General features: G+C 43.4%; 3 protein-coding genes across 5 annotated transcripts; 2 read left to right on the top strand and 1 right to left on the bottom strand.

Moving 5' to 3' along the window:
- The first annotated feature begins 215,384 nt into the window (after positions 1-215,384).
- Positions 215,385-701,491, top strand: SLC24A3 (solute carrier family 24 member 3). The gene is made up of 17 exons (XM_040351007.1): positions 215,385-216,120; positions 310,694-310,846; positions 498,032-498,108; positions 548,895-548,969; positions 551,911-551,995; positions 563,402-563,505; positions 610,815-610,889; positions 649,302-649,327; positions 651,888-651,941; positions 653,870-654,003; positions 657,719-657,879; positions 660,200-660,470; positions 678,077-678,243; positions 680,757-680,871; positions 681,751-681,863; positions 693,933-693,998; positions 700,026-701,491. Exons 1-17 carry the CDS (start codon positions 215,922-215,924, stop codon positions 700,176-700,178), a joined length of 2,028 nt encoding a protein of 675 aa, XP_040206941.1. The 5' UTR covers positions 215,385-215,921; the 3' UTR covers positions 700,179-701,491.
- A 78,042-nt stretch (positions 701,492-779,533) lies between these two features.
- On the top strand, positions 779,534-1,043,053 carry RIN2 (Ras and Rab interactor 2). Of its 3 annotated transcripts, none has more exons than XM_040351005.1 (12): positions 779,534-779,683; positions 856,077-856,160; positions 916,573-916,673; positions 943,710-943,896; positions 956,604-956,715; positions 976,543-976,615; positions 999,107-999,198; positions 1,013,170-1,014,252; positions 1,032,284-1,032,589; positions 1,033,322-1,033,453; positions 1,039,703-1,039,866; positions 1,041,548-1,043,053. In XM_040351005.1, exons 1-12 carry the CDS (start codon positions 779,591-779,593, stop codon positions 1,041,878-1,041,880), a joined length of 2,760 nt encoding a protein of 919 aa, XP_040206939.1. In that variant the 5' UTR covers positions 779,534-779,590; the 3' UTR covers positions 1,041,881-1,043,053. The 3 variants fall into 3 exon arrangements, with proteins under 3 accessions (XP_040206939.1, XP_040206938.1, XP_040206940.1); XM_040351004.1 differs by having other exon boundaries at positions 856,074-856,160; XM_040351006.1 differs by lacking the exon at positions 779,534-779,683 and having other exon boundaries at positions 856,083-856,282.
- Positions 1,043,054-1,092,663: 49,610 nt separating this feature from the next.
- On the bottom strand, positions 1,092,664-1,136,779 carry LOC120937625 (cofilin-2-like). The gene is made up of 4 exons (XM_040351003.1): positions 1,136,585-1,136,779; positions 1,110,150-1,110,421; positions 1,098,922-1,098,998; positions 1,092,664-1,092,894 (listed from the first exon to the last, which is right to left on the bottom strand). Exons 1-4 carry the CDS (start codon positions 1,136,585-1,136,587, stop codon positions 1,092,785-1,092,787), a joined length of 462 nt encoding a protein of 153 aa, XP_040206937.1. The 5' UTR covers positions 1,136,588-1,136,779; the 3' UTR covers positions 1,092,664-1,092,784.
- Between the last annotated feature and the right edge of the window lie 16,654 nt (positions 1,136,780-1,153,433).

Raw genomic sequence — 1,153,433 nt, 5'->3', positions numbered from 1 at the left:
AAAAAAGGTAATTTAAAACTAATCGTGGCTATAATGAAATGTCGGGTCCCAGCAAGACAGATAAAAGTCATTGAAAAAAACGACATGAGTCCCCCCCCCCCCCAGTCCATTACCATGCTCTTTGGGTCTGGTATGAATATTAAGGGAAACCCTGAACCCCCCTAAAAAATGCGTGGGGGTCCCCACAAATGCCATTACCAGGCCCTTCAGGTCTGGTATGGATATTAAGGAGAACCCTGCGCCAAAATGGCGTAGGGGTCCCATGGATTTTAAGGGGAACCCTGTGGCAAAAAAAAAATGGCGTGGGTTCCCCTGCAAAAAAATCCATACCAGACCCTTATCCGAGCATGCAACTTGGCAGGCCGCAGAAAAAAAGGGGGACAAGAGAGCGCTCTCCCCCTCCTGAAATGTACCAGGCCACATGCCCTCAACATGGGAAGGATGTCCCCATGTTGATGGGGACAAGGGCCTCATCTCCACAACCCTTGCCCGGCGGTTGTGGGGGGCTCATCGGAATCTGGAAGCTCTCTCTAACAAAGGGGACCCCCAGATGCTGGCCCCCCTATGTAAATTGGTAACGGGGTACATTGTACCCCTACCATTTCACCCAAAAAAGTGACAACAAAGGTAAAAAAACACACACACAGCTCTTAGTAAAAAATACAAATAAATTCCAGCGCTGTAACCCTTCTACCCGCTGCCATGAACGATACAGCCTCCATAGGAGGCGCCCAGCCAAATTACGCATGACCCATCTGACAGCTCTTAAATAACCGGGGGCGGGGCCACCTGTGACGTGGCCGGGTGATCCCGCCCCCGTCTGACGCAACGGAAGTTTTCTGGCAGTTTCCCCGTGGCAGTATGGATTTTGAGGGCGACACCCACGCCATTTTTTTCTTAATTCCATATCCCCTTTATATTTATACCAGACCCAAAGGGCCTGGTAATGGACTGGGGGGGGGAAACCCATGTCCTTTTTTTCAATGACTTTTATCTGTATTGCCGGGACCCGACAATTCATTATAGCCGCGAGTAGTTTTAAATGATTTTTTTTTCCTTTAGAAATGTAATTTTGTGCAGGGACGTTCCTAAGCACGAGCAACATGCAATACTTTACAGGAATACCATAGACACCCCCCAGGTACGAAATTTAAAGGAATATTTCACTTTTATTGTTTCACTTAAGCATTATTAAAATCACTGCAAAGTTGTTCTGAGGACTTAGGATAAACAGAAAGCAGTCTGGGAAATCCTGGATCCTAGATGATGACTCAATCATAAAGAAAGATCCAAGTTAAAGGGTCACTAAAGGAATTTTTTTTTTAGCTAAATAGCTTCCTTTACCTTACTGCAGTCCTGGTTTCATGTCCTCATTGCTAGTTTTTGCTCTGATGTTGCTGTAATACTACTCTGTTCTAGACACTTCCTGGTTGACTGGCTCCTTATGAAAAAAGTCATGGGAGAGTTTAGTTTCATTTTCCTAGCCATGACTCTCTATGGCACTGTTCAGCACAGAGGCATAAAATAACATGCAAAGACTAAACTAGTTTCAGTTTCGTTTTTGCAGCTAGAGGCACATTATATGATTGATTTTTATCTATTTTTAATTGTTTTTAAAAGGAATCAGTTAACTATTATGTCTCTATACCCTGTAAACAGTCATTTCAGCAACAAAAAATTGTTTCCTTTAGCAATCCTTTAAGTACAATTACTGCATACATATTGTACATGCTTATTTCTTAGGAAGATAGTTAGCTTGTGCATGTTGTAGGCATATTGGGCCAAATTCTCAAAAGAGATACGCAGACTTAACTGCTGTTCAGCCTGCGTATCTCTGTGCCTAACTTTGGAAACGATTCTCAAAAGCTTTTTCCAAAGTTAGCAGAAAATCCGGCATGTGTAAGACACTTACACGGTCAGATTTTAGGATGCAGTACCGCATCCGCCACTGGGGCATTTCTCATTGAAATCCAGCTTTGCGTATGCAAATGAGGACTTAAGTAGATTTTCAAAGCATTTCAGCACTTTGATTTCTGCCTAAGTTCCGAATTTGCCGGCGCAAAATTAGGGCTGGGTTTACAATGTGGAAAGTTAGCCAAACCTTGTAAAGGCCCATTCAGCGACGGCATTTGGTATGCATTCCTGAGGGAGAACTCCACGGCAATTTTTAAATTCAAAACCGGCATGGGTTTCCCCCCCAGGAGCATACCAGGCCCTTAGGTCTGGTATGGGTTGTAAGGAGACCCCCCACGCCGAAAAATTGACGTAGGGGGTCCCCCTACAATCCATACCAGACCCGTATCCAAAGCACGCTACCCGGCCGGCCAGGAATGGGAGTGGGGACGAGCGAGCGCCCCCCCCCCTCCTGAGCCGTGCCAGGCCGCATGCCCTCAACATGGGGGGGTTGGGTGCTCTGGGGCAGGGGGGCGCACTGCGGGCCCCCCCACCCCAGAGCACCCTGTCCCCATGTTGATGAGGACAGGACCTCTTCCCGACAACCCTTGCCATTGGTTGTCGGGGTCTGCGGGTGGAGGCTTATCGGAATCTGGGAGTCCCCTCAAATAAGGGGGCCCCCAGATACCGGCCCCCCACCCTAAGTGAATGGATATGGGGTACATCGTACCCTATCCATTCACCTGGAGGCAAAAAGTAAAATGTAGTAAACACACAACACAAGGCTTTTTAAAATATTTTATTATTCTGCTCCGGAGGCCCCCCCTGTCTTCGTTATTAGCTCTATTTCCAGGGGGGGCTTCTTCTTCCGCTCTCCGGGGGTCTTCTCCGCTCTCCGGGGGTCTTCTCCGCTCTCCGGGGGTCTTCTCCGCTCTCCGGGGGGCTTCTCCGGACTCCGGGGGGCTTCTTCCATCTTCTCCCCTCTTCCGCTCTTGACTCGGCGAACCCCGGTTCTTCTGCAGCTCTCCGTGCCTTCTTCTTCAGCGCTGGCTGCCTGCTATGTTTGTGTGTTAGCTCGATTTCAAACAGGCAGCCGGCGCGGTCTTCTGTGGCGTCAGGGTCTTCTGGTCTTCTGTTCTTCCGATGTTGCCTCGTCGCCTGTTGTCGCTGTAATGATGGAAGCGCGCCTTGCATCCCATTTATATAGGCATCACCGTCCCATCATGCTCCGGTAGGTACCCACGTGGTGGGTGCCTACCCACGTGCACCCACCACGTGGGTACCTACCGGAGCATGATGGGACGGCGATGCCTATATAAATGGGATGCAAGGCGCGCTTCCATCATTACAGCGACAACAGGCGACGAGGCAACATCGGAAGAACAGAAGACCAGAAGACCCTGACGCCACAGAAGACCGCGCCGGCTGCCTGTTTGAAATCGAGCTAACACACAAACATAGCAGGCAGCCAGCGCTGAAGAAGAAGGCACCGGAGAGCTGCAGAAGAACCGGGGTTCGCCGAGTCAAGAGCGGAAGAGGGGAGAAGATGGAAGAAGCCCCCAGGAGTCCGGAGAAGCCCCCCGGAGAGCGGAGAAGACCCCCGGAGAGCGGAGAAGACCCCCGGAGAGCGGAAGAAGAAGCCCCCCCTGGAAATAGAGCTAATAACGAAGACAGGGGGGGCCTCCGGAGCAGAATAATAAAATATTTTAAAAAGCCTTGTGTTGTGTGTTTACTACATTTTACTTTTTGCCTCCAGGTGAATGGATAGGGGTACGATGTACCCCATATCCATTCACTTAGGGTGGGGGGCCGGTATCTGGGGGCCCCCTTATTTGAGGGGACTCCCAGATTCCGATAAGCCTCCGCCCGCAGACCCCGACAACCAATGGCAAGGGTTGTCGGGAAGAGGTCCTGTCCTCATCAACATGGGGACAGGGTGCTCTGGGGTGGGGGGGCCCGCAGTGCGCCCCCTGCCCCAGAGCACCCAACCCCCCCATGTTGAGGGCATGCGGCCTGGCACGGCTCAGGAGGGGGGGGGGACGCTCGCTCGTCCCCACTCCCATTCCTGGCCGGCCGGGTAGCGTGCTTTGGATACGGGTCTGGTATGGATTGTAGGGGGACCCCCTACGTCAATTTTTCGGCGTGGGGGGGTCTCCTTACAACCCATACCAGACCTAAGGGCCTGGTATGCTCCTGGGGGGGGAACCCATGCCGGTTTTTTTCTTTGAAAATTGGCATGGAGTTCACCCTCAGGAATGCATGCTGAGCGACGCTGTCATTTTTTTTTATAATTATTTGTTTTCCCGGCGCGTCTTTTTTTTTCACCCGTCGCAACTTTAGTGTCCCGTCGAAATTCTCAAAGCCGACCGGCGTTAATTACGTTCGCGCGCTGCACGTCGGGAAAATGACGTCACACGCATGCGCAGTACGGCCGGCGCGGGAGCGCGCCTCATTTAAATTTTAAACGCCCCCAGGAGAGGAGGACCGCCTTACGACGGCGGCACTTAAGTTACACTGCGTGTAATTTCTACCTAAGTGCTTTGACGATCAGGTACTTAGGTAGAAATTTTAAGTCAGTGTAACTTAACTGCTGAAATTTAAGTTACGCACAGTTTTTGAGAATTTGGCCCATTGTGTTATATTTTGCATGCTATGAATTGTGTTTTGTGCAATTGTATGTATAGCTTTTCTGTTTAGTAAAAGTATTAATACATTACAGAGGTCTTAGCTTCCTTAGCTTTTAATGCAAGAACCTTTAAAACACAAGCAAAACACATCTTAATCCTGGCAATTTACCAACAATTGCTGTAAACATTTAATTCAAACAATTACCAATTGTTTCAGACCCCCATGCACTGGGATTATTGGATTATTTACCGTAATTACAACACAGTGGCTTCACAAACATTCGCACCTCTTGACATGTTCCTGCCTTGACACATTCAGTGACTGGATTAAGGTGACTGAGATACCCATGAGGCTATAAATGCTTAGGTATGTTCTTGACACTCAAGAGAGCTAAGAAAGCCAATTGGATGAGAGGCAAAATGTCTTCATCATTACAGAACAAGTTCAGCTGAATGTGACTAAATGCTACTAGAGATACTGTGACTTGGATAAATGTATACCTTTACTGCTTCTGATTGGCATCTAGTAATAACTGAAGGCAATCCACACATACAGAATACATACTCCATCGTATTGATTATATCTATTAAAAGGTAGAAACGGAGTGTAGAGTCATGCACATTGAAAACTGCAAAGTGTATGTCTTCAGATAAACATCATACAAAAAAATGGACAAATGGGCTAAAAAGCACACTGTCCAGGTCAAAACCAAACAGCTAAGAACCCTATACTTTTACATTATTGATGAGCTTCGTATTCGAGTCAAACTCAGTGTTCGACTCGAACATCGTATGTTCGATCGTTCGTCGAATTACGAAAGTTTTGGGCCGTTCGCGCCAAATTCGAGTGGCGTGTCACTGCCCATAATTCACTGCGGCATCGCAGTGCATTGCTGGCTGATGATTGGCCAAGCATGCACTATGACCCGCATGCTTGGCCAATCACAGCTTGCAAAAAACGGAGAGCCATAATTGGCCAAAGCCAGGGTGGCTTTGGCCAATTATGGCTCAGGGGGTTTAGTACACACCCCACACTATAAAAGGCCGCCTGCAGGCCAGCCGTGTGTAGTGTGTTGCGGTGGTTAAGAGAGAGAAGACAGAGATAGAGAGAGTGTCATTTTTTGTAGGTAGATAGAGCAGGCAGGCAGGCAGGCTAGTCAGTTAAAGTTACAGTGTGTAGAGGATATATATGCATTCCAGGTGTTGTATATATATTCATACACTGTATAGTTTAGCTAGATCCGCTCTTCCTAATTTACTGACAGGCAGGCATGTGATTGTGCTAGCTGCAGTATTCTCACATGGTGTACTGCCTGTGTCCTCTGCAGTGTGCACCTAAAGTTACGTGGTGTGTACTGCCCGTGTCCTCTGAAGTGTGCACCTAAAGCTACGTGGTGTGTACTGCCTGTGTCCTCTGCAGTGTGCACCTAAAGCTACGTGGTGTGTGTACTGCCTGTGTCCTCTGCAGTGTGCACGTAAAGCTATGTGGTGTGTGTGTACTGCCATTGTCCTCTGCAGTGTGCACCTAAAGCTACGTGGTGTGTGTAATGCCTGTGTCCTCTGCAATGTGCACCTAAAGCTATGTGGTGTGTACTGCCTGTGTCCTCTGCAGTGTGCACCTAAAGCTACCTGGTGTGTGGACTGCCTGTGTCCTCTGCAGTGTGCACCTAAAGCTACGTGGTGTGTACTGCCCGTGTCCTCTGCAGTGTGCATCTAAAGCTACGTGGTGTGTGTACTGTCTGTGTCTGTGCTATTTTTCTCAATGATTTCATCCATATTGCAGGGACCAGACATTACATTAAAGCCGCAAGCAGTTTTAAATGACCTTTTTCTTATAGTAATCTCATTTTGTGCAGGGACAGTTCTAAACACGAAAGATGAAAGGGGTTTGGGACTTTTTTATTTATTTTGTTTTTCGTTAGAAATTTCATTCGTCCGAAAATCTTAATGAACTAAGGTCGAATCTGTCATTGAAGGCTTTTGGTGTCTGTCGAATGTTCAAAGAAGATTCAACGGAGCAGCGAAACTGTACGACCCCGCGATCTTACATTTCCGGTCAAATGTTCCTCCTACAAGCTAGCTATAGTAGAATTCTAATGTTGTATGACTAGTAATAATTATATTTATTAATTATTATTACTAGTCAACCAACATTAGACCGGAAATGTACGATTGCAGTACAGTTTAGCTGCTCCGTCGAATCTTCTTAGAGCTTTCGACAGCCACCATAAGCCTTCAATGACAGATTTGACGTTTGTATGTTTTTCGATGCTTTGTTGAATCTTCGTCGTTCATGTTGAATTGTCAAGTTAGTTTTAGCTATTTTACTGCTCCTCCTCTTTGGTTACAATCAGCCAATAACATTCATCATCATCATTATTTTTATTTTACTTCCCCCACCCAATTCCAGCAGCGACCTTTTCTCTCTATGTTGAATTTTTTCTCTCTATAATGTCGAATCTTTTCTCTATATAATGTCGAATCTTTTCTCTCTATAATGTCGAAATCTTTTCGAAAACAAAAACGAAAATAAAGCATTTGTTTATGTCGGATCTTTTGGTTTTTCGTATTCTGCGCATTTGTTTTCCTTTGTTAAAACGATAACGAAAATACCTGAAATTTGAAAGAAAATGCATTTGGACGAAACTAATGCACATGTCTAATTTTTATAGGGTATAGCAGTATGGCTAGATTCACTACTAGGAAACTATGTTGGAGGTGATAACATGGCACATGATAACTTAAGGTGCAGACATTGGCCCAGATTCAGAGAGCAGTTACGACGGCGTATCTCTGGATACGCCGTCGTAACTCTGAGTTGCGGGGTCGTATCTATGCGACTGATTCATAGAATCAGTTACGCATTGATTTCCTTAAGATCCGACCGGCGTAAGTGTCTTACACCGTCGTATCTTAGGCTGCATATTTACGCTGGCCGCTAGGTGGCGCTTCCGTAGATTTACGCGAGTAATATGCTAATTAGGTAGATACGCCGATTCAGAAACGTACGTCCACCCGGCGCATTTATTTTACGTCGTTTACGTTCGGCTTTTTCCGGCGTAAAGTTGCCCCTGCTATATGAGGGGTATCCTATGTTAAGTATGGACGTCGTTCCCGCATCGAATTTTGAAAATTTTACGTTGTTTGCGTAAGTCGTTCGCGAATAGGGCTGGACGTAAGTTACGTTCACGTCTAAAGCAATGACGATTTGAGGCGTAATTTCGAGCATGCGCACTGGGATTTTTTTACGAACGCCGCCGTTCGGAAAAAAACGTCAAATACGTGGGGTCACTATTAATTTAAATAAAACACGCCCACATCATCCACATTTGAATTCCGTGGGCTTACGCCGGACCACATACGTTACGCCGCCTTAACTTAGGGCGCAAGTTCTTTCTGAATATGAAACTTGCGCCCTAATTTACGGCGGCGTAATGTATCTGAGATAATGTACGCCCGCCGAGAGATACACTATTGTATCTGAATCGGGGCCATTGACTTTAGAATTACACAAAATTCACTTGAGACATTTGTCAGTAAAATACAGAGAAGGTCAACCAATACAAATATAACACTTTTATTTCCATTGATGAAACCTTGTTATTGTCCATCAGGTAAGAACATGCCAACTGTTAATTAAATCCTACAAATTCTTTTCATTTTTTTTATTTATTCTTATTACGCTGGAAAAAGGGTACTGTAGATATAAACTGAGTTTCACAGACTCTGCCTTAAAAGAAATATGAATGTAACCGAAAAGGCATGTAAGTTTATTCAGAAAATATTCTACCTGAAATTAAAGATCTTATAAGCAGAAATGGTCCAAGGTAACTTTAAAGGGCCCCAAATACTCTTTTAAATCAGCATTCGAAAGCATCAAAAGGAGAGTATATTCCCTGTTAGAAAATAACAATTAGATTTTTATCTCTTGAATGATTTCAATCGTGTGGATTATTCTTATAATATTACAGATTTTTGTTGTGTGTTCATGTTAGTTTGTCTGTAAGTCATTTATATCCTCAATACCCATACCCAACTCCTGTTTTCACAATCGGGATGCAATATTTATGTAGACACAAACGCTCAGCAGTGCTGATCAATTGTTTCTGACAGTGGAGTAGTCAATACCATGCCTCCCAACATTTTTAGATGGGAATGAGGGACATCTACTAGCAAATGTAAGTAGACATAGGACACGCCCCCTGCCACACACCCCTTAAAGGAGAATTAAAGGGGTTGTAAAGGTTAGTTTTTTATTTTCTAAATAGGTTACTTTAAGCTAGTGCATTGCTGGTTCACTTACCTTTTCCTTCAATTTTACATTGTTACATCTAAATGTTTTTTTTTCTTTGTTTTCTTTGTCTGAATTTCTCACTTCCTGTTCCTCCTCAGTAAGGTGTTCAGTAAGCTGTTCTAAATGACTTTCCACCGCTCGGATGATGGTGGAAAACTTACTGAGGAGAAACAGGAAGCGAGAAATTCAAACAAAGAAAAAAACATTTAGAAGGGAAATCGAAGGAAAAGGTAAGTGAACCAACAATGCACTAGCTTAACCACTTGCTTACTGGGCACATATACCCCCTTCCTGCCCAGGCGAAATTTCAGCTTTCAGCACTGCGACGCTTTAAATTAAAATTGCACGGTTGTGCGACGTGCCTCCCAAACAAAATTGACGTCCTTTTTTTCCCACAAATAGAGCTTTCTTTTGGTGGTATTTGATCACCTCTGCGGTTTTTATTTTTTGCGCTATAAACAAAAAAAGAGCGTAAATTTTGAAAAAAAACACAATGGGCCAGATTCACGTAGACTAGCGGCGGCCTAACATATCATAGATACGTTACACCGCCACAATTTTTTATCGCAAGTGCCTGATTCACAAAGCACTTGCGATAAAAAAACTAGGCCGGCGGCCTCCGGCGTAAGCCCGAGTAATTTAAATGGGCATGTGCCATTTAAATTAGGCGCGCTCCCGCACCGGACCTACTGCGCATGCTCCGTTTCGGAATTCCCGCCGTGCTTTGCACGCAGTGACGTCATTTTTTCGAACGGCAACGCGCGTAGCGTAATTCAGGTAAGCCTTAATCTAGGCTTACCTGTAAGTAAAAGTGGTCTGTAAGGGTTTACAATCACTTTAAGCCTATAGCCTCAGAGGCCTATAAAAATCCAATAGAAAATATAGCTTATAACCGCAAGTGAAAAATCTTGTTATGGTGTACTAATCGTTTAAATTGCAAAGGCAAAAAGTTGCAGCACAACAGTTTTGATATGCTTGGAAATAAACAAGACAGAATCAACACAGATTGTAATGAACTAGATAAATGTTTGTAACCCCAACCATGCTGATACATCTGTAATTTATTAACTGGGTGTTTATGGTGCAAACAAATTTCTGTATTTTTATACAGCACAGCGCACGCACTGCAGTTCATAATGTTAAAGGAAATCTATATTCATAGAATACGCTTTCATATTATACCATCACCATTGTATTAACAATACAAACAATAGTTATTATTAACAATCCAATTTAAGCTTACTTACTATTTTGATGTTGTGAGTTCTACCTGTCTGCTGGCTATCTCTTTCCACATCTTCCTGGATTCCCTGCATGCGGTGCAGCTTCTTTGCTGTTTACTTTAAATTTCTAGGGACTATATATCCCATGGTACATTGCTACCTGCAAGCAGTGATTCCTGTAATGACTCCACCTCCAAGAAACTCTTCCTCTCAGCACCACTTTAGTTCAGAAGGCAGGCTCTGAGAAATTTGAATTTGTAGGTTACGCATGTATTTGTAAATGTGTGCAGACTAGACTAGAAAATCGATCACAGACAGTGAAACTAGGAGGCTTCACCTCAGAATCATGGACCATTACATGCGGAGTCCCTCAAGGATCACCCGTTTCGCCTGTACTCTTCAACATCTACATCCGTCCACTCCTCAAAATCATCAGCAAACAGGACCTGCGCTACCACAAAAAAAGAGCAATATCATGAACTAGGAAAATGCCTCACTCTGATCGATAATTGGATGACGGAAAGCTCCCTCAAACTCAATGGATCCAAAACAGAACTTCTTATCCTTCACGCAAATCGGAAATCCAACTCTAGGACCACATGAACAACACCCACCATCCTTGAACAAACCATCACCCCAAGCAACAAAGTCAAAAGCCTCAGAGTCATCTTTCTATATAGAGCCAAAAACGTGGGAACCATTCTCCCCGGTCTTGAGGTCCCTCCACTGGCTAGCCGTAAAGGATCGGGTCACATTCAAGACCCTCTGCCTCACTCACAAATGCGCACAAGGGAATGCTTCTCAATAATTAAGCGAGAAAATAAAACCCGACGTCACCAATCGCGTGCTCCGGTCAACCAACCAAAACCTTCTCCAAATCCCCAAATCCCGCTACAAATCTAAGGGAGAACGAAGATTTGCAGTCCAAGGACCATGGCTCTGGAATGCTTTGCCCACGACCATCCGCATCGAAGAAAACAATCGGGCATTTAGGAAAAAACTAAAGACCCACCTCTTTTGAAGGATTAGGACGACACTGGATGCAAAGCGCCTTGAAGCGATTTAGTTCGCAATTGCAGTGCTATACTCACTCACTCACTCACTCAGACTAAATCCCTGTTTTTAACGCAAACTGTTAGACAGGTTAATTTGGTTGTCCACTGCTGGTCGGTAAGTAACCTTGGAGTTTTCTTTGGCCTTTTTTGTAAGATATGTTGCCTTCCAATGCTGCTTCAATGGCCAGTTATAGGTGGGGCAGTGGCTTCTTTTTTGTATTACTGTTATATTGGTCAGGCAACGCACTGACGCCTTTGCAGCCATTGTGCCATGTGCTGGGTGCTCAGTGTGCCACTGTACCTTTAAAAAGGGGTGGACTCCCTCCAGTCCACCTGCCCTCCATCTATCCATCAGAATGCATGTGCTTCCATTGTGGATTCACTCATGAGCTAGTGATAGGACCACAGATACCAGGGTTCTATGGCAGGGCCTGTAGTTTGCGCATGTATTTGCAAATGTGTGCCGACTAAACACCTCTTTTTAACGCATACTGTTAGACAGGTTAATTTGGTTGTCCGCGGCTGGTCGGTAAGTGAGCTTGGAGTTTTCCTTGTATTTATCCTTGGCCTTTTTTTCTAACATATGTTGCCTTCCAATGCTGCTTGCTGAAATCGCCAGTTATAGGTGGGAGCAGTGGCTTCTTTTTTCCCATAGTGAATTTGTGATACAGAAATCAAGTAAGTGGGGGGATCTTCACAAAGTAAGTTTACAAGGTTCAAGTTTGTTCAAAATAATAGGAGTAGGAATGGATATATTTAAAAAAAAAAATCTTTTGTAACTTCCAATAAAGTTTTCAAAAAAGTGAACAGCAATATGCATTCTAACAATGCTTTATGCTGCCCCCATAAAATGTACCACAGCTCACACATTATACGGAGCATAACGCACGGCTGCTTCTGTGAACAAGCCCTTAAGAAATGATCATAAATAATGCATTTTATTAATATCAGGAGTATTGCATCTCAGTATTGTCTTCAGTCTACAACTAGGGTTGAGCGAACCCGAACTGTAAAGTTCGGGTTCGGTACGGACTTTGTTTTTTTTTGTACCCGGACCCGAACCCGGACATTTTGCTGAAGGTTCGGGTCCGGTGTTCGGCAATGTAATGGTGCACTGCAGGGCAGCCAATCACCGTTTGTTTTACTTGTTTTACCTAAAAGCCATCACAGTCATGACTGCTATTGGCATGGCTGTGATTGGCCGGTGCAGCATGTGACCCAGCCTCTATATAAGATAGAGGCACATAGCACAGCTCGTCACTCTGCTTTAGCTAGGGATGGGAAAGGCTGCTTGCAAAAAGAAGAAACGTATATGGACAGCCGCACTCCAATAAGTCTAAAAAAGACGTGCCCTTTATTGGGTAAAAAGAAATGCACTACAAAAAAACAGCATACAGTGGGAAATAAACAGCTGACGCATTTCACATTGAACCTCAATGCTTAGTCATAAGCTATGAATACAGGGCATGTCTTTTTTAGACTTATTGGAGTGCGGCTGTCCATATACGTTTCTTCTTTTTGCATGCTCTGTGCATTGCCAGCACCCGTTGGTTCCTGAGTGGACATTGATTGCCTTAGGTGTGCTCACCTGGAGCGGCAGTCTTTCCTATCTAGGGAAAGGCTGCTGCTGATCTGAGGGAGAGATTTAGATAGGACTATCCTGCTTCAGAAATCTACACCAGCACTGTTTCTTTCTGTGAGATACTCTGCATTAGATAGTTTAGGGCAAGGTTCCTGCTTGTTCTTATAGGGAGAGAATTATATAGGAGTCAGTCCTGGTTCACAAATCAAATTGCAGCTGCACTGCATCTGTTCCTGTCAGATACTCTGCATATTGCAGCAGCACTGCATTTCTTTCTGTGAGATACTCTGCATATTGCACCAGCACTGCATTTCTTTCTGTGAGATACTCTGCATTAGATAGTTTAGGGCAAGGTTCCTGCTTGTTCTTATAGGGAGAGAATTATATTGCCATGCTCTTCCCGACATGTTGCTGCCATTTGCAGCCCTCTAGCCAACCCTAACCCCCTAACCCTAACCCCATAACCCTAACCCCAACCCTAATGCTAACCCTAACCCTAACCCCCTAACCCTAACCCTCAACCTCCTACTCCATATGGACCTCGTCCTCCTAGGTCAAGATTATTTAAAAAAAAAATGTTTTATGTTATTTTAAGTTATTTTCCGATCCACATTTATTTGCAGAGTACTTGCCATGCTCTTACCAACATTTTGCTGCCATTTGCAGCCCTCTAGCCCTTTCCATTCGTTTTTTTAGAGACATTTTAGTAGTCAAAAGTCTGGGTGCCCATTGACTTCAATGGGGTTCGGGGTCAAGTTCGGGTCAAGTTCGGGTCCCGAACCCAGACTTTTTTCTGAAGTTTGGCCGAACCCGTCAAACCCGAACATCCAGGTGTCTGCTCAACTCTATCTACAACCCCTCAAGATGGGACAATCAATAAAGATCATTATCTTGCTTTGGTACTTACTGTACGCAGTTTTGTGCCTTGGATTTATCACTCTCTTTGCAGTCCTTGGTGAATTTACACTGGGAAAGAATGCCACCAGTGATGAAAGTAAAGTTTTATGAATGAGGTGGGAGTAGCTGCAACTACTAAGATTCATTATTATTATTATACAGGATTATTTAGCGCCAACAGTTTGCGCAGCGCTTTCATTACATAAAAAGAACTTAGAACAAAAAAAAAGGCCTGTTTATCCTACTGCTCTGTGGGCAAAAATTTCAGTTCAGTTCAAAAAGCATATTGTGGTATAATATTATAAAAACTATTGAGATGATTTTTATACTAGAGCAAAAAAAAAACCTATGCCTGTACCATTACCCATTCATACATATGCTCACTTATAATTCCAGAATATCTATATGATTGCAGTGTTTGGTGGCAGGCATGTGTTGAACTGTGTACTGTGGCCCGACATGTGATTGGTTCATTTTGTTTGTAATAGGATGCAATGGTGAGTTGGCTTTGTACTGCTGCCCATAAAATTAGTCCATGGAATTTGGTGTTATGCAGCCAGCAATCCTATGCTTTTCCCATATCATATAACTGCATGATGAAGGTCAAATCTGTGACTCAGTCACACTTCTAGATGCTGTAGTGTGACAGCGCTGGCTCATCTTAATTAAACATTTCCGGGAGAAATGTCTGCCTCCCTTGAAGAGAGCAAAGGCACGGTCTGCATTTAATTAAATGTCAATTAATTTTTGAAAACATGGTTTTAAGCTTGAAAATTAACATCTGAACAAGATATGCCATTTGTTTGATTAGATTCCATATCTCCAGTGACTTTTCTAGATTAGTCATAGCTCGCAATGTCTTGAATCCATTATTTGTCATCTAATTTTAAGTATATGACAGATTCTTATTGTTGGTGATAATTCCTCATTGATCAGAATGTTTGAAATTCAGGTTTGGACATTAAAGATGAATTACAGGTATGGATATTTAATTCATAGTTGCAATGTTCCAGCATGGATCATTGTAACTATGCATATACCACACATGATACCATATATTCCGAACACAGGATGTCGGCCACTCGGCACAAGCGCCATTCAGAAAATGATTGAATAACTGCAAAGCATTCTCTGATCGGACAGGGTGGAGAGCATGATGTCAATGTAATGTGCCAAGTGGCAAATCTCCTGTGTTCAGAATGCAGAAGGCCAGCCGCACAGCAAGTAGAGATCACTGGAGTAGTTGAACAGGTTTTTTACCACTCCTTAACTGCAAGTGTAAACCTAGCCTAAGGGGTCAACTTGATGAGGCAAGCACTGACATGTTTTCTAAGGCCGCATGACGTGTGTTATCTGCTAATTTAAGAGCTGGTTCTCAAATTTTCCAACAACAAAATCCGTTCTCTTCTCGACATGTTGCTGCCATTTGCAGCCCTCTAGCCAACCCTAACCCTAACCCCCTAACCCTAACCCCATTACCCTAACCCCAACCCTAACGCTAACCCTAACCCTAACCCCCTAACCCTAACCCTCAAGCAGTGTCTGGATTTGTAAAGAGTGATGAGACTATAAATTATTGCTGTCTGTGTCCCTGAGAGATTAAAAAAACAAGGGTGGAATATCGACAAATATTGGCCAGTTCAACAAGAACCAGCCAACATTCGGCCTGCATGTACGACAGCCTGTCCGACAGAAGACGACCTAATGTCTGGCTTCTGTTATAGGAACATGCCAGAAAAACAACTGCCGATCGGCATCTGATGAGTGCCATCAGCCAATGTCTGCGAGATCGGTCAGCCCGTTGGATTGTATGAAAAAAACGGACAATGTGTACCTGGCTTTACTCTCGCTGATTGTCCTGATAACTAATGTGAAATCAAAATCCAGAATTCTGGATTGTCTCCAGAGCAACAACAGAGGGGGAAACTTCCAATGGGGGTTACTTGTTCCCATGAGCAAGTGGGAATGTTGCTCACATTGGAAAGATACCCTTCACTTTCCGTTGGTTTTTAGGCCAGGTGTGAAATCCTCCTATTAAGACACAGATGGGAAAAAAAATGTGCTTTTTTACCCACCCTTATGCCACATGCAGATGATTGGACATTCCGACAACAAAACCGTGCATAAATTACCGACGGATGTTAGCTCAAACTTGTCTTGCTTATACACGGTCACACAAATGTTGTCGGAAATTTCAAACGTCATGAACGCGGTCACGTACAACACGTACGACGGCACTAGAAAAGGGAAGTACAATACCAGTCGTGTTAGTAGAAGTTTGGTGAGAGACGATTCGCGCCTTTCAGTCTCATGCTTTTTTTTTGTGACAAATGTGCTATCTCCATTACGAACGCTAGTTTTACCAGACCGAGCGCTTCCATCTCGTACTTGATTCAGAGCATGCGTGGAATTTTGTGTGTCGGAATTGTCCACACACGATCAGAATTTACGAGAACAGATTTTGTTGTCGGAAATTCCGAGAGGAAATGTCCGATGGGGCCTACAAACAGTCGGAATTTCCGGCCAAAAAGCTCCCATCGAACATTTGTTGTCGGAAATTCAGAGCATGTGTACGCGGCATTACTCTATCCAAGATGAAAAAAAAAGCAGATTAGCAGATAACACACGTAATGCGGCCTTAGAAAACATGTCAGTGCTTGCCTCATCAAGTTGACCCCTTAGGCTAGGTTTACACTTGCAGTTAAGGAGTGGTAAAAAACCTGTTCAACTGAATGAAGTTGCGCTGAAAGCAGTTGTAGTATACCATTTTATGGGTTAAAACAGTCAAAGATAAGGCGAAATAACGCCTCCTCACTGCCTGTAGAATGCCCTCCAACAATCCACATATTGTTCTTCAGACGGAAACTCATGTACTGTATAAACAAGCCCTAAATTAATATTATATTTGGTGTTGGAGGGTGATAACAGTTTGATGGAAGACATCTTAAATGTAATTATCAAATTCAAGGCAGCCATCACACCCCTTACAAATGTAATGCAAAAAAAATGGGAGGGGGGGGGGCGGCCCTTGCCTGTAAGGGGCCCTGGGGACCATTAGGTCCCTTACAGGTGTAATGCAAAAAAATTTTTTTGCAGGGGAAGGGGGCCATCCGGACCAGTAAGGGGCCATCGGGCCCCTTACAGGTGTAATGCAAAAATATGTTGTTTTTTTTTATTTAAAAAAAATAAAAATAAACGGGAGGGGGGCCGGCCGGGCCCCTGGAGACCATCGTGTCCCTTACAGGTGTGTGTGTTTTTTTTACAAGAATTTACACTTCCTTCATGAAGTGGTAGGGGTACAGTGTATCCCATTACCTTTTTTCACACAGGGGGGGGTCAGGATCTAGGGTTTCCCTTTGTTAAAGGGGTCTTCCAGATTCTGATAAGCCTCCCGCCCGCATACCCCCACAACCACCGGGCAAGGGTTGTGGGGATGAGACCCTTGTCCCCATCAACATGGGGACAAGGTGCTTTGGGGGGCACCCCAAAGCACCATCCCAATGTTGAGGGCATGTGGCCTGGTGCGGTTCAGGAGAGGGGGGGGTGCACTCTGTCCCCCCCTCTTTTTTGCGGCTGGCCAGGTCAACGTGCTCGGATAACGGGTCTGGTTATGAATATTTAGGGGGAACCGCACGTCATTTTTTTTAAATTGACGGCGGGGTTCCCCTTAATATCCATACCAGACCTAAAGGGTCTGGTTATTGAATTTGCGGGGACCTCCGCGCATTTTTTTTTCTAAAAGTCTGTGTCCCATTGACTACAATGGGGTTCGAAGTTTGGGTTCGGGTTCCCGAACCCGAACTTTTTTTTTAAAGTTCGGGTTCGGACCCGAACCCGAACATCCAGGTGTCCGCTCAACTCTAATTACCAGCAGTTCTATGGGAAAAAAACTTTTTTCATTACTTAAATTATTTGTTAGAGGTAACAGGAACTTCTACAGCCAGTAAGCAGAGCATCACTGTACTTATTTATGTGTATCACATTAAAGTTCAGCAATACAAAAGTCACTGAGAATTTTTCTCTTGATCACATCCCTAAGAAAACCAGGATTCTACAAACAAGTCACAAAGCTTGATGATTGTTTGGAGAAAGCTCCGGTGGTACAATATCACTAGCTAAACACTTTCATAACAAAAATTTCTTAACTTAGCAAATCCCACTTGGGGTTTTTCCATTGCCTGTGCCAATGTTATATCAAAAAAAGGGCTGGGTGCGGGGGAACGCAATTGTACAGTATTTGTTTCCTTTACAGAAGGTTCTCAAGAAACTGTGTTAAAAGCTACTGTAAATGAAAACTTTATATATTATGATAATTTCACAAGTCAGGGACAACGTTTCTGTACTATATTCTCTTTTATTCCTGCAATGGCTATACAGGTTACCATCTGAATGTACAATCTCTGTAAATCTCTTTTTACATTTACTAAAACAATGTACAGTGTGGTTCTCCCTAAATAAAATTAATGTAATCAGAGTATCTGAAGAGGATTGTACAATTCGAATATGTAATATTTACGGTCAGCTTTAGGTCCTATTCACACTTGTAAATGAGGCCATTTATGATTAGCTATGGGAGACCCAGTGGGGGGTTCCCAGCGATTAGCTGTGGGCAGAGTTCATTAAAGAGGCTGACAGGTCTCGCAGATATTCGCAGCTGATCGCATGCAATTATGTATGAAGCGATTACCTGCAGATGATCAGCCCTGGATGCAAACAGCCATTTGAGCAATTACATGTAACCAGCTGCAATTAGCTGCAAGAGCTGGTCGGCCTCCCATTGCTTTTAATAATATCGCTGGTAACACCTGCTAACAACCCTATTCACTAGTTTAAATGGAGCCTAAAGGCAAAAAATAAAGATTTCCCAGGTTCACTGGCTATCACCCAAAAAAATGTATAAAAGTGTTATATATATATATATATATATATATATATATATATATATATATACATATTACCAAAAGTATTGGGGCACATGAACTTTAACTACTAGTCGACCAGCCGCCGTCATTCTACGGCGGCAGGTCGGCTCTCCTGGGCGAGAGCCCGTAGCTCTACGTCGGCTCTTCAAGCGGCCACTAGGGGCGCGTGTGTGCGCCGCCGTAAAAGCGCGCGTGCCCCCCCGCTCGCCCCAACTCCCGAGCGTGTGCCCGGCGGGCTCGATCGCCGCCGGGCACCCGCGATTGCTCGTTACAGAGAGCGGGGACCGGGAGCTGTGTGTGTAAACACACAGCTCCCGGTCCTGTCGGGGGGGGGGAAATGCTGATCTTCTGTTCATACAATGAACAGAGGATCAGTGTTTCCCCTAGTGAGGCCACCCCCCCTCACAGTAAGAACACACCCAGGGACATACTTAACCCCTTCCCCGCCCCCTAGTGTTAACCCCTTCACTGCCAGTGGCGTTTTTATAGTAATCCAATGCATTTTTATAGCACTGATCGCTATAAAAATGCCAATGGTCCCAAAAATTTGTCAAAAGTGTCCGAAGTGTCCACCATAATGTCGCAGTACCGAAAAAAAATCGATGATCGCCGCCATTACTAGTAAAAAAAATATATTAATATAAATGCCATAAAAATACCCCCTATTTTGTAAAGTCTATAACTTTTGCGCGAACCAATCAATAAACTCTTATTGCGATTTTTTTTTACGAAAAATATGTAGAAGAATACGTATCGTCCTAAACTGAGGAAAAAAAAACGTTTTTTTATATATTTTTGGGGGATATTTATTACAGCAAAAAGTAAAAAATATTCATTTTTTTCAAAATTGTCGCTCTATTTTTGTTTATAGCGCAAAAAATTAAAACCGCAGAGGTGATCAAATACCACCAAATGAAAGCTCTATTTGTGGGAAGAAAAGGACGCCAATTTTGTTTGGGAGCCACGTCGCACGACCGTGCAATTGTCAGTTAAAGCGGCGCAGTCCCGAATCGCAAAAAGTGCTCTGGTCTTTGGGCAGCAATATGGTCCAGGGGTTAAGTGGTTAATGGCAACCCAGTCTTAGTTCATAGGGTCCAATATTGAGTTGGCCCACCCTTTCCAGTTATAACAGCTTTAACTCTTCTAGTAAGGCTGTCCACAAGGTTTAGGAGTGTGTCTACTGTACTTCATGGAACTGTTTACAAGCAAATGTCCTGATATCTATCTATTTACAGAAGGTGCTAGTTGTGCTGCATCACAGAGATTAGCTTGCTCAAGTCTGTAAATTGTAATTTATAAAAGACAGCACAGCAAACTAGTTATCATCTTTTAGGAGGTGCAGACCAGACGCAGCACATGTAAATAAATACTTACTGTCAACAACAGACTACAGACTAAGGACATTTTACACTTGGTATTACTGTGATAATTATATATGAGGAAGCAAACTCCTTATTACCTACTGTATTTCCAGGATTTTGTTTTTAAAGTTGCTTTTGTTTTTTAGTTAGAACTTGCATTGCCTGAATATTGACTCAATATGTAATACTTTTTAAGCTTGTTTCACCCTTAAATCCTCGTTGTAGTCACTTACTAACTCCAGTGACTGTATGTCAATGCTAAGAGCAAATTTCCTGCTAGTGACTGAGGGTGAGCTAAGGTTTGAGCCCAACCCAGGTCAGCCTAAGTTGTCAAAAAACTGTCAAATCCTCAACTGTACTCCCTTTGGAACCGCAACAGTCTTTCTGGAAATGGCAATGGAAATTCCACTTCTAGGAGCTCTGTGTCTCCTGTGTGGAATTCTAGCAAATTCCCAACTTGTAGGAGCTCTATGTCCCCTCTCTTGAAAATACAAGGCCACTTGGCAGTGGTGGTGGGCAGCCTCTGTACTTTTAGAGAATAGCTAGTTAATACCAGCAGCCCCTAGGGGTAACACTTTGTCTAAGCCTACCTTAAAGAAGAACTCCAATTGTTGCAAACTTCACAGCGACAAGCAACTGTTGAGAAAAGACACATTTTGGTGAGGACTATGTAGTGCACAACATAATGTATAGGGTACAGCAACCAAGTCGATGTAACATACAACAGGGCACAGAGTGTACAGGACATTGCAATGTACAACATAATATACAGATTTTAGTAGTGAGAAGTAAGTAACGTAAGGTTCCTGCTGCTCTAGGAAGGAAAAAAATGCGACAGTGTCAGCCATGGGGGAAAAAATGGCCTGGGGTTGGAAAGGAGGGTTTGGAGGGGAAAGATAATAATGCAATGGAATTGTTGGTCTCTGGGTAGAAAAAATGATCTGAGATCACTAGGCAATGCCCAGTCTCAGTGATCAGTGGGGGAAAACTGTCCTTAATTAATGGTCAGTGAGAGGAAAAATTCCTGCAGTCCGTAATCAGCATGTAGTTAGTTACTGTTTGAAGGAGGACATAAGCCCTGATGTTGGTGATCAGTGGGGGGGGGGGGGGTAAAAAAGAGGAAAACAAATGATGCACTTATGGCAGCAAGACATTGGTGCTCACTTTGCTGCTCTGGGGTGGGCAACAATTTTGCATAACAGGTGGGAAGGGAATACAAATTCTTAGCAAAGGGTGTGGGGAACAGCAGTGCCCAGCAGTGGATGAAGGAACAATATGCCCCGTACACACGTACGGGTTTCCCGGCGGACTTTGTACCGCCGGGAAACCTGAGGGGAAACCCGAGAACTGGCTCAGCAGCTTTTTCCACTACACACAGCCGGTTTTCCTGGCAGGAAAACTGCCATGAGAGCTTTGGCCGGGAAACCTGGCCGTGTGTATGCTCCACTGCAGTGTTTACCATGAGAAACTGCCGGGAAAACTTCCACCGGGAATTGCGGCAGGAAAAAAGAGAACATGTTGTCAATTTTCCTGCCGGGGTTCCCAGCGGTTTTCCTGTCGGGAAAACTGCCATGGAGCATACACACGGACAGTTTTCCTGGCCAAAATCTGTCATGGCAGTTTTTCCGACTGGATATCTGCTCGTGTGTACGAGGCAAAGTACTTATGAAAGGAAACAATAGAGCCCAACAAAGGGCAGGGAGACAATAAAGGAGAAAAAAGTCAGCATGTATGAGATTCAAGAAACAGAGAGTGTAGCTGACACAGACGTATAAAACAAACAACAGGAGGCAAAAGCCTTAACTATGGAATCACAAAAATGAAAACTGGGTACAACACTTATTTTGAGGGAGACCTGGGTGTAGCAAACCATTAAAATAATTATTTCTGCTCAGGTTTAGAAATAAATGCTCAGTTTCTTCAGAAGTATATGACACTGTCAAAAAAAGTTGGGGGATCATATTAGTTCTAGTGAAGGTTTATTTTTGGGGTTTCTAGAGGCAGAGACAACAGATGAACTAGCTGTCATATAATTTAAAAAGTTGTAAGAAATCTTCAATGTATAGTTGTTAGACCATTAAATGATCTTTTTAATTAATCTTTTCTAACAAGAGAGTTCCCCATAACTGCTGGAAAGCTTATATTGTAACTATGCCCTTAGGGCTCTTTCACACGGAGCGGATCCGTAATTGATACGCTCCGTTAGCCCATTTGGCTCAGCGGGGATTCCTCCGTAATCCCTGCTGTGCTGTCGGCGGACAGGGCGGTCCCGGCACACAGTGCAGAGACCGCCCTGTCTCTCCTCCGCTCTCCCCTATGGGGAATCGGATGACTACGGACCGTGTGTCCGTATTCATCCGATCCGTTCCGCCGGACGGAAGAAAAATAGGGTTTTCTTCCGTCCGCAAAAGCAGAACTTTGCGGATGCGGATGGTTGCGGACCTTAGCGGATGCATCATCCGCTAATGTCTGCAATCCCATAGGGATCCATTACAAGTCCGTAAACGGACTTGTAATAAACGGACCGTTTGTCCGTACGTCTGAAAGGGGCCTTATCCCTCTTTACTTGATGGACATCTCTTTGGCTGACCAACTTGTGGTTTCGCCATCCTTTTTTTAACAATAATATCATCTTCCTTGTTTTGCACCCCTTGAGTGTAATCAAATTAGGGGAATCCTTCTTAGAACTGATTACAAATATGGGAGATACATAGATGGGTTTTTTTTGTTTTTCTGATTTTTTGTATATTATGGGGCAGATCCACAAAGCGAGTACGCCGGCGTATCTACTGATACGCCGGCGTACTTTAAAATTTCCTGCGTCTTATCTTTGTTTTGAATCCTCAAGATTCAACAAGATACAACGGCATCTGGGTTAGATCCGACAGGCGTACGTCTTCGTGCAATACTTCGCTGGGTGGCGTCGTTTTCCGCTTCGAGTATGCAAATTAGCTATTTTTGACGATCCACGAACGTACGAGCGGCCATCGCATTCTTTTACGTCGTCTCTAGACGGCTTTTTTCGGCGTATAGTTAAAGCTGCTATTTCGTGACGTATAGTTAAACCTGCTATGTTAAGTATGGCCTGTCGTTCCCGCATTTAATTCGAATTTTTTTTTTTCGTTTGCGTACGATGTCCATGAATCGGGATGGACGTAATTTACGTCCACGTCTAAACAATGACTTCCTTGCGACGTCATTTAGTGCAATGCACGGCGGGAAATTTAGGAACGGAGCATGCGCAGTTCGTTCGACGCGGGGACGCACTTCATTTAAATGAAACACGCCCCCTATTCGCCGCATTTGAATTCCGCGCCGTTACGCCGCTTGAGATACACCACGCCGCCGTAACTTACGGCGCAAAATCTTTATGGATTCGAACCAAAGCCAGGTAAGGTACGGCGGCGTAGCGTATCTCAGATACGATGCGCCGGGGCAGATCTTTGTGGATCTGCCCCTATGATTATATACTGTATATTTGTTGTAATGCAAACATTTTTTGTCTCAATATTCGCCCTTGTAAGTGGATATTGTTATTACTACTGCTATTGAGCAACCCATGAATACGGGGCATAAGGCAAAATGTGTTTGTTTTTTCGTGATAGAGCTTAGTTATAGGGATTAGGCCCATGTCACACGTATCTGTTTGATTAGCAGTAGGGATGAGCGCCGGTGGGTTCGCACACTCCACGTGCCGAGCCCGCCAAGAAGTCTGCACGGCGCTGCGCTAATCACAGGCAGGTAGACATTGTCCCGATGCTCGGCTGCAGAGATCGGGAAATGTCTCCCTACCTGTGATTAGCGCAGTGCCGTGCAGACTTCCTGGCGGGCTCTGCACGTGGACTGTGCGAACACACCAGAGCTTATCCCTAATTAGCAACAACAAGGTTGCTATTGAGGGCAGAAAATACTTACTGTTTTGTACTGTGACACTGGCAAGAGAGATTTGCATCCATCAGCCAGGGATGGAGTGATAATGTACAAACAGTTTAGTATCTTTTTCAACCCTTTCTATTAATACCATCAAAAATGTTTTAAAAAAATTAGGTATCCTTAAAGTTCTCAAGTAGGGGAGGGTTAGGTTGTTAAAGGTCATTGTAAGGGTTATATTATATTTAAACCCAATCACTTAAATATCATATAAGCTTTAAAGTGGATGTAAACCCAAAAAATTGTTTTTTTGTTTTTGATGTCACAATGTAGAGTATAAGATTCCCTATCATCTGTGCCCAGTCTTGCCACACAGAGTTAATCCAGCTCTGAGCAATCCTCTTTTAATGTTCAGTGAAAATTAACAGAATTCCAGATAAAAACTTGCCAAATTATAAAGTCAGTTTCTCTGTTCTTGCTTTGTGTTACAGGTTATTTACATATCTAGAGCTTGGACATGTTTATCATATGTTATGTTATGTTTATCATAATATGAGGTGATCCAAAGTTCATTGTATATTACCAGGATATGTAAATACCCTGTAACACAAAGCAAGAACAGAGAAACGCACTTTATAATTTGGCACGTTTTTATCTGGAATTCTGTTAATTTTCACTGAACATTGAAAGAGGATTGCTCAGCGCTGGATTAACTCTGTGTGGCAAGACTGGGCACAGATGATAGGGAATCTTATACTCTACATTGTGACATCAAAAACAAATTTTTTTGGGGGGGTTTACATCCACTTTAAGTAATTTCAAAAGTAATTTTTTAAATGTGTAAACCTGCATTTTTTTATAAGATTACGCAAATACCTATTATAATTGAGTCTGCCAAGATGTCCGGCTACAGAGTAGTAAATCAGGCACTGGCCTGGAGAAGGATTTAGGTTACCACAGTAACTATGGTCTTCCCACTCAGTAATGCTTGGGTCTTGAGCCCACAATGGCCAACAACATTCCCCTGCAGAAAATGCATTTGATTTCAAATATAAATCCTTGAAACGCACAGGTGATTTCAGAACATAACTTTACATATGAAATATAAATATAACTTTATTGCACAGCTACCAACCATTCCTCATTAAGAAGGACTACCCCCTATTAGAACCAAATCCGTATATCCCTATTTTTGGTCTAAAGTATAGACCTCTTTTTTTTTTTTTCAATAAAATCCAAAAGTATTTTACTGTACTAAGCTATTCACTCAACCTTTACATTATTGCATTTGGTATTTTGAAAAATAATTAAAAGCCAAATGTAGTAAAGAAAAAGCATTTTTATGCTTTAAAATTGAACTTACGCGTTTTGGAATCCCCCCCCCCCCTTCATTGTCACATTTGGCACCTTTCAGGGGGAGGGGGGAGCAGATACCTGTCTAATACAGGTATTTAGCTCCCACCTCCGGACATTTACAGTGCCTTGCAAAAGTATTCACCCCCTTGGCATTTTTCAGGTTGGGTTGCCTCACAACCTGGAATTAACATGGATTGTTTGAGGACTTGCATTATTTAATTTACAGAACATGCCCACAAGATAATTTTTTATTTTTATTGTGAAGCAAACAACAAATAGGACAAAATAACAGAAAAAGTAAATGTGCATAACTATTCACCCCCCTAAAGTCAATACTTTGTAAAGCCACCTTTTGCGGCTTACACAGCTCTAAGTCGCTTAGGATAAGTCTTTATGAGCTTGCCACATCTTAACACTGGGATTTTTGCCCATTGCTCCTTGCAAAACTGCTCCAGTTCCTTTAAGTTGGATGGTTTGCGCTTGTTAACAGCAATCTTTAAGTCTGACCACAGATTTTCTATTGGATTGAGGTCTGGGCTTTGACTAGGCCATACCAACACATTTACATGTTTCCCCTTAAACCACTCAAATGTTGCTTTAGCAGTGTGTTTGGGGTTATTGTCCTGCTGGAAGGTGAACCTCTGTCCTAGCCTCAAATCACAGACAGAGTGGTACAGGTTTTGCTCAAGAATATCCCTGTATTTAGCACCATCCATCTTTCCCTCAACTCTGACCAGTTTCCCAGTACTGACTGCTGAAACATCCCACAGCATGGACGGTGATCTTTGGGTGATGTGATGTGTTGGGTTTGCGCCAGACATAGCGTTTTCTTTGATGGCCAAAAAGTTCAGACCAGAGCACCTTCCTCCATACATTTTGGGAGTCTCCCATTTGCCTTTTCGCAAATTCAAAACATGCCATTTTGTTTTTTGCTGAAAGTAATGGTTTTCTTCTGGCCACTCTGCCATAAAGCCCAACTCTATTGAGCATACGGCTTATTGTCGTCCTATGTACAGATACTCCAGTCTCTGCTGTGGAACTCTGCAGTCCCTTCAGGGTTACCTTAGGTATCTGTGCTGCCTCTTTTGTCCGTCTCTTGGCAGGTTTGCTGTTGTGCCATGTTCTTTCCATTCGTTATGATAGATTTGATGGTGCTCCTAGGGATCATCAAACATTCCGATTTTTTTTTATAACCTAACCCTGACTTGTACTTCTCAACAACATTGTCCCTTACTTGTTTAGAGAGTTCCTTGGTCTTCATGGCAGTGTTTGGTTAGTGGTGCCTCTTGCTTAGATGTTGCAGCCTCTGGGGCCTTTCAAAAAGGTGTGTATATGTAATGACAGATCATTTGACACTTAGATTGCACACAGGTGGACATCATTTCACTAATTATGTGACTTCTGAAGGTAATTGGTTGCACTAGAGCTTTTTATGAGCTTCATTGCAAAGGGGGTGAATACATACGTACATGCCAATTATAATTTTTTTACTTCTTACTTGATATAATAAACAATTTTGTGAAGCCCCTGCTTGTTTGCAGCAGCCGCCTTTGTTACTCTTGTCTTCCGTGTCTACAGAGTCGTTTATTTCTGCCCTCACTTGCTCTTCATGGCCATAATCCTGCATTTGCCCACTAGTTCCCAAGCCAAGCCTCGTTTTCATTCCCTTTTTACCATAGCAACATAGTTCAGCGAATAGGAGCCGATCCTGTGCTCCACTCCCTGTCTCCACAACCCCTGTGACGTAGTGAGTCACATGGGGTTAAAGCGCATCTTCTGAATGGTATCGAAAGATCATGGGGCTGTTGCTGAGCACGTTTTGTCAAGCGGCCCAAAGCATTTTGACCAGTGTGGTCTTCTTCAGGGTATTTCCCTTGAATAGCACAATGGAGGATTCTATAGCTGATGAAATGTACACACGGTAACATATTTGTTTTATATTTTCCTTACTGTCTTTTTCCATCAGAAATTCTGATCGTGTGTACGAGGCATGAAAGGTGTCTATTGAAAAGAAAAATTAGTCATTCAGGGTGGAGATAAAATAATGTTTCATGAAATAAAAGAATTACGGTATAAAAATTTGCTGTTGCTGTTGCTATTGCTGTTGCAATAGTTTCCTATTCCCGGCCGGACTGACAGGAAGTGCACACTGCGTGCTCACTTTCATACAGTCCGGCTGGGAACACAGGAAACTGAATCTCCTGTACCACGCGCGGTACCCGGCCCGGCCCTGGCACTATCTGATAGGGGACTGGGGACCCATAATAATAGAACACCGGACTGACAGGAGGAAGAGGAGCTCGGCCACGCTACAGCGGCAGCCTACAGGGAAGTAGGGGAGGTTAGAATAGAAAAACATAGGGACTAGGGAGGGGTAGCAAGAACATGGGTGTAAAAAATTAGTGTAGCGCTAATGTACGCTTTGCGTGCATGGGGGGTGTGCTTGGGGCCCCCAAATTCCTTCAAACAGCCCTGCCCTGGATTATGGGGCTGGGTTGCAATGGCGACCTCTGCGACCCCTGTATGTATGCTCCTGACTCTAGGAAAAAAAATAGTGTCGTTTACCTGCATGTGTTTTCTTACAAAGATGTACGCATCACAAAAGTGGTTGTACAAAATTACAAATCCTTTGTCATACACATCAATTTACAAATGGTTATTTCAATTTCAATACACAAATTTGATTTATTTTTGTATGTAAACAGTTCACGCTGATGTATTTCAGCAATTTTGTTGTTTGGCTGCAATTTCCTTATAGGTTTAATGTGCCGTGTCTTTCCACAAAGTAGTGTCAAGTTACATAGACAACATATTTCTGTATGTGATGTGTGTGATTTAAAAAATGACAGTAGAGTTCAGACAAATCTGTTCAAATAATGAACTATTTTTGCATTTATTATACCTGTTCACAGAATTTACACTTTTCAGAAGTGTTACTATAAAGGATGTGTGATTTCCTGTTCCTGAGCTGAGAAGTAATTCAGCAGGTGTGCTGACAGCAGAAATTTAGACTTGAATCAAACATGATGTTCTAACATTAAAATACCCCAGAGACATCCTCAATAGACAGCTCCAGATTTAATTATAAATAAATGTTATGAACTTTGTCAGATGTGTTGAAGATAAGATTTAATCAAACAAATAGCTTCACATGTTTGCTGCAAATCTTCTTCTTATTTAATATTAACACAGATGGAATTATAATATTTTAGCAGAGTGTTTGGAAGGGTAATCAAAATTTGTATCAGTTTCACATCAATTAACTCTGGCCTGTGCTAATGATTATACGTTTAACTAGCCCTCAAATTTTCCACTCGCCTACTTGCATCTTGCAAGTGGAAAATGATGGCTGGGGAGCCACTCTCCCAGTGATCGCCGAGGGGAAGAGAGAGCCATCCAGATCATCAGAGAGCGAGGAACATCGCTGTAGCAGCTTGCATTTGAATTGATGAGTGTTCCCGCGCTCGCTGTCATATACAGCCCCGCCTCCTGGCTTGGGTACTTTAAAGTGGATGTAAACCCCCAATTTTTTTTTTTTTTTTTTTATGTCACAATGTAGAATATAAGATTTCCTATCATCTGTGCCCAGTTTTGCCACACAGAGTTAATCCAGATCTGAGCAATCCTCTTTTATTGTTCAGTGAAAATTAACAGACTTCCAGATAAAACCCTGTCTAAATAAAAAGTTCATCCCTCTCTCCTTGCTTTGAGTGACAGGATATTTACATATCTAGCTTGGACATGTTTATCATATGTTATGTTATGTTTATCATAATATGAGGTGATCAACAGTATAAAAAGTGAGAAATCCACCCCTCCCCCACATAACACATCCTGGTAATATACAACGAACTGTGGATCACCTCCTATTATGATAAACATAACCTAACATATGATAAACATGTCCAAGCTAGATATGTAAATAACCTGTCACTCAAAGCAAGGAGAGAGGAAAGGACTTTTTACTTAGACAGGGTTTTATCTGGAAGTCTGTTAATTTTCACTGAACAAAAAAAGAGGATTGCTCAGAGCTGGATTAACTATGTGTGGCAAGACTGGGCACAGATGATAGGAAATCTTATACTCTACATTGTGACATAAAAAAATAAATAAAAAAAATTGGGGTTTACATCCACTTTAGTAGACAGAAGGACACACTTCTAATCCCGGATGTGTGATGTATATTAAGGTACCCGGGCCAGGAGGCGGGGCTGTATGTGACAGCAAGCGCGGGGAACACTCAGCAATTTAAATGAAAGCTGTTACAGCAATGTTCCCCGCTCTCTAATGATCCGGCCATCAATCCTCTTCCTCTCCCCTCTTCCCCTGTACAGGTAAAGCAGCATTGATTGACACTGGTAGGCTGCATTGTTGGGCACAGGTGAAGCAGCATTGATAGACACAGGTAGGCTACACAGTTGGGCACAGGTGAAGTGGTATTGATGGTTACAGGTAGGCTGTATTGTTGGGCACAGGTGAAGCAGCATTGATGGGCACAGGTGAGGCTGCATTTATGGACACAGGTAGGTTGCATTTTTGGGCACACGCGAGGCTGCATTGATGGACACAGGTAGGCTGCATTGATGAACACAGGTGAAGCAGCATTGATGGACACAGGTTGGCTGCATTGATAATAATGGGTGAAGCAGGATTGATAGACACAGATAGACTGAATCGATCTTTCGCGAAACTAGTAGGGCGGAACGTGCGGTACATCGGTATCACCCCCCTGGACGGCTTTGTTTCCCTGTGGACGGGTCGTCTGTATGTATCCGGCCAGGACATCAGACTAAAAGGCTCTATATCACTGCCAAATTGTGAGTTTTTCAGCATGTGTAATTTTTTAACAATACAATTTTAAAAGGTTTTACACTATCGAGGCCCCCCCACTTTTCTTTTTTCAACTTATGAATTATGAACGTTGACATTTCGGATTAATGGAATGAGGTGATGATCCCCAATAGACCGTTTACATCCAGCGTGCGGCTTTGCAACTCTTTATACCTACATGCTACCTGGGGTCCCCTATAACCAAGGGACCGCCGGGATCTGGTAAGCAGATTTATATGCTTTGTTGGTGGAGGATCCTAGCTATCTGGTTGTCACTCCCTATTGGTGGTTCATCTGACTACATAATTTGAGGATTTTTTCTCTTCACTGGTGAAGGAGCATTTCACATTGATCACTCCTGTGATCTAACTTTCCAATTACTTTTCATATATGGACTTTTGTTTTGAGGGTTCATGTTTTGTTTCTTTTGCATATGACTATATGATGATTGTTTATTTTGTTCATCACAATTTATTTTTGTTTCATATTGTCACATCAGTTGTTTATATTGTTTAGCGCAACTTGGTTTTTCCATATTTATACCACTGTTTAACCACTTCCCGCCCGGCCTATGGCCGATTTACATCCGGGAAGTGGTTTTGAAATCCTGACTGGACGTCCTGCAGGATTTCATGCCGCGCGCGCCCGCGATCGGTGATGCGGGGTGTCAGTCTGACACCAATCACGGCTGATCACGATGTAAACAGGAAGAGCCGTTGATGGCTCTTCCTCATTAGCGTCTGACAGACGCGAGTATAGGAGAGCCGATCGGCGGCTCTCCTGACAGGGGGGGTTTGCGCTGATTGTTTATCAGCGCAGCCCCCCCTCGGATCGCCACACTGGACCACCAGGGAAGCCCACCCTGGACCACCAGGGTGGGCCAAAAAAAAAAAAAAGCCTTAAAAAAAAAAAAAAGTAAAAAAAAAAAAAAAAAAAAAGATGCCAATCAGTGCCCACAAATGGGCACTGACTGGCAACCTGGGTAAATCAGTGCTGCCCCACAGTGTCCATCAGTGCCACCCCAGTGTCCATCAGTGCCACCCCACAGTGCCCATCCATGCCCAGTGCCCACCTATCAGTGACCATCTGTGCCACCCATAAGTATCCATCAGTGCCACCCATAAGTGCGGCTCATGAGTGCCCATCTGTGCCGCCTATGAGTGCCCAGTGCCGCCCATGAGTGCCCATCAGTGCCGCCTATGTGTGTCCATCAGTGCCGCCTATGTGTGCCCATCAGTGCCGCCTATGTGTGCCCATCAGTGCCTCCTATGAGTGCCCATCAGTGCCGCATACCAGCGCCGCCAATCAGTGCCACCTACTCTGTGCCCGTCAGTACTACCTCATCGATGTCCATCAGTGCCATCTCATCGGTGCCCATCAGTGCCGCCATATCAGTGCCCATAATTGAAAGAGAAAACTTACTTATTTACAAAAAAATTAACAGAAAAAAATAAAAACGTATTTTTTTTTCAAAATTTTCAGTCTTTTTTTAGTTGTTGCGCAAAAAAAAATCGCAGAGGTGATCAAATACCACCAAAAGAAAGCTCTATTTGTGGGGAAAAAAGGACGCCAATTTTGTTTGGGTACAGTGTAGCATGACTGCGCAATTGCCATTCAAAGTGCAACAGTGCTGAAAGCTGAAAATTGGCTTCGGCGGGAAGGTGCGTACGTGTCTGGTATGGAAGTGGTTAATGTCACAGTAAGGTGCAGCTTTACAATTTGCTTCACTAGCAATCACTTCTTCACCCATTTGAGGTACGGGTTTGTTTATTATTTATTAGCGCAGTTTTTTTCCAATTTTTTTTTCCACAGATAGACTGCATTGATGGGCACAGGTGAGGCTGCATTGATGGGCACAGGTGAGGTTGCACTGATGAGCATAGGAGGGGCTACACTGATAAGAACAGGTGAGGTTACACTGATGGGCGTTGATAAAGTTGTTATTAATATTTATTTTTATAACTTAGATCTGCATACATTTGTGTCATTTAATGAGATCATTTATGAGGGTGTGTTTAGGGGTGGAATTAGGGGCAGGGCAACTGGTGGCAACAATGCATTTAATTTTGTTTCCTATCCCATATGTGATATTCTCATCCTGTTCAGAGGCAGCCATTTCTGGACTGAGCATCACTGGTTTTAAAGTAGTTCTAAAACCCTTGTGCCGCGTACACACGACCATTTTTAATGGTCTAGAAAAAACAACGTCTTTTTCAACCTGATTATTGTTAAGCCTGCCTTGCCTACACATGATCGTTAAAAAAAAATGCTCTAGCAAAGCGCGGTAACGTACAACACATACGACGGGACCATAAAGGGGAAATTCCATTCGGATGGCGCCACCCTTGGGGCTGCTTTTGCTGATTCATGCTTTTCAGTCTTCGTGCTTTTCAGTCTGTTACAGCGTGATGAATGTGCTATCTCCATTACGAACGCTAGTTTTACCAGAACGAGCGCTCCCATCTCAAAACTTGCTTCTGAGCATGTGCGTTATTTTCACGTCGTTAAAGCCTACATGCGACCATTTTTCACGTTGTTAAAAAGGACAACATGAAAGAGCATGTTCTAAATTTTTAATGCCCATTTTTAATGTCGCGAAAAATGCTCTGGAGCCCACAAACAATCGTTTTTAATGACATTACATTTTTTTTTTTTTTTAACATCGCGAAGAACGGTCGTGTGTATGCGGCATTAGTGTTTTTTAGCTTAGCACATTAAAGGCAATAAAATAAACATTTTGCAGTGAACTACTGTACATTAAATATCTTACCCCAGCGCTTGCAGGTTACAACATTCAATGTTGCTGGCTTCCTCTCTGTCTGTGCTTCTTCCCTGAACCTCCAGTCTTCATATGAAAAAGTAAAAAGTGGACAGTGCAGTCTGGAACCAGTCTATTAACTTGGAGAAGAGATAGTAGGAAGGAGGAGCAGGAGAGTACCTTGCTATGCTAGGCTCCAAGGCTGTGTGTTTCTATGGGCACACACAGTCTTGGTAAGCATAACGTTAGACCCTACATGCAAGGTTGGCTCCATAAGGTGCTGCAAGAGGAAGGAGCTACCCAAACATGGCAAACCTGGGCAGCAGTCATTACAATAGCTTAAAACTTAGGAAAGGATTCAAAGATAAACACTTCATACTCGCTAAGCGATTAAACCAGCTGCTGATAAAACTGAAACTTTAAAAAGACTTGGGGGCAGATCCACAAAGATCTGCACCGGCGCAGCGTATCTAAGATACGCTACGCCGCCGTAACTTACTTGGCTTTGGTTTGAATCCTCAACGAATTTGCGCCGTAAGTTACGGCGGCGTAGTGTATCTCTCGCGGCGTAAGGGCGCCGAATTCAAAATCGGCGGGTAGGGGGCGTGTTTCATTTAAATGAAGCATGTCCCTGCGCCGAACGAACTGCGCATGCGCCATCCGTAAAAACTCCCAGGGTGCATTGCTCCAAATGACGTCGCAAGGACGTCATTGTTTTCGACGTGAACGTAAATGGCGTCCAGCCCCATTCACGGACGGCTTACGCAAACAACGTAAAATTTTCAAAATTATACGCGGGAAGGACGGCCATACCTTATATTGAGTATGCCACCATATAGCAGCTTTAACTATACGCCGGAAAAAGCCGTATGGAAACGACATAAAAAAATGCGACGGCCGCGCGTACGTTCGTGGATCGTCGGAAATAGCTCATTTGCATACTTAACGCGGAATACGACGGAAATGCCACCTAGCGGCCGCCGAAAAATTGCATCTAAGATCCGACGGCATACGAAGACGTACGCCTGTCGGATCTAGCCAAGATGCCGTCGTATCTTGTTTTGAGGATTCAAAACAAAGATACGATGGGGGAATTTTTAAATTACGCCGGCGTATCAGTAGATACGCCGGCGTAATTTCTTTGTGGATCTGCCCCTTACCCCTCTAAAACAAAATCATAACCACAGTACTCTGCAAAAGAAGAGCCATTATATTCACCCCTGTGGTGGGTTGTGTCTCCTGTCTTCACTCTGTTCAGTGCTTCAGCCTCCATCAGTGTCTTTGGAATTCAACACCTCCACGAATATGGGGTGTCTATGTACCCCATCATGTTTTGTGGTTTCATCCTCTGACTCCTATGTCTCTACAGGACACTTCACAACATGGGGAGAGGGACAAAGACAACCAACACCCCCAGAAGTGTTGAATGTTGAAGACACTGATGTTTAAAAATGTTCCTATTCTTTAGGGTAAAGGGCATAGCAACAGGTTCATTTTATTAATCTGGCCCGCTGAAGAACATACTCACCTTGCTTGTGCCACACTCTTCCCCTCTGCTATCAATCAAGAAGAGGAAGTTTTGTTTGAGCTTCTGGTCACTTTAGCTGGAGCTTTCATAGGACTGAGCTCTCTACTTGCTCCCATGTGACGGTGCTAAGCCGTACCAAGTACCAGTATTGTCACATGGAGTATGTCTCATGCTTCTCCATAACCAGAAGTAGGGATAAGCCGAACCCCCCCCCCCCCCCCCCCTTGGTTCGGTTAGCAGCAGAACATGCGAACAGGCAAAAAATTTGTTCTAACACACAAACACCGTTAAAGTCTATGGGACATGAAGTGATAATTTTAAAGGTTAATATGCAAGTTAATAAAAAAGAGGTAGTGATGCGCTGTGAATGGGGAATGGGATAAATGTGCAACAGGAAGTGTGGCAAATCCTTATATAGGAAAAAATATAATCTGGCTACTAATCATAATACCAATAATGGAAATGATACTAGTATACCATAACATATAGATAACAACAAAAACGTGCTACGATGCAGCTAAGAGTAGCTGACAAAAATGTGAAGTAATAAACAGTGACAGTGCTGGTGTCATATAGTGACATACAGTAGTAAAAAATGTACTAATACACAATCAGGTGTACAGCGTGCATAGCACAACACACAATGGTGACTGTAATAAACTCAGTTAAATGCTCATCTGTTGCATGGAGATGACAGAGAAAGAAATCCAAAAAAAGAGTGCTGGTGTAAATGCCAAAAAACGTGAAGAAAAGTGGGTATCCAATATGCAAGTTATTGTCATAAAAAGTGTTTGGGGACCCAGGTCCTGCCACAGGGGACATGTATCAATGCAATTTTTTGTTTAAAAAACGTCAGGTTTTTCGGGAGGAGTAAATTTAATAATGCTTAAAGTGAAACAATAAAGGTGAAATATTCCTTTCAATTTCGTACCTGGGGGAGGCTGTCTATAGTATGCCTGTAAAGTAGTGCATACAAATTCCAGCGCCGTAATCCTTCTAGGAGTCCGATACCGCCTCCATAGGAGGCTCTCGGCCAAATGATGCACGACCCGTCTGACAGTTTTTTTATAACCGAGGACAGGGCCACCCGTGACATGGACGGGTGACAACGCCCCCTCTGACGCAACAGTGTTTCCCGCCCCCTCTGACGCAACAGTGTTTCCCTAATGCGTCAGAGGGAGCCTCCTATGGGGGCGGTATCGTTCGTAGCGGCAGATCTGACTCGTAGAAGGATTACGGCGCTGAAATTTGTATTTATTTTTTATTAAAGGACTTGTCCCAACTTTGTGTGTGTGTATTTTTTCCTTTTTTTCTCACTTTTTTGGGTAAAATGGTAGGGGTACAATGTACCCCGTTACCAATTCACATAGGGAGGGGTGGCATCTGGGGGTCCCCTTTGTTAAAGGGGGCTTCCAAATTTCCGATAAGCCCCCTGCCCGTAGACCCCCACAACCACTGGGCAAGGGTTGTGGGGATGAGGCCCTTGTCCCCATCATTATGGAAACATCCTTCCCCTGTTGAGGGCATGTGGCCTGGTACGGTTCAGGAGGGGAGGGGCGCTCTCTCATCCCCCCTATTTTCCTGTGGCCTGCCAGGTTGCGTGCTCGGATAAGGGTCTGGTATGGATTTTTGGGGGAACCCCACGCCTTTTTTTAAAACATTTTAAAGTCCTGAAGGGCATGGTAATGGAATTTGGGTGGGGGTTCCCCTTAATATTCATACCAGACCCAAAGGGCCTGGTAATGGACTGGGGGGGGAACCCATGTCGTTTTTTTTCAATGACTTTTATCTGTATTGCCGGGACCCGACAATTCTTTATATCCGCGAGTAGTTTTGAATGATTTTTTTTCCTATAGAAATGTCATTTTGTGCAGGGACTGTTATAAACCGGAGAAACATGCGCTACTTTACAGGCATACTATAGACACCCCCCAGGTACAAAATTTTAAGGAATATTTCACTTTTATTGTTTCACTTTAAGCATGATTAAAATCACTGCTCCCGAAAAAACAGCTGTTTTGAAAACTTTTTTTTGCATTGATACAAGTCCCCTGGGGCAGGACCCGAGTCCCCAAACAAAATTAGCACTTTTGATTTCTCCCATAGACTTTTAAAGAGTTTTCTGCTGCTTTCGAATTTGCTGCTAATACCCCGATTTGTTCGCTATTCGGCAAATGGGCGAACAGCCAATGTTCGAGACGAACTCATGTTCGACACGAACATAAAGCTCATCCCTACCCAGAAGTACTGAGTATTTTCTTCACTCCTGCAGACTGAATAGAGTGGTTGAGGAGCAAAGAAAGACAAATTTGTAGGTTCTATGTTATGACATAGTAAATGACTATCCTTAAAAAAGTGTGCAGGATGGGGCTGGAATTGACATACATGCTTGTCTGTTTTTATACAGCAACTCATTCAACACACTCTTAAACCTATACTGTAGTGGTAGCTTTCTCATTTCTGTCCTCACTGGCTCAAAAAATGTTTAATAAAAAATACACACACACGCACATATATATACTGTAATATATTGTAAATGTTGCTACTCATTGATTGCAGTAAATTAATATGGTTACCACTACACAAAGGTAACATTGCTGGTGCTATTTCAAGCAAATGTACCAGTGATTAAATATATTTTTTCGAGATGATATGGATGTCCCTTTAATGTAATTTCCTTGTATTAAATTCTGCAGTAGACTACAGTAAAGCAATATGGGGTGCCCCTTCAGTTATTACAGTACTGGATATCATATGTACTACATTAATTATTCAACCATAGCAAATCTTTTAAGAAGTTTTGAAGGGGCCACACAGCTGGAAACATAGACAGAAGGAATAGGTTTCTTTGATTGCATAGAAGTGACTTTTGTACCTCAGCATTAAGGTCATCAAAGACTTTTTTCTGAATATCATATATGGAAAAAATAATCAAATCTTACACGACAATGCTTTTAGAAGCAAATTATGCTCCTATTCATAGCTTTGTGATACAAATTCATGGTAATCCCAGAAGAGCAGAAGGATTAGTAATTTCTATATTACTGCAATACCCACCCTGAATCTACCATTACAGATGTAAGTTATTGCAGTACTGTAGGTTCATCCAAGAAAACCTTGGAAAAGAAAAAGGACCAGTGAATGATATGTTACCCTACTGCAGTGTCAAGCAGAAAATGATCACCAGGTAAGCCACAGTGGAATGACGAGTGCTTCCAATTAACAGACAGCCGAGCAACATGAGAGCTGAGATGGGAGGGCTGAGAGCCCAGCTCTGACAGTACCCTCTCCTCAATGACCCCACCCCCTCAGGGGGGCACCAGGTTTGAGGGGAAAACTTCTATGGAAAGCATGAAGGAGGACATGATCATGTACGTCCAAGGATGAGAAATAAGAGCGTTCCTCCGGACTGTACCCTTTCCAATGAACCAGGTCCTGTATGTGTTCACGGAACCTACTGGAATCAATGATCAATTGTATCTCATAATCTTGGTTTTCCACCTGAACCCGGCGAGGACGTGGTACCGAGGTGGTGAAGCGGTTGCACACCAAAGATTTTAATAAAGAGACATGAAATACATCCGAAATACGCATGTTAGAAGGAAGGCCTAATGCGTAAGCCACTGGGTTGATCCTATGGAGAATAAGGAAAGGCCAAATAAACTGTGGTGCCAGTTTCAGTGAGGGAACGTGGAGTTTGAGGTTATGAGATGACAGCCAGACCCTCTCCCCAACCTAGTAAGAAGGTGCAGGTAGGCTTCTGTATCTATCACTGGCACGTCGCAAGGACTCTTGGACCTGCACCCAAGTGGAATGAAGATGTGCCTCTAATGCAAGAATTACAAGACTACATGGATGGTTGGAAAAAATGATTTCCCATTAACAGAGACAATCAGGAAGCTGTATTGATGGCACTATTGTGAGAAAACTCCGCCCGAGGTAAGAGGTCTGACTAGTTGTTATGGTGATCTGAAATATAGCAATGTAGAAACTGCTCCAAGGCTTGGTTGGCTCGTTCTGCTGCCCCATTGGACTGTGGGTGATTTTCAGAGGAGAAGGAAAGCTGAATTCCCAATTGTGCACAAAAGGCTCTCCAGATCCTGGAGACAAACTGTCCGAGATGATAACCTTGGGTAGCCCATGTAACTGAAAGATCTCTCGAGCAAAAATGGATGCCAGTTCTTTGGATGGGGACAACTTCTTTAGTGGAATACAATCTGACATTTTTGAGAACCTTTCAACCACCATAAGAATAACTGTGTTGCCCTGGGAGTTGGACAACTAAACAATAAAATCCATGGACAGGTGGGTCCAAGGCCTTTCTCCATAAGGTATAGGCTGTAGGAGCCCCACGGAACAAGCGGCTACAAAGGCAGTCACATAAGCGTGGAGACTAGGCCACCAAAATGGTTGAGAAATGGCCCAAATTAGTTAATTCTTCTCTGGGTGGCCAGCTGCCTTAGGAGAATAGTAAGTCTAGAGCAAAGCAGTGCAGAGATTCTCAGGGACAAAGCAGCGGTCACCAGGTTTAAGAGCTAAGACGATAGCTAACAATTCTCTGTCCCTAATCTCGTAATTGCACTCTACAGGAGACAATTTCGTAGAAAGGTAGCCACTAGAATGCATAGTGCTCTCAGAGGTAGGACGTTGGGACAGAAGGCTCCTGCTCCAGTCTCAGATGGATGCATCAACCTTGAGAATGAAGGGTAATGTAGGATCAGGATGTGCCAGCACAGGAGCAGAAACAAAGGCAGCCTTGAGAGACTCAAAGGCTTTAATGGAATCCGGAGACCAATTCTGTTTGTTACCATCCTCTCTGGTCATATCATTTAGGGGTTTGACTAGAGAAGAGAAGTTACGGATACTTTGGCAAAGCCAAGGAAACTTTGTAGCGGACGTAGACCTACGAGTCGAGGCCACTGTAGAACTGCAGATAGTTTCTCTGGGTCTATCGAAAAACCAGCAGTAGAAATTACATAGCCCAGAAATGTAACCTGTCCCTGATGGAACTCGCACTTCTCCAACTTACAAAACGGGTTTTTATCTCTCAGCCTCTGTAGCACACAAGAGACATCTGTGTGGTGGCTCCCTAGGGATTTCTAATATATGAGAATATCGTTGAGATAAACCACTACACAGTGCTGCAACATATCTCTGCAACATCATTGATCAATTTCTAAAAAAAAACACAGAGTGCAGAGAACAAACAGCATTATGAGGTATTCATAATGTCCTGGCCTGATAATAAATGCAGTTTTTCATTCATCGCCCTCCTTGATCCTCAAGAGATTGTATGCTCCTCTCAGATCGAGCTTCGTGAAAACTGTTGCTCCCTTGAGGCGGTCAAATAATTCCGTAATCAACTGAATCGGATAGGCGTTCTTTATCTTGACGTGAAAGAAATGTGAGGCACTAGTGAAGTAAATATACAAAATATTGAAAGGGAAATGTGTACTACTTATAATGAAAAACAGTGATGTTGCCACTAATTGTAGTAAATATATATGAAAATAAACATACAAACAAATTATGGACTCATCCTTGAAATGTCGTTATAACATCAAAGTAACAATAGAAAAATGGAATGATCACTGGTAGTGCATGAATCAAAACTCGTGTGAATCAAACATACATAGGGACCATTGGCAAGTCCAAACAATACCATAAAAAATGCACATATAAACAAAAGTCCAATTAAGAGTGCTAAAGTGACAACCCAAGCGTTAAGAGTTATTAACTCAAACACCATGTGATAGAGTCCTCCAGAGATATTATAATATAAACACAGGAAACTGTTTTTTCAGAATAGCCTGTAAGTGGAGAAAATCCTGGCGTTCAACTGTACTGTCACCAACAAGGGGCTGTGATTCCACCACCTTGGGAGTGGGTAGGTACTCTTACCATGAGATGTGGACTTATCCACCGTCAAGTGGTGAGTTGTAATAGCAAGGACGTGGATATCCGTAGTGTGGTTACGACCTCCTCACATGATCATCAGGAATAGACTCCAAACCTCCTCTCGTGGTAGCAGGAAAACAAACAAGTGGCACGCAATTCAGGAGCTCGGTGACGAATGGTATCGTTCTTTATTTTGATGTGATTGAGACCCCTATAATCGATACAAGGGCTCAGTTCCCCACTCTTCTTTTTCACAAAGAAGAAGCCAACACCAGCAGGGGACGATGATTTGCGGATGAACCCTTGAGAAAGACTTCGCTAAATTTGTGGTACTCCTCTGGCAAGGAGGAGAGTGAAGAGGTGCACAAGACTATTGCCACTTTCTGAAAACATGTTTTTCTGCATTGTGTTGACCAGAAAAGAACCTCAGCACGAAGCCAATTTAAAAGAGGGGTTGTGCCACTGTAACCAAGCATAACCAATAACCACTGGGTAATGAGGTGAGGAAATTACTTGAAATTGGATTATCTCATGGTGAAGAGCCGCTATGGCCATGGTCAACAGAGCAGTCTCATGAGTAAGCTGGGCAGGTTGTAAAGGTCTCCCATCAATAGCCTCAATGACAAGTGGAGTGGCACGAAGCTGCAGCAGAATTGAGTGCTTAGATACAAAGGCACTGTCTATGAACAGGCCTGCTGCCCCAGAGTCGACTAGAGCCTGTGTCTCAATGATAAACTCAGATCAAGAAAGGGTAACGGGAACTAAGGATAACTGGGGACATAACAATGCCACCTAGGGTCAGTCCCCTACAGGACCTCAAGGTGAGGATGTTTCCTGGACAGTTAGGACAAGACTTCAAAAAGTGACCTGCCTTGTCACAATAAAGGCACAATCTCTCCCTTCTTCTAATGGCCCTCCCACCCGCAGAGATGTGTGAAACCCAAATGCATGGGTTCTATGCTCCTTAAAGCGCCCGCCGTACAGCTACGGGGTTTCGCACAGGAGTGCCATTCTGCCGACATTGATCGACGGTCGGCAAGTGGTTAAATAGCCAGAAGGGGCTGGCTGTAGGTTGGAGTGACGAGCAGGAAATGATCACCAGGTGAGCCATAGTGGAACGATGATCAGACAGCAGAGCAACCTGAGAGCTGAGAAGGGAGGGCTGAGAGCCCTGACACTCTGCAACAAGAAGGTGAAAATCTAATATGACAGAAGTCTGTCAGTGCTCCTATCATGTTGAAGTGACCTGTGGTTTGCCAATGCAACCATTTTAGGGTACAGGCCACTATTATAATGATCTTTTTTGTAGAAAATAAAAAGGTTGGCTTATAAGGGGAAGAAAGACAATTCCTCTCCGAATATAGGGATTTTTAAGTGAGGTGTGTTGCTCTTGGTATCGAAGGTAGGCGCACAAAACACAAGGTTTTTAGTAGTATCAAAAATAATTTAATTATATAAATATAGAATTTCACATTTCATAAAATTAATTAGCATAATGAAATATACATGATCACGACCAGATTTACATGATTTACACAAAAAAGGAAGAAAGGGTTATTATTAGAAGAAAAGCAGATGCGATTTTGCCAACTAGTTTCGCACTAGATGTGCTTCAATGATCTTTTTTGCTCTTTTGTGGTACATTATAGTATCAATATTTTGTTTCAGTTCATCATTACTCAAAACTAAATATATCAAAGCGTAATTTAGCTAAATCTACAAATGGCACCGTGTCCTAAACAAATCTTGTCCGTTCATACGGATGTTATAATTGGCTCACCTGCATGTGACAATTAGAATGAATAGGGCTGCTGTTACCTTACTTCCCCAGAGGCTTCTGCTTTAAAGGTCTGCTTTACTAAGCCATTGAAAGCTGGATATGTGACAACGGCAACATAAGTCACACTTTGACAGTTTTTGTTTCCTCTTGCTGTTGCCGAGAGATAAATCACTTCTGCCCTAATAATTTAAAGCCTTCTTTGTCTTCTTTGCTTAAGCAGAGGTCAGTGATTGTGACCCAATGCTATGAGCTGCAATTCATCATGTTTATTTAAGGTGCCATTGCATGTAGACTTCAGGTTCATGATTAAGCACCAGAATCGGAAAGTAAAACAAAGTTCACTTTTCCTTTAAAAAAAAAAAAAGGTTTATTTATTTATACATTTTTAGTCTAGTCTTGCAAACCTTACTAAAACCTTACATTATATCAAGTCAGATTTACATTATATCTATTTTGCATTATACTGTATTCAGGGCCGTTTGAAGAAATTTGGAGGCCCCAAGCAAAATAGGGGGGCCCCCAAGCACCCCCCCCCCGCACGCAAAGCCTACGTTAGCGCTACACTAATTTTTTACACCCATGTTCTTACTCCTCCCCCCCTCCCTAGTCCCTATGTTTTTTTCTATTCTCACCTCCCCCTCTTCCCTGTAGGCTGCCGCTGTGGCCGAGCTCCTCTTCCTCCTGTCAGTCCGGTGTTCTATCATTATGGGTCCCCAGTCCCCTATCAGATAGAGCCCGGGCCGGGTACAGCGCGGTACAGGAGATTCAGTTTGAGTGGATCCACTCTTGGATCAGAACATTCGGAGTGCAATAGCTATAGACATCCATGAAAATACACTGAAAAATACACTGAAACATTTGTGTAAAAGATAAGCTGTAAATTGTATGTGAATTCTAAAGTGGTTCTAAAGGCTCAAGTTTTTGTTTAAGTTTTATTTACCTTAAAGTAGAACTATAGGCAAAACGTTTATTTTAATTTTGGATAGAGCAGGGGGGGGGGGGGGGTTTATAACCCCAGTCAGATTTTATTTTGTCATCTGTGTCCTATTGCAGAGATTCTCCTTCACTTCCTGTCCCATAGCCAAACAGGTGAGAGGAAATTCCTGCAAATTAAGGGAATTCCTTGGGAACCCCCAGGTCATCAGAATTTGGAAGATTCCCCCCCCCCCCCCCTATTACCTTTTTGGGGACAACCCAAAATGTGGGATTTTCTCTTACTTTCCCTTTCAATAATGATGGTAATCAGGACAAATGTTCTAAAAAAGTTTTGCCTTTAGTTATACTGTAATGCATTGTATGTATAAAAAAACTCCTGGGTGCAGCTCCCCTCCAGCCCCCCTTATACTTGCTTGAGCCCCATCTGGTTCCAGCGGTGTGCATGAGAGCAGTGGCTATTCGGGGTCTCTCTCTCTCTCCTCATTGGCTCACACAGCAGTGGGAGTCATTGGCTCCCGCTGCTGTCAATCACAACCAGTAAGCCAATGTAGAGAAAGCAGGGGAGTGGCTGACACGTCCATTCACAGATGTTCAGCACGGGAACAAGCCTGCTTGAGTTTCCCCATAGCAGGAGGCTTGCTATAGGGGGCACTCAGGGGGGGGGGAGCCAGGACCGCTGGGGGGGGGGGACCCCCAAAAAAGAGGATCAGGGCTGTTCTGTGCAAAACCAAGTATAATAGTTTTGTTATTTAAAAAAGAAATCTTGCCTTTAGTAACACTTTAATGCTTACCTTTCCTACCAACAACATATTGACACCATAGCTCCCAGATGTCCCTTATTTAGTGAGATTGTCTCACTTTTGGGACCAAATCCCTTTGTCCCTTGTGCATCCTCAGTTATCCCTCTTTTTGGTCAGATGTGTACATCTCTGTACAATATGTACTATTTTACTACCAAAAGTGTTATTTTGCACTACACCTTTTTATCCAGCCTCTACAGTATATTACTGCATTTGTTTTTTTGAAGAGTCAATCTAAAGGAAAACTAAAGGTCAAAAAGCACTTGTGTGATTTAGCCAACAATTCTCTGCACATTAGAACTTTGTGGTTCATGCAACCTGGGCCATGGCAGGGGCTTGTCCTTTGCCTCATAATGTGTGCTGACACAAAAGAACAATAGAATATGGAAAATGAATGAAGATCTGATGCAAGATAAGAGGTCATAAGAAATAATAAATCTGCGCTATCAGGGTAACAAGCAGCTACATACAATCCAGTGAAAAAAAGGAAAGCAATACAAACAAAAAATCCAAAAAATGCAGCGCTGAGAAATAAATGGTGAAAAGACAATGATGTCTATATTAAACACACATGAGTGTAAACAAAAGTATGTGAGTCCATAGATTTGTACATTAATCTTAAAATTGCGAATATGGAGTGATGCAGCCTCACTCCTAAGGCTGTGTGAACAGGAGAAGCAGTGCCAGACAGTCTCCTGATGAGCTCTCCAATTTCCATGAGCCATCTCCCAGCTGAGGTTATCCTTTCCACCCGTTACTAAGCGAAGACTTCACCGTTATTTGCTGGTCGTATGTTTTGGTGTGTTCCGGTATATCCTCCCATCCATACTATTTACAAGCTTTACTGACCCTTTGGGCATAAGCTCACTTGGGTCCATTGCATCTGGTAAGCCTCCTCTCCTGGTGGCGGGCGTTATCACCAACATTCTAGTTCATTTAGAATCACCGTGGGTGTCTTGTCACTGCTATTTAATTGATCATCTCAACTTTTGATTCCACGTTCACTTCTATGGACTCATATTTTCACAGTTATTGACATTTAGACATAGGTCTATAGTGTCTCCATCACATCATTCATCATTATTTTCAATTTTAAGATTAATGTACAAATCTATGGACTCACATATTTTTGTTTACACTCATGTGTGTTTAATATAGACATCATTGTCTTTTCACCATTTATTTCTCAGCGCTGCATTTTTTGGATTTTTTTTTTAAGATAAGAGGTCATAGATAAGATCAAAAGGGAATTAGAACTGTATTTTAGCGCAGGTTCACACTGGGCTGCGGGAGTGAAGCCGTGCGAGTTCAGCTGAACTTGCACGATTTCACTCCCGCTGGCAGTCCCGATTTCGGACGCGATTTCAGAGACATCTGTGCAGGTTTCTTCACAGATGTCAATGTAAATCGCGGCCCGAAATCGCAAAAAGTAGTACAGGAACTACTTTTCTAAATCGGTGCAGCACCACAGTTGCGGCGTCGCACCGATTAGGACAGTGCCATTGCCAACAATTGCCAGCAAATGCTGCCGATTTGAGATGCGATTTGACATCTCAAATCGCATCTCAAATTGTACCAGTGTGAACCAGGGCTCAAAGAAAATAGTTCAGAACATCTGTCAGATGGGAAGCTCACAAGGCCTATATCAGGGGCATTCTGATTGCAATCGGAACAGCTAAAAAAAAAGAAAGTAGGAAGAAACTTGATGAGCTACATAAAACAATCCATGATCTCGAACAGAGACATAAACAGACATGTGATTGTGTAGCTGGATGCTCGGTTATTCTGAAAAGGGAGGAACTAAGGGACCTTATTGAACAAGAAAATAGAACAGCCTGTCATAAAGTCAAGAAAGAGAGGTATCAATAGGGAGACTTGTCGGGTAAATGTCTAGCCAAAATGTTAAAAAACGAATCTAAAGGAAATGTTATTGAAAGTATACAAACGAGTAAAGGAAATAAGGTGTATACAACCCCTGAAATTGCGGGAGTATTCCAAGAATATTACGGGATAAACTCAGCTTCTTAGAGGACCCTATAACAGAAATGAAAATTAGGAAAAATCTAAGTGAGTCCCCAACAGGGAAAAGCCCAGGCCCTGATGGGCTAACAACCGCGTATTATAGGAAATTTTTTGATATCTTAGTCCCTAGGATGTGTTCTTATGTGAACGGCATCGGCACTAATTGTGACATTCGCCGTGAGGCACTGGAGGCTGCGATTACGATTATCCCCAAAGTAGGTAAAGATCCCTTATTGTGCTCCAGTTATAGACCTATCTCCCTATTAAATGCGGACGTGAAGTTGTTCGCTAAAATCTTAGCTGGTAGAATGAAGAATATTATGAATAAACTGGTATATAATGATCAAGTGGGGTTTATCCCAGGTAGGGAAAGTAGGGATAACAGTATCAAGACACTACTACTGATACAGAGAATAAAAGATGGTAAGTCCCCAGGTCTACTTCTGTCAATAGACGCCGAAAAAGCGTTCGACAGAGTAGACTGGGGATTTCTTCAGACTACTTTAGAGTTTTATGGGGTAGGTCCCAAGATGTTGGGGTGGATAAAAGCTTTATATAACCACCCAACTGCCAGGGTTAAGGTAAACGGGACGGTGTCCGGGCTCTTCGAGATGTTTAACAGGACCCGACAGGGTTGTCCCTTGTCACCCTTATTGTTTATCTTGTCTCTAGAACCTTTACTGTCTGGGATTAGAAACAACCCCGACATTGAGGGGATACAGACAGATGACGGGGAACATAAAATTGCGGCATACGCCGATGATATTCTGTTATACATAGTGAATCCAACCACATCTCTCCCTAGCCTTTTAAAAACTCTTAAAGTTTACGGAGAAGTATCTAATTTCAAAATGAATCCCTTAAAATCTGAAATCTTGAATATTAGTGTGAAAACACAGGACATAAGCAGATATAAAAAAGACTTCCCATTTATTTGGAGAGATACTGAAATAAAATATCTAGGAGTCAATATAACAGCATCTCTCGAGTCAATTTATCAACATAATTTTATTCCATTATTGAATGAAATTAAAACAGATTTGAACAAAATTGCTTCCAGACAGAGGTCCATTTTAGGAAGAATAAACAGTTTTAAAATGTTAACTCTGCCCAAGATCCTATATAAATTACAAATGCTGCCGATTGCAATCCCAGAAGCATATTTTAAAACGTTAAAAAAGTTATTAAGTAGATTCATATGGCGGAAAAAGCGCGCATAAGTATGTCTATATTAATCCGAGACAAGGCGCATGGTGGTTTGGGGTTACCAGACATTAAGGCATATTACATGGCCATTCACATGACACGGGTGGTTAAATGGGTTAGAGAAAATAAAGAAAAATTGTGGGTTAAATTGGAAAGTAACTTAAATAAAGCTAGGTTAGGGAAGGAGATTTGGATTCCGGCACAATTAGGACAGTCCAAAGAGCACATGTACACGATCACACGGACATCTATGTTAATATGGGATAGGGTACACAAAAATGAAAAATGGGGATATAATTCCCTACTAATCCCACTATATGATACAAATTATTTTGCACCGGGGAAAGTAAGCTTGTCTGGGAGTTGGATTAAAAAAACTGACGTAAAACTAAGGGATATACTGAAAGATGGTAAAATGTGTACTTATCAGGAACTTGGGGAATACAAAGAAATGTTTGAGTTGAATTGGCTGAGATCTACTGATACGCCGGCGTACTTTCAAATTACCCGCGTCGTATCTTTGGTTTGAATCCTCAAACCAAGATACAACGGCATCTGGGTTAGATCCGACAGGCGTATGGCTTCGTACGCCTTCGGATCTTAGATGCAATACTTCGGCGTCCGCTGGGTGGAGTTCTCGTCGTTTTCCGCGTCGAGTATGCAAATTAGCTATTTCCGACAATCCACGAATGTACGCGTGGCCGTCGCATTCTCTTACATCGTCTCTAGTCGGCTTTTTCCGGCGTATAGTTAAAGCTGCTGTTTTGCGGCGTATAGTTAGACTTGCCATGTTAAGTATGGCCGTCGTTCCCGCGTTTATTTTGAATTTTTTTTGCGTAAGTCGCCGTGAATCGGAATGGACGTAATTCACGTCTATGTTAAAAAATATGACGTCCTTGCGACGTCATTTAGCGCAATGCACGGCGGGAAATTTAGGGACGGCGCATGCGCAGTTCATTCGGCGCGGGGACGAGCTTCATTTAAATGAAACACGCTCCCTAATCGGCAATTTGAATTTCGCGCCATTACGCCGCTTGAGATACACTACGTCGCCGTAACTTACGGCACAAATTCTTTATGGATTCGATTTAAAGCCAGGTAATGTACGGCGGCGTAGCGTATCTCTAATACACTGCGCGGGTGCAGATCTCTGTGTTTAGCGCTGAACGGAAGAGGCGGGATCTCACAGATTTATAAAATACTGTCGGGATTAAAAAATAAGGGACCACCTCCGTATATTAACCACTTGAGATCCGCGCTATAGACGAAATACGTCCGCAGCGCGGCTCTCAAGTGCCAAGTGGCCGTTTAAAAACGGCCTTTATGTGCATTACCCGCGCGCGCCACTGGGTGGCGCGCGGCGGGTAAAAACTGTCCCGACGCATCGCCGAAGACCCGATGCGTGTACCTGGCGGCCGCGATGTCCGCCGGGTACACGCGATCGTCGGTGACACGGTAGGTGACAGCAGGAACGTGGAGCTCTGTGTGTAAACACAGAGCTCCACGTGCTGTGAGAGGAGAGGAGACCGATCTGTGTCTCTTGTACATAGAGACACAGCATCGGTCCCCTCCCCCAGTCACCCCCCTCCCCCCACACAGTTATAACACACTCAGGCTACACAGTTAACCCCTTCCTCACCCCCTAGTGTTAACCCCTTCACTGCCAGTCACATTTATACAGTAATTAGTGCATTTTTATATCACTGATCGCCGTATAAATGTGAATGGCGCCAAATTTGTGTCAAAAGTGTCCGATACGTCCGCCGCAATATCCCAGTCCCAATAAAAATCGCAGATCGCCGCCATTACTAGTAAAAAAAAAAATAATAAAAAAAATCATAATTCTGTTCCCCATTTTGTAGGCGCTATAACTTTTGCGCAAACCAGTCGCTTATTGTGATTTTTTTTTTTTTTTTACAAAAATACGTCGAAAAATACGTATCGGCCTTAACTGAGAAAAAAAATAGTTTTTTAAAAAAAAATTGGGATATTTATTATAGCAACAAGTAAAAAAAATATATATTTTTTTTAAATTGTTGCTCTTTTTTTGTTTATAGCGCAAAAAATAAAAACCGCAGAGGTGATCAAATACCACCAAAAGAAAGCTCTATTTGTGGGGAAAAAAGGACGCCAATTTTGTTTGGGAGCCACGTCGCACGACCGCGCAATTGTCAGTTAAAGCGACGCAGTGCCGGACGCTGAGATTTCGCCTGGGAACGAAGGGGGTTTATGTGCCCAGTAAGCAAGTGGTTAAAAAATGGGATGAGGAGCTGGCAACAGGGGATACCGAGAAAGATTTTGGGAAAATATTGAAGATAATGCACATCACATCAACTAACTGTGGGTTGATAGAAATTAATTTTAAATGTCTGTCACAATGGTATATCACCCCGGATATTGCACACCGATTCCAAGGGGAGACCTCCAGATTCTGCTGGAGGGGTTGTAGGGAACCTGGTACCATGTCACCATGGCACAAGATTGTATCAGTAATCAAGGAAATTACAGGAATTAAAATAGCAGTCGACCCATGGGTGTGTTTGTTCCATGGGACAAACATGACTAGTAAACAATATATGAGAACCTTGCTCCCCCATATCTTGAATGCAGCAAAGAGCCTGATCCCCAAACAGTGGAAAGATCCCGAGAGCCCAACAGTGAGGAATTGTCTTGGTAAAATAAAAAAATGACATCTATTATATTGAACAGCTCAAGTTTATGGGGGAGGAAGGTGAAGGGGGATTTAAACTGAAATGGCAGGATTGGGTCGATTATAAGTCATCACAGAGTTATCTAGTTAAGATGGTATAGAGACGGTATAGAGTAGGAAGCGCATTTTAGTAAAAGTTGACAAGTTAAGAGACTGAAGTTCGGAAAGAAGGGTGAGAGCTTGGGTACGGGGGGGGGGGGGCTTGGGATGGTGGATTTGGGTAGGGGCACTTTTAATTACTATGTAAACTTTTGCATTAGTTGTATTTTTCTATTCTATGGCCATATAGGCTTAGTATGTCTATATCTATATATTGATATAACAAACAAAACAAAAAAAAAAGGCAATTTCCTACAATGATGCAAACCAGGATGGAGACAGCGTATGAATGCAAAATTGATTATGTCTCCGGTAGTGTTCTCTGAGGTGGAAAAAATAAATAAAATAATAATGTGTGCTGATATAACACCCTCTAGTGTGCTACTAGCGTTAATGTAGGGAAATTTAAGCTTATGACTCATGGTTATATGAGTCTGTAATTGGGCCGGGTTACTGCAGGTCAGACTGAATGGCTCTACAGATGCAGGTCTCTGGTACCTCCCCCTGTATCTAGAAGTTTGTAGAAGCTTCTGAAAGTTGGTGGTCAGAGTTCAGAAGGTTCTGATCTGCATACTTTAGGGAACTTGGCAAATCCCCGGGCAGAATGTCCTGGCAGGGTGGCTAGGTCAGCCCTTAAATATGGTAGAGCAATGCCAGCAGGGTAGTCAGGTGGGAGATGGAGTGCTTAGGAGCCTGTAGGCAGCCTAGGAGGGGTCCTTTAGGTCTAAGAGGGCTTTGCCTCCGGGTTGGGCTCAGGCTGGCTGGGAAGGATAATTTCAGTGTCCAGAATCTTGCTTAAGAGCAGCAAGGAAAACAGAGTGAGTTCCCCAGCACACCCAGGTATTCACAAAGGGAAGTAACTGCCTAATGTAGCAAGCTTTCAGAAGACAGCACTGAGCTTAACCCTTTTTATTCCTTGTCTTGGGAGATCTTCAGAGCAGCCAGGTGGCCTGGTAGACAAGCAGCCAGGAGGAATGGTCGTACCTGCAGTGTACTTTGCAGGGTTTGCAGGGGAACAAAGAGGAAGTAAAACCCATCAGGATTTACTTCCTTTTTAACCACTTCATTACCCGCCCATAGTCAAATGACGACCGCAGGAGGATTCTCCCATCCTGGGCGGGTGTCATATGACGTCCTTCTCTTCTCGCCGCTACTGCGGCCCCCGGAAGCTTGCAGCATGGTGATCGGGGATGCGGCATGTCCCTCGGATACAGCCCATCCTAGATCCATGTAAAGAGTCAATAAAAAATGGGTCTTTACCACTTGATCGGCTGTGTCCAATCACAGCCGATCACATGCACTGTCCATGTGCACGGCGCTCGTGTGCACCCCTAGGGGGCACGCAGAGCGACCATCGGGGACATGGCTTGTCACCCTTACACAATACCAAACAAATGAAATTGGCTCTTTACCACGTGACTGGCTGTGTCCAATCACAGCCAGTCACAGAATATCAACAAACCGCAGTAATGAGATGTTACTAGGTTCTCCTCCTCACACACTGATCATGTGTGAGAAGGAGATTGCGGTAACAGATCGTTACCACTTACAGTGTACACCAATCACACTGATTGCCCTTCCCCCTAATAAAGAGGACCTGTCACTACCCATCAAAGTACCTGTCACCAGCCCATTAAAGTACCTGTCACCACCCATCAAAGTACTTGAGTACCTGTCAACAGCTCATCTAAGTACCTGAGTACAGTACCTGTCACCAGCCCATCTGAGTACCCAAATACCTGTCACCAGCCTATCTGAGAATCCGAGTACCTGTCACCAGCCCATCTGAGTACCCGTCACCTGCCCATCTGAGTACCCGAGTACCTATCTGCAGATCATCAGGTTACCCTTGTAACTATCTGTAGCCCATCAGAGTACCCGAGTACCTATCTGCAGATCATCAGGTTACCCTTGTAACTATCTGTAGCCCATCAGAGTACCCGACTACCTATCTGCAGCCCATCCGAGTACCCAAGTACCTATCTGCGGCCCATGCCTCATAGAATATACGTTGGGGTGTTTGTTTTCCAAAATGGGGTCATTTTGTGGGTAATTCCAATGTCCTGGTGCCCCAGGACCTTCAAAAAATTGATAGGTAGGAATGAAATTAGATGTATAATTTATGCTCCTAGAATGCCTTGTGGCCAGGCTGTGTAAAGGTCTCACACATGTGGTAACACCGTACTCAGGACGAGTAGCAGAATACATTTTGGGGTGTACTTTTTTTATATATATATGTGCTATGAGTTAGAAATATCTTGTCAATTGACCACTTTGTGTAAAAAAAAAATAAGTTTCATTTTCTTTCCACGTTTTCTGAAGACTTGTGTAAAAAAAAAGAAATCATTCAAATGACTCATAATTCCTTATAGAATATACGTTGGGGTGTTTGCTTTCCAAAATGGGGTAATTTTGTGTGTAATCCCATTGTCCTGGTGCTCCAGTGCCTTCAAAAATATAATAGGTCATTAGGAAATTAGAGGTGTGATTTATGCTTCTAGAACCCCTCTGATAGTGCTCCATTGGACCTCTCTATGTGGCCAGGCTGTGTAAAAGTTACACATGTGGTATCGCCATACTTGGGAGGAGTAGCAGAACGAATTTTGAGGTGTAATTGGAAGTATATGCTGTGTGTGAGAAATAACTTGTTATTATGACAATTTTGTGTTAAAAAAAAAAGAAAAAAGAAAATGTCTTTATTTTCCCAAGAATTGTGGGAAAAATTACAACTTTATAAAACTCACCGTGCCTCTTACAAAATAACTTGGACTGTACACTTTTCAAAAAGGGGTAATTTGAAGGGTAATTCGTACTGATTTGACATTTTAGGGCCTCACGAAATGAGATAGGCCACCATAGCTTGTAGACTCTATAACGTTCACACAGTTCAATTAATATACACTAATTTGTATTTTTTTTTCCAGATTTTCGATCTTTTTTCACTTATTTCGCAAAAAAAACAAAAAAAAAAACACAGTAGTAAATTAAATACCACTATGAAAAAATTTATAAAAATTGTGTTTGGGTACAGTGTTGCATGACTGGGTAATTGGCATTCAAAGTGTGAGAGCACTGAAAATTGGTCTGGGCAGGAAGGGGGTATAAGTGCCCTGTATTGAAGTGGTTAAAAAATGAGGGCCGGATTCAGGTAGCCAGGCGCATTGTTACGGCGGCGTAGCGTATCTTATTTATGCTACGCCGCCTTAAATCATAGAGGCAAGTGCTGTATTCACAAAGCACTTACGGCGGCGTAGCGCAAATGGGGCCGGCGTAAGAGCGCCTAATTCAAATGAGGATGAGGGGGGCGTGTTTTATGTAAATGGGTGGTGACCCGACGTGATTGACGTTTTTTACGAATGATGCATGCGCCGTCCGTGTACATATCCCAGTGTGCATTGCTCCAAAGTACGCCGCAAGGACGTATTGGTTTTGACGTGAACGTAAATTACGTCCAGCCCTATTCGCGAACGACTTACGCAAACGATGTAAAAAATTCCGCTGGGCGCACTTACTTTTGTGAATCGGCGTATCTAGGTAATTTGCATATTCTACGCCGAAAACGACGGAAGTGCTACCTAGCGGCCAGCGTAAATATGCACCCTAAGATACGACGGCGTAAGAGACTTACGCCAGTCGGATCTTAGCCTAATTTCGGCATATCTTGCTTTCTGAATACAGAAAGAAGATACGCCGGCGCAGCTTTGAATTTACGCTGCGTATCTATAGATACGCCGGCGTAAATTCTTACTGAATCCGGCCCTGAGTGTGTCCAGAAAGGAGAACAGTCTGGAACATTTTTTCTGTACATAGGAAGGAAGTTGTTCCCATTTGTTGTGTCAGTCAAGTTGGGCATCTTGTAACCCCTCTACCCCATCCAAGTTGTCATCCCTAACAAAAACAACAAAATACAAGCCCGGGGACTGATATCTTGTGCCCGGGTGCAAGTGGAAATTGCGTGTTGCATAGCTGTGCAGGAATAGGTGGTAGTGCTATACTAGGTCTTCCTCTATCTCTTTCAAGAACATTGGAAAGTATGCTCATACAGGTTATTTAACAACTTGTCTAACAAGGTTACATTAAATGGCATGGTGGACAAGCAATTACATCAAGCTCACAGTTGCTCCTGCAGCTTTAGGGGATTTCTGATAAAAGTAATCGGGCGGCTCTAGAGGGGCTCTCAGAAGGTCAACCCCCTGCCGGAAGTGCTGGCGGCTTCCACAATGTTTCCCGGCTTTTTAACACCATTGGGTGACAGCAATCTTAGGCCCCATACACACGGGAGGATTTATCCGCGGATACGGTCCAGCGGATCGTTTCCGCGGATAAATCCTCTTGAGGATTTCAGCAGATTTTAATGCGATGGAGTGTACTCACCATCGCATTGAAATCCGCGCCGAAATCCTCTGGCGATGACGTGTCGCGCCGTCGCCGCGATTATGAAGCGGCGACGTGCGCGACGCTGTCATATAAGGAATTCCACGCATGCGTCAAATCATTACGACGCATGCGGGGATCCCTTCGGACGGATGGATCCGGTGAGTCTATACAGACCAGCGGATCCATACGTTGGGATGGATGCCAGCAGATGGATTTGCTTGGCATGTCAGCAAATATTCGATCTGCTGGAATCCATCCCAGGGGAGAAATATCCGCGGAAACAGATCCGCTGGAGTGTACACACCATAGGATCTATCCGCTGAAACCCATTCGCTGGGATTTTTCAGCGAATGGATTCTATCGTGTGTACGGGGCCTTAGAGTAAGCAGGAGGAACTTGGGGAAACCCATTCCCTCCTGCGACTAATGACCAAAGAAGCGACATGGATTACATCACTTATGGCATCACAGCTGTCATTTCACAGCTAGTGCAGCTGGGGTTACAGCTATTCCAGCAGAACAATCTGTGCTAGAATAGTTGCATTGGAGGACAGGGGAGACGATGGTAGTCTAATAGACAAACAATGTCTCCATAAACTGAACATGTCACCTGCCAATGCTATCACATAAGAGGCTTGTTACCCCCCCCCCCCCCCCCCCCCGTGATAGCAATAAAATAAACAATATAAATAAATAATTAAAATTCAGAAAAAAAATATATAAAACAAAAATCAATCCTGAAAGCATGTATTTGGTAAATAACTGTGCACATATCGTGTGAAAATTGCAACTATCACCATTTCTATTTTTCAGGTTCTCTGCTTTCAGAAAATATATAGATTTTTGTGGGGTTTACAGTAATTTCTAGCAAATAAAACTAGCACTCGCATTGACGGCCCCCCACACAGAAGACAGATGATAAGTGGCTTTACTGGTGACAAGGTGGTGCTGGATCCAGGGTGGGGCTCCTGAAAGTTTAAAGAGGCTGTTGCTGCCCCTCCACTTGCTGCTCCTCACTCCAGCTTGTGGGCTGTTGCTTTTTCTTCCGGACGAACAGGCGTTGCTTCTCCTCCCGGCTGAACAGGAAGTGAAACCCGAGACTCCCTGGCCAATCGGGTCTCAGGACCTGCTTCCTGATTGGCTGGGAGGAGAAGCATGAGGACATTACTGAATATTAATTCACTAATGTTACACAACTGGGTGGGCTCACCCTTTTTTAAGCCAATTAGAGCCTCAGGCTCTAATCATGTGCTTAAAAAAAAAAAATCTATGGAAATCCATTTGTCCGGCACCCTACATGTAGATTAGGAGCCGGGCACATGGATTAGTGGGGCGTCTCCCCAGCGCCCCTATTGCAGTGGCCACCACTGCACAAGAGTCTGGGTGAGGCTGAATTTTTTCTCAAAACAGCTTAACTCGTCATAGTGCACTACGATGCGCTGAGGTGCAATTTTAGAGGTGTGTTGGGATGGCATTCAGCACAGACCACCAACACAAGCAATGTGCATTGCCATATATTGCAGTTTCATGCACATTGGCACAACTCTCTTGTGTAAATAGGGCCTTATAATGGTAAATTCAGTCCTGCATAATTACCATGACAATTTATCAGTGCTCAAAGTATTTGTGTAGTTAATGACGACAAGGTTTAATTGCATCTGAACTTCTAGGAGTACATGCCATCTGTCACATAGGAAAGTCACACAGAACGTCATTAGCTACATGGGAGACACAGAAAATGCCATTTGTCATATAAGTAAAGTCACACAGAACACTATTAGTCACTGGGGAACTGGGGAAGACCAGTACTCTGTGCATGTTATGGCAAGAGTTATAGGGACACCATACAAATTTTATTCTGACTCCGATTGTTGTGAAGCGACTTATCCCTTGTGAGACCTCTATGCCTGGCCTGTATAAGCAGATATAATCACTGAGGACAATCCTTATCAGATAGCTTGAACTCACCAATACCGATTCTATTCACAGAAGTTGCTTTAATCCAAACATCAGAATACATCAGATGACAGGTTACAGCACATGAACAGGTTGTAGTATGGTGTGGTCAAAAGATGATACTGCCTGTAGCTTACAATGCAGAATACATGTGCCCTTGTTACATGTGGCCTGAAGCTTCGGCCATGAATGAATGAATGAATGAATGAATGAAAACTTATATAGCGCAACACATGCGAACTTAATCGCCTCTGGGCGCTTGTTGTTCCTGTCTCCTTTGGTATCAAAAGAGATGAGTCTTGATCTTTCTCCTGAACGCCAAGTGGTTCTCCTCCAACCGAATGCTGGTTGGTAAAGCGTTCCATAGTCTAGGCCCTTGGACCGCGAATCTCCTTTCTCCTTTGGACTTGTAGTTGGCTTTCGGTATCTGGAGGAGATTTTGATTGGTGGATCGCAGAACGCGATTGGGATTATGAGCTTTTATTTTTTCGCATAGATAATGGAGAGCATTCCCATAGATACATCTATGCGTTAGACAGAGTGCTTTAAAAGTGATTCTGTCTTTTACTGGTAACCAGTGAAGGGTTCTCAGTGAAGGTGAGATTGATTCCCAGGGTTTTTTCCCAGTCACAAGTCTAGCGGCCGTATGTTGAACGACTTGTAGACGAGCGATTTGGTACTTGGGGAGTCCGAGGTAAAGGGCATGATAGAGGAAGAAGGTCAGGAAGAAGGGGTGGAGCATTACACAGAAAGGAAGTGTGTAATAGATCAGACAAAAGAAATACAGAACTGTGCATTACCACAAAAGGTCACTAGATGGCAGCATGTAAACAAAACATAACATCCATAGAAAATTGTTGAGAAACAATGGCCCGGATTCACATACATTGGCGCATATTTATGCCGGCGTAGCGTATCTAATATACGCCACGCCAACGTAGCGCAGAGAGGCAAGCACCAAATTCACAAAGCACTTGCCTCCCAAACTGCGCTGGGTTCCCTGGGTCCCAGGGTCGTAGGAGGAAGTGGGCGTGAGCAATGCTAATGAGGCATGACCCCATGCAAATGATGGGCCGAGTGCCATACAAGTACTTAAAACGAACAGCGCATGCGCCGTCCCGTGGACGTATGCCAGTGCACATGCTCAGAATCACATCGGAACTACTCCCTAATATACGACGGATCACTGCCTATGACGTGAACGTAACCTACGCCCAGCCCTATTCACGTACTACGTAAACAACGTAAAATACGACGGCTGTGTTCCCTGGTCCATACCTTAGCATGAGTTGCGCCTCATATATGGGGAATAACTTTACGCCGAATGTACGACTTACGCAAACTGCGTATTTTATGCGCCGGGCGCAAGTATGTTCGTGAATCGACGTATCTCCCTCATTTCCATATTTGAATAGGAAATCAATGGGAGGGCCACTTGCGGACAGCGTAAAAATGCGCCCACGATACGCCGGCGTAGGAAAGTTACATAGGTCGGATGAAGCCTATTTTCAGGCATATCTCAGTTTATGGGCATGGCGCATAGATACGATGGCGCATACTTACACTTACGCAGTGTATCTCGAGATATGTCGGTGTAAGTGCTTTGTGAATCCGGGCCAATATGTATATATAACAAATCTATGCCCATTGGGCAGCACAAATTTAGTTCCACTTTCAGTAATGCGAGGAGGTGGTGCTCAAATGGTCACAGGCATTAGGAAATTATGTCAGACCAGACATGTGTTTCTAGTGCCTTATCTAGTAGCACCTCTGGCTTAATTATTATCAGTTTTTGTATGTTGAAGCCTCTGAGTTCTTCAGCTATTCCAAAATATATTAACATATATGTGAAACCAGTGGCGGCTGGTGCTAAAAAATTTTTTTTGGGGGGGGGGCGCAAAAAAAAAATGCAGCTTCACTGTGCCCATCAAATGCATACACTGTGCCATCAATTGTCACCACTGTGCCATGCCATCAAACGCAGCCACTGTGCCATCAATTGTCACCACTGTGCCATGCCAGCAAACTTAGCCACTGTGCCATGCCATCAAACGCAGCCACTGTGGCATCAATTGTCACCACTGTGCCATGCCATCAAACGCAGCCACTGTGCCATCAAATTGTCACCACTGTGCCATGCAAACAAACGCAGCCACTGTGCGATCAATTGTCACCACTGTGCCATGCCATCAAACGCAGCCACTGTGCCATCAATTGTCACCACTGTGCCATGCCATCAAACTTAGCCACTGTGCCATGCAATCAAACGCAGCCACTGTGGCATCAATTGTCACCACTGTGCCATGCCATCAAACGCAGCCACTGTGCCATTAATTGTCACCACTGTGCCATGCCAACAAACGCAGCCACTGTGTGATCAATTGTTATTCCGGTAGCCGGCGCCCTATGTCCGGCCATCTGAATAGACCAGCGGCAGCTGGCCACAATAACATACATTCATGCAATGCATGAATGTATGTTATTTGCGAGAGGCAGAGGGGGCAGCGCTGCAGAACGACATTCTTAAAGTCTTAGGCCCCGTACACACGACAGAGTTTCTCGGCAGAATTCACCGAGAAACTCGGTCAAAACCCGGATTCTGCCGAGAAACTCTGTCGTCTGTACAGTTTTGGCTCGATGGAGCCGCCGAGGAGCTCGACAAGAAAATAGAGAACATGTTCTCTATTTTCTCGTTGTTCTATGGGAGAAGGCGGCCCGCCGAGCTCCTCGGCGGCTTCATCCCAGAACTCGACGAGGAACTCGACGTGCCAAGCACGTCGAGTTCCTCGGCCGTGTGTACGGGGCCTCAAAGGGCCCATTTTTTTTTATGACTACAGGAGGGGGGGGGAGCGGTGCCCGGGCGCCCCCTATAGACGGGCCGCCACTGTGTGAAACTTTACTTTGTAAAACAACCCATTCAGTTTAAAATAGAAATGAAAGGCAAAACATTTATATATATCCCTGGGATGTGGTGCGACTCTGATCTCAGTAAAGATTCAATGATGCAGCTTTTTGCCGATATGGATTGTATAGTGATTACAGGTGCCCTTTGGTGGTAATCAACACCCTAATTAACAAAGTGCCACATCCTGATAGTATTTGAATTTAAAAGGAATGGAGAAAATTTTTCTTTTAGGCACATAAAAATGTAATAACAAATTTTAATATTTCACAGAATATAACAGATAATACAAAAAAAAGATACATCTAATAAATAGAATACACAAAACAATGGAACAATAGAATATAGAAAAAGGCCACGTGGTTGATCCCAGAGGATTATTCAAAAATCTTTATTATTCTAAAATTGTATGGAGAACTTCCTGTGTGTATACAAAAAACAATGCCCAGAGAGTCTCCTCGGTGTATATCCACGGGGTTCTTTAGGAGAATTTTAAAATGGTCTCTACATGTTTCGCGATCAACACAACCGCTTCCTCAGGAGCCTCTAGGTTTTAAAAAAACATTTTTCAATTACATAATGGTATAGTGCATACGACAAACTGTATATTGGCATAGTCAAGCATTGGTATATATAAAAACTCACCAAAGAAATTGGTGCCAATTGAAAGTGTTGGTCATTCAACCTTGCCCTACACCTGCAGCAGCCAGATGCATAACCACCCCAAAGATAACCAATATATTGGGGTAGTTGGCCGCCGGGCCCCAATTGCCAACCGAAAAGGCCTGTATAGACAATTTGTGGAAGGAATATGGGGATGCACCAGATAGCTAAAAGATTGTAGAAAATTATAACACGATTAATTTGCTAAATTGGACATTTGGGAAGACACACACATTCCCATAGGGGCTAATGTGTCAATACTTACGTTAATGATAATAGTATATAGACATGTACACACTGAAATATTTTGTTTCGTAATTTTGTTTTCGTCCGAAAAATAAATTTCCTGACAGACTCCATGGCAGCCTACGTGTGGGTTAACCCCGCCTCTCATACCTCATAGGACCCTACTCCCATAAAGCTTTGCTTCCTGGCCATAGACAGTGTTCCTTTTTTGTCCTCCTCCTAGGACCTATTCAATTTCAATCTAAAGGTTCAGTCCTGGCGGTTTTTATTTTGGGAGATGATATGTACTAGTATCCAACGTATCCCAGCTATTAGCAGGGTGGAGTGAACAGTACAAACTGATGCCTGGTAGAGCTTACTATCCAGCCATTGGCTGGCAAGCAATTTTGGTCGTTTATCCTGGCTATTAGCAAGGAGGCCCTTTTCCCCTATATGAAGTTTCCCAGGCAGTGAATACATGCTCCCTGTTCCAGGCTGGACCGGATCGCTGGTGAAGTATAAACTTTTATGTTTCAAATCTCACATGGCAGCTGTTTATGTTTGTTGTTTGTTTGCGCCGCACAGCCTTACCTGTTGGTCAAATGGCCGCTGGAACGCATGCTGCGTTCCACTTCTTCCTCCACTCGATTCCTGTGTGTGAGAGCCTGCGCGCGCACGCGAGTCTCCGGCTCGCGCGTGCGCAGTAGCGTCTGATCGCCGTTTCGCGCATGCGCACACGGTAGCAAGGGTCACGCCGGTCACAGCGCAGATGCGCGGTGGACGCGGCGGGCGCGGTGACGTCATTAGGGCGGCAGGTTTAAAAGACTGTCAGTGACAGCTGATCCTGGGGGTTCTCCTAGGATCGTTTTCTGACTTCCAGGCACGGTTTCTGTTGGACAAGGTAAGGTGCCCTGTGGCACTTGGTACCTTTATACTGCATCATGTTGCTGCTATTATACTTGCCTATGCCCTATCCTTATCATCTAAAATTCTGGTTGTTTGCAGTGTAAAACCTTTTTTTACTATGGATGTCTCACCGCCCCCCGGTGGCCAACCCTTGCACCGCAGGTAGGATGGAAATTTTTAATTTCCTCTACCTGTCTTTTTAGTCATTTAATACTGCATTTATTTCTGATTTCCCTTTTTCTCTGTTACCATCAGCCCTTCTAGGTCTGATCGTCAGCCTTCAGTCCATGAAGATATTGACGTCACTAGATTACATCGGCATCATTCCAGAGCAAGTTCTAAACGCCCAAAGAGCAGGTCACCCTCCAGACATCATGGGGAAAAATATAGATCCACCTCTGAGCGTCATTCCCACCGTCATTCCAGCAGCTCTGGAAGAAGGTCTTGCTGGGGATGCAGGGCTCAAGTCCCAGAAGACAAATCCCTCTGTGATTCCTGTTTTTCTCGGGCTACAAGAGAAAGAGAAGGTGGAGACCAACAAGTAGAAGCTCTAGTCAGGAAAGTGGTCCTGGAATCTCTGAATAAACCTGATCCCAGTGGTGACATCCTTTCGCCTGTAGTCCCAGCTCCAGTCCTTATACAAGATGACTCTGAAGTTCCGGGTCCATCTCAGCGTAATCGCTCCTCAAGTTTATCCTCCTTTAGTGAGGAAGAGAGTGTCGTCAATTCCACTGGATTTGACTTTTCTCTAGTCCCAAATCTGGTGAAGGCAGTTAAAACCGCTTTAAAATGGGAAGACCCGGTGGAAGCTCCTAATAAACAGAAAAAATATTTTAAACACCTCAAAAAAGAGCATCCTAGCTTTCCCCTTTTGGGTGAACTTAGTGAAATGATCACTGATGAGTGGACCTCCACTGAAAGAAAGAATTCCTTGATCTCCAAAGTGTCAAAAATGTATCCATTTAAACGCGAAGAAGTGAAATACCTAGAATCGGCCCCTTTGGTGGATGCCGCTTTAATGAGACTGGTCAAGCATGTTACTCTCCCTTTAGAAGTTTCTTTTAAAGATGCTTTGGATAGGAAGATTGATACTGACCTTAAGCGCATTTATATTACAGCAGGTATGGCTTGTAAACCAGCTCTGGCCCTTGCGGCCCTCTCCAAAGCAATGGAGACCTGGTCAGATGAGGTGGATTCTACTCTTTCAAATATGTCTGGTCTCCTGGTCAGAGACCTACCAGTTCACGAAATAAGAATGGCGGCTGCCTTTATGGGAGAAGCTTCCCTTGACATTATCCGCTTAGTGGCACGGGTCATGCTCTCATCTGTTACAGCTAAACGCGCCCTATGGCTCCGTCCTTGGGTAGCCGACCCAGCCTCTAAACAGGCATGGTGCCGTATTCCCTTTCAAGGATCTTCCCTGTTTGGGAACAAACTTGACAGCGCTATCTCCCGTGCCACAGGGGGTAAGTCAGGGTTCCTTCCCCAAGACCGTCGTCCCTTTAACCAAAGGAAATTTTTTCCCAGGCAAGACCAAGACCGTGCTAGAGAGGCTCGTCGGTACAAGCCAGGTAGAGAGTTCAGGAAAAATTGGAGAAGAAACCAACCGTCGGGTCAAAAACCCACAAAAGGGGCAACTTCGGGTAACCGTGACACCCCTAAGTCCTTTTGATATTGGGATCGCTCAGACGGAGCAGGTTGGAGCTCGGCTTCTGCAATTCCGGCACGTTTGGGCAGCCTTGATAAAAGACTTTTGGACAATCAAGACAGTATCCTTAGGTCACTCCTGGACCTTTGTCAAACTTCCTATACTTCAGTTTGTCCCCACAACTCTGCCTCACTCAGAAGAAAAGAGAAATATCCTTCTAACATACACAGACACTCTCTTGTCCCAGGGCGCCGCTATACAAGTGCCAGCGGCAGAAAGATTTCAGGGAATGTACTCACCTCTGTTCATGGTTTTGAAGAAGTCCGGCTCTTGGAGGCCAGTGATAGACCTGACGCATTTGAACACCTTTATAAAAAAGGAAAAATTCAAGATGGAGTCACTTCTCACAATTCGTCAGACCATTCTGCCAGGCGACTGGCTTGTGTCAATCGACTTGAAAGATGCCTACTTCCACGTGCCCATAGCGGCAGAATTTCAGAAATACCTTCGGTTTGCAGTGGGCAGTGTTCACCTACAGTTCACGTGTCTCCCATTCGGGCTTACAACATCGCCGCGAGTGTTTTCAAAGCTCTTACTGGCTGTCGTGGCCTTAATCAGAATGAAAGGCATCCGTCTACACCACTATCTAGACGACCTGCTGTTACTTTCACAGAACAGGGAACAGATATTGATACATCGGGCTCAAGTTATCCTGACTTTGACCGAGTTCGGCTGGCTTTTGAACAGGGAAAAGAGTCATCTAGAACCCACACAGTCTCTAGTCTTCCTCGGTGCCCAGTTCGATACGATCCAGAGTACAATTTCTCTACCCTTAGAAAAAATCCCAGTCATCCGGGAAAGAGTTCGTCTTGCATTGGAGTCCCCTTTTCTCAAAGCTTCACTCTGTCTCAAAATTATAGGCACCATGGTGTCCACGACTCCCATGGTCAGATGGGCACAATGGCGAATGCGTCCTTTCCAGAGGGGTTTTCTCCAACAATGGGATCCGAGGCCCCAGGACCAATTAATCCGGATAACCCAGTCAATGAGGGACAGCCTCCTCTGGTGGCTTCTGCGGAGAAATCTCCTCAATTGTCTCTCAATAGCCCCTGTCTCCTGGATCACAGTTACATCCGACGCCAGCAACAGCGGCTGGGGTGCCCTTTGCCTGAAAGAAGTAGCCCAAGGGAAGTGGATTTTCCCATCTCGAAAGGTGGTATCCAATATCCTGGAACTCCGTGCAGCCTTCTGTGCCCTTCAAGCTTTCACCCATCTGGTAAAGGGGTCGTCAGTCCTTCTGAGGATGGACAATACGACAGCCGTGTCTTACATAAAAAGACAAGGAGGCACTCGCAGTCTGTCCCTTCTGAGGGAGGTAGAACCGATTATGTCATGGGCTCAGACACATCTGACAGATCTAACAGCAGTTTATCTCCCCGGAACTCAGAATATTCAAGCAGATTTCCTATCGAGGACGACACTCGACAACAACGAGTGGTCTCTCCACAGCGAGGTTTTCGTCTGGATCCTGTCACTAGGATTCACACCGGAAGTGGACCTATTTGCATCCCCGTGCAACTACAAACTGGAGAAATTTTACACAAGAAATCGCTGCCCCCAAGCGTTCGGGGTAGATGCTCTAACAGATCAGTGGATGTTCCACAAAGCCTATGCTTTTCCCCCAACTCCAGTTATTCTCCGGTTCCTGTCGAGACTCAGATGGGAGGAAGTCGAAGTGGTTGCAATAATTCCTTACTGGCCCAACAGACCATGGTTTCCACTGTTGTTTCAGTTGAGCTTCCGGGATCCAGTTCAGCTCCCATCCAGACCAGATCTCTTGCTCCAGGGGTCGACCCCTCATCCTTGTCCATCACATCTGCACCTGATGGCCTGGTTCTTGAGAGGGAAAGATTGGAAGCGCTAGGTTGCCCAAGCCAAGCAATCTCTACACTACTAAATGCCAGGAAAGTGAGCACCAATAAGGTCTATCAGAGGATATGGTCTAAGTTCTCGGATTACACCTCCTCCATGAACAGTTCAGCCAAGGTCCCCAGAGTACAGGACATTTTGGGCTTCCTCCAAACTGGGCTTGACCTACCCTTATCAGTCAGCTCCTTGAGGGTCCAAGTATCAGCAATCTCTGCCTTCACAGGTGTTTTGTGGGCCAGACATTCCCTTGTCCGTCAATTCTTCAAAGGAGCCATGAGGTTAAGACCTTTAAGAAAACCGAGATTTTCTAAGTGGGATCTTCCATTAGTCTTGGACTTTTTTTCAGGAGATCAAGATTCAACTAATCAGTCTATCAAAGATCTTTCCCTCAAGATTGTCTTCCTTGTGGCTATAACATCTGCCAAAAGGGTCTCCGAAATTGGCTCTCTAGGCTCCAAAGAACCGTTCCTCACCTTTTTCCCGGACCGTGTAGTGTTGATTCCAATGCTGGGTTCCAAACCTAAAGTCACGTCAATCTTTCATGAAAACCAGGAAATTGTACTTCCCACGTTTCATTCTTCTGAGGGTTCTATGGTTCATCCTCTGGATGTCGGCAAAATCCTTAAACAATATCTGGAAGCCACAGCGTCCTTCCGTAAATCTGATCATTTGTTTGTGTCATTCCATGGAAAAAACAAAGGCATGCGTGCTTCCTCCAGAACCATCGCCGCATGGATCGTCCAAGCTATCCAAAGGGCTTACAAGGCTAAAGGGTTGGCTCCTCCTGAAGCGGTAACCGCTCATTCCACGCGGAGCGTCTCTACATCATGGGCGGCTGCCCGACATGTTTCCCCTGAAGTTATTTGCAAAGCGGCCTCTTGGTCGTCTCTAAATACATTTATGACGCACTATTGCGTAGAACCGGCCTCCTTGTCGTCGGTTAATTTTGGTTTGAATATATTATCTGTTGACAATGTCAATTAAAATTTTGTTTCTTTAACCAGCAATTGCCCACCCGGGTGTGTTTGGCTAGTCATTTCCCACACGTAGGCTGCCATGGAGTCTGTCAGGAAAAGGGAAAATTTATATGAAATACTTACCGTAATTTTCCTTTCCTGATGGACTCCATGGCAGCCGGAGTTCCCTCCCTTTGCTGGAGTAGGCTATATTACGGAACACTGTCTATGGCCAGGAAGCAAAGCTTTATGGGAGTAGGGTCCTATGAGGTATGAGAGGCGGGGTTAACCCACACGTAGGCTGCCATGGAGTCCATCAGGAAAGGAAAATTACGGTAAGTATTTCATATAAATTTTCCCTTATATTTAGTTACTCCCGAAAGTCGGTTTTATTTATTTTGTTTTTCGTTAAAAAAATGCATTCGTCCGAAAATCCAAATTAAGGTTGAATCTGTCATTGAAGGCTTATGGTGTCTGTCGAATGTTCTAAGAAGAAGAAGAAGAAGAAGAAGAAGAAGAAGAATTTTTTTTTTTACAGAATCTTTAAAAAAAAATAAAAAAATGTTTGACTCTTCATGTCTCTCTATGTCGAATCTTCATTGCTCTCTAAGTCAAATCTTTTCTCTCTATGTCGAATCTTTTCTCTCTATGTCGAGTCTTTTCTCTTTATGTAGAATAATATTGGACTAATAGGCACAATTAAGGTCGAATCTGTCATTGAAGGCTTATGGTGTCTGTCGAATGTTCTAAGAAGAAGAAGAAGAAGAAGAAGAAGAAGAAGAAGAAGAAGAAGAAAAAAAAAAATTGACAGAATCTTTAAAAAAAAATAAAAAAATGTTTGACTCTTCATGGCTCTCTAAGACAAATCTTTTCTCTCTATGTCGAATCTTTTCTCTCTATGTCGAGTCTTTTCTCTTTATGTAGAATAATATTGGACTAATAGGCACAATTAAGGTCAAATCTGTTATTGAAGGATTATGGTGTCTGTCGAATGTTCTTAGAAGAAAAAAAAAAGAAAAAAGAAAGAAGATTCGACAGAATCTTAAAAAAAAAAAAAAAAAATTGACTCTTCATGTCTTCATAGAGATGTCGAATCTTCATGTCTCTCTATGTCAAATCTTTTCTCTCTATGTCGACTCTTATTCATGTCTCTATAATGTCAAATCTTTTCTCTTTATGTAGAATAATATTGGACTAATAGAGTTAAAGGGTCACTAAAGGAAAACATTTGTTTTGCTGAAATGACTGTTTACAGGGTATAGAGACATACAAGTTAACTGATTCCTTTTAAAAATTATTACAAATAGATAAAAAATCAATCATATAATGTGCCTGCAGGTTAGTTTCACTTTTAAACTGTTTTCATGTTCCTGTGAAGTAGAGAGACACACAGAACAAAAACAAACAAATCCAGGGCAGTGTTTTGTTTTTAAAATTAATCTGATTGGTTCTGTTAAGTTTTAGACACACAGTAATGACAGCTTAGACCTACAATGAAAAGCTCCCAGTATGATGGTTGTAAGGAAAAAGACAACCAGGAAGTGTGGAGATCACAGCAGAATTACAGCCACTTCAAAGCAAAAACGAACAATAAGGACATGAAGCCAGTACTGCAGTAAGGTAAAGGAAGCTATTTAGCTAAAAAAAAAATTCCTTTAGTGACCCTTCAAGGTTAGACACATTCGACTACAACGAAAACGAAAATAAAGCATTTGTTTATGTTGGATCTTTCGGTTTTCGTTTTCTGTGCTTTCGTTATCATTTGTTAACCACTTAACCCCTGGACCATATTGCTGCCCAAAGACCAGAGCACTTTTTGCGATTCGGTAAAACGCCGCTTTAACTGATAATTGCGCGGTCGTGCGACGTGGCTCCCAAACAAAATTGGCGTCCTTTTTTCCCCACAAATAGAGCTTTCTTTTGGTGGTATTTGATCACCTCTGCGGTTTTTATTTTTTGCGCTATAAACCAAAATAGAGCGACAATTTTGAAAAAAATGAATATTTTTTACTTTTTGCTGTAATAAATATCCCCCAAAAATATATAAAAAAGCATCTCATATGCACTACGCCGACATAACACAGAGAGGCAAGCAGAGTATTCAGCATATGAGATGCGCTACGCCTTCAGAAAGATGCGCCGATCTACGTGAATCCAGGCCACTGTGTGTTTAGTATCCCTTTCCCAAGGGACAGATTCAGTTTGATAAGCAGGGGGATCTCCTGATCAGAGCAGAGAGGGTGGATGTGAGTTTCTGCAGAGCGCATACAGAAAAGATCCTGCCCTACTCTATGGGCGGTGGGTGCAAACGGACTTCGCTTTCCATTTACACCCAACTGCCTTCTAATCTGATCTGCCTAGACGGATGAGTATTGATCCCCTTCCATTTTTCTTTACCGGACCGGATGCTATTATTCCATTCACTGACACCAATTGCCCAGATTCAAGAAGCACTTGCGCCCGCGCAACCATAGGTTACGCAGCGCAAGTGCTTACTTGCTCCGGTGTAACGAGTGCTTCTGATTCAGGAACCTCGTTACACCGACTGCAGGCTAAAATCTGCGCGGCATAAGGCTTTTATGCCTCGCAGATTTTAGGTTGCATTCTTGCGGGGGCCGCTAGGGGGCGCTCCCATTGTGTATCAGCATGTAGTATGCAAATTGCATACTACCACTGATTCACAAGCTTGCGCGGGCCCCGCGCAAGCCAGGTACGGAGTTTCCGTACGGCTACTTTTAGCGCAAGGCTGCCCCTTCTAATAGTAGGGGCAACCAATGCTAAAGTATATCCGGCCTTCCCGCGCCGTGAAATTTGAATTTCACGGCGTTTGCGTAAGTGAAACGTGAATGGCGCTGGACGGGGGTTAAGTGTGCCCTAAGGGAGTGATTCTTACTGTAGGGGGGTGTGGCCATAGGTGTGATGTCACTGATCATCGTTCCCTATATCAGGGAACAGACGATCAGTGTCACTGCCACACAGAAGAACGGGGAAGGTGTGTTTACACACACCTCTCCCCGTTCTTCAGCTCCTATGACCGATCGCGGGACACCGGCGGCAAACGTAAAGGTACGTGCCTGTGCCCAGCCGTGCCCTTCTACTGATGTATATGTTCCACATACAGTGAGTATGGCGGGTAGCTGGCTGCACATTCTACATTCAAAAAACATCTTGTATCCTTTTCAGTGGATACAAGACGTTCTGTAATTAGAGGTTACAATGTGACAATCATATAAGCCTCTCTACCACAGTGTTGCCAACCTACCAGATTGAAATTTACTGACACAACACCCAAAATTTACTGGCACAGCCAAGTTTTTACTGGCATTTCCAAAAGTTACAGTTTTAAGTGCATATTAGAGTATTTAGGCTACAATACAATATGCAATTAGCAATATGATTTAAGGTAGATAATAAGGCAAACAACATATTTCTTATTTTATTTTCAAAATTAGAATGTGCACACAAACACATGAAATTGACTGTAATGCCGCATACACACGACCGTTTTTAATGTCATGGAAAAAACAACGTTTTTCTCGACGTGATGCCGTGTACACAGGATAATTTTTCGGGTTGTAAAAAACAACGTTTTCAGCCTCTAGAAAAAACAAAGGTTTTTTTTAACTTCATCATTAAAACGACGTTGGCTACACACGATAGTGAAAAAAAAAATGCTCTAGCAAAGCGCTGTGACGTACAACACGTACGTCGGCACTATAAAGGGGAAGTTCCATTCGGATGACGCCACCATTGGGGCTGCTTTTGCTGATTTCGTGTTTGTAAAAGATGATTCACGCTTTTCTGTCTGTTACAGCGTGATGAATGTGCTTACTCCATTACGAACGGTAGTTTTACCAGAACGAGCACCCCCATCTCATAACTTGCTTCTGAGCATGCGCAGGTTTTTCACGTCGTTAAAGCCCACACAGGATAATTTTTTACAACCCGAAAAACAACATTGTTTAAAACGTTGTTAAAAAATAGAGCATGTTCGAAATATTTTTTTTGTCGTTTTTCAGAACCCGAAAAATGCTCTGAAGCCCACACACGATCATTTTAAATGACATTTTTTAAAAACGTAGTTTTTTACAACCCGAAAAATGATCGTGTGTATGCGGCTTGATTTTTTGTCAAGCCTGCCTTATATACACACGATCATGAAAAAAAAATGCTCGAGCAAAGCGCGGTGACGTACAACACCTACGATGGCACTATAAAGGGGAAGTTCCATTCGGATGGCGCCACCCTTTGGGCGGCTTTTGCTGATTTCGTGTTAGTAAAAGTTTGGTGAGAGACGATTCGCGCTTTTCAGTCTTCGTGCTTTTCAGTCTGTTACAGTGTGATAAATGTGCTATCTCCGTTACTAATGCTAGTTTTACCAGAATGAGTGCTCCTGTCTCATAGCTTGCTTTTGAGCATGCATGTTTTTTTCCCGATAGAAAAAGAGCATGTTCTAAATTTTTGATGCCCATTTTTCACGATGAGAAAAATGCTCTGGGGCCTACACATGGTCTTTTTAATGACCAATTTAAAAAATTGCATTTTTATCGTCATCAAAAACGGTCGTGTGTACACGCCATTAGGCTCAGTTCACACCTGAACTGCAGGTTGCACAGGTTCAGGGATGAATCAGAGCCACATCTTTGCCTGAATTCGGCCCTTGAACTGAGCTAAAGACGCACAGCATTTCTGTTCAGTGCACTCCACAGTCACCCTGGAGATATGTGAACCGGCTTCATAGAGAGCCGGTCACATTCTCCTGCTATGCAAATTTCCCACATCCAATTCACATAGGTGTCACAGTGACACTGACAGTAGTGTGCAGCAGCACAAATGATGAGACCTCACTGACACAACACGTCCCCTCCTGAGTCACAGTGACAGTCTCTCTACAAGCCAAGTGGTCCCTCCAGTCTTAACGGCACTGACGGTCCCGATCCCAGCCTGCCTTGCTCCCATACCGCAGACCCGCACATGAGGCCGCTCTGCTAAGCTTCATTGCACCATGACATCACACAACATGCTCATTACCGCCTTCGCAAGAGCCACCTGATCACACTGTAGCAGCCACTCGGATTGTCACAGCTGGCTCTGGACCAAGCCGAGCGTCGCAGCCATATTTTTTACTGGCAACCTTTTACTTTTACTGGCATTTACTGGCAGGAGAAAATTGCCTGTTTTTTACTGGCTGACAGTAAAAATACTGACGGTTGGCAACACTGCCCTACTAGGACATTGGAAGATAAAAATAACCTGATAGAAGTTTTACCCTAACCTAATTTTTTCAAAGAAAAAAAAAAAGGTTTTGGCTATCCATGCACTTTAACTGTTAAGCCCTGGACACGCGATCGGTTTGTCCGATGAAAACAGACCGATAGACTGTTGTCATCGGACAAACCGATCGTGTGTGGGCCCCATCGGTTTGATTTCCATCGGTGAAGAACGATAGAAAAATCCGATCGTCTGTATGGAACTCCATCGGTCAAAAATCCATGCATGCTCAGAATCAAGTCGACGCATGCTAGGAAGCATTGAACTTCAATTTTTTCGGCTCGTCGTAGTGTTGTACATCCCCGTGCTTGGACACGATCAGATTTTTGACTGATGGTGTGTAGGCAAGACTGATGAAAGTCAGCTTCATCGGATATCCGACGAAAAAATCCATCGGACTAGATTCCATCAGATATCCGATCGTGTGTACGAGGCTTAAGTCAGTAATACACTTACCCTACATTCACACCTATTCATTTTTTGGTGCGTTTTGCAAAAACACAGAAACACACTACGGTCCATTTAACATGATTTCCTATGGATGCAGTTTACATCTGTGTGTTTTGTGGCACTGCATTATTTGAAAAGGGTCGTGAAAAGTGCTTTGTGAATATTGCACTTGCCCGTCTAAGCCCGTCTAAGTTGCGGCGGCGTAGCGTAAATAACATACGCTACGCCCGCACAAACTTACGGCGGGCTACGTGAATCTAGCCCACTGTGTATAGCTGGTTGCTATGGAGCGAGCTGGGAAGCTGGCCACCGCCACCTTAACAACCAATGATTCAGCAGCTGTCAGCGGGGTTCCCCACTGACAGCTGAATGTAAAAAAAGAATTGCAGGCAAAAAAAATCTGGAAACAAATGGTGTGGGGTCCCCCAAATCCTTTACCAGGCACTTCGGGTCTGGTATGGATTTGCAGGGGAACCCCCACGACAATTTTTTTTTTAAACTGCCATGGTGTCCCCCAAATCCGTATCAGACCCTTATCCAAGCATGCAGCCCGGCAGGTCAGAAAAGGGAGGGGACCATCGAGTGCCCCCCTTCTGAATCATACTCTCCCCCCAAATGCCTAACAGTTACTCGTAGAAACCTTGACCATATCAACCCTTCTCTTCTATACTCTGAGACTGACCACCTCTATGACAAAATTGCACCCCTGTCCTGCACCGACCTAGCCACTTCAGTCTACAACACTTCACTTCTAGCATCACTGGACAGACTGGCCCCTCTCACTACACGCAGAATAAGGCCCCGTCCCCTTCAACCCTGGCAAACAGATGATACTAGAAGTCTGAAAAAACATAGCCGTGCTCTCGAGCGCCTGTGGAGCAAGACTAAGTCCCAGGAAGACTTCGCCCAGTATAAATCTGCCCTCCAAATATACAATTCCAGCCTCTTCACTGCCAAGCAGAACTACTTTATCACCCTTATTAAAAACGTATCATCCCGTCCCCGTCAACTCTTCTCTACCTTCAACTCTCTCCTTCGTCCTCCATTGCCTCCACCCACTAACTCACTCACCGCCCAGGAGATCGCAAATCACTTCAAGCGGAAGATTGATACAATTCGCAACGAGATCTCTACTGTTCAGATACCCTCCACGCCTCACGCCTCATGCCTACAGGTACAGTCATTACTTCCCTCTTTCAACCCCACCACTATAGACGAGGTCGCTAAATTACTTGCCAGCGTCCATCTTACCACCTGTGCTCTGGATCCTGTTCCCTCGCAAATGCTACGTTCACCCTCTGGCTCGATTCTACACTCTCTAACCCACATCTTCAATCTCTCCCTCTCTTCTGGCATCTTCCCTAACTCTTTGAAACATGCACTAGTCAGCCCCATACTTAAAAAGCCCTCACTGGACCCGTCCAATCTTGACAACCTACGCCCCATCTCCTTGCTCCCCTTTTTATCCAAACTCCTTGAACGTCTAGTCTACAACCAACTGAGCGTCCACCTTGCTCAAAATAACCTCCATGATCCCCTTCAGTCTGGATTTCGTCCTCAACATTCCACAGAAACTGCTCTCCTAAAACTAACAAACGATATACTAACAGCCAAAACTAAGGGACACTATTCTGTGCTCCTACTCCTGGACCTCTCTGCCGCCTTCGATACGGTTGACCACCCACTCCTCCTCAAAAAACTCCACAATTTTGGTCTCCGTGACTGTACTCTTTGCTGGTTCTCCACCTACTTCAGCATTGCTTACAACTCTACTTCCTCCTCTCCTCTTCCATTCTCTGTTGGGGTCCCCCAAGGTTCTGTTCTTGGACCTCTCCTATTTTCTATCTACACCTCCTCCCTGGGTCAGCTGATAGCCTCCCACGGCTTCCAATACCATCTTTACGCTGATGACACTCAAATCTATTTCTCTACCCCTCAACTCACTTCTTCATTCTCCTCACGTATCACTAATTTACTATCAGATATATCAGTTTGGATGTCACACCACTTCCTCAAACTCAACCTATCCAAAACGGAACTTATAATTTTTCCTCCCCCACGTGCCTCTTCCCCTGATCTCTCTGTCAAAATTAATGGTACAACTATCTGCCCATCCCCACATGTCAAGGTCCTAGGAGTAGTCCTGGACTCTGAACTCTCCTTTAAGCCTCACGTTCAATCACTGTCCAAATCTTGCCGCCTCAACCTTCGCAACATCTCCAAAATACGCCCATTTCTAACCAATGACACCACAAAACTCTTAATTCACTCCCTGGTCATCTCTCGCCTCGATTACTGCAACTCCCTCCTCATTGGCTTACCTCTGCATACTCTATCCCCCCTTCAGTCCATCATGAATGCTGCTGCCAGACTAATCCACCTTACCAACCGCTCTGTCTCTGCTACTCCTCTCTGTCAATCCCTCCACTGGCTTCCGCTCATCCAACAAATTAAATTCAAAATACTGACAATTACCTACAAAGCCATCCACAACTCTGCCCCCAGCTACATCACTGACCTAGTTTCTAAATACCAACCTGTACGTTCTCTTCGTTCTTCTCAAGACCTCCTACTCTCTAGCTCTCTCATCACCTGCTCCCATGCTCGTCTCCAGGACTTTTCTAGAGCCTCTCCATGCCTATGGAACTCCTTACCCCAATCTATCCATCTATCTCCTTCTCTATCAGCTTTTAGAGGATCCCTGAAAACCCTTCTCTTCAGAGAAGCCTACCCTTCCCACACATAACTGTATTTTCATTTGAGTCCATCTGATCATCCCCCACAGCTACCCTTTGTTCCACTTGACCCTCCCTTCTAGATTGTAAGCTCTAACGAGCAGGGCCCTCTGATCCCTCCTGTATTGATTGTATTGTGACTGTACTGTCTTCCCTGATGTAAAGCGCTGCGCAAACTGTTGGCGCTATATAAATCCTGTATAATAATAATAATAATAATAATAATACCAGGTTGCATGCCCTCAACATGGGGGGGGGGGGGGGGTGCTGTGGGGCACCTTGTCACCGTGTTGATGGGGACAAGGGCCTGTTCCGCACAACCCTGTGCGGTGGTTCTTGGGGTCTGCAGGCTGGGGGGCTTATCAGAATCTGGAAGCCCCCTTTAACAGATCTGTGTTTTGATACAATCCTGTCTCGGAGGTCTACTGACAATTCCTTGGCTTGGTTTGTGCTCTCACATACACTGTAACTGTGGTTCCTTATATATAGACAGGTGTGTGCCTTTCCAAATCATGTCCAGTCAACTGAATTTACCACAGGTGGACTCCAATCAAGTTGTAGAAACATCTCAAGGATAATTAGTGGGAACAGGATACACCTGAGCTCAATTTTGAATGTCACGTCCAAGTGACATGTGATTTTTTTTGTTTTTTTTTTGTTTTTAATACATTTACAAAGATTTTAAACAAACTTCTTTCATGTTGCTTTTGTAGAATTTTGTGTAAAATAATGAATTTTATCAATTTTGGAATAAGGCTGTAACATAACAAAATGTGGAAAAAGTGGATACTTTCCGGTTGCACTGTAATGTCCCACCCACATTGTGTTTAGCTGGTTAGTGGGCATGGAGGAGGAGGGAAGGAGGGGGCTGTCATTTATCATTGTGTATACGCCCACACGTGTGACTCTATAGTCCATGGGTGCTCAACCTGTGACTCTCCAGCTGTTGCGGAACTACAATTCCCATGAGGCATTGCAAGCCGCTGACAGGTACAAGCATGTCTCCCAAAGGCTGAGGCATTATGGGAATTGTAGTTTTGCAACAGCTGGAGAGTCACAGGTTGAGCACCCATGCTATAGTCACATGGGCTGCTCAGATGTGATAGGGAGGAAATGCTCAGGGTAGAAAAAACACTGAAAACTGAGCATGTGCATTAAGCTGCCAACACTGCTCTGCAAAATCCCCAACTGCAGTGGGGACATGGACAGAAGGTGGAGATAGAGAACAGCAGGATCAAGTAGTTTTTTTGCAGAATACAGAAATTGAATCCCGTACTGACTGAGTGAGTATGAACAGCATGTAATACAGCATTTATGGATAGTTTTTAACCACTGATGGAGGTTTTACCCCTTCATGACCAGAGCATTTTTTGCTATTCAGCACTGCGCTACTTTACCTGGCAATTCTGCAGTCATGCATCACTGTACACAAATTAAATGTTTATAATTATTTTTTACAGCTTCATAGAGCTTTCCTTTGGTGGTACTCGATCACCACTGGGTTTTTGCAATACTAACAAAAAGGCAGAAAACTTTTTAGGGAAAAAAAAACAATACTTTTTACTTTCTGTTATAAAACATATCCAGGGAGAAGAAACAGCCAGATCGCTGTTCACAGTACACAGTAAACACAGAACCAAGTGGTTGGTTAAGGTGACCAGATTTTTTAAATGAAATCCAGGGACATTTTTTTTTTTACTAGTAATGGCGACGATCAGCGACTCATAGTAGGACTGTGATATTGCAGTGGACAAATCAGACACAAATTACACTTTCTGGGAACCAGTGACACTAACTCATTGATCAGTGCTAAACATATGCACTGTCACTGTACTGATCACACTGGGTAGGAAGGGGATAACATCTAGGGCAATCAAAGGGGTAAATGTGTGCCTAACAAGTGTTTTTTCACTGTGGGAAATGCTTTTACTAAGGGAAGGCATAGATCCCTGTACCTGCTTTGGTACAATGTCAATCAATGTCTTCCATACTGACAGAACGGCAATCTGCCTTGTTTACATAGACAGACCACAGTTCTGTCTTTGAACATAACGATCAGCGGGTACCGGTGGATATAGAGTCCGCCCCAGCCGCTGATTGGCTCCCATACCCAGAAATGCAAGATTTCGTATATACGTGATCCTGCGCAGCGCGACCGTCCTGTAGTAATAAATCTGCTCGATCAGGCGATCAGCAACTGGTTAACATTATCAGCATTATGATAACTCACAGGCAGCAGACACTCTATCATGGCTCTGGCTGGCTTTGTCACAGTGTGTCACTTAACATGGCTGCTGGGTGCTGATACATAGGACCAATAGGTTACCAAAATCAGCACCCAGCAGACATGTTATGTGACACACTGTGACAGAGCCAGCCAGAGCCATGATAGAGTGCCTGCGAGTTATGATACCATCCATGATGCCAGAGAGACAGACACAGTGCAATGTAGTCTATTCACAGACACCCCAAAAGCACTCCTGTGTTAAAGCCTTGAAGCGCTGGCAGCCCCACGATCGGATCTGCTTCCCCTCTGTTCCTGCTGCTGGACACCATCAGCTGAGCCCAGCTGCCTCTCTCTGCCCATTAATGCCGCCACCCCCTGCCCGCCTCACAGCCTCTCTAGTCTTACTCTCCGGGCCCTGGCTATTACTGAGCGGGAAGCAGAGGAAGATCACTCCACCAGGGAAAGCAAAGAGATAAAACAGGCAGGCGGTCCCTCCGCTCTGACCAGCGCATGATCATCAGAAAGGGGCACAGATGATGGAAAAAATACACCCCCCTAAGCTAGTAGGTGCGGTGGAGCAGGGGTGTGTAATTCAGAATATTTTTTTAAAAATTCTGCACTGACTGTCTTTGAATTTGCCTCAGCCCCTGTTCAAATCCAATTTAAGGTAAGGTAATTTGGTACCCAGGGCGAACATGGAAAACTGCGCCCCACACACACACACACACACACAATATTTTCGGGCCAGCAGCACAGCATTGGAGCTCATTGTGGCAGTCAACAATTGCTTAACCTGCTATCCTCTAGCCTGCAGAGGCTGTATTAGGTCTAGAGGATAGCAGCTTAGGCAGTTCCTAATGGCTCAGTCCCTAGGATCAGTAAAGGATAATTGCCTACAGGCCCTCTTACCAGACCCAGCGAAACTTCCACAGTAGTGTAGCATGTCTGTACCTTGGTAGTGGCTCAGCGTGGCTCTCTCTGGTGGTTCTGGTTAGCAGCGTGGCTCTCTCTGGTGGTTCTGGTTAGCAGCGTGGCTCTCTGTGGTGGTTCTGGTTAGCAGTGTGGCTCTCTCTGGTGGTTCTGGTTAGCACCGTGGCTCTCTCTGGTGGTGCTGGTTAGCAGCGTGGCTCTCTATGGTGGTGCTGGTTAGCAGCGTGGCTCTCTGGTGGTTCTGGTTAGCAGCGTGGTTCTCTCTGGTGGTTCTGGTTAGCAGTGTGGCTCTCTCTGGTGGTTCTGGTTAGCAGTGTGGCTCTCTCTGGTGGTTCTGGTTAGCAGCGTGGCTCTCTCTGGTGGTGCTGGTTAACAGTGTGGCTCTCTCTGGTGGTTCTGGTTAGCAGCGTGGCTCTCTCTGGTGGTTCTGGTTAGCAGCGTCGCTCTCTCTGGTGGTGCTGGTTAGCAGCGTGGCTCTCTCTGGTGGTGCTGGTTAGCAGCGTGGCTCTGGTTAGCAGCGTGGCTCTCTCTGGTGGTTCTGGTTAGCAGCGTGGCTCTCTCTGGTGGTTCTGGTTAGCAGCGTGGCTTTCTCTGGTGGTTCTGGTTAGCAGCGTGGATCTCTCTGGTGGTTCTGGTTAGCAGCGTGGCTCTCTGGTGGTTCTGGTTAGCAGCGTGGCTCTCTCTGGTGGTTCTGGTTAGCAGCGTGGCTTTCTCTGGTGGTTCTGGTTAGCAGCGTGGATCTCTCTGGTGGTTCTGGTTAGCATCGTGGCTCTCTCTGGTGGTTCTGGTTAGCAGCAGCAGCATGGCTCCCTCTTTGGATACCCCGGTACACTCCTCTCTTTCTGTTTCTGTCTTTTGGAGAAGTTAAGTATATCATTCATTCCCCCGGCTTGTTTCTAGGTTATGGGATCCCTTTCTCTCTCTTTTTTTCCCCCAGCAGAGTGCATGCTGGGAGCTGTAGTCTCTTTCCTGAGAGGCTGGCCGGAGGCGGGATGGGAACAGTGCTAGGAGGGGTGGCAGACAGCACCCAGGTGACACCATAAAGAAAGCTGACACTTGTAGTGGGTGCTGTCAAGCCCCCCTCCCTCCACCCCCATCATTGAAGCTGTGATATCGGCAGTGTGAGCGGGGGAGAGGCGAGCTACAGGATCTCAGAATGTTTCGCCCCCCCTTTCTCCTGTCAGCAGTGCGGGAGGAGAGACAGCGGCTCTCTCATTACTTTCGCCGCGTTGTTGATCTTCTGGAACTACATGTCCCATGATGCTCCCCTAGTCTGGAGCATCATGGGACATGTAGTTCCAGAAGATTAACAACGCGGCGAAAGTAATGAGAGAGCCGCTCTCTCTCCTCCTGCACTGCTGACAGGAGAAAGGGGGGGCAAAACATTCTGAGATCCTGTAGCTCGCCTCTCCCCCGCTCACACTATCACAGCTTCAATGATGGGGGTGGAGGGAGGGGGGCTTGACAGCACCCACTACAAGTGCCAGCTTTCTTTATGGTGTCACCTGGGTGCTGTCCGCCACCCCTCCTTGCACTGTTCCCATCCCGCCTCCGGCCAGCCTCTCAGTGTGTGACGCTGGGTAGGGAATACCAAGCGCCTGCAGGGGGGGGTATCTCCACTGACAGGGGAGTCAATAAGTGAAGCGCTGGTCTGTTCTAGGCTTCTGCCGGGTGCAGGAGCGCACTCGGCACATCATTGCAGGTGTAGGTATTAGCGGCTGGTGTGTGCAGACAGTTTTTAAGCACACAGCTAGCACTTCACATGCGCCCCCCTTCCTCCAGTAAAAAGTAGCGCCCAGGGCACCCGTCCATTCTGCCACCCCCCCCCCCTGTATCGGCCCTGTTACCTAATGCCGTGTACACACAATCGGATTTTTCGTCGGAAAAACCTTGGATGGTTTTTTCGATGGAATTCCGCTCAAGCTTGGCTTGCATACACACTGTCACACAAGTTCTCTGAACTTTTGTCTGTCAAAAACGCGGTGACGTACAACACTACGATGAGCCGAGAAAATAAAGTTCAATGCTTCTGAGCATGCGTCGGAATTTTTGCGCGTCGGAATTGCTACAGACAATCAGATTTTCCGATAGGAATCTTTTCCTCTTAATCTTTTGTTGGCAGAAATTCTGACAGCAAAAGTCTAATAGCGCATACACAATGTCGTAATTTCTGTTCAAAAGCTCACATCGGACTTTTGCTGTCGTAATTTCCGATCGTGTGTACAGGGCATAAGAGGTCTATATCCTGAGGTGAAATGTTCGCCCACCCTGTCTCTGGGTACCTTGTAGCAGTTTTGAACTATTATGCCCAAAAGCATGTGTAGCGGGGTGCCACTTTAATATGAATGGAAAATTATCATCTCCTGATCAAGAAGGATCTCGGCTCCCTCCCGGTGGTCAAGTTGTGTTATGGCCATCTGTTATTTACTTTCATTGAGTACAGGGAGAAACAGACTGAGTTTCCAAGAGAGCAATTGTGCAATCCCAGAGTGCTCTGCTCCCCGCACCGCCTTGTGGGGGAGGTAATAAAAGGGATAGTGCAGCCATTTCCTGTCTCTTGTTCCTAGGACGCATGGCCTGCCAGCAGAGCTCTGTGGGTGTGTGTGTGTCCAATAGAGCTCCGGCCTACATCGTGCAGAACAGAACAGCAGCCTTTGATTCTGCTTTACACCACAGCGTGCTGGAGCAGCAGTGTGTTGTGAGGCTTGTTAATTCTCCAAGCAGGTGTAGCAGTGTATGCCCAGGTGACATCACAGGTAAAGTGAATATAATCTGTGTCTATTCACCTGTCTTTTATTATTGAGCTTCACACCAGCACTACACCACAGCTGTGCCAAGGGGATTGAGACCAAATTATTAGGGGTGTTAGAGCAGAGTACAGGCCCAATCAAATACCAGCAGCTCCTTCGGGGGTAGTGCTACACATGTAAAATGATAGTAAGCCATAGACACAGTGGGGTAGATTCAGAGAGAATTTACGCCGGCGTATCCATAGATACGCCACGTAAATTCAAATCTGCGCCGGCGTATCTACTTTCTGTATTCAGAAAGCTAGATACGCCGACATTAGCCTAAGATACGACTGGCATAAGTCTCTTACGCCGTCGTATCTTAGGGTGCATTCTCACGCTGGCCGCTAGGTGGCGCTCCCGTAGTTTTCAGCGTAGAGTATGCAAATTACCTACTTACGCCGATTCACAAACGTACGTGCGCCCGGCGGTAGTTTTTTACGTCGTTTGCGTAAGACGTTTTCGTCGTAACGTTGCTCCTGCTATTAGGAGGCGCAGCCAATGTTAAGTATGGACGTCGTTCCCGTGCCGAGTTTTGAATTTTTACGTCCTTTGCGTATACGGATGGACGTAATTTACGTTCACGCCAAAACCAATGACGTCCTCGCGACGTCATTTGGAGCAATGCACGCTGGGAAATTTAGCCGGCGGCGCATGCGCATTTAATTCGGCACAGGGACGCGCCTGATTTAAATACTACACTCCCCCTAGCGGTGGAATTTGAATTACGCCGGGGGATTTCCGATCCGCCGGCGCAAGTTTCGAGGTAAGTGCTTTCTGAATACTGCACTAGCCTTCCAAATTTGCGCCGGCGGATCGTAAATCAGATAGATTACGCGGATCTAAAGATCCGCTAATCTATCTGAATCTACCCCATAATATATAAGCAGAAAATCAAGAAGTCAGTGCCTTATGCACTTTTTTGTTCAGTGCATGCTTTTCAGACAGATTTATAAGTATATTCTCTAAGTTGGATCTGTCTCTGAGTTCCTCCAGTTTAATATACATACAATATTAGAATGCATGGCATTCCACGAGTTACCCTAAGCTGGCACACATATGTGCCCACCTATCACAAACAAATCTGTACCTTTAGCAGAAGCTTGGTGCTGAAAGTAATGCAAAAGAAAATGTGAACATTTAAAACACATAGCAGTAACATGTGGGTGACCCTCTGGTCATTGTGGCCTCTGCTGAATCTGAGTTGGATCTATAGTAGATTATATTGGCATGGACTGAGCCCGTCTATGCAGATTGCTTATAGGATATACAGTATCTGAATATTAGCTGATTTTTTGTGACCTGGAAAGCTCCCCACGTCTGATTAGAACATACTGCATGACGGTGCACATATTTATTACCCTGGGCCAGATTCACGTAGATCAGCGGATCTATAGATCCGCTCGATCTACGTGATTTAAGATCCGCTCCCGCAAGTTTGAGAGGAAAGTGGTTAATTCACAAACCACTTACCTCCAAACTTGCGGCGGCGGATCCTAAATCCCCCGGCGGAATTCAAATTCCGCGGCTAGGGGGAGTGTACTATTTAAATCAGGCGCGTTCCCACGCCGATTTAAATGCGCATGCGCCATCCGCGAAATTTCCCGGCGTGCATTACGTAAATGACGTCCGTCCGTATTCGAGAACGACTTACGCAAACAAAGTTAAAAAATTCAAATTCGACGCGGGAACGCCGGCTATACTTAACATTGGCTGTGCCTGATAAAAGAAGGGGTAAGTATACGCCGGGAAAGCCGCTACGGAAACGTTGTAAAAAGACTGCGTCGGGTCCACGTACGTTCGTGAATTTGCGTATCTCGCTGATTTACATATTATTTATCGTAAATCAGCGGGAACGCCCCCGGCGCCATTTTTAAATGGAAAAAAAGATCCGACAGTGTAACACAGTGTAACACTGTCAGATCTAAGCCCTATCTATGCGTATCTGATTCTATGAATCAGGCGCATAGATAGGACCAGTGTAAGTCAGAGATACGATGGTGTATCTGTAGATACACCGTCGTATCTCTTTGTGAATCTGGCCCCCTGATTATATGGTCTTTTCCTGGCCCCTGCAGCGACCTAATCAACTGCTCTTATATATCTATTTGTGTCTGAACTAGCAATTCCTAGGGCTAATTAAGAATAATATGTTTGTGCTGTGCATCTCCTTTTCAGTCTCTGTCATGTTGCAGAACAAGGTTAAATATTGCTCTAGGGAAGCACAAGCAAGCCAAATTTCAAACTTTGGAAATAATATTCAAGAGACCATTTGACCAATAAACTTTGGGATCATTCGCACCAGCGGCTGTGTCATACCGCAATCGCTGGTGTGGGCTGTAAGGGGAGCAATACATTGGCAATATAGTGTATTGATGAACTGCTTTCAATGATACAAAGTGACATGTGAGTGTGAATCTCCATTGTAAATTGAGTCACCTATTGTTTCTGTATGTCTGTTGTATTGTGTCCACTTCACCTTGTTAACAAACTATTGTGGGATGTGTTGATGTTTTTGTCATCTGTTCCTTAGATGTGCTAATGATCTTACTGTTTACAGTTTGCATTGTTTAGGATACTGTGATCAAGCTCTTACCTGATTTTGTGTGGTATATATTCTCTGTGGATTTACAATAAATTCAGTTCCAGCCTGCACCTAATCTAGTGTCGTCTAGTTCTTGGGTATAATGCTCAGCTATAATACCTGATTCCGGGTTCCAGAGTAGAGCTGTATTTTGGCAGAAGCACCCAAGCGGGGTGCCAGGTAGTCTGTCACAGGATTCTAGGCAAATTGCCTTGCCTTTGTGTTGTGCTAGCATTGGGCAGCTTTGCCCACAATAGTACAACTGTACTGGTTTGAATGGGCGGGAGATGATTTACAAAACCTGCAACAGGACTGCAGCTGTTACTCAAAGCAGCTAATCAGAATCTCTGCTGCTTTTTCAATGGGCAAACTGTGCACCAAATTTATTTGTCCATAATAGGCTTGATAAATGCAAGTAATGCAGCTAGTTACAGTTAAAAAGTTTTTCCAATTTGATGAAAAATCTCCCTTGAGCAGTTCCTGATCTTTCACTCTTCTATGCGAAATATAAATAAATTAAGCAGAAGTATGACATAAGCACCACTTCCACTACTGGGCAAGCATCAAAGCAGGTCCCAGCAGTAGAATAACTTGTATAAAAATAGACAGATAAAATCAGTCATTTCTAAATGAGGCAATATGCAGCCATCTCTTCTCAGTTTAAGTTATATTGCAAACCTCAAGCTTCCTTCAGCTTTTTAATTTTCATGAAAATAATTAAAGTTGTTGTAAACCCTTACATATAACTGAAGTGACTAGCCTCAGGTGATGCACAGAGATTAAATAAATCCTCCTACATAATTTGTATTTGTTAGATGCAGCCCTTTCTCCTCTACAGCCATTCAAAGTACAGAATTTACACAGCATAGTTTGAGTTGGCAGGGGGTGGGGATCTGATGTCACACACTGCACAGCATAGAGCAGGGAGCAGAGTGTAATTTGAGACCTGAGTGGAGGTAAAGGACACAACCCCTACACAGTCTCCAAGGGAAAAATGCACAGCTGAGGCTGTTAATGAGAGTGTCTCCTTCTGTAATACGTATTCACCTGCCCTTCTTCAAAGTACCCACAAGTCAAACAGGAAGCAGGGAGAATGGAATTTAAATAGTCAAATGGCAGTAATAAGCAAAGCGGATAAAAGGCATTAAGCTACAATTTCTTCTTAAATTTATGGATACCAGTAATATTTGAACATATTCTCCTCAATGTATCCATAAGCCATGGTCAGACTGTTGCCTCTAATGGCAGGATTAGAACAGGTTTTTACTTGTCCCCATGACCCAACTGTCCTCTCTTGCTGCCATACTTGAAGATGAAGGTGTGAAGGATTGTACGTAGTACTGTAATGAGTGAATGAGTGAACCAAGCAAGGCTTGCCTCACTGGACATTGGCCAAACAATTGAAACATTATAAACCCCCAAATCTAGTGCCCAAACCCCAATGACATCTACGGCAGGGGAATGTTGTAATTTGTCTCTGGTGTTTTGTAAGGCCACTTTGGAAGCTTTTGTAAAAAAAAAGTGGTATGGTTAGCTAATCACTGCCATGCTGGCCTGGGAAGTGCCATGTACCAATGAAAAAATGTTTTAAGTAAATATTGTTCAGCAGGGAGCAGATTTCCTATTAAGCCTTAAAGGGCAACACTAAAAAGACGCAATTCCTTTAAAAAACATGTTTGGGGCATGCCCTAAACCCAAGTGAAGTGGAGCACATGTTTGATATATTTCTCCAAAAGTTCTTTAGAAAAGAAAAAAAACATTTGGCACTAAAGTCGCGTACACGCGACCGTTTTTCATGACGTGAAAAGTGAAATTTTTTAAATTGGTCGTTAAAAAAGGTAGTGTGTAGGCTCCAGAGCATTTTTCATGACATGAAAAATGGGCATTAAAAATTTAGAACATGCTCTATTTTTTCTCTTCGCTTTTCACGTCGTCGTTTTTCTCATTGTGAAAAACGTTTATGTGTACGCGTTAACAACGGGAAAAAAATGTGCATGCTCAGAAGCAAGTTATGATACGGGAGCGCTCGTTCTGGTAAAACTAGCGTTCGTAATGGAGATCGCACATTCGTCACGCTGTAACAGACTGAAAAGCACAAAGACTGATGCCGCGTACACACAGTCGTTTTTTGTCTTGTAAAAAAACATTGTTTTTTCTCATGAAAAAAAACTACGTTTTTTAAACTTCATTTTAAAAAACGACATTGCCTACACACCATCGTTTTTTCAAAATGCTCTAGCAAAGCGTGGTTACGTTCAGCACTTATGGCGGCACTCTGTTCCATTCAAGCTCGCGTCATAACTTGCTTCTGAGCATGCGCGGGTTTAAAAACGTTGTTTTAAACGTTGTTTTAGCCCACACACGATCATTTTTTATGACACAAAAATCGATGTTTTGAAAAACGACATAAAAAATTGAAGCATGTTCGAATTTTTTTTTTTGTCGTTTTTCAGAAGACATAAACGACGTTTTCCCCACACACGGTCATTTTAAATGACGTTTTTAAAAATGTAGGTTTTTTTTCATCACAAAAAATGACCGTGTGTACGCTGCATAAAAAGCGCGAATCGTCTCTCACCAAACTTTTGCTAACACGCGGTAACACAAAATCAGCAAAAGCAGCCCAAAGGGTGACGCCATCCGAATGGAACTTCCCCTTTATAGTGCCGTTGTACGTGTTGTACGTCACGCGCTTTGCTCGAGCATTTTTTTTTTTTCACGATCGTGTGTATGCAAGGCAGGCTTGACAAGAATCACATTGAGAAAAACGTTTTTTTCCATGACATTAAAAACATAATTCACTTTTCTTGTCCAGCTTTGTTTTGTTTGTAAACATAGGGTCCCACCCAAAAACATATACTAGACAACTAATTTAGGTAGGTGTTTGGTATGTCCCCCCCACTTCCCCAATATCCATATTAGACCCTTATATGGGCATGCAGCTTAGTTGGCCAGAAAAAGAAGGAAAGCAGCAACCATGTGGTCCCCACTTCCTGAACCTATAGGAGAACACATGCTCTTAACATGGGGATGGGCCCATATTCACATTCCTGGCCAATGGATGTAGGGATCCGTGGTGTGTGATAAGAAGGCCCCCACTACATAAATTAAGTAAAACCAGAGCCAACCCAAAGTAAAGTGAACTCAAAGAAGATAAACAAACACATACAATGTGACATATTTCTGAATAAAAAAAAATTCCCACAATGTAAATCCAACATCAAGCATGTGCTCCAGCGATGTAGATCCAATGTGAATTGAATGATGCCATGATGACCCACTGATAGAAACAGGATGGCCCGTGTATGACAATCCTTCTCCTGGTCCACTCTCCCCTATAAATGACAGCTCCCTGGCTGGCTGTTATCTACCAAATATAGTCAATGACATCAGACAGATTATTGACATTCAGTAGCTGGCCAGCACACTGTCATCTGGGGTAAGAGTCTATCGGGAGCAGGATCCTCGTGCACGGGTCTTCGTGTTTGAGTCAGCAGGCTGTCAGGGCACCTTTCACCATGATTGATGATAGAACTACATCTCTAGATGACACAATTGACAATGCATTTACACCATGGACCCCACATTGTCTTTTTTTTTTTTTGCATTGGGTCGTCCTTGAAAAACCATACCATTATTACCATATGAGTTCAAGCAGTAATGCCTCTTCATTATCAGGCCATTTTTAGTTTTCAGCACTGTGCTAGTTTAGCTGGCAACACTATACCCAAAGGAATTTTATAGCATTTACCATGTAAATATAGAGATTGAAAATGTACATACCTATATACAAGAAGTTTTCAAAAAGTTTTCACACTCTATTATTTTTGTTGGAAATGATGAAGGTGGGAGGAGTAGGAAACTTTTTGAGTTTTGTGGTCCAAACACCTTTCAATGTCTCTACCACATACAGTAAAAACACTTTTTAAATCATGTTTTACCTTCTGGCCGGGTTATGTCACTTGTGAACTGCAATGCTACATGAAACCAATGTATTTGTCCTGCACTTTAAATGAGGCACAGCGCATATGACCAATGAATAACTAGTTTCCAACATTGTTGTTTAACCACTTCAATACAGGGCTTTAAAACCCACCTCCATACCGGCCCTTTTCTGGCACTTCTCTCCTACATGTACAAATCATCATCAAATCAGCATGCGCCGTTCGCGAAAAACGTCAATCACGTCGGGTCACAGAACATTTACATAAAACACGCCCCCCTGTTCCAAATTTAAATTAGGCGGGCTTACGCCGGCCTATTTACGCTACGCCGCCGCAACTTATGGAGCAAGTGCTTTGAGATTACAGCACTTGCCCGTCTAAGTTGCGGAGGCGTAACGTAAATAGGTTATGTTACGCCCGCACAAAGTTACGCCAAACTACGAGAGTCTGGCCCACTGTCTTTGAAATTGCCCCTGCCCCCTATTAAATCCAATCAGGGGACAAAACCAGGGACAGACTTGGTCCGGGGACAGTGTCCTCAATCAGGGGACTGTCCCCTGAAACTGGGGATGTCTGGTCACCCTACCTTATATTCCTATCGTACGCAGTGTACATCACCGCGCTTTGGACGAGCGGTATTTGGCCTGAACGTGTGTATGGCAGGCTTGAGAGGAATCCCGTCAGGAAAAATGTCATTATTTTTTTTCAAAAAATTGCGTTTGAAAGATGGCTGCACAAACACAGTGTCGGAAAAAGTCTTATGCACTGTACACACGATCAGTTTTTCCGACAGGTCACACAAATCTTGTCTGAGGTACAACATATACGACGAGCCGAGATCAATGAAGTTCAATAGGCAGTTTGGCTCTTCAGCTGGATTCTGAGCATGCATGTTTTTTTTGTGTCATAATTGCATACAATGACTGCGATTTCCAATAGGAATTTTTCCTGTCACGAAAATTGAGATCCTGCTCTCAATCTTTTCTCACAGAAAAAGTGTGATGAGATCTGTTGTGGTTCCATCTCTGTCCTGGAGTAATATATCACTGCAATAGGAATCTAATAATTACCCATATAAATGATCTGCTGATGAAGAGGTATATGGGGAGCTGTAATAGGCCTTCACTAATCCCAGCTCCCCATGAATAAAGAAAAAGAAAAAAATGCACTCATTTAACTATAACAAATCACCTCCCCACATTCATTTCTTGGTCCTCACAAACATTTTAGATGCTCTGGTTGACATTTGTGTTTACTGCTTGAGCGTCAAACACTCACGCAAGCAAGAGAAATGTCATTCTCAATTTTCAACAAACGTAAACCTGTGAAAATGCTGACACCTTGCTCATTTCTGTCAAGAATATTTTTTTTCATGTGCGCATCTTAATGTGATGTCAAAAGAGAGAAAATAGCTTTTATGAATTAGTTAAAGGGTAACTCCACTTTCGCGAAAAAAAAAAATGGCAAATAAAAAAAAATACTATTACAGTGGAACCTCGGATTGCGAGTAACGTGGTTAACGAGCATTTCACAATACGAGCACTGTATTTTAAAAAAACTGACTTGGTTTGCGAGTGTTGTCTAACAAAACGAGCAGGATTCAAGCCAAAGCGGTGTGTAGTACCGCATTTGGCTTGAGGTCGGGCGGGCGCTGGAGCCGTGCATAGCCGAGCAGAGCCGTTCAGAGCCTGTTAGTTCCCGAGCCTTTCCGAGGTTTTCCGAGTTCAGCCAAGCTGTCCTTGGGTCTTTACAGGTGTTTCCGAGGCTCTCCGGCGCCCCCCCACCTCTGGCCACATGCGGTATTGCATGCCATTGAAGTCAATGAGGAACTAATTATTATCGTTTTCATTGACTTCTATGATATGCGAGTACTTTGGATTACGAGCATTCTCCTGCAACGGATTATGCTCGTAATCCGAGGTTCCACTGTATAAAACTGTGACACAAGTCATATTATAATTGAATGTTATTAAGAATTGGCTTTCCTTTTCAATCTGCAGCTATATAATTTTCTGTAAAATGTAATGCAATATGGCTACCTGGAGGTGTTCTGTACACAGACTGTGTAAAGAATGCCCCCCAAGAAACATAATTTCCTGTTTGTGTGGTTGGCTCACTGATTTTCCCAGAAGCCTGCTCTAAGGCCCCTTTCAAACTAGGGCGGGAGGCGCGGTGGCGGTATAGCGCCGCTAAAAATAGCTGCGCTATACCATCGGAATTGTCGCGGGATTTGGCCGCTAGCGGTGCAGTATTAACCCCCGCTAGCGGCCGATAAATCGTTAATACCGCCCGCAACGTGCCTCTGCAGGGGCACATTGCAGGCGGTATTACTGCGGTTTCCCTTTGTTTTAAATGGGAAGGAGTGGTGAAGAAGCGGTATACATACCGCTCCTCTCACCGCTCCAAAGATGCTGCTTGCAGGAAATTGTTTTCTCTCCTGCCAGCGCATCACCTCAGTGTGAAAGCCCTCGGGCTTTCACATTGAGAAGGCTGGGCAGGAGTTTTTCAGACAGTATTTTGGCGCTATGGCCCAGATTCTTGTAGATCGGCGCATCTTTATGCCGGCGTAGCGCATCTCAGATGCGTTACGCCGACGTAACTTAGAGAGGCAAGCTCTGTATTCTCTAATCAGAAGCGTGCATTTTTGCGCCGGCGCAGCATAAATTCGTCGGCGTAAGACGGCGTGATTCAAAGTAGGAAGGAAGTGGGCGTGATCCATTTAAATGAACCGTCACCCCATGCAAATGAAGGGCCGAAAGACCGGCGCATGCTCCGTCACCTGATCACCTTTCCCGTGCCCCTCTGCGCATGCTCACAACTACGCCTGGCATTAATCCTGAGTTACGCCGGCCCACTGTTTACGCCCAGGGCATAAATACACCCAGACATGCGCCCGTGCAAAAGTACACCTGTTTGGTTTTTGGTGAGTATACTTTTGTAAGATTATTGCCATGTCTGCTCAGTGTTCTGGGACAAGAAAAAAAACTTCTCTCCAGAGGAGAAAGGCATTATCCTTGCTGCCATGGAGAGGTACTATGATCGCCTCCATGGGTCCAGTAGCAAGAACACCAGCAAGGGCAGAAGGGGCGAGATCCTTCAGAGGATCACCGACCAGGTCAATGCCGTGGGCAATGAGGCGAGGAGGCCCAAACATATTGCAAAGAAGATCAACGATCTTCGCAGGAGGGTGAAGGAAAAGATGGCCCTTATGGCGAGCCATGCCAGGGGCACTGGTGGTGGACCTGCCTCTAGGGTCCGTCTGACTCCTGACGAGGAGGTTGTTGCCCGCTGCCTTACCAGGGTGCAAGTGGAGGGAATGTCGGGCTACGACTCAGTTGAGCCACCCTTGAGGACAGGTAAGTGTGTTTTTTCTACTATCTGGTGTGTAGCATGTGAGGGGGGGAAGGGAATATGTGACAAGTGTGTGGGTCCACCAACATGTGAATGTTTTGTGTCATCCGCAGATGTCCAGGAGGGAGCTGGGCCATCTGGTGCCCCTGCCCGTCCCACACCATCATCCCCTGATGATTCTGCCCCTGACCCCCAGGGAAGCCAAGAGGCATTGGTAGAGGGGAGTGGTGGCCAGACCTCCAGTGAGGAGGTCATTCAGTAGGATGCTGAGCATTTGGGTGAGGAGGTATCCCTCTATCTGGAGGAGTCATCCATCTCAACTGGTCCTTCCCGGCCGTCAAGCCTCCAATCCTCGAGTCCTTCTGGCTCCATCCCCAACACACCCACTGCCTCAAATCCCTCTGGCTCCATCCCCAACCCACCCACTCCCTCAAATCCCTCTGGCTCCATCCCTAATCCACCCACTCCCTCAAATCCCTCCCCCTATGCCAGGCCTGAAGCCTCTCGTGGCCCCAGGAAGGCAACCAGAAAGACCAGGGGGTTCCGGAATACCTGCCAGTGACCCTGACCACTGCCCAGGACTCACAGACCCGCCATATGGGTGAGATGGCTCAGGACATGAGGCGAGTGGCTGACAGCCTGGCCTCCACGGGACACATAAACGATGGCCTGCATGATGTGGCTGGCAATACAGCAGCTGTCATCACCTGTTTGGGGGAGCTGCAGGCCACCACGGCTACCCTTGTGGCAGAGGTGCGGACCTTGAGTGAGGCCGTCCAGGGCCACACAGCTGCCATTGTTCAAGTGCAGACCGAGACCAACAGCCTTCTGAGGCATATTGCCGTGGCATTAGAGGGCAGGCCTCCAGCCATGGTGGATGCTCCTCCACCTGATGTACCCCCCCCCCCCCACCGTCAACCAGGAAGTTGCGGAGCCGTGGCCGTGGCCGTGGCAGCAGCCAGGGAAACTAATTTTGTTTATTTTTTTATTTTCTTGCTCTGGTGAAGAGTGTTTTATTTTATTTTCTTGCTCCGGTGAAGAGTGTTTTATTTTATTTTCTTGCTCTGGTGAAGAGTGTTTTATTTTATTTTCTTGCTCTGATGAAGAGTGTTTTATTTTATTTTCTTGCTCTGGTGAATAGTTTTATTTTATTTGGTAATAATGCACACGGTGAGGCGTGCAGATTAGTGTGACTGGTATGTGAATGTGGGGGGGGTGTCACTCCTGCCGGCAAAGGGGTGTCACCCTCGGCCGTGTGAATGTGGTATGAATGGTCAGCAACATAATTGGAGCCTTGGCGCGGCGTTGCTGCTCCCAAGTCCCGTGCGGTGTACTTGGGCTAATCCAATGTGATGAGGATGTGGGGTGTGTGTGCTAGGGACCACAGTGGTGTGCATGCGTGCATTCTCCTTGTGCCATGATGAATGTGTGTGTTTAACGTGCAAAGATACGTTCCACGAGGCATCTCCTGACTGCTGTTCCCTCAGCAGATAGGGTATCCTCGGGCAGGGGGGGAATGTCTGGTTGGGGGGTCAGGTCATCACGTATGTCAATCTCCAGGTCCTTTCTCTCAGCAAAGTTGTGAAGAATGCAACATTCCCCGATGATCTGGCACACAAAGTTTGGGGAATACAACAGGGTCCCCCCAGACTTATCCAGGCATCGGAAACGGGACTTCAGGATGCCAAATGTGCGCTCCACCACTCCATGGGTACGTATGTGTGCAGCATTGTAGTTTTCCTCTCCTGTGGTTTGGGGATTCCGGAATGGAGTCATGAGATGGGGTCCAAGTGCATATGTAGAGTAACCTGGAAAGGAAAAGACAGGAGGATGTTAGCCGTGCTTGTGCCCCTCGTGATGTCTGCATCATGGGGGCGGACAGTCATGCCTGACTCCCATGTCACTCACCAACCTGCCAGCTGTCCCGTACACGTTTTGTTCAAATTATGTTGGGATGGTGCTTTGACGGTATATGTAGCTGTCATGGCTGGACCCGGGGTGTTTGGCACAGACGTGCCATATGAGGCCTTGGGCATCGACTATCACCTGTACGTTGATGGAATGCCAGTGCTTACGATTGCGGTATATGTGCTCTGTGTCACGGGGGGGCTGTAGTGCCACATGTGTGCAATCAATGGCCCCCACGGTGCGTGGGAATCCTGCAATTCTGACAAAATCAGCCATTGCCTTCAGCCGCAGGTGCTCCTGGGTGGGTCTGATGATGTGGTGGGACATGCATCTGAGGATTGCTGGGACAACCTGGTGCACACATCTGCTCATGCTGGTTTGTGACATCCCAGCCACCACTCCACTTGTACGCTGAAAAGATCCACTGGCAAGGAAATGGAGTGTTGCCAGTACCTTGACCAGTGGCTGCACTGCATGTGAGCGGTGTGTCTGGCTGGTGATGTCATCATGCAGGGTTGTGGCTATTTCCTGGATGGCATCAGTGTTGAATCTGAAGATGCGATAGACCTCCGAATCCCCCATGCCAAAGATGTTTATGCGCGTTCGGTATATCCTCTCCCATGCCCTCCTCCTCCTTCTACGCTCCTGGGCGCACACTAGTAGTGCTATAACCATGGATGCCCCTGGCATGTTGGCATACATTTACACCGGTCGGAAGAAGCCTATTTTCAGGCGTATCTGGTTCTGTGGGTACGGCGCATAGATACGACGGCACATATTTACACTTGCGCATCTCGAGATACGCCGGCGTAACTTCTTTGAGAATCTGGGCCTAAAAAGGGGTCTAAGATACAAGTCAGATATCAGGCATCCCCTGCAACAAAAATGTCATTTTTGGTGAGATACTACCAATAGGAAATCCCATCTAAAGGAATGCAGATTCTGCAATTTTACTCATTAGAGCCCTGCAGGTTCAGCAGCTGGTTAAAAATTATGAAAACATTCCCTTTAAATTTACTTTTCGCATTTTTTCGAGTTTTTTTTTTTCCGCAACAAAAGTGGATTTATTTTTTGATGAAATTTGAGCTCTACCATTTTGCTAGGTTACATAAAAATTGCAATATCTTGTTAGTCGGAAAGTTTTGTCAATTATATTGTAGAGTAAATAATCTGAGCCTGTAAAAATTTAGGTAAAAGCTGTATTTAGAAAAGTTATTTCCTTTTATTTTCCCTTTTCCTTATATTTTTAAAAATATCCAAAACATAAATAATGAATTGACATTGTTTCATTTATATTTACTGAAACTAATTTGATCTAATTTTAGCACTATGTTCACACTACATTGTGTTTTGAGTGGCATGCTTTAATCCATTCCCTACTGCGTGCATGCATGCGAATGGATTGTGCAAATGTCAAATTATTATGGTAACTGGTGTGGATACTTATTATAGCAATGATCTGGTCCAGCACATATTTCTGCATTTCTAGTCTAATAAGCACTGAACAATCACAAACTACTGGATCGTTCTATTTTTGGAGGGAGAAACTTGCTCCTCTCGCCCCATTTCTTGTTTGGTCACCCAGAGTGAAACAGAGCAGAACCTCTTAAACAGGGGCACAAACAGCAATAAAAGCATTTATTTTTAGAAAAGTGTTTTTTTATAACTATCTGTGTTCTCATTAGGCAGATACCAATGAGACATTCTCTTCATAATTTTCAAAGGATATAGCAGCATTGTACTATAAATGTAAATGAGGGAAACTAATGCGCAAACCAACCTAACCAGGGCACTGGGAACTAAACTAATTAATTAAACAACTGGTATACTAAGCAGCAGCCACAACTAATAAGTGCTCACACACTGATAACAAGTTAAAATAGAGGGGTGTAATGGTGCTTGCTACTAATAAAATTACATAAAATAAACGTAATAAAATTTCCTGTGAGTCATAAAAATGTGTTCCACTCCAAATGATAACCGCCCAACATCAACTGAATGATGTGGATCCTATGATTAAGTGGCGTGTACAGCCACGTAACGCGTAAGGAAAGGAGGAGAGCCGCCGGTGACGTCACCCCCGCTCGCGGCCAAGAGTGGAGGAGCTTATCTGCATGCTGTTTGTTATCTTTGTAACTGGGACCTTGCATTCTCACTGTGAGCCTAGAGACAGTTCCTGTCTGGATTCCTTCAAGCGATCGATCAGTGGGTTATCTAGTGAGCTGGACTGTGAGCTGCTGCCGTGCTACATTGGAAGGTTTTTATTTAAGCCAGCAGAGGTGAGAGGCTGGTGAGAGCGGGGTCACTCTGAGTGGAACACCTGGCAGTTTTGCGGTGGATTATTTGTGTGTCACTATACACTTCAGAAGTTTTATGGACCTTAGATATAATATCATTTTTTTCACCCCCTTTTTTCTGCATGTCAATGGACAGTTTTATATTTAACTATTAAGGACATTTATTTTTGAGATTATCTCACATACTGTACATTATTAATTGCATGAAGTTGGGTTTATTTATTGTATTCGCACAATTGCCCTTTATATTGGATACACCAGTTTATCTGCACATATTGCTTGTTTTCATTTTTTTGGATCTCTATTTCGCTATCTTTTTCCAGTCACACTGGATCTTGTTTACTAGTGGTTGTAACACAGTATTTACTCATCGACACTTTTTTTGCACGGAGATATATATTTTTTCTGGTTACACAGCCATCAACATCATTTTATGTGGTAGTGGATTGATGTTTTCACTGAATATTGATTAATAATTTACTACTAATTTTTCATTCACGTTAATTATTACTTTAGTCAGTGCATCAACACTGGGCTCTGGATGGTATCTTTATCATCTTTGCTATTCTGTATATAATTATCACTCTTGTCACCCTCCACATCATTCAGTTGATGTTGAGCGGTTATCATTTGGAGTGGAACACATTTTAAATTTTAAATTTTATTACGTTTATTTTATGTAATTTTATTAGTAGCAAGCGCCATTACACCCCTCTATTTTAAATTGTACTATAAACCTAACTTTATTTACATAAACTGATAGCTCTATTCATTTTGGAGCTCAAAAGAGAACAAAGAAGTCTGGTTCCTTTCTCATTAACAGAAATAACATTGGACTTATTGGCCCATATTCTTAAAGAAGTTCCGCCGGCGTATATGGAGATGCGCGGCGTAAGTGTAAAGATGCGCCGTCCTATCTAAGCGCCGCAGTCACAGAACCAGATCCGCCAGAAACAAGGCTGCTCCCGTCCGTCCTAGCTCGTTTAAGTTTACGCGGCGTAGGCGCATATTTCCGCTGAAGGCATCCTACGCGGCCATAGAATTAGTATTCAAATATGCAAATGATGTACATAAGCAGATTCCCGAACCTATGCGCGATCGGCGTAGGGTACGCGCTGTACGCGTAAGACGAATGTCCGGCTGAAAGTTACTCCTCATAAAGCTCGGATAACTTTGCTCCAGACCTGAGTAAGTCAGCTTGAAAGCCAATACAGCAGCACCATCCCGGACGAGCTGAGCAACCAAACTTCTCGGACAACACATTCGTATGCCAACATGCCAGGGGCAGGCGAGGTCTTAGCACTACTAGTGTATGCAGAGGCAGAGGAAGAGGAAGAGGCAGAGGCGCGTAGGAGGAGGGCACGTAGGAGGGCACGTGAGAGGATATACCCACAGCGCATTAGCCTCTTTGGCATGGCTGATGTGGAGGTGTATCGCCGTTTCAGATTCAGCCCTGATGCCATCCTGGAAATTACCAGAGCCCTGCAGGATTACATCACCAGCCCAACACAACGCTCACATGCAGTGCAGCCACTGGTGAAGGTCCTGGCAACATTGCATTTCCTGGCCACTGGTTCTTTTCAAAGAACAAGTGGAGACATGATTGGGATATCACAAACCAGCATGAGCAGATGTGTGCACCAGGTTGTCCCTGAAATCCTAAGACGCATGTCCCACCACATCATCAGACCCACCCAGGAGGTCCAGCGGCTGAAGGCAATGCGTGAGTTCTGCGAAATTGAAGGATTCCCACGCACCGTCGGGGACATTGATTGCACCCATATGGCAATACAGCCCCCCATGAGACACAGCACATTTATGTGAATAGGAAGCACTGGCATTCCATCAATGTCCAGGTGATCGTGGATGCCCATGGCCTCATATGGCACGTCCGTGCCAAACACCCAGGATCCAGCCATGACAGCTTCATATACCGTCAAAGCGACATCCCAAGACAATTTGAAGAGAACATGTATGGGGACAGCTGGCTGGTTGGTGAGTGACATGGGTGTCAGGTATGACTGTCCCCCCCCATGATGCAGACATCACGAGGGGCACATGCATGACTAACATCCTCCTGTCTTTTCCCTTACAGGTGACTCTGCATATGCCCTGGGACCCCACCTGATGACCCCATTCCGGAACCCACAAACCCCAGGAGAGGAAAACTACAATAAAGCACATGCACGTACCCGTGGAGTGGTTGAGCGCACATTTGGCATCCTGAAGTCACGTTTCCGATGCCTGGATAAGACTGGGGGTACCCTGCTGTATTCCCCAAACTTTGTGTGCCAGATCATCGCTGCATGTTGCGTGCTGCACAACTTTGCTGTGAGAAAGGGCCTGGAGATTGAGCTACGTGATGACCTGACCCCCCAACCAGACATTACCCCCCTAACCGAGGGTACCCCGTCTTCTGAGGGATCATCAATCAGGAGATGTCTCGTGGAACGAATCTTTGAACGTTAAAAATACACATTAAACATTGCACAATGAGAATGCACGCATGCACACCACTGTGGTCCCTAGCACACACTCCCCACATGCACATCCCATTGGATTAGACCGAAGTACACCGCACGGTACTAAGGAGCAGCAACGCCGCATCAAGGCTCCAATGATGTTGCTGTCCATTCATACACCTTTCACACGGACCTGGGGAGAACTTATCCCCAGCGACCGAGGGTGACACCCCTTACTGGCAGGAGTGTCACCCCCCCCACATTCACATACCATTCACACTGTACTATGCACTACTTTGTGCAGCACCCAAAAAAAAAAAGCTCTTACTCAGAGCATAAATAATACAAAAAAGCTCTTACTCAGAGCATAAATAATACAAAAAAGCTCTTACTCAGAGCATAAATAATACAAAAAAGCTCTTACTCAGAGCATAAATAATACCAAAAAGCTCTTACTCAGAGCATAAATAAAAATAAAAAAATCACTGGCCCCGGCGCGGACTGCGCCTGGTGCCCAGGTTCCTGGCCCTCACTTGCCTGGGGGGGCCTCATTTGGGGGGGGGGGTGGGGCATCAGGTGGAGGAGCATCCCCAGTTGCCTCCCTGGCTGGCTGTCTGCCCTCTAGAGCCACTGCTATGCGGGTGAGCAGGGCCTCCTGGCAAGCAGTCTGGGCCTGAACAGCCTTCCGCAGGCACCTGACCTCCCCCACAAGTTCGGCTGTGGTGGTATGCAGCTCACCCAGGCTGGTGGTTGTGGCTGCAGAGTTTCCAGCCACATCCTGGAGAGCATCGGGCACTGCTCCAGAGGAGGACAGGCTATTCAGCCGCCTCAACTCCTCCACAATGTCCCCCATATGGCGGCTCTGCTGGTCCTGCTGCCTGGCCAGCTTTTCCTGCAGGACTCCTGCCACACCCCTGGTCTTATGAGTGGCCTTCCTGGGGACAGGAGTGCCTGGGGCCCTTGAATAGGGGGAGGGCCGTGAGGGGCTGGTGGTGAGGGGCATGGGACGGGAGGGGCTGGAGAGGGTGTTGGAAGACCCTGAGGGGCTGGAAATGTGGTGGCGTTGTGATGGTCCGGCCACCTCATGCGAGTCCTCTAGAAATAAAAAGACCTCCTGCTCGCTCTGGACCACCTCCTCTTCATTGCCCACCACCTCCTCATGGGCAATCTCCTCCTCAACCACCTCCTGCGCGGAGGACTGCCCACTCCCCTCCAAAAAAGCCTGTTGGCTTCCCAGGGGGTCAGCCACTGAAGCAGGCTGCTGGGGGGATGGTGTTGGACGGACACTGCCAGCAGTAGACGGCCCAGCTCCCTCCTGCACACCTGTGGATGACACAAAAAATTCACATGTTGGTGGACCCGCACACTTGTCACATGTCCCCCCCCCCCCCCAAACATGCTACACACCAGATAGAAGATAAAACACACTAACCTGTCCTCATGGGCGGCTCACTGGAGTCATGGCCCTCCAGGCCCTCCACCTGCTCCCTCCGCAGGCATCGGGCTATCACTTCCTCCTCCTCCTCTGTAAGGCGGATCGGACAGGGTGGCCCACCTCCAGTGCCCCTGGCATGTTTGGCAATGGTGGCCATTTTATTTCGGACCACACCCCGCAGGTCATTCATTTTCTTGATTATGTCCTGGGGGGTCCTCACCTCATGGCCAAGGGCATTGACCTGTGCCGTCACTCTTCTTAAAATCTCCTCCTTTTTTATTTTGCTCGTGTTGCCACTCTCAGCACCATGGAGCCTGGCATCAAAGCGCTCCATTGCTGAGACAATAACTGCCCTCTCAGCATGGGTGAAGTTTTTTTTTCTCCTGTCTTTCCTTGGGCCTGGCATAGCAGCAGCAAAGTGTAAACTCCAAAAAACGAAATCCAAGGGAGTCACTTTGCACTAGCTGGGCGGATGTGCTGAGGCTTTTATACACTGGGCCGGCCCAACTCAGCAGGGATTTACGCCTATTATCATTGTGCGCATGCGCAGAGGGCGGGGCACGTCCGGCGCATGCGCCGTTCGGTCTGGACATCATTTGCATGGGGTCACGGTTCATTAGCATGCTTCACGCCCACATCCCTCCTACCATCACTTGCGCCTACTTACGCCGACACATTTAAGTTACGCGAGCGCTGCGTAGGACGCATGTGGTCCAGGAATATGGTCCGGCTCTCGCCAAGTTAAGCCGGCGGTGCGCATCGGAGATCCGCTACGCCACACTAAATATGCGCCGATCTACGAGAATATGGGCCATTAACTTTAAATATATCAAAACCTAAATTAAAAAATGTAATATATTGCAGCCTGTCCTAGGGTGGCTACACTCACTCCTCCACTCTATCTCTGGAGGAGCTACATTGACACCTTTCTGAGAGCAGCATTGTAAAGCTGTGGAGAGGGCGCATTTAGATTTAGATGAACTAGTAAATTTGGATTGACTTTACATAAATGACTTACATCTGAAGCTGTCCTCTTTCACACAGGAGTCATCCATTCAGTTGCAATTTTGCTAATAAAAAATGGATTCCATTTACATCCGTTTTTCGTCCACTTCTGTTCATTAAATGGAACAAAAATCTAGAACAAAAAAAAACAACCTTGAATTGAAGCAGACGATAAACGGATGTAAACGGACGACTACCATTTACATCTGTTTGCCAATAGAAATGCATTGTTTGTTATGTGTTTTTCCTCCATCACCAGATAGATGAAAAATGGACAGACACGCCCATGGCACGTCCATGTGAAAGGGGCTCCAGCTAACATTTTTAACCTTTTCAGCCCCGGAAGGTTTCAGATGTCCAAAATAATTTTGGACATCTCCATACCATATGTATTAGATCCCCCATCTCCTGGCATCTGGACCAATACAAGCACCACAGGTGAAACATAAACGTGTCCACCGCCTCATCTATAGCTGGCCATAGCAGTAAGTAGCATTGGAAGGCTAAAGCAGATAACAAAAAAAACCTGGGGAATGCCCATGGAAAAACCAAGCCTACTTACCGACCAGCTCGCAGAACAACCAATTAACCTGTCTAACAGTATGCGTTAAAAACAGGGGTTTTGTCCGCACGCATTTGCAAACGCATGCGTGAGCCACAGAGCCGCGCCAAGGCACCCTGTAATCTGTGGTCCTAAAACTAAACAATGAGTGTCCCCACAATGGAGGCACGTGCATTCTAATGCATTCCAATGCCACGTACTGCTATGGCCAGCTATAGATGGGGCGGTGGACACATTTATGTTTCACCTGGGGTGCTTGTATTGGTCCAGCAACACACAAACACCTTTGCAGCCATTGTGCTATATGCTGGGTGTTTGATGTGCTCCTGTACCTTTAAGGAGGGGTGGCTCCCCTTCAGTCCAGCTGCCCCTATCTATCTATTAGAATGCATGTGCCTCCATTGTGGGGACACTCATTGTTTAGTGTTAGGACCACAGATTACAGGGTGCCTTGGCACGGCTCTGTGGCTCACGCATGCGTTTGCAAATGCGTGCGGACAAAACCCCTGTTTTTAACGCATACTGTTAGACAGGTTAATTGGTTGTTCTGCGAGCTGGTCGGTAAGTAGGCTTGGTTTTTCCCTGGGCATTTCCCATCTTCTGTTCTGCCGGGGCCCCCGCTTTCTTCTTTACACAATTGAGTGTAAACATACTTACTGTACACTATGTCAAAACAGAAAAAAAATTACAAATTGTTCTAAAGGTTAATGATATTAAATGATATTAAATTAGACAAAGCCATTGACATTCATACAAAATGTATTTTTAAATCAATTAACACATGTATAAAACATATAAAAATCTCTCGTAGTATTTCTGCAAAGCTGGAATGACTCACCATACAAAACAGTGTGAACAACAACAAATGTTTGTAGGGAAAAGGTTAAATGGAGGTTAAAAAATTCCATAAAATAGTTATCAAACCTTTTTAAAGCCCATGTTCTCAAAAGATCATCACTTAACATCACATCTTTGTAAAGTGGTTACCCTTCAAGCACAATGTTCATATTAAAGTTGGATAATTAGCTCAGATTACGCTTTAACGTCATTTAGCATTTTTCTTCATAACATTCTTTTCCAATTTACTCAGGTCTCTGGTGTCTATATTAACTGAGCAAAATCTAAAGCATCAACAATTTATTTTCCCTAAGAACTTAGAATTAATTTTGCTTAACTTCAGAGTAATATTGCAATCCCAAAACCTATGTTATTTAGTCATCAAACTAACATTTATAGTGTGTTATATTAAAGAAAATTGTTATATTACAGAAGAGCTTCAACTTTAGATCCTTAGTTATTTTTCTAGTTACACCTGATAATCGTTGATTTCATTCCAACTTCTTAAATGATATCTGAAGTGGACAGAGGCTTAGTACCAGACATGATATTTTAGCTAGGCCTACAAACAGAGGTGGTCTGACATTACCAGATCTCCCCTCTTACAAAATGATACACTAATATGTTTAGGCTCATCTGTATAATCTTGGATTAATAAACAGTTAAATAGTGATCATTCCTATGGTCTACTCAACAGATTTAACATGGGAATGACCAATTCTGACATTTTGCTCCTACATGAAAATATATATATATATGTTTTTTTTTTTAATAAGGTCCTAAAGAATAAGATACATTTTTATGAATTTTAATGCGAAAGAGCGCAATATATGACCCACTGTTTGAAATAAAAAAGATGAGGTTATGGCGAATAAATAGATACCTAACATGTCATGCTTTAAAATTGTGCACGCTTGTGAAATGGCGACAAACTCTGATACTTAAAACCATGGGCGATGCTTTAAACCAACGCTGTATCCTGGCCTAGGCCAACAAGGCCCAGGCCTAGGGCAGCACTTTGTAGGGGGGCAGCACGGAAAGAGCCCCCACCGGCTTGCGCTACACTGTTAGTGTAGTGCCAGTCTTATGGGGTGGACTGGGCTGAGAAGCAAATTAGTCTAGCGCCCCAATAAAGTGGCACTGCAGGGGCTGGCATTCCGCAACTGTGGGGGGGGGGGCGCTGCTTTTAATTTTGACTGTCCTATCATCCTGGACCACAAACCTTCCTCACTGTGCTATATGTTTTCTGCTGCACCATTGGCATGGTTATATCTTCTCAGTCCTCTCTATAAAATTATCAGAATTTTGTGCTTAAAGTAGATTAAATTAAGGGAATACAACAGCAAGGGGTGTGGTCTTGACAGGAAAGGGTGGGTCATATTTAAATTAGGGGGGTGCACGAGCTTAGTCAGGCCTAGGGCAGCACAAAACCTAAATACACTACTGCTTTAAACATTTTTATAGGTTACCAGTTTAGAGTTACAGAGGAGGTCTAGCACTAGAATTATTGTTCTGGCTGTAACGTTTGTGGTGATACCTCACATGTGTGATGCGAACTCCGTTTACATACTATATGTGTGCATGACCTGAATATGCATTTGCTTCTGTGTGTGATCACGGAGGGATGAGGACCTTTAAAAAATATATATATTATTTGTTATTTTATTTTTACACTGTAACTTTATTTGTTTAATCACTTTTTTCCTATCACAGGACTTGTAAACATCTCATGCTTTCCAGAACAAAAAATGTCAGTGCTTACATCCGCCAGAACCAGAAGTGACGTCATGATGTTGATTCCTGGCTCCCAGACCATAGATGGCTGGGGACCATCTGGTTCGCGGCCAGCTCTATGGTAACCCAGGTTCACCGCATGATCGGATCCTATGCTCCACAATCACACAGGAGAGCTGAGAGAGGCGCCAATGGGCAGGGGAAGTCCCCTCCCCTGCCTGTAAAAGCAATCCAGCAGCTAATTAGCCAGTGGGATGTCTTTTCAAAAAGGGAATTCCTGGCTGAAAACAACACCAGGATGATGCCTGTAGCTGCAGACTTTTTGGGGATATTTATTAGAGGAAAAAGTATTTTTCTGTTTATAGTGCAAAAAATAAAAACCGCAGAGGTGATCAAATACCACCAAAATAAAGCTCTATTTGTGGGGAAAATTGTAAATTATTTATATATAAATCGTAATTATAGGACAGACTATATATAAATGATTGTAATTTTGTAATGTACATATGTAGAATGTTAGACCTTATCTGGTCTCTATATGTATTATACTTTTGCTTATTGAATATAGTTTTTTATTTATTTAATACAACTATTTTTTTCATTTATAGTGATACTGTGCACAAAGTCGTGCAAAAGCTCCTGAGGAAGCCATGATTGTGTCGAAACATGTAGAGTCGACAAACTTTGGTACAACGACAGTATGAATTTAGTCATGTTGGTTTTAATATAGTATGTTAAATGATGTTTATTAAATAAAATGTAAATATTTTTTAATTTGTTTTCAATATTGATTAATTTGCATCTTAAAAGTCCAACTTCTACTTCTCCCTTTAAAATGCTTCTATTATGGTGGTGCATGTGAATAAGGCCTCATTCACACGAGGCGGACTCCATGGCTACGGAGTCCGCCTGCTCCCGCCAGCTCAGCGGGAGATCAGTGCGCAGATCTCCGCTGAGCCGACGGATGACAAGCTCCTCTCTGCTCACTGAGCGGGGAGGGGCTTGTCGGGCACCGCTGTCTCCTATGGAGCGATCTGATGAAAACGTTTTCATCAGGTCTTACCCGATCCGCATGGACGGATGGGGACGTGCCCCCTATACGTCTGTTTTTAGCGGATCGGATAGGGTCGGATATCAGCAGACATGTCTCCGCAGACATCCGACGCTCCATAGGGATGCATGGAGCGGCCGTTCAGGTCCGCCGTCAAAACTGACAGGCGGACCTGAACGATCCTTCCGTCTGAATGGGGCCTAAGACCTCTTATCCTTGGTTACAATTATTTGAATTTATGATTATAAAGTGTAAGCTGGAGTTTTTGGAGTTGGAGTATTTAAATCTGCTAATACATCTAGCACCCCTCTTTCCCCAGACTGACAATGCTGTTATCTGATGTGCCTCATGTGCTCCTTCATCCAGAGCGGGGGGCACTCTAAGGCTATATTCTGTGTGCATCCAGAAGAGACGACCATAATCACTGGCTATGCAGGCAGCCTTGAATACCTATCGTCATGGTGGAATGCAGGTGCTGGTTGATTGAAGGTAAATGTGACTTAGATTAGTTTGCAGCAGAAAATATTTCTTGCTGTTTGAGGGGATTATGATATTTGATGTATTGTGTCTTGCATCAACTGACTGTAATACATTGAATGGTGGAAAGATCCAATGTCCTTACTTTGGGAGGATTATTCCCTGGAGTAAAAATTTGGTACATGCTGTGCTCACAGGTGACTTGGGCTATTTACAGCTACATGTTGGCTTAGTGGCTATGGGCCAGATCCTCAAAAGGGATACGCCGGCGTATCTACTGATACGCCGTCGTATCCCTGTTTCTATCTTTGGAACTGATCCACAGAATCAGTTTCCAAAAGATAGGCAGAAGATCCGACATGTGTAACGGACTTACACTGCCGGTTCTTAGGATGCAGTACCGCATCCGCCACTGGGGGCATTTCGAGTCGAAATGCCGCTTCGGGTATGCAAATTAGCACTTACGGAGATCCACGAAGCTTTTACGCTTAGTTTTTTCTCCGTAAGTATTAAGTTGCATGTGTAAAATTAGGGCTGCTTTTACAAAGTGTAAACTGTTTACACCTTGTAAAAGTAGACCCTTCTTACCCGCGACGCTGTTATTTTTATTTAAAAAAAAAAAAAATTCCCACCGTATCTTTTTTTTTCCCGACGCAACTTTTTTGACCCGGCGCGATTCACGAAGCTCGGCGTAACGTAATTTCGCGCTATGCACGTCGGGAAAATGACGTCACGGGAGCGCGCCTAATTTAAATGGGACTCGCCCCCATTTGAATAGGAACGCCTTGCGCCGGCGGAATTTAAGTTACACACCCGAAAATTTCTAGGTAAGTGCTTTGTGGATCGGGCACTTAGGTAGAAATTTTCCGGCAGTGTAACTTAAATGGGAAAAGATACGTTACGGCGGCTGGCTGTGGATCTGGCCCTATATTCTTATTACATCACATGGTTCCTAACCCATAGAGTGCTGTTGCAGGTTTTTTTCTAACGTTGATTTCAGCTGCATATTGTCGGTCTTGGCTGTGGCTAGAGGAATAAAAATTTCCCCTGTCAAAGTAATATTTGCAGGTTCTCTGCACGTAAGTAGCATGCTCCTATCGGAACACTTTTGAACTATTTATTAACTTCTGATTAGATTTTGATTATTTTATGTTATTTGCATATACTGTATGTTATATCCTCCAAGCCAACGGTTTAATCTGCTGCACCATTAAACCATGTAACTGTTCTGCCTACACCGCATATTCTAACACCATCTTTAACCACTTCGATCACCACTGCAGTTTTAATTTTTTTGCGCTATAAACAAACAAAGAGCGACAATTTTGAAAAACACAATATTTTTTACTTTTTGCTATTATAAATATCCCCCAAAAATATATATATACAAATTTTTTTTTCCCACAGTTTAGGCCGATATGTAATCTACATGTTTTTGGTAAAAAAATCGCAATAAGCGTATATCGATTGAATTGTGCAAAAGTTATAGCATCTACAAAATAGGGGATAGATTTATGGCATTTTTATTGTTTTTTTTACTAGTAATGGCGGCGATCTGCAATTTTTATCATGACTGCGACATTGCGGCGGACACATTAGACACTTTTGACACTATTTTGGGACCATTCACATTTATACAGCGATCCGTGCTATAAAAATGCATGTATTACTGTATAAATGTGACTAACAGGAAAGATGTTAACACTAGGGGGCAATCAAGGGGTTAATATGTTCCCTATTGAGTGATTCTAACTGTAGGGGGAGGGGACTCACAAGGGGAGGAGACCGATCTGTGTTCCTCTGTACTGGGAACACACATCGGTCTCCTCTCCTCTGACAGGACATGGATCTGTGTGTTTAAACATTATCACGGGTGCCCAGGCGGACATCGCGGCCACCGGGCACGCGCATCGAGTGCCGAGTAACGCGCGCGCCCCCTAGAGGCTTGGGAAAAAAAGATGTCATATGACAGCGGATCGGAGGGACAAAGGGTTCCTGCTGCCGTCATATTACAATAGTGCGGTAGGGAAGTGGTTAAACTATACACTTTAAGCAATGTGTAAGTTGACACAGCAAGTAAAGCATGTTGTTCATATCAAATCTTTAAGTTATGTATGATGTATTATTTATTGCACCTTTTCTTTTGGATAGGCTAATATTCATAGCTGTCAAGATAAGGAGACCCCGAGGAAGCTGGTATATGTGAAACGCGTTGGCTCTGGCATCATATAGCAAAGATAACTTGTTACAGTTAATTTATATGGCTTACATCGCATATAAGAATTTTATGTTTTATGAACAATTTTAAGAATTTGCAATAAACATATATATTTTAATAGTTCTGTGTGGGCATTCCTCTCTGGTACCAGTAACGTCCTATATAAATAGGGTTTTCTTGTAGATTTTGTAGAAATACTATAATAATCATATTCCAAAATCTACAACCTCCAAAATGTTAGTGAATGAAGCGGGTTCACTTTAACGGCAGCCCAACCAATATTACAAATATTCCTTCCCTTCCCTCCCTCACTGTTTCATTCAGTTGCTGGGGTTAAAGGGTTTGTTAACCCACATAATTTACTTTATATAATCCGCCCTAGCTTCTAATGATATGTCCCCCTGTGTGTGTGTGCTGTATAAAAAAGAAAAAACGGTGTAAACCTTATCTGTGAGCGCTAATCAGCAGTCACGTGACGTGCCACATCTCTCCTCTCCCCGTCTCACAGATGCAGTGGGAGGAGCCGAGATTCTCCCGCTGACTTCAGTCTGGAGGGGAGGAGGAGTAAGGGAGGAGAGGAGGCAAGAGCGATAGAGTGGTGATCAGCGCTCACAGTTTTTTTTATTATATAGCACACACACAGGGAGACATATCCTTATAAGACAGAGTAGATTATGTACAGTAAATCATGTTATTATAGCAGCAGCAGGGGGGGCGGAGAGGTCAGGGGCGAACCCTTACACAGGAGCTGAGAGGCAGGGAGGGGAGGGGGGAGGAGCACACAAGAGCAGAGAGGAGAGACAGCAGGGCTGTGGCTGATGGAGGCCTGTAAACTGACCACGGTGTCAGGGCTCAGCAGCCATAATTACCGTAGTCAGTTTACATAGGGGTGGGGAGAAACTGTCAGGATCAGCCAGGTTTTTTTAGGTGTTACAGGGGTCCAAATTACACAGGACAAGCACTGTGTCATATAACATGCTTTAAAGGAACAGGTCTTTTTTTTGGGGGGGGGGGTTAACATATGCTTTAAACTTAAAATACGTATTAACACAACGCACTCTATGTTGAAGCCGAGACCTTTTTAGTTGGATTTTCGTTCATTCACATGTTACCTGTTACCTGTTAAATGTTACGCTGAATCACTTTGACGCATCTTGAATGTGTGCTCAACATCACTCTATACTCATTATAGGTACGTTGTCATTTATATTGCATTGTTTTTGCACTATTGTCGTACCTGTAACGCTGAACTTTGAAATTTCAATAAAAACTATTTGAAATAAACTTAAAATACGCAGTGTTTTGGGGTTTGGAGGAGCATGTAAGTAATTTCCTGTGATATGTGACAGTTCTGGAGCTTGGCAATTAGCCACTCAGCAGCCCAGCCTTTTCACATTAGGGTGGCAAGACTCCTCAGTCTGGTGTAGGGTCCAATTTGCAACTTGGAGCTTAAATAGGAATAATATTCACTGTTCCAGGCAGCAGAACGAAGTGGCGAAGGACCGAAGAAAAGGCAAGTATGTGGAGCTGGTTGGGCTTTTCAAATACAAAATAAAATTGAGTCAAAACTATTAAGCCTCGTACACACGATCAGTCCATCCGATGAGAACGGTCTGAAGGACCGTTGTTATAGGTTAACCTATGAAGCTGACTGATGGTCCGTCGTGCTTACACACCATCGGTTAAAAAAACGATCGTGTCAGAACGCGGTGACGTAAAACACAACGACGTGCGGAAAAAAATTAAGTTCAATGTTTCCAAGCATGCGTCGACTTGATTCTGAGCACGCGTGGATTTTTAACCGATGTTGTGCCTACTAACGATTGTTTTTTTTCCCATCGCTTAGGAATCCATAGGTTAATTTTAAAGCAAGTTGACTTTTTTTTAACCTATGGTTAAATAACCTATGGGGCCCACACACGATCGGTTTGGACCAATGAAAACGGCCCATCAGACCGTTGTCCTCTGGTTAACCTATCGTGTGTACGAGGCCTAAGCGTTTCCTTTTAAAGTCAAGATTATCAGCTTTCTTCAGAAGAGAAAGTAATGGCTGTATGCTGCAGATATTAATGAATAAACGATAATGATCATGATGTTATGTATAATAGCTTCTTGCCATATGGTTGATTTGTGAGCCTCTCTACTGGTGTTTATAGCTGTATTTCAGGAAGCTTAAAAAACTTGTCACTTTTTTATTTGTTTGCTTTCTATAATACTGATTTATAAATTGTCCTTTGCTATATAATATAGTGGATTAAACTTATTACCAGAGTAAAGCTGTCTAAGCCCAAAACATAGATGAGAGCTGCCAGTAGATTTTTTTATATCTATAAAGTAAAGTCCCAGTATAAATGAGCGGAGTTGAAATCCAGATGAAACCTGTCTTGTATCGAGTCTGCCAGAGTTCTGCATTGGAATGAATTGTCTCTCTGAACAGTAGGGAGGAAAAGGCCTGAGGCACAACCTTGAAGAGATTGTCTTTTTCGTAAAACGATAATAAACATGTTTGCTTTTTATTTTCCATTTGGTCACCAGTTAATTGAAATCCTATATTTTGTATACTCAACTTAATGCAAAAAAAGAATGTAGACACGCCAGGTTGTAAAGAGACGGACTGCTCTCTCCCTCCTAAAGGGAGGTCAGAAATGAGCTAGGTGTAAGCATACCTCCCAACTTTTGAACTTCCGAATGAGGAACACTTAAGGCAAGTGACAAGCTGCGGCACAAAGTGGGTGTGCCCAAACTTACCAGGGAGGGGCTTACGGGGCATGGTTAAACAACGCTCATAAAAGGCTCTCCATGCATCTCAATGGACCCTTTCACACTGAGTCTTGCAAGCAGCATCTTTGGAGCAGCTTTTGGGCGCTGAAAAAAACGCTCCAAAAACGCCCCTCTCCATTGAAATGAATTGAAACGCGCTGTAAAAACGCCTTACTCTTTCACACTGAGGCACTGCAAAAACGCTCTACAACGTTATAGCAGTGCTTTACCAGCGTTTTTCGGGCGCTGGCAGTGTGAAAGGGCTCTGAAAGCACTCAGTCTTTCACATTGGGATTGCAGATGAGGCTTCGCTCGAATAACGCTCGAATAACGCTCCAATAATGCTCCAATAACGCTCAAAAGACGCCCCAGTGTGAAAGGGGCTTTAAAGCGGGATTCCAATCGCGATTTTTTTTTAAAGTCAAAAGCTACTAACACTGTAGCTGCTGACTTTTAATAAGAACACTTACCTGTCCTAGGTGCCCGCAATGTCGGGTCCCCCCATGACGATCGCTCGGTCCTGGCGCCTCTATCCTTACTAAGGGAAACAGGCAGTGAAGCCTTACAGCTTCACTGCCCGTTTCCTACTGCACATGCGGGAGGCAGGGAGAAGTGTGCAGTGCCAGGTGAAAGAAAGCCCCGCTGGTACTGCGCCAGCACGCCCCTGACAGGAAATTCAATGGAGCCAAGTGCTGGAACCTGTTCTGGCACTTGGCTCCACTCTGGGACATTGCAATGATTCGCCAGGATTGTATCCCTGACATGTCTGGTGTGTTCATTGGCCTTCATGATGCTTTTTGTTCACTAAGGTTCTCTAACAAACCTCTGAGGGCTTCACAGAACAGCTGTATTTATACTGAGATTAAATGCCACACAGGTGGATTCTGTTTACTAACTAGGTGACTTCTGAAGGCAATCGGTTCCACTAGATTTTAGTTAGCGGTAGCAGAGAAAAGGGGGCTGAATACAAAAACACGCCACACTTTTCACATATTTATTTGTAAAATAAATAGAAAACCATTTATCATTTTCCTTACACTTCACAATTGTGTGCCACTTTGTGTTGGTCTATCACATAAAATCTCAATAAAATACATTTACATTTTTAGTTGTAACATGACAAAATGTGGAAAATTTCAAGGGGGGTTTTATGTCTAGTTCTAGGCTACCCACATTTATTGTTTTCTTTATTGACTGATGCTGTACCTATTTGTTGCTTTCGTATTTATGTGTAAATATCTGTCACTCTGCTTTAATACCTTGTTCATTTACAGCGTTTAAACTAATATTGATTTAGAAAAGGTTTGAGCACTGTGGGCCAGATCCACAAAAGGGATACGCAGGCGTATCTGCTGATACGCCGTCGTATCCCTGTTTCCATCTATGCGGCTGATTCATAGAATCAGTTACGCATAGATATTCCTAAGATCCGGCAGGTGTAATAGTTTTACACTGTCGGATCTTAGGATGCAGTACCGCGGCCGCCGCTGGGGGCATTTCTCGTCGAAATTCCGCGTCGGGTATGCAAATTAGCACTTACCGAGATCCACAAAGGTTTTTCCCTTCGTTAAGTCTCCGTAAGTGTTAGTGTGCTGTCGCAAAGATAGGGCTGCTTTTACAAAGTGTAAAGTTAGTACACCATGTAAAAGTATACCTGTCTTTCCCGCGTCGCTGTCAAATTTCTATTAAAAAAAAAATTTTTCCCGCCGCATCTTTTTTTTACCCGTCGCGATTCACAAAACTCGGCGCAACGTAACGCAAAGCACGTCGGGAGCATGTGCAGTACGTCCGGCGCGGGAGCGCGCCTAATTTAAATGGGACTCGCCCCATTAGATTGGGCCCGCCTTGCGCCGGACGGATTTAAGTTACACCGCTGCAAATTTCAAGGTAAGTGCTTTGTGAATCGGGCACTTAGGTAGAAATTTTGCGGCGGTGTAACTTAAATCGGAATATTTAAGTTGCGCCCGCTGGCTGTGGATCTGGCCCTGTGTTCTGGGCATCTTTGGATGCTCCAATTTTTTTTCCTGAAAAAAAATAACCAATCCCCTCTTGGGGATCTATGTACATTTTAGGAATTTTAACATACTTTGTTGCAGTGTCCTGCCCTTTTACGCTTTGAAGAAAAAAATCTGTTTGTTCCACTATGCCCTTTGATTCTGAATGGGAGGGTCTGGTTCATTATAATCAGTTGGTGCATTCCTTGTGTTCTGATGAAAAAACCCTTGTAGAGTGTCGCAACAAAACAAATTTCTGTTTCAGAGGATGCATAGAATCTGACTTGTACAGATTGTACAGTGCAGACTGTTGGGACAATCAACGAGCCAATAACACAAGTAGCAAATTACTTTTCTGCGTGGTCAGGTTGCCATCTTGCATTTAATTTTACAGAAAATTACAGCAGCTGCAGATTGAAAAGGCTAAACATTACACCTCGCGATAATTTGTGATGCGGACACATAGGCAGTCCTAAAAAACTGTTTTGCAAAAATCCTTTACATATTGGTAATTAATGTATACATAGATTGTTGTGTTTTTTTTTTTATTTACCGTATTTTTAATTAATAAAGATTTTAAATAAATTAATGTTATTCTGGCTGTGATGTTAAAAATCTTTAAAATAGTTAGTAAAAAATGTATGATTCACCTACAAACTCTTTTGGCACCATAACTGAGCTTTACCTCTTTTTCACACAATGCAAGTATATAGGTGTGTTGACTGATTGATAACAACACACTCCCTGTGTGGTACATAGCTTATCCCAGCAGTTGTTAAGAAGTAAGAAAATGTAATTATAAAGCCTCCCAGGAGCTCTCTAAAGTTTATATGCCTATTCAGAAAATCTAAAACGACAAACTTATACTAAACTGAAAACAAAAATGGTCAGCTCACCCAGCAATGTCATAAAGTAGCTCTGTAGCAGAGAGCGGGGCATGGCAGCACCCACCATCTGGTGTTAATAGCAACTAAACTCCAAAGGGCCAGCATCTCATTTCAATAAAACTGAAGTGTATTAGTACATATCAGGTTAAAACAAGGGTCTCCCTTGATGCGTTTTGGCCAATCCAGATCCAACACAGAGGAAAATACAGTATGGGACTAGAGCACAGCTATCAAATAAGTAATATCACATCTGTCTGTGGATGTTCCCATAATCTGATTTACTGCAAAACTCCAACACACACTCAGCCAGTGAACAAAGACACAGGAAATAGATGGTTTGAAATGCAGAGGACCGAAATGCATCATGTGTACATTCCAGGGACCAAAAAATAAATAAAAATAAATAAAAGGGTTGCTATGGGAATAACTACCGCAGCTAAACGCAGCCGCATGTAACCGCATGTAAACGCAGGTAATCGCACTGTACAAATGCAGCTGATCACAGTGCCTGGAGTCTTGAATTTCACAGAATATAATCATGCTTTTAACTGCAGTAGAACAGCCGTCCATGTGAAAGGGGCCTTACAGTTTTTAGTATTTAGAGAAATCATTTTTTATATGGATCCCCTGTTTACGCATTGTCTCATAATCTGCATTATAGTCTGAGTCCCGGATTCACAAACAGCGGCGCATATTTATGCCGCCGTAGCGTATCTTCTTTACACTACACCGATGCAGCGCATAGAGGCAAGCACTGGATTCACAAAGCCAGTGCTGCCAAATCTGCGTTGGGTTTCCTAGGCGTAAGCCAGCGTATGTGGAAGTGGGCGTGTGCCATGCAAATGAGGCGTGACCCCATGCAAATGATGGGCTGAGTCTCAGACAGATACGTATAATGAACGGCGCACGTGCTGTCCCGTGGACGCATCCCAGTGCGTATGCTCAGAATCACGTCGGAACATCTGCCTAAGATACGACGGATCACTGCCTACGGCGTGAATGTAACCTACGCTCAGCCAAATTCACGTCTGACGTAAAATACGTCAGGTTGTGTTCCCTGGTCCATACCTTTGCATGAGTTGCGCCTCATATATGGGGAATAACTTTACGCCGGGCGCAAGTACGTTCGTGAAACGGCGTATCTCCCTCATTTGAATATGTGCATAGAAAATCAATGGAAGCGACAAATGCGCCCAGCGTAAATATGCGCCCACTCTACGCCGGCTTAGGCAAGTTACGTCGGTCGGATGAAGCCTATTTTTAGGCGTATCTTAGTTTGTGGGTCGGCGCATAGATACGACGGCACACATTTGTACTTACGATGGCGTATCTTGAGATACGTCGGCGTAAGTGCTTTGTGAATCCGGGCCTATGTTTGTAAATTGATGCTGCTGTTAATACTTTGTATGTTATAAATGTATCATTTGCATTTGTCTTGTATCAATACTGTAATTAATACGTTATAATGTGTCTATACTTATATTTATATAATACGTGTGCTCTAGTCCATGTTTTCCTGTGTCCAGATATCTCTGGTTTGGGGAGAGTTTTATAACAGTTGTTCTCAAATTGAGGGAGGCCAGTGCCTAGTAAATTCTTTAAAAAAATTCCATACTATAACATTGGACGATCGACTGGGGTAGATCATGATCAACCTGTTGCCGACCCCCTTCTAAACCTTATATAAATGTACTCCCACGCTACCCCTCTATTTATTTAACTAATTGGACTTTCAGGCACAATTATGTGTTATCACACAAAAAAAAATGTACTTGGCAACGCCCTACAGGTTTCGCCACATGTTACACATTGAGATGGCTGGGCAGGAGTTTTTCAGGTGGTATAGCAGCGCTATTTTTAGCGCTGTACCGCCTGAAAAACTCCTCATTGTGAAAGGGGTCTTAATGTAATGAGAAGAAATTTTTTCATGGTGACTCATCAAATGAATGCACACCTATCAGAACTGATACAAACTTGCAGCAAGCACTTTCAAACGGGTGTAGCACCCTGCCCTAGCCTGGCTAAATTTAGCTTTTTGTGCTCCACTGTACTCAGTGGAGCAGCAATCTATTTTCTAGGTCTGGCAAGGATTCCCTAAGCTTGGAGGGTAATTGCTCTTGTCTGTCCTTGGAAATTGTGAGTAGGACCTTGGCCTAAGATTCCAGGTGTACATGTTCTATTGGAGGTTAATGCCAGAGGTTGCTGTAAGGACTGCTTATATGGAGTATTATGCCTTGTACTGTACACACGATTGGAATTTCCGATGGAAAAAGTCAGACAGATTTTTTTCACCGGATATTCCGGTTGTGTGTGTGCCCCATCTAAGTTTTTCCATCGGAAATTCCGACGGACTTAGAAAGAGAACATGTTCATCTGAATGGACTTAGAAAGAGAACTGTTCGTCTGTATGGAACTCCGACAGAGAAAAAAAACACGCATGCTCAGAATCAAGTCGACGCATGCTCGGAAGCATTGAACTTTATTTTTCTCAGTTCGTCGGATGGCCGGAATTTGGTGTGACAGTGTGTATGCAAGACAGCTTAAAAAGGAATTCCATCAGAAAAATCTATAAGGTTTATCCCGAAGGAAATTCCGATCGTGTGTACAAGGCATTAGATTAACTGACTATCCCCCCTTACCTTTCGCAAATGCTGCTGCTAAAGAATTTGTGCTTGGAATATTGTTTTCCTGTACTTTTTTTGTGTTTTGGAGATTCCTGAACCCTCATCACGCTCTCTTTTTTGAAGCACTGCAAAATATCTACAGAAAGATATCCCCTAGACTGAGCCTGTGTTTGTCTGTGTGCTTGGAACTGGTGCCTGGTCCTGGCAGCCTCTGAACAGGTAAGGGAACATTTTCAGTGACCGAGTGCTACACTAAGTATCAGTGAAAGAAGAGTGATCACTGAGGCAGCACTGAGCCTGGCAAAGAGCTGAGAAATGTTTTCAGGGTGAGGGCAGTGTGTAGTTCCAGCATTAGATAATAAGAGCCCAGGAGGAGAATGTCTTATAGTACCAGTGGTCCCCCCTAGGTTAAAACTGGATTGGTCCGCGGGGTGTCACCGGCGTCTGCCATCTGGGTTCCCATATCCATGTTCTGACCCGGCTGGGTCATTCAGGAGGTGGATTCCTCCGCAGGTCACTACCTTTGCACGTGAGCTCCCCATTTTTGAACTACCAACCATTTTATATGGTGAGTAAATTTTACATGGAACACTGGGTGCCCTGCCCAGATCCTCTGGTTTCAGGACACTAAGTGCTCTGGTTTAACAAATTTAGCATTTGATGCAATTTATGATTTATTTATTTCCTATGTTGCAGTTCCAAGCTCCCGATGAAGCGGAATCTGTGAAACTAGTAGAGCAAAATCTGGAACGTTTATACACGGTTTAAAGGATTGAACAAAGAGTGGACCAACGTGCCAATTGAAGGCCTTCAGAGTCTCCATACCAAGAGAATTACTCAGCACGGCCCACCTCCTTTGTATCTCAATAACCTATACTGTGTTCAATTTTAAACCTAAATTTTTTTTTGATTTGTATTTAATTCTTATGTACCATTAAATTTTTGTATTTTTATATACAAGTGCCTATAAAGTCCATTCTTTCAACTCCCCCCTTTCTTCAATATGAGAGCACACTCATGCCAAGCAGCAGATCAGGGTGGGGTCAGGAGGGAGGAGTTGATGTGGGGTGAGGAGTGAGCAGTTACCACACCTGTGCTCTCCGTTGAACTTGGAGAACATGCAGGTGAGCTTACAGGTGACCGAGGCCGGTGTATAGCGTGCTGTGTGCCTATCCAAGGAAATCAATGCCAGCTAACTTGGAGGTTAGTACGGGAGTACGGGAGGCTCGTGTCCCTCGTAACCCGTAGATCGGAGCCTGTGGTATGTCGGTATGTCGCTATGAGCCTATGATCCACTGCCCGTGAGCCGTCTATTGGCCGCAACGGAGGCTTCTCATTTTCGCCCCGTCTCACCCCGTCCATTCCGCCCCTCTCATTTCTCTCATCTCTCTCACCTTTTGTTCCCACAATCCCTCTCATCGTGGCCCGGCGCTGTTGCTGCTTTGTCGGGATGGCTGGCTAAGGAGTAGTTCAGACGTGGCGCGGTGCACGTCGAGAGCTGGGTCTGTCGGGAGGAGAAGCTACTACAACCTGAAGCAGAGTGCACGCTAGCAGCGGCAGCAGCATTTGTGAGGGACCGACCCGCTCCTCTCCTGGATTTCTCCACATTACCTGCTGTATTACCTGCTACACTACTTGTTATCCTCACCAAATCCTCATTTAATACAACAAAATTTCAGTCGGGGTTCATGGACAACGGAGCATTGTTGGGAATATTCCAGCCAGTACTGTATATCCCCGGTTTCAGGTTACGTGAGTAGTGACAGAAGTCATAAGGAGTAATAAGGAGTAATATGTGGATTACATAAATGTCTACAGGTTTTCAGGCTTCACAGAGATCTCTCCTTGCTTGTTCGATCGTTCTTCCCGTCGGTCCCTGCATGTGGCTTGCCCGCTGAATTCTGCTGAATGGTCTCGGGCGGGGGAGTGAAGGAGCCCGCGGACAGCGGGTAGCTGAGTGGAAGCTGAGGAGAAGCTTTAAAAGACTTTTTTTTTTTTTTTTCTGCTGTACTTTCTGCTGCCTGTAGCTTATAGCACGGAGTGTACTGCTGTTATTAGATCCCCCTACCGCAATACTTCTCGCACCTACTTCTCGCAAATACTTCTTGCACTACTGCCATTGCCCCCTTGCCAGGAATGGTGCAGCGAGGGGGTGCAGGGTATTGAAGGGGAAAAAGAAAGGGGAAAAGAAAAGAAGAAGAAAAGACCTATATAAGTATTTGGTTTGTTTTTTTTTTTTGGCTCTTTTTTTTTTTTTTTTTTTTTTTTTTTTTTTTTTTTTTTTTCAGCGGATACCTGAAGCTAAACTAAGCTATCCAAGACAGCTATAAGCATAAGAAAGGCTAACAGATCTCGGATCACGCTGAGGATAACGGGAGGACAGAGGATTTCGGTTGTCGCACATCCGGCCCTGTGAGTTATAATAATAAAAAGTCCCTATGGAGATCTGGAGCCGTGAGTAATGCTATAGTGGGTACTACAATGGATGCTATAGACGGTATCAGTCGATAAATAATTGCAAATGCTAATTAATGCTAATATTTTGGAGCAGTGAGCAGAGAGCAGGAGAGATCTAAAAAATGATAATGAATATGACATTTAATAATTTTGAAACAATGGTGAAATGTACACAAAAACATCATTACACTATACAATAATCAGCATTGACCAGCGGGATTAGCTAAAAGCGGTGATTGACAAGTGGGTTCTGGCTTGCCTAAAGAAGTTAGAAGTTTGAAGAAAGGGTTTAAGTACCAATAAATACTGAAACGGCTTTGATTGCTGGGGGAAAAGAAGGAAAAAAAAAAAAAAAAAGAGGAAAAGGGGAAAAATGTGTAGGAGTACCGATAAAATATAAACTCTTTTGGTTGCCGGGCACTGCCGGAATAGATTGGTGGGACTGTTGTTCTTCTTGGCACTGTCGATCATTGTCGTGTGGTCTTCCGTTTTTTTTTTTTTTTTTTTTTTTTTTTTTTTTTTTTGACATAAGTTCAGAGTCATGCATGTATAAATAATAGAATGAGGGGTAGATTACTTAGAGGGGCTACAGCAAACCCACCAAAAATAAGTGCAAGCCCAAATTCAATTAAAAAATATATGTTAAAGAACACAGTTAAAGATACACCGGAAAAAATGGCTTCAACAAGGAAAAAAACCACAGAGAATTCGCAGAAAATGGGATTAAGAAGACAATCCCAGGGGTTGGAAGGAGCAAGATCTTCTACTATAGCAGACGAGGAAGACGATGAGGTGGAAGAAAGCGGATTGACAGAGGATCAACTTCCAACCAAAGGAGAAATTGCAAAAATGTTTGCTAGGATGGAAACGGTAATGAACAAAATGGAATCTTCTCTAAAAGGAGAAATGGTACTTATACATGAAGACATGAACCACATCCTGAGGAGAGTAGAAGAAACAGAGGAGAAAATAGATCTACAGGCAGCAGAAGTCAAGGAACTTAAAGATCAGATGAAAGATATACAGAAAGAACAAAGGTATTTAAAATACAGACTGGAAGAGCAGGAAAATCGAAACAGAAGGAAAAATCTGAAGATTAGGGGACTCCCGGACGAACAAGTTGAAGATCTACAGGAAAAAACTGATAAAATTTTTGGTCAGATGTTGGGCAAAACTGCAACAGAAAAAATAAAAGTAGAAAGAATCCATAGAATAAGAAAACCTGCTGGAGTTGCGGATGAACTACCAAGAGATGTAATCGTGAGGTTCCACAACTTTCAAGACAAAGAGCGAATTCGATTACATCTGAAAGCCAACGGTCCTGCTAAATTTGAGGAATCAACGTTGCAGATTTTCCCTGATCTGGCCGCTGAAACACTGGCAAGGAAAAGAGTGCTAAAACCATTATTGGAACAATTAAAGCGACAAGATATCCAATATTTTTGGGGCTTCCCAGCATGTTTGGTTGGAAAAAAAGAAGGACGCTCTGCTACGTTAAGATTCCCTGAAGACACAATTTCTTTTTGTAAAAAGCTGAATATCCCAGAGACTGAGATACCGGGATGGTGGGAAAAAGCCCAGAGGGGGCCCAATGATGATCAGCAGCCATGGAAACAGATCATAAGAAAAAACAAATAGTATATTTTATAAATAAAAGGGGGAGATGAAGGGATCGGAGGGGGAGGGGGGCAGTGGATGAGTGGGTGCGGAAAAGATAGAAAGAAGACAACAGGGGGACAGATGAGGGTAGTGGACCTACTGGCCTAGATCATTTCGATTAGAGAAAGGAAGATAGTAAAGAAACGAGATGACGGGGGCACAGGAACCCCATTAGGGGAGGGCATCTGCTCGCAAACCCGCCTACTTAGAGCTCAACCTCGAGGGGGGAGAACCGTAGGGCCACATGGGTGAGGGCCACGGATCTATAGACCTAGGGAAGGTCATTTTCCCCCAATTTAGGGGGGGTAGAGGGAGGGGGGGAGGGGTGGAGGAGGGGGGGATGGGTTGGAGGGAGGAGGGGGGAGGGGTGCGGAGAGGGAGGGGGGGCAGAAGGGAGGGAAGTAGAGGGGCCAGTAAAATTTTTGTAATAGATTATAATTCTATAGTTTCGGATGCCAAAAGTTAATATAATATCATACAATGTCCGAGGGTTAAATGCGCCAAGCAAAAGAGAGAACATACTGAGAGAATTGATATTCCTGAAGGCAGATGTTGTGTTTTTTCAGGAAACCCATCTGACTAGGGACTCCAAGTGTAGGGTCCGATCAGATGAGTTTCCTATGTGGTTCTATGCGGATTCTCCTATAAGTCGTGCCAAAGGTGTAGCTATAGGATTCTCTAGGAATGTTAGATTCGTACTAGAAACAATGAAGATAGATCAAGAAGGGCGTTTCCTTTTTTTAGGGGGGAATCTGAATGGGGTAAAGGTGTCCCTGGCGAATGTGTATGGGCCGAATAAAAATGCGGTTAAATTCCAGTCAGGAATATTGGACGAGTTTATGAACTTTAAGATAGGAGATGGTATCTTGGGAGGAGACTTCAATACATGGTTAGATCCCAAATTAGATAGTACGTCTCATGCACAGGGCTCTGGAATTAGGGAGAGGAAAAATCTAAAAAGGAAAATGTTCCAACACCAATTGGTTGACGTTTGGAGATCCCAACATATAAGTCAAAAAGACTATACATACCTCTCCCCTGTGCATGGGACGTATACAAGAATAGATTATTTTTTAATAGAACATAAATTACTGGAGGTCGCTGAAGATACAAAGATTGGCATTACAACCTTTTCTGACCATGCACCAATTTTATTACAATTGAAGATAGGAGAGAGGGCTTGTGGGAAAAGAAACTGGAGACTTAATGAAGATTTACTAACGGACGAAGACATAGAGAAGAGATTAAGGAAAGAAATAGAACAGTTTTTTTTAGAAAATAATACAGAAGGAATGTCCGAAGCAATTATATGGGAAACGCATAAAGCATTTATCAGGGGAATTCTGATTAAGGAAGGAGCAGAAAAGAAGAAAAAAAATCATCAAAAAAAAGTAAAAATAGTTAAAGAAATATTCGATTTAGAACAATTGCATAAAGAAACGAGACAGAGAGATCTCCTGCTAAATCTCAACATTAAAAGGGAGGAATTAAAGGGACTAATCGATCATGAAACCCGAATAGCCTCAAACCTAGTTAAGAAAGAAAGATACCTATGGAGCAATAAGACAGGGAAATATCTGGCAAATTTGTTGAAGAAAAAAAAAATGGCTAATTATATAGAAAAAATACAAACAAATACGGGAGAGATAAGATATAAGACATCAGATATAGTTAAAAGTTTTTTAAAATTTTATGAAAAATTGTACTCAATTAAGGAGAAGAGTACTAAGGAGGAGGATATATTAAAAGAGGAACAAATTAAAACATACTTGAGAAAGGCAGATTTAACAAAGATCGCGCAGAATAAATATAATAATCTGGAGAACCCCATAACAGAAGAGGAAATAAGCAAAACCATCCGAGAGTTACCAAATGGGAAAAGCCCTGGCCCCGACGGTTTGACCAGCTCATACTATAAAAAATTTTCAGATATATTAACACCCAAATTATGCTCTTACTTCAATGGTATTGGCGAAAAATGGGAGATGATGAAAGAGTCGTTGGAAGCGATTATATCAGTAATTCCCAAAGAGGGCAAGGATGATTCTTTATGTTCTAGTTATAGACCGATCTCCCTTTTAAACATTGATTTAAAAATCTTCTCCAAGATTCTTGCAATAAGGATGGAAAAAGTGATGCAGGACATGATACACACGGACCAAGTGGGATTCATTTTAGGTAGGCAAGGAAGGGATAACGGGATTAGAACCCTATTAGCGATAGAAGAGATTAGGAAAAGTGGAGCCCCAGGTCTACTCCTATCCATAGATGCCGAAAAGGCCTTTGATAGGGTAGACTGGGGCTTCATGCAAAATACTTTAGAATCAATGGGCTTTGGCCCGAGATTGAGAGGATGGGTAAGAGCTTTATATAATAGACCGACAGCGAGAGTCAAAGTTAATGGGTGTTTATCAGAGCTACTCGAAATGAAAAACGGCACCCGACAGGGATGTCCTTTATCACCCATGTTATTCACGTTAGCATTAGAACCCCTCCTAAGAACAATAAGACAAAATTCGGATATCGCGGGGTTAATATCTGGGGGGGAGGAACATAAGATTGCTGCTTATGCAGATGACATATTATTTTATGTTATGAACCCCAGGACCACGCTACCTAAACTGATGGAAACAATGAACGAGTATGGTAAATTATCTAATTTCAAAATTAACCCCGCGAAATCCGAAATTTTGAGTATTAACATTCAAAAAAAAGATAGAAGTGCCTTACAAGAAGATTTTAAGTTTGCTTGGAAAGAGGAATTAACATACCTGGGAATTAAGCTAGCAATCTCTATAGAGAGTTTATATAAAATTAATTTTATGACGTTATTAAATGAGGTTAAAACAGAGTTAAATAGAATTGCTCCGGGGCAATTGTCCTGGACTGGAAGAATAAACATATATAAAATGACAATCTTGCCAAAGATACTTTACAAATTACAGATGCTTCCGATACCAATTCCCCAAACCTATTTTAAAAAATTACAATCACTCCTTGTAAGATTTATTTGGAGGGGGAAAAAACCACGGGTTAAAATGAATATACTGATTAAAGATAAATCACAGGGAGGGTTAGGGGTACCGGACATTAAAAAATATCACCAAGCAATTGTAATAACACGCCTCATGGAATGGGCTAGAAATAATACAGAAAAAAGGTGGGCACATTTAGAAATCACGACGAGTAAATTACCACTGGGAAAACTAATCTGGGTACCGGCACAGTATAGAGGAATCAATTTAGAAACGCACTATATCACGAGATATGCTTTAACTATATGGGATCAAATTCACAAAAAAAATAAATGGGAATATAACTCACCCTTACTCCCTTTAACGGATACAAAGTATTTCTTACCAGGAGAAAAAAATAGGTTTGGAAAATGGATATTACAAGAAAATATAAAATTAAAAGATGTTATGAGGTCTAACAGGCTTTTAACACTTCAGGAACTAAAAAATAAACAGGATATGATTCTTATTAATGAATGGCGCTATATACAACTAAAACATTTTTTTGATAGTCTTCCCCAACCAGTCAGAGCAGAAACAAATTTACTCCCTCTCGAAAATTTATGTGAAGAAAAAACTGAGAAGGGCATCATTTCTAAAATATATCAGATATTAAATGAAACAAAATCACAGAATGTTCTACCATTTATCGCAAAGTGGGAGGAAGAGCTGGGATCCCGGGTAAATGATTTTGAGATCAATCAAATAATAACTAGGGTCCATGAAACCTCAATAAATAATGATACCAGAGAACTAAACTATAAATGCTTGGTTCAATGGTATCTTACACCAGATAAATTACATAAATTTTCAAAATCTACCTCACAACAATGTTGGAGAGGGTGTGGTGAAGTTGGCTCAATGGCGCATGTTTGGTGGAAATGCACCAAAATTAAAACATATTGGAGGGAAATAAGGAAAAAGATCCAGGAAATTACAAATAATGACCTCCCAGATGACCCTTGGGTATGCGTATTACATGGATCACGAATTCCCACAAAACAATACTTGAAAACTTTGGTTCCACAACTCTTGAACGCAGCAAAACACCAGATAGCGCGTAATTGGAAGAAAAAAGAGAGCCCCTCACTGAACGGGTGGTGTAACAGAGTGGAGGAAATTTATAATTTAGAACATCTAAGATTTAGAGATGAGGTGAACTGGGAAGAATTTGTAGAAAAATGGGAAAAATGGAAAAAATTTAAATACACAACAGGTTTCGCTGAGGCTATGGATATCCAGTGAACTAGGGGGAGACAGGTATGTTTTTTGTTTTTTGTTTGTGTTTTTTTTTTTTTTTTGGACACGACTTAGATAGGCATGTACTGATAGGATCGATGTGGGAGAGACCATCCGGGCCCAAGAGATTCCGGGAGGCCTCTCGCACACATACAAGCAAGAATCAGGGCGCAAGGGACAGTGATATAATTAAGAAAGGGGAGCTTGGGTATAATATTGGCTCCGAAACTATCAAACTATCAAATTAACAAATAGATACTGGCAGGGAAGGATGAGGGAGGGGGGAGGGGGGGGGGTTAGGATGGGTAGTTTTTCCCCATACAGATCTCGAGAAGGATTTAGTTTCCCTGAAAATTAAAGTGGAAATAGAAATGGAGGGAAGGTAATTGTTCCTTTTTGAAATATTTAAAGAAAAAAAAAAGAGAAAAGAAATATATAATATAAAATAGAAAAGAAAAGAAGAAAAAAAAAAAAAAAAAAGAAAAAAAAAAAAAAGGAAAATACATATATATATATATATATATATATATATCAAATAAAAAATTACTATCCACTTATGATGCGATACCATAGAGGAGATGACATCGGCATGTGAAGTATGGGCCAAGAGTCTGGTCCCCTCCTCGCCTAAAAGATCCTTTTTTGGAGTCTGAAGTGGGAAAAAAAAAAAAAAAAAAAAAAAAAAAAAAAAAAAAAAAGCAGCAGCGCCTATCTGCTAAACAGCTAAAGCTGTCAGAGCAGACAGGAAACTAGGACACTACCACTGGGTATCAGAAGGCCCTTGTTAAAGGGGGCTTCCAGATTCCGATAAGATCCCCGCCCACAGACCCTGACAACCACAGCCCAGGGTTGTCGAAAAGAGGCCCTTCTCCCCATCAACATGGGGACAAGTTGCTTTAGGGTGGTGGGGTAGAGCCCCCTGCCCCAAAGCTCCCACCCACATGTTGAGGGCATGTGGCCTTGTATAGTTCAGGAGGGTGGGTGCACGCTCACCCCCCTTTCCTGACCTGCTAGGCTGCATGCTCAGATAAGGATCGTGTATGGATCTTGGGGAGACCCCACGCTATTGTTTCTTTATTTTGTATTGTTTCATATGTCAGCAGGAAAACCTATTGACAGCTGGACTGATGCTTGGGCTGAACTTTTCACACATCCCTAGTAACAAATTGCTGGCCCTTTGGAGTTAATTTGCCCTCTTGCCCCTGCTCTGGTACACAAGCAATGAGTGAAGTATACAGATGGCATACAGTCTACAGATCCTATATCCCTAATACCAACAAGTCAATTTTACTAATTTTCAGTACATTTTCTCCACAAAAGGCATCGGTCTACCTGAAAAGTAAAATGGCTTTGTTTTGTTTCTGTTGTTCTATTGGGACTATGAAAGGTAGTACGGATCTTAAAGTGAGCCTGTGGCCAGACTTTGAAGTACAGTATCTACATATACATAACAATCTCTAAAATATGTGCTCGCTGACCCACGTAGTTGCATGCACTGAAGTTCACAGAACAACTGAAGTTGTCTACACCATGGGATCACATGCACCAATTTTTGACCCAGAGAAAAAACACCCAAACATGCATAGAGAAATAAAGACCACAAGACCCAGGAAAAAACCTATAATTTGTTTATTAAATGTTAGTCCATATATTACACAACATATATGACCATTCTGACACGTACGAACAATAACATTTTTGGAATATATTGGCCACGGCCTGGTCCACTGGTTTAATAAAAACTGTTGATTCAACTTTATTTAACACTTTAATTTTTTGAAAACCACTTTAATACCAACCGTACCCAGCCCAGCCACTTGAGACTCGGGCTGATCCATCATTAACCATACAACATGACTTAAATCTCCCCTCCGAGAAACTACACTCAGAGTGAGCCACCACGTGAACCGGCCGCGACGGGAAAGAAAAAGAAAAAAGGGGGGGGGTAGGGCGGGGAGCTTCTCCTGTCGTTCTGGAATCAGGCTGGCACCGACCCAGGCCAGACTGGACCATTAAATAGGCTTCCAGGATGATTCCAGAACCTTCCTAATATCACCTGACCTTTCTGACCCAATAGCTGGCTACCTCCTGAGCCCACCTGAGCTTACCTGACACACCTGTAATAATCAAACCTGCCTCAGTTAACTACTAATTTACCACTGCTGTCCTATTCCCTGTCCTTTGTATAACCCCCTGACCGCTGCCTGACCTCAGCCAGCTTAACTCACTATACAGCAGCTCCACTAAACTACCTAATAACCAATACTGCTGCAGTGATCCCATCTAGAAAGGGAGGCCTATGACAGGCACCCCCTTCCTTTTACATGGGATCACATGCACCAATTTTTGACCCAGAGAAAAAACACCCAAACATGCATAGAGAAAATAAAGACCACAAGACCCAGGAAAAAACCTATAATTTGTTTATTAAATGTTAGTCCATATATTACACAACATATATGACCATTCTGACACGTACGAACAATAACATTTTTGGAATATATTGGCCACGGCCTGGTCCACTGGTTTAATAAAAACTGTTGATTCAACTTTATTTAACACTTTAATTTTTTGAAAACCACTTTAATACCAACCGTACCCAGCCCAGCCACTTGAGACTCGGGCTGATCCATCATTAACCATACAACATGACTTAAATCTCCCAACCGACAGAAGGGCGCTACTTGCCGCCCTTCTGTCCCCACCCCCCCCAGACCGCGGCCGTCTCTATGCATGTTTGCAATCCCATGTTAAAAATGTCCAAACCGATCTCTGCTAGGTGAACCCCATCACTCCTATATAAACCTTGCACTCCTCCCTCTAACTCCAAATGGCGAAAGGAAAACCCCAGCTCTGGAGCGAGGAATTTTTCCATCGCTCTGTTGATGCGTTTCCGTACTTTTTCCAATGGTTTAAAAACCATTGACTCTGACCAACGTAATCTTGGTATTATTTCTGAGAATATCAGGACTGAATTTGGGGAAGACCGTCTCAGAAACCTGAAAGTCTCCTTCATTTCCGACAGTAACTCAAAAGTCTTCGTTTTCCCGATGTCGTTCCCTCCAACGTGAATAATTAAAATATCCGGGGCGGAATATAAAGAGTATAACCTACTCAACTCAAATAACAAATCCCCCCATAACATCCCCCTACGTCCATACCAAAATACACGAAAGATTGAGGGATCCAAACCTAAATTTTCCAAATAAACTCTTTCAGCTGCTCGCTTCTGAGCCCAAAAAATAAAAGAGTGCCCTATTATCCAAACAGAGCGCTGATATATACTGTAATAAAAATAACAGATTAAAACGGGCGTATATAACTTTTGTACGCATTTGACCTCCATCTCCCAATTTTTTTGATGGTACCTCCCTCCAACCCCAACCTTGCTGCTTCTGTGGCAGCCCCGATTCTAAATGAGTGTGTAGTTATCCTCAAATGTTCCAACTGAAGAAACACAACGATTTTCCTTAACACGGCAGAAAATTGATACATTGACACCGGAGCTCCATTTTCGTGAATGAACAAAAGTTTCGCCAATGGGGGGCGGATTTCTAAGTAAGCTTGTAGCGCTGATACTGGGCAAATGTTCCTGACTCGACATCTGCCTAACTTGACCCATGCTCCTATACCCAAAGGGTCGGTTTTGCTAGATCTCACAAAGACCCTTAACTCATTCTCTAAAACCATGACCTCGGACATTAAGATGCCCGCGCCCTTAGCTCCTGAAGAAGGGAGAATTTCTGACAGACGGAATGCTCCAAAAAATGCTAACGAAAAAATGGAAGAAAATAAAATAGATTCGTAACCCGAAAAACAAATCGACGAGGTTGCCCCACAAATCCGGGACAGAATGTCCGGAGTGATGGGTGACCTATTATCCTGCGTAGCCCCACTTCTTCTGTAACCCTTAAGCACACGTTTGACCGAAAAAAAATCATGACATGCCGGTAAATTATAGAGTCGAAGAAAAAAGGATATACCCGATAGGGTTTTATTAATGTGGGACCAAGAATATTTTTTCATAATCAATGAGTGTAAAAAAGACAGAATTACCTGTTCTGAATGATCAGACACAGATAATTGTATTGAATTTAGAAACGACACCCATAAAAACCATGAAGAAACATAATTCCTCCACGTCGAAGGGGCCACCGAACTCCTAATGTTCTGACAGATCAGATTAGGTCCCATAAATGCAAAGGGGGGGGCACCCCAACCTTCTCTGCCACTGGTAGAAGTTTGAAAAAACGATCCATCTGTCGACGAGAAAGAGAGTCGGCGATCTCGTTATTTTTTCCCGGTACATACCTCGCTTTTATCCATACATTCCATCTTAAACAAAGAAACACTAAATGTCTTAAAAAGACCACTACTAGCTGAGATTTGGAAGACAGGCTGTTCACTGCAAACGCCACCCCTTTATTGTCTGTGCTTACTAATATCCTTTTGTTAGCAAACAAGGGGCCCCAAATTTCCAAAGCTACTACCACAGGGAACAGTTCTAATAAAACTATGTTTTTACAAAAACCATTTAACACCCACCTGTCTGGCCAACATTCTGCGCACCATTGGGGTCCCCATACTGCCCCGAAACCCACCGACCCGGCTGCGTCCGTCTGAAACATGAAATCACTATCCGGGACAAACTCTTGCTGCCACATAGTTTTCCCGTTGTAATGCTCTAAAAATTTAATCCAGACCAACAAATCTTTCTTGATTTCTGCTGATACCCTAACATGCGCAGACGGATTCTTCAGGCCCGAAATCGCTGAGTACAGCCGCCTAGAGAAAACTCTGCCCATGGGTAACACCCGGGTGGCAAATGCCAATTGACCTAGCAATGTCTGCATCTCCCGTAGCGTAACCTTACTCCTCCTCATAAACATCTGAAGAAGTTGAGACAGGCCATACATTTTATCCTCAGGGAGTCTAAACTCCATGGCAACCGAATCCAGTGTAACACCCAAAAAATCTAAACAGGTTGTGGGAAGAATTGTCTTGCCCTCCGCAAGGGGAATACCAAAATATTTACAGACCAATTGAAAGGCTTCCAATAACCTCAAACAGGAGTCCGAATCTGCTGGCCCTAAGAACAAGAAGTCATCCAAATAATGGATTAGACAAGCCGATCCGGACACTTCCCTCACCACCCATTCCAAAAAAGTTGAAAAAGTTTCAAAATAAAACAGGATAATGAACAGCCCATTGGCAAGCTTTTGTCAAAATAAAATTGGTTCTCGAAATGAATTCCTAATGAATTGAAACAAATTGGATTTAAAGGAAGAAGCCTAAAAGCAGATTTAATATCTGCTTTTGCTAGCAGCGCATGCTTACCCAAACGGCCAATCATATCCACCGCAGCATCAAATGAGGTATAGGATACTGATGACAAGGTGGCATCAATCTGGTCGTTAAGGGAAGCACCCACCGGGAATGACAGATGGTGTATTAACCTATATTCCATAGGCTCCTTCTTTGGAACCAGGCCCAAAGGAGAAATCCTGAAATTTTTAAATGGGGGTAGCTCAAAAGGACCCTCCATCCTTCCAGCTTTTATCTCTTTCAGCAATTTTGCTTTTACCAGGTGAGGTGCGGTTCTGACCGACTGTAAATTCTCCACTATGCAACATCCTGACCCGTTAAAAGCTGGTAAACTAAAACCTACCGAAAAGCCCTCAGTTAACAAGCGAGCCTTCTGCTTGTCTGGGTAGGCCTGCAGCCATGGAAGCATTTTTTCCAGTATCACTGGAGAAGTTGCTTTTTGAAAAGCCCTCCTTCGGGTGAGACTGCAATTTACGAAAGCATTTGGCTACTGGGTGAGCCCCTGCGCAAAAAGCACACTCGTGCTTGAACTTGCAGGAGTTCAACCATTTGCATTGAGAGTCATTAAATGCAAAGCACAACCCCTTTTTGTAACCTGAAGGGGGTGCCACTGCGGAAGAAACTGTATTTGTAGTGCGAGAAATTGGCTGCCTTTGTGGTAAAAATAAATTTAACCACAAACCAACATCCTTTGCACCCCAGCTAAGGGATGGTTGCACCGCCAGTTTCTGCCTAAAGGCCTCGTCATACGTCAGCCAAGCAAACCCAGAAAAACTCCTATAAGCTTCCAATATTATATCAACATGTTGGAATAATAAACAACTTTTCTCTGGGAATTTTTCACACAAAATACTTGAATAAATCATAAAAGCTTGCAACCAGCTGTAAAAGGACTTAATAATGGGTTTGCGCCTCTCCTCTTCTGCCCTCTCCTCCTTCTTCTCATACTTATAAAAATCCCTGGATGGAGGGAGGATCAGATTTAAATCCATAAACTCCCCCCTCCAGATCTTTTCCTTCAGCGTGTTTGTGACGTGAAAACCCAGAGGAGAAAGCAGACAGGGCATACATTCTTTTGACAACTTTTCAGGAGCATTTATGTTATCAGGAGCAATTTGTACAGTAATAGGGGGAGAAAGGGGTGTAGCCTTGGTGTCTGCAGAAACTGCTGCCCAGACCCCTGCTGCGTTGGGGGGATAGCCACCCGACCCCTCCTGCTGAGGATCTGTGTGCCCCCTAATCAATGCTATCAGTTGCTCTAATGAAGCAGACAAACTAGTAAACTGAGCTCCAGTAATGGACTCACCTGCCAGCCCCTGAGCACGGTTTGCTCCAGGGGCTGCTGAAGGAGATGAACACATCACAGTGATACTTTTTTGCCAGCGGTTTAGGCATTAATGGCTGTGTGTTGAGATATTTTGAGAGGACAGCAAAGTTACACTGGTATACAAGCTGTACACTCACTATTTGTAGCAAAATATAATTTACATAGTTACAAAGTGGGTGAGGTTGAAAAAAGGCCACCCAACCTATGTGTGTGATTATATGTTTGTATTACATTGTATATCCCTGTATGTTGTGGTCATTCAGTTGCTTATCTAATAGTATTTTGAAACTATCGATGCTCCCCACTGAAACCACCGCCTGTGGAAGGGAATTCCACATCCTTGCCGCTCTTACAGCAAAGAACCCTCTACGCAATTTAAGGTTAAACCTAATTTCTTCTAATTTAAACTCCCCTCTGGAGAAAAGTTTTATCCCCATTGTGGGGTCACCAGTGTGGTATTTGTAAATTTAAATCATATCCCCTTTCAAGAGTCTCTACTTCAGAGAGAATAAGTTCAGTGCTTGCAACCTTTCTTCATAACTAATATTCTCCAGTCACTTTATTAGCTTTGTTGCCCTTCTCTGTACTCGCTCCATTTCCTGTACATCTTTCCTGAGAACTGGTGCTCATAACTGAACAGCATACTCCAGGTGAGGCCAGACCAGAGTCTTGTAGAGTGGGAGGATTATCGCTTTATCTCATGAGTTAATCCCCTATTTAATGCATGCCACCGGGCAGTGGTTGTGGGCTCTGAGGCCCTTGTCCCTATCAACATGGGGACATCCTCCCCATGTTGAGGGCATGTGGCCTGGTACGGTTCAGGAGGGGGGGGGGCGCTCTCTCGTTCCCCCCTATTTACCTGAGGCCTGCCAGGTTGCTTGCTTGGATAAGGGTCTGGTATGGATTTTGGGGGGAACCCCACACCATTTTTTTTAATTTGGCACAGGGTTCCCCTTAATATCCATACCAGACCCTTATCCGAGCAAGCAACCTGACAGGCCTCAGGTAAATAGGGGGGAACGAGAGAGCGCCCCCTCCTGAACCGTACAAGGCCACATGCCCTCAACATGGGGAGGATGTCCCCATGTTGATAGGGACAAGGGCCTCAGAGCCCACGTGCACTCACAGTGTATGTGCAAGCGCAGCCCATGTGTACTCACAGTACACATTTCTTCAGTGTTGTCACATGAAAGGAAAATCAATTATTTACAAAAATGTGAGGGGTGTACTCACTGTTGTGAGATACTGTATATATATTCCAGATGCTCATATACAAAAAGTACCTCATGAAACAATATTACATAAACACAACCGCCAATGTTTTTTTCCCAACACACTTAGCTTGATCTAATCTGTTCTGCTTGGACACTGCACAAGCCGAAACTGAACTGAAGTTTGCGCGGGCTAAGTCCAGGAGTGTTCAGCCATGGTGTCCATAACCTCTCAAACTTTCCTGAGCATCCCCTGTGTTGGTATACAGATTTTTCAAAGATAAGGGTATGTCGCATATTTGTTACCCACATTTGGTATGATGTGATTTCCACATTTAGAGAAGTATTTTGCGGGCTTGAAAGAGATCACAATTAATCGCCACTCTCGTGGGCTCCTCAGGAATAAGATCACTTAATATAGCCAACAGACAGTATTTAGGATCTAGTGGGACAGAGGGTTACCAAGACAGCTGTCCAGTAACGGTGTAGTTTAGGGCAGTGGTCAGCAACCCTGCCCTCAGGGCCCAATAACAGGCCAGGTTTGCAAGATAACTGAAATACATCTCAGGTGATATAATTTGCTGCTCAGTGATTGCAGTATTCTAGTCTGCATCTCCCCAAGGTAATACATAAAACCTGGCCTGTTAGTGGGCCCTGAGGACAGGGTCGATGACCACTGGTTTAGGGCATCTCCAAAAAAGGTGAATGAGTTTACATCTGTAACACACTGGGTCAGCAAGTATGCCCATTTTATGCAATTTAGCAGGTGTGAGAGGAGTTCTCAGAACAATGTATAACTAGGATAATTTTTGTGATGATATTAAGGAGCTAGTTGCCACTGCCTGCAGCGCATCTCCCCACTGGTCACCAGACAGTGATCCTACGTCCCCCTCTTATCTCTCTCTCCTGGTGGGGTAGCCATCCGAATAGTCATTCAGCAACATATTGTAACACTGAGAAATTAGACCCTTAGCATGCTCTACTGTTTTAATCAGTGTGAAAATAGGGGTTGGCCACCCTGAGCCCTAACTGCATGCTGCAATTGAATATAAGAGGTGGGGAGATTCAATTTCTCCTGAAGAATTGGAAACGGTAGAAAGCTCTCATTGTGAAAAATGAGTCACCCCATATGCCTTCAATCTGAGACCCTGTTGCAATTTGAACAGTTCCCCATAGGATTTATTTCCCCAGATCAGGCTATATGCTGTAAACTCCTCAACCCCCTGCAGCCGTTTAGCCTTATTCCAAATTGTATGTAGGAGGTTGTAGGTGGGAAAGGTTTTATGTGGTTTAGCAAACATTCCGGTCTCTAAGCCAATGGGCACAGATTTACTGATTGTTAAAGCTGGACTCCAGGCACAACATCTTTCTTATTAATATTTTCCCTAATAGCCACATAACCCATATTAAATTATCCTGTTTAGCTTATGAAATATGTAAACAACTGAATATCCAAACCCTTGCCACCAGTTTACATTAAAGAAGAAAACTGGCCTAAGTACAAGATGGGATATTGCTTTATAATAAGCCAGACCTGAATAAAAGAAATACATAAATGTTCCTACTTCTGTGTTATGGCAGAGCAGCAGGCTTGTAGACTAGTATCTGACAGCCTTGAAAATAATTGTGCCTGTACCCTCTGTTTTTAGTACATTATTCTGAGTGACAGCACAGCTCACCGATAACACAACACAGAAAGCCTGCATTGCTTCACAGGAGGCTAGGATTATTTTTCCTGGCTTATTTCTAATCTATAACAGAGGAGGAGTGATAACGCAGCAACAAAAGTTCTAACTTCTCTACAGGAAAAGACTTGTGTATTTGGAAATGTGTTTACTTCTTTTCTTTCTCATATAGGTCAATGTAATTGCAAGAGCAACTCAGAATTAACCTTAAACAAATCAAAATGGTCTCTGAAGCAACTTAAAGCGGAGTTCCGGCCACAATTTCACTTTTTAAATATAAATACCCCTGAAATACACAAGCTTAATGTATTCTAGAAAAGTTAGTCTGTAAACTAAGGTCCGTTTTGTTGTTACAGCATTTAGACACTTTATAAAATAGAAATTGACTGGGGCCATCATAAGTGTGGGCATCATGAAGCCAGATTGTATGACTTCCTGGATTTTAGCTTTGAAGATCTCGCACATGCTCAGTGCTGCACAAGCAGTGTTAGATCAGGTTTCAGCACCTGTGCTGTCCAAGTCACATGATTCTTTGAGACTGGGGAGTGCACAGACTCCTGGAAAGTTACACCCACTACATTCCCAGGAGTCTGTGCGGTGTAGGTTAGGAAGCATTAAGCACCTAGGTGCAGGAAGTGGGAAGATTAACTATTCTGCCTAGCAACAACACTTTGAAGGCATCTAAAACATTTTTTTTTCGTAAAGGACTAATGAATTTTTTTTTAAAACTACTGATGTAATGTTATATTTATGGGTGGAACTCCACTTTAAAATGATCTCACACACAAGCCAGTCATGCATATGTACACAAATCTGTTTATAAAAGCTAAGAATATTTTCTTTTTTATAATAACCAGAATAATTTTTCTAAAAGCATAATTACTTTATATTGGCACATACAGTATCTCACAAAAAAGAGTACACCCCTCACATTTTTGTAAATATTTTATTATATCTTTTAATGTGACAATACTGAAGAAATGACGCTTTGCTACAATGTAAAGTAGTGAGTGTAAAGCTTGTATAACAGTGTAAATTTGCTGTCCCCTCAAAATAACTCAACACACAACCATTAATGTCTAAACCACTGGCAACAAAAGTGAGTACACCCCTAAGTGAAAATGTCCAAATTGGGCCCAATTAGCCATTTTGCCACCCGGTGGCATGTGACTCATTAGTGTTACAAGGTCTCAGGTGTGAATGGGGAACATGGGTGTTAAATCGCTCTCACTCTTTCATACCGGTCACTGGAAGTTCAATATGGCACCTCATGGCAAAGAACTTTCTGAGGAGCTGAAAAAAAGAATTGTTGCTCTACATAAAGAGAGCAAAGGCTATAAGAAGATTGCCAAGACCCTAAAACTGAGCTGCAGCATGGTGGCCAAGACCATACAGCGGTTTAACAGGACAGGTTCCACTTAGAACTGGCTTTACAATGATAGACCAAAGAAGTTGAGTGCACGTTCTCAGCATCATATCCAGAGGTTATCTTTGGGAAATGGTGTAACAAACTACTGCTCAACGGGAGTGAACCACAACTGCGGAAAGCAGGGATTTCAATGCACTTTTCTATGTTATGTGAGATTTCAGTACTAGGCCCCAGGCGTCACTCCAATCAGAGAACAGGAGTTTGGGGGGTCACTACATCATCTCTCTCACATATATGAATGCGTTGAGCTTCTAAGGGCGGAGGTATTACAACATGCGTCCAACCCCTAGCGTTAAAAGATTACAATGCACGTGAAGATTCCAATGCACTTCTGTATGCAAGTGATTATCAGTATCGGACCCCAGGCATCACTCCAATCAGAGAACAGGAGTTTGGAGGTTCTCTACATCATATCACTTTAACATAAAGAATACCTCAACCCTTAGCATAGAAAAGATAAGGAGAACATGTTCAGTAACTTAGGGCATGGGCCCATAAACAAGTAACAACTTATGTCAAGCGCGTAGTAATTAAGCAAGGTGTAGGCAACTGGTAGTTGCGCAATAGAGGCAAAAAAAGGGTCAGGTCATTTAAGAGTGTATGTCCCTTTAAGATACTCCACAACAAGTAGCTGAGAACACAACAGACATTCTCAAGCAGTATGCTAGTACTTAATAAGCCAGAGTTCAATACAGCAACTGATTAGAAGCAATATATGTAGTTGAAGATTCTAAAGGCACTACAAGTGAAACAATGACTAATTATCCTTTTGCAGAGGGTGAGTCTTGTTGTAGTTTAGCATCAATGGAGTTCCGTAGTTTACCGATTCTTCTATGGAGGGTCTGCTGGTGGGGGATAGCTTGGGGTGTCCGTAGCAACTTAAGGAAGGTTTGCAGCACAGCTCCAGCCATGGGATGGCCTCCAGTTTTGGGACAATTGGTACCTGTAGTTTGAATGGCAGCCAAGCTGGCTACGACTGACAATACTGCACACTGTTTTGTTTATAGGTCCCCGACAGGTGTAGTACATAAGCACTAATAGGAGGCAGATAAATGGAGAAACAGCCGTAATTCACGGCGCACTTCCGCGTTCCAAGCTGGAACGCACACAGCTCCTGGCGATGACGATCTTTGCGCGGTCGCCATATGCGTTCCAGCGTGGAACGCAACACAGCATAACGGCGCCTATTACAAATGGACGCCTGAGTGTTGCCAGCATTACTGCCTAGGTTGAAGAGGTGGGGGGGGTCAGCCTGTCAGTACTCAAACCATACGCCACACACTGCATCAAATTAGTCTGCATGGCTGTCGTCCCAGAAGGAAGCCTCTTCTAAAGATGATGCACAAAAAAGCCTGCAAACGTAGCTGAAGACAAGCAGACTAAAGACATGGATTACTAGCACCATTTCCTGTGGTCTGATGAGACCAAGATAAACTTATTTGGTTCAGACGATGTCAAGCGTGTGTGGCGGCAACCAGGTGAGTAGTACAAAGACAAGTGTGCCTTGCCTACAGTCAAGCATGAGTTCTGCCGGCACTGGGGAGCTACAGTTTATTGAGGGAACCATGAATGCCAACATGTACTGTGACATACTGAAGCAGAGCATGATCCCCTCCCTTCAGAGGCTGGGACGCTAAGCTGTATTCCAACATGATAACGACCCCAAACACACCTCCAAGACAACAACTACCTTGCTAAAGAAGCTGAGGGTAAAGGTGATGGACTGGCCAAGCATGTCTCCAGACCTAAACCCCCTATTGAGCATCTGCGGGGAATCCTCAAACGGAAGGTGGAGGAACGCAAGGTCTCCAACATCCAACAGCTCTGTGATGTCATCATGGAAGAGTGGAAGAGCACTCCAGTGGCAACCTGTGAAGCTCTGGTGACCTCCATCCCCAAGAGGGTTAAGGCAGTGCTGGAAAATAATGGTGGCCACCCAAAATATTAACACTTTGGGCCCAATTTGGACATTTCACTTAGGGGTGTACTCACTTTTGTTGCCAGCGGTTTAGACAAATAATGGCTGTGTGTTGAGTTATTTTGAGGGGACATCAAATGTACACTGTTATACAAGCTGTACACTTACTACTTTACAATGTAGCAAAGTGTCATTTCTTCAGTGTTGTCACATGTTGATACACAAAGGGGTCTATTTATAAGTTTGGCTGTGCAAATGTGTCAGCTTTTACACAGTCTTTGCTAAAAATCCCTGTGACGTGTGTAATATGTGCCATTCATGTGATCATCAGCTCTCTACTGCCTATAATGTCGTATTTTCCTAAAATACCGGAATTAGGAAAATACTGCATTATGACAACTTGATGGAGCTGATGATCCTAGGAAGTACACTTGATGCTTTCAAGCAGCAAATTATTTATAATAAATATTTGGCTGACAAGCCAAGATTTAACATGTTCATATAATGTCAAAATTCTTATTTTTTTTTAAAACTTGAAGCTTTTGTTACAGTAACTATGTAAAAAAGAAAAAACCTGATGACCCTGACATAAATGTCTTTTTCCTGGTACTACTCCTGCACCACGGTCAGTAAACCCACCCTGAGCAATGACATACACATGTCACTGGAGTTCATGTATTTAGACAGGGAGCCGCGGGTGATCAAAAGCACTTATGATGCAACAAAGAATGAAAAAATGTGGCATTTTCTGAAAGAAAAAAAAAAGTATGAATTTACTTATAATGCACAATGCTTTAGCAAACTAAATATCATCCAGTACAAAAAAACCTTGATTAAATCAAAATAAGTTATAATGGTTTTACTTATTTATACTGGCTATAAGGCATTTTCTTATATATAATAATAACAATAATAATTAATAAAATAAAGGTTCTGACCACAGTGCTATTGGTCTAGGTACATTCAACCCATATAACCAGCAGATCGTCATACTGTAGTCAAACAATGATTCTACTGTTATAAATACAGTTTGACAAACAATGCCTCTGAATACGTCTGTATTAATAACTGGAAATAGTTTATCCTGTGGTTTGCCTTTCTGCTTACATGTCACTTCCTGTATTATTTCATTTGCAGCTTTGGTGAACTCATTATAAATGGCTGGCCCCAACAGAAAATGTTGGGCAAGTTAGAGCAGGTAAAGATCAGGATGTTGTATTATTCAAAATGAGGAATACTTTAACAAAGCGTATGTCACAAATCTCAATCTAACACTGGGCAAAGTTTGTGTTGCTGGGTACTTGCCATTGTCCTGAGCTAATGTAGTGTAACACTGGCGATGTCATCTTACCTGCAAAACATACAGAAGAAGAATTGCAATCTTTAACACTGGCAGTTGGATTTACTGTAGCACATTATACAATATCAGAATTAAGTACAAGCACTTTAAATAGTTTAATACTACTAGTAAAAAGTATTATTATTATCATTTTTATTAAAGTGGAGTTCCACCCATTTTTTTATGTTTGTCTGTGCTGCATGCCCTAATCTCATAGTGTTCAGAATGGACACTTTTTATTTATTTTGTTGCTTGTAAATACCTTTATTTTGTAGTCATTCATTACTTCCTCCTCTTTATTAGCCTAGGCTATTAAGTCACAAGGCTATTCGCAAGGGTTTCTGGGATAGGCATCATGTATCCCAGTAGTCCTTGCAAATAGCCTATTTGCATAGAGAAGGGGCGGCAACTTCCTCTGACACTCCCGTTGCTATGGAAACCTGACTGAAACCTATTACATTGCTTGTGCAGCACTGAGCATGTGCAAGATCTGCAAGGCTGAAATCCAGGAAGTCAAACAGTATGGCTTCATGATGCCCACACTTAAGATGGCCACGGTCTATTTCTAGATTATAAACTAACTAAATGCTCTAACAACCTAACAAAACAGACCTTAGTTTACAGACTAACTTTACTAGACTACATTAGGCTTGTGTATTACAGGGGTATTTATATTTAAAAAGTGAAATTGTGGGTGGAACTCCCCTTTAATAATATTATTTTTAGAGTGGGATATTGGATCTCCAAAGCTGACCATATATTTCAGTCAGTTCCTGGCAAACCTGCCAAAATTTGAGCCATGGGTGGCTATTGGGTGGTATTCTTCGATCTGAAAATCAAAGGAGACAAGGAGGTAAATTGTCCCCTGAGCAGAGGCTGCATCCAATCAGATGCAGCCACTGTTCGGGTAGTCTGACAGCTATGAGCGCCAGCTTGCAGAATACAATAGTTGTTTGGCGTGGAAGTGGGAATCAGGTGATCTCTTTTGTTCAGCCAGACGGGCTGCACAAGAGAAATCTTATAGTGTATGTCCAGCTTTAATTACCTGTACACACGATCGTAGTTTCCGTCGGAATAAACTCAGACAGGTTTTTTTCTGACGGAATTCCGTTCAAGCTGTCTTGCATACACACGGATGCACCAAATTCTGATCATCAAAAACGCGGTGACGTAAAACACTACGACGAGCCTAGAAAAATGAAGTTCAGTGTTTCCAAACATGCGTTGAATTCTTTCAGAGCATGCATGTTTTTTTCTCCATCCATACAGACGAACGGAATTTCCGATTTTTTATCGTTAGGAAAAGAAGAGAACATGTTCTCTTTCTTATGCCGCGTACACAAGATCATGTTTGGGCATAAAAAAAAAGAAGTTTTTCGGCATGTAGAAAAAACAACGTTTTTCCAACTTCATCATTAAAACGACGTTGCCCACACACCATCGTTTTTAAAAAGTGCTCTAGCAAAGCGCGGTGACGTACAACACGTACGACGGCACTATAAAGGGGAAGTTCCATTCGCCTTTGGGCTGCTTTAGCTGATTCCGTGTTAGTAAAAGACGATGCATGCTTTTCTGTCTGTTACAGCGTGATGAATGTGCTTACTCCATTATGAATTGTAGTTTTACCAAAACGAGCGCTCCCGTCTCATAACTTGCTTCTGAGCATGCGCAGGTTTTTAACGTTGTTTTAGCCCACACACGATAATTTTTTACAACCTGAAAAACGACATTGTTTAAAACAATGTTAAAAAATGCAGCATGTTCGGAAAAAAAAATTGTCGTTTTTCAGAACCTGAAAAATGATGTGAAGCCCACACACGAACATTTTAAATGACATTTTTTAAAATTGACGTTTTTTTCATGCCGAAAAATTATCGTGTGTACGCGGCATAACTCTGTCGGAATTTCCGATGGAAAAAGTCTTATAGAGCACACACGGTCGGAATATCCGATGAAAAAATTCCGTCTGACTTTTTCCATCGGAAATTCCGATCGTGTGTACGAGGCATAAGAGTACCTTTTTTAATTTTTCAGTTATAGAAAACCAGCACTGATTTTGTCCTCAAGGACATTGGAAGCTGAATCTTTTTCCTCCTGTGTATTGTAAACAGTGTGTACATGTCATTGTAGATTGTGCGGTTTATTTACTAAGTGCTAGTTTACACCACAAAAAAACTACCCCAGAACCATTCCAGATACGGTCCTGCACGCACGTTTTTGACGCGTTTTTTATGCATTTCCGGGTGCATTCCAGATGCTTTATGTCTTTTTTTTCTTCACTGTACTGGGCTCCAGTGCATTTTTGGTGTGTTTTTGGTGCATGTAGGTGTGTTTTTGATGCGTTTTACTGTGTTTCAGTACAGTTCTGTGCAGGAAAAATGCAGCATGTTCTACTTTCCCTTATGGAACTGGAATGCACTATAACTGCAAGCACTCATGTGAAGTATGCCATCGAAAACCATGTAACCGACATGGGGGAATCTATCTGTGAGATAAATGGAATGCATTTATCTTTGAAAATGGAAAGTATTGGGGAAGGGTGGCTGGCTGCTTTTTACATGTTAATGGAGGTATGACCACATTGTAAAATACCTTATCAAATTCAATGTATGTTAAAGTTGAACCCTAGGCAGATATAAAAGACACAAATAGATGTAGTTCTGTAAGGCCTCGTACACACGATCGGAATTTCCGCTGGAAAAAATCAGACGGACTTTTTCCAGCGAAAATTTTGACCATGTGTATGCCCCATCGGAGAAATTCCATTGGAAATTCCGATGATTTCCATCAGAGATTACATAGAGAACATTTGGTCAGACAAAGATCGATCGTGTGTACAGGGCATAACTATCCAAAGTATAAAAAGATATTTTTTTTGTGATTACACAGTTCTGAAATACCCACACAAATGTTCAGTTCATGAAATAACTATAAGAAATCCTCTGTAAAAAGCACCATCCAAGTAAATTATTGAAATCATCTTACTGACACAATTTTGCTTAACTTAATTGTACAAGTGATCAGCTGTATTTATGTCTTTGAAAAGAAAACTAGTGCACTACGACCTACTTATAGGATAATGGCATTATTAAAGGTAATTTATGTAGTAGTTTGTACTTTCTTTTCTCCCTTTTATGGTCAGGACTAGGGTTGAGCGAACCCGAACTGTAAAGTTCGGGTTCGTACCGGACTTTTGGGTTTTTGGTACCCGAACCCGAACAATTTACTGTAAGTTCGGGTTCGAGTTCGGGTTCGGCAATGTAATGGCGTGCTGCAGGGCAGCCAATCAACATTTGTTTAACTTGTGTGACCTAGAAGCCATAACAGCCATGCCTACTAATGGCATGGCTGTGATTGGCCAGTTCAGCATGTGACCCAGCATGTGACCCAGCCTCTATATAAGCTAGAGGCACATAGCACAGCACATCACTCTGCTTTAGATAGGGTAGGGAAAGGCTGCTGCTGCTGCTCTGAGGGAGAGAATGTCCTGCTTCAGAAATTACTCAGCGATCTACATAGCACAGCAAGTCACTCTGCATTAGATACTTTAGGGAAAGGTTCCTGGTTTTGCTTGTAGGTGGAGAAATATATAGGAGTCAGTCCTGCTTCAGAAATCAAATTACACCAGCACTGCATTTGTTACTGTGAGATACTCTGCATTAGATACTTTAGGGAAAGGTTCCTGCTTTTGCTTGTAGGGAGAGAAATATATTGGAGTCAGTCCTGCTTCAGAAATCAAATTACACCAGCACTGCATAAGTTACTGTGAGATACTCTGCATTAGATACTTTAGGGAAAGGTTCCGGCTTTTGCTTGTAGGGACAGAAATATATTGGAGTCAGTCCTGCTTCAGAAATCAAATTACACCAGCACTGCATATGTTACTGTGAGATACACCCTGTAGATACTTTTCTTCTATTGTGCTATTCAAAAAACATCCATTTAGGGAAAAAAATATATTTTGCAGTGTTTACTCCAGTGTTTGCAGTGTTTCCTCCATATCTTTACGTGTGAGATAAACACTTTAGCTACTGTTCTTCTATTGAAAAAACACCCATTTAGGGCAAACAAATATATTTTGCAGTGTTTCCTCCAGTGTTTGCAGTGTTTCCTCCATATTTTTTATTTTTATGTATTTTATGTTATTTTAAGTCATTTCCCTACATACATTTGTTTTCAGAGTACTTGCCATGCTCTTACCAACATTTTGCTGCCATTTGCAGCCCTCTAGCCCTTTCCATTAGTTTTTTAGAGACATTTTAATACTGAAAAGTTCGGGTCCCCATTGACTTCAATGGGGTTCGGGTTCAGGGTCAAGTTCGGGTCCCGAACCCAGACTTTTTTCCGAAGTTCGGCCAAACCCGTCAAACCCGAACATCCAGGTGTCCGCTCAACTCTAATCAGGACAAAAATATGAAACATGTTGCATGCTATTATTTTGCATTCTACATTTAAGCCAGTAGATGGAACGTTCAGCTGCTTTTTACATATGCCAGACTCTAGAATTATTTCTTTGATGTAAAGCCTGTGGTTTACAGTTGTGTATTATTATTAGGGTTCAGTCACACTATGCACAGTGACCTGCATTTTTCCACACCGGATTACTTCAGGTCACTTTAAGGGCACATAGAGGACAAAGGTTTTCATATGCCTCACTCACACAAGCTACATTCACAGAACCAGATCACATGCAGTATTTAGGTGTTTTCCCAAATACCGCATGCGATCTTGAAAATGTCAATTCACTACTGCATTATACGGTATTTACCGCGTAAAACAAGAACGCTTGGTAACTATCACATAAAACTGGAGTGAAAGTCAATTCACAAAAATAAATAAAAATATTAAAATGCATGCGTTGAATAAGTAGTGGTTTCGGCATGCAATATGTGTGATCCTGCCCCCTTGTGATCTTTTTTGGACAGAGGCATGCTGGGTCGATGACGTCACAAGGGAGCGGGGTCACCAGGTGACCTCACTGGGTGGCCCTGCCCCTTAGTTCTTTAAAACTGTCAGGCAGTGAAGCTGGCAGGCGGTGGGAGCCTTCAGTGCAAGCCGGGGTCAGTGGTTACAACAGGTGTCATGATGGATCCACACTGGGGGACGTTTAATTTTTTGTTTTATTTTTGAATAATGTACTTGTCAAAAACTGTCTAATGTCTTTTTTTACACTACACTTTTTTTGGTGAATGAGTAGGAGTATTATGTACCCCATACTCATTCATATGGGGGGTTGGGATCACTGGCCAGGGTTGTGGGGAAGAGGCTTTTGTCAACAAAAACAATACAAAACAGATTATAGCGCACACATGCAAAAATGACATTTGGCTTTTGTCAACAAGACGCTTTGGGGCGTGAGGCATAGACCCACTGCCCCAAAGCACCTCCCCCATGTTGAAGTCATGTAGCCTGGTATGGTTCAGGAGGGGGGGCTCACATATCCCCTCCCTTTCCTGACCTGCCAGGCTGCATTCTCAGATAAGGGCCTGGTATGGATTTTGGAGGGGACCCCACGCCATTTATTTAAAGAAAAAATTGCCGGCAATTGTTTTTTTTACATTCAGTTGTCAGCGAGGAATCCCACTGACAGCTGATGACCCATTGGTTGTTAAGTGTTGTTTAAACAACGCCTATTTTAAAGGCTGCATTCACACCTTCGCGTATTTACGCCCGACGCTCGTGCCGCTGGAGGGGTGATTTTACATTCTTGACTATGGAGATGGTTCACATCTCACGCCTAACGCTGAAACGCCATTCGCCTGCCGCCTGAAAACAAGTCCCGGACCCTTTTTTTCAGGCGGCTTTCGGCGCTCGGCGTAGACAACAATGTGTTGTAAAAAAAAAAAAAAGACCCGTTTTGTCGCGGCAAATTGCGGTACAATACGCCGCAATTTGTCGCGGCAAAATACGCTGCGTTATAGTGTGAATGCAGCCTTAATGTTAATAAATACCCCTGCTGATGTCATTAAATTACTGTATGTGTTCACTACTAAAATACTGCATGAATTAATAAAATAACACATTAGTTAGTATTAGTATTAGTCAGTATTTTAGTAGCATTTTTTAGTGAATACAAAAAAAAATTGAAAGGCTTTATGCGGTATCTTACCACATCCTCGGATGCGGTAAGATAACACTTTGTGAAAGGAGCCCATATGTTGTGTACATCATGTGTATTGTGTTAAAATGCAAATTGTCTGCATTTTATTGCAATGCACATGAACGCATTTCAACTCAACACAATTGGAGGTAAAAATATAAAAAAATAAGCTATTAGTATTGTGACCTTTGTAGGGACCTAGAAAAAAGAGAAGGTATTCCGCGCTTAGGGCCCACCAAGGCTATTGTAAATGACAGTGGAATAGTACGATAGGGTATTGGGGTACTAAACAGATATCCGGTGGAATAGTACGATAGGGTATTGGGGTACTAAACAGATATCCGGTGGGATCCAAGGGATATCCAGTAAAAGTAAAAATTAAAATAAGATAAAATGTCAGGCTGCAGCCCCCCAAAAACGAATCCCCAAAGGGGATAGCAAGAATTAAATGAAAATAGAATGGGGTGTTGGCGCTGCCCTACCTATAAACTGTGCCAAGCCGTAGTTGTGAACAGTGACCCTATGGGGTACAATATATAAGTGTGGTGATCAAATAACCAGTAAGATATGTGGGAACAAACCTATGTTCCAGCTAAGTTTTAAGTGTAGTGACAGTATCTAAGTGCTGACATACATAGATGAACCAAAACACATACAGGTGTAATATAAAAAAATTGTAAACTGAACTGTACTGTCACTAATAGGCTGTGAGGTAGCCTGTGAAAAGACTCCACTGTGTAAATAAATACATTCATATGACAAAATTAATAAAAAGGTTGTGATGCTCATGAGAAAAAATATATAGTATTAAAGAAATAGTCCAATGATTGTGTGCACTTCCTTCAAAGAAAAAATATGTATATAAATAAATGCAAAGTCATATAGAAAAAGCCCATCCAAGGGGTGGTAAAGTCCGTGCTAGCAAAGGTGCACCTATAGAGGTGGGTGCTCTGGTATGCAGTAGTGAAAATTCCACGCAGTGGTCGCGGTGCTCCCCCTCCTGGGTCCCCACTCACCAGAGGCACTAACCCCTGCAGGGGTAAAGTGCAAGTAGTTGGCCTCCGACGGCTCTGGGATTTCCCACGGCTCCTCTGCTGCGCTTGGAACCTCCTTCACTTCGTTCTGATGGTTTTCCGAATCCAGAGATAAAAGTTGTTTAAAGGTCCACAGTCCTCCGGAAAAACAAACACACTAGCATGGCGTGGTATGTTGGAACAAGTGCTTGGTTTATTGGCACTAACAATATCGTGCACAGTATAAAAAGGGTAAATCAAAAAAATAATATAGGAATAAACAATAAAAACAAATAGAGCGGGGGTGATGCTCTATGCAAAGGATAAAAAACTAAAAACAAGAAATGCAGGTGGAGCGGCTAACAACCTGTTAGCATAGCTCCGGCCGCCGCACTGAGTAAACCAGGAAGTGTCGGCGATAGCCTGGGAACGGCGTGCGTTCCACTGACAACCAACTGGAAACCGGAAGTGCGTGCGTGTGTGCGTGTATCCGCTTTACGCACGTTTCGTCAAAATACGTCTTCAGAAGCGGGTGCACGCATACAGCAGGAGGTTACCTATATAGCAGACTTCAATATGCAAACCCCACCCACTAACGGCGGTAGCCAATCATGTCTTTTACATGGGGTTCCCATCTAATCCAGTCTGGAGAGGATATACCCTTGGGCTTTCCTGTTTGCATATTTTCGCCTCGGCATCCTAGATGGGACTATAGTATATTATATTTGTACTATCAGCAGTGTTTACACAGATCAGCCACCACTACTATAGTCACGATATCTGGATAAGCAACCTAATCTGCTAACTAAGCCCTGTACTAGCGATCATGGGCAAGTGTAAAAACAGATATACAAGAAAGAGGAAGATAATAAAATAAATTTCGTATGTGGTATGAAGTTGGGTGCAGGTAAGTAAAATACCCATCTTATAGCATGTATATAGTAAAAACAGATGCGTTAACATAGGACTAGCTACCATAAGCTAACATTGGGGAATGGGATCCGTCCCGATCACAGGTAAATCCACCTGTAGGTGAAAAAAGGTGTATAAGATACACCGTAGTCCTAGCGCATCAGCGCAAGTCATTATGTGTGCCTGTCAGGTAGAAGAGAAAGTGGTAGGAATGGCCAGCTGACAAGCGAAGGTGCATTTACAAATGACAGTAAATGGAGAGGGCCATAAAGATAATTAATAGCTCTTAATTGAATAATATAAATAACTTCATATGGGTAGGTATCTGTAAGTCATCATCGTTTGGCTAAGAGCTTTGGCTAAGAGCATTCTCTTAAATAAATGGGGAATGAGTGGAAATGGATAAAAATGCATATAAAATACAAAACCAACTAAGCAAAATGAATAAGAATAAAAATAAAGGGAGATTGGCAATGAGAAACAGATATGGGTTGCCCCATGTGCGGTCGATGGTCATCAGCCACTATGAGAGACACTTGAGAGACATCACTGACCCGACAGTACCTGATAGACCCAGGGAATTCACACAGAATATTGGCTACACACCCAGGGGACAACAGGGAAGACCTGAAAATAGAAGGGTCAGATACCATGATGATGAATATCAAAGGAGCCCGAACCCCCCTAGGTGGAGGTCACAGAGTCGTAATAGGAACCCCCCCAGGTGGAGGTCGCAGAGTCGTAACAGGAACTCCCCAGGAAGAAACCAATATCCATATGACCCATACTACAACCAAGGAAGAAATATGAGGGACTATGGGGATTTTCCCAGAGGTGGCCCCAATACCCGTCCACCAGGAAGATGGAGACCAAGGACAGGATATGGAAACCCCGGATGGAGAGGGGGGAATGGCAACCGAGGGGCTACCCAGACACGATCATCAGGAAGAGGAGAAAGTCAAAGAAACCAACCCTATCAGGGTCAGGGAGCCTATTCCAACCCATGGAACAACAGATCCCACAATCAGGACAGAGAAATGGAGCAAACCCAAAGAGAAAACGCACCAGAGGGTGCAGGGGAGGGCAGAAGAAAACGCCCAAGGCAACACTAGGGAAAGGCATATTTAACCTTAGTAACATCCAACTAACCAAAGAAGAACTACACATTTTAGATTTGGGCCTCAAATATGCCCCAGAAAAAACCTTAGACCAATTCGAGGTATACATCGACCTCCAGAAATTCCTCAGAAAACTGAATTTACGTAAATTCTTTCTGAACAACACAGAGGAGTGTGGAATGGAAGTCTCGGAATACACTCAAACCAATCTGAGAAATAACTCCACGTTTAATCCCAATACACCGGGCAACCAATGTATAGGAGCGTTCAAAAAGATGGTGGAGGGGGATTTAAGAAAATTACAGAGGAAATTTAAAAATAAAAAAAAAATATGTGTGGAAGACTATCAAGGAGATTGGCAATAAAAATGAGGTTATTATCAGACCAGCAGACAAGGGGGGCGGACTGGTAATCCTAAATAAAGCAGATTACGAGGAGGAAATGGAGAACTTGCTGAGGGTTGAAAATGCCTATAAAAAACTCAAAGGTAACCCGAAAATACGATTTATTAAAAAACTGACCAAGTTTGTCAAAAAGGGTGTAACCATGGGGATACTCAATAAGAAAGAGGCAGAATATTTGGTGTCCAATTCTACAAAAACACCAGTGATCTATTACACTCCTAAGATCCATAAGAGACTGCATAAGCCCCCAGGTCGCCCTATCATAAGCGGGATAAACTCCATCTTTCCCCGTTTAGGAGAATACCTGGACACCTATCTACAACCTATTGTCAAAGAGGGGAAATCACATCTTCGTGATAGTCTGCAACTTATTAACGAACTGCAACATATTGGCGAAGTACAAGATCTACTACTAGCCACTATTGATGTCAACTCACTGTATACCAGTATATCACAGAAAGATGGCATTATGGGGGTGGAGAAAGCGCTACATCAAAACACAAGGCTAAAACAACAACAGATTAACTTCATTGTAGAAGGGTTGGAAATGGCCATGAAATGCAATTATTTCTGGTATAAAAAAAGCTACTATGTCCAAACCAGGGGCGTGGCGATGGGGGCACGCTATGCCCCTAGCGTTGCAAACTTACTGATGGACTGCTGGGAAGAAGAATATGTTTACAACAGAAACATTCCCCACATTAAGCTATACCGGCGATACATCGATGACGTCATCATCCTATGGGATGGGACGGTCGATAGTTTCCAAGAATTTTTAGAAGAGCTGAACTCCAACAGATATGGCCTTACCTTCACAGGAAAATGTGACAGAGAGTGTATAGATTTCCTTGACCTTCAGATTTTTAAAGACGGCCCAACACTACAGACAAGAACACACTTTAAATCAACGGACCGCAATGGTTATATTCCATCAGCCAGCTGCCACCATCCTAGGTGGAAGTCCAATATACCCAAAGGACAAATGATGCGACTCCGGAGAAACTGTAGTTCTATTGTAGACTATAAAACACAAGCCGACATAATCATTGATCGATTCAAGGAAAAAGGGTATAAGGAGCAAAACCTGATAAAATTGAAAGAAGATGTTCTAAATATGGACAGCAATAGCATGCTGGCATCCAAGAAAAAGAACAAGCAGAATAAGCTAGATGTGGCATTTATCACAGGTTCTAACTCTCAATACAAGGATTTTGAGCATATAATTAAAAAGTACTGGCCGATCCTACAAGAAGACCATGCCCTTACCAAAATATTGGGGAAAAAACCCAACTTTATCTATAGGCGTGCTCCCTCCCTCCGTCACCACCTTGTGCACAATGTCATAGACCCACCACGATCTGTTAGCTTTTTCCCCCGAACTCAAAGGCTTTTACAAATGCCAGAAATGTCTGCCCTGCAGGGTCAGCAAAAAACAACCAAGACGGAAAATGAGTTTTAAATCAAGAACTGATTTCAAAGAATACAAAATCAAAGAACTCATTACCTGCAGTACCACCCATGTAACGTATATCATCGAATGCCCTTGCCATCTACAATATGTGGGAAGAACCACCAGACCCCTTAAAGTGAGAATTCGTGAGCACATAAATAGGATTAAAACAGGATATGATAAACACTATCTCTATACTATAGACCTTGTAAAAGACAACTGGAGAGGTGGCAATAAGACTACGGCCATTTCCCAGAACGAGACTAGTTGGATCTACCGTCTGGGATCATTGGCGCCTCATGGGTTAAACAAGGACATCGATCTAAATTGCTTTCTGGCTAACCCTTGAACCTGACCCCTAGGACAGTTGTACTCGTACCACCATACATTAATGAGTCCAAGGCAAACACCTACTCTCCTTTAAGGCGAGATTTACAACTAACTCCTCTGCTCTCCACACTCATATTTAATTTCTCCTACATCTTTATTGGGATACACCATCTATCTACATATACCCTCATCCACCTTGTGGAGTTGCAGGGTCTGACACTAGCCAGGGTCTGCTGATGTCAATGTTCCATAGACCTAGTCTTTGTTCATCCCACCTGGGGTGCCTGCCGATACACCCTTAGTGGCTGATGACCATCGACCGCACATGGGGCAACCCATATCTGTTTCTCATTGCCAATCTCCCTTTATTTTTATTCTTATTCATCGTTTCCCATTTTGCTTAGTTGGTTTTGTATTTTATATGCATTTTTATCCATTTCCACTCATTCCCCATTTATTTAAGAGAATGCTCTTAGCCAAAGCTCTTAGCCAAACGATGATGACTTACAGATACCTACCCATATGAAGTTATTTATATTATTCAATTAAGAGCTATTAATTATCTTTATGGCCCTCTCCATTTACTGTCATTTGTAAATGCACCTTCGCTTGTCAGCTGGCCATTCCTACCACTTTCCCTTCTACCTGACAGGCACACATAATGACTTGCGCTGATGCGCTAGGACTACGGTGTATCTTATACACCTTTTTTCACCTACAGGTGGATTTACATGTGATCGGGACGGATCCCGTTCCCCAATGTTAGCTTATGGTAGCTAGTCCTATGTTAACGCATCTGTTTTTACTATATACATGCTATAAGATGGGTATTTTACTTACCTGCACCCAACTTCATACCACATACGAAATTTATTTTATTATCTTCCTCTTTCTTGTATATCTGTTTTTACACTTGCCCATGATCGCTAGTACAGGGCTTAGTTAGCAGATTAGGTTGCTTATCCAGATATCGTGACTATAGTAGTGGTGGCTGATCTGTGTAAACACTGCTGATAGTACAAATATAATATACTATAGTCCCATCTAGGATGCCGAGGCGAAAATATGCAAACAGGAAAGCCCAAGGGTATATCCTCTCCAGACTGGATTCGATGGGAACCCCATGTAAAAGACATGATTGGCTACCGCCGTTAGTGGGTGGGGTTTGCATATTGAAGTCTGCTATATAGGTAACCTCCTGCTGTATGCGTGCACCCGCTTCTGAAGACGTATTTTGACGAAACGTGCGTAAAGCGGATACACGCACACACCCACGCACTTCCGGTTTCCAGTTGGTTGTCAGTGGAACGCACGCCGTTCCCAGGCTATCGCCGACACTTCCTGGTTTACTCAGTGCGGCGGCCGGAGCTATGCTAACAGGCTGTTAGCCGCTCCACCTGCATTTCTTGTTTTTAGTTTTTTATCCTTTGCATAGAGCATCACCCCCGCTCTATTTGTTTTTATTGTTTATTCCTATATTATTTTTTTGATTTACCCTTTTTATACTGTGCACGATATTGTTAGTGCCAATAAACCAAGCACTTGTTCCAACATACCACGCCATGCTAGTGTGTTTGTTTTTCCGGAGGACTGTGGACCTTTAAACAACTTTTATCTCTGGATTCGGAAAACCATCAGAACGAAGTGAAGGAGGTTCCAAGCGCAGCAGAGGAGCCGTGGGAAATCCCAGAGCCGTCGGAGGCCAACTACTTGCACTTTACCCCTGCAGGGGTTAGTGCCTCTGGTGAGTGGGGACCCAGGAGGGGGAGCACCGCGACCACTGCGTGGAATTTTCACTACTGCATACCAGAGCACCCACCTCTATAGGTGCACCTTTGCTAGCACGGACTTTACCACCCCTTGGATGGGCTTTTTCTATATGACTTTGCATTTATTTATATACATATTTTTTCTTTGAAGGAAGTCTTTTTACTGCACACAATCATTGGACTATTTCTTTAATACTATATATTTTTTCTCATGAGCATCACAACCTTTTTATTAATTTTGTCATATGAATGTATTTATTTACACAGTGGAGTCTTTTCACAGGCTACCTCACAGCCTATTAGTGACAGTACAGTTCAGTTTACAATTTTTTTATATTACACCTGTATGTGTTTTGGTTCATCTATGTATGTCAGCACTTAGATACTGTCACTACACTTAAAACTTAGCTGGAACATAGGTTTGTTCCCACATATCTTACTGGTTATTTGATCACCACACTTATATATTGTACCCCATAGGGTCACTGTTCACAACTACGGCTTGGCACAGTTTATAGGTAGGGCAGCGCCAACACCCCATTCTATTTTCATTTAATTCTTTGTAGGGACCTGTCACGTCACAACGGATGACATGAGAATGGATGTCACTGTGCATAAAAGCACAACATAATGCATGTGATAATGCATGTTAAATGCACATCAATGCACATGCATTTTCAATATATCACAGTGAGTTTTTATGTGCAGAATAATGTGAAAAGATGCTAACCCATCTCATCACATTAGAGGGCTCCAAACCATGTTTCAGACAAACCACAGCCTCAACACTATCTGCCATGCTATACTGTTAGCTATTCCAAAAACAAAAAACATGTTTGATGAGATAGGAAATTATGGGAAATCTCTCCACTGTGTACATAGATACAACGTAAAAGGATTAGAACCCCTGGCATGTTTGTTTTGCTGTTCATGTCTCTATATCCCAGGGACAGATGTATATGAAGAGGACCTGCACTACACTACATTATACTCTTCTACTTGATTCATTCTAGTGTTGGATGTATTTTTCTAGTAGGCTTTGTTGTTTACTTCTGCGTCTTCTGCCAGATACTGCTTTGGTCATCCATCTGTATCCATTTCAACTTCTAAGTCAGGAAGCCAGTGGTTAAGGCACATGGCCATATTCAGCGATGTAATGGTGTGGTGAGTAAAAAAAAACTACGGCCCGGATTCACGTAGATCGGCGCATGTTTGTGCCGGCGTAGCGCATGTCATATGCGCTACGCCGACGTAACTCTGAGAGGCAAGAACAGTATTCACAAAGCACTCGCTCCCTACGTTGCGCCAGCGTAACGTAAATTGGCCGGCGTAAGCCCGCCTAATTCAAAGTAGGAAGGTAGTGGGCGTGATGTATTAAAATGAAGCGTGACCCCATGTAAATGAAGGGCCAAACGAACGGCGCATATGCGCACATGCTCAGAATCACGTCGCATATACTCCCTAAGATACGACGGCTCAATGCCTACGACGTGAACGTAACCTACGCCCAGCCTTATTCACGTACGACTTACGCAAACGACGTAAAATACGGCGGCTGTTCCGACGTCCATACCTTTGCATGGGATGCGCCTCCTATATGGTGGAATAACTTTATGACGGACGTACGCCTTATGTAAACGGCGTAGATTACTGCAACGGGCGTAAGTACGTTCGTGAATCAGCGTATCTTGCTCATTGACATATTTGACGTGTAAATCAATGGAAGCGCCCCTTGCGGCCAGCGTAAATATGCGCCCAAGATACGACGGCGTAGGAGACTTACGTCGGTCGGATGAGGCCAAAATTCAGGCGTATCTTCTATTAAGAATTAGGCGCAGAGATACAACGGCGCATCCATGCACTTACGCGGCGTATCAGAAGATACGTCGGCGTAAGTGTCTGTGAATCTGGGCCTATATGTTTTTTGGGCTTCTTGAACTTGGTTCTAAACCACACTACACTACAGGTAACCTTTTAATTACTGACAATAAGATACAAAACAAACAAGGAATTCAGTTCTAGATGCTCAGTACTTGTAATAAGTCTCTTAGTGCCACCCATAACATTTATTAAGCAGGCAGGCTAGTATAAATTCTAAGTGCATCAGTTACACTGTTTGTTCTAAAGCTGTGTTTCCACTTGCATCAGCACTGCCTGACAGGATTGAGACCTGCAGCGTTTTTTTTATGTTGTTCTTCTAAAGACAGAATCTGTTTAAGCATATTTTTGTATCTATAAAATGAACATATGACTAACCGCATTGTAATAAAAAAAATGCAATACTCTGCATGAAACAAGATTATTTTATGATATTCTAAAACGCTCTTGGAGAAAAGTTTTAAAGAGCCTTTTATATCCAAGTTCTTTAAAGTTGCAGAAAAAAAAAGGAAAAGTTGAAATATTGTTTTTCTGCTACGTCAATTCTCTGAAAGAATAATGTCAGTTAATATCAGTCCTGGAGATAAAGCAATATGATAAGTAAGGGAAAAGGTATCCTCCAAGACCAACATTGCCTCTTGTGGCATATAATAGATGACAGTAAGGTCATCAAGGTCTTTTCTTATGCTTTGTATATACACAAGAGACATCCATAATCAGCTGATGTATTGCTTGCTCTGTCATTGTGGTTTGGCTCTAAAGTAAAAATTTTGCTGTAACATTACTATTGTACATGTTAAAATAAATGCATGCTGTGCATATTTTGATCTCTTACTAAAGCTGGCTCTAGACATTACAGTCACATGAATATGTGCCCAGACTATACACACTAAGGCATCTTATATAATACTTATTTCCTAAACATAGGAGTGTGCACGGGGTGTGTTAGGTGTGCCTAGGAACACCCTATTCCTGGTCGTCCTACGGCGGCACACAATGGGTTAAGCTTTCTTCTAACCCCTAAAGAAAGAAAGAACTAAACTAGCAGTGAGACAAGTTAAATCAATTAATTAACTGCAGTGAGTCCACCTGTCCTGAGCCTATAAACCGCCCCCAAGAACACAGACACACATATTTTTTTCTTTCTTCCTACCTGAAGAGATGAAGAAGTCGTGAGGCAAGTGCTCACCCCCGGTGCTTCTGGGTTCTTGAGCTATGGGGCGGCCGTATACCGGGTGCTACCTCCGGTCCCTCAGCCTGCACCCCGTCATCCCCTGGTCCGGCAGCAGTGGAATTGATCCCAGTGAAGCCGCCATGCATCCCCGTTCTGCGACGGCTACATGGGTACCGGGGATGTTTGCGCTCCATAGGCCTGAAGTCGCCGCAGCAGACCGCGCACACCGATGACGCACTTCCGGGAGTTCCGGAGTTCGTGTCCAGGACCGGAAGGGACGAATGTAAGCGCCAGTGCGGTGGTAATATATATCATTATCTCCGATTCTATTGTGGCTAAATGTGCACTGTTTTGTACTATATTTGGGCAGCCAGGTCTGTGGTCTGGGAAGCTCTGCAGCGTCACTTCCGGTCGGGGTCCCCTCACTATTTCTGACTGGCGAGGTCTGCAATGGCTGCACTCAGCCTAGGCAGCAGATTCCTCGGCCGGTCAGAGGTAGGAGCATATTCTTAAATTGCCTTTTTGGTATTAAAATGTGTAAGAAGTCATTTACTATAAAGGGGGGACTTTCTCTCTGTCTCGTTTTTTCCCAGATGGCATCCTCTGGAAAAGTCAGGAGAAAGTCCAAACATACCTTGTGCAACAAATGTGACCAGCCCATGCCAGAATCATATACAAATAACACCTGTGTATCTTGTTTAAATCAACCTGATGGTGGCAATTCATTTCTAGCATGGTTTAAAGGGGAAATGTCCAATACATTTAAAGAAATTAAGGACTCTCTGGTGCCCAAGAAAAGGAAAAGAAGTTCCAGAGATATTTCCCCCGCTGCATCTATCTCCTCCTCAGTGGAGTGTACCGCTTCCTCTTCCAATCAGGAAATTCTGTTTGAGGATCTGGATGACGATTTGTATCTGTTACCTAAGGATAAGGTTCCTAAATTACTGTCGGCAGTAAAGGACACTATAGAATCCTCCAAAGACGTATCGGCCAGGCCGAAGAAGGATCAACTATATTATTTTCCTCAGGTTCCGGAGATGAGATTTCCTTTTCACCCCATTCTTAGTGATTGGTTTAAAAAGGACTGGGCCAACGCTGACAGGAAAACTGATGCGGGGGCCCGCTTTAAATCTTCTTACAGGTTGGATCCTAAAGTTTCATCTGAATGGGAAAACCCACCCAAGCTCGATCTGGCGGCTGGTTAAGAAGTCTCTGTTTCCCTCAGATGAATCCTCCAAATTATCTGACCCTTTAGAACGCAAGGCAGACAGCTTAGCCAAAAAAAAGTTACCTAGCCGCAGCCACCACCTCAAAAATTGCAGCTTCCTCAATTCCGGTAGCGAGAGCTCTATGGCCCCATACACACGATAGAATCCATCCGCAGATAAATCCCAGCAAATGGGTTTCTGCGGATAGATCCTATGGTGTGTACACGCCAGCGGATCTGTTTCCGCGGAGAAATCTCCTCTGGGATGGATTCCAGCAGATCGGATATTTGCTGACATGCACAACAAATCCATCTGCTGGAATCCATTCCAACGGATGGATCCGCTCGTCTGTACAGACTTACCGGATCCATCCGTAATAAATCCTCTCGTGTGTATGGGGCTTAAGGGTCTGGCTGAGTCAATTGTCTCTAGATATAGAAGAAGGGGTGTCTAGAGACTCTTTATTGAAAGATATTAACATAATGAAGTCTGCTGCAGAATTCTTATGTGATGCCCCTGTGGACGTTCTAAAGTTTTCGTCCAGATCCCTTGCTTTATCCAACGCGACCAGGAGGGCGCTTTGGATAAAGCAATGGACGGGTGACTTATCATCAAAGTTCAGTTTTGTTAACATGCCTTTCCATCCTTCATCCATGTTTGGTCCTCATTTGAAAGATATCCTCAAATCTTACAACGAGGAGAAAGACGCTACCTTTCCTGTGGAGAGGAAGAGGCCTAGTAAGCCGTTTTATGGAAGATCCAGATACTCCCCAAAAAGGAATTATTCCTTTCGGGGCAGAAGACCTTTCTATAAGAAGAGGCAGGATTCAGCGACGGCAGAGAACCTCGGAGTTCAGACAGTCTGAGGCCCTGTTCCTACAATTCCAAGGGCCAAACAAGGGGAAAAAAGCAAGTAAATCTTCGCTGGCGAGGTGGATAAGAGACACTATCAAACACTGTTACCTTTTAGAAGGCAAGGATTCCCCTCTTCTCCTAAGAGCTCACTCTACAAGAGCTACAGCTGCGTCCTGGGCCGAGAGGTATCATGTTCCAATGGACCAGATCTGTAAGGCGGCGACATGGGCTTCACCGAACACCTTCATAAAGCACTACAGAATCGATCTAGTATCGTCCGAGGAATCAGCCTTTGGCTCGAGAGTGCTTCAGGGTGCCTTAAACCATTGATCTCCCCCCCTTTTTTCTTTTTTGCACTGCTTTGCAAATCCCATTGTGTGCCGCCGTAGGACGACCAGGAATAGGAAAATTTATTCTTACCTGAAATTTTCTTTTCCTGTAGTCCGTCGGCGGCACATGTTTTCCCTCCCATTAAAATTACTCTATTGCTGCATAAAATATGTGTGTCTGTGTTCTTGGGGGCGGTTTATAGGCTCAGGACAGGTGGACTCACTGCAGTTAATTAATTGATTTAACTTGTCTCACTGCTAGTTTAGTTCTTTCTTCCTTTAGGGGTTAGAAGAAAGCTTAACCCATTGTGTGCCGCCTACGGACTACAGGAAAAGAAAATTTCAGGTAAGAATACATTTTCCTAATATACCAGTGCTGTGCCAATTCCCCCTGAGTCGAGTCCTTTTCTCTGTCTCAAAAGTGAGACATCAGGGGTCTATTTAGACTCCTGGGGCCAGATTCAGATAGAGATATGATGGCGTATCTCATGATACGCCATTGTATCTCTGAGTTCCGTCCGTTGTATCTATGCGCCTGATTCATAGAATCAGGTTCCGCATAGATCTCCCTAAGATCCGACAGGTGTAAGTGACTTACACCGTCGGATTTAGGCTGCAATTCCAGGCCGGCCGCTAGGTGGCGTTTCATTTTTTTTACGCGACGAATATGCAAATGAGGATTTCCGCCGATTCAGAAACTAACGACCGCCCGGCACATTTTTTTTACGTCGTTTGCGTTCGGCTTTTTCCGGCGTATAGTTACCCCTGCTATATGCGGCGTATCCTATGTTAAGTATGGCCGTCGTTCCCGGGTTGAATATTGAATTTTTTTACGTCGTTTGCGTAAGTCGTTCGCGAATACGGATGGACGTAATTTACGTTCACGTCAAAACCAATGACGTCCTAGCGTCCTAGCGCATGCACAGTTCGTTCGGCGCGGGGACGCGCCTGATTTAAATGTTACACACCCCCTAGCCGCAGAATTTGAATTCCACCCGGGGATTTACGATCCGCCGGCGCAACTTTAGACGCAAGTGCTTTCTGAATAAAGCACTTGCCTCAAAAACTTGCGCCGGCGGATCGTAAATCAGATAGGTTACGCGGATCTAAAGATCCGCTAACCTATCTGAATCTAGCCCCTGATGTTTCACCAAAGCCCCCCCCCTCCCCAACCGGCCTCCTAAATAATTGTAAAAATAATAATAAATAATATTGTAAAACATAAAAATAAGATAAATTAGTAAATAATAATACAAAAATAAAATAATTAAAATAAAAAAATACTGACACCGTCCACTGCCCTACTGACATTAATCTCTGCCCTACTAACACAATCCATAGCTCAACTGATACTCTCCACTGCTCTACTGACTGACACCATCCGCTGTCCTACTGATGCCAACCTCTTCCCTACCGACATGTACTGCTCTACTGACTGACACTATCCGCTGTCCTACTGATGCCAACCTCTTCCCTACCGACATGTACACTGCTCTACTGGCACCATCCACTGCTCTATTGACACTGTCCGTGGATTAATACATTTTAAAATATTTGTCTACATTCATTTTATTATTTATTGTTTCAGAAAACATGGTCTTTGGCACTAGTTATTAAATTCCAGAAAGTGCAGTGTTGGGATTATCTGGCTTTTAATATGGTCTTTCTACTGAAGACTTATCTAGTGAAGGCCCAGAAGCTCCTCACCTTCTCAGCTCGGTCACTTTTTGAGTGGTCTTCCCCTCCCCCTGGCGAGGCACAACAACCCCTCACGACATTGGAGGAGATGTGCACGGAGACGGGTACGATCCAACACACACTCTCTTTGACATATGCTATGCTGGTAGAGCCACCGGGGGGTTACCAAATTCCGTCTCTGGTTAAGTGGGAGAGAGATCTAAATTGCCACTTCTCTGAGAAAAAGAAACAACACATACTCCAGTTCACCCATAAATCATCCCTGAGTGCCAGGGCCCAAGAGACAAATTATAAGGTCCTTACACGATGGTACAGGACCCCCGAACTGTTGCACAAGCTGTTCCCGGCAACCTCAGACCGTTGCTGGAGGTGTCTGGAGGAGAAGGGCACCCTCCTGCACATTTTTTGGGCCTGCCCCCGATTGCGGGGGTTCTGGGGAGAGGTACGTCGCATCACCCAGAAGTTCACAGACCGGACGGTACCGGAGGACCCGGCCTATTTTCTGCTACATGCAACGGACATGCCCACGAAGGCCTATAAGAATTCGGTGATTCGCCATCTCCTGGACGCAGCCAAGGCCTGCATCCCATTTAACTGGAAGTCCACACACCCACCGACCGTGGTCCAGTGGCTCCGCAGGGTAGATGACATTGAACAACTGGAAGACCTAATTCTTACTAGCCAACACAGACTTGAGACATACACTAAGGCCGGGTACACACGAACAAACATGTACGGTGAAAGCGGTCCGTCGGACCGTTTTCACCGTACATGTCTGCCAGAGGGCTTCTGTACGATGGTTGTACACACCATCGTACAGAAGTCCGCGCGTAAACAATACGCGGGGCGTGTCCGCGGTGTCGTCGCGTCGATGACGCGGTGTCGCCGCGACAATGACGCAGCGACGTGGGCGGCCCGCCTTTAAAATGCTTCCACGCATGCGTCGAAGTCATTCGACGCATGCGAGGGACGGCGGGCGCCTGGACATGTACGGTAGGTCTGTACTGATGACCGTACATGTCCGAGCGGGCAGGATTCCAGCGGACGGTTTTAAAACACGTCCAGGAATATTTGCCCGCTGGGAAAAGGCCCGGCGGGCAAATGTTTGCTGGAATTCGGCCCGCTCGCGCCCACACACGACCGAACATGTATGCTGAAACTGGCCCGCGGAACAGTTTCAGCATACATGTTTGGTCGTGTGTACGGGGCCTAAGACGTGGCGGTTGTGGAAAATCTTTAGATATTCTGAGGAGGGTCAATCCCTAAGGAGAGGCGACCCGGGAGCTCTGACGGTTCGACCGGACCCCCCCCCCTAGGGGCTGGGAGTTCTAGACCCTAGACACAAGGACTTTAAATCGGGATCTGGTTGTAGTAGCGGGCTGACAACCTGCACCCAAGACCCTGGGAACACTCCTTTACGATCTGCCACAAACCCCCCTCCCTCCCCCCCCCACCGGTCCTCTGACACACACTTTTAATCTCTGTATCACTTCCTTTCTCTTCTCTGTCTCTTTCCTCTCCTACACCTAGAACTATACTACTCTATCTCTATCTTCCTATTCTCCCTTCTCTCTGTACTTTAGAAAATTGGAAAACGGGAAGGGGGACTGGCCGCACGGGAGCAGCAACTCTGCTGGGCCGCCGTGGCTCCCGGGTGCACTGCGCCATGCTAATAGCAGGGGGGAAACGATACAACTCTGTATAGAATCCACTCTCTTCCGCGCGAGCATGGGAACCTATATTTGGGTCCCATGGTGAATGTCCGAGATGAAGAAGAGAGACGTGCACATTGCCGTTACTGTAACGTCCTGTTTTATCACTGTATTTGGAAAATGACTGTTGTTGTGGCCCGTGTGGGCCGGTCTTTCTGATTGTTACAAATAAAGAATAAAAAAAAAAAAAGAAGCTCCTCACCTTAGAACATTGTAATCATGTGTGTCCGAAAGTGTCATGGAAGGTGCAGCAGGCTTGGCAACCAGTTGGGGTTAGCTGGAAAATGCTTTAGAGATGAATTTGGCTACTAGGTACTACCCAAACAAAAGCTTGTGGTTTGCTTCCACTATCATTATTGTCATATTATCAGTGTTGTAAGTAACGGCATTTAAATAAACGCCGTTACCTAACGCAGCCCCTTTTGAGGGTAACTAGTAATCTACCAGATTACTATTCCCCTCTCGGCAACACCGTTCCCATTAATTGGGCGGCGTTACCGTAATTACATTTACCGCGTCCGGGGGGGCAGAGGGGGTCATGCCATGTGGAGCTGGCAGTGGCCTGTGATTGGGTCACTGCGTCGGTCAGGTGGCCACAGAGCTGGCCTGTCTCTGTTAACGCGGGTGGCGCTGGCGCATGCACGCGCCTGGAGTCTCCCGCCCGCCTGCAGTGTCACCTGTCAGGACGAGTCTGGCTCAGCTCAACAGACACAGCCGCCGACATCTCCCCCACTGAGGCTTCTGCTCCGGATATCAAAGCCAGCCAGCTCAGAGTCAGCAGTGCACCGACCGACGACCGTGGCCCTGCGCAGAGAGAGAGAGACACAGTCCAGGCTCCACACAGTAAGAGGGGGGCCACATTCAATGTGAACGATGGCTAAAAATCTCTAAGGCCCCATACACACGATAGAATCCATCCACTGAAAAATCCCAGCGAATGGGTTTCAGCGGATAGATCCTATGGTGTGTACACTCCAGCTGATCTGTTTCCGCGGATATTTATCCCCTGGGATGGATTTCCAGCGGATAAATATTTGATGACATGCTATCAAATCTATCCGCTGGAATCCATCCCAACGGATGGATCCGCTGGTCTGTACAGACTCACCGGATCCATCCGTCCGAAGGGATCCCCCGCATGCGTCGTAATGATTCGACGCATGCGTAGAATTCCTTATATGACAGCGTCGCGCACGTCGCCGCGTCATAATCGCGGCGACGGCGCGACACGTCTTCGCCAGAGGATTTCGGCGCGGATTTCCATGCGATGGTGAGTACACTCCATCGCATGGAAATCCGCGGAAATCCTCCAGAGGATTTATCCATGGAAACGGTCCGCTGGACCGTATCCGCGGATAAATCCTCCCGTGTGTATGGGGCCTTATAAGCCATAGCAGCGGTCATGTGACCCGCACTAGACAGGTCAACAATTCTAGAGATTACTACAGACCGGTCTGTTTTTATGAATGGTTTCCTAATCTATATTATTTTAACAGCAGAATTATCTCAACTAATAGGTTCCTTGCTGCAGAGTGCTTGCTCTAATTACAGCAGATTGCGGGTAGGCGTGTGGCAAAGGGGTTTCCTGTGATATCAGCCTGCATTGTGTGTAATGTCTACATCAGCCTCTCTAAACCTCTAACAGGAACCATTTGAAATACCTTTCCAGTCTCAGGGAGCCCCTATTAACCAGCTCTGGATGATTTTTACCCCCTTCATGACCAGGCCATTTTTTGCGCTACTTTAACTACAATTTGCTAACTCATGCTACACTGTACCCAAACTAAAGCGCGGCCTAGTCTAGGGCTGGGGCTGGGCATGTTGTGGAGGTGGAGTGTGATGAATCTGATATTGACATTGTACAGTATTGCTGGGCATGTGGAGGTGGAGTGTGATGATGACATTGTACAGTATTGCTGGGCATGTGGAGGTGGCGTGTGATGAATGATATTGTACAGTATTGCTGGGCTGCCCACCAGCAATACTGTACAATATCATCACACTCCACCTCCACATGCCCAGCAATACTGTACAATGTCATCATCACACTCCACCTCCACAACATGCCCAGCAATACTGTACAATATCATCACACTCCACTTCCACAACATGCCCAGCAATATTGTACAATATCATCACACTCCACCTCCACAACATGCCCAGCAATACTGTACAATATCATCACACTCCACCTCCACAACATGCCCAGCAATACTGTACAATATCATCACATATCTAAGCTAACACATAGATATATAAATATAATATACCGATAAACAAAGTGTATATAGGATGGTTTAAAGGTGAGTGAACAAGTGTAAAAAGTGCAGCAGTGGTGTTGATGGGACAGTCTATAGGTAGAGATGGTGAGATGCATCCAAAGAAGATATCTATGTAGAAGGTAGCAGTGAAACAATCCTCATTAGTCTTGTAGTGCCCTTACCATGAAGGTGCTATATGTGCGCATATAGGGATATCCCTCCGGGTCTGCGATCGTTCCTGTTCTGGGGACAGTCAGTGTATGTTGTTCCAGCAGCTGTGTTCAATTAAGCTCTCCTGGGCGTGTGTCTCCCGATGTCCTCCGGATCTCCGGTCACCTTTCTCCTAGGGTCACTTGTTTCCAATGTCTAGTAACTGCTGCATACCTCCATAATGTTCTCAATTGTATTGTTCAGTGGGTAAAACAGTGGGGTGGGGAGAGAAGAAAATAGCCTCCAATGGTGTAGTAGGATTAAGCATCCAAAGGAATTTATTAAGGGTTAAAAAAGCAAGTGGCACACACAGTGCTTAAATAGCAAAATAGCGTATAAAAAACAAAGTACAGACGTGGCGTTTTGAAATTACCGCCTTGCGTCTGATAGCCTCCGGCTTGTGTGAGTATAATCCTCGGTCTCGACTCGGCTCCCTACGGCGTTACGTCACGCACCTCGTGACTTCATCAGGGGATTCCTATTGGCTGTCGGGCCGCTGGCTAAATACGCCCAAACCGGAAGTAAACAGTCTTCCATTTTCTTGAAGTCCATGTTCATGGACATAATGTATTATATGGGTGCTGTTATTGGGACGTGGCTTACAGTGAAGGTGAACACCTTTGATTGATGGTTGTCATCACGTTTCATGTATAATCCAAGTGTTAGACTGGGAATAATATTTACAGAGGAAACTTAAAGGGGTACATCTTATCGCAAATGGTGATGGGCAATAAGAGAAGTCAGTCATATATAAAAACTGTATAATTTCACACACATATCATGTTAAAATTAAAATTAAAATTAGATGCTGAAGGGTTAGCTTCTAAAGAAGGGGGGATTGGTATGATCCCGGTGTTTTTTTTAAAAGATTGTTATTAAAAGACAATGAACATAATGGGTTAAAATTAAAACCAAATAGCGCAATAAGTGACGCAGTGTAAGTGCATCAACGTCGTGGTTTAGTAACCCTCAGTGGGCCGATGAGCAGACGTTGGCCTTCATAAGTACAAAATGCAACTGTTAGGTTTATAATATTAATGATGGACTAAGTAAATGTGGAAATGGCGGTATGGATGGGACAAAGATCCTAGGTGGTGGATATAACCCTTGCTATATTAGCATTTATGCACATAAGGACTGTGTCTCGTTGTGTAAAAGTACTTAGCTAGAGGGTTGGGTTGTAATAGTAGTGATGGAGGGTCAGGTGTGTTTCCACTAAATGGGATCAGTATAGGAACTGTACTACCTGTATCTCTACTAGATATAAAAATGTAATAGTATCCATGAGTATATCTATATAAAGTTGTCTCAACCGATACTCCCACAAGCCCAAGTCCATCAGGGCAATTTAGGTATCATAATGACATACATTCACATTTGGTGGTGACTGAAGTCAGAGAAAGATGGATATATTAAAATGGTATAGAAACATTTAAAAATTATTTAAAAGTTATTTAAAAAGCAATTTAGGTCGAAATCCACATTCATACCTCCTGGAGTGAGTGTGTTTAAGGTATGAATCCAGCGTGATTCTTTTTGACTAATGACTCGTATTTTATGGCTACCTCTCCAAGACGCTGTATATTTTTCTATGCCCCAAAATTGGAGCATAGTGGCGTCTTGGTTATGTACTTTCGCAAAATGGCGTGATACGCTATGTTTGGGGTAGCCCTTAGTTATATTACGTACATGCTCTTCCATTCTGTATTTTAATTTTCTTTTAGTCCTTCCCACATATTGCAGGTTACAACTGCATTGGAGCACATAGATAACGCCCTCAGTGTGACAACCAATAAAGTCCCTTATTTGGTAGGTTTGTCCTGTCATAGTGCCATTGAAGTCTAATCGTTTTCCTTGAAATGGTTTTGAATGTCTACACGCAAAGCAATTCCTGCACGGGTAGAATCCTTTTCCGGAAAAAAAGGAAAACATTGGTTTGGGAGGAGAGGCAATGACCGATTTGACCAATAAGTCTCTTAAAGTAGGAGCTCGTTTATATATTATATTAGGTTTCTTGGGGAGGATTGTCTGCAGATCTTTATCTCCCAATAGCACATGCCAGTGCCGTTGGATGAGTTTATTGATTTCTTTATGCTGAACATTGTAGTCTAGTATGAGGCTTGGTGCTCCATTGTTTGGCGGTACCGCCAAACAATGGAGCACCAAGCCTCATACTAGACTACAATGTTCAGCATAAAGAAATCAATAAACTCATCCAACGGCACTGGCATGTGCTATTGGGAGATAAAGATCTGCAGACAATCCTCCCCAAGAAACCTAATATAATATATAAACGAGCTCCTACTTTAAGAGACTTATTGGTCAAATCGGTCATTGCCTCTCCTCCCAAACCAATGTTTTCCTTTTTTTCCGGAAAAGGATTCTACCCGTGCAGGAATTGCTTTGCGTGTAGACATTCAAAACCATTTCAAGGAAAACGATTAGACTTCAATGGCACTATGACAGGACAAACCTACCAAATAAGGGACTTTATTGGTTGTCACACTGAGGGCGTTATCTATGTGCTCCAATGCAGTTGTAACCTGCAATATGTGGGAAGGACTAAAAGAAAATTAAAATACAGAATGGAAGAGCATGTACGTAATATAACTAAGGGCTACCCCAAACATAGCGTATCACGCCATTTTGCGAAAGTACATAACCAAGACGCCACTATGCTCCAATTTTGGGGCATAGAAAAATATACAGCGTCTTGGAGAGGTAGCCATAAAATACGAGTCATTAGTCAAAAAGAATCACGCTGGATTCATACCTTAAACACACTCACTCCAGGAGGTATGAATGTGGATTTCGACCTAAATTGCTTTTTAAATAACTTTTAAATAATTTTTAAATGTTTCTATACCATTTTAATATATCCATCTTTCTCTGACTTCAGTCACCACCAAATGTGAATGTATGTCATTATGATACCTAAATTGCCCTGATGGACTTGGGCTTGTGGGAGTATCGGTTGAGACAACTTTATATAGATATACTCATGGATACTATTACATTTTTATATCTAGTAGAGATACAGGTAGTACAGTTCCTATACTGATCCCATTTAGTGGAAACACACCTGACCCTCCATCACTACTATTACAACCCAACCCTCTAGCTAAGTACTTTTACACAACGAGACACAGTCCTTATGTGCATAAATGCTAATATAGCAAGGGTTATATCCACCACCTAGGATCTTTGTCCCATCCATACCGCCATTTCCACATTTACTTAGTCCATCATTAATATTATAAACCTAACAGTTGCATTTTGTACTTATGAAGGCCAACGTCTGCTCATCGGCCCACTGAGGGTTACTAAACCACGACGTTGATGCACTTACACTGCGTCACTTATTGCGCTATTTGGTTTTAATTTTAACCCATTATGTTCATTGTCTTTTAATAACAATCTTTTAAAAAAAACACCGGGATCATACCAATCCCCCCTTCTTTAGAAGCTAACCCTTCAGCATCTAATTTTAATTTTAATTTTAACATGATATGTGTGTGAAATTATACAGTTTTTATATATGACTGACTTCTCTTATTGCCCATCACCATTTGCGATAAGATGTACCCCTTTAAGTTTCCTCTGTAAATATTATTCCCAGTCTAACACTTGGATTATACATGAAACGTGATGACAACCATCAATCAAAGGTGTTCACCTTCACTGTAAGCCACGTCCCAATAACAGCACCCATATAATACATTATGTCCATGAACATGGACTTCAAGAAAATGGAAGACTGTTTACTTCCGGTTTGGGCGTATTTAGCCAGCGGCCCGACAGCCAATAGGAATCCCCTGATGAAGTCACGAGGTGCGTGACGTAACGCCGTAGGGAGCCGAGTCGAGACCGAGGATTATACTCACACAAGCCGGAGGCTATCAGACGCAAGGCGGTAATTTCAAAACGCCACGTCTGTACTTTGTTTTTTATACGCTATTTTGCTATTTAAGCACTGTGTGTGCCACTTGCTTTTTTAACCCTTAATAAATTCCTTTGGATGCTTAATCCTACTACACCATTGGAGGCTATTTTCTTCTCTCCCCACCCCACTGTTTTACCCACTGAACAATACAATTGAGAACATTATGGAGGTATGCAGCAGTTACTAGACATTGGAAACAAGTGACCCTAGGAGAAAGGTGACCGGAGATCCGGAGGACATCGGGAGACACACGCCCAGGAGAGCTTAATTGAACACAGCTGCTGGAACAACATACACTGACTGTCCCCAGAACAGGAACGATCGCAGACCCGGAGGGATATCCCTATATGCGCACATATAGCACCTTCATGGTAAGGGCACTACAAGACTAATGAGGATTGTTTCACTGCTACCTTCTACATAGATATCTTCTTTGGATGCATCTCACCATCTCTACCTATAGACTGTCCCATCAACACCACTGCTGCACTTTTTACACTTGTTCACTCACCTTTAAACCATCCTATATACACTTTGTTTATCGGTATATTATATTTATATATCTATGTGTTAGCTTTACAGAGCTTATGGACTTCTAGAGGACTGGACATCCTCTCTATGTATCACATCAGATTATATGCTTTTCTATAATCATTTTGTGGCACGTACTGCACTTTTTGAGCTTGGTCACTTTATCTTTTTGATTGTGGTTCATACATTTACGTATACACCTTGGTTGCATTTTGCACATACCTGGAGCGCTTATCACTTTTTTACTCTTTTAATGTTTATATATTGTTGATACCATTTAAATATCAATTCTCTTTTTTGTTACATTTCAGGCTGTCAGTAAAAATGTGCACTGTCAGTAAATGTTCATGTTTTTTTCAGTAAAATAAAGTTTTGGGGGGGTTGGCAACCCCAAATTAAGTTAAGCTTACACTTTAATGCTACGTCTCCCACCCCCGTTTTATTATCTGTTAATCTTTCCAGTGGGTTAGTAAATGGCAGTTAGAGGGTTGAGACAAACCATTTAATATTGACAGGGGTGCTTACAATGGTTCGTTTTTATTCATATCGGTATATTATTTATTTCAGAAGGAAAAAAACTTTAACTGCTTAAAACATGTGTTAGCTGGAGTTAGGCTTTGATTTATTAACTTATATAAAGTACATCTAGATCTACTACCCTCTCTAAAAGTTTACAATGCTGCTGCCCATGGATGGCTACACTGCTGCTACTCCTAAGACAGACGGTATGTTAGTGGTAAGATTGCAATAAAAAAAAGAAAGCCTATAAAAAGAAAACAACTGCAGCTGCAATAAGGAACTTTAAACTGAAATACATTTTTTTTTTAAATCCCGGGTTTAGATGCACTGTAAAGCCTCATTACCGTGGGCAACAAGTGCCCTCCTGCAGCAAGTTTACAGTGGATATTTGCAGCTGGGATCCCAGATGTTCTGCTTAATGGTGGGTGGGTGCCAGTGCCGGCCCAAGACATTGTGCTGCCTGGGACCAAGAATGAAATGCTGCCCCCCCCCCCCAGAAAAAAAATCACGCCAACCAAAAGGCCCCCACATTCATTATTTTATATCATGATAACTAAAGGGGACCCGTCATGGCTCTATACATGTATAAAGGAGTATTAAGAGGACCTGTCATTGCTCTATACATGTATATAGAGGACCTGTCATTACTCTTTACATGTAAAGGAATATCAAGAGGACCTGTCATGGCTCTATAAATGTATATAGGAGTATAACGAGGACCTGTCATGGCTCTATACATGTATATAGGAGTATAACGAGGGCCTGTCATGGCTCTATAGATGTATAAAGAGAACCTGTCATGGCTCTATACATGTATAAAGAAGTATAAAGAGGACCTATCATGGCTCTATACATGTATATAGAGGACCTGTCGAGACTCTTTACATGTAAAGGAATATAAAGAGGACCTGCCATGGCTCTATAAATGTATATAGGAGTATAAAGAGGACCTGTCATGGCTCTAAACATGTATAAAGGAGTATAACGAGCGCCTGTCATGGCTCTATAGATGTATAAAGAGGGCCTGTCATGGCTCTATACATGCATATAGGCGTATAAAAGGACCTGCCAAGGGCTATATACATGTATCCAGGAGTATATAGGGACCTGTGAATTGCCGGCGGCCACAATGTCTTTTGCGCAAACTAATCAATGTACGCTAATTGTGTTTTTTTTTTGGTACCAAAAATATGTAGAAGAATACATATTGGCCTAAACTGAAGAAAATAGTTTATTTTTCAAAATTTTGGGGATATTTATTATAGCAAAAAGTAAAAAAATATATATATTTATAGCACAAAAAATAAAAACCGCATAGGTGATCAAATATCACCAAAAGAAAGCTCTATTTGTGGGAAAAAAAGGACATCAATTTTATTTGGGTAGCGGAGCTGGTGGAACAGGCTGGCGGGCATCAGTATGCTGCCCCCCTAAAAGTGCTGCCTGGTACCCATGGTACCACCCGGTCCCATCATAGGGCCGGCCCTGGTGGCTGCAAAGCTTCTACAACTGAATGACAGCAGCCAGGTGACTCTGTCATTGTAAGCATGTATCCACATGTATCTGAAAATGACAGATGTCCACTCCAGGAAACTCTGGGCCAGATTCACATAGACTTACGACGGGCGTATCAGTAGAGTAGTAGTCCGAATCCCCGCCGTCGCAACTTTAAGAGTATGCTCAAACTGAGATACACTTAAATGTTGCTAAGATACGACCGGCGTAAGTCTCCTACGCCGTCGTATCTTAACTGCATATTTACGCTGGCCACTAGGGGCGTGTACGCTGATTTACACCTAGAATATGTAAATCAGCTAGATACGCCGATTCACGAACGTACGCCCGGCCGTCGCAGTAAAGATACGCCGTTTACGTAAGGGGTTTTCAGGCGTAAAGTTATTCCACCAAATACATGGCGCAGCCAATGTTAAGTATGGCCGTCGTTCCCGCATCAAAATTTGAAAATTTTATGTTGTTTGCGTAACTCGTCCGTGAATGGGGCTGGACGTAATTTACGTTCACGTCGAAAGCATGACGATTTGCCGACGTCATTTGGAGCATGCGCACTGGGATAGGTCCACGGACGGCGCATGCGCCGTTCATTAAAAACGTCAAATACGTGGGGTCACTAGTATTTTACATAGCACACGCCCCCAACCAGCCTATTTTGAATTAGGCGGGCTTACGCCGGCCCAGTTACACTGCGCCTCCGTAAGTTTCAGCGCAAGTTCTTTGTGAATACAGGACTTGCTGTTCAAACTTACGGCGGCGTAGTGTATCTGAGATACGCTACGCCCGCCTAATTCTACCTGAATCTAGCCCAATGTATTTAAGCCAAGGTGCAGACATGTGTTTCTAAATACAGGTAACTGCTGGATTATGGATAGATACTTACAAAGATGAAGAGCCATGGTTTCTTTCAGCCTGTCATTCAGCTGGTACAAGTTCAGCAGTCACCACTAATCGGAACATCTGGGATCCCAGCCGCAAGTATCCACAGTATACTTGCCAGAGGAAACCCCATGTGAATGAGGCCTAATAATGGACCCAACAATATATTGTTTTATGTTTTTAATTTTACACACTTATGCTTTTTCAGTAATGTACTTGTAGGTAGGTGCAGTTAGCTACTTTGCCATTAGGTGGCTCTGTACCAGAATACTATCTGGCTATAGTAAGTAATGTCATCAGGTGATAGGCCACTTTTAGGTAGAAAAAATACAAAAAACAACTGTCACTGCCCCTACCTATGACTGGTCTTCACAGCAAGGAGCATTGGAAGGGCAGACGCATGTCAACAAACACACAGAATAACCAAACTCACCAACCAATCAGCAACTAACCGAATTCACCTGTCTAACAGTGTGTTAAAAACAGGGGTTTAGTTGCACACATTTGGTAAAGCACTGTCATGGGTGAGTCAGTGCCCTATTATAAGCCAGGTTGTGAGGATAAATACCCCACACCTATGTGGATGTAACCAGTACATCTAGGCCCTGGAAAGGGCAGGAGGATGGGAGAAGTAGACCAGCACTCTGGCTACTTCCACACTGAGACGAGGGGATGTTAGCGGTAGAGCACCGCTAGTTTCAGCGGCGCTTTTCAGCCGCTAGCAGGGTGTTTTAACCCCTGCTAGCAGCTGAGGAAAGGGTTAAAAGCGTCTGTAAAGTGCCGCTGCCGAAGCACTTTACAGGCGATTCGGCAGCGGTGCCCAATGATTTCAATGGCAGGGACGGTTTAAGGAACGGTGTATACATCGCTCCTGCACCGCCCCAAAGATGTTGCTTGCAGGACTTTTTTTCCTGTGCTGCAAGTGCACCGACCCAGTGTGAAAGTACTCGGGCTTTCACACTAGGGAGGCTTTATAGACCTTTTTCAGACGATTTACATGCTTTTTTTTTTGCGCTAAGACACCTGAAAAGCACCCCAGTGTGAATGGGATATTAGTGAGAGCCAGCTGTAATCTCTCTGTCCCTTAGGAGGTGGGGGCTAGGGCGGATTGCAAAAAGCTTACAAGGCCAGGCCAGGCCAAGCTAGGAGTTCCCTGTGTGAGGACGCTTTCGGGAGAGGTGTACCTAGCAAGTAGGTGACTCCAGAGAGCACAGTTCTGTACTAATGACCCCAGGTAGAGAAGAGACTATAAGGGAGATGGCTGCTGAGGTGCTACATATGCTTTCCCATGTGACTACTGTGGACCAGCCACTAACTGTAACTGACTGGGTAATAACGAGTGACTCCAGAATGTACTGTATGTCTCAGTGATGTGACTCTTATGCCATGTTCTGAATTCCACCAGTAAAGTGCAGAAAAACTACTTTTACTGTGTGGACAGTCATTCCTTTGGGGATCTAAATGTCAACGGCTGGAAATGTCATGTGGAGGCCTCTGTTATAAAGTGGGAAGTAGATGGCAGAGGGTTCAGCCTTAGCGGGAGGAATAGTGTTCTAGCAGGATAGGAACATGATGGGGACTTGTGCTCTTGGCGCCAAATCTAGCCAATCACAAAGCCCCTCTTACATATTGCAGATTAGGACAAATCTGATTTATTATACTAAAGCCAATTCTTTAAATGATGAATTTTAATTTGTTGTTATGGATTATTACACCTTGCAGTTGACTAATTGCTTTATTGAATAGGTCTGTTTTTTTTTATATCATAGGTGTGAATATAAACTTTAGTCTACAGAACACATTAAAGCTTTAGCTGCACACAATGATGAAAACAAATAGGTAGATTCAGTAAGAGTTAGGCCGACTTATCAGTAGATAAGCCGGCCTAACTCAGAATCTACGCCGACGTATGTTTAAGCGTATATGCTCAAACAGAGATACGCTTAAACATATCTAAGATACGACGGCTTGCGCCGTCCTATCTTAGATTGTAATTTTTCGGATGGCCGCTAGGTGGCGCTTCAATTGCGGTCGGCGTAGATTATGTAAATGAGTTTGTACGCCGATTCACGAATGTACGCCCGGCCGCCGCAGTCGATTTACGCTGTTTCCGTAAGACCATAGGAGGCCTAAATTATTCCACCTATTAGGTGGAATAACAATGTTAAAGTATGGCCGCCGTTCCCGCTGCGAGGTTCGAATTTTTTACGTCGTTTGCGTAAGTCGTCCGCGAATCGGGAGTTACGTTGTTTACGTCCACGTTGAAATCAATAGACCCGTACGGCGTACTTAGCCGCAATGCGCACTGGGAAATGTAAGCGCCCGGCGCATGCGCAGTACCCAAAAAACTTCAAAAACGTGAGGTCAAGCCTCATTACCATTAAACACGCCCCCCTCAAACCCATTTGAATTAGGCGCCCTTACGCCCACCGCGTTAAAACTACGCCTCCCTAAGTAAGGAGGCAAGTGCTTTGAGAATCATGTACTTGCCTCTCTTACTTAAGGAGGCATAGGGTAAACACGCTAGGCTACGCTGCCGCAAATTAGCGCGCCCCTACCTGAATCTACATAAAAGTTATTATTTTTTGTTGCTATTAAATTTGTTTTATTTCCGGTATTATTAGCACTTCAGTTTGTTCCACTTCCTAGAGTGCTGTGAAATTTAGCTTTTATGCAATTCATTTGATGAAAATTGAATGACACCTTCCAAGCCCCTGAAGTACGCCAATATACCACTGAGATAGCATGGAATGCAATTAGGTCTGCAGCCCAGTAGTGTTAGCCAATTTATCTTTTGCTGTGCATCCCACAGTAAAATGCTGCGTTATATAGAATGAATAATTGCAATGGCCTGTCTTCCCTTCCCCTGAGATACTTGCCAGCCCCCATTACACAGCTCATTCTGTTATCCCTGGACCCTCCAGCAATATGATGCACACATGAGCACCAAAAAAGATTGCTTGTCACACATTGGTCCTGGGTACTATCCAAATGCCACTGTGTGAGAGACATTATGCCCTATTATTTTTTATTTCATTTTGTAATAATAACTTTAATTAATAAATAACATTATCATTTTTAATGTGTTATTATTATTTTGTTAGCATTGGGAGATAATGGTAGTTTTAGTTGAGTTGAGGCTACAGTCCTTGTTAATGTTATTGCTTCACTAGAAGAGCTTGCCCAGTGAGAATGAATGGGCCTGTTTTCAAGGCATTCCGCCAAGGCATTCTACGTCCACCTGTTCATGCACCAAAAGGACAAATATGACAACACTGAACTGGTGACCCAACAGTCAACAACAGAGAATTACTGTTCGTATGGGCTGCAGTTTTCCAACATGTAATTCCAGGATTATGTGTAAATCCCTTATGCCAACAAACTGCTGGTGTCTTATTTTCAGAAATCTTTTCCGGCTTTGTCATAATAAGGATAATTTTTCTATTAATATTAACGATCCTACTAGCTTTAACAATATAAAAGATTATGCTAGCATTTAACTGACTAAATGGCTTCTATATTAACTCAGTGGGAGGCTAGGTTCACACTGCTGCGAATTCAAAATCGCGGTAAAACCGCGATTTTACCACGATTTCGCGGCCGCGATTTTACCGCGATTTTGGCCGCGATTTAAGAGACATCTGTGCAGGGTTCAATGTAAATCGCGGCCCGAAATCGCAAAAAGTAGTACAGGAACTACTTTTTGAAATCGGTGCAGTGCTGCAGATGAGGCGTTGCACCAATTAGGACAGTGCCATTGCCGACAATTTCCGGCAAATGCTGCCGATTTGAGATGCGATTTGACATGTGAAATCGCATCTCAAATCGTACCCAGTGTGAACCTGGGCTTATAGAAAAGATTCTTCAGCCCAGGTTCACACTGGGTACGATTTGGTACGATTTGAGATGCGATTTCACATGTCAAATCGCATCTCAAATCGGTAGGATTTTCCGGCAATTGTCGGCAATGGCACCATCCTAATCGGTGCGATGCCGCATCTGCGGCGCTGCACCGATTTCAAAAAGTAGTTCCTGTACTACTTTTTGCGATTTCGGGCCGCGATTTACATTGAACCCTGCACAGATGTCTCTTAAATCGCAGCCAAAATCGCGGCAAGATCGCGGCAAAACCGCAGCCGCAAAATGAATGAAATCGCAGCAGTGTGAACCTAGCCTCAAACATTCTCAAACATGAGTGCTGGGTTCTACCATTCATCAATCTCTGCTTCAGATATACTGTAGGTACTCATCAGGAGAAAGGAGGCTATTGAATGTACACAATCAGATGCAGCAGCTTGAATTCATTTAGTTCACTAAAGCACTGTGCATCACAAACAGTTGCTGTTTTCCCCATAAAATATTGATTTCAACACGTTCAGCATTTTTGCAACTCAATGCTGTTGATCAGAGGTGTCGTTAGGGGGTGGCTATTGAGGCTATAGCCCTGAATCTGGGGCCCATAGCCCTGAGTCTCTAGGGCAGGGGTCGGCACCCGGCCCACCACTGCTGAATGCCGTCACCCGACATTTTCGCCGGTGTCCTCTTCATTGGACAGCGGCGATCGGCCAGTATCACAGGGCTGGATGGGGGTGGAAATCGCAGGAGTTAACTTTTTTCATTAAACAGCAGGTTTCCGGGCAATCCTACCAATCAATCACCAGCCTTTTAATGTGAAAAGTTAACTTCAGTAGTTCCAACCCCCATCCAGCCCTGTGGTGCCGATCTCAGATTCTCTGCTTGCTGTATACAGTACCTTTGTAAGGTAGGGGAGTTCTACCAACAGTGTGTGTTTGTGTGGTGGGGTTCAGGGGACAGAGGACACTACGGTGGGGTGCAGGGGACAGAGGACATATACATGTGTATGCCCGCCCAACCGTATAACTTTCTTTACTTTTCAGCTATGGGCTCTAGCCTCGGATCTTTTGTAGACCTAGCAAAGCCCCTGCTGTTGACCTTCTCCAACGTTTTTTTAAACCCCTTTCTGTCTATATGCACTCAACTATGCATCATCGTTCTGAACTGGTTTACTGATCGTTGTGATGGTAAGTTGTCAAGCGTCTGAGGTAGGGAGCCCTTGCAGATCGCCAACTCGTGGTACCCCAGGGCACGGAGTCTAAGCCCCAGCCTGCTTCTTCATCAGAGCTCCTAATGGTAAGGATGGGCTTGCAGCAAGCTGGAACCAGGTCACAGCCCCCAGGTAAGAGAATGCAGGTACCACTTGCATGTGCAAAGTAAAAACAGCAGGAGACAATTGGAAATCCAGTAGACAAGCCAAGGTCAGGCTGAGCAGCAAACAAGCACAGAAGGTAAACAAGTTGGTACAAACGGGATCGCCGAGAACTGTGAAGTTGCCCAGGCAATGTGGGCTACACTGAGCATGCCTTATATAGGCACGCAAACTAGGAAACGGCCCAGAAAGTGATGGAAGGGAAGGAAATAAAAGACTACAGAGTAGAAAAGCACTGAAGGAAGGAGGTAAGAATACACAAGCAGGAAACTGCAGGCTAACTTGTGACATAAGCCATGCTAGTACAATAAGCAGTGAAGGTCAGTAACCAGACTTGGCCAGAAATGACTAATAGCAAAGCTGAATCTTGAACTGAATTTTATCTCCCCAATACTTGAAAGTACCAGGTGTTTTTTCTCACTCCTTTGAGCCAAAAGAAGAAGAGCAAAGCAAAATTTGTATGTAAAGCTCTGGAAGACTACAGTTAATTGAACCTGCCCTAGTAGGTATGATAAAGTTTTGGCAAAGTGGTTAGATAAACCATATACGGCATTATATATAGTGGGGGAGGAGCCTAGTGACGCGATCGACGGGAGATCCGTCTGAATGAGGAGATCGCAACGCTGAGCGGCTTATCCCATTTTCTGCCTCGCTGAATGCTGTGATTGATCGGGGGTTTCGTGAGTGTTTTACCGCACTGAATACCTTTCTGCCACATTTATTATACAGTCTTGCACTATGTCTTGTCTCCTTTTTTACATGAGCTGCCATTTCTGGATGAATGGACATTCATTAGCTGCCTGATATCATCGTGTGTAGCACCATCAAGTTCACCTGGGACTGACCCCTTCAGGCTAATCTATCAGCCTGTGTGTGCATTGTCCATAAGCTGCCAATAAGACTTCCTTATTTAGTGTGTCACTAATTTTGGTTCTTTTATAAGCACTCGCACAAGGTGTGAGTGAATAGGGACGTTTAGTTCTCTTTTGGGGCTTTTTTGGCATTTAATTGTACTTGAATTGTATTTATTTATTTTCGTTTATTTTGCACATTTTGATTAATTCAATTATTGATACCTCCTGAGAAGGGTGTTTATGAGGTATCGTCAACATTATTTGTACTTACAGCAGCAATTGTTGGTAATAGCGCAGCACATATGTTTTAAAATTTTCTTTTGGTTTGTACACCGTCCCGTGTTTGCAGCTCTACCATTTGGGTATATTTGCTGTGTGTGTCTTTTTCCTTTTGTGATTATATTGTAGTAGCGCTGTAGTACCATTTTTTCTATTTCACATATATTCCACTAATATTTCACTACTGGCAGCAACTATGGATATTTTCCAATATATGGAGAACCGTACAATAGATCTGAAAGAGGTGTTTACTGCTAAACCACCAGCAGAGGTGGGTGATTTGGACACCAATTTTAGGAAGTTTGGCCACCTGATGGAAAAAAAGCTCAGCATCTGGTGGGACCTCACTTCCCATGAGCAGTACATCAAAGAGGGGTTAGTTCCTAGGAGATTAAGGTGGGATGTTCCCATCAATGATGGGTTATCAGATAAAGACTCAATAGAGGAGTGGTTCCAATTTTTTAATCAGAAAGGGTTGGAAGTACTACACTTCCTTAACAAACGGAAGCAGAGAAAGATCTCAAATATCAACAAACAAATTGCGGAGTGTAAGGTTCGCCTAGAGGAACATAAAGATACACCCTCCTTTTTGACACTCACAAATCAATTAAATAAAGTCTTGGAACAAAAAGATTTGGAGATCAAACAGAGGAAAAAGAGGAAATACCTGAGGGATACAAATGACTATAAATTACATCAAGTCTATAAATGGCAACTCAACCTCAGAGAAAACTCTAGAGGTTCGGTTGCCTCCTCACCTGATAGGAAAGTTCGTATTATATCCCCTGACAGGGGGTCTAGACATAGACCACCTGAACCTGTCAGACAGGGTGAAGGCGATTATGAAAGATTCCAGAGAGATCATCGGAGTGATCAACCTAGATTCACAAGAGATGACCAGAGTGGACCAAGGACACCAAAACCGTGGTGGAAAAACAGGGGCAACCAGAAACCGTGGTCAAAATCCCCCAAGAAGACACCATGGAAAAAGAACAAAGCTCATAATCATTCTCAGAACCAACAGAGTAATGAACAAGGTTACTATCGAGAGTCTAATCACTCTAATCAAGAACGGAGAGATCCGAGAGATACCTATCCGCAACCAATACCTTATTATCAATACCAAGGAGGGCCATCCCAGTACTATCAGCAGAATGCCCCACCTTATGGTAGCTATTATCAACAAGATGATAGGAGAAGTCCAATCCATACTCACAATAAGTATGAACCACTAAGTAACTATAGAGACGAAGCAGACCCACGACCATCTTTTTTAGAATACCGCCGCAGCGACAAAACACCCCCCCGGTACGATCAAATGAATCAGCCCCGAAGCCCAAACGAACGAGGGGCTGCCGAGGGGGATACAAGATCAAAAAAGCGCAAAGTATAATAGGTGAAGGTATATACAATATAAGCGGAATTGAACTCACCCCAACAGAAATGATTACTTTGGATAAAGGTCTAAAATTTGCTCCAAAAAGAAACTTAAATAAATTTGATGTATTTGTTGATGTCCAAAAATATACTAGAAGATTAAACATCAAAAAATATATGCTGAATCAACCAATTAGGAACCAAGCTTCTAGAAATATGGAAGATGGGAGGGTACAATACAGCACCCTAAGGAATAAATCCCTCTTCAATCCGCAGGTTTCTAATAACCATCATGTAGAGGTGTTCAATAAAATGGTCCTGAGGGACCTTGAAAAATTAAAAGTTAAAAGAATACCTGATTCTAAGGCCATCCACAAAGGTATAAAGGAATTGGAAGAAAACAAAGAAATTATTATTAGGCCAGCCGACAAAGGCGGGGCAATAGTGGTCCTATCGAAGGAATACTATTATGAAGAACTTGGCAACCAACTGAGTGACACTGATACATATATCAAACTCAGAGGAAATCCAACTAAAGAGTATAAAGAAGAACTCCTCGAGTTGGTACATAAAGGGAGGATAAAAGGAGTCTTGAACAAAAGAGAGGAAAAATATTTGGCCCCAGATGTCTGTAGGGTTCCAATTATTTATACAGTCCCAAAGATACATAAAAATCCCCTGAGACCACCAGGGAGGCCCATAATAAATGGAATCCAATCCATCAATTCCAGATTGGGCGAGTATGTTGATCAGTTTATGCAACCATTGGTGCCCCAAACAAGGGCATACCTAAGGGATACTAAGCACCTGATCCAAATTTTGGATATGATTGTTGTTGATGCTGACTCTACATATCTGCTGGCCACAGCAGATGTGGCATCGTTATATACAATCATTAACCATGAAGAGGCCATTGGGGCCTCTAAATGGGCTTTGAACAATTTTAGCAATCTTGTCTCAAAGCAGAAGCGATTTATTTTAAGATCCTTAGCTTATGGCCTCCAACATAATTATTTTTGGCATAAAACGGATTATTTCAGACAATTAAATGGAATTGGGATGGGAGCTAAATACGCTCCGAGCGCAGCCAACATCTTTATGTCTGAGTGGGAGGAAACTGTGATTTATAACAACATACCAGAAGAATTAATATTGTATCGGAGATATATAGATGATTGTATAATAATATGGAAAGGTGACAATACTTCATTAAAACAGTTTTTTGATAAACTTAATGAGAATGTGAAAAACATTAAACTGACGTACACAATAAGTGAAACTAATATTCAGTTTTTAGATCTTGAAATCTCTTTACAGTCACAAAAAATCACCACAAAAACCTATTTTAAACCGGTGGACCGCAACAGTTATATACCAGTGGACAGTTGCCACTTTGAGCCCTGGTTGATAAACATCCCGAAAGGCCAAATGATACGAATCAAAAGAAATTGTTCAGACCCCCAAATATTTTTGGAACAAGCCGAAATGATTGGTACCAAGTTCATCAAGAAAGGATATAACCAGGGCTTCGTACAAGATCAAATAAAGAAAGTCCAAGACTTTCCAAGACCAGACCTAATAAAAGATAAAGAAAAGCCTCAGAAATCAGAACATGAACTCCCTATTATCTTAAATTACAACGTTCAGCATAAACAAATTGAATCCATCTTTAAGAGACATTGGCCTATCCTAAAAGCTGATAGGCAGCTGCAAAGTATATTACCAGTTGTACCTAGGGTGGTATATAGAAGAGCGCCCACTTTGAGGGATTTAGTGGCTAAAAATGTCCCTGACCCACCAACTAAATCTAGTTTGTTGACCTTCTGGCAAGGGAAAGGGTTTTTCCCGTGTAAACGTTGCTATGCATGCAAGAAAACAAACCAAAATGGCCAAAAATGCACAAAGTTTATATCCAATGTAACCAAAAGAGAGTATGAAATAAAACATCTGATTACATGTAGAACAGAGGGGGTGGTCTATGTTCTGCAGTGCCCATGTTTATTGCAGTACGTGGGACGCACCAAAAGGCCGCTATGGAAACGTATTCGGGAACATGTGCAAAACATAGAAAATGGTTTCCCGAAACACAACGTCTCTAGGCATTTTGAACAGTGCCATCAGAAAGACCCCAAAGGCTTACAATTCTGGGCAATAGATAAATATACACCCCATTGGAGGGGTAGCCACAAGGTACGAGAATTAAGCAAAACTGAATCCAGATGGATTCATGAGATGGTCACTCTAGCCCCAAATGGCTTAAATATTGAGTTTGACCTTAATTGCTTTATCGCGGACTATTAATCATGGGTATCACTTTTTAAAAATAATTTTAAAAATATTTTTATCTTTTGTAATTATACAATTTTTAAAAAAGGTAGTAATATATTAATTTATAACATTACATGTGTGGAAATGGATGCATCCCACCAATGCGCACCAAGCAAGAATGGGATTGCTACTTACCTGTATAGATTGGCCTACTAGCCATCTCTATTTTTTATGGTATTGTTTGAAATTGATGACTTTGTCTAAATGTAATTCTATTAACACCCACTGGAGGGAGTGTGGTTCTCTGATATGGGCTTAGCCATGTTCATTGAGGAATCCTTGTAATAGCGCTCCATTGACCACTGGGGGCATATAGACCTTGTCCTTGCCAAACAATTCCTTTTTAATTCTTTCACTTTTTAAATTGGATTGTCTTTTATAAAATATTTGGATTATGTAATTAAAGTCGGATATCATTGTAAATGAATATGCTTTACTATATGGATTATGGTATATGTCAGCAATGATGTGATTGATCCCTCCGTCGCAAGTTTTTTCCTCCACAGCCAGCTCAGATAAAAGCTCGGCTGATAGGGTCACTTGGTTAACCCATGACTAAGTCACGTGCCTAGTGACGTAACGCGTGGGGGAGGAGCCTAGTGACGCGATCGACGGGAGATCCGTCTGAATGAGGAGATCGCAACGCTGAGCGGCTTATCCCATTTTCTGCCTCGCTGAATGCTGTGATTGATCGGGGGTTTCGTGAGTGTTTTACCGCACTGAATACCTTTCTGCCACATTTATTATACAGTCTTGCACTATGTCTTGTCTCCTTTTTTACATGAGCTGCCATTTCTGGATGAATGGACATTCATTAGCTGCCTGATATCATCGTGTGTAGCACCATCAAGTTCACCTGGGACTGACCCCTTCAGGCTAATCTATCAGCCTGTGTGTGCATTGTCCATAAGCTGCCAATAAGACTTCCTTATTTAGTGTGTCACTAATTTTGGTTCTTTTATAAACACTCGCACAAGGTGTGAGTGAATAGGGACGTTTAGTTCTCTTTTGGGGCTTTTTTGGCATTTAATTGTACTTGAATTGTATTTATTTATTTTCGTTTATTTTGCACATTTTGATTAATTCAATTATTGATACCTCCTGAGAAGGGTGTTTATGAGGTATCGTCAACATTATTTGTACTTACAGCAGCAATTGTTGGTAATAGCGCAGCACATATGTTTTAAAATATATAGATGGAGGTAATGATTCATAGAAGGGATGTTCCCTATATGGGATACTTTTGCTAAGGAATGATGGTTGATAATTATTATAATTCTTCTTTATTTTTTGTTTTTGCTATGCAGGGTGATGGAAATATGCTATTTTATTAATATATTTCAGATTTAATGTGTATGATGTGTTGTCATGTCATGTTTTGTTTGTTTAAGAAATTAAATAAAAAGATTTATAAAAGGTGGTGTCCTCCAGCAAGTTTCTTTAAGTCCAGGTTCATCCAACATGCTGAGGCCTCACAGCAACAGCTCTTCTGTAAAACACAGGCTGCCTCCCAGGGGGGGAGACCTCAGGGGAGAATGACCTCTAAACAGGCTCTCCCAAACTTTTATCTTCTCCCCAGCCACACCTTCTGGGTGCCCCCTTCCAGGGATTATCTTAAGAGAGATAAGTACCGTGTTTCCCCGAAAGTAAGCCCTACCCCAAAAGTAAGCCCTAGCGTGATTATCGGGGCAGGCTGAAATATAAGCCCTACCCCGAAAGTAAGCCTAGTCAAAGTTCATAAAAAAATCTATTTTTTCAAGCCTATACATTACTGCAGTGTTTCCGTTTATTACTGTGTTAAAAAATATGGTACCGTTATGTTTAAAGCCACTGCTGATCGGTCCTCTTCTCGCCTTGTCTGCATCCCATCCCTCTTTACTGCAAGCAGCGGGCCGGCTCTTCTCGTTCTTTCTCTCCTCCCCCCTGACGTCTTCAACCCGTTCCTCTCTTCTCTCTCACTCTCTCCTCCCGGATGACGAAAGAAGAGCAGGTGAATACCGGTACACCAGGGAGCTGTATACCCTACAGTAAAAGGTATTTTCTATGGTACTGCACCTTATACAGTGCCAAGATGTCTTTCTCAAAATACCGTAATGACTCCTGACCTGACAGTTGGGGGGGGGTGACAGGGGGACACAGAATCTTTGTAAAATTTGTACATTCTGTAAATAAATAAGCCCTACCCTGAAAGTAAGCCCTAGTGTGTTTTTTGTGGACACAATTCATATAAGACCCGGTCTTACTTTCGGGGAAACACGGTATTCATACACCATAGATTGATCCTCCTGGTCTATTTCTAGAAGCTTCTTTCAGAGGCGGGCATTGGTAATTAACCACCAGGCACTAAATCTATCCTGCCTACGCCAGGGCACTACAGGTGTCAGGTGTGCTGGAAATCACACAATAACACTAACAAGTGATTTGAGTATTTTCTGTTTTGGGTACATGCAATTTGCAATAGCGATTGTGCAGCATGTTTTTGCAAATGACACGTTTGACACATCTTGATTGTCTATACAAGCTATACAGCCTCCAGCCTCGCCAATCTCTTCATGGCTAAATGGGAGGAGGACGTCGTCTATTCTGAGAGACCACCTTCCCTTGTTCTATGGGTTAGGTATATAGACGACATCCTCCTCCTATGGGATGGCCCCCAGGAATCCCTTGATGACTTTTTTTCAGTTTTAAATACTAATGATCGGGGTATTTCATTTACCCATGATTGTAGTCCCAGTAAAGTCACCTTCCTTGATTTGGAAATTGAGCTTGAGTCCAGAAAGTTCATGTTCAGGACCCATTTCAAGGGTACTGACAGGAACAGTTTCATCCCTACCGACAGTTGTCACCATAGATCATGGCTAAATTCGGTTCCCCGTAGTCAATTCTTGCGTATACGCAGAAATTGTACCAGTGATGACATGTACTTTTCACAAGCAGCCATGCTTAAAGAAAGATTCGTTGAGAAGGGCTACGAGACATCTATGGTTGACCTCGAGATACAGAGGGTTTCACTAATTGAACGTGAAACTCTTCTAAGTGACCGAGAACCACGGGTTCGTGATGAGGCCTTCAAATTTTCTATGGTGACCTCTTATTCAAGCCAACATAGAGATGTCAAAAACATCATTAACAGGCACTGGGACATTCTTAAAAATGACAAAGTTTTGGGCCCCAATCTACCCGAACGGGCCAAAGTCATCTTTAAAGGTGCACCAACATTGAGAAACGCCATTGCTCCCAATGTGGTAGACCCCCCAAATCGCGTGGTATTTTTCCAGGATATGAAGGGATATTACCCCTGCAAGAAGTGTAATGTCTGCCTGTATAACACTAATGGGAAATTTAAAACATTGGAATTTAATTCTACGAGCACTGGTCGTCATTACCCTATAAAATCTTTTTGCACGTGTGCAACTACACACATTGTTTATCTTGTCACCTGCCCGTGCGGTAAGCAGTACGTTGGTCGTACCGTGCGTGCTTTTTCCGTACGGGTAGGTGAACATGTTGCTAAAATCATTGGTGGCTGTACCAAACATACAGTCCCCAGGCATTATAGGGAATGTCACAACCGTAATCCAAAAGGTTCTCAATTTTTAATCATAGATAAATATGTAGCACCTTGGAGGGGAGGAGCCAAGACAAGAGGGGTGTCCCGTCTTGAGGCGTATTGGATTTATGAGTTGCGCACGTATGTCCCACACGGCCTCAATGTCGAGTGGGACATAAATGCGTTCATTAATCAAGCTTGATTTGTGATATTACGAATTATATCCAATAGTGGCTCCTTACTTTATTTGTTTTTAAGTCCCATTCCAAATTCCTATTTCCAATTTTATTTTAGCTTATTTTTGTCCTAGCGTTTTCATTTGTTTAATCGCAATGTGTGTTTGCGCAGGATTTCTATTATCGGTAGATGCTTTTTATATGGTTGGATATTTTTTTTAATATATATTTTTTATTTCTTTTTATTATGAATGTCGACTTTACAGTGGCATTCCAAAATGTAAATTATTTGTTTATACATATTAGATATATTTTTCTATCCCCATACCTTATTAATTTTCTTTTTATTAAATATTAATTTTATCAGTGGCTTTATTGACCCAGGCCGTGTATGGATGATTTCGTTTTTGTGAAGGTTCTTACTATTCATAATGTCATAGTGTAGACCCCCTCGAACGTTAATCATCATTTTTTGACCTGCTGGCAGTACGCTGATTGAAGTGATTAAATCATTTTACAGCCTGTTTTAATGTTTTGGTTCGTCGTTTTATATTTGATTTGCGCTCCATTGCTATCGTCATGTGTGTTTTGGAGCGCATACTAATTTAGTATTCAGGCTCGGTCGATCTGTTGCTGATTTGATGTCTGTAGGTCATGTGATATGAGTCATCCGTGCAGTGCATCTTGGTCTGGCTTCTCTGATCTGCACGATGGTTATACTCATTCATTTGTATGTTAACAAGCCTATCGAGGCTTGAAACGCACGGCTGGAACGCACGTCGGCGTGATGCGTGATTGCATCCGTCGACATTCATAGGATGGACGTTTTTCTAGCCTTTTGATTGGCCATTCGTTAGCTGCATTTTATATTTCCGGCTTTTCCAGTTCCACAGTGAGGCGTGGAACGCACGCCAGCGTCATTTTCCCCACTTATCCGGAATTAATCAGATTCGCTTGATTGTTCCATGTGGAGCCACTATTGAGGTATGGGGCTTTTATGTATATATATGGGTCTGTGTGTGCAGTAGGTCAGCACCCCAGATGATGATCTATTTGGATCGAAACATGTCGGGAATCTGCTGATCCTACTGCTGATAGTTTCTATGCCTGATTATACTACTGAAATGTGAGTGTAATTTTTATATACTTTTACTGTTCAAGTAAACTTTTTATACAGAATTACACTATGTGTATCTTTGCTTTTTTATTCCTTTTCCTCGAGCTGAGATTTTGAACCTCACATTGGGTCCAAATCATTATACATCCATAAGCTGATATTGGGAATATCCTTCTCTTGGTACTTCTACTTTATGGCATCGGATTTCTCTCTACTGCATACCATTTAAAGACGCCTCTGGAAGTTGGATAACATCAATTTTGAGCTTATATGATCCATTAGGTATAAACCTGTTTGGGTCCATTTAATCCGGTAAGCCTCCAATCATTCCTGGTGGTGGACACACTTCGGATTGTCACTATATGTGCATGATGACAAATCACTTCACTGCTGATTGATTCACCAATCGTTTGGGACTTTTTTCATTAGAGACTGCACTCATAAGTTTTTGCTTTTTTCTATTGAACTCACGAATATATTTCATCATATCATCACTTTGATTATTCCTCACAGGGTTTATTTCTACATTCCCTTTTGCACGTATATTTAGCGCTACACTTTGTTGTTTTTTGTATGTTTTCACAGAATTGATCTATTTCTGTTGTGTTGGCAGCCATATATATTTGTTTTAAGTAGCACGGTGTTATTTATACTAATGGTATAATCTTTTTATACAAGCTATACAGATCTTAATAGAAATTGATCAAACATGCATTCTTATAGCGGGTACAAGCAGCTGTGAGTTTGCTGATCAATAGCCGCACTGTGACTACATGCCATCGGCACCTAGGTTAATTCCTTTTTTTTTACAGTCCAAACAATGTTCAGTAAAAGAATTGCTTATTTTTATTTATATTTTAACATGCAAAAATATTTTTTGTGACACATATTAAAACAGTTGTTCTGTAAATTTAGTTCCTTTTTTCTATTTCCACTTTTTCCATTAATTTGTTCTGTAAATACATAATAAAACACATTGTTTTTTTTTTTACAAAAGGCAAATTCACTTTGCACTACAACTAAAGTGCACTTGAAATTGCACTGAAAGTGCAGTCGCTGTAAATCTGAGGCGTAGATCTGAAATGAGGGGAAGCTCTGCTGATTTTATCATCCAATCATGTGCAAGCTAAAATGCTGTTTTTTAATTTCCTTGCATGTCCCCTTCGAATCTACAGCGACTGCACTTCCAAGTGCACTTTCAGTGCAATTTCAAGTGCACTTCGCACTTGTAGTTTGCACTTGTAGTGCAAAGTGGCTTTGCCTTTAGTAAATAACCCCCTTAGGCCCCGTACACACTAGAGGATTATCCACTTGAAACGGTCCTCCGGACCGTTCCCGCGGATAAATCCTCTGGCGGATTTTGATCTGATGGTTGTACAAACCATCAGATCGAAATCCGCACGGAATCCATCCGCGGTGACGTGTCGCGCCGTCGCCGCGATGATGACGTGGCGACGTGCGCGACGCTGGAAGATAAAGACTTCCACGCATGCGTCGAATCATTACGACGCATGCGAGGGAGAGGAGCGGACGGATTGATCCGGTGAGTCTGTACAGACCACCGGATCAATCCGCTGGACAGGATTCCAGCGGATAGATTTCTTAGCATGCTAAGAAATTTATATCCGCTGGAAATCCATCGGCCGGAAACATATCCGGGGAAAAATATCCGCTCGGACGTACACACCACCGGATCTATCCGCTGGAACTGATCTGCGGATAAATCCCAGCGGATAGATCCGGTGGTGTGTACGAGGCCTTAGAGCCCAGTAAAATGTGTGTTTATTGGCGCAAGTTAACACAACACACTTGAATGTGCCTTTTGATGTAAATCAATTCACATTTTCATAGCCATTCAGGTAGATATCCAGAATATTCTTAATGCTGACTATAAACCTAACAATATGATCATATTATAGTTAGTTAAAAAACTCATATTTTTCAGAAATAATGATCACTCCTGGATGAAAATTCTAATCAAATTCAACCATATCAATTTCATGTGTCATGTAGACAATTGTTTTCAAGCAAAAAGAATACTGTATTTGAAAACAATAGTATTGTGATCCATCGATGTGTCATTATATGAATGGCCAACGTAAGGTTTCACCAACTTTTTCTTGCAATTGTATTTCCGACCTGAGAATCTGAGAGAGACAGAGGGAGCCATAAGATATATATTGCTTGCAAGGATTCGTTCAGTGCAGTTTGGGGAGGGTTGGTCCTCTGAAATGAGTGCTTTGTTATCAATCATGGTTTGCATTATTTGGGGGTTATATGGGGGAGGGCATTTTAGTGACTAGGGAGAGTGAAAGGGGTGAGCTGACAGCAGCACTGTATGAAAAACCAAAAACTATATTAACCACTTGCTTACTGGGCACTTTTCCCCCTGCCAAGGCAGCACTGATGGACACTGCTAGGCGGCTTGTTAAACGGTACTGATGAGCACTGGTGGGCATTGATGAGGCTGCACTGATAGGGACTGAGGGTGGCACTGATAGGCACTAATAGGTGGTACTGATGGGCACTGATAGGTGGCACTGAGAGGTGGCGCTGATAGGAGGCACTGATGGGCACTGATAGGCTGCACTGGTGGGCACTGATGATGAGGCACTGATGGGCAGAGATTTTGGCTGCTATTCCCATTTTCTGCTGATTTTTGTAGTGCATTTTTTCATCCTTTTTATATTAAAGACAACCTAAAGGTTTTTTTTGGAGTGCGGCTGTCCATCTCTTATCCTCTACAATTTGATGGGCAGAGATAGTTGGCACTGGTGGGCCCTGATAGGTGGCACTGATGGGCACTGATTTGCGGCACTAGAGGGCACTGATTGGCAGCACTGGCAATCACTAAGGGGAGAAAAATACAAGTGCGCTACTATCATAGCATCAAAGCCATAGTTGACCAATGTGCATAGTGAATGGAATGCATCAAAAAAGGATTGGTGGAAATAAATAAAAATATGAATACAAATAAAAAAGTCTCTGTGTGACAGATAACCACAAGTGTTGTAAAAACAGTAGGTGCAATAAGTCCTATCGCAAAGCAGCTGATTTTCAAAAATCTTATACTCTTCATAAACACTTGTTCCTATGGCGATATCAGCAGGCAGGTAATTTAAATCCAAAAAGATATAGGATGGCCGCTTACCAGAACGTTGTACCCTCAAGGGGTTATTGGGCACTCAGAGGGCTGTAATTCCGTGGATCCCGGGAAGTACTCCAATGATGTGCCTCAGCTCCCTTCTTGGACCTTCAGGATTGGAAGATATGCCGTTCCGTGTGCTCAAACGAATTCTTTGTGCTCAAACAATGAGTGGGATTAGAAGGAGAGGATAAAGGACTTCATGGTGCAGTAGGTTTAATAAAGGATTTTATTTTCTTCGGTATGACACTGACAGATGGTAAAACATATTCACCCTGCACACACGGATCCTCATGAATCAAAAGATAGGATGTCAGCGTGTGTAACAGATGACGGCTGCAATGCAGTCCGAACAGCTGATGAGCGTAGTGACGTCAAATGCTAGGCTCCGCCCGACGCAGCGTTTCGTCCAAACGGGCTTCAGCGGGGAAAGGAGGCGTAGTATCGGACGTCACTCACCTCACTCATTATATACACTAGCAGGCAGAGAGTCTGCCTGCTAGTGTATATACAGTAATGAGTGAGGTGAGTGACGTTTGATACTACGCCTCCTTTCCCCGCTGAAGCCTGTTTGGACGAAACGCTGCGTCGGGCGGAGCCTAGCATTTGACGTCACTACGCTCATCAGCTGTTCGGACTGCATCGCAGCCGTCAGCTGTTACACACGCTGACATCCTATCTTTTGATTCATGAGGATCCGTGTGCGCGGGGTGAATATGTTTTACCATCTGTCAGTGTCATACTGAAGAAAATAAAATCCTTTATTAAACCTACTGCACCATGAAGTCCTTTATCCTCTCCTTCTAATCCCACTCATTGTTTGAGCACAAAGAATGCGGTTGACGTCACCCTTGGGGCTGCTTTAGCTGATTTTGTGTTAGTAAAAGACGATTTGTGCTTTCTGTTGGTTACAGCGTGATGAATGTGCTATCTCCATTCCGAACGCAAGTTTTACCAGAACGAGCGCTCCCATCTCATAACTTGCTTCTGAGAATGCGCGGGTTTTTCACGTCGTTTTAGCCCACACACGATCATTTTTTACAACCCGAAAAACGACATTGTTTAAAACGTTGTTAAAAAATGCAGCATGTTCGAATTTTTTTTTTTCGTATTTCAGAACCCGAAAAATTATGTGAAGTCCACACACGATCGTTTTAAATTAATTTTTTTTAAAACGTAGTTTTTTTCATGACGAAAAACGATCGTGTGTATGCGGCATAAGATCCGAAAATGTATCAATCCTGATGTATTAACTGCCTACAATATCTTATTTCTTGAAGCCCTAAAATGCCAGAGCAGTAAAAATACCCCCCAAATGACCCCTTTTGGAGAGTTGACAGGCCAAGGTATTTAGTAAGAGGCCTGGTGAGTGTTTTGAAGTTGTACTATTTTCCCACAATTCTTTGAAAAAATGAAAAAATTATAAGTAAATTATGAGTAAGGAGATACTAGATGTGTGAGACTTTTTTTTACAGCCAAGCCACATAGAGAGGCCCAACATTCAAGGAACATATTCAGAAGTTCCAGGGGCATAAATTACATATCTAATTTCCTGATTACCTATCACATTTTTGAAGGCCCCAGAGCACCAGGACAATGGAATTACCCACAAAATTACCACATTTTGGAATGCAAACCCAGTTTATTCTATGAGGCAGAATGAGTCTTTTCAGCATGTAATTGTTTTCACAATTTTTTCAGAAAATGTGTAAAGATTTTTTTTGCACAAAGTTGGCAATTTATAAGATATTTTTAACACACAGCATAGACATATCAAGAATTACACCACAAAATACATTTGACTACTTCTGACTATGGCAACTTTTTTACAGCCTAGTTAAACAAAGAGTAAACATAAGACTACCTGTGGTTTTAGTAGAGCAGTTGTCCGCAGAGGAGAGCATTCGTCTAGGAAGAAGACAGAGATGTGGTCAGCAACAGTCAAAGGAATTATCCAGGCAGCAGGCAGGAATATGGTCCATAAACAGGCCAGGGTCAGTACAGGCAGCAGGCAGGAACCTGGTCAATAAAAAGTCCTGGGTCATTACAGGCAGCAGCACTGCCAAAGTATTGGTCCAGACAGCAGGCAGAAACATCAGGCTTAGGTCCTCAGTCAGGTAAGATCTGGTCACAGGGGAAGAAGCTTCTTCCCACCCAGATCCCTTAGAAACCTCTGGACTCAAGAACCTGATCTTGGAATTACAAGACCCAGAGAAAACCAAAACTATTTTTTTCCTACTCGGAACACTACTCTGAAGCCCCTCACATATGTGAGACCGCTGTGTTATCTTAAATCCCACTACTACAGTAGCAGGGCAAAAGATCAGTCCAAGTGGCAGGCAAAAAACATGGTCGATTACAGGGAGAGGTCATTTCAGGTGGAAGGCAGAAACATGATTCATAAGCAATCCAGATGGCAGGCAGGGGCATTGTCAATAAACAGACCAGGATCAGTTCAGTTTGAAGGCAGAAACATGGTTCATAAACAATCCAAAGGGCAGGCAGAGGCATTGTCAGTAAACAGGCCATGGTCAGTTAAGGCGGAAGGCAGAAACGTGGTTCATAAACAATCCAGATGGCAGGCAGAGGCATCATCAATAAACAGGCCATGATCAGTTAAAGCGGGGGTTCACCCTAAAAAAAAAAACATCTTTATCTACCATCCCATACAGCATACTAGCGTCAGCTACAGTAGGTGAACTCGATATTGTGTCAATCTCGCTCCCTTTCTCGGCGAGATTGAGCACCTACAAGCCCCATCGCGGGAGCCATCGCCGAGCTGGCTTGCCGCGATGGAAACAGAGCCGTCATAGAAGCGACGGGAGATCCGACTTGGATTCCCGCCAATTCTACACGTGTGCGGCGTTTGTTATGAATCCTGAGGGGGAAGTCCCCGCCGGATTTTAAATAAAAATCCGGCATGGGTTCCCCCCTCAGGAGCATACCGGGCCCTTAGGTCTGTTATGGTTTGTAAGGAGAGCCCCCCTACGCCGAAAAAAACGGCGTAGGGGGTCCCCCTACAATCCATACCAGACCCGTATCCAAAGCACGCTACCTGGCCAGCCAGGAAGGGAGTGGGGACGAGCGAGCGCCCCCCCCCCTCCTGAGCCGTACCAGGCTGCATGCCCTCAACATGGGGGGGGTTGGGTGCTCTGGGGCAGGGGGGCGCACTGCGGCCCCCCCCCACCTCAGAGCACCCTGTCCCCATGTTGATGAGGACAGGGCCCCTTCCCGACAACCCTGGCCGTTGGTTGTCGGGGTATGCGGGCGGGAGGCTTATCGGAATCTGGGAGCCCCCTTTAATAAGGGGGCCCCCAGATACCGGCCCCCCACCCTAAGTGAATGGATATGGGGTACATCATACCCCTACCCATTCACATGTAGGAAAAATTTCAAAGTTAATAAACACACCACACAAGGTTTTTAAAATAATTTATTTTTCTGCTCCGGAGGCCCCCCCTGTCTTCTTTATTAGCTCTGTTTACCAGGGGGGGGCTTCTTCTTTGACGTCTTCGGGTGGGTGGGGGCCGCCGTCTGGTTCTCTTCCACCGCCGGGGGGGGGTCGCTTTTAAAAAAGCCCCCACCCCCCCAGCGGGTTTCCTCCGGCGTCTTCGGCGGGGGGGCTTCTTCTTCCGCTATCCCGACGGGTCTTCTCCGCTATCCGGGGGGTCTTCTCAACTCTCCGGGGGTCTCCTTCTATGTTCGCCGCTCTCCGCTGTTGACTCGGCGCACCCCGGTTCTTCCTCCAGCTGTCCGGTGCCTTCTCCTTCAGCGATGAACGTCTATCTTCTTCTTCCGTGCTGTGAAGTATTCTTCTTCTTCCGGGCTGTGACGTCATCTTCTTCACTTCTCCAGATGTTGACACGCCGGCTCTTCTCGCTGAAATGACGGATGCGTGCCTTGCATCGGACCTATATAGGCCTCACAGTCCCATCATGCTCTGTACCTACCCATGTGATACCCCTCCCGCCGCTTCTATGATGCGCTTGCTGGGATGTGCTGTCACTATTCCAGTGAGTGCGAGATGTCGGCGAGATCTCGGCACCACGTCGCCGAGAATCAGCGCGATGCTGTCGTGCTGAAAATACAATATCACAAACACCTACTGTATGGTATGTTTTTTTTCCCTGCTATATTTACCGTTTAATCCTTTCATTTCGTTTCAGACTCCGGCGGGGAAATAGGCGTTCCTATGAAGAGGGGAACATGATTGACTTCCGGCTATGGCGCGTCATCACGCGTTCCGAAAATGCTTGCGGAAGGCATGAACATATACTGTGGCTCTTTCACAGAGCTTGCTGAGCTTCAATCCATACCTGGCCCTTTTACTGGGAGTGTATTGCTTGATTCCCAAACAGAAAGTGAAGTGGACAAGGAACTTGTCCACAAAGATGTTTCGATCAGGGACATACAGTTCAGCAAATCTCTTGGAAAAAAATATTTGTGGGAGAATTTTGTAGTTAGGTTGATCTCGGGAAGGGCACTGTGTATTTTATTTAGTTGCACATAAAATATCATTTGGACTAGATAAATTATTTACTTTATCTTATAGTTACAATTTTCACAGACACAAGAGATACAACAAATTGTATATATTGTTTATGGCTACATGCACCTGGCATATTCAAATATGCCTGTTTATGCTGGATTTGTTGGCCAGGAGCTGGCAGAAAAATGTAGTATAAAAAAATGCTTGACCTGGCATTTATTTACGTGCGTCATTGCTCATATTTACATGTGTTCATGTGTGTGAGGTGTATGCGTGTAATTTCATTTTAGTGGCTGTAAAATTCATTTATTCTAGTCACTAAGCTGAAATTATGTACATTCATGCATACGCTGAGAGAGGAGATAAGCTTTCTCTACTCTATCCAGAACAAGAAGAGTTTGGACACTTTAAAGGGGTTGTAAAGGAAAAAAAAATGTTTTCATAATAAGCAGCCTTTACCTGCAGACATTCCTTTTTTCACTTCCTCATTGTTCGTTTTTGCTCAGAAGTTGCTCTATTTCTTCTCTGTTCTGTTCACTTCCTGCTTGTCTGATTTTACTGACCACCGTGATGGGAGGCTTTACTGCGGTGGTCAGTAACGTGCTCACCCTCTCCTGGGAACTACATCTGTGTGGCAGGACGCTCTCTACGTGTTAGAGACTTCAAGAAAATGTGAATTACTGGGCGTGCCGCAATTCATACTGGGAAATGTAGTTCTTACATGAACGATCGATGCAAACCAGGAAGTGAATGAGAGAACAGAAACTAGAATGCCGGAGGTGATATAGATGAATTTAATAGTCATTTACTCGTTTTTTAACAGAATCTTTACACTATTCTGTCTGTCTACCTTGCAGACATTAATTTTAGGCAACATTTTTTTTTTCCTTTACAACTCCTTTAACCCTTAATCTGCACAACGGCTATTGTGACTAAAGCTGGTTGAATGAAAAATTACTAACTGATTCCTCTATCCACACATAACGAGGTGGATAGAAGAAGATCATTTATATTAGACTGAGACCCACCTTTGCTGTCATGTAAACTTCAACACTGTTCCCTTCAAGGATAATTGGGAGGCATTCTTCACGCTTGCTAAGCTGTACTCATACTATTAGACCTCTCTGCTTCCTTTGATACTGTTGACCACCCACTCCTCATCAAATAAAACTTCACTTCCTTGACCTCCATGATACAGCTCTTTCCTGATTCTCCTCCTTACTATGTAAGTGCATCTTAAGTGTCACCTACAACTCTTTCTCCTTCTATTCCGGTTTCCATGGGGTTCCCTCAGTGCTCTAACCTTGGACCCCTTCTGCACTCTGTCTACACTTTTTCCCTTGGTCAATTATTGACCTCCCATGGCTTCCATTATCCTCTCTATTCTAATTGCACCCAAATCTACTGCTTTACTTTCGAGCACTGCCTAAGAGCCGGTTCACACTGGGGCGACTCGTCAGGTGACTCAGCCACCTGACAAGTCGCGTCCCATTGTATTCAATAGAACCGTTCTAATAGGAGCGACGCAAGTCGCTCCGACTTAGAAAAAGGTTCTTGTCCGACTTTGGGGGCGACTTGCATTGACTTCTATACAGAAGTAATTTTGTAAGTCGCCTCTGAAGTCGTCTTCAGGACGCCTTGACGTGTCGCCCCCGAAGTCGTTCCGCCCCAGTGTGAACTGGCTCTTAGGGAACATGTATCAAACCAAAAAAAATTTGTATTATTAATTTTGATTAGGAGTTGTGGTTTTAATTGTTGGCAAGAGGTTCCCCTTTAAAAAACCATACCAGACCCCCCCTTATCTTAGGCCTCATGCACACTGGATGTTAACCACTTGCTTACTGGGCACATATACCCCCTTCCTGCCCAAACTTCAGCTTTCGGCACTGTCACGCTTTAAATGAAAATTGCGCGGTCGTGCGACGTGCCTCCCAGACACAATTGACGTCCTTTTTTCCCCACAAATAGAGCTTTCTTTTGGTGGTATTTGATCACCTCTGTGGTTTTTATTTTTTGCGCTATAAACAAAAAAATAGCGAACATTTTGAAAAAAAGCACAATATTTTTTACTTTTTGCTATAATATATATCCCAATTAACCCCCCTGGCGGTATCCCCGAGCGTGACTCGGGGGTTGATTTTTTCTACCAAAATCGGTAACCCCGAGTCACGCTCGGGGTAGACATGCAGAGCCTGCAGCGTGCGCTGGCTTACCTTCTCCTGGATCCAGCGATGTCACCATGCTGTGTGAGCGAGCGGGACCTCGCTCGATTCACACAGCGTCCTCCTGTGCCGCCGATCTCCGTTCCCTGCGACGTTACGACGCACGGGAGCGGAGATCGGCGCCAAATTCAAAAAAGTAAACAAACACTATACATACAGTATACTGTAATCTTATAGATTACAGTACTGTATGTAAAAAAAACACACCCCCCTTGTCCCTAGTGGTCTGCCCAGTGTCATGCATGTCATTTTATATAATAAAAACCGTTTTTTCTGCCTGAAAACTGTAGATTGTCCATAGCAACCAAAAGTGTCTTTTTATGTCAAAAATGGTTTTAGAGCAGCTAGAAAACAGCGATAATAAATTATAATCACTTGCAGAATTGTGCGAAAGCGATTTGCGGGGAAATTCGTCATAAAAAAAAAATAAAATAATGACAGCAACAATTCTGCAACTGAGCAAATTTCAGTGATTTTGAGTTGATTACATTATTGAATAATTTTTATTTTAATTATATTATTACTTGCTATAATTATTTATAATTATTTATTATATTATAATTTAAAATTTTGTTTTTAAAAAAATGTCATACCCGGGATGCCTATTAGATTCTTGTTTGGTCAGATTTAAGTGAGTTATTCCTAAAAATCACAGGCCTACAGTATAAAACACCAAATGTCCTTGCAAATAATTGTACCGCTTTCAGCATGTTTTTTCAGACAGAATCAGGGAGGTTAAAAAAAAAAAAGAAAAAAAATGTTTTTCTCAGTTTAGGCCGATATGTATTCTTCTACATAATCTGGTGGTAAAAAAATCGCAATAAGCGTATAGTGATTGGTTTGCGCAAAAGTTATAGCGGCTACAAAATAGGGGATAGAATTCTGACATTTTTTTTTTTTTACAAGTAATGGTGGCGATCTGCGATTTTTGTCAGGCTGGGATATTAAGGCGGACACATCGGACACGTTTGACACATTTTTGGGTCCATTCACATTTATACAGTGAACAGTGCTATAAATCTGCACTGATTACTGTATAAATGTGACTGGCAGAGAAGTTAACACTAGTGGGCGAGGAAGTGGTTAAATGTGTACCCTGGGAGTGATTCTTCCTGTGGGGAGAGGAGACTGACTGGGGGAGGTGACCGATCTGTGTCCCTATGTACAAGGGACACAGCATCGGTCTCCTCTCCCTGACAGGACCTGGATCTCTGTGTTTCCACACAGAGATCCACGTCCCCGCTCTGTCACTGCCGATCGCACGTACCTGGCGGACATCGAGACCGCCAGGCACGCGCATCGGCATCTCAGTGACGTGCCGGCACGCGCCCCCAGTAGCCTGAGGACCCGAGGCCGTAAAAAGACGGCCTCCCGGCATTGTAGAGGCATTGTGTGGCCGTCTTTTTACTATGGCCCAGGTCTGAAGAAGTTAAAATAACGTTATAAAAACGCCAGTAGCTTTGCAGTGAGTTTTTCAACTTTTTTTAACATTTTTGCAATAGCGTTTTTTAGCGTTTATTAGCTTTTTTTGTGTTTTTCCGCGTTAGCGTTTTTTTAGCGTTATTGTTTTCGAAAGAAATTTTATTTAATTTTTTTCCAGGATCAAAAATGTTAAAATACGCTGGTGAGTAAAAATGTTGAGCGTTTATTGGCGTAGAGTGGTAGAGCGTTTTTCCAGCTGAAAAACATCTCTCAGAACCCCCTATTTTTTTTTTTTTTTTACTTTTTAAAAATGCCACTACCCAAAACTGCTGATAACAGCCTATGTGTGCATGGTCATATAGGATAACATGATGGAGAGTTTAATGACTGTAGAAAAAAACGTCTACAGCCAAAAACAGCTGCTGTAAAAAAGTCCAAAAACTTCCAGTGTGCATGAGGCCTCAATGGGAGTCCAGTATGGATGTTAAGGGGGATCTCATCCAAGGTACCTCCCATGTTGGGGGCATGTTGCCCCGAATGGTTCAGGATGCTCAGGGCCGTACGCTTGTTGTACTACATGATCAGATGAGGTATTGCGTGGATTTTTGGGAGGTAAACTCATGCTTTATTTATAGATTCTTTGTGTGGGGTTTGCCTTTTTGTGGGATCCCCCTTAAATTTCATACCAAACCTGAAGGGCCTGATAAGCATTAGCAGGGAAACTCGACACTGTCGGGTGGATTTACTAAAACTGGAGAGTGCAAAATCTGCCGCAGCTCTGCATAGAAACCAATCAGCTTCCAGGTTTTATTGTCAAAGCTTATTTGAACAAGTTTAGGTTAGAAGCTGACTGGCTACCACGCACAGCTGCACCAGATTCTGAGTTGATCAGTTTTAGTAAATCTCTCTTTTTTTTTTTCAACTATTCTAGCTGCATTTATACATGGCTGAGGATTTCTAGACAGTCACTGGCACACACAGCTTTCTTTCTTTTTTTTTTATTATTTTTATTTAAATTTTCATAATAAAGTTACAAACATTAAAACTGTCCCAACAATTGCAATTTTGTTGCCCTGAAAGGGAATTTATTACTTAGTTGTTCAGGATCCCAAAGCAAAAATGGGAGCTTACCAACGGACAATTTTGAGACTTATCATAGCGTTAGCTTTGTTTGAGAAAGAAGAGTGAACTTTTATATTGTACACTGCTCAAAAGAAATTAAAGGAACACTTTTGAATCAGAACTCTTGGGATATTTATCTGGGCAGTTAAAGCGGTGGTTCACCCATAAAAACGACGTCCCCTTATTACACTGCCCCCCCGCATTACAATACGATTATGCCTTTAATTTTTTTTTGGCTGCTGTACATACCTGGGTACAGCTATTTACCCGTGTCCTCCGGGTTGCGAGTCCCGCGGGAGTGGGCGTTCCTAACATGGCGGTGATTGACGTTTTGACTAAAAAACGAGCTCCCCCCGTCGCGTAAGCAGCGTCACGATTGGCGGAAGGAGCCGAACGGCGAGTCGGCGCTATACTGCGCCTGCGCATCGCAGTTCGGCTCCTTTCGCCAGTCGTGACGCGGCTTACGCGACGGGGGGGAGCTCATTTTTTAGTCAAAACGTCAATCACCGCCATGTTAGGAACGCCCACTCCCGCGGGACTCGCAACCCGGAGGACACGGGTGAATAGCTGTACCCAGGTATGTACAGCAGCCAAAAAAAAATTAAAGGCATAATCGTATTGTAATGCGGGGGGGGGCAGTGTAATAGGGGGAAGTCGTTTTTATGGGTGAACCACCGCTTTAAGTAGCAGAGGGGGAGGGGTGTATACAGAGGGGGTTGTTAATCAGTTTTATCTTCTTTTCTATTAATTGAAATTAACAACAGGTGCTCTAGATGGGCAACAATGAGACGATCTCCAAAACAGGAATGGTTTTTTCAGGTGGAGGTGTCTGACATTTTTTTTCCCTACTTATCTTTTCTGACTGTTTTTCACTAGTTTTGCATTTGGCTAGGGTCAGTGTCACTACTGGTAGCGCGAGGTGATACTTGGACCCTATAAAGGTTTCACAGGCAGTCCAACTCCTCCAGGATGGCACATCAATTCATTGCCAGAAGGTTTGCCGTGTCTCCCAGCACAGTCTCAAGAGCATGGAGGAGATTCCAGGAGACAAGCAGTTACTCTAGAAGAGCTGGACAGAGCCATAGAAGGTCCCTAACCCATCAGCAGGACTGGTATCTGCTCCTATGTGCAAGGAGGAACAGGATGAGCACTGCCAGAGCCCTACAAAATGACCTCCAGCAGGCCACTGGTGTGAATGTCCCTGACCAAACAATCAGAAACAGACTTCATGGGGGTGGCCTGAGGGCCCGATGTCCTCTAGTGTGCTCTGTGCTCACTGCCGAACATTGTGGAGCTCGATTGGCATTTTCCATTGAACACCAGAATTAGCAGGTCTGCCACTGGTGCCCCATGCTTTTCACAGATGAGATCAGGTTCACCCTGAGCATATGTGACAGACGTGAAAGGGTCTGGAAAAGCCGCGGAGAACTTTATGCTGCCTGTAACATCGTTCAGCAAGATGGGTTTGGTGGTGGGTCAGTGATGGTCTGGGGAGGCATATCCATGGAGGGACGCACAGACCTCTACAGGCTACACAATGGCACCCTGACTGCCATTAGGTATCGGGATGAAATCCTTGGACCCATTGTCAGACCATACGCTGGTGCAGTGGGTCCTGGGTTCCTCCTGGTTTACGACAATGCCCGGCCTCATGTGGCAAGAGCATGCAGCCAGTTCCTGAAGGATGAAGAAATTGATACCATTGAATGGCCCCCACGCTCACCTGACCTAAATCCAAAAGAAAACCTCTGGGACATTATGTTTCGGTCCATCCGGTGCCGCCAGGTTGCACCTCAGTCTGTTCAGGAGCTCAGTGATGCTCTGGTCCAGATCTGGGAGGAAATACCCCAGGACACAATCCATCGTCTCATTAGGAGCATGCCCTGATGGTGTCAGGCATGCATACAAGCACTTGGGGGTCATACAAACTACTGAGGACCATTTTGAGTTGTTGCAATGAAATTTCAGCAAAATGGACTAGCTTGCTGCTTAATTTTTTCACTTTGATTGTCGGGGTGTCTTTGAATTCAGCCCTCTGTAGGCGGATAATTTTCATTTCCATCAAATGATGTGCCATCCTTTCATTTCTAACATATTACCCAGTCCATATCAGTATAGATATTCAGCGTGAGATTTTTGCACGTTGAGATCTGATATGTTTTCAGAGTGTTCCTTTCATTTTTTTGAGCAGTGTATTTGCTAAAGTTCTAATGCCAAAACTGTAATTTCACTCTTAATTATTGAACATGTTGCTGTGTTTGCTTTAACCTTTTATCTTCAGCGTGTAGCTGCCATTCAATTGTCTAATTCACTGTGTGTAAAAGGGGAACACTGCAGATGTAAGGAGGGGGAGCTCTGGTGACCAAAGCTCACCTTACATCAGAGTTCTCCTTTACACCAGTCCTCAGCATTCTCCCCTTCATTATGGTTTGCAGCATTGCCCTTTACATCAGGGTCCACAGAGTTCCCCCTTGCACTGTAAGGGAAATCCTACAAACTCGGATGTAAGGAATCTTACATGAAGCCTCGTACACGCGATCAGTCCATCCGATGAGAACGGACCGATGGACCGTTTTCATCGGTTAACCGATGAAGCTGAATGATGGTCCGTCGTGCCTACACACCATCAGTTTAAAAAACGATCGTGTCAGAACGCGGTGACATAAAACGCATCGACGTGCTGAAAAAAAACAAAGTTCAATGCTTCCAAGCATGCGTCGACTTGACTCTGAGAATGCATGGATTTTTAACCGATGGTTGTGACTACTAACGATCGTTTTTTCCCCATCGCTTAGGAATCCATCGGTTAAATTTAAAGCAAGTTGGTTAAATAACCTATGGGGCCCACACACGATCGGTTTTGACCGATGAAATCGGTCCATCAGACCGTTGTCCTCTGTTTAACCTATTGTGTGTACGAGGCCTCAGAGTTCCCCTTTACATTTACATACATGCAGCATTTTACTTTATATCAGGGTCTACAGTGTTGCCCTTTACATCAGGGTCCTGCAGAGTCAACACTCCAAGTTAACACTATAAGCAGGAACCCTGTGGACTCTGATGTAAGGCAGAATTTTGTGGACTATGATTTAAATGGGGGCTCTGGGGTCTGAAGTAAGGGGAGTTTCCCTTTACACCAGAATCCACAGCATTCCTACTTACATCAGACTGCACAGATTTCTCCTTTATATGACAGTCCACAGTGTTCCATTTTACAGGAGGGTCTGCAGAGTTCCCCCTTACATTGTAAAGGGGAATGCTGAAGACTCTGATATAAGGGATAACTCTGCGTTGGGCAATATTAACTTGACCTTCATGTAAATGGAGAAATATATTTTTTGCCTTTTGTTATACCTTAAACATATTGTGAATCACACTAGCTACATGTTTGTAGCCTAACTATGGATATTTGCACTGAAAACTGTCATTTGATGTATTTTTTTTTTTAAATTTGGCCCTGTCAGTAAATTTTTATGATTTGTGTCGATAAAATATTGATGCTGTCAGGGAATTGTTGGCGTCTTGTCAGTAAATTTCACTTCGGGAGGTTGGCAACACTGACACCGTGGATGATCAATTTTTGACCGAGAGCTTTTTTTGCAGAATCAAATCACAAAGGACCAAGTGCCTTAATACATTTTTGTCAGGCAAGCCTGTCAAGAAACAGGGACAAATCTCAATAATAGAGTTGACAGCGCTTACATACTTCAATACGGGATGTGTCGCGCTAAAAAAGTAGGACATATTCTGCTTTATTTTTTACTACAGGACAGCACACTTTAGCTGAACACACTGGTGTAAACAGTTGTTATTGAAATACACTGCTTTTATAATGTACATGCACTGGCAGCACATCAGGTGTGAATGGACCCAAAATCAAAATTTCCCTTTTATCTCCTTGTTGGCAGGAATTATGTGTGGCTCTGGTGCAGAGGGATCAGGTAACATGAGTTTTCCTTTAAATGTTCTTTTGCTGTTCTGAGTAATCAGCAGTGCAAAATAATGTTAAACCTTCTTCCAAGTAGGCACTTATCAAACATAAGGCAGTGTCAAAAGAATAGTTGCTGAAGCTAGACTTGATAACATGCCTACCCAGATTTTGGTGGACTATTTCGGTACTGATGAAAAATGATAAAAAGCAGTTGCATAAAAAGAATTTATTACAAATAAAAATTATACAGAACAATCATATTGATCAAAGATTGGACGATTTCTCTACTAGTTTCGCGGGTTTACCGCTTCCTCAGGAGAGCCAATCTATAAGATACATAATACAGTAAAATCATAAATTACAGTTCAACAGCAGTAAAAAATTGCATAAAAAACAGTAGGCGTAGCTTACCCGGTGGGTAATAAAACAGTTGCGGAGGCAAATTGCCCAATTGGTTTCCCCCATGTCACCAATAGGGTTATCACCCTGGTTGACACCTCACTGGATAACTACTAGCGAGAATTTACTCAGCACCCCCTATGACCCCTCAGGCACTTGCAATAGCCAGCGTCCTTCAATCCATCTTGTCCACAGTTTTGCACCTCACCAGGACTCCTCCTCTTGTAATGCATCCAATGATGCTATTATGCTGGTAAGTGTTACCGTTAATTATTCCCATGGTCGGAATTCCTCCCCCCTTTCCCCCCCCCCTACCCTCCCTTCCCATTCCGTTTCCCCCCCCCCCCCCCCCTTCCCCCTCCATCAACCCGACCATGCTTGAGATATACATATGTGTGTATATGTATGTATATATGTATATGTTATATATATATATACCTTATATCCTACATAATTCCAATCAGATATATGTTCTTTATCTATAGAGATCCACGTGCTATTCCCCCAAGTCCGCCGCGGGGGGAAACCAATTGGGCAATTTGCCTCCGCAACTGTTTTATTACCCACCGGGTAAGCTACGCCTACTGTTTTTTATGCAATTTTTTACTGCTGTTGAACTGTAATTTATGATTTTACTGTATTATGTATCTTATAGATTGGCTCTCCTGAGGAAGCGGTAAACCCGCGAAACTAGTAGAGAAATCGTCCAATCTTTGATCAATATGATTGTTCTGTATAATTTTTATTTGTAATAAATTCTTTTTATGCAACTGCTTTTTATCATTTATCATTTTTCATCAGTACCGAAATAGTCCACCAAAATCTGGGTAGGCATGTTATCAAGTCTAGCTTCAGCAACTATTCTTTTGCCCCCATCCCTTCTCTTTTATACAATTAATTTGGATTATGGTACGTTTGTATTGATTTTCATTTATTTTTATATGAGGCTATACTCCAACTTTATTCATAAGGCAGTGTCAGTAGCAGGGGCGGAATGAATATTCGGGCACTTGCCATTGCCCGAGGGCCCCATGCCACCAGGGGGCCCCATCAGGGTTGCCAGCCTCAGTAAAACCAGGCACAGTATGTAAAAATCTGTGTTTTTTTTTTTTTTAATCCCAAGATTATAGCTGCCCCACCGCTCCAGTACCTTTTCAGTGTGTGTATGTGTATTCTGTGTGTATGTATACTGTGTGTATACTGTGTATGTTTACTGTATGTGTGTGTGTGTACTGTGTGGCCCATAAACTATTGCCTGGGGGCCCCATAATCTCCTGTTGCCCGGGGGGCCCCATAATCTCCTGCTGCCCGGGGGGCCCCATAATCTCCTATTGCCCAGGGGGCCCCATGAGTTGTCAATCTCTCCCTGGTCAGTAGTGGAGTGCCAGGCATTCAGGGCCAGATTCACAAAAGAGATACGACGGCATATCTCCTGATATGCCGTCGTATCTCTGTGATCCGCCCGTCCTAACTATGCGGCTGATTCATAGAATCAGTTACGCATAGCCAGCCCTAAGATCCGACAGGTGTAATTGACTTACACTGTCGGATCTTAGGATGCAATTCTATGCCGGCCGCTAGGTGGCGAGGCCATTGCGGTCAGCGTAGAATATGCAAATGACTAGTTACGGCGATCCCCGAATGTCCGCATTACCCGTCGCTCTAACTTTACATTGTTTCCCTCGAGATACGCGCCGTAAAATTAGGGCTGAGCCCTAGGTGTTCTAAGCCATGTTAAGTATGGCCGTCGTTCCCGCGTCGAAATTTAAAACATCACGTCGTTTGTGTAAGTCGTCCGTGAATGGCGCTGGACGCCATTTACGTTAACGCCAAAACCAATGACGTCCTTGTGACGTCATTTAGCGCAATGCACGTCGGGTAATTTACCCGACGGAGCATGCGCAGTACGCTCGGCGCGGGAACGCGCCTAATTTAAATGGTGCCTGCCCCATTTGAATTGGGCGGGCTTGCGCCAAGCGCATTTACGTTACACCGCCGCAAGTTTACAGGTAAGTGCTTTGTGAATCAGGCACTTACGCTGCAAACTTGCGGCGGTGTAACGTAAATGGATTACGTTACGCCGCCGCTGCGTAGCGGAAATGTATGTGAATCTGGCCCTCAGTGCTTACATTCAGTAGGTTGCTGTAGGCTTGCTTCCTTAGTGACTGATCACTGTGACTTGCTAAGAGGAATGCTTCACTGACCCACCAGTGCATAGCTCCCACCACATGGTTACATGCATAAAAGTTCCTTCCCATTACTGGGTACAAACAAGAGGTGTCCAGGAAGTCTCTAAACCAGGGGTCTTCAAACTACGGCCCTCCAGTTGTTCAGGAACTACAATTCCCATCATGCCTAGTCATGTCTGTGAATGTCAGAGTTTTACAATGCCTCATGGGATGTGTAGTTCTACAACAGCTGGAGGGCCGCAGTTTGAGGATCCTTGCTCTAGACCAGTGGTTCTCAACCCTACTAGTGCCGTGACCCCTTGATAAAATTTCCCAAGTTATGGGGACCCCTAACAGTGAAATTATTTTCGTAGCGTGAGTTGTCAGCACCCAAGGCAAGACAAGGAATTTGCGTCCCTAACCCACGGACATTTAGCGCTCCCTGAGTCCCTTCTACTCGTACAATATTAAAACACCTTCTGGTACATTTTAGGATGCATCACTCTTTCTCTTTGTTCTCCTTTGTTTCCCTTTAATCTCTCGCTATCCTAATTCCTTGTTTTTTCCTCCCCCCATCCCTCTCGCCGTTTTTTTTGTTCTTTCTCTTATTCTTTCTCTCATTTTTCTTTGTTCCACCCCCTCTTTTCCTCTCCCTTGCATGTATTCTCTATTTTTATTCCTTCTCTTACTCCTTGGTGGGGGGAAGGGATGAGTGGCAGTGCTGGCAGGGGGTGGAATGAGTGGCAATGCTGGGGGGAGTTGGAATGAGTGGTAATGCTGGGGGGAGTTCTGATCAGCTAACTTAGGTGTTCTTGATCAAGGTCATCTGTTGATCTGAGAACTGTAGTGGGGACTTATAATGGCAATTATCACAGATAATGTTACTCACTTTGTCTCCTGCTTTGTGGTGTCTTTTAGCAGTGACACCTATGCCAAAATCAGGAGATAGGGTCTCCTCTAGCTTTTCCCACTTCACATTCCTCACCAGTCAGCTGACCTCTAGTCTCTGCCCCCCCAGCCATGCCGTGAACTGAATGAGCGGCTGCAGGTTTCAGGAACAGTCCTGCTGGGTGGCTGCGAAAAGGCTGGGAGAGCAGCGCAGGCTTCAGAAACAGCTCAGGATTTGGTGACCCCTGGAAAATGATCAATCGACCCCCAGGTTGAGAACCACTGCTCTAGACTGTCCCTTTTTCACAGGAACCTGTCTCTAAGCTCAGCCAATCTCTCCCTCACAAGCGGGTCTCTATCCCTACCTACTGTCCCAACACTGCAGGGAACACTTTATAGGGCTATAGAATATGGCTGCGCATATCTGGAGAGAACTGTGGGGGTTGATTTACTAAAGGCAAATAGTCTGCGCACTTTGTAAAGTGCAGTTGCACTCTGCAAGAGCAGATACCTCAGAGCTTAGTAAATGCAGTAATGTGCACAATCTACTTGCCTTTACTAAATCAACCCCTTTGTGTTCAATTAGACGCAAGCTCCCCCAAGATAGTGCCTAATGTACATGGCAGTGGATGCATTGGTGTCATGCCTGACTTCCTCTAAGAAGACATAACAAAATGGAAATACTTCCCTAACAAAACAATTCCAATTAACCCCTTAACGCCCGCCGCACGACTATTTACGTCCGCAGAATGGCACGGACAGGCAGATGGGCATATATATACGTCCTTGCCTTCTAGCGTGCGGCGGGCGGGTTCCCTCGGGGGGAGCGATCCGGGACGACGGCACGGCTATTCGTTTATTGCCGCTCCGTCGCGAGCGCTCCCCGAGGCTGAAGCACGGGGAGAGCCGCATGTAAACACGGCTTCCCCGTGCTTCACTGTGGCGGCTGCATCGATCGAGTGATCCCTTTTATAGGGAGACTCGATCGATGACGTCAGTCCTACAGCCACACCCCCCTACAGTTGTAAACACACACTAAGTGAACACTAACCCCTACAGCACCCCCTGTGGTTAACTCCCATACTGCAACTGTCATTTTTCACAACAAACAATGCAATATAAATGCATTTTTTGCTGTGAAAATGACAATGTTCCCAAAAATGTGTCAAAATTGTCTGAAGTGTCCGCCATAATGTCGCAGTCACGAAAAAAATCGCTGATCGCCGCCAATAGTAGTAAAAAAAAAAAATTTATAAAAATGCAATAAAACTATCCCCTATTTTGTAAACGCTATAAATTTTGCGCAAACCAATCGATAAACGCTTATTGCGATTTTTTTTACCAAAAATAGGTAGAAGAATATGTATCGGCCTAAACTGAGGAAATTTTTTTTTTATATATATATGTTTTTGGGGGATATTTATTATAGCAAAAAGTAAAAAATATTGAATTTTTTTCAAAATTGTTGCTCAATTTTTGTTTATAGCGCAAAAAATAAAAACCGCAGAGGTGATCAAATACCACCAAAAGAAAGCTCTATTTTTGGGGAAATAAGGACGCCAATTTTGTTTGGGAGCCACGTCGCACGACCGCGCAATTGTCTGTTAAATCGACGCAGTGCCGAATCGCAAAACCTGGCCTGGGCATTTAGCTGCAAAATGGTCCGGGGCTTAAGTGGTTAAGGAACAAAGTACAAATAGGGACATCTAGTGGTAGAAAGTGAGACCTACATGCCTAACACCCCTGCTACATCCTGATATACAGGACTACGGTGTTGTATGTAATGGATGGCGCTGATGCTAATGAATAAGCATGTGATCTGAGTGTGAAATGCATTAATAGCTTGTCCTGCTTTTCTTCTCGGTCTGAGGACAATAAAGGATTGTATTTGCATCAGTCCTGCGGTGGTGTGCGGCCAATTTCTTTTTTATTTTGGACATTCAATGGTGGCAAGCCAAGACAAGCACCTACGCTGGTCTGCAATTAGATGCTCACCTGAGTGGTATATACACCCTTTCCGGACAATGGCACTAATGCTATATTTGAGTGTTATGCTTAAAAAGAAATCGCAAAAAAAAAAAGCCTGATCAACAAAGGCACTGGCAGTGAATGGATTAATGAAGATGAGCAACGCTAGATAAAAGCCTTAACTGAAGTCTGGCAGGAACAGAATCTTTAAATATATTCTGCAATAGCCGCAGAGGACATAAATCTACTTTGTGTGCATAAATGTCCTTGTAAACCCAGATATTACCTTGTAAAATTAGCAGTGACATCATCACTGTGCTGCACGCAGCCTGTGCAGAGATCAGAATGGTGGGAGTGGCCCAGCAGCTCCACCTACTAATGGATGCCTACAGAAAACTATAGGGGAGGGGGCGAAGACAAGACCAAAACAAACATATAAGGCACAGAAAGGGGTGGCTACAAGGGTCACATGTACATTAAATCATTTCCTAAACTATGCTACAACATCTACGTACAGGCAAATAATACCTTTGTAGTGCGAGAATTTTCCTACCAATGGTACCGTTCTTAGATTCATTGCGGTATGAACAATAGGGGTAAAACAGGAGATCGCTCGTCTGATTTTTTTTTTTTTTATAGTGTGTATCCAGCCTTAAATAATAATAATCAGAAAAAGATTAATCACAACAAAAGGGCAAGTCAAAAGGCATTTCTGTGATTGAACAGCTCAGATATAAAAACGCAAATAAAAAGAATGCTTTTTTTAATGATTATGATGTTTATACAATGCTAATTAAAATCATTATGATTCTTATTTTTATATTAAACACGTTTAAGGAAATGTTATGGTATATAATGTTATTTTTGAGCTATCTTGTATGCATCTAGCCTGTTGCAGCCTAATAAAAAATATGCAAATGTAAACTAAATCCACAACACTCTGAACGTATAAGGCGCAGAAAGGTGCGACTACAAGGGTCGCACGTACATTACATCACTTCCTAATCTATGCTACAACATACCTACGTACGGGCAAATAATGACTATTGCCGATCCATAAGGGGCGCAGTGGCGTCGCCCCCCTAATCTCCATGCGCCACCCCCTAATTTCCATGCGTTTTTGTTTTTTAAGCACATGATTAGAGCCTGAGGCTCTAATTGGCTTAAAAAAGTTTGGGCTCGTGGTGCAGAGCACTGTGCGCTGAGCCCACCCACTTGTGACATTAGCGAATCAATATTCACTATTGTCTTCCGTTTTCTCCTCCCGGCTAATCAGGACAGGAAGCGGGTCTTAAGACCGGATTGACTGGGAGGGGAAGTCAGGGAAGTCGCGACCTTGTTGGGGTTAGTGCGGACCTGGTGGGGGGGATTTTTTTTGCTGCCCATCCACTTTGTGATATTAACGAATCCATATTCGTTATTGTCTACCCGCTTCTCCTCCCGGCCAATCAGGACAAGAAGCGGGTCTTAAGACTGGATTGGCCGGGAGAAGAAGCCGGGGGAGCCGTGACCTGGATGGGGTAAGTATGGACCTGACGCGGGGGGGTTTGTTTGCTGCCCACCCACTTCGTGACATTAACGAATCAATATTCGTTATTGTCTACCGGCTTCTCCTCCAGAGAGGCCCGGAGCAAAAAACCCACAGCATAGGCGCAGGGCCGGCCATGACGGGGTTAAAGGAAAGCCCTGCCATGGTCAGTGGGAGGGGTTGCAGTGGAGGAGAGCGGTGGGAGGGGAGGTTATAAATCACCCTCCCACGCTTCCCGGGCTAAGCAGCACGAGGGGCGAAGTTTCTGCTGGGGACTCTGTTGCTCTGCCAGAACCATCCGGGGGAGGTAGGCCGCGACCGGGGGCTTTATTTGCGGGATCGACGGACTTAGAGCTGCTGGGCATCTTTGCTCTGCCAGAACTTCCAGGGAGGGGCAGGCCGCGACCGGGGGCTAAATTTTCGGGCGATCGGATTGTTTCAGGGGCGCCGGGTGGGCCCGTTTTTCCTGCTACCATCTACACCGCTGCTGAGAGGCAGGCCGCGACCGGGGGGCGCTAGCCCAGGCTACCTGTTACAGGTACAAGATATTTATAAAAAAAAAAAAAAAAAAAACGAGCGCCGCTAGGCCGCAGCCGGGGAGTTGATTTTTTTCCCACCCAGCCGCCTGGTACCATGTCCGGGGTTGAGGCCATGCTCGCCCAGCTCAGGGAGGAGGCGGATCGCCGCGGAGAGGGGTGGCTCCAGTCCTTGCTGGGGCCGCTCATGCCACAGGGGGATGCCAGGTCGGTTTCACCCGTCCGGGGGGGGGAGGGGGGCACCACAGTAACGCATGGGCCTCGTCCTGCGGAGCGGGGCAATGTGACTATTTCACCGGGCCGGGGGGGGGGGGGGGGACACCCCGCGTTCACGGGTGTCCCGGCCCCCTGTGCGTTATTCACCTGGTCCGTCCACCCGGTCCCATAGGAGGGAGGGCAGCCCCATCCGGGCCCCCTCGGGCCCCCCAGCGAAACGTACAGCGGCGGGGGGGCGCCAGGAGAAGACCATTGAGCGGCAGCGTGGGGCAGGGAGGGGGCGGCCAGGGGGCTCCTCTGCGGCGGCCAGGTCCGCTCGGCGAGACGATCGGAGGGATGCGGGCTCCAACCCCGGTTTTGCACCGGAGGGCCGAGAGCCTCAGCAACGCACATCGGTCCCTGCGGTGGCTAGCTCCCCAGCATCCGCGGCTAGCCACCTCCAATCCAGCCCCGTGGTGAGGGAGCGTGGGGGAGGGGAAGACGGCAGAATGTACGAGGCACCGAGGAAAGCAACGAGGAAGTCGGTTCACGGGTCCAGGGTGCGCAGCGAGAGCGAGTCCAGCTCTGGGCCCACGGCTCCCAGGCCCGAGTCGCCTGGTGGGCTTTCATCGGGTGAGGAGGGTCACCCTGGAGATCGATCGGAAGGGGAGCTGTCGGAGGAGGATGTCGTGCCCAGGACGGAGGTCGCAGCGCGGGAGCCAAGCCGGACGGCTGATGGGATTGCTTCCAGACAGCCCGGTGAGTCGTTTTTGGCTTTGTCTTCTAATGTACAAAATGTGGGGGTGTCAGTGGGGGGACGGGGGGGTCCCCGTAGGCGTTTAGGGGTGCCCGCTGGGGCGAGTAGTGGGGGTTCGGGTGCCTTGGGGGAACAGTCGGGAGAGGATGGGGGTTTGCACCGGTTTTTGGTGGGCCTAGAAGCATTGGTGAGCCAGCTGAAGGGGGGGAGCAGCCCCGCCGTTAGCCCCGCGGCAGCATGGGGTCCGGCGGGGGGGTCCGGGGTCACGCCACCTGCAGTGGCGGTCGCCGTGTCGGGGCCAGTGGTGCCTGTGGACAAGGGGCAAGAGGTAGGGGCGGTGGCAACGGGGAATGGGGTGCCGCCTGCGGATAAAGGAGATGCGGGGGTCGATTCCGCAAAGAAGAGGGATTTGGTCCGGTTGGCGGACGCAGCTAAAGGGGAGGTGTATACCTGTTATGAGGCACCGCTGGGTTCACATTTGAAGCCGGAGGTGCGGGAAAAGATTTGGAAGAGCGAATATGTAGAGATATTTGCGTTGTTACCGCTGGAAAAGTTTAACCTGGATAGGGTTAAGCCGGAGGAGTCCAAAAAAGAAGACGAGGAGAAGAGGAGGTATAGGCTTATACCTAGAACTTTTGCGAACTGGTCGCAGGCATACTCGATCATGGCGAGCGTGATCGGCGAGAAAAACCCCGAACACTGTTCGGCGCTTTTTAGTTACCAGGAGGCGATTAGCGAGGCCTACCGGTGCTACGGGGGCACGGGGTGGCTCCGGTATGATGAGCAGTTCCGGCAACGCCGGGCTATCAGGCCGGATATTAGGTGGGACACTAAAGACATCGGCCTTTGGATGCGGCTTATGTCGGCCCCACGGACGTCCACGCCGTTTTTTCAGGGGGGGGCCGGTGGAACCTCTTCCCCAGGACAGTCGGCCGGAAAGAAAAAGGGGGTCTGCTGGCAGTTCAACGAAGGAAACTGCAAGTTCGGAGGGTCTTGCCGGTTCAAGCACGAGTGCTCCGGCTGTGGTGGCAATCACCCCTCTTCCCGGTGTTTTAAACAAGGCAAGGGCCGTTCCGGAGATGCTTCAAGTAAGAGGGAGGACTCCGGTGATGGTGGAAAGGATGCGACCGTTTCTCGGTAGATATCCTGACAGGGCGGCCGCCCTGTTGTTGGAAAGGGGATTCTCCGTGGGTTTCAGCATTCCGTGCAAGTTGGCGGTGGTCCCCCCGGTGGCAAAGAATTTGCGTTCCGCGTTACAACATCCGGAGGTGGTTTCGGAGAAACTGCTGAAGGAAGTGGCGTTGGGCAGGATGGGGGGCCCATTTGTTTCGCCTCCCTTGGACGATTTGGTGGTTTCACCTTTGGGGGTGGTGCCCAAGAAGGAGCCGAACAAATTCCGGCTCATTCATCATTTGTCGTTTCCAAGGGGGGGGTCGGTTAACGACGCTATCAGCATGGAGGAGTGTACGGTGAGCTACACCTCCTTTGACGCTGCGGTGGGCTGGGTTAGGCGGTATGGCCGGGGGGCCTTGATGGCCAAGTCGGACATTGAGGCGGCGTTTCGGCTCCTGCCGGTCCACCCGGATAGTTTTCGGCTTTTGGGTTGCCATTGGGGTGGGGAGTTCTACGTAGACAAGTGCCTACCGATGGGCTGCTCCATTTCCTGCGCGCTGTTTGAACGGTTTAGTTCTTTCCTGGAGTGGGTGGTTCGGGATGTGTCTGGAGTGAGCTCCGTGATCCACTATCTGGACGACTTTCTCTGCGTTGGACCGGCGGGGTCACGGATTTGCGCAGTGTTGTTGGCCACGCTGGAACACATTGCGGAGCGTTTTGGTGTGCCGCTGGCGCCCGAGAAAACGGAGGGACCGAGATCGGTCATCCAATTCTTGGGCATTGTAATTGATTCTGAGGTGATGGAATGTAGGTTGCCACTGGACAAGCTGGAAGGCCTCAAGGCTGAGATACAGGAGATGGTTGGTTTGCGGAAAGTGCAACTCCGAGCGCTGCAGTCGCTCCTGGGGAAGCTAAACTTTGCGTGCCGCATTCTCCCCATGGGGAGGGTTTTTGCAGGCGCCTTTCGGCGGCCACAGCGGGGGTCAGGTCACCCAGGCACTATGTGCGCCTGGGGAAAGAACATAGGGAGGATTTGTTGGTGTGGCACTCCTTTTTGGAATCCTTCAACGGCAGGGCATTGTGGATGTCCGGTCCGGTTAGTAACTTTGACATGGAGTTGTTCACGGATGCGGCCGGAGGCGCAGGTTTTGGGGCATACTTTCAGGGGCAATGGAGTGCGGGCCCTTGGCCTCAGGCCTGGTTGGAGGCGGGGTTCACAAAGAACTTGGTGCTGTTGGAATTGTTTCCGGTGGTGCTGGCAGTAGAGTTGTGGGGGGCGGCCTTCCGGGACCGGAAGGTGCGGTTCCATGGGGACAATCTGGGGGTGGTCCAGGTGATCAACAGAGTTACGGCGTCCTCTCCTCCAGTTATTCGGCTATTACGGCACCTGGTGCTGCGCTGTTTGCAGATGAACATATTTGTGTATGCGGTGCATCTACCGGGGGTGGAGAATGTAGTGGCTGACGCTCTGTCTCGCTTTCAGTGGGACCGGTTTCGGGAGCTGGCGCCGGAGGCAGAGGAGCAAGGGGTACCCTGTCCGGAGTGGCTTTGGAGGATTCCGTTGGAATCGTCTCCAGTTGGATCAAAAAGTCGGTAAGTGTGACCACTTGGAGGGCTTATGAGAAGGTTTGGGCAGAATGGCAGGCGTTGGTTAGGGAGGCCGAGGTGGACCCGGCCGGTCCCGAGGTCAAGGGATTGGTGATTTATTTCTTGGCCAGGAACATGGAGGCCGGGGTGTCTCAGTCCATGTTGGACAAAAAATTGGCCGGCTTGGCTTTTCTGTTTAAGTGGCAAGGGTGTCCGGACTTTACGAAGGACTTTTGTGTCCGGCAGGCCCTAAAAGGTTACAGGAAACAGGGGCGTCGGGCGGATTCTCGGCGCCCGGTGTCGTTTGAAATATTGAAGGGTATTATGGGAAAGTTGGGGACAGTTTGTTCGTCCCAGTTTGAGGTGTTATTGTTTAGGGTGGCGTTCGCGTTGGCGTTTTTTGGAGCTTTTCGAATAGGGGAATTGGTTAGCCCCTCGAAGACGGTACAGGGTGGCATGTTGGCCGGTGATGTGGCATGGACGCGAGAAGGGGTGAAAATGTTACTACGTCGGTCCAAGACGGACCAGAAAGGGAAGGGAAAAGTGGTGCGAGTTTTCCCTATTGAGGGGTCGGAATTATGCCCTGTTAGGGTGGTGCAGGAATTTTTGGACGTACGGCCGGAGTTGGGCGGGTCTTTTTTGCTGCATGAGGATGGTACGGCGTTGTCGCGGTATCAATTCGTGACGGTGTTTAGACGGTGCCTGGGGGCTTTGGGCCTTGTGGCTCAGGAGTTCTCGGCGCATTCTTTTCGGATTGGGGCTGCGACGGAAGCGGCCCGTTGTGGCTTGGATGAGGAATTGGTGAAGAAGATTGGCAGATGGGAGTCCAGGAGGTTTCGACTATATGTTAGGCCCCAGCTCCTGGTAGAACTAGGGGTGAGTGGGGGTGCAGGTTAACATACGTCCCAAGAAGGTTAAGGGGCCACTTCCAATGTTGGTGGGAGTGGAACGGGGTTTTTTTTGGTTAAGGGAACATGTTGGGGTCGGGTATGGGGTTCGTCTCCCGATGGGACTTATTTGTGATGGTTTTCTTACTTGCTGTCTTTCAGGTGCGGGACAAGGGCTGGTCTGGATAATGGGCCACTCCTTCGTTCATAGGGGGGCGGCAAGAGCAGATAGGCGACCGGACGGTCGACAGCTGGGGATCCCAAGACAGGAAGCGATGGTGCGGTGGTTGGGGTTCCCGGGGATGTTGTGGAGCAGGGTGGTGCCGGAAGTGCACAAGTTTGCACGGTTGGATCGCCCGCCGGATGTTTTATTGATACATGCGGGGGGCAACGACCTTGGGATTCGTACTATGTTGGATGTCGCACGCGACATCAAATTCGATTTTCTGCGAATTCGCATGTCCTACCCGGATACGGTAGTGATATGGTCCGACATTGTGGGCAGGTCAACATGGCGGATGGCCAGATCGTGGGAAGGCGTGAACAGGGCCAGGAGAAAGATCAATCGGGACGTGGCTAAGTTTGTGATCAGGAATGGGGGCTTGGTGGTTAGACACCCTGAGCTGGAGGTGGATATGTGGAGGTATCAGCTGAAAGATGGAGTACATTTGACCGACGTGGGGATTGACATGTGGGTGTTGGGCCTGCAAGACGGGATCCAGCGAGCGTTGAGGGTGTGGAGGGGCGCCCAAAGGTAAGGAGTTACCTTTGGGTGCTGGTGGCGGGTGTTTTGGACTTTGCAGGAGAAGAAAGTACCCTAAAGTGGATGCCATTACCCAGAGGTGGTATGGGTTCTGAAGGGGCTGGTAGTCCAGTCTACCAAGGTGTAGCTGGGAAGGGGTTAATAGGGGCACTGCGGTCAGGTAAGGTCGTCTCTGAGTCAGGTTTTCGGCTTGAGGCCTAAGACCAGATTTAGGTATCGCAGTGCTCATAAAAGTTTTAGCATGGTTAAAATGGTTTAATGTGCCTGCAAAGTCCAGCACCAGTAGTGTTAATATTGTGTTTCAGGTTTACTTATGTTTATGTGTGGAAATGTTATTTAATGTGCTTTAATATTTAAAAAAGGTTATTTAAAAATAAATGGAGGCTGCTACGGCCAGTTTTTACTCCAAAGATTACAGTAGTGGTCTCAGTTATTTATTTAAGGTAAAAGTTGAGTAAAATGTGGGTCTTAGCAGATAAGGGTGTATGTATTTATACCATAGTCAAGAGAGGCCCGGAGCAAAAAACCCACAGCATAGGCGCAGGGCCGGCCATGACGGGGTTAAAGGAAAGCCCTGCCATGGTCAGTGGGAGGGGTTGCAGTGGAGGAGAGCGGTGGGAGGGGAGGTTATAAATCACCCTCCCACGCTTCCCGGGCTAAGCAGCACGAGGGGCGAAGTTTCCCACCCACCCTCCCTTTTTTGCTGGTTGGTTGGAGGGGGCGATTGGTTTATGGGGGTAAAAATGGGGATGTGATATGGTGTTTGTGGTCTGGGGTGCTTTCCTGTTTTTTCTTTTTTCTGTCTCTCCACACAGGTGCGAAGTTATGATGTCGTGGCGGCGGCGGGTGTTTTGGACTTTGCAGGAGAAGAAAGTACCCTAAAGTGGATGCCATTACCCAGAGGTGGTATGGGTTCTGAAGGGGCTGGTAGTCCAGTCTACCAAGGTGTAGCTGGGAAGGGGTTAATAGGGGCACTGCGGTCAGGTAAGGTCGTCTCTGAGTCAGGTTTTCGGCTTGAGGCCTAAGACCAGATTTAGGTATCGCAGTGCTCATAAAAGTTTTAGCATGGTTAAAATGGTTTAATGTGCCTGCAAAGTCCAGCACCAGTAGTGTTAATATTGTGTTTCAGGTTTACTTATGTTTATGTGTGGAAATGTTATTTAATGTGCTTTAATATTTAAAAAAGGTTATTTAAAAATAAATGGAGGCTGCTACGGCCAGTTTTTACTCCAAAGATTACAGTAGTGGTCTCAGTTATTTATTTAAGGTAAAAGTTGAGTAAAATGTGGGTCTTAGCAGATAAGGGTGTATGTATTTATACCATAGTCACGGCCAATCAGGACAGGAAGCTGGTCTTAAGACCGTATTGTCTGGGAGGAGAAGCTGGGGAAGCCGCGACCTGGATGGGATAAGTACGGACCTGGTGGGGGGTTTGTTTGCCGCCCACCCACTTTGTGACATCAATATTCGTTATTGTCTACCAGCTTCTGCTCCCCACCAATTTGTACAGTAATGCTGCATACACACGATCTTAATCTCCGACAACTAATGTTCGATGTGAGCCTTTGGTCGGATATTCCGACCGTGTGTACGCTCCATCGGACATTTGCTGTCGGAATTTCCGACAACAAATGTCTGAGAGCTGGTTCTCAATTTTTCCGACAACAAAAGTCGGAAATTCGGATCGTCTGTATGCAATTCCAACGCACAAAAATCCTACGCACGCTCGGAATCGATTCGACGCATGCTCGGAATCATTGAACTTCATTTTTCTCGGCTTCGTTGTAGTGTTGTACGTGACCGCGTTCTTGACGGTCGCAATTTCCAACAACATTTGTGTGACCGCGCGTATGCAACACAAGTTTGAGCCGACGCTCCGTCGGCAAAAAAAAATCCACGGTTTTGTTGTCGAAATGTCTGATCGTGTGTACGCTGCATAAGCGGGGTTTAAGGCTGCATTCACACCTATGGGCCGTACACACGACCGAACATGTCTGCTGAAACTGGTCCGCGGACCAGTTTCAGCAGACATGTTCGGTCATGTGTGGCCCGATCGGACAGGTTTCCAGCATACATTTGCCCGCCGGGCCTTTTTCCAGCGGGCAAATATTTCTGGACTTGTTTTAAAACAGCCCGCTGAAATCCTGCCCGCTCGGACATGTTCGGTCGTCTGTACAGACCTACCGTACATGTCCAAGCGCCCGCCATCCCTCGCATGCGTCGAATGACTTTGACGCATGCGTGAAAGCATTGAACTGGCAGGGCGGCCCACGTCGCCGCGTCATCGTCGCGGCGACGGCGCGGACACGTCCCGCGTATTGTTTACGTGCGGATTTCTGTATAATGGTGAGTACAGCCACCATACAGAAATCCCCGGGCAGACATGTACGGTGAAAACGGTCCGGCAGACCGGTTTCATCGTACATGTATGCTCGTCTGTACGCGGCCCTAGGCGTACAAAATCGCGGCGTTTTGTCCCGCGAATTGCGGCGACAAATTGCGGCGTTTTGTACCGTGATTTGCGGCGACAAAACGCCGCGATTGTGAATGCAGCCTCACCCCCTCTATGGAGATGGTTCACATCTCCTATGCCGAACGCCGAAAGCCGCATGAAAAAAAGGTCTGGGACTTTTTTTCAGGTGGCAGGCGTACAGCGTTCGGCGTGGAGATGTGAACCATCTCCATAGAGGGCAATGTGTTTTCATCCCTCCAGCGTCTCGGGGCTGCTGCGGCGTCACACTACAGGCGACAAAACGCCTAGGTGTGAATGGGGGCTAAGACCGGATTGGCCAGGAGGAGAAGCCGCGACCTGGATGTGGTTAGCGCGGACTTGGCGGGGCGGGGGGGGGGGGGTTTAGTGCGGACTGGTGTCATTAGCACTGTTCTCGGGTTCATGACTCGCGTTATGAAGAATAGGGAAAAAACGCAATCGCGCGTCTGATTTTTTTTTTTATAGTGTGTACCCAGCGTTAACTATGTAAAAAAAAAAAAGTAATAGCAATAAAAAAATATATATATTTATATATATATATATATATATATATATATATCTAACCTAGTAAAACTTTTATTACGCCACGTCTCTCCAGGGACGAATAAGGTAAAGACGGACCCAGTCGATAATCACCTATGGAAAAATCATGACTTCCTCCCAGACTCATGGGCCTGAGTCACTAGAGTAGAGTAGAGTGCATGTAAGAGATCTAATCCAGATTGTACAGTCCCTGTGGTAAGAGAGCCTCACAAGAGCAGTGAAAGAGGAAAATAAACCTGGGAGGGGTGGGAAGGAGAAGCAAGGGCGGAGAATAGAGAAGTCTGAGGAATTGGAAGCAATGTCGTGCTGATTGTAAAGTTTCAGCAGTAAGCACTCTCTCTCTCCTTGCCTTTGTTTAATGGGAGCTCTGCCTGTGTCTCTGTGTAACCCGCTCTCCCCGGGGATCTTTGATCAGACAGATGCTCTGTGAATTAATCCAGTATTCAGTCTCAGCAGCTATCCATGATCAGCAGCAGCAGCAGCACACAGAGCCCAGAGTCCTTTCTCTGCCTGCATCATGCTGCTCAGCGTCACCGACACAGTAAACTCTTCGCTGTGATCAGCCCAGACGCGTGTAACATGGATTAGGGCGCACGGTGCAAGGAGCCGGACTTTTACGCAAGTGTGTCTGCCGTCTGCGCTGCGCAGCCTCTGCCCTCTGTGCACGGAGTACACCGAGATCTATTGTCTTCGCAAGTGAGTGTGCTTTGGATGAATGTGGCCATGAGCACGGGGAACATGCTGAGCCGGGGAGAGCAGCTGCCTGCCCTGCCAGGGATGCCGGAGGAGAGCAGCCAGCGGACGAGCAGGACCCGCAGGAAAAGGAAAGCGTTGCTGCTGGGGCAGATGTGCTTCATGGGATGTCTAATGCTGGTTGGATCATCTCTCTCCTACTGGGCAGGAAAAGCAGGTGAGTTCTTCAAGTTCTTCCGCTGTAAATGATGCTGAAGAGAACCGGTCACTGCTGGGCTTAGCCGAGATTCTGAATATTCCATTTTAAAAGGATTGTAAGCTGGATACACACTATACAATTTTCTGTCGATTTTTTCATTCAGGTCCAAAACCATATAATATGAGGTCAAACCTCAATGCAGGATTTCCGACGGGAAAAGTTCCCGTCGGAAATCCGGAGGGGGAAGCCGAGAACCTGCTCAGTCAGTCTTTCCCCCTACACACGGCCGGCTTTCCCAACAGGAAAACTGCGATGGAGCTTAGGTCGGGAATCCCGGCCGTGTGTATGCTCCATCACAGTTTTTTCCATAGGAAAGCTGCCAAAAAACGGCGGGCAAAAGTCAGCCGGTTTTCCCGGTGGGGGAAAAAAGAGAGCTGGTTCTCTTTTTTTTGTCCGGCGGTTTTTGGGCAGTTTTCCCGTCGGAAAAACTGCGAGGAGTATACACACGGCCGGGATTCCCGGCCAAAAGCTCTCCTCTCAGTTTTCCTTGACGGAAATGGAGAAAATTGGCTCGTCAAGTTCCTCGACAGCCTAACAAGGAACTCGACGAGGAAAACGATGTGTTTCGCCCGTCGAGTTCCTCGGGTCGTGTGTATGAGGCTTTAGAGGCTTGAGAGTTTCAATTTGTATGCAATCAGGCAGGCCCTTGAACTACGTGGTTTTGGTAAATCTAAAGGAAATCAGACAACAAAAGTTGTATAGTGATGAAGGATTTAGGAAGTATGTACTAAGAGAACTATAGCACACGTTACAATCTGACTGTGCAATTTCTTTTAGATCTACCAAGCAATGTGTAAATTGACGGCGCTAAATACGTTTCTGCAATAAATAAATAAATAAAATGTAGTTTGAGAATCTGCTTGATTGATAAATAAGTCATTGTCCTCATAGTAAATCAAATGTTGATTGTATGAACAGATCGTAACGTGTATGGTGACCTCTATGATAGGGACTGTTACTGACCTCCTGCTGAAGATGCTGCTTGGCTGGGCTTTAGATTTTTAGTTCCCAGACAAGTAAAGTCACAGTGAAGCGATAACTTCTGATGTGATCCGTCTTAGTGACTGGAAGGTCATCATGGCAGCCTTTACAGTTTACTTTTTCATTACAGGTTTCTCTTAGCTTGCTTTGTCTATGGATGGCTATAAGTCTTTAGATTTAGAGGTGAAATGTCACCCAAAGTCAGACTCATAACTCATGTTGTCTCCTAAGTATGGATCACACAATAGTAGTGAAGAGGAAGGTAAAGAACTATCAGATTCTGTGTTTAGAAGTGTTATGCCTGGAAGACATCATCTATTCTAGGCAGCAATCATTTTGGGGGCCTTCTTACCTCCAAGAGTCATTCTCAATCTGACCATAAATCGACCTTCATAGGTAAGCCTGCGTTAAGGTCAAATGGTTAGATCAGCCTTACTCAACCTTATTACCCCAGAAGAACCCTCAACATTTTGACCTTATAATTTCAAGAAACCCTTGACAATTTTAGTGTCTCTGCTAAAATTAAATAATAGAGGTCAGGGGAAAGAAGGTCCCTTATATTGATGGTCAGTTAGAAGAATGTTCTCCTTGGAGTGCTGATCAGAATGTCATCCACAGCTAAAAGGATACTTGGTGTGAGGCCCCGTACACACGTCCGAAAAACTCGACGGGCAAAACACATCGTTTTGCTCGTCGAGTTCCTTGTGAAGCTGCCGAGGATCTCGGCGAGCCAAGTTTCCTCATTGACTAACGAGGAAATAGAGAACATGTTCTCTATTTGGCCAGACGAGATCCTCGTCGGTTTCCTCGGCCAAAAGTGTACAGACGACCGGGTTTCTCGGCAGAATACGGCTCCGATCGAGTTTCTGGCTGAAGTCGTGTGTACGGGGCCTCATTCTTTAGTTGAACTAGATGGACTTGTGTCTTTTTAAAACCTGGCTAACTATGTAAATTCTGCTGATTCTGGCAACTGCCAATTATGCAGGTGCTCTTGAGTGAGAGGTCAATCAACCATAGATCGAGGAACCCCTATCAACCTCTGGAGGAACCATAAGGTTCCACAGAACCCTGGTTGGGAATGGCTGGGTTACATTCTCATCTAGGTCCAATACACCAATGATTTGCTGTCTTTAAACTTGGCTACTAGGATACCTGCCTTGTGTTAAGCTGACTTTAATGGGCGACAGTACAGCCAGAGAACATGGCACTAACCCCCCTTCCCATCACACTGCCATTAGAGCTTCCAAAAATATTCGTAGTTTTATGTTATCTAGAAGGTGACAGTTGGCTTGTCTCTAGTTGTGATAGAATTAATTTATGGAGAAAAAGGGGCAAAGGGCAGTTGTACTGTGTTATGCTTTGCTCAGGGTCAGCCTGATATCCACAGTCTTGGTCAGCTGCCCTTTAAAACAGAATGCCTGCCAGAATATGCAACTGCTGTCAGTAGAGGCGCTGAACCGAATTACACAGAACTTGAACTGGATTGAATGACATGTAATTTGTAGTTCTGCTGCAATACCCTAAGATCTCCTTTTATAATGCTTAAATATGCTTATACCTAATTTAATAGGTTATTGTGGGAGAGAAGTTTATTTTTCCGTCTGCTAAATCTACAGTATGCCCAAACTGCTTTTAGCTAGTACTTTGGAGATCTGTACTCTTCTTATAAGCTTTGTGTGTATCCATATTAGACAGAAGCTCAAGGGTCATGGCTGACTCTTCTAAATAACAACATGTTGTAGCACCTTTAAAAGGAAAATGACCAGCATGCTGGATATGATCTGCCATTAAGACTAATGCCCCGTACACACGATTGGAATTTCCGATGGAAATTCCGACCGTGTGTATGCCCCATTGGAGTTTTTCCATCGGATATTCCGAGGAATTCCATCGGAGTTTAGCTAGAGAACATGCTCTCTTTTACTCCGTCAGAATTCCAATGTGAGTTTGGCCGGGCAAAAGCCAGATCGTGTGTACGGGGCTTAACAAAACTGTTTACTGAAATATTGACCATCCGGGGTGCTAAAATAATGCGTTCTTTACCCTAGCTTCGATAAAGTCTTTCTGCCTAGATATACCCTTTAAAGAATGTGGATCCTTCCGTGTGTGGTGCTCATTCATCACCTTGGAGGTTGGCAAGGCTCAGTATTTCACACTAGGTAAAACACTTTGACGTGAAATAGATGAAGACTTGTTACTCTAATGGTATAGGTAGGTGAACTGATAGTAACAGCTGTGCCCTGGAATTAACTATGTCGCTGCTGCAGCTAGCCGCGGTTCATTAAACGCTCTTATACAAACTTCCTGAATGGGTTTCTTAAAGGAGCATGTCACAAAAATATTGCATTCTGATGACTGTATGAAATGCATATCTAATAAAATAAGTATTATTCAGTATATGATTATTTTATATTTTTTAGTTTACATGCTTTTTAATTATATATTTTTTCCCACATTTACATGTAGATTGTAAGCTCTTATGAGCCCTCTTGTCTTAAATTGTATGGTAACGGTATGCCAATTTTGCAAAGAACCACACAAACTGATGGCCTTATATAAATCCTGTATAATATAAATATTAATAATAATAATAGTAGTAATGATAATAGGCTAATACTACTACTGCTACTACTACTATTAACAATGATATTATTATTAGTATTATTTGTAATAATAACAATAATATTAATAATAATATATTTACCATAACAATAATTATCAAGCTGTCAATAAAAAGTGACGGGTTGAGAGCTTGAGCGGTTGCAACAACAATCTTTAATAAGATTTAATTAAAAAAAAACTATAATAAATAAATAAATGATAAATAATGTGTTCTAAATAAAAGAGGACCTCTGTAAACCCTCATATCAGTGTTATCATTTTTTTCGTACCAGTGACAGTGTCAATTTTGCTGGAGAGCTTGGTCAATAAATCTGGAAAAACGTATAAAGGCATTTAATTTTTGTTTAATATAAATATATATATATATATTTACACACATATATATATATATATATATATATATATATATATATATATATATATATATGTATATATGTATACAGTATATATATATATATATATATATATATATATATATATATATATATATATATATATATATATATATATATATATATATTTATATATTATACTGAATCCTCTTATTATATGCATTAACCACATACATTTAATAGAACATAATATTTTTGGTGACTTTTTTTTCTTTTTTTTATGACCATTTATCTTTCACTTTAGCTGAAAGGTCAGTGATGACCAAAGGTTATCATGGTGGTATCAAGTGAAATAGTAAATGAGTTCCTCATTTACTTCCTTACAAATGAGGGCATCATTCCTTTTCCAATCAACCTATACAATCATTCTCTTTCCCTTTAGTAATATTACGATGAATAAATTGCCCTACTGAGCTGGGAAAAATAAATAAAAATAGCTGACATGTCACGCATGCTAAAAGTGGGAAAAATAAATAAAAATAGCTGACATGTCACGCATGCTAAAAGCGCTGCTATCTTTAATGTAGATGAGCATTTGGGAGCACTTGTCTTGTGGGGACACTGCGTTACAATTCCCAGCGCTACCAGTGCTCTTATTTCCAAGGATGTGTTTCATGTTGACACAAATTGCTGAAGGAAGCCCAGAAGACTGACACGGAATGACGAAGAAAGTGTTTTGTGATCAGGTGAAAACGACATTGCTCTGTACACAGCGTATTTGCAGAAAGCAGCTGCTTTTCCAGCGGCTTGACAATGATCAGGTCTTCTGAGACCAAAAAAAAAATAAAAAATCGTTTGGATTGACAGCCGACAACGTTCCTGTAACCTTGTGGTTAAAGCGTGATGAAGTGAAGGACAGGTGTAGAGGGCCGAGCGCGCCAAATGGGAGGCAAGACATGGCAAATCCACAGGGGGGCTGTGAAAAATAACTGACCTAGAAGCCGGGGCTACCTGTGGCTGTCCAGCTGTTTCTCAGCTCCTTGGTTGTTTGGTTAATCGTGGGGGTGTTCGCTCAACAGCTGTAAAAACCGCAGTATTCCTAGCAATGACCTATATAAAACACTGAGTTCGCAAAAACAGTTTAGGGGGGGGGAATATATATAAGGAATGATTCTAATGCCAGGATTCAGCCAGGATCAATTACATGCATGAAAGAGAGATCAGACAAAGCTTATGGATTACATTTGTCTGGCCAAAGGCACTCGTAGCTTGATACAGCGCAAAGTAGTCTGCAGGGGTGATTGTGAATATGGACTAAAACTTCCAAACGCTTTTTCTGACAGCTTTATTTTTGTCAATCACTACAGTATATTCTCTTCATTCTATGTGTCTGTAGATAGCAAGTACAGTAGAACCTGGGATTGCGAGTAACGTGGTTTATGAGCGTTTCGCAATACGAGCTAGTTTAAAAAAAAAATCGTACTCGCTTTGCAAGCGTTTTCTTGCAAGACGAGCAGGATTCAAGCCGCTAGGGTGTGCAGTACTGCATTTGGCCAGAGGTGCAGGGGCGCCGGTGATGCTCGGGGACACTCGGAAACATTCGGTCTCCAAATGTTTCCGACAGTCTCCGAGTGGCCTCTGAGCGTCTCTGAGGCCTCGTACACACGACGGAGTTTCTCGGCAAAAAACAGCAAGAAACTTGCTGGGAGATATTTTTTTGCGGCTCTTTCAGGGCGCTTTGCAGATGCTATTTTTAGCGCTATAGCTCCTGCAAAGTGCCTCAGTGTGAAAGGGGTCTTAGGGTTCCTATAAAGAGTTATTATTATACAGCATTTATATAGCGCCAACAGTTTACATAGTGCTTTATAACTTGAGGGTAGACAGTACAAATACAATACACTATAATACAGGAGGGATCAGAGGGCCCTGCTCGGTAGAGTTTACCATCTAAGAAATGTAATCCTAATCATTAAAATGTCATATAAACTTAAAGGGTTTGTAAAGGAATTTTTTTTTTTTATCTTAATAGCTTCTTTTATCTTAATGCAGTGCTGTTTTCATGTCCTCATTGTTCGTTTTTGCTCTCAAGTTGCTGTAATTCTTCTCTGATCTCCACACTTCCTGGTTGTCTGTTTTCTGATGACCACAGTACTGGGAGCTTTCTCTCTGTGGTCACTAATCAAGGAGGTGTGATTACTGTGTGTCTAAAACCCCTCAGCACCAATCAGTTTAGTTTTCCAAACCATCACTGCCCTGTATTGGCTCTGTGTCTCTGTACATCAGAGAAGCAGGAAACAACATACAAAAACGAAACTAGAAACTACAGGTACATTATATGATTGATTTTTATCTATTTTTAATCGTTTTTAAAAGTAATCAGTTAACTATTATGTCTCTATACCCTGTAAACAGTCATTTCAGCAAAAAAAAAATGTTTTTATTTACAACTCGTTTAAACATATTAACATAAGTTTAAAGGCTTATGCACAGCATAACTAAATAATCATATATTTGCTGAATCATCCAGAAGATGGCGTAAGTCAGTGGTCCCCAACCTTTTTGGCACCGAGGACCGGCGTTGTGGAATAGAATCATGCCAAGGCCGGGGGGCGTTTTCGCTGGCAATTTGTCGGGGAAATGGCTGCTGTTAGCGCTTGCAGGTGTGGATTGACACGTCACCTGCCACCAGGTGTGGATTGCCACGTCACCTGCCACCAGGTGTGGATTGCCTTGTCACCTGCCACCAGATGTGGTTTGGCACCAGATATGGTTTGCCACCTGCCACTAATTTTTTTTGGCACGTGCCGTATGGCCGCACATGCCAGGGAGGGAGAACAGCGGTAATGTGGGGCGGGCGGTGAGAGATGATCTCATCTCTCTGCTCCCTGTCTCGCTGCAGTGTAGCAGCCCCGCTGTGTGGGCGGAAGTGCTTTTATCTGGGCGGGCAGTGAGAGATGTCATCTCTCTGCTTGACCGCCGCCGCACCTCACAAAGTGCACCCTTTGCGGCCCGGCTGCAAATAGGCCACCACCCAGCAGTGGGCCGCGGCCCGGGGATTGGGGAACCCTGGCATAAGGATCCAAAGTAAAAATGCATGTAGTGGGGCATTAAGTGTTCAAAAGCCTACATTCGTAAATTCATTCTAGTGCTTAGAATAATAATCCATTCTAGGCACTAGAAAAATTGCGAGTACATTTACTCGTGTTTTACAATCGTTTAAGCGCATACCAAAACACACTTCTCTAAACACAAGACTCAGGCATTTTAGTTGAGGCACTCCTCTGACACCCCAAAGGCAGGATAGCACCTCTAGAGGCCAGGGGCCGGTTAGCGTTTCACCCCAGGGCTGAATCCATGACTAAAATGGGGGGGAAAGGATATTGTGTGCGTGTCACTTTTGTCTCTTATTGCAGAATGGTTAAGGAGATGAGGGTTAGGGGTTTCAAATACGATAGCAGATCACTTACAGCCTTTCCAGATCCAGATCAATGTCCACCTTCATAGTGTCAGAACGTTTAAGTTGACCCAGCAACACTGTAACCATGTTCCCAAATTTTAGTGCGTCTTCCAAGTGAGTCACCAGGCCCTATTGAGAGACCAGACTTCTTCCTGACCTTCTCCTTGGCACAGCTTCCTCCAGACCAGGCAGGGCAACTTCAGGACCACTTCAGCACATGTTAGGCACCAAACCATGCTATCGGGCCTAACAGCAGAGCTCAATCCAGCAGCACCTTCCAATGTCTCAGCCCAGGGAAAGAGAAAGAGAGCATGGCCTGTCCTAGATATTTATATCCTCCCCCAGCATCCACTATTGGCATAAACCTCCTAATGGATTGGCTGAAGGAAATATAAATTTGTGAAATCTCATACTATGACCAGTAAAACCAGTGACATCTGCTGATGACAGTGAGAAATCACAATCTAACTTAAACCCAGTAATATGAAAATAGTTAATCTGTCCCCACAGTGCCCATAGCTTGTAAATCTTTTTTTACATTAAAATATTGCCACTATATACATTTTTTGCTGATCTGTATACCACGGTCAGTGATAAACTGCACAGTTTCTCCAGTTCTGAGAGTTCATGTAGGAGGAGATTTCCACTACAGCCTGTATACACGCGCACATGTGTGATGCCTATATCATGTGACCTGGCTAGCTCTGAGAATAAGTAAATGTTCTTTCCAGCATAAAAGACACAACTGAGCATGTGCAGGTTGACTACCCTGCCTGTGTTAGCTGGCTTTCCCCAGATAGACAGTGCAGGAGGGAAGGATATGTGCATACAGGATCAAACAGCCTTTTTACACAATGCCGGGGATTAACACCTTAAGTTCCACAGTGAGTATAACAAGCATGCTATGCTGCATATACAGACAGATTTGACTGTTGTGGGTTTAGTAACACTTTAAACATAGGGTAAAAAAACATGCAATCAGTCTGAGCTAACTACAGCCTAGCCAAAAGCTAAATTGACATCGTACCCCCAGTTTAGGGCAGGGGGCTACATAGTTTTAGGTCTTTGAACACTGGAGATAAATGCCTCCATGTGCATGGACACATTGGATTTAATAGAGCTATATTCAGTGGTTGTAAACCCCTACAGACCACTTTTACCTACAGGTAAGCCTAGATTAAGACTTACCTGTAGGTGCAAGAAATATCTCCCAAACCTAAAATGTTTAGGAGATATTTGAAGAAAAGACAGGCACCGATGTCTACGGCGCATGCGCCATAGACAACGGCGCAAGTGCACTGAGTGTGCCGTTTCCAACGGCGATCGCGCCTTGACTGGTGGCTCCCGCGCCTATGCGGCTCTCACCAGTCACAGCACCGGAGCCGCGATATTCGGAAATTATACCTGGTGAATCTACAGTGAAGCTTTTTGTTCTGGCACTTCCTGTTATAGGGTGACAACACTCTGTCCCTGTCTCCCAGTTGTCTTCCTGTGTTGTCACCCTGTCACACAGATTGATGAAGACTGCAAGTGGCCTCACGCATTATACAGGTGTCAACCACTGTTGTGAACATCAGAAAACCCGCCCTGAGAAACTCAGTCATCAGTCGAGTATTTTATAAAAATAATTAATTAAATGATCATGCATAGTGCTTTGGCAGATTACTCTATATTCAGTTAGGGTTGACATCTACTTAAAGCGGGGGTTCACCCTATTAAAAAAATAAAATAAAATTATTCTAGCATAAAATTCGGCATCGTAGCGCGAGCTACAGTATGCCGGTCTTACATTTTTTATCCCCGTACTCACTGTTTAATCCTACCTAGACGATTCCGACTGCCCATGGGGAATGGGCGTTCCAATCCAGACGGAAAGTGATTGACGGCCGGCTCTGGCGCGCCACGCTTCTCCGGAAATAGCCGAAATAGGCTTGGCTCTTCACGGCGCCTGCGCATAGCCTGTGCGCAGGCGCCGTGAAGAGCCGAGACCTACTCCGGCTGTCTTCGGAGAGCGTGACGTGCCAGAGTCGGCCGTCAATCACCCTCCCTCTTGCTAGGAACGCCCATTCCCCGCGGCAGACGGAATCGTCTAGGTACGATTAAACAGTGAGTACGGGGATAAAAAATGTAAGACCGGCATACTGTAGCTCGCGCTACGATGCCGAATTGTATGCTGAAATGTTGTTCAGCAGGGTGAACCACCGCTTTAATCTATGCAGCTAGCTCTCTATGGAACTTGCTGGGGAAAAAGGCCTCATGCTAGGGTTTGCATCCTGGCTGTAAACAGACACATGTTTTCCATGAGAAAATAAATGACGCCAACTTTTTTTTACCTCTTTTACTTGTTTTTATACATTTTATTAGGCAGTGTGTGCAACATATTCAGTTTCCCGTCCATTCTCAGGCTGTCACTGTCCCCTTGTTTACAGCTGATAATTACCATACATGCCCCAGGCCTACTCTGCTATTGGCATGTGTCTTGGTGCAGTCTATGGGCAGCCTGCAGGACATGAGGATAAATTAGTAGGGTAAGTGGTCATTAGACAATAGGAATTAAGTATAGTCACATAAAAGGGGACAAGTAAATACATATTAGAGAGTCTAATATAACAATATTTTAAAAAGGGTATATATGTAATTAATAAGGTGCTACAAAAGAACACGCAAACTACAAAGGGGTGCCTTCAAGGGGGGAGGACAAACCAACATAAATCAGGAAAACATTTTTTAAAGTGTATCTACAGTCAAAATGTAAAATCATATATTCATTTCCACATTTTATTTCCAGCATTTCTACCTATTCCTCTTAATCTGAACTATCTTAATGTTTGTAAACTTTATGAGGATCCCCACACATTTACTTCTTCGAATTCTGTGACACATTCACTATACCCTGTGGGTAGGCACTTCTGTGGCACACATTTCACAGAGCCTGCCTTAAGAACTACAGGAGGAGTTTCAGAAGGCAGAGTCAGTACTCGCATGAAGCAAGGTACCATGGGGTATGTAGTCCTTAGAAAAAGTAAACACCAGAGGAGAGACTGCAAAGAATGCAGGGAATCCAGGAAGTTATGGAAAGAGATGTAAGACTATATAAATGTATCTACTTTATCATATTAGATAATTACCTCTGCATTCGATTTTTACTGGTTTTAGTAATGACTAAGGGGCAGATCCACAAAGCGAGTACGCCGGCGTATCTACTGATACGCCGGCGTTCAAATTTCCAGCGTCGTATCTTTGTTTTGAATCCTCAAAACAAGATACGACGGCATCTGGGTTAGATCCGACAGGCGTACGTCTTCGTACGCCTTCGGATCTAAGATGCAATTCTTCGGCGTCCGCTGGGTGGCGTTCACGTCGTTTTCCCGCGTCAAGTATGCAAATTAGCTATTTCCGACGATCCACGAACGTACGAGCGGCCGTCGCATTCTTTTACGTCGTCTCTAGTCGGCTTTTTTCGGCGTATAGTTAAACCTGCTATTTGGTGGCGTGCGCAGTGTTAAGTATGGCCGTCGTTCCCGCGTATCATTTTTAAATTTTATTTTCGTTTGCGTAAGTCGTCCGTGAATCGGGATGGACGTAATTTACGTCCACGTCAAAACAATGACGTCCTTGCGACGTCATTTAGCGCAATGCACGGCGGGAAATTTAGGAACGGAGCATGCGCAGTTCGTTCGGCGCGGTGACGCGCTTCATTTAAATGAAACACGCCCCCTACTCGCCGCATTTGAATTCCGCCGCTTGAGATACACTACGCCACCGTAACTTACGGCGCAAATTCTTTATGGATTCGAACCAAAGCCAGGTAAGGTACGGCGGCGTAGCGTATCTCAGATACGATGTGCTGGGGCAGATCTTTGTGGATCTGCCCCTTAAGATTTAGGCTGTGAAGGGCAGGTGCAGACCGGCATGGAGCCCAGTTACATTCTTGTAGCAGATGATGCAAGTCTGAAAAGGAGGATCACACATCGCTGGTATCATCCAGAAGAAACTTTATTGGAGACTGTTTAGACATAACATGGTTCTGCCATGGTGGTCTGTCTGAGCAGTTTTCCAAAAAAAAAGTTTTTTTGGAAGATACCCTACTTTTCAAAGGCATAGGATTGTATTATTCTCATAATAATTATAAGCAGAAGTCAAGAGTACCCCAACCTCCCTTACATCACAGTGCCCGTCCCTTGTGCTGCTGCCGGGAAGAAACTGAGGGGGGAGCTGGGAAGCAGAAAGTGCAGGATCTGGAGGAGGACAAGAAAGGGGTGGGAGTGAGCTGCCAGAGTCTGCTGAATGCTGAGACCAGGGGAAGCATAGACAAGGGGGTGCTGTGGCTGCACATAGAGGTGCAGGATCTGTAGGAAGGGTTCTGTCCTCTTCTCTGCTGCCGACTTCAGAGAGGGAAAAGACGAGCCTTTCCGAAACTGCATGGAGAAGCACAGGATCGGGTGGAGGAGTTTTGTCCTCCTCTCTGCTGCTGTTGGGGGTGGAGGCAAGGGGGGTGCTGCAGCTGCCTGAAAAAGTAAAAATGTGCACAATTTTTTACCTCTCCTCCTCCTAGTTTCAAGCTAAAACAAAACATTAAAGCCTGAAAACACCAGAAAAACATGTACAAACGCTCAAAAAATGCTCCAAAATTCCCAGAAAATACTTGTGCTCGTGCCCTGGACCCCTAGACCCTCTGAGACCTCTTCATATTAGGCGATTTGGAATCTCAGATGATTCCAAACCCCATAAAAATGCACAATATTTAATGGAACCCTAAACGTTGTGAGATTCTGTCATGCAACAGGATTGAGCGGCAATCACTGCAAAGCACACATTTAAAAATCGCAATAAGCTTGTTGCCCAAAAAGGGGCAGGAGCTTCTTTTGGGTGACAATTGCACATAGGCTAGTCCATTTAAGTGAATGGACTGCCCTATGGGGAACATGTGGAAACGCATGTAAATTGCACTTTAAAAATTGCAACGCAATATCTACACAAAGCCCTACTGCATTTTATTGCTGCTTCTCCCTCTGTCACAGCCAAAGCTGTTGTGGGTGGAGACTACTGGGTCCCTTTCACAGCTGTTCTCTCTGCACAGGCTATGTATAGCACAGTGATGATGTCACCACTACTTTTGCACGGTAATATCTGGGTTTGTAAATGCATTTGATGCACACAAAAGTGGATTTACTATATATCCTTGGTGGCTAACAACATATTTTAATAAAAGTTTTCTTGCTCACGTTCAGCTTTAACCACTTGAGGACCCCTTCACCAACGCACCTGTACGTTGCCTTTAAGAGCCCAGCCGCGGGGTCGCGAGTGCGCCGCCGGCGGCACGCTCGCGACACGTTCCGAAGCTCCGTGACTGCGCCCGCAGGACCCACGGACCCGATCGCCGCCAGTGTCCACACCTTCCCCGTTCTTCTGTGTGGCAGTGACACTGATCGTCTGTTCCCTGATATAGGGAACGACGATCAGTGACGTCACACCTACGGCCACGCCCCCTACAGTAAGAATCACTCCCTTAGGGCACACTTAAACCCTTAGCGCCCCCTAGTGGTTAACCCCTTCACTGCCATTGTTATTTTCACAGTAGTCAGTGCATTTTTATAGCACTTTTCGCTGTGAAAATGACAATGGTTCCAAAAATGTGTCAAAAGTGTCCGATGTGTCCGCCATAATGTCGCAGTCACGAAAAAAAAATCGCTGAGCCATTACTAGAAAAAAAAAATGTATTAATAAAAATGACAAAAACGTTCCCCTATTTTGTAAACGCTATAAATTTTGTGCAAACCAATCGATAAACGATTATTGCGATTTTTTTGACCAAAAATAGGTAGAAGAAAACGTATCGGTCCAACCTGAGGAAAAAAATATATATATTTTTTGGGGATATTTATTATAGCAAAAAATAAAAAATATTGCATTTTTTTAAAAATTGTCTCTTTATTTTTGTTTATAGCGCAAAAAAAAAAAAAAATGCAGAGGTGATTAAATACCACCAAAAGAAAGCTCTATTTGTGGGAAAAAAAGGACGCCAATTTTGTTTGGGAGCCACGTCGCACAACCGCGCAATTGTCAGTTAAAGCGACGCAGTGCCGAATCGCAAAAAGGGGCAAGGTCCTTAACCTGCATTTTGGTCCGGGTCTTAAGTGGTTAAAGTGAACCTGTATCTGCATGGACAAAGCATGGCTTTAAACAAGAAAATAAAATCAACCTCCCTTGGTCAAGTCAATAAAGTGAAAACCTTAAGGCTCCATTCACACCTAAGCGTATTGTCGTCTATAGCGCGACGCTATTGCAGCCTGCAATACGCTGGAGGGGTGATTTAACATTGTTGGCTATGGAGATGGTTCACATCTCCACGCCGAAACGGCGTACGCCTGAAGCTCAAAACAAGTCCCGGACCTTTTTTTCAGGCGGCTTTCGGCGTTCGGTATAGCCGACAATGTTGATCACCCCTCCGACGTATGTTAGGCTTAAAAAACGCTGCGTTTTGTCGCGGCAAATCGCGGGACAAAACGCCACAATTTGTCGCGGCAAATCGCGGTAACATACGCCGCGTTCAGGTGTGAATGCAGCCTAACAGTTGTAGGTTTTAGAGAAGAGTTTACTATTGTCTGTTATATATCCGGTGTTACGGGTACGATCATCGCTGTTTTATCATGACTTAGTATGACTAAGGCTGTAGGAAGACATGTAGTTGTATCCCTATAATAAAAAGTTCCTGGAATGTAGACATGCCGCGCATAATTGTATATTATTCAGAACCTACTTATGTAAAGGGAGTATATGTGTACGCAATCCGACTAAATAAGTATGAACGCTATTCAATCAGTTAAAAAAAGCTAGACCAATATTATTGCACGCAGTGGTAAAAGCAATTAATTTGTCCCAGATAATGTACGCAGTGTATGCTTAGAGATGTTATGTAATTTATTATCACACCTATAACCTAAAAGCTTGTAAAGCAGGTATGGTATGTGTAATGTCCTCCTCCTCTACATGCCAGCAATGCCGAGCCTCCTGCTTCGGTAGAGTCATAAAGACAGAAGGAAAGTACAGAAAGTCTGTAGTTCTCACTTCACTTCCTGCCTGCTCATTCCAGATCAGTGCCTCAGAAGCTATTAAAGGGACCCTGTCATGATTTTTATGTGCCCAAACCAAATACCCTGCCAGGGTGGTTATACCTCCCCTTCCTTCCACCCACACTGCTGAACTCCAATCAAGTGAAATGGTCCTCCAAATTTCTCTGGGAAACCAACACTTCTGGGAGTATCCATTCTTTGGATCCTCCACAACTCTCGCTGGTTCCTCCTGCTGAACTGCGGTGTTCTAAAATTAACAATTGTGACGCGGTCACGTGTCAGTTTTAGTGAAGTTTAGATGATATTTTTTAATATTAACCATTTTCCAGTGAAGGCGTCCTTGAAAAGTATTTGCACCCAGGCGCCTGCAGAGGTGGGGGCGCCGATGTGTATACACACACTAAAGTGCCTCAAAAACGCTTCTTGCTGGAATTTTTTGGACGTCCTGCCAGCGCACCGCTCCAGTGTGAAAGCACCCGGGCTCTTACACTGGGATTGCAGATGAGCCTTTTTTCAGGTGCTATTTTTAACGCTAAAGTGCCTCAAAAATCCCTCCAGTGTGAAAGGAGTCTAATGGACCATCTTCTGTACTATTGTCTGCCTCTATGTGTCCATCAGAGAGGCCCCCCTCCAGGTCCCAATACAGTACTCTGCTTCTCTTCCTGTATTTTGTTTATTGTTAAGAGATCATGTAAGGATCCCAGGGTAATGAAGACTTTGTGGGGGAGCATGTCTGTGGTTGAGCTGTTGCCATAGAAACATTTGTGAAGGGGAGGAGTTAGTACTAAGATTTGTAGATAAAGTTGATCCAGGAAAAATCCGATTGCCTCTCTGGGGATCAGGAAGGAATTTTTACCCTGCTGTAGAAAATTGGATCATGCTCTGCTGTTTTTTTTTGCCTTCCTCAACTGTGGGTATGGAGTTGGGTGTATGGGATTGTACTGTGTTTTTTATTTTGTTTGTTTATTTTTTATGTAACTATGTAACTATGTAACTATGTAAAATGACCACACCCATGTGGGAGCGCCAGAAATATTACTGCACCCGTGACCCTAGGATCGGCCCTGCTAGATCCTCAGATGACAGTCAGCTTTCAGCAACTTTCAGCAAAGCAGGCCTCCAGGTCACCCACTTGAGACCTCGACACCCCGCAGGCACATGGCAGATTTACCTAGGGGGCTAGCTGTGATCACCTCAGGGAGAAAGACCAGGCTGCTACCTGTTCCAGAGTATTTATACACACTCTCAGTCACCATCTGGGCACCTCTCCCCAAGGATTGACCAGAGCTGTAGACTCTTCCTGCCCACTAACTTCCAGTACATTTCTGAACCAGCCAGGGGGAACCAGTCATTTCTGCAGCCACTGAAACATAGAATAGGCCAGAAAAATCTAACACAGCCACATTGGTTAAAATGAGTCAAAATAACATTTCCCTAGCAACAAAATGCAGCTTCACTGAATACAGTGAGCCAAAACTATACAGGTACCTGTATGTACCTAATCCTAGCACCTACTGCATCTAGGAGGATTCTATGCTTGTATAACTATGGGACACGTTATCTCTTAAAGCTGAACTCTGAACACAAAAACTTTCTTTAAAATATATTCCATAATAGTCACAAATACTATAAATCCATTTTGTGTGCCTCAAATGCCTCTGCAGGTCTAGATATTATCTTGTAAAATGATAAAGATTTAAGTAAGACTACACAAGGATGTTGTGTAATAGCCAATATTTATTTAGCCCGGAGTTCAGCTGCAAAGCTTATTCACATGTTGTCACAATGTTCTCAGCCAACATCAGCTCAAATAAGACAAGAAAACATTCCATATAAAAGGGATGATCCTAGCAGTAGGGATTTGCTTTAGGTGGCAGAAGTTGTGTGCCTGCAGGCTTTGGTGATGGAAATCTGTCCCTGATTACATAACTAGCACAGCAGAAAAGATAACGATCCTGGATAACTAGACACAATCATTTTATCAATGTAACAATACAATGAAAGGCCGATCTACTGCCATTTTGTGTTTCTTTGACTTTAACATCCATCATAATGCCTACTAGACTGTCTTATGCCAACCTTTCGTTCTGGACTTCTGGAACTATGACTATGGAGGTTACGTAGCCTAGTTTCCATGTTAATTAGGTTAGGCTTAAAGTATAACTAAATGCAAAAAAAAATTCATTTTGGATAGCGTAAGAAAGGTTTTCTTGCCATTTGGGAAGATTTTCCTTCAGTTCCTGTCCTATAGTCAAAACAGAAAGTTAGAGAAAATCCTTCTAAAGTGAGGAATTCCTGGTGTGTCACCAGAACTAGTGCCCCCATCTGAAGATTTCACCTCTATTATGCTGGCCATACACGGGTCGAATTTCAAAAGAACTTTCTTTCTAAAATCTTATCTAAGAATTTTCGTTCGTATTTCACACCATTAGTTTTCGTGCGGCCATCAAATTTTAATAATCCAACATGTTGGATATTTTTTGAAAAAACCAAACGATTTTCTAATCAATTATGGGAGAATCGTGCGAGAAATGTAATCAAAAAAGAAATGCGCATGTGCAAGAAAAGAAAATTCCCTGAAAGAAAAGAAGTTTCCCGGAAAGAAAAGAATTTTCCCGGAAAGAAAAGAAGTTTCCCGGAAAGAAAAGAAGATTCCCAGACACGAAAATTATTTTCTTTAGGAACATGAGGTGAAATTGAAGGTTTGGTTGCTCTAATTTCGAAATCAATGGTGGCACCATCGGATCACAAAACGCACAAATTTTCTGATTTTCGAAATAAAGTTCTTTCAAAATTCGACCTGTGTAATTAGTGTCCTAATGTCAGCCCTAAATTTTGGATTTTCTTTCGAAGATAACAAGGGCACAGACAGAAACAACAACTGACAGGTGTCCCAATCCCTCTCCACTTTATCCAAAATCCCCCTAAAAATGTATGCCTTTGGTGACACTTTAATGCCTTGTACACACGTTCGGAATTTCTGATGGAAAAAGTCAGACAGAATATTTTCATTAGATATTCCGACCAGGGGAGGGCTGGCAGCCTTAGGCCTGGGGGGCAAGTCCAGTCAAGTGGCCCATAGAGCGTGGAAAAGTGATGGATCGAGGAAAACAGTCTAAGATTTTTCATGATCACAAGAGTCCGCACAGACCCCATATACATCAGATCTGATGTAAGGGGTGTTCTGGGAAACTTGATTTAAGGGTGCATGCTGTGGACTATTGTGTAAAGAGGGTCTCTGCTCACCAAAGCCTGCCCCCCCTCCCCTTTAACAAAGTCCACAGAGCACCCCTTTTTATACACTGGGAGGCAAGAGAGACTAGAAAAGGTGAGCTTACCAGGATGGAGGCTGAGGTGCAGGCAGGCTGTCTGATGCTTTTTTGGGTTCAAACTTCCTGTCCAGTGCCCACACATGCCCGGGGAGTGTGGGCAGACTCAGAAGGAGGAGGAGCAGATGAGCTCCATCTCTCCTCATGTCTGTGCAGAGAGAGAAGGGGATGTCAGCGCTGGTGTGCGCTGAGGCTGAGCTATGTGTGAGATGAGACATAGCTCAGCTCTGCAGCCATCTACCTCGCAGCTGACACAGGCACGGCTGCACAGTGGAAGGTGAGAAGTGGCCGTGACCTGTGTTAACAAAGCTCCAGCAGGCATATTCCTGCTCTGCAAAAACAGCATTTGGTAGTGGCGGCCGGTGGCTGTGCATAGTGTCACCAGCCCGGGTGGAGATTTCCACCCTGCCCCCCCTGCCAGCCCTCCCCTGATTCCGACCGTGTGTGTGCCCCATCAGACTTTTTTCCATCTGAATCAAGTCGACGCATGCCTGGAAGCATTGAACTTCATTTTTCTCGCCTCGTCGTAGTGTTGTACGTCACCACATTCTTAACGGTCGGAATTTGGTGTGACAGTGTGTATGCAAGACAGCTTGAACGGAATTCCGTAGGAGTTTATCCCGACGGAAAATCAGATTGTGTGTACAAAGCAATAGTTTCTAGTGATCATGTTTCTTTAATGAAAATGCAGCATTAGCCTAACTTCCCAAGTTGCCTAAATGAATGATCCAAGTAACTGTGACAATATCATACAATAAAAAAAAGTGCTATGAACAGTTTCAGTAGCACTTTGTGATGTGCATGGAGAGAGCTCTTGCTTTTTCGATTCCCTTTAAAGGTCTAAGTTTCAGGCTCAGAGTCTTGGCTGTCAAGGCTGTTCTTAGATGATGACTCCATATTACGCAGGTGGGGAAGGAGAACGCCTCATGACATTGATCTGGAAGGCATCACGCAGAGGACTCCCGCAGACATCCTGCAGCCCTGACATGTATATATGGAGATGTTTTAGCTAATGTCACACCTACTGCATTAGGTACATTTATCTTTGGTGCCAAAATTAGGTGCCTTTCTATTTCATGTTTAACTTTATTTTTTAAAACCAAAACCAAACGCAATGGTGATTAGATATAAAAAAATAAAATAAGTAATGATATATGGAAGAATGTACTATCTTCTGTAATAATAGGATTTGTAGTCCTATATATGGACATTGTTAAATGTCATTTTCAACAACAAGTGAAGGGTGCTATAGGGGGGCTCAATCAATCATCACAATGCTTCTTAAATGCTTTTTCTTGTAGCGTTTACACCGTAGTTAAGTGGTTAGCACTACTGCTTAGTAGGGATGAGCTGAACACCCCCCCCCCCCCCCCGTTCAGTTCACACCAGAACCTTCGAACGGACCGAACGTTCGCGTGAACTTTAGAACCCCATTGAAGTCTATGGGACTCGAACGTTCAAATTCAAAATGCTAATTTTAATGGCTAATATGCAAGTTATTGTCGTAAAACGGGTTTGAGGACCCGGGTCTTGACCCAGGGAACATGTATCAATGGGAAAAAAAAGTTTTAAAAACGGTCGCTTTTTCAGGAGCAGTGATTTTAATGATGCTTAAAGTGAAATTTTTAAGGCCGGGTTCACGCTGGTACAACATACACTCCGAATTTGGGAGCACATGCCGCATGACGTGTTTAAATTAATGATTCCCTATGAGAGCTGTCTTAACTGGTCCAACTTTGAAAAAGGTTCCTGCACTACTTTGATCCGACTTTGGCCCTACTTCATGGTGATTGTAACAGCAGTAAAAGGAATTTGTTTTTACTGGTCAAAGGATAAGTTGGACTATCTCCAAGTAGGAGCAAAATCTTATCTTGTTCATTCAAGTCAGATGGACATAGGACCGAAGTAGGACAGATGTAGGACTGATGTCTCAGGGCAAAGTAGAATGACAGTCGTGCCATACCAGTGTGAACCCGGCCTTAGAGAAACATTTGACATGCCACCTACTTCCCCATCATGCAGCACTTGGGACCTGAATGGCACTGACATGGGTGCATTGGGGGAAGATGTACCATGCAGCTTGATATTGTACGCAATTGCTGATGCCAGTGTGTAGATTTGGTGACATCATTGTATTAGTGGGGGAATATTAAAAGCGGAGGTTCACCGGATTTTTTTTTTTTAAAGCCAGCTGCTACAAATACTGCAGCTGCTGACTTTTAAAAAATGGACACTTACCTGTCCAGGTCGCCCACAACGTCGGCTTTCCCCGCCGCCATCATCGGCGAGGGAATCGGGAAGTGAAGCGCTATGGCTTCACTGCTCGATTCCCTACTGCCTCACTTTTGGGTGAACCTCCGCTTTAAAAAGATTTCTAGCATGTGGAGGGGGAGAGTTTGACATTGTAACTACATGATAGGTTTACTTTAAAGATCAACCAATATCACTGCCTACGGTACATATCAAACTTGCCTTGCCAGTCAATATTAGGCCCAACCCAGTGCCAATCTCTGCAGTCCCCTTTAAAAAAAAAACATTCTGCTGTGGGGTGTTTTATATTGCAAAATTTAGCTTTTACTGAAGTTGGCATTGAAGCACAGCCAGCAGCATCCCTCTATGTAATGTGGGGCTCAGCAGCTTACTGAGAGGTGCCCCACAATGCATTCTGGAATGCCTCAGTCTGGATATCAGTAAAAGCTGGATGTTGCACATTGAGTGTAACTGATTTCCAGAAGCAGTCCAATCTAAACAAAAATTCTTGCTTACTTTTAAATGACAGAGTTGTTTAGATCTCACACTATTTTGTCTCATTTTTTTGAAGCTGGGAGTGCTTCTTATATTTAAATTTGCTAATCTTATAAACCAGAGAATATTTTGCTGTCTGTGCTCATGCGGCTTTAACAGCATTGGCAGTCAGTAGGGAGCGTGTGTGCCTGTACCTTCTGCCACCATGTTATGGTTTGTGACATGCTGTGCAGGATTGTTAGAAACCACGGGATCCCATAAACAGTTTTTCCACAAGAAAGTATTTTTTTGTTTTCTTCACTTGCATTGGGGTTATATTTGGTGGTTGTATTAGATGCCAATGGTGCTTAGTGGCATTCACTTAATTAACCACTTCAATACTGGGCCTTTTCACCCCCTTCCTGCCCAGGCCAATTTTCCGCTTTCAGAGCTGTCCCACATTGAATGAGAATTGCGCAGTTGTGTGACGTTGTACCCAAATACATTTTTCCCCCACAAATAGAGCTTTCTTTTGGTGGTATTTGATCACCTCTGCGGTTTTTATTTTTTGCGCTATAAACAAAAAAAGAGCGACAATTTTGAAAAAAAACACAATGATCGGTAGTTTTTGTTATAATAAATATCCCAATTTTTTTTATTTTGTTTAAATAATTTTTTTCCTCAGTTTAGGCGATACGTATTCTTCTACATATTTTTGGTAAAAAAAATCGCAATAAGTGTATAGTGATTGGATTGTGCAAAAGTTATAGCGTCTACAGAATAGGGGATAGTTTTATGGTATTTTTGTTAAAAAAATTTATTTATTTTTTTGTAATGGCAGCGACCAGCGATTTTATCATGACTGCGACATAATAGCGGACACATCGGACACTTTTGACACTATTTTTGGACCATTCACAATTATACAGCGATCAGTGCTATACAAATGCAAGGATTACTGTATAAATGTGACTGGCAGGGAAGGGGTTAACACTAGGGGCGATCAAGGGGTTAAAATGAACCCTAGTGAGTGCTTCTAACTGTAGGGGGAGGGGACTGATGAGAGGAGGAAACCGATTGAGTATGCAAATTAGCTAGATACTTGAATTACCGAACGTACGCGCGTCCGACGCAGTGAATTTACGACGTTTACGTTAGGTTTTTCCGGCGTAAAGTTGCCCCTGCTATATGAGGGGCAACCAATGTTAAGTGTGGCCGTCGTTCCCGCGTCAAAATTTATAAATTTACGTCGTTTGCGTAAGTAATCCGTGAATGGTGCTGGACGCCATTTACGTTCACGTCGAAACCAATGACGTCCTTGCGACGTCATTTGGATCAATGCACCCTGGGATAATTTTTGGACAGCACATGCGCAGTACGTTCGGCGTGGGAACGCGCTTAATTTAAATACTACACACCCCCTACCCACCTAATTTGAATTAGGCGGGCTTGTGCCGGGTGATTTACGCTACGTCGCCGCAACTTCACACGCAAGTGCTTTGTGAATAAAGCACTTGCCTGTAAAACTTGCGGCGGCGTAACGTAAATGAGATACGTTACGCCCGCCGACATTTACACCGATCTACGAGAATCTGCCCCTATAACTTTTGCACAAACCAATCAATATACGCTTATTCCAATTTTTTTTTTTACCAAAAATATGTAGAAGAATACGTATCAGTCTAAATTGAGTAATTTTTTTTTTTTTTTTTAATTGTGATATTTATTAAATCAAAAAGTAAAAAATATGTGTTTTTTTTTTACATTGTCGCTTTTCTTTTGTTTATAGCGCAAAAAATAAAAACTGCAGAGGTGATCAAATACCACCAAACAAAAGCTCTATTTGTGGGGAAAAAAACATAAAGATTTCATTGGGGTACAGTGTTGTATGACCGCGCAATTGTCATTCAAAGTGCAACAGCGCTGAAAACTAAAAATTGGTCTGGGCAGGAAGAAAGATCACTGTTATTTAAAATGTTTAACCTAGCGAAAGAGTCACTTTAAAAGCTTACCATTTTTTTTGTAACTGTTTCTCTGAGTTTTTACTAAAATGGCACACAATTTGTTTCTAATCTTTAACGGAATCTTTAATAGAAAAGTACTGTCTGGAAACTGATTGGTCAGTGTGGCCAGCAGAATGTTTCTAAAGCAGTTTGTGTTTTCATTATTATGAAACTAGGGAAGGTTGAACTTTTGCTGATGTATTGCTGACATTAGCAGGTTTAAAAGCAGAAATGGATATTTATGCTGGACAAGATGAAACTGATGACACTGGCAATGCTTCTAGAAAACAATATACTCTCTCTCTCTCTCTCTCTCTCTCTCTCTATATATATATATATATATATATATATATATATATATATATATATATATATATATATATATATATATATATACTGTATGTGTGTGTGTGTATATATATATATACTGTGTGTGTGTGTATATATATATATATATATATATATATATATATATATATTAGTGCTGTCAAACGATTACAATTTTTAATCGCGATTAATCGCATTAATGTCATAGTTAACTCACGATTAATTCGTCATAAATTTTGATCGCTGTTTTCTAGCTGATCTAAAACCATTTTTGACATAAAGGGACACTTTTGGACAATCTACAGTTTTCAGGCAGAAAGAATAGTTTTTATTTTATAAAAGAACATGTAGGACACTGGGCAGACCACTAGGAACAAGGGGGGTGTGTATTTTTTACATACAGTACTGTAATGTATAAGATTACAGTATACTGTGTGTATTGTGTTTGTTTACTTTTTTGAATACGTCGTAACGTCGCAGGGAACGGAGATCGGCGGCACACAGACACTGTGAATCGAGCGAGGAGGACCCGCTCGATCACACAGCGGGGTGGCATCGCTGGATCCAGGGACAAGGTGAGTAACTTGCCTGTGAATCCAGCGAGAAGGTAAGCCGCGCCGCTGCACACTCTGCACATCCACCCCGAGCGTTAATCGCGCGATAAAAAAATTAACGGCGTTAACATGGGTTTGCGTTAATGCCGTTAATATCGCGTTTAACGCACAGCACTAATATATATATATATATATATATATACTGTGTGTGTGTATATATATATATAGATAGAGATAGATACACACAATATTATCAAAAGTGTTGGGACACCTGCCTTTACACCAGTGGCGGCCAGTGGAAATTTTGGGGGGCCTGCAAACAGTGCCACCACCACAACCCCCTCCCTCCAGGTTGGTTGGTTGGGTCCGGGGCACATACCCCATCTGTTGGCGGACAGTGCCTCCCCTGGGCTTCACTAGAGGCTTCCCCCGCTCTATGCGGGAATCAGGGCGGCAGCTTCCCTTTCTGGAACTAAGGGGCCAAGCCCAACCCCACACCATAACCCCCCCTCCACCAAATTAATTGGACCACTGCACAAAGCAAGGTCCATAAAAACATGGAGGAGGGAGTTTGCGGTGGAGGAACTTGACTGGCCTGACCTTAACTCGATAAAACACCTTTGGGATGAATTAGAGCGGAGACTGCGAGCCATGCCTTCTCGTCCAACATCAATGTCTGACCTCACAAATGCACTTCTGGAAGAATGGTCAAACATTCTGGTAAACAATGTGGGGAGACTACAGCGGGCAGTAGGGCGACAAAGGCATCCAAATTACTTTAGGTTTTGAAGATTCCAGAAGGGGTTGTAGCTATGCAAGAGAGCAAAGTAGGTTGCAATTACCTACCTTTAGAAGTGTTATAAATGTATTTAGTAAAGGCTGTCTTTAAAAAAATAAAAACATAATCAGTGGCAGTTTTGCTTTGTTACTTTCTGAATTACTGGCCTGGAACAAGTATGTAGATCAGGAAGGTCAGAGAAATTCAAAGTTCTCATGTGCCTACTAGTTTAGGATCAGTGGGCCAGATCCTCAAAAGGGATACGCCGGCGTATCTACTGATACGCCGTCGTATCCCTGTTTCTATCTTTGGAACTGATCCACAGAATCAGTTTCCAAGAGATAGACAGAAGATCCGACATGTGTAAGGGACTTACACTGCCGGATCTTAGGATGCAGTACCGCATCCGCCGCTGGGGGCATTTCGCGTCAAAATGCAGCCTCGGGTATGCAAATTAGCACTTACGGAGATCCACGAAGCTGTTCAGCTTCGTTTTTCTCCGTAAGTTTTAGTTTGCAATCGTAAAATTAGGGCTGCTTTTACAAAGTGACGCGACGCGTTTTTTTTTTGCTTTACATTTTTTTTCCGCCGTATCTTTTTTTTTTCCCGACGCAACTTTATTGACCCGACGCGATCCACAAAGTTTGGCGTAACGTAATTTCGCGCTATGCACGTCAGGAAAATTACGTCACGAGCATGCGCAGTACGGCCGGCGCGGGAGCGCGCCTAATTTAAATGGGAATCGCCCCCATTTGAAGAGGAACGCCTTGCGCCGGCGGAATTTAAGTTACACAGCCGAAAATTTCTAGGTAAGTGCTTTGTGGATCGGGCACTTATGTAGAAATTTTAAGGCAGTGTAACTTAAATGGGAATTTTTACGTTACGCCGGCTCTTTGTGGATCTGGCCCAGTGCTTCTAAGTATGGACATAGGAGGCTCAGCATGATAGCTAGGCAACTAACTTTTTCAGAAGGGAATAGGGAAGGAAAAACATTTGTGGTCCAGAAGCCACAATGATAGATGTACTTTAAAACCCAGTAGTTGAATAGATTCAGCAGCTCTTTACATAGCTGTTCAAAGGAAAACGGATTTGTATATTTCCGGTTCTATTGTAAAAACCCTATTGGATAAAACAGGGATCCAGCTGATGCTTTAAATCTCACCCACCTAAATATGCAGCTGTATGGAATCAAGGAGCGGATATCGCAATTCATTTAATACCTTTTGCGTTTGAATGAAAAAGTGGATTGTAATATGCATATCCCACTTTGAACACATGCTTATAGTAAAAACAGTCCTGGAGTCCATGTGAGCAGTGAGGCCCCATAAAAATATAGGAATCATAATAGCGCTCTTGGTAGACATTTCACATACTGGTCTCTCCATGTTGATGGGAATGACTAGAGCAGTGGTTCTCAACCTAGGGGTCGGGACCCCCTCGGGGGTCAAATGATGATTTGCCAGGGGTCACCAACTCCTGGACAGTTCCTGAAGCCCGCACCACTCTACCAGCCTTTTTGCGACTGCCCAACAGGGCTGTCCCTGGAGCCCGTGGCCACCCAGCTGGGCTGTTCCTGGAGCCCAAGGCCACCCACTCAGCCTCCTCGCAGCCGCTCATTCAGTTCACGGCATGGCTGGGGGGCAGAGACTAGGTGTCCGCTGACTGGTGAGGATTGTGAGATGGGAGGGGATGGATGAGACCCTATCTCCTGACTTCAGCATAGGTGTCACTGCTATGAGACACTACAAAGTCGGAGACACAGTAGGTAACACTTCCTGTGATTTATAGTTGCCATTAAAAGTCCCCACTACAGTTCTCAGATCAGCAGATGACCTTGATCGAGGACACCTAAGTTGGCTGATCAGAACTCCCCCCAACACTGCCACTCATCCCACCCCCCCCCCCCCCCCAAATCCAAGGTGTAAGAGAAGGAATACAAATAAAGAATACATGAAAAGGAGAGGAAAAGAGGGGGGGGAAGTAAAAAGAGAGAGAATAAGAAAAAAAACAAGAAAAACGGCTAGAGAGAGGGGGGGGGGGGATTGGGATAAAGAGAGATAAAAGGGAAAGAAAGGAGAAGAAAGAGAGCGGTACATCCTAAAATTTACCATATGAGGTTTTAATACTGTTCAAAGTGGAAGGGACTCAGAGAGCGCTAACTGTCCACGAGGTGGGGGTACAAATTACTTGTCTTGCCTTGGGTGCTGACAGCCCAGGCTTCGAAAATAATTTTATTGTTGGGGGTCCCCACATTTTATCAAGGGGCCACGGCACTAGGAAGGTTGAGAACCACTGGACTAGAGTCTATTACGCGAAATGTTTCAGTAAATTCTGGTGCTCAGCAAAGTTATGATATGCTTTATGGTAGCAGTGGTAGTAAATTTATTTTTGGACTTATGCCTATAATAAAGCTTACCTGTAGGGTACAGTGAGTTTCTCCTAAACTTGCGGTGTTTAGGAGATATTCACACAGCAAGCAGCTGCTGACGTCACCGACACGTGCTGTGAAGGAACGGCATACCCATACCATTCCTGTGACTCCCACACGCATGCACGGGAGTGATGTCATCATGGCTTGGCCAATCAGACGGCCGGAGCAGACGAACCTGGAAGGAAGATCGGGTAAAAAATTGAAGCTCTGTCAGTGTGGCGCTGGAGGACTTCATTCTATGGTATTTCATAATGTGCAAGTATGCAATGCATACTAGCACATTTTGCCTTTACCCTGCAGGGCTTTTTTTTGTTTAACATGCCCAAGTTTACTACCACTTTAAGCTGAATATCACCTACAGTGTCCAGTGCACTTGATGGAATGGTTTTGTTCAGTTTGATCATGTCCACCAGTAGACATCATTGCCAGAGGGACCGTATAAAACTGTGGGCTGGCAGCCACGAATACTGGCATTTTGCACCTAGTGCACGTTTATAGAAGTCTAAAAGGCAGTTACTAATAGTAACAACGTTAGCAGGTATAATGAATTGATTATGTATAATTCTTTGTATAATGTTTTTTTACAAATATGCCATTGTTATAGCTTCTTGCTTGGCAGTGGCTGCTTTCATTTTTTGAGCCACAGCAGCACACTTAATAATTCTCTTTGATCTTCATGGCAGGGATGAGAAGCAAACTCTAAAAGGCACTGCAAACATATACAAAGTATATTTTCAAACACTCTCCTCAGCTTATTCACAGATCTAACAAGTGTGTTTCTGCAACATGTGAAACACCAGCATACACTCACCAATTATATGTCTTGCTACGCTTTTACATGTATACTGGACATTCCGTAAAGATTATACGGCCATGGGCGGACTGACAACTCATGGGGCCCCAGGGCAATAGGAGATTATGGGGCCCACGGGCAATAGGATATGAAGCCACACAGTATACACCAGGGGTGGATACAGAGTCTAGTCTCAGGAGGGGCACTACCAGAAAATATTTTTTTTGGGGGGGGGCAATTTATCAGGGAAATTGCTGGTGTTAGCGCTTCAATGATCCTGGCACGATGGTTGTTTTGGTGTCAGGATGATTGAAATGCATTATTTCTATTATTACATCGTAATATAAAATAAAATAGTTCAACTCACCATAATGCAGAATCAGTGGGAGCCTCAAGTGTGTCACTTGCCTCGTCACCTGCCACCAGATGCAACTTGTCACTTGCCACATCACCTGCCACATGTTGCGGATTGTCACTTGCCACACGTTGTGGATTGTCACTTGCCACACGTTGCAGATTGTCACATCACCTGCCACAAGTTGCAGAATGTCACTTGCCTGCCACCAGATACAGATTGTCACTTGCCACGTCGCCTGCCACATGTTGCGGATTGTCACTTGCCACGTCACCTGCCACAAGTTGCGGATTGTCACTTGTTACGTCACCTGCCACATGTTGCAGATTGTCACTTGCTATGCCACCTGCCACAAGTTGCGGAATGTCACTTGCCTGCCACCAGATGCAGATTGTCACTTGCCACAAGTTGCGGATTGTCACTTGCCATGTCACCTGCCACATGTTGCAGATTGTCACTTGCAATGCCACCTGCCACAAGTTGCGGATTGTCACTTGCCACGCCACCTGCCACAAGTTGCGGATTGTCACTTGCCACGTCACCTGCCACATGTTGCGGATTGTCACTTGCCACAAGTTGCGGACTGTCACTTGCCACGTCACCTGCCACCCCCCCCCCCGGCCGCCGGCTTGTTGATTGGCCAGCTGTCCTCACACCCACAGAGCCGACCAGCTGACCGCCCACTCTCTGACTCTCACTCGCCACGGAGCCACCCGCTCAGACTCTCCAGCACCCTCAAATTCTGCAACTACCGCCCGCTCAGACTCGCCGGAGCCCGCAAATTCTGCAACTAACACAAATTTCTTGGGTGGCAATTGCCCTGTTGCCCCCCCTGGATCAGCCCCTGGTATACACACATACAGTATGCATACACAGTATATATACACACACTGAAAAGGTACTGGAGAGGTGGGGCAGTTATAATCTTGGGATTTTTAGACCAAAAGGATGTCGGTAAGGGACATTTCAGGGACAGATGTAAAAAAAACACAGATTTTTACATACTGTCCCTGGTTTTACTACAACCCTGATGGGGCCCCCTAGTGGCATGGGGCCCTCGGGGCAGTGCCCGAGAGCCTGAATGGTCAGTCCGCCCCTGTACCTGGCTGTCTTTTTTAATTTACCTGTTGTGTCAAATTAATTACACCCTGTCTAATTCCAAGTCTCCCAAAGATATAGGAACCTTACAAGAGATATTCCGATGGAGCTTTCTCTAAAGGGTCAGTTTCCAGCATTACTGTAATTTGGCATTGTAACTTATCAGATATTTGCTTTAATCTTCCATCGTGTGCTTTTAAAATGACGGCTGTAATTTCATTGATGGATGGCATACATGCAAAGTGATGTTTTCTTCTTCCACATATTTTATATACTGTACTTCCACTACCATGTACACAAAAAAAAAATTAATCTCCTCCATGAATAATTAAATATATAGAATGTATTTATAAACTTAAATATTCATGATCTTATAAATAACTTCATTAAAAAAAGAGATTGCTGTTTTGTGTTTTTTAAGTACTACAAAATCTGATTTCCTGTTTTCACACTACGGACAAAACAGAACATGCTAAATTTGAAAACTTGTACTATTTTGTCTATAGTTCGGTAATTTCCCCCACAATCCCATTTACCATTACCCAGGGTTGACCAAAGCATTGCAAGTGAGGTTGTGTACCAGGAACATAGCAGAAGAGGTGGTGATCAGTATTGATGTGGCAGGGAGCAACATTGTTTTTGTAAAAACTTCTAATTTTACTTGACGTTCACGTGACCTTTAAAGTGACACTAAAGGTTCCCTTTTTTTTAAAAATAACAAACATGTCATACTTCCCTCCTTACAATAGATAACCCCCTCTGGGAAACTCTCTCCCAAAGGGGTTACCTTGCGGGTGTGCTCCCGTGTCATACATTTGGCGTGCATAGCCGCCGAGTGTATGACTCGGCCCTGCCCCCTGGCGCTCGCGTCATTGGATTTGATTGACAGCAGCGGGAGCCAATGGCTGCGCTGCTATGAATCTATCCAATGAAGAGCCGAGAAGCAGTGGAGACAGCGACGCGGGATCGCTCCCACTGAAATTTGGGGCTCAGGTAAATAAAACGGAGGGGCTGGGGGGCTGGAACAGTGCAAAGTGTTTTTTCACCTTAATACATAGGATACATTACTGTAAGGTGAAAAAACATGGAGGTTTACAAACCCTTTAAGACCTCTTTACTAAAACCTGTGTATTTACAATTTTGCTAGTGTTGTTGTGCCAGCAGCATTTGAAGGGTTGTGCTTTAAGCCTCGTACACACACGCGGTTTTGTCGGCAAGAAAACTGCTGGCAGAGCTTTCTTGCCGAGTAAACCGTGCGTGTGTACGAGGCTTTGAGGTTTCTCGTCGAGAAAATTGCCCAGAATCTAGACAAGAAAATAGAGAACCTGCTCTCTATTTTCTCATCGTGATTCTCGGCAGTGTTTTCCTGCCGGGAAACCCGAGTGTCTGTATACTTACCTCTCCATGGAAACCCGCGCATGCTCGAAATGACTTTGACGCATGTGCCGTAGCTTGCAAGGCATAGGTAGGGTGAAACAAGATGGCAGCGACGACATCGAATGTGATGAGCGCATGCTCGTCGTAGTCGATGACGTCACTGCGTTTGTGCCATTCAAAAGAACGGCGGTTCTTTTGAATCGTAAGTGTGTACACTCGGCCGGCAAGAAAATCTTGCCAGGAATCTCGTCTGGAAAAACAATGTTTTTTTTCCTGACGAGAATCCCGGCCGTGTGTACAGGGCTTTAGGCATAGAACCTGGTTAGGATAGGAAACCAGGGTTCACTGAACACACATTCCCGAGACATTGACAGGTAACATGTTCAGAGTAAACTGGTCATAAAGAGTAGTGAACACATAGTTATTGATAATGAAATGTTGAGTTTTCTGCTAAAATATAGTTAATGGACTGTATGAGTAACAGAATGACATTAATCACTTGCTTACTGGGCACATATACCCCATTGTCAAAGTAACATCCATATGAATGGCAGGACCCAAGGTTTCCCAGCAGAACATTTTCCAAAGCATCACACTGCCTCCATGGACTTGCCTTCTTCCCATACTACATCCTGTGCCATTTCTTCCCAAGTAAGCAATGCACACCTACCCAGTCATCCGCATGATGTAAAAGAAAAAGTAATTAGACCAGGCCACCTTCTTCCATTGCTCTGTGGTCCCGTTCTGATGCTCACATGCCCATTATAGGCACTGGCTGTGGATACAGGTCGGCATGGACACCCATGCAGCCCCATGCACAGCAAACTACGATGCCCATTTTTTCTGCTTTCAACACATCAACTTCAAGGACACGATTTTTACCTGCTGCCTAACATATCCTACCCACTTTCAGGTGTCATTGTAAAGAGAAATTCGATGTTTTTCACTTTACCTGTGAGTGGTTATAGCATTATTGCTGATCAGTGTATTTACACTACCCACACAAAAATTTATTTTTAACCACCTGCCGACCACTCATAGTAAATATACTGAAAGTGGGTGACAGGTGCAGGCTCTTTGTTCCCAGGCCCCCTGCTGACCCTTGCTGTGATTGGACACAGCACAAGTTTGGCAGTAGATTTCAGCCAATGATTTGGGCTGAACCCTGCTGATTGGCTGTGCCCAATTACAGCACAGAGCTCTGTGTTTACAAACAGAGAACAGGGATCTGGCTGTTTCCTCTCCATACAAAGGCAGCCGGATCAGTATGTAATAGCAGCACACATTACACTTGTTAGAAAATATCACGTTTTTTTTTAAATTTCTATTTTTTTATTTGGTTTATATAATAAAAAATAAAAAACCCTAGTGGTGATCAAATACCACCAAAAGAAAGCTGTATTTGTGTGAACAAAAAATAAATAAAATAATTTTGCGTACAGGATTGCATGTCAAGTGGTTAAAATATAAACACACACTGATATGTTTATTTGCAACATTGTGACATTCACCTACAATATATTAAAAATGATAAATTATAAAAAAGAGTAGTAATTCCCTTTAATAATTTCTGTAGCCTTTCTACCACAAAATGCTGCAATGAGATTCATCCTCCATTGTGTATGTCATGATTTTCTATATTTTCATATTTTAGATATTTCAATAGTCATGCATTTTTCTAATGCCTTTTTTCCGTGGGAATAAACTCGGATGGTACAACACAACGACGAGCCGAGAAAAAGTTCAGTGCTTCCGAGCATGCGTTAACTTGATTCCGAGCATGCGTGGTTTTTAGCGTGTCGGAATTCCATACAGACGAGCAGATTTTCCGATAGGGATTTTTTCCATCGGAAAAATAGAGAACTATCTCTATCTCTATCTAAGTCCGTTGGAATTTCCAATGTAAAAAGTCCAATGGGGCACACACACGGTCGGAATATCCGTTGAAAAGCTCCCATCGGACTTTTACCATCGGAAAATCCGACCGTGTGTAGGCGGCATAAGTTTTATTTTGTGTGTGTCAATCAGGAAGTGAGATTGACTCTCCCAATGAGGGATGCAGGTAGTAAAAAAAACATTTGTAGGTTGCTTTGGAAGGGTTGGAATGTTTGCAAAGTTTTTTATTGCTGTCTGTGGCCTCCATTGCAATACTTCCTTTCCATGGAATGGGACAAAAAGGGTCTCAGGGGAAATTTCCCTGAGCCCTGGTTCACACTGGGCTGCGGGAGTGAAGCCGTGCGAGTTCAGCTGAACTCGCACGATTTCACTGCCGCCGGCAGTCCCGATTTCGGCCGCGATTTAAGAGACATCTGTGCAGGTTTCTGCACAGATGTCTATGTAAATCGCGGCTCGAAATCGCAAAAAGAAGTACAGGAACTACTTTTTGAAATCGGTGCAGCGCCGCAGATGCGGCGTCGCACCGATTAGGACAGTGTCATTGCCGACAATTGGAGGCAAATGCTGCCGATTTGAGATGCGATTTCACATGTGAAATCACATCTCAAATCGAAGGAAATCGTACCCAGTGTGAACCTGGTCTGAGGCGCACAGAGACAGCAATGCAAACCTAAACAGGTGTTGCGATGTTCAAAAATTGACTGTTCCTCGCATTCACTTTTTTTTTCAGTTACTGGATGCATGCTCCACCAATGATTGATCCTATTCTTGTAACGGAAATCAGAAAAAGTCATATGTTTTTTATATATATATATATATATATATATATATATATATATATATATATATATATATATATATATAAATTTCATGTGGCTATACTATTGATAGTAACAAAGTCCACAGGGAGAGATAAAATAATGATTTTCCACTGGATATATTTCTTTTTTTAAAACCAGGCCGAATTTCCAGTTCACATTTTTTGCTGAGTGTTCTGAGACTCTGGCTTCCTGCCAAACTGGATTTTCTGAAAGTAATTGAGGAAAAGACAACAATATGGCTACATACTGTACAGTATATGTGATAAGTAATGTTATAAAACTCATGATAAAAGTAATAAAATGTCTTATAACCTCTCTTAATAAAAGTCTACTTTATTTGGTGTCTAATGCCCCATACACACGAGCGGAAATTCCACCAGCAAAAGTCTGATGTGAGCTTTTGATCGGAAATTCTGACCGTGTGTATGCTCCATCAGACTTTTGCTGTCGGAATTTCCGCCAGCAAAAGTTTGAGAGCAGGTTCTCAATTTTTCCGACAGAAAAAATTCCTATCGGAAAACCCGTTGTCTGTATGCAATTTTGATGGGGAAAAAAAACATGCATGCTCGGAAACAATTTGACGCATGCTCGGAAGCATTGAACTTCATTGGCCTTGTCGTAGTGTTGTACGTCACCGCGTTCTTAACGCTCAAAAGTTCCGAGAACCTTTGTGTGACCGTGTGTATGCAAGCCAAGCTTGAGCAGAATTCCGTCGGAAAAACCATCCAACTTTTTTCCGACGTAAATTCTGCTTGGGTGTACAGGGCATAAGAGTTTCTTATGCCTAGTACACGCGATCGTTTTTCCTGTCGGGTAAAACTGCTGTGTTTTCCTTTGGCCGGGAAAACTGGCCATGTGTATGCTCCTTAGCAGTTTTCCCGACAGGAAAACTGCGGTTTAAAAACTGAGACCATGTTCTCTTGCAGCGTTTTTTTCCCCGCAGTTTTCCTGACTGCGAGGGAGCATACACACGGCCGGTTTTCCCGACCAAAGTTCTCCTGACAGTTTTCATGTCGGGAAAACCAGGCATGTGTACAGGGGAAAAGGGACCGAGTCGGTTCTCGGTTTTCCCGGTGGTCTTTTGACCGTCGGTAAAATTGATCGTGTGTACTAGGCATAAGATTTGAACCTTGATAATAGACCCCTTTAAAGTGGAGTTCCACCCATAAATATAACATTACATCAGTAGTTTTAAAAAAATGTCATTAGTCCTTTAAGAATTTTTTATTTATTTTTTAGATGCCTTCAAAGTGTTGTTGCTAGGCAGAATAGTTAATCTTCCCACTTCCTGCACCTAGGTGCTTAAGCTTCCTAACCCACACCGCACAGACTCCTGGGAATGTAGTGGGTGTAACTTTCCAGGAGTCTGTCCACTCCCCAGTCTCGAAGAATCATGTGACTTGGACAGTACAGGTGCTGAAACCTGATCTGAAACCTATTACACTGCTTGTGCAGCACTGAGCATGTGCCAGATCTGCAAGGCTGAAATCCAGGAAGTCATACAGTCTTGCTTCATGATGCCCACACTTAAGATGGCCCCAGTCAATTTCTATTTTATAAAGTGTCTAAATGCTGTAACAACCTAACAAAACGGACCTTAGATTACAGACTAACTTTACTAGAATACATTAAGCTTGTGTATTACAGGGGTATTTATATTTAAAAAGTGAAATTGTGGCCGGAACTCCGCTTTAAGTGCTGGCCAGCCATGTCTCATATTCCCCCTTGATAAAAGTCTTCTTCATGTGGTGACCAAAGGTGTCTTAGATCCCTCATTGATAATAGTCCCCTTTCATTGGTGGCCAGCCCAGCACTTATATCTGAGCCAGATATAGACTTCACTTTTTAACAGTTGGTGGATTGGTGGGAAACACCACAGAAATGTCAGGATTTGTTCTTTTGCAGGCACCCTTGCCAGGACATCTTCTGCTGTGGTAGGAGTTAAGCCACTGTGGTTACTGCTCATTTCAAATACAAAAAACTCTGTTTGGATAGAATTGTTATTCTGATATACAGCTGATAGAGATTTGCTTGATTTTAAGTCAACTGTTTAGCTAAATCTGTACTGTACAAATCAAAACCTGCTGAATAAATGCATGAAATATCTAAAAAACATGTCAGGATGATTCTTTATTTGCATAAATGTTAACTTGCCTCTCGAAGCAAGAGCCTTTATTAATTTCCATTGGCCTTAACATCACCCTAACAAATGATAGAAAATTATTCGAAATCTGGGTTCCCAAGGACAAAAACATATAACTGGCACAGATATGCAAGAACTGAGAAAAGCAAATTTATAAAAAAAAAAAAAAAAGCCCTGAGCACCACCATGAAAATGACTATAGTTGATAGGTTTGACTTCACATTAGAATTCACTGTGGGCTTTGCGAATTTGGGCCTCTCCAAAAGAGACCCTCTGGCATAAAGTATTAAGTAGAGCTAAATGGTAGTTCATTAAAGATGAAAGAAATTCAGATGGATTTAAGCTGCATATAAATGAAATACAGTACATTTGACATTGTAAATTAAAAAAAGATCTTATTATACATTTATGTTTTCAATTTGTACTAGAGCGTCAGTCCACCCAAAAGTGATATTTTAGATACAGGTGTAGCCCGGTGGACTAAATCTTGGACACATCAAGGTGAGATGTCTCTTTGATAATTTCTAATTCTGTGCTTTTTATGGGGTCGTTTCAAATGTTCTGCCCTGTGGCAGTGACAAGGTTAATTGATTGTTGGGAATTAGCTTTCCCTGATATCACTTTACCCAGTTGAGGCCTATTTCTGAAGGTCAGTAAAAGAAACTAAAGGTCAGTTTTGGATTTCCTCACCAAGTTTTGCCTTTAGTTTTTTCTTTACTCCCTCCCTTTCTTTGAAAACATAATTAGAACAGTTTTAAGCTTGCCGTACACTGTACAGCCTCACTGTAAATTTTTGTACGGTCTACTTTAGACTTACCAAAGCTATGTAATATGAGGACAAACTTAAAGGATCAGTTCTTTTTGCAGGTAAAAAAATGTGCTTTTAGTTTTTACTTCTTTTTTTACTACGAGCCTCCAAAGCATTGCACCTGCGATCAGCAAATCATGGGTTCTATGCAGGGTTCTTGCCGACATTCTGTGTAAGCTGTCTGCTCGTACCTCTGAGGCCCCGTACACACGTCCGAGGAACTCAACGAGCCAAACACATCGAGTTCCTCGTCGAGTTCTGTGTTGAAGCCGCAGAGGATCTCGGCGGGCCAACTTTTGAACAACGAGGAAATAGAGAACATGTTCTCTATTTGGCCCGACGAGTTCCTCGTCGGCTTCCTCGGTGAAAAGTGTACACACGACCGAGTTTCTCGGCAGAATTCTGCCGAGAAACTCGGTCGTGTGTACGGGGCCTGATACGGACAGGCAGTTACACACTACCAGGAAGACTCAATGAACTACCTAGAGCAATCTACAGCGCCCTGGTAGTTCATTGAGAACTACAAGCCGACAGCCTCAAAGGAAGTCAGTATTTGTAGTTTTCACATTCACATTCACAGAACTCTGTAAATGAATGACGCGGCCAGGCTAGTGGAGCTCTGCATGTCTTTTTTTTTAAACTGTGACAGCGAGGGGGGGAGAGAAGATCCCCCACTCACTGTCACAGTGGGGGGATCGGGGGAGGGGTGCAGAGTCTTGTGCATCTGTAACATGTTACAAGTTACACCCTAAATATGGGTGTAACATGTAAAATGTTACAAAAGGTTAAAGGGTTAGTAAAGGAAAAAGAAATTCCTTTAAAATAACAAACATGTCATACTTACCTCCACTGTGCAGTTCGTTTTGCACAGAGTGGCCCCGATCCACGTCTTCTGGGGTCCCTCGGCGGCTGTCTCTGGTCCTCCCCGCAAGTACTGACCACAGTCATGTGAGAGAGCTTGCATGGTGGTGAGTAATTGCGGGCGCGCTCCCGTGATACATAACTTGGCCTCGCCCCTCGGCGCGCCGCGTCACTGGATGTGATTGACAGCAGCTCCAGCCAATAGCTGCGCTGCTCTCAATCCATCTGTTCTAGTCAATCAGCGGCCAGGCTGAGCGGCAGAGAGGATCTTGGGACCTAACACAGGGCTTTCGAGGGGTCAGGTAAGTATAATGGGGGCTCGGGGCGACATCATCAGATGTTTTTTTACCTTAATGCATAGATTGCACTAAGGTGAAAAAAATGTTTTACAAACTCCTTTAAAACAGTGGTCATCAACCTTGTCCTCAGGGCCCACTAACAGGCCAGGTTTTATGTATTTCCTTGGGGAGATACAGACTAGAATACTGCAATCACCGAGCAGCAAATGATATCACCTGTGATGTATTTCAGTTTTCTTGCAAACCTGGCCTGTTAGTGGGCCCTGAGGACAGGGTTGATGACCACTGCTTTAAACAATCTATTCAACTATTATCAAGGAGATTGTATAATCAGATTGTATGGTGTATTGTCAGCCTTAAGCTGGCCATACATGGGTCAGTTGTTTTCATTGAACCAGCTTGTTTCATGTGGATTGGGCAATCCTCCTCGCTGTGTCATCGTATTCTGACTGCGGAGAGACTTCCACAGCACCTGTTGCATGTGTCGCTGATCGAGCAAAAAAATACAGAATGGGCGGTTGAATAGAAGTGATTCATTCGATTCTGTTCAACCACAGTGGCCACGCATGGATTAAAATTCTGCTGGTTCAGCAGGACTGCTGCACTGTACCACGGGAGCAGGGGTTCCCTTGAACCAAAAAGTTATATCAAGGGTTCCTCTATGTTAAAAGGGTTAAAGTGGTTGTAAACCCTTAGGCCTCGTACACACGACAGGTTAACCAGAGGACAACGGTCCGTCGTGCCTACACACCATCAGTTAAAAAAAAAACTATGAAGCTGACTGATGGTCCGTCGTGCCTACACACCATCAGTTAAAAAAAAAACTATGAAGCTGACTGATGGTCCGTCGTGCCTACACACCATCAGTTAAAAAAACGATCGTGTCAGAACGTGGTGACGTAAAACACAACGACGTGCTGAAAAAAACGTTCAATGCTTCCAAGCATGCGTCGACTTGATTCTGAGAATGCGTGGATTTTTAACCGATGGACGTGCCTACTAACAATCGGTAAAAAAAAAAAAAAATAGTAAAAAAAAAAAGCGCCACTGTTATGTGACATTAAAAAAGTATCGGTATTCGGTATCGGCGAGTACTTGAAAAAAAGTATCCGTACTTGTACTCGGTCTCAAAGTGGTATCGGGACAACCCTAGTTATAATCCTCCCTTGCTCTATCCAAAGTGAAACAAACAAAAAGTTTTGCCTATAGTTCTACTTTAAAGGGGTTGTAATGGTACATGTTTTTTCACCACTATTCAATGCATTAAGGTGAAAAAACAACCAAACATTAGCGGCCCCCCCATTTACTTACCTGACCCCCTTTGAAAGTCCCGCGCGTGAACACGCTGGCTTCTCAGTTGGCTTCTTGGCTCATTCATTGGTTGATTGAAAGCAGCGCAGTCATTGGCTCGCGCTGCTGTCAATCATATCCAATGACGCGGCATGCTGGGGGGAGGGACCGAGTGATACAGTGAGCTGCTATAGACGCCGGCTGTATCACCACGGGAGCGTGTCCGCAAGAACTTACCACCATGCGAGCGAGCCCGCATGAAGGTGGAAAGTTCTTGCGAGGGGGAGCCGAGACAACCGCTGAGGGACCCCAGAAGACCAGGTTCGGGGCCACTCTGTGCAAAACAAGCTGAACAGTGGCGGTAAGTATAACATGTTTGTTATTTAAAGCTAAACATTAAATTGGCTCAGAATGTTTACACACTGAACTAATGAACGCCTTCTCTACTCTACATGCCACCCTGGAATTGGGTGCCACTCTAGTGACCGTTTTGTGTGTATTTGCGCTTGCTCAATTCCCAATACCTTGCATTAAAAATGTAAACTCAGTATAACTTGTATGGAAGCACATACAGTATCTCACAAAAGTGAGTACACCCCTCACATTTTTGCAAATATTTTAATAAATATTTTTATATGACAACACTGAAGAAATTACACTTTGCTGCAATGTAAAGTAGTGAGTGTACACATTGTATAACAGTGTAAATGTGCTGTCCCCTCAAAATAACTCAACACACAGCCATTAATGTCTAAACTGATGGCAACAAAAGTGAGTACACCCCTAAGTGAACATTTTCAAATTGGACCCAAAGTGTCAATATTTTGTGTGGCCACCATTATTTTCCAGCACTGCCTTAACCCTATTGGACATGGAGTTCACCAGAGCTTCACAGGTTACCACTGGAGTCCTCTTCCACTCCTCCATGATGACATCACGGAGCTGGTGGATGTTAGAGACCTTGTGCTCCTCCACTTTCCATTTGAGTATCCCCCACAGATGCTCAATAGGGTTTAGGTCTGGGGAAATGCTTGTCCAGTCGATCACCTTTACCCTCAGCTTCTTTAGCAAGGCAGTGGTCATCGTGAAAATGTGTTTGGGGTCGTTATCATGTTGGAATACTGCCCTGCAGCCCAGTCTTCCGAAGGGAGGGGATCAAGCTCTGCTTCAGTACGTCACAGTACATGTTGGCATTCATGGTTCCCTCAATGAACTGTAGCTCCCCAGTGCCAGCAGCACTCATGCAGCCCCAGACCATGACACTCCCACCACCATGCTTCACTGTAGGCAAGACATACTTGTCTTTGTACTCCTCACATGGTTGCTGCCACACACGCTTGAAACCATCTGAACAAAAAAAAATGTGTTTTGAGTAATTTTTTAAATAAATAGTAGGCTTAAATTGTACACTTTATCACCATAGATGACAACATATACTAGTGAAATATAGCTGTATACCAGGTGAAATAGCCTGTTGTGTTTTATACAAAAATGTACAAATTGTATTTATGACCTTTAGCTATGCAGGTGTAATCTTAGTGAAATAGGTCACTGATCCTAGCCCTGGAAAGTTCTTAAACCCTTTTTGCACTGCTGATGATTTCTAGATGTTAACATAGAAAAATGTTTCCAATATATCTAGTCTTCTCCTTCTCACTCAGGGACCGGGATTTTCTTTTGCATCCTGCTGTTAACCAGCAGATTATCAAAAAGCAAAGTACTATAATCTGCGAGATCCCTGATTCCATTGTCAGAGTAATACTATTAAATACTGTAAAGCTGGAGAGGTACAGATCACAGTCATAAAACACACCTGTCCTTCTTAGAAATATAGGAACCGCCATTTCTGGCCTCAGTACTTCTGAGTCAGAATAAGTATGTAGAAAATGAAAGTGGGAGATCACTTAAAAATCTTCTACACTTTTTCTGGGTCATTGAGTTAGAATATATTAAAAGTAAAGCATCAGCATAACAACTTTCATTTTCAGAAGAAGAGGCTTCCAATTACAGCCTGTATATGGCAGGTTTCCTTCAAAATCCAACTCCAGGAAACTATAAAATTAGAACCTTGCTGTGGCTGTGCCCACTCTGCAAGTGTTAATTGCTCCTTTAGGTCTAGGGGATACAGAAAAGCAGATTTAGTTACCCGATCCCCCTCTCCTCCTCGCTGCTAGACCGATCCCCACAGCATCTTCTCCCCTTTACTCCACAAGTCTAAGGTCCTAATGTCATCAAGATCAGAGCAGGGTCCATAGCTCTGCCCAGGATGTGGGGATGCTAAGGGGCAGTCCGCCACTGGAGTGTGGAGGAGCGCCCTATGCTTGGGCAGCAGAGGATCAGGTATGTAAAGGCACTTCTCCTGCGAAATAGACAAAAGGAGCAATTGGCCCTTACAGTGGAGGCACGCCCTCACTGCAAGGGATCATTTTATGGTTTCTCAGACTTGGGTTTTAAAGTAGAAATATAGGCTAAACCTTTTTCCATTTTGGAAAGAGTAAGGAAAGGTTATAACCCATTTAAGGTATATTTTTGCCATCTTTGTTCCACTGGGGAGATTTATCTTCACTTCCTGTCCCATAGCCAAAACAGGAAGTGAGAGGAAATCTCTGCTATTTAAGGGAATCTCTTGGGGGCCCCCAGGTCACTTGAACTAGTGTCCCCATTGGAAGATTCCCCCACTATTACTTTTATGGGGACAACCCAGAACCAAGGGATTTCTTTTACTTTCACTTTCAATAATAATGGTAAATAGGACAAATAGATAGGGTGAAACGGGGGCACAGACAGCAATATAAACTGAGAAGTGTTCTAATCCCTCTCTTCTCTATCCAAAACAAAAAGAAAAAGTTTTGCCTTTAGTTATACTTTAATGCTGAACTCCAAGCCAACTAAAGATACAGAGAAACATATAAAATATATGAGGGCTAAAATCACTATAGCTAGAAACTGGAGGTCAGCCGTCATCCCATTTGACCAATTAAAACACAAACTTTCCTGGCTCATGATAAATAAAAGGCTCTTGGCAATCCTGAATGACAAAATTAAGGTGTTTGAAAAAGTCTGGGGTCCGTGGATCAGATACTTGTCTAGTGATCCCCGGACTGTACCCGACTAGTACGTCTTCTGGTGGCACAGGCCGGTGTGTAGGGTCTTCCCCTTCCCTCTCTTCTTCCTTCTCCCCTCTCTCTTTCTTGCTTTTCTCTCTCCCTCTTTTTCTTGTAGTGCTTACGATATTTTGAATACGTAGTTACACTAGTGGAAAATAGAATGTCCCTTTGGTGGAGAGAACCTTCTTTTTCATCTGTGGAGGGTGAACCCCGAACTCCATCTATTCAAATCAATTTTATGCAAACGATAGGCCATATTGCGTTTACTAGGTTTATAGCTTCTTGCAAGATATAACTGTTGGATTGATAATGCTGGAGAATACTTAATATTTACGCAACTAAGTGCCTTGGAAACGCCAATATTTGGCATTCTAGAGGGAGTAATCTTTAGTTATTCGTTTGACTCGTTTGATTGATAATGTAAACCCTTCCTTTTTTCTTGCTGTTATTATATAAGAAATTATATGGAAATTGTGAAATTGTTTTAAGTCTTTAACGTTCTTTTCTTTTGTTACTTTTTGTGAAAACCTTTAATAAAATTGAAACGAAAATATGAGGGCTGTTTTTAATGTCAAAAGACTTGTATTTCTGTCCATCCTGAAAGAATGTTAGATTGGCATAGCTTTGCCCCACAGCACAGTTCTGTCTAGCAATAGAGGGGACTTATTTTTTTTCTGCTGCAGTTTTACTTACAAGTCACCTTCTCGTTTCCACCCCATGACTGGACAGGGAAAGGAGAAGCAGCAGACTGATGAGCTGATTCCTCTGTCACTGTGCTTCTTTCACTGCAGCATTGGCTCCTTGCGCTACTTATCTCCACTGTCTGAGCTCTGCTGTACAGTTAACTGCCAGAGTCTGACACCAAGGCAAATTCAGATACTTATACTGCTTAAATTTTAAAATGTTATATCTACCTAGCTTTAAAAGGGGAAGAGTATCCATGCTTTAGACCCAAGGAACATGAAGATGTCTCCTTCACGGAAATTCCATTTGGCTGTGCAATATGCCACCACCATTATAGAGGCACCCTTAGTGGTATTATTTTATTAGGATGTAAAGTGGAGAAGTTTGGATGTTTTTCAGGTTTTTCTTTTATGCTTTTGTCTTAGGCCCCATGTACATAGGACGCTGCTAAACATACGTTCAGAGGCAGTTGGACGCTTTTTTCAACTGCCCCTGAACTTATTCAATGTTATCCTATGTGACCATGTACACAGTCTCATTTATTGCCATTTTTAGGCAGTTGCATTTAACAGTATTTCTTTGAAAGCAAAAAAATGGGTTCAGACGTAGACGATTTCCACGTTTCAGATGCCAAACGCGACTAAACGCGGTAACCCGCGTTTCGCACCGTTTCGTTTATAGCCGTTTTTTTCGTTTTTGCCCATTAATTTCTTTTTTTATTGAAATGTTTCTAAATGCAAACACAGCTAAACGCAGCATTTAAATGTGGCAAAACTGTAGTTTTAAATGTGGGTTACTATCTGTCAAGCTTAGTCATTTAGGAGCTGTTGTAAAAGTGTCCCGTGTACATGGAGCCTTATGCCCCTTACACACGATCAAAATTTCCGATGGAAAAAGTCAGACGGACTTTTTCCATTGGAAATTCCGACCGTGTGTATGCCCCATCGGATTATTTTAATTGAAAATTCTGATGAATTCCGTCGGAGTTTAGATAGAGAGCATGTTCTCTTTTACTCCAATTGAATTCCGTCGGAATTCCGATGTGATTTTGGTAAGACAAAGCTCCCACTGTGGGTACGGGGCTTTAGTTGGTTATTTTCCCTGAGGACACAACATGAAGTGAAAGTATTTAGGATTTCCCTACGCTAATAACTGTTACCAAGTCACAAAGCGAGGTTAAAATTCCCCAGAGGGTACAAACCTGACAGAGTTTCTAACCTCTCCAATGCTAAAAGAAAACATTTTGGCTGGTTGATCTTTAAGATGATATATGAGCCAGGATTCCAAACAGCGTACAGCAGACTTGAGCCTAATTACATGAAGAAAATTCTGTATATTTTACACATAAGTGGTAATATAACACGTCTACTTCATAAACAAGCTTCACTTTCATTTCTGCTTACTACTATGTTTTTTATTTATCTAGACACTGTCATTAAGCAGGTGGTTTTAGCCAACGCATCTCCCAAATGTGCATGAATATTTTTTTCTCCTGTCTGACATGTTCAGGCTTTTCCTGTTGTTCTTTAAATAACACAGGCAGATTACCAAGTATTTTAAAACTCCCACAAGGCAAATGAGAAATGTTCTTTTACTGCTTTCAGTTTGGTTATCTGCTTATTTAATTAAGATTTTTTATTCCTTTAAGTGGAAGGGGAAATATTAAATTGTATGGAACCTGCCGAGGATCGATAAAAGCTTTTTACAGAGAACATAAATAGCATCAGACCTTTACTTTTAGCAATGTTGATCTAAAGGCTCTTAACAGAAAAGTTAAATTTGGGTCAGAAGTATTTTCTTAAAGCAGAACTCCATTTTTCAGGATTACGTTTATCTGGGCTAGCAGATTGTGGGGCAATATCCATCCTTGATCTTCATTAGGGATGATCCCGCCGTTCGAGTCGAACATCGGAAGTTCGTTTGCTCGCAAACAAACCGAACATATGGGGCGTGTGTGGGAAATTCGAGCACCGCCGAACGCCCCATAACGCACTGTGAGATCACAGTGCATTGACGTCTGATGATTGGCCAAAGCATGCACCTGACCTGCGAGAGCCAAAATTGGCCAAAGGCAGGGTACCTTTGGCCAATCATGTCTCAGGGGTACTAAGACAACTCCCCACACTATATAAGGGTGCTTACATAGCGGCCGCGTATAGTGTGTGGATGGAGTGCAGGCAGTGTAGCATATACAACACAGTGTATTGAAGTGATTAAGGGGAACCCTGCATCCCCTCCAAAGCACCTTGTCCCCATGTTGATGGGGACAAGGGCCTCATCCCCACAACCCTTGCCCAGAGGTTGTGGGGGTCTGAGGACGGAGAGCTTATCAGAATCTGGAAGCTAAAGGAAGCTAAAGGGGGCCCCCAGATCCTGCGCCCCCTCCTATGTGAATCGGTAGGGGTACATTGTACCCCTACCCATTCAACAAAAATGTGTCAAAAAGCAAAAACCACAAAAGACAGTTTTTTGACAATTTCTTTATTACAAAAGAAAGAAAAATAAGTGTCCCGCGATGTCCATCCTTCTTCATTCACAGGACCGACAGACCAGAAAAAATAAAAGAAGCTCTGTCTCGATGGGAGGCCTCCCTACTGCTGTCTTTTCGTGGTGACAGCTGTTATATAGGTAAGGGCATTACCCTATACCTTCTGACATCATGTGCCGCCCTTGCCTGTATAACAGCTGTCACCACGAAAAGACAGCAGTCAGCGGGAGGTCTCCCATCAAAGCGGAACTTTATTTTCTGGGTCGTCCGGCACTGTGATTAAAGAAGGATGGACATCGCGGGGCACTTTTTTTTTACTTAAGGAATTGTCAAAAACTGTCTTTTGTGTTTTTTACTTTTTTGACACTTTTTTGGGTGAATGGGTAGGCCTTACCCATTCATACAGGGGGGTGTGGTGCCCCCCTTGTTAAAGGGGGCTTCCAGATTCCGATAAGCCCTGCACACGCAGACCTCAACAACCACTGGGCAAGGGTTGTGGGGATGAAGCCCTTGTCCCCATCAACATGAGGACAAGGTTCTTTTAGGGGGGACCCCAAAGCACCCTCCCCATGTTGAGGGCATTTTGAGTGAGGGTAGTGTAGGGACAGGTCACTTGTCTAACAGGGACAGTGATTAGTGGCAAGGAGAGGTTCCAGATGAGTAGGGAAAGGATAGGGACATGCTATGATTCCTGGAAACCTCCCCATTTGGGTACGGACTGGACAGGCTACATTCTGCCCCTCAAGACAGACGCTGTCAGCGCATCTGAGACCTGCTCAGCTACAAACTGCTGATATATTCTGTAAGTGTTACCGGTTGGGTGCCTTCCGGCTGGGTTTATTGTGGCTTTTTGGATTCTACATTAATACGAGTTCTGTTCTCTGCAGCTAGACTCTTGAGTGTTTACTGCTGCAGCACCATGCTGCACAGTACTGCAACTTTTGTGCACTGCTCGTTCCAATGAAACAGGAGTCAGGGGGAAAAAGAAAGGTTCAGGATCTCACAAGTACATTACAAAGATGCAGACAAATGCAAGAAGAAACTATTTAATGAAGAATAGGTTAAAAGTCCATAAAGTTGTGTATGTGTATGGATTTGTTTGGAAAAATAATGTTTATCTTTAGGTTATGTTCACACCAATGTGGTGTGATTTAAGAGAGTTTTCTAGTGCGATTTCAACAAACACATCCAATGCAACTTGATGTGGGTTTAGCTGTGATCCCAATGCGTTTTGCATGTCATTTTGATTTATGACCTGGTCTCTCTCCATCTCTCCTGCGATAGGACTGCATATATGTGAACGGCCTCCATAGTAAACAATGATATTTCCCTAGTCGATCGATTCCAAGCATTCTGAAATGCATCCAAAATCACATCAGCCAAGGCTAATGCTTCCAGCTGTGCTACCGGAAGTGTTTTATAGCCATTTCTGGCCTCACTTTTCTATCATTTACCCACTTCCCTGTAGCTCTTTTGTCTACAGGGGCCAAATCATTACAATTCAGACATTATTATTGGGTGCTACCATTATGTGCCGTTATGTGCATGTTAGATCAGTAATTGGTGTATCAAGAGTATCAAGAGTATTATAAGCCATAGTATTATAAGCCATGCTTGTAAAATGAGACACAATGCATTATGGGACTTGTGGTCCCAGTATTGATGTGCAATTTGATGACTTAAAACTTAAGGCAAGTATGGGGTTTTGTTTTTTGTAGAATCATACTAACCTAGGTGGATGAAGCATCGGTCTGATGTTGCATCTGTCCCCCAACTGCTCTAATACTGAGAACCGAGCGATCAAACACTGACAATCGCTCAGTTGTCAATGCTCCCTGAGCAGAGAGCTACTGACTGTCAGTCACCGCCTCTCTGCTCTGCCCCTGTTCTCACTGGAGCGCTGGGCTGTGGAGGGAGCGGCTGGCTCAGGCTCTCAGCGGCTTGCTGAAAGCCTGAGCTGGGTGCTGGTCCAGACATGTGGGTGGATGTCGACTTCATTGTCACGATCTTGCCCCAGCTTGGACCGGCTCTGTGATGTCAGCCGACAGTGGGCTTCAGCCCGCTGTCTGCTGTAAACGGGTCACAGGAGTTCAGAACGAACTCCACTACTGTGATCCATAAGAGAAGTATAGCCTAATGAGCTTTGGCTGTACTTCGCCTTTAAATTCAGCCTAGTTGCTCCCAGCTATGCAATATTAATATATTTTACTCACCTGTGTATATTTTGTTTTATTTATTTGAACGCCGATCATTCTTTATTCAGCTGTACTTAAAGCCAAACTCCATGATTAAAAAAAAATAAAAAATATTTATCTGCAGTACAGAACCATAGATCCAGGCCTGGGTTTTCTGTCTGACAAGGATGTTTGGATTTAAAAAGAAGAAGCTGAATATATTTTAGCTGTGAATTTAGTCGGTGAATGAGCTGAAATACAGTATATATATATATATATATATATATATATATATATACGCATATTGTTTTTTTTTTTTTTTTTGCTGTTTTGTTTTTCTGTACTACATTTTTACATTTGTGTTGATTTACTATAGACTTGGATCAATATAAACTTACCATGAACATTTTACAACCTACATTTGCAATTTTATTATTTCACGGACATCATCTCGTGAAATCACCTTCACCTTCTGCTGCAAATCCCCATCAATATTCTTCACGGGTACACTAGCTCCATATTCCAGGCCAAAAAAATTCAGGAAAGACAAAAATAGGTTTTTGATGGAGTAGAAAGGTTGCAGGTGAAGATGATAAACTGCCTGTGTAGTGAACTCATTTGTCAAAAAAGGATATAATAGAGAGCTCATAGAGGAGATGAAAGAGACACAGGTAAAATTAGCAGGAACACAGAATAAGCCATGACTGCATGACACATTTAATGAAAGGATTCAAGCTGGGCAAACAGGAAATATCTTATAAAAAATATATACCGTATTTATCGCGGTATAACGCGCTCTGGCGTATACCGCACACCCCCAAAGTGGCCCCCAATCCTGTGGGAAAAAAAGATTTTTTTTTTTTTGTACTTACAGTTTTGGTGTCTTGCGCGGCGTCCATCTGCGGCCTCGTCGGGTCATGCGTCCTTCTGCGGCTTCGGGTGTCCTCTTCGGCGGGTCGGGCGTCCATCTTCGGCGGGTCCGGTGTCCATCTTCGGCGGGTCCGGTGTCGATCTTCGGCGGGTCCGGTGTCCATCTTCGGCGGGGTCCGGTGTCCATCTTCGGCGGGTCCGGCGTCCTTCTGCGGCGTCCTCCCACTCGTTTCCCGCCACGACTTTGAATACTGCGCCCGCATATAGCGAGCGCAGTACACTCGTGAATCTTCGGGCAGGCTCGGGCGCCTCTCGCACTGACGTCCTGTACGCTCAGGACGTCAGGACGTCAGTACGAGAGGCGCCGAGACTGCCCGAAGATTCACGAGTGTACTGCGCTCGCTATATGCGGGCGCAGTATTCAAACTCGTGGCGGGAAAGCGGGTATCGGCGTATATCGCGCACCCACGATTTTGCCCTGATTTTCAGGGCAAAATAGTGCGCGGTATACGCCGATAAATACGGTACATACTTTTATCGTGACAATACATGGGATGGATTTTTGGACAACATTCTTCTTCTTTCCTGTTGAAATTTTTAAAGCGTCGCCTATGGAGATTTTTAAGTACCGTTGTTTGTCACCATTCCACGAGTGTGCGCAAGACATGTTAGGTATCTATTTACTCAGCGTAACATCATCTTTCACATTTTACAAAAGAAATTGGGCTAATTATACAGTTTTTTTTTGTATTCATGAAAGTATCTTCTTTCCCGAAAAAATGCATTTGAAAGACCATCGAGTCTGTCGAAAGCACCATACTAACATTCTGAAAATCGGCAGATCGTTCAACGGACAAAATCTTACTTCCGATTTTCGTACTGTGTGTACAGGGCTTAAAACTGGCCATAGATGGATCAAAATTAGTCTAGTTTAGCTGGAACCACCCACATGTTTATCCATCTAAGGCCTTCCCAGTTGAACGACTCGATCTAATAATTGACTCCTCTCGAACAGGGCTGTTGGTATATCAATCAGCTGCAGTGCTTATCAGTGTATTCTGACAAAGGAATAGTCCCGCTGTCAAAATACAATTTTGTACAATTTTGCAGGGTGGGTTTCCCGTGTCTGATAAAAATAGGAGTATTCTACAGCAGGGGAGGACCGTCGATTAAGGGCGCACAGGTGCCGCCCCCCACAACCAATGCGTCCGGCCCCTTTCAGGACGCCAGATGCATGGATTCAAATGTGGGGGGGGGTTTAGGCACACTAATAGGCTTCAAAATAGGGTGGGGTCGGGGCGCAAAGAATGAAAACCTCCCCACTTGTGTTTAATAGTGAACACATATTTGCTATTGTAACACTGATTCTCCTTCAGGTCAATCAGGAAGTGGGTCTTGAGACCCATCACCCAGTTGGCTGAAAGGACAGGTGATCCTATTAGATGCCTAGGAGGAGGGGAGGAGATACAAGGTGGAAGTGAGGAGGAGGAAAGGACACATGAGCCGATGCCCGATGCTTGCTGCCTGCCACCTAGATGGGGTAAGTGCCTGACCGATCAGCAGACAGCGAGCAGGGGGGGGAGTTGAGGTGCCGCTGGGGGGGGTGGTTGTTTGCCGCCCCCCCAAAAAAAGAACACCAGTTCAGCCGCCACTGTTCTATGGCCAGTTTAAATTTTGAATCTGTATAGTTGTTCCTGGACCAAAAGAGTGCTTTATCCAAGCAAAGCCAAACAAAATGTGCAGAAGGAGAACAGCAGTAGCAATTTTTGTATTGTAATGTCTTGCTTCCTGCCCGTTAAACTTATATCTTGCAAAAATTAGCCTGATGCTGATCAGTGCAGAAGCAGCAGTTGACTGTCCTTGTTTTATTCTCTGACACAGTTTGGTATGTTCAATATCCAGTAGGAAGTGTTATGTTTCTGTCAGAAACAGGAACGTCATTGCTTTAGAAATATATGAAAGACATAGTTAGGTTAGGATTTAGGCTACACTCACGCCTCTATATGTTGGGTTGTTTTAGACACATGTTGCCTATCCCTATGTTGGCATGTTTTGCTGAAATTCACACCAAAGAATCATCACGCAGAGTTTTACATCACTACACCTGTACACACCAAAACACTTAGGTGTGAATGTACCCTTTCAGCTCTTGTAGCACATCTATATATAACAGTAGGTGGTGTGAACACAGAGAAGTAGGCGTCGAGTACTTTGGGTGCTTTATGAGCTTATTATAAATTGGTACGGCACTGACTATATATTGGAAGTAATGCCGCGTACACACCATCACTTTATGTGATGAAAAAAAACGACGTTTTGAAAAACGTCAATTAAAATGACCGTGTGTGGGGGAAAACGTTGTTTTATGTCTTATGAAAAAAGACCAAAAAAAAAAGCATGCTTCAATTTTTTGTGTCGTTTTTCAAAACGTCATTTTTTGTGTCAATTAAAATGATAGTGTGTGGGCAAAACGACGTTTAAAACAAAGTTTTTAAACCTGCACATGCTCAGAAGCAAGTTAGGAAGCTAGCTTCAATGGAAAAGAGTGCTGAACGTAACCGCGCTTTGCTTTTTGAAAAAAACGATGGTGTGTAGGCAACGTCGTTTTTGAAAATTAAGTTTAAAAAACGTTGTTTTATTTCATGATTTAAAACGTCGTTTTTTTTCATCACATAAAGTGATGGTGTGTACGCGGCATAATTCTCAGATTTGTTACTTGAAAATATCAAGCAATTTTTGGGGTGACTTTATGCAACATAGGACTTAAAGTGATTGTAAAGGTTGAATTTTTTATTTTATTTTTTAATAACAAACATATCATACTTACCTCCACTGTGTAGTTTGTTTTGCACAGAGTAGCCCCGATTCTCCTGTTCTGGGGTCCCTCTGTGGCTGTCTCAGCTCATCCCTGCAATAGCTAACCCCCTCTGGGAAGCTCTCTCCCGAGGGGGTTAGCTTGCTGGCGCGCTCCCTGTTATACACTCTGCGACCATAGACACAGAGTGTATGACTCGGTCCCGCCCCCGGCGCCTGTGTCATTAGATTTGATTGACAGCAGCAGGAGGCAATGGCTGCGCTGCTATCAATGTATCCAATCAATGCTGAGAAGCAGTGGATAAGAGGACGCCGGGGAAAGCGCACAGCAGGTGAACGGACTTAGGTAGTTAAAACGGGGGGGCTAGGGGGCCTGTGACAGCGAGGTGTACCTTAATGCATACGATGCATTAAGGTGAAAAAACACGCACCTTTACAACTCCTTTAAAGTGGTTCTAAAGGCTGAAGTTTTTTTTTCTATTATTTATATTTTCTGTTATGCATGAGGGTAAAAAACCTTCTGTGTGCAGCCCCCAGCCACCCAATCCTTACCTGAGCTCCCTCTGATCCAGCGATGTTCACTGTTCAGCTGTCCTGTGACTCTCAGGCCCCGTACACACGACCAGTTTCCTCGGCAGAATTCAGCTTCCGACCGAATTTCTGGGCGAATTCTGCCGAGAAACCCGGCCGTGTGTACACTTTCGGCCGAGGAAGCCGACGAGGACCTCGGCGAGGAAATAGAGAACATGTTCTCTATTTCCTCGTTGTTCTATGGGAGCTCTCGGCCCGCCGAGCTCCTCGGCGGCTTCAGGGCTGAACTGGCCGAGGAACTCGATGTGTTTGGCACGTCGAGTTCCTCGGCCGTGTGTACGAGGCTTCACTCCTCATTGGCTAAGATAGTAGTGGGAGCCCAGTGAGCCAATAAGGAGAGAGTGGGGGGAGCGCCCAGAGCTACGGCTCTGTGTCTTATGGGAATGCATAGAGCAACAGCTCGGGAGCGAGCATGCAGGGGTGCCCCAAAGGTAAGTAACTTGCTCTGGGTGCACTGCTTAAGGAGGAGGAGCCAGGAAAAAAAAGTAAAGGATTGGAGCTGCTCTGTGCAAAACCACAGAGCAGGTGGATATAACATGCTTGTTATTTAAAAAAAAACAAGAAAAAACAACATGCACGTTTTTTTCACGTTAAAGCCTACACACGACCATTTTTTACGACGTTAAAAACGACAACATGAAAAATGACGTGAACATTTAGAGCATGTTATACATTTTTAAGCTATTTTTAACGTCGTGAAAAATGCTCTGGAGCACACACACGATCATTTTTAATGACATTGTTTAATTCACATCGTGAAAAATGGACGTGTGTACGCGGCATAAGACATTGTATGAATTGTTGATCATCTGGGGAGAAGGCTTTTGTTCATTGTCATTGGATGTGACTTAGTGCGGAATTTTGCACTGTGTTCAGATTATACAGTCATAAAAGGTTTATGAGCTGTTAACTTATTAAAGCGGATGTTCGCTCAAAAAAAATTATTAAAAGCCAGCAGCTACAAATACTGCAGCTGCTGACTTTTAATATTAGGACACTTACCTGTCCTGGAGTCCAGCAGTGTCCGCAGCAGAGGACGAGCGATCGCTCATCACCCTGCTGCTCCCCCCTCCATTCACGCTGAGGGAACCAGGAAGTGAAGCGCTCCGGCTTCACTGCCCGGTTCTCTACGGCGCATGCGCGTGTCGCGCTGCGCCCGCCGATTGGCTCCCGCTGTGTGCTGGGAGCCGAGTGTTCCCAGCACACAACGGGGGGGGGGGGGGGGGGGCGACGGGATGTGATGCAATGCCCGTCTTTTGCCCGTGAATGCCGGGCCGGAAGTGGGTGCAAATACCTGTCTTTAGACAGGTATCTGCACCCCCCTCCCCTGAAAGGTGTCAAATGTGACACCGGAGGGGGGGAGGGTGCCGATCAGCGCGACTTCACTTTAGGGCGGAGAACCGCTTTAAGCAACAGTTTGTAGTAAAAGCATTTCCAAATAAACATACAATACCTGTACAGTGCCTTGCAAAAGTATTCACCCCCCTTGGCTTTTTACCTATTTTGTTACATTACAGCCTTTTAGAAAACTGATAATTGGCATGTGCGTATGCATTCACCAGCTTTAATATGAAGTCCATAAAAATCTCTGGCGCAACCAATTACCTTCAGAAGTCACATAATTAGTGAAATGATGTCCACCTGTGTGCAATCTAATTGTCTCATGATCGGTCATTACATATACACACCTTTTTTAAACTTCCCAGAGGCTGCAACACCTAAGCAAGAGGCACCACTAACCAAACACTGCCATAAAGACCAAGGAACTCTCCAAACAAGTAAGGGACAATGTTGTTGAGAAGTACAAGTCAGGGTTAGGTTATACAAAAAAAATTAAATCTTTGATGATCCCTAGGATCTATCATAACCAAATGGAAAGAACATGGCACAACAGCAAACCTGCCAAGAGACGGCCGCACAAAAAAACTCACGGACTGGGCAAGGAGGGCATTAATTAGAGAGACAGCACAGAGACATAAGGTAACCCTGTAGGAGCTGCAGAGTTCCACAGCAAAGACTGGAGTATCTGTACATAGAACGACAATAAGCTATACGCTCCATGGAGTTGGGTTTTATGGCAGAGTAGCCAGAAGAAAGCCATTACTTTCAGCAAGAACAAAATGGCATATTTTGAGTTTGCGAAAAGGCATGTGGGAGACTCCCAAAATGTATGGAGGAAGGTGCTCTGGTCTGAAGACTAAAATTGAACTTTTTGGCCATCAAAGAAAACCCTGGCCGCGATTCAGACACATAGTCGTATCTTTGAGCGGACGTAATGCATCTCCTATGCGCTACGCCGACGTAACATTGAGAGGCAAGTACTGTATTCAGAAAGCTCCCAAAGTTACGTCGGCGTATATTAAATGGGCTGGCGTAAGCCCGCGTAATTCAAAGTAGCAAGGCAGTGGGCGTGTTGTGTTGTAATGAAGCGTGACCCCATGTAAATGCATGGGCGATCGAACGGCGCATGCGCGCGCATGCTCAGAGTCACGTCACAAATACTCCTTAGGATACGACGGCTTAATGCTTTGTCGACATGAACGTAACTTACGCCCAGCCCCATTCACGTACGACTTACGCAAACAACGTAAAATACGACGCTGTTCCGACGTCCATACCTTAACATGACTTACCCCTGCTTTATGAGGGGTAAAGTTACGCCGGACCGACGCCTTACGTAAACGGCATAGCTAAATCCGACGGGCGCAAGTACGTTTCTGAATCGGCGTATCTAGGTAATTTGCATATTTGACGCGTAAATCTACGGAAGCGCCCCTAGCGGCCAGCGTAAATATGCACCCAAGATACGACGGCGTAAGAGACTTACGTCGGTCCTATCTTGGCCAAATTCTGGCGTAACTGCCTATATGAATCAGCGCATAGATACGACGGCGCTCATTTGGACTTACGACGGCGTATCTGGAGATACGCCGTCGTAAGTCCTTTCTGAATCTGGGCCCTTATGTCTGGCGCAAACCCAAACCCAACACATCGCATCACCCAAAGAACACCATCCCTGCAGTGAAACATGGTGGTGGCAGCATCATTCTGTGGGGATGTTTTTCAGCAGTCAGACTTTTTTCCCATCCCGCAAGCGCACCGCCCCAGTGTGAATGCACTCCGGCTTTTACACTGGGGTTGCATGGGAGGCGGTTTTCAGGCGCTTTACATGTGCTATTTTTAGCGCTAAAATGCCTGAAAAGGGAGGAAGTTTTAAAATATATGTGAATATATTTGTAAAACAACCCATTCAGTTTAAAATATAAATGAAAGGCAACTTGTGTTTGTGTGTGTGTGTGTATATATATATATATATATATATATATATATATATATATAGATGTATAAAAATGTTTATTAAGCTATCCCTATGTACTGGTGTTTAATCTAGTTCCTAAAATAAATTTTTTTAATAACAAAGAGCACACTTGTTTTCCATTACACATATTCACCCATGGCTTTCCCCTTATGTAACCTTATCTTCCCAAAGTCAGGAAATGTCAGTCATGGTGTTTGTGGTTTCATAGCTCACTGACACTGCATCCAGACCACTGACATACTGTTTTTTCTTATTTTAGATCGAGACTGGTATCAGAAAACCATAAGTGTAATTACAGTGCATTGTATTGCAGCTAATGGGCCTATTTTATTTGTTGAATGTACCATAACAACCAAGCACATTTCCTTCTTTGTTTCACAATTAGGCCACACGCATTGATGACTCTTTACACATTTCAGAGGCAAGCAGCCAGCCATTCTCAGGAAATTGATTTTTGATAGTGTAAGGCTCCATCTGAACATATGTGATAGGAAACTGAATCCAACAGGATGCCAGCAAGATTATAGAGATGTATGGATTATATGCAGATGAATATATTTTATAGGGGAACCCAGGAGGTTCCAATCACAGTATAACCCTAGATGTCATGCCTGGAGTGTGGGAAGAGCTCTCCAGCAATAGAGTTTTAGCATGTAACTCAACCATGTGTGAACCACAAAAGAAAATGGGCTAGATTCACATAGATTAGCGGATCTTTAGATTTACGATCCGCCGGTGCAATTTTGCGAGGCTAGTGCAGTATTCACAAAGCACTTACCTCGAAACTTGCACAGGCGGATTGTAACTTCCCCGTAAGATCCGCCGTCGTATCTCTTGATGAATCTGGCCCAGTGTGTTGATGGGGGAATCAAATCATAGTTTTCTCATTCAACCCACTGGATAAACAAAAAAAATGCATCATCTATGGCCTGCTTCACTTGTTCCCATCTCTCACTGTTTAAAGGATAAGAATGTCCAAATTGCCATGCTCACTGAATATGTAGCCCATGTGTATGGGGATCTGGCATTTAGCTGTGGATGGAGGGTACATGTGCACCATCCAGTCCTGCTGCAGACAGTCAAACTCTATAGGAGGCTTACAGCTGCTGTGGCTGGACAGTACTGGATGGTGCAACTGGCAGTATGCACATTTAGAGCAATATGTGCCCAGGTACGAATGCCCAAAACACAGACTTCTGGGGTTCTAAGCATTTGTCCTTGGGCACATACTGCCATAAACGTATATACTGATAAGTGCATATTCTGGCCCTGTCCAGCTGCACCAGCTTTTAGCCTCTCATAGAGTTTGACAGGTTGCCTGGAGCAGGGCTGGATGACCCATCAGTGCCCTCCACCTACAGCTAAATGGTAGACCCCCATGCATTGGGGCTAAATGCCCAGTGGAGCCTTGAGCTGGCCATACAAAGAATGAATTGCATGACGAACTAGCTGAAGTTTGCTCCGTGGGCCCCCATTGATGCAGTTCTACTGGATGTCCTTTGATTAAAAAATCAAAAGAAGCTGGGTGAATTTTTTTTAAAACTACATGGGGTATAAACCCCTATCTATGGCGGAATTTTAAGGCAATACTAAAGATATGATTAAAAAATACAGTTTTTATTACAAAATTACATTAAAAAACAAACATCTTTCAAAAAGAATACATCAACCATACGTTGACATTTCCCCAATTATCTGGGCTTAGAATTCAAGACAGATCGTGCACAATTCTGTTCATTGTTAAACAGGGGTCAAGTCCTGGGGAAAAAAGTGTGGGAACTCCCACCCAAGATTCACTCCCCCACCAAAAAAAAAAAAATGATACGCTCATATGCATAATTACTAAACCGCATGTTTTTTTTTTTTTCGATCCACTGTACCTTAGTAATCCTTTGTTACTGGCCGCTTCCTGTATATGGATTCATGGGGTAGTGTGCAGGTATTCCGTCACTTCCTCGATGCTGCAATGTCTCCTTTGAACAATGACAAAAGCTCCCAGGAGACATTGCGGCTTTGAGGAAGTGACGGAATACCCGTACACTACCCCATGAATCCATATACAGGAAGCGGCCAGTAACATAAAGGATTACTAAGGTTCGCCTGCCCCTGACAGTGACTCGAGCTGGGCATCGCTGCTTAGTGAATGACTGGCTCGGGCGGCTCGGCTGCTCTAGTCCTGCAAAGGGAACTGCGTTCCTGCTGTGAAAAAAGTGCAGGAACTCCGTTCCCACGCGTTCCCGCAGGACTTGAGCCCTGTTGTTAAATAAAGCAATACATCTATTAAATGGCTCCTCTACACACTCAACACGTTTCTTTGATAAAGATCCACTTCATCAGGAGTTTGTTGGTGGAGCATTTATATATCAATTAAGCACAAGAACGTAAAGAGGGGAAAGAAAACCAACCACCCTTTTAGAGAAAACACTGGGGGCCAGGGCCCTGAGGAGAAGCAGGATGCCAGGGAGAACCACAAATTCTCCACTCAAAAGGGTATAAGCATTCCCTACATAATATCTATCAAGTTCGTAACGTAGCTTATGTTTATGTTGATTTAATTTGACCTTCAGATGTTAAAGATCCTTTTAGAAAGTCTTAAGGGAGAAACAATATCAAGCAAGTGGACATTGATGGTCAGACTTTAAGGCCAAGGAAGTATGGTTTTGTAAAAAATATATAATTTAATAGCATATAAATAAATTAAACAGGATATACATAAAATAAATAAGTTCAAGAAAAATTATCACAAATTCATCAACAGCAGATGACCACTGTACATTCCTCCGAAGTCGCCTTAGGCCTTAAAGTCTGACCATCAATGTCCACTTGCTTGATATTGTTTCTCCCTTAATACTATTACAGATGTGGCCCATGTGAGTGCTATCCTTGTGTTTCCACTTTAATTTTCTTTTTTCTCCCCCTACGCCCCCCTTTTTTCTCTTTCTCTTCTCTTCCTTTCTTCTTTCCTATTTCTCTTTTTTCTCCTCTCTTCTTCTCTCCTCTCTACTCCTTCCCCAGTTTCTTTAACCAACCCCTCCCCCCTTTAAATCATTACCTTTTAGAAAGTCATAGTTGCTACAGTCTTCCTTTTCAAACAGCAGTGATGTGGTTCCGCAAGCACCTTGCTATAGCCAGATTTAGTCTGATTCCTGTATCTACTGACCATTTTGATATGCAATTTTCAATGAAGGTAACAACTGCCTTTAAATGTTTTCATTGTTTGTTCGGTTTGGATTACCCATGTTTGTGACAGGTTTAATTTAACAGGTCAGTTAACACACCTGTACCTGTTTTTTTCTATAAATAAATATTTTGCATTTTAAGTAACCCCTCAAGTGAATTCCTAACTCAGAAGTTTTGCTCTCGCCAGTGATTCTAATCTCTTACCTGCATAGGTAATTCCCTCTCTTTTTAGAAGCAAATTCTCCCATTTTGCTTGCTATAAATGGAAACATAACCTTGTTTCCTAGTCCTACACAATGTGTGTTTCTTTTATATGACTTTAAAGAGAAACAACAGTCTGTGAAAAAATGCATCGGGTGGGCTTCTATCACAGAAGGGACTCTGTGGGACATAAATCAGTGAATTTGATTTTCAGCAAACATTCACTGCAGGTACATCTTCTAGGACCTAGAAGATGTACCTGCAGTGAATGTTTGCTGAAAATCCATGTCCCCAGCCTCTGTCCCCCTCCTGTGCCATGTCTATAACAAGTACTCGTACCAGTTTTCCAACAATGATATTTACTGCTTTTTATAAAGAAATACAATTGATTTTATGCAGTATTGAGTTTAGCCTTTTGGCCCGGCCCTCCAAAATATTTTTAGTTTCTCATGTGGCCCCATCGAAAAAATAATTGCCCACCCCTGTTCTAGGTGCAAGTGTTTTAAATGACAGTGGGGTAGATTCAGGTACATTTGCGCATTTTTTACGGAGGCGCAGGGCAACGTTTTTGCCCTGCGCCCCTGCAAATTTTCTGTAAATTGCGTGGGCGCTCCGGCAAAATGCCAGGCTTAAGCGCGCGCAATTTAAATGATCCCGTAGGCGGCGGGAATCATTTAAATTAGGCGCGTTCCCACGCCGATTGTAGAGCGCATGCTCCATCGGGAAACTTTCCCAACGTGCATTGCGGTAAATGACGTCGCAAGGACGTCATTTGCTTCAAAGTGAATGGCGTCCAGCGCCATTCACCATTCACTTACGCAAACTCCGTAAAGTTCAAATTTCGCGACGTGGGAACGATGGGTATACGCAACATTGGCTGCCCCTGCTAATAGCAGGGGCAGCCTTACATGAAAACCGCCGTACGCAAACGACGTAAACTGCGTACGTAGGGCTCGCGTAACGTTGTGAATCGGCGTTAGTATGCAATTTGCATACTATACGCTGAGCACAACGGGAACGCCACCTAGAGGCCATCGCAAGAATGCAGCCTAAGATATGCGGGCATAAGAGCCTTATGCCACGCATATCTTAGGCTGCAGTCGGCGTAACGAGGTTCCTGAATCAGGAGCATTTGTTACGCCGGCGCAAGTAAGCAATTGCGCTGCGTAACTATGGTTACGCAGGCGCAATTGCTCTCTGAATCCGGGCCAGTGATGCTAAGCGGTGCCTGTGCAGCACAGTGTACACTGTTGATATGTCTTGGGTGCTGGGATTAACTCCCATACACATGCGTGCAAGTTCTGTCACCCTGGACTCGAGAAAACACTGAATCTAGAAGAATATTGGACAAAGATACACTATATTGCCAAAAGTATTGGGCTGCCTGCCTTTAAATTCACATGAACTTTTTTTTTTATTATTATTATTTTTTTTCAACAAGTGCCAGTACAAATACCATAGTAGAAAAGGATACAAAATTAAATATTTACATAGAGTGTGTTAAAACAGTCCTACTTTGTCTTACCCTAGACAGCCCAACCACCCCACCCACCCACCCCACACCATGCAATCCTTAATTCCTTGTGTAATCATAATTTGTTTACCTAGGAGAAAGTAGGGTTACCCTATGAGAATAAGAGTTCTCCAACAAAGGAGAAGGGGAGACGAAGAAGAGAAAGTAATAGAAAGAAAAAAAAGGAAAGATCCCCCAAAACGGAAGGTGGAAATAAAAAGAAAAATTGAAGAGGAGAATAAGAGGAAGGAGAGAAGCTAAATGCCCTTGTTGATAAATTGTGCTGGCGCTGCCAGGAAATACCAATTAATTTAGGAATAAGGAGACCTAAGGCGGGGGGAGTGGAAACCCCTTAAGGAGGGTACTCCATTGCCCCCAGCCAAGGCCCCCACATTCTCTCAATTTTTTTATAGTTGCCTTGTCTAATAAACACATATTCACATGAACTTTAATGGCATCCCAGGGTTCAATATTAAGTTGGCCCATCCTTTGCAAATATAACAGCTTTGATTCTTCTGGAAAGGCTGTCCACGAGGTTTAGGAGTGTCTATGGGAATGTTTGATCATTCTTCCAGAAGTGCATTTGTGAGGTCAGGCACTGATGTTGACAAGAAGGTCGTCTGGCTCGCAGTCTCCGCTCTAACTCATCCAAAAAGTGTTGAGGCCAGGACTCTGTGCATTCCAGTCAAGTTCCTCCACTCCAAACTCGCTCATCCATGTCTTTATGGACCTTGCTTTGTGCACTGTTGCACAGTCATGTTAGAAAAGGAAGGGGCCATCCCCAAACTGTTATCACAAAGTTGGGAAAATGAAATTGTTCAAAATGTCTTGGTATGCTGATGCCTTAGGCGTTCCCTTCAGTGGGACTAAGGGGCCAAGCCCAGATCTCAAAAAACAATCCCACACCGTAATCCCCCCTTCACCAAATGATTTGGACCAGTGAACAAAGCAAGGTCCATAAAGACATGAATGAACGAGTTTGGGGTGGAGGAAATTGTCTGGCCTGCACAGAGTCCTGATCATAACCCAATAAAATACCTTTGGGATGAATTAGAGTGGAGACTGCCTTCTTGTCTACATCACTGCCTGACCTCAGAAATGCGCTTCTAGAAAAATGGTCAAATATTCCTATAGACACACTCCTAAACCTTATGGACAGGGTTCCCTGAAGAGTTGAAGCTGTTATAGTTGCAAAGGGTGGGCCAACTCAATATTGAACAGAAACGGACTAAGGCTGGGATGCCATTAAAGTTCATAGGCATATAAAGGCAGGTGTTCCAATACTATTGGAAATATAGTGTAGCTTTGCCCAAATAGTGGCTCCATGCTACTTATATGGAGGTTGGCCTCACAACACATTTTCTTAAAGGACACCCTAACGGACTTCAAATTCCAAACTCCATTTATATGTGGATTGGTCTCACTCTATATTGCATTAGAGGATCCCTTAATGAACTTTGAATGACATCCAGCCACATGTTGGTCCCGGAACACATCCTACCAAAGGATCTTTCCAGGAATTCTGAATAATATTTAGTTACATATAATTATCTAATCTTAAACATCAATATAAAGGAGAGGCTTTAATTTTGTGACTTAATTCACAGAGACTGTGCCCACTACTGGGGTATACATACCTATGAACATTTTGAATTGCACATTTTTGTTTTATGGGGGGAGTGCTCACACAATGTACCTGCAGCTGCCATGGTTGGGATTTTAATAATTGGCCAATTATCATTTTATTGGTTAGATCAGGGGTCTCCAAACTTTTCAAACGCAGGGCCACTTTATTGTCCTTCAGACTTTAGGAGGGCCGGGTTTGTGGCCAACAGGGGCAGGAAATGTCATGGGCCCAGCATCAGTGAGAATAAATATGGCCTTGGGTTTGGTGGTCAATAGGAGGAGAGGTATTCCCCCTATTAGTAAGAGGAAGAGTATCCCATCATTGGTATCAGTGAAATATATTGTGCCCCATTGTTGGTGTCAGTGGAAGGAAAAATGCCTCATATCAGTGGGAGGAATTGTGCCCGAGGGCCGGATAAATGCTAGCAAAGGGCCACATCTGGCCCTCGGGCCGCAGTTTGGAGACCCCTGGGTTAGATAATGGGGTTTTGTGTGTTCAAGGTTATATGTGTTCAATAAAATAATTTTCCTTAATTGTTCCATGCGTCAGGCTATCTTGCTAGGTCTCTTACATATAAAGTATATATTCATTTAGGGATACATTACACCTTTGCATTTTGAGGTTGACCTCAGTCTTGTTTTTATGATTATTTTTTTCTTCCTTTACGTAAATGGTTTGTTGTCTCTCTTGCTCTTCATCCGTGGTAAAATCCTAAAATAGTTTAGAACCATTTGCCACTCCATAAAATATATATATATATATATATATATATATATATATATATATATATATATATATACAGTACAGACCAAAAGTTTGGACACACCTTTTCATTCAAAGAGTTTTCTTTATTTTCATGACTATGAAAATTGTAGATTCACACTGAAGGCATCAAAACTATGAATTAACACATGTGGAATTATACATAACAAAAAAGTGTGAAACAACTGAAAATATATTTCATATTCTAGGTTCTTCAAAGTAGCCACCTTTTGCTTTGATTACTGCTTTGCACACTCTTGGCATTCTCTTGATGAGCTTCAAGCGGTAGTCACCTGGCGCAGCACCCCATCACTCTCCTTCTTGGTCAAATAGCCCTTACACAGCCTGGAGGTGTGTTTGGGGTCATTGTCCCGTTGAAAAATAAATGATGGTCCAACTAAACGCAAACCGGATGGAATAGCATGCCGCTGCAAGATGCTGTGGTAGCTTGGCTGGTTCAGTATGCCTTCAATTTGGATTAAATTCCCTACAGTGTCACCAGCAAAGCACCCCCACACCATCACACCTCCTCCTCCATGCTTCACAGTGGGAACCAGGCATGTAGAGTCCATCCGTTCACCTTTTCTGCGTCGCACAAAGACACGGGGGTTGGAACCAAAGATCTCAAGTTTGGACTCATCAGACCAAAGCACAGATTTCCACTGGTCTAATGTCCATTCCTTGTGTTCTTTACCCCAAACAAGTCTCTTCTGCTTGTTGCCTTTCTTTAGCAGTGTTTTCCTAGCAGATATTCTACCATGAAGGCCTGATTCACACAGTCTCCTCTTAACAGTTCTAGAGATGTGTCTGCTGCAAAAGGTGGCTACTTTGAAGAACCTAGAATATGAAATATATTTTCAGTTGTTTCACACTTTTTTGTTATGTATAATTCCACATGTGTTAATTCATAGTTTTGATGCCTTCAGTGTGAATCTACAATTTTCATAGTCATGAAAATAAAGAAAACTCTTTGAATGAGAAGGTGTGTCCAAACTTTTGGTCTGGACTGTATATATATATATATATATATATATATATATATTACCCGACCTAAAGTAAAGCCCCATCTTTGCTTATAAATAAAACAGTATTTAATTCCTACATACGTTATTCAGAATGTCATTAAGATAGTCTTTCTATTACAGCCTTCAACTACTCATGATTGAGAATGGGATTTCCCAGAATCCTTGTCCTCCTGTGCCAAGGGGCTTATGTATGAGAATTGTACAAACGAGAACGTTTCTTGCTGCCTGTAGCAACCAGTCAACCAACTGTCATTTCTGCAGTTCAGGGTTGAAAATGAATCAGTGACTTTGAAAAATGCCCAAGTAAAAGCTTAAAGCTAATTATAGTTGTCATCAATTTAAAGGAATTTGCAAGGACACTTTGCTGCCAAGTTGATGCAACTAAATTTCTAAATACTGTGCAATAGTGGCTTTGAAGAGCGTTCAACTATTTAGTTTGCTGTTTCTTGATAAATATTAACTTTAGTATAAAAAAAAAAAAAAAAAAATGTTCAGAACATATTATACATACACATGTACCCATAAAAACACAGACAGTACAGAAAAATACCCAATGAACCTGAAATATATTGAGCTTCTTACTTCCTTTTTGTGCTGCATAAAAAAACGGTGGACCAATGTAACTATACATGTTCCATACATGCTGGATTTCTCTAGATGCTGGAAGTCACTGTAGTTGACAGTGTACTGAGTGTCAGCCCTGCTGCACTGTGAGCAAAGGAGGTCGCTTTCTTGGCATTGGCACCATTCAGAGAAATGTGCTCCCTGATTGGATGAGGTGGAGAACATTTGGTCACTACCGTGCTTCTCCACTAGGTCTAATTAAAGAACGCTTTCCATTCATTGAGAAAATGCAAAGTGATCTCTAAATCTCTATTTAAAAATTTCCATACCTGGATTTCTTAAAGCATAACTAAATGTTCAAATCGATTTAATGGTCCCAAAAAACAGTTACATTCTGGGCATGCTGGGAATGTTAACAGCGAGACTTGCTTTTGCTCTAGTCTAGACAAAACTATCAAACCATCAAATGGCTGGTGTTATAACTGATCACATGTGCAGCACCATGACAGTTGCAAATTAAATAGAGGCTAAAATTACAGCTTCCTTGGATGTAAAGGATAGGGGGGCTTAGTTCCACTTTAACGTGTTACTAAACCCAGAACCTGTATTCACTATATCTGGTCTCCCACAGTACACAGAACATGGACATGCAATTTATTTTAAATATGAATACATTTTCTCATCAGCAGTATATAGCAGTCTTGTGACTTATATCAGTCCCTGCTTAAAGCTAGGAGGAGCTGTAGGAGGAGTTTTTTTTATTTTCCCTTGATCCTCTGTTTGGACAGTGCTGTTTTGCCCTGTGCTGATCACATGCACTCTCCCAAGAAAAAAAATAAAACTCTCTAGCAATACACACCAAACTGAGCATGTGCAGCCTGACACCTAATGCTCTGTTCTATCACAAGATGGATTGGAGTTAGTTAAAGAAGGGGAGGATCAGAGAAGACAGGATCACACAGCCTTTATATACAATGTAGAGGATTAACCCCTTAGGTTCCACAGTGAGGATAACAAGCATGCTTTACTGTATATACAGACTAATTTTACTATTGTGGGTTTTGTAACACTTTAAGTACATTTCAAACAATTGGTGGGTGGTCTCTCCACCTCACAGTCATATCTGAGTACAGTAGCAGCAAACTATTTGCTCACTCATGTGCTTCAAAAAACCCCATTGAAATCCATGCATCCGGAGCCCTGCGTGTAGATTAGGGGCCGGGCGCATGTATTACAGGATGGCACCCCTTATGGGTGGGCCGCCACTTGTCTTCTTCCCAACCTCCCACTTGCTCTAGCTCTTTATATGTGTTTGTTCTGTCAATCATAATAAATGTGCTATTACTCACCAAAAATGTAACATTTTTTCTCTTGGGCACAAAGTATAGCTATCCCAAACATGTCTTCAACCCAAACGAGTTCTGATCCATGGTTTAAGAGACACTGGCATAGAGGGATGGTGGGTGGATGACCTAACTTCAAGGGAATGTCGAGGTCTTGGTAACATTGTTATATCAGGATCTGATGGGTGCAGAGAAAAGACGACTTTTCTGGGTAACAAACATATTGTCAGGAACAGTTTTTAGTTTACTTTTAAACATTTGAAATGGTTGACTGATTTGTTTTAAACATCTTAGGATACATAATGTATTCAGAAGTAAAGCAGAATAGATATGTTGCGCTACAGTTGGTGAGCTCTGGGAACCAGAGAACAATTTTTCTATTTTGACAAAATAGGCAATAGTAAAAAAAAGCCTTTTTTGTGTTCTGTCCCATTGGGGAACGGTTGTAACCATTCTATCCTCCATCCAAACTAATAAAAAAAAATTTTGGCGTTAGGTACACTTTAACTTTCATATGTATACTAAAAATATTTCAACATCTGGGATATTTCTGAATTTTTTACATATGTTTGTGATGTTGACCCACGTGTGAACTTAGAAACATACTTATTTCAAGTTTATTAGCTTTTTTAACATTGTGCAGTAGTAATGTAACAGAGATGTTAGGGGGGTTGTTTTACACTTTGTGCATCTACTGAGTTAACATTTTAGAAATGACTCTGTAAAGAGAATAAAAAGACTCTGTACTCGCTAGCCTGCTAAAAGACTTATAGAATTAATCATTGGCCTTTTGCTTCAAGAACCAAACCTCAAATTAAACTTAGAAGAGGTTGCATGGCTTAGTGGATAAAACATTTGACTTCCGTGTATAGCAGCTGGGTTTCATTTTACATTGCATTCTTTTAGATAAAAAATAAATGTGCAATTGCTCTACTACAAAACCAGCAGACCTAAATCCCCTAAGCTTCTAAACCATAAGAAACCTGTCCATAGTGACAGAAATGAAAGAAAAACACACCTTAAATAACAAAGAAATATATTTTTTTTCTCCCTAAAGCGTAAGTGGACTTTTCATTTAAAATCTGCATGCACATAGCATGAACAAAATATCTGATACCAGGTCCACTTTATAGGAGAATACAGACAGCAATACAAAGCCAGCAGTAAGCACAAATGTTCTACTGTATATTATATGTACAGAAAAAATTATATGCTTTAACATATAAATATCAACATGTAAAAACACAGTGAAATGTTATATGTATTTAGGTTTATTATATGTTAAAGCGGAGGTTCACCCAAATCACAACACTGTACTAAAAACATAAATGTACAATCTAGATACACAATAGCCCTAAGATTTTTTTTTTTACACATTTAATAACCTTAATAATTTAGACTTACAGGGTTTCACTCCCACGGGAGTAGGCTTTTTCTGATAGTTCAGCGCAGTGTGTACTGGGAGCACAGTGTTGTGCTTCACAAGATACAACGCAAACGCCGTCCTTCGAAATCCCGCGAGATTGTCCAGTAAGAAGCACCGTGTGACGTCAGTCACGTGACGGGGTTGTTGCTGAGATCACGGCTTCCAGGAAATGATTGCGTGTGGGCTTCAGAATGCCCACAAGCAAAATGGAAACTCCCTGGAACTAATTTTATAACTACTTATTTGCCACAAAAACAGACAGCAGCTGTTTACAGAGACCTAACAAGTGAGTGTACCTTAGTATACTTAAACCCTATTGAATGCTTAAAAAAAAAAAGATCGGCCGCAGAACCCTTGGTTTAAGTATTATTGCATTAAGCTTGTTTTATTTTATCATTGTAATATGTTTAATATGTTTAGTAGAAAGGTATTGTGAAGGTTTATAACTATACTATATATGCTGGAAGCTTGATTTATGTACACAGTGTATGGATTGATTCTTAATGGTCACATGCAGCCAGGGCAAATGCCAGCTATAGGCAGCTCAGGCAGCTGTCTTAGGGTGCCATGGTAGGGGGTGGCAAAATCTGAATCCCCAGCCACTCTCAGGAGATTTTGATTTTTTAAATACCTATCCCTCCCGCAGCAAACTAAAACTTCCACCTGCACCCCAAAGAGAGGGCACAGCATGGAAGTTTTAGTTTGTCTGCTGTGTAGTAGGCAGGCTGCTGTCAGTGTGAAAGAGTGAGCAGAAGACAGGTGGGGCGATGAGTGTGTACCGCTGTCAGAGAGGATCCAATGAGGCAGAGGAAGGTGGAGCGGTGGGGGAATTCTCATGTGTGAAGGGAGGAGATGGGGCCCCGCTGTCAAGCAGCATGGAGGTGTGGGCTAGCTGTGCGCAATGGAGTCAAGCTGGGGGGTGCTAGCGGAGGAGGTCAGGGTGGAGGAGGCTCCTGCTCTTTGCAGCTGCTGCTGCCACCAGAGATTCGGGTGTAGGTCTTGTCATGCCTGCCCCAGTGACAGCTAACCCACCCCTGGTGTGCTGCAGGGTGCACCAAAGGCAGGGTGCACCAGAACATGTGAACAGGCAAACAATTGATGCGAACATGCAAACCCTATTAAAGTCTATGGGACATGAACATTAAAAATCAAAAGTGCTCATTTGAAAGGCTTATATGCAAGTTATTGCCATAAAAAGTGTATGAGGACCAGGGTATCAATACAAAATAAAGTTTTTAAAACAACCGTTTTTTCAGGAGCAGTGATTTTAATAGGGCTTAAAGTGAAACAATAAAAATTAAATATTCCATTAAATATCATGCCTGGGGGTCCCCTTAGTCTGCCTGTAAAGTGGCGCATCTGTGTAATGTGTATTACAGTGCTGCAGTAAAATGATATTTCCTAAGGAGAAAATGTAATTTAAAACTGCTTGCAGTTGTAATGTTTTTCCGACTCCCAGCAATAAAGATAAAAATAGATAAATCTGGCACCCATGGCCCCCCTTGTGATTGTCATTGAAATATACAGCTTTGTGGGTGTTTAGTAATTAGTAAAATAATGTTGTCTGTAATGCATGCTAACATGAATTGTATGTTGTAGTTTGCAGATGAACAAGTAGCAAATTTACCATTTTGGAGACTAATAGCTGGATTCAGGTAGGGGCGCGCATCTTTGCAGCGGCGTAGCGTATGGCATTTACACTACGCCGCCGTAAGTTAGATAGGCAAGTACTGTATTCACAAAGTACTTGCCTCCTAAGTTACGGTGGCGTAGCGTAAATTGGCCGGCGTAAGCGCGCCTAATTCAAATGAGCATGTGGGGGGCGTGTTTTATGTATATTAACTGTGACCCAACGTGATTGACGTTTTTTACGAACGGCACATGCGCCGTCCGTGTACATATCCCAGTGTGCATTGTTCCAAAGTACGCCGCAAGGACGTATTGGTTTCGACGTGGAGGTAAATTATGTCCAGCCCTATTCACGGACGACTTACACAAACAACGTAAAATTTTCAAATTTCGACGCGGGAACGACGGCCATACTTAACATTGACTAGTCCAGCCATTTGATGGAATAACTTTACGCCTGAAAATGCCTTACGTAAACGGCGTATATTTTTCTGCGACGGGCGCACGTACGTTCGTGAATAGGCGTATCTATGCATTTACGCCAAACTCAATGGAAGCGCCACCTAGCGGCCAGCCTAAATATTGCACCCTAAGATACGACGGCGCAAGCCGTCGTATCTTAGATAGGTTTAAGTGTATCTCAGTTTGAGAATACACTTAAAGTTAGGACAGCGCAGATTCCGAGTTAGGTCGGCGTATCTACTGATACGCCGGCCTAACTCTTTCTGAATCTAGCTATAAGATTGCAGATCCAATATGAAAGTGTTCTATTACTTCTAAAACTTTGTTCAGCTTTAAATGATGCAGTACAGATTGTATCAGTTAGAATAGTGGTATCTAGGCTAAAGGCTCTGTATAATTACTAAACGTGTTCTGCAGTGATATTCATCTGTTTTTACTACATAAAGTTTGAAATGATTACTACTTTCTCTGAAAAATAAAGGTAAATTGTAGTTTGATTGTATTTTGTACAGGTAAGGTTTATATATATACAGTACTGGTTTGTATTGTATACGACTTTGACCTTTTAGACACTACATTTACAAACATTTCTAAGAAAGTTAGCAGGTTGCCTTATTGGGTATAAATGTGGGTTTCGGAAAAAAAAAATTTATTTTTAAATCACAAACAGCCATTTAGTCAATTGTTTAAATTGTACACATAGTTTGTCTGTTGTGTAAACTATTGTCTCAGTTGTCATGTCTATGGATTTATTGGAAACAGAAGCTGAATAAAGGTTTTGATTGCTGTCTGTGTCTCTCTATATAGCTGATCATTGGTATGGGGAATCCAAAATTTTACAATTGTTACTGGAACAGGAATAAAGCTGGCCATAAACAAATACATTTTTTCTTTGTGCCTATGATCGTAATGGGAAACAATTGACCAAATCCTCCATCCATGCTAAATGGAGTGGATGGATAATGCTATTGTATTTTCACAGCCAGAACTGGTGGCTGTCAGACTACAATGGGCGCTACCAAACGGTGCCTGCAGCTGATTGGCTGAAGTCAGTGTTTGGCTGAGAATTATCCACCAAGCTCCTTTGATATTTGGATCAAAGGATGTTGGGTGGAAGGGTGCCGACAGGGCCACCCACTGCTCAAATGAAAAGTAAACATTAGGGTTTTGGATATACTTTTAGCAATGAAGTGTATACAAAGCAATGTTTTCCATTTCAAAAACAGTAGAAAAGAGCAAGTGCCTTTGTCAGGATTTTATTTCTGGCATACTGTCTGTGTCCACTTACTTGAGACATGAAGTGAATAAAAAGTCTACCCAGTTGGACATCGATGGCAAATAACTAATTTGGCAAGGTTTTAACAACTGTATACTCCATAGCAAAAAAAAATAAAAAATTTCTTCAGATATACTGTACTTTAATATTTAGGAAGTAGAACTCTTAGCGTTAACACCAAATAAGAACTCCTATCTGGAAACTATTTTATGATAAATGGAAATACAGGTCATATTTTAGATGGCTCTTCAGTTTTTTTTTTTTTTTCCCTGTGTGAATTTCATTGATTATTATCCAAATTTAAATATACCCTATCTGTGGATTTTTGCAGTTATTTCCACTTCATTGTATTGGCTTTTATAGACTTTTTTTCTTGTATTTTTTAAACGATTAGCTGTTAATTTTGTATAATTTTTACAATATTTTAAGTGGTTCTAAAGTCTTGTTTCCCAGTACATACATTTTTCTGTCCCAGAGAGACAACAAATAGTGCTGGACAGCAGCTCCCTGGACAATTCTTTGAATTATCTTGCCTTGAACCCCCTTTTTCTTGAACATTAAACTTTTTTGCTCCTCCCATGAACTTACTGATTAAAGCCATGTCTCTGCACTTCCGGTTTGCCAGATTACTGTGCTCTCTCCAGCCCAAATTTTACTCTTGTCACTCCTGCTGCCATCTGTATCTTCACTACTACTCATTGTCGACCTTTGACTTATTCCTTGACTATGCTTCTACTTGATTCCAACTGGCAACCACTCATTACCTACCTTTGGCTTGTTTACTGACTACGCTTATGCTTATCCCTATCTGCTACTGGACCCCAGCTTGCTCACCTTCTGGTTGGGTGATCCTGAGGATTGCAACCTGGCACTAACACACAGTAAAACCCATCTCTGCCATCAGGAGCTCTGGTGAACACCGGTTAGTACTCTGATTCTGCTCCTCAGGTGAGCCCATGTCATCGGCCAAGGCGACCTGCTTCTGTACTTATCCAGATGGTCAGTGGGTGCCTCTCTACTGCTATAGCTACAGGCCTCTGAACCATGACACTGTGGCTCCTAGGGGGAGTGCAGGCAAAAAAAATAACAAAGTTGCTACATCTTAGAGTAGCCTATCTCACCCAGGGTTTCTCCAGATGTTGATAAAAGTTCCTTAAGCTGTGGTTGATTGACTCTCATCTGATGTGCTTGCAAAATGCTGGGTCCAATGCCACTTGTTAGATATTTGTTGTTGTCTGCAAAGCACTATTCTGACCACTACTGTAAGGAGAAAATTCTTCCTACTGACCCTCAATTAATTCAGCTTAGTAGGGGTTCATTGAAGCCTGACAATAATTTTAAGGGAAAGACTTTCTTAGAGGTTTACTATTGAGAAATGCATATAGTAAGGTGCTGATCATGCCTCGACAAGAAGTTACCCAGTATATAACCTTGTTATATTGTCTTAAATTATTTTCAGTACAGCTACACTTAGCTGCCAAAATGGTGCAATTTTTAAAAATGCCCCAAATAAATATGTTTAATTGAGCATTGTAAATTAAATCCTTTGCGCTTAACACTGAGACAAACAGGAAACATTATATTCCATTTATGAGCAATTTGGAGATTAGCAGGTAATTCTTTTCTTGGCATCTTTGCACAAATCAGTTCCATAGTTTACAATCAATATATACAAAAATAATATAATACATGAGCTTAACCTGTCAACACCTAAAGACTTTCAGCTGCTCATTTTTCATAGGCTTTAGCAACAGATCTGTCATATACCTGCGGCAGAATTTTCTAGTGCATTGGGAAGCTGCCAGCCTCACTAGGAGCGGTGACCTATTTACTAAAGTATTAGCAAACACTGCAAATGCACGAGATGGCCAGAGCTATGAGGTACCGCTTCTTAGTGACGTGCATGCAAATATAACAATCAAAAGTGAATTTGCATCTTTTCTTCATTTTCACATAACTTGGATAGATTTTTAGCACAGATTTGGGTTTGGAAAAATAAAGCATTAATAATCAAATCAAAGGGCTCTGGGACATTCCTTATCTTGTTTAGTCAGAGCTTAAGTAAGACATCTACTGTTTATGGAGAACTTATTCAGGAGTCCACTTAAGCCTTAAAAATACATTTTGGTGGCGTTACACAAGATGTAGGAAAACAGAAAGAAAAGTACTGTTTTTGTGAATTTTTTGTGAATTTGTGAATTTGTAATGCAAAAAATTTACATTGTTCTACATACTGAGCAAGAGCAAAACTGTCCAAAATGAGTGCTTTCTTTTTTTGTATACGAATAACCCAAATTAACCCCTAAGCCTCTCTCCCCTGTTGCAACATTTATTTTTTCTTTTACGTCTTTTATATATTTTCTTTATATCTGTTATAAGAAAAGTGATGACAGAAAAAGGACCAAGTCTGTCCTAATTGTTTTTATATGTGCGTTTGTTTGTTTTTTTGGGCTGAATACAAATCTACGTTTGTCCAAAGCATGTTTGAATCCACTTACTGTTGACTGACTCTATACCTCTGCTGGAAGTCTATTCTAAGCATCAACTTTCACTAAAATAATAATTTCTAAGTATAGTTTTGTGCTTTCCTCCTGCTAGTTTGAGGTCACATCCCTGTGTTCTTGAGCTTAGCTTTATAATCCTCTTGTAACATTGATTTGGTGCAGTTGCTGGGAACTCTGTTCCTATTTATGTAAGCATGAGCCCAGAGCTACATCTCCCAAGAACCCTTTCACCACACTTTGGTGACACACTACTGGGAGTCAAGACAGCATCATCGTTTTGATGAGGAAGAGATTAAAGCTGAATATTTTCTTTTCACTAGAACTGAATGGAATGATCAGTCTCAGCATAGATCATACTTATGTTCTATTTTGATCTGGTGTCTGCAGATGCCCTGATCGTCTGGGTCTAGTTATGGCTTTTTATCATGTGACACTCTGTATATCCTGCTGATAGACTCTGTCCCTTCCACAGCCACATCCTGCAGCAGCAGCAGCTAGAGTCTGTAACACTCCCCTTTGTAGTCTTTCAGACTATGCAAATGATGTAACTTCCTTCACAGCTCTGAGGACGTGGGTGGGATTGAATACATCCTAATTAGCATTCAATCCCGCCCAGTCACACCTACAGGAAGAGCCCAAACCTCCCAAGACCTGCCTCACAGATCACAGCATTATTCAAGAAGGAACCCCCTTCATATACAGCCTGTTCTGAAAGCTAGCTGTGCTGCTGTTGGGCAGGATTGAATGGATCACAATTGGAATTCAATCCTGCCCAGTTAAATATGGTCGACCAGTGTAAACAGGGAGAGTCCCACCCCTCAGATCCTACCCCACCATACCTTGCTCTCTGTGAAGTGATTTATTTACATATGAAGGAAACACCTTCATAATAACCTCCCATAGCCGTTTTTGTTTAGTCTTGCAGTAAGCCATTATTCTTTGGCATACAGGAATGACACAAGGAGAGGTATGACACATTTACACCTTTCACCACCCACATGAGGGCCCAGGAACACCCACAGTGACCTGAAGACCCACCCCATCAACTCCCAGAACTGATACAAGTGACTCCCATAGCCAGCCTTAAAGCTACAGTAGCTCAAAGAATTATGGAACATGTAGAATCTGAACAGTCAGAGAACTTTGAAATTCTGGCCTTTTTTTTAAAGCAATCTACTGCGCTAGCCAGAACCAGCTCTCCAGGTAGTCTATTCCACATTTCCACAGCTCTTATATTTGACAAACCCTTTCCATATTTGGAGATTAAATCTCTTTACCTCCAGACGTAAAGAGTGCGCCCTTGTCCTCTGTGATGACCTTAAAGTGAATAACTCAACACGTTCACTATATGGACCACTTATATATTTATACATGTTGGCCCAGATTCACGAAGCAGATACGACGGTGTATCTCAGATACACCATCGTATCTCGGATTTTTTCTGGTCCTATCTATGCGCCTGATTCATAGAATCAGATACGCATAGATAGGGCTGAGATCCGACAGTGTCACACTGTATTACACTGTCGGATCTTTTTTTTGAATTAAAAATGGCGCCGGGGGCGTTCCCGCTGATTTACACTGAATAATATGTAAATCAGCGAGATACGCGAAATTCACGACCGTACGCGGACCCGACGCGGTGTTCTTACGTCGTTTCCGTAGCGCGGTACCCGTCGTATACTTACCCCTGCTAAAAGCAGGGGTAAGTATTGTTAAGTATGGCCGTCGTTCCCGCGTCGATTTTGAAATTTCCTACGTCGTTTGCGTACGCCGATTCACGAACACGCGCGTCGCAAGTCTAGATCACGTCGCAACCACTGACGTCCTATTGACGTCAGTGGGAGCAATGCACGCCGGGAAATTCCCCGGACGACGCATGCGTATTTAAATCGGCGCGGGAGCGCGCCTGATTTAAATATGACACTCCCCTAGCCGCGGAATTTGAATTCCGCTGGGGGATTTAGGATCCGCCGTCGCAAGTTTGGAGGTAAGTGGTTTGTGAATTAGCCACTTGCCTCCTAAACTTGCGGGAGCGGATCTTAATTCACGTAGAACGAGCGGATCTATAGATCCGCTGATCTACGTGAATCTGGCCCGTTGTATATATCCCCTCTTAATCTCCTCTTCTCAAGAGAGAATACATTTAGTTCCTCTAATCTTTCCTCCATGCCTCTTATCAGTTTGGTTGCCCTTCTCTGCACTTTTTCCAGTTCCACAATATGTATTTTGTGAACTGGTGCCCCAAAACTGAACTGCAAATTCCAGATGAGGTCTTACTAATGATTTGTACAGGGGCAAAATGATATCTCTCTCGCTGCAGTCCATACCTCTCTTAATACAAGAAAGTATTTTGCTTGCTTTGAAAACCACAGCTTGGCATTGCATGCCATTATTGAGCTTATGATCTATCAGAACACCCAGAGCCCCCAGTTGTACTGCCCCTAGTATGTATGGTGCATACAAATTCTTAGCCCCCAAGTGCATAACTGTACATTTGTCAACATTAAACCTCATTTGCAACATAGTTGTCCAATTACAATTGAGGTTGAATTGTAAAATGAAGACATCCTGTAAGGATGTTATTCCACTGCACTGCTGTCATCTGCAAAGACTGAAATTATACTTTTAATCCCAGACCCTATATCATTTATTTGAATATAAACTTTTATCCAATTTTCTATCCATTTACAAACTACTTTTTTCAGGCTTGTAGACTATGGGGTCTATTTACTAAAGCTTGAGAGTGATTGAGAGTGCGAAACCAATAATCTTCTAACCTCAGCTTGTTCAATTAAACTTTGGCCATAAAACCTGGAAGCTGATTGGTTTCCATGGAGAAGTGAGCCTGATTTTGCACTCTTCGGCTTTAGTAAATAAACCCCTATATCTTACACATTAGTCCTGTGTGGGGAACTGTGTCAACCGCTTTCGCAAAATTAAAGTATACTACATCCACAGCCACACCTTTTTTCTTAAGTTTTACTTACCTCCTCATAAGAAGAAATTAGATTTGTCTGACAACTAATGCCTTGTACACACATTTCCGTCGCGATAAACTCTGATGGATTTTTCTGACGGAATTCCGTTTAAGCTGTCGGAATTTGGTGTGACAGTGTTTATCACTGTCACACCAAATTCCGACCGTCCAAAACACGGTGACGTACAACGCCGAGAAAAATGAAGTTCAATGCTTCCGAGCATGCGTCAACTTGATTCTGAGCGTGCATGTTTTTTTCTTTGACGAACGGAATTCCGCTAGAATTTTTTCTCTTGTTCTCATGTTCTCTTTCTAAATTCCGACGGAAATGTGGCACACACACGATCGGAATATCCGATGAAAAAATTCCGTCTGACTTTTTCCATCGGTAATTCTGATCGTGTGTACAAGGCATAACAGGTCTATAGTAACTTGATAAAGACTTTTGGGTAGATTCAGGTAGGGGCGCGCAAAACTAGGTCGGCGTAGCCTAGCGTGTTTACACTACGCCGCCTTAAGTGAGAGAGGCAATTACATGATTCACAAAGTACTTGCCTCCTTACTTAGGGCGACGTAGTGTAAATGCGGCGGGCATAAGGGTGCCTAATTCAAATGGGTTGGGGTGGGGCGTGTTTAATGGTAATGAGGCTTGACCTCACGTTTTTGACGTTTTTTTGTCACTGCGCATGCGCCGGGCGACTACATCCCCAGTGTGCATTGCAGTTACGTACGCTGCACGGGCCTATTGATTTCGACGTGGACGTAAACGAAGTAAATCCCGATTCGCGGACGACTTACGCAGACGACGTTAAAATTTCGAATCTCGCTGCGGGAACGGCGGCCATACTTTAACATTGCTATTCCACCTAATAGGTGGAATAACTTTAGGCCTCCTAAGGCCTTACGGAAACGGCGTAAAACGACTGCAGCGGCCGGGCGTACGTTCGTGAATCGGCATACAAACTCATTTACATAATCTACGCCAACCGCAATGAAAGCGCCACCTAGCGGCCACCTGAAAAATTGCAATCTAAGATAGGACGGCGCAAGCCGTCCTATCTTAGATATGTTTAAGCGTATCTCTGTTTGAGCATACGCTTAAACATACGTCTGCGTAGATTCTGAGTTAGGCCGGCTTATCTACTGATAAGTCGGCCTAACTCTTACTGAATCTACCTATTAGATCCCTTTTTAAATACAGTCACCATATTGGCCTTACGCCAATCCAGTGGTACTATTCCAATCATTAAAAAGTCCCTAAAATTAGAAATAATGGCTTTGAAATGACAGAGCTCAAATCTTTTAGGATCCATGAGTAGGTTAGGAGCACATTGGATTTCCAGCAGATGAACAGTTACTTGCAGAATTTTAAAGGGCTAAAACATGAGGAGATATGAATATGTTTTTTTAAATTTATGCTTTGACGTACGCTTTAGGGATTTTAGTCTCTCTAATCATTTGAAGCAAGTTACTCCTGTGAAAGACTTGTAATTACTCCATATTTTTATGATGCGATAGAAGGTATGTGATAAACTATTTTTGTGCAGCAGATTATTCATAGGAATAAATACAGAGCTTCAGAGAGTGTAGTTTGATTATAAAGATCATAATTCCAAGCTTAGCATGTCACTGGGTTAAGGCTCCACAAAATAAAAATCCAGAACCATGACATTCATTTGGATAATTTATCTGTAAATCTGAAATTTGCTGTAAATGTCACAAATGTACCTTATATTGAAGCTGAACTCCAGGAAACCTTAAAATGATCCCTTGCAGTGGAGCTTCACCCACACTGCAAATGTTAATTGCTCATTTATGTCAAGGGGACACAGAAAAGAAGATTTACCTACCCACTTCTCTGCTCCCCAGAGGTGTTAGATTGGTCCCTTCAGTCTCTTCTATCCCACGCTCCAGTAGTCTAAGGCCCCGTACACACGACCGGATCTATCCGCTGGGATTGATCCACGGATCAGTTCCAGCGGACAAATCCGGTCGTCTGTATGGCCTAGCGGATATTTATCCGCGGAGATTCGTCCGGCCGGTCCATTTCAAGCGGATAGAAATTTCTTAGCATGCTAAGAAATCTATCCGCTTGAATCGGGACCAGCGGATTGATCCGGTGGTCTGTACAGACTCACCGGATCAATCCGTCCGCTCCCCTCCCTCGCATTCGTCGTAATGATTCGAAGCATGCGTGGAAGTACTTACCTTCCAGCGTCGCGCACGTCGCCGCGTCATCGTCACGGCGACAGCGCGACACGTCACCGCGGAGGAATTCCGCACGGATTTTGATCCGATGGTGTGTACACGCCATCGGATCCAAATTCCGGAGGAGGAATCTCCGCTGGAAACGGTCCAGCGGACCGTTTCCAGCGGAGATCCGGTCGCGTGTACGAGGCCTAAGGTATAACACATGTGGCTGATGCTGTGTAAGGGAAAACATACTTACATTCAGTTTGTACGGTACACTAAGCGGTGAACTTCTTACACTGAAATGTACAAATCAGGCTGTAGTATACAAGTGACAGCAGATTGCTTGCTCAGTGCCTCTTTCATTCAGAAAATGCGTTGTATTCTTTTCACAAGGCATTATGTGATTAAAGGAGGGGAGACTGTGGCAATCATTCACATCTCCTCCATTCACAAAATTAATTATATTTGGTGAAAAAAAATGCAGGGGGTGCCATCACTAGAACAGCCCGTTAAGATCTCTATACTACAGCCGGATCTTTAATGCCTTCTACTCCGCGGACCATTTTCATCGGACATGTCTGCTGGGAGGTTTTGGTCTGATGTGTGTACACACCATCAGACCAAAATCCCCGCGGACAGAGAACACACCGACATTCTCTGACACGGAAGTTCAATGCTTCCACGCATGCGTCGAATCAATTCGACGCATGCGCGGGATTTCAGGCCGCTGGTTATACGTCATAACCAGCGGACATGTCCGATGAGTCATACTAACCATCGGACATGTCCTACGGACAGCTTTCCAGCGGACAAGTTTCTTAGCATGCTAAGAAACTTTTGTCCGCTGGAAACCTGTCCGCTCGGCCGGAAAACTGTCCGCTAGGCCCTACACACGGTCGGACATGTCCGCGGAAACTGGTCCGCGGACCAGTTTCAGCGGACATGTTCGGTCGTGTGTACGAGGCCTTAGTTTCAGTGCCAGCCAAACTGAATGAAAACAAAAGTTTTCCCTAACGTAGCAGCAGCCTCATATGTCACACAGTTCATTAGTGGTAATTTAGTTTTACAGCGCAAAAATCCAAAAATAATTTTTGGCTGAAGTTCAGCTAATCAGCAGGAAATGCCAGGTAAAATATTCTCCTACCACTTCCCTATATATTCTGTGCTCATTAATTACAAACTATAAAATCCACCCTCTAAGCATGTCCTAAATGCCAAGATTTTGGCATGTAATCCATGTCGCTTTCTCCTAAGCAAATATATTGTATTCTACAATTTGAAGCCAGGTGTGCAAGCTTCATCCCTCTACATTATCCAGAGATGCTCCTGCAGTTCCTCACTCAATCTTGCATGCACCCTGCTGTGGTTCAGGGTAGAGAGCACATGAGGACAGACAGGACACCTTTGGACAATGCAGCAGCTTGGAGCATGGAGACCAGGCTACAAACAGAAAACTAAGCTTTTTTTTTTTCACTTATACAGCTTGTTTGTATAGCACTTCGCTAGTGCGGGTTCTGCAGGTTAATAAACAAATGTGTCGAGTTAGCCTTTTAGAAAATCGGAGAGGATAAAAGTACAATAATTGCATACTCCGTCGTAAAATGGGGAAACAAAAAAAAATAAAAAAAAATACAAAGGCCGAAACATGAGCTGTCTGGCTTACAAGTTTGTATTTTAAGTGCTGTAAAAACAATTCAAGATAATGTTTTTAATTTTGATTTAAATGATGTAATTGCTAGTGATTAGCTGCTCAAATGAGCTGCCAAATAAATATTATAAATGTAATTCTGGACATTAGCCGTCCATCCAGGCAAGTTTACAACTGTGAATGCAAATCTTGGAAGGCTTTAAAAATAATGATGAAAATCAATCAGCCGACTCGTTTTTATAGTGCAAATAAAGCCCTCCAGACGATGGAAGTGGGTTAAATGAATAAAACTCATGGAAAAAGACTCGTTATTGATTTGAAAACAGATGGGATTCCGTACACTCACACAGGCTTTAATTCCCAGGGCTGGATGGACTCCAAATTTCTGTTTACTCTAGTGGGTCCTTTTAGAGCAGCGTTAAGACCTGATAAGCATTAGTACAAATGCAACATTACAATGTGTATGTTATGTTCATTTTAGAAAGTTCCGTTAGCGGACTTTCTGGTAATGCTGCTCTTTTACAGGTCTGGTGCAAGGTCAGTGTAGAACGGTTTTCATAGATGTTTCATAGATGTTTTATCTCACTTGCCCTCCCACTACAATCATTATCAATAGGATTGTCTTCTCCTTATATTTTATTTATTCTGAGGTCCACCCTATGGCAGCCCTTAGTTACTTAGTTGTGCAGCCATTTGTAGTCCCAGTAGTTGGGGTGTGATCATTGATTTGCAAATTGGCTGTAATGTCAGCCATTTCTAAAAGTCTCACATAACATGTCCCCAGTCTCTGACTGTCTTCTACTGTTTTTAGCCTCAATAACAATACCTGTCTGCAGTCTGATTATCTTCTCTAGTATGTTTGTAGTCTATGACAGGCTTCTGTAATGTTACATATGTTGGATAACCTCTACTCTAAGCAACAGAGTTAATAAGACTTTGAAGTAGAAATGATTACCTATCTCATCACCAGAGGAAAAAAAGTAATTCATTTGCACCTGCTAAAAAATGTAAATAGCTTTGGGTGGTCTGCTTCATTAAGAAAATATGGCTCCTTGAAGGTTAAAGCAGAGCTCCAAATGCAAGACATCTAGCCAGGCACCATTGTAATTCATAAAAACAATTCTAAATATACGAAATAAAAACTTTTACATCTATTGGTTATAGTATTGAAGCTTCCGATGTTGCCTTGCAGTCTCTGTATTCCTAGAGTGGCAGCTTGCGAGAGGAGCCTTACATTATAGCCTTGTGATTTATTTACAGCTCACACATCAGCTCTTGACATTTTTTACATTCAAAGAGGACACGTTTGTCACCCAGCAGACATACTGTATCATTATTATTACTAGATTTTCATGTGAAGACACCATATCCATTTTCAACACAAGAGACAAAAAAGAATATGTATGTTAAATAGTCGCCAGAATGGGAAAGCAAGTGGAGCATTTATTGCCTGACTTTAGTTATATTATACATTATTGGTTATTTTTCAGTATTAATAGTAGTGCCTGTACAATTTATAGTATGCCTATGGTGAGGTCATAGTATTTTAATAAACAAGCTTTAAATAAGGCCACACTGACCTCTGTAGCTGCAGGTATTGTGCACTAATTCTAATTTAACAGCAGAAACACTGAATCCTTTCTCTCAGCTGTTCAGCTCACTCAGCTCAGCCCCCTGCTCTGTATTTGCATTAGATATGGGAGTACTGCTGATTCACAGCTGGGAGCTGTGGCGGCCCATCCATTAGGGCCACACGGGCACTGCCCCCATCTATGTGTCTGGCCCCCTAATCTACATGCAGGGGGCCATATGCATGGATTCCAATGGGGAAGGTGTTTTTTCTTTAAGCACGTGATTTCAGCCAGAGGCTATAACAGTCTTCAAAAAAAGGGTGGGCTCGGGGTGCAGAACACTGCACTCGGATCACACCCAGTTGTGTCACCATAGCAAATTAATATTTGCTATTATCACACTGATTCTCCTCCCATACAATCAGCAAGCTGGTCGCGAGACCCGTTTCCCGATTGGCCAAAAGGAGAAGCCACCCTATTGGCCTTTGAGGAGGAAGATGAAGGAGGAGGGAGGAGAGGAACGGCTGAGGAGACGCATGGGAAGCCCAACCGATGGAGAAGGCTGAGGGGGGAAGCAACCGCCACCGACTTCACCTGTCAGCACAGGGTGAATGAGGTGGCGACTGGGGGGTGGGTATGGTTAGCTGTGCGGGCTGGAGCGATGGTGGGTCCATAGTCAGGTCCATCCGCCGCTCCCCCCATGACAGATGGAACACCAGCCGCCATTGGGTTTGAGTTTGAGTTTGAGAGGAGAGAGTGGAGGTCTGCTGCCTTGGGTATTAACACCAACTGGAGAACACAGATGAGTGTGTTGTTGTTGTGTCAGAGGTGAGCAGGTCTTTCACCTGGTGGTAGATGAGCAATTGTCACAACGAATTGGAGAGATCATTCACACACAGAGCACTGTTGGGTGCTGGACTGTTTTTCAGCTTTAATCTTGGAGTCATTTATAATTTCTGCACAGACTTTATATATGGCTTTTAATATTGTTTTTTAATATTGGTGTTGCGCTTCATGGTAATTGGTCATAATTTATAAAACTTCACAATTTTTTTAAATGTACAGCGGCCCCTTGGCTGCATTGGCTGTTTTCTGGAAAAGGTAAGCTTAGCCTTCTCCACCCCTAGACATAAACAGAGAAGAATTAAAAGGTAACAAATAAAAGTTGGGGGAAGGGGGTTTAAAAAACACAGTGTTAGGAGAATAACTGTAGTGAGTGGAGACCAATGGCTGAAAACAACAGGCTAAGCACAGTTCTCTGTTCTTAAGAGGTTGAACTGCTAGACAGATGATCGGTGTTGGAGTCACAAGCCAAGGTCGGTGCAAGAGAAGAGTTTCATAGTCGGGGGTCACAAGCCAAGGTCGTGCAAGAGAACAGTTTCGTAGTTGCGGTCACAAGCCAAGGTCAGTGCAGGAGAAGAGTTTCGTGGTCGGGGGTCACAAGCCAAGGTCCATTCCAAGTACCACTAGAGGTAGCTTGAAATAGCGGGTAGGATAATGTGTGGCGTACAATATTCTGTCAAACAGGAAGTGCAGAGACATGGCATAAATCAGGAAGTTCATGAGAGGAGCAAAGAGTCCAAGGTCCAGCATAAGTCAAGGCACAACGCAGGGTTGTCCAGTGGATCAGAGAGGAAGCTGTCCAGCATCTCCAGTAGCTCAGTGAGACGAGTTAATTGCCAGATACAGCAAAGAGCCCTAGTTCAAGTCCAGGCCTTGACATACAGGGATAAGAAGATCTTGGCCTGGACAAACAGAATGAGGAATTAAATCAATAATGCTTAAAGACGAATTACAGGTAAATAAAAACTTTTTTAAAAATCTGCTGCTACAAATAATTTAATCTCAGGGATATACCACCTCCTGGATGGCTAACTGTTATTTACAATTTAATTGAAGTTGGGAGGTAAAGCTGTTGCTATACATTAGGCACATCAAAAGGAGACTTGCAGCTCTCCTGCACACAAGCTGTCCTGTCATTTCTCCACCCCTCATTTAGTTTTGTTCAGTAACAGACCACTTTGCATTATGTGAACCCATTCACAAATAAAAAGCATTTAGTGTATGGACAGGGGAGTGGAGGGGCAGGCAGGACAGCTTGATGTAGGAGAGCCTTTAGTCGGCTCTTGGTCTGGAGCACCAATGTATAGGGATACATTCCAGCTTCAATAAAATTGTACATTGTAAAGCAAAGGCAGCAATCCAGGAGGTGGCATACACCTCCTGAGATTTAACTACATATAACTAATGTAACTCCTGAGGAAGTCAACACAGGTCTACGAAATGCATAGAGAATTCCAACTCCCAACCTTATATCTACAAGAATAGTGGCATACGAGTAAATGTAATATGTCATATCTTTTAGTAACACAGTAATATAAGCTCTCGCATTTCGGTGTTGTTGCTGAAGTCAATTTGACTAAATGTATGAATGTTTGTGGGGGGCTAGTACCACTTCAGCTTGTCATAGTTACTGGATAAATTGGGTAGTAGAAAAATGTATAATCTTGCAATGATTTTGCAGTTGTAATTGTATAATTTTTTTTTTTACCAGTGAAAATAATTGGGGGTTTTGTTACACATATGGAAAGTTGGTACCTGTAAAATCCTAAGGGGTGTCCTAGGAATACATTCCTATGTGTATGTTTTATATAAGTTTGGGATGTAGGTTCATTGAATGAATTGTGCGGATAGATGGCCCACATGCTGTCAAACTAATAATATATGCAAATATTGTTCCTGTTGTTCTTCTGCAAAGGAGATTATATGTATGTGAAAAGTGGGGGGTTCAGGATTTCCATAGATCATTTTCTCCAGTTAATGCACCTTGTGCAGGTCATTTGAGATCTTGCCGATCCAGAAATACAGCACTTGAATAATTAATGATTGTGGCTGATAGACAATGCTGGCATGCTGATGTCTGCACCAGTAGAAGTGAAGATATGCTCCAGCATATAGCCATAATATTACATTACAATGTATTGAAGAAACAGTAATTTTCTCATACTGAAGCACTGGTATAGCAGGAATCAGCAGTTATTTTCCATGAAGATTTAAGAGGCTGCCAAGAACTCAGAATATTACAAAATAGCATGCAGTGAAGACAAGCACAATCTTGAACCACACAGTTCGGTTTGGAGACATATAACGACAAACTGAATAAGAGTCCACAGAAGCTCTTCATTATGTTAGTTTATCATGGGATTGAGGGTCATCTGATTGACTGTGGGTCACTGATCTTTCATGTTTCTCTTAAACTGCGCTAGTAATTGTTTTGTCTGTGCAATAATCATTTGGAACAGTGCCCTACAGTGGCTTTACTAATCCCTGCAATATACTTCCTCATTACCCTTTGATTTATAGCTAATAACCTGTTTGAAGATTACAGACAATTTATATAATACATTCATCACCAAATAAAGAAACCTTTGTTCCCAAGAGCAAACTAATATGTGATACAGCACCAAACTTTACTGTGATATTTTTACAAGATTTGAGGGGATCACTGACGTGAAGAAGCATAGGGGGCTTCCTTTGCCAACCTTTCCTTTTCACAATGCCAGGTCCCTGGCTGTCAAGGTGATCCAGCAGCTTCACTAACCTGAAACACATGCAAATCAGTAGTCCTGTTTTGACTTATTTATTTACTTTACTGAGATGATCGTTGCTGATCTTATTGACCTACATGTTTATTCTATGTCAATGAGGTCAGTATTTCTGCAGGTCCTGACCTAGTGTGAAGAACAGGTGCACAACTATTGGGGTTTGCAAGAGCTAACTCAAGAAGAACTTGGCTGGGCAGTAGGGTGGCGGGAGAACATCAGGATATCTCCTAAGCAATGCTCTTTCAGCAGAACTAAGCCTCCCCACTGTATCATCAGCTCCTCAGGCTCTCTCCTTCCAGTTTTTGCAGCTCTCCATACAGACACCTGTCAGTGTGCCTCATGCTGACAAAGGAGGCATTAAGGGCCAGATATTAACAACCAAAGGGCCAGATGTGGCCCTGGAGCTGCAATTTTGCAATTTTCTGTGTTTTACATCCTCTGTATTTATACACATGCTAACATCTCAAGCTCTCTCTCCTTCCAGTCACAGTGCTTTTTAGAGGTTATTTGAGAGGCAGTGGAGAGTTATTATATCGCCTCCTCACCTCCTGATTTAACCCTATAAAGCTGCACTACCACGCTGCAACTATGTGCATTGTATGTGGTTGCAGTGCGGCCCTATTGAGCTCACTAGGCAAGTTTGACAAGCGGTGCCGCTTGTCAAACTCTGCAGCCCAAACTAAAGATGCTGCAGCCGCACGTACACAGCCCCATCAGGCTGTTATTTTACAGTTTGGGTGGGCAACAAGGAGCAGTAAAACGGCAGCTCAGCCGCATACTTTTATCACCCCCAACCGCCTGTCTGAAGGAGACCTATTTCATAAACAGTTGTACCTATTATTCCTAGTGACGGCTCGCCACAAGTCCAAAATTATTATTGAACAGAATTAAGTTTGGCCCTCCATGACAGTCCCGGTTTCTCATGGGGCCCAATGGGAAAATCAATTGTCTATCCATTATGTAGGGGCTCTTTAGGCCCCTTGCACACTGGGGCATTTTTCATGCGGTACATCGCTAAAAATAGCGCTGCTATACCGCATGAAAAATCATGCCCTGTAGTGTTCAATGTGAAAGCCCGAAGGCTTTCACATTGAAGCGGTGCGCTAGCAGGAGCGCACCAAAAGTCCTGCTAGCCGCATCTTTACCGCGGTATAGGAGCGGTGTGTTCACCGCTCCTATACCGCGCCTTCCCATTGAAATCAATGGGAAAGCGCGGTAATACCGCAGTAAAACCTCACCACTAGCGCCCAAATATCGCGGTAAATACGACGGTATAGTCGCGCTGCACGCCTGTGTGAAAGCGGCTGCACGCCTCAGTGTGAAAGCAGCCTTATGGATCTAAAATGGTTCTTATAATCAAAGAGGTTTTGCTGTTTGTCAGTGCTAATCCTCTAAGAAATTAATTGCACACTAGGAGAGTCGCCCCTGTTCAATGACTATAACCCTCCAGGCACCTTGGAGGGAGTTTTCAGCAATATTTCACATAAAAATAATAGTTAGCACAAGGGAGTTTTTTCTTGCAAAACAGATCCATGGCTTATTCCAAGCAGAGAACACTATAGACATTATCATTATCACTGTTAGCAGCAAAGAAAGATTACTTCATCTAGTAAGGCAACATTTCAGATCACATAATTATCCTTTATCAAGCCAGGGGTCTCTGACTACAAATAGTCCCTCACATTTATATACAAAAACACTAAAATCCACTATCCAATTGCCAACCATCACTTGGCAATCAACCTGACTATATCTAAAGTTGGCTGCACACCAGTTTGATTTTCTTTGATTTGATCTGTTGGATCAGCAAAATTTACCATTTACTGGTTAAAGCCAACTGTACCAAAAACACCTGGAAAAAAGTATGTGTAAACTTTTTTGTTAAAGATGTAGCTAATCCTAATCTACCGTCTTTCATCACGATCCTTAAATATAGAGCAGGGTCAGCTTCACATTGTTGTCAATCTCAAGGTATCTTATTTACCCGCTCCTCTGTTTTAACCACATTTTAGTTATGTAGCATGTTTTCTTAGATTAATAAACTCCCAACGGCTCACTGACTTTGGCTACTGTAATGTTTCCTTTTCATGATTCGTCCACATTTGGAACACTGTTTTCAATGTGAATTGCTTTATTGCTCTCAATAATATATTTGAACAGAAAAAAATAAAAACAAATTGTGCACATTTAGAAGATATTTACAGTACCTATAGGTAAGTCTTATTATAGGTTTACCTACAGGTGCAAGGCAGAGATTAAAGTTTACAACTAGAGTTGAGCGGACACCTGGATGTTTGGGTTCGACCGAACTTCGGAAAAAAGTCCGGGTTCAGGACCCGTACTTGACCCAAACTTGACCCTGAACCCGAACCCCATTGAAGTCAATGGGGACCCGAACTTTTGACTACTAAAATGTCTCTAAAAAACTAATGGAAAGGGCTAGAGGGCTGAAAATGGCAGTAAAATGCCCGTAAGAGCAAGGCAAGTACTCTGCAAATGTGGATCGGGAAATAACTTAAAATAACATAAAAAATAAATAAAATAATCTTGACCTAGGAGGACAAGGTCCATAAGGAGTAGGAGGTTGAGGTGGCAGTGGATGTGGCGGTGTAGGTGGAAGCGACGGTGGTGTTTTTAATTAATTAATTTTTTTAATTAGGGTACACCCCAAAAGAGTGAGAAAGATCTAGGGTTGCCATCTCATCCTTTTAAACCCGAACACATAGTAATTACACAGGTTCTGGGGCTAATTTAATGTCGATAAGGCACCAAGTGAGTTTAATTAGCACCTTAATCAGCCAGAGAACCTGTGTAATTAATATGTTTTCGCTTTTAAAGGGATGAGGTGGCAACCCTAGAAAGATCAGGAATACAAGAATGGCTGGGTAAGACCGGTATACATGTCTATTTTGCACAAGGTACGGACAAGACCTGTGGGATCCATGCCTGGTTCATTTTAATGAACGTGAGCTTGTCCACATTGGCTCTGGACAGGCGGCTGCGCTTGTCTGTGATAACGCCCCCTGCCGTGCTAAATACACGTTCAGATAATACACTGGCTGCAGGGCAGGCCAGCACCTCCAAGGCGTAAAGGGCAAGCTCAGGCCATGTGCCCAATTTGGAGACCCAGAAGTTTAAGGGGGCAGACCCATCATTCAGTACGTGTAGGCGTGTGCACAGATACTGCTCCACCATGTTGGTGAAATGCTGCCTCCTGCTAAAACGTTCCATATCAGCTGGTGGTGCTGGTTGTTGTGGCGTGCTGACAAAGCTTTTTCACATTTCGGCCATGCTAACCCTGCCTTCTGAGGTGCTGGCGGTGCCCCGGCTGCGTTGGCGACCTCTTCTTCCTCCTCTGCCTTCGCCTTGTGCTTCCACTGTGCCCCCGCTGTCAGGTGGGAATTCCAACAGCAGCGCATCTACCAGCGTGTGCTTGTACTCGCGCATCTTGCGATCACGCTCCAGTGAGGGAATTAAGGATGGTACATTGTCCTTGTAACAGGGATCCAGCAGCGTGGCCCCCCAGTAATCGCACAGTCTGGCCAGCATGTGTAAGGTGGAGTTCCACCTTGTTGGCAAGTCACATATGAGGCGGTGAGCGGGAAGGCCGAAGTTACGCTGCAGGGCTGACAGGCGAGCAGCAGTAGGGTGAGAACGCCGAAAGTGCGCACAGACGGCCCACACTTTCTTCAGCAGCTGTGGCATATCGGGGTAAGTTTTAAGGAACCTCTGCACCACCAAATTCAGCACATGCGCCAGGCAAGGGATGTGCGTCAAACCGGCTAGGCCCAGAGCTGCTACGAGATTTCACCCATTATCGCACACCACCAGGCCCGGCTTGAGGCTCACAGATGCAAACCACTCATCGGTCTGTTGTTCCATGTCCCTCCACAACTCCTGCGCGGTGTGGGGTTTTTCCCCCAAACAGGAAAGTTTTAAAACTGCCTGCTGGCGTTTACCCATGGCTGTGCTGAAGTTGGTGGTGAATGTGTTACGCTGACTGGATGAGGAGGCGGTAGAGGATGAGGAAGCGGAGTAGGAGGAGTTAGCAACAGGAGGCAAACTGAAGCGCCCTTCAATCCTCGGTGGTGGAAGGACATGCGCCAAACTGCTATCCGCCTCAGGCCCAGCCACCACTACATTTACCCAGTGCGCTGTTAGGGAGATCTAACGTCCCTGACCGTGCTTCCTGGTCCACGTATCCGTAGTTAGGTGGACCTTGCCACAGATGGCATTGCGCAGAGCACACCTGATTTTGTCCCCCACTTGGTTGTGCAGGAAAGGGATGGCTGGAAAAGTAGTGGCGGCTGGGCACGACATACTGTGGGACAGCCAATGCTTTTAAAACTCTGCGTCTTCACCAGACGGAATGACAGCATTTCAAAGGCCAGGAAATTTTAAATGCTCGCATTCAGGGTCAGGGATCGCGGGTGGGTAGGGGGGTACTTCCTCTTCCGCTCCAGTGTTTGGGAGATAGAGAGCTAAATGCTTCCATGGGACATTGTGGAGATGTTTGGTGACCCAGGTGGTAGTGTTGCTTGCCGGTCCTCTAATTGCGGGGTGGCAGGTGGCACTGTCACTACAGAGGTGGATGAAGAGGCCGAGAGGCCCGAGACTGAAGCAGAAGAGGAAGCAGGAGGAGCCAGAGACCTTTATTGGTTTTTGAGGTGTTTACTCCACTGCAGCTCGTGCTTTGCACTTAGATGCCTGGTCATGCAGGTTGTGCTCAGGTTGAGAACGTTTATGCCTCGCTTCAGGCTCTAATAGCACAGCGTGCAAACCACTCGTATCTTGTCATCAGCACATTGTGTGAAGAACTGCCACGCTAGGGAACTCCTTGGACCTGGCTTTGGTGTGCTCGGTCCCTTGTTGCGTTGGGCAGTAGCAGGCGTACTGTCTAGGGGATGGACACTCCGCTTTGGCACCCTGCTCCCTCTTCTGCTGTTCTGGTGGCTCTGTGCGACCACCGCCTCTTCCTCCGAACTACATGGGTCACCTGCATGAGGTTGATTCCATGTGGGGTCGAGGACCTCATCGTCCACCACATCATCTTCCACCCAGTCTTCACCACTGCCCTCCTTGTCGGTCTGCACAATTGCGAAAGCAGCAGCAGTTGGCAACTGTGTTTCTTCATCATCCGAGACGTGCTGTGATGGTCCCCCATGTACTCATCTTGAAACATAAGTGGTTGGGCATCGGTGCACTCAATCTCTTCCACTTCTGGGGCAGGGCTAGGTGGGTGGCCCTGGGAAACCATGCTAACAGAGTCATCAAAAAGCAGAAGAGACTGCTGCATTATTTGGGGCTCAGACTGCTTGGCTGATTTGCAAGGGGGTGAGGTGAAAGACTGATGGACATCGGCTGCAGGTGCCAACTCTGATCTTTCAGCACAAGACTGGTTGGGAAACAATGTGAAGGAACTGGAGGCACTGTCAGCAACCCAATCTACTATCGCCTGTTCTGCTCCTGGCCTCAACATTCGTAGAGCCGGATTAGGCCCCACCAAATACCGCTGCAGGCTCTGTCGCCTACTCGCACCTGAGGAAGGTGTTTCACTTGTGCGTGTAGCTGGCACATATCGACCACGTCCTCTCCCTGTAACAGGAGCTCCACCAGCAGCACCACGACCGCGGCCACGTCCCTTATTTGACGTTCTCCTCATATTTCTCAAATGTAGAATCTTGCCCTAAATGGGTGTTTTTTGAATAGAACAATAGAAGAACAGTAGCTAAAGTGTTTATCTCACACGTACAGATATGAAGGAAATGCACCAAAAAAAAAAATATTTGCCCCAAAAAATTTTTTTTTTTAATAGCACAATAGAAAACAGTATGTACAGTGTGTATCTCACACGTACAGATATGCAGGCAAGACTGCAAACACTGGAGGAAAAACTGTAAAATATATTTTTTTTGCCCTAAATGGGTGTTTTTTGAATAGAACAATAGAAGAACACTAGCTAAAGTGTTTATCTCACACGTACATATATGGAGGAAACACTGCAAACACTGGAGGAAACACTGCAATTTTTTTCCCTAAATGGATGTTTTTTGAATAGCACAATAGAAGAAAAGTATATAAATGGTGTATCTCACAGTAACATATGCAGTGCTGGTCTAATATGATTTCTGAAGCAGGACTGACTCCTATATATTCCTCTCCCTATAAGCACAACCAGGAACCTTTCCCTAAAGTATCTAATGCAGAGTATCTCACAGGAACATATGCAGTGCTGGTGCAATATGATTTGTGAAGCAGGACTGACTCCTATATATTTCTCTCCCTATAAGCACAATCAGGAACCTTTCCCTAAAGTATCTAATGCAGAGTATCTCACAGGAACATATGCAGTGCTGGTGCAATATGCAGAGTATCTCACAGGAACATATGCAGTGCTGGTGCAATATGCAGAGTATCTCACAGGAACATATGCAGTGCTGGTGTAATATGCAGAGTATCTCACAGGAACATATGCAGTGCTGGTGCAATTTGATTTGTGAAGCAGGACTGACTCCTATATATTTCTCTCCCTATAAGCACAATCGGGAACCTTTCCCTAAAGTATCTAATGCAGAGTATCTCACAGGAACATATGCAGCGCTGGTGTAATATAATTTCTGAAGCAGGACTGACTCCTATAAATTTCTCTCCCTATAAGCACAATCAGGAACCTTTCCCTAAAGTATCTAATGCAGAGTATCTCACAGGAACATATGCAGCGCTGGTGTAATATGATTTCTGTAGCAGGACAGTCTGACTCCTATCGAATTCTCTCCCTCAGATCAGCAGCAGCCTTTCCCTACCCTATCTAAAGCAGAGTGACAAGCTGTGCTATGTCCCTCTAGCTTATATAGAGTCTGGGTCACATGCTGGGTCACATGCTGCACTGGCCAATCACAGCCATGCCATTAGTTGGCATGGCTGTGGTGGCTTCTAGGTCACAGGAGTAAAACAAATGGTGATTGGCTGCCCTGCAGCGCGCCATTACATTGCCGAACACCGGACCCGAACCCGAACTTACAGCAAATTGTACCAAAAACCCAAAAGTCCAGTACGAACCCGAACTTTACAGTTCGGGTTCGCTCAACCCTATTTACAACTACTTTAATGTAAAGGCCAACCTGTAATAAATTGAAGTTAATGTTTAGGCTGACCATCACATTGCAAACACATTAGAAACTGTTGCTAATCTAACTCATCAGACCTAAGGAAAATCTTAATGTGAGTGCTCCGCTTTAGATTTCATTAGGGAGGTTTCCGAGATTCCTTGAAACGAAAGGCAATGAAAAGTGTTAGTACTGAACCTAGCAATCAACCAAAGGTACGTTTTAATTTTCTTACATGATAGATGGCAATGTCTGCGCAGATGGCCAGCCTTCAAAGATTTAATATCACTATAGGGAAAACATTAAAACTACTGAATACAATTACATAGTGTACCACATATTGTGAGTATCAGAGCTCCATATTATGTTTGGGCCACAGGCTTTTATACTTGTTCTGAACACACTGCTACATGCACACACCTGATACACACTACAAAGTAAACAGGTTTCATGAAGGTTTCTGTGGAGCTGTTTCATTCCTAGATAGACAAGTAATCCAGTAAAGATACTGTTTTAGAAAAGGAAACTATACAAATTAACAAAAAGAAAAGATTTCATTATTCAACAACATGTGATAATTAGATATAGCAAAATAAGCCCATACATGAGACAATGTAGCTAGTTTACACCAAATTAAAGTTTCCCTCTTTGCTTCATTGAAAGACATTTCACTAAACCAAAAGGGAAATTACTTTTGGTTTGTAGTGAGCATAAGCAAACATGAAAAGCAAAAACGAAATCCTACTCATCAAAGCCCTAACTAAACAGAAGATAACCCTGACTCACTTCCAGAAACACAAATTCAGACAAATGGAAAAATGTAGCAGTTTTACACTCAGCAAAATATCAAGCACCCCACAGCCCAGGTACTTTTTTAACTTTGTAATGCACAGTGCTTAACTGGAATGAGGGGGTGTGGTGTTCCCCAAAGCATACACTCTGATAAATTCTCTCAATTTAAAGTACATCTGCCATGAGAGAATAATGTGGGCTGGCCTTTAAGCCTAGATACCAAGACCAAATTGAACAATGTCAGTATGTGTTGGTTAACTCGCCTATAACTGTAATAGAGAGACAATCTGCTTGGGTTCCACTTGCAGGCAGTTGTTGAATCAATTTTTCATCTATAATGCAGACAAAAAACATTACCGAGAGTTGGGAAAATGGAGATCCCGACTATAACACAGGTTTAACAAAAAGGTCATGGTACTTAAATAAAGGAAAGTTGTACCACTGTCCTACACGCCCTAGATTTCTAACTATCTAGGGGGAATCAAAATGATCCACTATGGTCACTTTGACCAGTTTTAATCTTTTTTATGGCGATCCAACCTGTGAAGAGGAATTGGCCTTGGCCCAACTTCAACCCATCATGCAACCTCTTCCCCTTATTTTTTTTAAATTTCTTCTTCTTTCTATTTCTCCGTTTTTTTTATTTTTCTCTGTTAACATTTTTGCACTGATGATAATTGCACTTTAAAGAGAGACCCCCTCACGAGGTTATCAATGTTTATCAGCATTTTCCTCCTTGTACAATGTATTTCCTTAGTGTTGGATCTCCCTTTCCTTTATCCACCTTAGGAAAACCTGATGATGTGTCAATTGTGCTGTAAGCTTTTACATTATTGACTGTCGGTCTCCATGTTGTTGTACACTTGGGCGAGTTTCCAATTTACCTTGAGAACAGTCTGTGTACACCTTGTGCTTTACATCTACATATGTATTATCCAATGTGCTCAATAAACACTTATTGACAATTCACAAACCCAAATTTTATTCAAGTCAATTGGGGACAAATCTGTACAATATATTGAATTCTGTTAATTCTCAAGCCTAATAGGTAAAATGTTGTCATAAAAGTGAATGGGGATCTGAGCACCGCCATGGGTAACATTTAACAAAGCAAAAAAAAAATTTTAATTACCCTACTGCGGGGAGAGGGTCTCTTTATTTCCATTTTGAAGGCAATATGGAAAAAACACCAAGTATATACTTGAAAAAATCTGTATGTGCTTTTATGGAACGTGATTTTCATGAAGATTAATAACACCATATTCTGACAACACATTTTTGAATGTGTAATTGGATTTTTACTTTTACAATTAGCTTGGTTTAAATAATGCAGCTGCACCCAATCTGTCTATCATTTCAACATGAAAACAGGCTTTGTATGTGGTTACATGCATTAAATGCTAATTGACCTGAATTGACCAGTGGAAGTAACAGCCAATCAGATCTAAAGGCTATATGAAAGTTTACTTTCTCTCTAAAAAATAAAGCTAAAGGTAAAAAAGACAAGTTGGATTGTATTAGAAGTGTGTTAAAACAAACAAGAAAACTCTGGAAAACTATTTTTCCACATTCCTGGAACTCCTTCCATCCCTGTATCCCCAGTTATTCACAAATAATACAAATATTTTAGGTATGTGTTTGAAAGAAATTGGCTAGAGTGAGGACAGTATGCAGGTACTTGAATATAGCAAATACAGATAGACAAGGCAAGATTTATATGGCAATCAGGGCTTTTTTCAGGGGGAACTTGGGGGAACTCAGTTCCACCACCTCTGGATCAGACCCTTTGGTGCCTGCTCACCACAATCACTTGTAAACACAGAAGTCTGGTTTATTTGATTTATTTATTTTCATGCAAGCAGGGTTTGCTTTAAGTTTTATTGTGAATGGTACAGGCACCAATTCCTACAGAATTCAAGTTTCAGATCCATGCTGTAACTCTATTAGCAAATTCTTCATGCTTTTCCACCTGGTGGGGAGCTATTCAAAGACCTCTGGATTCCATAATGGGGATATAAACCCAAAAGCAAAAATTTAATATATTACAGATTACTCTCCCTTGTTCAGATGGCCATATTTTTCTTCTTTTTTTCTTTTTTTTTGCTTAATTTTTACATGGTAATCCTACAAACAACACTCTTCTTGCCCCTGGTTGGCTACGTCACTCCTCCACTGTATCTACAGTGGGAGCCATGGTTGCTACTCTAGGCTGCTCTCCTGACATCGAATTCATGCGTGTCTTGATCTCTTTATCACCATTACAGGGAGGGCAGGGCAATTGGGATATTACAGAAGATAGCTTGGAAGCAAGGTATTGTTCAGTGCATCTCACAGGAAATTACATGGGAAGACAGGAATTTCTGACAAGATCAGCTTGTATTGTCTGTACTTGCTGAAAATGCTCTTACCTTAAAAAAATAAGAAAATGAAGGCAGCCAGCACATCTAAGAACTATACGGTGCAACATAATGCATTTTTGTTCTGGAGTTTCATTTTTTTTTAAATAAAGAACTCTTACAATTTCTAGGAAACAACCACAAAATTGTGAATGACAATATCAAATTGGTTTAGTTTCATTTATTTTATAATATTGATTTTAACATTATGTTTTGGGCACTTTTGTATTTATGTACTAATGTAAGTATGTATTATGGAATTCCTATGATATACTATCCAATACGGCAAAGGATAATTTTTTAATTAACTCTGCTTCATTTAATTGCAGGTTTTGAAGGCTATACTGCTAAAGACAGTGACCAGAGACATCCATTGGAAGTCAACACCAATGGTAATGGAAGGGGGTTACTTTGGATGGACGAGGAGAATTTCACTGAAGTTCATGGAGACCACAGACATCGCAAGAACTGCACAGAACCAGGTAGGTGGTATACATCTACATTTCTTTGTTTGATTTTATTGAATGGTTTGGAGTATGGGGCTTTCAACATAACTGGATAATAGGGCCAAAGTTAACAAACTGGCTTTTTTTTCCCCCGTTGGTGTTTTGTAGGTTCTTGACGTGTCTTATTTGTGGGTAAAACAAACAGATATGGTTTAGTTTACCATGGCATGCATATATGTGATTTACAGTGTTTTTACCTGCACATTTTTTAAGTTTTTAATCAAAACAAGGCTTCCAGAAACTATGTTCATTAACTAATGTCTTATTTTTAACCTATGTGGTTCTGTAACCAAGGAAATATCAAATACCATTTTATTTAATTACATAACAGCTCGCCATATATTCATTACAGTAGCCTATAGCATCCAATTGGAATTTATTATGTATTGGCCTGACTTCTGCACAGTGAATTCTGGCTGGTTGCACTTAAATACATAAATACATACTTTTGCGTGTTTGGGTATATATATATATATATATATATATATATATATATATATATATATATATATATATATATATATATATATATACATAACTCAGACCTTTCACCTCCTTTATGATGCTGATGAGGCCTTTCAGCATTTTATGTTTGTACCAAACTCTGCATTATGCCATAGGGAAGCAGACATGCACATTTTCCATTTAATTTATACTTAGCATTTTGGGTATTTTGGGGGGCTGCTGTGGTGCTTTTTGGAGGAGAACAGGTTTAGTAAATCAGAGATTACCAGATAACAACCAGAACTGTCTTTACATTGCAGGGCAATGTTACAAATTTAGTTTAAAACTTTGTAATCTTAATTTTAATTCCACTAATTTTGTGTATTTTCTAAGTGTATAGGTACCTGAAGAGCAGTCTTAACTTACAGAAGCCCCTGAACTTCCTGAAATATGTCTAAATTTATACATACTGCCCCTAACTGTGCTACCCTTCAGGCCTAGTTGACAGGCTATGTTTTTAAGAGTAAGTTCACCTTTGTCCACTTTTTTTTCTAAATTCCAGCTCTCCTATGCACCAATATAGCAGTCATGTACTTTTTTGGAAAAATATTAACGCTTTCCATTAAATTTACAGTCACTTACTTTTCTTGTGTTAATCCATGTACCTAGACGTTTCCATTAGTAATGTCTTCCTCCTTACAGACTGTAGGTCATGACACAGGAAGGAGTTGACCAGCTGATCTCATTAGCACACAACCTGCATCATCCACCCTCCCACTCCCAGCTGCACATTTTCTAAATGAAATGCAATCAATCAGCGATCAAAATACACAATCAGATTGCATAGTGTATGAACATCTTTATACAAGTACATAGGAGGGAGTGGACAGAGAAACACTCAGCTGTCAAGCCCCGTTCACAACTCTGCATAGCAGGTACTCGCATTCCCACGTGCATTTTTTTAAGTGAGGGGGGAAGGTTTTTGAGCATTTTCACTCATCACACATAAGGCAGCCCATCCACCCGAATGGGCTGCCCTACACACAATAATCACCCCAAAGAAGCTTCAGGTATTTTTTTTAGAGTGGAGCTTGGTGTGTTTTTTAATGTGATTTTTGGAGCAGACCTTTTCTGAAATACAAGGAAATCCACAGATGTCAATGGAGCCTCATTGTTCTTGTGTTATCGCATCAATTTCACTTTCAAGCCCAATTCACATCTAGCATAGTGGAAGCGCAACTTTTGTGGCTTGTTTTTCCTGTGACATGCATAGGGCAGCCCAATGATTTCAATGGGATGCACTACATTTCGGTAATGGGACATGTTGGCGTTTTGTGGGTGGAGGTCAGCTGGTCAACTCCTTCCTCTGTCATGACCTAAACTCTGATCAGGAAGATGACATTACAAATGGAAACATCTGGATACATGGATTAACACAAGAAAAGTAAGCGACTGTATATTTAATGGAAAGCTTTGACATTTTTGCAAAAAAAACGTACATGAATGCTATATTGGTGCATAGGGAAGCTGGAATTTAGAAAAAAAAAACAAAGTGTACAAAGATGAACTTATGCCCCGTACACACGATCAGGCTTTTGCCCGGCCAGACTCACATCGGAATTCCATCAGAGTAAAATAGAACATGTTCTCTATCTTAACTCCGATGGAATTCATCAGAATTTACGATGGAATTACTCCGATGGGGCATACACACGGTCGGAATTTACGATGGAAAAAGTCTGTCTGACTTTTTCCATCGGAAATTCCGATCATGTGTACGGGGCTTTACCCTTCAATATCTCACTACCAAGGTCAGACAGAAAGGTTTAAAGAGGCATATTACCCACTTTGTCATCACACCTTTGTAAACTAGAAGTAGAGTAGAGAAAACGGTAGCCCCACTCTTCTATCAGTTTGGCTTTAGGTGTACCAAGTCAGAGTACTGTAGGTCAACTGTATGGAATACATTGTCCACCAAGTGATGGTTCAGCAGCAATGATGGCCTTGATGGATTAGACTGGCAGGTAGGGCAGCAGTCCAGAACTTTTTATAATATATGAGAATGTGTTACTGACACAGAAACATTATATATAAGTAGTGGCTAAGTACTGCCACACTGTCACAGGCAAACTTGCCACCCTAGACCATAACTTATGTTGTCTATGCAGAAATTCACCCCTGAAAAATAAGTACAAAGGACAAATCTGATCCTATTACATTCCACAGTGATGTCATTATAACAAGTTGGAGGCAGGTCTTTGTGTAAGTAGTCCATATAGAAGAAAACACAGGGAGGACTTCATCATTAGCATAATTTCAAAGCGGAGGTCCACACAAATTAATAACTTCATCTTAATGCCATCATAGCATTGACCAGATGTCCAAATGAAAAAAATATGTTTTTGTTGTATGTTTACCTTGCTAGCAGTCTTTATAAGGGTACTTCCTGTCTCTGACCCCCCACAGGAGTAGGCGTGTATCTTATTAATTCCTGGCAGCGCACTGTCTCCTGGGAGCTAAGTGTCAGCATTCCCAGGAGTCAGTGCGGATTGCCGCCGCAAAATCTCGAGAGATCTCAAGTCTGTGTTTGTTGTGTATATTTTTTGTTGCCATCACAATGGGGTGGGAACTTCTGACGACGACGCCCGTTGTGATGACAACTTGAAAGTTTACGGCGCTCCACACCGTTAAAACTAAGCATGTGGGGGAACGATCAGTGAATGCTTGTAGCTCAGCATTCACTCCATGCTTGTGGGCTTGTGGACTTCACATGCCCACAAGCAAGATGAAACCGGCAAGCCACAATTTTCATAACATTGTTTTTATAAGGAAACTGGACATCGGGGGAGATAATTCAGCAAAACAGTGAGTGTAACATTGTGATCATGTACTTGAATGAATAGTTGAAAAAAAAAAAAGAACGGTCAGTGGACCTCCGCTTTAATTTATGGTCCAATGAGCAGGTGGGGGGAGGGGCACGGGAAGCTACATAGCTGCCATTTTGAATAGTGCTACCAACTCTACTCCTGAGTCCTGACTGTAGAGTGGAAGCTATGCGTGAAGCACAAGAGTATATGAACCTAATTATAACATTTTGGCACACACTGCATACTCTATGCATTTCAGCTGTGCGTTTAACTTTTTGGCAGGAGTTCTGCTTTAGTTTGCTTGTTTAATCTTCTGTGCACATGCAGAACTATAATATAAAAGCTGTAGGGACATCAGCAGTATAGCATAATAGGAAACAGCTGAATAAAGTTGGTTTGCATAAAGATGTAAAAATACATTCTAGTTTGAAGACAAATATAGGCTGTAAGACTGTATGGAATGCATTGTACTAGGGTTTGCTTACATGAGCTCTGGCTGCAAAACCACAAACCAAATGCCAATAAAATTTCACTGGATTTGATCTACTGGACATAATATACAGTACATGCATAAACTTTGGCATGAATAATATAAAGAGTGGTACATTTATTTTACAGGGTTTGCTATTCTTATTCCGCCATGCTCAGGCAAATTATTGAAAAATTGATCTGTACTTTACTGGGAAAATCTGGGATGGAATCTGACTGGTTGCCGATGATATTTTGTCTTGATATTTTGTTTTCCTATTGATCATAAATCTCTTAGTCTGCCTGTGTATACAGCCAGAATTGTCTGATCTAAAATAATGATAACATGCCATACTCTTTTTTGATATAAACTTCACAGTATTTTATTCATATAGCAGACAAAACAGTCACTATCTCCAGGGCAAGTACAGGATTTTGGCAGTGTTCAGTTTACCAAAAAAATATGTTCTAGGCCCTAGCAGAAGTGTGCTTATTCATTGAAAGGAGGAGTCGGTAAAGGGAAAATTGCACTCCTGGGAGCTAAGTGCCAGCATTCCCAGGAGTCAGTGCGGATCGCCGCCGCAAAAATCTCGAGAGATCTCAAGTCTGTGTTTGTTGTGTATATTTTTTGTTGCCATCACAATGGGGTGGGAACTTCTGACGACGACGCCCGTTGTGCTCCCTGGGATATTTTCTGCCATAGTGAAAGGTGATTTCATATTCTGGCATATGATATGTTCACATTGGGTGAATGCACAAGTATTAACTACTCATTGAGCTTAGTAAATAAAATGGTCTGTGTTCACTTATATCAGCCAATTGTGTGCAAGCAAAATCCTAATGTCCCCCACTCACCTTTCAAAAATCAAGTAAACATTCATCACTTCTTTAGTAAATCATTGAACTATTCCATGAGCTCTATTGTATTTATTATACAAAAACATGTTTTTTTAAGGAAAACGGTTGTGTGTACGAGGCCTGCCGATTAGACTCCTATGTTGGAAAAAAGAGAAAGAGAGAGGCTGTCAGGTTGGAGAGAGACTGCCTTGTTAGATAAGGACTACCTTGTTGGAGATTGTCCTCTAAAAAAAAGAGCGCATGAGGATAAGATTGTCCTGTTGAAGCAACAGCCATACAGCCATGTTAGAACAATTAAGAATGAGCAACTGCTGTGTTAGAGAGAGATTGAAATGTAAAAATGACTGCAATGTTAAAGACTGTCCAAAGTGACAGCCTAGAAAAGACCAAAGTGCCACCATTATTGACAGCACCCAGCTTCACAAATACAAGCGTGTGCATGTGTGTGTGTGATATATATTTCTTAAAAATGTTCTGACTAGAGGTCGACCGATATGGGTTTTTCTCTGGCCGATACCGATGCCGATATTTCAAAATCGGGGCGGCCGATGGCCGATATTTTAGGCCGATTTTTGCGGCCGATATTTTAGGCCGATTTTTTTTTTTCTTTCCCATTATTTTAGAAAACATAGGTTGGGGAGGAGGTTATTGTTTAGGATGGAAAGATGGAGTGCAGCCTATCAGTGTCCATCAGTGCCCACCAATGCAGCTCACCAGTGTAGCCTATCAGTGTCCATCAGTGCCACCTCATTAGTGTCCACCAGTTCAGCCTGTCAGTGCAACCTCATCAGTGCCTACCAGTTCAGCCCATTAGTGTCCATCAGTACCACCTCATTAGTGCCCACCAGTGCAGCCCATCAGTGCCACCTCATAATTATTAAAAAAGAAAAAAAATACAATCTTAGTCATTTTAAGGAGGGGGGTACAGAGAGGTGGTTGTGGAGGAGGGAGGTACAGAGAGGTGGTTGTGGAGGAGGGAGGTACGCGGAGGGAGGTGGTTGTGGAGGTGGTTGTGGCGGAGGGAGGTACAGAGGTGGCTGTAAAGCTACCTCTCTGTACCCCCTCCTCTACAGCCACCTCTCTGTACCCGCCTCCTCCACAGCCACCTCTCTCTGTACCCGCCTCCTCCACAGCCATGTGTTGTGGAGAGGGATGGGTGGGGATGCATTGTGCCCCTTAACTTAAAATAAGGGTCACGCTGATGGGCACATTTTATGTTAAGGGGCACTCTGATGGGCACAACAAAACGTGCTCCTTAACATAAAATTTGCCCATCAGAGTGCCCCTTAACATGCAATATGCCCATCAGCGAACACATTAAAAATATACCCATCAGCGTGCCCCTTAACATAAAAGTTTTGTTGTGCCCATCAGAGTGCCCCTTGACATAAAATTTGCCCATCACAGTGTCCCTTAATAACATAAAATGTGCCCATGAGCACATTTATTGTTATTAAGGGACACTCTGATGGGCAAATTTTATGTTAAGGGGCACTCTGATGGGTATATTTTTAATGTGTATGCTGATGGGCATATTTTATGTTAAGGGGCAATCTGATGGGCACAACAAAATGTGTCCATCAGTGTGCCTCTTAAAACAATATGCTCATCAGTGCGCACATTAAAAATATACCCATCAGAGTGCCCCTTAACATAAAAAAGTGCCCATCAGCGTGACCTTGCCCAGCAGTGTTAGTGTTGACAAAAAATAAATGCCCATAGTGATCTACATCAATGAACGAATATGCCACATACCTAGCTCGAATGCAGGGGATGCTGCAAAATAAGAAGCCGGGAAGGAATAGCAGGGGGCGGGGTGCGCACTGGGCGTCACGCCTCTACTCGCAACGGAGAGCCAGTAGAAGACCCGGGAACCAGGAGCAGCAGGGGGTGGGGCACGCAAGGGTGACGTGAGAGACAGGCGTGGCCCCCTACTCGCAATGTGAGCACGGAGTGGACCGCGAGCTGCGGGGGAAGGACCGTGACGTCACGCCCCTACTCGCCGCCGTACGTAGACTTCCAGGACCTGCGGTGAGTAGCAGAGGCCAATGCGGATGGAGGATTCATGGCGGGGGCGGGGGCACTGGTGACTGGTCAGTACATGACTGGAAGGCAAGGGACCTCAAGGCCTGGATATTGTAGCGGCGAATCGGCCGATTTTTTCACGATAATCGGCCGATGCCGATTTCACAAAAACGGCCAAATATCGGCCGATATATCGGCCGACCGATATATCGGTCGACCTCTAGTTCTGACTGCATATTTCCATTCCTGAGCTCTGCACTTTAGGCTGCCGGAAAGTCTGGTAGGATGAGATACGATGCTTAGACTCTAGTCACTTCCAGCTGTGCTCACATTGCCCACATGCTCCTAGACTTTGAGCTCTGCAGCATTTTAATTAAAGAAGTTAGCCCCAAAGAAATCTATTTTTTGGGGCTATCGTCTCAATTTAAACACTGCAGAGCGCAAAAGCCAGAAGCATGGGGGCAGTAGGAGCAAAGCTGGAAGGGACTAAATTCGAAAACACTGTATCTCATGAAGGATTCCACAGAAGTATGTGTAACTTTCAACTTTCAAGTTACACTTACCACCCTGAAAGCTTTTGACTTCAAAAATTACTTCCTGGACTTTTTGAATGTATTATGTTCTTATTGTACGTGCATCAGTACATCCAAATCAACAATGACATATTACCATATTATTTTTCATTTTTTGGTCATGTAAGCAACATTTTGTTTTGTAATGTTATTTTCTCAGTTGAGCAAATAAAAGCAAATGCAAATTGAACATCATGTCAGTGTTGTAGCAGCATATCCATTTTCTCACCATGATCAGATGCGGACGCAATCTTTAACTTCTTTTACCACAGCTCCTTGGTTTTCTAGACACAACCAAAACATATATAAGTTCTGTAGCTTCCCTCTCTTAAAAGCATTTGATGAGGCAGAGGTAGCTGGGCAAGTGATTTGCAACCAGATGAGAGGTCCTCCACTGTCATAACTGATGTGTGGGCAGTTAAGCTGGAGTCTAATAGCACGTGTAGCGCTGGTCTCCCAATGTTTCGTGCTCTATTGTAAATTTAGGGGTGTCTGAGCCTATAGTTGGGCTCAGACTTTACTAATTCTATGTAAATTAGCCTCTGTTTTAGCTATGGTTGTGCTCGGTAGAAGTTTTCCCCTGTTGACTGTAGGTGGCGTTACCACCTCAGGGCCATGTTGGAACTCAGGTAAACCATGGTGTGTTAAGTGACCCTTCTCGGCAGCAGCCCAGTGGGAGTGGTGCCCCGCTGTGCATGCTGGGAAGGTATACTTAAGAGACAGACGTCGTTTTTCGGGGTCCTTTGCCTCGTGGCCCTCCTAGCGCGAGGTGCTTGTGTGATTTCAGCCCCGGGACCACGTTGGTCTGAGGCTGTGCTCCTATCGTGTAGGCCCAGCTATGCTGGCTGGGGCCTATGGTTCTAAAAGGGATCCCAAGCTGTCCATCCAAGTGGGGGAAGCTTTTAGCGAAGGAAACCAGGGGAGGACCTGCCCTGGAGGAGACCAAGCAGGGCAAACTGATGTCTCAGGATAGGCCTGGTGACATTGTTAACTAAAGGGATCCAATACACAATTTGTCTTACGGTCCGCCGGATCGGCTTAAAGGCTCTTTTGCTGTAAGACAGGAAGTTCGGGACTTAAATCCTGTGGCAGAGGATTCCTGGCTATTCATCTTTGGTTATCAGACGGTCTGTGGCAGAGACTGTTTCTATACTGTCCGTGCATCATTCTGGCTGCTAGGCCATGTGAGAGGGGTCTATCCGGGTGAGCAATACCCACTCAGGATTGAGTGGCAGACATTGGAACTTTAAATACTTTTTGTGCATTCTGTACCGCGTACCTGAACCTTCCCCTCCTCTCTATACTCTCTACTTCTTTCACAAGTTTTATGCAGCAAAAATAAAACCCAACAGTTGAAGTTTTACATCTTGTGTGGACATTGAATTTTCTACAGACTTTCTCCCCTGGACAACTGACGCCCGCTACGTCTACACCGGCTCTCAGCTGACCGAAGGGAGATCGGAGGAACTGCTCCATCGAAATACAACCTACGGGCTGTTGAGCAGAGGAGGCGCCCAGTGCCAACAAGACTGCTTGAAAGCCAGCACCAAGACTTACACGCTACCCAGCGCTCCTCGAGCAGCCTCCCCTGACTAAAGGGAGGGGATTGCGGAAGAAGGGAGGAAAAAACAGCTGTGCGAATCACGGCAACCAGCCCATCAAGGTCCATAGTGATCACACGGACCAACTGAACACAGCTGAAAAACTTGCTACTACACAGTCATAGACGCCGTTACCAATAAGACGAACACACAACAAATACAGGTCGGTAATTTTACCTATATTCGATCGGATGATCAAAGATGTAACAGTATTTAAGTCAAGGTAACAAATGAAAGGACACATAGCAAGCAACACTACCGTACTGTAATCCCAATACAGACTATGGTCAGCAGTCCCTCATGGTGCCGAGAGCATGATCCATTGTTGTCATAAAATCATACTATAAACATTATAGAATTACCTGAAATTCATTTTCAAATTGATTCCAACGATAACTTCTAGCAACATCTATGGAAATTCTTTGATTGATTAATCTACATTGATGTTATTTGAATTGACTATACCAACAAAGTATCGCTATTTTAGCATGGTACTAATACAGTCAGAATTTCTAATAACTACTTAGTAACAAACCTATTAAATTTTGAATCCACATTATCTATGGACTTCCACCGAATTTGTATATGCATTTAATGCACATACATACTTCTTTTTGAAAAAAACTTTCTAAAATTATTCTGAGCTCTGACAACATACAACATACTCCACACTCCCCACCTCCCCCCATCCCCCTAGTCACAGGTTCACCCATCAGGTAAAGCATCAATTAGATACTTTAGTATTTTACATATGGTGAGATTTAACGTTCCCCACATATAACCATCTTGGTTATAGTCCCGACGATTCATGATCGGGGCATCCAAAAATTGCAACTAATTCATGATGCATGTCACTGATGTGTGAACCTTCAGCGCGCGTAGACGGGCGCCGTTATCTGTAATCCAGTGAGTCTTGTAAGTCTTGTTTTATGTGTACAGGAACTCTCAAATACTAATTAGATTTTTTATCTGATTATTTGTCAAATTGCACCTATCTGTGCTAAATAAATTTCACTTTGATATATTTCTAAATCAAGTTTTTTGGTCAATTTCTGCTACTAAAAGTAACCCTCTTATCTAGATACTGCAGTCTTCACTTAGACTATCCCCCACCCCCCCACTTCTCTATTTCTTTAATTTACTTATATGCTCAATACGGTTACAGTACCAGCACCGCCCATTGACGGATGACCCCCTATAGGTGTACTCAATTAATGACACCTATCCAATAAGTGACACAACTTGCATTCTCCCTTTACCCTTTTCCCCTGAAATAACATTTTGACTTAAAGGTAGCATGCAAAACCCAATCTAAATCAGTAGCTGCTTCGGGGGTAGTGCTACACACGTGACTTCTCTGGAAGACGCAGCTTCTGTGAAAGCCCCTCACCTGAATGCCACCATTGCAGTTCCAGTAGGTTGCTTTAAAGTACTGCAGTTCCAGGAGGGTGCACTCCCTCCCCTGTCCTTGGACTTTTCCAGGTGTTCTCCTCCTGTGTTACCCTGGACTCCACTATGAGGACAATTGCAAGTATCTATTTGTGCTTTGAAGTGTTTTACTGAATGTGTGACTTTTTTATAGCCTCATAAAGACTATGTTTGTGCAGCTTTCATAATCTGTTTGTAATATTCTGCAGTATATGCATGCTCTTTGCTATCCTGAACCTGTTCTGTATTATTGCTTCTAACTGTGCACCTGTTTAGTAAACTGCAAGTTACAGTTACTCCTTGTCTGATCACTCGATCGACTACCCATTCAGTCAAGGCGAATACAGAAAAAAAGAGACCCCTGTGTTTTGTTTAATTTGGTGGAAAGCATCCCTACTTACAGTACATACTGTACACGGTCATCATTCCAGGCAAATCCTTTTTTAATTATTTAAAGACTCCAGTGTAGCTTTATGATGCATACATTTTAAATTAAATGCACAGATATCATGATCTAATCCTCAGTGGAACCCCCTCCCCATTAACTATAATTATAGCTGAGTAGGTCTGGCCGTGATTTTGTGGTTTATCTGACGTGATGTGTGTGTGTGTATAGGGGGGGGGGGGGGGGTTGGGTTATATGCTTATTTTCTTATAGGTTCTGATTTGCACATTTTCTGATCACAACACATTTATGTCATGAATTTTCCTCCTTTCAAAACTGTTGGGAAGTGAGGAGCTCCGCAGATTGGGAAGCTGATGACAGTAATCCTGGCTCCGATTCTCTCATTATATGGTGCATCAATCACCAGATACTAAATGTCTCCTTTATGATCTCCAGTGTGCAGCAAGTACACCATAAATTTAATAGTGGGAAATGTTGAAATGAGAGATGGCACTGATTTCCTGCCTCACGGGTTTATGCAAACATTTATTCCTATTCATCCTTTTTCCGTGTAACCTGATTCCAGATAAAACGGTGTTCCAGGACAATCCAGTACTGTCAAACAAGGGCTCATTCTGATTATTTGGCATTTGCCAGATATTGTTCAAAAGCCAAACATGCCCTTAAGGCTTTAAATACTAAATGGAAGCTTTTTGAGATTCTAAAAGTCTAGTTCTTCCTCTGGACCCAATGGTCAAACACTAGTGCATTCATATTATGTGCAGTGGATGTCCTCCAGAGTCATTCTTTTTGCGCCTTGCCAAAACTTTGATGGTCATATTGGCTCTTGAATGATTAGTGACGGAAAAGCAATCAGTTCCAGCAGCAATAACTCATTGCATGTACTTTTTTAATGCCTTTCCTGGCAAGGGATAACTGTGTGCTGCCCATCTATTTTTGGTTCCTGGTGCAGAGTGACAGCTTGAAAGTGTGTGCTGGTAAACACTCTTGACGTTGAGAAAAATACTGTCCATTCGGTGCGTGTTGTGTGATGGAAGTTGTAAAACCCTTTGTATTTCTTGTCGTTTTTGCTAAATATGGAAAAAAAAAAATCATAGCCTTATTTATTTTTATTTTACACGGTATGTTATAATTATTTAAAATAGTCTATCAGTAAGTCATCTTTCAAAAAGAGTTCTTTGGTCATATTTTCTCCTCTTATATCAATGATATTTGGCTTTTCAGAGATCGTTCCAGAAAATCTGTCCGTTGACCAAATACAGTATTCTCTTAAATTTTTAACAAAATAGGAGTGATATTGAAAATAATTTCAGAACAATGTAAGAATATATACAATGACATGGTACAATGCCTGACATATTCAGCAACTGATAACACAGAAAGATTCTCTTGAGATTTTAACCTAATATATTGTTGCTGTCAAGCCCAATTTGATTTTAAAGCCCATTTCAATGTTTTTTTTATTTTTTTATGTACATACAATAGATGAGTAAATCACGTTAGCAATGTGTTAATGATTTAAAAAACAACAATGTTACTTCAAATGTAATTTTGGCATTTGATAAGTACATGGGGGCAGCAATATTTTCTATACTGCACATGCAGAGCCTGCTTTCTCGTTTGCTATACAATAATTATGCTTTATTGTTCCATCTCACAATGTGAGTCTATGAATTGGCCAATAGTTGAAATAATTGCACTCCCAGTAACACTGATATTTTACAGTAACTTAATAACTGTGCTTTATGTGCAAAGCGCTATATTTATTACAATAACAAACATGTGGAACAGGCATTTAAAAATGTAAAAAACACATCAAAGTTATTTTTAAGATAAAAAAACAAATGGTAAAAATAGTTCACAATATGTGTTCACATAACTAAATTAGCAGCTGTGTTAATTATTTTTCTCAACAAAAAAAGAGTGATTAGTACTTGTTAGTACACTTTTTAAAGCATTGTTGAGTGGTTTACTATATATTCTCTTTCTCTTGGTTACAAATAAAAAAAAATATTTTTAGTCATATAATTCTGAACTATTGCATATAAATATTTTATATTCTCTAACCCAGGGGTCTCCAAACTTTCTAAACCAAGGGCCGGTTTACAACCCTTCAGACTTTAGGGGGGCCGGACTGTAAACAAATCCCCCATCACTGGTGTCAGTGGGAGGAATTTCCCCCCTTGTTGGTGTCATTGGCAGGAATTTTGCCCCATTGTTAGGTATCATTGTCAGGAATTGTGCCCTATTGTTGGTATCATTGACAGGAATTGTGCCCCATTGTTGGTGTCATTGGCGGAAATTGTGCCCCATTGTTGGTGTCATTGGGAGAAATTGTGCCCCATTGTTGGTGTCATTTGGTGAAATTGTCCCATCATTGGTGTAATTGGGCCCTACTGTTGGTTTCAACGTAAGGAACTGTGCCCCATTGTTGGTGTCAATAGTAGGAACTGTGCCTCATTGTTGGTGTCATTGGGAGAAATTGTGCCCTTCATTAGTGTTAGTGAATAGAATAGCATAGCAAAGGGCAAGATAAAGGCAAGCAAAGGGCCACATCCGGCCCCCGGGCCGCAGTTTGGAGACCACTGCTCTAGCCGGTAGATGGCTTTTCTTTTTTTCCTTAGGCCTGTTGAACAAGTTTATAGAGTTCAATAACACAAACTGAAAGGAAACAGCTATTGCAGTACTCTCTCACATTGACTGCTTTAGGAAGTTTAGAATAATAGAAAATATATTGTGTACTAAAAACAAATATACAGCAGCCATTTAAAAACTTATAGGTAAAACATAGAAAAATTAAAATGACCTTAAACCATTATATAGTGCCTTTAATGTTTGCTACACATCAGTCCGAACTGTTTTTTAAAGGCATGACAGCCCACATTTACTGAACATAAAGGGGTAGATCCACAGAGATTTAGATGGGCGCAGCGTATCAGAGATACGCTACGCCGTTGTACCTTACCTGGCGTTCTTTCGAATCCTCAAAGATTTTGCGCCGTAAGTTACGGCGGCGTAGTGTATTTCTGGCGGCGGAATTCAAATCGGCGATTGGGGGGCGGGTTTCATTTAAATTACATTTCCGAAATTTCCCGCCGTGCATTGCGCTAAATTACGTCGCTAGGATGTAATTTTTTTAACTTAGACGTGAGTTACGTCCATCCCGATTCACGGACGACTTACGCAAAAAATTAAAAAATTCTAATTTTGAGGCGGAAACGACGGCCATACTTAACATGGCAAGTCTATCTATAAGCCGCAAAATACCAGCTTTAACTATACGCCAGAAAAAGCCGACTACAGACGGCGTAAGAGAATGCGATGGCCACGCGTACGTTCGTGGATCGACGGAAAAAGCTAATTTGCATACCCGACGCGGAAAACGACGAGAACTCCACCCAGCGGACGCCGAAGTATTGCATCTACGATCCGAAGGCGTACGAAGCCGTACGCCTGTCGGATCGAACCCAGATGCCGTTGTATCTTGGTTTGAGGATTCAAACTAAAGATACGACACGGGAAATTTAAAATTACACCGGCGTATCAGTAGATACGCCGGCGTAATCCTTTTGTGAATCTACCCGATTGTGCATAAATATAGATTCCCATGCAGTGGTTCTTCAACATAAAAAAAAATTAACTGAACAAAATGCTAGTCCACCTGGCTATGCTTCCACAGCACCGCTGCTATAAATACTGGTCCCTCAGATCAAGTGCTCTTCAGGCTCGCCCAGCCTTTTAGATTACAGAACCTCGCTGCCCAGGCCCACTCCTGGCCACTAAACAGGGTTCTCCAACCCCCCACCCCCAGAGTTTGCTCACTCTACCAGAGACATCCTGGAATCCTTCCAGTCCCTGGGGTTCACTAGCCACCTCAGCTTTCTTGGTCCAGCCTCCTTCAAGATCTCCCCTGACAGGGCTCTTTACACAAATAGCTGCAACCATCCAAGACACATTAAAAACTTCAAACTGCAGGCCCCCAAAAGCCTAAATTACAGCTTTCTCCATTCAAAAACATCACCCTGGAGCTTTGCACTATAATAGTATATATAATATTATAAACTTTAAAGCTATAAGAGAGTCAGCTCCTAAGAATCTTCATGTTCTTATAATAATACAATTATTTTTTAAATTAGATTTTTCTAGAGCTTCCTTTTGCAGATGAAAAATGTGGGTATATATGTAGATCCTGAGAAACTGGATTAATTGCTCTGCATAAAACAGCACTACCGAACATTGCATACTAAAATCCATCCATGTGATCATCATGGCAACAGCATCCTGGTACTCTACCAATTGCAACAGTAGACATCTGGTGCATATCATGAGCAAGTCTGAAAGAACACCATTTGCAGATGTGTTTAATTAAGTCCATATTATATTTCTTGCTTATACAACTTTAAGGAATGCATTTTATTTAATGATTATGTCAACTCTGACCAAAAATAAACTCACATCGGGAGTTTGACTGCAGTAAATAATATATAATATTTGAACTTATGGAAATACATTTTAGAATAGAATAGGTACACTTTTGGAAAATAAATATATACTATATTTATTGGCATATAACACTCACTTTTTTACCCTGAAAATAGAGGGTAAACTGTGCCTGTGTGTTATACGCAGGGGGCCGTGGAAAGTTTTTTTCCTGAAACTTCCCTCTTACAGTTAGGGTGCGTGTTATAAGCCTGTGTGTGTTATACGCCGATAAATACGGGTATATAGATATAGAAATAGATAAAAATCAAAAGGGACTTCAGCAGAACAAAGTTTTCAATATAACCTGTATCTTGATTTCAATAAGCTCACCATAAGCTATCTTGCTTGCCTTTCCTGCAGACCAATGCCATTCCCTATCACCACCACAACTCCCAAAATGTTGACTTTCTTTAATCAAAAACTTACACAACATTAAACAAACATTTCCACCCCCACTCCCATCATGACAGTGCTTGGTCCTGGACAATGGCTCCTAAGGCAAATAGTACTGAACTATGGGAGGCAAATGGGACTTCCCAAAGTACTGTATTTTTGCTGGAGTTCTGGTGCAGTGTTGAATGTAATTGAAGGAGGCTTCCATTGTGCAACAACTGTTGTACTTTGCTTTGTATGGGCAAAGCATAATTTTGCTTTAAAATTAAAAAGTTGAAAGTTTGACTTGCATGTTACTGATGTTTAAAAAATCCCCAACTTCCTTATTCAGTCAAATCTTATTACGTCAAATGTGACTTTTGTTGAGCCATCACCACAATTTTCCAAAATATGTTTAGTCTTGTCTGATTTAGATGATCCCGCAGCTATATAGCCTAATTTTTGTACAGAAAGACCCAGTGGTGCTTTCAACATGTTGCTACATGTTTCCAGAAAAATTCAATTTCTAGTAGTAAAGTTATAAAACTTGCTTATGATATTCCCCATCCTTTACTATACCAGTAAAATAATTTTCTAGAAATGTTGCCATTGTTTGCACTTTAAGTCTTTGGTGTCATAGTGTGAAAACAAATTTGAAGATAAAACCTTACATAAGAAATTATTATGAACATTTGTGTATGCAGTTGGAAAAATAAATCACAATTTTTCATACAAATTATAGATTATGCAAAGTTTCCATTTTGAAAAGTGGATCCAGCTGCAATATATACTAGTGCTTCAGAATTAATTGCTGTACCTTACTGAAATGTGCTTTAAAGTTGGTAAGATACAGACATGACAAAAATGTCCGAAAATTAATTAAATTTGTTTCTGTATTAACAGATAAAAAGTGCATTCATAATTTAGATAACAAGAATGATTTTCCAAACAGATACATCCTTGTTACACCATAAATGGCTCAAAAAAGGTATTGCTGGGCAATTTTAATTAGTTTGTTTGTGGATTATGATTATTTTAACCATAAAACGAACTTACATAATAATTACAAGTTGTAGTTGTCTAGGTTTGTCAGTGTATAGTTTATTAGGTTTTCTCCAGGTTTTACAGCACCAACACCCTAGCCAAATTAATTGTTATATATCAAAGCTTACTATCTAATAACTAGCAACATACACATCAAAGTTGTAAAGCAATATATAAAGGGCCACGTAATATACATCAAAAGATTGCTGACATAAAAAAGACTCAATGACATAGATTACAAATGAAGGCAATTATCAAAGCAGAAAGTATTTAAAGTATAACTATTGTTTTATTTTTATTTTAACAAAACACGTTCAGTGAAGTAGTGTTTATTTTAAACTTCCAGTCATTTTCACATTGCACATGATTGGAGAAGTTTACTAGGTTAAGTGACCTTTCTGCTACTTGAGTGAATCCATGTTAAGAATTTGCCTATACATAGTCAACTTTGCAAATATAACTTTTTACCTCTGTTTTTGATTTCTCATTATTGAGAAAGCCACTATCAGAGGTTCAGACCAAATAATATTGAAACAATTTAGAGTATCTCTGAAAAATATGGATAAGATCTCCCAAGGCCTGACCACATTGAGTACAGGAGGGGCTCTCTTTAAGGCCTGCTCTATAGAGTAAATAGGGGTTCTATATGTACTATCACAATTAATAAATGAGTTACTCTCTGAGAAGTTGATATAAAAAAGGAATAACCTCTGACCACTCATCTTCTGGTATATTCCCAATGACTCACAGACATTGATCTCTACACATCAAGGGATACTTCACCAAATATGTTTGAATTAAAATATTATAAACAGACAGAAATAACACTTTTTGTGCAGTTAGACATCAATATATATAGAATACTATTACCAGTAGATTCAAATCTATCATAAAAAAATATTTTCTCCTGAGAGAGTTATGCACAATTGTAAGTATAGAAAAACATTGTTTAGGTTTGGAAAATTCCTCCTGCAAGAGTTGTAATCACTTTAAAGAACCATTATGATATAATTAAACCCTAAGATACCTTTCTATTTTACAGAGAGCAAACTTTGCCACTTCTTTGAAAAAGGATTCATCCCAAATAGGTGAAAAATAAGTTAATCAAGTAAACCTTAATATAGTCTTGACCATTGTCTGAATTGTATCTACCATTTGTAGGTTTGGCGTTCTTCTTTAAGTATGAAAAACTATGGGCCAGATTCACGTAGAATCGCAGCGGCGTAACTTATCCTAGATAAGTTACACCGCCGCAATTTTTCATCGCAAGTGCCTGATTCACCAAGCACTTGCGATGAAAACCTACGCCCGCGGCCTCCGGCGCAAGGCGGGGCAATTCAAATGGGCGTGTGCCATTTAAATTAGGCACGCTCCCGCGCCGGACCTACTGCGCATGCTCCGTTTCCTAACTCCCGCCATGCTTTGCACGCCGTGACGTCATTTTTTTGAACGGCGACGCGCGTAGCGTACTTCCGTATTCCCGGACGGCTTATGCAAACGACGTTGATTTTTAAATTTCGACGCGGGAACGACGGCCATACTTTAGACAGCAATACACTTGCTGACTAAAGTGTAACTTAGCGACGGGAAACTATACTAGCGGCGACGTAGCGAACGCGAAAAATCTTTGTGGATCGGCCGTAACTCCTAATTTGCATACCCGACGCTGGTTTACGACGCAAACTCCCCCCAGCGGCGGCCGCGGTACTGCATCCTAAGATCCGACAGTGTAAAACAATTACACCTGTCGGATCTTCTGGCTATCTATGCGTAACTGATTCTATGAATCAGTCGCATAGATAGAAACAGAGATACGACGGCGTATCAGGAGAAACGCCGTCGTATCTCATTTGTGAATCTGGCCCTATTTTCTTTGGATCATGAAATTTAGAAATAAGTGGATCTAAACTTAACATGTATTCCTTAGGATGAGAAAAACATTATAGCAGCTAAGTATTTAAAAGCTGTGGCAATCCTAATAGAGGTAGCAAAATTGGGTAAAGGGAATACCCAATGATCCGTGGGTAATACTACCAACATATTTTCAATTTATAAATAGCTCTTTAAAAAGGCAACATTTTTAAATAATAGCCATTGTATACCTAAAGATCAACTGGTATCTTTTGAAAACAAATGAGCATAATTCCCATACAACGCTACTTTTTTCAATAGGTTCTTCTCTGAAATCAGTAATATCTGGAGAATATCTAGTCTTAGCAGTCAATGGTTATATACTGTAGTTATTTCAAATAATAAAAGCGACAAAAGGCACAACTGACGGGTACCATGCTGTATTTTATATTGAGAGGATAGACAGTTATTTACTCTATAATACTGAGAATTTGATTTAGAACCAGTCGAATATGTTCAATGTACCACAGGTCTTTTTAAGTGGTGCCAGCACTTCCCTACCAAAACAATCACTGACATTCTTAACTCCTTTAACAGGGCGTAGATCATGATAACTGCCTCCACTTACAGGGAAGTTACCATGATATATACTGTATATTTCTCTGCATAGATCCTATCTCATGATAATGTTCTGTGAATGGAGGAGAAGCAGTTGAATGACAAGATCTCTCCTGCCCTTTAATTCAGTAGAAGGATAATTGATGTGTTCCTTCTCATCTCTATTCCCTTGTACCATCAAATTCTCCCATGCTTTCGTATTCACCAGGAGCCCTTTAAAACATGCCTCGTGTTCATCTTGAATGATCAAAGGAGAGGCCATGGAATTATTCTACATTATAAAATTATTAAGATTTAAGTAAAAAGAGAAGAACGTGGGAAACAATCTCAGCCAAAATCGATTTCATTTCCAAAAGGTGCTTTTAAATTGTATTACCGATAGAGATATTCCTCTAGACATATAATCACTCCTATGAGTTAATGGAAAAGTGTTAGAGGAACCAATTGCTAAATATATCCTCAATTAAGTTGAATGCAACTTAGAAAAACTGAAATATTGCATTTTTATGATGTATTATATGCCATATGTCTAATAAGCTAGGTTCCTGCAATTATCGATAGAAAAAAAAGTTAACCCATTAGGAGGAAATAACACAGGAGAAGGACATCTATTCAGTTCTGCCATTATAACATTGTTAAAATCTCCTATTGTAATTAGAAACTCAAATTGCTTTTTGTCTATACATTTGGTTAGAAGTTGAATCACTTCTTATGAATATGTAGGAGAGCTATACATATTACCAGTTATACCATTAGTGGCACCCAGTGTTCCATACAAAAATATATGTCTTCCTTTTATGAATACGAATAAACTGTACTAGCCTGTATATAAGTATACTATCACCCTAAAAATATAAAGAATAACAAGAGTGTACAGCCTGAATGTAATTCATTTTTTGTTTGATATACTGTACTGTACTGTACTGTACAGGGGGTCCCCGAGTTACAAACATCCGACTTACAAACGGAGGGAGACAACAGGAAGTGAGAGGAAATCTACCCCTTGGAAGGGAAATTCTCTCCTGTAAGAGTTATTTTGGGAAAAAGGTGTCTCTACTGATGCTTTATCACCAAGGCTTGTTTCCACAACAACCCAAAATTGTCAAAATGTAATTGTCATTGGGACAGAAAGTGAGGTGAAATCTTCTGAACAGGGGCACAGACAGCAAAGCAAATGTTACAGGGGTGTTAACCCTACCCTGTGCTATCCAAAAAGCTTAAAAATTGTTTTTTGGGCTGGAGCTACACTTAAAAAGTGTACCTGTTCCAACTTCAGATTCAACTTTAGAACAAACCTACAGACCCTAGCTTGGTAAGTAAATGAACAGAAGAAATATCCAAATCAGATCAATATTTGGTGTGACCACCCTTTGCCTTTAAAACAGCATACATTCTTCTCGGTACACTTGCACACAGTTTTTGATGGAACTTACCACAGATCTTCTGTGGATATAGGCTGCCTTAAATCCTTCTGTCTCTTCATGTAATCCCAAACAGACATGATAATGCTGATATCAGGGCTCTGTGGGGGCCAAACCACTTTCAGGACTCGTTGACCTTCTTTTGCTAAAAATAGTTCTTAACCACTTGCCGACCGCCTGTCTGCAATGTAATTCGGGCGAGCAACGGCTGTAGGAAAAAACAAAGCGAAGAGCCGACTGGCAGTTGTGAATTGCATGTGTTGGGTGATTCAGTGATTAGGGATAGAGCACCGAGAGATGAGCCATCAGAGCTGCTAACACCGATCACCTGGGACAGCCTGTGTGTACATATCATATCCCCCCAGGACTGGAGGTGGAGGGCAGGCATCACACATCCTCCAATACTGTTCTGCCTGGGAGCATTGATACTACATTGAATCTATGTCCAGGACCATCCTTCCTGGATCTGAAGATCTCTCTACACTGGCCACTGACACACACATCGGCCATTGCTGCTGAATCAGTCACCTGACGCACTTTAAGGGGAACCCACACTGATTAAGTGGACTATTTACAGCTGCAGGAAATTAACAGTCTTGAAGTGGTTGTAAAGCCTCACCTTGTAGGGGAAACCCCAAAACTCAAGGGGTTTCAGTAACTATGACTGCTGAAGCTAAATAAAAAAATGAAAATATTTATTTTAAAAGCATGCAGGGAGAGCAACAAATAATACAGCGTATTGTTTTCAAAAATGTCTGCTCTGACTGACTAAGAATTTTCTATTACAGTTTATATGTTCTGAAGTGGGTAGCAACAAGCTAACTAACTTCTTTTGAAGTCCCATTTGAGTCTCTGGTGACTAGGGATGAGCTTCGAGTTTGAGTCAAACTCATATTCGACTCAAACATTGGGGTGGGTAAAGTCTATGGGAGAAATCTAAAGTGCTATTTTTAAAGGCTAATATGCAAGTTATTGTCCTAAAAAGTGTTTGGGGACCTGGGATCCGGAGCGCAGCATCGCCGACCGCCTGTCTCCACCGGAGACAGCCCAGCGAATGACGCTGCTGAAGCTGTGACATTTCTTATATAGGTGAGGCGGGCCACCCGTCACGTGACCCCGTCCCCCTCTGACGCACCCTCTGCTACGCCACTGGGAAAGTCCAGGCTTCCCCCTTGCGTCAAAGGGGGCGGGTTCACGTGACGGGTGGCCCCGCCTCACCAATAAAATAAATGTCACAGCTTCAGCAGCGTCATTCGCCAGGCTGTCTCCGGCGATCCTGCGCTCTGGATCCCGGACGATCTTCTCATCGCTGGACCGCAGAGGAGATCACCCGTCGCTGGATACCAACATTGGAGCGGGGAGCCGGGACTGAGTGGATTACCAGCGCTCGTTTTTTTTTTTTCTTTTTAATAAAGGACTTTTTTCCACAGTGTGTGTTTTTTTACAACTTTATACATTTCCTTTGTGAAATGGTAGAGGTACAATGTACCCCATTACCAATTCACATGGGGGGGCAGGATCTGGGGGTCCCCTTTGTTAAAGGGGTCCTCCAGATCCTCATAAGCCCCCCTCCCGCAAACCCCCACAACCACCGGCCAGGGTTATGGGGATGAGGCCCTTGTCCCCATCAACATGGCCTGGTACAGTTCAGGAGAGGGGGGGCGCTCTCTGTCCCCCCCTCTTTTCTGCGGCCGGCCAGGTTACGTGCTCGGATAAGGGGTCTGGTGTGGATTTTTGTGGGAACTCCACGCCATTTTTTTTTATTTGAGGTGGAGTTCCCCTTAAAATCCACACCAGACCTGAAGGGTCTGGAATGGATATTTGGGGGGAACCCCCACCTCTTTTTTTTTTAAATTGACAGCGGGATTCCCCTTAATATCCATACCAGACCTGAAGGGCCTGGTAATTGAATTTGGGGGGACCTCACACTTTTTTTAATTAATGAATTCTCTCTGAATTGCCGGGGGCCGACAATTCATTATAGCCGCAAGTCTGGTTTAAATTACTTTTTTTCTTTCAGAAATGACATTTTGTGCAGAGACAGTTCTAAGTATGGGAAACATGCGCTATTTCACATGCTTACTTTACACCCCCCCCCCTAGGTACGAAATTTAAAGGAATATTTCACTTTTATTGTTTCACTTTAAGCATTATTAAATTCACTGCTCCCGAAAAAACTTCAGTTTTTAAAACTTTTTTTTGCATTGATATATGTCCCCTGGGGCAGGACCCAGGTCCCCCAAACACTTTTTAGGACAATAACTTGCATATTAGCCTTTAAAATTAGTACTTTAGATTTCAAACGTTCGAGTCCCATAGACTTTAACGTGGTTCTAAAGTTCGCACAAACGTTTGGTGTGTTCGCAGGTGTGAAGCGAACAGGAGGGTGTTCGGCTCATCCCTACTGGTGACATTCATTGATATGTTGTTGGTCATTCACATAGGCTTGTCATTTCCAATGGCTTCTTGGCTAAACAGGTCTTCAAAGGCTAAGATAGCAATCTTGCAAATTAAAGGGGCGGGAAATTGGTGTGAAACATGTGTTCTCATACAGAAAGAGGAAATACAAGATGTTCGACCATCTGCTTTATTACCAATGCATTTTATATTAAAAATATATTTTATTTAATAAAAGTATTATTTAATAAAATTATAAAATTGCTGTTCCCTCTTCCCTTTCAACCTTAAGGTATTCTATGCATTACAGTGAAAAACCTTCTGTGCTGCAGCTACCCCCCAGACCCCCTCTTTCTTACCTGGCCATGATCTGATCCAGCTATGTGCATGAGCACAGCGGCTCCAGTTGGACAATCACTTTAAGCCTCCTACACTGCTTCTGCATCAATTAATGACTATGTTTCAACCTACATATGAAATTGATGATCAATAGCCCCTGCTTCATATAATTGGTTAATCAAACACCTGACTTTAATCCTACAAAATCTCTGACGTTGTGCAAGTGTACAAATGGTACAAGTGTAAGAAACTGAGCAAATACTTTCTTTTGTCTAAAGCAGACTGATGGCATCTTCTCAACCCCACTGTCTTGGAACTCAAGGATGGCCTTTTAACAGTAAAACAAAAAGGCTACAGCTATATCTATATATATATACAGTATACAGTATATAGTGCTGATGTATGGTGTGCCATGTCAAGAAATTATTCATACAGACTTGTAAAATTACTTTAAAGTTCATTGTAAGAGCATTTCCTTATTTTAAGTCAAGAGATCAGGTTATACCCTTAGCTGTAATATTCCAGATCTACATTTATCATTGCTCCTGCAAAAATGACATTCACCTGCCTGACATTTATGTGTCTCTGAAAATTAATTTCAGATGTCATCGGTTATAGAATAGTATCTTGGAATTGTGAGCCTCAGCATTGTGCTTTAACACCACAGTAAACATTTTATTGTAACATACCACCAGCTGCTTGCTCCAGTTCCCCTAGACATGTTTATTAATAATATATGACCTACATACGGTATCATCCTATATTACAGTTGAGTTGCATCCTCCTTACATAAGATAGTCATTTCACAATGTAGGTGTGGGTTTAGACGCATGTACTTATTTAATATATTCTAAATGTTTACTATGTCCTTTGCAGTTTTTATATTGTATTATTTTATAGGGAAGGCAGTTGAGAAAAGGTGCGTTGTGCGTTGTTAAGACTAAAGTACTGTGTAGACCTAACATGGTGAAAGTTGAAAAGGTGATTCTTTTTTGACCGTGGTCACAGGCTCATGAGCCCCATGTGGCTTTCAATGTTAGTGATTACAGCCTTCTTAGCAGATGGCCAGTACCTGCCTGTGGAAGCACCTGCTGCATTGTATGCCTTCTGCATGTAAAAAGCTAAGCAAAGTTGTATTTTTAAAAGTTCTTAAAAGGGATTAAAGTGCATCTGTTCTCATGTCCTTCTGGAAGTAGGCCATCGACTCTAAAACTATGTTTACTGACTGCCTAGTGAGCTGGCCTGCTGAGTATTCCTAGTCTTTTTAATTAATTTAAAACATATTTGCACTTTTGCAGACCAATTGGAATAACACCTACTTTATATTTGTTATGTGTCCCCATTCACATAGCATAACTTAAAAAATGTAGAAACATAGGGCCAGATTCATGTACAATTCCGGCGGCATAACGTATCCCATTTACGTTACACCGCCGCATGTTTTCAGCGCAAGTTTTCAAGTGCTTGATTCACAAAGCACTTGCCTGTAAACTTGCGGTAGCGTAAATCCGTCCGGCGCAAGCCCGCCTAATTCAAATGGGGCGTGTATCATTTAAATTTAAATGATCATCTTTTGCCTGACGAAGAGGTCCTGTGCGACCTCGAAACGTTGCTTTTTTGGATTGCTAATATGCAATACATTTTTGGACGTTTTTTAAATGATCCTTGGTGTGTTGGCGAATATGTGTATATGATTTGCTTTCCGGTTCCCAGCCGGTAACCGTTTCAGCACCCTTTTACTCATTGGCCATTTTCCTGGAAGGTGTGCAATTGGAATATTTTTGAGACTATCATTTAAATTAGGCGCGTAACTTTACGACGGGAAAAGCCGACTAGCGACGACGTAGGAGAATGCGACAAGGGCGCGTAGCTTTGTGGATCGCCAGAAAACAGCTAATTAGCATACCCGACGCAGAAAAACGACGCGAACTCCACCCAGCAGGCGCCGAAGTATTACACCTACGATCCGAAGGCGTACGAAGCCGTACACCTGTCGGATCGAAGCCTAAAGCCGCCGTATCTTGGTTTGAGAATTCAAACTAAAGATACGACGCGGCAAATTTGAAAATACGCCGGAGTATCAGTAGACACGCCGGCGTATTTCGACTGTGAATCTGGCCCATTTCTTCTTTTTTATTTGCTCAAAATTCTACCTATTTTTCCCATTCTATGTATTTTTAAGGACAGACTGGCAAGTTATGTTTACCATAATGAACCCTTTCTGTACAGAATCGGCAGATCTCATTATCAGTTTTAAACTAGATGTGCACACTGTGTGTCCTAACAAAGGGTTTAGTTGATACACTAAAAGGGTATGTTGATGCACTAAAGAAAAACATTTCCTAAGGCAGGCCATAGATTATGCAATTTACTTTCCTTCCACCACAGGTGGAAGGAAAGAAAATTGCTCCATTCCCCCATCAGCACAGTCAGTGTTGATGGGGGAATCCCTTCGGTAGAGCTGTTGTATTCTGCTGGCGGGGAGCGCGGGAAGCCACAATGATTAGCATTGGCGGCTCTAGAGAAACACCCGACAGGCTGGTTGCATATGTTGTAAATATGCATGCTTATACTTTTCAGAGGTCTGATATTGTTCTATGTACAATCCTTGTTTTATTGATTGCATGTAATATTCTAACTTTCTGAGATTGTGGATTTGGGGTTTTCATGAGCTGTAAGCCATAATCATCACAATTATGACAAATCACGGCGTGAACTATCTTGCTTTGCATATAATGAGTCTATATTATATAGTTAGTTTCACCTTTTAAGTTGCATTAGTGAAATAAATTAACTTTTGCACGATATTCAAATTTTTCAAGTTTCACCTGTATATACATTTTAATTACTTAAGGCTACATTCACATGACAATCTTTTTCTCTTCTAATGTTAACACCTAAGGTCCTTCTTTGGTAGTGATGTGTATAACTCCTATTGGTGGAGGCAACACTTCCAGCGGCTACTGTAGGTCCTTTCTTATAGGCTTCAGAGGTAAGAGAACTCACAGGGGAAGAAAGTGGACCAGCAGGGAAAAATGTCTGGTCCCAAAGATAGGAAATTAGCTTAGTCCTTAGGAGGGTTTTGCCCCACAGTGGGTCCCAATATGAAAATTCTCAAATTTCATCTGCTCATTGGAGTGCCAAGTGCCAGGCCACTCCACCTACATAACCTCCATCAGCAGCCAACACTGCTTCCTTCTCCCAGCTGGCTGCTTCTTTTTCTTGTTTCACTCCATTCCATAACTGAGACTTGCACTCTTGGACCTTGGGTTAACTGAGATTTGCACTCTTGGATCCATAAATAAAACGGTAAACTGCACTGTTGATTCTTTACTTCATAACCTGGAGAGTTAAGCCTGGTACACGCTAGCAGTTTTTTTTCGTTCAACCCAGCGGGCTGAATGAAAAACAAAAACAAAGAGCTAACTATTCAATGTTACTACAGCGATCTCCCTCACTGAGCTATTGTGTTCTGACAAGGGGATTGCCCCCCCCCCTTCCAGAATACACTGGTCAGCATTTGCAGCCATTGGCTGAGAGTGCTGATCAGATGAAGATTGGCAGAGCTTTTTCAGTTATGCCCCTTCAACAGAGGCCGTTCAGTTGGCTTCTGTCGGACCAGCTGCCGTACACACAGGTCGAAAGTCAGACTGTTTCTGTTGAATACCACCCGATATTCGGCCTGTGTGTACAGGACTTAAATCATGGCTGTTAGTCACTAGTCTCTTGTACTTGTATTTACATGTGCCACAGGTATGGGTATCATTTCCCAAATTTGCAACTTTTATGTGTATTATATGTGCACATGTAAACGCAAGTATAGGTGTTTACAGGAGTATGCCTGCCTATAGTGTATTTTGTCAAAACAGTCCTTTGAGAAGAGTAAAGCACCAGCTGGGACTTGAACCTGTGTTGGCACCATGGTGCAACCAGGCACAGAATGTTTCCATTAAAAATTACCCGAACTGTGAAAGTTGTGCCCAAAAAAAGGAAAGCAGAGGACAAAGCTAATATTTCCCCATTACTGACTTCTTATGGCTTGTTCTGCACAGTGTCTTTGTGGAGATGGTCATCCTGGAAGAGGTTGGGTTTTGTTTCCTCATGTCAAAACTACTCTAATGACTGCTTATCTGCAAGCTGATATTCAAGAAGCAACATGAGAGGTGAAAGAAGCACAGATCCACAGAATGAATGAAGCAGAAGCAGGGAGATCCTTGCCCTTCACATCAACAAGTACAGCTTCCTCCCCAGAAAGTAGAGCAGTGAGCAGAACAGTAGTGATATCTCCAGCAAGCAGCCTGTACGATCCTCGACTGCTGTGTAAACCCGTATGCCTGCCTGGTCCCCAACCATTTTCACAATGTGTAAAGGAAGAAAAGGCGGCGACACTTCCAGAAGTAAAAACAGTGAATTTATTGTAAATTTGAGAAATTACATACACACGCAACCCACAGGGGATCATTAGGTGAGTATCACACTCCTGTGCTTAATCATTACTGTAATGTTTAAGCACAGGAGTGTGAAACGCGTCTAATGTTTCCCTGTGGATTGCGTGTGTACGTCATGTCTCTATTTTTAATGGATTTACAATAAATTTGCTGTTTTTACTTCTGCAAGTGTCCCCACCTGTAACGGTCACCACCGTTTACGACCTTCCATCCCATCCAAGACAGCTTATCGACACTCCAACCAACAGAACCCGATCCATTCCATAAGAACTCCCTCAATAACGAGACTGACAAGCTCTGTTACTGCGTCAAAATATGAACTATTATTGAGGTCCTATCTCATGTAATACATGAATTATGATTCCCTTGCCACTCCATGCCCAAAGGGCACAGAGTGGACTCAGACCCAAGAGTTATCAGTGACGCTGACACAGGAGTATCCTCCATCCTCACAAAGTCTTTGGGTGTCACGGGTCATTCCGTTACACCACCCTTTCTTCTTTTGCACATAAAAACTATGAGACTCAAGGCACAGGATGTCTGCCTCTATTTTCCATAAGAATTCAAAACAAAATATAAATCTTTCAGGATCACTGCTTAGGAACACTCACAATTTTTGAATGTTTCAGAGAAGACCGCAAGTTTTCACTTTCTGAGTTCAGGTTTGCTATAAGATTTAAAAATCCCTTGTGTTCAATGAGAGATACATACACTGCTAAACAAATAATGTAAAGTCATCAAACCACTAAAATATGGTACAGTAATGGGGTTGATTTACTAAAACTGGAAGGTACAACATCTGGTGCAGCTGTACATAGAAGCCAATCAGCTTACAGGTTTTATTGTTAAAGCTTATGATGTGAAGGAGGGGATGTGTGAAGATAATGAGATCCAAACAATATTTATGACTCAATGTCTAGAGTTCATACACAATCATATATGATGAAGCAAAATGTGGATAATTGCATTTGTAAGAGTGAATCCATGTAACCACAAATAAACATAATAAAAAGGGTGAACCCAAATGACAGTACGTGCACTATAATACTATAATAATAGACAAAAAAACGCACAGCAACGTGTGATAATGTCCAAAAAAATGTGTTCCACTCCAAATTCCTCTATAAACTCCTCTCAATCAAAGACTATGAGAGGAGTTTATAGAGGAATTTGGAGTGGAACACGTTTTCTTTGGACATTATCACACGTTGATGTGCGTTTCTTGTCTATTTTATTTTATTATTTACTGCAAGCGCCACTACACCCCCTCTTTCTAATATGCTGATTGGTGCGTGAGCACTTTCATGTAGTGGCTGCTGCATATATTTGTTTATTTATTTATACACTTTGTTTATTAGTTAGGTTACCCTAGGTTAGTTGTGGTTTTGCGCATTGGTTCCCCCCTTTTATATATTGTTAAAGCTTAAAGTGGTTGTAAATGCGAAAGTTTTTTTTTATCTAGATGCATTCTATGCATTAAGATAAAAAGCCTTCTGTGTGCAGCAGCCCCTATCAGCCCCTCCAATACTTACCTTAGGTCCATCTAGATCCAGCGATGTTTCAGGAGCGATGTTTCCAGCGCCATTGGCTCCCGCTGCTGTCAATCAAAGTCAGTCAGCCAATCAGGGGAGACAGGGGACCAAGCTGGGCAACGGCTTGGCCTGGTTTGACTGTGGTGCCCCCATAGCAAGTGGCTTGCTGTGGGGGCATTTAACAAGAAGGAGGAACCAGGAACACTGACATGGGACCTGAAAAGAGGAGGATTGGGGCTGCTGTGTGCAAAACCATTATACATGCCAGGTATATATAACGTTTGTTATTTTTCTACCTAAAAAAATAAAACTAGAATTTTGTATCACTTCAAGCTGGAGTTAGATTTTGCACTCTCCAGTTTTAGCAAATCACCCCCAATGTTTAAAAAGCCACTGTCTCCCATACAACAGTACGGTAATTTAAAGTTCTAACAGCGTTTGGGACCAATCTTGATGCTATAATTGGTTACACAGCAGAATTTAGTTGTTTCTATGGCGATTACATTCCTTTCACTATCTGTATCATGTGACTGTGATATCATGAATATCTACAGATTATGATCACTAGTCTTCTGAACTCCCATTTGCACAAAGATAAAAAGAATTACTGTCTCATCTCCACCGAATCTATTTTTATCTTTGCTTTCAATAAGGGATCATTTATGCCAGAGTCCCAGCTTCAGCCCCTTCCTTTGTCACATGCAATTGATGGCGGATATCTCTAGGACAGTGGTATCTTTACAGCAATTGTTTTCTATAGAAACAAAAATTGAAATGTTGTGTGAAAGAAAACATGAAACATACATATGTATATAGTGTAGGAATAAAGAATAAAAGATCAAAAAGTACCCCCCTACTTTCTCTATAAAAGACCTTCCATCACTAATTTAGGAAAACGTGATACTCATTTTTTGTAACTGCCCATATTATAATGTTTTTAAGTACAGCTTTGAGTTAACTAATTCAAATATAGTATCTTTGTTGTATAAAATAAGTTCTAACACTACAAAAGTCATAAATAATGGGTGGTAAACCCAAGCTAACTGCAAAACCAAGAACAAACACGTAATATATTGCAGCTTACCAGTCCTTAGATGTGGTGGCTGCATTTTCTTTTTTTCAGACTATTTTTCCTTTACATTTTCCTTTTTCATTTCTTGTCCTAGGAGGACAGCACTAATGCTTTTCGGGTTGTAAAAAATGAAGTTTTTTTTAATTAATGTCGTTAAAAACGATCGTGTGTGGGCTCCAGAGCATTTTTCACGATGCTCTAATTTTTCACAACGTTTTTAACGTTGTCGTTTTTAACGTCGTTTTAACGTCGTTTTTAACGTCGTAAAAAATGGTCGTGTGTGGGCTTTAACGACGTGAAAAAAACGGGCATGCTCAGAAGCAAGTTATGAGACGGAAGCGCTCGTTCTGGTAAAACTAGCGTTCGTAATGAAGATAGCACATTCATCACGCAGTAACAGACTGAAAGGCGCGAATCGTCTCTCACCAAACGTTTACTAACACAAAATCAGCATAAGCAGCCCCAAGGGTGGCGCCATCCGCATGGAACTTCCCCTTTATAGTGCAATCGTACGTGCTGTTTGTCACCGCGCTTTGCTAGAGCATTTTTTTTTCATGCCCGTGTGTAGGCAAGGCCGTTTTAATGATCGGGTTGAAAAAAAAATTGTTTTTTCTAGACCATTAAAAACGTCATTTTTTACAACCCAAAAAATGGTCGTGTGTATGCGGCATAAGTCTCTGTACCTACCTGCTGAGAAGTAGCATTGTCATCCCAGCACAGAAAGCGGTTTAGAACTACAGAACATCTTTTCTCATCTCCAAAACATAAAGGGGGATATTCTCTAGTTCAGTGTTTCTCAACTCCAGTCCTCGGGGCGCACCAACAGGTCTTGTTTTCAGGCTTTCCATTATTGTGCACAGGTGATTTTATCAGTTTCACTGCCTTAGTAATTACCACAGCAGTTTGATCTGAGGGAAATCCTGAAAACATGACCTGTTGGTGCGCCCCGAGGACTGGAGTTGAGAAACACTGCTCTAGTTCACAGAGAGAACTGGGAGCAAAGCTAGCTGACAACGGTGCAGTGGCAGCGAGCATTTTTTTGCACTTCTCAAACAGATAGAACAAAGCTCTTTCAAATGTATATTTAACAGATCAAAAGAGACCAAATAAGAGATGTTCATTGTTAGGATTTCCAAACACTTTAACCGCTTAAGCCCCGGACCATTTTGGTGGTTAAAGACCGGGCTACTTTTTGTGTACAATGATTTTGCACAGAGCAGCCTTGATCCTGTTCCTTTTGGGTCCCCCGCTGGTGGTCCTGGCTCCTTCCCCCTGCTGAGTGCTCCCTATAGCAAGCCTCTTCCTGTGGGGGCACTCGACATTGTCCATTCACACACAGAGCACAGCTGGGCCCCACCCCCTACTCTCTCCTCACTGGCTCACTGGCTGTGATTGGTAGCAGCAGGAGCCAATGCTGTGTGAGCCTATTAGACAAGAGAGACCCGGGAGAGCCGCTGCTCTAATGCACATAGCTGGATTGAGATGGGACTCAGGTAAGTAAAAGGGGGCCTTTAGAGCCCCTTTAAATTCTGACTTGGTCCAAAGTCAAAGATACATTCACTGCACGAAGGGATTTGGACATGTTTGGTAAACACACTTGACTCACTTTAACTTTATGTCTGTACATTAGACATCCTACTAAGTTTGTGACGCTGTGAGATGAAGTATTTATTAAAAAGCACTTATAATTGATTCAAGGCATATTACCATCAGCCCTCTTATGAATTAATTGTTGGTAGAAGTATTGCATGTTCATTAAAAAAAGTTTTACATTTGTCAGTGGCAGTGCCCTTTCTCTGCTAAACCCATCAGCTGGTAAAGCAAAGCAAATATTTTCTATAAACTACTATAGTCATGTATAATAACAACATCTGAAGCATAAGTATTTGAATGTCTGTGGGTTTTCTGCTTGTTGATCTTGCAAAACTGTTCTAGATCACTCAGTTTAGAGCAGACTGTGCTTTTATAGTTTCTTAGATAAAAAGTAATTGGTAGTTTTCCAATAAATGGGAGTTAAATAGCCGAACTTTAAAAGCATGGTAAATTCTTTGCTTTCCTGTGTTTTGTAAGATCCATGTCAGACTTAAGGAAGTTACTTAAAGAAGCTTAAAGAAATGTTACTGTGAAAAAGAAGATTTAATCAATTTGTTTGCCTTGGCTGTCTAAACATTTGTCAATGGCCTGCATCAGGCAACAGCCTACAGCAACAGTGGGCAATACCTATGGACAGGTGTGTGATCTTTTTTGTTTTATGGACCCTACTTGATTTAGCAGGATCCACCTTTTTCATGGTTCTTGTGAAAATTAGCACCAGAAGGCTTTCCTGGAGATAGCATGCAAAGTAATCATTGAGATGTGTTAAGGGCCTACAAACAAGGATGTAACCAGCAACAGCAAGCCATGCAGCTTCTATGGAGCCCAGCATTGTCTACCTATTTAAAAAATAATGGTAGCAACATAGTTACATAGTTAGTCAGGTTGAAAAAAGACACATGCCCGTCTAGTTCAACCAATAAAAAAAAACATACAATCCCATATACACAAACCTATACCCACAGTTGAGCTAGAGGAAGGCGAAAAACCCCATCAAAGCATGATCCAATTTGCTTACAGCAGGAAAAAAAATCCTTCCTGATCCCACTGAGAGGCAATTGGATATTCCCTAGATCAACTTTGTTAGTACCCAGTTATATTATGTACATTTATGAAAGAATACAGGCCTTTTTTAAAGCAATCTACTGAGGCCTTTTTTAAAGCAATCTACTGAGCTGGCCAGAACCACCTCTGGAGGGAGTCTATTCCACATTGTCACATCTCTTACTGTGAAGTAACCTTTCTGTAGTTGGAGATTAAATCTATTTTCCTCTAGATGTAAAGAGTGCCCTTGTTCTCTGTGATGACCTTAAAGTGAATAACTCAACATCAAGTTCACTATATGGACCCCTTATGTATTTGGACATGTTGATCATATCCCCCCTTATTTAGTTCCTCTAATCTTTCCTCATAGCTGAGCTCCTCCATGCCTCTTATCAGTTTGGTTGCCCTTCTTTGCACTTTCTCCAGTTCCCCAATATCCCTTTTGATAACTGGTGCCCAAAACTAAACTGCATATTCCAGATGAGGTTCCTTCACAGTAAGAGCTGTGAAAATGTGAAATAGACTTCCTCCAGAGGTTGTTCTGGCCAGCTCAGTAGATTGCTTAGAAGGCCTGGATTCTTTCCTAAATGTACATAACTGGTAACATTTATAGGTAAAGTTGATCCAGGGAAAATCTGATTGCCTCTTGGGGGATCAGGAAGGAATTTTTTCCCCTGCTGTAGCAAATTGGATCATGCTTTGCTGGGGGTTTTCACCTTCCTCTGGATCAACTGTGGGTATAGGATTGTGTATATGGGATTGTATCATTTTTTTTTTTGGCTTAACAAGATGGGCTTGTGTCTTTTTTCTTTTTTCAACATGACTAACTATGTAACTATGTAATCCCAATAGTTGCATTGGGGATAACGAGTAGAGAGGCATGGTGCCTCTTAGTAGCTTTGCTATGACACCCCATCATAGTGTAATCTCCTGGTTTAGAACAAGAAAAATACATTTTATCAGTTTTTTGTACGATTTTCATGTACCCTGCTATCTATTATTAATGGAGTAAGCTTGGAGTTTAAAAAAATTCATTTGGCCTTTTCAATGTACACCGTATGGGGTAACAGTGAATAGAGCAATGATCTTTGGCATGGGCTCTTTTGTATGTTGATAAATAAATTGATATATAATCAGTTAGGCATTGTATTAACAACCTCCATGTTCATAATCTTAGTCCTCCTGCACATGGTGACCCAAGGTAAATGCTTAAGGGTTCCTGTTCAGGCTGCCATGGTCCAGTAAGTTGCATGCCACTGACTAGTGCAGGTGCAGGCTGTGGAGAGGTTCATCCAGACCAAAAACACATGGTAGAAATAAAGGTGAAGGTGATTAAGCTCCTAGGTCCAGAGCAAATTAGTTTTGGGCATGACATTGATGGATTGAACTGAGACTGCTTTTACCTTCTAACTACTTGGGCCAGGCAAGGTGTGTGGCAAAAGGGCTATTTCTTTCTATTTCTACCTCCTGCACATGGGTTATAAATATATGCAGAATCAGAAAAAAGTCACCTGTTGTGTATCAAAACTCGTAAGGACATATATTTGCTTATTTTCATATACGTGGAGATGAGTATGGGTAGATTGTATGGGCTTGCACACTTTTTTTTTTAACTCTCCCCCTGGCCCAGAATTCACTAGGCAGTGGTGCACATGGCCATGTACATTTGCATGATGTAAAAATGTTACTATACATACTGTGTAACATATGGTCAAAATTAGACTATGGATGCAAATTGTTCTTGTTTTAGTTCAGGCAGCTAAATGCTACAGTTGTGATAATGGGCCTATTTCTTACAATACTGCTGCATTCAGATCTGTATAAAACTGTACGCCCTACAGATCTGAATGCAGCATATTTTACACCTATGTTTGAGCTCCTACTTCCACTTTCCTATTTCAATGTGCACAGTGCCTAACTTTGACTGGGCAGTCCAATAGATGCCAGTATTCAAATTAACGTTCTTAGTAATCTGTTACATAACTAGTCAGACACTGCCCCTTTCTACAATACAAGCTCTTGTAAAGTTACTTGTGATGAGGGGGTGGCTTCTGTGTAGCTACACCAGAAGAGAGTGCTGGAGAGGGGAAATATATATATTTTTTAAATCAGTCACACATCATAACATGTGGGGCACAGTACTATAAAGGGATACAGTGTGAGAATTCTGGTTTTGTAGATATGTAGCTGTATTTGAATATTTTGCATTTCTAACTTCAGTGATCACTTACATTCAATACGAACAAAAAATTATGGATCTTTCCCTCATTACCGGGTTATTTACAAGGCCCCCCTGGGTAGCCAGCACTTTGAAATGGGCTTGTCTGTTCAGTTCATCATATCGACTAGCAATCAGCCATGAATAGCGTATTGATTTGCTGCTGACTCCTGTCCCACTTCATGAACAGCTTATAATTAGCATGTGTGATGTGTTAGATCCTGAAGACTTTTTGACATAGATGTAACGAGAATTATTGTACATAGTGACAGTTTAAGTAACTATTCCCCTTCTAGTCTGTTCCTTCATTTTATCCATTTCCATCTCTCCCATGTACTGTATTTAGAAGTAACACTGTAAGCAGGGTTGTATTTACCATAAGGAATGCTTGGACTGGTAGCAGGGCTAGAAAGGGCAGTACCAAGCCTCAAAATCATGATGATTTTGTATTATTGTGTTTCTCTCTTATGGCCATTTGTGGCTAACGTTAGCAAGAGAACAATAGGGATGAGACGAGTGCATGGGCTGTTTGGAGGAGTCAGAAACCTCTTTATAGTTCAGGAAACATGAGATGATCCATATTTTCTCTTGTGTGACAGTCTGTACAATGGAAAAGTAGCCTTATATAAAAATCAAAACACAGTTCCCACAAATAGCATTTTAGCTTTAGTTTTAATTAAAGTCTAAATTTTGTGAAAACAAGATTTTTTTTAAATCAGCATAAGGGAAATTATTTACAGTCAATATAGTGTGTCCCTTGTGCTATTGGCTGCTGCTTTAGTTTAAATATTCAGTCGCCTCATCCCCCCGCACCCGCCATTGTAATTGTCTAGTGCCACAAGAGTAATAGAGCCGAAGAATGTGACATATGCAGTGCACTCATCAGGATTGCCAACTATGCCTGCACTAATCACTTTTCTTCATTTGTAGAAGCTTTTGCAGCACTTTCTGTACATCACAGAGATGCACCCCATTAATTAGGGTACTTCCAGAAATGTTAATAAAGGAATTGGGCTTTTTTGATTTTTCACTTTATGCATTTAAAAATTAATGCCCTTGGCTGGATGGAATTTTTTTTACTTTTTTTTGCATTAGAAAATGAATGGAGGGGAAGCATAGACAATTGTATCTACTCCCAAATGCTCCTGCAGCGTTCAATCCCAACGTTAAAGAATGGGATGAAATTATTCCAGAAATAATACCTCCTTTTGTAGTTCTGACACGGGTGAACTGAGAGGTGTTTAGTTTGTGTTTAGTTAGACACACTGGGGCAGATCCACAGAGAGAGTACGCCGGCGGATCTACTGATAAGCCGGCGTACTTTCAAATTTCCCGCGTCGTATCGTTGTTTTGAATCCTCAAAACAAGATACGACGGCATCTGGGTTAGATCCGACAGGCGTACGTCTTCGTACGCCTTCGGATCTAAGATGCAATTCTTCGGCGTCCGCTGGGTGGCGTTCCCTTCGTTTTCCGCGTTGAGTATGCAAATTAGCTATTTCCGACGATCCACGAACGTACGAGCGGCCGGCGCATTCCTTTATGTCGTCTCTAGTCGGCTTTTTTCGGCGTATAGTTAAAGCTGCTATTTCGTGGCGTACTTAATGTTAAGTATTTAAATGAAACACGCCCCCAACCCGCCCAATTTGAATTACAGCGCAAAATCTTTATGGATTTGAACCAAAGCCAGGTAAGGTACGGCGGCGTAGCGCATCTCAGATACGATGCGCCGGGGCAGATCTTTGTGGATCTGCCCCACTTAGCTTTAAGGTGTGATGTTTTTTATGTTTTTTTTTTTCTTTGTTGTGCAAGTAGTTACGTGCAATGACTGGCCGGGGTATGCCCCTATGGCCAGGGCTCAAGTCCTGCGGGAACGCATGGGAACGGAGTTCCTGCACTTTTTTCACAGCAGGAACTCGCAGCCGAGCCGCCCATGCCAATCCTTCACAAAGCGGCGATGCCCTGCTCGAGTCACAATCAGGGGCAGGGGAACCTTAGTAATCCTTTATGGTACTGGCCGCTTCCTGTATATGGATTCATCAGATAGTGTGTGGGTATTCCGTCACTTCCTCGATGCCGTAATGTCTCCTGGGAGCTTTTGTCATTGTTCCCAGGAGACATTGCGGAGGTCTGCCGGGAGTTATCGTGGGATTTATAAAGAACTTGCTACCCGATGAATCCATATACCGGAAGCGGCCAGTAACATAAGGGATTACTAAGGTACAGGGGATCGGGGAAAAAAAACATGCGGTTTAGTAATTATGCATATGAGCGTATCATTTTTTTTTTTTGGTGGGGGAGTGGATCTTGGGTGGGAGTTCCCACACTTTTTTCCCCAGGACTTGACCCCTGCCTATGGCCCTGTTTTGTAATTCAACACAAAAAAAGCTTTAATATAAAAAAATTGGAAAAAAAAATTATCCCCATGTCAATTCCCCAAACATATGCTATTTTTTTTTTTTTTTTTACACCCTCTTGACAATTTGCCTAGAAAATGGTTATTTTTAATTTGATAGATTTTTCACGATTGATTGCAGGAGTGTTTGGGTTCAGCATCTGAACTTTGTTGAAGTTTGCCGAACCCTGATCAGTTCATCTCTAGTGAGGGCTTGTTTTAAGAGAGAGAGAGAAACTTTTATAAACAGTTTTAAAAAATGTTCCTATCCTCCTACCGTTGCTAAAAAAAAAGGTGCGATAAATTGGTTGCAGAATGAGCTTCCTAAGCTTCCAGAGATTGCACTTTGTTCTTTGATTCATGATGGGTCTCAGCTGACCGGTAAATTTTAATGTCACAGTTGACTTGTATATGCAGTTATAGCTAGCCCCGTGTACATAGGTAATTACGAAGTAAGCATGCTATGCAAACAAGGTTTGAAAATAGCACCCCTTGATAATGCTACATCTATTAAAGCAGAGCTATACTCTATCAAACAATATTGATTGTTTGTTTTTAATCCTTCTGCTGCTAGACTTACTAAACAGGAAGGTATTTTATATTTACTTGTTTTTTTGTTTGTTTTTTATTGAGATTTTAGATTAGAAATTCATAGATTAGAAACAAAAAAAAAGAGTAAATCAATCTACATACTGTATACTGTAGGAAATGTACAGATACATTTTTAAACTAATGTTTAACCCACTATTAACATTTGAAATACCGTGGTGAATGTACATTTCTACAATTACTAAATCGCCATTGTATTCAAATAACACAGTCTGTCGTCAAAATCATTAATTCACATAAATGATTAAAATCGATATGTATCATCTATAGTGGAAGTGTGGAAAAATCTCTGTCTTTCTCCTAGCATAGTTTTCATGCCGTAAGAAATTACCCATTATAGAGATTCTACAGAAAATAAAAGAATGAGAAAAAAAACTGATAAAAAAAGTAACATTAACGCTATCAGTTATACAAAATATTAGTAATTCTTAATATTTCAGTGGATTATGATGTTGGATAGTCCTGTGTATTGCTGATTACTTGGTAAGTAGAGTTTGTAAGGCTCTAGGTGCTATCTAGGATATAATTTTAACGAGTTAGACAAGTTTGCTTTAATGTACCACATTAAGGTGACATCAGCTGGCATATTTAAGAATTCTTAAAACTGATTTTGTTCAGAAATCTGTTTGAACCCCCCCCCCCCCCCCCCCCCCACCAGCGTTTCTAGCTGTGGCCATCTTGAGTAAGGGTAGAGGGTTCATGTAACATTGCGCCTTTCCCAAACAGCGAGAGGTGCCATCTTGTTTTACTGTCTTCAGTTGCTTCCTGGTTTCTGGCCTAGGCCAAAATTATATTATGTCATACATCCCACAAGTCTTCATGGACATTTTGTTTTTTCTTTCACCTGGAGGATGAAAGGAGGGGCTTTCTCAGCTAAGCACACCTTCTTGCCTGCCTGCATGCAGATGGATTTAAAGAAGTAAATGCTAACATAACTGCTCTTACTCAAAATGGCCACAGCTATAAATACTGGGGGGCGGGGGGTGCAAATTGATTTCTCAATAAAATAAAGCTAGGAGACATGAATGGATGGGTGAGTTTGCTTTGAATATTAAAAATAAAATTAATAGCGTTTTCAGTTTACGATGCTCAGATATGGTTTAGTCTCACTATAAATCAGAGTTCCACCCAAAAGTGGAAGCTTTGCAGCTTTGCTTTTCTGTCTTCCCCCCCCCCCTCTTCGGTGCCACATTTAGCACCTTTTGGGGGGGGGGGGAGAGGGTACCTGTTTTTGACAGGTACCTGTCCCCACTTTCATAACAGCTCGCCGCGGCGAGGTACGTCAGAAGTTTGACCCCCCACCTCCTTCCCTCAAGTCGTGCCATTCAGAAAGTGTAGCATTCTTCGTGCTTGGGCAATAGGGAATCGGCTGTGAAGCCACGAGGCTTCACTGCCGGTTTCCCTTACAGGCTTTGGTGTCGGCAGTACCCAAAAGCTGATGGAAACATCGGCTGGGGTGCAGACATTGCTGGATCCCAGGACAAGTAAGTGTCCTAATATTAAAAGTCAGCAGCTACAGTATGTGTAGCTGCTGACTTTTAATTTTCCTGTGGGGGGGGCTAGAGAACCGCTTTAAGGGGGGAAAACAGCCGAGAAAAATGAAGAAAAATACCAAATCAGATTCCCTTTAATGGTTCACAGAACAATTTATTTTGTGTTAAATAACAACTGTATCTGATTGGATAAGCACAGTTTACTCAATGTGGTAAAAAAAAAAATTACCAGCTATATTTTAATCTTTCTAAAGTATCAAATATTTATAAAGGAGTTATGTCTGGATATGGAAACAGAAAACCATTGCAGCATTTGGGTATTCAACCCCTTTCTTTGAAAGATTTCAAAGCACTTATTTTCACTGTAATGGCATTTAAATATTCTCACACTTTGTAATTTTAATTGAAATCCTCTGCTGGACCAATCTTGAAAAAAACATATGCGTTGGATTAATGATGCTTGAATATGCCATATGTAATCAGAAACTGTAATAATTCTCTAAGCCTTTAACTTAGAAGAACCATACAATGCCACTTTCTATTTACAACTACACAGGTATCCAATTTATTGTGGCTTAACCCGTTAATTCCCCTGGCTAGTGACCAGACACTGAATGGGATAATTTGCTTCATCATAACTGCCATAAGGCTAAAAGCAGTGTCTGCATTCCTATAGTAGTGGATGACTCTTAGGTATTATCTTACCAAATATTAAACTCTTAGGCCCCATACACACGAGAGGATTTATCCGCAGATACGGTCCAGCGGACCGTATCCGCGGATAAATCCTCTCGAGGATTTCAGAAGATTTCTATGCGATGGCGTGTACACACCATCGCATTGAAATCCGCGCTGAAATCCTCTGGCGATGACGTGTCGCGCCGTCGCCGCTATTATGACGCGGCGACGGGCGCGACGCTGTCATATAAGGAATTCCACGCATGCGTCAAATCATTACGACGCGTGCGGGGAATCCCTTTGGACGGATGGATCCGGTAAGTCTGTACAGACGAGCGGATCCATCCGTTGGAATGGATTCCAGCAGATGGATTTGTTGTGCATGTCAGCAAATATCCGATCTGCTGGAATCCATCCCAGAGGAGATTTCTCAGCGGAAACAGATCCGCTGGCGTGTACACACCATAGGATCTATCCGCAGAAACCCATTTGCTGGGATTTATCTGCGGATGGATTCTATCGTGTGTATGGGGCCTAACTGCAGGCAATGCCATGATCCAGTAAAATATTTTTTTTTGTTTTTTGACAAATTTAGAAACTTAGCATCTGCCTAGCTTGTAAAGCAATAATAGACATTGGGGTTGATTTTACTAATGAAAAATAGGTTGTTCACTTTGCAAGGGAATTTTCCTAGCGAATGTGGTAAAAATTCACTTTACAGATAAAAAAATAAAAAAATCACTATTAGTTGCACGTGATTGGATGATGGAGCCCCATCTCATTCTCTAAGCTAAAGTTATTTGGCATTAGTAGATCAGACCCAATGCAATATATGTATATATATATATATATATATATTAATATATATATATATATATATATATATATATATATATATATATATATATATATATATATATATATATATATATATATATATATATATATATACACGGTATATTATTATTATTATTATTATTATTATTTTTACCAGAATGCCATTTTTGTTTGAAGTGTATGTAAAGGCATTTTTTTTAACAGAGCAATGGTTATATCCTCCACCCAGGTATTTTTTCTGTTTTCTTGTTGTGGAGATCCACACCTGTATTTGAGGTCATAACCATTGTCAGGATATGAGATTTCCTCTAAGTTCCTATTGTATCTGTAAGTAAAGGTAAAACAGTAACCTGACCAGAATTTTTTAAGTTATGCATTTACTTTAAATGCATTCGATGTTAATCGTGTTATGGGCCTTTCTAAATTAAGATGACTCATGCATGTATAAGCAACATTGTTTGGCTTAAATACTGTATTTATTGGCGTATAACACTCACTTTGTGTGTAAGGCCCCGTACAGACGACCAAACATGTCTGCTGAAACTGGTCTGCGGGCCAGTTTCAGCAGACATGTTCGGTCGTGTGTAGGACCGAGCGTGCAGGATTCCAGCAAACATTTGCCCGCCGGGCCTTTTCCCAGCGGACAAATATTCCTGGACTTGTTTTAAAACAGTCCGCTGGAATCCTGCCCGCTCGGACATGTTCGGTCGTCTGTACAGACCTATCGTACATGTCCGAGCGCCCGCCATCCCTCGCATGCGTCGAATGACTTTGACGCATGCGTGGAAGCATTTAACTGGCAGACAGCGCGTCATCGTCGTGGCGACACCGCGGACACGCCCCGCGTATTGTTTACGCGCCGATTTCTGTACGATGGTTAGTACAGCCATCGTACAGAAATCCCCGGGCAGACATGTACGGTGAAAACGGTCCGGCGGACCGGTTTCATCGTACATGTTTGCCCGTGTGTACACGGCCTTATACGCAGGGGGCTGTGAAAAGTTTTTTCCTGAAACTTCCCGCTTAAAGTTAGGGTGCGTGGCACGTACTGGAAAACTGTGAAATGTCCACTCCGGGGAGGGAATGGGGGTTATTCCACATTTAAGTATCTACGTGTGCTCTGCGCCACACCGACTGTGTTTAATGCTTGTGCTCTGGAGCTCTTTGTTTGTTATTTTACTTTTGTTCAATATAAATCTTTGACTGAGAAAAAAAAAAGTTAGGGTGCGTGTTATACGCCTGTGCGTGTTATACGCCAATAAATACTGTAGTTATACACAAGGCAAAAACTTTTTTTGAGAACCAGATAGAATGGGAAAACATTGGAACTTACCCTCAGTTTATGTCCTGCTGACAACAGTTCACCAGGCAGGAAATGAGGGAAAATCTGTAATTGAGAGATTTAAAAATCAGGTAGGAGTTCTAGCTTTCCCTTAGTGTACAAAAATAAAATAAAAAATCCTGTATGTGATGGTGTCATCAGATAAATGTTGTCAGAAGAGCAGGTGAAATCTCTCTAATGGAGCCCCGAATAGAAATCTGACAGACATTCTGATCCTTTCCTTTTTACAAAAAAAGTTTTGGATTTACATATTCTGCTTGTGATTATTTTCATGTTAATAGTGTGCTTCATTTTTTTTTTTAATAAATTATTTTTATTGCTTAAATATTTTAGCACTTAATATTATTTACAGTGCTCAGCAAAAATGAGTACACCCCAACATATTTGACAGAAAACCTTTAATTTCCTTTCAGAATCAATATTTTATTTGTTTCTAAAAAATTAACAAGAATTCATCTACAGGCGAGCCTAATTATTCATTAATCAGGTGACATTTAATTATAAAAGGGCGTTACATAACAAAGAAAACCATTTTCCATTTCATGCTGTCAGCAATGGCACCACATGGAAGAGAAATATCACAAGGCCAGGGAAAGAAAATGATTTCTTTACACAAGAAAGGTGAAGGATACAAGAAGATCAGAAAAGTTTTACTTATCAGTCAGAATACTGTAGCAAAAGTGATACAAAAAATTTACCAAAGATGGAACTGCAACCATCTCACAGAGACGTCCAGGCCGTCTACAGAAGTTAATACCTCGACAGGAGCATCTTCTGATGAAAAGGGTTGAAGAAAATTACCATGAAAGGTCACTGCAGTTAGCTAAAGAAGAAAGCCAAACTGGGGTGATTGTTTCCTGTGACACAATATGGCATACACTGCAAAGGAATGGCATGCATGGGTGTCGTCCATGAAGAAAGCCTCTCCTAAAGCCCATGCACAAAAAAGCCCACCTAGAATTTGCCAAGGCCCATTCTGAAAAAGAAGAAGACTACTGGGACTGTGTACTCTGGAGTGCTGAGAACAAGATACATGTTTATGGAATTTATGGATTCAAAACTGTATGGCATCGCAAAGGTGAGGAGTACAAAAAGAAAATGCATGTTTCCTACAGTGAGACATGGTGGTGGCAGTGTCCTTCTGTGGGGCTGCATGAGTGCCGCTGGTGTTGGGGAGCTGCATTTCATTGATGGTATCATGAATTCACAGATGTCTTACTCTATATTGAAGGAGAAGATGCTACCAGGACGTTGTGCCCTTGGTCGTCAAGCACTTTTTCAACATGACAATGATCCAAAACACACATCTAAGGCCACTGTTGCATTTCTTAGGAAAAACAGGGTGAAAGTGATTAATTGATCTGAGTACCTATCGGGAATTCTGAGCATCACTCTCCATCCAGCATCCAGGCTCTAAAAGAGGTCATTCATGAAGAATTGAAAAAGATAGATGTTGCAATATGTCACCATATCTAGAGGACTTGGTGCTGTTCTTACAAATCATGGAGGTCACAAAATACTAGATGCAGTAAGTTTTGTTGTGGGGTGTATTATTTTTTGCATCTACTAATTTAGGGTAAAACTGAAGATTTTGTAATCTAAGTTATTTTATTAACCTTACTTTCATGTAATGTGCTAAACAAATGTTCTATAAAACTTGTAAACATTTTGAAAATTGTTCTTGTGTTCATTGAAATATTGATTAAAACCTCCCTTTAAAAGGGGTGTACTCATTTATGCTGAGCACTTTATATTATTAAGGTTTTAAATACTACAAAGACTACTACAACTTTTACTAAAAATACAAAATCCTAGTACACGCGGGCTGAATGTCGGGTCACGGGTGGCATCAGCCAGTTCAATAGAAACCAGATGACATTCGGCCCATGTGTACAGCAGCCAGTCCAACAGAAGCCGGTCATTCCATCAGAGTCATGACTGAAAAAGGTCTGCCAACCGGCTACCAGTCGGGGCTCTCTGCCAATGGCTGAGAGTGCTGACCAAAGTGTTCTGGAGGGGGCAACATAGAACAGCAGGGGAGGTCGCTTTCCTGACATCGGATTGTTAGTACAGCAGTCCTGATATAAGCTGGCAGTTTTTGTTCATTTAACCCTCTGGTTGAAAAAAAACTAGTATTGTGTACAAGGCATAAGGGACCTATTTAACAGTTTTTGTTTAAAAAAAAACCTCCAGTGTATTGTTATTAATAGATCTAACTTTTTATTACAATGTCTCTAAATTAAAATGAGCTTACAATACCTTTTTTACACTTTATATTTATTATAAAATACCTGTTTGTTTACAATAGGAAACCTAAGGGACCTGTATTTAGTCCAGCTACAGTCAATGTTAAGCTTTTAGATCTCTATATTGCAAACATAAGAAGAAAATCAACAGCCTTTGTAGCTGTATTGCACTCATTTTTACAGGGTAATGGCTCAGTTTTATCATCCAACAATAAAATGATGTCTTTTGTCATTAAATACCCATCTGAAGTAGACATCTGGGAATGTAAATACTGAATTTTAAGTCTTCTACCCGCCTACACACATCATTCAGGGACTTCCAAAAGCAGAATTACAAATGCTATTTCTGGGATATAAACGGTTTCTTTCTTTCCATGTCGTAGTATTTCACAGTGAGCAGTATGTTACTCAGCATTTTATAAGCTGAGAGCAAGAGCATTCAGTATAATGAATACAAGGCTGACATTTAAATCTCCTAACCAACAATTTAATTAACTTTGAAATATATTTATTGCTCTCCTTTATGCTCGCTCCAGCTCCCATCTCCAGCTTCTTTATCTCACCTTACTGCTTCTTTTTACATTGTACAAGATAAAATAGACTGTAAAAGGGGAACTATACTCACTTTAATGTTTTTTAGATATGCATATGAAAGAGATCAGCTTATGGCTCCTGTGTATATGCACTGAAAGCTAAAGGTTTCAATGGCTGCTAAGCAAGTTAAAGCGGAGGTTCCACGGTATATGTTTTTTTTTGTTGATCAGTGCATTGTTTGTTTTTATGCTAAGAAGCTTAGTACTAGTACTAGGAAGCGAACAACTCCCAGCAAACACTGGGGCGCTGGGGAAGAGAAGAGACACGCGGAGGGATACCAGGAAGTGGCTACTAAAACTCCAGAATCACGGTTTAGAAGGTTAGATCGCCAAATGGTTATGTATATATTGCATATTGGATGAGCTCATGTATACATTTAGGGTGGACCTCAGCTTTAAGGCGGCACGATTGTGCAGAGTCAAACAGATCAGTATACATGCCAGTGCTCAGCATACATAGGTTTGTGGCGTGCCAGGTCAAAAATTGCATGCACATTTATGGGCCACACCAGACCACAGGATTACAGTAAATGTATTTTTCCAACGCAACCCCCTGCTGTAAAATTGTTTAGAATAGAGTAAAATGCTGCCCAAGGTGATATGAGCGATGGATGCCCTTATGCATTTGACACCTCTATGTACCAGTCCTAAAGTAAACCTATGAGCAGGATATGGACCTCAAATATTTATATTTTCTGAACAATCCCTTACTGACCTAAGTGGCTGCAGGCACTGTGAAAAAATGCATCATCAAAGTTCAGAGCAGCACTGAAATCATTCAGATCATTCTCTGAGCAGCCCCCCCCCCCTTTCTCCTTTTTCAGTGGTAAGTTGGCAGCCTTCAAGCCTTTTAATCTTTAATGTGAACAGAGCAGCCTATAGCATTAGGGTGTGCATCCCAAAGCTAAAACATACACTACCGATCACTTATGATGTTCATTCAGAAAGGGAAGGGGCCATATTTACCGGCCCCTTCACCCCACTCATCCTAAAACATCCCTGCAGCAACATCCAGCGGCAGAGGAGAAGAGGGAAGCTGGCAGCACTGTGGGAAGAATGAGGGGAGGAACCAGGACAGTAGGGGAAATCTGAGCTGCACAAGGTGATTAGGGTGTGCCTGGGCACACCTGGCACACCCTGTGTGCAAGCCTATGGAACAGAGTGAGTTGAGTTGTTGAGATAATTTGTATGCTTTGAAATTTGAGGAAAAATTGCTCACCAGCACCTGCAACTGCAGAGGCCAGTAATAACCTGTTTTAAAGCTCACTGCTTGGTAAGAAGTTAGGGCCAGATTCACATAGAAGAGCAATCCCACGCCGGCGGCCTCCGGCGCAAGGCGGGCCAATTCAAATGGGCGTGTGCCATTTAAATTAGGCACGCTCCTGCGCCGGACCTATCGCGCATGCTCCATTTCCGAACTCCCGCCGTGCTTTGTGCGAAGTGACGTAATTTTTTCGAACGGCGACGCGCATAGCGTAATTCCGTATTCCCGGACGGCTTACGCAAACAACGTTATTTTTTAAATTTCGACGCGGAAACGACGGCCATACTTTATACAGCAATACGATTGCTGTGTAAAGTTAAGGCACCAAAAAAAACGACTAACTTTGCAAAGGGAAACTAGACTAGCGGCGACGTAGCGAACGCGAAAAACCGTCGTGGATCGCCGTAACTCCTAATTTTCATACCCGACGCTGGTTTACGACGCGAACTCCCCCCAGCGGCGGCCGCGGTATTGCATCTTAAGATCCGACAGTGTAAAACAATTACACCTGTCGGATCTTATGGCTATCTATGCGTAACTGATTCTATGAATCAGTCGCATAGATAGAACAACAGATACGACGGCGTATCAGGAGATACGCCGTCGTATCTGCTCTGTGAATCTGGCCCTTAGGGCCAGAATCACATAGATGAGCGGCGGCGTAACGTATCGTAGATACGTTACACCGCCGCAATTTTTCATCGCAAGTGCCTGACTCACCAAGCACTTGCGATGAAAACCTATGCCGGCGGCCTCCGGCGCAAGGCGGGCCAATTTAAATGGGCGTGTGCCATTTAAATTAGGCGCGCTCCCGTGCCGGACCTACCGCGCATGCTCCGTTTCCGAACTCCCGCTGCGCTTTGCGCGAAGTGACGTAATTTTTTCGAACAGCGAAGCGCGTAGCGTAATTCCTTATTCCCGGACGGCTTACGCCGTTATTTTTTACATTTTGACGCGGGAACGACGGCCATACTTTATACAGCAATACAATTGCTGTGTAAAGTTAAGGCACAAAAAAAAAAGACTAACTTTGCGACGGGAAACTAGACTAGCGGCGACGTAGCGAACGCGAAAAATCGCCGTGGATCGCGTAACTTCGAATTTGCATACCCGACGCTGGTTTACGACGCGAACTCCCCCCAGCGGCGGCTGCTGTATTGCATCTTAAGATCCGACAGTGTAAAACAATTACACCTGTCGGATCTTATGGCTATCTATGCGTAACTGATTCTATGAATCAGTCGCATAGATAGAACAACAGATACAATGGCATATCAGGAGATACACCGTTGTATCTGCTCTGTGAATCTGGCCCTTAGTTCTTTAAGGTTTAGATAATCCTTTGCTTTAAAAAAGGTTTGGATAGTTTTAATTGTATATAATACATGGACACATTACTTTCAAACATATATGATCTTGTTCTAGCATCATTCTACTTTGGGCATTAATATGAAGGTGCACTCTTTACCCCAATGCAAGTTATAGCAGCCTCAACTCTTTTGGGAAGGCTTTCTAAAGTAATTTGAAGTGTACCTGTCATGTACTGATGTTGGGTGAGAGGACCTGGATCACAATTCGAATTCCTTTTCATCCCAAAGATGTTTTTTAAAATTGAGATAATGGCTCAGTGAAAGTCTTTCAAGTTCCATACTCTACACCAATTTTGTTAAAACTCACCAACTAATGGGGCTGGCTTTGTGTACAGGGGATCTGTCATGCTAAAGCAGAAAAGGGCCTTCTCCAAATTGCTGCAAGCTTGAAAGCACACAATTCTAATAAACATTAGAAGAACAATAAAACTTAATTCTAAGAATTCAGCTACTTTGTAAAAAAAACAAAAGCAAGCACACTATGAGTTAAGTCCAAGGAGGTGCATGATAGCTCCCAAACGTGTCTATTATTTTTATCTGACAGGTTTATGGCTCTGCAGGAGCATGCACTGATATTTGGCTCTGTGAGGGAGAAGAGAGAGCTCAGAAAGCAGCTATGCTTGCCCTTCCCCTTTCCCTCTGCTCCCCATTCAGAGAAGTCTATGTATTTTGTAAATGAGTTCACATAATATAAAGGCTTCTGTGATTGGGCAGGGGGAGGTGAGGGACAGGCATAGCAACCGCACTGACTCTAATGTTGAAGATGTTTAGACCTGAAGCATCAGGGCCATGCTTAAGGAAATACAGGAATAGCCATATTCCGGGAGTGCAATAAAACTGTCAGATGTAAATATAATAGAGATAAAACCAGGAGATTCCATGCAGTTCATTGGACTTAACTAATAGTGTGTCTTCACCTTTTACAAAGTTCTTGGAATTCAGCTTTAACAGAACCCTTTCTTGAAGACATTAAATTGAAGGAGTATGCACATACAGTACTTTTGGCCATATAGCGTAGGTGTGATAGTAACTTGCTTACCAACATTTGGTCACATTGTGTACTAAGGAAATTAGACTCCCATGAGCTGTTATGTTCATTGCCACCATCCCCAATGAATCAAAACAAAGGGGAGATTACCTCAAAAGAGAGTGGGATTTTAAGGGCAATGAACAATAAATTTGAAAAAAAATTATATAAATAATATAGAAAAGTATATAATTTATTACAAACTCATAGAAAAACATGAAAACCACAAAGTGGTAAACAATTAAAAACAATTGTACATTGAAAATGCATAGACATGTGATATAAAAATGAGACAAAAACCCCAGAGATGGGATCCTGAAGGAAACCAAGTTTCTGAATCGACGCGTTTCGAATATGTGAGTTTACAAAATATTCTTCTTCAGGGATAACAGCATTTATGTGCACGCATTTTCAAAAAGAAACAGAAGCCCCCCACTCCAGACTCTCATCAGAGATCCACCTATCCTATTACAGCATGAGGGAGTTCAAGAATCAAAAGATTCAACTTAGATTGCCAAAAACAGAGTATCCACAGCGACCTACTTAAACAACAAAGTAAAGGAGAAAAGGTCAAAACTATAGTTGGAAAAAAATCCTCCAGAAACGCAAAAGGTTGGAGCAAAACCAATGGCAAGATCAGTCAGTTGAGCAGAGAAGGATGAGAACCAATACTGCTGACTGAGTTTGTAATAAATTATATATTTTTCTATACTATTTATATATATTTTCTTCAAATTTATTGTTCATTGCCCTTAAAATCCAACTCTCTTTTGAGGTAATCTCCCCTTTTTTTTCATAGTGTATTTTGTTGTGGGCCTGCTTATAAGGTATTTGTAGACCTACTGATAGTAATTGGCCATCAGGAAGCAATCCAACTAGTAACATATCTGTATTGTTAAAAGTGGGGGTTCACCCAAAAAAATTTTTTAACATTACATTCAGCCGAGTTGTCAGAATGACAATCGGCTGTTTTTTTTTTTTTTTATCCCCGTAGATACCGTATTTTCACCGCCGCTTCCGGGTATGTCTTCTGCGGGACTGGGCGTTCCTAATTGATTGAAAGGCTTCCGACCGTCGCATACAGCGCGTCACGAGTTGCCGAAAGAAGCTGGACTGCGAGTCGGCTCGATACGGCGCCTGCGCACCCACGTTCTGCTTCTTTCCTCAATTCTCGACACACAGTATGCGACGGTCGGAAGCCTGTCAATCAATTAGGAGCGCCCAGTCCCGCAGAAGACATACCCGGAAGCGGCGGTGAAAATACGGTATGTACGGGGATAAAAAAAAAAAAAACAGCCGATTGTCATTCTGACAACTCGGCTGAATGTAATGTTACATTTTTTTTTTTTTGGTAAACCCCTGCTTGAAATCTGAACCTGTCAGATATTTGTGCAGTGGTAACATGCTGCTTACCATGGTATATTGTGATGTCATTCATTTTGACACATATTCCAAAGCAGCAGAACAGATTGACATTTTAGTGCACCACAGCACACAGATGTGAAACAATATATATGGTGTGGTGCATTGGAGAAAAACAAAATAGCCCAATAGCGCAGAGAAATTGGCGGTAAAGCGCCTCTAAAAATAGCGGCACTTTACCACCCCAGTGTGACGACGCCGCCCCCGCCCCAGTGCGAAAGGAGCCTAAGTGAAAATGTCCAAATGGGGCCCAAAGTGTCAATATTTTGTGTGCCCATCATTATTTTCCAGCACTGCCTTAACCCTCTTGGAGTTCACCAGAACTTCACGGGTTGCCACTGGAGTCCTCTTCCACTCCTCCATGACAACATCACAGAGCTGGTGGATGTTAGAGACCTTGCGTACCTTCACCTCCCATTTGAGGATGCCCCACAGATTCTCAATAGGGTTTAGGTCTGGCGACATGCTTGGCCAGAACATCACCTTTACCCTCAGCTTCTTTAGCAAGACAGTGGTCATCTTGGAGGTGTGTTTGGGGTCATTATCATGTTGGAATACTGCCCTGTGGCCCAGTCTTTAATGGATCTTGGAGGTGTGTTTGGGGTCATTATCATGTTGGAATACTGCCCTGCGGCCCAGTCTTTGATGGGAGGGGATTATGCTCTGCTTCAGTATGTCACAGTACATGTTGGAATTCATGGTTCCTTCAATGAACTGTAGCTCCCCAGTGTCGGCAGCACTCATGCAGCCCCAGGCCATGACACTCCCACCACAATGCTTGACTGTAGACAAGACACACTTGTCTTTGTGCTCCTCACCTGGTTGCCGCCAAACATGCTTGACACCATCTGAACCAAATAAGTTTATCTTGGTCTCATCAGACCACAGGACATGGTTCCAATAATTCATGTCCTAAGTCTGCTTGTCTTCATCAAACAGTTTGCAGGCTTTCTTGTGCATCATCTTTAGAAGACACTTCCTTCTGGAATGACAGCCATGCAGACCAATATGATGCAGTGAGCAGCGTATGGTCTGAGGACTGACAGGCTGACCCCACCACCCCTTCAACCTCTTCAGCAATGCTGGCAGCACTCATATGTCTATTTCCCATAGACAACCACCCTGAGCACGTGTAGTCAACTTCTTTTGTCGACCATGGCGAGGCCTGTTCTGAGTGGAACCTGTCCTGTTAAACCACTTTATGGTCTTGGCCATCGTGCTGCAGCTCAGTTTCAGGGTCTTGACAACCTTCTTATAGCCTAGGCCCTAGGCCATCTTTATGTAGGGCAACAATTCTTTTTTTTAGATCCTCAAAGAGTTATTTCCTGTGATGTGCCATTTTGAACTTCCAGTGACCATTATGAGAGAGTGAGAGCAATAACATCAAATTTAACACACCTGCTCCTCATTCACACCTGAGACCTTGTAACACTAACGAGTCATATGACACCGGCGAGGGAAAATGGCTAATTGGGCCCAATTTGGACATTTTTACTTAGGGGTGTACTCACTTTTGTTGCTAGCGGTTTAGACATTAATGGCTGTGTGTTGAGTTATTTTGAGGGGACAGCAAATTTACACGGTTATACAAGCTGTACACTCACTATTTTACATATAGCATATGTAGAAAAGTGTTTCTTCAGTGTTGTCACATTAAAAGATATAATAAAATATTTACAAAAATGTGAGGGGTGTACTCATTTTTGTGAGATACTGTATTTATATTAGAGTTCTAATTACATTATCAGCCAGATATGTAAATGCACACCGTTAAAGTAAAAATAATTGCCTTACTTAAAAAATTGTAGCTTGATGTAATAGAACAAGATATGTGTAGCAGCTCATCTGTGAATGTGTATTTAAAAATGTAGAGTCCTGAAAATCTGGAGGCCACTAGACATCACGCTAATGGCTTTCAACAGGCATATAATATTCATTAGTAGTTCCAGCATTAACATAGACATAATTAGCACTTTACACTTGAGCATATCTCACTATATGTAGGAAATAATATGTAATTATGACAGAAAATTGTCTATGGGTAAAATTAGATTTTTTTCCCTTTAATGTTGCGTTTTGTTCAGTGCATATTAAATGAGTTTTACTAATCTTATGCCCTGTACACACAATCGGTTCATCTGTCTGATGGATTTTTTCATCAGATATCCGATGAAGCTGACTTTCATCAGTCTTGCCTACACACCATCAGTTAAAAAAACGATTGTGTCAGAACGCGGTGACGTAAAACACAACGACGTGCTGAGAAAAATGAAGTTCAATGCTTCCGAGCATGCGTCGACTTGATTCTGAGCATGCGTTGATTTTTAACCGATGGATTTCCCCACAGACGATCGTTTTTTTTTTCTATCGGTTTTTTAACCATCAGATAATTTTAAAACAGGTTCTAGTTTTTTTCACCGATGGGAAAAAAATTGATGGGGCCCACACACGATCGGTTCGTCTGATGAAAACGGTCCATCAGACCGTTTTCATCAGACGAACCGATCGTGTGTATGCGGCATAAGAGTGTTTCACTGTTTTTTTTTTCCAGTTAGATCTGACCAATGGAATAATACCACAAGGTGTGAAGATTGATATTCATTGCGCACTTCTGTAGCCACATCTGTTGTTAATTAAGTACATTTCACGGCTTTCCGTCAGACCTCTTTCTTTAGCTGTAGGTGAAAAAGTTAATGCTTGTCCCCCATGAACTTATTATCAGAGGATATGTGACATGGGGGTTAGAAAGCTATGCCTTTGACAGTGTAATACAGAAAAGTGAGAGAAAAGAAAGCTAGAACCAGAATGCAACCATTATGTGGACTAAACCAGCCAGCCATCATGCATATACAGTAACAGACATGCCTGTTTTTTATTTTTTTAATGCCTTGTACACATGATCAGAATTTCCGATGAAAAAAGTGAGACGGAATTTTTTCATTTGGTATTCCGACCGTGTGTGGGCCCCATCGGATTTTTTCTGTCAGGGTTTAGAAATAAAAAAATCCTATCGAAAATTCTGATCGTCTGTGTGGAACTCCGACGTAGAAAAAAACATGCATGCTCAGAATCAAATCGATGCTGCTCGGAAGCGTTGAACTTATTTTTTCTCGGCTCGTCATAGTGTTTTACGTCACCGCATTTTGGACGGTCAAAATTTGGTCTGACAGTGTGTCGAAAGCATTGACTATTGCGGCGTAATTTGGAGCATGCGCAATAGTCAATGCTTTTGACGTGAACGTAAATTACGCACAGCCCTATTCGCGAACGACTTACGCAAATGAGGTAATCTACGGAAAATTCAAAAAGAGAGCATGTTCTCTATTTCCTTGACGGGAATGGAGAAAATTGGCTTGTCGAGTTCCTCGGCAGCCTGACAAGGAACTCGACGAGGAAAACGATGTGTTTCGCCCGTCGAGTTTCTCGGTCGTGTGTACGAGGCTTAACACGTCCCCTGAATACTGCTCTTATTAACAGCACTGTTCATGGAAAGTGATGCACAAAAAGAAAGAGTTATTTTGTTGAGTACAAGAAAGGAATTGTGGAGGACTTCCGAGGCAAAAATCTTACGGCTTTTTGCAAAGAGAAAAAGTTGGATATCCGAATGGTCCAAAAATGGCGGGCAGAATACGATAACCTCAGTCTACAGGTGGACAAAAGAAAATGCTAAGAAGCGCAACTGTGGTTCAGGTCGGCAACCTTTATTTCCTGAGCTGGAAGACATGATCAGTGATTGGGTTGCTGACAGGAGAGCAAAGGCTTTGGTTGTGCGCAGGGCTGATATTCAAGCATTTGCCCTTGCAATGCCACCACAATTGGACATATCCCCAGAATTCAAAGCATGACAACACTGGCTGGATGGCTTCCCTCAGCGATATGAACTGCCTCTCAGAAAATCAACAACACTGTTTAAGTTGGAAGATGCTGAAGTTATTAAGCGAGCACTTGCATTCAAGTCCTTTGTTGATGGCATCGACTTTTCAAAATACCAACTTTGCAACATGATTGCTATGGATGAAACTGCAGTGTTTATGGCTCAATCTACGTTCCCTCCACTGGTTATGAACATGCACGTGTTACCTGTATTTTGGCAATTCGTCTAGATGGGACGAAAGCCACACCTGTTATCATCACTAAGGGTAAGAAAGATAAGTTGGAACGTGTTTCTGGCATTTATGTTCTTGAAACCGAAAAAGCCTGGTGCACACAAGCAGTTATAAGGAAATGGCTTGATTTAATGCTGCCACTTGTTTTGCGAGGTGGCCAAAGAGGTCTGCTAGTCTGGGATTCAGCCAGCACTTACCGTGCTAAAGACATGAAGAACTTCCTTGCAGAGAGAAGAATTGATCAAATAATGATTCCTGCAGGAATGACTGCCTATCTGCAGACTCTTGATATCAGTGCGGCACAATTCATTTCTTATTTTTGATTGGTTTAACACAGGAAATGCGAGTGTGACTGGTGTCAGTGGCTGAAAGTAATCATATCATCTCTTCGCATTTATTAGATGTCTTTCTTGACATATAACATATATATATATATATATATATATATATATATATATTTTTTTTTTTTGGTAGCTTGCATTATTATTATCTCTTATATTAGCTCTTGAATTTCTGTTTGTGGCCCTCAAGTACATAGAAGCCAATGTAACTACAAGCGTGTCTTCGGAGTGTGGTGGGAAATTAGTTTGTATAGTAGATGAGATAAAAAGAGAAATGGAAATGATCACTTCCAAGCTACAAATCAATATACTTCCTAATAACAGCAAATAAATCAGTTATATTGGTTGTCTCTACTTATTTTATAAAAATGACAGGAAAGTTAATATTGTTTTAAATTTGAAATTGTATTTCTGACATTTTAAATCATTTAGTATAGTCGTTGTAGATCGTCAGTATGTGCAGCATCTACAGATTTTTGTAATAGTATCTGAAATAAAAGCTATCACAATATAAAATGTGGACCCCAGCACTCATACAATGTTTAGTAGTTGAACAAACTGTAAATTCTCTGGTAGTGGAAAAAGTTATTCATAGAAAGAAGACTGTTAAAGAGTTTCTGTTTTCAATTAATTTGAATGATTCCAGTATGCGAAAATCAGACGTAAATCTTAGGAACACATGAACATGACATTTTTAAATCTTTTTCAGCAACACATGCACATGTAGGTTTTAATTTATGCTGGTGTCCTAATGTTATACTGCTTTAAAGAGGAACTTCACCCTTTTCATAAAAATAACAACAAAGGCACCTTTGCAAGTATTTAGTAATGGCAATCTGCAAACATGTTTTTCGATAATTGCTGACTTTTTATTATTGCATACATTTTCTCATTGTTCTTCTTATGGACATTTTCTCTAAGGGCAGATAAATCCATTTCTATTTTCTGTTCTTGGAACTCTGCCTAGACCTCTGGGTTAAGCCTCGTATACACGATCAGTCCATCCGATGAGAACGGTCTGATGGACCGCTGTCATCGGTTAACCGATGAAGCTGACTGATGGTCCGTCGCGCCTACACACCATTGGTTAAAAAAACGATCGTGTCAGAACGAGGTGACGTAAAACACAATGACGTGCTGAAAAAAACGAAGGTCAATGCTTCCAAGCATGTGTCGACTTGATTCTGAGCATGCGTAGATTTTTAACCGATGGTTGTGCCTACTAACGATCGTTTTTTTCCCATCGGTTAGGAATCCATTGGTTAAAATTAAAGTAAGTTGGCTTTTTTTTAACCGATGGTTAAATAACCTATGAGGCCCACACACGATCGGTTTTGACCGATAAAACGGTCCATCAGACCGTTGTCCTCTGGTTAACCTATCGTGTGTACGAGGCCTTAGTCTTCTGGAACATGTGATAGGAACTCACCAGTATGCAGTTGTGAGACTCTGGTGACATCACCAGTGCCTTGCTCAACTAGAAGGTGGGAAATTAGTACTTGTAAGTAAAAGCAAAAACGAATGTATGTTTTTACCATTCTGGTAAGTCATATAAGTATAACAAATTTGTTTCTAGCTGCAATAACATTTTTACCTTTTTTCTGAAAATGTTTTTTCATGAAAGGTTCTGTACAGTGCAAAACTATTTTATAGGTATATAAAGAACAATGCTTTCAGGGCTGTCACTGCACTCCCACATACCCTGTTCATATGTACAACTCACATCCTCAAGTAGCTGAATGAGCATTAGGTTACACCTCAATGGACGCCCTTTAAGTTTTTCCTTTCTCTCTTCCTTTGGACCAAGCCCTCTGCTATCCTTCGGTATTATATCACAGCCCCAATATTCTTTTTTAGTGCTCAGTCAACCCAAGTTTTCAGCCATAAAATTATTTCCCCCAGAAGATTTGTATCTATGTGTGATCGCCTATAATGGCAATGCTTAGATGTTGGTAGTTTCTTCACCGTAGTTCACCTCTGATTCCAATAACCTATTTGTGATGCACTGTCCCTGGCAGCCCCATTTAGGTCTTTCAACCTCCAGTTTCTCCACGAGCCCAACTGCTTTACTCCTTTTTCTTTGGCTTCAGCAGTTCTTCCTTCCTTTCTTCATGTGCAGACCATTTTTCCAAGCATGGTGTAGTTAAGTGGCTCAAGCAGTAAAAATGTTGCTTTGTAGTGCAAGGTGCAAGCTTGAATCCAATTGCTATCCTGTTTCAGTAAACCACTTTCTCATGTATGGCTGAAACACATAAACAAGAATTATATTATTAACTTAATAAAGATGTTTGGATTTTAATGTTGGTATCCTACTCTAATGTTTTGGATGTTTTTTTTGTAAAGTATATTTAAACCCAATCCCTGAACTCTCATTTGAGTTTTAACATGTGATTAAAAAAGAACAATATTTTCCAATCTAATGCCTTTTGGGGGGGGGGGGGTTGGTTTTACCATAAAGGTCCATGTTCAGCTACTACTTTGTGTTTTGTGCTGCGGATCAGCTTCTAAATAGTGTCATATGGTTTGGTCATCTTACCTTCTACTGTGGCTTGGGTGTAGGCCTGTTCACAGAGGAGATAGTGTAGCGTAGGGAGAGCTGCCCAGTGCCTCTATCTAACTGCCACAAAATGTACTAAGTATGTAATGTAATGCCTTGTACACACGATCGGAATTTCCGATGGAAAAAGTCAGACGGAATTTTTTTATCGGATATTTTCCGACCGTGTGTGTGCCCTATTTGAGTTTTTCCATCCGAAATTCCAACGGACTTAGAAAGAGAACATGTTCTCTTATTTTCCAATGAAAAGAAAATTGAAAAATTCCGTTCGTCTGTATGGAACTCCAGTGGAGAAAAAAACATGCATGCTCAGAATCAAGTGGACGCATGCTCGGAAGCATTAAACTTCATTTTTCTCGACTCATCGTAGTGTTGTACGTCACTGCGTTTTGGGCGGGCAGAATTTGGTGTGACAGTGTGTATGCAAGACAGCTTGAACGGAATTCCATCAGAAAAATCAGTCGGAATTTATCCCAACAGAAATTCCGATTGTGTGTACAGGGCATAAGACTTGCTGATTTCACCATGGGGGAGACACTGGAGTTGCCCGCTTAAAAGCAGTTTACTGTTGGAATGAAAGTGCAAATTCATGACACTGTTACAATAGCTACATGTAAACAGTTGGAACTAACAAGAGCGCAATTTCTACAGCTCTGAACATCACTAGGGGGCCGTCATGTCAGATAAGAAGAAGATGCCAGACAAAGTTTGGATAGATAATTATTTCTGAGGTTAATATTTCACTTTTTAAGTCCCAAATGTACAATTTAGTTCTGCTTAAAGTCAATTCCTCTGGGTCACTAAACTGTAAATCTGAATTAGTGTGCTATAGGCTGTAAAGATTTTTATAAGCTTTCCACAGAAGACCTAATGTCTTAATAGAGGAAGGTCTTAAGTTTGATTCTCTCAGGCATCAAAGTAATCCCATTTTGGGGTCTTAAATTACATATGTAGAAATTGTTATATTAAACACGTAATACCAATGGCAGCATATATTTTAAGAATAAAACTCAAAAAGTATTCATACCCCTTGAAATTTTCCAAATTTTGTCATGTTACAACCAAAAACATAAATGCATTTTATTGGGATTTTATGTGATAGATCAACACAAAGTGGCACATAATTGTGAAATGAGAGAAAAATTATAAATGGCTTTCAACATGTTTTACAAATAAATATCTGAAAAGTGTGGTGTGCATTTTTATTCAGCCCCCTTTACTCTGATACCCATAACTAAAACCTAGCGGGACCAATTGCCTTTAGAAGTCACCTAATTAGTAAATAGAGTCCACCTGTGTGTAATTTAATCTCAGTATAAATACAGATGTTCTGTGAAGCCCTCATAGGTTTGTTAGAGAACCTTAGTGAACAAACAGCATCATGAAGGCCAAGGAACACACCAGACAGGTCAGGGGTAAAGTTGTGGAAAGGTTTAAAGCAGGGTTAGGTTATAAAAAAAATCCTAAGTTTTGAACATCTCATGGAACACTATTCAATCCATTATTCCAAAATGGAAAGAGTATGGCACAACTGCAAACCTACCAAGATATGGCGGCCCAACTAAACTAACAGGCCGAGCGTCAATCACCCTGAACATACCATCCTCACTGTGAAACATGGTGGTGGCAGCATCATGTTGTAGGGATGCTTTTCCTCAGCAGGGACAGGGAAACTGGTCAGAGTTGATGGGAAGATGGATGGAGCAATCTTAGAAGAAAACCTGTTAAGAGTCTGGAAAAGACTTAAGACTGGGGTGGAGGTTCACCTTCCAGCAGGACAACGACAGTAAACATACAGCCATAGCTACAATGTAATGGTTTAGAATCATTGTATTCTATATCAGAATGGCCCAAAGTCCAGATCTAAATCCAATTGAGAATCTGTGGCAAGACTTGAAATGTAATGTTCACAGACTCTCTCCATACAATCTGACAGAGCTTGAGCTATTTTTGAAAAGAAGAATGGGCAAACATGTCACTCTGAAGATGTGTAAAGCTGGTAGAGAAATACCCAAAAATACTTGCAGCTGTAATTGCAGCGAAAGATGGTTCTACAAAGTATTGACTCATGGGGGGCTGAATACAAATGCACACCACACTTTACAAATATTTATTTGTAAAAAAAAATGAAAACCATGTATCATGTTCCTTTCACTTCACAATTATGTGCCACTTTGTGTTGGTCTATCACATAAAATCCCAATAAAATAAATGTACTTGTTTGTAACAAGACAAAATGTGGAACATTTCAAGGGGTATGTATACTTTTTCAAGGCACTGTATATGTTTTAGCATTGTTAGTGTTAGATTTCCCTTTTCTAGTCTCAATCCCCATTTCTATCTCTTTTACTATGACCTTCATCCCCATTTCTATCTAAAGGTAATAACCTTCTTGATCTGATGTGGGCACTATACCCTACCTCTCTTTAGAACCTTACTCCTAGCACCTACCTATCTATCTTATTTAATGTGTATTGCTATGCTGAGCAAAGAACATGCTTGGAACACACCGTACAGAAAAACAAAGGATTCTGAAGAGATAGCATATTCTCATGTGTGTCAGGCAGATGAGTTTTTGGTCTGGAAAACAGACAGTTGGCTAGTTTGCAGTAGCTCTGTATTGACCCTCTCCTCCCTATAGAAACTCAATTGGAATTTGTTTGGCAGTCCTTAAAGCGGAGTTCCATCCAAAAATGGAACTACTGCTTTAAGTACTTATGCGCCTTTAACCCGGACTCAGTGTGAACAATAGTCCATATATTTATATATTGTTGTTATTCCTCAATAAGAACTCTGTTAGTGGGGAGAGAGCCTATATCCTTCACACTATTGCATGGAGCTGCTACACATGAGAAACTTCTATCACCACCGTGAAACACTTCAGTCTTCAGTGAGAGCCCACCACCATAATCTCAAGTCGCTTACCAGATACACTGGAATAGAAAGCAGTCGGCTATAACCTAGCCGCGGCCTTTGGGGAGACAACCCACTCCCTGGATACAAATCTGCCACTAGTTCCCTCAGACGTAACGGCACACCACCATACGGTCATATATAAAAATAGCAGGACATAGTGTAATTCCGCCAGGAAAGATTTATTAAAACCAAAAGAATATAAAAAAGGTACTCACATTGTTAAAGTACAAAAACGAGCGTTTAAAATTAGTTTGTTGCCGGCCGGCGAATACATGGAGCGGAGCCCTTCCTCCAGAACGCGATGACGTCACCGCACGTCCTCCCAGACGCGTTTCGTCATTGGACCTTGTCATTTGACATTTGGCATGTTATTTTTTTGGGGAGGGAGCGGCACCTAGTTTTCACAGGTACCCAGCTCCCACTTTCTCTCCCGGTGACGCGGTGGCAATCGAAGGTTCATCTTTCCCCCTCCCTCCCTTCAATCTTCTGAGACATGTCACAGGTCCCAGAAGATTGCCCGGCCATTCACGACATGCAGCGTGGCTCGCACATGTGCAGTGCACACCCTAGTGTGAAGCCAAAGCTATGTGCCCACATTTACAATGCCGGTACCGTAGAAAGGAGGGGGAGAGAAACGAGGATTCGTGGCCACATCTCTGGACCATGGGACAGGTGAGTGTCTGTTTATTATAAGTCAGCAGCTACACTTTTTGTAGCTTCTGACTATTAAATGGGTGGAACTCTGTTTCAGGAATCTGATGTCCCTAGAACAGAAGCAGATGGGAACAATAAATACAAAACTTTATCATTTATTGTATCTCTTTGGGAGAAAAATATAAAAAGGTAAATATTGTGCCAAAAACAGAAAATGTAGCTGCTAAACACAACAATCAGACAACAATTGTAATGGTGAAATAGAATATAAAATGTAGCGCTGTGAAAGTAGATCAATGGAACAACCCATCAATCAAAAAAGTGATTATAAAGAAACCATAAGTGTATGGCTATTCATAATGGGTTTATCAAACCTTTAGTGAAAAATGTTCTGACACAGTGAATGTCATAAATATGTGACAAATACAGTGATAAAGCTGCAAAACAACACCAAACGACTGTATATCTAAAATAAAGTAAGGCGGCTTTGGAAGATGTGTACAACAATCTTCATAGAGGTGAATGTCAATATCTTAGGCTAGTAGCACTAGACAGTTCATAAGTAGATGTCCAAATAGAAGGGAACTTGACCCAGATCACATTGCACTTGGTGCTTCCAGCAGTTTGTATGTGCTTGGTGTACTATGAAGTATATCACCCAGGAGTGCCTTCACCAGGGGGCGGGGGGAGAACTAAATACTCGTACTCTCCAGAGTGAACCCAGCTCACCGTGTGGTGGTGGATCACTTGCGCTTAATTACACCAATGATCAATCTGGACTGGATCTACAAAACACCTCATTCGTGCACTGAAGACAAACTTCTATGTTGGACTGGCTGTTATGACATCAGAATCTGGTTTGCTGGAACAGAATGTGCCAAGCTAGGATTCCGCCAAACTTGAGGGGCATATAAAAAGAAAAAAAGGCCTCCACATAATGTAAATCCAAAAAAGCTTGTAAGCTTTATTAAAAAATTCCAAAAACAAAGCTTGAAAATGTGAAAGGATAATATATCAAATGCACACAAAATGTAAAAAACATAAAATCACAAAAATAATTTCAACTGGGGTGATGTCCACTTGAGACGAAATGCGTCGGGTCCGCACGTCAGCCCCATCTGCCCATACCACGCTATATCCTCTTTTTACATTTCGGAAGAATAGGCCCACAGAAAGAAAAAACCTACCCTGGCTGCTGAAATTAGATATAAGATATACACGAGTAACTTCATTATTGCCCATTTCATTCATTTTCAGGAAGCATATTGTGGAATACAGTATAGACATATAGGAATATATACTGTCTTTTGGAATCAAATATCTTGGTTCCTTTTTCTTTCCTAATTGTTGCCATTTTTGGTTTGGACTATAGACATGGGTCACAACTGCCCCTCTTTTGGAATCAAATCCCTTTCTTTTTTCTTCTCTCCTTTGCTCTTTTTGTTTTGATGTTAAAAAATAAATAATTATCAAATGTGTTTTACAGCACCAAACCCTTCATCCAGCTTCTAAACTATTTAATTTCTTATTTTAAAAAGCCCCAAAAAAAAAATCGAAAATAGTGGTACAAAAAAGACGAGACATTTTTTGCTTTGTGATCTGCTGTCTTTGTGGTCTTTCCCTAAATATTTTGTTCCCCATAAAGTTGAGAAACATGCAAAGAAAACTCTGGGTGCACGAAACGTTGTCTACATTTTTAGACTAAGGCCTCTTCCACACAGGCGGACTCTGTCGCTACGGAGTCTGCAAGCTCCCGCCTGCTCAGTGGGAGATCTCTCTGCTGATCTCCGCTGAGCCGGCGGATGACAATTCCCTCTCTCCTCACTGAGCGGGGAGGGGCTTGTGTCTCCTATGGGGAAATCTGATGAAAACGGACAGCATGTCTGTTTTTATCAGATCTCACCCGAACCGATCTGCCATGGACGGATGGGGACATATCGCCATCCGTCCAATATTGTCGGATCGGGTCGGATGTCTCTGCTGACATCCGACGCTCCATAGGACTGCATGGAGCGGCGTTTCAGGTCCGCCGTCAAAACTGAAAACCAATCGTGTGAAAGGGGCCTAAGGGAGCCACAGATTGGGGGACTGATAGAGCGAAACACTGGCAATGCAGAAAAGATTTTACTGGTAATATGAGGAAATAGCTTCCTAACTGCAACCCATAAACCAGCTGTGGCCCTTTGCTTAGCTTTATGGTCATTGGAATAAACCATTCATTCCAATGACCCCAATGATGGAGCATGATTCCCCCACAGACACAAACAGTAAACCATCGTTTCTCCCACTGGCATCAATAATTGGACGCTTTTCCTCTCACTGACAACAATGAGCCACTGTTCCTCCTGTTGATACCAATGATGGGTCACTGCTTCATTTACTGACACCTAGAGTGGGGCACTCTTCCTCCCATTGACAGCAACAATGGAGCACTGTTACTTCCACTGACAGCAAGGAAGGGGTATTATTCCTTTCACTAACCCCAAGCACTAGGTGATTTTTTTACTCCAACCCTGGAGAATTTTTAACTCCCACTCAACAGCCAGGAGGGTTTATTATTCCCACTGCAGCCTTTGATTAAATGTATGGGTACTAGGTGTATGGTTGTAGCAATGGCCATGAGCAGAAACAGGGCTGTAAATCACTATTTGGATTAGAAGCATCTTTCCCCATTCTAAACACTAATTTAAATATATACACTTTTACTTTCTCATCACATGGACAGTGCTGACTTTCAAAGTTACTACCTTGAGTTTTCTGGTAGTACATGAAACAAAGCACTTTGTACAGAGAATGTGAAAATGAAAATGATAGGGTTCATGAAGGACACTCAAGAACAAATGATCCTTCGCTTTCTGTCTGTTGACTGTGGTCTCCGGGAGGCAGTCTATGATTTCTTGCAGGCTCTTACTGCCATCTGCATTCAGCACAGCTTGATGACATTATTATGCAGTGAGCACTGCCACTTTGAATACTCCTAGGTCTATGTACTGTATTCTATCTCTATACATTCATTATTCATAAGCTCCTTACGGCTTTAAATTAGATGTGAACTCTTACCTTGCACAACAACCCTTTCAGTTTAAGGCAAATAATGTGTATGTGTACAATAAATCCCTTTTCTTTAAAAAAAAAGTGATCACATAATCTCGGTTCTCAGCTGTATGAGGGGCTTAGAAAGCTATGGGTGGAGAAAAAGCAGTACACTGATCTTCCCAGTGAATGGCTGTGCAGGTGGACTGGTCAACAAACATCTTGGCCATTGGAGTACATACAAACTGTTCTCCCAGCACAGCCAGAAAACTGACCATGCTAAAAAAGATTTGCTTCTATGCCTGGCATGGTCAGTTTTGCGGCTCACAGGAACAATAGGTATTTCACACAGAAAGCATTGCAAAGAGAACAGGTAGATTTTTAACACAAGTACATGGTGTACCAGGCACATATCAGGAATATGAAATGTCGGGGTAACATTAATGCACTAGGTAGGAGCCAGATTCTTTTTACTGACCCCAGGACACTGGATGAAAAGGGGGGGGGGATTACTTAATTTAGAAGCCAGTTAGAGGGAAAAGTTCTAAAAAACGAATCTTTTTAGAAGCCCATAGCTGCACAACCAGTCTTTTTAAGTGCTGAGCCCGTTTCTGCATCCATGGTATTTCAGCTTCAAATTGTGTTTATCATTTTGGAATAGAGCTCAAGATAAATTGCAGATTATTGAAGCCTAAAATAAATCTTCTAGCAGTATACTGAAATAACCACTTTTAGCTATTTTTAGTTGCAGGTAAACCTTTCCTGTATGTACAAGGATACAAATCCCCTACTGCAGGGATATGCAATTAGCGGACCTCCAGCTGTTGCAGAACTACTAGTCCCATGAGGCATAGCAAGACTCTAATGCCTCGTACACACGACCAGTTTTTCTGTTGGGTAAAAAAACTTTGGTTTTCCAGACGGAATTCCTCTCAAGCCTGCCTTGCATACACACGGCCACACAAAAGTCCGGTGAACTTTTGGCTGCCAAGAACGCGGTGACGTAAAAGACTACGACGAGCCGTCAAAATAAATTTCTATGCTTCCGAGTATGCGTCGAATGGTTTCCAAGTATGCATGTTTTTTTCCCCATTGAAAAAGCATACAGACGAATGGTTTTCCCCCCAGGATTGTTTCCTGACAGGAAAAAAAGAGATCTTGCTCTCTTTTTTTGTCCGTCAGTTTTCCCGTAGGAACACACACGGCCAAAATCTCTCATCGCAGGTTTTCCGATCGGAAAACCGGTCGTGTATACGAGGCATAACAGCCACAAGCATGACACCCAGAGGCAGAGGTATGACGGGACTTGTAGTTTTGCAACAGCTGGAGGTCCGCTAATTGCATAAACCTGCCCTACTGTGTTGATTTCATTTCTGTAAGGTGGCAAAGAAAATTGAGTACTGTCTAAAGGCAGGTTATGATGAAGGGGTATTAGAAAAACGTATAGTGTTAGTAAAGGAAAAAAAAAATTTCACTTCAAATAACAAACATGTTATACTTACCTCCACTGTGGAGTTCGTTTTGCACAGAGTGGCCCCGATCCATGTCTTCTGGGGTCCCTCGGCGGCTGTCTCTGGTCCTCCCCGCAAGTACTGACCACAGTCTTGCGAGAGCGCTCGCATGGTGGTGAGTAATTGCGGGCGAGCTCCCATGATACAGCGAGCGGCCATAGCAGTTCACTGTATCACTCGGCCCTGCCCCTTGGTGCGCCGCGTCACTGGATGTGATTGACAGCAGCGCCAGCCAATGGCTGCTCTGCTCTCAATCCATCCGCTCTAGCCAATCAGCGGCCAGGTTGAGCGGCAAAGAGCATCTCGGGACCACGCGCGGGACTTTCGACTGGTCAGGTAAGTAAAACAGGGGCTCCGGGGGGGGGGGGGGCGCGGTATACACTGAAGTTTTTTCACCTTAATGCATAGATTGCATTAAGGTGAAAAAACATTTTTATTTACAACTCCTTTAAAGTGGTTGTAAACCATTACAGATACCCAGTGAAGTGACTGGCCTCAGAGATTAAACAAATACTCCTACATAAGTTGTACCTGTCTGTCCATGGCCATATGTCACCTACATCCATTCAAAGTGCAGAATTTACCCAGCAGAGAGCTTGTCTATTCAGACTGCCAAGACTGACTTCCCCTGCCTATGTGGAAGGGGGGTGTGTGCCTTTCCTCCAACCAACTCTCACACAGTGTAAGCTCAGACTCTCCTCCTACTGCTTAAAGAGTAAGAAAGATTTTTAGCACGATCTGCACTTTCCAAAGAATATAGAAAGGGGAAGACAGCAGATATACAAGAGATTTGTTTAATCTCTGTGTATCTTTTGAGGCTAATCACTTCACTGGGTATATGTGAAGGTTTACAACCACTTTAAACCTTAAAACAGAAAACATTTTGTTTAAAAAAATATATATATATTTTTTAACACATGAGTAAAGTCTTGTTTGCATTTGTAGTTGGGAGGGTGAGCCGTGTTATACTGCCCTTCTACCACTTCTTCTTAAGCTGCAAGACAATCAGATAGGGGTGGGTATGTGCCACAGCCACAATATTTTGCATTGCAGTTCGATAAGGTGTGTTCCCACTGTCACGCTCCACAGCAGTACCACACAGCAATTCAACTGTCTCATTTTGACACACCACAAGGGACCTGAGTAGGATGAATGGGCCCTTAAACTGAGCTTTAATACTTTCATGTAGTGACTTACAAGCCAACATGTTCTTTTAAAGCTGTGCCTTTTCACTCATTTTGTGTGTTAGGGAATATTTTATTACACAGATCAATTTTTGTTCTATAAACCAAACTAGAATATTAATTCCCAATTTGAGCAGGTACTGTGGTCAAATACTAAAATCAAACTAAACATTTACAGTAATACCATGCACTACATTATTTAAAGGGTAACTCCACTTTTGTGGAAAGAAAAAAAGCAAGTAAGAAAAAATTAAGATAACGTATACAATTGCATCACAAGTCATATTGTAATTAAATGTTGTTAAAAAAAACACTCCCATACAGGGAGTATGCAGATCCACTTGCAGATGGACACAGACAAACACACAACCAAATAGCAATTGCTTCAGAATTACAAAAAGGTAGGAATCGGCAACAACATTTGTTAAAATCCCCACAATGTACACTGATCACCTAGAGGGGAATGTTTTTTCTCAACAAAAGTGGAGATACTCTTTAAATACCCTGTGTCATTTCATGTGAAATAGAGCACAATTGTACACAATGTTCAAAAAAGTGTCCACAATTTTAACTTTACCTTTTTAAGATCCACTTAGTGAATCTTCCAAACACCATGGGGTTGATTTACTAAAGCTGGGCAGTGAAAAATTTGGTGCACCTTTGCATAGAAACCAATCAGCTTCCAGGTTTTTCTGTCAAAGTTGACATTCTATTTCAATTTACTATAAGTGCCACCAGTGCAACTAAGTAATGTATACAAGCTGAGCAAATGGCACCTCACTCTGTCCTCGTCCATGTAAAATTCGGTGTGTCACTTCCAGATCTGTGTCTGACATCTGTTCTGGTTGCCATGTAGCCAGGCAATGATGCATTTTGTCCTTCCGACTTCTTTACAGGGGTGGCTGCATGGCAAAACAACCTCTCCTAAATAGCTGCCCTTAAAGCGGGAGTTCACCCGAAATTTTTTTTTTAACCTTAGATTGATGCTCATTTTGTCAAGGGGAATCGGGTAGTTTTTTTAAAATCCGAGCAGTACTTACCGTTTTAGAGATGCATCTTCTCCGCCGCTTCCGGGTATGGTGTTCTGGACTGGGCGTTCCTACTTGATTGACAGGCTTCCGACAGGCTTCAGTCGCATCTATCGCGTCACGAGTAGCCGAAAGAAGCCGAACGTCGGTGCGGCTCTATACGGCGCCTGCGCACCGACGTTCGGCTACTTTCGGAAAATCGTGACGCGATAGATGCGACCGTCGGAAGCCTGTCGGAAGACTGTCAATCAAACAGGAACGCCCAGTCCCGCAGCCCATACCCGGAAGCGGCGGAGAAGATGTATCTCTAAAACGGTAAGTACGGCTTTGATTTTTAAAAAAATACCCGATTCCCCTTGACAAAATGAGCATGAATCTAATGTTAAAAATTAACATTTCCGGGTGAACCTCCACTTTAAGAAATTTTCAACCAGTGGTGGGTGGTGGTATATTTTTTTGGGGGGGGGGCAGCACCCACAGCCAACCCCCCTAAGCGGTCGGGTAGCCACACCCTGGGTCAGTCAGTCACTAGCCCCACACTGGGCAGCGCTTCCTCCAGGCAATGGGTGGTGGCTTCCCCTGCATCTCCTCCTCCTTGGCATCAAGGCGGCTTCCTCCGTGTGTCTCCTCCCTCCTCCTGCATGGATAGGGTAGCTGTGCCTCCATGCCCTGCATTACGGGCTGCCACTGTTCTTAACCTTCTCTGGTTCAATGCAAAAAATACAATATTTATAAGGACTTAGTTAAAATAATAAACATACATGTTAATGTTTACTATGCAATAAAATGGCACAATCCTAACAAATAACTTGTGAACCATTGTGCTCGATCTGAAATAACAATAACAGATCACTTTTTACAGATGTAGAATAAACTTTTGAGATGGTATTGTGTCAAATGTCTGCTCTGTTCAAAGACTATTAGAAGACTATTAGAATTGTACTTGTTCAAGGTCAGAGTCTTGCCTAAACCCACACAGATCTTCTCAGCAGCCCAGTTTAATAAAAACATGATTCTGTAAGTAATAAATCAAATTTCTTTCACTCTTAGACAAATAGCTTAGAAGAGCCTTAGAGCCTTAGCTATATCGTAAAACCATGAAGCAGGATTTAAAAGTATGATATTTCATACAGATTCATTTATACTCCTCTTCCGGAGTAAAATTTTATATTTTCCTGCTTATTTAAAAAAAAAAGGTATCAGTGAACATAACTGACTTCATTGTTAAGGGTGTAGTTCTCATTCTTGTAGCTGTAAGATTTCATTATCGTTGTCCAAATATATTTGGAGTCCTAAAGAGCATTGTGGCACGTTTCTTGTGCATTACAGATTCCATTCACAGCTCTTCATAATAGTCCACTTGATTCTTGTATGTGTTTGAAAAACAGCAGAGAGATAAAAAAGTTTTCTAAAATATAACAAAAAAAACCTTGGTTTGAGAGCGTTTTGCAAGACAAGCTAAATTTTGAAAAACATTTTGACTTGATATACAAGCAATGTCTTGATATAAGAGTAGCGTCATGTCACAACTGAGTATAAAAGAGAAGAGCAGTCTATGTGGATCCCCTGGATTCCTTCATGCTTAGATGTGCCTCTTTTATTTATCAACCATGTGAGTTGCTAAATTTTGTAACTTCATCAAATGTAACCATATTGCTACACAAAGGCCCCGTACACACCATAGAATCCATCCGTAGATAAATCCCAGCAAATGGGTTTCAGCGGATAGATCCTATGGTGTGTACACGCCAGCGGATCTTTTTCCGCGGATATATCTCCCCTGGGATGGATTCCAGCAGATCGAATATTTGCTGACATGCACAACATATCCATCTGCTGGAGTCCATCCCAACGGATGGATCCGCTGGTCTGTACAGACTCACCGGATCCATCCATCCGAAGGGATCCCCCGCATGCGTCGTAATGATTCGACGCATGCGTGGAATTCCTTATATGACAGCGTCGCGCACGTCGCCGCGTCATAATCGCGGCGACGGCGCGACACGTCATCGCCAGAGGATTTCGGCGCGGATTTCAATGCGATGGTGAGTACACTCCATCGCAGAGAAATCTGCTGAAATCCTCGAGAGGATTTATCCGCGGAAACGGTCCGCTGGACCGTATCCGCGGATAAATTCTATCGTGTGTATGGGGCCTTAGAGGCGCCTCTCTTCTCTTTTGTACTCTGCAGCTCCTGATGGATTTTGCTTCTAATCCCCTTGTGGAGGCTTCCATTTGTGAATGGACATTTTATGGTTACACAACATTGCTATGATCTTTTTATATGGACTATAAACTAAAATACCTATGAATAAATGGTTGTGTAACAAATCATCTGAGTTTCCATTATTTCTTATGGGAAATTCACTTTGATACACGAGTGCTTTGGATTACAAGCATGCTTCCGGAACAAATTATGCTCGCAATCCAAGGTTTTACTGTATAAACTAGTGTAAAGTGCAGGCACCTCAAATCTGTGTAAAAACCCTATGCCCAAATGATCGTCAAAGCTTCAACACTTCTTGGAGTATCGATGCTCATCCACTCCCTTCTACCCCCTGTACATTCCCATTAGCCTAAAAGGCATGATGGGTCAACAGAAATGTGTGGGAGGCAGGAAAGACATTGACACTACCAGAAAGTGGTGCAGCTTTGTCCTATTAAGCCTCGTAAGTACACACAGAATTTTTACCGCCGGGAAACCCAAGGGGAAAGCTGAGAACCTGCTCATTACCCATAGGAAAACTGCCAAAAACTGCCGGGAAAAAGTCCGCCGGTTTTCCCGGCGCAAAAAAAGAGAGCTGGTTCTCTTTTTTTGTCCGGCAGTTTTTGGGCAGTTTTCCTCGCAGTTTTCCCATAGCGAAAACTGTACGCGTGTACGAGGCAGCGGCTTTAGAAAGGCCTACAAAAGCAGTGGGGACCAACAAGTTGCTGCGGTATGTGTAGATACCTCTTGGTGCCTCTTGGTTGGCCTGTAAACATTTTTTTTTTTTTAATCACAGAGTTACGTTAAAAAACAACACTAAAAGAAGGTATGAAAGACTTGCAATTAATCCAGTTTATCCAGGTACAATTATTAATTAGAACCTGAAAGTAGACTATGGGGGAAGGAGTTGGCACTGTAAGATAATCAGGCAGTACTGACACAGAACGTTTGCTGACTAGAGGGATGACCTCATTAGTGTGTTCCTGTTTCTTTACTGTCAAGTTCAACACTGGGGTAGATACCTAAAGCTATACTGCTCTTACTGTAGATATAAAAAGTGAGGTCAGGTGCCAGGTTATATTGTCTGACAGCTGTGAGTAAACCTCAGGAGTAACTGGTAAGAGAGTTTACGGATATATGTTTTTTCTGTCTATTTAATGACTTTCCTAATTTATTTGAGAAGTGGAAATAAATTTACTATTAGTTTACAGTTACTTTAAAAAATTAGTTTTTTTTTATGCTCCATCGCAGTGTTTCCCATAGTAAAACTGCCGGGTTAAAAACCACTGCGAAAGCATGTTCTCTTTTTTTCCCCTTCGTTTTCCTGTCGGGAAAACTGCGATACACGGCCGGTTTTCCCGGCCAAAAGCTCTTATGGCAGTTTTCCAGACGGGAAAACCGGTCGTGTATACGAGGCATCAGAGATTTGGATCTGGGAGCTCCATGTAGCAAAAAGTCTGGGCAGAGATCATGTAAATGGGTTGTAATTTTTGCATTCTCATAATGATGTTAAGTTCTTTGGTGGAAACCTCAGGGATTTTTCAACTGTAGTTGGCGGTAAAGCTGAGCCAATTTAACATTCCCTTGACCATTTCCTACACATCTTATTCAATCAGCTTTGCTCTCACCATAAGGGCTTGTTCGGATGTGCGACAGCCCTAGCCATCCCACAGAAAAGCAATTTCCGATGGCCCGTTTTTAAGGGCTCATGCACACAAAGACTATGTTGACCGCCGGCCGCAGGAAATCGTAAAATGCGATTTTGCCGCATTTTGTAACTGCCAATCATTGCTTGAAGTTGCAGGGTGGTGGTGTTCAGTGTCAGTACTGCCTGCCAAACATGACAGTGGGTTTCATTTTTGTCATGACTGTGGTATGTATAAAGCCCCGAGCGGCTAAATGTTCTTGTTTAAGTGGGCGGTCAGTAAGTGATAAAACCATGGCTTGACCACCTGCTTTTAATGCCTGTTTGTGTGACTGAGTCTTTACTGTCTTATTTTGTGCATGGTATTTCCCCTGTTTTAAAGAATTAACCCCAGTCGTTGTTCCTGACCAAAACAGCACAATACTCTTTTTATTAATAATTATACTATGCAGTGGTTAAAGTATAACATTTTCTTACAGTTACATTATAAAAAGGCATCTCCCCTCCAAAATAAATCCTGACTATGCATAACCCAGCATTTAAAAATCTGCAAAAAAAAATTATTTGTACTTCTGGTGCAATAAAGCTTTGGAAATTGCTGATTCAGTCGTGTTTCTGGACTTCAAGCCTTTAAACATTATTTTGGCTGATTCCAGTCTGTGGCTTGGGTATTAAATGCCAAAATGATTTTACTTTGAACACATACTGTATACATAAATGAGGCTTGGCTTATTTCAAATGTGTTTGTGGTGGTGTCGTAGATGAGTCTGGTGTATTAATATCTTTGAATTTATGTCAGGAGGTCAGCAGCTCTATCGGCACCCCACTCAAACATGGGTGTTGTACTTGTATTAAGGTGCAGGAAAGGATTTAGCTTAGAGACACCAGGCAGTTACATAGTTGACAGTGATCTGACAAGTTTTTAAGAGCAGCCCAGATTCTTTTCTTTCATTCCCTTTTGTAGAAAACCAATTATAGTAATAGAATTTTATTGTTCAACCGTTATCCTTTGTAGATAGAGTGAAAACATATTATGTGTAAGGTAACAAATGTTATTTTTAGAAGGTCCGTTTCTGAATTTCTAAAGATTTTGTAGTAGCTTGTTAATACACTAATGGAGGCAAAGGGGAGAAGGACAACCAAAAGCTGAGGGATGCAGCAGTCCCTATACAGTAAAACCTTGGTTTGAGAGTAACTTGGTTTGAGAGTGTTTTGCAAGGAAAGCAAAATGTTTTAATAAATGTTGCCTTGATATACAAGCGATGTCTTGATATAAGAGTAGCATCATGTCACAACTGAGTATAAAAAAAGAAGAGAGGAGCCTCTAAGTGTAGCAATATGGTTACATTTAATGAAGGTATAACATTTAGCAACATATTGCTACACTTAGAGGTGCCTCTCTTCTATTTTATACCCTGTAAAAAAATGCTTTAATATAAAGTGCTTTGGATTACAAGCATGTTTCTGGAACAAATTATGCTCGCAAACCAAGGTTTTACTGTATATAAAATGGCAACTAAGTTCCTATGGTGATATCTAGGCTTTGTAACATAGCATTATCCTGGCTTTGTAACATGGCATCGGTAGTAGCATCGGATTATCCTGGCTTTGTAATAAGGAACCTGTATTAGCACGGGATTATCCTGGCTATATAACATGGAACCTGTATTAGTATGGCATTTCCTATGAAGAAAAAGCAGAGACAATCCGTAGATATTAGTGATAGTAGAGGTACCCTCAGATAAATGAGTTCCCCAATTGGAGGGAATTTGTAGAACAGAGGTAAAAACACAAAACACATGTATTACTTTTTGATTGAACATTTATTCTTCACCAATACAACAAGTTTGTCCTGAATGTTAATTTTTTTCAGATAAAAAGCTAAAATGAGATGGGAGAGGAAGGGAAGGGGGTAGTACTGAACTAATAATGTGTCTATAAAAATAAGATGTAATACTAACCCTAACACCTTTCCGTTATAATATTTTATTTATACTTTATATTTATACTGTATGCCAGTTTATAATCTAAATGGGATATGGGGGTAATAGGAGCATGGATGAGTAGTATGAGACACTTATGCCGCGTACACACGATCGGGTTGTCTGATGAAAACGGTCTGATGGACCGTTTTCATCAGACTAACCGATCGTGTGTGGGCCACATCGTTTTTTTATCCATCGGTTAAAAAACTAGGAACTTGTTTTAAAATTATCTGATGGTTAACTAACCGATAGGAAAAAAACGATCGTCTGTAGGCACGTCCATCGGTTAAAAATCCACCCATGCTCAGACTAAATTAGGGGACGGGAGCGCTCGTTCTGGTAAAACCAGCATTCGTTGTGGAGATAGCACATTCATCACGCTGTAACAGACAGAAAAGCGTGAATCGTCTTTTACTAACACAAAATCAGCTAAAGCAGCCCCAAGGGTGGCGCCATTGGATTTGAACTTCCCCTTTATAGTGCCGTCGTACGTGGTTTATGTGACCACGTTCTGACACGATCGTTTTTTTAACCGATGGTGTGTAGGCACGACTGATCATCAGTCAGCTTCATCAGATAACTGATGAAAAAATCCATCAGTCCGTTTTCATCGGATGGACCGATCGTGTGTACAGGGCATTAGAATAGAATAGCTTATAAGAATAAAGATACTAAGCATAATTGATAAGCATATAAGAAAAAATATAAAGAAAGCAGGGAAATGTGTAAAAGACAAACATTAAAGAAAAAAATGCATTATAATCACATTACTTAGCTGGAAGATGGGTATCTTCAGGGGCAATAGCATGGGAGCTCTAATAGCATGGGATTGCTATGGCTTTTTATCAATGCACTCTTGTAGTTGTTTGGTAATACATTGACTTTTTAACAAGGCGCCTCTCTTAGCTTCACATCCTGGCTTTGTAGCATGGTACCTGTAATTACTTTGGATTTATTCTGGCTTTCTTGCATGGCATCTCTATTAATAAGGCATTATTGCAGTTTTGTAATAAGACACCCTTTAGTAGTATGTCATTATACTGGCTTTATAACAATCTATCTTTAGTAGTATGACATTACTCTGACTTTGTAGCATTGCACATCTGTTAACAAGAATTATCATGCCATAGTAACATAGCACTTCTGTTAATGTGGTGTTAGAGATTTTTTTAATATGACACTTTTAGTATCGTCATGTTATCCTGACTTTGTAATTTATTATGGCTGGTACATGGCACTTTCTTGATGTTGCAGCATATGATACTGGCTTGGTGGCAACTTTCAAGAACTCTACTATGCTCAGCAATCAAAGTTCTGAATGTGCCAGATCTGGAAAAGTCCTGGTCACAAGTCCATTTGCAAGCATACTCCCAGGCAATATGTATGCCTAGACCACGCCATGTGCCATCATTTTGCCTGCTCTGATGAGTGCTATCAAAAATAAATAGACATGTGCCAAAATGTTATCCAGCTGTAGGGTGCAATCTGTATACATTCTTTTGTAGTGCAACATTTGGCCCTCTGCCTGCTGGAGTGTCCACCTTTCTACTTGGTGGAATGGGGCAGTAGGTGGTTATGGGGGAATCTATTTGTATGTGGCTGCTGGAAAGGAGGGCTTTGTATAAAGTAGTGTTTGTATATGACAGGTGAGGAGTGAAAATCATGTATTTGGCTTCAGGGTAGAGTAGTGAGGAGTAATGTGTGTATCAGGTGAGAGGGAGAGGTACCATATATGTGTGATTGCAGAGAACTGAGGGTAGTAGTGGTAGGGGTGAGGAGATCAGTGTGTGTGTGTGTGTGTGTATGTATATATATATATCGTATTTATCGGCGTATAACACGCACAGACGTATAACACTCACCTACATTTTAAGAGGGAAGTTTCAGGGAAAACCTTTTTTAACTAAACAACTTTGAATTAAATAGGGGTCAGTGCACATTTGCAGCCTGATCAATGTCCATCTCATCATGCAGCCTTATCAATGCCCATCTCATCATGCAGCCTTATCAATGCCCATCTCATCATGCCGCCTTATCAATGCCCCTTTTTAGCCTCAATGCAACCTCACCATCAAAGCAGCCTGGACAGAGCATGAAATCACAGAGCCGTCATCTCCTGTCATCCCACACACAGTCCCGCCTCCAACATCGGCATTGGACCAGCTCCTGTGATAGACAGAACACTGGTCCAAATCCAGTGGCGGAGGCGGGACTGTGTGTGTGTGACATGAGAGCTGAACAGGAGATGACGGCTCGTTCGGCCCTCACTCGGCAGTCACACACACACAGTCCCGCCTCCGCCATCGGCATTGGACCAGCTCCTGTGATACACAGAACACTCGTCCAATGCCAGTGGCGGAGGCGGGACTGTGTGTGTGACGTGAGAGCCGAGTGAGAGCCGAACAGGAGATGACGGCTCGTGAATTCTGGCTGTGTTCGTCCCCATTCTCACCTTCCAAGGTACACTATCGGCGTATAACACGCACCCGCGATTTTCCCCCTATTTTCAGGGGAAAAAAGTGCGTATTATACGCCGATACATACGGTATATATATATATATATATATATATATATATATATAGAGAGAGAGAGGGAGAGATAGATATATATCTTTCTATCTATCTATCTATCTATCTATCTATCTATCTATCTATCTATCTATCTATCTATCTATCTATCTATCTGTCTATATATATATGTACAGTGCTGTAAAAAATATTATCCCCCTCCCATGCTGAATCATGAATGAACTGTGATTAACCACATTCACTTGCAATCAAGAATCAATTGAATCAAGAAATCACATAAATAGAAGCTGTCTGACAAAGTGAAGCACGCTAACAGATCACAAAAAGCCACACATCATGCCATATATTAAAACAATTCAAGAATAGATTAGAAACAAATATGTATTGGTCTAGGAAGGGTTTCAAAGCCATTTCTAAAGCTTTGGAACTCCAGTGAACCACAGGGAGAGCCATTATCCACAAATGGAGATAACTTGGAACAGTGGTGAACAGTGGCGGCTGGTGCTCAAATTTTTGGGGGGGGCGCAAACAAACTGAAGAAATGCTCCCACTGTGCCCATCGTATGCCGCCACTGTGATCCCCCCACCTGCTCACTGTCTGCCCTAGACTTCCGCTCGGTGGGGCAGCGGGTGACGCCAAGCAATGTCCTCCATGGCATGGGTCTTCTCCCCTCCTCCCATCCTCTCCTATAGGCCTGGTAGGCATCCAATCACAGCGCCTGTCATTTCAGCCAATCAGGTGACGGATAACAGACCCGAGCACCTAATTGGTGGAGAGGAGGTTCAGTGTTAGAACTGGGAATATTAATTCGCTTTTCAAACACAGCTGGGTGAAGTGCGAGCACCAGGTCACCGTTTTGGCACCTATTAGAGCCTATGGCTCTAATCAGGTGCTTCAAAAACACCCCCCGCCACTGTAATTAATGCGCCCGACTACCGAAAAGGGTCTGGGCGCCTGATTAGGGGGTGTCAGCAGCAGCCATGGATAGATTCATGCTATCCATTGGTTATAGAGGGGGTGGCTGGAGAGAGGGGTCGGCGCCCTTGCACTCTTATAGATGCATTGCCACTGGTAGTGAACCTTCCCAGGAGTGGCCGGCCTCCAAAAATTCCTCCAAGAGCATGACAACGACTTTAGAACAACGTCTAAAGAACTGCAGGCCTCACTTGCATCAGGTAAGATCAGTGTTCATGATTCAATAATAATAAGAAAAGACTGGGTAAAAATGGCATCCATGGGAGAGTTCCAAGGCTAAAGCCACTGCTGTCCAAAAAGAACACAATGTCTCATCTCACATTTACCAAAAAACATCTTGATTATCCCCAAGACTTTTAGGCAAATATTCTGTGGACTGATGAGACACAAATTTTACTTTTTGGAAGGTGTGTGTCCCATTACATCTGGCATAAAACTAATAAAGCATTTCATAACAAGAACATCATACCAACAGTCAGACATGGTAGTGTGATGGTCTGGGGCTGCTTTGCAGTATCAGAACCTGGGAGACTTCCCATAATGGATAGAACCATGAATTCTGAGCTCCACCAGAAAATCCTAAAGGAGAATGTCCGGCCATCAGTTTGTGACCTCAAGCTCCAGTGCACTTGGGTTATGCAACAGGACAATGATCCGAAAAAAGCAAAATGTATGTTTTGCAGTGGCCTAGTCAAAGCCCGGACTTAAATCCAATTGAGATGCTGTATCATGACCTTACACAAGCTGTTCATGCTGGAAAACCCTCCAATGTGGCTAAATTGAAACAATTCTGCAAAGAAGAACGGGACAAAATTGCTCCACAGCAATGTGAAAGACTCCTTACCAGTTATTGCAAATGTTTGATTGCAGTTGTTGCTGTCCTGTAAGTTGCAAGGTGGGGCATCCATGGATCAAACTTGTTTTTCTAGCACATGCCACAGATACTCGATTGTATTGAGATCTGGAGAAGTCAATTAAGTGAACTTGTTTTCCTCAAACCATTCTTGAACCATTTTGCAGCGTGGCAGGACACAATATCCTGCTGAAAGAGGCCACTGTCTTTAGGGAATACTGATTCCATGAAGGGGTGTACTTGGTCAACAGCAATGTTTAGGAAGGTGGGACGACTCAAAGTAACATCCACATGAATAGCAGGACCAAGGTTTCCCAACAGAACATTGCTCAAAACTGCCCATACTGCATCCTGGTGCCATTTCTTTCTCAGGAAAGAGACGCAAAACCGGCCATCTACATGCTGTAACAGAAAACGTGATTCATCGGACCAGGCTTTCTATCTTTCATTGCTCCGTGGTCCATGGTCCAATTCTGATGCTCACATGGCCATTGTAGATGCTTTTGGCTATAGACACAGGTCAGCATGGGCACCCTGACCGGTCTGTGGCTATGCTGCCCAGTGCAAAACAGACTGTGATGCCCATTTTTTCTGCTTTCAACACATCGACTTCATGGACAACATGTTTACTTGTTGTCCAATATATCCCATGTTTTTTTAGATGTCATTGTAACTAGATAATCAATATTACTCACTTAACCCGTCAGTGACCATAGTCAAGTTATGGCTGATCAGTGTGGATTTGGCTGCTGGGGAAGCAGGGCTAGGGAAAAGTATTGATTATTGGCCAGATTCAGAGAGAGTTACGCCCGCGTATCAGTAGATACGCCGACGTAACTCTGAATCTGCGCCGTCGTAAGTTTAAGTGTATTCTCAAACTGAGATACACTTAAACCTAGCTAAGATACGACAGCCTGCGCTCTCGTATCTTAGGGTGCAATATTTAGGATGGCCGCTAGGTGGCGCTTCCGTTGAGTTCGGCGTAGAATATGTAAATGCCTAGATACGCCGATTCACGAACGTACGTGCGCCCGTCGCAGTAAAGATACGCCGTTTACGTAAGGCGTTTTCCGGCGTAAAGTTATTCCATCAAATAGCTGGCCTAGTCAATGTTAAGTATGGCCGTCGTTCCCGAGTCGAAATTTGAAAATTTTACGTTGTTTGTGTAAGTCGTCCGTGAATAGGGCTGGACGTAATTTACGTCGAAACCAATACGTCCTTGCGGCGTACTTTGGAGCAATGCACACTGGGATATGTACACGGACAGCGCATGCGCCGTTCGTAAAAAACGTCAATCACGTCGGGTCACCCCCATTAACATAAAACACGCCCCCTCATCCTCATTTGAATTAGGCGCGCTTACGCCGGCCCCATTTACGCTACGCAGCCTGTGGCTTATACATATATTTGCAAATGTGTGCAACCAATCCTCTGCTTTTAACATACTAAGTTAGACAGTTGAATTTGGTTTGCAATTTGGTTGGTAAGTTTGAGCCTGGTTATTATGCTATACAACTTTATTTATTTACTTATACATACTGTTTGCATCAACACGCATCTCATTTAAAGTCCCAACCCTTTCTCTCTTTCAACTTTCAGGGATGGAGGCATGTGTTATTCACATGCCTCATTCAAAGTCCCAAACCCAGTTCCTCATTTATGCTACGACGCCGTAAGTTAGGAGGCAAGTACTTTGTGAATACAGTACTTGCCTCTCTGACTTAAGGCGGCGTAGCGTAAATACGATACGCTACGCCGCCTTAAAGATGCGCGCCCCTACCTGAATCTGGCTATATATGTTTAATGGCTGTTGGGAAAATTAGGGATTTGGGAGAAGGAGCATATTGCTATGGTCAGGGGTTGGGGCCAATAAAAGTACAGCAGATGGGAAGCCAGTTGTGTCTAATCAGTAAAGTGAACTTGTAATTTGCCCATATTAGGAAAAGTAACAGTTGTGTAATTTACAACTGGCTCAGAAAGTGGAAACTTCCACGGGAATTTCTGCTGGTCTGGCAGTGGATTTTGACTGCTGGAAGTTTGGATAAGAAAAGTGCTGACTCCTTACAGTCCCTCCTGGAACATGAGTTCCCTTTAAGACACATTTGTGCTGTTGGCTATAATTAATTCATATTGTGACAACTTGGATTTGTAGCAATTAACACCAGGTACTGGTTTTAACAGATAATAAGAATAGATGGTGTTTTCTACCTAGTAATTATGACTTACTTATCTTGAATGGAAAGCCATAATTAATTGTACGAAAATGTTCCTCATTGCCTATAATGCAGAGGCGACTATTATCACCAAAATAGTCGCTTGATTGAGGGTTGCTGGGTTATGTATTGTACTTTACCTGTGGGTGGGTTTAATTATCTGTTCTCTGTAACCTTTGCACAACAAAACCTTTGATAATTAAATGTGAGAAATTCTAATATTATAACATAATAAACTCATTATTATGACTCATCTTTAAAAATCAGTTTAAAACTACAATATCGTGAAATTTGCTACAGTAATATTTTAAAGCTGAGCAGGCAAATAGCTAATTATACAGATGACATGCATACAGTATATGGGAGCTTAACTGCGAGAAAAAATAAAAGACACACCTAAACACTCTCAATTTGTATGCAATCAGGCAGGCCCTTGCACTACATAGTTGAAGGGAAATTGAATAAGAAAATCGTAGAATGTATGGCCAGCCTAAAACTCAGGATTGGTTCAAATTAATTTATATACATCATAGATAACTGTACTTTAAAGTGAAATTCCAACTCTATCTGCTCTTAAACCTGTCCTTTCCCCCCCAATTCTTATGCTAACTAACCTGTGTAAGAAAGATGTATATACTTACCTATTTTCAGGCCGTTGCAGTCCAGTCACTTGATCCCGATCCCCTGTGGCAGCCAGTACAGCTTCAGAGTAGAGGAGGTATTGTCGACAACAGATGGACCATTAAAGCCGATGGGTGATGTCACCACTCCATAGTTTGCTAACTGTTGTCGAGCACTCTCTCCTCTCCCCTGCAGCTGCCACTGGCTGACACAGAGGAGATCATGCGTTGGGACTGGAGCAGGCTGCAAATAGGCAAGTGTATACATCTTTCTTACACTAGTTAACAACTTGCTGACCAGCCGCCGTCGTTTTACGGCGGCAGGTCGGCTCCCCTGCGCGAGAGCACGTAGCTATACGTTGGCTCTCGTGCAGGCCACTAGGGGCGCGTGCTTGCCGCCTGCTCGCCCCCGACTGTCGCGCGTGTGCCCCGCTATCGCTCGTTACAGAGCGGGGAACGGGAGCTGTGTGTGTAAACACACAGCTCCCGGTCCTGTCAGGGAGAGAAATGCTGATCTTCTGTTCATACAATGATCAGTCATTTCCCCTAGTGAGGCCACCCCCCCTACAGTAAGAACACACCCAGGGAACATACTTAACCCCTTCCCCGCCCCCTAGTGTTAACCCCTTCACTGCCAGTGGCATTTTTATAGTAATCCAATGCATTTTTATAGCACTGATTGCTATAAAAATGCCAATGGTCCCAAAAATTTGTCAAAAGTGTCCAAAGTGTCCACCATAATGTCGCAGTACCGAAAAAAAAATCGCTGATCTCCGCCATTATTAGTAAAAAAAATAATAATAAAAATGCTATAAAAATACCCCATATTTTGTAATCGCTATAACTTTTGCGCAAACCAATCAATAAACGCTTATTGCGGGGTTTTTTTTACGAAAAATATGTAGAAGAATACGTATCGGCCTAAACTGAGGAAAAATATGTTTTTATATATATTTTTGGGGATATTTATTATAGCAAAAAGTAGAAAATAGAATTTTTTTTCAAAATTGTCACTCTATTTTTGTTTATAGTGCAAAAACTAAAAACCGCAGAGGTGATAAAATACCACAAAAAGAAAGCTCTATTTGTGGGGAAAAAAGGATGCCAATTTTGTTTGGGAGCCATGTCGCACGACTGCGCAATTGTCAGTTAAAGCGACGCAGTGCCGAATCGCAAAAAGTGCTCTGGTCTTTGACCAGCAATATGGTTAATAAGTATAGGTGTTAGGAGGAGGTCGTTTTAAAGAGGTTTTAAACCCTTGTGTTTTTTCACCTTAATGCATCTTATGCTTATGCATAAGACACCTTGCAGTGTCCGGCCTCCCAGCCCCCCCCCCCCCCCCCCGTTTTACTAACCTGAGCCCCGAATTTTCGTGGGCATGATCCCGTGTCGCTCTCTTCACAGCTTCTCTGCTCTTCATTTAATAGATTGATAGTAGTGCAGCCATTTGCTCCTGCTGATGTCAGTCAATTCCACTGACACGGCCACCAGAGGGCGGGGCCGAGTCATACACTCGGCGTCTATGGACGCTGAGTGTATGACACAGGATCGCGCCCACAAGGTAACCCCCTCAGGAGAGAGCGTCCCAGAGGGGGTTATCTAATGTGGGGAGGAGCCACTGTGGGACCCCAGAAGAGGACGATCTGTGCAAAACAAACTTCACAGTGGAGGTAAGTATGACATGTTTGTTATTTTAAAAGAATGATTCTGGAACCTTTAATATCACTTTAAGCATAATTAGGGTTAAGGTAGAACTCCATAGTGTCAGGAAGAGTAATACTAGCCACAAACAGTTCTCAATCTCCATTCTTGTTTGAACAGCGACACGGTTTGTCAGTTTTTATTTTGTACATGGATATAGTTATATAAAATGCAATCATACTATTACAGGTATCCTTCTTATACGTTGCATGTCTAGCGGGTCAGCATGAGCATTGCTACATGTTGCACGTGGCTGGTGACCATTCTAGAATTTCATCACTGTACAATAAGTTAAAGCCTTTGTCATATCGGAGAATAAGAATTAAACCCTATTGTTCAATGGAGCAATATCAGGTGTGTGGGAGAGATGAGCTGATGAAAATCTGAGAGAAGAGCCCTCTCCTTCCTATTCATGAAGACAACAGACATTGTGCTGGATCGCCAGTCTTTCAGTGACTGCCTTATTTATTTAATTTTTGAAGGTAACTGGTCCCTTCTGTGTTAATAATGGTGATGACGGGGGTCACAAGTTTAATGAGTCAGTTCTCCCTGGCAGAATGTTTTAGTGAGATATATGTATTGAATTACAATGAAGAACTGTGTAAACTTTCCAGAATCCTCTAAAACAAACAGATTTGCTACTTGCCTATTTATGGTGGACTGGCCCAAGGACACACGTAACACTTTAAAGAACAAAGATTCTTTTATCAAACAAAAATAGCAGAACTAAATAGCTAAATTATGAATAATGTATAAATCCTATGTACAACGTATGAGTGCAAGTTTCATTTGGAAGAATCCAGTTTAGAAGTGGCCAGTCAGTTTGTGTTTCACAGGAATTTTTTTCCCCTCCATTGGCTTCATATACCCTTATTCGTATCCCACACGTTATACAGTTAGAATATGAGCTAACAGGATTTGTGTGAGGCTGGCTTGTGGTGAAGAATAACCCTTTAGCTTTTCATTTCTGGTTGGAGTTATTGGTTCACTTTCAGCTGTTCACTAGTATTATGTGGTGTACCCCAAGGTTCAGTGCTGGGAGCCTTACTTTTTGATATCTTTATAAATTGTATAGGGTCTGGGATTAAAACTAAGATTCCAGGCTTTGCAGATGACAACAAACTATGTAGTGGAATAACGTCCTTACAGGATGTCTCCAATTTACAAGCCGACCTCAATGCTCTGTCTAATTGGGCGACTATGTGGCAGAAGAGGTTTAATGTTGATAAATGTAAATGTACGCACTTAAAGGCTAAGAATATACATGCATCATACATACTAGGGGGAGTACAACTGGGGGGATCCGTAGTGGAGAAGGATCTGGGGGCTTTGGTAGATCATAAACTCAATAATATGATGCAATGCTAAGTTGCAGTTTCCAAAGCGAGCAAAGTCCTTTCTTGTATTTAGAGAGGTATGGACTCCAGAGAAAGCAATATAATTTTGCCCCTGTACAAATCATTAGTAAGACCTCATCTGGATTAAGCAGTTCAGTTTTGGGCACCAGTTCTCAAAAAGGATATCGGGGAACTGGAGAAAGTGCAGAGAAGGGCAACCGAACTGATAAGAGGCATGGAGGAACTCAGCTATGAGGAAAGATTAGAGGAAGTTTATTCTCTCTTAAAAAGAGGAGATTAAAGGGGAATATGATCAACATGTACAGATATATAAGGGGTCCATATAGTGAACTTGGTGTTGAGTTATTCACTTTACAGTCAACACAGAGGAAAAGAGATTTCACCTCCAAATACAGAAAGTTTTCTTCACAGTAAGAGCTGGGAAAATGTGGAATAGACTCCCTCCAGAGGTGGTTCTGGTCAGCTCAGTAGATTGCTTTAGGAAAGGCCTGGGTTCATTCCTAAATGCACATAATATAACTGGACACTAACATTTATAGGTAAAGTTGATCCAGGGAAAATCCGATTGCCTCTCGGTGGTCAGGAAGGATTTTTTTTCCCTGCTGTAGCAAATTGGATCATGCTTTGCTGGGGTTTTTCGCCTTCCTCTTGAACTGTAAGTATAGGTTTGTGTATATGGAATTGTATTTTTTTTCTTGGTTGAACTTGATGGGCTTGATGTGTCTTTTTTCAACCTGCCTAACTATGTAACTATGTAGCCTCACTGTGCCCATGAATGGAGCCTCACTGTGCCCATGTTTGCAGCCTCACTGTGCCCTCATTAGATTTGGAGTGATATTTGGTGATATCACTACAGTGCTACTCAATGTTGTTCTTGCTGGAGGTGCACATATGAACCCTGCATCTATCAAGATGGCCACCACCTCACAGAGACACAGTGCAGAACAAGTATTGTATGTTAGTACTGGGGAAAGATCAGGTGCAGAGAGATCACAGGCATTATTGGTGTGTAGTCCGGAGCTTGCATTTTTTGAGCACTGCTTCCTTTATTTCCCATTTAATTATACTGCGTAGTGGAGATGGAGTTGTAAGTGTGACTCAAGCATGTGCTCACCAGGTCAGTCTTTGCATTATGAGTAAACCCCTAACTATCGGCTCAGCAAAGGCAGGCTAATGATCATGTGATCCCTGTGATTGGTTGTCACTTGGTCACATGATTGGGTGTCCGTCCTACTGCCTCTCAATCGCAAACACTGACTAAGAGCAGTCGGTGACAGCTGTCATAGTGCTGGGGGCACCGGCACCAAGTGAATGCTCTCCCAGCACTGAACCACACTGAAATATTTTGTTTTGGAATTTCAGTTTCATTCCTAAAATAAATTTATTTAGTTACTCCCGAAATTCATTTTTATTTATTTTGTTTCGTTAGAAAATGCATTTGTCTGAAAATCCGAATGAATTAAGGTAGAATCTGTCAATTGAAAGCTTATGGTGTCTGTCGGATGGTCTAAGAAGATTCGACGATGCAGCTAATATGTCGTACATTTCGTACATTTCCGGTCGAATGCTCCGCCCACAAGCTATAGTAGAATTATAATGTTGTATGACTAGTATTAATTATAATTATTAATCATTATTACTAGTCAAACAACATTAGAATTCGTCTATAGCCTATGGGCGGAGCATTTGACCGTAAATGTCCGCTCATATAGATCGTATGTTTTTAGCCGCTTTGTCGAATCTTCATGTCTCTATAATGTCAAATCTTTCTCTCTATGTCAAATAATCTTGGACTAATAGAGTTAGGTTAGGAACATTCAACCACAGGTTCCATAGACACAGATCGCTATTGTCACCGTCATGTCGAATCTTCTATCTATCTATATCGAACTGTTGTCGCAACAATACGAAAATATAATGGATACGAAAATAAAACATTCCTTTATTTCGGATCTTTCGGATTTCGGATTTTACGCATTCGTTATTGTTTGTTAAAACGAACACGAAATTCGGGTGAAAACGAATGCACATGTCTACTGAACAACCACACCGGCAAGAGCATCAATATATGTAGCAGCAAGGTATTATGCCTCGTGCACATGATTGGAATTTCCGATGGAAAAAGTCAGACAGACTTTTTTCCATCGAAAATTCTGACCAGTGTATGCGGCATTGGAAATTCTGAGGAATTCCATCAGAGTTTAGATAGAGAACATGTTCTCTTTTACTCAGATGGAATTCTGTCGAAATTCCGATGTAAGTTTGGTCGGACGAAGGTCCGATCGTGTGTACGAGGCTTTAGAGCACCAGGTTAATAATGTCTTCTTTCCAAATATACAATGATTGCACCCTCCTTTTTAAGAATTGGACCAGCCTTGTGACTTTGAGACCATAAATGAAAACATTAGGAGTAAGATTGCATTTTCTTTAGAAATATTTGGCTCTACACCCTGGCCTTGGGTGAGATTTAAGAAAGTTATATATATGGCAAGATTTGATGTGATAGAACTGGCTTTGAATTCAAGCCTTTTCGCTTAATCATTAGAGCAGATGACATCAAAGATAAGCAGGGCAATAGCTCTGGTGTTTTGAAATTAAACAGGGCTGTTAATGGAAAGAAGAAAATAATTTTGTTCCCTACGCTTATATATATTATTCAAGTGCTGACTCGTAAATCACACTCCCTTTCAGCCTTGGTTCATCTTGTTAAGCTTCTAATGAAGCACAGAATGACTGGGGAAGTGAATACATCTTAACCAAATATTTACAGGAGGGTGTCTGGAAATGTATTGCTATAGGCTTACTGCTAATCGAGAGCCTTGTTAGACCTTGCTCATTGCAAGCTACTGAAAAATGTATACTTTCTGTGTTTGTAGTAACCGGGATTCCACATTTAAGCAGTGTGTATTGGCAGGTAAATATTTAGACATTTAAAGGTGAAATGTTCTTTTCCAACTGCACTGATTTAAGGTGCTATAATGTACAGAGGTAAGTATATCTTTGTTTACACTGTATAGTTTAATGGAGCATGCATCAATGCCCAGTGCTGGTCTTTTCATTTTACCATTAGATGTTTATTAAACTATGTCATTCCCCAACTTTTAAATGCTACCTACCCATTGCCTCCCTTTGCCCTTCATACTTTTTACCATAAATCACAATTTAACCACTTCAGCCCCAGAAGATTTGGCTGCCCAATGACCGGGCCATTTTTTGCGATACGGCACTGCGTCGTACCCAAACATGATTGACGCCCTTTTTTCCCCACAAATAGAGCTTTCTTTTGGTGGTATTTGATTATCGCTGTGTTTTTTTTTTTTTGCGCTATAAACAAAAGAAGAGCGACAATTTTGAAAAAGGCACAATGTTATTTACTAAAGGCAAATCCACTACTTTGCAATACAAGTGTAAACTACAAGGGCAAAGTGCACTTGAAATTGCACTGAAAGTGCACTTGGAATTGCAGTCGCTGTAGATCGGAGGGGTAGATCTGAAATGAGGGGAAGCTCTGCTGATTTTATTATCCAATCATGTGCAAGCTGTTTTTTATTTTCCATGCATGTCCCCCTCAGATCTACAGTGACTGCACTTTCAGTGCAATTTCATGTGCACTTTGCACTTGTAGTGCAAAGTGAATTTGCCTTTTGTAAATAACCCTGAATATCTTTTACCTTTTGCTATAATAAATATCCCAATTTTTTCCACAGTTTAGGCCGATATGTATTCTTCTACATATTTTTTAGTAATGGCGGTGGTCTGCGATTTTTAGCAGTATTGCGACATTGTGGCGGACAGGTCGTACACTTTTGACACATTTTTGGGACCATTGACATTTACACAGCGATCAGCGCTATAAATATGCACTGATTACTATGTAAATGTCACTGGCAGGGAAGGGGTTAACACTAGGGGGCGATCAAGGGGTTAACTGTGTTCCCTATTGTGTGTTCTAACTGTGGGGGGATGGGACTAACTTATAGACATGTGCACACTAACAAATATTAACTTTCAGAATTTTGTTTTCGTCCAAAAATTTTTTTTTATTTAGTTACTCCTGAAATTTGTTTTTATTTATTTTGTTTCGTTAAAAAATGCATTCGTCCGAAAATCCGAATTAATTAAGGTCGAATCTATCATTGAAGGCTTATGGTGTCTGTCGAATGTTCTAAGAAGATTCGATGGAGAAGCTAAACTGTACGACACTGCAATCGTACATTTCCGGTGGAATGTTCCACCTACAAGCCATAGAAGAATTCTAATGTTGTATGACACTAGTAATAATTATATTTATGAATTATTTATACTAGTCAACCAACATTCAAATTCTTCTATAGCCTATGGGCCGAGCATTTGACCGGAAATGTACAATTGCGGCGTCGTACAATTTAGCTGCTTGTCGAAACTTCTTAGAACTTTCGACAGACACCATAAGCCTTCAGTGACAGATTCAACATTTGAATGTTTTCCGCTGCTTCGTCGAATCTTTGTCGTTCATGTCAAATGGTCTATCCAAACACTGTGTCTATAATGTCGAATCTTTTCTCTCTATATCAAATCTTTCCTCTCTGTGTAGAATAATCAGGGACTAATAGAGTTAAAGTTAGGCACATTCGACTGCAGATTCGATAGACACAGATTGCTATTGTCAGCGTCATGTCAAATCTCCTATCTATACTGAACTGTTGTAGCAACAAAAACGAAAATAAAGCATTTTTTTATGTCGGATCTTTAGGATCTCAGATTCTGCGCGTTCGTTTTCGTTCGTTAAAACAATAACGAAAATACCTGAAATTCGGACGAAAATGCATTTGGACGAAAACTAATGTACATGTCTACTAACTAAGAGGGATGTCAGATCGTGTGTTTCTACTTTGTAGAAACACACAATCTGTCTCCTCTCCTCTCCTCTCACAGCACGGGGATTTGCCTCAGGTAATGACTAAGCGCTTACATTTGCGCGAAACACATCTACCTCTTTGTCCCCTGCTCCATCTGTCAACAACTTGTCATATGAAGCTTCAATAAAAGGATTTTTTGAAGTGCAGCCATCCGGAATTATTTCTTCGTATCACACATGGATCCAATGATGACATCACTAGGTTTATAATAAAGTATATAATCAAAATGAAAAGGTTTTATTTCAAAATGTCATTAGTGTGTTGATGAAGAAGATTGGAAGAATGATCCAGAGAAGGCAAAATATACTGCAAATAGATTACACTTCAGCTTTTAAGGCTCCCAAAGCTAGTATGAAGCTTGGGAGTCAGAATGCCACTTCCTTAAGAAACGTCTCAGACAGATATCCAGCTTAATCACCGGTTCTCTTTAAAATCTATCCCCTAAATTCCCAGGCTGTACTTGGTGAGCTCCAAGAATCACATTCCCTTTATCTTTTTTTTTTTTTTTTCAGCAGAATTAATCATAAAGGCACAGCTGCTACTAAGTAGGATTCAGCTTCCGTGTTGCTGAAAACAGAATTGTCAGTTGGAAAGGTACTTTCCGAGTTGGATGACTCAATGGATAACTGAAATTATTTGCTTTCAGAATCAAATTCCTTTCTGTGTTTGGATTTTGGCTACTGCCAGTGTATCTGTTCCTAAAACAGTTATAGCCTTGGATATCTTGTATAAAATGTTGCCTTTTATTCTTTATTATAAACAAGGAGGACTGTGGGACTTTTCAGGGTCTACTGATGAAATCACAGCATGTGCAACCAGATTTTCATAAAAAAATATATTATTTTTAGAACAATATTTCGAAAACCCATTACTACACAGTAGAGTAAAGAGTTGAAAATGAATGTGATGGGTTTACAGTGTCTGCAAATTAAATAAATGTCTACAGACAATAGCCTCAAATACCACAAATAGTCTATGTATGTGAAACAACAGTCGATCTTTCCCTAATGCTAATTCTACCGATAGGGCAAGGGTTTTTTTCAATGTGTTTCTCAAACCAATGGATCTGCTTCTGTAACGCCGTCAGCGTTACTCCTTCCACATGGAGCGCAGACTTGTCACTTATGACAGCTGCGCTCCATTCAGATACACGTCCGCGTCACTTCCGGTGCGCGGACGTCTGCGCTCCACGCTGGAACGCGGAAGTGCGTTCCAGCGTGCGGCGCTCAGCTCAGCCACTGCCCGGGCTATTTAAACTCCCGGGAATGGCGGCAGGGTGTTCGGATATTCCTGTTGGACCCTGCCGCCACCTGGGAACCCTGAACAAGCTACAGAGTCCCTGTAGCACCTCTCTTCACAGCGCACCTGTTCAGAGACCCAAGACATCACTACTTGCTGTTGGAGATTCACCACCATTGTTTCACTACAGGCAAGATACCACCACCACCTGTGCGGACTTTCCTGGTACAGACCACCTCCTAATCGCAAGTATATCTAAACCACATTACTGCTGTAAAAAGGTACCATCAACACCTGTGCGGACTTCCTTGGTACAGACTACCTCCTAAACCGCAAGTATATGTAATACCAGCTTATTGTTAATAGTGATTGCTAGTATATGTCTGGACTGTATCTTTGACTCTATACTTGTTACTATATACTAGCACCAGATACAGAGGAGTACTTCATACTATATATACCAGTGCGGAGAGATACTACAGTTCCAGTAATATCTGCTATCTCTATGTGATACAAATACCTAATTTTGATTAATGCTCATAGAATCTGGATTGTGTCCTTTAAACAAGCTTAAGAGGAATTAAGCTTCTACTTGTATGTTTTACCTCCATTAGAGGATATGATGATATAACCCCAAACTCTTATTGTTCTGTGAGAGTGAAGTGGTGGTTGATTTCTGATAAGCCTCTACAGCTGCGGTCTATACACTAAGTAGAGTCTTCTCATTTTCAGGGTCATAACATAATATCCGAACCCAAAAAAGATAAAGGATATATTTACATATATCTTTTAAAATGGATCCAGCTGAACTTGCAAATCATTTAGTTGCACTCTCTCAAAGAGTTGATAATCTTACTAACAACATGAATGAGTTACGTATGCAGAATGATGCTTTAAGAGATCAAAATTTGGCACAAGCCAGGCAAAGACCTGAACCAAAGGCCTGTTCTCCGGAACCATTTTTTGGAGATAGAAAAAATTACAGACAATTTATTAGTTCATGCCGACTGATGTTTGAACTACAGCCACGTACTTATCATTCTGATAGGATAAAGATCCTTACATTAATTTCTTTTCTTAGAGGTGAGCCCAGGGTATGGGCTGACACCTATGTAGAAGAACACGGAGATCTCCTAGGAGATTTTGACACATTTCTTGATGAAATGTCTTTGTTATACGAAGATCCCAACAAACAGTTAACAGCTGAGAATTCAATCAGGAGTCTTAGACAGGGAAGACGCCCTGTTGAAGATTTTATTTCAGAATTCAAATGTTGGTGCAGAGAAACTCAATGGTCTGATATTTCTCTCAGAAACCAGTTCCGTTTGGGTTTATCTGAAGCTATGAAGGATGAGCTAGCTCGTGTTGACCTACCCACTACTTTGGAAGATCTTATGCACCTCTCAGTCACTATTGATCGTCGCCTTCGCGAAAGAAAGACCGAACGTGCCACTACCTATTCTGTCACTCCCTTCAGGAGATCTAGATCACCTCCCAAAGATTCTCCAATGGATCTTAGTGTTATTAAAGGACCTTTAACCTCTGCAGAGAAACAGCGTCGCAGAGCTAACAATCTTTGCCTATATTGTTCTGCTCCTGACCACATCGTTTCCACCTGCCCTCTTCTCAAGAAGAATTCAGAAGGTAATTTCTCCCACATTAGTAAATTAAATTCACCCAGAACCATATCTAATCATTATATTTTTGTTCCTCTCACCCTACAGTGGGATCAAGGAAAGATTTCCATTGAAGCAATGATCGACAGCGGGGCATGTGGCAATTTCATTGACTCAAATGTTGTGAAAGCAAATAAAATTCCCAGTGTGTTAAAGCAGATTCCAGTGTCACTCACATTTATTGATGGTTCTAACTCTTCTTTCGGTCCAGTTACATCTCAGACAGTTCCTTTAATAGTTTCTTGTCCCACTGGTCACACAGAGACTCTCAACTTTGATATTATTTTATCTCCAGTTTTCCCTATAGTTTTAGGTCTACCATGGTTGCATCTTCATCAGCCTACTATTCTTTGGCCAACAAGATCTCTTTCTTTACAGTCTACTTACTGTACAGAATTTTGTCATCCTCCATGTATCATCTCCTTCTCAGAGATTAATCCTACTAATTTACCAGATTACTTACAAGATTTTGCTGATGTGTTCAGTAAGACTAACGCAGATAAACTCCCTCCACATAGGATTTACGATTGTCCTATTGACTTAATTCCTGACAGTCCTATCCCTACCGCTCGGATCTACCCCCTTTCACAACCAGAGCTTATACACCTAAAAGATTACTTGGATGTGAACCTTAAAAAAGGATTTATAAGGCCCTCCACTTCTTCTGCCAGTGCAGCTCTATTTTTTGTAAAAAATAAGGATGGATCACTTCGACCGATAATAGATTATCGATCCCTCAATAACATCACAATAAAGAATAGATATCCATTACCACTCATTCCAGAACTTATTGAACGGTTACAAACAGCTAAGATCTACACAAAGCTAGACCTCAGAGGTGCTTATAATCTCATAAGAATCTGCTCTGGAGATGAGTGGAAAACTGCTTTTAAAACTCGATACGGGCTTTTCGAGTATTGTGTAATGCCTTTCGGCTTATGTAATGCCCCAGCAACTTTTCAGTGGTTTATTAATGATATTTTTCATGATCTGCTTGACATTTGTGTTGTTATCTACTTAGATGACATATTGATTTATTCTGATACTCTCGAGGAACATCACAAACATGTGCGTTGGATTCTCGATAGACTCAGAATTCACTCTCTATATGCGAAACTTGAGAAGTGCGTCTTCAGTCAGACTACTATCTCCTTTCTTGGTTATCAAATCACTCCAGATGGAGTTCAGATGGACCATACTAAAGTGGATTGCATTTTGTCTTGGCCTTCTCCTCAGTCCAGAAAGGCCCTTCAGAGATTCCTTGGATTTTCTAATTATTATAGAAAATTCATTAAAAATTTCTCATCAATTGTGAGACCACTTACTAGTTTAACCAGTTCTAAGATACCTTTCATTTGGTCCAAGGAAGCACAAAAATCCTTTGAAACACTTAAGCTTAGTTACTCTTCAGCTCCCATTCTCCAACTTCCCAATCCAATGTTTCATTTTACGTTGGAAGTTGATGCTTCACATTTTGCCTTGGGTGCTGTACTTTCCCAACGACCCACATTATCACACCCACTACATCCTGTTGCCTTTTATTCCAGAACTTTATCACCAGCTGAAAAGAATTATCCGATTGGAGAGAAAGAACTGTTAGCAATAAAGGACGCTCTCGCAAACTGGAGACACCTTCTGGAGGGTTCTACACACCCTATCACTATCCTCACTGACCATCGTAATTTACAGCATCTCAAAACTTGTAAAACTCTTTCTGCCCGTCAAGTTAGATGGAGTTTATTTTTTGATCGTTTTGATTTTGTCATCTCATACCTCCCTGGTACTCAAAATATCAAAGCAGATTCTTTATCTCGTATGAATGAAGATCAATCCATGGACATTCCACCACTTTCCATTATTCCTTCCAACCGATTTATTGGAACAACTTTGACATTCGATAAATTGCTCATTCAAACTCTTTCTAAAGATAAATCTCAACTCCCTAAAGGTCTACAACAGCAGTCTAATGGACTATTAACTTTCAACGACAAGATCTATGTTCCACCAAGTTTACAACTCACACTATTAAAACAACTCCACGATGCCCCACTTGCAGGTCATCCTGGTATTAGTAAAACCATTCTTTTACTGAAGAGAAATTATTGGTGGCCCCATATGACAAAAACTGTTCATGACTATGTAAGTTCTTGCCACACTTGTGCAATCAACAAACATTCAAGGAAACCACCCTATGGGTTATTAACTTCCATCCCAATACCTGACAGACCTTGGGATGTTATATCCATGGATTTCATAGTAGATCTTCCTAGATCAAATGGATTTAACACCATCATGATCACTGTTGACATATTAACCAAGATGGCCCATTTTGTACCTTTGAAAAAGTTACCCACTTCTCAAGAAACAGCAAGGGCTTTTGTATCTAATATTCTTAGATTGCATGGTCTTCCATCCCAAATCATTTCGGATCGTGGGTCACAGTTTATTTCCAAGTTTTGGAGAGCCCTTTGCCAAACATTACAGATAGATCATCGTAGATCTACTGCTTATCATCCCCAAACAAATGGGCAAACGGAACGTGTTAACCAAACACTTGAGCAATATTTGCGCTGTTATTGCACCCATCTTCAAGATGACTGGGTTGACTTACTTCCACATGCAGAGTTTGCATATAACAATGCTTCCAACTCATCTTCTCAGTTTTCACCCTTTTACGCAAATTATGGGTTTCATCCTAATAGTTTACCTTCTACTTTTTCTCCAAATAATGTTCCGGCTGTTGAGAATTTCTTATCAACCATAAAAAACACTTTAAACACTCTCCGTTCTAATCTAAAGGCTGCTCAAATTAGACAAAAGAAATATTACGACTCTCATAGAACAATATCACCTCCATACAAGATTGGAGATTTGGTATGGTTATCCACTCGGAATTTACGACTTAATATTCCTTCAAAGAAACTTGGTCGTCAATATACAGGACCTTTCCCAATTTCTCATGTAATAAATAAAAATGCTGTTAGATTACTTCTACCTCCAGATTGGAAGATTCATCCATCTTTCCATGTTTCACTAATTAAGCCTTATAAATCTAACCCCTTTCCAAATAGAGATCCACAACCTCCTCCTCCAATTCAAGTTTTTGGGGAAACTGAATATCAAGTAGAGAAGATTCTTGATTCTAGGAAAAGAGGATCCTCTATTCAATATTTGATTCGTTGGAAAGGCTATTCTCCCACAGATGATTCCTGGGAATGTTCTTCAAATATTCATGCTCCTCGGCTCATTAAGCAGTTTCATCATAAATATCCTGATAAACCATGTCTCACTGGGCGCTCCGGAGGTGCCCCCTTGAGGAGGGGGGTATGTAACGCCGTCAGCGTTACTCCTTCCACATGGAGCGCAGACTTGTCACTTATGACAGCTGCGCTCCATTCAGATACACGTCCGCGTCACTTCCGGTGCGCGGACGTCTGCGCTCCACGCTGGAACGCGGAAGTGCGTTCCAGCGTGCGGCGCTCAGCTCAGCCACTGCCCGGGCTATTTAAACTCCCGGGAATGGCGGCAGGGTGTTCGGATATTCCTGTTGGACCCTGCCGCCACCTGGGAACCCTGAACAAGCTACAGAGTCCCTGTAGCACCTCTCTTCACAGCGCACCTGTTCAGAGACCCAAGACATCACTACTTGCTGTTGGAGATTCACCACCATTGTTTCACTACAGGCAAGATACCACCACCACCTGTGCGGACTTTCCTGGTACAGACCACCTCCTAATCGCAAGTATATCTAAACCACATTACTGCTGTAAAAAGGTACCATCAACACCTGTGCGGACTTCCTTGGTACAGACTACCTCCTAAACCGCAAGTATATGTAATACCAGCTTATTGTTAATAGTGATTGCTAGTATATGTCTGGACTGTATCTTTGACTCTATACTTGTTACTATATACTAGCACCAGATACAGAGGAGTACTTCATACTATATATACCAGTGCGGAGAGATACTACAGTTCCAGTAATATCTGCTATCTCTATGTGATACAAATACCTAATTTTGATTAATGCTCATAGAATCTGGATTGTGTCCTTTAAACAAGCTTAAGAGGAATTAAGCTTCTACTTGTATGTTTTACCTCCATTAGAGGATATGATGATATAACCCCAAACTCTTATTGTTCTGTGAGAGTGAAGTGGTGGTTGATTTCTGATAAGCCTCTACAGCTGCGGTCTATACACTAAGTAGAGTCTTCTCATTTTCAGGGTCATAACAGCTTCATGAGGAAATCATCTATGTATCTATACATTTAGGCCACGTACACACGATCAGTCCATCAGATAAGAACGGTCTGAAGGACCGTTGTCATCGGTTAACCGATGAAGTTGACTGATGGTCTGATGTGCCTACACACCATAGGTTAAATAACCGATCGTGTCAGAACGTGGTGACGTAAAACACAACGACGTGCTGAAAAAAACTAAGTTCAATGCTCCCAAGCATGCGTCGACTTGATTCTGAGCATGCGCAGGTTTTTAACCGATGCTTTTGCATACTAACGATCGGTTTTGACCTATCGGTTAGGCGTCCATCGGTTCAATTTTAAAGCAAGTTCTCATTTTTTTGACCGAAGGTTAACTGACCGATGGGGCCCACACACGATCGGTTTTTGGTCCTTCAGTCCGTTTTCATCGGTTTTGACCGATCGTGTGTACGCGGCCTAAATGTGTCCAGCGATAGAATATTCAAGACTTAACTCCTTCTGATAAGAGAAAGAAAAGAGCAGCAAAGGATAAAAAGCCTCCTCAAAGGGAACTGCAGTTAGGTCAACTACCTGGGCCAGCCTGTGTCTGGGCAATGAAGAAGCAGCAGCAGACTGATGAGGTTATCTCTCTGCCCTGTAAGCATGTTCCTCATGGATTAATGTGAGTACAGGACACCCGGTTGGCTCCTAGTTCTGCCCCTCACTCCCTAAACCCTCATACACATGGGGTGAATGTTGGCCAGTTTCTATAGAACCGTAGATTTAAGTAATGTTCAGTTTATACTAACTGAGTTTGAAAAAAAAAAAAATCTATTTTGATTATTATATATAATTTCATGTATAATTTTTTTTTTTAATAACTGCCCAGAGTTTAACCTCAATGTCCAGTCAAAGGCTAAAACACAGTACATTACTTTTTTATTTTATTTATTAGTTAGTTGAGACTTAAACTCTAATGCCACGTACACACGGTCGTTTTTCGGCATGAAAAAAAGTCATTTTTCAGCATGTCCAAAAAACAAAGTTTTTCCAACTTCATCATTAAAAACGACGTTGCCCACACACCATCGTTTTTGAAAAATGATGAACAAAGTGCGGTGACGTACAACACGTACGACGGCACTCTAAAGGGGAAGTTCTATTCGCCTTTGGGCTGCTTTTAGCTGATTCCTTGTTACTAAAAGACGATTTGCGCTTTTTTGTCTGTTACAGCGTGATGAATGTGCTTACACCATTATGAATGGTAGTTTTACCTGAACGAGCGCTCCCATCTCATAACTTGCTTCTGGGCATGCGCGGGTTTAAAACGTAGTTTTTGCCCACACACGATCATTTTGTACAACACGAAAAACGACATTTTGAAAAACTACATGAAAAAATGCAGCATGTTCGATTCTTTTTTTTGTCGTTTTTCAGAAGCTGAAAAACGATGTGAAGCCCACACACGATCATTTTAAATGACGTTTTTAAAAAAATTGTTTTTTTTCATGCCGAAAAACGACCGTGTGTACGCAGCATAAGGAGTTTAATTAATAATCACAAGTAAAACTTGAAAGATTTTGGTCCTTAACACAATTTATTAAATGAGCCTCTAATTCCCTGGCTATCATTTCTGAATATGAATCTGAAACCATAAAGCTGCGTACACACGATCGGACATTCCGACAACAAAACCGTGGATTATTTTCCGACGGATTGTTCTCTCAAACTTGTCGTGCATACACGAGGTCACACAAATGTTGTCGGAAATTCCGAAAGTCAAGAACACGGTCACGTACAACACTATGATAAGTCGAGAAAAATGAAGTTCAATGATTCCGAGAATGCGTAGGATTTACGTGCGTCGAAATTGCATACAGACGATTGGAATTTCCAACAAGAACTTTTGTTGTTGGAAAAATTGAGAACCAGCTCTCAAACATTTGTTGTCGCAAATTCTGACAGCAAATATCTGATGGAGCCTGCACACGGTCGGAAAATCCGACCAAAAGCTTGCCTCGAATCTTTGTTGCCGGAAATTCCGACCATGTGTACGCGGCATAAGAATACATCTGGTAGCTTATTTCTATTTGTGCTGGACAAAAGCATAAAACATTAATGGGTGGGTTTTCAAAAATTGGTACACGCAGAATCTAGTGTAGCTGTTCCACCCAAAAAACAACTTTGCGTAAATCAACAGCATTATGCATCAGCAAAAACATTTGGATTTTTTATTTTATTTTTACTCACCCCTTCAGCACTGTTGCTATGTTGTCCTGTGTATCCTGCCACTTCCTCTCTGTGGCACCTGATGTCATTTTCCTCAGTGCCCGTGCTCGCTGGTGCTCCTGGGAGATGTGTGTCATCATTTCCCAGGAGTCAGTGGGCAGCACCGAGGGCTTTGTTGCTATCACAATGGGGCGGGCACTTCCGACGTTGCCGCCTGTTGTGATGGCAACGTCTGAAGTGTACGGCGCATGTGCGAGAACGGACAGTGCACGTTGGTCGCTCAGCTGCACTGTGTTCCGGAAGATAGTGCTTGTGGGCTTCACATGCCCACAAGCAATATGGAAAATGCCAGCAAGTCATAATAAAAGTTATATTTGTTTGTGAAATCTGCAATCGAGCGGCGATCAATATGTAAGATGTAAGTAATATCACTATGATTAAAAAAAACGATATTCGTGAAAAAAAAGCTAGTGCATTGTTGGTTCACTTACATTTTCCTTCGATTTCCCTTCTTAAGCAGGCCATACCCGGTCGAATTTCGAACAAATTTTCTTTTCAAAATCAGAAAGTTCGTTTTTTTTGTGATCCGATGATGCCACCATGGATTTTCGAAATTCGGCCGACAAAATATTCATGTTGCCGGGAATATTCGTTTCTCTCTGGGAATATTATTTTCTTGCACATCCCCTTTTTTTCTATTACATTTCTCGCACGGTTCTCCCATTGTTGATCAGAAAATGGTTTGTTTTTCAAAAAATTTCCAACATGTCGGATTTCTCAAATTTGTTTGCCGCACAAAAATCGGCTGTTGCTGCAGCCCACTAACGGTGCAAAATTCATACGAAAATTCTTTAAAACGATTTTCGAAATTCGAACCGTGTGTGGCCGCCCTAAATGTTTTTTTTCTTTGTCTGAATTTCTCACTTCCTGTTTCTCTTCAGTAAGCTTGCCCTCATTATCCAAGTCGTTCTGGCTGGGGGCTAGTCAGCGTGCTCGACCCCTCCCTTGGGACTACATCCCTGCGGAGAGACGCTGTCAGCCCCAAGGGAGGGGCGAGCAGGCTGACTAACCCCCAGCCAGAACGGCTCGGATAATGGGGGCAAGCTTACTAAGGAGAAACAGGAAGTGAGAAATTCAGACAAAGAAAAAAAAGATTTAGAAGGGAAATTGAAGGAAAAGGTAAGTGAACCAACAATGCACTAGCTTAAAGGAACCTATTTAGGAAATAAAAAACAAACCTTTATAACCCCTTTAAGCTTTGACAATAAAATCTAGATTTTGATTGGTTAATATGCACAGCTGCACAAGATTCTGTGTGCACCCGTTATATTAAATATGACCGTATTAGTAAAAAAAAAACTGAATTATTTTTCTTTAATGTTAAAGAATTTCAACAAGAGACAGAGGAAGAGGGAATGAAGAGTATGAATGTGTCCTTAGCCCAGCCTGTCTCTGGTCTTACATTAAATGAAGACACAGTCTGCACAGACCCCATATCCGGCGCCACTGACATTTCACTACCTTTTAAAGGTCAGAAGAAAGTAGTTGAAAGAAACCGGTAACCTTCTGATTCAATGCTGTACCTCCAGTTGCCCAGCTTCCTCAAAGAAAGCAGGATAGATAAATGTATAATTATTGTGAAGAGTGTATACAGTTTTTTTCTCACTGAAGTTGCCAAACTTTATTTAATTTCCTGTGAACATCAGCTTCAGCTTCAGATCAGACTCACAGGGGTGGATTTACTAAAGGCAAATAGGCTGTGCACTTTGCAAAGTGCAGTTACCCTCTGCAAGTGCAGTTGCTCCAGTGCTTAGAAAATGAGGTAAAGCTTCACTTTGTAAAAAGTACCCAATCACGTGCAAGGAAAATAAAAATAAAACAGCATTTTTGCCTGCACATGATTGGATGATGGAAGTAAGCAGAGCTTCTGCTTATTTACTAAGCTCCTGAGCAACTGCACTTTGCAAAGTGCACAGTCTATTTGCCTTTAGTAAATCAACCCCACAGTGAGAGAGCGTCTGCTTTTGGTGCTGAAATTAGAGAAGAGTGATTGATGAACTGCTAAGGCCATAAAGGCTGTTTTGTTAAGCCTAAAGACTTAAAGAATAACTCCACTTTCATTGAAAAAAAAAAAAAAAAACATTCCCCGCTGGGCGATCTGTATACATTGCAGGGCCTTTAACAAACTTTGTTGCAGATGCCTACCTTTTGTTATTCTGAAGAAATGTCTGTTTGTCTGTTTCCATGTGCAAAGTGAAAGGGAGTGACTTTATAATTATCAATCAGCTGCTGCACCAGCAGGATTCTAATGAGAAAAGTGGCAGAGTCTGAATCCCTTTATATGCGATTAACCCTTTGGAAGTATCTGACAAAAACTGAAATGTTTGTTGCAGAGGATGCGAGGATGCCCAGAATCCAACTTGTATCTTAGGCCCCATACACACCATAGAATCCATCCGCAGATAAATCCCAGCAAATGGGTTTCAGCGGATAGATCCTATGGTGTGTACACGCCAGGGGATCTTTATCCGCGGATAAATCTCCCCTGGGATGGATTTCCAGCAGATGAATATTTGCTGACATGCAGAACATATCCATCTGCTGAAGTCCATCCCAAAGGATGGATCCGCTCGTCTGTACAGACTCACCGGATCCATCCGTCCAAAGGGATTCCCCGCACGCGTCGTAATGATTTGACGCATGCGTGGAATTCCTTATATGACAGCGTCGCGCCCGTCGCCGCGTCATAATCGCCAGAGGATTTCAGCGCGGATTTCAATGCGATGGTGTGTACACTCCATCGCATGAAAATCCGCCGAAATCCTCGAGAGGATTTATCCGCGGAAACGGTCCGCTGGACCGTATTCGCGGATAAATTCTCTCGTGTGTATGGGGCCTAAGTGTAGACTTCTGGGAAAATCAGTGAGCCAATCACACAAGCAGGAAACAACATTTCTGGGCGGCTCTGTGTACCATCTGTGTAAAGAAAGCCTCCAGGTTGCCATATTGCATTGCATTTTACAGAAAATTACAGCACTGCAGATTGAAAAGGAAAGGTAACTTCTAAAGTGGACTTTAAGTAATTTTTTCAACTTTTCATCTATTAACCCCCCTGGCGGTATTCCCGAGCGTGACTCGGGGTGGATTTTTTCTGCTAAAATCGGTAACCCCGAGTCCTCCTGTGCCGTCGATCTCCGTTCCCTGCGACGTTACGACGCACGGGAGCGGAGATCGGCGCCAAATTCAAAAAAGTAAACAAACACTATACATACAGAATACTGTAGTCTTATAGATTACAGTACTGTATGTAAAAAATACACCCCCCTTTGTCCCTAGTGGTCTGCCCAGTGCCCTGCATGTTCTTTTATATAATAAAAACAGTTCTTTCTGCCTGCAAACTGTAGATTGTCCATAGCAATCAAAAGTGTCCCTTTTATGTCAAAAATGGTTTTAGAGCAGCTAGAAAACAGCAATAATAAATTATAATCACTTGCAGAATTGTGCGATAGCGATTTGTGGGGAATTTTGTCATAAAAAAATAAAAGTAATGACAGCGACAATTCTGCAACTCAGCAAATTTCAGTGATTTTGAGTTGATTACATTATTGAATAATTTTTATTAGAATTATATTATTATTTGTTATAATTATTTATTATATTATAATTTATCATTTTGTTTTTAAAAAAATGTCATACCCGGGATGCCTACTAGACTCTTGTTTGGTCAGATTTAAGTGAGTTATTCCTAAGAATTACAGGCCTACAATATAAAACGCCAAATTTCCTTGCAAATAATGGTACCGCTTTCAGCACCTTTTTTCTGAAAGAATCATACCGCCAGGGAGGTTAAATCTTCTACCCTTGTTGTTTTAACTTCGGATAGTAAAACATTTTTTTTTCTGCCAGTAAATACCATATACAGCCCACTTCCTGTTTTTTGTCTGGTCATTATCCTAGGCTTATTCCATCATGCACAGCTCTCTCTCGCACCCACTCTTGTGAGAGTTTGCCAGGAAGGGAGAGGGGATGAGTCATAAGAGGGCCGATGAGAGCTGCAGAGCTGGAGGAGTCCAGGAATTGAACCCGGCAGCAGCTTTAGCTATCCACAAATAAAATGGATGCAGCCAGACTCAGTGCAGCATTTTTGGCAAGTACAGAATCACAGTATATATACAATAATATGCAAAGTGGTTGGAGTGAAGCTTCAGAATGGCAAAGATGTTTTTTATTACAAATTATGTGAGCAGACTGCAGTTCCTCTTTAATGACATTATATTACAATATGTCTTGAGTCACAATTGTATATGCTATATAATTTTTTTTTTTCCCATTGCCTTTTTTTTCCCCACAAAAGTCCAAGTACAAGCTTGGGCACAACAACCTCTCAGGCCTGAGCTTTCTCTTTGAGTCATCCACTGTATTTTTTTTGTAAACAAATATTTAGAAAGGTTCCATTTTTTCCCAAGGCATCTTCTCTATGATCAAGTGGGTCTTCTTCCGCCCCTTCTCTCCTCCAATGGTGGGACGTAAAGATATGTTAGTGCCATTCTGTGCAACAGTACTGTGGCCTCAGCCTGGTGCATTGACACACTTAACCGCTTAACGACCGCTGCATGTATATGTACGTCCACAGAATGGCACGTACAGGCATATGGGCGTACATGTACGTCCCTGCCTTTCCGCGGGCCGGGGGTCCGATCGGGACCCCCCCCCCGCTACATGCGGCGGACGGAAACCCGTGGGGAGCGATCCGGGATGACGGCGCGGCTATTCGTTTATAGCCGCCCCCTCGCGATCGTTCCCCAGAGCTGAAGAATGGGGAGAGCCGTATGTAAACACAGCTTCCCCGTGCTTCACTGTGGCGGCTGCATCGATCGAGTGATCCCTTTTATGGGGAGACTCGATCGATGACGTCAGACCTACAGCCACACCCCCCTACAGTTGTAAACACACACTAGGTGAACCCTAACTCCTACAGCGCCCCCTGTGGTTAACTCCCAAACTGCAACTGTCATTTTCACAATAAACAATGCAATTTAAATGCATTTTTTGCTGTGAAAATGACAATGGTCCCAAAAATGTGTCAAAATTGTCCGAAGTGTCCGCCATAATGTCGCAGTCACGAAAAAAATCGCTGATTACCGCCATTAGTAGTAAAAAAAAAAAAAAAAAATAAAACTATCCCCTATTTTGTAAACGCTATACATTTTGCGCAAACCAATCGATAAACGCTTATTGCGATTTTTTTTACCAAAAATAGGTAGAAGAATACGTATCGGCCTGAACTGAGGAAAAAAAATAATTTATATATGTTTTTGGGGGATATTTATTATAGCAAAAAGTAAAAAATATTGATTTTTTTTCAAAATTTTCGCTCTATTTTTGTTTATAGCGCAAAAAATAAAAACCGCCGAGGTGATCAAATACCACCAAAAGAAAGCTCTATTTGTGGGGAAAAAAGGACGCCAATTTTGTTTGGAAGCCACGTCGCACGACCGCGCAATTGTCTGTTAAAGCGACGCAGGGCCGAATTGTAAAAACGCCTTTGGGCATTTAGCAGCATATTGGTCCGGGGCTTAAGTGGTTAAAGGAAGTGTGCCCATAATGGAGTGGGCTTAATGGAATCAGGTTGAATGATGCTGGTCTTCAGCTGCAATGGACATTTTCTTATGTCTGCAGGCACCTTTAGTATTTTAGGCATGGGTGTGTGGAGAAGAGCTTAGGCAAGCTGGGTTAATGGCTATGTCTAAAGGCAAGACTGTGATGAACAAAAAACGAATCCAGGTTATAGAAATTGTTTCAGAGGTATCTGCGCTATACATTACAGAATACATTTTTTGTTATGTTTATTGAATGGGTTTATGTTACCGTGTTAAATTTTTTTGAAAATGTGCCCTATTTTCACACATTGTATTTTGCACTTAACATCAGTGGATATTTATAAATGTTCTATTCTTTTTTTTCTTGAGACTTACTGTGAAATTGTTGTATTTGTCCTTTAGCAAAATGCTTTGCTCTGCAACAAAGTCCTTCCCTATAATTACTACAAGAAGTCAATATCTACCTTTATCCTGGAAGCACGCAATGCATCCCTAGAACAGCGCTATTAATGGACACAAATTTCTGATCACATACGTGTATAGGTTTCTAGTAGTCTGCTGGTTAACAGCTGCTGACAATGGTTTACAAAACATTTATATATTTTCTGTTATTTTATTTTCATGTGCACATAAAGCTTATTTAATAGGGCAATACAAAGAGCTAGAATATCTCATTGCATCTGGTTGGATTTTTGTTTACTATAGACAGCCAATTTAAAAAAAAAAACTGATTGGTTGCTATAGGTGATGGTATTTTGTTGCTAATATTGCCAAACAAGCAAATAAGACTCCATTCACAACTTCCAGCAAGACTTTGGGAGGCAACTTGGACACGACTTGAGTATGAATCACAGCGCGACCTTAAGGCAACTTAGAAGGCAACTTCAAGTTGCCTCCAGGACAGGAGGCTTTCCAGTGGCCAATCAAACAACAATCAGCTCTGTGCAGTGGTGTATTTAGGTTTTGTGCTGCCCTAGGCCTGACTAAACTCATGCACCCCCTAATTTAAAAATGACCCACCCCTTCCTGTCAAGGCCACACCCCTTTCTGTTTAAGACGAGCCCTGAAATTTTCGAGTAGGGAGACTTCTTCCTATTTCTTAGGGCCTGGGGGGGAGGGGGGGGGGCAATGGATTCCCTTAATTTCCCTTAAATCTCACTTCCTGTTTGACTATAAAAAAGTGTTGCCTATAGTTCTACTTCAAGCACAAATTTCTGATCATTTTATGGAGAGGACTGACACGATATAACCATGCCAATGGTGCAGCAGAAAACATATAGCACAGTGAGGAAGGCTTGTGGTCCAGACTGATAGGACAGTCAAAATTGGAAGCAGCTTGCATAACACTAAGGGCCCTTTCACACGGGGCAGATCAGTAATGATCCTCCTCCGTGTGTCCGTAAGCTTAGCGGGGATCGCTCCGTATATCCCCGCTGAGCCGGCAGCTGACAGGGCGGTCCCCGCACACTGTGCAGGGACCACCCTGTCTTTTCTCCGCTCTCCCCTATGGGGGGATCGGATGAACACGGACCGTGTGTCCGTGTTCATCTGATCCGATCCGCAGATGGAAGAAAAAATAGGACATTCTTCCATCTGCAAAATCTGATCTTTGCGGAGGCGGGTGATTACGGGTGTCAGCGGATGTTTATCCGCTGACAGCCGCAATCACATAGGGACCAATGTATGTCCCTTTTTCATCCGCAAACGGATGGATGAAAAAGCGGACATGCGGTCCACACGTCTGAAAGGGCCCTAACAGTGTGGCAGAAGTCGGCAGGGACTCTTTCCGTGCTGCCCCCCTGCAAAGTGCTGTCCTAGGCCTGGGCCTTGTTGGCCTAGGCCAGGATACAGCGTTGGCTCTGTGGGAGGGAGGGGTTTGCCTGAGAAATTTATGTTTTCTTCCTGTATTGTTGCTTCTGTTAAGACAGTGATCCGACTTCTGAGGCGACTTCCATTGAAATCAATGGGTACAAGTTGCCTAGAAGTCAGATTGAAGAAGTACAGGAACCTTTTCTGAAGTCGGAGCGACTGCAGTATGTGCACTAAGACGGCTCCATTCACTTACATTGATTTTCTCATGCAGCTCGACTTGAGGCGACTAGGGGCGACTTGGGGCGACTTGAAGTCGGATACAAAGTTGTCCCTGTGTGAGTGGGCTCTTACAGTAACTAATGTAGTTGTGAAGATGAATTACATAAAAAAAAAATATATATATATATATATAATGTATGAAAATCCAAGAGCATATTTCTGTTATGCAGGCTACAAGTCACACACGTTTCCCATAGATAGGGGGACTAGGCAAGGAAGCCCTTGCCCTCCCCTACTGTTCACATTAGCAATTGAACCCCAAGCAAAATTAATCCATAGTCATTCCACAGTGAAAATGAAAAATTCTGTACCTCTTCAGAGTCCTGCCTATAGCAGTCCCATCCTACATTTTTTGCATACTGCAAAGAGGAACTGCAGTCTGCTCACATAATTTGTAATAAAAAAACATCTTTGCCATTCTGAAGCTTCCCTCCAACCACTTTGCATATTATTGAATATATACTGTGATTCTGTACTTGCCAAAAATGCTGCAGAAACCTCCATCTACTGAGTCTGGCTGCATCCATTTTAACTGTGGGCAGCTGAAGCTGCTGCCGGTTCACTTCCTGGATTCACACCTCCAGCATACTGTAGGATGGGTTTCTCATTTTCTATAGGGTTCAACCCAACCATGCCTAGATTGATGCTATTGCACCCAAAATAGGCAAGAGGGCTAGATATTTCACACTTTCAAATATTATCAGACAGCCCACCTGGCCTCAGTCTTTAAATACCATGCTGCTTGAGAAGTACGTTTGGGTTGGTTTAGAAGGAGTGGGCCAATCCCTTCTCTATTGATAGCTTACTTTGGCTCCAACTGTGGAACCAGGGGATACCCTTGAACCTCATCTCCCTTCACTCCTTAGCTCTGTGGGATGGGAAAAAACACCTGTCAGAACTGTTATTTCCACATATCCTGATGCTCTATTTCTTCCACAGTCTGCCATTTTATTCAGCGTTCGTTTCCCCAACTACTTTTCATCATTGGTCTTGGTTGCGTCTAACAAGATTACATCATCTGGCCACCTCCACTGGTTTCAAACCCCTATGATTATTGAAGGAATAGAATAAACTTCAGAGTTATGAGGTATTTTGATACCTTCAGGATATGCACTTTTGTGCTGCTTCCTGATGACGCATGCATACATGCGAAACACGTAGAGGCCTATGGGTAATATCTTTTCGTAAACGGAATTACGTCACACGCCCCCTCCACGGCACTGCATTGACACTTCCGCCCGCTGAACCGCACCACAACCGAGGCGTGGAGCGCACGCCGAGGAGAAATCAAGCAGTAACGCTGGACAAACTAGTGCCGGTTGGGCACTATAACATGTGAGTGCAAATTTTAATGTTTACAAATAAAACTGCCTTTTTACAAACATACTACACCATATGAGGCTTTCTTCTTTTGGGAGCAAAAAGATCTTACAAGAAGCCGATGTGTATGAGAGAAGTCCTTTCTAATTTATATTGGGTCTGATACAAGCATTGGAGACAAACAGAACCATTGCTAGGAATCTGAGGAAACGTATACCGGGATATGATCTATATGCTGTATTTTTTCCCTGATCTGGTGAGCGCATAATATACTAGAGGTGGTTGTGACACAAATAAGGGTGAAAGTCCCAAAATATTTTGGCAAGAGCACAAGGCACGATCCTTTTGCACATACTTTTTTTTTTTTGCGCATAGGGGCATTGTATTACTAATCGAGACTGCACAATAAGGGTTACGTATTACTAATTGTTTTGTTATATATATATATTTCTTGATTGGTGTTTTTCACTCTGTCATCTATACATATTACATATACATGTGATTTGAGCAAGTCATTCACAGTTTTTTCATTTTCATTTTTGGTGCATGCGCACATTTATTGACTCTATTGTGCGCACATGCGCATTGTATTATAGATAGAGACTGCAAATTGAGGGTCACGTATTATTATTAATAACCTTTTTAATTACACATTTATTATTATTTTTGATTGGTGTTTTGTTATACATATATATTTTATTATTTATATATATTTTTTTTTAGCATGTGATTTAAGTAAGTTGTTCACAGCATTTATGAATTTGTATATGGGGTCAGCGCAGTAGCATATGTTCACATATGCAAACACCTATAACTTTAAAAATCCAATCACAAAGACCTCGACCAAATGACCATGTTCGAACATTTATGTACAGCTGACTCATATGCAAAAGGGGTGATCTCTAAGCTTTTTAAGAGCCTGCTAACTAGCCCTAATGTGCCCCCATTTATGCCAATTCGACGGACAACTGATCTTAGATTAACACTTGAGGCTAAAGATTGGATGGACATTTGGCTAGCCACCCATAAATTGTCACAGAATTCTTTTGCATTAATAACAACCTTCAAATCACTATATAGATGGTACCTTGTTCATGCAAGAATAGCTAAGTATGTTTTCTGCGTCACCCTTACACATGTTTCTTTGGCTGTGGGGACCCCAGTTCTTACCTTGGTCAATAAGGCAGTGACATCACATGCGGGCGGGCCTGAATGTTCACAGCCAATGTTTCTAAATCACTGCTTGTATCATCTCATGCTTGTAACCGTAACATTTTTTATTAAAGTCCAGATTTGTACGTTATGCGCTATGAGATTTCTCTTTCTTTGCATTTGATTTATGCCGTCATTGAGGAGTCTTTGACCGAATAAAGATTGGGATAGACAGCTCACTGATGGGGACAGAGCTACCATAATTGGCTATAGGAGACACTGATTGGCGGAAGGATCCGGTGGTGAGAGCATCGGTTCAATCTTCCTAAGCTGCTGCAAGCGCTCATTAACCCTATGCCTAATATTATTTGGAGATTAATATGGTCTGGAAAGAGATTTTATTATTGGGTGGAAGATTTACAAACACTGGAGCACTTTTTGGTATAAAGAGCACCTGGCACTCATTTGGTAGAACTTTTATGGACTGGATTTGATTTTAATGAACTTTTTGGGAAATTACAGGGTTCATGAATTTATTCAATTATGCACTTTTTAGTATCTATTTGTTTATTTATGATTCTGTGTTGGTATAATTTTATATCACTGTATTATTTATTTGGCATATTTTGCACATTTATTAAATAGTGTATTATTGCATTTGTTGCACATTTATGTTCTGTGAAGGTTGCACGTGTGTTGAATTAATATTTACTTATTTAACACATTTTGCACACAGATTGATTTTCTGCACATTTTGATTGATTTGATGTCATGGCTGATTCAGTTTTAGTTTATAATATCTTTTGATTAATTATTAGTCATTGTCCTTGGGGGACAAATATACACCTTGAGAGCATGGATACATTTGAAGGGATAACATACTTTGTTGTTTTTTTTTTATTATTATTATTATTATTATTATTATTATTACCTAGTATTCAGGGTTTTTGAAGTGCACCAGTCCATTTATAACAGATTTTAACGCAAGGTTGTTCTTAGTATACATATATTTATATCTGCTGGACCTGCCTTGTGGTGCGGTCCTTCTGACTGCTTTATGAGGGGTAAAGTTACGCCGGTCGTACGCCTTACATAAACAGCGTATATTAATACGCCGGGCGCAAGTACGTTCGTGAATCGGCGTATCTAGCTCATTTGCATATTTATAATGGGAACGCCAAATGCGTCCAGCGTAACTATGCTCCCACGATACGCCGGCGTAGGCAAGTTACGTCGGATGGCTGAAGCCATGTTTTTGGACGTATCTCGCTTTGTGAATCGGCGTAAAGATGCGACGGCTCACATTTGATATTATGGCGGCGTATCTGGATATACGCCGCCGTACATCGTTTATGAATCTGGCCCAGAGAGTGTAAAGACATGGACTGGCATAAGTGCCAGAGTAGCTGGCACCAGAGCAGAGGATGGAAGCAAGCAGAACCAGGAGTCAGGCAGCAGTCAGGGACAGCTGGGCCGGAAAAGGACCAATCGACAGAATAGCAAGTCCAGGAGACAGGCCAGGGTCAGTAATTGCAGAACAGGATCAGCAGGCAAAGACAAGTCCAGTAAACGAGCTGAGGTTGGAATAATCAGATGAACAAAGTAGTGTAGGGTTGCCACCTCATCTCTTTAAAACCGAACACATATTAATTGCACTGGTTATGTGGCTGATTAAGGTGGTAATTAAACTTACTTGGTGCCTTCTCTACAATACATTTGCCTCAGAATCTGGACTTTATGATTTGTACACAGCAGGATATGCATTGTCATGCATGTTTTTTTGCAGCAGACAACTTGCATGTACATCTGAAAATCCTTGGCATTCAGTAGAGCCTTCTGACACCAGTACATTTTACTAAATTAAATTTACTAAACCTGGTGCACATAGAATCTGGTGCAACTTTGCATGGTAACCAATCAGCTTCTAACTTCAGCTTGTTGAATTAAGCTTAGACAAAGAAAACCTGGAAGCTGATTGGTTTCTATGCAGAGCTGCACCAGATTTTGCACACTCCAGTTTCAGCAAATAACCCCCATTGTTTTGCATTTTGGGTGGTTTGACCTGCGTTTTGTTATTTAGCTCAATCCAGTCTAAGTTTTTTAAAACACATGACAAATCACAGTCCAAAACATTTTTATCGCATGTCATTGCATGCCATTCACTCTGGTATGAATCAGCCCTAAATCAACATACTTATCCTGTAAATAGAGGTCAGCTGGGAATGGTAAGAGATGGCACCATCACCTGACTCCATAAATACTGCATCCGTCTTACACAGACAAAGGTTTGAAACAAATGTATGTATATAAAAACTGCTATTAATAGTGCAGACACAGCCCATTATATAGACATATTGGAGGCTGTATAAAAGCTATAAATATCAGTTGTAGATGTACAGTATGCCAGAGGGGCAAAAGGAATCATTTGTGTGGATGCACTTTTGTCGAGAAAGAAACATTCCCCTCTGGGTGATCTTTGTATATTGCAGATGACAAAATAGAATATTCCCCCTGGGTGGGACTTTACAAGCCAAACACAGTGTTGGTAAAAAATATGTTCTTTAATTGGACAAGACATACATATTGGCACTTGATAAAAGCACACAATGCGCACCTAGGTGCAAATAAAAGCAACACATGTACAAAATACAAAAACAATGCCACCAAAACAATACATGTGCCAAGGATGGTGAAAAAAGAGCAAAACAAAAAAGCACTCTCCTAGTGGGTGATGTGAGTATGCCCGACGCGTTTCTGGTGAACAAACCGTCATCAGGGGCCACAGGAGCAGAGTAGTGCAAGTTGTAGTTCAAACCACGTGGTGGACTGGGTGTGGATCCCCTTTAATTAGTTTAAGTTCAATCCGAGAGTTATGTGGGGGTGGAGTAGCGTTCAAGCATCCCTCATTGCCTGAGTGTTTTAGGTCTATTTAGACCTTAAAAGGGAATTGGATAAAATGATAAAAAGACGAGTTCTTGGAACTGGGCAGGACGCTATTCGGCTGGCTAAATACAGGCCTAGGCCCCTCTATTTCCCACCCCTCTGGCAATGAGGGATGCTCGGACGCTACTCCACCCCCACATAACTCTCGGATTGAACTTAAACTAATTAAAGGGGATCCACACCCAGTCCACCACGTGGTTTGAACTACAACTTGCACTACTCTGCTCCTGTGGCCCCTGATGACGGTTTGTCGCTTTAAAGGGGTTGTAAAGACAAAAATATTTTCCTCTTAAATTAAAGTCTGACAGTAGCTGATAAAGTAAAAAGTAATGTTTTGCATTATAACTAGTTTGATACCTGTTGAAATCGAGCTGTTTTATTCACCTCCAGCACTCTTGAATCGTTATTTTCACTGACTTCCTGGTTTGCGGTGCGTATTCATTCTTGCTACATCACGGCCTAATGGGAACTACAGTTCCCATTAGGCTTAGCCTCCATGCCTGTGAGGGATAAGAGAGCATCTTCACGCAGGGCTGTAGTCATAGGGAGGGGGTGAGCACATTCTGCTTTCCACCATGCAAAACGGCTCAGATGCTGGTGGAAAGCAAGAAGAGGAGAGACAGGAAATGGCATTTTCAAACCTGGATTACTGTATTTTGGAGGTCAAAAGGAAAAACGAGGTAAGTGATATTTAAATGCTCTAGCTTACAGCAATCAATTAATCTAATAAAAAACGAACCTTTAGTGTTCCTTTAACTGACAATTGTGCAGTTGTGCGAAGCTGGATCCAAACAAAATTGAAGTCCTTTTTTTCCACAAAAAAAACTTTCTTTTGGTGGTATTTGATCACCTCTGCGGTTTAATTTTTTTACCCTATAAACAAAAGAAGGGCGACAATTTTGAAAAAAAACACAATGGCCCGGATTCAGAGAGCAGTTACGACGGCGTATCTCCGGATACGCTGTCGTAACTCTGAGTTGCCGGGTCGTATCTATGCGACTGATTCATAGAATCAGTTACGCATTGATTTCCCTAAGATCCGACCGGCGTAATTGTCTTACACCGTCGTATCTTAGTTGCATATTTACGCAAGTTACCCCTGCTATATGAGGGGTATCCTATGTTAAGTATGGACGTCGTTCCTGCGTCGAATTTTGAAAATTTTACGTTGTTTGCGTAAGTCGTTCGCAAATAGGGCTGTATGTAAGTTACATTCACGTCTAAAGCATTGACGATTTGCGGCGTAATTTCGAGCATGCGCACTGGGATTTTTCACGAATGGCGCATGTGCCGTTCGTAAAAAATGTCAAATACGCGGGGTCACATGTAATTTAAATAAAACACGCCCACATCATCCACATTTGAATTAGGCGGGCTTACGCTGGACCACATACGTTACGTTACGTTACGTAAATTAGGGCGCAAGTTCTTTCTGAATACGGAACTTGCGCCCTAATTTACGGCGGCGTAACGTACCTGCGCCTTAACTCACTCCAGCGCCTTAATGCGGGAGCCGCCATTTACAGCACAGGCTCTGAAGGTTCGGCATATGGTGCCATCTCTGGCTGCATGCACTCTGAATATCTCCCAAACAATGCAAGTTTAGGAGATATTCACAGTACCCACACTTCAGGGAAGCCTTATTAGGCTAAATATGGAGAAAAACATTGAAGTGGGAAGGCTGCACACCCCAATGGTAACAAAAGACCAAGTTGATTCCCCCAGGGTTTTTTAACAGCACATTACAATCATTTATAAATAAAGGTCTTATTATAGGCTTACCTTTAGGTACAAGTGGTTTAACAGAGTTTACTTCCACTTTAATGTTTTCCTAAAGGTAAATAGTTTTTGATTGAGAAATGAATTTTTAGAGTCCCTGTCAGTTTTTTTTTTCTTTGGTATCTTCATTCCCATTAAAGGGATTTAGGGCCTGTGTTCATTGGCTTTTGTTTCATTTAAGAGGCTTTTTCATTTTGCATTAAAGACTTTAGTAATGCAAAATCATCTTGAAGCAGATCAATTGCAGATTAGAAGGCGATCAACTGCAGGCCAAATGAACCTTCCAATGAAAGGATCTCAAACTGGAGCCAGTGACACATGCCCAGATTCTCTTATTTTCCTGGTGACCAATATCATAGGGACTGAACATGGGAGAAAATCCCACATTTTGAGTCACTACAAGGAGTAGGAATAGAGGAATGGGATCATTATAAAATGTATACAGTATGAGGACACACACCAAAGTATAGGTGGCTTTATACCCCGTGCAATTTAAAAACAAAGGGCCGGATTCAGATACATCGGCGCATATTTCTGCCGGCGTAGCGCATCTCATATGCGCTACGCCGACGTAACACAGAGAGGCAAGCAGAGTATTCACAAATCACTTGCTCCCAACGTTGCGCCAGCATAACGTAAATTCTTTGGCGTAAGCCGGCCTAATTCAAAGTAGGTGGAAGGTGGGCGTGATCCATTTAAATTACGCGTGACCCCATGCAAATGATGGGCCGAACGAACGGCGCATGCGCCGTACCGTGGACGCATCCCAGTGCGCATGCTCGGAATCACGTCTAAAATACTCCATAAGATACGTCGAATCACTGCCTACGACGTGACGTAACCTACGCCCAGCCCTATTCACGTACTACTACATAAACAACTTAAAATACGCCGGCTGTCCCCTGGTCCATACCTTTACATGACTTACCCCTGCTTTATGAGGATTAACTTTACGCCGGACGTACGACTTACGTAAACCGCGTATATGAATGCTCCAGGCGCAAGTGCGTTCGTGAATTGGCGTATCTCCCTCATTTGCATATTCGATTTGTAAATCAATGGAAGCGCCCCTTGCGGCCAGCGTAAATATGCGCCCACGATACGACGGCGTAGGAAACTTACGTCGGTCGGATGAAGCCTATTTTCAGGCGTATCTAGTTCTATGGGCACGGCGCATAGATATGACGGCGCACATTGACACTTACGCAGCGTATCTGTAGATACGTCGGCGTAAGTGCTACGTGAATCCGGGCCAAACTATATAAATGAAGCAATGCAGTCAACCATGTATTAGGTATTGGTAATGTTTGAATGAACAAAAATGTGTATAAAAAATTCTCGGTACTTTCAAAGACTTGGCCAATCTTAGAAAATACTTCAAAATTTCCCTTGCTTTTAACATTTGGAATGAATGGACCTTCCTGAATGAAAACCAAATTCACTTTTAGAAATTTGTTTGTTTGAAATAAAAAATTCCATTCTGCTCCTTCGAGTTTTCTTGATGCTGCGGTCTAAAATGAATGCCGATTTGACATCAATAATGGTTACAAAATTGTACAAATGTTCTTAAAGAATAAAAAATGTTACTAGTGTATAGTTGTGACATTACCAAAGAATCTTTAAAATGTGTCCAGATTGATGAAAACCAGGTATCATGCAGTGTCATATGTGCAATATACTGCCAACTGTAACAACTCCATAGAGTTTTGTTCCCATGTGAGGATGATCTGGGATACGAACATACTTTGCCATAGACATATGGCAGTAGTGGAAACGGTTTCCCTAGTAACTGCTCAGAGGTATGACATCACAGCTGATTTATAACTTAAGCCCTTCAGGGCATTTGGATTTCAAGCATTACATAACTTGAGGAAGGGTTAGGAAGTGAATTGGATCTAATCAGTGCATGCAGCTTTACTAGAATTAGAGTGGATTTCCCTGTGTCTGTGTTGTACTTTGTGTTTCCAGTTCATGCTGTACACGCTATAGTCCTTTTTTAATTCTACAGCTACAATGTTATAGCAAATGCTGTAAAGAGTACCTGTCACAGCAAAGGCACATTAAACAAGTAAGCAGTCAAAAAAAGTACATTATAGGTAAAGCTGTTTTCTAGTTTAACGAGAAATATGGGGACTGCCATTTGCTGGCTTTCTTATGAAAATGCTAGTTTCCCTTGCATTTTCTGGCTGTAAATTAGTGTAAAAAAAGTGTAATTGTTCCCAGAAATGAAAGCCTCGTACACACAGTTCGATTGTTGGCAGGGGATTGTCTGTTGACAGACTGTTGTCCTAAATTCTTACCATTGGTACGCTCCTTTAGACAATTTGAAAGGCGTTTATTTGGGTGATTTCCAGCACAGACAACACTGCACCAGTCCTTTGAAGGGTTAAAATTAAAGGACGAGACAAACTGAGTGGGTATTAAGCCACATCAGTAAAACAGGACTTTGTTGGTGTGTGATGTCAAGGATAGGTGAGCTAATAATTTACCGTAGAATGTTTTATAGAAAAAATAAAAATTTTATTATAAATATATAAAACAATAGATAAAATCAATTGTTGCCCTGTTACAGTAGTATTCTGTGATTATTTAGATGAATTTGCTGCTGGTCGCCAACATGTTTCGCAAAGAATCGCGTCGTCGGGGCGCCGCATCCATCTATATTAAATCTTCATCAGCAACTGTAAACTGTCAGGTTTGGTCAGTATGAACACACGAGGCAAATTTGTAACCAAAGAATGAGAACTAGCCCAAGCGAAGAACGCACCCCCAACGCCCGTTTGGAGACCATTGAGCGCCAGAAGGAGACTGCGCTCTGGAGCAGTGCTTGTGCCAGTCTTAGGCAATTTCTGCTCCGTGGTCTCTTTTCTACCTTTTTATACCTTTTTTGAAGATATGTGGTGAAGTACTAAACAATAGATACCATTGTTCCACATACCGCTTTACCGTTCTACTGAAATTACCAGGGTGAAAACAGTTCCACTATAAACCTTACGGCTCTGACTCCCGTTGGGGGTGCATTCTTTGCTTGGGCTAGTTCTCATTCTTTGGTTACAAATTTGCCTCGTGTGTTCATACTGACCAAACCTGACAGTTTACAGTTGCTGATGAAGATTTAATATAGATGGATGCGGCGCCCCGACGACGCAACTCTTTGCGAAACATGTTGGCGACCAGCATCAAATTCATCTAAATAATCACAGCATCCTACTGTAACAGGGCAACAATTGATTTTATCTATTGTTTTATATATTTATAATAAAATTGTTATTTTTTCTATAAAACATTCTACAGGAAAATTATTAGCTCACCTATCCTTGACATCACACACCAACAAAGTCCTGTTTTACTGATGTGGCTTAATACCCACTCCTTTAGACAATTGTTTTCTAATTTTCGGCCAACAAATGTTGGATGGCAGGTTAGTAAATTTTCGGCGGACCGCGGCTTAACGTCTGATTTTCGTATGGTCAGTACACAAATCCGTCACACAAAAGTCGAACGTACAAACACGCATGCTCGGAATCAACGCTCACCAAACACAAAATTAGCAGAAGGGGCCCAAAGGGTGGCTCTCAAGAGCTGAAATTGCTTGTAGTATGTCACTACGTTCGTGTTTGTGGCACGACAATTGTGTAACATTAGTATGCAAGACAAGATTCTGGCACACACCCTTTTGACAAAAATCAGACTCTCAGTTGGCCAACAATCGTACCATGTGTACGAGGCTTAAGAAAGCATCAGCATGTTCATAGGGGGACGGACATTCTCAAAGCAGATGCCAGCAATGCCAGCCTCTATTTCCATGTGAGCGATGAAGAAGGCGGGGCTTGCCTCTGAAACGTGTTCCGATTGGCTACACTGCTCCTTGGGATGACAGGTCGTTTGTTGAGCTTGACAGCTCTCTCTCTGTGGCATCCATTGACAGCAACAAAGCAGGGGCTCTTATGTTTCCCAAGCAGTCCTCTCCATTGACAGCTTCGGGTTTCCCTGGACTACTCCCGAGAGACAATCTCCTGCATCTCCCTGCCTGTTACCCATTGTGAGTGTATATATTCGTGTGCTTACTTTTTAATAATAAAATTAGTGTACTAAACCAGGGGCTGCTTGGCGCCTCTCTTCCTTTCTCCTCTTTTTTGTTACAGCCTCCATGTCTTTATAATGACATTCTCTCCCCTCCCACCTTTCCGAAATCTTACCTTTTAGGCTCTGTTCACACCTAGGCGTATATACGCCTGAAGCGCGACGCCGCAGCAGCCCCTAAGACGCTGGAGGGATGATTTTACATTGCCCTCTATGGAGATGGTTCACATCTCCACGCCGAACGCAGAACGCCGTACGCCTGCCGCCTGAAAACAAGTCCCGGACCTTTTTTTCAGGCGGCTTTCGGCGTTCGGCATAGGAGATGTGGACCTGGGGGTAAGCTGCATTCACAATCGCGGCGTTTTGTCGCCGCAAATCGCAGTACAAAACGCCGCAATTTGTCGCCGCAATTCGCGGGACAAAACGCCGCGATTAGGTACGCCAAGGTGTGAATGCAGCCTTAAAGTGGAACTAATGATATTAATACTTACCTTTTCAATGATCTCTGGCCAGCATCTACTTCTGTGTGCTGGTTTTTGGCCAGCTTCATTTGCCAAACAGGATGATATCACTCCTGCGCAGGAGCTAGGTATTGCCGCACACAGGAATCGGGCCAGCCCCTGTAAGCTAAGCTGTGCATGCGCAGCTCAGTTTACATGGTAGGGATCACTATGAGCAGGCAGGTAAATGTATTTTGCATGTCGCTTGTGAAATAAAAACCCTGCCTGCTCATTGTATGTAACAGTGGAACTTTAGCTCCGCTTTGAAAGTACATTTTTATCTTCAGGACCGTGTAATGTCCCTGTAGCACAGTCCAGAAGCTTGTGATGCCTGCAATCCATGCGTGGTTAAACTTAAACTGCCCATAGATGGATTAAAATTTGGCCAGTTCAGCTGGGGCTCGTCACACTTTGATCCATCTATGGCCATTCCCGCTCAACAGAAATCAATCCAATGATCGTCTTCAGTCAAACAGGACTCTTGGAAAACTTTTGTCGATCAGCAACTAGCAGCCAATTGGCTGCAGCCACTGATCAGTGTATTTTGACAACAGAGAAGTCCTGCTGTCAGAATACAATGGTACAGTGTGGATAAATCCTCCACCCACTTTGCATGCGTGGATGGGAATACGTGCTTGCTTTTTTTCCAATCAGCCCGCTGGCTGACCAAAAAAATCAACTATCTATGGCCAGCCTTAGTTATGTTATTAGACAAGGGACACTACCAGCCAAAGAATCACCTGCCAGAATCTGCTGTCACTAAATAATGTCTAAAAACATCCTCAAGCAGATCTTTTGCTGGATGTTTTGATGCAGTGTGCATTCGTACATCCAATTTTAGTTTTCAGCAGGAGGGCACATACTAGGGTGACCACATTTTTAAACTACCATTTAGGGAAACCCCCCCTTCCCAAAAATCAGCTTGTGCTGTAATGAATCACAGCATAGTGATTGGACACAAGAGGTGGGATTTATGATTTCTCCAATCACAAGCAGGGGGCGAGGATTGTACTCCTCCAGGCATTTCCGGCCAGGGCAAGTACTGTCAGTGAGTAAACGGTGATGTGGCGGCCTTTTTTGGGGGCTTCATTCCGGGACACTGTATTGTCCTGGAATGAAGGTGCCCGGGACAGACCTGCAAAATGCGGGACTGTCCCAGGCAATCCGGGACACGTGGTCACCCTAGCACATACTCCCAAAAGTGCATACAAAGGCAGCATTGTCATTCTATTATAGGAAGTGATGGAAATTAGAATTTTCCTCAAAGTTTATACAGTTATAAGAGCAGGAAATAGATGATGAGAGGTGAGAAGGATTAGAATACGGCAAAAGGTAAGACATATTTCGCTTTTTTCTGTAGAGATTATATACTGTTTGTCTTGTTCTTTATGCCTCGTACACGCGATCGGATTTTCCAACAAAAAATGTATGATGGAAGGGTTTTGTCGGATAATCCGACCATTTGTACGATTCATCGGACAATTGTCGGAATTTCTGACATCAAATGTTTTATAGCATGCTTTCAAATTTTCTGAAAAAAATCCAAATTACAAACACGTATGCTCCGAACCAATGCCAACCATAGCACAACATTCGCAGAAGTTGCCCAAAGGGTGGCGCTAAAGAGCTGAAAAACCACGCTGTTTTGTGTATGTTGGCTGAAATGCATACCAAGTTCACGGCCAACGTCCTTCGCACAAAATTCTACGTTTTTGTCAGATGGAAATCCGATTGTGTGTACAAGGCTTTAGTCTACCCGACTCTCAACGCTGGCCAGCCTTTCCAAGTCCCTGGGCATGGAATCCCCATTCATGGGCTGCAGTCTCCCACAGGGTAGACAGTTTACCTGACAGAGGTCTGTCTACAAACAGCACCAGCAAGCTACTCACACGCTACCACCTTCCTTCTCCTACTGCTCTCACCAGCCCCTTGTTATAAGGGCTGTGTGCACCTGGGCACACACCCTGCTGGCTGTCAACAAGACCGAGACACAGGGTTGAGGGTCCCATCAACAAGACCGAGACACAGGGTTGAGGGTCCCATTCCACCCAAGACTCTTAGGCCCCTTTCACACCTTTGTGTGACTTGTCCTGCGACTTGGGACTGCAAAGTCGCATGACAAGTCCTACCACATGATTTCCAATGAGTACCATTCATATCTGTGTGACTTCAAGTCACACGACTTAAAAGTAGTGCCTGTACTGGTCCGACTTTGATGTGAGTTTACACAGGCATTCCCTGAAATCGCGGCCAAATCACAGCAGTGTGAAAGGGGCCTTAGGAATCTTAAGAATTTGTCTATCCGGCAATAGCAAAATCCAGAGAAAACTGCCAGAGCAGTTTTCTCCATTTAAAATCTACTCTCTGTAGTCTTGCAGTCAGCAGACATGCAAACATTTTCTCTCCATTTCCATAGGGACCTCGCTCTGTCATATAATATATACTGAATATATATATATATATATATATATATATATATATATATATATATATATATACACAGTGAAAACTTGGATTGCGTGTAACGCAGTTAGCGAGCGTTTCACAATACGAGCATTTTAAAAAAAAATCCTGACTCGGGTTTGTGAGTGTTGTCTTGCAAAATGCACAGGATTCAAGCCTCTGTGGTGTGCAGTACCGCATTTGGCCAGAGGTGCAGGGGCGCCGGAGCCGATCGGAGCCATTCGGAGCTGTTCGGAATTACTCCTTGCTTATTTCTGTTCAGTCCAACAGCATTGGAATTCATAGAACAAAAAAATTATTTATAAGTTTGGCATTTGTTAAAAATTTGTGTGTATATATTGTACATAATATGTTTATATATATATATATATATATATATATATATATATATATATATATATATACACACACACACACACACACACACACACACACACACACACACATTTAATTAAAAATTATTGCAAGAAAAGAGGACAAAAGCATCACCTCAAGCACAAAATAAACAAGACCTCATCTCCTATATATGTCCTTGTTGGCCATCTGCTCCCCATCATTGTGTTCCTGAAGCTAATCATGTTTGAATTGGTGTGAGTACAGGCCTGACAGTTGTTAAAACAAGTCCATGTCAGTGGAAGGGTGTGAGGAGAAGCTTGACAAGTACTAAAGGTGTTGGACAATCAGATGATTAGTTGGAGAAGAGAAAAGGAACACGTGTAACTGACTTGAAACAAAACTCCATATTTTTATAGCCAGAGGATGACACTATTGAGACATTATCCTTATGTGACATTCCACTAAAAATAGGAAAAATCCATATGTGACATATCAGAAATAAAAATACAAAATCATAAATGGAGTTGTATGTAGTAACTGGGCACAGCATTCCATAATACTTCATTACTATATTATGAGCAGCAAGCATAAATAATTAAAGTGTAGCTCTACCCCCGCAGGGGCTGTTGATTTGTGTCCCTTGCAGGGGCGGACTGACAGCACTCAGGGCCCCCGAACCAAATAAAATGGGGGCCCCCTGTCAGGCCCCACCATTGACCCACCCCTGACCATGGCCCGCCCCTGACCTACATTTTGCACAATGTACAACTCCTGACCCACCCCTACATTTTGCACAAAATACTACTTCTGCCTTTTTTTAATGGGTCCTGGAGGAGGGTTTCTCTCTAACTGTGTCCATTAGAGATTCTCTGTTAGAGAGAGAACCCCCTCCAGGACCCATTAGAGACTACAATGGGACCTGGAGGGGGGTCTCTCTAACAGAGGACCTTTCAGTGTCCATTATAAATTCTGAAAGATGAGAAATTAGATTAGAAAGAGTCCCCCCCAGGTCCCATTAGATTCACTCTGGTCCTCACGGGACCCCCTTCTTGTGCCATGACTCTCACCCCTGCCCAAAATTCTCACAAAGTAGAAATAAAATTGGCGCTGTGTAGGGCTCCTCATACCTTAACTATGGGTACTGTATCTGTGGCTGGCTCCCGCGTCCTCTGTGGCTGGCTGGTGGCTCCCGCGTCCTGTGTGGCTGGCTTCTGTGGGTGGCTGGCTTGCCCCCTGCTGTGGTTGGGACACTGTGGTTGGCTGGCTGGCTGGCCCTGCTGTGTATGGGTCACCGTGGGTGGTTGGCTCACACCCTGGCCCTGTTGTGGGTGGGTTACTAGCGTAGGTGGCTGCCTGGTTCGCACCCTGGACCTGCTGTGGTTGGTTGGTGTGTCCTCTCCTCTTCTGCCGTTCCCAGTACTGTTTGCTGAGGTGAGGGAGGGATTTGAAAGAAGGCGGCAACCTTTGCCCTATCCAGGCTGGAAGAGCTAGAAGGTTTGCAGCAGGCCCAGTGCGGGGCACAATACGTAATGATGTTGCGTGCCTGTGTGCGGGTCCTCTATGTGTCCATTTGAGAGTATATGTTGGAAAAAGTCCCCATCAGTACCCATGAATACAGCCTCATCAGTACCTATCAATGCAGTCTCACTAGTGCCCATCAATGCAGCCTCACCAGTGCCCCTTAATGCAGTCTCACCAGTGCCCATCAATGCAGTCTCATCAGTGCCTATCAATGCAGTTTTAACCAGTGCCCATCAATGCAGCCTCACCAGTGCCCATCAATGCAGCCTCACCAGTGTTCCTTCAATGCAGCGTCACCAGTGCCCATCAGCACAGCCTCACCAGTGCCCTTCAATGCAACCTCACCCAATGCTCATGGATGCAGCCTCTTTGTGCCCATGATTGCAGCCTCACTGTGCATATGATTGCAGCCTCACTGTGCCCATGAATGCAGCCTCACTGTGCCCATGAATGGAGCCTCACTATACCCATAATTGGAGCCTCACTGTGCCCATAATAGGAGCCTCACTGTGCCCATGAATGCAGCCTCACTGTGCCCATAATAGGAGCCTCACTTTGCTCATGAATGGAGCCTCACTGTGATTGCGGCCTCATTGTGCCCATGAATATAACCGTGTACTCACATTTATAGGTAAAGTTGATCCAGAAAAAATCCATTAGCCTCTCGGGGGATCAAGAAGGAATTTTTCCCCTGCTGTAGCAAATTGGAGCATGCTTTGCTTGGGTTTTTCGCCTTCCTCTTGAACTGTGGGTATAGGTTTGTGTATATGGAATTGTATTTTTTTTTTGGTTGAACTTGATGGACTTGTGTCTTTTTTTAACCTGACTAACAATGTAACTATGTAGCCTCACCGTGGCTATGAATGGAGCCTCACTGTGACCATGAATGGAGCCTTGCTGTAACCATGAATGGAGCCTAACTGTGCCCATGTTTGTGGCCTCATTGTGCCCATGAATGGAGCCTCACTGTGCCATGATTGCGGCCTCACCGTTCCCATGAATGGAGCCTCACTGTGCCCATGAATGGAGTATCACTGTGCCCATGATTGCAGACTCACTGTGCCCATTAATGGTGCCTCACTTAGCCCATAATTCGGGCCTCACTGATTTCAGCCTCACTGTGCCCATAATTGCAGCCTTACTTTGCCCATGATTGCAGCCTCACTGTGCCCATGATGGTGGCTTCACTGTGCCCATCATTGCAGCTGCACTGTGCCCATAATTGCAGCCTCACTGTGCCCCTTAATGAGCATCACTGTGCCCCTTAATGCAGCCTCACCAGTGCATGAGTAGTTAGAGAGGAGAGCCGCTGGATCACACAGAACAAGTCTCTCCCACTCTGATACCTGGCGGCCGCTGTCATCCAATGATAGACGTCACACGTCCCCCGGCATTGGACCAGTGTGATGTCTGTCAAAGGACAGGTGGCAGTCCCTAAGTAAGCAGGAGATCCCCAATCAGTTTTTTTTTCAGTGGCGCTCACACTCCTTCCTTACCCTCCAAGGCAGTGCTGGGGCCCGGGTGGGCCCTAAAAGATAGCCGCTGGGAGCCCACAGGTGCCCTGAGAGGTCCAGCAGGTGGTGCTGGTGGGCCCCTTCAGCAGCCAGGCCCTCGAACCACGGCTGAACTGACCGACTGGTCAGTCCGCCCCTGGTCTCAGGTTCTGTGTAGCAGTAGCCAGGCAGACAGCAACATTAATTTCTTTGGCTCAAATAAACACTCTAGATGTTGCCTTTTTTTCAAGTTCATTGAAGAGTAACTTACATTGGCTTAAGAAGGCTGTGGAGGTCAACAGCAGCAAAAGTCACTAGAATCCCTCTCTCAGGTCTGCGCTCACAGTATACCTGGGGCTTGGATGTCTCCCTTTTGACTCAGGCAGACAGTCATCTCAGTGAGCCTTAAAACAGAGTTCCGCCGCAGCTGCTGACTTTTAATATTAGGACACTAACCTGCCCAGGGCAGTGTCAGCACCCGAAGCTGATCTGTCCCTCGGCTCTCAGGTAGAGGTGCCAGGGCCAGTACAAGGCAGGGGCCGGAGGGGCCAGGGCCCAGGGCACTACCATTTCGTTCAGGAGGGGGGCGCAATCAGCCGCGGCTGCCAGAGCAGTTGTGTGTGTGTGTCACTGACATACAGCGAGGGCAGCGGCAGTGGCACTTTACAAATCGTGTGCCGACTGACTGGCTGCCGAGTGCGCTCCTTTCCTCCTGTGTTACTCGCTGCGGGCCTGCGGCTGTTTTTAAAAAAAATGTTTGTGTTATTTTGAGCTTGCCTTCTCTGACTAAAAAAAAAACATTAATTGCAGCCTCACTGTGCCACCAGACGCAGCCACTGTGCCCATCACACGCATCCACTGTGCCACCAAACGCAGCCACTGTGCCATCACATGCAGCCACTGTGCCCATCAAACGCAGCCACTGTGCCATCACATGCAGCCACTGTGCCAACACACGCAACCACTGTGCCAACACACGCAGCTACTGTGCCAACACACGCATCCACTGTGCCACCATCAATTGTCGCCACTGTGCCCATCAAACGCAGCCACTGTGCCATCAATTGTCAATTGTCGCCACTGTGCCCATCAAACCCAGCCACTGTGCCCATCACACACAGCCACTGTGCCCATCACACGCAGCCACTGTGCCTATCACACTCAGCCACTGCGCCCATCAAACGCAGCCACTGCGCCCATCAAACGCAGCCACTGTGCCCATCACACGCAGCCACTGTGCCCATCACACGCAGCCACTGTGCCCATCACACGCAGCCACTGTGCCCATCACACGCAGCCACTGTGCCATCAAAGTCCCACCCATGGGGGGACAGTCCTTTTGTTCTATTGCTTTAAATCTTTGCCCTGGGCACCAAATGGCCTTGTCCCAGCACTGGGAGGTGCTGCCATCTTCGGTAAGGGAATCAGGAAGTGAAGCCTAGCGGCACATAGACGAGTCGAGCTGCGCTATCTCACTGGTCCCTGCTGTCTTCTGGGACCTGTGTGTCTCCCGGAAGGCAGCGGGGGGGCCAGAGGAGGGGCCGGACATGGCGTAAATCGCTGCGGATACTGCGGCGATCTATGCACGGAAGAGGGAGCAAATGCCTGGATTGGACAGGTATCTGCTCCCCCCTCCCCCTGAAAGGTGCCAAATGTGACACCAGAGAAGGGGGGGATTCTGAAAAGCAGAAGTTCCATTTTTGGGTGGAACTCCGCTTTAAAACTGGATCCGTGGTGGAACTCATATTTTAGCTTCCTAGGAACTTGCAAATTAAAAAGGCTTCAGCTATGTATAGCTGGGACCTCAGGTGAATTTAGCAGGATTTTCAGCTGAACTGCCAGAAAGGGCAGCGGCCCTTCTGGCTGGGAACCTCTGCTCTTGGGGAAGAACACTGCTTTCCAAGGCTCCTGACCACCTACACTCTCTCCCAACCAACACCTGGGCACTTTCCCCCAGGGATTGGCTGGAGTTGCACAAATATTCAGGCTGCTCATTTGATCCTTCCACCCACTATATTCTTTAAACCCCCAGAAGGAGCCACACTGTGCTCTGCTGATTACAGTAGAGCCACAAGAGCTAAATTTGCCTAATCCTTACTAGCAGCCTATCTAGGAGGGTGCTACATAACTATGGGCGAAATAAAAAATGACATATACAGTAGAGTAAGATATAGTTTTTCATGACTAGTGTAGTCCAGATATGACACAATAACCTTCGACCATTGAGACCCCATGTACTCCACCCCTTAATTGTCCCCCACTTACTATATAGTAAAGAGACCACACCTTTGCTTTGGAGTAAACTGGCCACAACAGCCTATTTTATTAAACATAAATTGCAATAAAACTCCAACTTAAATGAAACAGTAAATATCCAACGTCAAATGACATACAGTAAACCCCCACTCTGTTGGTCCTTTCTGGCAGCACACCCATTCTCCACCATTTTACCATATACCAGATGAACAATGCACTGCGAGCAAACATTAAACTTTTTAGGCCTCCAGTCCGTGTAGTACGCTCGGAGACAACCCCCGCCCGCAGTGCAAACGTTACAGTATCCCAACTAACCTTTCGCTGGGATACACTTTAAGGGGCCCATATATTGATGAGCCCCCCACCCCCGTTTTCACACGTTTTCTACTGCCACCATAAAGGACCAACAGAACTAACCGCCAACCCAGCTGTCGTGACGACCGTCCAACACCGTACCTGTAAAAGAAAAAACACCGGCAACAACTGGTAATGCAATAAGGGAGGGAGGGTGGGAAAAGCTGCTTCCTCGTTGCTCTCCTGACTGCAAGTGCCCGCCTGGCCCCGCCCCACCCTTTTATAGGGTAACTCCCCTGACACCAGCAGCCAATCCTGCTCCTCCTCTGAACTTGCTAATACTAACTCCCCCGCCCTTCTCTACACCAATCCTGCTCTTCCTACCTCCAACCCCCCCTAAGCTTAACCCTTCCTGTGTCACTAGACACTCTGTCATGCCCGGCCCTCTGCTAGTCTTTGCTGTCTTTTGCTCCGGGCCTCCCTTGACTAGTGTAGTCCAGATATGACACAATAACCTTCGACCATTGAGACCCCATGTACTCCACCCCTTAATTGTCCCCCACTTACTATATAGTAAAGAGACCACACCTTTGCTTTGGAGTAAACTGGCCACAACAGCCTATTTTATTAAACATAAATTGCAATAAAACTCCAACTTAAATGAAACAGTAAATATCCAACGTCAAATGACATACAGTAAACCCCCACTCTGTTGGTCCTTTCTGGCAGCACACCCATTCTCCACCATTTTACCATATACCAGATGAACAATGCACTGCGAGCAAACATTAAACTTTTTAGGCCTCCAGTCCGTGTAGTACGCTCGGAGACAACCCCCGCCCGCAGTGCAAACGTTACAGTATCCCAACTAACCTTTCGCTGGGATACACTTTAAGGGGCCCATATATTGATGAGCCCCCCACCCCCGTTTTCACACGTTTTCTACTGCCACCATAAAGGACCAACAGAACTAACCGCCACAGCCCGAAAGGATGACACCTCCACCTTTAAGGGCCCCCACCCAACCTCAACGCTCTCTGGATCCCTTCTTGAATCCCCATCGACCACAGCGCAATCCCCACATCAGTCAGGTGGACCCCGTCCCTCCTCAGATACATGCCTACATTAGTCTCCAATTCCTGGTGGCGTACCACTAGCCCCCCAAGGCGTGCCAAAAATTTACCCACCACCCGGTTAACCCGAGTCTTGGCTCTGTTGAGCTTTGTAACTGACCGAGCCTTGCGCCACTGTGTGCGGGCGACAATTTCCGACCACACCAGCACCGTCCCCGGAAAAGCCGCTCGCAGCCGCTCAAAGTCCGCTTTGATGTCCGTAATCAGAGCCCTGATTTTCCGCACACCAAAATCATTCCCCCCCGCGTGTATAACCAGAACATCGGGGGGCCTGTCCAGTCGGGCGTACCTCTCGACCTCTGGTAGCACCCTACCCCACATCATCCCAGGTATCCCCAACCACCTCAAAACCGCTTCCTTCCTGGAAATACCCAGCTGCCTGCCTTCCGGCTTCTCATCAGCCCTTCTTGCCCCCCAGCAAACGTACGAATGTCCGAAAATCCAGACGAGGCGTGTAGTCCCTCCATCTGAAATGAAATAACAATCCACAATGCTCACCAAACAGACACCAACCCTAGCAAAAAACCCCCCCCATTTCATCACTCCCTTCCCCATCAACCAACCACCAACTGAGGCCGCACGTATGACCGGAACCTCCGTGATTCCCACCTCCCGATCTTCCGTACTGCCGCCTCGTTCATCCCGCACCTGGCAGCTTCGGTAGCCGCCCCGATACGGAAGGAGTGAGACGAAAACTCGGACTTGTCCAAGCCCATTTCTTGTAAGCAACTACGAAAAACCGCCACAAATTGGAACTTTGACAAGAAAGACCCATCTTCGTGCCTAAGCAACGGCCCGCCCCCTTCCGGCCTGACCCCCAAAAATGCCTTGAGCGATGCCACCGGACATACTCTGGCCCCCGGCAGGGAAAAAAGAACCACGTCCACCCCCCTGCCACTCTGGTCGGTTTTTGATCTGCGCAATCGAATACCCACCTTATCCTCCGATATCCACACATCCTCCCTCATCAGCCCCCCAGCCCTCATGCGAGAAGGGCTAACCAATTCACTGATGCGGAACGCGCCGTAAAATGCCAGCGAGAAAGCCGCCGCGAATAACAGGCATTCATACTGCCCCGTGCACACCCCGTCCAAGGCCTCCCTGATACTTACCAAATTGGCAAAAGAGACTGGCCTCCTGGCATCCTGCACCTTACGACCTTTCCTGTAGCCCTTCACTGCCTGTCTGACCCAGAAGTCCTTGGTCCAATCCACCCCACCCATAAGTTTAAAAAAGAACGCTAAACCCGCCAACTTTTTCTCAATGGAGGACACAGACACACCTAGCTCCATGTTCCTAGATACAAAATAAATCACCTGCAACCGCTCCTCTGGCCCCCCGCTCACGACCCCAGCTTCGGCACCCAACTCCAACCATTCCTTCCATACCTTGGCGTAGGCCGACCATGTGGCCGTGCAAACGGACCGCTTAATCCACGAGGCGGCTAATCCAGCGCCAGCTCCCAAATCCAGCCTGGGCACGGGACCCCGACCGCCTCCGCGGCCGGGGCCAGCTCTCTGAACTTGTCCCACTGAAAACGAGACAATGAATCAGCCAGCGTGTTCTCGACGCCCGGGATATGCACGGCATAAATGAAAATGTTCAGTTGCAAACACCTCAACACTAAATGCCGCATGAGCCGAATGACCGGTTGTGACGACGCGGACATGCGGTTCACTACCTGAACCACTCCCATGTTGTCACAGTTCAGCCGGAGTTTTAGGTTGCTGCAGGCCTCCCCCCAAAGCTCAATGGCTAACACCACCGGAAAAAGCTCCAGCAGCACCAGGTTCCGGAGAAAGCCTGCCTCCACCCAAGACTTCGGCCAAGGCTCTGCGCTCCACCGCCCCTTGAAGAAAGCCCCATAGCCCGTGGACCCCGCTGCGTCCGTTACCAGTTCCACGTCGAAGTTACTCACCGGACTGGACTGCCACATCGACCTGCCATTGTAGGATGACAGGAACTCATACCATACCTTCAAGTCCTCCCGATGCTCCTTAGACAGACGAATGAAATGATTGGGGGCCTTTGCCCCCGCCGTAGCCGCCGACAGCCGCCGGCAAAATATTCTGCCCATGGGAATGATCCTACAGGCAAAATTAAGTTTTCCCAGCAGTGACTGTAAAGTCCTCAGCTGCACCTTCCGCAAGCCCTGAAACTCTCTAACTTCCGCTTTCAAGGCCTCGAGCTTATCCCTGGGAAGACGGCACTCCATTACTTCCGAATCGATCACTATACCCAGAAAACTAATCTCCGTCGTGGGGCCTTCCGTCTTGTCAGCCGCCAAGGGCACGCCAAAACGTCCCGCAATGTGCTGCAACGTTGACAGTAGAGTCGCACACACACCAGAGGAAGGCGGCCCCACGCAGAGGTAGTCATCCAGATAGTGAATGATCGAGTCCAGGCCCGACACATCCCTGACCACCCATTCCAAAAAGGAACTGAATGTCTCAAACAGTGCGCAGGAAATAGAGCAGCCCATGGGTAGGCACTGGTCAACATAGTATTGGCCCTGCCAGCAACATCCCAGCAGCCTAAAACAGTCAGGATGCACCGGCAACAACCGGAAGGCGGATTCGATGTCCGCCTTTGCCATTAAGGCCCCACGTCCGTACCGCCGTACCCACCGTACCGCCGCGTCAAACGACGTGTAGGACACCGTGCAAGCCTCCGGATCGATAAAGTCGTTGACCGAACCCCCTTTTGGGAATGACAGGTGGTGAATAAGACGGAATTTGTTCGGTTCCTTCTTAGGCACCACCCCCAACGGAGACACCACCAGCTCCGGCAAGGGCGGGGCCGAAAACGGCCCGCCCATCCGTCCTAGTGCCACTTCCTTGCCCAACTTTTCCCCCACCACCCCCGGATTAAGGAGAGCCGATTTCAAATTTCGTGCCACCGGCGGCACCACCACCAGCGAACACGGTATCTTGAAACCGTCCCTGAACCCCGAGGACAATAGTTCTGCCGCTGCCTTGTCCGGGTACCTACTTAGGAAAGGTAGCATCCTTTCCCCCTTCACCGGAGTCGTCCCTTTTTTGAGCAGCGTCACCGGCACGCTTTCCTTTTTTGAAACACTTGGCCGCGGGGTGGGAGCCCCCACACCCTGAGCACTCGTGCTTGAATTTACATGATCCTCCGAATTTGCAGGCGTTCTCATTGAACTGCCAGCAAACTCCCCACTTCTTACCGGCCGACGGTCCTGAGGAGGATGTACCCCCGGCCCCCCCGTGAAAAGACTGCGCCGGGGCCTTAGCCGCCGACATGAGCCGCATCCAGAGGCTGATATCTTTCTGATCCCAGCGCAGAGAGGGCCTAACTGCCCGCCGTTGCCGAAACTGCTCATCGTACCTGAGCCAAGCCGACCCCCCGTACACCCGATGCGCCTCCCCAATTGAATCCATGTACCCGAACAACGCCGAGCAATGTTCTGGGTTCTTTTCCCCAACGACGCTAGCCATAATGGCGAACGCCTGGAGCCAGTTCACGAAAGTGCGCGGAATCAACCTATACCGCCTCTTCTCCTCATCCTCCTTTTTAGAATCATCCGGCTTCACCCTGTCGAGGTTGAATTTCTCCAACGGCAACAGGGAGAATATCTCTACATATTCGCTCTTATAAATTTTTTCCTTCACCTCCTGCTTTAAATGACCCCCCAGAGGACACTCGTAGCATATATAAACCTCGCCCCTTGCCGCATCCGCAATACGTACCAGATCGGAACGAGTCACCACCTCCGGGGCCCCCCCTGACTTGTCTTTTCCCGTCCCCACCTGTCCTGCCACTGGGGCCACCGGGGGAAGCTGCGAAACCGCAACCCCCCCTCCGGCCGTAGCATCACCCCCAGTCGCGCCCACAGCCGCAGGTGCCCACGGAGCCACCTGTGGCGAAGGGCCCTGTACAGCAGCCACCCGGCCCAAAAGCTCCTTGAGGCCTCCCACCAATTCCGTCAACAGGGCGTCAGCCCCAGAGGCGGCAGGCGCAACGCCCGCCACCACCGGTGCAGCCACCGCCACTGGCGGCGGAGGTGCTGGAACCCCCCCCCTCCCCACTCCCAACAATTCACACAATGCGTCAGCTAAAGAGGATACATGTAAAGTAGTGGACTTACCAGGCCTGCCGGGAGACGCCCCCGCTGCCGTAGATTGGATTTCCACCGCTGCCTCCCTCTCTGGTTCCCCATCTTCTTCTTCCGATGGCACACCTTCTGACCTGTCCTCCCCGACTGGGATCGGTGCGGCCGACAGTCCCCCAGGAGAAGATGACCTGGAGGCCCCGGAGTCCCCCCTCCGTTCCGGCCGGCCTTTTTCTGATCCTCTGCCCCGCGTTGCTGCAGCAGGCAGACCACCCGACGATGACTCCGCGTTGCCCGATGCCCCCCGCTCCGAGCCCCGCCCACCCGCGGAACCGCCGGCCCCACGTGTAGAGGGCCCCGCGGCCGTGCCAGGTGGGTCTGAGGCCTTCTTTTTCCCCTTTGCCGCTCCCGTTCCTGCCGCAGGTGGAGAAGGTGCCCCCCCCCCCGCCGCCCGCATTTGGGGAAGCGGCGCCAGTACGGCCCGTGGCCCCGCCCACCGACGGAGGTCGGCGGCGTGAGTCCTGCTCTGTCCTCCCCGTTCCGCTTCTGGTAACCCGCTTCGGCGGGGGGGCCGACCGCCCCCCCGGGGGGCTCCGGGCCCCCCTTGCAGTCCTGGATGAGGGCCCCGGGGAATAGCGGGCCGGAGGCCGCGACCTCCGCCCGCGTGGGGTCAACTCACCGCCGCCCGATCCTCCCGATCCGCCCGCCTGCTCCGCGACCCATTCTGCAGCGCGCCTCTCCAGCCAATCCGTGCCCCGATGAGCTGCCTCGGCCCGCAAGCGTGCGAGCACGAGGTCGATGGACGCCATCTTGTCTGTGTGAGAGCAGGAGGAAAAGCTGCTTCCTCGTTGCTCTCCTGACTGCAAGTGCCCGCCTGGCCCCGCCCCACCCTTTTATAGGGTAACTCCCCTGACACCAGCAGCCAATCCTGCTCCTCCTCTGAACTTGCTAATACTAACTCCCCCGCCCTTCTCTACACCAATCCTGCTCTTCCTACCTCCAACCCCCCCTAAGCTTAACCCTTCCTGTGTCACTAGACACTCTGTCATGCCCGGCCCTCTGCTAGTCTTTGCTGTCTTTTGCTCCGGGCCTCCCTCTAGCATTAGCACACCAGTTTTTGTTTTTCTTAATCCTCCCGTGACATGTTTGTATTCCTGCTAGTAGTTCTGTTTCTTCCACTCCCTTTTACAGACCAAGCTGTCCAGCAGAAGATTTAGTTACAGAGGCTGGATTTACTATGATCTTTGAACTTCTGGTCAGCTGCCATTCGTACAGTGATTATATTTGTTCTGTCGTTCTCCACATGTCCATTAAGAAACCATATTTTTTTTCACAGAATACAAGGTGTTCTGTGGTTGAATATGCAAATATCTCCCTTCCCTCTGTCCATTCACAAACCACCTTGTATTGTTTGAAAATAACACCTTAAGCCCCGTACACACGATCGGAATTTCGGATAGAAAAAGTCAGACAGACTTTTTTCATTGGAAATTCCGACCGTGTGTATGCCCCATCGGAGTAATTCCATTGGAAATTTCGATGAATTCCATCGGAGTTTAGATAGAGAACATGTTCTCTTTTACTCCGATCGAATTCCGTTGGATCTACGATGTGATTTTGTTCTGGAAAAGGTCTGATCGTGTGTACGGGGCTTAATGTTTTCTGAATGGACAAGTGAGGAGCGAGTGACCCTGCTGTTCAATGTTACGGCAGAACAAACAGCATTGTCACCCTGTTACAGGAAAGTGGAGAATAACTGAATAACTGTGAACTCACAAACTTAAGGGCCCTTTCACACGTACGGACAGTGGGCCAGATCCACATACCTTGTCGCATCTATACGTTCAGCGTAGCGTATCTCAGATACACTACGCCGCCGTAACTTACAGCGTATTTTCCGTATCCTCAAAGAATTTGCGCCGTAAGTTACGGCGGCGTAGTGTAACTGTGTTGGTGTAAGGGCACGCAATTCAAATGGATGAGATGGGGGCGTGTTTTATGCTAATTCCTATTGACCCCACGTAATCAAAGTTTTTTTTGAACGGCGCATGCGCCGTCCGTGGAGGTATCCCAGTGCGCATGCTCGAAATTAACCCGCAACAAGCCAATGCTTTTGACGTGAACGTAATTCTACGCAAAGCCCTATTCGCAAATGTTTTACGCAAACGACGTACACGATGGAAAATTCGACGCTGGCCCGACGTCCATACTTAACATTGCATACGCCTTATAGAGCAGGGGTAACGTTACACCGAAAAAAGCCTTACGGGAACTACGTAAAAAAAAGCGTTTGTGGAATGGTGTATCTAGCTAATTTGCATACTTGACGCGGAAATCGACGGAAGCGCCACCTAGCGGCCAGCGTAAATATGCACCTAAGATCCGACGGTGTACTAAGACATACGCCAGTCGGATCGAGCCCACATTCAGTCGTATCTTGTTTTGTGGATACAAAACAAAGATACGACGGGCATCTTAGAAATTACGCGGCGTATCAATAGATACGCCGGCGTAATTTCTTTGTGGATCTGGGCCAGTATGTCCGTATTTCATCCATCCATTTTTTAATGAAATACAGACATACATGTATCCCTATGGGATAGCGAGTGTCAGCGGATGAACATCCGCTGACACCCGATGTCATCGGTCCCCGCTATGGTCCGATTCTGCAGATGGAGGAAAATCCTATTTTTCTATCCATCTGCAGAGCAGATTGGGTGAACACGGACAGACGGTCCGTGTTCATCCGATTCCCCCATAGGGGAGAGCGGAGATCTGAAATGGCGCTCCCTGCACAATGTGCAGGGACCGCTCTGTCATCTGCCGGCTCAGCTGGGATCAACGGAGCAATCCCCGCTGAGCAAGCGGATAAGAAATGTACGGATCCTCAGGGGATCCTTATGTGGGAAAGAACCCTGAGGCCTCGTACACACGCGCACCAGTTTCCACGGACATGTCCGACCGTGTGTAGGGCCGACCGGACCGGATTCCTGGCCTAGCGGACAGGTTTTCAGCGGATAAATGTTTCTTAGCATGCTAAGAAACATGTCCGCTGGAAGCCTGTCCGTCGGACATGTCCGATTGTTTGTACGACTCATCGGACATGTCCGCTGGGCCGAAATCCCTCGCATGCGTCAAAGTGATTCGATGCATGCGTGGAAGCATTGAATTTCCGGGGTCGTGCACGTAGCCGCCACGTCGCCGCGTCGTCACCGCGTATTCTGTCCGCGGGGATTTTGGTCTGATGGTGTGTACACACATCAGATGGTGTTTACACACATCAGACCAAAATCCCCCAGCAGACATGTCCGATGAAAACGGTCCGCGGACCGTTTTCATCGGACATGTCTGCTCGTCTGTACGAGGCCTTACAGGTAACAAGGTAACAGGTAACAAGGTAACAGGTAACAAGGTAACAGGTATGTCATAGGATGGACCCAAATACAAAAACTGCTGTGTTCATGCTAGTAACAGACTGCATCATATACAGTATGTCTATTTCATCCATTATTGAGCTACCAAATGCCCATATGATTTAAAATGTGATAGACAGAAAATAAATGAAATAGTTCTAAGGCTAGGTGCCAGCAGAGGTGCGTTTTTTTTATAATTGCAGGTGCTCATCGTTCTGTAATTGGGCAAAATAGAAGTGCATCACATTATGCCAGGATTAAGCAGGGTTATATTTCTTCTAATAAATATGCATTTCTACATGATGCAAGTAAAATACTTGTGTTTGGAGTGTTCATTTGTTATAATGTATGCACAATCAAATCACTATGTAGAGCCTTCCTGTGGTACACTCAAGGCACACATGCATAATCATAGAATTGATTTAATGATTTTCCTTTTCCCTTCTTCATTTAAACATCTGCATAATGATTAGTACAGCCAGGGGACAGGAGCTGTAATTCAATGCTCGATTAGTAACTGGACTAACTTGTTAATACATTCACTAATTTCCTCATTGCTTCTAATAGAAATGCATAATATGTCAACAACACTTGTTCTCACATACTACTTGTTCATTTTTGGTAAATACATCTTTTCATGTGACAACACTGAAGAAATTACATGTTGCTACAATGTAAAGTAGTGAGTGTACAGCAGGGGTCAAGTCCTGGGGAAAAAAGTGTGGGAACTCCCACCCAAGATCCACTCCCCCACCAAAAAAAAAAAATGATACGCTCATATGCATAATTACTAAACTGCATGTTTTTTTTCCCGATCCACTTTACCTTAGTAATCCTTTATGTTACTGTCCGCTTCCTGTATATGGATTCATCTGGTAGTGTGCGGGTATTCCGTCACTTCCTCGATGCCACAATGTCTCCTGGGAACAATGACAAAAGCTCCCAGGAGACATTGCGGCATCGAGGAAGTGACGGAATACCCGCACACTACCCAATGAATCCATATACAGGAAGCGGCCAGTAACATAAAGGATTACTAAGGTTCGCCTGCCCCTGGCAGTGACTCGAGCTGGGCATCGCCGCTTAGTGAAGGATTGGCTCGACTGCTCACGGCTGCTCTAGTCCTGCAAAGGGAACTGCGTTCCTGCTGTGAGAAAAGTGCAGGAACTCCGTTCCCACGCGTTCCCGCAGGACTTGAGCCCTGGTGTACAGCTTGTATAACAGTGTAAAATTGCTGTCCCCTCAAAATAACTCAACACACAGCCATTAAAGGGGAGGTTCACCCTAAAAACGACTTTCTAGTATTACATTGGCCCCCCACATTACAATACAATTATGCCTATTATGTTTTTTTGTATGCTGTACATACCTTGGTACAGCTAATTCACCCGTGGCTTCCGGGTTGCGAGTCCCGCGGAAGTGGGTGTTCCTAACATGCTGGTGTTTGACGTGCTGACAAAAAACGAGCATAATTGTATTGTAATGTGGGGGGCCAATGTAATACTAGAAAGTCGTTTTTAGGGTGAACCTCCCCTTTAATGTCTAAACCACTGGCAACAAAAGTGAGTACACCCCTAAGTGAAAATGTACAAATGGGGCCCAAAGTGTCAATATTATGTGTGGCCGCCATTATTTTCCAGCACTGCCTTAACCCTCTTGGGCATGGAGTTCACCAGAGATTCACAGGTTGTCTCTGGAGTCCTCTTTCACTCCTCCATGATGACATCACAAAGCTGGTGGATGTTAGAGACCTTGCGCTCCCCCACCTTCCATTTGAGGATGCCTCACAGATGCTCAATAGGGTTTAGGTCTGGAGACATGCTTGGCCAGTCCATCACCTTTACCCTCAGCTTCTTTAGCAAGGCAGTGGTCCTCTTAGAGTTGTGTTTGAGGTCATTATCATGTTGGAATACTGTGCTGCCGGCCCAGTCTGCGAAGGAAGGGGATCATGCTCTGCTTCAGTATGTCACAGTACATGTTGCCATTCATGGTTCCCTCAATGAAATGTAGCTCCCCAGTGTCGACAGCACTCATGCAGCCCCAGACCATGACACTCCCACCACCATGCTTGACTGTAGGCAAGACACACTTGTCTTTGTAATCCTCGCCTGGTTGCCACCACACACGCTTGACACCATCTGAACCAAATACGTTAATCTTAGTCTCATCGGACCACAGGACAGGGTTCCAGTAATCCATGTCCTTGGTCTGCTTGTCTTTAGCAAACTGTTTGTGGGCTTTCTTGTGCATCATCTTTAGAAGAGGCTTCCTTCTGGGATGACAGCCATGCAGACCAATATGATGCAGCATGCGGCATATGGTCTGAGCACTGACAGGCTGACCCCCCACCACTTCAACCTCTGCAGCAATCCTGGCAGCACTCATACGTCTATTACCTAAATACAATCTCTGGATATGACGTTGAGCACGTGCACTCAACCTCTTTGGTTGATTATAGTGTGGCTTGCTCTGAGTGGAACCTGTCCTGTTAAACCGCTGTATGGTCTTGGTTACTGTGCTGCATCTCAGTTTCAGGGTCTTGACAATCTTCTTATAGCCTTGACCATCTTTATGTAGAGCAACAATTACTTTTTCAGATCCTCAAAGAGTTCATTGGTTGGTGCAACGCCGCATCTGCAGCGCTGCACCGATTTCAAAAAGTCGTTTCTGTACTACTTATTGCGATTTACATAGAAACCTGCAGAAACTGCACAGATGTCTCTAAAATCGCGGCCGAAATCAGGACTGCCAGCGGGAGTGAAATCAGCTGAACTCGCACGGCTTCACTCCCGCAGCCCAGTGTGAACCTGGACTAAGGCTTGGTTTACAGCTAAACCGACCGCGGATCACACAGCATTGCTGTCTGTCCATGTTCTCCATTTCAGGGATTAATCAGGGCAGAATCTTTGCCTGAGTTCGGCCCTGAAACAGAGGCAAAGACGCACAGCGTTTCTGTGCAGGGTGCTCTGCAGCCACCCCAGAGACATTCTCCTGCTATGCAAATTGGATGCGGGGAAATCCACATCCAATTCACATAGGTGTGAACCCAGCCTCAAAATAAACACTAACATATTTGTGCATAGCCAGCTTTAGTAACTGAATTTACTAAACTGCTTTTTTTTATTTACTATGTGTTATGTTATTTTAAAGTGTAAAAAGGAATAATGACAAAGGGAAATACTTCCACAAAATAAAAGAGACACAGGAGACGCAAAAAAAAAAATTAGTTCTCTTTGTAGCTGCGGATCAATGATGTGCTCTCAGACAGTTTTATTTCCAGAACTGTGTTTGCTATATTCAGTTAATCCATGGCATTAGGTGTAATTGATGTAGCTTGTGCTTCAAGGCAGGTTTTCAATATCTGTTGGAAGACCGCATTTCCTATTGAACAAAAAGTGAATGATTAATGTGTCTGTGGAAGTTTTTACTTATTCTCCAAATCCATGTGTAGAATAGCTTGTGAATCTCTACACATTACATTCTCTTGAGCTCAATAGGGTGCAGAAATAATTGGAATGGATGGAGCTGTCATCTCATGTGTATTGCCCATACACATAAGATGTTGGCTAGAGCTGTCAGCACTTGTGGCTGGCTTGATTCCTACTCTACACATTCTTATGAACAGCAGGCCTGAGTACAGTGCTCTTGCAGATTCATGCATAAAATTGAAGCTTTCTTCTCCCTGGTTTACTTGCTTGGGTCAAGAGAAAACAAAAAATGCTTAAACTGCTGTGTGAAAAGTAGGGATTTCACATAGACACATGTGTGCTATGTTTCCTGGAAACCTGGACAGAGGAATAGGCACTATAATATATTCCTTCTTGGCTTTACATGGAAAGATGTTCAGCATATAAAATAGAATGTGTAAGCATATGAAAAGTACAAATCCATCATTAATTTTAACCACTTACCGACCGCTCACTGTAGTTTTACTGCTGCTGTGTGGGGTGGCTGCCCAAAATCATGTATATATCTATATATATATAATATATATATATATATTACAGTTGTCCCAATACCACTTTTTTAAGACTGAGTACAAGTACCGATACTTTAATTCAAGTACTCGCCGATACCAATACTTTTTTTTAATGTCATGTGTCAGTATTTTTTTTTTTTTTTTTTATTTATTTAAATGTTTTTGTTGTTTTTTTTTACAATACTTTCTTGGGAGGGGGGGGTGGATGGTGTCAGTGTGTTTTTTATTTTAATTTGTATTATTTTTTACAATTAATTATTTTTATTATTTATTGCAATATTTTTTTTTTTCTTAGCCCTGTCTTTGGTGAGATATCAGTGGTCTTAAAGGAGTTGTAAAGGAAAAAAATGTTTTGCCTAAAATTAATGTCTGCAATGTAGACAGGCAGAATAGTGTAATGATTCTGTTAAAAAACGAGTAAATACCTATTAAATTCCTTCATCTATATCACCTCCGGCATTCTAGTTTCTGTTCTCTCATTTACTTCCTGGTTTGCATCGTTCGTTCATGTAAGAACTGCATTTCCCAGTATGCATTGCGGCACGCCCAGTAATTCACACCTCTTTGAGGTGTCTAAGGCCCCGTACACATGACCGAACATGTCCGCTGAAACTGGTCCGCGGACCAGTTTCCGCGGACATGTCCGACCGTGTGTACAGCCTAGCGGACAGGTTTCCTGGCCTAGCGGACAGGTTTCCAGCGGACAAAAGTTTCTTAGCATGCTTAGAAACTTGTCCGCTGGAAACCTGTCCGTCGGACATGTCCGCTGGTTAGTACGACTCATCGGACATGTCCGCTGGTTATGACGTATAACCAGCGGCCCGAAATCCCGAAATGGTGTGTACACACATCAGACCAAAAGCTCCCAGCAGACATGTCCGATGAAAACGGTCCGCGGTCTCCTTGTGTGTACAAGGCCTCACACGTAGAGAGCGTCCTGCCGCACAGATGTAGTTCCCAGGAGGGGGTGAGCACGTTACTGACCACAGCAGTAAACCCTCCCGTCATGGTGGTCAGTAAAATCAGACAAGCAGGAAGTGAAGTGAACAGAACAGAGAAGAAATAGAGCAACTTCTGAGTAAAAACGAACAATGAGGAAGTGAAAAGAAGAATGTCTGCAGGTAAAGGATGCTTATTATGAAAAAATTATTTTTCCTTTACAACCCCTTTAACAGACCTCTGACATCTCCCCCTTAGAGACAGAGAAAGGGACTAAAGACACAGATTCCTTGGCCCTTTCTCAGCTGCACTGAAAATGAATGGACAGGAGACAGAGGCTCCTATCCATTCATAAACTGAAGCATCGTAAACACATGTTCATTCGGAAAAGGTAGGAGCCGGGTTTAATGAGAGCAGAACGGAGGAGGACAGCAGCGGGACAGAGGGGGGACACGGAGCATGGAGGGGGAGAGCAGCACGGAGGAGGACAGCAACGGCGCGGAGGAAGGACACGAAGCATGGAGGGGGAGAACAGAACGGAGGAGGATAGCAGCACGGAGGGGGGGGGGACACGGAGCATGGAGGGGGAGAGCAGAATGGAGGAGGATAGCAGCACGGAGGGGGAGGGACACGGAGCATGGAGGGGGAGAGCAGCACGGAGGAGGACAGCAGCGGCACGGAGGGGGGGACACGGAGTTGTAGTAATAGTAAATACCTATTAAATCCCTTCATCTATATCACCTCCGGCATTCTAGTTTCTGTTCTCTCATTTACTTCCTGGTTTGCATCGTTCGTCCATGTAAGAACTGCATTTCCCAGTATGCATTGCGGCACCCCCAGTAATTCACACCTCTTTGAGGTGTCTAAGGCCCCGTACACATGACCGAACATGTCTGCTGAAACTGGTCCGCGGACCAGTTTCCGCGGACATGTCCGACCGTGTGTACAGCCTAGCGGACAGGTTTCCTGGCCTAGCGGACAGGTTTCCAGCGGACAAAAGTTTCTTAGCATGCTTAGAAACTTGTCCGCTGGAAACCTGTCCGTCGGACATGTCCGCTGGTTAGTACGACTCATCGGACATGTCCGCTGGTTATGACGTATAACCAGCGGCCCGAAATCCCGAAATGGTGTGTACACACATCAGACCAAAAGCTCCCAGCAGACATGTCCGATGAAAACGGTCCGCGGTCTCCTTGTGTGTACAAGGCCTCACACGTAGAGAGCGTCCTGCCGCACAGATGTAGTTCCCAGGAGGGGGTGAGCACGTTACTGACCACAGCAGTAAACCCTCCCGTCATGGTGGTCAGTAAAATCAGACAAGCAGGAAGTGAAGTGAACAGAACAGAGAAGAAATAGAGCAACTTCTGAGTAAAAACGAACAATGAGGAAGTGAAAAGAGGAATGTCTGCAGGTAAAGGATGCTTATTATGAAAAAATTATTTTTCCTTTACAACCCCTTTAACAGACCTCTGACATCTCCCCCTTAGAGACAGAGAAAGGGACTAAAGACACAGATTCCCTAGTCCCTTTCTCAGCTGCACTGAAAATGAATGGACAGGAGACAGAGGCTCCTATCCATTCATAAACTGAAGCATCGTAAACACATGTTCATTCGGAAAAGGTAGGAGCCGGGTTTAATGAGAGCAGAACGGAGGAGGACAGCAGCGGGACAGAGGGGGGACACGGAGCATGGAGGGGGAGAGCAGCACGGAGGAGGACAGCAACGGCGCGGAGGAAGGACACGAAGCATGGAGGGGGAGAACAGAACGGAGGAGGATAGCAGCAGCACGGAGGGGGGGGAAACGGAGCATGGAGGGGGAGAGCAGAATGGAGGAGGATAGCAGCAGCACGGAGGGGGGGGGACACGGAGCATGGAGGGGAGAGCAGCACGGAGGAGGACAGCAGCGGCACGGAGGGGGGGGGACACGGAGCATGGAGGGGGAGAGCAGCACGGAGGAGGACAGCAGCGGCACGGAGGGGGGGACACGGAGCATCGAGGGGGAGAGCAGAACGGAGGAGGACAGCAGCGGCACGGAGGGGGTACACGAAGCATGGAGGGGGAGAGAAGAACGGAGGAGGATAGCAGCAGCACGGAGGGGGGGGGACATGGAGCATGGAGGGGGAGAGCAGAACGGAGGAGGATAGCAGCAGCACGGAGGGGGGGACACGGAGCATGGAGGAGGAGAGCAGAATGGAGGAGTACAGCAGCGGCACGGGGGGGGACACAGAGCATGGAGGGGGAGAGCAGCACGGAGGAGGACAGCATGGAGGGGGGGGCACGGAGCATGGAGGGGGAGAGCAGCACGGAGGAGGACAGCAGCGGCACGGAGGGGGAGACACGGAGCATGGAGGGGGAGAGCAGAACGGAGGAGTACAGCAGCGGCACGGGCGGGGGGACACGGAGCATGGAGGGGGAGAGCAGAACGGAGGAAGACAGCAGTGGCACGGAGGGGGGACACAAAGCGCGGAGGGGGAGAGCAGCACGGATGGAGGACTGGAGGAGGATACAGGGACAGTCAGGTATCGGGTGAAGCATCGGAGCATTTTCCCAGAGTACAAGTACTCGGGGAAATGTTTGGTATCGGGACAACCCTAATATATATATATATATATATATATATATATATATATATACATATATATATATATATATATATATATATATATATATATATATACATATATATATATATATATATATAAAGATATACACGCTATTCTGCATTTCTGGGGAGGAGGCATGCGCACCTGTCTGCCGACCAGGCTGTGCTGTCACTGGTTTCAGCACATGCTGATTAGTGGGTCCCGGCCAATGAGTGGGTCATTAGTGGGTCCCGGCCAAAGCAGAGAATAAAAGTGAAAGGTGGGGCAAAATGTCCCCACCATCCACATATGGGACAGTGGCAGACAAATCAGTTAAAAAAATATATATACATATATATATATATAAAAGAAGAAAAAAACAGTGCAGCGCTAGTAAATGATATTGTGCTCATATAAATTAATAATAAACAAAAAAAGTCATTCTGGAATAAACTGAAAATTTAGCCAGAATAGGAAAAAACATAAAAATGCAGATGGATATATGAAGAAAAAGTCTTAAAAAGCCACGAAACAAAGTTCATATGACTCTATCCAGTAATTTTCCTTGTGAAAGAGAAGTGGATTGTGCAGACAATGTGAAAGACTCTTGATTGATGTGAGGTAAGCTGTCACCAATACACCCGTGAGGAAGGATAAGATTGCCTGCTTACCAGATGAAAAGACTGTTTTGCATCAGTCTAATAGGGCCTGTGGGAAGTCTGGTCTCCCAATACCTTAGCCGTCAAGATAACCACGGTATAGCTCAGCATACAATCCGAAGAGTCATAAACCAAAAAAAAAGAGAAGAAGGACCTCTCATAGCGTATAACGTTTAAAAATAGAAGAGGGTTTAATAAAAATTGCACTTACAATTAGGCAATATAAATACAGCATGGATAGCAAAACGTCTCCGATCTCTTGTTCCGATGCTTCTCGCTACTCGGTCAGGAAAACACAGCCGGCGTTCAGGACGGAACGCGATGACGTCACGGCACGTTATTAGCACTGATCATTGTATAAGTGTCACTGAAGATGTCATTGTCAGAGTCCGTTCCCACTCAGTGTCAGTTAGTCCGCTGCACTATCACAGTGCCACTATAAGTCACTGATCGCTGCCATTACTAGTTTAAAAAAAAGTCCAGTATCTACATTCTATACCATTGTTTGTGGGTGCTATAACTTTTATTTTTACCAAAGACATGTAGCAGAATACATTTTGGCCTAAATTTATGAAGAAAATTGTTTTTGTTTATTTTTTTATTGCATATGTTTTATAGCAGAAAGTAAAAAATATATTTTTTTTTTAAATGTTTGTTTATATAGCAAAAAATAAAAATCCCAGTGGTGATCAAATACCACCAAAAGAAAGCGCTATTTCTGGGGAAAAAAGATCTAACTTTAGTTTGCATACAGCAATGCATGACCAATCACCAGATAAAATAGAGCAGTGCTGAACTGCAAAAAATTGCCTGGCTATGACGGGGGTAAAAATCTTCCAGAACTAGGGTGGTTAAGAACGCTTGGGCTCTTTGAATTAGGCAGAAAGTGTTGGGCATCACCCTTTAGAAAATAATCAGAATGCGTCTTTCTGTTTACTCCAAACTGAAAAGTGTATGATGACTGGTCTTTAACCACTTAAGGACCGCCGCACGATGATATACGTCGACAGGATGGCACGGCTGGGCACAAGGGTGTACAGGTACGTCCCCTTTAAGAGCCCAGCCGTGGGTCGCGAGCGCACCGCCGGCGGCGCGCTCGCCACCCGATCTGAAGCTCCGTGACCGCTCCCGCAGGACCCACGGACCTGATCGCCGCCGGTGTCCCGCGATCGGGTCACAGGAGCTGAAGAACGGGGAGAGGTGAGTGTAAACAAACCTTCCCCGTTCTTCTCTGTGGCTCGTCACTGATCGTCTGTTCCCTGTCATAGGGAACGACGATCAGTGATGTTACACGTCCAGGCACTCCCCCCTACAGTTAGAAAAAAACACATTAGGTCACACTTAACCCTTTAGTGCCCCCTAGTGGTTAACCCCTTCACTGCTATTTTCACAGTAATCAGTGCATTTTTATAGCACTTTTCGCTGTGAAAATGACAATGGTCCCAAAAATGTGTCAAAAGTGTCCGATATGTCCACCATAATTTTACAGTCACGAAAAAAATCACTGATCGCCACACGCTGTAACAGTCTGAAAAGTGCAAATCGTCTCTTACCAAACTTTTACTTAACACGCAGTAACATGAGATTAGCAAAAGCAGCCCCAAGGGTTGTGCCAGTGGAATCGAACTTCCCCTGCCATTGTATGTGTTGTACGTCACCGCGTTTGAGAACGAGGAGATTTTGTCTTGACAGTGTGTACGCAAAGAAAGCTTGTCAAGTTTCTCCACAAGCCTGACAAGGAACTCGTCGAGGAAAACGATGTGTCTTTTCCGACGAGTTCCTCGGTCGTGTGTACGAGGCCTTAGTGGTATCAAGTAGTAAGCAGCTCCTTCACTCTGACTTGCACTGCAGAATGCTTCTCCTATTCCCTCTTGACACAACTAGGAATGGAAGGGAAGGTGGTGGATCTGACCAAAGTTACTTATTATGGACCAGAGACTTCTCTTTACCTGCATCTATCATTCTATCAATAAACAGTGGATAAGGTTGGTACTTGGTATATCCCCAAGAGAATAAACTGTATATTCAAATGCATATAAAAGGCACTGGGCAAGATTTAGGGTAAAGTAATACACCTTACCCCTGCGCTCTAGACTAAATGTGCATTTAACCCATGCAGTGTGGAGAGCCACTGCAAGGTTATCGTTTGTCTTATTCCCAGAGTTCAACTTCAGATGATGCACATCCCAGCAGTAAATGTATTTGCATAAATCAAGAGAATGAAGAATAAAAACAAGCAATGTTATAAATATAATCTGTAAATTAAGCAAACACATTGTGTAAATGGAATACAGGCACAATGAGATATTCGAGACATTAGGCTCAATTCACAAAGCTTTACACAAGCATGTAAATCACAGCAATCTTTATATACAGTCATGTGACTGTTATTTAAAAAATTCTTGAAGTCAGCGCAAAATAACTGTCACTTTTTTAAAACAACGAGCCTTATCCTAGTGTGTTAGCTTTCTGAATAGAGCTTAGTGGGTGTAATTGATAGTGTCATAAATGTGTGCATTTCCACACTTCAACTTAAAGTGCTCATTTCCCATCCAGAGTGTGAAGATCTCCATTGGTAATTAGCAGAGAGATGTGTCATTGCTGGTGTATCCCATGCCTTAAGGTGGTCATTGTTGCTGATTTATGTACCTCCTCCTCTCAATAAGTGGACCTGAACTCAAAGAGTGAGGATTTGCTATTTTAAAGAGACCATCTAGAAATCTTAATTGTACTTAAGCAGTACCCTGAAAGGTTTACCCTTTGCATTGAATTGCTCTTGAATAATAACTTCCTGCACTTACAGCCTCATACTGTAGCTGTATATCTAAACCATGAGTTTATCCAAGGAAATTCTGCCTTTGGTTGCTAGTCTCATACAATTTGGAATGAGATTTTGTGATGCCAGTACTATGTGCAGTACATGCTGGAGAGAAAGCTGTACATGAGGGTGGTTGTGGGGTGTCTGCAGACAGGGGGAGGGGTGGCATATTGAAATCTTGAACTTCCTTTAAAAATAAGAGAAACCCCATGTAAATAAGTAAGGGGCACATTCACAAAAAAGTAGGCAGTAAATAAAAACAGCACTTTTTTAACAAGCGTTTTATTAAAAAAGAAAAACACAGAAAACGTCCCATAATTAGGGATGAGCTTCGTGTTCGAGTCGAACGTATGTTCGACTCGAACATCGTATATTCGATCGTTCGTCGAATTACGAACAAAACGGGTCGTTCGCACCAAATTCGAGTGACGCCACGGCCCATAATTCACTGCGGCATTGCGCGCTGATGATTTGCCAAGCATGCACTATGACCCACATGCTTGGCCAATCACAGCGCGCAAAAAACGGAGAGCCATAATTGGCCAAAGCCAGGGTGGCTTTGGCCAATTATGGCTCAGGGGGTTTAGTACACGCCCCACACTATAAAAGGCCGCCTGCAGGGCGGCCTTGTGTAGTGTGTTGCGGCAGTTAACAGAGAACAGAGAGAGTGTAATTTTTTGCAGGTAGATAGAGCAGGCAGGCAGGCTAGTCAGTTAATGTTACAGTGTGTAGAGGATATATATACATCCCAGGTGTTGTACATATATTTATACACTGTATAGCTTAGCTAGATCAGTTCTTCCTAATTTACTGGCAGGCAGGTGATTGTGCTATTTAAAGACGTTATCACGGGCATACTATAGACACCCAGCAGGTACAATATGCAGGAGCAGTGATTTTAATGATGCTTAAATAATAAAAAAAAAATAATTAAAAATTCCTTTTAATATTGTACCTGCTGGGTGTCTATAGTTTTCCTGTGAAAATGTCTTTGAGAACCCGGGTCTTGCCCAAGGGAACATGTATCAATGTAAAAAAAGTTTTAAAAACTGTCGTTTTTTCAGGAGTCCTGCTCCTGAAAAAAAACAACCATTTTTTAAACTTTTTTCCATTGATACATGTTCCCTGGGGCAAGACCCGGGTTCTCAAAGACGCTTTACGACAATAACTTGCATATTAGGCTTTAAAATGAGCACTTTTGAATTCGAACGTTCGAGTCCCATAGACGTCAATGGGGTTCGAAATATTCGCGCGAACGTTCGGTCCGTTCGAAGGTTCTGGTGCAAACCGAACGGGGGGGTGTTCGGCTCATCCCTACCCATAATGTAAATCCACTGTCAATGACATCATCCAGCAATGCAGATCCTCTGCAATTTCAATAAATGGAGCCCGCCCACCCACCCAGTCCTGTCGCTCACTCACCACAATTGACTCTTCCCTAGGTGTGAGGTAAAGCCTGTGACATCATGTGAGTCTTTCCAGCTTCTGATACCATCAACTGTATGGGTTGTATACATAGTGATGGAATACAATAGTCAATAGCTGGATATACTGCTGTGTGCTGTCTATTCCTTTTTGCACATTGCTATGTCATGATGATGGAAGGCATCTGCCCGATGACATGTATTAGGATATAATATATATAAGGCCATATATGAAATCAATGGCAAACATTTCTACGATTTTATACAATTTATTGTGAAATAAAAGATGACGTTTTAGGGAAGTTTTAGCTTTTTGGCTGTCTATATCTGGGTTGCCCCACACAATACAACCAAACAGACTTTGGTGGTATTAGAAGTTTCAAAAGGTATTAGAAGTGAATTTGGAATGATGGCAACCACACCCTTAGGCCTCGTACACACGACCGAGTTTCTCGGCAAAAACCAGCAAGGAACTTGCTGTTTTTTTTTTTTTTGCCGAGGAAACCGGTGTTGTGTACATTTTTCGATGAGGAAACTGTCGAGGAACTCGTCAAGCCAAAAAGAGAGCATGTTCTCTTTTTCCTCGACGGGAATGGAGAAAATTGGCTCGTCGAGTTCCTCGACAGCCTAACAAGGAACTCGACGAGCAAAACTATGTGTTTCGCCCGTCGAGTTCCTCGGTCGTGTGTATGAGACCTCAGCCATTTGAACTTTATTTGATTGAAAGTTTGAAATCATTGACCAAAATTTGTCACCTGAGATCCACTTTGACTTCACATCATGTTTCACTTCCCACTACAGTTGAACCTTGGATTACGAGCATAATCCGTTCCAGGAGTATGTTTGTAATCCAAAGTACTCGCATATCAAAGCGAGTTTTCCCATTGAAGTCAATGGAAATGAAAATAATTTGTTCCGCATTGACTTCAATGGGATGCAATACCAAATGCAGCCAGAGGTGGGGGGGGGTGCCAGAGAGCACCAAAAACAGCCGAAAAGGCCCAAGGACACTTCGGCTCGTTTCCTGCGCCCCCGTACCTCAGGCCAAATGAGGTACTGCAGGCATATTTTCGCTCTTCTCGGCTTCTGCACCCCCTGTACCTCAGGCCAAATGAGGTACTGCAGGCCTATTTTCGGCTCTTCTCAGCTTCTGCGCCCCTGTACCTCAGGCCAAATGAGGTACTGCAGGCCCATTTAGCTTGAATTCTGCTCGTCTTGCAAATCAACACTCGCAAACCGAGTCGGAATATAAAAAAAATGTTGCTCGCAAATCAAAACGCTCTCAAACCAAGTTACTCTTAAACCGAGATTCCACTGTACAGCTGTTAGTAAAACAAGTAAAATTCATACTGAACTAGGAACTCAGCCCTGGTGTGAAGCATTAAGTGTTCCTTCAACCAGTGCACCTGCCCAGTATTTAGGAGGAGAACTGATACATGTAGACAAAGCTATTATGGGTATTCTGGGTATGTTTGACTTTAAAACAAAGCAGACATAAAACGTATGTTATTTTATTCTAGATTACGTTTATTGTTGTAAACTGCAGTACATTGTTATAGCTGTTTAATGGCAATACACATACAAGGCGTTGTTCCTAAACTGCTTTTAAAATAGCAGTTAAACTTTAGCTTCAGGAAATGTCTCTAATTAGGCTATCGTAAAATTTGCTGGAGACATGATTAATTAGAAGCATCACTCTAGTCTGACTTTGGTGACCTAAGCGTGAGTTGGATCTTAAATTGCTGAAGATGCTGGGATGACACTTTCCTATCCCTAATGCTTTGCTCTTTTTTAGTGAAATAAAAGTAAGATTACTCTTCAAAGAATTACAAATTGCTCATCTTGGCCAAAAAAGATTTAAAGATTTTAGAAAGCAATTTCTACCAGGTGCTAACTCTAATTTATAAGGATCTAAGAAAAAATATATGATATAGATAGATTTTTTTGTATATGTATTTCTTTATTATATATATTTCCCTTTCCTATAGATGTTTAAAGCACACATCAGAAATGCTTACAACATAGAAAAAAAAATGTTTTTATTTATTTATTTATTTATTTTAGACATGCCACAGCTTACCTGGTGTATTCACAGTAGCCTGTGTACATTGCAAAGCAATTGTAAAGTCTCCAGCAGATTTGCTTGTTCTTGCTGCACAAAGGGAAAACATTCATGCACATTTTGTTCGCCATTGGATTGCTTTATAATACGTTTGTTCTATTGTATTATGTTATTTGTTAGAAACATTTGAAGTTTCATGTCCTAATATAGTTACAAACACTACCTAAAATAAACACAAAAGTAACAGTAATAAATAATTACTTTTATAAATTAATCTTAATACAATGTTCATTTTATTTATAAAATAATAATAAATAGCTGAAGTACATGCACATTTCTGACTGTATTTAGAGCGTTATGATGGTTTATTTTATTAAACGCACATCCTTTTTTTATGTTTGTAGTCTAGACAAGTACAGGCAAGAAAATTGGTTTGTGGTGAAAATTGAAATGTTCCTATGTAATTGACAATTATGAATTGTTGTACTTTAGTGTAGCAGGAACCAATATTAAGTGAGAACTGGTGAATATAATAAGAATATGCAAATGAGTAATTAGTACTCAACCAACAAATATTACAGAATTGGACGTCACCTCTGTGCAGCTCAGCTTATGGCAAATTGTAGCCAAAGAACAGTAGGTGGTTTTTGCTATTTCTAAATATCCTCTAGATTTCAAAGGTAATAATAAATACAAAATCCAATCAGCAGTGCTAGGCCCATGTTGTATTACTTATACTGCTTATATTAAATTAAAAGCTTAGGCTGCAGTATAACAGAAATAAGAAGAATCAGCTTCAAGTGGATACCTGTGTAATACAGGTATTTGCTTCCACTTCCTGGCATAGATCACCGCGGTGATCGCGGTGACCTACGCCACTTCCGCCACCTATTTTGTCCTCCCCCACTGTTTTCTGGGAAACACACAGGTCCAGCTTTCATGACATCAAAACCAAGTAGCCTATAGTGCGACAAGTGACTCGACATTGGGACCTGCTGAGGACTACACTGGACATATTGCGCTATTTCTGTTACTGACAGTCTGTTAGTAAGATGCTGTAGGTAAATATACATTTTTAATGTTTTAATTGTGTGTGTGTGTGTGTGTGTGTGTGTGTGTGTTATTATTCATTAGTACCTCATCAAGAGGCTTAAAACACATTTGTGTGGAATATTTGTTTACTACATAATATATTGGGGTTCACACTGCCACTTCGGCAGTTTAAGGATGAACAATTGATAAGCAAATACAGTCCTGCCTCCTAAATAATTGTTAAAGAAGGTGAAATATAAACTCCATTCTTGTGCCCTCCAAACCAGCAATATTTTTTATTAAAAAGATGATTCAGGGTCTTGTCCAAGTAGAGCGCAAAGAGAACAGCAATGCAGAGTTAGGTTTTTATTTTTATTTGAAAATATGTGTTTGCCTGATTAGAGAATACTAAATACTAAAGTGCTGCAGGCATCAGAGGAACACAGTACTTTTCACAATGACGTGACAGTCAATATATAATGTATACTGTACACTAGGATTATATGGGAACTAAAATTGTTAGAAATGATGTGAACTGTAAACTATATGGGCCAGATCCACAAAGAGCCGGCGTAATGTAAATTTTTCCATTTAAGTTACACTGCCTTAAAATTTCTACCTAAGTGCCCGATCCACAAAGCACTTACCTAGAAATTTTCGGCTGTGTAACTTAAATTCCGCCGGCGCAAGGCGTTCCTCTTCAAATGGGGGCGATTCCCATTTAAATTAGGCGTGCTCCCGTGCCGGCCGTACTGCGCATGCTCGTGACGTCATTTTCCCAACGTGCATAGCGCGAAATTACGTTACTCCGAGCTTTGTGGATCGCGTCGGGTCAATAAAGTTGCGTCGGGAAAAAAAAAAGATACGGCGAAAAAAAAAAAATTCAAAACAAAAAAAAAAATCGCGTCGCTGGACAGAAGGGTCTGCTTTTACATGGTGTAAACAGTTTACACTTTGTAAAAGCAGCCCTAATTTTGCGTTTGCAAACTAAAACTTACGGAGAAAAAACGAAGCGTAAAAGTTTCGTGGATCTCCGTAAGTGCTAATTTGCATACCCGAGGCGGCATTTCGACACGAAATGCCCCCAGCGGCGGATGCGGTACTGCATCCTAAGATCCGGCAGTGTAAGTCCCTTACACATGTCGGATCTTCTGCCTAACTATGGGAAACTGATTCTGTGTATCCCTTTTGAGGATCTGGCCCAAAGACATTACATACAGTATATGGGTGGCTAAGTAATGAAGAAAAACATCAGATATAAAAGCATGCAAAAATGTAAATTGTATTGTGTATGAATATTATATTGGCAAGAATGCTTTAGCTTTGATTTATTAATTACAATGCGCAAACACAATATAAAGTAGTCATGACTGATTCACGATATTATACAGTCATAATAATGATATCGGAGAAACAAAGCCAATGCAGTTTAAAAGAGACCTAAGGTTAAAAATGTGCCTTTAGGACTACTCACTAATTTGAAGCTCCCATAAAGAAAATAATTACAGTCAACTCTTATGATGCAGTGGACTCCACATGTCAAACCAGCTACAGATCCTATGATGCTTTAATTTCTTCACCGTGGGCTATGGCCAAGGATGAATTGATTCACTGAAAGCTCTCCACTATCGCCCCACAACAGCATTGGCAGCTGGTAACCCTATGCCCCAAGACGACAATCTTCTCCCATCATTGGGCAATGCTCTTGCTAGGCCTAAAGGTGATCAGCATTACACAAATGCATTTCAATTTACAGAGAGCAATTCTCCTCTCTCTTCAGGCCTCCAATGGGTGAATAAAATCCCTTCAAAGATGATCACCAGATCTAATCGACTTCATTCCAATTCACTGCTTGTTTCTACACCTAGATAATGTCCTTATCCACATCCACACTCTCTCTTCAGCCATTGTCAAACCTCTTCCTATTGATGCGTAAAGAGTGAATGAAGTCAATGCAACTGTGAATCATTAAACAATGTTCACTTATTTACTAACAATGTTTCTTTTTAATGGTGCTTGCAATTTTACAGTTCAGCGATCACAGATGGTGGCAATACCAGATTTGTCTTAAAACTGTTCAACTAAAGCCTCGTACACATGGGCTAGAATCTCGTCAGGAAAAAAAAAACGTAGTTTTTCCTGACGAGATTCTTGGCAAGAATCTCTTGCCGCCCGAGTGTACACACACTCCTTTCAAAAGAACCACGGGGACTCTCTAATGTGCAGACTATGGACATTAAATCAAGCCTTTACTTACCTCTCTATCTCTTTTTATTTTAAAGTTGTTTATCCTCTCAAAGATCTCTAGAGTTGTGTTTCAGTCCGAACAGCTTAGAAACAAGTTAGTTGCTTACATTAGAGGACTGGCAGCCAGCCAAGATCTGCTCTCATAGAAAAATGTTAAGATTTCAGTTCTTATACTTTGAAAATGAATTCCTCCACAATGTTATTAACTACAGAGGTGAATGAGGACTCGTTTTAAGTTGATTTTACATTTTGTTCAGAATATGTGACTACTTAAGTGTGCATAGTCTGGTCACAGGTTCACTTTAGGGTGACTGATGACATGCTCTTAATGACTTTCTAACGTAAAAACAAACAATGACTAATTTAATTTAGATGAAATTAGAGATATATCAATACATCAACACATACAGCAGGTTTTGTGGCTGGTTTCTTCTTACAAAAAATCATTCACGCTCTTTACCAATTTTAAGATGAATCGTAGCAATTCTTTTAAACAATATTTGAAATAGGTTATGAAAAATCATGAAGTTACCACTGCCAATTATCAATTATTTGGCTATTAAATAACACACTTGTGCACAATTGGTAAACAAAAACTCTACTCCAGTCTGTCCCTAATGTTCGCCGCAAGTTAGATTCTCAAAAAGACACTACCTTACTCCCTCTGCTTGCTAGTTTCTGTGAAGTACTAGAACAACAACTCTGTAAAGCTCATTAAGTAAAAGAAGTAAGGAGAAGCGATGAATAATGGTGATGGCATATAGCAAGTAAAAGCAGCTCCCAATGCTCTTAACTGGGGATGGCACTGAGAGGCAGCATCCTTCATCAATACAAGCTACAACTGTGTTCCTCCAATGGTGTATATGGAAGCATTGTCTTTTTTTTTTTTTTTTTCCTCACCTGTGGAATGCACTACCAACCACCATCCGACTGGATTCGGACCACTTGGCCTTCAGGAGAAAGATTAAAACCCATCTCTTTTAAGGTCAAAGGGTTCCTTACCCATGAAATGGATACAGCGCCCAGAGACGATTCAGTTCGCATGTGTTGCGCTTTACAAGTTTCTCACTCACACTCACGCCAGGAGGCAGTGCAGAGGCGGGGCAGCTAAAATCTCAGAATTTTTACTTTAAAAGCATGCCGGTTTCGGACTTATCAGGGACAGATGTAAAAAAAACACAGATTTTTTACATACTGTCCCTGGTTTTATTAAGCCTGGAAACCCTGATGGGGCCCCCTAGAGGCATGGGGCCCTCGGGCAGTGCCCGGGAGTCCCAATGGTCAGTCCGCCCCTGAGCTTAACCATCAGCTCTCTGCAAAATCAGATATGGATACTTACATTGAGCCAAGCTGGTCCAATGTAAGAATGCAAAAAATATAATTCCTGGAGTTCAGCTTTAAACATTTTCTTCACTGTCTAAATTTAAAAAAAAAAAAAAATGCTTTGGATGTTGTCATACTTTACAGTCAATTTGCCCTTTATATAAGGTCAACTAAATGTTTGTCTTCTACATCTATCCTGGTGTCCTCTCGCTAATGCTTCAGACATGAGCAGTGAGATTTTTAGGTCAGATATCCTGATTACATTGTACTGACACTACCCCATATAAGGATACTGTCAGTGCAATGCTCAGGCTGGAGATTGTCATTCTGACACGAGCAGGATCATGAGCTGTCCTCCTGCTCCAGGTTCTAATAATCTTTCCTTTTGTTTTGTAATTAAAACCAGCTGTAATAGTTCAGCGACTTTAGCAAAATACAGATTCTGTTACCAGAGTCTATTAATGCTCAGTATTTCCTTGATGTCCCTGGTGATTGCATACTGGTGCCAAAGAAGAGAGAATACAGCTGGGTCTATTGGCCGCACAGAGGAGCAGACCTGGAACATGCACTATCCAACTGACAAAACATAATTAGGAATGAAATTAGGCCATGGGCTAGATGTGTGTTAAGAAACACATGATGAGCAAGAGAGAAAATGTTGATTTTACTATGCTATATACTTCATATTTATTATGGAACTTGATCCTTGCTTGTATTCTGAAATGTTCTGTATTGTTAATATCCTAATTATAGTTCCAGCGCAGCAAAGAACAGATTATGTTACATCTTTATGTTCTTTCAGACATGTCAGTTTATCAAAAGATTATATCATTTCAAATCTTAGTGAACTTCTAGGAGTTTATAAATACATTTTAAGGTTAACAAGTAAGCTGCCATTGTAAACAACATGGCCCTTGTATTGAAAAGATTGAAGACCCCCTACCCTAGAGCATAGAGTATTAGCTAGATTCACGTACCTTGCCTCATCTTTGCGGCGGCGTAGCGTATCGTATTTACACTACGCCGCCGTAAGTTAGCTAGGCAAGTACTGTATTCACAAAGTACTTGCCTGCTAAGTAACGGCGGTGTTGCGTAAATGTGGCCGGCGTAAGCGCGCCTAATTTAAATTAGGCTGAGGGGGCGTGTTTTATGTTAATGGGGGGTGACCTGACGTGATTGACGTTTTTTACGAACGGCGCATGCTCCGTCCGTGTACATATCCCAGTGTGCATTGCGGCAAAGTACGCCGCAAGGACGTATTGGTTTCGACGTGGACGTAAATTACGTCCAGCCCTATTCACGGATGACTTACGCAAACGACGTAAAATTTTCAAATTTCGATGCGGGAACGACAGACATACTTAACATTACTAGTCCAGCTATTTGATGGAATAACTTTACGCCTGAAAAGGCCTTACGTAAACGGCGTATCTTTACTGCGACGGGCGCACGTACGTTCGGGAATAGGCGTATCTAGTGATTTACATATTCTACGCCAAACACAATGGCAGCGCCACCTAGCGGCCAGCCGAAATATTGCACCCTAAGATACAACAGCGCAAGCCGTCGTATCTTAGATAGGTTTAAGTGTATCTCTGTTTGAGAATACACTTAAACTTAGGTCGGCGCAGATTCCGAGTTAGGTCGGCGTATCTACTGATACGCCGGCCTAACTCTTACTGAATCTAGCTATATATGTTTGTTGATGAGCAAAAAAAAGATTGTGGTTTTACTGCCATCCAAACGTTCACCTTAAGAAGAACATGAAGCTGCTCAGGGCTGTACACATGCCATGGAAAAAATGAAACCCCCCTGCCACATTCAGTTGGCAGTACCCCCACTGAACATAGCCCATTCAAGAGAATGTGAACATGATGCAACCACATTGCAACCTTGTTGAATTCACATGGTTGCGGTGTGGTTGTTTAGCCTTTTAAGGGTTAAAATAGATAGAATTAGGACAATGTATGGCCTCCCAGCCCCTTATCAACTACCCTCTAAACCATGAGGAACTACACATCCCATGAGGCATTGTAAAACTCTGACATTCGTAAGACATGACTAGGCATGATGGGAATTGTAGTTCCTGAACAACTGGAGGGCCATAGTTTGAAAAACATTCAAAATTGTCGCTGTTTTTTTGCTTCTAGCGCAAAAAATAAAAAACGCAGAGGTGATCAAATACCACAAAAAGAAAGCTCTATCTGGGGGAAAAAAGGACGTCATTTTGTTTGGGTACAACGTCGCAGTGAATTGTCAGTTAAAGCGACGTAGTGCCGTTTCGCAAAAAATGGCCTGGATATTGAGCAACCAAATCTTTTGGGGCTGAAGTGGTTACAAACATAATTTGTAGACATGTAAAACCAGAATTTAAGAATCTATGTACAGACATACCCCACTTTTAAGTACACAATTGGGTTTATATATAAAGGTGCAAACGTGAGCGGCCTAAGAATGCACTTCCGGCGCCAAGGAAGCCAGATGATTCAACCCGAGTGTGTTGGAGGTGGTAATAAACAGATGTGTATAGTGAAAGCAAAATATGCTGTGAAAACGGTTATGCCAGAAGTGGTCAAATGGCACAACCTTTGTGAGCAGCTATTTTTAAAAAGGGGGGTAAAGCCCTTTCAAGTATATGACAAGTAAAATCAATAAACGTGAACCGGTGTTCAAATTGATAAAAACAGCGCTGATATGTGGATAATCATCCAAATAAATAAATAAGTGGTGAAACCTGAATGATACTGATGGTGTGGAAGGTGATCTATAGCTGGTATATGTGCACCTGGCACCAGATAATGCACCAAAAAAAGTGGATAAATCCCAAAGATAATGGGATGTGTGCTTACCACAAAGGAACAAACCTTCAGATCAGACTGGTACTGTATGGGTTAATACTCAAGCAGGGTCATATGTGGAGACAAAAACAATAACATATTCATGGTACAGTAACGCCTGCACAACAGCCCTTTAGCCAAGCTGGATGACAAGCCCCTAATGTATGCCCGTACAGTGGTTATGAATGAGTAAAACCAAATAAAAACGAGTTCACCGCCTCTCACTGGTGTCCTCCCGTCCACAGGGGCCGCGCTAGTGCTGCGGATGCGATGGTGTGATGTGTCCTGGGTACGATTGGATGATGGTGGAGCGCAGTGGAACGCACATAGACTTCCTGTGTAGCGCTGTGTAGCCACGCCCTGACGCGTTTCGTCACGCCCTCAGTTGAAGTCGGAAGTGACGAAACGCGTCAGGGCGTGGCTACACAGCGCTACACAGGAAGTCTATGTGCGTTCCACTGCGCTCCACCATCATCCAATCGTACCCAGGACACATCACACCATCGCATCCGCAGCACTAGCGCGGCCCCTGTGGACGGGAGGACACCAGTGAGAGGCGGTGAACTCGTTTTTATTTGGTTTTACTCATTCATAACCACTGTACGGGCATACATTAGGGGCTTGTCATCCAGCTTGGCTAAAGGGCTGTTGTGCAGGCGTTACTGTACCATGAATATGTTATTGTTTTTGTCTCCACATATGACCCTGCTTGAGTATTAACCCATACAGTACCAGTCTGATCTGAAGGTTTGTATCTTTGTGGAAAGCACACATCCCATTATCTTTGGGATTTATCCACTTTTTTTGGTGCATTATCTGGTGCCAGGTGCACATATACCAGCTATAGATCACCTTCCACACCATCAGTATCATTCAGGTTTCACCACTTATTTATTTATTTGGATGATTATCCACATATCAGCGCTGTTTTTATCAATTTGAACACCGGTTCACGTTTATTGATTTTACTTGTCATACACAATTGGGTTTATTTACTATTGCTGGAGAGTGCAAAATCAGGCTCACTTCTGCATAGAAACCAATGATCTTCCAGGTTTTATTACCAAAGCTTAATTGAACAAGCTGGGGTTAGAAGCTCATTGGTTTCTATGCATAATTGAGCCTGATTTTGCACTCTCCAGTGATAGTAAATAAACCCCCATTGTGTACTTAAAAGTGGGGTATGCCACTTTCCTGTGTGTCTTTTCTAGGTAAAGGGTGAAATGGGCCTTGAAGAAAAGAAAGGATGGCAGATCAAGCCCTGGAGCTACGTACACTATTTACAGTCAATTTGAAATAGTTTGAACTGTCTAGGTCACGTACATGAAGTGTAGGTGTAGACTGAGGGATGTCAGATCTTTTCCACTTGACTCCCGTTATGGCGTGTATGCCACATTTCTTGAGGTCTACAAAGTAGACAAAAAAGAATGACAAATGCTAAAATTTGCCAAATTTTCCAAATTTAGGACAGTCCCTCCAGATGAGGGCCATTCAGAAGCTGTGGTCATAGGGCATTATGTGCAATACATTTCCCAAAAGGCTTGAAACTTAATAAAGGAGCATGCTTTTCACAACCTAATATTTTCCTAATTTGCATTGTGTTCATTTATTTATGCCACATTGCGGATTAATACATTTTCAGCTGCAATGTTTTGTCTGACAGTTGAAGAAGTGTGTTTCTATGTTTGGCGGTACTGTGCTTTGATTCACTACTATCTAGATTCCCTGCACCACAGATGATGATGCTGAACAAACAGCCTCAAAAGATGTCAGGAAGTACTGAACAGCTGCCTGTAACACTTAGCTTGCCTTACCGCACTGTAAAAATAATCAGACTAGACAAGACTGTTTCAGCAACCTATCATGTAGACCCAATGCATACCAAACTGTTATAAAATCTGAAACAGCATTTAAACCTAATCCCCCTTCCACGTAACATAAAAGGTAGTAGGTTCCCAGCATCCTGATTAAATCATGTTAACATTCTTAGCAGAATCTCTAATGTAAAATAACATTGATGTGTAATAGCTGTAAGCCCTAGAATTCCAGGAAGCTTAGCAAGTAGTAGATTTTTTACACAACAATTCAGCTTGACGGTGTTTGACTGCACCCAAAATGAAGATGTGTACATGACTGTACACTTGTAAGAGTGAATTTTGTCTGGAATAAGCAGGACTGAGCAATGTTTAAACATTGCAGGTGACATGATGTTTAGCATCATGGCAATGTAGCAGTGGGGTCTAAATTAATATTTTACTACACGGCTGCTAAATTTAAATACTGACTGTCCTACAAAATGAATGTAGCGCCTACTACCGAAGGAGCCGCTGATGGATGGGTTCCCTAATCCATGAAGAGAATGACCCTTCTTGCAATGCCACAGCCTCTGACACACTAAAGAAAAAGAAAGAGGTCCTAACCAAAGGCGTGGAATTGGAAGTTATAAGATCCTTCAGTCTCTCAAAACCCCTCCCGCTGTCCAGTGTATTATTTTTCATTGGATGGATTTCCAAATTCAGGATGACGACGGCCCTTCTTGCAATGCCACAGCCTCTCACACACTAAAGCAAAAGTAAGAGGTTCTAATTAAAGGGGTGGATCTAGAAGCTAAAAGATCCGTCAGTCCCCCCCCCCCCGCCCACTGACCAGTGTATTAATAATTATTAATCATTAGGGCCCGAAGATCTTGCGTTGGGGCACTTAGGTTTAAGTGGATCCCACAGTACAGGACTTAAATAACAACATTGCATCCTAAGGCAAGGTGACACAATGTCCCTTTAAGAAGTGGCTAGGGAAGTTGTGGCCAGCAGCCTCTCACCATCATGCAGTCTGTGAAATGGATGGCAAAGTTGTGCCCCGCAGCCTCTCACCACTTTTCAGTCTGTAATTAAGCCTCTTCTCCCTCTCTAGTGTCAGAAATCTGTGGCTTTGGCAGCAACTCGGGACCTTGTAGTGACCATCTCTCATGAAACCAGTGACGCCTCTTTCCTCCAGCTCACTAGATCTCTCTGACAGCTGTGCCCTCTGAGCAGATGTGGCAGCCCAGTCTCTCTCTCCGACACCATGGCAGACACTCATGACTGGTAGCTCTCAAACCCTGCAGCCTAGTCTCTGGTCAGCTCTCACATCCAACGTGAGTCTGTCCTGCTTCCTTTTCCTTCAGCAATAAGATTAAGGGACGGGAGGTCACAAGCCTCTGGACTTGAGATATGAAATCACTAATACATCATATAAAAATATATAGAAATTTTATTACAAAAGATAAAAAAAACATGAGACAGCTTTTGCATTCTTGTTACAAATTCATTACCACTCTCTCAACATGTTTCGCTCGACAGAGCAGGAGATTTTTGATGTGTTGTCTATTGTGCTATAAACTATGGAAGATTAAATGAATGCTCATGTTAAAAATATGGTATGCATATAAAACATACAAGTTGGCATAAATACGAAAGATTATGCAAATAACAATGAAAAATATAAATAAACGTCAAGTATGGGGCATTGAAAAACATTTATATCAGTCGTGGCTACAGAGAAAAAAACAACAATGAACCTTACCAGAACTGCTTGGTATGTATATATCACTTATAATTTGAAATGAAGAAATACAAGTTCTACCTTCAACAGTTAGCTTCTGCAACTCTGAGTCCAGTCTCTCTGGGGACTACTTCCCCCAAAAGTCAATGCTCCTCCTTAAAGTTATCAGACAAAGCGGGATTCAGCCGTTCCTCCCTAAGGCTGCACTGCAGGCCAATCAAAGTGTGCTCTGTATTCTGGATGGGTGGGTGGGCTCTCCTACATCAGCTGTGGTTGCAAATGCAGCTCTGTCAAAGTGTTCAGCGTCTTCCTTCACTTCCTCCATTTCTCTGTGACTGGGGAGAGTGAAATAAATGTGTCTGTGGGTGGCTGCAGCATTAGAATGACAGGAGCGCCATGGACCTAGGCATATATGAAGAATGGTTATCAGCTCTCCAATTTCCAATGACTGTCCCTTGTTTTAAAGGAAATCTGTTCTGAGATAAGGTTAATGAAGGCTGCTTGCTGAGATACTATAGCTCAGCAGCAAAATGATTTAATTTAAAGTTTTAAAGCTCCTAACTATTTAAAGCCCCTTTTTCTAGACTATTGTCTGCCACACACACCCATCTCCCTTTTTCTTCTAACTATACCCTGAAATTAAAAATGAAAAAAAAAAAATAACCTGCTTGAACTTGAGAATTAGAAGAAAAAAAAAACCTTCCTAAATGCACTTTTCAATCACATAAAACCATGGTCATCAGACCTTAGCAGTCTGTAGTGGGAATATTGATCAGGTTAATAGCATATCCCCAGCCAAAAATGTAGCATTTCCACAATCTCTGACCCTCATTTCCTATATTAGGTCTGCAGTTTCCAACAGTCCTCTCAGAGATTACATATATTGAACATTACGTGTTGGTGATGTCAGGGGCCACGTTTGAGGCCCCCTTTAGCTGATGAGCCACCACTATATCCATATTGCCAAAGCTATCAGTACTGGAGAGGATGCAGATTGCATATTCCTAAGGCAATTGGAAATATATGTACTAACTGCAGTCATTTGTTTGCATGCATTATGAATTTTATGGCTTGAAGATATCTGAAACACTTGTGTATTAGATGATTTCTAATGAATTCTAAGCAAATTAGTCTTTTACCTACAAAATGTATTTGAAAAATGTATCTATATCCATTTTTTTTTATGATCAACGTATTCTGTTTGCAATCTTTTATCATATTTGGTATATTTTTTATATAGGCTTAGATACAGTATATACTGTACATAGTGTCAGCTTTCCATCACTAAATGCTAAGGTCAGTAGTCATTCACATAAATTTGAAGCCTAACGCTAAAGAAAATGTATTTTTTATATATTTAACAGAACAGGTAAATAATATATATATATTTTTTTTCCCATTACTTTATTGAATATAAAGTACATACAGTATTTCAATCACAGTCGAAATAGCTTGTACCGGCCCAATTTATACAAAAATACTTCATTTTCCGGTTTTAAGAAAACCCATCCCTAAACCTACCCCCCCCTCCCCATCCTACCCACCCTCTTCTCTCCGACCAACCATCTTGTGTCATGTCTCCTTTTACCTATCGTCCTTCCTGCTCTATACCGTCCTTTCTGCAAATCTCTGTGTCTGCTTATATTTTAGCCAGTCTTGCCATTTCAGTTTGAACAGGTAAATAATATAATATCTGTCAGGTTTTTATTTGCAGACTAACAGGAAGTATTTTACCTCACTTCCTGATGGGGCAGGAAGTGATGGAGAATCACTCCAGTGGGGAAAAAGTGATGGGAAATCTCTCCAGTTAGAAAGAGGTGATGGCAAATCTCTCCAGTGGTGAAGTGATACAACAAAATCTACATCACAATTGTTTTTTTCAGTAAAATGATTAGGTTATCATTCCCTTGTTTCTTTTCCTGATGTTAGAAATTGGGGTATAATCTTTCCAACAGGGCCTAGGACAACAATAAAAACTTGACAGAAGTATTTACTTTTTCGCTATCAAAAAAAATAAATAAAAAACTTGGTTAGATTTGGCTTTACAATAGCAAAGCCAACCTCATACCTATTTTTTTTTTCATAAGTTGTATTGCATTATGTTGCTTTTACTTGTATTAGTTGGGATACGACTTTTATTAGTTTGGCTGTACTATTGAACTGTAGTTGATGAAAAATAGGACTGATTTATTCTTGATGTTCTTGCTTCATTTATGTAATAGCTTACATATACAGGGTGCTATTAATCATTAGTAGATTGATGTCAGTGATGGCGTCAAGTTGGTTTGCAGTATTTTTGCTTTGGAAGATGAAAAATTATTATTATATTGGTATTTAAAATGCAGAATCAGGGCAAAGATTTCAGAATGTCATAGTTGGTCTGGGGAATGCTTACAATAGTATTACTCAATTGGGGAATTAAAGTAATTTGTATGTATAGCTCTGCATGTGCATGATTGAAAAAAAGTGATAACAGGTTATAAAAATCTATTGTAGGTTTAACAAATGAGCAATCATTTTTTTAATAGTCAGTTACTTTTTATTGCTCCAAAAAGAGTTCAGTTCTTTAAGAACCAATATTGTACACATTGCCTAGAGTACTGTCTGTTTAGGAACAGAACAAACTGGCATGACACACTCAATGTCCATCCATCAGCACTTTACATGTCTGAATATAATAGAAATATGAGTAGTCTATGGGCTGCTTAAGAGTACATGGCCTGTTGCCTTGGGTGGGTCTCTATCTGTGCATTTTCATGCGTTACGGTTGACCTCTGTAGGGCCCCCAATGCACATTTATGGATGAAAAACCTTACCTGAACTAAAGCACATATGTGAGCCAGACCAACTTTGAATAATATTATTGCAAGTATCATGTGCTTTAATATACAGTACATGTAATGTTTCATAGGTTTGAACTAGGCCTTAGAAAAGGAGCCATTTGTGTTTGTAATCCGGATTATAAACTGAGGCATTTCACAGTAATAGAATCTGAATTGTGTTCTAAACCATAGCCACCAATAGAATCTTCAGTGTAAAACTAGGTCTGGTGCTCATTAACTTCTAGCAATCAGTTGTACTTGGAGGTTTTGTTCGATCATTGCAGCTTCTTAGGGTAGGAAGATCACACAGGAGAATATGTGTCGCTACCATAGAAAAAAAATATCTGTGAACTATTTAATTTATTTGCTAAAATATTTGTAATTATGTTCAGTCATGATTGTTATCTCCACACCAACCAAATTGCAAGGTCAGGAAGGTAACGTTTCTACTAGTTTGTGTAGTAATGTAGCTGCACAGGATGACAATGATGTTGTGAATTTACTGCAGGCTAAATAGCACTGTAGCCCTGTTGGAGGAAGGCCATGGATTGGCAGAATCATCAAGAAATGTATGTAACAATGAGTTTTGGAAAATGCCAATGATACACATGAGTGTGTTTGTATTGGAGGTTTTAATAGATGATTTTTCGGTTTTGGGTTTAGTTTTACTTTAAAGCTGATCAAAAGGAAAACAGACAAATATACATATGAAATACAGGAAAAACTGTATATGAAAGCTGTTTTTCCTGCCCTAGGATTCCTTTTTCTGTTCATCATGTCCTAAGATTTTTACAACTCTTCCCTATAGCACAGCCTTACATAGCAGAGGAGGGGACCTGTTCTTATTCAAAATACTAACAACAACTTACAAAGCCATCAACAATTTAGCTATTTAGGGAATTATTTTTTTTACCTTTACAACCCCTTTAACTTTTTAACTTGCCCAAAGAGGGGCTTCAGTTTCACACAGCAAAAACAGATAACAAAAAATACCAAGCCACCTAGCTCTCTCAGATTACTCAGCCTTTGCTATGGCACCTTGCTGCATGGGCCCACTCCTGGCCTCTAGGTAGGAGTTCTCCCAAAACCCAAAACTCTCTGACTCCTCTTACAGAAACTTACAGATTCCTTCAACCCCCTGGACTCTCTCCTAGTTGCCTCAGTTCTCTTAGTTTTCCAGACTCTTGCAGTCTCTTGCAGGGCAGCCGGGGGGTGGCTGCCACGAATTAAGAACTGGGGGGATTGGGAATGCCGAAAATGACACTGGCATCTCACTCACCTCTTCCTCCTGGCCGCAAATTGAAAGTGAAAGTGTTTTCTCTCCTCTCGCCTCTCAACGCGACATGTGAGTGCAGGGGGACTACAGAAATTAAAGTTTTCTCCTCTCCTCTCAGTCGCGAGCTGAAAAGGGTTGCGGACGGGCCCTTGGGAACATTTGGGCCCCTTACAGGTGTAATGCCTGTACCCCCTTGCTCTCTTGGCTGTCCCAACTCTCTCAGTCCAATGAATATGGAATCTTAGCCACATGGAGTATTGTCTTTTGAGTAGATCACCTTTGTCTTCAGACAAGAGCACACACCTGTATTCATATGGAAGCACTCCTCTCTTCTGGCTGGAGCCCTTAGCTATTCCCAGTCCTTCATTATAAGGGCCGTGTGCAAGCTGGACACACACCCTGCTGTTCTTCAGCAAGATCTGGACACAGATTTATTCCTTCATAAAGCACTTTGTAATTTCCAAACTACGGAGCACAATCCAGGAATACCTGTGTCCCTTTTCAACCATTTTTACAGTGGCAGGGCCTTGCACTGTCACAATATTCAATTTTTTTGTATCTTTTACTGTTTTGATTACCATGGTTTTACTTCCCAATACCTAGGCCAGCAAGTGTAAATCTGTGCTCTAAATGTTGTAAATATCATAAAAATGCCTTGTACACATGATCGGAATTTCCCATGGAAAAAGTCAGACAGACTTTTTCCATTGGATATTCTGATCGTGTGTAGCCCCATCAAAGTTTTTTCATCGGATATTCCAATGAATTCCGTCTGAGTTTAGATATAGAACATGTTCTATTTTACTCCGATGGAATTCCGATGTGATTTGACCGGGCAAAAGCATGATCGTGTGTACAAGGCGTTAGAGTTCAAAGGGAGTTCCGCCACAAAAGGTTACAGTTCTGCAAATGAATAAGATTTAAATGTCATCTTCTGAAAACTTTTGAAGCATCATTGGCTTCCCATCTGAGCCTCTCCATGTGCAGTAAAGCATAGGAACATGCAGTTCTTGCTTCATTTACCATATCTTGTTCCTGCGAATTGAATGTAAGGAATCAAACACACAGTGACTCATTTCACAGATTAAGCAGGAGAAAATGAAAACATCTGTTTCCAGCCCTCTTATATTTAGCTCAAGCATGAATATTTTACTAGTTATCCTATCAGTCACTGCAGAAATATTTAGGCACTAAATTTCCCTTTCCTAAAAAACAAATGTATTCATTCAGTGCATTTGAAATGTACACAAGTGGTTTTATGCCACCATTGTACACAAAGGCTTTGACTAGTTTCATAAGCTCTTTAAATACATTTCAACTAAGGAAGTTAGGTAATATAGGGGCTGACTTCTTTGTATATATGTAAATGAAATCCATCTTCCATCTTCCATCTTCCGCTGTGTGTCATGGAGCTGGGTCTGTGTTTGGCGGCACGGTGTAATAAAGTCCCGCCCCCCTAGACCGGCTAATGTGATAGGCAGAACACAGATTCAATCTACTATCACATTAGCTGGTCTAGGGGGGCGAGACCATGTCACATCGCGCCGCCAATCACAGACTCAGCTCCATGACACACAGCTGAAGATGCACGCTGTGGGTTTGATACAAGAGAAGGAGAACGAGATCGCTGCAGCCTTGGCTCAAAGCGGCACCAGGGCAGTCCAGCCCTGCCGTTCTCTGTGTCCTTTCGCTGACAGTTTCTTGGCTGATAGCTTCAGCCAGGAAACTGTCAGCCTGGTTCACCCATGCTCCTCACTCGCCCTGGACTAAATTCCACTCGCAAAATGCAAGCAAGCGAGTGGAATTTTTGAGGGCTGCATTAATATATCTAAACTACAAGCCATATAAGTACCTGCGTCTTGTAATCCCTTGCACAGCAGAGCAAAGACTGAGGAGGGAGAATCAGCACAAGTATCCAATTAGTTGCACTGCGGTGTTCACAATGAATATGCTGATAGGAGGAGTGAGCAGAATGATAGAAAAATTATCTGTCACAGTCTGGGTGAGGGGCAAGACATGTGAGTGTTTTTTAACTACTGCAGAGAAAAATCAGACAGGACCATGCTGTATGGCAGAGCTGTGTAGATCTTAGAACTGGATAGACAGAAATACAAATTATTTGGCAGGTACAAGGGGGCCCCGAGTTACGAACATTTGACTTGCGAACGACTACTACTTACGAACGGGAGGCTGCGTTGCCACTTTTGGACGGTGGGCACATTCGACTGAACCTTTTCGACAGCGGGCACATTTGACGGGACCTTTTTGACAGTGGGCACATTAGACGGAACCTTTTCGACGGCAGGCACATTCGATGGAACATCGGAAAACAACGTATCTGCCGTTCTGAGCATGCACGGCCACTTTTTGACTGCAGGCACATTCGATGGAACACCGGAAAACTATGTATCTGCCGTTCCGACTTACGAACATATTCGATTTAAGAACAAACCTACAGTTCCTAACCTGTTCGGAACTCAGGGACTGCCTGTAAAATAACTCCTATTATATGTATTTGATTTGTGGAGTTCACCTTTTGGCTGTAGTTCAGCTTTGAATATATTTGTGGGTACCGTTTTTACTCAGTATAGATTGTTTTATTTATTTTTTATCATGATCAGGACCCATTAAGGGCCTATAAATTAGTGAGACATTTCCTAGAGGAAGAAAAGAAAAAAATGTGTAAAAAACAGGAAGACAGAAAATAAATAACTAACAAGCATTAATATGATTTGTTGTATTTTTCATCTTTGCTTTGAACGGATGACCCCCAGGGAAATTTTGTATTTGTAGGTTGGCATGTGTTATATTTATTTTTGCACAAAGCTTTCTAGCTTATTACATACAAGTGGCTGATTATGTGGTATGTTTATGGCTGTCTTTTATCTCTGTAATGCAGGCTTGATGGATTTGTTGTCTGCCATGCTCTTTGGCCTTTAGAATCTCCAATTGTGAACTTTTTCTGTCCACATTGCAGCTCTAAAAAGATGATGCCATGACTGAAGATGTCTATGGTGTTCCACTAAGTCCACTCTCTGGTTAAAAATTAACTGGGTTGTGGCCAGTGGGAGCCACAATGATGTCACCAGTGGGAAAAAGTGGGTAAGACCAAGGGCAATAATCTGGCTCTGCCAATGGCTAGTTTTGAAGTTTTTTTTGTCCATATCGCTTAGTAAGTGCTCCCTCTCCTGGATATAAATACGTTTTTTTGTCCATAGCGGTTAGTAAGTGCTCCCTCTCCTGGATATAAATACAGTAAAACCTTGGTTTGCGAGTATAATTCATTCCAGAAACATGCTTGTAATCCAAAGCACTTGTATATCAAAGCATTTTTTTTACAGGGTATAAAAGAGAAGAGAGGCACCTCTAAGTGTAGCAATAAGTTGCTAATAGTTGTACCTTCATTAAATGTAAACATATTGCTACACTTAGAGGCTCCTTTCATCTTTTTTATACTCAGTTGTGACATGACGCTACTCTTATATCAAGAAATTGCTTGTATATCAAGGCAAATGTTATTAAAACATTTTGCTTGTCTTGCAAAACGCTCTCAAACCAAGTTACTCTCAAACCAAGGTTTTACTGTATTGCTAAACATATGAGCACATAAAAGCATATAAAATATTACAATTGTGTTGGCAATATGATTAAAATGTTCCTGTAATAACACAAGATATCTTAACCCCTTCCCGACCGCCGCATGTACATATACGTCGGCAGAATGGCACGTACAGGCACATTGGCGTACCTGTACGTCCCTGCCTAGACGTGGGTCGGGGGTCCGATCGGGACCCCTCCCCCCCCGCGACTTGCGGCGGTCGGGTCCCCTCGGGGAGCGATCCGGGACGAGGGCGCGGCTATTTGTTTCTAGCCGCTCCGTCGCGATCGCTCCCCGGAGCTGAAGAACGGGGAGAGCCGTATGTAAACACGGCTTCCCCGTGCTTCACTATGGCGCTGCATCGATCGAGTGCTCCCTTATATAGGGAGACTCGATCGATGACGTCATTCCTACAGCCACACCCCCCTACAGTTGTAAACACACACACAGTGTACACCAAATCCTACAGCGCCCCCTGTGGTTAACTCCCAAACTGCAACTGTCATTTTCACAATAAAGAATGCAATTTAAATGCATTTTTTGCTGTGAAAATGACAAAAATCCCAAAAATGTGTCAAAAATTGTCCGAAGCGTCCGCCATAATGTCGCAGTCACGGAAAAAATCGCTGATCGCCGCCATTAGTAGTAAAAAAAAAAAAATTAATAAAAATGCAATAAAACTATCCCCTATTTTGTAAACGCTATAAATTTTGCGCAAACCAATCGATAAACGCTTATTGCGATTTTTTTTTACCAAAAATAGGTACAAGAATACGTATCGGCCTAAACTGAGGAAAAAAAAAAATGTTATATATGTTTTTGGGGGATATTTATTATAGCAAAAAGTAAAAAATATTGCATTTTTTTCAAAATTGTCGCTCTATTTTTGTTTATAGCGCAAAAAATAAAAACCGCTGAGGTGATCAAATACCACCAAAAGAAAGCTCTATTTGTGGGGAAAAAAGGACGCCAATTTTGTTTGGGAGCCGCGCAATTGTCTGTTAAAGCGACGCAGTCCCAAACTGTAAAAACACCTTGGGTCTTTGGGCAGCAATATGGTCCGGGGCTTAAGTGGTTAATAATGTGGTATACTGTCTTCTTTTTTTTTGTTTTTGTTTTTCTTAGCAATAAAAAAAAATCAACCTTTATTGTCTTATAATATTATTTTTTATTTTAGAAATTCCTTTGTAACAAATTGTAATTAAGTATACACATTTGTTGATATTTTGTGTCCAAAAGTGTTCATAATTACAATTTTTAATATATATATATCTTGCCTTTAAACCTTGCAAAATCACGTCTATACAAAGATATTTCAAATAGTAGATATTTGCATAGTTTTTGCATTTTCTTCCATAACGTATAAGATAAACATGTATGATTAGGCCTTATAAAAGATTTCAGCCAGAATGATAAAATGACGGTATATGACAATCTGTGTATAATGTACACTTAACCTTTAGTAATTATATTGACATTTGAAAGTTAAATTATTGAAAATATTTCTTTATGGGAATTATGCAGTTGGGAGAAGGTTAGAGATTATTTCCCCCTAAATGTATGTTTATAAGTATTGTTTTTGCCTCCATTCGCTGTGCAGTCTTTCATAGTTTATAAATGAAGCAGCACTTTGCAAAAATCAATCACAAACAGGCAGACCTCTTCTACTGATAATCAACTTTTTCATTTACATTTTAGTAGAGAAAAGAAAGTAAGGAAGGAGAGAAAACAGCTTCCTGACCACTCCAGTGACTAAGTTGATCCCTTGATGTGAAAATTGTATTAAAACATTAGTAAACCGTGGCTGCTTAACCAAATCAGCCCCGGAAGATTTGGCTGCTCAATGACCGGGCCATTTTTTGTGATACGGCACTGCTTCACTTTAACTTACAATTGCGCGGTTGTGCGATGTTGTACCCAAACAAAATTGACGTCCTATTTTTCCACTTTCTTTTGGTGGTATTTGATCACCTCTGTGGTTTTATTTTTTGCGCTATAAACAAAAGAAGAGCGACAATTTAGAAAAAAATACAATGTCTTTTACTTTTTGCTATAGTAAATATCCCAATTAAAAAAAAAGTTTTCCTCAGTTTAGGCCGATATGTATTCTTCTACATATTTCGGGTAAATAAAATCGCAATAAGCGGATATTGATTGGTTTGCACAGAAGTTATAGCATCTACAAACTATGTGAAAGATTTATGGCATTTATGTAATTTTTTTTATTATTATTTATTTTTTTACTAGTAATGGCGGTGATCTGCGATTTTTAGCAGTATTGCGACGTTGCGGTGAACAGGTTGGAAACTTTTGATCCATTTTTGGGACCATTGACATTTACAGAGCGATCAGTGCTATAATATGCACTGATTACTATGTAAATGTCACTGTCAGGGCAGAGGTTAACACTAGGGGGCGATCAAGGGGTTAACTGTGTTCCCTATTGTGTGTTCTAATTGTGGGAGATGGGACTAACTAGGAGAGATGACAGATAATGGTTTCTACTTTGTAGAAAAACACGATCTGTCTTCTCTCCTCTGAGGCCGCGTACACACGATCGATCAAAACCGATGAGAATGGACCGAGGTTCAGTTTCATTGGTCCAAACCGACCCATCGGTCTTTTGTCCTTCGGACCAAAATTTAAAAACTTGCTTTAAAATCGAACCAATGGACGGCTGACCATCGGTCCAAACCGATGGTTAGTACACAAAAGCATGCTCAGAATCAAGTCGACGCATGCTTGGAAGCATTGAACTTCGTTTTTTTCAGCACGTCGTGTGTTTTACGTCACCGCGTTCTGACCCGATCGGATTTTGAGCTGATGGTGTGTACACACATCAGACCATCAGGCCACTTCAGCGGTGGACCGATGAAAACGGTCCGTCGGATCATTCTCATCGAATGAACCGGTCGTGTGTACAGGGCCTGACAGCATGGCTGCTGCTCGTGCACGCGATCGCACTTGGCCAGCGGAGATCGCGCCCGCCAGCCATGCGCATCGCGTTCCCTGCTGTGCGGCGGGCTTGCGCGCCCTCTGGTGGCTCTCCTGGGCAAAACCGTATATTACGGGATTTCGCCCAGGAGAGCCATTCTGCTGCAGTAAATCTGCGTGAGCCCGTTGGGAACCGGTTAAAAAAAATACCTGTAAGGCAATAGCATATTGTGCTAGTATGCATCGCATGCTAGCACATTATGAAATACTCACATTCTAACAAAACCTTCCAGCGCCGTGCTGTCACCGCTGAAAGGGCTGACAACCTCCCCCAGTCATTGTTCCATGTTCGCACGCTCCGGCTATGCGATTGGCCCTCATTTCCGTCATGAAGCTCTGAAGGTCCGGCAAGGTATGCCGGACCTTTACAGTGCATGCACCGGTGACGTAACTGGCTACATCCAGGGTGAATATCTCCTGAACGATGCACGCTTAGGAGATATTTATTATATCTACAGGTAAGCTTTATTATAGGATTACCTGTAGGTAAAAATCACCAAACAGGGTTTACTACCGCTTTAAAGTGTTATTAAACCCACAACAGTAAAATCAGTCTGTATATGTTGTAAAAGATGCATGTTATACTCACTGTGGAACCTAAGGGGTTAATTCTCTGCATTGTGTAAAAAGTCTGTTTGCTCCTTTCTTCTCTGTTCCTCCCATTTTTCCACTGTCCCCAATCCGTCTCCTGACAGAACAGAAGCTAGGGGACAAGCTGCACATGATCAGTTTGGTGTGTATCGCTAGAGAGGTTTTTGTTCTTGGGAGAGTGCATGTGATCAGCACAGGGCCAATCAGCACTGTTCAGACAGATGGTCAGGGGTCCTGCAGCTCTATAGGACATTCAGATTAAAATGAAAACTCCTCCGACAAGCTTTAACCAGACACTAATAGAAGTCACAAGACTGCTATATACTGCTGATGAGAAAAGGGTATTTAGCAGTTAATATTTACTAAACTGATTGCATTTCCATGTTGTGTGTTCTGTGGAGACCAAAAATAGTGAATGTAGGGTCCTGGGTTTAGTATCACTTTAAACCGTACACCGGGACAAGGCTGAAGTTATTAAAGAATAACTCATAATGCTGAATATGATGTGTGATACAAGCGATCTGTGCTTTCCCAAACCTTGGCTATACAGATCTCCATGTGTACGATGCCAAGAAGTGATCTCTGTCCATGCAGCACAGATATGCTAATTTCAGAAATACATTTTATACATACAGAATACTTTTGGTCCACCTTCCAGTCCTAGGGTGACAACGCTGTTACCCCATAGATACAATACAGTGATTAAGTGCTGTTACCCTAGAACAGGAAATGGATCACAAGAAAAAAAGAAATGAGAAAGCCTGAAAGAAAAAAACTATTGCAGCCGCCACATTAAGAGCCTGTAACGGCTACCCACAGGTGTGAGGGTCTCAGCCGCTGGAGACATCCTTTTCCCTGGCAAGCTGCGATATGCAGGTACCGCCGGTATATCCCATCGAACGCCATTCCAAGAAACGAGACGAGGCTACGTTTGCAGAGTCAAGCAGACAGACCTTTAATGCCACATTTTTCCTCCTTATATCTGGTTACAAACTGTACAGAAACAAATGACACTCCCCCCCCCCCCCAGGGGGCCTTCAATACACACACTTTGAAAGAATGACCTTCCCTTGAGCCAATCAGCCGCTAGCCGTTTCGGCTCCTCAACTTAACTTGATCAGACAATAGAATTCAATTAACCTTTAAAACAATTATCACTCACACATAATCCCCATCAGCATACACCTCACAGGGGGCCTGTTACCTCCACAAAAGAGTTCATTAGCTATGCGAAGGGAACATTAGCATTCAGCAATGAAAGAGATTTGTCCAGTTAACCCTTTGAGCTCAGAATACAATGTGGTACATCCAATTGTGACAAGCCATGCAGTTCCTTGTAGTCCTCCCTGCATGATGGTTATTGATGTCCTCGCAGCATGCATATGTCCGTTACACTACTCCCCTTTTGTGGAACACTCCGGCAGACCCGGATTGATCCTTTTCGGATCAACTTGGGGATGTCCGGTCTGCTGTTAGGGTAAAAGTTCCGTTTGCCTGAACAGTCCGTCGGCCTTCCCATTGGCTTACCAGGTCGGTAGCTGATGGTGACGGTGAAGAATAGAATTCAATTCTGGAACAGTCACTTGCTTTGCTCTCTCAATGGCTCCCAAAACCTGTTGCTGATGCTCTTGGGACAGATACGGCACCACCTGGATGCAAATCCCATTTAATCTTTTGACAATTTCCGCCTGTTTGTGCATTTCAATGTTCAAGCCACGGGACATCTCATAATACATGACATAGTGTCGTTGCATCTCTGATTTTTCACTGGCCAACTTAACACATTCCCATTTTAGACTGTGATATTGTGCCGGATCTACAGTACATGTCGGGGAAGGTAGTCTTACCCGGTTCTCAGCAGCAAGCGGGTTGATTCCAGCAACGCGAGTGGTCACGGGACGAGCAGCAGCAGGTGTAGGTAAATAAGCCGAAGTCAGAGGGCCAATGTCGTTGCCCAGCACCACCTCGGCAGGTAGGTTGTCCATGATACCAACTGTGGTCTTTCCTGACCCGGCTCCCCAGTCTAAGTGCACCCGGGTGGTGGGTACGCGAAATACAGCACCCCCTGCGACCCGGACGGCAACTGTGCGAGTGGACACGTTCTCTGGCTTTACCAGATGTTTTTGAATCAGAGTGATAGTGGTCCCGGAATCTCTTAGGCCTTGTGCTACTTGTCCATTCACTCGTACCTCCTGACGGTGATGCTGACGGTTATCCGGAGAGGCAGCTTGTATTGGGTCTGCCTCATACCAAATTCCCAGACATTCCTCAGGGCCCCCCTCTGTCTCCAGGCAGTGGGCCGCAGAGGGACGTGATGGAGTGACCTCTGTGTTGGGTGCTGTGCGTCTCCAATTGTTATTTGTAGCTCTCAAAGGGCAATAACGAGCAATATGTCCCGTGTCGCTGCAGTGATGGCACGTCACCCTAGGCGAATCCCGGGGGTAGTTGCTAGGCCCCTGAGGACGTGGTGGGACTGGAGCCCGAAACTCTGGGCGTGGGGTGACGGTTGGAGTACGCGGTTCTACCTTATGAGCCAGCCGTGTAGTACCCTGGCTTACTTTCCTTGTTTCCGCGTACTCATCTGCTAGCCGAGCCGCCTCGTTTAAGTTAGCGGGCCGGCGATCTCGTACCCAGTCTTGTATGTCTGCGGCCAGGTCTTGGAAGAAATGTTCCATTAGGAACAGCTGCAATACTTCCTCCCCGGTGTTGGCCTTGCACCCTTGGACCCAAAGGGATGCCACCCTTTGTAACTGGTTGGCCCATTCCATGTGGGAGTCCACAGCCATCTTCTTGGACTCCCGGAAGCGCCAGCGGTAGGCTTCTGGCGTTACGGCATATCGGGTTAGCAGCGCCTTTTTAACTTGCTGATATTGTAAAATATCCTCTGGCGCGAGAGCCCGAAAGGCTTCATTGGCTTTGCCCGACAATTTCCCCGACAAAATAGTGACCCATTGGTCTGGTGGTACCTGGTGTAGTGAGCACTGCCTCTCAAAGTCCGCCAAATATCCATCTATTTCCTCCTCACTTTCTACAAAAGCTTTAAATGCAGTGAACGGTATTTTCTTTCCTGTAGCAGCAGGTGGGGGGGTAGGAACTGCAGGTGTAATGGGCTGTCTCGCTCTTACCAGTTCCAGTTCTTGTCCCCTCTTCGTTTGTATCTCTTCTCTTGCTTCCCGAAACAGCTGGTTGATTAGTTCCACGGACGTTTCTGGATACAAAGATAATCTCCGCTGTACAATCCCAGTAATTACATTTTCTTCGCTGACCGGTGCAAGGGGCTCCGTTCCTTCCATGGATCCATCCATTTCGTCCAGCTCCAGCAGTTCAGCTATCAGCTCCCTCCGTGGTCTGTTGCTGGCGCTCCTACCACGACTCTCTAATAAATCTTTCAGTGTGGATCTTTTCAGCCTGGCGTACTGCGACTCCATTCAGCACTTGCTCTTTGGATAAAAGGACCATCCCACCGCTGCCAACCAATGTAACGGCTACCCACTGGTGTGAGGGTCTCAGCCGCTGGAGACGTCCTTTTCCCTGGCAAGCTGCGATATGCAGGTAGCGCCGGTATATCCCATCGAACGCCCTTCCAAGAAACGAGACGAGGCTACGTTTGCAGAGTCAAGCAGACAGACCTTTAATGCCACATTTTTCCTCCTTATATCTGGTTACAAACTGTACAGAAACAAATGACACTCCCCCCCCCAGGGGGCCTTCAATACACACACTTTGAAAGAATGATCTTCCCTTGAGCCAATCAGCCGCTAGCCGTTTCGGCTCCTCAACTTAACTTGATCAGACAATAGAATTCAATTAACCTTTAAAACACTTATCACTCACACATAATCCCCATCAGCATACACCTCACAGGGGGCCTGTTACCTCCACAAAAGAGTTCATTAGCTATGCGAAGGGAACATTAGCATTCAGCAATGAAAGAGATTTGTCCAGTTAACCCTTTGAGCTCAGAATACAATGTGGTACATCCAATTGTGACAAGCCATGCAGTTCCTTGTAGTCCTCCCTGCATGATGGTTATCGATGTCCTGGCAGCATGCATATGTCCGTTACAGAGCCCATTCACACAGGGGCGACTCGTCAGGGACAACAGCCGCCTGACAAGTTGCGTCCTGCCCTGTTCAATAGAACCGTTCTAATAAAAGCGACGCAAGTCGCTTCGACTTAGAAAAAGGTTCTTGTACGACTTTGGGGGCAACTTGCATTGACTTCTATACAGAAGTAATTTTGCAAGTCGCCTCTGAAGTCGTCTTCAGGTCGCCTTGCCGAGTCACCCCCAAAGTTGTGCCCCCCTGTGTGAATGGGCTTTAAGGATAGCTAAAGTGCAAGATATTACATTTTTGTTCTTAGGTAAAGATCCATATCTGCGCCTCCCTGCTCTTTCCAAAACCTAAAAGAAATGATCTGGCTATACATACAGTACACTATAATGTGAAGCCATGTTTAACCGAGTATCTATTATTAAATATAAAATCAACACAACTTTCTGGATTTTAGAAATTCATTGAATTGCTTTAAAAAAAAACAGGAAAGTTTGTTATTCGAGAGTCTGCGTTATCACAATTTGTGTGTTTAATATGAATTGTGTGTGGAAAGCACGTAGTGATACATTATTGAAGTTGGCAATTTTAGACATCTTTCTGACATCTGCGTGTTTCCACTCCACTGCCTTCTTTTGCCATATCACAAGAAATATTAACGTTTTAAAATACAATTAGTGTTATTACACTCTTTAAAGATACATTTGTTGGCATTATATACCGTACATAATGAATGTAGTGTTGATTTATTAGTTCAAAGAAGTACAGATTTTTTTTTTATTATTCTTTCATCAGTTCAGAACATACACATTTTTCCTAAACAGACGTATAACCAGACAGTTCTCCACTAGAAATGTCCTTTGTTCTGCTGCTGTGTTCCCATGGAAACAGTGATGTCATTGTCATCCTTTGAAAGTTCGTCATCATTGAATACACCGTAGACAACATATGGAGATACGTGTGCTGGGAGACTAGTAGGTATTATTCTTCTGCTCTGATTGATAGGGAGAAGGATACACGGTGTTCTTTTTTTGGAACAAGAAAGATCAATGTTAACCAGTTCAGCTTTACACTTTCCTAGCTGACTGTAGGTTAATGGAAAAACAGGTCAAACTTCTAGTACAAGATTCTCCTCTATTAGGGATTTTAAGCTGCAGACCAATGACAGTGATTTATTTTCAAGAAAGAAAAAAATAAGATTTGCTTTACTAACATGTCACATAAAACAGATCCAACTATAATAAAAATATATTACACCATACTAGAGTATAAGTTAGGTGTAGAATATTAGGTCTGTTACTAATTAAAATTTTCGTGTTCGATTTTTTTAAATCGATTAATCGACTAATTTCAATTAATTATAACGCACATACAGATCCAACTACTTTTAGCTGATCTCCTTGCATTGCAACTCTGCATTAGTCAGTGGTAAATGTGGTATTCACTATATACAATCACCCGACACTAGTTTGTTTCCACAATCCATGACTTAAAGTGGAGGTTCACCCTCCAAAAATTTTCTGACATCACATGGAGTCGAGCCATCCTACCGACAGAATTTTATTTTTTCTCAGCACATACCTCGTTATCAGGTTTTTTCGGCAACCTGTGACGCGCAGTATGCGCCGTTCGGAAGCCTGTCAATCACAGGCAGTGCTTGGGAACGCCCAGTCCCGCGGGATTGCCGGGGGGTGAAAATCGTGATAACAAGGTATGTGCTGAGAAAAAAAAAAACACTGGCATTCTGTCGGTAGGATGGCTCGACTCCATGTGATGTCAGAATTTTTTTTGAGGGTGAACCTCCACTTTAACTTCACAGTTCACACACATACGTTTTAAATTCAAACTGTAGCACTGACATAAGTAATTTTTTCTTATTAAACTTTAAGAAAAACGTAGAAAGTTAGTTTAACTTTAATTGTAAAACTTATCTAGTATATTGACTGTCAGTCACTTTATAGTAGGCAAGAAGGCATCATTTTAGCCAGTCGCGCAGACATACCAGAGTGTTTACATTTTCTGGAAGCAGACATTATCGCATTTTATTGACAATATACCCTGAAGAACTGAACAGTCTTTCGCACGGAACAGATGTTGCCGATACACAAAGAATTGTCTGCACAAAACTGCTTAGGACAGGAAAACGATGGTTGTTTTTGCCCCCTTCCCCTGATGGAGCCTGATGCATCCTCTTGCTCCACAGATGCAAAGGTACCTTAATCCAATGGGTGCAGTTTGCTCGCATCCAGCAGGGTAAGTCTCACTGTCCAGGCTGTCTGGTGACGTCAAGAATTTTGATCGATCAAAAGAATTTTGATCGATCAAAAAAATTAAAGATTAATCGAGGAATTAATCTTTAATTTCCCCAGCCCTATAGAATATGTGTTATTTAGAGCTGAACCCAGCAAAACTACAAAGATACAATTTGCAGTAGGGTTTCCTGAACTGCAAGTGTTAAATACTAATTTCTGTCCAAGGTACCATTAAAAAGTAGTTTTGCTTACCTTATGTCAAGCTCCTGCAGGCTTCCTCCTCTCCATATTACCAGTCCCCCCAAGCCACTTCTCTTTGGGATTCTGTTGGTTGCAGGCACTCTGATGTCATCATGTACAAGGCAGGACTAGCAGTTCTGCATTGTAACTGAGGATGTCAAGGGCCTACCTACAGCCGGCAGCATTGGAGGGAAGAAGACAGTGACATCTGTAAGAGCAATGTGGATGTAAAGTACCCAAACTGCTTTTTATTGGTACTCTAGACAAAAATTAGCGCATAACCTTTAGACATCTAAAAGGAATATGTTTACTAGTTGCACAGCACATTGGAACAAACCTATTTTCTGATTAAATACTCTGCTTCCTAATTTGCAGAACGACACAATGATCGTGGTTTACCAATTGACTGCAATGCACGTTAAGACTTAGAACTTACAAAGAAAATTATCTTTTTTTTTTAAATATTCACTGAACAATTGCCCCCCTCTTGCCCCGGCAAAGGCAAGCTCAGTCCTTTTTCCATGGTTTCAAAAAGGTTAGTTCCATTGCAATAGTGACAGGAGCATTGGTGTCATTGCCATGTGCAAGAGGGAAGGCCCTTCATTGAAGGAATATTCCCTCTTACCATGATGAGGAGGTTGCCATTGTTACAGTGGTTGGGTATGCCCTGTTGCCATAACAATAGAATTTTGGCCCTATTTCCATAGTAATGCCTAGGCCCCACTGACATTATTGAACAGGCCTCATTGCCATGACACTTGAAGTATGCCAAGGCATTGTAGCCATGGCAACCAAGAGATCTGCATCCTTGCCATGGTTGATCATGATGAGACTGCCACCATTGCCATATGAGGAAGGAATCAGTCCTGTAGTCATGGTATTGGCAGGATCATATATTCCCTGGTTGTGGTTACAGTCGCTGTGAAAGATTTGCCCTGTTGCCATTGTGTTGCGATGTACGCGTGTATGGCAATAACATTAGCAACATTCCATTTTAACTGGCCAGATGGCAACCCCAAAACGGAAAGATGGCACAGTGCCTAGTTTATCTGTCTTATCAATAATTCTGAATGCTTGCATTGCTATTTGCCCATATTTTTTTTGTTTTACATATATGTATGTATGTATGTATATATATATATATATATATATATATATATATATATATATATATATATATATATATATATATATATATAAAACCAAAACTGTATAACCAAAACTGGTTTAGAGGCACTCACTGGTCTTGCAGAGGAGGAAGATCAAAAACAGTCCATCTTTCTTGTCTTCAGGAAGATAAACTAAGCTTCATCAAAATGTTGACAATAAAAACACTGCTGTATATGATCTTCCTCCTCTACAAGACACGTGAGTGCCTCTAAACCAGTTTTGGATTCATATGGATTTCTTTGTGGGTGAGCACCTGGGCATTTACTTCAAATGTAGAGTACCATGGCTACCCCATGGAAATATATATATATATATATATATATATATATATATATATATATATATATATATATATATATATATACAGTATATATACCCTGTTTCCCCAAAAATAAGACCTACCCTGAAAATAAGACCTAGCGTTATTTTCCAGGAGGGCTGCAATATAAGCCCTACCCCGAAAATAAGCCCTACTTAAAAATGCTTGTAAAATCCTCTAATCCACTATATTACAGTAGTATATAATATACAATGTGTGTGTTTCTGTAATATAATTGCGGGGAAAAGAGCTCCGGCGGGTAACAGAAGTGCAGAGCGGCGCTATAACAAATGTATTTGGCACAATTATATTACAGAAACACACACATTGTACATTATATACTACTGTAATAGAGTGGATTATAGGATTGTACAAGCATTTTAACTCAGTTCACACTTGGGATTCCTGACAGGCAGGGAGGGAGAGGGGGAGAGAAGACAGTACATTACATGGTAAGACCTACCCCGAAAATAAGCCCTACTGTGTCTTTTGTTGGCATAATTAATATAAGACCCGGGCTTATTTTCAGGGAAACACGGTACTTATTTAATGTAATATCATTTAAAAGGGTCCTCTGAATTTTGCACCACAAAACCCTTGTAGACAAAAGGAAAACAACCTTTTTCTGTTGATCACATAGTTCAGTACACTAAGGTCTACCCAACTGGCACAATAGTTTAGTTCAGAATCAGATGATAAAGGAAAAAGTACTGTATAATTTTTACCTAATTTTAAAGTAAAGTTGTATAACCTTTTTCACTACAAATATTACATCTTCACAAATAAAATAGTGCACACCCATGAGACTGATATTACAGAGCATTATGCTTTTTTATTTTTTTTATTTTTTACCTAAATGGAGAGTATAGCAGAAGTTGTTTCCTTTTAGAATGTCTTTCTGAAACAGATTAGCCAAGTGTATAACTTGATCTTCAACTATTGAGCTTTCTAAATAATACGATTTTTTAAGCAAAGTAATGAACTTCAACCGGTGACTAGAATTATTAAATATTCATACACAATATTTTATTATTTACCTGAATGAATGAAAACATTTTTGTCATGCTATGCTATAATTCCAGGACATAATAAATATATAAAGAATTTAATGTGCATTCAAGTTCATAAATTATTGTGTGAATATGTGAATTGAATTGGAGTATTAGAGAAGAAGCCTCAAAGATGAATTATTAATACCCATGGGTAGAAGCCTACAAGTGATTCATCTCAATGAAAATGCAGATCTGTTCACTTAATGGGTCTTTTTAGGATCAGCTGTTTTATGTTGTGTATGTTACAGGTGAAGGGCATCCTCCCTACACCAGAATAGAATCTCACATCTTGTGAAAAGTTAATTATATTGTATCATTCAGACACTATCACAGCTGGTGACTGTCAGAATGAGTAAGTATGGTTTGAGATGTTAACAGCTCAGTTAAAACTCTCCCTGTGTGTGAACTTTCTATATCAGTAATGTAATGCCCCCAAGAGGAAGGTTTGGTAGTTATTAGACTTTTCAGGCGACACTAATCAAGGCAAGTTACCATGCTGTTTTGGGAGCCTCCATGCTTAAAGTTGCATCATTGGGAAGAATTCATCAAGCCAGGTTTCCGAGATGCAGTGTGAGATTACTGTAATAGACTGCTAGCTTGCATATTCCTCTGTATACATGTCTCTCTTGAGGTCAGTTGTAAACTTACACCAGTTTAAAAATGCTTTGTCCCAATTTTAGTACGATCTCTTCTTTTAAGTGAAAAAATATTGCAATAATAAATGTGTTTACATTTATTGCTGAATATTTTTGTTGCAAAACAGACATAATATTGCAAATTCCTTGATAAAATGCAATTGGATTTGCAATGGATAAGCACTTGCAAAATCTCCTCATGTTTTCCTATATTTTTTTATATGAATGTTAGTGCCTGTCAGTACTCCTTCCTAGAAAGGCCCAATATAAACATCTCCTTCATCCCCAGCCCAGGAACTTGACATCTCTGACTTAGGTGCTAGGTTCTGCCCCTCCACACCTAAGCACCCCCACCTACTGTTCTACTGTTCAATAAAGGCACCATTATTGAGCACTGAACTTGCAGGTGGAAAACATTATTCTACAAAAATAATACATACACATCCACTACTTAATACATGTTTTATTAAACCACTTATTACTGTGCTTTTCTGCCTCGTTGTAGCATCCCCAGTGAGTTCCACTTCTATTTTCTTGGACAAGCAGTGCGCGTTAGTTGTGTTCATGTACGCTGCTCTATGCACACTAAAAAAATCCTGTAGTCCACTGTCCCTAGTCTGTCTTGGGATGAGCAAGAGAGGGTGGCCATAGAGACTGTATGTAGCCACTCTCCACCATATATACCAGAGGGATAAAAAATGACTGGATACTGTATGTAGCCACTCTCCACCATAGAGACTGCATGTAGCCACTCTCTAACATGAAGTTGGATCACGGCACCAAAAATTTCAAATTTTGACATTTGGAGAGGGCTGAGAGCAAAAGAAGGTACTTTTTTGAATTAAGAATACATGAAAAACTTTTTTACGCTGAACCAGAGTTTCGTGTCACTTTAAGCAATGCAAGGCCTTAGTATCATAGAGAAAAAGAGAGATGTACAACAATAATAATGCTAATAAAAGTAATTACTGGTACCTTGTGGTATCTGCCTGCTTTTCAAAGTTTAAATTGGTGTACTGCTTTGGACATACATTCTAATATGTATGTCTTGATTGCATGCATATGTAGAAACAGAATTATTATGTAGTTTACACGTTTAAAAGTGTAAGCAGTAAAAACTGCTTGGATATGAAACCCGTCTGGGAATTGAATATGTAGGAGTTCAAGCTCCTTATTAGTATGTCTGCAGTTCTTGTACAACTGTTTTAATTGTCCTTCGCAGTATACTGACATTTGGCTTGAGTGCATCATGGTCGGCCAAATCTAGTGTTCTTCTGCGAACGGCCCATCTGCTTGTCTGGCCGGCCTTAAAACACTTGACGCAGGATTCAGTTTCCCAATTTTCCAGCCAAGTGCAAAGCAAACAAAGGGCACAGTGCTTATCTTTGTGATGGGACTCGAAAGGGTACAGTAAATATAAAGACAATTTGTAAAAACATATTCTTGGATCAGGTAAGCGGATGCAATGATTTAACCCAGCCAGGCATTCTTTGAAGTACAATACAAATGCATTTTCATAATCACTTGATTGCTGGCACATGTGGCCCCCTGCCAAGACCTCTCAGTCTAAACTCTGTAGCCCTCAACCTGCCTCAACAACCATTAGACTGGAACTGTGGTTACAGCCGTTCATAAACAGCTGGCTTTAATGTCACTGGGTGAGTCAGTGCCGCAAGAATCTTTGAAAAACAGCTATGTGTACTATCTTTGAAGCTTTTTCCATCAGAGAATGTATTTTGCATTTCAAGTTCATTTTCCTTAGCTTGTTCTACTGTTTGTATTGTGTACGTATTGAGTAATATGCTTTTGGGTCTTTGTAAATATCTTAGCTTTTTTGATATCAATGATAAAAAAAAATGTAGAACCATGTGCCTTTTTATGAATTCTACAACTCAAGCTAAACTTTTCTTTAATTTTGGATAGTATGAGGAAAGATTTTGTGTTTTTAATATATACTGTATCTCACAGAAGTGAGTACACCCCTCACATTTTTGTAAATATTTCATTATATCTTTTCATGTGACAACACTGAAGAAATTACACTTTTCTACAATGTAAAGTAGTTAGCGTACAGCTTGTATAACAGTGTAAATTTGCTGTCCCCTCAAAATAACTCAACACACAGACATTAACCACTAGAGTACCGGGCCATCGTCAAATGACGGCTCCACGGTTACTCTGAAAATTCAACAGGACGTCATTTGGCGTCCTGTATTCTTGCGGCCACTGGGGGGCGCGCGAGCGCGCCGGCGGCCGCGCGCGCGCGTCCGGCGCGTCCCCGAGATGCCGATGCGCGTGCCTGGCGGTCGCGATGTCCGCCAGGCACTCGGAATCGGCGGCTACAGGGACAAGACGTGGAGCTCTGTGTGTAAACACAGAGCTCCACGTCCTGTCAGGGGAGAGAGGAGACCGATCTGTGTCCCTTGTACATAGGGACACAGCATCGGTCACCTCCCCCAGTCACCCCCCTTTCCCCACAGTTAGAACACAATTTAGGGATACATATTAACCCCTCCCTCACCCCCTAGTGTTAACCCCTTGAATGCCAGTCACATTTATACAGTAATTAGTGCATATTTATCGCATTAATCGCTGTATAAATGTGAATGGCGCCAAAAACGTGTCAAAAGTGTCCGATGTGTTCGCCGCAATGACACGGTGACAGTAAAAAAATCGCAAATCGCCGCCAATACTAGTAAAAAAATTAATAAAATAAAAATGCCATAAATCTATCAGCTATTTTGTAAACGCTATAACTTTTGCGCAAACCAATCAATATATGATCATTGCGATTTTTTTTTACCAAAAATATGTAGAAGAATACATATCGGCCTAAACTGAGGAAAAAAAATGTTGTTTTTTTTTTAAATTGTGATATTTATTAAATAAAAAAGTAAAAAATAGTGTTTTTTTTTTAAATTGTCACTCTTCTTTTGTTTATAGCGCAAAAAATAAAAACCGCAGAGGTGATCAAATACCACCAAAAGAAAGCTCTATTTGTGGGAACAAAATGATAAAAAAATTGTTTGGGTACAGTGTAGCACGACCGCGCAATTGTCATTCAAAGTGCGACAGTGCTGAAAGCTGAAAATTGGCTTGGGCAGGAAGGGGCGTAAGTGCCCAGTATGGAAGTGGTTAATGTCTAAACTGCTGGCAACAAAAGCGATTACACCCCTAAGTGAAAATGTCCAAATTGGGCCCAAAGTGTCAATATTTTGTGTGGCGAAACCAATATTTTCCAGCTCTGCCTTAACCCTCTTGGGTATGGAGTTTACCAAAGGGCCACAGGTTGCCACTGGAGTCCTCTTCCACGCCTCCATGATGACATCACAGAGCTGTTGAATTTTAGAGACCTTGCGATGCACCACCTATTGTTTGAGGATGCCCCACAGATGATCAATAAGGTTTAGGTCTGGAGACATGCTTGGCCACCCCATCACCTTTTTAGATATTTATTTGTAAAAAAGTTTAAAACCATTATCATTTTCCTTCCACAATTATGTGCCAGTTTGTGTTGGTCTATCACATTAAACCTCAATAAAATACATTTACGTTTTTGGTTGTTTCATGACAAAATGTGGAAAATTCCAAGGGATATGAATACTTTTTCAAGGCATGTAGTATACTTGGATTTTGCAAAAGCGTTTCACACAGTTCTCCACACATGGCTAATGTTAACGTTAAGTCTACAGTCCTGGAAAAATCAGTTTGTAAATGGATTGAAAACTGGCTAAAATATCATATTCAGAGAGTAATGGCTAATGATTCATATTCTGAATGGTCTATCAGGTTATCAGTAGTGTACCCCAAGGTTCAGTGTTGGGACCCTTACTTTTTAATATATTTATAAATATTATAGGGTCTGGGATTAAAAGTACCATTTCTGTCTCTACAGTGGAAGCTATGCAGTGAAATAACATCCTTACAGTATGTCTACAACTTGACCTCAATGCACTGTTTAATTGGGCAACTATGTGGCAAATTAGTTTTTTTGCTATAAAATTACTTAGAACCCCCAAACATTATTTTTTTTCTAACATCCTAGAGAATAAAATGGCGGTTGTTGCAATACTTTTTGTCACACCGTATTTGCACAGCAGTCATTCAAGCGCACTTTTTTGGGGGAAAAAAAACACTTTTCTGAATGAAAAAATAAGACAACGTTTTTCCATATTTTTTTTATATTGTGAAAACCTGTAACCTTTTTTATTTGGTTTTACATATATGCATACAAGTGTATATATATATATATATATATATATATATATATATATATATATATATATATATATATATATATATATATATATTACTTTTATTCCTATTACAAGATATGTAAACATCCCTTGTAATAGCAAAAAGCATGACATGTCCTCTTAAATATGAGATCTGGGGTCAAAATCCACCACAGAGACCACTTTTATCTGAAAGCGGACCGCCCGCTCTTGAAGAGGGTACCGGAGTTATGGTAGCTAGCTGCTACCATAACAACGGTATTCCTCTTCAAAGTAGTGACGTATTTCTGCGGTGGGCGGTCCGTAAGTGGTTAAGAGAGGTATAGACTCCAGAGAGTGAAAAAATATATAATTTTGCCCCTGTACAAATCATTAGTAATACCTCATCTGGAATATGCAGTATAGTTTTGGGCACCAGTTCACAAAACGGATATCGGGGAACTGGAGAGAGTGCAGAGAAAAGCAACCAAACTGATAAGAGGATTGGAGGAACTCAGCTATGAGGAAAGATTAGAGGAACTGAATTTATTGTCTCTTGAGAAGAGGAGATTAAGGGGGATATGATCAACATGTACAAATACATATAGTGAACTTTATGTTGAATTATTCACTTTAAGGTCATCACAGAGGACAAAGGGGGCACTGTTTACATCTGGAGGAAAGAATATTTAATCTCCAAATAAGTAAAAAGACTTCTTCACAGTAAGAGCTGTGAAAATGTGAAAAGGCCTGGATTCTTTATTAAATGTACATAGCAGAACTGGATACTAATAGTTATAGGTAAAGTTGATCCAGGAAATATTGCCCCTTGGGGGATCAGGAAATATTTTTTTCCCCTGCTGGAGCAAATTGGTTTGCTGTTTTTTTTTTTGCTTACCTTTTGATTAACTGTGGTTATAGGCTTGTGTATATAGGTTTGTAATTTTTTCTTTCTTTTTATTGGTTGAACTAGATGGACTTGTGTCTTTTTTTTTTCAACCAGACTAACTTTGTGACTCTGGGGCAGATCCACAAAGATCTGCCCCGGCGCATCGTATCTGAGATACGCTACGCCGCCGTACTGTACCTTACCTGGCTTTGGTTCGAATCGATAAAGATTTTGCGCCGTAAGTTACGGCGGCGTAGTGTATCTCAAGCGGCGTAACGGTGCGCAATTCAAATGCGGCAAACTGCGCATGCTCCGTTCCTAAATTTCCCGCCGTGCATTGCGCTAAATGACGTCGCAAGGACGTAATTTTTTTGTGACGTGGACGTAAATTACGTCCAGCCCGATTCACGAACGACTTATGCAAACAAATTTTTTTTTTTTTTAATTATACGCAGGAACGACGGCCATACTTAACATTGAGTACGCCACGAAATACCAGCTTTAACTATACGCAGAAAAAAGCCGACTAGAGACGACGTAAAAAAATGCGACGTATGAGGATTCAAAACAAAGATACGACGCGGGAAATTTGAAAGTACGCCGGCGTACCAGTAGATACGCCGGCGTACCAGTAGATACGCCGGCGTACTCTCTCTGTGGATCTGCCCCTCTGTATGTAACTATGAAACCTGTATGCTCCACCTGTTCTGCACTGTTATCAGTTATATAATTCTCAGCTATTTCTGAAGACTACATGACACCTCCCCCCAATATTATAGGGACAGAGGAGAGGTGGAGGTGTCCTGTAATCCTGGTATATATCTTAGCTCAGGGTAATAACAGCTTCTCTATAGATACAGATACAGTGAGCGTTGCCACTCTAGTGCAGGAAAAAATGGCAGGTGAAAATAAAGGAAAAAAAATCAGAATAAAATTATCTGCCGCATCTAAGGCCTGCTAAATATAAATTTTGGTCTTAGATACACTTTAAGAATTCTATGCCATTAATTGCTTGCTTAGCAATGTCCTGTCTGCATCTTCTCAATTGTTCTGTGATAAGTTGTGTTTATGATGTTACAAGCAATGTTATATCAGCTGTACTGACGGTTTCATTTTATTCTTTTAGCACTTCATGAATTCCCCAGTGACGTCTTCTCACATGAGGAAAGACGGAATGGAGCAATCATCATGCATGTACTATTTGTAAGTTTATTAAAATTTTTTGCATTTGTACTTGGTACATGTATGCACACACACAAACCATGCTTACTGCTGTATTTTTTAAATCAGGCAAGCTTTTCTAATTAGATGCAAAAATATTTGGACCATGTTTCTTACCAGCCAAATCTAATCCCTGATCAGTATTAGCCACAGAATACCACACAAGGAAATTGAAGATCATGGAATAGAGTTAGATATACTGGGTCCATAAAAGACTATTTTATTGTATAAAGAATACAAACATTCATTGGGGACACATGCAAATCCCCAAACCAAACTATTAGGCCTGTTGCACACAGGTGAATCTTTAATGGATCCTCTGTGTCACTACTAATAGGAGTCTAGGAGTCTCTACTAAGTATCCAACGTGACCAGTCAGTGATAAAGGCTTGAAATTTACAGGCGAAGGACAGGGTTGGTGGAAGACACAAAAAACATGACAGTCTAAGGCTTTAACTATTAATCTACACCCGCACCAAACAATAACGAATGTCACCTAAATATGTGAAAAATCGTATATGTACCTGTTACGTGGTCAGAAACCAATCTTAAACAAATATTAAAGACATTTTAAAGAGCTGCATGTCTTAAATTAAGTCAAAGATGTGAAAAGTGATAAAAACTACACCACGCTCTTGTAAATGCAAGTAATATCCAATAAACAATAAACAATTGTGCAAAAATTTAGATTTTTCATGATGATAAAAATGCAATTTTTTTAATTGGTTGTGAAAAACGGTCGTGTGTAGGCTCCAGTGCATTTTTCTCGAAAATTTAGAAACTGCTCTATTTTTTTCTCGTCGTTTTTCTCGTCTGTGTTAAAAGCGGTTGTGTGTACGCTTTAACGATGTGAAAAAAACACGCATGCTCAGAAGCAAGTTATGAGACGGGAGCGCTCATTCTGGTAAAACTAGCATTCATAGCGGAGATAGCACATTCGTCAAGCTGTAACTGACTGAAAAACACGAAGACTGAAAAGCGCAAATCGTCTCTCACCAAACATTTACAACGTACATGTTGTCGTACATGTTGTACGTCACGTGCTTTGCTCAAGCATTTTTTTTCACGATCGTGTGTATGCAAGGCAGGCTTGAGAAGAATCACGTCGAGAAAAACTTCTTTTTTTTTCCATGACATGAAAAATGGTCGTGTGTACGCGGCATTAGACATTGTGCAACTATATTTTTTTCCCACTATTGTAAGTGTGCATGTATTATCCAAATTATCCTCCCAATTTACACAAATCCTAAATCATTAATAAATAAAATCTTTAAATTTATAGTAAATAAATGAATAGTAAAAAATTTAAGCAAACTGACCTGTGGGTCTACTTTTAGTATTTTAGATTTCGATATGATAAACAAACTTTTTTTGATGATAACCTTAACTGTATCATCTGTAGTCAAAACACCTCACTGTAAAATGTATGGAAATTTTAAGTTTGATTTCTGTTGAAAACGTAATCACATCAGCCATCAGAGGATGTTATTTTATATATAGTAGGTCACAAAAAAGAGTTATATTATTTTTAAATTACACAGGTAAAATAACACTGACGCAGTCACCAAATAATTATTTATAGTTCTTAGAGCATGACCAATGATGGAGTATCCAGCACCTTCACAGGAAACAATGAAAAAATGCCTTTGCTATTTATAATTCTCCTTCATCAACATTTTAGGGCTATATTCACATGCCATTTATCATGCTCCAGAAACACCTTATGAACATGATTATGCACCCTTGAAACTGTGTGCATTCCTATTCCAGTTACATTACCATAAACAAGGTAATGTCATTTAAGTTACAGATATAGTAAGAAATAGTAGGTGTATATGGATCAAACAGAAATTATACAGTATATTATGACAGACCCTATTTTCCATTGTAGTACATATTTTGGTTAAATCAATTGTTATATGTCAGATATCTGTATATGAAAAGAAGAAAAGAACGAAACATTAAAGTAGGTACTAGGTTGCCAACTGGTAGAGTTAGATCCATACTGGGAAATTTGGGCCCACCGTTGGATCAATCCAGAAAAAGAAAATTTAGCTAAAGGTAGGTTGGATGTGGACAAGGATAGTCATTTCATCTGGTTTTACAGGGTTTGTATCTGATAATGCGATGATTGAATGGTGAAAATGTTATTCTGGATATGCAAAGGGAATATGGGCAATCCAGGGTGACCAGATTTATAGGAATTTTCCTATAAATTATTGATTACTGCTACAAATGATGGATAGGAATCTGAAAGAACACCATGAAATTTTTCAGTAACTTTTTCCTTTTAAAAAAGGTTGTTTTTATGCTTTTGTAATGGACTGTTTGGATGCTAATAGGATAAAAGAAGTAATTTTTTTTATTATTAAAGGATTAACAAAAGTTCTTGTCGAAAATTCCGATCGTCTGTTTTCTCGGCTCGTTGTAGTGTTGTATGTCACCGCGTTCTCGGAATTTCCAACAACATTTGTGTGACCATGTGTATGCAACACAAGTTTGAGCCAACATTCCGTCTGAAAAAATCCATGTTTTTTGTTGGAATTTTCGATCGTGTGTACACGGCATAAGTAAAAAAAAAAAAATTATATATATATACTTTCAAGTTGGGCTTTTAGGACCAATAGCTAGATGCGAAATAGAAGTTGGTGGGTGAGCACTCGATTTTAAAAAGTTGACATTTGTATATCAGAGTCTAATGATACTCTAACCGGAAGGCTTAATTCACTAAGCATTAACAAACATTATTTTTAGCAATAAGAGCCATGAAAAAAAGCAATCTCATTGTTGTCAATAAAAATATTATTTTGGCAAATAACTCATGACTTGCTGATTAGTGAATAAAGCCTATTGGCGAGTATAGAAAGGTTTCCTATGGTTTCTTGTGGAAAGGTTTGCTTTAAGGCATATTTATTTTTGCCAAACATTTCTAAGCATTGCAGGTGCCTTGAGAAATGCTTATAATTTTAACCCAGAGCATACAGTATTCATAACCTAATACCAGCATTAATGTAAATCGTTGTATACATAACCAAATATTCATACCAGCATTACAGCAAATGATTATTTTTATATTGTAAATGTATTTATTTACGATATTTATTGATAGAGGCAATTTTGTGAATATATTAAAACCTCAGTATAATAGTGCCATACTACTATCCATTCCCACATGACTTTTTACATTAGTAGATACAGTATGTAGGTCAGCATACTATATAACATAATTTCTCCTATTTTTAGCTAATAATGTATACCAAAGACAGCATGTCCTAAGCTCAATAAATTACACAAAAACGCAGCGCAAGCTATGCCAATATCTCTCAGGTGTTAATTAAAAAGGAACACTTTTAAGTTAATTTGGAACACATTTGACAGATAAAAACTTAAATAACCATCCTAAATAAATGAAACATTAAAATGAAACCTTGAGAGCTCGTTCCATTCTCCTGCATAAGGTAAAGGCATACCTTTTATCTGCTTTTCAGTTGTTCAGAGACTTCACAGAGCATTAAAGTAGAATGAAACCCCCCTATCCTTTTCAGCCAAGGATGCTGCCGTTTTAGCCTCTGTTGATCTACAACTGCCATGGTGCTGCCCATGTGATCAGCTATGACACTAACCATATGATGGCTTGACAGCTTGGTTGAGAGCACAAGCAAATGCGGCAGTTAGCATTTCAGAAATGCTGGGAATGTAAACGTTTCTTAAAACTGTTAAACATTGAATTTAGTTTCGCTTTAGAAGGAAACTTATACAAAAAGAAACACACAGGCAGCAACTGCTGACCTCTTCTTTTTCTCTCCTTCTGAAAATGCTAGCTGGCTGGCTTTTGAGTTGGAACCATAGCTTTTGCTCTTTCTGAGTCACTGAGCTTGAAACTGAAAAAGACAATCCTTGGTATTCTGAGAAATCTGGTGCAGCGACTCTCATGCATTCTAAAAGTGGTGCAGCATGCGCCAAATTCATGTACCTGTCTAAAAATTTTACTTGACTTTGCGCATGTTGCGGCACTTTTAGAATGCGGGACACTTTCGCAAAAATCTGTCTGTGCCAGTTTCTCTCGTATTCCAAAAGAGAGTTGGTCTTAATTAGCTCCACTTTCATAAGATATGAACTGTTTGTATTTTATTTTGAATTTGTGTCAGGCGTCACGCCACAATGTAAAAGTGGCGCAATTTATAACTAGCTGACTTTGGTGCTGTCAGGACAAAAAGTGTCAAAGATGCTTGGTACAACACATTAACAAGAGGGAAGAAAAGTGGTGGAGCAGCTTTATTGAAGTTCCCCCTAATGAGTTCTTATTACAGTGTGACTTCAAGTGATTATAAAGGATTTTTTATTTTAGATAACAAACAAGTCTATACGTTCCTGCTTTGTGCAATGGAATTGCAAAGAGAGGCCCCCGAACCTCCCTTTTCAACAACATTTTAATTAAAAGATAGTCAGCAATAAACAGCCAGCACACTTTTCTGAGGGCATGTCTCAGAATTAAAAAGTCTGTTTTGGTGTTAATTAACATGGTCATCAGGCCTTAGTAGATGATGTAGATGATGTAGAATCCTATAAACACAGGGTGCTTTGATCAATACACAAGGAACTGTATACAGCATAATGACGTACAAATGTGTTTTGATTAGAATTGATGGAGGCACATTGCCCTATTCTAATCTAATCTGGTAAAATAAAGGGACTGCCTTAACACAACACATGCTAACATGCTGCATAATGCTTTTAACACACATGAGTTAATTTACTTCAACAATGTCAACTCCACACAAAGAGCTTTTTGTAATTTCTGGTGTTTAAAAAAGTTGGTTCTGCTTGGGTGTATGCCATGTCCACAGAGATACCAGTAAAAACCCAACAGGGAATCTAACATTTCCATACTCTATCCAAGACAGTAAAAAAAAAGTAACTTTCAACCACTTGGGGGCCATACAAACAAAAGAGGACCATTTTGAGTTGTTGCAATGAAATTTCAGCAAAATGGACTAGCTTGCTGCATGATTTTTTAACTTTGATTTTCGGGTGTCTTTGAATTCAGCCCTCTGTAGGTGGATAATTTTTATTTCCATCAAAAGATGTGCCATCCTTTCATTCCTAACACATTACCCTGTCCATATCAGTATAGATACCCAGCATGAGATTTTTGCCCATTGAGATCTGATATGTTTTCAAAGTGTTCCTTTAATTTTTTTGAGCAGTGTATATACTGTATATACATTTAGAAATTATTCACAATGAAAAATAGAATGATTTCAAGTAACAGGGATACACATCACAGACTGCAGATTTTCAAAAGGATAAATCCACAGGGAAGATTCATCAATTGGATTGGGAATGAGCAAGATCTCTGCAATCACTGATGCGGTTAAAAAATGGAATATACTGCTGTAACATAAATGTATATGTTTATTTGTGTAAGCTGTAGCCAAGACCCCAGTGATTCAATTGTTGCTTAAGGCTGGACAAAAGATCAGACCACATCTGTCTTTTGCAAGAAAAAATAGTTTAACAATCAAACATTTCATTATTTATATGTATATTCTAACAATATACTGTATATGTATTGCAGTGGATCATGGATTGGGAGTCTTGGTAGAGGCAGGAAAAGCTGGAAAGTGGCTTTTTTTTGTGGTGGAGGGGGTGCTGGGCAGTGGCATTTTGGGCAAAAGATGCTGGACAATTGCTTTTGGATGGAGGAGGGGAGATGATTCATAGTGACCCTCAGGCAATGGGACTGAAGGGTAGCTCTTGGAAAAGGCAGGGCAGTGGCTCATGGACAGTGGATCCTGAGTAATGGCAGACAATGCCCATTAAATGAGGAGGGGGGTTGAGCACTTTGGAGAAAAAACGCTAGTAATGCTGTATTGTTTACCTATACAAGTAATAACCTTTTTTGTAAACTTGCTAAGCGAAGAGCATTACTAGCTTGTATGCAATAACTTGTCTAATTTAATGCCCAACAAGGGCTTTTTCAGGCTTGGTGTACATCTATAATATTCCAGTTTTAATAAAGTAATACATGTTTCATTAGTACAAATGGACTTACTATACATTAAAATCATAGAAGTAGCAAAGCACTATATACAAATTGCAATACCCATAGCAACCAATTAGAAGGTAGTTATGCTGATCTGACTTAATTAAAGTGAATTCTTGCTTGTTTGCTTTGGGTTGCTGTAGCTTGTAGTTAACATGTTGTGCTTACATTGTTTACTGAATTAGGCCATAAGTATCTAGCAGTCCTAAGGCTCGTACACACTATAAGAAAAATAGGTGAACATTTTCGTTCAAAAAATTTTTGTACGATTTTCATATAGTGTGTAAACAACTTTCCACAGTCGATTCCAACTTTTCGTACGAAAATTCCCGAAGGGACAAACTCCAAAATTTTTCTCGTATGGGAACAAAATTAATGATTTTCGTTTAATGTGTACCGTTTTCATACAATTTTCACACAAGAAAAATCAGAAAAGAAAGACTGCACCTGATCAGAGATAATAAACAACAACAAAAAAAAAAAGCCTATATCGTATGTGAGTTTTCATACGAATGTTCGTTCAATGGTTCCGATTTGATGTGAAACAACGAGGAAAATCAGACAATCATAGTGTGTAGACCACACTAGAGATATGGAAAATATTATCTGCACTCCAGAACTTATCTCCAATTTCTGTATTGATTGTAAAAAAAAAAAAAAAAGACTGTATGCAATCATGTCTCCACCCGAAAACCAACCTTACTTGACGCATTTCACCACTCTTTTTTTTCTCACAAGGCTAGCTAAGAGTTGTGAAATTATGCCAGCAGTTGGGTTCTAGGTTCAAAGTAAGAGTGAGAGAACAGAAAGTGCAGAATTCCACCTATGAAAATGTACAGTAACTATAAGACCCCAGATGGATGGCACTAGCAGACATGGCAGAAATCTTGAGCATTTTTTTATATATAAGAATGTGTTGCTGACAATTAGCAATGTTGAGTGTTGGTGACTGTATGCCCTCTCGCACCCCTGCCACCCCAGACCATAGTCTATGTTGGCTATGCAGGAATCCAGCCACAAGATTCAAAGCATTTCTGCCTATCACGTGATATAGTCCCACAGGACCACAAAGTGTTACCATGAAATGATCAAACCAAGACCAGAGCCAGGGCCATAGTGGTCAACATGTTCAAAAGAAATTGTTGACACATTACAGAGAATAATTATCGCTATGGGGGAAAGGGGTTGTAAAGGTTCGTTTTTTATTTTCTAAATAGGTTCCTTTAAGTGAGTGCATTGTTGGTTCACTAGCTTTTCCTTCCATTTCCCTTCCAAAGTTTGTTTTTCTTTGTTTTCTTTGTCTGAATTTCTCTGTTCTGACTGACTTTCCACCGCTCGGATGATGATGGAAAGTTTACTGAGGAGAAACAGGAAGTGAGAAATTCAGACAAAGAAAAAAAAACATTTAGAAGGGAAATCAAAGGAAAAGGTAAGTGAACCAACAATGCACTAGCTTAAAGGAACCTATTTAGAAAATAAAAAACAAACCTTTACAACCCCTTTAAAAAACATATATTTCTTTAGTGCCAGAAGTTTCACAGGCAAACAAAAGAGACATTGTACAAGAAACAAACTGGACAAAGATCTAAAAAAATATTAATTGCAAAATAGACAGAACCCACACACTAATTTACTAATGTATTAACCCCCCTGGCGGTATTCCCGAGTCTGGCTCGGGGTAAGATTTCTGTACCAAAAGCGGTATCCCTGAGCCAGACTCGGCATCGCCTCGCAGCAGCCACAGACAAAGTTACTAACCTTGTCCCTGGATCCTGCTATGCCTCCCCGCTGTGTGAGCGAGCAGCGTCCTCGCTCACTTCACACAGTGTCCCTGTGTGCCGCCGATCTCCGTTCCCTGCGACGTTACGACACACGGGGCGGAGATTGGTGCCAAATTCAAAAAAGTAAATAAACACATTACATACAGTATACTGTAATCTTATAGATTACAGTACTGTATGTAAAAAATACACACCCCCTTTGTCCCTAGAGGTCTGCCCAGTGTTCTGCATGTACTTTTGTATAATAAAAACTGTTCTTTCTGCCTGAAAACTGTAGATTGTCCATAGCAACCAAAAAGTGTCCCTTTATGTCAAAAGTGGTTTTAGGGCAGTTAGAAAACAGTGATAATAAATTAGAATCACTTGCAGAATTGAGCGATAGTGATTTGTGGGGAAATTCGTCATAAAAAAATAAAAGTAATGACAGCGACAATTCTGCAACTGAGCAAATTTCAGTGATTTTGAGTTGATTACATTATTGAATATTTTTTATTATAATTATATTATTATTTGTTATAATTATTTATAATTATTTATTATATTAAAACGTATGATTTGGTTTTTCAAACTTTTTCATACCGGGATGCCTACTAAACTCTTGTTTGGTCAGATTTAAGTGAGTTATTCCTAAGAATTACAGGCCTACAATATAAAACGCCAAATTTCCTTGCAAAATAATGGTACCGCTTTCAGCACCTAAAATCTGAAATAATCATACCGCCAGGGAGGTTAAAGAGCATTCACTGTGCGTGTGCACTTGCATGCAAGGGCAAAACAAATGGAATTTTTGCCATTCCTTGAAAGAACACAGTTTCAGTTTGTAAAGATGCACATTAATTTTGCAAAGTGAAAATCCTCTACTCTTTTTGTAATTTAATCACATAGAGTTGGTGGGAGGGGGCGTATCCTCGGGTATTTTGTTAGGTACGTTCATGCAATGTTGCTATATAACCTATGAGATTTGGTGGTATTGGTACTCTGAGTGAATGATGTCTGCTATATTTCTGTTGCGGTATTCAAAGTCTTATTTGTGCATGTGATTTTATTATCTTGGTGATGGAGCTTTGTATGTTTGTCATTGAAATCTAAATGTAATATTGATTTGTGCTAGATGGTGCTGATTTAGTTATGTTGTTTTGAATGGTAAGTCATGCACAGCATGCTTATTGTAGTCTTGTTCAGCATCCCGTTGTATTAACTGCTGTTCAATTGCTATATCAATTAATGTACTCATCTGCTGTTTAGAATAATGTATAGCAGATAAAATATATAGGGAAATAAAACTTAAAGGGTAACTGTGTATTTAAAAACAAAAAACAACTCTACCCTCTTAATTCAAATGTACAATATCACTTCCTTTCTCAGATAAAGAAAAACTTTTATGCCCTGTACACACGATCGGTTTAGCCGATGAAAACGGTCTGATGGATTTTTTCATCAGATATCTGATGAAGCTGACTTTCATCAGTCTTGCCTACACACCATCAGTTAAAAAAACGATCGTGTCAGAACGCGGTGACGCAAAACACAACGAGGTGCTGAGAAAAACGAAGTTTAATGCTTCCAAGCATGCGTCGACTTGATTCTGAGCATGCGTGGATTTTTAACCGATGGACGTGCCCACAGACGATCATTTTTTTCTATCGGTTAGTTAACCATCAGATCATTTTAAAACAAGTTCCTAGTTTTTTAACCGATGGATAAAAAAACGATGGGGCCCACACACGATCGGTTAGTCTGATGAAAATGGTCCATCAGACCGTTTTCATCAGACAAACCGATCGTGTGTACACAGCATTAGAGGTCAGTCACGCATGTCTGCACTCTAAAACTATCCACTTAGCATGCAGGCTAGTGTCCATTCTGTACCAGTGGTCGGGAGCAGTGCCTTGCGCCAGTCACCACACAGTTTGAATGGGCCCCTAGCCTTTCCTTTAATTAAATTTAAAAATAATGTAATTGGGAGAAGGCACTTGGCAACATGAAAATGCAAACACAGCAGTAGATAAAATATTAAAAATTTTGTCAAGGTCCATCAAAAAAAACATTACAATTTATTACATATTGCGGATGGTTTACAAAAACTGCAGAAAATTTAATGGAAAGAACTGGAGGTAGCTGAAACAATGACCAATCAGATTTTGCCTTTCATTTGCTAGAAAAAAAAACACAAAATATGATTGTTCACTGTGATCAACAACCCCAAGTTTGTGCTAATTTTCTTTTCTCTAGTTTTGATTAATAAGTTCCATTATATTTCAGCATAGATCTGTTTGAGCTCATTGTAAGCCTGGGTCCAGCAAAGTTGTACTCATAAAGATAGTTTTTTTTTTTTTCTTTTTTTTTTAAAGTGTATTTTGTGCGAGAGAGGAGCCGGACTGCAGGAGTTGGGAGTAGGCAGGCCTCCCCCAGAGGCAATCTGCCACCTTTCTCTATGCCCCGGGTGGCAATGGTGGGTGTGTGAGGGGGTCCTCCCACACAGCCCGCCCTACCTGCTACGCTTTGAAGCCCAACGGGGCAGAGGGACTCCCTATAAGGGAGACCCAGGCTTACAATCTAGCCCGCTCAACCAGCCCCCTTAGTCCTTCGCCTCTCTTTTTAGAGACCGCGTGGTCAAAGTGCGTGCATGTTAACCCAATTTCGAGTACGTGTAAGTGTGGTGGTTTTTGTGGGAGGGGGGTGGGTGTACTAAGCGCAAGCTTACCTCGCATAGCACACATATCGGGAGCCGGGCTGAGACCACCAAACTCAATTCACATGTAGCTGAGACCGGGATCCGAACCTCTAGCTGCAGAGGTGAATGGCCTGTCAGCGCAGTGCCAATCGCGTTGAGCCACCGCAGCTCCCCATAATAAAAGATAGTTTCTAACCATGAGAAGATTCTATTGACCCAGTTAGAATATTTGCTTGTACAGGTCATTACAGCCACATTTTAGCCTCTCGACCCCCAGTACATCCACATGTGAGGATGCCCCCCAGCAAGTAGTTTTGATATTTTTTTAATACTTTTCGGGCAGCCATGGTGATCCCCTCCTCTCCAAAGGAGGTGGGTATGTGGCATACTGCACTCACATTATGTCCTTAGTCTTTTGGGTTGAATGATGCTGGGTGTCAGTCTGGAAGACTGAGGACTTCTAGTGGAAGAAATTAATAACTGTGGGAGACAGCCTTGGAGAGAAGCTGAGTATTGCTGCTTTTTAAAACTATGCCAGTGCCATTTAAAGCATGTGTGAAGCCTTTTATTTTTAGTGCTGACATCCCTGCTAGGTTTTTATACTTATCCTGTCCCCTCTATAGAGATTCACTAAGACAATTGACCTGATGAGGTGACCATTGTTACTAGGACAGAGGAGAATGGGAAAGCAACCTTTTCAATTTGTTGCATGGAGAGCAATAGAGGGGAAATCGTCCAATGAGGACGACTGTCTAAGAGGGATTTTCTTTTCTAATTTGGAGAGTTTTCCTTTAACTTTTTGTTGTGTCTCTGGTATGGAAAGTGAAGGGAAATCTCCCTAGTGGAACACACAACAAAATAATAATTTGTGACAAAAAAACAAAACAAAAACAATTTAGCTTTAAATATCCCTTAAGAGCCGGTTCACACACAGGTGGCACGACTTTGGGGGCAACTCGGCAAGGCTACCTCAAGGCGACTTGAGAGGCAACTTGCAAAATGACTTCTGTATTGAAGTCAATGCAAGTCGCCCAAAAAGTCGTACAAGTTCCATTGATTACTGCGGACCGCGACTTGTCAGGCGGCTGAGTCGCCTGACAGGTCACCCCTGTGTGAACCGGCTCTTAGGCAACCATTTGCATTAGATGTTTTTGTCTGATATTTTTCTTAAGAGAGATTTAGATGACAAGCTACCTGTTAGACTAAGTTGGAAAAATAGTCATTACCAGGATACAACATTTTAAATTGATAGTCTATCATGTCGTTGTCATAGGAAAGATAAGAACAGAACTGAAATTTACAGCCAATAACACAAGTGCATACACATAGGAATATAAACAGATTGCTCAGCTGTTAAGGTTTTTGTTTTTTATGTCTGACTGTCTTTTAATGCCTGTGGGCAAGTTTGGGAAGAAGAGGGGAAGGTTGCTGTAGAGATCTCCTACTTCACAGGGGCTCTCTGTAGAATCGCAAGCAAACGCTTGAAGTTGCGTTAAAGCAGCACTCCCTGTCACAACCTCACCTACCTCTCTCCTTAAATAAAGTAGACATAAAGTACATCATCATCATGAACATTGACTGTGCTGTCCCTGGTGCACCTGCTACTCTGCCCCATGATCCGGTCCTTACCTGAACCTTACATTTCCATACATAAGGCTGGGTTCACACTTGTCCAACAAACGCTCTGGCGTTGGGAGCTCATGTCGCATGACGTGTGAAAATCAATGTTTCCCTGTAGGAGCCATCTTAACTGGTCCGACACAAGTCACTACTTTGGTTCAACTTTGATCCTACTTCATCCCATTGAAAATCATTGCTCTGATGATCTTAAGGGGGAACTCCACGCCAAATAAAAAAAATGGCATGGGTCCTCCTCTAGGAGCATACCATGCCCTTCGGTCTAGTATGGGTTTTAAGAGGAAACCCTACGTCGGAAAAACAGCGTGGGGTCCCCCCAAAATCCATACCAGACCCTTATCTGAGCATGCAGCCCAGCCGGTCAGGAAAGGGGAGTGGGGAAGAGCAAGCGCCTCCCCTCCTGAACCGTATCAGGCTGCAAGCCCGCAACATGGGGGTGGGTGCTTTGGGGCAGGGGGCCCTGTGCCCCCCACCCCAAAGCACCTTGTCCCCATGTTGATGAGGACAAGAGCCTCTTCCTGACAACACTGGCTGATGATTTTCAGGGTCTGTGGACGGGAGGCTTATCGGAATCTGGGAGCCCCCTTTAATACCCAAAAAAGATTCATACCAGACACAGTGCCTGTTATTGTCGGGGATCCAAGTCAGATCCCTGTTTATGTCAGACTTCAAGCCAGATCCAAAGTAGTATGACTGTCGTGTCGTACCAGTGTGAACCCAGTCTAAAGCAATTGTCCATATCACAGAATCCTGACTGGGTTTCCACCAAGGGGTTGCTGAAGCACAATGTCCCCTTTACATCCTTTAGCAGGTACTTCAAACACCTCCTATAGTTAAAACGATCAGCCACTCGAGGCCTGCCTCCCCTGGTATTTATGTGCCACCCAGGTAGACGGGCCTCATCCATGAACACCAGGGAGCAGGCTGGCAAGAACGATTAACCCCCTTCCAATCAGAATATATCAGCCACAAAATACAGAACATGTGCAAAACATAGGGAACATGGCACGATTAAGATAGTATTTAGTAGCTATTGATCTACATGCCCATGAGAATCTTCAGTTGAGGCAACTTCTTTTTAAAGCAGTTTTAAAAGCAACTGGAAAATGGGAATGTATTTTCTTTCTATATTTATATATATATGTGTTACGTACAGTTGTAGGAGGGGCCCATGGAGTCAAGGAGCTCACCCCCTGGAGGGCAGGTCAGAGACCGACTGCCATTTTAGTTAACTCTTCAGACTTCAGTTCCCACATGGATTCAAGAGACACTGCCACCCTCTTCTCCCAGGTTATTAACTGTTGCAGAATGGGGGCCTGGAGCTTACCCCATGCCTCACCAGCCTCCCGTGTCCCTGCCTGGACACCTCTTACATAAATTCCATGATTGCTTGTGTACTGAATTAATTTCACACACATTACTGGAAGCCCCTACTGTGTGCTTGATGTAGGGCCTATCCTTGTGACTACCCATGCCTGGTCCATAGGTGAACCCTCCATCACCATCACCCTCCACAGTCACTCACTTCCAATTCAGACTGCCCATTATCCTTGGTAGTGTAAAAGTGTACATACTAGAAGATGTACTTCTTTTAGAGAATTTCCCTGTACAACTGTTCTGTTGCCGCCCAAGCCTGCTCAACCCAAAGGGTTGCATGGATTAGCTTACAAAGATTTTCTGGATACACCAAAGTTAAAAATAACTTGTGATGGCACTTATATTAGTAAGAAACATGAACAACCTCTTGCTTGAATAAATCTGTATTTTACTGTTAAGTTAAGGTTCTTTACATACACATCACATTACTGTTCTTTAATATGAACACTGATCTAATGAAGAATTTCTATAAAATGTTGGCAGTACATTGATTTATTATACTAGTAATCTTACTCTAATGGTGCATTGAAAAGCAAAGGTGCAATAAAGATAACTGGTGCTGCCCAGCTGGAACTGGGGAATGTCCATAAGTCCATAGTTCCTGGCCCCTACTATTCGGCCCTTTGAAGGGATCTTGACTAAGAACAGAATTTCACAACCTGACTGGTCCTCTTGGCAGCACTTCCCACACTGGACTGGAGAGCAGATTTTCTGACACTGACCTGCCCTCTATTGATAGCCACAGTAGCACAGACTTGCACACATGGGCAAAAAACTGCAAAAACTGAATTCCTTTGTATATAGCTATATTCAAAGCAATTCCTTTTTTTGCAGGTTGTTTTCAGCTTTCCTTTGATTGATTTTCTTTGCTCCAAAAATCAGAAATATGAAAGTTTAATGACATGACACACACTAACCTTTTTGAAAATGGCTAAACATTGTTCAGCCCATCCTATTACTTTTTTTTTAACATAAAATAGAAAAGGAAGAGACATTGTCCAACTCATCTAATAACTTTTTTCTTAATTCAACATAGAAATAGAAAATGACCAAACAATGTTCAACCCATCAAATTCCTTTTTCTTAAAAAAAAATTACTTAACAGTGTCAAAACCATCCAATAACTTGTTTTAATTCAACATCAAAATTGTAAATGGGCAAATGATGTCCAACTCATCCAAATACATTTTTTTATTCAACATAGCAATAGAAAATAACCAAACATTGTCCAACCCATCCAATAACTTTTGTTATTCAACATAAAAATTCAAAATGACCAAATATTGTCCAACCTATCAAATACATTTTTTTATTCAACATAAAAATAGAAAGAGACCAAACATTGTCCAACCCATCTAATTACATTTTGTTTATGCAATATAACCGTTTAAACAAAGGAGGTTAAAAAAAAACACGTAATAAGTTTTATGGAAATTGAAAAAAAAATGTGTCTGTTTGATAGTATATGGGCAAGAAAAGATGTATGAGTCCTTTAAATTGTATGTCTAGGCAATATATATATATATATATATATATATATATATATATATATATATAATATTCAAAAGTATTGGGATGCCTGCCTTTACATGCACATGAACTTTGATGGCATCCCAAACTTAGACCATAGGGTTCAATATTGAGTTGGCCCACCCTTTGCAGCTTTAACAGCTTCAGCTTATCTGGGAAGGCTGTCCACAAGGTTAAGGAATGTGTCTATGGGAATATTTGACCATTCTTCCAGAAGCACATTTGTAAGGTCAGCCACTGATGTGGGACAAGAAGAATCTCAAAGGTGTTCTCCACTCAAAACTCACTTATCCATGTCTTTATGGACCTGACCTCAACCCGATAGAACACCTTTGAAAAAAAAAACATTAGAAATGTGTTGAATATTTTTTCTTATTTTACACACTTTAAAGCAATGTATGAGTCACTTATCTCTCCTAATTCCCACTTTCATAAGCATCCTTCCATATCACCATTTCCTCGTCCAGCAAGCTATTTTGAAAGCTGTGTGTGTTTCACAAGCCTAAAAAAATAGGAAAAATAAGCTTGCTTATTCTGGAAAGGTCAGATTATAAGTTTATATATTAAAGTCAAGAAAAATGTTTTGGAAACACAGGGTACATATTTTCTTTTATGTATACCATAAACTCCTATAGTTGTTTTTGGCTTCTATTATTACCCTATACAAGATTTCTTGAAGATATATCTTAAAATAACACGCTGGCTCAGAACTGAAAACACATTTACTACGTTTTGCGTCAAAGTGTCCCCACAGGGTAAGAGCGCCTGAAAAAACCTTTTAGTGTACTTTATTTTATTCGTTATTTTTTCTTACATTTGAAAGCTGAAGTGAGTGGATTTATTGATGGAATAACTACAGGGTTTGATGGAATTTTCTATCAATTATAACAAACCTTTCTTCCAAAATATCAACACCACGGGAACTCTTGCTCAACTTTATGTTGTGATTTCTCACCGGGAAATCTATTTAAACAGCAATGAACAAAAGATCTGTTAGTCACAGTAGACTCGGCTATTTGATTCCGGATGAATCACGCCTGCTTTGCAGGATGATAAAGTTCTGCTCTGCAAGTCTTCTTGCATTTAGGTAGTTATCAAACCAAAGCTTACGGGATATAGGAAAATAAAATAATCTTTTTTTAAATCTCTGTCTCTGTGGCATATGACACTAGGACACCTTTGGTGTACAGAAAAATCTTTCATCAACAGACATACAATAACTGAACGAGAGTTTCTCTTTTCATATTAGAGAACGGGAACTTTTTACTGTTGGTACTTTCCGTGGAATGTTCAAAGATAAAGGGACTACTGCATATAAGAGATGGTGCCTTAAAGTTGACCCATCACATAACATTGACAACTCTACCAAAACACAGCAAACTGAGAACAAGGTGAACTATTTGTGCAGCCGCTCTTTATAGAAGTATATACAATGCCAGTTCATGATGTATTCAATAAAACTGCTCGTGATGGGACATTCATGTTTTGCTTGGGTGTCAAAAAAAAATAAAAACACAATGAACATTTTGTGTGCTAGTAAAAGCTGCTCACAAACTTATTCAAGGGAAATTAACTTATTAAATTGAACTCTTTTTTTTTTTGGTTTACTTGTTCTAAGGGCTCATGCACACTGTAAATAATGACAAAGGACTACGCGCTATGGTAAAAAATGTGCAATATTAAATAAAGCAGCTCCCCGGAAGTTGTAAGTAACAACCTTAGTAGTGTGGGGGGTGTATGGTGATAAGGGGCGCTGAAGAAAAAAGGGCTGAAGTGCAATTACTCTAAAAAAAATTGAAATAGTAATCCTAAATAATGAATATAATACTGTGAAAGCAATATAAGTGAGTAATACATAAACCAAACAATAATGCAGTGTTTTACCCTGCAATAAAGTGCATGTGCTTCATATTGGCAACCCTGTATTGAATTGACAAAAGGTGAAAAAACAAGTCCAGTGTGTAACAATAATCAATCAGCCCTGAACAATTGCAAGTCCATGCATTGAGTTGAATTTCTTGATGTTTACCACTGTCACCACTGCAACTATGAAGAGCTAGCGACACCCAGTGGAAAATGGAGGTAAGTGCCTACTTACCAGACCACCATGACCTCTTTTTTAAGGAAGGTCAGGTGGGGCTTTGTTGCTCAAGGTCTGTTCTGATACCTAGAGGGACAAGCCAAGGGGTGGACTCCGCCAGGATATTTATCAAGAAAGAAATGAAGAAAAATGGACCATAGTATAATTCCGCGATTTAAAAAAAAAATTGAATAAAAACTTTTAAAAGTGCCCAAGCCTTGGCACTGAGGTAACAAGCGTGATTAGAGGCACATATGCCATGGAGCATTCACCGCAGTTTGTCTCACTTGCGTGGATGAGGCGTGCGTTCCACCGCCACTGATCGTCAGTGCCCTGATTACAGGAAAGCCCTAGCAGTGCCCATCAATGCCACCCATTAGTGCCACCAATCAGTACCCATCAGTGCCACCAGTCAGTGCCCATTAGTGCCACCAATCAGTGCCCATAAGTGATGTCAGTCAGTTCAGCCTTTCAGTGCCCATCAGTGCCTGCTCATTAGTGCTGCCCATCAATGCCTCCCATTAGTGCCCATCAGTACCATCCATAAGTGCTGCCCATCAGCATCCCCCATCAGTGCCGCCTATCCGTGCTGCCAATTAGTGCCCCACCACTGCCGCCTATCAGTGCCCACCACTGCCATCTATCAGTGCCCACCAGTGCCACTTATCAATGCCCACCAGTTGCACCTATCAGTGCTCATCAGTGCTGCATATCAATGCCACCTATCAGTGGCGATCAGTGCCGCATATTAGTGCCTCCTCATCAGTGCCACCTAATAAGTGCCTATAAGTGCCACCTCTTCAGTGCCCATAAGTGCCGCCTCATCAGTGCCCATCACTGTAACCTATCAGTGCCCATCAGTGCTGCCTCATCAGCGCACATCAGTGAAGTTGAAAAATTACGAGAAGGCAAGAAACAAAGAAAAACCTTATTTTTTCAAAATTTTCGGTCTTTTTTTTTTTGGGAAAAAAAATCCAAGCAGTGATTAAATACCACCAAAAGAAATTTCTATTTGTGTGAAGAAAAAGATAAAAAATTTATTTGGGTACAGTGTTGCATGAAGGCGCAATTGTGATTCAAAGTGTGACAGTGCTGAAAGCTGAAAAATGGTCTTGGCAGGAAAGGGGTGAAAGTGCCCTGTATTGAGGTGGTTAAAGAAGCTCAAAGGAGCTCAAAGAAGCTCAATAAAAACATGCAAAAGAGCCCAAAAAAGTACAAGCTTCTTCAAGCTGAAATAAAAACGAATTTCAATGTGTGGCCACTAAAGTTGATCTACCAATCGATTCAACCGCCCTAAAAGCCAAAGGCTGCAGCTCTGATCTGTGTATTTTTGTTTTACATAAAATACAATATCGCAGCAGAGAGACTTCCCCCATCCACTTTGAACATGTGGGTTGGGGGTCAGTTTAGATTTTTTCATTCAACCTGATAGCTGAATGAAAAAAAAAAAGTATGGCCAGCTTTAGAAAGATTTTGCTCACTTCTTATCCTGGGACAACCTTTTCACAAGAAAGAAAATTAAGGAAAATCTCCAACAGCGAGAAGCAAAAGTAAGTTTTAAGCCTAAATGTAGTAAAAAAAAAAGTTTTTTATAAAAAATCAGCACAGGGGGCATTCCTTAAAGTCAACGAGAAGTATACCTTGTGTTGCTGGCTTCAGAATTAGCTGAATTCTTCCATCCTCAGGATCGCCTCTAACCCTGCCATCATAATATTCTGGTTTCACCAAAGGTAAACTTTCCGCCCTCCTCCTTCATTCATGAAGCTGTAAAAATGGTTGAAATGAATGGAGGAGGTGAACCTTGGATACATCCATTCATAATTAATTTTTCATTCATAGAAGCTGTAATATGGCTTCTGTAATGGAGGAAAGTAGGTGGAAAATGCAGCTATAGTCAGTAATTTTGGTCAGTAATATTGATGAGTGCATATGACAGCTCCCATGGCACTACTAACCCCCATGGAACTGGAAGATAACAGCGGCAGGTAGAGGGATCAGAAGACAATTGATTTTAACGAAATCTCCAGCCAGCAGAAGAAATGACACGTGGCATTGACTGTAAGTAATGTTCCTTGTGTTGATATTTTTAAAACCTTTTATTGACTAAACGTAGGCATTGTTGCTGTACATGGGGTCTCGTGACACCATTTTAATTTGTGGCCTTATTAGGAGGCTGTCTGTCTCTTCCAGGTTCTTGGTGCTGGTCCCCTCATAAAAAACATACACCCTTGCATCATCAGGAAGCTGCCTGCAAGTACCAGGAAGAGACAGCCTGCCTCCTGTTGACATGCCACAGTGCATACACAGTAGCATGCCTCATGGTTTCCTGGGAGGCTTGATGTGGGTACTCCAGGAAGGTGCAGATAAGTGACATGTCATCCTTGTCTAGACGAGGACCTATGAATTGTGGAGAGAATTCCCCCCCCCAAAAAGTCATAAAAACATTTTTGAAAAAGCAATTTGCAATTTTGAGAGAATATAGGGGGCTGGTGGGGTGAGGTCCGCTTTAACTCCAAACACCACCTGTCAAGGATTGATTTCCTGACACAATTTCAGGATTAACCCCATGTCTGCCGCTTGATCCAAATTATAAGGTGAGACATGCAAAACCAGAGAGACTACAAATTTCACATCCTCACCTTTCTCAGCGTTCAAGTTAAAGAGAAACTTGCTGGAGCCTGCTGGCTCTTTTATTAACACCACAGAATCATAAATACATGCATTTGATTGGTTCACATTATACATTCACACCCACTGACCCTCCCACCCTGTAACATCTGTTCTTGGCACAGGCTCACATTTCCAAAGCACATGTCATCTTCATTGTGCAAAGTTCATATACAGGGATCTCAAGCCCAAGGTTTCAGGAGCAGAGCCTTATTTGGAAAACAGTTCTTGTCATGGGACACCAAATTCCTTTGGTGGGCTGGAGACAGGAAAGGCCAGAGGATGGAAGTCCATATTTGGAAATAGTAGGGAAAAGGGGGGGGGGTGGAGTGAGTGGAAGGTTGAACACATTTGAAACATGAGGGAAAAATGGCATCTGAACAAACAGCTTTCCTTTGTCCTTTTTTCCAATGCTGAGTTATAATTTCTTTTAAAACATCATATATAATATCTGAATAAACTCTTGAGGAAAATAAAACACCTTTTGTGACAGATACTTTAAAAACATATATGACAAAACTTCATGTAAGAATAATATCTGCATTGCAACACATACCCACACATACATATGCATATTTATCTTATATAGATAATGAATATAAAAACAAATAAACAATATAAAAGAGATTAAAAGAATATAAGCAGAGAAAACATTTTAGTGGTTCTTAATAAAAGAATTAGCCTAACTCAAAAATAGGAATTTTAGAATAATCTATCACACACCTTACCATGTGACTTAACATTTCACCTGTTTACTTGTTTACCACCCATTATCGAGCCTACACTGCTCCTGGTCCTATCTTTCCCAGCTTAGCTTTACCCTGTTCTTCCACTTTTTCTTTGCTGTGTGTATATTGTTGTACATACTTCCTTGATATACTTCCTATATTACTTGACTAGTTGGTAAGTTTCTTTGCACTAGGGGCCAGATCCTCAAAAGGGATACGCCGGCGTATCTACTGATACGCCGTCGTATCCCTGTTTCTATCTTCGGAACTGATCCACAGAATCAGTTTCCAAAAGATAGGCAGAAGATCCGACATGTGTAAGGGACTTACACTGCCAGAACTTAGGATGCAGTACGGCATCCACCGCTGGGGGCATTTCGAGTCGAAATGCCGCTTCGGGTATGCAAATTAGCACTTACGGAGATCCACAAAGCTTTTACACTTCGTTTTTTCTCCGGAAGTATTAAGTTGCATGTGTAAAATTAGGGCTGCTTTTACAAAGTGTAAACTGTTTACACCTTGTAAAAGTAGACCCTTCTTACCCGCGACGCTGTTATTTTTATTTTTTTAATTTTTTTTTCCCGCCGTATCTTTTTTTTTCCCGACGCAACTTTTTTTACCCGCGCTATGCACGTCGGGAAAATGACGTCATGAGCATGCGCAGTACGTCCGGCGCGGGAGCGCGCCCAATTTAAATGGGACTCGCCCCATGAAAATAGGAACGCCTTGCGCCGGACAGATTTAAGTTACACAGCCGAAAATTTCTAGGTAAGTGCTTTGTGGATCAGGGACTTAGGTAGAAATTTTGCGGCAGTGTAACTTAAATCAGAATATTTAAGTTACGGCGGCTCTTTGTGGATCTGGCCCTAGGTTCTTTGTGTGACTATTTGCTGACTTTATTTCTTTTGCATGGTATATTATTATCTAAATCAGCTTGTGATGAAACCAGGCTGGGTCAACAGGTGTGATTGGGGAGAACAACTGGAAATATATTTCCTGGTCTCAGTAAAACATATAGGGGTGGATTTATGGGTGGATTTAGGGGTGGCAAATAGACCATGAACTTTGCAAATGCAGTTGCGGTGAATTTTCACTTTGTAAAAAATACCCAATCAGGTGCAAGTAAAGTAAAAAAAATTGGCTTGCACATGATTGGATGATGATAATTAGCAGAGTTTTACCACATACTGTGTACTATACAGTATTTGCCTTTAGTAAATCCACCCCACACTGTCTGTCTTTTTACACTGGGGAAAGCTACAACTGGCAACATTTTGTGTTCCTCTTTGATCGTGTGAAATCGTGTGAAATATTGGAAGATATAAATCACACAAAGGCTCATTTGGGACCCCAACCAACATGTGCTTGTCAAATGACAGTTCACATATTCAAGTGGTTACAAAGGAACATAAAGTTTCTACATTCATAGAACTAAGATTTACTAGTTATAGGCCAAGCTATTCTTGATTGATCGTGAATACAGCCAGCGTATTACTGAATGCACACCGAATACTCAGTATTTCAGCATTTAGAACACAGTTTAATGTGCAGACTGTAAACATCAAACAATGACAATAATGTATATAGAGTGTGTTTTATAACAAGGTATATGAATAACAGATTGACAATTAGGACCACCGATCAAAGCAGTCTAATAAAATGTTCAGATAACACAAATGAATTGGGCTTTACTACAATGTGAATTGTAAATTCTCACTTTCCAGGGCTTCCATACAACGTAAAAGCTCCAGCACTGGATAAAGAAACATATGGTCTACCACTTTTATGACCAGCCTTGATGTGCAGACCAAATGTAGCATTGTTTGTATGCATAGGTATATTTTTGATAATAACTATATAACAAATTTTCCAACCTAAATCATTTCTACAGAATAAATCAAATATAAATTAGTACATCTTCTACGATCATGTTTTTGTTATAGACTGGCAAAATGGCAAAAAAAAATAATATTTGTTTTACTTTTTAAATTAAATCTTTTATTGGTGTGCAAGTGCATCTGCCTCTCTCTATAGAGCTTTCTTTTGGTGGTATTTAACCACTTACGTACCAGCCGCCGCAGGAATACGTAGCTACTTTGAAGAGGAATACCGTTGTTATGGTAGCAGCTAGCTACCATATGTAACCCCGGTACCCTCTTCAAGAACGGGCAGTGCGCTTTCAGATAAAAGTGGTCTCTGTGGCAGATACGCCACAAGATCACTTTTATGTCCAGTGCCCTCTGCCACTTACCGGAGCCGTCAGCAGCAGTGGAGGCGATCCGGTCCTGCCTGGGTATGGAGACAAGTGAGATGTCACTTTCGCCCAGTTATATGATATTTTTTTGTTATTTGGATTTTGGTCTAAATATGAGATCTGAGGTCTTTTTGACCCCAGAGCTCATATTTAAGAGGACCTGGCATACTTTTTTCTATTACAAGGGATGTAGATGCAGATACGTGAGCAGCGCCCGCGTATGAAAACTGTGTTCAAACCACACATGTGAGGTATTGCAGCGATCGTTAGGGCGAAAGCAATAATTTTAGCCCTGGACCTCCTCTGTAACTCAAAACATGCAACTTGTAGAATTTTTTAAACATCGCCTATAGAGATTTTTAAGGGTAAAGGTTTGTTGCATTCCACAGGAGGGCGCAACTTTGAAGCGTGACATGTTGGGTATCAATTTACTCGGCGTAACATTATCTTTCACAATATAAAAAAAAATGGGCTAACGTTACAGATTTTGTCTCTTGTAAGACCAATGCGCAAATACGGTGTGACAAAAAGCATTGCAAAAACCGCCATTTTATTCTCTAGGGTGTTAGAAAAAAATATATAATGTAAAGGGGGTTCTAAGTAATTTTCTAAAACAGTTTTTAACTTGTAAACACCAAATCTCAGAAAGAGGCTCGGTCCTTTAGTGGTTAATCACTGCTGGGTTATTATTTAAAAAAAAAATACTGAAAATTTTGAAAAATAATTATAATTTTTTCTTAGTTTCTGTCAGTAAATTTTGTAAATAAGTAATTTTTCTTCTTTACTCATGTGCGCTAATGAGGTGGCACTTTTGGGCACTGATAGTCTGCACTGATGGGCACTGCTGAGGTGGCTCTTATGGGCACTGATGAGGTGGCACTTATGGACACTGATGAGACGGCACTCATGGGCACTGATTAGGTGGCAATGACGAGGAGGCACTATAATGCTGCACTGATAGATGTCACTGATAAGTGGCAGCACTGACTGGCACCAGTAATGGGCATTGAATTATTGCCACTGATGGGCCCTAATTTGTGTCACTGATGGGCACTCATGGGCACTGATTGGTGGCACTCATGGGCACTGATTGATGTCACTTATTGGCACTGATTGGTGGCACTGCTGCAGATTTACTGTAATCAGGGTACTGATAACCAGTGCCCTGATTACCTTCCCTGTTCTCCCCTGCGAGAAGATGCTGCTGATCGGCTCTCCTTGCCACACACTCATCGCCTCAGTGTGAGGCGATGAAAGGCAATTTACAGCACTTCCAGATTTACATGTGACCGGCTGTGATTGGACACAGCCAATCACATGGTTAAAGAGCCATGTCAGTGGCTCTTTACAGAGATCGGGGCCGCACCCCGTTCTAGCAACCGCGATCTCTTCACCACACGCGGTCCGCTGAGGAAGTTGATACAACGCAACGCCGCGTCCGGGGGTTCAGGAGCCTGCACACCACGTCACTCATCTGCCGTCCATATCTTGAACTGTTCTTCTGAAAAGCCGTTTTTAGTCTGGCCAAATGTGAGTAGCCTGACTTTTGTATACACTTATGATTAAATCTACCTAATATAACAGAGAGCACTTAGTCTGTGATTATCTTTTCCATCGGTTTCATGTGATATGGTTGCCTAATGAGGATCTGATACACCTGCCTGGTTCCTGTTTATTGTGATACCTGCCTTACTGACCATTTGTTAACTCAGTGGTCCACACATGAAGGTGAGAGTAGCCATCTCTAACGGTGAAGGGATCACTTTATGTCTGGTGGTTAATCACGTGGTGGAGATTGATTATATCTACTTCATTCAATTTTTGACACCTGTGGATTTGGGACTATGACTTTGAGTTTTATTTAATTTCTTTTTCTTGGACTTTTTTAACAATATATATACACATATATACAGGGAGTGCAGAATTATTAGGTAAGTTGTATTTTTGAGGATTAATTTTATTATTGAACAACAACCATGTTCTCAATGAACCCAAAAAACTCATCAATATCAAAGCTGAATATTTTTGGAAGTAGTTTTTAGTTTGTTTTTAGTTTTAGCTATTTTAGGGGGATATCTGTGTGTGCAGGTGACTATTAATGTGCATAATTATTAGGCAACTTAACAAAAAAAAAATATATACCCATTTCAATGATTTATTTTTACCAGTGAAACCAATATAACATCTCAACATTCACAAATATACATTTCTGACATTCAAAAACAAAACAAAAACAAATCAGTGACCAATATAGCCACCTTTCTTTGCAAGGACACTCAAAAGCCTGCCATCCATGGATTCTGTCAGTGTTTTGATCTGTTCACCATCAACATTGCGTGCAGCAGCAACCACAGCCTCCCAGACACTGTTCAGAGAGGTGTACTGTTTTCCCTCCTTGTAAATCTCACATTTGATGATGGACCACAGGTTCTCAATGGGGTTCAGATCAGGTGAACAAGGAGGCCATGTCATTAGTTTTTCTTCTTTTATACCCTTGCCAGCCACGCTGTGGAGTACTTGGACGCGTGTGATGGAGCATTGTCCTGCATGAAAATCATGTTTTTCTTGAAGGATGCAGACTTCTTCCTGTACCACTGCTTGAAGAAGGTGTCTTCCAGAAACTGGCAGTAGGACTGGGAGTTGAGCTTGACTCCATCCTCAACCCGAAAAGGCCCCACAAGCTCATCTTTGATGATACCAGCCCAAACCAGTACTCCACCTCCACCTTGCTGGCGTCTGAGTCGGACTGGAGCTCTCTGCCCTTTACCAATCCAGCCACGGGCCCATCCATCTGGCCCATCAAGACTCACTCTCATTTCATCAGTCCATAAAACCTTAGAAAAATCAGTCTTGAGATATTTCTTTGCCCAGTCTTGACGTTTCAGCTTGTGTGTCTTGTTCAGTGGTGGTCGTCTTTCAGCCTTTCTTACCTTGGCCATGTCTCTGAGTATTGCACACCTTGTGCTTTTGGGCACTCCAGTGATGTTGCAGCTCTGAAATATGGCCAAACTGGTGGCAAGTGGCATCTTGGCAGCTGCACGCTTGACTTTTCTCAGTTCATGGGCAGTTATTTTGTGCCTTGGTTTTTCCACACGCTTCTTGCGACCCCTTGACTATTTTGAATGAAACGCTTGATTGTTCGATGATCACGCTTCAGAAGCTTTGCAATTTTAAGAGTGCTGCATCCCTCTGCAAGATATCTCACTATTTTTGACTTTTCTGAGCCTGTCAAGTCTTTCTTTTGACCCATTTTGCCAAAGGAAAGGAAGTTGACTAATAATTATGCACACCTGATATAGGGTGTTGATGTCATTAGACCACACACCTTCTCATTACAGAGATGCACATCACCTAATATGCTTAATTGGTAGTAGGCTTTCGAGCCTATACAGCTTGGAGTAAGACAACATGCATAAAGAGGATGATGTGGTCAAAATACTCATTTGCCTAATAATTCTGCACTCCCTGTAAGTTTACTGGTACTCATTATACCAGTATTACTACCATATCAGTATCACTTGCCTTAGTTTTGCGCTGCACTAAATTTTTTATAACTGGTTAGACTTGTTTGATAATTTGACTACTCTTCTGGGTGTGTTTAATTACTCTCTGTGCTGGCCCAGCTTCTCCACCCAAACAAATGTCCCTGTCTTTCTAGATCAACGGTCCGACTCGCACTATGCAGGCATCGCAGATACAGTAGTATGCTATAGTGTTGCTGGACTGTGTAGCCAATTGTGCATAGGCGGCAATCGATGTGTGGTGGGACACCTTTCTTTTTTCAGCTTTTGTAATGTACCAGTTAAATCTGTATAGAACTACCCGTATTTTGGCATTGACATATTTGTATTCCATCTGTCTAATAAGCTGTTCTCCTGGTTCTGCTTTAGTGTATAGATAGCTCAAAACTTTTGCATACAGTAGGGTAGGGTTACCCTATCAGTTTATCTGTTGTTGTTGTGGTCCGTTGGGAAGATGTGTCTTCACTATAGACACAAAAGGAAGTGAGAGAAAATCTTATCTTTGACAGTTGTCACCATAGCAAACGTCCAAAGTTTTGAGAATTTTCCCTCAGCTCTTGTTCTGGTGACAACTGTAAAATTTTGGATTTACCAAAATGGTGACAATGGTTAGCAGGACATATGAAGAAGTTGAATCTACCCAGCACGGACAAATGTAGTGGTACAAACTTGTCAGGGGCTCTAAAACATACCTAGTGTATCCAAAAAAAAAATTTGGGCTGTACATATACTTTATTATTCTGGTTTAAGTAGCTGAGGTCCCATTTCTATTCAGTTTGATGCTTCCTCTCAAAACATTCTTAAAATGTCTGCCCTGCCAGGAGGGATATCAAGTATTGTAATAAATATATAAGGGTAATTAATAATGTATCAGCTCTTGTGTCTAGTATTCATAGAACACCTGAAATACAGGGCGCACAGAAGTAAGGCATTGGTGAATTGGCAGCGGGATACAAAGCTTTTGTATCGCTAATGCCTCAGAATTCTGTAACCTTCTTTGAAAGTGACCTAAATATAGCAAATCTATTTCTGCATAAGCCATTATATGATCTCTCCTGTGCGCGCCTCAGCAGTATTTTGACAAACAAATCAATCACAGGTTTTCATTTGCAAGGTGCCCTTAAAGAAATCACAGATGCAGTTATTTGCCATTTGTGCCTTTCAAAGCTTAGCTAATTATAACTCAATTAATCCCATAATCTCTTTATATCTGGCTGTATTTTATAATATGCAAATGCTTCCCAAATATCATTATAAATGACATATTACAATACATTTTCACTGATGTCTGTAAGTAACTCGCAGAGGAAACGCTGGTCAAGGGCTAAAAAACCCTTAGAAATATGTACAGCGCGATTACAGAGGATGTTTTGTACTGTCTTTGCTGTCCACGGCTCATGCACGTCACACGGATAAATTACTGGATACTTTATCATGAAGAGAACTATAATGACAAGCACAATTATTTAGGCTGAACTCCAGCCAAACCCGTTCTTTTGTGTTAGATCAAGTACAGAAGGCTTAGAACCTTGATTGAGCTTTTATTTCTGTCTTTGTCTCCACTGAAAAAAAGTCCTCCATGTCCTGTCCCTGTGGACAGGTTATTATCGCTGCCAGACTTTCTATCTTGGGGACCCCCATTCCTTGTATTTTATAACAGAAAATGAACAGAAATGTCCTCACTGGGTCATAAATACATTTCCACATTATTCAAGACTAAGGCCCCTTTCAGACGTACGGACAAACGGTCCGTTTATTACAAGTCCGTTTCAGACGTACGGACTTGTAATGTATCCCTATGGGATTGCAGACATTAGCGGATGATGCATCCGCTAACGTCCGCAACCATCCACCTCCGCAAAGATCCGCTTTTGCGGACGGAAGAAACCCCTATTTTTCTTCCGTCCGGCAGAACGGATTGGATGAATACGGACACACGGTCCGTATTCATCCGATTCCCCATAGGGGAGAGCGGAGGAAAGACAGGGCGGTCTCTGCACTGTGTGCAGGGACCGCCCTGTCCGCCGACAGCTCAGCGGGGATTTACCGAGGAATCCCCGCTGAGCCAAACGGGCTAACGGAGCGGATCAATACGGATCCGCTCCGTGTGAAAGAGCCCTAATAAATTATAGGTACAACCTATATGTTAAAGATGGTTTGCACCAAAACAGAAGGGGCTCACTAAAGCAGAAGTTTATGGTAGGATGGGAGCATTGAAATTAGAATGAAGGTGAAATGATGAGTTAGAAAATAACAGAGCAGATAAGTCAGACAGGAGTCAGACACTACTGTAGAAATTAGAAAATGTGGAGGGAGGTCATGGCAAGTGATAAAGAGATCCCTACATAAAAAAAAAAACATTGACAATAAAGTACTAATTGTAAAACAAAAACTGGTATAATAAATTGAAGCGCAAAATGATACATAAAGTGTTTGCTCACAAACGCCAAAAGTGTACTTAACTAAAAGCTTTGGTGCAGTAAGAACACTACAGGGTCTAGGTATAAAATATTCTTTAGAGGAATATTACAAGCATTTGCCTAGCCCTCATGAAATCTGGCCATATTTTGTCTAACACGTTGATTTTCTATGATTGTCCACCTCATCTAGTGGCCATATTATACATAATTTCCTGAAATTATGTATAATGTATAATTATTTATCATGCAGGCAAAATACCACATTTTAGACAATAGATGGAGCTGACAATCATATGAAATTAATGTATTAGACAAAATATGGCCAGAATTCATAAGGACTAGGCTAATGCTTATGACACACATCTGATTATTAGTTTATACAAAGGCCCCTAAGGATTTAATTGGCATTGCAGATTCTTGGCTTGATGATTCACATGACTGATCTTTTATTATTTCTGACTACATTCTATTTCGAAGGGACAGGGTAAACAAAAAAAGGCACTGTGTTTGTCTACGTTAAAAGTGATCTAAAAATAAGGAAAAAGATAATCTTGTTTGCTGGCACTGATTTGGGCTTTAAAAGATAAATGTAACCTACTCCTTATATCCAGGGTGCATGATGGTCATATAACTTAATTCTACATGTTTGGTCATTCCAACATTAGTGTTGTATTCCCTTTATTTTATCACTTCCTTTAGATGCATTAGCATTCATAATTTATCACCAATAAATTTGTAGAGACTGTCTATTGCTGGGGCGCATAATAGAAGAACCCCTCATAGTGTAGGCCATAAACTGGAATATCCCAATATAAATGTAGTGAGCCAGTCTAAGATCTGATTGTTCTTGCCATCTGGATTCTTTAGGTTTCCTGTAAGCCTAGGCTCATGTTTACTTCTGCCTACTCTTGGGGAGTGTTTACCAGTAGATACAGTAGGAAGATATATTCTTATGAGTTACAATCAGTAGGAGACCTATTACCTATGATGTGGGCTAGGGAAAGAGGTGAATATTTGGGGAGCCCTTCTAGAAGGGTCCTTTGCTAAGATAGGATGTAGCTAAAGAAGAGATCCTTTGCTACCCAGACCTGCTGCCTGGAGAGGAAACCATTTCAGAGCCAAGTCTCAGGGATTAGGAATGAGCTTAGGCTAGGCCCCTGAAGACAAGAAGGTGGCTATTAAAGTAGAGTATCTTCAAAAATGTGCTTATTCCATTGTTGGTCTTAGCTTAAAAGCACTCAACTGAGGCCTCGACAAAATCCATTAAGAAGATTGGTGGCAGAGCTTTTTTGCTGAGGAAAACGGTCGTGTGTATGTTTTTCATCGAGAAAACTGCAGTGGATCTCGACGAGAAAAAAAGAGAACATGTTCTCTTTTTTCTCGTCGGGAGTCTCAATTTCCTTGTCGTGTTTCTCATAGGGCTGGTTTATGACAAGATACACGTTCATGTGTATGCTTAGAAACCCGCACATGCTCACAATAAAGTATGAGACGGGAGCCCACCTTCGGTAAAAGTATCGTTCGTAATGGAGATAGCACATTCGTCACGCTGTAACAGATTGAAAAGCGCAAATCGTCTCTTACCAAACTTTTACTTAACACGCATTAACATGAGATTAGCAAAAGCAGCCCCAAGGGTTGTGCCAGTGGGATTGAACTTCCCCTTTATAGTGCCGTCGTACGTGTAGTACGTCACCGCGTTTGAGAACGACGAGATTTTGTCTTGACAGTGTGTACGCAAAGAAAGCTTGACAAGTTTCTCGAAAAGCCTGACAAGAAATTTGTTGAGGAAAACAATGTTTCTTTTTCTCAGTCGTGTGTACGAGGCCTGACGACGAGATTCTCGATCGTGTGTACGAGGCCTGAAGGTGGCCAGTCTTGGCTTAAAGGCCGAGTAGTGAAAATACTATTTAGGAAATCCTGGAAGTCACAACTCTTTTGTTTCCTGGACACTGAGTCACAAAAATCTGCAAGAAAAGAATGACAGTGGATGTTGGTCATTTGGTTGCTGCTGGTTGGCTAGTTGGTGTTTAGGGTAGCTGTAGGCAAGATCACCAACTGAAAAGAATCTTTATCAAAGGCATTAATGTATGCCAAACTGTTCATACAAATTCAAAATTATTTCATTAGTTATTTTCAAATTATACTAAACACAGTGCTACAAAACCATTAGTGTGTTTAACCAATGACTTTTTACATATTCATTCTTCGTGATTCCACAAAGCTGGGGGTGTGTCCTTTACTTACATACTTGGTGCTAAAAGTCCTCCTTCACTCCCATTCAGAAAGTTGAGAGTCAGGTTATTGCAATAAGGAAGAGCAAAGATTAAGTAAATCTTTGCCTAGTGGCAAGTACATTTTTTTTTTTTTGCACTTTTTTTGTATTTGAGTGGACATTTTTTATTAAAAATTACATACTTTAAGACTAAGAGCAGAAACAGATTGCAGGCCATAAGTTTAAATACATAATGCTATTTAAAAAGGTGAGAAAATATAATTACATTGAAACAATTAAGATCTTAATCCCTCAGAAAAGGTTCAACTGAATAATAAACTTTCTACACAATTTAGTATTGCTTCCTTTCCATGAAAATTATTAAATGAACCAGAAAGAAACTCTCCACAGTGTTCCCTTTAAATGATTAATGGATACAGGACATCATTAACAATTTAGAAATTAGCCAACTGTGTTTAGTTTTGGGACAACATTGCTCGGCGCTGTTAGCACAATAAGGTCTGTTTTGTACTATTATTAGTCAAAGGTGGGATCAGACTTCTTATCGATAAATTGACATTAGCATGCTAAGATTCTGCTGGTTGTACAGAAGTCAATCGTGTGGTGACTCACACTTTGCTCTTATACCACAAGGATACATCAAGCAGACAGCAATATCAACAATAGCAGTAACTGGCAGTATCTAGTATAGTAACCTATAGCAAAACTGTGGTCCTTAACAGAGATTAGCCAATAAATATTCCCATGGCATACATCTCACAAGGGGTGTCACCAGCTATGGGCAAACTCAGTGGGGATCACCACCCGAAAAAAAACTCCGGGACGACATGTCGCGGGTCACAGCGTTGTGTCGGGACCTCTGCGACAGCATCATTCTAAGGCAATGCCTACTAGCTCATTATGCCTTTGCAGGTTTTTTTTTTTTTTATCTGGGTTTACAACCACTTTAAAGCATGAATAACAGCACAGTGCTTGTGCTGTGTAATTTGGCCCCTTCTTTCACCTAAAATACCTGGCTGATCTTACCTAGCTCTGCCCCCCCCTGCAAACTGACCACGGTTTATCATGACTGCTGAGCCCTGACGTCATGGGTCAGTTTACATGCCTCTGTCACGCGCAGCTCTCCTCTCTACTCTCCCCTGTCTTCCTCCCTACCTGTAAGCTCTGTCCAATCCCCAGCCCTCCCCTCCTGCTGATATCATAACTACACTATAAACATAACATCCCCTTTGTAAAATAACATTACGTTCCCCCTTGCCTGTGCTATATAAAAAAAAGATGCCGATTATACCTTATATCAGAGTGTTTCCCTCTGCGCTCACATCACTCCTCTGCTCTCTCTCCTCTCTCTCCTCTCTCCTCCCCTCCCCCAGTCTGACATCAGCAGGAGTGCTCGGCCCTGCTCGCTATAGCTGTCAACTGGGAGAGGAGAGAGCTGAGGAGTCACGTGAGCGCCTGCAGACACTCTGATATAAGGTATAATCAGCATTTTTTTTAACACAGACACAGGGCCACATATTGTTGTTTTACAGAGGGGATGGTACGTTTATATTGTAGTGGCTTAACAACCTCTTTAACTAGTTTTTAATCTTCTGTCAGAAGGTTGGTTTGGGCCAATCTGTAAGGTGGTGCACTTAATGTCCCTTTTGATAGCTGCAGTGGTATATGCTCTTTAGTAAAGATCAGTCTGCCTCTGCTAGCAGTGGTATTGTGAATACAAGTGGTCACTTACCAGACTTCGTCTTCTTCTGAAGCCAGCTTACAGCTCAAGGATAAGGCACCTCTGCTAGGTACACATAGCAACAGAGATGTGTGTCCTCTGGCCTTCCAGCAGAAAGAGACTGTCCCTTTTCTCATTGCCTGGGAAAACTACTATCCCTCCTTCCACTTTTCTGTCTCTCCCCTGTAGATTGTAGTTTGTCCTCCATCCACTTTCACACCTGTGTTCGCTTTACAAACTGCATCTCCCATCATCGCAGCTGTATTAGCAAGTCGTTTTAGCTCTGCTGTTCCACTGGCTCCCTCTAGTGGACAGATGCTGAACTGCCCTGACTTTATCAGCATAGGAGTCCTGCGTGAATACAAGAACAGCTGCAGCATGGTGTTTTTTTAGTTGCACCCTCTGGCCAGCTAAGCACCTAGCTACACAATTTATATAAATGTTCTGTATATTCACATTTAACTATTTCAACACAGTGTGCTAACATTTAAAGCGTAAAGTTTAGTTATGCATATTTTGTTACAGTATGCATGCGTCATACCTGATAGGTCCCCATGGAAGCTAAAAATCAATATAGTAATGGCCACTACTACAGTAATTGCCGCTGGCTTCCATGTCTCATGCTGAGTGGCTGCCCTGCTGCATAGTGAACATTAGACATGTGCACACTGACATTCGACGAAAATGTACCATTGCAGCGTCGTACAGTTTAGCTGCTTGTCGAATCTTCTTAGAACTTTCGACAGACACCATAAGCCTTCAATGACAGATTCGACGTTTGTATGTTTTCCGCTGCTTCGTCGAATCTTTGTCGTTCATGTCGAATGGTCTACGCCAATACTGTCTCTATAATGTTGAATCTTTTCTCTCTATGTCGAATCTTTCCTCTCTATGTAGAATAATCTTGGACTAATAGAGTTAAGGTTAGGCACATTCGACCACAGGTTCGATAGACACAGATTGCTATTGCCAGCGCCATGTCGAATCTTCTATCTATATCGAACTGTTGTAGTAACGAAAACGAAAAGAAAGCATTTTTTTTATGTTGGATCTTTCGAATTTCGGATTTTGCGCGTTTGTTTTCGTTTGTTAAAACGATAACGATAATCCCCGAAATTCAGACGAAAATGCATTCGGACGAAAACGAATGCACATGTCTAGTGAACATAGAAGGCCAGTTTCTTGGCACAACACCATTCAGAGAACATGCATTTTCACAATTAATGCAAAGCATCCTTTCATTGGGCAAAGAGGAGATTGTGATGTCACTGCCTGACCTTTCCATCTCATGGCAATCACTGTAGTAGTGGTGCCCACTACAGTAATTTTGGAGCTTCAACAGGGACCAGCTAGGAATGGCACATACTTGTACATGCTTACATTGATTATGCAAGATTATGCATGCCTAAACTTCAGTTTAAAAGCAAAACCAAATAAAAAAAAACATGTTTTGTACAACTAAAATGTGGATAGTATAAACTATGTGGATTTCACTGGTTGCATGTTTTCAAGGGGTTTGAAAAAACTAAACAAGGCACATGTAGTATCTAGTCTAGTCCTCTCCTATTTTTTTCTTGTCTTTCCTGAACCAAAGCCCTGAATCAGCCGAGCTGAAGATTCAAAATCCAAACTTTGCAGGAATGCATTGTGAGCTTCAGCTGATTGAACAGCTTTCAGGGCCTGACCTGTCAGACACTGTACATTACATACTATACATCAACATTCTGGTTCATTGAATACATCAGATAGCTTCAGTTTTTTTTTAAATAAAAATTCACTTTTGCCTAAAAATAGAAAATAGGTCCTATAAATGCATTACAGCGATTTTGGCATACTTACACTGTATCTGAACCCAAGAAAACCACAGCAGCCACCAGTTCTTAGATGTGGTGGCTGCAGGGCTGTCTTAATGAGAGGGCACACCTGGGCACTGTCCAGGGGCCCCAGCTACATGGGGGGCCCTGCACTCTCCCCAAAGCAGCTGGTCCTTGAGCCCACGCTGCCCCGAAGTTGGGGGCCCTATGATTTCATAATAGATAGACAGGGGAGGCAGTCTGCCTCCTACCTACTTGATGTCCGTTTACCTGCACTGTCATCAATGTAGGGGCCCCAGAGCATTACTTTGCCCAGGGGCCCACAAATCTATTAAGACGGCCCTGGGTGGCTGCATTAATATTTAAGTTGTTTTTTTCCTAATATTCCTGGTGAATCTTCCAATAACATACTTCCTGTGCTAGGGTGACATCACTAACTAACTGTAAAATATGCATGGAGGAATAACATTGTCACCGTAAGATAGAAAGTATGTTAGAATGGCATAATACCTCATCTTCTCTTTATCTCTTAAAGTGTTTGTATACCCCACTATCATAAGGCTTACCTGTAGGTAAAATTAATATCTCCTAAACCTGTACAGTTTAGGAGATATTCATCTTGCATGCAGCCAGCCACTGACATCAGTGGCGCATGTGCTCTGAAGCTCCGGCGGATGCTGCCTGAAAATCAGAGCTCCCTCCTGGAAAGAGGACTCCTGCACACAGAGTGATGTCATCGCGTATACTAATACTAATGTAAGTATTTCATAATGAGCTAGTATGCAGGGCATACTAGCTCATTATGCCTTTGCCTTACCGCTTCAACTTTAAAACTTTTAAACAAACATATTATACTTACCTGATCTGTGCAGTTGTTTTGCACAGAGCAGCCCTGATCCTCTTCTTTTCGGGGCCCCTGCCGGCACCTCCTCCCCATTGAGCAGTACCCCAGAGAAAACCACTTGCCCGAGGGTCACTGCTGTGTGCTCGCTCCCCAGCCTCTGCTTTATGCGACCTTAAGACATAAAGAACTGCTGTTTGGCCCCACTCTCTTATTGGTTCACTGGCTGTGATTGACAGCAGTGGGAGCCAATGGGCTCCCACTGCTGTCTCAGCCAAGGAGAAGGGAAAGTCACCATATAGCTGAGGGCATCATGAATATAGCTGGATCAGTGCTGCACACAGAAGGTTTTTTACCTTTATGCATAGAATGCATGAAGGTAAAAAAAACTTCAGCCTTTAGAACCGCTTTACTTTGTATCTCATGCTCCCTGGCACTGCAGCTCACATTAGGAGGGTTTCAGCAACAGAGGCAGTGCTGTCAATCTAGAAAACAGTGGGACAGGACTAGGTGTGGCCAGGTACTAATTGAGAAGATAGGAGACTGGAAAGACAATGCTGATAATCACGTCCCCTTACAACAGTTCAGGACTGTTTTGAATTCAGAAGCAATGCAGCATTTTTGCCACACCTTCGCAGGAAGTGGACTTCACTGGCAGGTTGAACAGGTATTTGTGGGACTTTTCAGGAGTACTAAGAGAAAATTATAAGTGCTAAATGATGTCTGAGTAAATCTGCCTCATCTATGCTTTAGCCCCAGTTCACACTATAACCCGCATGTGAATCGCACAGGAACCAAACAACATTCCTGTGCAATTCACATGCAATTGACCGCAAATGTGTGAACCTAGGATAATTGTCTCTAGACTTTTAGGCTGTGTTCACACTTTTGCGAATTGGATGCAGGTTTTCTGCATTCAATTCGCATGTCAGGAGATAGTGACCGGCTTTTATGGAGCCGGTTCACACATCTCCGGAGCGGCTCCGGTGCGAATTGAACAGAGTTCTGTGTGTCTTTTCAGGTCCAAATTCAGCCAAAAAATCAGACCTGAAACAGTGAAAACGGATGCACCGAACCCCTGCTGTGAGCCACTCTGTGCTGTGGTGTGAACCAAGCCTTAGGCCTCGTACACACGACCGAGAAACTCGACAAAATCCATCAAGAAACTTGGTGGGAGAGCTTTTTTGCCAAGGAAAACGGTCGTGTGTATGTTTTTCATCGAGGAAACTGTCGAGGAACTCGACGAGGAAAAAAGAGAACAAGTTCTCTTTTTCCTCGACGGGAGTCTAAATTTCCTCGTCGTGTTCCTCGTCGGGCTGTTTTTTGACGAGAAACTCGAGCGTGTGTATGCTAAGAAACACACGCTTGCTTAGAATAAAGTATGAGACGGGAGTAAAAGTAGCGTTTGTAATGGAGATAACACATTTTTCACGCTGTAACAGACTGAAAAGTGCAAATCGTCTCTTACCAAACTTTTACTTAACACACAGTAACATGAGATTAGCAAAAGCAGCCCCAAGGGTTGTGCCAGTGGAATCGAACTTCCCCTGCCAGTGTATACGTCACCGCGTTTGAGAACGAGGAGATTTTGTCTTGACCGTGTGTACGCAAAGCAAGCTTGTCGAGTTCCTCAACAAGCCTAACAAGGAACTCGTCGAGGAAAACGATGTGTCTCGCTTGACGAGTTTCTCGGTCATGTGTACGAGGCCTTAGAGTTTCTATGCAGAATTTATTAATCATTGTGGCGCACCACACATTTCTCACAACTGTCTCAATTCTCCTTATTTCTCTAATAATAATATAACAAAAGAATAAATAACACCTCCTTGGAATCACAACCTAAATACTAATGAAAGCAATAAGCAAGTTTTTAGAGCTGCTGTTTTAGCAGGAAATGTGACATGAGAAATATGTAAGTAAATAATTATGGCGATGATTTATTCACATGCAATATGTATGTGTTCTTTTTTCAGCAGAAGCACTAGGTACAATAAAATAATTTTGCATAATTTTGTCACTGCAGAGGCCTTTAGATCTCAATTTCTCTAGCGTTTCTAGTGACTATTTCTTTAATGATACAAAATGCAAAATTATTTTAGGGCATCATACATAGCTTCCCAAACTAGATATGCACACATTTTATACAAATGTATCATCCAGCTGGCTGTTATTGGTACTTTCATAAAGGACTGTGGAGCAAGACAGTATAGGGCCCCCAGAGATCACAGAACAATTCTCCTGCGCTTGGGTGGTAGGTAGGGTTGTCCCGATACCACTTTTTTAGGACCGAGTACAAGTACCGATACTTTTTTCATGTACTCGCCGATACCGATTACCGATACTTTTAAAAAAAAAATGTCCATGTGTCCCCAAATGCAGCCATGTATCCCCAAATGCAGCCTTGTGTCCCAAATGCAGCCATGTGTCCCCAAATGCAGCCTTGTGTCCCCAATTGTGTCACCAAATGCAGCCTTGTGTCCCCAAATGCAGCCTTGTGTCCCCAATTGTGTCCCCAAATGCAGCCATGTGTCCCCAATTGCAGCCATGTGTCCCCAAATGTAGCCATGTGTCGGTCCCAAGTGGCCTGCTGCGCGTCGTCATATATAGTCCCTCCCCCTTGTCAGGGCACTTTGATAGACAGATCACCAGTCCAATCCTGGGCAGGTGATCAGACAACTCTTTTCAATGCCAACGGCCTTGCTGCCCTCCTCAGAACAATGGGTATCCTTAGAACTGTAAAATATTAGAAAAAGGAGGGTGCACCGACCTAGTACTTTATCAAAAATGTTTTATTCCAAGTAAAAACAACAATGGTTGTACTCACATACAGACGTTGTATATAGACATATTACAGCAAAAGAAGAAGTCTGTTGAGAAGTTCCGGTGATGCCGGAAGACCAGGCGGTGTTTGGCATGGCTGACGCATTTTAAGGAAGGACCCTCTTCCTCAGAGATTCCGGGCCCCATAGCAGTCACTTGATCTGTATGGCTAGAGTCCTTGAATTTCATAACCCCAGAGGTCATTTATATTTCTACAATTTCCCTATATTATTATAATGCTACTAAAATTGTACAAAAATGTGCAAAGGCTACAAAAAAATATATTTTACAATTACAATTATTAATTAAAAGATGTAAGGAGTAAAGTATGTTTCCCCCAGGAGCTGCATACTTTTCGGCCTTACATAGAAATTCAGGTTTTTGCAGTAGAATGTAACGTAGGAGAGAGAGATAACTATCAGAGGCTCAGGATGGCTTCATCTACTATATGTTAGGGACTGATAACGGAAAATCTCTATTTCGAAGTGCCGTTTCATTTTTCATTTTGGCAGGAAAAAAAAAGGGATGCGAAATTGAAAAAGTGAGATTGGCAAATTAATGACAGTCACTTAGTGCAAAAGAATGAAAGACAAAAAAACTATTACATGCTGTCAGAAGATCCTAAATGGCAAGAATCGACAAGGGACTGAAGGCTTAGACAAGAAAACAGTAAGGTTAGCGCTATGTAGACATCTGCTATTCAGCTGCAGCTGGTAGCCAAGAATATAAGAAAGGATGGCGCCCCTAAGCAGCTCTTGTTTGTGGTATTTCAATACTAGTGATAATTCTGTAGAGATTATTTCAATTTCTGCTTCTCCCTCGACATAAACAGGAAGAATTTTTGCTGGCACGTCAAACATGTATTGGCTTATATTTAGATTCTCTTGTGTGTTAGCATTTTCACATTAGATTAGTTTTGTTGGATAGAGGTTTTGTACTGATTATTTTTGTGTCTTGTCTCATTCTGAGTTTATTGTTCTTGTTGTGATCGTAATTCTTATTGATAATGGAAGCATTGGTGCTTAGAATTTTTGTGGAGTATGTTGGTTAGCAGCTAACAATGATTTTGCTTCATAAATAAAATAACTTATAATACCAATAAGATAGGAACATGGGTACAGAGAACATTCATCTAATACTAGCAATTTGGGTGCATTCGTTTGGTCATTGTGTTATAATGGTAGTCGCTGTTCAACATGATTTGGAGCAAATTATATTTGTCAGTTTGGAAGGATTTGTACCAATGTTCTAATTGTTTTATAGGGCTAATTTATAAACTGCTGCGCCCAACATGTACCCTTATTGAACTTATTGTGCAGCAGACTCCAGCAGCCACCAGTAGAAGCCCTGCAGTGGTAATATCCTCTAGCAGTCTTATGATTCATGCCCGCAGTCTCTAACAGTCATTCTGCAATTTATCTCTAGCTTCCAACCACGCATATATCATGTTTCGAGTCTCTAACAATCACCTAACATTACATATGTCTAATATTATGCTCAGAAGAAAAAAAGAGGGGAGGGCACACCATACTAGTGCATTACCATAAAATATGGTAATGCACTAGGTCGGTGTGCCCTCCCCTCTTTTTTTCTTCTTTTCTTTGTTACATGAACGCTCATGGTTCTGAGGAGGGCTACAAGACTCTAGACCTTGCCCTAGGATTGGACTACATCACCTTTAGCGAAAACAACAGAGCACAGGAGATTTTTGTATTGTTTAATATTATGTTCAGCCCACTGGCAATGTCAAAGGGTACAACAAATACTCTTAATTGTCCAGTTTTAGAAGTTTTCAATTTGAAAATGTTCCGCAGTAATAATAGGATGTTTTCTGAATGGACTTTTCTGGCAAGCAACATTTTGTGCATCAGCTGTGTTATTTGCTAACGGCCCAGAGATATTTCACATATACACTATTGGTCTGCGGGCGTAGCATGTGTAATTTACGTTACGCCGCCGCAAGTTAGAGAGGCAAGTGCTGTATTCACAAAGCACTTGCGTCCTAAGTTACGGCGGTGTAGCGTAAATGTGCCGGCATAAGCGCGCCTAATTCAAATTCTGAAGAGGTGGGCGTGTTTTATGTAAATAAAGCATGACCCTACGTAAATGACGTTTTGAGCGAACGGCGCATGTGCCGTCCGTGGACGTATCCCAGTGCGCATGCTCCAAATCACGTCGCAAATAGTCAATGCTTTCGACGTGAACGTAACCTACGCCCAGCCCTATTCTGAATCGACTTACGCAAACGACGCAAACGAGGAACTCGTCGTAAATGAAACATCGTTTTCCTCGACCAGTTCCTTGTTAGGCTTGTCGAGAAACTTGACAAGCTTTCTTTGCGTACACACTGTCAAGACAAAATCTCGTCGTTCTCAAACGCGGTGACGTAAAACACGTACGACGGCACTAGAAGGGGAAGTTTGATTCCACTGACGCCACACTTCTGAGCATGTGCGGGTTTCTAAGCATACACACGAATGTGTTTCTCGTCGAAAACCAGCCCGAGGAGGAACACGATGAGGAAATTGAGACTCCCGACTTGGAAAAAGAGAACTTGTTCTCTTTTTTTTCTCATCGAGTTCCACGACAGTTTTCTCGATGAAAAACATACACACAACCGTTTTCCTCTGCAAAAAAGCTCTGCCACCAAGTTTCTTGGAAAACGGTCGTGTGTACGAGGCCTCAGTCTGTAGAGTTCAACATTGAGTTGGCCCACCATTTGCAGCTATAACATCTTCAACTCTTCTGGGAAGACTGTCCACAAGGTTAAAGGGGTTATAAAGGTTTTTTATTTTCTAAATTGGTTCCTTTAAGCTAAGGCATTGTTGGTTTACTTACCTTTTCCTTCGATTTCCCTTCTAAATGTTTTTTTTTCTTTGTCTGAATTTCTCACTTCCTTTTTCTCCTCAGTAAGCTTTCCCCCATCATTCATAGGGGTTAGTCGGCCAGAGAGGCTTACTGAGGAGGAACAGGAAGTGAGAAATTCAGACAAAGAAAAAAAAATAGGGAATCGAAGGAAAAGGTTAGTGAACCAACAATGCACTAGCTTAAAGGAACCTATTTCGAAAATAAAAAACAAACCTTTACAACCCCTTAAAGGAGTGTGTCATTGGGAATGTTTGACCATTCTTCCAGAAGGTTATTTGTGAGGTCGGGCACTGATGTGGACAAGAAGGCCTGGCTCACAGCCTCTGTTCTAATTCATCTTAAAGGTGTTCTATCGGGTTAAGGACAAGACTCTGTGCAGGCCAGCCAAGTTCCTCCACCTCAAATTTACTTATTCATGTCTTTATGGACCTTGTTTGTGCACTGGTGTGCAGTCATGTTGAAACAGGAAGGGGCCATCCCCAAACTGTCCCCACAAAGTTGAAATTGTCCAAAATGTCTTGGTATGCTGATTGCTTAAGAGTTCCCTTCACTGGGACTAAGGGGCCAAGGACGACCCCTGAAAAACAAGTCCACATCATTACCCCCCCTTCATCAAATGATTTGGACCAGTGCACAAAGCAAGGTCCATATAGAAATGGATGAACGAGGGTCCTGACCTCAGCCTGATAGAACACCTTTAGGATGAATTAGAGTGGAGACTGCGAGCCAGGCTTTCTCGTCCAAAATCATTGTCGGACCTCACAAATGCGCTTCTGGAAGAATGGTCAAAAATTCCCATAGACACACTCCTAAACCTTGTGGACAGCCTTTCCAGAAGAGTTGAAGTTGTTATAGCTGCAACGGGTGGACCGACTCATTGTTGAACCCTGTGGACTAAGACTGGGATGCCATTAAAGTTCATGTGCATGTAAAGGCAGGAGTACCAATACTAATAATATTATACTATAGTAATATAGTGTATGACCAGGTAGAAGGATTTTCCATTGTAGCAAAGAAGAGGAGTAATAGTATTGAAACCACTAGAAAACGCAAACCAGAACACAAACATCAGCTGCCCTCTGGCTCAATTTCAGGTATCACACAGCTCTGGCCTTGCCAGCTAGTAAGTATAATGACTTACTGTAACACACACACACAAACAGACACACACCTGATATGTTGGAAAAAAAGTATGATTATGGTCTGTATTATTGCATAGTAACATTTGTGGTGAAATGTAATGCTTTTGTTCATTTAGTCATGCTACGTGCATAATCTTCTGACCTCTTAGCTAGCATTAGACATCTCATTACGTATCTAGGTCATGTAAAAGCAAAGAAACAAGGAACATTCTACAAAAGTTACAGAGGGTATCCTGGTGAGCATATTTGATGTATTCACTTCTTATACCACTTGTGGTTGGCTCAGTCGGCTGTAAACTCATTCCCTTTCATGAACATCTGTAAACAACAGGATATCACATTGAATTCCTTCTGAATTACTAAATTAGGCTAATAAAAAAATGTCCCGCTGTTTTATAAACAAAATGTATGAAGTGAATAAAAATCTCCAACAAAACAGTGGCCATACTTAGTGGAAATTACATAGAGAGTGTAATGTGGTCTATTTAGCACTGCAAAGAGTGATAAAGATGTGCAAAGTGTCAACGAATCCGCTTTCACTTTTTATCAGTTTAGAGCAATCACAACAATGAAATATAGTTTTTCATTGGTTGGTATGGACCACTGTTCTTTTATACTGTATTTATATGTATAGTGTTATAGTTGTTCTCCAGTTGACTAAAATGAGAGTGTATATATAGCCAAAATAATTGGATAGAGTAGGGAAGGATTAGAATGATTGTTTTTATCCCAGCTAAGTAGAGTCACTGGGCATGATTTACTAAAGGCAAATAGGCTGTTGACTTTGCAAGGGAATTTTCCCTTAGTTTAGGTAATGAGATGAAGCCCTGCTGCTGCATCCAATCATATGCAAGAAAAATACTTTGTTTTACTTGCGTGTGATTGGGCACTCTTTGTGTAGCGCTCCCCCCAGAAGGAGCCACTGAAAATGTACACCATTTACCACAATAGTACTAAGTCTGCCTGCCACAGACAGTTCCAGACACAGCAGCTAATCTGTAATTGCCAGGATCAGGGACCTGAACCATTCTCCAATCAGGACCCCAGATACTAATGGACCATTCCTGGTCTCTGTGTCCAGCTATGCGTATGATAACGCTGTCCTTGAAAATTATTATTCCCAAATACCAGCTGTCTCTGATGTTTGGGAACATTTGTCAAAATGTTGGGGAGCTCTGGTTCCTGTGGGGTTTATGCACACTGAGGTACTCCCAAACCTCTTCATCACACCAACCCTGACAATATTTCTCACTCTCCTCCATCAGCTCTCTGGGAACATAGGGGTACTCACACCCAAACTCCAAGGCCACCTGTCTTTGTAAAACTCTCAGTTGTCTCAAAAACTGGGGTAGTTTTTTCACATTTTACTGCCCTGGAGTAACACAAGGCTCTGTTGCTGTCTTGATCAGCTCCCTGTGCACTCCACTTTATGCTATAGCCCTAACAAAGGTATGTGGTGGGGACAACTCTACTCTGCACTTAATGTAGACATCACTCAGCTGCAGCCTCTTAGCACTCTCTAGAAGTTGACCTGTGTGCTCCATCTCTGCTGATCAAAGGATATTCTCAGCCTCATGTTGCTCCACTCTGTCTTCCCAGGATCAGTCGGATTGAAACCCCTCTAAAATGTCCTACTCTTCTATGCCCCCCGCACTGTGCTCTACATAAAATCTTGGTGACCGTGGATCAGTCAACAAAGCACCAAAAATAACTTGTTTATGCAAATACACAGTCTTTTGTCAGGTGTTATAGGCAATGGCAGCATGTCCCACTGGAAAAGCCTGAACCAGCCCCCACATTTTTTCACATGGAGGGGCCCCTGAAAATAGACAGGTTCTCCCAAAATAGTTTAGAGGCTCCCTTCCACAGACACAGTTTCAAAAACACTGACAACACAGACTCCATCTAGGAAATGTATTTTTGTGGATTTTATTTGCAGAAATGTAAATAGGAGGGAATTTAGGGGTTCAGGACACTCCAAAATGGGAAATAGGGAATAGCCAGTAATTCTAGGTCTCTGTTAAAGCAGTTCCAGCCCATCCAGTAACCTCTGGCACTCAATTCTTTCTAGCACATACACACCTGAGAGTCCAAGACCTGGTCTTACTTACAATGTCCTAGGACAACTGTCTGCTACCAGCAGACCCAGGAAAACTGGAACCCTCCCCAGAGAGGAAAAGGGCCCTGTTCCCAGTCCTCCCAAATATTTATCAACTCCCCGGCCACCTCTCGGCACCTCACCCCCGGGGACTGATAAATATCCATAAATCAGTGGCTGGCCCTCCTTTTCTATTTTCTGGAAGCTTCCTCTAGAAGAGACAGGAGTAATCCACCACTGACCTTAGGGAAACCTGACCAAACCAGACCAGGAAAACATATTGGTACTCCACTGAGTACAGGGGATCTGAAAACGAAATTTAGTCTAACTTTTGGCAGGGCATTACATTTGCAATGTGCAATTACACAACATTCACTAAGCTAAGGTGAAAAATGATTTCGCAAAGTAAAAATTCCCTGCAAAGTAAAAAGCCACTTTGGCTTTAGTACATCATGATGCCTTACTGTCACCTTTGGTCCAGTTGACCATTCTTACTAAGACAAAAAGCAATGGGAAATCCCACATTTTAGAGTTGGCAACAGAACAAAAGGTAATGCCTCTTACACAAGACCGGTTTTCCTGTCAGGAAAAAAAACAAAGTTTTTCCTGACGTGATTCCTCTCCAGCCTGCCTTGCATACAGATGACCATGCCAAATCCCGCCCGACCAAAGCGCGGTGACATACAACACATACGACGGGACTATAAAGGGGAATTTCCATTCAAATGGCACCACCCTTTGGGCTGCTTTTGCTGATCCTCGTGTTATTAAACGTTTGGTGAGAGACGATTGGCACTTTTCAGTCTTTGTGCTTTTCAGTCGGTTACAGCGTGACGAATGTGCTATCTACATTACGAACGCTAGTTTTACCAGAACAAGCGCTTCCGTCTCATAATTGATTCTGAGCATGTGCGTTTTTTTCCCCTCGGAAAAGCATACACACAAGCGGTTTTTGCGACGGGAAAAAGACCGTCTGGAAACACAACGGGAAAAAAGAGAGCTGGTTCTATTTTTTTCCGTGCAGTTTTCTCGTTGGGAAAACTGCTATGGAGCATACACACGGGCAGTTTTCCCGACAAAAAGGAAACATGTCAGTTTTCCCGTCGGGAAAACCGGTCGTGTGTACAAGTCATTAGAGGTACATTTTAATCACTTTGATAATATTTCTCTCACTTCTGATGTGTTTCCAGGTTAGGAAATTAAGGGAAAACTCTCTAATGGATCACATATATCAATAAATAAATAACTAAATAACTAACCCTTACCCACTTTATTGAAAAGTAAAGAAGAAAGTTTTGGCTATACATACACTTCAAAGCAGTACATTTGAGGATGGATCTAGTAAGCACCAAGGCCCACTGGGATCCTTTCCTGACGTGGACAGCAGTACACATGAGTGCTCTGACCAAATCCTTCACTCTTTTGTATAGAAGACTTAGGTTACATTCACGCTTGCGTTTTTGCCCAACAGCATGTAGATATAAATACCTCAGAGGGGGTCCCAGTGATTAGCTGCAGGGGACAGCCCTATCAAAAAAAGCAACAGGAGGATGCCCTCTGCCACAGCTAATTGCAGCCACTCGCATGCAGTGATTACCTGTGAGGGATCTGCCCTGGGTGCAGACAACATACCACAGCCTGAGATGCTTGTTATTACCCTTATTATATCAGAAACATCCCAATAAGAGCAAGCTACGCTTTAAATGGCAGCACTGTTTGATTTATGAGTTAGATCTCTCATTTTGGTTGCTAAGATCACTTAACTCGTTTCTGCACCAATAATTCTGACAACCAGTAAGGTGAACTAGTTTTTTCCCCTCAGAATGACAGCCAGGAATTTGCAATGCAATGCAAGTTGGCATGTTAAATGTCTTAAAATAAATGTAATTTACCTCTTGTTGGCGGTAAATGAAGCTATGAAACTGGATTTCCCCTGCACCCTGCTAGACAGAGCCGGAGAGGGGAGGCACAATTTTGGATAGTCAATGTTTTTAAAATTGTTTCATATGTTTCTGTAAATAAATACATTTATAAACTTTTTTTTATAAAACTATGTATTAAGTGTTGTTCCTATAAAGTCCATCTTTTCCAAATATAATATATCGGGACGTGACATATGTCTACTCATTTGTCGTATACACAGTCCTACTCTGTGATGATACGATTCCAATTTACGTTATAAAGATAGATATAGATAAGCCTAATAATAGGAAATTAACGTATCACACAACTAATTCCAGAGAAAAGTATTGATGAGTGGTGTAAGCAGACTTGGGTCACTGTGTCAGAATTCTCCACCCACGGAGGCCAGACCTTGTCAAATTTAGTGGGATAGCCTCTGCTGTTCTAGGCATCCTTGTACAATGGAAGATTAGAATGTATCAATAACTTCCACTTATAAAGATATAACTGAATCCCTGTTGCCTTCCTGGCATAATTAGAAAACCAAGTAATGTTCTGGTAACCTTTCTGTGGGCCAAGGGGTCCAGAAGTAAACAGATATTCAGATGTATCGGAATATAAGTGACAGCTAAAATTACTTTTGTAACCTGGGACCAATACATGCATATTTCCAGACAAGTCGTGAAAGATGTGAAGGAAGCTGGCATTGAAATCACTGCATCTTGCAACACATGTCTGAGTGATCAGCTGAAAATGTGGCCAGTCTCTCTGGCGTTAGGTAGTTGTGGGGGATGATTTTAAATTATATGAGTCTGTCCCTAGTGGATACTAGTTGTTGGAATGGATAGTCCAACATATCTTCCCAATCATCATTATCAAGACTAGGGATGTCTAATGACCACTTCTCTTTACATTTAAGCAGTCTCTGGGAGATGGACTGTTGCAGAGCCTTGTATAAAGTCAAGTGGGTCTTAGGCCTCGTACACACGACCGAGGATAAAGAGAACATGCTTTTTTTTTGGCTCGTCGAGTTCCTCAACAGTTTCCTCGCTGAAAAATGTACACACGACCGGTTTCCTCGGCAAAAAAAATCTCCCACCAAGTTTCTTGATGGATTCTGCCGAGGAAACTGGTCGTGTGTACGAGGCCTTAGGCGATTGTTCAGCATGCATGAGAACCTCCATACTGAATGTGGATAAGGTGATATTGGTCAAATCAAATTAAAAAGCACAGGCATGAAACAGTTGAGGGTAACAAGAAAAATACCAGCTTGGTGGAGAATATTTAGATTGTAACATCGTAAATGATAAAAGTTGGCAAACTAAAACCTTAACGCCTCTTGATGCACAGGTAAGTATAAAACATTATTTTATTCTTTTAAGCCAAAGAACAGTCAAACGTTCACTGCTATTTTACAGGATCAATTCAAGGCAAAGGGTAGATTTTGTTGATTAATGCTTAGTCACAAATATCCTCACTTTTTAAGTACAGGTCCACTTTAAAGACAGTTTTTTTTTTTTTTTTCACTTATGCAACAAATGCATGCATTTGCTCTTTTCTGTTGTGGCATTTTGTGGTATTTCTCTACCAGTTTTATCAGCTGTGTTTATTTTGTGAACCGAGGGATGCCCTATAACCTTAAGTTCTCCAATTGCTCGAAGCATTGCAATTTAAAGTTATCATTCATGCCTAGCAGGGTCAGTTGGGCAGCAGAGAGGAAAAAAATTCATTGCAGTCACAGAGGAATAAAAACTTGACTTCATAGTCTTCCCAGAGGCAAAGAATACAGAGTACTAAGGTGACAAGTGCATCGATGGATGTTCTGTCCCTTTTTTTTTCTATCAGTGGTGGGTTAGAGAGCACACAAAGGTCCCAGCAGCATACTGAACTATAAAAAGACAACAAAAGAGCAAAACAGCAGTGTAGAATCATCAGAGATGGGCAATTTTCATTGTGCATTCCTTCACTCTGATCATTTTCATGACATCTAAGGACACAAGGACATTAAACAGCTCTCAACACAGGCAGCATTTATCCCTTCCTCTCACACAATGCCATGCAACTGAAGTATAAATCATATTTTCTGGAATCTCTATAATCATAATAGTCTCAAAGTATAAAGGCTGCTGGAAAGCTTTCATGCAAGGACAATTGATTATTTTCACAGTATAAGAATACCGAAAAGGAGAGGTATTTTTTGTACATTTCTTCAGCGTTACTAAAGTGAACTTAAGGCCAAGCAATTGATATTCTTGTATATCAAATCCTATTTACTAACATCCTGCAAAGTCATCTTGGCAAAAATATAGTTTCACTGAACTCATTTGCTAGTAGGAAATTAAAGGGCGAGTTCTCTCTTAAAAAGATGATTGTCCTGTTTGCAGAATAGACCGTGAAGATCTATTTTTCAGATCAAATTCCTTCTTATTATCTGCTGTTTGGAAGAACTCTTCATATAGAGAATAGGATTTAGTGCTGTCAGCACACTTTCAGTAAAAGCTGTGCCTAAAATGAGGCAATGTATTTTGTCTCTTGCAGCACTTCTCATGATTTTCCATTAGCTGTGGAGCCTCAGGTCTAATAAAAGAAATGTTGCTCAATATGAACAAACTGAAGCGTCTATATGAATTCAGCTTTGGCTGCATATTAGAATACTTGTGAACTCTAGAAGTCCAATTTTCCAATATCAACGAGCAGAGTACTGTGTTCCTTTGTAAGCATTTATTCCTTTGTAAAGATAACTTTGTCCATTGGTGCTGAGCTGAGGTTCCAGATATTCAAAATGAAATCTGGAGACACCTTACTGACCATATCCACATTAATCACATAATCACACCTACAAAACCATACCCCAATTCGTACCTACACTCACAAAATCATGTACTATTTTTAAAATAAAATAAACTTATATCAAATAAGAGTCACCAAGATATGCATGCATAAGATATACCAAGATATGCATGCATAATTAGGATGGATGACAGTGTCAGAACCATTGATGTATCTTGGCATAGAGCCTACATATACCGTCAGAATGTTTATTCTGAACTATAAAATATTATTGTATTTATGAAAATATGTAAATCTGTGCTTTGGGAGATATACACGTTTTCTACAATACAAGATATCAAAATTCTTTTATCCGTGCTATTTTGAGGACAAGCAATACAAATGAATACTTAAAATATATATATTTATTAACTAAAGATATAGTGCAAAAACTAAAATCAGGTACAATTTGTGATAAAACAAATAATTGGTATGCTTCTACAATCAGAGATAAACAATGTTTGAATGTTCAGATAATAATTACATTATATGAAAAGGTAAATTCATAGCTCTTATTTAAATCATCCTGGTATATTTAAAAACCTTTTTAGCTCTTAATGACATAACCTTGACATTGTATTATTTCTTCTCAATACCAAACAGATCTCTTGCTACTACTTATTATATATGTGTACATAACAAATGTTATATTGTACACAAGCTTTGCAACGCAGACAATTTTAAATTTAGCGAGAGTATATTTTCACAGACACCCTCATTCTAAAACCGATTTATTATCGTTAGCACTTAGCTTTTTAAAGACAAACGTAATGGGTATGTCTTTATTATTTGGAATACAATTATCTCATACTGCAGTTAGAAATAACCAACTCCCAAATTATCTTTGCCAAGTATATTTTAATGGTCTTAGTGGAGTGTATGTGAAAAACCTTCTAATTACCAAAAGGTAAATAATCAAAATTTTACATTACCAGTAATTAAGAGTTATGTTTGAGAATTGAGAGTCCTAATGAAGGACTTCTGTGAACCCCCTACATGTTTGCGGTCAATCTTTGCCTCCCAGCTTCCTTCAGAGATCAGATCAGGCTCCAGCCATCAGCCCTCCAGAGATCAGCTCCCATCAGCCTTGCCATCTCTCTCCCACCGCTCTCCTTTTTTTTCCTCCTGTCCTGTGTAATCACCTTTATCTCCCCAAAGAAGTGGGTGTGTATTTCCCTATCACATGACTGGCGATGTCACATGACAATATGTTTTGTCATGTGAATAAGCCCCATGGCCTCAGTATATAAAGACAATACGATGTTTTGTGTCATGCTGTGCCAGGTCTTTCATCTTGCTTATCTTATCAGTGTCAAACCCCCAAGAGATATGATCTGGGAGATGGCACATACAAGGTTTCTATACCCCCCCGTGAGACATAAGAAAAACCTGCAGGGATAGCCAATAAAGTGGTTGTCACTTTACAGTGTATGCCTTTTAGAGGTTGGTAGTATGTAGTAAATAGTTTACTGAAAAGGTAGTTTTAGTCTTTGGCTAAAGAAAAATTCGGACTTGCTACATGCTACAGCCAAGTCATAAATTAGAATTAAACATTATCGCTTGGATTTGTATGACGTGAGCAAGTTTCAGTACCATAGGTGCACACTCCATATATCTCTGTGTGTCCATTGTCCTTGTATAGATCTAGGATCAAACTCTTATTTCTTGTTAATTGCCAATTATAAAGGACAGGACTTGTTTAAGCTTTTACAATTGTTGGATTAATTATTATGTAGCTATGCATTGTTATGACTAAGGTAAAACTGTTTTCTGCCCTTACAGGCTATGTACATGTTCTATGCTCTCGCCATTGTATGCGATGACTTCTTTGTCCCATCCTTGGAGAAGATTTGTGAAGTAAGTGTGCACTGAGACTGTTTATTATTGGAATAAACTTCCTTTTCCTGTTGTTAGAAAGTGAATGTGTTAGTGGATTGATAAAAACATCTATAAGGCCCCATGTAAAGAATGATTTTTTTCCTCCCCTGGACTCCTATGTATGGATAGCCTAAAACTGTGTTTTCCAAGCGTATTTAGGCGCCTCAGGTACTTGGGTATTCATTCCGTTGGTCAGAATATTAATTTATCCCAGCCACTGGAATGAATAAACACCCAAGCTCTTAGAGTACCGTACTTATTGTTAAAGCGCATTTAGACTCATTTACACATGTCAAGCGTTTTTTGATGCTGGAACACTCCTCTCCTGAATGTGCTGGCTCTAGGGCTTTTTTGTCTGCTTAGAGACGGTTCACACTGGGGCGACTCGTCAGGCGACTCAGCCGCCTGACAAGTCGTGTCCCATTCTATTCAATAGAACCGTTCTAATAGGAGCGAGGTAAGTCGCTCCGACTTAGAAAAAGGTTCTTGTATGACTTTGGGGGCGACTCGGGGCGACTTGCATTGACTTCTATACAGAAGTCATTTTGCAAGTCGCCTCTGAAGTCATCTTCAGGACGCCTTGCCGAGTCGCCCCTCCCATAGTCGTGCCGCCCCAGTGTGAACCGGCTCTAAGGCTAATATTGAGGGACACTTAGAGGCAGAAAATGTTGCAAAACACCTCTAAAATCAGTGTTTAAAATGTCCTATGTGCATGAAGCATCAGTTGTATCAACAAATGAATTGAATGTGTCTTGTTCTGCTTACATAATGAATAAAATATAATATGTGCAGCCATTCTGGTCTAATCAGACATATTCACATGGCTACTAACATATTTTGTGCCTGTGTGGTAAGTGAATGCTAAAACATAGCTCATTTTGGAGTATGGAACTTCCTTTCTGTATGGCAGTGTTTCTATTCAGTTTGACCTATGGAATTCAAGTGAGATTCCTATCTGAGCTATAAATACCCTTTCCCTAAGCATATGTATTTACTTTATTAAATAAAACTAGTCCCAGCTTTGGATGTCTGTTCTGAAATTTTATTGAAGAGTTTTAGAAAGGCAAAGGAATAGAAAGAATGCAATAAAAACTGCTCATATATCTTTCTCGCTGCTAATAGTCCCTGAATATCAAGGTTCAGTCTTCCCCACGTTGATCCTCATTCCCACCTGCATGGAGTAACTTCAAGCAAAGAAAAGGTTCCTACATATATCAATATCACATTTTGAATATAGCTTCAAACCAATGGACATTCTAGTGTTACCAGTGCCAGATTTAGTAAATAAACCCCATTGTGTACTTAAAAGTGGGGTATGCCTGTACTTCCTAAAGGAACAAAGGCTACAATGAAAACGGGATAGGTGTTCTATTCCTCCCTAATTTATTCAAAACACAAAAGGATGAGCTGAGGTACCCTGGTGCCTTGTGCACACGATCGGAATTTCCGATGAAAAAAGTCAGACAGAATTTTTTCATCGGATATTCCGACTGTGTGTGGGCCCCATCTGACTTTTTTCCGTCGGAGTTTAGAAATAGAACATGTTTTATTTTTTTACAATGGATCGGAAATTCCGATCGTCTGGGTGTAACCATGCATACTCAGAAGTCGTTGCATGCTTGGAAGCGATGAAATACATTTTTCTCGGCTCGTCTTAGTTTTTTACATCACTGCGTTTTGGACGGTCGGAATTTGAACGGAATTCCGACGGAAAATTCCATCGGATTTTATCCCATCGGAAATTCCGATCATGTGTACAGGGCATTAGACATATTGGCCCGGATTCAGATAGAGATACGACGGCGTATCTCCTGATATGCCGTCGTATCTCTGAGTTCCGACGGTCGGATCTATGCGGCTGATTCATAGAATCAGGTTCCGCATAGATCTCCCTAAGATCCGACAGGTGTAAGTGACTTACACCATCGGATCTTAGGCTGCAATCTCCCGCTGGCCGCTAGGTGGCGTTTCGTTTTTTGTACGCGACAAATATGCAAATGAGGAGTTCCGCTGATTCAGAAAGGAACGCCCACCCGTCGCTTTTTTTTTTACGTCGCTTGCGTTCGGCGTATAGTTACCCCTGCTATGTGAGGGGTATCCTATGTTAAGTATGGCCGTCGTTCCTGCGCCGAGTTTTGAATTTTTACGTTGTTTGCGTAAGTCGATTCAGAATACGGCCGGACGCAAGTTACCCTCACGCCGAAACCAATGACGTCCTAGCGACATCATTTGGAGCAATGCACGCTGGGAAAAATCGCGGACGGCGAATGCGCTGTTGGATAGGCGCTGGGACGCGCCTGATTTAAATTGTAGACGCCCCCTAGCCGCAGAATTTAATTTCCGCTGGGGGATTTACGATACGCCGCCGCAAGTTTTGAGGTAAGTGCTTTCTGAATATAGCACTAGCCTCAAAAACTTGCGCCGGAGGATCGTAAATCAGATAGATTACGCGGATCTAAAGATCCGCTAATCTATCTCAATCTACCCCATTATGGTACTCAAATGCCTGCAGTTAAAGCAGGATTACGCACCTGTTGGATTGGCTTTGGGATAAAACTGTCTAGAGGCACAGATGCCTCAGACACGAAAATTTTGTGAAAAGTGAACACAAATTTACTAAAACCGTAGAGTGCAAAACAGAGTGCAGCTCTGCATAGAAACCTATTGTCAAAGCTTAATTGAACAAGCTAAAGTTAGACGCTGATTGGCTACCATGCCATCTGCACCAAATGTTGCACTTCCCGGTTTTCGTAAATCAACCCGAAGGTTTTTTGCAAATTTTACAGAATAACACAACAAAGCACATTTTGTTAGAGGGTTACAGCTAGAGATGTAAATATGAACTGTTTAGTGTGCATGCACTTGAACTATTATAACATAAATCTGTATATATTTAAAAATGTTTATTTGTATCCTGCAGAGGCTACAACTCAGTGAAGATGTGGCAGGAGCTACCTTTATGGCTGCTGGCAGTTCTGCACCAGAGCTCTTTACATCTGTCATAGGTATGATATCATCTAATAATGTTTGTCATTGAAAAAAATTATTCAATCATAAGCTCACTCATCTATATTCAAGGACAGAGTTAACTTCTGCTTTTCCCCAATTCAATAAGAAGAAAACAAAACTGCATGAACAAGGACAATAAAAAAGGCAAAATAAAACGACAAATACGGTAGTCATTTAGTAGATATATTTTTTCATATTAAACCAGGCGAGAAAGGAAGTACAATGCTAATATTACAAGAGACATCATGCAAGCTTGGTCAATAGCACCTTTAACTTTTCCTTTTTTACCTTTGGATATAGTTTAAGGAAGGATTAGAACCCCTGATGGTTTCTTACTGTTATTAGTGGCTTTCTTTGAGGGATTTATCTTTAAAGCATAACTCCACTTTTGTTGAGAAAAAAACATTTCCCCTCTGGGTGATCGATGTACAGTACAAGGATTTTAACCAACTTTGTTTCTGAATCTTACTTTTTTGTTATTTTGAAGAAATCCCTGTGTGTTTGTCTGTGTCCATGTGGCTGCTGGGCCTGCATCCCTTTAGATGTGTTCCTTTTGGAAGTATCTTACCAAAAATTAAATTTTTGTTGCAGGGGATGCCTGAAATCTGACTTGTATCTTAGGTAGATTTCTAGGAATATCAGTGAGCCAATCATACAAGCAGGAAATTATGTTTCTCAGTGGCGTTCTGTACACATTCTGTGTACAGAACACCTCCAGGTAGTCATATTGCATTGCATTTACAGAAAATGATAGTGGTTGCAGACAGAAAAGGAAAGGTAGATTACAATAGAAAGCCAATATAGGCTCTCAGGCCTCGTACACCCGACCGAGGAACTCGACAGGCGAAACACATCGTTTTGCTCGTCGAGTTCCTTGTTAGGCTGTCGAGGAATTCGACGTGCCAATTTTCTCCATTCCCGTCAAGGAAATAGAGAACATGCTCTCTTTTTGGCTCGTCGAGTTCCTCGACAGTTTCCTCGTCTAAAAATGTACACACGACCGGTTTCCTCTGCAAAAAAAACAGCAAGTTTCTTGCTGGTTTTTGCCGAGAAACTCGGTCGTGTGTGCGAGGCCTAACCCTTCCCCAAGCTATACAAAGCAAAACAAAGTTTAATTTGGAAATCCATTTGAAGATACTGTAAATTAAAAATACAAGAGGGGCAAGCTTCTAAATGTACAGATAAAATACATACAGTATACGAGAGCTGTTCTACTTGCCAAGGGATTTGTATTTGTACCTACCCAGTCCTTATATTTAAACAGTTACACCTCACAGAATAGTTCTGTCTGGCAGGGGAGCTGATCTGCAGTTTCACTTTCAGTTTCAGGTCTCCTCCTCAACCCCTCTTTGAGACTGGATAGTGAAAAAAGCAGCACACTAAAGCTGGCCATACATGAATAGAAATTCAGCGGGTTCAAGAGGAACCAGACAAAATTCAATCCATGTATGGGCTACCTGTTCATGAGAAGTCAATCTATCAATCAACTTCTCGCGAACAGGACTGCTGCAAAATTTCAATTTGATCAGTGCTGCAGCCAATAGGCTGTAACACTGATCTTCCCGTTGTCAGAATACTAAGACACAGCGGGGAGCATTGGATAGGGGTATGGGGTAATTTTTTTGTTCAACTGGCTGGCTTAACCTCCCTGGCGGTATGATTCTTTCTGAAAAAAGGTGCTGAAAGCGGTACCATTATTTTGCATGGAAATTTGGCGTTTTAGATTGCAGGCCTGCAATTCTTAGGAATAACTCACCTAAATCTGTCCAAACCAGAGTCTCTAATAGACTATGACAAAGTTTGAAACACAAAATCATAAATTATAATATAATAAATAATAACAAATAATAATTTAATAATAACAATAGTTTTTATTCAATACATTTTAACAAATAATATATTCAGATACTCTGATTTTTTGGGGGGTCAAACAGGGGTGCAAAATGATAATTCAATAAATGTCTCGGGTGTGGAAATCCTTAAAGCACGGTATGGCGCAAAGTCCAACATCACAGTCGAGACAACAGTAGCGCGTTTCTTTGCGAATTTTCCTTCCGCTGGCGTCGCGCTTGGAGCAGCAAACCACACACATCCGTGTGGGTGCTGCTTTTTTTGGAGTGGGTGGTACATGTTCCAAAAAATGACGACCAGTTAGTCGCTCTGGATTTACAACCCCAGAAGCCCGTCGTCCAGAACGGTTTACCGCCGTTGGTGTTTGGTTCAGCCACCTTCCACATAAAGTTCGCATGGACGATAGACCTGACATTTTTTTTTTTGAGCAGGATGAAAGAGTTCCAAAGACATTGCTCCAAAAGATTTTCGGAAAATCTTTTTATAATATTTTTTTTGCTGCTTTCTCATTGCAGGGTAAAAAGTCATGGCCTGGTCAGCCCTGTCCACACCTCCCATCGTGTGGTTGTAGTCCAACATCACCTGTGGCTTTAGAACGTCTTTTCCACCTTTGGTATGGACCATGGCGGTCGAGGTGTTGTGGACCGTGCTCAAAAGGGAAACGTCCTTTTTGTCCCGCCACTTCAGAGCCAACATTTTCCCCTTTTGCCATGCAGCTACTTGTCCTTTCCCGAGCTTTTTGTTTGGAAATCCTGACGGCATTTCACGCCGGTTAGGCCTCACAGTCCCATAAGCGTCTGTCCTATTCAGAAGTAGGAACTCGTATAGTTCTGGGGACGTATAGAAATTGTCCGTAGTGATACAGTAGCCCTGGTTGAGCAAGGGCTCTATCAATGAAAGCACTGACGCGGTTGCCATCCCAAAATCACTGAATCTCGGGGAGAATTTGGTCCCTTTGCCAGTATAAAGTACTGAGTTCCAAATATATCCCGAGCTGGACTCACATAACATAAAGGATTTTATCCCAAAGCGAGCGCGCTTAGACGCAATGAATTGAATCCAGCTTAGGCGACCTTTGTAGGCCATGAGACTTTCGTCTATTGTAATGTCCCTCTCAGGTATGTAGGTCCGCTGGAAATTCTGCAGGACCATTTGGTAAATATCCCAAATTTTTTTAAGCTTTGGAGCTGGATGAGACCGTTCGTGCAAATATTTCATTATAAGTGAAAACCGATATTCGGATATTACTGTTCCAAAAAAAGGTGTGGCCAATAATTTATTTGTGGTCCAGTACCACTTTTGGAGTGGTTTTCCCACCACTCCCTGCAAAATTAGGAGGCCAAGGAATTTCCATATATCCTCGCTGGTCACAGGCTCCCATTTTCTGCGTCTTGAAAATAACTGCTGGGTAGCAGATTGCTGTTCTTCATACCGATTGGTCTCCAAAACAATTTTGTCGATCACCTCATCGGTCAAAAATAGTCGGAGGTATTCTAAGGGATTGTCATCCTCTATGTCCACTTTTATTCCAGGTGATCCTGTGAACGGAAACCTAGGGGGCGCTACGTGCTCCATAGCGCAATCAATTGCGCACCAGGTCCGCACGTCGCTGGGCACAGGTGCAGGATCGTCAACCACATCACTTTCTGCATCCGACGATGAACTTTCCCATGCGTCGCTGTCGCTCAGCTCCTCCGCAATGGATTCGGCATCGCTGTCGCTGTTTGGCAGCAAGTCGCATAATAAGTTTGATGCAGAGGCGCGCTTTGCCATTATTGCTGTGCAATATACAGACACTGATACAGTAATTCTGCAGACAGGGCACTGGAAAGCACTGGGGGGGGGCAATCAAAGGTCACTGTATTTTTTTTAAATTTTATCCAATGATATCAGTGTGTTTTTACTGTGTTTTACTTTGTTTTACTTTTTATACGTTTGAATTTCCCGCCGCCCCCCCCTCCTTCCGCCCCCTGCGTCGCGACGCTCGCAGGGAAGGGAATCAGGGGAACACACAGCATCGAGCGGACATCCGCCCGCCGTGCACTGCGAGGATTCAACGCTGGATCGCGGAGAAAAGGTAAGAAAACCTTTTTTCTGCATCGAGCGAGGCAAGCCCGTGTGTGACTCGGGGTAACCATTCGCAGCCTGAAAATCTCACCCCGAGTCACACTCAGGAAGACCGCCAGGCAGGTTAATAAAAAAAAACTGTACGCACATATAGGTAGATTCACGTAGGGGCGCCTAACTTTAGGGCGGCCTAGCCTAGCCTTTTTAGGCTACACCGCCGTAAATTAGTTAGGCTAGTAGTGATTCTCAAACCACTTACCTGCTAATTTTCGGCGGCATAGCCTAAAACGAGCGGGCGTAAGGGCGCCTAATTCAAATGACTTAGAGGGGGGCGTGTTGTATGGAAATGAAGCTTGACCTCACGTTTTTTTACGTTTTTTGACACTGCGCATGCGCCGGGCGACTACATTTCCCAGTGCGCATTGCGGCTAAGTAGGCCGTACGGGCCTATTGATTTCGACGTGTACGTAAACGACGTAATTCCCGATTCGCAGACGACTTGCGCAAACGACGTAAAAAATTCGAACCTCGCGGCGGGAACGGCGGCCATACTTAACATTGTTATTCCTCCTCCTACTGATAAGCCGGCCTAACTCTTTGTGAATCTACCTAATAATGTTTGAGTAACATTTACATACGTACAAGTGTACAGCACTATTTCTGCCTAGTGCCTGCAGTTTCTAGAATGCATTTGGCTATTACTACCTTGCATACACAGTTGCTAGGACACAAATGTTATTCCTTCCTAACATCCTCCATTGCTAAGATGCAGGCGGCTATGCAGCCTAGTATCCTCAGTTTTGTGGATACAGATGGCTCTTGTACTCCAGTATATTGCATTTGCGCTGTACGCATGTAACGTTAGCACAAACATTGACCCAGGTTATGGTGACTAAAAACACAGAAGCAGCTTTGGCTTGATGTGATTGACTGGGTCCTCTGTATCAAGTAACCACAAAGATTCCTTATTATGGATGGATGTATATTCATTTTTTTTTTGATATGCTATTGAAGGCAGCACAGTTTCCAATTAAGTTGTCAGTAAAAGCCACAAAGCAAAATTTGAAAAGGCACCTTCATTCTGCATAAGAAAATGTGATTCTGTAATTTTCTCCCAGTTGCTAATATTCACTAACATTTGCCTAACCTCTTGCCAACTGCATAAGGCATATATGTGGCTGCAAATAAAAATGGGCTTTAACCCCAGCTGTTGCACATATACCCGCTCCTGGCACACTCATCGTATGTCACCCACAGCTCCCGGCCACAGTGCGGGTGGGTGCAGCGTAGTGCAGTGGCAGTAACACACACTCAGTACAGATGTGATTTAAGGAAAATGTGTTGAAGTCAAAGTAAAACAGTTTGCAACAAGCCCGACAAAAGCAAACCCAACTGGGAAAACTCACGGATGACATTAGCGTGCAGAGGAGCAGGTCTCAGCTGAACTGACAGCGTTTGTCTTGAGAGGAGAAATGTGGCTTGGCCAGTCTGAGTCCAAGTGGGGAAGTTTCCAGGAAGAGTAGTGGATCCCTATGCTTTCCTTACTCGTCTGAAACCTTTCCCTGACGCTAATACTGTCCCTGACAGATGGGTGACCTACACTACCCACACACTAAATGCACGCCAATCCCAGGAACCAGGGTCTTGAATAGACTCTGCCTGATCTGGGATGTCCATCAGAATCACATTGGCTGTAAACATCCAACCAGAAAACTGCTGCAGTGACCCAGGAAACCATAGATGAACCATGTTTCTCCTAACTTCTTCTCTCTCACTCCACTGCCGGTGCATTTAAGGCCATCTTCAGTGGGGAAAACAGACTGCACATGCCTAAAACCGTTACTAATCAGTAGCCAGCAGGATATGTGACTGTTGTAAGAGTCAATCACAGTGCTCACATGATAGAGATGCCATGCCAACTCCATTAAAGCCCAGGGTTGCCATGTTGAAATTTTAAAGTATTTCTAAACCCAAAAACATAAATATAATATATTGCTGCTTATCAGTTCTTAAATGTGGTGGCTGCCTTTGTTTCTTTTTCCAGGCTTTATTTCCTTAATGTTCACCTGGTGATCCTGCCAGTACTGTACCTCACTTCCTGTTCTAGAGTGACAATGCTCACACACTGTACTCTGTCTATGGGGGAGCTCTGTTGTCACCTTACACCCCTTATGCCCCTTTTACGCAGCAGGCGCTAAAAATAAATAGCGCCTGCAGAGCACCCTAAAACAGCTGCTCCATTCACTCCAGTGTGAGAGCCCGAGGGCTTTCACACTGGAGCGGTGCGCTGGCAGGGCTTCAGGAAAAGTCCTGCCAGCGGCTTCTTTGGAGCGCATTAGGAGCGGTGAACTCACTGCACCTAATGCACTCCTGCCCATTAAAATCAATGGGCAACGCCGAGGTACCGCCGGCAAAACGCAGCTGTAGCGGCACTTTGCAGGCGGTTTTAACCCTTTTCAGGCGCTAGCAGCCGAAAAGCAATGCAAATCTGATGGTAAAGCACCGCTAAAAATAGCGGTGTTTTACTGCCGACGCTCGGGGCGGCTCAGTGAAAGGGCTCCTAGTTACACCCTGGTTGCCATTGAATTGTACTATTTCTCAGTAAGAAGCTAGCAGAAAAATACATGACTGTTTTCCCACTGTAAATAAGGTTTGGCTTGTGTATAAGTGTATATCAGGCATGTCCAAAGTCCGGCCCGCGGGCCAAATGCGGCTCCCCTGTTGATTTAATATGGCCCCCCTGGGGATTTGGATATATACATTGTTTGTGGCCCCAAGGGCCACAAAAAATATATACCGTATTTATATTACCAGGGACAGGGAGGGTCAGGACAAGCGCCTTCAGATTACATGGAGAATCTCCTGTTTACTCAGCAGTGTCTGTATTGGAAGTCCCGTCTCCTGGGATGCCATTGGATGACTGTTCTGTCTATTGTGGGAGGCGGGACTTTGTATTAAAGAGGCCATAGAGTAAACAAGATATCCTCCTGTTTGTAATCTGCCGTCACTCGTCCCGCCCCCCTCCCTCTGCCCGCCGAGGCTGCAGATGGGCATTGATGAGGCTGCATTTGTTGGCAATGGTGAGGCTGCATTTGTTGGCAATGGTGAGGCTGCATTTGTTGGCAATGGCAAGCTCATGCGTGTTATACGCCGATAAATACGGTATATCCAAATAACATGCCCAAGCTCATCCTTAGTCCCGAGCAGCGCTCTGGGATTTGTTGGGGCCACAAAAGAAATATATGCAGTATATCCAAATAACAGGCCCAAGCTCATCTCTTCACCACACACAGCCACAAAGGCAAGAGAATTCTTGTTGGGCAGTGTATTCGTGCTCAGACGAACACACTTAGACCGAATTTTAATGGTTCAAAGAATGTCAGGCAAAATAGTCGGCCCTCACGCATGTTCACTCCATCAATTCTGGCCCTCTTTGAAAAAAGTTTGGACACCCCTGGTGTATATGTTATGTTTTATATTGTTATTCATTTGCAATATTTTTTCCCACGAAAGTGGAGTTACCCTTTAATGTCATTGCTTTATAAATACGCCCTAATGTTTATCAAGTGCTAACTGCTGTCAGAGAATGGCAGAACTGCACATAGGTACTCCCAATTAACGCCCTACTGTTCTTTCTTTGGCTTATTTTATTTGTATTTCTTTTTTATTCAGAGCTTTTGTAGGGCTTGTAGTAAAAGCATGAATTGGCCTTCAAACACTTCACTTTATATTCAGGTTTGGACCCATGCTCTTTCCAAACATGTATTATTCCTTAGCGGTTCCCGACATTGTTTTTTCATAGGTTTTGTCAAAAAACATAATAAACGTTGCTAACCAGGAAAGAAATGCAGTGAAACTCATTTCCACAATGTTCATTTCTAGACTGCTTTGTTCAATTGAAAAGAATTCCTTTCATTCAGAACCATAAAAATGGTTCTGAAAAAATTTAAATGGGTGAATGAAAGCAAGAGGATGGCTTCCAAAATATCAGTATGTACACAACTGAAAATTAACACACTGTGCCTCTTTCTTGTGCGATAAGTCCAATAATCTTATGCCGCATACACACGATCAGTCCATCCAATGAGAACGGACCGATGGACCGTTTTTATCGGTTAACCGATGAAGCTGACTGATGGTCCGTCGCGCCTACACACCAAAATCCGATCGTGTCCAACGCGGTGACGTAAAACACAACGACGTGCTGAGAAAAATGAAGTTCAATGCTTCCAAGAATGCGTCGACTTGATTCTGAGCATGCATGGATTTAAATTTAAAACAAGTTGGCTTTTTTTTAACCGATGGCGCCCACACACGATCGGTTTGGACCGATGAAAACGGTCCATCAGACCATTCTCATCAGTTTAACCGATCGTGTGTACGCAGCATTAATCTTCAAAAAAATTCCAGGACAGGGAGCATGATAAACAAAACAGTGATGCTCCTAAACCTACAGTTGGCCATCTTTTTTATTAAATCATATGAAACAGCAGAAAATATTCTGTGGTGTATACAGAGCTACATTTAAAGGACAAGGTCTACTCATGTGCTGCATCACTGTTCTAAATGCATCTTTAGAATGGATATTGCATAAATGAATACTTTCTTTTCCGACACACACCGAAAAATAAAACCTAACGGCGGGTGAAGCCATGTGTTAGCTGGAGCTCCACTTTAAGTTATATCTGGTAAAAAGATACAATTATAAGAGTAATTCTACTGTGAAAGCATTTGACTGGTGTTCCACTTTAAAAATGACATATACTGTAGATGTGTGATCCATTATCCATTGTTTAACAGCTAATTAAATTACATGTTGCCCCAACATTTCATATTCCTGATATGTGGCTGTTGTACTTTCATGAACATGTATCCTGTCCTCTATGTATTGCTTCCTTTGTGTGAAATACCTGGTGTTATTGGCAGTCCCCCTGTTTTCTGATTTCAAACTGACCATGCTAGGTATGAGGGCACATCCATCTCAGCATGGTCAGTTTTCTGGCTGTACTGGCAGCACAGCTTACATTTCCTCCAATGGCCAAGACTTGTGCTGACATACCCCCACCCCCTTTCTGAAAAGTTTTGCACTGGGAAGATCATTTTACTGATGTTTCTCTACCCATAGCTCACTTTTAAAAAAGGAAAAAAAGGTATTTATAATTATATATATATACAGGCATACCCCACTTTTAAGTACACAATGGGGTTTATTTAAGCTGGAAAGCGCAAAATCAGTTCACTTCTGCATAAAAACCAATGAGCTTCCAGGTTTTATTACCAAAGCTTAATTGAACAAGCTGGGGTTAGAAGCTCATTGGTTTCTATGCAGAAGCGAGATTGATTTTGCACTTTCCAGCTTTAGTAAATAAAGCCCATTGTGTACTTAAAAGTGGGGTATGCCTGTATATATCAGACCCTCATTTTGGTACATACACTGTAGGTGTAGCAATGACACCCAAAATATATATTTTTTTCCTAAATAGCTTCCTTTACCTTAGTGCAGTCCTCCTTCACTTACCTCATCCTTCAATTTTGCTTTTAAATGTCCTTATTTCTTCTGCAAAATCCTCACTTCCTGTTCTTCTGTCTGTAACTCATCACCGTAATGCGAGGCTTTCTTCCTAGTGTGGAGAAAGCCTCTTGAGGGGGGAGGGCACGAGCAGGAGTGTCAGGACGCCCACTAACACACAGCTCCTTTCTCTATCTGCAAAGTAGAGAGTGTCCTGACTTGCCTGCTCGCCCCCTCCCCCCTCAAGAGGATTTCTCCACACCAGGAAGAAAGCCTTGCACTATGGTGGTGAGTTACAGACAGAAGAACAGGAAGTGAGGATTTCTCAGACGAAATAAAGACATTTAAAAGCAAAATTGAAGGATGAGGTAAGTGAAGGAGGACTGCACTAAGGTAAAGGAAGCAATTTAGGGAAACAAATTCCTTTACAACCCCTTTAATAAGAGGGGAGAGCCGGTAAATCTGTAACCCTATGTGAACTGTCACAGTCCGTAAGCAACACCTTATGGTGTTTAACCCACATCAAGCACTTCCATATCTGGAGCTACCAGAGAAAGGATCCCACCTCTCCAGCTGAGCTTCCACAAGACAGTTTTCTTCAGGCCCTCAGCCCATACCACCCGTCGATGCCTAGTAATTATAGCTTTTCTGAAACACACATGCTTCCTCCCGGGGGGGGGGGGGGGGAGCCCCAGGGGCGAGAAAAACCGATCCTCCAAAATATTTATCTTCTCCCCACCCAAAACATCTGGGTCAGCCTCCCAGGGATAGTCAAGTGTCCAATAAACATTTCTAACCCCAGTGAATGGTCTTCCCACACTATTGCTGGAACATTTGTCCATTAGCAGACAGGAGCAATCAGCCACCAAGTGTAGGGAAAAGCTGAGCAGACCTGAAAAATAGATTTCAGCTCAGCTGTCCAGCAACAAAGCTAGATTACTACATTTAGCCATCCAAGGGCAGGGGAGCTGCATAGGATGTAGAGGTTTTGCTCTACTGCACCGGAGCTAGGCTGAAATAATTTTTTTATTGAATGTGCTCAGCCAACAGAATTATTTAAAGGAGCACTCCAGTCAAGACAAATTTAAAGTGCAAGCACATTGGAAAAACTTAGTAAACAGTAATTTGTCACTGTACAGGGAGACATACTGGAATAGGGGACATGGGGAGAAATATGAGAGCGTATGGGCGAGCTGGATAGAGAACTCTATGAGAGCTTCAGGATAAAGGGGACGTTAACCACACCATTGAATAAAGGGAGAGAGAGGAGGGTAAAAGGTATTTGAGTCAGGTGAAAGGGATGAATTTAAATTGTATGGAGGCTCTAAAAGAGAGCAGATGAATGTAATTGAAAAAAGAAAATGTAAATGTATATGTATGGTTTTATATTTTTTGTATGGAAAACATTTTCAAAAAAATTAATAAAGAGAATTAAGAAAAAAAAAGTGCAAGCATTACATACCAGGTGAGGACTGGAATGTTGTAGAGACCTCTCTTGCACCTCCTGCCCAACACTCCTGAAGGTGGAGACAGAGAGTGTGAGGGCACAGAGTGGCATGAGTAGCTGGCTGGCGAAGTCTTCTCTTTAGGTGGATGACGCTAGGAGTCACAGCTGTGCTGTTACCCAAGATTATAGTGTCAACTCATGGAGAGGGAAGTGACTCATGTAGATGTCAGAGAAATGATACTTATGAAAAATGAACAATGCATATCCTTCTATAGTGTGTACTTGTCTCAATTCAAAGCTATATCTGAGGTTTACAACCACTTTAATGTGCTGCCAAACAGCCTTCAGATGCAGCGCTAACCCACTCCCCATTGAGTTTCCATTCAGTTTTGTGCACCCAGCACCGACAACAAGTTCTTTTTCAGCTCAGATTTCATTCTCTGAGATAATGGTTAGAGGTATACTTTAAGTCAGTGACTTTATCCTGTTTTATATGAATTCATTGTCATATTTTGACTTTTCTTGCAGGAGTATTCATCACAAAAGGAGATGTTGGTGTTGGAACCATTGTTGGCTCAGCTGTATTTAACATTCTCTGTATTATTGGAGTGTGTGGACTGTTTGCAGGACAGGTAGGATAAATTGTCTTTTATGAAACACCATAATGTGTAATGTTTTATGACAGGTAGCGGTAGAACAAAAAAGATTACATATTTTATATTGCTCCCAGGTTTTAATAATGTGCCTCCAAGCCTGAAAGGCCATAGCCATAGAGGGGTAAAAGGAAAAGTATCATGTGAACGGACAGACTGCATTGTTTATCTTTGATGTACTGTGTATATAGTGGAATATTAGGTTATATTATTATGTTATATATTATGGGGCGGACTTACTAAAACTCTAGAGTGCAAAATCTGGTGCAGCTGTGCATAGAAACCAATCGCATGACATGCCAAAATCGTTTTTTTTTTTCAGCGGGGCAGTAGCAGAGGAAGACATTGACATTGGATCTACATTGGGCGACATTAGTCATTTTTATAAAAGTGCTTGTCAAAAACCATATCATATTTTTATTACACTACACTGTTTTTTGGGGGGTGAAAGGGTAGGGGTACTATGTACCCCACTCTCATTCACATAGGGGGGCCTGGATCTGAGGGGGGCTTCCAGATTCTGATAAGCTCCACTCACAGACCCCCACAACCACAGCCCAGGGTTGTGGGGAAGAGCCACAACCCAGGGTTGTGGGGACAAGGTGCTTTGGGATGGGGGCAAAGCCCCTCCTAAAGCACCCACCCCCCATGTTGAGGGCATGTGGTCTGGTATGGTTTAGGAGGGAAGCGCTTAGTCCCCCCCCTTTCCTGACCTGTCAGGCTGCATGCTTGGATAAGAGTCTGGTATGGATCTCGGGGGCCCCATGATGCTTTTTTATGTTGGCATGGGGTTCCCCCTCAAGATCCATACCAGACTCTAAGGGCCTGGTATGTATTTTCATTTGATACATTTTTGACGTGGGGTTTTATCCATACCAGAAACAAAGGAATTGTTTTGATTGGTCAAATGACAAGTCGCTATCATCTCAAAGTTGTTTATTGAAGTCACGTGGAAAAGCGACTTTCGTGTTGGATCAGTGTGAACATAGCCTAACAGCTGGTTCACACTGGGGCGGCATGACTTCGGGGGCGACTCGGCAAGGCGTCCTGAAGACGACTTCAGAGGCGACTTGCAAAATGACTTCTGTATAGAAGTGAATGCAAGTCACCCCGAGTCGCCCCCAAAGTCGTACAAGAACCTTTTTCTAAGTCGGAGCGACTTGCGTCGCTCCTATTAAAACGGTTCTTATGAATAGAATGGGACGCGACTTGTAAGGCGGCTGAGTCGCCTGACGAGTCGCCCCAGTTTGAACCGTCTCTTATTGTCAAAACTTAATTGGACAAGTGGAAGTTAGAAGCTGATTGGCTACCATGCACAGCTGCACCAGATTTTGTACTCTCCAGTTTTAGTAAACCAACCCTTGTGTATTTATAATAGAATGTAGAGTCTGACAGCAGCCAGCACCCTGACTACAAACTAGCAACACTCACAGCTACAGATGCTGGCTGTCCACTGACCCTAAGAAACATTCTAGTGGAATATGGTAGGTTGATCTTGCATTAAGGTTGGGTTCCCTCTCTACCAGTTGCTTGGTCCTATAGCAGCCAGGTGAGCTTTTAAAGGTGTAGACCACCATTCTAATGACCTTACAGTAACCCTATCAGCCTTTCCAAATTGCCTAAAAATAAGCCGTGCAAGATTATCCTGCTATTATCATTGCTGGCCAGAAAAGCCTCTTTTATATGCCTCTCTGTTCCTGGTTTCACTTTGTCAGTAAGGCCTCAACATTCCCAAATTCCAGCGTAAAACCTTCTACTAGGAACTAAGCACTGTTCATCATCACACACCTGTTCAATGAGTGCTCCATAATCCTCTTGGAGCCTGCGCCTCCCAGCCCTTTAAGAGGTTTAGGATGCTGTGAGGCAGGGCGGGTTTATGATCATGTGACCGCCATGATTGGCTGCCACGGCAGTCCCGTGATCGGAAAGCTCTCAATCGTAAGCATTTCTGTTACCTGCCGGTAACTGTGCTGGCAACAAGCAGGGCGTGCGCTCTCGGAACAGCTTTATTTGCACCACCCACTGAGAGGCTGCATATTTGCGTGAGGCTGGCGCCTAGGGGTAATAAGGGTTTGATTCACTAAAAGCAAATAGACTGTTCACTTTGCAAGTGCAGTTGCACCTTGCAAGGGAATAATGTAAATGGAAAGCTGAGAGGACAGAATGAAAAGGAAGTGGTTTTAAATGGTGAGAGTGTGTGGTCCAAAAAAATAAAAAAAATCAGCAGTATACCACCACAGCAGTACAACACCTTCCCAAGCAGAAAGAGGTCATGGTCCTTTGGCTTTGACTTTTGTTTGCGTACGGTAAGTGAATCGTTAATTCATAACCCTATTCTGTGCAGGTCAACTTTGTCCCTCTTCCATTTTAGTATTTCTAAACCCAAGAAAAAAATATTATATATCAGCGCTTATCAATTCAAAGATGGCTGCATTAGGTGTATTTATTTCAGCCTTATTTTCTTTATTTTCATTCATTGGGGGTCTATGGGCAGGGGACTTATTATAATCTGGAGGCCCCCTTTAAGAAAAGGGGGCCCCAGATTCTGCCCCCTACTCATTCACCCCCCAAAAAAAAAATGAAGTGTAATAAAAACAGACGTTTTTTGACAAGTCCTTTATTAAAAATTAATAATGCCCCCCCCATGTAGATCCAACCTCAATCACAGTGTCTTCCTCTGCCGCCGCCGATGACCCTGTAAAAAAATGTTTCCTCCTCCGACACTGGCTCCTGCCATTCTGTCAGCTCCCGTGTCTGACTGTTCTTACCCAGCACTTACCAGTTCAAAGATGGCTGCATTAGGTATATTTTTTCAGCCTTATTCTCTTTATTTTCATCACACTGGCATTAAAAGCATAAAGTTAAAAACATCCCTCAAACGCCTATGCAAATGATACAATAGACAGCACACAGTGCCATTCACATGATCAAAACCTAAAGCGTTAGTGTCGTGTCGCTTCTAAATTGAAGCCTCATGTCAAGTCAGGAGACGATTGAAGCCTTTTAAGGATCAAAAAGCTGTAGCGTGGCCCATAGCTGCTCCTGTTGCCATGGCGACCGAGCCTTCCATTCAAGCCAATGGTATCGCTTTGCAAACGCTCTGTCAGTCGTTTGCAGTGTGGTTGCGGGGCGTTAAGATTTGTTTGTTTCCTGTAATGGAATAGGCATTTGTGGAGCAATTTTAACACGCCTTAACATGATTATTACTTCAACGCTCATCAAACATTTCAAAACTGCGCATAGGGCGTTTGGGGAGCGTTTTTAACAAGGCATTAACGCTTGTAAATCGCTCATACTAAAGCTCATTGACGCCAGTCTAACGCCTATACTAACGGTATATAGGAGGGTTTGTTAAGCATTACAACTTAGTCAAGTGTGAGCAAGCCCTTAGGTTGACAATGCTCACTCACTGTACTGTATCTATGGAGAAGCAGGGTTGTCAAACTAGAACTTGAAGTTTGTTAGGACTACAGAATCCATCTCCTATTCTTCTTCCCTATAACATAGAGGATGGTGTTTCGTAGTCCATAGAGAAAAAAAAAAAAACTGTGAACAATGCTAACTGATAGCAGAGGGCACGGGAAATTATCATCTCACAGGATTTCTAGTAAGATCAGGTTTTTTGTTTTTTTTTGCATTCCTCTGTTATATTTAACAGACCAAAAGGGGCAAATAGGAGAGTTTATTTGTTAAGGTTTACATCCACTTTAATGCACAGTGGTCACATGCCTAACATTGCACCTTATTAAAACAATTACACTTCACTCTGTAAAACATTGTGCCCAATGCAACTTATACTAAATAAAAGACACTCGGCGTGTTAAAACTTTCTATGAGTGCAAGTTTCCCTGAGGTTTTCATTTTGAGGATCTCAGATCTGCATGATAACATTGGTGCCATTTTTATGTTCATGCTTTATAAATAAAATAGTCTGAGATCCATTTTTCTGTGCTATGTGTCAACAAATGAGTGTTATTTCTAAACTAGTTGATCTTCTTCTGGCTTTTATGCTTTCCCTTTGTTGTTGTGCATGTTTTTCTACTTTATGTCTATTTTCTAATACCCTTTAATCTTCAACTGTATTGGCATAGGCCTGTGCTCTTTTTCAAACTAGGCATGCATTTATATCAAAGATTAGCTCCATCAGATGAGATTTTCGTATTTACATTTTATTTTTGGCATAGTTTTCTTACATTTTCTTCTTCTATATAGGAAAACAGCCTATTTTCTACATATTGTATTATTTCAAATAGACCTATCAGTAGATTAAACATCAAATTTTGTGAAAAGTATAGGTGGATGGAGCAGGTGACTAAACCAACTCCATCGCCGCTCCATGGGCTCTAACTGCATGCTGCAGTTGTAAATAGTAAAATAACATGTTAGGTGGCAATGCATATCTAGACCGGAGCGCATCAAAAGAGAGCAGGGCCCCATTATGGAATACATGTCTGAGGTGCGTTATACCCATGGGGCGCCACTTGGGTCCCTGCTTAATCTTGGCCAGCTCAGTGTACGTGTTATTCCCCCATAGAGGGCTGTACACTGTAAATCCTGTAACCTTCTGGAGCTGCCTAGCCTTGTTCCACACCTTCTGAAGGAGTGAGAAGTTAGGCATGTGTTTGTTAGGTTTTTGAAACTGTTGAGCCTCCAACCCATCAGGTATCGCATCAGCTCCCGAACCCAGCAACAAAAGCCTGGTCGAGGAGCCTGCGGGTGAGGGGGGTCATAGCACCTACCAGGTGCTGCAACTGTGCAGCCAAGTAATATATCCAAGGGTTGGGTAGGGCAAGGCCCCCCCCTCCTTCGGACGTTGCAATTGCTCCAGTTTGATCCTAGGGGGTTTGGTGTGCCACAGCAGTTGCCTAAAAAGAGAGTTGACTACTCTGAATATTTCAAGCGTAATGACTACTGGTGTGTTGTGGAGCAAATACAACAGCTGCAGCATTAAAATCATCTTAATGAGGTTCGTCTTGCCCGCTAGGGACATCTGTAGCTTAATCCAGATATGTATTTTATCTCTAAGGCCCCGTACACACGACCGGATCGATCCGCTGAAACTGGTCCGCCGGACCAGTTCCAGCGGACAGATCCGGTTGTGTGTAGGCCCGAGCGGACAATTGTCCCGCGGATCGGACAGTTTCCAGCGGATAAAAATTTCTTAGCATGCTAAGAAATCTGTCCGCTGGAAACCTGTCCGTCGGACGTATTCGGTCATCTGTACAGACTCACCGGACATGTCCGACCGACCGCCATCCCTCGCATGCGTCGTACTGATTTGACGCATGCGTGGAAGCTTTGAACTTCCAGGGCCGCCCACGCCCCGCGTATTGTTTACGCGCGGATTTCTGTCTGATGGTGTGTACAACCATCAGACAGAAATCCGGCAGCGGTAGCAGCGGATCTATCCGCTGAAAACGGTCCGGCGGACCGTTTTCAGCGGATCGATCCGGTCGTGTATACGGGGCCTTAACCGGGTCAATAGGGGATAGATATTTAGTCGACAAAAATGGGTTATTTTAGGGGACACATGAACACCCAAATATTTGAAAGAGGACCCTATGGGAACTGGGCACGAGGGCCCTCCAACGGGCCCATGGGCCCCGTCCAGGAATGACAAAGCTGATTTCGACCAGTTAATAGTGAGGCCTGAAAAGCAGCCGAAGTCTGTGATGAGCGACATAACCTGGACCAGGGAGCCATCTGCATCCTCTAAAAAGAGGAGCATGTCGTCCGCGTATAGCATGATTTTCTCTTGCATGTCACCATAGCCAAAGCCCCAACTAGTGGGCAGTTCCTCCCCTGGGCCACCAGGGGCTCAATGGCCAGGGCAAAGTGCAGGGGGGACAGGGGACATCCCTGCCTAGTCCCCCTGCCCAATGCAAAGGCATGCGACATCCTATCAGACATGCGTATGGCCGTCTGTGGCGCCGCATACAGTAGTCTCACTGATCTCAGGAAATTGGGCCCGAACTTAGCCAGCACAGCCCAGAGATACCGCCAGCCAACACTGTCGAATGCCTTGTTGGCATCAAGAGACAACAGTGCCCTGTGGCCGACAGAATTCGAAGGGGTCTGCATGTTTAAGTATAGTCGCCTAAGGTTGGTCGCTGTGGAATTGTGTGGCATGAACCCCGCCTGGTCTGGATGGATAATGGACAATATAACCTTATTTACCCTCATGGCCAGTCCACAACCATTTATTCATAAATCCTTCAGTTTTTAGTCCATATAAAAAGCTTATAGCAATGTGATAGGTTGCGCAACCATAACATTTCCTCAAGGGGATTCGAAGAAAAATCCAGCAGGAGCTACAGAGTATAAAAGAGAAGAGAGGCGCAAGAGAGTGTAGCAATATGGTTACATTTAATGAAGGTACAACATTTAGCAACTCACATGGTTGATGATTAAACGAGACACATCGAAGTATGCAAGAATCCGGGGTAAAGCTGTCCACATAGACCATCCTCTGCACCTCTGGCTCTCACAGCTGTCAGCCTGCAATCATGACCGGGAAGACTACCCTGCAATAGAGCGATCTGAAAGCGAGGTTTGAAGCACTTGTGGGACAACATTGATGGCGGTGAGTAGGATGTGGACAGCTTTACCCCGGATGCCTCCTTACTTAGATGTGCCTGTTTTAATCATCAACCATGTGAGTTGCTAAATGTTGTACCATCATTAAATGTAACAATATTGCTACACTAAGGCCTCGTACTCACGACCAAACATGTCTGCTGAAACTGGTCCGCGGACCAGTTTCAGCGGACATGTTCGTTCGTGTGTAGGCAGTAACGGACAGAATTCCAGCAAACAATCGTCGGCCAGACCGTTTTCCAACGAACAACTGTTTCCTGGTCTTGCTTTAAAACAGTCTGCTGGAATCGTGTCCGTCAGACATGTTCGGTCGTCTGTACACAAAAGCAGCGTACAAAAACCCCGCGCATGCTCAGTCCAAATGAGGAGACGGGAGCGCTCGTTCAGGTAAAACTCGCGTTTGTTTGGGATATGGCACATTCGTCATTAGAAACCTTTTATTCTAGCAAGAGAACAATGTCTTAAAAAGGCGCACTAAACCACATTTTAAAGCCTCGTTTTATTAATTCTTCTCTTGCTAGAATAACCCCGTTCTCTTGCTGATGCAATTTCAATAGAGTTGTCCCATACTGAAATGTCACATTTCTTGCTTGTGATGTAATCCTTTAATAATGTTTTCTATGCCAGACGTGTGTTTTGGTTGGTGGTCCTCCATAATTTAGAGTAGTCATTTTTGTAAAGGAATGTGCATTTTTTTATTTATTTTTTTTGTTTCTAGTTATGTCACCATTTAAACTATTTTTTTTTTACATGTTTTTTTCATTTTTTTTTTTTTTTTGGTGTTTCATTAGAGAATATTAAACCATGTTGGCACACCAAATGTCCCCCCCCCCCCCCCAAGGAGTGTGTCCTTTGTAAATTACCCATTGTATATTTATTAAAGGTTTGCTGCCTAATAATCCCCACAGTATATCAAACAATAGACATGTTTTCAAATGAAAGCAAAAAGCCTTTTATTCAGGCAAATGTCATCACAAAAAATAAAAAGAACGGCAGCACTAGAATAGATAGCAAACTATATGCAAACTTGCATTTCCAACATGGTGAAGGATAAACTTCCAAGCCTCAGGAGCCAAACACAAAAATATGAAGCAGCAGCACACAAACAAAGGAACCCAAACTGTGGTAGTACAAACAAGATGTCCTTTATGTGGAAGGAAATGGAAGGCAGAAAATCAACGTTTCCTCCTCTTTCCAGCCTTCCCTCCAGGCAGCCTTCCAGCGGATCGAACACGGGGTCTTGCAGGTGGGGTTGATGTGGCAGCAGGAGGATGGTGTTCCGCAAGCCGGGCCGGGTCACATAGCCCAGTGTCTGGGGTCAGCAGGCCCCTCTGCATCCACCAAAGGACCTGGTTCATCAGGGCCTTTGCCAGTCTTCTCTGGTCCTCCTCCCCTTCATTTAAATCATGGGCCAATGAGGCACTGAAGGCCTCTGTGGGGTTGAGGGGGGCCCTCATGATGGCGCTTGCCTCCTGGATCATGCGGAGGCTTGCCTCCTCCACAGGCCTCAACTGCCTCCTTCGGCCTGATGGCCTCACCTGGGGGGGAGAAGACTGGCTGGTGGTGGTTCTCCTGGCCGGGTGGACCTGCTGCAGGCCACTGGGCCCAGCCTCCTCCTGGCTGCCACTGGGCCCGGCCTCCTCCTGGCTGCCACTGACCCCGGCCTCCTCCTGGCTGCCACTGACCCCGGCCTCCTCCTGGCTGACAGACACCTGAGGATCTGCCACCTCCTGGCTGATCTCTTCTTCCTGTGTGTAAAAAAAAGGAATTTTTTTACAATTTCGCTAAATAAAACCACACTCATTTTCATGTTTTTCGTTTAGTATTTTCTGTTCATTATTACTTGAATACACTCTACTTCTGACCCCTGCAGTTGTCATCCCTGACACCTATTTGTCTGTACACCTTTTTGTTTGCTTTTTCCCAGCTTGGTTTTTTTTTTACAATATCTAATCATTAATCCACCAAGAATTATTTACGCCATAAATATAGAGGAAACTACTATACCTCCTCATCGAAGGGTGGCAGATCTGCATCTCTGTCAGCCAGGCCCGCTTCCTCCGACTCTGCAGGGCTGTGGTCATCTGGGGAATGTCCGCTGGAAGGTAGCATGGAGGAAAGGTTGGAAGAAAGACTGGACATCGTTTTCCTGCCTTCCATTTCGTCCCGCAAAAAAGCCATCTGTTTATAATACCACAGTTTGGGTTCCTTTGCTTGTCTTGCTGCTGCTCCCGATTTTTGGCTTTTATTAGCTTTGTATGCTCTCCTGTATGTGCTTCTGAGGTTGGCAAGTTTATCCTTCACCATGTTGGCAGTGCATCCTGGCACCCAAGTTTGCATATAATTTGCTAGCTCTTCTAGTGCTGCCGCTCGTACCTCTTTATTGCAATATAAAGAGTGCTTTGAATTCCACAGGATGGGCGTGTCCTGGTATTTTTGAAGTAAGGCCTCTATAGATTCCTTGCTTTGTAGGAGGTCCATTGTAATTTTTGCAAAATTATATTTCTTTTTGAGTCTAGATTACAAAAACATAAACCACAGAAAAATAAATATTCCAAAGGATCAGCGTTGACCTTGATCTAATATGTGTCTTCAAATTTATTACCTATATCTAATTCCAAACACAGTCTCTCTTGTTTAAACAATGATTGGCAGCTCGGCCGCATTGCTTGTACCAAACATTGATTTGCTAGATGCAGAGCCATTGTTCACATTGCAGTAAATATTTTAAATATATAAAATTAAACAATGCTTACAAATGACAGTTTTCATCTAGGCACTCTTTCATGTGTAAATCTCATGCCCCTGACAATGGATGACATAAAAGACACTTCCTAATGACCTCTGTACAACCAACACTTGAACAATACTTTGCCTGATCTGAATACACCATTCAAAAACTTGTCAATGAGGTACAGCATTGTTCACATCTCTATTTTGTGAGGTGTCCAAAAGCATTTGGATACCAAAATAACATTGTGGTACCCCATAGACAGAATAGCTTAAAAAGGGTGCAACCAACAGCCCAAACCCCCATCCCATGTGTCTACATTTTCAAGGCCTCTGCTGATCACATTTTTTATTTCCTTACCTTCCTGTCTCTCGCTCCTCGTTTCTCACGCTCGCCTAATTACCGCGTAAGATGCGTAATCACGGCGTAAACCTTTTAAACACTCCGCGTATTTATGAAACCCCGCCCTCGTCACCTTTGCGAGGCCCCTAATCAATGAGTTTAGGAAATATGGCGTTAACTGTGTATGTTCTGGATGCGCTCGAAGATTCTCCGCGTAACGGACGTAAACACGTTGTTTGCATTCTCTACACTCCGCGTATGTATTAAACGCCGCCCTCTTCTCCGCCCATGGCGTAAGAATTCATCTTTTCCACGCCCATAATCTCTGTGGGAAAGGAAAGATGGCGATGTCACACGAGCGGGCACGATGCTCTCATGCCACAAGTGAAGGGACAGAGGCAGGGACGTCCCGATCAAGGAAAAGAAGATATAAAGCCACTAATATGCGGTTCCAGGAAATGGTGGAGTTAGTTTACATCATGCGAAAGAAGGACTATGATGGTGAATTAGGGCCATACAAGACCCCTAACCGCCGAAAGGCACATATTATGGACAAGGTGGCGAGGAGAATGCAGAGGATGTTTGGGATCACCAGGTCCAAGGAACAGCTGAGGAAACGATGGTCAGACTTAAAATTGAGGGAGCCACATCAGATGAAGAAAATACTTAAAATTCTGCGTAAAAGTAAGTAAATATATATTGGGGTTGGGGGGGGGGGGGTGATTGTCTGCAATAATGTGTTGCCATGTATATTTCACCATCTGCCTCCTTGGCCTGCTTGTAATTTTAAAGACATGTTGTCATTTATTTTTTAGGACATAAATAACTACATATTTACAAACAGTGTTCTTAGTAAACAACGTAACATCACATAGTTTATCAGAAAGGCTCGGTTATTCCAGGAACAACACACCTGGACATGGCTCACTGGCCAAAAACTTTGTTTGTAAACATTGTGTAAAAGCTAGTTCTAGAAAAAAAAAGTATGAGAATGGGAAAGGCAAACAGGATTCATTCTAAAAACAGTGGTAATAAAGCAGATGTTTTCACATCTGCAATGCAGAGCACCTGTGTCTCCCCAAATCAAAAATGGGTTTTGGTAGGGTCTCCCAGAAATACAGTTTAGGGGGGACATCCATGTGTGTCACTTTGCTAAAAAGGGGCAGGATCAGAGCTTGCCATATAGAAGTAATTGCAAAATGTAGGTTTGGTGAAAGATAAAAGTAACTAAATGAAAGCATCTTCTAAGCAATGTGTGCGATTTATGCTCTCCAATATCTGTGTGCTGATGAGTCTACATTTTTTTTGGTTTATTTCAGGGGAAAGAAGTCGCCAGCATTTGGAGGAGGCAGAGAGGGCCAGACAAGGCCAAAATCTGCCATCTCAACATGTGGAGGAGGAGGAGGATGTGGAAGGAGAAGAGGATGTGGAAGGAGAGGAGGATGTGGAAGGAGAGGAGGATGTGGAAGGAGAGGAGGAAGGAAGAAAGGAGGAAGGAAGAGAGGAGGAAGAAGTAATTTTGGACTTAGAAGTCATAGCAGATGAAGGGCAAGTGGCGGAAGAACAATTTGGCGAATTGAAAGAAGGTGGATTGATGGATGAAGGAGGAGTCCAAGATGATGGGGAAGTGGTGGAAGAAGGAGGAGTGATTGAAGATGATGGGGAGGTGGTGGAAGAAGGAGGAGTGATAGAAGATGTCGAAGAGGTGGAAAGGAGAAGCCCATCAGGTCAGTGTCACCCTAGCTTGATTCAAAAAAACATATGTAGATAGGCCTCATCGAAAAATAATGTTGTAAATGCCATTTTTTTTTTTTGTTTTAGGGGAGGAGGATGGTGTGCCAATATTTTCACGTGCAAGTGCTGCTATAATTATTCAGCAGGTAATGGAGTGCAGCACTGAAATGCACAATATGCGTGAAAGGATGTTTCTCATGGAACAGAATGTAACAAATGTCCTTTTGGAATGCAGCACGGAAATGGACAATATGCGGCAAAGAATGATGGTCATCGAATCTAATTTTAAGAACATTATTGACATGATGGGCCGTGTCAAAGACTGAAACACCCCCCGCCCATCCCCCGCCCCCACAAACATTTTTACAGTTTGAATAATGAATACGCCAAAATTTGAAGATACACACACAGTGTGCCAACATGTGCTATCTGCCATCACAGAATATCTAATGTCTGTGCTTTGTGGGTCCAACCCCCTCCTCCATCCTCAAGTAGTTGAGAGGAAGGGTTTGCTCCCACAAAACACAGACATTGATCACCCATGTGGCCATTTGTCTGTTGAACCAATGACATTTGGCGAGTTTGCACTGAATGTGTGTATCTTCCAATTTTGGCGTGTTCCAGTGTGAAAGCACACCATGACTGACTGCTGTTGTGAGTTTTTATATTTTTGGAATTGGATTTTGTTACTTTTTGACCATGTTGAACATTTTGGGATACTATAAAGTTTAGACCATAAAGAATAAACAACGGCAAAAAATTTCAAAAATATATATATAGAATTATAAATCTCTCTAATCACTGAATTTAGTGAAGTAGAGATTTGACTCCAAATTCTCACCTAAAAATTTACTTTTAGAAAAACACACCAAAAACAAAAAAAATGGTAAAAAAATTATTGTTTTTTGTGCATAAAAAATATGCCCCAAAAAAATATTAAGGCGGTAAACACCCCACCAAATATAATCTATATATATATATATATATATGTAAACAATAAATCTAACTATATTTGAGAAAAAAAAAAGTGAACTTGTTAATAAATGTATAATCTGCATAATATTTTTGGTTGAATTACCTGAAAAAAAAAAAAAAAAGTTTAAAAAAATTTTGTAGACTCCTAAGTACAAAAGCAGGGAGTAATGAAAAAAATATAAAATTATTTTTGGGGTCATGAACAAGCACAAATTAAAAAACTTGACCTCAACATTTACAAATGGAGTTGCTTCTTATTTCTAGACTCAATACCCTGTTTGTAGATGAGTGAATACTGTGCAAAATGTGGTTAGTTACTAAAAGTGGAGAAATCAATTATGCATTACAATTGAAGAAGTTAGTTAGAGAACCAGGAAGACAGAAAAAGAGAAAAAGCATTAATGACAAACAACTGTATAAAGTCCAATGGTCTAATTATTTATTATTTTTTAGAATATTCCTTTCTTTGGGGGCCGAATTAGAAAGAAATATGATCTGGCATAGCAATGGCCCCCCGACCCATGAAGTACTCAACATATTTGTCGCGTACCTCACGAGCTGATTGGGGGGCCAAGCCAGCGCGACCAGTGTCCAGCCCGGGAAGGGGATCTGAGGGTAGTCTTGCCTCAGAACCGATGTCGGGTAGGTACGTCTGGGAGTGCCTGCGTAAAAAGTTGTGCAAAATGCAGCAGGCAAATACAACGGTGTCCAATTTATATTCCGCCAGATGTATCGATGTCCTGAACAGGCGGAACCGGTTGGTGAGTATCCCAAAGGCATTCTCGACTACCCTCCGAGCCCTGGCCAACCGAAAATTAAACACACTCCTCTCTGAGGTGAGGGTCCTCTGGGGAAAAGGCCGCATGAGGTGAGGACCAAGCCCGAAAGCCTCGTCCGCTAGGAACACAAACGGAAGTCCTTCCACATTATCTTCATCTGGTGGCAATGCCAGACCACCAGCTTGGAGACGATCATAGAAATCAGTCCGTGCGAACACTCCCCCATCAGACATCCGGCCGTTCTTCCCCACGTCCACATATAGAAACTCATACTGTGCCGACACCACCGCCATCAACACAATACTATGATAACCCTTGTAATTATAATAGTACGACCCCGAGCGGGGTGGGGGCACAATGCGGACGTGTTTCCCATCTATTGCTCCACCGCAGTTTGGAAAATCACACCGCTGGGCAAATTGGGAAGCCACAGACTGCCATTCCTGTGGTGTGGAGGGTAGCTGTGGGGACAAACAAAATTAGAGATTTAGTACTTTGTAACAAATACATCCTACAAGCATCCTTGTGACAGTTCACAGTATTAAAATTGCATTAGAAAAATGTGCATGGAGAATTTGGGAAATGAAATATATAGGGCCACTTCATTAAGAGACTCCACAGCCCTCTGATGGGGACAATAAAAGTTTGAAGGGGGGGGGGGGGACACAAAAACCAAAAAGTCCTGTTTGAAAAAATGGCAAGGTGGGTTTGTCCCTAGGATAGCATGCTGGACAGGTTAATATTGGGTAAGGGACAAATATGCAGGTAGGCCAAGAATAAAACATGTAAAGCTGATATCAACATGCATAGGGAGAAAAGGTAACGTTAGTTAAACACACAGCATATCTGGGAAAATAAAAATAAAGTTAGTTGGCAACATTATTACAGCCAGGAAACTTACCTTAATATACTCCTCATGCAGAACTTTGATGATGGCAGCACACGTGTCCGGTATGATGACCCCAAGCGCCTGCGGAGAGATGCCTGTCGAGAACTTGAGGTCCTGCAGGCTCCTCCCAGTCGCCAGGTACCGCAACGTGGCAATAAGCCTCTGCTCGGCCGTGATGGCTTGGCGCATCACAGTGTCCTGCCTCGTGATATAGGGGGACAGAAGATCCAGCAGACGGTTGAATACGGGGTCCGTCATGCGGAGAAAATTCCTAAAGTCATTAGGATTATTCTCCTGGAGTTCCCTAAGCAGAGGCATATGTGAGAACTGGTCACGCTGGCGCAACCAATTCTTGGTCCAGAAACGCCTCCGCCCCCTGTTTCTGGCCAAAGTACTGGACAAATGAACATATCCAGCAGCCATCCCATAAACAGCACCAACTCGCGAAAATTGACGCTGCTGCTCCATCATGGCTTCAAACCGGCCGGCTGGTCAGTCAAGAACACACTGAAACAGAAAGCACTCGCAAATCCAGCACTACCTGCGACAAACGCGTGACAAACAGATACGAGCGCACAGGATGCAACTGCTAAAGCAGAAACAACCTGCTTGCCTATAGCCGAATGACAACTACGTTACCGCAAGCACACGCACTGAACCCGTGAATACACGCTGTCAAAGCCTGGAGACCGAGAAGCGCGAATCAGCTCTAACCAAACCTTCACTAACACGAGCAAACCCGTAACTAGCAAAAGAGGAACAGAGGGCGGCGCCATTAACTTTGGTCTTCCCCTTTATAGTGACGTCGTACGTAGTTTACGTGCACGCGTTCCGGTACGACGGGAATTTGGTCCGCTGGTGTGTACACGCCAGCGGAACAAAACACAAATCAGCCTTGTACGCCGGAAACTGTCGGGCAGACAGTTTCCAGCGCACAGATCCGGTCGTGAGTACAAGGCCTCAGAGGCACCTCTCTTTTCTTTTGTACTCAGTTGTGACATGATGCTACTTGTATATCCAGACATCGCTTGTATATCAAGTTAAAATGTATTAAAAAATGTTGCTTGTCTTGCAAAACGCTCTCAAACCAATGTTTTACTGTATATACATTGCACAAAAATTATTAGAATATTCATATTTTTGGTAAAAAAAAAATCGCAATAAGCGTATATTGATTGATTTGCACAAAATTATAGCCTCTACAAACTATGGGAAAGGTATATTAAATTTGTATGACATTTTTTGTTTTACTAGTAATGTCTGTGATCTACTATTTTTAGTGATACTGCGACATTGCGACGGACAGCTCGGACACTTTTGACACATTTTTGGGACCATTGACATTTATACAGCGATCAGTGCTATAAATATTGGAAAAAAATATATAATTGCGCTAAACCAAAAATGGTGCTACCAGTGAGGACGCTCGTCAGATGCACACATGGCCCAGTAATTGAACCATGTGTACCTGATGTAAATGAAATATGAATATCCGTGATGACACGACTATAAATTGGAAAGTAAATAAAGAATGTATAAACAAACGTTCAAGTGCAATTCACCACATTTGACAATTGTGACACTGATCAACGTACATAATGAATGTGCAAATAAACCATAGATCCTGATCCATCTAGTGGATGGGTGGAAATAACAAAAATTATCAAAAATTCAGATAAAGTCCCAGTGAGTAGAGAAAGTCCATAGATGAATAGCTGATTGTACACCCGTGCACACTCCAACAACTTGTGTCCTTGTGATCCCAAAAACCCACTGTGAATCCGCCACCTTTAGTCAAAGAGTCTGCTCACCAGATACAAAGGTCCTCATGGACCAAGTACAGCATGTAAATCCAGCAAGGAACTGGTTAACACTGTGTCCACGATATGGCAAAGATCAGGAGCGCTCCACATAAATCACTCAATGGCATGGATCATGTAAGAAGAAAGGCTTCACATAGCATAAAATCAGGGGGTACTTTATTACAAAAAGCATAAGTAAACAACTCACATTTGGGTAGATAGAAAAAGCTTCAAGTCTGTAGCGCCGGCGGGACGCTTAACAGGCTAACCACTCGTGTAGAGATTCTGCGATGAGGGGGATGACGTCAGCACGCCGCTCACTCAGCCCGACGTGTTTCGTGATAGGTCACTTCGTCTCAGGGCACTGTATAAAAAATGCTATAACTATGCACTGATTACTGTGTAAATGTCACAGGTAGGGAAGGGGTAAACACTAGGGGGTGATCAAGGGGTTAAATGTGTGTTTCCTCAGTGTGTTCTAACTGTATGGGGATAGGATTGACTAGGGGAGGAGACATATTGTTGTTCCTACTTACTAGGAACAAACAATATGTCTCCAGTCCCCTGACAGGACAGGAATTTGTGTGCTTACACACACAAATCCCCATGCTGGCTCTCGTGCACGGGAAAGCAACGTGACCGGTGGCAATCGCGACCGTTGTCCACGCGCATCGTGTCCCCCGCCATGCAGCGTGCATGGCCTCTGGCAGATCTTAAGGGGAACCCTGTACAGGTACAGGGTTTCACATAGGGGTGCCCCCCATAAAATGACGTGAGCCAGTCGAGAACCGGTTAAAGGGCTCTGAAGTAGAGATTTCTGCAGATAAACATGTGCAACTTATGTAGGAGGAATTGTTTCAGATCTGTGTACCACTTGAATATAGTCACTTCACTGGCTATATTCAGAGAATGCATTAAGGTAAAATATGTTGATTTTTTACAGGTGAAACTTAAAGAATTAGAATATTGTGCAAAAGTTGATTTATTTCACTAATGCAACTTAAAAGGTGAAACTAATATATGACATAGACTCATTACATGCAAAGCAAGATAGTTCAAGCTGTGATTTGTCATATTGTGATGATTATTGGCTTACAGGTCATGAAAACCCCAAATCCACAATCTCAGAATATTAGAATATTGTGAAAAGTTGCAATATTCTAGGCTCAAAGTGTCCCACTCTAACACATGCAAAAGGTTCCTGAACCTTTAAATGGTCTCTCAGTCTGGTCAGTACGGAACCACAATCATGGGAAAGACTGCTGACCTGACAGTTGTGCAGAAAACCATCATTGACAACCTCCATAAGGAAAAAGCCTCAAAGGGTATTTGCAAAAGAAATTGGATGTTCCCAAAGTGCTGTATCAAAGCACATTTATAGCACATTTATAGAAAGTTATGTGAAAGGGAAAAGTGTGGAAGAAAAAGGTGCACAAGCAGCGGGGATGACCGCAGCCTGGGGAGGATTGTCAGGAAAAGGCTATTCAAAAGTGTTGGGGACTTTCACAAGGAGTGGACTGAGGCTGGAGTCAGTGCATCAAGAGCCACCACACACAGACGGATCCTGGACATGGGATTCAAATGTTGTATTCCTCTTGTCAGCCACTCCTGAACAACAAACAAAGTCAGAAGCGTCTTACCTGGGCTAAAGAAAAACACACCTGGTCTGTTGCTCAGTGGTCCAAAGTCCTCTTTTCTGATGAGAACAAATTTTGCATCTCATTTGGAAACCAAGGACCCAGAGTATGGAGGAAGAATGGAGAGGTACACACTGCAAGATGCTTGAAGTCCAGTGTGAAGTTTCCACAGTCTGTGATGATTTGGGGAGCCATGTCATCTGCTGGTGTTGGTCCACTGTGCTTCATTAAGTCCAGGGTCAATGCAGCCGTCTACCAGGAGATTTTGGAGCACTTCATGCTTCCTTCTGCAGACAAGCTCTATGGGAATGCTGACTTCATTTTCCAGCAGGACTTGGCACCTGCCCACACTGCCAAAATTACCAAAACGTGGTTCAATGACCGTGGGATTACTGTGCTTGATTGGCCTGCAAACTCGCCTGACCTGAACCCCATAAAGAATCTATGGGGCATTGCCAAGAGAAAGATGAGAGACATGAGACCAAACAACGCAGAAGAGCTGGAGGCCTCTATTAAAGCATCCAAGTCTTCCATAACACCTCAGCAATGCCACAGGCTGAGAGCTTCCATGCCACGCCGTATTGAGCCAGTAATTGCTGCAAAAGGAGCCCAAACCAAGTACTGAGTACATATGCATGCTTATAATTTTCAGAGGTCTGATATTATTTTATGTACAATCCTTGTTTTATTGATTGCATGTAATATTGTAATTGTCTGAGATTGTGGATTTGGGGTTTTCATGAGCTGTAAGCCATAATCATCACATTTATGACAAATCACGGCTTGAACTATCTTGCTTTGCATGTAATGAGTCTATCTCATATATTAGTTTCACCTTTTAACCACTTCAATACCGTGCTTTTACACACACCTCAATACCGGCCCTATACAGGGGCGTTTTAATATTTTTTTTTTTTATAAAAAAAATTTGATTTTTTTTTTACACTTTTTTTTTTATTTTAATTTTATTTTTTAAACAATTTTTTTTATCAATTTTATTCCTATTACAAGGAATGTAAACATCCCTTGTAATAAGAAATGTGTGTGACAGTTCCTCTTTATGGAGAGACGCGGGGTCAATAAGACCCAGCATCTCTCCTCCCGGCTGGAAAGCATGAGATCGATGAAAAAAATTTCACCAATCTCATGATTAATATTGCTTACTAGCCGCAATCGCGGCTTTGTTTACTTACGGGTACCCGGGCGTGAGGTCATCACGTCGCGCCCGGCCCTCCGACGGTTATAGAGATGACTGGTGACTTTCTGGTCACCAGTCATCTCTATGCTTCCTGCCTGCGCCGGACGATTCTTTCTCCGGGCCCCCGATGGCACGGGAGAGCCCGGAGAAGCACCGGACGCCAATATGATCGTTCTTATGGTGCACAGAATCGCCAGCACTAACGAATGATATCTGAATGATGCCTCTAGCTGCAGGCATCATTCAGATATCCCCCCACAAAGCCCAGGACGTCATATGACGTCCACCCAGGATGGGAGATCCCATCTGTGGACGTCATATGACTATGGGCGGGTATTGAAGTGGTTAAGTTGCATTCGTGAAACAAATGAACTTTTGCACAATATTCAAATTTTTTGAGTTTCACCTGTAGAACCACTTTCACTCATATTACATAGCTACATAGTTTTAAAGGCTGATAAAGGACACCATCCCTTCCACTTCAACTAATTGCGGAAAAAAAAATGAAAACAAATAATTATATTTTCACTTTAGAGCCTGTCTGTTTTTTTTTTCCTTTTTTTGAAAAAAAGTTAATCACACTTAAAACTGTTTAATTTTAATATTGGTTATCTATTTAACTATATACTTGTAAAATGTTTCCTTAATATCCTGACAAACACAGCAACAAACAATTTGAATATATCATTCTATAAACTCCATAGGAATTTCATGAAAAATGAATTTAATATCCCGCTAGCATTGTTTATTGGAGAGATTAAGATTTATTTTTCTCTGTTTAGTGCTTCCATAAGGCTATCTTGCATGAGGCCTAATCTTTTAAGCTTTAATTTCACTGACAGAAAGTAAATCAGACTTGTGCTGTCACTGTCCACTGCTCGTGTGATTACATTTCAGTGATTTTTGTATTTATTCTGGGCTTAACCTGTTGTGTTTATTACTGAACTGAAACAGAAATTAAGAGTAGTGTGGGATCTCATATGAAAATCATAAAATAATGAAGAAGCTCTCACATTTATGTAATAGCACTGAATGTGGGCCAAAGAGTATTTTTAGATCCGACCCCTTTGTCAGGTCATTGGTATTGGTGATGCTTTATGAAAGGCAAAGACTAATGCCGCGTGCACATGATCGGTTTGTCTTCTCACGCATCACTAGTTTACTAACAGACATATCAATATGGATGTCACACCACTTTACCATACTCAATCTATCCAAACTGAGCTCATAAAATTTCTTCCCCCACATGCCCCTTCCTCTGTCTTCTCTGTCGAGGTTGATGGTACAGCTATCAGTTCATCTTTACATGGCAGAGTGCTAGGTATAACCTTGGACTCTGAACTCTTTCCAGCCCCACATCCAATCACTGTCCAAATCTTGCTGCCTCAACCACCGCAACATCTTCAAAATATGCTCCTTCTTAACCAATGACACCACCAAAACCTCTAAGTCACTCCCTGGTAATCTCTCACTTTGGCTACTGCAACTCCCTCTTCTTTGACCTACTTTTACATAAGCTATTCCTACTTCAGTCCACTGCATTCAGAAATGCGCTGGAATTGCAAGGAACGCACATGTTCCAGTGTAAACCGGCCCTTAGAGGCATACAATCAAGGAGTTGGCCCCAGGCATCACCAAACCTCTGAAATGCAAAAAACACAGTCACTTGCAGCTCTAATAGGTCTTCCAAGGTGTGATGTAACAGATATCAGATAAAATGGTGGTGTAAAAGGTATATATGGTATCCCAAAGCTAGGTAGATGCTGCCTTCCTCAGATGGGGTAATCCGAAAAGGAACTACAAGAAAAAGTGGGTACTCGCAAAATGCAACTGACAAAAGGCCATAAACACAGTGCATGGACATGCACAGAGCACGGGCACACGTGACATTCCTGTACATTACGTGGGGAAGTCACAAGATTCTAATTGACAGCCAAGCTTTCCTAATCCAGTCACATGACCTATATATAGCATGGGATCGCAGACGGGAATAGACCTTAACACTTTTATAAATAAATAAATAAATACATAAATAAATAAATAAATAAATAAATAAGAGACAAAGACCACTGCTGGATTTTAAAGGCCGCGGTTATTTAATATTGGTTTCAAAATATTGTGATAAATATTATCAACAAAATATAAATAAATAATCATAAATATAAAGCATTTAAAGCTAACCTAGCCACTACGGCCCAGGCTGCCAACACAATTACCCAGCTAAAAAACATCAGTGCCCAACTTCATACAGATAACCTTCAATAAGTAAAATAATATGAGCATAGATAGTCCCCCTTTGCTTTTAAACACTTTTAATCTTTATTATTATTTTTTTTTTTTTTTTGCAAAGGTGACACTACCACATACAAATAACCGCGACAAGGTATCTTCTGAAAAAAAGGGGGGGGTGGGAGGGGAAGAACACCACAGCTCAAAGTCTTCTGAGGCAAACGGAACCCGCTTTAAATAGCCCAGGATCGGGCTAAAATCCACAGGTTCCGACCGGTTTAAACAGACTCTTCTCGGGCTTTCTGACCAGAAGCCCAGGAAGGGTCATACACAGTTCAAAAGGCCCGCCAAATTCCCTCAGAGAGAGGTCACCTGGGGGACAAATTGCTAAATTTGAACTGACCTTTCACGGGCAATCTCTCAGGCCCAGGAAAGGTCACCCAAAAACCACTAGCCATTCTCTACACATGAGGAAGGGGGGAGAAACAACACTACCCCCCCTTCCCAGAAAAAAACTACTGTCCCCCGTCGCTCTCCCATGGAGAAAAGGGGGGTAAAATTGCCCTTTTTCTTGTCATTCTTTTAAAAAAAAAAAAACTATACATATAATTTGTGCTTAGTTTAACTATTCATAAGAAAACTACAATTCTTTATTATCTTCTCAGCTGCCTCATGTGACACACCTTCAGTTTTGTGAGGTGAGTCCATAACTCTGATTGTCAGTGGCTTCTCCTTATCTGACCCCTCACTTGACACTCCTGCAGTCTTGTGGGGTGGCTCCAGAACACTGACAGGCGCTTCGCCTTATTGTTGGTCACACCACATGGCACTCCTGAATGTACACTTCTGAAAATAGGCTAAAGTGCACATTCAAAAGTGTCATGTGGGGTGGCTGACTTCTTGTCTTTGAAGAAGAAGAAGAAGAAGAAGCCGCTGTCAATCAGAGTTATGGCAACGTCCCACGAGATACTCCATGGGTGTCATGTAAGGGCGGCTGACAAGAAGGAGAAGCCTGTCAATCAAAATTCTGAGGCTGCCCTACAAGACTTCCTGAGCATCACGTGGGGTGACTGACAAGAATGCAAAGCCGCTGTCAATAACGATTCTGGAGCCATCCCATAAGACTGCAAGAGTGGCATATGGGGCAGCTGACAAGTGGCATATGGGGCAGCGCGCGGGAGTCGTCAGGGATGGCACGGTAACATTCATTAACGGCACGCTCAGTGCGTCTTTTCTGCAAATATCTCCTTAACCGTGTAGGTTAAAGGAGATATTTGTTGCACCTACAGGTAAGACTTAATCTAGGCTTTCCTGTAGGGCCAAGTGGTCTATAAGGGTTTAATACAACTTTAAAGGAAACCTGTGCTAAGAAAACCTCTGCTAAGAGGCTGCATGCATAGTTTGATGCAGTCACCCAGAGGTATTTGCTATATAGGTAAGGGACAGTTTGTGACCTTCTTAAGAGGCCCCAAGTTTGCCATAGGATTGTGAGCTGGGCTTCACAAGGGGCTCTAATAAAGACAATCAGACCCTTGAAACATGTTAACCTAAAGCATTTTATTTGAAATAATACAGATCATAAATTCTCTGCTTAATCATTGCCCAGTTTATGGAGAAATCTGGCATCTCTTGAACGGTTTAGGACCAGTAGATTCTTGATGACAGGCAATGATGGTTTTATGCTTCTGAGTACATATTATTCATTTTGTACTTATTAAAACTGATCTCATGCACTATGTCAGCACACTGGTGTGTTTGTACTGTTACATTTGAGACTTTTACAGAGTTTTGTGGTGTAAATGAGTTGGAGGTCTTTACTGATTATGCAAAAAAGTTGATTGATTGCACATGCTTCATAGTCCCTAAGCACCATGGAAGCAATTTGAACTACAATATACAGTACTTTGGGTACATATAAAAATATTAGCTATGCTCTCTTAGCTTTAGAAATGTGCTATATTTTTCTCATGTAACCAACTGCAACCACCCATGTATAATAATCACATACCTTGTAGAGTGCCCCAAGAGACCCACAGCCAGGGGCGGACTGACCATTCGGGCCCTCGGGCACTGCCCAAGGGCCCCATGCCACTAGGGGGTCCCATCAGGGTTGCCAGCCTCAGTAAAACCAGGGACAGTATGTAAAAATCTGTGTTTTAAAAAAAAAAAAAACTGCCACTCCGGTACCTTTTCAGTGTGTGTGTGTATGTGTATTCTGTGTGTATGTATACTGTGTGTGTATATTGTTTGTCTGTGTGTGTATACTGTATGTGTGTGTGTATACTGTGTGGCCCCATAATCTATTGCCTGGGGGCCCCATAATCTCCTATTGCCCGGGGGCCCCATAATATCCTATTGCCCGGGGCCCCATAATCTCTTATTGCCCGGGGGCCCCATAACCTCCTATTGCCCGGGGGCCCTATAAACTCCTATTGCCCTGGGGCCCCATGAGTTGCCAGTGCGCCCCTGCCCACAGCTTCTAGCCAGTGTCGAAAACCTGCCTTGATCACCACATTCCAAGATAGGCAGAGCTTACAAGATGTGCCAGTGTTCTCACTTTCTCCCTCATACATTGACGAGAACAGAAACATTTGGCTAAGCAAAAACATCAAGGACCCATTTCCCAAACTTGGTGCCTGAATGCAATTGGACCATGCATTCAAATCTTATCATCCTCAAGATATAAAATTAAACATCACATTTTGTTGGTTGCTAAGGGCAAAAAATACACCACTCTGTTCCTTTAGATTAATAGAATATACCTGTTGAAATAACTTAATACTACCTCCCTGTGCTGTGTGCTATACATCTGGCAGCCAGTCAGACATTAGGAGACTCTATAACAGGTCATTTCCTCTCTGCTTGTTTACCTTTCTATTAATTGCCACTCTGAGGATCCCACAACTCTCTCCTCGGCACTTAATTCTAATAGAGCTTTAATACGCGCCTTTCAGTTTTAGACCTGGAACAAAAATATGTCTTATTATTTCCTCCCTGCTGATCTATGACAGCTCATTTCACTGTATAAATATAACAAGGATTTTCTTGGCTTGCCACAGCGGTGTAAAATAAGTAGCAATTACTACCTCTGTAGCATTGCCCTCGATCGAATCTTGAAAGAGCCAGCCTCACAAAGCATGGCCATGTAGTGAATTGTTTCTGTGCAGGAGGCTAATGAAAATATTGCCATTTTTCTTGACTTGACAGATTCATCCCCAGAACCAGCTTTGTGGGAATTATAGGGCTGTATGGAGGTCGGCACCTAAACCAATGGAGGTTTAACGCACACCATAAGCTAGAATGGGTGCTCCTTGAAATTAGCCATTCTTCATATTTCAAAGTTTCAAATGAAATGAAACAATATCTCAATTTGGACCACATTAAAAAGATTGCAAAGCTATTTCAAAATTAGCCCTCATTCAAATGAGGTGGACTAAGGAGTCCGCCAGCTCAGCGGCAGATCTCTCCGCTGATCTCCACTGAGCCGGCACATGACAGGTCCCTCTCTGCTCACTGAGGAGGAGCTTGTCGAGCGCCGCTGTCTCCTATGGAGAGATCGAATGAAAACGGACAGCATGTCCGTTTTCATCAGATCTCACCCGATTCGATCCACCATGGACGGATGGCGACGTATCGCCATGCGTCTGATTTTAGCGGATCGGGTCATCTGACGCTCCATAGGTTTGCATGAAGCGGCTGTTCAGGTCTGCCGACAAAACTGGCAGGCGGACCTGAAAGGTCTGACCGTGTGAAAGGGGCCTTATAGAGGGAGAGGAATATTTGTTTGTTTTTCAGATCTAGAAATCTTAACATAATTTTCAAAATAAATATTTTAATGGTTGCAGGATTTCCACATTTACAATATGGAATAGCAGAAGGACTCAGGGAACCCCAGAAACCCTAGAGAACCAACAAAATGAAGTGGGCGGGGAGGACTGTTTCGGTACACGGTAAATGGGTAAACTCACAAAGAGCAATAATCTCAAAAATACATCAATTTATTAATATAATAACAAAAAAACAAGAAGTAAAAAGCATCAAACATTGACAACATCTAAAACAATGCACATAGCGTGATGTCGAACAAATCACTGAAGGTGCAATCCCCAGGTAAGGGTTTTTTTTGGGTGAAAGTTGGAATCACGATACGGAAAATCTCAACTAGTTTCGCGATGGATATCACTTCGTCGGGGGACAATCTAAAAGTTGGTATACAAACATCAAACATAAGTACATTGACATAAATAAAAAAGATCCGCTGAGTGTAAAAGGTACAACAGCGGGAGCAAACATTTATAATACATGTTGGGGGTTAGGGGTCGTGTCTCCTACCTAGGAGCAGGATGTCCAATCAAACTCAAACGCCTGAATTAACCACGAAAGAGGTATCTCCCACGGTGGCCAAGGGGGATAAGTGTAGAAAGGAACCTATTAATATGTATGTATACATGTCAATGAAAAAATAAAGTAATATAAATAAAAATTTACAATATGATTTAAAGGGTAGTTTTCACAAACAGTTTTTTCCCAATAATTTCTGTAAAATCTTTTGAAATAATAAAGAAAAAAAGACTAACTGTTCTATTTTGAGCCATAGAAAGTATAATATTGACCAACACAGCTGGAACACACCATAGTTAAAACAAAGCCAAAATTCTGTATATGTGAAAGTGTGAGGCAAACATACCCTATCACATGAAAGAGATTATGGTTACCATAAACCAGTGCTTCTCAAATAGTGGGGCGCGCCCCCCAGGGGGGGGCGAGGCTCCATAAAGGGGGGCTCGTTCCGGACCGCGGCGATCGCGCCATTTAGTATCCGCTTCTGTCCCCAGCCTCCTCCGCTAGTTAGAGGAGCGCACGGCGGGAGGCGGGACATTTTTGAACTGGGGGACGGGACCAGAGAGGTAGCAGCCTGTCATGTTGGACGGCAGGTGATTGGCTGCTAGGAGGGGGTCCTAGCAGCCAATCACCAGTTCGCCCAAAAGTCTCCCCGCCCCGCCCAGTGCTGCTGTGGCTTCATTTGACGAATGTCCCGCCTCCTGCTCTCCGCGCTGAAAAGTTACAGGTAGGAGTGGAGAGGGAGGAAGGGAGGAAAAATATATGGAAATGTTAAGGACGAGGAGTGGGGGCTCTGCTGTGGGGGGAAAAGGGGGGTTATGTGATGGGGGAAACTGTGTGCAGGATATGTGATCGGGGTCATGTAAAGGGGGCAATAATTTGTGGGGGGGTATGTGATGGGGCAATACTGTGTGGGGGGATATGTGATGGGGCAATACTGTGTGGGGGGGATATGTGAAGAAGGGCAATACTGTGTGTGGGGGGATATGTGAAGAAGGGCAATACTGTGTTTGGGGGGATATGTGAAGAAGGGCAATACTGTGTGTGGGGGGGATATGTGAAGAAGGGCAATACTGTGTGGGGGGGGATATGTGAAGAAGGGCAATACTGTGTGGGGGGATATGTGGATACAGTGTTATGCAGAGGTGTACTTATAACAATTTTATAGACAAATGATACTATTTACAGTCGCGCGGGGGGCGCAAAATGTTTTCTTCTTCCTAGGGGGGGCATGACAGAAAATAATTGAGAAGCACTGCCATAAACCAAGACATAATCTGCCTGTGCAATCTTTGAACTATGAACTTTCAATTTACCAAAACTATGCAGTCTGAGGGCCTACCGCATGTATTCAATTAAGCAGGCCCTTGCACTACATTGTTGTTGGTAGATCTAAAGGAGATTGTACAATCAGATTGTAATGTGTGTGGCAAGCTTTAGTGTGAACACTGTCAGCACTCGGGGTGACAGAGAAGTGGTGACAGGAAATTCGTTTTATGTCATAGCAGACCACGGGGAAACTAAGGCTGCATTCACACCTAGGCGTTTTTACGCCCGACGCCCGACGCTATTGCAGCCTGAAATACGCTGGAGGGGGGATTTAACATTGTCGGCTATGGAGATGGTTCCCATCTCCACGCCGAACGCCAAACGCTGTACGCCTGAAGCTCAAAACAAGTCCCGGACCCTTTTTTTCAGGCGGCTTTCGGCGTTCGGCATAGCCGACAATGTTAAATCACCCCTCCGGCGTATTGTAGGCTAAAAAACGACGCGTTTTGTCGCGGCAAATCGCGGGACAAAGCGCCGCGTTCAGGTGTGAATGCAGCCTAAGGCTGCTGGCTGGGTAGTGAAAGTCAGTTTAGAGTGTGGATAGTGTCAGCCTGCTGATTCACTGATATTTAAGGTGAGTATAAGATCATGTGACGAATGTGTTTGCTAAATATATAGGTGGTGTTAGCCATAAAAAATAAAATCTGTACTAAATATCACTCTAGTAAACAGGCAATCAAAAGTGTCTTCAGGAGAGCCAATATTTGGAGCATTCTGTACATATAAATTCTTACTTACCTGTTGCTTTCTTTCAAAAATTAATTGGGCATTCCCCTTGGCTCACTACTAGTAAGTAAAGATGCCCATTACAGTTGTAGAACACCAGTGAGGTACAACAAAAAGTTGGTACCTGGTGAAGTTATTAACCTGGAACTTGACCAATTGTAGACTTGGTGCAGACCTCTTCCTGTGGATATGTTTTATTGACGATGTCATATTTATCTGCAAGGGCACCCGGATACAGATGGAAAAAAAATTGTTGCCAAACTGAGTACATGCTATTCAAAATGGTGACCATTTGATGGGGAAATATCATATATCCTTATTAAAGTTGTCTCATAATATCTAAGAAAGCCTTTCCTGGTTACCTTAGCTGACTTCATACCAAAGTATTGCCATCACAAACTGATCAAGTTCTTAAAGGTCATGTTGCTTGAAAGGGATGTTGGCCATTTCCTTACATACAAGTCCTTTATATGACACAACTAAAAACTTGGAGTCTTCAAAACTGTATTATGCATGTGTCTGGTCTGATCATCTGTGCCACACCGCACAAGCGGTCGTGACTCCGTGGCTCAAAGACATTTTTAGTTAAAGCGGAGTTCCAGGCTAAAAGACAACAAAATCTTAAACTATTAGGCCGGGTACTCACGAGCAAACATGTACGGTGAAACCAGTCCGTCGGACCGTTTTCACCGTACATGCCTGCCAGAGGGCTTCTGTACGATGGTTGTACTAACCATCGTACAGAAGTCCGCGCGTAAACATTACGTGGGGCGTGTCCGTGTCGTCGCCGCGATGATGACGCGGCGATGACGCGGCGACGTGGGCGGGCCTGCCATTTAAAGGCTTCCACGCATGCGTCTGAGTCATTCGACGCATGCGAGGGACGGCGGGCGCTCGGACATGTACGGTAGGTCTGTACTGACGACCGTACATGTCCGAGTGGGCAGGATTCCAGCGGACGGTTTTAAAACACGTCCAGGAATATTTGTCTGCTGGGAAAAGGCCCAGCGGGCAAATGTTTGCTGGAATTCGGCCCGCTCGCGCCTACACACGACCGAACATGTATGCTGAAACTGGCCCGCGGACCAGTTTCAGCATACATGTTTGGTCGTGTGTACGGGGCCTAAGGCTCCCCACACCCCTTCGTCTTTTTTTTTTTTTTTTGTCTTTTTGGTACCTTTTGTGTTCATTTTCAGCTGGACTTCCATTCTACCTCCCCGCCACGAGGCACGTAATTTCTGCGATTGCATCGGCCCTTCTCCTTCCCCTCCGCTGCCTTCTGGGACCTGTATGTGTATCCTAGCAGACTACAGGACCATTCAGAAGGTTTCCCTTACTAGCTAATCTGGTGCCTGCACCCAAAGCCGATTGACGGATCGGCTTGGCGTGCCGACCTCGTAAGTGTACTTATATTAAAAGTTAGGAGCTACAGTATTTGTAGCTGCTGACTTTAAAACATTTCTTTATCCAGGCTGGAACTCCGCTTTAAGTATTCTTTTTATGTTTTCTAATATTGTTACATTTGTTATCTGTATCTTTCATTACTTAATTAAATGTTTTAGCTACAAGTGTCTGTGAGATCTCTTTGCACATCTCAAATACAACCCCAAAAATGTAAACTATCATATAACCATGATACAAAACCATTCCTGTCTGATATATTGACTGTAAGAACTTAATTTTCATCTGTCCCAACCTCTGGCATAATGTAGCCTGTTTTCTAGTGAAGTCACTCCCATTCTTATCATTTATAGGGTTGATTTACTAAAAAGAATATAGGCTGTTTATTGTGCAAAGGAACCCTCCTGGATCTTAGTGAATTTCATGTGTATAGGTGTGGCCAAGAAAATGTTGCTCTTGCATTCCAACTATGGGTACCGCCAGCAGGCCTTTGGCCTAAGCTTATGCAGGCTTGGGCCCAGCTCCCTAAGGAGGTGATAAAAAATGAGTCCTTACTGTGACATCCTGGCACACTCAGTGCACCAGATCATGCTGTTTCCACTGGCCATGCCACGTGTTGATTCCAGATTTCTTTTTAACAGTTTACTTGCTTGCAATAACAATTACTTAAAGTCACTCTCTCCACATGGGGTTGTCAGCTTTGCCCATAAACAGGTTTCTTTCCTTCCTATGCCCTTGGCTGTGCCCAACTTGGTGGACAGGATCAAAGGGAAGAGAGGAGGCAATCCCTGATGCCACACATCCCTGTCCTCCTATAGTTGTATCAGAGTGGCAACCTTAGCCTGGACTCCTATCGGGCAATGCCCCAACGCATAATCATAATTAAATTCCGGGGCGGAGCAAAACATGTTGGGGGAGTGGCCTGGCAGGAGTCCAGGCTGAGGTTGCCACTCTGATACAACTATAGGACAACATGGATGTGTGGCATTAGGGATCACCTCCTCTATTCCCTTTGAGCTACGGCAGGAGCTAGGACAAGCTCCATCCCTCGCTGGCATTTTTAGCAGTGGATGCAGAATAATCTACACATACACCCCAGATCAACTGAGCCTGAGTGGCACACAAAGATCCCATGGGTCACAATAGGTGGATAGGTGGACAAGATGCCACAGTTTTCCCCAGCCAGGGAAAGTCATCTGTACGGAGTCCTACATTGCTGCTTTCCTGGCCATTTAAAGTCCCATGATGACCACACCAGTAATTCCTGCTCTCCCTCTTGACTTTGTACCCAAACACTCCCCTCTATCTTGCACCATCTAGCAGTAAGACAGGGACAGGCAACTACTCCTCACACCATAAACTGGGAGCAAGTTTGAACAATAACCTCACTTCCACCTTCTAACACCCCCTTACACATGAAAGGAAATTAAAAATAAACATTATTTTTACTTACACATGATTGAATGATAGAAGTCAGCAGAGCTTCACCTCTACAGGAAGCCCTGGGGAAAATCCCCTTGGAATGTGCAATTTCCCTTGCAAAGTGAACAGTCTGAATTAACCCCATTAGTATCATATCAACCATCCCTGACCTCAGCTCACTCAACCCCACACTATTATGGGCATCCCAGAGCTGTTGGCAATTGTGATGCCAAGATGTGCTAACTGGTTAAAATAAAACACAAGAAAAAAGTTTGCTATGGCTCACAAATTTTCACAAAGTAATTGTTCTTTTTTCAGAGGAAACATCTGACATTCTTTAATTCTTTGTTCCTTGTGCTGAGATCTAAAGAGCTTGTTAATACAGCATAGACTGACATACAGCTGGAAGCCACGTGCTCTTCTAAAGAAAAACAAAGTATAAATCCCGTGACCCATTGCCACCTAATCTTTTTATCATTATTTGGGGAATTCAAAATATTACAGTTAGTACTCTATGCATTCGGTAAAGCTGGCAGCCACTGATAACAGTCGGAGAAGTTTTTGAGGTTTTTGTACTTTATTGCTTTGTTATGCAAATAGACTGCAGCAAGTCTGCTCTCGATTATTGTTCTAGGTAATGTTAGGTATTTTTTGTGCAAATTCACAAATGCCGAACAATATCATATTGCATGTTTTTCCTGAAATCTGTTGGGCACGTTTAGTTACCTTCTCGACCTAATGTGAACATAAAAAAAGGCACTGAAAATGATGTTGTCGTTTCTGGCTCTGCTTTTCAGAATAAACACCTCCAGTTGTTTTCTTTCCTAGGATATTGTTATTTTGTTGCGGCATGCAGAAAGTATTGTACTTTTTATTTATTATTCTTTCCTTTTATCTACAAATCATGGTTTCTGAATAGTAATAGGATAGGCAGTTACATATCCAAATCATCCAGGATACATGTATATATGTCTGCATTATCTGCATTATAAAATTAAACCGTAATCTTTTAGGGGCCAATTTTATTTATTTTACTTGTCTTTAAAGTTTATTAAAGCTGTATTAAACCCAAAAGCAAACATTTATTATATTGCAGCTCATCGATTTTTGGATTTAATAGCTGCATTGGTTTTCTGTCTTAGGCCCCGTACACACGACCGAGTTTCTCGGCAGAATTCGGCCAGAAACTCGATCGGAGCTGTATTCTGCCGAGAAACCCGGTCGTGTGCACACTTTTGGCCGAAGAAGCCGACGAGGAACTCGTCGAGCCAAATAGAGAACATGTTCTCTATTTCCTCGTTAGTCAATGGGGAAACTTGGCTCGCCGAGATCCTTGGCGGCTTCACAAGGAACTCGACGAGCAAAACGATGTGTTTTGGTCGTCGAGTTTCTCGGACGTGTGTACGGGGCCTGAGGCTTTCTTTTATTTTCACCTGGTGATCCTGCCAGTAAGTCTGTTATTTTTCAACAGAACAAGCTGTCCTGCAGATGTAACAAATAGGGGGTTGAGACAAGCCATTTAATCCTGACAAGGGTGCTTATAATGATTGGCTTTTATTTATTTTTGTTAAATCTGCTAGTAAATCTAATGCCGCGTACACACGATCATTTTTCAGCATGTCCAAAAAACAACTTTTTCCCAACTTCATCATTAAAACGACATTGCCTACACACCACACCATCGTTTTAAAAAAATTATCTAGCAAAGCGCTGTGACTTACAACACGTACGACGGCACTATAAAGGGGAAGTTCCATTCGCCTTTGGGCTGCTTTAGCTGATTCCGTGTTAGTAAAAGTATATTCGTGCTTTTTTGTCTGTTACAACGTGATGAATGTGCTTACTCCATTATGAACGGTAGTTTTACCAGAATGAGCACTCCCGTCTCATAACTTTCTTCTGGGCATGCGCAGGTTTTTTATGTCGTTTTAGCCCACACACGATCATTTTTTACAACCCGAAAAACGACGTTAAAAAATGCAGCATGTTCAAATATTTTTTTTTTTTTCGTTTTTCAGAACCTGAAAAATTATGTGAAGCCCACACACGATCATTTTAAAAGACGTTTTTGAAAAACAACATTATTTTCATGAAAAATGATCGTGTGTACGCGGCATAACACTCCCTCCCCCAGATTAACAATGCTGCTGTCCAAAAGTGCACCTGTGCTTCTTCATTCAGAGTGGGGGCGCTCTAATACAGGAGATGTGTTACTGGCCAGATCACTAAGTGAAAACAGAGGGAAAAAGTCTTAAAAAACAAAATTAATGAAACCACAATATCTAATGATTGGTAATCTGCAGTAAATTCAATTTTTCGTTTTGGGTTTAATGCTGCTTTAAAGCCAAAATTTTCGCTAAAAAGAATTAAGAATAAAAAGCACAACAGCATAAGGGACATAGATTAGAGACACAACAGAGTTGATTTGCTAAAGACAAATAAGCTGTTCGCTTTGTACATGAAATTGCACTTTGCAAGGGAGTTTGCCCCAGAGTTTAGTGAAGCTTCGAGGGTGAAGCTCTACTGACATCCATCATCCAATTATGTGCAAGCAAAAAGGTTTTTTTTTTTTTTGTAACTATGCTTGCATGTGTTTGGCTATTATTTGCCAAGTGAAACTCATATGGCCAGATTCACGTAGAATCGCGGCGGTGTAACGTATCCTACATACGTTACACTGCCGCAATTTATCATCGCAAGTGCCTGATTCACCAAGCGGTTGCGATGAAAACTACGCCCGCGGCCTCCGGCGCAAGGCGGGCCAATTCAAATGGGCGTGTGCCATTTAAATTAGGCGCGCTCCCGCGCCGGACCTACTGCGCATGCTCCGTTTCCTAACTCCCGCTGTGCTTTGCGTGCCAAGCCGTCATTTTTTTTAACGGCGACGCGCGTAGCGTACTTCCGTATTCCCGGACGGCTTACGCAAACGACGTTGATTTTTAAATTTCAAAGCGGGAACGACGGCCATACTTTAGACAGCAATACACTTGCTGACTAAAGTTAAGGCACCAAAAAAAAGTGTAACTTTGCGACGGGAAACTAGACTAGCGGCGACGCAGCGAACGCGAAAAACCGTTGTGGATCCGCCGTAACTCCTAATTTGCATACCCGACGCTGGTTTACGACGCAAACTCTCCCCAGGGGCGGCCGCGGTACTGCATCCTAAGATCCGACAGTGTAAAACAATTACACCTGTCGGATCTTAGGGATATCTATGCGTAACTGATTCTATCAATCAGTCGCATAGATAGAAACAGAGATACGACGGTGTATCAGGAGAAACGCCGTCGTATCTCATTTGTGAATCTGGCCCATAGCTCCCAACTGTCCCTGATTTTGAGGGACTGTCCCTCTGTCCCTCATTTGTCCCTCATTTTGGTCTGATCTATATAGATGTATAAAAAATGCATGTTTTATCTTTCAAAAAGTGTTTCCAGCACTAAACCTTTCATCCAATTTCTAAAGTGCTGCATTTGAAAATTTCAAAAGCCAATATAATGGAATAGTAGTGGTACAAAAAGCATGTGTGGGTTTACCAATCTTGTTTTTTTGTACAATTTCCCTTTAAGGGGGCATGGAAAGGGGTGTGTCCTATGCCTGCATGCTTTTGCTGATAGGTGTCCCTCATTTCCCATCTCAAAAAGTTGGGAAGTTTGAAAACTTCACCATATTCACTAAGCTCAGAGGGAAATTCCCTTGCAAAGTGCGACTTCACTTGCAAAGAGATTGCCATATTTGCATTAGTAAATCAATCCTAATGTGTCATTGTGTAATACTGTCCATTTGTAGTCAATACTTCTTGGTTTGTGCTCCCCGTATGTTACTTACTTACACTTTTATGGCTTGTGTGTGGGCTGGGCTGAACTCCCATCACTGGAGCCTGTAGGCACAAAGCCTTACTCCCTTACGCCCTTTCTTTTTAGGATCAACTTTTTTACACAGAAAATTTTCTGGTTTTACTGGTCATGGCCTGGCTTAGAATAATGTGACTGGTTGAGGGGCAGGTTAAGTGATCTAAGAAGTAGCGCAAATAAGGCAACAGAGAGTATCAACACTTTTTAAATCTCAGGCGGTTCAAAATATGCGTGATTCAGGTAGGTAAGATGAATACTGTATTGTGGTGCTGTATTCTTTTTGGTGTGATTTGTTACCTAATTTTTGATTTGAAGATACGTCTATAGAGGTAAAGGCCTGGTATAATCTAAAGCCCCGTACACACGATCGGAATTTCCGATGGAAAAAGTCAGATGGACTTTTTCCATAGGAAATTTCGACCATGTGTATTTCTTCGGTGTTGTCACATTAACCACTTAAGGACCGCCTCCTGCACATTTATGTCGGCAGAATGGCACAGCTGGGCACATGCACGTACAGGTACGTCCTGTGCTAGTACCCAGTCGCGAGCGCCGTTCTTCACTGTGGCGGCGTCATCGATCGCGTGATCCCTTTTATAGGGGGACACAATTGATGACATCACACCTACAGCCACACCCCCCTACAGTTGTAAACACACTTCAGGTCACACATAACCCCATCAGCGCCCCCTGTGGTTAACTCCCAAACTGCAATTGTCATTTTCACAATAAACAATACATTTTAAATGCATTTTTTGCTGTGAAAATTACAATGGTCCCAAAAATGTGTCAAAATTGTCCGAAGTGTCCGCCATAATGTCGCAGTCACGAAAAAAATCGCTGATCGCTGCCATTAGTAGTAAAAATGCAATAAAACTATCCCCTATTTTGTAAACACTATACATTTTGCGCAAACCAACCGATAAATGCTTATTGCGATTTTTTTTTACCAAAAATAGGTAGAAGAATACGTATCGGCCTAAACTGAGGAAAAAAAATATTTTTTATATGTTTTTGGGGGATATTTATTATAGCAAAAAGTAAAAAATATTGATTTTTTTTCAAAATTGTCGCTCTATTTTTGTTTATAGCGCAAAAAATAAAAACCGCAGAGGTGATCAAATACCACCAAAAGAAAGCTCTATTTGTGGGAAAAAAAGGACGCCAATTTTGTTTGGGAGCCACGTCGCACAACCGCGCAATTGTCTGTTAAAGCGACGCACTGCGGAATCGCAAAACCTGGCCGGGTCCTTTAGCTGCATTTTAGTCCGGGTCTTAAGTGGTTAAAAGATATAATAAAAGATATAATAAAATATTTTCAAAAATGTGAGGGATGTACTCACTTTTGTTACATACTGTTTATTTAAAATCCAAGATGTTTTACTTTTAAGACATAAGCCCAAAGACATAAGGATTCAATATAAGGCATACCCTACTACTTTTAAAGCGGGGGTTCACCCTATTAAAAAAAAAAAATAATTTTATTCTAGCATTACATTCGTCATCGTAGCGCGAGCTACAGTATGCCGGTCTTACATTTTTTATCCCCGTACTCACTGTGCTATTCCACATTGAAGATTCCGGGGAATGGGCGTTCCTATGGTGAGAGAAGGTGATTGACGGCTGGCCCTGGCACGTCACGCTTCTCCGGAAATAGCCGAAATAGGCTTGGCTCTTCACGGCGCCTGCGCATAGCCTGTGCGCAGGCGCCGTGAAGAGCCGAGACCTACTCCGGCTGTCTTCGGGGAGCGTGACGTGCCAGAGTCGGCCGTCAATCACCCTCCCTCTTGCTAGGAACGCCCATTCCCCGCGGCAGATGGAATCGTCTATGTACGATTAAACAGTGAGTACAGGGTTAAAAAATGTAAGACCGGCATACTGTAGCTCGCGCTACGATGCCGAATTGTATGCTGAAATGTTGTTCAGCAGGGTGAACCACCGCTTTAAGTACACTGTGGGGTTTATTTACTAAAGCTTGATATTGCAAAATCAGGCTCACGTCTGCACAGAAACCAATAGGCTTCTAACCCCAGCTTGTTCAATTAAGCTTTGGTAATAAAACCTGGAAGCTCATTGGTTTCTATGCAGAAGTGAGCCTGATTTTGCACTTTCCAGCTTTAGTAAATAAACCCCATTGTGTACCTAAAAGTGGGGTATGCTGGTATATTAAATATTGTGTGATGGGTGCCGGGTCTCAGGACATTCCTTGCTTCATCTAGCACTAAGCTACCATTTGGCTACCACCCTCCCTGGCTTCAGTGGGATAGATTGTATCTGATCCCCCACCTCACCTGCAGCAATTGCTGCTTTTTGTAACTAATTGCCACGTATTGAAGCACCAGCCCAAGCTGGGTCCCCTGTCCTGGGACCCCCTACTGTTTCTCCCTACCTTTACAGCTGGTAGGTCCATCTCCACATACGTCCCCCTTGGTCGCCACAGGAGACCCCCATTGGTGGCCCCTGGCCTTTTGAACTGACGGGGCATTTTAGAATTTCTCCTGACAAAGCAGCAACTAGTCACGAAACTAGTACATTTCCTGTGACTCTTACCTCCACCGCCATTTTCCCCTCTTGGGGATTATTCGTTTGGTGACATGTATTGTTGTCACAACATTTTTCTATTGTATATTTTTGTTTGTGTTTTATTTGATGTTATAATAATAAAAATGTATACTTTTTTCATATATGTATTTACATATTTGAGTTCATCTATTTACCTGTAACGCAATAGTTCAACTGCCCTGTTTTTTTGGTCTTTTAGTTCTGGGGACCAAAAGTCCTATTTCTATTAAATTCAAATTTTTGGATAACAATATTATTTAACGTTTATTAGTTAACAATATTATGCGCTTTTTCCTAAGAGGCTAAAATTCAATAAATATTACGTTTAGATGAAAGGCTTACCAGATTTGCTTGACTCGTTATGTAAGTGAGTCTATGTGCATGCCACAGGTAAGTATTGTCAGCAGGACCTCATAGCTGTCCCCCTCTCCAGAGATTCTCTACACATATGCAGAGACCACCACATTCTCCAGCTCCTCTTCACCAATCCTTCAGTTCTGGTCACAGTTAGGGATGAGCCGAACACCCCCCCCCCCCCCCGTTCGGTTCGCACCAGAACCTTCGAACGGGCTGACCGTTCACGCAAACATTTAGAACCCCTTTGACGTCTATGGGACTCGAACGTTCAAATTCAAAAGTGCTCATTTTAAAGCCTAATATGCAAGTTATTGTTGTAAAACGTCTTTGAGAACCCGGGTCTTGCCCCAGGGAACATGTATCAATGGAAAAAAAGTTTTAAAAACGGTTGTTTTTTCTGGAGCAGTGATTTTAATGATGCTTAAATAAAAAAAATAAAAAAATGAAAAATTCCTTTAAATATTGTACCTGTTGGGTGTCTATAGTATGCCTGTGAAGTGGCACGTGTTTAGAACTGTCCCTGCACAAAATGAGATTACTATAAGAAAAAAGTAATTTAAAACTGCTCGCGGCTTTAATGTAATGTCTGGTCCCTGCAATATGGATGAAAATCATTGGTAAAAATAGCACAGACACAGACAGTACACACACCACGTAGCTTTAGGTGCCCACTGCAGAGGACACGGGAAGTACACACTACGTAGCTTTAGGTGCACACTGCAGAGGACACGGGCAGTACACACTACGTAGCTTTAGGTGCAATCTGCAGAGGACACGGGCAGTACACACCCAGTAGCTTTAGGTGCAAACTGCAGAGGACACGGGCAGCACACACCAAGTAGCTTTAGGTGCAAACTACAGAGGACAAAGGCAGTACACACACCACATAGCTTTATGGTGCACACTGCAGAGGACACAGGCAATACACCATGTGAGAATTCCTCAGCTAGCACAATCACGTGCCTGCCAGTAAATTAGGAAGAGCTGATCTAGCTAAACTATACAGTGTATAAATATATATACAACACCTGGGATGCATATATATCCTCTACACACTGTAACTTTAACTTACTAGCCTGCCTGCCTGCCTGCCTGCTCCATCTACCTACTAAAAATGACACTCTCTCTCTCTCTCTGTCTTCTCTCTTTTAACCACCGCAACCTGCAGGCGGCCTTTTATAGTGTGGGGCGTGTACTAAACCCCCTGAGCCATAATTGGCCAAAGCCAACCTGGCTTTGGCCAATAACGGCTCTCCGTTTATTGCAAGCTGTGATTGGCCAAGCATGCGCGTCATAGTGCATGCTTGGCCAATCATCAGCCAGCAATGCACTGCGATGCCGCAGTGAATTATGGGCTGTGAAACGTAACTCGAATTTGGCACGAGCGGCCCAAAACGTTTGTAATTCGACGAACGATCAAACATACGATGTTCGAGTCGAACATGAGTTTGACTCGAATACGAAGCTCATCCCTAGTCACAGTTTACCTCTTATCCACATCACCTCAGGACCAGTGTTAAAATCCAATGGGCCAAATCCACAGCCCCGCAGCGCAACGTAACTTAAGTGATTTACACTGCCGCAAATTTCCTAAGTTAGGTATCGATCCACAACACACTTACCTGGAAATTTGCGGCGGTGTAACTCAAATCCGTCCAGCGCAAGGCGTGCCGAATCTAATGGGGCGAGTCCCATTTAAATTAGGCGCGCTCCCGCACCGGACGTACTGCGCATGCTCCGTCGGGTAACTTACCCGACTTGCATTGCGCTAACTGATGTCGCTCCGACGTCATTTGCTTAGACGTTAACGTAAATGGCGTCCAGCGCCATTCACGAACGTCTTACGCAAACGACGTAGAGTTTAAAATTTCGATGCGGGAACGACGGCCATACTTAATAGGGCTTAGTCAAATAGGACTCAGCCCTATTTTTACGCGGCGTAACTCGACGTAAACAACGTAGATTTAGCGCGACGGGCCCGTCGGAACGTTCGTGGATCGCCGTAAGTGTTCATTTGCATATTCTAGGCCGGCCGCAATGGCCTCGCCAACTAGCGGCCGGCCTAGAATTGCATCCTTAAGATCCGACAGTGTAATTCAATTACACATGTCGGATCTTCTGCCTATCTATGGTAAACTGATTCTGTGGATCAGTTCAATAGATAGAAACAGGGATACGACAGCGTATCAGTAGATACGACGGCGTATCCCTTTTCTGGATTACCCCCTATACTCCCACAGTGTAGCATGTGTTAAGATTCTGAATATTAATTTCATAATCTATAATACTCACATACCAAAACAATTAACAGTGCCTTTAAACATAAGGATTCTAAAACTGTATGTGAAAAAAGGCTCACCAGATTTGCATGATCCCCTTAAGATCTAGTGAGTCTTGAAATGCTCTACCTAGGTATAGGCATCTGATAGGACATCCAGGCATTCCCCTCCTCACTACCAGGACTTTCCTCATCCAAGAAGGAACCAGCGCACATCTGAATCCTCTCCTCCACTTCTCTAAAACTATCCCTTTGGTTTCACAACTCCAACAAGCATTACAATTCAGAGACATCCATAGTGTAGTAAAGTTTAATACCACAAAGCATTTTATTGTAAAAGATTATACTCACTCACATAAAACAAAAGTAAATGTTCCCTTAAAATAATAATTTCAGTACTTTGGGGTGTGCATGCGTGATGACGTCACTTCCAACTGCTGCGTTTTTTCATTCGACTTCCTCAGGAAGTCTGACGTTACCCAGTGCCAATCTACAATACAGTTGACTATAAATGCATAACTACAATTTAGTTGTGCGAATATCTGATCTACCAGGAGAGAAGGGGCTTTTATTTTGACGTTTATGAGGGCAGATATTTCCCTTTGGACTTTATTGAGGAATGTGATAGGTAAGAGAATAGGGTTTGTTTGCATGAGTTAGGTATTAACACATTTAATTCTAGTTTTCAGCCACAAAGCAAACAGATGCCAGGTTTTCTGCCCTAAACAATGTTAGCAACTCAATGATTGCTTTTACTTGACTGGAATTACCATTATCCTTGATTGTATAGTCAACATTAGGTAGAGCCTCTAAAAGAGGATGTATTTTTGTTGTAAACATATCCAGATTTTTCTCAGCCTACAATTTAAAGAATCTGATGTGACTTAAACCCACTTTAGTACATAATGTTTACAACTAAAACAACGTTTTAATTGACACTTAAAAAAAAAAAAAAACAGAAGCAGTGTGTGACTTGTTTATAAAGCCTGTGGAAAGAATGCATGCACTGCATGTTCCTTTGTTTGGAGGTCAAATAGGAATGGTTGATGGCAAGAAAGAGATATAATGACTGAGCCAATAAGTTCCATTTAGGGTGGCTTTTCAGTTCTCTCACCAAGGACCACGGACAGTACCGGAACCTCCTGCCTATGTTCTTATTCACTGCACCACTGGGAAGAGATCATTATTCCTTCCTTGTGACAACTAGGGATTCCCACGCTTTGAAGATATTTCCTCTTACTTCCTGTTTTGGCTGTGGGACAGGAAGTGAATGGAAATCTACCCAAAGAGGACACCTATGGCAAAAAATCTGATGTATAATAACCCTCCCTTACTCTATTTAAGATGATTGAAACATTTTGCTTTTAGTTCTACATTAATGTAGTTCAATGAGCATATTTGTTGTTCAAATTAGTCAAATACCTTATTTAGAAATAAAATGTTTTTTTTTTTTTATAAATAAAGCCTCTAAAGTTAATCTAAAAACCTTCAGAAGCATGCATAGATTTGTAAATTTCATATAATATATATATTTATTTATTTATATTTATATATACTGTATATGCACACTGTGTACTGTAAATATATATGTATATATTAAATGAATATGTTTATACATATTGAGTGGGGAATTTGCTTAGACTGGAACAGCTATGTATGGCAACCATCTGATCAATATTCCAATCGCACACGTTCCTGGTAAAATGGCTCCTACAAAATAGTGGGTGCTGCAACGATAACCAGCTGGGTCCTGGAAACATCAAACAATCAAACATATTCGCCAGCACACCAAGGATCGTTAGATTATGTCCAAACGGTTTTTATTACAAAAAAATCACATCACAAAGGTGCAACGTTTCAGAGTCGCGTAGGACCCCTTCGTCAGGCATGTGATAATATTTATCACCTGATAATATTTATCACATGCCTGACAAAGGGGTTCTACCTTTGTGATGTGATTTTTTTGTAATAAAACCTTTTTGGATGTAATCGGACGATCCTTGGTGTGCTCGTGAATATGTTCGAATGTATGGCAACCAATCTGCTTCTAGCTTTCATTTTCAAATTTTAACTGAGCAAGTGGAGGCAAGAAAAAACTTTGTGGGGTCACCTTCCCTTGTGTCCTAAGCACATTTTACTTAATGATTAATCCAGCCCTGCCCTGAATATTATGATTTGATTTTTAAAGTATTTCTGACCTATTAATTAAGAAGTATACAGGGTGTAGTACCAGCATCTTTATATAAACTATGCAAATTACATTCTAAAAAAAGGTTTTTAAATACCCTAATTTAACAAATTATTTAGCAGTCATGTGACCGCCACAACTGTTTCTTTGGCTGTGCTTTCCAGAGCTGTGGGTGGGATTGAATTTGAAGTCTCTGGTCACTGAGGACGACATCGCTATCAGCTTAAGGGCTGTGCTTCTTTGTTAAGAAAAGCACTGCAGGTTGGGGCCGAATGCTTGGCTACTTGTGGTCTCACCAACTGGCTAAAGGACCTTGCAGGCACTCTGCGCATCGACACCCTGTCCTGCATTTCCAAAATGGGATCATGCACAGGAATGTGACAACATAACCACAGCATTGGGAGGCGTAATCAGCTTTGTCACCCACTCACAGGAAGAAATAGAAACTGGCAGAATCGTTAGGTATTTATTAACATTTCTCGGGCAATTAAAATAAAAAAGCCTTTGCAATAGTATATTTTAAGTATGACCAAAGGCATTTGTTTTACATTTGGATAGAGTGGTGAGGGGTTAGAACCACGGTCACTGTCCCTGTTAGGGCATTCACTCTTTCTAATTGTCCTAATTACTAACGTGAGGTAAATTTCTGAATTTTGACCCCACCAGAACAGTAATAGGAGGGAATAAATATTCCCTTGGGAACACTTCTGTTTTAAATGTTAAATGGGGCAATTCCTTCACATTGGCAAGATATGCCCTCACTTCCTGTTGAATAGTGATCATCTGAATTTGGATTCAGGGTGGTTAAGGAAACCTTGAGTGCTGAATCCAAATCTCATGGGAATGGTAATGGCCATTTTTTAGACTAAAAGGTAAGTAACTGTCAAACAGATAGCACAGAGACTAGGCATAAAAACTCTGCTTATAGGGCAACATTAAAAAGTCCTTTAAATAACAGGCTTTAGGGGTGACTCTAACCTGCCTGTGAAGTGATTACTCTGTACAATGTATACAACCTACCAACCAGTGAAAATAAGCTGTTTAGCGTCATTTTTCCTGCCCCTGTCTGCTTAGCAACAAGTTAGCATGGCCATCAGGCATGTGACTACACACTGTCCCAGTTGTGGTGCGATGCAGGAAAATGTATACAACAGATTGCATTCAGCAGGCAGTAGGCAACTATGGGAAGATAAATTATAAGGGTGCATAAGCATATAGAAGCGTTTAGTAGTTAGTAAACAGCAGGCAGCTACAGTGTTCATGGGAGCTTTGGGCCAGATCCACAAAAGGGATACGCAGGCGTATCTACTGATACGCCGTCGTATCCCTGTTTCTATCTATGCGGCTGATTCATAGAATCAGTTACGCATAGATATTCCTAAGATCCGGCAGGTGTAATAGTTTTACACTGTCGGATCTTAGGATGCAGTACCTCGGCCGCCGCTGGGGGCATTTCTCGTCGAAATTCCGCGTCGGGTATGCAAATTAGCACTTACGGAGATCCACAAAGCTTTTTCCCTTTGTTTTTTTTCCGTAAGTGTTAGTTTGCCGTCGCAAAATTAGGGCTGTTTTTACAAAGTGTAAACTTAGTACACCATGTAAAAGTAGACCCTTCTTTCCCGCGTCGCTGTCAAATTTTTTTTACATTTTTTTTTCCCGCCGCAACTCTTTTTTTTTCTTTTACACCCGTCGCGATTCTCAAAACTTGGCGCAACGTAAATCCGCGCAAAGCACGTCGGGAAAATAGCGTCGGGAGCATGCACAGTACGTCCGGCGCGGGAGCGCGCCTAATTTAAATGGGACTCGCCCCATTAGATTGGGCACGCCTTGCGTCGGACAGATTTAAGTTACACAGCGGCAAATTTCTAGGTAAGTGCTTTGTGGATCGGGCACTTAGGTAGAAATTTTGCGGCAGTGTAACCTAAATAGGAACATTTAAGTTAAAGCGGTTCTCCACCCTAAAGTGGAGTCCCGCTGATCGGAACCCGCCCCCCCTCCGGTGTCACATTTGACACCTTTCAGGGGGGAGGGGGGTGCAGATACCTGTCTAAAGACAGGTATTTGCACCCACTTCCGGCCACACGCTACGGGCTAAAGACGGGTTTTTCTGACTTCCTGTCTGTCGCCCGTTGTGTGCTGGGAACACTCGGCTCCCAGCACACAGCGTGTGAGCCAATCGGCGGGCGCAGCGCGACTCGCGCATGCGCCGTAGGGAACCGGGCAGTGAAGCCGCAGCGCTTCACTTCCTGGTTCCCTCAGCGTGGATGGCGGGGGGAGCAGCAGAGAGACGAGCGATCGCTCGTGCTCTGCTGCGATCAGCGCTGGACTCCAGGACAGGTAAGTGTCCTAATATTAAAAGTCAGCAGCTGCAGTATTTGTAGCTGCTGGCTTTTAATATTTTTTCCCCATGGCACATCCGCTTTAAGCCCGCTGGCTGTGGATCTGGCCCTTTGCACTGAACATTTTCAGCAATGGAAAAGAACAAATACCGTATTTATTGGCGTATAACACACACAGGAGTATAACACGCACCCTAACTTTAAGAGGGAAGTTTCAGGAAAAAAACTTTCCACAGCCCCCTGCGTATAACATGCAAGTGCAGTTTACCCTCTATTTTCAGTGTAAAAAAATGAGTGTTATACACCAATAAATACAGTAATTGTAATTTGTGTAACGAAACCTAAAAAAAAAAACTATTCGACCATACCCTTTGTATACATACGACTATAATCTATTATTTTTTTTCCTTACAACACACTTCTAATGTGGAGAATGGTTATGTGACAAGAGCTATACGATCACATTTAATGACTCCCAAATGACCAACTAGTTCTTTCCCCTCCTTAAGAAGTAACATCTTAAGGTTTGTTGTAGTTACTAAGACAGCAGATGGCTGCTTATCAGCTATAAATAACTGTTTTATCATTGGAGTATGGGTCTCCATAAGGAGTTTAGATTTAGCAGTCTATGGAGGAATCAGTGGAACAATAACGTTGTGACCCTCACCTGGTGTTCCCACTTCAGAGACAGAAACATGAACATTATTATGCTTATTTGAAATATATGGAAATGTAACAAGGTATTGTGATGCTTCCCGCATTGATCAATCATTGCACTCCAGCCAATAGCTACAATTCTGATAAAATCTGTAACTGCAAGCTGATACTATAATATAAAGTTTGGGCTTATTCTACCCTTATACCACACAATGTTTTTGGTAATATGACCACAAACCTCATATGTCCAGTATCTTACCCAGTGGCGGCCCGTGCATTGGGGCGCACAGGCGCTGCCCACCATCCATGCGTCCAGCCCCCTGATCTACATACAGGGACGCTGGATGCATGGATTCCAGTGGGGGGGTGTGTTTTTTTTCTGAAGCATGTGTTTGGAGCCAGAGGCTCTAATAGGCTTCAAAAAAGGGTGGGCTCCAGGCACAAAGCACTGCGCCCAAAGCCCACCCAGTTGTGTGATAATAACGAATGAAAGCTGCCTGGGACACAGCTTTGCCACACCGTCTCCCGCTGCCTAATCTGCAGACCATCACTAAGATGGGGTAAGTGACAGACAGACAGCGGGCGAGCAGGCGGAGATGCCATAAAGTGCCGTGGGGGGTGTGCTGGAAAAGCCCCATGCTGCTGGCTGATTGTCGCCCGCTCAAAAAAAACACAAGCCACCACTGATATTACCAGACTTCCTGTCCAATTGCTTCTTGAGACTATTTTGAATTTCTCTAGTGGGTACATAGGGCCAGATTGACCAAAGAGATACAACGGCGTTTCTCCTGATACGCTGTCGTATCTCTGTTTCTATCTATGCGACTGATTCATAGAATCAGTTACGCATAGATATCCATAAGATCCGACAGGTGTAATGGTTTTACACTGTCGGATCTTAGGATGCAATACCGCAGCCGCCGCTGGGTGGAGTTTGCGTCGTAAACCAGCGTCGGGTATGCAAATTAGCAGTTACGGCGGATTCCTGACGGATTTTCGCGTTCGCTACGTCGTCCGTAGTCAAGTTTCCCGTCGCAATTTTAGACGTTATTTGACCTGCCCTAACTTTAGTCAGCAATCGTATTGCTGTCTAAAGTATGGCCGTCGTTCCCGCATCGAAATTTTAAATTTAACGTCGTTTGCGTAACACGTCCGGGAATACGGAAGTACGCTACGCGCGTCGCCGTTTCAAAAAAATGATGTCACGGCGCGCAAAGCACGGCGGGAGTTAGGAAACGGAGCATGCGCAGTAGGCCCGGCGCGGGAGCGTGCCTAATTTAAATGGCACACGCCCATTTGAATTGGCCCGCCTTGCGCCGGAGGCCGCCGGCGTAGTTTTCATCGCAAGTGCTTTGTGAATCAGGCACTTGCGATGAAAACATGCGGCGGTGTAATGTATCTACGATACGTTACGCCGCCGCTAGTCTACGTGAATCTGGCCCTTTGTTCCTTTACTATTATGCCTTGTACACACGATCGGAATTGTGTGTGCCCCATGCAAGTTTTTCCATTGGAAATTCCGATGGACTTAGAAAGAGAACATGTTCTCTTTTTTTCGGAAATTCCATTTGTCTGTATGGAACTCCGATAGAGAAAAAAATATGCATGCTAAGAATCAAGTCGACGCTTGCTCGGAAGCATTGAACTTAATTTTTCTGGGCTTGTCGTAGTGTTATACGTCACCACGTTTTGGACGGTCGGAATTTGGTGTGACCGTGTGTATGCAAGACAGCTTGAACGGAATTCCGTCAGAAAATTCCATCAGAGTTTATCCAGACGGAAATTCCGATCGTGTGTACGGGGTATTAGCTAGGAACACCATATTTACAATTGCTGCAGATAGGCATTATAGTCAGCCTACGAAGGCAGCAAGAATAAATTTGAATAAATGCAACTTCATGACAGGCTACTTTAATTATCAATTATACTTCAACATAGATTTGGTTATTTGTACTGTTGCACATCAAAAACAGTAGTTTGTTTTTAAAAATTTATTTTTATGCGCATTTACACATATTTATTATATCCCACCAACATGTTTAAACGTTTTTACATGGATTTCAGGCAGTAGGATTAAAACAACTCTGGGCACACCAGGCCCACTTTAAATTTTTCCTCTCCCTCACTGGAGCAGATTTTTCCACATGTCTTGCTTGGTAACAGTCCACTTTACTCCCTCCATTCTTTCTTTAGTGGTTGGTGGATGTTAAATGCTCGCATTACATGGCGCTGCTCTCTGCAGCATTCTCCTGTGAGGCTAGGGCAGGAGGTAGAGCCTTGACGTCATTGGCTCACAGGAATTGGGTCAAATAATGCTGGCTTTCAAACTGGAAGGTGATCTCTCAGTAGGCCACCTCAATGCAATCTCATTCAAAAAGATGCTTTTTTTATGATCACGCCAGTTGAAAAAGAAGGGTGCAATTCATTCAGCAAACTGAGAAACATTTGACATCTTAGGTTTCTTCAAATCTCATGAGTCCTTGGCCTAAAAATCCCTTTAGGTCCAGAGGCAATCTAGGAGACTTGTGATGAACAAAATTACTAATCAAATAGCTTTATAAATGGGTTACTCGGGAGGCCAGATTCTTTTGCGAATATAGGTATGTATACTTTCCACCTATGGCTTTCTCCTACAACAATTACCACTGAGTTTGTTTTACAGCTGCGGAATGTATGACTGATGAACCAAAATTGTATTTAGGAAGGAAAAGAAGTGTTTTTTCCAAAGCAACAATGCAGTTTTTACTTGTAGATTGTGTTTTACAGATTAGAGTATTCAATCTGAACTGTTTATGAAGGGCAACACAAACATCTGCTTTCCTCCAGTTTTTAGAAATGAGGTCTCAATTTTTTGCAATGTGCATCTTTAGTGACCTTCTAGTTCAACTGCTCTAACACTTCTAATGTCTGTATGTTGGCAGGTTGTCGTCTTGTCCTCATGGTGCTTGCTACGAGATGCCTCATATTACACGCTATCTGTTATCGCACTCATTGTGGTAAGTATATGTACCATTATTTCCAATGACTAGTAATTAATTGATCATGTTATAAAACATATTTTTTAACATATGTTATTATAGATGTTTATTAATTGTATGTACTTTGTAGAATAAGCAGGAAATAGTGGTAAATGTTAGTAGCACCCTCTCCTAAATTGAGATACTTTAGGAAAAACCTGTATATCTGTTATTACTAGTAAGCCTTAGCTGCGGGATATGTACTTGCTTTAGTTGGTAGGGAAATGAGTACTTTCTCCAAACAACTGGTACACTGGCAGCCATTTTTCATTGCTCTGGGAACCTAAGTGTCAGTTTTCCCTTGTTCTGCAGTCCAAGAAAATACAATTCAGAAGTAATTATGTTGGATATCCTGCAAACCAGATACTCCCCAAAAAGATTCTGGTTTCTAAGTTAGGATCCTGATCAAAAGATTGAGCACTCTTGTTTTACAACATTTTGTAGGTTTATGTAGTATAAAATTCTATGGTAAGTTTTGAAATAACGTCCTACAATAGCAATTTCCATGTTATTCTTTTGACAGATTTCTTTAAACAGGTAACTCTGAAACAGGAAACTGATAACATCAGTGAAAATAGGCTGACACTGAAAAGTAAGCTGAATTGACCTTAAGACTGGGTTCACACTGGTACGACAGTCGTACTACTTTGGACCCGACTTTGCCCTGCGACTTGAAGTCCGACATGCGTCCAACTTCAATGAACAGGGATCCAACTTCAATCCCCGACAATACCAGGCACAATCTTGAGGGGGAACTCCACGGCAAATAAAAAAAACAGCATGGGTTCCCCTCCAAAAGCATAACAGGTCCTTCAGACTGGTATGGATTTTAAGTGGAACCCCTACGCCGAAAAAACATCATGGGGTCCCCCAAAATCCATACCAGACCCTTATTTGAGCACGCAGCCCGGCCGGTCAGGAAAGGGGTGGGGACGAGCGAGCGCCCCCCCTCCTGAACCGTACAAGGCTGCATGCCCTCAATATGGGGGGTGGGTGCTTTGGGGCAGGGGGGCGTCAATACAAAAAACACACTACACAGGTTTTTAAAGTAATTTATTAGGCAGCTCCGGGGATCTCTTCCGACTTCTTCTGCCCTCTCTGGCTCTTCTCCCGCTGTAATGCCGTGTGTGCGACTTATATAGGCATGGGGCGGGGTCACCAGGTGACATCACCCGGTGACCCCGCCACTTGCCAATATAAGTCATTGCGCACCGCGCACATGGCATTACAACGGGAGGGAGCACCATGTCAACATCGGAAGAAGAGCAGAGGAAAGAAGACGATGGAGAAGATTGGGCAAGAGCTAGCAAAAGAGCGGGCAAAAGAGCAGAAGAGGCCCAGCAGAAGACACCGAACAGCGGGAGAAGAACCAGAAAGCACGGAGGAGAGGCCAGAGAGAGAGGAAAGGTCGGAAGAGATCCCCGGAGCTGCCTAATAAATTACTTTAAAAACCTGTGTAGTGTGTTTTATTTATTGACACTTTTTTATCAGGTGAATGGGTACTCATTCACATAGGGTGGGGACTGGTATCTGGGGCCCCCCTATTAAAGGGGGCTCCCAGATTCCGATAAGCCCCCACCCGCAGACCCTGACAATCAACAGCCAGGGTTGTTGGGAAGAGGCCCTTGTCCTCATCAACATGGGGACAAGGTGCTTTGGTATGGGGGCGCAGGCCTCCCCTGCCCCAAAGCACCTGACCGACCAGGCAATGTGCTCGGATAAGGGTCTGCTATGCACTTTGGGGGGACCCCCACACCGTTTTTTCGGCGCAGGGGTTCCCTTTAAAATCCATACCAGACCGAAGAGCCTGATATGCTCTTAGAGGGGGAACCCATGCCGGTTTTTTATTTAAAATTTGGCTTGGAGTTCTTCCTCAAGATCTTCAAAGCACAAGTCGTATGCCAAAGTTGGATCATGCAAGATGGAGATCTGACTTTGATCCGAACTTCAGTGATATTCAATGGGAGGAAGTTGGATCAAAGTCGGACCAAAGTAGTGCAGGGAGCATTTTCAAAGTCGGAGCAGCTTGTGTCAGACCAGTTAAGACGGCTCCCATAGGGAAACATTGATTTTCACACGTCATGCGACATGAGCTCCCAATGTTGGAACGTTTGTCATACCAGTGTGAACCCGCCCTAAAGCAGATGTAAACTCAACAGATGACATTTCCAGTATACGCAAATGACTGGTACAATATGAAAATTGGTTTCAATTCACCTTGTCACTGACAACAGTGGATTTTAAGAAAGGAGGGGGCCAGGTGCACAACAAATATACATCGAGAGAAATAGAGACACTGAAAAGGCTGACTGCATTACTGTATGTTTATCAAACCTTTATCATATCCCCCAACTCTCACAAGTATATTTTTCACCACTAGTTTTCCTTAGTACTGGCATTTCAAAATAACAACTGTAGCAGGTTAGAGGTTGTGTAGGATTGATTGTTGAATACTGTAATACATTTTTCTATAGGGCAGTATGTACATCATACCAAAAAGAGAGACAAGTGAGAGAAAAAATAGGGAAAGACTTGAATTGTATTCCAAATAAGGGATAGTCCCTCCAAATTAGGGACAGTTGGGAGATATGGCTGAATTTCAAGTTTTGACTAAAGTGTACGTTTAGACAATATATACAAAAACTGCTTTGCAATATGTTTTGGGCAATGTCTAGATATGTTTAGATATGTATACATAAATATTATATAAAAATATGGGCTGGATAGGTACCACATTCGTGTTTTCATAAGAGCATTCCAAATCAATTGTCAGAAAGTCGCATTGTTCTTAGCGGTCAATTGATCAATCTAATTCATGCCTATACACTGCGCCTAGTAACCATGAGTGGTGTATAGGCATGAATTAGCTTGAGCTATTGACCACAAAAACCTTTAAAAACTATAAGCATAAACTTTGGATGGGTACCTTTATACAAGGACTAACGATTTGGTATATATACATAAATGAAAAGAGGTTTGGGCACACAAACAGAGCACCTGTTTGGCTTCTTTGTATAGCTGAAAGCAATTACCAACTGTTCTTAATTTACCAAGGCATCTTAATAGTAATGCCCTTGTGCGCCTCATGTAAAAATCTGATCTTTTACAATGAATACACATGAACCCTGTTGAGATTAGTTTAACAATGGAAAATTGATAAGGACGTTAACAAGTTTGCAAATAGAATTGGGTACGGGGGGGGGGGGGGGGTTAGTTCTTCAATGTCTCCTTATTTACCTTCAAAAAAGTTTCTTAACCACTTGACAACTGGGCACTTAAACACCCTTAATAACCAGACCAATTTTCAGCTTTCGGTGCTCTCACATTTTGAATGACAATAACTCAGTCATACAACACTGTAACCAAATGAAATTTTTGTCCTTTTTTTCCCACAAATAGAGCTTTCTTTTGGTGGTATTTGATCACCTCTGCGGTTTTTATTTTTTCCGCTAATAATGAAAAAAGAACGAAAATTTTGTAAAAAAATGAATTTTTTTTCATTTCTATTATAACATTTTGCAAAAAATGAATTTTTCTTCATAAATTTGGCCTAAAATGTATACTGCTACATATCTTTGGTTAAAAAAAAAAAAATTGGGTTATTATTTAGTCTGGGTGAAAGTTATAGGGTCTACAAGCTATGGTACCAATTACTGAAAATGTATCAATTTGATCACATCTGAAGTACTGACGGCCTTTCTCATTTCTTGAGACCCTAACATGCCAGAAAAGTACAAATACCCCCTAAATGACCCCTTTTTGGAAAGAAGACATTCCAAGGTATTTAGAAAGAGGCATGGTGAGTTTTTTGAAGTTGTAATTTTTTCCCACAATTCTTTTCAAAATCAAGTTTTTTTTTATTTTTATTTTTTTTCCACAAAAGTTTCATATTAGCAGGTTATTTCTCGCACACAGCATATTCATACCACAAAATACACCCCAAAACACATTCTGCTATTCCTCCCGAGTATGGCGATACCACATGTGTGAGACTTTTACACAGCGTGGCCACATACAGAGGCCCAACATGCAGGGAGCACCATCAGGCGTTCTGGAGCACCCAGACCAGTTCTGACATTTCTCTCCTACATGTAAAAATCATCATTTATTTGCTAGAAAATTACATAGAACCCCAAAACATTATATATGCTTTTTTAGCAAAGACCCTAGAGAATACAATGGCGGTCGTTGCAACTTTTTATCGCGCATGGTATTTGCACAGCAATTTTTCGAACGCATTTTTTTGGGAAATAAAACAGTTTTGTGCTTTTTAAAAAAAAAAACATTAAAGTTAGCCCAATGTTTTTGCATAATATGAAAGATGAAGTTACGCCGAGTAAATAGATACCCAACATGTCACCCTTCAATATTGCACACGCTTGTGGAATGGCGCCAAACTTCGCTACTTAAAAATCCCCATAGGCGACGTTTTAAATGTTTTTACTGGTTACATGTTTTTAGTTACAGAGGAGGTCTAGGGCCAAAATGATTGCTCTCGCTCTAACGTTCGCAGCGATACCCCACATGTGTGGTTTGAACACCGTTTTCATATGTGGGCGGGACTTACGTACACATTCGCTTCTGTATACGAGCACGCGGGAACAGGGGCGCTTTAAATATTTTTATTTTATTTTTATTGTTCATTTTACTTTATTTATTTTAGTTTGACAAGTTTTTCCCCAAAAATAAATGTTTTGATCACTTTTATTCCTATTACAAGGAATGTAAACATCCCTTGTAATAGGAATATAGCATGACAGGTCCTCTTTACAGTGAGATGTGGGGTCAATAAGACCCCACATCTCACCTCTAGGCTGGGAAGCCTGAAAAAAAACAAAAAAAAAAACGATCCTGGCTTCGATCGCAGCGGTGAGTCAGAAGAAGCACCGGAGGGCGAAGGAAGTGGGGACGTCCACTTTTGCCTCCCGTAAGAACGATCAAGAGGCGGAACAGCCGCCATGATCGTTCTTATGGTGTAGGGAATCGCTGGCTGAAAAAAATGATATCTGAATGATGCCTGTAGCTGCAGGCATCATTTAGATATCCCTGCACAAAGTCAAGGACCTCATATGACGTGGGCGGGAAGTGGTTAAAACACATTTTTTTCTGGGTATTGCAGAGTATTGGCCGGGGTATTGCAAAGTATTGGTGTTGGGGTATTGCAGAGTATTGGTGTTGGGGTATTGCAGAGTATTGGTGTTGGGGTATTGCAGAGTATTGGTGTTGGGGTATTGCAGAGTATTGGTGTTGGGGTATTGCAAAGTATTGGTGCGGGGGTATTGCAAAGTATTGGCCGGGGTATTGCAAAGTATTGGTGCGGGGGTATTGCAGAGTATGGTGCGGGGGTATTGCAGAGTATTGTGTGGGGGGTATTGCAGAGTATTGTGTGGGGGGTATTGCAGAGTATTGTGTGGGGGGTATTGCAGAGTATTGTGTGGAGGGTATTGCAGAGTATTGTGCGGGGGGTATTGCAGAGTATTGTGCGGGGGTATTGCAGAGTATTGTGCGGGGGGTATTGCAGAGTATTGTGCGGGGGGTATTGCAAAGTATTGGTGCGGGGGTATTGCAGAGTATGGTGCAGGGGTATTGCAGAGTATTGTGTGGGGGTATTGCAGAGTATTGTGTGGGGGGTATTGCAGAGTATTGCGCGGGGGTATTGCAGAGTATTGCGCGGGGGTTTTGCAGAGTATTGCGCGGGGGTTTTGCAGAGTATTGCGCGGTAGTTTTGCAGAGTATTGCAGAGTATTGCGCGGGGGTTTTGCAGAGTATTGCGCGGGGGTTTTGCAGAGTATTGCGCGGGGGGTATTGCAGAGTATTGCGCGGGGGGTATTGCAGATTATTGCGCAGGGGGTATTGCAGAGTAATTGCGCAGGGGGTATTGCAGAGTAATTGCAGAGTATTGCGCAGGGAAGGCAGAGTATTGCAGGGGTTAATGCAGAGTATTGCACAGGGAAGGAAGAGTATTGCAGGGGGTTAATGCAGAGTATTGCACAGGGAAGGAAGAGTATCTCAGGGGGTTAATGCAGAGTATTGCACAGGGAAGGAAGAGTATTGCAGGGGGTTAATGCAGAGTATTGCACAGGGAAGGCAGAGTATTGCAGGGGTTAATGCAGAGTATTGCACAGGGAAGGAAGAGTATTGCAGGGGGTTAATGCAGAGTATTGCACAGGGAAGGAAGAGTATCTCAGGGGGTTAATGCAGAGTATTGCACAGGGAAGGAAGAGTATTGCAGGGGTTAATGCAGAGTATTGCACAGGGAAGGAAAAGTATCTCAGGGGGTTAATGCAGAGTATTGCACAGGGAAGGAAGAGTATCTCAGGGGGTTAATGCAGAGTATTGCACAGGGAAGGAAGAGTATTGCAGGGGGTTAATGCAGAGTATTGCACAGGGAAGGCAAAGTATTGCAGGGGTTAATGCAGGGATGGCTGAGCAGGGATAGATGGATCTGTGACTGCAATAGTCACAGATCCATCCCACACTGCTGCTGCCATCCGCGCTCTCCTCTCACACTGTACCGATCGGTACAGCGAGAGGAGGGAGGAACCGGCGTCATCAAATGACGCCGGTTTGTTTACCTGTGATCGCGCCGTCATTGGACGGCGCGATCACATGGTAAAAGACCGCGGTTGTCGGTCAGTTACCTTGATCTGTGTAGCGCCGGGTCTCATAGACCCGGCGCGCACAGAATTTTCAGTGTGCGCGCCCGAGGCGGCGCGCATTACTGCTTCTGGTGGGCGCCGTTAAATAACGGCGACCCCCAGTTAAGCAACCACCTTGCCGCCGTTATATGACGGCGGCTGGTGGTTAAGTGGTTAAAGGGGTTGTAAAGGTAAAAATGTTTTTCCCTAAATAGCTTCCTTTACCTCAGTGCAGTCCTCCTTCACTTACCTCATCCTTCCATTTTGCTTTTAAATGTCCTTATTTCTTCTGAGAAATCCTCACTTCCTGTTCTTCTGTCTGTAACTCCACACAGTAATGCGACACTTTCTCCCTGGTGTGGAGAAAGCCTCTTGAGGGGGCACGCAGGAGGGTCAGGGTGCTCTCTGTTTTGCAGATAGAGAAAGGAGCTGTGTGTTAGTGGGCGTCCTGACACTCCTGCTCGCCCCCTCAAGAGGCTTTCTCCACACCAGGGAGAAAGTGTTGCATTACTGTGTGTAGTTACAGACAGAAGAACAGGAAGTGAGGATTTCTCAGAAGAAATAAGGACATTTAAAAGCAAAATCGAAGGATGAGGTAAGTGAAGGAGGACTGCACTAAGGTAAAGGAAGCTATTTAGGGAAAACATGTTTTACAGTTGTATTCAAAATTATTCAACCCCCACTGAAATTGATTGTTTTGCCCAGTTTGACATTGATTTTGATCATTCAGTCATCCTGCTTGCAATTAAATCAAAGAGGCACGTGTAGGTCAGACAAATATAACATAACATTTATAATGAAATAACCACAAATGTCTTTTCTGTGCTCACATCATTATCAGTTTTATTCAACCCCCAGTTGACATTCAATCTTAGTACTTAGTACAACATCCTTTTACAGTTATAACAGCTTTTAAACGTGAAGCATAGCTTGACACAAGTGTCTTGCAGCGATCTATGGGTATCTTCGCCCATTCGTCATGGGCAAAAGCCTCCAGTTCAGTCACATTCTTAGGGTTGCGCACTGCAACTGCTTTCTTTAAGTCCCACCAGAGGTTCTCAATCGGATTTAAGTCTGGTGACTGCGATTGCCACTCCAAAATGTTCCAGCCTTTAATCTGCAACCATGCTCTAGTGAACTTGGAGGTATGCTTGGGATCATTGTCCTGTTGAAAGGTCCAACGTCTCCCAAGCCTCAGGTTTGTGACGGACTGCATCACATTGTTATCCACTATCTCCTGGTACTGAAGAGAATTCATGGTACCTTGCACACGCTGAAGCTTCCCTGTACCTGCAGAAGCAAAACAGACCCAAAGCATGATTGACCCCCCGCCATGCTTCACAGTAGGCAAGGTGTTCTTTTCATCATTGTTCTTTCTCCTCCAAACACAGCGTTGATCCATGGGCCCAAACACTTCTAATTTTGTTTCATCAGTCCACAGAACACAATCCCAAAACTTCTGTGGTTTGTCCACATGACTTTTGGCATACTGCAGTCGACTCTTCTTATTCTTTGGAGACAGCAAGGGGGTGCGCCTGGGAGTTCTGGCATGGAGGCCTTCATTACGCAGTGTGCGTCGTATTGTCTGAGCAGAAACTTCAGTACCCACATCTGACAAATCTTTTCTCAGTTCCTCAGCAGTCACACGGGGACTTTTCTCCACTCTACGCTTCAGGTAGCGCACAGCAGTCGAAGTCAGCATCTTCTTTCTGCCACGACCAAGTAGCGTTTCAACAGTGCCCATCTTTGCAATCTTCTTATAGCCATTGCCCTTCCTGTGAAGAGTAATCACCTCTTCTCTTGTCTTCCCGGACCATTCTCTTGACTTCACCATGTTTGTAACCACACCAGTAAATGTCTAGAAGGAGCTGAGTATCACAGTCATTTTAAAGCTGCCTAATTGGTGATTATTAGGCTTTATTGCTGCTCCCTGACATCCACAGATGTTTTCAATACCTGATTGAAAACATTTCAATGAACCTCTGTTCCTCAGAGTGGTAGACTTTAAGGGGTTGAATAATTGTGTAAATGAAGAATTCACAAAATAAACATTTACTACTGTATTACAAAACCAATTGATGTCATTTTAGTTGCATATGGTTCTTTAAGAAGTCCTTGTAGGATTTCATTCTGAATACAATTACAAATGTACACTAAATTCCCTAAAACCCTTTACAGCATTGGGGGGTTGAATAATTTTGAACACAACGGTACCTTTACAACGCCTTTAACTACTCACGGGTCATTGTATAGATAGTAACAGTTTAAAAGGAAAGTATGGTATATTTGTTGATGTATACGTTTGAATTATTCCAGCAATTTTTGCCTTTTTTTATATGATTTTATTGGATTGGTGTGGATTACGGTGGTTTCCACCGTGCATCTCCCTCTTAGACGTCCAATAGGATCGCCTCACCTTTCAGCCATTCTAGAAACAGGTATCAGACCCCGAGCTTCCTGATTGGCGGAGAGGCGATTCAGTGTTAGAAAAGCGAATATTCATTTGCTTTTCTAACACACCTGGGTGGGCTCCGAGAGCAAAAAAAAAAACACCCCACCGCTGTAATTCATGCGTCCGGCGTCTTAAATTGGGGGGGGGGGCACGGTGGCTGTGAATAGATTCATGCTATGCATAAATCTATTAATCATATAGGGGGTGGCGTGGATATAGGGGAGGCGGCCCATGGTACCCTTAATGGACAGGCCGCCCTTGATCCCCACTCTCTTTACTTATGTGTATGGGCTTCCCAGTGACATTAGCATTTCCTAGGGGCATGGCGGGTTCCTTAAGTACCAGTGACTGCTGGAAACTGTCATACCTAGAAGCTGTAGAAAAACTGCTTCTTTATATGATGCTTAGCTCCTGCTGAACATGGGACTAGACGAGCAAAAGTCCGGGCTTTCATCCTATTGCCCAAACAGCCAAAGTTTGAACCAAACCGCTGGCTCATCCCTACTGCCTACAAGTGCATCATCATTTGAAAAGTGACCAGCAGGTGCAGAGCTTTGACCAATTGTGCTATTCTACTAATAGATCTCAACTGCCAGAGAATGAATGTGGTATTTGGGCCCCACGGACATCCACAGGGTCCCTGGTTCCTGCCTAGGTGGCTTTGTGGATAATTTGGCTCTGGCTGACAGACTGTTATACTGCAACTAATAATGCTGGCGAATCCACTCTAGTGAATGCCCTGGATTCACTGGCAGCTTTATAAATAGGCCTCTTTGTATCTACAGTGAGGCACACAGCTCTGCCATCTTGATAAACTTCAGTGCCATCTGCATGCTATGTAAAGAAATAAATTAACATTTGCTTACATCTGAAGCAGCTGCCAAGTGAAAATAAAAGGCACTTTTCTTCGGCTACATGCTCAGCAATCTGCATGTTACTGATGTCTAGCATCAGAGATGCAGAGCCGGTCACCGAAGTAAGTTCATCTAAATGATGCAAGATGACTGGGCCCTGTCCAGTGTCATCGTTATGGCAGAATGTTTTCTGTCACATTGCCACCTTAACCTGCTTAGCTGATTGAAATTTAAGTGCAGTTTGCATTATCATAATTAACATAATCTCAGGCTCATTATATAGTCAATCCAACAGCTGCTTGAAAGAGAGATTTTTTTTTTCCCTTCAGTCCGTCGGCTAGATAAGGAAATTGTTGACTGCAAAATATTCTTATCGAGCAGTTGCAGCTGAAATGATTTGGCAAGCCACCAATAAGTTTATATGAACGGGATTTGGAAGAGATTCTCTATGAATGATACATAATGGCTTTGCATTACATATGGGAAATGATGTGGAGATAATTGATTGTAAACAATACAGATACATAATTGAGTCAAATCCTTTTGTTACAGTTGGGAGATGGACACAGGCTTTTAGCTCGTTTTCCAATTCTCCCTGTAATAACGGATGATATGGCTTATTCGAACTTCTCCGTGTGACTCCTCCAGTGATTTACCACATTTGTTCCAAGTTTGAACTATGTCCTGTGTATGTCTTCTTTTATTGGGCATGTTTTAGTAGGCTCTTTAACCCTGCGTATGCCCATGAGACCAATTCAGTTGTACCTTTCCTTAGAACAATGATCTTCAGCTAATGGCTTGGGAGTCAACTGTGTCTTTCAACCTTCTTCTTCTTGGAAGGTCACTTTGGAGGCGCCAACATTTTTCCTTAATTCAATGCAAAGAGACAAGGACAGAGGAAAGTGGCACTGACAAACACTTAATCTTGGGGAAAGGGGCAGGAGGGTTTGGTACAATAGTGATAAGGATAGATTATCCTTGTGGTTTTTATGGCTGGATTATGCTACTGTCACCTCACGTTTCTGGGCTGCTTAAAGGGGTTGTAAAGACAAAAATATTTTCCTCTTAAATTAAAGTCTGACAGTAGCTGATAAAGTAAAAAGTAATGTTTTGCATTATAACTAGTTTGATACCTGTTGAAATTGAGCTGTTTTATTCACCTCCGTCACTCCTGAATCATTATTCTCACTGACTTCCTGGTTTGCGGTGCGCATTCATTCTTGCTACATCACGGCCTACTGGGAACTACAGTTCCCATTAGGCTTGGCCTCCATGCCTGTGAGGGATAAGAGAGCATCTTCACGCAGGGCTGTAGTCATAGGGAGGGGGTGAGCACATTCTGCTTTCCACCATGCAAAACGGCTCAGATGCTGGTGGAAAGCAAGAAGAGGAGAGACAGGAAATGGCATTTTCAGACCTGGATTACTGTATTTTGGAGGTCAAAAGGAAAAACGAGGTAAGTGATATTTAAATGTTCTAGCTTACAGCAATCAATTGATCTAATAAAAAACAAACCTTTAGTATGCCTTTAAGTAGGTCCTTAGTACCATGTGTGACTCAAGTAAAATATTACAAATTCATTCTAAATTATTTATCATTATATATAATGAAAACATTATGCACTGTGCCCTTAAACTTAAAGTAGAGCTATAACCTTCCAATAAAAATATGTGCTGCAGCACTTTATTATGAATGAATCTGCATTTACAGTTTTCTCACAGAACTCTGCAAAGTCCCACAAATACCTGTTGAGCTTGCCAGTAATGTACACCTTATGACGTGTGGCTAAAATGCTGCACTGCTCCTGAATTCAGAGAAGAGTAGCCACTTTCATGTAGGCTGTGACTGCTTGCACTACAGTGATAGGGTAAAATATTGCAGTGGGAGTGGCTTCAAGCATTTGCACTGCTAATTCACAAGCCTGTAACTAGTCAATCAAAAACTGGTCACACCCAGTCCTGCCCACTGCTTTCTGGACAGACAGCATTGTCTCATTTGCTGATTCCATCCCACTGTTAGCTGCAGTGTCTGAAGGGGGGAGAGTGTAGGTTACAAACTAAGTCCTGTGCATCACATAATAACTAGATTTGGTACTTTTTAAAATTGTCATACAAAAGCCTTTAGCTAAACTTCAAAGTGTTACTAACCCCATAACAATAAAAAATCAGTCTATTATTATTATACAGGATTTATATAGCGCCAACAGTTTGCGGAGCACGTTACAACATGAGGACAGACAGTACAGTTACAATATAATTCAATACAGGAGGAATCATAGGACCATGCTATACATGCAGCAAAGCATGCTTGTTATACTCGCTGTGGAACCTAAGGGGTTAATCATCTGCATTGTGTAAAATGGCTTTTTGATCCTGTCTTCTCTGATCCTCCCCTTCTTCCACAATCTCCAATCCATCTGCTGACAGAACAGAGCCCTATGATGCACTCTGCACATGTTCAGTTTGGTGTGTATTGCTAGAGAGTTTTTTAGTTTTTTTTTTGGAAGAGTGCATGTGATGAGCACAGGTCCAATCAGCACTGCCCAGACAGTCATGCAGCCTCATAGAACAGGCAAGGGAGAAAGAAAATTCCTCCTACAAACTTTAACCAGTGTTAAGACAGACTCTGATTGAAGCCACAAGACTGCTATATTGTGCTGATGAGAAAAGGTATTTAGCAGTTTATATTAACTAAAATAATTTTTAATGTTCTGTGTACTGTGGAAGACCAGATATAGTGAATGCAGGGTCCTACATTTAGTAACACTTTAAAGTGATTGTAACGTCTTATTTTTTTCTATAAAAATAACAAACATGCTATACTTACCTGCTCTATGCAGTATATTTGCACAGAGCAGCCTTGATTCTCCTCTTCTCGGGTCTCTCTTCTGTGCTCCTGGCCCCTTCCTCCTGTTGAGTGCCCCCATGGCAAGCAGCTTGCTATGGGGGCACTCAAGTCAAGTCATAGCTCCCATTGTCCATTCAGACATGTAGCCATGGCCCGCCTATGCTCCCTCTCTCTCCTGATTGGCTAATTGACTTTGGTTGACAGCAGTGAGAGCCAATGGCCCCACTGATGTGTCTCAACTAATCAGGAGGGAGAGTCTGGGATGGCTGAGACTCTCGTGGACATCGCTGGACAGAAAGGGGACTCAGGTAAGAATTAGGCGGGCTGAGGGGAGCTGCTGCACACAGAAGGCTTTTTTATCTTAATGCATATAAGGCAGGGGTCTCAAACTCAAAATTACCTGAGGGCCGCAAGACAAGTTTTCATATCCCATGGGGGGCCACATGCAAACTTTCAAACTTCAAAAACAGTACTGGTGTCAGCGGACACATTATCAACCCCCAGCACTGGTGTCAGCAGATGCATTATTAACCCCTAGTATTGGTGTCAGCAAACGCATTATTATCCCTGACCACTACACACGGACCACTGCACACTGACCACTACACTGCACACTGCCGACAGACCACTACACTGCCGACAGACCACTACACTGCCGACAGACCACTACACTGCCGACAGACCACTACACTCTGATCACTCACCATCATGGCACAGCACATCATGGCTCAGAGCCCAGCACATCAGGGCACAGCACATCAGGGTACAGCACATCAAGGCACAGAGCCCAGCACATCAGGGCACATGGCACAGCACATCAGGGCACAGCACATCAGGGCACAGGTCACAGCACATCAGGGCACAGCACATCAGGGCACAACAGGGTACAGGGCACATCAGAGCACAGCACATAGGGGTACAGCACAACAGGCCACATCAGGGTACAGGGCACGGCACATCAGGACATATCAGGACAAGGCACATGGCACATCAGGGTACAGCACAACAGGCCACATCAGGGCACATCACATCAGGACAGGGCACATGGCACATCAGGGTACAGGGCACATGAAACAGCACATCAGGGTACAAAGCCCAGTAAATCAGGGTACATGGCACACATCAGGGTACATGGGCCACAATCAGAGCACAATCAGGGCACATGGTACCCTGATGTACAGAGCCCAGCACATCAGGGTACAAGAGGCACATCAGGGTACAAGAGGCACATCAGGGTACAAGAGGCACATCAGGGTACATGGGGCACATGGCACATCAGGGTACATGGGGCACATGGCACATCAGGGCACATGAGGGTACATGGGGCACAATCAGAGCACATCAGGGCACATGAGAGCACATCAGGGCACATGAGAGCACATCAGGGCACAATCAGGGCACATGAGTGCACATCAGGGCACATGAGAGCACATCAGGGCACAATCAGAGCACATCAGGGCACAATCAGAGCACATCAGGGCACAATCAGAGCACAATCAGAGCACATCAGGGCACAATCAGGGCACATGAGAGCACATCAGGGCACATGAGAGTACATCAGGGCACATGAGAGCACATCAGGGCACATGAGAGCACATCAGGGCACAAGGTCAGCGTTTACTTGTTGTTTTCTTCAGATGCAGAGCAGTGCAGGAAGCGTCTGTCATAAGTTCACTTGTCTCATGTCACGCTGCTACTCCCCAGCGGCCCCCCTCTCTTCTCGTCCATCCCAGATGATGTCACAAGCAAATAGGGATGGACGAGAAGAGAGGAGGGGCCGCCGGGGAGTAGCAGCGTGACATGAGAGACAAGTGAACTTATGACAGACGCTTCCTGCGCTACTCTTCATGCACCTCGATATACACTTCCGCGGCACCCGCCCTGTCTGCGGGCCATTTATTACCAGACCGTGGGCCGTAAATGGCCCGTGGGCCGGTACTTTGAGACCCCTGATATAAGGCATTGAGATATAAAACCATCAGAATTCCCAACCACTTTAAGTTTGCAACCTACCTGTCATACAGAAGGTATTGGCCATGGTGAATTCTAAAATGCCAAGTAAGTGATAATTTAGAATTGTAGTGCTAGTGGGTTCACTGGTACTGTATACAAAAGGGCTTTGTTAACAAAGTGCACATGTGGTGTTCCATTAGTGTTGCACCCACAAAGGGTGCACTCACACTGGCAGTTTTAACCAGCCCGGGCATGGGTCACCCCTTTGGTCCAGTTCATTTGTGTAGTATTTGTGATCCAAGCCGTGTTCAGGATCACTTGGAAGAGGTGGTGCCAAGCGCTGTTCACCTTTGGGCTGGTAAAGTTTGCTTCAGTGTGAGTGCAAATTCTGTCTGAAGACAAAACTCTCCATAGATCACTGAGCACATAAGCAGGGATCACTTGTGGTCTGGTTGGCAGAGGGGATGATGTAAGTGTGCCCAGGAATACAAGTAAGTAAAGGGCGGAGTGGGCCATTGAAGTAGGGCATGGTTCAGTTTGACTGTGCCCGTTGTGAATGCACCCTTAGACTACATGTCTCATATATACAATTTTTATTTGATTTTTACAGGCTCTCAGTTCTGGAAATGTAGGATATTCTTTATATCATACCCAGTCCCAGATTATCATTACATTGGATGCTGTATATTTTTACACGTACAAAAATGTGCATGTATATGAGGTTCTAGGCATCTGAAAAGCATCTGCTAAACCTATATTGTAAACCAGAGGTGCCAGCTTTACCTTTGTGTGGGTGACATTAAAATAGAATTATAAGAAGAACAGCTGTGTGAATTCAACCTTGACCATCCTATCCCTTCTGTTTTGTTAGTACTATTATATGTTTATAAGGCTTGGTTCCAACAGATGCTCAGGTTGTATCTGAACCATCTGTTTACAGGGACAGCATACCATGAGTGAAATCGCAAATTCTGTTGAACAATTCCACATAAATAATACAAGGGCACTGTGGAAACCGCAGCTCAGCTTTAGGTCTAGAATTAAAATGTGGTGATTTTTTTAAGAAAAGGAGTCTCTCACTTGCTAACATAGAACTTAGAAGCAAGAAATAGCTTTAGACCAGCTTAAAAAAAAGGCGCGCTGAAATAAGTTTGACTTTTACTACAATGTTATAAATTCTAAGATAAGAGGTTATGTGAAAATAACTTACAGTTCTAAAATATACCAGAATTCTGAGATAAAATGTCTGCCATGCATGGCTCCAGAAAAAAATTATTTTTTATAATGAGTCAGTACAGTACAGTACAGAGCTTACAATACATATTTAGCATGCAGCCTTTAGGGGGTATATTTAGTTAAACGATTACTATCATTTAAGTATGGTAATCCTTTAAATTGCCTCCTTTTTTGGAGCCAATCCTTAACGTCTGAGGCCTCGTACACACGACAGAGTTTCTCGGCAGAATTCGGCGAGAAACTCGGTCAAAGCCGGATTCTGCCGAGAAACTCTGTCGTCTGTACACTTTTGGCCCGATGGAGCCGCCGAGGAACTCGTCGAGAAAATAGAGAACATGTTCTCTATTTTCTCGTTGTTCTATGGGAGAAGGCGGCCCGCCGAGCTCCTCGGCGGCTTCATCCCTGAACTCGACGAGGAACTCGACGTGTTTGGCCCGTCGAGTTCCTCGGCCGTGTGTACGAGGCCTGATATCTACCTGTCCTTCCTCCTTTGAGATCTTTACTATGTGCCTGGCTGGGAGCCACTGGTGCAGAAGACTTCTGGCTGGGCTACCTATTCATTATGCAGGCATAGAAGAAAAAGCTCCATCTATGGGGAGACTGTCCACTGTTGGGACACATGAGCAATGGCCTTCCCATGTGCATTCATGGAAAAAGAGCATTGCTGGGAGAATTCGCAAGTGGTGGCCTTGGGGGGTTGCACAGCAAAGACCTTGGAGGAGATGGGAACACAGCAAAGACCTTGGATGAGATGGGAAATGTAAGAGGTCATTTAAAAGACAATTAATAAAAGTAAAGTTATCCTGTAATATCACGCCCCCTTATGTCATCACCACCCGGAGCATGATGGGACTGTGACGTCATAAGAGGCCTATATATATCGGTGCGCGCCACAGGAGGAAGTGAGGTGTCAACATCGAAGAAGAGAAGAGGGAAGAAGACAGAAGACCCCCCCACTGATAAAAGAGCTGCAAAAAGACAGTGGAGAAGCCCGGCAGAAGGACACCAGAGAAGATGACAGAAGACCGAGCCCCCCGCTGGTAAAAGAGCTTCAAGAAGACAGCGGAGAAGACCGGCAGAAGGACACCGGAGAAGACTGGGCCCCCCACTGGTAAAAGAGCTGTAGGAAGACAGCGGAGAAGCCCGGCAGAAGGAAGAAGGCACCTGAGAGCAGAAAAAGAGACCCCCGAAGTCAGAAAAAATAAAATGACTTTTAAAACCTGTGTAGTGTGTTTTTTTTACATTTTTTTCCTCCAGGTGAATGGGTAGGGGTACGATATACCACATACTCATTCACCTAGGGTGGGGGGGGCTGGGATCTGGGGTCCCCTTATTAAAGGGGGCTCCCAGATTCCGATAAGCTCCCGCCCGCAGACCCTGACAACCAACGGCCAGGGTTGTCAGGAAGAGGCCCTTGTCCCCATCAACATGGGGGACACAGTGCTTTGGGGTGGGGCTGCAGGGCGCCCCCCTGCCCCAAAGCACCTACCCCCCCATGTTGAGGGCATGTGGCCTGGTACGGTGCAGGAGGGGGGCGCTCGCTCGTTCCACCCCCTTTCCTGACCGATCGGGCTGCGTGCTCAGATAAGGGTCTGGTATGGATTTTGGGGGGACCCCCACGTCGTTTTTTCGGCGTACAGGGTTCCCCTTCAATTCCATACCAGACCCAAGGGCCCCGTATGTTCTTGGAAGGGGAACCCATGCCGTTTTTTTATTTAAAATTTAGCGTGGAATTCCCCCTCAAGATTCATACTAAACACAGCTGACACAGTGCACTGCGATTACCTGCGGTTATATGCGGATAGCGGCGCTAAATCGCACCTGGACGCATTCTAGGTTTTCTATTCACACCAAACCGCAGGTAACGAAACCGCAGCTAAACGCAGTGTGTGAAGGATGTCATAGGAAAGCATTGTGTGCTTCTAGCTGCGGTAGAATCCGCAGCTAAAAGCACTATTCTATCCGTCCGCGTGAAAGGGGCCTAAGCCTGTAAGCATGGCACTGTGTGAAGTAGTCATGCTCTCAATAGAGATACATTCTATACAAAATCTTACACCCCAGAGGTTTTCCAGCTGCTGTGGAACCATATTGTACAAATGCATCACAAACAATTAGGATGTGAATGGAGTATGTCTGGAAGCTCCAAAATAATAATAATAAGAAAACCTTTACATTTCACATACCACATGGGGAATTTATTACACAGAATCTGGTGTAACTATGCATAGTAACCAATTAGCCTCTTGGGTTTTATTGTCAAAATTGTATTGAACAAGCTAACGTAAGATGATCGGTTACTATGCACAGCTGTACCAGATTCTGTGTACACCAGTTTTAGTAAATCCCCTCATAGTTTTACACATAATAACACTGCATTTACATTCCACATAGTGTTACATTTTTTTTTTATCAATACATTTTTATTGGGTTTATCAATTTACAACACTTGAGATAGTTGCATTCAATATACAACTTGAGTAGTATAAATCACCATGTACAGGCAAACATTTAACAGAAAAAGAATACGGTACTCAGCGACCTAGGCCAGTCTACCCCAATTGGGTACAAACTGTAGGACTGGGAGGTCACCAAGATGATCAGAGGTACACCTATACAGCTAAAGTAAAGACAAATAAAGGAGGGGGGGAAGGGATGGAGAAAACTGAAATAAAGGCTGCCGTTAGTCATTATCTATACCAAAGATTCAGTATTTTATACTGTTATTCTTCAGACTATAGGAAGATTATTAAAGTAAGGAATCTTTTAAATATTTGGAAGCTTTCGGGTGGGTTAACCACATTTTCCATTTTCTACGATAGGGGATTATAGAATCATTCTTATAGGCTAATAATAGTTCTAATTGAGCTTGGGTGTTTAATCTGGTGATGACCATTGGTAGGTTTGGGGCGTCTGCGGATTTCCATAGAGAGGCCACTGTAATTCTTGAGGCTATCAAAATATGTAAGACAATAGTCCTATACAAAGTGGGGTATTTGTCTAGATCTATACCTTATAATGCGTTAGTAGGAGTAAGCTTGGTAAGGTTGCCCGTAAGATTGGCGATAAAGGATGAGATAGAGTTCCAAAAACTTTTTAGAGTCTTGCAACTCCAAAGCGTGTGCAGGAGGTTTCCCGTTTGCTCGTTACATTTCCAACAGATGTCGGATGCTGTTGGATAAATTTTGGATAACTTGTATGGTGTTAAGTACCATCTATTAATTATTTTTTGGGCATTATCCCAGTGTTCAATGCAAGAGGATGACTTACTTATTGTTTGAAATGCTTTAATCCACTGAGTCGGGGAAAAAATTTGGTCCAGATCCTTTTCCCATTTCAGCATATTTGTGTTTTTGGTAAAGAGTTGGGAGGATAACACATCGTAGAAGAAAGATATACCTTTCTTTTTATCATTTTTCTGAGGAGAGAGGAACTCCCAAAGGTTCATAGGGATTTCGATCAAATTACTGGGAGAGAAATCTTTCAGTCGGGCACACTTACCAATCTTAGTCTCGATGATGTTCTTAACATTAGGGGGTAGGTTCTGGTATAGATTATATCCATTACTGATCCACTCGTTTACAGAGAATCTGATTCTGCAATAATTAATGACTTCTGTGGGAAGATGTAATTTAGCCTTTTTCTCGACATGTCTGGTTTTTGAGAGAATGTGTTTCCAAGCGAATAAAGTAGTTTTAATGCTTATTAGGTTGGGGATTGTTATCTTGGGGATAATGGCGCTAGCTATTGCGAGAGAAGGGAGGTCAAAATTGTGTGTGGCTAGACGTTCAATGTTTACCCATAATTTGTCATTTGTTGGGTTAAACCAATGTTTCATCTGATCTAAGATAGAAGCAAAATAATAATTTCTGATGTCTGGGAGGCCCATTCCACCGGAATTTTTTTTAGTAGTAAGGATCGAGAAAGCAACTCTGGTTTTTTTTTTGTTCCAGATAAATTGTCTAAGTTTGCTGTCTAGTTGTTTAAAGAACTTAGCAGGAATTGGTATGGGGAGGCATCTAAAGAGATATAAAATTTTAGGTAAAGTTTGCATCTTGAAAGCGGCTATTTTACCAACCCAGGATAAGTTGGTTTTTTGAATATGTGATAAGTCACGGGATATTTGGCCTAAAAGTGTGGGGAAATTGGCATCATACATTTTTGTTGGAGGAAATGTGAGTTGGATCCCTAGGTATGTTATCGATTTGTTGTCCCAATTGTATTTATGTGTTGTGCGTAGAGAGTTGATTGTCGAGTCTGGTATGTTCATAGGGAGGATAAAGCATTTTTCCTGATTGATTTTATAGTATGAGACATCTTTGAATTTTTCTAGTATTGCGTGTATTGTAGGCAGAGATATATCAGGTTCTGTCAGTGTCAATATGATATCGTCTGCGAATAGTCCTAGTTTGTGCACGTCTTGGCCAATCGTAACACCTCTGACGTTTGGGGATGATCGAATGTATTCAGCTAGGGGTTCTATAGCTAAGGCAAAAATTATAGGGGATAGGGGGCAGCCCTGTCTGGTTCCGTTAGTTAATGGGAAGTTTATAGATAAGATACCTGAAGTGTAGACCTTTGCGTTGGGCTGGGTATATAATGCCATGATTGCTGAGTGGATAAAACCGTTAAAGCCGAATTTAGTTAAGGTTTTTGATATATATTCCCAATGCATTCTGTCGAATGCTTTTTCAGCATCTAAAGCTAAGAGCAGGGCGGGGGTTCGATTATTGTGTATAGAGTTAATAATATTGAGCATTCTTCTTGTGCTATCTGGGGCCTGTCTACTTTTAACAAAGCCAACTTGATCTGGTTTAATTAGGGTGGGAATTATATTAACGAGTCTATTCGCCAGTATCTTTGCGTAGATTTTCAGATCTGAGTTTAGTAGGGAAATGGGCCTATAGTTTAAAGGTGAAGTGGGATCTTTGCCTGATTTAGGTATAGTGATAATTATTGCTTCTAGCAGTTCTTTTGCGAGGGCTTCTGAGTTAGCTGCTTGATTAAATAGGTTGGAAAGATAGGGGACTAGGGTTTCTTCAAAGGCAGTATAATATTCTCCTGATAGGCCATCTGGGCCTGGTGATTTATTTTTTGGTAGTTCGTGTATGACCTTAATAATTTCTTCATCTGATATAGGTTTGTTGAGTAATTCTAATGATGTAGGATCAATGGAAGGAAGGACAATATTGTCTAAAAATGATGAGATGTTATCAGCGTTTGGTTGGGGGGTGAGAGTGTCATTTTTTAGATTATAGAGTGTCTCATAGTACAGTGAGAAAGTATCTGCTATCTCTTTAGGATTGAGGATTGTTTTGCCTGAGGTGTGGTGGGTTAGTTTATGAATTTTGTTCTTTTGTTGGCGAAGTTTTATTTGGGAGGCCATTAACTTACCTGCTCTGTTACCTTGGGAGTAGTATTTTAAATTTAGTTTTTTAAGATATTTGTCATGGTCAGCAATTAATAAGGATCTAAGATCAGATCTAAGGTTATTGAGTTGGCGTTCTAAGATTATGTTTTGGGGTTTTTTTTTGTGTAACTTTTCAAGGTTGGAAATTTCTACTAGTATTGAGTTGATCGTGTTGTTTCTATTTTTTTTCTCTCTAGCGGTGATTTGAATTAAGAGACCTCTCGCATAAGCTTTGTGAGCACACCATAGAGTAGTGTTGTTAACGGACATATTATCATTTACATCAAAAAATTCTTTTAGACCTTTTTTCATCACAGATCTATGTTTCTCCTGGGAGAGGATATATGTATTGTTTCTCCAAAGATAATTGTTGGGGCAATTTTGGTTCGAATTAATATCAAGAGTGATTGGAGCGTGATCAGACCATGTTAGGTTGTGAATACTAGCATTCGCTACTTTTGTGAGGAGATTTTTATCTGTGATGAAATAGTCTATTCTGGAGTACGTCTTATGAACATTGGAGAAGAAAGTAAAGTATTTTTCTGTGGTATGAAGGCATCTCCAGGGATCGTACAGGTCTTCTGCTGAGAAAATGTTGGAAAGACCCTTTCTGGGAGCTTTTCCTTTCTTGGAGGTGTCCATATCAGGATCCATCGGTGCGTTGAAGTCTCCACAGATCAAGAGGTGGCCTTTCTGAATTTTTCTTGTCTTCCCAATCACTTTTTGGATGAATTGGTGGGGATTTTTATTGGGGGCATAAATATTGACAATGGTGTATGTCACGTTGTCTAAGGTGGCAACCAGAATTATGTATCTTCCTTGGGTGTCAGTTTTGAGATCTATTTGTTGGAACGATACAGTGTCTTTGATAGCTATAGCCACCCCTTTTTTTTTTTTTCTTTCGTTGCTGGAGAGGAAAATGTGGGGAAAATTATGATGTTTGAAGGTAGGTGTTTTATCCTTAGCGAAATGGGATTCCTGGATGCAAACAACATCACTTCCGAATTTAATTGCATCTGTCCACAATGCTTTTCTTTTATGAGGGCTGTTCAAGCCTTTGACATTGAAAGACATGAGTTTAAGTGGCATATCTTATCAGTTGAGGATGCTTTGTTGTAGAGTCAGTCTTGTAGGAGATAGTTTTTTTGTGGGTAGATGGTATATCATTGTGGCGTAGTAATATTGTTTTGCCAGTAGATGGTGGTGTTGCTTTAGAAATGGTGTACAGGCAGCAGAAAAAAAACAGAAAATGGTGAACGAACCAGGGAAGAAAAATCAACAAAAGCTTAGTAAAACTGTGAAAAAAGAATAGGAGTTGTTGTGCTCCAACTCCTGTGTACATGACTATGTACTTCCAATCGATTGGGGGTAAAAACTTGGAGAGAAGTCCAGTCAGGAATTATTCAAAATCTGGATTCCCTGAGCTGCAAAAGGCCCTTAAACATGGGCAAAAGAGATTTGTGAGGCCTCAGTTTGTGCCTGGACATTAAAACGTGTCATGAGAGGATTTTTTTTTTTTTTTAATCGCCATGAGAGGATTTTTAAGTTGTTTTCCAGTCCTGGGAAATGGGACCAGGTGTAGTAGTGTCCATTTTGGTATTTTCTTGGTTTGGGAGTAGACCCCATGAGCGGAGGATTTTCAGACCCTGTTCCATTCCGTTAATAGTGTATGAGGTGCCTTTAAAATCTACCAGAATTTTTGTGGGGAAGCCCCATTTGTAAATTTTGCCATGGTTTCTCAGCACTTTAGTGATCGAGTTTAGATTTTTGCGAGCTAAGATTGTCGCTTGTGAGAAATCCGAGTAAAGGATTATTCCAGAATACGGATCTGGGAGTGGCGAGTGGCGCCGAGCGAATTGCATCAGTTGTTCCTTGACATTGAAAAAGTGGATCCTAGCAATGACATCTCTAGGTATTTTCTCTGCTATGTAATGCAGTTTAGGTAGTCTATGTGCCCTGTCAATTTCCAGCTCTTGTTGAGGAGTGGCAGGGATTAGATCAGAAATCATGGTTTTAATGAAGCGTTTTAGGTCTGATGGCTTCACATTCTCAGGTATACCTCTGAATTTTATATTATTTCTCCGATTTCTGTCTTCAATTTGTCCGACTTTGATCCTGAGTTGTCTCATTTCTTCTTCTAGATCAAAGTGGGAGTCCACTAATTCATTGTGCGCAGCAGTGAAATCGCACATTTTATTCTCCATATAATCCACTCTTTCTCCCAGAGCATCAATCTCCAATTTAGATTTGTGCATAAGGCTAATCATATCATGCTGTAATGCACCTCTTAAAGACATGATCATATCTTTAAAGGTAGTGTCCAGTACTGGTAAATCAGTAGTGGGCATAGCCTGTAGTTTTTCATCATAGGGATTTTTGTCCAGGCTGCAGGCAAGGCCTGTATGAGGTGTGTGAGGATTACCTTGTTCTGAGGAGATCCTCCTTTTCTGCCTCACTGGACTCAGCATGTCATCCAGGCGATCGCTGTCAGGCTGGGGCTGTGTAGCTGTGAGATTTTCTCCCTCATGGAGTGAGGGAGCAGCCCGCCGTTCTGCATTGCAGTGAGGTGAGGGGGCAGCGCCATCTTGTCCTCTCTGCAGCCCAGCCGGGCTGCAGAATGCGCTGAGTTTGCGGGGTCCCTCACTGTTCTTCCTCTTAGCCGACATGTCTGCTACAGTCCCGGTAAGTTCCAGTATCGCTCTGTGTTGTTTAGGGCTCACAGGTTGCTGTGTAAGTTGCTCAGGGAGATCCGTTCTCAGAGAGCTCCCTCAGAATGCAGCCATACAGTTCTGCGGCTGACCACGCCCCCCATAGTGTTACATTTTTAATCCACTACACCTCTCTTATCTCCCTAAAACAAGTATTCAAACAGACAGTAAACAGTACTGTTACATATATGCTAATGCCGACATCTTGTCAAAAGTCAACAGCTAAGCCCTCATCTCTATCTCCATTGCCAGCCAGTATGGCTTCACCATCCCTGTGCAGTGCAAAAGGGGAGACAGTGGTTCCCAACTGGGTAATAACTGTGTCCTTGGGGAAAAGCTGGAGCAACAATTTTGTTGATTGCTATGGTTGCAATTGTTTTATGTCACGCAGTATTTTGTGCAGCCGTTTTCTAAACACTATTTGTTTGGAAAAAAATACATTTGAATGAATTTTCATAAAAAAAATTAAAAAACATAATATATAACCAATTTTTTTTGTAAAATATGAAATATGATGTTACGCAAGTAAATAGATACCTAACATCAGGGCTCAAGTCCTGCGGGAACGCGTGGGAACGGAGTTCCTGGACTTTTTTCACAGCAGGAACCCAGTTCCCTTTGCAGGACTAGAGCAGCCGAGCCACCCGAGCCAATCCTTCACTAAGCGGCGATGCCCAGCCCGAGTTACTGTCAGGAGCAGGCGAACCTTAGTAATCCTTTATGTTACTGACCGCTTCCTGTATATGGATTCATTGTGTAGTGTGTGCGGGTATTGCGTCACTTCCTTCGATGCCGCAATGTCTCCTGGGAGCTTTTGTCATTGTTCCCAGGAGACATTGTGGAGGTCTGCCGTGAGTTATCGCGGGATTTAGAAAGAACTTGCTTCTTTTTTCGAAAAAAAAAAAAAACATGCATATGAGCGTATCATTTATTTTTTTTGGTGGGGGAGTGGATCTTGGGTGGGAGTTCCCACACTTTTTTCCCCAGGACTTGACTCCTGGCTAACATGTCATGCTTTAAAATTGTGCACGCTCGTGGAATGGCGGCAAACTTTGATACTTTAAAACCTCCATAGGCGACGCTTTAAACTTTTAAAAAAGTTACCTGTTATGGGTTACAAAGGAGGTCTAGCACTAGAATTATTGCTCTCACTCTAACGTTCATGGCGATACCTCAGGTGTGTCATGTGAACATTGTTTACATATGCGAGCACAAAGGCATGGGGGCGCTTTACATTTTTTTTTTTTTCATTTTTCTTATTTATTATTTTTTTTGTAAAAAAGAAAAGGGTATTTTCTGCGATATAGACCTAAAAAATGTGTTAATATAGCTGCTGCCTCCACAAAGACAACTACCTAGGTAGATGTCAGACTTTTGTTTGAAGCAAGAGAGGGTGAAGTGGATGTGGTGCTGCTTGTGGTAAATGGTGCTATATTTGTTACAACATGTGTGCAAAAACAAATAGTCACTCAAAATATTGTACAATAGTGATAGATCATCATCTATAACAAATATATGTTCAAAGAATACAATATTAAGGCCTCATGTACACTGGACGTTTTTGGACGTTTTTACAGCAGCTGTTTTTGGCAGTAGACGTTTTTTTCTACAGTCAATAAACTCTCCATCATGTTATCCTATGTGTCCATGCACACATAGGCTGTTATCAGCAGTTTGGGGCAGTGGCGTTTTTAACCAGTAAAAAAACCCCAAAACTAGTGGGTTCTGAGAAACGTTTTTCAGCTGTAAAAATGCTCTAACGCTAATAAACGACGATAAACTTCGATAACCGTTCAAAAACGTCACTCCCCAGCACTTTTTTGCATTTTTGATCCATTGAAAAATAAAATTAAAAATTATTTTCTTCAACAACAAAAAAACGCTAAAACACACGAATGAGGAAACACGCTAAAAAACACTAAAACATTGAAAAAAGATGAAAAAAGTTGAAGAACTCATTGCAAAGCTACTGGCGATTTTATAACGTTATTTTAACGTCCAGTGTGCATGAGGCCTAAATAGGGCCAAACCTAAAAGTGCAAAAGTATACTGATGGTGCAAAAAAAACATAAAGTGCTTTTGGTTGATAAGTCTGTTAGTGGTTCAACATAAAGTGACAAGTGGTCTGATTAAAAAAGTCCTTAGAAAAGTTTGGCAAAAACTTGGTTAGTGCTCCAAAGGATCACACAACCATGAGGTGTATTAGTGCTTCCATTCGTGCTCCGCCCTTTCTTTCAGCACTCACCGGATAACTCTCCCCACCAGGGGATAACCAGAATTCACAGTACTAGTGACGAAGCGCATAAGTCGGAGCTGTTTGGGGAAATACCACCCTCTGCTGGAACAAATACATTAAAAGGGAGGGAACCACCTCTCAGGGGCGCCACAGTAAGTTAGATGGCTGGACATACAGTTTCAGGTCTCCCCACTTAAGGTATATAATGCTGCTCCTTGCAATTAACTACCCCTGTGGGAGCCTGATTACTACATGGACTTTTAGACCTAAGAACTTTCTCATCTTTATACGGTATGACTACCTCATGAGGATTTAGGGGCACCAAGACAGAACATGTACAAAAATGTAGATTGAAGATACTGTGTGATTTGTTGATTTGCTACTTTTCAGTAAAGAACGTTTATTGTTATTCAACTGAAGTTACTTGAGGACACAGTTAAAGGGGTGCAATGCATGTGTAGCGTATCACAAACAACAGGACTTAATAAGGGGATGAGATAGAGAAGATCCAGTACAAATGTCTAAGGTACAGTCAAGCTATACGAAGGAGGCCATATTGCCATTGCTAATGACTACTGTACTAGTGTCAAGTGCATAGGCAGCCAGCCAGTTGGGAAACAGTGACTTGGCAAAGGTGACAGATTCCCTGGTAGCGAAGGAGCTTTTGTGCTTGGATCTTTCCCTAGAAATTGGAACCCCAATACTGGGAATTCCAAAGCACCCAACCTGGGAGTAACAGAAGATGGAGTGAAGCCTTGTGAGAAGAGTAAGCACAGGTACAGAGTACAACTTCCTAGTATTCATGTGGAAAATCAACGTCACTGGGAGTGAGGTCACAGATTACTAGACTGGTGGAGTCCTCTACAAGATCAGCGGTACCAGCTCCAAAATGATGCACAACTGAATTCAGAGAACAGTTATAAATGTATTGATGAACTGTTATGCGTAGTGCATAGAGTGAAATGAGGAACCGATGTCCGTAGTGAACAATTTGAAGAGTATAGAAGTTGAGCCATAGTTTACAAGGAATTTGTTATGACTTCTTTGGAGAAGCATCGCTCTTAAAGGGGAGTTCCACCCACAATTTCACTTTTTAAATATAAATACCCCTGTAATACACACGCTTAATGTATTCTAGTAAAGTTAGTCTGTAAACTAAGGTCAGTTTTGTTAGGTTGTTAGAGCATTTAGTTAGTTTATAAACTAGAAATAGACAGTGGCCATCTTAAGTGTGGGCATCATGAAACCAGACTGTATGACTTCCTGGATTTCAGCCTTGCAGATCTCGCACATGCTCAGTGCTGCACAAGCAATGTAATAGGTTTCAGTCAGGTTTCCATAGCAACAGGAGTGTCAGAGGAAGTTGCCGCCCCTTCTCTATGCAAATAGGTTATTTGCAAGGACTACTGGGATACATGATGCCTATCCCAGAAACCCTTGCGAATAGCCTTGTGACTTAATAGCCTAGGCTAATAAGGAGGAGGAAGTAATGAAGGACTACAAAATAAAATAAAACAAGCAACAAAATAAATAAAAATTGTCCATTCTGAACACTATGAGATTAGGGCATGCAGCACAGACAAACATAAAAAAATGGGTGGAACTCCACTTTAAGTTGAAGTGCTGCCCTAACGCCAACCTTGTGTTAAATGGCAGCCTCAGCCCGCCTTTGGGGGTACTAGCAAGTGCTTTCTCAGGGGTCCCCACACATTTTCCTGTTGGTTCATTTTACCTGCCTTCATCTACAATAGTAAAGCATGCCTTCATCTACAACAGTAACATACTAAAAGACGATGCTGTGGTTTTTCTATTGCTATTAAAACTTCCAAAGAATTCTTTATGTTAATACGGGTGTCTCTAGATCAATAACATTGCATCAGTGAAGGAGCTGAAAGGTAAATTACTTTTCTATTATGGGAAAGGGACAGCGAAGAGGCTAAAGGGTCAGCTAATTGTACATTTCTCCTGTGGAGAGGGGGCAATAAAGATGCTGAAGGGACAGTTGTTTGTACATTTGTATTAGAGGGGCAGTGAAGGAGCTGTACAATTATTTTGTCAAATAAGCTGCTTGTAAGTTTCTGTTGCGTAGAGGAGGCAGCAAGGAGCTGAAAGGCTGGCTGTTTGTACGTTTTGTATTGTGGAGGGGGGGACCGTGGAGGAGCTGAAGGGCATACAATTTATAGAACCAAGAAATGCTATTATTTTAATACGGTAAATATAAACTTCTAAATACCCTTTCTCATCAGCAGTATAGAGCAGTTTTGTGACTTATATTAGTGTCCAGCACTGGTTAAATCCTGTAGGAGGAGTTTTCATTGAAACTCTAACTGTCCTATGAGGCTGCATGACCCCGACCCCCTGTCTGGACAGTGCTGATTGGCCCTGTGCTGATCACATTCACCTTCCCCCCAAAAAAATAACTCTCTAGCTACGCACACTAAACTGAGCATGTGCAGGCTCTACTCTCAGGAGATGGATTGGGGACTGTGGAAGAAGGGGAGGATCAGAGAAGACATGATCAAATAGCCTTTTTACACATTGTACAGGATTAACCACTTAGGTGCACAGTGAGACCCCTTTCACACTGGGGTGTTTTTCAGGCGCTTTAGGGTTAAAAAAAAAAAGCACCTGTAAAGCGCCTGAAAGAAACTGCATCTGCAATCCCAATGTGAAAGCCTGAGTGCTTTTACACTGAGACCTCTTTCACACTGGGGCATTTTTCAGGCGCTTTAGCGGTAAAAAAAAGCGACTGTAAAGCGCCTGAAAGAAGCCGCATCTGCAATCCCAATGTTAAAGCTCGAGTGTTTTCACACTGAGGCTTGAAAAAAAAAAAGTCCTGCAAGCAGCTTTTTTGCTTTAAGAGCGGTGAATACAACACTCCTAAACCGCCCCTTGGGAAGTGCCTGCAATGCGCCTGCAAAACGCCTTGGTGCCAGCGGCACTTTTAACCCTTTATTCAGCCACTAGCGGGGGTTAAAAGTGCCCCGCTAGCGCTCGAAAAACGACAGTAAAGCGCTGCTAGTTTTAGCGGCACTTTACCAGCATTTTTTAGGCGCTGGCAGTGTGAAAGGGCTCACTCTGGCTTTCATTGGGATTGCAGATGAGGCTTCTTTTAGGCGCTTTTTTTTTATGCTAAAGCGCCTGAAAAACGCTCCCAGTGTGAAAGGGGTCTGAGTATAACAAGCATGCTTTCTTGCATATAAAGACTGATTTTACTGTTACGGGTTTAGTAACACTTTAACCCCTTCCCGACCGCCACATGTACATATACGTCGGCAGAATGGCACGTACAGGCACATTGGCGTACCTGTACGTCCCTGCCTAGACGTGGGTCGGGGGTCCGATCGGGACCCCCCCCTGCGACTTGCGGCGGTCGGGTCCCCTCGGGGAGCGATCCGGGACGACGGCGCGGCTATTTGTTTATAGCCGCTCCGTCGTGATCGCTCCCCAGAGCTGAAGAACGGGGAGAGCCGTGTGTAAACACGGCTTCCCCGTGCTTCACTATGGCGCTGCATCGATCGAGTGATCCCTTATATAGGGAGACTCGATCGATGACGTCATTCCTACAGCCACACCCCCCTACAGTTGTAAACACACACACAGTGTACACCAAATCCTACAGCGCCACCTGTGGTTAACTCCCAAACTGCAACTGTCATTTTCACAATAAAGAATGCAATTTAAATGCATTTTTTGCTGTGAAAATGACAAAAATCCCAAAAATGTGTCAAAATTGTCCGAAGTGTCCGCCATAATGTCGCAGTCACGAAAAAAATCGCTGATCGCCGCCATTAGTAGTAAAAAAAATTTTTTTTATAAAAATGCAATAAAACTATCCCCTATTTTGTAAACGCTATAAATTTTGCGCAAACCAATCGATAAATGCTTATTGCAATTTTTTTTACCAAAAATAGGTACAAGAATACGTATCGCCCTAAACTGAGGAAAAAAAAAATTGTTATATATGTTTTTGGGGGATATTTATTATAGCAAAAAGTAAAAAATATTGCATTTTTTTCAAAATTGTCGCTCTATTTTTGTTTATAGCGCAAAAAATAAAAACCGCCGAGGTGATCAAATACCACCAAAAGAAAGCTCTATTTGTGGGGAAAAAAGGACGCCAATTTTGTTTGGGAGCCACGTCGCACGACCGTGCAATTGTCTGTTAAAGCGACGCAGTCCCAAACTGTAAAAACACCTTGGGTCTTTAGGCAGCAATATGGTCCGGGGCTTAAGTGGTTAAAGTGGAGCTCCACCCTAAAGTGGAACTTCCGCTCATCGGAAACCCTCCCCCCTTCGGTGTCACATTTGACACCTTTCAGGGGGGAGGGGGGTGCAGATACCTGTTTAAAGACAGGTATTTGCACCCACTTCTGGCCACACAGTCTGCAGGTAGACTGCGGGCAGGACGTCAGATCCCGTCCTCCCCCGTTGTGTTCTGAGAAACACACGGCTCCCAGAACACAGCGGGGACCAGTGAGCATGGCGCACACGACTCGCGCATGCGCCGTAGGGAACCGGGCAGTGAAGCCGCAATGCTTCACTTCCTGGTTCCCTCACCGAGGATGGCGATGGGGGCAGCAGAGTGACGAGCGATCGCTCGTCCTCTGCTGCCAACGGCGCTGGACTCCAGGACAGGTAAGTGACCTAATATTAAAAGTCAGCAGCTGCAGTATTTGTAGCTGCTGGCTTTTAATATATTTTTTTCGGCGGAGATCCGCTTTAAGGAAAAATGTGCTGTTTTGACTTCTTTGACCCCCTTCTCTGCAAGTCTGCTTGTGTACCGAATTTCTCTTTAAATGGTTACAAATAAAGAGAGCAAATAAAGAACCAACATATCTGCGATTGCTTGCTCCTAATAAACAGTGAATTGTGAACAGATGGAGGATTTTACAGAAGTGTACATATTACTGATGTGCACGAGAGCAGGAAGAGTGATTTGTGGGAATAAACCTTTGCTTTATTGCTCCTTCAGGGTGTTAAGTTGTGTTGTATGATCGCATTCAGCCTTAAATGCTGTCATTTTCAGCACAATTCATCTGACTTCAATTTCTTTTAAATCTTCCCCTGGAATGAGGAACGACCTCTGCCGCAGCAATTGAAGGGCTGCAATATGACCATAAACTATCTGAAGATGATTACGATGCAGCTAATGGTCATTTAGATTCATAGCACCATGTAGGACAACGCGGGGCATCTTCACAAGTTCTTTTCTTTGTTATCAGTTGCAATGTATTTTGCTCTTAAGCAATAGTAGTATAAATGTGTATTTGAAATGTATAAAAATTCCTGCAAGAATGTCAAATGGCCTAGCATTTTGACGTCTCATACATGTAAATTGTGTATCTCATATATTTGCCATTCTGATGTCTGCTAGATAAAATTTTTTTTTTTTTTTTTAGCACCCAACCCTTCTAGGAAATAAATTTTTGCCTTTTTTGTCCTCCTTTTGCAAAAATTGAAACTAAGGGCACAATAGGATGATAGTTGGAATGAACTAGAATTATAGTATTGAGATGCCATCTAGTGGCTATCAGAATATTGTTATATGTTGAAAATTCTCATAGAGAAGGCATGACAAACTCAAATGGATTTAGGGCAAAGAACAGGTTTGTTTATTCTCTCCATCCATAGCACCAGGGCTCAAGAACGCATGGGAACGGAGTTCCTGCACTTTTTTCACAGCAGGAACTCGGTTCCCTTTGCAGGACGAGCCGCCCGAGCCGCCCAAGCCAATTCTTCACTAAGCGGCGATGCCCAGCTCAAGTCACTGTCAGGGGCAGACGAACCTTAGTAATCCTTTATGTTACAGGCCGCTTCCTGTATATGGATTCATCGGGTAGTGTGCGGATATTCCGTCACTTCCTCGATGCCGCAATGTCTCCTGGGAGCTTTTGTCATTGTTCCCAGGAGACATTGCGAAGGTCTGCCGCGAGTTATCGCGGGATTTAGAAAGAACTTGCTTCTTTTTTTGAAAAACAAAAACATACGTTTAGTAATTATGCATATAAGCTTATAATTTTTTTTTTTTTGGTGGAGGAGTGGATCTTGGGTGGGAGTTCCCACACTTTTTTCCCCAGGACTTGACCCCTGCATAGCACCATATACCTACCATTTCTTCTCTCCACTAAAACATACTCAGCGCGTAGGCAGGGCCAGACGTTTGGTACCCAGTGTGGAGTAGGGTGACCACGTGTCCCGGATTGCCCAGGACAGTCCCACATTTTGCAGGTCTGTCCCAGGTCCCGGGCACCTTCATTCCAGGACAAAACAGTGTCCCGGAATAAAGCTGACATAGGCACCACCCCCCCCCCTCTGTTGCCCCCAAAAAAGACCGCCACATAGCCGATTTACTCACTGACAGCACTTGTTCTGGCCGGGAATGTCTAGAGAGGCACAATCCCCGCCCCCTGCTTGTGATTGGAGAAATCATAAAGCCCACCTTGTGTCTAATCACAGCAGGGCAGTGTAAAGCCAGCACTGGAACAAGGTAAAACGGGTCTCGGCCAGTCAGGACAAGTGCTGTCAATGAGTAAAGTGGCGTTGCGGCTGCCTTTTTTGGGGGCATGATCAGTGCTTCTGGGTAAAGCGCGCATCCGCCACACCAGCTGTGCTGTGATTCATTACATTACAGCACAAGCTGATTTTTGGGAAGGGGGTCCCTGAATGGCCATTTAGAAATGTGGTCACCCTAGTGTGGAGAGAATGCACACAGAGACCAATAAATGCAGCAAAGTTTTAGCACGCGCTAACAGAATCCCATCCCGACACAGTAGTACTTCATAGAAGGCCTTGCAACACAGTCCTAATATTACAGAAGATACTCTAAACAGCTTATGACGCCTGACAACATCTGACGAAGGAGGTGGCTGGACAACATGGTGCTTGGAGACTGGAAAAGCTCCTGGCTGGTGACACATGCGTGTATTTCCTATTGTGTTCCTCCACCACTTGAACCTTTCCTTATGCTAAGCACACTATCCCTAACCAGCGGGTTCCTGTCCCTGACCTAGGCACTTTGCAAAGGCATGATAACTGCAGAGGGACAGTGCTATTTATTAGCAGTGCCCACACTAAAGATGGCTGCCAAGGTCATCCAGGATAACAGCGACCAATCAAGACAGCTGCTCTCCTGAGCCTCAGAGGAACAAGAGTTTCTTCTGTCCTACACTCTCTGTGCATGGCAGTTGCCATCACAATGCCACCTGTGCAGGGAGGCCATACTACACCTGCCTACAAGTGCATGGTGCCAAAGACAATATTCAGAATATCAGAGTATGGAGGGACACATGTGACACACTCCATGTATCACACTCCATGAGACAACACTGTTCAGACCTCTACCGTGTTTCCTGAAAATAAGCCCGAGCCTTATATTAATTTTAGCAACAAAAGACATGGTAGGGCTTATTTTCGGGGTAGGTCTTGCCATGTAATGTCTTCTCTCCCCTCTCTCTCCCTGCCTAACAGGAATCCCCAGTGTGAACTGCGTTAAAATGCTTGTAAAAATCCTATAATCCACTCTATTACAGTAGTATATAATATACAATGTGTGAGTTTCTGTAATATAATTGTGCCAAATACCTTTGTTGTAGGGCTGCTCTGTGCATCTGTGACCCGCCGGAGCTCTCTTTCCTTCAATTATATTACAGAATCACACACATTGTACATTATATACTACTGTAATAAAGTGGGTTATAGGATTTTACAAGCATTTTAACTAGGGCTTTTTTTCAGGGTAGGGCTAATATTGCAGCCCTCCTGGAAAATAGCGCTAGGTCTTATTTTTTGGGTAGGTCTTTTTTCCGGGCAAACGCGGTATATAAGCTATGACTCAAGTGACTCTATACTTTCACAAAGCTTATTTTTGAAGGCAGCTAAACAGAGTGGAAGGTATAAGCTGCTTGGGAGGTCTGCATTAATGTGAACCCATTACTTTGGCCTGCATGGGCAAAACACTGATTCCCTTTAAAGTGATACTGTCAGCATAGGATCACATGAAAATCCAAAAATATGCCTATTGAAAGAATAGTGAATACAGTTACATTTACAAAGTGTTGTCCCCTAAAACAGTGCGTCTTCACTGCTCTAGTGCCACTGCAGGTGTTCAGCCAGTCAGATTAGTTAAATATCTGCTTCCCCTCCCGCTCGCAGTGGTTTCTTTCATCAGATTGTACATGCTTTAGTGACATCTGGCCCGGTAGTAAGGACCACAGCATATGGCAGAGAGGTAGGTGTTCCACATGCTTGGAAGTGTGGAATACTTGCAGCAATTCGGGAGGTAAGTATGTTCCCTTTTCTTTTAGAAAGTGTGCTTTTAGATACAAATGATTCTTTGCTAAAAGTGTCAATTTAAAAATTCAGCTGTAAAACAATGTAGTCTTTAAGAAAAAGGGGAACAGATGGAACTTTCTAACTTTAAATGTATATACCACTAAGGGTTGCAAAGAAAGAGTGTGAGGGCTGCATGGATCCCGAAACTCCATTTTTACATGCCTGTAATCAGGGCTGTTTGAAGGAATTTTGGGGGCCCCAAGCAAAATGGGGGCTCCCAAGCACACCCCCCCCCCCGCACGCAAAGCCTACGTTAGCGCTACACTTATTTTTTACACTTATTTTTTACACTTATTCCTCCCCCCCTCCCTAGTCCCTATGTTTTTCTATTCTCACCTCCCCTTCTTCCCTGTAGGCAGCCGCTGTAGCATGGCGGAGCTCCTCTTCCTCCTGTCAGGCCGGTGTTACATCATTTTGGGTCCCCTATCAGATAGAGCCCGGGCCGGGTACCGCGCAGTACAGGAGATTCAGTTTCCTGTGAGCACTCAGTGTGCACTTCCTGTCAGTCCGGCTGGGAACAGGAAATTGAATCTCCTGTACCACGTGCGGTACCCGGCCGGACTGACAGGACTCCAGGAGGAAGGAAGAGGAGCTCGGCCACACTACAGCCTGGGAAGGGGAAGTTGGGGGCCCCAGGCCAGCTCGGGGCCCCAAGCAATTGTTTGTTTTGCCTGTCCTGTAGCGACGTGCCTGCCTGTAATACAGGGACTTAGTTATCTAAAGGGGTTTCGTATTCATACCTCACAGGGCACAGAATCTTTAGTCCAAACCATGGATAGTATGCACCTTCCTTTAGGTGGTTGGACACTAGTAAGCAAATCTGCAAGGACTGCCCCCATATAACCCCTCTTGCTCGTTTTTTGCTAGTGTCCGTAGGCAATAGATGTTTTCTCTGAAATTCCCACAAAATCGAAATACTCCTCATTCAACAGTAGTAGTTATATGGGGGCTGTTTTGCCTGCCAGTGACCAGTCAATATCCTTTGTCCTGCACTGTACTCTAAGGGCCCTTTCACACTGCTCTGTAGCAAAATTGCAGTAAAAATGCATATGTGTTTTTACCGCAATTTTGTTGTATTTCAGATGCGTTTCTGGTGCATTTGTGGGTTGCCTGCACCTGTGAAAAATGGGTTTATGACTCGAAAATGCACCAAAAACGCAAATCACAGTGCATTTTTACTGCAATTTTACAGCGATTCCATTCATTTCAATGGGAAGCTGGGTTTTTGGTGCGTAAAGGGCCCTAAGAAAAGGTATTTACGGGCAAGTCTAAAACCCCATTACTTACCTCTAATACCCAATCAGGCTCATTAAATACATTCCTTTAGTAAATCAGCTCCAGAAAGTGTCTTTAGCAGTTGTGGCCTTTAAGTGACAAAGCATGCTCATTTACATTTCTGAGAAAAAGTTTGCAAACTGCTATTAATTATTTGAATTTATGCATGAATTGCTTCTTTAATGTGGTCTAATCGTTTTTAGTCAGCATTTTTATGCAACAAACAGATCTTTTGATCACAGACAAAAAAAAGTTTCTTTAACACTGGGACCAGTTATCATAGCTTTGCAGCTGCCTAGATGCCTGGCAAACGTGACCTTGGGCTGGTCCTTGAAGACTGGAGTCATGAAACACTCCAATTAAAACTGAGAAAGAATAAAATACTCAGAAAACAGTTGAAAGAGTTCAAAAATGCTAACTTGGGATAAGGTACAGCCAAACGTTTGTTTGGTGTTGGATAGAATGGGGGATAGATATGTAGCACTCACCCCGAAGGGGCTGCAGGATGACGCGGGAGAATCGCTGCTCTTATGCACATTGCTGGATCAAGATGGGAATTAGGTAGGTATAGGAAGGGCTGAGGGAGCTGCACCCAGAAGTATTTTTTACCTTAAAGTGGATGTAAACCCACTCTCATCCTTTCTAAACTACTGCCATAGTGCTGATCTATAAGGATATACATGCCTCCTGCATGTATCCTTACCTGTCAAATGTTTCCCCTCTGTCTGTTATAAGAACTGAAAAACTGCAGATTCTGTGGTTGGGTCTGTTGTCTGGAGCTCTGTGGGTGGAGTCGTGATGTCAGTAGACTCCCCGCCCACCTCTATATGTATTTCTTACACTAAATTCTGCTATGATCACTAACATCCAGTCAAAATCCAGAAAAGTAACCACATGACTTTAGAAAAGGAGTGAGGGTGGGAATTAAAAAATATTGCCTGTCTCAGGCTAGTGCATGAGATATGTAAATAACCTGTCATTCAAAGCAAGGGGGAGGAACGGACAAAAGTTTTCTCCTGTTTGTCCGTTTATCTCTCTAAAAAAAGAAAAGAGGATTGCTAAGAGCTGGATTAACTCTTTGTGGCAAGACTGGGCACAGATGATAGGAAATCTTAAACTCTACATTGTGACAACAAAAAAAAATTGGGTTTACATCCACTTTAAGGTAAAACAAAAAAAAAACACTTCTACCTTTAGCACCATTTTAATTAATTGATCATTTAAAATATTGCCCTGTAAATGGTATAGTCATTAACTGGTTGCCGACCAGCCGCTGTCGTTTTACGGCGGCAGGTCGTCTCCCCTGCGCGAGAGCCCGTAGCTATAAGCCGGCCCTCGCGCAGGCCACTAGGGGCGCGCGCCCCCCGCTCTCCCCCGACTCCCGTGCCCGGCTGGCGCGATCGCCGCCGGGCACACGTGATCGATCGTTACAGAGCGAGAACCGGGAGCTGTGTGTGTAAACACACAGCTCCCGGTCCTTTCAGGGAGAGAAATGCTGATCTTCTGTTCATACAATGTATGAACAGAAGATCAGTCATTTCCCCTAGTGAGGCCACAGTTAGAACACACCCAGGGAACATACTTAACCCCTTCCCCGCCCCCTTAACCCCTGCACTGCCAGTGGCATTTTTATAGTAATCCAATTCATTTGTATAGCACTGATCGCTATAAAAATGCCAATGGTCCCAAAAATGTGTCAAAAGCGTCCGAAGTGTCCGCCATAATGTCGCAGTACCAGAAAAAAATCGCTGATCGCCGCCATTACTAGTAAAAAAAAAATGTTAATAAAAATGCCATAAAAATACCCCCTATTTTGTAAACGCTATAACTTTTGCGCAAACCAATCAATAAACGCTTATTGCGATTTTTTTTACGAAAAATATGTAGAAGAATACGTATCGGCCTAAACTGAGGGCATTTTTTTTTTATATATATTTTTGGGGGATATTTATTATAGCAAAAAGTAAAAAATATTCATTTTTTTCAAAAATGTCGCTCTACTTTTGTTTATAGCGCGAAAACTGAAAACCGTAGAGGTGATCAAATACCAACAAAAGAAAGCTCTATTTGTGGGGAAAAAAGGACGCTAATTTTGTTTGGGAGCCACTTCGCACGACCGCGCAATTGTCAGTTAAAGCAACGCAGTGCCGAATCGCAAAAAGTGCTCTGGTCTTTGACCAGCAATATGGTCCGGGGGTTACGTGGTTAAATAACAAGTTATTGTGAAGATGTAGATGAAAATCAGGCTGCATTTTGCACTTTTACTGATCCTGCTCAAGCAAGGACAGGGTCTGTGAAGCAGTCTCAGGAACTTTGACATATTATTCTGTAACATAAATTAATTGTTTAACCTAAACAGTTTCTCATCATTACAGTTGTCTAATGTCGGGAAATAAGATATGTTCTTTAGATTACTTGTCATTAATGTGTGCCTTAACTTTTTTTTTGCAGTTTATTTATGATGAAAAGGTCTCCGGGTAAGTAAACACTTTTGATTGCCCCTCAATCTACAGTGCGCTTGCATTGGCAATAGTATCTACAATAATACCCTGCATTAAATTGAATTGGCTAAAATAAATCATGGGTTCAGGGGTTTGGGGGCATTGCTTTTATTGTAAGAACGTTGTATAATAATGCCCTTGAAAAGAGATAATTTGTCGAATTCACTACAGTGCAAAGTCCAAAAGCTTGTATTTGTTAAAAAATGTGCTCACTTTTGCACCCACATCCATGCCTGATACAAGAAAGTTTTTGTGTGTGTAAAGAAAACTCATGTACAGTACTTTGCTCTGCCAATATACACTCAGCAAAATTATAAATGCAACACTTTTGTGTTTGCCCCTATTTATCATGAGCTGAACGCTAAGATCTACGACTTTTTCTAAGTACACTGACTGGTTTTTGGACCCCCCGACCCACCCCAATACAGTAAAACTGCACATGCGTCGGCGGTAAAGTGCCGCTATTTTTAGCAATGCTTTTCCGTCAATTTTGCAGCGCTATTCGGCCGCTAGCGGGCACTTTTAACCCCCGCTAGCAGCTGAAAAAGTGTTAAAACCACCCGCAAAGCGCAGCTGCAGCAGCGCTTTGCCAGCGGTATTGCCGCAGTGTTCATTCATTTCAATGGGCAGGAGCGGTGGAGGAGCGGTATACACACCGCTCTTTCATCGCTCCAAAGATGCTGCTAGCAGGACTTTTTTACCGTCCTGCTAGAGCACCGCACCAGTGTGAAAGCCCTTGGGGCTTTCACATTGGAGAGACAGCAGTGGCTCTTTCAGGGCGCTTTGCAGGCGCTATTTTTTGTGTTATAGCGCCTGCAAAGCACCTTGGTATGAAAGTGATGTTAGAATGGCCTTTTATTTTGGCCAGCCTAAGGCACATCTGTGTAATAATCATGCTGTCTAATCAGCATCTTGATATGCTACACCAGTTATATATTAACACCTGTAAGGGTATGCCTGGGCAGCCACCACTGTTAGTTAGCTTAGGGTCTGGACTATGTTTTATCTGTTATCTTTTCTGCAAGAAGAGTTACAGTAAAAGTTGCCAAACTCTAAGCCTGGACTGATGCATGATGGTTTCTGGCCTATAAAAAAAACAGGGTCAGTATAGCACATGTGGGGTATGAAGCAAGGCCACCACTACTCATGGGTAAATCAGAAAGATTAGTTGAAGGAAGAATGCAACTGCTATGGGTAACTGGTAACTATTTCAAAGTGCATAGTAGCTAGTCATGAAGCATGGTACCTGGCATAGATGACAGGTCCTTCAGTAGCGAGGGGGTCGGTTATCTAGCTCCCTCCCTAGCAGTGGGTTTCCCAAAGTATCTGAGATGTTAACAGAGATGCCGTAGCCTAGCTGCACGTTACGGGAGAGTGAAGGAATTAAAAAGTCTGCATGAGGTCTGTGCTAGTGCTTGGCTAAACACCATTCTGTCATTGGAAGTGAGGTGGCAGAGGTTTGCTGGACTGGTGGAGAGAGCAAAGGCTCAGCGGTGTCTTTCCTAAATACAAATACTTGACAGCAAAGGTGTGTAGTGCCACAAAATAACACGGTGTACTGTGGGACTCTGTACATTTTCTGCTGTGCACGGTGTACAGCTAATTTCTAAGCCAGGACACCGCCATAATGTTGAATTTCACATGAACATGGGGCCAGATTCACGTAGGCCGGGCGCAGCGTAACGTAACTGGTTTACGTTACACGCCGCAATTTTTCCAAGTTAGTGCCCGATCCACAAAGCACTTACCTGGAAATTTGCGGCGGTGTATCGTAAACACGTCCGGCGCAAGGCGGGCCCAATCGAATGGGGCGAGTCCCATTTAAATTAGGCGCGCTCCCGCGCCGGACGTACTGCGCATGCTCCCGTCGCAAATTTCCCAACGTGCTTTGCGCAAAATTACGACGCGCCAACGTTTTGTGAATCGCGACGGGTAAAAAAGACTTGCGCCGGGAAAAAAATAAAAAATAAAAAGCGACGCGGGAAAGACGGGTATACTTTTACATGGTGGAGTAATTTTCCACTTTGTAAAAGGTGCCCTATCTTTGCGACGGCAAACTAACAGTCGCGGCGACGTAACGACGGGAAAAAGCTTTGTGGATCGCCGTAACTCCTAATTTGCATACCCGACGCTGGTTTACGACACAAACTCCCCCCAGCGGCGGCCGCGGTACTGCATCCTAAGATCCGACAGTGTAAAACTATTACACCTGTCGGATCTTAGAGATATCTTAGAGATATCTTAGAGATATCTATGCGTAACTGATTCTATGAATCAGTCGCATAGATAGAAACAGGGATACGACGGCGTATAAGGAGAAACGCCGTCGTATCCCTTTTGTGAATCTGGCCTACTGTTCCTACCTGGTTCCAAGCATTGGTGAGTGTGTACAAGGTGAATACACTATCAGAAGGACATAGGAGATTTTGAAATAAATACAAATGTGATATGTGTCTATTATATGTGCTATCTAGATGCCCTCATTTGGCTTGTTTTTCTGGCTAAACTCTTTTTAACCTATTGTATCTCTTTGAAGGTGGGAGTCTATGATTTTGGTTCTAATGTATGCCGTTTACATCCTCATAATGAAGTAAGTAATGATATCTCTTAATCACTACTGTTTGTTTTTTTGTTTGTTTTTTTTAGTAAGACAGTTACACATTTCATATCATGAGAAAAATGTTGTTTAAGGCAGTATGTTTTATTTAGCATTAAAAGAGAAGTATGGGTTTGTGCTTTTTTTGCAGTTTTATACATACTGTACCTAGATGGATGCAACATCGGTCCAATGCTGAATCCGTCCCCTGGCGCATCTGCACTGAGAACCAAGTGACTGAACACCGCTGATAGCTCGGTTTGGACAGCTCCATGAGCAGAGAGCTGCAGACTGTCAGTCACAGCTTTCTGCTCACTTATTGGAGCACTTGGTTGTGGAGGGGGCGGCCGGCTCAGGCTCTCAGCGGCTCGCTGAGACGCTGAGATGAGTGTCAGTCCAGGCACCTGGCGGATCCAGACTTCCATTGTAGTGATGACGCGGTGCCTGGACTGAATTCTGTGATGTCAGCAGAGAGTGGACTTCAGCCCAGGAGTGCATTTTTTTGCACTCCTGTGATCCATAGGAGAATAACAGCCAAACAAGCTTTGGCTATACTTCGGCTTTAAGAACATTTAAGTAGGGTCTATACTGTAGAATGTAGGCCAAAAAAAGTTGAGGACAAAGAACCAGTCACCAGTTTTACACGTGATCCCCTGCAGTTGTTTTCTTACTTTACAAATGACTTACCATGCCTGGTTCAATGCTGTGTCTTGGTGTGGAGGTAGATCTTGGTAGAGTAGCTAGGCATTGCCTCTTAATGTCAGTCCCACAACCCTGATGACTAATGGTCTAATGATATGATGACTGAGGAAGGGAATAATTAAAAAGCAGCAGAGTGGAGAAAGAGGTGAAAAGCTCAGTAGTGAGAGGGGAGGACCCAGAGTACACAGAGCCAGGCAGGCACAGCTGCGGCGCGCATCAGAGGTTTTCACCAGCTAAAAAATAAATCATAAGGGAGCCAGCGCTTTCGTCACCCCCAGGATGGTGTCACCCCTCTGTCGGGTGTCACCCAGGTGCGGGCCGCACCCCCCGCACCCACCTAGCGACACCACTGATATGAAGGAAGCACAGACCCACCCAAAGATTGAAGCAGGGAGATGCTTAAACTGAGGGGCCTCAGGTACAACTTCCTCTTCAGCAGACCCTCCGAACTATGAGCAGTACAGTAGTGAGATGTGACATTAACGACTTTCACTACAGTTTGTCTAAACACAACAGCTGCCAGAGATAGGAGTACACAGCATGTGCTTTGGTTATCTCACACTACAGATATCAAACTATGAGGCTACAAAAACAGACATGCCTAGGCAAGTCTTCCAAAAGTCAGGAAATGCTCCACAAGTTTGCATGAGAAATTCAAGAATACCTGGGATTTTATTACATACTGTCTTTGATGTTGACAATTACAGCGTTAAACAGAGGCACTCTTAATGCTGCAGTGGCAATCATAAAGCTTATGATGATGAGGAACTCGTCTGATTCCAAATCATTACTGGGGACTGTCAGCATCAAACGGGGCAGTTGATAAGGGGCGGGGTTTAGAATAACATTCTTTTAGAGCAGGACAGCACAAGGAATGTTCATCTACACCAGGGATCCTCAAACTACGGCCCTCCAGCTGTTGCAGAACTACACATCCCATGAGGCATTGCAAAACTCTGACTTTCACAGACATGACTAGGCATGATAGGAATTGTAGTTCCTGAACAATTGGAGGGCCGTAGTTTGAAGACCCATGATCTACACATTTCAGATGCAATAATATGCCAAATCTGCACTTTTTGAGCATGGGTCATTTTAAGTGCTCATGTTAATTTATGGCAGAACCCTTTGTTAATTGGTCTGGTGATTATATCAGTGTTTTTTGAATAGTGACTACCCTGGCATTCTGACTATGACTAATTCGGAATATTTTGATTCAGGTTCAACTCCTCCATACATCAGTGCTTTGAAAAGAGAACAAAGGGAGCAGCCAACATGGCAAATGGACTAGCAAGTAATGCAGAATTAGATGACAATGTAAACTGTGACGCAACTGTGGTCTTACTCAAAAAAGGTAATAGCAATCACTTGCTTTTCTTCCATGCACTATATATTACAGAAATGAACAGATTGGCACCTACTTTGTTTTTTGTACCTCAAAGAGAAATATAAATTGCAACCACATAAAATTATATAATATTATATTTAATTTGTTATTATTTAAAGCAAACTCACCCACCCATCTGTGTCCACAATGCTTTATTTTGCTGACAAATCACTTTGAAAAACACCCCTAGTATTTCTGAATGTGGCCATCTTGAGTAAGGGCAAGATATAGCATTTATTTTCTGGAATCCAAGCATGCATGCAGGAGGGTGTGCTTAGCTAAGAAAACCACTCCTTGTCTCCTGGGATGTCATTATTTGTCTAGGCCTAGGATTCCAATAACCAAAGAAATGTAAAAAAAATAAAAGTTTACAACAAGTAAATGTGATATACTTTCCTGTCTATTTACTAATGTTAGCATCGTAAGGACTAAAAATAGTTAATGTTGATTACGAGAGAGAAGTTCCACTTTAATTAAAATATATTCTCTGGCATGAATTTTTTATTTAAATACAAAATAAACCAAGAGCTTGATAATTAAAAGAGAATTTATAAAGCTTGTCTGAGCTGTCAGAAAAAAAGGGTTGGAATGCTGATATTACACTCGGTGAGGAGAACTCTGAGAGCTGATTAGAGGGAAGAGACACACCCCCTTCACGCAGCACACAGGAACAGAGCTGAAGCTGTCAATCGGGCGAAGCTCCCTTCCCTGTCACCTTATTTCTCTTGGTGTCAGTAAAACTTGTTAGAAGTGACTTGTGCTGATAGCAGAGGAAAAAAGCAGCAGACAGAAATTAAACGTAGTGCTCTTAATTGAGAGAAGTACACACTATAAAGTGATATGCTTTGTTCATATTTCGTGTCTAAGGTTTACAATCACTTTAACTTCAAATACTCAATCATGTGCAAGAGAGATTTAAAAAAAAAATGCATTTTCGTTTGCACATCATTGGAAAAAAATAAAGTAAATATTAACTAAGTATTAACTAAGATAAGTGAACATTCACTTTGAAAAATTCTCTCCTTTATTAGTAAAGTTGGCCATACACAGCTCTAGTTCCTCTCATTGGGGCCCTCAGGCAGAATAAGAGATTATCAGCTGATTTACCTCATCCATGAATCTTCACTGACAGCTTTTGTATTCATGAAACCGTAGCACTTGTGCTTGCCTGAACAGTGGCTGAATCTGATAAGATGCCATTACTACCTAATCTTTGATCTCCACTTGCTTCCGGGGCCAGTACCAAGCGGCTGGCCTGAACCCAGGAGGTTGGTTGTTCGGCAGGGGTGCCATTTAGAGGATAATTTTCAGTTTTATAATGAATGCCAAGCGCTCTCTGATTGGACGAGGTGGAGAGCCTGACGCTACTGCCCTACCTCTACACCTTCAATTACACAACGCTTTGCATTAATTCAGAGAAAGCACAGCAGAATCTCTGAATGTTGCCCATGTCGAGCGGCTGACCTTCTGTGTTCAGAATGCAGAAGAGCAGCCACTCAGGATGGGACCTTGAAACAACTGGAGATCATTGGAGTAGGGCTTTGGCCATTAAGGTATATGCATAATGGCATTGGGCCAAGCTGGACTAATGTAACTATGCATAAAATATCCATACCTGTAATTTCTCTTTAAATAACCTGTTGTTTCCTTCTTTGGGGACACTGGCAGTAGGGAAGGACAGATATTTTTATTTATTTTTTCCAGTGGCCCTTTGTAAGGTACTGTATGTCCACCATTGCCTGGCAGGAAGATCTGTGTATTTGAGTTCCTTGCTCCATGAACCCATTGTTAGTACAAACATGCCTCCATTTTTTTTAGCTACTGTAGATTGTCTTTGTGATCATTTGTTGTTCATCATGGAGAATGCTTTAAGAGGAATGAGGCTCTCTTTGGGAAGAGGAATGAGGTACTCATGGGAACTTATGGCAGAAAACTTATAGACAGTATACTGTATACAAAGGATTCCAATTTCTGTCCATCCAGTTTCAGTTGAGCCTGGTACACATGGGCTGAATATCGGTCGATATCAGCTGGTTTAATAGAAATCAGCCGACATTTGGCCCACGTGTACATGAGACTGTCCAACAGAAGCCGGTAGAACATGCTGGAAAACCAACACTTAATCAGGGCTGGCAGCCAATAGCTGCGAACGCTGACCAGAGTGTTCTGGCAAGTGGGCAGTGCCGGTGTGCGAACGCAATAGCTCAGCGGGGAGATCGCTTTACATTTGAGTGTAGCAGGGCCCCCCTAATACTTACCTGAGCCCCATCGCGATCCAGAGATGTGCACGAGAGCCTTGACTCTCTGAGGACTCTCCCTCCTCATTGGCTGAAACAGCAGTGGGTGCTGCTGCTAGCCAGTGAGCCAATGAGGAGAAAGAGGGAATGGGGTCAATCCACGGCTCTGTGTCTGAATGGACAGACAGAACCACATTTTCAGGAGTGAGCCTGCTTGGGTGCCCCCATAGTAAGCTGCTTGCTTATGCACTCGGCAGGAGGGAGGGGCCAGGAGCACCAGCGGGGACTCGAGAAGAGGGGGCTCGGGACTTTCCTGTGCTAAATTATTGCACAGAGCAAGTAAGTATAACATGTTTGTTATTTAAAAACATTGCCTTTAATATCACTTTCAGTCTAACTATTCTTAAAAATGTTCCCTCCCCCCTCCTACTTATCCTGCCTAACCTGTATAAAAAAAAATGTACTTATCTATCTTCAATCCCCTCTGGTGCGGTCTCATGATCCCACAGCTTCTCTCTGTGTCAATGAGCAGCTGCTGCAGGGGAGAAGAGGAAGTGCCATCAACCGCTGGGCCATGAGTGCCTATGGGTGACATCATGGCTCCTGAGATTCCCATCCAATGGCGAGGGCAGCACACAAACTTTTTTATACAGGCTAGGCAAAACAGGTAGGAGGAAGGGGCAGGGGAAATTGTTAGGAATAGTTATATCTAAGCTGGCTATAGATGAGTTCGTTTTTTTGGGAAGGGGGAATTCTCCCACCGTGATTTTGTATTCTAATAACAGCAGTCAGAATACACAGTGCTGCAGTATATTGCCTACAGCGCTGATTGAGAGGACATTTTCCAAAAGGGTGGTTGGCTGCACAAAAGTTGTTTGGTGGATCAATTTCTTTTTTTAAACAAAGTGCCCATACATGGATCGATATGTGTCTAGTCCCTGCTGAACCGGCTGAATTTTGATCCAACTGTGGGCAGCCTAAAGTCTCGTACACACAACCGAGGAACTCGACGGGCGAAACACATCGTTTTCCTCATCGAGTTCCTTGTTAGGTTGTCGAGGAACTCGACAAGGCAAATTTCTCCATTCCCGTCGAGGAAAAAGAAGACATGCTCTCTTTTTGGCTCGACGGGATCCTCAACAGTTTCCTCGTCGAAAAATGTACACACGACCGGTTTCCTCGGCAAAAAAAAAATCCCAGCAAGTTTCTTGCTGGTTTTTGCAGAGAAACTCGGTCGTGTGTACGAGGCCTCAGGCTTTTCTTCCACTTTAGGTGCTGGCAAGACACCAGGAAGGAACATGTTCTGGCACTGCCATTGCATGTAGGGTTCAACTCATGTAGATGTGTTTTAGAATTCTGTGGAGTTTAAATTCACACAAAAGTAAAATCTCTAGAATGAAAACTATGACTCCATGCCTATTGCTTTGCATTGATCTTGCTTACAGGAAATTTCCATCGTAAAACATCGGTGATCATGGTAGATGAGATCTTGTCAGCCTATCCTCATCAATTATCATTCTCTGAGGCTGGTCTGAGAATCATGATAACAAGCCACTTCCCTCCCAAGACTCGTCTTTCTATGGCCAGTCGCATGTTGATAAATGAGGTAAGTGTTTTAGAAACATCTACTCTATACTTCCACTAGTAACAGTATGTATATCTCAAAGGGTTAACAACTAGGGTTGCACCAATACCGTTTTTTTTTATCGGTGTGTACGAGTACCGATACTTTTGGTCAAGTACTTGCCAATACAGAGTACCGATACTTTGTGGGCCAATTCGCATCAATACAAAATAAAAATTGGTGCAAATCGCACTGCAAAGAATCGCATGCAATTTGAACAGGAATGCAGTGCGATTTCTGTCCGAATCGCATGTGATTTTTCCCCACTGCTTCTCTGTGTGTATAGAAAGGGAAAGGCAACAACTATTGGACAGTTTAAAAAATGTTAGCACTCACAGTACATATCTGGCCACATGCAAAATAATCAACATAGGTGTCCTGGTCCGCCGATGCGGACGCAATCGTCTCCACTGCTACCGACGGCTCCGGTATGCGGCGGAGACAACTGGAGTGATAAAAGTGATCTTGCGGCGAATGCACCACAGAGACCACTTTTATCTGAAAGCGGTCCGCCCGCTGAAGAAGAGGATACTGGGGTTATGACAGCCATCTACTGCCATAACAACGATATGCCTCTTCAAACTGCCGACGTATAACAACGGCGGGCGGTCCACAAGTGGCTAAAAAGTAACTCCACTTTTGTTGCAAGGATTTTAACAAACTTTGTTGCAAATTCCTACCTATTGTTATTCTGAAGAAATAGCAGTTTGTTTGTCTGTGTCCATGCACACAGTGAATCTGTATGGGAGTGGTGTTATAATTATCAATCAGCCGTTGCACCTGCAGGGTTGTAATTAAGTAAATTGTAGGGTTAGCATCCCTTTAGATGTGATTTCCCTTTGGGAGTATCTCACCAAAAATGACATTTTTGCTGCAGGTGATACCAAAAATCTGATTGGTATCTTAGTGCAGATTTCCGGGAAAATCAGTAAGCCACAGTAATCACACAAGCAGCAAATGACATATCAGAGGGTATCTATACATATCTATATGTAGTCTGTGTATAGAGCGCCTCCTGGTAGCCATTTTGCATTGCATTTTACAGAAAATTACAGTGGCTGCAGATTGAGAAGCAAATATAATTTTTAATAACATTCAATTACAATATGACTTGAGTCACAATTATATATGCTAGATTATTATTTGTTTGTTTGAGGTTTTTTTCCCACAAATGTGGAGTTGCCCTTTAACCACTTCCGGACCGCCGCATGTACATTTACGTCGGCAGAATGGCACAGACAGGCACATCAACGTACCTGTACGTGCCTGCCTAGACGTGGGTCGGGGCTCCGATCAGGACCCCCCCCCCCCGTACATGCAGCGGTTCCCGTGGCTTCAGGAGCGATCCGGGGACGAGGGCGCTGCTATTCGTTTCTAGCCGCCCCCTCGCGATCGCTCCCCGGAGCTGAAGAACGTGGGAGAGCCGTATGTAAACACGGCTTCCCCGTGCTTCACTGTGGCGGCTGCATCGATCGAGTGATTCCTTTTATAGGGAGACTCGATCAATGACGTCAGACCTACAGCCACACCCCCCTACAGTTGTAAACACACACTAGGTGAACCCTAACTCCTACAGCGCCCCCTGTGGTTAACTCCCAAACTGCAACTGTCATTTTCACAATAAACAATTCAATTTAAATGTCCCAAAAATGTGTCAAAATTGTCCGAAGTGTCCGCCATAGTGTCGCAGTCACGAAAAAAATCTCTGATTGCCGCCATTAGTAGTAAAAAATAAAAATAATAAAACTATCCCCTATTTTGTAAACGCTATAAATTTTGCGCAAGCCAATCGTTAAACGCTTATTGCGATTTTTTTTACCAAAAATAGGTAGAAGAATACGTATCGGCCTAAACTGAGAAAAAAAATTTTTTTAGATATGTTTTTGGGGGATATTTATTATAGCAAAAAGTAAAAAATATTGCATTTTTTTAAAAATTGTCGCTCTATTTTTGTTTATAGCGCAAAAAATAAAAACCGCAGAGGTGATCAAATACCACCAAAAGAAAGCTCTATTTGTGGGGAAAAAAGGACGCCAATTTTGTTTGGGAGCCACGTCGCATGACCGCGCAATTGTCTGTTAAAACGACGCAGTGCCGAATTGTAAAAACCCCTTGGGTCATTTAGCAGCATATTGGTCTGGTCCTTAAGTGGTTAAAGCTCATTTATGGCTTGTTATGGATTTGCAAATACATGAAGTCCATATTCTGGTCACAGGTTCACTGTAAATTGAAATTCCCAGCAAGCAAATGTAACTTTGCCATACGTCTAAGCCTTTTGTCTATACTGGGTTTTCCCTTGCAGAGGCAGAGATTGATAAACAGCCGAGGCTATGCTAATGGCGAGTCAGAAGTCGCAATCAAGATTCCAATCAAACATGCAGTTGAGAACGGGACTGGCCCGGGGAACTCAACAGAGAGAAATGCCAATGGCACCAGAAAAGATGAAGATGTGGCTGAAGCTGGCAATGAGACCGAAAATGAAAATGAAGACAATGAAAATAATGAAAACGATGAGGAAGAAGAAGAAGAAGATGATGATAATGATGGGCCTTTCACACCTTTTGAACTTCCCTGTAAGTCCCTTTATGTTCAAGTTGGTTGAAAATCCTTGAAAATTATATTATATGAAATATTGGTTTGTTTTTCCCCATCATATAAGATTATATATTTATTTTTGGAAAATAATGGTATAAAATGATCCAATTGTTGGCAAGCTTAAAGTCAAAATTTAGTTTAAATCAGTGCTTTAACTGGGCCGGAACGCGGCGGTACTCAGTACTGCCACTTCCAAAAATGGCCCTGGAGAGTACCAGCACCTCTCCGTGCGCCCAGTACGTGGGTTTCCCGTACTGGAACGCAGCCCCAGGCCAGGAATATGATGATACGGCCCGACGGACCTTTTAATCCGGCCCCCGGGCGGAGAGCTAGCTACAGCATTGTAGTGGCTGGCCGCTGGGCGAATTACATCGCGCACCGTCTCCTCCATAATAGTCATTGGCTGGGCCGGCCATCAGCTAGTGGAGGGGGGCGGGCCGTGTGCAGAGTACGGCTTGAGCCGTATGTGCAGGCGCAGGCAGGGAGTTGACCTCACGTTAGATGACGTCAACTCCTTTCCGCGCGCCTGTGAGGAGCGATCAGTGCGGCGTGGTGGATGTGAGCGGGTGACTGGCCCTCCTAGGACGGTGCAGCAAAGTGAAAAATCAGTCATCGGACTTTGCTTTGGATCCGAAGTACAGATTCTGTACTAATGGTGAGTGATGTTTTGTTGCTATGGCTGCTCACAGACTGATATGTATATTCTATACTTCTCCTATCTATTTTCTGTGGTGTCTGTCCCTTGTCATGCTTTGTGCCCATTTTATCTTCTCTTTTTTTAGTTTCTGACATCATCAGCTGGTTTATGTAATTTTAGCAGCAAAATCAAATGTTAGGTTGCTTCTAAGAGAGGGTTTGTAAAATATATATATTTTCATGTTCAGTATTGGGGGGGGGGGGAGCACCGGCGCCTAATAGAGTACCGGCACCTCTTTTGGCCCACTTAAAGCACTGGTTTAAATGTTGTGCATCAAAACAAAAGGGGGCAGATCCACAGAGATCTGCACCCGCGCAGCGTATCAGAGATACGCTACGCCGCCGTACCTTACCTGGCATTAGTTCAAATGCAGGAAGATTTTGCGCCGTAAGTTACGGCGGCGTAGTCTATCTCTGGCGGCGGAATTCAAATCGGCGATTAGGGGGCGTGTTTCATTTAAATGAAGCGCGTCCCCACGCCGAATGAACTGCGCATGTGTCGTCCCGAAATTTCCCGCCGTGCATTGCGCTAAATGACGTCGCTAGGACCTCATTTTTTTAACATAGACGTGAGTTACGTCCATCCCGATTCACGTACGACTTACGCAAAAAAAAATAAAAAATTCAAATGAAACGCGGGAACGACGGCCATACTTAACATGGCAAGTCTAACTATACGCCGCAAAACACCAGCTTTAACTATACCCCGGAAAAAGTCAACTAGAGACTACGTAAGAGAATGCGACGGCCGCGCGTACGTTCGTGGATCGTTGGAAATTGCTAATTTGCATACCCGACGCGGAAAACGACGCGAACTCCACCCAGCGGACGCTGAAGTATTGCATCTAAGATCCGAAGGCGTACGAAGCCGTACGCCTGTCGGATCTAACCCAGATGCCGTCGTATCTTGGTTTGAGGATTCAAACTAAAGATACGACGCGGGAAATTTGAAAGTACGCCGGCGTATCAATAGATACGCCGGCGTACTCTCTCTGTGGATCTGCCCCTTGGTCTTCAAAGTCGTTCAGTTTATTTGCATTAAAAATCAGCCGCAGTACCAGGATAAAAAGCCTATTCCTTGCCAGCATGTTGTAGAATGGAACCCTGTCTGTGTGTGTGTGGAAACAGTGGGCTCTCTGCAGAGGTCTGACACACCTACTTCTGAATCAGACCTATCCATAGCGCTAAACTGTCCCTAATTTTGAGGGACTGTCCCTAATTTGGAACAAAGTCCCCCTGTCCCTCTTTCCAACTCCTTTGTCCCTCATTTTGGTCTGATCTATATAGTTGTATATAAAATGCACTATATACCTTTCAAAAAGTGTTTCACGGTGCTAAACCTTTCATCTAATTTTTTAATTGCTGAATTTGTGAATTTCAAAATCCAGTTTAAAGAAATAGTAGTAGTTTAACTAATTGTTTTGTTTATTTCTCCTTTAATGGGGTGTGGCAGGGGGTGTGTCCTATGCCTACATACTTTTGCTAATAGGTTCCCTCGTTCCATCTCAAAAAGTTGGGAGGTATGCCTATCCACAAAAGCTAAAGCTGCCTGTTGATTAACCATTTACATCCCCAGGCACCCTGGACAAAGTGGATCACGGTGCTTGGTACTCAGCTGCTGTGACCGGCCAGGGTATCATGTGATCGCTATGACCAATCACATGATAACATGTGAGAAACTGTCATGATTAGCTTTCATTCATGACATATTGCTTACTATTGTGCTGCTGTGATTGTCCCACAGCTATCACATCTGTATCAGATCATCGCATCTGGGCCAATAACAGAACTCTGTACCATGTGAGTTGCTGTGGCCAATCACAGCATCATAACAGTAAACAATGAGTCATGAATGAAAACCATTCATGACAGTTCAAACAATTGCTTATAACAGTGATGATCATTGTTATAAGCAATCATAATGTAAAAAAAAAGAACTCTGATCACCCTCCCAGAGTAGTACATTGTCACTTTGATTACAGTATGGAAAAAATAATTAAATTTAAAAAAAGAGAATAAATGTTAAAATGTTTTTTTTTTTTTTACATATTGTCACCAGTCAGCAACCCTGATTACTGCCACACCAGTCATTTGATGATGCTTTACTGCACTGTTAAAAGTACCGTATTTATCGCGGTATAACGCGCTCCCGCGTATACCGCGCACCCCTAAAGTTGCCCCCAATCCTGTGGAAAAAAAGTTTTCTTTGTACTTACAGTTTTGGTGTCTTGCGCGGCGTCCATCGACGGCCTCGTCGGGTCCGGCATCCTTCTGCGGCTTCGGGTGTCCTCTTCGTCGGGTCCGGCGTTCGTCTGCGGCTTCGGGTGTCCTCTTCGTCGGGTCCGGTGTCCTTCTGCGGCTTCGGGTGTTCTCTTCGTCGGGTCCGGCGTCCGTCTGCGGCTTCGGGTGTCCTCTTCGTTGGGTCCGGCGTCCTTCTGCGGCGTCCTCGCGTCCTCCCCTTTCGTTTCCCGCGCTGAGTTTTGAATACTGCGCCGACATATACAGAGCGCAGTACACTCGTGTATTGTCGGCAATGCTCGGCTACCCGCGCTGACGTCCTGTACGTCCAGGACGTGAGCGCGGAAGGAGCCGAGACTGCCCGACTATACCCGAGTGTACTGCGCTCGGTATATGTCGGCGCAGTATTCAAAACTCGGCGCGGGAAAGCGGGTATCGGAGTATACCGCGCACCCACGATTTGTGAATAAAAACTAGTTTAATTTAAGTTCTTATTTTTCCCCAAAAAATAGGACAAAATAAAATGACAACCTTAAAAACTCACCATGCCTCTTACTAAATACCTTGGACTTTCTACTATCCTAAAAAGTGGTTATTTGGGGGTATTTGTACCGTCCTGAAATTTTTTGGGCCTCAAGAAATGAGATAAGCCATCAGTACATCAGGATTGATCAGTTTTCAAATGTATATTATAGTTTTTTAACTCCATAACTTTCACACAGACTAAATAATATGCACTGATTTATGGGGTTTTTTTCCCCCAAAAATTGTGCAGAATACATGTCAGCCTAAATTTATCATGAAAGATTTTTTGTTTGCAACAATTTATAATAGAAAACTTTTAGTTTTTCCGTTTATATAGTAAAAAAAAAAAAAATGTGAATTAATACCACCAAAGAAAGCTCTATTTGTGAAAAAATAAATATAAAGATATTTAACAGACTAAAAGAGGAGCAAATAAAGCCTTGTACACACGATCGGATATCTGATGGAATCTAATCCGATGGATTTTTTCGTTTGATAACCGATGAAGCTGACTTTCATCAGTCTTGCCTACACACCATCGGCCAAAAATCCGACCGTGTCCAACGCGGTGACGTACAACACTACGACGTGCTGAGAAAAATGAAGTTCAATGCTTCCGAGCATGCGTCGACTTGATCCTGAGCATGCATGGATTTTTAACCGATGGACTTCCACACAGACGATCGTTTTTTTATCTATAGGAATATTTTAAAACATGTCCTATTTTTTTTCACCGATGGAAAACAAACCGATGGGGCCCACACACGATCGGTTTGTCTGATGAAAGCAGTCCATCGGTTTGTTTTCATCAGACAAACCGATCGTGTGTACAGGGCTTAAGACTTTGAACACTATAGCCCAGATTCAGAAAGAAATGCCTATCTTTAGGCGGGCATAGCGTATCTCATATACGCTACGCCGCCGTAACTTTGAGAGGCAAGTCCTGTATTCAGAAAGAACTTGAGCCCGAAGTTACTGCGGCGTAGCGTATATGGGCTGGCGTAAGCCCGCCTAATTCAAAATAGGCTGGTAGGGGGCGTGTTGTATGGTAATTAATTGTGACCCCACGTAATTGACGCTCCTTACGAACGGCGCATGCGCCGTCCGTGAAAGTATCCCAGTGCGCATGCTCCAAATCACGCCGCAAATAGTCAATGCTTTAGACGTGAACGTAACTTATGCACAGCCCTATTCGCGAACTTCTTACCTAAACGACGCAAAATTCGACGTTGTCCCGATGTCCATACTTAACATTGGCTACGCCTCCTATAGCAGGGGTAACTTTACGCCGAAAAAAGCCTTACGTAAACGACGTAAATCAATGCGCCGGGCGCACATACGTTTCCGAATCGGCGTTTCTAGCTCATTTACATATTCTACATGGAAATCAACGGAAGCTCCATCTAGCGGCCAGCGTAAATATGCACCCCAAGATACGACGGCGTAGGAGACTTACGCCGCTCGTATCTAGGCAACAGTGAGGCGTATCTGATTCTATGAATCAGGCGCAGAGATGCGACGCCTCACACTCAGAGTTACGACGGCGTATCTGGAGATACACCGTCGTAACTCCTTTCTGAATCCGGGCCTATGTTTTTATGCACCTGCATGCAACTAGTCTGATTTCTCCTTCCTTCTCTTAACAGACAGGACTATAAAAATTGATTGCTGAGTGCGTTCATAAATTGTCCTTTGGCACTAGAAAGGCAGTCAGCAATGATCTTTCATTAGTCAGGCTGTTCAAATGAAGAGTATTGCTCTTTAGTGTCTTATAAAGATAACCTAAATAGTGACAACCTGGTCTGAGCAAGGCGAGCCAGTCAACGTCGGTCAATGGATCTCAATACAGGAGATGGATTATAGCCCAGGAAAAAAAATATAAAACAGAATTCCACCCAAAATTCTGTTCCACATTTCAGTTACAAATTTTGAAAAATTATTATTATTAAGTTTTCAATACACATATACAATAACAGGCCACATATGTGACCAACATTGACCGGTTAAAACACAGAGACCGGTGTACAGAACCCAAACATGACAAAAACTGAAGGGAGGAAAGAAAGAAAAAAAAAAAAAAAAAGGGGGGGGGAAGAGGGGGGAGGGGGGGGGAAGGAATGGGGGGACCGAAATGCTCACATTGAACCCCGTCAGCAGGTGCTGAACGGGCTAGGATGGATGGAAATGACGATATGGGTCAGAGCACGACCGATCCCCCCCATACAATATACCTGAGACTCTTCCACCTACACCCAGCTCCAGTGCCAAATCTAAAGACGTATGGCCCCATTCTCTCCCAAGGAGCCCATCCATAGCATTAGCTTACCCCAAGATCCTCCACAGACCTGAATTATCCCCCCTATGCGTGCGGGTCGTAGTTCTCCCCAGTTCCTCCCATTCAGGATTCCCCGACCACTGTAGCTGTCAGGCACTGAACTTCTCCATCAATGTGACTTAGTCTGATACCGTGTCTGTGGAGGCCATCCAACCCCCCCACACCTTATCGAACTTGGTCAATGCCCCTCTACTCAAGTATGTGGCTTTGTAGAATGGGTAGGCTTTGTTGACTAATACCTTCCAGGCTGTCACCGTCGGGGCAGAGGAACTTTTCCAAGAAAGAATGATTCGTTTCTTAGCATAGAAGAGCACAAGAATGAGAAGCGTCCTTACAGCCCTAGTCGTTGCTAGGGGTTCGACCAAAAGTAGCAAGCATACCTCTACAGCAGGGGTCTCAAACTCAAATTACCTGAGGGCCACAAGACAAGTTTTCATATGCCATGGGGGGCCGCATGCAAACTTTCAAACTTCAAAAACAACAGTACTGGTGTCAGCGAACACATTATTAACCCCCAGCACTGGTGTCAGCGAGCGCATTATTACCACCAGCACTGGTGTCAGCGAGCGCATTATTACCACCTGCACTGGTGTAAGTCAGGGTTTGACAAATTTTCTTGTAATCTAGGAGCCAGCTAAAAAAGTTAGGAGCCAGAAAACGCACCCTGTCCCGACGAGCTTGCGCGCAGAAGCGAACACATACGCGAGCAGCGCCCGCATATGTAAACGTGTTCAAACCACACATGTGAGGTATCGCCGCGATTGGTAAAGCGAGAGCAATAATTCTAGCCCTAGACCTCCTCTGTAACTTAAAACATGCAACCTGTAGATTTTTTTAAACGTCGCCTATGAAGATTTTAAAGGGTAAAAAAGTTTGTCGGCATTCCACAAGCGGGCGCAATTTTGAAGCGTGACATGTTGGGTATGAATTTACTCGGCGTGACATTATCTTTCATAATATTTAAAAAAATGGGGATAACTTTACTGTTGTCTTATTTTTTAATTAAAAAAAGTGTAATTTTTTCCCAAAAAAGTACGCTTGTAAGACCGCTGCGCAAATACGGCGTAACAGAAAGTATTGCAACGATCGCCATTTTATTCTCTAAGGTGTTGGGATAAAAAATATATATAATGTTTGGGGGTTCTAATTAGAGGGAAGAAGATGGCAGTGAAAATAGTGAAAAATTACATTAGAATTGCTGTTTAACTTGTAATGCTTAACTTGTAATACCAACGTCCACCACCAGATGGCGCCAGCTCACATCTGGTGGTAATAACTTGTAATACCAACGGCTCACCACCAAATAGCACCAGCTCACAAAAAAAAAAAAAAAAATTTTTTTTTTTTTTTTTTGCTCCCCCCACTTCTGCCCTGCCTGGGGGCCATTTATAACTGGTCCGCGGGCCGCAAATGGCCCGCGGGCCGGTACTTTGAGACCACTGCTCTACAGTCATAGGGATTGAAATAGTAGTGACCGACCGGATGCAATCTACCACTGCCTGCCAGTACACCTGAATCTGGGGGCACTCCCAAAAAATATGCATAAAATCGGCAGTAGGCGCGGAGCACCGCCAGCAGGCCGATCCCTGACCCCTGAACATTCTAGCCAGCCTGGCAGGAGTCAGGTACGCCCTATGTAGGAACTTGTAATGAATAAGTCTGTCTCTTGTAGAGACTAAGGCCTGGAAAGCCGCCCCCCCAGACATCGTCCCAATCGTCCCTGTCCAATCCCGTGGTCACCGAGTCCCAAGCACGCCTACAAGGCGACAGCAACCCGGTGGTCTCGGGGAAAAGGTCTTTATAGAGGTCAGTTACAAATTTTAAGCATAATATGTTAGACTTATCTTTTCTGCAGCATAGCTGGCAGCTAAAGTTTTGCCAGGATTTCCTATAAAACTCCCATCCCCCTCATGTATAATGCTGCCGACAACTCTGCATTTGTGTGATAGAGAGATAGATAGATAGATAGATAGATAGATAGATAGATAGATAGATAGATAGATAGATAGATAGATAGATAGATAGATAGAATAGATAGCTATATTACCAAAAGTATTGGGCCACCACTGCTTTGCAAGCACATGGGGGTAGATCCACAGAGCGAGTACGCCGGTGTATCTACTGATACGCCGGCGTACTTTCGAATTTCCCGCGTCGTATCGTTGTTTTTAATCCTCAAAACAAGATACGACGGCTTCTGGGTTAGATCCGACAGGTGTACGTCTTCGTACGCCTTCGGATCTAAGATGCAATTCTTCGGCGTCCGCTGGGTGGCGTTCACGTCGTTCTCCTCGTCGGGTATGCAAATTAGCTATTTCCGATGATCCACGAACGTACACACGGCCCTCGCATTTTTTTACGTCGTCTGTAGTCGGCTTTTTCCAGCGTATAGTTAAAGCTGCTATTTCGTCGCGTATAGTTAGACTTGCCATGTTAAGTATGGCCGTCGTTCCCGCGTCGAAATTTGAATTTTTTTTTTTTTGCGTAAGTCGTCCGTGAATCGGAATGTACGTAAGTCACGTCTAAGTTTAAAAAATGACGTCCTTGCGACGTCATTTCGCGCAATGCATGGCGGGAAATTTAGAAACGGAGCATGCGCAGTTCATTCGGTGCAGGGACACGCTTCATTTAAATGAAACACGCCCCCTAATCACCGATTTGAATTCCGCGCTGTTACGCCGCTTGAGATACACTACGCCGCCGTAATTTACGGCGTGAATTCTTTGGGGATTCGAACCGGCAAAATGTAAGTTACAGCAGTGTAGCGTATCTCACATACGCTGCGCCAATGTATTTGTATGTGGATCTACCCCATGAACCTTAATGGCATCCCAGTCTTATGCCTAGTACACACGCACGGTTTTCCGAGCAGACAATTTTTACGCCAGGAAACCCGAGGGGAAAACCAAGAACCTGCTTGGTTACTGTGTCCCCCTACACACGGCCGGGTTTCCCGATAGGAAAACTGCCATGAGAGCTTTGGTCGGGAAACCCGGCCGTGTGAATGCTCCATCGCAGTGTTTTCCCATAGGAAAACTGCCGGCTTAAAAACTGCCAGGAATCCCGGTGGGAAAAAAGAGAGTTGGCCCTGTCGGGAAAACTGCGATGGATTGGGATTCCCGGCCAAAAGCTCTCATGGCAGTTTTCCCAACGGGAAACCCGTACGTGTGTGAGAGGCATTAGCCTGTAGGGTTTAAAATTGAGTTGGCCCACCCTTTGCAGATATAACAGCTTCAACTCTTCTGGGAAGGCTGTCCACAAGGTTTAGGAGTGTCTATGGGAATGTTTGACCATTCTTCCAGAAGCACATTTGTGAGGTCAGGCGCTGATGTTGGATGAGAAGGCCTGGCTCGCAGTCTCTGCTCTTATTCATCCCAAAGGTGTTCTATAGGGTTGAGGTCAGGACTCTGTGTAGGCCAGTCAAGTTTCTCCACCCCCAACTGGCTAATCCATGACTTTATGGACTTTGCTTTGGACACTGGTGCACAGTCATTTTGAAACAGGAAGGTCCCATCCCCAAACTGTTCCCACAAAGTTGGGAGCATCAAATTGTCTTGGCATGCTGACTCATTAAGAGTTTCCTTCACTGGAACTAAGGGGCCAGGCCCAACTCCTAAAAAACAACCCCACACCATATCCCCCTCCACCGAATGACTTGGACCAGTGCGCAAAGCAAGGTCCATAAAGACATGGATGAGCAAGCTTGGGGTGAAGTAACTTGACTGGCCTGCACAGAGTCCTGACCTCAACCCGATAGAACACCTTTAGGAGGAATTCGAGCGGAGACTGTGAGCCAGGCCTTCTCGTTCAACATCAGTGCCTGACCTCACAAATGCACTTCTGGAAGAAGGTCAAACATTCCCATAGACACACTCCTAGACCTTGTGGGCAGCCTTCCCAGAAGAGTCAAAGCTGTTCTAGCTGAAAAGGACAGACCAACTCAATATTGAACCCTACGAACCAAGACTGCGATGCCTTTAAAGTTCATGTGTCGGACTATTGTACTTGGCTAGAAAGCTGGTGGCCAGGTTTTGGCTATCCCCACACGTCCCGACCAAAAAAAAGTGGATAGATCAGGTCAATTACATTCTCATACAGGGAACACTTAACATATGAGCATAGAAATGCAATCCGGAAATTCTACTCTGTATGGCAGGCCTGGCTGGAAACCCCTGGACTGGCACCCCCTGTGACTGATTATGAATCGATTGCTACAAGTATAAGAGACACTTATATTTGATTGGTGAATGGACTGTATTTGGGGTATTAATTGGGCAAGCATTGTAACCTTTGTACTTGCCCTCTGTTTGTTGAGAGGGCGGGTTCAATTAGGTGGGTAGACTAAGGGCGATATTGTTTATTAAATGGCCCGTTGGAACTATGTCTGGTTGTGTTGGGTTGGCGGTGTTACACTTGCCCGCCCGGCGCAGTGTTTCTTTTCTTTTCTGTTAAGATGAGTCATTGTAATGCTTTTGGTGCTTAAAGGGGTGGTTCACCCTAAAAACTACTTTTTTTTATTACACTGGCCCCCCACATTACAATACGATTAAGGCTATTATTATTTTTTTTATGCTGTACATACCTTTGTACAGCATATTCACCCGTGGCTTCCGGCTTGCGAGTCCCGCGGGAGTGGGCGTTCCTAACTTTTTTTGTGATTGACGTTTTGACCAAAAACGAGCTCCCCCCATCGCGTAAGCGGCGTCACGGTTGGCGAAAGGAGCCGAACGGCGAGTCGGCGCTATACTGCGCATGCGCATCGCCGTTCGGCTCCTTTCGCCAATCGTGACGCGGCTTACGCGACGGGGGGAGCTCGTTTTTGGTCAAAACGTCAATCACAGACATGTTAGGAACGCCCACTCCCGCGGGACTCGCAAGTCGGAATCCACGGGTGAATTCCGACGAAAGGTATGTACAGCATCAAAAAAAAAATAATAGCCTTAATCGTATTGTAATGTGGGGGGCCAGTGTAATAAAAAAAAGTAGTTTTTAGGGTGAACCACCCCTTTAATTTTCACTGCTTGTATTACTCATGCATCACAGTTGTAGCAACTATTGTTCTATTGAATGTGATCAGCACTGTGACACCTTGTATTTTATTTTGTTGGCACAATAAATCCTTTTTTTCTAAATAAAAAAAAAAAAAAGTTCATGTGTGTGTAAAGGCAGACGTCCCAATACTTTTGGTAATAGATAGAACGATAGATAGAACAGGTGTTGAGGATTATGCTATTATTTAATTTCTTATATGTGGCCACTAGATGGCAGCAGATGAACACATATAAGTATTATATGAATATAATTGGCAGCTAAAATGTATACAGACCCCGGGAATTGGCTGAACTCGAGATTTAAAAAGCATTATTAAATAAACAAGTATGATTTTCAACCTACAATATCAAAAATGTTTACAATAAAGTTAGGAATTCCGTGACTGTAGGCCAACGGGTCTGTAATGATTTTTCCTGTGGTTTTACTTTAAACCACTTTAGCCGAATTCCTTCTGGCGGAAAATAGATTCCAGAGTTTTCACAGCTTTTCTGGAATGATATCAGATAGTTGTGCTTTCTGCTAAAAGCATTGGGCTTTATCGCTTGACGTTTGCCGTCACGTCTTTTGGCTCTTCCCAGTTCTATTAGAAATGGAGCATACACAAAAATGATCACTGGAACAGTGTCCAGTTATATAGAAAGTCAATTTAAAGTGGAGTTCCACCCATAAATATAACATTACATCAGTAGTTTTAAAAAAAATGTCATTAGTCCTTTAGATGCCTTCAAAGTGTTGTTGCTAGGCAGAATAGTTAATCTTCCCACTTCCTGCACCTAGGTGCTTAAGCTTCCTAACCTAAACCGCACAGACTCCTGGGAATGTAGTGGGTGTAACTTTCCAGGAGTCTGTGCATTCCCCAGTCTCGAAGAATCATGTGACTTGGACAGTACAGGTGCTGAAACCTGATCTGAAACCTATTACACTGGTTGTGCAGCACTGAGCATGTGCGAGATCTGCCAGGCTGAAATCCAGGAAGTCATACAGTCTGGCTTCATGATGCCCACACTTAAGATGGCCCCAGTCAATTTCTATTTTATAAAGTGTCTAAATGCTGTAACAACCTAACAAAACAGACCTTAGTTTACAGACTAACTTTACTAGAATACATTAAGCTTGTGTATTACAGGGGTATTTATATTTAAAAAGTGAAATTGTGTCCGGAACTCTGCTTTAACATTCTGCCAGGGCAGAAAAACCCTGGTGTTAGGGGTTAGAGGGGGGAAAGGACCTGTTATCAGTGGTCCCTGGGAGGAAATTGATGGCCCATATGGTTTTACAGTGAGGGGAAAATGCTCTGATGTCAGAAAAAGTCTAGTTTTGGTGATAGGTGGAAGGATGAATGCCTGGCATCAGTGGCAGTTGGAAGGAGAGTACTCTGAAATCTGCAAATCCCTCTTATTGGTGGCCAGCAGTGCCGATCCTGACCTCCCTGGGGCCCTAAGCAAAATGACATGTCACATTAAAGTTGAGAGGGTTGGGGGGGGCTTATTATGTCACATTAAAGTTGAGAAGCAGAGGGGGGGCGCTGCCTACAGTGACATGTCACATTAAAGATTTAAAAAGTTAAGAAGCGGGGGGGGAGGGGGTGTTCTGCTGTCGGAAATTACATCTTACATTAAAGTGAGAAGCGGGGGGTGCTGACTTCTTGCCTCTTCTCCCATGCAGCCAGCGAGTTTAGAAGCGGGGTGAGAGGCCGAAAATGACTTCTCACCAGGCGGGGCCTCTAGTAATTTGAGGGGCCCTCCGCAGCTTTGCGGGGTCCTAAGCGGCTTGCATAGTGAGCCTATAGGGCAGATCGGCCCTGGTGGCCAGTATATTTAAAAATTCCTCGTGGCCAGGCATTTTCATTTACTACCAATGTAACAGAGAAGTTTTCACTACCAACATTACAATGGCATTTTCATTGACCATCATTGTAACTGGAACATTCACTGATCACTAATGTAACAGGGACATTTTCATTGACCACCAATAAATTAATGGCCTTTTTACTGACCACTATTGTAACTGGAGCATTTACTGATCACAGAGACATTTCACTGACCACCAAGGAATTTTCACTGATCACCAATGTAACAGGGATACTTTCACTGACCACCAATGTAATAATGGCATTTTCACTGACCCAGTGGTGTATTTAGGTTTTGTGCTGCCCTAAGCCTGACTAAACTCGTGCACCCCCTAATTTAAACATGACCCACCCCTTCCTGTCAAGGCCACACCCCTTTCTGTTTAAGACCTGCCCCTTTTCGAATGGGGACACTAGTTCTTAGGGCCGGGGGGCATTGGATTCCCTTAATTTGAATAGATTTCTTCTCACTTCCTGTTTGGATATGGGGTAGGAAGTGAAGGGAAATCTCTGCAATGGGAGAGGGATGGTAAAAAATGTACTGATTTTTCGAGCGTTATTCGAGCGAAGCCTCATCTGCAATCCCAATGTGCTGGTAAAGCACCGCTAAGACCCTAACGTTTTAGGGCGTTTTTGCGTGTGAAAGGGTAAGGCGTTTTTACAGCGCTTTCAATATATTTCAATGGAGAGGGGCGTTTTTGGAGCGTTTTTTTTAGCGCCCAAAAGCTGCTCCAAAGATGCTGCTTGCAGGACTTTTCTCAACGCCCCACCAGTGCAATGCCTCAGTGTAATGGGAAAGGCGTTTTTACAGCGCTTTCAATTCATTTCAATGGAGAGGGGCAATTTTGGTGCGTTTTTTCTCAGCGCCCAAAAGCTGCTCCAAAGATGATGCTTGCAGGACTCAGTGTGAAAGGGTCCATTGAGATGCATGGAGAGCATTTTGAGCGTTTTAATAGCGCTAAAACGCTGTAAAAACGCTTCAGTGTGAAAGGGGTCCTACTCTATCCATAATGAAAAGAAAAAGTGTTGCCTATAGTTTTACTTTAAGCACAAATTTCTGATAATTTTATGGAGAGGTCTAAGAAGATAAAACCATGACAATGGTGCAGCAGAAAACATATAGCACAGTGAGGAAGGTTTGTGGTCCAGGATGATAGGACAGTCAAAATTAGAAGCAGCTTGCGTTACACTAACAGTGTAGCACAAGCCGGCAGGGACTCTTTTCGTGCTGCCCCCCTGCAAAGTGCTGCCCCCCTGCAAAGTGTTTCCCTAGGCCTGGGCCTTGTTGGACTAGGCCAGGATACAGTGTTGCACTGACCACCAATGTAACAAGGGCATTCACTGACCACTGATGTAACAAAGATGTTTTTAAAGACCACTGATTTAACAGGGACATTTTCACTGACAACCAATGTAATAATGGCATTTTCACTGACCACCAATGTAACAAGGGCATTCACTGACCACTGATGTAACAAAGAAGTTTTCAAAGACCACTGATTTAACAGGGACATTTTCACTGACCGCCGATGTAACAGGGGCATTTTCACTGACCATTAATGTAACTGGCACAAATCGAACATTATTAGGCAGGGAACTTTGCCTATATTTTACACACTGTCCATAAAAACAGACAGGTGGCATTCATGACCAGAAAACAGGCATCATAGGTATTAACCACTAAAATGCTGCTTACAGTCTTGATTGGGATCATATTTTAAGGTGCTAACACATTTATAATGTATCCAAACCCAATATTTTTTTTTATATAGTGCAGCTTATGAATCCTTAGATGTTGTGGTGTATTTTCTATGTTTCTCAGTTTTTTTCCCTTTATTTTTAACTGATGATCCTGCAAATTAAACTTCCTGTCTTAGGCCTGGTTCACACCTATGCATTTTTTAGCGTGTTTTCAGTTTTTCAGAAACGCACTACAGTCCATTTAACATGGTTTCTTATGGGTCACGTTCATATCTGTGCATTTTATGTAAAGGGCCAGGGACTATTTTCTGGTTTTTGGTTCCTTAAACTTCAATAGATCAAAAACGTGTATTGAAAAATGCAAAATGCACCTGGAATATGCAAACTGCCACCTGCATAGGTGTGAACCAGGCCTTAAGGTGGGAAAAATCTAGGGTGAGAAAATCCCTGGACAGGTAAGTATCCTTATATTAAAAATCAGCAGCTACAGTATTTGTCCTAATGTCCTAGTCAACTTACTTAATTTGGCTACTGCAACTCCCTCCTCACTGGCCTATCTTTACACAGGCTATCCTTCAGTCTAAGATCAATGCTGCTGCTAGACAAATACACCTTACTAACTGATACGTGACTGCTGCTCCTCTCTGTCAATTCCTTCACTGGTTTCCCTACCTCATTGTATAACAGTCAAAATACTAACCACAACATACAAGGCCATTCCCAACATTGCCCCCAGTGTGGCAGGCGCAGCACTATAAAGTGCCTCATGCGCTGTGGCATTAGAAGAATTGTGATATCTCTGACTTTTCAGTCCAACAAGACTGTCTATTACTCTGAAAATTCCTCTATTGCCATTCTATGAAAGCAGGAAGGTTTAAAGAGCACACCAAATGCTTAAAATAACTTCTTTATTAACTTCACTTTTCTTCATAGATAACACTGCTCTTTTTCAGTGTGGTGCAGTTAGCTTGTTAGAGTGGATGGATGTGACTTAGTTCGGTGGAACTACAGTTAGGGCGGTTAGATGACTTTGTTTGATGGCTTAGTTCGGTGGAACTATAAGTGAACACACAACTAGATCAGTATACAGTTCTGATCACACTATTTACAATAAGAACATATATAACTTGTGCAACATACCTATTTAGGCCCTTGCTTCCATAAAACTGAACTCTGTATGTCTGCTCTGCTCTCTGTCTCCATGTGGAATGAATGCAGCACATGTACAGTATTAGGAACCTCCCAGACAGAATGGATGCAAAGGTGGCTGTGATAGGTCAAGACTCTGCTCAATGTGAGCTTAGCTGTGATTGGGCAAGGCTACTGATGAGTCACAAAAGATTAACTCTATGCTTTCTGGTATGAAATCTACTGTGTAATTTGAGCTTACCTTCACGGTCATATAAATAAACGATTCTTAAAGGCATATTTTTTCTTTTGCTTCTGTGAACACAACATACAACTATTATATGACATTCAAGCATAAAATCACAGTGAATAACTTTGCTTTTGTCTCTCACATATAAACATGTGCACTACATTTAGGTTCTTAGCAGGTTTAGCTGTATATACATGTAGGTTATATTAGCTACCTAGGACAGGTTCTAGCTGGCCAGCTACACCCAGCTACATCACCAACCTCATCTGCACATATTGCCCATATCGCCTTCTCCACTCCTCATAAGACCTCCTGCTCTCTAGCTCCTTTGTTACCTCCTCCAATGCTCGCCCCCAGGACTTCTCTAGAGCCTCTCCCATCCTCTTGAACTCCCTACCCCGGTATGTCCAGTAACCTCCTACCCTGTCAACCTTTAGGCCGGGGATATGCAATTAGCGGACCTCCAGATGTTGCAAAACTACAAATCCCATCATGCCTCTGCCTCTAGGTGTCATGCTTGTGGCTGTCAGAGTCTTGCTATGCCTCATGGGACTTGTAGTTCTGCAACAGCTGGAGGTCCGCTAATTGAATATCCCTGCTTTAGGCGATCCTTGAAAACTAATTTATTCAGGGAAGCCTACCCCCAGTGTCATCTTAAGAGCATTATAGGCCCCCGGGCAATACAGTGCACTGGGGCCCTGTCTACACAATTACGCACGAGAATTACTGACAAAAATCATAAAATTTACTGGCAGAACCACATTTTTTACTGCCACTGCAAAAAAAGTACCTAAAATTACAGTTTTCAGTGCCCAACAATGCAAATGTCAGTATTTAAACTATAAACATATAGCTAGTGCTATTAGAAATGTGTTTTAGTTAAACAAAAGTAAAAAAAAAAAATGTCTTCATTGACATGAAGGTCAGGTTACTATAACCCAGCCAGCACAGAGTTTCCTCTTACATCAGAGTCTGCAGGATTCCCCCTTACAGTGAAAGGGAACTCTTATGTAAAGGGGAACACTGCAGATCATGATCTAAGGGGGGAACTCCGATGTGGAGGGGGGCTATGGTGACCAGAGACAACCTTATATCAGAGTCCACTGCTTTCTCTTTCCCACTTACATCAGGGTCCGCAGACTGAGTTCCCCCTTGCATTGTAAGGGGGAATCCTGCAGACTCTGATGTGGGGGGTACTCTGGTGACCAGAGACCACCTTCCTTAGATTAAATACACTAAGGTAAGGGGGGGGTCACTAATATAGGAGGGGGAACCTTTATATCAGTGCCCCCTTACATTTTTGCATTCACTCCCCCCTTACATCAGCAACCCCCCGCACTCGTGGAGGACCGGATCTTCTCTGTGATTTCCGCGAACTGGGCATGGGCAGTTCTAACCCGTCACTCTCCATAATTTTTTACTGGGGTTGCTGGGCAGCCGGTGGGGCCCCCCAGGCAAGCGGGGCCCCCGGGCAACTGCCCAGCGTGCCCAATGGAAAAGATGGCCCTGCCTACCCCACCTCCACCTAAGAACTGTACTTGAATAACCTCCATCAGATCAGCCCCTGCAGGTATTACCTTTTGTACTACCTCCCCCTCCCTTTAGATTGTAAGCTCCATGAGCACGGCCTTCCTCTTCCTTCTGTATTGAACTGTATTGTAATTCCCCTATATGTTGTAAAGCGCTGCGTAAATAAAATATATAAAACCTGTATAATAATGATAATTATTTGTGTTATCAGATCTCATTCTATCATTATAGTAATATTATATCTGACAAAACACAATGCCTTCATCTCTTTCCCTAACAGCTGGAGCAGCTAACAGATTAAAATGGGTGATAACCTGGCCATTATCGTTCCTTATGTACTTCACTGTACCTAATTGTGCTAAGCCACGCTGGGAGAAATGGTTTATGGTTACTTTTATCGCGTCCTCCATCTGGATTGCAGCCTTTTCTTATGTGATGGTCTGGATGGTAAGTATAATATAACTGAGTTGTGTAGATTAGAGTAATAAATCAGGTTTATTTATAGAATTATAGACATAGTAGAACAGTCAGTGAAGCCATCCATTATAAATCATTCTGATGGCAGTTTCTTTAATGACATATACTCACCTAGTCAGTGTTATGACAGGATCGTGATGACATCATAATGGACCATCTCTTATCTGCATTAGCAGTCTCCGTACAGGATTTGGTTTAAAAAGGCTTCTGGTGAACTCAGCCATAGCAGGGATCATCATCTGTAAGCCCAGGAGGAAACATTGAAACCACTACCATAAGCAGAGGAAAAAATAAGTCTTGTGCCACGTACACAGGACCATTTTTAATGTTCTAGAAAAGTTTTTTCCGACGTGATTCTTGTCAAGCCTGCCTTGCATACACACAATCGTGAAAAAAAAATGCTAGAGCAAAGCGTACGATGGCACTATTAAGGTGGAAGTTCCATTCGGATGGCGCCACACTTGGGGCTGCTTTTGCTGATTTTGTGTTATTAAAGGCTTGGTGAGAGACGATTCGCGCTTTTCAGTCTTCGTGCTTTTCAGTCTGTTACAGCGTGACGAATGTGCTATGTCCATTACAAACGCTAGTTTTACCAGAACGAGCTCTCCTGTCTCATAACTTGCTTCTGAGCATGCGTGTTTTTTTCACGTCGTTAAAGCCTACACACAACCGTTTTTCTCGACGCGAAAAATTAGAGTATGTTCTAAATTTTTAATGCCCATTTTTCACGTCATGAAAAATGCTCTGGAGCCTACACACAATCGTTTTTAATGACCATTTTAAATTTTTTAATTTTTCACGTCATGAAAAACGGTCGTGTGTACGCAGCATAAGCTATAAGGTCCCAAACGCAACCATTTCACTAGAACCCATAGAGGTTGCTGTAGATAGGACATTTAACAAAGACATATTTTGCTAACCAATAAAGATGACCTCAGGCCCCGTACACACGACCGAGGAACTCGACATGTCAAACACATCGAGTTCCTCGGCGAGTTCAGTGAGGAACGGGCCGACTTTCCTCATTGAACAACGAGGAAAAAGAGAACATGTTCTCTATTTCCTCGCCGAGATCCTCGTCGGCTTCCTCGGGCCGAAAGTGTACACACGGCCGGGTTTCTCGGCAGAATCCAGCTCCGACCGAGTTTCTGGCTGAATTCTGCCGAGAAACTCGGTCGTGTGTACGGGGCCTAAGAGATTGAAGTAGTAATGGTGTGTTAGTTTTCTATTTTAGGCTTATTTTCCTTTCTTATCATTTGGTGATCCAGTCAGTAATATACTTATTGTCTTAAGCCTCGTACACAGGATCGGATTTTCTGACAGGAATTGTGTGATGACAGGAAAATCCGACCATTTGTATGCTCCATTCATACTGACGTGTCCGTGCACGGGCCCTGCTTTGCTCAGCAGGGATCGCTCCGTCGATCCCTGCTGAGCAGGCAGATGACAGGTCTGTCTCTGCACACTGTGCAGGGACCGACCTGTCAGAGCGCCGCTCTCCTCTATGGGGATCGGATGAAGAAGGACCTTAGAGTCCGTTTTCATCCGATCCGTCCCGCCAGAGGGATGGAAAATAGGGTTTCCATCCGTCGCACTTTAGCGGATTGGAGCTGGTCGGATATCAGCGGACATGTCACCGCTAACATCCATGGCTCCATAGACCGGCACAGAGTGTCCGTTCAGGTCCGCCTAAAATACTGACAGACCGACCTGAGCGGTTTGCCAGTGTGAAAGGGGCCTTAGATGTACTAGCAGATTTGAATTGACTTTAGTGTCTAGAAAATGTAATCAGAATTCCTGCTAAGGCCTCTTTCACACGGGATGGATCCGTGATGATCCGCCCTCTGAACTTCTGCTTGCTCAGCGGGGATCGCTCCGTTGATCCCCGCTGAGCCGCCGGATGACAGGGCGGTCCCCGCACACTGTGCAGGGACCGCCCTGTCAGATCTCCGCTCTCCCCTATGGGGGGATCGGATGAACACGGACCGTCTGCAGAATTTTCCTCCGTCTGCAGAATCGGAAGATTGCGGAACCGGGTGAGATCGGGTGTCAGCGGTTGTTCATTCACTGACACCCGCAATCTCATAGGGACCAATGTATGTCCCTTTTTCATCCGTACACGGATGGATGAAAAAGCGGACATACGGTCCGCCCGTGTGAAAGAGCCCTTTCACTTCTGTTCTTAAACAACAGTTTGGGGTTGATTTACTATAATTGGGGAGTGCAAAATCTGGTGCAGCTGTGTATGGTAGCCAATCAGCTTCTAAGTTCACGTTGTTCAATTAAGCTTTCACAAAAAAAAAAAAACCTGGAAGCTGATTGGTTTCTATGCAGAGTCGCACCCGGTTTTGCACTCTTCAGTTTTAGTAAATCAACCCCACTGTGTGTAACATACATGGTATAGAACATACAAATTGAATAAATTCTGTCTATTTGAGCATTACGGAAATGCTAATGGTTATATTTGTATTGCTGTTTTCCAGGTCACTATCATTGGCTTCACCTTAGGAATTCCAGATGTGATTATGGGCATCACATTCCTAGCAGCTGGAACAAGTGTACCAGATTGTATGGCGAGCCTCATAGTAGCAAGACAAGGTTAGTACAGTCCATTGTCAATCTTCTGATTGGAGCGCCTGAGATATTCAACATGAAGGATTTTGATGGGTCCAATGTGTCACTCACCTGAAAAAATACTTCTTGTATTTCTATGGGTAAAGAGGGCACATCACTTTTGTCCTCTGTTTTACTGGTGGGCATAGAACATACCCATCACATTATTAAACAAAATGTGGCTTGGGTAGCTTTACATTCACTTCCTGTTGCATAGCCAAAACAGAAGGTCAGAGGAAATCCCCAGAGATTTCCAGATGTTCAGCAATATACAACAGGCCCAACAGGAAGGTTACCCGACCGGAAACACTCACAAGTTGTAACAGCAATGTGACAGAAGATTGTAGTCTCAGGGAAGCCGACAGCGTATTTTTTGAGGAGCAGAATGCCGCCTTGCTGGTTGGTACCCAAATGTAAAGTTTTCAGGAAGGATGGTGTGTCCCTGTACTTTCCCTATTTTTCTGGAACCTTCCCTGGCACTAAGCACTGTCCCTGATAGATGGGTGACCTGTCCCTACTCTAGCCATTCGCAAACTGCACATCAAACCTAGGAGCCACAGCCTTAAAAAAACTCTGCCTGACCCAAAATGGCCACCAGTCACATGGGGTGCCAGCATCCAATCAGATAGCTGCCTCCCTGCGACCGAGGAAACCATAGAGGTACTAGGTTCCTCTCAACTTCCTCCCCCACCTGCATTGCTTCTGTAGAAGATTGCCACCTACAGCTGAGAAAATGGACTGCACCTGGCTACAAGTGTCCATGCTGAATCAGACCTAGGACCCAACAGAGCTTTTTCTTAACTAACTTAGAATTTGAATAAAAGAGTGACAATGAAACACACTAATTAATTATTTGTCTCTTAGGAATGGGAGATATGGCTGTATCAAATTCTATTGGGAGCAATGTATTTGACATTCTTATTGGACTTGGACTTCCATGGGCATTACAGACACTCGCAGTGGACTATGGCTCATATGTAAGTAATTACATCCAATCTACATTTGTTTAACTTTTTTTGTAGCTTTTGTGTGACAGCCCTTTCCACACACACACCTCATGCCACTCCTGACCCAAATAGTGACAGCCCTTTCCCCATCTAATGCCACCCTGATTTAAATAGTGACAGCCTTTCCCCCACATTATGCCACCCCTTACCCAAACATTGACAGCCCCTCCCCCCGACTCTTACCTCCCCTGTTCCAATACTTACAGCCGCCTCCCAACACTCTATGGCACCCCTGATGCAAATAGGGATGGACAGCGCTTTCTCCCCCTTCACCACATGCCACCCACAAACCCCAAGAGTGACAGCCCTCTCTTCACTTCATGCCACCCCAGACCCCAAGAGTGACAGCCCTCTCCTCACTTCATGCCACCCCAGACCCCAAGAGTAACAGCCCTCTCCTCACTTCATGCCACCCCAGACCCCAATAGTAACAGCCCTCTCTTCACTTTGTGCCACCCCAGACCCCAAGAGTGACAGCCCTCTCCTCACTTCATGCCACCCCAGACCCCAAGAGTGACAGCCCTCTCCTCACTTCATGCCACCCCAGACCCCAAGAGTAACAGCCCTCTCTTCACTTCGTGCCACCCCTGACCCAAATAGTTACAGCCATCTCCCAAACTCATGCCACCAATGACCTAAACATTGTCAGCCCTTTCTTTACCTCATACCATCCCAAATTACGATAGCTCTCCCTCACCTCATGTATAATGTTACCCAAACATTTAAAGCTCCCACCCCCACCTTATGCCTAAATAGCGTCAGCCCTCCCTACACCCTCCACTTCATGCCACTCTTGACCTTAATGATGACAGCCCTCTGTATACAGCAATACCTAGTTTATTAGGAAAATAAATAACATGACCAGTGATACCTCCATATAGGCGCAGAGCATCTAGAAATGTGATTGTATTCACATCACAGTTATCAATCTACATAGAGTCGGCAATCTCCAATATTAATTTCAGAGACAAATGTACTAAATGTCGAGGTTGTAAGGCCCACTATCTGATGATCTGAGTCATTTGTCCTGACTGAGTCTTACATTATAACTGCAATGTGTAGCTTTCTAAACCAAGAATAGATAAAGTGATATTCATGCAATACTTTGCGATCAGTGCTACTGCAGTCTTTGTTTAGATGATCTTCTCTTATGTAATCTTTGGAGACTACACTGAACAACATATCCACATATATTTTCCATTTTGGGATTATTGTATTATGAGAATTATGTGCACTGCTCGAGTGCTGTCACTATGGGATTAGACATGTCTGATTCACTGCAGTTAGTTCATAAACAATCTTAGATAAATCTGTACAAGAAGCAGACATTGTGTTCTAAGTTACTCAGTTATTGGCCTTTAGTCTTGGAAAGTGAACATGTCTGAAAACAGTAAAATTAATATCAAGTGTCATATTTATCATTTGATTCGGCCCCGCACTCTGCATAAAATGTAAGCTTTATTGCAATTTTTTTTCTTAACAAATTGTTGAATAGAATGTAATAAACATGTCTCTCATAGAGGCCGATTTTTAAAAATGCTAAAGTGCTAAAGTGCTTAACCACTTCCGTCGATTGACAGCGGCAGAATGGCTCCCCTGCGCGAATCGCCGTAGCTGTACGGCAGCCGCTTTAAGGGGATTAGGGGGCGCTCTCTGAGGAGCCTGTGCGCGTGCCCGGCAGCTGCGATGTCCACTGGCGCACTCGTGGTCGCTCCTGTCAGGGGAGAGAAGACAAATCGTGTATTCATAGTATATAGGAACACCGACCAGTCTCCTTCCCTAGTCAGTCCCACCCCCCCTACAGTTAGAACACACACCGGGAACATATTTAACCTCTTAACCACTTAAGGACCCCTTCACGCCGATATACGTCGGCAGAATGGCACGACTGGGCACATCCACATACCTGTACGTGGCCCTTTATGCCCAGCCGTGGGGTCGCACGCGCGTGTCGCCGGCGCGTGCATGCGACCCGGTCAGAAGCTCCGTGACCGCTGCCACGGGACCCGCGGACCCGATCGCCGCTGGAGTCCCGCGATCGGTCCCCGGAGCTGAAGAACGGGGAGAGCTGTGTGTAAACACAGCTTCCCCGTTCTTCACTGTGGCACCTTCATTGATCGTGTGTTCCCTGATATTGGGAAGCACAATCAATGACGTCACACCTACAGCCACACCCCCCCTACAGTCAGAAACACATATGAGGTCACACTTAACCCCTTCAGCGCCCCCTTTTGTTTAATTTCAAAACTGCAATTGTAATTTTCACAGTAAACAATGCATTTTTAATTTTAATGCATTTTAATGCATTTTTTGCTGTGAAAATGACAATGGTCCCATAAATGTGTCAAAATTGTCCGAAGTGTCCGACATAATGTCGCAGTCACGAAAAAAAATCGCTGATCACCGCCATTAGTAGCAAAAAAAAAAATTAATAAAAATGCAATAAAACTATCCCCTATTTTGTAAACGCTATAAATTTTGCGCAAAGCAATCGATAAACGCTTATTTCGATTTTTTTTACCAAAAATATGTAGAAGAATACGTATCGGCCTGAACTGAGGAAAAAAAAGTATTTTTATATATTTTTGGGGGATATTTATTATAGCAAAAAGTAAAAAATATTGATTTTTTTTCAAAATTGTCGCTCTATTTTTGTTTATAACGCAAAAAATAAAAAACGCAGAGGTGATCAAATACTACCAAAAGAAAGCTCTATTTGTGGGGAAAAAAGTATGCCAATTTTGTTTGGGAGCCACGTCGCACGACCGCGCAATTGTCAGTTAAAGCAACGCAGTGCCGAATCGCAAAAACTGGCCAGGTCCTTTAGCTGCCTAAAGGTCCGGGTCTTAAGTGGTTTATCGCCCTAGTGTTAACCCCTTCCCTGCCAATAACATTTATACAGTAATCAGTGGCTATTTAAAGCATTAATCGCTGTATAAATGTCAATGGTCCCAAAATAGTGTCAAAAGTGTCCGATCTGTCCGCCGCAATGTCTCAGTCACAATAAAAATCGCAGGTCGCCATCATTACTAGTAAAAACATAAATAATAAAAATGCCATAAATCTATCCACTATTTTGTAGACACTATACATTTTGTGCAAACCAATCAATATACGCTTATTGTGATTTTTTTACCAAAAATATGTAGAAGAATGCATATCGGCCTAAACTGAGGAAGAATTCGTTTTTTTTTTAAATGGGATATTTATTATAGCAAAAAGTAAAACATTTTTTTTTGTTTATAACGCAAAAAATAAAAACCGCAGAGGTGATCAAATACCACCAAAAGAAAGCTCTATTTGTGAGAAAAAAGGACATACATTTTGTTTGGGTACAATGCCGCTCAATTGTCAGTTAAAGTGACGCAGTGCTGTATTGCAAAAAATGGCATGGTCAGGAAGGGGGCAAATTCTTCCAGGGCTGAAGAATTTGCCCCCTTCCTAACACATTTGTAATGTTAGATAAAAACTTCACATGAATCACTCACAAAGAATCCCCAAACCAGTATGCTTTTTGGCAATCCAAAAATGAAAATAAAATACAATTAAAAAATAAAGTGCTCAATGTGCTTGGTGTGCAAGGAATTCATATACTAAAACAAAAAATAAAAATACAATCAAGTAACTTCATAAATGACATAAATTAACAAAAAAGTTCATAAGTCCATATAAGTGATCCCAATTCCAAAGTGATTTGTGCATGAACAATGAGGTACAATATTAATCACTGGTGAAAAAGATGGGTGACTTCCCCACTCATCAGAAAACAGAACCCCTACAGGGGTCACAGGCACCACACATGAGTTGTTTGCAATCCACTGTATCCTCCTCACCAGGTCTTGTTACTGGGAACACTCACATGGGGATGGGTGGACAAAAGGCATCTCATAGCGTAAGTCCATAAATTAATATTTATCAAAATACCAAAAATCACACTTACAATAATACTGGAGAATCAGAACAATGAAATCAATACAACAAACAATATGTCCGGGATGGGTTGTGCTCCATGGACCGGAATCTCCGAAACCAGACATGACTCAATGACATTTTAAGCTCTACCCTACGCGTTTTTGTCAGAGTGATGTCATCAGGAGCCACACCTGATGATGTTACTCTGACGAAACGGGCAGGGCTGAGCTTGTAGCTTCATTGCGTCACTTCCAGTTTCAGAGATTCCTAAACATAATACAATAAACATAAGGTTGCCGATCTTTGGAGGCCTCAAGTATCCACGTTGGTATCTGCGTAACTACTTACATGGTCCCAAGCCGCACCGTAACGGCTCGGGACAACCTCAACATTCTACAGATACCTTTCAGTTTAAATTACTAGTTAACCAACCATTAACTGGAATTCCACACCTTAGATGGGCCCCTAATATGATAATCACAGCAGATTTTAAAACGCCTCCAAAAAAAACAACCGCCAGGCCAACATGACCACTTAAAGAAGAACTAATCCAATACAGGGATGGGCGGGAACGTTCTTCCTCCACGTCTTTTTCACTGGATACCAGGAGGTTTACCGACCCTCCTACCAGACCCTCTGCAGCCCCTCCCCCACTGTGAAACCCACCAATCCAGTAAGTGACTCAACCATTTATTTTCTTTCTTTTTCACATTAACCCTCTCATTCCCTAATTCCCCTGTCCTCCCAGTCTTGCTAGCCCTGAGCTATTTTTTATGAATTTTTTTGCTTTGGGCTGTACTTGATCATGAAAATATGAAAAAGCAGTGCAAATGTAATCAGTATGAAATAACTTTCCATAACCTTAGTAATAACTTGTTGAAATATGTGATCAATGTTATCAATCTGTTTTAATCAAAAAAGTAGCTAAGCCTATCTCGGAGTAAAAACAAGCAGGCTTTGCCAGCACAGTGTCTGTCCAGTGGATTAAAGATAATGCTCCAGGAAAGGCCACCATGAGATCCATCACACTCATTTGTACTTCCCAGCAGAGAAAATTCCTTGGCTGGTATTCCTTCCCTCAGGGCACTAACACTGCTAGCTGAAGAAAAGCCTTCTGTCTTGTGTGGTAGATGTGTTTATGTATATTTTACTGAATTTAGTGATTAATTATTTTTAATCATTTTGTTCACACACATAGAGCTTTTTTTGGTGGTATTTAATCACCACTGGGTTTTTTATTAACAACAAAAAAAGACTGAATAAAAAAAATGCATTTACATATAAAAAATCTTTCTTCAGAAATTTGGGCCAAAATGTATGTTGCTCCATATATTTGGAAAAAAAATAACCAAAATCAGTGTATAATATTTAGTCTGTAGGAAAGTTATAGCGTCCACAAACTATGGTATATCTGAAAATTTATCAATCCTGATGTACTGACGCCCTATCTCATTTCTTGATTTTTGAAAATGTCAGGATAGTACAAATATCTCCAAATTAGACCCCTTTCACACTGAGGAGTTTTTCAGGCGGTACAGCGCTAAAAATAGCGCCTAAATACCACCTGAAAAACTCCTGCCCAGCCTTCTCAATGTGAAAGCCCGAGGGCTTTCACACTAAGGCGATGCGCTGGCAGGAGAGAAAAAAATCTCCTGCAAGCACCATCTTTGGAGCGGTGAGAGGAGCGGTATGTATACCGCTCCTTCACCGCTCCTTCCCATTTAAAACAATGGGAAACCACGGTAATACCGCCCGCAATGCGCCTCTGCAGAGGCGCATTGCGGGCGGTATTAACCCTTTATCGGCCGATAGTGGGGGTTAATACCGCACTGCTTCACTGCGGTTCCCTACGGCGCATGCGCGAGTCGCGCTGCTCCCGCTGTGTTCTGAGAGGCGAGTGTTCCCAGAACACAACGGGGGGCGGGAGGTGACATCATGCCCGCAGTTTACCCGAGACTGTGTGGCCGGAAGTGGGTGCAAATACCTGTCTTTAGATAGGTATCTGCACCCCCGTCCCCCCTGAAAGGTGTCAAATGTGACACCGGAGGGGGGAGGGTTCCGATCAGCGGGAGTTCCACTTAGGGTGGAGCTCCGCTTTAAATGTAAAGATCATTTTGCACATTAACATTCTAAATCTGTGAATCTGACAGCTTATAGCAATTCTAGGTTATGGAATGTGAAGTTAATTGGTAAAAAGCATGACATTATTTCCTGTGCAAATTACATCACCCCATAAAACTCCCTATTAGATATGACTATCAGCTTGCAAAGTTCAGCTGTTATTGAAAACTCGGAATGCTTTATTAAAGTTCATGACCTTTTTATTCATACTTATCGCTTAACCACTTCAGTGCTGGAAGGTTTTACCCCCGACCGAAATTTTGAAAAAAAAACAATGGGGCAGATCCACATAGAATTACATCCGCGCAGCGTATCAGAGATACGCTACGCCGCCGTACCTTACCTGGCTTTAGTTAGAATCCTCAACGATTTCGCGCTGTAAGTTATGTATTTCTGGCGGCGGAATTCAAATCGGCAATTAGGGGGCGGGTTTCATTTAAATGAAGCGCGTCCTTGCGCCGAATGAACTGCGCATGCGTCGTCCCGAAATTTCCCACCGTGCATTGCGCTAAATGACGTCGCTATGACATCATTTTTTTTACTTAGACGTGAGTTACGTCCATCCCTATTCACGGACGACTTACGCAAAAAAAAAAAAAATCAAATTTCGACGTGGGAACGACGGCCATACTTAACATGGCAAGTCTATCTATACGCCGTAAAATACCAGCTTTAACTTTACGCCGGAAAAAGCCGACTTCAAACGACGTTAGAAAATGCGATGGCCGTGCGTACGTTCGTGGATCGTCGTAAATCGCTAATTTGCATAACCGACGTGGAAAACGACGCAAACTCTACCCAGCGGACGCCGAAGTATTGCATCTGCGATCCGAAGGCGTACGAAGCCGTACGCCTGTCGGATCGAACCCAGATGCCGCCGTATCTTGGTTTGAGGATTCAAACTAAAGATACGACGCGGGTAATTTGAAAGTAGATCAGTAGATACGCCGGCGTACTCTCTCTCTGGATCTGGCCCAATATTTTTTACTTTCTGCTATAAAACTTACCCAATCACATTTTTTTAGAAAATTGTATTTCTTCATCAATTTAGGCCAATATGTGTTCTGGTACATATTTCTGGTATAAAAAAAACTCAGCGATTCTTAGTGGGACTGCAACATTGCGGCGGACAAATCTGACACTAAGTGACACTTTTTGGGGACCAGTGACACCAATACAGTGATCATTGCTAAAACAAATGCACTGTCACTGTATAAATGACACTTGCAGAGAAGGGCCTGAAACCAGGGGTGATCAAGGGGTTAAGTGTGCTCCTAGGGAGTGCTTTCTAACTGTGGGAGGAGTGGATGCACTGGACGAAAAGAGAGATTCATGTTTCTCCTTAGCAGAAACACAAGATCTCTCTTTTCCTCCCTGACAAAACAGCGGTCTGCCTTGTTTACATAGGCCATTCTAACTTTCCTACGCTGTGGGACGAATGACACAGAGCAGGACTGGCTTTTTGGCTAACTTCTATTGTAAAGGGCCCATCTTCTGTGCCAGGCCACAATCTCTGCCGGCTTTTGGGGTCCGTTTGAAACTTTTTGATTACTATACATACATGTTTAACATTGCTGAGACAATCTTTGAGGCCGCGTACACACGACCGAGAAACTCGACGGGCGAAACACATCGTTTTCCCCGTCGAGTTCCTTGTTCGGCTGTCAAAAAACTTGTCGAGCCAAATTTTCCCATTGCCCAACGAGAAAATAGAGAACATGCTCTCTTTTTGGTTCGACGAGTTTCCCGACGGGTTTCTCGACGAAAAGTGTACACACGACCGGTTTTCTCGGCAGAATACGTCTCCCATCGAGTTTCTTGCTGGATTCTGCCGAGAAAACTGGTCGTGTGTACGGGGCCTCACTCTTTCATCCTTGTGGGAGTCAGCTTTTTGCTCCTTTTCCTCTAATTAATGCAGTTCCATATAGCAAAAAAAATTGTCAATGTTGGTTGAGAAAGTGAAGTTTTGCTTTAAGCAGCCCCTAGATTAGTCATTTTGAACGTGGGTTGAATGAAAAAATTGCCTATTTCCCCCATCCACACGTTCGAGGTGGATTAGGGCATCCTCCACACCGCGTCAGTGTATTCTGACAGCGAGGAGACTTTACAGGGAGGGGTAGACAAAGGAGTTGATATCTATAAAGAATCAAATGTAGATATGTGGCTATGTTAGCAGATACAAAACAACGTCATCTCTGTCCTCCTACGCCGGCCATACACGGTTCAAATCTTGGCCAGTTCAGCAGGATGTGGTCAGGTTTCGAACCGTTAATGGGCAGGCTGAATGTACCAGGTTGATCGATCACTCAACTTGGGTACAACCAGCCAGCTGGATTCTCTTGCGATTATCGCTAGTGACTGCTAGCGATAATCACTGTCTCTCCCAGCGGGGCGGCTTCCCTCATCTTCCCCGTATAGGAAGCAGACAATTTCTCAGCAGGAGAGATTTCTCTGTCAGCACTGTCTGTGTTGATGGGGGAATCGTGCAAATGGTTGCAGGAAAGGAATTTTCACTGTGTATGGCCTGCCTAATAAAGCATGTGTGTGTTAAAGTGGAGGTTCCCCCTAAAAAAAAATTCTAACAATAAATTCTGAAGACCGATTACACTGCGGGTAGGCTGGGTTTTTTTTTTTTTTTTTCGTACATACCTCGATATCGCTGTTTCATCCCTCGGCTTCCGGGTATGATTCTTGTGGGGCTGGGCGTTCCTAGTTGATTGACGTTCCTCCGACCGACGCATACTTGACGTCACGACTTTCCGACAGAAGCCGAACGTCATTGCGCAGGCGCCGTATAGAGTCGGCTCTATATGGCGCCTGCGCAGCGACGTTCGGCTTCTTTCTGAAAGTCGTGACATCAAGTATGCTTTATTAGGCAGGCCATACACAGTGAAAATTCCTTTCCTGCAACCACAAGAATCATACCCGGAAGCCGAGGGATGAAACAGCGATATCGAGGTATGTACGAAAAAAAAAAAAAAAACCCAGCCTACCCGCAGTGTAATCGGTCTTCAGAATTTATTGTTAGAATTTTTTTTTAGGGGGAACCTCCACTTTAAGATATACAGTATGGCCCGGATTCACAAAGCACTTACGCCGACGTATCTCGAGATACGCTGCGTAAGTGTAAATATGTGCCGTCGTATCTGTGCGCAGTGCCCACAAAACTAGATACGCCTCAAAATAGGCTTCCTACGACCGACGTAACTTTCCTACGCTGGCGTATCGTAGGCGCATATTTACGCTGGGCGCATTTGCCGCTCCCATTGATTTTCTATGCACATATGCAAATGAGGTAGATACGCCGATTCACGAACGTAGTTGCGCCCGGCGCATAATATACGCGGTTTGCGTAAGTCATACGTCCGGCATAAAGTTATTCCCCATATAGGAGGCGCAACTCATGCAAAGGTATGGACCAGGGAACACAGGCCGTCGTATCTTTTGTTGTTTACGTTGTACGTGAATATGACTAGGCGTAGGTTACGTTCACGTCGTAGGCAGTGATTCGACGTATCTTAGGCAGTTGTTACGACGTGATTCTGATCATGCGCACTGGGATGCGGTCACGGGACGGCGCATGCGCCGTTCATTTTAAGTACTTCTATGACGCTTGGCCCATCATTTGCATGGGGTCACGCCTCATTAGCATGGCTCACGCCCACTTCCACCTACGCTGGCTTATGCAGAGGAAACTCAGCGTATCTTTAACAGTGAGTGGGAGCGAGTGCTTTGTGAATCCAGTGCTTGCATCTATGCGCTGAGCCGGCGTAGCGTAAAAGAAATACGCTACGCCGGCATAAATATGCGCCGATGTATGTGAATCCAGCTTTATGTGTGTAATGTAGCATTTACCCTGTAATCATTACCTGTAATGACAATTGATGGGCAAACAATAGGTTTTTAGCATACTAGGCATTCATAACTTCAGATACAACATGGCTGAGCTGGTATCTGAAAAAGGGAAGTGGGATAAAAGACATGGTGGTAAATTTTTGGGTGGGTGCAAACAAACTAAAAAAAAAAAACATCAATTGCAGCCACTGTGCCCATCAAATGCAGCTACTGTGCCCATCAATTTCCGCCACTGTGCCATCAAACGCAGCCACTGTGCCTATCAAGCGCAGGCACTGTGCTCATCAAACGCAGCCACTGTGCCATCAAACGCAGTCCCTGTGCCATAAATTGCCACCACTGTGCCCATCAAACGCAGCTACTGTACCCATAAATTGCCGCCACTGTGCATTCAAACGCAGCTACTGTACCCATCAATTGCTGACACTGTGCCCATCAATTGCTGCTACTGTGCTCATCAATTGCCGCTACTGTGCCCATCAATTGCTGCCAGTGTGCCCATCAATTGCCGCTACTGTGCCCATCAATTGCTGCCAGTGTAGCCATCATTTGCCGCCACTGTGCCCATCAAATGCTGCCAGTGTGCACCCCCCCCCCCGGCACTTACCTTGTCTCGTAGGGGAAACGGGTCGCGGTGGTGTCCTCCACGCTCCTCGATGTATTCTCCCGTCCTCTCTTCTCATCCTCTGCTATTATTGGACACCCATCCTCTGCTATGATTGTTTCAGCCAATCAGGTGACAGGTAACAGACCCGAGCACCTGATTGGCGAAGAGGCGGTTGAGTGTTAGGAAAGCGAATGTTCATTCGCTTTCCTAACAAAAGCTGAGTGAACTGCGAGCGCCCAGCATGTCGCCCGCTGTTCACCTTTTTAGACGCCTATTAGAGCCTATGGCTCTAATTAGGTGCTTCCAAAAAATACCCTGCTGCTGTAATTCAGGCTCCTAGGCACCTGAACTGGGGGTGGCAGTGGCGACCATAGATAGATTCATGCAATGCATAAATCTATCTATGGTGATAGAGCGGTGGCAGGAGAGAGGGGGCGTCACCCGTCCGCCCCTTATGGTAGGGTGACCAGACATGCCCGGTTTCAGGGGACAGTCCCTGGATTGAGGACACGGTTTTATCCCCGGATTGGATTTGAACAGGGGCTGAGGCAATTTCAAAGACAGTCAGTGCAGAATTAAAAAAAATCATTCTAAATTACGCACCCCCGCTCCTACTAGCTTAGGGGGTGAAAAATGGGCAAATTTAGAACATGCTCTAATTTTTCTCGTTGTTTTTAACTTCGTGAAAAACGGTCGTGTGTAGGCTTTAACAAAGGGAAAAAAAGGCGCATTCTCAGAAGCAAGTTATGAGACGGTAGCGCTCGTTCGGGTAAAAATAGCATTTGTAATGGAGATAGCACATTCGTCACGCTGTAACAGACTGAAAAGCACGAAGACTGAAAAGCGCGAATCGTCTCTCATCAAACTTTTACTAACACGCGGTAACACGAAATCAGCAAAAGCAGCCCCAAGGGTGGTGCCATCCGAATGGAACTTCCCCTTTATAGTGCCGTCGTTGCTCGAGCATTTTTTTTTTCACAATCGTGTGTAGGCAAGGCAGGCTTGACAAGTATCGCGTCGAGAAAAATTGTGTTTTTTCCCATGACATGAAAAATGGTCGTGTGTACGCGGCTTTACTCTTCGGGCCCCCGGCTACTACTGTCGTCATTACTAGTAAAAAAAAAAAAAATATGTCCCCGGATTTCATTTTAAAAATCTGGTCACCTTACCTTATGGATGCTACGCCACAGGTCTGTCTTAGATGGTCTTTATTCCAATGAAGGATGGGTGGTTCATAAATGTTTATCAGTCTGGTGGGGAAAGTTAGGAATGCAGTGACAATGGTTCTCTCATATTCAGGCTGACAAGGACAGGAATTTTTGCATCAAGGGCAAATCATTGCAGACGCAGAGTATTGTACTTAGCATGCATTGTATATCCCATATACATTTCACTGCTGTTCAGCAGCATGCTGATGTGATAATTATCTGTAACATTAAATAATAATGTATTTATGTCACCATTCAATGAAAGCGTTGCATTATGGAACTGTTTGTCAGATCCTTATTTTCTGTATGTAATTCTGTTATTGTCCTCTATTATAGATCCATCTGAACAGCAGAGGCCTGATCTATTCTGTGGCTTTGCTTCTGGCTTCCTTGTTTGTTACGGTACGGTATTTTTTGTTTTCAAGGATGGGTAAAATGCTGTGTGTCTTGCAAACAATATATAAAAGTGATAAAAATGGTAACATTCAATTACAGCAAATGGTTTAACATACTTCTACCCAATCCTGTAGAGATCAAATCTAACAAGATCAAAGTCGAGTCCTTCTTTTGTAACTTTTTTTCTTAGGTCCAAAGAATGGTTCCCCAACCTATATACATAATTTGTTAATTTATTGCTTGAAAAATGTGCACTAATACAGGTATACTTCCCATGATTCCATAGAGCAGTGGTTCTCAACCTATCTAGTGCCGTGACCCCTTGATAAAATTTCCAAAGTTGTGGGGACCCCTAACAGTAAAATTATTTTCGTATCATGAGTTGTCAGCACCCGGGACAAGACAAGTAATTTGCACCCCCAACCCACAGACATTTAGCGCTCCATGAGTCCCTTCCACTCGTACAGTATTAAAACCCCTTATGGTACATTTTAGGATGTGCCACTCTTTCTCTTTGTTCTCCTTTCTTTCCCTTATATCTCCCTCTATCCAAATTTCTTGTCCCCCCCGTCACTCTCTCTAGCCATCTTTCTTGTTCTTTCTCTCCCTTTTTCTTTGTTACATCCCTCTTTTCCTCTCCCTTCCATGTATTCTCTATTGGTATTCCTTCTCTTATTCCTTGGTGGGGGGGTGAGATGGTGGGATGAGTGGATTAGGTGCTCTTGAACAAGGTCGCCTGCTGATCTGAGAACTGTTGTGAGAACTTTTAATGGCAACTATAATCACAGGTAGTGTTATTCACTGTGCTTCTGACTTTGTGGCGTCTCGTTGCAGTGGCACCTATGCTGGAATCAGGAGATATGGTCTCCTCCAGCCACTTCCACTTCACATTCCTCACCAGTCAGCTGACCTCTAGCCTCTCCCCCACCCACCCATGCAGTAAACTAAATGGGAAGCTGCGAAGAGGCTGAGTGGGAGGCCACGGGCTCCAGGAATAGCCCAGCTGGGTGGCCACAAAAAGGCAGGGAGAGCGGTGCAGGCTTCAAGAACAGCCCAGGATTCGGGGACCCCTGGCAAATCATCATTTGACCCCCGAGGGGGTCCCGACCCCCAGGTTGAGAACCACTGCCATAGAGGGTGTTTTGTTTGAGAAAAGATTGTGATTGATAGTCCAGTAGAGGAATGAGATGCCTTTGTTTTTTTGTAGTTACGTTGGTATAGAAGGATATTATATCCGTTGGTATGTGGTGATATACTTTGTTGATAGTAGAGAGGATAGATTAAGTTCGGAGGTATATATAGAAGTCTGATTTAGGAAATATATAAGATTGTTGCAAGGCTTGGAAGGTGCGCAGGGAGTTCGAGTCTGTTAAGCAGCCCAGAGTTGATATTCCAGCAGTCATCCGTTGTGAAAGTGATACGTTTGGTGACAAAGGTTCTAGGGAAGCAAGAGGCAAGATGGCTAAGTCCGATGAGTTCGATTTCAGGAGTTGGGGGTGCCCATTTTTCCCGGCGGTTAGAACTGCTATGATGGTTAGGTAAGGGGATGGTTGGGGAGTGAAACCTAGGAGTATTGCTCCTAGTGTACCTTGTAGAGATGAGCCAAGTAATGAATGTTTGATGGGGCACCATACATGGTCCAGTGATGCAGACCACCAGAATTTTTGTTGGTCAAGAACAGCTGCTTGGTGGTAACTTTTTAGGTTAGGAATGCCCATTCCTGCATCTACTTTGGGTCTGTAGAGCAGGGGTCATCAACCCCCGGTCCCCGGCCCACTACCGGGCCGTGGTCCTTCTGCAGACGGGCCTTGGGTGCGGGTGGCCGTCAAGAGACATACTGGGCTGCCTGTGTTGTGCCGAGAATGGTTCCCCCGTCGGAATCTGTTCCCAAAGCAGAGGGCTGGAGAGGCGGGGCGGTATTAGTATTATTAGCATTCATGGGTACTGTAGGAGGAGCGGCAATGCAGAGAGCTGTAGAGGCGGAGTCCCGATCGGAGCCGAGAGCCAGGGGGGGATGAGAGTGCTGGGTGGATGGAAGAAGCAAGCGGGTGGGCAAGCAGAGATATCATCTCTCTCCATCCCCTGCATCACCACTCTTCCGCCCTCAAAGCCAGTGCTCTGTCTCAGTGTCGGAGGGAGCAGAGAGATGACATCATCTCACACTGCCCGCCCCGCATTGCACTGCCCGCCCCGCATTGCCGCTCTTCCTTGTTCAGCAGTGCAGATTGCCTGCCCCCCCGACAGCTAATCAGGAATGGCAGAAGGGTGGAGTCAGAGGTTGACAGCCAAAGGAGTCCTGGACCCTCCCTCTGCCAGGTGAGACCGGCTGCAGCATGAGGAGGGAGACACCCTGCTACATCCAGAGGGGCGATCCCACAGAGATGTGACGTCATCAGTGACAGGTGAGCTGTGTGTGGGTGTACAGGTGAGGTGTGCTGGGACTTGTAGTTCACCCCTCAGCTGTCTGCCCAATATGCCACAAGGGGCACTCCACTCACTCAGCATCTGGTGACAGGCAACATGGCAAGTGACATTCCACATCTGGTGACAGGCAACGTGGCAGGTGGCAATCCACATCTTGTGGCAGGCAGTGTGGCAGGTAATGTGGCAGGTGACTATCCACATCTGGTGACAGGCAGCGTGGCAAGTGACTATACACATCTGGTAGCAGGCGACAGTGGCAAGTGACACGCTCAGGACTCCCACTGATTCTATATTATGGAGAACTATTTCATTTATTACTACAATGTAATAATAGAAATAATGCGCTTCAATCACCCTGACACCATATTAAGCATGTTGCTGTGATGATTGAAGCGCTAACACCAGCCATTGCCCGCAAAAAAACGTGACCCCCCCCGGTCCTTGGCACAATTTTCTTCTACGCAGCCGGTCCCCGGTGCCAAAAAGGTTGGGGACCACTGCTGTAGAGGATTAAGGATTTGAATCATTTTTATATTTTCTTTTGCCATTTCAAATAAAGTGGTTGATAGTGGATTGAAGTTTTTGGAGGTAAGATGATGAAAGTGGGATCAGAAGAGTCCTGAAGAGGTATAGTATTGTAGGGAGTTGTGACATTTTGACTACAACTACTCTACAGGCCCATGATAGGTGGAATGTCTGTAATTTGCATAATTTGTTGTTTCAGTGATAGGATTGCTTCATCATAGTTTAATCAGCGTGTGGAGGAGCTTGGTGAGGTGAGGTGAGCTTAATGCCCAGATATTTGATTATAGAGTGGGGGGCCTAGGAGAAGCAGCACACAGAGATTTTTTTTAAGGTTTTCATTCAGTGCTATAGGTATCATATGCGATTTTGAGATATTCACTTTGTATAGTGAGGCCAAGCTAGTCTTGTAGTAGTCTTCTAGTACTGACTGAAAGGATGTTAAAGGATCTGAAAGGCAAAGGACTACGTCGTCAGCATACAGTCCTATTTTGTACTCACTATCCCCTATTTGGAATCCCTGTATGTTGGGGTGGGAACGAATTGTCTGGGCAAGGGGTTCCATGACTAGTGCGAATATTATCGGGGAGAGGGGGCATCCCTGCCTCATGCCATTTGGTATGAAAAAGGAGTTAGAAAGGACTCTTGAGGTAAGTACCCTGACCAATGGATTAGGCCCCTTTCACACTGAGGAGTTTTTCAGGCGGTTTAGTGTTAAAAATAGTGAATAAATTCTGCCTGAAAAACTCCTGCCCAGCATTCTCACTGTGAAAGCCCGAGGGCTTTCACACTGAGGCGATGCGCTGGCGGGAGAAAAAAGAATCTCCTGCAAGCAGCATCTTTGGAGTGGTGAGAGGAGCAATGTGTATACCGCTCCTTCTCATTTAAAACAATGGAAAACCGCGGTAATACCGCCCGCAATGCGCCTCTGCAGAGGCGCATTGCGGGCGGTATTAACACTTTTTCGGCCACTAGCGGGGGTTAATACTGCACCGCTAGCGGCGGAATCCCGCGGCAATTCCGACGGCATAGCCCCGCTATTTTTAGGCGCTATACCGCCACCGCATCTCCCGCCCCAGTGTGAAAGGGGCCTTAGAGTATAGAACTCTAATGGCACCGTTTACATACTCTGACAGTACAAAGGTGTCCAACACTGCATACAGGTAGAGCCAATGAACGCAGTCAAATGCCTTCTCTGCATCCAGAGAGAGGAGCAGAGAAGGCGTTTTATTCTGCTCAGCCCCATTGAAGAAGGTTCAATGTGCGTCTCGTGCCATCAGATGTTTGGCAAACTTTTACAAAGCCTACTTGGTCTAAGTGGATCAGAAGGAGGAGAATGTTGTCTAGTCCAGAGGCGATTCATTTGGCGTATATTTTAATATCATAATTCAATAAAGAGATTGGCCTGTAGTTGGCTGGGGAGGTTGGTAATTTGTCTGTTTTTTGCAGGGTTACTATTATTGCTTTAAGTCCTTCTCTATAGAAAGTCACTTGGGTGGCTGCCTGATCATATAGCTGTTGTAGATATGGGGGCGGGAGGTGTGATAAGGATTTATAATATTCATTTCCAAATCCGTCTGGGCCCAGGGATTTGTGTAGGGGTAGTTTTTGTATGGTTAGCTGAATCTCAGATATGGTAAAGGGTACAGAGAAGCTATCGAGATGCTCTTGAGATACCTTAGGGAGTTTAAGGGACTTCAGAAAGTTTTTGAACTGTGCATCAGTAGGTGATTTTGATGGATTATCCTAATTTATATTGTAGAAGTTAGAGTAAAACTCAGCAAATTTGTCGGCGATGTGCGCCGGGTTAGTAATTTGGTTGTTTTTGGAGTCAAGAAGGTATGCGATTTTTGGCTGATTTGTTTTTCATTTGTCTTGCCAGGTATAAGCCAACTTTATTACCTGCTGTTTAATGATTTAATTTAAGTCGCTTTAGGAGAGAGTCGTGTTGGGTGATGAAAAGTTGGGAAAGTTGATGACGAAGGTCCCTGAGTTGCTGAGTCCTATCAGAGGAGGTTTGGGTTTTGTTTAGTGATTCTAGGGTGCATATGGTCTCCATTATCTCTGTTACTTTTCTGCATCCTCATACGATTCTCTTGAGCACCCAGCTTAATAATGGGCGAACCACAAGGATTGATTATTATCAACTGACCCAACACTAGATTGGAAAAAACAGTTTAGTTCCTCATCGTAGTGGTAGTGGGGATTATGTAGAATTGATGTGTTAAGCCTCCATATACCATTTGGAACTGGTGAATTTGATATATGACAAGTTAGAGAGATAGGGGCATGGTCTGACTATGTGATTAGGCCAATCTGGGAGGTTTTGATTTGGAGCAAGGTATCCCTGTCTACCAGAAACAGGTCAATGTGAGAATATATTGAATACTGAATAAAAGGTATAATCTATCTCAGACTCATGGGCACATCTCCAAGCATCATACAAATGGTAATTTTTCAATATGGTGGACAAGGTATGTGAGGGGTGCCTGTTATGGTTTGTGTAGTCTAACACAAACTTGGGTATGTTCAATATTCTAATTTCTGAAATGTAACATTTTCAGATCTTTAAAACGTTATAATTTCCGAATTTCCACAATTTTGAATTTTAGAATTTCCGAATATTCGGAAAAATTCGGAAGAGCGAAAATCCAGAAATTTGAATATTTCCGAATTAATGAGTTTGTCTAAATTCATTGAAAAACGAATATGGAGCTAAATGAATTGCACATGTCTATGCAGAAATAGAAGGGACAATGTTAATTAAACAGTATCACTTTAAGCTTTTTCAGTTCTGTGCTAATATAACATGTTCTATACTGATACAGTATTGCTTTAAATATTATTTTCTGTTCTTTTCCCATAGAAGCACCTAGACTGTTTTATGAAAATTTATAGCCAATAACAGTTAATTATAATTTTATTGCTTGGTCGTTTTGGGTGATAGCTCTATTTTTTTCTTTGAATTCACTGACTTGTATAAATTATATAATATTTCCTTCAGTAATACCTATGTGTGATGTTTTTGCTTGATTGTCATAGCATTCTTGCCACAGTGTTGACTGTTCTTGTTGTTTATTCACTTAGGTATGCGGTATTCGTCTAAACAAATGGAAACTGGACAAGAAGCTGGGTGTGGCATGTCTTCTCCTCTATAGCGTCTTCCTGTGTATTTCCATCCTCACAGAATTCAATGTCTTTACATTTGTGAACTTGCCAATGTGCAGGGGAGGAATCTGATCCATCGAGCCAACTGGTTCATGAGACTTCATCTTACTCTTTGGTGCAATACAGAAGGGTGACCCGTGTCCTGCACAAGGAGGTCGTCAACTGGTCACTGTTCATGAGAATTTCTTACTTCCTTCTCTTCCTGTTTATACCATGGGGACAAAACCTTCCACAGTTTCCATTTTCCACTTTATTTTTCACTGTTAGAAATTCCAGCGCTTGTTGGTAATTATCCTATTATACAGTGACCAGGGTTCCAGATGAAAAGGCTGCTAACTGGCCTCAAGCCAGCCCAAATTACATCTGCTAAAAAACATTCTGTTTTAAGTTATTTGGACTAATGTAATTTATGACTTGATATTGTTCAAACATTGCAGAATAATAGGAACGATTCATTACCAGTAATCAGTTATTATGAGGAATATCATGGGATAAAATAGCTGAGACACTTTCCCTTGTTCATATGAAAGTAAACTCCTTTGATGGACTGTGCGAACAGCAACAGAAGACTGAAAGGATGAGCATTATATGAACTTTTTAAGAAGAATGGATCGTATTGATAATTTATTTAATGGCGAGATCATTGGACAGCATTTTATACAAAGAACAAATCTTCTTTCTTAAAATAAATGGATAAAAGGTAGATTTTTCTAGAGATGGGTTATCATGGCAAACGTGACGTAGTCAGATGATCTGACAGTGGTTGCAAAGCCCATCCGTTTGTGCATTGCCAGTGCTGGACTGGTACTCAGCAGCGGAATTTGATGCAACTGGGTAAATTTGTCAGTATGTAAAGTTTATTGTTATATCCAAAGCTAAATGGTCATAATGGAAGGTCCCTTGGTTTATGTTCTAAGTTAAATCTGCCTGGTACAGTATTTTTGTATAAATGTTTTATAGCTGGCCCTGATCTCTAAGTAAACTAGTCTTATATAATTTGCTAAATACAGTTATGGACACTGGTTTCTTAAAGGCACATTTTGCACAGATGTTTTTCCATGATGATACAACATGAACACTTATGATGTATACACTGGATTTGTCCATATTGTATTTAGAGCTTCAGAAAAGAAACCTTCTATTATAGCATTAAACAAGGCAGAGATTATGTACTCACATGTCAACCCCAGTTACCACAAACCAGCCATTTTTTTGTAGTGTAAATCTTTAATTTATTATACATATGTAGAGAGGAATTCTATTCAAGGAAATTTAGCGGTAGTTTCTCTAAGTTATGAAAGCTAACAGTAATTCAGGGATTTTAGTGGACATATGCACTGCAATGCTTATTTTTGTAAACATATAAAACATATCTATATATCTAATATATGTGTGTTTGTGTGTGTGTATATACAGTATATATATATATATATATATATATATATATATATATATATATATATTACATATACATATATGCAACTATCCCATTGTGGTGCAATGTCCTAAATAATATATGAGATAAAGAGATTATTGATGGAAAAATTGTGTATTTTTTTAAAAGATACCATTTTAAGAATATCTTCCTGTACCCCTTATCAATCCTTCCAGATAAAAAAAAAATATGAATGTTAATTGTACATAGGAAATCTTATTGTCACTGTGTTTTAGAATTCTACAATGATCTTCCTTCACAGCAGAGACATCTAATATAACCAGTATGACTCCAGAATATATACTATATATAGTGTGACATTGGCCAGCCATTCCTATTAAGAAAGGTGAGCCTATATTGTGAATGTAGACTTGACTTAGTGGAACAGAACTTGTAATTATTAGGAAGTATTTTTTAAATAATATGCAACAGTGCAGTAAAAACATTAGCAGACGGTTGTGAGGGGCTGTAGTTAAATTTTTGGGAAAATAATTTTTTGGGGCAAAAGAGTTTCTATATTTAAAATGAAAACCAAACTGATATTGTTCATAAACGTATAACATTATTTGCCATAAAGACTGTTATTTTCAACAGTAAGATCTGAAAGTACCATGGCTGCAAAATAACAATTATTTATGGAAGGACTGGGTTGGGGAGTAGAGGGGCATTTACCACCCAGGTCACTAGTAATCAAATATGTTAGGCTGGTGGCCCTGAGTGGAGATACTTCACCATTTAGACATCGATCAGAGCAGAACATGTGGTCAGTGACATATGAGGGTCATAATAAACGACCTTACTACCTGTTCAAACCTGTGATCATTCTTCCAGTACCAACTTTTTTTAGGGCTTTGAGATGTCACGTGATTGAATGTGGAGACCCTCAATGGAAGCTGATGCTGAAAGACGTTAAAAGGGGAGTCACAATGAACCATAGGGGTGCGTACAGGGTGTGCTGGGTGTTCCTGGGCACACCCTAATCACCCCATGAGCATTAGCATTATCCAGTAGTGGCACCAGTGGTCAGTGTAAATGCTCCCATTATATTAAAGGCTGGGTTCAACCAGAGGAACACACTATACTCGTATTTAGAGTGTAGCATAATATGCTCCCAATCAACTGCCTCCCACCATCAGAGCTTCCTCCATGTGGCAGCAGGTGGCGTTCATGTGTATTTGAGCTTTGGGTGCACACCCTAATGCAATAGGCTGCGTACACCTATGCAATGAACCATGTCTTTTAGTAACACCCACTTTTCACCATGCCCACCAATAACTACAACACCTTGCTAGGTACATTTTCTTTATTCGACAGAAATCTACCTTGGAAGGATATAGCTGCCCTAAGCCAAAGCTTTCCAGTCTTTCCTTGCACCTGGTATACTTTAGCAAATCGAGGCTGTGTGTTTTCCTCATAAAATAATATACTTTGGTATTTGACCTCATGTTTTGGATGTTATCAGTATTGGCACATTTGTATTAGAGTTGATTATGAACTGTCACTCTGTCATTTTTAGTTTTAACCTGGAGTCACCTGACCTAGTTGGGAAACCATCACGCAACGCTGCTTTGTGTTTTGTATATTCATTGGTCACATTCAATAGATTATTAATAATTTATTCACCTCATTCTTATTTTCTGTTAAGTGTGAGACAATTCTGTTAAATGACTTATCGTACATTAACATTTGTATTAAGTGAAATCTGTTAAAGTAAATTGTGAAATGTGAGTTAAAGCAGCAGTATTAGAAATGACTAAAATGTTACAGAACTAAAACATTAAAGAAATGCTGCTGTCGTAATTGAAAACCTTTAGCTGCAGATAGGGAGTACAGTCTACCTGCTCAGTACTTTAGACTATACAAGTCCACCTAAGCTCCTATTATCTGTAAACTGGTGAACCCCTATTTGTAGTTCACACCCAAAATATTTCCCTTGCTGCCTCTCACCTGCAGAAAGAGGAAAGTGTCAAGATTTTTTGCAACCACTAGTCAACCATACAAACCTGCTGTAATGTGCTCCGTGAAAGCAGAAACAGTGTGAGACATACATTTCAGGAAGTACACTCCCATTGACCCTGTGAGGTGCTGCCTGGATTCTTGCTGCAGAGAACTAGAATTTTAATTTAAGTTGAACTACTGACATAAAGCATAATTTCATTCAGATATGTATTTATTAAATTAAAAAAAAAGTAAAATATATTTTTACTTAAAGCTAGAATAGTGAAGAATAGTGCACAGCAACACTCAGACCAGGAAAATAAGATGAAGCTCTATTTCTATTGCTTTTCAGTGGATTACAGTAGGCTTACAGAACAGGGAACACATGTGATCTATGGACTGCTACCCTTTAGTGTCCTTTCAAAAGGCACAAAGAAATGAGCTGAATAAAAAAACAGAACATCAGACATTTTTTTCTAGAGTCACCCTTGTTATAATAAAATCAGTGGGGGATGTGCTAAACTGTCCATATGGAGGATAATTGCAGCTATACAAGTAAGGCAGGCCATTTATAACAAGCATACAATTAAGATTCTAAGATTTTTATTGTTTTGTCCTGGGGTTAACTTTAGCAAAAATGCTTTGGATAGCATTAGTAGCTTATCGCTTGGTTTAGGGAATCACCTTGAATTTCTGTTAAATATTTTTTATCCTGATTTGCAAAATTAGGATATATTTCACTTGACTCATGAAAGCTGTATGCTCCCCATTCAGTGATTTGGTGGAAAAAGTCTTAATTTTAAATTCTTTTGCACATGACTCAATGTTCAAGGTGAACCAAGGTCTAACTGGATACCTTTAAAAAATGTAAGTCACCCCCTTTGTATTAGTCACACTGGGCCATATTCTTAAACAAGTTACGTAGGCGTATCAGCAGATACGCCTATGTAAGTCTGTTTCCTATGTTTAAGTGTATTCTCAAACTGAGATACACTTAAACATGCCTAAGATACGACGGCTTGCGCCGTTGTATCTTAGGCTGCAATATTTACGCTGACCGCTAGGTGGCGGTCAGCGTAGAATATGCAAATGACTAGTCACGCCGATTCTCTAACGTACGCTTGCCCGCCGTAGTGTTTTAACGTCGTTTCCGTAAGCGATACGCGGCGTAAAGATAAAGATGCCCCCTAGGTGGTGTACTCAATGTTAAGTATGGCCGTCGATCCCGCGTCGAAATTTCAAAATTTAGCGTCGTTTGCGTAAGTCGTCCGTGAATGGCGCTGGACGCCATTTACGTTACAGTCAAAACAAATGACATCCGTGAGACGTCATTTAGCGCAATGCACGTCGGGTAATTTACCCGACGGAGCATGCGCATTACGATCGGCGCGGGAGCGCGCCTAATTTAAATGATCCACGCCCCCTGCCAGGATCATTTGAATTAGGATGGCTTACGCGGGTGGACTTTACGCGACGCCGCCGCAATTTTACAGGTAAGTGGTTTGTGAATCAGGCACTTGCCACTTAAACTTGCGGCGGAGTAACGTAAAGTACATACGTTCCGCCGCCTTAGATGTATAAGAATATGGCCCTTTCTGCTTATCACAATAAGGAAATTTTGAACAGATTGCCCAGACGTGTTAAGGAACTATTGGCACGATCCCCTCCACTATCCTAAAGTAAGGCAAAAGCCCCCCTTTTGGAATCATAATCAAAGTTAGAGATGCCTTCTGTTTTAAGAAGGCTCTGCTGTGCTTCTGTAAAGCGATATTAAACTAAAAAGCAAACATTTATTATATTGCAGCTTACCAATTTTTACAGTAGATGTGGTACTGCATTAGTTCTCTTTTTTATACTATCTTTCTTTTATTTTCATCTGGTGATCCAGTCAGTAAATCTGATGTTTTTAAAAAGAACAAGCTCCCTTGCAGATTGTAACAGTTAGAAGGATGAGGCAAACCATTTATCACTGATCACCTTTTATTTATTTATTTATTTATAACCTTTACCCCAAAAGGAGAAAACCATTGTTGTAACTGCTTTTAAAGTGGCTGGAGTTTGGCTTCAATTTGTTAGTGTATATAAATTGGTTGGTATATCTCACCACTCACCCTCTCGGACTAACAATGTAACTGTCCAAATGTGCCCCCTATTCTCATCCATCCAGCGTGGGGGCACTCTAATGTATGAGGTGTGCTACTGGCCAGATCACCAGGTGAAAACAGAGGGAAAAACCCCTAAAGCCTTGTACACACGACTGTTTTTCATGTCATGGAAAAAACAAAGTTTTTCTCAACGTGATTCCTCTCAAGCCTGCCTTGCATACACACAATCGTGATAAAAAAAGCTAGAGCATAGCGCGGTGACGTTCAACACGTACAACGGCACTATAAAGGGGAAGTTTCATTCGCATGGCGCCACCCTTTGGGCTGATTATGCTAATTTCCCGTCTCATAATTTGCTTCTGAGCATGCACATTTTTTTCCCCATCGTTAAAGCGTACACACGACCGTTTTTCAAGATGAGAAAAACGATGACGTGAAAAACGATGAGAAAAAATAGCATTCTAAATTTTTAATGGCCATTTTTCTCGATGAGAAAAATGCTCTGGAGCCTACACACGACCATTTTTAATGACCAATTTAAAAAATGGCATTTTTCTCGTCATGAAAAACGGTCACGTGTACGCGGCTTAAGGCCCTGTTCACACTTCACATAGCGGGAACATGTGTTCTTGCTCGCATTTTTTTTAGGTGATTTACACGCATTTCCCATGCATAGGGCAGCCCATTCACTTAAATGGGCTGCCCTATGCTTGTTTGAAGTGGCAAAGAAGCTCTTGTACCAAATGTTGGCACTGAGCTAGGCGGCTCATGTTTTGTCGTGAATTTCACAAATTTTGTGGTGTGACAATCATGGCAACATTGCACCTCATTTGGTGTACTATTATGAAATAATGGCACCACAAGTGCATCATGCATTTTGCCTTGATTCTGGAAATCGCGGTCAGAATCGCACAACTCTGCCCTTGTGATTCCGATACGCTTACGTGTAAACAGCTACCAAAAAAAGATTAATGCAGCCACTACATCTAATGATTGGCAAGCTGCAATATATTATAATTTTGATTTTGGGTTTAATATTACTTTAAATGTTGATGAATAGTTCTGTAGAAGAATACTGGCACTTCTTAAGGCTGGGGTGATTGTTATCTGCTCTTTTTAATGACTGAGAAACGTATGTCTGATCAAGCTGCTGCATGTCAATGACTGACTGATCAAGAAGTAAAACAACATTTATGGGGAAATGTAATGTTTTTGGAGCAGGCTTACAAGCTTAGAAACTGATGTTTTATGTTATTTTTACATGAATAGATTTTTACATTTTATAAAAACTTTGTTTTACAAATAAATATAAAAAAATATTACAATTATTATTGAATGCAGTAAATTCCCTTTAAAGGGAATGCATAGTTATTTTGTATATATTTTCTTTATTTTTAAATGCCGGGAGTAAAAAAATACTTATTTTTAAATGTTTTTCTTTTTTTAGTCAAATAAATTATGTATTTTATAGGAATATTTTGTATTTTAATATCCAGGGAGTAGGTGTCATTTTTACATGTATTTCATGGACTCATTACCTCCTCTGTTTAAAAACACCAGTTTACAGTGCTTAGAAGCTCAGGCTTAAATTTACATCTAATGCATAAATCAGAAAACTCAATTTCCTTTCACCTTAGAGAGTCTGAAAAATAACAGCTTCTCCTGTGCTCTTTTTTTTTTTAAACCCATAGTGCTTTGGGAATCCTGTCTGGACCCTATATTACATTTTTATTTGTAAAACAAAGTATATATATATACTGTATATATCGCGAGAGAGAGAGAGAAAGATAAAAAGATATAAAATATTAGATTACTTGGGGGTGTTTTTTGTTGGTACCTTGATCAAAGTTTGAGATACATTTAGATTTTTTGGTTAATTAACTTTGTTAAATTCAACATTTGGTGTTCTGCTTACTGCTTACACAGTATTTTGACCAATGTAATATATTTTTTTCTGTAAATGTAAGGTAACAGGTTTTTTTTGTCTCAAAGGGCTCATTGATCCTTATGATACCTAATATACAGTATCTCACAAAAATGAGTACACCCCTCACATTTCTGTAATTATTTCATTATATTTTTTAATGTAACAATACTGAAGATATAGGGCCAGATCCTCAAAAGGGATACGCCATCGTATCCCTGTTTCTAACTATGGAACTGATCCACAGAATCAGTTTTCCATAGTTAGGCAGAAGATCCGGCATGTGTAAGGGACTTACACTGCCGGATCTTAGGATGCAGTACCGCATTTCGTGTCGAAATGCCGCCTCGGGTATGCAAATTAGCACTTACGGAGATCCACAAAGCTTTTCAGCTTCGTTTTTTCTCCGTAAGTTTTAGTTTGCAAACGCAAAATTAGGGCTGCTTTTACAAAGTGTAAACTGTTTACACCTTGTAAAAGCAGACCCTTCTGTCCAGCGACACAATTTTTTTTTTTGTTTTGAATTTTTTTTTCCGCGCTGTATCTTTTTTTTTCCCGACGCAACTTTATTGACCCGTCGCAATCCACAAAGCTCGGCGTAACGTAATTTTGCGCTATGCACGTCGGGAAAATGACGTCACGAGCATGCGCAGTACGGCCGGCGCGGGAGTGCGCCGAATTTAAATGGGAATCGCCCCCATGAAAAGAGGAACGCCTTGCGCCGGAGGAATTTAAGTTACACAGCCAAAAACTTCTAGGTAAGTGCTTTGTGGATCGGGCACTTAGGTAGAAATTTTAAGGCAGTGTAACTTAAATGGGAAAAATTAAGTTACGCCGGATCTTTGTGGATTACCCCCATAATACTTTGCTACAAAGTAGTGAGGTTACAGCTTGTATAAAAGTGCTGTCCCCTCAAAATAACTCAAAACACAGCCATTAATGTCTAAACCGTTGGCAAAAAAAGTGAGTACACCCCTAAGTGAAAAGGTCCAAATTGGGCCCAATTAGCAATGTTATTTTCCCTTCCAAATGCCATGTGACTCATTAGTGTTACAAGGTCTCAGGTGTGAATGGGGAGCAGGTTAAATTTGGTGTTATCGCTCTCACTCTCTCATACTGGTCATAGGAAGTTTCACATGGCACCTCGTGGCAAAGAACTCTCTGAGGATCTGAAAAATATAATTATCACTCTACATAAAGATGGCATAGGCTATAAGAAGTTTGCCAAGACCCTGAAACTGAGCTGCAGCAAGGTGGCCAAGACCATACAGCAGTTTAGCAGGACAGGTCCCACTCAGAACAGGCCTTGCCAAGATCGACCAAAGAAGTTGAGTTCACATGCTCATATCCGGAGCTTTTCTTTGGGAAATAGACGCATGAGCACTGCCAGCATTGCTGCAGAGGTTGAGGGGTTAGGGAGGTCAGCCTGTCACTGCTCAGACCATACGCTGCACACTGCATCAAATTTGTCTGCATGGCTGTCATCCCAGAAGGAAGCCTCTTCTAAAGATGCTGCACAAGAAAGCCAGCAAACGTAGCTGAAGACAAGCAGACTAAGGACATGAATTACTGGAACCATGTCCTGTGGTCTGATGAGACCAAGATAAGCTTATTTGGTTCAGATGGTGTCAAGCGTGTGTGGTGGCAACCAGGTGAGGAGTACAAAGACAAGTGTGTCTTGTCTACAGGCAAGCATGGTGGTGGGAGTGTCATGGTCTGGGGCTGCATGAGTGCTGCCGGCACTGGGGAGCTGCAGTTTATTGACGGAACCATGAATTTCAACGTGTACTGCAACATATTTAAGCAGAGTATGATCCCCTCCCTTCAGAGACTGGGCCTCAGGGCAGTATTTCAACATGATAATGACCCCCAAACACACCTCCAAGAAGACCACTGTCTTGCTAAAAAAGCTGAGGTTAAAGGTGATAGACTGGTCAAGCATGTCTCCAAACCAAAACACTCTTGAGCATCTGTGGGGCATCCTCAAACGGAAGGTGGAGGAGCGCAAGGTATCTAATATCCACCAGCTTCGTGATGTCGTCATGGAGCAGTGGAAGAGGACTCCAGTGGTAACCTGTGAAGCTCTGGTGAACTCCATGCCCAAGTGGGTTAAAGCAGTGCTGGAAAATAATGGTGGCCACTCAAAATATTGACACTTTGAGCCCAATTTGGACACATTCACTTAGGGGTATACTTACTTTTGTTGTCAGCGCTTTAGACATTAATGGCTGCGTGTTGAGTTATTTTGGGGGACAGAAAATTGACACTGTTATACAAGGTGTATACTCACTACTTTGCGTTGTAGCAAAGTGTAATTTCTTCAGTGTTGTCACATGAAAATATATAATAAAATATTTACAAAAATGTGAGGGTATACTCACTTTTGTGAGATACTGTAGCCTCTCCACTCTGCAAAAATGCTGTAAAGTAGCTTCTGTTGTCACAGCTGATCATTAGCATAGTGGACTATTTCTAACCCGATGCCAAAGTCTATCAATTTAAACTCTGAAAGCAAGTCTGTTGTGCTTAGAACATGTCTTCCATCCTAAGAATTGAATTTCAACAACACCATACTCTTTTGTATTTATATTCTTGAAAGCTTTTTATACAAGGCTTTACATGAACGTGTCCTTGTCAATAAAGTACCTAAAAGTACTCTCCGTAAAGTCCTTTGGGTCTCACACCCAGGTTGTTCGCACTCCTCAGTAGGCATTGGAGGCTTTGGCATTTGACAGTTGAATGAAGAAGTGGAGCTTTGCTTTGAGAGGGCATGGCTTAATCTCAACTTGAAGAGACATAGGTGCTCTGTGTACTACCTGAGCCGAGGACTAATGTCCGACAAGAAAAGTTCGATGTGAGCTTTTGGTCAGAAATTCCGACCGTGTGTAGGCCCCATCTGACTTTTTCTGTTGGAATTTCTGACAACAAAAATTTGAGAGCTGGTTCTCAAATTTTCCGACGGGAAAAGTTCTTGTTGGAAATTCCAATCGTCTGTATGCATTTCAGACGCACAAAAAAACATGCATGCTCTGAATCAAGCAGAAGAGCCGCACTGCCTATTGAACTTCATTTTTCTCGGCTAATCATACGTGTTGTACGTCACCACGTTCTTGATAATCGGAATTTCAGACAACATTTTTGTGACCGTGTGTATGCAACACAAGTTTGAGCAAAAATTCAGTTGCAAAAATATCCACGGTTTTCTTGTCGGAATTTCCGATCGTGTGTATGCGGCATTAGAGGTCTTTGCGCAGACTATGGTATTTATTTGAAGCCCATAATGCATTTCAACTACAAAAAACATACAGACTTCTGGGACATGTAGCCACTGCTCTTTTCCCATAAGGAAGGAGAAAAATGGGACTGAAGCAGTCACATGACCACTACATTATATAGATTAAGATAATAAAGTGTGTACATTATCCAGGGGTAGGGTAGGGGACTGGGGGAAACATTCACTTTGATTCCTGGGGCTCTTATTTAACTATTAATCGGTGTAGAAAGTTTGGTGTTTAAGTGATACTCTTTATTGATTTACTGTAGGTAAGTTATTAAAGGTGCAGTTTCTGGAAGAACGTTGGGTTTCTTCGTTAGGTATCATACATTTTGTTCTATGTATAAATATGTGGTTTTCTGGAGGAGCATTGTATAATGCCTGACAAAGAAACCCAACATGTTTCAAAAGATTTCATATTTAGGTCAGATAGTCATTAGTCAGTAAAGGGTATCACTTAATCTGCAAAGTTTTCACATATGCTTCTGACTGAAATAGATCTCCATATCTTCTGGAGGCAGCAATTCTGAAGCTTTACACTTTACTTCCACTAGTCGGCATTGCTGGAGTTTCATACACAGTTACATAGCTAGGTTTAAAAAGAAAACTCTGTCATATACAACTGTTCACAAAATCTATATAACAGATCATCTGACAGTTCCCAAAAGGTAAAAAAAAGAAAGGTATAGGTAATAGAGATCAACATTTAAAATACACATACAACTAGTTAAACTAATTTTAGGCTAGTGTTTATTTTATTTTTGTTGCATATTTCCTCATTGCTGCCTTTCTTTTACAATGTATTTATCTTTTTGTGTTGCTTTTTGTCAGCTGTGTTTTATTAGTATTCATTTCGATTTTTTTGGCACTATAGCGTAGGTACTACATGAATACATTTCCCAGGCCCTTGAAAAAAAGATGCTGCAAGAAAATAAAATAATAAAATGTGGTATAAAAAATAAAAATAAAACTGGTAAAGTCTGTCCTTCTGTATTGCATGTATGCGAGAACACTTTCTAGTACAGCTGCTTTGACTCCATACAAGCATCCCTGGACTTTAACCAGAATAAGATCCGATCCCCTGTTCACTGATAGCTATTTTAATTATGATTTTTCTGTATGTGAGAAATATTGATTGTTTGTTTATGTAGGCTTTGTTCACCCTAACTTATGGATCATTACTATTTAGGAAAAATTTGAATCATTTTAGCTACATGTAAATATTTGCTGAATTGGATAAAAAGGGATGTTTTGAAACCTTTATGTACTGATATTGCACAATATTAATTTAACCTCTTTTTGTTTGATTTTTTTTCTTTGTTTTCATTATTGTGTGTGTTGTTAAATTGTTAATAGTTATTTGATGGGTGGGATATTGTTTGCAAAAAAACGTAGACTCTAGACACGGTTTAGATCACTGTACTTTAAAAAGGTTCTCCAAGAAATAAATAGTCTCTTCATACTTATTAAAGTGGAGGTTCACCCTAAAAACAAGTATTTACCATTAAATCCAGCATACTGCCGACATGTACAGTATGCTGTTTTTTTGGGGTTTTTTTTCGCTTTACATACCGTAGTATTGGTATTTCTTCCCCCGGCTTCCGGGTAGTGAATCCTGCGGGACTGGGCATTCCTATTCAAGACTAAGTGATTGACGTGATGACAAAAGCTTTCCACGGCGCATAATGCGCGTCACTAGTTGCCGAAAGAAGCCGACGTTCGGCTTTTTTCGGAAACTGGTGACGCGACTTTTGCGCCGGGGGGCAAGCTTTTGTCATACGTCAATCACGTCTTGAATAGGAACGCCCAGTCCCGCGGGATTCACTACCCGGAAGAAATACCAATACTACGGTATGTAAAGCGAAAAAAAAAAACAGCATACAGTACATGTCGGCAGTATGCTGGATTTAATGGTAAATCCTTGTTTTTAGGGTGAACCTCAACTTTAAGTTGGGCTGTTTGGAGATCTACAGCCTTTATGTCAGTTGTTTCCATTGGAACGGTGAGGGCTGCCTGAAGACCACCTGCCTGAGGATTCCCTATGCAATATCCGGTTTCCTGGGACCAACTATTGGTTAGGAGAAGTGCTACTACAGATACCTTTTCATTTCTATAAGTATCTATAGTAGAACTTCCCCTAGGAGTTCATCTCCGTACTGGCAGGTTTTAGATGTGGTCTCGAATATGCACAGGCCTCAGCTCTCCTGTGAACTACAAAGAGCAGAAGGGCTCTAAACAACTGAATTGCCCACACCAGAGTAAGTAGAGTTAACTTTTTCTAGATAACCTCTTTAAAGAACAAATACAAATTACACAATGAAGGCAGCCATTTTCAAGAGCCAGAATACAAGTTAGTGATTCCCAAGAAGCCATATCAACGCTGAATCTTTTCAGGAGGTAATCCATACCTGAGGGTTAGTATTATACAGATTCCATAGCACTTAATTAGATTGATTCCCTAATATACACAATCAGTGGATTGTACATGCTTCCCTGAAAAGTGTTATTGTGATTTTCTTTTCAGAAAAGGTACCAACTTAATGTGATTGTTGTCAAATCTTCACATGAGTAAGCTGGAATCATACAATGATCTGGCCTTCTTTATGGGCATATTAAAGCTGTCCATACAAAACAAGCAGATATGGTTAAGTGGACATTTAGCTGACCATTTCTTTGTCAGATTTGGCCATACTGTTGTGAGGCAAAATGTGAAATATCTAGTCAATCAAAAACCAACCAAAAACAGGCATCTTGGGCCAGATTCACAGACGAGATACGACGTTGTATCTCTTGATACGACGTCGTATCTCTCAGACTATCTATGCGACTGATTCATAGAATCAGTTACACATAGATAGCCAGAAGATCCGACAGGTGTAATTGTTATACACTGTCGGATCTTAGGATGCAGTACCGCGGCCGCCGCTGGGGGGAGTTTGCGTCGTAAACCAGCATCGGGTATGCAAATTAGGAGTTACGGCGATTCACGACGGATTTTCGCGTTCGCTACGTCGCCGCTAGTCTAATTTCCCGTGGCAAAGTTAGTCGTTGTTTTTGGTGCCTTAACTTTACACAGCAATCGTAATGGCACACAAAGCAATTTAAATGGCACACGCCCATTTGAATTGGCCCGCCTTGTGCCGGAGGCCGCCGGCGTAGGTTTTCATCGCAAGTGCTTGGTGAATCAGGCACTTGCGATGAAAACTTGCGGCGGTGTAACGTATCTACGATACGTTACGCCGCCGCTCACCTACGTGAATCTGGCCCATAGTTCTCTAACATGAGCAGTAAGAAGACGATACAAAAAAAAATGAACCTTTGTGGACATCAACCGTCGCTATTGATTTCTTTAGCAGCAGGCCAGCAGTAGTCATTTTTGGTACAGGCCTGTTACTGGTATATCTAATCCAGCTATTCTCAACCAGGGTTCTGTGGAACCATAGCATTCTTCCAGAGGTTGCTAGGGGTTGCTTGAGTTATGTCCGTTGGGATGCACATCTGATGATGCTTGCTTAGTTCCAGGGCCATTAGCGTAATAACAACTATCCTTTTTGCTATCTTTAGGGTCACATTTTGACCACCACTGTAAGGGGGTATTCTTCCCACTGACCACCAAGGTATAGGACATTTTCCCCATTGACTTCAGATTAATTGCTTTTAGTACGGGTTTCCCAAGATATGAAGATTGTTTTAGGGGTTCTCCTGAGGTAAAAAGGTTAAGAAAATGTGACCTAGTCTTGTCTAAACAGCTAGTCATGAGCATAATCCTATTCAAAATGACCCCATGTATGGACACCTAATATCTAATGACACTGGCTCCTTGTGAATTACTCTTGTAAAAGCAATGGTTTGCATTCTTGGTTACTTTTTGGTAAATGGGGTACCAGTTTGGATAGAAAACCATAGGTTAAGCTGTGCTTCATTTAGATCATTTTAAATGGAACACACTTGACCTATTGGCCTTCCTCTTGCTGGGAAATAAAGTAGGTATAGGGCTTTACCCATTGTGTGTAATTGGAAAACCTAAGATACAGACACAACAGCAAAACTTATACAGCTGGTATTTTTTACATGTTTTCCTTTAACCTTTTAGTAAAAGAGATAAGGATCAGAGGTCTTTTGGGAATAATTGAGATGCAGTCCTGCATTTACACATGTAAGATATGAATACATTCAAGCGCTCTGCAATAGAATATTTTTCTATTTGTAGCATTTTGTGTTGTGAATCAAGATATATAAATATATATATATATAATATGGATAAATAATTATAAGTAGAACCAAATAGAATTTTGAATTGTTAGTACATTTTTATAATAGTTGAACTGTAGAAGTAATATTGTATAAATTTGGAATCAGGACTGAAAAAATATTCATTAAAAAAATCATTATTTGCACTTTTCTCTGAAATAGTTTTTATTAACTATTTCATCAGTTTCATCTATCCTATCTACCAGAAATCCTGGCACATTTTTCCAAAATTAAAGAGATTCTAACATCATACTTTTCATAATTTATTTTATTTGTCTGTTGTAAATTTAAGGGATAGAATTTTTTCCTACTTTTACAGTCTCTATGAAAGTTTTAATAATTTTCATTACAGAGCTCACCATACATGTAAACATACATTATTCCCTCTCATAGCCTTTTACAGGTGTGTTGAAGCTTTCATAAAGCAATAGTTTGTGCTATGCCTTTAGTGATTATGGGCAATGTGACATTGCTGGTGGATGGTTGATGCCATCATTGTGCGTCCACAGCGACAGGTAAAGTGTATGCAAAACCTAACAATTAACATCTCTTATTTGCTCCTCTTTTAGTCTGTTAAATATCTTGCAAGAAATCCAGTTCCAGGATCACTAGGTAAAAATAATCAGGAAAAAAATAAAAGCAATAAAAAAATAATAAAGTAAATAATATTTTCCTTCTGTATTGAACTGTGTTGTAATTGTACTGTCCCCCTTTATATTGAAAAGTGCTGCGCAAATGGTTGGTGCTATATAAGTCCTGTATAATAATAATAATACTAATAATATAGTGGATTTCTATACACTTTAAAGGGGTATAAGACCCCCACAAATATATTTTATTATTTTGCAGCTTACCAATCCCTACAAATGGTGGCTGACATTGTTTTATTTTATTTTTTTCACTTGACGGTCCAGCCAGTAACACACTTCCACTCTTAGGCCTCGTACACACGATAGGTTAAACAGAGGACAACGGTCTGATGGACCGTTTTCATCTGTCAAAACCGATCATGTGTGGGCCTCATAGGTTATTTAACCATCGGTTAAAAAAAAGCCAACTTGCTTTAAATTTAACAGATGGATTCCTAACCAATAGGTCAAAATCGATCGCTAGTAGGCACAACCATCCGTTAAAAATCCACGCATGCTCAGAATCAAGTCGATGCATGCTTGGAAGCATTGAACTTCGTTTTTTTCAGCACGTCGCTGTGTTTTACGTCACCGCGTTCTGACACGATCGTTTTTTTAACCGATGGTGTGTAGGCGTGACGGACCATCAGTCAGCTTCATCGGTTAACCAATGAAAACGGTCCATCGGTCCGTTCTCATCGGATGGACTGATCGTGTGTACGCGGCATTAGTGTGTACTCTGGGAAGAGGGAAGTGTTAGGTGAACTATCAGATTTTAATTGACTTGAGTAATGAATTAAAGTCAAACTCCACATTTGTTTTCCTTTTGGGATAAAGGTTTTACATAAATGAATAAAAGCTGACCATTGTAAGCACCATGACAAAAAAAATGTATGTTCACTGAATCATGCCAACTCATCCAATTGATAGGGAATTGGTAACATTTTGGACATAGTGAAACTGTGAACCAAGCATATAGTGGTTGCCTTTTGGACACGCATAGCTTCAAATGGTTCATCAATATAAATGTTATCAAATTCACAAAAATAATGAATATACAAAAAAGGAAAGACAATACCCCTTCACCCTCAATATTAAAATCAGACAACGTTGTCTCGCAAAATTACTTAAAAAGACATCACTATGACCAAAAAATAGGTTTGCAATACTCAATATAGGGTGTGAGGGATTAGCTCGTGGGGATCACCTTTTCTGAAATCACAGTCTGTAAGCAGGCACTTTCTTTTAAGTCTGGCGGATGCCAGATTATATTTATAAATGGTTTGCAGATTAAAATAAACAAAACAATAAATTAAATCCTTGCCGTCCGGCGCTAAACTAAACAAACAGGATCTCCTCTCTATACAGTGTGGGGCTAGTCCCTGACACCCACAAAACATGTAGTAAAGCAAACCTTTTTATTCCAGCACTCAGCGCTCCCCTCACTCAGGTCCCTTCCTGAGTTTCAAGCCAGAGCCCTGTTGTGCTCTCTTCCTGGACATTTAAAGTCCAGCTGATTGTGGACTCCAGTGGACCCAAACATCCGGACCGGAACCCTAGCCAGGCCCAGAGGCTGTAAAACCCGGAATGGATTCCGGGTTCAGTCTCTCATGATAGAACGTATGCGAGGTGAAATGTACCTATGATCATGTATCGCACCTCGCATAGCGTCACATATCCTCCCCCTCTGCTTAAGCCCCTGCGGCTGAGCACTTGACCCAACCATACAGTGCACAAGGGAGAGGGCATCTGCATTATTTTTGAGCTTCCCTGGCCTGTGCTCCACCGTAAATTTAAAAGGCTGTAGAGCCAGGAACCACCTTGTCACACGAGCATTTTTCTCCCTGTTATCACACATCCATTTCAGGGGAGCATGGTCTGTGACCAGCTTAAATGACCTCCCCAGTAGGTAATACCTCAGGGAGTCTAAGGCCCACTTAATGGCGAGACACTCCTTTTCTACGATGGCATAATTTTTCTCGTGCTTGTTCAGCTTCCTGCTCAGGTATACCACTGGGTGCTCCTCACCATCCCTGATCTGTGACAGTACGGCCCCTAGTCCCACCTCAGAGGCGTCCGTCTGTATAACAAACTCCTGGAAAACAAACTCCTAAAATCCGGGGTTACTAGTACGGGTACCATACAAAGAGCCTGTTTTAACTTCTGAAATGCCCCCTCGGCTTCGGGGTTCCATTTGACCATGACCGACCCCTTACCCTTCGTTAGATCGGCCAAGGGGGCGGCAATGGTGGCAAAATTGGGTATGAAACGCCTGTAATACCCCGTAATGCCCAGGAAGGCCCTCACTTGTTTTTTATTGACTGGTTGGGGCCATTTTTGAATTGCCTCAATCTTATTGGTCTGCGGCTTGACCATCCCCCGGCCAATAACGTACCCAAGGTATTTGGCCTCCTCCAGGCCTATGGCACATTTCTTTGGATTGGCAGTGAGACGTGCTTCCCTAAGGGAATCTACGACCGCTTGTACACAGAGGAGGTGCGATTCCCAATCTGGGCTGTGGATGACCACATCGTCCAGGATGACCACATCGTCCAAGTACGCAGCTGCATACGAGCGATGTGGTCTCAAAATTTTGTCCATCATTCGCTGGAATGATGCAGGGGCTCCGTGCAGACCAAACGGCATCCGCTTATACTGAAACCAGCCCTCAGGAGTGGAAAAGGCAGTCTTCTCCTTGGCCGATTCAGTAAGCAGGACCTGCCAATAACCTTTCGTTAGGTCTAGGGTCGTTATGTAGCGAGCCTGTCCCAACCTGTCCACAAGTTCGTCGACCCGGGGCATCGGGTAGGCGTCAAATTTGGACACACTGTTAAGTTTTCTAAAATCATTACAAAACCTAATACTGCCATCAGGTTTTGGGACCAGCACTATGGGACTTGACCACTCACTGTGAGACTCCTCGATCACATCCAACTCTAACATATTTTTTATTTCTTCCGCAACTGCCTCTCGCCGGGCCTCTGGAATTCTATATGGTTTTACATTTACCCGAACCCCTGGTTCCGTCACTATGTCATGTTGGATCGTGTTGGTAAGTCCGGGTAAGGGGGAGAAAAAGTCTCTATTTTTCTGCACGAATGCCCTAACGTCACTTTGCTGTGCTACGGACAGGGAATCCATGATGGGAACGTCAGGTATCACGGGTATCCGGTCTGTTGGAGGCGGGGACGTGGCCAGTAAAGTCTCTCGGTCCTTCCAGGGCTTTAAGAGATTTACATGGTAAATTTGGTGTGGTTTCCTTTTCCCTGGTTGGTAGACTTTGTAGTTTACCTCCCCCACCCTTTGGACAACCTCAAAGGGACCCTGCCACTTGGCTAAAAACTTACTTTCTACCGTGGGAACCAGTACCAACACTCTGTCCCCCGGGCTGAAAGTACGGACCTTGGCACCCCGGTTATAGACCCTCCTTTGGGCCTCCTGGGCTCGCTCCATATGTTCCCGTACTAGGGGCAGAATGGTTGCGATTCGGTCCTGCATCAAGGAGACATGCTCTATGATGCTCCTATATGGGCTGACCTCTCCTTCCCACGTTTCTTTAGCAATATCTAGCAGACCCCTGGGATGCCTACCATACAAGAGCTCAAAGGGGGAATAGCCTGTGGAGGCCTGTGGAACCTCTCGTATGGCAAACATGAGATATGGTAGCAAAAAATCCCAGTCTCTCCCATCCTTGTCGACCACCTTTTTCAACATACTCTTCAATGTTTTATTAAACCTTTCGACCAGACCATCTGTCTGGGGGTGGTAGACAGAAGTACGGAGATGGGAGATTTTGTACAATCTACACAATTCCTTGGTAACCCTTGACATAAAAGGGGTGCCTTGATCGGTCAAGATCTCTTTTGGGATCCCCACTCGACTAAACACCTGGACTAATTCCTTGGCAATAACCTTGGCGGAGGTGTTATGCAAGGGTATGGCCTCAGGATAGCGAGTCGCATAGTCCAGGATCACCAGAATATGCTGGTGACCCCGGGCAGATTTCACGACCGGCCCCACCAGGTCCATGCCAATCCTTTCAAAGGGGACCTCAATTATTGGTAGAGGAACAAGGGGGCTGCGAAAATGGGGCGATGGTGCTGACATTTGGCACTCGGGGCACGATTCGCAGTACTCCTTGACCTCTGCATGCAAACCGGGCCAGAAGAATCTTTGGGTGATTCTCTCCCTGGTTTTTTCGACCCCGAGATGTCCCCCCATAACATGACCATGAGCCAGGTCTAGCACCACCCTGCGAAAGGGTTTGGGAACCAGTAGCTTTTCTACCTCTTCCTCTCCATGTTTTATCACTCGATATAACAAATTGTTTTTAATTGCCATGTAGGGAAAGGACACCACCCAATTAGGATCCACCGGTTCCCCATCCAACACCTTAACATTTTCCCTGGCATTCATGAGGGTGGGCTCTTGCAGCTGCTCGGTACAGAAATCCTCCCTCCTGACCTCCAAGTCGGGTACCACATTTTGGCTACTCTCCATGTCAGGGTCAGACGAGGTTTCCTGTTCGTTACCCTCAGGCTGGGTGCTAGCTTCTAAGTCATCCGGTTCCCCAGCCATGGCAGGGAATGGTGGAGGATCTCTGGCCTCCTCGATCCCACCAACAGCATGCCCTTCCCTTTGGAAAAACGGGTCTGGTGAGAGTTCTTGAGTTTCGCCAGTAGGGGGAGCGCTATCTACGGGCCTCCCTTCACTCTCCCATAACTTCCAAAAATGAGGAAAGTCTCTCCCCACTAAGGCTTCATGGAGCAGTGAAGGTACCACCCCCACTGAATGTGTTACACAGCCCCAGGGGGTATCAACCTCAACCACCGCTGTCTGGTAGTCCCGAGTGTCCCCATGGATGCATATTACCCCAATACAACTGGGGTGTAGTTTTGCGGGGTCTACACACGCACTCCTGACTAAGGTCACCACACTACCAGAGTCTAGCAGGGCTGTAAGAGGCTTGCCATCTATTGAAATAACGCACATTTGTTTTTCAAGGCGACTCTGACCTGTCGCAACACATGCGACCTGTGCAAACAGAGAAATGCGTCTTACCCTATCAACATAATCACATTGCATAGGTTCATCATTTAGAGGGCAATCTGCAGCAATATGGCCTAATGCATGGCAACGAAAACACCGTATTTGCCCTACCCCCAGTCCTTTTAACGGTCCCAAAAACCTTCCTGGCTTCTTTGGCCAGTCTCCAGGTCTAGGACCTACAGTCTCATCTGCTGTAACAACAGTCTTATCCACTCTCCCCAAACTCTTGAACCCCGGAACAGTCTTACCCGAACCGTTGGGAGATCTTGCACCCCGAGACACTCCGAAGTGGGGCGTGGGTGGGTTTATTAAGTCCTCGGTAGCACTGTACCTCTCCACTAGGTCCACCATTTGGGCTGCAGTGTTGGGGTCCCCCTGTCCTACCCACCTTCTCAGGGCAGCAGGGAGCGCACGCAGGTATCGGTCCATTACCACACGCTCCACAATCTGAGGGCTGGTCAGAGTCTCTGGCTGCAACCACTTCCTGGTGAGGTGGACCAGGTCAAACATTTGTGACCGGGGTGGTTTGCTGCTGGAGTAGGACCACTGATGCACGCGCTGGGATCGGACTGCCATGGTGACACCCAAGCGTGTATTTCTGTCTTTAGAGACTCATAGTCCTGGGCCTTATCTGCTTCTAGGTCAAAATAGGCCTTTTGGGGTTCTCCTGTTAGGAATGGGGCCAATAGTCCCGCCCACTGCTCTTTTGGCCATCCTTCGCGGTCAGCGACTCTCTCGAAAGTCGCCATGTACGCCTCAACATCATCCGCCGGTGTCATCTTTTGCAGGTGGTAGGAGGCACGTACAATCTTTGGTTCCGCTAACACCGGAGGTGCGGACCCCTTTTTCAGTTCCACGAGAGCTTCCGCGAACTGTCGGTTCATCTCCTGCTGGGCATGGTGTTGTGCTGCAGCGGCCTCTGCGACTTGGCGGTGTTGTGCTGCAGCGGCCTCTGCGACTTGGTGGTTTATCTCCTGCTGGCAGGGATGGACTGGCCATAGGGACTACAGGGAGTTTCCCGGTGGGCCGATGGCTCAGTGGGCCGGCTTCAGTGACAGCGGACCGCTGCCCCCCTCCACTCCTCTGTCTCTCCCTTCCCGCAGTGGTCACCTCCGCCCCCTCCCTGCAGCGCTCACCTGGGGGGAACAGAGAAGCAGGGGGAGGACCAGAGGAGCATGGGGGAGGGGACAGACAGCTGACTCAACAGCTATGGCCTGGGAGTTTCTCACTTCTGCCTAATCTTGTCCCATAAGGGGGAGCACCAAACTGATTCCTTGTCCCGGGTGAAATAATGTCTAGCTTCCCCACTGGTACTGCCTATAAGAATACCAGTACCAGCTGTTCTACTTTAATAAAGTAGAACGGCTATTGGCTAGTGAAGAGGGAGAGGGGGCTTGGATGGCCGGGGGGATGCAGGATTTGTCCGACCGCCATGGGAGAGACCTGTCAAAGTGGGCCAGTCTGGATGAAGTCCAGGGCCAAATTTTTGTCCCAGTCCAGCCCTGCCTGCTGGGCAGCCTGTTGTGCTGTAGCAGCCTCTGCGACTTGGCGGTTGGTTTCCCGCTGGGCTGCATTGGCCTGTAGCAGGGCCTTTAACATTTCTTCCATTTTCAGAAAAGTGCCCTCTGAATCCACCACGTGTGGTGGATTAGCTCGTGGGGATCACCTTTTCTGAAATCACAGTCTGTAAGCAGGCACTTTCTTTTAAGTCTGGCGGATGCCAGATTTTATTTATAAATGGTTTGCAGAATAAAATAAACAAAACAATAAATTAAATCCTTGCCGTCCGGCGCTAAACTAAACAAACAGGATCTCCTCTCTATACAGTGTGGGGCTAGTGCCTGACACCCACAAAACATGTAGTAAAGCAAACCTTTTTATTCCAGCACTCAGCGCTCCCCTCACTCAGGTCCCTTCCTGAGTTTCAAGCCAGAGCCCTGTTGTGCTCTCTTCCTGGACATTTAAAGTCCAGCTGATTGTGGACTCCAGTGGACCCAAACATCCGGACCGGAACCCTAGCCAGGCCCAGAGGCTGTAAAACCCGGAATGGATTCCGGTTCAGTCTCTCATGATAGAACGTATGCGAGGTGAAATGTACCTATGATCATGTATCCCACCTCGCATAGCGTCACAAGGGTTACAACGTGGTCACCATGAACTCTAAAGTAAAACCCCCCTAGAGAAAATGCAAAGCTATCAAAATGGTCAATCAATATACATTAATTTCGAAAGCAGTGTAATTTTTTTTTCAAAAATAACATATTAATGGCCATATACAGTATCATAATTTAGCAAGAGCCTGCAGGTGATATTGCTCTACTTGAGGTCTGGCACACAAGGTTGAAACTACCAGTCAATGCACCACAGTTCAGGTAATCAGTATGGAGTTGCAGAAAATAAAAATCACAGGCTAAAACCCACACAGGTCAGTTGTCCAGCCCTTCAGCATGACTTGTATGTAAATATCCAAAGCTGCAAGTAAATGGACTTTCATATATCCAGAGGCAGATAACATCAAGATGTATAGACAGTTCATGAACAAACCTCCATGATTGTATTCTGCAGCTCAAAGGGGAAGTCTAGGCTGGGCACAGCTAGATTTAGGCAGTAAATGATATGTGCTTTCATACAAGCTTGAAAAGGTAGCAGGTGCATAGGATGACAGGTCGGTAAGTAAATAGAGTGTAGAGGCTGCACAGTGAGTAATTCAAGCAGGTGGTATGGTAAGAGATCAACTGAAGCAGGGTCAAAAAAAGCAGGAAACAAGGCTCAAGGCATAAGCCAAACAGGTTGCATGAATCAGCATAGGTCAACCAATGCCACCCATCTGTCATCTGTCGCTGATGTCCAGTGTTATCCCACACAGATAATCAGCCCAAGCAGTCCATGCCTCTAAAACACTGTGCCGTGGGTCCGCTTGTTGGACACTCATTTCCTGCCAGGAACACCGGTACTGCCAATGGTACACTGATACCTCAGTGTGTGAGAGTGTGGCTTATTGACATCATGGTGCGATGATGTCAACGCATTTCACTATATCACCCTCAAAATAGGGAGGCCAATCATCCTCTTACCAGATTGCTACTAATATACATCACACTGAATATAAAAATAGGAGTACAAAATACACTGGCATAGAATTGACAAAGACTGATATTTTAATCCAAGGCACAGCATCTACTAGTCCAGTGGTTCTCACCCTCAGTCCTCAAGTACCCCCAACGGTCCATGTTTTTAGGTTTTCCTTTACTTTGCACAGCTGCTTTAAATCAATATCAATGACATGGTATTGATAAGAGCTATTTTATCTAATGGAAGTTTACAAAATATGGCCCGTTGGGGGTGCTTGAGGACTGATGTTGAGAACCAATGTACTAGCCTATCACCCAATGTGACACCAGGGAGTAACACAGTTTTATCCCAAATCTTACCTCCGCAAAAAGGCTTGGAAAATAAGTTCTGTATTCAACCCATAGGGAACCAAAGGGTTCAGTGTATAAATCCAATACTTCTCCTCTTCTTGTACATAGTTTCAGGACAAAAATGCCCTTTACTTTTAGACATTCAATACTGGCATTGTGCATCCATTCAAAATGCTGTGGAATTTGGCTATTTGAGTCTTTTCCCTTAATATCCCTAATGTGTTCGGCGACTCGCACGCTCAATGTTTTTTTCCGAATGTAAATTTTATTACAGGGATATGTAAGCATATAAATAACTTTAGTGTTCACACAATTAATTAAATCATAAATCTGGAACTTTTTCAGTGGCTTAAGTCAGTAAACACAGAAGTGCACTCGACCAGTGGGCATCTCTCCCTTTGTTCTAGGGTAGCTTGTGAGACACATTTGCTGTGGCTTCTTAATAAACTCCAAGTGGATCAATATATCTTTCACCCACAATCTCTGCTAATGTAGGGCACTGTGTTAGAATATCCCATTGTTTGGACAAAACCTGCCTGACTGCATTTCAATGGGAACCATATTGTGTTATACAAGTCACTCTGAGATGTGACTTGTTCCCAGGAAAATTGCAATAATTCAGTCCTATCTTTCTCCAAGGTATTTTGTGTGCCTTTTTAAAAAAAACTGTGGGAATAATCTCTTTCACTTAAAGTGGAGTTTCCATCCCAAAAATATTTTTTCATTATTGTGCTCATTAGACCTAAAAAAGAAAAAAAAATGTTTTTACCCATCTGGAAATGCCTGTTGCTATGTGATCCCACAAAATCTGCCTTTGGATCCACCTAGGATTCTGACATCATCTCCCTCTAATGCTCCTGGGAATTGTGTGTCATCATTTCCCAGGATGCAGTGCGCTACCCAATTATCACTCCCCATCCAAGACTTCCAGGAAGTAAGTGCTTGTGAGCTTCACAATGCCCACAAGCAAAATGACAATGGTGTGGACATAGTTTTATAAACTATCTTTTTTTAATAACTATGCGGAGCGGCGGCGGATTGTAAAATAGTAAGTGACCGGATTTATATTATAAAAACGCATGATGAAAGGACATACATTTAAAAAATGCTAATTGTGGTTGGAACCCCACTTTAAGTACAGATCTCTAGCTTCCCTTTTGAAATCACAAGTGTTGGTGCAGGTCCGACAGTGCCCTGTAGGTATACCTCTCATCAAAGAGTAAGGGTGGTGGCCTTTCCACCCTAAAGAGTGTGTTAGCAGCTGTTTTTTTGTGGAAACCTCTTGTCATCAATTTACCTCCTTCTGATTTGTACTCCAAAGAACCAGGAAAGAAATCTGTCATATGTATACGTCAGTTTTATTTTTTCTATCATTCTGCAATAACTCACCTATAGAGTCTTGTAAGTCACAGATGTTACCTTTCCAGATCATTAAAACATCATCAATATATCACAGACATAGCAATATATGGCTGCAATACAATGAGGACCGATAGACAATTTCCTCCTTCCAGGCTCCCAAATGAACACATGTATATGAGGGAGCCCAAGGGGCCCCCATTGAAGTGCCTCTAATTTGTTGGTAATAGGACCCCAAAAATTTGAAACAGTTATGCTGTAACATAAATTTAAGTAGATCTAACAAAAATTCATTTTGGGGTCCCATATTGGAAACATTTTGTTCTAGGAAAAGGAAGACCATCCTCTGAATGTGTGGTATCAAGTAATTCCACATCCAGTGACCAACCATGCATCCTAATCAACCACTATATCCCTAATTTGAGAGAGGACATCCTTGGTGTCTTGCACATATGATTTTAGTTGTAGAACCATTTCCTTTAGCATCCCATCTACATATTTCCTGACTCTCTCCAAAGGTCCATTTATGGCCTAAACGATAGGCCATCCCAGGGGATTCCGATGTATCTTTGGTATAACACATTGGTGTATAATAATCTGTAACCCGCAGATGCTCAATATCCCTTTAATAAAGCCAGCTTGCTCAGCCAATTCAAGTTTAGAATTAAGTTTCCTGATCACTGTTGGAAAGGGGTTATCAATTAATTTGCTATGTGGTTTTATCTGTCAGTTGTCTTTTACTTCTTTTTCATACATATCGTATCTTCTCTAAGAATCACCACATTTAAAAATATCTTAAAAAAAAAAAAAGAATCACCACATTACCCCCTTTATCACATTTTTAATTGCCACTACTCTCACTTCCTGTAATTCCTTTAGAGCAAGTCTCTCATCCTTAGAGAGATTATCCACACCAACTTTCATCCAGTTGATCTTTTTTAAGCCACGATGGACCATTTCCAAAAAAAGGAACACAAATCTGTTATTTTTGAAGGATGGCATTCTAGTTGACGCCATGGGCAAATTGGACTGCCTAATAAACAACTCATCATCCTCAGGAGGAGGTATAGTTCTCATCAAGCAACAATGCCAATTCCTGAATGGCTTGTTCTGCTTCCTTGCCCAAAAGTTCAACTATGCTGACATCCTTCTTCTTAGGCCCCGTACACACGGACGGATAATCCGCTGAAAACGGTCCGCCGGACCGTTTTCAGCGGACATGTCCGCCCGGAGATTTCTGTCTGATGGTTGTACACACCATCAGACAGAAATCCGCGCGTAAACAATACGTGGGGCGTGGCCGCGACGATGACGAGGCGACGTGGGCGGCCTTGAAGTTCAAAGCTTCCACGCATGCGTCGAATCAGTACGACGCATGCGAGGGATGGCGGTCGGTCGGACTTGTCCGGTGAGTCTGTACAGGTTTCCAGCGGATAGATTTCTTAGCATGCTAAGAAATTTTGATCCGCTGTTACCTGGCCGATCCGCCGGACAATTGTCCGGTCGGGCCTACACACGACCGCATCTATCCAGTTAAAACTGGTCCGTCGGACCAGTTTCAGCGGATCGATCCGGTCGTGTGTACGGGGCCTTAGAGTGAACCAATTGTAAGTAGACCTTCGCAGATAGAGATTAAAGTCCTCCACCTTCCGCAGGTAAAGATTAAAGTCCTCCAAGTCATCCATGCGGCTTATTGAAGAAAAGGACATACCTTTACACAGAAAATGTGTGTGGCATGCCTGTGGCAGGACATCTGAAAGATTGATGATTTTATTATCAGCACTACCTATAACAGGACTCAAATTAATTTCTCCTTACCCTCTTTTTTGTCTCCCCTGCCTTGTCCCTTATTTTTGATTTCTTGTTGGAGGGCTTCTTTAGGATCTCTTTGGCTTCTTGAGGGTTCCCCTCTCCCTCCTCTGTTTCATCTAAAAAATAGACTAATTACCACTACCACTCAATGTCTTTCCCCCTAATTGTGGAATGGATCTGGAAGATCTACTGTGTGTCTGAACCTGTTTCAGCTTCTCCAGTTTGTTAATTCAAAAACTTCACCCTTTTCCCAACCCTGCAGATCCCTTCTAAACTTGGACCACATATTGAGTATTGCAAACCAATTTTTTGGTCTTAATTATGTATTTTTAGGTTATTTTGTGAGACAACGTTGTCCGATTTTAATCTTGAGAGTGAAGAGGTATTGTCTTTCCCTTCAAGTATACAGATTATTACTGTAGATGTAATAAAGTTTATATTACTGGAACCATTTGTGTCCATAAGGCAACCACTATATGTTTGGTTCACTGTTTCACTGTGTCCCAAATGTTATTAACCACTTAAGGACCGCCTAATGCCGATATACGTTGGCAGAATGGCACGGCTGGGCACAATCACGTACCTGTACGTGATTGTTAAATGCCCAGCTGTGGGTCGCGGGCGACCCGGTCCGAAGATCCGTGACCGCGACCGCCGCCGTAATCCCGCAAACCCGACCGCTGTCGGAGTCCCACGAACCCGACCGCCGCCGGAGTCCCGCGATTGGTCACAGGAGCTGAAGAACGGGGAGAGGTGTGTGTAAACATAGGGACACAGGGAAAGGCGATCAATGACGTCACATGTCCAGCCCCGCCCCCTACAGTTAGAAACACATATAAGGTCACACTTAACCCCTTCAGCGCCCCCTAGTGGTTAACTCCCAAAGTTTTTTTATCCATTTTTGGGGGATATTTATTATAGCAACAAGTAAAAAATATTGCATTTTTTTCAAAATTTACGCTCTATTTTTGTTTATAGCGCAAAAAATAAAAAACGCAGAGGTGTCCCGTGATCAGTCACAGGAGCTGAAAAACGGGGAGAGGTGTGTGTAAACACACCTTCCCCGTTCTTCACTGTGGCAATGTCAGTGATCATCTGTTCCCTGATATAGGGAACGACAATCACTGATGTCACATGTCCAGCCCCGCCCCCCTACAGTTAGAAACACACATTAGGTCGCACTTAACCCCTACAGCGCCCCCTAGTGGTTATTTCCTAAACTGCAATTGTCATTTTCACAATAATCAGTGCATTTTTATAGCACTTTTCGCTGAGAAAATGACAATGGTCCCAAAAATGTGTCAAAATTGTCCGATGTGTCAATGTCGCAGTCACGAAAAAAATCGCTGATCGCCGCCATTAGTAGTAAATATTTTGTAAACGCTATAAATTTTGCGCAAACCAATCGATAAACGCTTATTGTGATTTTTTTTACCACAAATAGGTAGAAAAATACGTATCGGCCTAAACTGAGGACAAAAACCTTTTTTTTACGTATTTTTGGGGGATATTTATTATAGCAAAATGTAAAAAATATAGAATTTTTTTTCAAAATTGTCGCTCTATTTTTGTTTATAGCACAAAAAATAAAAACCGCAGAGGTAATCAAATACCACCAAAAGAAAGCTCTATTTGTGGGAAAAAAAGGACGCCAATTTTGTTTGGGAGCCACGTCGCACGACCGCGCAATTGTCTGTTAAAGCGACACAGTGCCGAATCGCAAAAAGGGGCCTGGTTCTTTACCTGCATATTGGTCCAGGTCTTAAGTGGTTCATTTCCATTGTAAGCACCCCTGTCCATACTAAATGATTTGTCTCAAACCTTCCTTCGACACTTTTGCTGGACAGCTTGGTCTGTTACAGGAAGTTGAAAAAATAACAAACTTACCAGTCGGATCGCTAGTTGAAAGTGAAGGGGGAAAAAGCCTAAAAAAGAAAACAAATGCTGCCACCACATCTGATGCCGCGTACAGACGGTCGTTTTTTTGTGATGAAATAAAACTACGTTTTAAATCATGAAATAAAACTACGTTTTTGAAACTTCATTTTCAAAAACGACGTTACCTACACACCATCGTTTTTTCAAAATGCTCTAGCAAAGCGCGGTTAAGTTCAGCACTCTTTTCCATTGAAGCTAGCTTCATAACTTGCTTCTGAGCATACGCGGGTTTAAAAACATCGTTTTAAACGTCGTTTTGCCCACACACTATCATTTTAATTGACACAAAAAACAACGTTTTGAAAAACCACACAAAAAATTCAAGCATGTTCGAATTTTTTTTTTTGTCGTTTTTCAGAAGACATAAAATAACGTTTTCCCCACACACTGTCATTTTAAAGGACGTTTTTAAAAACAACATTTTTTTTCATCACAAAAAACGACCGTCTGTACGCGGCATAAGAATTGGTAAGCTGCAAAATAATAATATTTGTTGAGTTGAAAATACATGTGTTAAAGAGAGGAAAAAACATGCATAGTGTCCCTTTAACATTGTAGCCTACAGAATAAAGGCCATATTTATATAAAAATAAGTGAATATAACATTCGCCAAACATTTACTGCAGGTGAATAAACCATTGTCATTTAAAGCACATACTGGGAAGATTCACCTATAGCAAATGTTTAGTGAGATTCACGTTCACTGATTTCGGTGCCGTTTTCACACTTTACTATGTGCAAATTGCATTCTTGCCTGTGGAATATCAGGTTACATTAACCTTGGTATGCACTAACAATATTTATTGAACAAATACTTCAGAAGACAGAAATATTCTGATTGTAGAGAATTATGCAACAGCTGTTACCATGATTCACACTTTAAAGTTTAATTATAACATTCAATTTCCATCCAAGTATTTGCATATCCAACATTCACTTCAAACTGCTTCTTAGGCCTCGTACACACGGGCAAACATGTCCGATGAAAACGGTCCGCCGGACCGTTTTCAGCGGACATGTCCGCCCGGAGATTTCTGTATGATGGCTGTACACACCATCATACAGAAATCCGCGCGTACACGATACGCGGTGACGAGGCCGCGCCGTCGCCGCGACGATGACGCTGTGACGTGCGCGGCCCTGGAAGTTCAATGCTTCCACGCATGCGTCAAAGTGATTCGACGCATGCGAGGGATGGCGGCCGCTCGGACATGTACGGTAAGTCTGTACAGACGACCGAACATGTCCGACGGACAGGATTCCAGCGAACATGTTTCTTAGCATGATAAGAAACATTTGTACGCTCGAAAACGGTCGGGTGGACAAATGTCCGCTGGAAACCTGTCCGGTCGGCTGTACAGACGACCGAACATGTCTGCTGAAACTGGTCCCCCCCCCCCCTGCTTCAGCATCCAAGTCCTTAGTTCCTTCCCCCATTTAACAGCAGAGTCCTCAGTTCCCTCCTTTCACATTAAAGTATTCAGCTCCCCCATCACATTAAAGTCTTCCCCCCTTCCTCACATCAGAGACTTGAGTTCCCTCCCCCTTTTAACATTATTCTTGGTACACATGGGCCGAATATCAGCCGGGTGAGCAGTCCCCCTGTCAGAACACAATAGCGGGGAGATTGTACTAAATCACATCCTTAGCTCCTCTCAAATTCCTCAGCTTTCCCAGCAGCCTGAATGAAAAAAAAACTCATTGTGTGTACCAGGCATCAGAGTCTTCAGCCTCCTTAGTTTCCTATACCAATTTGATATCAGAGTCCTCAGTTCCCTCCTTTCACATCGGAGACCTCAGCTTCCTTCTTTCAGAATGGAGTCCTCAGCTTGCTCCATTCACATCAGAGTCCTCAGCTCCCCCCTTCACATCAAAGTCCCCCCTTTTACATCAGAGTCCTCAGTCTCCCTTTCACATCCAAGTCCTCAGTTCCCTCCCCCATTTCACATCAGAGTCTTGAGCTCCCTCTATCACATAAACATCTTCTCCCCCCTTCACATCAGAGTCCTCAGTTCCCCCCTTTCACAGCAGAGCCCTAGTTGAGAGATGCAGTGCACCTGACTCACAGTAACAGCTCAGCAGCTCAGGGATCGCCACAGAAGATTCAAATAAGGCCTACACCCTATCCAGGGTGATTTACTGCCCACCCTCTGAGTTATGTATCACATATCTTATGCTTCACACTTCCTGTACAGTGAGGGTCATAGCGGACCCAAGGGAGACCTGCATTGCATCCAGGGTGATCCATCATCCCCCTTTGGGTTACGCAATACACAGCCTACGTTACGCCAGACCTGTTGCACTTTGACAGCCATAGGGGTAGGCACTCCATCCAGTCAGACCCACCATCCACCTTTGAGCCACCCAGTGTACCCTTTACACTGCACCAGCCTGTTCGCCATCTTTACTAAGTTGCCACCGGTGACCCAGCACACCACAGTCATTGCACCAGTCCAATCCTGTTCTTCATCAAGCTGTCACGGTGAGATCAGTGTACTCTCCCTACCGCCACTGTTTGTCAACTTTACCCAAGGAACTGGTGAGAGGGTGATTGACCCACTTCAGTGTTATTTTGACATGCTTTAAATTAGGTTAAGCCACACTTTCATTCCCTCCAGCCAGTTAAGCCAAAAAAACTTCCTTTTCAATTTGCCTGAATCCTCCATGGTCCCCAATACTGGCAACAAAACCACTCAGTCAACTCCCCTGCACCATAACTTACAGTGCACAATTGACTACTTCTGCCACTAATACTCTGGGTGGGGTGATTGACACTTGTCAAGCACGCCAATAACACCAGGGCCCCAACGTAACTGGCAAACAAATATGGACATTGAGGACTATACATAACTTGTTATCCAGCTTAGTCATTGCATATTGCTTCCATTTGCAAACAAGGGGCTAAGCTTAGCCTACCCATTATAAGTACACCCAGGCAATTTAGCCACATTTTCTTGCTACATCACTCTGTTGCCTGTTATTTGTCGTACGCTTGTAAGGAAGGCTAATGCCTTGTACACACGATCGATCCATCCGATGAAAACGGTCTGATGGACCGTTTTCATCGGTTAACCGATGAAGCTGACTGATGGTCAGTCGTGCCTACACACCATCGGTTAAAAAAATGATTGTGTCAGAACGCGGTGACGTAAAACACAACGACGTGCTGAAAAAAAATAAGTTCAATGCTTCCAAGCATGCGTCGACTTGATTCTGAGCATGCGTGGATTTTTAACCGATGGACGTGCCTACAAAGATCGTTTTTTTTCTATCGGTTAGGTATCCATCGGTTAAATTTAAAACAAGATTGCTTTTTTTAACCTATGGATAAATAACTGATGGGGCCCACACACGATCAGTTTGGTCCGATGAAAACGGTCCATCAGACCGTTCTCATCGGTTTGACCGATCGTGTGTACGCAGCATAAGGTGTATGCCGTTTGAGTCATGGCACGGTCCCTTTCTATTAAGTACATTGCTAGTGTATTGTATAGGTTTATCATATACTGTACTTCTATATTTTGTGCATATGTTTCTTAGGAAGTATACCCTGTTATCCCCTATATGGAATCTGATTCCAGGGTGACCTTCAATTTCGGCAAAACTGCAAGACCCACAACAGACTTAAAGGGTACAAAATTAGGTATCAGAGGGGTTGAAGCCTTTTGCAAAGTCGAGGATTGAACAGAGGAGTTACTACTATCAGAGGATCTTAAGGGGGTATCACTACATCTTATAAACAATAAACATGTTATAACACATGTAGTAATGTATATGAACCTGATCAATCCACATTTATTATCAAGTTTCATATACCTAGACTGTATCAAACCAATTTCAAACCAAAGTTTCATATTGTGCAAAAGTCTGGCTAGTTCTGGAAGATGACCACAGAGGACCACAGAGGACATTTCCATGAAGATTGGTTAATATTTGGTACTATAAATCTATACATAGAATAAGGGATCCAAGTCTCTGCCTAGGGCCAATATAGAATGAAAATAGTTTTGCCAAAATGACCTTACATCAATGTCCCTCCTTTAGTATCACTGAATGAAAAACATGTGCTGTGCGGCCTCTAAATACCTTTTTCCTAGTAGTTACGGTCTTCTACATCGATCGCTTAGGAGAGTGATGTAAGCAACTCTAGTTCCCTTGACTCCTGGGATATTATCATCATTAATCCCAAGAGTCAAAGGGTTTTTTTGAGAGTTGCAGTGAGGAAAGGAGGGTTGAGGAGAGTGGAAGAGTACTGGTTGAGGGCCAGGTGAGAGCAGAGATGGACGGGTATGGGTAGAGAGACACTTTGTCCTTACTTTATCATGCATTTGGCCATCTTTACGGTAGGCAAGTTAAGTCATGGCTGCTTCCAGCCCTTTGTTTACATATTGCTATAGCAGAAGTTTGCTGCCACTTCTATAGGAACAGTGGGCCAGATTCACAAATGTATCTCCTGATACGCCGTTGTATCTCTGTTTCTATCTATGCGACTGATTCATAGAATCAGTTACGCATAGATAGCCATAAGATCCGACAGGTGTAATTGTTTTACACTGTCGGATCTTAAGATGCAATACCGCGGCCGCCGCTGGGGGGAGTTTGCGTCGTAAATCAGCGTCGGGTATGCAAATTAGGAGTTACGGCGATCCCCGACGGTTTTTCGCGTTCACTACGTCGCCGCTAGTCTAGTTTCCCGTCGCAAAGTTAGTCTTTTTTTGGTGCCTTAACTTTACACAGCAATCGTATTGCTGTGTAAAGTATGGCCGTCGTTCCCACGTCAAAATGTAAAAAATAACGTTGTTTGCGTAAGCCGTCCGGGAATACGGAATTACGCTACGCGTGACGCCGTTCGAAAAAATGACGTCACGGCGCGCAAAGCACGACGGGAATTGCGAAACGGAGCATGCGCAGTCGGTCCGGCGCTGGAGCGCGCCTAATTTAAATGGCACACGCCCATTTGAATTGGCCCGCCTTGCGCCGGAGGCCGCGGGCGTAGTTTTCATCGCAAGTGCTTTGTGAATCAGGCACTTGCGATGAAAACTTGCGGCGGTGTAATGTATCTACGATACGTTACGCCGCCGCGATTCTACGTGAATCTGGCCCATAGTGCATAGTAGTACATAGTAGGTGAGGCTGAAAAAAGACACCAGTCCATCAAGTCCAACCTATGTGTGTGATTATATGTCAGTATTACCTTGTATATTCCTGTATGTTGTGGTCGTTCAGGTGCTTATCTAATAGTTTTTTTAAACTATCGATGCCCCCGCTGAGACCACCGCCTGTGGAAGAGAATTTCACATCCTGGCCGCTCTTACAGTAAAGAACCTTGTCGTAGTTTATGGTTAAACCTCTTTTCTTCTAATTTTAATGAGTGGCCACATGTCTTGTTAAACTCCCTTCTGCAATAAAGTTTTATCCCTATTATGGGTTCACTGGTACGGTATATGTAAATTTAAATCCTATCCCCTCTCAAGCATCTCTTCTCCAGAGAGAATAAGTTCAGTGCTCGAAAACTTTCATCATAACTAATATCCTCCAGACCCTTAATTAGCTGTGTTGCCCTTCTTTGTACTCGTTCCATTTCCAGTACATACTTCCTGAGGACTGGTGCCCAGAACTGGACAGCATACTCTAGGTGCGGCCGAACCAGAGTCTTGTAGAGTAGGAGAATTATCGCTTAATCCCTTTTTTAATGCATGACAATATTGTGTTTGCTTTGTTAGCAGCAGCTTGGCATTGCATGCCATTGCATGCCATTGCTGAGCCTATCATCTACTAGGACCCCCGGGTCCTTTTACATCCTAGATTCCCAAACAGGTTCCTCTCCTACAGTATGGATTGCACTCATATTTTTGCCCCTCAAATGCATTATTTTAAATTTTTCCACATTAAACCTCATTTGCCATGTAGTTGCCCACCCCATTAATTTGTTCAGATCTTCTTGCAAGGTTTCCACATCCTGCGGAGACGTTATTGCCCTGCTTAGCTTAGTATTGTCTGCAAATACAGAGATTGAACTGTTTAACCTATCTTCCAGGTTGTTTATAAATAAATTAAATAGGATTGATCCCAGTACAGAACCCTGTAGGACCCCACTACCCACCATTCTGAGTATTCCCCATTTATCACTACCTTCTGAACCCTTGTAGCCAGGTTTCAATCCATGTACTAACCCTATGGTCCATGCCAACGGACCTTATTTTGTACAGTAAACGTGGGGAACTGTGCTAAACGCATTTGCAAAATCCAGATACACCACATCTACTGGCCTTCTTTTATCTAGATGGCAACTCACTTCCTCATAGAAGGTTAATAGATTGGTTTGGCTAGAATGATTCTTCATGAATCCATGCTGATTACTGCTAATGATACCGTTTTCATTACTAAAATCTTGTATATATCTTGTATATAGTCCCTTATCATCCCCTCCAAGAGCTTGCATACTATTGATGTTAGGCTAACTGGTCTGTAATTCCCAGGGATGTCTTTTGGGCCCTTTTTAAATATTGGTGCTACATTGGCTTTTCTCCAATCTACTGGTACCCAGTATTCCAGTCAATAGACTTTCAGTAAAAATTAGGAACAATGGTCTGGCAATTACTTGACTGAGTTCCCTAAGTACCCTTGAGTGCAAGCCAACCAATCCCGGTGATTAAATAATGTTAAGTTTCCCAAGTCTAATTTTAATTCTGTACTCTGATAGCCATGAGGGTGCTTCCTGTGACGTGTCATAAAGATAAGCACTGCAGTTTTGGTCACTAAAGCCCTCCGATTCCCTTCTGAAGACTGAGGAGAAGAATAAATGTAATACCTTCACCATCTCCCCATCCTCTATAACTATATGTCCTTCCTCATTCTTTATGGGGCCAATATGGTCTGTCCTCCCTTTTTTACTGTTCACATACTTAAAGAATTTCTTGGGATTTTTTTTTGCTCTCTTCCGCTATGTGTCTTTCGTTTTTTATCTTAGCCGCCCTAATTGCACCCTTACATATCTTATTGCATTGTTTATAAATTCTGAATGCTGATGATGATCCCTCAACCTCGTATCTTTTGAAGGCCTTCTCCTTTGCTTTTATATTGCTTATTTTTACATTGGAGTTAAGCCATCCAGGACTTTTGTTTGCTCTTTTACATTTATCAAACAATGGGATGCACTGGCTAATGTCCTTATTTAATATGCTCTGAAAACAAACCCATCTCTCTTCCGTGTTCTTCGTTCCTAATATTTTATCCCAATTTATGCCACTAGCAAGATACATAGTTAGGGAAGTTGGGTTTTTTGAAATTCAGTGTCTTTGTATTCCCCTTATGTTTCCTATTTGTGTGATTTATACTTAAAGGGTCACTAAAGGAAAAACTTTTTTTTTGCTGAAATGACTGTTTACAGGGTATAGAGACATAAAAGTTAACTGATTCCTTTTAAAAGTAATTACAAATAGATAAAAAATCAATTATATAATGTGCCTGTAGGTTAGTTTCACTTTTAAACTGTTTTCATGTTCCTGTGAACTAGAGAGACACACAGAACAAAAACAAACAAATCCAGGGCAGTGTTTTGTTTTTAAAATGAATCTGATTGGTTCTGTTAAGTTTCAGACACACAGTAATGACAGCTTAGACCTACAGTGAAAAGCTCCCAGTACGATGGTTATAAGGAAAAAGACAACCAGGAAGTGTGGAGATCAGAGCAGAATTACAGCCACTTCAAAGCAAAAACGAACAATAAGGACATGAAACCAGTACTGCAGTAAGGTAAAGGAAGCTATTTAGCTAAAAAAAAAAATTCCGATAGTGATCCTTTAAGCCAATTGAACTGTGATCGCTGTTTCCTAAATTGGCTCATATTTCCACATCCGTGATCAGGTCTGTATTGTTGGTAATCAGTAGATCTAGTAACGCTTTATTTTGTGCGTCTACCGTCTGACCCATGAAATTGTCCTGCAAGACATTTAGGAACTGGGGAGCCTTAGACAAATGCGTGGTTCCCTCCGCCCAGTCTATGTCTGGATAATTAAAATCCCCCATTATGATGACACTTCCCATCCTTGCTGCTAATCTAAATTGTGATAGGAGGTCCACCTCCGCTACCTCCCTCAGGTTTCGGGGGCCTATAGCATACTCCCAGTATTTTTTTCCCCCTAGCTTCATCCCTTTGGAGCTCTACCCATAAGGATTCCACCTCCTCCCTAGCTCCCTTAGTGATGTCATCTCTCACATTCACTTGTACATTATTCTTTATATATAGACATACCCCTCCCCCTTATTTACCCTCTCTATCCCTGCGATAAAGGGAATACCCTTGAATGGTTGCCAGCCAATCATGAGAGCTGTTGAACCAGGTCTCTGAAACTCCCACAAGATCCAAATCCTCCTCGTACAGCAGTATCTCTAGTTCACCCATCTTGTCCACCAGGGTCCTGGCATTGGTGAACATGCCACATAGTTTAGACCGGTCGCATACTATCCTCTAATTGGGTGTTCCAAGATTGCAACTAGGACTTGTTACTATACTTACTTTGGGTTTAGTAGGTGCTTTAGTCAACCTACCACTAATGCCCCCAATTCTCTGGAATATGTCCCGCGCTGACTATCTCTACCTCTGGACCGAAACAAGCCCCCCCCCCCCCCCCCCCCCCGTCGCCTAGTTTAAAAACCCTTCTAACTTTTTGGCCATCTTTACTCCCAGCACATCTGCACACAAAGGGCTGGAAGCGCAGTGCTTAGTGCACAGGCACAATATTTTACATTAAATGCAGGGTCAATTTGAGCGGTCATGGCTTCACTTGCCCACACTAAAGATGGCCACATGCAGAAAAAGAGTGAGAAAGAAAACAGCCTAATTTAAAAAGAAAATCAAAATAACATTAAACGTGCTAAATTGCATAAACGCCCATTTAAAAGCCTAAAGATATTTTTTTATTTATTTAGCAGGTTTGCCTGGAGTTCATCTTTAATAAAGGAGTCCCTATGCTCACCTAGTTCACATCCCCAAATATCCATTTCCTCATTCACCCTCGTTCACACAGCATGGAGGAAACCCCTTGAGTCTATTCCTTTTAATATCCTTAGCACCACCGGTGTTCTCCCACACACCGTTGCACCAGATGCCCCAATGTCGGTGCAGTGCTGTGTGACGGCATCAGTGGCGTAGTCACATACATCAATGTTACCACACATACATGGCTATTTTAGATTGACAATGTGCACCTTCCCAATATGGGAGGAAGGAAGGGTGGACACCTCCTACCCAAGTGCGTCAAAGATAGAAAGTGGTGGGAATCAGTATTATCTGCCAAGTCTGCAGAAATCAGATTCAACACATCAAACCTATGGGCCCTCAACCTGCCACTAAACCTGCCAGCATCACGCTATCCTCATCCTAAAAACGTCTTCCACCATAGTGGCTTATCAGACAACCACACCTAGGCAGTACAACAAAGTACATTATCTATAAAGTACACATATCTATTAATATTATTATACAGCTTGTGAAATAAGTATTAAACACATCCCCATTATTCTATGTAAATATATTTCTAAATGTGCTACTGACATTAAATTTGCACCACATGTCTGAGACAACCCATATATACAAAGAAATTAAGTTATGTGTAATAAATTGGAATGACACAGGGGAAAAGTATTAAACACACAAAGAAAGGGAGGTGCAAAAAATCATGGAAAGCCAAGACACCAGCTGAAAATTATCAATCTATAATTGGAAAGCAATTCTTCCCTTTATCAGTGCAAATTAATATCTGCCTGTTCAGTCTCAACTGATGGCCTATAAAAAGGTGTTTCATTACCAAGGTGTCACACAAGAAACATCTCATGATAGGTAAAAGCAAATCACTCTCTCAAGACCTTTGCAACCTTATTGTTGCAAAACATACTTATGGCATTGGTTACAGAAGGATTTCTAAACTTCTGAATGTTCCACTGAGCACTGTTGGGATCATAATCAGGACGTGGAAAGAACATCATTTCACCATAAACCAGCCCCGACCAGGTGCTTCTCACAAGATTTCTGACAGAGGAGTGAAAAGAATTATCAGAAGAGTTGTCCAAGAGCTAAGGACCACTTGTGGAAAAAAAAGACCTGGAATTAGCAGGTACAATTGTTTCAAAGAAAACAATAAGTAATGCACTCAACCGCCATGACCTGTATGCGCGCTCGCCACACAAGACCCCATTGCTGAAGAAAAAGCATGTTTAAAGTTTGCTGCACAACATTTAGACAAACCTGTGAAATACTGGGAAAATGTAGTCTGGTCAGATGAGACCAAAATTTAACTCTTTGGGTTCCATAAAACCCACCATGTTTGGAGGTCAAATGGCACTGCATATCACCTCAAAAACACCCCCCATATCAACAATGAAGTTTGGAGGTGAGAACATCATGGTGTGGGGCTGTTTTTCAGCATACAGTACAGGGCAGCAAACTTCATATCATTGAAGGAAGGATGAATGGAAAAATGTACCAAGACATTCTTGATAAAAATCTGCTGCCATCTACTAGGATGATGAAGATGAAACAAGGGTGGACATTTCAGCAGGACAATGATCCCAAACACAAAGCCAAGGAAACTCTCAATTGCTTTCAAAGAAAGAGAATAAAGCTGCTAGAATGGCCCAGCCAATCACCTGTCTTGAATCCAATAGAAAATCTGTGGAAATGGCTAAAGATCAGGCCCCGTACACACGAGAGGATTATCCGCTGGGAACGGTCCTCCGGACCGTTCCCGCGGATAAATCCTATGGCGGATTTTGATCTGATGGTTGTACTAACCATCAGATCGAAATCCACGCGGAATCCATCCGCGGTGACGTGTCGCGCCGTCGCCGCGATGATGACGCGGCGACGTGCGTGACGCTGGAAGGTAAAGACTTCCCACGCATGCGTCGAATCATTACGACGCATGCGAGGGAGGTGATCGGACGGATTGATCCGGTGAGTCTGTACAGACCACTGGATCAATCTGCTGGACAGGATTCCAGCGGATAGATTTCTTAGCATGCTAAGAAATTTTTATCCGCTGGAAATCCATCGGCCCGAAAAAAAACGTACACACCACAGGATCTATCCGCTGGAACTGATTCACGGATAAATACCAGCGGATAGATCCTCTCGTGTGTACGGGGCCTTAGAGTTCATAGAAGAAGCCCACAATCTAACGATAGAGGATTTAATGTGGTGTCCTACCAAAAAGAGGCCTTCTATATTATCACCGACTCTATCTCAGGCTTTAGTCTTATGGGATTCGCTTATGAACAATTCCTCTCTAGTTTCTAAGGGTAGGCCTTTATCGAGTATATTTCAAGACCAATCTTTTGCTTCTAAAATAGATAAAGACTCCTTCAAATGGTGGCATGATAAGGGGTTGTATCGTATAGAACGCTTCTTTTCACGTTCAGGTCCTCTCCCTGAACAGCATTTCATTGACAAACTAGGTCTTCCTGTTTCAGAAAAACTACGATTTTCTCAGCTGCATGACCACGCACAAAGCCTATGGGATAGGGACTTGATCTCTGGACATTTGACACCTTATGAAAGTAAATGTGATCAGGATTTGATCAGGAAGGGAAATATTTCAGTTATCTATAAATCGCTTGCTACTAATAACATCAAATTACCTCACATTCTGGCTTGGGAAAGGGAACTTAATAATGATTGGGACTTATCGGACTGGTATAAAAATTATACTAGATCCATCAAAGGTTTTGTCAATATATCTCTTATAGAAGCTAACGTGAACATTTATACAAGATGGTATTTAGTTCCTCTTAAACTGGCCTCCATGTATCCATCAACTTCATCCCTATGCTTTAGAAACTGCCAGGGATTAGGGTCTATGATACACATTTGGTGGGAATGTCCCAAAATACGGGGATACTGGAATAAGGTGTTTAATATTGTCAGAGATTTCCAAGGTTACTAGACAGCTCATCCTATACATTATGACAGGCGCCGGGATCACCCTCTCAGCTGCATGGAAAAAGTCGACTGTATCCATCTTATATATGAAAAGGAAGGTTACATGGATTATGGAACAAGAAAAGAGGGTCTGTTCCATGTTGGATAGGTCTACTCTTTTTTATGAGATCTGGGAACCCTGGTTGAAATACATGGGGATATCTTATACCCTGTGAAGGTTTTGATGACATATATGTCTTCAGGTTGATGTGCATTAATGGCAGGCAGGCTGCCTATCTCTTCTGATCGTCTTCTAACTCTTTTTCCTTTTTCACCCCCCCTTCTGTCTTATGTTCTTCTTTCATCTTACCTTTGATTCTTCTTTTGTTTTATTTAGTTGTTTTTATTTTCTATGAGGATGAAATTTACAATGTTGTACATCCTCAGTACGTTTTACTTTCAAAAGATCTGTTTATTTTGAGGTAATTGAAGAATTCCATCCAGCCTTTGGGGAATTTAGGTTTGTAAAGGATTTTGAAAATATGTTATCAGTTAAGGGTGTGTTAAAGTATTAGTTTTCGGAGGGGGGGGGAGGATTGGAGGGTTGGCTCAGCCTCTGGGACACAGAATGTTCCCGTTGGGGGTGTCGGGGAGGTTGGGGTAATCCGGAAATCTTTTCCTTTAATTGATCTCTATAATTTGGTCTGATACACACACTGTGTTTCTTATTTTTTTTTTTTTCTTCTTATATACTGTGTGGTAGTAATAGACCTAGGGATTCCTTAAATTATAAAGATATTCCTTTTTTTTTTTTCTCTCTTTCAAAAATGAATTAATATTTTAGATTACTTTATCCTATATGCTTATATAAACTACCTTACTTTTACCACATGGTGAGGAGCATGTGGAATTGCTAGATATGAGAGGGAGTTAGTTTGATGGGATTAAATGATATAGAATACACTTAATTTATTATATTTATTATATTTATTATATTTATGTATGCTATTTTCATATGTCCTACTATTTTAATACAATTGTATGCTCTTCTTTTATTGAAAATAAACTTAAATTTGAATGAGAAAAAAAAAAGAAGAAGCCCACAAAACCTTCAAGATTTGAAGACTGCGTGGAAGAATGGGCCAAATCACATATGCATGTGACTAGTTTCTCCATACAGAAAGCATCTTTACCAACAAAGGATTTTGTACGAAGTATTAAATACATTTTGGTTAGCATGTTCAATACTTTTTCCCTGTGTCATTAGATTTCATTACATATTACTTAATTTCTGAACGTATTTGTTTTGGTTTCTTTGTATGTATGAATTGCATGGGTTGTTACCGACATGTGGTGAAAATTTCATGTCAATAGTACCTTTAGAAATATATTTACCTAGAAAAATTGTGACAGGTTCAATACTTATTTTACCCACTGTATATACTATATTTACAGTATAGAAATATATATACACATATAGACAAGTTCATTAGTTCATTACTACACCTTTTTTTCCTCGTTCCAACCCTAGAGTAGGAACAAACATTCCAAAACCAGCGCACATAATGGTAATCAGAAATTAGTTACTAAGAAAAGGCTTAAAGCTGATAACTTTATTTATGTCTGGATGTGTTGTAGCTTGAAGTTTGAAAATCCACATGGCCTCTTATTGCAGTAGCAATGTGTCCCAATTGCCCCCCTGTGGGTCTACATGTACCGTATCCAGTGGCCAAAAACTCATCCCCATCTTGCTTTATTTATGCTATAAGGCTGAGTGTCTACAAATTGGGGAACTCAAGTCTCTGATTTGGACTGAATACACACGATAATATAATTCACTTTTTCTCTTGCTAATGTAAAAAGTTCCACCTGGCTATTGGGTAACAAAAAATTGTGTTATGTGTTCATAAATCCACAGTATGGACAAGTACCACATCTTTATGTGCCCTTAACTGTACAAGGGTCTCTCAAATGTTCACATCTATATTAAATCTGGGAATTAGCCTTCCAATAGACTATTTTCAGGTTTCCTTTTACAAAGTTATTTACTTTTGGGTCTGCAGTTAAAAGATACCAGTATTTGCCAAAAGTATCTCAAATCATTTCATGCTGTCTAGCATACTTTGTGATGAACTTCTCTGTGTCACCATCTTGTTTTTGGCATTAATTACCACCAAATATTATAGAATTTCATGTTTTTGACCACTTTCTTTTCTGTAGCCCCATATCAATAATCTGGCTTTTGGGGCATCTGCTTCCTGCGTAAAATCTTCCTTCTTTGAGCAGTTTTGTTTGATATTTAGAAATTGACTGTACATAATATATATTAATAATTGTGCAGTACCAGAAAAGTCCCACTGATGCTGTGTTTGTAGAATTATAAAGAGTATAGTAGATACTCTTTATGAACTCCCCAGTGTGTATTTACCTGCGATTAGGTGCATTTAGTTTTGTTGTGTTTAGAGAAAATAGAAGTTTGCGTTTGTCAGGGGGAGATAAGGTGTTCTCAATGTATTTAAATGCATGTAAACACAAGTAAGTGCAAGTGCATTTAAACAAGTGAGAACTTGATCTGGAAAGCATTATTGATACTTTCCAGATAATTTTTCCTGCATTTAAATAAACCCGATATAGGAGGATAGTGTGCAGGTAGGCTTATTATGCAATGGTATAGTATATCCAGTAAGTGTCAATTTTTAGGGCTGGAGTAAACAGACTTAATGCTGGCAATAATTTCAATATTGTTACTGTCTAGATGCCCCATGCTGATCTATTCCTGACTTCTCTCTAAACACGTCTATGCTTTATGTTCCCTGTAGTCCTTTGGAATTTAAGCTGTCAAAAGCAGAAAACCAGAAGATTCTTGAATACTTATTTGTTTCACCAGCAGTTTCAAAAATGGAGGCAAGTAGTAGAGATTGCCTTTCTCTCTTCTTTCCTGCCCATGGTGCCATCATTGTCTGCACCGTTATTTTTGGCTGGGTAATAATAATGGTATTGATAAATGAAGTGGTGTGTTGGCAGGGTGTGAAGGCATTACCTGGCACTCTTGCCTTTTGGATTGATTTTAGGATTGGAAGAAACGCTCTTTAGTGGAGAAGGAGATTTCAGGACACATTGGGGCTGATTTACAAAGATTCCCGTGAAGTACTGGGTGCTCTACATGTAATTGCCCGTTTCAGGCAATTAAAGCCCTGTACACACGATCAGTCCATCCGATAAGAGCGTTCCGAAGGACCGTTGTCATCGGTTCACCGATGAAGCTGACTGATGGTCTGATGTGCCTACACACCATCAGTTAAAAAACCGATCGAGTCCAACGCGGTGACGTAAAACACAACGACGTGCAGAGAAAAAAAGTTCTATGCTTCCAAGCATGCGTCGACTTGATTCTGAGCATGCCCGGGTTTTTAACCGATGCTTATGCGTACTAACCATCGGTTTTGACCTATCGGTTAGGCGTCCATCGGTTGAATTTTAAAGCAAGTTCTAAATTTTTGGACCGAAGAATAACTGACCGATGGGACCCACACACGATCAGTTTGGACCGATGAAAACGGTCCTTCAGTCCATTTTCATCGGTTTTGACTGATCGTGTGTACACGGCCTAAGAGTTCAATTAGGCGAACGTGCGAATGAAAAGTAACACTATTAGCGGCAAACATGCCTTAGTAAATTTGAAATCTGCGCTAAGCAGCGATTCCGCTGAGCTGCAAGTGCCAATTGCTACCAAATTATTATATAGCACTGCACTGCAACTATGATCCATGTATGTGAAGAAAACATTTTTATGTGAGATGTTCCCTACCTCCTGTGCATCTATTAATGTGTATTGCAATTATGTTTCCTAGTTTTTATTCTACTTTTACGAATGAATGCAGTTATGAATAAGTATTGCAGAGTAATGTCTGCTATTCTGCATAAGTTATATGTATTGAACATTTACACATTTACATATCTGTTCTATGTTATTTTTTTCATGTAATTATTTTTATTTAGGTGAATATAAAGCAGTAATTATTTATGTTCATTCTTTAAAGTGGAGGTTCACCCAAAAAGTTAACTTTTAACATTAGATTAAGGCTCATTTTGTCAAAGGGAATCGGGTGTTTTTTTTTAAATCGAAGCAGTACTTACTGTTTTAGAGAGACATCTTCTCCGCCGCTTCCGGGTATGGGCTGCGGGACTGGGCGTTCCTATTTGATTGACAGGCTTCCGACGGTCGCACACATCGCGTCACGATTTTCCGAAAGTAGCCGAACGTCGGTGCGCAGGCGCTGCATAGAGCCGCACCGACGTTCGGCTTCTTTCGGCTACTCGTGACGCAATGTAAGTACTGCTTCGATTTTTAAAAAAACACCCGATTCCCCTTGACAAAATGAGCCTCAATCTAATGTTAAAATTTCGCTTTAATCATACTACATTATTATGCAGGTCTCAGCATACTAGCACAATGGCTTGGTGGTCTACCCAGATATCTCCAAAGCACTCAAGTTATGAGTTCAAATTCCAGCCAACCTACCACCCACCAGCTGTGTTTATTTCTCCAGTGCACAAGCAAATAAAAATAAACAAACAAAAAATGTAAACTGCCCATTAACTAGTGTGTGATGTTTGGAATTCCACACCATAATATTATTGAATACTTACATACCATTGCCTGCATTTGAAGAGTTAATATAATAGAATCAACCAAACTAAAGTGTATTGGCTAATAGGCATTTGCCTATTTTCAGCATAGGCTGTAGAGTCCAATGCAATCTTTTAGTAGATGATACCCTCTGTGGGAGTCCTTCAAGGCCTGGGTATTTCAAGATAGAAGCATTGACCACTAGCCTATTGGGCTGATCACAATCACACATAGAAAATACATTTACTAGTTTTTTTAATTCTATACAATAATATTTTGCAAATGAGCCATTAATATTATGGAAACAACCATGTTCATTCTGATGTGGCATTGGCTATTAGGAAAAAAAATGGCGTGGGGCCCCCACAGTCCATACCAGGCCCATTGTGGTCTGGCATGGATTTTAAGGGGAACTGTGCGCCAATTTTTTTTTTCGATACAGCTGTGTGAGTTTATGTAAAGATTTTTGTAAGATGGACAGCAACAAGTAAAGGGTACAGAAAAAAAAACCTTCCTCATTATAGCATTCTTAAAAACAAAATAGAGGAAGAAGAAGCAACATTATTGCAAGGACAATTTATCTGACAGAAAGATCATCTCAACATTAAAGATGGGTTCAGACCCAAATTTGCATAGCAGGAGAATGTGACCAGCTCTCTATAAAGCCGGTTCACATATCTCCAGGATGGCTGCAGAACGCACTGCACAGAAACGCTGTGCGTCTTTGGCTCCTGACTCATTCCTGACCTGGAGAACAGGGATGCACAGCGTTCCTGTGTGATCCGCAGCCGGTTCCAGTGTGAACCAAGCCTAAAGTATTTATTTGAGGAAGTTACAATAGTACCATTATAATTAATGGCTGAAACTTGCATTGGGCTATATAGCGTGAATTTTCACTCTCAAAAACGCATTTTAGCCCAGCGTTAATTTAGGTATTTTCTATAGCACCCTGTAAAAAAAGCATGGGAGTTAAAATGAGAGTATGCTCAGTTATACTGCACATAGTTGTACAGAGATGGGAATTTATCTCTTCTCAGACTTTTAATGATATTTCAGTGTATATATCACTTTTTAAAACAGTTTAAAAGCAGATAATCTTTAAACAATATACCCACATATTTAAGTACCATTTAGGCGATCATATCATGTTATAAACATTATTTCCATGTGCAATTCTCCAGGTTCTAGCAAGAGTCATGGTTTGAGCTCTATCTGTTGTCTAGGAGCTATAATGAATTCGATTTTGGGAGTATGTTTTCCCCAACGCTATAGTAAATTCAGTTTTGGCGCTAATTAGCGCGATGTCACTAGTTTGAGAGTATTTATTTGTGCGAATGCATATTAGCGCTATTAGAACAATAGTAAATGACACCCATTGAATCATATTTGTTGTAGAGAACCAGGTAATTCCTTACTAGCCTGTACGGTAGAAAGAGCTTGTGGCTTGCTAGGCCTTAGCACCTGAATATTTGACAGATAAGTATTGCTGTACCTAAAAAAAAATGGATTTTATTGAATGGTTTGGGTGATATCTATTACAAATATTGCATGAGCAAGTCATGATCCAGGCACAGAAAGGGTGGTCTGCTTGTTAAGTCTAGGGTGCAGGAATGACAAGTAATACTTACCTTACTCTTTGCTCCTGTAGGCTTCCTCCATCCATGTAACCGCTCTCTGAAGCCTCTAAAGTTCTCCAGACCACGGTTGCAAATCTGCCTCCAACACATTGAAAGCAGAATTGACAGCCCTGCATTGTATGTGATGACACAGAGGGACCACCTATAGCCCATAGTTCCAGATGGAGAAAAGGAGAGCACAGAAGCCTGCCTGGAGACTGGTGTAAGGTAAGTAATGTAGCCTGGCCTAGACCTAACTAGCATTTAACCTTTGCAGTGCGTGGGGTCCCCACTGTAAAGGCAAAAACTTTGCCAAACTCCTGGAGGTAGCCTGTAAAATAATATGAAGGGCTCTGTTTTTTTCATAAATTTATCAGTATAGACACATTCAGCACAACACAATAAATGATTCCTTAAAAAAAATCCCAGAAATACTAATGCAGCGTACACACGATCGGAATTTCCGACAACAAATGTTCGATGGGAGCTTGTTGTAGGAAATTCCGACTGTGTGTAGGCTTCATCGGACATTTGCTGTAGGAATTTCCGACAACAAAAATTTGAGAACTGAAATTACGATCGTGTGTACACAATTCCGCAGCACAAAATTCCATGCATGCTCAGAATCAAGCAGAAGAGCCGATTGAACTTCATTTTTTTTTTGGCTCGTCGTATATCTTGTACGTCACCGCATTCTTGGCGTTAGGAATTTCCGACAACATTTGTGTGACCGTGTGTATGCAAGACAAGTTTGAGCCAACATCCGTCATAAAAAAATTCACAGTTTTGTTGTCGGAATCTCTGATCGTCTGTACGCGGCATTACTTTTTTGTGTTTTTATAGCCACAGCTCCAACGTGACACTTCCCCAAACTTCCAGTTGGCGACTGCATACTTCATTCAAACTTACCTGATCCCTCTTCTCGGGATTACATATCCCATAGTTCATAGCACCAGGTGCATGCCCCTTGCAAGATTATTTCCACTTTGGAGGAAGCACAGATGCCTGTTACATAGTTATATAGTTGATAAGGTTGAAGAAAGACACAAGATCATCCAGCTCAACCTGAACCTGTGTGGGTGTGGATGTATGTATGTATGTCACACAGAGCGGCTTCGACTGCCGACATCGCGGGCACCCTGGACAGGTAAGTGTCCATTTATTAAAAGTCAGCAGCTGCAGTATTTGTAGCTGCTGGCTTTTAATCATTTTCTTTTAGGCGGACCTCCGCTTTAAGTTCAAAAACAGATAACAGCAGGGATGAGAGCAGAGTCGAGGTGTAGCCCATACCTTAGGGATTTTGCTACTTTCTGATAAAAAAGGTGGTAGGTAGTAACATTAGTCCCACACCCTCAAAAAAAACTACCTTGCAGGCTTTGGTCCTTGCAATGCTTCCCATGACCAACTGACTCTCAGTGGACTCCTGCCAGATTATTTATACAGAGCCTTCTATTCAAGACTCTCCACACTATTGGGGGCAGAGCTGGCACTTCCTCATTATCTATGGTACACCCCACCACTAATCTGGGGACCTCTAGCAGCAATCTAGGCACCTACACTGCCTACTCTTCACTACAGGATTTGCAATGCTAACTATAGAGATATCTAGTGGCCAATATGTCCATGGAGCAAGCCAGGGTCAGAGCTGGGAACTTATTTTCTTATATAGGCCAGTGGATGCTGGCAATAATCGCACTTTGCGTACGCCGATGCACCGTCACGCACGCAGATTTGCCACTGTATGCTATGCGCCAATGCACGTGTGAATTAGCGTGCCCATACTGAACATTGGCATATTTGCCAGGTCTTCTCCAAATTCTTCCCTGACAGCTGAACACTGATTGCATCTAATAGGACACTGTTCTGGTGATGAATTTTCCACCCAGCTCGGTTAATTTTTAAATCAAGGAGTATTTTCACAAGAGGAGTTAAGCAATGGCATCTCTCCTGACAACTTTCCCCTAAGGCTTTTCTATAACTGGGTGAATGACACATATTTTTAGTTCATCTAGAAAAGCTGGTTCTACCAGGAATATCTTGTGTTGTCATGTTGAGCACATCATATGGGTCATGCTTCTGTTGTCACCAACAAAGCACAGAAGCGTGCAGTGTTTTCCCCTTCTATAAACAGTGGCCCAGATTCAAGAAGCACTTGCGCCCGCGCAACCATAGGTTACGCAGCGCAAGTGCTTACTTGCTCCGGTGTAACGAGTGCTCCTGATTCAGGAACCTCGTTACACCGACTGCAGGCTAAAATCTGCGCGGCATAAGGCTCTTATGCCTCGCAGATTTTAGGCTGCATTCTTGCGGGGGGCCGCTAGGGGGCGCTCCCATTGTGTATCAGCGTGTAGTATGCAAATTGCATACTACCACTGATTCACAAGCTTGCGCGGGCCCCGCGCAAGCCAGGTACGGAGTTTCCTGTACGGCTACTTTTAGCGCAAGGCTGCCCCTTATAATAGTAGGGGCAGCCAATGCTAAAGTATAGCCGGCCTTCCCGCACCGTGAAATTTGAATTTCACGGCGTTTGCGTAAGTGAAACGTGAATGCGCTGGACGCCATTCACGTTCACTTAGAAGCAAATGACGTCCTTGCGACGTCATTTGCCGCAATGCACGTCGGGAAAGTTTCCCGACGGAGCATGCGCTGTACGCTCAGCGCGGGAGCGCGCCTAATTTAAATGATTCCCGCCCCCGGCGGGATCATTTAACTTGCGCGCGCTTATGCCGGGCAAATTTGCCGGCTCGCCCTCGCAATTTACGGAGCTACTGCTCCGTGAATCGAGGGCAGCGCAAAATATTTGCGGGGGCGCAGGGCAAAATCGTTGCCCTGCTCCCCCGCAAATATCGCGCAATTCTACTTGAATCTGGGCCAGTGTTATTCACTTCCAATTTGCTCGAAAATGTGACTACTCCATTATAGCAGAGTTCCACCCAAAAATTGAATTTCTGGTGATCCGGTTCCTCTCCCCCTCTGGTGTCACATTTGGCACCTTTCAGGTGGGGGGAGCAGATACCTGTCTAATCCAGGTATTTGCTCTCACTTCTGGCAAAAGAGCGCTGCAGAATCCATTGCGAACTACACTATGTCCAGCCCCTCCTCCGTCCCCCCCACAGGTCCCAGAAAACAGCAGGGACCATTCAAAAACGTGCAGCGTGACTCGTGCATGCGCAGTAGGAAACAGGCCGTGAAGCCGCAAAGGCTTCACTTCCTGATTTCCTTACCCAAGATGCCAGCGCCTGCACCTGGAGCCGAGGGATGGGTCGGCTTTGGGTGAGGACATCGCGGGTGCCCTGGACAGGTAAGTGTCCTTACTTTAAAAGTCAGCAGCTGCAGTATTTGTAGCTGCTGAATTAAATTTTTTTTTGTAGGCGGAACTCCGCTTTAAGAGTCAGTTCCCTAGCACAGCCACTCCTTTCTTCCAAGTAATAGCCCTCTCTTCTTCTGGGAGGGTCCAATTGCTGTCTGAGCTGACCCTCCTCCTTCCCATCCTTGACCTCCCTACAAAACTTTTTATATAGCTGGTAGGGAAGGAGAGAAGACGATATTATAAAGTGGCACTTGACTGACAGCTCTGGGAAGCATTCTCAAGGCTCTTGAATGTCTACACAAGGGTGGTTTTCATAGGCAAATATCATGCCTAAAATACATTAAATGCACATATGATCATAGGAGAAGATTGTTGTTTAAAAGTAACATGGACTCTTTAGGGCCCTTTCACACACACGGACAAACGGTCCGTTTATTACAAGTCCGTTTACGGACTTGTAATGTATCCCTATGGGATTGCAGACGTTACCGGATGATGCATCCGCTAACGTCCGCAACCATCCGCCTCCGCAAAGATCCGCTTTTGCGGACGGAAGAAAACCCTATTTTTCTTCCATCCGGCGGAACGGATCGGATGAATACGGACACACGGTCCGTATTCATCCGATTCCCCATAGGGGAGAGCGGAGGAGAGACAGGGCGGTCTCTGCACTGTGTGCGGGGACCGCCCTGTCCGCCGACAGCTCAACGGGGATTAACGGAGGAATCCCCGCTGAGCCAAGCGGGCTAACGGAGCGGATCAATTTGGATCCGCTCCGTGTGAAAGAGCCCTTAAAGTCAACTTGTGATGGGAAAAGACTAATGAAATATTGGGTTGCCCTATATGCGGGCACAATATGGTGCCTGGCGGCAGTGCCGATCCTGACCTCCCTGGGGCCCTGAGCAAAATGACATGGCACATTAAAAATGAGAAGCGGGGGGCCCTGACGACAGTGACATGTCACATTAAAGAAAGTTGAGAAGTGGGGGGAGGGGGTGTTCTGCTGTCGGAAATGACTCAGCCAGCGAGTTTAGAAGCGGGGTGAGAGGGCGAAAATGACTTCTCACCAGGCGGGGCCTCTAGTAATTTGGGGGGCCCTTCGCAGCTTTGCGGGGCCCTAAGCGGCTTGCATAGTGAGCCTATAGGGAGGATAGGCCCTGCTGGCGGGTCCTGTACTCCTGGACCTATACAGACTCTGTAACTCACAAATATCAGTAAGTAACTTTGTAGTGTTGTAAGACTAAAGTTACTCATAGATGGATCGTAATTTGGCCAAATCAACAGGATGAACGTAGAAAAAAACGAATCATCTATCGCCAGATTAAGAAGACTGGGTAGCCTGAATGAATACTGCTGAATACTGTAGTGTCGCTTGAGAGACAGCTCTGAGTCTACAGGGGCTGTTGACATCACATCCAAGATAGCGGTACCCAGCAACAATAACAGGGCTTTTGGATGACTACATAAGGGAGGCATTTAAAATGAACTAACATGTGTAGCACCCTCTAGCTATTGTGCCAGTTGTATATAGTTACCTGTTGGTGTGGGTAAATTGGTTTGACTGAGAGTGACTCAGGGAAGCTGGATGACTCAGCAAGCAGCATCTCTGGTGCCTTCCCCCTGTTTTTTGGAACCTTGGAGAAGCTTCCAGATGTAATGGGTGCAGGCTAGGAGGAGTTTCTTGGCATATTTATGAGGTCCTTGACCAATCCCTAGCAGAAAGGGACTGGAAGGGGGCCTGTTTACCTCACAAATAGCAATGAGTCATGTCAGCAGGGAGTCAGGTGGAAGATGGAGTGCTGAGGAGGCTGTCAGAGGCCCTAGCAGGGTGCCCCCTAGTCTGGGGGGGTGACCTCGGGCCTGGGGTTTGGAGCCCCCCTAAGGTTTAGTACCCTCCTGGGGAAGAAAGAACAATCTGCTTAGGCCACCTGCACATTTTTTCACCTCCTCTGTATACACCTTCTCAGGGATTGACTGGGGCCTAATAAATATTTAACTGATCATTTGAATCCCCCTCTCTATGCTCTGGAAGCTTCTTTCAAGGGAGGGAGGGACGCAATCAAATTCTTAGCTCAGTAAATCTTGTTCAGACCAAAACAATCAATAACTGGCACTGCTCCACTTACTACAGTGGAATCAAAATCTAAATTTACCTAGCAGCCTAGCTAGGAGGGTGCTACATGAGGAACTGGCAAGTTTTAATTGCTATGGTAGAAGACGAAAAAGTGTCCAGAACTATTATCCATATTAATTGTATTTGTCTTGCATTCAGTAAGAAAAGGCTTTAGCAAACTAAATGTCATTTAGTTAATTCAGTTCAGTTAAAGTGTTACTGAATCCAGTAAAATTAGTCTGCACATGTAGTAAAACATGCTTGTTATAATCACTGTGGAACCTAAGGGGTTAATCCTCTGCATTGTGTAAAAAAAACTGTTTGATCCTGTGTTCCCTGATCCTCCCATTTTTCCACAGTCCTCAATCTATCTGCTGATAGAACGGAGCCTTGGGGGTAAGCTGCATATGCCGAGTTTGGTGTGTATTGCTAGAGAGTTTGTTTTATTGGGAGAGTGCATGTGATCAGCACAGGGCCAATCAGCACTGTCCAGACAGAGGGTCAGGGGTCCTGTAGACTCATAGGACAGTCAGAGTAGAATGAAAACTCATCCTACAAGCTTTAAACAGACACTAATGGAAGTCACAACTGCTATATACGTCTGATGAGAAAAGGTATTTAGCAGTTTATATTTACAAAAAATAATTGCATTTTCATGTTCACGTTCTTGCAGCTACAGGTAAGCTTAGATTAAGGCTTACCTATAGGTGCAAGAAATATCTCCTTAACCTACACGGTTAAGGAGATATTTGCAGAAAACACTGCACCGATGTCTACGGTGCATGCACACCGTAGACAATAGCGCAGGCGCACTGAGCGTCCCGGCATTATGATTGTGATCATGTCAGGATTATGCCGGTCCCGCGCACATAATGTGACATCATTGCCGCTCCGGCCAATCACAGTATGCTATGCATACTAGCCAGTGCCGGCCCAAGACATTGTGCTGCCTGGGAACAAGAATGAAATGCTACCCCCCCAGAAAAAATCACGCCAACCAAAAGGCCCCCACATTCATTATTTTATATCATGATAACTAAAGGGGACCCGTCATGGCTCTATACATGTATAAAGGAGTATAAAGAGGACCTGTCATGGCTCTATACATGTATAGGAGTATAAAGAGGACCTGTCATGGCTATACATGTATATAGAGGACCTGTCGAGACTCTTTACATGTAAAGGAATATAAAGAGGACCTGCCATGGCTCTATAAATGTATATAGGACTATAATGAGGGCCTGTCATGGCTCTATAGATGTATAAAGAGAACCTGTCATGGCTCTATACATGTATAAAGAAGTATAAAGAGGACCTGCCATGGCTCTATACATGTATCCAGGAGTATAAAGGGACCTGTGAACTGCCGGCGGCCACAATGTCTTTTGCGCAAACTAATCAATGTACGCTAATTGTGTGGTTTTTTTTTGGTACCAAAAATATGTAGAAGAATACATATTGGCCTAAACTGAAGAAAATAGTTTATTTTTCTAAATTTTGGGGATATTTATTATAGCAAAAAGTTAAAAAAATATATATATTTATAGCTCAAAAAATAAAACCCGCAGAGATGATCAAATATCACCAAAAGAAAGCTCTATTTGTGGGAAAAAAAGGACATCAATTTTATTTGGATGGCGGAACGGGCTGGCGGGCATCAGTATGCTTCCCCCCTAAAAGTGCTGCCTGGTACCCATGGTACCACCCGGTCCCATCATAGGGCCGGCCCTGATACTAGCTCATTATGCCTTTCTCTTCGGCTTTACATCCTCTTTAAGGTTTACACCTATTTGATCCTAGCACTCTGCTTTGACTTCCAGAGTATTACAAAAAAAATATTGATAAGTGTTCTGTGTATTTAGCTTAAAAAAAGCCATATGGCCATATATCAATACTTTTTTGTAATACTATTACTTTTATAATCCCAAATGTTTTGTATTTTCGTTTTGAATCAATAGCAATAAAACAAATGTAATTTCTACAACACAGAAACAGCACAAAGCAATATGACCCAACACATTATAATCAGGAGGATTTACGTTTATGATTACAGTTTATGTTTTACACACTGAATTTTACTGTGTAACTCTCATCAGCAGCGGTAAACCGTTCCTGGCAATTCATCTAGGATTTTATCATCCAGATCTTGCTCACACACTAGTTCCCTGCTGTCTTTTCAAGCTGAGAAATCTTTAAATACTTCGCTGTGAATTTAACTGTGCTTTAGTGGCCTTACCTACACACTAAAAATGTGTTCTGAGACTATTATTACTTAAATCTATGCTGATCTATGTCTGTAAGAATGTCATCAATGTTACGGACAACCCGGAGGACTAATAAAGAAACATGTTGTGAATAGCCCTTTGGGTATGTGGCCTGTTCTGAGCAGTCCTTCTTGTTTTACTGTTGTATTTGGCTGAGTAAATTATATACAAGGCACATTTACAGTGATAAATAGTTCATAGCAGCCTCTCTAGGGGCACAGTCACATCAATATGCCTTAATAACCTAATTTGTTTCTTTAGTATTATTTCACTTGTTGGGATAATTCACCCTAATCATTTAATTTACAGAAAATGTCAGCTGGCTGTTGTGCTCACACTATGGGCCTTCTTCCCTCTCAAATCACTCCCCAGCACATATCCCCATACCACCCTCTCCCCCCCAAATCAAAAGATGCTCTGTGCTCATCCCACCCTGTCCTCATCCCACCATGTGCCCCTGTGCTCATCCCACCCTGTCCTCATCCCACCCTGTCACCCTGTGCTCATGCCACCCTGTCCTCATCCCACCCTGTCACCCTGTGCTCATGCCACCCTGTCACCCTGTGCTCATCCCACCCTGTCCTCATCCCACCCTGTCCCCCTGTCCTCATCCCACCCTGTCCCCCTGTCCTCATCCCATTAAAATGACAGGACGAGTCTTAAAAAGGAAGGGGTGCGTCATATATAAAGTAGGGGGTGCGCAAGTTTCACCAGGCCTAGGGCAGCACAAAACCTAAATACACCCCTGACTATGGCCCTATAGCACAGAACGTGCAGGAACAAAAGGCTATGCCAGAGTAAGACGGTCTTTTGTAAATGCCAATAGGATTGGTTTATGCCTATGTTTGATTGTTTATCAACTGTACATAGTTCTTCTCCATTCTCTGAAGTGTAAAAATAAACTCTGTGTCTTCCTATAACTAGTTGGCAGCAGTGGCAGAACAAGGTCCTCTAGTGCCCAGAATGAAGATGCCAAACTACACCCCCAGCCGTGGGGGAGAAGGGGGTAATTTATGGGGGGGGGGGGTTTAAGTAGAAGGTAGGTGCGACGACCTAGAGGGTGAAAGTGCAAGGCACAAAAGCAGTGTAATGAAATAGGGTGAGAGGTGGTGAATGGATAGGTGGGAGATTCTGCAGGGGTAAAAGGTGAGTAGAATGGAGGTAGGAAGGTGATATGAGGAGGAGGAGGAAGGGTTTGCATTTAAAGGTGTGTTCTGGGTTGTAAGGGAGTTGGCAGGGTGGAACAATGATCAGAAAAGGAGCTGGGTAGGAGGTGCTGTGACTGGAGGAGTGAATATAAGGTGGTATGGGGATGCATATTTAACCACTTAAGACCCGGACCATTATGCAGGTAAAAAGACCTGGCCAGTTTTTGCGATTCGGCACTGCGTCGCGTTAACTGACAATTGCGCGGTCGTGCGATGTGGCTCCCAAACAAAATTGGCGTCCTTTTTTTCCCACAAATAGAGCTTTCTTTTGGTGGTATTTGATCACCTCTGCGGTTTTTATTTTTTGCGCTAATAAACAAAAATAGAGCGACAATTTAAAAAAAAAATTCAATATTTTTTACATTTTGCTATAATAAATATCCCCAAAAAATACATAAAAAAAACATTTTTGTCCTCAGTTTAAGCCGATACGTATTTTTCTACCTATTTGTGGTGAAAAAAAAAACACAATAAGTGTTTATCGATTGGTGTGCGCAAAATTTATAGCGTTTACAAGATAGGGGATAGTTTTATGGCATTTTTATTAATAATTGTTTTACTACTAATGGCGGCGATCAGCGATTTTTCTCGTGACTGCTACATTATGGCGGACACATCGGACATTTTCGACACATTTTTGGGACCATTGTCATTTTCACAGCGAAAAGTGCTATAAAAATGCACTGATTACTGTGAAAATGCCAATTGCAGTTTAGGAGTTAACCACTAGGGGGCGCTGTATGGGTTAAGTGGGACCTCATGTGTGTTTCTAACTGTAGGGGGCGGGGCTGGACATGTGAAATCAGTGATCGTCGTTCCCTATATCAGGGAACAGATTATCACTTACATTGCCACAGTAAAGAACGGGGAAGGTGTGTTTACACACACCTCTCCCCGTTCTTCAGCTCCTGTGACCGATCACAGGACACGGGCGTCGACCGGGTCCCCAGGTCCCGCGGGCATGGTCACGAAGCTTCGGACCGGGTCGCGTGCACGCGCGACCCACGACTGGGCTCTTAAAGGCGACGTATATATACGTGCCTGTGCCCAGTCGTGCCATTCTGCCGACGTATATCGGCGTTAGGCGGTCCTTAAGTGGTTAAGGTGGCAGGGACTCGCTGTCAATAGGAGAGGGAGTGGACTGTAATATACCTCTGCTTCCAGCAGAGGTATATTCTGCTCACCGGACTCCTGACACCTGACACTAGTTGCATCCAAGGTCATCTATTAGATTGTAAGCTCTTCTGAGCAGGGCCCTCTTAATCCTCTTGTATTTTATTGTATTGTAACTGTATTGTCTCCCTTTTATATTGTAAAGTGCTGCGTAAACTGTTGGCGCTATATAAATCCCGTATAATAATAATAATAATAATAATCTAGCACCCAGGGCAAAGTGGCCCTGTGTCAGCAACCCCCCACCCCCAGATAAATAAAATAAAAAAATTAGCACCACTCTGCATGGTTACCCCTAAGCATAAATCCCTCCCATTTTCCACATCTACCCTACCCTGTTAGTACTGCTGTGCTGTTCCTTTACTGAAAAATCCTACTTAGTTCGCCCTTGCTATGTAATGTTTACATAGAGGCAAGGGAGTTCTGTTTGCCATGATTAAACTGTAACTATTTTTTTTTAAAGAGTAATGCCGCGTACACACGACCGTTTTTCATGACTAGAAAAATTAAAACATTTTAACCACTTCAATACCCGCCCATTGTCATTTGACGTCCATAGATGGGATCTCCCATCCTGGGTGGACGTCAAATGACGTCCTGGGCTTTGTGGGGGGATATCTGAATGATGCCTGCAGCTAGAGGCATCATCCAGATATCCTTTTGTTCTGCCGGCGATTCTGCGCAACATAAGAATGATCATAGCGGCGGTTCCGTCGCTTGATCGTTCTTACAGGCGGCGGGAGGGGACATCCCCCCCCTCCCGCCGCCATCCGGTGCTTCTCCGGGCTCTCCCGTGCCATAGGGGGCCTGGAGAAAGAATCGTCCGGCACTCGCAGGAAGCATAGAGATATACTGGTGACCAGATGGTCACCAGTCATCTCTATGACCGTCGGAGGACCCGGGCGCGATGTGATGACGTCACGCCCGGGTCCCCGTAAGTAAACAAAGCCGCGATTGCGGCTAGTAAGCAACAGTATTCATGGGATCGGTGAATTTTTTTTCACCAATCTCATGGTTTCCAGCCTGGAGGAGAGATGCAGGGTCTTATTGACCCCGCATCTCTCCATAAAGAGGACCTGTCACACACATTTCCTATTACAAGGGATGTTTACATTCCTTGTAATAGGAATAAAAGTAAAAAAAAAGTAGGGGGCAGGGCTGGACGTGTGACGTCATTGATTGTCTTTCCCTACATCAGGGAACAGACGATCAATGACAATGCCACTGTGAAGAATAGGGAAGGTGTGTTTACACACAGCTCTCCCCGTTCTTCAGCTCCTTTGACACCGGCGGCGATTGGGTCCGCGGGTCCCGCGGCCGCGGTCACGGAGCTTCGTGCCTGTGCCCAGCCGTACCATTCTGACGACGTATATCGGCGTTAGGCGGTCCTTAAGTGGTTAATCCCAGCAGTTTTCCTATGGGGAAACACTGCGAGGGAGCATACACACAACCGGGATTCCCGGCCAAAGCTCTCCCCGTAGTTTTCCAGACGGGAAAACACGGGGAAAGTTAGCGAGCAGGTTCCGTCGGGATTCCGTCGGGATTATACCGCCGGGAATCCCGGTCATGTGTACAGGGCTTTAGTCTTCTACCACAGGTAGGCTGCCAGAAAAGGACATTCAACCATAAAGTGTAAGTAAACTTCTCTTATTTGTTCCCTTTTACAGTTGTGTTATATTTGATCAATAGGTAAAAAGAAATAAAAAAATATTTTGCCCTGTCATACCATAAGTTGGCCCAAAATGCTACAGCTAAACTGCCAAAGAGTATTATTTTACACACATTTTTTTTTTTGTAAACACCAGGGCGTTTATCACGAATAAATGTGCTAGTGGCTGCTGTGTTCAGTTGAAATCTAAGGCCTCTTGCACATGAGCATCTATTTTTTTCAGATGGATTTTCTGTATGTATTTGCATGCATTTTTGCGCATATGCGTTTGTGCAATTTCGAGAATTTTCATGCGCATTCGCGCAAACTTATTCTCGTGTTCACAATATGTTAATGTACATTTGAGTGTATGAGGCGTAAATTACTGACCAATTAATTATTATTTTCTTACTGAGGAATACACAGCACTTGTTTACGCACCTGTTTGCATAGGCACATTACAATTAATAAGCTGTATTTTAGCTCAGTAAAAAAATAAGCTGTACTGAGCTTTTTCAAGCTGCAGTGTGCAAGAGGCCTAAAGCCCTCTGCCAACCAGGTACCCCTGCAGGGGTGATCCTCTGGTGCTTCAGGGGATAATATGAATGTGATTAGCATTCATAGCTCCCAACTGTCCCTGATTTCGAGGGACTGTCCCTGATTTGGAGCAATGTCCCTCTGTCCCTCATTCCTCCTCTTGTGTCCCTCGTTTTGGTCTGATCTATACAGATGTATATAAAATGCACTTTTTATCTATCAAAAAGTGTTTTGCAACGCTAAACCTTTCATCTGATTTGTAACCACTTCCATACAGGGCACTTATACACCTTCCCGCCCAGACCAATTTTTAGCTTTCAGCACTGTTGCACTTTAAATGACAATTGCGCGGTCATACAACAATGTACCCAAACAAAACCACGTGATTTGATAAAAGTTTGTCTGAAAATGTTCTGCCGTTTGTATGCAGAACAAGTCCATGGCCAACGCCCATTTGGACAAAAATCCACGAAAAAAAAAGTCAGATGGAAGTCCGATTGTGTGTATAAGGCTTTAGGGTCGATTGGGGGACACCTGCAGTATCACACCAATGCTGCAGCATAGAGGTAAGTTTGTGTGTTTGGTTATTTTAATAATTCCCAAACTTCTCTTTTAACAAATTACTTTCATTATTTTCAGAAAAAGTACTTTTGCCTTGTCATGAAAACAAATGCTGCACTTGAGCACCGTCATATGGTTTTAAGCCTTGAACACATGGTCTCTGTTTTCCAGGAGTATGGGGGGCATTTTCCATCACGTAAGGTAGGTTCACACTGACAGCAGGAAAGAAATCGTGCAAGTTCAGCTGAACTCGCACAATTTCATTCCCGCATATCAGTCCCGACTTCGGGGGTCGATTTCAGAGACATCTGTTCAGGTTTCTGCACAGATGTCTATTGAAACCACACCCTGAAACTGCACCCCGAAGTCACCAAAAGTACTACAGAAACTACTTTTGGGAATTGGTTCGGACAGTGCCATTGCCGGAATGTCAAATCGCTGAAATGTGAACCAGGGCTAAAGACTAGCTAGGGACTAGGGACTAGCACAGGGCTTTGTGTGTCCGTAGACATACAGAGCACGGCTCGGCCCTACCCTCCACTCCCAGGGGATCCTTTTGCTGATTCCCGCTGAGCAAATGAATGTCCGGTCCGTTCCCTTTCCAACCCACTGTCATCCAATCTGCCAGATGGATAGGGAATGATCCCCATCCGTCTGTTTTTAGCGAATCGTATGTCGGCAGGTGTTTATAGACACATGTGGATGGTCTGATTGGGTCCTCCTGAAAAACTGAAAAATCTGCCATGCTGCCGACGTATATAGTCGTGCGCTAGTCGGCAAGCAGTTAAAGTGGATGTAACACCATTTTTTTTATGTCACAATGTAGAGAATACGATTTCCTATCATCTGTGCCCAGTCTTGCCATACAGAGTTAATCCAGCTCTGAGCAATCCTCTTTTTATTGTTCAGTGAAATAAAACAGACTTCCAGATAAAGACCAAACTCCTTGCTTGAGTGACAGGTTATTTACATATCTTGTGCACTAGCTTGCAGACAAGCACAGCTTCTTGTCTATGTATATTCTGATGGCTGTTTACACTGAACTGTGGATCACCCCATATTTTGAAAACATTTAATCAAAACACAGGAAAGACAGCCAATCCTGGGAGAGCTGGACGGGAGAGGAGGGGAGGGGGATGTGAATTGTGCACTTTACAGAAGCTGTGCTTGTCTGCAAGCTAGTGCACGAGATATGTAAATAACCTGTCACTCAAGCAAGGACTTTGGTCTTTATCTGGAAGTCTGTTTTATTTAACTGAACAATAAAAAGAGGATTGCTCAGCGCTGGATTCATTCTGTGTGGCAAGACTGGGCACAGATGATAGGAAATCGTATTCTCTACATTGTGACATCAAAAAAAAAAAACATTTTTGGGTTTACATCCACTTTAAGTTAAAAAACGTTCAGCCTTTATAGCCACTTTCAACCCTGCAAAACCATTGCTGTAAAGTGTCTGAGGACTTATTTCAAACGAACACAGCAGCCATCAGCTCATGGGACACTGCATTTATAACTACTGTCCCTGATGCCGTTTTTTTTTTTTTTTTTTTATCCATTTACATGGGCCTGATCATTTTAAAACACTCCATAACCCAATTGCCTACTGATCTAAAATCAAATATTTTAAATTGTTCTCTTCTCACAGAAGAAAATTCTGTCCATTCTCTATATTCAGCTGAAATAAATGGTGCATGGGCCTTATCACACACATAGGGGCTGATACGCCGGCGTAATTTTAAATTTCCCACGTCGTATCTTTGTTTTGAATCCTCAAAACAAGATACGACGGCATCTGGGATCGATCCGACAGGCGTACGTCTTAGTACGCCGTCAGATCTAAGCTGCAATTTTTCGGCGGCCGCTAGGTGGCGTTCCCGTCTAAATCCGCGTTGAGTATGCAAATTAGCTATTTACGGCGATCCACAAACGTACGTCGGCCCGGCGCATTTTTTTCCGTTGTTTGCGTTTGGCTTTTTCCGGCGTATAGTTAAAGCTGCTATACTGAGGCGTACTCAATGTTAAGTATGGCCGTCCTTCCCGCGTACAATTTTTAATTTTTTACATCGTTTGCGTAAGTCGTTTGCGAATAGGAATTTGCGTAGAATGACGTCACCGTCGTAAGCATTGGCGGGTTCCGGTTTAATTTCGAGCATATGCACTGGGATACCCCCACGGCCGGCGCAGTTAAAAAAAACGTTGTTTACGTCGAGTCACGACGTATTAACATAAAACACGCCCCCATCACTTACATTTGAATTCCGCGCCCTTACGTCGCAACATATACACTACGCCGCCATAACTTACGGCGCAAATTCGTTGAGGATTCAAACCAAAAAATAGTAAGTTACAGCGGCGTAGTGTATCTTAGATACGCTACCCCCAGCGCAATAATGCGCCGTTCTACGTGGATCTACCCCATAGTTTCAATAGTATATATTATACATTAGTCCAGAAAATTTCAGGGTAGCAGACTTACCGTTTTCTTGAAGTTCATTCAGTTTATTAGCCATTCTACAATACCGCAGAGAACCGGTTACCGGTACTATAAAAATATTCATTATTTATTTGTATTTATTTTTTTGTTCACATGGCGTGTGGCATTCCAGCTATTTAAAAAATCCCTTTCCAGTCTGTCTTCATATTAAAGTTATATTGTTTGGATTGGAAGCGAGAAAGAATACCAGCAAAAAATCCCTTAAAATAAGTCCCAAGATACTGGTTTTCCTGTAAACCTGTTACAGTAATGACTTTAAAAAGAAAGGTAAATAATCCAACAAGTTTACAAGTCCTAATAGAACACTACTACATGCAATGGTCAGTTCTTAAAGAAAAACTGCTTCTCATTGTGGGGACCTACATTTAGATGTCATCATTTTAGCTTTTTCTGTGCTCCTATATTTGTAAATTCCTCCGGCACAGTTCAGGTATTGAAAATTCTGGGCTGAGAGTATAGGGCCAGATTCACAGCCAGCGGGCGCAACGTAACTTTTCTGATTTAAGTTACACCGCCGCAAATTACACAAGTTAGTGCCCGATCCACAAAGCACTTACCTGGAAATTTGCGGCCGTGTATCCTAAATCAGTCCGGCGCAAGGCGGGCCAATTCAAATGGGGCGAGTTTAAATTAGGCGCGCTCCCGCGCCGGACGTACTGCGCATGCTCCCGACGCTATTTTCCCGACGTGCTTTGCGCGAAGTTACGATGCGCCGATTTTTTATGAATCGCAACGGGTAAAAAAAAGTTGCGTCAGGAAAAAAGAGTTGCGCCGGAAAAAAAAAAAATATTTTTTTTCAATTTGACAGCGACGCGGGAAAGACGGGTACACTTTTACATGGTGTACTAACTTTACACTTTGTAAAAGGTACCCTATGTTTGCGGACGGCAAACTAACACTTACGGCGACTTAACGAAGGGAAAAAGCTTTGTGGATCTCCGTAAGTGCTAATTTGCATACCCGACGCTGGATTACGACGAGAAATTCCCCCAGCGGCGGCCGCGGTACTGCATCCTAAGATCCGACAGTGTAAAACAATTACACATGTCGGATCTTAGGTATATCTATGCGTAACTGATTCTATGAATCAGCCGCATAGATAGAAACAGGGATACAACGGCGTATCAGCAGATACGCCTGCGTATCCCTTTTGTGAATCTGGCCCATAGACTCCAGTAGTAATGGTATGTAAAAAGGGCAGGTAAGGGGAGTTAAACCAGCTCTATATGAGGAGGGCATCAACCCAATAGAATAATTGAAACAGGAAAAATAAATATAAGGGCATTGAACGAAGACCCCTCTAATATCTAATATAAGCAAACTATATAAAAAGTCATATCTTTATTACAAACGGTTAAAAACAGACATATCATATCATAAGTGCGACATATAGCCCCAAATGTATAAAAACTAAATATGTGTAATGGTTAGACAGTAGAAATCACCTACTCGTTGCGCGGTCAGAGCCGCTTCTTCAGGGCTTCGGTCTCTCAACATCTGACTGAATACCTAGTATTAACAAACATACTGGCCCGGATCCAGAAAGATCAGCGGATTTTTCTGCTGGCGAAACGTATGTCATTTACGTTACGCCGCCGCAAGTTTTTTCAGGCAAGTGCTTTATTCACAAAGCACTTACATCGTTTCTCGGCGTAGCGTAGAGTAAATCACCCGTCGGAATTCAAATTCGGCGGGTAGGGGCGTGTAACATTTAAATCAAGCGCGTCCCCTGCGCCGAATGAACTGCGCATGCGCCGGCCACGACTGAATCCCAGTGCGCATGCTCCAAATGACGTTGGCAAATCGTCATGCTTTCGACGTGATCGTAAATTACGTCCAGCCGTATTCGTGAACGACTTACGCAAACGACGTAAAAATTTCAAATTTTGTCGCGGCCACGACGGCCATACTTAACATTAGCTACGCCTCATATAGCAGGGGTAAATATACGCTGGAAAAAGCCGAACGCAAACGACGTAAAAAAAATGCGCCGGGCGGTCGTTCGTTTATGAATCGACGTAAATAGTAATTTGCATATTCCTTTGGTAAACAAACGGAAGCGCCACCTAGCGGCCAGCGTGAAATTGCAGCCTAAGATACGATGGTGTAAGACACTTACACCTGTCGGATCTTAGGGATATCTATGCATAACTGATTTCAGTCACATAGATACGACGGCCGGACTCAGAGGACTCAGAGATACGATGGCGTATCAGGAGATACGCCGTCGTATCTCCTATCTGAATCCGGGCCACTGTATATAAGAAATACAAAATACAAGCAAATAGACAAAACATGTTAGTATACATTTTCATATGAAACCTCCTAGCTCATGGAAAAGGGGAAGAGAAAAAATAAATAATTAAAATTAATTAACATGATATATATGACTTCACATTGCCATCGTATTCGTTTGGGCTATGGGGAGACAAGTGTACATTGGGGAAAAAGCCAGCCCCTGGCATGGAGCGGATCAAACAGAAGACCTCAAAGGGCCCACAAGCTGTGTCAAAAAAGGACAGTCACAAATAAGGCTCACTAATTAAAGGTAAACATGAGCCCAATGGTGTAGATGAATAGCGTCCAACAGCAGGCCGAGGGTGAAACACAGACGTACCAAGTGCTGAGGATCAGACACGGAAACTGATAGCAAAATCTATGAGCAGGCTGAGGGTCCAGTACAGGAGACTGTGAGCAAGTCCATGAACAAGCAGAGGATCAAGCACAGGAGATAGGCAGCAAGTCCGTAATCAGGCTGAGGGTCAAGCACCGGAGATTAGCAGCAAGTCGGTAAACAGGCTGAAGGTCAAGCACAGGAGACTGGTAGCGTAATCCGTAAGCAGGCTGAGGGTCAAGCATGGGAGACTGGTAGCGTAATCCGTAAGCAGGCTGAGGGTCAAGCATGGGAGACTGGTAGCGTAATTCGTAAGCAGGCGGAGGGTCAAGCACAGGAGATAGTGTTAGAGGTCCAAAAGGCAAGCCGAGGGTCAGGTGCAGGTGGAGATCAGAGGAGGTCAGGGTCAATCCGGGTCACAACAGGTAATCACTTACAGGAAACAGGAACTCAGGTGCAGGAAGCTGAAGACAAGCTCCTCTGAGCATTTGCTCAGCTTTTATAGGCAGCCAGAAAGTCATGTGGTGCATGCACTGAATGTTTCTCTGACAGCTTCTCACTGTCAACTTACTTTTCTGCCATCTAGTGTTCAAAGTATAATATGTTTCTCTGATACTTGGTTTGCGAGTTATCAAGCTAATGGTCTGTGCAGTACCACATTTGGCCAGAGGTTGCGGGGGCGACGGTGACACTCAGAACGGTTCAGAGCCGTTTTGGAAATACTCGGAAACACTCAGTTGCCTTGTGTTTCCGAGCCTTTCAGAGATCAGCCGAGCTGTCCCTGAGTATTTCCGAGTCTCTCCGGTGCCCCCCCCCTATGGCCATATGCGGTATTGCATGCCATAGAAGTCATTGCAAAGCAAATTATCTTTGTTTCCATTGACTTCTATGGGGAAACTCGCTTTGATATGCAAGTGCTTTGGATTACAAGCATTCCCCTGGAACGGATTATGCTTATAATCCAAGATTCCACTGTAATATAAAAAATAATAATATTAAAGGAGCTACTAACCTTCACTTAATAATAGTGTGGGAATAAGCCATGATAGTGTGACATTAATGGCAGTGGTGGTATATAAGCTTAAGGCTGAAAATGAGACAAAAAAATAGTAATGATATCATATCATCAACCATCACACAATATAACCCAAAAGAACTCATCCATGTGGTCTTTTATTTATCTCCAGTGTCTTCCCAACTATAGAAGTTAAACTAACAGGTCTATAGTTACTTAGTAAAGACTTTGATACCTTTTTAAATATGCGCACCACATTTGCTCTGCGCCAATCCAGTGGTACCATTCTAGTCATTAAGGAGTCCCTAAATATTAGAAAGAATGGCCTTGAAATTACAGAGCTAACTTCTTTTAGGATCCATGGGTGGATGCCATCTGGTCCAGGTGCTTTATCCACCTTTATTCTGTCTAAATATTTATGGACCATATAATTTTTGAGCCATTGTGGATCATTTAAGCCTGTGTCACTACCACCCCCATTATGGACATGAGCTCCCCCATTCTCTTTTGTATACACAGAGCTGAAGAAAGTATTTAATAAATTAACCTTCTGTCACATATCTGGTGGAAGAGTCTGGTGCGCAGAGGGAGGCCTCCCTTACACCTGACTCGAGGCCCCTGATAGGGAAAACAGGAGGCTCAGGAGTGCAGAGTCGCACGAGAGCCTGGCAAACTTGCTGGTAGACGAGCTGGACTGGAACTGGACAGGAACTGGAACAGAAACGGACCCAGGAACAGCTGTCAGACTGGAAACTGGAGCTCAGGCAGGTGCAGGCAGATGGACTGGAGGAGTAGACACACAAGTCCAAAGCAGGTGAACACTGGAGCAAGGTCAGATACAAGCAGGTTCGGCAACTGGCTGGCGGCAGGGTAGCAGAAGGAGTAGGCAGGAACGTAGTCTCAGGTACAGGCAGGTTTGGCAACAGGCTGGCAGCAAGGTAGCAGGAGGAACAGGCACGGACGTAGTCAACACAAGCCGAGGTCAGATGCAGGCAGATAAACGGGGTTAGTCAATGCAAGCCAGGTAGGGACAGCTGGAGCAGGATGCAGGTAAACAACAATCAGAGGTCTCAGGTAACGCTGTAGACCGGACAGCACCGATTCAAGGAAGTAAGGCCGTTTAAATAGCCTATTAGCGCCACAACGTCATTGTGCGTGCATGCACATGCGCATCGGCATTTCGTGTGGCACTAGTGTGCAAGCGGGTGAGAGCCTGCACAAGCGCACACGCGCGCAAATGCGCCCGTGCAGCCCTTCTCAGTGGGACATGCAGAACAGGGAAACGACCATAGTCACCATCTTGATTGCTGGCGTGCCCTTCCTAACACCTTCTCTTTGTCCCCAGTAACCCATTCTAGATTATTTTGTAAAGCGACTACATGCTCAGACTTGAGCTTTTTACTATCAATATATTTGAAGAATTTTTGGGGGTTTGTCATACTATCTTTTGCAATTTGTCATTTGTTTAGAATTTTTGCATCCTTGATTTCCCTTTTACATATTCTGTTATATTCTTTGTAACATTTAAATGACACCAGTGTTCCTTCATTTTTATATATTTTTTTTTTTTTTTCCAAATATTTTTATTAGGTTTTCAAAATGTATAAGTACAGATTAACGCAACATATTATAGCATCTTATTTTTCAACAAAGAAGAGATACATTGTACAAACAATGAGGAAGAATATTGTAAATACAATACTGTGGAGGCTTAACAACAGTGTAATCTAACTCTCTAAATAATGAGGGTAAAGCGGGGGATTGGGAGAAAGGGGAGAAAAAGACAATGTTTATCCATGTTAAGAAGGGTGATGACCAAAGAGCATATAAGGAAAAACTCAGTGTATACAGACAATATATCCGATTGTTATATTCCTATAAGAAATTAAACTAATATAAAGAGATTCATGTATCAGACTAACAATATCAATTGTCTAATATATTTTTAAATTCTCCAGAGTCTATAAATTGCAACCAGCATGCCCATTTTTTGTAAAACTTTTCGGAGGAATCCGAAGATTGACTGATCAAATCTTCCATATTTGCTATGTGTTGGGTTTTTCTCAACCAGTCAGAAATAGATGGGGGAGAAGATTGAAGCCATTTTGCGGGAATGCAGAGTTTAGCTGCATTTATTAGGTGTAAGATTATTGAGTTTTTGTAAACCGAATTTGGCAAGGTAGAATGATGCAACAAGTACTGTTGGGCGTTAAAATCCGGAGCATATGTAGTGATTTTGTATATCATATCGTGGACTTGTTCCCAAAATGGTTTGATGTTTTTACAATCCCACCATATATGGAGTAGTGTACCTACCTCAGAATTACATCTCCAACACAAGGGGGATACATTTGGGCTAAATTTATTAATGATATGGGGAGTCCTGTACCATCGCGAATATAACTTGTATCCGTTTTCTTGTGTAAGTACGTTCAAAGATCCCTTGTGTATCCTACGGAACACTGTTTCCCACTGTTCCGAAGAGAGAGATATATTTAATTCTTCCTCCCATTTTAGATTAGACATATCAGTTTTTATATCAAATCCTGAGTAGAATAAAGAATGTAGTGTAGAAATCAAATGTTTTTGGGGAGATTTTTTCAGACATAAGATTTCAAATGGGGTTTTCAGTCTGTGCCAGTTGTAGCCAGGGTGTGGCTTATTCGCAAATTGACAAATAATCTCAAAATCATGTTGAGATATATTATCGTCCGGGTGATCTGCAAGAAAGGACTCATACGATACAGTGGCACCGTGTTTAAAAAGCATGTTAATTCTTAATGTGTCATTCAGACACGGGTCAGTAGGTTGTATATAATATCCTCCCAAATGTATTTCTGGGTTGTGAAGCAAAGGAGTCATGGGACCATATACCGATGAAACTTCAAATTTTTTACAAAGAGATTTGAAAATGCGTAATGTGTTTCCAGTGATTAAATGGGAGTTAACTCTTTTAGGGATTTTACTGGGGTGAATCCAAGGCAAGTGTGTTAGGGGGATAAGTTGCGAGTAAGATGATTCCTCCAGGTTAACCCAATCTTTTACATGTGCATGTAGATGCCAGTCTGCAATACGGGTCAAATGACATGCCCAATAGTATTTTTGTAAATCCGGCAAGCCTATTCCCCCCAAAAGTTTGGGGACTATGAGCTTATCCCATTTTATTCTAGGTTGTCTCATGTTCCAAATGAATTTTAGGCACATTCGTTTGAAGGTCCTAAAGAATGTGCATGGAACTCTCGTTGGTATTGTTTGTAGCAGGTAAAGAAATCTTGGGAGAACGTTCATTTTAATAATATCCGCCCTCCCAAACCATGAGAAGAAATTCGAGCCCCATTTAAGTAAATCAGCTTTAATTGTGGTAAGTAGTGGTATAAAGTTCTTATCAAACAAGTCTTTCACGTTAGGCGTTAAATTAATCCCTAGGTAAGTCAGGCATTCCTTTTCCCAACTAAAAGGAAAGTTTTGTTGGCAAAGTGATACAACAGATCCTGGCAGAGAAATATTCAGAGCTTTAGATTTGGCGAAGTTAATTTTCATATTAGAGATGTTATAAAATAGAGATAGGTCCTTTAATAAATTGGGAATAGTAGTGATGGGATTAGATAAGAATAATAGGATGTCATCTGCATAAGCAGCTAATTTATAAGTTTTATCATTTATATTGATACCCATGACATCCATGTTCATTCTGAGTTTACATAAAAAAGGTTCTAATATGAGTACAAAAATTATTGGAGAAAGTGGGCATCCCTGTCTTGTTCCATTCGACACAGAGAAAGCCTCCGACAGTCCGCCGTTAACTTTGACCTTAGCCGTGGGTGATGAGTATAGTAATTGAATGAATTGAAGTAATCTGTCTTGTAGTCCTATAGCTTTTAGTGCTTCATGCATATAATCCCAGGCTATCCTGTCAAAGGCTTTCTCTGCGTCGAGGGATAATAAAAATCCTGGTGAACTATTATTCTGGAGCCAATTTTGAATAAGGATCGCTTTTGTGGTATTGTCTCTCGCCTCCCTACCTGGAATAAATCCAACCTGATCTAGGGCAATAAGATTGGGCAATAAGGGCAACAAGCGATTAGCAATAATTTTAGCGTACAATTTAACATCAACGTTTAGGAGCGAGATAGGTCTGTAGTTGGATACCATCGTTATATCTTTATCAGGTTTAGGAATTACCGCTATATGTGCTTCCAATAAATTTTTAGCAATATCTGGGGGAGCAGGAATAGAGTTGAATGCTTGTAAAAAATTTGGGATAATAATTTCTGGGAAAGTTTTATAATAGTTCACCGTAAACCCGTCCGGTCCTGGGCTCTTGCCTGTATTCAGTTGGTTAAGAGCTAGTAAGGTCTCGGTTAAATCTATAGGTTTCTCCAGATTTTTAGCGATTGTCAAATCTATAGGTTTAGGACTATATGTTTTCAGAAAATCTGAGATGAGATTTTTCCTATCAAGTGAATCCCTAGGAGGAATCATAGTGGGCAAGTTATATAAATGGGAGTAGAATTTCCGGAACTGGTTTGCAATATCATTGGAATTGCTGTATGATCTCCCAGCAGAATCAGATATGGAGTATATGTTACTATTTGTCTTTGATTTTTCTGAATTAATAGTGTTAGCTAAAAGTCTACTGATTTTGTTGCCAAATTCATAAAAGACTTTTCTTGATAGATTTAAATTGCGTTTGATTTTTTTTTCTAGCAGCAAAAGGAGTTCTTCCCTGGCTTTAATAAGTTCTGAAAGAGTCTCCTTTGCTAACGATTGTTTATGTTTTTTTTCCAAACAATTAATTCTGTCTGTGAGATCTTTAATGTACATCTGTCTCAATTTATTTCTTCTAGAAGCTAAGGAAATTAGTTCACCTCTGAGTACGCATTTGTGTGCTAACCAAATGTTTAAAGGATGAGCATCTGTTGAATTATTATCTTCAAAATAATGTGCCAGTTTAGTTTTTAGTGATTCGACGTTGCTGGTATCGTTTAGCAGGGAATTATCAAGTTTCCATATAGGAGGTACTAAAGGTTTTTCCTTGAATGATACAGACATAGCTATTGGATTGTGATCTGAAATAATCATAGGGTCTATAGTAGCATCTATGAGAGTATCTAAGCCAATTTGAGATATCAATAGATAATCCAACCGTGAATATGTATTGTGGGGCGATGAATAAAATGTGAAATCTTTACTATTAGGATGTAAAGTTCGCCACGCATCATGTAGTGACAACTTGTGAAGGGAATTTTTAATTGTCCTGAGAGCTTTGTATGATATTTTGGAAGATCCAGATGATGTGTCTAGTAGAGGGTTGAGGGCTAGATTAAAATCCCCCCCAACAATGAGCATGCCGGTCGCAAAAGATTCAAGAGTTTCCAACGTATGTGTAAAGAATGGAGCATGCGATTTATTAGGTGCATACAAATTAGCAATTGTGATAGGAACATTAAAAAGAGAGCCCTTGAGAAACAAAAATCTTCCTTCGCTATCAATTTTGGAGTCTATTAACTTAAAAGGACAATATTTAGATACCAAAATGGAGACTCCTGCCGTTTTAGAGTCAGGGTTGGTAGCATTATAAATATGAGGGAATCTTTTGTCTTTAAATATCGGAACATTATCCGTCTTAAAATGGGTCTCCTGAAGTAATATGATGTCAGCCTTAGATCTAGTAAGTAATAAAGATAATTTAGACCTCTTTTCGGGCACATTAAGGCCTTTTACATTTAAGGAATAGAATTTAACCTTGTTTAGTTGAGTTGTCGAGTTTGCAACTGGATGAGTCATCGCCTCAAAAGGGAAGGGTATGTGAGGGATAAGAGTGACAGCGGGGGTGAGAACAGGACAATTTATTTAGTAGAATAGAAATATAAAAAAGATAATAAGTAAAATAAAATCAACAATAATAAAAAAAAAAGAGAAAAATAAAAAATAAAAATAAAAATCAAGACAATTGATATTTAAAACACAAGTATTATGTGTATACAAATGCGTCAGAACTATAGACTTTTGAGGAGAAAAATAAATAATGAAATAAATAAAAAAAAAAAAAAAAAAAAAAAAAAAGGGGGGACCACCCTTTAGGGCGGTAAAATCGGTAAGAAATAAAGCAGACTCTTCTTGTCACTGACCCTAATAGGGTTAGGATAGAGAGCTCTACTTTGTGGGGGTTGGAATGAAACTGAACCAAGATAGAGCATAGGATCCGCAGACTGCCCACCACTACAGACCTGCAAAGCAATATATGTGTTAGCAGTAGGAGATCGAGACGGGAGTAGAAAAGTATCCATTAATCTAAATATTTGACCAGAGGGCATAACAGTGTTTCGGTGTGTATCAAAGTATCAAAAATCTACCGTACAACATCACATTAGAAGAGTAATCAAAACATGCCAATTTTTCTTTTAAATAGAGTGGATACTCTTCTGTTAACAATAATAAAAAAAAAGAGAAACACGTGAAAATTAGTGAATTGGCAACAGCATCAATAAAGTGAATTGCATTGCAATTTTATACACTCAAATAAAAAGAAAAAACTAATACAGATATGCAGGGATATAATAGGCTGTGTAACTTTTGTGATACAGCCAACAAAACAGTATCCTTCAAACCACAATAAATATATTTATTGCAAGATCCCTTGCGGAAAGCTTTCAAATGGGGATTTTTTTTTTTTTTTTTCCCTGCTAGAGATTGAATCTCCGACTGGAGCATCTATCAGCCAAAGTGCAAAAATAGAACAACTATATAATATGCACTAAGATTGCACCAGTGTTTGGACATTTGCTCAGACTAATACCGAACATACACATATTAATTATAGTAGTATGAACTAATGTTAAAAAGAAAACAACAAAAACATAGATAGGTAATCAAAACATGAGAAGCAGCTTGCAAGAGGAAGATCTTCAGTATTCTCTCCTAGATTTTCTATTGCGTGCTGAGCTGGGAGAATGGATGTCGGCGTGTTGATCTCTTGAAGATAAGGGTGTTTTCTCCGTCGACAATGAACGACGTCGTCTGGATCTGGACGGTGCTACTTCCATCATATCATCATGCGCATTTTCTTTCTTGTTAGAACGAAATCTGAAATCTGCGTACCAATCCGGAACATCCATATAAGGGATATCCATTGCGCGGCAGAAGGGATGCAAATCCTCAGGTACCCTCAAGAGAGCTGATTGACCCTGATAGGTGGCTAACAGTCCGAATGGGAACTTCCACCGATAGATTATATTTTTGCTGCGTAGTGCTTCCAGTAGAGGTCTCAGGTCTCTCCTATGTTGGAGTGTGATGAATGATAAGTCCTGGTAGATTTGGATTAGCGTCCCCTCATACACGCACTTAGATCGTAGCTTGGCGTTTCTTAAAATTTCTTCTTTAAGTTGAAAATCGCAAAGACAGCATATAACATCCCTTGGCGGATCAGTGGCTCTGCCTTTTGGTTTAAGGGCTCTGTGTAGGCGCTCCATTTTGATCACTGCTGCTGCGGGACGGCCCAAGAGATTATTGAACAGTCCAGTGATGACTGGTGTAAGATTGTCATTTTCTACATTTTCTGGAAGACCCCGAATCCGTAAATTATGGCGACGGCTTCGGTTCTCCAAATCTTCCACTTGGCGATGCAACTCTCTCAGGTGGAGTGTATGAGAATCTACTTTGCGATTCACATGACGTATTACAGCGCTGTGTTGCGCAGTTGTTTTTTCCACTTCTACCACACGCGCTGTAACTGCGCGTACCTCTATAGTAAGTTCAGCTATGGCGGCTGCCAATGTAGTCTTTATGTCCGCTGCAACCGAGTGGAGGTCTTCCAAACTAGGTCGTTGTGCCAAAACATTGGGTGTCCCGACATTGTGGTCACGATTTAAGGGCGAATTACCGTCAGGTGTAATTTGCGGATGCTGTGAGCTCGGCAGGTTCTCCATTAGGACCGCCTATGTGTCTCCGGTGCAAGATTACAAGGGGCTGTATCTTTGTCAATATCCTTTAGATTCAGTCGCAACTTGCACAAGATATGCCCGGGTGTATACTGATCTCCGGTATGGTTCGTTGGGTATCAAGAACGGCTTACCGGTGTCCCGATCAGCCAATTTAGGTCTGCAATAGCGGGAGCTCTCAGACTAGGCAACCATCTTCAGTCCCGGCTAGACCACGCCCCCCCATTTTTATATTTTTTAAAGGTTATTTTTTTATTATTTATAGTCATTTTAACATTGGCCGTGAGCTACATAGGTTTCATTTTTACCCTTTTAAAATTATTGCCCATGGGAATATACTTTGGAGTGACTTTACATACAGTCACTTTGAAGAATTCCCATTTCTGTTCTGTGTCCATTGATGCCAATATTCCTTCCCAGTCTACGTCCTGGAGAGCAGCCCTCATCCTTGGAAAATTTGCTCTCTTAAAGTTAAGTGTTTTTATGTTACCCATATGTGTTTGTTGCTTACAGCTAACCTTAAATGAAATCATGTTATGATCACTGCTACCCAGATGTTCTTTTGTAGGGCTGCGGAAATTAACGATTAATTCCTTGATAAATCATATATTTTTTTGATCGATCCAAATTCTTTTGATCGGTACCAGTGGTGCAATGGATCGTAAATGATCCGTGATCCGAACGGGTCACCATATGCAGATCGGCACACCACGTGATCCGTGGAGCTCCGCTGCTGCCTCGGCCATAGGAAAGGCCGCGGCTTCGGCCTAGCTCCCGGAGCGGTGGCTATCTTGGTCCACCCGACGGCGGCCTAGAGCGGCACGCTGATGTCATCACCCCGGCCTCAACTGCTCGTGTTGGACCGGCTTCTCTGGTAAGACTAATCAAGTACTAATCTTCCTATACAGTGGGGGAGATGTGGACCATATTACAGTGGGGGGAGATGTCTGTAGATATTACAGTGGGGGAGATGTCTGTAGATATTACAGTGGGGGAGATGTCTGTAGATATTACAGTGGGGGAGATGTCTGTGGATATTACAGTGGGGGAGATGTCTGTGGATATTACAGTGGGGATATGTCTGTGGATATTACAGTGGGGGAGATGTCTGTAGATATTACAGTAGGGGAGATGTCTGTGGATATTACAGTGGGGGAGATGTCTGTGGATATTACAGTGGGGGAGATGTCTGTGGATATTACAGTGGGGAGATGTCTGTGGATATTACAGTAGGGAGATGTCTGTGGATATTACAGTGGGGGAGATGTCTGTAGATATTACAGTGGGGGAGATGTCTGTGGATATTACAGTGGGGAGATGTCTGTGGATATTACAGTGGGGGAGATGTCTGTGGATATTACAGTGGGGAGATGTCTGTGGATATTACAGTGGGGGATATGTCTGTGGATATTACAGTGGGGGATATGTCTGTGGATATTATGGTGGGGGATATGTATGTGGATATTACAGTGGGGGAGATGTCTGTGGATATTACAGTGGGGGAGATGTCTGTGGATATTACAGTGGGGAGATGTCTGGATATTACAGTGGGGGAGATGTCTGTGGATATTACAGTGGGGAGATGTCTGTGGATATTACAGTGGGGGAGATGTCTGTGGATATTACAGTGGGGAGATGTCTGGATATTACAGTGGGGGAGATGTCTGTGGATATTACAGTGGGGAGATGTCTGTGGATATTACAGTGGGGAGATGTCTGTGGATATTACAGCGGGGGAGATGTCTGTGGATATTACAGCGGGGGAGATGTCTGTGGATATTACAGTGGGGGAGATGACTGTGGAGATTACAGTGGGGGAGATGTCTGTGGATATTACAGTGGGGGAGATGTCTGTGGATATTACAGTGGGGAGATGTCTGGATATTACAGTGGGGAGATGTCTGTGGATATTACAGTGGGGAGATGTCTGTGGAGATTACAGTGGGGGAGATGTCTGTGGATATTACAGTGGGGGAGATGTCTGTGGATATTACAGTGGGGGAGATGTCTGTGGATATTACAGTGGGGACTATATATGGTGGTGATCCAAAAAATGTATGTGTGTTATAATTAATCAAAATTAATCAATTAATCGATTATTAAAAAATTGATTGATCGAACACGAAAATTTTAATCAGTAACAGCCCTAGAATATTGGTAATAAGCTCTGCATGGTTTGAGATTACCAGGTCCAGCAGAGCGTAATTCCTAGTCGGGGCCTCAATAAACTGGACCATAAAATTGTCTTGTAATAGGTTTATAAATGTTTGCCCTTTTTCTTTTGCCAAATTGCTCAAGCTCTGTTAGATTGAAAGGAAGGCATCTGTGAACAGCAATTTTCAAGTCTTGCCACAAATTCTTAATTGGATTTAGGTCTGGACTTTGACTGGGCCATTCTAGCACATGAATATGCTTTAATGTAAACTATTACATTGTAACTCTGGCTGTATGTTTAGAGTCGCTGTCCTGCTGGAAGGTGAATCTCTGCCCAAGTTTTAAGTCTTTTCCAGACTCTAACAGGTTTTCTTCTAAGATTGCCCTATATTTGGCTCCGTTCATCTTCCCATCAACTCTGCCAGCTTCCCTGTCCCTGCTGAAGAAAAGCATCCCCACAACATGATGCTGCAACACCATGTTTCACAGGTTCAGGATGATGTGCAGTGTTAGTTTTCCGCCACACATAGCGTTTTTCTTTTAGGCCAAAATCTTGGTCTCATCTGACCAGAGCGCCTTCTTCCACATAGTTTCTGTGTCCCCCACATGGCTTCTCACAAACTGCAAATGGGACTTCTTATGGCTTTCTTCCAACAATGGCTTTCTTCTTGCCACTCTTCCATAAAGGGCAGATTTGTGGAGTCCACGACTAATAGTTGTCCTGTGGACAGATTCTCCCTCCTGAGCTGTGGATCTCTGCAGCTTCTCCAGAGTTACCATGGGCCTCTTGGCTGCTCTCCTTGCACGGCCTGTCAGTTTAGGTGGACGGCCATGTCTTGGTAGGTTGTCAGTTGTTCAAAACTTTCCATTTTCGGATGATGGATTGAACATTGCTTCGTGAGATGTTCAAAGCTTGGGATATTTTTTTTATAACCTAACCCTGCTTTAAATTTCTCCACAACTTTATCCCTGGCCTGTCTGGTGTGCTCCTTGGCCTTCATGATGCTGTTTGTTCACTAAGGTTCTCCAACAAACTTCTGAGGGCTTCACAGAACAGCTGTATTTATACTGAGATTAAATTACACACAGGTGGACCTTATTTACTAATTAGGTGACTTCTGAAGGCAATTGGTTCCACTAGATTTTATTTAGGGGTATCAGAGTAAGCCACCGTTCACATCTGCATGATCTGATATGTCAAATCGCAGCCTATTGCTGGCATGTGTCCCAATCGGTGCAATGTTGACTTTGCGGAGTTGCACCGATTTGCAAAAGTAGTGCCTGCGCTACGTTTGGTGACTTTGGGGGCGATTTAAATAGACATCTGTGCATGAACCCGCACAGATGTCTTTCAAATCGCCCCCCAAACTCGCACTGAAATGCATGAAATTGTACGAGCTCAGTTGAACTGGGAGCAGTGACTGGGGCTGTGCTGGGAGCAGTGACATGGGCTGTGCTGGGAGCAGTGACAGGGGCTGTGCTGGGAGTAGAGCAGTGACAGGGGCTGTGCTGGGAGCAGTGACAGGGGCTGTGCTGGGAGCAGTGACAGGGGCTGTGCTGGGAGCAGTGACATGGGCTGTGCTGGGAGCAGTGACAGGGGCTGTGCTGGGAGCAGTGACTGGGGCTGTGCTGGGAGCAGTGACTGGGGCTGTGCTGGGAGCAGTGACTGGGGCTGTGCTGGGAGCAGTGACAGGGGCTGTGCTGGGAGCAGTGACAGGGGCTGTGCTGGGAGCAGTGACTGGGGCTGTGCTGGGAGCAGTGACTGGGGCTGTGCTGGGAGCAGTGACTGGGGCTGTGCTGGGAGTAGAGCAGTGACAGGGGTTGTGCTGGGAGCAGTGACAGGGGCTGTGCTGGGAGCAGTGACAGGGGCTGTGCTGGGAGCAGTGACAGAGGCTGTGCTGGGAGTAGAGCAGTGACATGGGCTGTGCTGGGAGCAGAGACAGGGGCTGTGCTGGGAGCAGTGACATGGGCTGTGCTGGGAGCAGTGACATGGGCTGTGCTGGGAGCAGAGACAGGGGCTGTGCTGGGAGCAGAGACATGGGCTGTGCTGGGAGCAGTGACATGGGCTGTGCTGGGAGCAGTGACATGGGCTGTGCTGGGAGCAGTGACATGGGCTGTGCTGGGAGCAGTGACAGGGGCTGTGCTGGGAGCAGTGACATGGGCTGTGCTGGGAGCAGTGACATGGGCTGTGCTGGGAGCAGTGACATGGGCTGTGCTGGGAGCAGTGACATGGGCTGTGCTGGGAGCAGTGACAGGGGCTGTGCTGGGAGCAGTGACATGGGCTGTGCTGGGAGCAGTGACATGGGCTGTGCTGGGAGCAGTGACATGGGCTGTGCTGGGAGCAGTGACACAGGGGCTGTGCTGGGAGCAGTGACAGGGGCTGTGCTGGGAGCAGTGACAGGGGCTGTGCTGGGAGCAGTGACAGGGGCTGTGCTGGGAGCAGTGACAGGGGCTGTGCTGGGAGCAGTGACATGGGCTGTGCTGGGAGCAGTGACAGGGGCTGTTCTGGGAGCAGTGACATGGGCTGTGCTGGGAGCAGTGACATGGGCTGTGCTGGGAGCAGTGACATGGGCTGTGCTGGGAGCAGTGACACAGGGGCTGTGCTGGGAGCAGTGACAGGGGCTGTGCTGGGAGCAGTGACAGGGGCTGTGCTGGGAGCAGTGACAGGGGCTGTGCTGGGAGCAGTGACAGGGGCTGTGCTGGGAGCAGTGACATGGGCTGTGCTGGGAGCAGTGACATGGGCTGTGCTGGGAGCAGTGACAGGGGCTGTGCTGGGAGCAGAGACAGGGGCTGTGCTGGGAGCAGAGACAGGGGCTGTGCTGGGAGCAGAGACAGGGGCTGTGCTGGGAGCAGTGACATGGGCTGTGCTGGGAGCAGTGACATGGGCTGTGCTGGGAGAAAAGACAGAGGCTGTGCTGGGAGCAGTGACATGGGCTGTGCTGGGAGAAGAGACAGAGGCTGTGCTGGGAGCAGTGACTGTGGCTGTGCCCGGGCAGGTGACAGAGGAGAGTGAGGTTGTCCTTGTCCCCGGGCTCTGCCCCTCCTCCTCCTCCTCAGAAGTCTTGTCATTGTCTCACCCGGAGCAGGCGGGGGGAGGGGGGCCGGGCGTGCACATGCGCTCTGGGATGAGCCGTGGATCCTGGCAGCTCTATGAATGTCTGTGGGGGGTGAAGGAAGGTACATTGTGCTCTCAGCACACACCGGGCACCGGGACCTCTCCGGGACCGAGGAAAGGGCGCCTTGTCAGGTAGGAGGAGGGGGACCCGGATTTATATAGTAATGTATGTGGGGCTCTGTAGGGTCCCCGATCACAGGACACCCGGGGCAGGTTGTCCCCCCCATGGATCGGAGATCATCTCTCATCTACAACTTATAGCAGACTTCTCCTACTCCGTACTGTACATCCCCACACTCATTGTAATGGGGGGACCCCCTAATCTGACATTGAAATGGGGCGATGAGCACCCCTGATCTGCACACTGATTGTAATGGGGGGTGAGCACCCCCTAATCTGACATTGAAATGGGGGGGGGGGAGTGAGCACCCCTGATCTGTACACTAATTGTAATGGGGGAGATGAACACCCCCTAATCTAAAAATGTAAATGGGTGGGGGGGAGTGAGCACCCCTGATCTGTACACTAATTGTAATGGGGTGTTAGCACCCCATCTCTTTAATTGTAATGGGGGTTAGCACCCCCTAATCTGACATTGAAATGGGGGGTGAGCACCCCTGATCTGTATACTGATTGTAATGGGGAGATGAGCACCTCATCTGTACACTGGTTGTAATGGGGTGTTAGCACCCCTGTTCTGTACACTGATTGTAATGGGGGGTTAGCACCCCCTAATCTGACATTGAAATGGGGTGGGGGGGGAGCACCCCTAAACTGTACAATGGTTGTAATGTGGGGATTAGCACCCCTAATCTGATATTGATTGTAGTAGGGGGATAAGCACCCCTGATCTGTATACTGATTGTAATGGGGAGTTGAGCACCCCCTAATCTGATATTGATTGTAATAGGGGGATGAGCACCCCTGATCTGTACACTGGTTTTAATGAGGTGTTAGCACCCCTGATCTGTACACTGATTGTAATGGGGGGTTAGCACCCCCTAATCTGACATTGAAATGGGGGGGGGTGAGCACCCCTAAACTGTACAATGGTTGTAATGGGGGGGATTAGCACCCCTAATCTGATATTGATTGTAATAGGGGGATGAGCACCCCTGATCTGTACACTGGTTGTAATGGGGGGTTAGCACCCCTGATCTGTATACTGGTTGTAATGGGGTGTTAGCACCCCTGATCTGTACACTGATTATAATGTGGGGGGATCTGAGACCTCACCTGTCTGGCTCTGTAATCAGATGATGTGCAGGGGTGCTGACTATCCCAGCAGTGTTGGGCTGCATTGCCCGTCACAAGAAGAATTCTATCCTATGGGTTGATGTCACACCATATATTGCACCACAACACGCTAATAACATACAGGATACAGAATTTATTTTTAAGAACGGGTTTAAAAACACATCACAACACGAGAGCATCTAAATCTACCTCTTTTGTGTGTTTGGAGGATTGTTCAGGGGTGACTGACTGGCAGTGAGAAGGAGATGTGACGCTTTCCCCCCACCTGTGCCACCCCCCCCTGGCACACAGTGATGGGGGACCTTTGGCACTTCTCCATTTGCATGAATACATTGTGACATGTTGGGTAGTTTTTGCTGCAGCATGTAAACACCCCCATCCACTTTCATTCATATGCAGCTTCAGGGTGGCACAGTTGGGGGTTGAGTCCAAACTGCGTGTCTAAAGCCTATGGGGCTGATTTACTAAAGGCAAATAGACTGTGCACTCTGCAAAGTGCAGTTGCTCCAAAGCTTAGTAAATGAGCAGAAGTTCTCCTGACTTCCATCATCCAATCAAAAATGCTGTTTTTTCTTTTCCTTGCATGTGATTGGGTACTCTTTTCAAAGTGAAGCTTCACCTTATTTACTAAGCTCTGGAGCAGGTGCACTTGCAATCCAGTCTATTTGCCTTTAGTAAATGAACCCCTATGCATGCAGAAGAGTGTAAACAAATTGTAAATCCTAAAGCCACACTCACAAAGCACTTGTGCCAATGTAGTAAAGCTGTTCTGCAATAAACACTTCAGGAGGGGGGGAGGGGCGGGTATATGGACGCACTGCGCGCCACTAACACGCAACAAACTAACGAATTGTCATGTGGCACTTCTATTTATTCACTACAAGAAGCACTAAATAAGTGTACAGTGCCTTGAAAAAGTATTCATACCCCTTGAAACTTTCCGCATTTTGTCATGTTACAACCAAAAACGTAAATGTATTTTATTGGGACTTTATGGGACAGACCAACACAAAGTGGCACATAATTGTGAACTGAAAGGAACACCATTAATAAATAAATATGTGAAAAGTGCTGCGTACATTTGTATTCAGCCCCCTTTACTCCGATAGTCCTAACTAAAATCTAGTGGAACCCATTGCCCTCAGACGACACCTAATTAGCAAATAGAGTCCACCTGTGTGTAATTCAATCTCAGTATAAATACAGCTGTTCAGTGAAGCCCTCAGAGGTTTGTTAGAGATCCTTTAGTGATTCTAAGTGAACAACCGATATCATGAAGGCCAAGGAGCACACCAGGCAGGTCAGGGATAAAGTTGTGGAGAAGTTTAAAGCAGGGTTAGGTTATAAAATAACATCCAAGCTTTGAACATCTCACGGAGCACTGTTCAATCCATTATATGAAAATGGAAAGAGTATGGCACAACTGCAGACCTACCAAGCTATGGCTGTCCACCTAAACTGACAGGCCGAGCAAGGAGAGCATTAATCAAAGAAGCAGGCAAGAGGCCCATGGTAACTCTGGAGGAGCTGCGGAGATCCACAGCTCAGGTGGGAGAATCTGTCCACAGGACAACCATTAGTCATGCACTCCACAAATCTGGTCTTTATGGAAGAGTGGCAAGAAGAAAGCCATTGTTGAATCAAAGCCATAACAAGTCCTGTTTGCAAGAAGCCATGTGGGGGACACAGCAAACACGTGGAAGAAGGTGCTTTGGTCAGATGAGACCAAAATGTAACTTTCTGGCCAACGCTACTCGTGGCAGAAAAATAACATTGCACATCACCCCCACTGTGAAACATGGTGGTGGCAGCATTAGGTTGTGGGGATGCTTTTCTTCAGCAGGTGCAGGGACAGGGAAGCTGGACAGAGTTGATGGGACGATGGATGGAGCCAAATACAGGGCAATCTTAGAGGAAAACCTGTCTGGAATAGGAACAAGACTTGAGACTGGTACAGAGGTTCACCTTCCAGCAGGACAACGACCCTAAACATACAGCCAGAGCTGACAGCTCCTCTCTATCTCCTCTCTATTAGTTACACTCGGCTTAGTGTGAAACCTGCCGGTGCCACCACAAATCAGTGCCAAAACCTAGTGCCTGTCAGTGCCACCGCCAATTAGTGCCATCTGTCCGTTCCAAACCAGTGCCACCTGCCAGTGCTAACCAGTGCCATCTGTACTGAGGACATCAAGTGTGTGCTTGAGTGACAGGAGTAAGCAGGAAGGAGTGGAGTGGGTGAGGTTGGTGTGTTTTTTTTTTTTAATCGGCCACAAAAATCGGCATCATATATCGACCATCGGCCTCCCCAATTTCTAAATATCGGCATCGGCCAGAGAAAAACCCATATCGGTCTACCTCTAGTATTGACTAGGGGGGCTGAATACAAACGCACGCCACACTTTTCACAGATTTAATTGTAAAAAAAAAAAAATTGAAAACCATTTATCATTTTCCTTCCACTTGACAATTATGTGCCACTTTGTGTCACATAAAATCCCCAATAAAATACATTTATGTTTTTGGTTGTAACATGACAAAATGTGGAAAATTCCAAGGGGTATAAAAACTTTTTCAAGGCACTGTATATAGAAATTCTTTGTGCGTCTGTCTTTGGTAACCATTGATGTGTGTTGTAAAAGAAAAAAGAAACAATGTGAAAGTGGTAGTGATGAAATGTCTGATATAGAACAATGCGGCGTTCAGTCAAGGGTTATGTGACGGTGCCATGAGCGTTGCGGTGCCTGGAATCCGGGGCTGTAATCTGCGGCCGCTTTGGAGTCTAATCCACTTTAAGTGCGGCATTGATATCATGGGAACACTTGTAGTGCTTGGTACAGGTGGAGTCTCTATGTATAGAAGCTGTCCGTCCCTCGCTGTGCGTTCCTCATGACACAACACCTGCCGAGTACAGTGTTTACATCTGAGGAATAGATCCTGTCTGGGCTTGAAAATTCCTCCAGTGTTACAGGGCTAAACAATTGTCTTTGATTTATTGCTTAAAGCAGGGTTTGACAAATTTGCTTGGAATCTAGGAGCCAGCTAAAAAAGTTAGGAGACAAAAAACGCGCCCCGTCCCGCCAAGCTCGCTCGCAGAAGCGAACGCATACGTGAGTAGCGCCCGCGTATGTAAACGGTATTCAAAGAACACACGTGAGGTATCGCCGCGATTGGTAGAGCGAGAGCAATAATTCTAGCTCTAGACCTCCTCTGTAACTCAAAACATGCAACCTGTAGAATTTTTTTTAAACGTTGCCTATGGAGATTTTAAAGGGTAAATGTGTGTCGCCATTCCACGAGCTAACGCAATTTGAAGCGTGACATATTGGGTATCCATTTACTCGGCGTAACATTATCTTTCACAATATAAAAAAAATTGGGCTAACTTTACTGTTGTCTTATTTTTTTTTAATTAAAAAAAGTGTATTTTTTCCCCAAAAAAGTGCGCTTGTAAGACCGCTGAGCAAATACGATGTGACAGAAAGTATTGCAACGACTGCCATTTTATTCTCTAGGGTGTTAGAATAAATAATATATATAATGTTTGGGGGTTCTAATTAGAGGGAAGGAGATGGCTGTGAAAAAACACATTAGAACTGCTGTTTTGCTACTTGTAATGTAACCTGTAATGCCAACGGCCACCACAAGATGGCGCCAGATCACAGAAGGAAGCTGAGGCCTGCAGAAGGTCACAAAGCCGCGGCCTCAATTACCAGCTGGCCTGCGGCTTTGCGGCCTTCTACAGGCCTTCTGTGAAGGCCGCAAAGCCGCGGCCTCAATTACCGGTGGGCGCCGGCCGTTAATTGAGGCATCGGCTTTGCGGCCTTCTGCAGGCTTAAGCTTCCCCAGGCACCAGGTCACAATTTCTTGTCGCAATTGCGATCGGTCGCCCAGATTTTCTCGAGGCCTGGCTTAAAGCAAAAGTTTACTCTGCAGATAAAGTTTAGGTCATTGCCTCTGCCTCTCTGCACAATTAATAATATTAATAGAAACAGGGCTTTGGTGACTTTTCCTCGCTTTTTATTTTTATTTTTTTGTTAGTCCTGCCACCCGCCACCGTTATGGCCTAGGACGGTGATGGCAAACCTTGGCACCCCAGATGTTTTGGAACTACATTTCCCATGATGCTGATGCACTTTGCAGTGTAGTTGAGCATCATGGGAAATGTAGTTCCAAAACATCTGGGGTGCCAAGGTTCGCCATCGCTGGCCCCTAATGGGACACAATGATGCGTTCTACTCCCAGAGCCCTATGGGAAACCCCCGTTGTACATCCCAGGAGGCTGCAGAAACCCAGGCACAGAATGCCTATGAGCTGATGTGTCACTGCAGGCCATAAAAAAGTCATTGGCTTCCACTGCTGTCAACCACATCCAATGACGCGGCCGCTGAGGGGCAGGGGAGAGTCATACAATTGGCGGCTATAGATGCCGATTGTATGGCACGGGAGCGCGCCCGCAAGCTAAACCCCTTGGGAAAGCACTTCCCAGAGGGGATTAGCTCTTCTGGGTAGGAGCTGCCATGGGACCCCAGAAGAGGACGATCGGGGCCACTCTGTGCAAAACAAACTGCACAGTGGAGGTATGACATGTTTGTTTAAATAATAATAATAATAGCGGAACCTTTACAACCCCTTTTTAATTAGTCGCTTAAACCAGCCTGGGTTACCAGACTGCCCGGCAGCAAGGGTAAAACAAAGTACATTACACATTATCATAAGTATAAACACAGAACACCTGCAGGAGACCTCAGTGGTAGACTGTCCGGCTCCTACATTTGGAGTACATGGCTTATGAACATAGGCCAATGTGACCAGCTCTTTTAATTAACATGTATAGTTCAGAATCAAACAAACCAGGAATAGTCTTCCTATATTTATTGAGAAATATTGTTGATAAATATTACTGTCCGATTTGTAGTAATCCAAAAGACATTCTTGGCATCCATTAAGTAGTTGTCCATTATTTGCTCCGTCAACCTGTGCCCCTAATAGATACAGGGTAACTTAAACATAAGAGGGGCATTGGGGGGCTGAGATGGGGGTTTCCCAACCTCTATAAGGTAAGCTGGGTTCCATGGGCCCCCCTCTCAAATGGACTTCCATCACATCACTCCCCTTTGGGCAGGGGACTAACACAGGAGACCCCAGACGGGTTGACTTTGAGGTTAGTCTATAGTTCCAGTCCCTCAATGCCCGTACCCCCAACAAATTTTCCCAAACAGAGCATTACCGTATTAATCTTCATAAAGCGCGCCCCGGCGTATAGCGTGCACCCCCAACCTGGAAGGGAAATTTCAGGAAAAAAAGAAAATACTTAGTTTGAATGCCCCTCATTGGTGTCTTGCCCAGCGGCCTTGTCCGGTCCGGCGTCCGTCTGCGGCCTTGGTGGAGTCCTCACTGATTCTCCCGCGCTGTTTTTTAGTCGATCCCCGCTTCCCGCGCTGTGTTTGAACGCCGCCGCCGACATATACCGAGCTCAGTACACTCGGGCACGCTCGGCTCATCTCGCATAAAGGCTAGGAGGCGGCACAGGGCATGACCGCGAGGGGAGCCGAGCCTGGCCGAGTGTACTGCGCTCGGTATATGTCGGCGGCGGCGTTCAAACCCAGCACGGATCGGCGTATATCGCGCACGCATGATTTTCCCCTGATTTTTAAGGGGAAAAAAGTGCGCGGTATACGCCGATAAATACGGTACTTACTCAGCCAGCCTCTGCCTCTCTCGTAGAACATACCCGCTGCTGGGGAGCAGTGCGGACTGGCCCTCCTCCCTGGAGCCCTTTCAGCAGCTGGAGAGAACACAGTGTGACTGGGCTCACTCCATCATGCTGTTGGGGATCTGGGGCGACTGCCCAGCATCCCTGGGGTATACAGGTGGGGACCGTAGTCCCATCCACTCCCTCCAAATTCATCCTTTTGTTAGTTGGCGACAGAGGCCAGCAGCACTCTGCTCTGTTGCCAGCTCTTCTGCTGGGTGGCATCATCATTCTGGGGCACTGTCTGCTGCTGGGATGGGAAGCCAGCTGCTCAAACTCCCTTACCCTCATCTGGCTGCTGGGATGACATTTCTCTGGTACTGTCTTCTAGGTGCATGGATCCTTGCTGGGATTCCACAGGAATGAGGTCTTTTCTGACCAGCCAAGCATCACACTAAGGAGCCAGGGCAACCCAGAAAGCTAGAAAGCTCATGCTCCCTACCAATTAGAAAGCTCTGACATTGTGCCTCTGCAGAGAGACCACTGCTTCCACACAGAGATGATGGGTCCTTCTCTGCAGCATGCTGACAGGGGATGGTTTTTTTTACTGAGGTTGTAGCTATAAGAATGTGCACACTTTTAAAAAAAAAGCATATGTACACCCCTGGCCACTGCCTAAGGGGGGGCGATTGAGGGGTGGCAAAAACGCAGCACAAACATGGGATTTTACCACCCCCAACCTCTGGTACCCTACTTAAAAATGAACTTTTACTCTTGCAAGGGGAAGGGGGACACTGTAGGGGTATTTTTTGTTCAGCTTCAAATCTGTTGCATTGCTTCGGTTTTATTGATCTGAGCCTGACTCCCTGGATACATCTGCTATTCTTTCAGGTGCCAAAGTGATATTGCCAGGCCAGGTCTAGATTTAGGTAGCAAAACGCAGAAGGCCATCTATTGTTTAGTAATCTGTTAGAGAAATTAATTAGGATAGGTAAAGTTTACATTTTTATTGTGTACTATGGCTGTTCATATTGGAGAATTGTATACTACGACAGGCTGAAAAAACTTGAATGAAATGTTGTGTGCAATGATTGTATGAAATATATGACAGATGGAGGGAAGGACGGGTGCCAAATACTAGTGCGCTTTACTCTACTGTGCCCAATGTCTGCAAGCATAGACTCGGTAGCTTCGCAGGGTTTCATCTGGGCCTGTGTATGGCCTGTGTATCAGTCTGTGTATCAGTCTGTGTATGGCCTGTGTATCAGTCTGTGTATCAGCCTGTGTATCAGCCTGTGTATCAGTCTGTGTATTAGTCTGTGTATCAGTCTGTGTATGGCCTGTGTATCAGTCTGTGTATCAGCCTGTGTATGGCCTGTGTATCAGCCTGTGTATCAGTCTGTGTATCAGTCTGTGTATCAGTCTGTGTATCAGTCTGTGTATGGCCTGTGTATGGCCTGTGTATCAGCCTGTGTATCAGTCTGTGTATCAGCCTGTGTATGGCCTGTGTATCAGCCTGTGTATCAGTCTGTGTATCAGTCTGTGTATCAGTCTGTGTATCAGTCTGTGTATGGCCTGTGTATGGCCTGTGTATCAGTCTGTGTATCAGTCTGTGTATCAGTCTGTGTATCAGTCTGTGTATGGCCTGTGTATGGCCTGTGTATGGCCTGTGTATCAGTCTGTGTATCAGTCTGTGTATCAGTCTGTGTATCAGCCTGTGTATGGCCTGTGTATCAGTCTGTGTATCAGTCTGTGTATCAGCCTGTGTATCAGCCTGTGTATGGCCTGTGTATCAGTCTGTGTATCAGTCTGTGTATCAGTCTGTGTATCAGTCTGTGTATGGCCTGTGTATGGCCTGTGTATGGCCTGTGTATCAGTCTGTGTATCAGTCTGTGTATCAGTCTGTGTATCAGCCTGTGTATGGCCTGTGTATGGCCTGTGTATGGCCTGTGTATGGCCTGTGTATTATTAGCCTGTGTATCAGCATGTGTATGGCCTGTGTATGATGGACCTGTGTATCAGCCTGTGTATCAGCCTGTGTATGATGGACCTTTGTATGGCCTGTGTATCAGCCTGTGTATGGCCTGTGTATGATGGACCGTTTTCATCAGACTAAACCGATCGTGTGTGGGCCCCATCGTTTATTTATCCATTGGTTAAAAAATTAGGAACTTGTTTTAAAATTATCTGATGGATAAAAAACCTATAGAAAAAAACGATCGTCTGTAGGCACGTCCATCGGTAAAAAATCCATGCCTGCTCAGAATTAAGTCGACGCATGCTTGGAAGCATTGAACTTCATTTCTTTTCAGCGCGTCGTTGTGTTTTACGTCACCGCATTCTGACACGATCAGTTTTTTAACTGATGGTGTGTAGGCACTACTGACCATCAGTCAGCTTCATCGGATAACTGATGGAAAAATCCATCAGACCGTTTTCATCGGATGGACCGATCGTGTGTACAGGGCATTACAGACCAGTTAGACCTAATGGTAAGCCTAGATTAAGGCTTACCTGTAGGTGCAACAAATATCTCCTAAACCTACACGGATATTTCCAAAAGACTGCACCGATGTCTACGGCGCGCAAGCGCACTGAGGGTGCCGTTACTAACGGTTAATTTTTGACCACAGTAACAAGAATATTTAAAGGAGCAGGATGGAATTTTTTTAAATGAATGAATGAATTTTGTAACGGTGTATGTGGTATTCCTTCTGCAAAGTCCATTCCTTTCAAAATCAAATGTTAAAAGCAAACAAAATCTTTTGAATGACATTCGAACGTTCTGATAATTTCCGTATGAATTGTTTGCATTCAAAATTCTAGCTGTGGCCAGCTTGAGATTCTATGCAAAGGAGCTACAAAACACGGAGAGCCTGGAGCAAATTCCTCGTACAAGCTGAGCAATCCCTGTGTATGAAATATTGAATTTGGCTCAGTCGCTGTGTATTGACCAGCTTCACTTTTTTTGCACCCTAGAGCATTAAAGAGAAAGTAAACACTGATGGGTGTTACTTCCTCTTTGTTTCCCTGCAAAGGTAAAGCATAATGGGCTATGCATCGCATAGTAACCCATTATGTGACACTTACCTGCAGGAGAAGCCTGCGATGTCCCTGTCTTCCTTGCAAGTAGCGAGCAACCATTCTTCACCCCTCTTCCTTGCAGGGCCACGAACTACGGCTCTGTGAGTGGCCGGAGTTGCGTAATGTCGCATGACGTCACTCCCGCGCATGCGCGTGGGAGCCTCCGCTCACGGCATGACCCGAGTTAGAAACGGAACAGCATGCCCTTTCTAACTCTGGCGCATGTGCAGAACAAATCAATGTACGGCGATTTGCAAATATCTCCTAGACCGTGCAGGCCTGGGAGATATTTCAAGCACCTACAGGTAAGTCTTAATCTAGGCCAGGGTTTGACAAATTTGCTTGAAATCTAGGAGCCAGCTAAAAAAGTTAGGAGCCAGAAAACGCACCCCGTCCCGACGAGCTTGCGCGCAGAAGCGAACACATACGTGAGCAGCGCCCGCATATGTAAATGGTGTTCAAACCACACATGTGAGGTATCGCCGCGATTGGTAGAGCGAGAGCGATAATTCTAGCCCTAGACCTTCTCTAACTCAAAACATGCAACCTGTAGATTTTTTTAAACGTCGCCTATGAAGATTTTAAAGGGTAAAAGTTTGTCGGCATTCCACGAGCGGACGAAATTTTGAAGCGTGACATGTTGGGTATGAATTTACTCGGCGTAACATTATCTTTCATGATATTAAAAAAAATGGGGATTTAAGGACTTTTAAGACCGCTGCGCAAATACGACGTTACAGAAAGTATTGCAACGATCGCCATTTTATTCTCTAGGGTGTTAGGATAAAAAATATATATAATGTTTGGGGGTTCTAATTAGAGGGAAGAAGATGGCAGTGAAAAATAGTGAGAATTGACATTAGAATTGCTGTTTCACTTGTAATGCTTAACTTGTAATACCAAAGGCCACCACCAGATGGCGCCAGCTTACACATCTGGTGGTAATAACTTGTAATACCAACGGCTCACCACCAGATGACGCCAGCTCACAAAAAAAACCACGCCAAGTCGCCAGGACCCTATTTCTAGTCGCCATGGCGACCTGGCGACCAGGATTTGTCGAGCCCTGATCTAGGCTTACCTGTAGGCTAAGGTGGTTGTAAAGGGTTTACAACCACTTTAAAGTGTCCATGTTTACTATAAGTACCTACCTGTGCGGGTCATTTTTTTTTACAGAGTCCTCCATGAGCTGAAATACTGTGGCGTTTACGACATACAACCAGCTTCCGCCTCTTGTTGGTAAGTCTGCCCATCATAATGATGAGCCATTAGGATGACAAATGGCGCTGACAACCACGTGGCATCTTAGGACACTGGAGGTGCTCTTCAGAAATTGTGATGGGACATTCAGACACCTGCTAGTGTCTTTAGCATATAGTGATTGTGGTTTTGGGAATTCAAGATCGTAAAATGTGAAAGTCATATCAATAATTACTTTACCATAAATGCTACAAGAACTCAAAATATGTGCCTGGTGAAAATGTATTACACTTTACCGTTTAACGGGGGTTCTGGTTGTTACTGTTTTTTCAATACTAGTCAAATGAAAGATTTTTCTGACCAACATTTTTAAAAGGTAAACTTGAAGTGATATTAAAAGAGAAATATGGCCAAAACTCTTGAGGCCATACTGTTCATGTGGGTCACAGGAGTGCACTCCTGTAACCCAGAATCAGCGCATCCCCTGCCCTTTACATTAGATGTCAAGAGCCACCCTACCATCAGAAGTTGGGTCCCCCACTCTCCCTTACATCACAGTGCACCCCCCTTTCCTGCTGCTGGGAAGAAGCTGGATGCATTGCTTGAAAGCAGAAAGTAAGGGTCTGGAGGGCCGGATTCGGCCCGCGGGCCTTGTGTTTGACACCTGTGCCTTAAAGGGTCACTTAAGGAAACATTTTAAGCCTATATACATCTGTGTGCATAAAATGTAAAGAGTATTGAACCCCAAAAACAAAATGTAATATATTGCAGCTTGCCAGTCCTTAGATGAGGTTAGAGGTCGACCGATATATCGGCCGATATTTGGTCGTTTTGGAGAAATCGGCATCGGCCGATTTTTATCCAAATTTGGCCGATATTTACCATGGCCACTAGCGGTGCTGCGGCTCCGGAGCTAGGCCGAAGCCGCGGCCTTTCCTGATGCTGTGACCGCAGCGGCAATCCGCGGAAAAGGCCACGGCTTCGGCCTAGCTCCAGAGCCGCGGCCATCTTGGTACACCCAGTGCGGCGGCCCTCCTCTATGTTTACACCCACAGAGGAGGAGGGGCCTGCGCTCGTGGGACAGACACCGCTCTCTGGTGTCTGTACTACGAGGGGGGTGGGTGTCAAAAGGGGGTCAGTAATGAGGAGGGGGTCTGTAATGAGGAGGGGGGTGGGTGTCTATACTGGAGGGAGAGGGGGTCTGACTCTGTACTGAGGGTGGTGACACTATTTTTTTTTTTGCGCCAGTGCCAATTAGCGCCACTTGCCGTCCAGTGCCATCTGCCAATGCCACCTGCCAGTGCCACCATCCACTGCCAATTAGTGCCACCTTCTATCCAGTGCCACCATCCAGTGCCAATACCAGTGCCACCATCCAGTGCCAATACCAGTGCCAACTAAAGCCATTAGTGCCACCTGCCAATGCCAACCAGTGCCATCTGCCAGTGCTAACTATTGCCATCCAGTGCCAATTGGTGCCACCTGCCAGTCAGTGCCAACCAGTGCCACTTGCCAATCAGTGCAACCTGCCAGTGCCAATAAGTGGCACCTGCCAATCAGTGCCTTCTGCTAGTGCCATCTTCCAGTGCCAATTAGTGGCATCCAGTGCCATGAGCCAGTGCCACCAAAAAAAATAAAAAAATCGGCCTAAAATATCGGCCGGCAAAAATCGGCAACACATATCGGCCATCGGCCGCCCCGATTTCCAAATATCAGCATCAGCATCGGCCAGAGAAAAACCCATATCGGTCGACCTCTAGATGAGGTAGCTGAATGTTTCACTTTTTCAGGCTGTTTTCTCTTTTTTTTTTACCTGTTAATACTGCAAATAATATGTGTTCTGTCCCTGAGTGACTACGCTCACTCCCCCTCTGTATCTATAGAGGCAGCTATGGCTGGCATCCAAGCTGGACTTCAAACATAACTGCCTTGGATCATTTGTACTATATGGGGGTGATTAGGTTTAGTAGTTTACAAAAGAAAGATAACATTGTACTTCCATCTCATCTCACAGGAAATGACAAGGCGTTGCCTTTCTGGCAAGATCAATGAATATTTTCTGTACTTGCTGAAATGTTCTGAAAAATGTAAACAAATGCAGCCACCACATCTAGAGAATAGAAAACTGCAATGTGTTCTATTTTTGTTCTTGGGTTTATGCTTTAAGAAATGTGTTCATGCATTGAGGCTACAAGTGTTTGTGTTTAGGCTCCGTTCACACCTGAGCGTTTTGAACCGTAGTCGGCATCGCCGCGATTCTGCCCGCAATTCCAGATTTGCAGCGGAACATGTTTGCAATGCCATTATTTCTTAATGACACCCCAAACGCAGTGAGATTGGCTCTGTGCCAAGATTTGGTACATGAGCTTCTTTGGAGCATTTTTGGGGAGAAGGGAGGCCCATTCAAATCAATGGTGCCGCTCAAAAAATGCTCCACAAAAAAAAAAAACGTAAAAAAAAAAAACACATGCTGCAGCAGCTGTCGCTACTCTTGGGTGTGAATGGAGCCTTATGCCCTGTACACACGATCGGAATTTCCGATGGGATAAAATCCGATGGAATTTTCCGTCGGAATTACGTTCAAGCTGTCTTGCATACACACTGTCAAACCAAATTCTGACCGTCCAAAACGTTGTGACGTAAAACACGGCGACGAGCCCAGAAAAATGGAAGTTCAATGCTTCCGAGCATGCGTCGACTTGATTCTGAGCATGCATGTTTTTTTCTCCGTCGGTGTTCCCTACAGACGATCGGAAAGTGTTCTATTTCTAAACTCAGACGGAAAAAAGTCTGATGGGGCCCACACACGGTCGGAATATCCGATGAAAAAATTCCGTCTGGCTTTTTTCATCGGAAATTCCAATCGTGTGTACAGGGCATTAATGTTCTATTCTGGATGACAGTATGATTGTAAATGGTAGAAATGAATATTTGCACAACAATTTTTCTGAGTTTTTAACACTCCCTGCATTTAGTTTCATTCCCTGTATTCCATTCATGACTGCAGCGATTTACAGCTGAGACTTCAAGTTTCCTGTGCATGTGAAAGATCACTCATTCAGTTTTGGTTGCTACATTCAAGTTTATTTTTAAAATATAACACTGAATAGGGAACAAGGGAGGAAGGAGGAGTGCAGGGCTGAGATGAGGTGAGGGGCTAAATGAGGAGAACCAAGGGGATGGGGCGGTGTGTTCTTCGCCGAAGGGGCAAAAAAGGGGCAAAAAAAAAAGATACACTATATTGTCAAAAGTATTGGGACACCTTTCTTTACATGCACATAAACTAAAATGGCATCCCAGTCTTAGTCCGTAGGGTTCAATATTGAATTGGCCCCGTCCTTTTGCAGCTATAACAGCTTCAACTCTTCTGGGAAGGCTGTCCACAAGGTTTAGGAGTGTGTCTATGGGAATGTTTGACCATTCTTCCAGAAGTGCATTTGTGAGGTCAGGCCAGTGGCGGTTCGTCCATAGAGGGCGCTGGAGCGCCGCCCCCTCTGGCTCTCACCGCCACTGAGTCTAATAACATAGATTAATCTATGTTATTTTCGCCGCTGCCGCTGTTATTCAGATGGTCGGCGCTCATGTCCGGCCATCTGAATAACGCCAGCTGGTTGGCTGTACGGAAATGTCTATCAAAGCCAGCGGCTCTGATAGGCTTTCCCAATACAGCCCTCGTGTCCCGGAAGCTTATTCTCGAAGCGCACAGACTGTACGCCCCTTGGATAAGATGACAGGCGTCTCAGCCAATCAGGCTGGCTACCGGTAACCTGATTGGCTGAGACGCCTGTCAGTCATCGAGGATGGGAGAAGACATCGTGGGACGTGGATGCCTGACTCCAGTAAAGGTAAGTGCCGGGCGGGGGGGGGGGGGAGGCAATTTACAGGGCACAGTGGGGACAATTGGCACAGCGGCGACCATTAAAGGGCACAGTGGTGACAATTGATGGCACAGTGTCTGCGTTTAATGGCATGGCACAGTGGTGACAATGGATGGCACAGTGGCTGCGTTTAATGGCATGGCACAGTGGTGACAATAGATGGCACAGTGACTGCGTTTAATGGCATGGCACAGTGGTGACAATGGATGGCACAGTGGCTACGTTTAATGGCATGGCACAGTTGTGACAATGGATGGCACAGTGGCTGCGTTTAATGGCATGGCACAGTGGTGACAATAGATGGCACAGTGACTGCGTTTAATGGCATGGCACAGTGGTGCGAATTGATGGCACAGTGACTGCGTTTGATGGCATGGCACAGTGACTGCGTTTAATGGCATGGCACAGTGGTGCGAATTGATGGCACAGTGGCTGCATTTGATGGCATGGCACAGTGGTGCGAATTGATGGCACAGTGGCTGCATTTGATGGCATGGCACAGTGGTGCAAATTGATGGCACAGTGGCTGCGTTTGATGGCATGGAGCAGTGGCTGCGTTTGGGCACAGTGAGACTGATGTTAGATGAGAAGGTCTCAGCTCTAATTCATCCCAAAGGTGTTCTATTAGGTTGAGGTCAGGACACAACCGATCAAGTTCCTCCACTCCAAGGGAAGGGAGTAACCACTCCAGGTGGGTGTGTTGGGAAAATCTGCACCGGTTCAGGAAACCAAGGGTGCTGGCAATGCACGAAGCAATTGATATAAGGAAAGACGGGATGGACAGCCGCACTCCAAAAAAAACATAAGGTTGTCTTTATTGTAAAAAATGGATAAAAAATGCACTCCAAAACAAGCAGAACACAGGGAAAACATCCTACGCGTTTCACACTCTGATTAGCGCTTAATCATGGCCATGGCACTAATCAGAGTGTGAAACGTGTAGGCTTTTTTCCCTGTGTTCTGCTTGTTTTGGAGTGCATTTTTTTATCAATTTTTTACAATGAAGACAACCTTATGTTTTTTTTGGAGTGTGGCCGTCCATCCCGCATTTCCTTGTATCAATTCCTCCACTCCAAACTCGCTCATCCATGTCTTTATGGACCTTGCTTATTTGCAAAATTTTATAACAGAAACATTTTTGGTATTTTTTTCCTTTTGTTTAGCCAAAAAACAAAACAAAAAAAAGACAGTGGTGATTAAATTAAAATATATTTGTGTGAAAAAAAAATGCTAAAAATGTCATGGGTGGAGTGTTGCATGACTGCGCAATTGTCATTCAATCAGCTCTAAAAGCTGTTATCACCGGAGTAGCGGTGCCTACCAGAGATCCCCAGCTATGGCACATACATACTTACAGTATATTTATTGGACAAAAAAAGCCACCATTAACTGAATGATTTCTCCTTTATAGAGCTGTAAGGGCCCTTTCACACGGGGCGGATCAGTAACGATCCGCCCCTTGAACCTCCGCTTGCTCAGCGGGGATCACTCCGTTGATCCCCGCTGAGCCGGCGAATGACAGGGCGGTGATACGGTGAAATGGCCCTAACTCGGTAAATGGTGCTTTTCTACATACTATTAGGTAGATTCAGAAAGAGTTAGGCCGACTTATCAGTAGATAAGCCGACCTAACTCAGAATCTACGCCGACCTATGTTTAAGCGTATTCTCAAACAGAGATACGCTTAAACATATCTAAGATAGGACGGCTTGCGCCGTCCTATCTTAGATTGCAATATTTCGGATGGCCGCTAGGTGGCGCTTCCATTGCGGTCGGCGTAGAATATGTAAATTAGTTGATACGCAGATTCACGAACGTACGCCCGGCGGCCGCAGTAGATTTACACCGTTTCTGTAAGGCATTAGCAGGCCTCAAGTTATTCCATCTATTAGGTGGAATAGCAATGTTAAAGTATGGCCGTCGATCCCGCCGCGAGATTCTAAATTTTTACGTTGTTTGCGTAAGTCGTCCGCGAATAGCGGTTTACGTCCACGTCGAAATCAATAGGCCCGTGCGGCGTACTTAGCCGCAATGCACACTGGGAAATGTAGGCGCCCGGCGCATGCGCAGTAACGAAAAACCGTCAAAAACGTAAGGTCAAGCCTGATTAACATTAAACACGCCCCCCCTTCCACACATTTGAATTCGGCGCCCTTACGCCCGCCCGCTTTAGGCTACGCCGCCGTATATTAGCAGGCAAGTACATTGAGAATCATGTACTTGCCTAACTAACTTACGGCGGCGTAGCCTAAACAGGCTAAGCTACGCCGCCGCAAGTTTGCACCAATGTACCTGAATCTACCTAAGTATATCTACCAGGATTCCCTTTAAGTGGCCAGTATTGCAAAATAAAACAAAAAACTATTGGGGTAAACGTTTTTTTTTTTATATATAGTATAAAATAAATAAACAGAGGTTTTTGTTGTTTTGTTTCTTTGCATTTCGATGACATTGCCAACACCACAAGTTATTTATTATGCTGAAGGAGTACTGTGGAAAAGTGATGTAGTTTATTTATAATGCGTTCTGCTCTCTTCTCCACCAAGCCAATTCATCTGTCCACCTTCATCCTTATGCCAGTTCTGTCAAATCGTCTGACTCACTTGTCTGAATACCCTGAGCTAGCCATTTTCTTGTCTTCGTTTGTTTATTCAGCTGGGAAATTTAGGAAATTATTGTGGCTAGGCTTTGCCATATTAATAGGGTAGCGTTTCTTCCATTTATTCGTTTTTAGGAAGACTTTGAGATTTAATCCAAAATGAACCGCTTTGCATCTGTTTCAAAACAAAAAGAACAGGTTACATTTTGAGGCAGGAAGGGTGTTCAGATGGTGGAATTCTGGAACTAGCAGAGGTCTGGCCTATTGTTGAATGGTGATGGTATAAAAGTGGACAACATGTGTGAAGCATTCTAAGTTTTGTGGCTTTTCAGAAACAGCAATGATAAGTGTGGTGCAGCTGGTAGTCACTGTAGTAGACCGTAGGGGGTGGAGCGTTATATGCTGATCAGTGCGTTTTGGAAGTCCACTGGTCTTCAGTACATGTCCATTATATGCCTTGACTATGGCTAGTCATCAGTCTGGGGTCAGTGAAAGTGGTCTTAAGTTCGTGTTGTCTACAGACCTGATGAATGATTTGGCGGCACTCAATGACTCAATCAGCCTTGACATTGCTTTACTATTCCAGGACTAGATCACAGAACAGTATGTCCAGACCAAATCTCACACTAGATCAGACCAAGTCTCATACTAGATCACAGAAGTGTCCACCTAGACCAGGGATCCTCAAACTACGGCCCTCCAGCTGTTGTAGAACTACACATCCCATGAGGCATTGTAACACACTGACATTCACAGACATGACTAGGCATGATGGGAATTGTAGTTCCTGAACAACTGGAGGGCCGTAGTTTGAAGACCCATGACCTAGACCAAGTCTCGCACTAGATCGAACCAAGCCACATGCTAGATCACAGAAGGGTCTTCCCAGACCAAGTCCCACAACAGGTCAGACCAAGTCTCATACTCGATCACAGAAGGGTCCACAGAGGCCAAATCGCACACAAGAAAAGACCAAGCCTCATACTAGTTAACAGAAGTGTCCACATAGACCAAGTCTTGCACTAAATCGAACCAATCCACATGCTAGATCACAGAAGGGTCTGCCCAAACCAAATCTCGCACTAGATCAGACCAAGCCATGCACTAGATCATGGAAGGGTTCACCCAGACCAAGCCTCACACTAGATCAGACCAAGTCTCATACTAGATCACGAAAGAGTTCGCCTAGACCAGGGATATGCAATTAGCGGACCTCCAGCTGTTGCAAAACTACAAGTCCCATCATGCCTCTGCCTCTGGGTGTCCTGCTTGTGGCTGTCAGAGTCTTGCTATGCCTCATGGGATTTGTAGTTCTGCAACAGCTGGAGGTCCGCTAATTGCATATCCCTGGCCTAGACCAAGTCTCACATTAGATCAGACCAAGCCTCAGACTATTTAATGGTGAGTCTGCCAAGAAATTTTTTTTTTGTACCTTTAACCCCTTTAAGGTGACCTTAGCTCACTGATTGCCATCTCGTATTTCCTAGCATTGCTTTTAAAATGAGCTTGTATGTGTTTATTATGGTATGACCATATTTGGTAATGGTTAATCGTATTGAATTTGGTTGAAGGACGGATCAGAGGGTATGTGTCCAACTTTTTGAAAATTATTTAAGTATAGTAACACGTCTGCCAGGGAACTAGCATTTCCAGACAGAGAGAGCAGCCCTTGTATATCTCTTAATACAGGTTTTCTGTGAAATTGACACTTGGCTGTATAGTAATGAGAAGTAGAAGTTTGGTGATTTCCATCCTCAGGAGTTATATCACGGCTGGTGATTGATTGCTCACAGCCCCCTTGAGGCTAAGCGGTTTCTGTTAATGGCATCTAGACATAAATTAATCCTTGTTTAGTTCCCACGGTTTCTTCTCTTTTGGTACAGCTATCGGGCTGGAATCGGTTAAAAACTCCTAGCTTCAAATAATCTGTATGAACTCAATTTTAACAGACCTTCTTGTGCCTAAAGTGATTCTGCAGGCATGAAATTATTTTTAAGGTACTTTTTTTTTTTTTTACAAAGTAACATAATTGCTTCTGTTAGTTTTATCGGCAGCTTTCTTTCTGATGGAATCTGGAGAAATTGTGCCATAAATCTTCATATACAGCTTGTACAGGCATAGAGCTTTAATGCTATGAATTATTCAAATGTAATTGCAGTTACCGAAAATGTTTGAACCAAAATGGCTAATACTTTCCTCTATAAAAGCCTTTACCTGCGTTGTATGCAGGAACACATACCAGGAACCTCTGCTAGTCCTACTTATCGCTTCTCCTCCATAGAAACAAACATGGCTGCTTGGCCTAGCTGGGCTGAAATGTTTGTGTGCTCAGCAGTCCATCCGTGTGCTTGAGGTAGGTCAGAACATGCATGCTTATTCAAGCTGCACGTTTTTCAGGCGGTATAGTGCTATAAATAGCGCCTAAATACTGCCTGAAAAAATCCTGCCCTGCAGTCTTCAGTGTGAAAGCCCGAAGGCTTTCACACTGAAGCGGTGCACTAACAGGACCGCTCCAAAAGTCCTGCTAGCTGTATCTTTGGAGCGGTGAAGGAGCTGGGTTGAAAGCAATGGGAAACCGCGATAATACCACCGGCAATGCGCCTCTGCAGAGGCGCATTGCTGGCGGTATTATCCCCTTTTCGGCCGCTAGCGGGGGTTAAAACCGCACCACTAGCGGCCGAATATCGCGGTAAAAACAACGGTATAGTGGTGCTAAAAATAGCCCCAGCGTACCTCCTGCGCCCAGTGTAAAAGGGGCCTTAAAGAGACAATGGGGGTTAGTTTACTTAAACTGGAGAGTACAAAAAATCTGGTGCAGCTCTGCATAGAAACCAATTCACTTCCAGGTTTTTTGTCAATGCCTAATTGAACAAGCTGAAGTTAGACCCCTTTCACACAGGTGCGTTTTTCACGCGCTTTAGCGTTAAAAAAAAAAGCGCCTGAAGATGCTGCATCTGCAAGTCAGAGAAGTAAAAAAATGAGGCGGTGGGAAGATTGTAGTTCCTCTATAGGTCACTCTGTAGATACGATAAATGACATACATCTCTATGGGGAAATGTGTCCAGGTAATATGGTGTTATCCAGGTGTTCGGTGTATGTAGAAGACACAGCAATACTACATACGGAGAGGGAATTTCCATACAGTAATATACTGCAGTTGTCATAGCCGATATAAGTATATGTAGGTGTATGTTCCATAAAAAGAAGGTAATTAGGAGCTCCCACATACCTAATGGATTTATACAGGTCGATTTACGTAGGGTGATACCTGGTTGAAAATAAGAAAATATACAAATGTGTAAATTGTCATACAATGAAAGAGTTTTACCTCATGCTAAATAGAAGCCTCAGGGAAGCTCCAATTATTCTTTGATCAGCCATTTTTTCCCTGCATTTGAAAGAAAAACAAACTGGAGGAAGACTTAGCGAGAAATGATGCTAAACCGATTGTAGATGAAAGGAGTGAAGGTCACAGAGCGTTATCTTCAGAAATTCTATGATGTTTGTGGTCAGGGCGAGTTCATAAACATGTCGTCGTGCAGGCTGACAGACTAGTATTGTATTTTTTTGTATTGTAGTTGATGTATTTGTTGTGTTTTTTTCAAGGAAGTACAGACTACAGAAACAGCAGGGAATGTGCATATCATCGGGAAAACTGTCTTGAGGCGATGTATTGAGTAATATACACCCAACTCTGTGTCCCTGATTCTCTGGGAACTGTAACCGCTTTGTCTTCCAGAAATATATTCCAAAATAAGAGTGTGAGGTTTGCATTTTGTTTATAGGGAGATGGAGGTGCAGACAACAGGTCCTAGATGGCCGCACTGAGGTGAGGTACACTTGAAGACATCCCGTCACCTGGCCCATTTAGGCAAAGGTGACAGGGTCTGGCTTCCCCACTGTTCCTTCCTTTATCACAGCCACCATCAAAAAACCCGTTGGGGGTTGTAATGTTGTTATCACCCTTCATCATGATTGGTTACATAAGAAGGGGTTCACATGCTTCTCCATGCCCCAGATCGTCAGGTGTTTTGCAGCGGTGGTCACAGCACTGAAGAAGTGAGGATGAGGTGGTCGGAAGTGGGTATTGTTGAAATTTATGTATGGCAATTTCTACATAGTTATATTTTTCTGCTTTGGATTATTGTAAGTATGCATGTGCAATATCTGGCTGATCCCTGTGGAAGCTGGAAGCTGTAGTAGGCCTCTTTCTACCAGGTCCTGTGCCAAGCACTTGCTCTGTTTGTTAGTGAACATAGGAGGTTGCTTGCTTTTCTATGAGCGCCATTCGGAGAACGCTTTTAATGTTCTCAATGAATGCAAAGTGTTCTCTGATTGGAAGAGGTGGGGCAGTGCCATTACAATCTCCACCTTGTCTAATCAGAGAACACATTTCATTCAATAAGAATGGCGCCCGTGCGAAGCAGACAACCTCATGTGCTCAGTAAGCAGCAGGGCAGCCAACTTGGGACATAGGGCCCAGAAGCTTGGCTCATTGTATGAATGTGCCATATCTGGCAGATCCCCATGGAAGCTGAAAATCACTGTAGTAGGCCTTTGTCTTTCATGTCCTGTGCAAGCAGCTGCTCCGCTTGTTAGTGAACATAGGAGGTTCTTTGCTTTTCTATGAGTGTCATTTAGAGAACACTTTGGATTTTCTTAATGAATGCAAAGTGTTCTCTGATTGGACAAGGTGGGACAATGCCATCACAATCTCCATCTTGTCCAATCAGAGAGCACATTACATTCAATGAGAATCGCACCAGTGCCAAGCGGACAACCTCCTGTGTTCAGTAAGCAACAGGGCAGCCAACTTGGGACATAGGACGACCCGGAAGCTAGCAGCCATCACTGTAGTAGTGGTGCCCTCTACAATGATTTCCAGCTCTCACAGGGATCCCACAAGGGTTGCCACCTCATCCCTTTTAAACCGAACACATATGAATTACACAGGTTCTGAGGCTAATTTAATGCAGGTAAGGCACCAAATGAGTCTAATTACCACCTTAATTAGCCACAGAACCTGTGTAATTAATATGTGTTCGGTTTTAAAGGGATGAGGTGGCAACCCTAGATCCCACAGATATGGCACAAACAATGCTTACATTAGTCCAAGGTAGACAATGTCGCTCTAAAAATGTATATACCTATAATTCAGCTTTAAACACCAAAATCACCTCCTCTATTCTATCTCTATCTTCTAAGTCTATTAATAACATGTAAGCTGCCACCACATGGAGTAATATCAACCAAGAGCAGCTTTAGACCTTATATATTCGTATTGACCCCATCAAACTTTGTTGTTTCTTTTACGTGTGACTTCATGTGTTCATGCCGTTTCTTCAGAGTTCTTGCTGCGGACATGCACATGCGTAGGAGTGATGTCATTGCAACTCAGCCAAACAGGTCCCACAAACCCGGAAGAAAGACCGGGTGAAGATGGAAGCCCTGTCAGCGCCACTGAAAGGGCTTTGTTTTAAGGCAAGTCCTTCATAATGTGCTAGTATGCGATGCATACTAGCACATTATGCCCTTAAAGCGGTTATTTTTACCTACAGGTAAGCCTAATTAATATTTTTCCTAAACGTGCACCATTTTAGAGATATTCACCCTGCATGTAGCCACTGATGTCAGCGGCGCATGCGCTCTAAAGGTCGGGATACCGTGGCGGACCTTCAGAGCTTCTTGCCGGACCCAAGGACTCCTGGATGCATGTGCGAGGGCATTGTACGAGGGCAATGTGTGAGGGCATTGTGGCTCTGGCCACTCACGGCACCCGCGATCCCGTAAGAAAGGACAGGAGAAGATGTCAACCCTCTCATCGGTGAGCGGGCGTCGCTGGACAGGCTTTGTTCTAAGGTGAGTATTTCATAATGTGCTAGTATGCGATGCACACTAGCACATTTATGCCATCGTCTTGCAGTTTTTTTTATGTTGTTTTTTTCAGCGGTTTACTACTGCTTTAACTTGCAGGGGGATTTTTTTATTTATACAAGAGTTTAAGGGTTTCCTGTAGCTTGGAGGTGTAGTTGAAATTTTCTCTGAAAGTACATATACGGTACTTCTATAGTCGGGAAGATACTGGAGAGCTTTAATAAAAGACCACATAGGAAGAGTTTTTGCTGGAAAAACAATGTTTTTTAAGCAACAGACAGCATAGATTTATGAAAGACAGAAGTTGTCAGACAAACCTGATTTCTTTTAATGAAGAGGTAAGTAAAACCTTGGACAGAGGCGTGGCGGTGGACGTGGTATACTTGGATTTTGCAAAATCATTCGACACAATTCCCCACACACGGCTCATGTGTAAGGTAAGGTCTACAGGTTTGGAAATATCAGTTTGTAAATGGATAGAAAACTGGCTGAAAGACAGAATTCAGAGAGTCGTGGTTAATGATTCTTACTCTGAATGGTCTAAGGTTATCAGTGGTGTACCCCAAGGTTCAGTGTTGGGACCCTTACTTTTTAGTATCTTTATAAATGATATTGGGTCTGAAATCAAAAGTAAAATTTCTGTCTTAAGATGACACCAAGCTATGCAGTGGAATAACGTCCTTGCAGGACGTCTCCAATTTACAAGCCGACCTCAATGCTCTGTCTAATTGGGCAACTGTGTGGCAGATGAGGTTTAATGTTGATAAATGTAAAGGTATGCACTTGGGGGCTAAGAATATGCATGCATCATACATACTAGGGGGAGTTCAACTGGGGGGGGGGGGTCCGTAGTGGATAGGGATCGGGGGGGTCCATAGTGGATAGGGATCTGGGTGTTCTCGTAGATCATAAGCTCAATAATATGATGCAATGCCAAGTGCGGTTTCCAAAGTGAGCAAAGTTCTTTCTTGTATTGAGAGGTATGAACTCCAGAGAAAGAGATATGATGTTGCCCCTGTACAAATCATTAGTAAGACCTCATCTGGAATATGCAGTTCAGTTTAAGGCCCCAGTTCTCAAAAAGGGCATCGGAGAACTGGAGAAAGTGCAGAGAAGAGCAACCAAACTGATAAGAGGAATGGAGGAGCTCAGCTATGAGGAAAGATTAGAGGAACTGAATTTATTCACTCTTGAGAAGAGGAGATTAAGGGGGGATATGATCAACATGTACAAATACATAATTGGTCCATATAGTGAACTTGTTGAGTTAATCACTTTAAGGTCATCACAAGACAAGGGGGCACTCTTTACGTCTGGAAGTAAAGAGATTTCATCTCCAAATGCGAAAGGTTTCTGAAAAATGTGGAACAGACTCCCTCCAGAGGTGGTTCTAGTCAGCTCACTAGATTGCTTTAAAAAAGGCCTGGATTCTTTCCTCAATGTACATAATATAACTGGGTACTCGCCTTTTTATAGGTAAAATTGATCCGGGGAAAATCCAATTGCCTCTCTGGGGATCAGGAAGGTTTTTGTCCCCTGCTGAACCAAATTGGATCATGCTTTGCTGGGGTTTTTCGCCTTCCTCTGGATCAACTGTGGGTGAAGGATTGTGTATATGGGATTGTATTGTTGTTTTTTTCATTGATTGAACTAGACTTGTGTCTTTTTGTCAACCTGACTAACTATGTAACTACATGGTCAGCTTTTGTCCAGCCATGAAGGCAGATTGGGTAGTCGTATCTAAGAGTGAGATCTTAAAAGGATGATTCATGTCGCTCACAAGCAATATTTTGTACATTGTATGCAAAATTCATAGATAGTTGTCTCTCTATTTTCATTACTCAGCACATTGTGGTATGGAGCGTTGAACTTTATTGAGCTTGAAACAGACAGAACAAGAAAAGACTTGTTTTGTGGGATTAGCTGCAGAAAGGTGACATCATCTGGAGTAAAAGGTAATAAGTCACTTGTGCGTGTTCTACCGGCAGGAGGCTTTGGATGAGTGCTACATTTATGGCAGGCTTTCTTATACAGAGTTATGAGAAATCCAAAGTTCCTCCAGAGGTTGCCAGGGCTTCCTGGAGCAAGCAACAACTTCTGTCTCTCAGATGAGTAATCGCTGACCCCAATGATCTTTCTAGCTATCAGATTTTACGCACTGACCACATATGTAAGAAGCTTTCTTCCCACTGATCATCACACTAAAGCCTCGTACACACGATCAGTCCATCCGATGAGAACGGTCTGAAGGACCGTTGTCATCGGTTAACCGATGAAGCTGACTGATGGTCAGTCGTGCCTACACACCATCGGTTAAAAAAACGATCGTGTCAGAACGTGGTGACGTAAAACACAACAATGTGCTGTAAAAAACGAAGTTCAATGCTTCCAAGTATGCGTCGACTTGATTCTGAGCATGCGTGGATTTTTAACCGATGGTTGTGCCTACTAACGATCGTTTTTTTTCCCATCGGTTAGGAATCCATCGGTTAAATTTTAAAGTAAGTTGGCTTTTTTTAACCTATGGTTAAATAACCTATGGGGCCCACACACGATCGGTTTGGACCGATGAAAACGGTCCATCAGACCGTTGTCCTCTGGTTAACCAATCGTGTGTACGGGGCCTGAGGCTCCATGCACACTGGAAGCTAAAAAAAGCTATAAAAAAGGTCACCATCCAAATAACACCATTCCTATAGTAAAGCATGAAGGAGGCAATGTCCTGTTATGGGGATGTTTCTCTGCAGAAGGGACTGGAGCACTTGTCAGGATAGAAGGAAAAATGAATGGGGCAAAATCCCATCAAATTCTTGAGGAAAATCTGCTGCCCTTTGCCAGAAAGTTGTCAATGGGAAGAAGTTTTACCTTCCAGCATGAGAATGATCCAAAGCATACAGCAAAAATGACCACACAGCGGTTGAAGGGGGAAAAAAGGTGAATGTCCTTGCATGGCCTAGACCAGGGACCTTCAAACTACGGCCCTCCAGCTGTTGTAGAACTACACATCCCATGAGGCAATGTAAAACTCTGACATTCACAGACATAACTGAGCATGATGGGAATTGTAGTTCCTGAACAACTGGAGGGTCGTAGTTTGAAGACCCATGGCCTAGACAGAGCCCAGACTTAGACCTCATTGAAAATCTGTAGAATGATTTGAAGACTGCAGTCCACAAATGGGCACCATTAAATTTAACTGAACTTGAGCAGTTCTGCAAAGAAGAGTGGGCAAAAAATTGCAAAGAGTAGATGTGCAAAGTTAGTAGAGACAGATCCCAACAGACCATAACCATGCAATTACCAGTTAAAGTAGCAAAGTGCTGGATAGCAAAACATAGCCTGTTCATGAAGGAGGTAAAACCTTACTGAAATGAAGTGGTTAAATAAAATGATGGCAAAGCAAGCAATAAAAAACATAAGTGCCGGGTCACACAGGGGCGGCACGACTTCCCGCGCGACTCGGCAAGACGGTCTGCAGACGACTTCAGAGGCGACTTTCAAAATGACTTCTGTATTGAAGTCAATGGAAGTCGCCCCCAAAGTAGTACAAGAGCCTTTTTCGAAGTCGGAGCGACTTGAGTCGCTCCTATTAGAACGGTTCCATTGTACAGAACGGGACGTGACTTGTCAGGCGGCTGAGTCGCCCATGTGTGAACCGGCTCTGAGTCACTTAAACCAGTTTTTTTTAATAAAGATAAGGTGGTAAGTAGGCAAAACCCTAAACTTGAAGACAGTATATAAGGATCAGCAGTATATAAAAGGTAGCAGGTAAATCATACACAGCACTCTCTACATACTGCTCAGCCCGCGTCTGGTAACATGCAGAGTCGTAATGACGTTTGTTGTGGAATGTTGTAAGTTTGGATAATTTACATGTCTGGGGCATTACGGTTTGGCTATTTTAAGGAATTTCCTTAATGGCACATTGAATGCATTTTAGCCTTTGTACACAGGATATTGAGGGACTGTAAATAAATATTCCAGAAATCATTTATTATCTGAAGGATCAGGCTGTCTCATTAGGACCAGGAAAGATGTTTGTGTGTAAAGAAACATTTACCAGTGTAGGCATCGCTAAACACTGTTTTAAAGCAACATACCAGGTATGGATATTTTTACTTGGTGACGTTGATCCAGCTTGAACCAATGTAAGCATGTACTGTACAGAATGTGCTTGTTGGATCCCTCTAGAACAGTGTTTTCCAAACTTTGGTTCTTTGTTTGCCTTTATACGGCCCTTGGGGGACTTTCCATGCACTGACACCAATGAGGGGCACTATTCCTCCCACTGACAACGATGGGGCACTTTCAATCCACTGACGCCAACAAAAGGGGCATAATTCCTCCCACTGACAACAATGATGAGGCAGAATTTCTCCCTCTGATACCAGCAATGGGGCATATTTTCTCCCACTGACATCAGCAATGGGAAAGAAATGCTCCCACTGACATCAGCAATAGGACAGAAATGCTCCCACTGACACCAGTGATGGGGCAGAAATGCTCCCACTGACACCAGTGATGGGGCAGAAATGCTCCCACTGACACCAGTGATGGGGCAGAAATGCTCCCACTGACACCAGTGATGGGGCAGAAATGCTCCCACTGACACCAGTGATGGGGCAGAAATGCTCCCACTGACACCAGTGATGGGGCAGAAATGCTCCCACTGACACCAGTGATGGGGCAGAAATGCTCCCACTGACACCAGTGATGGGGCAGAAATGCTCCCACTAACACCAGTGATGGGGCAGAAATGCTCCCGCTGACACCAGTGATGGGGCAGAAATGCTCCCGCTGACACCAGTGATGGGGCAGAATTTGCTCCCGCTGACACCAGTGATGGGGCAGAATTGCTCCCGCTGACACCAGTGATGGGGCAGAATTGCTCCCTCTGACACCAGTGATGGGGCAGAATTGCTCCCTCTGACACCAGTGATGGGGCAGAATTGCTCCCTCTGACACCAGTGATGGGGCAGAATTGCTCCCTCTGACACCAGTGATGGGGCAGAATTGCTCCCTCTGACACCAGTGATGGGGCAGAATTGCTCCCTCTGACACCAGTGATGGGGCAGAATTGCTCCATCTGACACCAGTGATGGGGCAGAATTGCTCCCTCTGACACCAGTGATGGGGCAGAATTGCTCCCTCTGACACCAGTGATGGGGCAGAATTGCTCCCTCTGACACCAGTGATGGGGCAGAATTGCTCCCTCTGACACCAGTGATGGGGCAGAATTGCTCCCTCTGACACCAGTGATGGGGCAGAATTGCTCCCTCTGACACCAGTGATGGGGCAGAATTGCTCCCTCTGACACCAGTGATGGGGCAAAATTCCTTCCGTTGACAACAATGGGGCATAATTCCTCCCACGCCGAAAAACGCTGGCGCCAGCGTTTTTTTTTTTATCTATTGAAAAAAAGAAAAAAGCTACACTCAAAAACGCTGATTAAAGCTATTGCAAAAACGTTGAAAAGCTCCCTGCAAAGCTACTGGCGTTTTTTTATAGCTTTTATCAGCTTCAGTGTGCATGGAGCCTTAGGGAATAGTCCACCCCAGCCTTTAACATGATTGAATAACTAACGCGAACACAGGCTGAGATAAAAACTGATTAACTCTCATGTTCTTTTAATCAGTGTTTTGAGTGCCTTTAGCTCCCAATCACATCGGGCTGTTTTGACATGTCAAATCACCGCCTATTGCCCGCAACGGCACACAAATCGGTGCGTTGACGATTTTGCTGCACCACACTGAATCCAAAAAGTAGTTCCTGCACTACTTTTGGTGACTTCGGGGGCGATTTTTAATAGACATCTATCTGTGCATGAACCCGCACAGATGTCTGTCAAATCCCCCCCCCCCCCCCAAGTCAGACTGAAATGTCGGTTTGAAATTGTGCGAGTTCAGCTAAACTCACACAATTTCAAACCAACCCTCTGTGTGAACGTGGGATTAAAACGAGCACGCTCCAACTGATTGATAATACATATATGCACACATTTACATGTTTTGAACGTGGAGGGTATATTTGCATTGGCGTGCATTGAAAGGAAGGACTTATTATGCCGTCATTGGTGTTTGCATGTGGAACATTTCTTTCTGCGAGTCCACCCTGTTCAGTTTATTAAAATCTGCCATAAATGGGAATATATGGAAATATTTGCAGCTGTTTTATTCATTATAAATATTTATATACGCCACTTTTAAACTTAAGAATTTTCAGTACTCTTTTTTTTTTTTTTTTTCTTTTTTTTTTTTTATCTTGTAAAACTTATTTTACTTCACTTTTTTTCCCATCACATAGGGGACAAATTTTTTTTTTGGATGACAGGTTCTCTTTAATGAGGGCTCTAAAACACCCCACATGTCTCCCCTGTGCTTCACTGGATGGAATGCAATGCACATCACACTGCGTTACATTAATTCCCGGCCTTGATGAACTAGAGTCAACAACTAGAAGGGCAGGATTGAAGACATGTCTGTTCTCCCCCGCCCCCGCTATTCAGCAGCACCCTCTATGCCGGTCCCAGGCCCACAGATGGGCAAGCGGAGCCCAGGATACACAGCAGGGGGGCGTGCGCTTGGTGTGGGGAGCATTCGGGCGTCAGGATGAAACCTCTGGTCGCAATGGCGACCAGCCGCCTGGGGTTTGTCGAGCCCTGTTCCAGGGGTCTCAAAACTTTACATACAAAGAGCAGTGTGTCCTTCAGACTTTTGGGGGGTTGGATTGTGCCCAGTGGGGGTAGAAAATGTCCCAGGCCCTGCATCAGTGAGAGTAAACCATGCCTCAGGTGCTGTTCAGTTGCAAAAGGCCTGTGATCAGTAGGAATCGCTGGTGTGAGTTGGAGGATTTGTTCCCTATTGTTGGTGTGAGTGGGAGGATTTGTTCCCTATCGTTGGTGTGAGTGGGAGGAATAAATCCCTACTGTTGTGAGTGGGAGGAATAGTTCCCTATTGTTGTGAGTGGGAGGAATAGTTCCCTATTGTTGTGAGTGGGAGGAATAGTTCCCTATTGTTGTGAGTGGGAGGAATAGTTCCCTATTGTTGTGAGTGGGAGGAATAGTTCCCTATTGTTGTGAGTGGGAGGAATAGTTCCCTATTGTTGGTGTGAGTGGGAGGATTTGTTCCCTATTGTGAGTGGGAGGAATAGTTCCCTATTGTGAGTGGGGGGAATAGTTCCCTATCCTTGGTGTGAGTGGGAGGAATAGTGCCCCATTGTTGATGTCAGTTAGGACACTATTCCTCCCACGGATTTGAGGCACTAAGAGTCGGATAAAGACCAGCTAAGGGCCACATCCAGCCCTCGGGCCGCAGTTTGGAGACCACTGCTATAATCTATTGTCCCTAGTCCATCATGGGAGTGATCAAGAGAGGGTGGCTACATTCCTACACACGGTGGCCCCATTCCTAGCACACGGTGGCCCCATTCCTAGCACACGGTGGCCCCATTCCTTGCACACGGTGGCCCCATTCCTTGCACACGGTGGCCCCATTCCTTGCACACGGTGGCCCCATTCCTTGCACACGGTGGCCCCATTCCTTGCACACGGTGGCCCCATTCCTTGCACACGGTGGCCCCATTCCTTGCACACGGTGGCCCCATTCCTTGCACACGGTGGCCCCATTCCTTGCACACGGTGGCCCCATTCCTAGCACACGGTGGCCCCATTCCTAGCACACGGTGGCCCCATTCCTAGCACACGGTGGCCCCATTCCTAGCACACGGTGGCCCCATTCCTTGCACACGGTGGCCCCATTCCTTGCACACGGTGGCCCCATTCCTTGCACACGGTGGCCCCATTCCTTGCACACGGTGGCCCCATTCCTAGCACACGGTGGCCCCATTCCTGCACACAGTGACCCACTGTGGGTTGGAATATGGAGGAGGCTCTGAGCAATAGAAGTACATGCACAGAATCCTGTTTTTTTTTTTTTTTTTTTTTTTTTTAAACCAGGGTTTTTAGTGTCACTTTAAAAAAAAAAATCCTATTTGCTTGTAAACTGGCCACATGATACAAATGTTGTTTAAAAAAAACAAAAGCTGATTTGCCTGTTAGTCACCCAAACTGAGACAACATGTAAAAGGCTATATTTAGTGGTCTAAACAGTGTTTGACCGTTTAGATAAACTATAAAAACATTTTCCTTAAACAGCAGAGAGCACCAGTCACGACAAAAGGCCTTCTATTCTAGTTGGTGTTCTTTGCTGCTTAAAGGCAAAGTTCACCTTTTTTTAAGAAATAAGACTATATGGAAAAACCTCTGTGCCGTACTGCAGTATCCTCCCTAAAATTCATGTATGACCATTTTTGCATTGTCATATTGGTCCAGTATAGACCAACATAAGTACGTATGTACCATACCTGTCTGAGCCCTGTGGAAGCTGGAAATCAGTGTAGTAGGCACCAGTGGCGTAGCGTGGGGGGTGCAGGGGGTGCTGTGGCCCCGGGCGCGATAGCCCCCCCTCGGATGCCCACACAGGACCAGGGGCAACAATAAAAAAACTATAAAAAATTAGCACAAATGGGCACTGACTGGCAATATGGGCACTGACTGGCACAAATTAGTAAATAAACAAGTGATGCCCAGCAATGCCATCAGTGCCACCCCTCAGTGTCCATCAGTGCCACCTCTCAGTGCCCCTCCATGCCCAGTGCCCACCCATCAGTGCCGCCTATGAGTGCCCATCAGGACCCCCGGACCATATTGCTGGTCAAAGACCAGAGCACTTTTTGCGATTCGGCACTGCGTTGCTTCAACTGACAATTGCGCGGTCGTGCGACGTGGCTCCCAAACAAAATTGGCGTCCTTTTTTCCCCCACAAATAGAGCTTTCTTTTGGTGGTTATTGATCACCTCTGCGGTTTTTAGTTTTTGCGCTATAAACAAAAATAGAGCGGCAATTTTGAAAAAAATTAATATTTTTTGCTATAATAAATATCCCCCCAAAAAATATAAAAAAAATCGCAATAAGTGTTTATTGATTGGTTTGCGCAAAAGTTATAGCGTTTACAAAATAGGGGGTATTTTTATGGCATTTTTATTAATAGTTTTTTTTTACTAGTAATGGCACAGCAGGTTTTTTTTTTTCGGTACTGCGACATTGTGGCGGACACTTCGGACACTTTTGACACATTTTTGGGCCCATTGGCTTTTTTATAGCGATCAGTGCTATACAAATGCATTGGATTACTATAAAAATGCCACTGGCAGTGAAGGGGTTAACACTAGGGGGCGAGGAAGGGGTTAAGTATGTTCCCTGGGTGTGTTCTAAGTGTAGGGGGGGTGGCCTCACTAGGGGAAATGACTGATCGCTGTTCATACATTGTATGAACAGAAGATCAGCATTTCTCCCCCTGACAGGGCCGGGAGCTGTGTGTTTTTTTGGTTTGAGGCTAGGTTCACACTGCTGCGAATTCAAAATCGCGATTTTACCGCGATTTCACGGCTGCGGTTTTGCCGCGATTTCGGCCGCGATTTAAGAGACATCTGTGCAGGGTTCAATGTAAATCGCGGCCTGAAATTGCAAAAAGTAGTACAGGAACTACTTTTGAAAAATTGAATTTGAAACCTAAAAGGAATCTGGCTTTAGAAGGGAACATAGACCTCCTTAGTACACCAAACCTGGCATATTGTAAAGAAAAGATTCTTGTTCTAATTTGCGGCGTCTCGGTTTCAGCTTTGGAAGATACTGGTTCATCCGGCTTGAGCAGTTTTTCACTGCTGTTCAGACAAGGATCCCGTAGCATAATGTCTCATCTGTACACAATGACGTGATCATTTATGGTACAATTCCCCATAGAGGATGGTCTGTGTCTTCCACCTAAATCTCAGCATGGCCTACAGATGGAACTTTGAAAGTTCTTTGGTGGTATATACCGTATATATAATATTTATTTGTATGCAAGGCAAATTCCATCATTCTGTCTTAAGGCTAAATATATTTTGATTTGTAGAAAGACAAGTTTAGCAGTTTGCACAGAGGAGATGTTATATTTAAAGCGGAGTTCCACCCAAAAGTTGAACTTCCGCTTAATCCACTCCTTGCCCCCTTGCATGCCACATTTGGAGTGGGACCGCTTAGGCGATAAGTCATATCGCCTACAGCGGCCCATCCCTGTAGGCGATCGCCTGGGACACGTGACAGGTCCCAGGCGATCGCCTGACCACTCATAGAGCACAGAGCCACTCGTGCATGCGCAGCGAGTGCCCCGGCTGTGAAGCCAAAAGCTGTCACTGCCGGGTGCCCACACAGGGAATGAAGGCGCCAGTGGAGAAGGGGGAGAGGAGTGGCCGCGCCGCCTGGAACGTGGAACAGGCGAGTATCTGTTTATTTAAAGCCAGCAGATACACTTTTTGTAGCTGCTGACTTTTAATAAACATGGAAAAAGCCTGGAACTCCCCTTTAGGCTGGGTTCACACTACTACACTACTTTCATCCTACTTTGCTCTGCTACATTGGTCCTACATTTATCCTACATTGGTCCTACATCCATCCTACTTTCATGAACAGGATACTACTTTGGTCCGACTTCAATGATATTCAATGGGTTGAAGTAGGATCAATGTAGGACCAAAAGTAGTACAGGGAACATTTTCAAAGTCGGACCGACTTGTGTAGGACCAGTTAAGACAGCTCTCATAGGGAAACATTGATTTTCACACGTCATGCTACATGAGGCTCCCAATGTAGGACCGTTTGTAGGACAAGTGTGAACCCAGCCTCAATGATGCAGAACAAAGTATAGTTACCATGTTCAGTATGCAGTAACCCATTGCAACAAGTCCCATTTGGATTTGCTTGTTGGGTAAGTGACTGAGTGGTTTTCAGTGGCACTTTGCACATAGGGGTTTATTTACTACAGATTGAGAGTGCAAAATCAGGCTCATTTTGGCATAGAAACCAATCGGCTTCCAGGTTTTATTACCAAAGCTTAATTGAACAAGCTGATGTTAGAAGCTAATTGGTTTCTATGCAGAAGTGAGCCTGATTTAGCACTCTCCAGCTTTAGTAAATAAACCTCATAGTCATTACACTTCCACTCTTAAAGTGGTTGTAAACCCTGAAAAAAAACCCTCCAAGACAAAGGCATAATAAGCTAGTATGCATAGCATACTACAGGGATTGACAAATTTGCTTGGAATCTAGGAGCCAGCTAAAAAAGTTAGGAGCCAGAAAATGCGCCCCGTCCCGCCAAGCTCGCGCACAGAAGCGAACACATACGTGAGTAGCGCCCGCATATGTAAATGGTATTCAAACCACACGTGAGGTATCACCGCAATCATTGGAGCGAGAGCAATAATTCTAGCTCTAGACCTCCTCTGTAACTCAAAACATGCAACCTGTAGATTTTTTTAAACGTCGCCTATGGAGATTTTAAAGGGTAAATGTGTGTCGCCATTCCACGAGCAGACGCAATTTTGAAGCGTGACATGTTAGGTATCAATTTACTCGACGTAACATTATCTTTCACAATATAAAAAAAAAAATTAGGATAACTTTACTGTTGTCTTTTTTTTTTTAATTAGAATTTTTTTTATTTTTTTCCCAAAAAAGTGCGTTTGTAAGACCGCTGCGCAAATACGACGTGACAGAAAGTATTGCAACGATCACCATTTTATTCTCTATGGTATTAGAATAAAAAATATATATAATGTTTGGGGGTTCTAATTGGAGGGAAGGAGATGGCAGTGAAAATATTGAAAAATGACACACATTAGAATTGCTGCAATGCCAATGTAATGCAATGCCAATGGCCACCACCAGATGGCGCCAGCTCACAGAAGCTTCCGAAGAGCTTGGGACTTCACAAAGCCGCGGTCTCAATTACCGGCCGTCGCGGACCCGACGCGATCACGCAGCGGGGTAGGTGATGGCGCACGAAGACACAGGATCCCGTGCCTCCGTGCGCCCCCACCTCCCCTGGCTCGCGATCGCTTAAACGAGGGGGGAAAAAAAATGTGCAAGTTATGAGACGGGGAAATTGGCAAAAGCAGCCCAAAGGGTGGCGACATTCGAAAGGAACTTCCCCTTTATAGTGCCGTCGTACGTGTTGTACGTCACCACGCTATGCTCGAGCATTTTTTTCACGAACGTGTGTATGCAAGGCAGGCTTGAGAGGAATCGCAACAAATCACGTTGAGGAAAAACTTCGTTTTTTTTCATGACATGAATAACGGTCGTGTGTACGCGGCACTGGAGAATATGAAACCGAACAGAAAGTATAATTTTGTGATACTATGTCATTTGTATGGAATGTGTTAATAATGACAAGAAAAGCAGTAAAATAGATCCACTGCAGCCAACAAAAATAGACCCCCCCCGACCCCAAGCAACAATATTCTCCCCCAAAGCAACCATAGACCCCCCTCCCCAGAAACAATAGATCTCCCAGCAGCCAGCATCAGTAGACCCCTCCCTCAACAGTAGATCTCCCCCCCCCTCAACAAATGACCCCCCCTAGCTATATAAGACCCCTTTGAACAATGGACCCCCCACCATCAACTATAGATCCCTCATTGACAATAAATTCCTTGGCGACCAGCATCAACATACCCCCCAGTACCCCTTGCCATTGCATATATTAAGTGCTGGAAGAGCTGGAACTGCGTTCTCCTCATGTTCCTTCTGAAAAACACCCTGTCTACCATGCACAGCTGCACCAGATTTTGCACTTTCCAGTTGTAATAAATCCATACAGTTAGGTAGAGTTATGGCCCGTACACACGATCCGAATATCGGACGAAAACGATCGTCCGATGAAGAATTGTACGATTTTCGGATCGTGTGTACACTACTTTCGAGAGCCGATCACGACCGCTCATCCGATATTTTTCGATCGGACATGCACGAAAATTTTCCTCGTACGATGTCAGATCGTACGATTTTCGTTTAGTCAGTACAGTTGTCGTCCGACAATACAATACAAATACATTACAACACATGACATCACTTCCGATTATTTTTTTCGGTCGTACGAGAATTTTCGTGACTTTAATAACCCATTTCATTTTACTTGCGACTATTAAGCGAAAAAAGTCGTACGATCCGTCGTACGATATTCGGATCGTGTGTACGGGCCATTAGGCCAACTTATCAGTAGACCTAACTCAGAATCTACGCCGACTTATGTTTTAAGCGTATGCTCAAACAGAGATACGCTTAAACATATCTAAGATAAGACGGCTTGCGCCGTCCTATCTTAGGTTGCAATTTTTCAGATGGCCGCTAGGTGGCGCTTCCATTGCGGTCGGCGTAGAAATGTAAATGAGTTGATACGCCGATTCACGAACGTACGCCCGGCCGCCGCAGTAGTTTTACGCCGCTTCCGTAAGGCATTAGCAGGCCTAAAGTTATTCCACCTATACAATGTTAAAGTATGGCCGCCGTACCCGCCGCGAGATTCGAATTTTTTACGTCGTTTGCGTAAGTCGTCTGCGAATCGGGATTTACTTTGTTTACGTCCACGTCAAAATCAATAGGCCCGTGCGGCGTACTTAGCCGCAATGCACACTGGGAAATGTTGGCGCCCGGCGCATGCGCAGTAAATAAAACCCGTCAAAAACGTGAGGTCAAGCCTCATTACCATAAAACACGCCCCCCTCCAACACATTTGAATTAGGCGCCCTTACGTCCACCGATTCAGGCTACGCCGACGTAACTTGACAGGCAAGTACATTGTGAATCATGTACTTGCCTCGCTAACTTACGGCGGCGTAGCTTAAATTCCTTAAGCTACGCCGCCGCAAAGTTACGCGTCCGTACCTGAATCTACCTAAGTGTCTTTTATATTGCATGGGCAAATGCACCCATGTGCTTGTAGGCTTATTCATTTTACCGAATAATAAAAAAAGAAAGCAATCCGTGTTGTGTCCATTTGCTGTGCACACCGAGGGCTCTGGGGATACGTGATCTATTCCACCTGTTCTCTCTATACAGCACCATTTGTCTGCACTTTAGCAACACGATGGCAGAGACAGGTGGCATGGCTCAAATGAACACTCGGCTTACATTTATTTGGATTTTTTTGTTTATTCTGATTAATATCACCAAAGCAGATCTTTTTTTATGTTTTAACTTAAAGGGTAACTCCACATTTGTGGGGGAAAAAAATGGCAAATAAAGAAAAAATAATATAGCACATATAATTGCGACACTAATAATATTGTAATTCAGTGGTTCTCAACCTTTTAGGGCCGTGACCCCTTGATAAAATTTCCCAAGTTGTGGGGACCCCTAACAGTAAAATTATTTTAATAGTGTGGGTTGTCAGCACCCAAGGCAAGACAAGTAATTTATGCCCCTAACCCACAGACATTTAGCGCTCCCTGAGTCCTTGTATTGGCAACTGTAATCGCAGGTAGTGTAACTCACTGCCTCCGGCTTCACTGTGTCTCCAGCTCTGTGGTGTCTCGTAGCAGTGACACCTATGCCGAAATCAGGAGATAGGGTCTCCTCCAGCCCCTCCCACTTCATAATCCTCACCAGTCAGCTGACCTCTAGTCTTTGCCCCCCCCCAGCCATGCTGTAAACTGAATGGGCGGCTGCGAAGAGGCTGAGTGGGCAGCTGTGGGCTACAGGGATAGCCCTGCTGGGTGGCTGCAAAAATGCTGGGAGAGTGATACAGGCTTCAGGAACAGCCCAGGATTCGGTGACCCCTGGTAAATCATCATTTGACCCCCAAGGGGGTCCCGACCCCCAGGTTGAGAACCACTGTTGTAATTGGTTGTTATTAAAAATGACCTTTCCTTTTCAATCTGCAGCCACTGTCATTTTCTGAGAATGCAATATGGCTACCTGGAGTTGTTCTGTACAGAGTGTGTACTGACCACTCCCCGGGAAAATCATTTCCTGCTTGTGTGATTGGCTCACCAATTTTCAAGATACGCGATTTGCAACAAAAATGTCATTTTTGGAGAGATACTTTCAATAGGAACCACGTCTAAAGGGATGCGGGTCCAGCAGATTTCCTCATTGGAGCCCTGCAGCTGCACACCTGACAGTTATTTATGAAACCACTCCCACTAGACCCACTTGGTACAGAGGCACAGACAAACACACAGGGATTTCTTCAGAATAACAAAAGTTCGGAATCTGCAACAAAGGTTGTTATAATCCTTGCAATGTACATAGATCACCCAGTTATGCTTTAAAGGGGTTGTAAACCCTTGTGTTTACAAAAAACACCTGGCAGTCACCGAGCCCCCCCCCCCCCCCAGCCTCCCCGTTTTATTAACATAAGTCCTGAATTTCCGTTAGCAGGGATGCGCCCCCCCCTCCTCTCTCCACGGGGTCCTGGCTCTTGATTAACCACTTCCATACCGGGCACTTATACACCTTCCCGCCCAGACCAATTTTTAGCTTTCAGCGCTGTTGCACTTTGAATGACAATTGCGCGGTCATGCTACACTGTACCCAAATTAAATTTTTATCATTTTGTACCCACAAATAGAGCTTTCTTTTTGTGGTATTTGATCACCTCTGGGATTTTTATTTTCTGCAAAAAAAAATAAAAAAATGACCGAAAATTTTGAAAAAAAAAATCATTTTTTTCCCAGTTATAAAACCTTGTAAATAAGTATGTTTTCTCCTTCACTAATGGGCACTGATGGTACTGCACTGACTGGCACTGATAAGGTGGCACTAATTGGGCACCAATGAGGTGGCACTGATGTGGTGGCATTGATGGGCACCAATATGCGGCACGGATGGGCACTGATGGGCGGCACGGATAGGTGGCACGGATGGGCAGGGATAGGCGGCGCGGATGGGCAGGGATAGGCGGCATGGATGGGCAGGGATAGGCGGCATGGATGGGCAGGGATAGGCGGCATGGATGGGCAGGGATAGGCGGCATGGATGGGCAGGGATAGGCGGCATGGATGGGCAGGGATAGGCGGCACGGATGGGCAGGGATAGGCAGCACGGATGGGCAGGGATAGGTGACACGTATGGGCACTGATAGGTGGCATGGATGGGCACTGATAGGCGGCATGGATGGGCACTGATAGGGCATGGATGGGCACTAACTAATGTGTTGTACTAATGGATGCCAATCAGTGCCAAACAATGCCTGCCAATCAGTGATGCCCATTGTGGGCACTGATTGGCATCCGTTGTGGCACTGATTGGCATCCATTATGTGTCATCCCTGGTGGTCTAGGGTGGCATACCTTTGATTTAAATCCCTGGTGATCTAGTGGAATCCCTGGTGGTCCAGTGAACATCGCTGGTGGTCCAGTGGGCATCCTCAGGGGGGGCTGTGCTGATAATCGATCAGCACAAACTCCCCCTGTCGGAGGAGCAGCCGAACGGCTCTCCTCTACTCGCGTCTGACAGACGTGAGTGAGGAAAAGCCGATTACCGTCTTTTGCTGTTTACATCATGATCAGCCGTGATTGGACACAGCTGATCATGTGGTAAAGTGTCTCCGTGAGAGACTCTTTACCTTGATCGGTGTTGCGGGGTGTCAGACTGACACCCTGCAACAACGATCGCCGCGATGCATGCCCCCGGGGGCGCGCAGCGGCTCAATATCCTGAGGACGTCATATGACGTCCAGTCAGGATTAAGCAACCACTTTGCCACCGTCAATCTGTCATTGGCGGGCGGCAAGTGGTTAAATAGATTGATAGCAGTGAGTCATACTAGCTATGGATGCTTGCTCGTAGCTACGAGTAAGCATCACATGATGTGAAACATGTCAGCCACCTTTTTCCTGTTCACTTCATTTTGACTGCATCGCTTTGGTTGTTTTTTGGATTTTATTTGTACAATAAAGACATAATTTTAAGGAGTGCGGCAGTCCAGGATTTTTTTCTATCCAATACTGTGAAATTGTGTGAATGCATCAATGCAGTGCATGTTATCTCAGCTTGCAGAGCTTGGATTCATTGAATGAGTTTCCCAAAAATGTAAATATTGAAGAATATGCAGCCTCATGCTACAAAACTAAGCTCCATTTCATGCTGAATAAACTAAATGATTAATGTATCTTAAATAGAAAACTATCTTTAGATAGATTGCTGTTCCAAAAGCATTTTATTGAAATAAATTTGATAAAAATCAAACAAATTGTAGCAAATAAAAACAAAAACATTTTTTTTTTTTTTTTTAAATCATCGATTTGTATCCACCCTGCATGCCCTGGTATAGACGAGCAGTGATATCATCACTGGGTCACATCTTTTTTTGGCATTAAAGGGTCACTAAAGGAAAAAAGGGTATATAGACATAAAAGTTAACTGATTCCTTTTAAAAATGATTACAAATAGATAAAAAATCAATCATATAATGTGCCTGCAGGTTAGTTTCACTTTTAAACTGGTTTCATGTTCCTGTGAACTAGAGAGACACACAGAACAAAAACAAACAAATCCAGGGCAGTGTTTTGTTTTTAAAATGAATATGATTGGTTCTGTTAAGTTTTAGACACACAGTAATGACAGCTTAGACCACCGTGAAAAGCTCCCAGTACTGTGGTTATAAGGAAACAGGCAACCAGGAAGTGTGGAGATCACAGCAGAATTACAGCATCTTCAAAGCAAAAATGGACAATGAGGACATGAAACCAGTACTGCAGTAAGGTAAAGGAAGCTATTTAGCTAAAAAAAAAAACAAGGTAAAAAACCTTCTGTTACTAGGATCCCCCGCAGCCCCCTCTTATATTTACCTGAGCCTGATCTAGATCCAGCGATGTGCACAAGAGCAGCGACTCTCTCCCTCCTCACAGGGCAGACTGATAGCAGCAGGAGCCTTTGGCTCCTGCTGCTGTCAATCAAATCCTGTGACTGGGGGGCGGGGCTGAGTAATACTGTCTTTGTCTGTGGATGCAGGTTGCAAGGCTCAGGATCGAGGCTGTACCAGCGCCCCCATAGGAAGCAGCTTCCTGTAGGGGCAGTCACCGAAGAAGAGGAGTCTAGAGTGCCGGCAAAGGGGGGGACCCGAGAAGAGGAGGATCGGGACTGCTTTGTGAAAAAACATTATACAGAGGATGTAAGTACAACAATATTTAATTACCGTATTTATCGGCGTATACCGCGCACTTTTTTGCCCTGAAAATCAGGGCAAAATCGTGGGTGCACGGTATACGCCGATACCCGCTTTCCCGCGCCGAGTTTTGAATACTGCGCCGACATATACCGAGCGCATTACACTCGGGTATAGTCGGCCAGTCTCGGCTCGTGAGCGCGAGAGTTGCCGAGCCTGCCCGACAATATATGAGTGTACTGCGCTCTGTATATGTCGGCGCAGTATTCAAACTCGGCGCGGGAAACGAGCGGGGAGGACGCCGCAGAAGGACGCCGGACCCGACGAAGAGGACACCCGAAGCCCGCAGACGGACCCCGGACCCGACGAAGAGGACACCCAAAACCGCAGAAGGACGCCGGACCCGACGAAGAGGACACCCGAAGCCGCAGAAGGACCCCGGACCCGACGAGGCCGCCGATGGACGCCGCGCAAGACACCAAAACTGTAAGTACAAAAAAAACTTTTTTTCCACAGGATTCGGGGCCACTTTAGGGGTGCGCGGTATACGCGGGAGCGCGTTATACCACGATAAATACGGTATGTAAAAATGAAAACAAAAATAAGCTTTAGAATCACTTTAGGTGAATGAACATCCGAATAGGCTGCAAAGTCCATTTCCTTCTCCGGTATTTCCCCTTCTAAACATTTTTGTCAGCATGTAGGGGAATTTCTGTTGCAGATTTGATCACATAGTTCATTCTGGGAAAAATACACAGATTTGCAGAAAATTTGATAAAAAGATTAATAAATAATGAATGTAAATGTATTACTCGCGCCAATTAATTGTGTGATCATGGGTGTTTATCGCGAATGTCTGTAATTAGAACGTAATCTGCAAAGAGTGCAAAAATGTTCTCTGTTTACAGCAATAGCAACAAGCATACACTTTGCTTTTTATAGGCACTTCCCATTTATGCCTTCTGTGCGGTGTCCTTTCCTTATTATTAGCATTGTACTGTCACTTCTAAGGACAAAATAGTGCTGACCAACATAAAAAAAAATATTTGAAAGTTAAAGTGGATGTAAACCCACATTATTTTTTTCTTTTTGATGTCACAATGTAGAGTATAAGATTTCCTATCTTCTGTGCCCAGTCTTGCCACACATAGTTAATCCAGCTCTGAGCAATCCTCTTTTATTGTTCAGTGAAATAAAACGGACTTACAGAGAAAAACCTTAGTCCGTTCCGCCCCCTTGCTGTGAGTGACAGGTTATTTACATATCTCATGCACTAGCCTGGAGACGGGCATTATTTTTTAATTCCCACCCCCACTCCTTTTCTGTAGTCATGTGGTTAGTTTTCTGGATTTTGACTGGATGTTAGTGATCATAGCAGAATTCAGTGTAAGGAATACACAGGAAAAAATGCATGTTGACAAGGGGAGTGTAGAGGTGGGCGGGGAGTTTACTGACATCACGACTCCACCCACTGAGCTCCAGACAACAGATCCACCCACAGAATCTGCAGTTTTTCAGTTCTCATAACAGACAGAGGGGAGACATTTGACAGGTAAGGATAGGAGGAGACATGTATATCTTTATAGATCAGCACTATGGCAGTAGATTAGAAAGGATGAGAGTGGCTTTACATCCACTTTAAAATGTAACTAAATCTAGAGGCAGATGTAAAAGAAAGCAATTTAATACTTTTATGCTTTGCTTAAAGTGATATTTATTTTTTTTCCCCCTAATATAAAAAAAATGTTATACTAATGGCACGCAATTTTTTGGGGAAAAAATTCACAACAATTAACCCCTTCCCTACCGACGCATTGTCAAATGACGTCAGCAGGAACCCTCCCAAGATCCGGGTGGACGTCATAAGACGTCCTGTATTCCCGGCGTTCTAGGGCACGCCCGCGGCACCGCTTGTGACCCGGCTCGCGTGCCCGGCGGCCGCGATTGCCGGTGATCACGGCAGGAGTGTGGATCTGTGTGTGTAAACACACAGATCCACCTCCTGTCAGAGGTGAGGAGACCAATGCTGTGTTCCCAGTACAGAGGAACACACATCGGTCTCCTCCCCTTGTGAGTCCCCTCCCCCCTACAGTTAGAACACACTATAGGGAACATTTTAACCCCTTCAGCGCCCCCCTAGTGGTTAACCCCTTCCCTGCCAGTCACATTTACACAGTAATCAGTGCATATTTATAGCACTAATCACTGTATAAATGTGAATGGTCCCAAAAACGTGTCAAAAGTGTCCGATGTGTTCGCCGCAATGTCACGGTCACAATAAAAAAAAAACCGCAGATCGCCGCCATTACTAGTAAAAAAATGTATAAAATAAAAATGCCATAAATCTATCACCTATTTTGTAGACGCTAGAACTTTTGCGCAAGCCAAGCAATATACGATTATTGCCATTTTTTTTTTACCAAAAATATGTAGAAGAATACGTATCAGCCTAAACTGAGGAAATTATTTTTTAAATAAATTGTGATATTTATTAAATAAATAAATAAAAAATTGTGGTTTTTTTTTAAAAAAAATTAGCTCTTCATTTGTTTAAAGCGCAAAAAAATAAAAACCGCAGAGATGATCAAATGCCACCAAACGAAAGCTCTATTTGTGGGGGGGGGGAAACATAAAGATTTAGTTTGGGTACAGTGTTGCATGACTACGCAATTGTCATTCAAAGTGCAACAGCGCTGAAAACTAAAAATTGGTCTGGGCAGGAAGGGGGTGAAAATGCCCAGTATGGAAGGGGTTAAAAACAAAACAATAAAGTTAGCCCAATTTTAGTTGTGTAATGTGAAAGAAATGCCGCAGGAATCGTGATCTTTATTCGTAGCAAACAAATCATAATTCTCATTTTAGGTGAATTTTTCGTTTTTTTTTTATCATTCCCCAAACCCCAGTGAGTTGCGTTCTGGTTGCTGCCTTTCTATGCGCTCCTAGTTCTTTGTACAGAGTACTGAAGAAGGGCTCAGTGTAGAAGAATGGACAAATCCTATGGAAATCCTTTCAACATTCTTTCTTCTTAGATTAGCCGTCCTTTATTTAACTTGCCCTGCCAGAGGTCTTCCCCTCCCTCCATTGTTTAGAATGACATCCCGATACAGTCATAGAAAGCAGCCAGGCCGGTCCCATTGTCATCATTACAGCTAATTCCAAGACTGCTAACCTTCTGTTGGCACTGCTTTGTCTCCACCAGCAAATTAATTACAGCCAAAAATCCTAATGCCGCGTACACACGGTCGGAATTTCTGACAACAAATGTTCGATGTGAGCTTTTGGTCGCATATTGCAACCTTGGTCCAGATTCTCGTAGGGCGGCGTAAATGTAAGCGGGCGTAGCGTATCGTAGTTACGATACGCCGCCGCAACTTAGAGAGGCAAGTGCTGTATTCACAAAGCACTTGCGTTCAAAGTGCCGGTGTAAGCGCGCCTAAATCAAATGAACAGGGGGGCGTGTTTTATGTAAACTAATCATGACCCCACGTAAATGACGCTTTTCGGCGCATGCGCGCGCATGCTCAGTATCACGTCGAATTTTCAAATTAACTTACGCCCGCTCAATGCCTAGTCGATGTGAACGTAACTTACGTCCAGCCCCATTCACGGACGACTTACGCAAACGACGTAAAATACGACGCTGTTCGTAAGTTTCCGACGTCCATACCTAACATGACTTACCCCTGCTTTATGAGGGGTAACTATACGCCGGCGTATGTCTTATGTAAACAACGTATCTTGATACGCCGGGAGCACGTATGTTCGTGAATCGGCGTATCTAGCTAATTAGCATATTCAACGTGGAAATCTATACGGAAGCGCCACCTAGCGGCCAGCGTAAATATGCACCCTAAGATACGACGGCATAGGAGACTTACGCCGCTCGTATCTAGGAAACTGTGAGGCGTATCTGATTCTATGAATTAGGCGCCGGGCCGCACTCAGAGTTACGACGGCGTATCTCCTTTGAGAATCCGGGCCCTTGTGTATGCTCCATCGGACATTTGCTGTCGGAATTTCCAACAACACATGTTTTGAGAGCTGGTTCTCAACAAAAGTTCTTGTCGGAAATTCTGATCGTCTGTAGCCAATTCCGATGCACAAAAATCCTACGCATGCTCGAAATCATTGAACTTAATTTTTCTCGGCTCGTCGTAGTGTTGTACGTGACTGCATTCTTGACGTTTAGAATTTGAGACAACATTTGTGTGACCGTGTGTATGCAAACAAGTTTGAGCGAACAATCCGTCGAAAAAAAAATCCACGCTTTTGATGTCGGAGTGTCCGATCGTGTGTACGCGGCATAATACATTCAGAAAATGCGATTTTGCCAGAAAGGTGCCGAATAGGCTGCGGACTGACGTCCAGTGTTGCCAACCCACCAGATTAAAATTTACTGGCACGACACCCGAAATATACTGGCACAGCCACGTTTTTACTGGCATTTCACAAAAGTTACTAAATTGCCTTTTTAGGTGCAAATAGCAATGTGATTTAACCACTTAAGGACCGCCTAACCCCGATATATGTCGGCAGAATGGCACGGCTGGGCACAAGCACGTACCTGTACGTCCTCTTTAAGTGCCCAGCCGTGGGTCGCGCGCGCCTGCGACCCGGTCTGAAGCTCCGTGACCGCGGCCACGGGACCGGTGGACCCGATCGCCGCCGGAGTCCCGCGATCGGTCAAAGGAGCTGAAGAACGAGGAGAGGTGTGTGTAAAACACACCTTCCCCGTTCTTCACAGTGGCGCTGTCATTGATCGTCTGTTCCCTGATATAGGGAAAGGCGATCAGTGACGTCACACGTCCAGCCCCGCCCCCCTACAGTTAGAAATACATATGAGGTCACACTTAACCCCTTCATCGCCCCCTAGTGGTTAACTCACAAACTGCAATTGTCATTTTCCCAGTAAACAATGCATTTTTATAGCACTTTTTGCTGTGAAAATGACAATGGTCCCAAAAATGTGTCAAAATTGTCCGATGTATCCGCCATAATGTCGGGGTCATGAAAAAAATCGCTGATCGCCGCCTTTAGTAGTAAAAAAAAAAAAAATTATAAAAATGCAATAAAACTATCCCCTATTTTGTAAACGCTATAAATTTTGCGCAAACCAATCGATAAATGCTTATTATTTTTTTTTTTACCAAAAATATGTAGAAGAATACGTATCGACCTAAACTGAGGAAAAAATATTTTTTTTATATATTTTTGGGGGATATTTATTATAGCAAAAAGTAAAAAATATTGAATTTTTTTCAAAATTGTGTCTCTCTTTGTTTATAGCACAAAAAAAAAAAAAATGCAGAGGTGGTCAGATACCACCAAAAGAAAGCTCTATTTGTGGGGGGGGGGGGGGGGAAGCCAATTTTGTTTGGGAGCCACGTCGCACGACTGCGCAATTGTCAGTTAAAGCGATGCAGTGCCGAATCGCAAAAAGGGGCCTGGTCCTTTACCTGCATATTGGTCCGGGTCTTAAGTGGTTACGGTAGATAATAAGGTAAAAAACATATTTTTGTTGTTTTCTATATAATAAGGGCAACTTATTTAGTCACATGACCCCCTGCCTCCATACCCCTCTGCCACCAGAGGGGCCTTTACCCCCCTCTGCGGTGCCACAATCTCCCCCTGCCTCCAATCTCCCTTTGCCTCCAATCTCCCCCAGGCCCCCATCCCCCTCTGTGGTGCTACCAACAACCCCTGTCTCCATCCCCCACCCTCTGCGGTGCCACCATCCCCCTCTGCGGTGCCACCAACACCCCCTGCCTCCAATCACCCCCTGCCACTAACACCCACTGCCCCCATCACCCCCTGCCTCCAATCTCCATGCGCAGTTCCAAGCCGAACCGATCTCGGCTATTTTTACTGGCACATTTCTGCAACCACGGACATTTGAAAACGGGGAAAAAAGTGCCCGTTTTTACGAACTGTCTGTAAAAATACGGACGGTTGGCAACACTGGTCCCGTCCGCCGCCGCCGCCATGTTCCCTGGAGCTTCTTCCTGTTTTCGCCGCTGTGATTGGCCGGAGTGGCGATGATGTCACCCCCGCGCATGCGCGAAAACACGGCATTAACCTGAATAATGGCATTCACAAAAACGGCACGCTCAGTGCGCCTGCGCCGTTGTCTACGGCGCGCATGCGCCGTAGACATCGGTGCCCGTTTTTGTGAAAATATCTCCTTAACCGTGTAGGTTAAGGAGATATTTCTTGCACCGGGTCAGTAAGAGAGAGGAGCGACCCTCGTGCATGCACAGGCAGGTGGGATCTCAGAAGATTGCTGCATCCCCACACCACAATCCCCACACCACAACAAGCAGCCAGAGCCTGAAACTGCCAGTCTCAAAGCTGGAGGGAGGGGATGCAAAATCCTCCCTCCAGCAGCCATTGGAGCCTACAATGGTGCTCGGAAAGATAGGAGTTACAAAAGCATCACTCCTATCATTCAGGCAGCTGGAGAGCTGGGCACTCGGTGTCACTCATCTGCTCTGGGCGGCCCCTCTCCTCCAGCAAATTTTCACTCGCTAAATGCGAGCAGGCGAGTGAAAAATTTGAGGGCCGTGTGTGTATATATAAACTTTATAATGCTATCATATGTTGTATATTATGTTCTAATGTTATGTGTCATTATGTTATTACTATTATCATGTTATTATGTGGTTTCCCTTTTTTGGGGTAAAATACTTCCTTTCTATAAGGAATTGTTTCCTTGTTTATGTTGTGTGTTCTTGTTCAGCATTAAAACAAGTGAACCCAGATGCACTCCGAATTTTTTTCTTTTTTTAGACTTATTTTCTGAAGGTCTGCAGTCAGCCATTAAAAATGGTGAGCCGGTGCCAACATTTGATAAACTGAGCAGCTGAAGTTCAGCTTTGTGTTAGTGCAGCTGTACCCACAAGGAAATAGTGTGGATCCCGACATCCGGAAGCCTTCCCGTTCTCTCTTCTCTCCTTTCTTTATTATAGCATCTCATTAACTCTATAGAAAGAAGGCCTTTTCTTTTCCAAGCCATGATAATAAAATATGTTCAGATCCATGGATGATCATTGATGGTTTCTTCTGTAAGGATTCACATTGCTGTTGCTAAAAAGAGCTTGTTAGGTTTTACTATACATTTCTGTGTTTGTGTATATGCTGAAAAGTAAGTCATTACTTGTATATACAGTAAAACCTTGGTTTCAGAGTAACTTGGTTTAAGAGGGTTTGCAAGACAAGCAAAATGTTTTAATAAATTTTGCCTTGATATACAAGCGATGTCTTGATATAAGAGTAGCGTCATGTCCCAACTGAGTATAAAAATAAAGAGAGGAGCCTCTAAGTGTAGCAATATGTTTACATTTAATGAAGGTACAACATTTAGACCCGGTTCACACAGGGGCGACCTGTCAGGCGACTCAGCCGCCTGACAAGTCGCGGTCCGCAGTAGTCAATGGAACCGTTCTAATAGGAGCGACGCAAGTCGCTCCGACTTAGAAAAAGGTTCCTGTACGACTTTGGGGGCGATTCGGGGCGACTTGCATGAACTTCAATACAGAAGTCATTTTGCAAGTTGCCTCTCAAGTCGCCTTGAGATCGCCTTGCCGAGTCGCCCCCAAAGTCGTGCCGCCTGTGTGTGAACCGGCTCTTAGCAACTTATTTCTACACTTAGGCTCCATTCACACCTAGGCGTTTTAACGCCTGAAGCGCGACGCTACAATACGCCGGAGGGTCGAAATAGCATTATTCTCTATGGAGACTGTTCACATCTCAACGCCGAACGCTGAAACGACGATCGTCTGAAGCTCAAACAAGTCCCGGACCCTTTTTTGTCGCACGTATCGGGCGGTTTGGGCGTATTTGAGCGTTTCCATTTCCCATAGAAGGTAATGGAAACGCTCGATTCAAGCGACTTGCGCGACTACGGGCGTTTGCTACGGGCGTTTCGTCGCTTTAATCAATAGAACTTGTCGCCCATGCAGAAGATTAAAAACATCTACCAACATAGCAACAAGTGATGAAAAGATGATAATTTTTCCTATTGGCTAAAATAAAAAACGTCAAAGTACAAAAACGTCGGACAACGCTGTATGCAAACGCGCAAATAAGCATGAATACGTGCGACAAAACGCCGGAAAAAAAACGCCGAAAAAAACGACCGAACGCTCAGGTGTGAATGCAGCCTTAGAGGCGCCTCTCTTCTCTTTTATACCCTGTAAAAAAATGCTTTGATATACAAGTGCTTTGGATTACAAGCATGTTTCTGGAACGAATTCTGTTCGCAATCCAAGGTTTTACTGTATAAGAATTGATCATATTTTAAGTTAAAACGACTTTTATTTCTTTAATGAGAGGTGGGACTCCATGCGGACAGCTAACAATTGTATGTATGAGAAAGATCTGGAATATCATTAAGTCTGTTAACCAATTCTGGACCAAGCCTATTTCTGACACCTGTTGCTTACAAGTTAAAATCAGTAGGCCAGATTCTCATAGAATCTGCGGCGGCGTAGTGTAAGCCATTTACACCACGCCACTGCGACTTACTGGAGCAAGTGCCGTATTCTCCAAGCACTTGCTCCGTAATTTGCGGCGGCGTAGTGTAAATGGCCCGGCGTATGGCCGCGTAATTCAAAGGGGGCGGCTTGTATTCAAATTAAGCGCGCCCCCGCGCCGATCGAACTGCGCATTCGCCGGGCGGGAAAATAGCCCAGTGCGCATGCTCCAGCTCACGACGGAAAACGTCAATGACGCCGACGTGAGCACCATTGACGTAAAGTCGTATTCGCGGACGACTTAGTAAAACGACGGAAAAAGACGACGCTGACCCGACGCCATACTTAACATGGCATACGGCGGGCTGGCGTAAGGTTACCCCTCATATAGCAGGGGTAACCTTACGCTTACGGAAACGACGACGACGCGGCGCAAATTTGTTCGGGAATCGGCGTATCAGGCTCATTTGCATAGTCAAATGAGAACTGAACGTAAACGCCAACTAGCGGCCAGCGTCGAATTACATCTAAGATCCGATGGTGTAAGTGACTTTTACCTGTCGGATCTATGCCGTATCTATGCGAAAATGATTCTAGGAATCATACGCATAGATACCCGGGGCCAAAAACAGAGATACGACGGTGTTTCCTGAGATACACCGTCGTAACTCTTCTGAGAATCTGGCCCAGTATTTTTTGCTATTAAATTACTTAGAACCCCCAAACATTTCTATATATAGATGTATATAGATATAGATATATAATTTTTAGCAAAGACCCTAGAGCAGTGGTGCCCAACCAGTGGCTCGCGGAGCCCTCTGATGTGGCCCACGACCTCCTGCTCTGGGATGGCTGGTTGGCAAACCCAGATTGCAGGTTGCCGACCTGCAATCCCAGAGCATCAGTGTGGTGAATGAAGCGGAAGTAGAGGAAGCAAGCAGCTTTTCAGAAAGTGCACCACACCTGCAGGATATGATTGACGTCTATGGCAATGTCCAGCTAACTGGCGGAAAAACCACAGGAACACTGCACCGCACACCCACGGTTTGGGTAGACCTCAGACATTCAGTGTAAAAGCAGCCTTTGGTCCCTTTCACACGAACTGTCCCACCCAATCAGACCCTCCATTCACCTCTATGGAGCCGCAGATGTAAACAGTCTTCTGTCCGTTTACACCCGCCTACCTCTAATCCGATCTGCTAAAAAAAACAGAAGTGGATCGGTCCCCTTCCATCTGATTGGATCAGAGGGCCCGCAGAGTAGCTTGGGCTGTGTCTGTGTCTGCTTTGCATATGCAGAGTGAACACAGACCTGTCATCTGCCCACTCCGCTCATTGTGGCCTGCGACTGGTTACTAAGTCGCTTAAGTGGCCCTCTGCCTTCAAAAGGTTGGGCACCCCTGCCCTAGAGAATAACATGGCGGGTGTTGCAATATCTTATGTTGCACGGTATTTGCGCAGCGGTCTTTCAAGCGCAATTTTTTGAGAAAAAGAATACACTTTTTAAATTAAAGAATAAGAAAAAAAAAATGTTTTTGCATTATGTGAAAGATGATGTTACGCCAAATAAATAGATACCTTACATGTTACACTTTAAAATTGCACGTACTCGTGGAATGGTGACAAACTACGGTACTTAAAAATCTCCATAGGCAATGCTTTTAAAAAAACGGTTACTAGGTTAGAGTTACAGAGGAGGTCTTTTGCTAGAACTATTGCTCTTGCTCTAACGATCGTGGCAATACCTCACATGTGTAATTTGAACACCATTTACATTTGCGGGCGCAACTTGCATATGTGTTTTCTTTGGTGCACACGCCTCGCAGGGACGGGAGGGCTTTAAAAAAATATTATTATTATTATTTTTTTATTTTATTTAACACTGTCCCTTTAAAAAAAAAAACTTTTATTGCTGTCACAAGGAATGTAAACATCCCTTGTAACAGTAATAGGCGGTGACATGTACACTTTACTGAGAGATAGGGGTCTAAAAGACCCCAAATCCCTCCTTTGCACTTCAAAGTATTCAAAATGAAGCCCTCCAGTGCCGTCACTGCTGAGAGGGCTTCCATCTTCCCTTGGTCATCCTTCCAGGTTATCGGCCTCTGGCTGCATGAGTGGCCGGGGGTGCGATGATGTCAATCCCGCGCATGCATCCGAGAGCTGCCGTTTATGTCACGGCTTACTGGATGCTGGACCTTCACAGCGCATGTAGCCGTGATGTCACCGGCTGCATGCACTTTGAATATCTCCTCAATGGTGCATGTTTAGGAGATATTCACAGTACCTACAGGTAAACCTTATTATAGGCTTACCTGTAGGTATAAGTGGTAAATCAGAGTTTACTACCACTTAAGACCCGGACCAATATGCAGGTAAAGGACCAGGCCCCTTTTTGCGATTCGGCACTGCGTCGCTTTAACTGACAATTGCGCGGTCGTGCGACGTGGCTCTCAAACAAAATTGGCATCCTTTTTTTCCCACAAATAGAGCTTTCTTTTGGTGGTATTTGATCACCTCTGCGGTTTTTATTTTTTGCGCTATATACAAAAATAGAGCGACAATTAAAAAAAAAATGCAATATTTTTTACTTTTTGCTATAATAAATATCCCCCAAAAAAATATATATATATATATATAAAAAAAAAAAAAAATGTCCTCAGTTTAGGCAGATACATATTCTACATATTTTTGGTAAACAAAAAATCACAAAAAGCGTTTATTGATTGGTTTGCGCAAAATTAATAGCGTTTACAAAATAGGGGATAGTTTTATGGCATTTTTATTAATACATTTTTTTTTTACTAGTAATGGCGGCAATCAGTGATTTTTTTTTTTTTCCGTGACTGCGACACATAGGACACTTTTGACACTATTTTGGGACCATTGTCATTTTCACAGCGAAAAGTGCTATAAAAATGCACTGATAACTGTGAAAATGACACTGGCAGTGAATAGGTTAACCAGGGGGGGCGCTGTAGGGGTTAAGTGTGTTCTGAGGAAGTGTTCTTACTGTGGGGGGGCGTGGCTGTGCGCGTGACGTCACTGTTCATCGTTCCCTAACACAGGGAACAGACGATCACTGACAGCCACACTAGGAAGAAGGGGGAAGGTTTGTCTACACTTACCTCTCCCCGTTCTTTCTCTCTGTGACCCGATCACGGGACACCGGCGGCGATCGGGTCTCGCGGTCACGGAGAACAGGACCTGGTCGCGAGCACGCCCGCGAACCCACGGCTGGGCTCTTAAAGGGGCGACGTACAGGTACGTGCCTGTGCCCAGCCGTGACATTCTGCCGACGTATATCGGCGTGAAAGCGTCCTTAACTGATTAAGGTGGCTGTGTGACTTCTACTCTGCCAAACAGCACAGCCGGCGATGACATATATGACATAATACTGTATATTGTTTTAGTTTTGAAGCTTCTCCTGACACTTACTCATCTAATTAGGAAATTCACATTATCACCCTGCTGTAAGAAGGGTGTCACTTGCTTAGTTATACAGTGTGAACAAAATGTGTGAATGACTGGATGAGTATATCTATATATTGTGAGAACTGGCATCAAATGGTTTACAGGACACCGCCACTCACTCCTTTTTAACCACTTTACAACCGCGCCTATTTTGGCACTTCTCTCCTTCATGTAAAAATCACAATTTTTTTGCTAGAAAATTAATCAGAACCCCCAAAAACATTATATATTTTTTTTTTAGCAGACACCCTAGGGAATAAAATGGCGGTCATTGAAACTTTTTTTTCTCGCACGGTATTTGCGCAATCATTTTTCAAACACCTTTTTTTGGAGAAAAAAAAACGGTTTCATGAATTAAAAAATAACAAAACAGTAAAGTTGGCCCAATTTTTTTGTATAATGTGAAAGATGATGTTACGCCGAGTAAATAGATACCTAACTTGTCACGCATTAAAATTGCGCACACTCATGGAATGGCGCCAAACTTCGGTACTTAAAAATCTCCATAGGCGACGCTTTTATTTTTTTTAAAGGTTACTATTTTCAAGTTACAGAGGAGATCTAGTGCTAGAATTGTTGCACACACTGTAACGCACGAGACGATAACTCGCATGTGGGGCTTGAACGGTGTTTACATATGTGGGCGGGACTTGCATGCGTGTTCGCTTCTGCGCGCGAGCTACCGGGGATAGGGGCGTTTTCAAAAAAAAAAAAAAATTATTTTATTTTTATTTTACTTAATTTTTTTATTTTTACACTTTTATTTAAAAAAAAAATGTATCACTTTTATTCCTATTACAAGGAGTGTAAACATCCCTTGTAATAGGAATCAGTGTGACAGGTCCTCTTTATGGAGAGATGTGGGGTCAATAAGACCCCACATCTCTCCTCCAGGCTTACAAGCATGAAATCGGTGAAAAAACATTCACCGATCTCACACCGACAGCCGCGATTGCGGCTTTGTTTACTTCCGGGTACCGGGCGTGACGTCATAACGTCGCGCCCGGGCCTCCGACGGTCGTAGAGATGACTGGTGACCATCTGGTCACAGTCATCTCTATGCTTCCCCAGCCAGCGCCGGCCGATTCGCTCTCCGGGCCCCCGATGGCACGGGAGCCCAGAGAAGCACCGGATGGCGGCGGGAGGGGGGGGACGTCTCCTCCCGCTGCCTATAAGAACGATCAAGCGGCACATAGGCTGCATTGAGGCTGCAGATGGACACTGACCACAAAATGAAAAAAAAATAAAAAATTTCATGAAACTTCCCTCTGAAATTGGGGTGCATGTTTTTTTTACGCCGGCGCGCGTTATACGCCGATAAATACGGTAACTGTTTTCGAAAGTTTGCAGCTGAAATTTAAATATAATGTGAAACGTGAGTTGGAAAAAAAATCTTGTTTGGTGATGCAGTTTTTTTTATCAACATAGCAGTCCACATAATATCCCCCGAGACCTGGACGCAAACACGCTGTAGCTTTGCTAATCTTGGCGTGTCCACTAGATGTAAAGAAAGAAAATCCTCAACTAAGTCTCTGAAGAGAAGGCATGCCTGATAACGTCATAGAAAGGAGGCTTGGAATGTTGATGTGTACTAAGCGGATAACCTATTGGCTACAAAGTCAGGCTGTACTGTATTATGTACATTTTTGTAGCACACACAGAGTTTCTGATTTGCAATAGCAGATATTTATATGCAAGCAAATCTAGTTTATAATAACACCTGTTAACAACATGGGGAACTTCATTAAAAAAGCAAAGCAGAATATAATAACTTTCCTGCACGTGAACGGGCACCCTTGTTTGGGGATCTGTGCCATAGGCAGCAGCCTGTGCAGCCTTTCCTGAAATATGTTGTTGGATACTGGTACTTTTTTAAAGTTGTTGTAAAGACTTGGGGGCAGATCCACAAAGAAATTACGCCGGCGTATCTATTGATACGCCGGTGTAATTTCAAAATTCCCGCGTCTTATCTTTGTTTTGAATCCTCAAAACAAGATACGACGGCATCTCGGCTAGATCCGACAGGCGTACGTCTTCGTACGCCGTCGGATCTTAGATGCAATTTTTCGGCGGCCGCTAGGTGGCGTTTCCGTCGAAATCCGCGTTGAGTATGCAAATTAGCTATTTACGGCGATCCACGAACGTACGTCCAGCCGGCGCTTTTTTTTTTACGTCGTTTCCCTTCGGCTTTTTCCGGCGTATAGTTAAAGCTGCTATTATGAGGCGTACTCAATGTTAAGTATGGCCGTCCTTCCCGCGTACAATTTAGAATTTTTTGCGTCGTTTGCGTAAGTCGTTTGCGAATAGGAATTTGCATAGAATGACTTTACCGTCGTAAGCATTGGCTGGTTCCGGTTTAATTTCGAGCATGCGCACTGGGATACCCCCAGGGACGGCGCATGCGCAGTTAAAAAAAAACGTTGTTTACGTCGGGTCACGACGTATTAACATAAAACACGCCCCCATCACAGCCATTTGAATTCCGCGCCATTACACTACGCCACCGTAACTTACGGCGCAAATTCTTTCAGGATTCTAAATAAAAAAGGTAAGTTACGGCAGCGCAGCGTAGCGTATCTTAGATACGCTGCGCCCGGCGCAGATGTATGTGGATCTGCCCCTCAAGGTTTTTTACCTTCATGCATTTTATGCATGAAGGTAAAAAAACATTTGTGTGAAGCATCCTGAGCCCCATCGCGATTCAGCAATGTGCATGAGAGCCTCAGTTCTCCGACTCTCCTTCCTCATTGACTGGGAGAGCAGCTCGAGTCATTGGCTTCTGCTGCTGCCAATCACAGCCAACAAAGAAGGGGCAGAGATGTGGCTTTGTGTGTGAAAGGAGATGAAGCACAGCGGCTTGGAAGCTGGCCTTCTTGGGTTCCCCCCATAGCAAGCTGCTTACTCTGGGTATACTAGGCAGAAGCAGGGGCCAAGAGCGCCAGCTCTTGGCCCCTCAATATCAATTTAAAATAGTTGATTGATATTAGTTATTTATTTTTACTTTGTATTCCAAAGGCTGTTTTTTTTTTTCTGTGACCAGTGGCAGAAGACTAGAAGCTCCTCCTGCTTATGTTTCCCTGCAGACAGGCTGGGAAAGATCTGGTTCATGTGACGGCTGTATATTGAATAGGAAAAAGGTACTTAGAATTTTTTTTAATTAATATAATTAGTGCCATCATCCCTTTACAGAAATAAAATGGACAACGTACATTAAATGGTGTGTGTGTTTAGTATCACTTAAAGCGGTTATAAACCCGCATGAAATTTTTTTATTTTTTTTTCTCCTGTAAGGCAAAAGTCATAATGAGCTAATATGCACCGCTGTTTATCAGCTTTTCCTCACTCGCGTCTGACAGTCGCAAGTAGAGGAGAGCCGATCGGCGGCTCTCCTGAAAGGGGGGATCTGTGCTGATTGTTTATCAGTGCAGCCCCCCCTGGATGCCCACACTGGACCACCAGGGAAGCCCCCAACATGTGGATGGCCAGATATGCCCCTCATGGCCACCAGGGATGGCACAGTGTGCCCAATATATGCCAAATTAGTGCCCACAAATGGGCACTGACTGGCACCATTATGAATGCCTGCCAGATCAGTGATGCCTAGCAGTGCCACCCATCTGTGTCCATCAGTGCCCACCTATCAGCGCCACCCATAAGTGCCCATCAGTGCTGCATACCAGTGCCACCTATCAATGCCGTCTATCAGTGCCCATCCATGCCACCTCTTCAGTGCCGTCATTGAAAGAGAAAACTTACTTATTTACTAAATTTTATAACAGAAATAAACGTTTTTTTTTCTTTGTTGCACAAAAATAAAAACCCCAGCAGTGATCAAATACCACCAAAAGAAATCTCTATTTGTGGGAACAAAGTGATAAAAAAATTGGGTACATTGTTGCATGACCGCGCAATTGTCATTCAAAGTGTGACAGCGCTGAAAGCTAAAAATTGGCTTGGGCAGGAAGGGGGTGTAAGTGGCTGGTATTGAAGTGGTTAAAGCGGGGGTTCACCCTAAAAAAAAAATTTCTACCATGCCATCCAGCATACTAGCGCGAGCTACAGTATGCCTTTATTTTATTTTTTTGCGCCGTACTCAGTTTAATCCCGTAGTTAAGTTTCAGACTCCCCGCGGAGGCCGTCAATCATGCAGAGGGGAACATGATTGACGGCCGGCTATGGCGCGTCACGCTTCCCGAAAATAGCCGAAATAGGACTTGGCTCTTCACGGCGCCTGCGCAGTCAGCTCCTAGTCTGTGCGCAGGCGCCGTATAGCGCCGTGAAGAGCCGAGTCCTACTCCGGCTATTTTCGGGAAGCGTGACGCGCCATAGCCGGCCGTCAATCATGTTCCCCTCTGCATAGGAACGCCTGAAACTTAACTACGGGATTAAACTGTGAGTACGGCGCAAAAAATAAAAATAAAGGCATACTGTAGCTCACGCTAGTATGCTGGATTTCATGGTAGAAACTTGTTTTTTAGGGTGAACCACCGCTTTAAGGGTTGAGCGGTGGTACAAACAAGGCTCAACCACCTGTTTTTACCACCCTCAGCCGCAAGTGTAAACATCTCCTTAGATGTACTGAGCTAGAAGAAATCCAATGCCGTCCAGATTCCGGTTGCACAGCAGTGGAATTTGCACATCTCAGAAGATTAATATTATGCTTGGATTTTGGATGTGGATTACATAACTGCATGGATGAAAAAAAAAAAAAACAGCTTAAACAGGATAAAGTTGGCTCTGTTTGATTATGAGTTCACATGTGAACTCGTATAACTTATTCTAATCAGATGTGATTCATATACGAGGCGCGGTCAGAATAACTGCTGATCTGTTATATCAGCCCGTACTTTCACTGCTTGGCTACGCCAGCTCCAGGTGCAGAGTATTCCATGACACGTCCTGCACACTTTGAAATGGGATCTTGGAGGGGTCAGCGACTTAACAGGGGGGGGGGGATTCTTTACATTCTTAAGAAAGTTAAACAAAACCACATCCCTCCTTTTATACATAGGGGGTATTTAATACAAATAAAGGCAGGCGGAGATTTGTTGAAAAGCAGTGTTTCGTATCGACCTTTGCTCTCCGGCCCCATTGTGTTCGGGAATGGCTCTCCTGCACCTGTGCCAGACTTCGTGGCTTGGAAGTTTTCCCAAAAGCAAGGGGATTGGAATGATAAGCTCAGTTCAGTTCCAATTGTTAGTAAGTGGACTTATCTAGAAATTCACACTTACCAGAAGTGCACAGTCAGCATTATCAAATGACTTTGTTTTGGAGTAGAGTAATTATTTCTTGCTTGCCATTATTTTTTTGCTGAAATGACTGTGTACAGGGTATAGAGACATAATAGTTAACTGATTCCTTTTAAAAATGATTAAAAATAGATAAAAACCAATCATATAATGTACCTGCAGTTTAGTTTCGTTTTTCCTGTTGTTTCCTGGTTCTCTGATGTACAGAGCCAGAGAGCCAATAGAGGGCAGTGATGGTTTGTAAATCGAAACTGGATTGGTGCTGAGGGGTTTTAGACACACAGTAATTACACCTCCTTGATTAGTCACCACAGTGAGAAATCTCCCAGTACTGTGGTGATCAGGAAACAGACAACCAGGAAGTGTCCAGAACAGAGAGGAATTACAGCAACATCAAAGCAAAAACGAACAATGAGGACATGAAACCAGGACTGCAGTAAGGTAAAGGAAGTTATTTAGCTAAAAAAATGTTTTCCTTTAGTGACCCTTTAACCACTAGAGTACTGCACGCCGTCAAATGACGGCGGGCAGAATACCCTATTGTTCTGACAGGACGTCATATGACGTCCTGCCATTTAAAGCCTCTAGGGCGCGCACTCGTCGTGTCACTGGAAACACAATGCGCGTGCCCGGCGGCCGCGATGGCCGCCTGGCACCCGTGATTGGCCAGTAACTGAGCAGGGACGTGGAGCTCTGTGTGTGAAAAAGGAGATCCACGTCCTGTCAGGGAGAGAGGAGACCGATCTGTGTCCCTTGTACACCCCCTCCCCCTACAGTTAGAACACTCAATATGCTACACATTTAACCCCTTCCCCGCCCCCTAGTGGTTAACCCCTTCCCTGCCAGTCACATTTATACAGTAATCAATGCATATTTATAACACTGTTCACTGTATAAATGTGAATGGTCCCAAAAATGTGTCAAAAGTGTCTGATGTGTCCGCTATAATGTTGCAGTCCCGAAAAAAAACGCAGATCACCGCCATTCCTAGTAAAAAAAAAAAATCATTATGTCCCCTATTTTGTAGGCAATATAACGTTTGCGCAAACCAGGTTATTGCGATTTTGGTAAAAAAAAAAAAAAAAATATGTAGAATTAATACGTATCGGCCTAAACTGAGAAAAAATATTTTTTTAAAAAATGGGATATTTATTATAGCAAAAAGTAAAAAATATTGTGTTTTTTTTTTTTCAAAATTGATGCTCTTTTTTTATTTATAGCCCAAAAAATAAAAACCACACAGGCGATCAAATACCACCAAAATAAAGCTCTATTTGTGGGGAAAAAAACACATCAATTTTGTTTGGGAGCCACGTCGCACGACCGCGAATTGTCAGTTAAAGCGACGCAGTGCCGGAAGCTAAAATCTTGTCTGGGCAGGAAGGGGGTGTAGGTGCCCAGTAAGCAAGTGGTTAAAAAAATTCTCCTAGGCAGGCTATATCTTCGAGGCAGGCTAGATTCAAGTGTGATTTATATAAAAAGTTCTCACAAGATCCCTATCATTTCACTAATGCCGCGTACACACGAGTGGAATTTCCGACAAGAAAACGGTGGATTTTTTTTTCGACGGAATGTTGGCTCAAACTTATGTTGCATACACACGGTCACACAAACCTCAAGAACACGGTGACGTACAACAGCATGCGCAGGATTTTTGTGCATCAGAATTGCATAAAGACGATTAGAATTTTCGACAAGAACTTTTCCCTTTGGAAAATTGGAGAACCAGCTCTTAATTTTTTTGCTGTCGGAAAATGTCCGATGGGGCCTACACACGGTCGGAATTTCCAACCAAAAGCTCACATCGAACTTTTCTTGTCGGAAATTTCGATCGTGTGTACGCGGCATAAGGCCTCATGCACACAGGTATAAACATAAAAGTCAGTGCTACTACCCATACAACATATAGTTAGCAAAGCTCCCGGGTGTTCGATCCACAGTCGCTGGCGAGTAAAGTAATGTAGGAAAAAAGATCCGCACTCCCGTTGTTGCTCTTTAACCACTTGTTAACTTCTGAACTTGTTAGAAAGATTGTGACATGCTGTTTTGATGATCGGAAAGGAAAAAGATCGCGATTTCAATTCTTAACGATTAATCGTGCAGCTCTACTTTAAAGTATAAGCCAACCTTACTCAGAATTGAATGGAACCAACTCAGGTTGGTTCCTTTTTTGCCACTTCATGGTAGTCCTTAAATAGGAACTGCAGTCTGCTCACATAATCTGCAATAACAACATCGTTGCCCTTTTGAAGCTTCCCTCCAACCACTTTGCATATTATTTTATATATACTGTGATTCTGTACTTGCCAAATATGCTGCAGAAATCACCCTCCACTAAGTCTGGCTGCAACCATTATACATGTGGGCAGCTGAAACTGCTGCCTGTTCACTTCCTGGATTTACACAGAGGCACGCCTCCAGCTTTACAGCCCTGCAGTTCTCATTGGCCCTCTTATGACTCACCCCCCCTCCCTTCCTGGCAAACTCTCATGAGAGTGAGAGAGAGAGCTGTGCATGATGTCATAACTGCCTAGGCTTTTTACCAGACAAGAAACAGGAAGTGGGCTGTATAAGGTATTTACTGGCAGAAAAAAAAATGTTTTACTATCCAAAGTTAAAAGAACAAGGGTAGAAGATATAATAGATGGAAAGGTGGAAAAATGACTAAAGGTCCACTTTAACCGGTTAACGCCCGCCGCATGTATATGTACGTCCACAGAATAGCACGTACAGGCATATGGGTCTACATGTACGTCCCTGCCTTTCCGCGGGTCGGGGGTCCGATCGGGACCACCCCCCCCCCCCGGTACATGCGGCGGTCGGAAACCCGCGGGGAGCGATCCAGGACGAGGGCGCGGCTATTCGTTTCTAGCCGCTCCCTTCCGATCGCTCCCCGGAGCTGAAGAACGGGGAGAGCCGTATGTAAACACGGCTTCCCCGTGCTTCACTGTGGCGGCGCATCGATCGTGTCATCCCTTTTATAGGGAGACTCGATCGATGACGTCAGACCTACAGCCACACCCCCCTACAGTAGTAAACACACACTAGGTGAACCCTAACTCCTTCAGCGCCCCATGTGGTTAACTCCCAAACTGCAACTGTCATTTTCACAATAAACAATGCAATTTAAATGCATTTTTTGCTGTGAAAATGACAATGGTCCCAAAAATGTGTCAAAATTGTCCGAAGTGTCCGCCATAATGTCGCAGTCGCGAAAAAAATCGATGATCGCCGCCATTAGTAGTAAAAAAAAAAAAAACTATCCCCTATTTTGTAAACGCTATAAATTTTGCGCAAACCAATCGATAAACGCTTATTGCGATTTTTCTTTTTTTTACCAAAAATAGGTAGAAGAATACGTATCAGCCTAAACTGAGGGGAAAAAAAATGTTATATATGTTTTTGGGGGATATTTATTATAGCAAAAACTAAAAAATATTGCATTTTTTTTCAAAATTGTCGCTCTTTTTTTGTTTATAGCGCAAAAAATAAAAACCGCAGAGGTGATCAAATACCACCAAAAGAAAGCTCTATTTGTGGGAAAAAAAGGACGTCAATTTTGTTTGGAAGCCACGTTGCACGACCGCGCAATTGTCTGTTAAAGCGACGCAGTGCCGAATCGCAAAACCTGGCCTGGGCATTTAGCTGCCTAAAGGTCCGGGGCTTAAGTGGTTAAAGTGACACTTTTTTTCTGCTTCAATGGAAATTCCTGTTAGAGGGTGGCTACGTTCGTTTTCCATGGTTCCACAGTACAGGGAGTGCAGAATTATTAGGCAAATGAGTATTTTGACCACATCATCCTCTTTATGCATGTTGTCTTACTCCAAGCTGTATAGGCTTGAAAGCCTACTGCCAATTAAGCATATTAGGTGATGTGCATCTCTGTAATGAGAAGGTGTGTGGTCTAATGACATCAACACCCTATATCAGGTGTGCATAATTATTAGTCAACTTCCTTTCCTTTGGCAAAATGGGTCAAAAGAAGGACTTGACAGGCTCAGAAAAGTCAAAAATAGTGAGATATCTTGCAGATGGATGCAGCACTCTTAAAATTGCAAAGCTTCTGAAGCGTGATCATCGAACAATCAAGCGTTTCATTCAAAATAGTCAACAGGGTCGCAAGAAGCGCGTGGAAAAACCAAGGCGCAAAATAACTGCCCATGAACTGAGAAAAGTCAAGCGTGCAGCTGCCAAGATGCCACTTGCCACCAGTTTGGCCATATTTCAGAGCTGCAACATCACTGGAGTGCCCAAAAGCACAAGGTGTGCAATACTCAGAGACATGGCCAAGGTAAGAAAGGCTGAAAGACGACCACCACTGAACAAGACACACAAGCTGAAACGTCAAGACTGGGCCAAGAAATATCTCAAGACTGATTTTTCTAAGGTTTTATGGACTGATGAAATGAGAGTGAGTCTTGATGGGCCAGATGGATGGGCCCGTGGCTGGATTGGTAAAGGGCAGAGAGCTCCAGTCCGACTCAGACGCCAGCAAGGTGGAGGTGGAGTACTGGTTTGGGCTGGTATCATCAAAGATGAGCTTGTGGGGCCTTTTCGGGTTGAGGATGGAGTCAAGCTCAACTCCCAGTCCTACTGCCAGTTTCTGGAAGACACCTTCTTCAAGCAGTGGTACAGGAAGAAGTCTGCATCCTTCAAGAAAAACATGATTTTCATGCAGGACAATGCTCCATCACACGCGTCCAAGTACTCCACAGCGTGGCTGGCAAGAAAGGGTATAAAAGAAGAAAAACTAATGACATGGCCTCCTTGTTCACTTGATCTGAACCCCATTGAGAACCTGTGGTCCATCATCAAATGTGAGATTTACAAGGAGGGAAAACAGTACACCTCTCTGAACAGTGTCTGGGAGGCTGTGGTTGCTGCTGCACGCAATGTTGATGGTGAACAGATCAAAACACTGACAGAATCCATGGATGTCAGGCTTTTGAGTGTCCTTGCAAAGAAAGGTGGCTATATTGGTCACTGATTTGTTTTTGTTTTGTTTTTGAATGTCACAAATGTATATTTGTGAATGTTGAGATGTTATATTGGTTTCACTGGTAAAAATAAATAATTGAAATGGGTATATATTTTTTTTTTGTTAAGTTGCCTAATAATTATGCACAGTAATAGTCACCTGCACACACAGATATCCCCCTAAAATAGCTAAAACTAAAAACAAACTAAAAACTACTTCCAAAAATATTCAGCTTTGATATTAATGAGTTTTTTGGGTTCATTGAGAACATGGTTGTTGTTCAATAATAAAATGAATCCTCAAAAATACAACTTGCCTAATAATTCTGCACTCCCTGTATTTGGCCACCCACTCTTGTTTGATTCCGAAAAGAACTCTGGATTATGGGGTATGGGATTTGCAGCGTGCATAGAGCAGTGCACGTGATCTCCGTGCACTCATCATTCCAAACAAATAAAAAGGAGGGGCAAGGAGAAACTCTGGATTATGGATTACTTTTGGAGACTATGGATATCGTTTATAGTCACTTATTTTTAGAACACATTTGTGTGTGCTGGAAGTGTGGCCTATTATTAGGGGCTGTTATCGCATTACTGGTAAGACACATGGGGGTTGATTGCCTAAATCTGGAGAATGCAAAATCTGGTGCAGCTGTGCGTGGTAGCCTATTAACTTCTAACTTCAGTTTGTTCAATTAACCACTTAAGGACCGCCGCCTGTATATTTACGTCTGCAGAATGGCACGGACAGGTATAGGTACGTACAGGTACGTCCCCTTTAAGATGCTGCCTTCTCCGTGAGTCTGGCCGCGGGGATACCCGCGATCGTCTCACGGGGAGATGCTTATGTAAACAAGCATCTCCCCGCTCTGCCTAGTGACAATGACGGTATTCACCGCTTCCTGTAATCGGAAGAGGTGATCACTGTCTTGTCACACACAGTCCATCCCCCTTACAGTTAGAAGCGCTCATCAGGGCACACCTAAAGGAGGGGTAAAGGTAAATGACAGGTGAAAAAACATCCGATGGTAACACCCCCCCCCCCCAGCCCCCGTTTTACTTACCTGACCCTTCGAAAGTCCCGGGCGCATCCATGTGATCTTCTTCGGTTCCCAGCCTGGCCGTTGATTGGCTAGGCTGGGCGGATTGATAGCAGCGCAGCCATTGGCTGGCGCTGCTGTCAATCACAGCGGATGACGCGGCACGCCAGAGAAGGGGGCCGAGTGATACAGTCGGCGGCTATGCCCGCCGCTGTATCACGGGAGCGCGCTCGCAAAAGCTTTCCACCATGCTCGCTCGCTCGCATGAAGGTGGAAAGCTTTTGCGGGGAGGAGCCGAGACAGCCGCCGAGGGACCCCAGAAGACAGGGTTAGGGGACACTCTGTGCAAAACGAGATGCACAGTGGAGGTAAGTATGACATGTTTGTTATTTTAAAAAAAAAAATGTTTTGCCTTTAGTGTTCCTTTAACCCCTACAGCGCCATCTAGTGGTCAACCTCTTCACTGCCAGTGTCATTTTCACAGTAATCACAGTGCATTTTTATAGCACTGATCGCTGTAAAAATGACAATGGTCCCAAAAATGTGTCAAAAGTGTCCGATGTGTCCGCCATAATGTCGCAGTCACGATAAAAATCGCTGATCAACGCCATTACTAGTAAAAAAAAAAAAAAATGCCATAAAACTATCGGCCTAAACTTTATATATTTTTTGGGGATATTTATTATAGCAAAAAGTAAAAAATATTGATTTTTTTCAAAATTGTCGCTCTATTTTTGTTTATAGAGCAAAAATAAAAACGCAGAGGCGATCAAATACCACCAAGAGAAAGCTCTATTTGTGGGAATAAAAAGGACATCAATTTTGGGAGCCACATCGCACGACCGCGCAATTGTCAGTTAAAGCGCAGTGCCGAATCGCAAAAAGTGGCCTGGTCTTTGACCAGCGACATGGTCCAGGGCTGAAGTGGTTAAAGCCTTAACGTTTTTCACCTTAATGCATAGAACCTTCTTTGCTCCAAACCCCTTTTTCTTAACTGAGCCAAATCCAGTGATGTGCACGAGCGCAGCGGCTCCAGCAACTGTTACTCTCCTCATTGGACAGATTTATAGCAGCAGGAACTATTAGCTCTCACCGCTGTCAATCAAAAGCTGTGACACAGGAGGGGGGGTGGGGCCAGGTCCTGCCTGTCTGTGTCAATGGACGCAGCAGCGGGACTCGGGAGCGCGCCCGCACAGGTGCTCTGTGCAAAACCATTGCACGGAGCAGGTAAGTATAATTATTTTTTTATTATTTTAGTTTTTTTAAATGAACATTTGCAACCACTTTAACGGAGTTGTAAAGGCAGATTTTTTTTTTTTTTATATCTAAATGCATTTTGATGAAAAAAAAAACTTGTGTGTGTGTAGCAGCCTCCCCATCACCCCCCTAATTACCTACCTGAGCCCCTTCTCTCTCAGCGATATCCATGATCCCCTCAGCCATCCAGGACACTCCTCCTGATTGGCTGTGACAAAGCAGCGGCACCATTGGCTCACACGGCTGTCAGGGTCAGTCAGCCAATCAGTGGAGAGAGGGGACGGAGCCAGGTCAGGGCTCTGTGTCTGAATGGATACACAGAGTTCTGACTCGGCTTGGGTGCCCCCATAGCAAGCTGCAGGCTAAGGGGGCACTCAAAGGAGGGAGGGGCCAGGAGCATCAAAGTGGGACCCGAGAAAAAGAGGATCTGGGCTGCTCTGTGGAAAAACCAACTGCACAGAGGAGGTTTGTATAACATTATTTGTTATTTGAAAAAAAAAAACGAATTCATAAGAAAACCTGGAAGCTGATTGGCTACCATGAACAGCTGCACCAGATTTTGCACTCTTCAGTTTTAGTAAATCTCCCCCATTAGAAGCATATTTATAAAGCAGTAAATGTGACATTGTGAAAAACATTCACTAGTGTTGTCTTTACTTTGTATTAAACACATTGGCCCAGATTCAAGAAGCTATTGCGCCCGCGCAACCATAGGTTGCGCGGCGCCATAGCTGTTTTGCTCCCGCGTAGCGAATGCCCCTGATTCAGGAACATCGCTACGCGGACTGCAGCCTAGGATATGACAGGCATAAGCCTCCTTATGCCTTCATATCTCAGGCTGCATTCTTGCGTTGTCCGCTAGGGGGCGCGGCCATTGTGATCGGCGTATAGTATGCAAATTGCATACTACCACCGATTCACAAAAGTTGCACGGGCCCTGCGCACGCAAGGTACGGAGTTTCCGTACGGCGACTTTAGCGCAAGGTTGCTCCTGCTGTAGCAGGGGCAGCCAATGCTAAAGTATAGCCGCCCTTCCCGCTCGTGAAATTTAAATTTCACGTCGTTTACGTAAGGGATTCGTGAATGGCGCTGGACGCCATTCACGTTCACTTAGACGCAAATGACGTCCTTGCGACGTCATTTGCCGCAATGCACGTCGGGAAAGTTTCCCGACGGAGCATGCGCTGTTCGCTCGGCGCGGGAGCGCGCCTAATTTAAATGATTCCCGCCCCCGGCGGGATCATTTACATTAGGCGCCCTTACGCCGGGCTATTTAGCATAGCGCCCGCGCAATTTACGGAGCTACTGCTCCGTGAATCGCGGGCATATCAAAATATTTGCGTGGGCGCAGAGCAAAAATCGTTGCCCTTTGCCCACGCAAATATTGCGCGGATCTACCTGAATCTGGCCCATTGGGCTAGATTCAGGTAGGGGGACGTAATTTTGTGCGGGCGTAGCGTATCCTATTTACGCTACGCCTCCGCAACTTAGACGGGCAAGTGCAGTATTCACAAAGCACTTGCTCCGTAAGTTGCGGTGGCGTAGCGTAAATCAGCCGGCGTAAGCGCGCTGAATTCAAATTGAGAAGAGGTGGGTGTGTTTTATGTAAATAAAACATGACCCCATGTAAATGACGTCTTTAACGATCGGCGAATGCACCGTTCGTGAAAGAATCCCAGTGCGCATGCTCGAAATTCCGTCGCAAATCGTCAATGCTTTCGACTTAGACGTAATTTACGCAAAGCCCTATTCGCAAACGACGTAAAATTTTCCAAATTCGACGCGGGAACGACGTCCATACTTAACATTGCGTATGCCTCATAGAAGCAGGAGTAACGTTACGCCGGAAAAAGCCTTACGCAAACGACGTAAAAAAATCCGCCGGGCGCACGTAAGTTTCTGAATCGGCGTATCCAGCTCATTTGCATATTCTACGCTGAAATCGACGGAAGCGCCACCTAGCGGCCAGCGTAAATATGCACCCTAAGATACGACGGCGTAGGAGACTTACGCCGCTCGTATCTTAACCTAATTTAAGCGTATCTGGTTTCCAGAATACGCTTAAATTTACGACGGCGTAGATTCAGAGTTACGACGGCGTATCTACTGATACGCCGGCGTAACTCTCTATGAATCTAGGCCATTATACGGTAAGATTCTCTACCCAAGAAAGATTAGTGAATGTCACACTCACTGCTTTAAAAATCTGTCCCTAAGCCCTGGTTCACACCAGTGCGGCTTTGGAATCGCACCACTTCAGCAAGATTTCAAAGCCGCCGATCACTGCGATTTGAACCCCCAATTTCATTGCGTCTTGTTACTTAATTTAACAGAAGTTAAAGCAAGCCGCAATGAAATCTCAAAACAAAAAGCAGTGCAGGAACCTTTTGCAAAGTCAATGCGACTTGAATCGCAACCATTTGAATGATTCCATAGACGGCAATGGGGTGCAACTTGTCATGTGATTTTTAATTGTCAAATCACACTGGTCTTAGTCCTTTTTAAATCGTCAATGTGGAAGAATCGGGCAGACACAACTCTAGAGATTCATCTGGGTATAAAAAGTGAAAAATGAGAATCGCATATGAGTTCCATTTACCTTGACACAAATGAAGCAAGAACATGTTTTAGCTTAGTGACCCTTAGTTTGCCGTAGCCGAGTCCTCAACTACATCATCCTGCCGCCGAAACTTGTAACAATATATTCAACTGGGTGTCCCCAGGGATAAACACCTGAATGCACTGCGTTGCTTGATTGATTGTTCTCATTGTGAAGAGAATGGTTACAAAACGAAAATACATGTGTGCAAAAAAAAATAAAAAAAAGTGCGTTTTGTAGCCATAATTTCTTGTTGCTGTGTCTTAAAGGAGAGCTGCATGAAATATCTCCGGAAAGTACAGTGGGAGGTCAATGTCATTTGTTGCTGACTGAGATATAACTCCCGTAAATGGTGCTTCTAGACCATGCGCGTTCCCTTCCACCTGTCCATGCTGTTATCTAAATGGAATTACTGTATTTATTGGCGTATAACACACACCTTAAGAGGGAAGTTTCAGGAAAAAACTTAAATTTTAAATAAAGAATTTAAAAGCAAAATAAGGGCCAGTGCCCATCAATGCAGCCTTATCAGTGGCCATCTGCAGCCTCGCAATTACCCATTAATGAAGCCTGATCATTGCCCATCTGCAGCTTCACCATTGCCCATCTGCAGCCTCGCCATTGTCCATTATTGAAGCCTTATCAATGCCCATTTGCAGCCTTACCCATCATTGCAGCCCAATCAGTGCCCATCTGCAGCCTTGCCCATCTTTGCAGCCTGATCAGTGCCCATCTGCAGTCTTGCCCATCATTGCAGCCTGGTCAGTGCCCATCTGCAGCCTTGCTCATCACTGCAGTCTGATCAGTGCCTATCTGCAGCCTTGCCCATCTTAGCAGCCTGATCAGTGCCCATCTGCAGCCTTGCCCATCATTGCAGCCTGGTCAGTGCCCATCTGCAGCCTTGCTCATCACTGCAGCCTGATCAGTGCCCATCTGCAGGCGTGCCTATCATTGCAGCCTAAACAGTGCCCATCTGCAGACTTTCCCATCATTTCAGCCTAATCAGTGCCCTTCTGCAGCCTTGCCCATCATTGCAGCCTAATCAGTGCCCATCTGCAGCCTTGTGAATCATTGCAGCCTGATCACTGACCATCTGCAGCCTTACCAATCATTGCAGTCTAATCAGTGCCCATCTGCAGCCTGGCCATTGCCGGAATAGACAGAGCCGGATCTCCTGTATACTCGGCTCAGCTTATAGTCACGCCCAGTCCCACCCCTTGTCCCGGCTCCTATGATGGACATAACAACGGTCCAATGCCTGAAAGTCAATGCTAGGAGCCGTCTAGGAGATGGGACTGTGAGCTGAGTACACAGGAGATGCAGCTCTGTCTATTTCAGTGGCGCTCACTCCCTCCTTCCCCTCTGAGGCAGCCCTATATCAACATATAACACGCACACATGATTTGCCCCCTATTTTAGGGGGGGGGGGGGTGTGTGTTATAAGCCAATAAATACGGTACTTGCTGCTAATGTCAGCATCATAGATTTCTACAGTCATTAATAATTACATTTTAAAAATAATTTATATGATTGGGTGTGTTGGCACCAAAAATGTAGAGATTGACAATCTGTGAGCTGACAATACAAGATCTGTCCATCAGATTGTAAGCACTAACATGCAGGACCCCCTGATTCCTCCTGTTTTGAATTGTATCAAAAGTGTACTGTTTGCCCTCATGTTGTAAAGCACTGTGCAAACTGTTGGCGCTATATAAATCCTGTATAATAATAATGGCACAAGAATTTGTATACAATGGGGGGGGGGGGGGGGGGAGGCGGCACGCTGAATGCAGGTTTGGGGCATTTATGACCTGCCAGGCTGCATGCTCGGATAAGGCTTTGGTATGGATTTTGGGGGGACCCCACGCCATTTTTTTTTAAATTGTCGTTTTTTTGCGTGTTTTTTTTTTTCCAGCAATTTTTGTATTTAGCTGGGTACCCCACTAACAGCTGATGACTTATCTTTTGTTAAGGACGTGACGGGCGGCTTCCTGGCCCCCTCCTTAGCAACCAGCTTTATACAGTGTTTAAGGCTTGATTCACACTAATGTGTTTTTTGGTGCATTTTGCAGAATGCAGGGACATTTTTTAACATGGGTTCCTATGGGACATGTTCACATCAATGCATTTTTGTGCATCTGCGTTTTTGAAAAGGGTCGGGGACAATAGAATTCAATAGACCCGCATCCAAAACACAAGTACCGCGATTTTACTCTGTTTTTACCGCAAATTTGCCTCAATTTGCGGTTTGCTTTTCTTTTTGCAGTTTATAGCTGGTTGTTAACCACTTAAGGACCCCTTCACACCAATATACATCTGGGCACATCCAAGTACCTATACGTGGCCCTTTAACCGCCGGTGTCCCGCGATCGGTCCTCCGGAGCTGAAGAACGGGGAGAGGTGTGTGTAAACACACCTTCCCTGTTCTTCGTTGTGGCAATGTCATTGATCGTGTGTTCCCTGATATAGGGAAACACAATCAATGACATCACATGTCCAGCCCCGCCCCCTACAGTTAGAAACACATATGAGGTCGCATCTAACCCATACAGCGCCCCCTTGTGGTTAACTCCCAAACTGCAATTGTAATTTTCACAGTAAATAAATGCTTTTTTATAGTATTTTTTTGCTGTGAAAATGACAATGGTCCCAAAAATGTGTCAAAATTGTCCGATGTGTCCGCCATAATGTCGCAGTCACGAAAAAAATCGCTGATCGCCGCCATTAGTAGTAAAAAAAAAAAATATTAATAAAAATGCAATAAAACTATCTCCTATTTTGTAAACGCTATAGATTTTGCACAAACCAATCAAAAAATGCTTATTGGAAAAATGGATATTACCGCGCTTATCAAAGGAGGGGAAACAGAGAGGGGAAGAAAGGGGGAGGGGAAATGAAAGTGATGAGAAGTGGAGGTACAGCTGCGGCACTGGAAGGTGTATCAAACCATAAGCAATTGAAAATGGGGAGGGTAGTGCTGCGCTAATCAGTGGTGAATGGATAAGTGAATAAACAGGTGGGGGAGGGGAATGAAAGTAGGTGTAATTGAAATGAGGAGCAATATAGCCCAAATGGCATCAGCATAAAAATAAATATAAATGATCAGTGAACAATAACAGTAATGGTGCAAATCATATAACTACACAGGTTCCTCTTAATGTGATGAAATACACTATAAGTAATGGTGCAAAAAAAAAAAAATTTCAGGTAACTGTGCTAAGTGACACTCCTATACTGGTGATAAACAGTCCATCAACAGAGTTTGAAAAATATTAGCAAAAAATATAAGTAAAATTTCAAAAGTCCAAGAAAGCAAAAGTGCAAGTGTAGGTCCGCAATATGGAGTGAGAGGAAAATGGGTATCCAGTGATCCTTTTAGGGTAAGTAAGGATGTCCCCTTACCTTACTGCTGTAAGGTAACAGCATATAGATCCAACCACATTAGATGGTTCACTCGATGGGCTCTGATCCAACAACGGCAGGTCCTCCTTGGGGTTCTCGTCCCAGATTGGTCAGTTTCTCGCCCCAAAGAAATAAAGCATCGATGGTGTGATACCGTTTTAAAAATTTTAATTCTCAAAGAAAATAGACAGGGGTACTCACATAATCCAAAATACAATTGAGCATGTAAAAAAGAGGGGCAATCTGTCGCCAACGTCACCTCCGATACCTCTCAGTGGACTCATGCGCATTCGTCACTATCATGTGACTTCCTCAGGAGTAGTGAGAGGCATAAATGGGATCCTTTTTATAAGGTGACTTGTTTAGTAGGCTGTAAGTAAACTCAGCTGTTTGCCATGTAAATAATGCAGCTGCAGCCATTTTCCCGTAGTCTGCTAGGCATTTAATAGTAAAATCAAAAAATCAAAAAATTTCGCCCAGCATATAAAATATTTAAATTAGTAGCATTCAGATGGTGGGTGACAGATATGACATCTCATTTATATGGTTAACAATGAAAAAAATTGAAAAAACTTAAAAGCTTCAGCCAGGGGACGGAGACCATGGGGGGGGGGGGGCAAACACAGAAGTCCCATTGTACCATCATAACATTCTGTGTTGACAGTACACAGCATTCTACAGGAAGTCTGGCAGCCGCCATTTTGTTGTAGCTCAAAAGTACCATCATAACATTCTGTGCTGACAGTACACAGCGTTCTACAGGAAGTCTGGCAGCCGCCATTTTGTTGTAGCTCAAAAGACGTCCCCAGCATCTCACAGAGCGCTGGGGATACGTCTTACAAAAGTGAGCCATTCTGTCTGATGTCTGGTCGGGGGCCTGCATGGGGCCCCCCGACCTCGGCCAGCATCACAAATAGGCTTCCATCACGTATCGGCGGCGTCTATCAAAACGAGCGCCGCCGGAAGTGGAGCTGCAGCCACCTTGCAGCCACCGGAAGTGGAGCCGCGGCCATTTTTTTGAAGCCAATGCTTGTTAAATGGTGACACACGTCATCCTCACAAGGGAGCACTCGAGGGAAACAATTAAAAACACAGGGGAGCAGGAATTTATGTGTATATACACACTCATAATGCACCGAGAAGATTGAGGCTCAATTGGTATATTAAAAAATATTGAGAGCCAGAATAATTTGTTAAAAAATATATATATGTTAAAAAGTATAAAAAATTTAAATGAATGTATGTCGACATATTTAATTTCATTGAATGGATATGCCACATTAGGTTAAAAGACCTTGTTAACCTTATGTGGCATATCCATTCAATGAAATTAAATATGTCGACATACATTCATTTAAATTTTTTATACTTTTTAACATATATATATTTTTTAACAAATTATTCTGGCTCTCAATATTTTTTAATATACCAATTGAGCCTCAATCTTCTCGGTGCATTATGAGTGTGTATATACACATAAATTCCTGCTCCCCTGTGTTTTTAATTGTTTCCCTCGAGTGCTCCCTTGTGAGGATGACGTGTGTCACCATTTAACAAGCATTGGCTTAAAAAAAATGGCCGCGGCTCCACTTCCGGTGGCTGCAAGGTGGCTGCAGCTCCACTTCCGGCGGCGCTCGTTTTGATAGACGCCGCCGATACGTGATGGAAGCCTATTTGTGATGCTGGCCGAGGTCGGGGGGCCCCATGCAGGCCCCCGACCAGACATCAGACAGAATGGCTCACTTTTGTAAGACGTATCCCCAGCGCTCTGTGAGATGCTGGGGACGTCTTTTGAGCTACAACAAAATGGCGGCTGCCAGACTTCCTGTAGAACGCTGTGTACTGTCAGCACAGAATGTTATGATGGTACTTTTGAGCTACAACAAAATGGCGGCTGCCAGACTTCCTGTAGAATGCTGTGTACTGTCAACACAGAATGTTATGATGGTACAATGGGACTTCTGTGTTTGCCCCCCCCCATGGTCTCCGTCCCCTGGCTGAAGCTTTTAAGTTTTTTCAATTTTTTTCATTGTTAACCATATAAATGAGATGTCATATCTGTCACCCACCATCTGAATGCTACTAATTTAAATATTTTATATGCTGGGCGAAATTTTTTGATTTTTTGATTTTACTATTAAATGCCTAGCAGACTACGGGAAAATGGCTGCAGCTGCATTATTTACATGGCAAACAGCTGAGTTTACTTACAGCCTACTAAACAAGTCACCTTATAAAAAGGATCCCATTTATGCCTCTCACTACTCCTGAGGAAGTCACATGATAGTGACGAATGCGCATGAGTCCACTGAGAGGTATCGGAGGTGACGTTGGCGACAGATTGCCCCTCTTTTTTACATGCTCAATTGTATTTTGGATTATGTGAGTACCCCTGTCTATTTTCTTTGAGAATTAAAATTTTTAAAATGGTATCACACCATCGATGCTTTATTTCTTTGGGGCGAGAAACTGACCAATCTGGGACGAGAACCCCAAGGAGGACCTGCCGTTGTTGGATCAGAGCCCATCGAGTGAACCATCTAATGTGGTTGGATCTATATGCTGTTACCTTACAGCAGTAAGGTAAGGGGACATCCTTACTTACCCTAAAAGGATCACTGGATACCCATTTTCCTCTCACTCCATATTGCGGACCTACACTTGCACTTTTGCTTTCTTGGACTTTTGAAATTTTACTTATATTTTTTGCTAATATTTTTCAAACTCTGTTGATGGACTGTTTATCACCAGTATAGGAGTGTCACTTAGCACAGTTACCTGAAAATTTTTTTTTTTTGCACCATTACTTATAGTGTATTTCATCACATTAAGAGGAACCTGTGTAGTTATATGATTTGCACCATTACTGTTATTGTTCACTGATCATTTATATTTATTTTTATGCTGATGCCATTTGGGCTATATTGCTCCTCATTTCAATTACACCTACTTTCATTCCCCTCCCCCACCTGTTTATTCACTTATCCATTCACCACTGATTAGCGCAGCACTACCCTCCCCATTTTCAAAAAATGCTTATTGCTATTTTTTTTTACCATAAATAGGTAGAAGAATACGTATCGGCCTAAACTGAGGAAAAATATTTTTTTTATATAGATTTTTGGGGGATATTTATTATAGCAACAAGTAAAAAATATTGCATTTTTTTTCAAAATTATCGCTCTATTTTTGTTTATAGCGCATAAAATAAAAACCGCAGAGGTGATCAAATACCACCAAAAGAGAGCTCTATTTGTGGGAAAAAAAGGACGCCAATTTTGTTTGGGAGCCACATCGCACGACATCGCAATTGTCAGTTAAAGCGACGTAGTGCCGAATCGCAAAAACTGGCCAGGTCCTTTACCTACATAAAGGTCCGGGTCTTAAGTGGTTAAAGGAAATGGAAAAAAAATTGAAATTGCCGGCAAAAAAAAAAATGTATTTAAAAAAACACAAATCACAGAAAAATCGTGGTAAAATCGCGGGAAAAAAAGTGTGTCAAAAAACGCAGCAAGCACTGCAAAAACGCTCAAAAGCAAGATTCATAGGTGTGAATCGAGCCTTAAACAGTAAAATAATAGCCACAAACCACAATAAAAATCGCATCACCAAAACACCAAGTCTATTACACGCAAAATGCAAAAAAAAGTCCCCAACCTGTTCCAAAAATGCACTGGCCGCAAAACGCATAGATGTGAATGTGTACTATAGGAAACCATGTTAAATGGACTGTAGTGCGTCTCTGCAAACGGCAAAATGCATAGGTGTGAACCTTGGGTGAATGGCCAGTGTGGGTGAAGTTCTCCTCTGTGTGTGTTGTTGTAGTCCCTTCTCTAATCCCCCCAGCAGTAAGGTGAACTGACAGTGTCAGCAGAGTATGATCTCACTGGCAGACATAACGTCTATAGACTTTTCTGCAGAATACATCAAAGGTTCCTGCCGAACCGACATTCAGACAGTACGGATGCCGTTTCGTTTGAAGGAGAACGTTTTCCCGTTCTAGCGGCCTCTTAAGTCCATATGTTAGGAGTTAATAGCTAACTGTAAGACTTTCTTCACAATCAGTAGCAGATCCACCTGGCAGGTCTGCACTGAGAGTGCCAGGGAATGGTGTTATTCCAGCTGTGCAGGGTGAATTAACCCATCCCTTGCTGTCAGTGTCCCCCTTCTTAGTGCCTGAAGTCTGATCTCCCCGGGGACAAGGACACTTGCACACAACAGTTGTTCTCTCAGTGGAGGGAGCGCAGAGGGAAAAAGTAAACAGTCTTCCCACGCCAGTCACTGACCACTCATTTCTATAGAGCCCCCTTTCCGAGCCTAGGAAGCAGGCATGCCATGGGCTAGAAGGGGCTGAGCTCGGGAAGAAATAGCCGGGCACTGTTGACGGAAAAGATCTTGGCAGGGTGGGTGTTGTTACTGATTCTGTGGCTTGCAGAGGAATTTCCTACAGGCTATGCTAACCATTAACATGTCTTTCTTCTCAGAAGAGCTGGGAAAACAGAGGAGCCGTCCAGAACAAGACTGCCCGGATGACAATGGAAGTGTGCTGGCCAGGGGAGAGCTTCTTTAAGGTAAGAGGAAACCTGGCGTTCTGTACTTGTGTTGTGAATGAGCAGCTGGTGAACAGAAGTCTCACACAGGCGATGCTGTCAGCTGCTGCAGTAACACTGGCTCTCTGCGATGAACCCATCCGGTAAGACTTTATTTAGACATCTCTCTTTTATTTCCATCAGATTTATTTTTTATTTGGGTTCATTTATTTCACTGAATAATTAGAAATGGAGAATTATAGATAATAAGCTGTACGCCCTAGAGGGGAAAGACAACTTTAGCAGCAGCTGGTAGTACGGAGAAGGGCGATGGGGCACAACATGTTCCACCGACCTGGAGGAAGCATGCGCAAGTCAGAATGCCTGACATACGGTATAATTGGATTGGCCTTACAGCCAGATAGTTCGCATTTTCAGTGGGAGAGGTCTTTTTTTTTTTTTTTTTTTTTTTTATAAACACAGTTTTGTCTAATGCCGCGTACACACGATCATTTTTCGGCATGTCCAAAAAACAACGTTTTTCCAACTTTATCATTAAATACAACGTTTTTCCAACTTCATCATTAAAAACGACGTTGCCTACACACCATCGTTTTAAAAAAATGATGAACAAAGCGCGGTGACGTACAACACGTAAGACGGCACTCTGAAGGGGAAGTTCTATTCGCCTTTGGGCTACTTTAGCTGATTCCGTGTTAGTAAAAGACTATTTGCGCTTTTCTGTCTGTTACAGCGTGATGAATGTGCTTACTCCATTATGAATGGTAGTTTTACCTGAACGAGCGCTCCCGTCTCATAACTTGCTTATGAGCATGCGCGGATTTAAAACGTAGTTTTAACCCACACACGATCATTTTTTTACAACCCGAAAAACAACATTTTTTAAAATGACGTTAAAAAATGCAGCATGTTCGAATTTTTTTTTTGGTCATTTTCCAGAAGCCGAAAAATGATGTGAAGCCCACACACAATCATTTTAAATGACGTTTTTAAAAACGTGTTTTTTTTTTTTTTAATGCCGAAAAATGATCGTGTACGCGGCATAAGAAACCATGCAATTGAATAGCCTTTAAATACACATTTAGGCTCCATGCACACTGGACGGTAAAATCATGTTGTAAAAACGCCAATAGCTTTGCAGTGAGTCTTTTAATGTTTTTTAATGTTAGTGTTTTTTTTTTGTTTTTTTTTTCAATGGATCAAAAACATTTAAGTGGTTGTAAACCCTTTAAAAAAAAAAAAAACCCTGCAAGACAAAGGCATAATGAGGTATGCATAGGTTTAGGATAGGGTTGTCCCGATAACACTTTTTTAAGACCGAATACAAGTACCGATACTTTTTTCAAGTACTCGCCAATAACGATTACCGATACTTTTTTTAAACGTCATGTGACAGTTTCTCAAAGCACAATACAGATTGGGTGGCACTGATCTGCAGCACTGATAGGATTAGGTGGTACTGATATTCAGCACTGATAGATGGCTGACTGGCACTGACAGATGGCACTGATGGCTGGCACTGGCAGGGGGCACTGGTGGCTGGGGGGCACTGGCAGGTGACATTTATGGGCACTGATGGGCAGACACTAAAATGCCATTAGGGAAGCCTGCCTGCAACGCCCATCCTGGTACTTCTTGCACTCGGCCGCATAAAAGCAGCAGCCATCTTGTTACACCCAGCCCAAACTATATAGGCTGGGTGTAACAAGATGTCGGCTGCTGGCATACTGTGGCCGAGTACAGGGTGTACCAAGATGGGCATCTCTGACGTCAACAAGGAGCGTCACTTCCGCAACCAAATGTGACGGCTCCGGTCGCCCTGAACGCTGCACTCCCTGCCAGCTCAATGCGCCACCCTCAGCTCCGCCCGCAGGTATCGGCAAAGGCATCGGGAGCATTTGTGTGAGTACAAGTACTTGCGCAAATGCTCGGTATCGATACCGATACTAGTATTGGTATCGGGACAACTCTAGTTTAGGAGATATCCAGGGTAGCTACAGGTAAGTATTAATATAGGCTTACCTGTAGGATAAAGTGGTTGTAAAGGGTTTACAACCACTTTAACCACTTAAGCCCCGGACCAATATGCAGCTAAATGCCCAGAGGTGTTTTTACAATTTGGCACTGCGCCGCTTTAACTGGTAATTGCGCGGTCATGCAATGTTGTACCGAAACGAAATTTGCGTCATTTTCTTCCCACAAATAGAGCTTTCTTTTGGTGGTATTTGATCACCTCTGCGGTTTTTATTTTTTGTGCTATAAACAAAAATAGAGCAACAATTTTGAAAAAAATTCAATATTTTTAACTTTTTTTCTATAATAAATATCCCCCAAAAATATATAAAAAAAAATTTTTTTCCTCAGTTTAGGCCGATACGTATTCTTCTACATATTTTTGGTAAAAAAAAATCACAATAAGCGTTTATCGGTTGGTTTGTGCAAAATTTATAGCGTTTACAAAATAGGGGATAGTTTTTGGCATTTTTATTAATTATTATTATTTTTTTACTACTAATGGCGGCGATCAGCGATTTTTTTTTTTTTTGTGACTGCAACATTATGGCGGACACTTCGGACAATTTTGACCATTGTAATTTTCACAGCAAAAAATGCATTTAAATTGCATTGTTTATTGTGAAAATGACAGTTGCAGTTTGGGAGTTAACCACAGGGGGCGCTGAAGGAGTTATGTTTCACCTAGTGTGTGTTTACAACTGTAGGGGGGTGTGGCTGTAGGTCTGACATCGATTGTGTCTCCCTATAAAAGGGATGACGCAATCGATGCAGCCACCACAGTGAAGCACGGGGAAGCCGTGTTTACATACGGCTCTCCCCGTTCTTCAGCTCCGGGGAGCGATCGCGAGGGGGTGGCAAAAAAACGAATAGCCGCCCCCTCATCCCGGATCATTCCCACACGATTAACGACCGCCGTATGTACCGGGGGGGGTCCGATCGGACCCCCGACCCATGTCTAGGCAGCGATTCTGCCTGTCCGTGCCATTCTGCCGACGTATATGTACATGCGGCGGTCGTTAAGTGGTTAAAAACGCTGGTGAACCACATTTTTGACCGTTTATCGACATTTATCAGTGTTTATGAGCACTTGCCGTTTTTTGTGGTCAGAAAACCAACTCCTTAATGCGATTTATAGGGCGTTCAGAAAACAGCTCATAAACTCCACTGCTGATAAACATCCAAAAATGTCCTTGTGTGCATGGACACATAGGACAACATAGAGTGTAGTTTATGGGCTTTTAAAAAAAAAAAACACCCCATCTCCAAAAAACTGCCTTTTATGAGCTTCAGTGTGCATGGAGCCTTAGGGTCACATCCTGTGAGTGGTAACGTAGAGCGACAAGCAGAGACGAGTGACACTGGAGAATATCTTGGCAATTACTTGGAGAACAACAGGATGTTGCCTAATAATTTGGTCAATATCTGCTTCTGTTTGACTGTTCGTCATGTAAGCATGCTAAAATGGCAATAATCACATGATTGGTGGTATCGTGCAAAATCGCAGGTCTTTTTGCATGTGGCTACTTGGATAGTGGAGTCCTTAACTACTTGAAACCCAGACCTTTTCTGACACTTTTTGTTTACATGTAACAATCAGTATTTTTGCTAGAAAATATCTTAGAACCCCCAAACAATAAATATTTTTAAAGAAGAGGCCCTAGAGCAGAGGTGCCCAACCAGTGGCCCGGGGGCCACATGTGGCCCGCAGAGCGCTCTGATGTGGCCCGCGACCTCCTGCTCTGGGATGGAATAAAATAGAATAGAATACTGTTTTTAAAGGTAAGTTTATTACTAAAATCACATTGTATTTATGGGAATATCTGTACTGCAGTGGTTACTGGGCTGCTTTCAAAACTGATCCACAGGTTCAGAGCAGTGCACCTAAGGGTTATCTGTACTGAGCCATAGACTTCTATTACCTGCGACTTTGGTGTGCTTTCTGAAATTGCACCACTCCTACAGGATATAATGGAAGTCTATGGCAAAGTGCAGCTAACCTACAGGAAAACCAAAGGTGAACTGTGCTGCATCCACAGTGCAGGTAAACAACAGTGCATCATTGTGAAAGCAGCCTTAGACCCCTTTCACACAGTCAGTCCGACCCAATCGGACCCTCCATTCACCTCTAAGGCCTCGTACACACGACCGAACATGTCCGCTGAAACTGGTCCGGCGGACCAGTTTCCACGGACATGTTCGGTCGTGTGTACGGCTGACCGGACAATTTTCCGGCGGATCGGACAGGTTTCCAGTGGACAAATGTTTCATAGCTTGCTAAGAAACATGTCCGCTGGAAGCCTGTCCGTCGGACATGTTCGGTCGTCTGTACAGACTCACCGGACATGTCCGCTCGGCCGAAAACCCTTGCATGCGTCGAAGTGAGTACAAGGCCTAAGGAGTGGCAGATGTAAATGGTGTTCGTTTACAAATGCCTACGACCAATGCAATCCACAAAACAAACTAAAAAAAAAGGAGTGGGCTGCCATCCACCCGGTCTACTCATTGTGGCCCACGACCGGTTACCAAGTTGCTTAAGTGGCCCTTGGTCTTCAAAATAAAGCACCCCTGCCCTAGAAAATAAATTGGTGGGTTTTGCAATTTTTTCTGTCACACGGTATTTGCGCAGCGATCTCTTTGTTTGGAAATAATACACTATTTTGAAATTCTATGCAAAAAAAACACAAAACTTAAAGCGTATGTCCGCCAAAAAAAAATAATATTAAAAGCCAGCAGCTACAAATACTGCAACTGCTGACTTTTAATATCAGCACACTTACCTGTCCTGGAGTCCAGCGCCGTCCGCAGCAGAGGACGAGCGATCGCTCGTCACTCTGCTGCCCCCCCACCTACCTCAGTGGGGGGGCAGCTGGTTCCCTACGGCGCATGCGCGAGTCGCGCTGCGCTGACTGGTTCCTGCTGTGTTCTGGTAGCTGTGTGTTTCCCAGAACACAAAAGGGGGGGATGGGGGATCTGACATCCTGCCCGCAGTCTACTCGCAGACTGTGTGGCCGATAGTGGTTGCAAATACCTGTCTTTAGATAGTGCCGGGTACCGCGCGTGGTACAGGAGATTCAGTTTCCTGTCTTCCCGGCTGGACTGAAAGGAAGTGAGCACTCAGTGTGCACTTCCTGTCAGTCCGGCCGGGAACAGGAAACTGAATCTCCTGTACCACGCGCGGTACCCGGCCAGACTGACAGGACTCCAGGTGGAAGGAAGAGGAGCTCGGCCATGCTACAGCCTGGGAAGGGGAAGTTGGGGACCCCAGGCCAGCTCTGGGCCCCAAGCAATTGTTTGTTTTGCCTGTCCTGTAGCGACGGGCCTGGGTGGGTTGAAAAAAAGTGAGACCTCTATGCAGACCTCTATGCAGGCATGGCAAGATTAACGCGTTTCACGGATCAAGGTTCGCTTAGTCATAATCTGATTACGACTAAGCAGATCCTTGATTCGTGAAGCGCGTTAAATAGAGGTCTCATGATGTCTTCTGATGTATCTTGATGGATTTTTATCTTCAATAAAGTAATCATCGCTGCTTCATATCTGGGAGTGCGGTCAATCTTCCTTGGACCATTGGCCTTAGATTGTAAGCTCCTTGAGGACAGGGATTGATGTGAATGTACAATATTATTATTATACAGGATTTATATAGCGCCAACAGTTTACGGAGTGCTTTACAATATATATGGAAAGCACTACTTAAAATTTGCAGTGCTTTATACTTTAAATAAATAATCAAATTCCAGGCTAAAAGGGACCCAGCTACCAATCTTAGTTGAATGTGGAGCCTGAACAAGCTATTTCATGACCAGAGTGTAGACCTTTTGTTCCTCCGCATCTGTCTGATTGTACACAGCAATCAATCAAAAAGTGAAGGCAGCCCATGCACAGTGTGCACTCCTGCTGTGAAGGAGGTCCTGCAGGTGTCATGTTATGCGGGGTTCATGGAAGGATCTCACCCTGGCCAGGGACAGCTTGGTAAGGCACTGTTCTGCTAGAATGACAGTTTTGTAACAGGTGTTATGTGGGAGCGACAGGTGTTCCACGTTGTTGTTTTTTTGCGAGAATAACCTCAATAAATTTTGGACCTTGAGTCCATCTAGTTTGATCTATATGTAAGCCCCCACCAAGTACAGGCTGCCTGCAGAAAACTATAAACCTCGTACACACGATCGGATTTTCCTATGGGAATTGTGTGATGACAGGCTGTTGGCGGAAAATCCGACCCTTTGTACGCTCCAATACAAAGAGAAAACAAATCTGCGCAAAAAAATAAATAAGAAAATGTGAAGCGACTGAACACCAGGGTCACTACTCATAAAATCCCTGTAGGTAAATCAAAGGCGAAAGTGCAGCTCTGTGAAAAGTCAATGAAATATACAGGACACCATCCGTGAATACCTCAGTGCTGACGCACAAAGGACAAGATATGGTGACTCCGCGGGTGCGATATACCTCCACCAATAGATAGATTGGCCTCTCACCTGTACGTATGGACCCTTTTAATTATGGAGGGTCAATCACACATTCCCTTACGGGCAATACAAACGAGTCCACGATTGACCAGGAACCAAAACGGATCACGATGATCATCTCTGCTCCCATACGGTCATGTAAATACTAAGGGCAAGGACATAGTGCTCTCTGTCTCAGTAGTAAATTTAATAAAAATAAGAATAAAACTTACATACACAGCACCTTTTCCTCAGTTTAGACCGATAAGTATTCTTCCCCATATTTTTGGTTAAAAAAAATCATAATAAGCGTTTATTGATTGGTTTGCGCAAAAGTTATAGCGTCTACAAAATAGGGGATAGTTTTATGGCATTTTTATTAATAATTTTTACTAGTAATGGAGGCGATCAGCGATTTTTATCATGGCTGCGTCATTATGGTTGACACATCGGACACTTTTGACACATTTTTGGGACAATTGTCATTTTTACAGCGATCAGTGCTATAAAAATGCATTTATTACTGTAAACATTACACTGGCAGTGAAGGGGTTAACATGTAGGGGGCGCTGAAGGGGTTAAGTGTGTCCAAGGAGTGATTCTAACTGTTAGGGGGCGTGGCTATGAGTGACATGTCACTGATCGCTGCTCCCGGTGAGAGGGAGCATTCGATCAGTGACATGTCTCTAGGAAGACTGGGGAGATGTTGTGTTTACACTGACATCTCCCCGTTCTTCAGCTCTGTGACCCGATTGCGGGACATCGGACAGGGTCCCGTGCACGCCGGCGGCGCGCGACCACACGGCGGCAAATTAAAGGGGACATATCTGCCAATTTGCCCAGCCGTGCCATTCTGTCGACGTATAAGTTTGTGCGCCAGTCGGAAAGCGGTTAACAAGTCCCCTACACCTAAAAAAGCAATTAATACATTTTAATACCAGAGGTTTACTCCCACTGATGCCAGGAAAGTTTTCACTCCCGCTGGCCAAAGTCTGGCCCTCCAAGAGTCTGAAGGACAATAAACCGGCCCTTTGTTTAGAATGTTTGGAGACCCCTGATCTAGCCAATTGAATCATAATTAAAAAAAAAAGGTAACTTCCTGTGTATTTCCTGTTTTTTTGTGGCGAGTAGTATGGTGGAATTTGCACATATGTGAACCATCAATGCGATTCCAAAACGATTTACATTGATGTCTAAGAAGACTAAATTCGCAACGCAACGCTGTAAACTTGCACAAGACCCTTTTTTAAATAGCATTGCATTCGTAGAGGAATCGCAACGCATGTATGTGAACGACTGTCATTGAAAACAACGACTTTATGGATGACATGCGAATTTAGAATGTTTTTGAGGCATCGCATTCGTAATGAACTCGCTTCAGTGTGAACCGGGCCTGAGACTAGCAGTCAGAGGCAGCAGTGCTTTAGGCTGGATTCACACCTATGCAGTCTTAGTGCTTTTTGCATTTTGCAGATTTGCACTACAGTCCATTTAACATGGTTTTCTTATAGCACCCGTTCTTTTGTGCAAATTTGCAAAATGCAAAAAGCACTAAAAATGCATAGGTGTGAATCCAGCCGTAGATCTTACTGCAGATACACAGCTAGGGGGCTGTAGACAGACGTGCCCAGAAAATGCACTGCTATTTTTCAGGAGGAATTTTCAGACAAAAGGTGCAAATGCGGCTCTAATTAGGCAAATTAGGCGGTCGCCTAAGGCCTCGCACTCACAGGGGCCTTGCGGCCGCCTAAATTACACAATGCATTACCCCAGCTTTGAGGGACATGGGACCTTAACACTGCTGTGCTCAGGAAGCGTTAAGAGCCTTGACTCAGGAGCGGGGCCGCCAGCGTCCCTAACAACCAGTGAATATTGGTGACACCACCCCTTGTGATGTCAATGACCCAGCATGCCGTCAGTCAATGACGTCACAAGGGAGCAGGTTCACCAGGTGACATCACTGGGTGGCCCTGCCCCTTAGTTATTAAAGAGCATGATCTGGGGGCCGCCTTCTTAAAGGGGGCATCCAGATTCTGATAAGCCCCCTGCCCACAGACCCCCACAACCACCGGCCAGGGTTTTGGGGAAGAGGCTCTTGTCCTTGAATTATTTTTCCCATCATGGGCGTGAATGGGGCCCCATGTCAAGTTTTGCCTAAGGCCTCACAAAGCCTAGAGCCGCCTCTGAAAAGTTGCATTTTTAGGGTACCACTTGGGCACAATTACCATTTCTAGATTGGCCCTATAACATGGCACACATTCACTTTTTAGGTCCAGCTCCACTTTAAAACTGTAACAAAAATAAAAGAAAGCAATTATGTAAAAATGTGAAAATCATTGGCGTAGTTACCTAAATGATATGTTTTCTGAATATACGCTATACTTTCTCTATACCATGGAAATTCTTGGCGGGTTGGTATTAAAGACTCGAAGGACAATATTTTACAGCTTCTGAACTCGAGCAGTGGTTTATTTAGGCACCTGCTATTTTCGTCAGTTCAGTTTTCCAAGTAAAACTTGGAAGTTTAGAAGCTTTTTCCCTTTGCTGCAGATTTGCACAAAGCAAAGCCACATGTGGAAACGTATGTGTTCTAAGCTTGGCTCTCTGCTATAGAAGAAATTATGGGCTATGTAACACACTGTAGTTTTTGTTCCTTTACAGTCCCTACAATTTATTCTAATGCCAGTAAGGGAAATGTTTACACTCCATGGTTCGTGGTAAGAGGTGGCCGTGCTGTCAGGTAGGATGATCTTTTTTTTTTTTTGTTTTTATATCAAACTTATTGGGACAGTGCAGGGCTGGACTGGGACAAAAATGTGGCCCTGGACTTCATCCAGACTGGCCCACTTTGACATGTCTCTCCTATGGCGGCCGCACAATTCCCGCCGACCCCCCCCCCCACCCGGCCACCCAAGCCCCCTCTCCCCCTTCACTAGCCAATAGCCGTTCTACTTTATTAGAATAGAACGGTTGGTACTGGCACTCTTATAGGCAGTACCAGTGGGGAAGCTAGACATTTTTTCACCCGGGGCAAAGAATCAGTTCGGTGCCCCCCCTTATGGGACACGATTAGACAGAAGTGAGAAACTCCCAGGCCATAGCTGTTGAGTCAGCTGCTTGTCCCCTCCCCCCATGCTCCTCTGTCATCTCCCCTGCTCCTCTGGTCCTCCCCCTGATTCTCTGTTCCCCCCCAGGTGAGCGCTGCAGTGAGGGAGAGACAGAGGAGCGGAGGGGGGCAGCGGTTCGCTGTCACTGAAGCCGGCCCACTGAGCCATCTGCCCACCGGGAAACTCCCTGTAGTCCCAATGGCCAGTCCATCCCTGGGACAGTGTAAAAAATGAAAAGTTATAGGAATGTCTCCTATTTTAGCGTGGGGAAGGTTTAGAACTTTTGTTCATTTTTTTGCAGTTTGAGATTTTCACTCACCAGCTGTCCTGGTGACCACATTTTCATAGGCATCAAAATATGATATTTTACCAAAAGTATTGGGACACCTGCCTTTAACCACTTCCGGACCGCCTCCTGCACATATACGTCGGCAGAATGGCACGGCTGGGCACAAGCACGTATATATACCTCCTGTACTTGTACCCAGCCGTGGGTCGCAGGCGCGCCCCCGCGACCCGGTCCAAAGCTCCGGGACCGCGGGTCCCGCGGACCCGATCGCCGCTCGAGTGCGGCGATCGGTCCCCGGAACTGAAGAACGGGGAGAGCCGTGTGTAAACACGGCTTTCCCGTGCTTCACTGTGGCGGCGTATCGATCGCGTCATCCCCTTTATAGGGGAGACACGATCGATGACGTCACACCTACAGCCACACCCCCCTACAGTTGTAAACGCTCACAAAGTGAACCCTAACTCCTACAGCGCCCCCTGTGGTTAACTCCCAAACTGCAACTGTCATTTTCACAATAAAGAATGCAATTTAAATGCATTTTTTGCTGTGAAAATGACAATGGTCCCAAAAATGTGTCAAAATTGTCCGAAGTGTCCGCCATAATGTCGCAGTCACGAAAAAAATCGCTGATCGCCGCCATTAGTAGTAAAAAAAAATAAAAATGCAATAAAACTATCCCCTATTTTGTAAACACTATAAATTTTGCGCAAACCAACCGATAAACGATTATTGCGATTATTTTTGTTTATAGCGCAAAAACTAAAAAACGCAGATGTGATCAAATACCACCAAAAGAAAGCTCTATTTGTGGGGAAAAAAGGACGCCAATTTTGTTTGGGAGCCACGTCGCACGACCGCGCAATTGTCTGTTAAAGCGACGCAGTCCCAAAATGTAAAAACACCTTGGGTCTTTAGCCAGCATATTGGTCCGGGGCTTAAGTGGTTAAACGCACATGAACTTTAATGGCATACCAGTCATAGTCCGTAGGGTTCAATATTGAGTTGGCCCATCCTTTGCGGCTATAACAGCTTCAACTCTTCTGGGAAGGCTGTTCACAAGGTTTATGAGTGTGTCTATGGGAATGTTTGACCTTATTCCAGAAGCGCATTTGTTGGATGATAAGGCCTGGCTCGCAGTCTCCACTCTAATTCATCCCAAAGGTGGTCTATCGGGTTGAGGTCAGGACTCTGTGCAGGTCAGTCAAGTTACTCCACCCCAAACTCGCTAATCCATGTCTTTATAGACCTTGGTTGTGCACTGGTGCTCTGTCATATTGGAACAGGAAGGGGACATCCCCAAAGTTGGGAGCATGAAATTGTCCAAAATGTCTTGGTATGCTGAAGCCTTAAAGTGGATGTAAAGCCACTCTCATCCTTTCTAAACTACTGCCATAGTGCTGATCTATAAGGATATACACGCCTCCTGCATGTATCCTTACCTGTCAAATGTCTCCCCTCTGTCTGTTATAAGAACTGAAAAACTGCAGATTCTGTGGGTGGATCTGTTGTCTGGAGCTCTGTGGGTGGAGTCGTGATGTCAGTAAACTCCCCGCCCACCTATACACTCCCCTTGTCAACATGCATTTTCTTCTGTGTATTCCTTACACTAAATTTTGCTATGATCACTAACATCCAGTCAAAATCCAGAAAAGTAACCACATGACTTCAGAATAGGAGTGGGGGTGGGAATTGAAAAATAATACCTGTCTCCAGGCTGGTGCATGAGATATGTAAATAACCTGTCACTCACAGCAAGGGGGCGGAACGGACTAAGGTTTTTCTCTGTAAGTCCGTTTTATTTCACTGAACAATAAAAGAGGATTGCTCAGAGCTGGATTAACTCTGTGTGGCAAGACTGGGCACAGAAGATAGGAAATCTTATACTCTACATTGTGACATACATTTTTTTTTTCCGAGTTTACATCCACTTTAAGAGTTCCCTTCACTGGAACTAAGGAGCCAAGCCCAACCCATGATTAATAACCACACACCATAATCCCCCCTCCACCAAATGATTTAAACCACTGCACAAATCAAGGTTCATAAAGACACGGATGAGGGAGTTTGGGATGGAGGAATGTGACTGGCCTGCACAGAGGCATCTGCTGTTCTACACTCCGGCGCCAAGAGATTCTTGCCAAGAATCTCGTCGGGAAAAACTATGTTTTTTTCCTAATGAGATTCTGGCCCGTGTGTACGAAACTTTAGGGTTAAAAAATGTCCAATTAGATTGAGGAGATATTTCCATGAAGGTGGATGTTATGACAGGGTTTGACAAATTTGCTTGGAATCTAGGAGCCAGCTAAAAAAGTTAGGAGCCAGAAAAATGCACCCCGGCCCGCCAAGCTCGCGCGCAGAAGCGAACACATATGTGAGTAGCACCCGCATATGTAAACGGTATTCAAACCACACGTGAGGTATCGCCACGATCGTTAGAGCGAGAGCATTAATTCTAGCCCTAGACCTCCTCTGTAACTCAAAACATGCAACCTGTAGAATTTTTCTTTAAACGTCGCCTATGGAGATTTTAAAGGGTAAAAGTTTGTCGGCATTCCACGAGCGGACGCAATTTTGAAGCGTGACATGTTGGGTATCAATTTACTCGGCGTAACATTATCTTTCACAATATAAAAAAAAATGGGATAACTTTACTGTTGTCTTATTTCCCCCAAAAAGTGCGCTTGCAAGACCGCTGCGCAAATACGGTGTGACAGAAAGTATTGCAACGATTGCCATTTTATTCTCTAGGGTGTTAGAATAAAAAAATATATATAATGTTTGGGGGTTCTAATTAGAGGGAAGAAGGTGGCAGTGAAAAAACACTTTAAGAACTGCTGTTTTACTTGTAATGCCAACGGCCACCACCAGATGGCGCCAGGTCACAGAAGGAAGCTTGGGCCTTCACAAGGCTGCAAAGCCGCGGCCTCAATTACCGGCCGTCGTGGGCCTGCCGCGGGAGGTGGGTGCGCACAGAGACACAGGATCCTGTGCCTCCGTGTGTCCCCACCTCCCCCGCCGCGCGATCGCGGCGGACCCGCGATGGACGGTAATTGAGGCCGCGTCTATGCTGCCTTGTAGGCCGCAAAGCCGCGGCCTCAATTATGGGTGGGCGCCAGGTCGCAATTGCGACCGGGCGCCCGGATTTTGTCGAGCCCTGTGTTATGACATCTCGGGAATGAGACCAGCACTGAGGGCACAGCTTTTCACATGAGCAAAGCCAGCTCTGGTAGCCAACACTAGAAAAAAAATACAGAAAAGCACCTCTGAGTGCAAGGTTTAATGTTACAGTAGTATATTATCCAACACTTACATCAAAGTAAGGGATGACTCTAGGGAAGTGAGATCTCCTGTGTTTGACTCCAACGTCTCTGGCGTGTCCAGCTGCGATGACCCAGGTAGAATCTGGCTGAACCTCGCGGTGGCTGGGGGAGATGGAGGTATTCGGCTCCGGGAGCGCAGTTGTGAGAGTGTGACGTCACCGGGGTATGGAAGAAACGCAACGCGTTTCAGAGCATGCGTGAGGCTCATACGGAGCATGCACGCTCCTTTCTCAGCTGGACATTCCACTCCTACAGGACACGCCAGAGAAGTTGGGGACCAACCCAGGAGATTTCACTTCCCATGAGCCTGTCATCCCTTACTTTGATATGATAATATACTACTGTAACATTAAACCTTGCACTCAGAAGCGCTTTTCTTTTCTTTTTTTTTTTTTTCTTGAGTCATATTTTTTATATCCATGCCAAAATTTCACGATTTCTGCCAAGGTGTGCAAACTTTTGAGCACAACTGTAAAAGTATAGTAAAACCTTGGTTTGAGAGTAACTTGGTTTGAGAGCGTTTTTCAAGACGAGCAACATTTTTTTATAAATTTTGACTAGATATACAAGGGATGTCGTGATATAAGAGTAGCGTCATGTCACAACTGAGTATAAAAGAGAAGAGAGGATCCTCTAAGTGTAGCAATATGGTTACATTTAATGAAGGCACAACATTTAGCAAGTTACATGGTTGATGATTAACACAGGCACATCTAAGTATGCAGGCATCCGGGGTAAAGCTTTCCACATAGACCATCCTCCGCACCACCATTGATGTCATCTCTTCCACAAGAGGTTAAAGCCTCGCTTTCAGATCACTCTACTGCAGGGTAGTCTTCCTGGTCACAATTGCAGACTGACAGCAGTGAGAGCCAGCGGTGTGGAGGATGGTCTATGTGGATCGCTTTACCCCAGATGCCTGCATACTTAGATGTACCTCTTTTAATCTTCAACCATGTGAGTTGCTAAATGTTGTACCTTCATTAACCACTTAAGGACCGCCTCCTGCACATATACGTTGGCAGAACGGCACAGCTGGGCACAAACACATACAGGTAAGTCCTCTTTAAGTGCCCTGCCGTGGGTCACGAGCGCGCGCCCGCGACCCGGTCCGATGCTCCGTGACCGCGGGACCCGCGGACCTGACCGCCGCTGGAGTCCCGCGATCGGTCCCCAGAGCTGAAGAACGGGGAGAGCTGTGTGTAAACACAGCTTCCCCGTTCTTCACTGTGGTGCCATCATCGATTGTGTGTTCCCTTATATAGGGAATCACAATCAATGATGTCACACCTAGAGCCACACCCCCTACAGTTAGAAACACAAATTAGGTCACACTTAACCCCTTCAGTGCCCCCTTGTGGTTAACTCCCAAACTGCAATTGTAATTTTCACAGTAATCAGTGCATTTTTAATGCATTTTTTGCTGTGAAAATGACAATGGTCCCAAAAATGTGTCAAAATTGTCCGAAGTGTCCGCCATAATGTCGCAGTCACAAAAAAAAATGCTGATCGCTGCCATTAGTAGTAAAACATTTTTTTTTCATAAAAATGCAATAAAACTATCCCCTATTTTGTAAACGCTATACATTTTGCGCAAACCAATCGATAAACGCTTATTGCGATTTTTTTTTTACCAAAAATAGGTATCGGCCTAAACTGAGGAAAAAAAAAATTTTTATATCTTTTTGGGGGATATTTATTATAGCAAAAAGTTAAAATATTGAATTTTTTTCAAAATTGTCGCTCTATTTTTGTTTATAGCGCAAAAAAAAAAAAAACAGAGGTGATCAAATACCACCAAAAGAAAGCTCTATTTGTGGGAAAAAAAGGACGCCAATTTTGTTTGGGAGCCATGTCGCACGACCGCGCAATTGTCAGTTAAAGCGACGCAGTGCCGAATCACAAAAACTGGCCAGGTCCTTTAGCTGCCTAAAGGTCCGGGGTCTTAAGTGGTTAAATGTAACCATGTTGCTACACTTAGAGACTCCTCTCTTCTCTTTTATACTCTGGAGCTCCTGATGGCTTTTACTTCTAATCCCCTTGGGGAGGCTTCCATTTGTTGTTACACAATCTATCACATTGCTATAACCTTTTTATATGGACTATAAACTGAAGGACTTATGAATTAATGGCTGTGGAACGAGTCATTTGAGTTTCCATTATTTCTTATGGGAAAATTCGCTTTGATATACAAGTGCTTTGGATTACAAGCATGCTTCCGGAACAAATTATGCTCCGCAATCCAAGGTTTTACTGTATAATTTTAGACAGAATTGTATTATTGGATTCAGTTTATAAGTATTCATTCCTGCCAAGTAGCGAGTCACAGCCTGACCGTCACCCAGACTCCAAATTACCAGGAAAGCGCTCCAAGTATAATCTGCCATGAATACAAATAGAGTGAGATAACATGAATATGATCTATTATTTGGTTATATACAGTTATATAATTATATGACTGTAATCTACTCCCTTCAGAACCACTCTGATTAATAAAAAATTCTACATTTAGCTGAAAAAAAAAAAAAGTGTTAAGAACTGTTTCATGATGAGGTTACGTAACTGATGAAATGCGGCCAGTCTGAGGTTGTAAATGTCCTTCAAGATGTTCTCACTCAAAGGAGCAATTCCTCATTACACTTGCATCAGAAAAGCAGAAGAAACCACAGAAGATTAGTCAGAAGCCGTGATTCATACATGGGAGCTGAGGGCCAGATTCACAAATGAGATACGACGGCGTTTCTCCTGATACGCCGTCGTATCTCTGTTTCTATCTATGCAACTGATTCATAGAATCAGTTACGCATAGATATCCCTAAGATCCGACAGGTGTAATTGTTTTACACTGTCGGATCTTAGGATGCAGTACCGCGGCCGCCGCTGGGGGGAGTTCGCGTCGTAAACCAGCGTCGGGTATGCAAATTAGCAGTTACGGTGATCCACAACGGTTTTTTGCGTTCGCTACGTCGCCGCTAGTCTAGTTTCCCGTCGCAAAGTTAGTCTTTTTTTTTGGTGCTTTAACTTTAGTCAGCAAACGTATTGCTGTCTAAAGTATGGCCGTCGTTCCCGCGTCAAAATTTAAAAATGAACGTCGTTTGCGTAAGCCGTCCGGGAATACGGAATTACGCTACGCGCGTCGCCCTTCGAAAAACTGACGTCACGGCGCGCAAAGCACGACGGGAATTGCGCAACTGAGCATGCGCAGTAGGTCCGGCACGGGAGCGCGCCTAATTTAAATGGCACACGCCCATTTGAATCGGCCCGCCTTGCGCCGGAGGCCGACCGGGTAGGTTTTCATCGCAAGTGCTTGGTGAATCAGGCACTTGCGATGAAAAATTGCGGCGGTGTAACGTATCTACGTTACTACGTTACTACGTATCTACGATACGTTATGCCGCCGCTCACCTACGTGAATCTGGCCCTTATTTACTAAAGGAGGAATTCACACTTAAGCCTGTGTTCACTTCAGATGTGTAATAAGGATGGAAGAAACAGAAAATGCACTGAAGTTGATTGGGCCATATAGTCATATAGACTCCTGGGAAATAAGTGTCATCATTTCCCAGGAGGCAATGGGGTCTTAGGACAGGAAGTTGAACCACCTAGAACCAGGAACTAGGCAGATTACGAATACTGCCCAGTAAGACCCGGTTCACACTGGGGCGACTCGTTGGGCGGCTCAGCCGCCTGACGTGTCGCGTCCCATTGAATGCAATGGAACCGTTCTAATAGGAGCGACGCAAGTCGCTCCGACTTAGAAAAAGGTTCCTGTACGACTTTGGGGGCGGCTCAGGGCGACCTGCATTGACTTCTATACAGAAGTCGTTTTGCAAATCGTCTCTGAAGTCGTCCTCAGGACGACTTGCAGAGTCGCCCCCGAAGTCGTGCCGCGGAAGTGTGAACCGACTCTAACAGCCAGATAGAAGTGAGTAAAAAAAAAAATATATATATATTTTTATTTTTTTTATATTAAAGGCAAGCTGTTAACAGAAAGTTAATTTTTAGGGTGGAACTCCGCTTTCAGCTAGTGCATTGTTGGTTCACTTACCTTTTCCTTTGTTTTCCCTTCTAAATGTGTTTTTTTTCTTTGTTTTCTTTGTCTGAATTTCTCACTTCCTGTTCCTCCTCAGTAAGCTGTTCTGGCTGACTAACCCCCAGCCAGAACATGGGGGCAAGCTTACTGAGGAGAAACAGGAAGTGAGAAATTCAAACAAAGGAAAAAAACATTTAGAAGGGAAATCGAAGGAAAAGGTAAGTGAACCAACAATGCACTAGCTTAACCACTTGCTTACTGGGCACATATACCCCCTTCCTGCCCAGGCGAAATTTCAGCTTCCAGCCCTGTGTCGCTTTAACTGACAATTGCGCGGTCGTTCGACGTGGCTCCCAAACAAAATTGGCATCCTTTTTTCCCCACAAATAAAGCTTTTGGTGCTATTTGATCGCCTGTGCGAAAAAAATAGAGCGACAATTTTGAAAAAAAACACTATTTTTTACTTTTTGCTATAATAAATATCCCATTAAAAAAAAAAAAAAAATTCTCAGTTCTACCTATTTTTGGTAAAAAAATATAGCAATAAGCGTATAGTGACTGGTTTGCGCAAAAGTTATAGCGCCTACAAAAAAGGGGACAAAATTATGATTTTTTTTTATTATTATTTTTTTTACTAGTAAAGGCGGCGATCTGTGATTTTTATTGGGACTACGACATTATGGAGGATGCATCGGACACTTTTGACACATTTTTGGGACCATTCACATTTATACAGCAAACAGTGCTATAAATCTGCACTGATTACTGTATAAATGTGACTGGCATTGAAGGGGTTAACTCTAGGGGGCGAGGAAATGGTTAAATGTGTAACCTGCGAGTAATTCTTACTGTGGGGGGAGGGGACTGACTGGGGGAGGTGACCGATCTGTGTCCCTATGTACAAGGGACACAGCATCAGTCTCCTCTCCCTGACAGGACGTGGAGCTCTGTGTTTACACACAGAGATCCACGGCCCTGGTCAGTTATTGGGCAATCGCGAGTGCCCGTCGGCCATGTGCAGCATGTCTGCATTTTTACGCACTGCAACTCACATGAACGCTATTGAAATGCCTAGTAATACACATAGATGCAATGCAAGTAAAAGTATTGTGATGACACACAAAATAGGGGGAAAAAAAATTATATACAGCATTAATGATGATAACCTACAGACACTTACATAATAAAATGCACATTAATATTTTATAGGGGTGCCAGTTTTTACTGCCATTCTGAAGGTGATCTGATTGCTTTTTAGAGGCAATTTGCAGACCTATAGGAGGCGATACTTCTTTTTTTTTTTTTTTTTTTTTTTCAGCCAAACAGTGATTTTTCATTGAAAAACTGCACTGCAAACCACGTGTTTGGCTCAGGGTTGTGGTGTTGTCCCCTTTGACTTTAAAGAGGAAGTAAACCCTGATGGGTTTTACTTCCTCTATGTCTCCCAGAAAAGGTAAAGCATAATGGGCTACTATGCTTCTCATAGTAGCCCATTATGTGACACTTACCTGCAGGAGAAGCCCGCCATGTACCGTCTTCCTCCGTGGCAGCGAGTATCCATTCTTCACCCCTCTTCTTCCGGGGGCCGCAAACTCTGTCTCTGTGACTGGCTGGAGTCGCATGATGTCACTCCCGCGCATGCGCGCAGTAGCCGCCTTTAACGGCATGACCCCGGCTTGAAACGGCACAGCGTGCCCTTCCAAGACGGTGCATGCGCCGTTGAAGGTGTCACTTGGGGAAATTAAAGAAAAGGAGAAACCGCACTTAGGATCAGATGGAGGCTTATGGTATTGCAATAAAAGATTAAAATTAATTAAAATAAAATAAAATAAATGCCGGACTGCAGCCCCCCTGAGTAATCCCCGAAGGGGATGCAAGTGTAAATTAAAATAAAGGGTTAGGGGTGGTGGCGCTGTCCTACCTATAAGCTACCCATGCCAGATGGTGGGTAGGGTACCCAATTGGGTGAACCAGGTGATATTACAAAAGTGTAAGAAACAAATGTGTAAACCAACTGTGTGTGTATATTAAGTGCATACAAATAGCTCTAAGAGCCAATATCTAGGTCCTGACACACAGTGAAAAAAGTATGCTGTACAGTAAAGGCAATATGTAAATAAAAATAACACAAACTATACTGCAGCTGTAATCTAACAGCAGTGCTATGCAAAAAAGGAATATATATATATATATATATATATATATATATATATATATATACTGTGTGCAATAACGGACAATGAATGAGTGGTTAACCACACTGTGTGGTAATTAAGTGATGAAAAAATTAGTAAATCGAAAAATAGTGGGTGATAAAGTCCCAAGGCAGTGAATGGTATGTGATCCAAACCATGAAAAAACAGAAAATCATTCAATAAAACTGCACTGCACAGATAAAAAATATATAAATGAACAGTCCCAAAAAATAATAAATAAATAAATAAGTTGTTTGAATAAGTCTATGCGTTCAAAGGTGCACCTAGAATAGGTGGGTGGTCAGATTTATGCAGTTGTGAGGATTCACGCAGTGGTACCGGTGCTCCCCCTCCTGGGTCCCCACTCACCAGAGGCACAAACCCCTACAGGGGTAAAGTGCATGTAGTTGTAATCTCCGGCTGCTCCCCGGCTTGGCTCGGATTTTCCTTGACCTCACTGCGTGGTTTCCCAAATCCAGACGTCACAGGTTCTTTAATGATCCAGAGTCCTCCAGAAAAACAGACACACTCGCATGGTGTAGTACGTTTTAAAACAGGGGGTAATTTATTAGCACTGCCACTGGTGTGCACAATATGTAAATAAAAAATAATAATAAAGGACTAAAAAAAGGAACCGGAGGCTCCAATGGACTAAACACTGTAAAAAACAGACAAAAAACACAAGGAGGCAGCTACTAAACCGGTAGCAAACCTCCGCTCGCCGCACTGAGATTATCCGGAAGTGTCGGCAACAGCCTGGGAATGGCGTGCATTCCACTGACAGACAGCTGGTAACCGGAAGTGCGTACGGGTGTGCGTGTATCCGCTTTACACACGTTTCGTGATAATACGTCTTCTGAAGCGGGGAAAAGTGGGGAAATTGCAAATATCTCCGAGACTGTGTAGGTCTCAGAGATATTGCAAGCACCTACAGGTAAGCCTTAATCTAGGCTTACCTGTAGGTGTAACTTGTCCCCGAGGGTTTACAACCACTTTAAAGGAGTTGTAAAGGCAGAAGTTTTTTTAATCTTCATGCATTCTATGCATTAAGGTAAAACACTTCTGTGTGTATCAGCCCTTCGCCGGCAGCCCCCTAGTTACCTACCTGAGCCCCTTATCTCTCCAGCGATGTCCACAATCCCCTCAGCCATCCAGGACACTCTTCCTGATTGTCTGAGACAGAGCAGCGGTGCCATTGGTTCCCACGAGTCTCAATCTAAGTCAGTCAGCCAATCAGGGGAGAGAGGGGGTGGGGCCATCGTACGCCGTCGTATCTCTGAGTTCCGTCGGTCGTATCTATGCGTCAGTCGATTCAGAAACGAACTCGATGTAAGTTACGCTCACGTCGAAACCAATGACGTCCTTGCGACATCATTTGGAGCAATGCACGCTGGGAAAGTTTACGGACGGCGCATGCGCAGTTCGTTCGGCGCGGGGACGCGCCTGATTTAAATTTTACACACCCCCTAGCCGCGGAATTTGAATTCCGCCAGGGGGATTTACGATACGCCGCCGCAACTTTAGAGACAAGTGCTTTTTGAACGTAACGTAAATCAGATAGGTCAGCGGATCTTTAGATCCACATAACCTATCTGAATCTGGCCCCGTGTCTGAATGGATACACAAGTTCTGACTCGGCTTGGGTGCCCCTTGTAGCTAGATGCTGGCTAAGGGGGCACTCAAATGATGGAAGGGCTAGGAGCAGCAAAGAGGGACCCAAGAAGAGGAGGACCCAGGCTACTATGTGCAAAACCGACTACACATAGGAGGTAAGTATAGCATGTTTGTTTAAAAAAAAAAAAAAAGACAAGTCTTTACAATCACTTCTATGGGCGAGTTTGAAAGAAGATAACACCTGTCAAACTTGACATGTTTAGTTAAATTTCCCGCAAAGCATACCGGCAGGTGGGAAGTTGGAGGAAGGGGGTAATAAAAACACAAAGCAAATGCTTATTTTTACTGCCCCCAGGCTGAAAGATGTCTTAAAGCAAAACTAAATTCACTCCAACAAACTTTTTCTGTTTCCTGTTCCTCTTACACAAAAGCTAAATATTTATACAATTTTATTACCTTTGTATTTCTTTTTGTGCTGTGCACTTCTAGGCTTCTGGCCTAGGCTGGGCCCTGCTGCCTCCTGGGATACCTAAATCACAGTTAGGAGGTAGTGTGTGTTACTAAGCAGCAACTGTGTGCAATGGATTTGCCCGCCACTGGACAAATATAGTGGGCACAAACGTCGCTGCGCAGTGAAGTGAAAATCTGCCAGAAGCTGGCAGCATTTCTGTGCATGTGCCGATAAATGATTGGCCTCCCCAACCACCTTCTTAATAACTCGGGCACATGCGCATATGTGCTGCCGGTGTCTTCGGGTATCTTGCACTGGGCAGAGACCAGTGGCACATATGTACGCATATGGGAGTGGAATGTAGGCGGGATACAGCGCCAGAGAGAACCTTAACGTGGTAATAAAGTCTGTTCTACCACTTGTACCTATAGGCAAGCCTATAATGAGGCTTACCTGTGGGTACTGTGAATATCTCCTAAACGTGACGTTACCGGCGCATGAGCTCTGAAGGTCCGGCATACAGTGTTGGACCTTCAGAGCCCGTACCGTAAATGCATTGCGCTCCTGGCCACTCACGTAGCCGGAAGACACAAACCTGGAAGGAAGACTGGGGTAAGATGTCAGTCTTCTCAGCGGTGACAGGGCGGCGCTGGAGGACTTTGTTCTTTGGTAATTCCCTCATATTGTGCTAGTATATGATGCATATTTTTTTTTCATCAATGTGGTTTACTAACACTTTAATATTGCAGCGAACGTTGCATTTTGGTGCATATTTTTATTTTAAAATTTGCTGGGCAATGCATCTACTTTCTATTTGCACATTGGTGGTCCAATAATGCATATGAGTTTCGCGTTGCACATGGAGCTAAGCACTGCCTGATTGTTGGGGAAACTGGCCATTCAGAACTCATTTACCTCATGGCTGAATAACACATTTTCTTTTCACTATTGCTTTGCCTCTCTTCCTTTACGTGAATAAAGCACCACACTGTATTTTAACAACTGTTCCACAGTTTCAACATGAGACTGATGGCCAAAACAACTGTTTTCTCTCTGAAGCATTGCACCTCACTTAGGTGACAAAGTGTGATCAGTGTGAATGGCAGTAACACCCTTTTGGCTTTTGTCAACATTGCATCTTATGTCACCATGACACCTCTGTCATTAAACTGTTAAGGATTTCACTATGCATCGCAATTCCATTGTGTAAGCTGACTCCTGGAGATTCCAAAACCAAAGACCCTGGTTGACTTCTGCCTTTTCTGCATTAGGCCCCTTTCACGCTGAGGCGGGAGGTGCGGTGGCAGTATAGCGCCGCTATATCAGGCCGCTAGCAGTGCGGTTTTAACCCCCTAAAAAAGGGTTAATACCGCCCGGAATGCGCCTCTGCGGGCGGTATTACCGCTGTGTTCCATTGTTTTCAATGGGAAGAAGCGGTAAACAAACCGCACCACTCCAAAGATGCTGCTGGCAGGACTTGTAGAGCGGTCCCGCCAGCGTATCACCTCAGTGTGAAAGCCCTCAGGCTTTCACATTGAGAGTTTTTCAGGCGCTATTTTTAGCGCTAAACCGCCTGAAAAACTCCTCAGTGTGAAAGGGGTCTTATGCCGCGTACACACGATCATTTTTCAGCATGAAAATAAAAACATTTTTCAGCATGTCCAAAAAAAGACGTTTTCCCAACTTCATCATTAAAACGAGGTTACCCACACACCATCGTTTTTAAAAAAATATCTAGAAAAGCGCGGTGACGTACAACACGTACGACGGCACTATAAAGGGGAAGTTCTATTCGCCTTTGGGCAGCTTTAGCTGATTCCGTGTTAGTAAAAGACGATTCGCGCTTTTCTGTCTGTTACAGCGTAATGAATGTGCTTACTCCATTATGAACGGTAGTTTTACCCAAACGAGCGCTCCCCTCTCATAACTTGCTTCTGAGCATGCGCGGGTATTTTACGTCGTTTTAACCCACACACGATCATTTTTTACAACCCGAAAAACGACATTGTTTAAAACAACGTTTAAAAATGCAGCATGTTCGAATTTTTTTTTTTTGTCGTTTTTCAGAACCTGAAAAATGACGTGTAGCCCACACACGATCATTTTAGAGCGGAGGTTCCATTACAAAACAAAATTAAAAGTCAGCACTGTAGCTGCTGACTTTTAATAAGGACACTTACCTGTCCTAGCGATGTCGGCCCCCGCCGAGGCCGATCCTCGATGCTGGCAGCTCCAAGCCCCGCCATCCACAGTAAGGGCTTCACTGCCTGTTTCCTACTGCGCATGCGCGAGCAGCGCGGCGCTTTGTGAATGGGCCGGCTGCTTTCTGGGACACACACAGTTCCCAGAATGCAGCGCGCCCCATTCACAAAAAAGACACTGAGTTTTTTTGGTGGAATTTTTTTTTTCAGGTGGAACCTCCACTTTAAATGCTGTTTTTTAAAAACAACGTTTTCTTCATGCCGAAAAATGATCGTGTGTACGCGGCATTAGGGTCATCAGTTTCAATCCCAATCCACCACCTGCATTGAGTTTGCATGTTCTCTTTGTGCTTGTGTGGGTTTCCTCCACACTCCTAAGACATATTGGAAGGTTAATTGTCTAAATTGGTCCTAGTATGTATATGTATGTGGCCTTCAGGTCTCTCTTTGGAAGAGCCCCTCTCCAAGTACTTGGTAGACTGGCTCCTGCTGGTCCCTAAGGAGTGGAATCCATCTGGCTTCAGACTAGGTAGACCATAGTGTACCTTGCCTCTGTCAGGACTCTTGAGCCCTGGGCGGTCCAGGGTGAGAGGCCCCCTCTCTTTAGCCATCTGGCCATACTCTACCCTTTGTGCGCTTTTTTATGCCACCCTTGGGGCTGCTTTTGCTGATCCTCGTGTTTAGTAAAAGTTTGGTGAGAGATGATGTGCTATCTCCATTACGAACGTTAGTTTTACCAGAACGAGAGCTCCCGTCTCATACTTGATTCTGAGCACGCACGTTTTTTCCCCTCGGAAAAGCATACACACGAGTGTTTTTTGCGACGGGAAAGACCGCCAGGAATCATGGCGGGAAAAAATAGAGCTGGTTCTTATTTTTTTGTGTGTAGTTTTCTCGTCGGGAAAACTGCTATGGAGCATACACACGGCCGGTTTTCTCGAACAAAAAGCAAACATGTCAGTTTTCCCATTGCAAAAACCGGTCGTGTGTACGAGGCATAAGAAGCTTAAAAACAATGGGCCAGATTCAGGTACAATTACGTTACTCCTCGGCGGCGTAACGTATCCCATTTACATTACACCGCCGCAGGTTTACAGCGTAAGTGCCTGATTCACAAAGCTCTTACCTGTAAACTTGCGGCGGTGTAACGTAAATCCGCTCGGCGCAAGCCCGCCTAATTAAAATGGGGGGGGCACCATTTAAATTAGGCGCGTTTCCGCGCCTAGCGTACTTCGCATGCTCCGTCGGGTAAATTACCCGACGTGCATTGCGCTAAATGACGTCGCAAGGACGTCATTGGTTTTGGCGTTATTGTAAATGGCGTCCAGCGCCATTCAAGGACGACTTACGCAAACGACGTGAAATTTAAAATTTTTAAGCGGGAACGATGGCCATACTTAACATTGCTTAGAACACCTAGGAGGTAGCCCTAATTTTACGACGCGTATCTCGACGGAAACAACGTAAATTTAGATCGACGGGCATCGCGGACGTTCGTGAATCGCCGTAACTAGTCATTTGCATATTCTACGCCGACCGCAATGGCCTCGCCACCTAGCGGCCGGCCTAGAATTGCATCCTAGGATCCGACAGTGTAAGTCAATTACACCTGTCGGATCTTAGGGCTATCTATGCGGAACTGATTCTATGAATCAGCCGCATAGTTAGGACGGGCGTATCACAGAGATACGACGGCGTATCAGGAGATACGCCGTCGTATCTCTTTTGTGAATCTGGCCCAATGTGTATGTATGTGGGATAGGGACCTTTGTTTATAATCTCCTTGAGGGCACGGACTGATGTGAACGTATGATATATAAAGTGTTTAAATTATCAGTGCTACTGTAAATTAAAGTAAATGTGAACCCTCACCTTGTGAAACAACCCATTTGCTAGAAAAATGCTCAGAACCCCCAAACATTAAGCAAACACCCTGGGGAATAAAATGACGGTCGTTGCAACTTTTTATCTTGCATGGTAATTGCGCAACAATTTTTCAAACATATTTTTTGGGGGGAGGGGTGGGGGCTCTGTTTCATGAATTAAAAAAATAACAAAACAGTAAAGTTAGACCAATTTTTTTTTTTTTACTTTTTTCTTTTTTTTACACTTTCTTTTAAATTTTTGATCACTTTTATTCCTTTTACAAGGAATGTAAACATCCCTTGTAATAGGAATGGATTGTGACAGGTCATCTTTATGGAGAGATGCAGGGTCAATAAGTCTCCTACAGGCTGGAAAGCATGAGATCTAAAAAAAATAATTCACAATCTCATGCTTACCAGCCGTGATCGTGGCTTTGTTTACAAGGAGCTCAGAGAGCTATTGGAGGAGAAACAGCAGCACTCTGATCTTACCAGTGAATGACTGTGCAGAGGGGTCATGTCCGCAAAGTCTGATCATTGGAGGAGAGCAGGCTGAGTTTCCAGCACAGCTAGAGAACTGACCACAGTGGGGTAGATTCAGATAGATTACGCGGATCTAAAGATCCGCTAATCTATCTGATTTACGATCCGCCGGCGCAAGTTTTAGAGGCTAGTGCTGTATTCAGAAAGCACTTACCTCAAAACTTGCTGCGGCGTATCGTAAATCCCCCGGCGGAATTCAAATTCCGCGGCTAGGGGGAGTGTACTATTTAAATCAAGCGCGTCCCCTCGCCGATTTATCTGCGCATGCGCCGCCGGCTAAATTTCCCAGCGTGCATTGCTCCAAATGACGTCGCTAGGACGTCATTGGTTTCGGCGTGAGCGTAACTTGCGTCCGGCCGTATTCTTAATCGACTTACGCAAACGATGTAAAAATTGTAAACTCGGCACGGGAACGACGGCCATACTTAACATAGGATATGCCTCACATAGCAGGGGTAACTATACACCGGAAAAAGCCGAACACAAGCGACGTAAAAAAAAAGCGACGGGCGGGCGTTAGTTTCTGAATCGGCGTAAATGCTCATTAGCATATTCAACGCGTAAAAGACACGGAGGCGCCACCTAGCGGCCGGCCTGGAATTGCAGCCTAAGATCCGACGGTGTAAGTCACTTACACCTGTCGGATCTTAGGCATATCTGGGCCAGATCCTCAGCCAGCGGTGCAAATTTAGTTTTTCCTAACTTATGTGATTTAAGTTACGTTGCCCTAAGTTGGTGTCGTAAGTGCCGTATCCACAGCGCATTTGCGTCTAAATGTGCGCCAGCGTAACTTAAATTCAGAGGCGTAAGGCGGGGTTTTTGCAAGTGGGAAGGAAGTGGGCGTGCTTCATTGTAATGAGCCGTGACCCCATGCAAATGAGGCGCCGGCCGTACTGCGCATGCGTGCACGAATCGGGACCTCACTGGGCATGTGCAGAACTGGTCTCGGCGCAATCAGTGAGATAGGTAAAAGGCCAAGTGTACTTAGTTTGAGGATCGCCCTGTGTCTAAAAAGCACCACACACACACACTTCCCTTGCTAAAGTATATCCCATTGTTCCCCTTCCATGAGCAATTTGCTTCTGCTCTGTTTGTTTGTGTGTTGGTAAGTTGTGTTTGTGAGAAAAGTGTTTGAGGAGTTGGAGAGTCTAGTTGTTGTTTGTGTTTGAGAAGTGTATTTATTTAATTTGTTTGTTATTGTTTTTGCTGATTGTTTTTTGCTGATTGTTTTTTGGTGTTTGTTTTTTGGTGTTTGTTTTTTGGTGTTTGTTTTTTGTTTGTTTGTTGGTGCGTGTTTCTTTTTGAATTACTATTAGCTGTGTCCTTGTGTGTTTAGATTTTCTTGATTTTTTTGTGGTATAGATTTTTGTCAGGTTTTTGGGTGTGTATTGTCGATTGTTTGTCGGGTGTGTTTGTTGTTGCTGGGTGGTGTATGAGATGCCCCCTAAACGCAGGAAGCTTAATTTCACCCTGGGAGAGAAGCAAATTCTTGCTCGGGGCATTGTGAAATATGGGCGATTTCTGCATGGCCCTGAGAGCCAGAACACCACCCCGGCCAGGAGGAGGCAGCTTCTTAAAAAGATAACGGACCAGATCAATGCGGCGGGGGGGGGGAGACTAGGACCCCCGCTGGCATACAGAAAAAAATAAACGATCTGAGAAGCGTCGTCCGGACTAAGATGGCAAGGATCGACGCCCATACCAGGGGCACTGGAGGAGGGGGACCCTGCCCAGTCAGACTGACGGAGGAGGAATGGGCAGTGGCCCAGTGTTTCCACCCACAGCAGGTGGTGGGCCTGCCTGGCTATACGTCAGATGTTCCTAGGAGGACAGGTAGGTTTTTTGGTTTATTCTCTGTTGATTAGCATGTGTGGGTGGGGGAAGGGAAGATGTGCCAAGTGTGTGGTTCCTCAAACATGTGATTGTTTTGTGTCCTCCACAGATGGCCAGGAGGTTACACGCCAGGAGGTTACACGCCAGGAGGTTGGAGGCCAGGAGGTTCCACGCCAGGAGGTTGGAGGCCAGGAGGTTGGAGGCCAGGAGGTTGCAGGCCCATCGGGCCAGGCTGCAGCACCACCCCCAAGACAGGCAGATGATGAGTCCCAAGAAGGGCAGGATTCCCCAGGGGAGGGGATTGGCCAAACCTACACTCATGAGGAGGTTGAGGGGGAGGAGGTTGAGGTTGAGTGGGAGGAGGATGATGAGGGGGAGGAGGAGGAAAATATGCAGATTGGCCGGGAAGTCGTCCTGGCCACTGATATGATGACCTTTGAGTCTTCCCCTGAGACTACCCCTGAGGCTGGCACCAGTCAGGCCACCATCAGGGGTAGCCCCTCCCACTTCTCCCCCAACAGGCCTCCAGTCACCAGGGTCACTCTCTCCCCTCCTCCAGGCCCGCAAGACTCAGCGGCAGCCAGGGGGACAACCCAGGAGACCGTGGCTGTGGGCGAGCGTCTGTCGGCCAGTGTGGTGAAGGACAATGCCCGGCAGACCCGCATTCTTGGTAAAATTCTGGAAAAACTGACGCAGATGGAGCACAGCCATGGTGAAATGATGGAGGCACTCGGTGATGTGGCCACCAACTCAACGGCGGTCATAACATGTTTGAATGACATACAGACCGCCACAACGCGCGTGGCCCATGAGCTGAGTGCCCTGACCCAGGCTGTGCAGGACAATACAAGGTCTGGCCAGGCCAATGCGGCTGCCCTCACTGCCTGTCTCACTCGCATTGCAGGGGCCATGGAGGGCAGGCCAGCAGGGGCGGCTCCTCCTTCCCCAGCTCAACCCCCCCAGGAGGCTCCTCCTTCCCCAGCTCAACCCCCCCAGGAGGCTCCTCCTTCCCCAGCTCAACCCCCCCAGGAGGCTCCTCCTTCCCCAGCTCAACACCCCCCCAATGGACATCCTCCGCGACGGCGTGGCCGTGGCCGTGCCCCTGCCCGTGCTCGTGCCCCTGCCCGTGCCCCTGCCCAGCCAAGGCGTAGCAATCGCCGCCGCTAAAAAATTTGCTGGGATACTTGTTTTTTTTTGTTTATGCATTTTTTTTTTTTTTTAATTTGGTCTTCTGTACTTATGATTTGGTTTATGTGTGTGAATGATGTGTGAATGTGGGGGGGTGGCATTCCTAAGAAATTAAGGTTGTCACCCTCAGTTTTGGTGGAGAAGGGATCCCCAGGACCAGGGAGAAGTGCAATCCCAGGTTCCTGAATGGTGTATGAATGCACAGTGACATAATTGGAGCCGTGGCGTGGCGTTACTGCTCCCAAGTCCCAAGGGGGGGGGGGGGGGGACTTGGATCTAATCCAATTCGATGTGCATGTGATGTGTCTGTGCAAGGAACCACAGTGGTGTGCATTCATGCATTATCATTGTGACTTTATTGATGTGCATTTACAGTGAAAAAAAAACATACTTATTGTGACATTAATCATGTACATTTACTGGGAAAAAATGCCTTCTGCAAGGCGTCTCCTAGCTGTTGTGCCCTCAGCAGACCGGGTAGAGTTGGTTGGGATAGTATTGCCTGGGTCAGGGGTCAGGTCATTACATAAGTCAATATGCAGTCCCCTTCTGAGGGCAAAGTTATGGAGTATGCAACATGCCCCAATTATTTGACACACAAAGTCAGGGGAATACAGCAGGGTACCCCCAGACTTATCCAGGCATCTGAAGCGGGACTTCAGAAGCCCAAAGGTCCGTTCAACCACTCCCCGGGTTCGTATGTGCGCCTGGTTGTAGCGTTGCTCTCCTGGGGTTTGGGGGTTCCTGAATGGGGTCATTAGATGAGGTCCCAAGGCATATCCAGAGTCACCTGTAAGGGAAAAGACAGGAGGATATTAGTCATGCATGTGCCCCTTGTGATGTCAGCATCATGGGGGGGACATACCTGACACACATGTCACTCACCAATCAGCCAGCTGTCTCCATACATGTTCTGGTCAAAATCTCTTGAGATCTGTGTCTGCCGGTAAATGTAACTATCATGGCAGGATCCAGGAAATTTAGCACAGACGTGCCAGATGAGGCCATGGGCATCGACGATGACTTGCACATTAATGGAATGCCAGCCTTTACGATTCCGGAACATGTGCTCAGTATCATGGGGTGGTTGTAGTGCCACATGGGTACAATCAATGGCCCCGATGGTGCGTGGAAATCTGGCAAGGTTGTAAAAGTCGGTCATTGACTTTAAACGCTGATCCTCCTGGGTGGGTTTCTGAAACTGATTTCCCATGCGCAGCAGGATTGCAGGGACCACTTGGTGCACACACCTGCTGATGGAGGATTGTGCCATCCCAGCCACGCCTCCACTTGTGCGTTGGAATGAGCCAGTGGCCAGAAAATGCAAAGTGGCCAGTACTTTGGTGAGTGGCTGCAGGGCATGGGAGCGTTGGGTTGGGCTGGTAATATCATCCTGAAGTATTGATGTTAATTCCAGGATGGCCTCACGGGTAAATCTGTAGGTGCGGTAAACTTCACAAGCAGGCATGCCAAACAAATCTTGCCGTGGGCGGTAGACCCTCTCCTGTGCCCTCATCCTCCTCCTCTGTGCCCTCCTCCTTCTTTGTGTCTCTATATCAACTAATGCAGCTAGTATCATTGCTGGTCCTGGCATTTTGGCAGAGAGATTTCAGTCCTGAACGTTTGTGTGCTGAGCTCTTCCTGAATGGTGTTGCTTCAGCAGACATTCAGACGGCATGTGTAAAATTAGGGCTGCTTTTATAATGTGTAAAATCCCACCAAAAAACTAACAGGTGCGCACAGGGCGTAATCTACGGCGCACACACTTAATTCTGTGGATCGCCCTATCTCCCTCATTTGCATCTTTGCCTATCAAATAAAGCGGCGTGCCTAGCGTAATTTGCGCACGAGAATGCGCCAGCGTAATATTTTTAGGTAGGACGGAAAAGCCCGAATTTCAGGCGCTTCTCGTTTTGAGGATCGGGCGCAAAGATACACGCCGTGTAAATTTAGAAAAATCGAGTTAAGTCGGCGTATCTCTTTTGTGGATCTGGCCCATCTATGCGTAACTGATTCTATGAATCAGTCGCATAGATATGACCGGCCGCCGTCGTATCTTCCATCTGAATCTGGGCCAGTGTGTTCTCCTGCCTAGTGTGGTCAGATTTTAATAGCAAGGGGACTGGCAGAAACACCAGGGATTTCACACAAAGGAAGCGATACAAAGCAAACATGATACTTTTTCATACAAGTACACAGTACAGCAGGCACATATCAGGAATATGGAATATTTGGTTTACATATTCTTTAATAAATAATAAAACCGACATTGAGATACAAGCATAGGCGTGCGCAAGGGGTGTGCCTGGGCACATCCTAATCCTTGGGTTGGCAACCTGTCAATGGTGGGAAGATGACAGGTAAACCGAAATACTAACTTGCCGACCCTCAGAACCTGGACAGAAGAGGTTGCACGGTGGAATATAGTGATACAGATCTGTCTTTTCCTCCTGCAGCAAAAGTAGGCTTCTCCTCCTCTTCCTATTGTCAACATTCAGCTGCCACAGGAGGAAAATATAGGGGATCAGTACTAATATATGCCACCCCTCCTTTCCCTGTGCCTCTTCCTTCTGTTGCCCGGGTCCTCCATGTGCTCCCTTGCTCCCCCTTCCTCCCATTGTTTCAGGATAAGGAGCTGGGAAAAGGCCGGTAAATATGTCAATTGCATATGTGTTTGAGCTTTGGGGTGCACACCCTAATGCAATAGGCTGCCCTCACCTATGGATACAATGGGTATTAAATAAGTTCTTCCTTAAAATCCGACTTAGAAATGATTTTTCCACAACTGTATTGAAAATAAAGCAACAGATTCAAGTGCTGCCAATCTTTTTCAGCACGTGGACAATAAAAACATGACACACGACAAGTCTTCACACAATCTTTCCAATCTGGCAGGTTTGATGCTGTCAGCAATTAATTATTTTTACAACAAACATTATTTTTTTTCCGAAGTGGCTTCAAAGGTTTCTCAGCTTCAGCTCAATCTGCCAAGAGTGTATTCCTTTGGTGTGTAGCGGAATATTCCTTGGTGCACGCTGAGAGTGCGGCAGATCATCCGAGGACATGGCTGTGCACAGGAGGATGCTGGTATCACGCCCTGCATGCCTTGCTGCTCACATTACAAATAAAATACTCTTCTCATTTATGAGATGGATTGTTATTTTTTTTTTTACCATGGAGAAAGAGGTTGGAAATAAAAAATGTGATTGGATGACATGCATCTAAAATGTCGTTTTAGAAAAACACAGAAACAAGTGTTGGATAACAGAACTTAGGCCCCTTTCACACGGACGGGTAAAATGGTGCTTTTAGCTGCGGATTCTACCGCAGCTAGAAGCACACAATGCTTTCCTATGACACACTTCACACACTGCGTTTAGCTGCGGTTTTGTTACCTGCGGTCTTTGTGCGAATAGAAAAAATAGAATTGAATGCGTCCAGGTGCGATCTGGCGCAGCTATCGGCACATAACCGCAGGTAATCGCAGTGCACTGTGTCAGCTGCGTTTTGTTATGAATCTTGAGGGGGAACTCCACACCAAATTTTTAATAAAAACCGGCATGGGTTCCCCCTCCAAGGGCATACCAGGCCCTTAGGTCTGCTATGGATTTTAAGGGAAACCTCTGTATGCGAAAAAACGGCGTGGGGGTCCCCCCCCAAATCCATACCAGACCCTTACGATGTGCCCTATACTCATTCACCTAGGGTGGGGGGGCCGGGATCTGGGGGCCCCCTTATTAAAGGGGGCTCCCGGATTCCGATAAGTGCCCTGCCTGCAGACCCCGACAACCAACGGCCAGGGTTGTCGGGAAGAGGCCCTTGTCCCAATCAACATGTGGACACCGTGCTTTGGGAGTGGGGGGGCCGCAGGGCACCCCCTGTCCCAAAGCACCTACCCATCCCATGTTGAGGGCATGCGGCCAGGTACGGTTCAGGAGGGGGGGGGGGGCGCTCGCTCGTCCCCACCCCCTTTCCTGACCAACCGGGCTGCGTGCTTGGATAAGGGTCTGGTATGGATTTTGGGGGGGCCCCCCATGCTGTTTTTTCGGCATACGGGGGTTCCCCTTAAAATCCATAGCAGACCTAAGGGCCTGGTATGCCCCTGGAGGGGGAACCCATGCCGTTTTTTTATTTGAAATTTGGCGTGGAGTTCCCCCTCAAGATCCATACTAAACACAGCTGACACAGTGCACTGCGATTACATGCAGTTATGTGCCGATAGCTGCGCCAGATTGCACCTGGACGCATTAAATTCTATTTTTTCCTTTCGCACAAAACCGCAGGTAACAAAACCGCAGCTAAACGCAGTGTGTGAAGGGAGTCATAGGAAAGCATTGTGTGCTTCTAGCTGCGGTAAAACTAGCTAAAAGCACCATTCTATCCGTCCGCGTGAAAGGGGCCTTAAAGTGAACCTTTATGGAAGGTTCCAATATCGAAGTGAATTTGGCTAGTAAATATCAGTTGTGACAATTAGAACCTTGAGGCATGCTGGTGGGAACTGGCATTATCTGGTTTGTTACTAAAAGCTTGCTTTATGTTTTAGAGGTCATATGTTGTATGTTGGCAGGCTAGAGATGTGTCTTAAAGTCATAGTAAACCAGCACTAAAATGAAAATAAAGTGCTCCCCCTGCAGGGTTAAAGTTTTACTAAACCCACAACAGTAAAATTCCGACCGTGTGTAGGCCCCATTGGACATTTCTGTCGGAAATTTTCGACAGCAAAAATTTGAGAGCTGGTTCTCAAATTTTCCGACGGGAAAAGTTCTTGTCGGAAATTCCGATCGTCTGTATGCAATTCCGACGCACAAAATTCCTACGCATGCATCGGAATCGTTGAACTTAATTTTTCTCTGCTCGTTGTAGTGTTGTACGCAGGGCCGGATTTGCTCTCCCTGCCGCCCCAAGGCTAGGTTCCGCAATGTACCCCCCCCCCCCAAATCAACGGAGAATGGTAACCGGATGGCAGGGGCGGCACGGTTAGTTCAAATATTTTTTGTTACTTTTTTTTATTATTTATTTGTAGCTGGTCGTTTACTTTTTTTTGTATACTTTTCTTTTTTTTATATATATATTATTTTCCTTATGCTTTACTTTTTAATTACTTTATAATTTACTTTTATTTTATTAATTGAATTATTATTTCTTATTTTTTTTTTCACCTAACTTCATTGCTATCACACAGGAGAAAACAATTCCCTGTGTGATAGCAATTGGAGGTGACAGGTTCTCTTTATTGACCCTGTCACCTCCAAAACAGGAGTCCTAGCACTGTGCTAGAACTCCTGTCACAGCTGAGATGGGAAGAGCACAGCTCACCCCACTCACTGTGTACATCGGGGGAGGAAACAGCACAGAGACAAGTAAATAATGCGCATAAATACACAAAAAACTTCTAGTGTCAGATACAGCATGAATATCGAAGCAGCGGGAGATGGGGACAAAAGTCAGGAGATGACAGTTTAGGGTAAACTGATCAAAAGTCTGTGGTAAGAGTAAAATGGGTACACACTTCCAGGGCTGCCATCAGGGAGGAACAGAGACCATGTTCCGGTTTCTAGAAAAAAAGGCAAGGAGAGAGGCGCCTCTGGGTGTAGTAGCTTTAAAACAGTTTAATAATTAAAATCAGACACATGTGGTTATTACACTCACATTTGAGCAGTATAGAGCAGGCATGTAAGGGTTTCTTTAGGCAAGGTGAGCTGTCATCCGAGGAGGGGAGTTCCTTTTCCAGCCAGAGGGAGCGCTGTGCGGGGAGGTCACTGCTTCATCAGAAGGAGGGCATCCATGGGGATGGAGATGCTTCTCAACCCGAGGTCTGGAGCGCAAGTGGAGGGCTGGCGAGGGCGGATGACGTCACTATCGGGGGAGGGACAGGAGATGGACTCGGCGGCTAGGGGGAGAACAGAGTCCCGAAGACCGAGCCAGCAGAGAGCGCTATGTGGGGGGGGGGGGGGGGGGGGGAGGACGGATGGCAGCACACATTTTACAAGTGATTTCGGCGACATAGCCACAATCACTTAACAAGCGAGCGGATTTCCCCACACTACATTTAGCCCTGCTAGAAAGCAACTTACCGCTCTTAACTGTATGTTCCGGCCGTCGGGGGACTCCATGCCGCTGCCGCCCCTCTGTGCCCTGCCGCCCCGAGGCCTGGCCTCGGTGGCCTTGTGGGAAATCCGGGCCTGGTTGTACGTCACCGCGTTCTTGACGGTTGGAATTTCCGACAACATTTGTGTGACCGTGTGTATGCAAGACAAGTTTGAGCCAACATTCCGTCGGTTTTCTTGTCGGAAATTCCAATCGTGTGTACGCGGCATAAGAGTGCCAATGCTGTGGCCTGCCATGTGTTTACATAGTTCCAAGGATGACGCTGCATTGTGGAATGGCACATGGAGGTCAATGCTGGGTGATGCAGGTGGCTGGAGGTGACTATAGATTTAGTGTAATACGGGTGGGCAGTGTATCAGGAGGTGATATAATGTCTTTCATTACTGTAACTAGCCATACCTGCCATACAGTTTGAATATCTTTATATGTTCCTGCAATCACAATTGCACATTTTTGTCTCTGAAACACTTCATTTGTGCAGCAAAAAAATGGCAACTCTTGATACCTTTATTATTTGCAAGTCCAAAACTTTCTTAGGGCTCAAGCACACCAGATGGCATGTGTGAGGGAGCCTGTAACACATCCCCGCATTGTGCAATGCAATGTAAAAACCACCAGGCTCGTCCTTCTTTTTTTCTTTTTTATTACTTTTTTAACGTTCGTTACCTTAACATTCAACTCTGTGCAAGGCAGTGGGATGCATTGCGCTGTAGCACGTTGTAAAAAGCTGTGCATAAAAAAATGCAGCCTGTCCTCCTCCTTTTTTCGGAGCACACCTGGGCAAGCTACTTATATACTCATATATAGGCTGCATGGTACTGGCTCCTAGTTCTGGGTGAGAACTAGAAACCATGGTTTATGTGCAGACAGTAAGCACGCTGATAGGGAGAGAAAGCAGAATTACAGGGGGTTCGACTTTCACTCTCCAGTAACATGCTGGGGAAGGTTCAGGACAACCTGGGCTCAGAGGAAGTGGGTTGAGTGATGCTAGCCAACAGGCTATGGAAATCTAGTGACAGATGAAAAGTATTGAATGGGAAATCTCTAAGTTTAGACTAAATATTGCTTCCTTTTTATTTCCTTTACTTGTGCTGTAGTTGTGCTTTACACAGCATATCCTTCTATAGTTTGTGTCTCAATCCAAAGCACTTATAGGTAGATTCAGGTAGGGGCGCGCTAATTTGCGGCGGCGTAGCCTAGCGTGTTTATACTACGCCGCCTTAAGTAAGAGAGGCAAATACATGATTCTCAAAGCACTTGCCTCCTTACTTAGGGCGGCGTAGTGTAAACGCGGCGGGCGTAAGGGCGCCTAATTCAAATGGGTTGGAGGGGGGCGTGTTTAATGGTAATGAGGCTTGACCTCACGTTTTTGACGTTTTTTGCCTACTGCGCATGCGCCGGGCGCCTACATTTCTCAGTGCGCATTGCGGCTAAGTATGCTAGACGGGCCTATTGATTTCGACGTGGACGTAAACGACGTAACTCCCGATTTGCGGGCGACTTACACAAACAACGTAAAAAATGCGAACCTCGCGGCAGGAACGGCGGCCATACTTTAACATTGTTATTCCACCGATTAGGTGGAATAACTTTAGGCCGCCTAAGGCCTTACGGAAAGGCGTAAATCGACTGCGGCGGCCGGGCGTACGTTTGTGAATCAACGTAGAAACTCGTTTACATATTCTACGCCGGCCGCAATGGAAGCGCCACCTAGCGGCCATCCGAAAAATTGCAATCTAAGATAGGACGGCGCAAGCCGTCGTATCTTAGATATGTTTAAGCGTATCTCTGTTTGAGCATACGCTTAAACATAGGTCGGCGTAGATTCTGAGTTAGGTCGACTTATCTACTGATAAGTCGGCCTAACTCTACCTGAATCTACCTATTAGTGTGATTTCTGGCTGCTGTCTCCTTCCTCTGTTATCTACATGGGGGGGGGCACAGACTGTGTAAAGCCTGGTACACACCAAAAACTGATAGCTCCTGCCAGAGCCACTGTACTAACCATCCCACATTAGTACATTGATTTCCCCCGTTGAGCTGTTGTGTTCTAACAGGGGGACGGCCCCCCTGCCAGAACACTGATCAGAGCTCTTGCCATTGGCTGAGCAGACTGATCAGGAGCCAGTCGGCTGCTGGTTTTCCAGCATGCGCCAAACAACCGGCTTCTGTCGGACAGACCAACATACACAAGTGCCGAATATTGGATGTTTTTTTTTTTAACTGGTCAGTGTCTTCCAAATGTCGGGAGACATTGACCAGTGCAAAAAAAAATCCAACATTCAGCCCATGTGTAAGGGGCTTGTGTCCATCCCCCTCCACTCAGGTCTCAGATTACACTTGGCTCCATGCTTAGGGGTGTACTCACTTTTTTTGCCAGTGGTTTAGACATTAATGGCTGTGTGTTGAGTTATTTTGAGGGGACAGCAAATGTACACTGTTATACAAGCTGTACACTCACTACTATACATTGTAGCAAAGTGTCAGTTCTTCAGTGTTGTCACATTAAAAGATAGAAGAAAATATTTACAAAAATGTGAGGGGTGTACTCACTTTTGTGAGATACTGTAAATATGTAATCTTTGTAAGAAATAACCACACAAGAAATCCCCACGTTGCTTTCTGTTTTATTCCTATTCTTATATCGGGTTACTAATTTGTTATTTCCTACATCCTTCCTTTTGTAATTTCATGACGCAGGGGAAAGGTAGGAGTAGGATTTCTTTGCAATCCTATTCTATGCAGAAAGATGTATAGAATCTTGCTTGTACATTGTGGCGGGGGGGCGTAACCTTTCGTGCAATATAAAGAGCAATGGGGTTTGGTTTGCTATGTCTTTGAATGGACTACTCTATGTATTGTACTTGTGTACAAGAGTTGTCTTCCTGAGACCTCACCATGCCATGTATTAAAGGGGACCTGGACCTTTATCCATCACACATTCTGTAGCTGATATTTTGCCCAGGACCACATTGTCATCTATTCTAGCAGTATAGTCAGTGTTTGTCTGGCACTCCAAATGGAGTAATCCTTAGGGGTATAGTCTGTGGCTGTAATAGCTGGATGGTGATGTATCCATAGGTTGGGTGGTTGGAAAAGAAAGGGGTATTAAGGGTTAAAAAGGAAGGCAGCCATCCTTCAGAGTGTGTCCAGAACTCTGCAAGACATGTAAGGGAAAAACAGGGAGGGGGAGGCGTCGACCTGAGTGTAGTATTAAAATGATGATTTTAATAGGATAACCCCTTGCCGCCGAGCGTACGCAGATATGCGTCCTCAGCTTTCAGGGTTATACTGGGATGATGCCCGCAGCTGGGGCTAAAAGGCACTCGGTTGTTATCCCTAAGGAGCGGGAGGGAACACCCCCCCCCCTCGCCGCCTCCGCCGCTCTGACCAGGCCTCCCGTTCCACCAGGAGACCCGATCCACGGCGCCTAGCCACAGACTGACTGTAAACACGGAAGTGACGTCACAACGTCACTTCCGGTTTACTAGGCTGCCAATAGCGCCGGATTTAAAAAAAATACACAGTATTCAGAATCGCTGTTTTCGCCGATCTGAATACTTTGAAGTGCAAAAGAGGGATTGGGGGTCTTTTAGACCCCTGATCTCTCCATAAAGAGTACCTGTCACTACCTATTACTGTCACAAGGGATGTTTACATTCCTTGTGACAGCAATAAAAGTGATCAAATAAAAAAAATACAATTTAATAATATAAAAAGAAATAAAATACAGTTGAACCTCGGATTACAAGCATAATCTGTTCCTGGAGTCGGAATTGCATACAGACGATCGGAATTTCGGACAAGAACTTTTCCCGTCGGAAAATATAAGAACCAGCTCTCAAATTTTTGCTGTCGGAAATTCCGACACACGGTCGGAATTTCCGACCAAAAGCTCACATCGAAACTTTTCTTGTCGGAAATTCCGACCGTGTGTACCCGGCATTTCCCCATTAATCCCCAATGTTAGGTGACATTAGAATTTTCATTTTCTGCATTTCTTTTCTGGACATTATTTTTCGTTTTTTCCTGATACTAAATACTTTTAGTACAGTACTAAAAATTATTTTCCTGATTGTGAGCCTGTTTACCTGCTTCCTAACCAGGGCTGTGGAGTCGGAGGAAATTTTGGGTACCTGGAGTCGGAGTTGGAGTCGGCAAACAATGCACCGACTCCAATTCCGACTCCTACTAAATTTAGATTGTCGGAACATTTAGGAGTCGAAACATTTATCTACCGACTCCACAGCCCTGTTCCTAACTATTGTCATTGCACAGAAATTTCCCCTTGCGCGTTAGTCTTGTGAAGTTTTCTTATGCCTTGTATACACGATCGGATTTTCCATTGTCATAAACTCCGACGGATTTTTCCAATGGAATTCTATTCAAGCTGTCTTACATACACACTGTCACACCAAATTACGACCACCAAGAAAGCGGTGACGTACAACACTATGACGAGCCGAGAGAAATGAAGTTCAATGCTTCCGAGCATGCGTCAACTTGATTCTGAGCATGCATGTTTTTTTCTCCGTTGGAGTTCCCTACAGACGAACGGAACATGTTCTCTTTTTAAATTCCAACGGAAAAAAGTCAGATGGGTCGGAATATCCGATGAAAAAATTCCGTCTGACTTTTTCCATCGGAAATTTCCATTATTATTATTATTATTATTATTATTATTATTATTATTATTATAATCAGCATTTGAAGGGCAGGACAAAGGGCCAGATCCTCAAAAGGGATACGCCGGCGTATCTACTGATACGCCGCCGTATCCCTGTTTCTATCTTTGGAACTGATCCACAGAATCAGTTTCCAAAAGATAGGCAGAAGATCCGACATGTGTAAGGGACTTACACTGCCGGATCTTAGGATGCAGTACCGCATCCGCCGCTGGGGGCATTTCGAGTCGAAATGCCGCTTCGCGTATGCAAATGAGCACTTACGGAGATCCACGAAGCGGTTTCGCTTCGTGAAATCTCCGTAAATACTTACGTGGCAATCGTAAAATTAGGGCTGCTTTTACAAAGTGTAAACTGTTTACACCTTGTAAAAGTAGACCCTTCTTCCCGCCGCAACTTTTTTTACCCGGGGCGATTCTCAAAACTCGGCGTAACGTAAAACCGCGATATGCACGTCGGGAAAATGACGTCGTGAGCATGCGCAGTACGTCCGGCGTGGGAGCGCGCCTAATTTAAATGGGACTCGCCCCATGAAAATAGGAACGCCTTGCGCCTGACGGATTTAAGTTACACAGCCGAAAATTTCTAGGTAAGTGCTTTGTGGATCGGGCACTTAGGTAGAAATTTTGTGGCAGTGTAACTTAAATCAGAATATTTGAGTTACGGCGGCTCTTTGTGGATCTGGCCCAAAGTTCTTGCTTACCATTTCTTCTTTAAATATTTAAAGTAATGATCTTCTAGAAGGAAGAGGCTAGACAAATAAGCCAAGACTCAATACACTATGACCTCAAGCATAAACAAACTTTCCATGTCAATAGAAATTGTTCAGCGTATTTATTTGACTTTTTACTTCCTTTGTTATGCTTTGTGTCCATTTTGAAGGTTAGTTGGGGAATTTACTGAACGCAAGATGACACGAACATCACAGTGAAGGAATCCTTAAATAATTATTTTTTGATAGTAATGTTACTTGTGTTTTTTTTTTTTTTTTTTGCTAAAGCAGTTAATTTCTTTTTTAGGGCTTTTTCTGCAAGCTATTATATATTACTTTTAAAAGTGGCAATAAACCCATGAAGCTGAGCTGGAAGAGTAGAGGAAAAACTGAACTTCCCCAACCCTGTCCCTATTCTGCACTCTGAGTAATAATAAATACTATTAGGTAGATTCAGGTACATTTGCCTAAACTTGCGGCGGCGTAGCTTAGCGTGTTTAGGCTACGCCGCCGTAAGTTAGCTAGGCAAGTACATGATTCACAATGTACTTGCCTGCTAAGTTACGGAGGCGTAGCCTAAAGCGGGCGGGCGTAAGGGCGCCTAATTCAAATGTGTGTAAGGGGGCGTGTTTTATGTTAAAGCAGGGGTTCACCCTTAGAGGGCACTTTTTCCCCCTAGATGGATGCTCGTTTTGTCTAGGGGAATCAGCTAGTTGTTTTAAAATATGATCCGTACCTACCGTTTACGAGATGCATCTTCTCCGCCGCTTACGGCTATGGGCTGCGGGACTGGGCGTTCCTATTTTGATTGACAGTCTTCCGAGAGGCTTCCGACGGTCCCATCCATCGCGTCACGATTTTCCGAAAGAAGCCGAACGTCGGTGCGCAGGCGCAGTATAGAGCCGCACCGACGTTCGGCTTCTTTCGGCTACTAGTGACGCGATGGATGCAACCGTCGGAAGCCTCTCGGAAGACTGTCAATCAAGAAGGAACGCCCAGTCCCGCAGCCCATACCCGGAAGCAACGGAGAAGATGCATCTCGAAAACGGTAAGTACGGCTCATATTTTAAAACAACTAGCCGATTCCCCTAGACAAAACGAGCAGGAATCTAAGGGGAAAAATTGTTTTATGGGTGAACTCCCGCTTTAATGGGGCTTGACCTTAAGTTTTTTAAGTTTTTTCTTAATTGCGCATGCGCCGGGCACCTACATTTCCCAGTGTGCATTGCGGCTAAGTACACCGCACGGGCCTATTGATTTCGACGTGGGCGTAAACGACGTAAATCCCGATTCACGGACGACATACGCAAACGACGTAAAAAATTCGAATTTCGACGAGGGAACGGCGGCCATACTTAACATTACTATTCCAACTAGGGCCTAGCTCTAACTTTATGCGGCCTATGTCTTACGTAAACGGCGTAAAAGTACTGCGTCGGCCGGGCGTACGTTCGTGATTCAGCGTATCTACTAATTTACATATTCTACGCCGACCGCAATGGAACCGTCACCTAGCGGCCATCCGAAATATTGCAACCTAAGATAGGACGGCGCAAGCCGTCTTATCTTAGATATGTTTAAGTGTATCTCTGTTTGAGCATACACTTAAACATAAGTCGGCGTAGATTCTGAGTTAGGTCGGCTCTACTGATAAGCCGACCAGTTCTGAATCTACCTATATAACTTTTCCTGTCCATTTCCCTTTCCGAAACCTTTGAGTCTGTCAAATATACCACTGAAAAGTATTTTGCTATAGAGTAGGTTTATTTTAACAGTGAGAGACAGAATAACAATAAAAATACAGAAAAACGCATTTCAAAAAAGTAATTCATTTGATTTGCATTTTAATGAGTGAAATAAATATTTGACCCCTTCGCAAAACATGTTTTAGTACTTGGTGGCAAAACCCGTGTTGGCAATCACAGAGGTCAGACGTTTCTTGTAGTTGGCCACCAGGTTTGAACAACTCTCAAGCCTCGTACACACAAACGGTTTTCCTGTTGGGAAAACTGCCATGAGCGCTTTTGACCGGGAAAACCGACCGTGTGTATGCTCCATCGCAGTTTTTCCGATAGGAAAACTGCCGGGAGAAAAAGAGAACCCGCCGGCGTTTTTTAACCCGGCAGTTTTCCTATGGGAAACACTGCGATGGAGCATACACACGGCCGGGATTCCCGACCAAAGCTCTCATGGCAGTTTTCCTGTCGGGAAACCTGGTCGTGTGTAGGGGGAAAAGTTACCGAGCAGGTTCTCGGTCTTCCCCTCGGGTCTCCCATCGTTAAAAAGTCTGCCGGGAAACCTGTATGTGTGTACGAGGCTTCAGGAGGGATTTTATCCCACTCTTTGCCGATCCTCTCTAAGTAATTAAGGTTTCGAGGCTGCTGTTTGGTAACTCAAACCTTCAGCTCCCTCCACATATTTTTTATGGGATTAAGGTCTGGAGACTAGCTAGGCCACTCAAGGACCTTAATGTGCTTCTTCTTGAGTCACTCCTTTGTTGCCTTGACCACGTGTTTTGGGTCATTGTCCTGCTGCAATACCCATTCACGACCCATTTTCAATGCCCTGGCTGAGGGAAGGAGGTTCTTGTCCAAGATTTGATGGTACATGGTCCCGTCCATCATCCCTTTGATGTGGTGTAGTTTTCTTGTCCCATTAGCAGAAAAACACCCCCAAAGAGTAATGTTCCCACCTCCATGTTTGATGGTGAGGATGGTGTCCTAGGTAGAGAGCTTGATTTTGGTCTCATCTGATCAGCTGATCAACGGGGAGAGCTGTGTGTAAACACAGCTTCACCGTTCTTCACTGTGGCGCCGTCATCGATCGTGTGTTCCCTTATATAGGGAACCACAATCAATGCCTCAGACCTACAGCCACACCCCCCTACAGTTAGAAACACAGATGAGGTCACACTTAACCCCTTCAGCGCCCGCTTGTGGTTAACTCCCAAACTGCAATTGTAATTTTCACAGTAAACAATGCATTTTTTGCTGTGAAAATGACAATGGTCCCAAAAATGTGTCAAAATTGTCCGAAGTGTCCGCCATAATGTCGCAGTCACAAAAAAAAAATCGCTGATCGCCGCCATTGGTAGTAAAAAAAATAAAAAAATAAAAATGCAATAAAACTATCCCCTATTTTGTAAACGCTATAAATTTTGCGCAAACCAATCGATAAACGCTTATTGCGATTTTTTTTTTTTTTACCAAAAATAGGTAGAAGAATACGTATCGGCCTAAACTGAGGAAAAAAATGTTTTTTTTATATATATTTTTGGGGGATATTTATTATAGCAACAAGTAAAAAATATTGCATTTTTTTTTCAAAATTGTCGCTCTATTTTTGTTTATAGCGCAAAAAATAAAAACCACACTCTAAAAAATAATGTCTTGGCTCAACAAAAAAAAATAACGCAACAGTTTGCATCAAGCTTTTTAAGTTATGACAATGTCAGGTAAAATTAAGTGGAAGCAACAACCTACATTGTGTTGAGGTAATTAGCTTTTCTGCTAGATATAAATGCATTTTTATTTACCATCCACTTAATTACTGGCATTATAAACACATGTTTTTAAGTTGAGTAGTCAACAATATTAAGTTGCTCCAATTAGTTTTTCCAGTTTCTACAATCATTTTTTTAAGTCACATGTACTTCATTTCTACAATTATGAGCACACTTTCTTTAGGTTAATAAACAGCTAAACTCAAGTTGGTCCAAAGTTATTTTCTCTATTAGTGTTTAGCTTTGTTTTTATACTAGCTTTCACAAATGAATTCATTCAACAACACAATTGTTAAACAATTAGACCCCTTTCACACTGGAGTGGTTTGCAGGCACTATTGCACTTAAAATAGCGCCTGCAAACCGACCCTAAACTGTGTCTCCAGTGACCCTAAAGCTTTGTCTCCAGTGTGAAAGCCCAAGGGCTTTTACACTGGAGCGGTGCGCTAGCAGGACGGGAAAAAAGTCCTGCTAGCCACATCTTGTGGTGTTTATACCGCTCCTCCCCATTAATTTTTAATGGGACAGCACCGCTGAAAAAGCGCCTCCGCAGAGCCGCCTTGCAGTGTTTTTTAACCACTTCTCGGCCGCTAGCGGGGTAAAACCGCCCTGCTAGCGGCCGAATACCGGTGCAAAAAATAGCGGCACTTTACCGCGGACGCACTTACCGCCCCAATGTGAAAGGGGCCTTAAGTTTATTACACAAAACAGTTGAGTTTTTTAACATAAATAGTAAAGTTAACAAAAATAGAAAATAAGTTTCAAACATAAAGATTTGTACCATGTATAATATTTCCTAATATATCTAAAACCACAGTGCCAAATATAAACTTAGGACCGTCTCACACCGGAAATTGCACAGGAATGCACTGTATGTTCACATGCGATTCACATGCAGTTCTGTGTAGTGCGATTTCAGCTCATTCATTTTGGATGGGCTGAATTTGCACTGCACTAAAAGTAGTGAGCCAGATTCACGTAGAACTGCGGCGGCGTAACGTATCGTAGATACGTTACACCGCCGCAAGTTTTCATCGCAAGTGCCTGATTCACAAAGCACTTGCAATGAAAACCTACGCCGGCGGCCTCCGGCGTAAGCCCGCGTAAGTCAAAGGGGCGTGTGCCATTTAAATTAGGCGCGCTCCCGTGCCGGACCTACTGCGCATGCTCCCTTTTGAATTTCCCGCCGTGCTTTGCGTGAAGTGACGTAATTTTTTTGATCGGCGCCGTGCGTAGCGTACTTCCGTATTCCCGGACGTCTTACGCAAACGACGTGAATTTTTTAATTTCGACGCGGGAACGACGGACATACTTTATACAGCACATACGTGTGCTGTGTAAAGTTAAGGCACCAAAAACGACGACTAACTTTATGACGGGAAACTAGACTAGCGGCGACGTAGCGAACGCGAAAAACCGCCGTGGATCGCCGTAACTCCTAATTTGCATACCCGACGCTGGTTTACGACGCAAACTCCCCCCAGCGGCGGCCGCGGTATTGCATCCTAAGATCCGACAGTGTAAAACAATTACACCTGTCGGATCTTAGGGATATCTATGCGTAACTGATTCTCTGAATCAGTCGCATAGATGCTCTGAGAGATACGGCGGAGTATCTGAGATACTCCGTCGTATCTCCGCTGTAAATCTGGGCCAGTGTATCTACAATTGGAAACTCATTGCAACCGGATCACATGGTACTTCTGTACCACTTGATCCAATGTGAGCAAACACACTGCGTTTGTGATCTGCATTTGGGGTGTCATTAGCTTAAAATTGACACTCACTGCAGAACACAGCTGCAGTGCATTTTATCCCTTTCATGCCTATGCCTATGTATGACATTTGGTGTTTACAAGTTAAAATCCATATTTTTGGCTAGAAAATTACTTAGAACCCCCAAACATTATATATATATTTTTAGCAGAGAATCTAGAGAATAAAATGGCGATTGTTGCAATATTTTATGTCATACGGTATTTGTGCGGCGGTGTTTTAAACACAACTTTTTGGGAAAAATTTACTTTCATGAATTTTAAAAAAATGAAAAAGTAAAATTAGCCCAATTTTTTTGCATAATGTGAAAGATGATGTTATGCCGAGTAAATAGATACCAAGCATGACACGCTTTATAATTGCACGCACTCGTGGAATGGCGACAAACTACGGTAACTAAAAATCTCCATAGGCGACGCTTTAAACTTTTTTTACGGTTACCAGGTTAGAGTTACAGAGTAATATATGTGAGGAATACAGCGCAGGTCTATGAATATAATTAATAATGACGTGATATCAAAATATATTAATGTGTGTGGCTGCTGCAGCAAAAAGTATCTCAGAGTTAGAGTAGGCCTAGTGCTATAATTATTGCTCTCGCTCTTACGATCGCGGCGATACCTCACATGTGTTATTTGAACACCATTTTCATATGCGGGCGCGACTTCCGTATGCGCTTTCTTTGCTGCGCAAGCTCGCGGGGAGGGGGTGCTTTAAAAAAAAAAATTTTTTGTTTTCTTATTTATTTATTTATTTGTTCTAATATTACATTTATTTATTTTTTTTTTTTTTTATTTTGATCACTTTTATTGCTGTCACAAGGAATGTAAACATCCCTTGTGACAGCAATAGGTGGTGACAGGTACTCTTTATGGAGGGATCGGGGGTCTAAAAGACCTCCGAGCCCTCCTTTGCACTTCAAAGTATTCAGATCGCCGAAAACGGCGATTCTGAATACTGTGTACTTTTTTAAATCCGGCGCCATTGGCATCTGAGAAACCCGGAAGTGACGTCATGACGCTGCTTCCGTGGTTTCAATGCGGACACTGAATCAAAGCCGTTTACGGCTTTGTTTCAGAGCTCGCCGAGACGCTGGAGGCGCCGGATCGTGGATCGGGTCTCCCGGTGGGATGGGAGGCCCGGTCAGAGCGGCGAGAGGCGGCGGGAGGGGGGGATGTCCCCTCCCGCTCCTCCGGCATAACAACCGAGCGGCTTTTAGCCGCATTGGTTGTTATGTTTGGAAAGCCGATCGCCCGCTCTAAACAACGGTACCGGGATGATGCCTGCGGCTGCAGGCATCATCCCGGTATAACCCCTGAAAGCCGAGGACGCATATATGCGATCCGTCGGCGTGAAAGGGTTAAACATGGTGTGGGAAATTCTCATGGATACACCGCTCCTACAGCACCCCTGCCCATTGAAATTATTGGGCAGCACCACCGGCAGCGGCACTTTGCCGGCGGTTTTAACCCTTTTTTGCCCGCTAGTGGTTGTTAAAAACACCCCGCTAGCGGCCGAATAGCACCGCTAAAAATAGCGGCGCTTTACTACTGACGGCGCCTCAGTGTGAAAGCGGCCTTAGGGCAAGTAGGAAGAGGGAAGAGGGAGCTGATAAGGGGGAAAGAGCATCAAAAAAAAAGAAAAAAAAGAAGAAAAACAGACAAATAGGAATACCACAATAGTGGCCATAGGTTGGAGGGGAGAGAGGAAAACAGTCCCTCCGTCTCCAAGGAAAGAAGACAATAAACAATCAGACTATTGGGGTTTATTTACTAAAGGCAAATCTGAAAGATCTGAAATTAGGGGAAGCTCTGCTGATTTTATCATCCAATCATGTGCAAGCGAAAATGCTGTTTTTATTTTCCTTGCATGTCCCCCTCAGATCTACAGTGACTGCACTTCCAAGTGCACCTTCAGTGCAAAGTGGATTTGCCTTTAGTAAATATTTTAAACAAACCACAAAGTCTTGAATATAGTTTGCCATAGAAGCTAAAATCTATAATACACTGACTCCCCTGGCACAAAAAAAAACAAAAACTTTTTCAAGCTTAGCAGATTTTACAAATGGCGCACTATCAATGCTACCCACTGACATGAGGCAATGATGTTCACAAGGCTAAAAACAACCAGCACTATATTTGGACAAAGTTTGTTAGTTGGTGTTGCCTTTTAACACCTAGTTCTCGAGCTATAGGCTATAAGGGATTACAAACAGTAATAATTCCAAATTTCTTTGTAAAGCAAATTATTTTCACCTTTAAAAATTTCTTTCATATTTCTGTGCAGCAGCAGGTCTTCCTTCCAACATGTCTCAGCTTTTTCTGCGTTATGTTGGTGGGGGAGGAGACTTGCAATAACTCAAGATATAACAAAATTGAGTTACCAAGTCCATTTTATTAAGTTACCACAACTTAAATTTCCTTTTACATCAATGAATGCAGAAATGGTACTGTACACAACACACAAAATTAGGTTGCTGTAATTTCCAACATTATAATATCAACAGAACTTATTAAAATAGGTTTTCAACGTAAAAAGTTTATTTAAAACAATAAATTTGAATTTTTACCTTGGAAATATGCATTTAATTAAGTGGTGGTAACAGGTCTCTCGAATTACTTTTTAGAGTGCACAGAGGTGATTAAATACCACCAAAAGAAAGCTATTTGTGGGAAAAAAAAGGGTGCCAATTTTGTTTGGGAGTCACGTCGCACGACCGCGCAATTGTCAGTTAAAGCGACCGAGTGCCGAATCGCAAAAAGGGGCCTGGTCCTTTACCTGCATTTTGGTCCGGGTCTTAAGTGGTTAAACCCACATCATCAGTAAATTGTGTATTACATGCTGTTCATACTCACTATGAGATTTGTTTCCTTTTATTATGCAAAAAACCTGGTTGATCCTGCTGTTCTCTATCTCCACCTTCTGTCCATGTCCCCACTGCATTTGGGAATTTTGCAAAGCAGTGTTGTCAGCTTAATGCACATGCTCAGTTTTCAGTGTTTTTCTACCCTGAGCATTTCCTCCCTATCACATGTGAGCAGCCCATGTAACTATAGAGTCGCACGTGTGGGCGTATACACAATGATAAATGACAGCCCACTCCTTCCCTCCTCCTCCATGTCCACAAACCAGCTAAGCACAATGGGGGCGGGATAGTACATGTAGATTGATGGAGGCTTCACCTCGCTTTTATTCTAAGATACAGGTTGGAAGGGTTTGACACAGCCTCTGGCAAAAATCTACCTATACCATGTTATTGCCAAAATATAATATAGATTTAATTTCAAATTATATATTTATATGACAATTTTAAAGCAGTTTGTTAATATTAAATATATATTTTTACTCTGTATCCCAAAGGCTGTTTTTTTTTTTGAACATACAGTAGGACTAGAAGCTTGTCTTGACACTATCCAGTGGTTTTATGGATGTACGTGTTGTGAAATCTCGTTCCTCTGAAATTTCTTGTGGTGTCTTGGCAAGGTCACTTCTACATCCGTTCATTATTCTCAATTTTAAAAGAAGCGGATTGATCCAGTTTTATTATTTTCTGTTTGGCCCATCTCCAAAGACAATCTGTACAGTAGCAGGAAGTAGCTGGAAGGATGTAAAGCATAACTCTGCCATGTTTCAATGTTTTATAGGAGACACAAACATAGCAACAAGAGCTTTTATTATACGATGGTGGCAGAACTGAAAAATGCAGTTGCAAGCAAAGTTGTGATGTGCGTACTGGTATATCGTGAAGTGTACATTTGTCTGACTTTAACCACTTATAGACCGGAAGATTTTCCCCCTTAATGACCTGGCCATTTTTTTGCGATACGGCACTGCGTGGCTTTAACCACTTCAGCCGCAGAAGAATTTGCACCCTTCCTGACCAGAGCACTTTTTGCGATTCGGCACTGTGTCGCTTTAACTGACAATTGCGCGGCCGTGCGACGTTGCATCCTAACAAAATTGACGTCCCTTTTTTCCCCACAATCTGAGCTTTCTTTTGGTGGTATTTGATCACTTCTGCGTTTTTTTGCTCTAAAGAACAAAAAAAAGAGCGACAATTTTGAAAAAAATGCATTATTTTTTACTTTTTGCTATAATAAATATCCCCCCCCCCCCAAAAAAAAATAAAAGAAATCGTTCTCCGTTTAGGCCGATATGTATTCTTCTACATATTTTTGTAAAAAAAAAATCGCAATAAGCGTATATTGTTTGGTTTGAGCAAAATTTATATATAGCTAGATTCACGTAGATACGCCGACCTAACTCGGAATCTTCGCCATCCTAAGTTTAAGTGTATTCTCAAACAGAGATACACTTAAATCTAGCTAAGATACAACAGCTTGCGCCGTCGTATCTTAGGGTGCAATATTTTGGCTGGCCGCTAGGTGGCGCTTCTATTGAGTTCGGCGTAGAATATGTAAATGACTAGATACGCCTATTCACGAACGTACGCTTGCCCGTCACAGTAAAGATACGCCCGTTTACGTAAGGCATTTTCAGGCGTAAAGTTATTCTATCAAATAGCTGGACTAGTAATGTTAAGTATGGCCGTCGTTCCCGCGTCGAAATTTGAAAATTTTACGTAGTTTGCGTAAGTCGTCCGTGAATAGGGCTGGACGTAATTTACGTCCACGTCGAAACCAATACGTCCTTGCAGCGTACTTTGCCGCAATGCACACTGGGATATGTACACGGACGGCGCATTCGTTGTTCGTAAAAAACTTTAATCACGTCGGGTCACAGTTAATATGCATAAAACACGCCCCCACATCCCCTTTTGAATTTGGCGCGCTGACGCCAGCCTATTCACGCTACGCCGCCGTAACTTAGGAGGCAAGTACTTTGTGAATACAGTACTTGCCTCTCTGACTTACGGCGGCGTAGTGTAAATACGCAAAGATGCGCGCCCCTACCTGAATCCAGCTAATAGCGTTTACAAAATAGGGAATAGATTTATGGCATTTTTATTATAATTTTTTTTTATTAGTAATGGCGGCGATCAATGATTTTTATCGTGACTGTGACATTCTGGTGGACACATCAGACACTTTTGACACTATTTTGGGACCATTATCATTTATACAGTGATCAGTGCTATAAAAATGCACTGATTACTGTGTAAATGTCACTGGCAAGAAAGGGGTTAAACACTAGTGGGCAATGAAGGGGTTAGGTGTGTCCTAGGGAGTGATTCTAACTGTGGGAGGGCTGGGTACAAGTGGCATGACAGTGATCACTGCTCCCGATGACAGGGAGCAGTAGATCTCTTCCTGTCACTAGGCAGAGCAGGGAAATGCCTTGTTTACATCTCCCCATTCTCCAGCTCCGTGACATGATCGCGGGCACCCGGCGGACATTAAGTCCCACGGACACGCACAGCGGCAAATTCAAAGCAACGTACAGGAACGTTGCTTTTGTGTAGCCGTGCCATTCTGCCTACGTATATCGGCGTTAGCCGTTCAGCAAGTGGTTAAGTGACAATTGACAACTAAATTGAAGTCCTTTTTTCCCCCACAAATAGAGCTTTCTTTTGGTGGTATTTGATCACCTCTGCGGTTTTTATTTTTTGCGCTAAATCTGAAAAAAAATCTATATTTTTTACTTTTTGTTATAATAAATATCCCCCAAAAAATGTCTTCATAAGTTTAGGCCAATATGTATTCTTCTACATATAAATTGATCAGTTTGCACAAAAGTTATAGCGTCTACAAAATAGGGGATACATTTATGGCATTTTTAGTATACATTTTTTTACTAGTAATAGCGGTGATCAGCGTTTTTTAGCGGGACTGTGACATTGCGGAGGCCAGATCGAACACTTTTGACACTTTTTTGGGACTACTGACATTTATACAGCGATCAGTGCTATAAAAATGCACTGATTACTGTATAAGTGACACTAGCAGGGAAGGAGTAAACACTAGTGGTGATCCAGCAGCCTCACATGTTAGTGAGGGATATAGTTCAAGCTGTTGTTGAAGTAAAGAAAATTGTCTGTGACTTGCTTTAGTCAGCTAACAAGATTATTGGCGTCAAGCTGCAGACTCTACCAAGTTGCGATAACCCTGAAACTTTGCAGGCCCCATCAATTAGGAGGTCAATCGGCCACTGCTTAAAGTGATTGTAAAGTCTTGTTTATGTTTTATAAAAAATTACAAACATTTTATACTCCCATCCTCTGTGCAGTGGTTTAGCACAGAGCAGCCTGGATCCTCCTCTTTTCGGGTTCGTCTTTCGGCTCTCCTGGCCCCCTTTTGTTGGGTGCCCCCATAGCAAGCAACTTGCTATGGGGGCACCTGAGCCAAGTCACAGCTCTCTGTGTCCACTCAGACATGGAGCTGTGGTCCAGCCCTGCCCCCTTTCTACCCTCATTGGTTGATTGACTTTGATTGACTTTGATTAACAGCAGCGGGAGCCAATGGTCACTGCGCTGCTGTCTCAGCCAATGAAGAGGGTAGTCCCGGGCTGACGATACATTCCTACAACATCACTGAAACTAGAGAGACCACAGGTAAGTATTAGGTGGGCTCGAGTATTAGGTGGTCTCGGCATTAAGATAAAAAACCTTCTGACTTTACAACTTCTTTAAGCTTTGACAAAAAAAAAACCTGGATGTTGATTTGTTTCTGTGCAGAGCTGCACCAGATTTTGCCTCCAATTTTAGTAAATCGGCCCCATAAGTGTTTTGCAGCTTAGGAGTTTTTATTTATTTATTTTTTTAACCACTTGCCTACAGGGCACTTTCACCCCCTTCCTGCCCGAGCCATTTTTCAGCGCTGTCGCAATTTGAATGACAATTGCGCGGTCATGCAATGCTGTACCCAAATTAAATGTTTATCATTTTTCCCCACAAATAGAATTCCGTTCAAGCTGGCTTGCATACACACTGTCAGACCAAATTCCGACCGTCCAAAACGTGGTGACGTAAAACACTATGAAGAGCCATGAAAAATGAAGTTCAATGCTTCCGAGCATGCGTCAACTTAATTCTGAGCATGCGTGGGTTTTTTCTCCGTTGCACACAGACAATAGGAATTTCCTATGTTTTTTTTTTTTCCATCGGTAAAAAATAAAACATGTTCTATTTCTAAACACGGAATGGAAAAAAGTCCGATGGGGCCCACACATGATCGGAATTTCCGATGAAAAAAGTCCATCAGACTTTTTTCATCGGAAATTCCGATCGTGTGTACGTGACATAACAGTATTTTTTCGAAATGAGCTTCAGCCATTACAATATAATAAATCATCAGGAGTCAGATGTTGCCATCATTTGTGCTTTCTTTATTTTTTCCAGAAAGGAAGTTGTGTTTTATTATTTATGTATAAGGGTAACCACCCCATGAAATATTCTTAGAGTGGCCATGGATGGGTAGATCTGTCAGTGAGAATGACAGTCATGGAGAAATCTATTTATATTTCTGCTGTATTTATGGAAATAAATGCAGTATAGCAACATTCATTTTTTATGGAACTGTGTAAATCAGTAGAATAGTAAGTAAGAAACGTGCTCTGCATGCGTGGGTTCTAATGGCACTAAGAGCCAGATTCACGTAGAAGTGCGGCGGCGTAACGTATCGTAGATACGTTACACCGCCGCAAGTTTTCATCGCACGTGCCTGATTCACCAAGCACTTGCATGGAAACTTACGCCGGCGGCCTCCGGCGTAAGCCCACGTAATTCAAAGGGGCGTGTGCCATTTAAATTAGGCGCGCTCCCGCGCCCGACCTACTGCGCATGCTCCGTTTTGAAATTCCTGCCGTGCTTTGCGCGAAGTGACGTCATTTTTTCGAACGGCGATGTGTGTAGCGTACTTTCGTATTCCCGGACGTCTTACGCAAGAAAATGTTTTTTTTAAATTTCGACGCGAGAACGACGGCCATACTTTATACAGCACATACGTGGGCTGTGTAAAGTTAGGGCAGGTAAAACGACGACTAAAATTGCGACGGGAAACTAGACTAGCGACGACGTGCCGAACGCGAAAATCCGTTGTGGATCGCCGTAAAACCTCATTTGCATACCCGACGCTGGAATACGACGCGAACTCCACCCAGCGGCGGCCGCGGTATTGCATCCTAAGATCCGACAGTGTAAAACAATTACACCTGTTGGATCTTAGGGATATCTATGCGTAACTGATTCTATGAATCAGTCGCATAGATACTCTGAGAGATACGACGGCGTATCAGAGATACTCCGTCGTATCTCTGCTGTGAATCTGGCCCTAAGATCTTAAAAAAGCTTTAAAATATTAATCTAATTTAAAAAGTCAATTTCGATAGTTTTAAATCTTGTTAAAATAATACCTGGTAATGCTGCCATGAAGGTTCTTGTTCAGGCACTTCCTGTTATAGGGTGACACGCACGTTTCCAATGGGGTTGCTAGTAGTCATTTCAGCACATATTACATGCCACTTTCACCATCTCTTGGATCCTGCGCTGGGTGTCTTCTCCAGCTGCTGGCACTTCTGGGTTTCATCCCGAGCGCTTGTGCTGCAACCAATTTAGAGACAGCTCTGAGGATGGATGTCTGAACCAATCAGGAGATAGCTCTCTTGGTTGGCACATCTTTAAAGTAGGGCTGTTACTGATTAAAATTTTCGTGTTCGATTAATCGATTTTTTTAAATCGATTAATCGACTAATTTCGATTAATTATAACGCACATACAGATCCAACTACTTTTAGCTGATCTCCTTGCAGGCTGATTCCCAGTGCAGCTACCAACCACGGGAAAAATGGATAGCAGGATACAAAAAACACACAAAGGCAGCGCTCGATGGGAATAGCATTTAAACTTTTATAGTCTTCAAGTAGGTAACAAAATAAATATTGCACTGGAGATAAAATCGATGTAGTTACATAAACTGTAAAAATGGTGCGAGTAATACCAAACGGTAGCAAAAGAAGTCATAAAAACATGTAGCCAAGTATGATACTGGTATAAAAATGTGTACAACGATACCACTGCTGAATTCAGATGAGAAGGGGTTAACATCAGTCCGTCGGCATGTAGATGTCCCATGAAGGGAACTATCACAACTCCCAGTGGATGGCTGTAGAATCCCAGGTTGATAGAGGGAAGTGATAGAGGGAAGTGTAACAGCCCTTGCGTGTGGCAGATAGTAAGGTCCCGCCGGCATGCAGATATGAAGGCACAGCAAAGGAGCCCTTCAGATGGACACGGCAAGCCCCGCTGGTGTCCATGATGTCACCGGATCTCCGACGGAACTCCCTAAAGGCCCGGAAGCCGGCAGAGAGGTAACTGCCAATCAAAAGAATTTTAATCGATCAAAAAAAATTTGATCGATCAAAAAAATTTAAGATTAATCGAGGAATTAATAGTTAATTTCCACAGCCCTACTTTAAAGGGAGTGCAAAGGTACATTTTTTTTCCTAAATACCTTAGTGCAGTCCTCCTTCACTTACCTCATCCTTCCATTTTGCTTTTAAATGCCCTTATTTCTTCTGAGAAATGCTCACTTCCTGTTCTTCTGTCTGTAACTCCACACAGTAATGCAAGGCTTTCTCCCTGGTGTGGAGTGTCGTGCTCGCCCCCTCCCTTGGACTACAGGAGAGTCAGGATGCCCACTAACACACAGCTCCTTTCTCTATCTGCAACGTAGAGAGTGTCCTGACTCTCCTGTAGTCCAAGGGAGGGGGCGAGCACAATACTCCACACCAGGGAGAAAGCCTTGCATTACTGTGTGGAGTTACAGACAGAAGAACAGGAAGTGAGGGTTTCTCAGAAGAAATTAGGACATTTAAAAGCAAAATGGAAGGATGAGGTAAGTGAAGGAGGACTGCACTAAGGTAAAGGAAGCTATTTAGGAAAAAAACATTATCTTTACAATCCCTTTAACAAAGTGGCAGGGATACCGGTGACATGGCTGATCCAATATGGCCACGTTTGGTCAATGACATTTTATGCACTAAAAATTGTGGTGAAGGTTTAGGATCACTTAATGTAAAATTGTTATTCAGAATGTTGCGAAAGCCAGGAAGAAAAATTAAATGTGTAAATTATAGTTGATTCCATGTAATTATTTCATGTACAATTATAGACAATTTTTTTCTTTTACAGTGAGAATATTTTCCTTTTTTTTTTATGTCACAATGTAGAGTGTAAGATTTCCTATCATCTGTGCCCAGTCTTGCCACACAGAGTTAATCCAGCTCTGAGCAATCCTCTCTTATTATTCAGTGAAAATTAACAGACTTCCAGATAAAACCCTGTCTAAATAAAAAGTCCTTTCCGCTCTCCTTGCTTTGAGTGACAGGTTATTTACATATCTAGCTTGGACATGTTTATCATACGTTATGTTATGTTTATCATAATATGAGGTGATCCACAGTATAAAATGTGAGAAATCCACCCCTCCCCCACATAACACATCCTGGTAATATACAACGAACTGTGGATCACCTCCTATTATGATTAACATAACATAACATATGATAATAAACATGTCCAAGCTAGATATGTAAATAACCTGTCACTCAAAGCAAGGAGAGAGGAAAGGACTTTTTATTTAGACAGGGTTTTATCTGGAAGTCTGTTAATTTTCACTGAACAATAAAAGAGGATTGCTCAGAGCTGGATTAACTCTGTGTGGCAAGACTGGGCACAGATGATAGGAAATCTTATACTCTACATTGTGACATAAAAAAAAAAAAAAAATTTGGGTTTACATCCACTTTAATGAATTAGGGGCTAGGGACATCAGGGATATTTTTGGAAGAAAATAAAGATATAGATACCGTATTTATCGGCGTATAACGCACACTTTTTCCCCCCTAAAATCAGGGGGAAATCGGGGGTGCGCGTTATACGCCGATGTAATTTTTTTTTACCAATGGGGGGGAGCGGGGATTGGGCGGGGGTGTCGTGCCGGCCATCCTACCTCTCCTGGTCCTGGGACGCCAGCGTACTAAAGAGATTAAGAATCGCTCGTCCCTTCTCTCCTCTTCTTGCTCCTCCTCCCCCTTTCGAGTGTAGCTTCAGATTGGAGGAGGAGAGCGGTCACATGAGAGGAGAGCGATCATGTGACCAGCCGGGGGAACACAGTATGAATGAGAAGGAACTGTGCTTGAACACAGGCTACGGTATGTATTAGAAGGGACTGGCAGTGCTTTATTTTTAAACTTTACAGTATGCTGGCAGTCTCCTGGGAGTGCAAGGGGGCTGTGTAATGTAAATGAGCTGTACTGTGCAGGGAGACAATGCTGTGTAGTGTATGTAGTGGGGGGGGGGGGTGTATGTAGTGGGGGGGGGGGGGGGGGGGGAAATGGAAGGAAATAAAGATATAGATACCGTATTTATCGGCGTATTACTTTTTCCCCCTAAAATCAGGGAGAAATCGGGGGTGCGCGTTATACGCAATGTCATTTTTTTACCAATGGGGGGGAGCGGGGATTGGGCAGGGGTGTCGTGCCGATCACGGTAACAGTCATCAGTGACAGTGTTGACACCAACATTGGGGCATCATTTCTCCTACTGATATAAAGCAATGGAACACTCTTCCTCCCACTGACAACAATGATGGGTCACTATTCCTCCCACTGATACCAGTGATGTAATTGTATTACTCCTGCTGACCACCAAGCCAATGGTTTTGTTTACTCCCACTGATGCTGGGCAATTTCTACTCCCACTGGCCACAGTCCGGTCCTCATAAAGTTTTCAAAGTGCAATAATCTGGCCCTTTTGTTTTGAAAGTTTGGAGGGTGGCACAATCTGTCTTAACCCTAAAAAGACCACTGAAGAACCATCATGGTCAGTTGGGTTTTAGCCCCATTTGTTTGAATAGATTGCATTTGGCAGCAATACTGCCCATCAAATGCAACAGGGGGTTTCATTTTTTGCACACCCACTGTGCTTTTCACGTGTGCAACCCTGAGTGGCTGCACTTTCTTGGGTGGTCCGGCAGTGCTGTAAAAAACAAAAACAATTCACAAAAATAATCTAAATAAAAACCATGGCTCGACCACTTACTTTTACTGCCCAGTGGCCACCTGTGTCAACGAGTCATTAGTGACGGTTCACACTACAGTAACATGAAAGTGGGCACGACTTTGCGAGGCAACTTCGAGGCAACTTCAAGTCGCCTCCAGGACAGGCAACTTTGCCAGGGGCCAATCAAACAGTAATCAGCTCTGTGGGAGGGAGGGATTTGCCTGAGAAAACTATTTTCTCTTCCTGTAAAGTTGCTTCAGTTAAGACAGTGATCCGACTTTGGAGGCAACTTCCATTGAAATCACTGGGTACAAGTCGCCTTGAAGTAGTACAGGAACCTTTTCTGAAGTCAGAGCGACTTCAGTAGTGTACATTAAGAAGGCTCTCATTCACTTTAATGTAATTTCTCATGACGCGCGACTTAAGCCCCGTACACACGGTCGGACTTTTGGCCAACCAACTTCAAAATTTTCAAATTTGTCCGACCATGTGTACGCTCCATCGGACCAACTTTTTCTGGTTTCATCCGACAAAAAGTTTGGTCTGCGAACGGACCAACTTTTCGGCAACAAAAGTCCGATGGTGCTTTGTGTGACCGTGTGTACAGCAATCCAACCAACTTTTGGACAAAGTGCAAATACGAATGCTCAAAACCAATGTTAAAAGCAACAAACAATAGCAGAAGTTAACCAAAGGGTGGCGGTAAAGAGCAGAAAAGAGCAAAAAAAAACATGTGATGTTAGGAAACTTTTAAAAAAGTTTGCAGAAAAGTCTGACTGTGTGTATGCTATGGGTGTGGCAGGACAAATCAATTAGGACAAAAATCCAAGGGAAATTTTGTTGGATGTCCTACCGTGTGTATGAGCCTTTAGGGTGACACAAGTTGGATCCCAAGTCGCGGTAGTGTGAACGGGCAGTTAGCCACTTTGTTTTGTCCTGCTCTGTTTCTTTCTATGTACCGTATATACTCGAGTATAAGCCAGGTTTTTCAGCACATTTTTTGGTGCTGAAAATGCCCCCCTCGGCTTATACTCGAGTCACCTTTTTGTGCCTGATCTCCCGGACTTTGGGGACCAGGTACCGGCCGGCCGTAGGTCCCCTGGACCCCAAACTCACACATATAGCCCCACTCTACCTCTCCAAGTGTGCAAAGCTTGTTGTCAGGGGGACCTACGGCCTACGACCTTTTTCAAAGTCGGGCACCCCTTCCATAGACTCCCATGTTAAATGGTAATTTCTCTGGTAACTTTGGGGACCCGGTACCAGCCGAAACTTGGCACACATGTAGCTCCAGTTCTCCTCTACAAGTGTGCAAAGTTTGCTGTCTGGGGAACTTATGGCCGGGAAGCACTGATTTTTCAAAGCCGGGCACCCCTTCTATATACTCCCATGTTAAACGTAAGTCTAGTCATGGGCACAGTGAGGCATGGACACAATGAGGCAAAGTGAGGCATGCAGATGGACACCCTAGGCTTATACTCAAGTCAATACGTTTTCCCAGTTTTTTGTGGTAAAATATACTCTAGTATATACAGTAATCACATAAATATGAAAAATGTAAGAATGTTCTTCTCAAATAAAAAAGAGAATGGCCCAGATTCACGTAGAACCGGGCAAATCTGCGGCGGCGTAACGTATGACATTTACGTTACGCCGCCGCAAGTTTTACGGGGAAGTGCTTGATTCACAAAGCACTTGCCTGTAAAGTTGCGGCGGCGTATCGTAAATCCCCCGGCGCAAGCCCGCCTAATTCAAATGATCCGGGTAGGGGGCGTGGATCATTTAAATTAGGCGCGTTCCCACGCCGAACGTACTGCGCATGCGCCGTCCCTAAAATTTCCCGACGTGCATTGCGCTAAATGACGTCGCAACAACGTATTGGTTTCGACGTGAACGTAAATTACGTCCAGCCCTATTGGCGAACGACTTACGCAAACGACGTAAAACATTCTAATTTCGACGCGGGAACGACGTCCATACTTAACATTGCGTGCGCCTCCTAATAGCAGGAACAACCTTACGCCGAAAAAGCCTAACGTAAACGACGTAAATAAATTGCGCCGGGTGTACGTACGTTTGTGAATCGGCGTATCTAGTTAATTTGCATAATCTACGCCGACAACAAAGGAAGCGCCCCTAGCGGCCAGCGTAAGAATGCACCCTAAGATACGACGGCGTAAGAGACTTATACCAGTCGTATCTTAGGCTAATGTCGGCGTATCTAGCTTTCTGAATACAGAAAGTAGATACGGCGGCGCAGCTTTGGAGTGATATTATTTAGCACCTGTGATGCTTGGACCCCATAGATGTGATGATGGTGTTTCATCACTGGTAAAGGTTTGGAAGATGCGGTGGAAACGTGCGTATTATTGCCCAGGGCGGGAGAATCCAGTATTCCATTGTATATGTATTCTAAAAAATGACGTGTTTACTTTGTTGCATCCTCTGTGCCGCTGATTCATCCTCTTGTTGGATACGGGAAGTTCAGGGCGTGCAGATACGCTGCCTGTTCACAGCAAAGTGACTAAACCTGCCTGCTAACACGCCTCTCCGACCAGCTCACGTCAATGTGTTTTGTCCTTCCCCAGCTCGTTGACACCATTGCCACAGAGATCGGAGAACTGAAACAGGAGATGGTACAGACAGAATTCAGAGTCCGAGATGAAGAAGAGCCCGACAAGTGCTTGAGGTGACTACAGAGACTTACTATTTATCTGCTTCCGTTTTTGGGGATTTTGTGATTTTACATACGAAGATACCTAGAGTTATTGAATTTGTTAGACGCTTTCTGGGTTGACAAGTCTCTATTTACACAGTAATGAGTCACTATTTACTGCTACCTTTGGCATTCGAACATGTTCACCTTTTTGTATAAGAGGAGTTGCAGAACTTACAATAAATGAAAGCAGAAGTAAAAAAACAGAAACATTAATAAAAAAATCAGTGCAATTTTATTGATATAACCGCTTTTGTTGATCTAAGCTTGGTAGGTTATTGCTGAGACTTTCAGTTCTACATTTTTACTCTTTATGTGACCAATACATCATGAACAAATAATATCAAGCATTTAGTTCACCAAACATGTTTATAGGTCTCCTGTATTCATATGCGAGTATTAATATCAGGTGATCTCAGTAGTTGTTTTGAGCTTTCTTAGGTGGCTTATTAAGGGATGATTTTTTTTATTTTTTTTTATGGATGCTAGCTTTTGCTGAGATTACAGCATTTCATAGCTGATAAGACTGATAGTCCATATAGAGGTCCTCACGTATTTTTGGCATGTTGTTGGGACTTCAAGCTTTTAAGGAGAATCATCCACTTCACCAACATATTGCTAATATGGCGAGATGGAAATCCAAAGTAGTACCCACTAAAACCTAGAAAAAAAAATAGAACCAAATCAATCAATTAAAAAAAATACATTCTGGCTCCGGAGACAGAAAAACAAACCCTCAATGGCACATACATCTATTGTTCTATATATACTTTTATTAAATGTTAATGTTATTATTACAAGCGGTCTTCAAAATGTTTCCACACTATTATTTATATATATATATATATATATATAGGTAGATCCACAAAAGGATTACGCCGGCGTATCTACTGATACGCCGGCGTATCTACTGATACGCCGGCGTAATTTTAAATTTCCCGCGTCGTATCTTTGTTTTGAATACTCAAAACAAGATACAACGGCATCTCGGCTAGATCCGAGAGGCGTACGTCTTCGTACGCCTTCGGATCTTAGATGCAATTTTTTGGCGGCCGCTAAGTGGCGTTTCCGTCGTAATCCGCGTTGAGTATGCAAATTGGCTATTTCCGACAATCCACGAACGTACGAGCGGCCGTCGCATTTTTTTTCCGTCGTTTGCGTTCAGCTTTTTCCGGCGTATAGTTAAAGCTGCTATACTGAGGCGTACTCAATGTTAAGTATGGCCGTCCTTCCCGTGTACAATTTTGAAATTTTTACGTTGTTTGCGTATAGGAATTTGCGTAGAAAGACGTCACCGTCGTAAGCATTGGCGGGTTCCGTTTAATTTTGAGCATGCGCACTGGGATACCCCCAGGGACGGCGCATGCGCAGTTAAAAAAAACGTTGTTTACGTCAGGTCACAACGTATTTGCATAGAACAAGCTCCCATTTGAAATTGCACACCCTTACGCCGCAATAGATACACTACGCCGCCGTAACCTACCGCGCGGATTCTTTGAGAATTCACAAGAAGAAAAAATAAGTTACAGTGGCGTAGTGTATCTTAGATACGCTACGCCTGCCTAAAGATAGGCAGATCTTTGTGGATCTACCCCATATAATCTATATAAATATATATATATATATATATATTAGAGTTTAAAAAATTGCGGACATTTTTTTTAAGAACCTTCGCACATACTAAAACAAATAATAACATAAAATGCTGATTGCTCATTACCAAAACATTTTTCTGCTAAGCAAAGATAATTCAAGAACCATCTCCAATCACCTATCTCACAGATACATATGGAATGAGAGAAGAGGGGGAAAAAAGGAAAAATTCTCCCCCTTTCCAGTTTCCCCAATTTCACGTGGTCTCCAAAACAAGCTGGTATTCAGATATTGTAAAAAATGTTGGCATTTCATAGCTGATAAAACTGATAGTCTATATAGAGGTCCTCAAGAATTTTGGCATGTCCTTGAGACCTCAAGAGTTTAAGTGAAGTCATCCACTTCACCAACATAGTGCTAATATGGTGAGAAAACAGCAAGTAACACCCACTAAAATACAAGAAAATAAAAAATGATCCAGATCAATCAGTTTTTTTCCAGAGACAGAAAAACAAACTCACATTGGCATAAACATCTATTGTTCTATATATGCTATTCTTAGGAGAACATTACCATAGCTGCCTAATCTATAGTCATACCAAAATGATCTAAGCAACTGACAGGCTGACCCCCCACCCCTTCAATCTCTGCAGCAATGCTGGCAGCACACATATGCCTATTGCCCAAAGACAACCTCTTGATATGGCACTAAGCACGTGCACTCAACTTCTTTATTCAACCATTGCGGGACCTGTCCTGAGTAGAACCTGTCCTGTTTCAGGGTCTTGGCAATCTTCTTATAGCCTAGGCCAGTGATGGCGAACCTTGGCACCCCAGATGCTTTGGAACGGCATTTCCCATGATGTTCATGCACTCTGCAGTGTAGTGGAGAATCATGAGAAATGTAGTTCCAAAGCATCTGGAGTGCCAAGGTTCGCCATCACTGGGCCCTAGGCCATCTTTATGTAGAGCAACAATTCTTTTTTTTTTCAGATCCTCTGGGAGTTCTTTGCCATGAGGTGCCACGTTGAAATTCCAGTGAACAGTATGAGAGAGTGAAAGCGATAATACCAAATTTAAAAAAGCCGTGCTCCCCTTTCACACCCGAGACCTTGTAACACTAATGAGTCACATGACATCGGGGAGGGAAAATGCCTAACTGGGCCCAATTTGGACATTTTCACTTAGGGGTGTACTCACTTTTGTTGCCAGTGGTTTAGACATTATTGTCTGTGTGTTGAGTTGTTTTGAGAGGAAAGCAAATTTACACTGTTATACATGCTGTACACTCACTACTTTACATTGTAGCAAAGTGTAATTTCTTCAGTGTTGTCACATGAAAAGTTATAATAAAATGTTTACAAAAAATGTGAATGTGGGTATACTCACTCACTTTTGCGAGATACTGTGTGTATGTGTGTGTGTATATATATATATATATATATATATATATATATATATATATATATATAGTTATAGATATATATCTATCAATATATATATAGATAGATAGATATAGAGAGAGAGAGATAGATAGGTATTTATATATATATATATATATATATATATATATATATATATATATATATATATATATATAAAATAGAGAGAGAGATATATATATAGATGTGTGTGTGTGTGTGTGTGTGTGTGTGTGTGTATGTATGTATATATATAGAGATATATATATATATCTCTCTATCTATCTCTATATATATATCTCTCTATCTCTCTATCTCTCTCTCTCTCTCTCTCTCTCTCTCTCTCTCTCTCTCTCTCTCTCTCTCTCTCTCTCTCTCTCTCTCTCTCTCTCTCTCTCTCTATATATATATATATATATATATATATATATATATATATATATATATATATATATATATATACACACGCATCTATCTATCTCTCTCTCTCTCTCTCTCTCTCTCTCTCTTATAGATAGATAGATAGATAGATAGATATTTCTATATATACATATAGGACAAATCACATGCTAGCAAGATTTTGCCAATTACTGACTATGTTACTCTAACGCATCAAGCTGATTTGATTCCTTATTGAGTGATCAGAAGGCTGGTTGGCAAGTGACCCCAATACCGCAGATGAAAATGTTGATAGTTAATATATTACTCAGAGATCCAGTTCTACATCTCAATCATTTGGTTCCACAACGCCCGGTTAAAATCCCAGTACTAGAGCTTGATGTGATTTGTTGATTGTTTAGCAAAGTCATTCTATACTTGTCTTGAAATGAACACTATTAGTGAAGGACTGCCGTGTCCACCGACATATCCATGTGAATGTGATGACTTCTAGGTTATTGACCAGAGTACAGGTAGGATATACAGATCCCCGGCATGCTATGAACTTTGGAACGTAAGGAGAGCTAATCAGTGATAGTAAAGAATGATTACAAGTACAGAAAATGATATATTTGTCAAGTCAGCCAGAAAGGTTGTCATCATACACGGAGTCCATTGTTTCAGACCATGTGTAGTGGATTTGATGCATGTGGCATTTTCTCTGTACATGTTCACATAATAAGCTTGCAAAAGCCTAAAGTAGAACTCAAGCCAAAAGGTTCTTTTTTTTTTTTAGAGTGGGAAAGGCTTAGATCCTCTGTCAGATTTTAGTTACCCTCTATGTCCCCGCTAGGTACATTTCCCTTTACTTCCTGTTCTGGAGACATGACCAAAAACAAGAGGAAATCTTCCTCCGACATTTCCCATCACCTTCTTCTCCAGCGACGGCTGCCAGCTTTTGGGTTTCCCTTTCTGCCTCTGTTATCTCCTCTACAACAACACAGACATCCTGACATACCGGACAGAGCGTCTTACCATTTCACATCTAAGAGAAAAGATTTGGCTGAAGTTACTGTATGCTTTAAAAGAAGAGAACTAGTTATATATAGTGTAACTGTTGTTGGAATATCTGCATATTTTAAACTTCAAATTTATAGTTAAAAAAAGCATATTATTTTATGTGTTCGTACAATACATGGACAGTATTTACATGGTACATTGACATTAATATATTAACATTGTACCTATCTAAGGCCTCGTACACACGACCGTTTTCCTCGGCAAAATCCATCAAGAAAAATGCTGGCAAAGCATTTTTGCTGAGAAATACGGTCGTGTGTATGTTTTTCGTCGAGAAAACTGTCGTGGATCTCGACGAGAAAAAAAGAGAACATGCTCTCTTTTTTCTCGTCGGGAGTCTCAATTTCCTCGTCGTGTTTCTCGTCGGGTTGGTTTACGATGAGAAACACGTTCCTGTGTATGCTTAGGAACCCGCGCATGCTCAGAATAAAGTATGAGACGGGAGCGCACCTTCGGTAAAAGTAGCGTTCGTAAAGGAGATAGCACATTCGTCACGCTATAACAGACTTGAAAGCGTGAATCGTCTCTTACTTAACACGCAGTAACATGAGATTAGCAAAAACAGCCCCAAGGGTGGCGCCAGTGGAATCGAACTTCCCCTTTGTAGTGCCGTCGTACGTGTTGTACGTCACCGCATATGAGAACGAGGAGATTTTGTCTTGACAGTGTGTACGCAAAGAAAGCTTGACAAGATTTTCGACAAGCCTGACAAGAAACTCGTCGAGGAAAACGACGTTTCATTTACGACGAGATTCTCGGTCGTGTGTACGAGGCCTGAGAACTGTACAATCTTTGAGGGCCAATATTTTTTAAGAGGTTTAGGATCTTTTTTATTAGATATTGCTACTATTATTATTCAGGATTTATATAGCGCTAATATTTTATTCAGAGTTTTACAATATAAAGGGATACAGCATGGTTACAGAACAAATATTGGAGGGTAAGGCTGGGTTCACAAATATTGGAGGGTAAGGCTGGGTTATCGGTGCCGATACCGAGCATTTGCCCGAGTACTTGTACTCGGGCAAATGCTCCGATGCCTAATCCGATACTTTGTCAGTGGTGCTTCTGCCCCCCGGTGTCCAGCTTCTGTCCCCCGCCGTGTCCAGCTTCTGTATGTCCCCCGCCGTGTACAGCTTCTGTGTGTACCGCTCCAGTCTCCCGCCGTGTACCGCTCAGGTCCTCCTCCATGCTCTGCTCAAGTTTACCCCGCCGTGCTCTGCTCGTGTTTCCCCCGCTCGTGTCCCCCGCCGTGCTCCGTATTGGTCCCCCTCCGTGCTCTTCTCCAGTCCTCCGCTCCCCTCTGTGTACCGCTCTGGTCCTCCGCCGTCCTCCACTCCCCTCTGTGTACCGCTCTGGTCCCCCGCCGTGCTCTCCCCCCCCCCCCCCCCTGATCTGTCAGGATGGAGAGCGGAGGAGGGAGCCCTTTTCTGAATAAACAGTCAGTGATCTTTTTTTTTTGTCAGTGATCACTGACTGTCCATTCATAACTGAGCATAGTAACTGTGTTACGATGTCTCAGTTTATGAATGTAGAGGAGCCGCTGTCTCCTTTACATTCATCTACAGTGCAGTTGAGCCTGCAGAGAAAAGGACTGGGGAATCTGTGTCCTTAGTCCCTTTCTCTGTCTCAAAGAGGAGATATCAGGGGTCTGTTAAGACCCCCAATATCTCACCAAAGCCCCCCCAACAGGGCTGCTAAAAACAAACAAAATAATTGTAAAAATAATAAAGTTAAATAAAAAAAACTGACACCGCCCCCCAAAAGAAAGCATTGTAAAAAAATATATATATACATACATATATATATTGTAAAGAATATTTTAAAAAAATGAATTGTAAAAAAAAAAATAACTGACAGTCCAAGCCTCAGTACTGCATATTAGTGCCACTGTCAAAATAAAATTTTAAAAAAAGAATCGGTATCGGCGAGTACTTGAAAAAAGTATTGGTACTTGTACTCGGTCTAAAAAAAGTGGTATCGGGACAACCCTAGTTCACACTAAGTATTTTTTTTTTTTTGTTCAACCCAATGGTCTGAATGAAAAAACAGAGATCACTGTACCAACACAAGTGATGTTAGTACAGCGGTTTCCCCAGCTGTGCTATTGTGTTCTGACAAGGGAATTGCCCCCTGCCAGTCATTGGCAAGCACTGATCGGATGCAGGAGAGATGCTGGTTTTCTAGCAGGCTCATACCGACAGGAGACCAGCTTCTGTAGAACAAGTAACTGCACACATGAAAGTGGGCCGGTTCCTGACAAATCTACAGTTTTCTGACATTTTTTTTGGCCCATGTTGTACCCAGCTTTAAGAGGGCCCTGCTCATACGACCTTACAATATAATAGGGTGGAATAGATAGGAGTTCATGTTTTAGCTCAGATAAATTTGACACCTTTGCACACTTACATTGAGAGGTTCCTGCTGATCTTGCTGGTATTACATTGAATTACATTGCTAGTTTTCTAAAAATCAACCTTTGAAAGCTCTTATCTCTATTTAGATGACGTAAAGAGGGGTTCCAGTCTGTAAAAAAAATATTAAAAGTCTGCAGATGCAAATACTGTAGCTGCAGAATTTAATTTTAAGGACATTTACCTGTCCAGGGATCCCACACCCCTGGTCGATTTGTCAATTGGCTTTGGGAGCAGGCGCCAGCATCTTCAGTAAGGGAAACAGGAAGTTAAGCCTTGTGGCTTCACAGACAGTTTTCTACTGCAATTGCGCAAGTTGCATTGCACATTCTGAATTATCCCGCCATCTTCCTGGCCCTCTGTGTGTCCCAGAAGACAGCGGAGAGAAGGAGGGGCCAGAGGTGTCGTAGATCGCCATGCGTTGGTCCTACCTACAAGTGGGAGCGGGTACCTGTCAGAACTAGGTACCCACTCCCCTCCAAAAAAGTGCCAGATGTGGCAGAGGAGGGGGAGGGTACGAACAAGCGGAACTTCCCCTTTTGGGTGGAGATCCTCTTTAAAGCGGAGGTTCACCCAAAAAACAAGTATATAACATTACATTCAGTATACCTCAAACATATACAGTATGCCGTTTTTTTTGGGGGGGGGGGGGTGTGCATACGGTATTATCTGTATTTTCCCTCCTTGCTTCCGGGTGGGCATTCCTGTGCAGTGCAGCAATGTCATCTGGGACTTCGCCCATATGATTGACGTGCCTGAGAAAAACTCCACCCCCGGCGGATAAGGCACGTCACGACTTTCCGAAAGTAGCCGAACCGCGAGTTGGCTCTATACGGCGCCTGCGCAGTCAGCTCTACACGGCTCCTAGTCGGTGCGTAGGCGCCATATAGAGCCGACTCGCGGTTCGGCTACTTTCGGAAAGTCGTGACGCGCCTTATCCGCCGGGGCAAAGTTTTTGTCAGGCACGTCAATCATATGGGCGAAGTCCCAGATGACATTGCGGCACTGCACAGGAACGCCCACTCCCGCGAGTACCCGGAAGTTGGGAGAAAAATACCGATAATACCGTATGTACACCCCCCCAAAAAAAAAAAATCGGCATACTGTACATGTTTGAGGTATACTGAATGTAATGTTATATACTTGTTTTTTGGGTGAACCTCCGCTTTAAGTGTGCCATCTGACTGTGGTGGCAATATTTACACATAGGGGTTGATTTTCTAAAGGCAAACTGGCTGTTTACTTTACAAGGCAAGTATCTCCAGAGTTTAGTAAATGAGGCAAATAATACCCAATCACATGCAAGGAAAAGAAATAAAACAACAGTTTTGCTTGCATGTGATTGATTGACGGAAGTCAGCAGAGCTTCACCTTATTCACTAAGTTCTGGTGCAACGTTCCTTGCAAAGCCTATTTGCCTTTAGTAAATTGCAGAAAATCCAAACTCATCTGTTACCCAAATAATCCCCTATTAGCAGATATTATCTACCTGAAGTGCAGATGTGCCCAGCCTATGGATATTCAATTATCTACATATTCTTAACAAGCAGTAAGGCTGCTTTCACACTGGTGCACTGCGATTTGGTCGCAGCGTGGGTGTATCCGAGAAAACCAGGCGTTTTCTGAAAATGTGACAAAAACACACACCCTAATAGAATTCTATGGGACTGTGGGTAAACTGCATGAAAAACGCAGCTACACCCATGCTGTGGTCAAATCGCAGCACACCAGACTGTGACCGGCCTAAAAACATTTAAAACAAGCCATCCCTAACCTCTCTAGCTGCAAATAATGTTAAGTTATTCATTCTCAATCACCCTTAAAATGGTAGTACGCCTTCTGCTTTTATTTTTACATACAGGTAAGCTTATAATAAAGCTTACCTGTAGGTAAAATGAATATTGCTTAAACGTACACCGTTTAGGAGATGTTCTACCCAGCAGCAGCAGCCGCCGGTGACGTCACCGGCACATGCGCTCTGAAGGAACGGCATATCTCTGCCGTTTCTTCAGAGCTGTGTGCCGTGGCCAAAACTCCCATGCGGAAGTGACATCATCGCAGCTTGACCAGTCAGGCAACTGGGGTCCATGCACCCAGAAGGAAGGCCGGGTGAAGATTGAAGCCTCTGCAGCTGCTGGAGGGCTTTGTTTTAAGGCAAGTTTTTCTATTTTAGTCTTGTGTTTTTTTTCCCTGGAGTTTACCACAGCTTTAAAAATCACATCAAAGGGCCAGATCCACATAGAAATAGATCGGTGCAGCGTATCAGAGATACGCTACGCCGCCGTACCTTACCTGGCGTAATTTCGAATCCTCAAAGAGGATAGTGCATCTCTTGCGGTGGAATTCAAATTGGCGATTAGGGGGCGGGTTTCATTTAAATGAAGCGTGTCCCCGCGCCGAATGAACTGCGCATGCGTCGTTCCGAAATTTCCCGCCGTGCATTGCGCTAAATGACGTAGCTAGGACGTAATTTTTTTTAACTTAGACGTGAGTTACGTCCATCCCGATTCACGGACGACTTGCGCAAAAAAAATAAAAAATTCAAATGAAACACGGGAACGACGGCCATACTTAACATGGCAAATCTAACTATACGCCGCAAAATACCAGCTTTAACTATACGCCGGAAAAAGCCTACTACAGATGACTTTAGAAAATGCAAAAGGCCCCGCGTACGTTCGTGGATCGACGGAAATAGTTAATTTGCATACCCGACGCGGAAAACGACGAGAACGCCACCCAGCGTGCGCCGAAGTATTGCATCTACGATCCGAAGGCGTACAAAGCCGTACGCCTGTCGGATCGAAACCCAGATGCCGTTGTATCTTGGATTGAGGATTCAAACTAAGGATACGACGTGGGTAATTTGAAAGTACGCCGGCGTATCAGTAGATACGCCGGCGTACTCGCTCTGAGGATCTGGCCCAATGACTCTATAGTTGGTTTCTAACCGCTTAGAAACATCTACTGATTGTTTACCAGCATCAGTTTTTAAAGAAAAAAAAACAATGAATTAAGTGTCAGTGCTGTGAACTTTAAAAGTGTATTCCTCCACAATGCCTATGCATACAGAGGTGAATGGGGGGATATTTGAAAATGTACTGTGTTTTCAGAATATGTAAATACTATAGTGCGCATGGCATAGTTTACTAGCAATATAACAACCTTTTCCCCATATTTAGGCCATATGTGATAAACTTTTGATCTACTAAAGGCAGAAAAACTGTTCACTTTTCAAGGGAATTTTCCCAAGAGCTTAGTGAATGTGATGGAGTTTCACCTTGCAAAGAATACCCAATTGCGTGCAAGGAAAAAAAACAGCATTCTTTGATTGCACATAATTGGATGATGGAAATCAGCAAAGCTTCATCTCATTCACCAAACTGACTGGAATCAACAACTTCCTACCCACTGATTGCACCAGCCTGAGTGGAATGTTTCATCTTTTGTCAGACAAGCTGTAATTATGAGTTTCCAATTAAACAGAAACCTAGGTGCATGAGTTTGTGAACTGTGGTTATGCATTTGCTGACACAGTTATATTAATTCTGTAGAAAGCATCTTGAATTTGTCAGTTCATTTCAACTAAATTTCATATGGAGATTGTTTCCGGGAAATATTGGCTGTTTTCTATAATCTACTCTGCCTACATGTTTTACTGACCACTATGGTATTGTAAAATGAATCCAAATAAAGCTTCTTGTTAACATTACTGTATGCAAGGAGTGGCTAATCCTCGTCAGACCTGTCATATGCACTTCTGGCACTTTGGTGAAAAGCTAGAAATAGTAATAAGCTACAGTCAAGGTTTTTGTGTCTTTTTTCAATGTTAATAAAGTTTTTTTGTTCAAATTTTTTAAATCATTTGGGATAGCTTGTTAAAGATACCCATAAATGTGATGTAATGTCCCTTTTTATGGACCTTGCTTTGTGAAACTGGTCCAAATCATTTGGTGTAGAGGGCATTTTGGTGTGGGGTTGTTTTTCAGGGGTTGGACTCCTAAACCCTGTGGACAGCCTTCCCAGAAGAGTTGAAGCCGTTATGCCTTGTACACACGATCGGTTCATCCGATGAAAACGGTCTGACGGATTTTTTCATCAGATATCCGATGAAGCTGACTTTCATCAGTCTTGCCTACACACCATCAGTTAAAAAATCGATCGTGTCAGAACGCGGTGATGTAAAACACAACGACGTGCTGAGAAAAATGAAGTTCAATGCTTCCAAGCATGCGTCGACTTGATTCTGAGCATGCATGTATTTTTAACCGATGGACGTGCCCACAGACAATCATTTTTTTCTATCGGTTTTTTAACCATCAGATAATTTAAAAACAAGTTCCTGCTTTTTTCACCGATGGATAAAAAACCGATGGGGCCGGTGTGTACGCGGCATTATAGCTGAAAAGGGTGGGCCAACTAAATGTTGAACCCTACGGACTAATACTGCGATGCCATTAACCACTTCTCGACCGCCTCATGTAGATATACGTCGGCAGAATGGCATGGACAGGCACATTAACGTACCTGTACGTGCCTGCCTAGACGTGGGTCGGGGGTCCGATCGGGACCCCCCCACTACATGCGGCGGTCGGATCCCCTCGGGGAGCGATCCGGGACGACGGTGCGGCTATTCGTTTATAGCCGCTCTGTCGCGATCGCTCCCCGGAGCTGAAGAACGGGGAGAGCCGTATGTAAACACGGCTTCCCCGTGCTTCACTGTGGCGGCGTATGATTGACGTGCCTGAGAAAAACTCCCCCCGGCGGATAAGGCACGTCACGACTTTCCGAAAGTAGCCGAACCGCGAGTTACGGCGCCTGCGCAGTCAGCTCTACACGGCTCCTAGTCGGTGCGCAGGCGCTGTATAGAGCGGACTCGGCTACTTTCGGAAAGTTGTGACGCGCCTTTCCCGCAGGGGCAAAGTTTTTGTCAGGCACGTCAATCATATGGGCTTCCCCGTGCTTCACTGTGGCGGCGTATCGATCGAGTGATCCCTTACATAAGGGAGACTCGATCGATGACGTCAGTCCTACAGCCACACCCCCCTACAGTTGTAAACACACACAAAGTGAACACTAACTCCTACAGCGCCCCCTGTGGTTAACTCCCAAACTGCAACTGTCATTTTCACAATAAAGAATGCAATTTAAATGCATTTTTTGCTGTGAAAATGACAATGGTCCCAAAAATGTGTCAAAATTGTCCGAAGTGTCCGCCATAATTTCGCAGTCACGAAAAAAATCGCTGATCGCCGCCATTAGTAGTAAAAAAAAAAAAAATATTAAAAATGCAATAAAACTATCCCCTATTTTGTAAACGCTATAAATTTTGCGCAAACCAATCGATAAACGCTTATTGCGATTTTTTTTACCAAAAATAGGTAGAAGAATACGTATCGGCCTAAACTGAGGAAAAAAAAATTTTTTAGATATGTTTTTAGGGGATGTTTATTATAGCAAAAAGTAAAAAATATTGCATTTTTTTCAAAATTGTCGCTCTATTTTTGTTTATAGCGCAAAAAATAAAAACCGCAGAGGTGATCAAATACCACCAAAAGAAAGCTCTATTTGTGGGGAAAAAAGGACGCCAATTTTGTTTGGGAGCCACGTCGCACGACCGTGTAATTGTCTGTTAAAGCGACGCAGTGCCGAATTGTAAAAACCCCTTGGGTCATTTAGCTGCATATTGGTCCGGTCCTTAAGTGGTTAAAGTTCATGTATGTGTGTAAAGGCAGGTTTCCCAATACTTTTGGTATTATAGTGTATATTTAGGAAGAGAAGGTTTGCTGACATAAATTCTGCCTAATATTGCTTGGTGTGACCTTACACAATCATATGACACTTAGATGGATCTCCTGATTCAGTTAGCTGTATAATAAAGCATCAAAACTCTCATTTGCCTTGGGTCATGTGAACTGAAAAGGCCGTGGACTCTGGTATGAAGACTTCTATGTGGATTTAACCATTAATGAACGCTTTTTGCTTTCCATATTTTAGGCCGGTTTGAGCCTGAAGATTGGGAGCTCATGGAAAAAGTCTTGATGAGTAATCATAACCGTTTCTGTTTGCCCAATAGTCACATGATCCAGCTATGCAAACACACTATGTAAATTAGTATGCACAATCTATAATTTGCAAATAATAGTCTGAGCAAACAAGTGTCGGGATTGGGACATGCCAGAGAAAGTGTTGTACAATCTCTTTTTAAAATGCGAACGCAGGTAAAATATAAATCTCTAAGTACATTTGTCGTTTAAAGTTGATCAATCATTACAATTCATACTTAAAGCGGAGTTCCACCCAAAAGTGGAACTACCGCTCAGTCCACTCCAGAAGGAGTGGGACTTCCTGTCCCACTTCCTCCTTCCGCCCAGGGACCGCTTGGGCGAAATGTCCTATCGCCTACAGGAGAAGCACTCTCCCAGGGGGTTACCTTGCAGGCACGCTCCCGAGTCCAACATTTGCATCTATAGACACAGAATGCCGGACTTGTTCCCACCACCCCAGCCCCCGCGTCATTGGATTTGATTGAAAACAGCGGGAGCCAATGGATGCCCTGCTATCAATCTGTCCAAAGAAGAGCCGAGAACCCTGTACAGTGCATCTCCTACAAGTGAATGAACGGACTCAGGTGAGTAAAACAGGGGGGGGGGGCTAGGGGGCCACTCCCTGTCAGAGGATGCTTTAAGGTGAAAAGACACGAGGGTTTACAACCCCTTTAAGCTGCAAAAGGGAACCAGATGGGGATGTGCACATGCTGTGCTCGCTATGATTTGCTCTGGAGAATACCAAAAATAAGTCCCCCTTGTTGCATTTGGTAGCTGTACATACTCAAGTAATGGCGCTGTGCCGCAACTCTGAGCCAAACGCCAAGCTTGCGGTGCGGTGTTCCCATTCAAACAGCCCTTTTAAGCTGACATTTAGCAGGCCGTTGGTATTTCCTTCTACTGTAAATACCTGTTAGCCACGCCTACACTACACGGTGAAAAGCAATCCACCACAGATCACTTTTTACAGCCGAACATGTGTAAATGAGCCCATTGTAAATCAGCCTTCTTGTCAACTATGGCAATTAAGCAATACGGGAGAGTAAACAACTGGTTAATATACGCAGTCATTTACTTACAAATGCAGTTCCCTTATATACCAACTCACGTCATCCATTTAATTTAATATCTGAGTCCGAATCAATTTAAAGTTGAAGAATAGAGACAAAAGGGACCCGCCAGAGCTTTGTGGTCAGGTGACCAAATAGAAAAGGTTAAGAGCCAGTTCACACTACCGCGACTTGTGTCGCCCCCAAGTCGCGCAACATGACAAATTACATGGAAGTGAATGAGAGTAATGTATACTACTGAAGTCGCTCCGACATCAGAAAAGGTTCTTGTACTACTTCAAGGCGACTTCTAGGCGACTTGTACCCAGTGATTTCAATGGAAGTCGCCTCCAAAGTCGGATCAGTGTCTTAACTGAAGCAACTATACAGGAAGAGAAAAAAGTTTTCTCAGGCAAACCCCTCCCTCCCACAGAGCTGATTACTGTTTGATTGGCCACTGGCAAAGTCGCCTGTCCTGGAGGGCGACTTGAAGTAGCCCCAAGTTGCGCTGAAGTCGCCTCGCAAAGTCGCGCCCAGAGTCGTGTTGCCCCTGTGTGAACCGGCTCTTAGAAAATGTATTTAGATGGTAATTTAGTGGAAATGCCGGCAGCAATGGTGAAGCAATCTTTAACAGTTATGTTTTTGTGTAGACTTTACTTCCACTGTAATCTGCCTGAAGATGCAGACATTTTATGAGGCTCTTATTGCAACACATGGCACTAAATGCGTACATCTAAGGGAATGGTACTGTTTGTCAGACACAAGTTTACAATATGACTATCCACCAAAACACTTCTGTAATTTAAATTATAGAGCGATTACTCTACGGGATTCTTCCTATAAGGTTTAGAGAACAGTTTTACTTCTTATAAAATGTTATCACTCTAGTTGCTAAAATTCCCCTGGGACCTATGAATATGCAGCCCAAATATAGAAGTATTTTTAGGTTACGTACTGTGCACGCAGCTAAAAATCACCTTCAAAATATTTTGTAGATTTTTTTGGTGGCTTTCTGTAAAGCTTTGAACTGTTTTCACTTTCATTGGTCTCAGAGGTTGTGCTGCCCCAATGGGCATAGATTTGTTATATTTATATATGGTTTCTCCAACCATTTTCTATTGGTTTTATGTTTTGTTTACATGCTGCCATCTAGTGACCTTTTGTGGTAATGCACAGTTTTCTGTATTTCTGTTGCCTGATCTATGACACACTTCCTCTCTGTGTAATGCTCCACCCTTCTTCCTCAGTTTGTATTTCCTGTCTAATGGAGAACAGCTTAAAGCGGAGTTCCACCCAAAAGTTGAACTTCCGCTTAATCCACTCCTTGCCCCCTTACATGTCACATTTGGAATGTAATTTTTTTAGGGGGGAGTGGGGACTTCAGTAGGAGTGGGAATTCCTGTCCCACTTCCTCCTTCCAGCCAGGGACCGCTTAGGCTATACCTCATATCGCCTACAGCGGCCCCTCCATGTAGGCGAACGCCTGGGACACGTGACAGTGAGTACAGTGAGTGCCCGGCCGTGAAGCTGAAAGCTGTCACGGCCGGGTGCCCACACTTAGAATGAAGACGCCGGCCGGAGAGGCAGGGAGAGGAGCGCAGCTCCGGCCTGCGCATCGCTGGACCGTGGAGCAGGTGAGTGTCTGTTTATTAAATGCCAGTAGCCACACTTTTTGTAGCTGCTGACTTTTAATAAACAGTAAAAAAGCCTGGAACTCCCCTTTAATAGGCCTCATGTAACATGGCCACATGTATTCTGCATTGTAAGCTACAGGCAGTATCATCTTTTGACCGCACAATACTACAACCTGCTGTAACCTGTCATCTGATGTATTCTGATGTTTTGGATTAAAGCAACTTCTGCGAATAGAATCGGTATTGGTGAGTTCAAGCTATGTGATAAGGATTGTCCCCAGTGATTATATTTGCTTATAGAGGTTTCACAAGGGATAAATTGCTTCACAACAATCGGAGTCAGAATGGAGGTATTTTACGTTCTTAAAGTGTTACTAAATCCACTACAGTAAAATCATTCTGTATATGCAGTAAAGCATACTCGCTGTGGAACCTAAGGGGTTAATCGTCTGCATTGTGTAAAAAGGCTGTTTGATCTTGTATGTATAGATCCTCCTCTTCTTCCACTGACTCCAGAACATGTCCGGATAAGACAGAGTCTATGGAGTCAGGCTGCACATGCTCAGTTTGGTGTGTATTGCTAGAGAGGTTTTTTTTTTTTTTTTTGGGAGAGTGCATGTGATCAGCACAGGGCCAATCAGCATACCTCCCAACATTTTGAGCTGGGGATGAGGGACATCTTCTTGCAAATGTATGTAGCATAGGACACACCCCCTTAAAGGAGAATTAACCAAAAGGGACTTTTTTTAACCACTCCTCCTTCCTTTATATGTGTCTCATTGGGGAGATTTCCCTTCACTTCCTGCCCCATAGCCAAAACAAGAAGTGAGAAGAAACCCTTCCAAAGTGAGGCAATCCCTGGTTGTCAACAGAACTAGTGTCCTTACTGGACAATTTCCTTTCTGTTCTGGTGACAACCCAAAATTTAAGATTGTCTTTTACTTTCACTCTCTGTGATAATGGTATAAAGTACAAAAAGAGGGTCCTGCATCACAGGTCCCAGAATGCTGTGGGACCCTTCACAAAGCACATGCGCAGTAGGAAACCGTCTGTGAAGCCGGAAGGCTTCCCTATATAAGGTTCTATAGAAGAGCATTAGGAGCCACCCTTTGACAGCAGCTCAAGTTACTAAAGGGTAAAGTGCCCTAAAGTAAACCTTTTAGACCCCTTTCACACTGGGGGCATTTTGCAGGCGCTATAGCGTTAAAAATAGCGCCTGCAATCCGCCCTTGAACAGCTGCTCCTAACACTCTCGTGTGAAAGCCCAAGGGCTTTCACACTGGAGCGGTGCGCTGGCAGGGCGTCAGAAAAAGTCCTGCCAGCAGCTTCTTTGGCGCACATTGTCAGTGGTAAACTCACCGCTGCTAATGCGCTCCTGCCCATTGAAATCAATGGGCAGCGCCGCCGTACCGCTGGCAATACGCTGCTGTAGCGGCGCATTGCGGGTGGTTTTAACCCTTTCTCGGCCGCTAGCGGGGGGTTTAAAGCGCCCCGCTAGCAGTCAAAATGCGCAGAAAATCCGACAGTAAAATGGTGACGTTTTACCACCGACGCTTTGTGCGGCACAGTGTGAAAGGGCACTAAAACATCCAGTAAAAGTAAATATGAATAACATCTTGCATTGGCTTCACTACTCTTTCGTAAATATGGTCTGTAGCATTTTAAGTGAGCCGTGCCACACCAAAAACCACAAAAATCCAAAGCGTAAGAATTGTTTTGTACTTTTCTATTTAATGGAACAGCTTTTATCTGTGCATTTTGGTATGGATCATAGGAGGAGTACTACATGAAAAATACACTATACATTTCTTTTCATGGATAGAGCTGCAGAAGCCCCAACTATCCTGGAAACTGCAGAAAATACATGTTTAGTCACACCACAATGTGCTATAAAATGCACTGGAGTTTATACCAGGCCCTTAGTCTTCACATGGTGAGCTGATTTATGTGGATTCATCTTTGGTTTCTAAAAATTCATAACTTGTGGTTTTAAAATAATATTCAGTGAAGCAATATACAGACCAGTGTTTTCTTTTAACCCATTCAGTTTGAGTTGACTGAAGTCTTATGAACGAAAGTTCAGTTCAGACTTGTAGGCATCTTTATTTGTGATGTTAAATATGGCTGCATGTCCTAAACATAGCCATGCGCACAGGGTCTGCCAGGTGTGCCTGGGCACACCCTAATCACCCTGTGTGGTGCAGATTTCCCCTATTTCGCCAAAGCACCCTAATGGGGCTCCTAAAAAAATTGTCAAACAATAATTAAAAAAACAAACAAATTGTAAAAATATAATAAAAATAAAATTGTAAAAATAAAAACTACTGACACCGTCCCCTGCTCTATGGACGCCAATCTCTTCCCTACTGACACCGCCCACTGCTCTACTGACACTAACCTCTGCCCTACTGATGCCAATTTCTGCCGCCCTACTGACACCGTCCCCTGCTCTACTGACACCAATCTCTGCCCTACTGACACCGTCCTCTGCTCTACTGACACCAATCTCTGCCCTACTGACACCGTCCACTGCCCTACTGACACCAATCTCTGCCCTACTGACACCAATCTCTGCCCTACTGACACCAACCACTGCCCTACTGACACCACCCACTGCCCTACTGACACCAATCTCTGCCCTACTGACACCGTCCACTGCTCTACTGACACCAGTCTCTGCCCTACTGACACCATCCACTGCTCTGCCCTACTGACACCAATCTCTGCCCTACTGACACCGTCCCCTGCTCTACTGACACCAGTCTCTGCCCTACTGACACCATCCACTGCTCTGCCCTACTGACACCTATCTCTGCCCTACTGACACCAATCTCTGCCCTACTGACACCAATCTCTGCCCTACGGACACCAATCTCTGCCCTACGGACACCAATCTCTGCCCTACGGACACCAATCTCTGCCCTACGGACACCAATCTCTGCCCTACGGACACCACTGTATCACTGGATGTGATTGACAGCAGCGCAAAAAATGGCCTAGTCATGAAGGGGGTAAACTTTCCAGAGCTGAAGTGGTTAATAGCACTATCAGAAAGGTAGTCATTATGGCAGTGCTCTAATCTGTTTTCCAGCACTGTAACAATTCAGTGATTTTCAGTGACACTGCTTTATTTGCCCTCAGTGGTTTTGATAAGGTTTTGTATCTGGTTGGCTTTTACTGTGCTGTTTTGCATGTTGTTTATTTGCTAAATGCAAGCTTTGGAATCACTTTTCATCATGTATTCCAAGCCAAAATAAACTGGAAATCAGCCATTTCTAGCAATTCCTTTGAATGAATACTTTAAATCATGCAAAGTAGATACAGAACATATGTTCTAAATTGTGAATAAAGGACCAAAGGTGTGTGGTGCAGGTGCTCCGAGGCCATCAGTTAAATGGAGATTAAGTAAGCATTAATGTCAGGTGACAGCAGGCAGTAGGACATCCGATGTACATGTAACCATGTCGCCCGACTTTGCTCCCAGCTTTGCTTCCCCGACTTTGCTGCCCCAACTTTGCTCCCAGCTTTGCTTCCCCGACTTTGCTGCCCCAACTTTGCTCCCAGCTTTGCTTCCCCGACTTTGCTGCCCCAACTTTGCTCCCAGCTTTGCTTCCCCGACTTTGCTGCCCCAACTTTGCTCCCAGCTTTGCTTCCCCAACTTTGCTGCCCCAACTTTGCTCCCAGCTTTGCTTCCCCAACTTTGCTGCCCCAACTTTGCTCCCAGCTTTGCTTCCCCAACTTTGCTGCCCCAACTTTGCTCCCAGCTTTGCTTCCCCAACTTTGCTCCCAGCTTTGCTTCTCCAACTTTGCTCCCAGCTTTGCTTCCCCAACTTTGCTGCCCCAACTTTGCTCCCAGCTTTGCTTCCCCAACTTTGCTCCCAGCTTTGCTTCCCCAACTTTGCTCCCAGCTTTGCTTCCCCGACTTTGCTGTTCCAACTTTGCTGTCCGACTGCCCGACTTTGCTCCCCCGGCTTTGTTGCCCGACCTTGATACGACTTTGACCTGACTTGAAGCAATGCCTGTGTAATCTTGAGGTCTAAGGACCTTAAGTCGCATCAAAGTCGGTCTAAGTATTGCAGGGACTACTTTGAAGTCGCAAGATATGAACGGTGCTCATTGGAAATAATGGAGTACAACTTGTCATGCGACTTTGCAGTCCCAAGTCGCAAAGGTGTGAAAGGGCCCTTACTGCAATATAATACTACTTGTATATTTCTTTATAGAGGTATATACATTAGATGAAAAATGAGGAGGAAAGAGGTACAGAGGGGTTCCAAAAGAAGGGAAGTCCCTCCAAATCGGGGACAGTTGGGGAGCTTCAGTATGTTACCATTTACATCTACCCTACCCGTTTCTCCATCCACAAAGCAAAATTAAAAGTTATTGGAGATGCTCCAAGTAAGAATTACTTTCCTGCATGTTTTAAATGTTAAAAAAATATTTTGGAATTTTGGAAAAAAAATTAATTTTTTTTTCTATTAAGTTTTGTGCCATGCATAGAGACTGGTTTCATTGGAATGAGGTCCATCCAGCTGGCTATAAAATGAGAGCAGAGCTTCCATTCCTAATGTGTTTACCAGATTTTCTCTGATGCTCTCATTTTTTCCCCAGAAGTTCTGCCGCCAGGGCTGCATATTTCTAATTGTCGGCAGTAATGAGAAGTCCTACAGGATGTGCTGGACTGTGGGATGCAGGAAATTTTATAAACACACTTACAATACTAATTGTAGAGTGCAAAGAGGGGCGGGTGGGACAAGTCATTTTTACATAGGCATAATTTTCTTGTATGTGGAAGACTTTGCTATGTGCATTCAAAGATATATATATATATATATATATATATATATATATATATATATATATATATATATATATATATATATATATATATATATATATATATATATATATATATTGGGGCTGTTACTGATTAACATTTTGGAGTAATCCAATTTTTTTTTTATTTCGATTAATTATTACGCACATACATTTTTCGCATCACCACCATATATAATCCCCACTGTAATATCCACAGACATCTCCCCCACTGTAATATCCACAGACATCTCCCCCACTGTAATATTCACAGACATCTCCCCCACTGTAATATCCACAGACATCTCCCCCACTGTAATGTCCACAGCCATCTCCCCCACTGTAATGTCCACAGCCATCTCCCCCACTGTAATGTCCACAGCCATCTCCCCCACTGTAATATCCACAGCCATCTCCCCCACTGTAATATCCACAGCCATCTCCCCCACTGTAATATCCACAGCCATCTCCCCCACTGTAATATCCACAGCCATCTCCCCCACTGTAATATCCACAGCCATCTCCCCACTGTAACATCCACAGACATCTCCCCACTGTAATATCCACAGACATCTCCCCACTGTAATATCCACAGACATCTCCCCACTGTAATATCCACAGACATCTCACCCACTGTACTATCGACAGCCATCTCCCCCACTGTAATATCCACAGCCATCTCCCCCACTGTAATATCCACAGCCATCTCCCCCACTGTAATATCCACAGCCATCTCCCCCACTGTAATATCCACAGCCATCTCCCCCACTGTAATATCCACAGCCATCTCCCCCACTGTAATATCCACAGCCATCTCCCCCACTGTAATATCCACAGCCATCTCCCCCACTGTAATATCCACAGCCATCTCCCCCACTGTAATATCCACAGCCATCTCCCCCACTGTAATATCCACAGCCATCTCCCCCACTGTAATATTCACAGCCATCTCCCCCACTGTAATATCCACAGCCATCTCCCCCACTGTAATATCCACAGCCATCTCCCCCACTGTAATATCCACAGCCATCTCCCCCACTGTAATATCCACAGCCATCTCCCCCACTGTAATATCCACAGCCATCTCCCCCACTGTAATATCCACAGCCATCTCCCCCACTGTAATATCCACAGCCATCTCCCCCACTGTAATATCCACAGCCATCTCCCCACTGTAATATGCACAGCCATCTCCCCCACTGTAATATGCACAGCCATCTCCCCCACTGTAATATGCACATCTATCTCCCTCACTGTAATATCCACAGACATCTCCCCCACTGTAATATCCACAGACATCTCCCCCACTGTAATATCCACAGACATCTCCCCCACTGTAATATCCACAGACATCTCCCCCACTGTACTATCCACAGATATCACCATTGTAATATCCACAGACATCTCCCCCACTGTAATATCCACAGACATCTCCCCCACTGTAATATCCACAGCCATCTCCCCCACTATAATATCCACAGCCATCTCCCCACTGTAATATCCACAGCCATCTCCCCACTGTAATATCTACAGCCATCGCCCCCACTGTAATATCTACAGCCATCTCCCCCACTGTAATATCCACAGCCATCTCCCCCACTGCAATATCCACAGCCATCTCCCCCACTGTAATATCCACAGACATCTCCCCCACTGTACTATCCACAGATATCACCATTGTAACATCCACAGACATCTCCCCCACTGTACTATCCACAGACATCTCCCCCACTGTACTATCCACAGACATCTCCCCCACTGTAATATCCACAGACATCTCCCCCACTGTAATATCCACAGACATCTCCCCTACTGTAATATCCACAGACATCTCCCCTACTGTAATATCCACATCTCCCCCACTATAATATCCACAGACGTCTCCCCCACTGTAATATCCACAGACGTCTCCCCCACTGTAATATCCACAGCCATCTCCCCCACTGTAATATCCACATCTCCCCCACTGTAATATCCACAGACGTCTCCCCCACTGTAATATCCACAGACATCTCCCCCACTGTAATATCCACAGACATCTCCCCCACTGTAATATGGTCCACATCTCCCCCACTGTATAGGAAGATTAGTGCTTGCTTAGTCTTACCAGAGAAACCGGCCGAACACGAGCAGTTGAGGCCGGGTGATGACGTCAGCGCGCCGCTCTAGGCTCACCTAGGCCGCCGCCAGGTGGACCAAGATGGCCCCCGCTCCAGGAGCTAGGCCGAAGCCCCGGCCTTTCCCATGGCCGAGGCAGCAGCGGAGCTCCGCGGATCACGTGGTGTGCCGATCTGCATATGGTGACCCGTTTGGATCACCGATCATTTACGATCCGTTGCACCACTAGTACCGATCAAAAGACTTTTGATCGATCAAAAAAATGTACGATTAATCGAGTAATTAATCTTTCATTTCCACAGCCCTAATATCTATCTATCTATCTATCTAGATAGATAGATATTTTTTTTATTTATATAATGACTCTTCTAAAAGTTTCTGCACTTTTATATATTTAATAGCTAGTTAAATATTATATATTTAATAGTTAAGAAGAGTGTGGAAACTTTTTGAAGAACCCTCGCTATTTATATATATATATGTGTGTTTCACCCAGTAAAAAGCATGGCAATGTAAGCAGCATTTTTTATGTAGTGCATCACCTTACTTGTACGGCTTTTTGTTCTCTGAGTTCATAATCTTTGTGCCCAGTAGGGGGAGTGCGAGAACAAGGTAACCGGAGTATGTTAGTAAAAAAACGTGTGTAGTGTGATAGTGATGATTATAAAGACACTGCTCTGTTTGTAATGTAGAATTAATCTGTTAGCTGGTCGCATCTAGAGCCAAACCTGCATTTCTTTTGTCAAGCCTTGTTTATTGGATTGTTTTTCCTATAATACAGACCAGCAGGTCAGGCGACAAGCAGGTAGGCCGCGGCATTGCTCCACAATTTGACAGTGGTGTGGAATGTGCACTTGCTCAGACATCAACACCCTAATAAAGAATTCCAGTAGTAATGGCACATTAAGTTTACAGAGCGTGCAATGCAGAGGCTGTTGAGTTCCAACAACGTGGAATTAATTAGACTCCAGTTAACAAGATGCAAATTTTTGGAGAGAAAAAAAATTTAAGCATTTTAAACCAGTTTAATGCCGCATACACACAACTGTTTTTAATGTCATGGAAAAAAATTCTTTTTTCTCAACCTGATTCTTGTCAAGCCTGCCTTGCATACACACGATTGTGAAAAAAAATGCTTGAGCAAAGCGCGGTGACGTACAACACGTACAACTGCACTATAAAGGGGAAGTTCCATTTGGATGGCACCACGCTTGGGGCTGCTTTTGCTGATTTCGTGTTAGTAAAAGTTTGGTGAGAGACGATTCGCGCTTTTCAGTCTTCATGCTTTTCAGTCTGTTACAGCGTGACGAATGTGCGCTCTCCATTACAAACGCTAGTTTTACCAGAACGAGCGCTCCCGTCTCATAACTTGCTTCTGAGCATGCACATTTTTTTCCTATCGTTAAAGCCCACACACGACGTGAAAAAAAACGACGAGAAAAATTAGAGCATGTTGTACATTTTTAATGGTCGTTTTTCTCTTCGAGAAAAATGCTCTGGAGCCTACACCGATCGTTTAATGACCAATTAAAAAAAATAGCATTTTTCTCGGCATGAAAAACGGTCGTGTGGACGCGGCATAAGAGTTGATGCTGTCAACAAAGCATTGTGAAACTTCAATGGTGAAAATTTACAACATAAAGCATTTAAAGCCCAAAAGGGAAAGCTACAAGGACTTCCAGTGGACCTATGATCAAGTATTCGCTTATAGCTAAAGCCAAAACTTTTTCTTATCTTTGGATAGCGTATGTCTGTAGACAGAGTAAGGCTGATTTACTATAGGAGTTTAGAATATTCATACAATAAATTGTGTGAAGATTCCCTTTTAAAGCCCAACTAAGAAAATCATCCCTTGCAGTAAAGCCCCGTACACACGATCGGAATTTCCGATGGAAAAAGTCAGACGGAGTGTATGCCCCATCGGAGTAATTCCGATGAATTCCATCGGAGTTTACATAGAGAGTATGTTCTATTTTACTCCGATGGAATTCCGATGTGAATTTGGTCAGACAAAGGACCGATCGTGTGTACAGGGCATAAGTCTGCGCCGACACTGCAAGGATTAATTGATCAATTAGGTCTAGGAGAGCTGAAAAAACACGTAACTATATTGTGTTTGTTGGCTGACAATTGCGTGCCGTTTGTATGCAAGACAAGTTTCTGGCCAATGCTCTCGGGGCAATAGTCCAACGCTTTGTTTGCGGAAAATCCGATCGTGTGTACGAGGCTTAAGGCCCCTTTCACACATTAAGATCAGCAGCAGATCCGTCCGGCGATCCCCTACTGTGCCGAGCAAGTGGATATAACACCCGTCTCCACCCGGAGAGTGACCGCTTTGCTCTATGGGTGACCGGAAGTAAATCAACTCCACTGTCCATTTACACCCAAATGCCCTCCGATCCCATCCACCTAAACAGAAGAGGGTGGGTTCCCTTCTGTTTTTTCTTCTTTTTTTTTTTTCGGACTGGATCAGATCCAGAGGTAGGCTGGTATAAATGCACACAAGTCCGTTTACACCCACCAGTCCATAAGAGTGAATGAACCATCCAATCAGGTCCACCTGAAAAACTGACAGGTGGACCTGTTGGGAACCTTCATGTGAAAGAGACTGGAGCTGTCTCCATTGGAATACTTCCCCTTCTATTCCTGTTCCAGTGGCAGCTGTACAGGGATGGATTTCCCATTTGTTCTGCCCCAGTTATAATGGTTACTAGGACAAATAGAGTGAATCTTCCAATAGGAACTGTACAGTATACAAAACTGAAAATCATCTTCCATTTGACTTGAGAAGGTCCTAAAGAAAGAAGCACCCCCTATAGCTAGCTCAATCGTTTTTAAAATTTCAAACCGATTTGTACTTACCGTATATACTCGAGTAAGAAACCGAGTTTTTCAGCACATTGGTTTGTGCTGAAAATGCCCCCTTCGGCTTATACTCGAGTCACCTTTTTGCACCTGATCTCCCATATTTGGGGACCCGGTACTGGCCGGTCGTAGGTCCCCTGGACCCCAAACTTGGCACACGGGTAGCCCCACTCTTCCTCTACAAGTGTGCAAAGTTTGTTGTCTGGAAGACCTACGGCCGGGGAGCACCGATTTTTTTTTTTTTTTTTTTTTTTTTAAAGCCGGGCACCGCTTCTATAGACTCCCATGTTAAATGGTCATTTCTCTATTGAGTTTGGGGACACGGTACCGGCCGGTCGTAGGTCCTCTGGATCTGGAACTTGGCACACATATTGCCCCATTTCTCCTCTACAAGTGTGCAAAGTTTGTTCTTTGGAGGATTAATGGCTAGGGAGCACCGATTTTTCAAAGCTGGGCACCCCTTCCATAGACTCCCATGTTAAACCTCAGTCTAGTCATGGGCACAGTGAGGCATGGGCACAGTGAGGCATGGGCACAGTGAGGCATGGACACAGCGAGGCATGCACATGGACAAAGTGAGGCACAGTGAGGCATGGACACAGTGAGGCATGCAAATGGACACAGTGAGGCACAGTAAGGCCCCGTACACACGACCGGATCGATCCGCTGAAAACGGTCCTTCCGGACCATTTTCAGCGGATAGATCCGCTGCGACCGCTGCCGGATTTCTGTCTGATGGTTGTACACACCATCAGACAGAAATCTGCGCGTAAACAATACGCGGGGCGTGGCCGCGGCGACGTGGGTGGCCCTGGAAGTTCAAAGCTTCCACGCATGCGTCGAATCATTACGACGCATGCGAGGGATGGCGGTCGGTCGGACGTGTCCGGTGAGTCTGTACAGACGACCGAACACGTCCGACGCACAGGTTTCCAGCGGACAGATTGGTTAGCATGCTAACCAATTTTGGTCCGCTGGAAACTGTCCGATCCACCGGACAATTGTCTGCTCGGGCCTACACGCGACCGGATCTGTCCCCTGAAACTGGTCCGTCGGACCAGTTTCAGCGGATAGATCCGGTCGTGTGTACGGGGCCTAAGGCATGCAGATGGACATCCTAGGCTTATACTCGAGTCAATAAGTTTTCCCATTTTTTTTGTGGTAAAATTAGGTGCCTCTGCTTATATTCGAATCGACTTATACTCGAGTATATACAGTAATTGAATTGACTTTAATTCTTAGTGGTTATACCACTTGCTTAACATGCTTATGGCTTGACAAGCCTTAACTGGAGGTCATATATGAAATGTGCAGAGTCCACAATACAAATCTAAGACGAGCTACAATAATGATATTTCCTGCCAACATGTTAAAACCGGGGCAGCTCAGAAAACACCAGTTCCACTATTGTTGTCTATATGTTTTTTTTTTTCCATCTGGCACCAGAACTGCTTTTAATGCAAAAATAATTGACTCCACTATTGCCACTTCGGTTACATTAGATGCATAGACCAAATCTGTATTAGTTATGAGTTTCCATCGTTTGTGGGCAGTGCTGGGAGATTTAATATATGTGTTCTGTTTCTTTTCTGCAGTATTGAGAAAGAGATGGAGAAAAACGTACTGCTGGAGAAAAAAGCTTTCCTTCGAGACTCTGGGTATGAGAGTGTGGCCTACAAGCCCAGTATCCTGGATAAGCTGCTCCACACTCACTCCGTTTGGCTTCAACTTAGTCTGGGCGATGACAGCGTTGGGGATCTCTTGCAGGACCAGCCTCCCGCGGTACGTACCACTCGCCTTGATTTGATGAAGAATGTTTAGGCCTTGTCTTAACCTGCTAAGAAATAATGCACTGGTATTTACTGGTGACCAGAGATACTTTTAGGTTTAAAATAGATTTAATTTATTTGGAAAGGAGCCAATTACTACCATCATGTCTTTGGAGTATGAGTGGAAACTGGAGTACCCAGAGAAAACTCATGCAAGCGGAGATCTATCTCTTTGTTTTCCACCAAAAATCCTGACGGGTTATTTCACTAAGTTGACCAGTGGCATTGGAAAAGTTATGTTAAAGTGGTTTTTAAGGCTCAAGGTTTTTAACCTTCATGCATTCTCTGCATGAAGGTAAAATAACTTCTGTGTGCAGTGAGTCCAGTGAGCTAAAGAGAGCGGGGGTCGGGGCTGAGTCTGTGTTTTACGGATGCATAGAGTGGGGGTCAGGAGTGAGCACACACTAGCAGTGCCCCTAGAGCAAGCGGCTTGCTATTGGGGGCACTGGCTTAGATGGAGGAGCCAGGAGCGCTGCCGGGACCCAAAAAGAGGAGGATTGAGGCTGCTCTGTGCAAACCCACTGCCCATAGCAGGTAAGTATGACATGTTTGTTATTTTTTATTATTAAAGAGGAGGTCCGGGGAAAAAAATTAAAAGCCAGCAGCTACACATACTGCAGCTGCTGGCTTTTAATAAATAGACACTTACCTGTCCTGGAGTCCAGCGATGTTGGCAGTAGGGTTCCCAGGGTGAAGCTGAAAGGCTACACTGCTGCCGCCATTGCGGGTAAGGGAACCTGTCCCCCCTCCCCCTGAAAGGTGCCAATTGTAGCACCGGAGGGGGGGGGGGAATCCGATGAGCGGAGGTTCCACTTTAGGGTGGAGCTCCACTTTAACCTTTCATGTCATCTTTAGCCTGTCTGTGTTTAGTTTTAGAACCCTCTAGCTTACTCTTTCTTCTTGTCCCATCAAGTGTCCGGCTTTTGGAGATCTTTCAAGAAATTTTTACAGTGAATCAAAAAAAAGGTTAAGGGTCTTGGCTGTGCATGCGTGTCTTGTGAAAAGCCCCACCCTGACATAATTATACCTATCCTGTGATCACACACTACTCCTTTCTTGCAACTGGCACCAAAATGCTTGTGTTGGCTTGTGCCATAGGCTACAAGAAGCATTGATGTTTCTCCCTCTATTATGGCACAATATGAATGGCTGCTAGAAAAGAGCCGTGGAGAATCGCTGAAGAGGGGATTGAGGAGTTTTTTTACAGACACTGTTGCATTGTCCTTAATGACCAAGTGACTTTGTCTGTTTGTAGAATTATTCCAGGGGTGAGATTATTTTACATGTCTATTTTGGGCCAGCTTGGCTCAAACTAATTATACAGATGCCATCGCCATGTGGCTAATGATGACCTTGTAATTTACTGTTGTAGCCTGTGCTACATTGCAGTAAGCAGTCCCACCTCTGTAACCAAGCTCCGGTGAGCGGGACGAAACATGTCAGGGGGACGTGGCTGGAACGGCGCTGGCTGAGACCACATTCATCTACATACTAATGCACTGGGTTGGGGGGCGGGGCGCCTTTTCTTCTCTTTGATAATGCTCTTAAACCTCTGAATGGTGCACTAGCACCAGCTCCCTTCACTGCAACTGGCAGGGAGATCTGTCTCAGCTTACAGTGGCACTGCCAGTTTCATTTGGATCACTGAGAGGAAGCCTTGTGTTAAGTAAACAGAAGGAAAGTGGCTGGTGCACTCGCTGCAAGAGGGTGCTGCTTGCACATGGAGGTGGCATCTGCGTAACTCGTTTGGGCCAAACTGTCCCACAGTGTTTAAAATGGTTGTAAACCTCAGACATGACATGAACAAAGCATATACCTATATAGTGTGTACTTGTCTCAATCCAGGGCAGTGTAATTTCTGTCTGCTGCCTCATTCCTTTGGGGAAGTTCTGCTTGTTTGTATCCACCCCTCCACTGCCATATTTGGCACTTTTCTTTGCCCCCTCTCCTTCTCCTAACAATTTTCCAGGGATACATAACAGGTCCCAGAAGACTGTGGGGCCATTCACAAAGCTTGGCTCACGCATGTGCAGCAGGAAGCCAAAAGCCTTCACTGCCCTTTCCCCTTACCTAAGATACGGTGCCTATACCCAAAGCCGATTAAAGAATTGGAGGACGAGGACATCGCTGGATCCCTGGACATGTGTCCTTATATTAAATGTCAGCAGCTACAGAATAGAGCGCCTCTTTAATTATTGGAGTTCTTCTTTAAATCAGTTGATCAGTTGTGTTCTCTCCACCCCCTTCTGAGATCTTGTGTTGTATTTATTGAAGCTGGCCATTAAAGGAGAAAGATCGTTCTCAAATGAACATAGCTTCAAAGGTTAATTTACTTCTTTACTTTACTTCTTACTAGTTGGGTGCACAGCAGAGAGTCATAATCAAGTCATTTGTACAAAATATCCGCTTGACCAACTGATCCCCATGAATGAATCTCCTCTCCAGAATGCTTTTGTAATGGTTGGTCATTGCCAGAACACTGCACAACTGTGTCACAGAAGAAGTATGGAATACTTGGCATGCAGGGGAAAGTTTTTATCTGTGTGTGGTCAGCTACGGGCGTGAACAAAATGCTCTGATATTTGCCGTGATAGTGGGTGTGTACGGATGTTTAGTATTCACCAGTGCTATTTTATCCTCCAGTACATTCATGAATTCCTTATAAGAAGAATCCAGTATATGTGTATGTGTGTGTGTGTGTATATATATATATATATATATATATATATATATATATATACACACACACAGTTGCAATAAAAAGTATGTGAACCCTTTTGGAATGATATGGCTTTCTGCACAAATTGGTCATAAAATGTGATCTGATCTTCATCTAAGGCCCCGTATACACGGCCGAGAAACTCGACGAGCAAAACACATCGTTTTGCTCATCGAGTTCCTTGTGAAGCCGCCGAGGATCTCGGCGAGCCAAGTTTCCCCGTTGACTAACGAGGAAATAGAGAACATGTTCTCTATTTGGCCCGACAAGATCCTCGTCGGTTTCCTCGGCCGAAAGTGTACACACGACCGGGTTTCTCGGCAGAATACGGCTCCGATCGAGTTTCTGGCTGACAACAATGATGGGACACTATTCCTCCCACTGACACCAATGATGGGACACTATTCCTCCCACTGACACCAATGATGGGACACTATTCCTCCCACTGACACCAATAATGGGTCACTATTCCTCCCACTGACACCAATGATGGGTCACTATTCCTCCCACTGACACCAATGATGGGTCACTATTCCTCCCACTGACACCAATGATGGGACACTATTCCTCTCACTGACAAAAATGATGGGACACTATTCCTCTCACTGACAACAATGATGGGGCACTTATTGACCAAAAGGTTCCCGAAGAAGACATGTGTAATGTTAGGGTTGACATACCCTTCTAGTTAAATGACTGGATTCCTTTTTTCTATATTATGAACTTTCCCCTACAGTTCCTTTTTCTATATTCTTACATGGATCGTAGCACATGAAAGTCACCCAAACAGTCAGATACAGAATAGTTGTGTACTGCCTAGCACCTGTTACTTGCAAATGTTAACAGTCTGAAACAATAGTCCATTATGTAAAATTATAGTTCCCTCTGGATCCGATCCTCGGTATGACATTCCTGGCCCTCAACAGCTGCAGCTATTGGAACGCAAACCTCAGATGGTTATGCTATTTTTATATAACGCAAGTGTTCCTAGAGAAAGGTGCACGGCTAAATCATTCTTGGTGTTGCTGATCTTTGCATGAAAATGTGCTTTCTTAGAACTGCATTATGTTTCCAAACTTTGATCGAACTTCTGAGCTACTAGATTGTGCAGGCTGGAAATATGCTGAGCTTCACAGGATACCATAGAGCTTGGCACTGTGTGCTCTTGGAGGGCTGTGAATTGGACTGGAACCTTGCCATTCATTTCTTCTCTCAAGGAAATCTCCACCCTAGAAACTAGGAAAAGCGCACATTCCTAATACCGTTTGCAGATTTTTTTTTTTTTTTAGGACTTGAACAACAAATGCATACAAGTATTTATTAACATTGTGGGGTTGATTTACTAAAACTGAGTGCAAAATCTGGTGCAGCTCTGCATAGGAAACCAATCAGCTTCCAGTTTTTTTTTGTGAAAGCTTAACCACTTAAGACCCAGGCCATTATGCAGGTTAAGGACCTTGCCCCTTTTTTTCGATTCCGCACTGCATCGCTTTAACTGACAATTGCGCGGACGTGACTCCCAAACAAAATTGGCATCCTTTTTTTCCCACAAATAGAGCTTTCTTTTGGTGGTATTTGATCACCTCTGCGATTTTTATTTTTTGTGCTATAAACAAAAATAGAGCGATAATTTGAAAAAAAAAAAACAATAATTTTTATTTTTTGCTAAAATAAATATCCCCCAAAAAGTTATAAAAAATTTTTTTCCTCCGTTTAGGCCGATACGTATTCTTATACCTATTTTTGGTTAAAAAAAAAAACACGCAATAAGCGTTTATCGATTGGTTTGCGCACAATGTATAGCTTTTACAAAATAGGGGATAGTTTTATGTCATTTTTAATAATAATTTTTTTTTTTTACTACTAATGGCGGCGATCAGCGATTTTTTTTCCGTGACTGCGACATTATGGCGGACACATCGAACACTTTTGACACCATTGTCATTTTCACAGCAATAAGTGCTATAAAAATGAAGTTTATTCCTCAGTTTATGCCGATATGTATTCTTCTATATATTTGTAATAAAAAAAAAAAAAATCGCAATTGGCATATATTGACTTGTTTGCGCAAAAGTTATCGCGTCTACAATGTATGGGTTCGATTTAGGGTATTTTATAATTATTTATTGTTTTTACTAGTAATGGCGGCATGCTGCGATTTTTAGTGGGACTGCGACATTGCGGAGGACAAATCTGACCCCATATGAGACTTTTTGGGCATCCGTGACATTATTACTGTAGCATTACCCCCATTGGAGCTGCTGGATTTTTGGGTGACGTGTTACCTCGTGGCTCCTCCGAATTCTCTAGGGGTGAATGATGCGTATGTGCATGAACAGAAGTAAAGTAATGTCCACTACAGGTGCTCTTTTCTGTGCTCTTTATTACCCAGCCGGGTAAAAACAATAAAACTTGTGGTGAGGAAAGTAAAGTTGAAAGGAGGAAAAACAGCAGATTCAGACATAATGATAGGAAACAGTCCTGCTCCCAAACGTAACACTTCTCTGCGCCACTCCTGCCGGAGTGGGTTCAGTGTACCCGGACAAAAGATAAAGAGAAAATGGACTACAGCGCTACTAATATATAATACAAGGAAAAAAACACAACACAAAAAAACAAATAATTAAAAGCAGCAATCTAAACGGTGAAACCAAACCAATAGTGAAAAATGTAAAATATTGATGCACTAATATTAACTTAATGTATGGTAAGAAGTACAAATAGTGCAAATTGCAAATTCACAATAAATCAATCCCAACACAAATAAACACAATATTAAGTGTATTTTAAGAGTCCTGATATTAAATGGAATATTCCACAATGCCTCCCCTCTGATCAGAGGTGCTCCCAACGCTCCAGCTGTAAGGGTCAGGTGTGCAGGCACCAGTAATACGCAGGAACAATCATGTGCAAAAAAAGGAAAAAGAAAAAACCTCATTGCGCAATATATTATGTTAGATGGAATAAGGACAGAGACTACATCTATAGTGTGTGCACTCACAAAACCCTGCTAGGACTCAGACAAGTAGTTCGCCGGTCAGTTTCAAGGTCTCCTCACTCGGATCCGACTGACTTGGCACCCGATGGTCCCGTCACTGTAGGCTCCTCCCCTACGTGTTGCGTCACTCGTCATTACCCATGAGTAAGTCACGTGACAAGTGACGCAACACGTAGGGGAGGAGCATACAGTGACGGGACCATCGGATGCCAAGTCAGTCGGATCCGAGTGAGGAGACCTTGAAACTGAGCGGCGAACTACTTGTCTGAGTCCTAGCGGGGTTTCGTGAGTGCACACACTACAGATGTAGTCTCTGTCCTTATTCCATCTAACATAATATATTGGGCAATGAGGTTTTTTCTTCTTTTTTTTTTTTCCTTTTTTTGCACATGATTGTTCCTGAGTATTACTGGTGCATGCACACCTGACCCTTACAGCTGGAGCGTTGGGAGCGCCTCTGATCAGAGGGGAGGCATTGTGGAATATTCCATTTAATATCAGGACTCTTAAAATACACTTAATATTGTGTTTATTTGTGTTGGGATTGATTTATTGTGAGTTTGCAATTTGCACTATTTGTACTTCGTACCATACATTAAGTTAATTTTAGCGCATCAATATTTTACAGTTTACCCAGACAGGCCTCTCTCACTGACCTGGCAGCCGGAGTATCACTCGGACAATTGTAGGAATAAGTCTCTGCCACAGACCCTCCTTGGTGAACCTCAGAAGATACCTCTGCCACAGGTCCCCTCTGGGTAGAATTTTTGGAGATATGCCTCCTTGGTTGAGTTACGTCTGGATCTCCTTCAACTTGTCACCCACGTACCGACTGGCAGGTGATCAGTCCCGCAGTGTCCGGCTATCTGTGATCCCCGGTGGTTTCGTACAAGCCCTATTGGACCGCCAGCCTCTCAATGGCGCTCCTCAGACCGATTCCCCACCGAACAGCACCCAGCTTGGGATCATCAAAGGAGGGAACCCAGTCACTCACTGTATCCCCATCGTTGGTTCAGACGCTCCGGACCAACATGGTCCCAGAGCCAGGAACACTGCATGGCAGGCACCCCGGCCAGGTAGGCCATAACGCCGTGGCACCGTCATGTGGCCACAATAAAGGTCGGTGCCACACTGGACGAAGAAGAACCCAGAACAATGCCGTCTGTCCCATAAATACCCCCCCCAGCATGCACAGCAACGTGATTGGCTGCTGGGAAGAGCACCCAAACCTCGACTCCACTGCTGCCACCTGCAGCACTGGGGTTGGAAGAACACCCGGTACAGCAGAATGGCCCACAGCACAGCCAAGCTAAGACAGAGGCCCTATTGTATATAACAATCATGGTCTATACTCTGATCTATATTCAAATTTGACTAGCACCAGTACAATAAAGTACATGGGCGCTACATTACATTGATCAATGCTATAAAAATAACACTGGCAGGGAAGTGGTCAACACTAGGGGGGCGATCTTAAGGGTTAAATGTGTTCCCTCAGCGTGTTCTAACTGTAGGGGGGATGGGCTGGCAGGGATATGACAGAGATCTGCTGTTCCCGATCACTGTGAACAGTAGATTTCTGTCATGTCTCCTGCCAGAATAGGGATCCGCCTTGTTTACAAAGGCAGATCCCCATTCTGCACCTGCGCAATCTGCCATGCAGCTACGGAGATTTGCGCAGGAGAGCTGACCTGCCGCGGTTAATTGAACAAGCTGAAGTTAGAAGCCGATTGGCTACCATGCAGAGCTGCACCAGATTTTGCACTCTCCAGTTCTAGTAAATCAACCCCAATGTGTTCTGCTAAACAAATATCATTCAATTAGGCTACTTTCACACTGAGGTGACTTTCAAGCATTTTAGTGCTAGAAATAGCCTCTAAATAACGCCCGAAAACAGCCTCACATTTATTTCAGTGTCACTTTTCACACTGGGGCGGTGCGCTTGCGGGACGTTAGAAAAAAAGTCCTGCAAGCAGCATCCTTGGGGTAGTTTGGGAGCGCTGTATACAGCCCTGTCCATAGAAATTAATGGGCAGCAGTGTTCATTTTGAAGTAAAATTTCCGATTTTAGTTTTAGTCTTATGTACACACGATCATTTTTCGGGTTGTAAAAAACTACGGTTTTTAAAAATGTAATTTTAAGCGATCGTGTGTGGGCTTCAGAGCATTTTTTTCGGGTTCTAAAAAACAGGCAAAAAAAATTCGAACATGCTCTATTTTGTCATGACGTTTTAAACGTTGTCGTTTTTCGGGTTGTAAAAAATGATCATGTGTGGGCTTTAACGACGTGAAAAACCTGCACATGCTCAGAAGCAAGTTATGAGGCGGGGGCGCTCGTTCTGGTAAAACTACCAATGTCACACGTCCAGCCCCGCCCCCTACAGTTAGAAACACATATGAGGTCACACTTAACCCCTTCAGTGCCCCCTAGTGGTTAACTCCCAAACTGAAATTGTAATTTTCACAGTAAACAATGCATTTTTATAGCATTTTTTGCTGTGAAAATGACAATTGTCCCAAAAATGTGTCAAAATTGGCCGATGTGTCTGCCATAATGTCACGGTCACGAAAAAAAAACGCTGATCGCCGCCATTGGTAGTAAAAAAAAAATTAATAAAAATGCCATAAAACTATCACCTATTTTGTAAACACTATAAATGTTGCGCAAACCAATTTTTTTTTACCAAAAATAGGTAGAAGAATACGTATCAGCCTAAACTGAGGAAAAAACAAGTTTTTTATATTTTTTGTGGGGGGGGGGGGATATTTATTATAGCAAAAAGAAAAAAAAATGGTGCATTTTTTTCAAAACTGTCGCTCTATTTTTGTTTACAGCGCAAATAATAAAAACCGCAGAGGTGATCAAATACCACCAAAAGAAAGCTCTATTTGTGGGAAAAAAAGGACGCCAATTTTGTTTGGAAGCCACGTCGCATGACTGCGCAATTGTCAGTTAAAGCGACGCAGTGCCGAATTGCAAAAACTGGCCGGGTCCTTTACCTGCATTTTGGTCCGGGGCTTAAAGGGGTTTTCCACCTTTTTTTTAAGTTTATTAAAAGTCAGCAGCTACAAAAAGTGTAGCTGCTGGCTTTTAATAAACAGACACTTACCTGCTCCATGGCTCCAGCGACGTGCCGGCCGGGGCCCTGCTCCTCGCCCCCCCTCGCCGGCCGGCGTCTTCATTCTTAGTGTGGGCACCCGGCAGTGACAGCTTTCGGCTTCACGGCCGGGCACCCACTGCACATGCGCGAGCGGCGCCGTCCGATTGGACAGGCGCTCGCCTACAGGGAGGGGCTGTGAAAAGGTGATTAAGCTAATCGCCTTTCCAGCCCCTCGGCGGAAGGAGGAAGTGGGACAGGAAGTCCCCTTCTCCTGAAGCCCCCACTCCCCCCCCAAAAAAATGACATGCCAAATGTGGCATGTAAGGGGGCGAGGAGTGGGTTAAGCGGAAGTTCCATTTTTAGGTGGAACTCCGCTTTAAGTGGTTAATGATGAAATTTCGTTTTTTCTTGAGCCTGAAAAACTTTGTTTTTTACAACCCGAAATATGATTGTGCGTATGCGGCATTAGTCTTTTGACTAAAATGGCATTTTAGTTTTAGTCTTTTGACTAAAATGGCATTTTAGTTTTAGTCTTTTGACTAAAATGGCATTTTAGTTTTAGTCATTTGACTAAAATGGCATTTTAGTAGTTTGTCGTCATCTCAATTGTTTTAGTCGTATTTTAGTAGACTAAAATAGTATTCACTTAGTCGTCTAAAATGTTTTAGTCGACTAAATTAACACTAATGGGCAGTGCCTAAAAAAGGGCTTCAAAAGCGCCACAACACGGCACTTTTAACCCCTTTTTTGGCCGCTAGCTGGGGTTAAAAGCGCCCGCCACTCTAGCGGCCAAAAAGTGTTTCCTATGTGTCACATTCACACTCAGGGCCGCTGTTAGGAATCATGGGGTCCCATACAGCCTACCTGACACCCCCCCCTTCCACACACACACCTGACGGTATTCTATGAAATATTTAAAAAAAAAAATACATTATTAATGGACAAAAATGCCACCCGATTCCACCTCCTAGTACAGTGCCGATCCTGACCTCCCTGGGGCCCTAAGCAAAATTACATGTCACATTAAAGTTGAGAAGCGGGGGGAGGGGTGTTCTGCTGTCGGAAATGACATATGTGAGAAGCGGGGGGTGCTGACTTCTTGCTTCTTCTCCCAGCCAGTGAGTTGAGAAACGGGGTGAGGGGCCGAAAATTACTTTGCACCAGGCGGGCCTCTAGTAATTTGGGGGGCCCTCTGCAGCTTTGCGGGGCCCTAAGCGGCTTGCATAGTGAGCCTATAGCGCTGCATTGTGCTGTAGTAAAATGTAGACATGCTGCATTTTATCTCCATTCCAAGTCACACTATAATGTAAGGCAGAGCAGCTCACCACACTGCCCTACATTGCAGTGAATGAAGTGTAAGTTTTGTACACTTAGCACAAAGTTTATTAAAAAAAAAAAACACTTCTATTTGTTTGTTAGTAGCAGCTCATATTAGTTGCGGTCAGCTGCTCTGCTTTTTCTGCACAGTACACATCCCATAGTCCATCTCGGCAGTGAGCCTTTGTTCCTACATACAATGGCACCATGGTGAACGAATGCAGCCACCAACTAATAGGAAGTCTGATCACAGCAGCAAAAAAAAAAGGGAAAAAAATTCGGAGGCGGCTGAGAGCAATTCAAGGTACTTTTTTAAAGTTAGGAGTACATATCTATATAGATATTTGTTTTTTTTAAATAGTTTAGTGGCACTTTAGGTATGAGTCACAGCACAGTGTGTGTACTCTTATCTTTCATACCGGAGGATGACTGCTATTTCTCCGGCCTTCCTATTATGGTGTGTGACTGTATGGAAAATGTTGTCCCATCACCGGATAGTGTACGCTATGTCTCAGAACATTAACATTTACCACATAAATCATAAATCATATTTATTTTTTATAACCTAATGGCATGTTTTGTGCGGTTTGCCTTGGTTTCAGTGGTGTGTTTCCAGCCTAAAGTCTATATATATGCGTTACTGCACTGTTCAGTAGTGTGCAACGAATTGCATTGACCTTTATTTAGAATGGCACCCCAAAGCACCTTGCCAGCGTACCTCAAAGCTTGCGCCATTTAGCAAACCATAGCACACAGGTGTGAACAATATGTACGTTGTGGTTCATTATACAAAAAAAGTGGGATGGGTCCTTTTTATTTTTTATTTTTTTTTAGTAAGTAACGGTGCTCTGATATCCCATTTACCACTTGCTTACTGGGCACTTAAACCCCCCTCCTGCCCAGACCAATTTTCAGCTTTCACCGCTGACGCATTTTGAATGACAAATGCGCGGTCATACAACACTGTACCCAAATTACATTTTTATAATGTTTTTCACACAAATAGAAATTTCTTTTGGTGGTATTTGATCACCTCTGCGGTTTTTATTTTTTGTTTAAAAAAATACAGATTAATATATATATATATATATATATATATATATATATATATATATATATATATATATATATATATTATAGTTTGTTATAAAATTTTGCAAACGGGTAATTTTTCTCCTTCATTGATCTACGCTGATGAGGCTACACTGGTGGGCACCGATAAGGCTGCTCTGGTGGGCACCGATAAGGCGGCACTGGTGGTCCCCCTCTGTGTTCCCCCTCCATGTCCTCCTTCTGGCTCCTCCGGACCCCCTCTGTGCTCTCCTCTGGGCTCCTCTGGTCCCCCTCCATGCTCCTCCGTGTGCTCTTCCGCTCCCTCTGTGCTCGCCCGCTCCCCCCATGTCCCAGATCTGTTAGGATGGAGAGCAGAGGAAGGAGTCGGTAAATATATCATTTACCATCTCCTTCCTTTTCTGAATGCAGAGAGTCAGTGATCACTGACTGTCCATTCATAACTCAGCAGAGTAAACTGTGTTTACAATGCTTCAGTTTATGAATGGAGAGGAGCCTCTTTCGCCTGTTCATTCATCTTCAGTGCAGCTGAGGCTGCAGAGATAAGGAAAGGGGAATCCGTGTCCTCAGTCCCTTTCCTTGTCTCAATGGGGAGATGTCAGGGGTCTGTTTTGACCTCTGATATCCCACCAAAGCCCCCCAACAGAGCTGATAAAAAAATAATTAATATATTTAAGACATGTGATGAAAAAATATTTAAAAGGTTAAATTGTTAAAAAAAAAACAAAAAAACATTGACACAATCCACCCCCCCCCCCCCCCAAAAAAAATAAATAAATCGTAAAACAATAAATAAATAAATTGTAGAAAATAATAAAAAAAAATGTAATAAATAAAATAAAAAACTACTGACACCTCATCAGTGCCACATGTCAGTGCTCATCAGTGCTGCATATTATTATTATTTTTTTATTCATTTTGTTTATATTTTATTGTTTTTTCCATATACAATTATTACATCTCTTCATCAGAAATATAAAAATTGAAATGCATTGCTGGATATTGGTGCCACTGTCACGTGACATTAAAAAAAGTATAAGTAATCGGTATCGGTGAGTACTTGAAAAAAGATATCGGTGCTTGTACTGGGTCTTAAGAAAGTGGTATCGGTGCAACCCTGTCTGTAACAGATTGTATAACTGTCTACAAGTATCCATGTTTTCTGTGCTTGGTCTGCTAGGGGGTTGAGTACTTTGAAAGTGCACCTAGCCCTAAAAGCAAGTAAAATGTGGAGGCACCATGTATTTCAGCAAGGCTGGACCCTACGCATGTGCCTCCCAGGTGCCCTAGCACCAAGCTGCCTGTGTGCATGTAGCCTACTGTGCTGTGAACGTATTGATTTTGAGTCTCCACAATTTGTTTAATAAAATATGCAATTATATTAGAGTCTGTAGTATAAAACAATATTCCCAGATAGTATTTTCATTTGCCTTCTTACATTTTCCTGTTCACAGACTTTTCTGGTGCGAAAGTCTTCAAAGCTTCAGAAAAAAGTCATATCCCTTCGAGTGCCAGATGAGTTTGGATGCTGCTTCCAGGAATTTGTGATAAAAGAAAGCTCCTACAGTAAGTCATCAAATACTTACTATTTATTAGTTATATATCCCTTTGTTGTAAAGTGTATCCAAAGCCCAAGCTTTGTTTTATTTATTTTTTGGCTAGAGTAGAAAGACTTGGCAGCCCTGTCATGTTTGTATTGTGGTCTGTGTGCCCACTGGGGAGATTCACCCTTTCCATTTGCCCTAGTGACCATCAGAGGCGTCCCTAGGGGGGGGGGCAGAGGGGGCCCTGACCCCCCCAACATCATGCTGTGCCCCATCATGTGCCCCCCCAAAAAAAAAAAAAAAAAAAAAAATATTTTTTTGCAATTTTTGTATTTTGCTCCCCGAGAGGGAGAGCGTCCCCAGTCAGCTCTGCAAGGGATTCCTCCCCCTCCCTGTGCTCGCCGACACTGCATAATGCGAGCGCTCACACAACCAGATATTCTAGCCTGGGCCGTGTTTAAGTGTGTGCACTGCAGACTGCAGTACACTGTAATCACTGAACTACATTATCTCCATCCCTTCTCTCCCCCCCCATCTGTCTCCCTCCCCCTCTCCTGTTCTTTCAAAACATTCACAATTTACTTTCACTTTCAGTTAGGCAGATAATATACGGTGCAAATTTCTTTCCTGCATCCACAGATTGCAGGAAAGAAACTTGCATGATTCCCCCATCAACACAGACACTGCTGACGGGAATATCCCTCCTGCCCAGCAATTGTATTCTCCCGACAAACAGTGATTATCACTAGTGACTATACAGCAACCACTAGTGATAATTATAAGAGAATCTGCTCATTAATAGTTCAAATCTCAGCCAGTTTCTGATGAACCAGCTGAGATTTAAACTGTCTATGGCTGGTCTTAGCTCTTAGGCAGCCCATACATTGATTAGCACTGTGGAGTGTCGGCTTCCTGGCGTGATCGGGCATGTGGGATTTCAAACACATCTGAGCCCATCTCTATTGGTTGTAGACAGTTGAGCTCCCTGCAGGTTGCTTAGCAGCAGTGGACCCTTCTCTGACATGCTGATCGGGATGCAATCCAGGTGATGCTCTTAGTCAAATCCTAGTCATAAATATCAGAGATTTTATTGATCAAAGCCCACACTTTACAGGCATAGAGCCCACATGGCTGCTGATCATACGGTTGATTATATTTATGTGGTTGTACTCTTGATGCTAATAAATACTGTTTTTATTAGATCTGACTGGGAGCATCACCTGGATCACATGCCGATCAGCATGTCAACAGAGAAGGTTATACAGCATTACTGCTGCTAGGTGACCAGCTGGGGGCTCGGCTCTCTATAACCAATAGTGACAGCCTTCCCCTGCATGCACCCATAATGTCACCAGCACTAGGTCCTAATAGACTGCCGCCGCTGCCAAGGAGACAGACGCCAGACCAGCGCTGTAAATAGCAGGGACAGGACAACTGGGGATCCCCACTGTGGCAGAACACCAGGGCCCGGTGGCAAGACAACCTTTGCAACACTGATAGTTCTCCCACTTCTTTGGACCCTTATATTTTCTTGGTGTGCTGGTGACATATATCTCTTGTTTTCTGCCACCCTGGGGGGCCCCAGTAGAGTAGGAAGGGAGCTCACTGCAGAACATGTGAAAGGGCCCATAGTGGGATCGTAGTAAAGGGCCCCAGGATATATATATATATATATAATTGCATTTTATAGTTGGCCCCCCTACTTTTGTCCCTGTCCCCCCATGTGCCCCCCCTAAATATGAAAGCTGGAGACGCCACTGGTGACCATTGAGCCTGAGTTCACACTTGGGGGGGGTGAGGGTCACCGCACGTGATTCGCACAGGAATTGCACTGAATTCCTGTACACATCACATGCAACGTCTGTGCGGTGCGATTTAAGCTTTAAAGCGGAGGTTCACACAAAAAGTGAACCTCCGCTTTTTGGATCCCTCCCCCCTCCGGTGACACATTTGGCACCTTTCAGGGGGGGAGGGGGTGCAGATACCTGTCTGAGACGGGTATTTGCACCACTTCCGGGTGTGATCACCACGGGGAATCCAGCCTGTGACGTCACCCGCTGTCTTCTGGGAAACACTGTTCCCAGGAGAGAGCGGGGACCAGTGATGGCGCGTCGCGATCCTCGCGCATGCGCAGTAGGGAATCGGGCAGTGAAGCCGTCAGGCTTCACTTCCTGATTCCATCACCTAGGATGGCGGCGGAAGCAGCAGAGGACCGAGCGATTTCTCAGCCTCAGCTTCTAACATCGCAGGCGCACTAGACAGGTAAGTGTCCATTTTTTAAAAGTCAGCAGCTGCCGTATTTGTAGCTGCTGACTTTTAAAAAAAAAAATATCGGCGGAACCTCCGCTTTAAGCATTGGCATTACTTACCTGGAGTTTGTATGTTCTCCCTATACCTTCGTAGTTTTCCTCCCACACTTCAAAGATATGCTGGTAGCCTAATTGGCTCTTGTCTAAAATGACCCTAGTATGTGTATAAATGTGAGTTAAGCCTCGTACACACGATCGGTCCATCCGATGAGAATGGTCTGAAGGACCGTTGTCATAGGTTTACCGATGAAACTGACTGATGGTCCGTCGTGCCTACACACCATTGGTTAAAAAAACGATTGTGTCAAAACGCGGTGACGTAAAACACAACGACGTGCTGAAAAAAAAAAGTTCAATGCTTCCAAGCATGCGTCGACTTGATTCTGAGCATGCGTGGATTTTTAACCGATGGTTGTGCCTACTAACGATCGTTTTTTTCCCATCGGTTAGGAATCCATAGGTTAAATTTAAAGCAAGTTGACTTTTTTTTAACCTATGGTTAAATAACCTATGGGGCCCACACACGATCGGTTTGGACCGATGAAAACAGTCCATCAGACCGTTGTCCTCTGGTTAACCTATCATGTGTACGAGGCCTTAGGGAACTTAGATTGTAAGCTCCTTGAAAGCAGGGACTGATTTTAATGTACAATATACATGTAAAGCGCTACATACATTTTCAGTGCTATATCAGTACCTGTGATAAATAATTCGCAAATGGGGGTAAAGGTTTAAGACTATATATACTATAACACTCACACATCATCTAATGAACTATTTTGGCCACATTGGGCAATAAGCTTGTGTCTGTGGATGGCCCCAAATACTGTTGGCTGGGCACCTATGTGGCTTTCCACTGACTGGATAATTTAGAAAGCTTTTCCTGCCTTCCTATGCTTGAGTGCAGATTTGAATAAGTAGACGTGAATGTAACTCAAAGCACGCATCCCAATAACTTGTTGCAATTGTAATTATCTCACCACGCCACACTGTTTGTAACTGTTATTGTACAGATATGTTTGTATAAAGCCCAAGATCAGTTGTGGCAAAAAAGAGGCTAATCACAGTACAAAATAATACCCGTATTTCATGCCTCTGTAATTTCATTTGTTCATTGTGAATCCATGGATGTGAGCTTATTTCTGCCAACTAAACCAATCTCTGCATTGTGTGGAGGTGATGGAGCGTCTTCTGTGCCCCTGCAAGAACCGATTTGGCAGCACTATGCAAGTTCATTTGAGGGCACTTGTCTATTAATTTGATTAACCAGAGACCTAACAATTGAAAGCCAAATGATTTGATGAGAACATTCAAGAGAGCTGAGGTTTACTACTTCATTATTAAAGGACCAATGAACTTAAATGACTGCTATTTATATAAAGAGCTGTTGTTTATTGGCTGTTGTCTTCACCTGCCTGATTGAGGTTGCCTTTTTTAATTGTATCCGTACCCAAAACATCTTGGCCCGGATTCAGAAAGCACTTACGCCGACGTATACGCCGCGTAAGTGCACGGATGCGCCGTCGTATCTATGCGCCTGATTCTCAATGCTAGATACGACTGAAATCTGGCTTCATCCGACCGACGTAAGTCTCCTACTCCGTCGGAGCCTGGGTGCATATTTACGCTGGCCGCAAGGGGCGCTTCCATTGATTTACGCGTTGAATATGCAAATGACGAGATACGCCGATTCACTAACGTACTTGCGCCCGTTGCAGAAGTATACGTGGTTTACGTAAGGCGTACGTCCGGCGTAAAGTTAACCACTTGTCGACCGCCGCATGTATATGTACGTCCACAGAATGGCACGTACAGGCATATGGGCGTACATGTACGTCCCTGCCTTTCCACGGGTCGGGGGTCCGATCGGGACCCCCCCCCCCGCGCTACATGCGGCGGTCGGATACCCGCGGGGAGCAATCCGGGACGACGGCACGGCTATTCGTTTATAGCCGCTCCGTCGCGATCGCTCCCCGGAGCTGAAGAACGGGGAGAGCCGTATGTAAACACGGCTTCCCCATGCTTCACTATGGCGGCTGCATCGATCGAGTGATCCCTTTTATAGGGAGACTCGATCGATGATGTCAGTCCTACAGCCACACCCCCCTACAGTTGTAAACACACACTAGGTGAACCCTAACTCCTACAGCACCCCCTGTGGTTAACTCCCAAACTGCAACTGTAATTTTCAAAATAAACAATGCAATTTAAATGCATTTTTTGCTGTGAAAATGACAATGGTCCCAAAAATGTGTCAAAATTGTCCGAAGTGTTCGCCAAAATGTCGCAGTCACGAAAAAAAATCACTGATCGCCGCCATTAGTAGTAAAAAAAAAAAATAATGAATACAAATGCAATAAAACTATCCCCTATTTTGTAAACGCTTTAAATTTTGCGCAAACCAATCGATAAATGCTTATTGCGATTTTTTTTTACCAAAAATAGGTAGAAGAATACGTATCGGCCTAAACTGAGGAAATTTTTTTTTATATATATATATATATATGTTTTTGGGGGATATTTATTATAGCAAAAAGTAAAAAATATTGAATTTTTTTCAAAATTGTCGCTCTATTTTGTTTATATAGCGCAAAAAATAAAAAACGCAGAGGTGATCAAATACCACCAAAAGAAAGCTCTATTTGTGGGGAAAAAAGGACGCCAATTTTGTTTGGGAGCCACGTCGCACGACCGCGCAATTGTCTGTTAAAGCGATGCAGTGCCGAATCGCAAAACCTGGCCTGGGCATTTAGCTGCAAAATGGTCCGGGGCTTAAGTGGTTAAACCTCCTAAAGCAGGGGTAAGTCATGTTAGGGTATGGACGTCGGAACAGCCGTCGTATTTTACGTCGTTTACGTGAATGGGGCTGGGCGTAGGTTACGTTCACATCGTAGGCATTGCGCCGTCGTATCTTAGGGAGTAAATTCAACGTGATTCTGAGCATGCGCGCGCATGCGCCGTTCGTTCGGCCCTTCATTTGCATGGGGTCACGGTTAATTTACTAATGTATCACGCCCACTACCTTCCTACTTTGAATTAGGCGGGCTTACGCCGGCCAATTTACGTTACGCTGGCGCAACGTAGGGAGCGAGTGCTTTGTGAATACTGCTCTTGCCTCTCAGAGTTACGTTGGCGTAGCGCATATGAGATGCGCTACGCCGGCACAAATATACACCGCTCTACCTGAATCCGGGCCCTTGTTTTGAAATAAGGAAATGTTAGAACTTTTCCAAAGAGTGCCGGGAAATATAAAATACATGTAAATAAATATATATGTATATATAATCTGTTTGGACACAATGCCTAAATTCGAAATGATTTTCGATCGGCCAGAGAAGGTGACACAGCCACAGACCAGCTTGAAACACAGTTTACAAAAAACAGCAAAGCAGATATATCATGAACCTCTTTTAGCATGGTCTTACTCCCAATTAGGCCCTGTTTTGAAATGATCAGGTCTCTAACTGCAATCAATATTCCATATTTCCAGCTGTGATAGTCACATTCATAAAAAGAGATTACGTGAATGTAAAAGATAGCAATCAGGTAGACACCAAACACGCCTATACTACAAGGTTTGGAAGTCTGGGATACATTACACATCTGAAAGAGACATAAATAATATCTATATCATATTTGGTCTCTCTTGAATTGTAATTTCATTCTGGGAAATACTATATTGGTTGTTGGATTGTAAAACCCTGTCATATGGGGATGAAGATATGTTTTAAAAGCTGGCATTTAGGATGTGTCTGCTGTGCACAATAAAATACACCAGCACCCCCTTTACTCTTTGATTAGGTGGGGATTTGGCTGTGTGACACCCTCTCAAAGGTCAACAAAAATCTGGAGCTCTCATTTGACTTTAACTACTTACTTACTGGGCACATATACCCAGATGAAATTTCAGCTTCCGACACTGCGCCGCTTTAACTGACAATTGCGCAGTCGTGCAACGTGGCTCCCAAACAAAATTGCCGTCCTTTTTTCCACACAAGTAGAGCTTTCTTTTGGTGGTATTTGATCACCTCTGCGGTTTTTATTTTTTGCGCTATAAACAAAAAAAGAGCGTAAATTTTGAAAAAAAAAAATCAATATTTTTTACTTGTTGATAAATAGCCCAATTTTTTTGAAAAAACATATTTTTTTTCTCAGTTTAGGCCGATACGTATTGTTCTACATATTTTTGGTAAAAAAAAAAAAAACGCAATAAGCGACAGGTTTACGCAAAAGTTATAGCGCCTACAAAATAGGGGACAGAATTATTATTATTTTTTCTTTACTAGTAATGGCGGCGATCTGCGATTTTTATTGGGACTGCGACATTATGGCGGACACTTTTGACACATTTTTGGCGCCATTCACATTGATACTGCGATCAGTGCTATAAATATGCACAAATTACTGTATAAATGTGACTGGCAGGGAAGGGGTTAACACTAGTGGGTGAGGAAGGGGTTAAATGTGTACCCTGCATAGTGTTTCTAACTGTGGGGGAAGGGGACTGACTGGGGGAGGTGACCGATCTGTGTCCCTATGTACAAAGGACACAGATCGGTCTCCTCTCTCCCTGACAGGACGTGGATCTGTTTGTTTACATACACAGATCCACGTCCTTGTCTGTGTAACCGCCGATCGCGGGTGCATGGCGGACATGGCGGCCGCCAGGCGCGCGCATCGGCCTCCCCGGCAATTGGCATCCACACTGCGGCCGTATAAAGTCGTACGGCCGGCAGAAAGTAGTTAAAACTAAAGAATGCTGAGAGAGTCCTGTTTCTTAAGGCCAGTGACTTATATAAGGCCCCGTACACACGTCCGAGAAACTCGACGAGCAAAACACATCGTTTTGCTCGTCGAGTTCCTTGTGAAGCCGCCGAGGATCTCGCCGAGCCAAGTTTCCTCATTGACTAACGAGGAAATAGAGAACATGTTCTCTATTTGGCCCGACGAGATCCTCGTCGGTTTCCTCGGCCAAAAGTGTACACACGACCGGGTTTCTCGGCAGAATACGGCTCCGATCGAGTTTCTGGCTGAATTCTGCCGAGAAACTCGGTCGTGTGTACGGGGCCTAAGAGTAAATTTACCCTGTAAGCAAATTAGACTCTGCACATAACCAACGACCAGGCAAAATCGATTGTGTTTGTTTTTTCATCTTTATTTTACTGTTGCGTATGTGTCAAGATCAGAGGTCAGGCTCACAGACCAGTTACTATAGCAATAGCGTGACTTCCACCGATCAGCAGGATATCAATAAGTAAACACAGTTTATTGATGATCAATTGCTTCAGCCAAACACTAACCATGAGTGAAAGAAAAGTTTTTGTGTTATCATTCATATTTTCTGAAAAATTGCCAAGAAATCATAAATTCTGTGTGTATGTAAACGGATGCGCCGTCGTATCTATGCGCCTGATTCTCAATGCTAGATACGACTGAAATCTGGCTTCATCCGACCGACGTAAGTCTCCTACTCCGTCGGAGCCTGGGTGCATATTTACGCTGGCCGCAAGGGGCGCTTCCATTGATTTACGCGTTGAATATGCAAATGACGAGATACGCCGATTCACTAACGTACTTGCGCCCGTTGCAGAAGTATACGTGGTTTACGTAAGGCGTACGTCCGGCGTAAAGTTAACCACTTGTCGACCGCCGCATGTATATGTACGTCCACAGAATGGCACGTACAGGCATATGGGCGTACATGTACGTCCCTGCCTTTCCACGGGTCGGGGGTCCGATCGGGACCCCCCCCCCCCCGTGCTACATGCGGCGGTCGGATACCCGCGGGGAGCAATCCGGGACGACGGCACGGCTATTCGTTTATAGCCGCTCCGTCGCGATCGCTCCCCGGAGCTGAAGAACGGGGAGAGCCGTATGTAAACACGGCTTCCCCATGCTTCACTATGGCGGCTGCATCGATCGAGTGATCCCTTTTATAGGGAGACTCGATCGATGATGTCAGTCCTACAGCCACACCCCCCTACAGTTGTAAACACACACTAGGTGAACCCTAACTCCTACAGCACCCCCTGTGGTTAACTCCCAAACTGCAACTGTAATTTTCAAAATAAACAATGCAATTTAAATGCATTTTTTGCTGTGAAAATGACAATGGTCCCAAAAATGTGTCAAAATTGTCCGAAGTGTTCGCCAAAATGTCGCAGTCACGAAAAAAAATCACTGATCGCCGCCATTAGTAGTAAAAAAAAAAAATAATGAATAAAAATGCAATAAAACTATCCCCTATTTTGTAAACGCTTTAAATTTTGCGCAAACCAATCGATAAACGCTTATTGCGATTTTTTTTTACCAAAAATAGGTAGAAGAATACGTATCGGCCTAAACTGAGGAATTTTTTTTATATATATATATATATATATATATATATATGTTTTTGGGGGATATTTATTATAGCAAAAAGTAAAAAATATTGAATTTTTTTCAAAATTGTCGCTCTATTTTGTTTATATAGCGCAAAAAATAAAAAACGCAGAGGTGATCAAATACCACCAAAAGAAAGCTCTATTTGTGGGGAAAAAAGGACGCCAATTTTGTTTGGGAGCCACGTCGCACGACCGCGCAATTGTCTGTTAAAGCGATGCAGTGCCGAATCGCAAAACCTGGCCTGGGCATTTAGCTGCAAAATGGTCCGGGGCTTAAGTGGTTAAACCTCCTAAAGCAGGGGTAAGTCATGTTAGGGTATGGACGTCGGAACAGCCGTCGTATTTTACGTCGTTTACGTGAATGGGGCTGGGCGTAGGTTACGTTCACATCGTAGGCATTGCGCCGTCGTATCTTAGGGAGTAAATTCAACGTGATTCTTAGCATGCGCCGTTCGTTCGGCCCTTCATTTGCATGGGGTCACGGTTAATTTACTAATGTATCACGCCCACTACCTTCCTACTTTGAATTAGGCGGGCTTACGCCGGCCAATTTACGTTACGCTGGCGCAACGTAGGGAGCGAGTGCTTTGTGAATACTGCTCTTGCCCCTCAGAGTTACGTCGGCGTAGCGCATATGAGATGCGCTACGCCGGCACAAATATACACCGCTCTACCTGAATCCGGGCCCTTGTTTTGAAATAAGGAAATGTTAGAACTTTTCCAAAGAGTGCCGGGAAATATAAAATACATGTAAATAAATATATATGTATATATAATCTGTTTGGATACAATGCCTAAATTCGAAAAGATTTTCGATCGGCCAGAGAAGGTGACACAGCCACAGACCAGCTTGAAACACAGTTTACAAAAAACAGCAAAGCAGATATATCATGAACCTCTTTTAGCATGGTCTTACTCCCAATTAGACCCTGTTTTGAAATGATCAGGTCTCTAACTGCTATCAATATTCCATATTTCCAGCTGTGATAGTCACATTCATAAAAAGAGAATGTAAAAGATAGCAATCAGGTAGACACCAAACACGCCTATACTACAAGCTACAAGGTTTGGAAGGCTGTTTGGGATACATTACACATCTGAAAGAGACATAAATAATATCTATATCATATTTGGTCTCTCTTGAATTGTAATTTCATTCTGGGCAATACTATATTGGTTGTTGGATTGTAAAACCCTGTCATATGGGGATGAAGATATGTTTTAAAAGCTGGCATTTAGGATGTGTCTGCTGTGCACAATAAAATACACCAGCGCCCGCTTTACTCTTTAGGTGGGGTTTTGGCTGTGTGACACCCTCTCAACGGTCAACAAAAATCTGGAGCTCTCATTTGACTTTAACTACTTACTTACTGGGCACATATACCCAGGTGAAATTTCAGCTTCCGACACTGCGCCGCTTTAACTGACAATTGCGCAGTCGTGCAACGTGGCTCCCAAACAAAATTGCCGTCCTTTTTTCCACACAAGTAGAGTTTTCTTTTGGTGGTATTTGATCACCTCTGCGGTTTTTATTTTTTGCGCTATAAACAAAAAAAGAGCATAAATTTTGAAAAAAAATTTAATATTTTTTACTTGTTGATAAATAGCCCAATTTTTTTGAAAAAACATATTTTTTTTCTCAGTTTAGGCCGATACGTATTCTTCTACATATTTTTGGTAAAAAAAAAAACGCAATAAGCGACAGGTTTATGCAAAAGTTATAGCGCCTACAAAATAGGGGACAGAATTATTATTTTTTTTTATTATTTTTTCTTTACTAGTAATGGCGGCGATCTGCGATTTTTATTGGGACTGCGACATTATGGCGGACACTTTTGACACATTTTTGGCACCATTCACATTTATACTGCGATCAGTGCTATAAATATGCACAAATTACTGTGTAAATGTGACTGGCAGGGAAGGGGTTAACACTAGGGGGTGAGGAAGGGGTTAAATGTGTACCCTGCATAGTGTTTCTAACTGTGGGGGAAGGGGACTGACTGGGGGAGGTGACCGATCTGTGTCCCTATGTACAAAGGACACAGATCGGTCTCCTCTCTCCCTGACAGGACGTGGATCTGTTTGTTTACATACACAGATCCACGTCCTTGTCTGTGTAACCGCCTTTGCGGGTGCCTGGCGGACATCGTGGCCGCCAGGCGCGCGCATCGGCCTCCCGGCAATTGGCATCCACACTGCGGCCGTATAAAGTCGTACGACCGGCAGAAAGTAGTTAAAACTAAAGAATGCTGAGAGAGTCCTGTTTCTTAAGGCCAGTGACTTATATAAGGCCCCGTACACACGTCCGAGAAACTCGACAAGCAAAACACATCGTTTTGCTCGTCGAGTTCCTTGTGAAGCCGCCGAGGATCTCGGCGAGCCAAGTTTCCTCATTGACTAACGAGGAAATGGAGAACATGTTCTCTATTTGGCCCGACGAGATCCTCGTCGGTTTCCTCGGCCAAATGTGTACACACGACCGGGTTTCTCGGCAGAATACGTCTCCGATCGAGTTTCTGGCTGAATTCTGCCGAGAAACTCGGTCGTGTGTACGGGGCCTGAGAGTAAATTTACCCTGTAAGCAAATTAGACTCTGCACATAACCAACGACCAGGCAAACTCGATTGTGTTTGTTTTTTCATCTTTATTTTACTGTTGCGTATGTGTCAAGATCAGAGGTCAGGCTCACAGACCAGTTGCTATAGCAATAGCGTGACTTCCACCGATCAGCAGGATAGGCACACAGGCAGTCACCGCGGCGGATGACGTGGGCTGACCTAAGGTGCAGGAAAGACGAGAGCAAGACACTGGCTGAAAAGGGCACAATAATCTGGCAAACAGGAAGTGCAGAGACATGGTTGAAATCAGGAAGTTCATGGGAGGAACAAAGAGTTCAAGGTTCAGCAGAAATCAAGACACAAGGCAGCGTTGTCCAATGGATCAGACAGGGTGCTGTCCAGCATCTAGGGTAGCTCAGCAAGAAGAGTCTTTGCCAAACACAGCAGAGGTCTCAGGTTCAAGTCCAGGCCTTGACAGTATGTCTGTTCTGTAACATAATTTCTGTAAATATTTTCTTACATCATCGTTCTGCTCTTTTCATATATACTATATTTCCTTTGTGAAGGGCTTTGTGGCTTTAAATTCTGTTACATTCCTGTCTGTGTGTGGCAGAAAGTGTTACAGACATTTAATAAAGGTCAGAATAGCAACATTGGGTGGTGTGAATGGTGGGAGCTGCTGTTTGTGTATTAACCACTTAGCGGAGACCCTACGCACATTTTCTGTGGCAGGACAGCCGCTCTATGCCAGATCACATATGGGTCTGGGGCACGCGCTCACGATGTGATTGGACACAGCAGGAGCCAATCAGCGTTCATCGATCATTCAGGAAAGAAGTTGAATGGCAGTCTGACAGAACGACAATCTGCCTTGTTTATATAGATAAACAAGGCAGATTGTTGTTCTGTCAGTAGGGAAGGTAGTGATGCAAAGCAGGAACACCGATCTCTACCTTCTTCGCATAGTACAAGCACCTCCCCCACAGTAAGCACATTTTAAGCACATGTTAACCCCTTCCCAGCCAGTGTCAGTACAGCAACAGTGCACATTTTTAGCACCGATCACTGTATTGGTGTCACTGGTTCCCAAAAAACGATCATATATGTCGCAGTCCCGCTATAGGTCACTGATCGCGACCATTACTAGTAAAAAAAAAAAAGACGCTGTAACTTTTGCACAAACCAATCAATATACATTTATTGGGATTTTTTTTACCAAAAACATATTGGCCTAATTTTTTGAAGATTTTTTTTTATTTGATGTGTTTTATAGCAGAAAGTAAAAAATATTTTTATTTATTTTTTCTAAATTGTCATTATGATTTAAATAAGTAAACACCGTTGATTGATGATAAATTGCTTCAGCCAAACACTAACCATGAGTGAAAGAAAAGTGTTTGTGTTATCATTCATATTCTCTGAAAAATGGCCAAGAAATCATAAATTCTGTGTGTATGTAAACTTATGAGTACAACTGTATACAATGTGTTAATAAAACCTGTAATGATAACTAATAGCTAGATTCAGGTAGAGTTAGGTTGGCGTATCAGTAGATACGCCGACCTAACTCAGAATCTGCGCCGACCTATGTTTAAGTGTATTCTCAAACAGAGATACGCTTAAACATATCTAAGATATGACGGCTTGCTCCGTCCTATCTTAGGTTGCAATATTGAGGCTGGCCGCTAGGTGGCGCTTCCATTGCGGTCGGCGTAGAATATGTAAATTAGTAGATACGCCTATTCACGAACGTACGCCCGGCCGACGCAGTACATTTACGCCGTTTACTTAAGAGATAGGCCGCCTAAAGTTATTACATCAAATAGATGGAATAGTAATGTTAAGTATGGCCACCGTTCCCGCGTCGAAATTCAAAAATGTTACGGCGCATGCGCAGTTAAAAAAAAAAGTCAAAAACTTCAGGTGCAAGCCCCATTAACATAAAACACGCCCCCTTAGACAAATTTGAATTAGGCGCCCTTACGCCCGCCCGCCCGCTTTAGGCTACGCCGCCGTAACTTAGCAGGCAAGTACATTGTGAATCATGTACTTGCCTCGCTAACTTACGGCGGCGTAGCTTAAATGCCTTAAGCTACGCCGCCTTAAAGTTGCGGCCATCTACGTGAATCTGGCTATAAATGTTTTGCTTTTTTTAGTCCGCTGTAAGGTGTAAACCTTTATTTTATGTAAACTGAGTTAAAGCAGTTGTAGTTTTTTTTTTGTTTTTTTACACCTGTAAGGGAAAAGGCATAATGAGCTAGTATGCACCGCATACTTACCTTAGAATGAGGCATTGGTGTCCCTCCTGGTCCACGCCGAGGCAGCTGACATTTTGGCTTTGTTTGTCTTACCGGTATCGCCGCTCCAGCGCTTTGATTGGCTGGAGCGGCAATGTCGTCACTCCCACGCATGCGCACGGGAGACTTCTTTCCGGCAAGGTCTGGTGGCTGCCGGGCCTTAAGCCGAAAATCCCCTGTGCGCATGCGCCGCTGCATTCAGCGGCTCATTGCGAGGGGAATATTGCACTGCAACAGGAACAAAGAAGGAAAAAAAACTCTGAATAATGTTATATTTCTTTTCTTAAAAGGATTGTAAAGTTATTTTTTTTACTTTTACCTACAGGTAAACCTATAATAAGGCTTACCTTTACGGTTTAGGAGATATTTTTTTTACCTACAGGTAAGCCTTATTATAGGTTTACCTGTAGGTAAAAGTAAAAAAAATAACTTTACAATCCCTTTAAGAAAAGAAATATAACATTATTCAGAATTTTTTTCCTTCTTTGTTCCTGTAAGCAGTGCAATTGAAGGTCATTGTGGTGAGCCTGTCCTCATCCTAAATCAGCCATATTTCCAGGAGACAGTGGTACTCGCTTAGCTACATAGCAAGTTATCACATCGGATAGATCCCAAGTACAGTGCGCAGATAGGAATTGTAACCTTCTATACATAAAAGCTCTTCTATGAAAACAAAGTCATGTTTTTGGTTTTCTAGGACTATCACTGTAGGGAGATTTGTGGTTTTCACATGAAGGGTGATTTGGTGGTTTCCTGTCTAGTAGCTGAGGATCTTTGAAAGAACTGTATTCTTCTGTATGGAGACAGTGGGCTCAGGACATGTCTCATTCTTAGATTCTCAGTGTTAGACCTCTTTCATCCTTTGCCGAGGCTGAAATTACATTTTCTTTTTGACTCGGTCCCAATAAATGTCTAAAATACGCATTGTGTTAGCGGGTTCTGAAGTGCTGTGTAAAAAAGCTGGACATACGGGGCTACAACTGTGTGTCTCAAAAAATGTTCATAATAAATAAGTGAAAATACTATAAACCAGGCCATACATTATACAACAGCGGTCCCCAACCTACGGCTGTGTGAAAGAAAATTATGCCAAGGCCCACGAGGGGGTAAACGATATTTTGTATGGGATTTGTTAAAGCAATGGCTGGTGTTTGCGCTTCAATCATTCTGACACCGTATCAACTATGGTACCGGGATGATTGAAGCGCATAATTTCCATTATTATATTGTTTTAAAAAAATTAAATGTAATTTGCCACTGTCATCTGCCAACAGATGCAGCTTGTCTCCTGCCAACAGATGCAGATTGTCACTTACCATAGTCGCCTGCCAACAAATGCAGCTTGTCACTTGCTAGATGCGGCTTGTCACTTGCCTGGTACAACTTGTCACATTCCAGGTGCGGATTGTCACTTGCCAAATGCAGCTTGTCACTTGCCAGGTGTGGATGGTCACTTGCCAGGTGTGGATTGTCACTTGCCAGGTGTGGATTGTCACTTGCCAGATGTGGATTGTCACTTGCCAGATGTGGATTGTCACTTGCCAGGTGTGGATGGTCACTTGCCAGATGTGGATTGTCACTTGCCAGATGTGGATTGTCACTTGCCAGGTGTGGATGGTGACTTGCCAGGTGTGGATGGTCACTTGCCAGGTGTGGATGGTCACTTGCCAGGTGTGGATGGTCACTTGCCAGGTGTGGATGGTCACTTGCCAGGTGTGGATTGTCACTTGCCAGGTGTGGATTGTCACTTGCCAGGTGCAGCTTGTCACTTGCCAAATGCAGATTATCACTTGCCAGGTGCAGATTGTCACTTGCCAAGTGAGGGTGGATCGGCCGAAACTTAGTGTAGTGTTTGTGGCTGGCTGCGGGGACTGAGCAGTGGTTATGCGGGGTGGGCAGTTAGAGATGATGTCATCTCTCTGCTCGCATACAGCACCTCAGACAGTGTTCACAGCTGACTGTAAGGGCAGAACAGCTGTGATGCGGGGCAGGAGGCAAGAGGTTATGTTATTTCTGCGCTCTCCTGCCGTACCTCTGAAAGTGCAGCCTTGTCGGCGGCCCGGCTGCAAACAGGCTACGGCCCGGCAGTGGGCCGCGGCCCGGGGGTTGGGGACCCCTGTTATACAATGTTACTTCCTTCAACTATAATGCTTGATTCCTCCATCAACACAGTGTTGATGGGGGAACCCCTCCTACAGCGCTAATGAATTATGACAGCAGGAGGTTTCCCAGCCATCAGAATGCAATGATCACTAGTGGCGGCTCTAGAAGTTTAGCAGTGACCACAAGAAAAAAAACAGACAAGCTGGTTGCATTGACGTTGATCCGTTGAGTTCAGAAAAACCAGCCTGCCCATACACGGTTCCTGCTGCACCAGCTGAATTTCGATCCATCTATGGCCGGCCTAATTCGATGAAAAAAATAATGTTTTCTGCTTTTAACAATCCACTGATGATCTGTACGTTGCTTTTATTTATCATAACCAGTTTGCTTGTATTTTGTCTCACCAATACAGTTTCTAAGTCGGATGTTTTCTTCTCTTAATGCATTCTATTAAAGTGGTTGTAAACTTTGTTACACCACTTCTACCTACAGGTAAGCCTATAATAAGGGTTACCTGTAGGTACTGGAAATATCTTCTAAACCTGCACGGTTTAGGAGTTATTTACCATAAACTCTTGCGCCAATGACATCATCGGCGCACACGCACTGAAGAAAGGGCACAATTGTGCCATTTTTAAAGGGCCTGTTCCATGACCGGCGGCTCCTGCACACATGCGTGGGAGTGACGTCACGCTACTCCGGCCAGTCACAGAGCCAGAGTCCATGCCCCCGAAGAAAGAGGGGTGAAGATGGATGCGACCACCAGCGGGGACATCGCAGGCTTTGTTTGCAGGCAAGTGCAACATATTGAGCTAGTATAAGATGCATACTAGCCCACTATGCTTTTACTTTGCAGGGGAAAAAAGAGGAAGTAAAACCCATCAGGGTTTACTTCCTCTTTAAGATAAAAAGCCCTCTGTGTTTAGTATCCCATGTCAGCCCCCCTAATACTTACCTGCGTCCCATCTCTAGCCAGAAATTTCCACGAGTGCCTTGGACATCCTGGACTCTCCTTCTGATTGGATGAGACACAGCATTGGTGACATTGGCTCATGCTGCTGTCAATCAAAGTCAGTTAGCCAATCAGGAGAGAGAGGGGGTGGGGCCGAACTGGGGCTTTGTGTCTGAATGGACACAGGGAGCTGTGACTCGGCTCGGATGCCCCCATAGCAAGCTGCTTGCTGTGGAGGCACTCAATATGAGGGAAGGGCCAGGAGAACTGAAGAGGGACCTGAGAAGAGGAGGATCTGGGCTGCTCAGAGCAGGTAAGGATAACATGTTTGTTATTTTTAGAGAAAAAAATAGACTTTAACCCTTTTCACCTCTACAATAGGCAAAGCTGCCAGTCTTGAAGACTAATTGGGGGGGAAAGTAGAGAAGAAGGGTAGCTGTAGTGACTGTTGCCTTTTGCATAATGCAAAATGTTAATAGGTGATTTATTGTTTGCTCTCTTTTTTAGAACCCTTGTATCTGTCCCTGATTGTAAAGGTCTCAGTAAAGGCAGCCATTTATGAGTCAGGTTCAGGAAAAAATGTATCTAAAGCATAACCATACAATACCATGCTAAAGTCAGGTTGTGCCTTTCTGTGTTCACAATCATATGGAGAAATATATGTACTTGCTTTCACAGAGCTTTGTAGTGTATGCGGAATGTAGCACATGATGGTGGCGAGTAGGTCTGTAGCAGTTTGACGGGTGGAGAGTCCTTAGAGTGAGTCCCTTCAACCATGCAAGCATTCAGGAACTCAACGATCATATTGACTTCCATGCCCATGACCAACAGAACTAAAGCCCTGAAGAAGGGAGAGCTCCAGTGCCATATAAACTTAGTGGCTATGTTTTATGTCATGTACTAATAAGTGATCATTGCATTTAGACTGTCTCGAGTTTTAGAAGACTTTAAACTTACACACAACACTTCACACCCACTACTATTATCTTCACATGGCTTCATAGAGAGCATGCAAGAAGATACTTCCTCTGGGCGGTGGGCAACACCGTCTGATGCTTCACGGCGGCTTCCTCTGCGTCTCTCCTCCCTCCTTCTCCTCAGCGGCCAATAGGATTGTTTCTCCTCTCAGCCAATCGGGTGACAGGTCTCAGGACCCGCTTCCTAGAATCAGGAAGGCAGTAGCGAAAATAATTCACTATTGTCACACAACTGGGTGTGCTTCTAACAACAAAAACCCCATTGGAATCCATGCACCTGGGGCCTTATGTAGATTAGGGGGCCAGACGCATGGATTAGGGGGCAGCGCCCCTGTGCCCTGTATTACAGGCCACCACTGGTCTTGTGCTTGGAGGATTGGCAAGTTAGGTAAGTACATCTCTCCTCACCCCTAGACAAAAACAAACAGTTAATCTGTGCAGTGCAGGCGCAGCCCCACTGCATGGGAAAATATATTTTTTTATCGGGAGTTCTTTTTTTAACCACTTGAGACCCGCGCTATTGACAAAAGACATCAACAGCGCGGCTCTCAAGTGCCAACTGGACGTCTTTGGACATCATTTAAAAGCATTACCCGCGCGTGCCACTGCTATAAGCGGGTAAACACTGTCCCGGCGCATCGCTCGGGAGCCGATGCGTGTACCTGGCGGCCGCGATGTCCGCCGGGTACACGCGATCGTCGGTAAGACAGCAGGGACGTGGAGCTCTGTGTGTAAACACAGAGCTCCACGTGCTGTCAGAGGAGAGGAGACCGATCTGTGTCTCTTGTACATAGGGACACAGCATCGGTCACCTCCCCCAGTCACCCCCTCCCCCCACACAGTTAGAACACACCCAGGATACACATTTAACCCCTTCCTCACCCACTAGTGTTAACCCCTTCACTGCCAGTCACATTTATACAGTAATTAGTGCATTTTTATAGCACTGATCGCTATGTGAATGGCGCCAAATTTGTGTCAAAAGTGTCCGATGTGTCCGCCATAACGTCGCAGATCGCCATAACGTCGCAGATCGCCGCCATTACTAGTAAAAAAAAAAATAATAAAAAAAAATTATAATTCTGTCCCCTATTTTGTAGGCGATATAACTTTTGCGCAAACCAGTCGCTTATTGCGATTTTTTTTTTACAAAAATACGTCGAAAAATACGTATCGGCCTTAACTGAGAAAATTTTTTTTTTTTAAAAAAAAAAAAAATGGGATATTTATTATAGCAACAAGTAAAAAATATATATATATTTTTTAAATTGTCGCTCTTTTTCATGTTTATAGCGCAAGAAATAAAAACCGCAGAGGTGATCAAATACCACCAAAATAAAGCTCTATTTGTGGGGAAAAAAGGACGTCAATTTTGTTTGGGAGCCACGTCGCACGACCGCGCAAATGTCAGTTAAAGCGACGCAGTGCCGTAAGCTGAAATTTCGCCTGGGAACGAAGGGGGTTTATGTGCCCAGTAAGCAATTGGTTAAATTTAGTTTCACGTTAAATCGGAGGTCCACCCGAATTTTGTTTTTTAAATGCCTGCAGCTACAAGTACTGCAGCTGCTGACTTTTAATAAATGAACACTTACCTGTCCAGCACGCCCACAATGTCAGCAGCCGAAGCCGAGTAATCGCTCGTTTTTCGGCTGCCCCCACTGCCATCCTCGGTGAGGGAATCGGGAAGTGAAGCGTTGCCGCTAAACTGCCCAGTTCCCTACTGCGCATCTGCGTATTATACAGGTATCTGCACCCCCTTCCCCCTGAAAGGTGCCAAATGTGACACCGGAGGGGGGGGGGGGTTCCGAAAAGCAGAGGTTCACTTTTTGTGTGGATCTCCGCTTTAAGTAAGTCACCCAAGCAAAGAAAAATATCTATAGTTGTTGCTGGTGCTAAACCGTGCAGAGAAAACTACTACTAATAGTAGATTTCAGTGAACGACAACAGAGAATCATGTGAGGGCTTTTTGTTTTGTTTTGTTACTTTTGCATTGAGCAACTCAGATCTGTTTTGACCCATTTTCTGTGGATGAGAGCATGTTCCTGGAATGAGGAAAAGGACCCGACTCCAGGCTCTGTATATTTCTGTGAATTGCTGTCTTGGCAAAGAAGTGCAGCCGCCACAGTTGTTTTCAATTAGGAGAACACTGCTTTGTTTGATAGTTGCAAAACATTACTGCTTACCCTCTGCAGAAAAACACCAGGATCAAATTTAACCTCATGGAGTTTGTGGTCTTACATGGTGACTATTATCTTTTGTCTCTCCAGCTTTTTCCTTGGAAGGCTCGGGAATCAGCTTTGCAGATCTCTTCAGGCTTGTTGCGTTCTACTGCATTAGCAGGTAAGATGGGTGTTTCTGTTATAGTAATGGCAACGCTGATTGGAAAGATATATATTATTTTAGTTTACATTTCTGGATGCTATTCTGACACGTCACTAGCAGGGGTCAAGTCCTGGGGGGAAAAAGTGTGGGAACTCCCACCCAAGATCCACTCCCCCACCAAAAAAAAAAAATCATACGCTCATATGCATATTTACTAAACCGCATGTTTTTTTTTTCGATCCACTGTACCTTAGTAATTCTTTATGTTACTGGCCGCTTCCTGTATATGGATTCATCGGGTAGTGTGCGGGTATTCCGTCACTTCCTCGATGCCGCAATGTCTCCTGGGAGCTTTTGTCATTGTTCCCAGGAGACATTGCGGAGGTCTGCCGCGAGTTATCGCGGGATTTAGAAATAACCTCGATGCCGCAATGTCTCCTGGGAGCTTTTGTCATTGTTCCCAGGAGACATTGCGGAGGTCTGCACGAGTTATCGCTGGATTTAGAAAGAACTAAGAAAGTTCTTTCTAAATCCTGCGATAACTCGCGGCAGACCTCCGCAATGTCTCCTGGGAACAATGACAAAAGCTCCCAGGAGACATTGCGGCATCGAGGAAGTGACGGAATACCCGCACACTACCCGATGAATCCATATACAGGAAGCGGCCAGTAACATAAAGGATTACTAAGGTTCGCCTGCCCCTGACAGTGACTCAAGCTGGGCATCGCCGCTTAGTGAAGGATTGGCTCGGGCGGCTCGGCTGCTCTAGTCCTGCAAAGGGAACTGCGTTCCTGCTGTGATAAAAGTGCAGGAACTCCGTTCCCACGCGTTCCCGCAGGACTTGAGCCCTGGTCACTAGTTATGTTTTATGTATTGGGTCGGTTCTCAAAAGTGGTGTCTCTAGTCTTGTTTCTAGTCATAGTAGGATGTGGGGTGATGGCATCTGGCAAAAGGTTTTGTACTTGCTGAATACCCAACATAAAATTGAGTTTGAGAAAGGTTTACTATACATCAGTTACCTGTGCTGCGGCCTGGTTGGGATCGGTTTTGGATGAAGGGTAAGCGGCAGAGAGATGCATACCTTGTATCAGTCAGCCAGAGTAAAGCTCCATGTACACGGGACGTTTTTACAACTGCTCCTAAATGATTAAACTTGACAGATAGTAACCCGCATTTAAAAAGTCCGTTTTGCCGTGTTTACATGCCAGGTCTAGCGGCTTTTTGCAGCGTTTGCATTTAGTGTTTAAAAAAAAAAAACGCCTATAAACTAAATGTGGGTTACAGGGTTTAGTCGCGTTTGGCGTCTGAAACGTGGAAATCCGCATCTGAACCCATTTTTTGCTTTCAAAGAAATGCTGTTAAATGCAACTGCCTAAAAACGGCAATAAACGAGATTGTGTACATGGACACATAGGATAACATTGAATGAGTACGTACGTTTAGCAGCGTCCTGTGTACATGGGGCCTAAAGCCCCATACAAACGGTCACACTTTTTGCCAACCAACTTCAAAATCTGCAAGTTTTCTAATTTGTCCGACCGTGTGTACGCTCCATCGGACCAACTTTTTCGGGTTTCATCCAACAAAAAGTTTGGTCTGCAAACGAACCAACTTTTCGTCAACAAAAGTCAGATGGTGCCTTGTCTGACCGCGTGTACAGCAAGCCAACCAACTTTTGTACAAAGTGCAAATGCGCATGCTCAGAACCAATGTTAAAATCAACCAACAATAGCAGAAGTTAACCAAAGGGTGGCGGTAAAGAGCAGAAAAGTGCAGAAAAACCACGTGATGTTGGGTAATTTTTTGAAAAGTTTGCAGAAAAGTCTGAGCGTGTGTATGCTATGAGTGTGACCGGACAAATCAATTAGGAAAAAAATCCAAGGGAAAGTTTGTTGGATGTCTGACCGTGTGTACGAGCCTTAAGTGGGGCAGTTGGTTACATCTCTTGAAGAGCTGTGGATGTAGGGAACCTGTTTTTTTTTTTTTTTTCTGCCTTGGCTGGTTCCGGGTCGATTACCGCAGTCACAAAATACAACATAGGGGATGTACTGTATGTAGGGGCCACTGAGTATGCACATGCTTCCCTGCTACACAGCTCTTCAAAAAATAAATACAAAATATGTAATTGTTCTAATAACACTGTCTGGCATATACATTATTGTGCTATATTGCATGGCTCTCTGTGATCTTGATCAGTGGTCTCCAGATTGCAGCCTGTGGGCTGGATGTGACCCTTTACGTGCCTTTATCTGGCCACTACTCCACCAACTGACACCAATGATGAGGCACCATTCCCCCCTACTGACACTATTCTTCTCATTGATATCAACAATGGGGCATTTTTCCTTCCATTGGGGGTACTGATGCCAGGGAATATTCTACTCCCACTGCCCACAGTCCACCCTATCCCCCCCCCCCCCCAACGAAAGCCTGACATACAGTAAAGTGGCCCTTTGATTAGAAAGTATGGGGACCTCTGATCTGGTGCTCTACTGTCCTAACACTGCCTAGCATAAACATATAGTATCTTTGCATGGCTCTCTACGAAGAGCTTACACAAAGTCATTTTCCCTGTCCTTATCTGCCTTATCTGGGCACTTTTTTGTTCTTTCCTAGTACTGACTGGCATTATATGTTTCTCTGCATTATCGAACACTGTCAACTGTAACACTTTCACACTGATCCACTGCAGTTTCTCTGCAGTGTGGGTGCATGCAGGATTTTTAATGTGCTTTCAGAAAATGCACCAAAACCACCCAATCTAATGGAAGTCTATGGCAAAGCACGCTGTGGGGAAACGGCAGCGGATCAGAGTGAAAGAGGCTTAAAGTGATACTAAAGTCTTGTTTGTAATTTTTATACCAACAAAAAAAAAAAAATGTTATACTGCCCTGCTCTGTGCAGTGGTTTTGCATTGAGCAGCCCCGATTCTCCTCTTTTTGGGTCCCTCGCTGGCTCTCCTAGCCCCTCCCCCCACTGAGTCCCCCCACAGCAAGCAGCTTGTTATAGGGGCACCCGAGCCAAGCTGCTGCTCTGTATGTCTATTCAGACACAGCGCCAAGGCTCGGCCCTGCCCCCTCTTTCCTCATTGGCTCACTGACTTTGATTGACAGCAGCGGGAGCCAATGGTTCCCGCTGCTGTCTCAGCCAATGAGGAAGGAGGGTCCCAGACAGCCGAGTTGCTCATGCAACATCGCTGGATCGAGATGGGCTCTGGTAAAAATTAGGGGGGCTGAGGGGGCTGCTGCACACAGAAGATTTTTTATCTTAAAGCAGAGGTTCACCCTCAATATCAACTATTGCTTATTCAGACCATCTCAGTATTTACATATACATTCTGCTATCCATAATTTTTAAAAGCGTTGCAATACCTTTATTCTGTAGACAATAGCAGGCACTTCCTGGTCTCCCTCCCGCAGGAGTGGGCGTGTCTCTTCATTTCTCAGCGCCCCAGTGTTTGCTGGGACTGGATCGCAATGTCTCCTGGGAGCATAGTGTCACGCTTCCCAGGAGATGAAAACATTACCTTCTCATCAGCTGCACAGTGCACGTTCTGAACTATAGCTGATATCTGTGATGTTGTGCATGTCGTTACAACGGGGCTTGGACTTTTCATTAAGGAGGCCGTTGTGATGGCAACTGAAAAGTGTTGACGGCGCTGCTCGCCGTCAACACTGCTCATGCGTGGGTTAGAGCGGTGAATGCTGGGATATCAGCATTCACCGCTTCCCGGGAAACTATTTGCTTGTGGGCTTCACACTGCCCACAAGCAAAATGGAAAATCCCTGCAGAGATTTTTAGAAGTACAGAATTGCTGCCGATTGAGAATGCGGAGGAGTAGGCGCTTTAAACATGTGAGTACAAGCTTGGCAGGATTATAAAAGTATAATTCACAGGAAAAAAAAAAAAACGTCCGCACGTGGAACCCCCGCTTTAAGGCATAGCCTTAAGATAAAAAAAAATGTCTGCCTTCTTTAGAACCACTTTAAATCTTTTGTAAATATGTTTAAATATGGGTCTTTCAGATCTGCTCTCTGTTGAGTTCTTACACAGGGACAGTGTACAATGTAAACTTCTGGCTTTTTCTTCCATGCTCGAGGAGCCCATGAGCTGTGTGCAGCCACTGAGACATGAATGACTGTGTGCTGCTGTATGTGGGTATGTGTCCATATGCAATACAGAGGTTTATGTGGCTACAGCTTATAATCTCATACAGCCGCACACAGCCATTGCTGTCTATGGGTGGCTGTATGCAGTACCTGGACTACCTAGGGCGAGAGGAGGAGTCGTCTAGGCGGCCAAGAAGAGGAAGTGGGACAGGAAGTCCCTCTGAAAACAAGGTATCCACCCCCCCCCCCCCCCCGACAAATGTGGCGTGTCAGGGGGTGAGGAGTGCTTAAAGCGGAAGTTCCACTTTTGTGTGGAACTCCGCTTTAAGCCTAATGCCGTGTACACACGATCAGGCTTTTGTCCGGCCAAATCACATCGAAATTCCGACGAAAAAACTCTGATGGGGCTACAGACGATCGGAATATCCGATGGAAAAAGTCTGTCTGACTTTTTCCATCGGAAATTCCGATCGTGTGTGTACGCGGCATAAGTGTGGCCAAAATAAAAAAACTGATTAAAACAGAAAAAATAGCAACAGGGATATAACTTACATTCAGTGCTGATGGCCCTTCTTTTAGGTGAAATCTTTCTATGCTCCCCCACCCCTACTCCTGCCACAGTCTCTCATTAAGTGTGCCTAACTATGCCTGCCCATTTTGATCAGCTGCTCCATTCATAGAAGCTGATACTACTGCTTCTATAAATAGAAAGCAATCTCTGAATGGAGGACGGTAAAGTTCCGCCCTCTCCATTCATAGATCCTGTTTCATTCATAGCAGAGAGCCTGTGACAGTTTTAGGTCTATTAAAAGAGAAGTATGGGTTTCATTTTTATTTTTGATTCATACTTGCCTTGGTGGACGGAGCATCAGACCAATAATCCATCTGTCCCCCGGTGTCTGTGCACTAAGAACCAAGCCACCGAACACCGCCGATGGCTCGGTTCTCGCAGATCCCCCAGAGGAAAGCTGCTGACTGTCAGTCAGCGTCTTTCCTCTCTGCCTCTCCACTTTTATTGGAGTTCTGAGCTGTGGAGGGGTGGGGAGAGGCTGGCTGAGACTGCCATCAATCAGGGCAGCTGGTGTATCCCGACTTGGAAGTCGTGATGGCGTGCTGCCCGGACTTCAGACCTCTCTCCGCTGAAACCGAGTCACAGGAGTGCAAAACTAATTGCAAACCTGTGACCCTTAGGAAATGCCCAGCCTAAAAAGCTCAGGCTGGACGTCTCCTTTAATTCCTGCCTCTCCGGAAGATTGCAGTGGAGGAAGGCATTGGACGTAGGAAGAATCCAATTAAAATAAGAGGCATCAGTATAAGGGGCACATCCTACTGACTGTAAGTTATTTCCCTTGTGCAAATTTTTCATTTTTTTTTTTAGGCTGCCCTTACACGACCGTTATTCATGTCATGGGGAAAAAAAACTATGTTTTTCTCGCCGTGATTCCTCTCAAGCCTACCTTGCATACACACGATCGTGATAAAAAAGGCTTGAGCAAAGCGCAGTGACGTACAACACGTACAACGGCACTATAAAGGGGAAGTTCCATTCGAATGGCACCACCCTTTGGGCTGATTATGCTAATTTTCCGTGTCATAACTTGCTTCTGAGCATGGACGTTTTACATAACCGTTTTTCACGACGAGAAAAAATAGAGCAGGTTCTAAATTTTTAATGCCCATTTTTCTCATCGAAAAAATGCTCTGGAGCCTACACACGACCGTTTTTTCACGACCAATTAAAAAAAAAAAAAATTCTCGTCATGAAAAATGGTCGTGTGTACGTGGCACAAGGCTTTAAAGTGTTCCACTTGGATCACTAAGACCCAAGGCTTAATACAAAAGTGTTGGGTGGTCTACCTTGCAAAGGAACATTCTGGAGCCCTAAACAAGTCATAAAATACTAACTCTAGTTCCAAATAAATAAAGTGAGTGGATACTTGGTTAGTTTATCAAAATTTCACTTTATTGACTATTGGTGACAAGTACAGTTTCAAGACAGGCAGCAAATTATAGGCAGATGGGTGGGGAAATTAAAAAAATAAAATACAACAGAAACAACATTCTTTTAAGGAACATTCTGTGAGAAAACACGTAACACTATGTTCCAAGTGTTTATGAAAGAACCAAATATGTGCTGTACCGCCTTTGAAAGATGGGCCTTGTCCAAAAGCTGTAGCTGGGATAAGACCACCAGGATTCTGCATCTATTCTGTGATCTCTTGGACACAATTTATATTATATAGGTGTGTGTAATGTGAGTAGTTGCTATTGAATTGGTAGTTGCCGCTTTGACTGGTTAAAATTAATTTTAGATCATATTAGATTAGAAAAAAAAATATGGTGGAGATTTACTAAAACTGATGTGCATAGTAACCAATCTGCTTCTAGGGTTTATTGTCAAAGCTTAAAGTGATTCTAAAGGCTTTCTTTTAAAATCAATAAATAGCAGTGGTTTTGCACAGAGCTGGCTCGATCCTTCTCTTCTCGGGTCCGCCGCCGGCACTCTTGGCTTCTCTCTCCTGCCTCCTGCCCCCAGAACAAGCCGCTTGCAATGTTGGCACCCAAGCAGGCTTGTTCGCGAGCTGCGGCTCTGTGTGTCCATTAACACACACAGCCGAGGCTCATCCCCACCCCCTCTGTCTCCTCATTGGCTCACTGGCTGCGATTCACTTCATTGACAGGTATGCTCCACCAATACATCCAACTGGGGATATCTTTCTACTTAACGACAAAATGACAATAAGGGGGCGCAAAGGATTAGTGCATTACCTAATAGTTTATACGAAAAAACAAACAAGCCAAAAACATACTCACAAAGCGCAAAAAAGGCTAAAGACATTAAATAAAGCAAGACCCAAGTGACAAAAAGGTTGAGATGCAGAAGCATATCGCTGAGACCTTGGCATCATTTAGATGCACATGCTGACATGTTTCTGGGGCAAGTCCTTGTAGCACTACCCCCGGAGGAGCTGCTGAGTAATTTTGGGTGGCACGTTAATTCTATTTTCTCGCCGTCCAGGGTGAAAAGAGAGTCCGAAGAATTTCAATATCCGCACAATGCACTTCTTTTTTCTGGGATTTATTTGCAGAACTTTGTAGAAAAAAAGTAAAGGGGTGGAAGGGTAGGTAGGTTGGATTCAGGTGCATAATCACAAATAGGAAACACTCCTGCATCCAGCAAATGGCTCTTGTCGCCACTCTAGCCAGAGTGGGTATTGCTCACCCAGATAGGTCCCTCTCACTGGCCTAGCAGCCGGGATGGCGCACGGAAAGAGGTACAGTCTCTGCCACAGACCTTCCATTATAAGGAGACACTTTTGGTCCAGAATCCCCTGCTACAGGATTCAGCACCCGGATCTCTCCAACTTAGCTTTGGTAGAACTTTAGTTCTGGCAGGCGACACCGTCAAGCCTCTCAGTGTATGGTGTATCTTTCGATGAAGTTTCCAGGCCTATTCCTAAGGCACCAGCCTCTTGCATGGCCCTCTCCAGGATAGGTCCTTCCCTGGCTTCCTTCATCAAGTGGCCTCCTCCCGCAGGATGGACAGCACAGGATCACCTCTTCAGAAAGCAGGCCCCAGTCTGACTACTGCGCCTACCTGGCGAAGCCACGACCCCGGAACACTGTGGTCCTGGAGTCAGTCCCCAATGCGTCTCCTCCCCAGCATGCACAGCGGGGAGACCACTTCCATTGATTCGCTGCTGACGGGAACACTTGATATACCCTGACCTTGCTGCTGCCACCCTTGGCCTGGGGTGGTAATGACACCCCCAGGCGAGCAATGATGGATACTTCCAGCACAGCCATGGCTGGAACAGAGGCTAAATTGACCATAATAAAGCTAGTCTGAGCCAAATAACAGCTCAGGCCCCCACTAAATTTACAGCAGCGCCTGTTCAACAGGAGCAGGGCACTACATCCTCTTCCTCAGAGCATCAGCCTTCTTGTTGCTTGGGTCTTGCTTTATTTGAAAGCCTTTAGGCTTTTTGTGAGTATGTTTTTGGGTTGTTTGCTTTTTGAAAGAACTTTTTATCAGGTAATATATTAGGCCTTTGTGACCTCTTGTTGTCATTTTCTCGGACAACCATTTTTCATCCTGCTTTTGGTCCTTTGCACCTGTAATTATTTACACTCGTAGTAGTCATTATACATTATACAGCAGTAATGCTGAAATCTATGACGTGCCAGAAAAAATACACAAATATTCTTGAAGGATCTCGGTTTGTCTTAGAGACCATTGTCACCAGTAGAGAAAATGTTGAGAAATACAAAATGTTATGGTTGCCAAAGGAAGGGGAATAATCCAATCTAGTTTTTATGAGAGATTTACTTCCACTTCCTGTTGTGTCTCCAGGAGCGCATTTGAAGAAAAATCTAACAAATGGGGCATGAACAGAGAGAAAAAACATTTCACAGGTGTTGTACCCATTCCCTTCTATATCCAAAACAAATGTTTTAGTTTTAGGTACACTTTAAGATTAAGTTCACGCTGGCGACAGGTAAAAACTGTTTTTAAAGCGGAGGTCCACACAAAAAGTGAACCTCCGCTTTTCGGAAACCCTCCCCCCCCCCGGTGTCACATTTGGCACCTTTCAGAGGGGAGGGGGTGCAGATACCTGTATAATTCCAGTTATTTGCTCCCACTTCCTGGCATAGACCCCCACAGAATCTGCAGGGTCTACTTCACACCCCTCCCCCTGTCTTCTGGGAAACACACAGGTCCCAAAAGAGAGCTGGGACCAGTGAGAACACGCAGAGCGACTCGCGCATGCGCAGTAAGGATTTAGAAAATTAAGCCGCAACGCATCACTTCCTGATTTCCTCACCGTGGATGGCGGCGGGGAAAGCCGAGAGCCGAGCGATTGCTCAGCTTCGGCTGCCAAAATCGCGGACACCCTGGACAGGTAAGTGTCCATTTATTCAAAGTCAGTAGCTGCAGTATTTGTAGCTACTGGCTTTTAATATTTATTTTTTTAGGCTGACCTCCGCATGTCGACTCTGATGGGTGGCACCCCCAGTCAAACATGCCCATTGAGGCTTATTGTGGACTGTGCTGCAAACACATGCCAAATGAAGCTATGGCGGTTGTGGCTTGGTTGTTCAACATAAATCCTTTTTGGGATAGAAAAAATTCCCCTGGACATCAAAAACGGATGTGCAGGATAAAACAGTACTACCTCCTAAACATCTGTACCCAGAGGAAACCCACACAGGCACAGGGACAACATGCACACTCCAGGCAGGTAGTGTCGTAGTTGGAATACGAACCAACAACCCTAGTGCCGCTAGGAGAGACTCATTCAAGTGTGAGTGAAGACCTCGGGGAGCAGACATCAAGGTAAGTACAAGCAGTACGAGGAAGGAATGGGCCCAACCAATATACAGTATAAGGCACTATAACTACTATATGCTCAGAACTAAATAAATGTGGGTGAAATTCTTCTTTATTTTACAGTGTGAACATGCATTTTAATAAGAGGTTTGCAACAAACACTGAGAACCATTTTATTATTGCTGCTGCCTATTGGCATTGTTGATCTGGAACTTTCGGTGTCCTGATTTGAAATGTTCTGTAAAATCTGGTGATGCTTCTATTGTGATGATAAAAATCGGTGGTTTCAGCTGCAAAGTGGAAGCATTATTATAGGATGTGTGTGTAAAGACCCTTTATTGTGGAATGTTGGTGTTATCGGGTCATTGAGGATAATGTTAGTCTGGGCTGCAGACCAAGGAAAGATGTAATAATATCGGCTCCTATGAAAGGAAGGGACGTAAGGTCCTCTGCACCCAATGCTCCGGAATACGCTCAGGACTAAGCAGGCTAATGATGGGTTTGTGCCACTGCTGGGCGCAATGTGATCTCATTTTCCACTTCCCAAGGGACTTTTCCCTGGGCCATATGCACAAACAAAACAGAAGCAGGATCATAGTGTGTAGAAAAGCAACGGAACAATGAATCACACTACAAAACTCATTGAACTTTTCTGTCATCTGTCAGGAAACAGTTTGTAAAATAAGCAAGCGAGTTCTCTCTAAGGGGAGACTATAATGGTTTATTTTATATAGTCTGATTTTGTTTCCCAAATCTAGTTTACGTTTTTTTTTTTAACTAATGTGTTTTTTTTTCTTTTTTTCCTATATACCTTGTCTTTCAAAAAAAAAAATTTAAAACTGAACTCCAGGCAAAAAGCTAAATGCACAGATAAAATACACTATATTGTCAAAAGTATTGGGAAACCTGCCTTTAAACGGCAGATGAACTTTAATGGCATCTCAGTCTTAGTCCGTAGGGTTCAATATTGAGTTGGCCCACCTTTTGCAGCTATAATAGCCTCAACTCTTCTGGGAAGGCTGTCCACAAGGTTTAGGAGTGTGTCTTTGGGAATGTTTGACCATTCTTCCAGAAGTGCATTTGTGAGGTCAGGCTATGATGTTGGACAATAAGGCCTGGCTCGCAGTCTCAGCTTAAATTCATCCAAAAGGTGTTCTATCGAGATGAGGTCAGGTCTCTGTGCAGGCCATTCAAGTTCCACCACCCCATACTCGCTCATCCATGTCTTTATGGACCTTGCTTTGTGCAATATTCCACAATCATGTTGGAAAAGGAAGGGGCCATCCCCAAACTGTTCCCACAAAGTTGGGAGCATGAAATTGTCCAAAATGTCTTGGTATGCTGACGCCTTAAAGCGGAGGTTCACCCTAATAACATGTATATCTTACCAACTCCCTTATAGTCGTAACAAGTACTGTCCGCAATTGGTGTTTTTTTTTTATGCTTTACGTACCTTGTAATCCATTTTTTCAATCTACTTCTCCCCATGGGAGTAGGCGTTTCTATGCCTAGGGGGATTGTCATCTGGGAGGTCGTCCAGATGATTGACGTCTGTTCGCCCCGGCAGATAAGGCCCTGCCCCCGTATTGTGTAGGCGCGCTCAAGTTACGGGGCTTCCGAAAAAAGCCGAACATGCGGAGATGTGAGTCGGCACTATACGGCGCCTGCACTCTGCATGTTCGGCTTTTTTCGGAAGCCCCGTAACTCATGCGCGCCTACGCAATACGGGGGGCGGGGCCTTATCTGCCGGGGCGAACAGATGTCAATCATCTGGGCGACCTCCCAGATGACAATCCCCCTAGGCATAGAAACGCCTACTCCCGCGGGGAGAAGTAAATTGAAAAAATGGATTACAAGGTACGTAAAGCATTAAAAAAAAAACTAATTGCAGACAGTACATGTTACGACTATAAGGGAGTTGGTCAGATATACATGCTATTAGGGTGAACCTCCGCTTTAAGAGTTCCCTTCACTGGAACTAAGGGGCCAAGCCCAACCCCTGAAAAACAACCCTACACCATAATCCCTCTTCCACCAAATGATTTGGACCAGTGTACAAAGCAAGGTCCAAGAATATGGAAGTTTACACAATTGCAACAGACACCCCATGGACAAACAGTGATTGCTGTGGTTGGGAGGAGCAAATGTGTCTGATGACTACCACTGTTCTTAAAAATATGTTGTAAAATACCTTTTTATATCTCAGAAGTGCAGTGTGCTGGTAAACTTTGCATTCTATTGGTGCTGAAATCTCAAGCACTGTCATCAACCTGCTGGCCATAATGTGCTATTTTCCCGATTATGGTATTTCAGGAAAATACTATATTATGGTCACTAGATGGAGCTGAGGATCATAGGAAATAAACATTAGGCCCCGTACACACGTCCGAGTTCTGTGTTGAAACCGCCGAGGATCTCGGCGAGCCAACTTTCCTCATTGAACAACGAGGAAATAGAGTACATGTTCTCTATTTGGCCCGACGAGTTCCTCGTCGGCTTCCTCGGTGAAAAGTGTACACACGACCGAGTTTCTCGGCAGAATCCAGCTCCGATCGAGTTTCTGGCTGAATTCTGCCGAGAAACTCGGTCGTGTGTACGGGGCCTGAGACATGTTATGGGATTATTTATGACAGCTGTACGAATGCTGAGAATTTTTCACAACATTTTTATTTTACGCATAGACCCATTATTACCAAGTATTACCAAGCGTTTAGAGTTTAGCATTGCCACTTGTGGGATTTCACTCCAATACCTGACTAGCTTTCTGATCCACCAACTGCAGAATCCTAGTGTGTGATTCCAATTTCAGGCCACATGTAGCTCTGATTCTCGAGTCCAGGGGAAAGAGAATGGCTGCACTTCAATTTTCACCATTGGTATCAAATTTTATCGATCCGGGTTTGCACAAATAACCTGACCTCATTTTATATTGCATTTTATTCAATTACGAGCTTAAAGCGGTGGTTCACCCTAATGAAACATTTTTTTTTTTATATAGCATTAAATTAGGCATAGTAGCGCGAGCTACAGTATGCCTGTCTTGATTTTTTTAGCCCGTTACTCACTGTGCAATCCTCTATAGAAGATTCCGACTCCCCGCGGGGAATGAGCGTTCCTATCAAGAGGGAGGATGATTGACGGCCGGCTCTGGCACATCACGCTTCTCCGGAAATAGGCGAAATAGGACTTGGCGCTTCACGGCGCCTGCGCATAGTCTGTGCTCAGGCGCCGTATAGCGCCGTGAAGAGCCGAGACCTGTTCCGGCTATCTTCGGGGAGCGTGACGTGCCATAGCCGGCCGTCAATCATCCTCCCTCTTGATAGGAACGCCCATTCCCCCTGCGGGGAGTCGGAATCTTCTATAGAGGATTGCACAGTGAGTACCGGGCTAAAAAAATCAATACAGGCATAGTGTAGCTCGCCGCATATATGTCTAATTTAATGCTCAAATGTTGTTAGTGTGGGTGAACCACCGCTTTAATTAAAGTAATTTAGAAATATTTAAACCCAACATTTCTTATTCCTGATATGTGCCTGCTGTACAATGTACTTGTGTGAGAGAGTCTCCTGTTCTCTTTGTTTTGCTTCCTTTGTGTGAAATCCCTGGTGTTCCTGCCAGTCCCTCTACTTTCCTATTAAAAACTGACCACATTGGGATGAGAGCACAATGTGGTCAGTTCTCTAGATATGCTGGTAACTCGGCCTGCTCTCCTCCAATAATCAAACTTGTCCTGACACCCCCCGCACAGTCTTTCACTGGGAAGACCAGTGTGCTGCTGTTTTTCCTGCCCTAGTTCTTATGCAGCTAAGAACAGAGGGAATGTGATCACTTATAAAAAAGGGGGGAAAGATTTTTATCATGTTTTTTTTATTTCTATACACAAATGTTTTGCCTTTTTATTTCTGTTTTTAGCTGAATAGATTGTTTTACAATGTGAGGGTTTATGATCACTTTAAATTTTGTATGAATGCTGAATCCCTCTTTTTTTAACCACTTCATTACTGGGCACTTAAACCCCCTTCGTGCCCAGACCAACTTTCAGCTTTCAGTGCTGACGCATTTCGAATGACAATTGCGCGGTCATACAACACTGTACCCAAATTATATTTTTATCATTTTTTTCCCACAAATAGAGCTTTCTTTTGGTGGTATTTGATCATCTCTGCGATTTAAATTTTTTGCGCTATAAACAAAAAAAGACATAAAATTTGGAAAAAAAAAACACAATATTTTTTACTTTTTGTTATAATAATATCCCATTTTTTTTTAAAGTATTTTTTTCCTCGGTTTAGGCCGATACGTATTCTTCTACATATTTTGTTAAAAAAAAAAATCGCAATAAGCGTATTTGATCGGTTTGTGCACCTACAAAATAGGGGATAGATTTATGATTTATTTTTTACTAGTAATGGCGGCGATCTGCAATTTTTTTTATTTTTTTTTGTCAGGCCTGCGATATTGCGACAGACATATCGGACACTTTTGACACAAATTTGGGACCATTCAAATTTATACAACGATCAGTGCTATAAAAATGCACTAATTACTGTATAAATGTGACTGGCAGGGAAGGGGTTAACACTAGGGGGTGAGGAAGGGGTTAAATGTATTCCCTGGGTGTGTTCTAACGGTGTGGGGGGAGGGGACTGAGTGGGGGAGGTGACCGATGCTGTGTCCCTATGTATAAGAGACACAGATCGGTCTCCTCTCTCCCTGACAGGACGTGGAGCTCTGTGTTTACACACAGAGCTCCACGTCCCTGCTGTCACCGTCGATCGCGTGTACCCGGCGGACATCGCGGCCGCCAGGTACACGCATCGGTTTCCCAGCGATGCGCCGGCACAGTGTTTACCCATGGCGCGCGCGGGTAATGCACAGATAAAGACGTCCAAAGATGTCCACTCGTCACTTGAGAGCCGCGCTGTGGACGTCTTTTGTCTATAGCGCGGATCTCAAGTGGTTAATTTACTTAGCCATGCCCTATTGCTTGTTACAGGCTATGCTCTACATCAGTGGTTCTCAACCCTGTCCTCAAACAGGGCATGTTTTGGGAATTTCTCTTAGATAAAATAGCTGTCCAAAATACTAAGCCATTGACTCTGATTTAATGCACCTGTGCAAGCTAAAGGAAAACCTGCAAACCTGGCCTGATGGGGGTACTTGAGGATAGGGTTGAGAATCAACGCTCTACATAACAGCCATCCCTGTAAATTGAAGACCTTTATTATTTTAGGGTGTAGATACAATTTTACCAAGAAACTGTACACCCTGGCTCATTTCACACGACAAACTCACGTCTTATTCTTTCATACAGACTTTTTTTCTTTCTGTAAGCTGTTGGACAGCTTCCAGGCTGCTGTATGCAATGGCTTTTTGGCCTATACTTCCTATGTAACCTCAAATAAACTTTTCTTTCAAGCTGTGTTTAAAGTCAGCTCAGTCCTCAGGGGGAACAAAGCTTTTTGAGGTTAGTTGCATGTGATCCTTCCTTGTCCTGCTTCTTTTGACCTAACTGCTTATAGGATGCTAACTTGTGTAACAAAAGAAACCTAAAGCCCGTCCCTGGGCCTGTTGTATTGTCTTTAGTTGTTTTGCCATGGAAGTCTTTTGTGTGTAAGAAAGAGTTTTGTCTGCTGTCAGAACCTTATCATAAAAAAAAACATTGTATTCTGAAGAATCACAAAATGTGCACCTCACTGTCCTCGGAAAAATGTCCTTGTTTTTGGACAAAAATGATAACTGGGCAAGGCAACCTCTGTCAAGGTGGAGAAACCAATCCATAATTATGTTTTGTACCTTAGACATAATCTTTTACCCACATATAATGCTGTTTTACCCAAATAACTCATTATTATGCAGAGATTCTCTGTTTAGAAAAATCTCCATAAAACAGGTCTTAATATTCCCTCCTCATATTCAGTAAAGGGATAAAACATAATAAGCATGCACCATGTCTGTTTTCTAGATGAATCATGTGAGAAATGGTGGTGAGTCTTGGCATGTCTGAGGACTGGCAGATGGCTGCCCTTTTGTCATTCTCACAGACATCTGCCCATCTGTGGCCAGCCTTGGACAGCAGTTGCTACTCCTTGTCAGAAGGGTGTGTGTATGTATATGTGTGTGTGTGTGTGTGTGTGTGTGTGTGTGTGTATATATATATATATATATATATATATATATATATATATATATATATAGGCTGTTACTGATTAAAATTTTCGTTTTTTGATTAATCGTTTTTTTTAATAGATTAATCGACTAATTTCGATTAATTCTAACGCACATACATTTTTCGGATTACCACCATATATATCGTCCCCACTGTAATATCCACAGACATCTCCCCCACTGTAATATTCACAGACATCTCCCTCACTGTAATATCCACAGACATCTCCCTCACTGTAATATCCACAGACATCTCCCCCACTGTAATATCCACAGACATCTCCCCCACTGTAATATCCACAGACATCTCCCCCACTGTAATATCCACAGACATCTCCCCCACTGTAATATCCACTTCTCCCCCCACTGTAATATCCACAGACATCTCCCCCACTGTAATATCCACAGACATCTCCCCCCACTGTAATATCCACAGACATCTCCCCCCCACTGTAATATCCACAGACATCTCCCCCCCACTGTAATATCCACAGACATATCCCCCCACTGTAATATCCACAGACATCTCCCCCACTGTAATATCCACAGACATCTCCCCCACTGTAATATGGTCCACATCTCCCCCACTGTAATATCCACAGACATCTCCCCCACTGTATTATCCACAGACATCTCCCCCACTTTATTATCCACAGATATCTCCCCCACTGTAATCCACAGACATCTCCCCCCACTGTAATATCCACAGACATCTTCCTCACTGTAATATCCACAGACATCTCCCCCCACTGTAATATCCACAGACATCTCCCCCACTGTAATATCCACAGACATCTCCCCCACTGTAATATCCACAGACATCTCCCCCACTGTAATATCCACAGACATCTCCCCCACTGTATTATCCACAGACTTCTCCCCCACTGTAATCCACAGACATCTCCCCCACTGTAATATGGTCCACATCTCCCCCACTGTAATATCCACAGACATCTCCCCACTGTAATTCACAGACATCTCCCACACTGTAATATCCACAGACATCTCCCACACTGTAATATCCACAGACATCTCCCCCACTGTAATATCCACAGACATCTCCCCCACTGTAATATGGTACACATCTCCCCCACTGTAATATCCACAGACATCTCCCCACTGTAATTCACAGACATCTCCGCACTGTAATATGGTCCACATCTCCCCCACTGTATAGGAAGATTAGTGCTTGCTTAGTCTTACCAGAGAAGCCAGGTGAACACAAGCAGTTGAGGCCGGGTGATGACATCAGCGCGCCGCTCTAGGCTCAAGTGGACCAAGATGGCCACCGCCCTGGGAGCTAGGCCGAAGCCTTCGGCCTTTCCTATGGCCGAGGCAGTAGCGGAGGTCCTCAGATCACGTGGTGTGCCGATCCGCATATGGTGACCCGTTCGGATCACGGATCATTTACGATCAATTGCACCACTAGTACCGATCAAAAGTATTTTGATCGATCAAAAAAATTAACAATTAATCGAGGAATTAATCTTTAATTTCCACAGCCCTAATATATATATACACACACACACACAGTGGCAAGAAAAAGTATGTGAACCCCGTTGGAATGATATGGATTTCTGCACAAATTGGTCATAAAACGTGATCTGATCTTCATCTAAGTCACAACAATAGACAATCACAGTCTGCTTAAACAAATAACACACAAATAATTAAATGTTACTATGTTTTCATTGAACACACCATGTAAACATTCACAGTGCAGGTGGAAAAAGTATGTGAACACTTGGATTTTATAACTGGTTGAACTTCCTTTGGCAGCAATAACTTCAACCAAATGTTTCCTGTAGTTGCAGATCGGACGTGCACAACAGTCAGAAGTTATTCTTGACCATTCCTCTTTACAGAACTGTTTCAGTTCAGCAATATTCTTGGGATGTCTGGTGTGAATCGCTTTCTTGAGGTCATGCCACAGCATCTCAATCGGGTTGAGGTCAGGACTCTGACTGGGCCACTTCAGAAGGCGTATTTTCTTCTGTTTAAGCCATTCTGTTGTTGATTTACTTCTATGCTTTGGATCGTTGTCCTGTTGCATCACCCATATTCTGTTGAGCTTCAGCTGGTGGACAGTTGGCCTTAAGTTCTCCTGCAAAATGTCTTGATAAACTTGGGAATTCATTTTTCCTTCGATGATGGCAATCCGTCCAGGTCCTGAGGCAGCAAAGCAGCCCCAAACCATGATGCCCCCACCACCATACTTCACAGTTGGGTTGAGGTTTGGTTTCATCTGTCCACAGAATATTTTGCCAGTACTGCTGTGGAACATCCAGGTGCTCTTGTGCAAATTGTAAACGTGCAGCAATGTTTTTTTTTGGACAGCAGTGGCCTCCTCTGTGGTATCCTCCCATGAAATCCATTCTTGTTTAGTGTTTTACATATTGTAGATTCGCTAACAGGGATCTGCGCTGTGCTCTTGCAGTCATCTTTACAGGACGGCCACTCCTAGTAGCAGTGATGAACTTTCTCCATTTATAGACAATTTGTCTTACCATGGATGGATGAACACCAAGGCTTTTGGAGATACTTTTATAACCCTTTCCAGCTTTATGCAAGTCAACAATTCTTAATCGTAGGTCTTCTGAGAGCTCTTTTGTGTGAGGCATCATTCACATCAGGCAATGCTTCTTGTGAAAAGCAAACCCAGAACTGGTGTGTGTTTTTTATAGGGCAGTTGTAACCAACACCTCCAATCTCATCTCATTGATTGGACTCCAGTTGGCTGACACCTCACTCCAATTAGCTAGGGGTTCACATACTTTTCCCACCTTGCACTGTGAATGTTTACATACTGTGTTCAATAAAAACATGGTAACATTTAATTCCTTGTGTGTTATTAGTTTAAGCAGACTGTGAGGCCACGTACACACGATCGGTTTAAAACCGATGAAAACGGACTGAAGGACCTTTTCATCGGTCCAAACCGATCGCGTGTGGGCCCCTTCGGTCAGTTCTCCTTCGGTCTAAAAATTTAGAACTTGCTTTAAAATTGAACCGATGGACTGATAACCGATAGGTCAAAACCGATGGTTAGTATGCAAAAGCGTCGGTTAAAAATCTGTGCATGCTCAGAATCAAGTCGACGCATGCTTGGAAGCATTGAACTTGTTTTTTTTCTGCACGTCGTTGTGTTTTACGTCACCGCGTTCTGACACGATCAGTTTTTAACTGATGGTGTGTAGGCACATCAGACCATCAGTCAGCTTCATCGGTTCACCATTAGTCCCACCATGTCCTCCTGAGGAGTCCCCCGAACTGTTAGACCTTAAAAGAGCAGTGCGTGACAGACAGCCCAGAAATCTCAAAGAACTGGAAGACTTTTGTAAGGAAGAATGGGCAAAGATACCTCAAACAAGAATTGAAAGACTCTTGGCTGGCTACAAAAAGCGTTTACAAGCTGTGATACTTGCCAAAGGGGGCAGTACAAGATATTAACTCTGCAGAGTGCCCAAACTTTTGCAGACGCCATTTTTTTTATTTTTTTTATTTTGAAAGTGTAAATGATAGAAAAAAAATATAACTTTTTTTGACATAATATAAGAATGTCTAATCTGTAATTTGATGCCTTTTGGAGATTTTTCCATCTTTCCTTGGCTTCGTTATGCACATTGATACAAATTTTTACCTGGGGTGCCCAAACTTTCGATCCCCACTGTATGTGTATATATAGATATATAAAAAGAAATCTCAGTCAAACTGGTTATTACATGTTTAGAATCATGAGATCTGTTTTACCTGCCAAAGGATTAGGCATTCAAACCAGGCAGTCCTGAGATCTACCCAGCCCACCTTTTACCTGTGACTATACAGTGATGGAAAAGCAGAATATGCTCATCCATGCTTCTTTTCCTGCTAGCATATGTGCTCTGCAACACTCGTTGGCTCCTAATGCCGCCCCTCCCTCTTTGTCTCAATCCTGTTGTGCAAGGAATTACACGAGGCTGATACAAATTAAAATTCTAGCACATATGCTAGTAAAACTTGTCTTTTTTTTTAATGAATGTATGATTACATAAAAGCTACATACACACAACTGCAGTAGGGCAGTACAGCGGTGGGTTTACACAAGTAGCAGTATACAGCCACACACAGCCATTGATTGCTATGGGCTGTTGTATTCACAACCACAGATCCCAGGCAGGAAAATACACCCAAGTGTGGCACATTCAGCCAATTGTACGTAGCCTTAATAAACCCTGTCACATCATTGCAGTTTGCTTTTTTTCTGCAGTGCTTTTTGCTGTGCGATTTGCGGTTTTGCACATGCATTTTTTTTAATGCATTTTGCGTGTTTTAAAAAATAAAAAATTTGTTGAGCAGATTAAAAAAATGCATAAAAAAAGCATCAAAAACACACTACATTCTTTTCTGCAGTGTCTCTATTGAACTAAAAACACAATGCTTTGTGTTTAAAAAAGTCCCTCACCCTTTCCAAAAACGCAGCGGCAAGGGGGTTACCTTGAGAGCACGCTCCCGAGTCCTGCATTCGGCCTCCATAGCCGCCGAATGCAGGACTTGTCCCCTCCCCCCCGGCGCCTGCGTCATTTAGATATGATTGACAGCAGCGGGAGCCAATGGCTGTGCTTCTATCAATCTTTCCAATGAAGATCCGAGAACCCCGGGCAAAGATCCAGCGCGTTTGCGACACAGTTAAGTAAAACGGGGGGCTGGGGGGTCTGGTAATTGTCAGATGTTTTTTTCACCTTAATGCATAAAAAAAGGAACCTTTACAACCCCTTAATCTCTGAAGCAACTGCCCTTGCAGAGTGCATCTGCACAGTCTATTTGCCTTTAGTAAATCAACCCCATAGGCTAACATAGAGGGGGGGTTTAGAGGCATAAAGTCAAACAGCTGTAAAAACTGCGTTTTAACGGCTTGCCGACCAGCCGCCGTATAAGGTGTAAGGTCGGCTCCCCTGCGCGAGAGACCGTAGCTATACGTCGGCTCTCGCACAAGCCACTAGGGGCACGTGCATGCCGCCGGAGGAGCACGTGCATGCCCCCCGCTCGCCCCTGACTCCCGTACACATGCCCGGCGGGCACGATTACCGCCGGGCACACGCGATCGCTCGTTACAGAGCGAGGACCGGGAGCTGTGTGTGTAAACACACAGCTCCCGGTCCTGTCAGGGAGAGAAATGCTGATCTTCTGTTCATACAATGTATGAACAGAAGATCAGTCATTTCCCCTAGTGAGGCCACCCCCCCCCCCTACAGTTAGAACACACCCAGGGAACATACTTAACTTAACCCCTTCCCCGCCCCCATTTTTATAGTAATCCAATGCATTTTTATAGCACTGATCGCTATAAAAATGCCAATGGTCCCAAAAATGTGTCAAAAGTGTCCGAAGTGTCCGCCATAATGTCGCAGTACCGAAAAAAAAATCGCTGATCGCCACCATTACTAGTAAAAAAAAAAATATTAATAAAAATGCCATAAAAATACCCCCTATTTTGTAAACGCTATAACTTTTGCGCAAACCAATCAATAAACGCTTATTGCAATTTTTTTTTTTTTACGAAAAATATGTAGGAGAATACGTATCGGCCTAAACTGAGGAAAAAAATCGTTTTTTTATATATTTTTGGGGGGTATTTATTATAGCAAAAAGTAAAAAATATAAAAAAAAATCAAAATTGTAGCTCTATTTTTGTTTATAGCGCAAAAACTAAAAACCACAGAGGTGATCAAATACCACCAAAAGAAAGCTCTATTTGTGGGGGAAAAATTATGCCAATTTTGTTTGGGAGCCATGTCGCACGGCTGCGCAATTGTCAATTAAAGCGACGCAGTGCCGAATTGCAAAAAGTGCTCTGGTCTTTGACCAGCAATATGGTCCGGGGTTAAGTGGTTAAACATCCAGGGCCAGATTCAGATAGAGACACGACGGCGTATCTCCTGATACGCAGTCGTATCTCTGAGTTCCGTCCGTCGTATCTATGCGCCTGATTCATAGAATCAGGTTCCGCATAGATCTCCCTAAGATCCGACAGGTGTAAGTGACTTACACCGTCGGATCTTAGGCTGCAATTCCAGGCCGGCCGCTAGGTGGCGTTTCGTTTTTTTTACGCGACGAATATGCAAATGAGAATTTCCGCCGATTCAGAAACGAACGACCGCCCGGCGCATTTTTTTTACGTCGTTTGCGTTCGGCTTTTTCCGGCGTATAGTTACCCCTGCTATATGCGGCGTATCCTATGTTAAGTATGGCCGTCGTTCCCGGGTTGAATTTTGAATTTTTTACGTCGTTTACGTAAGTCGTTCGCGAATACGGATGGACGTAATTTACGTTCATGTCGAAACCAATGACGTCCTAGCGACGTCATTTGGAGCAATGAACGCTGGGAAATTTAGCGGACGGCGCATTCGCAGTTCGTTCGGCGCGGGGACGTGCCTGATTTAAATGTTACACACCCCCTAGCCGCGGAATTTGAATTCCGCCGGGGGATTTACGATCCGCCGGCGCAACTTTAGAGGCCAGTGCTTTCTGCATAAAGCACTTGCCTCAAAAACTTGCGCCGGCGGATCGTAAATCAGATATTTTTTACGCAGATCTAAAGATCCGCTAACCTATCTGAATCTAGCCCCCAGTGTTCATGAAACCTTAAAATGATCCCTTCGCAGAACAAATGTCTGCACTCGTATTGCTATACATGCGTCGCTCTTATTCTAACATTTCATTTGGTTCCAAAGACGTAAATGCACATTTTTCTGTAGACTGTCCTTAGCAAAAGAATCGGCTTCAGGCTAAGGAAGTGAAGATAATTTCTTAGGCACACATAATATAATTCCAAGAAATGTTCTTATGTCATTTTGTACTTTTTGCATATGCTTGACAATAAGGGCTACAGTATGATTTATTGATATTTGTTTCTACCTTCAGGGATGTTCTGCCGTTCACCTTAAAGTTGCCCCATGCTATTGCAACAGCAAAGTCTGAAGCTGAGCTAGAAGAGCTTTCTCAACTGGGAATTGGTAAGTAGAATAAACCGCTTTAACTAGACCCTTATAATGTACAGTAGATCGACCCTTTCTATATACAGTATCTGTGCTCCCAAGTGCTGAAATAGGGTTGTAATTTATGTAATATACGTCAGTACACCTGTGTGCATGAGCCCTTAAAATGTTGACTTAAGGCTTAGTTCACATATATGCGGTAACAGAAACAGCGAATCCTATGTGTTTCCCGTGCTGCATTGGCCTTCATGTGAACCACAGCTGGTGTCAATGTTAAAGTAGTACTATAGGCAAAACTTTTTTTTTTTTTTTTCATTTTGGATAGAGCAAGGGAGGGTTATAACCTCTGTCAGGTTTTTTTTCCACCATCTGTGTCCCATTTCGGAGATTTCCCTTCACTTCCTGTCCCATAGACAAACAGGAAGTGGGATGAAATCCCTGCAAATTAAGGGAATTCCTTGGGGACCACCAGATCTAGTATCCCCATTGGAAGATTTTCCTTCTAATCCTTTTCTGGGGACAACCCAAAATTTGGGATTTTCTTTACTTTCACCTTCAACTATACTGGTAAATAGGACAAATGGAGAGGGTGTATCTCCTTAACAGGGGCACAGACAGTAATAAAAATTAATAAGTGTTCTAATCCTTCTCCACTCTAACGTTTTGTTTTAGTTATACTTTAAAGTGATTGTAAAGGCTTGCTTTTTTTTCCTATATAAATAAACATGCTATACTTACCTGCTCTATGCAGTTAGTTTTGCACACAGCAGCTCAGATCCTCCTCTTTTCGGGTCCCTCTTCTGTGTTCCTGGTCCCTTCTTCCTGTTCAGTGCCCACACAGCAAACAGCTTGCTATGGGGGCACGCAAGCTGAGTCACAGCTCCCTGTGTCTATTAAGACACAGAGCCCCGGCCCTGACCCCTCTCTCCCCTGATTGGCTAGCTATAAACGTCTGTAAACGAAACGCGGCTTAACACGAGTTATTGCGTTTAGCCGCGCTTAGAAGCGTTGGGCGCTTGAAATGCCTGTAAACTTGCGTTCCAAAAAATTCCCTCAAAACTCAACTGCCTGGAAACAACTGGAAATGACCCTGTGTACATGTACTGATAAGATAACAGAGGAGAGTTCGGGGGAGGTTAAAAAAACAAAAAACTCACAACTGCTCCCAAACATCTGTTTACCAGCAGCAGTGTATATGAGGCCTTAAAATGTAGGCCATTGGAAAGGAAAAAGACCCTGTCACCAGTTAAAGCGGAGTTCCACCCAAAAGTGGAACTTCCTCTTAAACCACTCCTCGCCCCCTTACATGCCATATTTGGCATGTACTTTTTTTGGGGGGGGAATGGGGGCTTCAGTAGGAGTGGGACTTCCTGTCCCACTTCCTCCTTCCGCCCAGGGACCGCTTAGGCGACTCTTTATATTGCCATTTGGCGGCCCCTCCCTGTAGGCGATCGCCTGGAACACATGACAGGTCCCAGTAGATCACCTGTCCACTCAGGGAGCGCAGTGCTGCTCGCGCATGCACATTGAGAAGCTGTGAAGCCAAAAGCTGTCACGGCCAGGTGCCCACAATGTGAATTGAGGCGCCGGCGGAGAGGGGGGGGGGAGAGGAGTGAAGCTCCGGGTTGCCGCGTCGCTGGACAGTGGAACAGATAAGTGTCTGTTTTATAAAGGCCAGCAGATACACTTTTTGTAGCTGCTGACTTTTAATAAACATAAAAAAAGGCTGGAACTCCCCTTTAAGAAAAAATGCACAGAAAAAGTCTTACTGGCAATGCTTTGCTTTTGGTAAATTTATTTTTTATTCACTTGCAATGTGGTTTTGAACTTGCTGGACAATTTGAATATTCCAGGAGAGTCCACTGTCGAACGACGGCTGTACTGACTAAACGAAAATCGTACGATCTGGCATCATACGAAAAAAAAATCTGTGCATGTCCAATAGAATAATATCAGATGAACTGTCCTGATCGGCTCTCGAAAGCTCTGTACTAACGATCTGATTATCGTATGATCGTTTCTAAAGCGTCATTTAGCGTACGATTTTCGTATCGTTTGTACGGGGGGAATAAGACCCCTTTCACACTGGGGCGGGAGGTGCGGCAGCGGTAAAGCGCTGCTATTTTTAGAGGCGATTTTCCGCTAAATTTGTGGCGCTATTCGGCGCTAGCGGGACGATTTTACCCCCTGCTAGCGGCAGAGAAAGGGTTAAAACCGCCCTCAATGTGCCTCTGCAGAGGCGCATTGCCGGCGGTATAACTGCGCTGTCCCATTGATTTCAATGGGCGGGCGCGGTGAAGGAGCGGTATACACACCGCTCTTTCACCGCTCCAAAGATGCGGGTAGCAGGACTTTTTTTACCATCCTGCTAGCACACTGCTCCAGTGAAAGCCCGAAACAGCAGCAGCTGTTTAGGGTCCTTTCACACGTGCGGACCGTTCGTCCGTTTTTTCATACGTCCGTTTACGGACTGCAATGCTTTCCAATGGGATAGCGTACGTTAGCGGATGAGCATCCGCTAACGTCCGTTAACATCCGTCTACGTTAAGCACAGTTTTTGTGAACGGAAGAAAACCCTATTTTTCTTCCGTCAAAAAAACGGAACGGACGAAAAACGGATGTTAGCGGACGATCCGTTTAACATCCGATCCGCTAACATCCGTTTTTCATCAAAATATGTAATAAAAATAAAGTTCTAACAAAAAAAAAACGGATGTAAAACGGATGACAACTGATGAAAAACGGATGTAAAACGGATGAAAAAACGGATCAACTGATGATAAAAAACTGATCTAAAAAACGGTCCGCACGTGTGAAAGGACCCTTAGGGTCGGTTTGCAGGTGCTATTTTTAGCGCCTGCAAACCGATCCAGTGTAAAAGGGGTCTAAGGCTAATGCCGAAACGCGTCAGCATTATTGTTTTATTGTCACTCTGATGTACCAATAAACGACACTTCAAGGATTACAGTTTTGCCGGCTCTTCTTACTACTGCTGTTGTAATCTTAAAGATAAATCCAATCCTACTATCTTTGGAATCTTACTAAAAACAGATTTTCCGTCAACCTACTTGGACCATTTAACATAAACAGATTGGCTCGTCTTTCTTGCGACGCTTGTGTTGTCTTGGGCCTCGGACAAGTAGGGCAGACATATGTTCGAGTTATTAACAGAGTTTCCTGTTACTCATTGTTTAGAACCTTGAAAAGCACAGAGCATGTCATTTTTCTTAACACGCACTATACACAAATCCAAGTTTTGCAATCCCGACTCGTGCAGCTGTGTGTTTACAGGCGCTAAGCGGAGAGAGAGAAAAACTGAAGCAGATGACGATCTGGGCAGAGGCTTACTGAGTGGGAGACAAAAAAGAGGATCTTTCAGCTCTTTTGCCTTGCATGCTCTTTGTGCAAAAGCGTCTTTATGCGCTGTGCAAGAGAACATACATTCATTGTAAATCAGTAAGCATAAAACATTATTGTGTTAGTCACTTTGTACTCCGTGCATAAAGAGAAATAGTGTTCAAGTGTAAAATGTATGAAAATCAGTGCATGTTTGTGAAGTTTACTGAATGTATAAATGGACTGGAGTGTTTCAGAGATTAGGGGCCGATTTATTAAGAGTGTTGAGTGATAAAGGGTCATTGTTGCTCATAGTTACTAGTCAGATTCCATGGCCCGGATTCACAAAGCACTTACGCCGACGTATCTCGAGATACGCCGCGTAAGTGTAAATGTGCACCGGCGTATCTGTGCGCCGTACCCACAGAACTACATACGCCTGAAAATAGGCTTCTTCCGACCGATGTATCTTTCCTACGCCATCGTATCCTAGGCGCTGGCCGCAAGGGGCGCTTCCATTGATTTACGATTTGAATATGCAAATGAGAGAGATACGCCGATTCACGAAACGTACTTGCGCCCGGCGCATTCATATACGCGGTTTACGTAAGTCGTACGTCCGGCGTAAAGTTAAGCCTCATAAAGCAGGGGTAAGTCATGTTAAGGTATGGACCAGGGAACAGCCGTCGTATTTTACGTCGTTTACGTAGTAGTACGTGAATAGGGCTGGGCGTAGGTTACGTCACGTCGTAGGCAGTGATTCGACGTATCTTATGGAGTATTTTAGACGTGATTCTGAGCATGCGCACTGGGATGCGTCCACGGGACGTAACTTACACCCAGCCCCATTCACGGACGAGTTACGCAAACAACGTAAAATGTGAAAAATTTGACGGCTATTCAACGTCCATACTTAACATTGGCTGCGCCATCTTTTTGGTGGTTTATCTTTACGCCGGAAAACCCCTTTACGTAAATGGCGTATCTTTACTGCGATGGCCTTGCGTACGTTCGTGAATAGGCGTATCTTGCTGATTTACATATTCTAGGCGTAAATCAGCGTACGCTCCCCTAGCGGCCAGCGTAAATAGACATCTAAGATACAACGGCGTAGGAGACTTACGCCGGTCGTATCTTAGCAACATTTAAGCGTGTCTCAGTTTGAGCATACGCTTAATGTTACGACGGCGCGGATTCGGAGTTACGATGGCGTATCTACTGATACGCCGTCGTAACTGTACCTGAATCCGGCTATATGTATTTATGGGGACTAATTGTACATATAATTTTAAAGAAAAAGATTGAAACAATGAAGAATTGGAACCTGAGGTACTTGCGCCCGGCACATTCATATACGCGGTTTACGTAAGTCGTACGTCCGGCGTAAAGTTAAGCCTCATAAAGCAGGGGTAAGTTATGTTAAGGTATGGACCAGGGAACAGCCGTCGTATTTTACGTCGTTTACGTAGTAGTACGTGAATAGGGCTGGGCGTAGGTTACGTCACGTCGTAGGCAGTGATTCGACGTATCTTATGGAGTTTTTTAGACGTGATTCTGAGCATGCGCACTGGGATGCGTCCACGGGACGGCGCATGCGCCGTTCGTTGGGCCCATCATTTGCATGGGGTCACACTTCATTTAAATGTATCACGCCCACTTCCACCTACTTTGAATTAGGCGGGCTTACGCCGACGACTTTACAAAACGCCGGCGCAACTGCATTGTGAATTCGGTGCTTGGCTCTCTGCTTTACGTCGGCGTAGCGCATATGAGATGTGATACGCCCGCCTAAAAATGCGCCGATGTCTGTGAATCCGGGCCCATGTCTTTTTTTTTTTCAAGACAGAGCAGACAATAAAAGCATTAATCTGGCTGATATGGGTAAAGCGTTTTTCTATGCTTTTATGTTTCCTAGATTGGTCCCAAAGCTACCTATTCTTATGCAAGCTGTCAGGCTTATCCTTCCCTTGACTGCTTAGTTAAGCCTCATACACACAATCAGATTTTATGCAGACAAATCGTAGGACTTTTGTCCGAAGGGCTTTGGCCAGGAACTTATTGCATACAAACGGCAAATAATTGTCAGCCAACAAACACAAAACTACGTGTTTTTTTAGCTCTTTAGTGCCACCCTTTGGGCAACTTCTGCTAATGTTGTGTTATGGTGAGCATTGCTTCTGAGCATGCGTGTTTGTACTTGTGTACACACGATCGGATAATCCGACAGCACACATTTGTTGGCGGACAATTTTAAAGCATGCTATCCAACATTTGTCCGCGGAAAATCCGAGAACAATTGTGCGATGGAACATAGAAATGGTCGGATTTTCCGACAACAGCCTGCCATCACACAATTCCCGTCGGATAATCCAATCGTATGTATGGTCCTTTAGTTACAGTCATGTTATTAAGTGTGCAGGTCAAGATCTGTAGTCAAAACTTTTTTTTATAGTTTAGGAGAAAATAGAAAAGGGGTTAAAACCTCTGTCACGTTTGTGCTGCTGTCCCTGTCCGAACTGGGGGGATTTACCCTTTTTATTTGTCCAGGTGGCCAGTGTCACTGGGAAAGAAAGTGGTGGGGAACCCAACATTTAAAGGGACACTAAAGGTTCCTTTTTTAAGAAAAATAACAAACATGTAATACTTGCCTCCACTGTGCAGCTCGTTTTGCACAGAGTGGCCCTGAACATTGTCTTCTGGGGTCCCTCGGCGGCTCCTCCCCGCATTAGATAACCCCCCGGAGAAGCGCTCCTCGTCCGTGATAGATGGAACACTGATAGATTGTGTTCTGTCTATCATGGACGAGGAGGAGGCGGGGCTTTGTTTCAGTGGACGGCTGCTGTTTGACAGAACACCGGCGAACAGTTGCATAACACAACGGGAGATCGTAAACAAGGTGAGGCTGCAGATGAGCACAGTGAGGCTGCAGATGGGCACAGTGAGGCTGCAGATGGGCACAGTGAGGCTGCAGATGGGCACAGTGAGGCTACAGATTACTAATTGTACATATAATTTTAAAGAAAAAGATTGAAACAATGAAGAATTGGATCCTGAGGTATATAGTACATGTCATTTTTGTTTTTTGAATTTGGTTATGCTTCAGTCACTTGTGCACTAGCCTGTGTATACCTATTCATCATAAGGAGATTTTTCAGTTTTCAGTGCCATGATAGTTTGATTGTCAATTAGTGTAGCAGTCCAGTTTTAGAGGTCAGGAATCTTGCAGGTTTTAGTGGTCAGCAGTTGGTGTCCCCTTATGATGGTGGTTGTGGTGAGTACCCCTTTAAATGTTGGTGGTTAGTGGTGTGTGCCCCCTTAAATGTTGGTGGTCAGTGGTGATTTCCCTATAACTGTTGGTAGTCAGTGGTGTTTTCCCCTATACTATTGGCGATCATTGTACCCCCTTTATGGTCAATAAGCTCCCTTGCTCTTGTAGTTAGTGTGCCCCCTTTTTGTTGGTTGTCAGTGGAAGCAGCGTTATTATTCACAGAGGGGAAGCGATTCACAACAGAGGTGGAAAGGAAGGGACTATTTACATTATTGTGTTTACACTGATTACTGTGATCGGTTAACATCGACCACAAACCACAGAGCCATTCTAAATGGCTCTGTGCAATTTTCCTGTGATTGAGCTGTCAACTGTCTGTTGTGCAGATCACCGGCAAATTCACAGAGCAAATCAGAAAGGCTCTGTGCGTGTTGCAGCTCAGATCTGAGCTGTCAATAAATCAAGCAGATCACAGGCAAACTGTACAGAGTCAATCAGAGTGGCTCTGTGCCTTGTGATGGCTGTGAACCAACCACAGTAATCACAGAGGCAGATTAGTTTAGAGCGAACCCAAGGCACTCTGATGGGCGATGTACAGTTTGCCTGTGATCTGCGCTACCTATTGACAGCTCAATCGCAGGCATTTAAAAGTTGCACTGGCTGCCAATGTGTGCTTTCTGCAGAGAAATAAAAAAAAACAATGCTCCACAAAACTGAGCCAGGTACTCACCATTATTTGACAATGGCATGGTAGTAAAATGGTAAAGGGCCCCATTAGATCAATGTGTTGTGGTAACTTGTTGCTTAGCGGTCCCATTTATTTTCAATGACACCCCAACACACTAAAGCAGTAGTTGGAATGCACCTGCACTGTAGCGCACCACACATGCTCATGGGACATTTTTAGCAGCTTATGGTGCGTTGGCAGCCACTTAAAAATAAATGAGATGTCTCTGAGCCCTGCATGTTTGTTCATGCACTGCTATGCAGAGCTAATTTGTAAATAGGTCTTAAAAGTATTAACTTCTCTGACTGCTTACTGACAGTGATAACTTTACATGAAAAAAGTGTCTTAAAGTGGATGTAAACCCGAAATGTTTTATTTTTTTTGATGTCACAATGTAGGGTATAAGATTTCCTATCATCTGTGCCCAGTCTTGCCACACAGAGTTAATCCAGCTCTGAGCAATCCTCTTTTATTGTTCAGTGAAATAAAACGGACTTACAAAGAAAAACCTTAGTCCGTTCCGCCCCCTTGCTGTGAGTGACAGGTTATTTACATATCTCATGCACTAGCCTGAGACATGCACATCCTGTGTAAAAAGTTCACAATTCACATCCCTCTACCCTCCCCTCCTCTCCCTTCCAGCTTTCCCAGGATTGGCTGCATTTACTGTGTTTTGGTTGGATGTTTCTCATCATGGGGTGTGATCCACAGTTCAGTGTGATGAGGAAATGCATGTATATTGCAGTGAAAACACAGAACAGAAAGTAGAATATACCGTATTTATCGCGGTATAACGCGCTCCCGCGTATACCGCGCACCCCCTCTAGTTGCCCCCGAAATTCCTGTATGATTTTATTACTTACAGTTTTGGTGTCTTCCCAGCGTCCATCGTCCGGTCCGGCGTCCGTCTGCGGCCTCGATGGTGTCCTCCCGGCTTCTCCAGCGCGCGCCTCAAGTCGAGTCCCCGCTTCCCGTGCTCAGTTCGAACGCCTCCGCCGACATATACCGAGTGCAGTACACTCGGGTACATTCGGCAAGGCTCGGCTTCGCTCGCGCTCACACTCTGTGACGTTTATGCGTGAGCACGAGCGAAGCCGAGACTAGCCGAATGTACCCGAGTGTACTGCACTCGGTATATGTCGGCGCAGGATTTCAAACTGAGCGCGGGAAGCGGATATCGGTGTATATCGCGCACACACGATTTTCACCTTATTTTGCAGTGTGTGTATCTGAGGTCACCTGATCACAGTTGCAACATCAGGTTATTTACATATCTCATGCACTAGCCTGGAGACAAGCATTAGTTTTTAATTCCCACCCCCATTCCTTTTCTGAAGTCATGTGGTTACTTTCCTGGATTTTGACTGGATGTTAGGGGTCATAGCAGAATTTAGCGTAGGGAATACACAAGAGAAAATGCATATTGGCAAGGGGAGTGTACAGGTGGGCGGGGAGTCTATTGACATCACGACTCCACCCACCGAGCTCCAGACAACAGACCCACCCACAGAATCTGCAGTTTTTCGAGTCTCATAACAGACAGAGGGGAGACATTTGACAGGTAAGGATACATGCAGGAGGCATCTATATCCTTATAGATCAGCACTATGGCAGTAGTTAAAAAGGATGAGAGTGGCTTTACATCCACTTTAAAGTGGTCATAAACCCTCACATATACCCAGAGAAGTGGCTGGCCTCAGGTGATACACAAAGACAAAACAAATCCTCCTACATAAGTCGTATCAATCTGCAGTCTTCTCTTCTCTACAGCCATTCAACCAGTGCTGAATTTTAAAGCTGGTCTAAGAGTTCAGATAAAAGGGGCGGAGAGCTGAAGTTACACGCTGCAGAGCTCAGTGAGGAGAGCTCTGACAGCTGATTGGAAGGAAGAAACACACACCCCCTTTGCACAGCACACAGGAACAGAGCTGAGGCTGTAAATCAGCTGCCAGTGCTTTCCTCAAGCAGATGCTGGAATCCAGACACAGGCACCCGCTATTAAAAATGCCTTGCTCCCTAGGAAGATGGGACAAAAGCACTACATTTACATAAATACCGGTAAATTGAATACTGTAAACATTGATACTGCTTTCCAGCCATTTGTCCCTGGGTGCATAGGGGTTTATTTATTAAAGCTGGAGAGAGCAAAATCAGGCTCACTTCTGCATAGAAACCAATCAATTTAGGTGCTGAAAGCGGTACAATTATTTTGCATGGAAATTTGACGTTTTATATTGTAGGCCTGTAATTCTTAGGAATAACTCACTTAAATCTGACCAAACAAGAGTCTAGTAGACATCCCGGGTATGATAAAGTTTGAAAAACAAAATCATAAATTAGAATATAATATATGACTATAAATAATTATAAAAAATAATAATGTAATAATAATAAAAATTATTCAATAATGTAATCAAATCAAAAACACTGAAATTTGCTCAGTTGCAGAATTGTCGCTGTCATTACTTTTATTGTTTGATGACGAATTTCCCCACAAATCGCTATCGCTCAATTCTGCAAGTGATTCTAATTTATTATCACTGTTTTCTAGGTGCTCTAAAACCATTTTTGACATAAAGGGACACTTTTGGTTGCTATGGACAATCTCCAGTTTCCAGGCAGAAAAAACAGTCTTTATTATATAAAAGAACATGTAGGACACTGGACAGACCACTAGGGACAAGTGGGTGTGTAATTATTTTATACAGTACTGTAATCTGTAAGATTACAGTATACCGTATGTGTACTGTGTTTTTATTTTTTTGAATTTGGCGCTGATCTCCGCCCCCGTGCAACGTAACGGGGGGCACTGTGTGAATCGAGCCATGAGGACACAGCTCGCTCACACATCGGGGAGACATCGCAGGATCCAGGGGACAAGGTAAGTAAACTTTGCCTGGATACTGCAATGCGATCCCGAGTCTGGCTCCGGGATACCGCTAATGGTACTGGATTTCCACCCCGAGCCAGACATGGGAATACCGCCAGGGAGGTTAATAACTCGTATGACAGGCTGTAACTTCTTCAACATCCGGCGGAGGCTCTTTTTTACCACGTGATCAGCCGTGTCCAATCACGGCTGATCACGATGTAAACAGGAACGCCAGACAGACGCGAGTAGAGGAGAGCCGATCGGCGGTTCTCCTGACAGGGGGGGGTTGCGCTGATTGTTTATCAGCGCAGCCCCCCCTCGGATGCCCACACTGGACCACCAGGATGCCGCCCAGGACCACCAGGGAAGCACCCAACATGTGGATGGCCAGGTAAGTCCCCATGGCCATCGACATGTACAAATGTATAAATAACATGCCAATCAGTGCCCACAAATGGGCACTGACTGGCATCTTCATGGCACAACAAAATTTGTGATGCCCAGTAATGCCACCCACCAGTGTCATCGGTGCCACCCACCAGTGCATCAGTGCCACCTATCAGTGCTCATCCGTGCCCACCTATCAGTGCTCGTCCATGCCACCTATCAGTGCTAACCATAAGTACCCATCAGTGCCAACTATGAGTGCCCATCAGTGCCAGCTATGAGTGCCCATCAGTGCCGCCTATGAATGCCCATCAGTGCCGCATTCCAGTGCCCATCATCAGTGCCCGTCAGTGACGCCTTATCAGTGCCCGTCAGTGACGCCTTATCAGTGCCCGTCAGTGACGCCATATCAGTGACCGTCAGTGACGCCATATCAGTGACCGTCAGTGACGCCATATCAGTGACCGTCAGTGACGCCATATCAGTGACCGTCAGTGACGCCATATCAGTGCCCGTCATTAAAGAAGAAAAGGTACCTATTTACAAAATAAATTAACAGAAACAAAGAAAAACTTTTTTTCAAAATATTCGCTCTTTTTTTATTGGTTGCGCAAAAAATAAAAAACGCAGAGGCGATCAAATACCCCCAAAAGAAAGCTTTATTTGTGGGGGAAAAAATGATAAAAAATTTGTTTGGGTACAGAGTAGCATGACCGTGCAATTGTCATTCAAATTGCGACAGCGCTGAAAGCTGAAAATTGGCTTGGGCAGGAAGGTGTATAAGTGCCTGGTATGGAAGTGGTTAAAGGGGTTGTAAACCTTCATGTTTTTTCACTTTAAGGCCCGGTACACACGAGCAAACATGTACGATGAAAGCGGTCCGTCGGACCGTTTTCACCGTACATGCCTGCCAGAGGGCTTCTGTACGATGGTTGTACTAACCATCGTACAGAAGTCCGCGCGTAAACACTACGCGGGGCGTGTCCGCGTCGTCGCTGCGGCGACGTGGGTGGGCCTGCCATTTAAAGGCTTCCACGCATGCGTCAAAGTCATTCGACACATGCGAGGGACGGCGGGCGCTCGGACATGTACGGTCGGTCTGTACTGACGACCGTACATGTCCGAGCGGGCAGGATTCCAGCGGACGGTTTTAAAACACGTCCAGGAATATTTGTCTGCTGGGAAAAGGCCCGGCGGGCAAATGTTTGCTGGAATTCGGCCCGCTCGCGCCTACACACGACCGAACATGTATGCTGAAACTGGCCCGCGGACCAGTTTCAGCATACATGTTTGGTCGTGTGTACGGGGCCTTAGGTGCATTAAGGTGAAAAAATGCCTTGCAGTATCTGGCCCCCCAGCCCCCCCCCCCGTTCTACTTAGCTGAGCCTCAAATTTCCGTGGGCACATCCCCACCGTCACTCTCTCCACGGGCTCCTGGCTCTTGATTGGATAGATTGATAGCAGCGCAGCCATTGGCTCCCGCTGCTGTCGATAAAATCCACTGACGCGGGCGACGGGGGGGGGGGGCGGGCCGAGTCATACATTTGGCGGCTATGGACGCTGAATGAATAACAGAGAGGGTTATCTAATGCGGGGAGGAGCCGCGAGAGCTGCCGTGGGACTCCAGAACAAGGAGGATCGGGGGGCCTCTCTGTGCAAAGCGAACTGCACAGTGCAGGTAAGAACCGGTTCACACAGGGGCAACACGACTCTGGGCGTGACTTTGCGAGGCGACTTGAGCGTGAACCACAGCGTGACTTGGAGCGACTTGAAGTTGCCTCCAGGACAGGGGACTTTGCCAGTGGCCAATGAAAGAATAATCGGCTCTGTGGGAGGGGGGGGGGGGGTTTGCCTTAGAAAACTAGTTTTACTTCCTGGAAAGTTGCTTCAGTTTAGACAGCGATCCGACTTTGGAGGCGACTTCCATTTGAAATCAATTGGTACAAGTCACCTTGAAGTAGCACAGGAACCTTTTCTGAAGTAGGAGCGACTTCAGTAGTGTGCATTAAGACGGCTCCATTCACTTCAATGTAATGTGACATGTCGCGCGACTTGGGGCAACACAAGTCGGATCCCAAGTCGCAGTAGTGTGAACCGGCTCTTAGTATAACATGTTTGTTATTTAACCACTTCCCGACCGCTGCATGTATATATACGTCCACAGAATGGCACGTACAGGCAAATGGGCGTACATGTACGTCCTTGCCTTTCCACGGGTCGGGGGTCCGATCGGGACCCGCCCCCCCCCCCCGCTACATGCAGCGGCCGGGTTCCCTCGAGGGAGCGATCCGGGACGACGGCACGGCTATTTTTTTATAGCCGCTCCGTCGCGATCGCTCCCCGGAGCTGAAGAACGGGGAGAGCTGTGTGTGAACACGGCTTCCCCGTGCTTCACTGTGGTGGCGTATCGATCGAGTGATCCCTTATATAAGGGAGACTCGATCGATGACGTCAGTCCTACAGCCACACCCCCCTACAGTTGTAAACACACACTAGGTGAACCCTAACTCCTACAGCGCCGCCTGTGGTTAACTCCCAAACTGCAACTGTCATTTTCACAATAAACAATGCAATTTAAATGCATTTTTTGCTGTGAAAATGACAATGGTCCCAAAAATGTGTCAAAATTGTCCGAAGTGTCCGCCATAAAGTCGCAGTCACGAAAAAAAAAACGCTGATCGCCGCCATTAGTAGTAAAAAAAAAATTAATAAAAATGCAATAAAACTATCCCCTATTTTGTAAACGCTATAAATGTTGCGCAAACCAATCGATAAACGCTTATTGCGATTTTTTTTACTAAAAATAGGTAGAAGAATACGTATCAGCCTAAACTGAGGGAAAAAAATGTTTTATATATGTTTTTGGGGGATATTTATTATAACAAAAAAGTAAATAATATTGAATTTTTTTCAAAATTGTCGCTTTATTTTTGTTTATAGCGCAAAAAATAAAAACCGCAAAGGTGATCAAATACCACCAAAAGAAAGCTCTATTTGTGGGGAAAAAGGGACGCCAATTTTGTTTGGGAGCCACGTCACACGACCGCGCAATTGTCTGTTAAAGCGACGCAGTGCCGAATCGCAAAACCTAGCCTGGGCATTTAGCTGCCTAAAGGTCCGGGGCTTAAGTGGTTAAAATTTTTTTAAAAAAATAACCTTTAGTGTCACTTGAAATCGTTATCACAATGTACTCAGTGAAACTGCAGTGTCAGTTTTTATTTTGTAGTTTTTTTTGCTTGCTATATTCAATTATGTTATATTTAACTTACAATTGTATTAAATCTCTATTTTGTAACTTCTCTATTTAACTTGTGAGAGTCATTGATTCATTTGTGTGATTTAGTGTTGGCAGAAGGCTAAATGATGCTAAGCTTTTTTTTTCTTTGTTACATTTTGCAGACTTTTGGAAGTCTCCTGTAAACATACAACCAAAATATGCTCCAGCTTTCCACAAGCCTCTCCCCCAGGGCTACGTCAAGAGGGAGTCTCATCATCTACCTCTTATAAACGGCGTGCATTCTCTCCGCACCAGAACACCCTCAGAATTGGAATGTAGCCAGACCAACGGAGCTCTGTGTTTCATAAATCCTCTCTTCATAAAAGTGCACAGCCAGGACTCAGGGGGAAGCTTGAAGAGGGAGAGCAGCAGAACCCATGAAGAAAATGGCATAGAGAAGACGAGATCACCACCTCCCAGACCCCCTCCCCCTTCCATTAACAGTCATCGCACAAGCCTTCAGCTGTCCAGAGCTGCGCAGCCAGAGCCAAGCATGCCAGAAACACTTATTAATAGCAGGAACATTAACTTAGACTCCCCTTCTAAAACTGCTACCCCTATCCCGCCTCCCCGCCTGAAGAAGCAGGCCACCCTTAACAGGTGGCAAAGCAGCGACCAAACGCCATCTCTGAGTAGTTCCTGTAGGTCGTCTTTCGAGTCTCAGCCCGAGGAATCGCCTCCACAAAAGACCATGCAGAATATTACTTTGAAATCGTCTGGCACATTGCGGGTGCAGCGTTTGAGTGACATGAGCATCTCTACGTCATCGTCGGACTCCTTCGAGTATGACCGCATGGTGCCCCCTTTTTACGAAGGTGACAGCTTGGAAGATTGCGAGGAAGAAAGTGACCAAGAAAGCATGGCACCACCCGTGAAGTCTCGGAAAAAAAGGGGCACTTCTCTGGGTCTGTCCAAAATGATGAAAACTCATCTGCGCAAAATGAGCGGAGTCTTCCACTCTTTGGTGACTCCGGAGAAGAAGATGGTGAAGAAGATTACAGCCATGTCCCGGGACAAGCGGACGTATTTTGGATGCCTTGTGCAGGATTATATCAGCTTTCTGCAGGAAAACAAGGACTGCCACGTCTCTAGCACAGATATGTTGCACACCATCCGACAGTTTATGACACAAGTCAAAAACTATTTGTCGCAGAGCTCCGAACTGGACCCACCAATCGAATCTCTGATTCCTGAAGATCAGATAGGTAAGAGAAAATTTAAGTCTTCTATAACCCCCAGAGGCGATTCAGTTCGCATGTGTTGCGCTATATAAGTTTCTCACTCGCTCATAACAGCAACTCTCAGCAGGTACTGATTACAGAACAGCTTTCAAGTCACGCGAAAGCTACCCTCTGGAACGCGTTTTATCCTACACATGCAGTTTTTCTTTTTCTCAATCTATTATAAAATTGTTTCACTTAAAGTGGAGGTTCACCCTATAGAAAATTTCTAACACTACATCCAGCACCGTGCTGCATATAAAATGACACTGACCTTTATTTATTTTTTTGCCGTAGATATCGTTTAGCAGTGGAATTCACCGCAGCTTCCGGGTAGGGAATCCCGCGGGAGTGGGCGTTCCTATTGTCATGCCAATTGATTGACATGCTAAACGACGGCGCACACAGCGCGTCACGACTTCCCGAAAAAGCTCGGGTCGGCGCCGGTGCGCAGGCGCCGAATAGAGCCGAGCCGACCCGAGCTTCCTTCGGGAAGTCGTGACGCGCTGTGTGCGCCGTCGTTTAGCATGTCAATCAATTGGCATGACAATAGGAACGCCCACTCCCGCGGGATTCCCTCCCCGGAAGCCGCGGTGAATTCCACGGCTAAACGATATCTACGGCAAAAAAAAAAAAAGGTCAGTGTCATTTTATATGCAGCACGGTGCTGGATGTAGTGTTAGAAATTTTTTATAGGGTGAACCTCCACTTTAAGTATGAATTAATATCCAGAAGTGACATAAGTAAATGTATTAACACTTTCCAAAATGGGTATGTTAGACATATGTTTGGTGCACTTTGTTTTTTATGCGATAACGGGGTGTCAATGTCGCTCCCATATACGCATGTACGGCCCCCAGATGTTTCGTATTTATACATTAAAGGCATAACCAAAGACATATAAACATAGTACGGCGGGGGGAGGGGGACTCACTCACCAGAAATAATAGAACACACTTGTTGTGTATTGCGCAATATTTTGCCGGGGAAGCTGAATGATGATGGTCTTTTCGTAGACGGGATACTATGTACTGTTGACGTTGCTGTATTCTGGCTCTGGCTGCACGTGATCATTGACTTGGCTAATCATAACTTTTTGCAAAAGTCGTAAGCTTTGTGGTTAGATGACCTTCACGGGCCAGCACAGAATGAATTTGCCTTATATGCATGAATAATAATGAAGCTAAAGTATAAAGTGGCGATTTTGTGAATTTTGGAAAGGATCATATGTGGTGTGCAAAGACCGATGCTTTTTTAAAAATAAAGTTTTATACTATGTTGTGGAGTTGTGTTCTTTCTGAGCAGTTCAGAGATTCCCTTTCACCAGCCCCAGCACTTTTTGCTGCCCTCAGGAATTTTTTGCTCCTTGATCCCACCCCATTTTCTTTGTTTATTTGTTTAGCCAAGAAGGTGCCCTGCCAAGCTTACTCCCAGCTTTGAATCCAGGTTTTCATGTGGAAAACTCAGACTAACACGTCCCCGGCCTGGCACCAGCAACGCTAATTAAAATAGTCTTCTGCTAGTTCTCACTCGCCTGCATAAATGTTCTTAACTCCTAAGCTGCAAAACACTATGGGGTAGATTCACTAAAACTGGAGAGTGCAAAATCTGGTGCAGCTCTGCATAGAAACCAATCAACATCCAGGTTTTTTTTTGTTTTTTTTGTCAAAGCTTAACCACTTCCATACAGGGCACGTATACACCTTCCCGCCCAAGCCAATTTTCAGCTTTCAGCACTGTCGCACTTTGAATGGCAATTGCGCGGTCGTGCTACACTGTACCCAAACAAAATTGGCGTCCTTTTTTCCCCACAAATAGAGCTTTCTTTTGGTGGTATTTGATCACCTCTGCAATTTTTTTTTTTTTGCGCAACAACTAAAAAAAGACTGGAAATTTTGAAAAAAAATTACGTTTTAATTTTTTTCTGTAAATTTTTTTGTAAATAAGTAAGTTTTCTCTTTCAATTATGGGCACTGATATGGCGGCACTGATGGGCACAGATGAGATGGCACTGATGGACATCGATGAGGTAGTACTGACGGGCACAGATGAGGTGGTACTGATTGGCGGCGCTGGTATGCGGCACTGATGGGCGCTGATATGCGGCACTGATGGGCACTCATAGGCGGCACTGATGGGCACATGGGCGGCACTGATGGGCACACATAGGCGGCACTGATGGGCACATGGGCGGCACTCATGGGTGGCACTCATGGGTGGCACTGATGGGCACTGTGGCGTGGCACAAATGGGCACTGTGGCGTGGCACTGATGGGCACTGTGGGGTGGCACTGATGGGCACTGTGGGGTGGCACTGATGGACACTGTGGGGCGGCACTGATGGACACTGTGGGGCGGCACTGTTGGGCGGCACTGTTTTCCTTTTGTTGCCAGTCAGTGCCCATTTGTGGGCACTGATTGGCATCTTTATTTTTTTTTCCAGACTTATTTTTTTTTTTTTTTTAAACTTTGGTTTTTTTTTTCAAACTTTTTTTTTTTTTTTTTATAGACTTTTTTTTTGCCCCGTTTTTTTTCTTCCTGCCCTTCCCTGGTGGTCCAGGGTGGGCTTCCCTGGTGGTCCATGTGGCGATCCGAGGGGGGGCTGCGCTGATAAACAATCAGCGCGACCCCCCCCCTGTCAGGAGAGCCGCCGATCGGCTCTCCTCTACTCGCGTCTGTCAGACGCGAGTGAGGAAGAGCCATCGACGGCTCTTCCTGTTTACATCGTGATCAGCCGTGATTCGACACGGCTGATCACGTGGTAAAGAGGCTCTCTGAGAGACTCTTTACCGAGATCGGTGTTGCGGGGTGTCTGACTGACACCCCGCAACAACGATCGCCGCGATGCGCGCCCCCGGGGGCGCGCAGCGGCTCAGAATCCTGAGGACGTCAAATGACGTCCGGTCAGGATTCTACAACCACTTTGCCGCCGTCAATATGTCATTGGCGGGCGGCAAGTGGTTAAAGAAGTTGTAAAGTCAGAAGATTTTCTATCCTAATGCATTAGGATAAAACACCTTCTGTGTGCAGCAGTCCCAGCACCTCCTAATACTTACCTGAGCCCCATCTCTGTCCAGCAATGTCCAGGAGTGTCTTGACCATTCGAGGCTCTCCCTCCTGATTGTCTGAGACACAGCAGCAGCGCCATTGGCACCCGCTGCTGTCAATCAGTCAGTCAGCCAATCAGAAGAGTGAGGGTCTATATGGACACAGGGACCTATGACTCGGCTCGAGTGCCCCCATATCAAGCTGCTTGCTGTGGGGGCACCCAACAGGAGGGTGGGGCCAGGAGCACAAAAAAGGCACCCGAGAAGAGGAGGATCTGAGCTGCTCTGTGCAAATGCACTGCAACAGAGCAGGTAAGCATAACATGTTTGTTATTTTTATAGAAAACAAAAGAGATTTTACAGTCACTTTAATTGAACAAGCCAAGTTAGAAGCTGATTGGCTACTGTGCATAGCTGCACCAGATGTTGCACTCTTCAATTTTCGTGAATCAACTTTTTGCTGAGGGCAGCAAAATGTGCTGGGACTGGTGAAAGTGAATCTCTGAATAGCCCAGAAAAATTATTGGAACACAACTCCACAATATAGAATAAAACTTTATTTAAAAAAAAAAAAGCATTACATCCTGAAGAACATTGATATGTGTGATAATCATCCATAGATATACAGTGTGTTCATACACAAAAAGGAATCTCAAGATTATTTATTGGACCCCAGTAATATTAGGTAAAGTACTAGCTTTTGTTTGAGGGTCTCGCATGCATGGGCCTAACAGATTATTGTCATTATTATTATTATACAGGATTTATAAAGCGCCAACAGTTTGGGCAGACAGTACAGTTATGCCGCGTACAGACGATCGGACATTCCGACAACAAAACCATGGATACATTTCCGACAGATGTTGGCTCAAACTTGTCTTGCATACACACGATCACACAATTGTTGTCGGAAACGTCAAGAACGCTGTGACGTACAACACTACGACAAGCCGTGAAAAATGAAGCTCAATGATTCCAAGCATGCGTCAAATTGATTCCGAGCATGCATAGAATTTTTGTGCGTTGAATTATGTCCACACAGTCGGAATTTCCGACAACAACCTTTGGCGCTGGCAGTGTGAAAGGGCTCTGAAAGCACTCAGGCTTTCACATTGGGATTGCAGATGAGGCTTCTTTCAGGCATTTACAGGCTTTTTTTTTTTTAACGCCAAAGCACCCGGAAAACGCCCCAGTGTGAAAGGGGTCTTAGTGACAGCCCCTTTAAAGATTTTTATGGACCATACATTGGGATGATAATATAGACACAATAGATGCAATTTAACGCTTACCCTTTTGTTTTTCTTATTTATCCTCATGGGATCTTGTGATAAGCAAACTGTAAGGTCAGCCTCTCCTGTGAGGTCTGCTGTACAGTTTGGCACACCACGCATGCTCAGCATGTGTGGCTTTTAAACCAGAAAACCTGCTCACTCGTTCCTAATGTCTGCCCTGTCCTTGAAATAATATTTGTGTCTGAGGATCAGTTCAAGTTCAAAATTAGGTTTTGTTTCAAACATATAATAGATGCTAAAGCCGACACATTTCAGGCTGTAACATCTATTATACGTTTGGAATAAAACCTCATTTTGGACTGTGGCACCTTGATCTTCAGGCTCAGTTATAACTTCCATATTCCAAGTTACTGTGTCGGCTCCTCGGATTGGATAATGGGAGATACAGGATGCTACCAGTAGAGGTTTGCTAAATGCACCAATAGCTCAAAAGTCTTATTTTGCTAAGGTTCCAGCGTCATCAATCTACCAATTCAAGTGTGTGGCCTAAGGCCCCTTTCACACCTGTGGACCGTATGTTCATTTTTCATCCAGCCATTTTCGGATGAAAAACGGACATACATGTATCCCTATGGGATTGCGGATGTCATCCGCTGACATTCGATCTCATTGGTGTCCGCTATGCTCTGATTCGTCAGACGGAGGAAAATGCTATTTTTCCATCCGTCTGCGGATGGGATCGGATGAACATGGACAGACGGGCCTTGTTCATCCGATTCCCCCATAGAGGAGAGCGGAGATCTGACCGCCCTGACATCTCCCGCCTCAGCTGGGATCAACGGAGCGATCCCCGCTGAGCAAGTGGCTGTTAAAGGTACGTGTGAAAGGGTCCTATGGGTATAGCATTCGCATTAAACACTGGCCCGGATTCAAAGAGATTTGCCCCTTTTTTACGGAGGCACAGGGCATCGTTTTTTCCCTGCGCCCCCGCAAATTTACTGCGCTACCCGCGATTCACGGAGCAGTAGCTCCGTAAATTGCGGGGGCGCTGTGTAAACTTGCCCTGCGTAAGGGCGCCTAATGTAAATGATCCCGTAGGGGGCGGGAATCATTTAAATTAGGCGCGCTCCCGCGCCGAGCGTAGAGCGCATGCTCCGTCGGGAAACTTTCCCGACGTGCATTGCGGCAAATGACGTCGCAAGGACGTCATTTGCTTCAGAGTGAACGTGAATGGCGTCCAGCCATTGGTTACACAGGCGCAATTGCTCTCTGAATCCGGGCCAATATTTTTACACATAGTAAATTACTGGGCCCTTTGTCTGGACGGGGTAGTTTATGTAAAAAGTGAACTTGGCATTTAACTCTCTTCTATTTGTATTGCAAATTAACATTCCTTTTCCTATAAAAAAATTGGCAGCTGAATATTTTCTGTCCAAGCTCCCAGGTTAGACATTATGTGCCTGGCATGTCATGGCAAAATTTCTCATTTCACAATAACATAACAGCGGGAGCCTAAGGCCTAAGCTTGCTTCTTTGTGGAGAGGAGTAGCAGTATTCAGGGAAAGTTGCTACCTGTGACTCATGTGTGTTGTCTACAAGTGTTTTCTCCCTCCATTTACAGACAAGAATAACCCACACGAGTATCTGTTCCACCTACGGGTTTCTGTGGGCAGCAATATTTGGCACCACTGCCATGCACTTACATTAGCAGGTCTGTTCTATAAAGTGTATATATGTTTATGTAAATCTTTAGTACCTGAGGGAATATAGGCTTCCATTACTATGCAATTAACCTGGTGCTTTGGGGTATCGAGGTGCAAGTGGCTTGCCACCGGTTTCCCGCTATGAGGAGCATGTGACATTCCACCTGCCTTCCCGCAGCGATTGGTCAGTTAGTAGGCCCAAATTGTCAACAACATTTGGTATTGTTAAGAATTCTGGTAGCTTTGAAGGGGTAGTGACAGAGACCTGGGCAGCAATAAAGGTAATTGTAAGCATTCAGGAGGGAGATGGTGATTTTTTTTCCCCCAACAGGTTTACTTGATATTATTATTAAAGGCTCTTGTTTTAACAAACCTTAACAAACATGTCATACTTACCCCAATCCTCCTCTTCTCTGGTCCCTGGCCGACACTCTGGGCTACTCCCCTCTCCCGAGTGCCGCCAATGAGGAGGGAAAGTTTTGGGAGAGTATGGGTGGGGAGTGTGCTGCGGGGGAGCTGCACACAGGGTTTTTGCATAGAATGCATTAAGGGGAAAAAAACATTCAGCCTTTACAACCACTGTAATGTGTATTTCCTATAAAATAAACGGATTAAAATACACATACTAGTTTATTTGTAGATGGCAATCAAACACATTGCAACAGGGATGCACAGGTGTTGCATGCATTCGCATTATTGTCTATTGGGATGTAGCTCAACTGCATCTCCCAATACGGCATCTGTGCAGGAGTGGGTGCATGGCCCCAAATCCAGCCTGGGTGCCCATATGGGTGTCAGTAAAACACAGCCCTGCACAGGGCATGGATGTAATTGCCCTGTGTGACTAATGCCTCGTACACACGATCGGAAAAAGTCAGGACTTTTTCCATCGGAAATTCCGACCGTGTGCATGCCCATCGGAGTTTTTCCATCGGATATTCCGATGGAATTCCAATGTGGGTTTGGTCGGGCAAAAGCCTGATCGTATGTACGGGGCATAATGCCTAACCATGCGATTGGCACCATTCATTGCCTTTACACTCATATTAGTACACTGTTGCATCCTGCTAGTGTGAATGATAAAATGCTTCCATTTTATCATTAAAGGGGTTGTAAAGGAATTTTTTTTTTTTTCATAATAAAACATCCTTTACCTGCAGACATTCCTCTTTTCACTTCCTCATTGTTCGTTTTTGCTCAGAAGTTGCTCTATTTCTTCTCTGTTCTGTTCACTTCCTGCTAGTCTGATTTTACTCACCACCGTGATGGGAGGCTTTACTGCGGTGGTCAGTAACGTGCTCACCCCCTCCTGGGAACTACATCTGTGCGGCAGGACGCTCTCTACGTGTTAGAGACTTCAAGGAGGTGTGAATTACTGGGTGTGCCGCAATTCATACTGGGAAATGTAGTTCTTACATGAACGAGCGATGCAAACCAGGAAGTGAATGAGAGAACAGAAACTAGAATGCCGGAGGTGATATAGATGAAGGAATTTAATAGTCATTTACTCGTTTTTTAACAGAATCATTACACTATTCTGTCTGTCTACCTTGCAGACATTAATTTTAGGCAACATTTTGTTTTCCTTTAGTGACCCTTTAATAAGTATTATTCTTCCTCTTAACTTACTTATTCTGGGCCAGATTCTTGTAGATACGCCGCTGGCGTTGTGTAAGTCATTTACACTACGCCACCGCAACTTACTGGAGGAAGTGCCTTATTCGCAAAGCACTTGCTCCGTAATTTGCGGCGGCGTGGTGTAAATGGCCCGGCGTATCCCCGCGTAATTCAAAGGGGGGCGGCTTGAATTTAAATTAAGCGCGCCCCCGTGCCGATCTAACTGCGCATGCGCCGGGCTTAAAATAGCCCAGTGCGCATGCTCCAGTTCTCGACGGAAAACGTCAATGACGCCGACGTGTGCGTCATTGACGTAAAGTCGTATTCAAGAACGACTTAGGAAAACGAAGTACCCGACAGGAAAAGACGACGCGGACCAGACGCCATACTTAACATGGCATACGGCGGACTGGCGTAAGGTTACCCCTCATATAGCAGGGGTAACCTTAAGCTTACGCAAACGACGTAAGCGAAGGCTACGCGATGCGAATTTGTTTGGGAATCGGCGTATCAGGCTCATTTGCATAAACAAATGAGACCTGAACGTAAACGCCACCTAGCGGCTGGCGGAGAATTACATTTAAGATCCGACAGTGTAAGTGACTTACACATGTCGGATCTTAAGCGTATCTATGCGAAAATTATTCTAGGAATCACTCGCATAGATACGCGGGTCAAAAAACAGAGATACGACGGTGTTTCCTGAGATACACCGTCGTAACTCTTCTGAGAATATGGCCCTCAGCCACTAACAGTATATTTGTAAGAATTACTAATACTATGATATACAGTGGGTATAGAAAAGAATCACCCCCTTTTTAAAATAATCACATTTTGTTGCTTTGCAGCCTGAAATGAAGACAGACACGGTTTTTGTTTAATTAAGCTGTATTTACTCAGTGCAACTTATAACATCCAAGTGAAAGATATAACACCAACAGAAAAAAATAAAAAACAGGATCACTTGAGGAAAATCTGCTGCCCTCTGGCAGAAAGTTGTCAATGGGAAGAAGGTTTACCTTCCAACATGACATTGACCCAAAGCACACAGCAAAAATGACCACACAGTCATTGAAGGAGAAACGGGTGAATGTCCTTTCATGGACTAGTCAGAGCCCAGACTTAAACCACATTGAAAATCTGTGGAATGACTTGAAGACTGCAGTCCACAAACGGTCAACCCGCGGACCAGATCGCCGCCGGAGTCCCGCGATCGGTCCCTGGAGCTGAAGAACGAGGTGAGCTGTGTGTAAACACAGCTTCCCCGTTCTTCACAGTGGCAGCTTCATTGATCGTGTGTTCCCTGATATAGGGAAATACGATCAATGACGTCACACGTCCAGCCCGCCCCCCTACAGTTAGAAAAACATATGAGGTCACACATAACCCATACAGCGCCCCCTAGTGGTTAACTCCCAAACTGCAATTGTCATTTTCACAGTAAACTATGCATTTTTATAGCATTTTTTGCTGTGAAAATGACAATGGTCCCAAAAATGTGTCAAAATTGTCCGATGTGTCCGCCATAATGTCGCAGTCACGAAAAAAATCGCTGATCGCCGCCATTGGTAGTAAAACATTTTTTTTTTATAAAAATGCAATAAAACTATCTCCTATTTTATCGGCCTAAACTGAGGAAAAGAAAAGTTTTATAACTTTTTGGGGAATATTTATTATAGCAAAAAGTAAAAAATATTGAATTTTTTTCAAAATTGACGCTCTATTTTTGTTTATAGCGCAAAAAATAAAAACCGCAGAGGTGATCAAATACCACCAAAAGAAAGCTCTATTTGTGGGGAAAAAGGACGCCAATTTTGTTTGGGAGCCACATCGCACGACCGCGCAATTGTCAGTTAAAGCGCCGCAGTGCCGAATCGCAAAAACTGGCCAGGTCCTTTACCTGCATAAAGGTCCGGGTCTTGAGTGGTTAAAGCACGGTGATTCTTTTCTACACCCGCTGTATTATGTATTGTTAAATGACTTTCCAGGCTTACTTACAGTTTCTGTATTTTAGTTGCCATTTTTAGAGCAAAATTTAAGGTGCAAAGTGATGAACATTGAAGAAGATGGGCGGCAGCACCTAAACTCTATAAAATAAAGCAGATTGGCCATCACAAGTTATCTTGTTTATACCTCTTTTCAGTCATTTTTACTTTTTAAGTTAAGACTTGCTGAAGTCATGATATAACTTGTCTGCCATGCTACACGATTGCCCAATAACGCAGACAGAAACTTGTGACTAATGCTTGAAACCCAGCTGTGGTTTGGCATGAAAGAATTTAACTGTTGTAGTCAGCATTGCGGAGGAGATGAATTTCCCCAGGAGGTAAACAGACCAAAGTAAATATATGACAATATAGCTATTTATAGCCCCATATTCCCTTTAGCAACTTCTTTACTAATAGTATATAATCACTAATAAAAACGTACCTGTGGGGGGCTATTGTTAAACCCTAGATCAGTGCTTGTGAAGCTGTCATAATATACCGTATATATTTTTTTTTTCAATGCATGTCAACACAGCTTTCCAGCTTAAAATAAGCTTTGTTTTTTAAATTATTTTGAAATCCACTAATATTTACAATAGGGTTGTCCCGATTCCGATACCAGTATCGGTATCGGGACCGATACCGAGTATTAGCGGGAGTACTCGTACTCCCGCAAATCCCCCCGATGCCAAAATAGAATACTTCCCCCCAGCCCCTCCCCCCGCCGCGTGTGTCGCAAAGCCGCCACCGTTGCCGCGTTAATCACCGCGCGGGGAACATTACAGTCAGCTTTCGTTTGAATAGCTGTTTTCCCCGCCGCGCATAGACACTCCCCCTTGAACGGATCTGTCCAATCGCGAGCAAGGGGGAGTGTCTCTATACACAGCGCGGCAGGGAAAACAGCTATTCATGGCTGGATATGTGGGGGACATGGCTGCAATATGTTTGGGGACATGGCAGCGTATATGTGGGACATGGCTGGATATGTTTGGGGACATGGCTGCATATGTTGGGGACATGGCTGCATATGTTTGGGGACATGGCTGCATATGTTGGGGACATGGCTGCATATGTTTGGGGACATGGCTGCATATGTTTGGGGACATGGCTGCATATGTTTGGGGACATGGCTGCATATGTTTGGGGACATGGCTGCATATGTTTGGGGACATGGCTGCATATGTTTGGGGACATGGCTGCATATGTTTGGGGACATGGCTGCATATGTTTGGGACATGGCTGCATATGTTTGGGGACATGGCTGCATATGTTTGGGGACATGGCTGCATATGTTTGGGGACATGGCTGCATATGTTTGGGGACATGGCTGCATATGTGGGGGACATGGCTGCATTTGGGGACACATTTAAAAAAAAGTATCGGTATTCGGTATCGGCGAGTACATAAAAAAAAGTATCGGTACTCGTACTCAGTCCTAAAAAAGTGGTATCGGGACAACCCTAATTTACAACATATAAATATTATATGGTTCTACCCAAAAATCTAACTTCCGCTTTTCGGATTCCTACCCCCCCCCCCCCTCCGATGTCACATTTGGCACATTTCAGGAGGGAGGAGGGAGCAGATACCTGTGTAATTCAGGTATTTTCTCCCACTTCTGGGCATGGTCGCCTCGGCGACTTCCGCCATGTCTGGCGCCTCCTCCGTCCCCCCTCCCCCGCTGTTTTCTGGGAGACACACAGGTCTCAGAAGACAGCAGGGATCAGTGGAATCGCGCAGTGCGACTCGCACATGCGCAGTATGGAACCAGGAAGTGAAGCCACAAGGCTTCACTTCCTGATTCCCTTACCAAAGATAGTGGCGCCTCCGCCCGAGAGCCGAGGGACAAATAGGCTTCGGATTGCCGACATCATGAAACTCCGCTTCAAACATTGGCAACATAACAGCAACATAAATGATCTAGCGATTGAAAGTTGTTTTTCCCAACATGTACGAAGACATGCATGCTTGTACCCTACAAGCATTGGTGTTCTTATGAATTACCCTTCCCACTAATGTGGGTACCTTTTTAAGGAAACCTGTTACAATCACTAAACTGTTAAAAAAAAACTTTTTTAAATTTAGGATAAAGTGGTCAAATGGTTTTATCCCCTGCCAGATTTATATTGCTGTCTGTGTGCCCACTTGATTTTACCCGCTCTATTTGTCTTGATGACTACTGTCGTTGTCGCGAAATGATGGAAAACCCCAAATTTTGAGTCGTTGAAATCTTGCAATGAGGACATTTGTACCGATGACAACTGTCTAACAAGATTTCCTCACCTCCTATGGCATCTATAGGAAAGGAAAATAAGGAAGTCTCTATATTAGATCATAGATTGACAGATGCCTAACTCTTTTCAAAATTTAACATAACATATATTTTAATTAATTTTCTATCAATGTTTTTATTCTTGCCAAAGGTTGTATTTATCTTGTACAGTATATGGATAATGCCCTATGGGAGGAGGTTTTGGCAAGATGGAAGGAATGTACAGGATTTTTGATGTATAGTAAATATAAGCAGAGTTAATCCTGAATCCTGAATGAATTTTCGTTTGAAAAATCAAAAATTGCGTGCGTTTTTGTAATCTGATGATGCCACCATTGATTTTGAGATTCAACCAATCAAGCCTTCAATTTTACCTCATGTTGCTACAGCATTTTTTTTTTTTCCTGGTCGGGAATCTTCTTTTCTTTCCAGGTCACAGCTCATGTACATTTTTTTTATTCGATTCTATTTCTTGTATGATTAGACATTCATTTGTTTTTTCCTAAAATTTCCAACATGCCGGAAAACTCGATGAAAATCGAATTGACGAAAATCTCCCGTTGCTGCAGCCCACTAATGGTGCTAAATTCAAAAGAAAATTCTTAGTTACGATTTTCGTAAAAAAAATACTTTCGGAATCCAACCCATGTGCGGTTAGCTTTAGCAATGGGGATTGGTTCACTTTAAAGTTTTAAAATGAAACCCTGCAAAGTAGACAGTTGAAGCAGAACTTAACCCATTAATTTAACGGTTTTCCAGAACAGTTACATCCATGGCATGCCCTGAATGATGGCTGTCACAGTTGCTTTTGCTGTCAAACTGTCAAGCCATACTGGTATCTTAGCTGATCACATGTGCAGCACTATGAAAACTACAGATCAAACAGAGGCTAAGATGGCAGCTTGCTTGGATGTAAATGATAGAAGGATATAGTACCACTTTAATACATACCCATCCCACTACCTACTTATGCCACTGAACTCCGTTGCGTTGAAAAAATATGCCAACTTAAAGACCGTCTACATTCAACATTACATGGTGTGTAAATCCCTGCTTTCTGTGTGCTCTAAAGTTCCTTCCGCCAGCCTCTATATCACTGCTGTATTTTTTACGAACCATAGGGGTTGATAGAAAAACCAAAGGCATTGCTGGGGATGAAGGCAAACTGTAGAAGATCATCAAGCAAGTTTCTTTGATGTGAAATCTGCTGATGCATGCTAGGGGGCTGCTGTAGCCAATTTGTTTTTCATTCCTGTTAACATTGAAGGTATCAAGGATCCTTGATAATGCTGTGCAGGAACCTAATGAAGGCCCATCAGACATAGCCTGATGCTCAGCACATACATAGGAACCTTAATTGGACAACGCTAGTTATTTGAAGATTAGGTGTAATTGCTGGATTACATAAGGATCAAGTATTGTGGTCACTAACTCTGTATAATAGGCATCATCAACCGGATTTACTAGCCCACTAATACAAGGTTATTTTACTTTAAACAAGCTTGTGTTTTATGTGGTTTTGTACTTATACCTCCCAGAGACACCAACGATTGGGCGCCATATTTCCCAGAGACACCAATGATGGGGCACCATTCCCCCCACAGGCACAAGTGACGGGGCTCCATTCCTCCCACAGACACTAAATTATGGGGCACCCTCCACTCTGGATAAAGAAGCACAAGGGGCACCTTTGAAGAGCAACATTGTCAGTCTGGGTGGGGGTAATATACTAGCAGATTCCTCACATTGACACCAATGATGGGGCGCCGTTCCTCCCATAGACACCAATGATGAGGCATTATTCCTACCTTGAATACCAACAATTGGGCACTATTCCTTCCACTAAAACCAATGATGGGGCACTGTTTACTATTACTGACACCGGTGCTTTTTCTAATCCCACTGGCCACAGTCTTGACCCTCTAAAGCAGGGATCCTCAAACTACGGCCCTCCAGCTGTTGTAGAACTACACATCCCATGAGGCATTGTAACACACTCACATTCACAGACATAACTAGGCATGATGGGAATTGTAGTTCCTGAACAACTGGAGGGCCGTAGTTTGAAGACCCATGCTCTAAAGCCTTAAGGACAGTAAACTGACTGTTTGTTGAGAAATATTAGAGACCCCTGCTATAAAAGACAGACAGCTATCTCATTAAGAACGTCAATGAGACGTATGATTGTACGAGTCTGCGTGGCAGGCCGTAGGATATCGCGTTGATTTACATGTACTCAGTCAGATTCTGCTTTTGTGGGAGCACTGGAATTTATCGCATGGGCCAGAAAAGTGGATTGTATGTAAAGTCGGCGAGGTGATTGGCCAGCCTATTGCTCTTCTGTCTCTTTTTAGGATTGGCACAAAGGATTGTTTCAGAGCTGGAAAGGATAAGAATAAATGATAATATTATACAAGTTATTATTTATGAAGTTTGGCAATGAAAATGTATGTTGTGAGCTTATGTTTGCAATATTTGCATTTCCATTGTGTGTTATGTTCTTCTCTCACAAGCCGTCTCTGAGCTGCTGAATAATTATTTTCTTGTTTTCACCCAAAATATTCTAATTTACTTTTTAACACATACTGAGTTTAAATGTCATTTTTTCCTTCTGTTTTCTTCTGGTGATCTGGCCAGTAACACACCCACCTGTATTACAGTGCCCTCCACTCTGGATGAAGGAGCACAAGGGGCACCTTTTGAAGAGCAATATTGTCAGCCTGGGACGGGGGGGATGTGATATACTAGCAGATTTAAATACAGACAGCAGTACAGACATGATACAAGTTGTAACTCTTCCTATATGAACCAAACAAAAACAAAAAAGTTTTGGCATATGATTTGCTTTAACATTTACCTCAGAGGCATGCATAATATAGAGTTAAACAGGCCGCTGGTGTGTGCTGCAAAGGAGCAATGCATTGTTATGGCGCAACACGCTGGGGTGGATTTACTAAAACTGGAGAGTACAAAATCTGGTGCTGCACCAGATTTTTTACTACCGTTTTAGTACATCAACCCCACTGTTTACTTTTTCTTGTAACTTTATGGAAACTCATACAGTGTGAATGAGCGCTAAGGATTAGAAAAATGAGGGACAAAAGTCATAATGCAATTACCAATTGATGAGTTTTTATTTTTGTCACTTTTCATAGACCATCGTTTTGATTCGCTATACTTATGTGACAGTAAATACGCCATGGTTGGGTCTTGCATGGTTCGTAAACTGTAGAATCTTTAGGCTCTCCATGCACACTGGAGCTCAAAAACTGATGTTTTTTGGAGTTTGGGCGTTTTTTTTTTAAAAGCCCATAAACTCCACTCTATGTTATCCTATGTGTCCATGCACACATGGACGTTTCTGGACGTTTATCAGCAGTGGAGTTTATGGGCTGTTTTCTGAACGGCATAAAATTGCGTTCAAGAGCAGTCCTAGAAATGCCAGATGCCGGTAAAAGAGCGCTAAGCCTTGTTAGTTGTTTCTCTGCCTCTATTCAAAATCAATGGTTCCCTATGGGAGCCCATTGATTTGAATAGAAGTCGCATGATCTGACTTGCGGTGCGACTTCTATTCAAATCAATGGGCTCCCATAGAGAACTATTGATTTTGAATGGAGGCAGAGAAACGCGGTTGAAAGCTAGCGCCGCTAAACGTGCAATGCAAAACACGGATAAAATCAAGTTTTTAAAGCAGCATTTTCCTGCCAGCAATCTGATACTCAGAACGTCTTTTTTGAGCGTCCTGTGTGCATGGAGCCTTATTGTTATACTCATAAGAATCTGAGAAGTCCCTCCTTTGGTATTGTTATTAAGGTTACATGTAGCTTGAAGCTATTCTAGTACTTGGAATTTTTCGTACAGTTGAAAATATGAAAACTATTTCTAATTGCAGATACTAGATTTTAATGTATGACAATATTTTGCTTTTATCAGCTACTTGAGCTGTCCCCACCAGCACACTAATCAGCATTCCATTGTAATAATGTGATACTTAGAAATGTAATTAGTAGTGCTATGTAAAATATCCACTGGCATGGTTTGGACGCTTTCAGTATGTTCACTCTTTAAAGGAAACTAGCTTTTTTTCCCCCCTAAGAATGCATAACTAATCCTTAAAAAATAAAACAAATAATAATAATACATTGTAAAATGACAAATATGTATTATTCCAATAGGGTATAAGTAGGATGGTGGTCAAAGAACATATTCTCACTGTGGAGTGGGTGAAGAATGCATTATTTGTATTTGCATCTGGTTCCATATAAATTAGTTAATGACGTGTTATACAGCAATAGTATACATTTTAACCACTTCCTTCCTGCCCAGAGGACTTTTTGCGATTCGGCACTGCGTCGCTTTTACTGACAATTGCGCGCTCGTGCGACGTGGCTCCCGAAAAAAAATTGACGTCGTTTTTTTCCCACAAATAGAGCTTTCTTTTGGTAGTATTTGATCACCTCTGCGGTTTTTATTTTTTGCGCTATAAACAAAAATAGAGCGATAATTAAAAAAAAAAAAAAAATGTTTTACTTGTTGCTATAATAAATAGCTCAATTATTTTTTTTTAAAAAAATGTTATCCTCAGTCTAGGCCGATACGTATTCTACATATTTTTAGTAAAAAAATCGCAATAAACGACTGGTTTGCGCAAAAGTTATAGCGTCTACAAAATAAGGGACAGAATTATTATTATTATTTTTTTTTTTTTACTAGTAATGGCGGCGATCTGCGATTTTTACTGCGACATTATGGCGGACACATCGGACACTTTTGACACATTTTTGGCACCATTCACATTTATACTGCAATCAGTGCTATAAATATGCACTAATTACTGTATAAATGTGACTGGCAGGGAAGGGGTTAACACTAGGGGGGTGAGGAAGGGGTTAAATGTGTACCCTATATAGTGTTCTAACTGTGGGTGAAGGGGGGTGACTGGGGGAGGTGACCGATCTGTGTCCCTATGTACAAGAGACACAGATCGGTCTCCTCTCTCCCTTACAGCACGCTGTCATTGTGAGAGCCGGCAATGAGAAATGATCTCATATGTTGGCCGCACAGATCGCCTAGCAAACGGCCACTCCGATTGGCCGTTCACGGCGATCTGTGATTGGCTGTGTCCAAGGGACACGGCCAGCACAGAAGTTTCCCGCTGCGCGCTCGGGAGCACGCCCGAGGAACGAGGAAAGGGGCGGCCGTAAAAAGACGGCGCCCCAGAGAAGTAGAACCACCCTGCGGCCGTATATAGTCGTACGGCCGTCGGGAAGTGGTTAAAAACATTTTATTTTATCAATAAAGCAGTAGTAAATCGCAAAAAAAAAAAATCCCTGCAAGGCAATGTCATAATGTGCTATTAGAAGTATGCATTGCTACTAGCACATTTATAAGAAACTTACCTTAGAACAAAGTACTCCAGCACCACACTGTTAACGCTGAGAGGGCCGACATCTTACCCCGGTCTTCCTTCCGGGTTCACGTCCTCTGGCTACATGAGTGGCCGGGGGCGCGATGACGCCAACGTTTACGACATGGGCTCTGAAGGTCTGGCACCGAATGGCGAACCTTCACCGGGTGCATGCACTCTGAATATCTCCTAAACAGTGCAAGCTTAGGAGATATTCACAGTGCCAACATGTAAGCCTTGGCTTACCTGTAGGTATAAATGGTGTAACAGAGTTTACTATGGGTATGTCTGTAGGCAGCAAAATAGGGCTTAGTTACACGGGCACATATAGCATGCAGATGGGCTGTATTTATGCGCCTTGGGAAATTTTATCAAGGGGTCACGGCACTAGAAGGTTGAGAACCACTTCCTTATAGGGTAGACATCAACGATCTGAGGTGGTGAACTGCAGGTCAAATGCACCAACCTGCTAATGAATTCGGAATGTTCTCCGAAACCTCTCAAATTCATCTCAAATGCAAACCCAAAGCCCATCTTTACAGGCCCAACGTGTCAAGGTGATTTGGTCCCCACATTTTAGAGTTAACTGAATATACTGAAGGACTTGGCCAGGGGGTAAGGGCTGAAAGAACCCACAACTCTGCAAGATACTTAACTGGCTATTCAACATTTTTTTTTTTGTATACTCGTGGAAAAGACTATTGCTAATTCACCCTGATTACAATAACATGCTCCCCTTCTGTTTTTCAGATATAGTCTTGGAAAAAGCAATGCACAAGTGTATATTAAAGCCACTGAAAGGATATATAGAAAACATGCTAAAGAACTTCCGTACTGCAGACGGTTCATGGAGGGAGCTGAAGGAGAACCTGTTATTAGTAAAACAGAGGACCCCTCAGGAGCTGGGGGTTCTCACCCCAACTCCAGAATCTGTAGATGTGGAAAAGATCAGAGTCAAGTTGTGCACCATGCAGAAAATGTACTCTCCAGAGAAGAAAGTGATGCTGCTACTGAGAATCTGCAAACTCATCTATACGTGCATGGAGAATAACTCAGGTACATCAGAACTGGTAGTAATAAACAAGGACTCAAGGAGTCATGTTGTGATACACATGTGGCAATATTTTTGTTGTATACATATACACACACCTATACCCGATGAATAACCATTGACAACATATTTAGGGGGCATTCTTCTTAGGGACCAGCACACTATTGTATCAATAGCTGGGTACATAAAATAATTATTAGCAGGTATTCCTTAATACTGGAATGTTATTTCAAGGTTTAAAAAAATCTGATCTAGAGTCATTTTTATGGCACAGCACAAATGCTAGTATCAACACAAACGGCTTAGCTTGTATCACTTTAGCACATGGAACCAATGTATAGCCATAACAAAAAAAAAGGCTACATTATTAAGTACTATTTTTTGTAAGAGACATGTCAAATCGCATCTCAAATCATACCAATGTGAACCAGGGCTAAAACTTAGAAGCTGATTGGTTACTAAGCTACACCAGATTCTGTGTGCTCCAGGTTTAGTAAATCTCCCCCATTATCTATTGTATTCATTAGTTTTACCACATACTGATATATATTTTCTCCAACTTACCTAATTGTTACTGAATTGCACCTTTTTGATTTTCTTCCCAATCTTGCCAGTGCCCTGCTATTTAAAAAAAAATAACCTTAGAATTAGATCCTACAAAATGATTACTGAAGCTCATACAATCAGATGTAGTGCTCTAGTCCGTGTATTAAATCAATATTTAATCTGTCCTATAGGAAGGATGTATGGAGCAGATGATTTTTTGCCAGTTCTAACTTACGTCATTGCTCAGTGTGACATGCTGGAAATTGACACTGAAATTGAGTACATGATGGAGTTGTTGGACCCAGCTCTATTGCACGGAGAAGGTAGGATTTACTTTTATTCCTTTTAATAGTGTGAAAAGAGTAATAAATAGTTTTTACTTCATCATTAAAGTTGCAGTGTGTTAAAGGATATTCTGCAAGTTGCAGTAGGAGGACTCGTTTACTTCACCCAACACAGTGAAGCACATGTAGGCTTTTCATCTATCTAGTTTAGGAGTGATATTGTATAAACAGACTTGTTATATACACCAGAGAAAGGAAAGGTCAACTCTCAGGAGTAACTCTCCCAGCGTGCTTGAACTGTATGGGTTAATACACATGGAGGTTTCACATTTATTTGACTTTACTTTGCAGTGATTCTAAATGGACCATGTTAATGTTGAATTCACGGTTCCTATAAATAGCTCCCCTGGTTAAACATTCTCACGCAACAGATCTTTTTAAAAGCTGGATTTCTTTAGTGTGTGTAGCACTACCCCCGTAGGAGCTGCTGGTTATATTTTTGGGTGGCACGTTACCTCTGTATTCTCGCTGTCTAGGGTGAAAGGAGAGAGTCTGAAGAATTCCAATGTCCACACAATACACTTCTTTTTCTTGGGTTCATTTGGGAGAACTTCAAAAAAAAAGAAGGATGAGGGGTGGAAGGGTAGGTAGGTTCAGGTTCATAATCAAAGTAAGGAAACACTCCTGTTTCCAGCAAACAGCTCTCGTCGCCACTCTAGCCAGATAGGGTATTGCTCACCCAGATAGGTCCCTCTCCCTGGCCTAGCAGCCGGGATGGCGAACAAAGCAAAGTACAGTCTCTGCCACAGACCTTCCTTTGTAGATGAGACACTTTTGGTCCGGAATCCCCTGCCACACGATTCAGCACCCGGATCTCTTTAGCTTGGCTTCTTTAGAACTTTTAGATCCGACAGGCGACACTATCAAGCCTTTCGGTGTACAGTGCATCCTTTGATTACGTTTCCAGGCCTTCTCCCACGGTACCAGCCTCTTGCATGGCCCTCTCCAGGATAGGTCCTACCCTGGCTTCCTTCATCAAGTGTCTTCCTCCCGCAGGACGGACAGCACAGGATCACCCTTTCAGCACAGGTCCCAGCCAGACAACTGGGCCCACAAACGAAGCCGCTGCCCCGGGCCAACGTGGTCCCAGAACTAGGATTCAGGATGCGCACCTCGGGCCAGGCGAGGGCGGACGACAGACCCCACACCAATGGCATCTGTCCCTTAAGTACCCCTCCCCAGCATGCATAGCAGGGCGACCACTCCCTCTGATTTGTTGCTGAGGGGAACACTCAATACACCTTGATCTTGCTGCTGCCACCGTTGGCCTGTGGTGGTAATGACACCCCCAGGCGAGCAATGGTGGATACCTTCAGCACAGCCATGGCTGGAACATAGGCTAAATTGCCCTTAATCATTCTGGTCTGAGCCAAATAACAGCTCAGACCCCCACTAAATTTAAAGCAGTGCCTGTTCAACAGGAGCAGGGCGCTACATGTGCATTACCGTATTTATCGCGGTATAACGCCCCCCAAAGTGACCCCCAATCCTGTGGAAAAAAAGTTATTTTTGTACTTACAGTTTTGGTGTCTTGCGCGGCGTCCATCGGCGGCCTCGTCAGGTCCGGCAGCTTCGGGTGTCCTCTTCGGCGGGTCCGGCATCCTTCTGCTGGTTCGGGTGTCCTTCTGCGGCTTCGGGTGTCCTTCTGCGGCGGGTCCGGTGTCCTCTTCGGCGTGTCCGTTGTCCTCTTCGGCGTGTCCGGCGTCCTTCTGCGGCGTCCTCGCGTCCTCCCCGCTCATTTCCCACGCCGAGTTTTGAATACTGCGCCAGCATATACCGAGCGCAGTACACTCGGGCAGGCTCGGCAACTGTCGCGCTCACGTCCTGTACGTCCAGGACGTGACCGCGGAAGAAGCCGAGACTGGCCGACTATACCCGAGTGTACTGCGCTCGGTATATGTCGGCGCAGTATTCAAAACTCGGCGCGGGAAAGCGGGTATCGGCGTATATCGCGCACCCACGATTTTGCCCTGATTTTCAGGGCAAAAAAGTGCGCGATATACGCCGATAAATACGGTACTTATATGTAAAAAAGGATCACAGCAACTGGGGAAATCGGTGATAAATACACATGACTGCCTCTTGTCTGTAACATGATGGTTGATCCCCATAATTCTCAAAGAAAACTGATGTTTACTGAAAAAGCCTGACCTACTGAGAAATATGTAAGGATATTGCCTGCTTATAGCGCACCCTGGAAAAAATGCAAATGAAGACAATGGTCAATATTTGTCAATAGTGGTGTCCAGGTTTCCAGGTTGCACTAAATTTGTTAAACCCTTATGCAACTTTAAGTGCCTACTTTGGCATCTGCCAGCAACTAAAATCCCAAACGGATAAACAGTTGGATCCATTTGTAATATCCTCCCTAGATCCAACAGCTGTCTTGGACATAAAATGCCTACAGAACCTAGAAAACGTTCAAACTGTCTGGCCATTTATGGCTGGATAGGGAGCATTAAAATATAAGTTTGGAATTAAAAAAAAAACAGTTATACTCAGCTAGGTGGATGCAGTTTCGATCCAATGCTGCATCTATCCTTCGCTGGCTCTGCAGTGAGAACTGAGTGATCAAACACCGCTGATCTCTCAGTTCTCTCCTTCTGCTCTGAGCAATGAGCCGTGACTGTCAGTCAGTGGCTTTATGCTCCCCCTCCAATGTTCACTGAAATGCTGAGCTGTGGAGGGGGGACAAGAGGGACTGGCTCAGGCTCTCAGGATATCGTTGAGAGTCTTAGCCAAATGCCATTCCAGGTATTTGTGTAGATCCCGACTGGGATCATTTCCAAGCCTGGACCAGCTGAGTGATGTCAGTCGACAGCGGGCTTTAGCCCACTGTCGGCTGAAAACCAGTCATGTGATCCATAGGACAGGTCCTTTAACTATATATTTATAGACCGCTCCACAACCCTGACCTTGGGAAAGTTGATTGGTCTAGTGCCTGCAGCGTAATCCCCCTTCATTTATAGCACAAACATGGAAGCTTACCTGATGTGATGTTTTTAGATCAAAATAGGGTTAAATCTGACATAGACCGCATTTACTTACACTAATAATGTACAGTATAATAACATAAATGTAATGCAAATGGCTGGTACAGTTCAAAATGGGAATTGCACCATTTGCTCATAGTAAGTTATTTTACTACACTTCATATTAATGCAAATACATATTGTTAATGTGAATGTAGCCAAGACTACTTAGTAGACACAGTTTAAACATTGAACTAAATATCAGGCTTAATGTCCTCTTTCATTTGAAGAAATCTGTAATTCTGACTTAAAAAATCATACAAATGTATAATGTTCAACAGTTTTCAATTGGGAAATGATGTAGGTTCTCTGTGTCTCTGTTTGTGACACATCAGTGTAGCACCAAAAATACGGCCATTTAAAGCATTACATTGTATTGTTCTGTACTGCATGAAGAGGAAGGCTGTGTAACCAGGCCCGGACTGGCCATAGGGCGCACCGGCACTTGATCGGTGGGCCGGGGGCCGCATGCTCTTGTGGGGCCTAGGCAGCCGAGCTGCTCCTTGAGCCCCCGTCGCTCGCCCGGTCTGTCCGCGGCTGGCCGTTACCTTTGACCGTGAAGAGGAAGGGGATCTATATGAGACGCGGCCGCGACAGGAGGGAAAGTGAATGTGTCTCTCTATGTGTGTGCCTGCATAGGAGGAGCAGCTACAAACACACAGTAGAAGAAACCATCTCTTTATTTTTCTCCTACAGCCTCTGACTGCCTGCTTCTCACTCTCTGCCTCCTGTGGGCATTCAGAGGCTGTAGGAGAATAATAAATAGATGGAATCTTCTACTGTGTATGCAGCTGCTTCTCCTATCCAACTTCTTTCTACTGCCCCCTAGTGCTCTTACTCTCCCACCATGCTTTCAGGCTCCCCCAGTGCACGTCAGCCCCCAGTGATCTCCAACTCCTCCCAATGTTCTCCAGCCCCTGTACACTCCGGCTCCCCAGTGCTCTCAGGCCCCCCTATGCTCATCAGCCCCCCTGTACTCTCTGCCCCCCAGTGTTCTTCAGCCCCTCCCAGTGCTATCAGGCCCCCTGTGCTCATCAGCCCCCTGTACTTTCCGGCCCCCCCCCCAGTGCTCTCTGGCCCCCCTAATGCTCTCTGACCCCCCTAATGCTCTCCAGCCTCTCCCAGTGCTCTCAGCCCCCCCTGTGCTTATCAGCCCCCTTGTACTCTCTGGCCCCCATGATCTCCAGCCCCTCCCAGTGCTCTCAGGCCCCCCTGTCCTCATCACCCCCTCAGTGCTCTCCAGCCCCCTATGCTCTCCAGCCCTTCCCAGTGCTCTCAGGCCCCCCTGTGCTCATCAACCCCTGCACTCTCCGGGCCCCCTAATGCTCTTTTGCCCCCTTAATGCTCTCCAGCCCCTCCCTGTGCTCATCAGCCCCCCTTTACTCTCCTGCCCCCAGAGCTCTCCAGCCCCTCCCTGTGCTCTCATGCCCCCCTGTGCTCTCTGCCCCCCCGTGCTCTTCACCCCCTGTGCTCTCTGACCCCCCTAGTGCTCTCCGGCCCCCCTAGTGCTCTCCACACTCCCCCGTGTTCTCCACCCCCCCCCCATTCTCTGCCCCCCATATGCTCTCTGTGCCTTCCGGTAAATTAGCTATGGGCTGCTCAGTCTATAATGCCCAGGCCTATTTTTTGTCCCAGTCCGGGCCTGTGTGTAACTATGTTTTGTTTTTTTTTTCTTCTTTTTTTACCATGGAACATTATTCTCTACAGCGGATTTTCCATTACATAATTCCTATGTTATTATGGTCAAGTTTAGCTAAATAGTTCCATCCTGTTGAGAGCGTGGTATGTCTTAGATAACTGGAGGGGACTTCCTGAACGTGTCTATCCTGTGCCTGCAAATAGAAACTGTGCTGTGACATGAGCCTGATAACCAGAGATAACTAACATAAAGAAGAGAGAGAGAGATGGGATATAAATATGTATAAAGCTCTTTTGAAGTGAAATGATATATAGACCTGCCAGACACTGAGGCTCCATGCACACTGGCTTAAAAAAACGTTGCTTCATCAGGAATTTTGTGTTCTGCCTATAGAAGCAGCTCCATGCACATTAGGACAATTAGAGGCATATTTTGAGTTTAACGTTTAGAGACAGAAAAAAAAACCTTCTGGTTTGCGTTTCTGATTGGAGCTTGGAGGCAGAATAGACATAAAACTCTCCTAAACTCATTTAAACTTTGTACAAAAAAATGCTCTATATGAGTGCTTTTCACTCCAGACAGAGCAGACGTATTTTTAAGCCCAGTGTGCATGGAGCCTTAAAATACTTACTATACTGAAGTTTCAGTGTTGTTGGCATGTAGAAAACAAGTTGTGATGTTGTTACGAAAACAACACTTGAATTGAATAATGGCCATCTCCAGATACTTGCTGTGAGAGATTACTTTTCGAGAGTCCTGGACAACCCTAAAACCCAGGGAAATCTGTTATGTTCACCATACATGTTGCAAACTGACCATACAACCCCTTTTAGATCTACAAACAACAATGTGCTGCCTGATTGGATACAAATTGAATGGATAGTTTGAATAAGCCATTATATTACAACGTTTTGGTGAATCTTGATTATACAGTCAGTGTTTAATTTGTATGGTGGGCGTTATACAAAATTGGAACATTAGCTAGGAAATGAGTGCTCGGCTCTGTTTATTGAGTATCTTGATTGATCAGTAGGGCTGCCATTGAAGGGATGAGCCAGTAGGAAGGTGCTGGATGGGACATGGCTAACCACCAACTTCCTAGATAGGGTTGGTATTTGCATACCAATCAAGCAAGTTTACAGATCTACCCTTTTCTTAATTCTATTGTTCTTTAAAGAAACACTGTCACTTTGTCTATGTTCTATATAGATACAATGGATTTAGGAAAAATGGTATTGAACCAGCCATGTACGAGAAGCGTCATAACGCACATAGGTGCACTTTTTTTTTAAATCGTACCAGTCAGCCATGCATACATACATACAGGTTTGCTCTATGACTTTGCCAGTTTCAAGATGATCATATGTGCTTCTCAATTCACTAGGAAATGCTTATGAATTAGTGATATCACTATACATACACTATAGGAAATATTGGTTTAGCCATCACAAATGCCGCCCCAAAGGCACATGGGTAACAAGGTTTGTTCTTACTAAAAAATAAACAGTCATATTGTTGTTAGCTGTACATTTACATGGTATGCTTGTTTTCCCTTAGGAGGCTATTACTTGACAAGTGCATATGGGGCACTTTCCTTGATAAAGAACTTTCAGGAAGAGCAAGCAGCTCGATTGCTAAATTCAGAGACCAGAGACACGTTAAAGCAATGGCACAAGAGGAGAACTGCAAACAGGACCATTCCATCCATTGATGACTTCCAGGTAATGTTAACACATCAGGCTAATTATATTAAATTGGAACTCCGACCATTGTTTCCTTTGTTTAATCTCTGTGTCCCTATTTGAAAGATTTCCCTGCACAACCTGTGTGGTGGTCAAGAGAGAAAGCACACAGCAATAACACCACTTTATTAAAGAGGAAGTAAACCCCAAAAATTGAAAAACGAGGAGAGTGTAGCCTCTTTTAGAATAAAGGTACAAGAAGTAAAAAGGGGCCTACATCCCATTTAATATGTAAAATAATGAGACCAGAATAATTTGACAACATTGGCTGCTTGGGGCCAATGAACGTCAGCATTTAGGTCAAGGGGAAAGGGAAGGGATTTTGGTAGGGACTTTTCGCGGCACTGATAGGAGACGGTCTGATAAAAGATAACAATATTTATTTAACAAAAAATAGGTACAATACAAAGACAGTTTAAGAACAAGCCCCACATTGCACATCAGAAAGCAAAAAACAAACTGTGTCTTAATGTAAGGAATCGATGACCTCGACCGGTTTCGCGGTGATTTACCGCTTCTTCAGGAGGAGATTTTCTAAAAAGGCTACCAATTTCACTGTTTTCACTGGCCTCCCCCTTTCCCCCCCCCCCTTACCCAATACCCCCCCTCCCTCCCACACAACCCCCCCCCTTCCCCCCCCCCTCTTCCCCTCCCTTACCCAACACACCTCATAAGCAAACTCCCTCCCCCCTCCTTTTTCTTAGGCACATCTTGCATCACTTCACCATCCATCACCCACTCCCCCCCCTTCCCCCCCCTTCTCCCCTCCTCACTGCATCGTTATTCTGCTTGTTCCTCCTTCCTTCAACCCCCCCTTTCCCCCCCCCCTTCCCCTTCTCCCCCCTCACTTAAATTCTAACCTTACTTCCTTTTAAGGTTATTCTAAATCTACCTCTTTTTCCCCCCCTTCCCTCCCCTTTTTTTCTCGCCATTTAATTTACCTCCCCTCTTTCCTTCCTAACCCCCCCAAAAAAAAAAACCCTTCCTTCCTCTTTTCCCCCCCTTTCCCTTCCTTTCCCACACCCTTACCTTCCCACACCTATGTCCCCCTTCTTTTGCTCCACCCCCCCCTTTCTTTCCCCCCCCTCCCAATTTTTCTTTGCTCTAACCATGGGGGTCAGCAACCTTTTTCCACTTGAGGGCCGGATTCAATGTATGTGAATGCATGGAGCGCTGCATTCACCAGCTAATAAATGAAGATAACATTACACAGCCCCTGCACCTCTGGGCATCTTTACATTGCACAGCCCCCGCACTTCTGGCCCCCTTTACATTACACAGCCCCGCACCTCTGGACCGCTTTACATTACACAGCCCCCATACCTTTGGACCCCTTTACATTACACAGCCCACCCTGCATATTTCACAGCCCCCCTTGCACATTGCACAGCCCTCCCCCTCCCACTGCACAAGTCCAGAGTGAATGAACATTAAGTACACTATTTCTGGAACAAAATGCACTATTTAAGGACAGAAACTAAAAGTACCCAGCTGATTTATCCTGGCAGGCAGGGTGCCAGTATAGACTGTTTTATTATACACAACAATGTGTTAGTGACAGTCAGCAATATGATAGGTGATGGCTATGCAGAACTGTGGTCCTGGTCTAAATGTAATTCAGTAATGTTATGTGTTTGTCCTTTTTTTTTTTCCGTAACAGAATTATTTGAGGGTTGCCCTTCAAGAAGTGGATAGTGGCTGTACCGGAAAGACACTAATTGTTAGGCCTTACACCACGACAGAAGACATCTGCATGATGTGCGCTCAGCGGTTTAACATCAAGGACCATGAAAATTATGGTCTCTTCCTTTACATTGATGAAACTTGGCAGCAGCTCAGTGAAGACACATACCCACAGAAAATTAAAGCTGAACTTCACAGTCGACCAAACCTCCAAGTCTTTCATTTTGTATACAAACGCATCAATAACGACCCTCAGGGGCTCATCAGCTATAATGATGATGACGAGAATGATGAAGATGCAGATTTCTGAGAGCTGTCATCTTGGCTAATTTGGAACTCAGAATAGCAGTCCGTCAGAGTGATTGCAATCTATGGACAGAATATTGCTTTGTTGGGCATTCTGTGTACTCTTTTACTCCTGTAAAAAATGTACAGAAGTAAGGATGTGGAGAAGTACTGACTGTGCATTGCAATGGCCTTTTCTCTTATCCTGGGAATATCACCTTGAGCTGTGAACTTACAGAGAGAAGCAATGTCCATTCTAGAGGTCATGGCTTTTAGTCACATGCGGTTGGCATTAGTATTTGATATTTCAAATTGAAAAGTAACAGTGTGAAGGACCACTGAATCTTCCGTGCATCTTTTTTTATGTTATCAAACGGGTTTTTTTCACAGTTAAGTGTATGGGAGATAACTACAGCATTTGTCAGCACTGAAATTTTCTATAAAACACACATCGTAAGACTTGTCTTGGTGGTGAGAATTAGGCATGAAGTATATTTTTTTTGTATTCTGTATATAACATGTATTTTTATAATTTACTTTTTTTTATAAGCAGCTATTTTTATTGTGAGTCGTAAACATTTTTTAGTGTTTAGGTTATGGTAAAATGGCTAAATATAATACATTTGGTGTTATCACTAGACAAAACTAGCTGACATGGGTTTTATAACACCTTACTATTATTCAGACTGTTGTGTCATAACGCTTAGGACAGCAAAATAATAGGCTAGTAGCGTATAGAAACATAAAGAATCCCCTTGATTGACTTTTATGAACTTCGGGTTTCTGCCTGAACTTTAAACTGAATATAACTGTCATGTTCCAACATCATTTTAATATTTCTTCCTTTGAAAGAATTAGGGTCCTTACACACCTAGGCAGTCATTCTTGCATTTGGTCAGGCTCACCCGCTCTCCTGCTTTTTGCAGCTATTGTTAAAACAGAGCATTATTTCTTCACTCCCGAAAAGGTTCCAAGGCACCCCTTACTTATACATCTCACAAAACATCTTGAAGGATAACAAAATGTGACTTTTTTTTATGTAACACCACACTTTCTTCAGGTAGCTTGAACCCAGTGCTGAAAAAAATGCTTGTCAATGCACATTGAGGTGTGAAGTGGCCCTCAAACCTTTCTCCAGCTTTCTTTACTCCAGATGTAAATCGACTCCAAGGAATGTAGTTGTACTGAACAAGAATCCCACATTGGTTCTAGTGTTTCTTTATTAGAGAACTCATAAATGATCTATTCACAAATTGGCAGACACTAGCGTCTATAGCAGGGTTTCTCAACTAGGGTCCCTCCAGAGGTTGCTAGCAGTTCCTGGAGCAATGATCAATTTCTGCCTCTCATATAAGTTCCCAGATTCTTCCCAGTGACCATCACACCTGGTATCATGAGTTGTAGATATAGTAATTTGTAGCTGGGGTTCCCTGAGACCAGAAAGGTATTTCAGGGGTTTTCTCTGTGTCGAAAAGATTGAGAAAGGTTGGTCTATAGTATAGGTAGGTGTTCTTTAAATATGAAATTGCTCTTGCACTTCTCTTTGATTTGAAATAGTCTGAAGCCCAGGTTCATCTAAAACAAAACAAAAAAACTATTGGCACAAAGGATATGATTTTCGGGATATGTCCTGTGTACTGCTGTGTACTCCTTTCACTGAAATCTTCCTTCTCCGATGTCCCCCCACCCCACCCCTGCGGCTATAATCTTTTGATGTGGCAGGGGTTTAAAGAACTAAGAGGTTATGGGCACTCATCAAGCTTGCTCAACTTCACCCGCCTTTTTCGCTCCACTGTTGCATTCATAAAAGTTGTTATAGCACAATGTATGAATGGAGGACAGGCAGATCATTGATACAGTAGGTCCACCTCCTCTGTTCATAATTTGGGTTTCATTTATAGACACTGTAGTACCAGCTTCTATGAATGGATGAGATGGGCAAAAAGAGCTGGTCATTACTCTCGATGAAGGCCTGCAACAGCTCTGCTTAGGTCTAATAGTCTCTGAAGCACCGGAATATTGCAGGAGTGGGGGTGGCCATCAAAGGAAGAAGGTTTAAGTGAAAGAGGACACAGGAGCACAAGGGACACATCTCTCTGAAGATATCATATCCTTTTCTTTTTTTTTTAGCTTTTTTGTTTAAAGAAGGCTTTAACACTGAAAAAAATCAACATTACTTTGGGGGTGGCCAGTTGTTTAGAAGCAATAGTTCATCAAAATCTACATTTCAGATGTCATACATATTATAATATTACATATTCCTCTATATTCAGTATTTACTGACACAAAGCCTTTGCTGAGCCAAGACCATGTAAATAACACAATGCACAACTATCTATCTCTAATATATGTGATGTGTTATGGAGTACGTTTTTCATTCGCTTGAGGATAGATTTAAACGATTCAGATATATTATCGATATATTCTCATCAGATCACACTGTTTCATTATGGTTTGCCTAGCTTAGTGGTTCATGATTTTTCTTGCTTTCAACACAGAGGCATATGAGTCACCTGTTCTGGGATCACTATGATATCATTATGAAAAGATTGGTCGGTCAGTTAGTGGAAGACTGCCAGCTAGGTAAAGCAGCCTGAAAGAAAATAAAGGCCAATTCCACAGAAAAGTAATATTTAATGTTTATGTGGATGCTGGGAGCTTTGTTCCTCTAAATAAGCCATTCTCATCCAAGGTTTCTCAAAACGCTAGGTTTCCTCCGGCGGTTGTTAGGGGTTCCTTGAGCTGTTACTAATTGACCTCTGGTGCCTTGATGTTTGCAGGTTCATTGACATTTGACAGAGCCAGTAGCATGACATCAATGATCTTTGTACCTGACTGTAAGAGTGGCATTCTAACCACAATTATAACAGCAAAACCTTCTCACTGGCCACCAAAATATGGGGCATTTTCCCTTATGGCCCCCAAATGACTATTCTTAGTAGGGGTTTCCTCTTCCCTGAGATCTGAAAATGTATTTCAAGGGTTCTTCTGAAATAAAAAGGTTGACAAAGGCTGCTCTTACATATTCTAATGAGCTCGGTGGTCATTGCTACTAAAGGCAAACTATAGTATATTTTTATTACATTTTCAGTTATTCTGTAATGTTACCTGTCAGTCATTTTATGTGCTGTTTTCAGTTTTAGTTTTTAGGTGATACAGTGGGATGAGAAGATGTTGCATGGGGCGTGGCTATCAGCATTTTCACTGTAGCTTGCCAATCAGGACCTGGCGTACCTGTTTCTGCCCACCATTTTCTGGTTTGGCCTCTTTTGCTGAAACCCCCCTCCCACTGTAAGCTGCAGTGTCTAGGATGGGAAGAGTGTGAGCCACAAGTAAAGAAGAATTTGGCTCAACCGGGTGTTGGGGGAAATGGGGTAAAGCCTAGTACACACGATCAGAAAATAGAATGAATAATACCACGTTCCAAGCGATCGCATTATAATCTAATCGTTAGTACGCGGCTTTCAAGAGCCGATTCATCCGAATTTATCCGCAGGGGCAAACACAAACATTTTTCTCGTATGATACCAGATCGTACCATTTTCATTGAATCAGTACAATATTTGTTCAAAAAAAATCGGAAGAGCTAGACCACGCATGTTCGGAAACGAAAGAATACATTACAGTACAACACATCACATCCCTTCCAAAGTTGTGTTCTTTCATATGAGAAGTTTAGTAGCCTATACATTTTCGATGCATCATTCGTCCCGAAATTCTTATCATTTGTACGAGGCTTTTTTTTACTTTTTTTTTACTTTTTTAGGGCTTGTGGATCATACCATAACTGGATTTGGGACTGTCATGCAGGAGCCTTTAAATATACTGCAAACCAAACATCTTTTTTGAAAAACTTTAGATTTTCTTTAAGATGGGAGCTTTAATGTCATCCCGGTATTGTGTATATGGAAAAGATATCCCATACTATTTACTGTCAAATGATCTGTTCTTTACTTCATAAAACCAATTCCTTTAAAGACTTTAAATATGCTTGTAAGGGACAGCTTGCACCCCATTTTGTTCCCACTGTACAGAATACAATTGCAGTAGTTTTATTTCAGCTTTTGGTTAATACAACACAGTCTTTAAAGTATGCCAAAATATTACCCTTTGATGTCGAAGTATCCATTTAGTTGCTGGATATTTCCCATTTCCAGCTTATTTGACAAGGCTGTTTGATGCAGTGCATCGCAGTAATCTATATTTTATATTATTTAAAAATATCAGAAAATATGTAACAAAAAACATGACTAGTTTTTCATTTTAGATACATGCATAGAGTTCTATGGCAGTTTCAGGCAAACTGTAAGGATTTCTTATTTTATCTATAGGTCAGTAATATGCATGTGGGTTAACATTTTAATATATAAAGAATATCTCTTGCTGGCTCTAGAGTATCTCATCTATATGTTGTAGTAGACTTTGTATTTTTACTGCATATAACGCAAATTGTCGTTGACAATTTCTGCTTTATGAGATTGTTTGATTTATCTTTTCATAATGTTTTTAGAAGGTTAATCATGTATGTGTTTTTGCATTTTTGCTGTCAAAAGGAGTCTGTTACAAGCCGTGTGTCTACCTTTTGCTGGAAAGACAGAGAATTAAAAGAAAGGTTACGTGCAAGTGAAGAATGGCTATAGGGCAGTGGACTGTGCATGTGTTGCTCCATTGCAAACTACTGCTTATTCCAAACATTGAAATCCTTTTTATCCAAACCGATAATACAATAAAACTGATAATACAATAAAACTGATAATAAGGAATATAAATGATGTGGCCCATTTATGTAGCGGTACACATTCAATGACACTGAAGCTTATTTTTCCATTTGATTCCAACTTTGATAGAAAAAAACATACCCACAAAAATGTTTAGCCTCAGCACTTGATAATGTTGGTTGTCCACATTCTGGCACATTGATGTGATTGAAGCGATCTACAGCATCCTTTGCATGTAACCATTGCACATGGGTAATTTAAACTAGAACTAAAGGCAAAGCCTTTTTTTAATTTTGCATAGAGTAAGGGAGGTTCATAACCAGTAGTGTATTTAGGTTTTGTGCTGCCCTAGGCCTGACTAAACTCATGCAACCCCTAATTTAAATATGACCCACGACTTCCTGTCAAGACCACACCCCTTTTCTGTTTAAGACCCACCCTGAAATATTCAAGTGGGGACACTAGTTCTTAGGGCCTGGGGGGGGGGGGTTCCTCTCACTTCCTGTTTGACTATGGGACAGGAAGTAAAGGGAAATCTCTGCAATGGGACAGGGATGGTAAAAAATAAGCTGACAGGGGCTATAACCCTCCCTTACTCTATCCAAAATGAAAAAAGAAAAAAAAAACGTTTTTCCTATAGTTCTACTTTAAGCACAAATTTTTATTAATTTTATGGCGAGGACTAAGAAGATATAACCATTCCAATGGTGCAGCAGAAAACATTTAGCACAGTGAGGAAGGTTTGTGGTCCAGGCTGATAGGACAGTCAAAATTAGAAGCAGCTTGCGTTACATTAATGTCCTGCTATAAGGCACCACAATGCACAGGCGTTGATGGTCTGTTCAGTGTCGTGTTCTTAATTTTTCAGGGGCATTTTTTGTGTTTTGAACCATGTTGAATGCTCATTTAAACTGAATACAACAGTTTAAAACCCCATGAGAAGTTTATATTTAAGAGCAAAAAGAAATAGCATTTTGATAATGTTATAAAAATTGTAGACCTGTTTAAAAATTGTACTTTGTACAATATTCTATAATTATGTTTCTGTAAAACAATGTATTGAAAAATACTGTTAACATGATGACAATTTTTAAATATAGTAGTTTGTTCTCACAAAATGTAGACCTATCAAGAAGCCATAAAACATATTTTTTTTTATAAAATCTGTAGTTAAAATAAATAATAATATAAATAAAAAAAACTGTTGCAGGTATTACATGTAAAGACCTTAGAGGTGACCAGAGGAATTGAGGGGTGGGGGGTGCTTCAGGTATGTTCCTGCATGTCATACCTGCAACATTTATTTTTTATTTTTAATGGCATGGAAGGGAAGGAGGCTGGTGGTATAGAGTCTCCTGTGTCATAGATGCTCCTAACACTGTATAGGTATCCATATTACACGACTTTGCTATCAAAACTCCCTTCCCTATCTTGCAGGTTTACTAGTTGGGGGTCCACATCCCCGTTTATGTTTTTGGCTAATCCACAAGAATATGTTTATTTCGAGTTTAAAAAGTCTACAGTTTGTACTGCTGACGTCACCAAAAAAGTGCTCACATTTCAGTCAAAAAGAATTACTGGTCAAAAGTGCTGAGGATACAAATATGGAGTCTGTATTGTATTAGAAAGTATTGGCCTTGTCTTAATTTCATATAAATGTTACTGTAAAAGAATAACCCTGATATAAAAGTGATTTTGCTGTATTATTTTTTTGTAATTAATAATACTAACAACCCCCCTTCCCTGTGTATTCCAATCATGTATCATTTGTTAACTTTGACTCTGGCCTAAATGCTTATGCATGGATGTGTAGAGAACCAATGGGTTTGTTTAAATTAGTATTTAAAAAATATGCAAACCCAATCGTTAACATTCGTCTGCAATTTCATTAATAATTTTCAGTATTTTTGAAGCTTTCATTAAAATGATCCTGCCATTAATGTCTTATGTTCAGGCACATCCTAGTATTGGGTGACAACTATCTGTCCAAGCTCATTAATTGTATACCTGAGTTGTCAACCTGTTACGTGTTCTCCCAATGGACACTACATGCAGCCCTGGTGATGCGCATTGTATGGTCTATTGTTGTTACTGTCAGGAAACCCACCGGCGCGATGGCACGAACCCATCACTGGAGTATATACATGTAGAAAAGAGGCTGCAGGAGATCAGCACTAAGATACAACATAGATGAACATTAAATGGCGAAAACAACTTGTTTATTAAAAAAATAAGTTGCTGGAATAAGCTCTAGATTTTTATGCCGAAAAGCATCTCCGTAACGCCTCCAATATTGGTAATTAGGAGAGCTGTATGTACAAAGCAAATTAGAATAATTAGGGGTTGGTAATGGGCACCTAGATGCAGCCATTGCAATTTCCATATAAGTGTTCTGTTTTACCAGCACTGAAAAGGATTCTGGGAGGTATTGAGTGAAGTCAGACAAGGTCTTTTATAAGAGTAGCGGCAGATAAGAAGGATGTAGTAAGTGATACATACTTGTAATATTGGTTTGTAACAGTACTGTAATTAGTCTGCTGGTCCAGACATCTCACACAATGTATTGGAAGAGAATTTGAAAGAAATCTCGAGATGGGTTTGCTGGAACATGCCCAAAATTTTTGTTAAATTGTGCAAGATACGTATATGATTTCATAAAACACTAATTATTTATAGTCACTTGTTATGTAGGTTGCTTTTAAAATAAAAGGAAAAAAAAAAAACATATTAAGAAATATTTGTGTATTCAATGCAAAGCCTAAAGTTATGTTTCAATCTGTATCAGGTGAAAGGTGACTTGTAAGATTGGTCAGCTTTGCGTAAAGTAGATGAGCCTTCCTGCGTTTAACTGTACCTTGTGACATTTATGTATTTTGCACATAATAAAATGGTATTGTGGTTTTTGGTTAAGACTCTAGTGTTTTTTTTTTGTTTTTTTTTAACTGGCTTTTCTTGAAGCAAACTGTATATTGGGCATTCCTAAACTGTATGTAAACCCTAAAGTCTCATTTACACACCTGTTTGGGGCCCTATACCACAACACTACGATGAGCCGAGAAAAATTAAGTTTAATGATTCCGTAAGATTTTTCTCCCTTAGAACTGCATACAGACGGTCAAGAACTTTTCCCGTTGGAAAATTTGAGAACCAGCTCTCAAATTTTTGTCTTGGCGGAAATTCCGACAGAAAAATTCCGTTGGAGCCTACACACGGTCGGAATTTTCGACCAAAAGCTCAAATCGGACTCTTGTCGGAATTTCCAATCGCGTGTATGCGGCATTAGAGGTTTACAGCTGTCTGCATGTAATATGACATGGAGCAATTATCTGGTTAGGGACAGATGAGTGGTCCTGGACACAGTCTATGTAAAAAAAAAAATCATCTGTCCCTTGCAGCATGTAATCACTCCTCGAGCAATAACACACAGGCATTGTCAGCCTGTCATTGATTTCTTCAGGCTTCCCATCCACAGCTTATGTCAAACACCTAGCCACACCAAACATGTAAATGAGCCCTAATGATGGATTTCCCATATTTGCTCTTATATGGTATGTTAAATGTACCATTAAAAGTGTTTTGTTTATCTGTTCAATAAATGTAAAAGTACATGTTGATACAGCCAGAATTTCATTGAGCTGATCTTTTCCTGTTCTGCTGGTTTAAGCTAGCATTGGTGTGAACTACTAAACACGTCCCCCCTATTTTATGCAGTTATGGAGGGGTGAGGTATTCTGTAGTCCCAACACAATTCTTGTCAATTGGTGACTACTGCTCTATAGGTACAGTATGGTAAATTAGCATTGTCCCCTTACGACAGGAAGCACGTTACTGGCAGGATCACCAGGTGATTGAAAAAGAAATCAAATGCATCTGCCACATCTATAAATTGTATGTTCTATTTCAGTTGCTGCTTCAACCCAACGGAATGACAGAACACACTGTTCAATGCTTGGGCTGATTGGATGCTGGTTTTCCAGCGTGCCCTTTCAACAATAGCCAGTCGTTAGACCGCCTTCTGTTGGAAAGCCAGCTGTACACACTGACTGAATTTGGCCCGTGTGCCGTGAATATATTTTCTAGTACATCTAAGGCCTCGTACACACGACCGAACATGTCTGCTGAAACTGGTCCGCGGACCAGTTTCCGCGGACATGTTCGGTCGTCTGTACGGCCGACCGGACAATTTTCCGGCGGATCGGACAGGTTTCCAGCGGACAAATGTTTCTTAGCATGCTAAGAAACATGTCCGCTGGAAGCCTGTCCGTCGGACATGTTCGGTCGTCTTTACGACTCACCGGACATGTCCGCTCGGCCGAAAGCCCTCGCATGCGTCGAAGTGATTCGACGCATGCGTGGAAGCATTGACCTTCCAGGGTCGCGCACGTCACCGCGTTCGCTGTCCGGGAAATTTGGTCTGATGGTGTGTACAGCCATCAGACCAAAATCCGCCAGCGGACATGTCCCGTCGTGTGTACGAGGCCTAACACTCCTCTATCCCCAAACCGACAATGCTGCTATCCATATGTGTACCCTGTGCTCATTCATCCAGAGTGAGAGCACTCTAATACAGGAGGTGTATTACTGGCCAGATAACCATGGTGTATGAGAAATAATTTTGTAAAAAAATTCTTGATCACCACTTTCAGAGCAGTATAGTCTCACTATGGTGCAATGATTCCAGAGAGCACTTAATAATGCAAAAAATAATAATAATGAAATAAATGAGTCCTCATTAACTGCAAAACAAGCAAAATAAAGTGCAATAAAATGTTGTGTCTTTAAAAGCAATCCTTTCCAAACTTATCACAGGCCATTTACCATGCAATGAGAGAGGTCGTCACTTCCGGTCACGGCCGAGACCGGAAGTTTCCTATGAGTTTGGAGCTGTAGCACCAAGAGATGTGCCGATATCTAGGCACCCGCGATCACACACTTTATAAATCAATCATTTAAGGAAGGCATGGTGCCTACCTCCCTAAAACAAGGCATAATAAAACCCATTCTAAAAAAAAAACAACCTCGACCCTTAAGACCCAAACCACCGTCGACCTATAACCGGCCTCAACGTCTTCTCCAAGGTTATTGAGAAAGCGGTAGTACAACAGCTACAGCACCATTTAGACACCCACAAACTACTCCACCCACTACAATTGGGTTTCCGTCCAGGTCACGGGACGGAAACAGCACTCTTCAAAATATGGGATGACGCTCTCGAAGCAGCAGACAAAGGAGAATCATGTCTCCTCATTCTGCTGGACCTTAGTGCCGCTTTTGACACAGTAGACCACAGAATGTTGCTTACTTGCCTCGCAGAAGTAGCTAGAGTGGCAGATTCGGATCTACCGTGGTTTTCATCATTTCTGGAAAACCAATCCCAGATAGTGAAACTAGGACCCTTCACGTCTGAAGCATGTACCGTGGCATGTGGAGTCCTGCAAGGGTCACCCCTGTCGCCCGTACTATTCAATATTTATCTTCGCCCACTCCTCAAAATTATCAGTAACCAGGATCTACTCTATCATGTCTATGCTGATGACACTCAACTCTACCTTCGTATAGGCAACAAAAAGGACCAATACCTCGGACTAGAAATATGCCTCACTTTGATAGACAACTGGATGACGGATATTCACCTTAAACTCAATGGATCAAAAACAGAACTCCTCCTGCTCCACGCAAACCGGAATGGTCTTGCTAGGTGGACATGGACACACCTGCCCATCTTGGGACAAACCATCACCCCTAGCACCAAAGTCAAAAGCCTCAGGGTCACTTTTGACTCTGACATGACAATGGATGCGCAGATTGGGTCAGTAATTAGCGGATCTTACCATCTTCTGTGACTACTGCGAAGACTCGTTCCCTTCATCCCGAAAGAAGACACCCCAGTAGTGGTGGGAACAATAATCAACTCCAGGCTCGATTATGCCAACTCCCTTTACCTCGGACACCCAAAATACCAGATTGCCCATCTACAAGTCATCCAAAACACAGCGGCACGACTGGTAACTGGGAAAAAACCCTGGGAATCAATCACTCCCTCCCTGAGGTCCCTCCACTGGTTGGTTGTAAAGGACCAAGTCACATTCAAGACCCTCTGCCTGACGCACAAATGTGTACAAGGCATCGCCCCCAAATATTTATGTGAGAAAATAAAAAAACATAACCCCAATCGAGTTCTCAGATCAACTAACCAAAATCTACTACAAATCCCCAAGGTCCCCTACAAGACAAAAGGAGAATGAAGATTTGCAGTCCAAGGACCTCGAATGTGAAACGCATTACCAACTAATATACGAACGGAAGTGAATCACCAGGCCTTCAGGAAAAAACTCTAGACTCACCTATTCTGAAGGCTAAATAGAAGGAAACGGATACCAAGCGCCTTGAGGCGATTCAGTTCGCATTTGTAGCGCTATAAAAGTTATTCACTCACTTGCTCACTCACGCTGTTTTTACTGTAAGTGACTAGTTTTTTTAATAAAATTACATTTGATTACTACACTATGAAGCCCACCTCTCTCATTGTATGGTAAACGGTCTGTGACAAGTTTGGAAAGGATTGCTTTTTAACAATCGATCTGTTGTTCCCTGGATATCCTCGGATACCATTTTTACATCTTAAAGTCTTGATTAGACCTATATGGGTCTTTCAATAAGGTGAGAGGCTGCAGGAAACCACTACACGCACCACGGATTGGGATGAATTGGATGTCACCATTTATGCACATGCACTGGCCAGTAGATATGGCATTTCTGAGGAGAGCCACGACTGCTATAGGTGATACTACACTAAGCTATATTCCCTGACCACTCGAACAGAGGCGACCCATTCGGTACATTGGTTTTGACACAATTGATTGGTTGATTTGTGTGATACACAAGATATAATGTCTGGTATATAATCAGTCCGGACCATAAAAAGAAGTTTTACACGTATGGTGCTGTCATACTCAGGATGAATAGCAGAATTTGTCTTGGGTTATAATTATATGTAAGCCTATGCTGTGTTTGAGAATTAAACTGACAACGTTGTGTAAAAAAAATTATTTACATTTTCTTTCTTCAAAAGACCAAGGGCCCTTTCACACGGGCGGACCATATGTCTGCTTTTTCATCCATCCGTGTACTGATGAAAAAGGGACATACATTGGTCCTTATGATCTCGCCCGCCTCCGCATTCCTCCGATTCTGCAGACGGAGGAAAACCCTATTTTTTCTTCCGTCTGCGGATCGGATCGGGTGAACGTGGACAGACGGTCCGTGTTCATCCGATCCCCCCATAGGGGAGAGCGGAGAAAAGACAGGGCGGTTCCTGCACAGTGTGCGGGGACCGCCCTGTCATCCGACAGCTCAGCGGGGATCAACAGAGCGATCGCCGCTGAGCAAGCGGAGGCTCACGGGGTGGATCATTACTGATCCGCCCCGTGTTAAAGGGCCCTTACTATGCCCTTCCCCACCATATCTGTAACAAATATAAATGTTTTCCCTGGAATTGGACTTTAAATGAACCTGTGTCTAGATCATGCACACTAAATTGTGTGACAGACCACCCGTTTTCAACAGGACTATGTCGCCCATAAATGCTTCCTTTTGTCCAGAACCAGCACTATCCAAGACCCCTTAGCTCACCCAGTCATTAGCTGTAACTCAATGTAGGGTGAAAAATATCAAACTCTTTACTCAAACACAGGTATAAATACACTCATGGAACAACTCCCCCCTCCCTTTGATTCGTGGCAGGGTAACAGTCCAATCAGCAGGGAGAGTTGTTGGAGGAATTCGTCCCTCCCCTTTCCACTCTACCCCCAGTCCACATGCCAGGAACACAAATACAAAACATCCATCCAATAATACATTTCTCCTAAGGGCAGACAGACACAACAGAACAATGCCACACCCCAAACGATACCAGCAAGCAGTCCACAACAGCATGAGACAACATACAATATATATACAATATTCCAGTGTTGCTGTACAGCGAGTCCTACTAGCAAAGATCAGAATATGGTTCTCAGTCACCCTGTGCCCCTAATGGACACAGGGTGATTTGCACATAGGAGGGGTCGGGAGAGCTGGACACAGCGTTTCCAGAACTCTCCAAGGTAAGCTGGGTTCCACAACCCCCCACCCAAAGTGACTCCTGTCATAAAGTGTTTATACACTGCTCAAAAGGTACACTTTTTAATCAGAGTCTAGCATCTAGTCAATTAAACTTCTGCGATATTGATCTGTTAAGTTAAGTAGCAGAGGGGGTTGTTAATCTGTTTCAGCTGCTTCAATGAAATTAACAACAGGTGCACTTGATGGGCAACAGTGAGATGACCTCCAAAACAGGAATGGTTTTACAGGTGGTGGCTGCTGATTTTTTTCTTCCCTACTCATATTTTCAGACTGTTTTTCACTAGTTTTGCATTTGGCTAGGGTCAGTGTCACTACTGGTAGCATGAGGAGATACCTGGACACTATAGAGGTTGCACAGGCAGTCCTCCAGGATGGCACATCAATACGTGCCATTGCCAAAAGGTTGGCTGTCTTTCCCAGCACAGTTTCAAGAGCATATAGGAGATTCCAGGAGACAGGCAGTTACTCTAGGAGAGCTGGACAGGGCCGTGGAAGGTCTTTAACCCACCAGCAGGACCAATATCTGCTCCTTTGTGCAAGGAGGAACATAATGAGCACTACCAGAGCTCTACAAAATGACCTTCAGCAGGGCCGTCTTAATAGCATCATGGGACCCTGGGCAAAGAAATGCTCTGGGGCCCCTACAATGATGACAGTGCAGGTAAACAAATATCAAGTAGGTAGGAGGCACACAGCCTCCCCTGTGTATCTATCACTCTCAGTGCCATCATGGGGGCAGCGTGGGCTCAAGGACCAGCTGCTTTGGGGAAAATGCAGCTGGGGCCCCTGGGCAGTGCCCAGGTGTGCCCTCTCATTAAGACAGCCCTGACCTTCAGGAGGCCACTGGTGTAAATGTCTCTGACCAAACAATCAGAAACAGACTTCATGAGCATGCCCCGACATTGTTAGGCATGCATACAAGCATGTGGGGGCCATACAAACTACTGAGTACCATTTTGAGTTGCTGCAATGAAATTTCAGCAAAATGGACTAGCGTAGCGTGCTGCATCATTTTTTTACTTTGATTTTCAGGTTGTCTTTGAATTCAGTTCTCTGTAGGTTGATAGTTTTCATCTCCATCAAACAATGTAGCATCCTTTCGTTCCTAACACATTATCCAGTGCGTATCAGTATAGATATCCAGCATGATATTTTTCCCCGTTGAGATCTGATGTGTTTTCAAAGTGTTCCTTAATTTTTTTGGAGCAGTGTATATTCCAAACAAGCAGTAAACAAGGGCTCATTCACCTCTGTATCTATAAGCATTTTGAAGAAATATAAGGAGAACTCCACCTTTCTGACCATGTTTCACATTGCCACCATATTTAGGGTGTAACATAAAATCAATTTAACAGCCCCCCAAACCTCAAACCACCACCCACACTTACAGAATGTGAGGGTTCTTCTCAACCCTGCACTCTGTATGTAGCACACCCCTCAACCCTGCATTCTGTATGAAGCTTACTCCTCAACCCTGAAATCTGTACATAGCGCATCCTTCAGCCCTGCACTCTGTACCTAGCACACTCTTCAACCCTGCATTCTGTACATACAGGTGAAACTCATGCAAAAGTTAATTTATTTCACTAATGTACCTTAAAAGGTGAAACTAATATATGATATAGACTCATTACATGCAAAGTAAGATAGTTCAAGCCATGATTTGTCATAATTGTGATGATTATGGCTTACAGCTCATGAAAACCCCAAATCCACAATCTCAGAAAATTTGAATATTGTGAAAAGGTGCAATATTCTAGGCTCAAAGTGTCCCACTTTAATCAGCTAATTAAGCCATAAAACCTGCAAAGGGTTCCTGAGCCTTTAAATGGTCTCTCAGTCTGGTTCAGTAGGAATCACAATCATGGGAAAGACTGCTGACCTGACAGTTGTGCAGAAGACCACCATTGACACCCTCCATAAGGAGGGAAAGTCTCAAAAGGTCATTGCAATAGAAGTTGGATGTTCCCAAAGTGCTGTATCAAAGCACATTAATATAAAGTTATGTGGAAGGGAAAAGTGTGGAAGAAAAAGTTGCACAACCAGCAGGGATGACCGCAGCCTGGAGAGGATTGTCAGGAAAAGGCCATTCAAAAGTGTTGGGGACTTTCACAAGGACTGGCCTGAGGCTGGAGTCAGTGCATCAAGAGCCACCAAACACAGCCGGATCCTGGACATGGGCTTCAAATGTAGTATTCCTCTTGTCAGCCACTTACCTGGGCTGAAGAAAAACAGACCTGGTCTTTTTCTCAGTGGTCCAAAGTCCTCTTTTCTGATGAGAGCAAATTTTGCATCTCATTTGGAAACCAAGGACCCAGAGTATGGAGGAAGAATGGAGAGGCACACACTGCAAGATGCTTGAAGTCCAATGTGAAGTTTCCAGTCTGTGTTGATTTGGGGAGCCATGTCATCTGCTGGTGTTGGTCCACTGTGCTTCATTAAGTCCGGGGTCACCGCAGCCATCTACCAGGAGATTTTGGAGCACTTCATGCTTCCTTCCGCAGACGAGCTCTATGGGGATGCTGACTTCATTTTCCAGCAGGACTTGGCACCTGCCCACACTGCCAAAAGCACCAAAACCTGGTTCAATGACCTTGGGATTACTGTGCTTGATTGGCCAGCAAACTCGCCTGACCTGAACCCCATAGAGAATCTATGGGGCATTGCCACGAGAAAGATGAGAGACATGAGACTGAACAATGCAGAAGAGCTGAAGGCCGCTATTGAAGCATCCAAGTCTTCCATAACACCTCAGCAGTGCCACAGGCTTATAGCTTCCATGCCACGCCGCATTGAGGCAGTAATTGCTGCAAAAGGGGCCCAAACCAAGTACTGAGTACATATGCATGCTTCTACTTTTCAGAGGTCCGATATTGTTCTATGTACAATCCTTGTTTTATTGATTGCATGTACTATTCTAATTTTCTGAGATTGTGGATTTGGGGTTTTCATGACCTGTAAGCCATAATCATCACAATTATGACAAATAACGGCTTGAACTATCTTGCTTTGCATGTAATGAGTTTATCTCATATATTAGTTTCACCTTTTAAGTTGCATTAGTGAAATAAATGAACTTGTGCACGATATTCAAATTTTTCAAGTTTCACTTGTAGCACACCCCTCAATCCTGCACACTTTATGTAGCGCACCCCTCAACCCTGCACTCAGTACACAGCTCACTCCTCAACCCTGCACTCCCACTGCTAAAAGTTTGGCCACACACACATTACGCGCGTCACAGGTCACTTCCTCCTTCAAGTGTCCCCCATTCTGAAGTTCAAAAGTTGGGAAGTATGCCACTGTGCTATAGGGACAGTGGCATACTGGGGCCTGCTCATCCACCTCCATCTATCCTACAGGATTGGCCATTGGACTGCTAAGCCAGAAGACGATGTGGACGCCAGATTTGAGAGAGAGGCTAGGAGCATTGCTGGCTACCTCCCACTTGGTTAGGACAGAGTATGTGAGATTGATCACCATGAGGAGGACTCATGCAGTATCGGTGTGCTGAGGTTTCCATGTCTGCTAGTCTCTCACTTGTAGCACAGGTAAATAAAGCATTATTTTGGGTACAAAGGCTGCGGCATATGTTACTGTGTACTCAGTGAGTAGAGTCAAGTTTTAAGTGCCTTCCGCTGTTAGCGCAATTTGCAGCACCCACAACTTGTCACAGAGCAGCAGGTTCACTAATTTTTTTCTTCTGGGCCCCCAAGACTGAACCTCCCAGGAAAAAAAAAATATCTATGATTTATATATATATATATAATATATATATATACAGAGCTTTTTTTCTCAGAAAATAGGTGCAGGAACTCAACCACGACCCCGTTCAGATTTAAAAAACAGTAGAAGGGTCTTAAAGGGGCATTAAATACCAGGATTGCATTACATACAGAGTGCAGAGTTTAGGGGGTTACACACAGAGTGCAGAGCTGTCACTTGTAAACACAGAAACCAGACTTATGTGTTTACAAGTGATTGTGGTGAGCAGGCACCAAAGGGTCTGAGCCAGAGGTGGTGGAACTGAGTTCCCCCTGAAAAAAAGCCCTGTATATATATATATTTCATGAAAGTGGAGTTACCCTTTAACTAGTGAGCGAGGCTGGTGAATCAGTGGCCTGACTGGGACTCTTTGCTAAAGAGGAGTTCCACCCAAAAATTTAACTTCTGCTTTGAGTGAAGGTGACTCCCTGACATGCCATATTTAGCATTTAATTTTTGTTGGGGTGGGAGCGGAAACCGCTCTTTTTAGAGGGCTCCAGCTCCCACTTTCTCCTGGTGCTCCACGGCACCAGAAGGAAATTCACCCCTCCCTCTTCCTTCAATCTTCTGGGACCCTCACAGGTCCCAGAAGATTGCCCGGCCAATGACCGGGTACAGCGCGGCTCACGCATACGCAGTGCGCCCCTGGCTGTGAAGCCACAGCTGGGCCCACACAGTCTCAATGCTGGTGCCGAGGAGAGGGAGAGGAGCAGGGTTTCTTGCGCCCGCATCACTGGACCATGGGACAGGTAAGTGCCCGATTATTAAAAGTCAGCAGCTGCAGTATTTATTTGTAGCTGCTGACTTTTAATATTTTTTAGGCGGAACTCCGCTTTAAGGTGTATCAAAAACCCAAAGCAAAACATGTAATATATTACAGTTTTCCAATCCTTTGATGTGGTGGCTGCATTCGTTTAATTTTTTAGGATTCTTCCTTTATATCATCTGGTGAGTAATGCGCTTCTTGTTTTAGGGTTTTCTTACCACTTGCTACCACCTAGTGGATTTATAGAAAAACTACACCTTCCAAGAATCTCTTGATGTGGAGTTATTGAAAGTATCTTATTCCCATAAAATGAAAGCCAGTTTTGATAACATAACCAGTAATTAATCCTGGGGCCTAAACATTAAGGTGATTAATTCCTCAGTTTTAAGCACTTTCAGCAGCCAATTGAATCAATTTCTTAGTATGCAGACTATTTATCTTTAGATTAGAAGCACGCTAGCATAGAAATACTACAAGTTTTATATAAGAAAACATTAATAGTACATACATTCAATGTACAAACAGGCGTTACCAGCAAAGCACCCAACAAGAGTCTTAGGCCCCGTACACACGACCGAGTTTCTCGGCAGAATTCAGCCAGAAACTCGATGGGAGACGTATTCTGCCGAGAAAACCGGTCGTGTGTACACTTTTCGCCGAGGAAACCGACGAGGATCTCGTCGGGCCAAAAAGAGAACATGTTCTCTATTTCCTCGTTAGTCAATGGGAAAAGTTGGCTCGCCGAGATCCTCGGCGGCTTCACAAGGAACTCGACGAGCAAAACGATGTGTTTTGCCCGTCGAGTTTCTCGGACGTGTGTACGGGGCCTTAGTCGAATTATGCACGTAGACCCGGGTATATATAGTTATTAATAATGATGCCTCCAGATGAATGCTGCAGCAAAGTCCAGTTGCAGGTACCCCTGAGGATGCTCATGATGTGACGTTCGTCTTGGTGTCAGAGACTGCAGCAAAAACCCACATCCAATCCTACTAGGTCTGTATATGTGAATTCTAATTTTTTTTTGTTTTTTTTTCAATGTAGCAGGTTTATTTATCTGCTCAGATAGGGACCAATGTATATACTGTGTACACTACAGCAACCAAAAAGTGTGACTCAGCTGTAAAACAAATTCAGATTTCGGTAATGTTCATATTTCTTTTCAGCAGTTTTATCACAAGACAAAAATACAAAGTTTCAGAGTCTTGGTTCAGATGGAATCCATACCCAGCCCTCTTTTTTTTAAATCTTGGCAAAAGCAGCAAGTCCTCCGAATGCAAGACATGCCGTGGCCCCAGTTCCATAGCTGTGACTTTTTAATCCTAGGAGTGCACCAGAAGTACAAACCCCTACAAAATAGTTCCATGCATCGTCTGGCTTCTCACGAATCTGGGCTGTTAAACAGGTAGTGATACCAAAGATTGCTCCAAGCGAAGCCATAGTAAGAGTTGCACCTCCAGCTTTTTTAATGCCCTCCAGTACTGTCTTAGGCTCGAAAAGCACTATGTAATATGCAGATCCCATTACACCCAGCCCCGTGGCTATCTTCGTTGTCAGCAATGCCTTTTCCCCACAATTGGTTCCGTCCGGTGTATCCCAGTACCCCATCTTCCTACAGCCAAGGGCACCGAACTAGCGACGTCCGCACGTCACGCCGACCTCGAATTCTAAACTTTAAACACGTGAGGGAGCCCTCCACATGTTACATGGTTAGTCAGCTTGAAAAAAGACACAAGTCCATCCAGTTCAACCATAAAAAAATTAAATAAAAAATATCATACAATCCCATATACCCAATTCTATACCCACAGTTGATCCAGAGGAAGGCAAAAAAAAACAGCAAAGCATGATCCAATTTGCTACAGCAGGGGAAAAATCCTTCCTGATTTTACCTATAAATGATAGTACACCCTTATATTATGTACATTTAGGAAAGTATCCAGATCTTTGTTAACCACTTAAGGACCGCCTCCTACACATATACGTCAGCAGAATGGTACGGCTGGGCACATGTACGTACAGGTACGTCCTGTACTAGTACCCAGCCGTGGGTCGCGGGCGCGATCCCGCTACCCAATCCGAAGCTCCGGGACCGCGGGACTCACGGACCTGATCGCCGCTGGAGTCCCGCGATCGGTCCCCAGAGCTGAAGAACGGGGAAAGCCGTGTGTGAACACGGCTTACCCGTTCTTCACTGTGGCGGCAACATCGATGGTGTCATCCCTTTTGGTCCGGGTCTTAAGTGGTTAAAGCAATCTACTAAGCTGGCCAGAACCACCTCTGGAGGGAGTCTGTTCCACATTTTCACAGCTCCTACTGTGAAGAAACCTTTCTGGATTTGGAGATGAAATCTCTTTTTCTCTAGACGTAAAGAGCGCCCCATTGTCTTTTGTGTTGACCGTAAAGTGAATAACTCAACACCAGTGTTGCTCATCTTACTTTAAAAAAGTAATTAGTTACAGTTACAAATTACTTCTCCGAAAAAGTAATTGCGTTAGTGACTCAGTTACTACATTGAAAAAGTAATTAGTTACTCAGCAAAGTAACTGCGACTTTTTTTAATGGAATCACCCCCTTTACGACAGTCTTCAAACCCTCTCATATCACTTCCCCATTAATATCACCTCCCCCTCACATCACTTTCTCACCCCCCCACCACCACCACTTTGTATAAATCCCTTCCCCATCACATTCCTGTCCTCACCCCCCTTTACATTGCTACCTCTTTCCCCCTTTAGATTACCCCGCTCCTCCTTCACATTCCTGTCCTCACCCCCCCCCCTTATATTCCTGCCCTAACCCCCTCTTTTAAATTCCTGTCCTTACCCCCCCTTTGCATTCCTGGCCTCACCCCCCCTTTAAAATCCCCTCCTCCAGACTCCTGCCTTGGCCCCTCTTCATATCATCCTGGGCTTCCCACACATACGTCACAGTAGTGACAGCTCTCTTTGATGTCTTACCTACACAAGGCAGAAGGCACATCTATAGATGACATTGGAGGCAGCACTGCTCCACCTGGATATCGAGAGGCAGGAGGGGGACATCGGTGGCAGGACAGCTCTGCATGGACCCTGGGAGGCAGGAGTGGGATTCCGCAGCAGGACAGCTCTGCATGGCCCCTGAGAGGCAGGAGGTAGACATCGGCCGCCAGACAGCTCTGTATGGACCCCGGGAGGCAGGAGGGGGACTTCCGCAGCCGGACAGCTCTGCATGGACCCCGGGAGGCAGGAGAGGGACATCGGCGGCCGGACAGCTCTGGAAGGAGGACGGGAGCTGCAAACTTTTCCTGGAAATCAGCTTGTGATTGGTTGTTTGCCAGCTACCGCTCTTCATCCAGAACTGTACTGCCCATGCAGAGCTGTCCTGCCACAGATTACAACTCCATAAGGATAACAGCAGTGAGGGCAGCAGACCAGGCTCCTAAATGGCGGAACTGCAGTCGGGCCAGATGAAACAGTGACTGGGACCCGGACCGCGGCCGCCATTTAGTGAGTGATGCCTGGTGTAGTGTGTAAAAACTCAGGGGGACGTCACGTGACCAGCGGCAGCCAACTCAGCAATTACTCTGCTGCCATCTAGTGGCGGTAGATGTAATTGCGGTAACGCCGCTCAAGTAATGGAAACGGCGTTGCCGAGAGGGGAAGGGTAATCAGGTAGATTACTCGTTACCCTCAAAAGGGGCTGCGTTAGGTAACGGCGTTTATTTAAACGCTGTTACTTACAACACTGCTCAACACCAAGTTCACTATATGGACCCCTTATATATTTGTACATGTTAATCATACCCCCCCCCCCCCATATTCTCCTCTTCTCAAGAGTGAATAAATTCAGTAACTTGAATCTTTCCTCATAGCTGAGCTCCTCCATTCCTCTTATCAGTTAGGTTGCTCTTCTCTGCACTTTCTCCAGTTCCCTGATATCCTGAGAACTGGTGCCCAAAACTGAACTGCATATTCCAGATGAGGTCTTACTAATGATTTGAACAGGAGCAAAATGATATCTCTCTCTCTTGAGTCCATACCTCTCTTAACTCAAGAAAGGACTTTGATCGCTTTGGAAACCACAGCTTGGCATTGCATGCCATTATTGAGCTTATGATCAACTAAAACCCCCAGATCCTTCTCCACTACGGATTGCCCCAGTTGTACTCCCCCTAGTATGTATGATACATACATATTCTTAGCCCTTACAAAATACTACAAACACAAAAGATACATGGATATGGGCTCTACCCCTCACATAGCGTATCAGTATAAGTATGGCCCTTCACACAGCAGTTATTTGGCCCAAAGATGAAACTAAGCTCATAACCTATCAAATATTAACCACTTGTCGACCAGCTGCCATCGTTATACGGCGGCATGTTGGCTCTCCTGCGTAAATCACCATAGCTGTACGGCGGCTCACGCAGGCGCTCGCGCGCGCTGCACACTGCAGGAGTGTGCATATGGGTCAGGCTGACCTGCGATAGCCTAGTACAGAGGCAGAAAGGGGATCTGACTTTGTAAACAAGGCGGATCCCATTCTGACAGATGACATGACAGAAATCTACTGCTCCCAGTCATCGGGAACAGTGATCTCTGTCATGTCCCTGCCAGCCCACCCCCTACAGTTAGAACACGCTTGATTGCCCCCTACTGTTAACTCCTTCCCTACCAGTGTCATTTTTACATTGATCACTGCATTTTTATCGCACTGATCAATGCAATAATGTCACTGGTCCCCAAAAAGTGTCATTTGGGGTCAGATTTGTCCGCCGCAATGTCGCAGTCCCGCTGAAAATTGCAGATCACCGCTATTTCTAGTAAAAACAATCCAATTAAATAAAAGTCCCTAAATCTATCGTGATATGTTTTGCACTAACCAATCAATATATGCCTATTCCGATTTTTTTTTTTTACCAACAATATGTAGAAGAATATATATCGGCCTAAAAGGATGAAAACATTAGTTTTTTTATATATTTTTTTCTTTACAAAATTGATGCTTTTTATTTGTACATAGTGAAAAAAATTAAAAACGCAGAGGTGATCAATTACCACCAAAAGAAAGCTCTATTTGTGGGAAAAAAAGGACGTCAATTCTGTTTTGGTACAACGTCGCACTAACGTGCAACTGGAGATTTTCCTACCCTCGGGGGCGGAAAATATAGATTTTATTAAAAACAGGAGGCGAGTATTATGCTATAATCTTTCTTTACTGTCATCCAGCAGCAAGAGAGTTAATGAAAAGAAAAAACGTTACACAGATAGGTATGCAAATGAACATAGGTAGACTGTCCAATCAGGTAACAGGAGTATGTTATAAAGGTGAGGTACAGGTGATATTCTTCCTCTTTCTTGATGATAAAACTAGACTGGAAATAACTTGAACTGGAAACTAATTGGAACAACTTGAACTGGAACTCATTCTTCAATATGTCATGAAGTCCACAGTAGAATAGGCGCATTAAGCTGAAAAAGAATACATTATGTAAGAGCAAAATAAATCTTGAAGGGTAGGGTATTAGGGTGGGATAATACTCGCCTCCTGTTTTTAATAAAATCTATATTTGTCCCCGAGGGTAGGAAAATCTCCAATTTTATGGCAAACAGGAGGCTCATATTATGCTTGTTCAAAGCTGTATACTCTAGAGCATTAAATAAACGTACAACCTATAGTTATAATACATTCATAGACACATGAGATTCAGGTCTAAAGTAGAAATTCTTAAAAGTAGATTCTGAAGACCAGTTTGCGGTTCGCATTAAATCTGATAGAGAACCACCTGATTGAAATACCTTAGTGGCCATTGCACCTCTGGTGGAGTGGGCGCCAAATATGGAAATGTCAATGCCTGCCAAATCCATGGTTTGTCTCACCCATCTAGCCAAGGTGGGTGAGGAAACTGGATGGAAGGGTTTGCAGTAGGAAATTAGTAATTGAGATGAGTCAGGGTCTCTAAAAGGTTGAGATTTGGTTTCATAGGTTTTTAGACATTGGACTACACAAAGGTTTGGATTGAAGGGAAAGGCCGGATAGAAGACCGAATGTAAGTTGGTCTTTGTGCGTCTGAAAATGGAAAATTGAACACCCTGGGGAGAGAATTGTCTACGGGATATATCTAGGGCTTTTACATCCGCTACTCTTTTAAGGGAGATGAGACAAAGTAGTACTGTTAGTTTGAAAGATAGAAGTTTTAAAGACAGATTCTCATTATCACCCCAGGAGTTAAGAAAATTTAAGAGGATGAGGATTCTGAAATGGGTCTAGTAGAATAGAAGGGAATACTGGGAGTAATCGTGGGTAGTCTATGCTCATCTCCAGAGCCTGAGGGAACCATGTTTGGGATGGCCAGTAAGGGGTTATCAGAACTATGTTCGATTCTAGGTAACGTGTCAGAAGGAGAGCCCTTGAAATTAGAGTAAAGGGGGGGAAAGCGTAAGATGTTCCTTTTGGTCAAATTTGTAGAAGGGCATCTGTCCCCAATGCTTCTGGGTCTGGACGCCAACTGAAATATGTTGGAATCTGTCTGTTCAGGCGTGATGCAAACAGATCTATCCGGTAAGGACCCCACAGGGAGTTTAGATGTTGAAAAATTGTCTGGTTCAACATCCAATCGCTGGAATCTGTTAGATAACGGGAATTCCAGTCTGCAATGGAATTGGATAGGCCTGGGATGTATTCCACCTTCAATATAATGTTCTTGTCCAGGCAAAAAAATGCCAAAAATCCTTTGCAATGTTCGCCAAAGGTTTGGATTTTGTACCTCCTAAGCGATTGATGTATTGTACTGCGGATATGTTGTCCATGCGCAGTAGAATACAACAATCGGATCTGTCTCTCGCAAAACTCTTGAGAGCAAATGATCCCACTAAGAGTTCGTGACAATTGATATGTAACAGAGCTTCGTCTGGAGACCATTTCCCTCCTGTTGTATGAGGGCCGCAGCGAGCACCCCAACCTGAGTTGCTTGCGTCTGATTCTATTATTAAATCCGGATGTGGATGGAAGATAGTCTTCCCATTCCACATCTGGATGTGAGTCAGCCACCAAAGTAATTCTTCTTTGGTGTCCGGAGTTAGTGTTATCTCGTCGGAATATGCCAAGCCGTCTCTTAGATGTTGGGCTTTTAGTCTCAGTAGTGCTCTGTAGTGTGGAGGTGCCGGAAATATCGCTTGAATGGAAGCTGATAATAGACCGACAATCCTTGCGATTGTCCGAAGAGATATTTGACTTTTGTTCAGGACTGAGCGAATCTCTCTTCTGATCGTCTTCAATTTCCTGTTTGGAAGACTCAGAAGGGATAGTTGGGTATTGACAAGAAAACCCAGAAATTCTACCTCCTTTGAAGGGGTTAGGATGGATTTCTTGTAATTAATTATGAATCCCAGCATGTTCAGAAGGGATATCGTCCATTGAATGTGTAAATGAATAGTCTGAAGTGATTGTGCCATGATCAAAATGTCGTCTAAATATATTATTAGACGAACACCCCTGCTCCTTAGAGCTGCTACTACTGGTTTCAGTAGTTTCGTAAAGCACCAGGAGGCAGATGACAGACCGAATGGGGGACTGGTGAATTGCCATTTCTTGTTTTGCCACAGGAATTGAAGAAATGGTTGGGAATTCTCGTGCATGTGCACTGAAAGATAGGCATCATTCAGATCTATTTTTGCCAACCAGTCTCCTTGTAATAAAAAGGTCTTTTAACAGGTGAATACCTTCCATTTTGAAATGGCGGTAATGGACGAAATTGTTTAGATATTTCAGATTTATTACTGGTCTGAAACCTCCATCCTTATTTTTGACCAGGAACAGGTTGCTCACAAAACCAAGGGAACTTGAACTATGGCCCCTTTGGAGTAAAGCTCTTTTATCTACAGTGAGATTAGCTTTTTGTCCTCTTCTGAGAACCTTATTGGAATAGGATCCTGACTTTGAGTCGGTAAAGAGGTGAAATCTATCTGGTAACCTAACACGGTGTTCAGAGGGCCTCTGGGGAAATGACCTTCGGTAGAAGATCTGTTGGGAAATCGGCCCTTGCGTTTCCCAGCTTTGGGAAAAACTTTTGGTTGGAAAACCTTTTTGAGTGATGATTGGGCCTTGTCTAAAGAAGTAAAGAGAGCTACGTATGTGTTGATCTCTTTAATAAAAGAGTCACCAAAAAGTAGACCCTCGGTGATGGAAGATGGTTGAGATGAAGCGAGATGCATAAGCTGTGAATCCAGCTTCATCAGAATCGATCTTCTCCTTTCGCTAGAGATGGCCGCATTGGCGTTGCCAAATAGTACAATGGCTCGCTGAGCCCAACCTTTCAGGACATTTAAATCTATTGGGGTGTTAGATGAAACTGCTTCTTCTATTAAATCTAGAATCTTAGCTAAGGGGCCTAACATGTCTAATAATTTATCTTGACAGAAACGATATGATCTGTCCACCCCCTTTTTTGGGTGTTTTCCTGATTTTAGAAGGAATTTAACTAATGCGGGGTCTAATTAGGGTGTATTGGCTAATTTCTTTGGGAGGGACGGTCTCGGGCACTCTGCTCTTAACTTACTAGCCTTGTTCTTATCTAATGGTTTCTGAATCCAGAGGCTTAAACATTTCGTAACTAGGGAATGGGTAACCCATTCCCCTGAACGGGGATGTTTAATTTGACCTGGGTCGAAATACGGATCACCAGAGCCGTCTATAATAGCATCCTCGGATTCCTCCTTTTCAAGGGGTATTCCTTCTTCCGCATCAGAGACATTCTCATATTCAGAGTCTCTTCCTTATTCTGATAAAGATTCCTCATCAGAAGAAGAATTGCTGGAAGAGGTACGGTAAGAGTCTGGTTTTTGCCTCTTTGAGGCCATTTTTACCCGTTGTAAGATCAACTCCTCCCGGGCAGAGGGTATAACGTGTGACCTCTTGTCACTGACAGTAGCCTTTCCTTTACTAGGAGGCTTAGAAGATTCACCCTGGTTCTCTATCAGGACCATTCTTTTAGAATGGGAGGGACCGGTATGAGATATATGATGTTGTTTTGAGATACTTTACCCGCTTTTTTCAATCCCTGAATCATGTGGGATGTAGAGTCCTCCGCTGACCAATAAATGTCAGATGGGGTAATAGGTAAAGGTTTAGGGGTGACCTGAGGTTTACTTTGAGACAGGGCCATGACTACCGATTGTGCAATAGAATCATGCATGGCCGTCTACATAGCAGATTGGATGGATTTATCTATTATGGATTGGATTTTCTGGTTTTCCTCAGGGATATCTGAGGGGGTAACAGTAGTGAAATCTTTATTAGACATAGTGAGGTGTGAGTAAATGTGATTGACTGAAGACAAATTATTCTGAAAGAGAAAAAATAATAGAACAACTAATTAATATATATGCAGCAGAACTATATATATTTTTTGTATCAGCAGACAATATATATGTCAGCAAGAGGGCACATATATTATGAGCGTATACCCAAACATATATATATATATTTATTACTAATATTCTGACTGCAGTTCAAAGTGTGTAAGTATATATGTATATATATATATATATATATACATACATCTATATCTATATATATATATATATATATATATATATATATATATAAAAGTATATATACATATATCTATATGCATATATCCATATGAACAAACATATGTTTATTTAAATTTGTTTGTGTTAATGTGTTACTATGTGTGTGTGTGTGTGCCAAACATACACCCCTGAACCTAAACCGGGTTCAGGGTTGGTATGTGGCAGGCACACACCCACACAGGAGAAAGGACTTTCTGCCTGTGTCTCTGACAGAAACTTTCTGTCAGGGAACGGCGGTATAGCAGCGCTGCAGTGCAGTGAGGAGACACACTGCGTGTCGGGCCGCGAATCCGCGCGGGACCGCGCCACAGCTGAGCACCAGCTGTGAGGAAACGATATCCCGGACTGCCGAGATACCGCCGAACGGCCGCGGTGAGGGGACGCGGGCCGTCAGAGAACAAGTGAGTGTGCTGTAAGCGGGGGTATTGGAATGGTGAGGAGACCACCTGGGAAGATAATGAATAGAAGGGGGGTGGGCAATGCTGGGACTGCCATTAAGGATAAAAAGTACGGCCCTGCAAACTGTGACAAGCGCAGGGTTGCAGGGAAAACTCTGCAGAAAATGAATATAAATATATATATATATGTAATGAGTTATATATTGTGACAGGGTACATGATTCCATGTATGTCAGTGAGAGGTTGTAAAGATCAGCTTTCCCTGTCTTAGAAAGGGTTAAGCCTGGCCAACAGGAAAACATCCTCTCTCTCCCTATTAATTACACAACACCTGATAGAGACTGGAGGAGGGAGAGCTCAGCCTGAGGCATGCTGAGCTGAACAGGACAGGTTGGAGACTGTCTTCTTTGGAGGAACAAGGTCTGTCACAGACAATCCCTTATTTGGACTATCATTTGTTTATTTGTTTTATACTGGAGGCTGGAATAGCCCCTCCAGTACACAGTAGTCAGGGACCGTACTGTTAGTTAGCCTCCTAAGCTGGAGTAGGCCGTTTTGTTTTTGTATTATTTCTTTTGAGTGCAATAAAGCCATATTTATTGCTTAAGTTCAGCTACTTTGCTGCATTACATTACCGCTATTCAGTGCGACCTTGTCACAATATATATATATAATATATGTAGAAGTACCTGAGGAAAACATTTCAATGTACTTATCTGGCTGGAGCAGCAAGAAAGAGGAAGAATATCACCTGTACCTCACCTTTATAACATACTCCTGTTACCTGATTGGACAGTCTACCTATGTTCATTTGCATACCTATCTGTGTAACGTTTTTTCTTTTCATTAACTCTCTTGCTGCTGGATGACAGTAAAGAAAGATTATAGCATAATATGAGCCTCCTGTTTGCCATAAAATTGTCAGTTAAAGCGATGCAGTACCATATCGCAAAAAATGGCCTGGCCATTAAGGGGGCAAATCCTTCAGGGGCTGAAGTGGTTAAGTATGACAATTGGGAGGCAAACCAAAACCTCTAACTACCAGAAGTGGCTGTCGGATGCCTAACCTGGCTCTAGCCTATGCTGGTTATTGAGCCCTGAGCTAAAACTAGCTATAGAATCCCAGACCAGAAGGGACAGGGTTAATTAACTTAAAAGGAGCTGCATATAGATTCTATTGCAATAAACAGGTTCACCTAGTAACATACAGCAATAATAGCAAACTATTAAACATAGGAGCTCTTGCCTATAATCCCTTCTGGTCTGGATTTAGCAGTAGATTTTCCATGTACAGAACTTGTGGTCTCAGACTCTTTTTCTCAATTTACTTCCTCCCTCCAGATACACAGGGACAGGAAGTGATGTAGGAAGTGATGTACACAAGCAACCTCTAATGCCTAGTACACACGATCGTATTTCCAGTCGGGAAAACTGACGTGTTTTCCTTTGGCTGGGAAAACCGGCTATGTGTATGCTCCTTAGCAGTTTTCCCGACAGGAAAACTGCGGTTTAAAAAATGAGAACATGTTCTCTTTTTTCTCGCAGCGTTTTCTTTCCCCGCAGTTTTCCTATAGGGAGCATACACACGGACGGTTTTCCCGACCAAAGCTCTTCTGGCAGTTTTCCTGTCGGGAAAACCGGCCATGTGTACAGAGGAAAAGGGACCGAGCCGGTTCTCGGTTTTCCCCTCGGTTTTCCCGGCGGTCTTTTGATCGTCGGGAAAACCGATCGTGTATACTAGGCATAAGTCTTGTCAAAGGCAACACAAATATGCATAGTAAACATACATTTAAGAAACAGAGTTGTCCACTCTCTATTACAATGGTTTTATGAGGAAAAACAACAAGTTAGTAGCATTATATGCCAGGTGAAGCAAAAACAGGCAACATGTTGACTAAATTGGAGACTGCTCCAACCCAAATGTGATACAATGGGGGCCTTTAAATTATCCTAGGCCAAAATGGGTGAAGGATGTTTGACTCTCTACCCTCTCCGCAATTCCATCTGAAGTAATCCTATGTTTTCAGGCACTGAACTAGGACTATGGGGTTAATTTATTAAAGGCAAATCCACTGTGCACTACAAGATCTGAGGGGAAGCTGTGAAATGAGGGGAATCTCTGCTGATTTCTATTATCCAATCATGTGCAAGCAAAATTTCTGTTTTTTTTCCCTTGCATGTCCCCCTCAGAGCTACAGCGACTGCACTTTTAAGTGCACTTTAGTAAATAAACCCCCCATGAGTCATTTGAAGGGGTGGCACTGGCTGTGTAAAAGGACTGGATTCCTGATTAGACGTGCACACTAATTGAGACACAAATTGTGGAGATTTAGGATCTGGGGGCTCTCTTGGAGGAGAGAGTGCTGTTTAGCGAAAGATCTCAATAACTACAGTCCAATCACTTAATGAGTATCCGGAAGATCAGACAAGAGGTCTGCCTGATTATCGGGTACGTCACACTCTGAAGTGTCATCTGAGCCATCTTCATTACTGACTTGAAGAATAGGCAGCAAATTATTTCTATGCCAGGCTTTGATTCTGCTTTCAGGGTCCCTTTAGCTTGTATACTGGGATCAGTATCTATCCAAAGCCTGATACCGCAAAGTTCCTTTATTTCATCAACCTTTTCTGTCTACCTCAAGTTGATGTTGGTCAAGTTGGACCAAGGAAATAAAGCATTCAGAAAACTTAATCTACCAATTGGACATTCAATTACTGCTCTACTCACTACCTTCACCCCTAGACATCACATAGAGGTAACTTAATACGCCGATCCCAAAACAATCAGCGGCTCCTGAGGGGGTAGCGCTACAGACATTAATGGCTGTGTGTTGAGTTATTTTGAGGGGACAGCAAATTTACACTGTTATACAAGCTATACACTCACTACTTTACATTGTAGCAACGTGTAATTTCTTCAGTGTTGTCACATGAAACTCTTTTTTTCTGTGTATATATGAGTACTCAACGTTTGCCATATAGTAACTAATGTTTTTTCTGTTTTATTTTTGTAACTGTGACAAATAATAGTAAATAATTGTAATACATTCCCCAGCACTCATAGGATCCCCTGAAAAAGCCTGTTGGCGAAACACGTAGAGATCCTTAACAGTGATTACCAACTGATTTCTGTATCTGGCCCTGTAGATGGAAGATTTTTACTGTTATCATCTGCTTATGTAATATAAGTATATGGGGCTTGTGCACACTGGTCTCAGTTCAAGCAGATTCTTGTTTTGTACACAGCTGAATACATTTCACACATGCTTTTATGGAATAATTTTTAACTGATTGGTGTTGTTAATTAACTTTTGTATATTCTCTTATTTTTGAAGTACTTGTTTCTTTTGTTTTGGGGTTATGGATGGCAACCATTAAAGTCCTATATTTTTTATTTTTTATCTGACTACGTATTTTGGATGTGGTGCCATGGTGCTCAAGTCACCCTTTTCACATAAAAAAAAATACAGTTAATGATTTATTCATGAATACAGAACTGTCTTCATTTGTACCTTTTATACCCTGCCTGTAGTTTGTGACTCAGCACAGGTTAATGATAACCATCATAGTAGCTAAAGGAAAACAGAAGCCCCATATGTCTCCCTGGACAGGTTTAATTTAATCAGGGGATATACTGTAACTACTGCACAGCGACGCCAGATGGCGCTAAAACCTAGTGAAATAAATCAGTGTGAACCAGCAAAATTCTATTAGCAATATGTTGCTTTTATGACTATTACTTTGTATAGCACCAGAATGATGGTGCTAGCTAAACCAGCCTTTCGCAACCTTTTCAACACAGAAATAACTTTCTGGTCTCAGGGAACCACTGCTAAAAATGACTATAATTTTAACTCATGATACATTAGCGTGATGGTCACTGGGAGGAATGCTCCTTACACTAGGGTGACCAGACATCCCCAGTTTCAGGGGACAGTCCCCTGATTGAGGACACTGTCCCCGGACCAAGTCTGTCCCTGGTTTTGTCCCCAGATTGGCTTTAATAGGGGACAGGGGCAATTTCAAAGACAGTTAGTGCAGAATTAAAATAAAAAAATTAGAATTACACACAATTGCCTACTAGCATAGGGGGGTTGTATTTTTCCCATTATCTGAGCCCCTTTCTGATGATCATGTGCTGGTCGGAGTGGAGGGAATATTTCTTCAGTTTCGGGGTGCATTCCCATTCAGCTCCACTTGCATGTTCTTCTGCCTTGGCTCAAATCCCGGCCAGCCACCTGCTTATCTCCTTGCCTTCCCTGGCGGAGTGATCTTCCTCCCCTCCCCATTCAGTAGTAGCCGGGGCCCGGAGAGTAAGACTTGTGAGGCGGGTGGCGACGGGCAGAGAGTCGCTGATTGTTGCCATTACTAGTAAAGAAAAAATATGCCCCCGGATTTCATTTTAAAAATCTGGTCACCTTACCTTACACCTGTGGTCATTGGGAAGAATTTCCCCCTTAAAAATAGCTAAAACGGTCATTGGTGTCAGTGGGAACTTAACCTGAGAGGCAAAAATTGCTAATTGCTCAAGTTACCCCTAGCAACCTCTGGAGGGACACTTGGGTTCCATGGAACCCTGGTTGAGAAGCAATGATCTAAACCAGTGTTTCTCAAACTTTTTCCAGTAAAGGCACCCTTTAAAATTATAAACAATCTTAGGCCTCGTACACATGATAGGTTAAACAGAGGACAACGGTCTGATGGACCGTTTTCGTCGGTTAACCGATGAAGCTGACTGATGGTCCGTCGTGCCTACACACCATCGGTTAAAAAACGATCGTGTCAGAACGCGGTGACGTAAATAACAACGACGTGCTGAAAAAAATGAAATTCAATGCTTCCAAGCATGCGTCGACTTGATTCTGAGCATGCGTGGATTTTTAACCGATGGTCGTGCCTACTAACGATTGGTTTTGACCTATCGATTAGGAATCCATAGGTTAAATTAAAAGCAAGTTGGCTTTTTTTTAACCAATGGTTAAATAACCTATGGGGCCCACACACGATCGGATTTGACCGATGAAAAGGTCCATCAGACCGTTGTCCTCTGTTTAACCTATCATGTGTACGAGGCCTTAAGGCAAGCTATTCTAAAATGTATAAAACTAAACTAATAGTTCTACATATTGTAAGCAACATCCACACTTGTGGGACACCCAACATTAGAGGTCATTTATACTTTCAAAGCAAATACACTTTTGCACACTGGTACTGACTAGTGTTCCAGCATTTCTTCTTCCTCAGTTCCTCTCCCTCACACAGCTAACGTGGCCCCAGCCTTGGCAGAGTGTGCCGGGGTGTCAAACAAGGATACTGTGCATGTGCCTGATGTCCTCCTAATCAATCAATAACATCAGGATATGTTAGGATGTCGTCGGCTGGCCTGCCCAATGCCCAAGGTTGTAATGGTCCACAAAAAAACTTGTGGCTTTGTGTAATAAAAAGCAATCTTGATCTACCTGATGTTTGGTACACAGTTTGTGGGCAATTTGGAGCAATTTTGCCAATGCACCCCTGATGAAGCTGGCGGTGTTCGATGGCTTGGTTCTCAGTGAAGAGGCAACGGGTGTAACGCGGCCCCCTAGAGGACTGCTAAGAATTACCTGCACAACCATGACCAAGTGAACCTTTCAACCCACCTGACCCTCTGGGTTCAGACATCCTTGTAACACTGTGTGGCAATAATCAAACAACTCTTTATGATTGGGTTCTGAAATACTTTACTTTGAGGGAAGTTATTTCAAAGAGAGAGGTAATAAATCTGCTGAGCCGAGATAACAGCGCCAACTCAGCAAACCAATTCCTCCCAATGACACATAACAATAGCTCAGCAACAACAATAATATATACAGATATGTTCAATCTCTTTAGATCAGAATTCACCTCCTAGCGGATGTTTCAGTTAACTACTTATGCTGCCACACTGAGAAAGATGTAACCTAGCAGCTTAGTGGGAGGAACCTAATGGGTCATCCGGCAGTTCTGCACAGGCTACTGTACGGCAATGATGATGTCACTGCTACTTTTACATGGTAATATCTGGGTTGGCAAGGGTATTTGGTGCACATAAAGTGGATTTATCCTTTGATATGGTAGAAAACATTTAAATGAAATAATTGTGCCTAGAATTGAGTTTTAAACAACCCCCTTTTCTGTGCTGGTCACCCCTTCTCCTATTTTATGTTTTTTTTTTTTTTGTTTATATTAACCTTTTCCGAAATCTTCAGGCCAGTAAGGTGACACTACAAAGTCCCTTTCATCTTTGCCTCTTCTTCGTGCCGACCTATATCGGCGTGAGCCGGTCAGAAAGCGGTTAAAGACTTTGTTTAGTCAAAGAGAGATAAAAAGAAATCAGCTCAAGGGATGTTATTTATAGTCAATGACAAGTGTCCTTTGTGCTGCTGGCAGAGGTTTTAGTTGAGATCTTCTGTCATCCGTTCATAACTCAAATCTCTCATCCATTCATAGCAACTGTACTTTAGCTTCCATGAATGAAATGCAACCTATGAATGGAGGACAGGTGGATGAATGAAAGACTGGCCAGATCCATTCTTTGATCTTGTTCCATCCATAGAAGCTATAGGACACCTCCCATAAATTAAGGGGGGGAGGGGTGAAAAGGGTGAGCATAATTGGCACTCTTGACAAGTGCATATGACAGATCCCTTGGCTCATATTAACTCCAGCATCACTGGATGAATATAGGTACCGGTAATAGGAAGGGATCAGAGGACTGAAGATTTCAACTAAAACCTCAGCCACAGAGATACTTCTCATTGATTGTAAGTAATGCCCCTTGAGCTGATTTTTTTTTTATTTATTTTTTTACTAAACTTTGGCTTTAAATAAAATTCACAGCTATAAAGTGAATAAAATGTATATTTGATAAAAATGTAGAACAAATCATAATTAATGCGTTAAACAAACATAATTGGTTCATTTGTCAGATGTAACAGTGCCTGTTATGTACATACAAAAACAATCTCTAATGCAGATGCTGTAATCATTTTCAGATACAATCCTTATTGAAATCTTGCTCATGTTGCACTGTAAAATATCCACACGCTTTCTAGTCTTGATATTTTGACAGTCAATTTAATACTAAGATCTAAACCATAGTTCAAAAACGATACCACCTGCATTGGTTTTTGCAAGTGCCTGTGTTGACTGGCCGTTGCTTGCTTAACCACTTGCTTACTGGGCACATATACCCCCCTCCTGCCCAGGTGAAATTTCAGCTTTCGGCACTGCATCGCTTTAACTAACAATTGCGCGGTCGTGCGACGTGGCTCCCAAACAAAATTGACGTCCTTTTTTCCCCACAAGTAGAGCTTTCTTTTGGTGGTATTTGATGTGCGGTTTTTATTTTTTGCGCTATAAACAAAAAAGTGAGACAATTTTGAAAAAAATACAATATTTTTTACTTCTTGCTATAATAAATATCCCAATTTAAAAAAAAAAAACATTTTTTTTTCTCAGTTTAGGCCGATACGTATTCTTCTACATATTTTTGGTAAAAAAAAAAAAAAAATCGCAATAAGCGACTGGTTTGCGCAAAAGTTATAGCGCTTACAAAATAGGGGACAGAATTATTATTTTTTAATTATTTTTTTTTACTAGAAATGGCGGCGATCTGCGATTTTTAATGGGACTGCGACGTTATGGCGGACACATCGGACACATTTTTGGCGCCATTTTTGGCGCCATTCACATTTATACTGCGATCAGTGCTATAAATATGCACTAATTACAGTATAAATGTGACTGGCATTGAAGGGGTTAACACTAGGGGGTGAGGAAGGAGTTAAATGTGTGTCCTATATAGTGTTCTAACTGTAGGTGGAGGGGGGGTGACTGGGGGGGTGACCGATCTGTGTCTCTATGTACAAGAGACACAGATCGGTCTCCTCTCCAGAGACACCACCGCTGTCTCTGTGTAAAACGGCAATGAGAGATGATCTCATATGTTTACATATGAGATCATCTCTCATTGGCCGCACAGATCGCATCGCAAACGGCCACTCTGATTGGCCGTTTGCGGCGATCTGTAATTGGCTGTGTCCGAGGGAGACGGCCAACACAGATTTTCCCCGCAGCGCGCTCTGGAGCGCGCGCGGGGACCGCCCTAAGGGGCGGACGTCAATTGACGGCAGTTTGGAGATTGGGATCCGCACTGTACCTGTCAATTGACGGCAGGCGGATCCCAAGTGGTTAAGGCCGGATTCACACTGCCGCGACTTCAAAATAGCTACTTTCACAGGACATCCCTGAAACCGACATTGAGTGACTTAATCGCAGCTTGCATATGGCTTCTTTAACAGAAGTGGTATTGAGTCGCACCAAAGTAGAGCAGAACAACTTCAGTCACACCGACTAGAAAGATTCAATTGCGTGACTAGTCATGACAAGTTGCGGTAGTGAGAATCAGGGCTTAAAGGGTCACTAAAGGAACATTTTTTTTTAGCTAAATAGCTTCCTTTACCTTACTGCAGTCCTGGTTTCATGTCCTCATTGTTCATTTTTGCTTTGATGTTGCTGTAATTCGTCTCTGTTCTGGACACTTCCTGGTTGTCTGTTTCCTGATAACCACAGTACTGGGAGATTTCTCTCTGTGGTCACTAATTAAGGAGGTGTGATTACTGTGTGTCTAAAACCCCTCAGCACCAATCCAGTTTTGTTTTACAAACCATCACTGCCCTCTATTGGCTCTCTGGTTCTGTACATCAGAGAACCAGGAAACAACAGCAAAAACGAAACTAAACTGCAGGTACATTATATGATTGATTTTTATCTATTTTTAATAATTTTTAAAAGGAATCAGTTAACTATTATGTCTCTATACCCTGTAAACAGACATTTCAGCAAAAAAAAAAAAAATTCCTTTACAACTCCTTTAAGCAGGTTTTTCATATTCTGCTTAAAAAAAGTTAAATGCAGGTTAGAAGATAGTCAAATGCAGACCAAAGGCACCTGTCATTGAATTCTGAATGATCTCAGAAGCATCTCAATTTGATGCCACTGACACAAACCCAAACCTGGGGCCCTTCCCCCTGAGTTCCATGGTGGAACGCCAGGGACCAGGCACAAGTGCAACCTTTGTGACCCTTGTAATTCCACCACTGGTGTCTTTTTTTTTTTCTTACTATTTTTTTAGGAGCCCTGTTGGGGGTCTTTGGTGAGATATCAGGGGTATAAACAAACCTCTGATGTTTCACCTCTAGACAAAGAAAGGAGATTGAGTACACAGCCTCTGCACTGAATGAATGGACAGAAATAGCTCTGTACAGTTTTCACACAGACCTCTTGTAGCATGGGAATGTAGGCCGTACAAAATAAATTTAAATCTAATACATATATAAATAAAAACTCACCATAGACCAAAATATATTTAAATAACTTTATTGATAATATTTTTTTTTTTGGTAATAGAAATGGCCGCAGCACCTTTATTGGTATAAAAATATATATAAGCATAAATATTGCATTTAATATTATTTAAATACTTAATAAATAAAACTTTCAATATTATTTAAATTCTTAATAAATAACTTTCAAAACTTTAAATTATCTCTTAAGATCTCGCTCAGTCATAGAACTCGAGCGAATACCATAAATAATAAATACAAAGTCCCCCCTTAGCTTCAAGGGTGACATACCACATAACAGGTGCTGCGACAGGGTGGGACGGAAGGGGGAGCACACTACGCCGTTCTTGGTCACTGCTGGTTAAGGCTTTAGAGTAGTGGGCTTATATCGCCCCCCACACGTGGATAAAACCCGGGAAAAACGTGACTCCCTACACATGTATTAAGCCCGGGAAAAACGTGACTCTCCCGCTCAGAATCACGTTTTTCCCGCCTGAGATACACCTGACTCGGTTGCAATTGCGACCCCTGTGACCCCTGTAGGTACACCCCTGCCTAATGCCTTAGATACCTCCAACTTTATACCTGTATTACCAGAACGACCCTGGACTTCACTGAAAGAAATGCTGTTTATGAAGACAATTACACATAATGTAGCTGTGTTCTGTGCTGTTTTTCTGAGGTAGTGATCTATACACGGAAACAGCTGTGAACAGTCCATGTTTGTGTTGTTTTTATAATCTGTTTTGTATTATTCTGAAGTGCATGTATGCCCTTTGCCATTTGAACCTGTTTTGAATTATTAATTATAACTTTGCGCCGGTTCAGTGTAATGCAAGTTCCAGTTACTCAACGTCTGATCATTCTGCCGATCCTGATACGCATCCACTTACATCCTAAAGTCATGGGACAAAATTTCTCATTACACCTACTGTATACCAAACTTACTTCTAAGCTTTCCAAATCAAATATGCATAAAAAAAAAAAATAGAACAATATTTATAATTTTTGTTTTAACACAATTAGTGTGAAAACTCCTGGGAACATTTACCTATTGTTTTTGGAATATACTGTAGCATTTCTTACCCCCAACATCTTTTTTTCAATTCCGAATTTTGACACTGGATCATATTTAGCCTGGACCAATGATCAGATTAAGGTGCATGCCCAGCAAAAAAATTGTTTTGTTTTGGATAAAGTGAGGATGGATAAGTTGGTGTTTTACTGCTATAATGTACATGGCTCAGTCAGAGAGATTTCCCCCCCATATTCTGTCACAATGACAATGCTTTCACTAGATAGGAAATAACAGAAAAAAAAAGTTCCTGTCTGGTGAAGCCATTGTCAACAGGAGAGGAAGTATGGTGGAATAATTCTAATGAAGAATGATGCCGCGTACACAAGATTTTTTTCGGCATGTAAAAAACTATGTTTTTCGGCATGCAGAAAAAGCGTAGTTTTTTCCAACTTTATCATTAAAACGACGTTGCCAACCCACGATCGTTTTAAAAAAATGCTCTAGCAAAGCGTGGTGATGTACAACACATACGACGGCACTATAAAGGGGAAGTTCCATGCGGATGACGCCACCCTTGGGGCTGCTTTAGCTGATTTTGTATTAGTAAAAGACGATTCGCGCTTTTCTGTCTGTTACAGCGTGATGAATGTGCTTACTCCATTACGAACGGTAGTTTTACCAGAACGAGCGCTCCCGTCTCATAACTTGCTTCTGAGCATGCGCGGGTTTTTAACGTCGTTTTAGCCCACTCACGATAATTTTTTACAACCTGAAAAACTACATAGTTTAAAACGTTGTTAAAAAATGCAGCATGTTCAAATTTTTTTTTGGTCGTTTTTCAGAACCCCAAAAATGATGTGAAGCCCACACACGATCATTTTAAATAAAAAAAAATTAAAACTTCGTTTTTTTCATGCTGAAAAAGGATCGTGTGTACGCGGCATAACAGTAAAAATAGGTGTTCTACTTCTAACCCTTCCTCCCTCTATCCAAAACTAAAAAAAGGTTTTGGCAGGACACACACTTTAATACACTTTAAACCCAAAAGATACTGCCACAAAAATACAATTCCTGATATACAAAAACAAGTATATACTGAGAATATATACTGATGCACAATTGAAAATAGAAATTACTTATTCAGACTTTTTCTACAAGCAAAGTCTCCAGTGTTAATAAAATGACAGTAAACAATATGGGCCAGATCCTCAAAAGAGATACTCCGACTTAAGTGCTGTTCAGTCTGTGTGTAACTTTGGAAACGATCCTCAAAAGACTTTTTCCAAAGTTACACAGAAGATCCGGCATGTGTAATTGATTTACACTGCCTAATTTTAGGATGCAGTACCGCATCCGCCGCTGGGGGCATTTCGAGTCGAAATGCCGTTGCTAGTATGCAAATTAGCACTTAAGGCGATCCACAAAGCTTTCTAGCTTCTTTTTTGCGCCGTAAGTGTTATTTTGCAAGTGTAAAATTAGGGCTCGTTTTACAAAGTGTAAAGTTAGTCACACCTTGTAAAGGCCCATTGCAGCGACGGCATTTGGTATGCTTTCCCGAGGGAGAACTCCACGGCAATTTGTAAAAAACAAAACCGGCATGGGTTCCCCCCCAGGAGCATACCAGGCCCTTAGGTCTGGTATGGGTTGTAAGGGGACCCCCCCTACGCCGAAAAATTGACGTAGGGGGTCCCCCTACAATCCATACCAGACCCGTATCCAAAGCACGCTACCCGGCCGGCCAGGAAGGGAGTGGGGACGAGCGAGCGCCCCCCCCTCCTGAGCCGTGCCAGGCCGCGTGCCCTCAACATGGGGGGGTTGGGTGCTCTGGGGCAGGGGGGCGCACTGCGGGCCCCCCCACCCCAGAGCACCCTGTCCCCATGTTGATGAGGACAGGACCTCTTCCCGACAACCCTTGCCATTGGTTGTCGGGGTCTGCGGGCGGGGGCTTATCGGAATCTGGGAGTCCCCTTTAATAAGGGGGCCCCCAGATACCGGCCCCCCACCCTAAGTGAATGGATATGGGGTACATCGTACCCCTATCCATTCACCTGGAGGCAAAAAGTAAAAGTTAATAAACACACAACACAAGGCTTTTTAAAATATTTTATTATTCTGCTCCGGACACCCCCCCTGTCTTCGTTATTAGCTCAATTACCAGGGGGGGCTTCTTCTTCCGCTCTCCGGGGGTCTTCTCCGCTCTCCGGGGGTCTTCCGCTCTCCGGGGGGGCTTCTCCGGACTCCGGGGGGGCTTCTCCGGACTCCGGGGGGCTTCTTCCATCTTCTCCCCTCTTCCGCTCTTGACTCGGCGAACCCCGGTTCTTCTGCAGCTCTCCGGTGCCTTCTTCTTCAGCGCTGGCTGCCTGCTATGTTTGTGTGTTAGCTCGATTTCAAACAGGCAGCCGGCGCGGTCTTCTGTGGCGTCAGGGTCTTCTGGTCTTCTGTTCTTCCGATGTTGTCTCGTCGCCTGTTGTCGCTGTAATGATGGAAGCGCGCCTTGCATCCCATTTATATAGGCATCACCGTCCCATCATGCTCCGGTAGGTACCCACGTGGTGGGTGCCTACCCACGTGCACCCACCACGTGGGTACCTGCCGGAGCATGATGGGACGGTGATGCCTATATAAATGTGATGCAAGGCGCGCTTCCATCATTACAGCGACAACAGGCGACGAGACAACATCGGAAGAACAGAAGACAAGACCCTGACGTCACAGAAGACCGCGCCGGCTGCCTGTTTGAAATCGAGCTAACACACAAACATAGCAGGCAGCCAGCGCTGAAGAAGAAGGCACCGGAGAGCTGCAGAAGAACCGGGGTTCGCCGAGTCAAGAGCGGAAGAGGGGAGAAGATGGAAGAAGCCCCCCGGAGTCCGGAGAAGCCCCCCCGGAGTCCGGAGAAGACCCCCGGAGAGCGGAAGAAGAAGCCCCCCCTGGTAATTGAGCTAATAACGAAGACAGGGGGGGCGTCCGGAGCAGAATAATAAAATATTTTAAAAAGCCTTGTGTTGTGTGTTTATTAACTTTTACTTTTTGCCTCCAGGTGAATGGATAGGGGTACGATGTACCCCATATCCATTCACTTAGGGTGGGGGGCCGGTATCTGGGGGCCCCCTTATTAAAGGGGACTCCCAGATTCCGATAAGCCTCCGCCCGCAGACCCCGACAACCAATGGCAAGGGTTGTCGGGAAGAGGTCCTGTCCTCATCAACATGGGGACAGGGTGCTCTGGGGTGGGGGGGCCCGCAGTGCGCCCCCCTGCCCCAGAGCACCCAACCCCCCCATGTTGAGGGCACGCGGCCTGGCACGGCTCAGGAGGGGGGGGGGGCGCTCGCTCGTCCCCACTCCCTTCCTGGCCGGCCGGGTAGCGTGCTTTGGATACGGGTCTGGTATGGATTGTAGGGGGACCCCCTACGTCAATTTTTCGGCGTGGGGGGGTCTCCTTACAACCCATGCCAGACCTAAGGACCTGGTATGCTCCTGGGGGGGGAACCCATGCCGGTTTTTTCTTTGAAAATTGGCATGGAGTTCTCCCTCAGGAATGCATGCCGCTGTCATTTTTTTTTCCCCGACGCAACTTTAAGCCGTCGCGATCCTCAAAACTCGGCGTAACGTAACTTCGCGCATGCGCAGTACGGCCGACGCGCATGCGCAGTACGGCCGGCGCGGGAGCGCGCCTCATTTAAATGGGACTCGCCCCATTTGAATAGGAACGCCTTGCGCCGGCGGAATTTTAGTTACACAGCCTGAAATTTCTAGATAAGTGCTTTGTGGATCAGGCACTTAGGTAGAAACTTTAAGCCAGTGTAACTTAAATTGGATTTTTTAAGTTACGTCAGGTTTTTGTGGATCTGGCCCTATATTCTTATTTTTCAGAAGTTACAGTATGTACACATCTACTACTTAAAGTGGTTGTAAACCCCTGATTGTCACTTTTATCTATAGGTAAGCCTAGAATAAGACCTATAGGTAGTGGAAATATTTCCTAAGCGATGCATACTACTAGCCCATTATGCTTTTACTTTCCAGGGCTTACCTCCTCTTTAACCGGTTCCTTACCGAGTCATTGGACGTTATATGACGTCCTGGTTTTTCCAGCCGTCTAGGGGGCGCGCGCATGCCGCATCGCTCGGGACACGGTGCGCGTGCCCGGCGGGCGCGAATCGATGTCCGCCAGGCACCCACGATTGCTCACGATCACAGCAGGACTGTGGATCTGTGTGTGTAAACACACAGATCCATGTCCTGTCAGGGGAGAGGAGACCGATGTGTGTTCCCAGTGCAGAGATACACAGATTGGTCTCCTCCCCTTGTGAGTCCCCTCCCCCTACAGTTAGAATCACTCCCTAGGGAACATATTAACCCCTTGATCGCCCCCTGGTGTTAACCCCTTCCCTGCCAGTCACAGTAATCAGGGCAGTTTTATAGCACTAATCGCTGTATAAATGTGAATAGTGTCAAAATAATATCAAAAGTGTCCGATATGTCCGTCGCAATGTCACAATAAAAATTGCAGATTGCCGTCATTACTAGTAAAAAAAATGGAAATAAATATAAATGCCATAAATCTATCCCCTATTTTGTAGATGCTATAACTTTTGCGAAACCAAATCAATATACGCTTATTTTTATTTATTTTTTACCAAAAATATGTAGAAGAATACATATCGGCCTAAACTCCGGATACAAAACATTTTTGGGGTACAAAAATTGTGATATTTATTAAATCAAAAAGTAAAAAATATTGTGTTTTTTTTTCAAAATTGTCGCTCTTTTTTTGTTTACATAAAGATTTCATTTGGGTACAGTGTTGCGTGACGGCGCAATTGTCATTCAAAGTGCGACAGCGTTGAAAACGAAAAATTGGTCTGGGCAGAAAGGGGGTGAAAATGCCCCGGTATTGAAGTGGTTAAAAGGCCTGTAATCTATTTTTCATGAAGTTGCTACATACTCCGTTTCTCTGTCTCCTTGTAACATCATCCGTGGGTTTTCAAACCTCTTCTTTTCTTCCTTACTTCTGTTTGTTTGAAATGAGCAGTTAAAAAGAAGCATCTGCCAGGAATGAAATCTTTCATTGCATCCAGTCACCAGGGATATTCTAGCAATAAAACTTTCATTGCTAAAAGATCCCTGGTGACTGAACATGATTAACCATTTCATGACTGAAAAATAAGGTCCAAGTTGGAAGTGACGTGTATGATTAACCATTTCATTGCTAGCAGATACCTAGTGGAAATGCATGGTATTTCCACCAGGGAACTGCTAACAATGAAATGGTTAATCATCTTTTTGCTGGGTGCCCAAAGGTCCCAGGTGCTATGATCTGTGGCAGCTGCCATCTCTTTGATTTCGAGGAGTGTAGAGATAAAAGCATAAGTGCTGGGGTCACTTTTGGAGAGGATTAGGGTGGGGTTTTCTAGAAGGGGGGTTTCAGTTCCACCCTCCTTCTAGAACAGGTCCTATCCACTCCAAAAGCACTTATCCTCTTACCCCCACACTCCCCCAAAACACTCCTTTAAGTATATATCTGCTAAACTTGCCCCCCTCACCCCCCTTCCCAGTAATTGTGCCCCCTCTCCTGTAGTCTCCATACATATTGTATTACTACAGACCTCAGATCAGCACGGCACATGGAGAGCAGTGTCCCTCCGCCCTGGCTCCTCCTCCTCTCTATGTATAGGAAAACATTGGCGTCAGTTAAGGGGTACAGTGTGTGACAGGCAGCCAGCGGAGAGATGCAGACTGCCATATAAAGAAAGCATTGCAGTGTGTGGGACCCCAGGCAAGCTGCGGGGCAGGTGTCACTAGCGTGCCCATGCCAGGCAAATCAATGGAGTCAAGTGCTGGAACTTTGGTTCCGCTGTGGGACTCAACCTAGATTCGCTTGGACACTGGGATTTAAATAAAATTTCGGGAAGGGTCCCAGCAAATCCATGACAGTTGGGAGGTATGCCCTTCCTGCTGTCTTGGGCTGCCCCCCACGGTTGCGGAACACCAGGGCCTGGTTTGAAGTGCAACCTTTTTAACCCTGGTAGTTCTGCCACTGCCCCTAGTCTATCTTGAGAGTGAGAAACTATACCCTTTCTTACTATGGGACCATGTAGAGTGAATGTAGCCACCCACAAACAGTCAGATGACCACTGTAAAAAAAAAATTGTAGGAGGTTGGGAGCAGAAGAGGGTACTTTTTGAGGTAAGAATACATACTTAAAAGAATATATTTTTTTAGGCCTCGGTCAAAAGTGATCGTGTGTGGGCCCCATAGGTTATTTAACCATCGGTTAAAAAAAAAGCCAACTTGCTTTAAATTTAACCAATGGATTCCTAACCGATAGGTCAAAACCGATCGTTAGTAGGCACGACCACTGGTTAAAAATCCACGCATGCTCAGAATCAAGTCGACGCATGCTTGGAAGCATTAAACTTAATTTTTTTCAGCACGTTGTTGTGTTTTACGTCATGGCGTTCTGACACGATTGGTTATTTAACCGATGGTGTGTGGGCGCGACGGACCATCAGTCAGCTTCATCGGTTAACCGATGACAACGGTCCTTCAGACCGTTCTCATCGGATGGACTGATCGTGTGTACGAGGCTTTAGATTCAGAATTTCGTGTCGCTTTAACCATCCTTTAAAATTTGCTAAAATTTCGTTTAAATTGCTGGCACATTCCTCAGCCGACCCCAAGACTATATACTCTGTGTGAAGCCTAGGATGGCAAAATGTTTAATCTCCTAGAAATATGCTTGATTAGTGATTAGCAACAGCTGGAGGAAAAGTTGTCGCTCTAATGCAATGTCCTTGCGTAGCAGGTACACATGGGAGAAGGAATGTGTTATTATCAGATTCCCCCTTGTGCCATCTCATAAGCTTTGTAGGGAACAGATGCCTTATGTATTCTGAAGGAAGGAACTATCGACTTTTTTCAATATCACAGGAAGGACTGTATGTATGTCCATATGATGAATGTTTCTATGGCCAGATGACAAGCTTTGGAGCCAGATAGGCTCAGACTGGATTATTGTTGGATTATTGGTAGGTTTAGTGTGAACACCTTTTCATTCCGAACATCACAGAACTTGTAACTGTTTTTACAGAAGACACCCTTGTATCATCACAAATTAAGTTTCTTCAGCATAGGATCATAAGGGTTGACCTTTTAGCTGTTACACAGCTAGCATTCATTCAGCTATGAAGTTGGCATAATATCTTTCATAAGTGAAGGTAAAAGTGACACCACACTCTTCTCAATTCACAAAGCTTTAACAAAGGAATAAGGCTCTCTAATTTAGCCATGTTATTAACATTCAAATCTCATTGGCCTAAAAAATACCTTCACTTTTCAGAAAATAAGTATACTTGTATCCTGTTGCCTTTGTGAATTGTGCCTAATGGGAAAACACTGAACAACAATGTGTAGTATAATGGTTTATTGGTTAGCATTGCCGTTTGTGCTATTAGAATCATTGGTTCAGTTCCCTCTACAGGCAATACGTTCTACAGTTGTTATGTTGTTCCTTTGTTTGTATGATTCTACTCTTTTAAATATTTTTTTAAGTTTTGGAAAGAGTGTGGGGAATAAATGTAATTTCAGGTTTTTAATTTAGAATTTTTCCTCATCTATTGTCACTTCCCAAAATGGCAATTAAAGGTTAATTTTTCACATTTGTGACTTTTTAAATCACAATTAGTGTCTGTGTATAAATAGACAATGCGTTTGTTATCTCTCACATGAATGCACTAAGCAGGCTAGACACTGATCCATGAGGAGGTAGAAAAGAACAGTCAAAAGACCTGCAAGGTAATGAAACTTTACAAAGATGGAAAAGTATATAAAATGATATCTAAATGCTTGAATATGCCAGTCGGTACTGTTCAATCACTTAAGAAGTGGAAATTTGGGGATCTCTTGATACCAAGCCAAGGTCAGGTAGATCAAGAAAGATTTCAGCCACAATTGCCACAGGAACTGTTCAGGATATAAAGAAAAACCCACAGGTAACCTCAGGAGAAATACAGGCTGCTCTGGAAAAAGACAGTGTGGTTGTTTTTAAGGCGCACGATACAATGATACTCGAACAAATAAGAGCTGCAAGTCAAGTTGCCAGAAAGAAGCCTTAACTGTACAAGTTCCACAAAAAGCCTGGTTACAATATGCCCAACAACACCTTGACATACCTCATTGGCTTTTTTTGTGGCATTGGCACAGTAAAGGCTTCCCTCTGGCAGCTCAACCATGCAGCTCTTTTTTGTTCAAGTATTGTTGAATTGTGCTCCTTAAAAACAACCACACCATCTTTTTGAAGAGGAGCCTGTATTTCTCATGCGGTTATTTGTGGGGGTTTCTCTGTATCCTGAGCAATTCTTCCACCAGTTGTGGCTTCAATCTTTTTTGGTCTACCTGACCTTGGCTTGGTATGAAAAGAGCCCCTAGTTTTCCACTTCTTAATAAGTGATTTAACAGTACTGACTGACATATTCAAGGCTTTGTATATCTTTGTATATCCTTTCCCATCTTTGTAAAGTTTTATTGCCTTGTTACGCAGGTCTTTTGACTGTTCTTTTCTACCTCCTCATGGCTCAGTGTCTAGTCTGCTTAGTGCATCCATGTGAGAGCTAACAAACCCATTGAATATTTATACACAGACACTAATTGTGATTTAAAAAGCCACAAATGTGGGGAAATTAACCTTTAATTGCCGTTTTAACCTGTGTGTGCCACCTTCTGTATCTGTACCAAGGCTAAACATTCCAGGGTATGTAAACGTTTTATCAGGGCAATATGATTAAAAAAAGGATCCAAAAAACGATGCGATAATAAATGGCTTCACGTGATTGCTATCCTTAAATAAAATACATTTTTTTTTTGGCATGTTCAGTCATATTTTCAATATTATTGCCAAAATGTCACAACTCCTGCCAGGGTATGCAAACTTTTGAGCATGACTGTAAATCACATTTTCCATGTTTTTTCACCCTAATCTTTGTGTACATGAAAAAGATAAAAAAAAAATAAAATAAATCAAAGTGGCAAAAGAAAAAAAATCAAAATAAATTCATATTTGCTTGATTTTATTTTACTTATAACATTGTATAATTTTGTCAATTTTCAGTAATGTAAAATTATTTAGTTGAAATAATAAGCAGGTTGTATCACCATTCTGTACATTTCATTCATTTAGAAATACAGATTGTAATATTCCCCACATCATACAGTATTGCTATCACAACAGCTGGATATCCTTGAAAGATGAACGTATCAAAGGCAGCCTTACAATGTGGTAACCAAACATAGGAGGTACTACAGCAAGGGAACACGTTAGGACATGTGAGTAGGAGTGTGTAGGTGTAGGAGTCTTTGGTTACTGCTGATCTCAGAGACATCAGCAAGCTTGTACGTGTTGAATAAATGTAGGATATATATATTCCTGAGCAGATATACATATTCCTGGCAGGAATCGCATATACCGTATCCAACTACAGTGATGGGCAGTATTCAGAATAGAAATGGGATATTGGCAATGCTTTAGCTACTCAAACATTCCTTCACTATTAGGAATTTAAGGTTAAGCCTCTAAAAACACAGGTAATATATATTATCTATAAAGTTGATGATTTTATTGACCTATTTAACAGAATAAAAACTGTCAAGCATGTTAAATTATTATTAATGCTTTTGATGTCCTACAATAATGAAATGGTATATAAACAACAGATGCCTAATTTCAACATTTACTTTGCTAGGTCGTTATATATTGATTTTGAATCTTGCCAGCAGGTTATTCCTCATATAAGGTAACATTCAAAATATACTTTCAGTTATTGTACGTTACAAATGGCTTTTCATTTGAAAAGCTTGCCTAGTACATAGGAAAGAGTTTTGTAAAATATAAAAAACTGTACTGTGGTAAAATATTTAAACCAAGCTACTATACATATCATCCTAAGTGGAACTTAACCCCAAAAATAAACTTGTAAGGCCGCGTCTGATGGACCGTTTTCATCGGTCCAAACCGATCGTGTGTGGGCCCCCTCTTTTATTTATCCATCGGTTTAAAAAAAAAGCCAACTTGTTTTAAATTTAACCGATGGATTCCTAACCGATAGAAAAAAAAACGATCGTTTGTAGGCACGTCCACACATGCTCAGAATCAAGTCGACGCATGCTTGGAAGCATTGAACTTCGTTTTTTTCAGCACGTCGTTGTGTTTTAGGTCAACGCGTTCTGACACGATCGTTTTTTTAACCGATGGTGTGTGGGCGCGACGGACCATCAGTCAGCTTCACCGGTTAACCGATGAAAACGGTCCTATAGACCGTTTTCATCGGATGGACCGATCGTGTGTACAGAGCTTGAATGTCAATCAAAGGAATGCATATGAGAATCCCGTGTGAGAATCATGAGAAATAAAGGAATGACCCGGGACAAACAGAGACTTTGTAAGGATGAGGGGTACTCCTGTACCGGCGTCACCAAGGAGTCTTATGTCTAGGGTCACCTTATGTCCGATAGGGCCATAGGGTGACTGAGAAATTATATCCTAAATTACAGGACAGGGGACATCACTGATAGTTCATTGCAGGATCTTGAGATATTGCAAGTTGTTGGTTAATTGTGACCCAACCAGTCAATAGTGACTCATTTCTATGATTAGCCCTGGCTAGTGAGTTGTTAATTGAGTCAGGCTTCTGGAAGACCTTTCATCGTGTGATAACACTGCTTAAAGCCTATTGATGCTCAGAGGTGTGAATACCTTTCTGTCAAGCTGTATGCGGAGACAGAACGTCTGTCTAGGGATGTGGATTGAGAAGAGATCATTGTGTGATGGTGTTTTGTTTGAGTTCTGTTAATGAAGGAATGTGCAGTGATTAGGTCGTGATAATTATAGCCTGGCGCCGAGATGTCTAGAATGTTTAGCAATTAGCCATCTGAAGGTGTATTGAAGCCCCCCAGGGTGTGGGTGGAGATATGATTGTTCCTGTGCCTTGAAAACTGTATAAAAGCTGAGAGTGAACCATTAAAGTTGTCTTCATTTTGAAACCAGAAAGCACAGAGCTGTGTCTCGTCTTATTCTGGGAAATGGGTCCTGTTCGTTTGCCTGATTGTGGAGTGTCGATAAGCTGTCTTGGGTGGAATGGAATATCTTGAACGGATTTAACCCCTGTCCCATTTGGGGTTCCGTTACATATGTGTTTCAGTGTGAGTGGTAATCCTTTTAGAGAGTAGTCGCTACATAGCTTGTGCCCATCCCAAAAATTTCCTTACATCCTGTTCAGGCCACAGCTGAAAAATGTTGGTTTGTGTCTTGGTGACATGGGTGTATCTAAAACCAAAATGTTTTTTAGTTTTGGATAGAGTGATGAGAGGTTGGAACCACTTTTTTTAATGCTTTTGTGGTTTTCATTTTCACCATGTGAGAAAATTAGTGGAAAAAAATAAATTTTGCATTGTCCTTAGAGTACCCCGTACACACGATCGGAATTTCCGAGGGCCTAAAATCTGATGGAATTTTTTGTCGGAATTCCGTTCAAGCTGTCTTGAATACACACTGTAAGACCAAATTCCGACTGTCCAAAATGCGGTGACGTAAAACGCTTCCGAGCATGCGTCGACTTGATTCTGAGCATGCTTGGAATTTTTTCTCTGTCGGAGTTGCACACAGACGATAGGAATTTCCTAAACATGTTCTATTTCTAAACACCGATTACAATTTCCGATGAAAAAAGTCCATCTGACTTTTTTCATCGGAAATTCCAATCGTGTGTACGCGGCATAAGAATAGAGGAGAATTTTTTTAGTGGGGACACTTGATCAAATAGTAACTAAAAGGGATTCCCTTACTTTTGAAAAGATTCCTCTTATTTCCTATTCTGTGTACAAGGCAGGACATGAACAAAAATCTCCCCTTAGACAAAGATGGCAACATGAATTTACATGGGTTTAACCGTTCCATAATCTATCCAAAATTAATTTTGATTAAAGTAGAGTTCCGCCCGCCCCTTTAAAAATGAAAAGTCAGCAGCTACAGTACACATACTGTAGCTGCTGACTTTCAACATTAGGACACTTATCTGTCCTGGAGTCCAGCAATATCGGCACCGAAGCCGATCGGCTGGTCGGGAGCTGCTGCCGCCATGTGGGTAAGGGAACCGGGTAGTGTAGCCTTTCGGCTTCACGGCCGGGTCCTTACCACACATGCGCAAAATGCGTTTCCCTCTCCCACTGGCCCGACAGAAGGGGATGGAGGCCGAGCTGCTGACATAATTTGCCGCAGCCTGGTCTCCCGGAAGTGGGGAAAGGGTACCTGTAAAAAACAGGTACCCGCTCCCCCCTCCCCCTGAAAGGTGGCAAGTGTGGCACTTGTTTTGGGTGGAACTCTGCTTTAAGATATACGCTATTCTGCCCTAACAGAAAACCATTCCTGCCATATTGTGGTACTTCTGGACGTGTACTGTAATTTAAAGGGGTTGTAAAGGTTTGTTTTTTATTTTCTAAATAGGTTCCTTTAAGCCAGTGCATTGTTGGTTCACTTACCTTTTCCTTAGATTTCCCTTCTAAATGTTTTTTTCTTTGTTTTCTTTGTCTGAATTTCTCACTTCCTGTTCCTCCTCAGTAAGCTGTTCTGGCTGACTAACCTCCAGCCAGAGGATGGGTGCAAGCCTACTGAGGAGAAACAGGAAGTGAGAAATTCAGACAAAGAAAAAAAACAAGGGAAATGGAAGGAAAAGGTAAGTAAACCAACAATGCACTAGCTAAAGGAACCTATTTAGAAAATAAAAAAAACAAATATTTACAACCCCTTTAATTTAAAATTCTAAATTTTGAGGTTTAGTTCCACCTGAAATAGTGTTGCTACCATAGGTGTGTGCAGCCTATTGCATTAGGGTGTGCCCCCCAAAGCTCAAACACACTACCGATCACTCACAATGTTCATTTAGAAAGGAAAGGTGCCAGTAAATTACATATTTACCGGCCCCTTCCCCTTCTCATCCTAAAACATCCCGGTAGCAACAGCTGGGGGGATAAGAGAGGAGAGGAGGGAAGCCGATGGAGGAAGGAGGAGGGGGGGGGCCATGGCAGTAGGGGGAATCTGTGCTGCACAAGGTGATTAGGGTGTGCCTAGGCACACCTGGCACACCTTGTGCGCACGCCTATGGTTGCTACATTTGCAAGCTGTCTATGTTACTGGCACTGAACGGCTGTCTACAAGTGTTGACCTTCCAAGGATTTAATTTTGGCACTTGTTAGTTTTTGTGCCAGCTGATCGACTGTAAGGTCATCTTGGCTATGAAGCTCCCACTGTTTGTTCACTCCTAAACACAGAGAAAAATTTTTGTTACCAATGTAAAATAGAACTTTCATAAATATTTAACAATATTAGATCATATGATTCGTTTATATCATAGAAAATAAATTGACTTCCTTTGTGCTAGAATGTAGTACTTACTCATTGCTCTTTTATCTTTCTTTTATTGAATTACTGACAAGTCTGAATTACTACTCCCAGGAAATGATTTGTCTTACTAATTGTAAATTAATAGAAAATTCTGCTTCCTGAGAGGTATTTTTTATTTATTATTGACTGTTATTCGAATTTCTCTGTGTTAATATATCATTGCAAATGTCCTGTCAAAGACTAAAGAAGTCCTGCACTCAAGATGGGCCTCACTCCTTGGAATGTCCCTTTGTGTGCCTCACAATGGTCTCATAAGATATGATAACACTTGGCTATAGGTACATTATCATTATCTGATTGGTTAGCTTTATAATCCATTGATTGGTCAATTTTAGTCAAATATATGTCCATCTAATGCTGTGCTAAAAAAAACAACTAGCAGGATCATAACAGGCAGGGGCAGACTGACCATTCGGGCACTCGGGCACTGCCCGAGGGCCCCATGGCACTAGGGGGCCCCATCAGGGTTGCCAGCCTCAGTAAAACCAACGACAGACCGTATGTAAAAATCTTTTTCTTTTTTTTTTAAATCCCAAGATTATAGCTGCCCCACCTCTCCAGTACCTTTTCGGTGTGTGTATGTGTATTCTGTGTGTATGTATACTGTGTGTGTATATTGTGTGTCTGTGTGTGTATACGGTGTATGTATACTGTATGTGTGTGTGTGTATACTATGTGTGTATATTGTGTGTCTATTCTGTGTATGTATACTGTATGTGTATGTGTATTGTAACGGAATGACCCGGGACACCCAGAGACTTTGTGAGGATGGGGGATACTCCTGTGTCAGCGTCACTGATAACTCTTGGGTCTGAGACCACCCTGTGCCCTTTGGGCATGGGGTGGCAAGTGAATCATAATTCATGTATCACATGAGATGGGACATCACTGATAGTTCGTATTGCAGGATTTTGAGATACTGCAAGATGTTGGCCCAACCAGTCAATAGTGACTCATTCTATGATTAGCCCTGACTAGTGACATGCTAATTGAGTCAGGGCCTGGAAGACATTTCATTGTCGTTGTGTAAAGGTGTTGTAACGGACAGGTGTTAATTGCATAGACTCCTAAGATATTCCATTAACCATTGAATAAGGCCTTTAATTGTGTGATAACACTGTCTAAAACCTATTGATGCTCAGAGGTGTGAATAGGTGTCAAGCTGTATGCGGAGACCGAACGTCTGCCTAGGGAACTCAGTGTGTGATGGGGTTTTGTTTGTTATGCTGTTAATGAAGGAATGTGCAGTGATTAGTCATGATAATTATAGGCCGGCGCCGACACGTCTAGAAGGTTTAGTAATTAGCCTTGGTGTGTGATTAGGGGGGTGGAGATCTCATTGTCCCTTTTGAATACTGTCACATGATTGAAAACTAACTGTATAAAAGCTGAGAAGAAACCATTAAAGTTGACATTACATTTGGAACAAGTACAGAGCTGTGTCTCGTCTTGATTCTGGGCAAATGAAATGGGATTGGGTCCTGTCGGTTGGAGTGTCGATAAGCTGTCTTGGATGTGATGGAAGGTCGTAAACGGTGGTGACCGTTACATGTATGTATACTGTGGGGCAGATCCACAAAACAAGATACAACGGCATCTGGGTTAGATCTGACAGGCGTACGTCTTCGTACGCCTTCGGATCTAAGATGCAATTCTTCGGCGTCCGCTGGGTGGCGTTCGAGTCGTTTTCCTCGTCGAGTATGCAAATTAGCTATTTCCGACGATCCACGAACGTACGAGCGGTCATCGCATTCTTTTACGTCGTCTCTAGTCAGCTTTTTTCGGCGTATAGTTAAAGCTGCTGTTTGGTGGCGTACTCAATGTTAAGTATGGTCGTCGTTCCCGTGTATCATTTAAAAAAAAAAAAATCATTTGCGTAAGTCGTCCGTGAATCGGGCTGGACTTAATTTACGTCCACGTCAAAACAATGACGTCCTTGCATGGCGGGAAATTTAGGGACGGCGCATGCGCAGTTCGTTCGGCGCGGGGACGCGCTTCATTTAAATGAAACACGCCCCCCTACTCGCCGATTTGAATTAGGCGCCGTTACGCCGCGAGAGATACACTACGCCGCCGTAACTTACGGCGCAAATTCTTTCAGGTTTCAAACCAAAAAAAGTAAGTTACGACGGCGTAGCGTATCTCAGATACGCTGCACCGGGGCAGATCTTTGTGGATCTGCCCCTGTGTGTGTATATTGTGTGTCTGTGTATACTGTGTATGTATACTGTGTGTGTATATTGTGTGTCTGTGTATACTGTGTGTCTGTGTATGTATACTGTATGTGTATGTATACTGTGTGTGTATATTGTGTGTCTGTGTGTGTTTATACTGTGTATGTATACTGTATGTGTGTGTGTATACTGTGTGGCCACATAGTCTATTTCCTGGGGGCCCCATAATCTCCCATTGCCCGGGGGCCCCATAATCTCATATTGCTCGGGGGCCCCATAATCTCCTATTGCCTGGGGGCCCCATGAGTTATCAGTCCGCCCTTGATAACAGGCTAAGAAGGAATACAAAGGACCTCAAAGGTATGAAAAAGATTGTGTCTGGAGTTACAATTTAGGTACTGTATATTAAATTCGGCATGGATGGTAGTGGTGGGTTATTGCAGACAGTGCATCCAAGATACATTCTTTTATTGTTTTAATTTGAAAACCCCCACTAAATGATATGGCACAAAACGTTTTACATTTAGTAGAAAAAACCCAGTGCAAACTTAGGTATCTATCTGCAGATTTCCTCCTAGCTCATTGATATAGTGTACTGTATATGTCTAGTACTTGATATACTATATTACCAAAAGTATTGGTACGCCTGCCTTCACACGCACATGAACATTAATGGCATCCCAGTCTTAGTCCAGAAGCTTCAACTCTTCTGGGAAGGCTGTTCACAAGGTTTAGGAGTGTGTCTTATGCCACGTACATACAATCGGAATTTCCAACAAGAAAAGTTCGATGTGAGCTTTTGGTCGGAAATTCCGACTGTGTGTAGGCCCCATCGGACTTTTTCTGTCTGAATTTCCGACAGCAAAAATTTAAGAGCTGGTTCTCAAATTTTCAGACGGGAAAAGTTCTTGTCGGAAATTCTGATCGCCTGTATGCAATTCCGACGCAAAAAAAAACACACATGCTCTGAATCAATTTGACGCATGCTCAGAATCATTGAACTTTTCTCGGCTCGTTGTAGTGTTGTACGTCACCGCGTTCTTGATGGTTGGAATTTCAGACAACATTTGTGCCACCGTGTGTGTGCAACACAAGTTTGAGCCCAAATTCCGTTGGAAAAAATTCCATGGTTCTCTTGTGGGAAATTTTCGATTGTGTGTACGGCATAAGGGAATGTTTGACCCAGTTGCGGTGCGTCCATAAGGGCGCGCGGGTGCCGCCCCCTCTCTCCTGCCACCCCTCTATAAACCAATAGATAAATTTATGCATTGCATGAATCTATCTATGGCCACCGCTGCCACCCCCTGTTCAGGTGCCCGTCCCCTTTTCGGTTGCCAGGAGCCTGAAGTACAGCGGCAGGGTATTTTTTTGAAGCACCTGATTAGAGCCACAGGCTCTAATAGGCGTCAAAAAAGGTGAACAGCAAGCGCCATGCTGGGCGCTCGCAGTTCACTCAGCTTTGTGTTAGGAAAGTGAATAAATATTTGCTTTCCTAACACTGAACTGCCTCTCCGCCAATCAGGTGCTTGGGTCTGTTACCTGTCACCTGATTGGCGGAAATGTCATGCGCTGTGATTTGACGCAGGTGTCCAATCATAGCAGAGGACGGGAAAAGACATTGAGGAGCATGGAGGACACCACCGCCTTGACTCGCTGCCCCACGAGACAGGTTAAGTGCCAGGCGGGTGGGGGGCACACTGGCAGCATTTGATGGGCACATTGTGGGCAATTGATGGCACAGTAATACGAGTTTTTGATAGGTAGATTGGTGGCAATCGATGGCACAGTGGCATCATTTGATGGGCACATTGGCAGACAATTGATGGCACAGTGGCAGCATTTGATGGGCACATTGGCAGCAATTGATGGCACAGTGGCAGCATTTGATGGGCACATTGGAGGCAATTGATGGCACAGTGGCAGCATTTGATGGGCACATTGGCAGTAATTGATGGCACAGTGGCAGCGTTTGATGGGTACATTGGCAGCAATTGATAGCACAGTGGCTGTGTTTGATGGGTACAGTAGCTGTGTTTTATGGGTACAGTGGCGGCAATTGATGGGTACAGTGACTGTGTTTGATGGCACAGTGGCTGCGTTGAATGGCACAAGGCAGCAATTGATGGCACAGTAGCTGCGTTTGATGGCACATTGATGACAATTGATGGGCACAGTAGCTGCATTTGCTGGCACAGTGGTGGCAATTGAGGGGCACAGTAGCTATGTTTGATGGCATAGTATCTGCGTTTGATGAGCACATTGGCCACAATTGATGTTTTTTTTCAGAATTTTTCAGTTTGTTTGCACCTCCTGAAAAATGTTGAGCACCAGCCACCACTGGTTTGACCATTCTTTCAAAAGCACATTTGTGAGGTCAGGCACTGATGAGAAGGCCTGGCTCGCAGTTTCTGCTCTGAATCATCGCAAAGGTGTTTAGGGTTGAGGTCAGGACTCTGTGCAGGTCAGTCAAGTTCCTCCATCCCAAACTCGTTCACCCATGTCTTTATGGGCTTTTTTTGTGCACTGGTCCAATGTATTTGGTGGAGGGGGAACTATGGTGTGGGGTTGTTTTTTAGGGGTTGGGCTTGGCCCCTTATTTGCAGTGAAAAGAACTCTTAAGGTGTGGGAACAGTTTGGGGGTGGCCACTTCCTGTTCCAACATGACTGTGCACCAATACACAAAGCAAGGTTCATAAAGACATGGATTAACGAGTTTGGGGTGGAGGAACTTAAATGGCCTGACCTCACAAATGCGCTTCTGGAAGAATAGTCAAACATTTTCCATAGACACATTCCTAAACCTTGTGGACAGCCTTCCCAGAAGAGTTGAAGCTGTTATAGCTGCAAAAGGTGGACCAACTCAATATTGGACTAAGACTGGGATTCCATTAAAGTTCATATGTGTGTGTAAAGGCAGGAGTACCAATACTTTCCGAGCCATTCTAGCTGGGGGCTAGTCAGCCAAAACAGCTTACTGAGGAGGAACAGGAAGTGATAAATTCAAAGAAAAAAAAAACATTTAGAAGGAAAATAAAAGGAAAACGTAAGGCCCCTTTCACACTGGAGCGGTGCGCTAGCAGGACCACTCCAAAAGTCCTGCTAGCCGCATCTTTGAAGTGGTGGATGAGCGGGGTGTTTACCGCTCCTCCACCGCTTCTTCCCATTGAAAGCAATGGGAAACCGCAGCTATACCGCCGGCAATGCGCCTCTGCTCGGGCTTTCACATTGGGATTGCAGATGAGGCTTCTTTCAGGCGCTTTATAGTCTCTTTTTTTAACGCTAAAACCCCTTTCACACTGGGGCGTTTTTCAGGCGCTCGTGCTTTCACATTGGGATGCAGCTTCTTTCAGGCGCTTTTTTTAACGCTAAAGCGCCTAAAAAACGCCCAAGTGTGAAACGCTTAAGCTCCTGAGGAGAATTTCCTTGCATAGTGCAAATGCACTTCTTGCAAAGTGAACAGTCTATTTGCTTTTAGTAAATCAAGCCCTCTGTGTCACCGTCAATCACATAGACAGGAAAGTTGGACACTGACCCTTGTTCTGTCTAACAAAAAGTCAGGAACAGGAAGTGGGTAGATTTTCCTTTACTTCCTGTTATGTCAGGATGAGCAGAGCAATAAAAAAATGACAAACGTTCTAACCCTCTAATTTAATTTGAGTTGGGTTTTACATATAAGTATGACATCCCATGTAATCCGATTCCCTTTGTACCTGAGAATGCATTTTTCATGTAGTTTTTTGAGCTTGCAAATAATAGCTTCTGCTTAATAGGTGCATCGTCTGGAGCCCTGTAGATATATAAAATATATTACTAAATAATAATCACCCATAACGTAAATGTCAGAAAATCTAAACATTGGTGAAAATGTTCAAACAATATGTGTCATGTGGCATCAAAATTTGTGCTTTCCCATGCAGAGAAAATTTTTTTTTTACTCTTTCCCACTATGTCTAATGCCGCGTACACACGATCGGAAATTCCGACAAGAAAACCGTGGATTTTTTTCAGACTGAATTTTGGCTCAAACTTGTGTTGCATATACACGGTCACACAAAATTCTGACCGCCAAGAACGTGGTGACGTACAACACTACAACGAGCCGAGAAAAATGAAGTTCAATGCTTCCGAGCATGCGTTGACTTGATTCCGAGAATGCGTGTTTTTTTGGTGCGTCGGAATTGTATACAGACGATCGGAATTTCTGACAAGAACTTTTCTTGTCGGAAAATTTGAGAACCAGCTCTCAAATTTTTGTTGTCAGGAAATTCCGACAGAAAAAGTCAGATGGAGCCTACACACGGTTGGAATTTCCGACCAAAAGCTCCCATCAAACTTTTCTTGTCGGAAATTCCGACCGTGTGTACGTGGCATAAAACTAAAACAAATGCTTTCAGCATACTGCTGTCTGTATAAGGACACAGCATCTCAGACCTGGTGATTACCATACAATGTAGTTCCAACATTTAGTGCAGTGAAAATTCTTCACTACAAATCCAAACATGCCAAAATCGCTATATTGAATTTACATTTTACAACTTTAAGAATAGTAAATAAGTTTAAGATCACCCCAATGATCAATTGAGATAAAGATTGAGGGTTAAAGGGTCTGAAAATTTACCAGCAAATAGCACAAAGACTTCTGCTCCTGAAGGTGTTATCTGAAATTGTTGTACTGTCCACCAGTAATGTTTGCCTTGTCCTCCTTTTTCTTATTTTCGGAGTTTAAAAACAGGTTTTTAGTCTTCCACAAATAAAAAATGTAATAATATAAATCAGGGCTTGACAAACTTGCTTGAAATCTAGGAGCCAGCTAAAAAAGTTAGGAGCCAGGAACGCGCCCTGTCCCACCGAGCTCACGCGCAGAAGCGAACGCATAAGTGAGTAGCGCCTGCATATGAAAGCGGTGTTCAAACCACACCTGTGAGATATCGCCATGATTGGTAGAGTGAGAGCAATAATTATAGCCCAAGACCTCCCCTGTAACTCAGAACATGTAACCTGTAGAATTTTTTAAACGTCGCCTATGGAGATTTTAAAGGGTAAAAGTTTGTCGCCATTCCATGAACGGACACAATTTTTAAGCGTGACATGTTGGGTATCAATTTACTCGGCGTAACATTATCTTTCTCAATATTAAAAACAAAATGGGTTAACTTTACTGTTGTCTTATTTTTTTATTAAAAAAAAGTGTATTTTTTCCCAAAAAAGTGCGCTTGGAAGACTGCTGCTCAAATACCGTGTGACAGAAAGTATTGCAACAACCGCAATTTTATTCTCTAGGGTGTTAGGATAAAAAATATATATATATAATGTTTGGGGGTTATAAGGGAAGGAGATGGGCGGGCAATGAAAACAGGCAGGGAAGCTCCATTAGCATTGCTGGTTGTCTTGTCATACCAACGGCCACCACAAGAGGGCCACAGATTCCAGAAAGAAGCATAGGACTGCAGAAGGCCGCAAAGCCGTGCCCTCAGTTACCGCCGGAGCGGCCCGGCGCGATCGCACGTGCGGGGGGTGGTGCGCACGAAGACAGGGTACCCCAGCTGTGCCACCCCAGGTGCCAGGTCGCTAATTCTGGTCGCAATTGCGACCTGGAGCCTGGGGTTTGTCGAGCCCTGATATAAATGATTTATGGACAGCAAAACGTACATGATATCTGTCATAAAACCAGCAATATCTGTTGAAAATAAACGTTTATTTTTATTATATTCTGTGTTCCCACATCATGAAATATTTAAATGATTTCAGTCGGTTTGGCTTTAATAGAGGTATACTGCCCTTGCATGAGAAATCTTTTACTTGTCCTCACACAATATTCATTAAGACGCTATTCAAGGCTATGTTAATGTCTGGGTTGGTAGGCAGGAGCACAGCATTGCCCAACTTGCTTGTATTACAAGTAAGTGCATTGGACAATACTAGTGGCGGCTGGTGGTATATTTTTTTGGGGTGGGCGGCAAACAGGGCACAGCCAGCCACACCCCCCGGTCGGGTCACCCTTAACACTTACCCCTGGCAGCGCTTCCCCCCGGAGATGGGCAGCCGGCTTCCCCTGCATCTCCTCCTAGGCATCACGGCAGTGTCCTTGCAGTGCATCTCCTCCTCGGCATCACGACGTTGTCCTCGCTGTGCGTTTCCTCCCTCCTCGTACCTTGGCCAATAGGGTAGCTCCTCCTTTTGGCCAATTGGGAAATAGGCCCAGGAGGCAGAATCAGTGTGACAATAGCAAAAATTTAATCGCTTTTGTCACACAACTGGATGTGCTTTGGGCGCAGTGCTCTGTGCCCCAAGCCCACCCCTTTTTGAAGCCTATTAGAGCCTCTGGCTCTAATCACATGCTTAAAAAATAAAAATCACCCATTGGAATCCTTGCCTTGCATGCAGATCAAGGGGCCGGATGCATGGAGAGGGGGGGGGGGGGCGCCACTGGCCAATACCCAAATACCCAAAAGGTAATTTTTCAAGTCCCTAAAGCTCACTATGCATGCAGGTAAAATCTTACTGTACAATAGTTGTATCAACTGCTTCACATTCACCGAATCTATGTAATGTTAGAACTTACCTAAACTAACCAAACTAATCAATTTGTATGCAATCAGACCCTTACACTACATAATTGTTGGTAGATCTAAAGATAACCATATTGTCAGATTGTAACAAGAGTGATGATGTGAGGCAAGGGACTCTAGGATCACCAGTAGGGATGAACCCCCCCGTTCGGTTCGCACCAGAAACTTCGAACGGACCGACCGTTCGCGCGAACATTTAGAACCCCATTGACGTCTATGGGACTCGAACGTTCAAATTCAAAAGTGCTAATTTTAAAGCCTAATATGCAAGTTATTGTCGTAAAACGTCTTTGAGAACCCGGATGTTGCCCCAGGGAACATGTATCAATGGAAAAAGTTTTAAAAACGGTCGTTTAAATATCGTACCTGCTGGGTGTCTATAGTATGCCTGTGAAGTGGCACGTGTTTAGAACTGTCCCTGCACAAAATGAGATTACTATAAGAAAAAAGTAATTTAAAACTGCTTGCGGCTTTAATGTAATGTCTTGTCCCTGCAATATGGATGAAAGTCATTGAGAAAAATAGCACAGACACAGACACTACACACACCACGTAGCTTTAGGTGCACACTACAGAGGACGCGGGTAGTACACACTATGTAGCTTTAGGTACACACTGCAGAGGACACGGACAGTACACACCACGTAGCTTTAGGTGCACACTGCAGAGGACAAAGGCAGTACACACCACGTAGCTTTAGATGCACACTGCAGACGACACGGGCAGTACACACACCATGTAGCTTTAGGAGTATACTGCAGAGGACACAGGCAGTACACACCACGTAGCTTTAGGTGCACACTGCAGAAGACACAGGCAGTACACCACGTGAGAATACTGCAGCTAGCACAATCACCTGCCTGCCAGTAAATTAGGAAATGCAGATCTAGCTAAACTATACAGTGTATAAATATATATACAACACCTGGGATGCATATATATCCTCTACACACTGTGGGCCGGATTCAGATAGGAGATACGACGGCGTATCTCCAGATACGCCGTTGTATCTCTGAGTGCGGGCCATCGTATCTATGCACCTGATTCAGAGAATCAGTTACGCATAGATTTCCCTAAGATCCGACCGGCGTAAGTGTCTTACACCGTCGTATCTTAGGCTGCATATTTACACTGGCCGCTCGGTGGCGCTTCTGTATAGTTACGCGATAAATATGTTAATTAGGTAGATACGCCGATTCAGAAACGTACGTCCGGCCGGCGCATCTTTTTACGTCGTTTACGTTAGGCTTTTTCCGGCGTAAAGTTACCCCTGCTATATGAGGGGTATCCTATGTTAAGTATGGACGTCGTTCCCGCGTCGAGTTTTGAAAATTTTACGTCGTTTGCGTAAGTCGTTCGTGAATGGGGCTGGACGTCATTTACGTTCACGTCGAAACCAATACGTCCTTGCGGCGTACTTTGGAGCAATGCACACTGGGAAATTCCACAGACGGCGCATGCGCCGTTCATGAAAAACGTCAAATACGTGGGGTCACAGTGCATTTGCATAAAACACGCCCACATCATCCCCATTTGAATTAGACGGCCTTACGCCGCCACACATACGTTACGCCGCCGTAACTAAGGGCGCAAGTTGTTTCTGCATACAGAACTTGCGCCCTAAGTTACGGCGGCGTACCGTATCTGCGATACGTTACACCCGCCCATAGATAGAGCATTCTATCGGAATCCGGGCCTGTAACTTTAATTGACTAGCCTGCCTGCCTGCCTGCTCTATCTACCTACTAAAAATGACACTCTCTCTCTCTATCTCTCTGTCTTCTCTCTTTTAACCACCGCAACACACTACACAAGGCCGACCTGCAGGCGGCCTTTTATAGTGTGGGGCATGTACTAAACCTCCTGAGCCATAATTGGCCAAAGCCACCCTGGCTTTGGCCAATTATGGCTCTCCGTTTATTGCAAGCTGTGATTGGCCAAGCATGCGGGTCATAGTGCATGCTTGGCCAATCATCAGCCAGCATTGCACTGTGCACAATGCCGCAGTGAATTATGGGCCGTGAAACGCAACTCAAATTTGGCGTGAACGGCCCAAAACGTTCGTAATTCAACAAAACGATCGAACATACGATGTTCGAGTCGAACATGAGTTTGACTCGAATACGAAGCTCATCCCTAATCACCAGGAGGTGCATTGTATGGTCACCAGATTACAGGTAAATGAGAGTGGGGTATACTGGTACAGTATTGCAATGCCTGGATGAAAAACTCAACCCCTACTAACCCACATACTATGGTGGCTCTAAGCATCTTAATGTTTAATTTTCATTGTTGACTAGTCTTTAATCTTTTCATGTCAGAATACAACTGTCAAAAGAGCATGACTTTTTATCTACATTGGTCTTCCACTGCATTATCGCATCCAGTGATGTCACTGGTGCAGCAGTAGAGGTATAATTTATTGACTACTCCTCTAATGGTTTTATTCAGGCTTTCTTCCCATGTGGGTAGGGCTATGCTTGTGTGATAAAAATAGTGTACTGTGTTGCCAGGGTAAAGTGTGTGTTACTTATTGTATTGTGAGTGAAACTGAACTGTTGAGGTAGGAAGAAGGGTGGATTCTACAATAGGAAGGACTGTGTGAAAAGTCACAGGGGTTGTGTCTATACTCTTGGTTAGGGATGAGCTTCGAGTTCGAGTCGAACTCATGTTCGACTCGAACATTGCCTGTTTGCCTGTTCGGCGAACAACTAACAGTTTGGGGTGTTCGCGGCAAATTCGAAAAGCCACGGAACACTCTGTTAAAGTCTATGAGAGAAATCTAAAGTGCTAATTTTAAAGGCTAATATGCAAGTTATTGTCCTAAAAAGTGTTTGGGGACCTGGGTCCTGCCCCAGGGGACATGTATCAATGCAATTTTTTTTTTTAAAACTGACATTTATTCGGGAGCAGTGATTTTAATAATGCTTAGAGTGAAACGATAAAAGTGAAATATTCCTTTAAATTTCATACCATGGGGGGGTGTAAAGTAAGCATGTGAAAAAGCGCATGTTTCCGGTACTTAGAACTGTCACTGCACAAAGTGTCATTTCTGAAAGAAAAAATGTCATTTAACCACTTAAGACCCAGACCAAAATGCAGCTAAAGGACCTTGCCCCTTTTTGCGATTCGGCACTGCGTTGCTTTAATTGACAATTGCGCGGTCGTGCGACGTGGCTCCCAAGCAAAATTCAAATATTTTAACCTTTTTGCTATAATAAATATCCCCCAAAAATATATAAAAATGTATTTGTTTCCTCAGTTTAGGCCGATACGTATTCTTCTACATATTTTTGGTAAAAAAAAATCGCAACAAGTGTTTATCGGTTGGTTTGCGCAAAATTTATAGCGTTTACAAAATAGGGGATAGTTTTATTGCATTTTTATTAATTTTTTTTTTTTTTTACTACTAATGGCGGCGATCAGCGATTTTTTTTGTGACTGCGACATTATGGCAGACACTTCGGACAATTTGGACACATTTTTGGGACCATTGTCATTTTCACAGTTTCGGAGTTAACCACAGAGGGCGCTGATGGGGTTATGTGTGACCTGAAGTGTGTTTACAACTGTAGGGGGGTGTGGCTGTAGGTGTGATGTCATCGATTGTGTCCCCCTATAAAACGGATCACATGATCGATGACGCCGCCACAGTGAAGAATGGGGAAGCTGTGTTTACACACAGCTGTCCTCGTTCTTCAGCTCCGGGGACCGATCGCGGGCCTCTAGCGGCGATCGGGTCCGTGGGTCCCGCGGTCCCGGAGCTTTGTACTGGGTCGCGAGCACGCGATCCACGGCTTGACAATAGCACACCTGTACGTGCATGTGCCCAGCCGTGCCATTCTGCCGACGTATATGTGCAGGAGGCGGTCCTTAAGTGGACTCGCGGCTATAATGAATTGTCGGCTCCTGGCAATTCAGAGAGAATACATTCATAAAAAAAAAAAAAAAAGCGTGGGGTCCCCCCAAATTAAATTACCAGGCCCTTCAGGTCTGGTATGGATATTTAGGGGAACCCCACCGTCAATTTAAGAAAAAAAATGATGTGGGGTTCCCCCAAATATCCATTCCAGACCCTTCAGGTCAGGTGTGGATTTTAAGGGGAACTCCACCCCAATTTTTTTTTAAAAATGGCGTGGAGTTCCCCCAAAAATCCACACTAGACCCCATATCCGAGCAGGTTAACCTGGCCGGCCGTAGAAAAGGGGGGGGGACAGAGTGCGGCCCCCCCTCTCCTGAACCGTACCAGGCCACATGCCCTCAACATGGGGAGGATGTCCCCATGTTGATGGGGACAAGGGCCTCTTCCCCACAACCCTGGCCGGTGGTTGTGGGGGTCTGCGGGCAGGGGGCTTATCAGAATCTGGAAGACCCCTTTAACAAAGAGGACCCCCAGATCCTGCCCCCCCCTATGTGAATTGGTAATGGGGTACATTGTACCCCTACCATTTCACGAAGGAAGTGTAAATAGTTGTAAAAAACACACACACACCGTAGAAAAAAGTCCTTTATTAATAAAAAATAAATAAATAAATCCAGCGGTGGTAATCCACTCTGTCCCTGCTCCAACGTTGACGGTATCCAGCGACGGGTGATCTCCTCTCCGGTCCAGCGATGAGAAGTCATCCGGGATCCAGAGGGGGCGGGGTCACATGACGGGTGGCCCCCGCCTTACCAATAAAAGAAATGTTACAGCTTCAGCCACGTCATTCGCCGGGCTGTGTCCGGCAGAGAGAAGAGGCGGGCGATGCTGCGCTCTGGATCCTGGATGATCTTCTCATCGCTGGACCGGAGAGCAGATCACCCGTCGCTGGATACCGACAACGTTGGATTATCACCGCTGGATTTTATTTTTATTTTTTTATTAATAAAGGACTTTTTTCTACGGTGTGTGTGTGTGTTTTTTTACAACTATTTACACCTCCTTCGTGAAATGGTAGGGGTACAATGTACCCCATTACCAATTCACACAGGGTGGGGGCCAGGATCTGGGGGTCCGCTTTGTTAAAGGGGTCTTCCAGATTCTGATAAGCCCCCGCCCGCAGACCCCCACAACCACCGGCCAGGGTTGTGGGGATGAACCCCTTGTCCCCATCAAGTGGCCTGGTACGGTTCAGGAGAGGGGGGCGCACTCTGTCCCCCCCTCTTTTCTGTGGCTGGCCAGGTTAACGTGCTCAGATAAGGGGTCTGGTGTGGATTTTTGGGGGAACTCCACGCCATTTTTTTTTAATTTTGGGGTGGAGTTCCCCTTAAAATCCACACCAGACCTGAAGGGTCTGGAATGGATATTTGGGGGGAACCCCACATAATTTATTTTAAAATTGACAGGGGTTCCCCTTAATATCCATACCAGACCTGAAGGGCCTGGTAATTGAATTTGGGGGGACCCCCATGCTTTTTTTTTTTATGAATGAATTCCCTCTGAATTGCCGGGAGCCAACAATTCATTATAGCCGCGAGTCCGGTTTTAAATGACTTTTTTTCTTTCAGAAATTACACTTTGTGCAGTGACAGTTCTAAGTACGGGAAACATGCGCTTTTTCACATGCATACTTTACAGCCCCCCTAGGTACGAAATTTAAAGGAATATTTCACTTTTATTGTTTCACTTTTAACATTATCAAATTCACTGCTACCGGAAAAACGGACGTTTTTAAAACTTTTTATGACAATAACTTGCATATTAGCCTTTAAAATTAGCACTTTAAATTTCAAATTCCGAGTCCCATAGACTTTAGCGGGGTTCTAAAGTTCACACGAACATTTGGTGTGTTCGCAGGTTCTGGTGCGAACGGAACAGGGGGGTGTTCGGCTCATCCCTACTCTTGGTGTACTCTTATAATACCAAAGAAGTGAAGAAACAGAATGAGGTACACTGGGTGACCACAGAAGGCACCATATATTGACAGTTGAGGCAGATACTCTTTCTCAAATTGCTTAGAGAGCACTGAAGGGGCATCTGCACAGGCTTGGCTTTGCAATAACTATTTTAACATCTCTGACAAGCCAACATAAAGTGTTACTAAACCCACAACAGTAATATCAGTCTGTATTTGCAGTAAAGCATGCTTCTTATACTCACTGTGGAACCTAAGGGGTTAATCCTTCTTGCACTGACTCCAAAACAGGTCCGGAGAAGATATAGTTACTGGAGTCAGGCTGCACATGCTCAGTTTGGTGTGTATTGTTAGATATTTTTTTCTTCTTTTTTTTTCTTGGGAGAGTGCATGTGATCAGCACAGGGCCAATCAGCACTGTCCAGACAGAGGTTCAGGGGTCCTGCATCTTGATAGGACAGCTAGTGCAGTATGAAAACTCCTACAAGTTTTAACCAGGCACTGATAGAAGTCACAAGTATTAAACATTTGTTTTGCTGTCTGTGCCTCTATTCAGAAGTTTTCACCTCACTTTCTGTCCCAATGACAATTGGATTTTGAAAATGTTGTGGTGTTTTGAAAACAAGCCTTGGTGATAAAGCATCAGTGGAGGTACCTTTTTCCCATAATAGCTCTTACAGAAGTGAATTTCCCTTCCTAGGGGTAGATTTCCTCTCACTTCCTGTTGTCTCCCTCTGTTTGTAAGTAGGAGTTGTTTGTAAGTTGAGTGTTTGTAACTAGGGGACCGCCTCTACAAGTTCACCTGTGTCCCTGAACCAAAAACAAGCAGCTTGTAAACCAAGGGCCAGATTCACAGTGGACTTACGACGGCGTATCTCCACGTACACCGTCGTAAGTCCGAATGTGAGCCGTCGTATCTATGCGCCTGATTCTTAGAATCAGTTACGCATAGATTTGGCCAAGATACGAGCGGCGTAAGTCTCCTACACCGTCGTATCTTGGGTGCATATTTACGCTGGCCGCAAGGGGCGCTTCCGTAGATTTACGCGTTGAATATATAAATTAGGTAGATACGCCGATTCACAAACCTACTTGCGCCCGCTACGCCGTTTACGTTAGGCTTACGTCTGGCATAAAGTTACCCCTGCTATATGTGGCACAGTCAATGCAAAGTATGGACGTCGGCAAGAGTATCTTTTTACGTTGTTTACGTAAGTCGTATGTGAATGGGGCTGTGCGTAGGTTACGTTCACGTCACAGGGATTGGGCCTGGCGTATCTTATGGAGTAAATTCGACATGATACTGAGCATGCGCGCACATGCGCCGTTCGTTAGGTGCGTCATTTACGTGGGGTCACGATTCATTTACATACAACACGCCCCCTACCAGCCTATTTTGAATTAGGCGGGCTTACGCCGGCCAATTTACGATACGCCGCCGCAACTTACGGAGCAAGTGCTTTGTGAATACTGCACTTGCCTGTCCAAGTTGCGGAGGCGTAACGTAAATAGATACGGCCAGATACGTGAATCTGGCCCCAAGTGTCTAATAAGTACTAAGTGCTTCCTTAGTGGCTCTACACACATCGAGAACTGGAAGGTAAAGGGATTATTGTTGGGAAGCTAATAATGTTTGTTACTTGTAAAAGAAATACAGTTGAACCTCGGATTACTTGCATAATCCGTTCCAGGAATATGCTCATAATCCAAGGTACTCGCATATCAAAGCGAGTTTTCCCATTGAAGTCAATAAACACGAAAATAATTTGACTTCAATGGGATGAAGTACCGAAAGCGGCCAGAGGTGAGGGCGCGCCAGAGAGCGTAGAAAACGTCCAAAAAGGCCCGAGGACACTTCGGCTTGTTTCCTGCGCCCCCTTACCTCAGGCCAAATGAGGTACTGCAGGCCAACGTTCGGCTTTTCTCAGCTCCTGCGCCCCCGTACCTCAGGCCAAATGAGGTACTACAGGCCTATTTTCAGCTCTGCTCAGCTTCTGCGCCCCCGTAATTCAGGCTAAATGAGGTACTGCAGGCCTATTTAGCTAGAATTCTGCTCGTCTTGTGAGTCAACACTCGCAAACCGAGTCAGTTCCACTGTAATGAGTACAGGTTTTTCCTACTGTTCTTTCATCACCATGGTTAGGTTCTCCATTTGAATTTTTTTTGTAATTCTGGCAAGCCAGTGTATTTTGTTGGGTGGAACAGAAGGCTTTTGCTGCAGTAAGGAGTTGTTTCAATAAGGAGTTTTTATATCTTTTGTTGTGGAGCGGTGTATCATGCAGGAGGAATGCTGCCGGGTTTCTCCCAGGAGACACTCCCATGATGATTTTAATTGTTTGTTCTACCTTGGTCCAAAAGTCTGAGACACTCCCAGATAATTAACTTGCAGCCCTTATTATAACAATAAGTTGAGTCGGCCAAGAAAACATCATCATTCATATGTACCTATGGCAGCACAAACTCCAAAAACAGACCTTAGCCCATCATAAGAAAGAACACACATTGCATGCATACTAGTTCCTTATAACTTACCACATTACAAATATCAGGTCCTGTTTCGTTGATTCCCCAGTAACATAATTAATATCCAACAAGGCGTAACAGCACTTGTTTTCAGGTAAGAGTGCTTTCAACCTCTGTAAAAAATTTGCACAGTCATCTGACAAGATTTCCTTCCCCTCTTCCACAACGATTTTTTTTTCATCACTGCTGAAGCCAAAGAAAACGGCTTTCTTTGCAGACCTCTTCAGCTTCATTTCTTGGAACAAGAGGGTAACCGAATTATCAACCTGGACACCTGATGCCTGCATAGAGAACAAGGTGTACAGTCATTGGTAGGACCATGGCATATCCCTCTCTTGAGTTTCACATAAATGTAGGTTTTATTTGCGTGACATTATATAAGGGTAAAGTTGAGAAATAAAAAACAATTAAAGTTTTTACCATATGAATGTCACTTATGGCAGAAGCATTAACTGAACAGCAATTTATTACAACCAATCAGCAGTCATAATTCATTACATTTCGATGAAGAAAAAACACTGGGACTTTGATATACAGTTCATACAAAGTAGTGAGAGGACAAAAACATTAGGAGAGCTCGCTGACTCGGGTTAGGCTGCTCACAATAAAAAGGGTAGGCTGAGGCTACCAGGAAAAATCATGGAAGGACCACCAGACCAAAGAATAACAAAATCCAAAATAATTTGTTTACACTAAAAAATAGCCAGCCAAGTTTTGGGGGCCAGAAAAATCCCTTTGTCAGTGCTACATCAAAACACAATGGGCCAGATTCTCGTACTTTTGCGGCAGGTGTAGCGTAAGCCATTTACACTACGCCGCCGCAACTTACTGGAGCAAGTGCCGTATTCCTCAAGCACTTGCTCTGTAGTTTGCGGCGGCGTAGTGTAAAAGGCCCGGTGTATCCCCACGTAATTCAAAGGGGGTGACTTGTATTTAAATTAAGCGCGCCCCCGTGCTGTTCGAACTGCGCATGCGCCGGGCTTAAAATAGCCCAGTGCGCATGCTCCAGTTCTCGACGGAAAACGTCAATGACGCCGACATGTGCGTCATTGATGTAAAGTCGTATTCAAGAACGACTTAGTAAAACGACGTACCCGACGGGAAAAGACGACGCGGACCGACGCCATACTTAACATGGCATACGTGGGACTGGCGTAAGGTTACCCCTCATATAGCAGGGGTAACCTTACGCAAACGACGTAAGCGACGGTTACGCAACGCGATTTAGTTCGGGAATCGGCGTATCAGGCTCATTTGCATAAACAAATGAGACCTGAACGTAAACGCCATCTAGCGGCCGGCGGCGAATTACATTTAGGATCCGACAGTGTAAGTGACTTACATTAGTCGGATCCTAGCCTAAATCCGGCGTATCTTGTTTTGTGAATACAAAACAATGATACGCCGGCGGGAAATTCGATTTACGCCGGTGTAACAGTAGATACACCGGCGTAACTTGTTTGAGAATATGGCCCTATATAACCATGTAAGGATCCCATGAGGATCCGTACCTTTATCATCCACTTGCTAAGTGAGGATTTTCCTCCGTCCGCAGAAACGGACCTTAGCGGGGACCGATGAGATCGGATGTCAGTGGATGTTCATCCGCTGACATCCGTAATCCCATAGGGATACATGTATGTCCGTATTTCATTTGAAAACAGATGGATGAAATACGGACATAAGGTCCTCAGGTGTGAAAGGGCCCTTAGGGCTCTTTCACACGGGCGGCCCGTTCAGGTCCGCCTGCCAGTTTTTTAGGCGGATCTGAAAGGGCGCTCCGTGCTCCTCTATGGAGCCGCGGATGTCAGCGGTGACATGTCCGCTGACATCCGACCCGCTCCGATCCGCCAAAGTGTGACGGAGGAAAAACCTACTTTTCCATCCCATAGGGGAGAGCGGAGAAAAGACAGGGCGATCCCCGCTGATCCGTCCCGTGTGAAAGGGGCCTTAGTCTAATGTAGGGATCTACTGATATCTACTGTTAGCTGCTTATATCACAGTTTTAGCTGTAGCACAACCCCCGTAGGAACCACTTGAATATTTTTGTTCCTTACTCTGCCTCTTCAACCCCAAGAACAGACTTAACCCCACTGGCACACCTGGCAACAATGTAGTATAAATACCACAGTAAATGGACACAGGTTGTAGTGAACACAGAAATTATCTTTACAGTGAACTTGCTTAAAGCGGAGTTCCGCCCAAAAGTGGAACTTTGGCTTTAAGCACTCCCGCCCCCTGACATGTAACATTTGGCATGTCATTTTTTTGGGTTGGGAATGTGTAACTTATTTTCACTTTTCACTTCACTTCCTCCTTCCTTTTTGGCCATCTAGGTAACTCCTCCTCGCGCCCTAGGCGGCCCCTCCCTGCCAGTGATCTTCTTGGACCCAACATAGGTCCCAGCATATTGGCTGGCCAATAGCAGAGCACAGCGTGACTCGTGCATGCTCAGTGCGTGCCCGGCCGTGAAGCCATCAGCTGTCACGGCTGGGTGCCCACAGTTGCTATGAATGCGCTGAGGAGAGAAGGGGGATGAGGAGCGAGCCTCCGGGCGGCCGCATCGCTGGACTGTAGGACAGGTAAGTGTCAGGTAAGGAGCGTCACGAGTTGCCGAAAGAAGCTGAACGGCGACTCAGCGCTCTACGGCGCCTGCGCACCGCCGTTCGGCTTCTTTCGGCAATTCGTGACGCTCCTTATGCGACGGGGGGAGGTAGTTTTTGTCATCACGTCAATCACCTGCTGGATAGGAATGCCCACTCCCGCGGGAGGCCCTACCCGGAAGCCAGGGAAGAAAATAGCTGTACAAAGGTATGTACAGCAAAACAAAGAATTTTCAAATATCAAATCCATCTGCTTTCAGGGGACTCCTTTAAGTGAAAAAAACAGAGAGCAGAGGTAAACACACAAGAATAACAAATTATAGTCAGAATATTACTTCAGTGAATTAACTGCCAACTCTATTTAAATTGGAGTATATGAGTCCAGGCAGGAGAAGGGCAGAGGAATGACCTTGTTCTCTATCTCAGTTCTCTCCCTTCTTCACCCCAGCACCACAGTCCCAACTGGCCCGTTTAAACGCAACACCTGATTCAGTGCACTAAATTAATCTACAACTTGAACATCGCTTGTATAATGACTAGATCCCGAGTATAGATGGAGCTCTTAAAGTGGTTGTAAAGGTTCATATCAAAAAGACAACAGGAACTGAACTAATGGACCTTACCGCTGCAGGATGGATATGGAACAATTCTGACAGGCTCCGAAAAGCAAAAAGAGACAAAAAAGAGTGCTCCGGGTGGTGCAGGTAAAAAAAAAACATGACAGGTTTTATTTATAAAAAGTCATATAAAAATGACAAACAAAATAGGATAAAAATGATCACATATAATAAAAGCAGTATGGGGTGCTGTAAAGCAAAACTGACGCTTTTCAGCTCAGAAAGCCGTCATCCAGGTCCTTTGAGAGCATCAAGCGCATTAGATTTAGGCCTTGTACACACGGTCGGACCAAACCGATGTGACTGGTCCGTCGGACCATTTTCATCGGTTCACCTCTGAAGTGGCCGTACGGCCTGATATGCGTACACACCGTCAGTCCAAAATCCGATCGGGTCAGAATGCGGTGACGTCAAACACACGACGTGCTGAATAAAAATAAGTTCAATGCTTCCAAGCATGCGTCGACTTGATTCTGAGCATGCGCGGGTTTTGAACCGATGCTTTTCTGTACTAACTATTGGTTCGGTCCGATCGGGCAGCGGTCCAGCGGTTCGGTTTTGAAGAATGTTTTAAAATTTTGGACCGAAGGAAAACAGACCGATGGCCTATACACACGGTCGGTTTGGTCCGATGAAACTGAACTTCGGTTCATTCTCATCGGTTCGGTCCGACCGTGTGTACGGGGCCTTACTGTTGCAAAACAGTTGAGTCCACATCTTATGGTTAGGCCCCATACACACGACCAAACATGTATGCTGAAACTGGTCCGCGGGCCAGTTTCAGCATACATGTTCGGTCGTGTGTGGGCGCGAGCGGGCCGAATTCCAGCAAACATTTGCCCGCCGGGCCTTTTCCCAGCGGGCAAATATTCCTGGACGTGTTTTAAAACCGTCCGCTGGAATCCTGCCCGCTCGAACATGTACGGTCGTCAGTACAGACCTACCGTACATGTCCAGGCGCCCGCCGTCCCTCGCATGCGTCGAATGACTTCGACGCATGCGTGGAAGCCTTTAAATGGCAGGCCCGCCCACGTCTCCGCGTCATCGCCGCGTCATCGTCGCGGCGACGACGCGGACACGCCCCGCGTATTGTTTACGCGCGGACTTCTGTACGATGGTGTGTACAACCATCGTACAGAAGCCCTCTGGCAGGCATGTACGGTGAAAACGGCCCGACGGACCGCTTTCACCGTACATGTTTGTTCGTGTGTACCCGGCCTAAGAGTACCTATTTTGTCCATACTTGATGTCTTCATGATTCCATCAGGCAATTAGACATTCATCATCTAGTGCTGCCACATAGAAGAACAATTTTTGTAATTACGGCACATGGACTTTTATTTATCTATTAGCCGCATATATTCATTTAGTGTTTATTTGAAAGACTCACTATCACATTACTTTGTGGTGTGCGGCCATCGCACATGGACTTTCACATCGTATCACTGAGTTGTGATTTGTTTGCACTTTACATTATTGATCTTATGTTATGTTACTATAAGTATTCGTGTTTGATACACTTCAGCGCCACACTATTTATCAATTTTTCCTGATTTACTTTGTTTGTTTGAGTGCTGGCTGCTTTACATTTGTTTTTGTGGTTTAGCGCAGTTTTTTTCCTTTTCACAAATTCTACCACTAGACCTCCTCTGTAACTCTAAACTGGTAACCTGTAAAGAAAAAAAATTAAGCAACGCCTATGGAGATTTTTAAGCACTGAAGTTTGGCGCCATTCCATGAGTGTGTGCAATTTTAAAGCGTGACATGTTAGGTATCTATTTACTCGGCGTAACTTCATCTTTCACATTATACAAAAAAATTGGGCTAACTTTACTGTTTTGTTATTTTTTAATTCATGAAACCGTTTTTGTTCCCCCAAAAAAAGGCGTTTGAAAAATTATTGCGCAAATACCGTGCGAGATAAAAAGTTGAAATGACCGCCATTTTATTCCCTAGGGTGTCTGCTAAAAAAACATATATATATATAGTGTTTGGGGGGTTCTGAGTAATTTTCTAGCAAAAAAAATATGATTTTTGCATGTAGGAGAGGAGTGCCAAAATAGGCCCGATATGGAAGTGGTTAAAAAAAAAAGGTCATAGTTCTACTTTAAAGCTTCACACTAAAAAGAATAGAATCTGGCCAGCCACACATCTGATAAAGTCACCTTTATGACATATTCACACTACAATCAAGGAAACATGGTACTCCAACTACTTTGAAGCTTATAGTATAAGGCCCCTTTCAGACGGACGGCTGTTTTGCCGCAGTTAAAAGCACTACAAATGTTTTGTGAAATTCAAGGCTCCAGGCACTGCGATTAGCTGCATTTGCACATTGCGATTACATGCGTTTACGTGCGTTTAACTGCGGCCGCGTTTAGCTGCGGTATTCATTTCCATAGCAACCCTTTTTATTTTTTTTGTTTTTGTTTGGGTCCCTTGAATTCTAAAACGCTGCTATCCGCAGTTGACAAAAAAGACTGCGATTACCTGCGGTTATGTGCATATAGCTGCGCTACATCGCACCTGGACGCATTCAATTCTATTTTTTCTATTCGCACCAAACCGCATGTAACGTAATCGCACGCAAACGCTGTGTGTGAATGGGGCCATAGGAAAACATTGTGTGCTTTTAGCTGCGGTAGAAAAATAGAAAATCCGCAGCTAAAAGCACCATTCTATCCGTCCGTCTGAAAGGGGCCTTAGATTGTAGAAACTCAGTTTAGAATTATTATTTTTTTTAACCAACCAATAACAACACACTATAACATATCTAATTGTTCAGATGGCTGCAAACTGATAAAAGGCACCAGCTTGTTGTTTTTGCACTGCATCTAATTTCCCATAATAAGTGCTGATTTCAGCAAATAATACACAGTAAAACCCTGTAAACTGGATATTATTTTAGTGCTTATTTAACATCAGAGTTAATTTGATTCAGGTCATTAATAAAGCCAGAATAACTACAGCGAACATGAGACAGAAAAACGTTTTCACAAAGATTGAAGAGTAATTTAAAACCAACTGGCTGGGTCATTCTTTCTGAAAAGATTGAATGGTTTCCCAGGCTGTAGGCCAATGTTTTATTTTGCCTTGAATGGAATCACAGTGAATACCTTTGAAAGTTGGATTGCAAATACTGGCCCGGATTCAGAGAGCAATTGCGCCTGCGTAACCATAGTTACGCAGCGCAATTGCTTACTTGCGCCGGCGTAACGAATGCTCCTGATTCAGGAACCTCGTTACGCCGACTGCAGCCTAAGATATGCGTGGCATAAGGCTCTTATGCCCGCATATCTTAGGCTGCATTCTTGCGATGGCCGCTAGGTGACGTTCCCGTTGTGCTCAGCGTATAGTATGCAAATTGCATACTAACGCCGATTCACAACGTTACGCGAGCCCTACGTACGCAGTTTACGTCGTTTGCGTACAGCGGTTTTCGCGTAAGGCTGCCCGCTATTAGCAGGGGCAGCCAATGTTACCTATACCCGTCGTTCCCGCGTCGCGAAATTTGAACTTTACGTAGTTTGCGTAAGTGAATCGTGAATGGCGCTGGACGCCATTCACGTTCACTTTGAAGCAAATGACGTCCTTGCGACGTCATTTGCCGCAATGCACGTCGGGAAAGTTTCCCGACGGAGCATGCGCTCTACGATCGGCGTGGGAACGCGCCTAATTTAAATGATTCCCACCCCCTACGGGATCATTTAAATTGCGCGCACTTACGCCGGGCATTTTGCCGGAGCGCCCACGCAATTTACGGAGCTACTGCTCCGTGAATCGCGGGTAGCGCAGAAAATTTGCGGGGGCGCAGGGCAAAAACGTTGCCCTGCGCCTCAGTAAAAAATGCACAAATGTACCTGAATCTACCCCACTGTATTTATATTTCCAGCACTGCTTTGGTAACATTTTCCCAAAGTTGCCTTGTTTTTTTCCTTAAAGTGATTGTAAACCCTCACCTTGTAAAACAATCTAAATAGATGAGACATTCATCATCTAGTGCTGCCACATGGAAGAACAATTTCATGGTTTAAAACAGAAATTAAAGGCAAAATATTTGTGTATAGATAAAATAATAATGTATACACACTTTTTTCCCCTTTCTGTTCTCAGCTGCAAAAGAGCTGGGGGGAGGAGAAGCAGCAGCACACTGATGTTCCCAGTAAAAGTCTGTGCAAGTGGGAAGGGGGGTGTCAGGACAAGTCTGATCATTGGAGAAGAGCAGGTTGAGTTCTCAGCACAGCTAGAGAACTGATTACGGTGTGTTCTCCCGCTTAGCGTAGTCAGTTTTTAATAGGAAATCAGAGATACTGGCAAGAACACCAGGGATTTCACACAAAGGAAGCAATACAAAGAGAATATCTTCCCATATAAGTACATGGTACAGCAGGCACATATCACGAATATGAAATGTTGGGTTTACAACAGGGCTTGACAAATTTGCTTGGAATCTCTGAGCCAGCTAAAAAAGTTAGGAGCCAGGAACGCGCCCCGTCCTGCCGAGCTCGCGCGCAGAAGCGAACGCATACTTGAAATCGGTGTTCAAACCACACATGTGAGGTATCGTCGCGATTGGTAGAGCGAGAGCAATAATTCTAGCCCTAGACCTCTTCTGTAACTTAAAACATGCAACCTATAGAATTTTTTAAACGTCGCCTATGGAGATTTTAAAGCAGGGGTGGGGAACCAAATCATTCCATCCGGCCCCCCATGCGATCGTAAAACAGCGCCGCCGATTGTCACTATGGATCGGAGTAAATGTATTGCTAAACACACTGACAATGAATGAATGATCATGGCGATCATTCATTCATTGTCCGTGTGTTTCGCAATACATTTACTCCGCTCCTACGGCCCGCCCCTGTTAGCCGGCGCCAGCCTCCAGCCAATAGCATTTACTCCGCTCCTGCGGCCTGCCCCTGTTAGCCGGCGCCAGCCTTCAGCCATTGCACTGCAGCTGATGAGCTGCTCCCCTAGGTTTACAGCCCTGCCCGGCGGCGGTGGCGTCACTCACGGCGGGCGGGGATTACCATTCATGGCTGGCTGGGATGGCACTAGCCAGCGCCACCGACGAGGAACCATTTCCAGCAGCAAGTAAGGCAGCCATAAATATTATGCTGACAGCATCATGAAATACGGCGTATTTTTTTAATATGCAGCATAGCGGCGGGGGGAGGGGGGTAAATGTCCTGCACAGTGCACAGGACATTAATACATAAGTTACCATGACCAGTGCAGGACATTTACCCCCCCCCCCCCACATGCTGCATATTAAAAAGATCATATTCATCCCATTTACATTTAATAATTTTCAAATTGCATCAATGATCATTAAATGTAAATATGATGAATATGATCTTTTTAATATGCAGCATTTCGGGGGGGGGGGTAAATGTCCTGCACTGGTCATGGTAACTTATGTATTAATGTCCTGTGCACTGTGCAGGACATTTACCCCCCTCCCCCCGCCGCTATGCTGCATATTAAAAAAATACGCCGTATTTCATGATGCTGTCAGCATAATATTTATGGCTGCCTTACTTGCTGCTGGAAATGGTTCCTCGTCGGTGGCGCTGGCTAGTGCCATCCCAGCCAGCCATGAATGGTAATCCCCGCCCGCCGTGAGTGACGCCACCGCCGTGTCAGACAGTCATCAAAGTTAATAATCTTCAGACGGCATCATTCTGTATGCAGTCTGAAGATTATTAACTGTGATGACGGTCTGTGATTTTTTTAATATTCAGCATGGCGGCGGGGGGAGGGGGTAAATGTCCTACCTACACAGTTGCACTGGTCATAGTAACTCATGTATTAATGTCCTGCACTGTGAGTTACCATGACCAGTGCAGGACATTTACCCCCTCCCCCCATGCTGCATATTAAAAAAAAAATCACAATGTCATTAGGGGAAAGTTCTTATCTTTATTCAGCAGTTCTGAGTCCTGACAATCTAATCTCCCCACGTCCTCTTCTATACAGATACCCTGGCTGAGTAATGTAATTGCCGAGAACCTCTGCACAAGGATTACTCCGCCTGAGCCCGAAAACCATCAAATAGTCCCTGCAGAGTAATCCTTGTGCTGCTGATCCCAGCAATTACATTTCTCAGTGTATCTGTATAGAAGAGGACATTGGGGCTCAGATTAAATTGTCCGAACTGCTGTATAAGGATAAGATCTTTCCCCTACCAACTTTAACTACTAGTGTTCCTCCACCAGCTAAGCCACAGTACAGTTTGAATCATGTGTCCGGGTAGAAGGCAGAAGGAGACCCGGACACATGTTTCAAACCCTGTACTGTCCGGGTCAATCCCATACAGGTGGCAACCCTAGGTAAATGTCCTGCACTGGTCAATGGTCATGGTAACTCATGTATTTGTGCTGTGTAATGTAAAGGGGGCCAGTGATGCAGGGTGCTGTGTAATGTAAAGGGGTCCAGTGATGCAGGGTGCTGTGTAGTGTAAAGGGTCCAGTGATGCAGGGTGCTGTGTAATGTAAAGGGTCCAGAGGTACAGAGTGCTGTGTAATGTAAAGGGGTCCAGTGATGCAGGGTGCTGTGTAATATAAAGGGGTCCAGTGATGCAGGGTGCTGTGTAATGTAAAGGGTCCAGTGATGCAGGGTGCTGTGTAATGTAAAGGGGTCCAGAGGTGCAAGGTGCTGTGTAATGTAAAGGGGTCCAGTGATGCAGGGTGCTGTGTAATGTAAAGGGGTCCAGTGATGCAGGGTGCTGTGTAATGTAAAGGGGTCCAGAGGTGCAAGGTGCTGTGTAATGTAAAGGGGTCCAGTGATGCAGGGTGCTGTGTAATGTAAAGGGGTCCAGTGATGCAGGGTGCTGTGTAATGTAAAGGGGTCCAATGATGCAGGGTGCTGTGTAATGTAAAGGGGTCCAGAGGTGCAAGGTGCTGTGTAATGTAAAGGGGTCCAGTGATGCAGGGTGCTGTGTAATGTAAAGGGGTCCAGTGATGCAGGGTGCTGTGTAATGTAAAGGGGTCCAGAGGTGCAAGGTGCTGTGTACTGTAAAGGGGTCCAGTGATGCAGGGTGCTGTGTAATGTAAAGGGGTCCAGTGATGCAGGGGGGGGGGGACACGTTTAATCCCCGCTATAACAGGCTAATTTTTAAGTTGATCATTTTGTACGGCCCCCGAATGATGTTACAAAAATCCAAATGGCCCTTGGCAGAAAAAAGGTTCCCCACCCCTGTTTTAAAGGGTAAAAGTTTGTCGCCATTCCACGAGCGGACACAATTTTGAAGCGTGACATGTTGGGTATCAATTTACTTGGCGTAACCTTATCTTTCACAATATAAAAAAAATTGGGCTAACTTTACTAGTGTCTTATTTTTTTATAAAAAAAAGTGTATTTTTTCCCAAAAAAGTTCGCTTGTAAGACCGCTGCGCAAATACGGTGTGACAAAAAGTATTGCAACGACCACCGTTTTATTCTCTAGGGTGTTAGAATAAAAAATATATATAATGTTTGGGGGGGAAGGAGATGGCAGTGAAAACAGACAGGGGAAGCTCCATTAATGACGCCAGATCACAGAAGGAAGCATAGGCCTGCAGAAGGCAGCAAAGTCGCGGCCTCAATTACCGGCCGGCGTGGCCCAAAATGATTGCGTGGCGGGGGCGGTGGGGGCGAACGGAGACACAGGATACCCCAGCTGTGAAACCCCAGGCGCCAGGTCGCTAATTCTAGTCGCAATTGCGACCTGGCGCCCGAGGTTTGACGAACCCTGGTTTACAAACGCTTTAAATTCATCACTAGTTGATTAACATCTTAGTCCTGTTAAATGTGTGCATATTTTTTTTTTTTTCACATGCATGAATGATTACACACTTGTTCATTAAAGCGATCTCTGGTTAATGCAAAAATTAAGGAAAAACCTTCTGAACAGCCGCACTCCAAAAATAAATTGCTTTTTTGTAAAATCAGAAAACTCACAAAAAGTGCAGACATGGTACATTTTTGGCCTGGGCATATGCACCAGAACACAGTATGAAATTGGGAACGTGTTACATGAGGCTAGTAGAGATCAATGTTACTACGGTATACTAATCAATGAGATTGTAGGGCACACACCCTCCCATCTTAACCACCACCTGGCTACTGCTAAATAACCACACCACACATTTTGGCAAATATTTGGCCGCGGCACCTTTATTGGTTTAACATCTAAAACATCCAATTGCACTTACTTTTATTATCATAATAATTTTACCAAAATATTAAACTGCCCAGTTTTCAGAACTCGGCAGCCAGTCAACAACCTTCTTTATATAACAAACAGTCCCCCCCAGAAACCCAGGGTGACCCCACCACATAAGAGGTGCACGCGACTAGGGAGGGAGGAAAGGAGCACTTCTGCTGCTGGTCCGGTCCAGGGGGAAAAGGAAATAAGCCCCACCGCAGCTGCTCTTTATAGACACTCCAGGCTTCCAACACCTTCCCAGCAATCCCATTGGATCTTCCGAACCTGCAACACAGAACCCCTTAAACAGACAGTACCTAAACCTGCCTAAGCATAACCACTACCTTAATCTAAACATAAACTATATGCCTAACGTAGGTTTGCTGGCCACAATCTCACACAGGTGGGCCCCAACTAGTGCCCACCTTTGCCATTCTCCCACTACATTCTGCGGTTACCAAAGAGCCACAGGTTGGGTACAAGGGTGTTAGAGGCTGGCTACATTAGTTCTCCATAATCCCACTGTATGTAGGAACATACCCCCCCTCTCTTGTTGCTCCTAAGTTGGACTAGGGACTAGACCCCCAAAGCATCCTCCCCATGTTGAGGGCATGTGGCCTGGTACGGTTCAGGAGGGGGGGGGGCGCTCGCTCGCTTCTTCTCCCATCTTCTTCTTTTCTGCATTCAGGTTTCTTCCTCCATCTTGTTCTTCCTCTGCTTCTTCCTTCGGTCTTCTCGTCCGCATCTTGCACCAGCTTCTTCTTCCCCGATTGGTTCTCCGGACGACCCGCTTCCATGTGAAGTTCCCGCCGTGTGACGCTTCTGTTCTTCTGACAGTTCTTTTATAACTGAGGATGCGGCGTCACCTGGTGACCACGCCCCCCTCTGACGCACATGGACTTCACCAGGACTTCCCTATGGCTTTCCCCGTGGTGTCAGAGGGGGGCGGGGTCACTGGCGAATGCAGAAAAGAAGCAGATGGTAGAAGAAGCGGAAAAGAAGACATTAATAAAGCAATTGTTAAAAACCGGCTATTGTCTTTTTTTACATTTTTGACACTTTTTTTGTGTGAAATGGTAGATGTACAATGTACCCCATTACCATTTCACACAGGGGTGGCGGGATCTGGGGGTCCCCTTTGAGTCTTCCAGATTCCGATAAGCCCCCCGCCCGCAGACCCCCACAACCACTGGGCAAGGGTTGTGCCATTTTTTTTTTATTTGGGGTGGAGTTTCCCTTAAAATCCATACCAGACCTGAAGGGCCTGGTATGGATATTTGGGGGGAACCCCACGTCATTTTTTTTTTAAATTTGAACGCGGGGTTCCCTTTAATATCCATACCAGACCTGAAGGGCCTGGTAAATGAATTTAGGGGGACCCCAAAGCTTTTTTTTTGACTGTTCTCTGTATTGCCGGGAGCCGACAATTCAACTTTTTTTCCTACAGAATGTCATTTTGTGCAGGGACAGTTCTAACCACGGGAAACAAGTGCTAATTTACAGGCATACTATACACCCCACCCCCCAGGTACGAAATTAAAAGGAATATTTCACTTTTATTGTTTCACTTTAAGCATTATTAAATTCACTGCTCCCGAAAAACGTCTGTTTTTAAAACTTTTTTTGCATTGATACATGTCCCCTGGGGCAGGACTCAGGTCCCCAAACACTTTTTATGACAAAAACTTGCATATTAACCTTTAAAATTAACACTTTTGATTTCTCCCATAGACTTCTAAAGGGAGTTCGGTAGCTTCTACCGTTTACATATTTATTATTGCATTGTGCCCACTGCTGCGCCGGTTCACACGTTCAATTAATGATTTATCCGGTGCACCAATTGAGGCATGAACCGGCGCAGCACATTGTTCATAGTAAATCAGCCCCTATGTGTATATCTAAAAAGAGCAATTGAAAGCTATTTGCTTTATATCGCTTTAAAATCAAGTGTATTGTAAAGATAAACAAAATTCTACATTCCCAAAAATATTAACAAGTCTATTACATAGGCAGTAAACAAAATGATGCCCATTTATTCTAATCTTTCTAGTACAGTGCCTTGAAAAAGTATTTATATCCCTTGAAATGTTCCACATTTTGTCAATTTTTTTTTTTACAAATAAATTAATGTGGTTTGCATTTGTATGGCGCCCCCCTGAGTCAATACTTTGTAGAACCATCTTTTCCTGCAATTACAGCTGCAAGTCTTTTTGGGGATGTCTCTACCAGCTTTGCACATCTAGATAGTGACATTTTTGCGCATTCTTCTTTGCAAAATAGCTCAAGCTCTGTCAGATTGGATGGAGAGTGTCTGTGAACAACAATTTTTAAGTCTTGCCACAGATTTTCAATTGGATTTAGGTCTGGACTTTGACTGGGCCATTCAAACACATGAATATGTTTGATCTAAACCATTCCATTGTAGCTCTGGATATATGTTTAGGGTTGCTGTCCTGCTGGAAGGTGAACCTCCGCCCTGTATTTGGCTTCATCCATCTTCCCATCAACTCTAACCAGCTTCCCTGTTCATGCTGAAGAAAAACATCCTCACAACATGATGCTGCCACCACCATGTTTCACAGTGGGGATGGTGTGTTCAGGGTGATGTGCAGTGTTTGTTTCCCCCCACATAGCGTTTTGCTTTTAGGCCAAAAAGTTCAATTTTGGTCTCACCTGTCTAGAGCACCTTCTTCCACATGTTTGCTGTGTCCCCCACAAAGCTTTTCTCAAACTGCAAACGGGACTTCTTATGACTTTCTTTCAACAATGGCTTTCTTCTAGCCACTCTTCCATAAAGGCCAGATTTGTGGAGTGCATGACTTATACACCTGAGCTGTGGATCTCTGCAGCTCCTCCAGAGTACCGTGGGCAAGAGGCGTAACAATGAACTTATCTTGTATGGTCCCCTTTGCTGTGTGAATTATACATTTGAAAGCGTTGTTATTTCTGTTAACCACTTCCCGTCCGCCATATAGCAGAATGACAGCCGGAAAGTGGTTTTATTGTCCTGACTGGGCGTCATATGACATCCAGCAGGATAAGCCGCTAGCACCCACGCGCGGGGGGCGCCCAGCATGGCCGTCTGACCCCTGTCCTCTGCCCTGCCCCTGATGGCCGTACAGGATCTCCCCGCGCCCTACAGGGCGGGAGATTTACGTGAGTCCCGGTCCTCTGCCCTGACTGCTCTGCCAGCCCCGGATCTCCCTGCACCATTTGGGTGGGATGGAGCCTCCACTCCTAAACCCTGGAAGCCAGCGCACAAGGGGTTAAGATCTCACAGACAACCACCCATTAAAGCAGGAAGTGATGCTGGAGGGAGTGAGTGAGTTGGGAGAGTGCACCTGTGAGGACAAGATGGAAGTCTGCTAGCTGCTCAGAAAGGACCTTTGAGTAGTTTGGAAGTGAAGCTGTGTCTGCAGGGAAGGTCTGGAGAACTTCTTACTAAAAACGTATGTGCCTTTCTTTTGGTTGTTTTTCTGAAGAAAGACGTTTTCCTAATTTATGCTGTAAACAAGCAGGACTTTTGTTGTGACGTTTTGGATGCTGAAGAAAAGCTTTATTTTGTTTTGTTTGGTCACCAATAAAGACCCTTTGCTTTACTGACACGGTTTTACGCACTTGTCTCGCGGAGCTTAAAGACCCCCAAAGTTTACAGTGCATAGGCACCACATTAAAATGAATAGGCTGCCTTAAAGCGAAGTTCCAGGATTTTTTTGTTTATTAAAAGTCAGCAAAAGTATAGCTGCTGACTTTTAATAAACAGACACTTACCTGTCCCACGGTCAGCGATGCGGTCGCACGGAGCCCTGCTCCTCTCCCCCTCCTCTCCGTGGCGCTTCCATTGGAACTGTGGGCACCTGGCCGTGACAGCTTGCACTCTCCCAGTGGACAGAGAATCTTCTGGGACCTGTCACATGTCCCAGAAGATTTGAGGGAGGGAGGGGCCACCTAGGGGGAGAGGAGGAGTCGCCTAGGCAGTCCATAGGCGGAAGAAGGAAGTGGGCAAAGTAGGCACCCACTCCCCCCCCCCCCCCCAAAAAAAATAAAATACATGCCAAATGTAAGGGGGCGAGGAGTGCTTAAAGCGGATGTGCCATTAAAAATAAATATTAAAAGCCAGCAGCTACAAATACTGCAGCTGCTGACTTTTAATATTAGGACACTTACCTGTCCTGGAGTCCAGCGCCGTCCGCAGCAGAGGATGAGCGATCGCTCGTCTCTCTGCTGCTCCCCCCGCCATCCTCAGTGAGGGAACCAGGAAGTGAAGAGCTCCGGCTTCACTACCCGGTTCCCTACGGCGCATGCGCGAGTCGCGCTGCGCCCGCCGATTGGCTCACACGCTGTGTGCTGGGAGCCGAGTGTTCCCAGCACACAACGGGGGACAGACTGGAAGTCGGGAAAAACACGTCTTTTGCCCGAGACGTGTGGCCGGAAGTGGGTGCAAATACCTGTCTTTAGACAGGTATCTGCACCCCCCCCCCCTGAAAAGTGGCAAATGTGACACCGGAGGGGCGGCGGGTTCCGATCAGCGCGAGTTCCACTTTAGGGTGGAGCTCCGCTTTAAGCGCAAGTTCCACTTTTGGGTGGAACTCCGCTTTAAACCAATGAACCCATATTATGAAAATGCCCTAAAAATGTGCAATTTCATCTTGCCACACTTCCAAAAAGAGTTTGTGGAGAAGCAGAGCAAGTAATGGTATGATATCCAGTAAGTGATAACATCACCTCTTACTCACTACTGAAGGTTTCAAATAACTATGAGGACCTGTTTTTCAACTCCACACAAATACAAGGTAAACAGACGTTACCATAGCAATAAGAAAATTACGTTATACTCCTTGAGCTCTATAAGTAATGTATAACATAGAGTAAGGGAAAAGATGTATGGAGTTCTTGTGACCATTTTAACGCATGTCTCTACTGTGACTGTATAGACCAGGGGTCAGAAAACTTTAACACATTAGGTATCACTTTTACAAGCATTAGACAGCCAGTGTGCCAGTAAAAATAGTGTCCTGTAGTCATAGATTATTTAGTCTCTATCAATAGTTGTTCTGCTAATGGCAAGGTAAACTCAATAAATATTATATAATAGCCCCAATGCATCCACCTTCAGACCTCAGATCAACCTCAATGCATGGATCCATAGACCTCAGATCATCCTCGAAGAATACATCTTCAGACCTCAGATCAGCCTCAATGCATGGATCTTTAGACCTCAGATCATCCTCGAAGAATACACCTTCAGACCTCACATCAGCCTCAGTACATGCACCCTTATGCCGCGTACACATGATCGGTCAAACCGATGAGAACGGTCTGATGGACCGTTTTCATCAGTTAACCGATGAAGCTGACTGATGGTCAGTCGCGCCTACACACCATCAGTTAAAAAAAAGATTGTGTCAGAACGCGGTGACGTAAAACACAACGACGTGCTGAAAAAAACGAAGTTCAATGCTTCCAAGCATGCGTCGACTTGATTCTGAGCATGCCTGGATTTTTAACCGATGGACGTGCCTACAAACGATCAGTTTTGTTCTATCGGTTAGGTATCCATCTGTTAAATTTAAAACAAGATTGCTTTTTTAACCTATGGATAAATAACCGATGGGGCCCACACACGATCGGTTTGGTCCGATGAAAACGGTCCATCAGACCTTTCTCATCGGTTTGACCGATCGTGTGTACGCGGCATTAGACCTCAGATCAGCCTCAATGCATGCACCTTCAGACCTCACAATGGCCTAAGTCCATGCATCCTTTGACCTCAAATAGCCCCAAATTTCTGCACCTTTAGGCTTTAGATTAATCCCAATGTATGCACTTTTAGACCTCAGATCAGCCCCAAACACTTCACCTTTAGACCTTAGATGAGCCCCAAACCCCACCCCTTCAGAAGGCAGGAGTTTTGCATTCATGTGCCCACCTGAGCAATCATAAAAGAAGTTGCTGATGCTTAGTATAGGTCAGAAACTTCTATAGTGTACAGAAATTGCATGATTTGTGTACAGTAAACCCAGTCATTATAATGGTTAACCACTTGTCGACCGCCCAACGAAGATACACGTAGGCAGAATAGCACGGTTGAGCAAAGCAACGTACCTGTACGTTGCTTTGAATTTACCGCCGTGCGGGCGCGCCTACCACGTGCTCCGTGACCGTGCTCACGCTTCCCGCGGACTTGATGTCCGCCGGTGTCCCGCGATCGTGTCATGGAGCTGCAGAACAGGGAGAAGCCTATGTAAACAAGGCATTTTCCTGTTCTGCCTAGTGACAGGACAGTGATCTACTGCTTCCTGTCATCGGGAGCAGTGATCACTGTCATGTCACTTGTAGTCCAGCCCCACCCCCACAGTTAGAATCACTCCCTTGGACACACTTAACCCCTTCCCTGCCAGTGTCATTTACATAGTAATCAGTGCATTTTTATAGCACTGATCGCTGTATAAATGACAATGGTCCCAAAATAGTGTCAAAAGTGTCCGATGTCTCCGCCATTATGTCGCAGTCATGATAAAAATCGATGATCGCCACCATTACTAATAACAAATAAAATAATAAAAATGCCATAAACTATCCCCTATTTTGTAGAAGTTATAACTTTTGTGCAAACCAATCAATATACGCTTATTGCGATTTTTCTTTTACCAAAAATATGTAAAAGAATACATATCGGCCAATAAAAACCGCAGAAGGTGATCAAAAAGAAAGCTCCATTTGTGGGGAAAAAAGGACGTCAATTTTGTTTGGGTGCAACCTCGCACGACTGCACAATTGTCAGTTAAAACAACGCAGTGCCGAATCGCAAAATAAGGGTGTAGTGGCATGAACTCCCCCCTTAAACGTATAATGATCTTTGCATGTTTAGAAAAAAAAATCTCCACTCACACCTCATTTTCTCGGGGGGGGGGGGGGGGGGGGGGTGAGTGTTATACACAGGTCCCTGGATTTCCGGAAAAATGCCATTAAGGTGGGCCCGTATCGGGCTCTTGAAATGTATTTTGGTATGTTTGTATATACCCCCCATTTGATGCTCAGGTGCTCCGGCTTTTCATAGGCTTTTTGGAGGGAAAGCCGGACCTCCCACTGTTGCTTGTGAGGGATTTTAATTGTTGGCTGAACCCAAGACTTGACAAACATCCTTGCCTGGGCGTGCTTGCTTCACACAGGGAGACCCCCCCTGACGAGAATACTACAGGAAGTGGGATGAGTGGATCTATGGAGACATCGAAACCCTGTGGTGAAACAGTTCTCCTGCTTTTCGAAGACTCATGGATTCCTCTCGAGGATAGATTTGGCAGTGGGTAACTCGGCTATGTTCCCCTCGGTTTTGGAGGTTTCCTATAAACCCAGATGTATTTTTAGACCACTCCTATATGGTGGTGTGCCTCACTGTAGCGCCACTGTCCACGCTACCCATAGCCCTCAGGCAGCTATTAGAGGGGTAGGTAGGATGTTGCTGCCCTTTGAGTTGAGACGGGGCACCAGGCAGGGGTGCCCTTTATCGTTCCTGCTGGGCGACATGGAGCAATCCCTGAAGGAAACGATGGACACTATTGTTCGTTTCGGGAAGTTTTATGGTCTCAAAATAATAAGTCCCCATTGATTCCGTTGGACGAAGACCTATGGCAGCGTGGGGACTCTGTGGGGGACATCCCCATAGCTACTTTCATATATTTGGGGATTTGGGTGACCCCACGAATCAGGGAATATAGTCAGCTCAACATCTCCCCTCTTCTGTTGCGATTCCGATTGCGTGTAAAGACCTGTATGTACGCGTTTATGTCAGTTGTGGGCAAAGTGAATCTTACTAAAATTATTCTTATGCCCCAGCTGCTATACATGCTTCACAACTCCCCCGTGGTCATCCCGCTAAAAACATTTAGGATAGTGAATTCTATTTTCTGCACGCTGATTTGGAAAAATTGGCCCCCTAGAATTAAATTGGAACATCTGCAGCATCCTAAGGACGATGGAGTCCTCGCTCTGCCAAATCTGTGGCTGTACTACTTAGTGGCACAGCTGCAGCACCCGATAGGCACCATGGTCACAGAGGGAGAATGGATTTATAGTACCCCTAGTGCCTCCAAGATCATTATGCTTCATACGGTGGGTAGAGTTCTATTCCAACTGCCCTTGAAGCTTTGGCCTTTGGAAAGCCCCAAAAGAGTTTTCCCACAAATAATTTAATACAGAAAATATGGAAAAAATCCAAATATCTTTAGGGGGCGACAGGCATTACTAAGTTCAGTCCCCTATGGTTCAATGACTCCTATCCGGAGTTGGCCAAGTTACAGCACGGAGCTAGATGAAAAAATATGGTATTGTATATTTGAGGCAAATCATCCATAATGGTGAACTACTGAGCTTTGAAGCTTTGAGGGAGGCGTTTAAACTACCTATAACTATGCATTTCTATTATGTGCCACTCAGGCATGCCATTATAGTCCAGACTACCACTTCTGAATGGGATAGGGCGTAGGGCGGCAGTACCCTTGTTTTCTCTGCTTAAGGTAGCAAAGACCTCTAAAGGTTTTATATCTCAGAGCTATAATATACTGCTCCACTGGTACCTTGAAAATCACCCCCTGACAGTGAAAATGAAATGGGAAACCGACGTGAGATCACTAGACGAGGAGCAATGGGAGGAGGCCCTACAGGCAGTGACCACTTGCTCCTTAAATGTGACTCAGCGGCTGACACAGCTGTATACCCTTCTGAGAGTCTACTACACACCTCATCGGCTGCACAGTCTGCTTCTCACACCAACATGCACTAGATGCAAGCGGGACCATGGGGATTTGATACACATGTTGTGGCACTGCCCCAAACTACACGTATACTGGAAGGGGGTGACTGATACCTTTAACACAGTGTTCAGGTGTCGGTCCCGTTAGATCCCAAACACTGCCTGCTGAATCTCTTGGAGGAATTCGAATGAGAAAGGCACACCATAATAGCCCTTACAAGGACTCTTTTTCTAGCCCGTAAACTGATAATGGTAGGGGTAAATCTGAATCCACCCCTACGGTCATGTAATGGATCACTGCAGTGGGAAATACAATGAGGATGGAAAAAAATATTTACCAGCATAGGGGATGCACCAGAAAACTTTAAAAGGTGTGGGGTCAGTGGTTTGAGGTACCAGGGCTCGCCCCGGAGGATCTAATTATGGATAGAATTTGGGTACTTAATGTGGGATAATGTTGTCCTTTTGCTGTATAGAGATTGGAATATGGGGAGGAGGATAAGTCATTTACAATTTTGATGCATCGTAGGGTGGTATACAGGGACTCATGGGGCCCCCGGGCAATAGAAGAGTATGGGGCCCCTCTGGCTTACAGATGGCCACCACGCCAGGAGGTAGTGCAGAGGCGGGCAGCTAAAATCTTGGGATATTCACATTAAAAGCATGTCATTTTCGGACATATCAGGGACAGATCTAAAAAAAAACACAGATTTTTACATACTGTCCCTGGTTTTACTGAGCCTGGCAACCCGGATGGGGCCCCCTAGTGGCATGGGGCCCTCGGGCAGTGCCCGAGTGACTCAATGGTCAGTCCGCCCCTGGTGGTATATGGATCTAAGGTATGTGCTTCATGATGACTGTGGCTGTTACGAATCTCTAATGTTCCATGAGGCTGGTGAACTTTGTATGTGGCGAATAAGTGTTATTGCCGATTTTTGGACAGTATCTATTCAAATAAAGACTTTTTTCTGGATAAAGAAAAATTATACTGTATACAAGGTTCACTAAAATGGATAAGTTATTAATAAGTTTTGCCTAAAAATGTTACATTCACAAACATAAATAACACTAAGATGTGAACACTTTATCTTCCACAGGGAATTAACATTATCACGTATTTACTCATACATAGTTATTTTAGTTTATGAACAGAGATGAGCTCGGGAGTATTTGGATGTTCTATGGAACCCACGTGGCCAAGCCCGCTAGGAAGCTGTCACCTGTAATAGCCCAATCTTCTGTGGCCAGCGCATTGCCTGCCCTGCAACCACACATATACAATGCCCTTGATAGCTTCCTGGCGGTCTCAGCCACGTGGGATTGGAAGAGCATCCAAACACACCTGAGCTTATCTCTACATTAAAGTGTTATTTCATCACCACCTCAAAAAAAAAAAAAAATTCTGCTTTCCTCTATAGATAGAGGCCCGGATTCAGAAAGAAGATACGACGGCGTATCTCCTGATACGGCCGTCGTATATATGCGCCTGATTCATAGAATCAGGTTACGCATAGATATCCCTAAGATCCGACAGGTGTACAGTAGTTACCCCTGCTATATGCGGCGTATCCTATGTTAAGTATGGCCGTCGTTCCTGGGGTCGAATTTTGAATTTTTTACGTCGTTTGCGTAAGTCGTTCGCGAATACGGATGGACGTAATTTACGTTTACGTCGAAACCAATGATGTCCTAGTGACGTCATTTAGAGCAATGCACGCTGGGAAATATGACGGACGGAGCATGCGCAGTTCGTTCGGCGCGGGGACGCGCCTGATTTAAATTTTACACGCCCCCTACCCGCGGAATTTGAATTCCTCCGGGGGATTTACGATACACCGCCGCAAATTTACAGGCAAGTGTTTTCTGAATAAAGCACTTGCCTCAAAAACTTGCGGCGGCGGATCGTAAATGAGATCCGCTAACCTATCTGAATCTAACCCACTGTATCTAAAAAAGTTCTCATGTATTACCAGTTGGCATTTGTCTAAGCAGTGATAACCTGTTTGGTAATCTTTATAAAAGGACTTTTACACAGATTTTTTTTCATAACTACCAATAAAATAACTCTGGCAGTCTAACAATAGCACTATTATTGGTAAAATAGCACCACACGGGGGGCTGGCAAAAAGTGTTTTACACATCTTTATATTTTAGGATTTGAGAGATGTAAGGAAGATAAGGTGCGTTATCAAAGAAGTAATACCCAAAATAGACAAAAGCAGCTTTGTGAATTGAGCTGACAATGCTTGCAAATAAATGTAATTCAGTTAGGGTTTATGTATATTTAAATGTATACCTGCAAGAGAACTGAAGCATGGAATTGTGCATTATGAGGTATGATATATATATATATATATATATATATATATATATATATATATATATATATATATATATATATATATATACACACAGTACTTACGTGTAAATATTTAATTAAGATCACACCCAGAGTTCGGTATTAGTCATAATTTTTTTTGGATTCAATTTCTATGCTCCGTATATCTGGGGGGTGTGGCAGGGGTTTATGCTTTGCCTAGATACTTGTACATGCTAAAACGTGTCCTTTTTTACATCTTAAACTGTTGGGAAGCACTGTAAAATTGTACAAAAAAACGATTTTGTTTTTAAACACTTGTTTATGCATAAATTGTTAGTGGTAATGGGGGATTGTACTTTATGCATGCACTCAGCCCTTTCTGTTTGCCTAACCCATAAAAGTATAGTGGTTTGCATGCCTGCATGTAGATTTTGGGGTTACATTTTTACCGTACATTTATTGGAGGGTATTTAAGTCCTACCGGAACAGCCAGGTTCAGCTTTATTATACCTGCCTGCCTAGGCTTGCTGATTGTCCCTTCCTGCCATAATTTGCATTGCAATATCATGCAACAGAACCAGATCTCAACACCACACATGTCCCGTTTAGGGCTGGGGGGGGGGGGGGGGGGGGGGGAGAGAGTGTGAAAGGGACAGTTTGCCCCTTCTGCATCACTATCAGGGGAGGGCTGGCAGGGGGGACAGGGTGGAAATCTCCCTACCGGCTGGTGACACTATGCACAGCCACCGGCCACCACTACCAAATGCTGTTTTTGCAGAGGAGGAATATGCCTGCTGGAGCTGTTAACACAGTGTCAGCTCCGAGGTAGATGTCTGCTGAGCTATGTCTCGTCTCACACATAGCTCAGCCTCAGCGAACACCAGTGCTGACATCCCCTTCTCTCTCTGCACATACACGAGGAAAGATAGAGCTCATCTGCTCCTTCTCCTTCTGAGTCTGCCCTGCCCACACTCCCCGGGTATGTGTGGGCACTGGACAGGAAGTTTGAACCCAAAAAAGCATCAGACAGCCTCCCTGCGCCTCAGCCTCCATCCTGGAAAACTCACCCTCTCTAGTCTCTCCTGCCTCCTAGTGTATAAAAAGGGGTGCTCTGTGGACTTTGTTAAAGGGGAGGGGGGCAGGTTTTGGTGAGTAGAGACCCTCTTTACACAATAGTCCACAGCATGCACCCTTAAATTAAGTTTCCCAGAACACCCCTTACATCAGATCTGATGTATATGGGGTCTGTGCAGACTCTGATGTAAGGGAAGGCCTCTGCGCGGACTCTTGTGATCATGAAAAATCTTAGACTGTTTTCCTCGATTCATCACTTTTCCACGCTCTATGGGCCATTTGACTGGACTTGCCCCCCAGGCCTAAGGCTGCCAGCCCTCCCCTGATCACTGTACTCAGATGTCTAGAATAGTAGAAAAAATGTCTCTTCTATTTATTGGGTTCTAGGTATTTGGAGCCAGAGTGGGCAACATTTATTTACCACCACTATACTACTATGCCATCAACGCAAGTCCAAAAACTATGCAGGGACAGGAGCGAGGACTTGACTGGAGTGCTGTCGTAGATAGTAGTTGAGAACCGTTTATAATACATATGCATTTGTTATTAGCAGCAATGTGATTTGTGGGTCTTTGCATACGGCTCAGCCCCCTAGACCACAGTCCATATTTGTGCAGCTTTCGTAATATGTTTGTATTATTCAAAAGTATAAGCATGCTCTTTGCTATCCTGAAACTGCTTTGCATTATTGCTTCTAACTTTGCACCTGTTTAGCAAACAGCAGATTACAATTACTCTCATCCTTACTCACCCTGTTACATTGAAATACCCCTTTTTCTTTTTCAATATTTTATTGGATTTTCAAAAATTATAACAAGCCATGGTTTTCCCACGCAGGGGCGACATTAAATACCCCTTTTTAATCAATGTGTGTTGGGTTGGTGGGGCATACAGACATGAAACAGGAGCAGAGCTAAGAAGTATGGTGGGGAGATTTCACTTCTAGAAAAATACAGTATAAAGAGCCGGTGGGGATCTCAGTCCTACAGGATTCCACATACTAACCAAGGGCCAGATCCACATAGCGAGTACGCCGGCGTATCTACTGATACGCCGGCTTACTTTCAAATTACCCGCGTCATATCTTTAGTTTGAATCCTCAAACCAAGATACGACGGCTTCTGGGTTCGATCCGACAGGCGTACGGCTTGGTACGCCTTCGGATCGTAGGTGCAATACTTCGGTGCCCGCTGGGTGGAGTTCGCGTCGTTTTCCGCGTCGGGTATGCAAATTAGCTTTTTGTGATGATCCACGAATGTACGCGTGGCCGTCGCATTCTCTTACGTCGTCTCTAGTCGGCTTTTTCCGGCGTATAGTTAAAGCTGCTATTTTGCGGCGTATAGATAGACTTGCCATGTTAAAGTATGGCCGTCGTTCCTGCGTCAAAATTTGAATTTTTTTTTTTTTATTTGCGTAAGTCGTCCGTGAATAGGGATGGACGTAAGTCATGTCTAAGTTCAAAAAATTACGTTGTTGCGACGTCATTTCAGGCAAAGCATCGCAGGAAATCTCTAAACGGAGCATGCGCAGTACAATCGGCGCGGGGAAGCGCTTCATTTAAATGAATCACGCTCCCTACCCGCCGATTTGAATTCCGCCGCCAGAAATACACTACGCCGCTGTAACTTACGGCGCAAAATCTTCCTGGATTTGACTTAAAGCCAGTTAAGATACGGCGGCGTAGCGTATCTCTGATACGCTGCGCCTATCCAACTCTATGTGGATCTGGCCCAGAATACGTTTAGGAGGATTAAAGCTTGAGATTATACTTTAAGAAGAACATATATTTCCTAGATGAAAGCAGATGACTGGAGCTTTGAGATGATCCCAAGAATGAGGGTGCACATAATTTATTAATGATGTAAGTACACTCAATGCCTTCTACAGAAAAGGCTTGACTATTGCACTTAGCTTTGTCATTCTATAATACAGCTGGACTGAGTCATTCTCTTTTTCTTTAATCATTTGTGCGTTTCAGCCTAACTACATAATCCATGTCATTTCTTAATACTATTGCTAAATATACAGTAAGTAACGCAATTGTTTAAAGCTCTAAGAACTATAAAGCAAATGAAAAACATCAGGCAAAAAAAAAAAGAAGAAAAGAAAACTCTTATGATAAAAAATATTTTAAATTATATTCTTTAATTTATTGGATGGTATTGATAGATCTAGGAATTCCTTAATATATAAGGTCATTCTTTTTTTTAAATATAACTTATTACTTTAGATTAATTTATTCTTTATGCTTATTTATACTGCCTTTCTCTTATTACCTGGTATTGAGCATATGGAATTGCTAGATATAAAAGGCAGTTAGTAAGAAAGGAATGTTTAATATGAATTATCTTTACTTGATTATATTTCTGTATGCCAATGACATATATCCCGCTATTTTAATTGAATTGTATATTCTTCTTTTATTGAAAATAAACTTAAAATTTGAATGAAAAAAAATATATATATTTTAAACATTCAAAGTTACGATGGACAGTATATAGTACAGAGAAATATCTTGTATTTTTTTTTTTTTTTTAATTGCAATCTGCTTTTTCTATAATTATGAACAAATTATTATTAAAAAAAATAATAATTAAATTGTCATGTAGACTTCTGCGTACATTGAATGATTTATGGTATGCAGTTACAGAACTGCATACCATACACACATTCAAACAAAACACAATCTACTTATTTGTATTAGAAAGACATTTGTTGTACGTAGATCCTTTAATCATTAATTTTTTCTTTTGTTTTATTCTGCTATTTTAGATTATTTTCAGTTAAAGCATGTCATTGACTTCATATAGCTGGTTAATAAATAGGAAATTAGCTATTGGCATTAAACAAAGAAGTACGCAATCATGTTTTGAGATATAGAATAACTTACCATCCTGGTAGAGTGCTTGGCTGTAGCTCAGGATAAGCTGGATGGAGATATCAGTAACTGGAGAAGCGGGGCTGTCCTTTGTGTGTGCACCTTCTAGAGCTGAGCTCGTCTGTGTAATATGTCTCACACTCCTACAGGTGAGGTGCTTTGCAAGAGTAGAGAATAGCAGCGATGACAGCCTATCCTTGTGTTAGCTTCTAGTCATGCAGCAGTGGCACTGCCTTATAGGCTAGTCAAAGGAGAAGAGGTGGGGCAGAGTAAATTAAAGGCTGGAAGATATATTTTACAGTGCCTTGAAAAAGTATTCACACCCCTTGAAATGTTCCACATTTTGTCATGTTACAACCAAGAACATAAATGTATTTTATTGGGATTTTATGTGATAGACCAACACAAAGTGGCACATAATTGCGAAGTCAAAGGAAAATGATAAATGGTTTTCCATTTCTTTTACAAATAAATATCTGAAAATAAATATCTGTATTCAGCCAATACTTTGTAGAACCACCTTTCGCTGCAATTATAGCTGCAAGTCTTTTTAGATATGTGTAGCGCCCCCTTACTTTCAGTATGGGCACTATGCTAAAGTTAATGGGGAATGGGAGAGTTACCTTGCTCCCATTCACTATTTGTTTAAATTTTGGGACTTCTGTCATTCCAGAAATGTCCACTGGGTCAGTTTGTGGTCCAGGGATGCAATTTCATCCCTGGCCAGCAGTTTGCGCCAGAGGGGTTCTGGCAGAGTAAGTTTCTCCAGCAGCCAATCAGAGGAGTTTTTCCCTTGCGGGGCATGCTGGAGAGGAGTATATCTGTGACAGGTGTCATGTGTTCTAAAATCTTTGCGGGGTCCCCGTTCCAGGTGCGGCATCCACCTTCAGGGTGAGCGCATCCATGGACCCCGCCGGCGTGGACAACCTGGCCATAGTTGCAGACCACTTGGAACCTCATTCGGAGGTACAAGGGGACCCCAGTCAATTTTGGCTGGGTTCCCGATTCTATTGAAAGGATCCCAGACTGGGTGCCGTTTGATTGGGGAATCGGTTTGAGGAGGACCCAGAGGCAGGTTGTCTAACAGAGCCTGAACAAACCATTCGAGGATCCGGTGACCAGAGTACTGACAGGTATGTTTGCTGTCATCTGGTGACCAATGCAGAAATCTACTGGGAGGATTCGCTCAATCTATCTATCTAGCTCAGTTATTGTAGTTGGCCTGTGGCAGAGGCCCGAGCCGGGTCTGTGAGAGAGGCCCGTTCCTCCCAGAAATTCTAAGTGACATCTCGGTTGCCAGGCCTGTAAAAAAGGGTCTGTCCGGGGGCAGTTGGAGTGGTGACGAGTTACAAATTGGTACTATGCAAAGCAGTACTGACTTCTCCATTTAATATCCAGGCCTGATACTGCAAGGTTCTTCCTCTCTCTCTAATCATCAACCTTGTCCTTCCCAATTGATGTTGATGTTGGCCGTGTTGGCCTGGAAAATAAAGCATTGGAGAAAACCCTTTATTCACTGTCTGAACCTTCGCTCACTGTTTGTCTCTACAATTGCACCCCTAGACAACGCCAGGGTAACTTAATAGGCCGATCCCAAATCAACCAGCGGCTCCTTCGGGGGTAGCGCTACATATGTCTCTACCAGTTTTGCACATCTATAGACGGACATTTTTGTCAATTGCAAAATAGCTCAAGCTCTGTCAGATTGGATGGAGAGTGTCTGTGAACAGCAATTTTCAAGTCTTGCCACAGATTCTAAATTGGATTTAGGTCTGGACTTTGACTGGGCCATTCTAACACAAAAATATGCTTTGATCTATACCATTTCATTGTAACTCTGGCTGTATGTTTAGGGTCATTTTCCTACTGGAAGGTGAAGCTCTGCCTCAGTCTCAAGTCTTTTGCAGACTCTAACAGGTTTTCTTCTAAGATTGTCCTGTATTTGGCTCCATCCATCTTCCCATCTACTCTGACCAGTTTGCCTGTCCCTGTTGAAGAAAAGCATCCCCACAACATGATGCTGCCACCACCATGTTTCACAGTGGGGATGGTGTGTTCAGGGTGATGTGCAGTGTTAGTTTTCCGCCACACATAGCGTTTTGCTTTTAGGCCAAAAAGTTTAATTTTGGTCTCATCTGACCAGAGCACCTTCTTCCCCATGCTTGTTGTGTCCCCCGCCTTCTTGCCACTCTTCCATAAAGGCCAGATTTGTGGAGTGAACGACTAATAGTTGTCCTGTGGACAGATTCTCCCACCTGAGCTGTGGATCTCTGCAGCTCCTCCAGAGTTACCATGAGCCTCTTGGCTGCTTATCTGATTAATGCCATGGCCAGGCCTGTCAGTTTAAGTGGACGGCCATGTCTTGGTAGGTTTACAGTTTTGCCATACTCTTTATATTTTCTGATGATGGATTGATCAGTGCTCCATGAGATGTTCAAAGATTGGGATTTTTTTTATAACCTACCCCTGCTTTAAACTTCTCCACAATTTTACCCCTGACCTGTCATGTGTTTCACGGCCTTCATGATGCTGTTTGTTCACTAAGGTTCTCTAACAAATCTCTGAGTGCTTCACAGAACAGCTGTATTTATACTGAGATTAAATTACACACAGGTGGACTCCAATTCACAAGTTAGGTAACTTCTGAAGGCAATTGGTTCAACTGGATTTTAGTTATGGGTATCAAAGTAAAGGGGGCTGAATGCAAATGTACGCTACACTTTTCAGATATTTATGAAGGCAAAGGGTGGTCACACCAAATATTTATTTGATTTTGATTTCTCTTCCGTTCTTTTGCTTTCCATTTTGTTAATTGATAAAAATAAACTATTAACACTTCTATTTCTGAAAGCATTCTTAGCAACATTTTTTTAACACCCTATATTCAGTGACTCACCAGCCAGCACACAGAAACGCAAATATCCCATAAACTTTGGACCAATATAAACCTTCAGCTTACTGCCAGACAAATGCTTGTCCCTTAACAGGGCTATAAAGTCCCTGACTGCTTTGAGATGTTCACAGAAAACTTACCCACAGCCAGCAATTTCTCAGCATGTCCTGCTTTGCCTCATACCTCATGGATACTTGCTGACTGCTTCCTGCCCTTTTTAGCCCTCTCTTGCAGACTGCTTAACAGCTTTAGGTCCAAAGAACTCAGGGCCAGATTCACGTAGAAGGGCGCATATTTAGTTCGTCGTAACGCATGTCATTTACGTTACGGCGGCTCAATTTTGTGACGTAAGTGCCGTATCCACAGAGTATTTGCGCCCAAATTTGCGCCAGCGTAACATAAATTCCGAAGCGTAAGGCGGGGTAATTGAAAGTGGGAAGGAAGTGGGCGTGCTCCATTGAAATGAGCCATGACCCCATGCAAATGAAGGGCTGGCCGTACTGCGCATGCGCGCATGAATATGCACCTCACTGGGCATGCTCAGAACTTGGCCCGGCGCAATCAGTGAGATAGGATATAGGCCAAGCATACTTAGTGAGATACGCCCTGTGCTTAAATAGCCCCAGACAAACGCCCTTCCATTGCAAAAGTACATCCATGTGTTCCCCTTCCTGAAGTAAGGTGCTTTTGTTCTGTTGTCTGTGGCTGTTTGTTGGTTAGTGTAGTAGTGTTAGAGTAAAGATTTATTGAAGTAGGAGATTGTAGTAGGTGTTTGTTTTTTCTGAGTGTTTTTTGTGTCTGTATTTTCTGTGTGTTTTTTTTTATTTTGTATTAGCTGTGTGTTTGTGCTGTTTGATTTTGCTGTCTGTTTTTTGCTGTCTGATTTTTGTGTTTGTTTGTTCTGTGTCTTTTTGTGTCTGTTTGTTCTGTGTCTTTTTGTGTTTGTTTGTTCTGTCTGATTGTTGTGTCTGTTTGGTGCTGAGTGCTGTGTGGTGATATGGCACCAAAGAGGAGAAAGCTCAACTTCTCGGTGCGTGAGAAGGAAATACTTGCTCGGGCCATCACCAGATATGGGCGATATTTGCATGGCCCTGAGAGCCGGGACATCACCCCGGCCAGGAAGAGGGCGATCCTTCAGGAGATTACTGATGAGATCAATGCGGGGGGGTGAGACGAGGACCCCCAGTGGGATTGCAAAGAAGATCAATGATCTGAGGAGCCTGGTCCGTGACAAGCTGGCCAAGGTACCTGCCCATGCCAGGGGCACTGGCGGGGGACCACCTTGCACCATCAGGTGGACAGATGAGGAGCGTGCGGTGGCCCAGTGCTTCCACAGCCAGCAAGTGGTGGGCCTGCCTGGCTTTGACTCCGATGAGGCCGTGAGGACAGGTACGTTTTTCTTTTCTATCTGGCGAGTAGCATGTGTGGGGGGGGGGAGGGAATATGTGCCAAGTGTGTGGATCCTCCAACCTGTGTATGATTTGTGTCATCCACAGATGGCCAGGAGGTTGCTGGGCCATCAGGCCAGTCTGCACCAACCCCCGGACATCAGGCTGCTGAAGAGCCCCAAGAAAGGCAGGAGTCCCCAGGGCAGGGGAGTGGCCACAACTCACCTCATGAGGAGGTTGAGGGGGGGGAGGATGAGGGGGGGGAGGTTGAGGATGATCAGATGGAAATGCCAGGGAAATACTTGAGCTTTTGGATGTGGCTCCCCTTGTGGCTGACAGCAGTCAGGCCTCCATCAGGGGTAGCCCCTCCCACTCCCGCCCCAACAGGGTTCCCCCCCAAGGGTCTCTCTCTCCCCTCCTTCCAGGCCACAAGCCTCATCTGCAGGCAGGAAGGCCACCCAGAAGACCAGGGGGGTGGCCGAGTTTCTGCCTGCAAATCTGCGGAGGGACCAGGCCTGTCAGACCCAACATCTGGGTCAGGTCACCCGGACTTTGGCCCAGATGGAGGACAGCCTGTCCGCCATTAAGGACTCGGTCAATGATTTGAGCACAAACTCGTTGGCGGTCATAACTTGTTTTTGTGACCTGCAGGCCGCCACAGCAGGCGTGGCCCTGGAGGTGTCTGCCCTGACCCAGGCTGTCCAGGCCAATACCCAGGCTGTCCAGGCCAATACGGCAGCCCTCACTGTGGGCCTGAACAGGATAGCCGTGGCCTTGGAGGGCAGGCCAGCAGGTGTACAGACACCAGGGGAGGCTCCTCCTTCCCCTGCTCCCCCCCATGAGTCTCCCATGAGTGGCCGTGGCCATGGCCGTGGCCGGCCCAGGCGTAGCTCACGCCGTCGTTAGAGATGTGCTTTTGATTTTTTTTATTTGTACTGTGATTATGATTTGTTATATTTATGGTGAATGATGTATGAATGTGGGGGTGACATTCCTGCTGAAAAAAGGGTGTCACCCTCCTTTTTGGTGGAGTAGGGATCCCCAGGACCAGGGAGAAGTGATCCCAGGTCCATGTGAATGGTGTATGAATGCACAGTGACATAATTGGAGCCTTGGCGGGGCGTTGCTGCTCCCTAGTACCATGCGGGGTACTTCGGTCTAATCCAATTCGATGAGGATGTGGGGTTTGTGTGCTAGGAACCACAGTGGTGTGCATGCATGCATTCTCATTGTGCCATGATTAATGTGTGTGTTTACTGTGCAAAGATGCCTTCTGCGAGGTGTCTCCTGGCTGCTGTTCCCTCAAAAGAGGGGGTACCCTCGGTCAGGGGGGGAATGTCTGGTTTGGGGGTCAGGTCATCAAGTATGTCAATTTCCAGGCCCCTTCTCACTGCGAAGTTGTGCAGAATGCAACATCCACCGATGATCTGGCACACAAAGTTTGGGGAATACAACAGGGTACCCCCAGACTTATCCAGGCATCGGAAACGGGACTTCAAGAGGCCAAAGGTGCGTTCCACCACTGCACGGGTACGTATGTGTGCAGCATTGTAGTTTTCCTCTCCTGGGGTTTGGGGGTTCCGGAATGGAGTCATGAGATGGGGTCCAAGTGCATATGCAGAGTCACCTGGAAGGGAAAAGACAGGAGGATGTTAGTCATGCATGTGCCCCTCGTGATGTCTGCATCATGGGGGGGGGGCAGTCATACCTGACACCCATGTCACTCACCAACCAGCCAGCTGTCCCCATACACGTTCTGTTCGAATTCTCTTGGGATGTTGCTTTGACGGTATATGAAGCTGTCATGGCTGGATCCTGGGTGTTTGGCACGGACGTGCCATATGAGGTATTGGGCATCGACTATCACCTGTACATTGATTGAATGCCAATGCTTCCGATTGCGGTACATGTGCTCTGTCTCATGGGGGGGAGGCTGTAGTGCCACATGTGTGCAATCAATGGCCCCCACGGTGCGTGGGAATCTGGCAATTTTGTAGAAATCTGTCATTGTCATTATCCGCAGGTCCTCCTGGGTGGGTTTGATGATTTGGTTGGCCATACGTCTCAGGAATGCGGGGACAACCTGGTGCACACATCTGCTAATGGAGGATTGTGACATCCCAGCCAACAATCCACTGGTGCGCTGAAAAGAGCCAGTGGCAAGGAAATGTTGTGTTACCACTACCTTGACCAGTGGCTCCAGTGCATGTGAGCGGTGTGTTGGGCTGGTGATGTCATCCTGCAGGGTTGTGGTTAATTCCATGATGGCTTCAGGGGTGAATCTGAAGTTGCGATACACCTCAGAAACAGCCATGACAAACACATCTAGGCGTGTGCGGTATATCCTCTCCTGTGCCCTCCTCCTCCTCCGTTCCCTCCTCCTTCTGCGTTCCTCTAAAGTCACTAGTATAGCTATGAGCATGGATGCCCCTGGCATGTTGGCATACAGATTGCTGTCCTGCAAGTGTGTGTGCTCAGCTCTTCCCTAACGGTGTTGCTTTAGCTGACCTGTACACGGCTGGTGCAAAGTTAAGGCAGCTTTTATAAGGTGTAACCGGGAAACTAGCAGATGCGCACAGGGCGTAGCCTACGCCGCACAAGCGTACTTTTGTGGATCGCCGTATCTCCCTCATTTGCATATTTAACTAGCAAATCAATGGTGTGTCTAGCGTATTTTGCGCTCCAAGATGCGCCGGTGTAATTGTTTTACGTCGGACGGAAAAAAATGGTTTTCAGGCGTATCTCGTTTTGAGGATACGGCGCATTGATACGCGCGGCGCATTTTTCAATTACGCCGCGCATCTCTGGATACGTCGGCGTAAGTACTTTGTGAATCTGGCCCTCAGTGTGCAGGGTTGAAGGCTCTTTCCCAACCAAGATCTCTCAGAACCACTAGATTTCGGGTCTCACATCAGGATTTAACAATCCTGGGAAAGCTGCAAGTCAGTTTTTCCGCTTTCTGAGGAATCACCCCAGAACCCCTTACCCTACATGGGTGAGAATTCTTGGGTACTCCAAGTAAATATTGCTGTAATCCATAAAGGGACAACAGACCAAACAGTGTTGATATATACAGTACCTGCCTTCCAGCGACCCATTCCTGGTGTCCTGTCAATGCAAACCACAGGCAGGTGCCACTTTGCTATTTATATTAAAGTCCAAGAAAGTTCTGTACTCAATAGTACTGTATGGTAAATACAAATTTGTATAAAAGGCAACCATACATATGTAGCGCCTGTGTACTTTATGGTACTGGTGCTAGTTAAATTTAAGGGTAGATCAGACTGTAGTCAAACTCTGATCCAGATTGTTAAAGTGGAGGTTCACCTGGAAATTACAATTTTTAACCTTAGATTCATGCTCATTTTGTCTAGGGGAATCGGCTAGTTTTTTTTAAATCAAAGCTGTACTTACCGTTTTAGAGAGCGATCTTCTCCGCCGCTTCCGGGTATGGGCTGCGGGACTGGGCGTTCCTTCTTGATTGACAGTCTTCCGACAGGCTTCCGACGGTCGCATCTATCGCGTCACGATTTTCCGAAAGTAGCCGAACGTCGGTGCGCAGGCGCGTATAGAGCCGCACCGACGTTCGGCTACTTGTGACGCGATAGATGCGACTGTTGGAAGCCTGTCAGAAGACTGTCAATTAAGAAGGAACGCCCAGTCTCGAAGACCATACCCGGAAGCGGCGGAGTAGATCGCTCTCTAAAACGGTAAGTACAGCTTCGATTTTAAAAAAAATAGCCGATTCCCCTAGACAAAATGAGCATCAATCTAAGGTTAAAATTTTTTTAGGGTGAACTTCCGCTTTAAGTGCAAAACAGGGTCTCTGTCTCAGCTTGGCTGTGCTGCGGGCTTATTCTGTTGTACTGGGGTGTTCTTCCAGCCCCGGTGCTGCAGGTGGCAGCAGTGGAGTCAAGGTTTGGGTGCTCTTTCCCAGCAGCGAATCAGGAGGGTTTGTCCTCGCTGTGCATGCTGGGGAGGGGTATTTATGAGACAGACGCCATTGGTTCTGGGTCTTCTTCGTCCAGTGTGGCACCCACCTTTAGGGTGACCACATCACGGCGCCCCGGCAATATGGTCTACCTGCCCGGGGCCTGCGTGCCATGTGGTGTTCCTGGTTCCGGAACCATGCTGGCCCGGAGCATCTGAGCAGCGACGGGGACCCAATGAGTGACTGGGTTCCCACTTCTGAAGATCCCAAGCTGTACTTCTGTTCGGTGGGGAGTCAGTCTGAGGAGCGCCATTGAGAGGCTGGCGGTCCAAAAGGACCTGGACAAACAACCGGGGATCAAGGTAGCCGCACACTGAGGGATTGATCACCTGTCAGTCAGCACCTGGGCGACAAGTTGAAGGAGATACAGGCGTAACTTATCCAAGAAGGGATATCTACAAGAATTCAATCCAGAGAGGGCCTGTGGCAGAGGTGTCTTTCTGAGGCTCACCGAGGGAGGTCTGTGGCAGAGACTATTTCCTCAAGTTCAAGTTTACCAAGGAGGGTCTGTGGCAGAGACTTTATCCTACAATTGTCCGAGTGATACTCCGGCTGCCAGGTCAGTGAGGGAAGCCTGTCCGGGTACACTAAACCCACTCCGGCGGGAGTGGTGCAGAGAAGTGTTATGCTTGGGAGCAGGACTGTTTCCTATTATCACGCCTGAATCTGCTATTCTCCTTTCTTCTTCAATTTTACTTTCCTCACCACAAGTTTACTGTTTTTACCCGGCTGGGTAATAAAGAGCACAGCAAAGAGCACCTGTCGTGGACATTCCTTTACTTCTACTATATGCAATACGCATCATTTACCCCTAGGAATTCGGAGGAGCCATGAGGTAATGTGCCGCCCAAAAATCCTACATATTTTTTTGGGCGGGTAGACTAGACTAAAAAGTATTTAGCCCTTGCAGTGTGAGGGGGGCTTACTGCAAGGGTAACGTTTGTCTCTTTCCCGTAGTTCAGCTTTAAGGCTTAAGTTTAGTCAAAAAAAGATTTTAAAAAAATCTGAATTACTTAGTCAATTCGATATGTCCCTTGTGCACTAATGCCGCGTACACACCATCACTTTATGTGATGAAAAAAAAACGACACTTTCTGTGAAGTAAAAAATGACGTTTTTGAAACTTCAATTTTCAAAGACGAAGTTGCCTACACACCATCGTTTTCTCACAATGATCTTGCAAAGTGAGGTTACGTTCCACCACGTTTTACCATTGAAGCTTGCTTCATAAGTAGCTTCTGGGCATGCGTGGATGAAAAAACGTCTTAGAAAACGACGTTTTTTGCTACACACGGTCAATTTCTGTGAAGTAAAAAGTGCACTTTTGAAAAACGACACATAAAATTGAAGCATGCTTCAATTTTTTTTGGTCGTTTTTTACAAGACATAAAACCACGTTTTCCCCCACACACAGTCAATTAAAGTGACGTTTTTAAAAACGTCATTTTTTTTCATCACATAAAGTGATGGTGTGTACGCGGCATAAGGCTCCATTCACACTTGTACTCCAAAGTTGGCAGATTTTGGAGTGTAACTTTGGTGGAACTTTGACGCAACTTTGGATGGGTGCAACTTGGATACGACTTTGGCTTTGACCAGTGACAAAAGACGACTGTTGCATTGTATAACATTCAGGTATGTCTTTCATGCAACTTCTGAGGCCCCGTACTCACGACCAAACATGTCTGCTGAAACTGGTCCGCAGACCAGTTTCAGCAGACATGTTTGGCCGTGTGTTGGCCCGAGCGGACCATTTTGGGACGGATCGGACAGGTTTCCAGCGGACAACTGTTTCCCGGACTTGTTTTAAAACAGTCCGCTGGAAACCTGTCCGCCCGGACATGTACGGTCGTCTGTACAGACCTACCGTACATGTCCTGCCGCCCGCATCCCTCGCATGCGTCGAATGACTTCGACGCATGCGTGGAAGCATTTTTAAGGCGGGCCGCCCACGTCGCCGCGTCATTGTCGCGGCGACACCGCGACAACGCGGACACGCCCCGCGTAATGTTTACGCGCGGGCTTCTGTTCGATGGTGTGTATAGCCATCGAACAGAAGTCCCCGGGCAGTCCCCGGCCAGACATGTCCGATGGAAACGGTCTGCAGACCGTTTTCATCGGACATGTCCTGCCGTGAGTACTCGGCCTGAGGGTTAACATTAAAATCTATAGAGAAATTTTCCCAGTGGTTTTTTTTGGCAGCTCAGGTAGACAAAAAATGATTCAAATGTAGTAAAATATAGTGTTTATTCACATATATAAAAATTCTTTATCAAAAAATGAGGCAAACAAGGAGTTGCATGATAGAAAATGAGTTGCGGCATAACAACGAGACATGATTTGCATGCAATGAATAAACAGTACACAACATGGCATTTATACGGCTAATGAAGTGTGTTGCAGTATAAACTGTTCCTAACGCGCTTCGACCCTACTGGTCTTCTTCAGAGGTTTTGTGTGTTGTGACATTGGTAGAAATGTCTCGATGTGATTGCTCTATGCTGGGAAGGGGTGTCCGACAGTCCTCCCAGGGGTAGTCCGAACCTGGGATATCATGCTCAGGCGTCCGCACCGGGGACCCCGTTTGACACAACAAGAGGTCACCCCCCCTCACCTTTATCGGGGTGAGCAACAATTTTCTCTCCACCCTACGTGAATTGTCCCTTCTATAAACATTAAAATCTATGACCCTCAAGTTGCATGAAAGTTGGACCAAAATAGTGCATGAACTACTTTGAAGTTGCTGCAACTTTAAGTCGCACATGTATAAATGGTTATCACTGGAAAACATGTGGAACCCTTGACATGCAACTTTGTCCAAAATTGCATGACAAGTTGCACAATTGTGAATGAAGCCTTAATGTGGATTTAGTTGAAATCTATCATCCTTTGATTCTTCTACCCTTGCCACCATAATCTTCTTAGTCAGTAGTGCTGAGGGACCTGTCATATGCACTCATCAAAAGTGCTGAAAATGCTCTCCCTTCCTGCCCCTCATCCATTCACAGAAGCTCGAAAGTGGAAAAGTGCAGCGCTAGAATGAGTAATCTCAGATTTAACTGGTACTAATACTGTATGAAAAAATAAATGGGCTAATCAAGTAGACTTGTGCTAAAAAGTGTACTGGGGGCGCTATAGAGTAATATGTAATTACACAACTTATCCTATAATATGCAACAACAAGTAAATTAATAAAAATGTGTCCTATTGTACGTGATAAATCAATCAATAAATCAATAGTAAATAATAAAGTCCTATTGGTGCAAACAAAGATACAACATCAATGCTCGAATATCCTCTAGATATATTTCTTGCTGTGATACAAAAACCGTCTCCGGTCGTGCAAACTTAATTGATCTTCCACCACCTGGATAATTAGTACGACACCCAATGTGCATAAGTAGTAAATTGTGTGTAGCGCTACCCCCACAGGAGCCGCTGGTTAGATTTGGGATGGCGTGTTACCTCTGTGATGTGTCTAGGGGTAATGATGATGATGAGAGTAATGACGGAATGTCCAAGCAGCGTATGTCTTTTCTGTGCTTTTATTCTTGCCCAACACAGCAAACAGTAAACTTGAGGTAGATAGAGAAAGATGGGTGAGAAGGAGAATTGTAGATTCAGGCTTGAACGAGAATGAAGCAGTCCTGCTTCAAACAACACTTTACTTTTGTCGCCCCTCAGCCGAGGGGGTATAGTGTACCTGGACAGGCCTCTCACATCGACCTGGCAGCCAGGGTATCAGTTGGAGCACTGAGAAGAAGAACAAGTCTCTGCCACAGACCTGGTGCAAACGGATATTGGGAAAGAACCTCTGCCACAGGCCCTTCCCCCAAACGTAGGATCATGAAATGAATCTTCCTCAGTGAAATTAGTGCCTGAATCTCCCTCAGGTAGTCTCTCAAATGGTCACCGACTGACAGGTTGCCATCGAACAAACTGTCAATGTCCGGTCATCTCGATCCCCGATGGATTGTCTAGGCCCTATTGGATTGCCTGCCTCCGGGCTCTCCTCAGACTGACTCCCCACCAAACAGCACAACTCGCTTGGGATCTTCTCTCAAAGTTGGGGAACCCAGTAGATCACTGGGGTCCCGCTACAGCTTCAGTTGCTCCGGGCCAACATGGTCCCAGAACCAGGAACACCGCGTAGCATGTGCGCCCCGGCCTGGTTGGGCAGCACAGTGGTGCAGTGAGTAGCACTTTCGCCTAGCAGCAAAAGGTTCGCTGGTTCGAATCCCAACCACGACACCATCTGCCTGGAGTTTGCATGTTCTCCCTGTGTCTGCGTGGGTTTCCTCCGGGTACTCCGGTTTCCTCCCACACTCCAAAGACATGCTGGTAGGTAAATTGGATCTCATCCAAAATTGGCCCAGTATATATGTATATATGTGTGTATGACTGTGTGTCCCTAGTGTGTCATGATCCTACGGGGGAAAAAATGACAGCACCAGCCAAGCAGATACTGGCTGGAAAAAGCGCCCAGAGGCGATTCAGTTCGCATGCGTTGCGCTATACAAGTCATTCATTCATTCATATCGCCAGGGCCCGTGATGTGCGCACACCCTGAAGGTGGGTGCCGCACCCGGAACAAGCACCAGAAAACGAACACCACCAAATGGCGTCCGCTCAAGAAGTACCCTCCCCCGCGAGGGAAAACCCCTCCTGATTGGCTGCTGGCAAGAGGTGCTTCGGACTGAACTCCACTGCTGCCACCTGTCGCCCAGAGGTGGGAAGGTACCTCTGGAACGCAGAATGAACCGGCAGTACAGCCCAGCTAGAGTAGAGGCCTAATTTACATAAATTAGCTGGATGAGAGTAAACTAACTTTCTCATCCCCCTCTAAATTTACAATAGCACCTGGACTGAAAGTACACAGGCGCTACATGTGCTTACCAGATCTGGTTGACCTCTTTAATGAAAAAGATGGTCAGATGCGCTTGAGCAGCATAATGCCTGCAGACATATAAATGGACTGGAGCATGTACGATACCTCACCCTCGGAATGTTGAGATTTTAGAACATGGAATACAAACAGAGAGCTTCCATAGTGCAATGCTATTTTATTAAAATGGAGTAAAAACACCAGTAAATTGGCTACTCACATAAAAAGTGCCCTTCTTCCGACACTGGGGCTGCAAGCTTTGATAAAAAACACTGGCTCTCCCACCTCGGTGACGGCGTGCGTTCCACCAGCTGCTGACACTATCTAGATGATCGGGAAGTGACGTAGGACATGTGACCAGGTTCCGCCGCCGATCAAGTAGACTTGATAATTTTCACATTCATAGAAGCTGTACTATAGTTTTTATGAATAAAATATGATCTATGAATTGAGGACAGGTGGATGAATCATCTCAACCTCAGTGCTGGGACAAGGTCATCCTGTGCCCAGGGGAAAAATGTCAAAGTGCGCACCCCCCCCATAATAATAACCGCAGCCTCAGTGCCAGTTTACACAATAGTAACCCACAGCACTGGTGTCAGTAGCAGCAATATCAGCCCCCTGCATATTAGTATTAGCATTAGTAATTGATTAACCCCCCCAAAACAAGATAACCAGTTATACCAGTTCACACTAACAAAACATAGGAATAACCATATGTCAGTCCATCTGCTCACTGACACAATGGTGGCGGTGTTGTGATGAGAAATGCCCCCCATTGAATAATGCCTGCCCGGTACTGCGCAGGCGCAGCACTTGCGCAGTACGGAGCCGCCGAAAGTGTCCGAACATCGTAATGTAGAAGCAGCTGTACACTGTGCCTGCGCACAAAAGACAACATTGTGCCACACGCTCCCAATGCTCGTGCAACTCTGCAAGGGGCGGATGTATTCATGATGGGAGCGTGTGAGGGGCAGATGGCAACAGAAGGGGGCATATTTTGTAATGATGGCCAGTGCTGTTAAGATGGTGGCAGAATTTGTAACGAAACTCAAACAAATATATCTCTGTTATTCTTTCTACACATGTTAAGGGCAACACGTGTAGGAAGAATAGCAGAGATATATTTGTTTAGGAGATGTGTTTGAGTTTCGTGACAAATTCCGTGCCCATCTTAACAGCACCACCCATCATCACAAAATACACCACCTTATGTTGCCATCTGCCCCTCACTCATGCCCATCATGAACAAGTCTGCCCCTTTCAGACTTGCATGAGCATCGGGAACGTTTTCCAATGTTCGGCGGCTTTCGGCGGCTCCGTACTACGCAAGCACTTGCACAGTACAGGGTCGGGCATTATTCGACAGGGGGCATTTCTCGTCAAAACACCGGCAGCACTCTTGCCTCCTCTACCATCCTGCCTTCCAGCTTCTGAATGACATCACGCTAGGCCTAAGAAGCACCTGTGGGGAAGCTATCACTGCACCTGACAGAGAAGTGAACAGGTTGGTCCTAGACTTGTGCGGGGTGCAAGAGCGCACTCTGTGCAGCTCTGAAAGTATTATACTGTAAGCTGTGTACAGTCAGTGTACTGGTCCAGCCAAAGCAGGATTTAGCTGCACACTGTAAATTGTGGCACCCAGTGCTTCTGTCCCTTTCACCTCCCTTCCCCCTTGTTCTGCCTGGTCAACCTCCTCTATTCATAAATTGTTTTTCATTCATTTAAGCTATAAGCTATAGTACAGCTTCTATGAGTGGAGGAGGGCAGTTTAACAATGCACAGACAGCATTCTCAGAAAAACACACAATCATTGAGAGGTAACATTTACAATTGTTTAAAAACTGGGCTTAGAAGCACTTAAAAGACAACAATGGAGTAGGATATAAAGTGACTGGAGTCTGAGCATAGCAGTCCACACAAGCCTGGACTTTAAGCTAGCAATTGCAGAATAAAGTAATATATTTGACATTTACTGTGGATTAAAACAAAATAATTTTCAACACTTATTGATCCTAAAGATGTCATCTAATATGAAATATACTTGTTTTATATACTGTAACTGCTGGTTTAAAGTTAAGGATTGTCTCATGTGTGATTTGGATTGTTGTGGAAATTTTATGAAGATGTATTTAATATGTATTGTCATAGTGTTACCCAGTGTTAGTTCTCCCGCAGCCCCCCCCCAAAGAGCTGACTGGGGCAGACTGACGCTGGTTGAGATAAACTTCCTGAGGTTTCGAGAAGGGTGTTTGCAGAGTGAGTATATGTCTGCCGGTGAAAGGGCCCCTGTGTGATGCACAAACGTTCGACTGGGGAGGTGTGTTCGCTCTGCAAATGCATTATCGGTTTAGCTGATGTTCGCTCATGTCACCTGTATGCTTGATCAACATATTTGTGGTGCCATGGGCATACACCTGCAGATAAGCTCCCCTCGTCAGGAACTGTGTTCATTGGTTGTTGTATTATTCATGTCATTTTTATTTAACTAACCCTGTTGGAAAGGTTTCCTGTATTGTCACATCCTGTGTTGTCAAATTCTTATGGTCATTTCCTGTGTGGAGGTCACATCCTGTGATGTCACTTCCCATGGAGGAAGTGATTGGCTGCTGGAGCCATCACTTCCTGTTGGTAATTTATTTTGTGATTTACAAATAAAAGCCCAAACTGGCTAGGCTCAGGCAGAGATGCTGATGGAGCTGGAAACGTAAGGATGGTCATGTCTGTTTACTTGGATGAGTGGGTTTTTAGGTAAGATGCATTATATCTGTAGCGCCTGGTTACTTCCAAGTACCGGTGCTTTGTTAAATTTAGAGGGGGATCAGAGAGTTAAGTAGCTCTGATCCAGTTAATCTATTCAAATTGGGTCTCTGTCTCAGCTTGGCTGTGCTGTGGGCTTAATCTGTTGTTCCTGGGGCGCTGTTCCCACCCCAGGATGATAGGTGGCAGCAGTGGAGTCGAGGTTTGGGTGCTTTTCCCCAGCAGCCTATCAGGAGGGTTTCTCCTCGCTTTGCATGCTGGGGGAGTGTATTTACGAGACAGACGCCATTGGTCTGGGTTCTTCTTCGAGTGCGGCACCCACTTTTAGGGTGACTGCATCACTGTGCCCGGACAAAATGGCCTACCAGGCCGAGGTGCGCGTGCCACTCGGTGTTCCTGGTTCCGGGACCATGTTGGCCCGAAACATTTAAAGCTGTGGCGGGGGCCCCAGTAATCGACTGGGTCCCCAATCCTGAGAAGATCCCAAGCGAGATAGCTGTTCAGAGGGGAGTCCATCTGAGGAGAGCCAAGAGAGGCTGGCAATCCAATAGGTTCTCTAAATCCACCGGGGATCAAGGGAACCAAATACTGAAAGGATGGACGTTGGTCACCTGTCAGTCGGTCACCTGTAAACTACCTGAAGGAGATCCAGGCCAAAGTCTTTCAAGGAGGATTACCTCCGCTACCTCAATCCTAAGGAGGGTCTGTGGCAGAGACTTTTCCTCTAATTTCCGAGTGATACTCTGGCTGCCAGGTCAGCGAGAGAGGCCTGTAACATGCCATCCAAAACAAACCAGCAGCTCCTTCGGGGGTAGTGCTACATATCATTCGACAAAATGTGTGCTTATTAGCACAGGAGACAGGAGATTTGGCTGTGCTCTGCGTACAGCCTAATTTCGCTGACAGGATACATTTGTTGTTTATTCAGAGACGCTTAGTGAAGA

Source organism: Rana temporaria, chromosome 4 (assembly GCF_905171775.1).
Source record: "Rana temporaria chromosome 4, aRanTem1.1, whole genome shotgun sequence".
Lineage (NCBI taxonomy): Eukaryota > Metazoa > Chordata > Amphibia > Anura > Ranidae > Rana > Rana temporaria.
Note: the sequence above shows the minus strand (reverse complement) of the source record. Positions and strands in the feature narration are given on the sequence as shown.

Excerpts from the sequence above, each read along its gene's own strand:
- SLC24A3 (XM_040351007.1), top strand. The coding sequence starts at position 215,922 with ATGAATGTGGCCATGAGCACGGGGAACATGCTGAGCCGGGGAGAGCAG. Across the intron at positions 551,996-563,401 it reads GCTCTTTACATCTGTCATAG|GAGTATTCATCACAAAAGGA; the intron begins GTATGATATCAT and ends CTTTTCTTGCAG. Across the intron at positions 651,942-653,869 it reads GTTTACATCCTCATAATGAA|GTTCAACTCCTCCATACATC; the intron begins GTAAGTAATGAT and ends ATTTTGATTCAG.
- RIN2 (XM_040351004.1), top strand. The coding sequence starts at position 779,591 with ATGTCTGTGGGGGGTGAAGGAAGGTACATTGTGCTCTCAGCACACACC. Across the intron at positions 916,674-943,709 it reads GAGCCCGACAAGTGCTTGAG|TATTGAGAAAGAGATGGAGA; the intron begins GTGACTACAGAG and ends TCTTTTCTGCAG. Across the intron at positions 999,199-1,013,169 it reads GCTTTCTCAACTGGGAATTG|ACTTTTGGAAGTCTCCTGTA; the intron begins GTAAGTAGAATA and ends TACATTTTGCAG.
- LOC120937625 (XM_040351003.1), bottom strand. Across the intron at positions 1,098,999-1,110,149 it reads GACCTGATATTTGTAATGTG|GGCTCCAGACGATGCACCTA; the intron begins GTAAGTTATAAG and ends ATATATCTACAG. Across the intron at positions 1,092,895-1,098,921 it reads CATGAAAAATGCATTCTCAG|GAGTGAACAAACAGTGGGAG; the intron begins GTACAAAGGGAA and ends CTCTGTGTTTAG.